The sequence below is a fragment of the Gallinula chloropus genome (assembly GCF_964237585.1).
Source record: "Gallinula chloropus genome assembly, chromosome: 5".
Classification (NCBI taxonomy): Eukaryota; Metazoa; Chordata; class Aves; order Gruiformes; family Rallidae; genus Gallinula; species Gallinula chloropus.
In genome coordinates, this window is record NC_140090.1 from 8238179 (window position 1) to 9391611 (window position 1153433).

General features: G+C 39.5%; 5 protein-coding genes across 7 annotated transcripts; 3 read left to right on the top strand and 2 right to left on the bottom strand.

The window, feature by feature from the left end:
• Window positions 1–1943: 1943 nt before the first annotated feature.
• On the top strand, window positions 1944–17900 carry LYPD1 (LY6/PLAUR domain containing 1; the record flags this gene model as incomplete). Its single annotated transcript, XM_084265636.1, has 3 exons — window positions 1944–1995; window positions 3083–3220; window positions 17665–17900. 3 exons carry the CDS (start codon window positions 1944–1946, stop codon window positions 17898–17900), a joined length of 426 nt encoding a protein of 141 aa, XP_084121762.1.
• Window positions 17901–18238: 338 nt separating this feature from the next.
• GPR39 (G protein-coupled receptor 39) lies at window positions 18239–96013 on the bottom strand (the record flags this gene model as incomplete). The annotated part of the gene is made up of 2 exons (XM_084265179.1): window positions 18239–18762; window positions 95146–96013. 2 exons carry the CDS (start codon window positions 96011–96013, stop codon window positions 18239–18241), a joined length of 1392 nt encoding a protein of 463 aa, XP_084121305.1.
• A 37993-nt stretch (window positions 96014–134006) lies between these two features.
• SLC35F5 (solute carrier family 35 member F5) lies at window positions 134007–152542 on the bottom strand. Its single transcript, XM_084265359.1, has 14 exons — window positions 152405–152542; window positions 151153–151296; window positions 148866–148928; window positions 147276–147357; window positions 145740–145930; window positions 144038–144119; window positions 143157–143244; window positions 142560–142624; window positions 142117–142221; window positions 141471–141630; window positions 138760–138850; window positions 135748–135902; window positions 135221–135309; window positions 134007–134322 (listed from the first exon to the last, which is right to left on the bottom strand). The coding sequence occupies exons 1-13, from the start codon at window positions 152537–152539 to the stop codon at window positions 135228–135230; spliced, it is 1443 nt and encodes a 480-aa protein (XP_084121485.1). The 5' UTR covers window positions 152540–152542; the 3' UTR covers window positions 134007–134322; window positions 135221–135227.
• A 27134-nt stretch (window positions 152543–179676) lies between these two features.
• Window positions 179677–210933, top strand: ACTR3 (actin related protein 3). The gene is made up of 12 exons (XM_084265329.1): window positions 179677–179758; window positions 195215–195270; window positions 199377–199501; window positions 200001–200111; window positions 201590–201685; window positions 202684–202791; window positions 204894–205037; window positions 205759–205932; window positions 206532–206624; window positions 207093–207218; window positions 209123–209206; window positions 209615–210933. The coding sequence occupies exons 1-12, from the start codon at window positions 179715–179717 to the stop codon at window positions 209708–209710; spliced, it is 1257 nt and encodes a 418-aa protein (XP_084121455.1). The 5' UTR covers window positions 179677–179714; the 3' UTR covers window positions 209711–210933.
• A 119045-nt stretch (window positions 210934–329978) lies between these two features.
• Window positions 329979–831326, top strand: DPP10 (dipeptidyl peptidase like 10; the record flags this gene model as incomplete). 3 transcript variants are annotated; one of them, XM_084265745.1, is made up of 26 exons in its annotated part: window positions 329979–330038; window positions 605984–606098; window positions 613472–613567; window positions 681770–681864; window positions 692864–692938; window positions 756558–756610; window positions 756712–756793; window positions 780087–780207; window positions 784432–784586; window positions 787519–787616; window positions 795454–795577; window positions 797687–797725; window positions 799223–799330; window positions 803557–803648; window positions 805181–805228; window positions 805930–806051; window positions 809911–809958; window positions 811988–812086; window positions 812195–812264; window positions 821421–821615; window positions 823181–823235; window positions 827156–827255; window positions 827908–827966; window positions 828054–828126; window positions 829646–829719; window positions 831189–831326. In XM_084265745.1, the coding sequence occupies 26 exons, from the start codon at window positions 329979–329981 to the stop codon at window positions 831324–831326; spliced, it is 2394 nt and encodes a 797-aa protein (XP_084121871.1). The 3 variants fall into 3 exon arrangements, with proteins under 3 accessions (XP_084121871.1, XP_084121872.1, XP_084121870.1); XM_084265744.1 differs by lacking the exon at window positions 329979–330038 and adding an exon at window positions 551778–551849; XM_084265746.1 differs by lacking the exon at window positions 797687–797725.
• Between the last annotated feature and the right edge of the window lie 322107 nt (window positions 831327–1153433).

Sequence of the window (1153433 nt, forward strand, 5' to 3'; positions counted from 1 at the left end):
GCATCGACACCCAACGGCTTGAAAGGCCAGGGCCTAAGCTGGCAGAGGCCGGAGCCTCGCACGAAGGAGAGCTGCACACACAGGCCTTTGCTTCTGACTGCAGGCGTAGCTTCTCTGCTCATTCCCTATCCTCCCCGCTCATTCCCTACCCGTTTCTGAACGCACCCTGTTGTGTTACCTTCTATAAGCCCCCGTTTTGTCCTAATTTGTAAACGCGAACGTAATTTTTAAAACTCAGCTCCCGTTTGTGACACTTGAGGTTGGTGCTGACTGGTTCTAGTTCAAACCTGCACCCAAGAGCAGGGGGGATCGCCCGGGTCTTGTTTTTTCTACAGAGGTTGTTTATATGTGAGGGAAAGTCTATTTCAAAGGTTCCATGTATTTTTTCTAGATGTGAAGTATTTATAACTACTTTTTGTACATCAATCTGTAAACTAGGTATATTTGGGGCATTTCTAGGCCCCACGGTTTCTTTAGCACACGCCTGTTAATGCCCGAAATCCTGTACTGCTGTACCACCGGTGTTAGAACTGTGCCATTTGTTACGGTTTAAGTGGTTTCCGCCTGAGCTCCCATCCTCTCTCCCCACTCGGGGGAATTTTTTTTTTCCCATCGACAGCGTCTTTCGTAAATAAAACTTCTCCCGCGTCCGTGTGCCTGAGGAGGGGTTTTTGGTGGGGGACCTGACGGCGTCCCGACGCCGGAGCCGCCCGTGCTGCGGGGAGGGGGCGGGGGGGGGGACGCGCGTCACGGTGGGACTCAGCCCGTAGTAGGTGAAGTCGCGACTCGGCGACTTCAGAAGCGGTTTGGGCTCAATTCAGGCTTTTCACTCGCAGGGGTGGCCGAGGAACGATCCGGGGGGAGAGGGGCGCGCGTCGCCCCCTCGGGCTGGGTTAAGACCGGGCGAAAGGCGCGTTCCCGAGGGCAGAGCCCCGGCCGCCCCCAGCCCCTGTCCCTGTGCGTGTCGCACCCCCACCCCCCACAGCTCCGAGCTGCTCGCGCCGCCCGCCAACGGCTCCGCGCCGCTCGCGCCGCGCCAGCCCGCTCACCCCCAACGGCCGCCGCCGCCTCAGCCCGCCCCGCCGGCGGAGCGGCGTCAGCGAGCGCCGAGAGGGCCAAAGCCCCAGACCCGGCCAGGCGGGCAGCGAGGGCCCGAAGCCCCAGCCCGGCGTGTGTCCGCGGACTACGCAGCGGGTCGCCGCGCCGGCACGTACGTCCCCCTTCTCGGGGCCGAAGGGAGAGGACGCTGCCTGTCAGCAAGGGGCCGCGCCTCCCCTCAGCCCCTGCAGGGAGGAAGGGGGCTTCGCAGGGCGCGCGTGGGAGGCGGGCGACGCTTCGCAGCGGGGCCCCGGCGGTATTCGGGGTCCGGCTGCAACTCTCCCCCCCACCTGTGGGCTGCAGGCGGGCGGGCGGAGAAACGGAGGAGGCTGGGTGCCCGTCTCTCGGGGAGGTGAGGAGGGGTGAGCGAGCGGCGCCCCGGCGGGCAGAGAAAGGGCCGCTGCAGCGCCGGCGCGCTGGAGGCCGAGTTGGCGGCGCGGGCCGGGCCGCGGGTTGCGCGCGGGGGCAGGAGCGGGCGTCGCCTCCCTCGCTGAACTTTCTCTTCTGCCGCTTCCTAAGCGCGCCCGGCGAGGCCAGGTGCGGGCGGCTGGCGGGGATCCCCGCCCCGCTCCGCCGGCATCACATGGTGCCCGGAGAGGGAGGGGGGAGCCGCCCCCCAGCTCTTGCTTCTCGTACAGTTTCTTCCAGTCTCAGCGCTCAACTCCAGCGAGGCTGGAGCGCGGCGCGGAGCTGGGCAGGGCGGGCGCCGCCGCCTGCTGCCGGGGCGCCTCTCGGCAGCGGAGGCGGCGGGGAAGCGGCACAAGTGCGCGGCGTCCCCGCTGCCCCTCTCCTTCTGATGCCCCTTCGCGACTGCCCGCCAGCTCGCCGCCCGCGGCTCCGGGAGGATGCGGCTCTTCCTCCTCGCTGCAACTTTCTGGGGATTGTGCCTGGTTCCAGGTAAAGCTCCCGCATCGCTCCCACGGGTTGCCTACGGCGCGCTCAGGCTGCCTGGCGCTGCTTGCGGCGGCCGCGGGGAAGGCTTCGTTCCCTCGCAGCTCCTCGACGGAGCTGGCGCCGGGCGCTCAGCAGGAACCCCGCGGCCGCGCACGCTGCGCGGGGTAGCGTAGCCCGCCGTCCGAAGAGCTCTCCGCTGCCGGCGAGGGGACAGCCCTGCCCGTTGTCCCCGGCTCTGGCCGGCCGCGGGGCGAGGCGCGCTCCGCACACAGCAGCCGGTGACGGACTCCGAGAATGCCGCCTGCTGACCGCCGGTGCCGTGCACACCTCTCCCAGGCAGCGGGCTGGCGCTCAGCCCCCGCGGGGAGCAGGCTCGGTCCTGCTGGCGGAGCCCTCCCCGGAGCGGCGGTTCCCTCTGCGGGACGCGGCGCTGCTCCCGACGGGGCTCTAGGAGCCGCCACGCTGCGGCGCGGAGCCCAGCGGAGGGCCGAGGGGAGCGGCTCCTGGCGAGCCGTGCGGAGCACCTCGTTTGCATGATAAAGGAGGGAGGTGAAGGATGCTCAGCAGCTGTAATCGTGCACGGCAAAATAGTAATTAAATAATTTGTAATTAATTAGTAGCTGTGTAAACCCGTCGGCACAGATGAAAGCCGAAGCGTCTCCGCTAGCCGCCTTGCTCGCCCCGGAGCGCGGATAGTTTGTAGCCCGAAGCGCCGAGGGCAGCGCGGGGCCGGGCGGACAGGCGGAGGCTGAGGCGCGGTGCGGGGCCGGCGCCCCGCCGCCTGCTGGCGGCAGCGTCCCAGCGCCGCGCCGGGAGGCTGGGCCGGAGCGGGCGCAGAGCCGGCTCCGCGCCCCGCGGAAAGGACCCGCTTCTTCACGGGTGCTGGGCGCGCACGGCGTGGGCGACGCCTTTATTTTACGTTGTCTTGGTCGAGGGCGTCCTTTCGCTGGGCTGCTGAGCGGTTGGGAACGGCGCAAGGCGAAGGGGGAAAGAGGAGATTCCCGGCACGTGTTGCTTGGGTTTTGCTGTTCGGATTTGTCGGGGTCTTGCACTGTTGTTATCGGTCTGAGCAAAACCCCTGTTTTTCCAGGTTTCGGCTTGCAAATACAGTGCTACCAGTGTGAGGAGTTCCAGCTAAACAATGACTGCTCTGCCCCAGAGTTCATCGTGAATTGTACAGTGAATGTTCAAGACATGTGTCAGAAAGAAGTAATGGAAAAAAGTTTCGGTAAGAATTTAATCGTTCTGCATCTTGTGTTTATTTGTGTTTGTTGCTTTTGGCTCCACCCATTCCCAGTCTTCAGCTGCTGATGAAACCGCCGTTCCTACCTAAAGGGACAATACTCAGTTTCTTACACTTCTGAGTGACTATGCAATTCAACGAAGTCAATCATTTTCCTTCAAAACTGGTGTAAAAACTGGAGGATGCAAGCCAAATGTTGATAAAGCTGCTAATACACAGTCTTATGGGTCTCAGATTTAGTTTCCCAGCACTGGGAAATTAATAACAACAAGTTAGTTTAATCTCATTACAGTTAATTACATGGGCTTTTTCCCCAAGAGATGGGAGAGCATTAAATTAGTAATTCCCTCCTTTCTTTTATTTACTCTAGCAATTCATATACTCTCAAGGTTTATCTTAAGGGAAAGAAAGTGCAGTCATCTTTGCTTTCATCCATAAAAGAAAACATCAAGCAAAAGGGAGAGAGGGATAAAAAAAAACATTTGGGGGAGTTGGGGAGGAGCAGAAGGACACAAATGGATGCTACATTCATTTTCTAAGTCTAAGGGGGCTTTTTCCTTTATGTCATTAATATTAAAGTTAGAATATTTGGAGAAAAATGTGTTCAAGAGGAAGCTAGCTGTGATTTTGTGTCTTGCCCCCATTGTCTTTTGAGCTGTGCTATAAATTGCTCCTTTTTTTTCCTTTTTTTCTTTTTTCTTTTTTTATTCAGCACCATGGAAGGCATTTGAGATTGAGAGAGCCCTGTCTTGGTTCTTAGACCACCACGTTGCTCTGTGTCCATCTATGTGGGTCAAAGACTTCAGCCTCACTAGGGACTTCAGAGCTGGGCAGGGTGGCAAGGAAGGGTCTGTGGGTGTTGGAGTTAATGGAGCCTCCTGCTCGTGCTGCAGGCAGCGTTAGGACACTGGGCAGTGAAGAAGTGAGGCAGCAGTAACTCATGGTGTGCCTCAGCTGAGGGGTGATCTCCACACTAAGCAGTAGGTGAAAGGAGCAGAGGGCAGGTTGGGGCTCAGAACCCTTGTTTAAGGGGAGGTCGCTCTCAGGGATCGTGCCTCTTGCGACTGGGGCTGGTGCTTTAGAGCACAGAGTTGGCTGGTGTGAAGGACTGTTAGGCTGTTGATATAAATCAAGCTGTAGGCTGTCCTTTCCCAGAGAGTCCTTCAGTAACAGCAGCATCCCTCAGTACCTAGCAAATGTATTCAGCCATCCCTCTTGAACAGAAACGTTGGTTCTTTGCATTAGGAAACTGTTCATTAGTATTTTCAAAGTGCTTATCAGTCAGGTGGTTCCACTTATGCAGGTGGTGTGGATCACTGTTATGAGTCATGGATAAATAACAACAATTGTTGTACCTATCTAAAGTAGCTCAACTGCTTGCACTTTGTTTCATCCTGGATAATGCCATCCACGGTGACTGTATTTCTGTAATTCTGTAGAGCATTTAGAAGTTCTCCAGTGTAGGAAAAAACCCTCTATGTTTAAAGAAAGACTGTTCTCTTTCAAGCTATATATTAGTGTAAATTTGAGTGGTTTATTTCAAGCTTACTTGGAAGGGGTGGTGGTGTGGGAGATAGTTACAGCTTGCAGGGTACTTTTAAAGCAGTCCGAGTATCTCAAATGAATGTGCGAAGGCTTTGCTGCCTGCACACCACAGCTTCTATAGTACTTGTAATAGGTTTGAAGGGATGCTGTGGTGATTTGAAGGGCTGTTAACACAGTCTGTAGATATAAGAAAAACAGTCAGTTCCTATTTAATTCTTAACAGTTGTTCCGTGTTAGGGCTTTTGTTGGTGGGTGCTTGTAAATATCCCTCGTGCTTCCTTCATGGTTTCTTTTCACCCCAGCCTCGGACTGTACCAGCCTTCCAGAAATGCATCTGTAATCTTCCCTTCAGGTGAATGCTAGTGTTTCCAGTCAAGCCCCCCAAGGATTAAAATGCGAGTCTCTGGGTCAGCGGGCTTGCAGGTGTGTGTGTGTGTGTGTGTGCACACCCAGGGGCACACTGAGACAGGCGCGTGTGTGCTGCCTGTGTGGGATGGGGTAGCCAGGCACGCAGCTCTCGGGCAGCCGGCGAGGCTGCAGCCTGGCCAGCGTGGCTGAGGCACGCTGCAGATACAGGTTGGAGCTGTTCCAGTGGGTTTTTAGACGTAACTTGTCTTGCTCCCCTGAAGAAATTGCTTTGCAATAAGCAGGAGCTGTTAAAAGAAACTTCTGGGTGGGTTTTTTCCCCTGTGCAGTTTTACACCATTTCTGAGCAGATCCTTGGATTTTCTGTTCAGGAGGTAACCAGCACGCTGTGCTTAGCAGGTACCACTGTTCCATTTTATTTAATTTGCTTCTATAAATGCAGCTCTTACTCATTTTAAGCTTAGAGATTGTAAATTTCAGCTAGTGAATAAATTTAAATTTTTAACCTATTTCAAATTGAGTGAAATTTACATTGCAAGCTTAGTTTCTGTGTTATCCTCAGTCAATTCTAGAGAGGATTGGTTGTAAAACAGAGATGATTCAGTTCATCATCCTTTATTGTTTCTTTTTCTTAATTGATATTTAAATGTGTGTAATATAAATGCCTTATTCTCCCAAGTCTTATTTAATAATTCATTCTACTTCTACCAGGATATTTCATAACTTGATTCTTTTGGTTGTTGCTTATCACTGAAAGCTGAAATGTTTCAAATATTGATTTTAATTTATAATAGACTTGAGTTTGAATTTTTAACCTAGAATATGAAAGATGTGAATTTGCATTTATTTGACAGCACAATCTCATAATTAGAGTTTTTCCTCTTGACTAGATACAGTCAAAGGAGTATAATTTAATTTTTATAGACTAACCCATTTTTGTCCTTAATAAAATATAGCTGTGTCAGTGAGCAAAATGTTACAAGTTTCTCCTAAACCTCATTTAAAAGTTAAATGCAATATTTTAAGAGAAAGTTCATGGTCCAAACCAGTAGCCTGTTGAAGTAATCACCCCTCCTTTGCAGTACGCATTAATCTGTGTGCTGGCTGTGCTATCAAGGGGGTCGCTGGCTTATGTTCTGTGATATGCCTGCATTGTAGTCCCCAGCTAGTGTCAGCCAGTGACACTCTTTCTTACATGTTTGTTGGTGTTCATTGAGTTGTGTGATGACAGCTGTATGGTTCAGCTGCATTTCTGTATTAAACTTTCCATAAACAACACATGGGAGAACCACAACTGTCCATTTTTTCATTTATGTTGTAAATAGCTCCTTATGTCTGATCATAGTTAAACAAACCACTCCAGTTGCTATAAAGTTTGGGTTCGTGCTGTAGAAGTTTAAAATTAGGTTTCTCTTAAAATTAGGGCTGTCTCAGAACATTATCTCGATTTCCAGACAGCCAATCTTAGGGAATAGTTTTTGGCTTCAGGTGAGAAATAACAGCAGCATGAGTGTGTTCCTAACCCAGAGCTTAAAAAGTGGCTGTTACTGTGACTACTGATGTGAGTAGCTAAGAATGCAGGTATTACAGAACGACCAGGTTGGAAAAGACCTTTAAGATCATAGAGTCCAACCGTTCCTGTGCTGTGCTAAGCTAGATCCCTAAGTACCTCATCTGCCTGTCTGTTAAACACACCCAGGGGTGGTGACTCAACCCCCTCCCTGGGCAGCCCGTTCCACATCCCAACAGCTCTGTCAGTGAAGAACTTTTTCCTAACATCTGATCTGACCCTGCCCTGGCACAGCTTTGTGCCATTTCCCCTTGTCCTGTCACTTGGCTGAAAAGACCATGTCCCACCTCTCTACACCCTCCTGTCAGGTAATAACAGGCGGTGATAAGGTCTCCCCTCAGCCTCTGGTGTTTGCAGTTAGATCAGCAGGCATGTTACCTCAGCAGTTTGTAGTATCAGGTAGAAATTTGCTCCACTGCACAACTTAGAATGGATTGACAATTGAGCAGTATGTATCTGATTATGTATCTGATCAAATGATGATGTGGCATTAGTATAATTCTGCCTCCCCTGCAAACATGCGCTCTGCTATGGCAGTTTCTATTTCGGTTGCACTTGGGATCTGTCAGTGCACAAAACTAGAGACTTTGTCAAGAAAATGACAAAATATTTTTCTCACTTGAGAGCTGTATTTAAAAATTTTGCTAGAACAGGTTTTGTGCAGTTTTGTTCACATTCTGTTCCAGTGGGAAATACAGAAGGACAAGACAGTATTTTGCCTTTAATACAAAACCTTACAAATTAATTTGTTAATTGTTTAAAAAAAAAAAAAACCAAACCAGAAATCAGTGATTTCTTCCTTTAGAGGGCAGAATGATGAGAACAGGAAGTGGCACTGAAGACTATACCAAGTAACTTTTTGTCCCACCAAAATGAATGTAAAGGATTTTCTAGTGCATTCTTAACTGGGTAAGCAGATGTGTGAAAGCAGTGCTAATGAGGTGTTTAACAAAGGAGCAAAGTTCCTGCTTACAGTAACTCCACTTGCAGATACTTTGTGGAAATACCCATGGCAGATTCTCCTCTCCCACTTGTCTTTCCTTCCCATCTATGAACTTCTAACTCAGAAATGTCAGCACTCCTTTGTTTTTGAATGTATGTAGGAGCAAAGAAATCCTGCAGTATGCTGGGATCGGGTGAAAGATCTTGGTGATCTGTAGATGAGTGTATAATGTACACATGTTTTGGTATGTGTATTCTAGAATATATACTGATAATGAAGTTTACCTTTTGCTGAAGGCAGGAGGTATCAGAGTATAAAGGCTGATCTAAAACCTATTTAAGGCATAACAAAACCTGCAGTGTGAATAGATCAGAAAGAAAGAAAGCATGAAGAATGAAACAGTCAGCCTGGAAAGGTAGCCAGTCTAAGAATCTCTGAGCTCTCTGTAAGTAAACCTCCCCATCTGTATGTTCTGAACATACACCTTGTGCTCTAATGCAGCTGCAAAGCCACAGCATCAGATTCGTTTATGGATTTTGTGAACTGGGAAACAACCTCATTGTTTTTATTCATCTGCAGTATGAAACTCCTCTTACTTGTTTGGTTCATAATGGTCCTTTTAATGTATTCACATAGTATATAATCCTGCAGTACAGTTAAAGCAATTGCTGTAATTGTGAGCATAAAAGTAGTGTGTGACAGTATCACGAACACACACGATATCATCATCTCACTGTTGAATTCTGTGTATTTAACTCTTCTCAATATTGGTATCCCAGTCAGTTGTTCTGTCAGGCAGAGAAAAACAGTGTCTCAGTTGTGTGATGAGTTGGTCTACAGTAAATTCTTTACCTCAAAGTAAATTCATTACTTTTTTTTTCCCCTTAGTGTGTTGCTGCCACGATGGAGTTGCATGGCTGTTAAGGATTTCAGAAGCACATGCTTTTTTCTGTCCTCATGTATAGCATCCATTAGTAGTAATTCTGATTGCACACTTGTACAAGTGGAGATTATACTCTGGTGTACATTTACTGACAAATGATTAAAACAGCAAAGAAAGTTTAATGTTGTCAGAATTACTATAAGCATTAAAGTTTTATAGCTAATAGCTGCATCCCCAGTATCCCTTTAGAAACAGTAGGAAACATCCACTGAGCTGGTGTTGCACACTTCCTTTGGGTTTCCTCTGCACTGTCTCTCTTGGTCAAAGCGTGTTGATGTAACTCAGAAAGAACTCTTGATTATTTTTTAATCAAAATAAAGCATAACACAATAAATCTTTATTGACAATTAAAAAAATAATCCCAAACAAAAAACCAAACCCCCCAAACAAACCTGACAGCTGTTACATATAACCTCATGGCTTGTGCTGCCAGGTGCCCCACGAAATGAAGACATAGTAACCAACACAGCAAACGTGCAGCCTGCCTTCGATGCTGAATAACAGGCTTACACTGTATGTTGTTAATCTGTATGCTATGCTGGAAACTTGTAGCTGTGGATGTATTACTGTTCAGAAACAGTTCTTCAGTGCCAAAGCTGTCTTCTTGATAGTAAATTCTTCCCAGTCTTTGGGCTGCCCAGAAAACTTCCACATATAGGGTGAACTGAACTGTCAGCTAAGGAGAAGTTACAGGCAGTATGCAGTAGCTTCCTGTTCAGACTGCTTTTAAATATAAAAAAAGCAACAATGGAGTTAACAGCTCCAGCAGTTTATGACAGAGATCCAAGTGCAGAAGTGATGAAGAGCTCTATTGTTTTAAGGAAGTTGTGGTATCTGGACCAGTGAATTTCATTTTTCACAGGACATGGACAATAACTTTTTATTTTATTTCTCAGACTTGGACCAAAGATACACGAATGAATTTTGTGAGGATACAGCACCCACAGCCTGGTGCCTTTTAAACCTCCTCTAAGAGTATCCTATTGCATTTCACACACAAACGAGTCTGTTTCCAAATATGTCTTGTGGTGTGACCCTTATCATTTGTCTCAGGTCCCAGTGACCTTATCAAAACATTGGCAAGGGTGTTTTAATCCAACTCATTTCCATTTTTCCTATGTAGTCTGGATAATTTTTTTTAGAAATTCATATAACCTGTTTTGCCAAATTACCAACAAGTCTTTGAATATGGGAACAGTAATGTGAAAAACCAGGCAAATCCTACTCTGAAGTTAAGCAGGCTATAAAACTGTAAGCATGAAAATAGCTAAAGATATAAAAGCTGAAGGGATCTCAAAGGTACTGGCATGCAAATGTAAATACCTGAGCCATTGGTAAGGACATTAATTAGTAGGATGCAACAAGACTATTCAGCTGTAAAATTATTTATGGGACTTATTACAAGGGTATAGCATTTTAACATTTGTAAAGGTGTAAGAACTGTGGCTTCCCAGTTTGTTTCAGCAGACAGGGGTTGTCAAGAAAACTGCTCATACAGGATTCTGCAAATTAAGTTGAAGTTCACCTCTCATATGAGAAGATCAAGTATCTTTAGACTGTGATATCCAAGGCCATTTAGATCCTGGTACCTTTGTATCAGGAAAGTGCAGATGATGGAAGGCTGTGAGCCAGCTTTGTTTGGAAGAGTGTGTGTTTTAGTGCTTGAGAAATGAATAAGGATGGTAGAAACCAGAAGAATTAGATATGCAGGTGGAAGTTGAGCTTTGACTTCTGTTTTGTAGCCTCCTGTGGTTTTAAAGAAATTATTTGATAATACCACCATTAGCAGCTGTACTTAACTTTCTCAGCTTATGCATTTTTAAGCAGTGTAATGCCTTCCTTCTGCTTTGTGATGCTGCAAGCAGTGACAAAGACTACTTTGTGCTGCTTTTTGTTATTAACAATGCAGTTTTGAGTCATATTTCCAGTACCAGAATTAGAAGGCATGATTTACAAAGAGATACCATGGCACTCCAAACCCTTGTCCTCTGTCAACAACTGTCCAGTTTTCTTCAGAGATGAGTTAATAGCTGTGAGATGTCATGTCAGCTGGTGTCAGGAGGCTGAGGCTGCCAGTCTTTTGGTGTTGAAAGCCTCCTATTAGTTTCTGCCAAAACCTTGCAACTATTAAAAAATGCCCAATGTATGGAAGAGTTGTGATGATACTGAGTATGTTTTCATAGAAAATTATGATGAAAATATTCTAATTCAACCAGGTAGGTTTTGGGGCTGTGTATGGTTTATTTTGGGCTGGAGTCTGGTTTTCTTCTGTACAGAATTAGGTATTTTGAGAGAGTGTAATGGCATGAATATGCCTTTATCTTGTCTACTGACTGCATCAAAGGGGTGGGGGGGGGCTTGGGATTAAATAGCTGCAGTCCTAAAACACCAGATTAAGAATCAGGAAGTGTGTGACATCATAGCTTTGCAATAGGCTTCAAGTCACTTAATTTCACTGCATTGGGGTGGTTTTTGCAGGTGTCTCTTTTTCATCTGGAAAACACTGATCTTGGTTGCTTACAGTATTTAATTAGCTGTTTATAAGGCAAGTAGTAAATTTCATTATAAAATTTCTGGTAAAGTGCAAATTATTTAAACCACTTGTGAGCTCCAGAGAGGAAGTTAAGATGACAAGAATAGGAAGAGTTAGTGTAAAACAGAGGACACGGTTGCATATGGTCATACTTTACACTGGCTTAAAAGGTTGGGCTTTTTAACAGTGCATTTGCAATCATAGATGAAAGGATTTGTGTTGGGGGAAGCTTAATTCCTATTTTAAACCAATATAAACTAAACCCATGGCTGTTTGGGCAAGCACAATGTCAGAAGAATGATTGCTTTTCAACGATCAGTCACCTTCTAAGATATTTAGGACCTTATTAGATAAAGTATTTATAATTACTTTCTCTAGAAAACAGAGCAAATCACAATAGGTTCTTTTGCAGTCTGTCACTGTATGATGTATGTGAACAGGTATTAGCTAAAGAATAGACAATTATCATAGTAAAACCACAAAGCCCTAAAAAGATGACCATAAAACCTAATATGGAAACTAAACAATATAATTTAGAAGCCCATTTGTGTGTAGTCTGAACCCAGTTTTGAACACATCTGATACAGTAAAATCCAGTAATAGTTAGATTTCTATTTTAAGTTCCTCAAAAAGAGAAATTAAACCCTTTATGTGTTGTTCTCACACTAGTATAAATTTTCATTCTAGACTTCTGCAGACATCACAAAAAAAAACCTTTGACAAGTCCTACTGTGTACTGAATGTCCCTCAAGTGGAGGGTAAGCAAGAGACAGTTTAGGGCAAGAAATAAAGGATGAAATACATAATCAAAAGCACAGAGGAAGCATGCACAGGCAGACAAGACATCATGTCTAAGCACAGCAAGAAAGAAAAGTTGCAGAATTACCAAACCAAGACCAGAAAATTGAAAGTTTCAGTGAAATTAGGTAATTGGAACTATTCAGGATATTAAAACAAAGGGGAGTGTCCATTAATAAATACAGTCCTCGGGCTTGTCTTCATGAACAGCAGTGTTACAAGAACACCCAAAACACAATAACACATGATAATGCCAGAGCTAGGGCACCTTTTTGGGGTGTCTCATGGGTTGTGTGTGCAATAATATGAATTGTCCACTGTTGGCCAGATTTCTGCCTTTTTTTCTAGTGCACAAGATTATGCACCAACTATAAGACCTGAGTAGAGAAATTCTGCCAGAGTGGTACCACCACGCCTCGAAACTTGTCTCGATCTACCTGCTAACTCTCTGAGTTACTTATCTTAAGATACAAAACTTACCTACATGCCAGGAGCCTATGGGTTTGTGTATGTCCCCAACTCCTGGGCCAGTCATGTGAAGGTGATTTTGTGACTGCTCAAGGAGGCCTTGTTCAAGGGCCCTGGTTGTGCACAGGCTGTTATCTAATGTTCTGGAAGATTTGCTGCAGCAGATACACCCAGTACACGTGGAAGGCTTTGCTAAAGCTGTGCTTGTGGAATGAGTAACAAAAGACAGACTGTGCATGCCTATAGAATTGGATATGTACAAAATGCTGTAGCAAAAGCTTTCTTTAAGGAGTGTGTGTCATATCTCATGAGATAACACTATCTTTTCCAAGCCAAATGCTCTAAGTGAAGGGATACCATCTACTTGACAGGAGTCAGAGTTACGAGTTTTGTGGCCATGAGGCCATAGACTGTTCTGGGGTGAGGCAGAGGGCTGTGATCTCCTGCTGAGGTGTGTCACTGCAGAAAGTGTTTTCAAAGCAGTTGGGCCATAGAATGGGAAGGTGACTGGATTTTTGTTTAGAAATCAGGTCACTGATCTCAGAGGTGATATTTCTTCTCTTCAGAGACTGTATTTTGCTGAAGGACAGTCTAGAGAGTATAAGTGCAAATTAAAGTTACACACTGTTTGGATTATGGTTGGCTCTTGAGTTGGGAAGTCATGCTTACACTTGCTCTTTTCTGTCGGTATCTGCTGTAACAGAAGAGTCTGAGGTGTCTAATAAGATCCTTTTCAAGCAGTGAGACAGCTTGGATCTTCTGGTGCCTTCTGCATACACATCGGGTAAGAAGTAGGTGTGATGTCACATTTTTTGGTTGTCCTAGTAACAAGTTAAGCTGTTATTTAAAAGAACGTGTACTGGGCTCTGCAGACGGGGTAGGTGGAAGAACTCTGACTTTTGGATTTGAATAAAATTGTAGCATGAATTGTTTGTTGCTGTCAAGACTGAATGCAGCTGCATGTGGGTAAAGCAGTGCCAGGGTGTGGGTGCATAGGACTAGACTGCAGCTAAGCAAGGGGAGCTGAGGAGTGTGTGTACAGAATGGATCTAGGTGAGAAAATAAATAAATATTGCAAGCAGCAATGATAGAAAAGCCTTGAGGTTTACACCATCGATTAACTGCATGGAATAAGGCAGAAATCCTTCAGGAACAGTAGTTTGGTCCTTGGCACTGTCTAAATGTATGAGCACATGTGGGGCAGAGAGGGGTGCAATGACAGACAAGCTGCTTGGTCTTAGAGTACATTTCTAGTGCTTGATTTAAGCCCAAAGGTGTTTTGGTGGGTTTAAAAAAAAAATTGATGTAAAAAAAAAATTGATGTAGGTATATCTGAAAAAAATGATGTAGGCATATCTGAAAGGGTGTGGACTACTTCTGCATACTGCTGTATCGCTGTGTATTCCCCTCTCATCTTAGAAGTACCTGAACTTGAACTACATATTCAGCCAACCCCACACCCCTCAAAGCAAAGATGCAGCAAAATGAATTGGTCAGTGTAAGTACGTCCTAGTAAAACACCTTTATAGTACCTACACGTAGGTGTAACTCATACTGTTGGGGGGCTGTTGAATCCATGTAAAAGGATGAATTGTTTGTTACTGCTCCATCAAGAGATTGGGCAGTAAATATACTGATTGTATATTAATACGGGCACTAGTTAAACTGCAGAGGGTAGGTAGCTGGGAATTACCTCATTCCAGTAAAAGCAGAGTGTAAAATATGTAGTGTCCTTGCCTAGCCAGCAACTCAGAACAATCTGTGGTAAAAGAAAAGCTCTCAGAAAGGTTTGCAATTATATTTCTAGGTGATGTGTTAATGAATGTATCAAGCTGATTGCTCAAGCAAGAATATCTGGTAATTAGCAGTTATGTCTGTGGTATAAGCCTGAGGATGCAGATAACCACTCTGAAGAACTGTCTGTCTGCAGTTCAGCCTGCTGGTGGCGAATGACTTGAAGATCGCAGCAATAGTTTCAGAACTGGCTCAACAGTACAGTGAGGCACTGTAAGAGAGAGCTCTGAGGAAACACCTCTAGAGGTGATCCAGGAAAGATGCTGCTGTCTATCCCAGCTGGACTTAGTGAGTGAACTGCAGTAACCAAGGTACACGAACCTGTTTGCTGGAGCAGGGCAAGTTGTGTGGAAGTCAGATGTACTAATTTATTTCCTAGCACAATTAAATTTGAATCAAAATATGATAGGAATAAGGGTTAAGAGTATTTTTCTTGCCTTTTAATTCCTACTATTTAAAGCTTCATTGCTTTTTCACATTCAGTTAAAAAAAAGGGAAGTCATGGCTGAAGTGTTTTAAAAATGTCACTCCTATAGTGCTAACATTCTCTGTTGGTTTTTTCCATCGATCTTCTATGCAGGTTTTCCTTGTTCCTGCTATAAGTATGCTGCAGAATTGGAGAAAAAGCACAGCCTTTCTATGCTGATGGAGTTTAGTTCATACCTGTAAAAGCACAGTTAGTGTAGGATAGCAGTTGATTTGTGAGCTCAAAAGAAAATCTCAGTAAAGAACAAAAACCTTTGGTGTGAAGGGTGTGTCTCTATCAGGTTTTGAATAGCCGGTTAGTGAAGTGCTGACTCTTTTAATTGTGTGAAGAGTCTTGTTACAATTCTGATTACTGGAGCCCGGAATGGGAATAAGCAACCACTTGGGAACGGAATTCCCTACTGGAAGACATATTTTCAGAAGGAAACACAGGAAAAGTGTTACAATGGGATTTCACTGCTGGTTAGATTATTGTTTCTATTTAGGTGTGAACATGGTCCATCTGTGCACAATGAGTTGAAATAATTGTGGTCTGCACAGGAATACTGTGCTTTGACTTCAAAGGGACCTCAGGATTTTTCTCTGGAATTTATCCTGGACAACAGTTGTAAACACATTATGTTAAACTGTGGGGGTATGTTGGTTTTGGGGTGGGTTTTCTTTGGCAGGAGAGGTCTTAGAGTTGCCTGGTGAAAACCATGCCTCCGAGGGCATTACCTAATTGTTCACAACACTGAAGAATTCTTCTCCCAGTCTACAGGAAAAGTGCAAAGTACATGGTTTTTCAGGGACCTAACCTAACATATCACTTAGTTTGAATTGTAAACAAAGCTTTGCAGGAATCCTATGAATAGGAAATGACAGGAAGAGTCATCTGTAAGCCAGGGGAATAGGAAATCTGCCAATGTCATAAGCTCTTTAGAGGCTTGGTCTTTGAGGAGAAACTCAAGATTCACCATTGTTTATGTGGAAGACTGAGGATTGGCTGAGTTTGTGGGTGGCTGTAGCTGGAGGGAAGGAACAGGTGATGAGGAGATGTGGGATTAGAGATCAGTCGCTGTACCTAGCGACTAGTTCCATTGAATACAGGTTTCTTTTCTCAAGAGGGAAGAGAGGAAAAAGTTAATTGTAGCAGTGGGAAACGTCACAGCTCCCTTAGCTCTTGGAAGACTGCAGGAGGAACATGGACAAAGCACCAGGTCTTTGTGGGGGAACATCAGCCAGGATTTCAGTGCTGTAAGCTGATCAGTGGCAGCACAGTTGAGGCTCCTTGACAGCAGTGGTTTGTCAACAGACAGAGCTCCCTTCCTTTTGCAAACTATTGTAATAAAGATTGTGCCTTTTGATCTGTGTGTCTTTGCTGCTACAGATAGAACAGCCTGTAGCTCCTCTCCCTTCTTGAGAAAAGGCTCTACCTGCTGTGTTGATTGATTGAAGCTCAGTGGAGACAGAGGAAGATTTAACACTGACTTGAGGGTTTCTCTTCATAAGTTTAAGTAGATAGATAGCCTTAAAACGCATTTCAGAGTTTAGATTTGCAGAGGGAGAACACAAAACAGGGAAACCCCTGCATGGTTGGGATGGCAGCAATGTTGTGACAGTATAAAAGAATTGCTTTAATTAAAATTCTCTTAAGGCAGGAAATCCTTCTTTCTGAGCATAACCCGAAGTGTTTTGTTGCTATACACAGCATTTAGTAGCACAGTGGCAGTCACTGCTGCAGAGGTATCTACTGGACTGTGTAGGAGTTGTGCTTATTTCCCATGTCCCCAGGGACTGAACAGGGACCTGCAGGTACTGTAAATTCAGTTCCTGTGGGTCAGCGTATTCCTGCTTCACTCGCTCCCAAAAAAGACTCCATCACCATGTACTTAAAAACATTCTGGGACCCTGCTGCAGGATGCAGAGGCACTGCTCTCCAAAGGAATCCTGTGCCTGTGCCCTTTTAGAAGAGGAAGAGGGAAAAAAACCCTATTTGAGAATCCTGTATTGAAAAGGAATACTGATTTTATTATCCTTACAAATATTTACCTCTCTTTGTAACCGCAAGGCGATACAAGCAGGTCTCCATTATCTATTTATGTGTTATATGTATGTTTTTCCAACACACAATTTCTACTGTATCACTTGCAGGAAAATTTCAGAGTAATGAGCAGTGGAACTGCCACAGCTATTTTCTGCTATGACAGGGCAAAATGCAACTATATATTCTAAAGCCTTTATAAACCATTTAAAAAAAAAAAAAAAGCTACGTGCATCAGAATGTATTTTTTCAGGTAGAAACAATTTAAGAAATTCTAAATTAGATTATTAATTAAAATTAGATTAATTTCTATTACTTTAAAAAGGAAAGACTTTCAAGTCAGAAAAGCCATTTCTGTGCAAATGGAAATTTTTGTTATTGAGGGTATTAAGCTTCAAAGACAGCAAAAGCTGAGATTACCTGGAAAAGTACTTCTAGCTTTTCTTCAAAAATAATAGGGGGGGGAGGGAAGAGGGGAATGAAAATTTTGCTGATAGTCATTCTGCTTTTACTCTTGTCTCTGTGTAGTAAAGGAACAAGAAAAGGAAAAAAAAAAGCTCAAAAGACAAATTAACAGCATATAAACTGTAATTGCTTAGACACCTTAACTCAGACATGTTTACCAACAGGAACAGAAGTGATTTTCAAACTGCATTTCAGTTGTAGCCATTCAACCAGCTTATTCCAAAAGATGAAGAATTCTGGTTATAAAATGCATCATTTGGTAGACATAAATCAAGTTTGCAATATTCTTGGTTCCAAGCAGAATCAAATAAAAGAAAAATCCAGACCAGAGTGACTGTGCTTCTGCAGTGCAGAGCTGTGAGCCCTGTCACTGCCGAGGTGTCTGGCTTAATCACCAGAAACGTAAACTGGTTTTGCAACAGTTTTCAAGCGTGAATGGTGTTGTAAAGCAAAACTGTTCAGGTGAAACTCAGTAACCTTTGCTCTGTGTCACAGGAATTATGTATCGCAAGTCCTGCGCCTCTTCAGCAGCCTGTCTGATAGCATCTGCTGGGTACCAGTCCTTCTGTTCTCCAGGCAAGGTGAACTCTGTTTGTATCAGCTGCTGCAACACTCCACTCTGCAATGGACCCCGGCCGAAGAAGAGGGGGAATTCTGGCGTGGTACGGAGGGCACACGTGACAACCACCCTTCTGCTCCTGAAATTGGCTCTTTTGGTTTCCTATTGCTAAACTTCAAGCAAATTTTTTGTCCTGACGTAGTCTGCTCTGTCTCCTTTCTTTAAAGACACTGCAATTATTTTCTATTTGTTTCCAAACCCCTGTCAACAGCGAGGGAAGTTCAGTTGTTGTGGGGAGAGAGGGGCTGATATTTTTGGCAGCTAACGAATTCAGTTAGCAGATTGAATTTCCAGCGTGCACTTAAAAATCCCAGCAGCAGGATACAGAACTGCTCTTTTTGCATAATTGGAAACAAATCCATCTGTGTTATTCCTTCTAAGTGTAGTCAATTCCTCTGCCATCTTCATATTTTTAAGTTCACTGCTAATCATTGACTTTGCCTTAGGAAGTCATACTTGATGCTCACAAAGGCCGTTCTGTGTGTGTGAACTGGGCTCTGAGCTCGTCTCCAGCGGCTCTACTTCTGAACTGGGCTCCGGTTGTTCAAGACCTGGTTGCTGTGGGCTGCAGTCGGGCTTGTTCTCACTCTGAAAAGTACTTAGGAAAACTTTGTTATTGCTCTTTGTAGAAGAATTACGCCTTGAGGAAAGGAAGAGTAGTGGGCGTAGGGACCGCCTGCTCCTTGCTGCAGAGCTCTGGTTGGCTCTGAGAAACTTCTGCTTGTTGGCATGCTCTATTGTCAGGCGGCAGCGGAGGACCTGCAGGAACACTGTGCGGAACTGCTGAGAAGAGATGTTGTACAGGAGGGGGTTCACCACCGAGCTGAGGTAGAAGAAGATGTCAGCGATGGGAAGAAGAGTGACGTACGCTCTGAAATAAGGGACAGTCCAGTCCTGCTTTGGTTTAGCAGCAGCCATGATCCTTCTAACCTGGTTTGGCATCCAGCATATTGCCAGAGATGCAACAATCAGTCCTGCGAACAGCAAGAGGAAGAAAGATACATTGTGGGGAGAAGACCATAAAATACTTAGTATCAGTGCTGCACTTACTTGTTAGAAAATAGTACCAATTTTTCAATGTTTTGCTTGACAGCTTTTTCTGCCAGTAGCATTTTGTTTGTTGTTTTTAATAACCGTTGCAAGGTCATTGCAGCACATGCTCTGACAAAAGGCTGCACAGTGCTTGGATAGTGTTTCTTTGTACCTATTGCCGTTTATTAGTTTTCAAAGTGTTCTTTCACTGATATCTGTATCTTTGGAAAGAATGCATTTTTATTTGGTTTATGTTCTTACATTTCTTATGTCTTTCCCTTTACTTTGAAAACCAAACAAAATAAATAGAACCTATAGCCATATTAGATCAGGCAATACCCAGAAGAGATCAGATGGTTGTTTGTACTTTACAAAAAAAAAAAAGCATAATATATTTCGTGTTATTTTTGGTAAAGTTCCTCTTAAAGAAGATATTTTTAAGTGAAAATATGTATGGATCTTTTTATGGTAATTAAGATATGTTGGGCTTTCTTAAAAATCAAATTCCAGTGGAATTAAATTATGAATGTAAACAAGAAAAACCCAAGCCTAGTCATGAAAGTGTAAGCGGTTTCAGATTATGAATTATGCTTTAAAATGTGGTGTCTGACCATTTTGTATTTATATGTAAATATAAATACATGTTGCTGCATCACTGATGGCATTAAAAAGGGGGTAACTTAAATGTTGGATGTCTGAAAATTCTGCCTCTGCAGCAGCATTCACTAGGGCTGCAGCTGCCTCTGGAACAGCAGCCCTGAAGAAACACGTGGGTGACCTTGAGCAGTTTCTGGTCCTGGGCAGGAAGTGGAGCAGGGGAAGAGCACTCAAATCCTCACTGGCATCCACTGCAGCTGGTGTGCATAAGCGCTGGAAATCTGACATCTTGGGTGAAATACCAGGTACACAAACTAACTCCTCTCTGCCACCTCCCCCTGCCCCAAGCGTTACGTCTGAAAACAGACAATACAGCTCCTAGTTTGCTGCTTCCACTTTGTTTTGTTCTTTGCAGGAGATGTGCCTTACAGGAACCAGGAACGCTTCACTTCAAGGCAGCAGGAGCTGGAGGTTGGCTTCCCCACTGCAGCAGCACAAAATAGTAGAGTATCCTGATGCAGAGTTTTCACTGCTATTAGACTTCTGTTACACTCTGTCTCCTCCAAGATGTATCCTCCTTTCTCAGCAGAAGCACAGAATTGTTTTAACTTCTGCCTGTCCAGACCAGGTCAGGTTGCCCCCTTGAACAGGTCACTGTAGGAACACAATACTGAAGTAGCACACTCTGACTTTTCAGGCCACGAGAATGCTACTTCAGTACTGGGCAAACAAGTATGTAATGGGGAAGAGGGCAGTTTTCTGCAGTTTCTGAAAGTTTTCTGAATTTTTTTCATAACTTTGGAACTGCCAGGGCCGAAACAGGGTATGTCTAAGGTCTCTCCACCACCTCTCCAAGCAAAGGTATGAAACGTCTCCTTTATTATTATTATTAAAGATATTAAGTTTCTTACTGAAAGCTATAATTACTTTAACTAATTTATTATCTCGCTGAGTGAGATACCAAATAAAAGTTCTATTTTCTTCTCATTTTCTTCTGTAATTGCTCAATGTCCCAGTAATTTTGGTAGGATGGGGGGGGGGGTACTGTATCTCGAACTTAGAGCACTAGAGCACGAGCTGGGGAAGGCTGTTCTTAGTAGGCAGCTGAAAAATGCCTTTGGCCACTCCCTGTTCTTTTAACTACTGCAAGGGCTCAGGCACAGCTCATTCCCATTCCTTACCAATCCCCTGCCCGACTCTTCCCCAGCCGCCTCACCTCATTTTTCAGTACCTGTTGTGTGTCTCTCGTAAGCTGATCAGAACTTCTGTGTTAGTCCTACAACTTCTCCAGCTTTTGGTGTTTCTTCTTCTGCTGCTAGCAGGGATACAGGGATAGGAGTCCTGGCACAGGCCAGCAGAAAATAAGGGCTCTGACCAGTGACTTGTGACAGGCCTTATAAAAAGGCAGCAAGAGGGATGTGACTGGCATGCTGTGGCATTTTCTCTGTGCAGCTTAAACACAAGGCCCACAGATGCAGGGCTGCAGAATCCTTGTCAAATCTCACCAGGTGATCTCTTTCTGGGGGAAAGAAACTACAGCTCTCTGGTGAGATTTTGTTGTTCTTGGTTAGAAACAGGATACTTCATCATGCTGATTAATAGTTTCCTAAATTATGAATGGTGCTGTGAAAAACCATGAGCAAACACTGTGTGCATTCAGTTTTAAAGCTGAAATGCTCTGCAATGGCTCATTTTTTCCTTGTATCTGAATTCTTTGCCACTGACCTTTCTTTTTAGTTCAAACTGCCAAATGCTTAAAAGACACACACACACACACACACACGCCCCTTGTAGTCTTCAAGCACTTTTGTTCTGGGGCATGGAATATTTCATTATGTGTACAGCAAGTCAAAAACGAGCTGCTTCTGCCCTGGCATGGTGCAGTGAGGCTAGTCTTTGGGGGGGGTGGGAGGAGATGTCTGTAAAACTGTTGTTTTCCAGGAATGAATAATTGTTCATTTTTACACTTGAAAAAAAAGAGGCTTGTTGATTGAAAGATACACTGTGTAAATAAACATGCTGACAAACTCACAGTATTTTTTCCAACTGTTCACACTTGCCATAGAGCTATGAAGTAAACTGAGGAGCATGAGCAGAAAAGCTTTATGCTCACACCTTAGCGTATTAAATATTGTGACTGAATCACTGCTCCCATCAAACTGAACTTGTACACAGGCTCTAGAAGCTTGTGTTGTGCTGTGATGTGCAGAACACACATAAAGGACATTGTACCAGCCTGAGTGTAAACCACACTCCATCTTGCTCCAGTACTGATGCATTATTCCCTTGAGCTTGCTGCCTCCTAGAAATTAAGCTCCTTCACTTTTCATCTCATACCCAACTTTCCCCTCTACTCCTTATTAAATTGAAAGAAATTAGTAGCTCATTTCTTTCCCCCATTTTCCTGACTGTTGCACTGAAGTGACACGCTAGATAAGAGCAGAGATTTATTTTTCCAGTGAATAATGAAGTTTATAAATAAATGAATGCTGTGGTCCAGTGACCTCCATCACTGCTGCTTGAAACTGCAACCTGTGTTTTAATCACTTGATGCAATCATCAAGAGCATGGTATAGACCATGCCAATAGAAGCCAGGAGACCTTGTGTAACCTACTTGGCTATATGGCAGTGCATACATCTCACCCTTTAGGTAAGTGTTTGTACTTACAGTTTGTTTAACATGGATGTAGATATTTCAAGGTGACAAACAAACAAAAAAAAAGTGATATAAAGATCCTTGACTAAAACCACTCTGAAAAATCTAAACCCTCAACCAGCCCCAGACAAGCTTACTCAAAATAGGAATTGCCATGCTCAACTACTATTTTAACCTGGAAGAACACCAAACATCTCAAGCCTATTTAACAATGATTTATATCTGGGAATTATCTCTGTAACTTTCCCAAAGTGGATCTTTTACACTATTAATATGTGACAAAGGATCATTTATGTAGTAAAATAAACCTAGCATTTAAGTGCCAATAACACAAACATGCACTGCTGGCACAGGGCAGGAGTTTGGCAGTCATCTGTCCCTTAGCAGTGCTTTTTTATTACTCAGAGCATTCCTCTGGACCATAGGGGATTGAAATAAATTCATTATGAACTTTATTGGGAAGGATTTTTAACTACATGTAAATGCCTGGCAGAGGGCTTCCTCTTCCACCCTTCCAGATGTTCCTCATTTTTCTACTGAAGATTTTTGTCTTTTTTTTTCCCTGTACCTGAGCACTTCAACATGTCCTTTTATGGTCCAGCCATTTATTTCCTCTCCATCCTGGCCCTTGCCAGGTGTCCTGCAAAACCTGAAATTGTCTACAAAATTACCACTGTCACTAGGAAATGCCATCAATATGCTTGTTGTGGCTGCCAGAGCCCATTAACGGAGCCTGTTGTGGTGACCCCAGGTACATGCTCCTTTGCCTGTGCCACTTAACCCTGACCGCCCCGGTGCCTCAACCTCGGCCGGACCCTGCTGCTGCTCTCATCAGAGGTAGCCCCAGCAGCCTGAAACCTCAGCTCTTCTGTGATTTAATTAACGACACGAAAGTAGGTTCTCAACATCTGCTTGTAAACTGACATTTAAATGGCAATTGTCAGTGGAATATAAGCATATGGTTACTGAGTTATGAGTTATGAGTCAAGTGCAGGCAGCGATGCAGTTGGTTCAGAGGGAGATGGTTTTTAGCGCTCATTTCACATTCACATACTTGGCCAGACTATACTCAAAGGTGTAACGTGACATTAATAACTTATGCCTTAGTCACAAAGTCTCCCACCCATCATCAGCCCCCAAAAGATGAAAATACTGAGACCACTGCTCATTATTAAGCAATACCAATCGTGAGAAAACCACTTGGTCCCCATTTGAGTGCTGCAAACTGATTTGAAAACACAAGCAAATACACCTCCTCATTAGTCAGGGTCTTGAGGTTCATAAAACCAGTTGCTACTAGCTTGGGAGAAGGGAAAAGGGAAGACTCCAGTACGAAATAAGAATGTGACTTTCAGGAGATGGGTTTTTTGGCATGTATTTATTTGTTTGTTAGTTTAACCAGGACTCAGAGAATTTGCTTGTTGTTAGAAGCAGGGTCCAAGGCATTAGGTTATTGTCTTGCTGGCTCTTAGGAAAAAAGGCGAGGCACAGAACACAGTCAGTCACTGAGATGACCTTCCCAGCTGTGGATCAATGCAGTATTGTCGTCCAGCAGCTGCAGCTGCTCCCTGCCTCTGCTGCTGCAGTTGTCTGCATGTGAGAAGTCAGCCACCCTATGCATATTGTCTACTGACAATTGCCACTTAAATGGCAGCTTGTAAATGCTGTCATCGCTGTCTGACTCGTACGTGCAGCCGAGAACCCAACCAGCCCGGTACTGAATGGCTGCAGCAGGAGCGATGCAGACTGCACTTCCTCACTGGTGTTAAATTGAGGAAGACTGGAGCACCTCAAGGTCTGACTGTCTTCTCTGCTTTCCAGCCCCAAGGGTTTCCTACCAGTGCTGCTTCTGGCAGGTATGAATTTGGAGCTGTTTCTCTGGTCTACAGCACTGGGTGGAATTTCACATCCAAACTTTGTGTTTTTAACAGCTTCTGGTCAGCATCTGGTGTTCAGCCCTGTTCAGATCAACACCCATCGCAAACCCCTCTCTGTCTCTGACCAACAGCGACTAGGTGTTGAGCAGAAGGGTGCATGGGGAGTTGGACTGACGAACAAACCTACTACTGCTCCCAGACTGGTTACTACCTAGCATTCATCTCACCCGTTTAAAGTCAGCAGGTTTAAAAGCAAGAGAGGTACAGCAGCATTTCTTCAGAGCATCTGTGGAACTTACCATGTTTCTGCTTAACTGCCAGAGCTGGTATCCCCCCAGAAACGGGTCCCTGTAACGTATTTCATGTGCTGGAAGGCTTTTGTAAACCCCACACAAGTCTTTCGTTACGTTCAGTGCCATCATGCCTGCCCCCCTCTGTGCAGCCTGTCATCACTGTCTGGCTAGGAAACCCCTGTTATCTTGCTCTCTGAAACCTGGAATTAGGATAAAAGGGTGATGGGACAAACTGGAAGGTTAATCCTTCACAGAGAGTGAAGTGGCCACACTCTTCTTGCCCACACACACTTGCTGGGAACAAATGTGAAAGGCCTGAGTGAACGCTCTGGATGCTCTGTGCTATTAAAGGCTGCCTGTAAAGACATTCCAGCTGGCATGCAGACACACAGTGCCACACGTAGCACAGGCATGAAGTAAGCTTACCACAAGGCTCCTAACAGATCCACAGGTGTCCCCCCTGTTCAGCATTAACAGCATCATTTCGTAGGCTGCGATTCACAGCTGGATCTCAGAATCAAAGTCTTGATGATTCGAGTCCTGCACTCTGCGCTGCGCCTCTGCTTCTGTGAGCTGTTAAGGAGCTCTGCCTTAGTGCAGAGGTAACTGCAGGAAGCAGCACCAAACAACTGCTCCATAAAACAGAAATGGTGGGTTTGCTGCTCCTTCCACTAGCAACAGTTAACGTCACATTTCCCCCAAATCAATTGCTCAGTCTTGTAGTCGTGCATCGTGTCACACCCATCAATAAGGGTTTTGCTTGAATGAGGGCTGGAGTGTGCTCCATGTGCAGGATAAAGCATCTGATGAAGTTTAAAATGGGAAAAGAATACTAATAGAAACCTCCCTTTTGCTTCAGCCATGGGCAAGTTTCTTCCGCTGAAGGACAAACATTATAATAATAATAAGCACATATTGATGTATGTTGAGGTGAATATAAAAATGCATTAACCTGAGAGATAAATATTGATACTGCTCTGTCTGTGTCAATATTTAGTTCAAGGGACAATAAATTTTGATTGTCACAGAAAGCAGCCACCGTGTGCAGCTACATCCATTTTGTATAAATGCAGATTGTTCAGCACCGCTGTTCCTTTTATCCTCAACTTTAAGAACCACAGATTTGTCTTTCAAAAACTCTTCTCTGGAAGGGAAGGAGGCAATAAGTGACCTAACCCTACACAGGCAGGAAGAATAGGAGAAATGACCAGCATCCTCCTCCCAATGCTCTCCTCATCAGAGTTCTAACCAGCAGAGACCTGGAGGCTCACCCTGGGACCTGGCCCTGATTCTGGACTGGCTGAAGTGTGCAGCCGCCTCAGAGAACAGGAGTTTCCTCATCGCTGCACATCGGCGATTCGCTGCCTTTGCTGCGGAGTCACCTCGTGTATGACCCACACACAGGGGTTCCACTGGCAAAGGAAAGGAGACAAAATCCAGCCCCTGCACCTACCTGTGCTGGTGCTGCAGGGACACCAGGGACAAAGGAGGTTGTGAGACATCAGCACAAGCAGGCATATCTCCAAGCACTCACAGCAAGGCTCTGGCAAACACCCTGCAGCCCTTCTCAGAATGGGTCTAAACTGAACAGAAGTCAGTAGCAAACTAGTTACCTTTATAAATACTGCTGGAAGGATTAAGTGTGTGGCCTGGGACAAACAGCTAAGAACCAGCTCCCTGTACACATCTGATCCTGTCAACAGCTTCCAGCAAAAAAAAAAAAACAAGGGAGTGGCAATTCCCATAACCTTCAGAGGGCTTTGGGTCCATCTAGTGTTCATGATCCTCACCTGGCCTCACAGGTACTGTACACCAGGGGCCGTGTCCCATTGGTGAGCACAGCTGGGTGATGGGACAGTGCTGCCCCACATCGTGGTGCAATAAATGAAAGGCACTGAGAAGTACTGAGCTGCTGCTTGGTGCAATAAGTGAACCAAACCTGCAGGATTCTAATAGATGTGTGCAAGTAAAGCTGTCTGTCTTCCAACTGAAAACACCTCTTGCTAAATCACCAGAGGTAAAGCACTGCACACATTCCAGCCGTCCTTTCCTCAGAGCCACAACGCGTTAAGCATGGGACACTGACAACGTGGGGAATTTGCTTTAATCCTTATTAAAAGCTTCCATAGATAACTGGGGCTGTCAGGCATGTTGAGAAGTATTTCATACCCCTTGGCATCAGAAAACCACCTGCAGCTGCTCTTGCTACTTCATTTCACAGGTGACTACATGCCAATATAAATTATCATGTAGACCCAGGAGGTGTTAGCACAGTCTGAAGTGTACATCTTCTCTTTGGCTTGGACTACACTCTCCCCCTTAAATACCCTCAATGCTACTAGAGCATTGAGACCAAATGTGCTTGTCAGAGGGTTTGGCACAACAACAAAACAAGAGCGTGCCCACAGCCCCTCTGCCTGGTTGCAATCCCTGCATCACCCAACAGCTTGCTCTGTTCAGCTCCTCCTTGCTCTGCTGCACCCATTCCTCCTCTGTGACTACCAACAAAGAGCTGCTCTAGGCTGGACGCTGCCCAGCAGTATCACACCAGCTACTCCACAGCAAAGGGTGAGGCAAGTTTTGTTTCCAGCAACCCGTTCTCTCTTAGAAACTAATGCTGAAGGGACCTGTGCTTTCTGACACTGTACTTAGTCCTCTACAACTGATAAACAGTGGATTGGGCTGAGAAACATGAACAGTCCTGCTAAACAAGGAGATGCTTACAAGGGACTTACCAAAGCTTGAAGTCTGTGTATCACTGATGCAGCCAGCTGGGACTTCAAGGCCACTACAGTAAAATCTTTTATGTCTCTGCAGCACTAAAACCTAACAGTGCCCGGGGACCCCATCATATTCTTCCCCACAAGTGATGGCAAACAGGGCTCTTCAGAGGAACGAGCTATTTTTGCTCTGCACTGTCACTTAACAACCCCGAGCCATGAGGTAGAGTGATGCCAGAAGCCTCAGAACTTGTTGGGGGAACAGAGGCATGTGGAATGTAATTAGTGAGGACACAAGTGGTAACAGTTTTACCAATTTAAAATATCTGACAATTATCTTAGTTCTTAGCAGGGTCAAGTTTTGCTTCTCAAGTATTTTTAAATACTGCCATTTCACAGTGCAGACACTAGGAAAAAGCTAAAAGCCACTCAGGGAAGTGTCATGACAGCAGCATTGCTACTGAACAGGTGTAGTGCTTTTCTAGGGACTCCCAACTCTGTGGACAAAGCAAGTTGGTCACTGCCCTGCCGAGGCTGCTGTGCAACATAAAAGGTAAAATGAGAATTCTGTATATTCCCTCGTCCTCTTTGGTGCTTCCCTTCACACAGCTGGGTAAGCAGTCATGAAATGATCCCACCTTACACCAAGTACCAACTCGGCATCTGAAGCAATGGTTGACTCTTTCATTCAGGTGCCCATCTCGTGTCAATAAAGCTACAGAATCCAGCTTCTACTCTTGAGACATTCATTTCCATTCACTACAACTGTCCAGTAAATACATAAAAGACATTTTTAATCAGGGCTATGAAAGTAGCTGCATCAAGGGGAAAGATCTAGAATATTTCAGAAATGCCCATCGACTCAGCGTCAGATGACAAACCATTGTAACACTGCAGCTGTCAGAAGAGACATGCTTATTGGAAACTGTTTCTGCATTGAGAAAGGCTTTTCTAAAAACACTAATATGGGCCCTGTGTAGAACAGGTTTAGATTTTATTGATGCTTCTTCCTTGCAAAACAAATTCCTGCCATGGTTGCTTTGATTTTCTTTTAGAAAGAGTGAAGACTTGTTTTCTTTCTGCATTGGCGAAACAATGGGAAAAATACATCTTCCATATACATCTCATTTAGATTCTGCCTTCTAACTAGCAAACACAATTTGGAATTGAGAGGTTTTTTGTTTTTACATTACGAAATCAGCCGTTGCAACATTAAACAGCTCATCTATTGCAATTCAGCAGGAGAAATCATTGAACAATCAACTGCAGAATACAAATACAGAAAGACAATATATTAGCTCGGCAGATACATAAGATACTCCTGAGCTCTGCCAGAAAGACAAGCTTGAACTATATGTTATATGGAACCGATCGTCATGGGGGAATCAGCAAAGCTCTTCCTAAATGAGAGAGAGATTATCAATCTCCAAGTCAGATTTTTTTTGTACCAAAAAGCCTCAAAGGAAGAAACTTGCTGTTTTGCAGCAAGTGAGATGAAATGGAATTACTGATGCACAAATGGTAGCAAGATCATGCTTGCCAGCTGCTTTAAAAAACAAATGCAATTGGAGTTTATGTTCAGCAGCCCAAGTGAGAAGACAAACCAAGGCAAATTGCCATAAAAAGAACGTGCAGTTACCCAAATTCTACACCAAAACCCGCCAGAAGCAGCAAGATGCAGGGAATGGAAAACTCCCAATGCCGGTGTAGCACCAGGAGCACGATGGCTACCAGCTCAGTGGCTGAGAGCTCTGGGACTGAACGCCAATTTATTGTTCTCCCCTGTTCCTGAGGAAGGTGATTGTGTCAGCCCAGTCAGACATTGGTACCTCAGTTTCCCTGGATGGGAGGAAAATGTCTGAGAGCGTTGCATTGGACCAGACCTCCTGTTTGTTTGTCCACCCTGATTTACAACCTAACTACAGCAGTGACATGCAACACCCGAATTGTCTCTGCAGCTAGCTCCCCCTGGGAATGGCCTTTTGGAACACTACGTTTTGGGTATTGATGGACAGGGCTAAGGCTGTCTGCTTCCATCAGAAGGTATGGCTCTGCTGAAGGGAAGGTGGGTGGAGGCTGCAGTGCAGGGGTGCAGGGGGGTGTAAGAGAGGAGGAGACTGAGGGGTGACCTTATTAATGTTTATAAATACCTAAAGGGGGAGAGTCAGGAGGATGGAGCCAGGCTCTTCTCAGCGATGGCAGCGATTGGACAAGGGGCAAAGGGTGCAAGCTGGGGCATAGGGAGTTCCATGTAAATATAAGGAGGAATGTTTTCACTGTGAGGGTGACAGAGCACTGGCACAGACTGCCCAGAGAGGTTGGGGAGTCTCCTTCTCTGGAGACATTCAAAGCCCACCTGGATGTGTTCCTGTGTGATTTAGTTTAAGTGATCCTGCTCTGGCAGAGTTGGACTAGATGATCTTTTGAGGTCCCTTCCAACTCCTAATGTTCTGTGATTCTGTGATTCTGTTTGCAGCTTCCCCTGAGAAAGTTATTCAGGAAGCAGTAGTATTTCCATTGCAGTAAAGTCTCTTCCCTGCTAACACCTGAATCTCCTTTTATTTACGTTTCAGAGCTGTCCAGAGAATGGTAATGAGTGCAAACACGTCAAAAGCTCCTTTCCCAAACCTTTTCAAGGAATGGATATACAAGATAAAGAGTATCCCTCCCCCTCACCACAGCCCTGGCAGAAGCCTAATTCAAAGTCTGTGAGACTCAAAGTCTCCCGTATCAGGTGAGAAGGGGGATGTGCTGTGTGAAGTGGCATTCAAATCAACACCTGGACGTGGGGGTTCGGGGAGCCCGTGGGCACCGTTTGGTTTGGGAGCCCTGTGTCTGTGCTGTGATAGTCACACTTTGCTTTCAGAGAGCTGCTGGGGACTTCCAAAATGTCTCAGCTAGCCAGCACGCAGCAATAGCTCACAGCAGACATCAGACAGCGTTTCTTCCTCTCCCCCACAAGCACAATCTCAGTCCTGTATCTCAGCATTAGTAAAAGATGTCAGCTTATTGTGCTATATGTTATTTATTTGAAGTAAACTCCCTTATAATGATTTTTAACTTCAGGAAAAAAAAAACAGTGCTTGTTCCTTGCCTTATCCAAGCCACACAGGGTACATTTTTTCTGGCCTTTTAACTCTCTTTTATTTCCTTGAGGTGAATCCACAGCTAACTAGAGTATTCCAGGTGGAATTGGAGCATGCAGCTCGCTCTATCTTTTGTAGCACCTTTCCAAGAAACAGTAAGAACTATAAGATACTACTGCAGACCTGAGAAAACTAATTAAGCCAGAGTTCCAACTACCCAACAGCTTGCTCCCTCCATCTCTCCCAGAATATACAGGAACAAGACAGTGTTTTTTAGAGGAAATCCTATAAACAAAGAAGAGGAATCAAGATGTGGCAATGAATTTGATTTGATTTTGCCTTTTTTAGTGTAAATTCTGGAATCTGGTGATAAATACGTTTCCTGGAGCACAGAGAAGACGCAGGGGATTCTGGCAAGGATGAAATCTACCCTACTGTAAATTACAAAACATATTTCTTCTTCCAGCCTCATGCAGCTGGGTCCAGCTTTGGGCACACAGGACCACAGTGATGGAGAAAAAGACTTTTACAATAATCAGATGTAATAAATATATGACTACAAAAGGAAGGTCACTAAATATAACATCAGAATTCACAGCAACTGAGAGGGCAATTATAAACTTTCCTATGCATTTATACAGCACCTTAAGTTCAACTGCTGGCCTTCAGTTTGACCAGTACCATGACAAATGTAGATAATCCTATTGCTTTTGACATTGCTATGTAATTAAGTAGCTGCCCTGTCCCCGTTGACATAGCTATATCCACTAGACTTTCATTTCTCATCCTCTTTTCAGAATGATCTCTTACTTTGAAACAAGTTTTTCTGCTAAGCCCTATCAACTAAGACGTCTTGGGAAAGAGGTTTTTAGATACCACCTTCTTGAGTTTTTAAGGTTTTCACCTACTAATCAGAGAAACTCCAACTCCCAAGAGTTAATAGAAATATTTTTTCTTAGAATATTCAAGGTTAAGACACTACAAAAAAAGAAGTTTAAATCATGTTCTCATGTGGCAATAATCTTCTTTAACCAGTATGCCATGCAGCAGAAGAAACAGGTCTCCTCTAAGATACCACGGCAAAGCAGGACTCCTCTTTGAAGTCAGGAGCCAAGGGTGCTACTGTGAACCCTGGGCAGCTGTGCTGTGGGCAGTAGGCTGCCCTTACAAACCCTGCCTCCTTCCTCTGAAGTCAGGGAAAATGATTTTTGGTGACTGCACCAGCAAAGCCTGTTTTACAGCAAAACGCAGCAGGAGAGCTGCTTTGGGACACTGATGGGATCCCTCGATCTCTTTACTGAGGCACATGGAATGTGCAAGGTCCTCTAATTCACTGCCACACACCCAGCAAATTAGCATCACCTGATTTGGTACAAGAATCTTTCATCTACAGGCTCTCCCTAAACCCAGAGACAGCATCTTCAAAAACCAGACATTTCTTTCCTACTGCTTTCCATTTACCCAAGGTAACTTTATTGGACAAAAAAATCCTGTGGAGGTGGAAACTAATTCAAGGTAGGTGAAAGCAATCATGTACCCTGGTAAACAACAAGAAACAACATGGAGGAAAACCATATTTTAAAAGGCTGGTGCCTAACACTGGGATTGTGCTTGCTCTGCTACCCTACACCACCTCATTACCTTAGTGATTGCTGAAATCCTGTTACACTCCGGCGAACATCGCAACAGGATGGGCTGCTGAATGCAGCTGAAGATCTATTTAATTATCCCCTGATCAAAAAAAGACCAAAATTTACTCACTTGCATCTTCTGATAATAGGAAAACAAGTTCAGTTCTTACTAGTGTAGACATATTTCTACAAGATACCATATTGTTGTTAAAATTCCATGTGCAGTCAATCATATTACCGTGCCCTACGGGAGGGTTTTGGTAAGTACTTTCAAAAGACCCCAATGCACACAGCCTAGAAGAGCAGCACAGTGTATCAGGAAGACTCATGCTTAATTTTACATTCTTTATTTGGCCAAAATAGTAGTTGTTCTGCACTCAAACTCATATTTGTAATAAAAACCCCACTCAGCTGTTCATATACTAAAGAAACAATTCATGACTGAATAATGTACCAATTCAAAAGCAATCTCTCTAAGCTACAGGAAACCTCTCGAGTTGCCAGTCTGAACAAAATGAAGCCTCAACGAAATGAACCACTTTGAAACTAAATGAAAATTTAGCAAATTGATCTGAACAAGAAAATCTTATGTACAATGCAATGGGGTTTGCCACAGTAGAAAAGCTGGTTAGAGATCAACCTTGGAAAAAAAAAAAATCCCACCAATAAATCAAGAGATGGTGTTATTGTTTGTTTGCTCATTTCTCTGAAGCAGGATGGTGGGTTTATAAGTTTGTGTTTAAATAGCAACTGGCAAAGTGCTGAAAGGGAAAAAAAACTAACAGAAATGGAAATGTTGGATTTTTCTTATAAAGGAGTGTTTCATCTTCTGGCTCTAATTTTTAATCCACATTTTGGCACACCTGGCACCTCACAAACACCCCAGCTCCAAAGTTACTCTGACATTAAGTACACCGGTAGTCAGCTCGACCTAGAAGTAAAGCATTTGGTTTATGCACTGCCATAAGCTAGTGGAGCAAAATGATTGCAGATCAAAATTATGAGGTTGCTGGAGCAATTTATACTGCCAAGATGAAGAGCAGAGGGAGGGACAAGATGCAAATGCTGGAGGTGCAGTCATCCAGCAGCGCAGCGGGAGCGTAAAGGGTAATGGAAGAAGGGCAGGTAGAGAGGAGGGTTGAAGGCAGTGATGGTATCAAGAATCACCTATCTTTCTGAAGAGGCATGCCACAAGAAAACGCTATTCCCATTGAACCAGTAAATGATTCTGTTTTTCAGGGAGGTGGCTTCAAGGAAGTAAGGGGCTGGTAGGATAGAGAAGAAAGTCTAGTCATGCAAAAGCACCATTTGCAGTTGGAAGCTGTTTTTGAACGAGTGTGAGAGAAGAACACCTTTAGGGAAGGCACAGAGTTCAACCTCATCTAGGACTATTAGGACATAACACAGTTAGAAAGCTTAAAAGACTTTTATTTTAATAAATAAAAGTCAGCAGGGTCAGGGCTGGTTTAAGAGGTGTCTGTGCTGGTGTACGTGCCAGCAGCAGGCAGGGACTCTCAGATTGAGACACATACTGGGTTGGGCTTTAAAGAAAGCTACTTCCTGATCTGCTCCCAGGGGCAAAATTAAAAGTCTGTTGTAACAAGCTGAGCAGCAGCATTAGACATGTGGGACTCAAAAGGACATTTTACCCGTCTGAAGCATTAAGAGAAAGGATTTGCACTGTACATTTGTATGGGAAAAGGGATTTATTTTTCTTCTAATTAAGTGGTATTGAAATATGCAAACTGTGCACTGTTCTCTCACTCTGCTTGAATTAGTGATTTACAATGACAGTTTACTTTTAGTTCCACACCTGGAAATAGGAGATAAATCAAGTGATAAGCTGCTGCTGATGGTCTCAAAACAGAGAGCACTTTACCCAAGAGTTCCTTGGAGCTTGCTGAGCTGGCACCGCATTATAGCGGATCCGGCAAGATTATCAGCTAATGACAGGAGCTGAAGCCAGTTATGACACTGTAACAAACTCCATTGGTGCACACTGCCTCCCTGCTTTTAAGGGAGAAGAAAAAAGGAAGCTGCTGCCTTCAGTAGGTCTTTCAGGAACAAATGAACATTAGCAACCTGCTTTTCATGAGCATTAAGCATGTCTTGCGGTAAAGAAAATTTCCAGTGAGCCCAAGAGTTGTATGTACCTTTCAGACCTCAGACAAATCCCTGGAGAAGGGCGATGGCCTCCACCCTCACAGCCTGGTGAGAAATAGAAGCAAGGCTCAAAGCACTTTGCCAGGATGATGGGCTGCTGGGCCAAAGCAGCAGCCAAACACTGTGGGGACTATCTGCAAAACCAGTGTGATGTGTGGGGAGGTGCACACACAGCTCCCGTTTGGTACCACAGAACTCAAGGGCACACACCCTGGCTGGAACCCTGCTGCATCCACCTGCTCTGCCTGGGAAATCGGGTCAGGGACAGCTAAATCTCTGCAAAAAAAAAGTTTGTCTTCTAATGCCTGCAGGTGTCCATATCCAGGAGCTGCTTCCCTGCCCCGCTGGCTGGCAAAGCTCAGCAAGGGTGCCCCCCCTTACAGCTCATTGGGAAGTCCCCAGCTACAACAGGGATCTGGGGAGCATCTCTGCAGTCCAACAAACATTTATGCTATTACCAGTGCCCTGGAGCTGTGCTTGGTGGCAATCAAAGTGTCTAAATAAATACACAGGTTGCCCATAGAGGTTGTGGGAACCCCGTCCCTGGCAGTGTTCAAGGCCAGGCTGGATGCGGCTTTGGGCAACTTGATCTAGTAGGGGGTGTCCCTGCCTATGCCAGGGGGTTGGAACTAAATGATGTTTGAGGTCCCTTCCAACCCAAAGCATTCTATGGTTCTACAATTCTATGAAAGCCTCTCTTAATATTGCATGTAAAAATGCCTGATAGTTGTAAATAACTTCTTCTGTGTTTAGTTTATATATAATGAAACAGCAGAGAGCAAATGCAGTTCAGTACTCACAAGAGGAGGCTGCTCAAGCAAATGCATCTTCAAGTCTGCATGCCAGAGCCACTCTCACTGCGCCACAGCCTAATGGATTTCGGTGAGAAAACACATGTTACATCTTTAACTATTAGATTTGTTATGCAGCTTTGAAAGCAAAACAGTTGTTCCAACTTCTAAGCCGGAAGGTCCTGTTCTCTCCCAGTAAAAATGTAAGTTCCCATTTGATCAGGGAAACGACCAGTGGTAACAAACAGCCATAGCTGCACTTCAGGAAAAAAGAAAACATAGAGCCTTGAATCTGAAGGTCTTGGCTGCTCCTTCCAAAGGTGGAGTGTAACATTTTGTGTTACTTTGGCAAGGCCAAAGCTAGTTTACAGGCTCTTACATCACCATGATGCTACGTGCAATGCGTGTCAGCACTCCCTGGCTTGGTAGAGCATCACAGCCCTTTAGGCACCAGTTCTTGCCTCCTAATTCACACATAGTTTGAGTTGTCATTGGACAGGCCATTGGAGTTGTCATTGGACAACAGGACATTGCACCAGGCTGGGGACTGCACTTGTCCCCAGGTGAATAAGTGTCTCTCTCACATCCAAGTGTGTGCAATTAGGACACCCAAGCAGTGGCACCAAGGACAACGAGCTGCTTTATTTCCACAAGATCACAGCTGTACTGTGCATGAAAGGACCCAAGGTAGAAAGGTAATTCCTGGCTGGACATAGGAAAAGAGGTGAAAGGGGTACATGTGCAGGTCAACTGCAGAGTGAATGCAATGGGTACTTTATAGTGCTCTTTTTCTTTTGATAGATTGGAAATAGGAAGACACCACAGGTATTAAGAAATTTCTCCAACATCACAGAGAATGCACCATCCTGTGGCAGAGCATCAAACAGACCTGGATGTCCATATGAAGCCTTTCCTTCTCAGCTCTGATGTCTTCCTGGACAAACATACCAGCCAGAGCAATTCTGCAGCCCTTTCTCATGGTGAACACATTCAGACCACACTGACAGAGCTATTTTTAACCCTCTTTAAAAAAAATAACAAACCCTATAATCTTACTGTTTAAAAAAAACCCGAAACCTAAAATTTAATAATTTCCAGATGAATGTTAGATGCTTGTTAGATGTTAAATGCTTCACCACAACAATTAAATGACTTGAAAACAAAACCAAGTGACAGGTATATTTTTCAAGATCACTGATCTTTCAACTAGGGGACAAAATCCCAGCTTTAATTGCATGAAGCGGCGTATCATACTTCCCTCTCTTGAGTTTCATTATAGGCCTGAAACCAGAGAATTGCATTGCCAGCTCTTGCCTGCTCTTCCAGCTATTTCTGGTTTTTAATAATTATTCATTAATTGCACACTATGATAAGATCCTTGCTGTTTTGAAACATTTTCCCTCTGGCCCCCATACTATTAAAGACCCTGATTGCCTGCCAACAGCGTAAAATTAAAAATCAAAGCACTACCTCTGAAAGGTTTAATATGTGCCACATTGAAAGAGTTTCTACAGCTTACAGCCATGTAATTGCATCACTGGCTAACTGCACAATCTCGCTCAGCGTTTGAAATGTTTTCCTTTGAAACATTAGCCAGCTGAGAGCAGAGGTTTTGTTTAACACCCTGATTTACTCTCTGTGCATGCCAGAGTTCTGTATGTCTCCTGTGTCCTTCTCCCCTCCCCTGCTTTGCCTGGGGCAGGTGAGAAGGAAAGGCTCGGCTGCCCAGCAGCCAGGTACCCTGCTCCTGCTGGGGAGAGACACGAGGGAGAGAAGAGTCACCAGTTCACGCAGGAGATTAAAAACAAAAGCATTTTATCAGCTGAATCTCCTCTCTACCCACCCTTTAAAAGCAGCTGTTTTCTTCTGCCTGTCGAATCCTCCTCTTCTCCTCACTATTACAGACCTCTCTCCCTTCCCTGGTGCCACAGGGACCCACTGCTCTGGCCAAACCATCAGCCCCTGAAACTTCTCTAGCCACCGGCTGCCAAACCTGGCTGGACCCAGCCTGCTCTGCCAACGACAGCAGGAGGCATTGCCATTTAATCACCAGTCTTTTGTTTACAACTCCCCTCTTGAAATGGGATGAAGTTTCCCCATTCAGCCAGTGGCCACACGCAGAAGCAGCAGGTAGGTACCCCATGCCGCTGGCTGGAATAAACCCCAGCGGCTCCAGTGACAGGCAGCAATTCACAACCGTGTCCTTTCGCTGAATCCACTGAGATCTAAATGTTATTTCTTCGTCTAAAAATCTCATTTCTAAATCTTATTTCTTCATCATAAAGGTCATATGGATAAAGGCAGGTCACCAGCAACCAGCCCAGTGCACATATCCTTACTATGGAGGCAGCATGAAGAAATTTGTGCAATTGAGTTGATCAAAGCTGGTTTAGACAAAGAAAACCGTGGAGACATGGCTTGCATTGATCGAAGTGTAGTCATGATGTGCCAGAGGGGAATAGAGATGCCCTTCACACAGTTTGGCTGCTTTAATGATTTCGATATTAACAGTGCTCTTTCCCAGAAAAAGGCAATTTTCTACCTTCGGTTTTTTGGACCTGGTGATTATCATGAGTGCCAAAAACTGTTCAATGCTTATAAAAGCATACCTTTGAAAGATATTCCCCTTCAAGCCCTCAAATGAAGAGGATTTGGTTACTTGTATCTGTAGTGTACCAATACAGGCTTTTAACTCAAAATCTTGGTCCTGCCTGCATTTCAATCAGGTTGTCCTTTCGGTTCATCAGGTTTCACTTTCACAGGACTCCCAAACTCAGCTCCTCCAGCCTCTGTGGAGCCTCCCTGGAAAGCTGGGTGGCTCTGTCTTCATTCCTCCCTAACCTACAGGTCAGTATTCTCCTCTGTTATTCCCATACCATCACAGCAATTAAAACAGGGACATTGTAGATAAGATTAGATATTTTGCTATGGTAAAATCCACCTCTCTTCACACAGCAGAAAAGAAGCTGGCCCTCACTTTGATTTCTAAATTGGAATTTAGAGGTTTTCATTCAGGATCAGCCTGTTCCCAGAGGAAAGTCTCTGTGGTGGTGGAGCACTGGACAGGCTCTGTCCCAGCACTGCACTGCACAGGGACATCCCCACTGTCCCCATAATGTGTGGGGACTTGAATGCTCACCGTGTTGGTCACTGATTCTTCTGGGAGTGCTCCTGCTTCTCCACCTTCCCCATCTGGCCTGGTGGGCACAGTGTGAGGGCTGCACACTGCTCTGGATGCACCCACACTGGGCACATGCTGTGCTGTACCCAACTCTCTGGCGTGCAGGCAGGGGGGATTTTGCACCTTTTCCCTTCTGACACCCCCCTCCCCTCTGATTTTGTGTCTCTGTTCTGGACCCAGCTAGCAGCATTTAGGCATCACTCCTCCTTACATCAATTATTAGGCATAATTGATGTAAGAAGGAATGTGGTAGGTGCAAATCTGCTCTGCACCTCCCCTCCTCCCTGCACTGTCAGTTTGAGCCCATAGCTGCCCCTTCCCACTGAGCTTCTCATCTTTGCACCCCCGTCTTCCTGTGCACAGAGGAACCATGGAGATGACTAACCACATACTCTGAGATGCTGTAGACATAAAATCCATTCTGCATGGGCTGTCAGGTAGGGAGAGGTTTTTTTCTGTCTAAAAGGGCAGTACACACACTTCTATCTTGCCCGTGCACGTGAGAGTCATTGAGGGGAGACAGCTGCCTGTCTCCAGGCCTGGGGCAGTGAGGAGCAAGGCCACACTGCTGCCCTGGGTGCTCCTCAGGGGAGAGGAGCCCCCCCAGAGCAGGGCAGGGAGGGTTCACAGTGACAGACAAGGAGCAGACCAGGGGCTCTGAGACCCTGCAAAGATGCACCACTGTGAAGTGAGATGATTTAAGCAGTTACAATCATGATGTTCATGCAGCCACTGTGCAGCAACCTGCTATCCCCATTTCATAGAGCCACTTTGTGTTGCAAACAATTAGCTCATTAAGGAAAGTGCCTATTAGGAAGATGATGAACTGGATCTACACAGGTTGGCTACTCCAGATGTTACAATATTCTTCTGAACATCATACATGTTTTTTTTTTCTTTCTTTTTTGTTTGAAATACAGAGAGATCAGACACTTTCTGGCTGGGATTGGTATGCACAGACCAGGTAATACACACCTGGAAACATTCCATCTACCTTGTCCTGCCATTCATGTATTAACTCCTCAGTCACTTTGCTTAGCAGGAAGGAGTGAAGGGTGATGCCATAGTGAGGTATTTGGGCTGAATTGTCTTCCCTTGCTGCACCCAATCTCAGCATTTTATATAAATTAATATCTGGAATACAAAGCTAGAGTGAAAGCAGAGGGAAATTGCTCAAAGTAACACTCAGGTTACAGTAGGTATTAAACACAGAACAGGTCCTCAGTTCACAGTTGATACATGCTGCCATGTCAAAGTATCTTTCCTCCAGTATCTTTCCCTTTACCACCATCATACTCATTCCCCTAGTCCTGCATTTGGGATATGATAATCACTAACTCCAGGGCACTGCTGGAGCTGAAGGTGCTAACCTTATCTTTAAAAAGCATGCCCCTTGTGTCACAAAGGGAAGAAGGCTTTATTCCAAGTTGTAATGTCAACTTTTCTTTACTGCAATCTGGCATTGCTCACACAGACAAGCTGGAGATCCAGCAACAAAGCCAAGGAGAGAAAACAGAGTTCCCAACAGGATTCAGAGAGCAGGTTAAACTTAAAAGGCACATTTGTACCTGCAGGACAGGCTTAAGAAGTACCCAGGAATCCTGCACTTCCCATAAGAAGAGTAATTGCTTTCTGGGGCTATTTTAAACTAAGAACATTGGCCTTTCTTACACTCTCCTGCACAGAAGTGGCTGCCTTTTTTCTTTCCCTTTTCAAAAATCAACATTGTAAAATATCTCCTAACTTTCCAGTGTTGTAATGCTGCAAAGGCATTGTTAGCCAGCAGTACCAGAAAGATTGCTCCACTTTTTTTCCTCCTCTTCTACTTTTTCAAGACCACATAGGAAAGGACAAAGACTTGGGTTCTAAAACCTGGACTACACCATCCACCACCCTGGATGGGCAAGTTGAATCATATAACACCTGAGAGCAGATGGTGCCTGTTTGCATCCCAGCATCAGTACGCAGAGGTGCCTGTCCAAAAGCTGCTTATCCTTGCTGGTGATGTTACATGAGCTGGTTACACCCCGAAGTGCCGAGGCTGAAGAGGCAAATCCCTTTCAAGACCTGTTTAAGTCTCTGCCAGCTCTTGCCTCCATGCACACAGCCCTTCAATATGCCAGGCCATCAAGGAGAGGTTGGCATGAGGGGACACTTCAGCCAGGCAGGAGCCATTCATGCGAGGAAGGATCAGATTCCAACACACCGTGACACCTAGAATAATCCTGTTTTTTTTCTTACCAGAGACACATGGCAACGGGTATTTCGTCCACAAACCATTGTTTCTCTTGCAGAAAAAAAAGTGGTGTTTTGTAGCTACTCTACCAATAATCCCATTAATAAACAGGTTAGTAACAGTCTAGCTCCAGCTGCATATTTCTGAATTGCAATAATGGCTAGTCCTACCTACAGATCCTGCAACTGAAGCTAATGGAATGGTTCATTTGTTAAAAGGGAGCTACATATCCTCTTCTGCAAGGTTATTGCCTAGGATGATGATACAGATATAAGTAAGGAAAGGAAAAACTACACTGTAGTTTTTGCTTTAGTATTCACATGGGAACAGTATGCTTAATCACCTGAACAAAACCTGTATTGCACCCTGCCCAAACATCTATCTGTGGAAGCCTTTCTGCTGTACCAAAAATTTCTTTTAAAATTACAAATCTAAAACTTAATCCATAAAAATGTTTCTGACTCATGCAAATATTTCTGTTCAGTCTATAACCCAAGGAACTATATTATTCTCTGGTCACATCTCTGATTAATGCTAATGAGATTTTGATGAACCCTGAAAAAATACCAACAGTTGTAACATGTCACAGGTAAAATATCATCTTTTTTTTTTTAATATGCTTGGAAATGAGCTTGAAAGATGTCACTATCTTTGCAGAAACCATCTAATGGGATGTGTACGCTCAGGGAACCAAGTAGCACAGTTATAATTAAAGTTTCATTATCATTTCCATTAGAAAGTAGTTTCTAAGGGATTTGATTCAACAGTAAAAATTGGCTCCGTGATGATACTTTGTATGCAAGGCCCCCATATGTGTCAGAAGCAGTGAGTAATTCATAACATGCTACAATCACACTGGCTTTAATAGCAGAGCTGTATGTGTAGGATGGGGCATAATTAAAAAACCCAGAGAACCAACCCCAGCTCAGCAGACCGGACCCTTGGCTCTCAGCAGGCGCCGCAGTGACTTTCTGATGGATGGGAGCAGCCTGACCTCCAGTACAGGTCCTCTCGACAGCAAAGCTCAGCGCACACAACACACACCCCTCGTGCCATAAATATTCTCACTGCCCCAGGGCCAGAGTGGGAGATCCTGGCCCTTATTTTAACTTGGTAATTACAGAGCGCAGAAAAGGAAATTGAAAATATCAACTGTGTAAGAGAGAGATCTCATCCATGTGGCGCACAAACCAGGCTTGCAGTTACGGCATGAGGCAAGTTGTCCATGTAAGACTGATGAGGAAGATCAGAGCATTTTACTTAGTAAAGTAAATAGGAAAGCCCCCATAATTTTCATTAAACATAACTCATTTGTCCTGTACCAATAAAAGTGTTTCCAGATCACTGGGGAATTTGCTGTTGACTCAGAGCTGCCGCTGGCTAAGCCTTCTCCTGACAGTTGCAACCAAAATGATACTCAAACCAGGTGTGAATTTATTGGAAGGGAGGAGCTGAGGCTTTCCACATCCCGCTCACTCCGATCCTCCTCACATACTGCAGCTCAGATTTTGTCACCACACCACAATTTGAAGCGTGTCTTTCGTTTACAGCAATAAAAAAACTTGGAGGGTACGAAGGCAGCATCACTGTGATACCAACACAGCACTATGATACATTCAAATGTGGAATACAAAGTACTGAGGGAGAGAAAAAACACCGTGTTGGACCAAATACTTTTCAAATCTACAATCAGGGAGTCACTCAAGTGTGCTGTGCATCATTCTCGGTGTGCAAAGCCCCAGCGGGTGAGCAGAAAGCAGCATTTGCAATGGAGATCGGGGATTCCAGATAAAGGATCTGGAAACACAGTTCCGAAGGGTGAATTGCTTATTAGCTCAAATAAAATTAGCTGAAAGCTTTATCAGATCAGAAAAATAATTGGAAATGTATCAGTATTTAGCAGAGACTATGTGCAGGAACAGGAAACCACAGTAAATAGCATGACAAACCCACAAGTTCAAGCACACACTGAGGGCCAGAAGTGAAGGTTTTATCCCATGTGAATAAAAGGAGCCAGGTGGCAATACTGCACTCAGCTGAAGAGAGGTGAAAACCTATTTTAGCTTTAACCACTTCATGCAAAATTAACGTTTCACTTATTTATGAGTTGGGAGGTGCACATTACATAGTATCTCAGCCCTACCAAGTGTCCAGGAGCCCTAAGACCACCTTTCACACCAGAACTGTTACATCTGTAGGACAGCATGTACAAGTTCTTTTCATTAAAAAGTCAACACGGCTTTTTTAACTATTAATTACTGTTAGTTCTGTCCCTTAGTTCTGTCCCCTTCCTAAGCATTTACAGTTGACAGAGCTCTCTGTCCTGTCTAAAAGCACAATTTGCTACTGCAACACTGACATGATTTTACAGAGTGGGAAACAGGAACAGAGAAACTCTCCTGGCGCTGGACACCAGTCCTTCACCCCCACATGTCAACATCCTAAGGCCACAGGAAAAGGACACAAGCAAAGAAGCCCAGCAGGCTTGGATCACCCTGGATCCCAATCTCACCTTCCATGGTATAAACACTGAAATTTCACAGCAAACTGGACTCAAATGGGCCAAGACACATCCACAAACCTGGAAAACCCACAGCGCTGCTGAAATATGAACGGGTTGCTTTTTCTTTCTACTTTTGGTCACAGCAAGTACAGCAGAGCAAAGGCACCAAAATACTTTTCAAATCTACAAACACAGAGCCACACAGGTGTGTTTTGGAGCCAAGCAACCCGGCTCTTTTCCCCACCAGCCAGAGAAGTTGCTAATTAGTCTGACTCCTCACGGGACCTCCAGCAGGACCCCGAGGTGCTGCTGTGGCAGCAGCACCTCCTTCGTGCCACCTCCAGCAATGCACAGAGAGGGAAGGAAACCCGGGTTTTAGGAGAGGTCTATGGGCAGCCCAAGGCTGGCAGGTCAGAGGTGGCAGACTCATTGCAACTTGCTGAAACATTTTTTGTTTTGCAAGGAGTTGCTCTCCTTGTCAGCGGAGCACTTTACAATAGATTTCCCTGAATAATTCATGGAATGGCTCTTCATGTGTGCATTGTAGTGTTTGATTTTCCAACATACTGCACTAATCTATAAACACCGACTATAAACATTCCTAGCAGATAGCTTGATTTTATGTTGCATTGGTCTTTTTTTTCTTTTTAAGTGTAGCAGGAGACAGCACAGATATTTTACTGTCTCTCTCTCTCTTTCAGCAGCACCAAATGCTACAACATTACTGTTATTAACATATGCATTAGCTCAAGCTGATCCGCTCTCCCAGCTGCTGCTCGCAGCTCCCAGTGAGAGGCTGCAGCAGTGAATCAGATAGCGCTAATGAGCGTGTTAATGAAGTTCCCGCAGTTGAACGCCGAGCTGCGAGAGGGGCATTAAAAGCATATCCTGTAGTCTGGAAATGGTTCATGGCAATTGATTTTATTTATTTATTTACTCGCTTGCATTCAGGGTAAACTTCCTGCTCCGGAGGAGAATTCAGCAAGAGAAACGCACGTGACAGAGAAATGACAGCACCGCGATCCAGTCTGAATTTAAAAGCAGAGAATTAAAGTTAATTAGGAACCGTATTCCAGCTGGACTTCTGCCAGCCCCGCTCTGCCCTGCAGAGGGCTGCCAGCCCCTCTCTTCCCTTTCATTAGCTATCTCTCCTCGCACTTTCCTCTCTTCTGTCCTCAATAAATTGTTTCTTTCACTTTTATTACTTTAATAACGTAGTTTGTTAGTACTGTAGCAGATATTGTTTCTGCAATTTAATTAAAACTACATTCCATAAGTCAATTGCTGCTGCTCTTTTATAAAAATTTCTCCCACATATCAAAATATTTTAAAATAAAAATAACCAAGAACCCTGGAGAAAGTTGGGTGGGTTTTTTTTCAGTGGGGTTGGTTGTTTTGTTTTGTTTTTTGAAAAGTCTTTCAATCGGACTAGAAATTGTTTCCATGGCAGTCTGCAACTGTGCCTGGGAAACAGAAAAAGACGGTCCCTGAGCTAACGCTGCTGGGAGCCTTGTGTGTCTCTTTAGAAAAGAGAACAAAACAAGAAGTATTAAAAAAAAAAAAAATATTAAGATAGTGTAAATAAAACCAGCTGCTGGCATTGCTATAGAAAAAGCCCTGCAATCTTCCAGCAATGAGACCATTAGGTTAAGAATGACGGTTCCATCCCTCTTCTGTCCGCACATCCCTGCCGCTGCCGAAGGGACTGCTTTTCACAGGTTGTTCTCTGCTCCCTCCCCAGTAAACCAAATGCTCCAAGGTAGTTTGGCAACGTTTTTGCTGCACTTCTGTTTGATTATATGGCAACCAGGCTGGGTTTTGTGGCAAGGGAGACCTAAGCACGCCAGGACCGAATAAGAGGGTCAGAGGGGAAAATGCTAAGCAAGTCTTTTATTTCCTGTTGATTTCCTCTGATAGACTGATTTGCATGCAAACATCTGGGTTTCTGTGAATTCCTTCTTCTAAGAAATAGCTCTGAAAAAGTAATGATGCTCCCAAAGTCATAGGATTTGGCCTTAAAACTCACATGCAGCCTCTGTCCACTCTTGGTTCTCCATTGCTCCTCCTTTGATGGGAGCTTCCCACCCAGCAGGTTTGGGGAACAGACTGCACTCAGCTCAGTTATCCCTTCCTCCCTGGTTTGTTGCACACCAAGGTACTGAAGACAAAGGCAGCTCTTAGTGCCCAAGAGGGAAGCAGCAGCTCCCATTTAATCCCTTACTACATCACTGCCACCACAGACCTCCTGCTGTCCATGGCTAGTGAACTCACCAAGGCTACTGCCAGACTCATGCACCTTCCAAAGCAAAGCACCATGCAGCCTTCTCACCAGAAGCACACTGCATTAATTGGCTTTATTAATATGCAGCTATAATAGGTTATTCAAAAACTTTTAAAACATCCATAGTGAAGCAGCACAAGAAGATGCATACAAGGCAAATTCCACACCCACCCTGCCACTCCCAGCATCTGGAAGCTGCAGTTTAGCAAGGAATCCTTCACAGCTCTGCTCAGCCTGGGGCATCTGACCACCACTTTGCCTTGTTTATCTGGGAATTTTAGTGCACTGGCAGGACCTTGCATAGACACCAGAGCACTCCCTCTCTTTATTGAGTGTATTGGTCACTGAGGATCTTTGCAGTGACTTTACAGAGCCATGGTGGAAGACGAGCACCAGGTCTAGTACCCAGGCAGCGCATGCAGAAGCTCAGCAAGTGCCAGCTCCTGGCCACCATTCCACTTGCCAAACATAACAGGGATCTGTGGGTACAGGCATGGGGAGAGATAACCTAAGGCAAGACAAGGCATGGGATTTTGAAGAGCTACAAGCACAACATGCCACAGCTAAAAGCCATGTCACGCTACTGAATGGTGACAAATATACCTCCTGTCAATGCAAGGGCATTTCTCTCATTTTTAGATTACAGCTTTGAGAGGAGCAGCCTGCCTGCTTGTGTACAGCTGCCACCACGCTATTTGCTCTGGCAGTACTCCTTGATCTTTGCCTCCCCATTAATACATCTGTAGGTTTTGATGTTTGACTACAGCACTCTCAGTAAAGCGATGGTTGGGTGTTTTACCAACCACACTATTTTTCTCTTCTCCACTTTTCTGGCTCCCACTATATGAAAAGAAAATCTTCATTACTGCAAGGGCATAAACAGCCCACCAAGCTGCTGTGGCACCCTTGCACAAGTGACCTGAATATCACAGAATCACAGAATATAAGGGGTTGGAGGGGACCTCAAAAGATAACTGATCATCAGAGCTGCTCCCAACAAATCTACAGTTCTGTTCTGAAGTTTTATCCACAGCACTTCCAGCTGTGCCATACTGGTTTTGCTAATGATATGGAAGAGCTCTTTAGTAGCAGGGTGGATTTTCAGGTTAGGACACTCCTTTTGGATGCTGTGTCCTTCTAGCAAGTGTGAGACTGTTGGCTGGCTGAAGACTGTATTTCCAAAAAAACCTTTTAAAATGGAAAATTTATATTTTGAAGGTTACAGAATTTTGCTAAATGGAAGATACTCTAGACACTGAAGTAGCTCAGCCTTTTTAATTTTTTTTTCCTGCTTCATTTAATCACCAGAACTATTAATTCCTCACTCTCCTTCCTGTAGGATTGCACAGGCTGGTACAATTGGTCCCCCTCCTCTGCTGCCAGCACAAATTCAACTGCCATTTCCATGCTGACAACTCAGATCTACATCTCCATTACAGACCTGTCTCATTGTGTCCCAGTGAGAGGCTCAGCCTGTCTCTCTGACGTACCCCTGGATGTCCAGCTGTCAGCTTGCAAGCAGTTTGGTTAGAGCAGAAATTAAGTGTCCCCCTCTCACCACCAGCTCTTCTCCTGATCTTTTCCAGACCCTGCCACCTCACTGCCCAGCTCCCTAGCCCACAGAGCAACCTCCTTGTCCTGCCTTCAGCAGGGCTGGCCAACCTGGGCTTCATCCTCACTGAATGCCTCAGCCTGACCTGAGCTCTCAGTATATAGGACACTGTTCTCATTTCTTCAGCCCCGGCAAATGTTGCTCTGCTTTGCTTGCAGCTGTTAAAAGTGCTCAAAAGACCTTTTTCACAAGCTGCTGAGCTGAATGCCTCACCCCTCTCCTTTCCCCTTCTGCCTTACAAAAGAGAAGGGATGACAAGTTGGGGCATAGTTTTCAGCCTAGTCCTATTCAACACTGACTCCTCAATAGCAGATGAGACATTGGTGTTCACATCTCCTCTGCCCATAGCACCAGGCTTTCTTATACTCTTACTGGTTTTAATTAGCAATTTGTGCTCTGTCCCAGGTGTCTCCTCACACTGTGAACATCTGCAGAACTGAACCTAGCTTACTTCAGAAATGTTTCACATCCCTAAAGGAATTTCTGCAGTATTTGTTGCTTACATTAGAATTACAGAAGCACAGACTGGTTTGGGTTGGAAGCCTCAATGCCCATATAGTTCCAACCCCCTGCCATGAGCAGGGACACCCTCCACTAGCTCAGGTTGCCCAGTGCCCCATCCAACCTGGCTTTGAACTCTGCCAGGGATCCATGGGCAGCCACAGCTTCTCTGGGCAACTTCTTCCAGTGTCTCACCACCCTCACAGTAAAGAATTTCTTCCTAATATCTAATCTAAATCTCCCTGCCTTCATCTTAAGACCATTACCCCTCTTCCTATCATTACATGCCCTTGTAACCAGTCCCTCTCCAGTTTTCCTATAGCCCCTTCAGGTACTGGAAGGTCTCCCTGGACCAGTCTCTTCTTCAGGCTAAACAAGCTCAACTGTCTCAGCCTCTTCACAGGAGAGGTGCTCCAGCACTCTGATGATCTTTATGGCCCTCCCCTAGACTTGCTCCAACAGCTCCATGTCTGTCTTGTACTGGGAGCTCCAGAACTGGATGCAGCACTCCAGGTGGGGTCTCAAGAGAGCAGACTAGAGAATGACCTGCTGGTCACTCTTGTTTGGATGCAGCCCAGGAAACAGTCCTTTTTAAAATTCATCATTGTACCTACAACATGGTATCTTGTTAGGTGACCAGGACTGCTATGAGTTTCAGTGCTGTACATTTGCAGTGATGTCCCTCTTTACCATTGAAATGAAAATAACATATCCTTCAAGGAAGTGAGGTTCAACTAGAGCAACAGCAACCCAGAGGATCATGCCTCCAAGGGAAGTGAGCTGACCATCCCTGAGCATTCCTCTCCAGGCACCAGTGCCCAGATGAAATTTCTGCTGCTTCTCACTCTGACAATCAAAACCCCAATAAAGCCTCAACCATTCAGGATCATCTCAATCTTCCAGGATCATCTCCTGACTTGGTAATTTACACATGTGGGGCAGAACAGCTTACATGGTGGGAGCTATGGTTCTTGTGGTACTCTCTCTCCATCCCCTCCTGCAGCAGCAGCTCTCCCATAGTGCCCTCAAAGCAATGCTTTGAAACCCACTCACTCCCTTTTCCTAACAAGCCTCTGCCAGGGGACAGGGAAAATCCATTGCATCAGGGGATTGCTCCATGGTAGATTAGCCCAACATCATGTATTACAGAAACAACGACTTCTGTCAAAATCCCTCAGCTGGAGTTTTATTCAAGCTCAGTTTACTGATACTGCACGGCCAGGCTGCAAAGGGCACAGAGCAGAGACTAAAGGACTCAGGACTGTTACTGGCATCACCGAACAGAAATGCTCCAAATACATTAATTTGTTCTAGTAGGTAATGAAATTAGCTGTACTTACATTTTTTTTTAAAGTTTAAGGTTTGAGAGATATCATTTGACTCCTAAATATGTTTTGGGTCATATTTCATCACTTTCCCTGAAAATATTGAGATTAAAAATAAATGGTTTATTCCTTATTTGCATATCAGGCTCAACAATCTAAATCTGGAGATGTTGGCCATCCAGTTCAGAGGGTAAAATGATCATATGGAAAAGCACTCAGAATGTAAAGTCCTGCAAAACACCATTTGCCTGGGGTTTCCCTCCTAACACTTCCCCCTTGGTTAAAAGGAAAACAGACTCTAACATCAATAAACAGTAACTTGGTTAAAGTGTCTGGAACACTGGGAATTCTGGGGTTAACCTCCAGTTATTGCAGGAGACCCACCAATTCAATCTACTTTGACCATTTTCTTCCCAGTAATTGAACTGCTAATTCAAAGTACTCTGAGCAAGAACCTACCGCAGATACAGCTCCAAACCAGGGACCCCCCCACGTGTGCAGAGCTGCTGCACTGTGTGTGTTGCAAAGGCAATTGGCACACATGTCACAAATGTGATGTATCAGAGCTCTGTCAAAATTTGAAGCAGTTATTGACCAGAGACACAAAGTAGATCCAACCTGCATGAACAAGACCCTCCAGTTTACACCTGCCAACACGAGCAGCCCCACACCATGCCATGGCACACCATGCTTTCCCCTGCCCCGGGGTGCCAAGCAGAATTCATCACTCAAGTGCAAAAAGCTTTCTTACACACAACAGTCAGTAAGATGCACAAAATGTTTTAAAACCTACATAAACAAACTGCATTTTATGATGGCACATCCTTTGTGCAGAGGATATTTTCTGAGCTTATATGCAGTTGCATTTAGATTTCTTTCTTCTTTCACATTCTTTGATCTGCTTATTACACCTTTTTTAAAATAAAAATGAGTTTGGGGATCAGTATTAGATTCTGCTGACAGTCACAACCAGAGCACTCTGTTCAATGCAAAACAAATTATTCCCTCAGACTAGTTGTTTATAATGTTTACATAGTAATCATTGCTGGAATTTCAGCATTATGATACATTCATCATGGTTTGACTTAATTTCTGAGACCTCTTAGCCTTGGAGGAACCAGGCTGTTGATTTGCTTTTTAGCATTTCAAAAAGCAGACTCGGAATCTAGAAGGTTTTTTTTCTGTCCTTTAGTTATTGTTGTGAACTCTGAGAGATGATGAATGAAGGATAAAGAACAGCTTTTTGCAAGGTGTTGGTTTACTTCCAGTTGGGAATGGAGGTCTTTCCTCACTGTGCCACTGGTAGATGCCAATCACATTCAATTAGTCTCACAGGATTCATTTTAAAACTCACATTCCCAGGTACACAACTAGAGAGAGGGTTTGGGCTTTTTTTAGCAGCCAGCTTTTTCAATTGCAATTGTCAATCAACTGATCAGAAGGGAGGGAACTGAAAGTGATGGTTCTAGATGTTCAAAGGAAAAAGGGTAAAACAATTTCTAGGTAAGAAATTGCTTTCTCTGTTGCTTGAAGTGTCTACCACTATGGGAAGTAGCAAGCAGTAATGATTAGTTTCTGGTCTTTTTGTGGACAAGGCTGTGCTAACACCTAGTGTATGTGATGGCAGCTCGCTGTCCTTAATCATACAGCAACCTTGAATATTATACATCCTCTAACACTTCCAATTCTAAGCAACCAATATTTTCTGGAAGTGCAAGATTCAGAAATGAAATTAGTTATAGAGTAGGGAGAGATATGGCCAATGTCCTCGGAGTGACTAAAAACCATTTAGTCCTCAGGTTTAATTTTAAAGTAGGTTAAACAAAAAGTTAGATAAGCTTTTTGGAAAATAAAACATTGCATCAGAAGAATACAGCAATTCTCTGTCCTCAGTGCACTTCAGCAATTCAGAGAGAATTACTACATATAATATGTAGGAACATAGCACTAAAGGGATGTATAGGTCAAGGAGCCCAGTCCCTCGATATTGGAGACAACCACATCACACAATCCCTTTAATAAACTGATTAAGATCCATCTGCAAACTAGTTATGTTTCTGCCTCCAAAATCCCAGTGAAAGGCTTTTCCAGAACCTCACCTTTTTACTGATTAAAAAGCTGCTTCTAATTTCCATCTGAAATTTATTCACAGCCAGTTTATTACCAATTTGTTCTTGTGCCAGCACTGTCCTCCAGCTGAACTAGCTCCTTTCTCTCCCTGGTGTTTACTTCTCCGATGTATTTATAGACAGCAATTCACATCCCCTCTCCGCTTTCATTATGCTGGCATAAATAAGGAGGCTATTCTGATACTCTCATGCAGCCAAACCACACCATTCCTGCCTTCATCCTGACATAATTTCCATTGGAGACCCTCTCTTGAATGCCTCCAAATTCCACACCATATTCCAGAGGAAACTCCACTGCTGGAAAGTGTCCAGTACCACAACTTAAGAATACTGGGAGACAAATCTTACACATCCATGGGCTCTTCTGAGCTAACAAGCTTCTGCATGAACCAGGCATCAGGCAGATGAGATTTAGTAGGGCAGGACAGCTGCAGAGAGGAGGAGGATGAGCTTAGCCCTGTGGCTCAGGCCTCACCAGGATTCAATCACAGCTTATGGCTGCTGTTTCTATATTACTAAACATAAAAGGATGTTGATTGTTATCAAACATCAAAGGATGCAGTACAAATCATCCCATTAAAGCCTCTGATCTGAATTATCATCTGTACTGCAACCTCTTATAAATCAAAAAGGTAGTTTTCAGTTAGTCATGACTACCATCTATATTCATTTCTACACCATCTTCACATGACAGCTCTCCACAGGTCTTGCTCAGAGAGCCCATATTCCTGTAACTCTGCATATGCTTTTAACTCAGTGGAGGAGCAGGATAAAACTGGAAGAAGTACACCTAATTTACCTCTTATTGCTCATTTACCTCTGAGGGGAAGTAAATATGAAAAAAAAAAAAAAAAGGAACTGCATTTCTGGGTCTCACAGATCCTCAACAAGATTCTTTGCATCCTGTCACTTCCCCATTTCTCTAAGCTTTTAATATTTGTAGCTTTTAACATTGCAATCTCTAACAAAAATAAAAAAAAACCAAGTCAAATGAAATCAGTGATCAAGACAAAAGGGTCGTCCACAGTTCAAATGGACTCTTAGACTCCTTCCAGTGCCTGTAACTGAAGAGGCATTCAGCAGTCTTAGAAAAAATTAGTGCTGTAACCTCAAGGCCCCATATGCCAACAAAAGAATTGAGCTGAAAGATTTAATGGGTTTGGGATACATCCATGCACGCTGGAAAATATTTGCTATTCTGCACATAAGAGGACTGCAGCATGTAGTGGAGGCCATGGAGGTGAAAGATTAGGCAGTGGAAGTTGGTACAGTGACAGCAGAGCAAGCTGCTTCTGTAGCACCGTATACGTGAGGGGCACTAGAGCTCACCTGCACCTGAATGCTACAACACATTTTATTTTCCCCCTTTTCTCAGAGGTGTTTCAGATTCATAACCAACGGAGTAAGCAACAAAATAAGTTGTTAAAGTATAATCATAAAAATCACATTAAAGTCGTCCATATTTTCTGATAATAACCATGGTCCCACTGGGACTGGAGCTCCAGACAATTCTCTATCAGGAGTTTTTCTCCATCTTGACCTTGGAAAAAAATACGTATTAAACTGAAGTTTTTAGAGAAATATATGTACAATTTTAAACAAAACTTTTCCCAAGAAGAGATCGTCCAGTCACAGGGGAAATTTCTGATGTAGCCACAGAGACCCAAACCCAAAATAACCAATAATCCTGAAGTTCAGACTAGGTCATATTTATGGCTCTGCTGTTCACCTTCAACAACACCCCTACCATCAAATTACTGGGAGAGAAGGTTTTCTTTTAAGGGAGTAAGGGGAGAAAAGGTTGAGGTAGGTCATCCTAGTGCAGAAGAGGAAAAAAGTACTGATATTTTGAAATGGAAGATGGAAGAGAAAAAAGTATTTAATCTATCTGTATGTCTGGTTGCTGCCTACTTTATTAAGAGTCTTCTTTTTCTAAGCTTCAATCAAAGCTTCAATCTGCAAAGAAACACTTGCCATCTTCAAATAAAAACATGTGTAAATTGGTCTTGCCTGTCCCAATTTGATGTCAGGCACAGAGTACTTCTGACAATCAAACATACCATAACGTCACACATCGTACCGGATCTGTCTGCTGAAGTCTCTGTGTTCACTTTCTTCTCAAGCAGAGATGCCACTGTTGCATGTTAATAACCCAAACTATCTAAAATTCTCTTTTCTTTTGAATAAATTCCTTTGGAACCCTTGTTTTTCAACTACCTCCAATTTCCTTCCTCTAGATAGAGATGAGAGAACTATGTCGTCTAGTTCATATCTCTTCTTACTTTGAATAAAAGTATTCAAAAGTAGAATTTCAGCCTTAACCTCGTGCTCTATGAAGTTTAGTACAGCAGCAATTTTGTGGCGATAGCAGGTTATCCTTCATGCCACTTGTTACACTTCACAGAGCCTTCAGGAATGCTACCTATGAAGAAGGCCAAATGTTTTCAGGGAGAACACTCATTGGAGTCATTGGTAACAAAGGCATTTCAGCACTAGAGTTTGGGATTTCTCAATGAGGAAAACAAACTGAAAAGATTTATGTCAGGAGATGGACACCAGCAACAGCCATTTGGGATAATGGGCCAGTTGGACTGACTTCAAGTCTCAGCATCAGACTCAAAAGGCAAGCAAGGTATGTAGGAGGGGTGGACCTGGTTTGTATTTACATGAATAAAAAACCAAACCAAACCCAACAAAAACCAAACACAGACCCACAAAAAGTTAAGACAACTTCATCATCTATTTCCTTACAGCTGTCTCCAGTAGGCAGAGCCCTAAGCCCTCTGAAACCAATCATCACTAGATTTGCTATAAATAAATAAAGATTAGGGATTTGTTTACTCTCCAGCACTATCCACTAAGAAATGGTTTCCAAAATCTCTAATATGCATCTGTACATTACATAGCTTCTGTCTAGATGTCTTTCACTCATCAGGCTGTGGGACTACAAACTGGAATGTTCTTCCAGCCAGCACAAAGAAAGACACATTAAAAACTATAATATAAACTTCTGTCACAGACTGGCATCAAAATCCCAGAGAACAACCCCAAGTTCTGGATGAGGACTTTGATACAGAGAGGTTATTGTCAGTCAAGATTGGTGATTTTGAGTTCGGTGTTTCATCAATAACACCTTTTGTAAGCACTAAAATAGTGCTTAAAATAGGTATTTAACATGGAAAAATGCTTCAGCAGAGGGAGGGACCTGCATGTGGAAACATCCAGCTGAAGTTTGGGTCTTTTTCTTACTAGCTAGAATGACTTAAAGTAACTTCGAAGCTTCAACAATGCATTTGCTAAACAATTTGCTTGATCTAAATTGGCAGCATTATATTACAAATGAACCCACTGATACTGATGTAACTGATACGGTTTTTATGCATTTAGCTTTGTTAAAGCCTAACTCCATCAAGCAATTAAGGCCATTTGTAAATGTGCAAAGTTAATTTAGAAATTATAAAATTAAGGCTAATGGACTCAATTATAATAAATGCGTGGGTCACTGATTCCAGCTATTTCTCAACCCTTTATTTTGAGGTTCAGCTTAATAACACACTCCATCTCACAGTGGTGTGGCGTGGCAGGATCTGATCTGCAGAGTGGCTGAGAAAGCAGGAGGCGGCAGAGCCAGGCTGGGGGGGACTGGATCCCTCTGCCTGGCAGAAACCTGCCTGCCAGCCTCATCCCACAGCAGGTTCAAGGTCCCAGGCAGTACCCCACACCCCCATGTCTCCTCTCCACAGGGAGATGGGAACGTGTATTTGTACAGCAGATCATTGTTGCCTCCCAATGATGAAACATGTTGGGAGTGTACAGCTTTCATGTCATTTACCCAGAGGATGCTGTGCCTGCTCTGACACTGGGGCTCTGAAGCAAAGTGACAGCCATCCCCTCCCTGAGAACATGTGGCACATAGCTGGGGATCCTCAAAGCACATACAGAAACACCATCTCCTCTCCCTCCTCTGCTGCACCTCTCTGGGCATGTTGGCACCCATATGGAACCTGCACCACATTCCAGGGAGACTTAAGAAAGCTAATTTTAGAGCATTTCCACTTATGCTGACTAGGGTGGTTTTTTTCATTTCTTCTCTTTCTCTTGCCTAGAGTTTCTTTGTAGATCCAAAGACCTTGGTGATTTTATTCTCCTAAACACATCTGCTTTCTTTCCAGACTGAAGTCCTCAAAATCCTTTTTGCGATGTCACACTCGGTTACTGAGAGAGTGTTTTGAAGTGAGTGGAGGGTTTTAGCTTCAGAGACTGAACAGCAGGAGATGATTAACACTTAGGGAGCAAAGCTGTTTATTGTGTTTTAAATAGTGCAGAAGAGTTAGGTTTTTAAATTGCCTCTAATTAGTATAATATACTTGTGCGTGCATGCGCACACCTGATCTCTACTTCACAAGCACCAGGGCCCTTATCAGACTGCTGAACAGCAGCACCAAAATCCACAACATGAAAGACTGGATGCTTTTTTCTTCTACAAATATATGCTCAGGTGGTCACCACAGGTGAGGAGGACAGAGGGACTGAGCTAGCCTCACCAATTCTCAACACACACCTTCGTGCAGAGGGAAATGCAAACAGCAGGTTAAATCTCCAGTGGGCACAGGTAATAGCAGAAAACCTCAATTGAGCCTGGCTTGTCCTTCCTGCATTTCACACTTGTTCCCAAGACGCTTTCCTCCAGGGATTCTGCAGCTCTTGCTGCTCCAGGTAACAAGTGATGCAGCAAAAGAAAAATAAGGGACTTAGATGATCCTCTCTTCCCCAGCTACCTCCACAAAAGGCATTTCAGGATGCAGTGTGCTTGCAAAGGGTGATCCTAGCTGGAGACATGCAGGTGAGTGCAGGCAGCTGGGAAACCCGATGGCCATACTCAGTTCTTCTTGCATTTCTTTCATCCTTGCCTTACTGACACACAAATTTGACACTATTAAAGAAGGGGTACAACTTCAAAACTAAGGCTATGGACTACACGTGTCCTCTGAGCATCAGCCTGCACTGCAGAGCAGCACACTAACACCCTGGACCAGATGGAGTATGTGGGAGCCCAACAGGCCTGGTCCTGACCCAGCAATCCCAACTGCTGCTGCAGGGTAAAACACAAATGTCATGCTTGTGTTCACATCTTCATAATCATCAGGACCAGGACAGCTTGGGAGGCCTCTGGATACTCAGCACCCCTCCACAGCCATGTGAAGGTGACTGAGGTAGGAACCCCATGGTTAACAAACAGGCACACACTTCAGCTGTTGTTTGTCATATCCCTTCCCTAGGTTTTACTGAAGTTTCTGGAAGGAGATTCAGAATCAAAACCCTTACCCACAACAGCTGCAGGGTGTTTGTTAGCAACATCATCTCTAACCCACACTACCATATCCACAACGAGAAGAATACTACACTATCTCACCAACAATAATCCATGCAGCTTAAATGAGATCTTTCCATAAGCAGCAAACCATCAACTGTATCTATTAGCCCTACAGGTACACGATAAGAAGCAAATTAAAACAGGGGAGATCAAAGAAATGGGAAATTATATTTAGCTGGCACATATTAAATAAAGTTTTTGACTCAGGCTCACTGGAGACTGATGCTTAAATTGCTACAAATGGGACTGCTGTAAAGACAAAAGAGATTATTAAATCTTTGTGCCAATCATTCAGATCTAGGACCAGAGGAAAAGATGCATTTTGAAAGCATCTTTCAAGCAAGAGAGAGTGAGTGAAAGATATGAACCAAATCTAACATTATGACTTAAAATACCTTTTGGTATCCATTCAAATAATCTGGAAACCTATTTCAGAGATGGCATCTAAAATGACAACCCTAAAATACGTACTTGAGAGAAGGAGGTAAAATCTATACAGTACAGTCTAAAATTCTGTATTGCAACATGACAAAGCAACCATATTTCTCTAAAAAAAAAAAAGAAAACCCAAAACTTTTCATTGAAAATAGTGTATAAAATCATCAAGACCTGGATTCACCCGAAGTAGTATCAGGGGTCACCCAGGTATAAGTCTCAAAGTATAACCATATTGTGGGGAGAGTTGTGAGTCTACAGGGTTCAATCCCAGTGCCATAGCTATCACAAATGGGAATGGTTACACTGAGCCATCCCTTCCATTTATTGGAGTAAAATATGACAGGTTAGACAGGTCCATGTAATGCAGAATTGATGATCACAGGCTGAATAAATGCAAGAGACAAAAAGAGAAGTTTGAATTCAGAGAGAAATAACAAGTGGCAAGAGCTCCTGGTTTTATACCTCTGGGTCCGAATACTGGGAGGGGGTAATGGAGTGAGAGAAAAGTATCTTTACTGATTTTAAGAAGAAAACTCTTTTTTACTGGAAAATAAGGAAGGAAAAAATATTCTGAGTCTAGCATGATGAATCCCTGCAAGCTTCCTATATGCTACAGCAATAAAGTAGGCATCACCAACAGGACTTGACATATGTTAAATTTCCTCTTTTGAAAGCGACCTGAAGAATACAGAGCATCTGTACAGCTTTATAGTGATATTATCCTATACTCTTAATTGCTTCTAATTATCCTAATGATCCAGTCCTCTCTGTAGATTGGAGATGCACTACGTGATTAAGGTATGGCTGAAAAAGTAATCTTAAATAAAATTGAGAACCAAAAATAATACAGTGTATCTTGCTTCACTGTCAGACTGCCCAGCAGAATTACAAAGGCAGCTGTTAAATCTGGGCCCTTTTCTGTTGGCCAAAGGGGAAAAACTTTGGAGGTGACTTCTCTTAAAAGAAAGGAAGTGTGTAAAATCCTCATTAAGCCTTTTCTGTCACAGAATCACAGGATCGTAGGGGTTGGAAGGGACCTCCAAAGATTATTGAGTCCAACCCCCCTGCCAAAGCAGGCTCCCTAGGACAGGCGACACAGGTTGGTGTCCAGATGGGTCTTGAATATCTCCAGAGATGGAGACTCCACCACTTCCCTGGGCAGCCTGTCCCAGGGCTCTGTCACCCTTACTGTGAAAAAGTTATTCCGCATGTTGGTGTGGAACTCCCTGTGCTCCAAGTTGCAGCTGTTGCCCCTTGTCCTGTCCCCACAGAGCATTGAAAAGAGGCTGGCTGATTCCCCTTGTGTCCCACACTTGAGATATTTATAAACTCTCATTCTGATGGAGTCAATACCTGGCACTCCAGAAGCCCCTTAGTCTCTTTCCCATCCCGCCGCACACCTCAGACCCATCTGGGCTCAGCATCTCCCCACGGAGGGAGCACCCCACACCAATACCCACAGCAGACATTATGCACACACCCCCCTCAGGGGCAATAACACAACCCCCTGTTGTTGCAGATATAGCTGCCTTTTTGTTGTTCAAACACACACATATTTTTTTGTAGCTGAAGTCCCGTTGCCACACACAGTGCCACACATGCAGCTTCTGGGATGGCAAGTACAGCAATTATTTACCCTATGGATCCTAAGCGCTGCACGGAGCAGCACGGAGTGCTTCATGCTGTGCAGTACTAATCATAAATCAGACTGAAATAAATTAGTGCTATCTTTTCAACTGTATCAAATGTGTAGTTATTCCTTTACAGATATATCATAGGTCTTTTATCCAGGGTAGCATCAAGGTTAAGATGATTAAGTAAGTAATTTCATTAACAATGATAAATGTTAACAAAGACGGAGAGGGATTTTGGATACATTTGCACAGAAGTGGGTTATGCTGAAGGGCTACAAATAACCATCGTTATGTATGAGTCAAATACATCCACCAGGACTTTAAGAACTGCCTTTCCAAGACACAGTTTAGCTATCAGATTTTACATTGGAGATGCAGTACATTGATACAGCACGAAATTGGATCAATTTCCCACACACACAAATGCAGCCCTGCTTGGGTTAAATGCTGCAGCATAAAGATGGTTCCTCAGGGCTGAGGAACAGGTGCTGAAGGGATATGCTGTGCTGCCCAGTATCTACATGCCCTCTGTGCCTCTCAAATCCTGAACCCTATCCTTCCTGAGACTTGTCTTTGCTTTCACAGGGGTTTTCACCAGGTGCCTCAAGCCTGATACTTCCTTTCTTGTGCCAGCAGTGATCCTTCCCACTTTCCTCTCTCTCCTGAATGACAGTGGGGAGGGATGGGGAGCATCAGGAGCCCCACTCAATGGCTAGAGAAGTGAGGTGAGGAAGAGAGCGAGCCTCAAACTCCTTTTTCTTCCTCCTCTCCAGTGAAAACAGCTCTGAGGTGTGAATTATTTTGTGCAAGTAAAGGTCCCTGTTAAATTTTGTACTACCACCTGCTTGCACTTGAAGGCAGACAGGGATCAGCTTAAACAGAAGAAGAAAAGATGTTTACAGACAAAAATAAGGGAATGGCAACATTCCAAAGTTTGTGGTGTTAAAGCCCCTAAAGAGCTGGAGAGAGGTGATGCTGCCTGGGAGGGGGCAGCAGCATTTGCACACTAGCAGCATGGCCACAGGAAGACACCAGATCTTCAACCAGCAAAGCTCTGTCTAAGCAAGTAGGCCAGGAACTGCTAAAAGGCTGGGTAAAGACTTTAAGGGTAGGTTAATTTCCTTGTTATTTTTAGCCCCCAGCTCTTAGCACTCTATTCCCAGAGTTAACATCAGCCAATACTTGTCTAAAGCAGGTTCAGTATTGAGTCCAAGTCTTGAAGCAGGGTAAGCAGTAGGGTCTGCACTCCAGCCTGGCTGCTGTGGCTGTGGCTGGGACTGCAGGGACAAATTCAGCCCCAGAGGGAGCTACGGGGCTGGTACCCACGAGGCTTCCCCAAGAGCACACAGGCACAAAGGGGTGGTACACATGAGTGCATTTAAAGCACCTACAGATTACTGTACACCTGTTTGATACCGTGTGCTACAGAGCGTATCATTCAGCAGCTGCTGGAATGTTGTGGTAGATGTCTTTGAAACAAATCCAATCATTCTGAAAACTAAGTATTTCCCAGGGTTAGCACTGCTTTGGCTACACCAGGCTTGCATTATTCAAGATTCCCCACTGCATTTTGGTTCTCACACACTTTTATTTAGAAGGAAGGAAAGTGTGCTACTTTCAGCACCCATGTGTGACCAAAGTGCTTTAGCAAGACGACTTGTACTGAATGTAAGACTCCAGCAATGCATCCTTAAATGCTCAAAGCTGATTCAGGTTAAAAGCATTAGGGGAAGGAGAGAAAAAAAAAAACCAACAAACCCCACCTAATGTGTGTACATGAAAATGCTGACTTCCAGCTCATTCAGAACTTAAAAACATGGAACCAATTTTCTCCAGAACTTGGAACTCCCCAGTGAGGGCTATAAACAAGCTAATTTGACATCGCTAGTTCCAGCCAGCTCAGACTTATGAGTGTGCACATATTTTATTCTGAAGATATGGGAAAAACATATTTTCCCCATGCTTGCATAAATCAAAACCAGCTAAACCAATTTTGTGTAAATTTGAAAGAGAGAAAGGGAGGAAGGAAGGGTGAGGAAGGAAGTAAAAAAAGGAGAGGAAAGAAGGGAAAGGCTAAATACAAAAACTTCAGGCTGGGAGAGGGGAACCTGAAATCGCTAACAGTCAGGGAACATTCAAGCACTCAACATCAGCAGTGAAATGGTGCACTATTTGGTATTATTTTATTTTGGGATTAAAATATCAGAATGTCCTTGAGGATCTTCACATTTCTTGAACTAGTGACTAATGAGCTATACTAAATCTTCTCCTGTTCTTGCATTCAGTTATTTCCTCTTCATTTCCCCCGCTTTCTCTCCTGTCCTACTGAGCCTTCTTACATCTCTCTATTTCCTGTTTTTCCTTGCCACATATTCACAGGACACAGATACACAAGTCAGCTCTCCCTCTGCCACCAGAGGCAGATTTAACCTCATCCATCCATAGCAATGGTCTCTGGCAGATTTTACAGGTGCCATTTATGACCCCCCGACTCAGAGACTGCCAAGGACTTCACCATTGCTCTTGATGTGCAGCTACACTTCCTCCATCACCTAAACCTGATCATTCTTTCTGTGCTTTTCAGCAGCAGGAGCTGGAAGCCTCAGGGTGCTACAATATAGAGTGCGGAACAGGAAGGAGTAGGAGGAAAGCATGGCATGCAAGGGAGAAACGATGGGGATCCTCTGCAGCCTAGTCCCAGCACAAGCTGGGTACAGGGCAGTGCTGTGGGCTCAGCTGTATGCAGTCTCTTCCAGGACATTCCAGAGGGAATGGCATCCCTCACCCCCTACTGTGCTCCCAGGAGTTATCCCTGTGTCCTCACTGGCTCTCTTCTCCTTTCTTCCCTTGCAGCACCATGGCACCCAGTTTGCAGTCCCATAAACCTGGCAAATGAATGGCATTGCATAGTACCCTGAGGTTTTCTTCACTCTCATTTTAAGCCAATCATCCAATTACTGGCACAGCTCCAATGCTAGCTGGAAAGCAACAGCAGAGAAGTGTCTACTGGCCAGTGCAGCATCTATACTACTCAAACTACCTGCTGCTGCCTGCAGGGATCTGGAGCATCAGGGACACAGAGGAAGTCCTGTAGGGATTTTTAATTTTCCTTCCCTCCCTTTAGTGTTGTGTTTCCACTCCCACCTTGGGTTCACTCCTCAGTAAAACACTCTGCCCTTCAGTTCACCTGTTGTGAACTCCTTCCCATGTCAGAGCCACTGCAAACCCTAAAGCACTAAATGCTGAGGATGCAGAGACACAGAGAACTCAGTAAGAACACAGTAAAAGGCTAAACATTATCAAGTCACTGTCTTACTCCTGCACTGCCATCATCAGTAGGTGTTTCAGACAGTTTCAAGTTTCTGAGATGCTCCCTCTTGCTGTGGGCTCTTCACTCCCAGTGCAGCCTCCCCAAAAAGTCCATGGTGCTGCTTCAAATTCTGAGTTCTAACCTTCCCTGGACCCCATCCCAGATCCCTAAGGGCTGAGAAGCTGAGGAGATGCTGTGTGCTGTGGTCCAGCTGTAGCACCAAGCACTCTGCTGCCTCGCACCTCTGGGGCCATCTCCCACTGCAACCTTTGCTCCAGCAGCCCAGATTTCTCTGTACAGCATGGGAAGAGCCTCTGGCACGCTGTGCTGGCTGGCACATGTACTTGTCAGCCCCAACCAGTATGGCTGCTTCCAGTGGAAGCCGAAAGCACCCGTTTTGCTAGTTTGTTTATAAATAAATTTGGAATACCCAAATCACAGTAATCCATACAGCTTTTAGGGAGTTTAATATGTGCAATGTAAATAGGAAAGTAAATAAAACCCTAAGTGATTGTGAGAATCGGTTTTTACCATGCAGAGCCAGTTTCATAATAAAAATGAGAATCATAATCCTACTTTACATATAATTTTCTGCAGGATTGTGTAATTTACAACTTACACAAACCAACAGGAAGATTAAAGACATCTTTTGAATTAAAACTAAAGCCCTTGGTAGACTCCCCGCAGTAACAGTTTATTACACCCTGTGCAGCTCCGAGGAGGCAAAAGAGCATCAGTGCAGGGAGCCGAGGGTGGCATTTCCAACCCATTTCCCTGGAGAAGGGACAAGCAGCAGGTATAAACCCTTCCCAGAGCCGGCCCCTCCCGCGCTGGAAGCCTTCCAGGCGGCTGCCGGGCCAGTACCGAGTCCCTCTGCCGAGCACTGCCGAGCGGTGCCGAGCACCGCTGAGCGCGGCCGAGCACCGCTGAGCGCTGCTGCCCTCTCCTGCCTGCCGGGGGCGGCGGCCTCCAGCGGGCCCAGAGCCGCCCGGCCCGGCCGCCCGCCGCCGTGCCCTGCCAGGGCCACACCCGGCGGAGCAGAGGCAGGAGGCAGGGCTGGGGAAGGGTCCCACCCCCCGAGAGTCCTGGGGATGCTCTGAGCATCAGGTCTGCAGGGAGCTCTTCTCCAGCACCTCACCCGCAATTCTCACGTGCTCTTACCCTGCTTTTAAGAGGGAAATCATCGCAACAGACACCATGTAAAAATTCCTGGACGCTGTTAGTGATTCCGGAGAAAGTCTGACGATAGGAAATTGCAGAGGAGAGAAGAGACTTTCAGTGGGGCTTGTGTAATTTCTGTGGGTAACAGTTTGTCTTTTCACAAACGTCTCACACATGTAGAGCAAAACAAACCACAACAAGAAGTGCCACCAAGACGACAAACTCCTCGTGCTTTTGATTTAGAGTACGCCCCAAGTCTCTGCCCCCCCGTGCCTCTGAAAGGCTGGTAGGTTCAAGAGAAATCAAAATCTGGACATATAACCCCCCCCCCTAGAATTCTTTTAAGTGGTACCGTGACTACTCACTTCGTAAGAAAATAAAGCATCAAACAGTTACGTGTATAAATCCATACAGTGGGCATTTAAGGTCCAAGATATCTATCACAGATCTCCAGTAATCCAAGCAATGTTGTCCACGATTCACAGTCTTACAAATTTAAAACAGAGTGGATTAATTAAATCTTTATTTAATGTGTTTCTTCAATAAACACATCAGCTCAGGTATCTTAGAGACAGAGCTAGGGACAGCAGTCTCATTTCAAAGAGCTGCTTGGTAAGCTTCTCATCCTAGAAAATGTTTAGTGCCCCACAAAGAGCTTCCTACTAAGCAACCAGCAGGACTACTCGCAAGAGCAAGCATTACTCCAGCTTCCAACCACCCAGCATCAATATCTTTCAGTCAAAAGCCAGCTATCAGGGCTCTGAAATCATATCTCAGCTTTTAATATTTGTTCAGAGCAGGAGACTTACCAAGAGCTTTAGTTACCAACTCTCACATAGAGAACATTTAGCAGCACAATGCCCCAAATGACACAGTAACACTTTCTTCCAAACTTTAGCACGACTGAGGAAAAGGCTCATGAAACAAGCCCCCAGAGCACGCTGGCTCATCGCAGACTTTCATGACCATAAAATATTACATTCAAATACAGAATAAGGCAGAGGTCAAGCAAGTTTCTACATACATTCTTCTACCTTGAAAGCTCAGTGGGAGATATGTTAATGTACAGGGTGCAGGTGTGCTTTGTTGGCTGCACAAATTAGTCACAATGTTCACAACAGAGCTCTCCTGAATGCCTTTATTTAGTTTTAAACACGCCTCTGTGCCTCTCTCCTATACTGCAAGGCTTTATCTAACTTTGGAGTAAGTACCAAACAAGGGGACTGGCTAGATCAGATTTGTCTTATTTCCCAAGATGTCCAAGCTTCACTGAGCATTTCTGTCTCCAGTGCTTGAAGTGCTCAGTGTGCCCTGGGAGTTGCACTCTGACAGCAACAGGAACAAAAGCCCTGGGGTCTGGTTAGGCACCTGTGTCCCCTTTTGCTCCTGCCCTTTTTGTCATTTTCTCCCACTGGGGCACAGGCAAGTGACATCCACCCCAGGGCTGGTTCACTTCTGCCCCCACACCTGAGAAGGCTTCTGCTCCCAGCTCCCACCCTTCTCACAGAGATTTTATGAGATTTTAAAGGGAAAGTAGGGATACAAATGAATGGGTAACCCTGGGAGAGTGGAGCTAGGCTGCAGGGCTGTGGGCATCTTTCCTAATGATCTCCCTCAGCTCACTCTCTCCCCTTCCTCCACTTGTGCCCCATGAGCCTCTAACTCCTCAAAAGCATAGTGAGGCTCCTGGAGGCCTCCTGGAAAGTATTTCTTTCTTTTCCAGGTTTCCTGAGCAAAATCCATGCTTTAAACTTCAAGACAGCTTTCCCAGGAGCACCTCCCAAAGAGGAGTTGAACACTTCATTATATGCCCCAAATCACAGAACCACACAATCACAGAATGGCAGGGGTTGGAAGGGACCTCTGGAGACCACCTAGTCCAACCCCACTGCTAAAGCAGGTTCACCTAGAGCAGGTTGCAGAGGTGGGTCTTGAATATCTCCAGAGGAGCCTCCACAACCTCTTCTGGGCAGCCTGTTACAGTGCTTGCTCACCCTCAAAGTAAAGCAGCTTTTCCTCCCATTCAGATGGAACATCCGTGTTCCAATTTGTGCCCACTGCCCCACCGAAATCAAATCAATATCCTGTCTATTCCACTGAACAACCTGGTTCCCATTCCCCGCAGCCCTTTTATCTTGACCACAACTTAATGAGTCCTCATAAAAACGCATGGGTCTGAATGTATATGTGAAATTTGTTTCCAGTCTAATTCCTGTTCTCACTGAATTGCTACAAGTGTTCCTGCAAGTCCCTCTGTGACTACACAATAAAAATTGCTTCTGCTGTACCCTCACGGGCTGCCGACCTCTCTCAGCAATGGCACACATATGGCCCCCACTGGGACCATGCACTAATGAAAGGGGCCCTAAAGTTGCCAGGTTTCATGGCAACTTTAGAGCTCTCTGCAGGAGCAAAGGATTGTAAATAAGAAGTCTTCCTTAGTGCATTTGCAGGACGCAGGAACCACAGCACCAGCATGGGAGCACTGAGGTGTCCTGCGTGTACACTGCTCCCAACACCACATGCATTTTCTGTTCCTGGGTTTTCCACTGGTTTCTCACAGTAAGGGAGTTTATAAGCCTTTGCCACTTAAAGCTTTTTCTGTTCTTTCCAGATTCAGAATCCTTAAACTATACTCTAAACCTACCATCAATGTTTTCACTGTATTGCTCTTTCTAAGTCATTAATCACTGGGACTGATGGTCTGTTTAAGGGATGAAATTCTTGGAGACAGTCCCGTCTGGCAACTTAATGTCTGTGGTTTCTCCATGCTGGAGGTGGTACCTGTTGTTGGTCCCACCTGCAGCAGGGCTGCTGGCTCCCAGTTGCCCATGTGAGGCAGGCAGGACAGGGCAGGACCTGGGTGGCTGCAGCTTGCTCCTACTGCTCAGCGCCTGCTTCAGCCTGTGGACGTGGTACTTCTCTGCCTCCCTTAACAGGTCAAATGTTGTGTGAGTACAGCACAAAAAGACACTCATATTAGGATGTTTTCCACAGATGAGTTGTTTTGGGGGTGAAAACCAACCAATTACCAGAAGTTTGGCTCTAGTGCAAATCATAGTCTAGTAAAAAAGTTTTACTGGACACAGCAATTTAAAAAACACAGCTTGGATACAGAGTGTGAAAGTCGTGTTGCTAAGCCATTATTTTCTTGGGTTGGCCAAAAACTGTCATCTTTCTCATCAAAAACCGGGGGCTGAGGAGGAGGGAGGGAAGAATAATAAATACATTGAGACAGCCATTCAGAGCTTGGGTCTCCAATCCCCATTATTTATTACCTTTTTTTGCCAGTCTGATTACTAGAAGGCAATCTGTAGCTCAGGCAGAACACTTAAAGATATACTTATTCTATAACTTATACCTACTCCATTTTCCCCTGTCCCTTGCCAAGGTACTCCCTTCCTAAGGAAGCATATCTTAAAAGACAGGCAGAGTCCTTAATGCAAACACAGTGCAATTGTAACAGCTCCTTAGTATTCATAATTAATTTTTAGGAAAAAAAAAAATCATTCTATTATAGATGTACACAGAAGAGTAAAACCTGTAATATGAATGAGGACACAGCACATTAAAAATGTAAATTAAGAATTAAATAGCAAAACAATGGAGTTCTGCCAATATTTTTATAAGCATACAATTGCTCATCAGTATCCAGTGTCATGTTGGCAGATTTGTTCAACAGGGAGTATAAAGCTAGAGACGAGATGATAGACTATCCATTCTAAAGGATGTACTCTCAGCAGTGTCCTGGCTGTTAGGCATTCTCATGCTTTAAAATAAAGAGGTGAACACACTTGGAGCATGAGCAATGTGATACGAAAAGGAGCTTTTTTTTTTTTCCCCAGTTGTGAAAAATCAGACTCCTCTGCTTTACACACATTCATCTCTAAGGTTTTGTCATGAAAAAGCAACAGTCCCTGTTATAAAGCCTCCAAAAAAGCACTGTTGTCAAAACATTACTATATGCTGTAAGCCCTTCTTATTTTAAACCACATGGAGGGTAGTGAATGCAATGTTTTTATGCCAGCACCATCACAAAAAGCACTTGAATTCCTATACTGGAAGAGTAGAGTTCATCAATAAGATCTGTATGTAATAATCCTGTTTCCAGTTCTCAAGAAATAATTTGATGCCAAGGATTTTGACACTTTGAGCAAACACCAGAGTTTTCACTAAGACTACAAGGGGGATGTGAGTCCCACACATCCTCCTCAGGAGGAAAGTCAGCTCTCCTTGCCATTGCACTGATACAGGCTCTAACTGCAGCCACGTGGGAGAAGTCTGGGAAAACTCCATTTGTCTCTTTCAAGGAATCCAAGGAGAGAAAAGGCAGCATTTAAGTTTAGAGATCCTTACTTGTAAAGCAAGAATTGACTTCACACCATGAAATCTTTTGTTCCCACGTCACTAGTAAAACAGAAAACCCAACCTCTTGGCAAGCAGAAAGCTTGGCTGTGGAAACAGAGTCCTCACATCACCTGACTCTGCAGACACAAGTCCTTTTCCATTTACATAGTAACTAAGAGCAGAAGACTATTTTATGAACCAGACACTTTCTCATCAGCACACCTTTTTCACAAGGGTCAGGTGAATGTCAGCAGTCAAAGGCCCTACATAACCTTGCAATGAAGGTAACGCATCCTGATTACACTGTAAATAGGTGTTTTGTTTTAATAAATTAACATGTTTACTACAGCATCTGTCCAGGTCCTCAGCATGGATTTCATGGCTTTAGTACTGATTTTTACCAATTGACTGAGAGTCATGTGTTCTCAACCACAGTAATGGCCACAGGAGGAAAAACAATGGGATGGATCCTGTTACACCTGAAGCCTCCATCTCCCTTCAAAGTGTAACTCTATTAATCCAGCTGTTTTGCGTGAGGAATCATTGACCAGATATCCAGGTGACTACTGCTTCCACCAGTGTCACAGATGGGATGCAGATGGAAGGATGTGACAGTGACACACCCTCTCCCTAACATCACCTGGAGACAAATAGTCTTTAATGTCAGCACAAGGTAAGACAGGGTTACTAGTGAGGAATGACGCAGAGTAGATAATCTTCTTGCTTAAGCAAAGTCAAAGGCCATGATGACTGTTGTGGTTTAACCCCAGCCCGGAAACTAAGCACCACACAGCCACTTACTCACTCCCCTGTAGTGGGATGGGGAACAGAATTTGAAAAGTGAGAAAACCCATGGACTGAGACAAAGACAGTTGAACAGGTAAAGCAAAAGGCCACGTGCACAAGCACAGCAAAACAAGGAATTCACTCCCCACTTCCCATGGCCAGGCAGGTGTTCAGGCATCTCCAGCAAAGCAGGGCCCCACCATGCATAATGGTCACTTGGGAAGACAAACACCATCACTCTGAACATATTCCCCTTCCTTCTTCCTACCCTAGTTTTTTACTGCTGAACATGATACCATATGACATGGAACATCCCTTTGGACAGTTAGGGTCAGCTGTCCCTGGTGTGTCCCCTCCCAACTCCCTGTGCACCCCCAGCTACTCACTGGTGGGGTGAACAGCAGGAAAAGTCCCAGCTCTGTGTAAGCAACTGCTCAGGAGGAACAAAAACATCCCTGTGTTATCAGCACTGTGTCCAGCTCAAATCCAAAACACTGCCCTGTATTAGCTATTACAGAGCAAATTAAGTCCATCTCAGCCAAAACCAGAGCCCTGGCAATCAAAGCCAGGGACTCTACGAGTAGTCTCACACCATGGCACAAAGCCAACAGGAGTAATACATTGTAGAGCTTTGATTTTCATAACAGAGTGATGAGGAATGGGGGGTGGCTAATTTAGCCACACTTACTTTTTGAGAGATGCACATTGCAGAGAACATGGGTTTTACTTGCCACAGAGTTAAGCTCATGAAAGAAATTCAACATGAGGCAAAGAAAAGCACCATGTGAAAAACCCAGGAGGATCATCACATGCCAGTGTCATACTGTAGGGCTGCCTGTCCCACAGGTCAGCATGCTGTGGAGCTGAGGGATCCATCTTGCTGGATTTACTTCAGCCAGGCAGGCAGGACATCCTGCCAGCTTTTCAGAAAGGACTTTCAGTGACAAAGCATCTAGAAGCAGCTGTGTGAGGATGGCAATACAAAGGCCTCACCCTGCCAGAAGGAACAACACTTTCTGACAGCAGATGTGACCACCTGTCCTTCCCTGGGATCCCTCCTGTGCCCCCATCTCTGGCCACCCCTGGGACACCCAGTGAAAAGCAGTTTGAATCTAAGCAACACATCGTGATTGATCAGTGAAAAGGGAAAAAAATGGACGTTCAAAATGTGCAACTGCTAAACAATTCTTAGAGATATACACTGTTGACACTTTAAACCCCAATGCAAACACTACATAATTCATGATACTCACTATATCAAAGCACACTGGAAAATGGATATGTTGCTTTTCTCTCAGGAACTTGAATTTCTATATTATTAAAACAGTTTGGGAGGTGGGAGGAGGAACCTGATAGATTTAAGGTTTATACTTTTCTCCTAGTACATTGCCAGGAAGATAAAATATTTAGTGGCTTCATATTCCCTAACCATATTTTTGACAATATGCTTCATGCTCTATTTGCCACAAAAGTTGTGACACTGCAGTCAGTCTTCAAACAATAAAGTATGCATTTTTCATGGCAAAAGATCAAAAAAATCTCATTTTTTATTATCCTGCCATTGGTTAAGTCAAGCTCTGATAATTAGGATATTGGATATTTATGAGGAGCTATTCTGCCTTTATTACTGCTTTAGGAGCCTGTTGACAGATGCAGCAAGACAATTTACATTGATGTGTGAATTTACCAGTATCTCAGTAATAATATCTAAGCCTAAGTCTATTAGAAAAAGGGTAGGTCTCTCACTCTTTGAATATATATTTTCAATTAATTCTGCTTTTGTAGCATTTCCTCTGGCATGTTGTCATTGAAGGTTTTTATCATTTGTTTGTGCTCTGATCGACTAGTAGCTCAAATTAAAGTCCAGAGGGTAACTGGATAAAAGCAGGTTGTTAGATGAGAAAGGCAGAATGAACCACTACAATCTCCTAGCCTGACCCACTCAATAAACATGGGCCATAGGACTCTCCCTCTGAATCGATCCCTGCGGCTACTGCAGCATGGAGGAAGTAGGGAAGAGCAATGCTTCCCCAAACCACGCTGGCACAGAGTCTCAGTGATGGAAAGCAAGTTACCAGCACCCAGGCAGGTGAGGGGAGAAGGTGTGGCTCGGGCTCAGTGTCAGTCTCTTTTCCCTGTCCATCAGTGTCCTCAGCGATTTTTACTTCTGAAATTTCATTTCAACTAGGACTGAATTCTGCTTACAAATATTTACTTCCATTTATAGGATGCAGGCTGCTACACATCTCACATCATGCTCTCTCAAGCTGCCCCTCATTTCCTTGTAGCTAAACCCAAATTTTTTTATCCCAAAGAAATTTACAGTCTCAGTGTTGACGCTATGCGATAAAAGTGCACTGATCCATTCCCAGTTAATCTATGTCTATTCTACAGGTAAATGGTTCAATACTTCTTCTAATGATCTGTACATTTCAGATTTACTTATGCCTGAAAAACCTCCAGCAGAAGTTTATGTGTGCAGAACCATAAAATCAAGCATGGAGCAGTATTTAATTGCAGTGGACTATATGCTTGAGACCACTGATTTAAGCAGAGCCAAGTAAAATCTTAATGCCTTCCATTACAGACACTTGGAATGACCTGCCTGTCTCGAGCATTTCCAGGGAGGAACGAGACAGAAGGGAAGCTGTATCATTACAGCCTTGGCATTTACTCACGTCAACATCATACACCTTTCCTGCTCACCGCCAACAACAGTTCAGTGACTTCTAAAAGTGTTAGACCTTTGGAGACAGAAGGGAAATTTGACCCTCATAGCTGAAATGACTGAAGGTCCCACATCACACAAAAGGAGCCCAGGCACATAAAGAGCAAAAAGCAGTTTACCCTTCTGGCTGAGCCCTCAACGAGCCTCTGGAGAGTTTCTTAGTACTCGGGAGGAAAGGGTGCCACAAAAGGAAGGGGAAGAGCAGCAATACCGACTTTTAAAGTGGGAAGTTCAGGGTAATTTATTCTAGCAACAACCACTCTCCCCAGTCTTCCCTTAACCATCTCACCATAAGTTCCTCCCTACATAAGATGATGAGGAAAAGAAGTTTTAAATCACACATCCTTCCACAGAGCATGGCAAATTAGGGCTAACCACTCTAAATAACTGTGTTTCATTAATAGGATATTTACAGCACTTAATGATGCTTTGGCATTTTGCTGTAATGGTCAACACTCTCTTTCCCAGGAAGCCTTTGAAATGAAGCCACAGTGTTTGTTTTGCTCTTGCTTCCGCCTGAAACATTCTTCTGGGTCAGAGATATTTACAACACAGATGGTTAGGAAAGAGCTTAAAAGGAATAGGTGGGTAAAGAATAATAGTGATTCTAACTTGACCTTTAATATGTTTTCAAAAGGCTTTAACACATTCTCCAAAGTTTGAGAGTGACTATGCTCCCTTGGCCTCACTGAGGTGAGGCTCTGTCAGTTGAGGTAGGTGCAGATGGGGACATGTACACAGGGAAAGCAAAGACCAGCGTTTAACCCTACTGTACAAGTTACACTTCACTAAGCTTTCCTCACCTCTCAGGCTCAGTCAAGTCCACAAAGATCCTCCAAGCAAGAGAAAGGACAGAGACCATAAGGAAACGAAGGCTTACCAGGAAAAAAAAACCAGTTTAAATAATTCAATTTATTCATAATAGCCAGCCCTACCATGACCACTCAAAGGACAGTGCAAGGGCCCTGTTATTGCTGTCCCTACAGAACAAATCTCTTTTGCAATAGTTTGCCTGTTCACATAAGTTATCATAATAAGAAAACAGATTTTGCTCTTGCACTGTATCTGCTCCTTCAATTGACAGGAATAAGGTGGGCAGGGCAGAAGCTGTGGCCAGTGTTAAAAGATGGTTCAACCAAGCAAATATCACAAAATCAGTAACAAAAACCCCCCAGATTTCATATGGGAGTTGTTACAACTCAACAATATTGCATCAAATGGATAACAGAGATCAATAAGGAACAAATAAAGGGAACACAAAGCAAAGCATCACCACTAGAACACCGAGCCACTAGGACTCAGCTCACTTCCTCAAGGCTGAAGCATCCATTAGTTACAGGGCATCAGGAAGAGGCCCTACAACATTCAGTGAGTTATTACACAGTATTACACAGTAGATGCCCCAATTAAACATAGTCTGGAATGAAATTGAAGCTTTCAAGCTTCAGACACAGTAAAGTCTATTCACATATCTGGAGGATGAGCAGAAGGAATAGACCAGAAGTTATTGTCTAGGAATTTCTCACTTGCAGAAGTTCCCGTGGAAGATGAGTTTGTAGAGGCTTCTTCTACTCGACAGACACGATTTTTTTTGTCCTGAGAAAAGCCGCTGTAAGATGTGTTTTTAAATAAAGTAATTGATTAAGGTTAGCTTTTCTTTTATATCTGCTCAGACCAGAAAGACACATCTGAACGAGGTTTGACAGCACTCAGATCTCACTGGCACATCGATTTGCTGCATGTTAAAGAGAAGTTCAGGTGAACAAAATAAAGACAAGCCTGAAGCTCTGCAGACATGAACAGTGAGGAGCAGGGCTGCCAGGACACTGGCTATAGGAGAGTAGTCCATGGGGACCACATCACTGCACACACAGCATACCTGAGACCTGGGAAGCCTCAGGAGCACTACACTCCACTGAACTAAAGCAGACACAGCCCACAGCGCTTGTCTTGCTGCTTTTGTGCAGGCACAGATATACACAGCACTAATAGCTAGAGATTAGCATAATTTCTCAGTATTTCAAGATTCTTGTCTTATGGCTCCCAGACACAGCTTCCAGCAGGAAACTCACCCTGCAGCTGTGAGCTACGCCAGGAGCTGCAGGGCTATGATCACATTCCTCAGGATTCAGGCACGATGCAATTATGTCTTCTTACCCAGTGGTGACACCATCTTTTGTTATAAAATCTTAACTTCTTCTAAGACAGCATATTCTGTTGGGCAGTTTGTGAATAGCCTAAGCCCATATGATAGGAGCATTAAGCACACTGTAAGCACCCAATAGCTTGTGCTTGGAGAAAGCATGAGCCAGCAGCTGCCTCCTGCAGGACTCCAGCCTCTGCAGAGAGCTTCAGTTGTGACAGTGATGCACTGAGGGCTCCCATCACCAGAGCCAGCAGTGTCTCCAAGGCAAGCTAAATGTCCAACTGTTCCTCTAAAAGGCAATTTGAAATCTACACTGCAAGGCATGGGGAAAAAAAAAAACCCGCTTAATTCTGCAAAGAAACTCAATCATCATAGTTCAGGCCTGAGAGATGCCAATACTGAGGCTGATACAGAGAGCAGCCATAAGCCTCTGCACCACAGTAATCGTCTGACTGCTGCTCAAGGCATGTGAGGGAGGAGTAGTCAGTTTGAGTCCCAGTACAGGCTTTGCTTGGGATAAAGTCAGTGTTTGCGTTTAACCCCTTTCTGACCTCTGTGTAAAATGAAGGTGCCTGGAAGCAAAGCAAAAATAGTAATGAAACAGTTCGTTGCTCAGTTCACAGTAAGCAAGGACATCAGAAACTTTCATTACAGAAGCTAGTAGCTACAGTAAGATCAGTCTATTTGATGTTTGAGTTAGAGGTTAAGGGCAGAGGAAAAGGAGAATTTCGCTGTTTGTGATAAAACTCATCCCTCTCTCTGGATACTGCTAAGCCATCCCTGGCAGGGATGGACTTTTATCCCTGGCTCAGACTTCTGAAGAACAAATCTTTTTGCATTTTGAATGCACCAGATGGTATGCCTTTACAAAACTGGCCCCTAGGGAAGATACCTCTAAAATCCCTTCCTGCAAGGACTTCACTCCCCCCTCCCCTAAATTACTCAGTTCAGGCACTGAGTAATGCAGGACAGAAACATATGCCTTTCCTTTGGCAATCGCATTGTGTTATGCTATTAAGAAATATGCCCAATCTGCCTCCTTTTCAGTTCAGTATATTGTACTTCTCCTAGATTGATGTATACCTCAGCCCAAATAGTTCTGCATGGCCTAGACTGGGGTAATTGGATTACATTTATGTGAAACCCAAAGTGCTAGACGTTCTCAGGGGTGATTTTCTTTTTCAGACTGCCATTAGAGTCCCAAGGAAATCAAGTACAAAAGCCTAAACTAATCTCACATTAAACAGGATTTTTTTTGATCAAGTTGCACAGGGAGGTTGACTTTTAATGGGAGTTGCACAGTTGAGAGACTAAGACAGAGAATAAATTCCCCAAACTCTTTACCCCAAGGGAAGAACTTCAAAACAAGAGAAGTGAGGAAGGCTGCGTTAATGCCCACACATGTGCTCAAGCTCACCCTGCTGTGCCCACGGGTGCTGGTAGCTGGTAATTCTTACAGTGGCAAAAGCCAGGATAATTGGACTCCACTGTAGCAAATAAAACACACTTACAAAGGAGTTAGCAGTCCTTATCCCTGCAGCGCAGAAGTGTCCAAGGCACAGGGAAACCATCAAATTTGAACAAGGTCACTCAGTGGGACCACGGAAAAGCTGGGATCAGAACCCAAGTCTCAGACCCCACAGCTGCGGGGCAAGTGTGTGTACAGCTGAGAGGTGCTGGGAAGATGAGCTGCCAAGTTTGCTGTTGAAACTTTGCTGTCACAGTGGAAGAAGAAAAAGTCTTCCACCTTGAATATAATAAAGGAAGATACTTGTGACACATTTTGAGTGTCTGAGATATTCGTGAAATGCTTTAAATGGCTACTGTGAAAGGCCCAAGGATGCACTTAGATGTGCCTGCTGGGAAACACAGGGCGCAATCAAAACTGTCGGGTGAGAACGTGTACCTACCACTCCTCATTCCCAAAGGAGGAATATTCTCACAGTGCCTGGATCTGCACCCTGTGGCTGGCTCAGGACCAAGGTCATTTATTTGAACTGTATGGTTTCCAAACTGTAAATAACCATTTTGGACTGTGACAGGGAAAAGATATTCTTGCTTGGAAATACAATTCAGAAAACCCTTTCAAGACTACTCTGAAGCAGAGGGTAGAGCATTCTTTCATAGACATAAAGTGTATTAACTATTTTCCATTATCTTACTAATTGGCTCATAACATCGCAGCAGCGTTTATTTTTTTTAGCACACTGCAACTGAATTGCATCTGAATGGGGAGTAATTAAACCAGTTTCCTCTTTTTATTTTGTCTCCCTTGCAGACACAGACCTAATTTGGGTTCATCTTGAATGCTGTTACCATAGTATGTACTGTATTGGGGCTGAACAACAGGGAGGGCAATCAGGGAAAAGAAACACATAAGAATCCCAGGAAAATGGAGTCAGACTCTCTGACTAGATTTGTACCCTTTTCTTCAGAGCACTAGTCCTTTAGCAGAGAAACTATGGACTGTGTCTCAGAAGGTTCTAGCACGTGCTCACAACCCAAACCAGAAAGCTATGATGGAGCCTGGAAAGAGTGACTGGGAGAGGTGAATGAACCCAGAAACATGCAGAGATCCAACAGAAATCTCACACACAGCAGGCTTATAGCTGTGGGCAGATCCAATGTAATACTGCCAAACCATACTGTATATGTACCTCACTGGCTGTTGTACATGGAACCTGCAGTGCCCATATGCTTTGGTTTCAAGTGGCCTAATGTGTGCAAAATCAGGCCTTGCAAATCACTGCAGAGAAGAATCACACCATTCAACTCTGGGAAAGCAACATGTGAGGGGAACAGAAATTGTCTTTCCAGGGGATCTGTAATGGGGCACTCACAGTGCTCCCAGGACTATCCTTGACTTTTCCTCAGGGGAGGGGGGCAACTTTTACTTCTGACTGCTTTTTCCTCTTGGCATCAGCTAGTTTCTCTTTCAATGTTTGATGTCATTTTTATGTTTGGAAAGGAAATTAGTCAGAGCTCAAGGATAACAGCAGCAATTTCCGGTACCGTGAGAAACAGGGTTAGTGTGCGTTAGTGGGTGTTAGGGAGTGTCACCACGGATGTGATACAACCTGGACAGCCTGAAAACTAGCCTAAGTTCTTCCTTCCCCTCTGTCCCAGACAGGTTTGTTATTTATGGGGTGGGAAAACCAGCAACACCTCAACTACTGATTTTACAATCAGGCCAAATCATCATGGTGATGCCTTTTGGCTTTATGTTCTTGATATATTAGGAGCTTCATATTGTTAAGTGCTGAGCTAAAGTGACCAAGAACTTGTATTTTTAATCTTTGTGAATGTTGTGGCTTAATGCAGAAAGCTGCTAAAACCACACACCCTTTTGCTCACTTCTCCCCTCAGTGGGACTGGGGAGACAACTGTGTAAAAAGTAGTGAAATTCCTGGGTTGAGATAAAGACAGTTTAAAATCTAGTTTCCAAGCCACGGTCATGACCCCAGCCAGCTTTCCCCAAGGTATATGCTGAGCATGACATCATATGGTACAGAATATCCCTTTGGCCAGTTTGAGTCAGCTATCCAGGCCATATCTCCTCCCTGATTCTTGTGTACCACCAGCCCCTCACTGGCAAGGCAGTATGAGAAGCTGAAAGTCCTTGACGTGGTGTAAATATTGACTAGCAACAATCAAGCCATTGGTGTGTCATCAACACAAACACAGAACTATACCAGCTACTAGGAAGAAAATCAGTTTATCCTAGCCAATACCAGGACAGTAAGGAAAAAATATTTTTAAAAATTAAACAACAAAATTGTTGTTCTAAATATCTCCAGTTTGATGAGAAAAAAACCCTGAGCTTCAGTTCTGAAACAAACAGGTGAGTTTTTCCCCATTCCACTCCCAATTCCTTCCTTTCACACTCCTTCCTTATAAACTCATGGTCACCCCACCCTCAGGCTCATTTAAGCTAACAGGGAATGGAGAAACATGGGAGGGAGAACAGGATGAGAACCGAAACACTGAAGAAACAGAGGCAGTTAAACCTTCCATTGGGAGATTCTATAAATAAAAGGACTCAGAGGGGTTTTCTTTTTTAGGTTTTAAAGACAGCCCTACAGCTCAAACAAACACTAGCTTCAAAATGTGAATCTAGGAGGTTTGACTTTTCATCAACCTGCCAAAATTCATTCCAGAATAAGCTGCTGACTTGGGCTGGACAAGTCACATATAAATGGGAAGAAGGAAAAATCTAGCACTGGAAGCCATGGAAAGAAGCTTGTTGGACCGTGGATACCTTATTAAAAAAGAGGATGTAGAAAGTAACTACCCCAGTAAATTACTTTTGGTTTCAAGGTTGTGTTTCAATAAATTTGCTCCAAACTGAAAAAACCCTGATAATTTAAAACCTTCTTAAAACCAAGCAACTAAATGAATTAGACTTTCACAGTAAGGATATTTAACTGGGTAGTTTTTGTTAAGAATATTTTCTATAAGAAATGTGGCAATATGACAGTGGATGTATCATTGACAAATACACCTATAGATCTGTATTATGACAAGCATAAAAATCTATCTACACTACAATACAGCTCTTCATAATAGGTTTTGATAGTTGGATATGTAGAAGCTGTCATGAATACAAATAGAGGGAAACACTCTTTCCAGCTATTCTACAACACAAATCTTTGTGTGTGCCACTGAAATAATTTCAGCTGCTTTTCAAGAGAAAAAGATACTCAGAAGGTGGTTATTCTCCTTTCAGCTGTACCATCTAAAATTCTGTCCTAATTGAGAGCATGTTAAATAATAAATAACTGAGCCACACTGTAAGCAAAGTATATGTATACACTTTGCTGTATGGTGCTGGGGCATGGAAAGGTGTTTTAAAAAGAAAACCCTTAACTGGTTCTCCAAAAGGAACAGGCAACTGTGCAGTAGGATAAAAATTTGAAGTCATAAAAGCTTTGGGTGAAGTCAGAAACCTGACTTATGAAAGGAATAAAATCTTTAGTAGGCTGTGAATGGGCAGTTTCCCATATAGAAAATCTTCTGTCCAGTGCCTTCTGCTCTTGATAGTTCTTGTGTTTCAGATTATCTTCATCTGTAGCAGTTAACAAGTAATACGGCTTTATGAAGCTGCCAACTTTTTCTCCATCCAGAGAATTAAAAAGCCCTATTAGACCTGGCTCCAAAACAAGGGGGCAGACAGTATTATCTCTTCCTCAATCAAACTATGCATATACCTCCAGTCAACAGATTAGGTGCTTGTTTTCAGGCGACTGTCCTGCCTGCTAGAGGAAGAGTACAACAGCCATAAAAAACCTATTATGGGTAGGATGCAAGAGGGAGCCATAGATTTTATGAACATGAGACATTCCTGGTTTATAGGATTTTATAAGCTACAAAGAGGAAGTTGTCTTTGAAGCATAAAGTGGTGGACACTTTGCAATCACTTTTGGTCTTATGGGCATTCAAGGGGAAAACACCTCTGTCAAATCACAGTCTGTATAATCATATTTTCCACATATAAACTACCAAATTAAAAGCAGGGAAGATACTCGGGGAGAAAAGGCTCCAAAGAAATTCCTTTTTATTATCTGCAGGTACTCACATACACAGTTCAGCCAGCTGAGAAGAAAGGAATTGCAGGTAGGGGGAAAAAAAGTCTCAAAAAACTGATTAATTACTTAAATTTGGTCTCAAATGAAGTGCCAGTAGTAAACTGTACACACCTATCCCATTTAGAGACCCCACATGTTTGTTCATCGCTGATTGACTAGAACCAGCATAGGGATGGGAGATGTAAAGGAAGAAACAGAAAGGAAGGAGAGGTTTCAGCTTCATTTCTTCACATCTTGACATCACAGGCTCACAAAACCTGGACTATTAGCTTCAAATGTTGGTCTTTTGAAAAGTCAAAAATATTTGGTTGTGCAGCAAGCATTAAAGTGACACCCAAATCACTCATACAAATGGCTATTCCTGTGGAGTGATGTGTGCCTGAATTAAACTGGGCAGTTTCATTGCTCTCTTAATTTTTCTACACTCCATATAATTCTTTTGCACATGAAACTTCAGATTTAGAAATTATAAGCCTACACCCTACGTGCCACTGGAAGCCTGCCATCCTAAATGCACAAAGCAAAGACATCTAATGCACCAATGTGACTGGATGTGCAGGACTATGAGCAAACAAGCCTGCAGGCTGTCCCTGTGTCACTCCAAGACGCAATCAGACAAAACAGATTCACCCAGGAGAGCTGTAGTCAGTCCATTTGGAAATATGACTGCCCATCAATGACAAACCAGAGACACTGCAAAGCATAGTTGGACTACTGCACAGGCTAAAGATGAAAGAAACAAAAAAACCCAAACCAAAACAAAAAAAACAACAAAACCCCTCCCAATATTTCCATGCTCAAATGAGAGAGAAAGAGAGAAAATGTTTAAAGCAGAGAAGTCCCTTATCTATAAGGGATAAAAACGAAGACTCTTCAAATGCAGATTGGGGAGAGATGAGGTTTTCTAACACTGCCAAGGGAGAAATACAAACATGCTGCATTTAAGAGCCTCAGCGCAAGTTATATTAAGTTTTCTTAGAGAAGCAAAGTCTATGTCTAGCCTAATCTGCAAATATACAGAAGTTATTTTTCCTCTGAGCAGCTACAAGCTGGTGCAAATAATCCTCTCCATCTTCCACCACCAGCATCAGAAGTGGCTAACAATGAAAGTAGCAGCATTTCTTGCTACTCAAATCCATCTTGCTTGAAAGCTGACAGCAGTTCATCTACTAACCCATGATGAATATCTTAAAAAAATGCAATACGTGTTGGAGCTCCTGGGAATGATGAGCTCTTTAATGACATGTAATTGTCTTTACAATGAAGACTCTTGCATGTGCATTTTTGGGAAATGCCAAACTGAACTACCTAAGCACATTACGCTGCTGTCATGAAACCTATAGTCCTCAGAAATAGCTGGGCCACTTCAGTAAATAAACATTTCTTATCTAGCTTCAAAATATTTAATACGTGCACTGATTCTTTCTTCTTGCCTGTATAGAGTGGGCCCCTGGTCTCAGATTTGGCTCCAAAATACTACCAAGTAATAGATTAATTACAAGATACATCACTGAAGCACCCACACTGGTATAAATCAGTACTGCTCCTGCTAAGTCAGAATATGCTACCAGGTATTGCTGTCTTCAGAAGTTGGTGACTCTAAAATGAGGGGCATCCGGCTGCTTTGAATTTTTTTAACTTATTATTATAGCCAGAATGGGTTGCTTGCAGAATCACATTTTATTTGTGAATTTTCTGCACATCTGCAGAATGTAGATGATGTATTTTAACTTGTATTTTTACAACTGGTCTGAGGATGAAATGCAACTTTGCCATAAAGTTCACCAGCTGCAGAACTTTTTCTGTCCCGTAATAGGCCTCAGATGAGGTTCAGTACTTGGGCAGGGAACTTCTAAAGCAGATTCTTGCTGATTTTTCCCCAGCTTTTAAGTGGTGCATGTTCCTCTCTAAGTACATACACAGAACCTGCAAATATTAATGAGCCCTATGCATGTGGGCCTGGAGCATCTCCCCTATGAGGAGAGGTTGAATAAACTGAATAAACTGAATAAGCTGAATAAGCTGGGGCTGTTCAGTCTTGAAAAGAGAAGAATAAGGGGGGATCTAATTAATGTCTATAAGTATCTTAAGCATGGAATGCAGGGGGAATTACGCAGCCCCTTTTCAGTGGCCTGTGGAGACAGGACAAGGGGCAATGGCTGCAAGTTGGAGCACAGGAAGTTCCGCACCAACATGCGGAAGAACTTTTTCACAGTGAGGGTGACAGAGCCCTGGTACAGGCTGCCCAGGGAGGTGCTGGAGTCTCCTTCTCTGGAGATATTCAAGACCCGTCTGGACGCCTCCCTGTGCAATACGAGCTGGGGAGCTGCTTTGGCAGGGGGATGGACCCCATGATCACTCAAGGTCCCTTCCAACCCCTATAATTCTGTGATTCAGTGATGTGTTTCTGTGGGAAGGCAGATCTAACACTGAACCTCCCTCCTCTGTCATGGTGCTCACATAAACAGTTTCATTTATTTCTGCTAGAGATGCCTATGATTTAGTCATTAATCCTGAAATAGAATTTTCATACTCAAGTGATAGTTAATATAAAATGTCATTGCTACATTTAAAATCATAATAGGGCTTAAGAATCTCAGTTCTTACTTTCCTTCACACACAATTTTACATGCCCTTACAGACAATTACCAAGCATGAGGAATTAAAGTGCTGCCAGCCTAAAGACGACTCTGATAATATCTCAAACTATGCAAACTTAGAGAACAACATTTAACCAGGTTAAAGGGATTTCTGTTCAACAGTCAGTTTATTAAAGTTAACAAAGGGGACAGCAAGGAACAAGCCTGCAAAATCTCCAGAACCTCACAGCTCCCAGCTACCTCTGACTGCAGCCAGTGTCTGCTCGCTTCTCTGTCTTCCTCAGTCCTGAGGATGGAGGTTATAGAGAAGGGAAAATGCAATTTTAGCAAAGACAGACCTAAAGAGAGTAACTTAACCTGCCCGGCATAACTAACAACACAGCAGAAGTTATGGCAGCCTCTACTACCAAGCAGAGAATAAATTCTCATTAGACTAACATAAGAGGGATGGCCAACACATACAAGTCACTTTATGATGCTCAGCTGGAAAGGAGTCTCAGCCCAAGCACCTTGATCCACCCAGTGTCACAATAAAGGGAAGTAGCTTCACACATTTAAAATGTTATATGAAAATCTGTTTTATTTTGCTGAAGCTATCAATTTCTAATTTAATTATGCTGAATATTGAATTCTACTTGGGTAACCCCAAATTGTCAATACGTTATTCTGCCCTGAAGGATTTGAGGTCCTTTCCTGTAACAGAATGCACAGTTTATTGAATTTCTCTGGCATCGTCCAATTTTTCTTCTTTGCTTGCATAACAGAATTACTTATTGTAAAATACTTATTTTAAAATTCTGACAATGACAAAGATATGTCCCCAATGTGATTTCAAGGATGCACTTTTTAAAAAAACCCAAACCCTTAGCAATAAATAAGTTGCATGTTCATGGGATAGGGAGCAATATAATTACTCAACTGCTTTAAATAAATTGTGGTACCTAATGTTAATCAGCTTTAGTAACCTCAAAAAAGGAACTGAATGTACATTCATTTATATTCATTAACTAGGCAGATTTTCTATTTTAGGAAAGCAGAGGGGTTAGCATGTGTTTTTTGTTTCCAGTCCTTGGATCAAAACCATGATGTTTCACTTTAAACAGATTTTTTCATGGCTCTGAATCTTCTTCTAAACACCCTATTGAGCAAAAATTATCAGAATCATTTACATATTAAAATAGTAGGAATATTAAATAAATCAAATGAAGTCGGTGTCCTTAGGGACTGACTCTCTCAGCGTTGCTTCAAGGGTTGAAGAATTTTGAAACGATGAAATAAAGATGGCAGTTATATCTGACCTCAAGCAGCCTGAAAGTACAGTTCAGTAAACAAGTGTTTTGACACCCAAAGTCTGAAATGCTTCTAGCTCCTACTGAATGCAGTGCATTGGTCTCTAGTGCACCCCAACAAGCATGGTGCTTGCCTCACTCTCTAGGCTCTTGGGGTTTTGCTGAGTTTTTTTTCCAAAATGTGGCTGCTCAGAATGGGAGCTGGGTCCCCCTGAGTTGAGTCTGATTAAAAACTAGAACAAACAAACCAATAAACTCACCCCAAAAGTGAAAATAAACCTCCAAAATTTGCATACACACAAAGTCAAATGAATTGTTTCAGGTCCTGTTATTTTGGGCTGCTTTTCTTGTAAATGCAGTATGCTGCCAGCCAAGATGGCCCTGAGCTACTTTTGCTCTAAAGTCTGAGGAAGCTGCTCAGCACGAGGAACTTGACTTTGAGATATGACAAATGGTTTGGTGAGAATGGCTACTTCTAATTAGTCAATACTCCTATATATCTATGTATATATAACATATAGACATGATGTCTGTGGGCTTATATAGATATAAACCCTCTTAGTATTCCCTGGAGTCAAAAAGCCGCATTTTTCAGTGTCATATGAAACCTCTGAATAGCAGAAACAAAGTATATCTCATCTACTGCTCCCTTGTTTGAGATGATACCAGGTATCAGGCCTTGCATACCCCAGCAGTGCAGGCTTGAAGGGGCAGTAAAACCAGACTGATCAAAAGCTCTCAGAACCAGGGGGCTGAACTCCTGCATGAAAGGCAGCTGACATCTGATGTAGGAACCAAAACACCAGAGCAAGCTCAGTGCTTGCTACCATCCAGTGCGCAGCCCTGCACTAGGAATTTTAAAGGTCAAATACTACAATGTGTATACCTTAAGGGAGGGTTTACTAATTAGTGTCAATTACAGAAGAAAATCTTTTATACAAGAGGAAAACCCAGGACATTTTGCCTTTTCTTGAGCCATTCAATGCAGCTGACCTCATACTGTTTTCTTCTACAGGGCAGGCTAGTGGGCAGGAGAGACAGAGAGCACACCATAAATTCATTCTCAGTGCAGAAGAGAAAACCTTCACTAATGACTACTCTTTGCTCTAAGACAAAGAAAACCTGAAAACTAATCACCCTGAATTTAAAAAACAAACAAACAACCCCCCCCCCAAAAAAAAACCCTCCAACCAAACATTTTTCCCCTTTTTGTTTTGTTTTTAAATCAGCTTTTCATTAGAATGTAGCAAAGCTTTCAGAGAAGCACAGTGGCCAGTGCAGAGCTCTATTACCAAGAAGGTGAACCAGAAAGTAGCATATAAAGATATGCAGACAATTCAGCAGTAAGGAAAGGGGGAAATTCACCAGTGCACTGCCATGGACAGGAGTCCCTAGGATGGGCTCAGACTACAAAGTGTGAGGGCCCAGGAGGAAACAAAAAACAGCTTTCAAGTTCAGGGTTTCAGTGGAAATAGATCCTTATTGACCATGGGCAGAGCTTCTCTGAGCTTAGCAGAGCTGACAGCTACATTTTCAGGATGACTTCACCGTGTACATTTTCAGTGTGTTGGAGCAGCAAACAGAAACACATTTACCTGATGTGCAGCACACAGAAGGGTTAACCTTATGTTTCATGACAGAAGTTAACCCAAATAAGGTCTATACTACTCAGTCTGAAGGGAAAAGAAATCAATTCTGATTCCCGTGGGTAGGATTTCACCACTTGATTAGAGAATGAATCTTTAAAGTATACTTAGAGGAAAGGTATTTGCCATTTGCATGAGAGATGGGAATGGCTGCGTCCCAAGTTAATGAAATCAAGTCTTCTGTGCCTGTTAGAGGATTTCATCTATTTGAATTATGCAAATATCGAATATAACTTCATTGTATAAAACTTCAAAATGAGAATGCTATCCATCCATCCATCCAGGGAGGCCAAAATAATATCTCCACTCCCCACAGTTAACATTGTTTCACTGAAGACCAGCAAGAGGTTATGTTTTGGTCCTACAGCACTGCATTCATTCCTGTGTGTCAGCAAATAAACATTAAGTAATTTTAGATTTCATTTCCATTTCATAAGGTTACAGCAATTCTCTTTTGGAGATAGGGACTCAGAGGCAGGCTTCTGAACACCAGTCACTGGGCACAGGGAGACTGACGGCCACATAGCTTCTGAAGGAGGAGAAGCAGAGTGGCCCTGCCGTGATATCTTGCCCTAGATTCAGAAACTAAAACACACAGGAAATGGATCCTTCATTGACTGGCAGAGCCATGTGTTCACCAGCAAGCTGTGTGGTCCCAGGCCAGCTTTCCAAAAGTCTCCTTTTGGCAACAGGTATTTGCCAAGAAAATGTTTGGCTTGGATAAGATTGCTGGACCGTCGTTGCAAATTTGGCACCCTCCCAGAGGGCACTGAGTAATGCAATGCCACACCAAGGAGCAATCAACATAACCTCTTCCTTCCAAACTAGTGGAGATCTGGACTTTGTGACCTGAGACACACCTCCACTCCCAGAACTGTCCAATCATGGACTTGCAAAAGTTAATCATGTTCCCTACCCTAGAAACTGAATTAGTTTGGTCCAGCTCTCCATTTGGAAGGCTGTCTCTGAAGACATCCTGCTCATGGTTTGAATTTTTCTCATTTCTGTCTGCACTCATTCACAGCCCTTATAGACCCATTAGTTCTTGTGACAATGCCATCATTCAGATCAATGCAGAGAACATGGCCATATTTTGTAATATGAGAGTATTTGCTCTGCAGGACAATGTTTCCTAAATTGTCAATATGTTCTTCATAATAGAAAAAGAATGCATTTAAATGTTGGCTTGGACCTGAGGACAAATAGAAAGGGGACATAAAATTCCAAGTTGCTATCTAAAAGCTTGTTAGAATTCAGTAGAATGTGAGCAGGAATAGGAAAAGGGAAGGGAATCAAGACAGTGGAAAGTTTCAATCTCCAGATACTAACTTTTAAGAATGAACTCCCAAGTACTCTAGGTGGGGAAAATCTTTTAGAAAAGTTGCCCTACAACTGAAACAAAGGCCAACTCCCTGACATAAGGCCTAACATAAGCAGGCTGGGGTCCTTAGGCAGTTTCTAAAGATGCACAGCAAGACCGCCAAGATTAACTTGTTGCACAGTGAGATCAGATTGATTGTACTGAGTCACTCCAATATGGGTGTTACTGAACCAGTTTTGCAAGATTTTTAAGCCAGGGTACAAAGAAATCTTCCTCTTTCCTTGGTACTCACTGGCCTAGAGTAATTCTCTGAGATTGTCAAAGGTATGTGTAAACCCTCAAACACCAATAGATGCTGTTACACATTGTGACAGGAATTGTTGCCATCATTACTACCACTAGAATTTAGGCATTTCAGCTTTCAAGACAATAATAAGATCACTTAAATATCATTTTTCAAAGACCTGTGACACAACCTATTCCATCCATTTCAGACCTATATTTCTTTCACTGATCAGAATGATCTAGTGAATAAACTTGTGACAGAAAGTCAGAAATCTTTTAGCAGTTTTACTGTTCTGAAGGGCAAGGACAGACTTAACCAGCATGGTTTCTTTTGACTTCTGTTTGTCCTCTACCATGCCACGTTAGCTCTTATCTAGTGGTTAAAAGCCTGACGTGCTAAAGTCATGTCCACAAAAAAGACTGTTTGAATCTCTGTGTACCTTACTGCTGAGGTACTGCAATCTTTAGTTACCTTAAAAGTTTCATTCTGATTACAGCCTCAGTCTTTGGAGTTTCAAGAACTTTTTTTTTTCTATAGATATCCTTAAGCATTAATTAGAGACTTGGTGAGGACCTTTGTTCTTATTGTCTCTAAAGGAGAAATTTAAGTTCAGTTTTATTTTCAAAATCAGGGAGCTCAAAAGTTGTCTTTATTGGAGAGACACAAAGAAAAAAAATCACCAAATACCAGAGCTCATCAAATGAGACACATTTTCACCACCACCACCCTCCACCCACCCAGCAATGAATACATTTATTATTGAAAAGTTTACGGGGAGGGGAGAGGGGGGAGAATAGAGAGAGAACATTTTTTCTTGTCCGAGTTTTTTGTTCTACTGTCTTAAAAAGCTCACATTCCTGTACCTGGCTGGAGGCAGACCGATTACTTGCCTATTTTGGAATATACAAAAGGTTTCAGATTAAGACCAGACATACTGGGACTCATCTGTCCATTAATTTCTCTCCGTGATGATCCCACATAGACATCTGTGGGAGAAGGAACAAGCATAGAAGAATCTGCCTGTACTATTCACAGAATTTCTGGCAGTCAGCAATATCAGGACTTTCTAAAGAGGAGATTATATCTTGTTCTTGACAGCACTATCCTTCAAGGTTGCATTTAATCTCTTTTGGAACCCCCTTTCACATTTGGCCTGCACAACAATAAGTTCCACACTAAATTTTATGCTTTGTGGAAAAAGTGCTAGAATAATTGTAGTTGCTGCAGTGTAACAGAAGGGGTACACATATACTGAACTCCAGAGATTTTTCTATGAAGGAGCAATCAGAAGAACCTTTGAATATTTCTTCAAATCAAAACCAATTTCAGCACCACCATACTAGATATACCACTGAAACAAAAGACTGAGCATGAGGTGGCCCCTCCTTCAGCTATGTAAGACAAACTTTACATTCAACAAAAAGCAAGCTGGCAGTATTATATAGAAGAGCAAAGCAAGGTGGATTTACATATATGCTGTATGAACAGGGACAAAAGATTCAGACTACCATCTGAAAGGGACTATATCTGAGCTCTTTTGCAGGGTTCTGCTAGAGATTGGAACTGAGTGGCTTCCTGAATATCTTTGAAGATGCTACTTAATAACACATGAGAAAAGGTCATTTATGCGAAGTGAGGACAAGGACGGATAACTAAGCAATGTTATCTTCTCTAATGCACCTCTGTGTCTGGGTTTCTTCATACCAATGAGTAAAATTTAGTTTCCTGGTGCTTATTACGTATTTGCAGGCAGATAACTGGTGTTTTTTGAGTGCTCACAGAATTCTCTCTACATGTTTACATAACAATCATACATTTGCCCTCAGAGATCCCCAACTCTAACCCTATAAACTGCAATTTCAACTTAAATACTGTCTTTTAAAAATTCATAAAATCAAACATAGTAAGTGCTTTTAAGAAAGAATGAAACACAACCACCACCAACCTAAAAACAGCTTAAGGGGAAATGAGGAAAAGTTAGCCCATAACACCATCAGCCCCTTTTCTCCATTTCACCTTTTACTATACAATTAAGAGGTTCTTGGCAGACTCATTTAATCCATAATATTTTGACCTTGATATTACTTATGCATCCTCAACAGAAATCAGATAACTGCTTTCTCACTGAAGTACAGGGCATCTAGTAGTACAAACATGCTTATGATGACCTCAAAAAAAAGGCTAAAAAAGTGCTACAGCACATTGTGCCAAATAGAAGTTGAAATCTCAACTGTTTGTCTTCACTGGAAAACATAATTTAAAAATCCTTTCTTATTAGTTTTTCAAATGCACTACCTATCCAGTAAAATTGTAAATTTAGGAACTCGCAGCAATGAAGGGGGGAAAATAATCTTTAACCTAATGGTTGGCAGTTGATTGGATCTTAGTTTCTAACACAGATGTTGCCTGTAGGAAACCAAGAAGTTATGTAGAATGAAACGCAAAGCTTCACATTACTAATAAATGCTCAGCTGTTAAAGCTCTCTCCCATTAAAATTCACGAGCTAGCAATCATTGTTTAAAGATAATGGTCTTAGCATCAGCTAGGGAAACAAAAGGTTTAATTTTGTGAAATGCAGCATAATTGGAATATGAAACAATAAAAGAAGAGATAATGTGTCTAGTTTTTACAGGTAAAGACTTCAATAAATCATCTGTGAACTTCCCACAAATGAGTCCTATAGTCCTATCCACTGAAACTGGGGAGTTGCAGGAGCAGTCTGCATTTGAGATGGTGTCTGGTTCAGAAGAGATAGCAAGAAAACAGAGAGAAATTGGAAAATTAATGATTAAGACAACAGTCTCTTAACCAACAAATGAGGGTAGCAGACCAAAACTGATGGGATGGGGTTACTTAATGTAGGGCTGCTGTATTCTAGCTGAGGGCTATCTCCCTCAACTCCTTTCATACCTGGAACAGCAACTGTATTTCTCCACTTTGATGGAAATAAAAACTCCTGTTTCTTATCCACTCTTTGAAGAAAGAGACAGCTTCCAAATCTTCCACTTGTAAGAAAACATGCCTTAGAGAGCATTTGCCATGATACAGATTGTGTTTTTCAGAAGCTGAGATGACACAGCCAGATCTCAGCTCCCCAAAGGCAGCTGCCCCCTGCCTGGTTTTTGTCTCTCACTGCCACAGTGAGGGATGTTGCCCGCACTTACTTCCTACTTACTCATAGCATATACCTAGGGCTGCCAGAAGAACCAAGGCCCAACAGGGTTTTTTTAATGTAGCTTGAGAGAGAGAGACAGACATTAATAATACTAAATTTAAGGCCAACAGTGTAACAGTCTTTAATGAGGCTTAAAGACTTTGGGCAGAGGCATGTATAGGGCCAAAGTACTTAAGATAGATATCTCAGCTGTCCACATAGTCTTTGTCCAACACAGATGGTCAAGCATAAAGAAGAGGACAGATACTTGTGTTTCCTGTGCCACAGGCTGAGCTAGGCTGAAGCAGTGCACCAACACCTACAGCTCACTATCAGACCAGGTGAAATGCTGGTTTCCTTGTAAGCATCTGCTGAAAGACAGAAGCACAGATGTGATTTTCACTAAGCACTAGTAAAGTGGTTGTGGTCCTCATGGGCTTCTCATACACAGAAGCAAAGACAGTATTCACATGTCCCCAGAGACTGTATCTGCCAGGGTATCACAAATGGAGACTTCTGTGGACTGCACTAGTGGTGAATTTGGTTCTCTGACAACAGTATTTACAGGGTTAGGTTGTTTTTAAAGCTGCAGACTTTTCATGTTGAAGCAATTTTTAAGTACTGTAATGCAAAGTGTAATCACACATTGATTTTTCCATTAAAACTACAAAAGTCTTAAATCCCCTGGGGGTGCTGGCCTCAATTAGTCCCTATTCTTCCATTCTTTTTCTCTCTGTACCATTTTGCCATCCCTCAGCGTAGGAGGAAGGAAGACTGTCTACTTAAACCAAAAGCACAATCTTCTATTACCTGAGTCCAGTTAAAAGCAGCAGTAGATAAATTGCTTTCTGTACAATACAGAGGAAAATTATGCTGGTTTCTGCTTATGTTCATTTTTAAATTACAGTGTGGGAAAACTGAACATACAGATATCTGGATTTTGGAAGTTTGCCTCCAGTCTATTCTACGGTGGCTATGTGCTTTTTTAAAACCAGCAGAAGTCCCACAGCTCTTCAAAATGGGTTGTTTGTACACAATTGCCCTGAGAAGCCATAATCCTTGAATGCAGCCTTTCCATTGTCATCTGTTGAATAGCTGAGCTTCGGTTTTGTGCTACCAGCATTCAGTAGCATTGATTGGTTTTGTCATTGACACCAGGTTAATACTTTTGCAGAGAAGAGGAAATCAAATTTTACTGAACACCAGTAGGTAAATCCTTTGATTTTATCTATTTTCCAGAAACTGCACCTAAAAGAAAAATCTAACTAGTGACCGAGGGTGGATGTCCCATTCAGGTGAATGGTCAGACCCTGTCTGCTGGTCTAAGTGTTTCATATTCCCTGCTCAGCCCCTGCTACCCATTCAAGTGCATTCAGTCTCCTACTCATCCTGTGTAATTCCAAGCCCTGCTCAGGGAAATATATAGATGGAGATACTATATAAAACACAAAGATGAAAATTAGCCTACAATGTAGTAATCTTCAGGCACCTCTCCAACAAATTCTCTGAAGAAAGGCAGCTGAGTGGAATGATTAAAGAAATGAACCAACAGGAGTCAATGAAGCCAAGTTTAAAGAACACGTGCTGGAGCTGTGTTCTGGAATCTAATCAATTAGTTTATTCTTTCAATTTTTGTTCTAGCCCCAAGCTTTACCTTTTTCAAAGAGGAAAAAACCCAGTGAATTTCCAGCCTGTGAACAAGCATCTAATTTTCCTGTAACAGAAGTCATACTATTGTCAAGTTACACTGTGCCTGAGTCATCTCTAGATGACAACCACATATTTTTCACAACTACTTGAAGTAATCTGCCTCCTGAAAACCCATTTGCCAAGTGCCTTATGAAACACATTACCTTAGTGATCTTTGGAAAGGCTATTTCTACACATGATACCTTTATTCTGAGCAAAATATTAATCTGCCAGCACTACTGCATGGGGGGAAAATGGTGCTCCAGCTGAAGTTCTAAGAGGTTTTTTTAATTTCTGACTTAAAGTTTTATCTAGATTTCACTTAGGGCCAGGTACAGCTGTGTCCATGGTATTTAAAGTGGCATTTGGTATTGTCATAGGATATCCTGGCATTGTTTTAACAGTCATCACCAGAAAGGTGGCAGGAGAGGAAGCAGGCAGCCCTGCAAATAGACCCTAGCACAGGTGCATTAGTAACTCTCCATAGCATTTGTGGCCGCGGTCAGGTCACTGCCTTACTTTTGTCTAGCTTTTCCAGCCCTTCCCTTTTGCCCATTTTATTTGGATTTAAAGACTCTCTTTCCTTCTATGGCACTTACCAGAGTCTCAGTAAAGCCTCTAGCTGCTATTGGTCTATAAAGCAGACCAGACCTGAAGCTACCTGTATCATACCACATTACACAAAACCAGCACTGCTACTGTCTTCAGGTTGACAGTATTTGACATACTTAAGTGTTAGACTAAAGAAAAAAAAAATCCCAACCACTGCCTTTCTCAGATGGAGGCACTGTCAGCTTATGATATGCAATTCCCTTCCCTGCTCATTAAACAAGCTGTAGGATATTTACTGTCTAGGCATGTAGGTAAAATTAATCTTACATCAGAAGGTCCCACAGCAGAAAAGCTGCAGTTCTGTAGAGATGGGAAAGAGACTGCAGAGAGAATTATCTGCCCTACTTGGTATAGGAGAGGTGCTGGAGTTAGGATGGTATCTGCAGGGTCTCTAGTCACGTAGGTCCAGCTGCAGCTCTGGCTCTTACCAACTGCTGCAGCTACAGCAGTGTTTTAATGCACCTACCTCAACACTTTTATATCAGACAGATTACTTTGATGTTTCTCTTTTCGGGAAGGAAGAGCTTGGGATAGAAGGACATTTCATCACAGTCAGGAGACAGAGTTTCTAAGTGCTGCCCAGATGCTGTCTGGCAAATGGCAAAGCACCCACAATGTCTAGTAGCCCCATGCAGTGGGAACCCTCTGCTGTGCAAACAGAACAGTACTGCTCCAAAGGGAAAATGGGGAGTTTATACAAAGAAAAGCAGGGGGTGTAGCAACACCAAAGGACTTCTTTATTTCAATGTATTTACAGTGGTAGGCTTGATAAAACATAGTCAAGGCTTTTAGCTACTATTGACCAGATCAAGAAGGATGTAGCCATGGCCAGCAAGCAGGTCCTGTTAGCATGGCATCGCCAGTGCCAAAGCCCACCCCACTAGTAGCCTGCATGGAGGCTTGTCCCTTACTGCTCTCCCTTCCTAGTGAGCGGGCCAGCTGGTAACATTTCCTGAAGATTTTTAACTTATGTAGCTTCAGCTGTGAAAGTACCTTCTAACATTTATAATTATTACACTAGCTCTCTCTTTTACAGGATCCTTCCATTACACTCTCCTTCTTTGTTTGCTATAACCCAGTTATAATATATACAATAATACATTTAAGTCTCCAAATTCACCCTTTCTTAAAAGCTCACTGATACAGTGGCAAAGGCCTGAGCTCAGGTGTTGGAGCAGCAAGAGGTCCCCAGCAGCACCTCATGACCTTTTAGGTAGCCCTGTGATCATTGCCCTGCCCTTTATAGCCACAGGAGAATGAGATGTGGTAGCCACAGAGACTGACAATCCCTGCCTGGGTGGGACAAGCATAAGGAGTTTCTAAATATCATTAAAAGCTTGCATTTCATCAAAGTGTCATCAGCTAAGTATTTTCATGAGCACTATAGCTATCCAGTTTCTGCTGCTGGGAGTGGAGAAACTTTTATTAACAAACACTGCCATGAACCACTCAAAAAATTAAGTTCAGCTATATTTTCCCCACTACTTATGACAGGCCAGACTCATCCAGACCCATACAGCCCTTCACTAGAAGATCTACCACCCTGACATAACAAAGCTGCTTTTAAAAACAGCAAACATAGGTAACCCACAGTGTTAGCCAGTCTGATCTATACTCCTCACATAGATGGGCTGACCCACTGGAGGCAATGGAGTTTTACCACCTGACTCACAAGAGGATTAAATAAATCACACAGGCAGAAACTGTGGGAACCATGCCTCAGTCTATCTAAAAGCACAAAATGCCTAATTTCAAAAGCAGGAGCATTATGCAAAGACTTACATGTATTATCATGTCTTCCTTGAAGCCAACAGCAACAGTGGGAAGGAAGTTAGAAGGAATAGTCCTGCACAGCCTACTTTATAAAAGCAGAATTAATTTTCTCCAAAATACTGGGGAAAATTTGCATTCCTCCAGTGGGGCAAATCTACCAAAATGCAAGCTGAACAGCCCCTGGAACTACTCCCTCACCAACATCAGAATTGTTACTGCAACTGTTGGGCTACTGCCTCTTCTCCACCATGAGTGTAGCAAGGTAGCCAGAAACAGGAGCTCACTTCCCTGCATCAGGGACTTCAGATCTCCAACCAGACAATCTGGGCATTAAGCCAAAAGATTTGAACATTACAGCCACTTTCCTTGGACAAAAGCTCTTACCCACGTAAGCTCACAGCACAGTGGGGGTCTCCTCACTTTGTCCCTTGTCACCTTCCTCTCCCATCACAGTGGTGCCACCCCATCTGGACCCCATCCTGCAAGCATCAATACTACCTACGGCAAGTAGTCTTTCACTTCAAACAATTACAATTCATTTTCTTAAGTGCCACACAATAACTTGACACTAAAACAGCATCAGTTCCTTCTTGTGTCTCCTTCTACTTAGCTTTTTCTCATCGTGGGGAGATTTATGAATTTAATCTCTGTTTTATAGAACTTATCACTTTTAACAACTAGAAGAAAGTGCTAAATTGTTTTTATTGTTGTTAGATGTTCAAAGACATCATGCAATATACTGTCATTTACATTTCACATTAAAAGTGAAATATGTTAGGAATGTGCAAGTATTTGTTTTAATTTGACCCATCTGTTAAATGAAAACCAAAGATGACTTCTAAATCACTATATTTAAATTCAGCAATTTGTAAACAATTTATATGTTCATTTCTTCTGGGTTAAAACTGCCCTAAAGCATCACTCTTATGAAAACTCAAATTAAATTGCTTTGCATTGTTCTCAGGCATGCAGGCTACGCTTTCTTCCTCTTCAGTTTATTAATTTATTTTTCAAACCAAGTAAATTAGCCAGACTTGTATAAAGAGCCACTGAAATAATTTTGGGGAATTCACAGAATGATCTACTGGCTCCAGAAAGCTGAGAGCACAAAGAAAGCATCAGATACCGGTGGGAAATTCTCTGAAGAAATAGGACAAGCTAATCACTTTAATTTAGCTTTTCAACACTTCTGCAAGCAGCACTAGGCCTGCCCACACTAGACCATCACCAAAGAAGAACAATAATCAAGAGAAGAAAAGCCACCAAATTTTACATTCATCTCTCAACCTCGCTAGAACATGCTACAGGATTTGAATCTTAGACTGGACTCTAATGTAGCAGCAAATGATAATTCACAAGGAAAGCGAGATCCACAGACATTTAAGGATCCCACATTAGTCTTTAACTTAAAGAGCAGAGCCTTATCTCTTTTTCTTTGTGCAATATGCTGTACTTAGCACTATCTGCTAAGTCTCTGCCCCAGAAATCAGTATTTTTCATGGAGTAAAGATAGCAAGAACCCTTCTAATCACAAAGATATGGGCCCTCTCATCCCAGAGCAACAGACATCTTGTGCAGGGAGGTGATTTCTTTCTTAGAAGTACAACCTGAGCAGGAGGAAGAGCTCTGTACTCTGGAGTATCATATCTGAAGCCTTTGTCACCCTCTCTGCTGGCACAGAGTGCGGCTCCACCCTTCGCCCAAACCTTTGAGTCCCACGCCTTGTCTGTGTGACAGGTTTTCACCATGTTCCCAACTCTCACACAGCGAAAACGGAGCTGGGTGCACCCCAGGCTCCTTACCCTGCTGCTTCATGTCCTAAGCACAGGCCATGGCAAAAGTAAGACTAGATGAGGAAGCAGAGAATTTTAAAAAAGAAAAACTTAAAGCAGTAGAAGTGGACAGACCCGTGAGTTTCAGTTCCACCCTCTGCAATACCAAGCAGAGCACCAAAACGCAACCCAGAGCACTATGTCTACTGTACATTCCTACTCGAGACGGTTCATTTATTATAGCCAATATCATATTAAACAACCCACCAGAACAAGAACGAGCAGTAATTCAGCCAGGGCATGATTAAGGGTGCCTCTAAGAGCATCAACAAACGTGGAGACTACATGGATCACAGCCCAGAAAGATTCCAAGTTGTTGAAATGACAGCTTGATTAGTTTTTGTCTGATAAATGTGGTGAGAGAAATCAGAATCAAACATAATTCCAAGGTTATAGGCCTTCAAATAAACCCAGGGAAAAAAATAACAAAAATCAAAAGAGGGCAACAGGAATTTGCAAGACCAAATCAAGTCTCTAGCCCAGCTTTCTTAACGCTCAGATGTAACACAGCCACAACTGCTGAGGTTAAGTGATTACCCTCCAGGGAGCATCCTGAATTTACAGGTTCATGCCTTCAGAGTGGGACAAGCTTCAAATTTTGCAAGAGACATCTTCCCTCCCGTCAAGAGCCTTACTAAACATGCACATATTTGTAACTTAATGGGAAAAGGTGCAAGTAGAGTCACTTTATATCCAGGCAACCTATTGCTACCCCAAAGGTCAAGCAGTTACCCATATTGGTGCATGTAGGGATGCATTAGAATCAACCAACAGAAATAGGAAACAGTAAATGGATTTTGCCTTCTTCTTCCCTCCTACCTGTTCTAACCACAGAAGAGTGAGTCAAAAATATGGAGGGAAATTAGATTTCTTAAAAAAATATCACCCTCTCCCTCATTTTGTACCAGTTTCAAAACACACATCTCCCCCACTTGAGGGAACTTGGTGAGATAAAGTGGAGGCTTCTGGGCCTTCTACCCATGTGGAAAGTGGGCAGGGAAGTGGAGGCAGAGTAGGATGGGGCTCTTACCTAGAAATAAAATGATCTGTCTCCTGGAGGTCCTGCCGTCCGAACTTTCACTTTTTCTTAGGTACTGTTCCTTCTGTCTTAGTCCACCTTTCACAGCAATAGTTCCATCCTTGTGGATCATCAGGGTTTTCATCATGCTGTGGCACATGAAGGTGACAGATCCCAGCACTATGATGTACACAGCAAAGGCACTGAAGATGCTGCCCTGAAAGACAGCCCACTTGGAGGAGAGGCTGGTGCAGATGGTCATATTGTGCTTCTGTTCAGGAGGGTGGTACCTGGGCATAGGCTTAGCACAGGCAATCACACCTTCGTATCCTTCAATGGTTTCCAGAGGATATTCTGTGCCCATGGCAAAGAGCAGGGGCAGGGCTACTATGACAGATGTCACCCAGACAAAGGCAATGAGCAGCTTCACTGTGCGGGCTCCAGAGAGTGCCTTGAATTTGAAGGGGTGGCAGACAGCCACATACCTCTCAAAGCTGAGGGTGGCCACATGCAGCACGGTGGCATAACTGCAGGCTTCAAAGAGGAAGGAATAGAGTTTGCAAGCCACATTACCGTTGGGAGTGGAAAAGGGCCTCCAGATGGCACTGAAGAACTCCACAGGCATGCCCAGCAAGATGACCAGTAAGTCAGAGCAGGCCAGACTCACCATGTGGTCTGTGACCTCCTTCTGCAGGTAGCCTTTCTTCTGTAGGATCCTAGTAGCCTTGATTGTGATGCTGTTGCCCAAGATGCCCGCAACAAACATGCAGACATACACCGAGGCCAAAGTGATCTTGATCCAAGTAGACACTTCAAACTCAGGGATGTGGGTTTGATCAATGAGGTGAGAACAGTTTGAAGTAGATTTCTGTCCTGCCATGAGAAGCCCCTGGGGTGGAGGGGAAGGCAGGAAAGCCCCTCTCAGATGTTCAAATTCACAGCAAATAGATCCTTTCTCACTTAGCTCCTCTCACCCAGCCACACAGGTCAGAGCACCCAGGTACAATGAATGTGTCTCAGCTAGCCACACCTGCAGGTTTCGTTAGTAACAGCCACTGAGTCAATAAGCCAAGCAGGAAAGTATTTCAGCTCTTACCTATCTTTACAGCAAACACCTCTTGCTCCTTTTGGATTTTCCTCCTCTTTTCTCTACTGAGTGAATCTCCTGTTCTCTTGCCCTTTGCAGTGTGAACTGTCCCCCTTTCACCGCTTGTGTCTTCCCTTGCAAGCAGAAGCAGCTTTTGCTTCCAGCCTAGGCAGGAGGAAGTAAGAGTTTCTGTGTGGTTATAGCTTTGTGTTAACCATTAACCTAAATCTTGGCTAGCCTTAGTCATTGGCAGTAAAGCAGGTTTAGGGAAGGAAAAAAAGAAAAAAGAGAAAAAAAAAAAAAAAGAAAACCACCCAAGCCTGAAATTCACTTCCTGTAAGAGACACTCCTCAGAGACAAAAAGAGGTGTCTCCTAAAGCTGTCAGGTTGGTGAAGTCATGCTGAATGTGTGAACAGGTGCTCGAGAAAAGTATCTGCTCAGGAGTTTTACATTAACTGAGCTTCAGACTTTACCTCTGTATGCAACAAGACCAATACATCTCACTGCATTCCCTTTAATGAAGACCTTGGCATTTGCCACAGCAGTGTCTGTTACGCAGGTTGTGCAGCCACAGGCTGATTTACATCACCAGGAGGTTCTGGTTGTCGCTAGTGAACCGAGAACTTCTTAAAATAACTGGTTAGATCGTAGAGAGTCTTCTCAGAAGTTACAAAATAAGCTGAACTCTACATTAAACACATCAACTGTCCCCCTTTACATTTCCATCTTCTTGTGTTAGATAAAAATAATGAAGTGAGGGATCCTGATCATGCTCGTGCTTTCAAATAATCTGAGTAGCAGGGGATGAAAACATACTTCCCTCCTTCTGTGGCTTACCCCAGGGGGAATGAATTTAATGCACTCTTTAGTTTTAGTTTCAAACCATAGCACTGAAGGCTCCCAAGGTAACCCCTGGAAACATTTAATTAGAGGGTGTGTATATGGATTAGAAAACCTTTAAATTACAATACAAAACAGCAGAACAGCTCTTGCAGCTATAATCAAGAGAGAGACCCAGTACAGTGATCTGCTTCAATACCAAATCTAAGAACAGTGGGTTCACAAAGTGATTTTTATTAACTAGACAAACCCATGTGACACTTTCAGCTCATGATAAAAGAGAAACATTAGAAAGCTGTTATTAAGCAGTCTCCTCACATTCAGTGGTTATCACTGTACCTCAGCAGCCCAAGTATATAATGAACAAAAGATGCCCAAACCAGGATAATCAGCACCTGTTTCTATGCATTATTTATGCATTCCTGTTTCAGAAAAATCACCTCAAACCTTGCACAACTTCAAGCCCTGTAGTCCCAGTCATCTTTCCTTATGTTTGATAATTCACATTTGTTCTGCTCAGACAAGCTTTCTATTATTACCCAATTTCTTTCACTTAATTTTACTTTATAGAAGTGTGAACAAAGATTACATATGCATGACTGAATTGTGGAAATGAAGCTAATTAAAATTTGCTGCTTACCATCAAAAGGGAAAAAGGGAGAGAGCAAGAGAGAGAAGGCCCAATAGGATTAGATCTCCCCCTTTTTTCCACACCAATTATAAAATGCAGAACACAATTTTGCAGTTTTCAATATTATCTTTAGAACATACACAAAGTTTATTAACTTTCTAATGAAGAGTCGGTGCCGCAGAGGGGATGGGAAAGAAAATGACAATTGTGGATACTCACAGACTGAGACCATGAAAAAAAATCAACTTACATCCGTTACTAGACTAGATAAATCAGCAGTGAGTACTCCAGAGAAAGGTATAAAATCCCATGGATGATTATAAAAAATCATCCCATGGGCAGTTATTTAAAAAAAAAAATCTATTTTCCTGGAGGGACACATTTCTCCCCAGCTCAATGTGCTTAATGCTTCTTTTTGGCATGGAGGTTGAGATCTCATAGTCTTTACTCTGGTGGATATAATAAATAACTTACAATTTGTTTAACGGTCTAGTTTTAGGGATTTTGTTAGGTTTTCATCAGTATCTTGTAGCAATGAGTAACACAAGTTAAATTTTTGTGGCTGCCTTTCCCTTAGCAGTCTTGAAAGTGAATGACCTGATCTGCCACAGCTGCATACAAGGACTTCAGCCCCCAGCACCAGAGAGGAATCAGAAGCATTAAGGGTAGAGATCAGCCTATTTCTTTCTAAAATCAACACACATGGAGGCTGCATACTGCAGCCAATCACTTTGTAAGCCTGTTGGTAAGAAAATAGAGCACCCTGAAGATGCAGATTACATGGGCACAGAGTGACAGCTGGCTCTGTGTGCCACTTTGTTTGGCCAAAGTCTTGCTCACCTGAATGCTTGTGGTGATGCAGTTTTTGGTAAGAGATGGCAAGTGGGAGCCAGAGAACCACTGAGGTGGAGTATGGATTGTTGTTGCTGATTTTTCACTTTCAGAGATAATAAAGCTGCTGTGATCATCCATCCCACTTTGTTATCCAACAGAGTCTACAAGGTTTCCTGAAGAGCTGTTTGCTTTCTTGCCTGGACCTTGGATAACAAGCAAGTGGTGGAAGGTGGTGGAAGACCTTTTGGGACAGAAGCAAGCAGAGATTTTATCATTCATCTTTTAGGCCATCATGCAAAGCTCACCTTCTGCACCTTGTGTAGCACACCATCTAGCTCCCTGCTGTGCATGTGGACCACTGCCTGAGCTGTAAGGCAGAAGGGGCTACAAGGCCAGTCCTTGGCCAACTGCCATCTCATTAAAAGCCAAGTTCCCCAAACTCCTTCTGAGGTTGGGCCCAAAAGTGGCAGTAAGCACCAGTTGTAGCTAGAACACATCTTGGGAAAACAAGCTCATTTGGCAGATGCCTTAGCATTTTAGGTAAATGGATTGTAGATGAACCTTTTCCAACGTGCAGGGGTGTCACACTGCTGCCATCTTACAAATGTGCTTTCTTCCCCAGCCACGTACTGCCAGCACCTCCATTGGCTTGGGGTGCCTGGTCTGCAAATGTCTCCATGGTTATTTCTCAGCTGCCATACAGCACGGGAACCAGGGTGCTCTGATGGGCAGACAGGCATTGCCACGCTGGCCTTATCTCTGCAGAATTCTTTCTCGATAGCCGTGCTGTGAATATGCAAATCCACCCTAATTGGCTACGCTAATCACACTGCTCTGACTGGTTTCTGTTCTCAAACTGCTCAAGCTACTTGACAGGAACAAAGAAAATACTTTGGTTTCTTGCTTCCTTTAGCTGAAACCCCTAAAACTTAAATGAAAAAGGAGAGCTATCTCAAAAGCAAAGAAAATGAGGCTGTGAAAAGGATTAACTTTTTTTTTCCAGATAAAAACACATTGACTTTTTTTTTCCTTGCCAGTCTTTACTGTTCTCCATCTCAAGAAACCTCTTGTCCCCAGAATTGCTGTGATACCTTTGTCTTGCCAGTATTTGTTTAGAGAAAGCGAATCCTGGGCTTGTTCAATTCTCTTTGAAACACAAGGTAAACAAAATGAGATTGCTGTTCTGTAGAAGGCAGCTACTCTGATCTGCACAGGCAGAGGGGAAAGTGCTGTGGGAATAAAAGGAAGAAACAACACAGACAGAAGTGAAGCGTCCAAATGATTTTAAATGTTTTAAGAAATCAATTGGCGTGAGACAGCTCATGTTGGCTTTTAAAATTCTTTTTCATTAAAAATTTAAATAATTAAAGACTGTCTTCAGATCACTTAAAGGTTTCTTTTTGTTTTCTGAAATCCAACAAGCCACTTTACTGTTAAGATCCTTTCGTATTCTTCTAAATTATATTGAATTATATTTTTCTTCTTTGGAAGATGATGATGTTAGTTAATATAAATAATTACAAGTAATTTGTGAAATTACTTCTTAATTCCACTAAGACTTTCATTTTGGGTAACAGTCTAACAACCACTGAGCTGTTAACTGCTTGGCTCCTTTTCTTCTGGCCACAAGGAAGACTGGGTTATGCAATCTGCGCAATGGATGTGCTGTGTAACCTGCATATCCATAATGAATTCTAATCTAATTAGATTACCTCAAGAAAGGTCACATATGGAAAGTTTCCATCTTTTATTTAACGATGTGCAGTGCTACCTTCTGTAATGTCATCCTCTTGGAATATCATCTTTTGAGTGTTTGCTTATCTGGAGGATAGAGGCTTTCAAATGTGCTTCCAGGATGCACAGTAAAAAGCCATCTCTGCTCCAAGTCATTCCACCTAAGTCAATATATGAAAGCTCTTCACTACTTCCAGTGTATTTTACAAACTGGCAAGCAACACGAGAAGAAATTGGGGACAGTGAGACTAACTGGTTTATCCAAGATACAGAAAATCTGTGCCACACCTGAGCCTCCTCAGCAGTACACTAGATTTCAGCTAATTTCCTCATACGAGCTGCAGCATACAGGCTACAGAGCAAGGAATGCATTTACACAGCTCTTCACTAGGTGCTCTGGTGGTTTGAACTGATGTTAATTCATAATAATTAAAACACATTTGCAGCGCCAAAACACATAATTATTGTACTTAGTCATATCTGAAATTGTTGAGCAATACACCACCTGCCTTCTGATCACCTTGGTAAATTAAAGACATTAAAGCTGTTCAAAGCCTTCCCTCAATTGCAGCATTGTCTGAAATACAGCAAAAGCACAGGGAGGCCTGTGGTTTGCTGTGATTAGATGTGTCTGTGCTTTACCTGGCAAGAAAGTGAAAGGGTTAATTTTCCATTCTTGGTGTGAGGAAAGAGATGCACATTTCTCTGTCCCTTGACACTGCAAAAGCTGTCAGGAGGCCAAAAAAAGTCCGGCAGCTGTGGCCCCAACTGGAGAGAGGCTGATTAGAGAGGCTGGGTAAAGCAAGTAAAGCAAATCTCCTCGTGAAATCAGATGGTCCTTTTCGCGCATCCTTGGGGAATGAGGCAACAAAGGAAATTAGTTTATTTATATCCCAGGCCTGACAAAGGAGCTCTCACTTAAAAATAAAGCAAACACATATGCTAAGCCCAGGTTCCAATAATCATGAACTGACCAAATTGAATGCCTTTCCTAAGATGTCTGCTCAGACTCCCCTGTGTCTGAAGCAGTGGCACCAAGACACAACATCTGGTTCAAGAGATCACCACTGTGAGCCTTGGGGCATAATCCCTGGCACACTCAATCAGGTCTCATTTTTCTCTGTGTAATTTCTAAACTGCCTTGTCCAAGTAGATGTCCATGGCTTCAAAATACAATTCAAAGCTCCTGTTTAAGAGCATACTTAGTTCCTTACACCACATTTTTAAGCTGTCAAGCAAAACTCTTCTATGCAGTGTACTTTTCCAACCCATGTTTTAAAAGACTTTCATACTTCTGGATGTTGTTATGCCCTAAAGATGCCCTTCAGGTTTCTTTCTCTGAATGTAGCTAATTGCTTGAAGTTACAAGATAGAAAGAACTTCTGTATAAAAATGCATCTTCTCATAACCTGAATTCACCATAATTTTTGTTATGAATTTGCAAGGGCAACAATCTATGGAAGTGGCTGTCACATCCCTGTACCAAAATACTGCAGGTCAGAGTACACGCCCTTTTTTTATTGCTAACAAACCAACTGGGAATCTTCTAAAAAAATACTGATGGTTGACTCTTAGTCTCTGAAAAAATGTCTTTATAGCAATATTAAGCTTTACTATTGCAAAGAGAAGCAAAAAATTATCTCTGTACTTCCTTCCTGTGCTTACCATCTCATCACCATCAGGGCTTGCACTCATGAGTCCAGGTGAGCTATTACAGAATCATTTTGCCTCTCCAAAACTCAACTGAGAGGGTTTAGCCTGATGCAAGCTAATTACAGCTTTTTGTCCTGCTTCTAAGGAGTCCTAGCAGCATGTCACCACAGCAAGGGCACTTCTGTCACCATGTTCATTCTCATTTACAAGCCATACATGATGCCAAGGCTCAAAATATCCAACTTCTCACTGTAAGGAACTTGTATTTTTCTATTATATAGTTCTTTCCCTCACAGGAACTTCAACAAATTCAATATTAAATAGCTTGTGAAATAAGGCAGAGTGCTTTACCTGCTACTGCAATGGTACAGCTACCTCTTGGTAGAGCAGGACAATTAACATTGCATGGTAATTTGTGGGTATAGGAGATGTCACAATGTGTCAGAGATGAAATCTGGCCAGAATGCGTGACTTCAGTTCTTGTTCTCAAGGAAAACAGTAGGTGAATTTCAGGAGTTTTGGCTCCAGGAAATGCCGTCACTGCAGGCTCTGTGAAGCACTAAACCTGTAATCACTGTCCAGCAAAACCACCAGACTCCAATTACTGACCTGAGCTGTTCTCATTCCTGCTGTCCTCATGCTGGTGCATATCACCAGGGCTTCTTAGGACAGGTGTTCTGTTCTGCTGCTTGCTGCGTTGTTCCTCCACCCCAGCACACAGTAGCCAAAGAAATCTAAGAAAGCTTTGGAGGATAAACTGTGCTTGAATGATTTAGGCTGGAGCCTTGCTCCAGGTCGGCAGCCTGCCCTGTTTGGTTTGATGCAAAGCCCCACGCATGCCAGTCACAGCAAAAGCATTGGCATGTTGCTGATGGGAACTGAGCCTTGGAGAGCCTTGAATCATAGCTGGAGGACAGAGGAGATGGCATGGAGATCCAGAGCAGCCCTGGCTGGGGAGTGACAGGCAGTAAAGGCTCAGCAATGCTCATTGCCTCAGGTCAAGGCCCTGTGGGCACAATGAAACAGCTCCCCACTAGTCCCCAGAAGCTCTGTGCATCTCTTGCCCTCCACTTAGACTAGGCAATGAATTAACTCTGTGGCAGTGCCATACTTCCCCACCAGCTCAGTATTGACTCATGGGAGGATTGTTTTTCTTCACTGCATTTTAGCTGTCATTGAAATGCAGAGGCAAATATTAACAGCGTAATGGGACTATTTGGCAATTTAGTACTATATTGGTAAATGTAAGTCAAGCAAAGAAAATATAAAACAAACAAATGTGAAAGTGAGCTGATCTAAATTTGAATCACACACTTTACCTAGGAGTTAACATTTGTGTTGCTTGCAATGCTTGTTTCTGATGTCCTTGGGCAGTGTGTGATAGGGGGTTCTGCGTTTGCTTTGGGCATGCAGTTACACTTACTTTAGCTGTGTAACTTCCTCTTCTGAAATTCTTCTACTAAACAGTGGCATAGGAAGTGGCTGGTCACTGTCCTACAGACTGAGAGTCTGAAACTTATCATGGAAATAAATAGGAAATGGGATCACAAAATGTTTGGGTTTGCTGCAGTTTTGTGAGGTGGTGCTGCTGAGATGGGGTTTGTAAGCAGGAGTTGCAGCTTTCTGCCAGCCTCAGAGTGTAAACTTCAGGCAATTCAAGGCCGAGAGAATGACATACAGGAGAAAACAACCCAGAAGCAGCTGCATTTTGCCACCAGAGAAGGGAGCGAGAAGATGTAATGAGCTGTGCAGACACCAAGGCTGGGAAGGGCAGGGGAGGCCCAGGTGCCGGAAAGAAAGATGCCCCTACAGCCCCTGGAGAAACCCATGGAAAAGGCTGAGACCCCACCTGCAGCCAGTGCAGGGGCTCCACACTGGATGGAGCAGGTGGAGACACAGGGAAGATGCTGTGAACCTACATTGGGATAAGCCCCTGCCAGCACTTGCAGCTATGAGGAGAATCAGAGACACAGAGATGAGTGAGAGCTTTGCATCAAAACAGGTTTGCTGGGGGAGGCTGGTGACCCCACAGAGTACTGGGATTGAGAGACACTGTGATAAAGTCATAAAACCCTGTGGGAAAGGACTCACATTGGAGAAGTTCATGGAGGACTGTCTCCTGTGGGTGAGACCCCACAGTGCAGCAGGGAGAGGGTGTGGAATGAATGCCCCCCCACACCCCACAACCCCCCACACCCCGGCCGAGAAGGAAACCAACTTGCAAGGGACTGACCGAAGCCCCCATCTCCCAGTCCCTGCCCCCCTGTGCTGCGATCGGGGGGAAGAAGGGAGTGAAATCATGGCTAAAGGGAAGTCTGCTTAGAATGGAGGGGTGGGGGGGAAGGTGTTACCAAGAACCCCATTTTCCCCAGTCCCTGCCCCCCTGTACTGCGAAAGGGGGGGAAGAAGGGACCATAATCCTGACTAAAGTCTGCTAAGAAGGGAGTGGTGGGGGGAAAGTGTTTTAAGATCTGGATACGTTTGTTTTAAGATTTGGTCCCGCTCCCAACTCCGGTTTTCACTGTTCTTTGTAGTTGCAGTGTAGTGTAATAAATCAGACAGTTTTCTTCACTCTGTGTTGAGTCTGTTTTGCCCACGTCGTCGATGACAGAATGATCTCTCCCTGTCCTTAGGTTGACTCCTGAGCCTCTTAATATATATTTTCTCCACTGTCCAACTAAGAAGGGGAGTAATAGACTGACTTTGGTGGGCGTCTGCCCTCAACCAGGGCTAAACAACCACAGTTTTCAACAGTGTTTTCACCTGTGTTTATGCAGTACTGTATATTGTCCAAGTGGTTGTTAAAGTACAAACAGAACTACTTATCAGTGCATATGTCTGATCAATAAATTATTATGACTTCCCATACCAGGTAAGAAGAGCTCTTCTGTTTCAGAAAAACACAGAAATTCCTTTGTCTGGAGCAAACCAACTGCTATTATATAATTTTTGAAGCATGAATTATATAAAGTTCATGTGAAAATATTGTAGTTATCACTTTTTTCTTTTTGCTCTCTGAATCTCTAATTCTCTCCCCCTCATTCCCTCCCCTCTTGACAATAGTTTTTATCTTTGTTCCTTGGCATGCTATTCCTGCTAAGAAAATATGTGCTTTAAACTGCTGCGAATGCCAACCTGCTGCCACAAGGCCTGCTGTGGAATCTGACATGGTCACCCCAGGACTGCCTGATGTCAACAGGGATCTTCCTCAGCGGAACCAAGACCAGACTGATGCCATCCTGAAGAAGACATGTAAAATATGCCTGCAGGCCCAGGGGTACCAATCCCTCTCTCTTGACAAACAAGACTCCTAGCACAAATAACAGCTGTAATACCTACACTGTAGAGACAGCATGTAAAGGGAAGTAAGATGAATCCACTCTTTGTGTATATATCAGCTGATATATTCCACATGTTTTGTGAATGTTACTTTGATTGCCCAACTGTTGGGTGACTTTTCTTTGTTATTGTAGCTTCCAGTCTTAACTTCCCTTTGACTTAAGAGCTATCAGGAAGAATCATTGCACAGAGAAAAGAGCTAGCAATACAGACTGCTCAAGAGTCATTAGTTTTATAGGACATCCATTCAGATAGATAAAAGACCAGGCTCTTGGCCAAAGGTAATAATTCTTCCAGGATGGACTTTGCCTGGTTTGCTCCTAAATAAACATTTGATAAGGAGTAGAAGTTATCTGGAGACGCTACCCTAGAAAGATAGGCTCTCCAGATATTATCTCCAGATACTGCCTGGAAAGAAGGAACAGGAATTTGTAAAAATACAAAGTTTTCATTCAGATTTGTGTACTACCTAGAGAAATAAAAGACTGGAAGATAGATACCTGGATCTGCAAAATATCAATCAAAATCCCAAAAGGTCACTAAAGAAGGAATGTCTCCTAGGAATTGTTTTGTGTGTAGCTGGTTGCAAGTTTTAGAGCTGATCTTAGGCTTTGTCTATACCTAAGTTACATTTAAAATTGCATTTGCAAAATCTGTGTGATATTTGCATGGGGGTCTCCAAATGGATGGTTGAGTTGGGGACTTTGCAGCTACAGTCAGGATTTAAGACAAAACACGCTCCAATTTTCAGCACCCATCTCCAAAAGAAATGCTTGGTAGAGGATTTGTACCTAGGACTGGCTTAGATGGACAGACCCAAAGACCTCTTTTTCACATAGAAACCCTGGCATGGTCAGAATAGGGCAGTTTGCTGAACATCCTCCTCTTCTAAGTGAAGTATATACACACAAAAATTTGTAAAGGAAAGGAAGGAAGGAGAAATTCAAGAAAAAGGACTGAGGCTCAGTGGGTGCTAGGGAGTGATTGTTACCTTCTATTTTAGACCATGCTCAACATACTTCCAGTAAGAGATTCCTACATGCTGAGATTTCTCTCCAGTTTTGGGTTCTTTCTGGAGTTTGAATCCTGAAATGGTGGAGTCTCATTTTATCAGCACAGAGGTCAAGCGTAAGTGCTGGGGTTGTAGGAAGCCCCAGACTGGAGGTTGCCAATGGAAGCAATGTAGTACTGCAGTAAAAATAAATGGCAGTATTAAATGTAAGTACTTTATGCTTTTAACACCACTATGGGATAGATCCGGTGAGAAGGAACTTACGAAGCACTAAATGTGGTCAAAACAGCCATTTACTTTTGTTAAGTGAAAATACAAGCTCTTTAACTTACTCACTTTGCTGTTATTGACTGAGATAATTTCCCTCCCACACTGAAACATTTTGGAATATAGTATCACGCCTGTACCCTTTCTGTGACTGTGCTGTGTAAAGCACCATTGTTTCATTTCCACATTGATTGCAGCATCGCTCATGGTAACTGCTGTTTCCAAGGCATTGCATCTCCTTCTTTTAAGCTGTAAGAAATGACAGATCTGGCTTCTCAAACTGAGGGGAGGCACATCCTTCCCAGAGGACTTCGGATGCGTCCCTGAGAAATGCTCCACAACACCTACCAGAAACGTAGGAAGTGACTCCTGTACACAGAGGGATTTCTGTCTCTCCCTGAGCAGGTGGCCATAAAGCTCATCCCTCTTTCTCCTGGGATGTGTTATAGGGTGGATGGAGGGGTCAGCTCCGTTTTTAAATGCTGAGAGGAAGCATGGGAGGAAAATGCCCTGCCTCTGGAGCACTATACTGACATGGATGTAGTATTTTTCAGGATGGATCTGGCTCAGTTGAGGGTGTCTGTTAAGAGCACTCCTGTCTGACACAGCCATGAGCTGACCAGGAAAGACAACTCCAGTGGATAGCAGTTCGCACAGCGGAGAGCACTACTGTCTTTGGAAGGCCTTCCGTCTGAGGAGGGCTGCACCTGCTCCATGCTGAAGGGGCAGCCACTGCACAACATGGCAATGTTTGTCTCAGTAGAGAGGTTATCAAAAATCCAGATGGATAATTTCAAAATATTCTAATCTTCCAAATTCTTTTCAAGTATTCTAACCTTTGAGAAACAGGTTATGATGGATTTCTACAGATGTGGGAACTCTAGCAAGCCATTGCACCTTTTTTCAGTCATAAGCTTTTTGAGACCATTTATGTCTCTACTGTGTTACAAATTGGTTAATAATTGTTTTTGACAGGTTAAACTGCTAGTGAGTATAAACGAAAATAATCCTGAGATAGGGAGCTGAACAGTTCAGTGATTCTTTAACACATTACAGTACTGGGAGGCCTTATGGAACACAAGTGACAGGAATCCTGTAGACCAAGGGCAGATAGAACACAGTTTAAAAATGAAAATTCTCCCTGACCCTACAGCACCCATCAGAAAGCAAAAGTCTTCTGCAGAATTTTAAATTTGCAACATTAAAAATAACTGTATTAGAATGCCATATTTCGTCTTACTAGTCTATGGAAACACTGTAATACCCTTTTATCTCCTGTGAGATCCTTCCCATAAGGATTTCTCTAATTTATACCTCCTGTCCTTCAGTGTTGTGGATTAATAATGCTTCACTAATGAGGATTAAATAGCTCAAGAATTCTGTGATGTGTGCAAACAGCAAGACTGTAAGGCAGGATTTGTATTCAGAACCAAGAACTTCGTTCAGTTTTCAAAAACCTGGAATTATACTGCAGTGCTTCTCTAGGAAAAAAATTAGCTGTCTTCAATGAAAGCTCTGCTTTTTCATTCAGAGGTTCATTACATTTAAGACCAGAAGTGAACAGGTTAATTGGATCTCATGACAATCACCCAGTCTCCCAGCAGTGAGTACATTAGCACCTGTTTGGCTAAAGCATCTACCCTTCTTAACCTGAAGACCTCAAGAGATGAAAACACCAACATTACTTTCTGCAGCTCCTTAAAAAGTGAGTACAGTTTCTCATTTGTGCTTGTTTGATTTTTTTTTTTGCCTCCAGACATTATTTCTTCTTGTGACTTTAAGTTAAGCAGCCCTTGAAAAAGTACTTATTGCCTATTCCTGTCACCTCTGTATTGTTACCTACGTGTGGTCTTTCTGATTATTTCTTCCATCTATACCAAGGTGCTACCTCTGGCTCTTTAGTCATATTTGTTTGTTTTCTACACAGGATCTGGCTCTTTACATCTTTTAAGTCAGGGTTTCACATCAAAAAGCATTATTACACTCAGTCTCACCAGGATGGTACACCTGGGAGATACCGTCTTAGTCCTATCAGCTTTTTCTCAGCTTGTGCTTCTTTCTTCCTCCTCCGCCTTTCTGCTACAGTATCACGTTGGCAAGTTGCATTGAATTTCACTTATCTCCTAAAACATCTTCAGAGTTGCTGTTTTGTCTCTTCTGCAGATGTGTCCTTTATAGCTTGTCTGTATGCATTGCTTGCATTTTGTATATGGGCTCAGATTATTGAATAACCTATCCAGCTACCCTCATCCTTCCACACTGCCCCAGGCTTTAATTCATGTATTTGCAGCTGGATCATTGATGAAAACGTCCAGGAGCTTCAGATGTTTGAAATACATCCAAGGTTTTCTGATTCCCAGAGGGGATGCCTGGCTCCAAGCCTTGATTGGCCCTGGCTGCTCAGTCTATCTGCCAGATTTTGTTTAAGGTTCCCCAAACCAGCCTCCTCAGAGCACTTTAGGATTTCTATAACAACTGCCAATGATATCTCCATTTAGATATCTATCTGTTAGCTCATTTGTAATGCATGGTTCGCTGATGGTGTAGAATGCAAATTTTTTAATCAGAATATAGGAAAAATATTATCAAAAATCTACACAACTGCCATTATCAACACCTCTATAATCTCATCCACAATCAAGTTTGCTGCATAAGCTATATTTTTCAGAAAAAGTGTGCTGATTAGCATTTATTATATTTCTCTCCTTTGAATCTCTATCATTTAAATCCTTCATTAACTTTTCCATTATTTTGCCTAGGACTGACATAAGGCAGAGAGTTTAGTTTCTTCCCCATGTCAGGTTTTTTAAGCCTTTGGAATGTTATTACATGAGCTGTTTTACCTCACAGTTTTGATTTTAAAAAAGCATCACAAGGCCAGAGTTACCCTTTAAAAAATCTTCTTTTCAGTTTTGTGGAGTGCAAGATATCCAAGTCTGCTGATTTAAACTTGTTTTGGTCATCCTTCTGTAGTATCAACCAAGAAACTTCACATTGAACATTTCTGAATCATTACAAACAGTTTTGTTGTCTGTACCTGGAAACAGCCTAACACTTGAGTAAGGTCTGGAGGATTTGGCTGTGATTTGACTATGTCCATTGCATCATATGGCTGTAGTTCTTTACTAAGCTTTTCTCTGTGTAGTAAGGGGCTGGATACTACAACACTACTGCAACAAATTGCAATACCTCTTTGACAGGTTTGGGTCCAACCCCAACTGAATTATCAATGAAAAATATGTTGAAATGAGCTTTTCCAGCTCCCTCACTCCTCCTTACTATTCCTGAGCTAACAGTAGGAAGCCAGTATCTGGAAGAGATGAATCACTTCCCTTTGCAATTTTAGCAAATTGATGTATTAGCTTTGATGTAAGCGTTTGGGTACTTTGGGAAGCATGTGTTTTTTTCCAGGGTTTTAGGAGGAATACAAACAGAAAACATGCAGGCTGTGGGTGCCAAATTCCTCCTTTATGTTACTAAGCTACTCCTAGTTTGACATACATAAATAAACATATACTGAGTTACACATGTGTAACCTATTACCTGACAACTGCAGTGACTGTGTAGAAGGATCCTTTTCTGTGTTCTGTTGTTCTGTTTTAGGTTGTTTATAAGGACAGTTTTCTTTTGCAGCAATAAAGGATTGAGATTTTTGGCTGCTGCTGAAATAAAACCTCAGTCTTTATGCTATAATTTCAGAGCACTTCATCAGAAGGACAGACACAGCAAAATACATAATAAATGTGTTATTGGTTTTACTTTATCTGAATAGTTAACATAAGCACACTTCTAGGAAAAGTCTGGTTGTTTTTAATGGTACACAGGCTGTTTTCTCTGCACCAGTTCTGATCCTGAAGTACTCAGATTGGGCTGCAATGCCCAAAGGATGGCATGTAACTGTCTCTCATTTATGATAAAAAAGTTGTCAGTGAAAATTCTGAAGCAAAAATTGCTAAGCTTCATTTCATGTCCAGCAGTACTTCCAAACAATATACTTTGTACTGTGGTCATGTTTCAGTGCTGAGCTGTATAACTTACCCTACAGATGTCATTGCACACTCTCAGATTACTGTGAGCTTCAGACATTGATATAAACATTTTATTAAGTTGTTCTAATACATTGCTGCCATGACAAGGCTCTGGAAATAGAATTGATTTGGCTGGAATGCTTTAGTAAGATATTTCACAATGACCCCAGAAGTATCTCCACAGTAACAATACTGTGAAAAAGAAAATTTTCAGAACCTAGGCTTTAAAGAGAAAGAAAAGATGTTGTTACATGGAGAGCTTAAATTCAAAGCTGATCAAGAACTTAAAATTCATTGCCACAATGGGACTCCCAGGGAATTGGATGAAAGAAGACACTGGTCTTGGGACAGCTCCATGCTGACAGGGCTGCACTGCAACTCTTGCCCTGTTGCTAAACATCAGAAAGAGGCAAGAATTAGAGGCAATCACTCCAGGGCAGACAAACTGCCCCGCAGACTCACTGCAGCAAAATGCAGACCAAAAGCTGCTCTTGCGCAAGATTAACCAGCTAGGGCAGGAGTAGTCTTCAAGCAATCCTCCTGCACAAGCTTCTTGCTGTTAAGGCTAGCTCACAACTTTACCTGCTGTAAAGCTGATTCTGTCTTTGGCCACACCAACAACTTTTGAGATTCATAAAGATCCTGTTTCCCAGCCTCCAGTCCCAGCTTAACCTCTCCTGCCCCTACTCACATCAAGGACTGCAGGATTTAGTTACACAGGATTACAATTAAAATCAACTGTATCCTCTCACTAGTGCCAGTTAATAGGGCAATAATCAGCACATGGTTAACTCTGACATATATTGGATTAGATCCTTAGAATAAGGCACCTACCTAAATGGTAACTGAGCCATTAGATGGCTGATCCACGACTAAGCTCATTCTGGGTCACTCCACATTTCTTCCAGTTCTATCCACACCACTGGGCTCCTTCTTTCAAGATGAAGGTAGAAGGATGAGGAAGGAAGAGCTGCTTCTGTCCTCTAGGGACATCTGGCTGGTCATGTTAATGCTGACAATTTTAATTACCCTTATCTTTTTAATCCCAGCTCACCATACTGCAGAAACCCTTGCCAACTCAGTGGAGAAGCAAAAGGAGACTGGGAGCAGCATACACCTGGTTTTCCTGGAGGTGATAAAGAATGTATTGCTGCTCAATAGGTAAATCATGACCTTAAGTAAAAGTATGCAGATTCAATTTCATAATCAGCTAGGAAAATACACACTGTCTGTACTTGAAATTGGATCCATACAGCCACTGAAGAGTTTAGCAAATTGCTTCTTTCACGTTTGTGTGTCTGCGTATCAGTGGTCAGCTCCGTAGGCATTTGCTAAGACTACTGTTCATTTCAGATAGTTCTTGCCATTTCAGCTCTGGGGATAAAAAAAATCTCGCTTTTTGTACCTGTATGAAATATTATTTAAAAGTCAAAGACTTCTGGTTACCTGGCAACCTATAAATGAAGTATTTGGGAAAGGAACCTGAAAGGAAGGACCTATTGAATATCAGTTAGCTTCACTTACAATGTGGAAAGATATCTCACAAAAGATGTCAAATATAAATGAGTCTTTCCACTCTGTGACTAGTTTATAGTTAGAAGTATTAGTGAAGTACAAAAATATAAATACAGTTTTATGAAGAAAGATAGCAAACCTTTTCACTATTCTGTCCCAGCCTGTAACTTCACCTGAACTGCCAAAAATCTTCAGCTGTCTTTGAAAAGCTGCAGGTCTTTAAGTAAATTTAATAAATTTAATCATACTGGCTATGAACAGTTAGAGGAGTACACCTGAGTAACTGCTACAGGCAGGCCATTGCTATTTTCTCCAGACCTGCAGGGAAAAACTGCCCTGAATTCCCATCAGAGATCCATCAGGACCTCAACACTGGCATGTGTCCAGTTAACAATCGGCTGAGAAAACATTTTTATTTTAATTGCTTTTGTAGTCCTGAAGCATAACCTGACTCTGGATGTGGGCTAGAGAATATCATGGGTGTTAGAGCAAGCAGGATGAAAACTGAAGAGTGAAAAATGCCAAACTGACCTTTCTGAATTGGGTTGTAAACCTGGGCTGGAAGGCTGCTTTTTCCTCTTGCCATTCCTTGCTAAGCACAGGAGGAAGACCAGGCTGCTCTCTGCAGATGTAGCAGCAGCAGCAGCACACTCACAAGCAGCTGAACACATCTAGCACGCAGGTGTCTGATTCGGTACTAATATTATTTCAGAGGTACATTACAGGGGCAGATGTATAATCTGGAACTACATCCAAATTGTCTTCTAAGGCAGTAAGATAATCAGTAGGGACTTCTTCCTTTTTATTGTTGCTCATTCCTCCTCCTGCCCCTTAGAAACTAGAGGAAGGAAAAAAGGAAGGAAAAACCCCACACCAACCTTTTTGTTAAAAAACAAACCAAACCAAACTGAAGCATCTATGGCACATCATCACAGACCTGACTGGCTTTGGAAGTGCGATGGCTTTTGAAGTCAACAGACATTTGAACTTGCCATATTGTAAAATGACCTGACTTAACTGAGGATCAAACCCCACTTTACAGCTAGTGTCTGTAAAAAAGAAGATAGAAGGGTCTTAAATGTGTTTAAATGTTTCTTTTCACAGTTCCTATCAACAGTTACCCCCTCACCCTCTCACAGGGGTGTCTGTTCTCTGCACTTTTGGCTGACAGCGCGGCAGGATGGCAGGCCCAGGCAGGACTTTGTACAGGTCCTTCCCACTGATACAAGTAGCGAAGCAGAAATGATAAAAGCTAGAGACACTGCTCACCTCCCTGGCAAAGTCCAACAGTTCAGACTAGGGTGGGATGCTGACAAGCCTGCAGTGTTCCCAAATGCACACATTCATACAGAAAGGGCTGTAAAGCCATTAGGGAAATTTTCTGTTGTCCCTTTTGAGTTATATAGATCACCAGCTATAAGTGTAGGTAAACAGGCTAAAAGGGTGGAAAAAAAATATCCCTGTCTGGTTTAACCCCTCCTGTAAACATATTATTCATAATTTCTTCAAATAATACATAATAATAAATGAAACAACTTCTTGCTACTTCATTTTTACTACACAAGAACAACAAAAAAGCTTTGCAGTGGTGCAATCAAAATTCATTCTTCCTGGGGTTGTTCTTTGAGGCCAGCTAAAGAAGATGTTGTACTGGAAGATGCTAACAAGAGAGGTCTATTGTAAGATTTGTTATCTACATTATAACAATGACAAGTTCATCAAAACAGATAGGAAAAAAATCAGCTAGAACTACTGTTCATTATACAGTACTTTCATCTCTGGCAGGGAATGAAAACTACAGAATCTTGTGGTAGAGTAATTAGAACAGTAACAGTCTCTACTTTTTCATCTCCCCCCCAGAAAAACAAGCCCAGAACTCAAAGCTGTTTTTCCACAAAAATGTCACATCTCAAAGACACTATAAAGGCTTTTTGAGCTGAATTCATGAGAGCCCCAGAGTGCTGGCCTAGGTTCCATTACTGGTGAAAATATGGGAAACAATCATATCACCCCTGACAACTCGCAAGCTTAACAGGAGAAAAAAAACCAAAGTACAGCAGGATTTCACAAATCACTAGGTCCACAGTGATAAAAATGTTTTAATTACTTATACAAGAGGAAATAAATTTTTTCAGATTCCTGAATCACAGGCTGTGTTCTAGCTGGATGCACTGGTCAGATCCAGCAGACATAAAATACTCAGGAAAGAAAAAATAATCAAATTGGAAACAGCTACAGATTACTGTACTAACAAGATGAAAATCCACCAAGTATCATTCAGCCTTAAGAATGCATACATGAATGTAAAAAAGACCTGAAACCTCTATTATTTAAAGCTACACTCCTAAACCCAAAGATCTTTTGTAAGAGTCTTACAGCTGAAAACAGATATAAGACTTCACTTAATTTTAGCAGATGGCCATAGGTAGCCCGTTACAGTACAATTAGTCAACTGGAAACTTGAAATAAGAGAAAAAGGAAAAAATACTCTATTATTATTAGTATTATTATTTTCCTAAGACAAAAAAGCATGAGCAGATTAAACAAGCCTGTAGCAAATGCCATCAGGTACACTTCCTCACAGAGTTCAATAAAAAAAAAAGAGAAATCTAACAGAATGCAGTTGAATGCCTGGAATATAGTACTCTGCACCATGCAGTGCAATAATTATGCACAATTAAAGCCTACTGTGCAATTTTGTTACCATAAAAGCTCGCTGACTCACACCAATTGAAAAACCCAAACCAACCTGCTACAGAATCGCTTTCCCCGCTTAAATGCCAATTCACAATTTCATCTCTATGGCCATAATGCGTTCCTCAATTTGGTCTGATCTTTGCACAGTTGTGGTGTTTAAAGCTCAAGCTCTGAAAAAGTGAACAAGAATTAGCATCAAAATAGCTCAGAGAAGACTTCCATGTTTCATTTCTAGGAAACATGCTGCTTCTTCCACTCGTAGAGGCTCAGAATAGGTACTGAATAATTAAGACCATCATAAAGCTTTGTAAAAACTTTTAGAAATATAGGGAAGCTGTAGTCACACTGTATGAGAATGAATGACACATAGCCACTTATTTGTATGAAGTCCATGGTGTTTAAGTACACGCTTATGTTTGCTACTTGATGCCTGACAGTTCATTTAACCCACACATTTACTTGGAGTAACCACACTACAGAGGCCAGCTGAACATGGCTTCTTTGCAGAACACATTACAAGGAGTAAGATGTTTAAGATTTCTGTGTCTTAAGTGAAAAGCAAAAGTTTTCCAAGAGTCGGAAATTTAGAGATTCCAAAACTTGCTGAAAGGCACTGTGAAGGGAGCAGGAAAGGGAGAAATCCCATGAGAACAGAACAGGTATTGTAGTCTCTTTTAACACCACCTTGAGATATAAGATGCTAAGAAGAGACATCATATTTATATTTACAGATGTCCAGCATTTCCCAAAACAGTGTTCTTTTATCCCTGTCTCTGAAGAAGATGCTTTCCCACTGGATTCAGTAAGGTTACAATTTCATTCTTTGTCGATGTTCAGAACTGGGGCTCAAGGGATCCTGAGACAGTATGACACTATTAAAATCCCACCAATCTGATATTTGAAGAAATCCTGACCAGACACAGAAGTAAAAAGGTAATCATCTGAAATATTATCTCCATCAGCTTGAACAACCCACATAACACCAGGTAAATGCAGTTTTAATTCCCTATATTGTCCTTGTCCTGATGTGTATCCTTTTCCATCTTTTACTTACTCATCTTACTGTTATCCTTTTTCTCTAATGAGAATCTGGCTTTGGCTGCTAAACCTGTGCCTTTGGCAGCTGTGGGCCAGGAGAGAAGCTTTGGAGAGCAACAATTTAAAACAGCCTGGCTCTCAAGCAAATTTTGCAGTCTCGGAGTGGCTAAGACTATCTGCTGTCTCTGTAATTCTTCAGCTGTGAGGCTGCAAGTGAGAATTACCTCTAGACAAGAAATATTTATTTTGTTGTTCTGTGTGTTTGTTTTATTTAGTTTCAAGAAATAAAAAATCTGGAGCAACAGCAACCATTTGAATTCACTTTTTTATGCATAAGAGCAGTTTATACTTTGTTAAGACTATCTATTGCTAAATTATTTTGTATTTAATGGTTTATATTTCAGGTCCTTTAGCTCTGCCCTTCATATCTTCAAAAATTTTTACTAAAGTAAAAGGTTGCTGCATTTGGACAAAGGAGCTAAGGTCTCTTCCTCAGAAAAATGACCTGTGGATCGTGGATTCCTTCCACTGGAGGTTTGTTTCCACAAGGTTTGTTTCCCTTTCAGAGTTTACTTATTCCATCAAAAATCACAAAATACTATCACGTTCAGTAACCTCAGGCCTGGCCTGCAAGACAGTACAATGTCTTACAAGCAAGGATAACAACGAGGTTTAGAATTTTAAAATTCAACACACATTTGTACAGTAAATTTCAAATCAGAGAACACAGCAGACACCAATACAGTGGTTGCTGTTATAAAAAGGCATGCTTTGGGACACTGAGCTCTACCCTTGCAGTCAGAGAACATGGGTAGGAGCAAAGATATCAGTCAACCATGCTCTTTGAACCCCAGACTGGACTATTAGCAAGGGAGCGGACAGGGCACACCTCACTCAAGGAGTGCCTTTCCTCTTACACCCCTGTGCAGGAGCTTAACCCAGTGAGGCGCTACTGACTGAACCCAGATTCAGACTTATTAGGGACAGAGACAACCTCTCAACCTGCAACGTTCAGCCTGAGACTTGAATTCTCTCTAGCACAGGTCCAAGCTCACCTCTGCCAGCAACCTGCTGCCCACCAAACATCTGACCAAGTCAGGCAAAGATGTGCTGCCACCACCAGAGTAACAGGCTCTGGGGATGAATTCCCCAACTTCTCAAAGCAAGCACGTACCTGCAAGCTCCCCAGTGCAACTAAACCACACCGAGCCAAAGGCACGGCAGGGTGTGTGGAAGGAATATGGTTATACAAGTAAGCAAACTAGCAATTTCTGTAGTGTTTTTCTCAGCTTATTTACATGATCACGTTGATGAGCACAGCATGTCAGCTGTGTGGGATGGCATCCTGCTGAAGCCAGTGGCAAAAGCAATTTAGTAGGTATTTATGTAGGCCACGCTGTAACGTCCAGATGAAACAAAAACAATGTTAAAGGAAGCCTATCCGGACCACATCAAGTAGAGATATGAAACAGCACCAATGTGAGCTTCTGTTAATAAGAACATGGTTACAAAGCCGTGTTTTGGCAGGTCTTCAAGAACCACTTCATGTTATTTTTGCAACAGGTAAAACACTTGGTGTGCAAGAAACTGTGGGTGTGTGGTCATGACTACAAGGCTACCGAAGGACAAGGTTATGGAAAGACACAGGGAAAGATGTTTTCTCAGGGGGAAATAATAAACTTACAGAGCCAGATACCTACTCAGTGGCTTAGCCAGCTTTTTAACTCCAGGCTGCACTACAAACCCCCCAGCACGCACAGATGGGTCCATGACAGGAGCTTACCTGGCCCTCTGAGCGTCAGGAAGCGAGGTGCAGTCATTGGGGCTTCCTCTCCACAGCTGTTGGCACCAAAATCCTCCAGAAACAAACCAAACTCAGGACCACTACCCAGAAATCCTGCTGTACTGGGTGTGCGTGTCCCGGGGCTGGCCACAGGAGCTCTTCTGTGAGGAGGCGCCGGGGCTGCCCCAGCCGGACACAGCCGGTTCCAGCCGGTTCCACCTGGGCCCCACCACAGGACATAGCTGAGCCAGTCAACAGTGCAGGTGGCACCTCAGGCAAAATGTATTCAGGGAAGGGTGAAACGCCACAGAGGCAGTGAAGAAAAAAACATGTGAGAAAGAGCATGGTGGGTGCCCAGGTGTGAAGAAGAGGAGGAGGAGGAGGAGGTGATCTTCCCAGTGCATGTGCAAGAAATTAAATTCATTTTGCCCAAATTCAGTCTGTTTGGCCCATGAGGGTGTGTGGTAAGGGATCTCCCTGTCTTGCGTGGTGTGGCAGCTATCAGGTTAGGCTTCCCGCCTTTATCCTGTAGTTGTCTGAATATTTTAATAATTGGGCATTTAGATAAATCAACTCACACAGTGGTCATTTGATAACACAATCTCTGATTGGTAACACCTGGAGAGTGAATCAGCTCCCCAATTCTTACAGCATGCTTTGTTACAAGACGTCTTCACCTTCCTGTCACTCGGGAAAAATGATAGTTGTACGGAGTGAATACAGCTGCACTCTGCATGCCAGTCCAGCCTGGAAAATCCTATGCTGCTGTTCGAGCAAGATGGACGTTTACCAGCCATTGACCAGAGACAAGGGGTTCAATTACTTACCTACCTTTCCATCAAGCAACTGGAGGCAAAGAAATTTTGCCAGCCCTGGATTTAAAATAAAAGATCTGACTACGTGTAAGGGATCACCAATAGCTATTAATAAAACTAGCATGTTAATTAAGAGTAAATAATTATCATACAATGTGTTAGGTTAGAAGGGACCTTTAAAGGCCATCTAGTCCAACCCCCCTGCAGTAAGCAGGGATACCTTTAGCCTCAGAAAGCCGGAATCAAAACTCAATAGCCTTGGTGACTATTATGCAGGAATTCTTTATTGTAGTGCCGGGCACACAGAGGATCGCTCCTCCAAATGTGTGCGCCCAGTAAAGCCAAATTTCTCATGTTTATACCAATTAGCTATACATATTCATTATAATTTCTAAGAAAAGGCAGGGTTATGCAAATTATTGCCAGGAAGTAATTTAAATTAACTCCTCCCAGATAGAGCATGCTCAGTGACACTTAGGGGGTCTTCCGGTGGTCTTCAGGGATGAAGGCTAGACGTCTTCCTCGCTCTCAGCGCATGCTCTTTACGTTTCTTTCTCTGTGGTTATCCGAGCTCAAAACCACATTCCTTTTTGCTGAAAACAAGATATACTCTGTCTCTTAATTGGTCGTTAGTCTCATTATTTATGACTCCCCTATCTTCACTAGCTTCAAGGCTAAGTTTTGTATCTGCTTTCCTGAAACAGCTCACACAGTTACAGAACATCCATATTCTACTAAAATCCAAAACAAATATATTCTTAAAATACACAAATTAAAGTTATATTAATTGTGTCAAGCTACATCTACATCAATATATTCAGCAACAAAGCAGCCACGCTAAAGAATTAATGCGCGTGATCCACATTGCCTCACACAATCAGCAAGGAAAAAGACAAACCTCTTGGTCCTACTCTCCCACTTTTACTGTAACAATGAGCCCTGGGTATACATCCCCCTTCAAGTCATATAAAAATTTTCAATTGCTACAAAAAAATCTACAGAAAAGTTACAAAATCCAATTAACAGAAAATAAGCACTGTAAGGACCACATTTAGAAACAGTTACTTACCCACTGTAGGGCTTAACTGCAGCTTATCCTTTAAAATCGGATTTTTAATTGATGTAAGTTAGCACAGCTCCATTTAAATAAATGGGGCCATGCCTTTTTGTCCCAGCTGATGATCCAGTCTGTAAAGTTGCTTAGAAGAAGTGGGATTTTTTTCACCTGAACAGAGACTCAGTGGGATGCCTCTGAGCTGAAAGTTATAAGTCAGTGTTCACAGCAAGCAGAGCTTCACACCACACCTGCTGAGATGCTTCAGCTATCCTGAATTCTCCAAAAGTCCGCTTTGTCTGCAAAAGAAAGTACAACACCCTCCCAATACAGCAGCAAACTAGGAAAGGTGGGGGAGGGACACCTTATTTTTAAAGCCCATAAAACGCAGAGAAATCTCAGCTCAGTGAGAAGATACGTGGGCGAGGGGTAGTTTTTCAGATGTATCTTCAGAGAACTACAATTTACATGCACGTTAATTATCCCTTCTGTAAAAGACACGCATTTCAGACTCCCAACTTTTGGAAGCCAGACTATCTCCAAGGAGTACGTTTGTGCATACAAAGATGGGAAGAAGAAAAAGGCAGTAGGATTGTGGGACTACCACGTGATTAAAAATAGATAAAACCCACACCAGGGTACAACAATAATCAGTCCATTTACCAGTGGAGGAATTTCTCCTACCTAACCTGAGCTTGGTGATTTGCAGAGAGCAGCAAAAGCATATTTAGAGGCACATGGATAGGTTTAGAAGCAACGAAGTAGCTCAGAGGAAGCAAATATTCACTCTCTATAGCTTATGGGTGGAGACTGATGAAATATTACTGCTACCAGGATGTTTTTAAAATGTTTTTTTACTATATGTGGATTTTTCCAAGGCAGAAAAATAAATATGCAGATGCCTCTTGGGTGTTTTGATGCTGCAGGCTGCATCTGGGCTAAAGGGACACTGAAGACAAAAATTATTTCACTGCTTTGAAAAGAAATATAGAATAATTAAACATGGAAAACGTTCTGTCTAGACTGGGCCTGTTTGTGTCATGTTCTCTGTGAGTTATCTCCTGGCTATGAAAGCAGCTAAGTAGGTGAACTCATACGAAGATAAATCTGCTACAGGTCCCACACCGCAGCACTAAAGGCATAGCTGTGCAGCAGGAGATGCTGAGGTGACTCTCCATAAGGAGATGCACCTCTGCACATAGATAAAGCTATAATCAAGAGCACTGCGGTCAACACAGTCCAGCTGGTATTAGAGTCTTTGGCTAACTCCAGAACTTGAAGATCCAGCTCTGCTTTACTGCCTTTTGATGGGAACTGCTGTTCAGTGCAACCCAAGTGCTTTGCCTTCAACTCAACAAGGCACCGTGACCTGCCAGGTTCCTATGAATTTGATGTAAGTGTTACATCTTCTCCACATACTGGTATCTCCAGGGCTCACCTCATCAGAATTAGGTTAATCTACAGAGATGTCCTGTATGAAGGAGCTTTCAGACTTAGACTTGATCTGATCCATCTCTTTCAACTTCAAGAGTTACTGAAAACTACCTTAAGAGGCAGAATTGGAGATGGAGAGATGGAGTAGACTTGTTACTTCTCTCCTCCTTGGCTTATTCCTTTTCCTAGCCTACAGATGTGGTTTTTTTGAAGCCTAGGTCAGTTCCGCAAGCAACCTGAACCTCAGACATACTTTCTAACTTTTCTACATCTCCATTGACAGTAGCTCTGCTACACTGATCCTTTGATACAGGCACAGCTTCTGTAGTAACTGCAATTGAGATACATTGACATTTGCTACATTGAAGAAGTAAGTCTTTTAGCTGTTTGGAGCAATCCCTACTCTTTTTAAACAGCTAAAGACTTCCCCTTTAGAAATCTAACAAACAGCAGTTAATCTTCATTGGTGTCTCTCTAGTGGCATCTGTATTAAAGGTCCTGGCCCAGCACTGATCTATTACTGTTGGCATCTCTAGGGAGGACTGATTAAGGGCTCGGGGAAGAGGACTGACTGCCCAAGTCACACAGGTTGGGCAGAGCAGGAGGAATTAGGGAGATTTAAGGGAATATGAGAGGAAAGATGGCAGTATCACTGCAGGGCTTGGGCTGGAAGCTGTAGTTATTACTTCCTTAAGAATTGAATAACTCCTAAAGTGTGAACTCCAGCTTTCTGCCCAAGCCTCACAACAACCTTGCCAACAGTTTATCATCATGTTTTTACCTCATAATAAGATAAAATTGTAAACACTACCATAATTTTAGGAAGGGGAAAACCCAAACCACTGACAGGTGAAGGGACTCCCCCAAGTATAATCAGTAACGATAAGGAAGGGGAAAAATAGCATTGTACCCACTCTCAACAAAGCATCACAAAGGATCCAATCCTTGGTAAAGGTCAAATTCAGAAGAAGCACTATGGAGTTGAGTGTAAGACTGTGCAGTTTCTGTAGAGTCCATTTATATTGAGTTTTCACACAGAACCTTTACCTCAGAAGTATTACCTTCCAGTGAAAACAAAACTGAGCAAGAAGTACTGTGTTATCCAAGTGTAGAGTAGCAAGCTCCCAAACACTGTTATGTGAAACATGCAGCTTTGTCAAGAGCTTTCTTGAAGATACACTTCAAGGCCAATGTACTCTTGCAGATTTAAACAGTCTGGTATGTGACAAGAAATATGCAAAGCCAGTATTCTCTACTCCTCTGTACTTGTGCCTCTTCATTATACTGCTAGGATGTCTCTGTTGCCAATTTTACAAACAATTTAGAATCTTTTTTTAAACCTGTAAAGGAGGGGAAAAAAAAGAAAGATGAAGAATTTATAAAGGGAGACATAAATGTGTCAGTTTTAGAAATCATCTGCAAAGGGAGGAGGGAGATTGGCAGGTATAATGGCAGACCAGAGCCAGAAAGCAGAGACATATCATTAAAAGCATTAACTAGATGTTTTGAGGAATTACTCTGGCAGAGAGCCAACACAACATTAGTATTACTTCATGACAGACTCTTATGTGTCACCAAACCTTTATGTCAGTTAGACCCCCAAAAGCAAATTAGTGTTTTTAAAAAGAATTAAACATTTCTACCATCAAAGTTTTTGGGTGTTTTGAAACTTCTAATCCATGAGAATTTGAAGCTTATTTATCCACTATGCACAGAGCAGCTGAGATTCTCACAAAATTGTTCAGTCTTGGAGCTTTACCAAGAGCTCCACCTCTTACCCTACCCTTAGGTACAAAAGGTGCAGACAAGGATAGGGTTAATATCAACTCAGGCTGACTCCTTTTGCTCAGGTATACCTCATTTACTGGAAATCATTCTGTATCTCCACCTAGTTCCCAAGGCTGTTCATTCCCTTACCGTGGCTTCCCATCAGCTCCAGGCAAATCATCGCTTTGTTCTTTTCCTTCTGTAGGTTAGGCTGGTCCCAATTGTCCTTTTACATCTCAGAAAGGACTCTGGCTTAGCCCATAACCATTTCCTTGAGAAAAATACTTCTCCCCTATCACAAGAACACATTATTCAGTAGCTTTACTTCCTACGCTTGAAATTCACTATGACCAACGCTCTCCTGTATAGAGACTGATGTAAGCACTCCTGGCTTACAAGAATGAGCCACTTCACCATTAAACAGCACCAGCTACTAAAAACAAGATATATTTCCATTCACTGGTGGCTGATGAGAAGCAAATTGTGGGGAACAAATCACATGCAAGAGTGACAGATGGAGATGGACCAGCTTTTACCTACCAGCGAATAGGGGAAGTAGAAGTCAGTGTCAGCACTTTTGTCAAAATGTGTTTTTAACAAAATTAATCTGTTAAATTACTAATACACTTCTGTAATATTTTAAAATATTTATATTATGAACTAATGATGTCCTCTCAATTAGTGAAATCTTCTGTACGTTCCTTTGGGAGTAAAGAAATACACAGAAAGGCAAGGAGGACTTGGGGAAAGGTATACATGAGACCAACTCCATTCATCATGGTCCTTGCATCGGACTTCCTGAGCTCTCATTCCTCTCAGATCACCACCCCCCCACAAACCTCTCACAGGGCTGTTTGCCTCCAACACCACAGCCACAAACGCCATCTGCTTACAACTTGAATTTTTTAGCTTTAGGTATTTGTTTTTTTCCTTCCAATGGGATTATAAAAGACTGACTCCCAGCTCTACAAGCAGATGAGCTTCTCTCGGAATGGGAACACTTCCTGACAGACAGAACGCTCCTTTATGCTCATGAAGCTTCTTTTGCATTTTATAAGTGCACACTTGCAGTGTAATGATGAGTTTTCCATCATCATTAACAGCATGATCCTAGTAGTTAAATCAAAGAAGCCTAGTAAATGACACAACACTGGCAGGTTCCCACCAAAAAGAATCTATTTATATAATTAAGTCATCTTTATGGTATGAACATCTTCATGTGACTGCGGATTGTAACACAGTAGAAACCACTACCAAAAAAGTCCTGAAAGCTTGCAAACCCACAAACTAGAACTGTGTTTTCTGTCCCTGAAGCTTGCAGTATGGATTGGGAGCAGAGGAGGGAACAATGAGAGAAAGGAAGGAAGAATTCACATTGAGGTAATAAGCCATCATTTCTTTGGAAACCTTAAGCTTTGTCAAGCTTTATAAAATAAATATAAATGGGATATGCTTGAGTTGCAGATATAAATAAAATTCAAGAATGTCTCCCACATACATACTATTGATAGAAGAAAAAGTTTGGAAATAGGATTTAAATCAACTTTCTCAGAAGCTTTAAACTTCACCTTCTAGCAAGTGATACTGAACTTCTGGCAAAAGGCAGTTTCATGTATGAAATGTCTCCTAAAACTGAAGAGTATACGGAGAATAAAATGTCAACAAATTACAGCCTAGAGATTTAAAGCAATCTAGCTAGCCTGCACTAGCTTATCCCATTGTTTACAGACAAGTACTAGGTGTCAAGATATCACAGAGGATGGTTTAGATCTTACTAGCTTAACAGAATAAAAATGTATTGATTTGTGTTTTGGATAAGGAAAAAACCCACAATACAACCACCAAACAAAACCACACAAACACACACCCTACATCCCCTGCCCCAAGAAACCCACCACAGAATAAACAAAACCAGAAAAAATGTTCTCATCTTAGCCATTTACCCAGAAGTTTCCCCACAAGTGAAAAATGGGTTGTCAAATCCCAGCATTCCTTATGGGCTTCCACACATCTTTTCCAGACTTCCACCAAGAAGCCTATTTCATGTGGCTTTGTGATGACTTGTCCTGGCCATTTATGCAGCCAGCCATGATGTGCTGGCAAAACTCATCACACCTCATGATGTGCTGATACAGCCTAGGAAAGCGACACATTTTAGGTTAAGGAGACAACCTGCCAAAAAATGGAAAATTAATCCTCATTTTTACATACCCCTATGACTTCACATGGAGGGAATCACACCAGGACTGAGATCCCAGCCATCAGGTAGGACATTGGAAAAAAAAGAACTGGCATGTTATTGCCAAGTTGCCTATGGAACTATATAGAAATTTTTTAAGCCATCTTGCATCAAATTCTCGACTTCCAGAATTCCTGTTACTAGTCAGGGAACACAGCAAGCTGAACTCCATGTTAAAACATCCCCCAAAATTGTAGGTAGTGAAGTGCACTACAGCTGTGGCTAAGAAACTTTGCTACATTAAATGTTTCTCAAAGATCTTTGCCAAGATCTTTTTGCAAAGACCTTCCCACCTTCCAAAACCAAGGGCACATGCGATCCTTGTCCATTAGGTGTCAGGAGTAACTATGGTCGCATAAGTGACAATTTCAGTGTATTTTTATAAAGCCTTTCTAGAGTAGGAATGGTTTTTAGAGCTATTAACCAGGCAAGTTTCTTACCACAATTTATTAGTCTACTGTAAAAAAAGGTACAGCCTATTTGATTTTAAGTGTTTTTCATGGTCCCAGAACATTCACAACACAGTGCAGCCTCTGCAAGAGCAGCTTCTGTAAAATAACTTGTTTGATTACATCATCATTGCTCATTACAAGTTTTCATACCAGACATTAGGACATAGCAGTGGCAAGTAAACCCATGGCTCATCCCAGTGAGTTTGGGAAGATGCCTCAGATGGGAATCCTCCCTGCATTACACCACCCCAAGCCCTTTGCTAAATGGCCATTTGTTTCTCACTTTTGCATCTCCACACTGTGATTTACACTTGGCACGAGGCATTGTGCATGGGCTTTGTAATTTTTCTCAGAAACTCTGGTCTAAAACTTCAGATTCACCTCTCTGGTACCTGCCTTCCCAGTGACATTCAGTTTTTGCGTATTTTAGATATGGCACAGCAAGCATCCCCGTTTTGGTCTAACAATCTGCTTCTTGCCACAGCTGTGCAGCAGTGCTGATTACAGCAGTAAACAGAATTCAGCTGTACGTACTCGAGAACAGTCTATGGTAGGAACACACTTCCTAGTAAGCATTCAGGGAAATGCCTATCACCTCCAAGACATTTTTAATTATCGAAGACAGGAAAGTTCAGCCGCCTGAAGGAAGGTCAGTATCTAGTCCCAGTAATTCCAAGAATCACGGATGGCAAACAGGTAAGCTGGCTCTCTTTTTGCCACTTACACTACTTCTTATACTGGCATTCGGGAACGCAACAGGCAGATGGATACTACAGTAGCTCCCCCTGCCGATGCAGGAGTCTTCTTGTGTATTTTATAATTCATCTGTTGGCAAATAAAAAACACCTGCAGCCACCAAAATGGATTAAAAATTGGTATTTTACAACTGGATGTAGCAGACCAACCTGAGGCCTGCCTCCTAGCAGACCTCAGGTAAAACAAGACGTCCTGAGACTTGCTTCTAAGGGTGGAAGTAGGGGATTCAGTGGGTCAATTCAAAGCCTTTTTAACACTACGCTATTTACCTAAAGAAGCCCACCCTTAGTGACCATTGTTTTCTTAACTGATGGCATAAAACACATTAAGCTTTAGCCCCAAACAAATACTAATTCCTGTTAATAAAAATAAGATTTATAATCTTTATTGTTTATTTACATATAATAAATATAATACAGAACAAAACCATCACACCCATTGATTGTATTACACAGGTTGTTAATCAGAATACATTTTCTTTTCATTAGCCCTTTTATAGGGTTTTGGTATTGGATATCAAGAATTTCGATTTATAAATCTATCAATATAAGAACAATTTTCCAATTTTCACCTTTATGCATGTTTCAAATCATCACACATATACTGGTTTTGTTAAAAATATAGAACTGTTCAATATTTGCAATATAGGCCTTTTGTTTCCATTAATTAGATCTCTATTAATATAGAGAATTTCAAAGTAATTAATAGCTTAAATCTGATTTTTAAAAATACTTATTCTATATTTCTCCTTTAACTGACCCCCGCCTCAGAAAATGAAGTGACAGGACAAAGACACTCCAGGCAAAAGCCAATGTTCACTTTTAAAAACAAAGGGTAAGGGTTCTGGTACTTGCTTCACTTGTATAATTCTGGAACCATGGAGACACCAATTTGGTAAATAGAGGGAAGGAAGAAACCAGAAGCTGGAGTTTCTGAAGTGACATGCATCTTCATTTTGGATTTACTACTGTCATCCTGCTGTTTTCTTGGCTTAAAATCACTGCATCAAGCCACGATTATAATTTTTCTCTACATGAATAAATGGAAATTAGATAAAAATGCTACATTTCTTTTTTATCAAAAATAGATCAAGGTCTAACACACTCTGAAATCAGGTATTTAAGTGCAAATGCAATACACATCAACAATTCACGTTCTGGTCTCACTAAGGAAAATGGTTAAAAGATTATGCATAAAGATGTTTCACCGGGGATATATACCTGGAACTAGCTGTGCTCTCGGAACATCTGAATTACCAGCACACCATACAGACTTCATGCAAACAGAAGGTTTCTTCTTCAGTTCAAAGTTCTTCAGTTAAAGCAGCTTCTGCTTTAAAAGTGTTAATCAGAATTCACTGAAACTTAGCAAAAAACATAATGCCAAAAAGACCATCAAAACTACAAACTATTGGGTTTGCGCATCCCTTAATGCACACAAGCTTTGGAAGTGTCACAGATCAATCTGATTAAACAACTACAAAAAAGTTTCATAAACAATTTTGGTTTACTGATACCCACTCCAAAGAGAACTCACACAAATCTCCAATCGTTACAAGGTCCCCTTCAGGTGTACGATGCTGCAGTTGTATCGCATACTCTCTGCGCTTCTCTAATTCCATTCAGATAGCTTCAGCTTGAACAACTGGCTAAGTTTTCGATACAGCTCTGTATGAACAGCCTCTCAGGATTTCCAATTAATAGAGCATTTATTTGTAAGTGGGTTGTGTGGGGGACCTTCTAACACTTCACAAAAAAAACCTCTAAAAGGAGCAGGACCCCCTTAGTATGTACCCTCTCCAAACACATACTTAAGAACGTTTTTATCACAGGGCTTAATGGAAGCATTCAGGTGCAATGGGAAATGATTATTTAACATAGCTACATTCTATATTAAATCAAGATCAATCAGAGATCAATCCAATATATGATTGCCTAAGCAATTTCTCTAATTGGGCTGTGTAAGAAAACAGCCCAATGATCACACAGCTGATCCCATATTCTGCCCTTTAAGATTCCTTCTGAAAAGATTAATTAACATTTTGGGTTTATTATAAATGTTTGTTTTAGGGTTTTCCTCCTGTTCCAGTAAGAAAGGGATACTGTTTGGCTGGAAAGCACCTCCTTTTCCCTCAGCTAGCGGAAAAGTATTCTAAAATATTTTAGGACTTAATCATTCTGGTATAGAAACTAATTTAACTGATATGCAAAAGGTCAGATTTAGATAGAAGCATCACCTATAATACAGACAAGGAAGACTTGTGGGCTGGCAATATCATGAATGTATTGAAAGCTATCATTCATGAAACAACAGTCATCTGCATATTATAAAATTAGTTCTATGCTAAATGGCTAATTTCTCTCAGCTTGGTAAGTGTGGGGGTTTTTTGGGGGGTTTTGGTTGCAGTTTTGTGAAAAGAAAAAACCCTGAAAACTCTGTAAAACCTTCAGGAAGATGTTAAGAACTACAGAACCATCCCTGAATTACTACTTCTGAGGCTGTTCCAGTACCCAGTCGTATTTCTTCTGTGGAACTTACACAGAGTTTGTGCACCTTACCTGGCAAAACAGTCAAAAGTTCATTAAAAATAAAAAGAACATAGGATGCAACTTGATAAACTGAGATGCAGTTAGAGAACTCTACACATGTACAACACAACAGCTGCTTTCTGCAAATATTCTCAGAGAAAAGCTTTTTATGTTTTTAAAAAGTAGGAAGTGAAACAGGATTAAAATCTGGATGCATTCCACATCATGGTAAACATTGCACAAAGAGCTAGTTGCCCACTAATACCAGATGTCAGGGTGCAATAGGTAACCTCAGAGGAGAGTGAGAACACAGACAACCGAGCAGTTTGTATGTCTGTATGTTACATTTATGTTTTATGGTAGATTTGTAACAACAGAGAGAACTAGGGCAGTCAAAATGCAATTACAGTTGCTTTACCCAGAGAGGAAATTCCCTGTTGGATTCTTTGAGAAGTAAATGGAAATGTCAGCTCAGAAATCAGCAAGAGGAAGTTGATACTCCACGCTGAAGACTATGACCACATTTTCTCACTATTGATAAGAAAGGTTTCTTAGACTAGTGGTTAACAATCCTCATGTTGCTGATTTTAAAGAAAAGCCATGTAGCAAGACAAATGTGCCTTCTCAACAATTAAGCTGCATGCTGGCTACAGGGAAATACTTTTTGTGACCAGTTACAGTAGTATGTTTACCATTTTTACCAGCACTGAAATCCCTCAAATTTACATTCCTGAAGTCCTAAAGCAAACCACTCCAAATGTATGCTGCAAACAGCAATACTGAAAAGGTACAAAGGTCAACCTGACTGCAGAATCTCTTTTCAATAAATTTTTACTTTATTAATGCTGTCTATGACTCTAGTGGGCTTTGGATCAAATCCCAGTCTAGTACAGGAAAAACAAACAAAAATCCCCAAAGTGAACAGACTTTGTAAAAATTTAATGACATAAATGCATATATATCTGAGAAGAGTCACGGTGGTACTGTACCCCAGAATCAGATTATGTATTACTAGAGCATTCAGAACTGCAGTTTCAAAGTTAGCATGCTAACTAGTAACTTACATGGTGCACAGTACACACAGCAAGTAGAAGACCACGCACAAATTGCAGCATCAGTTTAGAACTGATGTTTGTCCAGAAAGTAACAAAGTGTTGGGCAGAGTGTATTTTATTGACATCTTTAAATGCTCTTAACATTCTCTTCGTGATTTACCTGATAAGCCTAAGGAAATTCGACATTAAAAGTTACATGATGTGAAATGTTTGAGTGAAACCTGAAAATGTTTGTAACCATTTTAAAAGCAGGAATTAGTTATCAGCTCTCACAATGCATGGTATTATCCACATTTCCCTGAGAAATCACACCCTGCAATAACCATGTAAAACAAAATACAGCATTAATGCAATCCTGGATAGAAAAAAACCCCAAAACATCATCACATGCGTAACAACTGATTATGAACCAAAACTGAAATGCTACAAACTATTAAACTGCAGTAACTACAAATGACAGCCATAACAGAAATTGTAACTGCAACTTATCCCAAAGAAAGAAAACTGATTAAAAGTACCATCTTATAGTCAGCTATGTAACTCAACATTGTGATACTGACATTAGTTTGTTTCTTGATTTTTAAGCATTCCACTTCTTAGCTTCATTTACACACAGACACTCTGCCTTGCGAAGGCCTGTTTTCATATGGAATTTGAGTGTGTGTCCATAAATGCACCCTATGTCTAAAATTTAACTTGTTCTCCCCCTCCTCTGCTAGCTTAGTTTAGCTCAGTAACTTAAATTCTGTAAGATAGGAGGCTCTTTTAGTGGTGAATAGGGGTGATAACATTCAACACAAAGAGAGATGGAACCAAAAATTACAAAGAAATCGTTTTACCACCTTATTTAAAGCAATCATAGTTGTGAATAGCTGTACCTAGGCACAATGAGAATGGTGAACCAGGATGACAATTACAACAGCACACCCAAGAAAAGGAATTTTCAGGCTCTCCTATTTTTGCTAGTATGTTACAAGGACATATACAATATGCATACCAGCACACCAGGTCAAGTATCAAATGCAGCACCGTGGTTTGTCATTCGAAGTATCCCCATGTTTAACACCGTATTTCCACAGAGCATTTGCACCACCATAGTAAGATAACCGGGCAGTGCCTCAGCCTCTCTGCTGTTGAGTTGCAGAGTGCAGTCCACTCCAGCCTCAGTCCATGACAAGTGACATCAGTCACGTACTACAGCCCCCCCCAACCTTACATGGATTTCCAGAGACCAAAAGCCAACAACCAAGATGGAGCACACATTGGGCAACAGAAACGTTGGGTCCTCCTTCAGCAGCATTCATGTGCCCCATACTTTCTAAGTAACAGTTGAGTACTGATGTTGCATGTACTTCAGCTCTTTGCTGAATCAGCATCACTTCTACAGCAGCCCCTCACAGCGAACACACCGTGAGCATGACTGAAACCCTAACAGGAAATAGCTAGAAAAAACTGAAATCCTTCTTTCTCTTTGTTCTGGAGTGTAGTACCCACTACATCAAACTATGCAAGACTCACCAAAGCCCTAAAAGCAAAGGCATGCTACATGGCATTTGGCAAATAATCATCATTTCTTCCACATATAAAATCCAAATAGCTCCAAAACCTCAATCACGCACAGAAGAAATTGTTTGTTCTCATAAAATTACAGGAATTAGTTCAACTACTTGACAGAGCAACACATGTAATATTCATTTTCCATTCTGTAGGCATGGGAAACGACCATTCTTTAAGCATTTCGTGACATTCAAAGAAATGCATGAGATAAAAATTCACTTTTTTCTTAAAGCATGTGTGCTTCCTACAAGAAACAGGTCAGAATAAAGACATTCCCCAAACTGAAACATTAAGAGCAAGGACAATTATGCTAGCACAGAGGTAAAGCATCCACGAGAGAGCTCCTTCACATTCCAGTTGTGTAACGAGAAAGATAAACCCAGCATGTCTCCATTACGTCAGAGGTACCTGAGAATCTGAGAATCAAAGCTAAATCTCTTGTGCATTTACCAAGCACCCATTAGAGAGCTACGCAATTTACACTTCAAATTAGACGTTATATTTATAAAATATTATTGTACTAAAAATCACAAGATCTTATAGAAAAAACCTCATCACATTCTATTAAATGCAGGAACAATGTTACATATCATAGCTTCTGTAATTAAAACTGTAACACATTTCTTGTAACTACAGGGGCACCATTGTTTAAAAATCCTTTCAGGAAGGACAGCTTGCTTTGTTTCTTATTCTTTAAAGAACTATAATTTAATGCAGAAAAGCTGCTCAAGTTACCGAGTGCCATTACATTAAAATATTTAATATATTTAAAGAAAACCCATACCCCACCACATTTTCGTTAAAACAACACAGTGGGAAGGCCCTAATGAGTTGAGATTCTTCAGCATTCCTGGATACTTATTGTATTAACCCCTCAAGCTAATGAGCAATGCAAGTTAAGTCATATACATGGGAGACTATGATGATCTTTTCCCTGTAAGCCACAAACATAAGGACAAACACGAATAGCAACTGCCTGTTAATACACTCCAATTCTATCAGTATTGCCAACTTAAAAAGAGTATTTCACAAAAAGTACTGTAATTGCCCATCTGAAAGCAAACTCAGTTTTCCCAGGCTTAGCTTGCTGATGCCACAAGTTCCAACTGATTGAAATTTGTAGTTGTAATGCCTGGGATTATATATTTGGTATGGTGTCATTCAAAACACATCACTAATTGGAAACAGACATTGCTTATTATGTCCAGTAGTTCTTAACACTTCTTGGAAAAAAGTTGAAGCTAACATCTTCTAATTTGTCATAATTTAGAAGATAAAAAATAAAACAACTAATGAAACTCCACTTACCAAGAAATCCTGCAAATTCTACTGAAGCCAAATGTAAAACTAGTTCTACATACTGCATTTTCAACGCCTCTACTTGTGAGGTTTGGGAATGGAAATAAGAAGTTTCTCAAAATGCCTACATAAATTTAATGTGCTTTGTTTGGGGTTTGTGGTTCTGATGTGTTTGTTGTTTTTTCTTTCCACTCCTATTTCAGCTGTCCAAAGGAGGGCTTACTATCCCATCGTAAAGAGATGCCTCAGATCTTGTCAGGTAATCCACTGTTAAAAATTGGAAGGAAAAATCTGATAAAAGTGCAATATTTGACCAGAATACCTCCTGGTTTCATTTTTTTTCCTCTACTTACACATTTTTGTATTAAATTCTAGCTGCACATTAACCAATCTTTCTAAATGTATAGCTAAACATATTGCCTTCCAGCAATCCCTCTTATCTAGTAGTTGTCTTGTCAAATCACCAAAATTTCTTTTGGAAGAATCATTACTGAGCATCAAAACATGAAAAGGCATCAAAACATGAAAAGGCATTTGTGCTATGTTATCCTTCTGTATTTGTGTGGAAGGACAGAAGCACCCTACATATTAATAAACCTTGTCATGTGGAAGAGAGTAGTGTTGGCTGAAAATCAACCCTACATTCATTATAAAAAAAAAAAAAATCCATCAAAAGCCAAAATTAACTTTAATGTCTTATAGGCCAGAAGTTGGAAAATGGCAGTAATTTCAAATATTCCTGAAAATAGTTATTCATAGCTTTTCGGAATCAAATAGAAGTCAAGCACTGCAGTGGAAGATACAAATTATAAAGAAAATGATCAATTTTAGAATAAATTTATTCACACAACTGGGAAATCAATGCAAACAACTTTATCTTTCAAACTGTTTAGCAGATTACTGTAGTGCCAGCCCACTGACTGAAAACTTTCACAACTAGTTTCTTTCACAATTAGTTTCACCTCTTTTATACATGCGAAAATTTTCAAATTTAGTTTTCCAAGTTAGATACTTGGGAATCAGAATGGGCTACAGAATCAGTCTAAAACAAACATTGATTTTGAGAATGTACACCCAACTGTACTGTAATTAGAAATATTTTACCATTCTCTAAAATTTTAAACATTCCAAATTGTTAGGTAACAAAAGATTTTTAAACATCGGCACCCATTGCCATTACAAGGCTTCTCAAAGTTGTGTAAGACAATATAGATGTAGTGTTCCAGGACTGTACAAAGATCCTGCCTCAATAATTACAAGAATGCACTTAATAAATTATTTTTTCTATTTGTTCTATTAATATGCAAATAGTTTATACAACATAAAAAAGTTAATTTGTACCTACTACAGGTAACATATCTATTTAGCTTTTCATCTGAAAGCCTGTAAGACTTGATGACCTGCAAACTTATTTACACAACTCATCTGAAAGTATTTTTTAAAAATAATATTGTCCAGCATTTAACAAAATTGTGAGTTAATAAAAAGAAAGAAATCACCTAACAGCATTCGTTTTCTTGATTTTGTCAAGTAACTTCACCAGCTCAGTGTTATAAGGCAGGTTGGTTGCTCAGATGGACTAAGACTCCCTATCGTGTAGTCAATTTTTTCATTTATAAAACCAGATGAAAGCAAGAAAGAGGAAAAGTTTAGAGTTTCAAAATAACTGAAACTTCTTATTTTTACTACAAATTCAGAATAGGCACTGAAACATGACTCCTTAGGGACTTTTCCAGAAGATTGTCTCTTCTCTGGGCATCATTCCATCTTTAAACTAAGAAGGAAAAAAAAACATTATCAGGGCTACAAAATTAAAGATTACAAAAAAGGAATCACCATATGTATTTGTTTCCATCTTATTAATTAAGGAAATAACTTGTGTGTCTTAAGCTTAAGACATCACAATTACTGTTTTGGTTAGAACATTTTTGATTTTGTTATTAGATTTGCACACCACTGGAAGATAAAAATGCAGACATTATCTGAAAAATAAAGCCCTGAAGCATAGGGCTTAGAGAGTCCTAAATTATGTCTATTTTTATGCTCCAAGACAGTATCAACAAACTACATAATACTGCGTGTAACCTCCCCCTAGACAGGGGTATTTTGCAAACTCCCTAGCTATTCTACTCTAATTTCTCCATCCTTATCATGAGAAGTATTTTCCCTGATATTTAATGCACTTTAACAACTTATTCTTGTCAACCACAAACACAAGGACTCCTTCCCATTCTCTAGACCCATAATGATACAGTCTGGTCATGTCCTCTAAACTTCCTTCAAAGGCTGATGTTTTTCATGAACTGTAGTTGCCCAAACTGAGACCTCAACAGCATTAAAGAAAGTGAAATAATTACTTCAGATCTCTTCACACCAAGAAGTTGTATGGCTGTTCTGGTTTATTGACTCATGTCCAATTTCTGATGAACTTTGTAATACACTTAAGTGAAAAGCTACTTTACATTTCATAACCATTAAGCAAGAACTGTAACAAGGTGAGAATAACAGTTGGTAATGAATAATAAAAATTTTGAAGATACCCTTGAAAAATCCATCCATCAATACAGAACAGTATTATCTGTACACTCTGCAGAAATATGTGCTTATGTAACACAAAAGCCACCATGAAAATCAATCCTCACCTTCCTCTGTCTTAAGTTTATCAAGCATACCTTTTGCCTATGAACAGCAACTGTCTCCATCTTGTGAAACACTGTGCATAGGAATGAGACTTTCACACTGCTCACTTTCTTCTGGTATTCTTAAAAGAAACAAATATACAGTCAAATTGGTCATTATGAAGCCAACATGAGTACCAAGTATGCTAGTTGTTTGAACTGCAGCCATTAAAAACATACAAAGACCCCTTAATCTCACCAATTATACTCAAGTTTGCACAATTTTCACTGCACGTTCTGGGTACATCAACTATCAGAGAGGCATTAAGGGGAAAAAAAAGAAAAAATAATGAAAAATAAACCAGTGACAGCCATTAGGAATCTTCTTTTTAAAAGGCAAACAGACTCCACTCCCACAGGTTAATAAATGGACTGGCAACTACTACTATTAAGAAATCAGTATGCCAGAATACACCTGAACATGAAGTTAGATGAAAATAAATACAGCCTGAGCTTTAGAAAAGACTAGAGGATATTGTGAAGGCTAGAGAAGAGAGGATTATAGTTGGTGACTGCCCTACCTCTGAATTCGATGTTTTCTACAAATAAAGGCAAAAATTCTTCTGATTCCCACCATCACTGGATCCCAGTTGTTATAGTGACACAACAGAGTTGCAATGAAAAAAGAAAAAAATACAGGGACTGCCCCTGCAAAAAATAACCAGGAAAACTGCACCTGGAATTAAAACACAAACATCATTCAGTCAATAGTTTAAAAAAAAAAAGAACAAATAATTACATACTGTACACTTGTAATAGTTACTATTCTAAGCTTGGGATGAAATTTCAGTTCTTTTAAGTAGGGTGAAATATGACAAATATTTCTGTAAGTTCTTTGGTACAATCTCTTAGCCACTGCTACTTGTAATAAATGAATAACCTTCCTTCACTGATCTGTTCTCTACCGTACTGTTTTGTGTTGGGTGTGGATGAGGACTGCTTTATCCAAACAGTCTCAGTTTTAGGTTTTAACTGTCTGACTGGTACCAATGAGAAAGTCGTTGCCTAGACACTTCAAAAATATTTTACTAACAGACTTCACCTGAAAGTTTTGTTTACTCACTCTGAATACAGCGTGATGCAATAGTAACTGCCAAAAATCAATGCAGATAGGAAGACTATGCTACAGAGAAACCACAGTAGTTGTCTTTCTCATTTTTTCCCCAATTTAAACTAAATTCTACTTGTATCCATCTACTCCTACATTCAAAAGTGAGCATATGAGACTGTTTAATACTTCAAACTATAGAAGGTTAGGAAAATCACGGGTGCAAGAACAAGTAGAACACAGCAATCACCAATAAGCACAGCTCCCTCGTGTGGAGAAAATTCCCAAAGTTGAAGACTTTGGAGAAAAAAGGTCTAGTGCAGATACACTGCATTGATGTTCACTTTCAAAAATCTAATAAACTGCAACTGTTAGAGCCTTGTGCTAAAACTTAGTGGATTTCTAACAGAAATACATAAACAGAAGAGTTACCAAAAGGAATAAAACCCGTTATTCAGATGTATGCCAGATTATTAGAGAATAAAGATCCAGAACATTAGTAATTATGCATGCTGTATAATCACCATACAATTTGACAGTTATATAAAGACTGCATATATTCATATTTTAATCTTTACATTATTAGCCATGCCAGTGGCATGATTATGTAGGTTCCTTGAAATACAATGGCTGTCCAAAGGCAAGGCTGTCCAGAAGCACTAACTGGAAAGCTTGAAGTTGGAAGCTTAAACTTCATCCAGCCTGACTTGGACACCTTAGACTTCAGTGAGCACAGGGCTTGGCTTAAGGTATTTTGATGCTTGCCTAACAGAGACATACTTGCACAAATACACTTGTACAAACAACTACAAAATCTACAGGAATTTGCCTTTAATTAGGGTCATTTGTTTGTGCTTCCAATACTAGCATTTTCTTTTTAAACAATGGGAGACGTGTAATTTGCCCTTGTGTTACCAACATCACCTGGAAGTCATCCAAGAAAGCCCTAAAGATGTCTCTGCTATTTCAAATGCCTTGATATTGCATGAGTACATGAATAATATATTAATTTTAAAAGATCTAGACTCTGTGTTTACTCAGATTAAATTGCCTAGAGATGAAGTTGTTTACTGAGAATTACAAAAGCATATTCCATTTTTCAATGTGTTCCAGGAGACAGTTTAGATGAATCACTTCAGAAGACAACTAAGCTTTTCATATATTGATGTATGTAGCTAAATATGTACACCCACATCTCTAGAAATGTTTTTGCACACATACATTTATAAAAGATGTATAGATGCACACATATATACATACAATTCTTTTTTTTTTTGCTAACAGCTTTAGCTCACATAATTCAAAACTCACTGACATGAATTTAGTGGGGAGAAGTCTACAGATTTGTTTTCCTTGTCTCTTTAATAGCTATCATTAGTTAGTTACTTTCTTGTTACAATTTATGTCCCAAGCATATATGGCATATGCTTCAACAGCAACAGTTATTTCACCAGCAATTGTTTTTTTCTTGTTGGAATCACTCCAAGGTTTTGCAGTATTTTTATGTTGAAATATTGAGCTAATATGGAACATACTGTGTCTCACATGTTCCTTACACAAGTATGTATCCAGGGGTTGACTGTCCTTCTATTCTCCAGTTTGACTTTCATTTTCCTATTTTTATCCTTTGGTATTTCTGCATTATTCTCAAAAAACCACACTGACATTAAGTGAAATACAAGTTGTGTGGGTTTTCTTCCTCCATTTTTACACATCTGCCAGAAAATTTCAGAAGCCAGAAAGTTCTCATTAGAATTTACACTTTTTGCTTGTGTAAACACAGTAAAGCTTCTTTTAGGCAGGAAACTTCCCAAGGGCAGGATGACTAATTTTTTATATATATTTATATATGTCAGTCTTGTACAAGCAAGTACAAATCTTGAAAGAAAAATTCAAATGAGTGAACACAAGTCAAAATGAACCACCACAGATAATGCACAAACCCCACTTGCTTCAGGGAAGCCACTGCTCAGACAATGCTCAATTTACCTGTGTTCCAGGATGGTCAGAATGTTCCTCTTCTCCCACTCTATCTTTTCTTACAAACTAAGCATAACTGCCTTTGCAGTTATGATTCAATGACTCTCTTGAGTTAGGACTCAAAAGAGCATCACAGCAGTGTAAGCAAGCAGCAGGTGACAGAACAAGACCACCAGTCTATTTCATAAGCAGTACTGTATAGTTGGTTTTAAGTTTGGTCAGTTTTGCCCATTTTTATTGATACAATTTTCAGATAAACTATAACACAGCTAAACTTCTTCCTAATTCATATAAGGATTTATCATCTCAGTGAAGAATTTCTTGTACTTCAGCAACAAACTGTACTGAGGCCAAGGTGCTCACACTATTCGCTATTTGCAGTCTAGGAAACACGTGGCCTGGCACTTAATTGTACTCCCTTAAATGTATACATTGCTAAAAATAAAACTGACATTTAATTCAAAGAATTTCTGTTAATAATGTTCAAAACTTAGCAGCACGTTACCTTCTGCATGCACATGTCAGCTATTATGGACAGAGGTATTGTAAGGCTTAGCGCAAGTGTGCCTATAAGTGATGAGGTAAGAAAGCATCCCCTGAAAGAGAATTAAACAACAACAATAGTTGTCTTTTAAGTTTAAATAAGACATTCAAGTAATACATCAAACTATAGATGATATTTGATCGAGCTTAACTGTTAGTCATTGTTTGTTTTAATAATCAAAAATTGATATATCCACACTCCATCATAAATCCATAAGACTGCGTAAAATTCTTTAGAACTAGAATACTGATGTCTTCTGGAGTGAGGTTTGATTTCCATAGAAACGTTTAGAGATGATGGGAAATTCACTACTTCACAAGCAGTGGCTTCACCTACAAAAATCTGCATTTCGTTTCCATTTTGAAACAATTTAATACCAGTTTACAGTATCTGTTTTGCTCCATCTGGTTAATAAAAAGGAAAGGCTATTGATATCTAGAGATCCTACTCCAAATGAAAAATATTACTTAAAAATGGAAAAATTCTTAAATTAATAAACTTTGCTTTTTACACCTCCCTCCAAAAATACACCCTTAAGATCCCTCTTTGGAGTCTCCATAAGACTTCTCTGCATTCTACAAGTGGTCTCATCAGATTTCCTGATCAGGAACAAAATCATTAAGAATTGTCTCGATCACTATGTCACCAAAACCCCTTACAATTTATCTAAATGACAGATAAACAAAACTACGTGCATAAGTCAGACTCATACTCCAACAGCCACAGAAAACTGACCGTTTTTTTCTGTCCTAAGGAACCTGCTCTGGCAGGGGGGTTGAACCTGATGATCTCTGGAGGTCCCTTCCAACCCCTACAATTCTGTGATTCTTTTTTCCCAAATTCCTTTATAAGTCACACTTGGTTCACAAATCACCGATTTACTAAGTGAAGTTCAAAAAAAAAAACCCCAAACCAAACAAAAAACCCAAACAAAACCCAGAACCTCAAAGTATACATAGGACAGACCTAAGGGAACACATCAGCCCTTGAGATCTTTGACATTTCAATATAAATGTAAAACTCTATAAATAAAACATTATTATCCTGAAGCATTTTGATACCAGGTGAAGAACATAACATCTGATATAAAAAACTGCAATTCTTATTTTCATGAACAACCAAGCCAAAAGTTACCAGGCACAGTGAAGTTTATTAGCAAATACTCCTCTATGAAACAGGTTTACCATATGAAGAAAATTGATACTAACAGGTACCTACCCAACTCAAACTAGTAATGCCCACTACAGAGTCAGCCTCTTATTTCAAAGGCATCCAGAATTTATTTATTTATTAAGGCAATTCTCATCCTTGACAAATACTGAAAACTATAAAAAAAATATAGTACCTGCCAGTTTTTTGTGGAACTGTAAACAGTTCCACACAAAACTGATTTTAAAGTAGGAAAAAATCTTAAGGATATTTGTTATAGAATATTGAAATTTGGTTTCTACCTACTCAATCTTTATTCTGGCTACTGTAAAAATCAAACAGATGCAGCATCACTGGAACACTATTCATGAAATTAATACTTTCAGTGAAGCAAATGCTATTTTAATTCAACTCACAGAAGTTTGTTAACGCCTTTATAACACAAAAATTTGAACACACTTGGAAAGTATCTCCTAGAACATAGCTTCATGCACATATTTCTCTAATTAAACTAGAAGACTTTGGTCCTCCCAAAAGATTAGCTTTCAGCCTAGCAAAAATGACCAGTTTGGGTATTTGTAATCACTTTGCATTGTTCTGGATCTTTAAAAGAAAGAAAAATGTATGCAGATGAGTAACTAGCAAAAAGGAAACAAAGCATTTTAGATACTCTGCATTTTTGCAAACCTCTTCCCCAAAAGTGTAAATCCCTTTCCATACCATAAGAGAATACTTCTGTACCTCTGCACCCACTACTTCTGATTTGGAAGCAACCTGTCCACCCAAACACAGTAAACAAACAGTACAGAATCCAATGGAAACTTAGCAGGTTAAACCAAAACACTCTCCCCCCAAATTTACCTGGCAGTATGTGGTTGGGTGGAGTAAAATGTTCCTCAATGTTTCCAGTATAAAACAGGACTTCTCAACCTGTAGAATTTTCTGTTACACCCCTATTTTAACCTAACATTAGCCCAGAAACAACCCAGATCACCGGAATTCTCAAGCTGGGGGCCCTGACTTACCAAACAGTAATAACTCTGTCCTTCTAACAGGTACAGCACAGTTTAAGTCTGCTACAGCTTTTGAGCTGTTCACATGCAAGTCTTATGTTCAATCCTTTATTGCTGACCTAGATGATCATATAATTCTATTACTAAAAAAAAGCTAGACCAATTCATGAATTGCTATCTCTTTGTGATTAATGCATTCTGATGTGATTTAGCTCATTAAGTCTTTGAAGATTTCAACAAATATGTCAACTACAGAATAGTCAGTTCTGATTCATATCCACCATGCACAAAGCCCTGGAAACTGAAGAACTGTTAAAACAGAAATTCATCCTCTCCTATTACTACTGCAACTCTGTACCACAAAGTCTTTTTTATCTTAAAATGTTAATTCTAGAATGAGCTAAGCACACAGGATCTTGATAAATACTACAAGACATAATGACATCTCCACATCTGAGAACACACATAAGACAATGTATGAGAAATAAACATAAAGCATGCAGTACATACCACAACCAGAGGAATTCTGACAGAACTGTTCCAATAAGGCCATTAATGACAATGCACATCCATATCAGTTTATTGGGAAACTCAAAAGCTTCAAACCCAGTATAGTGAAGCAGGAAAAAACCTGGCCACAGCAGCAACAGATTGAACAGCCCTACAAAACCTGAGTATAAAAACAGCATTAAGTAAATCACAATAAATACCCCTCCTCAACCTAACTAAAATCTTAGCCAAACTGCTATTTTGACAACATGCATACATAAAAGCAGCAACAAAGTAATGTTTTAAATCTTTCAAAGGAAAGGAATAGAATAACCTTTACCTGATATTCACAAGCAACAATTACATCAGATATCTACAGGCTTAAAATTAGAAAAAAGTAAAAAGAGTAAAAAATTCTGAGTCAAAGGGGCTGTCTGCATTCCTACAGGTAGCCTTATCTTTCATTGTGAAGACTGTAAACAAGAAACAATTAACACAATCAGTCTCTAAAGTACTCATAACCATGGAAAACATAGGCTTTCTCTAATTCCTTGGTTTTTCTGAGACACTTTACCACACATCACACATGCACAGTTCAGTGCCCTAAAACAAGCAACTTAAATCATACACTGAATTAAACTTTCAGTAGAGTTATTTTTAGTCTTACCAAAGAACATTGGGATGTCAAGTTTATCTTCTCTATCTACTTTCCTTTTTATCATTACTATGTACACAGCATACAGCATTGCTCCTACAAGGGACCAAAGAGAACCTGCAAAGATGAAAAAACCCACTCACTTAAGACATGCCAAAATAGGACCAACACTCTTAAACATACACCTATTATAAAACTGTTTGTTTGTTGTGGAATTATTTGCTGTATGAAAAGCACGAAGAAAAGCTCCATAATGTAAATGATTTCCCAAATAAGCTATATACACAGGGGGAGGATCATCATAAATGTCCAGTTTCAGAAGTCAAAACTAAAAAGCTAGGTTGTGAAATATTGAATGGGTAACAAATACACAGCTTGCTAGATGATGTAGTAAGTATTGTCAAAAGATGGTACCCATCGTTGCATACTATAGAATTAAAAAAATAAGTAAATACCTATTGTATCTTTTCCAGCAGATTTCTCAGATCCAGAAAGGTTAACAAGTACCACACCACCAATGCTAGCAAAAAAGAAATGCAAAACGCTACTTAAACCCAAAGAGATTTTTATAAAGACAGGAAAAAAGGTGGAGAGAAATACAAAAATACAGTTCTACTTTTAGGTATTTTTAGTTAATCAAAACCTCCTTTTGGAAAAGCCAAAAGTTCTCTATTGCTAAGAGCTGATCATAAGCTAGAAACAAAACCCCCCATGTTTAGCTTCCCTGAAGGCAGTGAATGAAACAGGCTGACAACACTGAATATCAAGCCTCTTCCTCTTGCCCATCTACACAAAAAAAAAAAAAAAAAAAACATAACAAAACCACAATAAGTAACTTCACATACTTCCAAAAGAAACCTGATGAATCAGATTTTACAGGGGCATGAGATTCAGTAATTGTTCATGATATGAAATATTTAAAAAGACTAAATTCAGTTGCTCAATTTATCTCTGAAAAAAGGATTTTTTAATAAGTGAACTGTATCATATATTGTCACAGATACCACAGGTATATCAGGTACAGTAGTCTTTGTTGCATTCAATTATCTTACCTTAAAATAACAGCTAGTAATTTTGACAGGGTAAACCTATCTCCACTGTTGCTGGGAAAGACTGCAGCTAAGATTAAAGTAAAAAGCCCTGCAAGAGAAATTAAGAAGAGTGCACACAATCAAATTTTGCTCTAGTTTGTTCAGAACGCTGCACAGACATTTTCTTCTTTATATTTTACACACCTGTTTTGACTACTTGATCTTAGCATCCCTTATTTTAATAGGAACTACTATGAAACTAATATGTTGTGATGTGAATCCTCAAGCGAGCAAATACATGCTCAACTTTGAGAAAGGCTACTCATACTAATAAAATGAACTGCCATAAGCCTGAAAAGTCAGTGAAAAATTACAGAGTTGTGCTTTTAAAACTAATTTTATAAAACAACAAAAGCTACTCATCAAAGCATGGACTGTCACATACTTTAAAATCTTTACAGCTCTTGTTAGCATCTTGCATAAAACCTGGAAAGTAACTGATTAAACCATATCATAAAGCTTAAGTTCTTTACTCCTAAAGCCAGTTTAAAAAAAAAAAACAAACACAGGAAGACTTTAAGTTGTATCTACTTTGATAAATTATACCACCTTTCCTTCAAGCCTATTACACTCCCAATATCCCAAGAAAACTTTTAAACTTCTGTGGTCATGCCTCTGTATGAAGACATCAATGAAATGCAAAAAGCAGGGGAATCACGAAGATTGCCTAAACCCCTGCAATTGCATCTGAAACCTTTAAATGCAATGTATTCAATGGCTTTCAGCCTTACTATTGCCCTGAAACCACAGGTGAATCAGTACAGAAGTCCATTGTAAACAAAAAGATTTTAATGTTATAAACAGTCCTATAATGCACATCTGGTGGTGTAAATAAAACTTACCAGAGGTTGAGGACAAGATATTAACTATGGCAACTTGGGTATCTGACAGAGCTTCCTGGTAAGAGAAGTTTGCCAAGAACCACTGGGAGAAAAGAAAAATCATTTTGTGATTATGTGGATACCAACAACAGCGTTTTGAGTTCCTCAGCACAATAAAATCCTATTTAAGAAATAAAAAACCCAACTACTTATCCATTAAAGTGGCAGGTACCTTAAAAGACAGAGGCCCCAAAAAACCACATGCAACTATGTTCTAATAATGAAATCATGTATTTCAGAACTTCCAATTATTTAATTATTTTAAATGACATTATGATGGCTATTCTATAGTAGCTAAAGGTACTTTTCACTTGCTTTACAAGTGCTTCAAGACAGTAAGTACAAAAGAGCTGTAAAGAAATTTCAGGAGATACGCAGGACATTAGTCAGCCTAATGAAGGTTGATTGGCCTGGGTATTTTTAGAGTATTTAAAACTGGCACACATCTCCACCTAAAAAACAAGCATCTAGCATCACTTGCATCCAGTATTTCAAAAATACTCTGGAAAGATTCATGTCTGTTAATTCCTTCATAAAGGAATAAAGTTTCAAGTATTTAATTTTTCTTGATTGCGATGTTAGTAATGAGATCTCAGACAGGTCCTCGGGGAAGCTACCACTCTCTAAAATCGAAGGAACTATACAACCCAAGAAGAAATCCATATACATGCCAGTATGTCAGTGTCCATGAACAGCATAAACAGGATTTGTTTTGAACGTGAGCATTCTACCTTAGAAAATCTGCATGTGTGTGTATATATATATACACAATATAAGCACACATACACATATATATACTCAGGTACACATTAAAAAAGCTACTTCATTCTATTGCTGCTGTGTGCACTTTCTTTATGTATACACACAGAAAAGTACATTGCCATTTTCTGGTCTGTGCATCAACACTATTAATTTTTTTAATTATTATTAATTTAAATGTTTCAAGAGCACTACTTCCTGAGGAAAAGCTATGGTGGCTCCACATTACATATAACCTATCTGGCAGTATCAGTGACGCTACTTCTGGAAAAGCTGTCACTGATCTGCTGTTTACATTTTTACTGTCTTAAAAAAATTATGCTTCCATTATTTTTTTCTCTCCCCCTAGAAGTGAAGCATGATGCAGAAAAACTATTAATTAACAGATTCATAAACAAATCTTGCAGCCTTGAATGGAGCTGAAGGACAATTAACTTCATACTACTGGAGGGCACAATGCCCCAGTGAAACACAAGGCAATTCTCTTTCTGTGACGGCCCAGAAAGAAGTCAGTGACATTTACTCACTTCATGCAGCCTCACTGCAGCTATTAACAGCCTGTATATATTAAATGCCATATTTTGCTGTACCAAACGTGCTCAACACTGGAAAACATGGCACAGAAGCACAGCATACCCTTACACACAGTTGTGCATATCCTGCACAACTGACCTTACAGTTCATTCATTACACACCTCGGATCTCTTTTTATTACCCTCCCTTAAGAAGCTGCTCCTTCACGTCCAGCACACGAGGAAAGCTTTACTATCCACAGTATATTTATAAAACAAGGCATTAAGAAGAATACAAGTCATCTCCATACTGTTTCATTATTATTATCCATATTCATACTATTATTAACTGCATCTGGCACTTAAGTTTTCTGAAAGAATGGAGAACATACCACAAAGCAAAAGAAAAAGCTGATTTTTGCTACTTGAGTTGCAGTGAGTTTTCCAACAGTTTTCAATATTGATTCCTGCTCCTTAACCGTTGGGTAGGACATGCGAGACAGCTTCGCTTCCAGCGCGTGGCTCGACGGGAGCTGCCGAATCTCCATGATGTTACTGAACCTGACACGGGGCTTTTTGGGAGCTTAAGACAAGAAAAAAAGAATAAAAAAAGGAAGAGAAAAAAAGAAGGCTGCAAATTATCATTAAATATTTCAAGCAAACACAATATCCAAATAAAACTATGATGTTCTAATGCAGCATTGATTACAATGCTTCACAAATAACAGGTTTTTACCCAAAGACATGCTGTTATTTTTATTTGTTAAACTACCATTTTTTTTATTTGATAGGCCACTAATAAGGCATGGCACAATTACAGTTTTCAATCACTGCAGTTGTCTACCCACAAAAACTTCACTGAAAAGCATCATCCCTCCTCCCTGTCAAAAAAAAAAAAAAATAATCCAGACAAGGTAACAACAGATTCTTAGGTAGGAATTATTCCGTATTGATAAACAGTATGGTTTTCTTTAATGATGGTTTAATAGTCAAACAGCAAAAAACTGTACACTACACCTAAGTGCAAGGACAGTATTTCATTTAGAGGATGAGAGTGTCCAACAGACCTCAAAGCTTAGCAGAGATCATAAGGTCACTGGCTCATTTCAAATCCACTACCTAATCTGCAAACCATGATCAATTTTATTTATGCAGGTATTGTAAGTATCACGGTTTCCTGTGTAAAGAAAACACTGAGTGCTATATATAAAAATCAGCCTAATTCAATATGAAATAGTGCCTAATTTCCACAAAAAAATTAAAGGGAAAAGCTATTCCTCAAACAACCCTGAAGTGACTGGTACATGTTACCACAAGACAGCAGAGCCTACCAAAGTGGTTCTTAACACATCATCTAGAAATGAACAAAGATATTTTCCCTTTTATAAATAGGGACTCTTTTGCTGAGGATCAGATAATTGGATTCTTTGACAGGCAACTTTTCTTTATCATCTGGGACAGTTAGGCCCATTTCAGCTACTATCACATGATAGTAAGGCTTAAATAAAATCAGAATGCACATAGACTGTTAAAATTCTTACTTTGACTGCTTTGCTCCTGCTCTAAAAAGGACAATAGCTTGTTTTTCCAGAGGCTGACTCACTGCTGCTGGTCATACAAGCCCAGAAGGAAAGAATCACAAGTACTGAACCCAGTTGGTCCCTTGAGATAAACATAGGCTGGATCTGTAGTGACCAAGAAAGGTAAACTGAACGATAGGCCTATGTTTTCTCTACCTGAAAGTAAATATATAAGACTGCAATTCATGCAATAAGAGATTTAAATAAGATTTTTGAAAAGGGGGGGGGGAAAGAGGGGTGAAAAAAAAGGCAAGTCCTTGCAACATGACAGTAGTTACACCAACAACGAGGAAAGTAATTCATTCACCAAAGAACTAGCATTTCAGCATTCCAAAAGTCTTTACTCACTTTTCTCTGCATCACTATTATTACTGCCATTTTTTTCAGTTGGCAAATCATGAAACTTTACAGGAACATATAAAGGTTCACTCTGAAATGAATCAGTATAAGTAAAAATACAGTTAAGCAGGATAAATTTAAATTCTAAGCAATAGGATTCATGTAACAGATTAGACAAATAAAGAAAAGCTTGGTGAATATTAAAAGAATCAAATTTAACAAAGTTGTTTTGCACACAGTGAATAGGCTTGTCAAAAATGTTCATACATAATCTATGCAGGACTGCTTTCATGTATATCCTCATAAACACAAGCCTCAGCCCTAGAAAATTCAGACCTACTGATTCAGAATTAAAAAATAATTTATCAAAATCACAGGCACTTCACTGCATCTGTAGCTTCTGTCCAGATGATAAAATAGAAATATAAAATACAGAATATCTATACATATATACATATATATCTTATATAAAATACAGAATATCTATACATATATACATATATATCTCATTTTTCTCCCATGACCCTAAAAGCTCATGAATTAGAATTAAAATTAAAAAAAAAACACATTAATGTAGGCACTTAGCAGAAGTTTTAATTGCTTAAAATACTCCCAACAAGTCAAGGTTTAAGATGCTTGTTTAAATTAAGTAAGAGTGAAATTATAAAAAAAAGATCTGGTAGCTGCATTTTCATTAGGGTCCTTGTTTAGGACCAGATTATTTGTGGATGTTTAATGCAAATTCATCCCAGGTTAACAATGAATCTTGTTTCTAGAGTCAGATGATCTTAATGAATTGATGAGACTACAATTTTACTCTTAAATCTACATAAAGTTGGAAAAAGTCTAAATATGAAGTAAAGAATACTTCTGAAAAAATCTCTCTTCAACCAACCCCCTATTTGGTACAAAATACCTATATGGTAGTTTGTCAACACCCCACTGCCTCCCCCTACTCTGTTACAGAGATTGTGCAAACTTTAAAAGTTCAGTGTTTTGGCCACAATTCTGCATGTGGCCTCTGATTTAGGTGTGCAGATTAAACAGCAATCTCTAATCAACAGGGTGTAAAAAATTGTCATTTATGGATGATGAAAATCACGACAAAAATGACATCTGGCAATGCAGTTTATCAGCAAAATACCAGTATTGCCATTTGATTCGGGAAACAGTAGTCACTCTGTCCACTGGAAGGAAGAAGGCAGGCTGTTTCTCTTTCAAAATGCAAGGCAGGATCACAGTATACAAGCTAGTCAACCAACTGAATGATTCTGTTGTGAATTGCAGTCTTGAGAACTGTTTGGCTTTACCACTAACTAGCTCTCCGTGTTTATGCTTTGGCAGCTAGTGAGCTGACCATGTGAAGGTTTCCTTTGTAGGAAATAAATATTTCTTTTCACAAACTACTACAGAAACATTCAAATGTTTTATTGAGCTGAGAACCTGTATTTCTCATAGTGCTGCAAATAATGGTGTTGCTTATTAGCAATATGTTACTGATCCCCTTTCCCCAAAACTCTTACATTTTAAAAAGAAGAAGTAAAGATAATGCTGTCACGTTACTACAAAGCATTGACCTTCATAAATTCAGGTACTTACCAGAGAACTGTTTACAGTGTTATCTGTTGTACAAGCAGCAAAATAACCTTCAGCATCTGCAAACTAATTACAGAACCTTAAATGTAATTATCTATCAAGGCAGAGTTATTACTAACTGTAATTTTTTGAGATCAATTTTTTAATGACTTTCTCCATAATTCTAATTCCCTCTCCTACTCCAGCCTATTTTCTGAATAAACAAGAGGGCTTAGAAGTTCAGTAAATAATTTCAGTCATTCCCTGTACCTCTTGGAAAACCCCACTGAATTCAACTACCCAGATATCAATGCAGAATCAGGCTGTCAGAATTTCAAAGGCTTTAAGTTCAGTCTTAGTGAGACATCCTTCACTGAATTATTGTGTAAGTATTAACGAGCCTCATTTCTTCCTTTTATTGAGGCAAAGTTACTTTGCATGAAAACCTGTAAATCTGCATTAGTTTTAACAAGGCTTAAATTAGGATGAGGTGAAGTATCATTTTTCTTCTTACTTTCTACATCCTAACAAGCACTGCTATCCCTGTTCCTTGAGCTGCAGCTTGCTGTTCTACCATGCTGATAAGAAATCCAATGTATAAGAGGGCTTAAAAGTAAGTTATAATTACCTAAACAATCACTACTGAAATAAAAATCCATAAATGTGCCATTTTTGTTCCAGATTAATATACACAAGGTATTTTAAAGGCACTACTAGTAACTATACAGTTGAATATTTAACTAAACTCCTTGGGGGCGAGGGGGGGAGGCAGAATCTTAATTCTGACGGCACACTTACAGTCCTGTCTCTGCACTGTTCTTTTGAAATATCCTAGCATCAAAAGTAATGAGTGTTTCCTACAAATTACTTTAAAATTTATTATTATAGGATTAGAAAGTAAAAAAGTAATATTCCAGTAGGGCTGCCATGACTGCCACACACCAATGTGACAGGTTCAGCACTCTTCTTTGTTGCTGTCCAGTTCATATTACCTCTTTCTCTTGCACTGCCCAAGTCAGATGGTCAATACAACCACTACAATTGACTCTAGGCAATAGCCCCTTTTCTATACATCTGCTCAGATTAAAACACTTGATCAGTATAATTGCTCTGGACAACTAATCATTCCTTAGCACTTTCATCATCCTTGTTTTTATTACTACCAGTAAAAAGCCTGTAAATTTTGTTTTCTGTATCTTCTTATGAAGATGCCAAACAGGATGAAGTCTAACACACGCCATATTTATATATATTTGATTATAAAGGCTAACTTCAAGAAGTATTTCAAGGTATCAGCCAACTCAAAGAATGTTCTGGGAGTTTAGTAGATGATAATTTTTTTTAAACAAAAGGCTTAGGTTTTTGTTGTGTTTGTTTTGAGTTTTATAATAAAAATAATTTGGCTTCATGTCATGTAACACTTCAGTTATTTAAGTATGCTGCATATACAACTGTCACTATCAGTGAAGTCTAATACATCCAGAACAAAAAATAGTTCCTTTCATACAAGCTATTTTCTATAATGGCATGTGGATTAACAGCATGTTCTTGGATCACCTTTTCTGTTATTTTAATGCGAGATTAAAATCAGGCTAAACGCCTTACTGCTTCCTGAGTCCTGCTGTTCAGCATTCTGAACCACTGGCACAGAAAAAGCACTCTTCCTGGCATTTCTAATTTCTTTGGGAAAAAAAAATCTGCGTATTTCAGTAATATGACAATAATTTCAGACTAGTAAATTATGCCTAGTTCTAGACTGGGCAACAGAACATCACTCACACACAAAGGTTATCAAAATACAAAATTAACAATAGCAAAAGCATAATTTTACAGCCTTTCCTAAGTATGGCTTTTAAAACCTCAAAACCTCTCAGCAAACAGTTCATAGTTCTGTCAGAAACAAAAAGTCACTAATAAAAATCAACTACAAAGTTCAACTACTGATTCCATTTGCTACAGATGCTGGGGAAACAAAAAGGAACCAACAGCAGTGAGGCTTTTAACTTCTTCTTAAAAAGAATTATCCTCTGCAACTGCCTAAGATAAAATACCAAGCTAGATGGGCCAGCAGAGCATTTCTTATGATTCCTGACACATTTTGTATTGCTTTTTCCTTTCTTTCCTTCCTCTCAAAAGACTACTATTATAATTGCCATGTCTGCTGTGCCATAATTCAGTCTGTAACAGCTTTTCTGACATGACTATTTCACTATGTAAGCTCTGCGTTTCTCTAGTCCCTATTTTAAGGTGGATTTTCTTTCCTGTACAACCTTCAAAAAAATCAAAACATTTATGAAGTTAAAATACTTACAAAAGCTGCATGCCTTCCACGAAACCCACGAGTACACTGTTGCCTCCACGGTTTCCAAACAATAAATCCCAAGAGGTATAAAACAAACATAGATGTTTTTGCAAATGTACTGAAAAAAGGTTTGTTGTACTTTGTAAAAACATACTGTGGAAAGAAAATAATTGCAGTATCCAAAATTACCAATTAGGTGAGAACTCAGAAAATGAACGAACAGGCTTAAGTATATAGTCCAGAACAGCGTGGTTCCCAAAATGACAGTGCTGTGAGTACAGGTGTGTATCACCACAAGTGGTCCCACCTATTCTGGGGGTACCCTTGCCAAAGCTATCTTAATTGCCAACAAGATGGCACTGAGCCATTCTGTAAGATACCATGCCAACAGAGCAAAGCTACTTATTACTTGTATCTAACCAAGCAGCATCCTGATGTGCCACTGAACTCAAATAATATTGAAAGTATTTTCTAAATCAAAGAACACTTTCATAAGCAATAGCATAGTAATCTCAAATTAGAGAGGATTACTTTGATTAAGTAACATTTCAGTAGCAACAGAAAGTCCATTGGCTCACTGGAAAAAAGTTTTATAAATATAATACCATGTTAAGTACAAACATTTTTATATAGTTTCAAAAGTGTTATAGAACATGACAACTTAATGGCAGTTCAGAAACCTGAATTTGACAGGAATTTGTTAAAAACTCAATTTTTATTACCAAAACAATGTTTTAAGTCTTAATAGCATGAAGCAAACAGCAGATCAGTGTCAAAATAGTGAATATATGAACTATATGACAACCCTGACTGCAATTACAGGGTATAACTCCATGACCCTGGTTGTCAGACCAAGACTTATAGATGTTCCAAACTACAATCTCCCATAGCACCTAGCCTGCAATGTTATAGGTCATTTACTATTTCCTCAGAAACACATGGGCATTATTTTAATCAGTATAGCAACAAACAAAATGAACTCTCTAATCACAGCACATAGTTATGAGCTTATGCTGCTTAATCTGAAAGTCATCAATAACACCTTCTGTCTTGATAGCTGCAGTCACCAAGTTGAGCTTGTTCTTAGCTTTTGGTTGATGCAGTTAGTTCCCTAACTCAAAGGATACTGTCTTCCCCATACTGCAAAGGTGGTTAAACATGACACTAGAACATTCACTGAGTGTTTGAGTGACCACGTTCCATGGTCCTTCTCTTAAATAGGCTTTTGACTTCCTTTAATGATGCATGGAATAATACTTACAGATGTGAGCTCTGAAGAGGCAACCCATATCACGTCAACAAGGAGAAGAATGACAATTCCTAGAGCCATTCTCCTACGCTGAGTGGATGAACTGCTCTGGGAGCTCATTCGATTCATGATAAAAACCCACACCATTTGTAACCTATTCAAGATTGATACAAGAATAAAACCCAGATTACAAACAGTGACAGAACAACTGCAAAAGCAAAAACAACCCACACAACACTGGTGGCAAGTGTTTCACATATATGAAATGGGCCCAACACGAAAGGAAATAGAAACTTTTCAGAAAGCAATCTTTGACAGATCTGGCATGAGATTTTCAGACACATTTGGGACAATTAAAAAGTAGATCTAGATTTTTCAATAATTTATCATCAACTGTTCTAGCATTGATGCTAGAACTAGGTAAAACATATGCCTTTTTTAATTTCTAAGGTACAAATTTTGCAAAATTTGAATCCAATACTTTAAGCTGGCAGTAAAAATCACTTTCCTGTGTTACGTCAAATATAATTCTACTTAAGGTAGAAACATATTTAAACCTAAGCATTCAACAAACAAGACACTGCAACACATTGAGGTAAATTATGATCTTCCCAGGGAAAAGAAATCCAAATAATATTTAATTGTAAGCTTACAAAAGCAAATTACACATGCACTTTAAGTAAGAAAAAAAATTAAATATCTGGCAATTTATGAAATATAGACATACATCAACCCTAGTGAAAACCCATCATGTTAAGAGGAAGTATACAATACATACAACAGAAAGCTTTGCCTATTAAAAAACCCCTCAAAATATTGATAATAACTTTGACTATGCCACAATACATTACACATAGAAAAAATCAATTAAGAATACTTCATACTCTGAGAAATCAAAACTACAGCAGTAAACTAGCTTTAAGCTTGTCATCTAGTACAAAACTCATGCAGTCATTCCAAAACTAAAGCATAAGTAAGTTTAGGTTTTGACATACAAAAACTTACTTTCCCTTCCTCACAGTTCCTGTAAGTCTTTGTTGAAGGTAGTAATAGAAAGGCCTTAATTTAAGCAATTCTAGTGAATTATCAGAATTGCACAGCTGGCTTTAAATGCTTTTAGCCAACTGCTTTGACATACTGGAAGAGTAAGAATATACTGCTCAACAGAAAATTCTGAAGAATGGCTTGAGCTGGAAAAGTTCTTATTAGGAATATTATTTGCAGTTAAAACATTAAAATTTAGCAAGAGATGAGCACTAGAGCAGTGTGCAAATAGATCATGACCAACCTTCTTTCCTTTTCCTTCAGTACTTCTGCTTCATTCGATGCACAGAGCAAACACAAGAGAACAGAACTGATATCGTTTAGGTTGGTCAAAACTGTGGTACAGTGTGACATTAGAGAACTTGACTTTGTGCAACTTGCAGTCAAAGTAAGTATTAACATTACTGAAAACACTAAAGATATAGTAAGAGACCACAAAAGTATTTTCCAAAAAATAAGAAAGGCAAGGCAAACAAGCTTGTGTTTTGAAAATGTTGCTTGCATTTTAACTCAATAAAAAGCAGCAGATTCACCATACCTGCTCCAAACAAGCACTTATTATGAGCTTACCAGACCTACAGACATTCTTACATCCACTGCAGCTGGATTCTTATATCCAGACAGGGATGCAGACTTGAGATTACACCTTTACAACTGCTCATTAGAAGACCTGAATTTACAAAAACCTTTAATTTTATTGTCAAAGAGCTTCAAGTATAAGTGACAGAGACTGGTCTACTCATACTAGAATCTTCGAACACTTTCTAATGACCCTCAGTAAGATACACACAGAAGGTAGTTCTGTGATTAATATTACCTTATTTAAGTATTTTAAAAAAACAATTTATTAAGAGTTAATTTGCTACAGAATACATAACATACCTTGCTACTTGTCATCATAGACAAAACCACTATCTTTCAGAGAACTCCTCAAGAAATTTAAATTTAGTTCACCTTTAGGAAGCAAAACCTGACTCTCCTAGCAAATAGAGGTGAGATGCTTTGCTAATAGTTGGTAAATTTAAATGACACTTGTTTTCCACACATGTTAACATACGAACACTTACTGCCTTTTCACTGCTCACAAGTTATTTATGGGGAAGAGACTGCCCTGATGTCTTCAGCAAGGAAGGTACGTGATTTCTTCTTTCCAGACTAGCCTACTCCTCAGATGAGCAATTTAAATGCCTAGATATGCAGAAGCACTTTTGAGATCACTACACCATTTCCTGTCTCCAACTCATACCTCTCCTTTGCAATACAATCTCTGCAATGTTCAAATCTTGCCACTTTTTCCTCCATTTCTCAAAGGGCTTCTTTCCAAAGAAAAATAAACAGGCACAGTTCCTGAAATATAATTATACCACTAGATCTATACTAATATATTCCATGTGTGGGCATCAGTTCTGGATAATTATTCTGCTTTTCTGAAAAAAAGGGTGGGATTGACAAAAGAAAGCAGAATGTACAGAGGGAGGGGCAAAGATATGAAAGACTCAGCAAGGAATGGCAGTTTTTATTTGGTACGCAATAAAGGAGAACACATTTCTTCTTAAAGAGAGAATAAAGAGGGATATTATCTTAAACTTCAGTAAGCTAACAGTCTTTTGTGCTTGAAAGCTTATAAGGGTTTTTTCAGTTTTTAGGAATTGATTTAATAGATACTGTATACTTTACTCCAAAAACTTTACCTCCATTTTATTATGACTAATAGCCTGCAAGCCTTTGTATTGTATAGCCAACAGACTGCTGTTGTGTTTGTGTAATACAAAGCAGAAGAGGAAGCTGGGCATAAAAGAATTCCAAGAGAGACACAAGAAATCTCATTCCTTGTCAAGCTGCAGCACAACTCATAAAGTGGTAAGGTATATCAGGAGTGGAAAAACACTCCAGCCTTCCGTCTGTTACGTGCTGCAGGTAGGAGGAACAGAGGTATCTGGGGACAGAAGGAATCACAATTTGGTATCTCCACATCACATGCTTGCATTCTTAGCGCTTCTGTTCTCACCACAAACTGCTCCAAAGCCTACAGCATATACACACTGCGCATAGAGATCATGCACATTAGAATCATAGAATCTAGCTTGGAGAAGACCTTTAAATCCAACCAATCAAGTCCAACAATTGCCAACCGTTAATCTAGCACCGCCTGTAACATTCTGTAGTTGCTTAATATGGTACTCAACTTGTCTACATTAGGCTTGTTCAAATCCCATGCTTTAAGATCCCTCAGTAGGAGGGAAGTAAAGGATGACAGAACATTTAGTTCTTCCTAGATAACTTCACATGTAACCTCTTACTCCAAGTACACGTTGCACTATTTCTTTTCTGCCTATGATACAAAGATTTAAAAATTCTAATTAAAAATCTCATACTTAGGTCTTTCATTTTTTTATACGTGACAGTAATAGCTGCTATTACTTTCTCATGACTGCAAAATGTCTGTTTAGCACTTCTGTGTGCCTAACACAGCCCTTTGCTTGGTTCTCCCATAGCAAAAAAAAAAAAGCTTAACAGGAAAGGATGGTTACAAAGACTCATCATGCAGCAAGAGGCACCTTCAGGCTAGCAGCAGAGTAAAAAATTATGAAGCAGCAATACCAAAATGTCTGTAATGTTCAGCAGAAACACAGAATCCTATTGAAATTTAGTTTTAAGGACAGAACTAAAACCTGTAAAACTTCACACAGAACAAATACAGATAGAAGCTACTATTTCAACAAATTTTAGATAGACACATTATCCCACTTACTGACAAAGTACCATGTTAATGAACTTGTAATGAAATACTATTCCACACATTTCTTTCTATTTGCTTTCTGTACACTGATAAAAAGGAACACTGAAAGAACAAGACTTACTGTTCTCATACATACCTTCCACAATAACTGTAAATAAACAAACAAACGAAAAAAAAAAAGCTGGCTAATGAACTTCACACATCATGTCAAAGTGAAGATAGGCTCCTAAACAGAAAAAACAAAAAAAACAAACAGAAAACAAAGTTTGCAAAATTGTGTGCATGTTGCATTTATCTCTGCAAAACATTTTCTAGAATTCAAGTTCAACAAATATCTACCACAGCTCAAGTCCTCAATATCAGGGACACACAGATAGAGAAAAAAAAAACAATTCTTTTTTTAAACTCAGTTCTTACAAAGGCATTCAGCAAAACCCACTTTAACACTGTTATGTAGGGAAAGAAACATTATATAAAAGTGACTTCAGAGAAAACGATGTATTGGCCTAATAATCAGAAGCCCATCTCAATCTTAACTATCTGCAGATCCAGATGTTAGCAAGTATATGGTGTTCCAGAAGGTGGCCCAAAAAACCTGGAACTGACAACCAAGAATAATAAAGCCGTAAGTTTTATTGCCCAGAAGTGCTGGAATTCTTTTCTTTTCATACTCATGTGAAATGTTGCTAAGCCATGGTTTAAGGATACCCTGTATCAACACAAGTCATACCCTGTATTAGAGTCACAATTTGATGTGTAGAACAGAGGTAGCAATAAGGGCAAAACTAAATGTTTACCCTAAATTTTGCCTATTACTCATCAAGCATTGCTAAAAATGTATAAACTGTGAATAGGAGGCACAAGTTAAACTGATGTTTTGCACCTAAATTAGATTAAGAGGTAGACTGCAAAGGTGGACCACACAAGCCTAAAATTCAGCCTCTGCTGAAATCATCAAGATTTTGACACCGCTCAGCATGCAGCAAGTTTGAGCCCTTTGCTACAGTTTACCAAGTTATTATAGAGGGTTAAAAAAAAATAATTTGAAGATGTAGTTTTAAGACACAGGCATGCAGTTATCCACCTTGTATACCACAAAGGCTATGCTCGCTATAGATCCTGAATACCCGAGTTGTTCAGTGCCTCACAAATAATAACTGTTGATCATATTTTTCTTACACTACCATAAGAGATGCAGATGAAAACTGGGTAACCAAGGCTTAAATCAGAAACTTTTATCCACACAAAGCTAAAACAGTTTGTGCATGCCCAATTTATGCACCAAAAAACCAAATGCAAAGCAAAATAATAGAGGGTTTAAAATTTTTCTCTCCATGCACATTAAATCAAACATCACTAAAAGAAAGGTACCATTTGTTTGCTTACTTTCAGGCCCTACTTAATCCATATTAGCTATAGTCATGTAACCAGGTGCAGAACATGCACCTAAATTCAGTTGATATTCAAGACAGACAAGCTCTGCTGTGGTCCTGACTGGAACCGATCACACAGAACATTTATTACCTATAATTAAGCCACTTGAGGATAAGTATAAAAGTTCAGCATACTAACATAATGTCGGACACCTAGAACAAGAACTATACAAACACTTCTCTGGAAGAGCATGGCTTCAGCCTTATAAAACATTTAATTAATCAAGTGCATGGAGTTATGCTAAATTTAAGCCACCGGAAGACATATAGGCTGAAATAGGCATGGTGGTTTTAAAGTGCATTATTTTACCCTACTGAATAGAACAGAAACTTCACTGTATATTTGCCTTCTGTTTCCATTGTAAGGAAACAAAAGTTATAGTCATGCAGAAAGTATATGTAACATATCAGTTGAAATTTGACATTTAAAGGAATATTCGCTTAAAAGACATTTCTTAGTATCCTTATAGTTTTCACCAAATAGCATGGAGATCTTTTTCAGTCTTATTTACCATTTTAACACTGTTAGAGTTGGAGCTATCATCTTCTGTAACCATTTTTCGGCCAGTCACATGAAGATCTGCAAAAAAAAGATGAAATAGAATATACTTAACTTTCCTCATCAGAAGACTGTATTTTGTTTTTAAAATGTTACAGTACCCTTGATCACTTAACCACTTTAACTTGTAACACATAAAAAAGGTGAAAAATAGTTTCACTACATAGTCTGCAATGTGTGCTCCCCTGGCTTATGGCACTAAAGCCAACAGGCTCAACAGCCTGTCCAGTTCTACTGTTCTGACCATGCCTTAAGTGACTTCTGAAGACGGGATGTCTAACTCCACCATTGACACTTCCTGTGCAATCTTATTTCTACAGCACTAAATGCTTCTTTGTGCAGGTTATCACTTTTTTTTCATATTAAAAGTTCAACTCTGAAAATCACATGCAGTTCTCAGAATATGAAGTAACCTTTAACTGACAGTTAAGGAAGAGAGCCTTCTGACTAAACAACTACCAAATAATTGCAAAACGGGACTATTGCCTCTAGCTGTTAATACCCCCCTCCAAAAACAATATACATCATAAGCAGAGTATCAAGTGACCCAGAACAGCAGCTCAGTTACAAACCATGGTGTAAGTCAACCTGAAATTCTTCCTCATATTTACTCAAGGTTATTTCGCATGCAATTTGAAAGACAAAATACCAAGATAAGCTCTGCACACAGAAGCAATGATTTTAGTTTTTCCAGTTACACCGGCTGCTCCAATAATACAAGTTCTGGGGTACAACACCCCCTCCTCTCAACGTGTACTGTCATGAAGTGATTCTAGTTTCATATTCGATTGCTTTCAAGATAAGATAAACAGAGACACTGCTTTGACTCTAATCTGAAAAAAAGCTGAAAGTGACAAGGCATTTTACACTCCTCTTTCTAAATCTGGAAGTGTACATTAAAGCAACTTAATTTAACACCACGTGGACTTCCACTCAACTTTCAAGGGGTATCATGGGATGAGAGCAGAAGCAAGAATCTTCAGAGAAGATGGAAAAGTAAACCTTATGCACACGGTAAATATATTCACTACAGCCCTGTAAGCTTCACTCAGGCTAAGTTTCCTGCAGAATCTACTGAATACTGTTGAATATACTGAATGACCCAAAAAAAGAAACTGAAGCCAAGTTTTCCATGTCAGCACTAAGCACTGCACGTAACGATCACTGTTCCTACCTAAATAAGAAGTTGTACAAGACCAAAGCACGCACAGAAAATTCACCATATTTTAGTACCATAACAAGAGAATTTGGCTTAATGTAGATACTTTGCAGGAATCTGGCATGTGCAATGTAACAGTCATGCTATCAAACTGTCATGGCACAGCTGGATTCTAGTATCAAATGAATAAAAACATTTCAAAGTTTCCTATTCAGCACTTACTCAATGAAACAAAAGTTTCAAACATTTTTTTCAACTTAAAAATAGTAATGCAGAACATTAATCTAGTGCATACTTACTTAGGAGTCTTTACCCGCTATGAGAATAGCCAACCCTGTAATTCTCAGGTTCATTCATACAGCATCCCAGCACAACTACAACCCTGTTGGACGTGAACATCTGTGGCTACCCTAAATTAGAAACATACTACTTTCAGGTTGCCTGAGTTGACAACTTGTATTGACACTGCCCTCCTTCTTAAACTGTTCCAATAACACTGGAAGAAAAAACAGTGTCAAGCTGCCAAGGCCCCTATGTGTTACCATGTACAGAACAATCTTTTAGACACCAGTGGCTACACATTTAAGATTAGCTAAGAATTACAAGTGACACCCATTTCACACGCTACCCATCTAATTTTGTCTAGTGCAAGATCTAAACATATCACACTTTGTCACAGGATAAACAGCCACAGATAAGAACAAGCACAGCAGCCTTCAAAACTGCTTGTCACTCTTGATCTGAAAGCTGAGCCTTCCAAGCTTGCTAGAAATAAGCAGAATCACCACACATTCAGAAACGTGCTTTCAGAGTGAACGGGGTCTGCTCCTTCCTTCCTGCCCACAGATATCTTTGGGGAAAAGCAGCAGGAGCAAAGAGAAGGAAATGAGTAAATCTCCCCAACACACTCGGAAAGAGTGGATGCTTGAGGAAAAAGAAATACAGCTCAAGCCCTTGGGATTCACAGAGAAGGAAGGAAGGAGTATCCGTCCTGCACTCGCACGTAAAGCAAACACTGCAGGCTGTAGGGGCAAGACAGACGCAGCTCAAGAAGGGGAAGCTGAACCCTCCTCCCACCTCAGCGACGCAGGACGGGGCTCGTCACCTGCCAGCTCGCTCACGGGAAAGCGAATCCCTCCACACACATCCCCGCCTTCCCCCGGCAGGGCGGCCGCCCTCAGCTGACTGAGGCGAGGAGAGAAAAGCGCTTTCTCCAACGCCGCTGGCACAAACGTGCGTGGGATGGGGCCCAGGTCCGACAGGCGGAGGGGGGGGGGGGGGGGGCTATGCACGCCGCCTCCGACCACCCCTGGACGCCGGCAACGGCCGCCGGGTGACCGGTCACACACAGGGGGGCACTGCCGCGGCACTCCCCGGCCTGGCACGGACAGGCGCGGCCCACCCAACCCGCACCCGACGTGAGGGGGCAAAGTTCCCCTCCCGACGCGAGACGGGCCCTGGTCTCGCCCCTCGCAGCTCTGCGGGCCGGGCCGGGCGAGGCCTCTTGCCCGCGACGCCGCCGGCGACTGCCGAGCAGGCGCGGGGGAGCTGAGGGGGCAGCAGCCGCGGAACCCGCCTCCCGCCACGCACAGCCGCTTGGGGCTCGCCGCGGCCCCGTCCCCGCGACAGCGGCGGTACCTGAGGCCGCGAAGGGGCCCGGAGCTCCGTCCGGCGACGGCACCGCCCGCTTCCCTTCCCTTCTTTCCCTCCCTCCCGCCCGCCCTCTAAGATGGTGGCGTACGCGAGCGGTGGCAGCTACGGCGCGCGCCGAGAATCCATCCCCGAGGCCGCGAGCGAGCGCCGGCCCCGCCCCGCCCGCAGGCCAGGCCCATCGAGGCGCTCGGCCAGCCGCTGGCTATCCCTGCCGGCCGCCCCAGTCTCTCGGCCGACGGGCGGGACAGCGGGGGGGTGTTCCCGTTCCGCGGCCCGGCCGTGGAGCGCGGCCCGGGGGGTCGGTTCTTCCTGTGCAGACGCCGAGCCAGGAGGCTTTCGGCGCGTAAAGGCCTGAGGTGTCCGAGCTTGCGCTGCTGGTAGTGGCCACCGTCCCCACGGAGACGGGCGGCAGCCAGGAGGCGGAATGCCGCTTTCCTTCCTCACTTGAGGCCACTTTGCGTTCCGCTGCCGGCCCGCCCGGCACCGGGCTCGCCGCGGGGGCAGCCGCGGGGTCCTTCCCGGGAGCAGGCTGGGGGGCGTCCGGCCGCCTTTCGGGGGAGAGCAAGGAGCGGCGGGGCGGTGCGCCCTGCTGTGGCGGAAGGAAACCCGCCGGCGGGCAGGGGGAGAGTGTAGTGAAGCCGGGGCTTGCCCGTCGGATCTGAACCACGGGTATGCCCCCGCGTCTGGGCTGCTGGCCTTGGCCCCCGGGGAGCGGTGTTGGCGGCGGCCTGCAGCGAGGCCCCCTCCGCTCCCGCTTGTTTGGCCGCGGGTAGAAGAACTCGGAGAACTTCCTTCAGACGGGCGGGCCGCCCCCTGGCATTTATACAGGCTGTCAGAGCACTGAGATCAGTCCGACGAGAAAGAAACCAAAAGGCAGAGGAACAGAGCGGGCAGAGGAAGCAGAGAGCACGAGCTGAAGAACTAGAGATGGGGAAGTGGGATGGAGCTTGAAACTCGGCTGTCAGAAAGAGGGAAGAAAGAAAAACCAAAGTGAGCAAGACCCATGAGAAATGTCCTAAAGTACAGTGAGACAGTCGTTTCATCGCTGCTGTAACCTTTACACTCTGCCATGCAGAGTCTCACAGGACAAGGACACAGTGGCAATAATTAAATTCTCAGATACCAGCTTCTCTATCAACAGTTTCAATAGCATAAAACCCTGAAAGCCTATCAGCTACATTAAGGGAGAGTTACCTTAATTTTCATCTTGAGGTGCGTAAGTTATAATGAAGTTGTAAAAGGAAATACTAAGCAAACCTAAAATCTACCAAAAATAGCGGTTACAGTAAACTAGCAAAGGCTTTGATGAAACTGCAGTGTCAGGCACTGGTCTTGTTTCTGGTTTGTAGTCCACATTACCTCTGTGTAGTCAGTGTTCCTTAAGGACTGAGCTCATAATAGCAACCTAAAGCTGTGTATGCAGGGTGTTGCAGATTATTCCGTAGTCACCTGCTAACATAAATGCATCTTCTTGAAAAATTCAGCTATTGAGTATTGGGGGAATTTTCAAGTAAAAACTGCTAGGAAATAATAGCAAGTGATGTATACAGATAAGTGGAAAGGTAAAAAGGATACTGTAATTAGGTGATACTTAACGATACAGCTGTGAAATTAAGTGCTATTGAAATAAAACAAGGTACTTTGCCCTTCCTACACGTTAATCATGGAAGAGATCTGTTATCTCATAAAATTTGTTACATCATATGTCTGGGTGAGTGGAACCATTGGACTTGATTTATTCTCTGTATATAAATAAAAGTTACTCTTTCAGAAGAAAAGAAAAATCTTGTAATAAACTAGTTTGGGAGGTTTTGTGAGCCTTCACTTCTTAATGTAGCTGTATTTTTATTTCCATACAGTAGCACTAAGACATCCAGAAAGCTTGATGCCTTATAAAACTGGTTGTTAGTAGTAAGATACAGTCCCTCACCTGAAGTATTTATAGTCTGAACAGCATGGAAGAATGCAGTGAATTGTGCTTTTGGCTCAAACTGTCCTTTTTGGATATGTGTGAGTATGTATTATAAATGCTACTGTGTTGATTTGTTTGCTTCTGTCCTCAACCATCTTCTGCCTTGAAGCCCAAACTGCCAAAATATGCAATATGGTGCCTTTATATGAAACTTTGACTTCGCAATTTTGAGGAGAGATGTTAGGTAAAATCAATTGCCTAGACAAAAAAGCAGGGAAATAGCAATCCTCCTGAAATGGCACTTTTGGTGGAATTTGGAGGATCTGAAAACTATATACAATGTAATTACAGAAATGTGTATGCATCTTGCAGCAGCTTAATTTCCTCAGGTCTTGCACATCTTTGCTCTAAATATTTATACTGAGACTCAGTAAATGTCTGGGGCTTATCCAAGGTCAGTGACTAAGCAGTGATAGTTGAAAAGACAACCAAAGACTTGTCAGAATACGACTGGAGTACACTGACACAGAAACTAGACATAACATCTTTTTGTAGTTAGCAGTGCTTTAACTAAAGCTGGAAAATTATTGTGCATAATTTATATTAAAATGGGGAGAATGTTTTATATTTTAAAAAAGCTGCATATATTCTTGTGAACAAGGATAATAAGGCAACAGGGAACATGCAGATTCTCAGCCTCCTCTGCCTTGCCTGATCACACAGTGGTTGAAAAGCTGTGGCAAAGGGGAATTCACCTTTGAGAGCTCACATAATAAACTTGGATTGCTGCCTGGGGCAAACGCTGTCCCAGCGTGAGTGGCAGAAGCTGGTGCTACGGATGGGAAAATCCCTGGACATGCACAGATCTTCAGTCTTTTTGGTTTCAGTCTCCTGTGACAGGGAAAAGCATATGAAATCCCAACTGAATTAAAACCATCTTTCTGAGAGTAGCTGCACATGTCGTCTCCTGTATGTGAGTTTTCCTTCTCTTTTATGAGGTTATGCAGCTTGCGTCCCAATGCTGTCACACAGCTAAATCCACCTTGATAATGTTTTGATTTTAGACATTTTCACTGAGGTAGGCAAGCAGGGGAAAACTGCCATCCTTTAGAGGAGTCCCAAGCTTCTCTTCATCACAAGATGAGGCACTTACACTGTGGCTCCTGCAGCATTTGAAGAAAAATGGGCTGCTGTTCTCAGAAGCCCAGAAGTTTGTACTTTTTACCCTTAGAGATATCACAGGACCCCTGTATTTTTCATTCTTGACCAAGTAATTTGCTTCCTATTGTAAAAGTTCACATGATCATCTTGTGTCTGAAAGAAACTATTCTAAGAAAAATCTCTTTTCCCCTTTTTATTTTTTACTGTTCCTTTTTTAGGAATTAGGATTTGAGTAATCACATGTAATAAAACTAATGCATATTGCAAATATACATATATTGCATGTTTATTTTTCTTGCTCCACCATGGGTTTCTCTGCAGGCTGCAGGGGCACCTTTCTCTCTGGCACCTGGTCACCCCCCACCCACCCCTCTTCCCTGGCCTTGGTGCCTGCAGTTTCTTCCATCTTCTCACTCCCATCTCTTGTGGCACAAAGCATCTGCTTGTGGGTTTTTTTCTTCTTAAATGTGACTCCCAGAGATGCTGTGACAATCACTGATGGACTCGGCCTTGGTCAGCAACGACTCCAGCCTTGAGTCAGCTGGTGTTTATCTCTGGGGCTTGCAGAGAGCTTCTGGCTGCTTCTTGCAGAAGCCACCCCTGCACCCGCCCTTCTCCACCAGAACCCAGCCACGCAAAACTATAACATGCACTTGTAAAGAAAATTAGCATTTTGATTCTGCTCATGTATGTTCTACTTAGGAGAATGTAATAGCTGATTTGGATTAAAGAGATTAGATCCCAAGAAGAAAATTTAATACTTTGTAGGTTTCATAATAGATCTCAACAAAGGAATTGAATCTACTTATTTTAGAGAAATGCTTCCTTCAGGAAGGTTTGGATTAGCTCTTTGATGAACAAGATGTTCGTGTTGATGAACAAGAGAAAGCAGCAGAAGGAACCTATATTAAAGTGACAAAATCAGTTTTGATGAACTTGTGTTTTCCTTAGGGGAAGGACATAATCAAAGTTCAGGACTAGAGCTGGTGCAGGATGCATGACAGCAGAGTTTTCCCCTGTGCTGTTGGGCTAGACCAACAGTCCACCTAGCTCAGAATCGTGCCTCCGTGATGACTGGCAATGGATGCCTGGGAAAAAGGTATTGGAAACAAGGCACTTACATCACAGTTGTTTCCACAGCACATCCTTCTTGGTTTTAGAAATAAATGGTTTACAGATCTGGATTTGCAAGTCTGTTGGTTAATCTCTTCTGTGAACCCAGCTATCCTGTAGAACAGCTGTTAAGTATTCATGTAGATAGAGTCTGGTGGCATAAAAGAAAATACCTGTTTTGCTTGGGGTTAGCCCACTGGTTAATAATTTTATCACTTCCAATAGCTGTTCCATGTAACCTTCTTTGCACCATTTGAGTTTTAGTGTGTCTTGTAGTTGTCCTCAACTGCCCTTGAAGGGTCCTTGCCTCCTAAATCCCGCTTTGTATGAAGCCATTTGTGACTGAGAGGAAGGTTCTATTGCTTGTCTATCTTCCCTGCCATCGCCTGCTCCTGAAATCAATTCCTGAGATGCTGAAAACATCAAGAGTTGGATATGAGTTAGACTCTGGTAGTTAGTTTCCATTTTGCATTTGCCCCTTTCTTGTCTGTTTACAAACATTTTGTAGTTTTGACCTTTGCCAAGTTATTACATGGCTATTTTCTTCATTGTGACAAGGCTCTAAGAAACTTCAGTGCTTAAAACTATTACTTTGAATAAAAGTTGTGCTGATTACTATGAAAACTACCAGTACTTACAAGAAAAATGCTACGCTGCAGAAGTATTAGTAGCAAAAAACCACAAATATTTTTGCAATGTAGCTTTTTATCAACCATTACTTTTAATAGCTGCAGGAAATGAATTGTGATATTTTTCTGCTTCCTACTGAACATTACGTACAAATATTAGCTAGTAATAGGGTTACAGACTAGTAAAACAACTCGTTTGGGGAACTTGTCATCACTTATTTTGGTCTCTTTACTTTGCTGATTTAAAATAGTAAAGAAATCAGGAATCTTAATTGGCAATGGGATTTCCAAGACTGAAAATTACTGAATTGCTATCACTCAATTATTTTCAGCAGATGAACTGTGATCATAATTAGTTATAAAGAGACAATTTAAAAAACCATTTGGAAGCCTATCCAAGCAAAACAAGAAGTAAATGGAAAGTAAACCTTCAGAAGTGTTCTGAATTACAGAATTACCATGCCATTGAGAAAAATCATATGCAGGAGGGGACTGCATGTGTAACCTTCACCCATGTTGGCAAGTAGAGAGTCATTTGAATACCACAGCTAGCAGAAGTACATGTGTGAGCATGAGTACCTGCTCTGCCTGGAGATGCAATCAAAAAACCCAAACAGGCTTTAACAGAGAGTGAAATGTGACTTTTACTTACACTGAGTATCTCCATCTAGCAGTTTTGTAAAGGTTAAGTCAGGCAGTTTTCCTAGCACAAGGCTAAACAGTTGGAATTGCATGTGATCTGACCCTGTACGTTCCGGAGAACACAGAACAGATTTTGATATTTGTGCTTTTGCACATTCCTGTCTGAATAATCACAGTGATTCACTGAGGCTCATTGCAACAGAAGCTACTGTTCAACGTGAACTGCAGTATTGCCCAATATGGTAATAGTTAACTGATCCCTTGCTGGGCATGCATAATAGTCAAGGCAAGTCAGGTGTTCTCATAAGAAGGACCTAAAGCAAAGGAACAAATGCCCCACATTGATTCTTACAGTATTTGTATGGCAGACACACTGAGTGTATATATAGTTTCTATATATAGAACCTGCAAGTGTATTAAACTGGAAGTGACTCTGCAGGGAAATTCAGGAGGGCAAGTTTCTCCTTTTCACATCTTGTCATGTTACCAAGTACCCAAGTCAATGTAGACTCACTTAAACTGCACCAAAAAAGAAATTTTCTCATATGAGAAACTGCATTGACAGCTACTGATTTGGGGCTTTGCCAGTGCATTGTTTTCTTACAGTAAGGTTTCAAAGCAATGGCCTTAGAATTGGTTTGTTGGCTTGTTAGGATGGCACACCAACTTGAAAAAGCATGTAGTACTCCAAATAGGTATCTTAATGCCCCTATTCTTGCAATAAGGGCTAACATAATTCATGTCATCTTTTTGTTTGTAAGATTTGTCCCAACTTACATGGTCATTAGCATTATTTTCCACAGTGTTTACCTTGAGTACAGTTTTGAAAAGCAGTAGAGTGAGTGAAATGCCTGGATACAATGTGTCTGTTAGTTTTGACATATTTCTGATACTAGCCATGTGAACAGCATATTCTTGCAAATTGACTGTAGTCTTCTTCAACAACATCCATATAATCCTTACGGTGGCTGATACAGCACTCTAGTTGCAAATCAGCTTTTATACTTTTTGATGATCCATTAACTATTATTTCAGGAGAATATCTTACCATCTTACAGCAGGACAAGCAAGAAAACCCAACAGCTTCTTTCTCTATATATAACTAGGCATAAGCCTAGTGTGGAGATACCCAGCATTCAAAATCAGTGCTTTTAAATTGTTTCCATTTTTTATGTATGCAGCATTGTCACTAGAAATAGGTAGGCTCATTTATTTATTTATTAAGGAGCACGAGTTTTTTTTAAGTGTTTCCACTGTTGACTAATTTGACTATTATTGTCCATTGTTTATAAATAAATCATGCATCTTAACAAGGAACTCAGGCTCCAGGAAGCTGTGATAATTGAAAAAAGATACGGCACAAGCTGTTCATTGCTATCCTCCAGTGCTGCTGGAGACAGCGTTCCTTGTTCTTCTGGAAAGAACATTCCTTATTCTGCTAGAGAGAAGGCAGACAAATCATTTAACCCCACCAGAGAGGATATTTTTAGTTATGTCTCATTACTCTGGACACAATTAGGGAGTGCTTATTCATGCTTCTGACGGTAGAACTGTGGATGCTATAATATCCACCTGACTGGGAAGGCTGGCACCGCTTTCAAGCAGCACTCCAGTGCATCCAGAGGACATCTGTCTATGCAAGGTCCACATTCTCCTTGTGTTATCTTGAACTAAGTACAGTAATGGCACAATGACCATAGTTGTGACACAGTAGCCAACGTCTGTTGTCTCTGAGAGCTAATCTGAGAAGTCAACAGTTCAAGTCAACTGAAGAGAATGTATTTTCAAACATCACAACACAAGGTAAAATCTCCAAAAGGTCTGATACGAGTGTTTCTAAACAATGCTCTAATGAAAAGGATTATAACCCAGTGCAGGGCCACCAAGATGATGGAGTGGAACACTTTCCTTAGAGAACAGGCTCGGGGAGCTGGGCCTCTTTAGCTTGGAGAAGAGGAGACTGAGGGGTGATCTTATTCATGTCTATAAATATGTAAAGGGTGAGAGTCAGGAGGACGGAGCCAGGCTCTTCTCAGTGATGGCAGCGACAGGACAAGGGGCAAAGGGTGCAAGCTGGGGCATAGGGAGTTCCATGTGAATATAAGGAGGAACGTTTTCACTGTAGGGGTGACAGAGCACTGGCACAGACTGCCCAGAGAGGTTGGGGAGTCTCCTTCTCTGGAGACATTCAAACCCTGCCTGGACACGTTCCTGTGTGATTTAGTCTGGGTGATCCTGCTCTGGCAGAGTTGGACTAGATGATCTTTTGAGGTCCCTTCCAACTCCTAATGTTCTGTGATTCTGTGAAAAGCCATTTAGAATGGGAGGTCGAATATTAGCAGCAAAACCCTCTCAAAAGCTGGCAAACATCTGTTAAAGTCTGAACAAGTGTCTCAGAACAGAAACTACCTTGTTTACCTATTTTACATGTAAGTGCTTTCAGTTTCCAATGTTTGAATAGCTCAAAAATCCATGGTGCCATTGCATGCTCTATGACTCCTCATGTTACTGCTTCTGCAAAACGACCTAGTTGGAGCATCTTTATCTTCTGTTCTAAGCACCTGGGACTTTTCTTTTTCTTATACTTGCCATTTTTTAAGGTTTGGTTTTACCCCAGTGTCGTGGTTTCACCCGGCTGAGGGCCAAGATCCACGCAGCTGCCTGCTCCTTTAAGGAAAAGAGCAGGTTAAAGGAAAGGGGAGGGGGGGTGAGAAGTAAGGGAAGGGAAAAGGAAGAGAAAGGGGCAAATAACCCCAAGATCAAGAAATTAAGAGGCCCGTGGGTTGGGATAAGGATAGTTTACTAAGATAACAGAAAGATACAATGTAACAATACTAACAGGACTTCAAAGCAAAATATATGAAGCTGTTGATACACAATGCAGTTTTCTCACCAAACCACACAACTCAGGCCGTGCCACCCAGAGCCGTCCCAGAACCCGACCGTCCCCCAAGAACCGCGCGTCCCGGAGCCGCCCCAGGCCTTCCTCCCGACAGCCCCCCGATATCCTGGGCAGGACGTAACTGGTGTGGAATACTCTCTTTGGTCAGCTCGGTCACCTGTCCTGGCTTTGCCCCTCCTTTCTCATGAAGAGCTGAGAAAGTCCTTGACTGTCTGACAGCAACTAGAAACATCAGGGTGTTTATCAGCAGTACTCCCATTTTACTCTCAAACACAGCATTCATCTGCTGTTACCAATGAAATTAACTCCATCCTGACCAAAACCAGGACATTATCCACCCCTTATTCCATACCATTTACGTCATGACCAAATCCAACCATTTCTTGTTTCAGACACACATATATGTATGTACACATGTGCATACGGGTATTATTCCCTTAGTCTATGGACCCTTCTTCTGAGTTTGTTGAGTGAATGAACATTTAGTCCATGATGATCTTCAGGCTTCATTCGTCGTAACAGTCTCTCATTGTGTCAGTATGCGTCACTGGATTTCTTGCGTAGGCCCCTTGACTTTACTTTGTTTTATAGCAAAACCAGCTTCTAAAAGGATTTGAATTATCCTTTTTCCTTTCTCAAATACTTCCTCTGCCGTATTGCCCCATACAATGATGTCATCAATATACTGCAGGTGTTCTGGGGCTTCACCCTTTTCCAGTGTAGTCTGAATCAGTCCATGGCAGATGGTGGGGCTGTGTTTCCACCCCTGGGGCAGACGATTCCACGTGTATTGGATGCCCCTCCAGGTGAAAGCAAACTGTGGCCTGCACTCTGGTGCCAGTGGTATTGAGAAGAAAGCATTTGCAATGTCAATTGTGGCATACCACTTAGCTGTCTTTGACTCCAGTTCATACTGCAGTTCCAGCATGTCCGGTACAGCAGCACTCATACCTGGAGTGACTTCATTTAGGCCACGATAATCCACTGTCAGCCTCCACTCTCCATCAGACTTCCGCACTGGCCATATGGGACTGTTAAAGGGTGAGCGAGTTCGGCTGATCACTCCTTGACTCTCCAGTTGACGAATCAGCTTATGGATGGGGATCAGGGAATCCCGGTTAGTGCGGTATTGTCTCCTGTGCACTGTCGTTGTAGCAATTGGCACTTGCTGTTCTTCGACCTTCAACAACCCCACAACAGAAGGATTGTCTGAGAGTCCAGGCAAGCCACGCAATTGCTCAGTTTCTTCTGTCTCCAAAGCAGCTATTCCAAAAGCCCACCGGTACCCTTTTGGGTCTTTAAAATACCCTCTACGGAGGTAATCCATACCTAAAATGCACGGAGCTTCTGGGCCAGTCACAATTGGGTGTTTCTCCCAGTCCTTCCCAGTTAAGCTCATTTCAGCCTCTAACACAGTCAATTGTTGGGATCCCCCTGTAACTCCAAAAATGCTGACAGGTTCTGTCCCAACATGATTCGATGGCATTATCGTACACTGGGCACCAGTATCCACCAGAGCCTTGTACTCTTGTGGGTCTGACGTGCCAGGCCATCGGATCCACACAGTCCAATAAACACGGTTATCCCTCTCCTCCACCTGGCTGGAGGCAGGGCACCTCTATTGTTGCTGACTGTGTTGGCTGTTCACTGGTGCAGCGTTCTTCCTGGCAGAACCGCGTTGTGCAATTCCTTTACCTCGCAACTCATTTACTCGTGCTTGAAGGGCTGAGGTGGGCTGCATACCCCACTTCATCATGTCCTCACCATGGTCACGCAGGTAAAACCACAGCGTCTCTCGCGGTGTGTACCTACTGTATCCTCCCTTCTGGGATGATGGACGCTTTCTCCCAATAGCTGCAACATGGCTGCATATGGGTTGGGAGTTGGACACATTTTCGTCAAGTCGTTTGACCAGTTTCTCTACTGCTGCGATCACAGAGAGAGAAACATTGTCCTGATATCTCCGGAGGTGGCCGGACACCTCAGATACGGTTGGTGGATATGTATCACTCCAGTCCATTGTTGCCAATGAATTGGTGTGCCCTGCTGGGGCACTTTGTACAACCTTACGCCACATAGCTGGAGTGCATAGGACGTCATCAGGATCAGAGGGAAGCTGTGGGTTGTCCAGATCATAATAAATTACCTCCCGTACAGCTAATTCTCTCAGGTGCTGGATAACTGCCTCTAGGTTGTTACACTTGGGTGTTTGACATGTGATGTATTCCTTTATGGGATACCTTTCCCTCACACTTGACAGTAGTCGCCTCCAGAGGCTGAGGATTTCAGGCTTTTCACCAATTGCCTTATCAATGCCTGCTTCTCTAGCTAGGGATGCCAACTGCTTGGCCTCCCTGCCATCTAATTCCAGACTACTGGCCCCGTGATCCCAGCATCGGAGCAACCAAGTGATGATGTGCTCACCTGGGCGGCGGCTGAAATCCTTTCGAATTTCACGCAGCTCACTCAGGGACAGGGATCGTGTGACAACAACCTCATCCTGAGATGGTTGAGATGGAACAACCTTATCCCGGGATGGTTGAGATGGCTTTGCCTTATCCTGAGATGGTTTGGATGGCCCTGCCTTATCCTGAGATTCATCAGATGACCCTGCTTTATCCTGACCTTCATCAGATGACCCCGCTTTATCCTGACCTTCATCGGGTGGCCCTGATTCAATTTCATCCTCATCCTCATCCTTCACTACAGGAACAACTTTCTTTGTGTATTTCCTCTTTCGTACGGGAGCAAGACACTGATGCGGGTTGATTTTTTGTTTTACCGGCAGTATCTGCTGTAGGGGCAGCAGTAGCTGCAGCATCAGTTGGACAGGTTGCAGTAGCCACAGTTCTAGTCATAGAAGTTACAGTGGCCTCAGTGTTAGTCCCAGTGGTTACAGTAGCTGCAGTTTCTGCTGGTCTGTTTTCCTTCCTTTCCCTCTGACACTGCTGACTGCTATCAAGCAGTGTTTGGTAAATAGTGGCCAGGGCCCAGCACAGTGCAGTAAGCTGTGCATCTCTGGGAAACTTACGGCAATTTCTTTTCAGATATGCAGCCACTTTATCAGGGTCCTGTAACTGTTCGGGAGTGAAACTCCAAAACATCGGACGTGAGAAAGTGCCTAGGTAGTTGCCCATACTCTGCCACGTACCCTGCCACTCGTGATTATCTGGCCTCGCAGAACACTCTTGAGTGGTATTCATAAACCTTTGCTTAATATTGAACAAAAGCAGAACCATATTCACCAAACATAACAACAGCAAAATGCTAGTTTGAATATTCCAGGGATATTGGAAATTTTCAAAAACTGTTACCAGAGCTGTTGTATTTAGCCCAAAGGAAGAGAAAACAGCATAGATATTTCTTTCTGTACTCCCACGATACCAGCTGCCATTGTTAATCCCTCCCTGTCCAAAGAATGGACAGGGCAGCAAAATCTCATACAAGTACCAGAACAAGTTCACGACCATCGATATCACTGTATCATAAAATGTTTTCATAAAATACACCAAAATGAGGTACGGTAACGAAAACAGGAGCTGCAGCCCCAGGATGTTAAAGGATCCTGCTAGGATTGCATACAACAGACGGTGCTTTTGCTGCCACAGCTGTGAGCTCAGCCTTGTAAGTAAATACCAGAGCATCGTGACCAGAGACTGCTTAAATCAAAGTACTTATCACAACTTTGACTTAATTGCAATCGGGTCAGGGTCAGATCTACCGTTATCCCAACCTTTCGTGCCCCACGTTGGGCGCCAAAAAGACTGTCGTGGTTTCACCCGGCTGAGGGCCAAGATCCACGCAGCCGCCTGCTCCTTTAAGGAAAAGAGCAGGTTAAAGGAAAGGGGAGGGGGGGTGAGAAGTAAGGGAAGGGAAAAGGAAGAGAAAGGGGCAAATAACCCCAAGATCAAGAAATTAAGAGGCCCGTGGGTTGGGATAAGGATAGTTTACTAAGATAACAGAAAGATACAATGTAACAATACTAACAGGACTTCAAAGCAAAATATATGAAGCTGTTGATACACAATGCAGTTTTCTCACCAAACCACACAACTCAGGCCGTGCCACCCAGAGCCGTCCCAGAACCCGACCGTCCCCCAAGAACCGCGCGTCCCGGAGCCGCCCCAGGCCTTCCTCCCGACAGCCCCCCGATATCCTGGGCAGGACGTAACTGGTGTGGAATACTCTCTTTGGTCAGCTCGGTCACCTGTCCTGGCTTTGCCCCTCCTTTCTCATGAAGAGCTGAGAAAGTCCTTGACTGTCTGACAGCAACTAGAAACATCAGGGTGTTTATCAGCAGTACTCCCATTTTACTCTCAAACACAGCATTCATCTGCTGTTACCAATGAAATTAACTCCATCCTGACCAAAACCAGGACACCCAGTGAGCTGCAGTGCTCTGCTTGAAGCCTCATTGGTTATGGATACCCGGAATGACTGCTAAATTGCAAACCTTTCAAGTAGTGACACACTGATGTGATTGAGTGCATGGATGACATCTTTGAATAAAAATTCAAAGATCACTAAATTAAAAAGGGGGTGTTTTTACATATGCTTGCAAGTTATCAGGGGTTTTACTCAAATGAATCATTCAGGACATGACGAACATGAAAGTTGATGCCTAACGTACAACTTCTAAGGCAAGTCAGATACAGCTGTGATTGATTTAGGTTCTCACTTCTGTTGAAGTGTATAACAAGTCATATGAAAAGGTAGGAATGCACATTTGTTCCAGCCAAGAAAGTAAGTAGGTACAATTGAGACCACATAATAGTGTTTCTATTACACGAGACAGCACAAATTTTCTGATCATGACCAAGCTGTGTGTTACTAGTACTTGGCCTCCAGGTGTGACCGCGTGGAGCCTGTGCAGTATAGATGCAACACAAAGGCAGAGAGTCATACCCTGTTTTGCTGTTGTAGGAACCCTGCTGCCATCATTCTGTTAATTCACTTACAGAAGCTTTACAAAGGAACAAGATGTATTTGTTATGAAGGACAGAATAGCAGCATAAACAATTTTGAATGGAACAGCAAGCTGTAAATAGGAATGCAACATTTTCTGGACAGCATGACTTTTGTAGGTTTTGCCTTTGTCCAGAACATGCAGTTTCAATTTAAGTCATCACATTTTCAGTCAAATTACTCCTTTATGTTTCTGGGTTTATCTTTTGACATGTATTTTGTTGTTATTCCTAGCAAATATAATGGGCAATAGTGGTGTTATCATCATAATAGTCGAAGGACACAAATAAGCCCCAGTTTATAAGTTTTTCTCTCTCCTCACATACGTGGTTTCAATGTACAAATAATCACAGTTGGGTTTTCCCCATTTGTTATTTTAAAAAGTATATGGGTAGACTAATTATATTTTTAACGTTAATGGTCTTAGTTGATCTAAGTCAGAACTCTTGGAGAGTAGCCACATCAAATGAGATCCTGGTAATTTGCCATGACTTCACCATGTGCAGCTCCATGAAATTACATGCCTCCCATATGGCTGTTGCTATAGCTATGCCAGAATCAACCAGTAACACTGTATTTTTTCTTGTGCCCCTGCCTGGGAGAACTCTACATACATCTTATATCAGGGTAGATAATTTTTTTCTTGTTTAGCTCTCTGTAGTTTTCCACCAATTACTGGTAAAACTTACTTACATTAAAATACTTAGAACATGATGGACAAATTATTAAGCAATGTACTTTATAATACTTACAATAAAGTGAATATTGTTTCATGGATAATCTAGACCTGATTTTCCATGGCTGTTTTTCTAGCTTTTATTGTCAGCTCTACCTGGGCTTAAGGGATGTTCAGTGTGACTTATGAGATATTAACCTGCCTTTTAAATTCAGTTTATACCAATCTAAATGGCAACATGCTGACCCAGGCAAGATCTAATTCTTAGTCCTCCTGGGCATTTCCAAAGCTTTTACTTCCTGTTGTTTTTTCTTGTTCTTTGCACTTTACTGTGCTTCCCTGGCCCCTGCCTATCTATCTCTCTATCTATCTGGATTGACAGAGTTGTTCTTTCTGCATGCTCAAGGGCAGGCCATTAACTGCATGAAACTGATCCAGAATGAGCAGGATGCTGCAAAGCTTTCCATGTAGCCAAGCGATTGATTTGCAATGCTTTTGTCTAGGTATGTACTTCTTCAGGCTGAAGGACTTGTGAAATTTTAATATGTAGTATTGTTAGAGCTAGTAAATCATACCTGCATCATGGAAAAGTTTGAGGCCCCAAGATTAACTTCCATAAAAATTACAGAAGGTTCTCTGAAAATTCCTTCCGCAAACTGTTAGACTGCTCCTGTGTTTCCTTGTTGACTAATAAAAAACCCTTTTCTTCTGAACTTTTACCTTCTCATTCCTTAGGTATTTGTATTCATTTGCATTCTCTTGTTTTATATTTACATTGTAAACTGCCTGGAGGCAGACAGCGACAGAAGGAGGATGATCTGCAATGGTAATTAGTCCTGTTATCATGGATATTCAGGAAAAGATCACCTGCAGCCCAACTGTGCCTGTAAAAGCTGGACTGTGATGCATCATAGAATGATGATATTGCTGGATTATGTTTGCTGGATAGAATGGTACCAAATAAATGCAATTTAGGGTTGAGAACATGCTAAGACATTGCCTATACACATTAAAAAAATTATTCTGGTACACCCTGAAACAGGGAAAAGCTTTGCCTAAGTCTGGAACTGACTTCTGGCCAAATGAGGATGAAAATATTTAGAAAATTACACCATAAAAAAAGACAGTCCTACTGCTCCTGCACTGAAGAAACAAGTAAGGGTTGGAAAGCATTTCAATGCAAGAAAGTTTTGAAAGTCAGCACTGCAATCCTGCTGGATCTAGCTGAATTTTAGCTTTATAAGCTCAATTTTGTAATGTGAGCACAAGACTTCTCTGCTAAAAATATCCACCGAGATAATGCGGGTGCCAATGCATGAAACTACAAAGTGCCTATAAAGGAAGCAGTATTGAAATCTGGATTGAACTATTTGAATTTTGATGAGTAATATGCAAAATTTGTGTTTATGGTACAATGTGAGATTATATTGCTTAATGAGAAATCTTGCACCTTTTACTGGACTGGGGTTTGGACCTATGGCCACCTGAAGAACTGCATCTGGCAAGACTAATAAAATGAAACATGAGATCTCATTGACAGGGAGTTTAGTCTTTCAACTCCTTCCCTTGGCACCTTGACCCAAAGAAATCCTGTGCTTTTTGGTTCTCACATGTAAACTCCACTGTTATTCAGTAAAACAAAATGGACCAGCATTATTCTTTCCCAATGTCATTCTTAACTAGACTGAGGAAGAACACAAAGTGATAGCAAGAGATCACAATGGAGTTACTGAACAGATTTGTTTCACTTTCCATATAAACTGCAGGGTGTTTTTTTCCTACTCAGTGTCCTCCCACTTTGCAGAAAACACTTGTACTCACAAGGAGGAAGAAAATAAATCTAGCTATGGGATATTTTCTGTAATGTGCATTACAGTAAGTGCTTGTAGGTGTGATGTAATGTTTTACCGTAAAATGATGCTTCTGTTAGCAAAAAATCATCACCATACTTTTATAGCAGTTCTACTGTCTGTCTTTTGACTTTGCTATTAAAGCTTGGCTAGACTAATCAGGGACATTATTTGAAAATATTAGATAATAAAGAACAGTCAGCTATGGTACACTAACGATTGCACTACTCAAAACTCACTGCTGTTGGGCAGACTAACTTGGCAATACTGATCCTTCTGTGCCAGCTCCAAGCTTTTTGCATGCCACAGGTTTTTGGCCCTTGTCTAACACTCCTGGGGTGTGTGTGTGTGTTAGTGTTACTTCACCTCCTGTGCTAAGCCACTCTCTTGTTGCAGGACTCCATCTGCCAGGCACAGCAGTGGAACCTGCTTCACATATAACCCTGAATACCAGGTAATAAAACCGAGAGGAGAGTGAAAAGTCCACATGGTACTTCATATTCTAGCTGTATTTATTTTAGATAAATACGTACCTATGCACACACACAGGCATGTGTGAGCTATTTGCACTTTCTCTGAAAAGGTTTCTGAGATACTCATCTTTCATATTCTAGCACAGTGTAGCTCACAGACTACACAATTTCCTGCAGAAATCCTTTTCATTATCTGTAAACTGCCGCATAACATTCTATTCATAATTTGCTTTGACATTATAATAAAAATGTTAATATTCTCAATACCTCTTTTCCTTGGTTATGTTCCTCAGGAAGATCTGGCAGTTCACAGAAGCCAGATGGTGGCTTTGAACTTCATAACTGAACTGTCTTAACTGCTGTTACAAAAAGAGATGGTTTTGTTCCCTCCTATCTCAACCTAAAGGGCATGTACCTAGTCCTTCCATTGCACTGACTCTTGTCCAACCCTACAGTGAATTCAAAGGGATGGCCTATTAATTAAAGATGCTTTAAACTAAGTTGCAAGAACCAGTTCTTGAACAAGGAGGTAAGACCACTTTGAGGATACCATGAGGGCTAGTGGCTTCCTGAGGAATATGGAGCCACCTGCAGTAACACAGCCAGCAGGCCTGGGGACCATCTGTGTCCCACAGTACATGGTTATGGTGTGGCAGTCAGACCCGAAGATAGATAGCCAGGCTCAACCAACAGTCCAGATCATCAGACAGGTTCATGGTGGTGAAACAGATCCAAGGTGAAGCCAGGGTGTGGGTCTGCACACCAGGACTGGGGCCAGTGGTGGTAACCAGGGAAGCCCACAGGGACTAGGCAGGTATAATATCAAGCCAGAAAGTGAGGCTAGGACAACACACCTACAGCATAGCTCAGACACAACTGAGGGCCCAGGGCTGAGCTTGAATTAGCCTCCTGTGCCTTCAGGCAGGTAGTGTGGGGTGGAGGCCCGAGGTGAGGCTGATGAGGGCCATTAAGGCCCATTAGTGCACGCTGGGCCCTGAGAATTGCTCTGATGCAATACAAATTTGTCTTCAGTGTGACTGATACCAGTTACACAGTGACCTCACATCCTTGCATGCCAAGGACATAGCAGGGAGAAAAGGGCTGAAAATACCTGAAACCCCAGTACCAGAACTGTTAAAACCTTAAAATACTTTGAAACAAACAAACAAAAAAATAGCGTGTGGCTACAGTCCTGGGCCAGACCAGGTTGACACAGCGGTCTGTCCTTCAAACCCTGAAGGTCTGTGGAAGGTGGAAAGAGAGAGATAAAGAGCAAGTCCTTGAACCTATTATATTTTTTGCTTTGTCTACCCGAATACCCCAACAGCGTGTGCCCTTGTCTGCTTTGGGACCAAAAATCCTTCAAAAGTAGGATGGGGGCCTACAGCTAAACCCAAAAAGTGATGGGACACTGCTGACCCTGTTGGCAAGTGTGCTCGGATAGCAGATCAGTCAGGGCCATGGTTGGTTGCTCTGGCTACCTGGGAGCACAGCACAGAGATATCAGCACCAGTAGTGTACTGGTGTTTGGCAGAGCAGACTGGTGGATGCAGGAGCTGCCATCGCTGGAAGTCTGGGAAAAGCTGTTTGCTTGGCTGGCCTGGCAGTGCCATGCCACCCTGCTGCAGGCTGCAGGCTTTTAAAGGATGAGGAGTGTGAGGGTTTGGTGCTCCTATGAAGGTCTGGGGCCAGAGGGGCAGGGCAGTTTCCCTTGAAGATGGCTGAAGGAAATTGGGTTTTCAAGAAAACTCTGCTGCCTGGCTCTGGTGCTGCAGGGTATTTGGAACCTGCCCCAGCGGGTGTTTCATTTGCCAGCCCAGCTAATGCCTGGCAAGGCCAACAAGCAACATGAGGCGTTTTGCCTCCTGCACTTGGCCTTTGGTGACACTTTCTGAGGACAGCTTTCAGCCCCTCAGTGCCAGAGCCTGCGAGAAATCATCCCGTCGTTGTTCTCAGCACCCTTTGCACACCACACAACCCCCTTCACCTCGTCTTCTCTCAGGTTTTCAGCATTAAAAAGGGACGGTTGGGCTCGCTGGTCTTTTCCAACGTGGTGGTTCTGTGACAATGCCACTTGCGCCAGCCTCGTTTGCTAAGCCGCCCCTGAGGAGGCCGGCGGCTGCCAGGGCGGGGGTTGGGTAAGAACCCTCCCGCCGGCTCAGCTTCGCACCGCCTCGCAGGGGCGAGGCCGCGAGATCGGTCGTCATCGAAGGTTGGGGTATCGCGCCCGCCTTCGCCGCCGCACGTAGGGAGGGGCGGGTCAGCCATCTTGGGCTCGCCGGGCCGTGCCTGCGAGCGGGCGGGGGAGGGAGCGCCCGCCTTGCGGAAGTGCCCTCACTCCCCGTCGCCGAGCCCAGCCGGAGCGCGCTCAGTGCTGCCCGCCGTTCCTAGCACCGCCGCTACCGAGGAGCATGGCAGGGCGGCTTCCGGCCTGTGTGGTGGACTGCGGCACGGGGTGAGCGACGGCCGGAGCGGCCGCTGACAGCTCAGTGCTGCCCGGGGCGGGGCCGGGCGGGTTCCGCTGCCGCAGATGGCGGCGGGGGTCGCGCTGCTTGCGGCGGGGCTGGGCCGGGTAGCCGCGCCCGAGCTGCCGCGGTGCCGGTTGTGGGAGTGCCGGGCTGGAGGGAGCAGCTGACCGCCTTCCTTTCCCGTCCGCTCGCTCTCTCCGCCGGGCCCTGGGCTGCCGCCCGGCGGGGAGGGGTGTCCCGGCACGGCCCCGCTCAGTCCGCACCTCCGGCAGCTGGGTCGTACCGGGTTCGCGCCGATCGCTTCCCCCGCCCGCCCCCTTGCCTCCGCGGAGCCCTCGGGCCGGCCAGGGCCGCTCGGAGCAGCTGCCTCCGGCTGCTCGGCCGGTGCCTGCCGCGGTACAGGGGACCCTGTGCGGCTCCCGGAGCCGGGGTGGCGAGCAGGGAATAAAGCTCCTGTAGCTGCCCTGTGCGGCTGCTGCGGGCACCTGAAATGCCCTCGCCTGGAGGAGTCACCGCCCCGCCGGGTGCCGTCTGGGGGCTTTTATGTGCTTATTTTTTAAAAATATGTGGATAATGTCATTTATTCCCTGTTACTTCTCTCTGTGGAGGAAAAAAAACCCCTCCCCCTCCAGCGAGCAAGCGCAGAGGAACTTCCTTAGTTTTGTCAAAGCCTCTTCCTGCTTTCGGGCTTTTATACCTTATAAGGCAGTTTTCAGTGTCAAACCTGAACCAAATCCGTTTTAGAAACTCTTCTTTTTATTTAGCAGCTGCCCGATGGTGAAGAGAATGCGGTGCCAGTGAGATGTGGCACAAAAAGTGGTTCGGGAGGAGGCCCCTGGGGATTCAGAGTCCCCTTTCCGCCGTGGCGCGGCTCCTGGAGGCTTTGGCTGGGGGAACAAGCCCTTAGAGGTGCCTGTAGGAAGCTGACCTGGAAGGGTTACGTGCAGCCGCTTGCAGGAACGCACTCAGGAAGTGAAAACTGCTGCGATCTGCTGTCTGCGGCTGGTTTTAAAGATGAAATATTTGATTTCGGGCATTATGCTTTTACGGGGAAGGAAAGTATTGGTGTGTTTTCAAGGCTCTTCCTCTTCAGCTAACGCTGACATGCTGATTTTTTTTTTTTAACTTATCTTTTTGTTTCGAATCTCATCAGTCCTGCTAAAACAATAAAGGAATTTCTTGGTGGCTGCAGTATAGGTACAAGTATTTACAGTGCCCTGAAAGGGCATGCTCCGTAGAAATCCAGGGACTCGTTTTTTTGTAAGCCCATGCTCATCATCATTTTCAAGATAATCTGTTTGGTGTAGGTTGTTAATAAATTTGCCTTTAAGAAGAGCAGGGTGCACATGTCTAATGTCTGCAGGTTTAACAGTTGTACGAAGAAGTCTCACCTGTAGTTGAAGCAAGAGCTAAAGCCCTGAATTTTGCAAGATAGAGGTATGTTACCACAGTGGGACTGAGAGTGTGTAGCTGGATGTAATGGAAGTATATGTGAGTTTAACATCATATGTATGTGCACTGTTTATCTTTCAAGACAAAAGATCTGTAATGTTCTCGGCCACATGCCACTAGAGGCTTCTTCCCATTCTGCATATTTGTGTATTGCAGGCAGTCCCCATTAAAGTTGGCAATTATGTCCTTTCAGGTTTGCAAAATATAGGTTGTGAGCACTGGAGTGCAGAGATTCACTTAAAGCTTTCAGTGCTGCTGAGCAGGAACAGCATGCTGGTGCAGGGCTGTGTCAGGAACGACTCTGTCCTTTTAACGTGAGAGGTATACTGAGGGATCTGAGTATTAAGACAAATGTTCTTGAGGAAGATCTGCAAGTACTCCATTAATCAACTTCAGAGCACAGGGCATACTCTTTAATGTTCCTGTGTATGATGTTTACCAATTCTCGTTTCTGTTCTATTTATTTCCCCCGTCTTCAAAGATCTCTCTAAAATACAGTTTTATTGTGCACCTATGTTTTGTTTCTGATGCACATGCTAGTCAGATTGTTCTTCCCTGAAATTTTAGTTCAGGAAATTGTGGGCAAAGATTTTTAGCACTGGAAACAGTACATGAGCGTTGGTGGTGCTGGAATTCATTGATGTCAGCAGACAAAGGTAGAAAGTGGTGAATTTATGAAGGAAAAATCTAATGCTTGAGATATGTTAAGGAACAGGTGGGTAGCAGTGTAGTGGGATGTGATAGCATAATCATGCTCATAGCTGCTTTTTTCTTTTTAAATTTTGCAGCCTTCCCAGCCTACTGCATTTTGTGTGTATAAGTGAGCGTGCATCAGCCTTGTGCTCTGCAGATCAGCAGAGGTCTCACCAAGGGTGATCTCTTGTCTACCAAAATGAAATCAAGCAGACAAGTTGAAGGTAGTACCTGAAAACAGGAATAGAAATGTTTTGAAAATACAACCAGTGCAGCAAGGTTGAAAGGAGCTGCCTTGTGTAGACCAGGCAAGGCTTTGAAACTGTGTAAATTTTCCAGCAGAGGTTTGTTTTTTTTTTCCCCCAGAAGGAAGGGATGCTGATTAATTTACAGTCTAAGGAGAATCTACCTTAACCAGCAAAGGGCAGACATAGTAGAGATACTGAGGGTGTCTTCCTAAGTGTTTTGTGCATGTAGCCACAGGTTCAATTTGTTGACCTGAGTGATATTTTGTGTGTGTGTGTGTGCATTTTTGCCAGCTAAGATTGAGGGGAAGGAGGTGGGTGAGAAAGGTGGCAGAGTTGGGCTTTTCACCTTCAGCCTGCACAAACGAGACAAATTTTAAGAACCACTTTGAAAGCATAAAGAGACCAAAGCACAGCAGAGGTTGGGGAGATCGTGATAGTCCCTGTCATTTGAGGTTTTAACGGGTTAGTCAGAATTTTTAGGGATCGTCTGAGTTCATGTCATACAACTGGAGCTGGCAAATGAATGAAGTCAGTGACATGGCAATCAGATTATGGGTGCAGCAAGAATTCTCGTGTTACACTTGTTATCTTGAAATTTGCATTCTTTGCTTAAGCCAACCTGATATCTAGAAAACAAGGTAATGGATACCTAGTAAGAGCAGGTAAATACTGTGAATGGGACTTACTTCAGACTGGCATATCTAAGGATTGCAGGCATTTTAAAATAATTTCTTTTTTTTTTTTCCTACTTATATTTCCATAAAGTATATGAACTATTTACCAAGGAAAGAAAAAGGCTCCTGCTGATATTTTAATCTCAGTAGGCTGCAGTCTTTTGCTGTGTGCCTTTTGGGTATTTGAATAGTTCTTACTGCCTGTTCTACAGGCTAACACAGCACTGCCTGCAAGCCACGATTAAAAGCTCTTCCTACACCTCTTCAGAATTTAGTCTGATTGGGTTGACAAGTAGATTTTTAGCTGTGTCTCTTTCTGTGAGAATGTGCTTTTTTCCCCCCTTCGTATAAACTTGTATAACACTGAATTAGCTCATTTGGGATGGCAGATAATTGCAAGTGTTCAAATTAATGGCTCTTCAGCTGAGCTGAAGTAAGTGGCTGTGTAACCTACAGTAGTTCCAAAAGGAGAACTTAATTTTGGCAATGAAAGTGATATAAAGGAAATTATTTGTGTTTTCTGTACCTAAACTTTCCCATTTCTATAGGCTTGTGTGCAAGTTTTTTGTGGCTGTCAGGTGGATCCATTGCCAATCAATACTTGACTGTCATAGCTGACCAGCTGCTCTAATGTACCCCAGAGTTTTGTCAGTAGGGTATGTTGTCTAGCCTTCTCCTGAGTAAATTGATTATGTGAAGAAAAAAACTAAGTCTGTTATCTCACATCTTGCTGTTTTATCTCTCCCATGCCAAGCTAGGCCCCTTTTTCACTTCCCTTACACAGGTTACAAAAAATGAGTGTGTTTGGGGTTTTCTCTTCCTCCTTTCCTGAATGCTAGTGAAGAATGAAAAGTTTCAGAATTGGCTGGAGAAAGCCTTGCTGGTCGTGGTAGGAGCGTGAGAGAGTCCCTTGAAAAACCTCACAGCAGCCTCACCTCTTGGGTCGAGAGCCTGGAAAATTGAGGCTGCTCAGAATTTCCAAGCTAGCTTGACATGAAGTTGCAAACTGTTCTTTGGAATGAGTCACATCTCAAAAGTTTCTTGGTTGTTCAGTTTCTGTAACCAGTTCTGCTGTGAATGGAGGAAGGATAAACTTGGGCATGTGAAACAAGCAGAAATCCTGGCTAGTGCTCAGGGTGTGCAGCGGAGTGGGATTTGCACAGGGGGACTTCTCTATGAATCCTGCTTCTCTAGTTAATCTTCATGCAGCACCTGTATAGTTTCATGCTCTTGAGCGAAGTATTTATGGGTTGAGTGTCTTCTGATGTGAGAAATGATGGCAGGATTGGGTTGTTCTGCTTCTCTTCTGGATTTTGACCTGGTAGTGTAAATGAATACAAGATCCATGAGAGCTGATAATCTTCAGTAGACCACAAAGAAATCCACTGTTATAAAACCAAGGTAAGGGGAAGTAGCAGCCTGTATGTTGCTTGCTCTGCAACTTGTGAAATATCTTACACTGGACCTTCTTTTCTGCAGTGATGCTTCCATGTATTTTTATATTGTAACTTGTATTAGTATAAACATTTCAGTGCTATGATGTTCTTGCAGTCAATATTTCAATTGGATATCTTGTCATGGGTTCCAGTCTTTGTGAAAATGTTCTCTTTTGGGGTGAATTTTCTCGGTGTTGTGTCATCCCAGGAGTAATTTTTCAGTATGGAAAGCATGAACAAAAGAATTCCTTAATGGAATATGGAAAAAATACTCTGGGATTTTAAGAGTGTCTTTTGCTTGTCAGTAGCTGAAGTGGTTAGGAGGGAGGGGGAAATTCTTCTACTCTTCACATGGAAAAAGGAGTTGTGCAAGATTGAGAATTGTGGTTTAATTGTTTTAAAATAACTGCAGAGATGTTGAAGATCCATGGTGACCTGTGGTGTCTCTTACACGACTACGATTCATCACAGTCCATCACATAGTTGTAACACTAAATGCACAGAGTACACAACATAATTAGGAATAATAGGATTTCAGTTAGGAATATAAATATTCATACACATGCTTATGTGCATGTATTTTATAGTTCCATTGCAGGAATTGTTTAGAAGCCATCCAAGATGCCTGGCACCTTCTGGTCCTCCTGTTTCTGCTTTTCTTTTCCACCTGCATCCCACTTATGCTTGTTATTTATTTTTTAAAAAGGTGAGGGGAAGGCACCATTTCTGAGCATCTGTGGCCTAATCTGTAAAGTTAATGATAAATGAGTCACCTCCATACAGCAGAGTTTCCTCTTGTGCATGCATGAGAAGACCTGGTAGTAAGGAAAAGTTTGAGGGTGGGTGTGGTTGTGGGTGGGGGGGACAGGGGAGATTCCTGTCCTGTTTCTTGGTCACTGTTTATTACCTGGCTTGAATGTTCTGCCCAGAAATTGTGTTGACTGCATGAACATGATGTGCATTAGCTCATCTAAACTACTTGAAAATACAGCTTCTAGGAGTTTGGAAGTGCTGTAGTAGTTGTTGAGTAGTAATCCAGCCTCTCCAGTGTTTGATAGGCATGCATTGTAAGAAACTTTGCAGCTGGGCTTCTAGTTCTTGCAGCTTGAAAGTTTCAACATAGTATTTCAACATTTAGTTTCATCATTGCAGGCTTTCTTTGGGAAGTGCAGAAAGGCTTTGACAATTTCAAACAAACTTTCTTTACTAAACTTCTGGGCAAACGTTCCTGATGTAAAGAGCTTAAGGAGAAAATGTTAAATTTAAAGATAAAATAACCAAAAGAATGGGTGGGGTTTTATTTCTCTCCAATGAAATGAATGAGTTCATTTCTGCTTTGCTTAGGAAAAGGAACCTTTATTGCTTTAATTTTTAACTTTTTGTTTGTTTTAGTCACTGAACTAGAATATGTTTAGGTGAACTAATCTGACAAAAATCATCCTTGGGAAGATGCTTAAAAATAGCAGTTTAATTGAAAAATTGTTAAGTGTCCATAGCAGATTCTAACTATCAAAATGAAGCATCTGCCCTTTCCAACTGCTAATGCTGATAAAGTGCCACTTTTTTTCAATCAGTTGTCAAGAATGATTATATCCAAAATTGGAAAAGTCATCATTTCCTTCACTGATTTGATGTAGGGTTATAACATAATGCAATTTTTTGCTTTTTTGCTCTGATCATGAGTTTGCATTTTTAAGACTAGACATAAAAAAAAAACCTAGATAAATTTAGCTTTACACCCCCCTCCCTGGTTCCTTTTTCTCTTTACTCTCTTGTGGTCATTGCAAGTGTTTGCAGCTGTGCACAGGATGTGTTTTGGCTTGCTCAATCTATAGAGAGTAAGATGCAGACAGGAGGTGGTCTGTTAATACTTTATTTTGATTGTACCCTGCTATCAATGAATAAATCCAAATTTTAATTCTTTAGTTGATGCAGCATCTCTTAATATTTTTCCAGTACTGGCATTTGTCATATTTTGCCTTTTATTTATCATGCTGTTTGCCATCCATAAGAGCTTTCACAATATGACTGCTTGCACGTTTGCAGTCAGGCTTCAGTAAATGTAACCTTTTTATATTAAACAAAATTGAACTTAGTGGGATGTGGCTTTTCTATGAGACAACTGTTTCTAGTTGAAGCCTCTTTTGTTAGAAGCATGGTGTAACATGATAAATATGTAAACTAGTGTTTTAATGCAAGCCATTTAATTGATGGAAAATCTTTGTTTATCTGCTGAAACACTGAAGTGGTAACCAGTGTACTGGGCAGACTGGAAGTGTGCTGAGAAGGTCTCCTGCAGGGCTTGCAGCCTGCTCCTTCTCTTCCCTCTGTGCTTTGGTTTCATCTTACCCTCTGCTCAGATTGTCGTGATCAGAGTGATAGTGGAATAGCTGTTGGTTCAGAGCTGGAGCTCTCAAGTGCTGAAATTGTGCAGAGAGCAAGGACAAAATCTCAAGTTCCTTTTAATGTGTAATAACTTTATGATTTTAGCTGCATTTGTTTGGAAAAGTTGCCAAATTAAGTTGGGTTTATGTTGGATGTGGCGCTTTCTGCATCTTATGACTCAGATTTTGTCTCTATCATTTCTTCAAGGGTGAAATTTTGTTTACCTGGAATTTATCTATTCATTTAATTGATTTCTCCTTGTTTTATGTGTTGAAAAGTATATATAATTAACCTATTCTCTTGGGTTTTATTCTATGTGATAAAAGTCTGTGCACTGTTCATCTTATTTTAGGCAAATGAGTAGAAAGTTGCCAAAGTCAATCTCTCCCTCGTAAGTAGTTTATACTGTTACTTCCAAACTTTTGGAGAATTCTTTCCTGTTTATTTGGAAATACCACATGGAATAGTCAAGCTGTGGAAAACCTCAGAAAAGTTGCATAAAAATGAAATATAAATTTAGGACCCCCCCCCGGCACTGTTGGTTTGTATTGTATGGGTGCTGTGTAACACAGAAGCATTGTCAAGACACTTGTTAAAATTAATTAGTCTGAGTCTCAAGGAAGCAGTAAGTAAAAGGAGAGTATTCTGCTTTTGCCAACACAAATGACTTTGATTATACAAAAATAATATCCAAATGTGTTTGCTCTTCTTACCTTGAGGAGAATGTAGTCAAAGGCAAGCTAACTTTAGTGTCTGCATTAAAGTACGTCAGCATTAAATATTTGAAAGGGATTTTACAAATACAAATAAAATTGACTAGGATTACAAACTTAAGTGATACTATCTGAATGTCTGAACTGGATTTTTTTTAGTCTTTAATATTTAAATGTTCTGCTTTTCAAGCACGCTGTTCATGACATAAACTTGAGTCTTCTGGTGACAAAGGCATCCTGTCTTCCTGTTTACTTTTAGGAGAGGAGAGCTCTTCCAATGCTGCTGAGTTGTGGTGTTTCTTGGGTTTTTTTAAAGCTTTGATGCAAGTAAACATGGAGCAAATTAGATTCTCTTCCACTCCATCCAACTGTTTAGTAAAAATAGAAGCTGCACAATGTCGTAACTTCCTCTTTCTCTGCTCTGGTGTAAAAACAGTCACCTGGAGACTCTTATGACAATGCACGTGAATTTATTCGGAGTGCTGTTGCCTCGGTCATGCACCTGGGGGGTTCTGGGCTGGTCTTTTGTGGCTGTGACTCTGTGGGTTTTTGCCACAGGCTTTAACTAGATTTTACTAGCCATCATTACAGTCAGGTCTGTGCTTTGAGTTGTAGATGTAGCTGCTGATAAAAACCAGCACCACATAAATACTCTAGACAATACAGATACTTTTAAAGATAAGTTAACCTTTTTTTTTTTTTTAGAGGTGTTTTCCTATTTAGAAATGTTTAAGTGTGTTTCTTTCAAGCTGCTTTTGAGCTCACTCTTTAAATTGCATACCACTTCAATTTGCTTATGGTTTGTCTTATTGTGACAGTGTGTGGTGAAGTATTTCTTGGCAAGGTGAAAATTCTTGTCAGAGCGGACCCATCTTTTTGGGAGGAAATACTGTAAGAAAATGGTTTCAGATACACAATAATGCAGTTGATTCCAAGACCAAGGTTGCAGATTGATGGATTTGTTGTATCTGTGGTATATATCCCTCTTTACTATCCCTTTGTTTGTCTTGCCTACAGGTTAAGAAGATTCTTCATCTGAGAGCACTAAGCCTGTGTGTTTTTTCCATTTATAGAGCTAATCTTGGGCTTTCAATATTGATTACTTTAAACCACTTGCTGATCAACAATGTTTTAAACTTGATAGAAGCAGTTGCTATTTGAAAATACATTCTAATGATGTGTAGAAGGTAATATATGTTTTAGCTAAAGATAGAAAAATATAAAAGGCATGACTCATTTAAAAGTCCTCTGCTATCCTGTGTTTTATCAAGGACATTTGAAGAGAGATAGTAAACTAATTTATTAATAAAAGTCCCATTTTCCTAATATAATCAGTTCCTTCAGGGAGTTCTGATCTGCTGCTGTTTAACCAATTTGCACCTGCTTAGACCTGTTTTAAAGGGGCAGGATGGCTTTCCTCTTTCACCATCATTTTCTCATCATTTATCTTTACAGGGATTTGAAAAGTAAATGCTTCCTAGTCTTTTCAGTCTCATCTGGTGTACGAGAAGGATGATAGAAGAAAAGCAACTAATAAGAACATAAAGACTTGTTCAGGCTCTTTAGTCGGATGAGGCTGTGTGTATGAAGACCAGGGGCTCATCCATGTTTGAGAAGTTTTCCATTTTTTCAAGGAGTTTTGTTGTCAAAAGACATCAGACAGTTAAAAAAAAAGTAAACAACTCCTGTCTAGGTAGAGTTTATCCAGTTAAAATACGAAAGGTTATTAAGCTGTTTTTGATAAAGGCTTTGATGGACAGACCATCTGTAAGGAGCTGGGGACTGAAGAGCACAATCTCTTTCCATTTCTGTGTTTGCCATATGATTTATTTCGTGCCCCTTTTGAGGATATTGCCATGTGTGTCCTCTTAATCTCCCCACTTTTGGCTTTTCTGTAGTGTCTTCCACAACCTGCTCGCTTAATTACAGTTTTCCTAGAGTAAAGGTAATTTAGCCAGCAATGGGTTTTGCTGCTGTATGCACACCTCCAACAAAGAATTTACATGCTTCAGCAAGCTTAGGTTGCATCTGCACTATTGTGTGTGCTGTCACACAGTGGCTTGCTGTGAAACTATGAAATTGTGAAATCATAAAATAACCTTTCTTGGCTTTGTCTCTGTTATCTTGGGCCATTCATAATAGTATTATTCATTTGATACTAATTTAAAGACATAAGAATGCATGAAAGTTCACATGTTGAAGTATTGCAGTGGGATTGTCTAAGCAGGATGACAGAAATGCCAGAGTGCATTTAAAATTTAAGGGCTTGGACATTTGACTGCAAACTGTAGGAAAATAGTTTATCAAATAATGATTCCTAGGTTTCAATCTCCTGGTCTTTGTTACTAGTACTGCATTCAGAACTAGCAGGGATTAATTCTTTTAAACTACTCATCTGCATTGTTTCTCTTATGAAGTTGCCAGGGTGCTCTTGTGTGCAGCTGTCAACAAGTGGTGAAAAATTTTCATTCCCATTGGCACAATATCACATGGAAAACTCAAAATGTCTTCCAGGAAGCAGTATGTAGCATGTCTGTAGGGTGTCCATATCCATGTCTATATGCTGGTGGAATAGAACAATTAAGTGGTCTTTGGAGTGGGGGATCAAAACCAACTGTACCTCACACCACCACGAAGAAGCGTGTCCTGGTTACCGGGCAGTCATCTTGCTTCCTGTCATTGCCCCATTTTCTTGGAGTCTTTTCCATGTGGTTTCAGGGAACAAAGGCAAAGCAGTCTCACCTCCAGAGAGTTTTTAAGCAAATGGCAACAGGGTTCTTATGGGAAATGGGTGATTTGTCTCCAAAACCATTTGGATGGTAGAGGTATACATGGAATACAGGTCTCCTGCTGCCTGAGCAAGTGTGGCACCTTGCAAAAAGGCAGTATCAGCTTACTGGTAAGAATAAAAGCAGTTTCATGTTGGCTAAAGCCTAATCTCATCACTGAATGCTGGACTTGATTGGAGTGTGAGCCATTGGACAGGTTCTGTGTAGGACTTTGCTGAGGGGTTTAGTTAGAGGAACCGTGCTGGGCTTGATGCACAGGCTGTGGTATACACCAAAGCAGAATGTTAGGACTCTCACAAGCTAATGTGTATGCTGTTTGGGCTACTGTACTTTGGAAGCCCACCCACTACATCAGCAGGATGAAGTATAAGGCAATAAACGTTCCTTGCACTGAAGGATTGCAGGTGGACAGTAGTTGAGAATCACCAGACAGAAATTTGATGAACAAAACCAACAAAAAAAGCCATCTAATATGTATATATATGTGTATATATATTTGTTTTTCTAGCTCTGTGCACCTTGAAGGTAAAGCAGAAGACAACCAGTTTGGCATAAGTTTAGTCCATTCTTTTTGGAAGGTTTCAGGTTTGACTCCAACTCCTTTTAGTCTTCCCACAGAAAAATGGGGCACTTTCTGATTGTTTATTTTAAAGTTTCATTGCACCTTTCCAGTGGGGTCAGGGTTGGCTGTGCCACCCTACTTCTGTTTGTGTGTGCATTTAAACAAAAGAAGTGTCCTGTGAATGAAATTCCTAATGACCTGGACTAAAAAGCAGTAGCTGAGGGGTGGCTGTAACCCAGATTTGCACTACAGGAGTTGAAGATCAGGTGACATTTGTGTTGTTCTCTGTTCGTGCTTTGCTAACTCGTGTCTTTAAATTGAGTTGTCAGCAAAATGACAAGGATGCAGCTCATGCTGGGCCACCCCATTTCTGTTGTACTTCTCAGAGCAGCTAAAAAAGCACATTGCCCATGAAGTAGTTGTCCCCCTATCCCTTAGCCTTTTCTTAAAATTGCAGTTGTGCTAGAACTTGGGAGAATATATACGTGATGACGTGTTGTGGACAGGAAAGAAGCAGAGCAAAGGCATGTGGTTGTGGTTTGCAGACAGAAGCTCTGTTAATGATGTTCTCATTAGAAGTTCTTAGCCTAAGTGCCATTTCCTTTCGGCTTTAAAATTGAATACATGACTAATGTATAAATAACCTTGAAGTGACATTGCTTCCTTGTCATAGCCTCAGAAACATCTGTTCTAGGTGAGAGAGCACATCTAAGAAATCCCATTAGGACATTTGAGAACACTGTGGAGAGCTTTTGGACTGTCCTTCCAGCGATCACTTGGGTGGTCAGGGCTTAGCTACTCCACAGCTTCAGGGCATGAGTTTGGGGTGGTGGCAACTCACAGAGATACCTCTCCACTGACAGCTGAGAGGTGGATTAGTAGAGTTAACTCAAAGGAACCTTTGTTAGTATCTACCCCCACCCTGCTTGTGGTACAAATATCCCCTGAAAAGAAAAAGAAATCCTATTTTGTTGGTCAAATCATCAGAGGAGGGTGTGTGAGACCCTGTTGCCTTTTTGGAGATGATGTTTCAGGGAAGTTTCTGGGGAGTATCAGCACCATGAGTGTATTGTTTACATAGATAGAATGGGCTGTATGTATGTATATGGTTCTCTGTATACCTGCACACAGATATGTGTTGAAACTTTGTGGATTGCTTTTGGACAATTTGTAGCTTATCTTCTGAAATAAATCTGAATGTCAATGATTATACAACTGTTTTTTTTGTTTGTTTTTCTCCTTTTCTATTTAAACAAGCTAATAGGCTTACAGAAACACTTCAGGTAGCTGAATGTGGAGAGAGAAAGGAAAACATCTGAATAATCAAGTTTGAATTCAGGTTTTCACCTTTGGGATTTTGTAAATCAGTTCTGTGTTACAGGTTTTTATAGAAATCTGCTTATACTTTTATACTAATCTGTACAGTGCCTTGGTCTCTGCTGAGTGCCCCAAATGTCTCATTAAATGCCATGTGCCTGCCTGTCTCCATGGAAGTCCCTTCTGCCACTCTTCAGTGCCATGCAGGAAGCAAGACAAGCTGTGTTTTACTGGAAAATCGTGATCCAGTGTTGGTGCTGCCTTATGGTATCTTCAATATCAGGGTGTTTTTCTCTGGTGGCCGTGATTGCTGCTCTGAAGATGACAGGGTGTGCCTCATTCCCCTGTGAATCATACATTAGTCAGGCACACTTTGCCCTGTATGAACTGCTTGTGGAAACTGTATATGTATGTGGAATACCGTGGGCAAACCAGATCCTTTTTTTTTTTAATGTGATTTAAGTAATTACTTCAAGTGACAGTGATAGACAGATCTGTTCAGCCGGAATACAGCCTCCTCTTTGCAAAAGTTAATTTTAAAAAGCCCACAGTGTTATTAGATTGTTCGTTTGAAGAACTGAAGACTTTTATCAACTTCTGTTAATTGTTAACTTTGGTTTTTGTCCTGCCTATCGCATCTTCAACTCCATTTTAGCTCAGGAGTGTCTGTGTTACAGTTACGAAGGTCAAGCTTAGCGTTTTACTACGGGTACTACTACTGTAGTGCCGGGCAGTGCAGAGCCTGGCAGTGCCTGTCGGTCAGGGTGTGAACCCTGCAGAAGGCTGTCTTGCCCACAGTGGCAGCAGTGCTGGTGGTGGCAGCGCTGGTGGTGTTCCTCACGCGGAAGGGAGAGCGTGGCAAGGAACGCTTGATACACTGGAGACGCGATCCACTGCATCACAGGCTGCATTGGCGCTGGGCTGATACAATGCTTTAATATCCAGAGGCCAGGAGCCATGTGGTTTTTCTCCCTTCCTCTCCCCGCTTTTGTTGGAAGCTTAAATATGTGACTTTTTTTTTTTTTCTAATGAGTCAGGAGGCTTCTTGCTGAGTAGGCCATAGTATTTTTAGATATGCTGATTTTATGTCTGAATACGATCTTTCTATGTAAAATGCATCTCTCACTGGGCTGTTTTTCTTTGGGGCCGCTGTGTGTGTGTGTGCTGGGCAGTCTCCCACACCACAAGCAGCTCAGCATCCTGTTACCTGTGACAGTTCAGCTTTCTTTTTCTTTTTTTTTTTTTAAATACTGAGTTTACTTATCAAACCTTTTAAACTTTTTTTTTTTGCTTGTTAAGGCCCTCCTAATCTATTTGTAGCTTTATGTAGCCTTCAGGCTCCAAAGTTTCTGTGTAGATTTAGCTTTAAAAATCTGTGTGCCACACACAATTCCTGAGTTGCAGGGGAAGGTAGAGGGAATGAGTCAGAATTTACTGGTTTTCTTAGCAATTTTCTTGTGGCACTAAAAGCCTTTTAAAACAATATAGATACAGTGAATAGTTTGATTCTGCCTGACAGGTTATACAAGCATCTGATTGTGGAACTATTGATTTCTTTTAGGAACTAGACATTTAAGAATATTTTAAAAAAAAAAAAAGTGCTTGCTTATAACTTGAGTCTGCAAAGTCTGAGTGGCATGTCCTAAGTCCAGGCCCATACATAGAGTTTGTAATGCTGAACTCTTCATGAGGTGTAAATTTCTTTCAGGTGTTTAGTTTTTTCTTTTCCATTGTGTACCTTATTTTGCCAGTGAGTTTTCTTTCTCAGTAAATATTATTGTAGATCACTATAAAGTCAAGCTTTCTTGCATGGGTGCTCCCAACTGTTAAAATGTGTTAAGAGACAAGATGGGTTTTATGGCTTTAAAAATAGTTCTCTTGCAAAGCTCTTTTGGTGTCAGATGAGGTCCTGTGTTAACCACTTGGTTATTTAGAGAGGATATGCCTTCCTTGTGAGGATGCTGTTGAACTGGCCTGGCTTTAATGTGTGCAGTGAGTGTCAGCGGTAGAGACTGCATCGGTGTTAGTGGACATGAGAGCAAATTGTGAACCGCTGCACCAGCAGCATCAAAGCAAAGCCTACTGCAGCAGCACCCTTCTGGGCTGTAAAAACCATCCTCTTGCTGTATTAATGTCAGGCATTTTGTGGAGTTATGGACATAGATTTATGGCTTAGAGTTACTACTGGTTTATACAGTGTAAGGTCTTACGGGTTATATATCCAAGTGCTGGAAGCTGTAGTGGTGCTACTAGAGTGTTTTGTGCTTTTGCTGATGGTGGTTATTTAGTTAGTACAGCTCTCTGGCTGTGTAAAGAAAATGAGAACTCTGTCATGTCTGTGTGTGTTAAAAACTTGTGTGTAGGCTGGAACTCTCGAACGTAGGGTGCATTTTGGACTGCATGTTTTAGTGCCTCTGCTGCTGCTGTTAAGTCTTCTGTAACAACATTTCTAGAAGCAATTTTGGCACTTGAGTTTTGTAGTTATTTTTCATGATTGTGTCGGTAATGCCTTCATTTTTCTTGTATCATGACAATGAAAGTGATGTATCTATCCATAGCATGTTCTGGAAATTGGATGAGTGAAGATGTGTGGTTCTTTTCCTCTTGCTTTCCTTAGTCTTACTAAACATGCTTTCAAGACTGTTTTCTATTTGTTAGATGGAATTTCTTTTGCTACTGTTGTCATTATCAGCTGTCAGTGCTTGCCACCCATGCTAGTACATCTTGGGGGGAATGCTTGTGAAGCCGTGGTGGCCAGCCCTGCCACATGCCCAACTGGCAGACCATGGTCAAGGGGGTTTTCTCTCTAGAGTTGGCAGTTACAAAACCACTTCTACCACTAACACTTGTATGAAAATTACTGACCTGGAAATGCTGACTGCTGACCAAGGAAGAAGTACCCTGACTACAACACTTCTGAGCATTGAGAAATTCAATTACTATGTGTTCCATAGTAGAATTTTACTAGTGTAGAATTTAGAAACAGTGCTTGATTTGTGATAGGGAGCATTGTTCTGCCTTTTAAAAAGAAGTTCTTTGGGTTTTTTGTTTGTTTTTAAAGGAAATTCGATGAGTCTCTTTGATCTGGGAAGAGAGCTATGTTCATTTAAAGGGGAGATATCTTTGGTATTTGTGATAGTAAATATTATAACCCAGCTTTTTTTGCCTCAATAGGTATACAAAGCTTGGATATGCTGGTAATACTGAACCCCAGTTCATTATTCCTTCATGTAAGTATGTGTTGCTTGTGTATGAGTGCTGAAGTTACCCTTAGAGCTTCTGTAACATTTCATGTTAAATAAGCAGTTAAAAATGAGCCACTTGACAAAACTTCCAAGTGATTTCGTGGAGTGATAGCATGGCTCTGCTCTGTTTTGCTGTGGACACTCCGTATAGAAAGATAAATTAATTAACATGGTATACTAATACTTGGAGTAAAGCTAATGTGTTGAAAATTGACATCATAGTAAAATACAATAGCATCGGTAGATTTACTTTTTAGAAAGTTCTTCCCATATTTATGATTTTATCAGGTAAAAAGTCAGTTGATCCTGACTAGGAAAAAAGCAATTAGATATTTTAATATCTTTAGGGTTTAAAATGTATTTCGTAGGTATTTTTCAATGTTACAGCTGCCTTACCTGTTCTATTTGTAATACATCATAAACTAAGAAAACATTTAACTTTTTCTCCTGTGTAAAATTGCCTGTTTATTTGCTCCCTGCCTTCTGAACTGTTTTTCCCACTTGAGGTGATAGAGGTATACTCTCAGAGAGAGGAACTCAATCAACTTGCTTTAGAAATGCTTTTTGACCTCCCACACCACTTGGCATTTTGTTATTGGCTGATCTGTGCCAAAGTAATCATGTATTATATCCTGGTGAAAAGGAATAATTAGTACACACGCTTTTCCTTGTAAATGCAACAGGAAGAGAGCTAGAACTAATTACACTGAACCATAGTTGCTGTAGAATAGAACTTGGTAGTTCAGGCTTTGCTAATTTTTCTAAAAAATGTGCTTCAAAAAGCAATTGTGATGGAAAGCTGAGGTGAATTCACTTAATGTGTTCTCCTGCTTTCATACAAGTGAGAGTCGTCTGTATAGGCTTCTAATGGTTGTTCTTGGTTTGCTTACTTTCCTAAATAAATCTAATTTTATCCCAGTGGCATGTAAGACATGCTCTGTGGTTTTTGTTTTTCACACAAAAACTAGTTTTAACATCAGATTAGAAATGTTACAAAGCCATTGGGGGGGAAAAAACCTTAAAAATGGGCAAATGGTTATTTTGTTTCATTTCAGATAAACAAAATTTACATACTTTTTTGCATTTTCAGATTTTGTGAAACAAATGACCTATCAAATCGTTAAGCAGAGATATTTATACAATAGTCATGTTAATAAAGTAGAAAAGGGGGAAAATGAGGTGTGTTTGGGGGGGGGGGGGTTACACTTTTTTTTTTATACTGTGTGGTGTATTTAAAAACCCAACCAAAAATCCCCACTCTAGTCCAGATGCTCCTACAGGTGAAGTGGTCCTTGACTGCAGTTCTCTTAATGAAAAAGGCATTTTTCTCATTTGTGCTATGATCTAAGTTAGAGAATTACCCTTACTGCATGAGTTTATATTAATCCTTTGCCTCAAATTAAACAAAATAGCACTGGCATAATCCACGCTGGAGAGATGAAGATGGAGTATCAAAGTAAAATGTTACAAAAAACCTGTGGATCTTTTCAAAGCACTTTGGTGTCTTTAGTTTCCTTAATATTATTCCTAGTGGACAAATGGTTTGGTTTCTCCTTTTGACTTCCAGCAGTGGTGGATGCATTTTATCAATTTGATACTCTTTAAAAATGTGCTTGCTGCTGAACAGGTCTGTAACAGGTCTGTGCACCATTCCTTCTGCCTTGTTTGCTTGCTGCTTATCCTCTTTGCTTCCATTCTTAATAAACTTTTATCTCCTGCTCCTCTCTTTTGTTGTGTTCTTGATTTAATTCTGAATATGCTTCTGTACAGAGGGCAAATATTTGAAAAATGAAGGAAATTAGGATGTATGAGGCCAACATTTTAAAAGAGACTTTGGTTCCCTGGCTGCTTTTTAGACTTTAAGTAGATCATTACTTTTGCTTTATTTTCGTTCACTTAATCCTTGTTTTCCTACTGTATGTTAAAGTAGGGGTCAGCTTCTTTCCACTACCCAGTATTTCTCTTGATTTGTCATCTATTTCAATTTACCTGTGTTAGTTTACATGTTAGATGGCCCTTTCTTTACCTTTAATAGAAAGAAGGACAAAACTGGATGTGATGCAAGCACATCCTCTTATTTTTCTGAAAGCACTTAATTCTTGTGCCAAGCAAACCCAAGGCAGAAGTTCTGAGATGCTGCTGGAGTGCTGCCCATCTTCAGACACTGTGGTAGCTTAGTTCTGGTTTCAGCAAGGTTTATTTTCCTGTTCATACTTTCAGAATCTGATTCTTGATTCAGGTTGTTTCCTTTTTGTTTCTGACTTTCAAAACCAGGACCAAAGAGTCTAGCCTCAGCATCAGCGAAGTAGTGAGAGCTCCCTCTTGTTTTAGGCTTGTCACAGGTTGAAACCGCTTTGACTCAAAGTTTCTATAATCCTGTGGCAAGTGATGGTATTTTACTTGAAACTTCTTGAAGAAAATGCACATCTGGACAGAAAATTTGCCCCAAATGTGTGAGCTCTGTAATGTTGACTTCAGAAATATTTGGCAAGATTTTTTTCTTTTCACTTGTGGCAAGCTCTGGCCTTGCAACATCTCCTTCCCCACAGACTTCAGCTTCTGCTTCTTACCCACCCCTCATACTATTCGACTTCCTCCAGCCTTTGGCTTCCTCTCTGCTCTCCTGTAAGCTGCTACAGAAATTACAGTATGATTCAATCTTCTTCCTGAAGAGCTCAAAATAATGTCTTCTGTTTTCTCCTGTTCAGTCTTTCACAACACTTTCTAGTTTCTCTGGCTGCACAGCTCTGCTCTTGTTACTCATTATGAGAAGAAAAGGGAGAAGGATGGGGAGCATCAGTGAGCTTTGTCCTACCTAGCATGCTGTTGCTTTCCAAACTCTGTAACTATGCTGCCCTGTGTCTGTTGGTCTTGAGCCTGCAGCAGCTGTCTTCATAATGTTTAAGTCTTAGTTGTGAGCCAACAGGATTTACTGAAGGTGAGAATTAGCAAAATAATTCTACCATTGAAAAAGCTGTTGGGTCACCACCTTTTCAATGTTTGAGGCTGATATTAATGCTTCCTAGATGAATTTCCTCATTTGTGTGAAGGGTTATGTTTAAAGGCAATTAGTCAGACTTGAAAAAATACAGTAGGTATTGCTGGCACTGCAGCCCTGGTAGCCAGGGGGCTGATAAAAAGATGAGGGAAGGGAACATCTGTGTTCCTGCAATTTCTAATCACTGATTCATCTTTCCAGGGTCCTCTGTTTAGCCTTTAGTCAGTATTTTTCTGATAAAACCTTCTTTCTTAATTTATTATGAGTAATTATCCTTGAAGGAATAAATTTCCAAAATGCAAACTCTTATTTTTCAAGGTTATTCTGTGAAGTGAAGGAGAAATTTATAGTCTTCAATGAAATTTTGCATCCTAATCTTAACAATAAGATAGGAGTTGGATTTAAAGGAAGAAATGAAACATAAGATTTCTGAAAATCTGGTTTAAAGCATTTAAAGATGCATCATGTGGCCATATACATTTCTGTCCTTTTAAAAATACTGTTATTTCTGTCCAGTTTTCTTTTTCTGTATGCCTTATGTTTTCTCCTGCTTCTTCCTTTCTGCCTTCTTTAGTACATACACTTTGCATATTTAGTTGCCCTTTAGTCCCTTTTGTGCACTGTAACTTACTTTCATAAGTCCAGAAATCAACTTGGTGCAAATGAAGTAAAACATCAATTTATATAATGACAACATGTTTTCTTTCTTGCTCTTTATACAACTTCTGCAGCTGCATTCCTTTTTGTTGCTGTCATTATTGGAGGAACGTGCAGAAAATTAGCACACTTGCTGAATAAAGTGAGATCTGTAGGGATACCTGTTAGTGACTCTCTGTTTTTTTCTATTTCATCTTTCTGATTATATGTTGAGTGGCTAACTATTCAGTCTGTATTTAGGGCTGTATTGTGTTACCTTATAAATTCTCATTAAGTTCACCTATGTTTGGAATTCAAGTTATCTGTGTTTTGTTTAACTTTTCCATGCATATACCTGAAACAGAGGATGAACACAATATACAGTGTGTTCCTGTTCTTGAATATTGGGGTTTTCTTAGTGCAGGCCCTACAGTATTGTTTGTGTTCTCTCTTGAAGGTATTGCTATCAAAGAATCCGCAAAAGTGGTCGATCAAGCACAGAGGAGGGTTTTGAAAGGTGTTGATGACTTAGACTTCTTTATCGGGGATGAAGCAATAGAAAAACCAACTTATGCAACCAAGGTATTAAAAATGTTTAGAATAATTTTCCACTGGTCTTTAGAAAGCATCAGTTACATAGTAAACAGCTGCTTATGAATGCTTTTTGGTTAATTTTACTCTTGTTTTCATGCTAAGTCTGTTTTAATGGAGATTAAAATTTGGTATTAGTGTTGCAGACCTTCAGGAGCCTGGGGAAATTTGGAAAAAAGTACGTGAAGGTATATTTGCTTTGAAGTGAAGGGAGCCTGGAGGAGTGTTAACTGGAAATATCCCATTGTTCTTATCAGCGCTGTCAGTTGATCCTAGTGCCACCATTTTGTGGTACTGAGAAAAGCACAATGTCTTGTCGTTACTATGCAAGGTTGGAATCTGAATTTCAAATAGGTGTCAGATCCAGATAGGGAAAACCTACTGCAGGGTTTCTTACAGGTGTGGGTTATATGCTTTTACTGCAGTTGAAAACACTGGGTTTTTTTCTTCCTTCTGTTTCCAATTATGTTTTGATGTTCTTGTGCAACAGTGGCCCATCCGCCATGGTATAGTTGAAGACTGGGACTTGATGGAGAGGTTTATGGAGCAAGTAATCTTTAAGTATCTAAGGGCAGAACCTGAGGACCATTATTTTCTTCTGGTAGGTAAAATTGCATCCTGTTTATGGAAGTTATACAGTAATTCTTAAATATGGATATGCTTAATTTGAAAACTCAAGTAAATATAAATTACCTGAAACTTTCCTAACATGGCTTCTCACATCCAGGTTCTTTAGTTTTCTAAAGATGTCTGAATGTCTGAGATGCAATTTTTTTTTCTATTCTCATTTCTCTCTTAACTGTACCTGCTCCAGTCTTTATTCTATTTCTTATCCATGGATTTCAATAATCATGCTTACATTTTTGAGACAAAAAGTACCTGTGTGTTTTGACTTGGAGTTGCAATCAGTTTGGTTCTACAATGCTGCCACCTGGATGGTGTGTCTAGACAGTTAATTTTTTTGTGTGTGTGAAATCAGAAAAATTGATTGTCATATTTGGGCAGATAAGATCTGAATTAAGTGCTATTCTGAAGCATCTACTATTCCTTAATAATATTACTTAAGGCTGTTGAAATAGGTAATTTGTTTATAGAGCAAGTGTTGAATTAGAGGTGTTGGCCCTATTTGGTAGAGAATGTCTAGTACAGCCAATCTGCTAAAGGCAGATCTAATTAGATCTGGTTGCTCAGAGCTGTGTCCAGTATCTCCAAGGATCGAGATGCCATAACAATTCTGAGCTCCTTTTCCAATATGTGACCACCCTTACATTACTTTTTTCCTCCTAATACCTACATAGAATTTCCCATGTTGCAGTGCATGTCGACGGTCTATCTGTCTGTGAAGAGTCTGTTGCTCTTCTCTATTTGCCCTCCTATTACATAGTTGATGCAAAGGAAATCTGATAATTTTTTCCTCAAATACTCTATGGCACTATCCAAAATGCTCTTTCAGAGGGGACTTAATATTTAAGTAGGTTTGGTATTTTAATGACAATTATAGAATGCTAATATAGTGCATTGTTTGCTGTTGCTAGCTTCTTTCAGTTGAGTACGTTTCTATAGCTGATCAAGGCAACTTGTGTTTTAGTGATTGTCTTCTGAAGAAAACCAGTTTTTTTCTTTAGTGAATCACTAAGGAATTTTAAAAATAACTGTTATCCTTTAAATGTACTAAACTGCATCCTTTGCTGTGTCTAGGATGTCCTTGATTCTCTCCGTAAAATCAAAAGTTGTAATGAGCTAACCAACCCACAGAGGGGGCCATCAGTATAAATTCTTAAGCTCTAATTACTATAATGTTTTTATTACATGCCTGGTTTTCTGTTTTCACTCTAATCTTCAATTTTTTGTAGTGCAATTTGCCTAGATTCTGTTATTGCCAGAGGAACTTTTAAATTGTCTTAATTGCACTATTTGCCTGCAGAAACACCCTTTGCACGTCACTGTTTTCACATGCTATTGTTGAATGACTTGTGTTTAAAAAGCCCTAAATTACAAAAGCCTAACTTTTGACAGTCAAGTGTTTGATTTGAATGTAAGTAAAACTTGGTGTGTGTGCACTTTCTTTTTGTCTCACAGACTGAGCCTCCATTAAATACTCCAGAAAATAGAGAATATACTGCTGAAATCATGTTCGAGTCTTTCAATGTTCCAGGGCTATATATTGCTGTTCAGGTAAGGGCAGAGCTGTTGGAAGAGCTGCAGTATTTCTCCTTGAGCTAAAACTAACTTTGTTATGAGAAATGTGTAAGTGGTGTTTGGAATACTTTTATGTACTCTTTTGCTTAGCAGTTTCACCACTGCATGTTGGCTGTGCATTAATTCATAGAATCATAGAATGGTCTGGGTTGGCAGGGACCCCCAAAGATCATAGAGCTCCAACCCCCCTGCCACAGGCAGGGCCTCCAACCTCCAGGACTGGACGTACACAAGGTTGCCCAGGGCCCCATCCAACCTGGCCTTGAACAGCTCTAGGGATAGGGCATCCACCTCTCTGGGCAGCCTGTTCCAGCACCTCACCACTCTCTCTGTAAAAAAATCCCCCCTAATATCTAATTTAAACCTTTCCCCATTTAGCTTTGATCCATTCCCCCTTGTCCTGCCATTGTCTACCCTTTTAAAAAGCTGATTCCCCTCCTGTTTCTCTGTCCCCTTCAGGTACTGGAAGGTTGCAATGAGGTCCCCCTGCAGCCTTTTCTTCTCTAGGCTGAACAAGCCCAGGTCCCTCAGCCTCTCCTCATAGGGGAGGTGATCCAGCCCTCTAATCATCTTCATGGCCCTCATTCCATGGTCTGTTAGCTTGGGTAGTGTTCTCCTGATACCTGTGTAGAAGGTGACCTCTAAATAGCAGAATATTGCATCATACATAAATATGAACAACCCACCCCCCCCCACACACACCCCATAATAGTGGTATTACCCAGGAATTGAATCCCTCTCAATATGAAGTAGCAAAAAATATGTGATGGAGCCTGGCTAAAAAAGCATCAGGAGTCAAAAACAACATTTACACAGCCCATGTTTCATAAGCTCTGTGTACACATAGGTAATGTTCCTAAATCCGCTGCAAATCAGGGAGGTCAGCCTGGGTGTCGTTGAGAGGGGTAGTGGAAGGTGGGATCTGCAATGTGGTGCTTTTATTAATGTCTGTTTTTTGTGTGTGTCTCTCTAAGGCTGTCCTTGCCTTAGCTGCATCTTGGACGTCAAGACAAGTAGGAGAACGAACGCTGACTGGCACAGTTATAGACAGTGGTGATGGTGTCACTCACGTTATCCCTGTTGTAAGTATTCCATGTGATAGAAACAATTTAACAGAAAAACAGTTTGTCCCATAATATCTCTGAAGGTTACACTTGAACTGAAGTATAGTTAGGAGTCTTCAGAATTGTCAGATCATTTCCAGGGTTGTGGGTGTGGTTTTTTGTTTATTTTTTTTTTAGCACAATAAACTCTTGAAGAATTGTTCTTCACTCTGAGTTCATCACAGTGTATTCTCTTTGTGACTTACCTTAAAAGATGATTTGCCCAGGCAATGCCAAGTGACCAATGGAATTGTATAGCTTTATCACATTTCTAGTTTGTTTTGCTGGTAAGAGTGAACATCCTCTTTACAATAGTCAGTGCAAAAAGGTTGAAAACTTCATGTACAATAGAAATAATGGAAACTATTTGAGGGCAGATGTATTGTTAACAATTTTTCTGCCTGTTGACCAGTGTTTAGTAGTATGCTATCATGCGTCAGTGGTGCAAGCAAAAAGGTGTTCCTAAGAGACTGGGAAAAAAACCCAACCCAAACCTTAAGTTTAATTTTGAATATCTGTTCCAGTACGTTAAGTTGCTAAAAGCAAAAACTGGTATGTTTATATGAAGCTGTATAAAATAATTAACACTTACAATTGGTGTATCTGAGGTTTAAAATTATTATATTTGTTGTAGGTAGGTATTTGCTTTTACAAAGCTACATATTTGAAATTTTGCAACTGGAGCACTTATAAAGTGTCCTTTATTTCAAGTGGCTGCTAATAATGAGTCTCTGCCCGTCTTTCTTTGGGAAGTTAAATGTGTGTCTAGGCACCAGATACATTTTTCTTTCCAGAATAAAGTTAGATTGCAATATTTAAGACTCAAATATATACAAAGCATTATCATGCCACAGGAACCTCAGATTTTAAAACTGATTTGTTACACCAAACATACGCTGTGATGATAATCAAACATCTGCTGTGATGGAGCAATTTCTATTAATCTTGGTGGAATATAGTGCTTTAATCTTTGTTCAGGCTGTTCATCCAAGATGGCATATTGTTAATAAGATGTAGAAAACAATTGACACTTCAAACATTCTATAGGTAAACTTCTTAAAAATCATTCTTAGGTCAAACTGCTGTTTGAGGCAGTTGAATTTTTCCTGATTTGTGGGTTTGTTTTCTTTAAACTTTTACTTTTACTTTTACTAGAGTATAGGTAATTCTGTATTGCTTGAAGCATTAAACTCCTTTGTAGAGTGACATTCACTTGATTTCTAGAGTTTTTAAACACCCTGAACAAATTGACAGCAGTGGTGTACTGCTTTCATTAGAAAATAGATAAAGAGGAATTAGCAAACACCTCAGTAGTGAAGCTAACAGTGGAAAATCTTTACTTCAGTATTCTGTTAGAACATTTTGCATGGATGTAAGGTGTGTATATATAGGAAATTATAAGCATTTAATATCAGTGTGATAGCTGGATGCATCTGTTTGGATGTAGCACGTCTGGTGAGGATGAAGGCCAGTCGTGAGCTTTCCGTGTCTGCATTTAGATGAGATATTTTTAATGCCCCGATAATGGTCTCCAGGATGAGTGTGACTTACAAGGGTAGCCTGATGGATGAGTATGGGCCAGTCTGATGTTCTAAGCCGTCTCAATTAATGTGCTGAAATGATGCATTTTCTCCCTACTTTCAGAAAATTAATTTTGGTTCATGTGGATTGTAACGTCAGTGGCTGCGACTGCAGAGCCACATCATTTATTCTAAAATAATATTTCACGATACAAGGTTCCTTGACCTTTTTGGTAAGAGTAACCTCATTTTGAAGAGAAAATAAAGGCCAAGGAATAGTGAGTATAGCTATTTGTCTGCCTTATGTACTAGTGACCTTTCTGTTCCTCCTAACCTTGTAAGAATTATGAACCAATGCCAAGCAAAACACTTTAACAAGTAAAATAAGGCTACTGGAGAATTGGATTTCTGGTAATTAAATGAGCCAGTCTTAAAGGGCTTCGATCTCACAATTGCAGGTAGTGAGTAGGAGTTTAGACTCCATGTCTTTCTCTCTCCCTCCTAAGGTCTGTTGAAAGGAGTTCTTGTCAATGCCTTTCTCCCAATTAATTTCATTTACAGGCTGAAGGATACGTGATTGGCAGCTGTATCAAACACATTCCAATTGCCGGGCGAGATATAACATACTTCATTCAGCAGCTGCTGAGGGAGCGAGAAGTAGGAATTCCTCCTGAGCAATCCTTGGAAACAGCTAAAGCAGTGAAGGTAATGTGAACATGGCAGACATTAAGCTTATTTTAGATCAGAGCTGGATACCTATTTTTAAAAACCAATAATTTCTTAAAATCATTGTCCTTCCAGGCACTAGTGCTGTGTTTCTAAGTAATATAAAAATGTTTAATATAATAACGTGAAATACTTTAAGCTTAAGGTACACTGTTGGGTTATACTCAGTTTAGCCTAGAATTTCACTCTCTGCTTGTCACATCCCCTTTCTCCTCCCTTCCCTTATTATTGTAATATTCACTTGGAAATGTTCTTGGTGGGATGTATAATGTTAAGAGCAGTAATTATTCTGTCATTCTTTTTGAATGTTGATATGTTCTCTTTTTCTTTTCTAGCACAAAGCTATTCTGAAAGACATTTAGTTTAAAGTACACTTAAACCTTGTTTCTATGGCAATTCTTCAATATACTTTAGAACTCAAGTCTTGCCATCGTAGAAGTTTTGAGGAAAAATAGAAGAAAAGTAATTTAGCTCAGCAAGACGTGCTGCTTTCAGTGCAGCATGGAAATGATTTGTAGAAGCTGAGCCATTATCTAACTGTATACAGTAAATGCCAGTTCATCCATTTGTGAGGTCTGTTCTGTATGTGCCAATTTAAAACTCTTATTCTTAGAGGTTTAAATTACTGTTTTAAAGTTTTGGATCGTTTTCTCTGCTATACTTAAGAAGATACTTCTAACAGTACATATTCAATTTTCAGGAACGCTTTAGTTATGTTTGCCCTGACTTAGTAAAAGAATTTAACAAGTATGACACAGATGGTACAAAGTGGATTAAACAGTATACTGGAATTAATGCTATCTCAAAGAAAGAATTTACCATTGATGTTGGCTATGAGAGATTCCTGGGGCCAGAGATTTTCTTCCATCCTGAGGTAAGTTGATTTGAATTGTCTGCACTTTTTCTTAGGTGCGTTTTAGATGATGGTATGTAAATAAAGAAGTGGTTATCCTCACTTCTGTTCCTCTTTATTTGTAAACAGATACCAGCTATTGTTGTAAAAGTCAGTGTGGTTTTGATTTTTACTGCTAGGAATCTGTATATAAATTCAGCTCAATACCTAAACGGAGTCCTGTATTTGAAATTTTTAAAGTAAATGGTTTCCTAAACCCATATTTTCTTCTTGGCGTTTTTAATACAATTTATAGGTCTCACCAGACTGTAACCTTGTCTCTTAGGTTTCTGAGTATTCTGTCATCTTGCCTTCATACCCTCTGTCTTCAAGTGTGGGGAAAAATTAAAAAGGAATAAAGCTGCCTTTTCTACTTTCTCCTGTAGCAGTGTTTCTCACATTACACTATTTAGGTTTATTATTCTTTCAAACTTTTGATAAATGGCAGCAAAAATAGCATAACTATGTTATTAGTTTCCATGACACCTCTGGTGTAATATGATTCTTTTTCTCTTTACCCTTCTTCCTTTGCAATATGTGGTCCTACATGTTGACTTGTCTGCTTTCATTCTTGATTGTAGTTTGCTAATCCTGACTTCACACAACCAATCTCAGAAGTAGTAGATGAAGTTATTCAGAATTGTCCCATTGATGTTAGACGTCCTCTGTATAAGGTCAGTAGCTACATTGAATTTTTTCAATACTTGCTTTGGAAGGATTGTGCTTTATGTTGAAATGCATATTTGAAAGTATTTAAAAAAAAGCAACAACAAAAATAACCACTTTTGTAGAAATGAGTCCAATATGCAGGAAGCTTTATGTTGTTGCTTAATGCTTTTTCAGAATGTGATGTTTCATCACTCAAACTCCTACTTAAAAGAAAAAGAAATAAGGGAAACGTAAATCTGAGCAAAAGAAGTGAGATGTACTAAGGCATAAATGGATTTTAAAGCACAGCCAATTTTAATGTGACAACCTCTTTGCAAATTCATATTCTGTCAGACTTAAGTGTTAGATAATTTAAAACTTAGAGCATACCTGCTAACTGTAGTTTTGAAAGCCTGATTTAGAATTTAAGAACTGGATGAAGCTGGAGATTACATTTTCAGAGGCTGTTAATAATTTTTTGTTCCTCAAAACAGAATATTGTCCTCTCTGGAGGGTCAACCATGTTCAGGGACTTCGGTCGCCGTTTACAGCGAGACTTGAAAAGAACTGTTGATGCCAGACTGAAACTTAGTGAAGAACTTAGTGGAGGCAGACTGAAGGTTAGTTCCTGCAGCATTTAACAGGCGTCTTTCTCTCCCTTGTTACTTGGAAAATGCAAAAATAACATAGAGCAAATAACATGTTCCTGTTTGGTGAAGTGTCTTTGTTTTCATTTCATACCCTTACAGAAGCTTTTCAGGGATTTGTAATATTGTAGACAAGGGTGAATTCATATTGGAAAACATTTCTGTAATCATTTCATTGTGGGAAGCTACTCTGCTGTTGTCCACTGGATGTGTGTGTGCTGCCTGTCCATTGTCATCGAGTGGAATCAGTCTCACCTAATGCAAGGATGGGACTGGGGTCTCTTATGTTAAAAGCAGTTGGTCGCTCCCCAGCTTTTATTCGTGTGTAGGGCTTATTAATTAGTTGCAAATGGTCCTCTGTTTTTGAACTTGGAGGTAACAAGAGCAAGCTCACTGTTGAGCTACCATGGTTGTCGGAGGACTGGAGCACTTGGTCTCTGAAGAAAGGCTGAGGAAACAGGCTTGTTTATCAGAGACCTTGAGCAGCCCTGTAGTACATGTGGGAAGAGAACCGACGGTGCTGGCTGGTGGGGGCATGTGAGACAACAGATGTAAATAGAAACAGTAGGTGTTTGGCTTGGGGAAAAGGAAATACTTTTTCAGTATGGGGGAATAATCAGGCATTGGAACTCTCTGCCCAGAGAGGTTGTGCAACCTCCATCCTGGGACGTTTTTGAGATTCAGCTGGATAGAACTCTGAATAATTTCCCCTAATCTCTGCTTGGTGCAGGAGGCTGAACTAGAGACATTCCAAGGTCCCTTCCCACCTAAATTATCCTCTGATCCTATGAAATGACCTCATGTTTTCACTAAACTGCATGATCCTTAACTTAGGCTCTTTTCATCTCTGATCTAACTTTTCTTTTTTTCCCTGTTGACTCTGCATACATAGAAGATGTCAGCAGAGATAACAACATTTTGTGGGTTTTTTTCTTTCTGAGGCAAGATTGAAGTGATTTTCCTCATTTTAATAGTACTTTAGCAAGATGAGCTGAAACAACCCTTAGACCCCCCCCCAATATAACTTCATAATAATGCCCTGTAGACAACTCTGAAACTCCAGTTATGTACAGTTCTCTGGTCCAAGCAACCTATTTTATTCTCTTCTCCTTCTTCCTTAGTACGGAAGCAGGATATGAGTAAGGAAATCTGATGCAGTTCTTCCTTTCTTCAGAGTATGGGGCATTGCAAGTAGTTATTTGCCTTGAATCACTGGCTTGAATTTTGCTACTGCATTACAGATGGCTTGTAGGTGCTGTTTCAGATTGGTTAGATTTCAGCAGGTTATACTGGAACAAATAAATCCTTTCTGAAACTGCTATGTATGCTGCTGGTGTTGATAAGCACAAGTTAGGAATGAAGATTTGTGTGGATATGGAAGGAAAGGGGCCAGCTGGAAAGAGTGTTGTAGTTTTAAAAACTTTGATGGGCTGTATTGGTCCTAGATAAACTAACAGCCAGTCTGTAACTGGTGTTGTGTTAAAATAATGACGTGACAACTTTCTGAAGTGTGGTTTTTTTGGGTTTTGTTTTGTTTTGAAAGGGTTAAGTAGAATGTCCTTAGAACTGTATAAACAGACCCTCAAAGAAATTCAGCAGAAAATAGATTGTGGATAATTGGAGAGGAACACTCTCTTGGAGCTCTGGGGGGAACTTGATGTGAATGCAAGTGTGGAGATTTATGAGCCAGGCCCTTTCTTAGTCTGGGTGGCTCAGGGGAAACTGATGCTCTGATTATAAGCTTACATATCCAGCATTTAAGAAAAAACTAATTTGTGGAAAGTAAGCATGGAATATTCAGTCCTTTTTTTTAAAAAAAAAGGTGTAATTTTTACCTGCAAAAGTGACTTTTAATGTATTCCTGTTTTTCTCCATAGCCGAAGCCCATTGATGTGCAAGTCATTACACACCACATGCAAAGATACGCGGTTTGGTTTGGAGGATCCATGCTGGCTTCCACAGTAAGTTGGCTGTAAAGCTGGGCATGTTTAGTGGTTCTGGCTACACTTTGGGAGTTCTCATCTCTCCACTTAGTATGGAGTGTGGTTGAGGGATGTTTCTGATAGGCCTCAGGTTGTGAACACACCCCTGCTGTCCCCCTTTGAAGTTTTTGCATTAGAATTGAAAGGTTTGGAAGAGCAGTTGAAAGCTGAGTTAGAGATTTGTGTGAATTGTAGAATAGTGCATTTTAGTTCTGTGGCAAAATATGTTGCCTGTGTTGGTGTTTAGCCATGCCTGATGTAATATTAATTTCAGATCTTCCAAGTTAGCTGTATGTAGCTTTTCCCCATTTCCTACATAAATGTTGTTAAAATCAGGTATATATGTAACACTGGACACTGGCTAACTTTCTTTTCTTCCCTTTACAGCCTGAATTCTACCAAGTATGCCATACCAAAAAAGATTATGAAGAGATTGGTCCTAGCATCTGTCGTCACAACCCTGTGTTTGGAGTCATGTCTTAAAGCTGACCTCGGAGGGGTCAGGGATAGGGAGGTGGGGAAGAGGCAGAGTCTTTCTGATTACTTGTTTGTCTGATGGCTGGTATTAAGATAACAAACATGACTTGACAATAAGAAAAAGACCAAACACAATTAAGCAGGATTATTTTAATAAGTGTCTCAACATGCGGATGTAGTGGAAAGCCAAAATTTGGATCACATTTTTTTTTTTCTTTAGATTGATTATTTGAACCTGTGCGTAACAAAACAAGCAAAAAAAGTGGATTTTAGTTCTTTCTGTGCCCTGATATTTTGTATATTAATGGATTATCCAAGGTTTGATGGGATTTGACAGTGTGTAGATAGTCAGCTCTCTAATGCTTCCATTGTACCCTTTCGTGGGTGCAATGCAGGATCTTGTTTATATTTCATACTTTTTTATACTTTGAGGAAAAAAATATGAATTAAAGCAACTGTAATATTCAATGAGAAAAAAAATAAATTACCAGTGACTGACTTGAAAGTAAATTTAAAAAAAAAAAAAAGAGAAAAAGTCATGACTCATGCAACTAGTTCTTGCAAATCATGACCAGTCTAAATCCTGGGTTCCATACAATGCAAATGCTTTTGGAACTAAGAAGCTAGTATCTTGGATTAACCGATGCCTGCTAGTGCTTTCTGATTACTTGGTGCATTTTCATACTATCTCTTGCTTTAAAAAAAAGGAAAAAAAAGGAAAAAAAAAAAAAGACAAGACTGTTGGACCAGTATTGCAGTTCTGTAGTGTCATTTCTAATTAAAACCAAATAATCAGGTTATCAAAAATTGGTGTATTTAAAGCCTAACACCATTCCAATAAAGGCACAAAATTTCTTTTTATGTTTGTGTCAGACTTGTCAATCTCATTCCATGGGAAGCTGTGAGCATGGGTTCCTACATATCCGCTACCATTTTTGAGGAGTAGGGTTGGTCTGTGAGGTAGAGGTCATTGTGTGCATTGTGTAAACTGAAGTGTGAGCATTTTAGAGCAGCAGTTTATGTGTTCATCTAGATACCACTTACCTATATAAACCTAACATCTCCTCCATTGTTAGGTTTGTTCATCTACTTTGTTCTGTAACTTCCCCCCCCTCCCACACTTCAAGTGGTGGCATACAGGAGACAGCACCTGCGTTTGAAATCTCTGTGGTTTTTCTGCGAGAAAATACCATGTAGATAAAAATAAAGTGAAAACAATCTCTTTCTCATTCTTTCTAGGAAGAACACTTTGTATGTTGAATGGCATTACTTAACATTTCTGTTTATATTCAATGAAGGGAAAGGAAACCCTTCTTTAGGTACCTCTAACTCAGCGTGGTGAAGGTTGTTTACCTCGAAGACCACAAGAGGGAGATCTCTTGGTTTCTTCTGAACTGTTAAGATTCCTCAGATTGGTTTTTTTTTTTCTGACAAGCTTATAGATTCCCAGAGTTTCTAGTTGCTTCAAAGCATGAGACTCCAAAATAAGCACAAACATGGGAAGGTATTTTTACAGCAAGCATTAGGAAACTTTAATGTGCTGGAATCAAATAGAAACTTGGTTAAGTAATTGTGTTGCAAAACTCACATCTCCCTGTCTGTGAAACAGTTTTTGATAATTTCTCAAATAGTGACTTTTTTGAGTCTCAACTGCTGGCTGATTCATGTAGGATGAAAAACCAATAGGCAAATGGGTGTAAAATAAAGAAGTTAATTTAAGCTGTGCTTTTCCAACAGCCCTCTGCAACTGGTTCTGTATGGTGCTCTAGTGACCCGATTTCCCTGATACACTGTAACAGCAAGGCTGCCGCTTTTCCCTTGAGAAAGTAGTCTTTAAAATTCACTTCAAAGCCTCAGAAATTCATAGTTACAGAGTGAAGTGAGGAAGTAGACATGAATGCTGGTTCCTGTCTCACACAGCTATGCGTGTATATCTCTAGAATTACATATAGAGACCCACAGAATGTATAGGTGTGGCAGTAAACTGGGCTGAAGCGCAGATTTTGTGTGTATTACCTGGAAGTTGTCCTGCAGCTAGCCCTCGGTGTAGTTACAGCTTGGGTTTCTGGATCTTCTGGAACTCTGGACATGTTTTTTCCCCTCTGTTTCCTCTCACTGTCACATTCAGGCCTCTTGCTGGGACAGTCTGTGAAAAGGCACCAGCAGAATTCAGCTGATGGGGAAGGAGCCCAGGAGCTGAGTGGGTGGTCATCGATGATTTGGGGAGACCATGAGAGGCAGTGTGAGAGAGGCTGAAGGAAATCTCCATTTGTACACATCCTCTCAGGCTCTCGGTCACTGATGCCCTGGGCTTAGGTGCTGGGTGGATCTGCTCTGCAAACAGCTGCCTGGGTTGAAGAGTGGAGGCTTCCAAATACATAGAATTTAGCAGTTCTTGCCTGTGGTGGGTAACGGGGACAGAGGCTGTTCTCGTGCCCTGTGTTTCATCAGCTGGGCTGTTACAGGAGAGGGGAGGGAGAATAGGAAAAAATCAGGCTGCCCCAGGAGGGGAGGGTGTCCGATGGACTTGCTGCTCCAGGCAGCTCTGCCAGGTTGGGATTTTGTGGAAACATGCACTGCTGGGTGGTGGGGAGCCTTCTACAGCTGGTGGCATCTGGCTCAATTTTAACTGGATTAGCAAGTAGCTTGTACCTCAGGTAAACAAGCTGGCTGATGTGTGAGCTCTTTGGGAGGAAGAGTGGAGGTTTGAGTGTGAAAGCTGTCAGGCTGAGAGCAGGAGTTGCTGCCAGGTGTGAGACAGGATGGGTCCTGCATCCCAGCTGCATTCAGCGAGGGAAGCACAGGTACTGCTGGGGTTGGCAGCCTTCCTTTGCTGTGTGCAGGAGGGAGGTCAGGAGGTGGTTGGTTTTGTCTTCGACTGAGTGATACCTGCTGCCAAAGCTGAGTAGCAATAGCCAAGCAGCCCAGGAGGGTGCAGCTTTAGGCACCTCCTGCACCAAACTGGGTCCTGTGTGCAGAGCTATGAGCCTTGTGCTCCAAAGAGTAGCTGTGTTGTCTTGACATGGTCTCATGGTCACTGATGGGCAGCAGCTCTCCCAAGAGGAGGCAGCACACGAGCCCTAAGTGCTGCTGAGCACCCCATATGTTGCCTGACTTGCTCTGATGAGATGTATACAAATCTGTCCAGCGGCCTGCACATTAATTAAACTCTCAGGCATGCAGGAGCTTAGTCTTTCATTATATTACATTGCTCCAATATATGTTCATCTTTCCATGGCTCCAAGAAAGTCACTTTAAACTCGGGGGTCATTTTTGTAGAAGAGAAAGGAGGGGAAAGAGCTGGTACCTCTACACAGCAATCACTTTCTTGTAGCTGTACCTCAAAATGATGTTCAGCTCAGAGAATGAAATAAGTGGGAGGTTTTTGCAATGGGCTTTCTGGGTTTTTTTAATAACACTATAGACTTGATTTTGGAGAAGGTACACAGCCATGGCTGGCTTCTGGTGCATAGGGGGACTAAAAATCTACAAGCAATTCCCATGAATGACTTGGACTGCACACAGAGGCAAGAATACTTTTAACACACCAGATGTAGTAATTAGTTCTGTGCACTGGGAGTGACTTTGGGAATAGTTCCCATCGGTGTTCTGCACCTGTAACACCTGAACCTGGGTGTCTGTGGCAGGTGTGGCAGTGGAGGGGCTGAGCAGCCCATGGGTAAGTCATCCCAGAGACACCAGGCAGTAAAGGGCAACTTCAGCAAATGCCTCTGCTCTCCTTAAACTCGTACCTCCCGTTGTTGTTCTCTGTTGGGTTGTGTTTAAAGCATCCAAAAGGTTAATTGCAAAGGCATGTGGTTGTTTTAAAAAAAGAAGGTTAAATGGTTTTTCATCTCTTGAGACTCATTATCAGGGAGATTACATAAAGAAGGCAATTACAATTTGTACCCATGTACAAATTTAGGGGTTTTTTTTCCTCTTGCTTTCAAAATCCTGTTGTGCTGGTAATTAACATCCCAAGAATACACTAAATCCTTTCCCTAATCTCTCCATGTTCCTTTTACAAAGTGCACATGAATAACCCGGCCGCAGCGTGCAGGGCTCCAGGCTTAATTGGGTCTGTGTGGTTAAAAGCTTGTGTCTTCATGCAGCTGAACTGGGGGTAAGTCAAAGGTCACTGCCAAGTCAGTTTATGCTCATCTCTTCGTTCTGGGGAAACACTCATGACCATGTACATTAATGACAGCATTAGGGTGCTGGTGGGATGAAGGAGTTACTGTGGAGCTGGCTCCATGCAGTGCCTGCTGGGTGCTCCTGCTGCCAGCTGATGGGATGCTGCTGCTGGAGCTCACTGCCCAGTAACTGTGTCCTTAGTTGGGCAGGAGGAAAAGGGTTTTTTTCAAAAAATTTGTGGCAGTAGAATGAAGAGAAATACGTTAGTTTTCATCACCCCTTAGGGGTGGTGTGTTCCCCCCTAAAAAAAAGCAGCAAATGATGTAGGGTAACAATGCTGTGGTCCAGATTTCATTCATGGTTTAACTGTTGAACAAAGCTTCCATAGCAGGCACTGAGTGCCAGTCACCCTCCCTGTTACAGGATAAGCCTTCATGCTTTACTCAGGCTGGGCAGCTCTGTGCTAGGTGGATGTTACTGATGGACCTTTCATGCAGTTTCTTCCCCAGTCTTGTAGGGTTTTCAGTGTACAGGTACTGAATGCTGGAGAGACACAGAGAGTACAATAGCGATGAGTTTATAGTAACCAAGGGTGTAGGGCTTGATGTAGAACATGTGATGTGGATATGGTTGAGAAAGTTTGGAGTTTTTTTCTTTTCATGAATTAAAAGAAGAATCAGGCAAGGTGTGTTGTTTGAAAGACAGACCAACACAGAAGCCATTTTCACATCTCCAAAGCCCAGAAGATGCCCTGCTTCATGGGCCTCTTGTGCAAATCTTGCACACCATCTTCTGGTTTCAGTTCTCACAAGTGAACATTAATTGGAGCGAGGGCTTAAATGCATCCTCCTTCCCAGCTAACTGCTCTGGCTGCTGAGCTCTAAGTTTTCTCCCTGGACTGCTTGTTCAGGTGACTACTCCTGTGTCTGCTTCTGGTACCCCACAATCCCCTCCTTCCTGAGCTGCAGAGCCCTGTGTAGACCCCTTCTGCTTGCACAGCTGGACCCCTCTTCCTGCACCCTCCCAATCCAGCCACCCCCCCCCTTAGGGTCATATACACGGGATGCTGCCTCTCGCCTGTAAAGTGCTGCTGGAAATTCGATGTAGCCAGTCCTGCCAGCCTCTGATGGGGAATGTGCTGGACCCTTGGCGCATCCATGCTCTTTGTTGTTGGGATGGTTTAGTGTGTTTTACTTGATGAAATGTTCCAAGTCTGGGTAAGTTTTAAATACACATGGAGGTTGTGTTAAAACAAGACATCTTTCTGGTGTCATTTTAGATGGAAATTATGTGGACTTGGCCTCAATACTCTGCAGCAGCATAGAGGTGTCATGTCTTATGAGAGGTATTTTTGATGTACCGATGTCTAAAATTTACTGATTGAGGGCAGTGTATTTCCTGAGCTGTGCCTGGTGCTCACAGGAGGAGTTTTGGAATCTGACTGAGTTGAGAAGGCAAAAATGTGTCCAGCTTTGTGTATCTAGGCAGACCTACCCCATCCCTCCTGGTGGCAGAGCCCCAAGGCACGCTGAGGCAAGGGGTTTGTCAGCAGCAGCTCTGGTCTGAGCTGAAAGCCCCTGAAACCCTCCCTCTGGCAGGGTGTTGATAATTTTGGTTTGTTTTTCTTGGTTTGCTCCAATTTCCAAACCCTGGGATCATCAGACCCCGTTAATGGTGACAAACAGCAAAAGCTGTGTCCCAGGGAGTAATGACCAACAGGTAAGAAATACCAAGTGCCCATGTAACACTGCAAGGGAGCCAGAAAATAAGGAGATGGAAGAGTCCCTTACATGTAGCTTTGCTGCTGAAGCACCATGGGGCCGGAGGTGGGCAGTTGGCCTTGCTGCAGGAGGGCTGCGCTTTTTTATGCACCTACTAACTCCACTGCAGCTGCCTGAGGTGGCTTTTGTCTGCGGGTTTTACACTTCACTTGGCCACAGGATGGCACTTTCCCACAAGAAATGTGGCCTCACTGCAGCCTAAAAGCCTTTTGGTACAACCCGCCCAGAAAAAAAGCATCTAATAGAAGGACCCCGCTGACAAACCTTCACAGAAAGGCTGATGCCCTGTAGCCACGCGGAGGTGAGGAGGATTTGAGCGTTGTCTTCCTCTTTGGAGCCAATAAATCCTTGTCTCCCTGCAGATGTGGGCGCTCAGATGCCTGCAAGATGCTCCAGCCAAAAGAATTGGGATGACATTACCTATGGATGCTGACCTGGACCAAATCCCTCAGCACAGGGGGTGTCAGATGTGTTGGAGGGGAGTTAATGTATGGAGAGATGTCACGTGCAGTATGTGAAGCCACTTGAGGAAGTAACTATGAAGAGGTCTTTGTAGTCTCCTTGCAATTCACTTCTGAGTTAATTCTACCTTTCCTTGCACTTGGCCACAAGGGATGAGCAGGAAACCTGGGGGAGCTGTGGGCAGTGCTGGTGTCTTGTAAGATCCAGTGCACCCACAAGCAGAGATGAAGCCAGGCAGAGCTCTGCTCCAGTCTTGGTAGAGTTTTGCTCTAACTAGGTGCCATTAGTCTGTTGTTTTGTCATCTACAAAGTGTAGATAACAATGATAGTACCCTAATGTGATGGTACTTGCTGCACGGGTGTCACAGCCTTGTCAGTACAACTTGTCACATGGTGGGGCACAATGTGTTTTGTCCTGAAAGATGGTTTGTAAAAGAGGGATGTTTGTGCAGAAGTTTCAGTGGTCTGTGGGGACAGGACAAGGGGCAATGGCTGCAAGTTGGAGCACAGGAAGTTCTGCACCAACATGCAGAAGAACTTTTTCACAGTGAGGGTGGCAGAGCCCTGGGACAGGCTGCCCAGGGAGGTGGTGGAGTCTCCTTCTCTGGAGATATTCAAGACCCGTCTGGACGCCTATCTGAGTGATATGTCCTAGGGAGCCGCTTTGGCAGGGGGGTTGGATCCGATGATCTCTTGAGGTCCCTTCCAACCCCTGCAATTCTATGATTCTATGATGATCTTTTCATTCAGAAGGCTTCTCTGGTGCTCGGTGGCATGTCCTGCCAGCACCCATCCCCAGCACAGCCCCAGGTCTGGGGTTAGAGCATCCCCCGCCCCAGATCCTGACCCCACACTCCCCAGCTCAGGCTAAGGAGCAGCTGGGGGGAACCTGTCATTTCTACTTCTGTGTCTGACTAAATAACTTCCTGGAATGCCTGAGGAGTTCTGTGGGGCAGCTGTGAGGCTTCCCAGGTTTGCAGAGGCTGCAGAGGGCCCTCCTTGGGGAAGCACCAGCCCACCTGCCTGTACCCTCATCCCCCAGGCAGGCTGGGCTGCTCAAGCCCTGGGAAGATGGGGCTGGGGCTGAGCCTCCCCCAGATGCACACGGCATGGTGTGGCATCAGTGTGACCAAACTGTGCCTGCCCACGCCAGCTCGGTTGTTTTTGCTGCAAAGGACATTGTGAGCGTGATGGGTACGTATCTCCCTGCCCCCAAACCTGCCCTCTTCTGCTGCTGTGGCCATTGCAAAGCCACAGCTGGTGGGTGTAAGGAGGAGATACAGAGAGGGGGAGCCAACACTGCTGGCCCCAGGACAGCTGAGCTTGCCCAGCTGTGTTCACACAAGCCTGGGAGCCAACCTGGAGCAAAGGTGCTGGGGTCCCAAGGGAGGGCAGGAGGGTCAAAGGCCAACAACAATACGTTAGGAATCGCTCAACAAGAAATGTGGCACTCAGAAGGCACATGCTGAGACAGTCCTCACCCTGCAGCCCTTTTCTGGGGAGCTGAGCCACAGCCAGGCTGCTTTGGTGTAGTTGCAACCTTTGGCCTGAGCAGGTGCCATGGGGATGGTCCTGGGCTGGGGTTGGGTGGCAGCCATGTGTGCCTCTTGCCTTTAACAGACCTCTGGCTGCTTCTACCACACCTCTAATTATTGCCTAATGGCCTTTGATTTTATCAAGGTTGTGACTGGACAACCTTCAGCTCCTCTCTCACCTCCATTAACTCCTCTGACTTAAAATGTCAAATGTGGTTTATTTGCTGAATAGTGTAAGCTGACAGTGAGGTCTGAAACTGCAAAGCACACCTCTGCCCAGCCACGGAGCACCTTCAGCTGGGGGAGGATTATGCTGGGTCTGTGCCATCACCTCCATCTGCTGGTCCTTCTGCTGCCCTTTCTCCCATCACCCTGAAGGTCCTGCTGCAGGTCACAGCTCGCTGCAGCACCCTGGAAGTGGCTGAAATCTGTCCAAGTCAGATGAATGGGAACCTGTCTGCAAGGTAGAGGTGAGGGAATGCTTGATGCCTTGGGAGCTGAGCTGGGGGCAGTGAGTGTGAGTTTTGGAGCAGGCTAACAGGAGATGAAGTGACATGGTCATGACAAGTCTACATCCCACTGCACAGTCTGTGCGTTTCCCTGGGCAGTGCCAGGGGTCCTGCAGTGTCCACAGGGGTTCTCTGATGGTGTCCCTCACTCCTGGCTGTATGGTGTGCTGCAGTGGCAAAGGCAACTAAACCTGTGTGTGGGGAATCACAGCGATGGCAGCACTCTGCTGGTATAAACATGGGCTGTTACACACCTACATATGGTCCCTCACTCCCTCTCCTCCTGTTTGACCTTGGGAAAAGGTCTCTCACCATTTTTGCTCTACAGAGCTAAATAGGTCAGAACTAATGACTGAAGGGGCAACGGGAGATGATGTTCCACAACCTGCGGGATCAATGTCTCATTTTGTCTCCAAGTCTCACCTGAGCACCAGTCTGAGAAAACAGAGGTGGTGCAGGAGACTGGGGAGCTCTGGGTTGTTTGTGGTGAGGTCCCAGCCATGGTCACCAGCCAGGTATGCTGGCTGCACGCAGCATTCCCCATCAAGCCTGCTCCCCACCTCCTATCCCAGCTGAAAACCCCCTGGATAGCAGGACTGTTTCAATGTTTTTTTCCAGCTCATGCTGTGTTTTCCCACACCCTTAAAGGTTAAACACCTTGTAAATGGGAGTATTGGAAGGACATACCTAGAACATACCTAGAGATTGTGAAGACAGAGAGTTTGGTACACAGTGAGGTGGGATTTGAATGAACAGTCTCCCAGCTGCATGGCTCCAGTGCTCCCCACTTCAGCAGTGCCACAGCCCCTGCATACGGCCTGGACCCCCTGGCTTTTACCTCCAAGGTTAATTATCCCTTAAATGAGAAATCGGTTTGGGCTCAGCAGTCAGAGCAAGGTGCCCGGGGCCAGCCCAGGAAGAAGGTGGCAGCTTTACTCACTCGCTTCTCAGCCCACTATTTAATTCTTTCCATCCCCCTCCTTGCTCAGCTCAGGGGTAGCTTGAGATATTTTGGTTTGGATGTGTCTGAGAAAAGGACTGGGTATTCCCAGCGACCATCCTGAGGTGGGGGAACAAATACCCAGGCACAGAGGAAGGTAGCAATGGTCCAGTGGCCCCTGCTCACCCAATGGGGATGTAGATCAAGAAAGGCACTGCTCCAACACTCCAGACACAATTGATTCCTGCTGAGGAAGCACAAGGCAGGGGCTGTGCAGCTGGGAGACTCCTCACTCCAAACCACACCTGCCAAGCTTTCGGGTGGCACCACTGCTCCATCTCAGTGACTTCCATCACCTTCCACCCTCACAACCACCACTTCCCTGAGGAGATGCACAGCCACCTTCTTGGGGCTTTTGCTTTTCCTGCTGCAGTGAGGTTGTAACTAAAGGTGTTGGTATTTTGTTGGAGGAAGGGCCCTCACAGCTTCACATGGGGGAATGAAAAAGGTGCTTCTCTACCATGTTTTAGATGCTACATAGAAATAAGGTGGTAGTTAAATCCAGTATGGTCTGTGAATAAGTCCTGCAATAGAGGACTGGGTCACTCCTGAGCTCTTTACACATGAGTGGGGATGCTAACCCTGGGGCACAGCCCACTCCTGGCCCCAGGGGTTACAGCCTGTGTGCCTGGGGGCTTTTCCCATTACATGCATCCATCCTCCTGCCCTCACCCAGCCCATGGCTCCAGTGGTGTCTGCCTGAGGACCTGCTGCTTCGCTGTGTCTGCACAGGGACCCATGGGTGGAAAAGCTCAGAGGGTCAACAGGGCCTTCAACCCACAAGGGTGACAGCAGATACCTGCTCCCTGCTTCACCGTGTGCCCTGGCATCAAACTTGAGGGCTTTTGGGAAAAGATGCCAAGAGGAGTCAGCATTTTTGGGAAAAGCCTGAGCCAGGCCAGGGGTTCTTTCTGAGGCTTTTCAGTAGGACTTTTCAGTTGACATTTTTGTGTTACTTTTCCTTAGCTCAGTGAAGATGTTGTGTAGCAGTGCTGCATATCTTCAGGAGTCCCAAGAATTTCCTATTTCTCCAAGAACAGCAGCACAATTTCCCATGTCCCGGCAGCACTGGTGGAAACTTTTGTGATATCTCATGCTGCATCACAACCAGGTTTTGGGCTCTTTCAAAGCAGGTCTGTCCAAGGAGAATGCATCACTGGCACAGACACTTCATCTGTTTTCACATTATTGCTTTCAAAAAAATTTGAGAGTAAAAAACCAGGGAACATCACTAGTGACACGTGGTGGTGGTAAAGGAGAGCTCCCTGTGCTTGCTACTCCATGCTCACACCAGTGGGTAAGGCATAGCTTCCCAATAGGAAGCAGCTGAGTAACTCACAAGAGGAACCCAAACAGCCCAAGGTGCTCCTGGGAAAAAGGAATTTGAGACAGAGTTTCAGGTAAGCACCTCCACAGTAAAATCATGAGGGCAATCAGGAGCAAAGGAGGGGAGGGAACTGGCTGGTGTTGTTCATAGTGGCTATAAAATAGTGAAGGTAAATAGAAATCTACATTAGATTGTTCCCCAAGATTACTGCACAGTAATTGGCCAAGGAGCCATATAACTTACAGAAATCTAATTTCTAGCTTTTGTGACTATGAAATGTCTATTGATGCATCTTCTCTCTCACCTTCTGGGAGCACAGACTACTTTATCCAAGTCTGATGTCAGATTCAGACATCGATGCTTCATCTGCATGGCTGTTCATCTGCATGCATTCCTCATGCTGCACTGTTTTGGGGAAGACCACAAAGCCTTCAGGGTACAAGGTACTGCAACAGCAAAAGTCCCTCATCCCTCCCTTAACTCACCTGACTTTAAAGTACAATCTTCTCTTAAAACAACCCTGCAGACAGCTGGGTGTAATTCATCCCACAGCTTGCACTGCCATAATTCACAAGGATCAATTTGCAGAGCTGAAGCCTACAGCTAACCTATTTCAGGTGGTGGCTTCCTTGGCAGGGGGGGTGTGTGTAGGGCGTGTGACAAATACAAGCAGCCTGAAACAAATCAAAGCATAATGCTGCGCGGCAGAACAATGCCGGATGCCTTCTGTCCGCAGGTATCTAATACAGCTAATAAGCAGCTTCCATAACTGCCTGATTTGGCAGGAATTATTACCTGCTGAATAACTTAATAGATTTCTGCTCCCTCTGTGCATAATTTTCCCCAGTCCCCAAAGGAAAAGCCACGTAGTGTTGGCTGTAGTTGTTTGTAGAATTGTGATGCGCCGCAGGTGTACTCTGAACTTCCCAAACCGCTCTAGATTATGTCCCATTACGCCTGTTGTGGGGCTGTAATTACCACCAGCTCTTCTGGGGCAGCAGCTCCTGCTTGCGATGGGATTTTTCCCAAGCAGGACCTTAACCTCTCTTTGTCCCTGTGGTATTCATGTTGATTAGCTGTAATGCATGGACATTGTTAAATCAGCCCAAATAACTCTTGGGCAGCTTTGAAATATGTTTAGTGTTTTCATTCCGAGGTTTTTTATGAGCGCTGTGCTTTTAAATAAAGCAGGGTCTTGAAAAATGGGCTTGTAGAGAAGTGGACCTTTTTCAATAGCTTTTAAAAATAGTATATTTAAATAAACAACGTGGCCATAGGTTTAATCGTTTAGGCAGCCTACCTTATAGGAAAATAATTCACTCTTTCAGATTCTGGTTCAAGAGGAAGAAATAAATTCTAGTGGTCCTTAGATATAATAAATTAGGTTCTGACAGGATGCTGTGTGCAACAGTCCCTGTGTTAAAGGGGGGAACGGTGAGATGTGGATGTGAAATGAAGGACCCAGTCACTGAACGAGGAGGGGTCCCACTCGCATTCATTAACTGAGATGATTGCAGCAGCCAAATAGTTGATTAAAAGGATGTGTAAGAATAGGCACTGAAGAAAATAAGCCCACCTGAGCCTTTGGCTGCGGTGTGTGGGAATGGCAGGGCCCTGGGATTGCAGCGGGCACAGTGAGTGAAGGCTCTTTTAAGTGCCCACCTAAGGGACCAGTGAAAATTAACGGCACAGCAGAAAGGCTCTTTAAAGGTCAGCCAGAACTGTACTTGGAGCCTTGCATTGGGAAGGAGTCGGGCTGCCTGTTGGAATTGTTTTTCACAAAGGGGTTTTAGTTACAGCAGCGCTTTGGTCATCTGATAAAGCTTTGTGTCTGAGGAGCTCAAAGAACTCCCCACCTAATGAATCATCCCCGCTCACTGCCCGCTCCAGGTTGGTGTGTTCCTGTTAGTTACCTGTGGTTAAGCAAAGTCCTGCTGGGACAGGCTGACCCGTGACCCTCGTGCACCCTGAAGGAGGGTACAGCCGCATTGGTGGGGGAAAGGGGAATTATCTGCTCTGGTGTCATCTCCTGCAGTGTGTGCCAGCTCCCTTTGCAGCCAAGGGGGAGGAAATCATCGGGGGCAGAACTCAACTGATCCTAAAGGAGTCATCTCACACTGCACCCGCAAAGCGACTGCGAGGGAGGACAGGAGGTTTGGATTGTGAGGCCACAGCTGGCTGAGGGCTGATGGTGCCACATATGAATCCTACACCTGGCATCCAGCTGCTTTGGCCAGGCTGTGATCCCTGTGACCCCAGGCTGCTCCAGGGTACCACCGAGGTGCAGCCAAAACTGTGCTGGTACAGGAAGGATGCTGCACATGACCTGGGGATGTTGGCTGTGAGATGTCTCCTGAAAAATACATCAGAAATAGTCCTGAAAAATACTGCCTTGGAAAAACAAACAAGCGAAATCTTTGATGATCTAAGGGCAGAAATGAGGAAAATCAGAGAGCTGTAAAGTGCCTTTTAAAGCTCCATTTTCATTGCTACTGTTACTACCATTGCTGGAGCTAGCTTCACAAAAAACCACCTCGAGTCCAATGGTTTTTGCAAGTAGGAAATGGAATGAAAATCCAAACAGCCTTTTAGTGGTGAGGATAATCACTACTTCTTCTGAAGAAAAACATGTTTTCTTGCCATGGACAAAAGCTAGAAAATGCCTAAGATGATGCCAGTTCTGCAAGGATTTTCACATCAAAGCTTCACCAAACCTTCAGGAAAGAGCAAAGAGTAAAGTTTTAATTTTATCAAGAGATAAGTGGGAAGCTGCTGGAGCAGCATTGTCCTGGGGGTGGGAGGTCATCTCTGCAGCAGCCTGGGTGAGGTGGCTGGGCCAGGGCTGTGGCTGTGCCCCACTGCCAGTGCCTGTGAGGAGCTTGCACTGGTCCAAGATGGGTGTATGACGCTCCTTTTCCACCTCCTGGAAGCTGCAGGACTTCACAGAGAAATTCCTCTGGCTGTCAGGGAGGACTTCCTGCTCTCCCAGCTGGCTACTTTACATTCCCTCCACACATAGCTACAGTAAAACCTGCTGACATTTCTTTATATACTCCCATTTTGCAGAACCTCCTAGCATGCAGGTGTCCTTTCTCCTGCATAGCCCCTCCAAGGCCATTCTGCTGCTCCTCAACAGCCCTTGCCATCCTCTATGATCCTGACAGTCTATCCATCCAATATTGATACTGCCTGTCTGTATTTCTGGCTGGGCAGCTGTGCCTGCAGCTGTTCTAGGGAACAACCCTGAGGTATGGTCACATTTTGGTGACATCTACCAGCTTCTGCTTCCTTTATTTATTGTATATTCTTGTTCTTGGACTACTTCTGTGTTATTGCTTTCCAAGCAACACTTTCTTTCTGAATAAAAATCCAACGGTTTGGGTTATATTACCTATACATACAAGGTGGCTTTTTCCCTCTCTCATTTGGTTGATATCTGTCAAACTTCATTATCCTCTCTAGACTTCTCAGCCTCTGAATTAGTCTTCTGCCACTGTCAGGAATCTGCCACTTACTCCCCTACCTGCGTGGCAAGGGAACATATTAAATAACGCTGGTCCTAAGCGGTCCCTTTGGTGCCCTGCTAACACTTTAGCCAGTATTATTGCATTAAATAAGAAGCAAGGAAACAATCCAGAGATGTCTCACCCTCCATGGGAACTACGACAGTGCTGGAGATGTAATGAGAACAGCAAGTCTTCCTTTGCGAGCCCAGGGAGAGAAGGCAGCATATTGATGTCGTTCATCCTGTCAGCCCTTTTCCTTTCCTTTAACAGGTAACTGAGGTCTAAAACCCATATGCCACTCAGAGACCTGGAGCAGGGTACCGGGGAGCCGCTGCTCTGAACTGTGGTATTGCTCCAAGGAACATGGTGTGCAGAGTGCTGCCTCACTGCCCTGTCCCCACCACCCGGTGCTGCTCCCTCTGAGCATCACCACCCCAAGGGAACATTGGGGTTTATTCGCATCTTCAACCTCTAGGTCATTGCTTTTGGCTTTTCTCTGTCTGCTTCTAAAGATGTTTTCGTTTAGCCCAGATGAAAACTGTGGGAGCTCCCGAAGCCTCATTAATTCCCTGGGAGGAAAATGTCAAATCTGTCCTGCCAGAGAGAAAGGACATGAAGGGGAAATTATAGTGTTAGGATGAGGTTAAGAGTTAGGATATCTGAGACTCATGGGGGGGTATACTGCTCTTCTCTGCATCTACTAATTGACTGTGTTTCACACAGTTGAGTTAGAGGATAAACCTTGAGTCTAAATAATAACAATAACAATAACAATAATAATAATAATAACAACAACAACAACAACAACAATAATAATAAATAAGTCAACAAAGAATACAAATCATGGGAGCGTGAGTGAAATGTGAAGCCCTTTGCTGGATGGACTGCAGCACCTCAGTGTATCCTGGAGAATTTCATAAATCTAATGAAGCTTTCACACCTCTGGGGACAGGGCTTAAGCTGCTGGGCTTCCTATCCATCTTGGGATCAATAGCGCAGTTAAGTAAAAATCACCTGCAAATAAAGAACACAGACCTGGGAGTGCAGCTCATCTCTCACAGAGGAAACAGAATAATAATCAAAAAGCCCAAGCCAGTGGTTTTCAAACTCACAGCTTCATCTGCGAAGGTGCTTTTTCTGGGATGACCTAACAGTAAATCAGGAAAATGACCATGGGGGTGCAGGTAAATTCACGTGTGGTAGGACCCTCTACTGACACAACAAGAAAGGGAGTGTGAAGACGTGTATGAAACAGGTGGTTCGCTAACTCCCCCCTTCTCCCCTCTACCCTGCCACTCACTGCAGCGTAACAGTCCTGCAGTCCTCTCCCCTTAACTGTTTGTGGGACTGCCTTGCAAACTGACTCCTGAAACTGCTTAAATGAAGACCAGTCCTTGCTTTCTCACTTTGGAGAATTGGGGAGTCAGAGTCCCCTGCCCCTGTGGCTTTGCCCATCTGACAGCCATGAGCTCTGGGAAGCCCGGGGCTTGCCTCAGGTTTAGGGCTGGGGTTTGACTCACAAGTGATGTTTACCCAGACCCAGGTGTGCTTGCCAAAAGGTGCTTGCCTTGCTAAGGTGCTTACATGGTGGACCTGCCTAACCCCTGGGTTTCAGACTCAGCTGCTTTTCCCTGGAGCTGTGAGCCCCATCCACCTGCCTGCCTGGGCAGAGCTACAGCTGCAGCCCCATCCCCATGGTGAGGGAACAGGCTGTGAAAGTGTTGGGTGATGGAAACCCTCTGTGTTGGGACATGGCAGCAGAGGGATTGCCAGTGGGTGCTTTAGGGGAAGTTTCCTTCCACTCCCTCATTTCCTTGTTGGCATCTCAACTTAGGGGGCTACGACTTCCAGACACTTGGTAAAGAGTAAGATCTCAGTTGGGTCACCAAGCCTGGCAGAGCCAGGGCAAGAGAGACACGGTCTTGTGGTGTTTCTTTCCTGTGTCACTGCAAGGTGTGACCCTTACTGGCAGGGGTAACAAATCTGGGGTACACAAACATTTGGTTCTCATTGAGGTAGGACTCATCCTTCTGTTTCAGCCCAAACAGAAACATAACTCAGATTAATTACCTAATGACTGAGGTACCTCACAGCACCTTTATTTCCTGTCACTGTGGAATTGCTTTTCTTTCTTTCACACCACGCAGTGTGGCCCTGACTGTGGATAAGTACTAACACAATGGAGTGGGAAGAATCCTGCCTTAGGAAAGCAAATTAAATTTTTGACTCTGCCTTTGCAGGCACAGGAGAGCTATAAATTTACCCATCCCTGAGAGGTCCATGCATGGCAATGCTCTTCCTTCTGCTAAAAAGAAGAAATGAAAGTTATGTTCTACAGGGTGAAAAGTAAGGAGCTGCCTATAGTAGTTAGATACATCACCCATCCCTGGGTTATCTAGTTGACATGAACCTGTGTGATGCCCAGAAGTTAAATCAGAAAATACTGGTAAGGGAAAAATCAGCAGAAAAAAGGGACAGCAATGTAGAGGACAGGTCCTGGAGGTGGACAGCTTCAAGGGGTAGGTAACCATGGGGAAGACATCAGTGATGGTGCAGGGACTTTCCTCAGGGCTGCTTTGCTTTCTCCTCCAGGCTGGCAGCCTCGATGAAAGGGGATGTCAAGCCTCAACCATGCTGGTGTCAGGGAAGAGGGAGGGAGAGCTGGTTGTCAGCCCACTCATGTGGGCTTTTGGGGAAGCAGGTACGCTGCAGGAATGATGGTGCTGTGTGTCCTGGCCAGAAGGAAGGGCTAGCTGTGCTGGGGAGCACGCAGACAGCTCAAAAAGGAGGTGTGATAGACGGCCCTGATCAGAGACCTTAGAGGTCTCACTCTTCTCTGCATGCTTCATACTTCAGAGGGAATGAATATCCTGACTACTAATCTGCCCGAGTAATAATCTGGTGTTGCTTTGATTATCTCTCGGATCCTGAACTTTCATAGGAAAAGAGTGGATGGGTAAAAAATTGCCCTTTTTATGTTAACACTGGCTTTGTTTCTGTTTGCTAACTGCAAAACCTGTCCTTCATGAATTATGTCTGTCTGGAACTGGAGCGAAGGATGGGAAATTAAATGTATCATTGATACAGGCTCAAATTTCATGGACCATCAGTGTCCCCTGGTGCGTAGGGCTGCACGTCTCAAGTTGTCAGTGAAGTGGCTGTTCAGAGAGTGAAATGGGGCTTAGCCATCACTCCTTCTGCCAGGCTGGGTCTGCAGGCAGGATTTTCATCTAAGACACACAGATTTAAAGATAACTTCTTCCCCCTAATTCTTTTTTCCCTTTTGCTTTGGTTTTCAGTCTGGCAGCAAGGGTAGGACATCTACAGCTTGTCACAACATACAGGGAGAGCGTGTAGAAGACTAATGACTGAAAAGCACAAGATCTGCTGGTAACTGCTTAATAACAGAGTGTTTTAAAATGCTTCTCTGACACTTCCATTTTTTATTTATAGAATGCCAAGTACATGCAAATAGAGTGTCTTTGGGATTGCATGCTGAGCCCTGGGGCATTCACAGATCTCAGCTATAAATCCGGAATAAGGCAACAAATACCGACTGTGATATCATTACTATTGTAATAAACATGATATGTTTGCTCTTTTCATTCTTCTCTTCATTCAAGATACTGCAGGTTTCTACTGCCCAGTCTGGTACAGGCACACACTGAAGGCATCAGGGCTCCCAAATTGACAGGTCAGCCCTGAGCTGGTTGCTTCCTCTTAAAACCAGAGAAAATTAGACCTCAAGTTCTCAAAGGCACATAGTCACTTAACCCCTGTTAGTAGCAGGTGGTGGCAGCAAGAATTATTTGGTGAACTGGCACCAAAACCTTGCCAGCAAAATAGTGTTAAAAATCTAGGGAGAGCAGAAGGTGAAGTGTAATTGGTAGGATGATCAAACAGTCAAGTCAGGAGGATAATGTTCAACAACAGGACTAATAAAAATGGAAACTTCCTGGAAACGCAAAATAAATGATGTGAAATAAAATGAGAGGATAGTATGAGAGTGATGTGTAGGACTGTGGAAGGCACAATGAAGCTCTGACTAGCAAACTTAAAGAGACAGTGACATGTAGGCTGGTGTAGACATAACAGAAGAGTGATGGGGGAAGGTTTAAAATGAGTATTTCTTGAGCTGCAGCAATAATGAAGAAAGATGCTGTAGCTGACAATGAGATTATAAAAATTATACGGACAGCAGTATATTATTCTGCCCTCTCCCAACTGTGAAACAGACTCAAACTTCACACCTGATCACCTCCAGAATTTGGAAAAGTTGTCTGTGAACTCTCCTCTCTACAACCAGCTGAAATAACATCCAAAAAAATCCCCAGATGTGACTGTAGCATTTGATACTGCTGCCCATGGCATGGGCTGGTTCAGACACAGGTACAAGCATTGGGCAGCGTGTGGCATTTATAGTAAGTGCTATTCTGCCTCCATCTGTTTCTCTAATCGGTTTCACTGGTCTTTCCCACTTCCTTGAACAGGTGATCAAGGAAAGCAATGATCTAGGAAATCTTTGCTCAAGGAAGACCTCAGACTGGGACACCGTGTCTCCATTAAGTCCCTTTTTCCTTATCTGCACCTTTCCCAGCTTTACATCCACCAAGCACAGTGCAGGTGGTTAAAGACAGTTAGTGAAAGTGTTGGACTTTCACTCGGGCACACCCCCTTACAGGTATCGCCTCACCTGAATGGTAGCAGCGAGTTGGTCCATGTTAGAAAGAAGCTGCATGTATTTTATAGGTGCAGGGAAGAGATGACAGGGCACCTGTGCCATTTCTCCATACTAAGCAAATGGATATCCAGAAAGTTAACAGTGGAATTCATTTGGAGTTTAAATAACTAGGCACACCCACGCCCCGCCCCCGTTCAACATGTGGGTTTTCTTAAATAGTGAAGATTATTCTAGCTAATAAGAAACTCCATGAGGTAGAATATGGTCAGGAATCTAAATAATATATCTTAAAAGCAATTAAATATGTATCATGTTATAGTTCTTGCTGTTTTCCTTCAGAACTGAACACGCTGCCAACAACATTTCAGGGAAAAGGAGGGCTGTGCCTTTGAACATCTTACTGCTCATGCCTTCACTGGGTAGCTTGGATCATCAGAGAATGCCTCAGTTTAGAAAGAAGTGCTCAGAAATGTCATTTGGCAGCAGGTCCGTTGCTGAAATCCTAAAAGCAGTGACTTGCAGACAGTAACCAGACAGGGCCCTAATGGGTGCAGCTTAAAGGTGAAGCCATCACTTGGATCTGTGATTTGTTTCCCAATATGACTGTTGAATGAGGGGGGGGTAACCCTTGGTCCTGTGCCATATCTGCCTTTAGGATGTCTCAGACGCCCTCAAATCACCCCTCAGATGGCAGTAGCCCTTCAGGCAGCTGAAAGGAGCCCATGTTATTTTTGCTGTGTGGGGCATCCTCTTAAGATGAGAAGACACCAGTTCATTATGTGCCAAATTTGTTCACACTGAAACAAGAACAGTAAATTATTGCTGGAACTGAAGAAAGCTGGTCCAATCCTCTCTGTGATGCCTCCCCTGGATGTTTTCTGATATCATTCTGGCTGTCCCCAGGGCTGGGTGTTGAGCCTTTGTGGTCAGCCCCTCTCCATTGCCCACCCATCCTGCTATTGGTCCGGGAAACGTTAAACCTGCCTCTGCTTCTCACCTTGAGGAAAAAAACAGAGGAGAAGCACGGTTTGAAATGGAAACAGCACACAAGGCTGCTGTCTCTCCTGCTGTAAGCGGTTCATTATTAAAGGCCCGAGTCGTGTTTATCCCAGGGCTCTGTGCAGGAGTTGCAATATGGATTGAGAAGGGAACAAGAGCACAAAAAACCCTTCCCCGAGGCAGCCCTGGGGCTGTGCATCATCTCCTCAGTCAGCCTGTCCCCCAGCACTGACAAGATGTTGAATTTCTCTAGTGCTTGCCATGCAAGTCTTTCAAAACCTTTATCTGAGTCTCACAAACACCCCTCCGAGGGTGAGGAAATCCCCTTCACTTTCCAATGCTGTGTGACAGGTGTGTCCGAAGAGCAGGGAAGGCAGCAGGGGAGAGACACAAGCTCACAGCACCGGCATCATGTCTGCTGCCTGCTGGGCCACCTTCAGCAGCTTCCACAGGCAAAACCATTTCTTCATGTGATTCCTGAATACTTAGAGAAAGCCCCTTAAGTCGGAAGAAGCTGATGTCTGTGTAACTGCTACCCTGGGGCCTCTCCTTTGCTGTGCTCTGGCCCTGGGAAGTGTAACTGAGGAGAGGAGGGGAAGATATTTTTTGTCATCAAGCCTAGATACCTGCCTGTGGCTCTATATTAGGCAGAGTGTGCTGGGGCTCTGGGGCTTGGAGGCATATTTTGGAGCCAGGAGCCTCCAGGTGATCATTCAGAGCCCCTCATTTGGTTTCATCCTGGAAGCACTCACCTGCCTAGAAACTCCCAGGAAGCTCAAGCCTAAATTTGTATTCAGTGATAGAACACAGCTGAACCAATATGCCCTATAACCCATCCAAAATGTTCCATTTGAATGATTGTCCTGGTTCTGGCCTGGCCAGAGCTAACCTCCCCAAGCATCCAGCACAGGTGAGCTGAGTTAGCCTGGGCTGTTTTCCACACCACCTGACTTTACTCCCCCATAAAAGCAGCTGGCTGGGGAATGGTATGGGTTTGGTGCCTCCAGCACAGTTTGTGTATGGCTGGTTGGTCCTTCCCATTGGACAGCACTCTCTAATCGGTTGGTAAGGTACTCAGCATTATCACTGGGTGTGAGTGTAATTGGCTGCTATTGTTCTATGTTCATGGTGATTGTTGTCAGTAAGCTATCCTTTCCCCAACCCACAGGGGCTCTGTCTGTTTTTCCTGTGGGATTGAGCAAGTGGCGTGTAGTCCTCAGCCACTGGTTGGGGCTGAACCACCACCATGGTTAACAATGTGGGGCTCAAGGGCAGCAAAATGGGACCATAAATGAAGGAGTTGCCGTGCCCAGGCTGAGCTGTGCATGTGGTTGTGTGCATGGACTGAACCCACTAGAAATACCAGATAGTTGGACTTTGCTCACCCTTCCATCTCGTGACAAAACTGAATCAATATCCTCCTGTTTGGCTCATGCTGAAAGCATGGACATGGACAGCTCCCAGCTGCTCCTTGTAAAGTTTCCAAACCCAGGGTTTGTCTAAACCCTTATTTAAAGTCCAATGTTTTCTGCTTCCTTCTATTTCTCTCAATCTCAGCGTGCTGTGTGAAAGGGATCAGTTTACTAATCTGTAACTGAGGTCTACAGAGTGAATTAAAAGTGCTGTGTACTGGCTGGTGATCTCGTTGAAAGAAAAAAGTGGAAAAATATAGAGGATAAAAAATGATCAGGGTTGGTATTTTAAACAATTAACATTTTAAGGCCCTTTAAAATGGCAGAGAACATCTGTTAGTAAAAGATGAGAAAACCAACCCCCCTAGAAACAGTTAGGAGAACGAGCAGCAAAAGATCAGATCTGTCATGTGTTACTTTGAATTTTCTAGTTACTTTAAAAATCCTGAGTGTGGAGCACAAATGGATTTATTTGCATCTGAAGCAATTTTCAAAATGTGGAAGGTGACCAACACTTACAGAGGCAGAAGTACAAATGGGAGCTAGGCAGGAGGCAGCATGCAGTGTCTGGAGAGGCAGCACTCTGGCCACGTTCAAAAACCAAAAAAGGCAGAAACTCCAAGTTGATTGGTTCAGCAGAACTGATGGAAAACGGAAATTTCCATTTTCATGGAAAATCTGGAGTGAAATGAAACAAAATCACAAATGAAGTGGAACTACCTGCCCCAACATATCGAAGTACTGGTGTCCCTGTGATAAGGCTTAACCTTTACAGGTCTGCTTTCCCCTCACTACAGCACTCTTCCCCCATCCCAGGAAGCTCCCTGAGTTTTGGCCTGATTAGCTACAGACAAAGGAACTTCCCCAAAACAAAGAAAGCAGCGGAGCACCAGTGTACTCCCCAGGCTTTCTGCCAGGGCCTCGCTTAGGGCCACTTTTTGCCTTTCTGCTGCTCAAGATGCGCATTTCTTGTAACCACCGATCTTCTGGGAGTAAAGAGAGCTAATGTCTATAGCTGCAAAATAAAAAATATGTTCCAAACTTGAGAAGGCAGAAATGTAATGGCTGCACCTCTCAAGCTGACAGGATGACCTAGAGGTGGAGTAATTTGAATTAAAAATCAATTCCAGTAAGTACCGGACAGAAGAAGAGTCCTTGTCCGGGAAAAAGAATAAAACCAGAAAGAAGTTTCCAAACTGTTAAAAATCTGGGTTTCATTGGTATTTCAAAGACTAAAACTGTCCAGGCTTTTAGTGGAAAGTGATAGGGAAAAGGAAAATATATTGTCTGTCAGCGTGTTCTCTTCTAGCTGAGGACATCACGATCGTTGCCCAGGTATGTTACAGAAAGACTGACCTGATTTTCAGCACTCCCCTGTGCTGTTTCTCACACTCAGCATTCCAGGGGAGGTGTGTTCCATTGGGCATTAAAGCTGCTGCACTCAGTTGCTTTGACTCCACGAGCAAATAAAACAATGAAAATATTACAGATGTGTGGTTGGAAGGGGAGGGAAGGAAGGAAAGAGAGAGAGTTAAAATGCATGAATACTGTACCAAACTTCAGACCACCTGCTTTAAAATCACTTGCCTCACTGAAAAATGAGTTGGCTGTATCGTGTATCCTCCAGTGGTGTACCATTGCTTTCCCCATGCAGTGGGAGCTCAGGACAATCTGTCCTTTGCCCTGTGCCACACAGAAATCACATCAACCAGCAGAGAGGCAATGAAGAAAACTTGGCATTTGGCAAGTTTCTCTGGCACTAACTTTGCCTCCGAAATAATAACCTGTAAAGTATTAAGTCCCTCCCAAAAGGTAAAGTGTTGCTTTTCTATAATATTTAGTTATAAACCCCTAAATGTTAACTCAGGCTTTGCTTACTGTTGATCTTTGTGGGATCAAAGGAGGGGTGTGCATGGCCAGAAACCAGCACCTCTGCCTATTTTCACACTTGCCAGTATGTGGTTCTCTCCCAGCCACTCAGCTCTGTGCACATGTGATCTTATACTTCCCAAATTATAAGCTATGGCAGATCCCTGAGTAACTGCTGCCCTCACATAAGACAACACAAGAAGCAAGAGCTTCCTAGAGAGGCTGTTTCCCAGATGATTTCAGTGATGGAAAGATGCTGTCCTGTTATTTCCCCAAGGAAGCCCAGCAGGCTGCACCTGGCACTCCCATTTACAGGAGCTACCCTCTGCTCAGAATGGCAATAGTGTCTTTCTGGCACTTGTTTTATTTTTATTATTTATTTTGTCTCTGGTTTCTAATTCTGCAGCTGCAGATCCCATAAAACGTAGAAGCTAAAACACATTACTCACTCCTGACTCAAGGAATGCATAAAGGTAAATCCTAAGGGGGCATTTCTCAAGGCATGCTCTGAAAATACAAACAGAGCTTTCATTGTAACCCCATTTTCCTTAATTCCCCCAGAGATGATCAAAACTCCATTGAATTATAAGTATGAACCAAATCACAATTGTGTCTGCAGCCTTAGGGACAGCTTCATGTGGAATCCACATTTCCTTCTCTAAACAGTTGTTGTCCAGAAGGTCAGGCTTGTAGCTACAGCCATCACTGGGTCTGCAAAACTGTGGCTGTGGGTTCAGAAGGTGGGATTGCATAAGGTGGTGAAGAAGAGATGGCTGCAGCAGCAAGTGGCACTTAATGCTTCTACCCAGCCCTTGTTTTCTTGGTGTAAATTGCAATTTTAGCTATTAAAATCAATGAAGGAACAATTTCTGAGCTGGACAGGCTGAACACACCAACGCTACTGGAAAGCAAAGCAGACAAGGCACCTGCAGAAGTACTGAGGTGAAAAACTGACATCTCTGGTGATTTTAAAAAAGGAGATCTATAAAATGCTGAACAGCTACAGTTGGTTTCAGCTTTAGAGCTGCTCATTTCACATCTCCTCATGGGTGAAGTGGTATTGGTATACAGCAGTGGGAGCTCTCACTGCCAAAGACACATCAGCAAAACCCCTGTGTTGCGTTCCTTGCTTGTTTTATTTATTATCCTGCCTGCATAGAAAACACCTCGATGAATGTAGAGGGATGTAAATATCATTGTACTACATGCACCTAACAGCTTCTGTGAGACAGGGGGATGGAGGACTGGAGCTGATCTGGAGGGGTGTAGGGGCTGCGGTTTGCCCAGTCCAGCTGGCTGCACTCTGCAGGGTCAGGTACAATCCCAAGCAGTTCCTCAGCTGGCTGGCATGGGAGGGACAGGTCGCAGTGTCATAGAGTCAGGCTGGGATAAAGGCAGATATCATGTGGGATCTTACTAAGTGCAAAGTTGCCACCTGCCCTGGGCAGCTCTGGGATTGGCAGAGAGGAGCACCCCATAGCACTGCTGCACTACACCAGAGAAACTATCACCACACGGATTGTAAACCTGTGGCTGATGCGAAGCAAGAACACGAGGAAGGGGAAATCTGTTGGAGTCATGCAGATCTCTAGGGAGGCAGGGCTTATTTGGGCAAAATACATTTTAATCTGATTTTAATGAGACTTATATTTTAAAAGGATGTTGAAGAACACTATTGGGGATATAGAAAAGCTGGCTGTACACAGAATTTTAGGCTGCAGAGTTGTCTGGGCCCCTTCTGAAAGTGGTAGACTTAAGAGTTTAAATTGTTTAGATTATCAAAAAGGAGATGGAGAGGTAAGTTGATTGGTGGAAATCCACAGGGGAAAATGTAATGGTTACTACAGAGTTAAGTGGCTCAGGAAAAAAAAAGGTGTAAAAAGAATGAACAGCTGAAAGCTGAAGCCAAATAAATTCAAATGAGACATCCAACACAGTTTTTAGCAGTGGGGATGATTAATTGCTGGAACAAATTGCCAAGTGAAGCAGCTGATCCAGTCTCTCAATGCTTTCAAATCACAACCAATTGTCTTAAGCCCAGAGTGGACATCTTTGGTTTAAAAAAAAAAAAAAAAAGTTTTGGGCTTAATAGAGAGGTAGCAGAGTGGTATTTAATTACTCTCAGCATAAGTGGCCAAGCTGGATCTGCAGACTTTTGTAATCAGATGTGAGATCACTCTTGCCTCTGTCCTTCCTCCCAGCATGGAAATATCTGCTGACTGAGGATGAGGGAACCAGGCTGCCATTTCCATTCCTGTGAGGGGTCCAAGAATGGGACCTGGCACTGAGGCCAACAGTGCAAAGGCTGCCACAACTCTCCTTAACCTTACTTCTTGCAGTCCTGGGCCCTGCCAGGGCCCCATGTACCTCCTACAGCTGCCCTGCAGCACTCTGCGACACCCCATCCTGCCACACACAGCCTTGGGCACAGCACTGGAGAGCTGCCTGGCTCAGCTAGCTATGGGCTTGTCTGGAAAGAAGTCTGCACTTTACCTTACTGTTGCATTGCTTGCCACTTTTTGTTGGGTTTGTTAAAGGCAATTATGTTTTAAATATTACACAGAAATGTGGACTGGAGCTCTCTCTGGCAGGAAACCCACTCAAATGCGGTGAAAAAGAGAGATTCCCCCTTGCAAAGCAGTAACCAACAACTCCCATCTTCCCTCAGCTGCAGTGCTACGTTTATAACATTAGGTGAAGCTATGTGAGGAAATAAGTGCCAGAGCCATCCTCCCACAGCCCAGCACAGAGTCCATTAAGAAATCCCGTTGGCTCTCTGGAGAACACTCAAAGCACAGGCACTAAGAATGCTGCTTTTAGAAAGATAATGGATAAAGATGAAATCAGTTTTTCACACGAGTCTTCCCTTTCCATAGGGGCTGTCTTTATGGTTTCAACGATGTAGAATAAAAAGAAAGAGTGTTCACTTCCTAATGAAATGAAAAATTTCATTAATTTTGGGATATTCATTCCTTTAAGAGCTTCACTCCTTGAGTTCATTAACTCTGAGGATGTGGCTTGTGCTGATGCTGCCCTGCAGTCCTTGCCAGGATTTGCTTTCTGTTCTCTGGTCTAGGCCAAGATGTAGACAGCTTGCCAACCCCAAACATAGTGTTCCTGAGCAGATAGGCAGAGATATTTCCTATTGACTGATGAGAGAAATACCCTCTGATACTCTCAGCTGTTTGACCTGGCTGACTTCTCTAGCAATTCCAGAACTCAGACTGGTCCTGCAAACTGTCCAGAGCTTGGTAATCTGGGAAAATTTCAAGGTAACTTGTGTAAACTCATTTGCAGTGAACCCTGTGGGTCATGGCAGTGGTCCCAGCTGAGCAGCTGGGGAGGCCTGTGTGTCAGCCCTCTGCAGAGCTGGGGAGCAGTACCATGGTGGTCCTGGAGACCCTCAGTCATGTACAGCCCCGTTGTCATCACTGAGTATTAGCTTTTGGTTTCTGTGACGTAAGTAGCCTTCAGTGTGTGTAAGGCTTCAGCAGGAGTGTTCTAATTTCTGTCCCAATTCTCTTTAAACACTTATTCCTGGGGCTGCATAATCCTTTCTTTGCATTAGGTAATTTATTATTCACCTTCAAGGGAGAACAAATGTTCTGTGATGGAGATGTGTCCACTTCTAAGTTAACAGGCTTGCACAGCTTTGTGTTGTGGAAATGATCTTCACTGTAAAATTCTGCAGAAAAGAATGTCTAAAAACTAAACTGTATAAAACCCTGGACTGGAGCCTTCCTTAGGCAAAAATGTAACTTCATTGAGTGGGCATTTTACTGATGCAAGGTGAGCAGGAGTTGGTCTTCTGTACTCAACATAAGTGTCGTGTGATATGTATTTTTGCAGTATTTTTTGATTTTGTTTTCTAAAACTAATGAATTATAAAATGTGTCTCCAGGAAGCTAAACTTTGATCTAAAGAAAGGCCATCTATTCTAAAGCCAAAGGAAAATACACTAAACAGAATAGATTCTGATGATGAACAATTTTTTTATTTGTAACTGTTTGTCTATACATACACACAAATTTCTATGCACATAGATAGATGTTTTCTGTTCTTGTTCCATCAATGTCCAAACCCCAGGAATTACTAAAGTATGTATTTCTGGTTCCAAAACACTGTGCTTATTTGCTTCTTGCTAAACAATATTTTTGTGAGAACCTGCTCTTTTACATCAAATATCTAGAGTGACTCAGCCTCTGGAGAATAGGTGATATGAAAATCAAAAGATGGTCTGAAATTTAAATGTTAGAAGGGGTATCTTTGGTTGTAAAATTGCTAACTAGTAAATGAGATTTGGGACTGATGAGCTGATCTTTGGACAAAGACATAGGTGCTGGTGGGAATGTGCATAGTCAAGGAACAACACTGGGAAGGACAAGAAGAAAACGAGATTCATTTTTATATACGCCTTAGGTATGTGCATACCACCCTGGAGGATGAGGAATGAGGAGGAATCAAGGAAGAAGAGGTATAACTACTATGAGGTCCAGAAAGTAGGAGGCAATAAAGCCATTTCAAATCTCTGGTTAAATACAAAAGGAGTGAAGGATAAGGGTGTCAGTGGTTAGGGCAAGGTGAGCACATCAGGTGAGCGAGGCCTCGACAACAACAAATAGATTCATCTGAAGGAAGGACTGAGATTGATGAGGCACTTTATGGGAGGGAATGGGCTGCACAGGGACACAGACTGAGGCTCCAGAAGGAAGCTGGAGACAATGCTGGACAAATAGGCAGAGAAAGTGGGGAGAAGGGCTTGCCTAGCTTTGACTTGGTCAGCACAGGGACTTACTGAGGATAGGATGGTGAAAGGCGCTTTTGTGATCATGAAGTGATACTGATAGGGTCCTTGCTAAGCTAAAGAGGGAGAAGATAATAAAGAGGATGAATTCAAGACTGCACACTTTGGTTCCCTCCAATAATTGGTAAGATTTCTGCATGAGAAACAAATCTGCAGAGGAAAGGTACTCATGAGTCTCAGGTGTTCCTAAGGAATTAGAGAGCAAAGTGCCCTGCTGTGGAGAAGGGGTGGGATGTTAAACTGTGAGCTTTTTAGTTACCTCAAAATTTTAAAGGAATTGCTATAGAAAGTGGAAAGCAGATGAAAAGTGATACTTATAAAAAGGATCTTTGAGCCACTGAGTTACCTTCCAGCAATTCTGCTATGTCAGGTAATTCATGAACATCATACTCTTGCACCTCTCTTCTCCCCTCCCCCAAACAGCAAATACTGCAAGATTTAAAGGAGGACTGTGGCATTTCAAATGCTTGAAGTAGTGTGTACACAGTGCTCTGGGAAGGTCTCACTGGTGTACTTGGTGCTGTCCTTAGTAATATGAAGTGAACCCGTCCAAGGGACTTCAGAGCTACTAAAAGTGAGATGTATGAGCAAAGACTGAGGTGCTGTATCTGTGTCCTGTAAAGGAGAGAGGATTGATGGAAAGGATCTCATCCATGAAATATAGCTGAGAAAAATGTTGCAAAAAGAAAGAAACTGTTTCCAGGGATATGACCGGTAAAGGAAGAAGTACTGGACTTAAGTTGCATCAAGGGGGACCTAGGCATTAGGAAGACATTTATACTTCTGGGCTAGCTAAACACAAAAGCACTCCAATTCTGTTAGGAGGCTCAAAATATAGCACTGTGTGCTAAAAATACAGCCCAAATCAGCATTTCTCAGACTGGCAACTGGTTAGTCTGTCACTTTCCCTTGGTGAAGGGGTCATGGGCAAGTATTTTTGTCTTTCTGTGTCTCTCTTTCATTTGAATCACGTTTGTAAAGGCTGTAGGATTTCCAGTGGTGAGGTTTAAAAAGCAGATTAGGCAGACATTTCCCAGGATTTTTGTTTTCTGCCTGTGTGGTTTTGATCTGTGGTTACAATCCGAAGTGAAAAAAACCTGTAAAGTTTCAAAATTTCCTACCAACCCAAACACACAAATAGAGGAGGCTCCTTTCCAGTGCCAGTCCCACCTCTGCAGCAGGAATTTGGAAGCTGTCAGAGCCCAACTCTATTCAGCACTCATGAGGCTTTCTAACTTGCAAGCTGGAAGGCCGTTTTTCTGAGTGTATGGCAGAGATGAAAAAGTCTTGGAAAGCCTGACAGGACTTGGACATAACATCCCTTTTCAGAGGATATCTGCCTTGTGGCAGATTTGCCTTAGATCTAAGGATTCTGGCAAGGTCTGCCTGGAAATCAGCTCTGCTCTGGGAGCCAGGCTGAAGATTCGGCAAAAGTGTGCTGAGCTAAAGATGTTTAGAGGGAAATGTTTCAGCCTCCCTGACCATAGCTATCTTCTGATTAAATTTGACCTAGTTTATGGGAGGAGCTGTTTCTCACCTCTGATTTCAGAAATGAATTATTTAACAGCACTTGATTCCCTAGAAATCTTCTGGGGTTTTTGATATGAGGAAAGGCCCCTACCCTCAAAGTGCTACAATGCACCTGTTTCTCAGAGGTTTGCCATACAAGCAGGGTCTGAGCTGGTTCCTGTCCATTTTGAACTGTGCCGGATCTGTGCAGTGAGCAAGGGCCTGCTGTAAAGACAGAAGGGCCAATAATCCTCAGTGGTGTGTCTGTAATGATGGGGAGTGGAAATACAAAACAAATTGTGCTGTAAATTATTCAGTCAGTGAACTGAAGCACCATTTTGGCCCACTGAAGATGTACTTCACACACATGGGGGGTTCCAGCCAGTCCATGAAAGCTCCTTTCCGCCTGTCCTTCCTCCCCACATTTTTTCCTGCTCCAGTGTGGGCCCTCTGCAGCCATGGCTCCTTTGGGGATCTCCCCGCTGGGCCCTTCATGGGCTGCAGGGAAATACTTGTCCTCTTCTCTTCCTCCTCACACCGGGGCACTCACAGGACTGTTTCCCGCACTTTTTTCCTCACACTTTACTGCCTCTACGGGTTTTCCCCTTTCTTAAGGGCCACCGGCATTGCTGACAGGCTCAGCTCTACTCTGTGGTGGGATGGATCATGGCGCAGCTGGCGGGAACCAGCTGGAACTGGCTGTGTCTGGCATGGGGCAGCCCTGGTCTCTCCTCACAGAGAAGGCCCCAGAGCCAGCACCAGACATGCACACCCAGTACTTGCAAACTTTTAGTTGCAGGTGTAAAAAGAGAGGGTGATACGAAGAGCTGGCAGCCCAAACGTTGCCAGGACCAGCACCCCAGCAGATCACTGCCTCCCCATCCTCTTCTGTAAGTTGATTTTTTTTTGTTTATTACTTCATTTTTTCCAGTTCTTTGACAATTCTCATGCATCCCTGTTCTTTAGGAACTAAGTTTAAGAAATCAATGCTTCTTTTGCTGCCATGCCTGTGGCTGTGACTAGCTTAGGACTCTTCTTCCCCAGTTATCCCTAAAGGGCTACTGCCATCTAAAACCCCGATAGTATTATAGTTCCTCTCAGGCTGACCCCAGCTGGGTCCTTACCCATCTGCAGCAGCACTGGGACTTGCCAGGGTGGTGCAGGTGAGTGGAGCCAGGGGAGGGATAGGTCGTTTAGGAGCTCATCTCAAGGAGCTTTGTGCATGCAGTCAGGCCTTGGGAGCTTCACAGCAGTGGCTGAGCCAAGGCTGGAATGTCAGTGCTGCCTCAAAATGGAGAGATAAAAGGATGTGTGTATGCTCTGGATTCCACTCTCCCCCCTCAAAGCCTTTGAACCATGCCACTCCTGAGACTGCTGTTGCCAGTGATCGGTGGCCTTCTGGTAGCAGCGTGGTTCTGGTAGAGAGGGGTATATCTGAAGGCACTCGCATGGTGAACCAAAGGCCTGATCATGGGTGCCAGTGTGGGATGGCGGCATGGGCACTGGAGAGAATAGTGCATTAGTGGCCCCTGTGGCACAGTTGCCAGAGAGGTGTGGGGACACTGGAGGCAGCTGGCCTCAGCGTGGCCAACATGCCCAGCTGCTGATAGTGATCTCTTAATTTCTACCCCTTCCTTCAAGTGGATCTCAAGCAAAGAGCTTGCAGGTTGTGGAAGAGGTGACTCTTCAGAACTTGATCAATTTATTTCAAAATTGAAAGCACTGGAGTGTTTCTCACTGGTACTGATGCAATAGTCCCTACAAAAAAATGCCACAAAAATAGAAAATATTTTTGAAAATCAAATGAAAATCCATAATTGCAAAAGATAACACAGTTAAAATGACTGTGAAGCAAATATGGCTGAAAGGTAGCAAGTAAGACTTTTACACTTTAAATTTGAATTAAAAAATTCTCTGTTGAAAAAGCTGAAACCTGACTTATTTTATTAGCCATATGTAATCAAAATTTTCAGGTATTTCCTGGTTTATCATGGGGAAGATGCTACTGTTGAGCACAGGCAGCCGGTATGATGTCACAACCAGTTTAATTAAACTCGTCATTTCTTCTAAGGTTGGATGTGGTCTAGCATCCAGACACAGTAGTTTAATGATTTATCATCAGTGTGGGCATTTCCAGTAAAATAGAAAATCTAATAAACCATAATTACTTCTTGGCATTGGAACTGCTATACGGAAACTCATTATAGTAATAATTGATTTTTGTCTTGAAAAAAACTTGTATTTGTTCAAAAAATAAAAACATTGGCAAAACAGTTTACCTGAAAAATGTTAGGGTTTTTTTTCTATTATAGGGTGGCAATCATGGTACAAGAAGTTGTGGTCTGAGTGTCTGGAGTGTGGCCCCAGTTCCGCATAGGCCAGGGCAGCAATTCATTTCCCAAAGGTGAAACAATCAGGACGCCATTCAGATAGAAAATACTATAACTGGTAAGAACTTTCCACTTGATATATTTTTGTTTTCTTTAATCATTTAACTTTATTCTTTCCTAAATGCTTTAATTCTCTAAGTGTTCTTGTCATTGTCTACAAAATAACTCCAGCTTTGATCAAGCATTTTCTTTAGCTTCAGTTGTGATCTTATGGAGTGGTGCAGAAAATAAGCATTTTTAAACAAAAGCCAGTGTGAGGATACATAATATTGAAGCCAGGTTTTAGAATCCATGAATCTAGATATGCAAGCTATAGATTACTGTTTCACTGGTTGAAGTGAAGCAGAGTTTTTATGTTGAAATTATCAGAGGTTTTTTTTAATTTGATACCCTAAAATGAATAGATGCATTTAAGATCTGCTACCACTTGAATGCCATTATACTGAGGACCTCAATTCAGCAAACACTTAAGTCTGCCTCCCAGTGCATACTGCAGGGTTTAAGCATGTACTGATAGCTGGCAGGTCTCTAGCTCCTGCTCTGAGCCTTAACAGCCTGGGATTGCTTTTCTGTCAGTAACACTGTGATTAAGTTACCTGTACCAAAATTCCCTCTTGGCCATATCTTAACAGATAAATGTGCATTGTGTGCTAGCCAGGTGTGATAGCAAAAGTACTTTTTCTTGTGAGATTCGGCTTCCTTCAATGGAAATGGGGTATTCATCCAAAAGCAGTTCTGAACAGAAAGGCTTCTGACATTTCCTCTTTGTGCTTTCAGAGACTGCTGATAAATGTAGCTGTAAATGCTTTTATTTCATGATTTTTAGTGCAAGTGGTATCTATACACTCTGATAAGCTCTGCAGCTCCTTCTGGCTGGTGAAGCAGTTACTGTTCCCCTGGTGGTGCAGCGGTCCTGGGAAGCCAGGATGCTAATGGGATTGCATGGGAAAAAGGGGTTTACCAGATTGTTGCAGCAAAACACTTTTCCTTCTGAAATGATTCACCAAGTGCTGCAGCAGAGATTGAGAGGACCCGGCTTATCCAGTGGGGACATGGGCAGTAGCTGCTATATTTTCCAGTTGTGTGGGTGTGCATGCTGGCTTCTCAGTCTGGTTGGATGCAGCAGGGAGGAGTGCTGAGTCATCTGAAGAGCCTTTCTCTGAGTTTCTTTAAAAATAGAAAGGGGGGGTGGGGGGAGAAAAATATTGTTCCTAAGTGGTTGCTTGGAATTACTTCTGGTAGGGGCCAGATTGCAATTACAGATGTGCTGAATGCAGTGTCAGCTCTCTTGACAAATTCAGTATTTGTGCTGCTGTCCACAGTATCTATTGCAGACAGCTTGAGCCATAAAGTGTTCTGTCTGTAAGATTGAGAGTGTGAGTAGAGCTTGCAGATGCTGACAGAGCCTCAGGTTTGTGTTCCTCATGTATGTTCACGCTGATTACTGTAATGAGGGGACCAAGAGATTTAAAAATCAGGGCACTGTCAATTTGCACATTTTTTCTGGAAGCTCTTTGCCTCTTCTGTTGACTGAGTAAAAATTAAAGCTTAAAACTTCACCTTTCTTTGCAGGTGAAGAAAGGCTGTTCAGTCTTTCTTTATATTCTGAGAGAGTAATATTGATCTGAGGACATTATTCCAGTATTCTGGAATGTAATAATGTAGTAAAGTAATTCCAGTATTTTATATCACATTTTCTGGGCAACTGATTGTTGGATTAGATATTTTTGACAATCGATGTAGCTCAGAGCAGAGATTTGTATTGAGGTACTTAGAAAGAAGCTTTGTGAAGAGTTGTGTGACATGTACAGGTATCTCTTGCAGGATGTATTGCTTGCATTGGCCAACACTGGCACTTATTTGTCCTATGTGAATAAAGAGGGTAGCTAAAATCTCAAAACACAGTTCCTAACAGTGATTGCTCTTAAGTGTATGGTTTTCATGTGTGTTAAGGGAAGCTGATGCTTCATAAAAGCCACGTACAGAATTTTAACTCATCTTAACCCTGCAGGCACCACTTTTTGGATACTTCCACTGCTTACTACTTTGAGAACATTGTCTTGCAATTACAGTTGATCCATCCATGGCAGAAAAAAAAAATATGTCTGGTTTCATGAATCTTGGCATGTGATTTTTTTAAAAAATTTTCCCTGAAAACAGATTTTAAATATTAACATGCTTAGAGCAGGAATCCTTTCTGAAAAATCCATCAATACTGAGTGGGCTTTTGAGGTCTGCGGAATGCAATCCTCCAATTCTCCTAGCTGTGAACTGATTTCTTACGTGGAGCTGTGCATTTGGACTTGGTTTCATTTCCAAACATGAAGTACATGACAGTCAAGATGCTCTGACATGCAGTAGCACCCTTTCCCCACTCCTTTCTCTGTTACTTTTTAAATGGTTTATGCAGGCTGCACGCCTAGCAGAAGAAGATGAGACTGCATTTGGTGTCAGTCAATAGTCAATAACTCACTGAAATGAGTGGTTGTTGAGCAATAAATAACAACTTGGACCAAATGGAGGCTCAGTTGGATTGCAGTTGGGAAAAGGGAATGATTGAAAGGGAAATACCCATCAGAGGTCAAGTAGGCCTTTCATCAAAGCATTTATTTTTGAATGCACTCAGAACCTCTAGGTGGGCTGATGCTGCTTCAGATATGAAGACAAAAATATGAAATGCTGAGAAGTGTTTCATGTTCTGGGCCATGGAGAAGGTTGGAAATTTCTCATTCATGGCTTTGGGTTTCATAGGTGCAAGATGGATGTCAGGTTAGCTCAGTGCTGACTTGAAACACACTGTGCCTTGGGTGGGTGAGGGTCACCTGCCTGAGTCTGAGGATAGAGATTCAAGAGACGAGGAGGCGCAGTGACTCCACACCACCAGGAAGGGGGAGTTTGGCTTCTGGTTGTGTGCTCTCCCCATCTGCCTTGTACCTGCTCTGGTCCTTGCTGCATCACTTTCTGCAGAAAGGCAAAACCAGTGCAGGGGAGTGGGTGATGGTCCCATACTTTAAATGGTGTGGTGAAGCACTGGAGCTGGCAGAGGGAGGAATGTGGATTCGCATAATTGTCATGAAGCAGAGGGAGGCTTGAGAGGGTGGAGAGCAATGTAGCCCTGCCATGTTGGGGTCATAAACTGGTAAATGAGTTCTACTGCCTGTGAAACCTTTGCTAAGCACCTCGTTTGTGAGACTCAACAGGTCTGAATAACATGAAGAAGCAGGAAAATGTTCTTCTTTCCATATTAAGTCCAGTCAAACGTGGAAATTAAAACCTCTGAATTTAGCCAGAAAGGTAATGCTGAATACCAAAGAGGTCAGCTTCTGTGTCTCCTGGAGGAGTTGGACTTGCTCTTGGTATCTGGAGGCAGGAGTTTGGAGCAAGACAGCAGGGTTCTTGCTTCTGGGATGGTTTCTGACAATCTCAGGATGCTGAAGGGGGACTCTTCCTTGTGATCATTTTAAATATTTACCTCACAATGCTATTGTAACAGGGAGGAAATTTTCTGCTAAGTTTGCACGTGTGTTTTTTTCCCTATTTGTAAGAGATAACAGACAACATTCCCATTAGACATGAGCTTGCTGTAAAAAGCACCTTTCAGAGTTATATGCATTACTACTTTTTATGACTGTGTTGATGTTCTTCTCAGCCACCCGTCCTTGACAAAGAAGTAAAAAGCAATTCTAATTTAAAAATAAGTGTCTGTGAAGCTTAAAACTACTGAAACACTGTTTTTTCTGACCTTTTTTTTTGTTAGGGACCATTTGCAAGTTTCATTGCTCTGTTATCCTCAGGTTTGTCATGGTTTACAGCCTGGACTGGCTTGAAATTGGTGATATGCTGGAGCTAAAATTTTTGTCCTTCTTCCTAAAGTATTTAACCTAATGAGGTGGACCTTTAATGTATCATTTATATTAACATGTAGAGCAGAAACACTTTAAAGTCAGAGCATTGTTCTTTGAGATAGTTAGGAGGAATTAGAAATATGTGCTAAAGTTTGGCTATGTCAGGGACTAGTTATAATTATCTGTTCAATATGTGGGTAAGGATGTGAAATATGACATGCAGACCTAAAATTTTGTGCAAGAACTGTCCTGCAGACAGCAGTAAGTTCTGAATGTTTTGCTAATTCCTCATTTTCCCATAAAGCTACTTCGCTTTGATCTTGTGCTCTCCTGCCTTTCTGTTGGCATGATGAAATGCATTTCAGCTGAGTTGCCCTTAGATTAGACCAGTCAATAGAGAAATGAACCACATTATTGAATTGTGCCCACACAGATACCTTTTCTGCTCCTCTAGCCCTTGTTGATGTGTGTGAGGTTAGCTGTCAGGAAATGCTTACAGTCAGCTGTACACAAAGGCTTGTCCAACGAAAGGTGTGTTGACTGCAGACCTGTACTGGAAACCTGCTTTTAGCAATTGGAGTATATGCTGCTAAGAAATGTACAGTCCAGTTTTAACATCAGAAAGCCTGTGAAGCTCACTAAAGGTGCAGGTCTGTTTGCAGAGCTCTGTGACAGCACACAGTGATGTTGTAGACTGTGCTCCAGAATGGGCTGGCTGGAAGGAGTAGCTGTGGGCAGGCTGGCCTGCCAGCTCTGGAGACACAAGACTGTGCCTGGCTATGGAGAAATTGTCCCAACAGGTCTAGTGACTCAAAACAAATGTCAGTTATTTGGGGTGGGGGAATGGGTGGGACACAGTTGTGTCCAGTGACTCAGAGAATATTTTCTTCCTTTCCCTTCCCTGCAAAGCACCATCTCATCTGTCAAGAGCAGCAGATGCAGTTGGCATTTCTTTGCTCAAGGGAAAGGAGACCATGACTGAGGCCCCCATGGTTCTGTCAGTGCAGCTGTGGGGAGGACATGAGGAAGGGGGTGGTGCACCTGATCACACCCAAGTGTGTGCAGAATTGCAATGGAAGAGTCTGTCCAGTAACATTAGTTTTCTGGTTGCCATTGAGCAGTTGCTCAGGTGGAGCACTTCTGCAGACGCAGCTCCCCAGATGCTCACCCACAGTTGCTGGGGTTGGGACACAGCCCCAAAAGTGGGTGCAGCATGTGTTGGGCAAATGGTCCTAAACCACCTCTTGCTAAAGCCCGTCACTGGTCACTGTGGGCTCCCAGCTAGGGTGGGTGGCAGGGCTTTGGTGTCTTACAGCACTGATGATGCCATCTTCCTGGTCCTTGCTGAGAAAAAACTGAGGATCAGATACCAGATTTCCCCCAGAAGATTTGCTACACATGTGTTCACACACTTGTTTGTCTTGAAGTATTAACCTGGATTATGAATACCTTTTGAAGGTAAAATGCAGTTCTTCATACAGCACCTTTTAAATGATGACACCTTTGTTAAGAAAGCATTGAAACAGGATAGTTGGGCTGCAGAGATGCCCAACACACAGACCAAAGCTTGGTACAAAGGGAATGTTTGCAAGAGAAAAGTCATGTTGTTGGAAGTATAACATTTTACAAAGGGCTTGTTATTTCCTTGAAGAAACCTGGTATGAATTGTCTTCTCGTTGATATTCTAATGGATTTATATGGTACAAATATTCTGATTAAATCAGAACAAGCATAATGACTTCATTATCAGATACATTTTTGTTCCATTTAAATTCATCCATCTATCAAAAATGCTCAGTGAAATACTAGAAGGGCACTCAGTAGTAGCAAAATAGATTAATTTCAAATTCTAATGGACAGAAATTGATCTAATCATCACTCCAGTATTCTTGGAGAATTAAAGCAACCAAAAACGCCTCAGAAGCCAAATGTTTTACTTTTTGGACACTGATAGAGTTCAATAGCTACAAAATATGGAGAGAAATATTTTCCTTTGATCTGATTTTAAGACATTTTTCGACATATGAATTGTCTATATGAAAGAAACTCAGCTTCTTCATTGCAATATAGCTGTGTTTTCCCTACAACAACCTTCAGAATATTTTTTCTAGTGAGATAGAAAAAAAATCATCATAGAGACTATGTAATTCTAGCTGAAGCTACATCAGATATGAGACTGTGGCTTATCTTGGATGAATGCAGATTTTCAGGGGACAAAGGCTGCTCTGTGCTCCAAACCAGGGGTTCACTGGGGAACCTCTAGGACCTGGGTTTCCATCCCTGGACCTGTGACTGTTGCTGAAGTACTCTGTGAGTGGGAAATGCCTGGGAAATTCTGTAAAAGTGAATTCAGGAGAAGTGTCTGACTGTGGAGAAGCACCTCAAAATGTCCTGTGAACCTTCTGAAGGGCTGGAATTGTGGGCATGGCTCCTCTGCTGGTGTCAAGATGTAGAGGCAATGTACCTATTAGGTTTCTTCTCTGAGGTACACCTGGTAAATCCTCTCCTGTAGGTTTGGCTTTGGTCATATGATGTAAATCCACATTGCTAAACATTAACGGTCTTCAATGGTCTTCACCCTGTTTTCACCCTATACACAGTAGGTGGGACTTTTGGAAACCACTTCTCCTTTGTTCTTTGCTCCCTGGCCTGTCTCAGCATCAAACTACCTTATCTTGTTCCCCTGACTAGAAAATACTCTGTGTTCCTGTGTAGATGGTCTTGGCTACAACCCATTCTGTGCAGGGACCACACAACTCAGGCGCTGGCGAGGTGCTCTAACCTGCCCAGGTAGCGGACTGCTGGTGTACCTGTCTGGTGGAGCTGCAGGCAGTGGCCTCCTGCTGCTGCTGGGAGACATCCAGGCTTGGTCTCAGCAAGCCAAGCTGGTGTGAAGGGGGAGATCTCCAGCATGCTTGTGCATGAAAAGAAGTGGAAAGGAAATCAGGCAGTCAGCAGTTGAATCAAGTTTATTTGGGGCTCCTTGCAGTTCCCTTTTCACATCTGAGAACATCTCAAAATATCACTGCACTTTATTCCCTTGTGGGAATATTATGCAGCAGTTAACAAAATCTGTTTGCATTTTTCAAGCTGCGTTTTTAAACGTTGTGGAGAACAGACATCTGCTGTATGGTTGGCATCATCCATCCTGCTGCACTCCAGTAACTCTGCTTTAGCCATGGCATGGTTACATGTCCAGTAAGAACTATTAAAAGTTCCCATTTCTACCTCATAAATAAATGCATGAAGTTCACCTGTGTAGTTGCAGGCTTTTACCCTTGTCACTCTTATCTCCCACCCCTACTTTAATGGCTGTTACACTCATTTGCAATTACATTGCACAGAACTAATGTAATTACTTTGCACAACTGATTAGTATCTAACACCTGCTGTAGTTGAAATTTAAATAACCACCTTAAAATTATTCATGAGGACAGTATTTTGCTGATGCTCCTCCTAGGGCTAATCCTTCCTTTGGCAGTAGGTAGCAGTGCCTGGTTGGATGTGCAATTCTTTCCTTAGGACCATGCTTTCAGTTGCTTATAACCTCAAACTAGCAGTCCTTTAGCATGTCTCAGTCCTTTAGTGTGTCCTGTAGGAATGCTTCAGCTGAAATTGTTGAATCAGAACAAAGTTAAAGGAAAAAAGTCTTTGTTCATGCTAAAAATGTTCTTACAACAATTTTCAGCAATGTTAGTAAGCTTCTTGGTGATCTGCAGCACCAGAGCACTGAAAGAGTCAACCTTTTATATGAAGAGATCTGACCTGAGTCAGTAGTGGGGCAGATGTTGAAACAACCCTCACTGCAGTCACAAACCTTCCCAGAATTTCGGTGAATTGATCTGTCTGGTGTAGCTAAGTAGGTGTTCCCTTGCCTGAGTGTTTCTAACTCTCAGGGTCCCAGATGAATATTGAATACCACTAAAGAAGAAAGAATATATTTTGCCAGCCTTGCTTTCAGATGAGCTAAGCTTAGCAGAGACTTAAATATCAATCCAAGCATCTAATCTGGCAAAAATTATACATCAATGGTGTAGTGCTAGAAGTACACACACACAAGGGTGAACACTCAGATGAGGGATAAGGCTAGGAGCTCTGAGAAGTACTACTGTGGGAAGTATTATGGTAATGATACGTCAGTACAAACAGGCGAGTTGTACACCCTTTTAAACACTTTCATATGTAAAAGGATTTTCTAGAGGAAAATAAAACATGGGCAAAGATGTTGGGGACACCTCCCAATTCTTCTACAAATTTGCTTCTCGTTTTAGTGGATAATCCCTAGGTGTTGGTCTCTGTATGATTGCTTCCCAGTAGGTCAGCTCAAACATATCCATAATGTGTAAGGCTTCACTTTTTCCTATGTCTTCCCACCACCTGTTTCTTCCAAAAATTAAATGGTGAATTAAAATGTCTAAATTTTGTAACTAATCAAATATACTTTGAAAATATCAAAGTTTTATTGATTTATTTCATAAGGTACCAGTGCACTATTCTCCTTCAATAAAACAACTTTTATTTTGGTGACTTTGTAGAGTAAGAGAATATTGAGATTAAAATAATTTTATAACCCCATTAGTCATCATCTACAGGAAAGATGATTTCTTTTGGGAGGCCAAGGTGGTACTTGAAAACCTTCCTATCTTTATGATAACTGTATTGCTAACAGGAAAAGGTGATGCAATTTAGCCTGTCTGAAAGGATGCCTACATTTTGAGAACATCACAGTATGGGGTTTTTTTCCATGCCAATCCCCTTTTTTCTATGGTAAGTGTCTGCTCCAGCCACAGAGATGAATGTGTCAGACACCTTTTGTTCTGCTCTCTCTAAGTGAACGAGGCCTTTGTGCTGCTGCAATCTACACCTTAAACCACTTCCTTTTCCTCTTAAGCCACTCCCTTTTCTATAGCCTGTTTGACATTGGTTCTGAAATATTAAATGTTCATGTGACATTGATTTTGAAATATTAAATGTTCATGCTTTGCAGGTCTAGCATTACTGAAATAGGAGAGTTAAGGCAGGAAGATTACAGATAAGAGCACCTCCTTAAGTAGACTATGGTTCTGTGTCTGATGCACTTGAAGAAACTACATTTATGCTAATTAAACCCCAGGAAAATTGTCATAATGAGAGTTTTTGTCTTTCTTCCCACCAGATATGATTTTGTAACATGCATCAATCATTTCTGGATGTGTTTTGGGATATGGCTGTACAAGATACAATTTTTTCTTCTATATCTAGCAGTTAGGAGTAAAACAAAGTGCTGCCACTTAAAATTTTCCAGTGCCCTTTTGCTGTGGTTAGGCCATTTCAAATGACATTTCACAGGTAGCACAGGGACAAGCCATCAGCAGGGAAGTCATGTTTAGCTGCTCATTAATGAAATCAGTGTTATGAAGCATGGATTGGCAGAATGAACAAAGCTAAAGCAATTACTAAACTCTCTGCAGAAATGTGTAGAAAATTGAGGGTCTAATTTAAATTGTTAACATCTTATCAGTATTAGATTTGACCCCAGAAACAATTAATTTGATCATCTACCATACATATTAATCATAATGATGCTGAAACAATTGAGAAAAGACTTATCTTCTCATTCGGTGGGAAAAGGAGGTAAGGAATATGTAATATGTAGTTGGTGGGGCTGCTCTTAAACTGGGAAAAGTGTATTGAATCAATTTCTCTCTTGAGCATCACTTGACAGTCTTGGTGGGAGAGAGAGCACATGGTGGAAGTGCAAAGGGAGAGCACACAGAAGACAACACTATGCTGCAGTTTGCTGCCCATGCCTCGATTACTGTCACTAGTGGTGATCTCCAAGCAGTGGGGCTTGCTTATCAATGCTAGCTAATGACTAGCAAAAAGCCTTTCTCAGGTGTGGGAGCTGCATGCTTGCCAGTTACTAACCCAAAGTCCCTCGCAGGAGACCAGAGTAGGCATTGTTGAAGTCTCATACCACACCAGCCAAGTCATTAATTTTCTGATTAACAGAATTTCTTACAAAAAGAGACTAAACTGTGCATTACTCTAAACATAAATCTATTGCAGTGGCACTAAATTGGGTAGGAGCAAGTGAAACAGCCCAAATGAAGCTCATACCTTGCTAACAGGACAGTTAGGTAGACCATAACTTTTGAACAGCCTAGAACAAACCCTGTGGTGTATATACTTTCAAAAATGCCTACATTATCTATTGCTTAATCAGTAGTTGTGTAAGAAATCACTGTGGTTATCAGAGCATAGGAAACAGCTTTACTGCTTCCATTAAGAAATACCATTATGCTATAGCGACGCATTATCTTCATAAATCATTTGTACTGGGGATATATTTGTCAGGTTTCAAACAGATTGTGTAATTATCACATAATTTTATTTCGAGTGTTCATAACAGGGAATTAGATATGACATTTGGTAATATAAACAGTGCACTTGACTCGCATAGCAGTTAGCCATAAATGTTTAAAGAACTTGGCTTTAAAGGATTTTTATAATGCTGTTTGACAGCAGGTTCTCAGAATTCATATTGTGTATATAACATATATAAGAGCAGCTTGTGTGTCATTGGATCAGCAGTGATAAGTGCTGAGAGCTATAAGGTGAGCACAAGTGCTGCCAACGTGGTGTCCGCAGCGCTTCTGGTTTAAACAGGTATAGGGAAAAAAAAACACCCTAGGAAAGGATAGAACTCTAAAACTTCCTATATTTGTTACAGAGAACCTCTTAAATCTGGAGGATTCAGAAATAAGGGAGGTAGTGGGCAAGTCGTACCTACAGTGTTAATAGTGTCAATGATGTCTGTTGATGTGCTAATATTACTTCATACACGTTAGACTGGTTTATGCAGTGTTTTGCAGCAATACATAGACTGATAGAGCAAAAGAACCAGTGATTTGTCATGTCCAGCTGCATGCCATGTGCTGCTGAAACTAAATTAGCCAGGTTTTTTTTTTTTCCTGCAAGTAATTGGGTTTTTCATTTACTGTACCCTCAGTATCTGAAGGAACTCTAATGTGGCATATGGGGTCCTGTAATTTCACTTATTTGCTGAAGTGTCACAAAGTGTCCTTTAGCAAATTTCTGGATTTAATGATTACTCAGTTTGTTGTTCTGTAAAACAAATGTGAAAGGTTTTGCCTCCTGCGGGTGCCCGGAGAAGCTAAACTAATTGAACTATTCAGATAACTACAGTGTAAATGCAGTCTTGTTTTCACAGTGCAACAAGGCTATGTGGCAAGTTGACAAAGGGAAAAGTTATGTCTGGAAACAGAAGCACTTTCCCCAGCTCCCAGGCCAACAATAAGGCTGGATATCCACACTTGTTACTGAGCACATCCTGCTTTCTGATTATTGTATTACATTGCTAAGTCTGATTGTAAAATCTTTCCAAAATAACAGTTCCCCCATCTTACTCTCCTGGTAGCCCTTTAAATCTGTGATCCACAACCAGGGAGCTGGTAGCTCTGAAATTGTTCTGTTATTCTTAAATGTAATGATGAATTGCTTATTTTTTTAATAATCCTAGAGTAGGGATTGATGTCAAAATGGACATCTGTTGTTGGACTGCACCCACTGGAATGACAGCAGCGTGTGAGTAAAAAAGGACCTTTATTCAGCTTATCTCTAGATAAGTTTTACTTGTAAATCCTGGCCTTCCCTGGGTTTGAACTGTGTGTTTCTGCATTACATAGTAAAGGCTAAATGTTTCATGTGTCTCAGCATTTACAAATTAAACAGCATTGACTTTAATTATTGTTGTAGCTTGGAATAATACGACTTTAATAGAGAAGACTTTTCTTCCTTTACATTTAGGTAGATGTTTTAAAATGCTAAGTTATGATAAAAGGGTAGTGTTGTGTAGCTGAATATTTCATATACAGACTTTTGAGGACAGGATAGTTTGGCAGGGGTGTTATGGATAACATGCTTTTCACACTGGTCCTACCTGATCTTAACTTGTAGGACAGGAGTGATCTCCTGCTACATCGAGCATCTGGCTCAATGCAGCTCATGACATGGAAGCATAATAGTACCCTTGTGACAAAAATAAACTAAAACATCTTACATTATTTCAAGCAGGTGCACAAGTTTACAGGTAATGTTCCTCACTGCTCATGTTGTAAGTAGACTGTAAGGTATGGGCATCTCCTAATGAGGTAGTCATGAAAGGTTCTTCCAGACTAGCCATGCATGCAGATACAGCTCATGCTCATCCAGATACCAGAGCTGTGCAGAGGCACCTAAGGCCAATTGAATTGGATATTTTAGGCCTTACCCACCCTCAAATGGCTGTGTTGCTTTGTTTCAGCAGGCTGGAAGCAGTGCAGACACCAGGCAGGTAGGCCTGGCTTGGCTCCAGTTACATCCAGGCTGTGCCCAATCTGGTGTTTTCATCTGTGCTCTCCTGGTAGTGCTGAGGAGAACCGCACCATCCGTCTGGGGGGAGCATCTCACACCCATCAGTGTTGGTGTGGTTCAGGTTGGTTAACTCTGGGTTAACTGGGTCCTTGCAGCCACAAGCAGCAAGGCAGGGTGTTAGCTGCAGTTACCCTGTCCCCAGCTGTCTTTTGAAGTTGGTGAATTCTTGGGCATGGGGGGGATCTGGTGCAGACTTTGGGACAACTCTGAGCTGATTCAGGTGAGTTTACTCCTGTTTCTCACTCTACCTATGTTCTGAGACTTTCAATGTCCTGAGGTATCTCAGTCCTATGCAGTTCTGGATAAAATTACAGGTGGAATTCAGTGGCTTAAGTAATACCAGGCAGTGTGCACATCTCTCACTGCTGCTTACTTCCAGCACTGTTTATGCAGCTTTTATTATTTCAGAAACACAGATCATAGCTGGCTGATGTTGAGGGTTTTGCTAGTTCAGTGTTTACCCAAGGCAGTTTGTTTTTACTTCTGTCACTGTCAATTACAGCAAAATCCATTATCCCCGTGATTAGCAAGTGGGCTTTATTTCAATTTCAGAAAGACTAAAGGCTGTGGCAAGGAGCTTGGGAGCTTAGCAAATTGGGTTGATTACAGGAGTGACACATGGGTGATGTCCTTGACACCAACATACAGGTGGTGATACCGCCAGACTCTTTATGTCTGATTAATTGAGCAAAGGCCTTTTGAGAACAGTGTATCCTGAAGGCACTATGACTTGCATCTTTAATATATTGTTCCAATCACCTCTCTGGAAAGATGGTTAGTATTTTGTTTTTAAAAAGGCAAGTAGTATAGTAGACAACTCAATGGCAGAAGTTTTTTAAGTGGAATTGCTGCAGGCTAATGAAAAACAAGCCATGGCTGTATAACTGGCCTTTCTATTTTTTCAAACTTGTATTTAATTTTACATAAAATCACATAGTGGTTGGTAACCCTCTGTCTTCCAGAAATAACTAGAGGCCAAAAGCAACTCAGGAAACCAAGCATTTAAAATGAGTAATTTCAGAAAATGTTTGAGAATCCTAATTAAAGAATACTACAAATAAAACTACTGTAATAAAAATGCATGGTAACCTACTTACAAGATGACAAACAGTATCACTCCCGGGGATCTAAAATGTGAAGAAACAATAATAGTTGACCAGCCTTATAGACACAAGCCTTACCCAATCTAATTGAAAATCTTTATTCATTGCATTCCAGGTGAACACGAGTTTAGGGCCAGGGAAAAGGATTGCAATACTGAACCTTTCTTTATCTAACCACTGATGTACGTAACCACTTTGGTTATACAACCAGTTGTAAGTAAGGTGGATCCACCCAATCCTGTCCCAAATGTGCCAGGTCTTACTTCAGACTGCCCTTGCTACACCCAAATGCCCAAACTGTACTGATTCCATTCATCAGATGAAACCAGCTTGGTCAGGTATGAGATGTTCACTGTGTCTGAAACACCTTCACTGTGAAAGGGGCTTTTCTCCAGCATCTTCCTGTTCTGCTAAGCATTTCAATCTTCATTGTGTTCTTATAAACCAAGGTAAGGCATTCTGAATGCATGTCCATTTGCACTGCTGCATCTCCACTGGTCTTGCCATACACTTTCTGCTTGCTTGAGATGGTTTGGCTCTCTATTTGCAAAGCACCCAGCACAAGAGGCCCAGACTCAGGATCAGTTACTGATGAAAACTTCACAAGTCCTCTGTGCAGTGTTAGTGAGAGCAGCACTTCTTGTGAGGGTGAGTGAAGATAACCAGTTTCATTTCAGCCTCTGCTATGTTAGATCACTAATAGGGATCTAATCTCTTCTATCTGAGGTATGCATGGAATTATATATAACTTTCCATATTCTGTAGTATTTATTATCTTGCTAAAGAGAAGATAAACACTTCCAGGTGTTTAGCAAACCATGGGTAGGATTTGGTGGTGTGTAGGAGACAAAGTAAAGAATGTGCAGCCCAGGGAGAGAGGAGTTAATGTAACTTTGACTGCTCAACCATCCTCTGATTATTCACTGCTGTGGAGCTTTGTGACTTGGGCCACTGCTGCCTGCTGATAGCAGAGCCCTGTGAAGCTGCTTGCTCCAATGTGACCTTTCCAGAAGTTAAATTCCTGGCACATCCCTGGGTTATGGTTTGCAAGAGAGTGGCCCGTGAAGAGCCTATAAAGGGCTTGTGTTAGGGCTCCTCTGTTCAACCCAGTACTCGTATGTTTTGCTCAGAGACATGGCAAAGACCTTGCCTTTTATAAGTATGCACAGTGTGTAGATAATGCATGTCCCTGTGCAGCAGCAACTGACAAAAATGTTTGCAGGATGTTAGTGCAAAAGACACAGAAATTCAATTGTAGCATTTTGTTTTAGTTTTGGCATATTTTGGTGTGCACTGAGGGTAAGGAACCTTGACTTCTGCTTTATTTTTGCCTTGTGAGACAAAATCTACAATGTATGCATTTATTTGGATTATTTTCTCAAACATCCAATACTATGCATGTCTTGGAAAAAAACCTGAAGTACAACATAGAGCAGATCTTTATAAATTATTCCCCAATCCTACCACAAATCAAATAACCTACTACAAATGTATGCAATAAAACAATTCCCATAATTGCTGTTCAGGTTCCCATCACTGTGGTCGTTTCCAGGGTGTCCTGTTTTCAGCTAGGACAGAGTTAATTTTCCCAAGGAGCCAACACAGGTGAGCTGAGCTGGCCAAGGCTGTTTTCCATACCACCTGACTGTTGTGTTCCCCATAAAAGGGGACTAGTCAGGCAAAGGGTGTTTGATGGAAGCCCTGGGATGGTCTGAGTGTGGGCTGAGCATCCAGCTGGTTGTCTGGTCAGTAAAGTGCTTTGTGTTACCAATGTCTGTGTGTTCTGTCACAAGTCCTGTTGTTGTTTCCTTCTCCCTGTTTATCCCTGCCCTGCCTGGGATATCCTGTGTTTATCCTATTCCTTTGTCTGCTATGACCCAGGGCAGTGGTGTAAACCTGTGTTTGGCAAGAGTGCCTTGAAGGTTTATTGGTTTACAGGGGACTAGGTAGATATGAATTTCTGAGGCCAAGGACTCTAAAGGAGAGTGTTTGTTTCTTTTCATACTGACAAGAGTGGTAGCTTGGCTACCACCCCAGCAGTTGTGCTCCTAGGAAAGGGAGAGATGTAAAGGTAATTTAGGACTTTGATGAAAACAACATCTTTGAGTTATCTGGGAACCTGTAAGAAGCAGGCTTATACTGCTTACAAGGTAGTACCACCAAGTTCTTAAGGTTCACTCCTCAGATACTAAAGGCCTAGGTTTTTATTACTTGGTCTTCCTTTGTGAGAAGAGGAGCCAAGCCTTCAGGTGACCTTATCAGGGAAGTGGTTGCCTTGGCTATGGTAGCTTCTTTCAGCAGCAACTGTGAGAGCATGTCAGAAGCCCAGGAGGCATGCCTTTAATTAGGCCCTTAGCAATAGGCAGGGTTTGTTTTTCCCTTATTACCAGGATTAGATCACCTAGCAGCCTGTCTGTGCTACAGAAAAGATATTTACTGGATAAGCAAGGGTGAGGGGAAGCACTGGACCTCACTAAACCCTTTACAATATTCTTAATCAAAACCAGAGTATCCTCAGCATAATCTTAACTCATATTTACTTTGGCTCTTTCTTTTAGTGGGAAAATGAAAGAGATGTGCAGGAGTATTTGGTTTGCAAGGAGGAGTGATTGGTGTTACAACAGCAATGACAGTACAGGAGAACAGCAAGGGAATAAGAACCACTTTCAGCAAGTACTGGAAGAAATTCTTGAGGTTGTGCTTGCAAACTTGCAGCCTACATAAGGCTGCATAGCTGTGCCTGGTTGGCTCAAGGCACCTGCTGTGTACTCCAAGTGTCTTGGTGTGTGTGATGTATGGTTAACACTGGGCAGACGAGCTGGCCTGGACTTTTTCTCCTCTCTCAACGTGTGCAGCGAGCAGTAAAATACCGTGGGATGAACAAGTTCCTGCATTACCTATGTGTAAGGCAATGAGGAGGAGTAGAGAGCAAGCTTTGGTGTCCCTGCTCCCTTGGCACTCTCTCAACAACAGAAATGAACAATCATGTTTTCTCTCTTAGCCTGTCTCTTAAAGTGGAGTTATTGCAGGAAAGCCTCTGTGAAGGCCCTGTCAACAAGCATATGGGGAGTTTAAACAAAATCCCCTTCCACGGGGGAAGATTCAGTATAAAATGAATGGTCCTAAATAATTCCTGCCAGAGATGATTTATCCCTGGTAAATCATCAAGCTAATGTTGAAGAACAAGTTTTTGTCAGGTTGTACAGGGTTATACTCTCTCACTGCTTTTTGACAAGTTATTCTTCATATAATTACAAACTATCATCTACCCCATTACTCCCATTTGTGTTTAAAGACACAAATTGGACCCAGGGCTTATTCATGTCCTTGGGATGCAAGCTTTCTTTTAAAATGAGCATTTTCATAAATTTTCCTGTAGTTTCATTGTGGTCCTGGTGATGATGGAGGCTCTGTGGAGTGAAAAATTGGAACAATAGGTTTCCCATTTTCTTGCTGTGGCTTTACCCAAACACATGAAACTGTCAGAGACCAAGGAGGGTTTTACAGAAACACCTTGTATGTCAACAAAAGCTGCTGCAATGCTTTTGTCTGCACACCTCCCACAGGACTTCAGGCAATGAATATAAATGTTGAAAATATAAATTGTCTATGGGCAATGACTTTTTCACTGCAGACCAGAGGCAGGAGAGATTGGGGTGATTACACTGGCATTGTTGAGGTCTTAATTGGCTCTCTAATGTTAACTCTCCCACAATGGCAAGAAATCTTGGGTGCAAAGTTGTAATGTTAGTAATTGGTATCAAAGCCATCTGCATTATTTTTCTTTAGTATGGAAGGCAAAACTGCTTTGCCACTACCTCTGAGAAACCTAAATGAATTTATTGTAATTGCTAATTCTGAACACTGATGTCTTTTTTCCAACAATTTAGAGAGAAAAGGGGTTTACAAACTTCCTGACTTTGTCATTGAACTGGAGATTAATTTTTATACATGGATTTAAATGAAGACAGTAAACGATATATGACTTGTAAGATCCCTTAGAACAAAAAATAGAAGGACCAAGTTAGCTGGAGGCTTTTTAGCTTAAAAACAGACTGCAATATTTGCTGTCATGACAAAGGTGTTATTTAATGGATTTTCATATGCAGCTGTTGTGCCTATTAACCCCAGTTGTCAACCAGGCACCACACAGCTGGTTGCTCACTTCCCCCCCCAGCAGGATGGGGGAAAGAATCAGAAGAGCAAAAGTGAGACTCATGGGTTGAGACAAAGACAGTTTAACAGGTAAAGCAATAGGCCATGTGCATGAGTACAGCAAACAAGGAATTCATTCCCCACTTCCCATGGGCAGGCAGGTGTTCAGCCATCTCCAGGAAGGCAGGGCTCCATCAAACATAATGGTCACTTGGGGAGACAAATGCCATTGCTCCAAATTTCTCACCTTTCCTTCTTCCCACAGCTTTACATGCTGAGCATGGCATGATATGACATGGAACATCCCTTTGGTCAGTTGGGGTCAGCTGGCCTGGCCATGACCCCTCCTAACTCCTTGTGCACCCCCAGCTACTCGCTGATGGGGTGAGTGGCAGGAAAGGCCCCAGCTCTGTGTAAGCAACTGCTCAGCAGGAACGAAAACATCCCTGTGTTATCAGCACTGTTTCCAGCACAAATCCAAGCCATAGCCCTGTGTTAGCTATGGTGAAGCAAATTAACTCTATCCCAGCCAAAACCAGCAGAGCAACAAGTGGAGAGAGAAACTTTCCCTGAAAAACCATCTCAAATATGGGCTAAAATCTGAACAGGGTGAGAGAAGAACGCTGAGGAAGGACCAGTCAGAGGAGTGGCAGGCACTAATGGGAGCTGCAGAGCTGCCTGCTTGCCTCCTTTTTCAGCACTTGCTCGCCCTGCCCTTGAGGAAGCTCTGTCATGATGCTGTGGGCTGTTGGTGCCAGGCTTGGACCCAGCCTCCAAGGGGGAAATGGGCACTTCTGGGAAGGGGGGAGCTGTTTGTTGGTGGTAATGCTGAAACCCTAGTGAACTGAAACACCTTTGCCTTACGGGATCTGATAGAGCTTTTGAAGGACAATTTTTGCAGGGACGATCTTACGCCACATATCAAAACAATACAGTGTGAGCTGTTGGTTTGTAGGATTTTCTTTCTTTTATGTTGTGATATGTATTTAGAAGCAATTGTTTTAGTGAAGGTAGGAGAATATTGTTCAAATCTGTTTATGGAAATAAGCCATATAGATAAAAGTACCTTTAGTATGGCTTATAACTATATTTACTCAAAAAAAAAGCACTTTTAAATGTATTTGTTTCTAAGTAGATAGCATTCAACACAGTAAAAGCCTATATTTATCTCAGTCTATACAACGAGTTGCTACTCCAAAAATTGACTGAACAGATTACTCAGGGACATATAATACAATAGAATAATGTGTATAATATGTCTTGAAGAGAAACAAGAGGGAAGAAATAAAATTACGTGTGAAGATGAAACTTTAAATGACGGCAACCTTTTACAAGAACCAGCTTCTGCTGGATTTCCATTCTTCTAATGGAGTCCTGGTGGATGGCAATAAACACTGTCAAGATCTATTTGTGTAGCAAAATCACACCAAGTGAAGCTATTCAAGTTTGAAGGCACGTTTCATTGTCTGACTATGCCAATTTATCATCAGCAAAATGTTTTGAGGATGTGTGTTGTACTGGATTCATCTCCTAATGGGGCACAGGCTTTGTTGGAAATTTTCCCTGTGTCCTGCCAGCAGAAGCACTGGGCTGCTGCTCTGAGCCAGGACCTGATGAGTGCCTGAAGCTGGCCTGAGCTGTACAGGGTGCTTTCAGCAAGGTACATAGTTGGAAAAATACTTGTTTAGGAAGATATTTTCTTTCAGAAATGTGACTTTCTGGAAGTGCTAAAATATCAGAGAACTAATTTTCTGGGTTTTATCTCAATTTAGTCTTCTAGACAGTTCTAATATAGAGCTCCTCAGAGAAAACAGATTTGGGAATTAATCTGACCTGCTTGTCCTGACCCATGCAGCAGATGACCAGAGAGGCAGTCTCTGGATGTAGATATTCTCACATTGGATTATCTGTTTTACTCTGACTGTACTCTGGAGCAGTATTTACTACTGCTGGAAATCAAGCCTTTCTGCAAATGTTGGAAGGGGAAGAAACATAATGCTGAGATTGAGATGAACTATGCCAAAGAATTTATGGAAATGCTCATTAGATTTGGCAATGAATTGGGTTTGTCAATGGTTACATAACTTTAGAATTTATTTTCTAAAATCAACCATAACATTAATTTATTGGCAAGATGGTGTTGGGCAGCAGTTGCAGGTTTCAAAGTTGAATGTTGTGACTCTGGCAAAGTGGCACCAACAGTGCATGTTTGCAATTGAAAACAAAACATTAGTGTATTTATGCAGTCAAATGTTTCATCTGATCAGTGCTAATCAAGCCAGCAAGGGTGAATTAGTAAGATGTAGTTAAAAGGTTATAAAGTTGCATTTAGAATAAAATGTAACCAGCAAATACATTTAAAAAACGCTGAGATTTAATTTGGCAAATAGCTTGCAGCAAATAATTAATCTCCTACAGTTAAATTTATTTTTCTCTTTCTATAATAACATCTCTCAAAATGTCATTGTACAATCGTTGTCACTGTCAGCTTACTGAATTAAGCTGTATTTCAGCAAATAAGCACCATGTTATTACTGCTTTCTGCTTGGTAGCTGCTCACAGACATGCCAGGGGGAGGTTTGGCTCTCAGCAGCCTGCGGCTGTCATCTGTTAGGCACTGTGCTGGTGACACTATGTGTCTGGTGCCACCTCACGCCAGTAATACAAGAACTTAAAACAAGGCAAAAAGTCACTCAAGGAATGACAGTTTCACCCAACAACAAGTTGTTAGCTTGGTTTATCCATTTAGGCATGTTTTCCTATTTTTCCATGCTTGAGAGAACAAGGTGGGGGGCAGCTCTAGAGGGGAGCTCTATAGGGACACCCATGTGGTACCCCACTCACTGCTGCTGGAGGAGGCTGTTGCCTGTCTGATCCCCACAGCACATCTCAGCTTCTGACATGCTGTGAAACAGTAACATTCAGTATTGCCTCCTCTTCCTTTTGAAATGGGAAGGGTAGCAAGGATTGGATAGAAATGAGGGATTCAGTCCAGGCTTTTTAAAGGCAGGGAGATATTCAGAAACCACTGTCTCCCAAGAGTTGGATTAGATGCTTTTAGGAATGAGGCCACGTGAAACTTTCAGTGAGCCAAGCTTTGCCTCCAGGAGCCTTAAAATCTCCCTTGTCTTTGCATTTTGAGTTATGCCCCTCATCTTCCTGGGTGTAATGGTGAACTACAAAATGATGCCAACCCTTTGTGCATCTAGGACATCTTAGTGTGATGCCTAATTGGTGTGTGCACAGCTACTGTGGCATTGCTTGGTGAGTAGAACTCAGGGTGTGGGAAAATAGTCCCAAACAAATGTATCTTTGTCTGTGGCTGACAGTTGTCCTGCAGAAAACATGGGCTGTGGTCCTATGCCTTAAATTAAACATCCAAAAGTTTTCTGGGAGCATTCAGCTGAGGGTTGTACATGAGGGCAAAGGGAATAGCTTTATACTGGGGCTCTTCTTCCAGCAAAGGAGTTAATTTCCATTTGGGTTGTTGCTTTCTGGATTGAGGAATATCACAGCTTTGTAAAAGTTGAAGCCTCTCCTGCACTCCCATGTAGACTGACTCTCCTGCAAGCAGCTGGCTTGCTGAATGCCTCAATCTCTGAAAAGAGTGGATTTTTTTTAGTAAGCATTTCTTAAATTACCTGGCAAGACACGTAGACTAATAAGAGGTGAGTGAGGCATGTACTCTTTACTCCTGCAGTGAAACCAGCTGGTTATAGATTTAAGAAAATGAGTTGTTGTGTTCTGTGTCTTAATCCTTGTTATTACTGTGTAAATGACTCCATCCAATTAAACTGTAATGTGTTGACTTTATTATGTGATGGCAGATTGTGCTTATGCTCTAACAACCACTGTAGCTCACTAGAAAATAGGTGTGCTCAAAGCATGATAATGCTTTGTTCAAACCAACGGTGCAAGTAAAATTGCTTTCTCACTGTGCATATTATGGGGAAGATCTTAAAAGCCTCTTCCCGTTGGCTTGCCTGTGCTCAGTCTGCTGTCAGTAGGAGCTTTGCCATGGACTTTAAAGGGAGCAGGCAGAGGTCAGCAGTAAGCACATCTTTAAAGTGACACTCTGCATGTCACCACCGGGCAGTTTGAGTAAGGTCATTTTTACTACCAAGGCCTTGGATGGATCTTGAGAAGGAGCTGGATCAAGTCCCTGCTCAGAGGGAGACTTTCTTTCAGGACCTTGCTAGGAGATAAAGTTCTCTGTCAGGTGGGGTTAAGGCTCATTTGCATGTCTCTATTTAAACCATGCTCTGAAGTGGTCTTGTTGTGTCTGAGCTGTTTGACCTTTTTTCCCCAGATCTGACAGAGGCTTGGTTGTAACACACGTTGCTCTTAAGCCCAACTAATCTAAGCACCTTCAGAAATTTCTACAGCTAAAGTTATCCAGATGTTAACCCATGTCCCTATGATATTCCTTAAAATGTGAAGAGTCATGAAAACTGTTCACAAAATACACTGTTAATGTATGAATGTGTCACTTCCTGAATTGGATACCATGCACTGTACTTACTCAGATAATGGAGCTGCAAGTGCAATTTATAAAAGTGAGTAATTGAAACAACTGCAGAAATTAGTTTATTTCAATACAAATTAATTTTGATCTGCTATTATGCTTAAAATAGTAGCTCTAGGAGAGAGCGTGTTAGTCCAAGCTCATCTAAATCTCTGCAACTCTCAGTAGAATCAGGTCAGAAACTTCTATATATGTGATGATTCTATCCAGCTACTTGAAGGACGTTGCAAATATTTGCCAAATTCATTGGATATTTACATGAAGTTGGAAGAGAATATCTTCAAAACAACAGTTTCAAAGCTGGTTTTTTTCCCCCTTTCTCTTCCTAATCAATACACAAGCTTGTTCTCAAATGAGAACTAAAGCCAGAGCAGAAGTTCAAAAGGAATAGCTGTGGTGTGTAGAAGGGCTCATCCCTATGAGAGGTTTGAGAGGCTTTGATGGGGACTGTGGGAACACTCTGCTGCAAAATACTACCTGTTCTCATGTTCACTTTCACCTGCTCATGCTTCTTCACAAAGCAGGCCATCCCCCTGTCAGGGTACAGATGTCTTAACTCTATCAGCAGGCAGTAAGGTGAAGTCAGAGTATCAGGCAAAACTGGGTGATTTGAAGCCTTTCTGTTAAGATGCAGGTTGGGAGCTTTGGCTGTCGCTTACCCTTGCCTGAGAGTCTCCTCCTGTGCTCATGGCTCTCTGCTGTGGGAAAGACTTGTCCCAGTGAATTATTTGTATGGACCTTGAGGGCCAGTAAAGACTCTGTAAGTGTGCTGGCAGCTGAGAAGCTGGTTTAACTCAGAGCCTGAACCCTTATTTGCTGCGGGGCTGTGCTGAGAGTGTGCTAGGCTGAAACAAGAGGGGACTGCAGTTGACAGTGCAGCCTGTTTAATCACCTGGGATGCTCAATCTCTCTGTACCTCCATGTGGGTGTTTTTCACAAAGCTTTTTAGAAATCTAGGCCACTGTCTTCAAATGGGGCTAGGACAAATATTTAGCTTCTGTTTGATTTTTAGACTTAATGCAGACTGATTTGTGTGTTACCTAAGGAAGCAAGATTTTTTAGAAACTATCTTCTGAGCAGTGTAACTAATATCCACTAACCTGGACAAATATAGTTTTTAATGTCAGTTCATGCTACTGTTTTCTGTAAAGTCTGTAGGATTTTTTGTGTGTGTTTGTTTGTTTTTAAAATCAAGTGTTGTATTTGAAGAAGACCTATATAAGATGTAAATGGTCATATACTGCAATGCAAAAATTAAGTCTGAAGTTCATTTATTACATGCTCTGGTCTTAGGTAGTTTAGTTAAGTAAACTTTCATTATCTTACCTATTGTGCTATTTGAATGGGAGTTGTAAGGCATTACTTATGCATGGCTTTGTTTAAATATATGACCAGCAACTTATTAATATTTCTGAGTTCAAATGTACTTAATCTCTTGTGTTGCATTATGAATCATCCTGTTCTTTCCTGTAAGTTTCCATGGCAGAGAGGGATGCTCAGGGACTACTAATGGTACTAAGAGATGCAGAAAATCAGTGTATGGAGCAGTTCTTCAAATTTTGCACAGATACAAATGAAATATTCCCTATTCCTTCCAGGTCATTAGTTTAAAAGGTCCTTAAGTTAGGATAACTCTGTTAGTCAAGAGAAGGTTGTATTAAGCAACTTGAAAATTGAATTTATTATCAGTTTTATGAAGATTGCTTCAAGGGTGTGGAATTCTTAATAACTTTCTTTTATGTTGAACTGCCTGCTGCAGCCTTCTTGGGGAAATAGGAGGAGCTGAAGATGAAATGAATGCTAACGTGTCTGCTTCCCAGCTTTACCTTAGCAATTTTATATCTGGCAAGAAACACAAAATCCCTTTTCTGCTGTAAATCAGCATCTTTGAAAAAAGCTCTGGGATGCTACAATGGGTTACAGTTATTCTGTACTGTACTAATGGGAAACAGAGCACTAAGTTAATTGAAAGAGCCATCACACTGTATTTCTGAAAAGTCAAGATAAAATCATTTTTCATAATGAAAGAGGAAATACAGAATATTTCTGGCATTTGACACAGTCGAGCTTTTATCTAGGTTTCTGCTGACATTAATCTTTGCACACAGGCTACTAAGTCTGAAATGTCTATCACAACTTACCCACAACCCTGCATTTCCCACAGAGCCAGGCTTCTGAGCTCAGAGGGGCTTTGCTGGGAAGGAGTGGGGGGGGAGGCAGCTGAGGAAAGTACCGGCTTTGCATATCAACCCTGGGCTGGTGCAGGCACAACTGGAGGAGTTGTTGAGGCTGTGGTGCAGAGTGTTGGACACAGGAAAGTGTCTGCTGCCCCAGAGGTGCCCCGTTGCCAGCACTGAAACACGTGGGCTGCATGCTTGGGGGCTGATAAATACCTGTGAAAGAAGCTTTTAATCTGGAATTATTTCTTATGGTGCTGAAAAACATTGTTTTTTGTTTCTCCCAAAAGACATTGCTGGGTTTCAGTTATGGTGAGTCTTCTGTGTCATTCTTCCTCCTGATTTTCCTTGTTGTGTATGTTGGTTTCCTCCCATGTGACCTGAGCTTATACAGTCTTAGAAATCAGTGCTCAAGGAGCTACTGTTCCCCTCCGTGCTGGCTTTGTAGCGACAGTTTGAGAACTGGCACTACAGAATTTGCAGGGGTAGTACAGCACAATATTTAATGGCTACAGATCTATTGCTTGGTGCATTTTGAAGTCTTCCTGCTTTCAGCCCATCGTATTAAGGGCTTTGAATAACAAAGTGGGGCAGGATTCATATACAATTTAGGAAGTGGTGATGCTGAATGTTTTCTTGGACTCAGAACAAAGCAAGCTCTCTTCCTTTCATGGTCGACTCTTGCTGATTCTTCACTCTTGACACAATGTCAGATTCACTCTGAGAATGCTAAATACAGCTCAGACAAATCCTGTTTCTCAATTCTGACAGCTTTCTATATGAAGCACTTCTGTGTTATATACAGGCTTATGACGCCTGGCATATCTGAAGTGTGTTCAGAGTTTGCTTAATTAAATGCGGTGATATGAACGCTGAGAGAGAGTCTGGACAGAAATAAAACTAATGGTGCCTTTAAAAAAGAAAGGGAGATGCAATATGTGAGTAACCAAGGAATTGAAAATATTTGCTTAGTAGCTACAACTATGAACATTTTCAAGGCTGTTTGTGCTATTTGAACATTTTAACCATTGTTCAAATAATTGTAACTACAAATCTAAATCCTCTCTCTGGCTTTGAGAATCTCAGCCCTTTGGTTTTCTCTAAGGTGAGGATCACAGAAGAGAGGTGACTAAAATACCATTTTCTTCTTCCAAGGCTGGTAGGGACACATCAAGAGCTAATTCATGTTAACATTTGAGGAAAGCAACAAGGAAGCCCTTCATAGCATGCCCAGCTTAAATTTTAAAGTTTGATTGTACTGGAATATCTGTAACAGATTGAATAGCCATCCAGCAAATTCCAAACATCACTTTGAAAATGGCTGTTAAGGTAGTGTCAATGTTTCCTGATGGCTTCTGGATGAGCTATCATTTAAACTGATAAAAACTATTTCTCAGTATGGATTTAACCTCTGATTTCAAAGACTCTCCTACTCAACCCTGAGGAAATTTTCTTTTGTCCCTGAACAGGAGTTGGAAGAGCAGGAACACTGTGTTTTCTTCAGACAAAGCAGATTCAAGCAAGAAAATAAAGTATTATAACAGGGGTTCTCTGTCATGGTCTTACAAGTCAGTGTACATGCCACATTTGTATATCTAGAAGACACATATAGTTGTTTACCCCACACTAGGTGTACTGTGCTAAATTGGGACTTTGGAAGTACAGGTCTTTATAAGCAAAGTTACAGAAAAATAGTCTTGATATACACAGCTATTGTATCAGTTTCTGACAAGGGAATCTCTCTGAAGTGCCAGAATAGCATGCAGGCTTACACTGGTCTACTGTAACGCTATGTGGAAGACACATGAATGCATATGTATACATGTAGTCATGGTGCTATGGTGCAGTGTGTACTTGAACATGAAGGCTAGTAGATTACAGTCCTTCCTTGGGCTGGATTTCCACATCTGCCTCTGGGGTGCAGTTGCTCAAAGTCAGAATTTGTTTGGAAAGGTACAGTAATTAAAACTGGTGAATGAAGAATAAAAAAACATTTCATAGCTTCAGAATTTTCTCATATTTTGTATCCTACTTGTTAGTGTGGTCTTCAGTGATCTATGACAGAAATGCCTGACATCTGTTTATTTACAATCAACAATACTTATTAAATGCTTTTAACTTTTAAGATTCATGCTAAAGAAAATGCCCCAGTACAGAAATGTGGTAAGAGACTGCTGTTCCATTAAGTCCATGATGCAAAAGGGCATCATTTGCTCACAAGTTTGTCCTCTTTGGTGATTACTGGCTCATGTTGAATAAATACTCTGCATGTGCAGTTTGTAGCTCAACAGTAGATTAATGTGCAGAGCAGGGAAAATTTAACTAGGAAAGAGAATTTGATTTGATCTTACAAGAGAGATCCCACTGCTAGAGGTAAATGCTGCCTGAATCATTATGGTTTTAGATTTGTAAATCATTATTCCTTTGCAGGATTCTCACTTAGTTTTTCCTCCTCTCTACGCTAATTTAACCAAGCTTTTCTACTCTAAGTTTGTCAAGCAGAAAAAGGGAAGTTAGAAGTCAGCTCTCTAGTTAATGCCAGCAGAGGAAAAAAGATGAAAGTACTGAAGTTCTTGTGAGAAATCTGATCTTGGTCTTGGAAGGTTTTAATTTGCTGTTTAAGTCTCAAAGAATTTGGATATCAAGAGAAACATAAGAATAGCAACTTTAATGTCTGTCTCATACTGTGGAGTGAGGAACCGAAATGACATTTGAGTGTTTATTGTTTAGGACTGTTTACAAGGGCATGGAGTGATAGCACAAGGGGTAATGTTCTTAAGCAGAAAGACTTAGATTAGATATTAAAAAATTCTTCACTATGAGGGCAGTGAGACACTGGTCCAGGTTGCCCAGTTGCAGCTGCCCCTGGATCCCTGGCAGGGTTCAAGGCCGGGTTGGATGGGGCTTTGAGCAACCTGGACTAGTGGAGGGTGTCCATACCCGTGGCAGGGACTTGGAACTAGATGGTCTTTGAGGTCCATATGGTTCTAAAATTCTATGATACTAACTGGGAAGAAAAAAGGTGGCAATTTTTAGATTAACTGAAGACAGTTGCAATATTAACAAATCATTGAAAGCTGTTATATAGTTTTTCTATCCTCACCTCACTGAGGTCCTGCTACTTTTCTAGTTTAAAAAGCACCAAAGACATGGATTTATAGCTCCTTCCTATCCCAAACTAGCTTATATTTTTAAGCCATTTGACATTAGACCAAAGATTTCTGGGAGTATTGAAAATAACTTTATTGCATGCTTTGTACTTTACACTTTGATACCTTTTGGTAAGGCTGCTGGATTTTTCTTTTTTCTTCTTGGACTTCTCATTTAAAGAAACAGAAAGCACTGAGAATGTGAAACAGCCTGGAAATGTTTTCTCTTCCATCAAGAAACACAACATGTCCTTTCAAAGCTTAATTGAGCAGCACAAAGCTAATTAGCTGTCCAAAGACATGCCATTTAATTCACAATCCAGCATTAATTTGTTCTACAGACTGAGCTTGTCTCATATATAAATGCCTTTGCCCTGTGGCTTTCCAAACAGCTGCAATATACAAAAAAGACTGATAACTCTGTCACTGAAATGTTGCTTCCTTCCTTCACTTAGGCATAAAATACAGAACTGCATGTGAATTGTAACTGGAAAGTTTTCATGGTCACAATGAAAAAATAATTTGTATTTTTATTCCCTTCTAGCTGGGGGAATCATCCTTATCACCCTGGGATGCAAAAGCTATCATTTGATGTTCACCCTAGATTATCATTTACAACCTGCTAATCTAATGTGTAATTTTGATGGTATGTTGAATAAATAGTTTCAAAGCTTTTTGTGGGTAGTAACTAATTGCCTTAACACTTTCCCTTTATTGTAAAAATCCTAAGTATATTTGTTAAGCTATTGTAGCACAGAAGAATTGCTACAGTTAATATGAAAAATGTTTTATGTTGCTAATCTTTGAAGCATATAGCATCGTTTTCAGAGACTGTTTAACAAATTCTCTCCCTTTTCTATCTTCAGTAAAGAAGTCATGATTTTCTTGGGATATGTAATGAGTGAGTTCATGAAGTATGACTTCTCATGCCCAAATACTAAAGCCTGTAATGTTACACCGGGTGTCTTGCTGAACTCATTGTTCTAGCAAATGTTTGCAATTTATTTTCCCTCCTCTTATTACCAGTTGATGCCTTTGTACATTATACTATTTGTGTAAAGTCCCATGAGGAAGGAAGTTTGGAGCCTTTTTCTCTTTGTAGAGGTCAAATGATGCACTTGGTCACTAAAAGATGTTTGCAGTAAGGATTATTTTCCCTACAATTTTTTCTTTGAGCATCCACATCAAATAGTTTGGAAGTGCTCATATGGGACCCTAGTCTTTCCCAAGGCTCTGACACATTCTCAGGAGCCAGCCTCCAGGAGAACATCCCTTTTAGCGTGAGCCCTGAAGGCCAATGGGGCAGACCTGCTGCTTACTTGGGCTGCCAGAGACTGGGAGTAGGGAAGAAGAACATGAGCAGGAATGAGAGAAAGAAAAATAAAATGGAATGGGCTGGAAGAGGCAACTTTATTAGTAAGAGAAGTTTTGCTAATGATGTAATTTCCCAGAATTTAACCCTAATCTATATCAAGTGACTAAGGGTAGGAAATAGATTTATCTCTTCTATTAACATTTTGTCATGCAACCCTTTCTCACTGATGGCTTGTTCTAATGGCCCATTCCAGTTGGTTACCAAGAACACATGGATATTAATCTGCTGCCTGTAAGTAGCTCCCTTCTACACTACTGCATATCCTCACTGGCATCCTCTTTGGCCCATGTGTCTTAATCCTCTGGGGAGTCCCTCATCTGCATCTTCCTTGGCCTCGAGTTGGTCAACTCTGTGAGGCTATCAAGTAATGAAATTGCATTATTTGCTCATACAAATTGGTCTCCCAGTGTAGACTAATAGAGTGCCAGTGATTTATAAAGCTATATATCAAGAAAAGAGATAATGGAAAGATATTTTCCATTTTTAAACCTTAAGCAAAATAAAAAAAGCATTCCTATGAATTTTATTGCTGGATCATAATGCATCTTTCCTTTAGTTAACATATTGTACAGTTAGAGAAGGCACTGTTGAATTTCAGGGTTTACAGAAAGCTGTGGCCACGTCCTCCCAGTCTCAGCTTGCAGCTGCACAGCTGGATGAGTATTCTGATGTAGGCAGCCTTCATCCAACAACTGCTCCTCAGCATTCTGGTCCTGCACTCTGCTTCCTCCATCCCCTTACCCACCTAAGGTGAAGGAGATTCCCATGGGGTCATGGTCTCTTTTCTGCCCTTCAAGGGGAGAAGTGGCATCCCCTTTCCAGAAGGATCGAAGTGATGATCCGGTTGCCAGCTGACCACTGTGCAAATTTAAAACAGTATTTTTATTTAGCTGACAGATAGAGGATGAATTATCACCTTCCCATGATGAGAGGTGGGAAGACCATTCACAGGTCTGTTTTCCTGAGAACACGATCTCCTGCTCATACACATGGATATTGTTGTTTTTTTGAGCTGCTGATCACCCCTTCTTGCTGCAGGGAGTAGGAAGTTCAGGAGTGAAGTTAAACCTGGGAAGAAGGCAGGGAGGGAATATGTTTTAAGGTTTTTTTTTAATTTCTCATTGACTCTGATTCAATTGGTAATAGATTAAATTAATTTCCTCAACTCAAGCCTCTCTTGCCCATGATGGTATTTGGTGAATGATCTCTCAGTCGTCCTTGTCTCAACCCAGGAGCCTTTCATTTTATTTTCTCTTCCCCATCCAGCTGAGGAGGGGAATGATAGAACAGCTTTGGGGGGCACCTGGCCTCCAGCCTTGGTCAACCCACCACATACACAAAGGTACTTTAGCTGTGGGATAACTCAGGGGTGGTCTCTGCCTTTCAGAATGCTGAATGGGTGAATAGGCTGGAATGAGGCAGGACAGTGGTTTTGGTTAAGACATTTCATTTTGGCTATCCTGGCTCTTTCTAGAGACTGTTCACATTTTTCTGTGTAAGTGCTTAATCATTTCATCTAAATGCAAAATATGACTTGCAGAGAGGTTCATATCCAGCAGTTCTTGCTGACCATGTTGGAAAGCCTGGCTTTCCAGACTTATGGAATTTTTTCAGCTACTCAGAACAGTAGTTTTTCATCTGGTATGTGATTTTAAAAATATGCATATGGGGCTGTGTTTGTGAGATCTGCAGAATTGTCAAGTAGCATTCTCCATGTTGGTTGTTTAAAGTTGACATTTAGCACAGCAGTAGATTGAAAAAAATATAGGGAAAAAACCCAACTCTGGCCACAGCCTAATTGCCTGAGCTAAACAGGACAGGATTGAAAGAGGAAAGGTCCTTTGGAGATCCTCAAGGTTTCCTGGGTGAACAGTTCATAGCCACTTTGCAGGTGACGTGTTGTTAATGTTCAGCTTTGATTTTGTTAATTTTTTTTAAATTAAGTTTGTGTTTCTGAACGATTTTTCATCTTTGAAATACAAGGAGAATGAGTTAGGATTATTATGATTTATAACTGTTTATACTTCAGAACACTTTGGATTATCTATTTTATTACAACCGAATTAGTTCCTTTTTGTTGCCAAACTGTGTTATCTACATAAATAACTTCACTGCACATCCTCAGTTGCAGCAATCCTTCATTTTGGCACCAACTTTAATATTATTGTTTATTCTTATCTATTATGTTCCATGTGAGATTAAGGAAAGGTTTATTTTTTTATTAAATGGCAACAGTTATTGCTGATGGATGATAATTTACAACTCTGCTACCAGTAAGAAAGAAATAAACCTTTTGTTTTTATTGTGCTCTTGGAACTGATTACTGGTATAAAAGAAATAAAACAACTCATACATCCAGGAAAGCTTATTGCATTATCAGGCAATACACCTGCCTAACTGATGAATAGGACTCAGTCTTGCAGTTAATAAAAGCTGGAGTTATTTCAGGGTGAAATATAGTAGAATAAAACAACGCAAATATTGTTCATGACAATTTCACCATTATAAGAGAATCAGAGTTCTTAGCTGTAAGTTGAAGGAAATCACTGTTCTCTAAGTCTAGGCATCTGGGTTTTCATATTAATCTTTTGTATTGTTTTCTAACCGTCAAAACGTTCACTTTATCTTTAAAATATGTTCAATTTAAAGCTGAAAATGACTTTGTATTAATGTAAGTATTGAAGGTATACAAAATACTCTGAATTTTCATTTAGCTTTTTCTTTAAAAAATACAAATCTGGATAATAGACTCCAGTCATCTTAACAATAGCTAATTAACAATTACAAAATTTTGCTCAGCACTATTCTACATTAGACTATTATCTCATGAAAATAAATATTCCAGCAGAAGCAGATTGAACCATTCTCTTTCCAGGCCTTCACCTTTGCCCACAGCAGCACCACTGTGAAATAGGCTACCCAAAATCCACAGGTAAGAAAGGACAGGGGAGCAGAATGAAGAGAGTTCAGAAGGAAGAGAACAACCCAAAACAACCACCAGCCCCTCCCCAAGCTCCAAACGTCATTTTCTGTAAGAGAGAAATACTCTGACTCCCTGTGATACCTACTGACTTGACTGACCTTTTGGCATGGACCTGAATTTCACAGCTCTTCAGAGCTCCAGAACAAACTTTGCATGCCCTCCTTGTAGTCTTCCTTGCTGACTTCTTTTCTTCCCTCTTCAACAACTGGGCTCATAAGATGCAGCTTGAAGTGATCCAAGTGTCTGGTCTCATTTACGGTTTGAGGGAAGACCAGGCATGTGGCAGTGCTTGTCATACTATTAATGGGAAACAGAGAAAGCCTTTTGTTATGCTAGTCTACACTTTTTTCATAAATGACAATTCTCAGCTTATGGTTTCCATAATTGTTTGAATTAAATTTGAGGGAAAGGCTGACATTACTATTTTTAGGTAGGAGAAATTTATAATGGCTTTTTATCCTCTGTAACTAGGGCGAGATTTCTTGGACGATATTGCAAAGGAGAGTTGGACTTGGCAGCTTACAAGTGAAAGTAAAAGGGTCTCTTACTTTTTTGCCTCAGATACCTACATCTTCAAAGTAAATTAAGTAATCTTTTGGGCTTTCCACGCCAATTATTCTTGTCTCCTCCTGCATACAGAAAACCCTAGAAATATAAATTAACTGTTCATTTTTTACCTCCACCTTTTTTCATCTGTTTTTATGTTAACTTTCCATGGTTCCCACTGGACACTACGGTCAGATGCTTGTCCCCTTTGAATGGATGAAAATACATTTACTTTGTAAATAGATGCTTTCCTCAGTTTAATGTAATACAGGTCTTTAAGGTCAGAGCAAGTCAGCTCAGTGAAAGAACTGCTAGGTGGCTTCTGAACCTTTTAAAAGCAAACTAAAGAAATTATTGGGAAGTAGCTGTCAGCTTCAAAGGTATTTAGCTTCACATGGTAAATCTGCAGCCTTCCCAGAAGCTAAAACAAATTGCTGGTTATCAGAAAAAGCAAACTAGGTCTCAACTCCCATTTTCTTTACATCATTCTGAAATGTTAACACATAAATAATTGTGGAAAACAACCAGAGTGACTATTCAATGAAACAGAAGAAGAATTATCCTCCTGTGAGGGCAAGAGCATAAAATTTACAAATATTTTAATAATTTCTTTTCAAGAGCCAGTCCTGTTCCACTACCTGACACAGCCTGGCTTCTCTTTCAATATTTCTTAATAAAGAAGACATCTGAGAATGGCAAATACTGATGTATACAGGGTGTTCTTGGTATATTTGGGGAGCAGGGTACCCTCATAAGTCAAACATGTGAATTACCTGAAGTAGTACTGTGGTGGGTTGACTTAGGCTGGCTGCCCAGCTCTCAGCTGCTTTCTCACTCTCTGTCCTCAGCTGGATAGGAGTAGAAAATAGGATGAAAAAGCTCATGAGCCAAGATGAGGATGGGTTGATCACTTACCAATTTCTGACATGGGGAAACAGCCTCAACTTGAGGAAAATTAATTTAACTTGGAGTTGGACTGCAGTTCTTGTCAGAGTGTCACCTGCTCCAGAATGGGTTCTGCACAGTTGCAATGGTTTCAAGGAATAGCCACCCACTCTGGCCTGGGATCAGTATCTACTGTGGTGTTAATATCTGCTCCAGTATGAACTTCTCCACAGGCTGCTGGGAAATACCAGCTTCTGTGTCTGGAATTCTTCTTTCCTCTACTACTTCTCTGAGCTTAGTATGTGAAGCATTGTCCTCTGTACTCCTCCCTGCTATGCAGAATGTCCAGCACAGGGAGCCCCTCTGTGAGAAAAGGCTACTCCTGTAGTCCTTCTGCTTCTGAAATCTTGCTACCTATATCCAAAGCTACTACAAAAGTAACTATATATGCAAAGCAGTTCTCTGTTCACAGGACTTTGGTGTATGAAGACTAGTTTAGTGTTTCAGGGCTTGTGGGGATCTGTAGAGAGCCTTCACGGGTCAGCTTGAGTCAGTTTGGTAAAACTTGGTAACTGGAGATGTTCATATCTGAACCCCAGGCAAGTTTTAATGCTTTTGACACTAAATCATGTTTGTTGAAGGTAGTGTTGACTTTCTTACAAGGCTTGAAAACGGCAAATTAAAAAAGATGATAGTTTGCATCTGTCTTCTGATGGCATCTTAACTGTTCTTGTGTTGAACTCCCATTGCCATCAATAAGGCACATCAAAGGTGAGCACAAACAGAAGTTGAGTTTGTTTTATACATTTGATGTTCTGTAGTTCAGGCACAAGGCTATATATCGTTTCAACATGCAGTCCTCCTCAATTTACATTAAATAGGGTTCACTGGAGAGTATTCTGTCTCTTGTCATTCTATAATGGACACTGAGTTTTCTAAAAGAAGTATGACCTAATTCACTTGGCACTTTTGATTGTATTTCCAAGGCAGTCAAAAGAGTATAAACGAGTATATCCCTCTGATCATAAAAATCAAAGCAAGCACCACTCATTAACAGCAGACTGTGACCCCAAAGTTTCAGTAATATAAGAACAGTGTGCATCAGCCATTTTTTTCATGTTCAAAGTCTTCAGCCAAGCCATAAGGTCTTGAGTAGGGTCTTATGTTCTTTATGAAGAGCTGACATTTAGATTTGACCGAGTAGGACACTGAGAATTAGAAAAGTCCAGCTTTTTGTCCTTCAGTATCACAATGACCAACATCAAAAAAATACTTGTCAAACCTTCAGCTACTTTTGTGTAAGTCCTTTTCTTCTTTCATTTTAGCTCCTCATGGTACTGCATGTTGACATCTTTATTCCTGAGAGACTGTGAGGAAGTTTCCACCATAGACAGAGATTTTCAGCATCTTGAGATAGTTCCAAAGAAAATAAAACATCTGTGAAGGCTTGAACTGTTAAACAGGAAAGAGGAGAATGTACTTGTAACACCTTCCTCCTGAGAAGATCATAGCAGATGTGGGTTTTTTAATCACTGAAGTCTTGAGGAGAATTCTCTTTTCCTGTCTCCTTTAATTAGCAGGGAAGAGATTTTCTGAAAGATGTCTATTTTGTACAATGATTAACATGCAATAATGTAATTTGTTCCTAGAATGGCACTTCTTAAAATAATAGTAGCAGATTTAATACTCACCAGTTTGACCTCTCCTTATTGCTTTATGAAATACATTTATAAAAGAGCATGCTAGAAATGATCATGTGTTTAAAACACCACTTAGAGAAGTACAAATGCAAGTTTTAAAATCAGAGTATATTGAAAATTTTGGGGTTGCAATCACGTTATTTCATATACTTGAGGAGAATCCTAAGTATCAACCTGTACTTAGGAGAGATCCTACAGTAATAAGTCATTCACAGGAACATAAAGTACAAGAAATACTATACTTTTTTTTTTTAGGCTTGGGAAGCAAGTAACTTCCAGAAGGTTTTAGAAATAGGAATGGGAGAAAAAGAAATTATTATTATTTTTTTTAATGAGGAAATACATAGCACTTTGACAGTGTCATTTAAAACCTCCCAGAAGAAGTGAAGCAGACTATATGTGTTATCAGTGAGTACTCCACAAACAGTTTAGCAAATTTGCTGTTCTCTCATTTCAGTAGGCAGTCTGTAGCAGGGTAAAGCACTACAGCTTTTTTCAGGTGTGATATTCAGTCCTAATGCTCAGTCATGAGGTCATTTTACTGTATATGAGTGAAGGTTCTGAGAATCAGAAATTCAAGTAATTAAATCAGAAATCAATTTCAACCACCCAATCAGCTGAAACTTGTTTGCCAAGAACAGAAAATGGCATATGGTAGCTTTTTGTGAGACCTATTTATTTACACAATTCTTCTATGGAATTGAATTTACTTGTTCTTGTGGTCTTGTATCTACAATGAGCTCTTTCTGAACTGCTTACATACTGCACACGTCTTCAGACAAAATTATGCTACAGATTTATTCTTTCTCCTCCTATAATGTTTTAGATTTCCTTAAAATTTTGCAGCTGCTAAATAAGAAAACTCCTTCCAAGGATTATATTAGATATTAGAAAAAAATCTTTTACTGAAAGAGTTGTTGGGGCCTGAAACAGGCTGCCCAGAGATGTGGTTGAGTCACCATCCCTGGATGTGTTCAAAAAAAGGGTAGATGAGGTACTTAGGCATATAGTTTAGCTTAGGATGGGAATGGTTGGACTTGATGATCTTTAAAGGTCTTTTCCAACCTTGTGATTCTGTGAATCTGTAATGTCTTTTACCTGCATAATGAGTTACAGTTTACCAGCCCTCTGGACTTTGTTAGTTTGTCTTTGCCCACTAACAGTTCTCTGCTAGCCAAAATATTGCCTGCAAATTTCTTTTTTTTTTTTTTAAATCTCCCAGCCTTGGTACATTTCTGTGATGCTGTAATTCAGTGATGTACTTCTCTGCACAGGAGCACTCCCACTGCAGCCCCAAGGGGCCTATACACATGCTTTAACTGTTGTGTTGAACAAAGTGAGGAGTGGATTTGTATTATACATGTGCTTTTCTGTTCTAAAAATTGCTGTAAGTATTACCATCTACTCATGCTCAGGACTTACTGAACTCGAGTAAGCTTTACCCAGAGGCACTAAACCCACCAGCTGGGAAGGGGTTACTTTTTTTGCCGTGGCTTTTGCAACACAGTAATGCACAGCTCAGCAGCACACTCAGCTCTCTGCTTAACACCCCTACTAAAAGGCAAAAAATCCTCTGTATGTGCTAGAAGTGTGTTGGGTTTAACCATTGTGGACTGGTTAGTTTGCTGCTTTCAGCTTTTTATACAAGGTACTGTTATTGACTCCTCAAGTTTTATACTGTGCAATTAGAATGTGTCAGAAATTATGATTGTGCAAAGGGTCTTCATTTCTGTTTTTAATGGGGCCTGGCCTGGAAGTCAGTTTTTATTGACTTGCCATGGCATCGTAGCTATGTAATAATTTTTAGCCCATTGCAAGTGTAAGGTAAAATGTACCAATGGAAAATCATGCATGAGGACACCCAGTCTGTGAAGGGCAAAACTCAGGCTGCAGCTTGCATAGCCAGACCAGAGACAGCGTTAAGTGTCCAGCAGCAACATCACCATGGCAGCCCAGGTAGGGGTCAGAAACCCACCCAGGATTTAGTGGACGTTTTACCTGCTGGCAGCTGTGCTGTGGCAGGAGTATCCGTATCAGTACCTTGTGGAGTTATCTAGTGTGGAGATGCCTGTCTGAATTACAATCATATCTTTGACTGAACTGAAGACAAGTTCTGAGCATTGAAGTCACTTTTGAAAATGAGATTTAGCTGAGTTTGAAAATTGGATTTCCCCAGCCTATTGACAGGCTTCTAAAGGACCAGCCAAGTGGGACGGAAAACAGGTTTATAAATGAAATATGTTATTTACTGGCAGAACATTAGGGATGCCTCTGGTGAAGTGTTCTGAATAAGTTTTTTTCTGAAATTATTAGTGAGTTGAATTCAAGAAAAAAGCAATGGCTTCATTAGTTGCTATGATACAAAATAAAGCAAAAATTCTCACGTTGTTGTTATTGCTGGTGTTGCTAAATAAAATGCTCTACATCTCATGGATACTGCATGTTTAATCCATATTTGCGAAACTTCAGAGAATATATAAATAACTATTCTGTTTTTCCACATCAGGTGCTTGAAAAGCTTATTACATCCTGTTTCTGGGTCTTGACAGCTGCTCTGTAGTAGTCACTGGTGTTTGATACGTGAATAAATCAGACAAGATACATTGCAGAATATAAAAGGATCAAAAAAAAGAATGCTCCTCATTACCCCTGGAATGTGCTCTCAGATATGTAACAAATACCTGACTAGTACTGGAAATACATGCAAAATTTCATGCATTTATAGGTTTCAGTGACTTTCACCAGTGAAGTATCTAAACTACAGCAATTCTTTTGTTCAAGCATATAGATCCTTGAAAGTGTTTGTATCTTAGTCTGAAAGGAGAAATTGTAATATGATTGGAGAAAGGCCCAGTGTCCTAAAAAATGACACATTTTCATGAGGAAAATGAATTCATTTGCATGGCAAAGCACTCAAGGCCTCATCTGAGATCAGAGACTATGTTGTATGTTAAGCTGTTTGGAAGCAAAATTGTAGATGCTTCCTTCTCCCACTTTTGTTTTCCTCTAGATGTTTCCTCCCTCATTCAGAATGTCTAGGCAAGGTACAAGAGCTGTTTGGTGAAGTTGTGCTTCGGGTGGTGAACCCACCTTACTTTGAGCTAACTGAAGATGACCTGGAGGAGGAAAACAGTAGAAGTAGTTGTTAGTGGAGAAATCTTACAAAAACATCATATCCAAGTTGAGTTTCTCTTGAACACTTGAAATCCTTGAAGACATGGATGGTGGTGAGAAAACAATGGGTGAGGCCTCGATCATACCTGCTTTATAAACCCAGTTTTATACTGTAGCGAATGACACAGAGTGACTGGGGTACATGAAAAAAATTATTTGCTCCTCCCATGTATTTTTTCAGATAGTAAATCTTTATGAAAGTGGTAAATATTAATCAGTTTCTAGATGAATTAATAATTCCCCAGTTTACTGCTTATTTACCTACAGGTTTTGATATATACTGGAGATGCAACACTTTCAAACTGGTTTAGAGTCGTTTTCCCAGATGTTGTGCTATGCCTGGGCGTTGACTATTGATGCCAGGTTACTAGGGGTGGTTATTTGCTGAGTTGTCTTTGTTTCTCTTTCAATTTTCACTTGAAAAGTTCTGAACGAGAACATATGTCAGGAGTTGTCAGGGCCTGGAACAGGCTGCCCAGGGAGGTGGTTGAGTCACCTTCCCTGGTTGTGTTCAAAAAAAGGGCTGATGAGGTACTTAGGGATATGGTTTAGCATAGGATGGGAATGGTTGGACCTGATGATCTTCAAAGGTCTTTTCCAACCTTGTGATTCTGAGCATTCTGTGGTATGGAATGCTTAGATGGATTGCTCTCCTCTGAAATGGGTGAAATTGTCAGCTTGGTTGTCCCACACCACTTCACTGAAGGTGAAGTTTGTTGGTTAGTAAAAGATTGACTCCTGTAGTATCAGGGAGTAGGTTGATTCCTGCAGGGTAGGACAGACTTTCTGTGGCTGGTAGTAGGAAATTCTCCTGTCCCCTGATGGGTTCTTCCAAGGGCTTCAGAAATGCAAAACAGTGCAAGAGTTATAGTGATCCCTTGTATAGAAGGAAGGAAAACGTCCACTTAGTTGTGTGGGTGTTGATGATGATCTGCACATTATTTCATGGAGATGTCTCTGTGTATCTTGAACCATGGATTCATCTTGCTCTTATGAGTTCTCTCAGAAATTACTCTTCAAAAAAGTGTCAAGCCATGTAATAGATTTGTGTGGCTATGACAAATTACAGGAAGGAACAAAAACATTTTTTTTTTCTTCTTACTACAAAATAGGGCAATTTGAGGCACTTTTCAACAGGAGTAGTTCTAATTTAATGGCATCTCAGTAGTCAGATCTTTTCAAAGTGTATTCCATGACAAAACATGCAACCATTTGCAGTGGCCTTTGTGTCATTAAAGAAATTGAACATATTTAGTCTTCCTGACGAATGCTCCTAAAATCATTTTTCACTGTTCCTAAGACTGCAACAATTTTCTAAGCAGTTACCTAGGATTTCATTTCAGAGAACACTGAAATGCTTCACTGTTACTCAATGTGCCCAAAGATTTCAACAGTTAATGGTGTTCTTCACAAATCTGTGCTCACTCAGACATGTTCACAGAAGTGAAAACATTATGGTGCAGGTGCAAAGAGGTTTAGATGGCATCAGGCAATAGAAAATTTAAATTTTTAAGCTAAATGGACTGATACCCCAGAGGACATCAGGGGAGCAGCCTTTGTAGCTGCTGGACTGGAGCAATCAAATTTTGTCCTCTTTGTGGATAGTGTCAGGGGTGTCCATAACTTCTCCAGACTTCTGAACATCTTTGAACTGGAGAAACATCTGATGGTGAGAAATGCCACAGCTGTTCCAGGTGCTTCTGAGGTGACCTTGTTTATATGCATCTGAGGAAATGGGATTTTGTAGGTGATGCTAGCAGGACTTGTTAAATCTATTACATGTTTATAAGGAGTTTGCAAAATTGACTTTCCCCGTCTTGCCACTCTGTTGACCTCAGCTCCTGCAAGCAGAAGGAATTCTTATTCAGCTATTGGCCAGCACATTGCTGGTATCCTGTGAGCAATATTAATTGGGTGAGGAAACACTGATTTTTCATGTGGATTAATAGAATTTCTTCTTTTCCTGATACTTGTAGGATGGTATTGACCAGGAATGAAGATTTCTGATGGAAATACTGGTACTCAGGAAGGCTGATTAACCCCCTCCAGTGCACACATGAGCATATCTTAGGTTATGGGACCTTCCTCTGATCCAGAGCTTGATTGAACACAGACTTTGACCTGATTCCAGTAAATCTGTTTCCTTTTTTTTTTTTTTTTTCCTGAAGAGAAGAAAGTGCATAACAAAGCTTTGTGGTTCTTTTGAAGGACCACAATCCAATTAAGTTAATTTAAAAATTAACAGACTTGCTGGAAAGGAAATTTCTGGTCTCAGAAGAGCAGTTTATGGAAAATCCTGATGGTAAAACCAAACTAGTTTTAAAAATATGCACGTTCAGAAGCTAAGGTAGTTCTTGCCAGCTGAAGACTTTATCTTAGCAATACCTCCCTCCTACCTATGTGAAGAATTGCTCACATAATGGTGAAAATTTCCCTCTTAGTCCCCCAGAAAAGTTCTGTACATATTTGTTAAATAGCCAATATGGCTACTATCACTCCAATCTTAAGACATTTTTATGAAGGCTGCAACTAAACCATCCTAAATTTAAAGAAATATGAGATCGCATCCTCCAGTTTTTTATTACTTTTTCTGAGAAAACTGAAATTCTTTTATATTGGTTTCTGGTTTGGGAAAGATGAGAAGAAAGGATCAGCATGTTCTGCTTTTTCTGTACTGTTTCTAAGCCAAAGCATGTCAGTGTCAAAGGATTCTGAAGACTTTTATTCTTGATTTTTGGTATGTTCTTGAAGAAAACAAAGTTAAAAGTGAAAGATCACCGAAGCAAGCTTTGACACATATATACTCTTACTAAAATTTCTGTGTCTTGAATGCTGATTTGTTAGTACAGGTTTGCTTATAATTGTATGCTTGTCACTGAAATGTTTTGCTTATCAGAGACATGACAGAGAAAATGAGTCTTCTTTAAAGGAAAACACAAAAATAAATTGGTAGACGTTCACATCATGAAATCTGGGAGCTTCCTTCTTAATCATTATTATTTTCTTAACTACTAAACTCAAGTGAGAAATCTTAATCATCATTAGTTTCTGAAATATCTTTAAGCCTGGCTAGTTATTGTTCCTGCCACTTACCCAGTCTGATTTACAAAGGCTGTCAATGCCTTCAGCTCCCTGTGACTTAAATGGCACTTGTAGATACTCAGCAGTTTTAAATATCAAGCTAATAATTTTTTCAACAATTTATTTTACCCTTTGATTTTTTTTTAGTCTCTTATGAAATAGTATTTTGGCTGAAGATCTTCATTGTTGGCTTGGATCCCCTTTCCTTCCCATGGGAAAGAACTGGCTTTGTGGCCAACTTCAGTTATCTCATCCAGAAGGTTTATTTTATTGCTAAGAATAAATTAACTTCATCATCATCTCAAGTAAGAAATCTCTCAGCAGCTCTCAGTTCGTTATTCCATGAGTGACATTCTTTTCTTCATCTTTGTTCCTTTTTTTTTTTTAATCCTAATTCTTTTAGCTTTTTTTTTCCCTTTTGGGCTGTTCATGCTACTACACAAAATTGGGACTGGAAGATATCCAGAAGCAATGTGACATCATACTTAATGCTGTATTTAGCATGTGAAAGTCATTAATTTAGTATCAGGTTTGTAGATTTTGATGGGCCTAAAAAGGCAGATGATGCTTGGGTGGATTTTTGAATTGTAGTTGTCTGTATCCCTACACCCCTAAATAGTTTAAAATTATGACCCTTGAATGTGACTGAAGTCGTGGAGTTCTGTTCATGTTATACCAGTCCAGGATCTGTCTTGAAGTGTGGAGGTGTGCAGTCAGGTAACAGCTTTCTCAGGTTGTGTTTCTTCATAGAAACTTTTCCATCTCAGCCTGAGTAGCAGTAGGAGCAGAGTGGATGCTTGCTGGAATTTCTTCCAGACAAGTACTGGCTGCCCCAAAATGCCTTTTGCTCTGCTTGCTTACACTGTTTTGACCTTTCCCGTGAGTGATGCAGATGTGCTTATCATTGGAGAATTAACAATATTGCTTTTTCTTTGCTTCTTTAAACATCCCAGTTGTAAAGCAAGCTTTGGGTTTTCAAGTCTTGCTCTACCTTTCTGCAGACCAGTGGATCCAAGGCAGACTTCTTTCTCTGTCATGACAGACGTGTTTCTTACATGAGGTCATTTTCAGCAGGGTGACCTCAGATCTGCTTGCAGCCACCATTAGCAACTCACCCATGGTCACTTTGCTGTTCCTTGGACTGTGTTGGTGTTTTTCTTTTTTTTTTTTTTCCACTTTCTATGCAGATTCTTAAATTCTCTCTTCTTAGCCCAAATTATTCAGCCTCACAAGTGTATTACTGAAATTTTGCAAAATGCTTGGGGGTGCAGTTTTAATGAAAGGTATATTAAAAAGCTTTGTGGGATCGTTCAAGTAATGATCTCCCTGAAGTGATATTCAATTCACTCTGTGTCTACTTTGCTAATGATGGTCTGAGATACTGTAATTAGATCTGTGTCTGTTTAGTTTTTCAGAGGAACAAGAAACCAGGAGAAGCTGACCTGAGAAAAAGAAAAGGCTACATGATGGCCCCAGATTTGAGGTTTTTCAGAGTATGTAGAGACAAAGGTCCATGCTGCTGGTCTGTGATGCAGACAAAGGAGTAACATGAAATGTTTAGGAAAAAACGGTGGGATGTAAGAAAACCTCAATAACAGCTCAGCAACTGGAAGCTATTAATAACCCCCCAATTTTCATTGCATATGCATTCATGTTAATAACAAATACTTTGTGTATGTAGCAGAAGGAGAATGTATGGAACGGATGCTGAAAGGCTTTGACTCAGAGATGATGGGGAAATGAAAAGTTGGAGATGAGAGAAGCAGCAAGGGAAAGCAAAATCAGGAAAGATCGATCAACGCAGGTATGGGTGTGAAGAGACAGACCTGGGAACACGAAGCCTGAAGTACAAGAAAGGTAAACAAGGAAAATTACACTAGAGGAAATGAAAGAAAAATTGCAGAGAAAGTGGAAAGAAAATAAAGGGAAAGAAGAAAGAAGGAAAAAAAAGCAGGGGGTGGGGGGAGCATATTTGTGTTACTGCCAAAAAGCTGTGCACTGGCACACTACAGAGATTAAAAAAACAAACTAAATCCCTTTTTTCTTCGATGGGGAACAGCTTTGTGAAGCTGAGGCAGGAAAATGCTGTTCCAAGCAGTGATTTTTGGGCACAGTGAAAATGTGTATTTGGACCTAAAACTTTAGATGCAGGAGTGTCACTGTAGGGGGGAGGCTGGTGGGAGAGCATGGACCTAGTGATGCAGTTGTTGCTCTAAGTAGCCATGATGCTTGTAAATGAATTTCATTTATGAACAGATAAAACACCCAACCCTTATGTAGTGTTTCAATTGAATGATCAAACCTACCAGTTATTTATCTATTCAGAGTTGGGTATTTTGGTGAGCTATCAGTTTCTAAACCCTCTCTAGGACTGTTGGCAGTCCCAGACATGCTGTGTGGTAGTGCAAGCTTTTGGCAGGAACCTTGTTCATAAAGCAGGTTCCAGCTTCAGAGCAAACCTACTGAAGATGCTGCTGGAACCCATCTCTGTGGGAGAGTAACAGACACATTAGACTGCAAGTGTTTGTGTTGGGTTTCTTATTCGTGGTAAAATTTGTTTTTTACTTCCTGACACGTACTAGAACTGGAAACCATTTCTTTTAGCTTCATTAAAATATGGAAATCTACCTATGATGGTTGGCATGTAAACAGTCTGCCTAGAAAGACATGTGAGAAAGGAGCATGTGAGGAGTTAACACACTTAACAATCTCTGTGGTTGTCAGAATAATTAATGCTTCCAATAAACATGCTAATTAGTTGACACAGAGAAAAATCTTCCTGCGTACACACTGGACTTTTTCATATTATCCTGAATGCAAACACCACCTTATCATATCCTTACTTTTGAACGCTACCTCTACATCATTTCCTGGGTTTAGACACTTGTTATTGACTATACAAAGAGCAGCAAAAAGACTTAATAAAACCTGACAGCAGGCAGCTTTTCCTGCCTGGAAAGATTAAGTGCTTAGCACTTTGCATTTCAATTACCTAAAACTAATGGAAAAAATATTTTACATTTTAGCCACTTATTTGGCAAATTGCTTGCAGGAAAAAATATTTCTGATCTAGAATTACGTTATTCTTTTAGAAGTGGTTGGAAAGTGGATTAATCTATTGGCTGCAATATATAACACTGCTTTTTTAATTAAGCAGATATTATGCAAATTTTAATCAATACTATTGTGTGTCTTCTCTTTGCTAATGCAGCCACTGCCAGAATTTTAGCTCTTTCTTGATCTAAAAGTATATTTTAGAAATGCTTATATAAATTATTTTCTATAAGTCATGACTATTCTAATCTTCATAAATTAACTAAAATAGTTTCTTGTCCTTATCAAGGCCCATAAATGAATGTAATCAGTAGAGATTTTTCTATTTGAATGGTCATTGTATGGAATAAAACACCAACTTGAATTCCAGTTCTTCATTTGTTCTGTTTGAACTCAGAGTTTTTCATGCACAAGGATGGTTATTTAAAGCAGCTCATACAAATGACTTGAATCAAACTGTTTACTGAATCTTCTCTCCATAAATTATAATTATATCCTTCTTTTTCAGTATTGCATATTTTCAGTTTGAACAAGTGCAACGAATCTCTTGGCTTCTGGATAAAGGACTTGCCAATTTCAATATTTGAAGTTTTCTCTTGCAGAGCAATCATGTATTTCCCTGCAGGTACATCATAGTTTAAATATTGTTAGAGCAAAAATATCATTTTTGATCATGAAATGAATGATGCAGAACATAGCTTGAAATTATGTATAGTTTAATTTTCAAGGCAGAGGCCTTGATGTATCTGAGTTACTTAGTCAAATATTCCCACTGCAGCTGACGATGGTATCTCTAGAGTGATATTGCCCTTTTAACCTGGACAGTTGCCAGTGTTACTTTCATTTATTCTCATCCTTTGGGAGAAGAATTGATAATATATGTCAGTTATTCCTTTGGAGTTTATAGAGACAGGTTACAAATGCTGTGGAAATGGACCTTGCTGCAAGTCCTGCCCCACACTTGCCACTGCCCCATTCTTTGCTTTTGGCATGCTCTTCCTGCAGAGGCCAGGTTATGTCTCAGGAGCTGACGAAGGGCTATGATTTTTGGGAGCCCACCAGACAATTACCTAAACAACAGCCAAACAGAGATGTTGGGGTGTAAACTGATTTTCTCAGTAAGAAAAAAAATTTTTAAGAAACAGAAATTTGAGATAATTTCATTATTTTGGAAACATTTCTGCATGGAGATGAAACCCTCCTTTGCATGAAAAATGATTGAGACAAACATCTGGTTCAATGTATCTGTTATGTGTGTAGCTATGGAGCTTGCTGAGGATGTGAGAAAAGACTCCAAATTCCCTTGGGTTCCTGGTGAGAGTACTGCCTTCAGCTTGCCCTCGTAGACCTCTTTTGAGTCTGCAACCATGGAGATGTCTCGAGGGTCTCCCCACATCTTTGCTCATAGCTGTTGCCCCTAACTCAGGCAGTGCAACAACACAAACCAGTTTGGTTTGCCTCCTTGTTTCGAAGTGCAAGGCATGTCCACTTGCCAGCAATTCATACATTTAAACAAAAGAGACTTTCTTTAGAAATTCCTGGCTAGCTTTATTTTAACTACAGATGTATTTTTGTAGCTAAGACTAATAAAATGATGACAGAAGGTAAAATAAGGCAAGACCTCCCCTCCATGCAGCCAGCGTTTTATTAAACCTTCTTGAATCAGAGTTTTCAAATTAATGATAGGCAGTTTAAATAATGTCTGATATCTCCACATTATTCAATGAAATAGAAAAGTGGCTTCATATGTAAACAGTAATAAATGTAAATTTTATAAATTGCCTGACTTGGATCCAGGCAGTAGTTTGACAAGGCACAGCGGCTTGTGAATAGCTCTTCGTGTGGGACATGGGTGACGTAGCATCCAGTCACCAACTCGCTGAACTATCAGGTTATCTGCTGCTATATATATCTGAGTAATTTTCAGCTAGGGAGCATGTAGTCTGATAATCATGATTCTTGGAAAAATCCTAAATAGCATAGGACCCAGTGAGAGATCCATCCCAGAGAGCGTTTCCTTGTGCTGCAGTTGAATACAGGTTTTGAGCAATTAATGACTAAGTAGACTTCTGCTGGGCTGAGGAGTCAGTCCATGTGTTGTAGCACTGGCTGAAGACAATAGGAAGAGTGTAATAAGGAGGGATTTTGGGAGTGGGAAGCTTCTTTTTCTGTTTAAACTGGCGATTACACTTATAACTCAGTGGACTGTACTTCATGCAAACATTTTATGGCAGTTGAACCATTCTCTGCTTCTACCTCACTGAATGGTCTAACACAAACCATTAATTTTCAGCCTGAAGATTTTAATCAGACAGGTAAAGACATTTAGTAAATACTGCAGTAGATAAGCTACTTTTCAATGGAAAGGTTGGGATGCAAATTGGTTCAGCAGTGTTTGCGATACATTTCCCACCTGCTCCAATGTATTTACTTCAGAGACTGAATAATAATTGATAGTTAGCAATCTGCAGCATGAGAAAGATAACGGGGTGCTTGGGGATTGCTGTTTTTGACAGGATTCCAACCTCTTATCATTTTTAAATATTTCTACTGAAATAGGGATGGTAATATGGAGAAAGGGGTGTTCCTCAGGCAGAGTTGCTGTGGACAGAAACAACTGATAATCTCCAGTATCTTATAAAATGCTCTCATTACTGACAAACAGAATGGGCAAAGAGTATTGTGGAAGTGAATTATGGCTGCTGTCGCCTGCTTGTCATGGCAACATGCAAGCGTCACCTCTTGAGACCACAGCCTTGAAGCAAATAGATAGTTTCAATTATCTAATTTTCCCAATGAATGAGACCTGTTTATTGGAAATCTATAGGTGGTTGGCAATGGCAAATGGTAACTGTGAATATATCCTGTTCAATGCTGGTTAATTTACAACCTCTTCTGAACTGTAGAGTAGCAATGTTATTTCTTGAAATGAACAGAGGCAGTATAAGTACCTGGGGCAGAATAAGCAAACTTTGTCTTTCTCCTTAATAGCTTAAAGTTGTTTGAGTATATATTTGTTTATAACTGAGCAGTAGCTGGAGATTCTCATCTGGGTGTCAGGACTCCGTGCCACAATGAATAACTGAAGATAATAGCTGTTTTTCTGTAATTTTGGTCAAAGTTTATAACAAGATGTCACGTGAAAAACAAGCAAATAAGTGACATTTGCCATAGTAACAGCTTAATAGAATCAAACAAATAAGCTGGCAGCAGCTTGTGACAGCTTTACTATGAATTGTTCTCAAATATGCAGTGACATTTCACTATTAAACAGCTCAGTGTTTTCTAAGGTTTTGTATCTGGTTTTGTGCTGTAATCCCTAAGTATCTCCCCATCTGGTTTAGAATTATGCACATTAAAAGGATGGCCAAAACCTTAATCTTGGCCTCTATTTGACTCAAAGACTTTTATGCAGCAAAATGTCTTGCTCAAGTCAGTAGGGAAGTGCTGCCCCTTGCCCAGAAAGCTCTTGAAACATCTGTGAAACAGATTTTGATTGTGGTCTTAATTCTAAAGCTATGAGAAATCTTTGAGATATAAGCCATTGATAACTTGAGGGTTAGAATGTAGACAGTTTCTGGGAAGCCACTGGAGGATGGAGGACATCCAGGAAGGCTCATAATGTGGCCTATGTGGTTGTGTCTGGTACTCCTCTCCTGGATTTCTTTTTTTTCTCCGTGTCCAGAGAAATTGCTGCCCACTGTACAGACATGAAAATGTATAACAAAGGGAAATAGATTGGTGTTAAGACATTCACTGATAAACTGAAATCTTGTAGTATACAGGGGTTTATAAAAACTGTTAGACACTGATGCTGCTCTCTGATAGGAATGGGGTACCATTTGTTGTCTGTACTGGTTTAGGTGACTATGATGAGAACAAACCACTGTAGAAACCAAGCTATGTCTGCAGAACTTTTCCTACCCAGTGGTATAACTCCCTCCTAGTGTGCCTTCAGATTTAATTGCTTGAACCTTACTGGAGGACTGATCTTCTGTGGCTGCTTGCAGGACTAGAGTGTGTAACATCTGTGTCTTAATGGCAGGGGAATTCAGGAATTGTCAAGTTTGCTTTCTGTGGGGATGTTGAATAGGTTTCCATAAATCAAGCAAGTGTGGTATAACCATGCTTTTCCTTCACTGCTCCTAGGAAGACATCTTTAAGGTTAGCAACCAGTTAAAGAAATAAGGCTATTCCCATGAAATTGAGCTCAGGGAGACTTGCAGCATCTCCTGACTAACAGCACAGACAGGTAAAGGATAATCCTTGACACGTGGTGGTCTGGCAAATGCTGTGGCTCTGGCTTGCTGCCTGCAGGAACCTAAACCATTACCTAGCAAGAGGGTGAAGTGTTTGGGACTATGGCTTGTTGTTAGACTTAACATGGACATGACTTTATATCTTGTGCATCCCTGTAGATTTAGGGACTAAAAAAATCTCAGGCAAAAGCATTTTCTTATTTTCAAAGTAATTTTTTTCCTTTCATGTGAGATCTTGGCCAATGTAAGTGCTGAAATTGCCCACGATGAGTCTGGGGTGTTTCACCAGCATTGCTGACAGTGTATCCCTGAATGCCTTTTGTGGATTTGTTTACTCTTTGGTCTATAAATGAGCATCATATGAGCGTGGTACCCTTGTAGGAGACTCTTGACTTTCACATCCCTTGAGTAGCTATTATTAAAGCCTGTCAAGGAACCTATTTGAGCTTTCATAAAAAATACAAAGGCAGTGAAATCCTTTGAGAAAAGTATTAGAAAGGCAGATGAATAAAATTCTGTCTGATAAAGGTGGAAAACCTAGTGTAGGGGCTACAAGAGTGACGAAAAGCTTTGCAGAGCCTGCATGAGTACCCACATCTTTGGGAGCAGTACGTTGACACAGTGAGCACAAACCAGCTACACACAAATAGTCTGCTGCATATGGCAAATGACCACCAGCATTTCTGGTTGCCTTTGGTTAGAAGACTGTTTTCTGCTCTTTGTGGGGCCTTTTCTTTATGTTATCTGCACAACTTAGATAGGATGAAAGCACAGCTAAAACAGGTATGCTGTTTTTTTCTTTTAATGATTATTTTTAACCTCAATGTGCACAACTGTCAAGACATTAAAAGGAACTTCATAGGCATATCAAAACCAGACAGATTAGATATGGATTCTTCTGGTACACTGACAGCAGGGGGCAATTAGAAGAACTACGGTGGTTTACTTTGTTGAACAATTAAAAAAGAAGATCCTAGAAGCTGCATTTAATCTCCAGTTTCAGTTATGACACTCCATGTATTTGATTTCAGATGTATAGATCTAAAAAGGATATATTTTTTAATGGCAGATAATGACTGCTAAAGAACAGTGAGGAAGATGATTTGTCTGCTAATAGCTGACATACTACCCCTAAAATAGGAGCTACCTGCATTTGTGCTAAGTATAGGAAGTTTCTTATTGATATCATCTGCCAGTTTAGATACAAATATAATCAGTCTTTCTTTCAATAAAATGGCAGGCCAACATCCAGATCAATAACTCTGTCCCTCTCCATTTGGAAGACAGAACAGATTCAACCTTTTGGTGATATTTTGTTTACAGATACAGAAAATACTGTTGAAAAGGATTGCATCTGCCCAACTTTCCCTGAATACTGATCAAAGAAGTTCTAGTGTTCGTTAACCAGGGAAATGGGCTTTAAAAGAAAGGGAAATGTAAATGTTGTGTTCAAGGCAGAAGGCAGCTCAGAAATGAATCAGCCAGCAGCAAGTGAATTTCCGTCCTTTACTGGGAGCACGGGTGGCATAGATCAGATCTGCTACATTTCCCTGGGTCCTGCTGCCTGCACATAGTTGGGGATGTGATAGGACCTGGATCCTCTTTGCATAAACAGCAGACAATGTCCCCTGTATAGAACTCAGCATCTCCAGTGGGCATTGAGCTCATAGAAAACTCTGTTGTCCCCTTGTGCAGGCAGTGCAGAAGAGATGCTGAGAATTTTTTTCTCAAATGTAAAATATGGGGAAATTCTTCTGTTCAGCAGCAGCTTGTTCACAATGATTACCTGAGAAGGATATAATGACTAATGCATTTTCACTAAGGATTAGCCCAAGCTTTAATGTAGCAGTTGAGCTACAAATTTTGCAGTCCTTAGGTCTGATATTTCTAGCTTTCCCTTTATACAGGCCACAGAATTTATTAAAATTTGATGTAATTACATCTTTCACTCATCCAAATCTGCATGGATGATTTTAAAGTCAAGGATGGTATAGCCCTGAGATATAAAATCTTTAAAGCTGGCTGTGAATTATATCCTCAGTTATAAATCATTATGGGATTGATATATGATGGAATACTGTAGTCTGCTGTAGCACAGTATGAGATTTGCCGCTCTTACTCAGATTTACTAAGTACCATTGGATTCAGAGTCTGCTCTCTGAAACCAGAGACAGATGACAAAACATGGTCGTTTCCAAAAAGCATCCCTGAAAGGTGCATAAATTAGTACTGGAATCCATTGTGAAATATATGGGTGTAGGTAATGCCTTAAGGGTTTGTGTTGTGTCCTGCCAAAACACTGGATACTTTAAGATAACATGAGGAAAGAGTGGTCTCTGCTATTATGCATTTAATTTCATTTTTATGGCACAGTTTTTCATACTGTACATGATAACTGAATGCAGCAGCTGGATTAAAAACATTTATGTCTTGTTTCCTATGGAGGGAAATCAATCCTTTCCTTTCCTTGATGTATTTCCTATGGAAGAAAATCAATTTAATCTATTTTCTTTTATGTGAGCTGGTTAGTGATTGTAGGAGAGGGAAAATGCTGTGCTTTATGTGAGTCTAATGAAAGCAAATTCTTGTGGTTGGCAATTAAAATAATTCAATTTAGAACAAAAAACAAATATCTTTTCAAGAAGGATACAGGAATACAGTTTCTATGGGATCTGAAATGAACTTTGTAGTGAGCCAGGACAGTCATGTGTCAGACACCAGAATTAATTCAAGGAGACTGCAAGGAAATGAGTTTTAGTGAAAGCCAAATTTGACAGGTGCCCAAATGCCAGTTCAGCCTCATGAGGATTTTCCTCTAGTTCTAACTAAGGGACCAGAGTAAAACCCAGCCTTGCCAACAAACATCCAGAAGATCTTTATAAAAATGATGCTGCTGTCCCAGTGGTGCGATTGCCTTGTTTTCTTTTTCCTCAAAGAATGGATGATTGAAAACAGGGAGATAACTCATCGTGGTCCAGTTCAGGGCAAGAAGAAGGAATCATGCAGCAATGAAAAAATGTGATACAAAATAGAAACAGCCTGCTAAATGCTATCTTGATCTCCAGTGAAAACAGAAACTCTACACCAAGCTGAAGGAAATGAAGTATGGAAACTCAAGCATCCCAATTGAAACCACAGCCTTTCTCTCTCTTACCCTATACGTGTAAGCATCCAGCTCTGGGTCTGCACATAAAAAAGAAGCTGCAGTGAGGTGCCTTCCTATGTGGGACACTTAGCATGGTAAACTGTTTCATTCTGCAGCAAACTGTTTAAAAGTAATACTGTTAGTGGATCCTAAACTGCAAAGAAAAATCTGTGTCTGTGGTGTGTCATAAACACGTGGCAGAGGCTAGAGACCGACCAGACTTCCATGAGTAACCACTTCTTTCACTGGAAACTGGTTTGAAAAGGAAACTTTATGTTGAGAAAGTTTACCTGGACAAATTTCAGCATCACTAGGGAATTAAAAAAACAACCCCAAAATTCTTTACCAGTATATTCCTTTAGGGCAGAAGTAGACACACTCTCTTTATCTGTGCTGTCAACATCAGTGATTTTCTTTTTCCCAGGCATTCACAGCCACACTGCTGCTTTGTCTACTGGTAATTATTCAGTTTTAAACAGCAAAGTATTATTTACGTAGTGAGGTAATATTCTTTAAAGTAGTTCTCATAAAATGTCATTAAACTTTTCTAGGCTTTAATATCTTTTAATTTCTTTGCAGCAAATCTGCTGGGTTTATGAGTAAATGTTTTAAATGGCTTGCTTTGCGAATCCACAAATCAAGATGCATTCTGCCTGACAGCATCTCGTTTTTAAAGATGTTGTCAGTCAGATCTTGTCTTCAGCAACATCTCTCTTATAAAGCTGTCATTTTGGGGAGCTTTCAGTCAAGAGAAGAAGCACTGGAAATCAGATCTTGGGATATGCATGCACTGTATTGATGGGGATGTAATGACAGCCAGGAGTGCTCAGCATCCATGACTGGGGCATGTTAACACTTCCTATTAAGATAAGCACAGTCACAGTTTTCCTCTCTTTTCTTAGAGCTGCTTTACTTCCTACCCCCTCCACCCAGGCTGGATTGATGAGGCCAGCGCTGCGTGGGCAGGGACAAGGGAGCAGGATGCTTGGAGGGTCTCACTTCTGGACAGGATGCCTCCTCTCATTGTGTCTCCAGGTGAAAGTATCATCCAGGCTTATGCCCTGTAACTGTTGATCACTACTTCTCAGGGTGAAGCTTCAAATATCTCCACTGCTTTGTTTCCCAAGGAGCCAGGGTCTATGTTGGCCTTTAGGTGCCCCTCATGAGCTGCTTGCTTTGGTGTGTTGATGGTACACTGCCCTCATCAGCTTAAATCAAAAGTACCAGCATGGCAGAGGTCAGGAAGACTTGATAGGCTTTGGCTTAAAGTTCAGAGGAGAAAGTAACACTATAATGCTTTATATGTCTCGGGGCGGTGTTTAGCCATGAAACCTCTGTCCTCTGGGTCCATCCATTCTCTCAGCTGGGAAAAAAATTGCTGATGTTCATGTCTTGAAGTGCTGTAAAAGGCACTCAGTGTTAAGACAACAAGCTCTGCATAAGCTTCAGAATGGATGTCAGGCAGTTCATGAGGCAGATTCATTTGGTGTGATGTCCGGACATTGCTTTGGTTCTGCTTTGGACAGTGTCTGTGGTGTCCCCACCACTGCAAGACCCTGGGAAGGAGAAGTCCCTTTCTCACCATTATTAGCTGGAGTTAAATCTGGGACTGCAGTGATCTCTTCATTCCCTGGCAACTGAGTGTATGGACAGGAGGCAAAGCCTTTTGTGACTTGATTTATGTGAAAAAAGTTAAGATAAACAGTATAGAAAAGAGGAGATTGTGTGATTTCCTTTTTATTTTTTCCCTGTGACTTGATGCTTGTGCTTTGGAAATAGCTTACATAGTGCAAGTCCTCTAGACTTTTATAGAAAAGAGGAGGAAATAAGGAAAATACTGAACTATCTGTGGATTTAGTGGCAAAATTTTCTTTCTTTCTTGATTAGATTACAGCATGTTTTTTCAGTACTCAGACACTTTATTTAAGTAATTGCACTGTTCAGATTTGGTCCGAAGTGTTTCCACTAGGAAGTTTTAATTTATTCAGGACTAATGTTTTGCATGGTGTACAGAAAATAAGGATTTTTTTTTTCCAGCTGAAGAAATAAAGGAGCTAGCATTAAATAACTGTTGGGTTATATGGAAATTCTGGGTTGCTTCAAGGTTGTTGTTTCTCTACAGTGATAATAGAAATTAAATAACCTGCAGAATTCATATTTTGGGAAAAAACTCATTCACACCTAACTTGTTATTAATGACATAGTTCAGATCATTGATTTTACATCCCAGATGGTTAGCTAATGGTTACAGAAAGGCCTTCAAAGAGTGTATATTAATGACATCAATTATCACAAATGATACACTTTATAGATTGTCATGAATATCAAGTGACACTGAGGATATGAACAACAATAGCATGCGATGTGTGAAGTTATGTGAAGCAATTAAGGTCATGAAAAATTAGCTTAGTACCTCTTTTTAAAGAAGGTTACTCAATTATAATATTGGTCAATTCTCAGCAGGCAAAAAAAAAAAATCCTTCATCTGGTTTCCTCCTGGGCATTTAGTAATGGAGCTCCCACCTGCTGTTTAACATTTTATCACATCATTACCAGGGAAAACAATTTGCATTGGCAGCACTAATTGAGTAGAAGATTTCAAACATTATTTTTATAGGAATAGGTACCCTGAGTTTTTGCATGCAACCACTTTCCTTGCTATCAAGTTCCTAATTTGTAATGGGTTGGGGTTTTTCAGTCTGATTTTATTGATTTTTGTGAAAGAAAAGACCAAAAAGCAAGGGATAGCTGATAAAGGAGTGTGTGATGCTGCACTGTGGGGCCTCTTCTGCATGGGCTGTCTGCTTTGCTTGTGTTGGGCCCAGATGCTGTGCTGTGCTGGCCTGGCTTTGCTCAGAGGAGCTGATGGTTTGCAAAGTGTCCACAATATTGCTGTACAGGAACCATTTCACAGCACTTTGCAGTGGAGGCAGAGGGAGAATTAGCACTTGTGATTCATTTCTGAATAATGAGCATTGGTGGCGAACGCATCATCAGTCAAATCTCCCAGCTCCCTGTCATCTTCCCAGGGAGCTGTCTCGCAGCGTCTCCGCTGTGGTAGCAGGATGGGACTGCTGCTGCCTCAGGGCTGAGGACTGAGTGACCTGCTGCCCTCCTTGTCGGGCAGTGGTGAGGTTTGGGTTGTGGGAAGGCAGTTGTGGTGTGCGCTGAGCTGGGTGATGGGCTGCTGGGATCCATTACCTGCGGGGGATGCTGCTCCATTGAGGGCAGCTGCAGGCTTCCTTGCAGCAGGACAGGCTGCTTCCACCAACAGTCTAACTGGGCACAATCTATCTGCCTGCTTGCATGAGCAAATGTACCCCCAAAAAGCAGCGTAAGGTGCTGTGATGTGGCATATGAACTGGTTTGGGTTGCCCTCAGTGCTGAAATCCATGTGTGGGGGAGTGATCAAGATACTTGAATTATCTTCACTGTGGGCTTTGGCTAGCTCACAGATACTACAGTATTTCAGTAAAAACTGAGTCTTTTTTTTTTAGCTGAGAAGATGAACCATAAGAGTTTTGCTCTTAGGAGACTTTTAAATGCTTATGAGCCCCATGGATCTGTTTGATGCTCTGTTCCACTGCAGTTCCCCTTTGAAGTGAGAGACTTTTGATAAAAGTGATGTCCCTTAGGCTTGGAGCAGGATTTATATTTTGGTAAGATGTGAAATGCCTTGGCCAGGGACGCATTCCTCTGGACAGACAGTTACAGGCTCTGTCCTGAGGAACACACAGGCTATGCCAATTGTTATAAACCTTCTGCTCAACTGAATAGACCCAAAATTGTGGTTAAGGGCTATTACAGTTCCAAAGAGCTTTTGAAAAGATGAGTTTTATCTATTCCAATGTCTTTTTTCCATGGCTTAATAAGAATCCAAGCAAATCTATCAAACTGGAGGCAAAGGGAACCTCTGTGGCAAAAGCAAAGTTTGCTCCAGCTAGGAGATCAGTTTTGGGCAATGAGGAATTCATGCCCCCTCACTTGTGTGATGTTAAAGTCATGTGCAGAGGTGAAGAAATGCGCTGCAGTTGGCACTATACTATTACTAACATTTGCCTACAGTTTCTGCCTTGGATCAAGCTGTTGGCTCTGTGTATGACTTTAGGGATGGTAGCCTAGAGAACATTTTCTCTGAGCTAAGTATCCACAGAATTGCATCGGGCCAGTTCTTGTGGATGAGTCTGCTATCAGGATGTTTGTTCACTTATACAAACTTCCAAAAGAGTGATTTAAAGTGTTTGCTGACTTAGCAGCCAGTGACACTTATGAGGGCACTGTCACTGCCACTGCTTAGTTTATAAAAGCATGGAAGTTAAATCACATTTTGGCTCTGGGATGGTTTCCCTGTAGTTGCAGGAAAGCTGCTTTGCTGCTGTCTATCTCCTTATTTGAGGAATGGAGGTTAGTGATGTTCGCCAGCTTCACACAGAGTTTGTGATAATTAACGTTTGAAGATGAAAAGCTCCTGGATTTTGTAACAGGATTTTGGCTTACATGTCTGCTGATGGGAGACAAGAAGAGCAATAGATGAAATTGGGCAAAGACAGAATCCAAATAACTTCAAACTCCACTGAGGTTTAAATAAAGCCACTGTAGCACATTCATTTTTCTTAGGGATATGTAATAACTTAGAAAAAGTATTATAATGGACAAATATAGATTTTAAGTCACACTCAGCACTGCACTACCTCCTTTCCTGGGCAATGATGCTATGAATTTTCACTTCAGGCTGTCAACCACTGATTCATCTTCACATCATCTCTTGCCATTAAACCCTGGGTGAGTTCAGTTTTAAAGTGAAACTCTGAAGCGGGGGTTATAAAGGAAATGGACCTCTTGAATTTTGTGTTTGAACTCTGGTTGTCCCACATATCTTTTTAATGTTTATTTCAACTGCAAACTCTTTTTTTGTGCCCCGTGGTCCAGTATATCATCTTGGATACAAATTAACAAAAGTACCCAAGCCATTCCTAGCTCCCTGGCTTTGACATTTTGGCACTGCCTCGTTCCTCATCTGAACTTAGTCCATGGCTAAAAATTGTAGTGTCATCCACAACGGTGAAAAATAATTTGGTTCAAACAGATTTCGGTCCCTTCAAGGATCAAAAGCCTGATAGATGAAAACACAGTAAGTTAGAGGGTTTGAGTGTTGATTTGAGACATGTCAGACTCAAAGTACCCGCTTCTTTCTTAGAGTTAAAATCAAACACCAAAGATAGGCCAGGAAAAAATGAAGGGTCTTCCAACCATGCTGGTAGAAATCTTGTGTCCTCTGATCCCTTCCTCTGAGCTTGTGCTGATAGTTATTTAACACTTTCAGAAATGGTTTCTTTTGCATGCACACAGCTAATGTGAGCTAGCCTGTAAATCTGAGCATTTGAAAGCGTATGCCTTGACACAGCTTGACAGAGCTCGTACTGAAAGACATGAAGCAATTTTATGTTATTAATTGGTAGCTGGCTGATTAGATTTACAAGAAATTTTTGAGTCTTAAAACCCCAAATAATCATTTTTCACCAAAAAAAAAAAAGAAAAAAGAATTTATTGTGCCATTAACTTTGTTCCTAGCAGGTTTTCCAAAGTGAAATCACTGACTGCTATAAAACTTTTATTACACGTTTTAATTTATTTCTCCCTCCAGTTAGGAAATGTCTTAAAGACTTATTTTGGTGTTCTCCACTGTCATTATTTTTCATGCATAAAGAAAAATATTTGTAGTTACTTATTCCATCCATTGTGATTTTGAAATCTGTGTCACTCGTTTCCTTTCTGCACCTGGAAGGTCAGAGATGAGAGAAATCAATCAAGAGTTTAGTTTCTAGAGGACCAGATGCCTCCTGCACACATGTGGCAATACAAAGGAAGAGGATGGACACAAAGGCAACACAGTAGCAATTCAAGCCATTTTAGTGCTAAGACTACATTAATGGCACCCAGGTTAGGGAAGTAATTGCACAGGGATCTCTCTGTAGTCAGTGGAGAGACAGAGATGCTTCCAGCGATAATGATGGGTTTCTGTGGATTACATGGGATCATCAGCAACTACATTTCTACCTCAGTACTTGAGTGCCCAAAGCTAGGCAAATTCTTGGTGTTACTATGAGTGGTATATGTGCTGCTTAGCTGAAGCAGCTGAGCGTTTAGGCACCTGTGACTGACCACCCACTTTCAGGAACTCCCCAGTATAAATTTTCACAGGGGTAAAACCCATTCATACTAGTGAGAAACCACACTGTGACAAACACATGGTTAGAAAAAAAGTACTGGCCTTGCTTCTCTGGTTTTACATGGATGACTATGCAAGGGACCTGGGAAAAGGGATTAAATACTTTAGAGTGAGACCAGCTTCTTTTTGGCCTCAACATAGGTTTAATACTTGGTAAGAGATTTAGCAGTGGTAAATGAACTCTAGTACAGGAGAGCTGCAAACTACTGAAAGCCTAAATTTTCAGTAAGGATGTGAAATTTCAGCATCAAAAAATCAGGCTCTGATACTTATAAGAGTAATGTAAAAGCTTTTGATGGAGAAGTACATAAACAAGAGACCCGAGAGTGGTTTTTGGTTGTATAAATAATGAATATTTCTCAAGTGCTTACTGAAGGGTTCTTATTTTATCCCGTGTAAGGAGCATCTCTGTGGATAAAGTAGCTTGGGTTTTTGTCAAACCATTTATCATTTGCAGTGTTCCTGGAAAATTTCCATCCAGTTGCAAGTAGTAGTTGTTGTAAGAGTACACAAAAATATCATAACTCAGAAAAATCTTTGGGTCAGGTTCATCTAAGCTTCAGAAATGTTGAAACAATGAAATGCTGGTTGCCTCTTGCTGGATTTGGCAAATGGACATTTCCACTTTCAATCGTCCAGGTTGCTAAACCCTTGAGGCTTGTGAATCTGGGTCTGCCAGTCTCTGAGTAACTATCCCAGTCACTCCTGTTCCAGACACCCAGGTATTTTGTCCTGTGTGGCTGTGGGCAGCATGGTGGCCATGCATGGGACTTGTGGTCAGAGCAGTGGGGGGACACCCAGTTTTACAGTTCTTTCTATTTCTCCATGAAAGCTCCTGGTTTTCACTTCAGGCTCACTCACAATCCTAAAACACAGGCATATACAGCGAGTCATGTGCTTGTTGGAGCTGTTATACACGCCTGTGTTCTGATAAAAATATGATTTAGTGGTCTACAGGGGCTGCTGCCAGAGCTAGGGACTTTTGCAAAGGGGTGAGTATCTCTGACAGCTGGTATTGTTAGACTCCAGCCTTGCTGAGGAGAGTTTATAGGATTGCCTTTGAAACTTACTGCACGGGTCAAATTCAGCCAGCTTTCTCTTTCATTCCTGTCAAATACTGACTGACTGTGTTTTCCCTGCAGCTGATTGTCAGTATGAGATACCAAAATAGGAAGAGTACACTTTCATTATTTACGTGTCAGACAGAGGGATGTGTAGCAAAAGGAGATGATGGGAAGTATTAAATCCTCCGAGCAAGATGCTTAAGGAAAGCATTAAGGCACAGCTAAAAGCAGCTGAGTGCTACGCCAGTGCACCAGCTCTGCTAACACCCCTGCACCTACACTGCAGGCAGAAGGTGTGTATGAGAGGATAAGGCACGTGAGGGCATAGTGTTAAAACGTGACGTGTCCTCTGGAGTGTCATGTCCTTCATCCCATAATGGCTTATCTGTAAAACACTGCTTTACAAAGCATAGCATTGCACTGCATTACCAGTGTGACCAGTCTGGGCCCATAACACTCTGCTGATCTCTGTGTCAGCTCTGGTCCAGCAATGTCACGGCCCAGGGTTTCTCTTGTTGGACTGGTGGTACTGAGTGGGACATGGATGGAGAAGAATCATAGACTCATAGAATCATAGGGGCTGGAAGGGACCTCGAGAGATCATCGGGTCCAACCCCCCTGCCAAAGCAGCTCCCCAGCTCATATCACTCAGATAGGTGTCCAGGTGGGTCTTGAATATCTCCAGAGATGGAGACTCCACCACCTCCCTGGGCAGCCTGTCCCAGTGCTCTGTCACCCTCACTGTGAAAAAGTTCAGTTTTGTACCTGTGCCTGGTGTTACTGTATGCTGGCAAATGTTCACTCCTTTGTTATAGCCATTTCTAAAAATTGCTTTGTTGCAATCTAGAGCTGAGGTTTTTTGAAGGGGGCAGACTCAGAGCATGCTGTGATGCCTGTGCACTGCAGTGTGACAGGTACAGCTGTGTCCCCTCCTCTGACAAGTTCTTCAGGTTGCTTTTGTAAGCTATGAATTCTGAATGGCACAGTGAGCAGTTTCAGCACTGAATCTGCAGTTCACAAGTACAAATGTTTAATGTACTAACGTGCAAATACTATGAAATCAGGGAAAGCTAATATAATAACAGGAAAGGAGCAATATGTACATTCCTTAGAGAGAACGAACATACATTTCATTTCTCTCATCATGAGAGCTGGTTTTAATATCGTTAATCCTTTTTAAAAGAGGAAATGTTGACAACACTTACGTTACTTGCTATGAGAATAAATGAATATTGATTAATGTGGGTGACTTAAACTGAATTGCCATTTCATGCCGTTTAAATTTCTTCTGAATGATTTTAAAAGCAAGAGAAACTTCACTGTTGCACAAATATGTGGCTATATTTATTTGAAATTCTTTTTTGTGACTGTCTTCTTCAAGGCTTCAAGGCTTTCTTCATCTGTGTGCATGAACCTTTGAGCCTTGGTAAACCTCTCTTTTATCCAACTAAACTTGTCCTTAGTGTAACACAATAGAACGTGCCATACTAAGTATGACTCCTCTCTTTCTATATGTCCATATTTTAATCCTGGCATTAACCTTGGCCAGACACTACAGGATGGTAAATGTTTAGTCAAATTTTAAATTTTTTATCATTTTGATGTGTCAAAAAAATCTGAAAGTTTGCATTTGCAATTCCTGTGCTAAAGTTGTTATGATGTGGTTCTCAATTGCTTCTCCATGTGTTTATGCAAATGGAAAAGATCGTCATTTATGTAATTAACATTTTCCTGTCTCTTCATACACACATATGGAAGAAAATAACACACTATCCCATTTTTTAAAATAGTCTTCTCAGGTGTAGGGACTGTGAATGTAGTGTGAACCGTTGTTTTGATTGCTCTGAATGAGTCCTTTGTGGTGTGAGGTAATAGTTGAAGGAGACTGTGTTTATTAAGATTTTTTAGAAAACTGTTTTTAATATTATCATAGAGGAGAAGGTTCTAAATACCTCCAAAGTTTGATAGCAGAAAGATTAGAAGGGATGTTGTAGGAAATGTTGTATAATTTCTTCATTTCCAGACCAAAACTGGCAAGAATGAGAGTATTAGTTGAACAAGAAACCTCAGTGTTGCTGTGTGATAGGTGCAGGCAGTGTTGTGATGCTCTGCAATTCTGCCATGACAACGACTTTCTACTTTTTTGGGTTACCTTTTCCAGATTCCAAATCAGCTAAGGAGTGTAATCACACGCTAAGTCTGTCTTTATTCAAGATGCTCTTGAGGATGTTTATCTTTCTGGGACTTCAGTGCGACCAAGCATATATTCAAAGATGAGCACACATCGAAGTGCTTTTCCAAAGGGTGGTGCTTTCCTGATTGGAGAAGCATACAGTACTGTTACCTGCTTCTGCTCTGTCACATCCTTTGTGATCTGCAGCTGTCCCTACTTTTTAATGGACTGCTTTCCAAACACACCAACATGAAATGTCCCTGGTGAGGAGTGGAAGAGTTTGACGTTGTGGTGAGAGCAATAGTTTGAGGAACAGCAGGTCTGGGTGTCCGTGTGTAGCTGTGCCTGAGAGGCCATGTGCAGCGTGGTGTAACCCAGTTCACTTTTGATTCCTTTCCAAGCACTGTCACACAAATAACCAATAGTAACAGAGCTGTTGCTGGGAGAAAGAATCATCTTTGTATGGGTAGGTTCACATCAGATTGAGTGGGATGCTGCAAACTTGAGAATTAGACTGGGGAGAACAAAGCAGAAGCCGTAAGCTTATTAGATTCACAGAGGCAGTTTTGGATGAGTTTTCCCAGCTTCCTGTGAGAAGAAATATTTTCAAAAGTGGTTTGATTGCTAATCTGATTATGGCAGCTCAGAAGTTAAATTGAAACATGAAATAAATGAAGGCTTTTGGAGTTATGAATTAATTAGAAAACTAATTAGGACAGATAAAAGAAATGCAAGTCGATGAATTGTTTTTCTTATCTTGGAATAAGAACATTTAAATTGAAAAGATGATATTAAACAAAGGCCACAAACAACTGGAAATCATGTTAGTGGAAAGATAGGTACTAATATGGGATTTTATTTTTTTTTTACATCATGATATAGATTTTCAAAAATTATTTCTGAAGAGGGAATTTAGTTTAGAAGGGTGGCTGTCTATAGGCTCTGAGGCAGCTGGAAGAGAAATGCTGAGTGAAGGCTGAGTAGATGGTGAAAGATTGAGTGTGTGAGTCCCAGCAAGTGTTCCACCGATGTCTATAGAAGGGGAGGGTGCTCATGGGCTGCCCATGCTCTTGCACACCGGGATTTCAAGCAGGAACATTTTGATATGCATTGTGTGGTCCTGACCTCTGGCTGGGTGGTGGGGCAAGCCCTGGCCCATCCCTGTGCCATGGGCAGCTGCAGGCATTTGGTTTGCCTCCTGCACCAAGAGAAAGAAGGGGATGTTTTCTAAGTCACTAGGTTGGAAAAGTTGCCTGATGAGTTATTCTCTTGGTGCAAGTCATGTACTATGTATGTATTATGTACCATGATTGTTTACTGGGCACTGACTGGAGGAATCAGAGATAACTTTCAGATATCAGATGAGAAGAAATCAGTTGCTCTCAAGCACTGGAAAGTGCAGCTTCTTGTTGAGGCAAGAATCACCCTCTGACAAATAGGTTATTTTAATCAAGAAGGAAATGTTGCTTTTCAGACAGCACATAATCACTTTATGGTTCTTACAGCCTCACGGTGGTGAGGGATGCCAACACTTTACTAAATACATTGAAGGAGTTTAGGGCCACTGTGGCTGTTAAACACAGTGGGTTTTATGCATACCTGGACTTGGGAAGGTTTTGTCCTGAGGCTGTGAAAGGGAGAAATACTCTATGTACATACTGACTGCTTGCTGCCAGAATTCATTGCATGGTGTGGTCACGGGTGGTCAATGGTCTCACTGATCTCATCCACGTCTTAGGAAAACAGTGTTCAGAGATAGTTCAGGGTATGCATACTTGGATGTATACATCCATCCACCACCTCTGCTCCTCTCACACCAGCTACTCCATCTCCATCCCTATGGCTGTTACCTACCCATTTTCCCCATAATGTTTTGTGGTGCCTCAGAATCTCGGTGCAACACACGCAGGAATGTTTTGCAGGACATTAAAAGCCACTGGTAGAACAAATCAAGGATATGAGTCAGGTTTTTTGGATTACTGCTCAGATTTAGACAGGATCATGGGAGAAGTTGGAAGGCTGAACTATGCAAATGGTAAACATTGCAACAATAAGTGGTGTTAGGCAGATTGAGCTTCCTGAGTCCTCTGAGGAACTTCAGAACAGATGTGTCCCTAAGTCTTTTGATTTTTCATGAAAATGCTATATGTGTATAAAGGGAATATTTGGATACCAGTGCAATACTTTGTTTTCATTATTGTTAATTTATTATCACTAGACTCATACATCTTGAGTTTTTCCAAATGCTTTGTGCCTCAGTGAACTTTGACAAATTTGACTTTAAAACTCTTCTGGGTTTACGAACCAAAAACCATCTTAAAGTTCTAGAAACTTCTATTCTCAGGACTTGCAGGTACACAGGTCAGTAGCAGGGGTGTAATCCTGATCTCTGGGTGAATCACATAATGTATTTTCTGTTTCACTTTCTTATGTGTGAATGAGGGACAGAACTGAGAAGCTACCTGTAGCTAGTCAGACAGACAAGCCAAGCTGCCAGCATCTGGCTGCTGAACTTTTTGCTTTGCATTGCTGGATAAGCAGTCGTACAATCAAGAGCTGCATCTGCTTCAGTTTCATCATATGCTGAAGTGCCCCTCTTCAGCATTTCAAGTGCTATAAATGAATTATAGACAATGGTAAGAGGATCCTAATAATTCTGAGTTAACAGTCAATTTATTTTTGAGTGTGCTCAACTTCTTATGTTATCGTAGGGGAGTAATTTCTGACACACAGCCCAAAGGGAGAGGGGAGTACCATTCATTCCCCAGAGCCTCGTGCCTGCCCATGCCTTAAATCAGTGTTTCCTAGTGGAGCACTTTGGGAGGCTAACTCTGGTAGGAACAGCCCGGGAAGGAGACAGCCGTGTGAACCTGGAATGGTCTTTCCTTTCCTACAAATGAAAAATGGACTCTGGCAGCTTGCCTGAGTGGAACTGCAACATCCCTCTGGGGGCTTGCTTTTGGAGAGGGCTGCTGTGCTCTGCTCCCTGTGTGGCTTCCTCATTACTTGTGATTGTAGGTCCTTTGGCAGCAACTGCTTCAATTGAAAAATCTCAGCAGCTCCACTGAATGTCTGTAAGGGTGGAATGTACCAGAGAGTCACCAGGGAAATCAGAAGGTGCTCTGGAATAATAAATGTGCAAGTGTTTTCCTTTCTTATAGTTTGTGCGTGATGGGGAAAGTTATCCTTCCCCTGAAGGGGGGATCATTAATAAATACAGTCTCAAACATGACCACAAAAAATGTCTTGCCCAGCAGCTTGAAGTTAATCCTCTTTTATTGTTCTCTTTGTCTTCCAAAAGAGTGAGTTGGTAGGTAACACCCACCATAGTAGCACCAACATGATGGAGAGTCGGTGGCATTTTGCACTTAGGTGCATTGAAAACAGAGGCAAGTATAGTCAAGTCCTTAAAGGCAGGTACAGTCAGCAATGTCACATGAAGGCATCCAAGATAGCTTCAGAAGGGCTAGGCTGGATACTAGAGAATGGCTGTAAAGTTCGTAACCCACTACCTTAACCCACTGTCTTGCAGAGCAGCTGATTTTAACCTTAGCTTGGATATCTCTCAGCCATGCTGTAGCTGTGGTAGGAACCTGAAGTGTTAGTGGCTATGTGAAATAAGGGAGTGGCTTTGACACAATAGCTTTCCATCCCCAAACTAGGCAAAACACCTTCAAATCAAGAGTTGTTGTACACCTGAGAGAACTGGCAATGCTGGGCCAGTACTGGCAAGAAGGTGAGACAAGGAGATCATGCCAACACTGCAGTCTGAAAAAGAACCCTGAACAAAGCAGTTCTGAAGAAGATTCTGACTGGTTGGAGAGGAGAACAAAAGAAGACCATGGTACCATGAGTATATCCATTCCTCTCCCTTTGTTACTGGTACTGCTCCCAAGCACTAGCAAGTGTCTGAGTCAGGAGCTGGCATGGACAAATCAGTAAAATAAACTCCCTCAGCAACCAGAAGCCCCAGATCTGTTACATGTGACTGCAAGGGGAAATTATTCCACCCCAGTCCAAAATTAGGAGGATCATGCCTTGTCCTCCACAGCCACTCAGGCTGCTCCAGCACTGCTACCCACCACAGAGGACCTAGAGCAACTCCAGTTCTGCCATATATCTAATGGATAATAATATATGTAATTAAGAATACAGTTAGAATTCCCTTGCTTGCCTCCAGCAGATGCTGAGGAGTGACCTGAAGACTGCTGAGCCTGTGTTGCTGGTGTGGAGGGACATGGCACTAAACATCAGTGACCAGCGGGAAGGGACTCTTGCAATGAGAGTAGGGAGTTAATCCTGTTTTCTTGGCTAACTGTGAGAAAAAGCATGAATGGACATGTTTTGGGGAGGGAAAGGGGAAAATGTCTGTCTGAGGAAAACCTCCTATGTCCCTGAAGCAGAGGATCATGGAGAAAACACCTTCTTGCTGAGTTTTTGTCCAATGGTGTTATTACATCACAGAGCCTTATGAAGCAGTCTACCTCTGTGATCCAGCTTTATAAAAAGCAGGCAAACTTGAAGGAAAAATGCAAAAAGAAGAATTACCATAATAAAATAGACTGTAGGAAGCCCCAGAAATTGAAGATTGGCTTAACTGACAAAAAGTGTCAATGAATAAAGGATGTGGTTTAATAATTGATCTTCCCACATTTTAATATTTTAGTTGTCAGATATTGCAGAAACTGGAGATAGCGAAAGACTTTTTTTAACCTTTTCTTTGAAGTTTATGATAGGTTGATAGTTGCTGTTCAAAACATATTTTTTTCATCATTATAACCCACAGAAAGCTTTTGGAGTTTAAAGGACATGGGAAGAATTCAGATAGCTATCAGAGTGATACGTTATGCATCATGTCTAAATGAAGTAAATCTTGTGACTCTACAAAGATATTGCAGGAAAATGGGATCAGAAAGTATCTAGATTTGTACAAACAGTAAGGACAATCAATGTCAACTTTCCAACAATAACAATTCTGTGCAAGTTAAGCTCACTTATGCTTTGTGGAAGAACTCAAACACTGTCAATATTGATTGGATCAAACAAAATGGGAAAAAGGAGGATTTCTCTTCTGAGTTTCTATTTTTATCCTATGCAAACCAGTCTTTTCTGATCATAATCTGCACAGTAAATTCTTCACTGCTGGAACTTCAAGCTCAAAAGCATGTAGAAGAGCAGTATGGGGATTAGTCAGATTTTGAAAATCCCTACAGCTCCCAAAACTTTTTCAAACACTAATCTCCAAAAGGACTTTAGGTTGCATTCACTTAGTCTTGGTTTCTTAATTTAAAATACTGAAATAGCAATGGAATTTTTTGATAAATTTAGAGCTGTTGCCTCCAAAATAGCGTTGGCTATGGGCTAGCCTTTTTTATATAACTTTTAGAGTGTTTATACCTCTGGATGATTGAGATGTGACTGGAACAGCTATTTGTGGTGTTGTCAAAAATATTTAGGCGGCCTTTTTTTTATTTTTTTGGCCAAATTTATGGCCAGCAGAGCTGGGTTTATTGTCTGATAAGGGATAATATGAGAAAGGCTAAGCCCAGAACCTCTGATTTGCTTTCCTGCCTGACACTGTAATATTTATTTCAAAGATACTTAGAATACTATTAAAGAAGCCTTAGAATACAGTGCTGAGTAGGGCAATAATGTTACAGCCACAAATACAGCTTGGAAATAGTCTCCAGTGCAAGTGGAGATAATAGAAAAATTACCTCTCTATCCTAAGGGAGTTTATGAGTGTAGCTGGAAGAGCAGTATTGCTGAATTAGGGGAGCAGAGGCATTGCACAACACCAGTGAAGTGCTGGGCAGCTTGAGCCTGCTCCTGAACTCAGAATCTAAGTGCCTTTGGTTGTGTTGTCTGAGCATGTGAAAAGAAACCGGGATGTGGACATGCTCCTGGAGCTCCTGACCTACAGAAGGGTCCAGGGTCCTGGTCTAGGGCTACATGAATGTTAAATAAGTAATTAGCTAGAGCACAAGCTCCAGAGGAAAAGGAGAGTTTGTGCCAAGCAAGAGGGGTGAATCCTTGCTGCACACAGCTTCCCACAGGCAGGGGTTAAGCTGTTTTGTGGTGATGCTTCTCCCAAGCCAGGACTAATGCTGGGAAAAGAGCCTGCGAAACCGCACCCCTGCGCATGGCAAAATTCATGTGCCATTATGCTGCTGCAAGCTCGATTTTGTTTAAAAGGACATTGGTTTAATTTCTTATTAATTTTTAATTCTTTATATAGAACTGTTTTCTGCTTTTTAACATCAACAGAGGGATTTGTTGCCACGTTACCGTGGAGGTAGAAAAGGAGGCTTTTGAACCACTAGACTGTCACCTGCCGCTTGCACAGGCTTGCCACATGGTAAGATGAAATGTCTGGATAAAGTTTGATGGCTGCTGCATAGATGCAGGCATTCAATTTCAAATTGATTGTTTGTGACTGTAGAATTAAAACACAGGAGATCGCTTTAGTCGACCTTCACTTCCCAGGCCTTTGCTTCACAAGATGTGTGGGTGTGCATGTGTGTATGTAAGTATGTATGAACACAAATGGTGTTTGAATAAACTTGATAGAAATCAAGCTAAATCTGCTTAGTATTAAAATAGCCAAAGTGGTATCAGCACATATTTTCATTCATTAGTCTGATTTGATACAGTTCTGCAATCACTAATTGGATAGCAAGCACATTTAAAGTGTCTGTGCTAAATTGCCACAAGCAGAAAACACTCCCTGGTCTTTTCACTCCGAGTCACCCCTGGCTCCTTAAATGTTTTTCAGAAATAGATTTCTGATTATTATGCAAGGATAAAATACGTCAGATACATGCTGTTCTGGAATGATTTGTTTGATAAGCCAGATGATCTACCTCTCATAAAACTTCAGGAATTTATTGTGATCTTCTGAAGTGTAATTTAGCTAATCAGCGTGTGCCATCCTGGTAAGCAATGAATTGAGTCACTTGTATTATAGATGATACTAACAAAACCTGTACTAGTTAATAAAACAGAATGGTTTGCTTACTCAGCTTTAAAAAGCAAAATGACTGGTAGTTACGAACTGCTTTACTGAACGGGTTGTATAATGCTTATGAATAAAATAGGACTCAATTTAGGAGACTGTTGCCAACTTAAGAAGTGTTGATAGTCGAAAAACAAATTAGCTTCCATGTGTTTTCTGTCTCAATAGTGAAGAGCATTTTGTACAATCACATTTACTTCTCTTTCTGATAGTTCTCTGGAGCAGATTACTGTGATTGCTAATGATCCAGGGCCTTTCCCCTACTTTTGTGTTGTGTGTCTTATGTCCATTAAGTAATTTTGAGAAAACATGTCATACAATTAAGGTTAAAAAACCCCCAGCTAGCATTATTTAGCCTGATATGTGGGGTTCATGCCCTTTGCAATTTACATTAAGTGAGTGAGTAAAAGGATCAGGACTATTTCCAGGATCAGCACCAAAGTAATAACAGATCTATCAATCAAAGTGTGCTGTGCATGGGCCTAAGTCCAGAACCATGTTCATGAAAATCCTTGCTCAACTGTTGCCTTGCAATGGTGACATCTAAACTGCATGCAGCCTTTCTCCTGGTTAGGCACACTGAATTCATCAAGAAATGCCATAAACAGGATGCTGTATTTAAATATTTAGAAAGTGCATTAAGGACAAATGACCTCATAAAGTCTATGTTCATTTCCAAGGTAATTTGGGAGGTGCTTTTAAAGCTACCCAGAGGTGTGAGAAGACCTGGGTTCTGAAGTGGGCTGGAGGGGGGACGCTGTGTGAGAAAGTAAGCCATGGGGGCTCTGGGGAAAAATGTGCTGAGGGCTTTCCTCCAGAAATCCCACTGAAAAGTAAAAAATTGCCTCCAGTAATTCCAAACTGACATGTTTCATGAAAAGAGTTAATTTCCACACACTGGCATTTTTTATTGCTGTTTTGCTGCAAACTTTATGACCAGCTGCAACAGCAATCCTTTAGCCTGCTTATATGAGGTGCAGGGGTGCTAACCCAGCACGGGCACTTGGGGAAAATACATCATCAAAAGTCCATCTTCCCTGTAACAGGGAGCTGGGTATTGTACAGGTAGATCTGACGGCATCTTTCTGAGAGGAGGTAATCCATACTGCTGAAATGTTTGAAAATCTTTCTGATTATACAGTTCTAACAACAACCACTGTGCTGTTGGATTCTTCACTGGAAGAATCTAATTGGATTCTTCACCAGGAAGAAACCTGCAGCATTAAGCAGCTGAGCACGTTGCAAATCACCATCTTTTTGTCGTCTAGTTTGGGTATGCTATTTAATGTGACTCATGCCTTACTTTTTGCCTTCAGAACAGGTACTGAAGTTTGAGTCAGAATGTCCCCAGTGGGACTGTGATAAAGCACCTCATTTCTAAATATTTCACAGGCTCAGCCCAGTTCCTGTGCTTGTGAGTCCTTCTTTAAGGATGCAGCCACCTAAGGGAAAATGCAATGATAAAAGACTTGCTTCTGCCAGCTTATTTTATATCCATCCTTTTGTTGGCCTTTTGAAATGCAGTATTATGCCAAAACTTAATTGCAGTGCTGTTAATTGCATGCAGAGCCATAAACACTGAGTTAATATATTGCATATGATTGTGTGTGTGTGTAAATGTCAGTCACAGATTACTTAGCTACCTTTTTAGACATTAAATTTGTGACTATTTCTTAGGAAAGAAACCTTTTGACAATATGAAGTCTTCTGAGCTACAGTGAGATTTAAGCCATGTGGAGCACTTAGTTCTCCCACTGCAAACAAATTAACATTGGCAGAAAAGTTTAACACATCAGTCACTGATAGCTCATCTCCAGGTAAGATTCAAATATATATACCTGTCAAAAGCAATGAGGAATATTTCCTTTTGGTTAGAGGTAATATTTTAAGAATGCTGACAGAAATAATTTCACAGAAAAGATGTGCTGAGCTACTCCAAATCATGGCCAGATCTAATTATAGCATTTGTAGATGTTTGCTTCTCCTGAAATTTTTACTTCTGTCATCTTTGTAGTGTGTTAGTGTCATTCATTTTTTGATCATTGTGTTTTGAAATGTACCAGCAACGTTGTGCACTGGGCTGCCTAAACCCAGCAGAGTTTCTAAAGAGCTGGTGTTCACATCCCAGGTACCAATCTGAATGCATTCTGCATGGGGCAAAGGGAAATTCCTTACACCCTGTAGGTTTTGTAGGATTTTTAAAATCCATTTGCACTATGCATGAAGCAGGGTGGGGTGGGATGACTTTTTGTGTCAGAATTGTCTTTTACTGGCATAGGAATTAGCTAATTAAGGGATTTTTTTATGTGTTTGTGTGAGAGAAGTGTCTGCTTTCTGTCAAAACCAAGGGGAGGGGGTTGTTTTGTTTTGTTTTAAATCTAGAATTGAAATATAAAACATTGAAAATGAAAACTTTTAATCTGAAACCTGGAACTTTTCTTAGAAGTGCTTGCTTTGGAACAGCATCATCACTAGTTAACTGCCTGTTACTAGCTCTTGCTATTTTAATAAAGGTTTGCAGCCAGTAGCTGCTGCTGCTGCTCTTGTCAGCAACTCCTTGCCTCTGTGCTGGCCTCTGGATGGCTGCCAGGCTGCCTTCCTGGATTCCCCCAAAACCAACTGCCTGGATGCAAAAAGCATTTGCTAGGGGGTTCCCTCTTTTATGGACCAGAAAGGGGTCAGGTGTGTACTGGGCTTTCTGCCTGTCATTTTCCAGCAGGGCCTTTTTGAGGAAGGTGCCTTCTGAATACACTATACACAGCTTTAAGTACTTGTGTGCACAGAGCTCACAAGCATTTATGCAACTGGCTTTTCTTGAAACAAAATGTTCTCTCTTGGGATGGAATCAAATACATTTCACTTCAAGTAATTTGTCAGAGAATTTCTATTTTTCATGCAAAGGAGGGATGCATTTTAATAGTCTCCTTAATGCATTCAGATCATTCCCATGGAAAGATGGAGCCAAAACAATACAGCAGAACCCTGCTCTCAAATTTCTCATTCGCAAATATTTGTTCACAGTTCACTTTGATCATTTTCCTGACTCATGTAAGAACATACAAATTTTTGTCTGGGAAGAGAATTTGCAGTTAAAACTAAGAAAGGAGATTTGATATTTGTGCATGCCCATATTCTTGCTGCAAATCTTGATGCTTGTCTAATATGGGAACAGAAATATGGAAAGAAAACCAAAATACTCCCAATTATAAATTTCTTAATTTTCAGGGGAATTCATACTGCAGAAGCTGGTCTAGATCATGTAGCAAATTTGGTAAAACAAAAGTAACATAAATAGGAGAGTTGTTTTCTCAGATTCACCATAATGAACTTTATTTCTTTACCTGCCTGTATCGTTTGCCAGTCAAAACCAGGGCTGATAAGGCATCTTTAAGGCAGCTGCATGCTAAGTATTGGCATCTTCTGTATGATCAGATGTGGCCTGGACTTCAGAGAAAAGAATCTGCAGTTGTAGGAAGCTCACAAGATGTCCATAGGTAAAGATCAATAGAAGTATTTGAAAAATTCCTTCTTCCATATTCCAAGGCATTTATTTTTGGTACACATTAGGAGACCACTGGGGCATGGGCAGAAGCTGATGGGAGCCCATCTCAGTGCTATGTTTGTAGCCTGAGGCAGTAAACCACAGTGTAAAACACACCAGGTGGGTCAAGCCTAGAAAGCAGGACGAAGCTTCGAGCACACCAGCCCTCGCATCCCTGTGTGGTGCCTCACAAAATGTCTCAAAGCAAAAACCAGCTGTGCTGGGGCAGTGCCAGAGCGACAGCACAGCAGTGGTGCAGTTCTAAATGTGAGAATAATTTAGCATATAGATTAGATAATTTTGTTGAAACAGAATGGCAGTGCCAAGAAAGCTGCTGCTTCTTGGAGAGAGCCGAGAGCTTTCTTCTCTTCTGACAAAAGTCCCGCAGTATTTAGGTGCAGGAAGTTATTATGGTGCTTGGAGAGGGGATTTGACAATCACATCAATTATGCTTCATTTTGTGAGCAATTTCAAGAGCATAATAGGGGTCAGAGAAGAGGACAAGTCTTGTTCCATGGTATGTTTAGTACGGTGATGTAGAAATACTTTTCTCTTTCCCTGCCCTCCCCTCAGTTAAAACAAAAATGCCTCATTAAAACCCAGTAAAAGACACTCAATTTTTTATGCATCCATAGACTTGCCATTGCCTTCTCTTCCTTGTGAGAGCTCGGACACACTGTAATGATTCAAATCTGTCCTTTATGTAACTCTATTTTCTTCAGTTAAGTTAAAACAAGGGGGAATTAGCCCCCTTGGTATTTCTCTTCCAAAGCTGCTTGGAATTGTTGTATATGTGGAAAATGAGGTTCGAAATGGAAGGAGAATGACTCATATTAATTTAAAACCCAAACTAAAGAGATAATTGCATATAATATAACTTCTGTTATAATGAGGAGTTAGTCATAAGTGATTACATAAATTTCAGAGTTCAAATGATTTTTAAAAAATGTGTCCTGTCTGTGTTCCTGGCTGGAATGGAAAATGCGGAGACCTCTTACCTCTTTGGCAGAGAGGCTAGTGATGGCTAGACTACAATTTATTGGGGTGGGCTCAGGAATCTGCACAGGAAATCCTTTCTTGTTTACTCCAGTCTACTCATTTTGAGGACCATACTAGGCTAGGAATTCTCCTATTGATGCCACAATTATTCTTTACTCTAGAGTTTCATGCGATTTGGGTTCAGATTTGTCCCCTGAAAGCCAAAAAACTTTGCCTATTATTTCCCTCTCTACTTTTTGGACAAATGTTCTTTCTTACTTTTTTTTTTAAAGTGATTCCTAATGTAGACTAGCAATATTCAGTAACTACCTTCTCTAAATGAATTGTGGAAGAGAGGCCCAGTTCTGTGGAGATCCAGTTCCTTACTCAATTAGACTTACTGGATTGATTCTAATCACAGTGGTAGACTTAATTAGCAATAGATAGGGAAAAAATGTTATGCTTTGTATCAGCAAGCCTATATTCCACATGCCTTGGGAAAAACAGATAGGTGGCTAAACCATCATATGGGGATGAATCATGCAGATGGCTGGCAAGATCACTGCAATGCTATGTGCTACTATTTATTTTGAAATGTTATGTATGCTGGAGTCTCATTTCATCTTAGCACAAATCATATTTTGAAATGTTATGTATGCTGGAGTCTTAGCACAAATCATTCAGTCTTGCCAGTACTGATGAACAAAGCCTTTTTTCAAATTTAATGGGGTGGGCTTTTTAATGTTTATAGGTAGATCTTACCAAATTCCACATTCTTATAATAAAACAACAAAGCAACATTTCTTCCCAACCCAAAGCCTGATGTTTTGTATGTACCAGAGTAGCTTTGTTTTAAAAGCAGAGCTTAGGTTTGAAATGTCTCAGTAGAGGGGCTGTTTCTTTTATGGTCTTTACAGAGCTTAGTGTAACAGCAGCTGTGATATTTTCTTAGGTCTTACTCATATTATTAGAAGTGTTTCAGTTCTCTTTACTAAGTTATCCTGTCTTCAGTCTTGGCTCTTCTTGTTTGTGGCACATACCTCAGGGAAAGAAACAACTAAAAATATTTCAGTAACTTGGAAGAGTATGTTCCCATCTTTTGGCATTCAGACCTTCCACTGACATAAAAAGAAATTTTGATTTCAGAGAGATGTCAGTGTGACAGCTCTTAGAAAATAAAACTGATAGGCTGCTGCTGCATGCTTTTTGTTCCTGTAATAGAAAGATTTAGTTTCAATAAATGTGTCCTGTGTGAAATCACATTGTTTGTCTGGGTGTTAGGATGAGGACTTGACTCTAGGTTTTTTTTAGCTAGGGACATTATAGTGTCATATGTGTCCTGTCTCCTTCTGAATAGGGTCTCCTTCTGCCTGTGATCCATGGCAAGTGCCTTCAGCCTCCTGGCCCAGCGTGATGCTGAGCCGAATGCCACTTGCTGGCACATCTAGGATTTTGGGAGGTCGTTGGTCTTTTTTTCAGCCTTGGATCTGGGAAAAGCGACAAGGCTCCTCTATTCTTGTAATTAATGAGTTGTGTCACCATTACAAAAAGTGTGCAACACCCCGAGCTCAGATAGGGATGGTCTTACACAGTCAACCAGTAAATAGATACACATGTTCATCCCAGACATTTCTGTTTTCTGTTGCAATTTGTTATACACTAAATCGATTTTTCTTGCTTCTTTTTCTTGCAAATTCTCTCATTAAATTAAATAGTCTGAGAGGAATAGCCATTAAACATTCATTCTTTATTAATTAAGTGGTTTAAAATCTAGGTCTTTGAACACTTCCCTAATTAATTGCATAAGTCTGGGTACAAAGTTAACAGGGAATGAAAGAGTATTACTTTAGGGAAGCACTTTACAACAAACTAGCAAGTTATCTACCAAGAAGTGCAGATGCTGTAAGGCATTTGTGTTCTTAAAGGCTAGAGGTGAAACTGTGAAGGGAGTAAAACTTCTCACAGTTACAACCTGATTATAAACCAAAGTGACATCAGGTGAGCTCTGAGTTGTTCAGTGCTGATAATATTTCCATTCAACACACAGCTTGAATGTCCTGTTCTGCCTTCAGCTTCCTCTTCTCCCCTTCTCTTTCTCCAACATTTTTAATAGGTCCTTTAAAAAATGTGAAAAAAAAAAAATCCCTCTTGGGCATTTGGAGTTGTGCTTCTCATGCAGCCAAATATTTGGTCTGCCCTGTCTCATCCCTTCTCAGTTGTGGACATTGCATTTCACTGGGGATTTTCTATAACAAATCTGTTTATTTCCAGCATGACCAGCTGTTCTATTTCCCACCTTTTAACAAACTGTAATACTTGACATTTTTCAATTTAAAAATCTATATTACTCTGACAATGAATTTGCATAATTGAGTAATTTCAAATATTACTGATTACCTCAGTAGTTTTTAACGTTACTATGACTTCTATTAATGATCACTTGTACCGGCCTCTGAATGCATTGTACAGCAGCTCTGAACTAAGGCAGAGACTTACATTTAAACTTATGCTTTAAGATCTATCAGTTCTATAATTTTGATCTATTTAGCATGAACTTTGTTGTGCAGTGTCAGAGTGCTCTTTCCAGTTAGAGCATCTTCTGGATGCAAATCAAATGGGATACGGACTGTTATTCCATCAGCACAGCTACTTTTACAGCCGAGCTTGGACTTCAATGGAGAGACAACTTGTATTTCATTTGAGAAGACCTATTTTCCATACAGCCATGTACACTGGATATAAGTATACTCCTAAGTCCTAATTCTTTATTGATTGTGTCTGGTCGGATATTTTAGATGCTGAGATGTTTGCTCTTTCCTAAAGCTGTGGAGCATCATGTGTTTCACAGGCTGCTATGATTCAGCATGGGAAGCACACAAACCCTGTCTCTCAAAGATCCCAGTGCACAGGAGAAACATCTATAACTTCCTGGCCTGAGCACAGCACACCGTGGTGCACACATGTGCTTTGCCAGGTGTGTTTGTACACGTGCCATTCCATAGGCACCACCCAGTGTTGGGCAGCAAATGTATGCAGCCACCAAGGCAAAGCAGACTGCAATTCTGTTGGTATGTGAGTCTCAGATCTCTGTTAGATGCATATGAAGGATGAATTTTTTCCCCTCTGTTTAGCTGAAGTGAGAACTTGCATAGCTTTGCTGTTCTGAAATGGGGGAAGGAGAAAATGGTGCCTCTGAATTTTGAAGACTTTAGCTCCTTTAAACAACCTTTCCTCTTAAGGAAGCCTAATACAGTACAGTTGTGTCTGAGCTTAAGCATCCACTTTGTCCTTCCTTCCCCTCCCTCGCTCCCTCCCTTCATCTCTCCCTCCCTTTAATATCCCAAGACTGCAAACGACACTTCCATCAGGAGTGTGTCTGGCACCAACTGAAAGTTTCTGTAACTAGAAATAAAACTACAGGACATGAAATACCTTCTGGCAGAACAAAGCAGTCCATCAACTTATAAAATGGATTTTATTATCTGGTCACCTGCAATAGCAAGGGACTGGACTGAATGCCCCAGAATATCTTTCCAGGCCAGTGTACTATGATTAGAAACATGGGAAGCAGCAAATACATACTCCCTGTTATCAGGTCTCTGCAATGATTCTTTATTGAACTCCAAAGTCAGTGCAAGACCTATTGTGCTGATAATCAAAAATCCTTGCTATTTCCAGACCAACATCTCACAACCACTGCGCTCCACAAGAGCTATGAAACCACAGATGAAGATTCGTGGGACCACTAAGGTCATCTAATACACTCCCTTGCAGTTACAAGCTCAGAGTTATAAATCATTTTCATAAATATATGAACACAGAAGATAAAACTGAACCATGGATTTAACTCCTGTCTGCAGTACAGGCACCAATAGAGCCTGTTTTATCCAGAATTTAGTACAGAACCTTACTCCTCATGTCTAAGGCCTTTTTTTTCCCTTGCCTCCACTCACTTTCACAAATCCAGTTTTGAAGCCTGTTCTGGCTTAGATGCTCCAGAGAGAATAGGAGAGAAAGAGACAGCGTTACTGGTGACACTTGGGTAATACGTTTCCAGATCCAGGCTAGTCCCTTGGCAGTTACATGTCAAGAAATTGGGATGAATGAAAGAGATTAGCACAGGGTGAGATTCCCAGGTGGTATAAATTGGCATAGCTTCTTTGGACAGCTTTTCTACTAAATGAAATTGTTTTTCACCTCTTGAAGATGTGAACCACAAATTGAAGCAGTATGAAGATTGAAAAATAAACTCCATATATTTGCTGGTTTAGCTTAAGAGTTTAGCCCAAACCAGTCTCATTATTAGGGCTGTTATTTGTTCACCTTTTTTTCTTTGGCATTTGTCTCTTAACACTGAATACCTGACATTTCTAAGGACTCTCTTATTAAAGAAAGATGTTCATTTTATTGCCTCTTTGCCCCCTTAAAAAGTAATAAGGAAAAGAAATCCAGTGTGAGGCAATGCAATCAACCATCTCCAGCATCCCATTATGAAAACCGCTTGAATAATTCACTTGTCTTGAGTGTCGTTAGTGGATCAGCTGTCAGCAGCCCAGGGATCATGAGGAAGGGCAAAAAAATTCCCACCCAATCACTTCTTTCTTTGTACTTTCATAACAAACTCCTGTCTCCCTGACGAGGGATGCTGCAGGAATGTGGTGCCATGCGGGTAGCAAAGATGGTAAGATTCCCCCCTGATGCTATGTTATTAAAACAAATGAACAAGCAAACAAATACCAACCCACCCTTCGAAGGCACAGTTAGCTTTTCCCTCTTTCCTAAGGCAGTAACACTCCTGATGATGAGCAGCAATGCCAATCCTTTTCGCTCATCAGATTGACTGCAGACACATTAGCCATGCAGATCAGATGCTGCAGTCCTGTTGTATCTGCTCTTCTCATTCAATCCATTAAAAATCCTGTATTTCTCTGACAGAGCTGTGTACATGTTTTGGTAGAAAAATACATCACAGAGGACTGAGCAAGGGAAAAGAGTAAGGCTCCAACCCTTGAGACCGAAGCATCCTGTGGCATGAAGGTGTTTTAATTTCCCAGTTTTAAAATGTGGTTATAATACGTAGCTGTCCCTCAAAATGCTGGACTATGCAGCGATCCCTTTGGATCTGAAGACTGCTAGAGAGCTTTGCTGTTGTGTCTATAACTCACATTGCACGAGAGAGAGTGTTTTCCCCAAATTTGCCTTCTGGGGATCCTACAAAGTGAGCAACTAATGCTTTCAAAGTTTGTGTGTCCACACCTTGTCAAGTGATGAAAGCCAATACAACATCCGTGTTTTAGAATACAGGAAGAGGCAGTAGCCCCTTTCCATGTGACAATTACCTTAAAAATGCAAATGGATTACCAGTTCATTTTTAGAAACTCATATCCATTCAGTTCCCCAAGCTTCCTTTCACCCAGAGCCCTGGGCATGGGGTTTGAGGATTAGGGAACCAGCAGCTATGTCCCAGCTGTGTTTAAAGACCAATCTGCACTGCCATGGCCTGGTTTTACTGACGGTCTTGGGACTCCAGCAAGGACCAGTAGACTGTCTGCTTTAATTTGCTGAGCAGCTGGTAGGTAAATGATGATATTTCAGAGGTAGCACAGTAGAAGCAAGTGTCTGCCTGCAGGCCAGTATTTACCCAGAGCCTGGATGGATCAGAAATAAATTTGATAAAGGAAAAGCAAAGTAAGCATAGAAACTGAGACATTTTCTCTGTCCGTGTGGATGTGTTAATCCTGGTAGTGCTTCAGATGAGTACCTCCTGAAGCTGGGTAAGACTGATGGGCAATTGTGTATCAAGTCCTTTCTTAATTTCTCAAAATCATTGACTGCAATTAAAGAAAAGTTCAGAACATGCCTGTCAATGCCTACACTACTCCTAAATTTGGGATGGAAGGTTGTAATAGACTTGGTTCAAACCGATAGCAAGATAAAAGGCATATGTAAAGGTTTGGACTGTAAAGTCTAGAGAATCCCTCAATTCCAAAGTAGCTCCTTGGCATTATTGTTTTCCTATCAGCCACATACATCTATATTGTGTATAAATTGCTTTGGGATCCTTGGGGTGAAAGGCTTTAGATAAGTGTAAATTACTGTGTTGCCTGTAATTATTTTGAAGTGGTGATTGCTGGGCCATGCTTTTTATTTGTATTACGGGGGGTTATGATTCTGGTATAGAGATATGGCAGCTTTGGAATTGGAGAAGAAATATGTTCTGAGACTTTGATTTATGTTTTTCTATTCTACTCTTTGAACATAAGTAGGAGGGCAAGAAGGAGAGCATGAACATTTAGTGAACGTGCTCCTGCAGTGTAATTCATCTCTGTGACTGAAACAGCAGGTTTATAAACTTGGTTAAAAAAGCTCAAATTTCTCTGCTCTTTTTCCTACACCTGCTGGAAAAGCTTTTGACAAACCATACACTTTAATAAAAACATACTTTCAAAATGATTTGGAAAATATACTGCAATCAAAGTAATGTTTGTGTGTTTGGAGCTGGTGTCCTTTTATTGTGTGTGCAGGATGGCTGTGGTACGTTTGTCTCAGAAGTTGTAAGTAAATGTAATGAACGGCACTTGCCTACAGGTACTGGAGCTCTCAGTGAAGCCTTGTATTTGAGGCCTTCAGCATCCCAATCAGCATACATTGTAGTATTCCACCTGAGCTGAGAGCATGATAATATAATTTCTGGATTTGGTTATTGGAAGATTGCACAATTGCTGGAAAATATGTAGCTGCACATGAAACTCAGTTGTTCTTGACAAATTCCTCGCAATGCTGAGTTCCACAGGTCTTCAGCAGCTCTCTGGGGTTTACTGAAGGGCTCACAGTCTAACAGGGAGAAGAAATGATGTTTTTTTCCTTGGTTAATTTAAATATTGCAAAGCTGAATGCAGTTTCCATTGAAACAGTCCTTGTTTCATTGCAAAGTACAGGAATGGATGAGCCACACTTCCCCCCCCCCCCCCCCCCCCCAGTGTTCTACTTTTTTATAACCAGAATATAAAAAGGATGCTGAAGTATAAGGAAATTATTTCTATGCATGTTTAAGTGATATTGGAACGAGCAGCTGGCAGTAATGTTGCATCTCATTAACAAGGTAGTATTTCCTAACTAGTTGGATGTGATACTTCATACCAGTAAAACTCCCTGATGTATGTGTGCGAAGGTACATCGGTACACAGCAAAGAGATGCAAACATCTCATAATTCTAACAAAAGGAAGTAAAAATGTTCATGTTCACAATGATTTTGGGCAGCCAAACCTTTCACAGCCTGTCAGCTGAAGCATGGCAGCGAGCACGGTGGCTGAGTAGTGTGGGCTTTTGGCTGACATACTTGTGATTGAAAAGACAGATAAGGAGATTTCAGATGTTTGCTTATTGAAAAGGCATCACAAATCTGAAGAGTCTGAGAAATGTTACACATGCAAGAAGAGGACTGTCTTCCAGGAACATGCTCAGCAGTGGCATTTATGACTGCAAGCAACAGCAGTCAAGGGTGTTGCATGGTGAAGTTTGGTCCTGGACTGCAACCCCACCATCAGCTTCATAGTCCTGTGGCAGGGTTCACATCTGAAATGTGAGGTTTATTGCCTCTTTCATTGCTGGTGCTTTCACCAAGTTCTTCCTTCAAATTCCTGTGGTCTGCTTTCTCCCACCTTCACTTAGTAGTAATTTTTGAAGCTTTTTCTCCACCAGTGCTCTTCTTGTACCACCTTCTATTTTCCTTTACTGAAGTAACATGTAGAGATTGTGCAGAATCGTTAGCTGACCAGGTAGGTTCACTCTCAGATATCAACACTGCCAAACTTTGCATGAAGCTGCTTCTATTTTCAGGTTGCTCTCTCACAGGTGGGGAGACAAAGAAATGTCTTCCTAAGACCACCTTGGAAACTGAAGTTGCAACTGAAGTTGCAGCCCTTTCTAATAGGGCTGTTTGCTATCTCATCTTTTATTCTGTTTAATTAGAATGATGACTTTTGCCATGGCAAAGAAACAAGTTTAGAAACTGTGTCCGACTAATGAATTAATATTGTGAGGAAAGAATTAGCCAAGATATTAATCACTCATCTGCTATTTTATACATGTGGCAATAAGTTAGAGCCTTCTCCAGCATTCTGGGGGTCTTGTACAGACATCTTTAAAGTGAGGAGACATGTCTTGTAGGGAAGAGAAACTTCGGGTTGGCTTGAGGGGTAGAAAAAGCATCTTTTCATTTCTGATGACAACTGCTCCTTCTTGCTCCTTGAGCTAACTGCTCTGCAATGTTTTAGGGAAAGTACTCATCTGACTGCAGATTGTCTTTTATCTGTAAAGAAAAATAATCATAGAATGTGTTAGGTTGGAAGGAACCTTTTAAGGTCATCTAGTCCAACCCCCCTGCAGTAAGCAGGGATATCTTTACTAACTCAGGTTGTTCAGAGCCCCATCAAGCCTGACCTTGAATATCTCCAGGGATGGGGCCTCCACCACCCTCTCTGGGCAACTTGTTCCAGCGTCTCACTACACTCATAGTGAAAAACTTCTTCCTAGTATCTAGTCTAAACCTACTGTTTCCTACTTTAAAACCATTGCCTCTCATCCTACCGCTCCATGCCCTTACAAACAGTCCTTCCCCAGCTTTCCATGTTGTGTACTCCTAGATTTACACTGACTGAAGGGAGAGTTTTGGTCTGTTATTCAGTTGCACTGAAGCATTACATTGGCCATAATTATGGTTTCAGTATTATTCTTATAAAGTTGTGCCTTGTTTCTTACACCTCAGGTGATAGTACACTTCTAAAATGTTGCTTATATTTGTATTAACCCAGAAAGATGAAAGAAAAGGAGCTACAGTAGCTAATTTGCTTCCTCTTTTTTTGATGTTGTCATTGATCTTTTCTGTTTTGCTTAACCTGGAAAGCATCCTGAAGCCTCTGAAATGTAACACAAAAACCTTCCTCCCCCTCAGACTCCGTAGCTACAAACTATTAATTAAAACTCCAAACCCTTTAAATATGTGAACTTTCCTTTTTTATTCATCCCAGAGCTACTGCCAGCTGATTTTAGGATGCTAGCTCGAAATGCAAACAGCTGGAGGTAAAATCTCTCTAGCTCAACACATCGTCTCAGACTGGGTTTTGCTTGTGTGTGATATCTAGCACAGATATCCCAGATGCAGAAGGGACTGCAGGATGACTTCTTTGCATTGAGGGGGCAAAGGATTTGGTCAGATCAGGTTCTGTCACAATAAGCTTGGTAAAGCCTTTGATGAGTTTGCAGGGCTACTTATTGGGGATGTAAATACTTGGAAAGCTGGACTGCCTCTCTCAGTGTGGGAATTCTTACAATGTTTCAGGAGTTTTAGCTACTAGCTGGGGTCTGATCTTTAAAAAGGCGAGTAGCTTCTAACTGGCTTGTTATATATATTCTGAAATTAAAGAAGAGGATCCTGCTTAGGCAATGCACCCTCGGTCTGGCTTGACATTTCATTCAAGCTTCTGTCCTGATCTTGAACCTTCAGTAAAGCCCCTCTGGACTGTAGATTTCAGATATGGTGTCAACCCAGAAATATGATGCTTGGACCTATCTTCAGCGAGCAAAGATGACCCTGGAGAATCAGGGCTGTGATGTTCTTTCTGACTAAATGGGGTTCAGTGTTTCCCATGGCAAACAAGATTTTAAGGCTTAAAGAAGCATAAACTTGTAGAGAAAGACACTTCACACTACTTTTGGCACATCTTGGGTATTCTGTGACAGTTCTCAAGTGCTGTGCAGTGAGACTGGGAACATGGTTGTGCTCATAGGTTGGGAGATGGTAGCTGTGTTCCTGTAAGTCTTCATATCTGCAGAAACATTACTCATCCTGTAGCTCTCGCGTGGTAGAAATATTGAATCCTGTTAGCGGCGTGAGTAATAGTCATCCATGAAAAGAAAACTGCTTCTCAAATCAGTCAGGTTCACCTCTTCCTTCCACAGATAGATGGCTAAATGAATGCAGGAAGATGGAGCATAGCGCTCCTGGGGTCTCCTGTGGACTTCATGTGAGATCGAAGAAAAAAGGATTTGTTCTTCTTTCCTGAAGTTCCTCATGTGTAAAGTATGTGTATCTGTCAATCAGATTGTTATTTTGTTTTTAGGGTTTTCTGGCCAGTTGGTAAATGTTATGTGACTGGTACATTCACACTGAGCAGAGTGGAACTTTGGTCTCTTAAGGAACAGCAGCAACGTAAATAGGGCATCAGAACGAAACACTCATGGGTTTGGGGTATTAGTGTGCTAAAGCAAATTAATGTATTTTGGTGGCCATAAGTGTTTTCTTTTTTGCTTAATTTTGTTTTATTTTCTTAAACAGTGTTGACTATTACTGTCAAAGTCTCGTTTGAAAATGAAAAGGCCAAAGGTTTCTCTTTTCTCATTCCCTGCTTCAGTCTGGTAAACAGTCATACACAAAACAGACTGGAGGGATCCTAAAGATCCTCTTTGCTTCTGCTGCTGCTTGTGATTCATCAGAATTCATTCAGCAGCCAGGAGAGACCTGCTAAGAGGTGCCCTGCAAAGTGCCGCTCGTAAAGTCACCTACTGTGTGTGCAGGTTTGTGCAGGTGACATGTTCTGTTCATTCAGGCACAGACTGTTTTCTCTTGCCTCTTCTTACAGTTTTCTATCAAAAAAACTGCTTACTTCTCTTCCCTGGTAACAAGGCAGTTGTTTGCAGGCTGTTTCCCACTTCCATCACTTCTCACAATGTACACCCTGTACTGAGTCAGTGATATGCCGACATTACCGATCCTATTTCCATGACTTCCCATGTTTTCAGGCAAAATCAGTCAGTAGAATTCATTATTATTGTAACTGGGGGGATTTTTTTTCATCTTCTGTCTGTAATTTAATACTATTCGCCTTCACTTTTACAGAAACCTAATTGAAGAAGCTATTGTGCATGTATCAGAGTATTTCATTACACCTTTTGTTTCTAAAAAGAGGTAAAAATATTTCATCTAAAATTTTTCTATTAGAATGCATGTAGTGAAAAAGAACAGAAAGTAATCCTAACAAATGTACCCGTATACTTCTGTGGCTTGCACGAAAGAGGAAGATCTATATTTGTTTCTTCATCAGTTCCATATATAGGACTGGATAAGTTCTGAGCATGTCTTTCAGCAATGTTGTGAATTCTCCTTGGTTTTGTTCAAAATTCAAATTACTGAACTATACTGGGCTGTTCAGAAGAACACCCCTCAAAATCTGAAGACAGTAGGCTGTGAGGGAATTTTGGGCTGGTAAATGGGGTGGGAATACAAGCAGTGAGTAAGACAACATCTTGCAGGGATAACCAGTGCTTTCCCAACAGAACTGTCCACTCTGAGCAATCCCTCATTCCATTAACCAAACACCGAGATTGTGAGTTATCGGAGCAGCAGCAGTTCCTGGCACCCCAGCCAGACTGAAGCCTGGCATCCTGCTGATTTATAGTCTGTCTGAAGCTTCACTTACCTGAGGGAGTTCTCCTTCACCTTCCCTCATCACCTGCAGCCAGGTTAGTGGCCACAGGGGACATGGGGCTGTGCATGTGTGTGCACCTGTGTGTGTGTGCGGCCGCATTGCCATCCTCCAGGAACAGCTTTCCCTGGGGTACCTTGAGCTGCGTGGGAACTTGTTGGCAATGATTAGCAGCGTATGATAGCTGCTGGCCTTTCCATTGACAGCTGCTTGGGTTAAAAGGAGAGAAATAGAGGGGTTTTGCAGAGCTGACTGGAGGGAGGCTGTGCCCTCTCTTTGTTTCATGCATGGACACACAGCACGGCTCCCTGTGTTTAATAATTCTGAGGAAACCAGCAGCCTAGCAGCGATCCTGAGTCAGTCTCCCTCGTGGTATTAAAACTTCTTCGCCCATAAACAGAGAAATCTGTAATCTGATTATGAACCCATGTGAATTAGAAATTGAGTTCACTACTGTCAATAGCTGCCAATGTATGTGAGCACAGAATTAAGCCCTGGGTATGTGGAACAGCAGAAAGAGTAAATTTTATGTACTTGCATAAAGCAGAAAAGAAAGCAAACAGCTACAGGAAAACATATTGTCATGAAGTATATATAATTACCAATATAAACTTTATTTTCTTTATTTCTCAGAACAGTGATTATACAATGTAAGTAATGAAACGTGACTTTAAAAAAAGAAGAAACAGTTGTGTGTGGCTTTTTTTTTAAGGAACATCAGGCTTAGAAAGCAAGCAGGAGGCAGGAGAATGTGTGGCCAGGGAATTATATCGGGAGTTACTAACAGCAGGTTACTGCAGCACTTGAATAGTGATCAGGAACCTTTGGGAAATGCCATCTCCAGCAGTATATCCGGCTGCCCATTGCCACTTGCTGCATTTGGGCCATGGGGCAGGCAGGATTTGCTATCAGACACAGGCATTTTCTTCTTCTTCCTTAAACTTTCTGGATAGTTTAATCAATTTTCTTGGCTGATCATGTTGATTTCTTACTCATTTTAAATATTTCAGGAAGGAGATTTCTCCAGCGCGCTGAGGGGCTGCTCTGACACCAGCAGGTACCACCTGCTCTATTGCAATATGTAACAGAAGCATCTGCTCACAGCTTTAATATTCTCCAGTATATTTTGGTAATCATTCAGTTATTTAATTGCACCCTGAAGCACTGAAACTTTTGAAACCCTCCTTGCAGGGCTAACACGGATACCCACACTAGCAGTCAGCACCCAGGGTGAATTGTGTTTTGCTAAGCAGCCAGTTCCCAAAGAAGGTTTCACACCAGGGAGGATTAATGGCTGCATCAAGGAACCAGAGAGATGGCCCTGAATGACATTACTGGAGAAGCAAGCAGCGGAGGGGTGCTCTGGAGGATTTCAGTTGGCATGTTGTGGAATCCCACTCTATTAATCTAATTTGTTTCTGAGATATTTCATAATGTCAAACGATACACTTAGAGAGTCATTGCAACTCCCGATCACCTTTCTTAAGTTCATACTCTAATTAGGTTCCACCTTGGGAGAATGGGTGGTTAATCAGTAAAATTTGTATTTTCTAGGAATAGATATATTAAAAGTTTCTAGAATTTGATTTTAAAACAATGCCAGGAAATTATTGATCTTATCTCTGTCTTTGGCAGCTTTTTACCCAAGTGGATTTTTATTTGTTATTATAAGGAAGAGATTTCTGTGTTCGTTCAGAGCTGGTTTTGGGGCTTGCCTGGAAGGTCAGCCACTGTGAAGCATGAAACAAAGCACAAAAACTTTATGCAAAGTTCTCATTGAAGCTTATAAAAATCCACAGATACTTGGTCCAACTAAAAATATTGTGAGTTAATTCTTTTTGGCTTACATCTGAGATTGTTAAATGTATTTCAAGCTGAAGAAGGTCTTTGCATCCTCCAGGTTGCCTCTGCTTGTTGGAGCTCCTGGTGCTGCTAACTCACAGTCATGATTTTCTTTTCCCAAGGTAGACTATGGTGAAAGTTGGACTGTTGGCCCTGTTTCCAAACAGCTGTTTACTGATTCCTTCCTTCTCAATGCCAACTGAAGAACCTTCAAGTTGAATCATAAGTCTCATTTTTCGTTGCAATTTTTCCCTGCCTGTATCCATTAAGTTTTACTCCTGCCTGCATATAAGGGGGGGAGGTGAAAGAGCAGGGCCGAGCCCCTGATGTGCTTGCTAAATGTGTTTTTTATTGCTTAAAATCCAATAAATCCGATAAGGTGAAGGAGGCTAATGTGAGCAAGTCCTGCAGGCTCGAGGCCAGCCCGGATGCAGCACTTGTGGTGCCCAGAGGTGACCGTGTCTGGCCAGGACGCACTCCCTTGCTGTGCTTTTACTCTGCATTTGGCTTCCACTGGAAATTACATTTTTCTGGGAATCACTGGATTAAACACTGTCTGAAGCTCACCCCTCTCTGGAGGGGATGTCTGTACCTAGGGCCAGTTCCCACACAGGGCTTCCTCAGCTGCTTCCTGCAGACCCAACAGAGGACCCATCTTTTCCTCACCTGCTCAATCTCTGTTACCTTCCCTTTGCAGCAGTACCTGCCTTTGAGTCTGAGTTAAGATGTGTAAAATGAAGCTTGATTTTGAAGATACCAGATTTGAGATGATTCTAAGTAGATTTCCTTCCAGGAGATTCAAATCTTCTGAAAATGGACCCCAATTAAGAGAGCCCAGGCAGACTTCCAAAGTCTTACAAAGCCATCTACAAGCACAGCTCAAGATCCTTGTAGTCTTCCTGGAGTACATGTTGAGCTGTGAGCACAGCAAGCTCTCAGCCTTCTCCCTTGGTCCCTCCCTTGCAGAGTGAGGCAGACCTTCAACTCGCTCCTCCAGGCCTGGTCACCAGCACCTCTGGGCAGCTGCTTGGAGGGGATGAGTGCTTGCCTGGCATTTCTCCATGCCACTCTAACCACAGCTTGAAGTTTTTGACAGAACCTTGTTTGTTTTCTTGCACCCCTACTTTTTGGACACGTGGTTTATACATTTTCTTCAGATTATTTAACTAAAAAAGCAGGATGGGTGGACAGGGGGAAAGAGAGAGAACCACAGAACAAGCTCAACCTGGGGGCTAAATTTTTAAAAGTCATTTTATTTTTGAGCAATACCTTCCTGCAATGGGAGCGTATCTTTTGATAAGGTATCAAATAGTGCTCAACAGATGCTTCAGAGATGCCTGAAGCTGGAGTCTCATGCAGTGAGACTCCAAATCAGCAGTTTCTGTGGGAGATTTGTGCCATGGCTTCTGGCTCTACGCTGTCCTTTTGCTTCTTTGCTTCCCCTGACCTGACTTTACCTGCCCTGGCTGCAGTTTCACGGACCCCTCAAAGATGTTCTGAGCACACCTTGGTGTGTGTCACACTACATCTCGTTTTATTGGGGCGTTTCTCTACTGAAGTACGAGATAATTTAAGAATGTTATGTGTGTATAAAATATTGTTTGCTCATTATCAGCCTGGGGGGTCTCACAATCTGCTCACCAGCTTCTATCCCCAAATCCTCTGGCTTTGATACCAGCTCTGGGTATCATTTTGTGTGTTTCTGGCAAGTTCTGCTTGACAGCCTGGAAAGGATGGATTTTTAGACTGTACCATGAACAACCCCCCACAAAAAAGTTGTTTGGGTAAAAAAGTCTCATCAGAGCCACATTCCTGGGGGAGCACGGGGCTGTTGCAGTACTCAACAAAGCCCAGAGATTTGTGTGTGCAGGTAGCGACGTGAAGCTGATGTAGCGTGTCCTACCTGTATTACATAATAACGCCTGTATCCCGCTACCGCAGTAAGCTGGAGCCGCACTACAGCCGAGGGAAGAGGCGGCAGGAGCGAGCGGGGAAAGGCGAAAGGCAAACAATGCCTGGGAAGAAGAAGGGAAAAGCAGCCAGCCTAAACTTTCTGTTGCAGCCGCACTAACTGCAGCTGCGGGTTTGCCTTTCGCACAGCGCGGCTGCTCTCGCTCAGCTTCTGCTGCCCGGCCCCGGGGGCGAGGGCGGCGGCATCGGCTGGGCGCGTCCCGCTCCCGGCTCAGCCCCGGCTCCCGCTCAGCCGGTCCCGGTCCCGGCGGGAGGCGCGGGGCGGTGCCGAGCGGGGCGGCACCGGGCGGAGAGGGCGGGCGGCCCCCGCCGGGCGGAGCTGTCGCGGCGCCCCGGGGTGCGGAGCCGCCGCAGCCGGAGCCCCCCCCTCCCCTCCCCCGGTCGCTCGGAGGCGCCGGGAGCCGCGGGCGCCCCGTGCCCGCCCGGCGCCGTAGCCCGCAGCCCGCCGCGCCGCCGGAGCCGGTGCGCGCTGCGGCGGTGGCGGCAACATGAACCAGACGGCGACGGTGTCCCACCACGTCCAGTGCCAGTCCTCCCGGGCCGTCAAGGTAGGGCTCGGGCGGGACGGGACGGGGCGGGGCGGGCGGCTGCCGCGGCGGGGCTTCCCCGGCCCGTCGGCGGGCGAGCGCGGAGCTGCCGCCTCTGCGTCCGTCGGCCCAGCGGGGAGGAACCGTGCCGGGCACGGGGAAAGTTTGCTCGAGGTTAGGGCGGAACGCCGGAGCGCGGCGGGGCGGTGGAAGCGGCGCGGGGCGCGTTGCCGGCAACTTTGCCCGGGGCTTTCACCGTGCGCTGCGCGTCGCCCGGGGGGCGGCTCTGCGGGACCGGCCGGGGATCCGCCGCTGTCGGCTGCTCCATCTCCGGGTCCCTGCGCGGGTTTCCTCCAAAAGTCTGCCCTGGAGGAGTTGGCGGCAGGGCACGGAGCCGTTGTTGCCCCTCTCGGTTATTACTGTGTAGTAAGGCATGGTGAGAGGCTGCGGTTGAAGAGTAAGTACCACGTAGAAACGACTTGTTGGTCTTGATTTTGCCGTTGCCTGATCGGAACGACCCAGGAAGGCACAAGGTTGTGTGTTTGCTGGCTTTTTGCCCTCATGTGTGGGGGACGCGTGTGGGTGCTGTGGCTGGGCAGTGAGGATGATGGCAGGGAAGACCCCAGGGGGATAGCGGGCTGTCGCCTTCACTGCCTCCTTCCCCAGCATCTGACACCATCATTCTGCCTTGGCATTGATCGAAAACTACTTTCCAGCCGAGGTATTGCTTTCTGCAGTGACAACATGAAATCCCTAAACAGATTTGTATTCACCAGGAAGTATCTCTGCAGAAATAAGCGGGTTTTCCTGAGGTAGCAACACAATTAGTGACCACATATGTGTATTGATTCTTAGTTCTGAAAATAACACATCGAGAAATTTTACACCAGCTACTCTGTTGCTTCAAATGATGTGAAAGCTTGAAAAGTTCACTTGGGTGCTTTGCTGTCAGTGACTCAGGATCAGCCAGTGTGTGGCTACATGCAGGTTTGTGCCGTGCGACAGAAGCTGCTGGGGCTTTGCTCCCTCACCAGGCAAAGTTGGAAGATTTGGGATGGTTTGGCTTCTCAGAAGGAGCAGCTGAACTGCCCATCGTGTTAGCAAACTGTCAGCTGGGCTTTATCCAGTTAGTGCTGGGAATAAAAGTCTTGACTGAGAGCTGAGGCATGAGGGGTTTAGAGGTATAAATCTCCTATTAGCTCTGTGATTTTTATATAGGCTGCATCACACTTCGCAGCGCATCATCAGTAATGCAGAATGTCTCCAGGCTCGTGGATGAAGTGGGGATTGACTTGGGGCTCCAATGTAAGGTGTAACCATGTCCATCACACCATAAATGGCCGGTTAGTTCATGCACAAGTGGGCAAGGTCACAGGAAGTGATGAATTACATCTGCCCTGGCCACTTCAGAGGTCAGTGTATGTAATATTAAATCCCAAGGTACCGGGATGCTCAGTGTGGTGCTTGCCCTGGGCAGTATTCCTCTCTTACATTTGGGACAGCCAATGCTAATTTTTCCTGGGCAGAAACATTTATTAAATTAATCTGACTGGACTGCTATGCCAAAACAACAACAACCAATATCAATATGGCATTAAAAAAAAAAGACCCAGACGAGTCAATAGTCTTCAAAAAGAGAGACCATGAATCAGGCCCTTCGAGACATGAGTCTGTTTTACAACCAACACGGCAATACCGATGCCATTAGAAAACTGTCTCATTTTTCTGCTCTTAATTCAATGTGTCAGGTGTAAAATGTGCTTTATAAATAGTTCCAAGTGCTTCCACGCTAGGCAACTGGATACTCCATGAGAAAGTATTTATGACTGCAGACACGGTAACTGCCCTATAGTAATGCCAACCTTGTATTGGAGATGACTTTGAAAATATGTCATTAGTGACCAGAGAAACATAAATTACACATTAATCATAACTTGCCAAGAAACAGTGCTAGTTCCAGCAATTATGAAAAATCAAGAAAAAGGGTTATGGGAAAATTTCACACCTACTGGAATGAGATCTATGAAACCCCCTTCTTTTTTCTCTTTTTGTTGTGCTTTGTTGTCCCCAGCCCAGGGATCCGTGGCACCTCAGTGCCTGTGTGTTACCACCCATGTCACGTTACTTCCCAGTGTTCTTTGGATCAGGTACTCACCGCTCCATAATGCAGTGTAAACTTTTGGATCCATGTAGAAAGAAGTAGAATGATCCACTTGTCCAGTAAATTGACTCATTCAAACTCTACCCATGATGGTCCCTGCTCTGAACCCCCTGGGGACTGCAGGGGGGCTGGTGCCTGGCCGTAGGGGCATCCCCACTCCTTGCTCTCTCACATCCTTCTTTGTTGAGGGAAAGGTGCAACTTGCTGCATCCGTGAGAACAGAGACAGCTGCATCCAAAGCAGAGTTGGTGATGGAGAAACAAGTTGACAGAGGAAATAGAATATGAAGCAAGAAAAAAGCCCCGAGACAGCAAACCCCTTGGATAAAATGCAAAATCTCCTAATAAAGCCTCCTTTTACCTCTAAGCCTTTTTGCAGCTTTTCTGAAATGCTTGCAGATCTTAGCACCTTGCTGACACATCTACGAATAATGATCTTTCACTCGGAGATCTGTAACAAAAACTTGCAGGGTGTAGCTGGGAATGCTAAATGCCTGCCTTATTCCTGTGCCTTTACAGCCTCCACTTCAGGAGCCCCCCCAAGGGCAACGAACCCAGTTTTATTCTTCATGTTCTTGGCTCATCTTGTCAACACACCAAGTAAATTGGCTTTTCCAGGGGAATCACTCCGTTGTTGTGCACTTTCATGTTGTGCTGATGGCCAAATGATTTCCCCCCAGAAAAAGCCCGTTAAGAAATTGTTTGCCTTGTTTGGAGGGGAAAAAAAGAAGAAAAAACCCAAACCCAACATGCTACAATGCAGAAATAGTAAAGAATTACTGTCTTGGTTAGCTATGGTCTGCTATTATAAATTCCTTCAAATCAAACATTTGTACTATAATTACAGGGGCTGAGGAACAGAAATACTTAAGTCTTGCTCTTAACACAGTTGGGGCTACGATTTGCACTTAAAAAAAGAAAAAAAAAGATAAAAAGAGGAGTTAAGCTAATAATTCTGTGGCTTTCTACATTCTTTAATAATAAAACATTCTCTACCCAGATCATGACTCTCTGCTGTTATCAACCTAATATTGATCCGACTGTGAGCTGGATCATGGTAGGAGTTACTAACTGGCATTTCAGAAGCACATAATTACTGTGTAATATAATATGTATGTTATACCCTTTTACTCTACTCTTCCTTCTTCCCTGACTTCCTTTCACTTTTATTTATTCATTAGCTTTTAGATTGTAAACTATAAAAGGCAAGTGCAGATACATCCTTAGCAGAAACTCTGCAGCAAGTTTCATCAGTATCCAGGGACAGCCTCAGGAATTTTTACATTTCGGGTTTATTGTAGTCATGGTTTAACACTCACTAATTGATGAATAGTAGTTTACTAATGGCTTTCTTATTTACAATGAGGTTGGGGAGCACATATTTGAAGGGGGTTTGTTGTGTTCCCTGTAGATTTATATGTCTGTGTTTACTGCAAGTGAGATCTTTCACACTAAACCTGCACTGTACCAGGAAACATCTGCCTGCTCCTACAATCTGCTGTATGTACACCTCCTCCTAAAGAGAGAGATACTAATACTGTGTTTATAAAGGCTGCTCAGTAATACTTTTCAGGTTGAAACTTCAGGTAGTTAGATCTTTAAGTGCCCACAGGATGTGCACGAAACAGGCTCTGTGCAGGTATGGGAATCATGCAAATCTACCAGCTGTTTGGGAAATAAATCCCTTAAAATGAGAACAGCATTTCTGAAATCCATTACATCAAAACCCAGTCACTAGCAGATAATCTCAGTGAGGGTTCAATTATGAATTATCCAGGATAATACGTTACAAAGGGCACGAGTGAGACGGGGCTGTGCCGTTGTTGGGAAGGCAGCCTGTGGCAGTGGAATAATGCAAAAAAGGAAAAAAAGGTGGGACTTCCAAAATGAATAGGTTTGTGTGGTGTTCTGTTTAAGGCATCGGGTGGCTAGAGCACTGCTGTGCCATGTGGAAGCACGTTGGTGTTGCCACATGAGGAACTGCAGATGGGGGAAGCAGAGGGTGGAGGTGACAGTGGAGGCTGGAGGCAGACCTCCAGATGGGAAGGCATCCAGATGGGTCATGCCCCTGGATGTGGCCATCTCAAAATGTACACCTAGAAAACGGAACTATTTTTCTTTCTGCTGGGCAAATGTGCAGTGTCATTGAGTTTATCCTGTTCCTAAGACTCTGAAGGAGCTTACTGACCTTTAGGGGACACCAAAAGTGGTGATAGCATTAATCCAATAGACTGGCTTGGAGTGTGGGATAAAAACCTTGAGTCTTGTTCCCTCAAAGTGTTTCAGGCTCTTTTGCATCCCTATCATCTGCAGTTGCTTTTCTGCTTTCGTGGAAAACTGGTTTTGCTCACATTTGGGTTGAGTGGAGTTGCTGGTGTGATTTATTAGTGTTTTGCAGACCAAAGATACAGCCACGATGACACACATGTATGTATGGGGAGAACAAGCTGGAGGTCTCTAGATGGAAATGTGAAGAGCTAATTGCAACTTGTAAATGTTCCCATTTCCACGTGTTACCTTCCTGTATTGTTTCAGTCTCCCTGCCAACATCTGTGCCACCAGAGAATAATCAGTGCCTTTCCTTTTGGAACAACCCATCCTTCATTCTAAGGAGATTCAGGGTTGCAAATAAAAAGCTGCAGGAATGAGGAAAAAACCCATTCAAAATACTCCTAATTCCCTCTTCAAGTCTATGAAGAAACAATTCTATGTCCAAGGAAACATCAAGATTCGTTTTGTTTAGGTGACTTTAGTTTTACTTGTGTGATTTTCAGTTGGTACCAGTTGGAAGAAAACCAGTACTGGTAAAAACCCACCAACTCACAGTACTATTAGAAAAGCAAAGAGATGCTCTCAGATCCCAACTCACTCTGTAAGGAGCAGTGCAGGTCTGATGCTGGGGCACAGTGTATCCCAGCAGCAATTGCCCAGCTCTCCACAGCAGAGGTGGAAAGCGACTGGGGCCGTTCCTCCTTGGGCTGCCCTGAACTCACAGGTGGGTTATGCTGGTTGGCTCTTCCTTGCCTGCACAAATGCTGATGAGCTGTCAGAACTTCCCGTTCTTAATTCCCTGCTCCTTTCATAAAACTTAATTAGCAAAAGGTGTAAGTGTTGGGTACTTCCATATGTCTAAGTATATATACTGAGTCTGTGGTATAAGATTTGATATATGTAATATATATTGGCATTGGCACCCCCCAGTTTATTCCCATACTTATACACTATATAGCTTTCAATTTAATGATGACACTAAGAATTTAGAAGGCAGTCACTTTAAAACTAATATACACAAATATACATAAACATTCTGATGAATTCTATTTAACGATAGGTTAGTACTTTCCTGGGTTATAGTCATAAAACAGTTTTCCTGCTGCAAGTCATTACTTTAAGAAGCGTGGCATTAAGTTTGATTCTCTTTGAAGCCACCTAAGATATAGGTCTGTGAGTGTTAGATAACACTTTACTGAAAGGACACCACATCATGAGGAATTGAATCTCAGTCTTTAACCCAAAACTTGTTTACTAACTCTGTAAAGGTAATTTTGTGCTTGTTTTGTTCGCTATTTCATTCTTAAACTTTGCCTGGTAAGACTTGCATGCTGTCCACCAACTGAACATTGTTTTGGAATTTATTTAGGGGCTTTCATGTTTAAAGGTTTGTATTTGAGGTCCTCAAATTGAGTAGTAAATGTTAAATTATGCAACATCCAGGTTAGTGATGGCACTGTGTTAATCACTTGACATTTTTTTTGCTCGGTGACTTTGACTTTTACGGTGCTGACAACACCCAGTGTTACTGGCAGTAAGTGCCAGAAGGAAAGGCTCATCTTATGAACCTACAACCTGACCTCTGTGATTCCTAAAAATGAGGAACCATGTAGTGGCAGAATCACAGAATGCCTCAGGGGCGTTTTGTTTCATGGAAGTAGAATTAGACTCCCAGGTTCATTACGCTGTGAATGGAGTTAAGAGTGACTCACAGCAATATATGCCAACCCAAGGCACCTAAGGGAAAGCCACACCTAGCATCAGAATCATCAGCTTAATTAAAGACTCTCCACAGTCCTAAGCTGTGAAGTTAATGCATCTGCTGCAGATGAAGGCATGATTTATTTCATACTGAATTTAACCAGTATAATAGTTTGAGTGAATTATGCTTTAAAATGGTCATTTCTCAGTGTTGATGGCAAAGGAAGCACCAGCTGGAAGAGCAATGTTGGGCAGGTGCTGTGAGCATCTAACGGTTCTCATCCCCTTATCAGGAGTGCCAGAAGGAGGGAGGGTACTGGTGCTATCCAGGGGCTTCAAGGGAAGTCCAAGGATGTTTAAAGCTTTGTGTTAATGATGCAGGTCTTGAGCAGCTGAGGATATATGAGAAAAATAATATGAAATTTTAGTTTGGGAAGAGGGAGACTGGAACTGAACCGGTTTGTGACTCTGCAAGCCAGCCAGCTGCTCAGTTTGAGTTTGTGTGTGACCACACCGAGGGAAACATGTGGAAGGCGAGCCCTGCAGAAGGTTTACAGAAAGCTGAGAGGCAAACAGAGGTGGTATCTGAAGCACATCTCCAGGCAGCTTGGCAGGAGGAGGCAGAGATGCAGGAGTCATAGGAAGACGGGATCTCAGAGTGCGACTGACTGTTGCGAGGCATTGGCAAGTCAAGAATGACCAGGCAGGAGTATTGTATTTTAGCTTCGGCTAAAAGGACGTTACAGAGATATTGGCTGTTGGATTAGATTGCATTGCTAGATCTGGGCAGCCACACTGAAATTGTTACAGAAAGTCACTGCCTTAAAGAGGGACCAGGAGACAGAGATAACGTACTTTTACTGAGAACTGCCAGGGGTGAGGTTTGCAACGTGTCTCAGCGTGGCCCCATAGAAGCAACGTAGCCCAGTGTCCACAAACATCATGCTGGGGAAAAACTGCTTTGCCCACATTAAATAGGCTTTCTATGTCTAGTTCCATTCACTTTTTATATCTGTATGTATATTTGGAAAAGTTAGGCAGCAAGCAGAAGAAACCTATAAAAATATAAACTCAGGGTTACCTACAGTTAGGTCCCTTGTTTTGGGTAGGAACATTGAAACAGCAACAGAAAAGTGCCAAACCCATGAGTTTGTTGGAAAAGTAATGACAATAATTATGCAAATTTCCCCCCTTTAAAAAAATGTTTTGGAAGCACACAAAGATAATATTTTGGTAATCTTGGCCCAAATTTAGCTACCTGTGCAAAGAAGTGCTTTAGCACTGTGAGAGGCAGTGACAGTACGTAGGTGTTAATTTGTCTTTTCAATATGCTAAATTGTTTTAAACTTCTGCAATGTTTTAATTGGTGTAGCTTATAAAAATGAATGTAACAATAATATTAATCCTACCGTTTATTGTAAAACCCGATTTACCTTTCTAAGTAAGAGATGTCAGGTATAGTAATCCAGTGACTCAGAGATTTCTAAGAATTTTTACGTTAACACAATTGTGGAGAAATCAAGATGAAAGCTCCTTGTGTAACCAAGTGTGCAAGCTCCAGTGATTTACAGGAGCGAACATCAGAGGCGCTTAGTGGGTTGCTAGGCACAGAAAAATGGGTGCTATTATATTAAAGGACACTTAGGTGGTTTTATTTTCCTATGGCTTGCTAGCACTTAATATCAAATTTGCTTTAAAGTTTGTATCATTAAGAAGAAGAATGTGGTCTGCAAAGGCAAGCCAGTTCTTTATGGAGCTAATCCTGTTCCTCCTCCTGCCACCAACTCCTGGGTGATCGCGGTGCCTGACCCCTTGAGTAATCCCTGTTCTCCCTGGTGCTAGTTGTGTTTCTCCCAAGGAGAAGGACCTGGCTGGTGTGGTGCCCTGCGGGGGTTCATCAGAGTGCCCTGCTTTTCGTCTGTAGGTGCAGTAGGTAAAGACTTTCCTCACCCTGTGGATAAGTGAGATGCAAATTCTTTCTGTGCTGACAGAACCGAGACCTGCTGAAGGCTTTTTCATGGGGGCAGGAGAAAGCGGGAGCAGATGCTGGTGCCCGGCGGTGGCACTGGTGGCAGTAAATGCTCTGATCATGCTCCTGCATAAGGTGGGGGAATTTCCTGGCAGGGAAAGGTACTGGAGCTTTGCTCTGAGCTCTCCAACACTGTGATTCCATGCACCGAAGTCCATTAAGTTTAAGGGATGCTGGTCTCCAAAGCTGTCAGATGCCAGTGGTGGAGCGTGTGCTGAGAGCTCCTCCAGGCACCCCGTGTCCTCACCCCCTGCCATGGAGGAAGTGATCACTCTGTGCTCTGCCAACTTTGTACGTCTGGCACTGGATTTAATTTTCAGTACAACAGTTGAGGTGTGAAGAAATTTTATTTAAATAATATTGGCTTATTAGCCTTGTTTGTGTTTTTGGAGTTGTGGTTTCAGCAATGTAAAGGCAAGTGTCTCTCCCTTGGCTTGCTTTTCCCTGGATATTATAGATGAATAGCAGGTTTACATTTTGAAATAAACTTTTTTCTTTTGTAAAATCAATTGCTCAGGCAGGAGAATTCCTGACTTCCTAATTAAGCAATTCATCTAAAAGAAATCTTTTTTTCCCTTCCCTTTAGAGCATTAAACACTTACTCAGCTTGAAAGCCGCATCAGTCTGCCAGCGCAGGATTAATGCCACGAACATTTCTCTTCATATTTGCTGCAGAGATGACCCGCAGACATGAGCTCCGTGTTAAAAAATAGCTTTTATAATTCCTTCTGCATGGTAACAGAGAGCCGAAACCTGCCTCTGTCTTCCTTTATTTCTTCTTGCTGGCTGGAGCAGAGGAGCTGGTGCAAGACCTGGCACCCCCTCCCCAGTAGCTCATCCGGCCCCTCACCCATCCCTGCTGCCTCCTCAGCTGCTGGCTTCACTTTGAGGCAGTGGTGGGTCTGGTGTTGCCACATCCCCCTCTCTGTGTGCACTGCTGGAGCATTGGCATGTGTGCCTACAAGCACATGTAACCTGGCACTGTCCTAAAACCTGAACCACAGGTGGCCCACTGAGCAGCAGGAAGACAGTGGGCTCACTGTGGCTCTTTGGATAAAGCTAGGGAAGGGAGATGACCTGTTATTTTTTCCTTTAAACTCTTTGCCTTTTGTCAGTATAGGTAGGTTTGGGCATGTTCTGAGGTTACAATCACAGCTCCTGAATGCTGAAAGCAATCCAGGCCCCAAAGCTTTCGAGCCTTCCCAACACCTGCATTGTACCAGCAAATCGAACCCAGTGCATCTGGTGCGGAGCAGCACAGCGGTCTGTCCGTTCAGTCTCTGCCCTGACCTTGCTCCTCATGAGTTTGGAAGGAAATTGCTGTGTTTCTGTTTTGGTCCCTTGTGAGACGTATTAGTTTCTGCAGCTTCTAACAATCCTTGTCCCCCTCTCCTGCTAATCCAAACCTGTAAAAGCATCTCAGTGTTGCTGGAATGACTGATGAAAGTTTTGCTTGCTGTAATTTATACACATATCTATAATTATTTAGTTGACCTTGTTGGGTTTTTTTTCTTTGTACAGGACACAGTGTCTAATGACTGGAGCTAAAAACTGCAAAACTGGAGTTTGGGGTAGGCTCCCAAGCTCAGTTACCTCTGGTGGTAACAGTGTCCGTCCCAGAAGAGATTCTGCTCCTCTCTGTTTACAGTGTTGAGCTTTTCCATCGAATTGAGGCAAACTGTTTCTCTTTCAGAGGTGAGAGGAAACCTTCTGCTGATTTACCATGGTGCCACAGTTCAGCTGAATGTCACAGCAACCTTAGGGCTGTGACTCAAGGAGATGAGGTCCCTCACTTTCTTTCCCTTTGTGCTGTAGTGCAAGGGGTTTGTGGATTTGTCTTTCCTTCTGAGTGCCAGTGTTTGCAGGCTGTTGGTGTGGCAGAGTCATGAACAAGTGACCAGCTGTGGCAAAAAGGGGATTGTTGCCAGCCACTGGACAGACTGGAGGGAATCGCCTCCGGCTTCATCCTGGCATTACTCAGTTGAGCAAAGCCTGGGGCAGCAGTATTTTGGGGGGGAAAAGGAGGAAAAAGAGAAAGGATGGCAAGTGGAAGGAAAAGACTGAATAACAAGAAAAGGAAAAAACTGAATCCCTTGGAGCTACTCAGTGACCTCAGGAGACATGTTGGTTGCACATCATACATACCCCATTTGTGTGCAATGCTAGACTCGCTGAGTTTTGCTTTACACCGTGAGGTGACAGGACTGTGCTCATGCAAGAAATGTTTTCAGCCAGTTTTCCACACAATAGTATCTGACTTCTGGAAGTCAATACAACCAAGGATTTGTCTGTTTAAAGACCATATGCTACCCATGCCTCTCTTTCCTTGGGATGGTTTTTGAGCTGTGAGTTCCCCACAGTTGCCTTTGGTAGAATCTCAGGTTGCACCCATGAGTATGTATTTTTGGTCTGGATTTAGTCTGGAGTTTGAAGAATCTCAGTTTTGTAATTCAACAGCTGTACCCTATTTTCTGGGAACATTAATGTCTCTGAAATTTGATTATGCAAATATTTGCAGAGGGCAAACAAAAGCTCAGCAAAAACAAATCTATAAAATAATTAAGAAAATATTATTTTTTTTCTATTTTCATAGTATTTTCTCCTCTCTAAACATTTCCCAAACTCTCTGGATGTTTCTTTCCTCTCAGTGATTTAGAATTCTCTATTTGCATCCCAAGCAAGGTTAAATTTACCCATCAAACAGCTGATGCCATTTTAAGATATGTTAAAGATATTTTTGGCAGTATTGTATTGTTTCAAATAACCTTACTAGCATCATCAGAATATGACACCAAGCACTGCTCAGGTTTGAGGACTCTTAAAGAGTGAAGAAAAAGACTTTTAGATGGCCATTGAATTTAGGCGTCTTGGTTATTGGTGAGCAGTTTTCAACGTCTAGTGCTTAAATACCAAGCCACTGACCTGGGGGTTATACTGTGAAATAGATATATTTAATGGGTAACTAAATAGTTCTGTTTGGTTGTTTGCTGTTTTTCTGTAAGGGTTTTGGATTTCTCAGTTGTCTCTCATCATACGTGTTGGCCTGAAACTCTGTAGGGTCACTGTGGCAATCCTGAGGCAGTGAAGTTAAGTTTGGATTGAGCTTTGGACACTCTGAACCAAGCTGTTGAAGTATCCAAAGCACCAGCTGAAGCCCCAGGTAGGCTGAGTCAAGCATGCAGCCCATGCTGCCAACTTGCCAAAATCAGGTGGTGGGAAGCCATGTCAGGTCATTAGAGGTAACATGGGAGCCCTTCTCTGCTTCTGGTAGCTTTGGAAGTGAGAGACTTTGCTCCCCACCTGGCCTTGTATTCCTGGCACAGTGCTGTAATTCTTGTACTGGGTTGGCACTGCACAAAATCAATGTATTTATAGTCTCGGGCAGCGCTCAGGATGAGCGTTATGCATAAAACTGCTTGCTGAAGTAACTCTCTGGCTGCTGCAAGGCAGCTGGGCCAATAGAGAATTTGGGTCACCATACCTAAGAAGATTCCTGTAATTAAAACAGCTTTTATAGAGCATATTTGCATTTTTACACAGAATCCCTGAAAAGCTTTTAAGTTTCAACCAATCTATCCCCTGAAACATACTCTTATATCTCCTGATCTGAAGCTGGAAATGATTTAGCACCAAATTCTGATAAAGCAAAAAAAAAATCTTTGCAGGATTTTCAAACCCTTATTCCTCAGGTTGAGAAAGATTTATAAACATGTTTTTTTCTGCATGTGTCACCCTCTGAGTACTCCATGTACAAAATAAAGCTGGTGTGGGTTACACGCCATGGAAATAAAAAAGGAACGAGTTTGAATGGAAAAAAACCCATTCCAGACTCAAGATTTTTACAGTTTTGAACTGTAATCAAAAAAGTCCTGTAACCTCTTGTTTGATGAACGCTGCTCACATTACAGGAAAAGTGCATTGCAAGATTTTGGAAAAGTGCCTGAAAATGATACAGTGGGCTCAGGAGAGGATTTATTTTATTTATTTATTTTTTATGGTATAGTATTTTTAAAACCATTAATTCTCAAGCCTGCTCCCACTCAGCTCAATTATTTTTTGAAGAGCAATGCATTGGGCTTATCATTTTACAGTATTTCTCCTATGTTGTTACTGTGGAGAAAGCAAACAGTATGTATCTGAGACCTCACAGAGCATTTTTCCATGATTTCTACATTTAGAGCAAAGGAGTTAAATTACTGAGATTACAGGTTAACACAAACTTTTACTTCTATTTAATAACTGCATTTATATTTTATCTGTTTAAATTAGAATGTTGAATGCATACTGGTATAGAAGATATGGAGTAGTGTGTGATAATGTAAGAATTCTCCAGAGCAGTACCATGAATGTTTGACAAAGTCTCATAATGTCAAAGTCTGAATTATTGAGTAGCTACAATTCTGCTGCAGAAAGTGCAATGTACATTAATAGACAGAAAGGGAAACCTGTTCCAGATGAAGTAGCTGCATAAATATATCATCTGAGTGGTTGATAAAGTAGCTAAATTACTGTAAACAAACAGTAAAGTGTCTTAGATGAATTATCTTGGAGAAGTTGCATTTTGGAAGAGTAGAAAGAAAAATGTAAATTGTAAATATATGAAGGGCAGAGGTGGGGTGGCAGTTTTTTGATGTACTGTGTAGGTGCTCTTGGCTATCTGTCTAATAAAGGTGGATTTCTTGTACAGTGAAGACTACCCCCTCTGACGCAGAGTAACTCAGAGCAGATGACAGTTGCTGTAAGATGGATACAACCTATTTTTCCCATTAAAGACTTATGATTCAAATATTTCTGGGCATTGTAAAGTGAAAATGTTCAGTAAAAGTAAAATGTTGAGACCATATACATCACCAGCTATAAGCCATCTTAATGCATAATTGAGTGAGAAATCAGCCCCTAGATGGGTGTTTCGTTAGCGAGCTCAGTTCTGCAGAGTGTCAGCTTCCTGGATGGATACTGCACAGTATCAGTTCAGCTTGCTTTTTTTTTTTTTACTTTATAATAATTTTGGCAGTTTTAGTTTGCAGGGAAAGATGCAGGCTGGAACTGATCACCCCTGCCCCTGAGGCTGAGGATGTCAACTACAGCTTTATGCAAAAAGCAGTTGTGGAAGCATCAAAGCTCCTGTCTGACAACCAGTGCCTAAATGCCATTGCCAGCAGGGGTGGGTAGGAGTTTTCAAGATGTAGCTAAGGTAGATCTTACTCCACAGAGTATACCTGGAATATCGTGTCCAGCTCCGGGGTCCCAGTATAAGACAGAGATGGACCCATTGGAGTGAGTCCAGGGGAAGGTCAGAACGATTCTCAGAGGGCTGAAGCACTTCTCCTATAGAGACAGGCTGAGAGAGTAGGGATTGTTCAGCCTGGAGAAGAGAATGCTCCAGGGAGACCTTACAGCAGCCTTCCAATACCTGAAGGGGCTACAGGAAAGCTGGAGAGGGACTGGTTACAAAGGGTTGGAGTGACAGCAGAAAGGGTAATGGTTTTAAGCCATTAAGCCTCCCTAAAGGAGGGGAGATTTAGATAGTAGAAAAAGATTCTTCTCTATGAGGGTGGTGAGGCACTGGACCAGGTTGTCCAGAGAACCTGTAGATGCCCCATCCCTGGAAGTGTTCAAGGCCAGGTTGGATGGGCCTCTAGGCAACCTGGGGTAGTTGAAGCTGTCTTTGCTCGTTGCAAGGAGGTTTGGACTAGATGACCTTTAAAGGTCCCTTTCCACCCAAACTATTCAATTAAAAAAAGGGGAAAATTAAAATTTCTAGCACTGGCTGCAGAGCTGTCAATAATATCCCCTCCCAGCTAACAAGAGGCAGCCTAGAAGAGATGGAAAATTTTTTCTCTTGTGGGATAGTACCTTACTTTGGGTAACTTCTTCTCTTTTTATTGTATTTTTGATCCTTCTTTCAGTGGAGAACTCTCACGTAGATCAAAAGGTTGTGGTAATGAGCTGAGCTGGTTGAGCTGAGCTGGTGAAGCTTTCAGAAGAACAGGGGAGGAAAACAGATCAAATACTCATAACTATTTTCAGTGAGGAGGCTTGCTTGAAAATACTGAATTCTGATTCAGAGTATTTTATTAAAATGATGCTTTAAAAAAAGATAAAAGTCTTTAAGAAAACTAAGATAGTAAGAAATGATACTAAAATTACCCTGTAACTCTTCTAAATTCAATATTATTTTATGTAACTAATATATTCATTATGATTTATGGGGAACATTGATGGCTACAAAAGCTAGATAATAGACTGGTTTTATCGTTTTTTGATACTAGACCTAATCCCACAATCATTATTTAATCAAAAGTTCTTCTTTCCAGAGGTTTTCCTGCATGTGTTTTAGTTGAAGATGTCTTTGAGTCAGGTCTGTGAAATTTAAAATTTTCTGTAGATGACAATTAATTCTTTTCATTTTCAAAAAACACATGAAGAAATAATCAAATTCTTGCCACATGCCAACATGATGAGTAATTAGGCACTGTTAATTCCCTTTATGAAGGGCACGAAGGCAAAGGAAACCTAAATGTCTCGTTCAAGGCTGCAGAGGAATTAAAGATGATGAGACATTGAGTTTTCCTCTCTCTTTTCAATGCCCAGTTGAAATTCAACAATATTCAGGAGGAAAATTACAGACATAAGAGTTTGTAAAAGAGAATCAAAAGATGGAAGCTCAGCAAAATGAAGGAGTGCCTCATTTCAACCCATCCTTTCCACCAAATGACAACTCCTTGGTTAGCAAAGACTCTTGAGGTAGAACATCTAGGTGGAGAGCGTTGCACATCTTTGTGATCCGTCTCCAAACCTCCAATCTTGTTCCTTTTTAAGACTGAGTAGCCAAAGTCCCATTGGCTTTTAAGAGGACAGAGGCACTGGATAGATGGGTTCTGAATTCTCCTGTTAAAATACAGTTATGGTATTTAAGTAAAGCAACTGCCTCTAAGATAAATCAGACCTGAACATGGAAGGATGATTGGGGGGCAAAGTGTATAAAAAACCCCTCCAAAGTCTGAACTTGATTGGCCTCTAAAGCTTCATCTCAAATTTAAGACTTGCTGCCAAATGTTCAGGTATCCATTGAGGCACAGGTCAGCCTTAGGCCCTCAGACAAAGTGTGCAGTGGTGCTGTTGATGCATTTGTCCCTGTAACTCACCACATCACCAGATACATCCCTTTGCCAGTGGCACAGCACCCATGGGGTGGGGGGAAGAGTCGCTCCTGGCCCCGTTTCCTCCTGTTTGCATTCCTTAGCCAGAGCAGAGAGCTCTGCTGGGGCAATAATGGAACAGCAGTGTTTGTGTGTGGGAGAGGCTGGAACGAATGCCCTGTGGGATCACATACTTTTCATTTACTACTGTGTGGAGAATTGCTTATAAATGTTCCACTTTCAAATTACCGCTTCCTTCTAATTTCCCATTTTAATTTATTTTTAGTCTTCATCAATAATGGTTTTGGCAATCCAGATTATTTCACTTTATTTCCCTAGATACTTTTTATGGTTTGCACTTAAAAAACCCCAATATCCCATTGAATAAAGTTTAGCATTTATGCCTAATTTTCTTGAAGATGAACAAGAAAAAAATTACTGTGGTGGTTCTGTGTTCAAAGTAGGTTGGGGTTTTTTTTTGTCTTTCAGCCAGGATTTATATTGTTTGTGTTTACCTTTCCTAAAAAGGCAGAAAGATCTACAGTTTGGAGGAAATATACTCTATATGAATAACTTAATTATCTTCACATTGCCAAAGTAATGAACTGGTGTAGTTACAATCTTCATTGCTGAGTGAAGAACAGAGCAGGGATTCAAAAAATAAGCAAGACATCTAATAAAAATCTTCCTTGTCCAACCACATTTGATTGATTTGCTTGTCTTTCAGTGAGAAATGCCACAGAGCTGGAGAATCCGTTTGGTGCTCTCTCTGCTGAAGGAGTTTGACTTATGTTTTTTAATAATGTAGCTTTATATTTAGTGGCGACTTACAAAGATTTTCCCCTTCCTTCCCTGAAGGCAAGATATGATCCAAGTTGCCTGATCAAATGAAAGCTGGTGGTGTTGAGTGTAATCAACATCTATCAAATGGTCTTATTAGGCAACTTAATAGTACAACATTCTTGAGGCTGACTCTGGGGCTTATTGGATACATCATTTCTCTGTAGAGTACTGAACAAGCTGGAGGAATATACAGCACGTATAATGTGTGCTGTAGTAGCATGCTGATCGAATGTGGATGGAATCAAATAGTAAACCTGGAGTAACTGTTGAAATCTGCTGCAGATGCTGAGTGTAATTGATAAATAACTGTTAATAACCGGTGTGGTGACAGTTTTGGTATGCATGTGCTCAGAAGCCCTTTGTTTTAAAGGGAAGTTCAAGGACATCTGGATTTTTCTTGGGTTCCAATAGCAAGGCTGCACTGCAGCTGCTTTGCTTTGCCTTTTTGCTGCCCAGCAGCCTCATGCAGCCATGCTGGGGAGGAGCCAGCTGTGCTGCACAGAGGCCTTTTTGGGCTCGGGTGAATTTGGTTAATCAGAGCTGGGTAGGAGCCCACAGAAGGTTACACCGGCTCAGCTGATGTGTGGTGACTGTCAGCTGCTGGAATGGGACTGCATCTGACCATGGGTTTTGAACCCTTTGTCACTGGGTTTCAGCACTGGTTTTGAAAGCATGTGATTGCCTTGTTAATGAGTACACTGAGAGCAAGAATAAATGGCGTCTCTGCTATGGCACAAAGACCTGAATGTTTAAGCACATTAAATTCACACAAAATAACAGATGACTTCAGGATTTAGTGTGATGATAGGCCCAGTGATCTTCTCCTCCTTAATCCCATTTGAGTAGGTGGATCTTGGACAATTAAGACTTGGAGCCTGCCAATGATTATGTCAATTTTACTGCCAGCTTCTAAATTTTATTTAATTACTGTGAAATTCACTTTAGGTTTCTGATCCAATAACATTATAGTAATTAGTGACCTAACAGACATGCAATACTGCAGCAGTCATTTTGATGAAGATTTTGTTGGTTAAAAGAAGATCAGGCACTTTAATTAAGTGTGACTATGAAAATGGAGGACCAGCACAGGCTGGAGAAGAGAGAAGGTCTTGCCTCTGTAGATGTGTGCTGTCAGGACAGCCAGGTCTGTCAGCCAGGACAGGCAGCTAGTGAGGTGTCTGAGGAGGTGGAGTAATTCCCATGGGTGACCAAGACCTTCAGCCCCTTAAAAAGCAGCTGATGAGATTTTCCTCTGTCTGAAGCCTCCTCTGGAGATCTAGGGCTGGAAGGGACCTGAGACAGGTCTTTAGAGAGAGTTGGAAAGGGCATTTACACCTGCAGTGCTAAAAGCTGTGTTTGTGTGTGCTAGGAGTGATAAAGCTGGACCCTCCTCAGGGACTCCTGGTGCTCCAGGACATTTCTTATGCAGCTGGAAAAGGCCACACTGAAATCCAGGATGGTCGTGGGGCAGAGCTGAAGGTGCAGCCACAAGCTCTGCAAAGGAACCACTGGACTCAAGTGTCATGTCATGTGTTGCTAAACTGGAAATCTGAAGAAGCCTTTTTAAAGCAGATGTTTATATTAAATCTCCCCATATGTGTGAGAATTAAGAAGTTGCTATTTTCAATGAGTAGCTTTGTTCCAAAGAAATTCTTTAGGGAATAAAATGAAGGCAATTTTCTCATTTTTGTATTAATACTTCAGTTAAATATTTATAAATAGAAGCTTCTGTGTGGTACTTTGAAGCCAGACTGTTTCTTAGATATGTGTTAGTGTCCAAATCTGTCACTATAATGTCCTAAATCCTTTAATTAGATTTGCCAGTTCGTAAGCAAAATAAAGTTTCTACATCAGATGTTTCTTTGAGACACAGAAGATGTTTCCTTAATGTTTTGGGTTATTTACATTTTCTGCAATGCAAATTCTAGACATAGTCTTACAGAAGGCTAAGTTAACTTGAAAAACAGAGGTCATATCAAAGCTGGTGTAGAGCTGTGGCTTGCTGGTTTTTGCTTTTTGTTGTTTCTAAATAAAAAAATCTTCAGAAATGAAAACTCCTCCTTCAGCTCAAGAGTTCATACAGTAGAAATTGCAATGAGACTTGTCTCTTATGTGGCAACAGACTTCCTTCTTCCCTTCCTTTCTCCTCCTTTTAACATTTTACATATGTTACAATATAAAATTCCCTGTAGATTAACAATATAAAAATATACTTATCAGATACACCTCTCTACCTGTCCCAGGAACTGTAGCATTTTACAGCAAGACTATCTTCTCTGTGGATGGAAAAGCTTTTCAGATCCATGGTTGTTAGCTGTGATATGAGAAAGCACAGCTAACACGATGAAACTGTCAGAGAGTCAGCATCAGGGAAGACTGATGAGCATTTACTTCATTAGTAAATTAATCCCCCATGTGCTTCTCACTGCTGAGTTTCAAAATAATGCAAGTCCAAAAATATAAACATATCTGTTGACCTGGAAGAAGGATGAAATATGATGTAAATATAGGTGTGCAGAGAAAATCACATGGGAGAAAAACAGCACTTCTTTTCAGTATAGATTATTCTAATAAGACATTAAGCTAAGAGCAGTCTGTAAACTACACATTTTTGAGGATTTAGAGATAAAAATGCTGTAAAAATTAAACTTCTTGCTCTATAAGGAATAAAAAATCTTAAAGTTGGTTTTGTAAATCATGCTTGACAGCCTGTGTCCTGTCCCCCCCAACTTAAAGCAATGGGGAATATTGAGACATTTTAAAGAGTAAAGAAATATCCTGGGTTTGGATGAGATAGGGTTAATTTTCTTTGTAGTAGCTAGTAAAATGCTGGATTTAGTATGAGAATAGTGTTGATAACACTGTGCCTTTTAGTTGTTGCTAGGTAGTTGTTATGTCCACACTAAGCCAAGGACTTTTCAGCTTCTCCTACCCTGTCAGGTGCATGAGAAGGTGGGAGAGCAAAGCCAGGGCAGCTGGACTGGCCAGAGGGATATTCCCTACTGTACAACTCCCAGTGTAACTGGGGAAACTTGTGAGGCAGATTCACTGCTGAGAAACAGACTGGGCATTGGGTTGTTTCCTTTTTCTTCCTTCTGCATGTGCTGAGCAATTGTATTTGTGCATCCCTTGTTCATCGTTGTTCTTGTCATCATCATCCTTTGTTATCCTATTAAACTGTCTTTATCTTCATCCACGAGTTTTTATTTCCATTCTTTTCCCCATCCCCTTGTGAGGAAGGGGTGAGCAAGCAGCTGGGTGGTGCTTCCTTACTGGCTGGGGTTAAACCACGACAACAAATAAATATTCATTCACTTTCCATCCCCCCTGATTTGTTAGGGTTGGTAGGATTAAGCAGGGAAGCAGCAGAAAGCTCACAGACCTTTCCAGAAGAGGAGCAGAAGGGTTGCAGGCAAGAACCTCTTTGGAGCTCTGAAAATGCTTTTAGAAAAAAGACAATCTTATTAGAGTTGATTTTACTGAAAATGGTGATAAAACACCTAATGTGCAGTGTGTGAAGCAGCTAGTTTTGACATTAAGGATGCAAAACAAATGCAAAATGCCATAAAATTGGAGCACTTTACAGAGTGTTAGAAGACTGACATTTCCCTTCCTCTGGCTGGGACTGTCAGAAGTTTCTGCATCTGACTTCTGTAACTCTGGTTACTGCCTTATGGCGGTGTTCACAACCACTGGCACCTCATGGGAGTCTCTCTGAGGATTTTTCCTGGAGATAAAAATTGTGTTTTCTTTAGATTCAATCCCATGGCAGCCCTGAAGATATTTTTGGTTAGTTTCTTACTGGAAACTGGAGACTTAAAAAGGCTAGAAACAACACTTAGGATTCCTCTTCTAAAAATGACATAATTTCCAGCTTCCAGTGAGGAATGAACTCCAGTACTGGATGAATTTGGTCTAATTTTTTTTCCACTCAGCTGGCTGCTCCAGATGTCCTGAGTAGGTTTATTACAGGGGAAATTTCTGGTGCTCCCTCCAGCTGCATCAACTCCAACCAACCCACCGTTTCGTGCTGTCAACCCTGTGCAGCCATGTGTTGCCTCTGTCTGTTGGGTGTCATCGAAGAGCCTTGGTGTAACTCCTGGTGCACAGTAAGTTAATTCATTTATTTGTGGAGTCAATAAAGTCTAATAAAAATGGAAAAAATGAGCACCTGTCTATTGATCTGGAGTTTGCTCTTCTGTGATAAGGAAACTCCTGTAGGTTAGCTCTGGAAAAGGAGGAGTACCCTATGCTGCCCAGCACTCTGTATGTGCAGTGAAATGCAGATGTGTGAACTGTTTTGGCAGAAGTAGCAGAGATGTTCAACAGCACCAGGACTTGTGTAGAAGCAGTTAATACAGCCAGGGCTGTAATGGACACGTTTTTGGGCAGTCCTGACTTACTACTGAGTAGCTGTCCAGGGAGGCAGAATTGAAAGCACATTTCTTAAGCTGATTAGTAATGACATATGCATAATCTTTAATAAGCTATTAATTAGAAAGGTACCTGCATTTACAGCCTCAACTGATACTGCAAAACTGAGCTCTGGAATAGCTGCTTATGCATGAGTAGCACAGACAGGCTGAGCTGGAGGCAGAGAGGAACTGCAGGCACACAAATCCCCCCAGTGTTTGAGTATATGCAAATAATACATTAATGTTCCATGAGGAATTTGTGATGGAATTACCATCCAGGTCACCAAACTGCATTTTTTTCTGTCCCAGGCTGAACTGCTCACAGAGAATAGATGGGGCTCGTGCCACTGCCATCCCCACGCTGCTCTGTGGAAGGCTGTCATTAATGATTAGAACTTCCATGTCTTTAATTAGTGGGATACATTAATTCAGTCTGATACAAAATGAACTTAAGGCTCTGTGGATTCTTATTGTGCTGTTTTAAAAACAGGGTTTCGTAACACAGCCTGAAATTTAGTTCACTGTGAGCTTTCTAGAAGTTGCAAACTGTCGGTGAGTTTGCACCCACTTTTTGACCAATATAGTTCATGACTCTGGGAAACAACATGAAAATTTGAGGGTTTGGAGAAGTTTCCTCATACTCATTATGTAACCCAGGATATTAGTGTTTTCAGGTTACTGTTATTTTTTGGTCCAAGTAAATAATTGCTTCTGTGCACAAAGTCCCTCCAAAAGAGACAGTCTGTATCTTCAGTATGGAAAAAGCCTCTCACTTACGGTGAGGAAAGGTTAATTAAGATTAAGTGGATCAGTGGTAAGGCCGAAAACACTACTGAGGTACATACACTACTCTTTCTCCTCCTCTGTCTCCTCCAGTCTAAAGCCTTCACTTATTTGGGCTGTGTCTTGACTCAGATGGGTTTAAGCACTGCTGATGTTTATTGCTTATCAATACCTGTGTAATATGACAGCATTATATTGACAGCTGTCTAATAGGACTTGCAGGTTTGTGTGCCTTATTGTAGAGACACGCCGTGCAGGTTACCTGGGTAACCTGGGGTTACCAGGACTCTGTGGTAACAGTTGATGCACATGAAAAAAGAGGTGATCCCTGCTCCTGAAGAAGTTGCCATCAAAGACAGGGGAGATGGCTTTGAGCTGGCTAGATGTGGGTATTCAGCATCATTTAGCATAGCCTTGGGTACCTGAAATAACCCTTCAGCTGACATGTATGACACTGTGCCTACAGGAGACCCATGTCCTTCTGGAGCATCAGCTGGAGGCCAGCTGTGGAACCCTGAAGCATATAACATGACCCTACAAACGTGTTTAAGCACCAGACTTACTCCAGGGATGCCCTATGTGTCTACTCAGAAAGGTGTTTGCAAGAAAACAGGCATCATCTAAGTACAGAAGTAGCTTAACTGCTCTCAAAGTTCTGGTAGGTGTTACTGCAGGGTAAAGTTTTAAAGAAAGAATAACGTGTCCTTCAGACAAAGCTTTGTAGATGTTTTTAGGGAGCTGTCTGGCAAGGGAGCTGCTACTAATTTATGGGCTCAGTTGTAATGCATATGAGCAAAAAGATTTTCCTAAATGCAGTTGAATGGCTTTATCATGTAGGCCAACTAATGCAAAATAACAATCTGATTACTCCCTTTTGTCTTGCAGCATTCAGTATTGATCTAACAAAAGTAGGAGCCAGATAAAGACCAGCACAGAGTTAAGTGACTAGTATAACTCATCCTCTCAGTTAAGCATTTCCAGAAAGAAAGAAGAGCTTATCTGGAGTCAGAGCTGCAACTGCCTGCGAGTTGCTTAAAGAAATGCCCTTGGTGCAATCCTTAGAAGCATGCACTTAATTTTACTTAAAATGCAGATGATTAGCTTTGAAATGCAAAGAACATAGCATAAATGTAATTTGAGGACAACATAATTAAAAATACCCAGATATTCTTTCTTTTGCTGTGGTCAGCAATGATATTATACTCTGCACCCCTATTGCACCTGCCAGGCAACATGGAGAAACAGGGATGGACGGGTAACGTAGTTTTGCGTGGCTGGGTTCTGGTGAAGAAGGCTGTGGCTACAGGGGTGGCTTCTGCAAGAAGCAGCCAGAAGCTCTCTGCAGGTCCAAGAGATAAACACCAGCCAGCTCAAGGCTGTTGCTGACCAAGGCTGAGCCCATCAGTGATGGTCACAGCGCCTCTGGGAATCACAGTTAAGAAGAAAAAACCCACAAGCAGCCGCTTTTTGCCACCAGAGAAGGGAGTGAGAAGATGTAAGGAACTCTGCAGACAGCAAGGCTGGGGAGGGAAGGGAGGAAGCGCCCCAAATGCCAGAGAGAAAGGTGTCCCTGCAGCCTGCAGAGAAACCCATGGTGGAGCAGGTGTCCCCATGGAAAAGGATGAGTCCCCACCTGCAGCCCGTGGAGAGGCCCCTCTCTGGGTGGGAGCAGGTGGAGACATACAGTAGATGCTATGACCTGCATTTGAGCAAGCTTCTGCCAGTGCTTGCACCTGTGGAGAGGGACAGAGACACTGAAATGAGAGAGACCCATGCTGGATAGAGCAGCTTTGGTGGGCAGCTGATCTCCAACCAGGGCCAAATCACCACAACAGGCTTGCTAGAAAAGGTCAAGAAATGAATGTGTACATTACCAAGGGTATTTTCAGTGTTTTCTTTTGAAGGTCTTGCTTCAGGAGGGAAAGCTGGGCTTCCTAAAATCATGCATGACTTGAGTGACTACCTACACAGCTAGGTAATGGAGTATATTAGTTAAGAAAAGGGTTTTCCTTGAAGTTTTGCCATTCCTTTAGAGCTTGTGGGAAGAGGCATTAGGTTGCTACCCAGAGACTTGAATCTTCTGAGGATCAGCCAGGTAATGATTTTTCTCAGCAAATGAGTTTTGCAGGAGAGAAACCTACATTTTCATTTCACAGGGGAAGAAATCCTGTTCTGTGCATGTTGCACCATGCTGGGCGTGCTTCACGATGCGTGGACCGTTCCCCGTGGCATGGGGCAGCAGGGGTATGTCCCTGCTCAGCCTCATGTTGCTCCTCAAACTGTTGTGTCTGTTTGGGCAGTTTGTCCCAGTTAAGCCATTGTGTTACCCTCTCTGTGCTTCCAGAGTGGCTAAAGTTGAAGCCCAGAACTGGTACAGATAGGTAACACATAGGGAGAATCCTTTCATTAGCATGTATCCCCCGAGATTACTGGTTTATAATAACTAATCAGGATTATCAGTGTACAAGATTTGCACTCTGCACTTACATGGCAGTACCATGCAGGAATTAGTACAACATTTTCTGAAACTAGAACCTAAGAGAACTGGCTGGCACTGCACCTTTTTGTTCCTGTCAGCAGCAACAGCAGGAGAAGCAGGAGAGGATGAGAAATGTGGTCTGTGAGCCTTTTGAGGAGAGAGGGAGTGGGAGAAGAGGTGCCAAGCCTCAGGTATAGATAAGGTATTTCTACAAGGGTCAGCTGACAGCCTTGCTCTAAAACATACTATAAATCGTTCCTGCTGCCTCTGGTGAAAGCAAAAGTGCAAGTTATCTTGAGGTACCTTACTGTTTGCAAATATGTAACAAGTTTTTCCTGCAGAAATGGACATTTTCATTCCTTTCATCCTGCAACCGAGGAACAATATGGTACAATGTAGTTTTCTAGTTTTAATCTTTTACTTTGCTCTTATATTGTTCCAGAATCTGCTGGGAAAGGAAATATAAAACTAGTCAAATAGGATTTTTGAATATGTAAATTTTAACTCTAGGTGCAACTGGAAGTTCATTAGCTTGCTTAAAGGTTGTTTTCAGGAAAAGTTTAATAGACTCCAACCACTAATCTTATCACTGGGTTGCACTTGCTACATGTATGAGTGAAATTTAGGAAGGCTGAATAGCAGGAATGTGTCTTGGGTTGACAAGAGCAGTGCTGCACTGCAAAAAAGACCATGAAGTATATGAGCAACTGCAGCTTACAAGGCAGAGGAGAAGATCACCTCAGTACAGTCAACTAAAGTCACCTGAAACCCCAGCAGTTTGGGCAGCCTCCCTGCATTACAAGGGCTTTTCCATGCAGCCATTTCTGTTCCTTGCTGGGACAGATTGGCACTGATAGTGCTGGGAGGCTGATTGTGGTAACTATTTTTATATTCAGAGAAGGGATAAGTAAATCAACCCAATTTAAATTGTCTGCAATCTTCATTATTTTATCTGTCTTCACCTTTGCAAAACCAAATATTCAAATTATTTTGATTTCTCCTTATGCAGTGTCTTAAATGTTATGCTTGGAGGCTCATTCAGTCCCATCTCCTAGAGACAGCAAGCTCTGAAATGTGTTTAATTACTTCTGTGTTATGCCTGGTAAGTTAGGTCAGGCTGCAGTTCTTGGGAGTGGAAGTGCACGTTTGGTCTGTACCAAAAGTGATGCAGAGAGAACCCCATGTCCCTGCCCCTCTGACCTAACATAGGTCAACTGAAATTTTGCTCTGCTGTAGCCCATGTGCTTCACCCATCCAATGTCTGTCCACCCTCATTGTTTTGGGTAGGAGTGGATGTGTGTGGTGAAAAACAGCGGTGAAGGAGCGTACCAGCAAGCTGTTAACAGAGAGATAAAAATAGCATCTTGTGCTTTATGTCATCTGAAATGAAATTGTTGAACATCCCTGGACCAAGATGTTTAATTTTATCTCAGTTTTACAGTAATCTATGCCCTCCAAGACACATTAATGCACCACAAAAGCTTTAATTTTGATGCCACTAGCCAGACTTCTCTCCTAAGGGCTGGGTTCCTAGACTGTGCTATAAAGAAAAAGAGAGGAAGACAGAAAGAGTGATTTTGAGCACTTTTTAAGACTGCTATCCTGTGAAATTTTAAGGGATTATAAACCATATCAAAAGCTACTGAAATCTTTAGTCACGAGTATTTTTTACAGAAATGTCAGAAAAACATCACAGAATGTGCTAACTGTGGCTTTCTCTTACCACACGATCCTGAGTGTACGTGCAAGTGTTAAAAAATGAGCATTTTAGAAGGAAAATTGGCAGCAGAACATCTAGCGTTTTCAGCAGAAAATGTACATGTCTGTTGATGTGGATCAGGTGTCAGCAAATCAGAAAATACCATATTCATTCAATATCACATCATATATAATTCTTCTAGAGGTAATTTTCATCAGATTGACTAATTTAATGCCCTTTGGTGACATTACCTGTTGCTGCTTTAGAATATGCTCACAGCAGTAATTTCAGGTTCTTAATGTTTATTCTGCTACCCTTTTGGCATTATTAAATCTTGCCTGATTGTTTCCATAACTCTCCATTATTTTTTACTCCTGTATTTTGCACAGTTTATTAAAAGCTCATGTTAAATCATAAAGCACGTGTGGTTTGGCTAAAAATTGTGACAGTCATCATGTCCAGTACTTTGAACATAGGTCCCTTGTCCAGCAGGAATGTGACCAGACTAGGGATATAAAAGCCTACTGCCTGTGTGCTAGAAGAATATTCAGAAGGCATTTGGGCAAAACACTTAGCAGAGAACATAACCCATTGTACAGGTGAGCACTCTGTAAAAGCATTCACTATATCTAAGCTGAGACACTAAAGAAACACTCAAGAAAAATTTGAATTATTTATTTCCACATGTTATCCTTTAAAAGCACTATAAGATCACTCCAAAACACTCCTGTCAGCACATAGTAACCTCAGAAACAGGAGGAGATGAAAGACATGCTACTTGGGAGAGGTTTTGGAGAATGGAAGTGCTGATAACTATAGCTCAAATGGGCCAGCACCATCTTTCTCTAGTTCTTTAGACACTGAGATGGGACCAAGACTTTAACTTTTCAAACAGTTTTGCCTTCAAAATCCCCAGGCCTTAGTGATCTCTGAGTGACACTGCCCAGCTTGGATCCACTCAGAGAACTCGTCTGTCCACAAAATGGGGCTCAGCTGTGCAGTTAGCTCCAAATCTTCTTTGTTGGACAAGCTAAGGGAGAGTGGCTGTCCATGCCCCAGATGGATGTGAAAGTGGATCATCCCCCATTTTCTTCCAAGAGAGACAGTACAGGCAGCATCACAGACTCTGAAATGACAGAAATTATTTCACTGCCTAACATAAACTCATGGCGCAGGCAGCTCCTTGTTCCTTGTGCCATTTTCAGCTCAGTCTCCTTACTGAGCAAATTAAAATGATTCTCTGAAAAATGTGAAAACAAACCTGGAGCTTTACTCCCCTCTAGGTGTCTGCTGGGGCCATGCAATATTCCCTTTGGATCTAGCAATCAGACTTGAAAGGTAATGAAACACTTATGTCCAAGGCAATTCTGAACGGTCATTCCTGCAGTTTATTGTGTTGGTGGAAAAGATTAGTGGCAGAATTTATTGGTGTGAGTACAGTCACCTTACCTTACTTTGGTGCTACCAGTGGTTGAGGGTGTGCTCAGGTCTCTGTCCCTGAGCTCTCTTCATGGCTTCTTCATTCCATTTTGTCTGCTTTGAACTAACGTTTATTTTCTTCCTTAAAAAGATAAAAGTAGTAGACCAGACAATTTATTCCTACCATATTTTTAGATTTCTTCTGTCTGTCATTTTAAATAAAAAGGAAATGAGGAGCGTGAAATTCTGGGAGAATAAGTTGGGTGTAAATGTGTCTTGCTAAGAAGTGTGAAATTCTACAGTTCTAGTTTACAGTGATGCATTAATCCTAAAATTATGTGGCTTTTTTTTTTTTTTTTAAATTGGCCTTTTCATAGAGCAGAGAAACTGCTGTCAAAACAATTATTAGTGTGGAGTTTCAAAAATCATAGATGTGATTTATACTCTATTGAAAATCAGTGGGATATGTTTAAAGTACTGCTGTGCTTTTTAAAACCCCACCAAGGATGTGGGCTTCCAAGGCTGCTAAAGTACTAACTCAGCTACTTTGAACTCTAACATTGTTTTGAGGTGAATATCTTGCTTACTTTACGGGAAAGGAAGCATATTGATCTGTTTTTGACAATCCCCACCAGAGATCTGAAGGCACGACTGAGACTGCTGGTTACACTCATGTCTGGCTGGAGTCTGTGGCTGTTTTGCCATTTCTGTCTGAGCAGAGTTTTTATGTTAGGTGATACGGCCAAGGTCACAGGAGAGAACACCATGGAACTCAGATAGTTTTGCATAGTGATTGAAGCCATCTTTTTCCTTAAGTGGGAAAGCCATTCCCCTCATAGAAGGGAGGAGCTGATAACCTAATTTGACCTGCTTTTAACTGCCTGAATTTCCCATTAAAAATCTATGATGTCATTTGGTGCTGTTGGAAATAGGAGAAAATATTTGTAACAAGACTTCATAAGTGGAAAATACTGATTTATCAAAATGGCAAAGGTTTCTTTTCAGTGTGTCACCTTGCTCATGAAATATGAGAAAAAAGCTTTGATCCTGTGGGAGTAATTTATTTAAATAATTTTGTGGAAAAAAAGAATCATGGAGTCACAGACTGTTTGGACTTGAAGGGACCTTGAAAGAGCATCTAGTCCAAACCCCTTACCAGAGCAGAATCACCTAGACTAAATCACGCAGGAATGGATCCAGGTGGGTTTTAAATGTCTCCAGAGATCAGTAAGAAATTAGTAAGAAATTAGTATCCTCTCATAATTAGATTTGGTGCTTAATAGCTTTCTAAAAGTAAACTGAATTAAAATTAAGCATTTGCAAAATATTGAAAGTAAATACTTGCCTATTTTGCAACTTTTTTTTTTATTTTAAAAACCTTTCACCTTAGTTTAGGATGTGGAAAAATTGGCTCCCTTAGGTCTTCCAGACCACTTAAAATGGGAGTGATTCTGTGCGTAGATAATATCTGAAAGCAAGTGAGCTTGTGAGCTTACACTAAGTGTAGACATAAAGCTTTACCACACAACAACAGTATACAGATCTCCTGGAAATGCTATTGAGCTAAAAAATCAGCTCTCCACCTCCCACCAAAGAACCCCCCTGCAAGTTTCTTACATCATTAAATCAACAGTGCTCTGTAATACTTTAGCAATGTCTTTACAAGGATTTCATTCCCCAGCTTTTCCAGTAACCCCTGCTCATAGGTTAAATGAGCTTTTTTCTTCTCTAATGGAAATATCCAGAAGGAAAACCTGTGATTTTTATTGTATTTTACTAAACACAATCTGTATTTCCCTTCTGAAAAGAAGCAGTTGAAATTATCGCATGCAGGATGGTGTACAGACTATAAAAGATAAATTGTGGAGAAGGCTCTCTCCCATTTTAAGTAAACACACTTTCATTTGAAAGGAAAACTACACAGGTAGGTAATAAACTAAAATAAAATGCAATTTTCTCTAATTAGAACTTTTGTTTTCCAGATGTACCACACACAATGTTTACAAAATTTAACATTAAACTGGTTGCAAAAATTTTAAATATGTGTAACATTTAAAAGTTATGGTAAGCAGCCCACCAACTGTGTAGTTATCTAACATCTCAATGAGCTATTGTTGTCCTTACTTGCTCTGATGGAACTTCATTATTTCAAATCTAGATAAAGAAAACCTTCTGATGTTTTAGGAATTAGTCACTGGCTGCACTTATTTTGTATGTAGAATTTCATCATACCTAGAATGGTATCAAAAATCATAATGATTTTTGTGTATCACTATCATCTTCCATACATGTGGGTGTTTAAATTTTAACTCCTCCTGAAATAGAATCAGCGTTCATCAAGTAGTAGAAAAAAGCTGAAGTAAGGGTGTTGCATCTACTACAGGCTGCCCAGGGAAGTGGTTGAGTCACCATCCCTGGTGGTATTTAAAAGATGCATAGAAGTGGTGTGCAGGGACATGGTGTAACGGTTGGATTTGGAAGTGCTAGGTTAACATTTGGACTTGATCTTAAAAGTCTTTTCCAATGAATTTTTTTTCTCTTATTCTGCTCTTATTGGAGTAAATCAAGGGCCCCTGAGCTCAGTGAAGATTTCCCTGGTTTAGCCAGACGCAAAGTAGACTCACTGGATTTCATGTTTTATCTTGAATTCCATCTGTGACATTCACCAGCTTTTAAATATAGAACATCCATGATTTTTTATTATTTTCCTGAGAAACAAAGCTTTTTATTTCCCATAGTTTGGGGCACGGTCATTCTGTCAGCAAGGTCCAGTCCAATGGACAGAAAACACCTACAAAGAAAGAAAAATGTCAAGAGCGAGCTCAGTCCTCATTAAACACCACTGAATCCCTGAGGAATTTTTTTGGCTATGATGCCATAGAGGAGAGCATGAGACTGAGCCTCTGTTCCCTCAGATCCAGCAATAAGACCATGCTCAAAAAACTCCTGAAAAACCTGTTAATCAGTTCTGCTGCTCAGGGAACTACATAATTACTTAGAAAAATGGTCCGATTTAAGTGTATCATGATCACCTGTAAATACAGTCACTTCATTTTGGGGCAAAAGAAGGGCGTAGGTTCTTCTGATAATCTTCAAAATTGCTCTGACAGGTTGTGGTGTATTTATCTGTAATCAATGTGTTATGTTTCTGACAAGGGGTGCCAACATAATATCCCATGATGTTGCTGATGCTGTCATCCCATGTCATGATGAAGCTACAGGATCAACCTCTGCTCAAGACATTTCTGGTTTGTACTATAATGTGTTGCTTTACTCTCCACAAAGTTAATGTGAAATTAATTCAGATTCAATACACAATTGATCAAAAATGCACTGGACATTACCATATTTCTTACCAAGGACACGTGATAGCGTTGTCTTAGTGTGTATCTTGTCAGGGCAGGGAGATGCCTCTGTTTTATCTGGCTATCTTCAACTGTATGGTGGTATATTTGGATGCCGCAGAAACTAAAATGAAGTAACACTGAATAATGTCCCACCCTGGGACCTTATTCATTATTATTTGCCACTCCCTGGCAAAACAAGGGCAAGAGACCTCCATAAACCCAATTTGTACCTGCTCATGTTGATTATTTTGTCAAGCAGAGGAGAGAAAAATAACAGTGGCAGTAAATATTTAAAGAACGACCAGCCCTGTTCTCCAGTGCTTTAAAACACATTTAGTAATAGCAGATACCATGGTACCAAATCTTCCATTGTGTTTTGCAGTGCACATTAGGAAATGAAAATTGAATTTACTTTAAAAAGTACAATTATCAGTACAAAATGAAATGGCATGCCATCCAGTGAAGGATATCAGCGTAGTTCAGTGGAGCACTGCAGGAAACACACAGCATCTCCCTGGCCTGCAGCAGCTCCTCTCTGGCTGACAGCTTTAGTGGGGACACCAACAATGAAATTAATATGCTCAATAGTTTTTGAGAAGAGCAACAGGCTCTGCTTGAGCCTCAGCAGGCCAGAAATTGCTTAAGTGGGCTTCTCTGCAGGCAATTTTTGCCCTTGTATGAATGCTTGTAAATCTTTAATGACAGTTATGCTCCTTTGCTTTTGCTGCCCAATTATTTTTCATGTATTTGAGTGTGCCACTTGTTTCTGTGAAGTGATTTACATGGGTTAGTTTAGGAGATGATGCTCAGGAAGGCAAGTTTTTGTTCTGTTAGCTGGAGCATTTCTTTCTTTCCATGCAGGACAGTGTTTTCTGTTCTATAGATGTGTCTGTATTTCAATCCCCTGGAAAAAAAAAAAAACAAAACAAGAGGCAGGGAAGACCATTTAATAGTCTCACCACTTGCTCACCCACCTTTGAACACACATCAAAGAAGCAGTTCAAGGGGGAAAGAACAACTATTTTATTTTTGTAGAATAAGTTTGTAAGGGCAATTTAGTAGTCTGGTAACTGTGGCAACAAGGGACTATGTTTGCTATTTACTTTCATGGAGATTGAAAAAAAAGGAAATAATTCTATATAAAAATGTGGGGCTTTTTTTCTGTTGACAAAATTGTGGAAATTGTGCAAACAGATTTGGAGCTGCTAAAAATGTTTTAATGTATTGCACCACACTGTAACTAGTACTTTCATGCAATGTTTTCTTAAGAAATAATAAATCTGGAATTTTATTGAAAAACCTGGCATAAAGTTGAAATATCCTTCTTTGTACTGTGTAATTGAATATTTTTTTCCAACAAATTACTTTTTGTGCTCCTAAGCAATTTCCATCTAGAAATTTAGAGGGATGCCCTGATTAATTTGCACTAGAATGCTCTAAAAGGTAAAAATATAACATTGCCCTTTTATGCTATACTGTGAATAAATATGACAGACTAAGGTCAAAACAATTAGCTTAAGACTGCCAAAACAAGCATGCTAAATTGTGTCATTTTACTCAAGTTAATTTTCAGTGCAGAGCACGGGCTTTGATTTAAGCAGTTAAAAAGGATCTGATGGTGTCATGGTTCAGCCCCAGTCAGCAGCTGAGCATCACATCCTGCTTACTCCTTCCCCTGTGGGATGGGGAGGAGGATTGGGAGACAAAGGCAAACCTCAGGGGTGGGGATAAGGACAGTTTGCTGGGACAGCAAAGAGAAACAACAGCAGGACTAACAACAAAACATACACACTGGTGATAACATAATGCACTTTACCAAGCCAAGGACCAAGTAGACACTCAGCCCACCCTCACACCATCCCATTTTACGGGGAACATGACATCATACAGTGTGGAAAACACCCTTGGCCAGCTTGGCTCCATGTCCTGGTGCCTTGTGAAAATTAAGTCTATCCCAGCTGAAACCAGGACAGATAATTACAAATCAATGCATGGCCAAGTGATAAAAATAATACCAGTAGCTGAAAATTCAGTGGTGTGGCTATAAGATTTGTCTCAATTTGTTTCCAGTTAAACCTTTCATCCATGATTGTGTGCAGAAAAAATATGATTTAAGGTTTAGTAGAACACTATATTAATTTGTCAAACAGCAGGCTAAGAAGTGCCTGAAAGAGTACTTTTGATCCACAAAGAATCCTTGTGTACTTTCTTCACAATAATAAATGTTTGTCTTCCACCTTGTTCATGTATCTATAAAATAATAATTAACTTCTGACTATACAACGTTTGCAGCACTCAGGTGTTAGCATCATACCATAGATGGAGTGTAGTGCCCATCACAGAATTGCTCCCTGCCTTGTTTCCCATTATCACTTTAATTAGGTAATGAGGGACACCTTGCAAGCCATGCAATATAACCTTCTTCTAAGAGCACGCTCCTTTCTGCTGTTCTTTCCCAGGCCTCTTCACTGTGGGCAGGCTTTCTCGTGGTAGGAAGATACAGTCTCTCCTACCTACAGCTTTCTGGCTAATAAAAAGCAGGCAATTTGGTAAGAAAGGAAAGCTGGTGGGTTCTATTGCTGTTGTTCCTGAGCCCGCAACTTCCTGCGACATCTGCTGATGGTTGTTGCTGTCTGGGTTTGACCTTTGTGTGAGTGAGCACTCATCTTCTAAGGTACAGAACAAAACTATATAGCATGTAATTTGGCTTTCATATTTTCTGCTGTGAAAGTACTTGTTGTGTAACACTATATATAGAACCAGATTCGGATTTTATTTTTTTCCTTACAGCCTCTACTCTGTTATTCTACATTTATTTTTCACTTACATTCAAGCAAAATAATCTACAAAATTCAACTCAGGCATTCTAGTGTCTCTTCTAAGATTTTTCTCTCTAGCTGCTTGGGTGAATTTTTTTAGTGTAGGCCTGCTTGAAATAAGTGCTGCTCCAGTGCAGAGTAGGTAGGAAGAGACTGTAGCTATGTTACTCAGACCTTGTTTGGTTGCTGTCCCTTGTCTTTTGATACTGCCCTGTAAAAGGGATACATCAATTTAAATGCAACTAGGCAAATAACTTTTAGCATATATGTGGTTAGAATTCTGTGAGTGCAGCTTGTGGAGGCTGAATTGTTTAAAAATGCTGTGGTAGGGGAATATAGTTACTGGTAGTGAAGCTGAACTTCTGTGTCTAATGTTGACGTTTTTAAGATGCCATGGGAAAAAATCCAGTTATCTGTGATAGCTTATGGAGGTCTGTGATAAGGGCAGCTATGAACTCAATGCTTTCAGTTTAGGAAAAAGTGCTTCTAAAGCCAGGTAAGATTATCTGGTTGCTGAAGAGATAGGGTGCTTGGTTTTTGGTTGTGGGTCATATAAAGATAACAGAATTGAAAGTTAGATCTACTGAAAGCTTCAGTCTTGAAGTTGAAAGTTTCCATTTCAATATTCTTTCTTAAAAGAGCATATGCTTTAACTTAAAAAGTGTTAATATTACTCTAAACTTGTGGTTAATTCAGAATGAAATGTATCAAATCTTAAAATAGGAAGCTGTTGTTTAAATGTTTATGGGGTCTAAGTATTATAGTTGCATGTGAGTTTGTGTCCACTTTGAAAATGAGAGGTAGTCTTAAAATTACTATTTTTTAAAAAATATTTTTTCTAATCTGGAATATTTTTGTAAAAACAAATATTTTTCCTTAGATCAGAGCTCTAAAGCCAGATCAAGCTGGCCTATCCATTGTAAACTAGGACTTTTATTTTGCTAGTTTAGTTAAATACGCCCTATCTACAAGTTTCCATGCATGTACATAAATCACCTTCAGTGAGAAGGAGACTCCTATTTGGCAGGTAATGGTGTTTGCTGTTTGGGTCCTGGAGCAGCTTGTGACCTGACTGTAAATGCAGATACCAGGAAATTTATTGGCTGCTCTTTGTCTGAAACTAAAAATATTAAGTATTTTGTGCGTGATCCTTGCCAGAAGCCAGGAAAGGTCCAAGCTCCCCTGTGGCACTGTAGTAATAGCTATGGTCTGCAGCAATTTCTGTGTAGGTCTGTAGGATATGCTGATGTACTGTATGTGTGTTTATCTTGATCAGAATTGAGTTGATTGTAAAGCAGTGAGCTCAGTGAAAGTGTATTAAAAATATTGACTACAAATTTTTTAATTGCTAAGGTATTCCTTTCTTTAAGTTGATTCTAAGAAATGTTGGAGGGAAGTTGGAGAAATAGTTTAATAAAGATTAGGAAAGTTTAAAGGATGGAGTTTAGAGTTTTCAGAGAAGGCTTTTTTTTTGATTTTTAGTTCCTATGGACTGAGTTCACAGTTGCTGGAAGACTTACCCAAAGTCAGATGGTAAATAATATTCTAGCCAGCCCTGATAACCTTACAGGAGCACAGTAAACCAGATTACTGAGCGAAACTTTTAGAAGCTAATGGGGATGAAAACCCCAAATGCTAGTGCAGTGCAAGAGACCTCAGGAACCATTAGCCACCATCATGGTGGAGCTAGGGTAGCTAGTTATAAGGACACAGCAACTGCCCATTGCATTTTTTGGGTGGAGCTTCCCACTGATTGTTTTTGGGATCAATCATGTTTAATACTCTTATTAATGACCTTGGCACTGATATGTGTATGCTTGTATGATTTGCTGAAGATGCAAAGTAAAAGGGGTTGTCAATAAGGCTTGAGATGTCCTGCAGGAAGAAATATGACTTTGAGTATAGTAATAGAAATGAAGTGAAATTCAGTAGTACAAAGTAGAAGGTCCATCCCCTGGGGGTCAATAGCAAGAATGCTAGGTATCAGTAGGAAGCTGATTTTGGGATACAGGCTTTTAATGTACAGTCAAGTCTTTATTCTTAACCTTTGTCATCTTTTATACTTGTGAGGCAGGTGGTGTGATAATGGAGTTAGAACATGTTGGGCTTTTAATAGTTTTTCTTATGACAATTATTGGTTGTGTGGCTTATTTAGTTCATGAGGTATTACATATGCTTGTAAAGATGTAAACCTGATGTAGTGTATGACAGAAAGAACCCATCTCCTTGTATTTACCTTGGAGGTGAGGAGGGAAAAGAAAGGGAGAAACAGCAAGGAAAGAAAACTCATCATTAATGTACTCAATCTTGATCAGCAGCTGATTTACATATTAGCTGAATATGTGGTTTCCCCCCTCAATATCAGAGGGTTTTGATAAGAGCCCAAAGAAAGCTCTAAAGCTTCACTTTAATGCTGTGGTCCGCAGATGCTTCATGCCCACAAACATGGCGGCCTAGCCTCTGGGCCTGTGGTTTCACTCACCGCCATGGGTGGTCTGCAGGTAGCAGTGCTTTAGGAAATGTCCACCATGTGCCTGGAGCTGCCCCCTTGCCTGACCTCGGTGCCATAGGGCCGTATTTCCACACTTTTTTCCTTGCTGCAAATTCCTTTTCCCTGAGGCGGCTCCAGTGTCCCTGACAGGGACTGAGCTTGGCCTGGTGGTGTCTGGCAGACAGCAGCCCTGTTTGCCTCACAGGGCCGTGCGCTCTGCTGCCAGCACTGGGGATGGTGGTTCTCAATGTCAGGAATTTGGTAACTCCTCAGGACTGGGGTGTGTAGCTTGCAACCTTTTTTGCAAAGCGCAGGGGGAGATAGAACATGGACATGACTTAGGAAATGCCATCTTCCAGTCAGCTTTGAAGTGGGAAATCTCCAAAGAGGAGAGTGGAGCCCACAGCCTGTCAGGGGAGAGCTGATCCCCTGGCCTGATGTTCTGGAGGGAAAATGGCAGATGCAAGCCCTGCTTGTGTCCAGTGGAAAATCTTACAAAATAGGTATGTAACTAAAATTTCTGTGGTATGTGTAGTGTTACTGGTGTGGCACATATTCACAGGTCCCCACCTTCCTCCTCTACCACCAGTAGCTCCTCTGACTGTGTGGTGAGCTGCTTTGGTGGACCAACCCAGTTTATAAAGTAGAGACTTACCAGGGCAATGGGTAATGGTTTTAAACTGAAAGAACAGACTTAAATTGGGTATGAGTAAAATTTTTTTTATGATCAGGGTGCTGAGGTGCTAGAGCAGGTTGCCTAGAGAAACTGTGGATGGCCATCCCTGGCAATGGTCAAGACCGGGTTGGATGGGGCTTTGGGCAATCTGTTCTGGTGAAAGATGTCCCTCTCCTGTAGCAGAGAGGGTTGGACAAGATGATCCTTAAAAACCCATGCTAATCCAAACCATTCTATAATGACTGTGTTGGGGTGAGAAATAGTAGTTATGCTTCAGACCTGTTTAATATATTAATGGACTTGACATAAATATTACGAGTTCACTTATAAAATTTGTTGAAAATGCAAATCTAAGAAGCTCTAGAGGAATAAACCTGCTGGCCCAGGAGGCCTTGTTCAATTTGGAATGATCCAAAATTCTTTTTTCATTGTTTTTGGTCATTGAAGTGAAAGTTGATTTTTCACACCAGTCTAATAATAATAGCATTTATTTGCCATGTGGTTTCCTGGATTTGATGATGCTGCTAACAGGAGCAGAAAGATAGATACCTGTTTCTGAAAGAAGACGTAAGCTAAAAGAAACCAAATGGGGAGAAAGCAAGCTCAAGCTGGTAAGCAGCACGGGAAGAAATGTGATGTATTTTGCTAAAGCATCCCTGCATTGATTTATACCAGTGGAGAGTTTTCTTCAGGAGTAAGAGTTGGCTCGCCTCAGTTTCTCACCAGGTCTTTAAAGACACAACTTATGGTTGTTATTGTAATAATTTCAGGTATCAAGTGGAAACTTATTCAAAGTGGAAAATGATTCCAGTGCAAAACTGAATAATAAACTTCCTGACCAGCAGTGACTTGGGGCTATTCTGCTTTGCTTTGGATGTTCTGGGTGGCAAGGGGGGATTACAGCTGAAGTTCTGTCTTTGGCATTTGCTTAATGGAAGTAAATGAACACACAAATAAAGTATTCTGTACCAAAAGAGATACAGGGATTAATAGGTCAGTGTCTAGATGATGGGGACTCCTGTTCATTCCTGATTTTGGATACTTCAGCAGTGGGCTAGGACCATGGGTAAAGTCTAGAATACTATTTTAGGAACATTCAGTTTAAAAAAAATTCTTGCCAAGACTTCAATACTGTGTAGCAGATGTGCTTTGGTAAGCATGGGAGTATATCTGATGGTTTTCAAGGTCATTTTTCTTTATTGTACACTTAGATCAGCTGTTGAACAATTATTGAATAATGGATATCTGCTTTCTCTAGAGTATGCAGAATTGATTTTTTGGTGAATTACTGATTGGATTGATTTTATACTCAAAATAGTATTGGACAATTAAGTGTATAAGTTACTTTGATCTCTCAGATACTTTGCTTGATCTCCTGTGGCAAGCTAAAGCTTTAGGCATATTGATAATGACAGTTACAGAATCTAGAAATGGAAAATGCCTCTAGTCCTTCTGACTGGACAGGAATTTTGCTACTATATGTTTATTACTAGCTGCTGCTTCTTTCCTCAGTCCTAGAATTACCTTGTCAAAAGGATGTGATTTCTTTTTTTTTTTCTTTTTTTTTTCTTCTCTCAGTCAGGTTTTTGGGTTTTTTACAAGATACCAGTAACTGTCTGGACTACATTAAGCATTTATGTGAAAATTTCATTGGAGTTGTATCTGTTTGCCTTTTGAGCTAAACTTGATGTTTAGTCTGACTGTTTTCCTCATATTCAAGTTCCTGTTAAAGTTTTGTTTATCCCCTTTTAGGTACTATGAGAAGGAAGGTGGGGGTAGCCCTGACATTATTACTGTTAGTAGAATGGAGAGATTGCTATTAGATGGAAAAAGAATTACAATGCTAAAGCAAAAGTCAAGAAGCTGGAATCTGTAGAAAAGATGAGGGATTCACAATAGATTTGTTAGTGTGAAGGGTACTGAAGTATCTGTATTCCCTTTTTTTTCATGAAAAGGGACAGGAGGTGACTTAAGTGCAGTGTTCTACATTCTCAGGGTGTTTTTTTTCACTTATGGATTTCATATGAATGAATAGACAGCCCTCTGTTCTGAATTAGCTGCTAAATCTGCATTTACCTCCTGGACTCTTCTTTCTCTATGGCTGGTACGTGCAGAATCATGGTGGGGTTCTGTATTTTTCATAGCACCCTAACATCTGCTTGCTTTTTTGCCCTAGGTCTATCCTTCCTCCATGGTGTTTATATACTGTTACTACAATATCCAAACACCTCAGTCTTTATTGCTTTTCCCAATTCCCCTATGAATTAGGTAAATGCAGTTATTCTCATTTGACAAGTACATGACTGAGGCACTTGAAAACGGAAGGCCATAAACTGAAAGATATTTAAGCACCTAAATGTGTAAAGTGCCTAATGTGATTTTCTAAAGCATCCAAATACATTAAGCATCTAACTCCTGCTGACTGCAGTGGAAGTTAAGTACCTAACTCATCCGGATGTTGTTGAAAAAGTGGATGGCTGCCAATCTGTCTCTCTTCATATTTAGTTAGATAAATATTTGAAAATACAAGTCTAGATGACTTGCTCTATGCTACACATGGAGACCCCCAACCGATAATCTATTACATTAACATTTTTTTCTTCAGCTTTTCAGTTTTATAACAACTGGTTATTCTACTTGCATGATCATTTGCAATACTTTATCCTGAAATATTATAAACATGGTACTTTAGCTATCAAGTTTCATAGCAATTCAGAAACAGTACCATGTATAGATTGAATCATGTTTAGATTATATTGCTCCTAAACCAGCTATTTTCTTAATGGCATTTATCAAAGCATTTTTGGAGCTGTTATGTCTAAATGCCGAGCGTACTTTTTCAGGTAGTAGTTGAGTAGGTAGGAAGGAGATTGTGTACTGACACTTAGGGTTCTGGATAAAAGCTGTATTTCAAACTTCTGTTTTTTAATGTTAATGGTATTTGATAAAGTGGTAAAATATTGCAGCTGCATTTTACACTCCTGAATTAAATGACTTAAGTCTGTGACACTACGTTATTGCATCTTTATGGCAAGGTTTCTGGAAGCCTCCAGAGAGCCACATGTGTGGCATGTATACAAAAGCTGCGTGAAGCTCCTGGCAGGGTCCCTTGTGCACTTCTGTACTCCAGCAACTGCTCCACGTGTTCTTCAGACTTTTGCCATAAAAGGCCTTTCCTCACTTGTGTTATCCTCCTGTCTCAAGGCAGAGCAGGAAACAGACCCAGACCTTCGGTGCATCTCTTTTGGACTGTAGTTGCATTTTGGAGGTGGACATATGACCCCAGTGGCCCAGATCACCCCAGTTCCCACATTCAACCCCTGAATTCCCTGGCTGCAAGAAAGCAATGCCTATCAGTAGCCTCTTGCCACTGCCTCCATGGAGCATGGCCTTTGTTTTAGAAAAAGGGCAGTTAAAACCTTTACCTCCATGTGTGTCTCCAGAGTAAATGTAAAACACCTGGTAAAGACCAGTCTGACTTCTGGCCATGGCTGGGATACCATGAAGTGAGGCATTTAGCTGTGCCTGAACTCATGGCTGGGCTGTCTGATCTGGAGGTGAGGACTCTGACCAGTTAAGGGTCAGGAAATGGTACTGGCATTTGATCTCTCCAAATTACCCCCAAGAAGCTGCTGGATTTGGTTTCTGCAGTTTCCAAGTTGGTTTTTAAAGCAATAGGTTGGTTTACAAGTGGCTAAAACATGATTGGAGTCAAATAATTTGTAGCAGCCACACTTCTGCCATGGAATTCAGATCTATTTATAGCCTACAGGATTAAAATTGCAATTAAAACCCCCACAGTTTATTTTAATGAAATAATTATCTTCCACTCTCCAATTAATAGAATATAATTGTAATTTTAGTAAGAAAATTTCTTTCTACACAGCAAGTAGTTAACACCATTTGATTTTAGCCCCCCAATGTGATTAAAAACAAAATCCATCTTAAAGAATTTTATGGGTAGTCCCTTCATAGTGAACTGAATTCACACATCAACTTGAAATAGCTAAAGTCTACTTTGGCAGTGGATTGTTTCATAGTTTTGTGTGGATAGAAGTTAGGGCTTTTTAAAAATGCTTGAGAAACTTCATGTTTTATGCTGCTGGAACAAAATGGAATGCTTTCTAGTCAAACTAAGACTTATTTCTGAAATAAATGAAAATCCACATCTAAAGTACCATGCTCTGAGGATGGGAAGTACTTGCTACTCTTCTGCTGATCAAGGTTTGTTACATGGTATGTTTGTAGAATTACTGTGGCAGCTCAGCTGTGTCTCTTACCTACTTGACTTGAGATGGGATAAGAGAAAAGAGCTGGTTTTCTCTTGGGAGGGCATCACTCAGTGTGGCAGCTAATACAGACAGTGACATGGTTGTCCTGCAAAGGAATGGCTCATTCCATTCTAAGTGCTGGACCAGGTTTAGTGATTAACTGCTGTTAAGGAGTGGTTTTGCCCAGCTCTGAAACTTGGTGCTAGAGCTGTTACATCAGTAAGTGAAGAGGTGCAATGTCCAATCTGTAGTTAGTGGTCTTCACCTGTCTCTTAGTTTGTCTCATGGATTTCTCAGGTTGCCAACCTTTTTTTTTTGTTCTCTACTTCATTTATATCAGCTAAATTATGAAACATACTGCCAGTGGTGGCAAAAAAGCATCCAGAAGTTACTATTTTAAGTTAAAAAATATATACACATTTCTTATTCTGTGACAGCAGTTTTGTCATAAACTGACTGAACTACCCAAAGGGAAGAAAACATTTCAGGGTGGCTGTTAATGTACTTTCCTTGAAAGGCTGCTGGAATGTCCTGACCAGTTAGAGATCCTGTCTCATTATGTAGTAGGAAAGAAAAACTTGAAGGGAAAAACAAAAACTATTTTCATTTAACTGTTTTGGAGAGTTTGTATCCCCAGAAATGAAGAGTACTACAGTTTTTCTCAGAATTTCCGAGGAAATATGCACCCAGCTGTCTGTATTTCTTTTAGCAGATTCATCCTGCTACATCATGAAATGCTTTTAAACTATGTTCACGTGTGGTGTGAAAATTACTGTCCCTTACACTGCACTCCTGTGGTTTTTTGAAGATTAGAGAGTGTAGGTTAACTCTCCAGGGCTCAGTAGAGTAACTTGAAGGTTGTATCAATCTCAGATCAGATTGGGAAATATTTTTAGCACTCCTGGAAGGTGAGTTAGTAAGGGGCATATTTCCAAACACCCATGCTTTCCTTTTGTAGGTGTGGTTGTATAGAGGCCACCTCAATACTTGCAGCTCTGTTTAATTGTGAGAGAATCAGACAATTAGAGTAGGAAAATTTCTGTGTGACAACAATGAGCTCTGTTTTTGCAAAAATATGAGTATAGGTATTGCCTTTGACACTTGATACAATGGCTGTTGCTGTCATGAGGAGTCTTTTCACTTATATTACTGGATTTTTTGGGGTCAGAGAGCCAGAGCCTTCTCTAGTTAAAAGTGTAACTTTATTTGTGAATGACAAGAAATAATCCCGGTCTTCCACGTGTATCTAGTACTATGTGGTAAATAGCATGTTGGGTCTTTCACTTTTTAACACCTAGGGTTAGATTTGTACTTCACTGGCAGTAAATCTGGCTCTGTATCCATCACTTAAGTTTATGAAGCATACACCAGTTTCTCTTAGATTTTGCAAAGCTTTTCTGCTTTTTTAATGTCTGCTCCTGCTGGTTATATATTGCCAAACTCTCAATCAGCTGTCCTCATACACACTTTTCATCACATCTCATCACATCCTTCCTTGTCTTGTCTTCACTTGAAGTGTTTTATCTGCTACATTCATCTGTTGTGTAAATTCTTCAGAGGTCTGAGTGACTGTACAGCACTCGCTTTGTTTCTAGAATGAGATCTCTTTGACTAACCTTTCAGGTAAGTTTTGTCTGTTTTACATGGGATGGAGGGCTAACCCTCCCCCATAGTATACACTATTTTGTTAGGATTTTTTTCATTTCCAGAATCTCTTACTCATTCCTTTCCTGTACTTGTCACAGATCACTTCCAGGTGAAATCTTATGTACAAAATTGTAGCTTTGACTGCAACTAAAATCTCTTGGTGTTATCAGCACACTGTGCTCATGGGGAGATGAGATAGGGGACTATGACAGATTACTAGTGACTGGAGACATGAAATAGCATTCCTGATGTCAAATATTTGTGTGAGTGGTCTTTAGGCAGTGGGATTTTTATAGCCTTCTAGACAATAGGCCTGAATTTGTGGGGACGGACTGAAATTTATTGCTATGAGAAATGCTGACGATGGGGAAAAAAAATCTGGATATTTTTCTTGACTTTTCAAATGAGATATAGAGGGCAGTCAGTGGGAGGGGGGAAAAAACCCAAATTATGAGAACTACTACTGCATGAGTCAGCTTCATGATGAACATGCACAACCTGAAGGTGCTCTTCCCTGGCTTTGCCCTTCTAATTTCATGGTGATATGGCTCTGCATAATCCTTTCAGGAGGTGTGAAGGTGGTGTTGCTCTTTATTCTTCTGGAAGTCCCAACAGAGATCCCAACCTGTGTTCTCCCTTTTCTTCCACTTCTGTCTATGTTCCGTGGCTTCCTATTCCCTATTTCTCTTCTCTCCCTAATTCTCTCAATGCCTTCCTCATGCTATCAGTACTCTCCTGTCACTTCTGGCGAGTGGTATCCTGTGAGATCATGTCTGTGTGCACGTCTCCTCTATGTTGCCTCTTCTGCCACCTGCTCTGTGGAGCTATCGGGAAGATGCAGGTGATTCTGGAAAACTATTTCAGACATCCTAACAATCTCTGAAATGTTACATCAGCAAGAAAGCAGAAGGCAAAGGAAGGACATGGCCATTTAAATGGAAGTGCTGAACAAGTAAACAGTTGGAGAAACAGGTTTTGAAGTGCTGAATTAATTTGAATACATCTTTACCTTGATGTACAAAACTGTATTTGGAAGCAACTGTTTGAAGATGCATGTAATACTTAATGATAGGTATTTAGTCCTTGTGAAAGTTAATTACCAGAGCAGCCATTATAGCCAAGAACAACATATGTTTCCTCTGGAGTGCTTTCTGAACTCATCTAAGCATTTATTATTCTAAGAAAGTCATGCTGGAAAGTCCATTTAGTGTGTGATGTCCCTGGAGACCTGTGGTCTAAACTTCCCTTGCTCAGAAGATACCCACTGCTGCTGGGAGTGCATTGTTAGGTTTTGTCACCTTCATCTGTATGGGGTCACTTTCTGTTCTCTGTTTGGAAATGAAGGTGATTTAGTAATTATTCTTGTTAGCATATGAAAACAATTAAGATTATTTTTGGTGTTAAGATGGTTCCTTTCTCAGGTTTAGGTGTTTTGACTTTTTGCCGATACGCTCCACTTTCTTGATGTGCAATGTGCTATTTCAAAAAGAAGCAAGACAGAGTTTGTTTTCAAGGAAAACAGCCTGATGGTTGCACTGGTCCATGCTGTCACTTGTGGATGTCTGAAAGTGGATGCATCCCAAGGTGCTTCCTAGGCACAGAGGTGTGATGTGGAGTTTGTAGGAGTAACTTGGGGGGATGTTTATTTTTGGTAGTAGTATAGCAACTTGAGCAGTATTAGCTTGCAGTGAGGCCAGTGAGTATATATTAGGTATTTATATTGTCATTTTATGACTTTTTTTCAGGGAGGAGGAAGTGTGCTACTAGATTATACCTTTTCTGTGGAGTTTTAATTGTCTATGGAGATTTGACAGGGCTACAAGTTTCTGTTGAGCTCCTTAGATAACATTTTTCTCAAACTTTTCATTACTTGTCTACAGCCTTATTGATTTCATCCTTATTACAATCTAAAGGATTTCTCCCACCACAGTGACCCTCTGGGATAATTATGAATTGAAATAGGGCTCAAGAATTTGAGATCACTAAAGCATTGAAGTAGTTTTGAAGGAAAGAACGTTACTTAGTGACTGAACTATAAATTTAATACTAAAGGATAGTTTTAATTTCTTTAGAAACTCTCAGAATCAGAAGCTTTTATACAGACTGTTAATGGTAGCTGACTTTGCCTTCTGTATGGGAATCTGTTTGTAAGTGAAATTTGGTTGCCAGTTGCTGGCAGCAGTGCACTCCTGTAGAAACACTTCCTGGAAAGTTATGTGCTTCCAGCATCTCTGCTGTTACTTGTGCCGGTCCGATGCAATGAGATGTTCTGAATTTCATTTGACCAAATATTTGTTTTGAATATAACATTTAGAATCAGGAAGTAAATGAAGCTACTGTAGACACACACTGTTGAAGGATGTTGTTATTTATTCAGTGTATAAATCAGCCCTGTTTTGTGCTGCTGAATGTAATCCAAACACTGGCGAAGAAAAATAATGATAACGTGCATCATTGCTGCATAATTTTAAGGCATTTTATAGCCTGGAAAATGTGGTGGATTCTATAAAAATGACAAATGACACAACACTGTAATAAATAGCCATAGTTTGTGCATTGTGAATTAGAGTTTAGATTCAAATGGAAATTTTTTCAGCAGATTGGATATGAATTCAATCTCAGAACCTCTCTACACAAATTATTTTGATTTCCTTATGTTTTCTGAATTTTAATCGACATTGGTATGTATTCTATTAGATATAAATACATCAATACTTATATTTAAAATGTATATGAAATCAGTTACTATGAATATAATACACTAAAATGCATCCTACATGTGTGTATCTCCAGTGGAACAAACTGTTTTGTTTTTAATTCATAATGACTTTGATTCATTGGCTGTTTAGAATGCTTGGTTCTTATTAAATTTGTGAGTGAATCACTCAGGTATGTGCTGCGTCTTTATTGTGGTAATTAAATCCATCTTTCTGGAAAAATTCTAATTTTGGTTTTTGCTTAACATGAATATTTACGAGAATAAAGTTTTTTGAAACTCAAACTTATTAAAATATAGGATGACTTCTCTGGAAAACAGTCTTGCAGTGGTAGCCTTATTATTGGACAGACAAAACATGTTATTTGCAGTTGATTTCTCTATTAGATGAAAATACATGGGTAAGTAATCTTTTGGCTGTGAAAAATTATTAAAGGGTAGAAAACTCTGAACCAATATTAGACTTGATACCTTATGGCTAATTAAGCAATGTAATAAGTAATCATAAGACTCAAATAAAATCTGTGGGCTTTGCTAAATTATTCCATGAGTAGCTTGACTTACACAATACCACATAATTACAGTTTGTGTGGAATATTTTCATAACTACATAGTTCTTCCCAAATGAAAAGTAAACTTTGGCTGCAATTGTGTTATGGTTTACCAGACTAGAACAGATTCTACTCAGCCTTGAACAAAATTGACTTCTAATTGTGCATCACATGCAGGTTCCAAATTTCATCACTGGCTGGATTGGCTTGAGTTGGTGTTAGTGGCACAAAAATCTTCCAGGCAGGTTCCATTTAAGGACAATGTGGCAAGTCCACATAATGCTGTGATATGTTCCATGACAGATGTGAAAAATACACAATACTGAAACAAAAACCAGTATGGTTGGATCACAAAATCAGCTTTCAAGACTATGCAGTGAAACATATCTAAAAACTAAGTGCTTGGGTAATGTTTTGCTTAAGAGTTTGGCTGTAGCACATCTGATCTGGTGGTCTGCTTACACCTGTGTGAGCAATGACTTGATCAAGAGAAAGGTACAAATTAATCCTGTTACAGGACCTGTAGACTTGCCTTTGGAAAACTGTCCCCATATTCCAACAGTTACTTTACGAACACTAACAATTCATCATTTAAACTTGAGAATTTTAATTAAAACTTTAGTTGTAATTCTGGATGTTTCAGTAATCTTGCTACTGCTCTAAAAAAAAAAAAACAAACACTGCATAGGCTACTCAAAGTTACAGCTACACATTGAAGAATGGAGTTGAGGAAAAGATCTAGTATCTACAAAATAATTACTTGTATGGACTGTGGAAGAACTGTTTTGGATGAAGTAGTGAAAATTTACGTTGAGATGACTGAGAAAATCCTCCAGAATGTTTAAAGTCTGCCTTTTAAATCTTGTAAATTAACCTCCTAGAGCAAGTAGTGATGCGTGTTTAAGTTCTTTTCTGGCTAGCATAGGTAAATATGGGGAAATTGCTGAAGGGTGACAAGGTATGCAAATCAGGTTACTAAAGGATATAGCGAATAAACCACCAAAATGAAGCAATCTGCAAAAGAATGGTACAAAACATACTGGAAAGCACAAAATAGGGAAGTCTCCTGTACTGGTGCCCTCTGTCATAAAGTCTGAAGTAGCATGGTGTTCTGCTAAGAAGGTTACCATAGGCTTTTTCAGCATAGTAGTGTTTAGAAGCCAGTAACTGCCCTATAAAGATGTAAAGCTTCCTGTGATTTGGAGGCATAAATCCCTAAAGACATACTATTCCAAGTTTTGTGACCGTTTAAGCTCGAGGTCAGTAAATCACTTGAACTTGTGCTTTATTCCGTTTAAGAGGGCTTATTTGAATATAAGTGGAGCACTTTGACTCAAGGCAGAACATGTGCTCAAATGTTCCTTGAAATCTATGTCATTTGCTTGACTTCAAATTGCCATAATTTAGCATTTTTTTATACAAAGGCAGTGCAACTCTGTACTTTGAGTGTTCAGAGCATTGGTTTCTAAGCAAGAGTATTCAACCCAGGTAATAGTGTTCAATGCTTCCCTGACCTGGGAAAGTAAAGGCAGTACCTAAAGCAGAAACCTATGGACTTGAACTTCTGGAGCTGTTAAAGTATGTTTCTCACTGAAGCATATTTTTGACCTATTGCACATATTCTGGAATGCCAAAGCACCAATCATTTTTTAACTGTCCATGACAACCAGGAACTAAAATGTGAGTAAATTTATTGACTCTAAATGGCCAATTAAAAAGTGCTGTAGAAGTGACATGTTTCTTCATGTAAAGAACTAAGTAGATTATTGAGCAATAATTTGCAATCTTCAGAGCTGGCTGATGTGGTGCAAATCTGTGGCCTTGCACGCTGTTTCCTGGCATCTTTGAAGCTGGATTTGAGCTGACTGAGGATGGTGAAGTCCTGCCAGATCTGCAGGAGGGCTCTGGCTCTGCTGCTACCTGCTAACACTGGTAGCTGGTGCTGCTTCAGAGTTTCAAGGAAATTCTGTTTTGTTTCATAGGGACAAAACTACAGAAACAATCTGGGTAACAGAGCAACAGCGGTTTCCTCCTTCCACCTTGGCTGTTGTACACTAGGGTGTGTGTATATATATCTATTTTTATGTATATGTTTATGTTAATGTTCTTTTTTGCATGCCAGTAATATGTTTCTAAATAAACTAATAGTTTTGCTCTCATGAAAAGATTACCTCAGCTCAGATGCACAGGAGAGTTTTCAGTGGTTCATGTTGCAATTCTACAGCTGAGAGGGCAAAAAGGAGCTACGTATCTTGTGTTCCTCCTCAGTAAAGCAATGCATCCTGAAAGCTCAACTGCTCTTTACTATGTGCAACTGCAATCCTGAGGTGTGTGTATAATCTCTTATGTTTTGGAAGATTTATTGCAAAATAAATTCATGTGAGTTGAGGGTTAAAGATACCTTTTGTAGCTGCAAGTCAGTGAAATGAAAGTTCATTTAGAGTGAACTTTCTTCATGAAGATAGCTTTTCCTTCTAGGAGGCTTGCTCACTATATTTGTTCATTAAGTATGAAAAAAGAACATCTTCAAATGTTGACATTACAGGGTTCTTTTGAAGTAAAGGGAAATTCACCCTGCTGCTCTCTTGCTTATACGCTCATAATTTGTCTTGAATAAATGATCAAATGTATTTAAATATGTAATGAATTATTTTGCTTTAAGAAAAATCTTCATGGATTTATTAGCTGCTTATATTTTTGCTGCTATTTTAATTTTTTTATTTCAACAACTGCAAAGATGTCACTGCATCCAGATCTTGCTGCTGTGTCTCCCTTGATGACAATTCTCATTTCAGTTTTTCAAAGCAATCTTGACAAGTAAAAATGTATGCTTGTACTTTACTTTTTCATAAGAAGCTGTTACTTAAAATGTCCATTAGTTAAAAGCTTTTCAGTTGCCTAACAAACCCCTCAGCTGAATATCACCAGGGATCTGATAGGGGAGAGTAAGGAGGAAGGTGACATCTAGATTTCAGGACACTGAGATTCACTGTCACAGCAAACATGGTCACAGGGCGAAAGGAGGGGGAGATGATGCCTGATGCTTCAGGTTTAACTGATCTCCAGGCTGTGTCTAGCCAGGATTGTACTAGAGCAATCACCTGTCCTGCTGGGACACAAATTGCAAACCAGCTTTTTTTCACAAGAATGCTGGCTTCATCAGCCTTGAATATACAAATGAAAGTTTAATACAGAGTTAAGATGTTGAAGCAGGATTTGTTTTTAAAAGGACACAGCTGATATAATTAAAAGTTGAAACTGCTGTTATCTAACTTTGTGAATCTTGATGCTAAGGGTGTCAGTGCCACACTGAAGTAGCATGTCAGACAACACTTGCGCTGCTGGGATTCAGAAACAACCATGGAAGTGACAGTAAATACTGTGTCTGAGGGATTTTGGGGTGGGGGCCAGTGGGAATGGAAGTTATTTAATGCACAGCAAACATGAAGGACAATCAGTTTGAAAGAAAGGGCAGAAAGGAGGACTGAGGTTAAAAAGAAAAGGCCTATGGGAAATTGGAGGTGATTGTGTGTTGAACTTATTTGATTTAGTTGCTCCATGCCTGGTAGTAATAAACTTCTCTAATGTATTCTCTGAGGGTGTAGATACAAAGCATGGATCTTGTATTGTTTTCTGAAATGGCTTTTTGTAACTGGACACTAAATTTTACAGCAGAGTTTAGGAGAAGGTTAGAAATTGTCAGGTTCAGGTACAATATGAGATGAGACGTGGGGGAGGAATAAGGCAAGTATAACTAATGCTGGTTACTCTGGCAGTGCTTTCCCAAGGAAGTGATGCAGCTGTGTAGTGGTAGCTCTTTACAGTGGGAAGAGGGTAGTGCTGGCATCCATGTGGGACACCTTTTGTGGACTGTGGCTGTTCTCAGTGGTGGGGCTGATCCCCCATCAGCAGCCTGGTGTGTGTCTTTGGGGTACTCCGGGAATGTACCAGTCTGCCTACTTGATGCTGCAACCACAACTTGATGAGCCAGTGGTGGGCAATGGGATTCCCTTAAATGCATTCCCAGTCCAAACTAAGATGTTGCTGTAGACTTACCAGTTAGCTGTAAGGTGAAAATTCTACCTTTATAATTGCTTCTTCACCTTGCCTTTGTATCTCTGTTGAGATTGAGACTCTGGCCTTAGTGGGCCTAGAAGATCAGGGAAAGGAGATAATGTTTTTCATTACCTTGTGAATCCTGTTACTTCATGCAATCAATCAGTGGATCTAATTAGTTGAGTAATTGCTTGTATGTTATAGACAAACACAATTTGTATGTATGTCTATGGAATATATACATTTGGAAAATGAATTTAAATTTTTATTGAATCAAATATTTACTGTACCAAAATATCCTTTATTAAAAAGTATTAATATCATGAATTATAGTATTTATCTGTATAATCATTGCTTTTACAAGATGAACCACTATAAAATATATATATTGAATACTTATTGAAGACTTGGAATGTAAATTGACTAAAACAGCCTTAGGCAAAATTAAAGATGATTGCAGAATTGTTGTAATTAATTTTTAATTGCACAGAAAAATAGTATTTGAATATTTGCCTTATGCTGAGGGATTAGAGCTGTACAACAAAACCTTGGAAGTAAAGGAATTGAACATCAGTTTTGGATGATGTCCTATGCAAGCACTGCTAATGCAGTTCTTGTTAGTAATTCCACTTTCTTAAACTCTCTCCTATACTTCGGTAACAGGAGTTTGGAAAGAAATTCTACAGCAGATTGTGTGCTGTACTTTAAGTACAAACTGTGTTTTAGATCCTAACAGGCCAGAAATGTCCTCCTGAAGGGGTGGAAGCCATGGGAAGGTGTGTGTTTTAATTGAAAGAATTAATGTCAGAAAATCAAAAAATCTCTATGCCAGTGTCTTTCAGGGAGGTTCAGGTGTCAACATCCTTCCCACAGGAAAGCTGCTTCTTTGTGTGGAGCCACTAATGGGATACCTGGGGAAAGGAGCTTGCACTCATGCTTAAAAAGAAATCACTTAGCTCGCTTTATTAAGCCGAAAAAAAGTTAAAGGACTGTCACAGGTATATATGGGAAAGGAATAGGAATAACTTTTACCAGTATGAGTTCTTCCTGTTAGGTAGCAAAGAGTGTCAAAGCAGTCATGACTGATCCTCTGACTGGTATTCCTGCACTTTCCAAAGTAGAAATCCAGACCTATGCAGACCAAACTGCTCCATAGACCTGCATTTCAGGTACTGCCAGATGGCTCAATCTTGTACTTATTTGTCCAGCTAATTTCAGTCATTTTCCTTGTAAGCAACTTGACTGGTCAGAAAAATGTGTCCTGTTCAGAAATGACATTTTATGCACACTTTGGCACCTATTGTACATGATGACAAATGCTCTGTGAAGATCTTTCCAATAGGAAACAATAGTCAGTCAAGACAGGAAATATATTTTAATTTTTTTTAGCTGGTATAAGATCTAATTGTATGAATTGAGCAATGTTAGGCCAGACAGAAATTGAAATCATCATAAATGCATTAGTGGATTTGTTGAGGAGATGCTGAAGGTTAGATATTGCATATATATTTTGCATATATATTTTCAGCTAACAGAGTCCATTTAGATGGATTTGTTTGTGTAATGCAGCGTTTTCTATTTTAAATGTTACTTTAAATTGCTTGTGGTAGCATGGGAGTGAAATCTTATTTGTTACCCACACTTACGAGTCAGATAACATTTAATAATTTTAAATTGCCAGTAAATTTATACTGACTTGAGTTGTAAGGATATGAGATTAAAATAATCACCTATACTGACAGAAGGTAGTTTAAGATTTGTAGGGCCTCAATCATTCTGCCATGTGAGGAAAATGCTTTTTATCCATTTGGGTTGTTTTAAACTTTGATGTGATGGAGTTTGGTTTGGCTGATTCATTTCGGTTCTCATGTTTCACATGGGGAGAGTCACCATGATAAATCGATATATTATGGATTTGATGAATGGTTACTTCCTATTCTGTGTAATTATCAGGCAATAGTTTCAATGAAAGATGCTGGGAAATGAAACTTTTCACTTCAGATAACCATCCACCCTGTCTGGCAAGAAAAATGAATCTCTATTTTCGACACATTACTGTGGATCAAGGCCAACAGAGGGAGGGCAGCTGTTTGTAAGTTGTGAAGGATAGGATGGATTTGAAAAAGTGCCTGTCTAAATGAAGTTGTGAAAGAAATTCTGATGACAAATAAATGTACATGCAATGTTTGAGAGAGCTTATTATTTGAGAAAGCTGCTTTTAAGTCATAACTGGCAGGGAAAAAATAACCATTTATAAAAGGCACACAAATGTACTGGTAGCCATTACAGTTTTAACCACATGGATAAGAGGTACCTCATTCTCTAAGTGGGTAACTTGTGATTTTATTTGATAAAAGCATCACCTGTGCAATCTCTGTGTTCCACAGAAGTTGCTCTCATGATAGTTTTAAGGGTTTTTTTGTTCCAAAATGTGCAGATGGTATGTTTGGAAGAGCACACATTGTTTTTCCAGGTTTTGAGATGGCTGTGGGGAAACATGGTGCAAATGGAGCAAATAGAACCACCAGGACTCAGTCTGCCGTCTGTAAATGGAACTCAGCCACTACATTTGTCAAATTTGCAAATGCTTGGATAAAAAACCACGCATTTTTCAGAACATGACTTTTCTTAGACACATTTTGGTCTCATTACAGTAGTGGGGAGTATCTAACTAGCAGATCTAACAACAGCACATGAACTGAGTTGACTGTGGATGGAAGTAGAAGAGATTTCTTATATTAGTATTAAGCCTAGGATACCATTGCTGTGGTTGTTTCTAATGACTTCAGGTCTCAAGGGGACAGCTCTTTCTGTTAGCAGAAACCAAAACGTGTCATCTTCAATGAAAAATTCTAAGTGAGAAATGTCAGGAAATGCTCATGAGGGTTAATTCAGGAAGAATAAAATAAATTAGTTTAGAAAGTCACCTCTGAATTTAGTCTTTTAGCTTCATGTTCCTAATTTTCAGCTTGTTTCTAAAAAGACTTGTAATATCAATTGGTTGTTGCATTGCAAACAAGAGAAATAGCAGACCAGATAACAGCTTTCTTCTTTTCAATTGTCTTTTCTGTTATGGCTTGGATATAGAGAATCATCTATCCTTGATGATAATCTACTTGCTTAAAGGACCATCCATTCTGTTGGGTGAATATGTAAGCAGAAAGATCAGTGGTGAGAAAAGTATTTAAGGTCGTATGTGAAAATTCTTTTACAGTTTTTTTTCTTAGTAACTGACATTTAGAAATATCCAGAACTTGTAAGTACTGTAGACTTATGTGGAAGCTTTATGTGTGTGAAGGAAGAAAAATTGAACACGTGGTTGCTGAGTTACACAGCTGTCACAGTGAAGCTTCTTCTATGGTTGTGTAGAATGGGACTGATTGGATCAATAGCTATGCAGTTCATCAGCACTGGATGGTCAAGAAAATGCCATAATCAGAGTATCTATTAGTAATAATTTATTTAGTAGATGCCAGCTCTGCGCTGTAGAGATTGAGTAAATACTTCCATTATCAGTGACACCTCAGAGGCCAGATCTGCTGGGGTTTTATAGGCTGAGAATGAGTTTGTGTTGGTTTACTCATCTATATTAAAGTGAGTCTAACATGCAGCCTTTCAGCAGGAGTATTTCCTCTGCTTCTTCCTGTAAACGATGGGAAACCTGTTGCCAGATTTGATTGAGACTCAAATAAGTCCAAAACATACTGAGATAAGGACAAAATGAGTGATGGACATCACAGGCACCTTGTCCATGTGCAGAACTTCAACCTGATTTTTCAAGCTGCTCCTATACTTTTAAGAACAGATGGAACAGAAAGCACCACACTGAAATGTTGAAGAGGTATTATTACCTTATGGTATCATGTTGCACTAAACTGAAATTTATGATGGCTATTCTATTACAGGAGAGAAAAAAAGTACAATCAACTATAATATCTGTACTAGAGATATAGTACTGCAGATGATGCTTAAGGATGTAATGTCATCATGGAATTATAAAAATAACCCAACTATTATGAAAGAAGAATTGTTTCAGTACAAGGATTTGTTTAAACTTCAGTTGGAGTAAACTAATAGAGGCATATAATGTTTTAAACTTAACTAGTTTAATTTTTTTAGGACAGAAAGTCCCCCATAACTTCTTGACAAAGTAGTGTAAGAACTGAGGAAAACTGTCGTTGCAGAACTTGCCAGTGTGATGTGTCTTTTGATAGAAAAGTATAGAAAAGAGTCTGTTCACTTAGAAACTATCATTGTACTTTTGTAATGAGCAACAAGTGTTCTGCAACTCTGAAAACACTTGAGTGACTAATTATCTGAAGCTCCCATTAGTATTATGTTTTTACAGGAATTCAATTATGTAGGACTTTTGTTTTCAGGGAACATACTGGCAGATTATTTTACTTGCATAAGTATATTGTTTCCACATTCTGTGGATTTTGAGGAAATAGAGCTGTACGTTGCAATAACGAAGAAAAAAGGCTATACTAGCAAAATGATGGGAAATAGGATGCTTGCTGCATGCTGAAGAGGGCGTTTTCTGCAGGATTTTTAGGTGATGTAGGAAAGAGGGATTTAAAGGATGGCAACTATGCACTTTTTCAAATGTAAATGAAGGTCACTGTCTCCTTGTCTCTGCTGCTTTCTGAAGTTGTGCACGTCTTTGAACTCAGACTTTGGGCTTCACATTAATCGGTTCACCACAACTTGGATATTGAAGGTCTGATACTGCAGGTCTGGCTCAGTGGTTATTTTGCTTGATTGTATGGCTTGTATAAGGCTCTTACCGCTGATTATTAAGAGTAAAGCTGTTTATTCCCAGGGTTTCTCAAGGCTGCACTTCCTGGCTTTATCCACTGGGGTGTACAAACAGCCTGTGCAACTCCCGGCCTGGGGCAGCGATGATCTTAATGCTGCGTACGTTTCAGTAGCAACAAGCCAGCCCAAATTAATCATTATTCTCTAAAACAAGCAAGCAGATGGAAAGATGTTGATTTCTGAAGCAGAAATCACTCAAACAGAAAAATCTAGAAAACATTGCATTTCAGAGTAATTTAAAAGCATATATTGCAGTCTCTGCAGCCCCTGGAAACTTGACATGTTGTAAATGCTACCATGCATTTCAAATATCTTTGAAAGCTGTCGTCTATTATGATGAGATTAAAAGATCAAGAGCATCAGTCAAGTAAATATCATACAAATCTACTTTGAGTAGATCCCTCAAACATTTTGAGTAGGGTACTTAAAAGGTAGATATCTATCAATACATATAGGAGTACCAATCTTTATTCCTCTACTAGAGTTAACCTGAATATTTTAGTGATAAATAGGATAAGAACCATAGCTAGAATGTGTAAAAGCAAAGTCTTTACAAGTGACTACCAATTTGATGACTTGAATTTTTATTTCCCTAGCTTAAATTACCTTTCAAGGCTTATTTCCCAGAGCATCCTCATTTTGCAGTTAGATTTCAACCACTATCTGCTTTAGGATACACTAGTGAAATGGTAACCTGCTACATGCTGTGTTCCTCCATTCTTCATTTGGGGAGGCTGTGCCTTCTAATTGCCTCCCCATATTTTCTTGCACTTGCTAGCTTTACCAGGGAGCTTGTAGACTGCTGTTGCTGGGAAAACTGATTTGCTGCTCCCCTTTAGTGCTGAAAGTGGGTAGTGCTGTGTCTGAAGACTGCTGTGGGCAGAGAAATTGCAATGTGGGCTATGAGATGTTAAGGAGAAGGTGGTGGGAAATGGTGTGTTGGAGCAAAAGGAAAGGGAATGCAAGTGCAACTTCGGTCGGTTCATTCCTTTCAGGGCTCTAGTCTGAGAAGTTGATTTTGTGCAAAACGCCTGCGTTTTCTGTGCCCTATTCCCAGACCTACTATGTGTCTCTTTTCTCTTGATGTAGCAATTTATGCACCTAGACTAAGGACTTTAATGAATCAAGGATTTCTTTCCTGTTGCATGGCCTAATTTAGTCCATTCAAATTCAAAACCAGTGTGTGGTCCAAACACTTGAAAGCTATTTAGAAGGAAGAATGTTGAAATGTAATACACCTGCTTCTTTTCTGTACAGATTTGTAATTAGTCATGCAGACACTTGAGCATTAAGGCCAGTCTTCAGGATTTGAGGAGGAACAGGAGTTCAGAGTGCAGTGTAATGGTTCTGGCTGCACATTTTTTGGAATTCATTATCAGCTCATTTTAAGCTGATAAATGATATTTCAGCTGAAGAATGAAGCTAAGGGGAGGCAAAAGGTGTGAATAAAATTGTGGGAGATGCCAGTTTGCACTGTTTTATTTCCCAGTTGAAAGAAATTGCTTGTGCTTGCTTGGAGCAGTGTTGTATGCTTAAAGCAGCCTGTGTGAACAGGAATTAGTTAGTTCTGGAGAAGTAAAGGAAATAATTGAATAGGTGTTGTTTGTTAATTTGAAATAATAGAAAGGTTTGTATTAGAAGGGACCTCAAACTCCTGCCATGGACAGGGACACCCTCTTCTAGACCAGGCTGCCCAAAGCCCCATCCAACCTGGCCTTGAATACTGCCAGGGATCTGGGGCACACACAGCTTCTCTGGGTAGCTTGTTCCAGTGCTTCACTACCCGTTGTGAGGAATTTCTTCCTAATATCTACTCTAATCTTCCCTCCTTCAGCAAATTGATTTATGCAGATACATGGAAGATTACCTGGGGTTTGTTTGTGAGTGTATCTGTTAGCAACTGTGAGGTGAAATGAAAGTAGTACCAAGATGGTTTTTTCACCCCTTTCTAATCCATTTTTATGACTTCAGGTGGTTCTGTGCTTTTGCAGTGCATTATAAGAAATGAGACAAGAATGAAAGTCTTGACTAAGTTTCAGGTAAGATCAAAGACTCTATTTTCAGTAATAATTTATTTTCTAAAATGTAATTTAGACTAAAAGGCTGAAGCTTCCCTTCAATTAAAATTTAAAATAAGATATATTCATAATAAACTACCACTCTGCATTTCTGTCTTAAGGTATTGTTTCCAAATTAAAAATAGTAAAGACTATTGTAGAATCTAGTCCACTTTTGAAGGCTGAATCCTCTTTGTCTTTTGTACCTTAGTCTACCTTCAATTAATGTTAATGTGAGTGATGGAACAAGTATGTTTGGATGGTGAGAGCATGGTTTTACTTAACGTCTGGTCATTGCCTCTACTGCTCTTGAGTAACGAGCTGTCTATTGTGGTCTGGTCAACTCAACCTACTGCTGACGTTGTCCCTTCTGTTCCTTCAAGGCACATTAACAATTGCAATCTACGTTGGCAGCATAGTATGGCACCATGGCAGGATGAAAAAGAAATTCCAGTTCTGAAAATTAGCCTGTATTAAATGATTAGGCTTAAAATAAATTCCAGGAACTGGAGAGGAACATTTGTGATGGATTGCAGATATAGGTCATCCTTCTGTACCTCTTCTGCACCCCTCTTGTCCAGTCATGCATTGCTTCATACAGAGCTTCAACTCGGGGAAAAAAGACCATTTGTCTCTTGTATTTGGAAAGTACTTAATGTAAAAGGGTCTCTGGGTAAAGGATACCTTCTCCCTTCTCAAGATTTCTTGTCGTCCTTGTTTGTATACCATGGTTCAGCTGGCTATATGGGAGATGTACATTAGTCATGTCAATGAGAAGTTGAGCACTAGCTTTTGGAGGTAGACTCCAGGTTGCAGTACTGAAGGAGTGTGACTCGGACTTGAAGAGCTTGACTTCAGGCATTCTGGCTGAACTTGCTTATGTGCTTAATTAGCCATGGCTACCAGATTTCAAGTCTGGTCTCATACTTTCTGGGAAGTATTTTTTGGAGCTTATGCAGTAATTTTTTTCCCTCTTGTTGATATTTATGGGAATTGCCCAGCTGAAATTATGCAATCTATTTAAAATGTTGACTGGTACTTATTCAGCATATAAACTGGAAATGAAATAACGAAGAATTTTAAGAATCCACATCTGCAATATTATAGGTCACCCTAGTGGATGGATCATGAAGATGGGTCTTTGAAGTGATAGGATGGGTTAAACAAAGAGGTCTTGTTACTTGCTGAGATCTGAAAGTCACTTGGGCCACAGGTTTTTTTAACAGTAAACACAACAATAAAGGTGCTAAACAGAATTAATTCAGTTAGGAGAAGAATTTTCCTCTAAGTCACTTTAACAGAGAGGGAATGAAGTATGGTCTTCATGGAATGAAGAAGGTTAAAATGCTGTCTGGTGATCTCAGTTCAGTCACTGAACTGATACTGAACTCAGATTTTTCTCTTCTTTCTAATCTAGGAGACCATAGATGTGACTCGTGTATGAGTAGCGTTAATTTGATGTCTTAAAGACTTAATACGCTATTTTGAAAGACTATTTCTTTGAAACTCTTCAGTGAGTGATGTAAGCATTGTTTAATAGACTAATTTGCCTAAACTTAAGGCAGTAACTGCTTGTTATTAGCATCATGGAAATATCTTTATATACTTCTACTTGTATTAGAAGCAAGTGAGAATTTTGATATGTTTGTACTCTAAGTTATTTCAAAGATGTGGAAAATTCAGCACTTGTGGAGTTTGCCTAGAAATTCTTGTAAATGAGAATTATCCCTCTGCTTCTGGAAAGTGCCATTAACTACATACTCATACTATTCACAGGTTCTCAATTCACTTGTAAATATTAGTTTACAGAGCCTTGCTCTTCATCAAGAGTCTTATCTGTTAGTGGAAAGAGCGGTCTCAAGGGCTGTATTTATTGCCCTACTTTTCCCCTTATGCCCACTCTTCTTCCCCACACAAATATTCTTGTATACAAATTACTACCTAGAAACGAGTATGAGGTAGTAGACCACAGTAGGCTTTCTAGCATGTTTCACTTCACTGATTAGATAATGCTAACATCTTTACCATTCCAGGATGTCACAGCGATCAAGTCTCTTTCTGGTTCTCAAGCACTGGACATCATGCAACTATTCTTTTTTTTCTTACAGCCTAATGACATTTCTGTCTAGGCTGTTAGGAGCAGCTAGACGTTTATACTGTTCTGTAAGTAGGTTGTTTGACCCCTTTACAGTGGCTGATTAGTCTCCTATTAGGATACTGCTGTGTTTTTCTTAATTTCCTGATAATGCTTTCCAGATGTGGCTTCCTAGTGTTTTTCTTTAATTGCCCTCAAGATAGACTTCTCTGTGCTTCTCAGGTGTGGCTTCCTAATTGCTTTCCCTTAATCACATAGTATACATGCAAAAGTAAGGTTGTTTGAACAGATCATGTATAAATTTTTTGGTTTAATTTCTTTAGAATTTGTTTTAGGCTAGAACAATACCTGAACCTGTATCTTTACTACAACATGCACAAAGGTGTTGACAGCCTATGAAATAAGGTCATGACATATTACCAGCGGAAGGTCATTATTTCCAGATCAGTTGCAGGTGTTGGCTCTGGCTATCATGGCCAGGATCTGTACATAATGTTACTAGTTTTTGAAAGATATTGTACATGTGAGATGAGAAAATGCAGTATGGGTGGGAGGAAAATGTTACATGAGAAATCTCAGAATGAGATGTCTGTCCATATATAAACAGCTAATAAGTAGTTATTGTAATAAATGACCATTCAGAAGATGTTTCTGGCTTTGTCAGACTAGCAAAATTTATCCTTTATAAACATGTAGCTTACCACATGCTCAAAAATACATTATCTTTTGCTGTTTGCTTTGTGAAGTAGGCAATTTGAAGCTCTAGGGACAAAATCAGGAGAATCACTTGATCTAGTAGCAAGAATTTTCCTGCCAACAGGTCAAGCAAGAAAAATTTTTTGCTTATTTATTTTTCTTAGATTTAATTTTGGAATTGAAGAGTAGTTTCATTGCGAAGCACCCATAATAATTAAGCGTTACAGACTAAGGGTCACAGCAAGGAAACTTTTCTTGAACAACAGTAGTTGGAAACTTGGGTACAGAGGCAGCATGTGGGTTTTCTCTTGTGGCATGGGATATACTAGTAGGGTTATACTGGGTAGACTCTATTAGGAAGTTCTCCCTTAAAGCGTTTGTTCAAAAAGTCAGACTATGCAGGGTTTTACTTTTATTAGCTTGATATATTAAGCAATATTATCAAAAGCATTTAAATTGCATTCATGTGGTGCTAACTGGAAAGAAAAAAATTGTAACAGAACACTTCTGATTTCTTGTCAACATAAAATAGATGAGCTAAGTAGATGTTGCACTAAGAGTATTACATGAATAACAACTAGGTCTAATTTTATTAATGGAATTATTGATTTTGATGCCTGGTTAGACATGCAATTTATACATTATTCTTGTGTTATGTTAATATATAATTGAATATGAAGAATCACATTCTTTAAAATTGTGGAGACAATAAGTAGCCTATAATAGCTCGAGTAAGTTGACAAATTACAATGGCAAATTTAGCAATGTTTCTAAAAGGGCACACAGTGTCTGAAGTCTGCCACTGCTAGTACTATGATTTAGCTGCTGTTTCAAAGCCTCTAAACCTATTTGTGCAACAGAAACACCCTTTCATGCTTTTTACAATTACTATCTTAAGATTTTTATGATTTGCCAGGATTGAGGCTTTTGACTGAGGCTCAGAATGACAGTCCTGAATGTAGAAATGTATTCTGTGTCTTAGTACTTTCTGGCATCATCCTGACAAACTCCTTATACATACACCTAACTTTAAGAATAAGAGTAGTTCCCTTGAAGACTTTGATGTTTTACCAGTTTAACAGATCTGTACTTCTCCAAATGAGTCACACTTTCAAATGTTGAATCTTTTCCTAGTGATCACTGACAGTTACCAGTGTCTTCAAAGTGGCATAAGGTGCAAATTGATAGTGGTATGGGCTAAACCTTTGTAATATGAACCTGTATGTACTTGTGCCACAAGTCCCAATATCTGTAGCTAATATTTTACTGTCATCATTGGTTGAAGATAGATTTGAGTCTGTTCCGAAGTCCTTGTGGATGTTGCCTAATGTAGTATGTAAGCTGGCATGTATTAAGACTCATGAAGGATTCTCACTCTATTCAGTAGTGATAAGAGGTTGCATTCAGTTCTGAGCCTCACATTTCCTGGAAGAAATATGGGAAACAGAATTCAGATGAGGCTAACAACTGGAAATATCAAAACCGTGAAAGAACTGTAGTTTCTAAAGCTGGAAGGGGGAAATGAAGCAAGACATGTCTACATTCTGAAGACTGCAGCATGGAAAGAAGCAAGCTACACATGCTGCGGATGAGACAGTGGGTAATGGGATTAAATTAAACAGTGAGGATAGTGAAGCATGAATAATTGCGTGGGAAGGCCAATATGGACTGTCAGAAATCCCATGGGTGTGACAACAGGGGCTCGACTGTAGTACCTTTTTTTTTTTCATCTATAGTGAACTAAACACTGCTACATTGTGATGGGAATGCCTATGGCTTAGAGTATGATCACAACATATGGCACAGAGTTTGGGGCCACTGAATTTTACTACTATTTGGTGTATCCTTGGGATCTCCAAATTCTGTCTCCGCTGTTCAGTGCAAAGCTGCCTTGGCTGTATTTAGTGAGAAGGTGCTAGGAAGAACAGAACATCTCTGTTAGAATGTGACCCAGTTGAAAGTGCTTTAATATTTACCAAGCAATTGATCAACAGCAGAAAGTTATACAATGATTTGCAGAGCTATGAACTCTAACAAGAAATCTTGCACACAAATGAATGGGTTCTTTTAAAAGAAGTCAGTTGCCAACCCATTCAGAAGATCCATATATTTTTTCCTCTACTCTGTGTTACTTCTGACAATCAGATTAATGCTGTTGTTTCAGTGGATGGCTGTATCTCGTGATGGGACTCCTGACATATTTGAACCTTCAGGTTTTTGAGTGCTCTTATCTCTTGTGCTATTGTGCTAGTTGTCATGTGTGAAAGTTCCCATGTTTATATAAATGTAGGAGTTCTTTAAATACTGTTAAGAGATTTTAATTTTTTTAAAAAGAGAAATTGCTTTTGAAACTGTAGTTTGGTAACTGATAGCAGCAAAATTCATGTGATAATCTGGCTGGAAACAAGTCCTGATTAACATTAAATGTTCCCATTGGGTGGCTCTCAAAGGAAACTTTGGTTTATGGCCTGAAGCTCTGGGGTCAGGAACATGGCACTGTATTGTATTGACTCAGTCTGCTCTCATTGAAGACAGGGCTGCTGCTTTTCAAAATCTGCCAGATTTTGGGCTTGTCTGTGGTGTGCTTTGAGTGGCATGCATAGATTTCTGAGCTAGTTACTAACCCATCCTTAGAGTGGAAGTCAGTCTGGGTGAAGTGGTGTGACTGAGCTGCTAAATCCAGCTGGGAGATATGCTTAGGGTAATTAGCCTAATACTGAGAAAATATAGTTATATTGCTTGTAAGTCATGAACTAATAACACAGTACTGTATTGAGCTGCATGGTTGTACCATAATAAATTTGAACTCCCATTGGGATCTTTGCACCTTGCTCTATTACATCTTGTAAATTCCCCTTTTATTCTTTTCTGTTTGAAGATGACCTGAAGTTTTAGTACTCTCTGTTTTCTAATACCTGGGGAGTTTGTCCATCAGAAGGAAAGCAGTATTAAAATAAAACAAAATTACAGCTCCTTTACTTCTCTCTGTACTAGGAAACACTAAATGTGAAACTAAAAGCCAACTAGTCCTCTTTAACAATAAAATATATTTTTTGAGAAACATGTATTTAACAATGCTTGGAATATTTAATATGAACTGTAACTGTAATTTGGAATCTCAGGTGGTGCAATTTTTCTTTGTTAATAGTTATTCACTACAACCATGTAGTGTGATGTGTATTATGACATAAGCTTTAGGATACACGCAGAGGTGTTTCAGTTTGCACTTATTTTAGAGTCTCTGTATTTGGCTGTCATTAGTTTCACACACTTGTAACAGTAAAACCCTCCAGCTATATAATTTTTTTTGAAAACTATAGAACTGACCACCCCAATGAGGTCACACTGCAGTTTATGAATTGGAAATAAACTCAATTTATAATGAATTTGGAGATAAGCATGTTGCTCTAGGTCTCTCATAGAGGGATGTATAACCCTTGAGATGTAGCATCTTTTTTATTGAAAGGGAACAATTAAGCTGTTAAGACTGTCTCTCTCTGTTTCTTGGCAGGTTATTTCCCTGGTGGTACAGTAGGTTAGAGTGGCTGCCATACAAACTGAAGTGGTAACTGGAGCCTTGGAATTGACTTGTGGGTGGGTAGGTGTGAAAGGCTGTAGCTTTGCTCAAGTATAAATATAACTCCTGACTTTTATGATTGTGTAACCTCAATATATACTACTTTCATAGCTGTCTACCCAAAATGAACATGTTGACTGAAACCCTTTTAAACTTTTGTTGTCTTGTCAAATACCTGCCTTGCTAAAGGTGGGGAAAGGAAAGAATTTGCACATTCTACATTTCTAAGTGTTGCTTTGATTTTTTTTTTTTTCAATGTACTTTCCTCTGCAGAGTCTCATTCCTGCCTTGGAAACCCCTTGAAGGCTGCCCCATTATTGCAGAGAAAAGGTTCTTAAAGATTCTCTTACCTTTTGGTTATTTTCCCCTTGCTTTCTTTTCCTTTCAGATTTTTCTCTACTACCTGTAGCATAAACAGTTGTTTGCTTTTGTAGCCTAAAAGTGTTTACTGCATTGCAAGGGAAGACAGAATTGTCTTTCTCTTCCTAACGTGCTGTCAATCTTTAGCTTCTTCCAAGGTGTTTCACTTGATCTTTTTTCTCTCATGGATCTTGCTTTTTCTTTCAGCTGCCTGAAGTCCCTTTCCTTATTGCAGTACTTAATGTCCATGTTTCTTTCTACCCTCAGGGAATGTGTCTGTGCTTAGGAACCTCATCTCTGACACCCCTTCTTTCTGGTGCCAATGGACATCTTGGAAACTCTCTGCAACTGCTTTTTCTGGGAGATGGCTCTGTGTGTGTGTGTGTATATATATATATATATATATAAAAAATAACTTGATGTACTCAGGGCTGTAGTTAAGCTAGGCACAGCCTGACATAAAAGTGAAAAAGTTAAAATATTAGAGCACCCTTAAACATTTTGGATACGTGTCAGAATCTGAGGCTTTTTACATTGTGTTGTAATGAATGTGTGTGTGATGGTAACAATACACTAATTTTTATTTTAAAAAATTTAATATTTCAATTACTACAGAAAAGCAAGGTCTGCCAGCCAATGCCTGGTAAATGTTGTAGAACATTTTTATAGGGCTTTCTGGCTAAAGCAAAAGTCTATTTTAAAGTTATTAAAGTTCTATAATGAGCTACCTTTCTAAGCTCACCGATAAAAGTATAATATTCTGTGGCTCAATATAATAATTCAGTGAAATTAACCAAGTAAGTGGTCAATGAAGCAAATGATTAAAAAGCAGAAGATTGAAAAATGAAGATTAAGAAGGGATAAAATTGCATTTTCTATTACTCTAAATTTTGTAGGTCATAATTAAAGTCCACTGCATAAAGAGTAAAAATACCTTTTTAAAAATGTGCAAAGGTGTGAAAGGGTGCTGACACTTTTGTCCACTGTATCAAACTATGTACGTGTTGAAAACTTTATGCAGGGTATGTAATGGGAGTTAACAATCTTATGTTCATCTCTGCTTCCATAGCTACAAAATAGATGTTCAGCTGTGTTCATCGGGTGACTTCAGTCACATACATTTCTGATAAGCACTTTTAAGTATACAAATTGTTGAAACTGAAAATACATTAGCTAGAATACCTGCTCATTTTTATGTTCATATATGAAGAGGATTACAAGGTTTAGAACATTTGTGAGAGAATCTGCAAACCAAGAAAAAGTAAATAAATTATTGAAATGGTCTTAAGCACCTGTTTTAGCTGTCCTGCCTTTCTACATTGTTTTTGCTAAAAATCCATGGCTGGGTTATACAGGCACTGTGGTAATAAGGATGATCGGTGTAGTTAAGGACAGAAGGTTTGTTACAATTGCTTGTCTGAATGTTCAGGAAGCCTGTTTTATTGGACCATGCTGTCTTCCTCCTTAGTCAGCACCAAGGAATGATTGTTGTAAAACTACTTAGTGTTTTGGGAGAATTGCATCACATTTCATGAAGTGGGTCAACATCATCTTAAAATCAGGAGACTGATGAGGCTATCTAATTTCTACACCACTTATGTCAAGGGTTATTTCAGGAACCTGTCATGGCTACCTTGTGGCTTTCTTCCCCCAGAAGTCTGGAAGTGCTCTGGACACGTACCCTGAGACTTGAAGGGCCCTTCTGTTCGGGTGGACATTGAAGGGTACAATTCAATAATGATATCTTAAGTCTGGGTTCTTCCAAACATACTAAAGGTCCTCTTTGCATTAGCACCTCCTGATGCACAGCATGGTTTAATACCAGTTAAGTTGTCTTTTCCTGGCCTTATCACAACTGCATCTGTTCCCAGTACACTTGTGCTTTGAGTGTGAAATACCATCGGTCTCTTTCTTCCCAAGTGGATAGATATCTTCATTAAAAAAAAAAAAAAAATCTATTATAGATTTGGCATTAACTTGCAGCTTTGTTTATCCCAGCAAAAATGCTTGAATGTTACAGGTAATGTGTTGCAGTCAGTTTTTATTCATTAGGTTTCTCTCTCTGGGAGTGCTGATTGTCTTCTGTGTTCAAGAAACATTTACAATTAGATTCATAGGCCATATTAAGGTATTTTAAGGCAGTTAGAATATTTAAAGAAACAATGGGGACACACATTCCCATTCCCCCAAAATACTCCAAGCAACCCCTAAACTCCTTGGCACAAGCATTGGTCAGTGTACTTGTGTGAATGGAGCAGCTAGTAAAGGGCAGGAAAAGTTTCAGGGATAGAGATCCCGCTGGAGGGGATGTTAGTGTAGGTGTGTTTGGAAGCAAGCAGGAGTTGGAACTTGACAGGCTGGGCTATTTCTTTTAAGAGCTAGATGCTCTTAAATGTTGTAACAGAAAATTCCTTTGGGCTTCATGATGGTGATAAGGAGCAGTTTGGAGGCTCTCAGGTGTGTGTTACTGTCACTTGTTGGTTGTGCTACGTGCTTGACCTAATTCAAAGACCCTGGTACAGGCTTCCTTTACATCAAGTTTAGATACTGCCTCCTTGCATTGATACTTGTATCTGGATCTTTGCTTTCATCCTGACTTGGATTATTTTAAGCTTTGTGCACTTGGCATGAAAAGTAATTTTTAGCTCTGTGTGTAGACTAATGGCCTGGATTTTTATCAGTGTCAGACTTCTTCATTTCTGACTGGTGTCAGTGGAAATCTAAGTTTAACACCACTGAATTTTAAGCCATTAACTGCCAATATGTAAACAACTGGCCTCAGGCAATTGGGTGCAAATGTAATGGTTTGAGTTTTGTAACACTTGTTCTATAACCAATTAAGGACTGCTACATGATAGGCTTGGCATTATTAATTTCTTTTAACTAATATTTACTAGTATTTCAACACTATAGGTATTACACAGGAGTCTTTGAGTCTCAGTGTATTCTGCTTTCATAATTAAGTATGGTTTTTTGTGTTTACCTTTAGTGTCCCAACTTGGGGACCTCAATTGAATCTAATTATGCTTCAATTGAAAATAAGATATTCCACAGACTGAAGCTGTAGATCAGGGCTCATTACTAAAACAGCTCATTATTTTTAATGAGCAACTTCATTATATCTGATTCTGCAGAGAACAAGACATAATTCTGTCAACGCAGAGAAGCTTGTTAAACTTTGGTAGCCAGCAGCATATGACAAACAGCCCAAATTGGGCAACAAAGATTAGTGAGGTTAAAGAAACTACCTCACAGATTCTAGCTTATCCCTGCAGGTGAGTTGTCAGTCTGTGAAATATTTTTCTTTTCTGTTGGTGTGAACTCTTCTAGGCTGAAAAAATTCTATATTACCCTTTAAGTGGCAAGCTTTAGAAGAGGAATTGTAAGGAAAACTCAATAAAGCATAATGTGGGTGTTGTCTACCTGGACTTCAGTAAAGCCTTTGATGCTGTTCTCCACAGCATCTTCTTGGAGAAACTAACTGCTCTTGGATTAAATGGGTGTACTCTTTGCTGGGTTAAAAACTGGCTGGATGACCAGGCCCAAAGAGTTGTGGTGAATGGAGTTAAATCCCTGGGGGTTCTGGGGCCAGTCCTCTTTAACATCTTTATTAATGATCTGGACAAGGGGATCATGTGCACCTTCAGTAAGTTTGCAGATGACACCAAATTGTGTGTGAGTGTCGATCTGCTGAAAGGCAGGAAGGTTCTGCAGAGGGACCTGGACAGGTTGGATCAATGAGCAGAGGACAACTTCATGGGGTTCAACAAGGCCAAGTGCCTGGTCCTGCACTTTGGTCACAATAACCCCAGGCAGTGCTACAGGCTACTGCCACCTGCAAAACCCTCAACCAGAAGTCAGACATTCTTTTTAATGTAATATCTGGTATGCAGTGAGGTGTATAGAAAGAGTAGATACAATTAATATAGAAAATATTAAGGACCTACTCTGCACTTGTTTTTGATCCTGTCTTTGTTAGTGAGTTACCTGGTAGCCTGGTCTTGCAGCTCTCACACTGAAGTTGCATTCATGGAACGAATCAATGTTAATCTTGCAAGTGTTTTTCTAATATGTCAGAAATGAATTCTGAGAATACATTGGGAAAGTTTTTACAGAACAAAAGGCTTGTGTGAGTGGTGATGTATGTGAATTAAAGATATGCTTTTTTTAAACAAGGTAGTATTTGTCTTTTGAAGTGCTGTGGTAGGATTTGTTCTCCTGGAGTTAGCAAGGGTTCATGTACATTGTGTGTTAAAATTGTACTATACATGCGTTTTCTAATATTAATTTGGAGAGGTGGTGCTTGATATTCCATACCCTCTACAATTATATACTGTCTACGTAAGTTAGTGGAAGTACATTCACAACATTTGTACTTACCTTATTGCTGTTGCATTGCAGATGTGTAGTTGGTATATTTAACCTGAAGTGTTTACTGTGTGTGAATATGTAAATTTTTACTATTTGTTTTCAGATATAAGTGGACACTTCATTATGATTGTGGTATGAATAGATATTAGCTTTTAAATGTGATGGAAAGAGGCTGATTCAGTAAAATCGTGAAGTATGTACATACTGAAAATGTATGAAAGACTGTTATTTATGTGGCCTGTGAATGCTATTGCTTTTTGAATGGCCCTGTTTCAAATATTCCAAGTGTTTATGGGTGTTAAATGAAAGGATCATAATAAAATGAAGAATGATATGCTTAGTTGAATTTTCAGAGTTAAAGTGGGGTGGGAATGTGGATTTCTGTTTAATAAAATAAATTGGTTCCTGTTGAATGATAGCAAAAGGCTTCTCTTCTAATTTGTTGCAAATAACCTATAACATTTTTAAAACATGGACTTGATTATAAAAGAAATAGATTGGGATTTGACTTTCAAATGCATAGTCCATCAAACTATCAAATGAATATTAAATAAAATTAACCTTCATATTTGGAAAATGCTTCTATATGCAAAAATCAGAATTACACAGCCATGACTTAAAATGAAATGAGCTATTTCTCTTAAATGCAGGTATGTAAAAGATGTGGTGAACTCTCTCTAGCGGACTTCATAGACAATGTTATACATAATGCACCTGATCTACTTGAAAAACTTAATTGAAGTCTGAGAAAGCCTGGAAAAAAGTTCCTAAATCTGCTCGTAAAGGTCATCTTTGAATATGTTTATACTCAAATGTATAAAATAGTTATAGCTTGCCAGCAATGGGATGTAATTCATATTCAAGAGGGTTTTATTTCATAATTATGTTAAAACCAGATAATGTAGTCTGATTTTTCTTTTTTAAATGCCAAGTTGTGATTTTGTGTGCAACACTTCTGGATACCTCATACTTTTCATACCAGATTTTCTTTCTTTGTGCTAAGGTCCCTCTTCCTGTTAAGTTTCCTCAAGTATCTTTAAAGAGGTCAGAAGTGGGTTAAAGCTACAGTAAATAATTAAAACTGATTCAACCTTTCAGACTCATTTTGCCCTTTGTTCCTGTGACTGTGATCCACGTTCATCGATGACAGTGAATCCGCTGCAAGAAGGGTACATTCACCCAATGTGTCTCTCATCATGTCCCCTGGGTTGTAGCTTCTTTAGAGGGCAAAGAACCCTGAAGGATCACCTAAACTGATGATCCCTGCAAAAACAGGCAGATCTGGACTGACAGGTGCTTAGACATGGCTCTGATTTGCTACAGCGTCAACCCTCCCTTAACTTAGAAGTTGTCAGAAACTTGTTTTTCTCTGAAGAAATTACATTGGAAACTCTTATGCCCCGTGTAAGAATGACTTACCAGAATTTCTGTTGGCAGTTCTGCATGTTTCTCATTTTGAATGATAGGTCAGCCTTGGAACTAGCTTAGCTATATAATTTATCTTGCATGTATTGCCAATATTGAGATGATCCTTCAGTAGAGGTTACTACTGTGCTGATTGAAATGCTCCCTTCAGTTTTTCCTTTTTTTCTTTTTGTAGCAGTAACTTATTGCCACGAACTGTTGATATAGGTTGCTGACAAAAAGGAAGACCTGGGTATTCTATGTATGTATACTAAAAATTAACAATGAAACGCTGCTTCAAATGATATGAAATCAGTGAGGGAATTGCTAAGCACCGTACAGAATATTCATACTTGGTAAATACTAGTTTGTGTACTATTATTTTCTAAACAGAACTCAATGGGTGTTAAGTAAATGCTGTATCTGAGGTGGTAAGACTCAAAGTAAATGTGTAAAGGTTTTCTATGCTTGAAGATGACAGTTGCATTGTTATTAAGAATAAGCCAGATTTTTTTTGTCCAGGATTTATTAAAAAAAAAGTATACTACTTTTCCAGGCGTACTGCTTGCTGTTTCTCAGGAAAAAAAAGTGTGAGGTGGTTTTTACTGAAATGTATGTTTTTATGGAAGTTTACATTAATAACCAATCTTGTAAATAATTTAAAGAAACCTGAGGAAAAGGAGCCGAACACAGGAGTTGATAAAGATGAAAGTTTTTTCTTTAAAGCTGGATGTGGGTTGTGAAAAGTCCTACCATACCAAATGTATTATTTTTGAACCTCAACACTGCAGGCAGTCATGCAAAAACCTGAATTCCAAAGATAGCTTATGAATGGCAGTGGGACAAACTTTACAGAAAAAAGTAAAAAGTTGTGGTGAAGTTAATAGTGACCTTGCACTGTGCTTTGCCAAGTAGGATTGTGTACTGAAATACAAGCAGTGCAGGGGCTTTTGCAGACAGAAACAATTATTAAAATAGGTGCCCAAGTGGCATCTGGCCATGGAGATCCGGAGGAAAAAGAGAGCTAATAATTATCGGATTAGAGTTTCTTAATGTAGTCTGTGGATTACTGCAGCTGTAAATATTCTTTGTGAAAGAGCCATGCTGCCAGAGTCTCAGTGATGAATAGCTGCCCTTGGAGCTCTCATCTGGGGAGTATTTAGAAAGTGTGAAGGTAGAAATAGTATAAATAGAGCACACTGCCTTTTCAATAACTTATCCTGGCTTCATGTACTGAGTTTTTTATTGTTCTGATTTTTTCAGTAGGGAAAATCTAGATGAGCCAAAATAGCTTTCAACCTTGCAGTATCCTATACTCAGCTTCTTTTTGACTCAAATCTCATGGAGAGTTTGAAGAAGGATGCCACTTCACAGAATATTATAGTTTTGGTGTCTCCTTCACCAGAGCTACTCTGAGAAACATCTGATACTTATTTTTTTGCTTTCCTCTCACAAAATCATAAATTTTGAGAAATGCTTATATTCAGAATTAAGTAAGCACCAGACTTCAGAAGTTTCTTGATTGTTTTAATGAAATGTATTAGTTAATAACATGCATTTAGATCATGATGGACTCTCAGATCTCTAGGTATGTCTCAGGAAGATATTAGGCATCACTTGAATTCAAGTAATATTCAGTTGCTCAAAGTGTTAGTAACTTTTTAGTTAGTGACAGCAGAAGATTTATGTTTCTCTGCAGAAATTGTGGTACACATAAATACATTCTGCTACTGATCTCTATACATTATTTAAACAAATATTTTTATCATCTGCGTCTTTATATTTTTATTGACATAACTGTATTTCTTTAAACATTACTGGAAAAATAATTCATAAAGGAAATAAGAAGTGGTTTTATACTTACCACTTGTATCAAGTGATTTATGGAATTAAGTTCACAGAGGTCGATGATGGCTTTAAAAAGCAAAACTAAGTACTAAAACTATACTAAGCTTTTCATATTTAGACTAGGAAACCATTGTGCCTTGCTCTTGATAAAAGTCTTACTGTAGTTTACTGCTTTGTTTCACTTTTTTAATAATTTCATTATTTTGCAGTTCTCAGTTGTGATGGGTTGCCACTAACCATTGTAGTAAAGCAGTATGACCTTTTTGCAAATATAGACAGTGTACTCAGTAATTCTTGTGGCAAGAACATGCTGCAGAGGAATACTGTCACGAATTTGACAGCCTGGATGGGACTGCAGGCCACTGTCACTAGGTTGGCAGTTAGAACTTTCAATTCTATCTTCAGAAGGACTTACCACCTGCATAGCAGTTGCCCAAAGGAATTAAGTACCAACCAATTGCAGCTGGTCAGCAAAAAGTAAGGTTTTTTTAATATGAAGCTATTTCAGCAATGTCAGTTGCTATCCACTGAAGTGTTCAGTTAAAGTGCAGAAAGGTCCTTGCAGATAACTTCGTAAGACATCTATGTTACGAGGCAAATGAAGGTTCAAGTCTTCATTCTCAGCAGAGTGGAGAATTTCTTTCTGCATGAATGTAGTCTGAGATGGATAGCCTGAAAAGAGTGCTTTCTAGTGCACTTCCTCTGGTCAGCCTCTGATCTAATTGTTTTCTGGAATTATGCTAAAACTGTCTATATCTGTTTTCTAATTTACAATGAAAACATGTCAGAAGCTCAACACTTGCTGTGCAGTAAAATTCCTGGGTTCCAGCCAACCCGCTGCTGATAGGTTGGCAATCATCTATAAATTTTTCTGCAGTAAGTTCTGATCCAGAGGAGCCATTAAGGTTGTGTCTAATATTAGCTGACTGGTCCCGTTGGTTTAAATGGGGTAATCTTACAGTATAGACATTTAATTTTCGCTTGTACTGGGTCTAGTTCAGGGGAACTAAACACATCAGCAGGTATTCATGAATCCGTGAGCAGTAACTAGCGCTTTCTCAACTGATATGTCATGAAATGACAGATTAACCACCCCTCCCACCCCAAACTATTCCTGTGTGAATGTCAGCATTTCTGAAACCTCCTTAGGATCGATAGCAACATGTCTTGTGTTAATATCACCCTGTTCCATGAAGCACTTTGAATTCTGGTTGTGATGCAGAGAGAATACACATAGAGCCAAAAAGTTGCATTGCATTGCTCGTGTTGTGCCTCTGTAACTTCACTGATGTACCACAGCCTGTCAGCTGACCTTGTAACTCTAAAGTTCTTATTTTTCTTCCCTTGTACAATTGGTTCATGATATGTGTGTGACTTAAATGATTACTCCCTTTCTACAGCATCTATGCCTCTCTTGCTACCCTGTCCATGAAGCTTGGTGTACATGGTGTTTCCTTTTGTGCATGCTTTGCTGGTTTAGACTCATATTTTTATTCTTAGCATAAATATAAATAAGCCAAGCAGTGTTTTCCATTTTAGGTATGTTTAAAACTTTTTTTAGTACAGATTATTTGTGCACATTTATTTATAATAAGGATTGACTGTGAGAATAAAAATATTCTAAAAATTAAAAAAATCCAAAGCCTGTGCTACATCTGTCTTGGATTTTTAAAATAGGGATACTTCAGCATCTGAAAATCTAAGATGAGGCTCCTTCAGATTATTAATTTTTCAGAGGGGAATGATCAGCATGTTCTGAGAAGCAATACTTGTCTGAGCATCTGAAAGCAATGAAACTACTAGTAGAATAAAGTATCACCCATGGAAACACAGAATTTGATTAGGTAAACTGCCTCTTAAATTTGATGCTGTATCATTTTCTGCTATTCATTGCAACTTTGTCATAAATCTCTGAATATATATATATATATGCCTTTTTAAAGGGAATAGTAAATAACACTCAACATTTCTCTTTCCAAGCTTGAAATGGAGATTATTTGACCAGTCCACCTGCCCTAGCCTTACTTTAAGCAATAGCTGGTTTGCACAGGCAAGATGACTGCTCCCTCCCTCCCATCAGCACACTCTGTGCAGCAGACAGATCTCCTTGGTTGAGAATAAGGCCGTGCTTGGGGAAAAAAGAGAGACTCCTTCCTCTTGGATCAGTCAGTTAATACTTGAGCCTGGTTGATAGTTGAGGAGCTGCAGGAGAAGAGTTACTGGTATGCACACAGATGACTTCTGGTAAGAGATGTGAGCAGTTATGAGCTGCTGCTACCCCTGATACACTGAGCTAATCTAGCAAGTACACCATTTTCTTCTACCTCCCCAAGTAGGCCTTATTTTTCTCAGGTATATGGACAATCCTTCTGACTGCATGCCCTCAGAAGAGAAATGGGTATTTCTTTGAGCTGAACCAGCTGTCAGTGTGAATGTGTGTGAGGACTAGCAGGGAAGGTTCACTCAAATAGCCATATTTTATTTTTTATCTCCCCTCTGAGGATCTTAAGGCACTCTATAACCCTCTCAAACTTAGCATGACGCTCCCTGAGGTAATATCTGTGCCCCCACATGTACCTAAACTTCACAGTTTAACAGATAAATTACATCTCAGCTGCCCTTAGGATAGGTAGATCTGGCTTTAGCTTCAGGAGTTGAAACTTATTAAAGGTTTATGTATCTTGTTTTCAACAGTCTAGGGTTTATATTTACCTAGGATGTCCTCTCTGCTGCTTAGTGGTGTTGGAGGTGTGTCAGTTTATTGTTCTGGGGCAGGATTGTGAGAGCTTGGCTGTTACAGGAAGAGGAAGAAACTGTCAATAAGGGGGGAATGAATAGAGAGGACTGGACATTTAAACTTAGTGCTCCTGCTGTCTGCTTTTAGACATATGCTGAGCTTCTCCACAGCACCCTGTGCCCTGAGGAGGAAGGAACAGCCTTCAGTATGGTGCTCAGGCATTGAGAGAGAGGGGACAGCTCTGCTGTGCTTATTCTGCTGCTCTCAGCAATCCACAGTCCTACCCATTTCCCCACATTATTTTCAAATTTATTTCTATGCACAATTTAAAGACAGAAACAAAAAAAAAAAACCCTAATTAAATTGCATCCCAAATTTCAAAATATAAGTTTTTTAGGAGTTCTGAGTAAATGAAAAGGTATTATCAAGACATTCTTTAGTGGGAAATCCTTTAGTTCATACTTGTTCATAGGATTTTACAAACATAGGCACAAAAAACCCCAAACCTGTTCTCAGAAAAGAGTAGCAGCAATTAGCATTGTTGCACTTGTAGCCTGACAGTAACATACTGTCTGTTTTACTTGCTCTGTAATGTATAATGAGTATTCCATTTGGATTATAAAGCAACATGATGAATGAATTGGGCTGTATCGATTGAACTTGTGTACCAGTCAGCAATCATTTTGTTTCTCAAGCTTTTATGCCTTCAGAGTGGGAATTAAAAAATAGTTTAATTAGAATGTGGGGAAGTATTCCCTTTGCTCAGCATCTGCTAGCAATAAAGATAAAGGGCTTAAAGCAGTAAGGACCAATAACTTGTCAAAGGAAGTGGGAAGTTATGAAAGATGGTGTTTATTTCTTAATCACTCTAATAATAATATTTTACTTGCTTTTTATTTTTCCTCATTTAATTATCATATCTATTTAACCAACTTACTATTTTTCAATAATTGCCCAATTTTTTTAAAGACTTGAAATTAAATTGTCAGTGTTTAAATTAAAAATATTTGGAACATGTAGTAATAGAGAATTGAGCAAATCAGTTCAAAACTAAAGACCTTTTCTTCTTCAGTAATGTCCATAACCAGCCTGTATCTAATTTTCCTGTTTTTTCTAAAAGTTAAAACTCAAACCAAAACAGAGCGGAGCCCTTAAGAAGTTAATGAGCTGTACATAGTGATTTGTCTGTTCTAGTACTTTCCTACATTTGGCTTTTCCATAGATCTGTTGACTAGCAAAAACGAGCTTAATTCCAACAGATAGTGTTTGTTATAGAACTGAAATAACTTGCTGGCTTTAGTTTTGCAAGGTCTGGTGATTTTCTGTATCCTAGCAAATAGGAAATTCCTTCTGCTGTGTATGCTGATAGTGTGCATGCAGAGGGACCCTGGGCTTGCCCTGTGCACGTATGATCATCCATCTCTGCAGCACCTGCAATTCAATTTCAAGGGAGATTCAGAACTTTCATTTTGGAATCAGCATATTTAAAAAACACATTAATTTAGAGCTGATAAAATACAGCAGTGACATTTAGTCTGCGTAGGAGACCTTAGCTGTAGCATCATGGGTCTTTTGAAGGCCTTCTATTAAAAGGTGAAAGTCACACTAACAGATAAGGAGCTGTGAACTATAGCAGCCAAATTTTTTGGTGTAAAAACTTTACCTAGTGACAGAAATGAGTAGCAGGTTCTTATTTTTCTGGAATAGAAAAATATTGCAAACAAGTCACTAAAATTGGATTGGAAGTGATTTCACAGAACCTAAGAAGTTAAGAAGTATACTACTGAACTCTGGCTTCCTCTAGGCTATTAGCTAGTGAGGATGATAAGTGGGAATTAAGACTCAATGTAGAGCATGGAGGGAAACAGGTTCAATCAACGGTGGCCAGAGGTTTGAGTTGTGTGTTTTGGGGCCAGCTGCTGCTCCTGGCAGTGCTCAGCAGCACTGGCACTACAGCAAGGCTAACAAGGTAGGGCTGCAGTTCAGGGTGTAAGGAGAGGAGAAAACCATCAAGGTTTTAAGAAAGGCTAAATAAGATTAGGTGTGTTTTACTACAGAATGTTACTTGTTTAGCATCTTCTGGATGCTGGGGGGATGGTTGGAAAAGAGAAGTAATGAAATTTAAGTCATAGTGATTTTTGGTAGACTTTGAATGCCCTGGGACAGAGATGCAGGGATGGCAGAGTATGTTACCTAGCAACTGCTGGAAGGTGATTAACTCTTTGATACCTGTCTTTTATGCCTCTCCAGTAAACTTAGTAAATTTCTACAGAGAAAAGATTGGGAAGGTTTCTACTGTTTGCAGTACAATGATTTATAGTAAATAAAATGTTAGTAAATAGCCCTAAAATGTAGTTCACATTTAGCCAACTGTATTCAAGGTTTATTAGTAGGTTTAGAAGCATGATTAATATGTTTATAGTCACTTATAACACTCCTGCATCTCTTGTGTGAATTGCTGTAACATGTAAGAAGCATGTGATTTTGTGATTTCAGTTATTTACTGACCTGCAAATGTGAACCTCTTTAAAAACTGGAGATTTTTTCTACAAGTGAAAAGTATAGAATACATCAGCTCTGTATGATCAGACTCCCAGCAGAGTAAGGCTCTTCAGTCAAGAACAATAGTTGCTTGCTCCCGTTAAAGCAGTTAAAGTACCTAAACCAGCTGAGGATGTAAGTGATATTGCATCATTGGGTAACAACTGCTTTTGAGATAAATCTACTTTTGAGATAAAAGCTTTTTTAGCTGCTATGATTTTAATAGTTGCTAAGTTTTTGTGAAATGTGTAGAAACACAGAGGATGTTTAGAGGGCAGTAGAGGATAATGGATCAGATTCAATTGTGAGTACTGCAAACTAAACCAAAAAGTTGATCCTAAATTACCACTAGATTTTGTTGTAGCTTGTATAGCAATCAGTATCTTTGGGTGCTTGTGGATGTGATACTTTTTTATAGGTATTTCAGATGAAAACTAAATGGGCCTTTTGTTGCTGTTAAACAGAAACATTTATGGTAACACTATTACTTAGAATTCATTAAATTTTCCCAAACCCTAGTGTCTTCCAAGTAGCTGTTATTGCTTATTAATTATATGATGGTAAAATCACTTGGAGAATTTTGTATTACCTAAATATATTTGAACACTACAGTTACAATTTTCCTAAAAACTTGATATGTTTTTTAATTGATTAGAACATATCTGCAAAGAGGGACCAGACCGGACAGTCTGTTACTTCCCATCAACAATAGGGAAGAGAATTCCATTGTGTGGTGGGGAAGCATTCTTGTACCTTTATAGGTAAGGGTGAAATAAGAGGATGGTAATATGCAAATGAACGTACACAAACTTCTCCTAGTAGCATTCTCATGCAGTTGGAAGAGTAACAAGTTTATAACATAGTTGTAGGCAGTGTGTCTTAGTAGCCTACTACTAATCAGTCATTAGTTGGTTTGTAAGCTCCCTCTCTACATGTCAGTTTTCATGAAAGCATTTAAAAGAAAGTGAAATGTTTTCTCTTGGGATTTCTTTCTTGCTTGATTTTTTTTTTTAAACTTATTAAACTGCGTGTAGCTTTCTCACATCTAAGGATTTAATACTAGATTTTATTATGCAAAAGCAAAGATTGGCTGAAAACTGGGATAAAGCTCTGAAGAATAACAGGAATATGGTGTGCTAATAGCTGCATAGATAAATTACATCAATGGACTGAAATGTTGTTTCTGTCTGTATAGCTGAATATTGACTTGGATTTTTGTATGAATTAAGAGTTTGTCACACTTTCTCATATGAGAAGCATAACTAAAATTCCAACTTCTGGCATGTCAAGTATTATTCATGCTTCAGGTGACAGTTTAGGAATCTCATACAAAATATTTCTCCTTCTTTTCTCTATTATCCATGATTCTATGTGACCTGGCTGGCTCTGCACTGGAGCAGACTAAAAGTGTTCACCTGAAGCCTCAATTAAGTTATTGTGTCTATAATGGAGTTAGTCTAGTCTTCACAGTGGCACAGGTTCTTTCACATAGGGCGAAAAAGTTCTAGGAGAATAAGAGCGAAGAGAACTCTGTTCATGTTGTTTGCTCTAGCTTGTAAGGAAATTGGGGGTGGTCACTGAAGCAACTGTTCCTGGTTTTAATTTCAGTTCTGAACATAAAGTTTTGCAATGTGCAATTTCCCTTTCATTGTAGCGTTAAAAGGGAGAGATAAACAGATGAGAAAACCCAATGTGTTGTTTCTCACTATTTGCTCTGCATTGGCCAGTGTTTAGACCATATAGGAATTGCCAGGGAAAACGATCAGTGGTTACTTTTTGACTTGTGGGCTTTTGGGATACCATGATGCTTTATGCTCTTGAAAGGCCACTATTAGGAATTGTACTCTTTCCTTGTGCCTGGCACCTGGGTGCAACTAGAGGGCAGTACATACTCTTGGTGGTGGCTCTGCTCCAACTCCTGGGGGTTCCCCCTTTGATTGTGCAACAGACTGGAGAGACAGGACCATGCTTGTGAGAACCAGGGCTGTTGTCCTCCAAAAAGGTAATCACTCACACAAATACTCCTCATATTTTGCCCAAAAAGGCATTTCAGATTTGAGGTCTTGCTTCCCAGTGAAGTCCTGCTGGGTTTGAGCCTTTGCCCAGGGCATATGATCCCATATCATGCACCGGAAATGTACCAAGTGACATCTATTTCTGAGTTAATCAATAATATGGATTAACTGCCACATATATAATGAGAGAAAGGAAAATATTTTTTTGCTCAGTTGGGTGGTTAATTTGAGGTAGTCATAAATTTCCATGAAGCTTAATAGTAATTAGAATCACAGAATATCCGGAGTTGGAAGGGACCCATAAGGATCATCAAGTCCAACTCCTGGCTCCACACAGGGCCAGCCAAAATTATTAGTTGAGTTCAGACTAAAGGGTTTGCTTTATATGTCATTAAGCAGTTCAAGTTTAGCGACATGCTTTGGACTTGACCAGGAAAAACATGGACATGCTGTGCTCTTCTCCAGAAGGCGATCTCTCCATATCATTTGTCTACAGATGTATAGAGCTGAACTTTTTGTTCTTTTTCCTGGGGTTTTTCAGTATCTGTTCTAGGCTCCATGTTGTTGTTAATGTGAAATGTTCAAAATAAGATATAATTTTCACAACAGTATTGTAGAGAAAAAATTCCCTTACTGACTGTGTGACATCAGACTAAAGACTAGGTTTTCTCTCTGCCTCTTTACAGTGTTCAGTTAAATGATAATTACTGATGATTCTGCCAACATCCTACCAAGTAACTATTGCATTTCAAAGGCACATCCCAATGTAGAATGCTAAATTGCAATAGGGCAACAGTGAATGTTTTTCTGTGACTATTTGAAATGCTAAGCTACACAGATTTCTTTCCTTTCTGATTTTTCTCATTGTCCGTTCACAGACATTAACACAACTCAGGCTTAGAATATAACATGACATGAGGCAACAGCAATATAAAAGAAGTCTTTGAAGCTGTTTCTTTTTATCATGCTTTAGCCTTAACAGGGTTTCTCTGGTCTAATTCCTTTGCAGTTCTAAAGAGAATTACATTTCAAGTTCCATAATTGCACCAGGGAATTGAAACCTTGTTTAAAAAAAAAAAAGTTATTGAAGTATTCTCTCCAAGTCTGATTTTTATTATCAGCTACTGTTGATGGTGATGTATCACAAGAAAATACTTTGAGTAGTCTAAAAAAATCCTGGTTATTATGAATGTCCATGAAAAGTAAAACCAACATTAATTTTACTACTTGTGATCTATGCTTTCTGACCTCACTGGAATGTATTAGAAAAGCTATGTGCCAGAACAAACACTACAGACTTCATAATCCTAAATTTTTTAGCTGAAGGTGAACTTTGACATTCATTACTTACTATCTAAAATATGATGTCTGAGATGTTTCTTTGCCTATGTATTTTAAGGTATTTATGCACATACTGATTTACACTTGCTACTAGTTATCTTTGTAAATACAGATTGTATGTTCACTGTTTTTTATGGACTTTGTGCTAAATTGAGTGTGACTTTGCAATAATACATATTTCACTACGTTACCTGTTTTTTCCAAAACAACTGGGAAAACTTGATTGTATCTGTGTGTACTTTGGAAGTGTTTAGGAGAAATTACTGAAATGGGCTTGTCTGTTTTCAATTTCCAGAAGAAGGTGTGGAGTACGCAATTCTGCGGGATCCTGAGCTGATGCAGTCTCCTTTTGATTGTCCTGGCTAAAGTGCTTGGTGGGGCTCTTGTCTATTCAGTCAACTTACATATGTAGCTGCTTTACAGATATTGTAGGTAGCCTTTATCTCTCCTGGAAGTATGCAAATAATGCTGTATGGGGTTTTACGGTAATTGGAAGCACCTTGTGTAGGTCAATCTAAATCTTGAAGATGAAAAACCCTTCCTGCAGCTGAAACATTTGATATAGGGGAAGTATATTTGAAGCTTTTTTTTAAAGGGAGATTTTTTTATCTCGAGTGATAGTTGTGGAATTGGAAGCATTTATGGTGCTGAAGAAGTGTGTTCATTCTTTGCTTATTTTATCTTATAAATGATGAACATGTGATCCTGGATCCTGAAATGGCATCAGAAAACCTATTTTTAAGACGTGAAATACGGATTATGTTACATAGTAACAGTTTTGAAAACTTGGGCTGAAAGAAAACCACGGCAACATTGCTGTTTTTAAAAAAAGATTATCCAGGTATACTACTGATTGAATTAAAAATATGCATCTAAAAGATATAATTGTGTTCATTTTTTGGAAGGATGCTTAGAGGCACTTGCATACATTTTTACCTCCTTGAACCTAGACAGAATGATATATTTGTCAGAATCCCTCAAACTAATTTAGAATTTGCTGTTTCATACTGAAAGTAGCACATCTTGTTGCATCCTTTCCTCTTATATTATGAATGTTATTTTAATCTCTTTTCCTGTTGTCACTTTAAGTGGCTAATTTCTGATACCTCTCAGAAGCTGCTGATTCTGTCTTTGAAAAACAAGAAAAACTATATCTAGACAACCTGTGCATCCAGCAATGGAAGTCATATAGATTATTGGAGAAATGACTAAAAATCAGGACATCTTTGTACTGCTGTAGCACCTTTTCTGAGCATAGGTGTAAGTATTGTGTGCAGCTTCCCTGTTTGTACCAGGCAACTTCACCACTCTGAGGGAGGCATCAGTTCCAGAACTGATTGTGCTGACAGCAACCTGGTGCAATGACAGTATTGCTCTGTTTGTCATTTAGATGTGAAGTTAGCCTACAGCCCTTTTAAAAACAATTCTATACAGTGTATTTAAATAGAAGACTGCAGTCATAAGAGAAAAATCTGAATTGCTCAGAGATTTTTATAGAACTCAGGATTTTTTTTTTAATCCTCCATGCAAATCTCTGTAATTTGGCTTTTTTCTTTAGTAGTGTTAAGGTCTTGCCTGTACTTGCCCAGTACTTGCAGGCACTGAGACTCTAAAATGGAGTGTCTTATTTCATTTGGTAGGAAAAAATCCATTGAGTAAGATTACCCTGAGAAACAGTGGATGGCACTGTTGGTTTGCAGCTATGAATCTGCAAAAAATGAAGCAGGTCAGGGCAACCTTAAAAAAAAAAAACAAACCCACAATCCAAAGACAAAACATCCCAAAACCAAACCCCTCACAAAACCCCATCCCTCCCTCATTAAAAAAAAAACAAACCCAGAACTAAACTAAACTCTAAAGCAGTGTCTTCTTAAGATGGAGTAATTCTCAGACTGTGTGTCAGTGGTCAGAAATTCTCAGACAGATGAAAGCGTGTAAGATTCATAAACTCTTTAAGCAAAAGTACTAAATGGGGTCATTTCTGTCTGTTAGCTTGACATTGTGTTTTTGTCATAGGAGAAAAACTCCTCCATCCTGAGGTGGGAATTAATGGTGATTAATTAGGCAAAAGCACCGAATAGAGCAATGCCTCCCTCAAGGCAGGGCAGGATTGTTAGTGTTTGTGGGTTTTGAGGCTTACTGCAGGAAGATTACACCTGTGCAGAGGAGCAAAGTGAATGTGTTGAGTCATTTTTGAAACTACTTACAGATGTTGTCTAGAAAAGAATTAGTAGTTACAAAGACTGACTATTGATGCTATGAAGGATTGATTTGGGCTTAGAGTTTATGAAGAAATAGGAAGCCTCATTTTTAATACCCTGGTCAAAAAGCATGAGGAGACCTGTGATATTCCTGTTGTTGATTGGAGCGAGCTTTGCATCAAGAGAATAGGTGCACTTGAATATTTGCTGCTTTGTTTTTGGAAAGATCATACATACATATGTTTTGTTCAATTTTATTTTAAAATGTGTGACACATTTGACAAATATGCCCTGGGTAAATAAACTATAGGCATGGCTGCTCTCCTTGTGAATGTGTGGTAATCAGACCAAAGCATATGTGCAAAAAAAAATCTACTGTTTAGCAATGAACTGTATCTCGGCTCAATGGCTTCATGCTTAGTTGTCAAACACTGGAATTTAATTTAATTCCTATCATGTAAATATCACTTAAGGAGAGAGTGAATCTATTTAGGGGAAGTATTACCAAAAGATGGAAGTGACTGTCATTATTACTAATCCTTTATTTCTGATAATAGTAACATCTTCAAAGAGAGAAAATTTATTTTCAAGCTTTACTCAATTTTAAAATTATAAACTTATTGTTCTCTGCAGTCAGTGTATTACACTTCGGTGTAAGTCTTTCACTTCATCCATTGCTCCATGTGGACTAGAAGTAGGAAGCTTAAGATGTGAAGAGTAACAGGCAAGCTCTGAATACTACTCTGTTCCTTTCTCCTCATGAAATCTTCTGGTAAGGATTATATTGCTTCCTGTAAATAGATCTAGATAGTTCCACAATAGTGGTTGGAAGACTTACTTAGCTAGTCATAGGTGAACACTCTTTGGATCAAGGGGTAGCAATGTTAACTATCAACCCACTAGTGAGACGTTGCTTCCTCCTATGCACACACGCTTCTGTGAAAGTGATCCCTCAGAAGTGATAAAAATTCACATAGGTTAATAAACTTGTTTTTTAAAAGGAATTAGGTAATCATCATTGGACAAAATTTAATTTCTGAAAAGTACTGGTGTGTCATCTGTGTGTGTGTTCTCAAGATTGCACATGGTTGAGAAGGGGTGTGTCCTAAATTAATGCCTTTTGACACTGAAGCAGTACATGTTGTTGATTCTATAGCTATTTGATCTGCATCCTGTAATCATAGTGAGTTTTTATTTATCTAAACACACTCATAGTCTAATAATACATTGTGTTTAGGATATAGTAATGAAATTATACCACTCTTGATGTTAATTTTTCATATCTGAATTCCATAACTTATTTCTAGCACTTGTGCTGCCTCCAAAAATATCACATACAAGTCATCCTAGCTGCTTCTGGATGATGTTTTTAATGTGCTGTGGGATGACAAGGGATGGTTGTGCTTCACCTGCTCAGGGGACAGTTCCACTTTTGTGTATTCCGGCCATAATGTCATCAGTCCAGCCTACTTCTGATCTTTTGTATGGATCCTTTTTGTTTGTATAAGGTGAAGAATTATTAATCTGATTTAGTTTGTAAAACCTTGCCTTTTCCAGCCTGGATGAAAGGAAACAGACTTTTTTGTCTACACTAATGTAATTCAGAAATAGGTGTTAGTGAGCATTGTAACAGCCAAAGTCCTATGCTGATGTTTGTTTTTCTACTTGGTTGACTGTAAGAAAACTCCCATTTCAGAGGGGAAAAAGTATTTGGACTTTCAGTGTTGTGTAGGAACTCTGGCTAATATGTTACCTTCGCTTTTCCTTTTCCTTTGTTTTCTTACTACACAAAGCCGAGGTAGTTTCTAACCTAACCTGACATGCCTTAGATCAGAATCCTTTGAGATGAGAAACATGGTTGCCAATTAAAAGACTATGGGAGGAAATGAAACAATTTAGTCATGGAGAGGGGAGGAAGAAAAGTGCAGTGGTGCACTTTCAAAGAAAGGAGAGGGGAAAAAGATAGTTGAAATAGCTAGCTGAAAGTAGCTTCAAAATTTAAGAAGAATGCCAAGCCAATCCCTTTTTCTGCTCAAATTCCCGGAGAGGAAATTGAATGCAGCCCTCTGAAATGCTAGGGGAAATAGGCTGTGCTAATAGAAAAACCTCAACATGGATATCAGCCAGCAGTAGAGTAGAAAAATATGGTTTTGTGCCAAAAAATCAGGCTAGAGATAGCAAAAATGCATCTTCTGTGTTGTACTTGTCCAGCTTGTAGATCCTGATACATCTTGTTTATGAATATGCCTTTTTGCTACTAATTTACAAATATGCTGTGATTGATGTTGTTTCTTACTTGCAGAAAGCATAATCACTTTGGGTTTAGCTATGGAAATTGAAAAAATAAGTCTGGTTAGAATAAGAATTGGTTTTGCACAATTTATTGATTCTAAATCATTAAATAGGTATAATTATGTGCTGTGTGTGTACGTTTGCTTGATATAGTCTGCTTGTATAGGTGAAGTGCTTCCTTTATTACACAAGTGAAATCTTAGTCCAAAGAGGGAGTCTCTTTAAAGAACTACTTGTTGCACCAAACCAGTGCTTAATATCCTGGGTATTGCTGTAAGTTAAATCAACAAACTCCTCACTTCAGGGCTGATACAGATAAATAGGGCTTCCTGGGAGGTGATAACTACAACAGGATAAAATGGTCAAATAGTGCTTAAAGAACTGAAAGTCTCATTTGCTTTCTCTATGGCTATGGTGAACTGTGTTTCATCTAGAGAGAACAGTAATTTAGTGGAAGAAGCAGCAATGATACAAGTAACAAACCTTAAAAAAGGATCCAACAAGTAGATGTAAGTGTGCCTGACTGGCAAAATGGTGAACTAAATCTTACAATAGCTTCTCATGTCCAATGCAAGTTTATGTATTAGTAATCACTCTGCAGGTTTCACCCAACATATGCAGGGGTAAAACTGTTATAAGCAAAACTAGATCTGATGATTTTTTGTTAAAAACATGTTTGGTTTGGGAATTTCTGAAGTCTAGGTTGTGGTTGGCTAGTACAAACATATCTATAGAGATGTGACCCTGAAGATGACTCTACAACTGTTTGCAAGATCAGACTATACTAGTCTTAAACCAAATAGAGTTTTATTGAAGCCTACAGGACTGGTTATGCTATTAAGTCTCTGGAACACAGTTCCAAGATCCTTGCAAGCCAAGAAATGAGGGTAAATACAGTTTCCTTCCACTCAGGTCAATGCTTCTTACTATTGATGGCCTTTTCTCTTCATCAGAGTTTTCTTTCCTCTCCTCTTTTCCAAAGTGTTTTAAGAGTCTTGGGATAGTCTGTATTGGTTGTCAGAGGGACATGTAGTTCTGGATTATTTTTTGTTTTTGTCGAGGTCTTGTGCTCTGGGCTATGGTTTCATAGCAAAGTATTTTTTGCTTTTCCCCTGTTCAGACCCATGTCTGTATTATGGGAATGGGTTGGAAATTTCCTGGTTAAATGATGTTTGGAATGTGTCAGTTTGTTAAAATAAGTGTTATTTTGAAAGGGTCTGGTGTACTTTCATCAAGAAAGGGTTTTTTGGCCTTGGCTGGCCTTCCTGGTTAAAAGATAAGATTCAATTGTTTTAGCCAACAAGCTGACAGATAAGAGAGATGATCTAATAAATCTCTCCTACAGGAGCTGTCCTGCTTAGTGAAACTTGTTTAATTGAAGCGATGACTTGAATCCTGGCTCTGCACATTCCTAATCCCTGAAGAGTCTCATTTCTTTCTCTTCATTCTCTCTGCTTTTCCGTGTATATAATTTACTTGATAAGCTGGATGAGAAACTGCAAAGTAGACACAGTGAATCAGGACTTCAGATCTGTGATTGGGACTGCTAGTTCTGGAGCTCCGGTGACCTTTAAGATCCCATCTCTAAACAGCATATTGCTGCTTCTGGATAATCCCCTTTTTGTTTTCAAAAATTGGGAAGTTTAATGCTTATTACATTGGTAAATGGAATATGTATAATGCTTTGACAGGTAAGGAATACTGTTTCTGTCTCAATAAGAAACATTAGTGGTATTTTTTTAGGACTGGATATATTATTTCAAACTGACCCAATCTAAAGGAGTGGCCTTTGGTAAAATGACTTTATGTGTAGATAAACCCCATTATGTCATTCAAATGACATCAGCATCAATGACATGGGAATGGAATTGCATCATAAAGAGAAAAAAACTTTCAGAACTAAAGAAAAAAACACGCTATAAAAAAAACTAACAGTGAATGGCTGAGTCACTGAACATGAAGTTCTAGAGAGCTTTAACAACCCTCCTACAAAATGTGAAGATGTATTTTGATATATACAGCTGAACATCAGGAGATGGCAGTAGTGCTTGCTGGATTGCAAAATAAGGGTACTGGGCAGAAACACCGAGAAATTAAGCCATTTGTAAGATCTCCAAAGCAGAGAACAGTATTCTAATTTATTAGAACTTTATACAATCATCCTATCATTGCAAATTTTATTGACTATTTGTTATGCTTATTATAGGACTTACATTGCAATTTTCAATACTTTTAAATAAAAAATAGTATCTTGATTGATAACATATGAATATTAGGATTTTGAGAGACATTCTAGAACATATGTTGGATTTTTGTCCTTGGCCAAATTTATCATTTATGTCTCTTGAAAGGTTAAAACATCAGTCTTATTCAGCATAGCAGTTTTTAGCAGGTACTACATAAAACAGTAATCGCTGCTTCCTAGATGCAGAACTATACTGCTTTATATAGACATTTAATTTTAGTGAGTATGTATGACTCAAGTTATATACTTGAATTTATTCTATAAAACTATGAAAAGGAGGTTTCTTTTGTATGCAGAGTTTCCATACATGATCTTGGCATTGTAAAATATCTCTGGTTCCCTTCAGCGTGTATCTGATACTTAAAATTTATTTTGGAGGCTAATCACAACTTAAATGCTTTGAAATGCCCCAAAGGGGAAAAAAATATTTTGTGAAGTTAAAGGACGCAAATTTCAGAGGAAGTGGAGTTGTGTTTTATTAGTGAAATATAATTAAACAATAAATGCTGAACAGTAGCATATAATGTCTAGCTAATGAATAAATGAGCCTATGCATTTTTTTCTGCATTTATGGAAGAGAAAAAATACTGAAATTCAGAAGCTCCAAGTATTGTGACTTTGTGGAGAAAGTATGTTTGTAATTGCTTATTATTCTAAGAGTATTTATCCTTAAGGCCTTGCATTTTTAAAGGAAAACATTCCTGCATATTAAAAATTTAGCATTGCTAAACAACAGTCCTTAAAAAATTCACCTCGGGATTATCGAGCAGAAGGATAGGACACTGAAAGACACCTTTTGGTTGACACATGTACCACCAGGCCACTGCAGTTGGGTCAAGCCTGTCTGTACTTGATTCTGTGTCTGTAACAGCAATTCAGATCAGAGATGTAGAACCTTGAAAACTAAATATATTTTTCTTTTTTCCCCTCCCCTAGGTTAGGTTAGACATAGACAAGGGTGGGATATTCTCTTTTTGTGGCAGGCTGCACTTGGGTTGGTTTAAGACCATCAGCAAGGCTCACACAGCTATGGCAGATCTTAAAACTTGTGGGCTGAACCCTTTGTTCTTTTTTTTTCATCCCAGGACTGATGCTGATTGCTCTTGAAGTTGTCAAATGGATTCATCTTTTCAGACCATGCTTGAAACTTTATTGTGGCAAGTTCAAAGTTTAGAAAGCAATATCAGAAAAGAAGTCAAAATACAAAATATCATCACACGACTTCTCTGAGGCTGCAGTGCAGGGGCATCCTAAACTGGAGGAAGTTGCGTTCAACATGTTAAATGAATCACTTCTGAATTTATCTAATCTGTTTTTCAATCTATCTTCTTCATTGGCTGCAGCAATCAGTCCAATAGTTTATTTAAGTGTTGAAGATTTTCCTTTTGTTCTAAACCTGCTGCCTGAAAAATTAATTTGGTGTCCGTTTTCTTGTTTTATGAGTAGTGACTAATCATTCCCTATTCATCCATTCTCACTTGGCATTCTTCCTCAGCTGAGGAGTCTGACTATTCAAGGTCTCCTCATATTGAAGCCTTTATATTTTGATGATCCTTGCTGCTTTTTCCTTTTATGTCCTTTCTGAGATAGAACAATCAGAACTACATGTGACGTTCAGGATGCAGGAACAACATGAATTTGTGATGGAATAACATTTTTGTCCTCTTATATTGCTTTGCTAGTAATTCTTGGCATTCTGTTGTAAACTTGTTGGCTTCTGAATGGTGTGCTGCTGTTACAGGGCACTAGCCACAAGAAACCCTTCCTGAATATTATGAGGCAAATCTTGTGTGGGTATAGAATGGTGACTTCTCCATTTACAGTATTTTGTATTTGTCAACATGAAGTCTCTCAATATTATGAAATTCTCCTGCAATTCTTTGTAGTCTTTTTAGGTTTGCTACTCTGAATAATTTTGTATCATCATCGGTATTACCACCCCTCTATTCATCCTCTTTCCAAAGTACTTACGCGTGTCTCAGCACAGGTTCCTCTACAGAGCTGTGAATGTGACCTCCATGTTTTGAAACATCTTTCACTCCTGCTGTTCCTCTGCAGTTCATGTTTTATCCCTTTCAGCTTTTTTTTGGGGGGGTGGGGAGGAATAATGAAGTAGGAAAAAAGGCTTTTAAAGTCACAGCTGTTAAAGTAGTTTGTTTACTCCCACTGTGTTTCAGTTCACAATGTTTTAGTCTCTTGGCTACTATGTACTTCTCTTTTGGTGAGTTTTGACACTGTCACTTTTTGAAATGAAACTTTTTAAATCTTTTTTTCCCTTTCTTTTCTTTCAATGATACTAAATTTGAATGTCATGTAAGAATACAGTATCAGTTATTACATTGAGACATCTTGCAGAATGTTTAAGTCTAAATCAAGAACTCTTGGGATTTTCTGACTAGCTGCTTCAAAAGAAACATTATTTATGTGTTTAAAGTTTTGGTGATTGTTTTTCCTGTGGTCTCACTTAGCCTTTCACACACTGCATTAGTTGGCTGTATTTCACTTCCATGATCCTTTTTTTGTTTATGCAGGTAACATAATCCTTTGGAATTGTGTGGTACTTGTTGCACCGAATTTATTTTACTTGGCTTTAGGCTTTCTTTCACAATAAAGCACTTCTCTGGCACAACCAATCGTGTCATTCCTACCAAGACAGTTTTGAACTATTAGTGTTCCAGTTGTTTTCACATAAAAATTAATTTTACAGCCTTTTCATTGTTAGATTATAGTATAGTTGCTGAACATGTTAATTTTATTGTGTGAAGTCATGATGTCATGTCAATACTATGTCTCTTTATAACTGGACAGTTGGGAAGATATATGTGGTGACTGAAAGCTGGTACATCTGTCCTTACTGGGCTGCTTTCTGTCAGGGTTTTATTGATTTATCAGAGGAACTGGAATTTTTTTTTTTGACCTAACTTTATAACAGCATATTTTTTCTTTGCTTAGAAGAAAACATTACTACTATGTCTAATCCTGCTATTAACCACAAGACTGAAGGATTCTCCCCTGGCTTAGCTTTTCCTTTTTGAATACTTTACAGTAGCTGTAGGTGGAATAGTTTGGAGAATGGCAGATGATGTGTGTTGGGCTGTTTGACAGCAGAGCTAATGAAGGCAGCCAATGGACATGGCAATTTGCTGACTACACAGAGGTGTGGGCCAAAACTGACCCAGCACCCTGTACACTTGTTCAACAATGATGGTGACAGGCCACAGTCCATATGTGTCACCAGCATATCGGGGGCTTTGACTTGATGAGCTGCTCATCTTTCCTGTCCAGGATGCAGCCGTTTAGATGCGGGCTGAGCCTGGGGTGGGATGAGGTGATCTGCCCCTCTGCCAGTGGACTGACAACTACGGAATAGGCTCAGTGTCATAACAGCAGGTGGGGCCTAGGATGTCAGTCCATCAAAGTGTCTATGCTGTTTTAGCCTGCTGAGACATGCAGGAGGTCTGTGAGGAAGAAGTGAGTTATTCTGGGAAATGCTGCTGGTTGGGACAGAGGAACCCCATCTGCTGACCTGACCAACTGTCTTTTGGGAGACCTGGGGATTGCATCTGGGATGGTGAAACAATCTGGAGAACTTTCTGGCCTGTAGACTATTATCCCATGCCATTCTATATTGGCACCAACATCACTGCCAGAGGAGACCTGGAATATATAAGCTGTGACTACATGGCTGTAGGGATGGTGGCCAACAGCACTGGGGCCTGTCTATTTTTATCCTCAATCCTGCCCATGAGAAGGATGGATTCTGCAGGTCAGCAAATCTTCTCCGAGGATCAATGGCTGCTAGAGAGACAGGATTAATCTGACAAAGTGAATCCCTTCCACTAAGGAGTAGGATAAAATCCTTTCATGCCTCAGGTATCTGTAAAACTATCTTTGTGTGTGAAGCTGGATCACAGCTTCCAGGGTGGGGAAGAATTTCCTGCCTCCTTCATGGGTTGGCCTGCTGATGTTTGGAAGTGTTTGGATCCTCACTAGAAACAGACTTTGACACTAGCAAGGAATATTTTCTACCAAATTTCACTAATTTTGTTTGGTGCTATAAGGGGATCTCTGGTAAATGCAAGGTTTTCACCTCTAAGTTGAAGTGCATGATAGTGTTATTAAACTGTCAATGGGTAAGATCTTTTTAATGCCTTTTTGTAGAAACTGAGTTAGATTCTTTGGTATGAACAGTTGTTAGTTCCATACTAAAATAAAATCAATCATCGATACTTGATGTGACAGTAATGTAAAATATTTTGTCTGAGATTTTCTTTTAGGGAACACTGAAAAAAATCACAGTTAAATATTATATTGAAGCCTGGTTTCCTGGAATTTTTTTCAATTTTAGTCTAAGTTTTGGTTGTGACAAGATGTGGGTCTGGTTTTTTTGCATTGTGCAACGATCTTCACTGGACAATAAGAGATAATGTTAGATAATTCTTGCTGTGAGTAGTAGTATTAGATGTGTTCTCCTAGTAAACAGAGTGGTCTGCTAAGCTAATTATAAAGCTGCCTTAATCTTGGAGGGCTTCTAGCACAACCATCACTAACTAATGGTTCTGTGACTAAATTACAATCCAGTAAACTAAATACAGGAGACGTATTTTCACTGAAGTATTAGGACACTTTTAAAACCTGAAGAAAAATTAAGAATGTGCCTGAGTATAGAGTACATCTTCAATAGCTTCTTCTTTCCTGATCTCATTTCATAACTAAATCTGAGTGGTAAGGAGGTTCCTTTTGTTCTCTCAGTCCACAACATTGTGTAGATGAAGTGAATTTTGATACTTTAATGATAAAGTTGAGCTCTCTTCTCTGCGTCAAGATTTGTAAGCTCTCAACAGAGAAGATTTACAATTCATTTGTCTCTTTTCTTTTGGTTTAACCACAGCCTGTATTTGAGTGCTACACAACTGCTTGTCACCCTTTCCACATCAGGGGGGAGGAGGAGCATGGAAAAAAACTAAGCACCAACTCTTGGGTTGATATAAAGACAGTTTAATAGGATAACAAAGGAAGAGAACAATAATATATGTAACAAGTGATGCACAAATACAATTGCTCAGCACATGTGGAGGGAAAAAAGAAACCAACCCAGTGCCCAGTCTGTTTCTGAGCAGCAAATTTGCCTCCTAATGGACTTCCCCAGGGAGTTGTATTGTAGGGAATATCCCTCTGGCCTGGTTAGCTGCCCTGGCTTTGCTCTCCTACCTTCTTGTGCACTTGACAGAGTGGGAGAAGCTGAAAAGTCCTTGGCTTAGTGTGGATACAACAACTACCTAGCAACAGCTAAAAAGCACAGAGTTATCAATGGTATTCTCATACGAAATCCTAACCACAGCACTATACCGGCTACTACAAAGAAAATTAACTCTATGCCAGCTGAAAGAAAATAACTCTATCCCAGCTTACACCTTTCTTTTTCCATATTATCACAATAGATGATAAATTCAAAGCCAGATGCAGGAATTGCCACACGCTCCCCCAACAACATTAAAAGAGGGTGGCAAAAAAAATGAGGCTTAAAGGAAAGAAAATAGATTTTTTTGAACTTGTACTGTTTCCATAAGACCTTTGAAGTCTGCTGTTCTTACCCTGTAGTTCTCAGCTGCCATGTCCAAACTTAGAGGTGTCTCAGTGTATGCTGTCAGTTCCCTTGTTCAGGCTGCTACCTTCTCTCTTTCTGCCATAAAGAAACAATGGCAGGTGATAGGTTGATGTATAGACTACCATGTTGTTGCAACATGGTAGCAGTACTATGCTGTTGCTTCAGGCTCTGCTTATATCAGCATTAATTCCCTTTGAAAACAATACAGATGTATGGCAATGCATTCTCTTAATAGGTGCCATGCTGAGCAGCGAGGCCCTAATTTATATAGTTAGACAAGTCAGGCTCTGCAAGCTCTCTGTTAGCGCTGAGTGCCTTTGGAGTGGTCACTTTGCTGACCTGATTAGGAGACTTTCTATTGGTAGGCACGAATCCTTTTGTACAGTACATAACAAAGCTCAAACTAATACATAAAGGAACAGAAGTGTTGAATGATACACTGTACCACTATAGGCAGGTAAGAAAAATTACATCAGTAGTAATAGTTTAATAAAGATTGCTGAATGCTTTCTCACATGTCCTTTTCTGTACAGGCACTGAGTTCACATTCAGCCTTGATTGAGTGAAATCTTTAAGGATTTAACACCTTTCTCATTTTCATAAATATGAAAATGCAGAATGCATTTCAAATGATGAATAATAGTGAAACTATTAGGAATAATAGTGTAACTGCATTGTATGTGCAGAGATGTTGTCAAGGTGAGTAAAATCAGCTTCACTATATTGACTTGATTGGCAAGTAACCATGGTTTCTGCCTTCCTCCTGCTCTCTGTTCACATGCTTTCATTTACTGGATAAATACCCTGGACTACAAGAAATAAATTGTTTTTACACTTAAAGGGTAGAGGATCAAAGAAAAGCATTGCCAGAGACTCAATGGCTCTGTGAATCAAGAAAGTGTGGCCAAAAAATACTGCATAATTCTTCTAAGGAGTTCTTATCACAGCTGATAGGGTGACATTACCAATGGCAAGACTGGCAAGCACATAGTCGTCAGTCATTAAAAAGATGCTGGAAAACTAAAGCTTTAAAGCTCAAACTTAAGCTTTATGCCAACAATCAAGTGCTATATGTATGCTCCAGAGGCAGCTATTATACAGAATTCCTTTCAATTCTATTGCTGAATTGTTGTTTGTGAAAAGGAAACTTTCACTGTTTGTTTGGAAGGCAGACCACAAAAAATATATGATAGGAGTAATAAATCTCTAAGTAATACCTTAACGGTCTTTGGGAGGCTCTTCAGAGGTATCTGAACAGACTGGACTGATGGGCTGAGACCAATGGGATGAAGTTTAACATGGCCAAGTGTAGAGTGCTGCACATGGGACACAACAACCCCATGCACTGCTACAGGCTTAGGGGACACTGGCTGGAGAGCTGTCAGGAAGAGAAGGACCTGGGGTTGTTGGTTGACTGCAGGCTGAATATGAGCCAGCAGTGTGCCCGGGCAGCCACGAAAGCCAATGGCATCTTGGCTTGTATCAAAACCAGTGTGGCCAGTAGGTCTGGGGAGGTGATTGTGACCCTGTACTGGGCACTGGTGAGGCCACACATTGAGTACTGTGTGCAGATCTGGGCTCCCCACCATAAGAAGGACATGGAGGTCCTTGAATGAATGCAGAGAAGGGCAACCAGGCTGGTGAAGGGGCTGGGGGGCAAATCCTATGAGGAGTGGCTGAGGGAGCTGTGGATGTTTAGCTTGGAGAAGAGGAGGCTGAGGGGAGACCTTATCACCACCTACAACTACCTGAAGGGAGGTTGTAGAGAAGTGGGCTATGGTCTCTTCAGCCAGGTGACAGGAGATAGGACAAGGGGAAATGATATGAAGCTGTGCCAGGGCAGGGTCCGATCAGATATTAGAAAAAAAAAATTACTGAGAGAGCTGTCAGGGCCTGGAACAGGCTGCCCAGGGAGGGGGTTGATTCCCCTATCCCTGGATGTGTTTAAAAAAAGGGTAGATGAGGTACTTAGGGATATAGTTTAGCATAGGAGTGGAATGGTTGGACTCGATCTTAAAGGTATTTTCCAACCTTGCAATTCTGTGGGTCTGGTGTGTTATTTAACATAGAATTTTGTAAAGTTCTGTTTAACTAGGCGCTGTTCTCACTTTTTAGTCTATGAAGTATAGTTAAAGATCTACTTTTAGATTTAAATGAGAATAAAAATAAAATTTACAAAAAAATCCTACCTTCAACTAAAACTCTGTAGTCTGCACAGTTCTCATAATTCAATCCCACACTCTGAAGCCTGTATAAAGATCCATTTGGCTTTGATGGGATTTTATCAGGCATGGTTACATTTTAACTTTACATTAGTAAATCTGATGGCACAATACATATTGGTCAGTTGTTTTTTTAATGTGCTGTCTACATGTTTTCTCATTTTTAAAATATTTGCTAGACAAACTAACTCATGATTTCATCTAATCCCTTTGTCATAACAATTATTAATATGGGACAAGTACAATGGCAGTTTCAATAGCAAAACTAGACTTTTAAATCAGTAATTAAAATTGATCTGATGAACTTTCTTTAACTTCACATCTTCATAATAGAAATAATGGGCTGTATTTAATATTCTTTTTTACATATTAGCCTTTGAGATGTCAGTTGAAGTAATCTAAACATTCAGGTCTTTAAAGTTGATTCTTTCAACAAGATAAAGCAAAAATCTGGCATCTAGTAAGAATAATTTCTTTGGGGTATACTGAGCTTCGTCTGTCTCAAATCTCTTGAAAATGTTAATTAGCACCAAATAAAGAACAATGAAAAATGTCTGTAGTCTTCCTTGGAGACCAAGATTTGGGACAAGTAATTTTGCACGTGAGTTGAATATGCAAGTGCAAAGAGATTTAAATATCTGATTTTAATAGGTTTCATCCCATTGGGAGAAACACTTTTGATTATCTATGACCTATACCAATTATTGTGATTCTCCCTGTAGGCTAACCATAATTTTAATAACTAATCAAACTAAGCCTGAAGGTTTTGTAAAATGCCAAATATGTACTTGCACTCTTGCTAGCTACAGAGCTCATACTCGCTGCCTGACCTTGTTTCAGTTTCTTAAACTACTTATTCTCAATCCATTGAAATATTTAGCTTTTAAATTAAGACTTCTTGGAAAGCAAAATGAAATCAATAACATGTAGTCACTTTGGTCTTGCTTTCAGACCAAGCAGAGTGTTAGATTTTCAGTTGACTTAAAAGTTGGCTTGATGGATGCTGAGGCATGAAGTGTCAGTAGTGCAATGGTACAAATTAAGTCAAATTCTAAAGCAGTAGCCCCATTAAAATTGGTGTGCAATGGACAGTAACAATCTCACCTTTGGTTCATCCTGGACTACCGCCATTTCTGCAACAGTCCCAGAGTGCAGAATTTCCAAACCTGGCAGCTTGGATATGCACTTATCTTTATCTCTATGCTATAGAGGCTGTATCTTAGTTGAGTGTGATAAAAGTAGAGAGGAGCTCCATGTTTCTGTGTTGTTTCTGGACAGTTGTATGATCAGTTTCATTGGAGACTGTAGTAAACTGAGTGCTGGAGAGCTGATACGAAATCTTTTACACCTAGTGCCTCTTCATGTGGAAGACTACCCAATCCATAGTAATCAGTAACTCTGTAGGAATCTTTTCCTAATTAGTTCCTCAATATTTGGGGTTTTTTTCTGGCTATGTAATCTTACCTTGCTATGTTACAAGATTTTTTTGGTATAAATTATATCTCAATCTTGCTGTTTCTTCTATATGCTTCTCACTTAATCCTTTTTCTAGGTATTACTTCCACTTGTGGTCCTTTCCTGTCAGCTTTCTTTTACCACAGGGACACACAGGATCCTATTGTCTCTTTACTGTGCTGCTGCTGACTGCTTATGGCTGTTATGTCTAATGTTACATGGCTGCCTCTTAACTCTTTTGGTCTCTTCTACCTATCCTTTTCAGGCTATGCTTGTCATGACTCATTCTATGTGCTGCTGTACATGACAACAGCAACACCACAATCTGTCCTGTTGCAATACACTTTCTACCAAAAATCATGGTTACTGCACTTGGAGAAAGCAAACCTTGGAAGGAGCTTTACCTCTATAAAAATAAAAACCAAGCCCATAAGGTTTTACAGGTTTCAAATTTATTTTCATTCATGTTCCTATCCATAAAAAAGTAACACTTCTGTCTTAAACCAATTAGGGGTGTTCAGGAGTGTAGCACTTCTAAACGTTAGCATTTCAGGCAGCAAAGTTATGCTAGCTACTCTGTAGTAGACTTTAACACATACTACACTGATTTTTTGGTGCTGACCTAATCTTGAAAATTAGGAAGGAACTGCTGATATTTTTTTCCCCTCCCTGTACACCAGTCTTAACATTGCAAAACCTGTCCTTTTCTGTCAAATATGTTGTCTGCTTGTTCTGGGGCCTGTGAATAAATGCTAGCTTTTAAGACTTGCTTTTGAGGAACAGTAAGGACCACAAGTACTGAAATGAATAATGTAACAAGTTTGATTTTAATTTTTGCAGGATTCAGGGTGGGGAACTCAGGTTTGCATTCAGCCTTTGTCTGCCAGAAAAAAATATGAAATGACTTGAAACTTGTTCCTTTGTCTTTCATAATCCTGTTGAAATAATGTTGGTGGAATTAGATGAATTCTGCACATACATAGATATATTTATCCACGTGAATAGCACTGTTGATTACATCCAGCATAATTTGCAGTAAAACCAGTGAAAAGCAGCTTAATAGTGGTGTTTTTGTAACACCAACCTACAAAGTGCTCCAATGACACTTCTAATGCATTGCTGGCGTGGTGCTAATCAGTTTGGATTGCAGACAGAGGGTCTTCAATGTTTCTGCCTGCCCTTGTGTATGTACTACTGCAAATTCTGTATCAATTATGGCATTCTATAGGTCAAAATACTTCCTAGTGCCTTATAAAATATTGTCCCAAAATCCAGGGAGATTGTATCTACTGTATACTTTTTATCAAGCAAGCCAATTATTCTTCAAAGATTGTAACAATTTTATCTGACAAATCTATATTTGCTAAATCAATTTTGGCTTTTGTCTAAGTTTCTGTTTACATTCTTGTCTTCTACTGCACATTCCTTTAAAATGTTTTCTAAACTCAGTGTGTTAATTAAGTCAAACTAATGGTTGTGAACATGGTGGATCATCCTGTCCTCTTTTTGTAAACTGTGGTACTTATTCCCTGTATAACACTTGCCTGCTTTACCTGCATCTGGCTTGGTCAACTCCCTTTGGGTCAGGCTGCTCCAAGGTCATAAATTGGAGTTTCTAGGCCTTTTGCTGCTATGCCTCAAGCATCAGAATTCAGACTAAGAGACAAAATTTTCTGTTGGTAAAACAAAATCTTTCAATTACTGAGAAATATTTTTTTATTTTTCCAAATCAACTTAGAAATGTGCATTCCTTGATGTGGAACAGAACATAGTACTTTGTGTTCTCCTTTTCCCTCCCCTACCCTGAAGGTGTTGCTGATCAATAAGAAATACAAAGGATCTCTGATCAGGCATGATTTTTCTTTAATTGTTGCAGGCAGAAGGATGGCTGCCATATGTAAGGTTAGTCCAGAACTTGAAGTGCTATGGCCTAGTGATGCTTGTACATAAGTGAGCACTTCGAATAAAGGAAATGTGTAGCCTATTAGCTGAGACTAAGACTGACTGAATTTTGTGTCTCACCTTTAATGAAAATAAGCATTCTCTAATTAGAAAGCTTTGGTTAAATCAGCACATGCTTTCGGGCTACTGCTGTTTGATTTGCTTTGCTGTGTGTCAGCCAAGGCAACACCTACAAATATTACTTCATCTCTCTATTGATAATTTATAAATCTAAAGGCACACATTTTACTAACAGCACCATTGGGTTATTAAACCATTTGGCCAAAGCTTGAAGTCTTAATTGCTTCCTGAATTATGATCTCAGAATTTGGCCCATTGATTGGCATATGTAATCAACCATTGAAGAACAGGAAGAATGTGAGAAACAGTGTACAATAGAGGTTTAAATTATCATCGTCTTTACGTACATCATGTACACTAGATTTTTATCTTATGAGTAATTTAAAATACTCTTTCCAATTAGATTGTGTTTCAATTAACAATTTTAATGTTGCCTAAATTTTGTGTAGTATCTGTATTAACTTTCTTTTGACCTTAGGGAATTCAGTGAGAAGCATGACAGTTAAATGGTGTTTCACTAAATATGTATGGATAAGCTATGTCTTAAAGAACAAATAATATGCTATTAGAGTGCATTAAGCATGACAAAAATATATTTAAAACCAAGAAAAAATAGTTAAGATTTAATATAATAGCTTGCAAATATTTTTGTAAAACAGAGCAAAAAGAAAGGTACTGTAGAGCTATGTGGGAAAAATATATGTAAGAAATGATATAATAGATTTCACTAGACCAACAGAGGTAATTGGAAAAGACTTGATGCCACTGAGAATCAAGCTGACATTTTGAGAACAAAGCACGATGACTTTATTGCTCAGTTACTCATTATAATGATGCTCTTTCCATTTTTTTTAATGACTAGTTCTAGTTTTGACTATCAAGAATAACTTTTGCATTGTTCCAACACTTTGTACAAGACTGTCAACCAATTAATGCATGATGAATTTCTTTCTGCCTGGCTTACTTTCTTCAAAAACATAGGACAGACTTCCTTAAACGATCCCAACAACCTGAGATATTTTTATTTAAATGTAAGAGAATTAATTCAAAACAAGCAGAGTTGAACAAGGGAAGAGAGTAACTCTCAAACAGAAAGTTAAATGTCCATTTGAGCACCTCATTTCTGAAGTGATTTAAGATAAATAGCTAGGAACAGTAGTATTAGAACTTAATCTGGGAGGAAAATAATATTGACCAACCTGATTTGAAAACCCAAGAAAACATATTATTTTTTTCTAAACTTAGTAATTTCTGAGTATTATTGACATTAATCCAAATATTTGGTCATAGTATGAGTATTATGTTGCCTACATCTATATAATTAGTGCTTCAAAGGCAGCATAAAGTAAAAGTCTAATATTTGTAAAATCCATTAAGTAGACTTTTCAATGTATTCAGGCAATTATGTATTTTAATCCTGCTCATCATAAGAGATTGGAGTCTTAGCTCTAAAACTAACCTAACAACCCCTAATGTCATGATTATAGTAAATGGGACACACTGATGGGTATAAATTGAGTATGACATAACTGAAACTTTGTAAGTGTTTTGGAATGATTTGGCTACACATCATTTGAAATAATATGAATTTTTCCCAAGCCTTGTAGCAACAATGCAGTGAGATGCTGAAGGGCTATTCCTTAGAGATATCCTGCTCAGTGTACTCTGAGTCACCAAAACTGAACAAGAGCCAGTAGCAGCTGCCATTGCTCTGTGAAGCCAATGTATAGCCTCACTGCTTACCTTCATTTTACTAGGTGGAAGCAAGAGTATAGCAATTCAGCTCTTCATTGCTCCTGAATAGCCCAATTTGTCATGTGGAATAAAATGATGTGTTGAGCTGTAGCATGGAGTATGTTTGGTGTCTGTCATGTCATTCAGAATAGGTAGTGATGGGACCTATTGAGGTGAGATGCCAACTCAATGTTGGCAGTTTCTACACAAGAGTCCACTCCTTTGAACAAGTTTCTATTGCTACATTTATACTGCTAAATGGAGGAGGACTGGGGACTGATTGCTGAAGCTAAGTGGCATGACCTGATCATTCCCATATTATTTAGGGCTTATCCCTTTTTGGAGTAGACTTGTATTGGAAAGAGAGGACAGGGCCTGTCAGAACCGAATTAAGGAGTAATCTAAGAAGTAAGCAGTATGGGTTATCAGAGATCCAGTGCTTTAATTTTGTTGACGGAAACCTGATTTAATTATGAATATAGATGTAGTTTATGGCATCACCTGAGCATAATCAGTCATGTTTTCAGTAATCTTGATTTGGAGACTAGCTATTCTGGTCACAATCTAGGGTTGCAGGCTGCTCGGTGTTTATGGCAAGGGCTTGCTTTGTGTCTTAATTTTGTCTAATAATGAACCTTTATCTTTGTGGGCAAATACAACATAGAAGACAGGGCTGTAGAAGTAGCTCACCATGCTGCTGACACACAGCTCTCAAGCCCATTTTAGAGCTTTTCTGTCAATAATGCTATCCTTTCAAGGACACCTGATCAGATGCCTTAAGTTGTTCAATACAGTGAATCAGAGACCTGCCAGAAATCCATAAAATGTGCTGTGCAGAGCTTATGAAATCCAGTTATTTTTCTCAAAAAGCTGTCTCAAGGTGAAGTGCAGGTCAATATTGGAATGACCAGATTTGAGACTGCCCTGTGTGTCCCAAATTTTGCCACAGAGTACATCACTGATTTGAGATGGCACTTCAGGAAAAGAGACAACTGGCTTCTCTGAAACCAAGCGCAAAGTGTCACTGATTACACTGCTGTACTTGGCATTACCAACCAGGGGTGCCTGGGACTGCTGATAGATTACCATCTGGCCTTCTACTCAAGAATATACTTATATACCAACAGAGATAATCCTACAGTAAATAAGATTGTGTATCTCAAGCAAATAGTAGCCACATGTAAGAATAGTCCACTCCCTGTGTAATTACCCAAACACATCAGTACAGTTAGGACGTGTTAAAGAAATGTGTGATCTGGCATTGGAATAATCAATGCTGAGTTAGGGTGACACGTGACACAAGCTGAATTCTGAAGTTTTTATATCTAGTGACCATTAATGTTGGGTGCAAACAGAATGGTTTTTGCTATTAAAAGAAACAGGGGAATGGAACAGAAATTCTGAAATCAATACATGTTAACAAAGCACGGTGAAATTCTCTTATTGTAAGTAAGTTTTAACTAAACTATGCTAATTACTGATTTTAAAATGTTACTTGTTGGCTTGGAAGGATTTTTTTTTTCCACTTGTAACACTGAGTGAAACACTAACTTGATTGGTGTGAGGGTGTACATGTGTGAATAGGGTATATTCCAGAAGAAAATTATATTTGCAGTAATCACACCTGTATACTTGAATTTTTGTTCTAATTTGACCCTGAAAAACAGGCTGTGCTACGTAATTGAAGGAAAGAATCTTTTTTCCTGTTTACTAGGGCTGTTCTTGATTTGCTGTTTTATATGAGAGGCAAAGGTCTGCTGTTTATGCAGGTTATTTTCTTGAATGTAATTTGAAATTACTTTCTGAGTTACACTGTCTCATTAAGTCTTTTTGCGGTGAAAACATTAATTATGAATCACAGAATCACAGAATCTTAGGGGTTGGAAGGGACCTCAAGAGATCATCGGGTCCAACCCCCCTGCCAAAGCAGGCTCCCTATCTCATATTACACAGATAGGCATCCAGACTTGATTTAACTTAGATTTGTATTTCCACATAATTGTCACTCTCAAGCTTGAAATATCTGTTTGGATTTGGCTTTCATTTCTTTCCAAGCTCTTAAATATGTGTCACTTAAATGTGTTGTTTTCAGATTTTAAGATGACTGAGAGAGCTGCTGTGGCCTTTCTGTCTGCCTATGTGTATCTGGGCTCAAGATTATGTATTTAGCTTTGAGTTATTTGGAATTGAAATAGCTGCCCAAACAATTCACTCTTCTTGTCCCTGATTCAATAATTAATCACATTAAGCAACAAATAGCTACTTACACAGCAGTCAGTGTTTCTATGTTAGAAATAAAGTAGATTTTTTGCATGTGTGAGCCCAAGAAGTAACTCTAGTTATTCTGGCCCCAAATTGGCCAACTTCCATTGCTGCATCAGTAGTGTCCATTTAGGAAACTTGTTACTCTCAGGACAATATACTCTCTATGGGACAAATCATGTAATAGATGTCATAAAGGAGTGAGATTTTTTCCAAAAATCTATCTCATGTATAAAGAAGCTCCTAACCTGGTACCCTAATTAAAAGCCTGAAGTTAGGTGGGCATTTGTTTTAAGATAAAATTGCTATCTGTAATCTGGGTTTTTATGCATCTATTTAAATCTGTACCCTTGATAAATAGAAATAATAAATTTAGGAATATTCTAGACCTGTGTATTACCAGAAGAAGAAAGAGAATGTCAAACAATTTCCTTCATTCTTATTATGTGGCCTTGACATTGATGAGTTGCATTTGTTCACAGTGACAAGTTAACTTGGAGGAGGCTAGCAGTCTAGTTATTGAAGCAGAATGAATGGTAAGTGTTCTTTAAATTGTTTGAAATGATAGATACCTGCTACTGTGTGGTAAATTCAATTTGAAATTACATTGTGAATAGCACACACACATTTTGATTTTGAACTTAGTAATGCACAAAACCCCAGTGCTTCCAAACACTTTTTGTCACCCATTGTAATAAATGTAACTAGAATCCACTATCTGAATGGCATAATAATTGTTCTCAATTTGATGGAGTTGCACAATAGTAACTGCATTCCTGTTTTGGTGTGAAGTTATTGTTCCCCTCTGCTTCTTAAATTAGAATGACCATTCTTCTGTAATTTACTGTATTCTCATAATGTCATCTAGAAAAGTAGACTCCATGAATAGGGATTTACTGGTGCTGTTGAATATAATGGAAGTTTTTTGACTTTTTTGGGAATGGGAAATGATATCAAGTTATATATTCCATTAAGAAAAATCCTCTAGTTGGGCTATTCAGGTCTAATTCTTTTGGTTGTTCCCCATGACTTACCATTAATTACCATGTAATTAATCACTTTTTTTTTTGCTAAATTCTTATTAAAAAAACCCTGTGTTTTTATATTAAATGCAGGTATAATTAACTTTGTCTCTGCAATCCTACTATGTGAGATAAGGTCCTGCTACCTGATGGCTGTCCAAGGTAGTTGGATAATAAATCACTTATTTACCAATTAGTTGTGCAGTATATGCAGGGCAATTTAGGTTGCATGGGACAAAATTTATTTATGTATTTCAGAACTTCATTGGATGGAGTGTCCCAGAGGAGCTGCTGCATAGGAAACTTGTGGTGTTGTTGGCAGTTAAAACTGACTTTATGCCCTTGAATTTGTGGGGCTTTATATTTGGGCTTGATTAACTGTGATACTCTAGCCCTTTGTTGTGAATGACAGTATTTCACAGTGCTTGCTTTATTTTATAATACTCGGTGTACTTCACGTAGAACCACATGAAGCAAGATAGAATCTATGTACTAGCACATGCTATTGTGTTGAGTCTGTAAGGAAAGTTGCTACAGAGCAAGTAAGCCTGCAGTTCAAGTACAGGTAAGTAATTTATCTGAGTAATGTATAAGTATTAGGTATCATATCAAAATTAAAATTTATTAAAATTGGCTTTGGTGATTAAACAGTTATGGCTTCATTTATCTCCTGCAGTTGAGAAAGGGCTACCATGATTATTTATGGTGACATGCCTTTAGCTGGTGTTTTAATAGAAGACCATGAGCAGAAAAAGACACATGTATAGGATCTTTCAAAGACTTCTATGATTTGAAGCAAAATGTGGATTTGGGGTGCACACAGAAGGCATACATGCTTTATAAAGCATGTATTATAGTGGAAGTAGTTAAATGTTCCTCTTTGCAGTAGGACTTTGTCTTTCTATATTGAATATGAAATTCAGAGAGTGAGGATGGGATCTCAGTAGTGCTACAAATGGTCCAGAATGTACATATGTAGTCAGAGCTTTCTATAGTGCCTACATACATTTCCATAGTGTAAATGCATGTTGAAACTGTTTGAAAAATGCATGGTTTCTATGGTCTAAAGATCTCTTATTTCTATTGCAAAAGATGTATGCATTTTCAGAAAACTTTCTCTTAGTAATTCTTTGGTTCTTTCTAATACTGTACAGGGACTCTGCAAATTCTCTCTGGTAAAATTTACTTTCAGCCTCTGTTGTACTTAGGGGAGTTTTCCTCGAAATATCAATTGCACTACTACACTGTGCTGCTGCACGAAAGAATACAGATCTTCAGCCCCATGTCACTGCTTTGACCAGTAATCCATGGCTACAATATAAAATAAAAATAGATGATTGCAGAGGAAAGTTTTTATAGCATTTCAAATATACCAAATTGTCCATATAGGGCAAACATAATGTGCATTTTTTGCCTAAATGCTTGCTAAACAATCTTAGAATTGTGGTTAAGAAATGTCACTTACCAGCTTGTTTTGCTTAGAAAAATTCAGAGGAAGAATTAGAAAGGCAATGAGGATTACTAAACTATTAAACTTTCATGAAAGGATCAACTCTTATATGCCATGAATATAAACAATTGATCACTAGAAACTTGGAGTACCTTTGTTATGTCAGTTAAAATGATAACATATGAAATAAATATGAACACTTATGATAGGCTGTTTGATTTATGCTATATTCAGGTGTTGTTTGTCAGTCACTTCTGACATGTAGATAAAGGCTCGTCTCTGGAGCATTCAGTGACAGAGAAGGATGTCTGACTATAGCTTATTGTTTTGCTCATCAGGTCTCCATCACGGCTTTCAAACTTACTTGCAGGAATCCTCTCAGGATGGCCCATTCCCCTAATAAAAATTGACTTGATAAAGATGATTCACTATTTGAAGTTTCATTCTATATTGAAAGACAAGATTTAAAATTTAAAAGGTGAATCAGTAAATGAAATAGCATTATAATATACTGCATGTGATGTGACCTATACCTCAATGCATATATCATCATATGGCATTTGCTTCAATCTGATCCCACAATGCTAATAAAATCTTTTCTAGAAACTTGCTTTGTAACATGTTACAACACTAGTACTGAATGTCTTATTTTAATTGTTATCTTTTCAGTGTAGTATGTGGTAGCTAAGTGTCATGGAGTTAACCCTCTCATTGGTCTTTTGAACTACTTGAATCTGCTGAATAATTTTTGGAATTTTAAGTATTTTTTGATTGAAATACAGATTATGTATTTACTACCTCAGTAGGCATCAGATATCAGGACTAGGAGATCCCCAAGGAGACTTGTGCAAGGCTGCATCACCGAGCTCTCAGGTGACTTTGATCGGAGTTGCCTACATTTTCAGTAAGATAGTCAAGAAGAGTTAGCCTAAGAATAAGATCTGCAGAGACAGGGAACCAGCAAACAACTAGCTATTAACTAGTCAATACAATTACTTTCATCTTCTTTTGTAATATGGACATTATCTTCACTGGAGGTACTTAATTACTTTCTATTCAGGTCTACTTTTCAGTTTCTTTGCATGTGCGAAGAGAAGCTGGAAGAAGATTACCCTAAGTAGGGACAGTGAAATATTTGAAGTTATGATCAAATTTTGAATAAAATAGCTCAGTCTGCATGGCCTCAAGCAGTACAGAGGTGCCATCTGTTATTGTTTTCAGTACCACAGGGTACTCAAGTTAAAATAGCAATGTTTCTATTCATATTGTGGGAAGTGAGTGAACTTTTCACCTGTGTAAAAGTAGTAGAGAACTTGGAACATTCCTTTTCTTCCAGAGGAATTCAGTGCAATTATAATTGCAATCAATAAAATTATTTTCTTATAATTAAAAAATAAGGGCATTTAGGAAAGATAGAATGAGATCCAACTTAAAATGCATTTCATGCTTTTTAGATAAAGTTTTATATTAGTGAATAAAATTCAGGATTTTAAAACTCAGTAGCATTGTGTTAGACCTTAGTAATAAACAGGAAACCAAGAACAATAAATACTTAATTGGCTTATCTATATCAAATGAATACAGAGGTTTTTCTGTATAGTGTGTGTCAGAGCTGTTAGTGAATTCTGTTTTTAGTAAGAGGGTTTATGTTGAATTTCTTAGAAGTTTCAATACTGGATTTTTAATATCTAGCAGGTAGAAAGTTCCTTTCAGTGAAATACAAAGTAAATCAAGAAAGCTTGGTTCAATTGCTCAAGTATGCTATAAGCACAGTAATCAAAGAAATAAGTAGGTAATATTTCTGGCCCTAACAGTAATATTTCTTTTGAAATAGATAGGACCACAATACACGGCTGTATTTCTGCTTTTTGGAATTTCAAATACACTGCTGTCTCACTAGTATGCTTTCTTCTTCCAAGAATGAGTTTTCAGAGCTTTTGAATATTATGGGATAGAAAGCATCTCTTGTAGTATCATTTTTGTTTCCGAATATGGTCGTCTTAGTCAAAATGTCTTCTTACCTCCCTTGTGTTTGATATACTGTGTAATGTTTGATTCTGATCATAGCATCGAAGAGACTTCACTCTATGCATTCCTAGGACTTTAAAGTCTGTTTTGCATTGAGGCTTTGCCTTTAAACTGAGATGTCATATACGTACACAGTAATGATAGGTACTACTAAAGATGAGGCATGAGGTAAGTCACTGTTACCCATGTCTGTATTAAACCTACCTGGATTATGTTTTATTGCTTAAATGGAAATCAAAATTCTCCAGCACTCAATATCTATAAAAATAGCTAATCAAAACCTATTAGGCTTTGTTGTCTGTGAAAGCATGGCTGACAATGGGTACAGCTACAATTCCATCAGCTGACTAGTTCAGTAGCAGTTTATATTTAAATCCAGAGGAAACACAAATACTGGAAGTTTAACAAAGGGAAAATTATATTTGAGGGGATTGATGAGAGAATGCTGTGGGCAGCTGAGATGTCTGACTGTATCAAGCAATCATGGTTGGAATCACTGACCATCCTTTTAATAAGCTCAGATGCCAAAGCAAGTAAGTGGAGCTTATTATGGAAAAAAACAATCCGAGAGGATTTAACCTAATCGTAATCTCTAACTCTTAGAAATATATATAAAAAAAATCTGTAGTCAACAGCAAATTTCTGTGATGGGGATCTAAACTGGCTTTTCATTGTTACTTTAAAGATACGGGGGTAAGATCCTATGTTAATTTTTCTAACCTCATGCTTTAAGTGGTGGACATTTTGTAATGTAAGACTCCTTTTGAGACTCTAAGCTAAAGTAAAACAGTACTTGTCAACTACTGCAAAAAGGCTAAGCTAACTTTATGATGGAAATATTCTATCTTCCTCTCATTCACATAGTGAAAAAGATCAGCTTTGAATTTACCTTTTGAAAACTTCAGATTCAGAGCTAAAACAGTGTACATGATAAATAGCAAAATTTTAGCCTAGAAAGTCTTACTGTCTTTCTCTTCCACTAGGAAGCTTGAAGGTTAGTTTAATTGCTTAAACTGCACTAACCTCAAATATTCTGCAAGTTTGAATTATTTTTTCCTGCATTCCCTGGAGACCTGAAGATAGTTCTTAGGCCAGTTTTACTAAAAGAAATGATATTTGATTACCATTAAATGTCACACTAGCCATGGTGTACTAATATGTGAAATACTCTGCTACATAACACTCCTGAGGAGATAATGCAGTAAGACTCATTAACTCGCTTCAGTGCTGCACTCTGCCTGCTGAAGGAGCTGAACAATAAAATGAAATAGGTGCATGCAAACTGTGAACCTTAGATGCTGGAGTACAATAGGTAAAGCTGCTACACACAAAAATTCAGATACTGAAAGCTTAAAGATAGTATATTTTGCTCTTTTGTAGTGTAGCTGTGCTGCTTGCTATTAGCTAAACATAGCTAGAACTTAAGTTCCCTCTTTGCATTGACTAAAATGGATCATATTCTCTGAATTGGAAGACAGAGTGCTCTTTCAGGTTTGGGAAAATCAGTTTATACCCAAACAGTCATCTTGCTATATAGTCTTGGTCACTTTGTTCAAAATGCATGACTAATCAGTTCTTTTCCAATGTTCTTATGTTTGGTAGGTGTTGGCTAAGTTCATGTTGTTACAAAAATGTCACTTAGTTTTTTGTTTTCTTTATTGTTCATATTATAATCTATAAAACAAGATAAAACTTTGGAAAACAAAAATGACAAATAAAGCCTCCTTAGTACAGAACTTACGGGAGTCATAACCAGGAGCTTTATAGAAGTTGATGTTGAATGAATTTGGGGGGTTGGACCCGATGCTCTCTCGAGGTTCCTTCCAACCCCTATGATTCTGTGATTCTGTGAATTAAGAAGACTAAATGAAACAAAAATATATTTTGTCTTATAAGACACTTTAAGATTTGCTTTCATTTCACCTTACTGCAGGTACTTACCTGAGATCTCAGTGTAGAGTCTCAGTCCCAGTAGCCCTTCTATAATCCAAAGAGAGGTAAGCACTTGTTCAGCTTTGATAAGAAAGGCAAGAAGAGGATCTCCCTACTGATCTGCCCTTCACAGAATAGAAGGGGGACAAAAAGTGATTAAGGCAGTGTTTGGACTGCTAGATTACACAGGACTTCCTGCACTGTCAGACCCTGTTGGGTATCTACAGTTATCTTCTGCTGTGTGTATTTAGCTTTTCATTTGTTCGGTGGTTTATGTTTGGTTTTCCCCTGGGGAAATTGGAGCATGTGGTTGGTAAAAAGGAACATGGACAGCCTTAGATGTACGTGTAATGTACTAAAGACCTAACTAAGAAATTATTAATTCCTGAAGATGAAAGAAAAAGCATTAAAAAGATATGACCACTGGATATTTGGATGATTGAAAGTGTGTAAGAAGGAATTTCATAAACAGGCTTCTCAATTCTGAATTCCTATTTCAAAGAAAAGCTTGGAAACTATTTATTTTATGTGCCGAATGTACAACTGAAATTTGATCATGTAAAAAAGTATTTCAGCTTTATGGCAAGTTTCTAAAAGATTTTGGATTTTTTTGTTTGGTTTTTTTTAATGATAGAATTGTATCTTTATTTTTGGTACCTCAATCTACATGAGTTTACAATGGGTTAGATTAGGACAAGACTGTGCTGTGGTGAATGCTTCTGTGTACATTTAGTGCCACAATCATATGTTGGACTACACAAATAAACATACTTTCCCTATAGTTTTAAGTCTGTTTTTACCCTAGATCTGAGGAGCTATTAATTTAGTTATTTTGCTCTTATGCTTGATTTCAGTGGCTTTTCAAAAAGTTTAAACCCTGAGGTATGTAAAATTACCTTTAATTCATTGCCTTCTTGCTATGATAGTCTTATTGTGTGGGGGATATAAAGCTAATTTATTTCTCTTTTGCCATCTTAATAGTTCTCACTTTCTTCATTGAAAAAGTAATTACTCTTTTTCGATAAAATAACTGGGAAATTACTTTTGCTAATAACTCAGATTATCATAGCATCATTGTAGTAAAAAATCATTGATGCACCAATAAGGAGTTTGTGACTTCAAATGAGTTTAAAATAGCTGATATTGCTGTAAAACTTGTACTGTCACTATTTAACCTTCTGTAACAGACTTCAGTTTCCTGTACAAAAGGTTATAGTCTAAGAAACTGTTGACAAAGTTACTTTTCTGACATTTCACCTGGGTTTTTTATGCATTAAGGAATGTATCCAATTCTTTTAGACTAAACTTGCTGTTTTCACAAAATTTATTCCCCCATCAAATATCTGAGTGATACAAGTTACAGAAACAAAGATTTAGTGATAGGTATATGATGTAAAAGAAGCTTTAAGTGTTAAAAAAGAACAAAGCAGTGTTGATAATGGTTTGAGATGATTGTGTGAGGTCTGTGTTAACTACTTTAAAAAATGAGAAAACTGACAATTTTAAAGTGTCTATGAGAAGAATTACTATGTAAGCACTTATACACTGGATATGGGAGCAATTAAAGCTGATGCAAGGAGTTTTTGATTGCTCAGCTTTTGCAAATTGAAAGCACAGTAAGTGGTATAGGAAATAAAATTGTGACTTCTAGTGTATATAGAAAACACAACTGAATTGTCCTCTTGCACTTAAGTAATTGTGTAATGTGTTTTCATTAATATCTTCATCAGGCAAAATAAACTGTAATTGGAATAGTTTTTCTCCCTTTGGTTCTTTTGCCAATAATTATCTTTCAGGTAATAATTAAATACCTACATATCTCAGGGTAAGTTGGAGTCATTACATAGCCAAGTGGGAAAGGGCTTGTGTGTGACAGACTGCAAATATGATGAACTTTGTAGCAAGGTGAGGATAGAAGTCTATAAATATAATTTCTCTTTATTAGTGAAAATGCTGTCACCTGGTGCCTGATCTAGTATAGAGCCTTTCCATGACTTCACTGGGTCATAGTCCAAAAGGCTTCAGTTTTTAGGTGTGCATGGAGTAATATACAAGTACATATTCTTACAACTGTCATTCTGTGAAAACACTTTGGAATGACAGCTGTGATTTTCAAGGGAAACTGTGCAACGTGGTGTCATTTAACCTGATAATTATAGACCATCATCAAGCTTGCTGCTATCATTTAGGAGAACTAGATTATCTGATTGATATTTAAAACAATGAAAAAAACCAACCCTGGACCTTCTAGGTGACAAGAGTAGTCATACCTTTTTTTAATAAAGGTAACTGATTAGATTTTCTTTCATGCCAAGTTACTCTGTCATAAAACATGGTCCTTTTGGGGATGATTCCTAATTTAGTTTTGGGTGCACTCTGCCAGTGTTGTGAGTGTCTAAATCACCAATTTAACGTTTGTATGTAAAGGATGTTGTCCCTCAGCTGGTACTGAACTTTGGTTCCCTTGGCAGCATTAGCCACTGTTTCAGCCGTGCTGTCTCAGCACAGGCAGAGAACTTAGGTCTTGATGCTTCTTATCATTGAGGATCAACCTGTGGCTTTCCACACATATTGATTTGATTGTGTATCCTTTACTGCCATTTATAATCCGATATCCAGTGTGAGTTGCTTTGTGCCTGTTCCCAATATCCAGCTGTGGCTGCTAATACTCAGTCAATACAATGTGTCTGTTACTTATAAGGAGACTTGGTTTATTTGGTATTGCCTCATACAGTTGCAGTGTTTCATCTGAGAAGAGGGTGTATTTCACTGGCAAATAACTGATTTATATAAAACATATTAGGATGGGAACCAGTATGAACCTTCTGGAGCTTTTGTAAGCTTTTGATATATCTTGAATGTTGCTTTGTATCTGCTACTCTAATTTGGACTCTGCTTAGTTCTACTAATCTTGCCACATACAAAGGATTATAGGCTAGTGTTACTGTCATATGGCCACCTAAGAAATAATTCTTCTCTGTGTTGTGGTCTCTTAGAAAACACCAAAAGAAAGTAAAATGGCAATATATCCTTTCTTTCTGACAGCATTTCATCTCCTTGGAGACATAAATTTAGTATTATGATCTTTACTTTTAGTATGGCTTCTGAAGGCTTGATTGTAGTCAATGATTTGCACGGAATGGTGTACAATTATCCATTGCTATTTTGTGATATAATTTTAAATAATGCAGTGTACATGTAATTCCCTGTCATCTTTTTGTACTTTTACTCTTAAATTCTGGTCTTTCTAGTCTTTTAGCCCTTCTCTGCAGCAGTGCACGCATCAATACTAGTAGTATAAAAGAAATTACAATGCTACCACATGCTTCCCAGGAGTTTTGACTTAGTTAATGCTGGAAGTGTATTTCTCTGCTATCGTGCAAGGTCATTCTCTCTTCTTTTAGTGGTAAAAGACACCAAATGCTATGTGCTGCATTTTGCCTAGCAGATTGGCTAGGAAATATGACACAGATTTCCCAGTAATGAACTACGTGTCTTCAGTATTTCCTAAGTGAAGAGGGTGGCAATATCTTTGAATCAAAGACACTGAAAAGATCTTTCCCTGAAGACATACCTATCAAACATTTAAAATGGAATAGGAAAAGACAGTAAAGAGAGTCCCGTCTGAAACAGTTTGCAACAAATACAGTTTACTTCTCTGAAGAACATTGCACTGTGTCACAGAGACAAGCTAAAGCTTGTGTTGTAATGAGTTCAAATTGTAAAATATCACCAGGGTAGTTTACCCGTGGCATAACTCTTTTGACTTCAATAGCCTTATTTATTTTGCAACAAAGCTCTCATTTGCCAGAAAGGAAGGAGTTCATGTTGTGACAGTAGCTTTATTCCAGTATAGTGCTGGCTTCAAAATATAAAGAACAATGACAGGGATGAAAGGAAGAAGCTCTGATGATGTTCATTACAAGTAACAGGAAGAGAAAACAGTTGACTGGATGAACAATGTAGTTGTTACTGTGAGATTTAGCCAGTAAGAACATTTAAATGTTCATTAGCTAGCTTTACCAAGTGTACAAATGTATGTGGTCTTTGCACATTCATTTTGGAGGTGCTTTAGCACTGGGAAGAGTTTGCGTGTCAAGCAGAGGACTGAGTGGGCAGTTTGCTTTCAGATCTTTTGAGGCCTGGAATGAGACTCCTTGGGATATGTAGAAATAAAAAACACATATTGTAAACCTGCTCATACATTTGAATATATGTTGGATTAAGTCCTAGTTGCTGATTTAGGATTTTTTTCCCCATTGTAGTATGTTGCCAAATTTCTACTGCTGTTTATCTGAATGTATGTGTGCAATTTGATGAATCTGTTGGCTTTTAAATGTGGTGGGCTGATTTGTTTTTACAATGGAATTTCTGATGATGAGAGCTGTTAGAGCATTGCTTTATCAGTATTCTTAATGCATAATGTAATTGCCACTAGACATACTAATCAAGCTCCAGCCTCTGTTACACTAAACATTTTAACATTTTAAACATATAAGGTAGCTTTTGAGGCATACCATCTGAAAAAGAAAGATCCATAGGGCCAGACAGAACATAAAAAGGATGTTATGTTCTATGCCTAAAAATGTGAAGTCCTGGGTGCTACCCATGCATATTTCATTCAGGTCCTCAGCAATGCATCCACCTTTGAAGTTAGCTTTGCTTTGAGGAGGAGGTTGCAATAGGTGACCTTTAGAGGTCCTCCTAAACTTTCCCATGATTTTATATTTAAACAGTTGTTAAATTAGATTATTGTCTAATTCACTCCTTCAGTGCTCTGATCTGAGTTGCTGGAGTATGCTATGCAGCTAATACTCTTAATAACTGAGGATGCAACTTGAAGAGTAGAACAAATTACTTCGATGTTTCTATAATAAAGGTTTCCAGCTCCTCTTGCATGTTTTACATAAGCAAGAAGGTCTTAAATGTTTAAAAATTATGGAAACCTGAAAAGTTCTTTAAATATTTATCCTGAAAATACAATTAAATGATCCTACAGTAGTACATCCTTTTAAAGACTGAGTCACAGTTAAGTGTTTAGCAGCATATAGCTTTGAAGCTGCTAGCGTAGACATTTGGGCTGTGGTGCAGGTTCATTTGACTCTGAAGTACAAAGGGGGATGACAAGAAGAAAGGGCAAATAAATCTTAGTCATGGGCTAAGTGGAAAGAAAGCCTGGAACAAGAAATCGTGCCTCTGAGATTTGGCTGCAAAACACACAGATAACTTTGTCACCTGCTGTGGGTCTACAGACAAAAAAGAAATGATACAGCTGGCATGTTACGTCATGGCACACAATATTCGTTATGGTCCTGTTCACGTTCTTCTTCCCCTATAGAGAAGTTTTCATGATGTAAGGGCATGAACTCAAACCACTTGGAAAGTGTACTTGCTGTATGTACAAACTGACCTTTAATCACCCAAGATAATGGAATATAAAATCTTCATTGGTATTAGACTTGTGCTGGCAGAAAAGAGGAGTCCCTTTGTAGCTTCTGTCCTTTCTGACTTAAAATTTTATGACTAGCAGTAGCATTAAAGCTGTGTCAAAGATGAAGGTACATAGTTTAATGTTAATGAAAATCTGGACTTCAGGTATTCCCTAGATAACTATTCTGAGGCTTTTAACTGTATTAAAAATTGAAGTAATTTTAGGTAAATTTACTACGGAATCTCAATGTTTCCTCTAATTCAAATTTTTAAAGAAATTCTTATGCAGAATATTGTCCATGCTTGTCTCAGTGGAAGGTTTTTCCACAGTGTATTGCAGCTGACCACTACTTTTGTCTTTAATTATTTTGTAAAACATTTTCAGTTGTGACACACATAATGTGTGCTGAATACAAATGTCTAGGGTACGCCACAGTTTGGTGTAGTTGGTGGTATTCGTTTATTTAGAAAAATAAAAGCTGGAAATGACATGAAAATAATTTGAGTGATCATAGGCTTGATATGATGACCCTTCAAGCAGTGGGAATCTTTCTGCTGATTTCTGTCTACTTTTGATCAGGCTTCTCACTAGGTATTGCAACCTTGCATTTCTATTGTCTTCACAGTTGTTTCTGGCATCTGCTCCACTTGCTTGTCATATAATGTTTAACATTGGATCCCTAATCTCTTAGGGTGAAGGTGACCATGTCTTCCTTTGCTTCTACTATAGCAAATATGATGGTTTCTTAATTTTGACTAACAAATGTAGTTCCTACAGAGATAAAAATAGTGATAATCTAATGTACTTCATGCATTCAAGCATGCTTGTTCACGTGACTGCTGCATACACTTAAAACTTAGATTCTATGTCTTTTCAGTCTTGTATAAGACACATGCAATTCCTTGTCAAAATAGGAGGCTTTGACGTGATGAAATTGTGTATATCCTTAGAAGTATAACCTGTGTCATTCAACTTCATCCTTTGCTCAGTTCCGTTAAATATAAGCAGAACTTGTTGACAGATTCACTACATAGTATCCAAAATTAAGCCATGTAACCAGTCTGAGCAAGGACTTAAAGTTCATAGTTGTACGTTTTTCAGTTTGGGTACAAATGTTGTCATGGGAATGGATTAATGTCCTGCCATTTTCTGTCCTTGTTATAATCTCTTTTTTTTTACCCAAAGAATGTCATATCAAAATTTTAATGTCTTGTATAATCTGTGAATTATATCATTGTGCTCTACTGCTTTGACCTTTTCTACATGCTGTAATTTGATTGAGTAGCCATTCCACTGCTCTCTTTTCTAACTGCTTTATTATCCCATAGGGGATGTGTAGACTAGGTAGACATTCAGAATACACTCCACCCTCATTTTGACATCAACTGTCAGACTTTTCATTGCTTTACAGGGCTGTTACTTGGGCTTCATATTCATTAATTGCTATATGAAAGGGAAGTAGTCTTATCAAGGAATGTTATAAAGAGAGGAGTTTGGAAAGAATGATGTGTACCAGAATACTGAAAAGTCAAAGTAGTGTTGCACATGCTTAATGTATTTCTTGAAGTAGTGCAACTGTATACGTTCCCAGATGACACCAAATTAATCTGTGTTATGACAAAGGTGAGATCAAAGTGGACAAAGAAATAATTTTCTTATTATGATCTGGAGAATAGTACTCTTGTGGTTTTAATGCTGTAATACCTGAAAAAGGTATGATGAATGGGAGATAGCACCAAACATTACATTTTGAAAGGATATGGAAATAATGTTATCAATGCCACATCTGGGGCTGAATGAGACCTGAGTATTAAAAACTGAGAACAGTGATTTGATTTTACACTGGCTTCATTGGAATGTTCATCATTAAAATGAATTATTTCACTTTCTCGGATGCCTTTACAGAGTGATGCCAGTATGCTGTGCAAATGCTTATTCTCCAGCATGTGATAAGAGTTCTTAGGTGTATGTTTTCCTCCTGTTTTGTTCAGCTTACTCTGCCTTTGTTACTGCACAAAAGAGTTTAATGAAAAACCTTGTATTTGCTTATGAGATTGAAACAGTTGGAAGAGGGTCAGTTATGGTGAAACCGGTTTTGAAAAGTGGAGATAGATTATGAGCACAAGTTGTTGTTTGTGGTGTACATATGTTTATCAATAGACTTGACTCAATATTCTCAAATCTTATAGCTACTGTGTTTTTATCACTTTGAAACAACTTTGTGAGAAGAAAAAGTATTGAAATTAAGCTGAGATATTTCAAATTTTGGGGTCATATTTCTGACTTTGCCCTACTTTGGAACAGCAAATACATTTAATTGCCAGCAACAAAACTATTCATAGTATAGGGACACATCTCCCTTTCACATCTATTGACAGAGAAGTCTCAACATCTAGGCTTTTTCTTTCCTTTGTGATTTGCATCATTCCTTTCTGACCTTGGAAGCCCTTGAGTGCAATGTTTTCTAGTGTGAAAGAGAGAGGTCATAGACTCTCATTTAGGTGTGGCTTTAGGCTGTACCATAATACATAGAGTTAATCTAGTCAAAATTTATTTAGACTTCTGTGTGGAAACTACTTTGTGGAAGCCTTTTTTGAGAACTGATATATCATATATATGTGGGACACAATAGTGTTCCAATACATAGTGCATGTAGTCAGGTAAGCTATCACGACTGCTACATAAACAGATGCTTTTCTGTATAAAAGTTGACAACTTTGTTACATAGTTCATAGTTAAACATAATTTGTAAGGTCAAATTCTAGTGATGTTGTCCGTATTGTACTTAGTAATATAAAATTTTTTGTGAGTTCTGAAAATTTTGCAAAATAAATACATATACAAGTAAGAAAATAAAGAAAACCTGTATAGGCTACTGAGGTTCTTCTAGGTAAATGTTAAAAAAAGGCAGAGAAAATATTATTTTTAAGGACAGTTGGAAAAATAATGCTTCATTTCTCCAATTCATTCAGTTGTAAGGAATTATGCCCTTCTCTGCTGACCATACTCTTCTTGCTTTAGTGAAACTTGCATGCTTCTGGTATGAACCAGGAATAAGTTCGACTCAGATTACATTGGTTAAAACCCATCTACTCTTAAATTTTGGTGAGGATCCAGTGTGGTATAAAGACCAGGAGAAAGTTATACATTCAGTAATTCAGAACATGATGTGATGATGCAGAGAGGAATTTGAGAAGAGATCAAGACAGTAAGAGCGAAGAAAGAAACCTGAATGTGAGAGAAAGGTTACAATTAAGAAACCATCCATCTCAAATCTTCCTGTGAAAACCAAAAGATTTTCATCTGTTTTTCAAGAAGTATTTTGGTAGTGCTCTATTAATGGACAAGAAACTGTAAGAAAGGATTCAGAGCTCCTATTGCCATTTGCTCCATATACTTAGGCACTGTAAAAGAATTGATTGGTTTTGCCTCATGATAGCAGCCATGCCTCAGAGCTGGAGCATCTACAAACTGTGGACTACTATGCCTTGCTGTTTAATAATATGCAGAGGAAGCTGAAAGGCTCCAAATGTGCCACACTATCATATAGATGCTGTGGCCTGGCTTTCTGAGAAATGATCATGCTTCAGGTAGTCTTTGGTGCCCCTACACTCTGAACACAGATAATAATTCCCATTACATGTCTGCATCTGTTCGTTTCCATGGGGTTGATGGTTACAGACGTGGTAGGTTTGAAAAAAAGATGACCTACTTGATGGATGCACAAGGACATTCCCTGCGGCTACTGGGACACTCTTCATTGATCTGACTGGGAGTTTTATTCAGCACTACTGTTTGCAGAGACCAAATCGGAGGAGAGGGAAAGATCAGCTTTTTACTTGTAACTGAAAAACAAAAAAAACTGTTCCTGGGCTAAGAAGGATGTCTTACAGATTCTTTAAAATCTTATGATTAATGTTAAACAAAAGAGATTTTAGTAGCCTCTTTGTCTGCTTTCAGTTTATTCTTTTTTAATGTATTCCCTCTCTTTATTGCTATTCATTTTCTGTCTTTTCCTCATCTTTTGTACACTTGCTAACCAATCAATGTCTCTCTCAAAACTTCCCTGGAAGATTGTCTTTTACAATAATTTGCTATAATCACCCATCTTAGTGATACACTGCAGAAGGCACAATAGCTCCAAAAACAGACAGACAATTGGTGCTTATTTTCAGACAATTTTCATTTATGTGATTTTTCTTTTTTTTTCTTCTTTCAAATGCCCGTAAGTAACTACTTGACTCTTTCAAGGTCTCTTCGATGTGACTCTGCCTTAGGAAGATGAATCACTGTTCTGACCTTCGGTTCTCTCTCCTCATTTTGATGAGGCAACTTTCCATTTTGTAAAACAGAAAGCTGTTTTCACTTGCAAAACCATTTTATTGTGCCAGTCAAATTGCCCAAGTCATTGGGATGAATCTCTCTGATTTACTGTGAAGGCTAAGGCAACATTTAAGGAATCTTGCTTTGTGTACATGTGTGTTGGGCTTTTCTTGGTTTTTTTTTAAGTGAAAACATTTGCAACACAAATCCTTCTTTGTTTTTGTAGTTTTTCATTACCTAGTTGCATAGTTTTGGTGCAGAGAACTCTTAGTGAGCGTTTTAAAGTTGCTTAAAATATTTGAATATGTACAATCATTTCCCTTCAGTAAAAATCAGGTGTTCTGAAAAATACACAGGTAAGATTTTCTTCACGCAAGCTTAAGGGAAAATACAGTTAATATATACATTTTTTTTTAAAAATCTTTCTCTTGATGGAACCTGCTCAAAACCCACGCATATTCCACACAGAGCATTCTATAAAATTGTTGGTTTTACTTGTATGTGTTATTGCATTGATAAACTTCTAATGAAATTAGAAGAAAATGCACCTGTCCTTGTAGTTTTAGTATTTCAAGAGTGGTTTCTTACAGACTTGTCTGTTTCCTGATATTTTAATTTCCCATTCAATGACCGTATAAAACTGTATTTAAGCCTCCATTGCTAGTTAAGCTTTACAGAACTAAATAAGCTGAGTTATTTTGATCCTTTTAACCTTTCTGTAATTACAGACTTGCCACTGTTCCATTAAATATTTGAATTATCAAATTTTTATAGCGACTGCTGTTGCCACTACCACTGTGTTTTCCTTGTTATACTGCTAACAAATTTTGTGCCTCATGGCTTATCAGATACATATCTTAGTACACATAGGTAAACGTACTTGAATTTTGGCCATCTTTAATTAGGAAACACCTGAATTACACTGAATGTTTTAGTCAGATTTCTGTTATATTTCTATCTGGGGAAACAGTATTTGTCAGTGATGTGGTGCCAAGCCAGTATAACAGTAATTGCAAGTCAGTTCTGTTTGAGGATTTTTATAAGACTTACTCCAATTTCATGCCATTTCCATGTAAAGCTGTTTAAGTTGCATAGTATTAATCTGGCAATGTTTAGAAGTTATAGAAATCTACAGTGGTTTCAAGGTGGGTTGTAATGAGAAACTGAGATTTTTTCCACCGAGTATCACATGAAGTATATGTGTTGAGACAGGATCATCTATTCCATTTGGTTTGTCTCTGGTCTGGTGTACGGGATCCAGTAAGGACATGTGTGATGTGGGTAGCTGCGACAGCAGAAACATGAAGATATTCTGTACACCTGCCCTATTGGCAATGGTACAAACATCAGACCAGGAGACTAAAGATTGCCTTTGAGGCATCTTCTGAGCCGACATTCACAGTGACTACTTTTAGGATATTATAATGAGTTTTATGATGTTTTGTGCTTTTGCTAAAGTACTTTTTGCTTGTACACACAGACTTCAAAATGTGACTCTTGCGTTTATTCAATTGAAAAGCAAGCAAAAGAATTACAAGTTAGTGTGAAATCTGAATATTTTTAAGTCGTTTTCATGAACCTTTGAAGCCTGTTTATTGATACCTTGAACTGTCATTATGGTAAATTATAGAAGTTGTTTCTTTTGAACTTCCTGTTGCTCTGCAGATTGCTCAGCTTTCACAAGTGAGAAACCACTCTGCTCTTTTTTTCCTTTCGTTCTCTCTCCTTTTTTCCCCTCTCTACTTCTCTCCTCCTTTGAAGAGGTATACCAAGTTCTTTAATTAGGGTGTAGTACTGGAGAGACAGGCAAACATAATTAGCAAATTGCTTTCTATTAATTTATCATTACTGTTTGTTTTGATTGCAGTGGGCTCAAGACATATGCTGTTGAAAACCACCACCCACATTTGTTACAAAGATCTCCAATGCTGACTTGTTTTCTGTATTTTCTCTCTTCACTTTCCTCATAGGGAAGTATTTATAGTGCATTTTATTAGCTGTATGATAGGTAATAAACACAAATGCTGATACCATTCTTTGTCATATACACAGTATTCCAATATGTCAAATTTATGAAACTAGTTTCAAACTGGCTTTTGTGTTTTCATACTTAGATTGCCCTAATTTATAGTTCTGGTGAGACCTATGTAATAGGCACCTAGTGTGAAGAAATTGTGTTCCTCTGAATCCTGTACACCATTTCACATTTTCAGACAATTTTTCTCATACACTTAGTTTTAATTGTTGGTCCCATGTTCCTGATAGAAACAGTGCTGCTGTTACTGGAGTGCATTTTATAATTTTTAAAGTTGGAGGGGGAGAAATGGAAGATAAAAACCAGAAAAAGTACTACCTATTCTCTGCATATGCTTTCTTCACCAACATGAAGGCATAAGATTTCATCAAAGAACAATATCAGAGTACTACTTAATGAAGAAGGAAATTTAGTTAGGGAAATAAAGTCACTAAATAAGGCTTCAGATAATTTATTAGAGAAAATTCTGAAATCATGCTGTATGGTTTTAGGGGAATGTTATTAATATGTTATAGAAAACTTCAATAACAAGAAGAGTTTTCTGTCCTATATATCTTGCCTGTGTTGATTGCTTTACTACTTACTGTCTATTGCATTTCTGGATTCTTTAACTATTAAAAAAGCAGCTGCATGAGAAACTCATTTTAGATGCCTTTCTAGTTTAAGACCATTGCTGTCTTATGCTTTAATAATCGTTGATGGTAATTTATTTGCTATTTGCACATAGACCCTCTGGATTTGGTAGTTTATGAATATTTTAGAAGTTTAAATGGATCAATTTTATCTTTTGTCATTATTTTAATTAGATTATATGAACTTACTTCCTTCTATGGGCTATAATCTTCACACACACTGGGCTTTTTCTGTTTTCTCAGTTCAGGAGTATAAATCCAGATGCTACTATACACCACATCATTAAAAACTGACTTAATGATCATTGCTTTTCAGACCCAGATGACAGGCCATTAAGAGAAGATGAAGCGTCTTCCCACTTCAAGCCCTTCCTTCCCCTTCAAACCCTTCAGCTGATGGCACTCTGTGACAGTCACCATGTCCCAGAAATAGGTTGTAGCTGCCCTGTTTTATCTACCAGTAACATTGCTTTACGTGATCCCAATCTAGTTCCTGGCAGAGTCAGGCCTGTTGCACTGCCTGTCCTGACTTCTACACCAGTCTGTAGTTACTTCTTGTAGTGTTTTTGTCCCAGCTGGCAACTAAGCACCACACAGCCAGTTCCTCAATTTCCTGGAGTGGGATGCCGGGGAGAGAATTGGACGTGTAAAAATGAGAAGACTTATGGGTTGACATAAAGACAGTTTAATAGGTAAAGCAAAATCCATGTGCACAAGCACAGCAAAACAAGGAATTCAGTCCCTATTTCCCATGGGCAGGCAGGTGTTCAGCCATCTCCAGGAAAGCAGGGCTCTACTGTGTGTAACAGCTACTTGGGAAGACAAACACCACCACTCTGAATGTGTCCACCACTCACACCTTCTTCCCTCAGCTTTGCATGCTGAGCATGACACCATATAACCTGGAAGATCTCTTTTGTCAGTTTGGGGTCTGCTGGCCTGGCTTCCACCTGTGTGTGCATCTCCAGCTGCTTCTTGGTGAGGTGGGGTGAGAAGCAGAAAAGGCCTTGAATTTCAAGAAGCACTGCTCAGCAGGAATGAAAATGTCCCTATGTTATCAGCACTGTTTCCAGCACAAATCCAAAACGCAGCCCTGTTTTAGCTAAGAGCATTAACTCCATCCCTGCCCAAACCAGCACACTTGTTCAGGAAGATCCTGGATTCCTACTGATGTGGGAATCCAAATACCCTTCAAATGTAAATTAGAGGTGAGCATAGCTGGTTTTTTAAATTTATTTTTAAAGAATGTATTGTAACACCTAGAAACATGGCTATCTGTGTCTGAAGCTAATGCTGAGGAGGTGTTAGAGCTCACTGAAAGGAAAGACATCACTAGGTTTGAGAAACTGCTTTTCCCCACTCACCCATTATTCAGAGGAGAAGGATTTTCTTCAATGTTGAAGTATCAGCTATGCAACTGTTCTCGCATTCTCCAGTGTGCTTCTTACATATATGGATGCTTGCTAAATGGACAAATAATGATGTGAATTGCTAGATGGTTAAACTGGTTTGAGCTGGTAAAACATATCATGTTTAGTGCACTGCCTCTTATGAGCTCTGAACAAGGACATCTTTGTATTTCTGCAGTGGATTTTATTGGCTATCTGTAAAACTTAAATTTCTGCAGTATCCCTTGCTTGGTTTTCTAAGGAGCTAAGACACATATGGTTGCACTTTGTGTCCTGTACTCCAAAACCTTTTAAACCTGTTGGCTAATTCCATCCAAGTTTGACAGAAATTTTGATGCCATTCAATCCCCATATGTTCTGTGAACAAATCATTGGTTGGTTTGGGGGCAGAGACTGAGTGTTGCAGTGGGAAAAGGCAGGCAGAATTCAGTTAGTGTGGGGGCTGTAAATGTGGGCTGGCAGCCAGTGCATCCACAGCCCTGTCTGCATGCTGCAGGGTGGCTGCTGCCTGCTGTGTCTTCAATTTGGAGTAGTATCTGTGGAAATGTTAATTAATTGGGGGTCTTCACAGGTGCTAACTTCAATTTTATAGAAGAATATATGTGCTCAGGCCTGCATTTCAAATGTGGACATGGTGTGAGTGTGAAATGGTACTTTTCTCTGTGTTACCTAAATCACTGATTTTTCTTTCAAATTCACTAGCCAATTCATTTTATTCTTTGCATGTAGAGGCATAGATGCATGTATCTCAACCTGTGTGACCATTGAAATGCTCACACTGGATCATGGGGCAGTAAGAAAGTCAACAGTATCTCCCCTTGGAGATTGTGTGGTCCTTTTTGTAAGATTAAGCTTTTCCTATTAGTGCTTTTAACTGACCTAACAACTAGCCTGAGCTGAATTCTTACCTCTTGCTAAATATGCCCTCCCTTGAAAATTTGTAAAGACAAAAATCTGTAGGAGTATGTTTCTTCTTTATTTTGTCCAGATTATCTCAGGGGGACGGATGTCCTTGGTATTTAGGTATTAGTAAAAAAATAATCTTAGGAGGAGTTACTGATACCTGGGTGTCACATAAAATGATCCTTACCTTACATGGGAGATTTTCTTCCAATGCTTCCTTTCTTCTGGAATTGATGACCATCTTCAATCATCGATTGTGGTAGCAACAAGGTTCCAATCTTAAAAATATTAGAAACATGTAGAGCTGTGTAGACTGTTGGAAAATGTTGGGATGTTTTTACATACTTTTCCATGATAGCTTTCATGAAAACTACTTATCTGTAATACAGAATTTTTTTTCCAATAGATGTAAATTTCTGGTCAAAATATGAAAATCTGTGAAAAGGGGATGGATTCTCCCTTGGTGTCCTGTCAGAATCACAGAACTGTAGGGGTTGGAAGAGACCTCAAGAGATCATTGAGTCCAACCCCTCCGCCAAAGCAGGGTCCCTAGGCAGGTTGCACAGGTAGGTGTCCAGATGGGTCTTGAATATCTCCAAAGAAGGAGACTCCACCACCTCCCTGGGCAGCCTGTCCCAGGGCTCTGTCACCCTCACTGTGAAAAAGTTCTTTCGCATGTTGGTGCGGAACTTCCTGTGCTCCAACTTGCAGCCATTGCCCCTTGTCCCGTCCCCACAGACCATTGAAAAGAGGCTGGCCAATTCCCTGTGTCCCACACTTGAGAAATTTATAAATATTAATAAGATCCCCTCTTAGCCTTCTTTTCTCAAGGCTGAACAGCCCCAGTTCTTTCAGCCTATCCTTATAAAAGTTAGGCTTCTGTGCAAAAATTTTCACCCAAACCCCTAAAAATTCCCACAAGGAGTATATGGGTATAGAACTTTCAGATTTTTCTATTTAATTGCTGTATACCATCTTATTTTGTAATGAATCTATATTTTTTCGTTCTTCCTGCTGTGAAACTAAAGCTACTAAAATCTGGAGGGAAGGAGGAGAGCTGTAGCAGATGGTAGATAATGTTGAAGAGAATAAAGCCCCTTTCATTTCTCCTGGATTACTTAGCCATCCATCATCAGATGTGTTCTGTTACAGTTTGGAAATACAGTTTGTGCTTTGTTAAATAATTACTTGATCACAGCGCAGAGACCTAACTTCTAATGTTTCATTTTGTGCAATTCCAGTTGAAAGGGAGGTAACTTGGTTTGGGTGGAAACTAAGAGGTAAAAACCCCTGAGAGTGATTACTGAAAATTGTTTTTTCCTGCATGATTGTTGGAAGTTGACCTGAATATCCAAAAAAGGCTTTAAATAGTGGTTCATCTGATGCATTATGATGTCCAAGATCTTCGTGCTGACCCATAATAAATCTATCATGTTGTGTAGATATTTAGGGGGCTAATATTGTGTGACCTGGGATGAATTTTGCATCTAGTTTACGTTCGTGGGGAAAAAAACACCAACAATGGACACTTTTGTTTTGCACCCCGATGTTCAAATGACATTTGCCAAAGTAAAAAAGAAACATTTGCAAAGGCATAAGTCCAGCTTCCAGTGAAATTCTGTTGTCAAACAACCTCTACCCTGTTCGAAAAGGTGTTGTAAAAAGGATGATGACTTACTGGTGAGTGCCCTTATCTTCTTAAGGCATTGTCCTGCCACTAGGAGATCTGGGTGCAGTGTCTAACCTTGAAAAGGTCTGGGGATGATGTAACATGTTTTAGATCAGTCTGACCTCATCTATCAAGCTTTTTACTTTCTTCAGGAATGGTGTCCTAAATAGACCTATTTGTAGAATGCCTAATGTGTCTGAAGAATGTCTTACCCAATGGGCTAATATCTACATTTAATATGTGCAGCTTAAAAGTAGTAATGTAAGTCAAATAGCAAACCATAAGAAGTTGTGATCTACATGGACAGAAGTTTCTTTCTGTTTAATTGAAATTCAGGCTCTGTAAAGTCAGTAGCAATGCACCCTGTTCACAGAACTGTAATTAAACATAACTGCATTGCTGTATTTATAATTTGAGTTAATCATATGCTTCCTTACTTGTACTTCAGCTCTAGCTCTGTTTAAAGGGCCTTGACTTTTTCTCCTCTGAGAAAAGACAACTGAAAACAATTTTGAAGTTAAAACTGAAATTCTGAGTGCAATTGAACTTCTTGTATGTTTGCATCCAGTTCCTTTTGACAGTGCTTTTAGGTATGACTGATATAAGGAAAATGATCCTTTCTATCTGGGATAATTCTTTAGTATATTGTGGAGTTGCATTGAAAAAACCCTGCCTTTGTCTCCCGTTCTGTATGTTGAACTCTTCTAGGGATGGGACATCCACAATTTTTCTGGGCAACCCCATTTCAGTGCCTCACCTCACTCATGAATAATTTTTTCCTAATATCCAATCTAAATCTCCCCTCCTTCAACTTAAGGCCATTCCCTCTTGCCCTATTACTCTCTGACTTTGTAACCAGCCCTTCTCCAGCTTTTCTGTAGCCCCTTCAGGTACTGGAAGGCTGCAGTAAATTCTCCCCAGACCCTTCTCTTCTCCAGGCTGAACAATCCCAGCTCTCTCAGCCTGTCTTCACAGGAGAGGTACTTCAGTCCTCTGATCGTCTTCGTGGCGTCCTCTGGATTTATTCCAGCAGCTCCATTTCTGTCTTGTACTGGGGACCCTAGAGCTGAACACAGTAACCCAGGTGAGGTCTCATGAAGGTGGAGCAGAGGGGCAGAATAATGTCTTGTCCCGCTGGTCATGTTGCTTTTCCTGCAGCCCAGGACACAGTTTGCTTTCTGGGTTGCAGGCACACATTGCTGACTCATGCTAAACTTCCCATCCACCAACACGCACAAGTCCTCCCCCTCAGAGCTGCTCTCGATACATTCTCTGCCCAGCCTGTTCTTTTGCTTGGGATTGTGCCAACCCATGTGTAGGACCTTGCACTTGGCCTTGTTGAACTTCACATGGTTCACACATTTCACAAGCCTGTCAAAGTCCCTCTGGATGGCATCCCTTCCCTCCAGCGTGTTGACCTCACCATTCAGGTAATTATCACCAGAACATGTGCTGAGGGTGCACTCAATCCCACTGTCTGTGTCTTTGACAAAGATGTTACACATCACCTTTCCCTACACAACGCCCTGAGGAACGCCATTTGTCACTGCTCTCTGCTTGGGTGCTTTGAGTGCAACTATTCAGCTAGTTCCTTATCCACTCAGTGGTCTATCCTTAACATGCATGTGTCTCCAGTTTAGAGACAAGGATGTCAGGCTGGGACAGTGTTAAATGCTTTGCACAAGTCCAGTCTCTCTTACATAATCATTTTTCTGATTCCAAAGCCAGGGATCCAATCTGGGTGGAAATGCTGTGTTTCTCTAATGACAGTTATCCAACAGTTGTTACAGCCTTTTGGTACATACTGAATAATTTTGTGCCTAATTGTTCTTTTTATTTTCCCAAGTTAAAAATCCTCACTTAAAAATACCGTGGGTTATCTCCCCCACAAAACAGTAGCTGTTTGAAGCAGGAATACAGAGCAAAACCGTAAAAGGAGCACAATAGCTTTATAACATGCAGTGACACATCTCTTCTTAATGGCATCGGTTTACGTTTTTTGGAGTTTCACTGGCATATTTCCTTCTGGTCTTAGTTTTTCAGATACTATGATAATACTCAAAGAATTTGTTGAAGCATGTCAGAGCCTTGTTTCCTTTTCATATATTCCTGAAGTTCCTCGGCTGAAATTAAAACAGAGAATATGGGAGAACATTAGAGGTTCTGAAAGAAATATGTTGGTTCATTTAAGCCTATTGCTGTGCCTAGCTTTAAAAATGAGGTTTGGGTTTTTGTTTGTTTTATTTTGTTCCTTGGTCCATTTTTTCTTTAATGGAACAAATCCAGAGCCGGTGAGCTAAAAAAAACACCAACCAAACCAAACCAGCAGAAACCTGTTTATCACTTGGGACCAGATGTTCCTGTGAGTTTCAAAGCATTTAATACATTGCTTGCAAATGTTACTTAAGACAGAAGATTGCTTTGATTAAAACAGTTTTCAGACTGCTGCTGTTTGTAGCCCTGCTGGTGATAGATGATGGGAACAATGATAAAAAAAATCAAAGATCTAATTTATGGATTTCTGCTAAACTCCGCTGAAGTAGTGAGATGTGTAGACTTTGTAGGAATAATACAATCTGATCTTAATTTGTTCATAAACAGTGGCTTGAAGGTCAGCCCTTGAGGACCTAGTGGTACTTTTTCTTGAACAACAGCTGTAGTTTGTAATATTGTTTGTATATTTGCAGTAAGACAATGATTTTCGAAGCTTTTCTTTGGTTAAGATACTTTAAAATCTGCAATAGCATCAGGAAAACTGGAACTTGGACAATATAGGAACTGGAATCCATTTTCCTATGTCAATAAAAGGGAAGAATTCATTTTCTCTTATTGGTCCAAATTTTCCTGGCACTTTCTCATCCTCCTATCATATACACTGCATGTGTCCCAGAGGTGTCTTCTGCTGTTCATAAACCTGCACTTAAAGGTGTTTAAGAAGGCTGGAAAGATGGGACAGTCCTGATCATGTTTAAGGCAGCTGCTCCATGAATTTCTACTTTGTTCCTTTTCCTGTGTTGCACTGAAAGTATTTGATTTGGTGACAGTCGCCAGGTTTTCTCAGGAGATTCTCTTTATTTCATTCTTTGTATTGTGAATTCCAAGTGGCCGTGGAGTAGTAAATGTGAATTTTTGGGTGTCTGTGACTCTTGCCCTGTATAAAACCAAATACATACACCAAAAGCTTAGTGTACCATGGAGTCATGAAGTATGCAGAGACCTGTAAATTACAGCAATCAAACCTAAGTCAGTTAAAGGTGGCTAATTTTAAATGAGCTTTAAATGATTGCATTGATTGAATACATTCAGCTAAATCACAGGAAAAAATAAAAGCCAGCCAGTTAGCATACTAATAATAATGATAATAATAATTTTAATTTATTTAGAATGTCTGATGTTGCTTGGTGTGAAAAATGTATTTGTCTCCCAGGAGATCAGTCAAGTGAGGACAGCACCCCAGTGTAAGAAAATAAAGTGCTATTGAAGAACATGGGGACAGTGTGAGTTTTATCCTGGGTACCTTTTTCTGGCTCTCTAGGTTTAGAGTTAGTCTATAAAAGGATAGTGCTTTGCGTTAATTAGGTTGCCATCTAGAGCTGTGTTGTGAAATTTGCAGAGCAATTGAAGTTAATGAGTTTTCTCATAAATGCAGCTGTGTCCTCCTGGTACAGTCTACCCACAAGCAGGCACTGCAATCAGAAGCCAAGGGAATTACTTCCTTTGTCTTAAATAAGTCATGACAGATGTTCACATGTAAAATGACATGTATGTGCATATATACATGTATATACATTTAATGTGTGTATGTGCACACATGCATTTATCTATCTGCTCAAATGACTGTATTAAAACTGATAAATATTTTAGCACTTGCCAGTAACAATTTATAGATAAATATGTATATCTGCACACTGAATCAGATAAAAAGGAGATTTTATTCATTCAGTAGCTGCACTCATGTAATAAAGCAATTCTGTAGGTCAAGAACAGTATTATGTAGATACTGATTTTGCCTTCTGGCCTCGTTGCTATTGTAATCTTGTTAAAGCTACAGAACTTATGATTTTAGTGAAAGCTGTCTTATCAAAATGTGTTAGAAGATTCCATGGTTTAACTGTAATGTTTCTATCCACTTTTAAAATAGTTTGTAAATGAAGCATGTAAATATATTTTTCAGTACTGAACTTGACTGTTTTCAAGGAAAAGAAATTGCCACATGAGCTTACTGAAAGGATTTGTATTTTTAGTACTAAGTGATGTAAATGATTGTTATTGCCATAGCCCATTCCTTGGAAAACTACTAATATAGAAAAAGAAATAATTGCCTTTAAATCAAAGGACAGGATACTTCATTTAAAAGCTCAGAAAGGGAGATCTACTTAAACAAAGCAAGTATAATTCTTGAACATGGAATTGAAAGGCAAGAACATAGGTTTAATTATGGGATTAGCTGTCTCTGGTAGTTGTTCACTTCAGAACATATCAGCATATTACAAAAATATCTTGTAGTACTTGAAAAATTGGAAGAATGGTAATTACACCAATCCCAGATTTTAAAAAGGAAAAAATGAGCTGTGTTAGGGAGGCTACAAAACGTAGTCAGTTTAGGGAAGCTTACTTAAATTATATGACATCTTAAGTGTTACAGGTAACATCTTTTCAGGTTAGTGTTTCCAGCCTAATGCAGATAATAGGATAATGAGGCATTTATGGAGATTATGCTTTAAAATTTACAAATGTACTTCTTTCCAGCTAGCAAGATTGCACACAAAAACAGCAGGGTCATTCAGGAAATAGATGTTCTTAGTGTAGGAGAGAACAAATTTAACTTTGCTGGGCTTAATGGCTTTTACTTGGGCCCTTACAGCTGCTTCTGTCCTTTTCAAAAACAGTTGTCCTTGCAATACTGTAGTCACACTGTGGTTATTCTTTAAAATGTGTTCCAAGGGCCAAAGTTGCACACTTTTTCAAATCCTTCTTAGTCCTGTAGGGCCTTTTGAAAGATGAGATTAAATTATATGCCCAGTAAAATGGAAAGAGGGAGTTTGCCAGGTAAGATTTTTGCTATCAATTGGTACCACAAGTGGGAACCCGGCATGAAGTCCTTCATGTGGGAGCCCCACCTAGTTACACAAACTCATCTGTTCCTCTGATTTGTTTGCTTAGCTCTGCAGCTGATGCAGTTTTAATTTCCCATCAGAAACAAGAGCTCAGAGTTTTAAAAATTGAGTTAGTAGTCTTCCTCGGTAGACTGGAGAAATAAAGTTGATGCAGAGAGTGTAAAGAGAGATGCAAAATATCCTACTGTCTAAGCGCTGGGCTTTCTCTTGACTTGGTATTTGGATCTGGTCATATGTAAAGATTATGGTGATAATGGAATGTGATACAGAAGGAAAAATTGAGAAAATGTGAGGAATTTAAAGGGAAGAATCAGACAAGGAGCATTTATTACAGAAAATGGAGATGGAGATGCGTCTGAGAGGATGCTAGTAACCACATGTGCCTTTAGTTCTGTTCTGTGATTGTCAGTGAAGGACTTAAAGCAGAATTGGACCAGACCTTAGATCAAAATCAGGTATTGGGATATAACATTAGTTATGTTTGTGTTCTGATAGAGGAAAAAATGATGTTGTATAATGGGATGGCTTTAGTCTTACACTTGCTAGTCATCTCAACCTTTTTGAGAAGATTAACAGATACGTGTTTTTTTTTGTGGAGCAAACTGCAGTTAGAAAATGTAAGATTGCATCTGTGGGATTAGTTTTTTCAGCTATGGTGCTTTCTTATCTGTCAAGATGTAAGCTTTGTTCTGTTAAACCTATTTTCTGTGAAAACAATGTTTGCTTGTCCTTTGTTCATCATATATAATTTTTATAAGATTCAAACAAATGCTATCTTTTCCATAATTTTGAATGGAACTGCAATAGAATTCACTTGGCATTAGGTTTCAGGCCGTTCCTTTCAGCTTTCTGAATATTTACTTGAAACACAACAATCTGTAGTCCACCTAACACTTTTTTCCCCTTTAAGATAAGTTGGACTTAAAAAAACCAAAGAACCAAACAAAAAAAAACCAACCCCCAAAAAAGAGTAATTGGTAATAAAGACTTGAGGACTCTTGAGTTCATATTATCCAGACCAGGTCAGTTAAAAATATTTACCCAGTTTGATATGATACAGTATTTGGGCACTACCCTAATTCTTACCAGAGACAGAATAGAAATAATGATGGAAGACATCTATCTTGTATGAATATTTTTTAATGATTTTGATAGAAAATAACAAGGAAAACTTTTCTGTTGCCAGTATTTTTTTTCCACCTAGAATTCTCAAACCCCAAAGTTCTTTAACTCTTACAGGGACATGCTTTTTTCTTTCCTGTATATTCCAAATGTATTTTTCTCTGTTTCATATGATTTGCTCTAGGGAAACCCTTGTTTTCTCACTACACCATTCTTGTTCATGAAATTTGGGTAGAGATCATCTAGTAATCTCTTCCTGCTCTCTAATTTCAAGTAATATTTCACTATCTAATTTTCTTTCTTCAATCTGTGTAAACCTATACTCAACCTTTAGAGATGGGATAGAACAGTAATGGGTGTAAAACCAAACACTTAAATGTGCACTTTAAAAAACAAATATGGCAAAAAAATATTTTCTAGCTAATCCATGTGAACACTAGAGACAGTGTCTAATTGTTATGGAGAGGAATTATTCATTCCTTGCAGTACACAGCAAGCTATAAGGAATTAAACACAGACCTTATGTTTTCCTCTATGAAGAGCAAGTATTAAGATATTTAAAGAGATAGCAGCGTGTTTAAAACTATTTTTTTATGATGAGTTAATTTCAAGCGTGGGTTTTCACATTCTAAACCTTTCCAGTGATGGTGTGCTGACATTTTTGTAGCAATATGTTCTTAATGATATTCAACATTAATATATTAAGCTGAATATGTTTCCAATGTAAAATTGTTTGGATCATATACAACAAATAAATCATTACTTAGAACTGTTTGTTATATCAATGAAATGCATCATTAGCTTCAACCATCTGATTTTTTTTGCAGTGTAATACATCATTGGTATGGTGGAACCATAATCATAAACAACCCATCTTAAATTATCTAAACCAAGATTCTTTATCTTGATAAATATATTATGTAAGCCATCTCATCAGCTGGGAGACTGAGATGTAGAAAAGACTGGTGAATTAGTATATGTCTGAGTAACAGGAGAGCAAACAGCACAATTTGATGTGTATGGAAATAAAATCTAAGCCTAACATGTCTGTGGAAATAATTGGATGAACTAGCATTTACTTCAATCATGAAACTTGTCGCTCTGTAATTACCTCTCCAGTTTAGCATTGTCTTCTTGGTCTGTCAAATAAGAGATGTAGAATGGTAACTGAAAATACCTAACTGAAAAAGTCAGTGTTTCTCTATATAGACATTATCATTATGAAGGGTGAAGGCTCTGAAGGTAGTGTCTCCTATATTTGCCAGAAAACAGGTGACATTTTAGTAAGAGAAAAGAGAAATTCAGTCATTTAAATCAGAAAAGAATACATTTTCTTCCACCCAGATGATCTCCAGCCGCTGAAAGTGGCCAAGTTCCATGTGCATTCAAACATTATCTGATTGGAAGGGAAAATAAACCATCTCCATGTGCTTGTAACTTTGCTACGTTTTAAAATGATACCATGAGTTTTGACACTTCTGACACCATAACTCCATCTGTCATCCAGTTAAGAAAATCTCAGGTGGTGTTTAGAAAGTAGCAAATGGAAATAGTTGGTGACAGACTATTCAGAGAGAGGGCAATCGAGTACTTTTAGTCATGTGTGTATAGATAAGTAATTGCTCATTTAAATACATAAAGTAAAAATACTCCCATTAAAACATGTTTGGGTGAAATATGTAACTTTTCACAGGAAAAATGATTGTAACTTTTATGGGAAATGACTTTTTTTCACATCTGTTTTTTAATGAGATGGAAGATGGCTGACTACAATCAGAACAAAGCACACATGGTCACTTGTTTTCAATTCAATTCAATAATTTGTTGTCAAGAATTGAAATTTTCAAATATAAAAAAGAAAATTTTCGCTTTAGTTATTTTGTAGGAGTAAGAAAGCATTTTTTTTTACCAGTCCTAAATAAAAATAACCTTTATTTATACTCTGACAAGTTAATGTAAATAAAATAAGATCAGGACTAGATTCAGTCAGATTGCTGATGAAATGTGTTCACTTGGGAACAGCCTCTTTTTTTCCTCTTTCAGCATTTTCACATAAATATTTGTCAGATTACATGAAACAACATAGTGATCTTGGAGAAGTAAACACAGCTTGTTTCCTTGGGACATACCTACAAGACATCTATTTGCAAAGGGAAAACTTTGTTCTGAAGATTGAGCATGTGCTTGTTTGTAAACAATGTCTAATACTTCAAAATGCTTTTTGGCCTAGATAAAGCATGCAAATAATCACTTGCAAGATCAGTAGTCAATGCACTACTTGCAGTGTGAAAAAGCTGACCTTTGAGTAGGTTGCATTTCCTGAATTTTAAGTTACAAGCAGCAAAAAACCTCCTCATGCCATGGTCTGCTGTATGGAACAACCAAACAGGGATTCCTTTCTCAGATAGTTTTTGCTAGGTAGGTTGGAAAGCCATCTCTTATCTGCTTATGTAAGAATATCTCAAGTAGCCTTGTGTGATGTTCAGAGATTTAAAAATTGGTTTATAGCCTTCAGAAAAAGTTAGATGGCAAGGTAGCATCAAACTAAATGCCTAATTTTGAGTCAGTATCTTAGTCATTTCCTGAAGTCAAATGTGAATATTAATAGAGTTTGCAGAAAGTAGTTAACTAAAAACAAAAAAATAATCAAATCTAATTTAAAAATTCATGGGCTGCATAAGTAAAAGGATTTCTGGAATATAGTTAAAGATTCAAACCTAATTAAAAATAGTATACTACATGAAAAATGAGGGAAATATTTTCATGGTAACTGTACTCCTGCAAATAAATTAGTTTTTCTATTAATACTATTTGTTTAATGATCACTTTTAAGCTAATGAAATGCTGAGAGATAATTTGCGAGATATGGCTTTGTGGATTTTTCTTTTTAGCCTAAACTTACGTGTATTTTAAAGTCCCACCCTGATTTTTTTCAGTGTGCTGCAAGGCTTATATCTATCTAAATCAATTATGTAAATATATTTTAGTATATTTTTAAGAGTGGTACAGGTCTCAACAGTGACTGGTGCTTGTTTATTTGTACAATATTTCTATATACAAGCAAACAAGAACTTATTCAGAACTGATGAGTGTGTGCATGCATGAAGGTGTGTGTGTGTGTGTATGTATATATATATATATAAAAAGCATATTTGCCATGTTCTGGTATTTCTCTCTGACTAGTCATAATAATACACTTTTTCTCATGAGGAAACAGATTGTCTTAAATGCAAAAAACATGGTACAGAGAGGCCACTAATGTTTTAGCTATCCCACATTAAATTAGGGTTGTTAGGCAACAGTTTAATTACAAATATGTAAGCTATTATTTGAACTACCAAGCAAATAAGCGTTAGAAGCATTAGACAAATTCTATGTGATTATGAGCTATGCAAGCTGTTGGTTAGGTGGTTAACATTAAGCTGAAAAAGGCAGCCTGAGAACTGCTTTGACACTTTGTTGCCCTCTTCCCAGCACTTCTGTACTCTTTCCACAAAAATAAAAGTAGTTGAAAACCAGAAAAAAGAACCAGGACCCTGTTTTAAAAACCCTACAATCCCATGAAGAGTCCACGTTTGTGGTATCACAGAACACATCTAGCACGTCAAAATGTGTATGCAAGAGGATAGTACAATTATAAAACTCTTTCTGAATATCACCAATCTAAAAATATATTAAAAAATTGTCAGAGCAGAAATTTACAGCACTTGGTGTCCTGTAGCATTATCCTTCTTTCCTTTGGCAGTATTTGAAGAATGAAATGTGATGGGTGAGTGACGAGACACAAGGGCTTTGTCTCTATGAATCATATGTGCATATGTGTGTATACACACAGATATGCACAGAGAAGGAGCCAGTATGCACTGGGGAAAAAGAATATGCTTAAATTGCATCATTTGGAAAATTATTTATTTTCTGTTCAATGCCATTTTGCCCCTTTACTTAATTTCTTTCTTTTCGCTCCGGAATCTCATCAAAAAAACTAATTGACAGAGTAGAAGAGCATTGGCTTAGAGTCCCTTTTCTCCAGCTATTTTAATCAATCTTCAGTAGTGTATACGGATTCTTATAAGACCTTCAATTAACTTGCACATTAACACTGGTAAAACAATTTTAGATCCTTAACTTATCAGGAATGCTGTATGCAAGGGATTTGAATAGGTGAGCAGAATTTGTCATCAGACACATTGTATCACTGGGCTTGTATGATGCTGGTCACCAAAGAGAAAAGGAAGCAAATGAACTGAGAAAGTTGCTTTTCTGAGATTTAATTTTTTTTAAGCACAAATGTTGCCCGTCTTGCAAGTCTAAGCGGGTTTTCTGAAGGGAGAAGCACTCATTGTTCCTGTTGACCTCTTTCAGAATTGAGGGTATTCTCTATGTAAAGAAGCCCCTCTTGTTTGGTTTTGTAGTGGTTTGTAACATTTGATTTCCTCTTTATATTGCAGATTATCATATCTCTCGTTAGTAGTTATCAGGAAAGTTCAGTTCTAAAATGGTGCTTAACTTTACTCATTTGAACAGTGTTACCGAAGTCAATGGAACAACTCACACAAAACCTCTACTTGCTCTCTTGGGAGTGGAAGTTGTTACCTAGACGTGCAGGTAACATTGCAATGCATCTCCTTTTGGATTTTATAACCGTTAGCTGGTGAGATTACCTGTGTTGATGGCTATTCAGCATTTAGATACTTGTTTTAAAATTGCATATAGCTTAAAATCCACTAGATAAAATGGGCTATTTCTGTTTTTTCCTACTTCTTTTAATCACTCTGACAAATACTTGTGTCTTATTTCTAGGGCCTCATAAGAAACAGGAACCTACTATAGTATAGACAGTAAAAATGTCTAGTACCCCTTAGTCCTCACCATGAAAACCTGGATCATTTTACTGTCTGTTTTAGTCTTTTGATATCAAATTCTGCTTTCAGAAAGTGCAAGGTAAATCCAGATCCCATGAATGAAAAATCTTATACTACACTGAATATGAGCTAATGCTTCTAATTATTCAAAGGTGCTGACAGCCTTTGAACTTGGAGTGCATTAATTTCCCCCAGTTACTTTGCTTCTAGTCTAAAATGATATAATAGTCCTTTTCCTAGTCAAAAAGATAACAATGGGTGAGTTTCAAATCTAATTATTCTATTATCTGCTCAAAATTTCTAATGACTGGATGACATTATGCACGTTTGCAAAGGTAGCTATTGGGGTTGCTGTCATTTTAGCCATGGAAGGTAACTGCCTTTTATTTTGGAGGTATGGCAAGGACCTTCATTTAATACTTCTTGTTGACCCTGCTGGTTTTGAAACTAATTCACCTCTGAGCGGGTGTGATCAGGTCCATTCAAGTGAAGTGTGTTAGACAGGGATTTGGCCCCTAAGGTTGAAGTGAATCCTTTTTTCTTTTAACTTACTGGAGCAGTTCTGTGATAGAATAGCCATACACTCATACAATGAAGACAGTGAACTTCACTGGAGTTTATAAGCCTATGAGAAAACTGGACAGCATCACAATGTGCCTCTTGGTGGAACTGTGTGCATGAGATTTACTCCTTGGTGGTACTCTTTACAGGACTTGGGAAATATGAGCTTGATAAAAATCTTTGCAGTGGTTTACTGATTCTTTCCAGTCAGGTTGTATTGTATGATGGACTATGTATAAAACTGAATCCCTGTCATGCCCATCATACATGTTGGTCTAGGAACTTTGAAAACTGTATGTGATTATCGGATACAAAGAGAAGGCAATTAAATTAGTGCATTCTCAACACCGAAATGCATAATGTGCTGGAGACTAATTAAAGATGTGAGCACACAGATCACTAGGAATTGCCCAAGAATAAAAGTTCATTTGAAAGTAAGGTAATTAAGTTAATCTTCTGATAGTGGAATTTTGCAGTAAGTGCATGTATCAAATATGAAAGTAGGGAACTTAAGAGGTAATTAAAAGCAATTCATGCATTAAATTAAGCTTCTAGCTATATAAAGTGGTAGTAATTACAGACATCAAAATTAGAACCATATTGTAATCAGAGTAACTACAGTGTAATTAATGTACTAAAATGTACAAACTATCTACAGAAGTAAAATGCAAGGTGCTGGTTTCATAGCAATCATTACTGTTTTAACTGGAGAGCATGTCAGTCAAAACTTGGAACAGGTGGCAGTATCCAAAATACAAAGAAAGCTGTGCAGAGGATATCTACCAGTTTCTAAGTGCTGAACCAGAACTCTGCCCCTGGGTTTTCAGGAAGTCTATAAATTGGCACCCTCACCTGGCTTCTACTGTCTGGTTCTGTCTTTGTACTATCTATGAGCTTTGCAAAGTACCTGGCAAATCAGGAGTTACAGCTTTGTCTCAGGCAGGGAGAGCCTCAACAGTTGCTTTCTGCAATTAGGCTTGTCAACATCTCTCTCAGGAAAGTGCTACTGGCTCATTAAGGCTAATTGCTGGCAGACACCTGATTCCCTTAGAAGATGAGGAGAGGAGCCAGGCTGCAGGGAGGGCTGTGACGGGGGAGGTTAGGAGCACCTACCAGGCAGGTGGATGCACCTTTAATCATTCCTACAATTGACTTACAGCTACAGGAAACTTGACCTTTTCTTTGATTAGAATCTGAGCTGATGAAATTCCCCTTCTCTGCAATCAGTTGCCACATGAATTAGGCCATTAGATATGTGTATCTACCTATCTGCCCTGGGCATGTTGTTAATGCTGCTGTGATTAAAGTAATTTATTACAAATTATTGAGTGTGAAAAGGGATCTGATACTATAAAGTAGTATTTTAAAGTAGACATTCTAAAAGGTATAGTCAGTGTCATGTTTTGGTTTCAATTATTTTCTGTATCAATCTAAATGTTTTTATCTCAGTCACAAAGAGTAGATTATCCATTACAGGCCTTATGTTATTGGGCAACTTGTACATGTGAAGCAAATGGAACAAAACAAAAAAATCTGATTATATCTAGGTCTGATTATATCTAAGTCTGACTATATCTAAGTAGAGACTGTACCATTTTCCTCTGCTGTTAGAAGCAGATTAAGCACTATGAAGTTTGATTTCTATGTATCCCTTTGCTCTAGAGTTAAGCATAAGTAACTTTGAATTTCAGGAAAGGTTTCTTACATGTTACTCTTCTCTATCCCCCTCTTTCTTCTGCATCCTAGTTTATTTAGTGTATTTTCATATTGAGCATTTTGCTACTTCAATTTCCTTATGAGCAAGATGTCCAGTGCTCATGCCACCATATTCACTTCAGGGATTTTACTGTAGCTGTAGCAAATTTTTGGTTTGAGACTGTTACCATGCAGCTAGACACGCTGAAGCATTAGGATGATGCAAATGTACAGGAGTTTTCATAGCATCAGGCATCCACCTTCAGGTGGATTTTTCAAGCTCTAAACATTTTGAGTGGCTTGGCTATTTCTAGGGATGAGTTCAGGCACAGCTCTGTTGTGTGCTGTGTAGGGGGTCAGAGACACTTCGACCCACATTAATGCTTTTGTGTTTCTAAGACTTTACTCCACAGTTCATTATTGACTCTAGCTGAAAAGATGTGAATTGCTTTGTGTAATTACCCAATTGAACTACTGGAATAGCCTGAAGGATAGATTGTATATCACATTCATGGTATTTATTTCTTCTTCATCTGAATGTGAAAGCATCAGATTACTATATAAATCTGATCAAAATAAACAGAGAACTGTTTGTCTGTCAGTAGTCATATGTTAACAAATAGCATAAAGAAGATTCACAAAAAAAATCTGAATTTAACGTTAAAACTTGTTTGATTACTGTGTTGTGGTGTGTCAGTAAAGAAGCATTGCCTTTTTTGTGAATGTGGATTTAAACAACAGTTATGAACATGACAGACAAGTGTCAGAACAGAAATGAACATATCTTTGGTTTAAAGATGTGGTTATTTCAGTAAAATCTAACCCTTCAATATTTTCCATATATCTTGTACTTGGATGCCAAGTAGGTTTTATGAATTGAACTCCTGTGTTAATAAAACCAGAAGGAAGCTCTTAAGTCTTCTCCTGAGATTTCTTTCCTAACTCTTGTACAATTCTTAAAATCATGTTAATTTTTGATGACTTAGGGAGCCATTTTTAGGCAAATGAAAGTCAGAAATAGGCTTATAGTTATTGCTTTGCATGCTTTTATCATAAAGATTGTTCTCTTTTTGATCTGAAAATATATATAGGGATTCTATCTTGAACCTTTTGCCTCTCTGCAATTTTGTTGGTTAGGAGAATGTAGTGGTTTAAAAACTTTGAAGAAAGCACAACAACAATATGTTTTCTTACTGTTTTAATTAAAAGTACAAGAAACTGACTCCTTATTGGAGAGCAGTGAGGAAAAACATCTGGGTTGCGGGGTTGTTGCAAGAGGACATTGGCAGGATTAGTGGCACCGGAGTCCTTGCAATGGTTGAGAGACACATAGCTTCTTAAGAGTCCTGGAGCTGTGGGAAATACATGTCATGAAGTTCAAAACATCCTTTGTCTGCATCATGGCTGCACAAAATTGTAATCAAACAGGGGAGACGAAGAAACCTAGTGATTTAAATATGCAGCATGTATAGGTGTGACCCATCTGCTATGAATTAGAACACGGTAGAAATTGCTGTATATTGCATGACTTGGTTGCATGAAACATACTTTTAAGTTTTCTAAATAGCCTGGCTGACTATTACTGTTTACTTCTAAGGGTCTCAACCTGGCTTGTAGGAGTTTGGCCCAAATGTTTTGAGAGGGATGAATGAGGCACACAAACCAGACATCAGATCTGCAGTCATAAAGGGCAACAGAACTTACACCTGCAACTGAGTGCTTTTGTGGTAGCACAGATTCTAAGTGAAAAGTAGGTTGAAGACTGGAAAATGTGTTTCCAGCTGCAGGTGTCACTATGGAAAAGGAATTGAGATTTTTGGGTGGTCTGTGGTGGATTAGTGCTGTATTAAGGGTTTGGAAATGCCAGGAATGTTTCTCTCCTGTGCTATGTATATCTGGGAAATTGCAAGAGGTTAGGAACAATTTGCTTCTTGTGCTATCTGCATCTTTTTCAAAATGTTTACACCAGAAAACTTGTGAATATAGTTCTACTTGCAGGTATTCTAGAGTTTACGAAGAAGGCAGTTAAAGCTGTAGGAAAAAGAAAGTCCCTTTGATCCAATTCTAGGTAGTCTAAGACTCTGTACAGAAGATTTCAACATGTTAAACAGAAGCAGATAACATCATTTATTTCCAAATGAGTATAAGCAGTGGCTTAGACTTTCTCCTTTATTTTCTATATCATCTTATTACAACAATAAATAAAGCTCTAGTGCATTTGTGTGATGTAGTTTGGAGGGATGGATGCTAAATTTTTGAGAAACTTGATTTTTGCACGGGAAGTAATACAACAGGACACTCCAGGACATATTTCTCTAAGGAATAGCTGCTCTCACTTGGAGTTAGGTTATTTGCTGTATGTCCTTGGAAGCACTGGTGGGTACCTGGGAAAGTTGTGGAGACAGGAGGCAAAAAGTCTGACGAGGGCTTTTAGTGAGGTCACTTGAACATGTCTGCTGTTGTACCCTGTATAGCAAACACATCTGTTAAAGAATTTGTAGCTGAATGTTGGGAGTTGAGTTCTGAAAAACAAGAAAACAAGATTTGTACTTTCTTATTGTTAGGAACTTTAAGGTCTGTAATTCAGACTTATCTTCAAAATTATGCAAGGTGTCTAACTGGTTTTTTTTTTTTTTTGTAATTCTGGGATTTTCAGTCATCTGAGATCATAAATCAGGTCTTAATTTTCAAAATTAGAAACAACGCGTAAGACTTTGCATCAGCTAAATCTAAGATGTAAGGAGGAGTGAAGCTGTGGTAGCATGGGCTACATCTAATTTGTGGTGCAGGAATGGCTTTGAAGTCAGACTCAAAGCCAAATTTGTGAATTGTCTACTCTGTGTCCTTAACAGTGACCTCATGGCACCAGAACAAAGGAATAAGTACTCCAGTGTTTGCCTCATTGCACATTTGACTGCAGTGTGGACAACCTCTATACAACCCATCTCAGCCTTGTAGTGATGTCAGGTAAATGATACAGGGCAGAAGATGCTACAAGGCCCCTGTGGATCCACTGGAGCCCCACAATCACCTGCCACAAGGAACAATGAAGTTAATGGTAGTCTGATGCTTTCAATTTACACTGCCTAGGTGGACAATGGGGATACGTGAGCAAATTTTAAGATGTCTCTGGGCTAGTGGCTGCTCCAGTGGAGTTTGGTCTGGGTTCTCCCTCTCTTGTACCTGACTGCTGATAGCTCAGCCCTAGCTGGAGCATGGTGCAGTAGGGCAGCTGAGGGCATTTTCTGCCTGGTATGTGAAATTGAGTTGAATACATTCCCTTCATACAGTACTAAGTAGTGATCTCATTCCTAAATACTATCACGTGTATGCTTGGTAAGTTATCCCCACTGACACAAACAAGGTAGCAATCACTGATCCACCCACAGTCTCTTTTTAACACTGTACCGTATGAATTAAAGTCTCTCTTGAGTGAGAGCTTTGGATGCCACGTTAGACTGCTGTCAGGTTTCTTTTCTGCTTCCCATTCCAGCATGAACAGCTGGCTCTTGTATGGCATGACCTGATCACCAGGACAGGTCAGTCAGAACAGAACTTCAAATTGGGTTGGATGTATCTTGAATTTAATTAACTCCTGCTGTTTAGGCCACTTAGACCTCACGTTCTGAGCTGAATGGTTTACTCTTCAACTTTCATCTCTTTAGGATGAGAAGCTGGGTCCAAAGACCAGCGAATTGAAAGGACTTCAGGAAACTTTGTAGCCTGTTACAATAATAATGGGGGGAGGGACTGCAGAAACTACCTTTTGAGCAGCTACGCACCAGGTGAGAGCCAACTTTCTAAAGCGGAGGGCAAGACTACTGGAGTGTGCCATTCCTTCACTTTTGTTCCTGGAGCTGGAGATGAATAAGGCCAGCTTCTGCTCTCTGCTCCACATGCAGCCAAGACTTTCCAGTAGGAAGCAAAGGAATGGACTGACATGAATGACAGGCTCCCAGGTTAGTTAAGGTCTTCTTGATTCATCCTTGTTTTGACTAGAGTCACGACTCAACAAACCTGTGTAACCAGTGGTGTTTTTGAAGTCTCAAACAGTAGAAGGCCGCCCTCCTGCCCCCAGATAAAAGTCTGTATTGGATTTTTAGAAGTTTTCATGTGTATATTTATTTGGAGGACAATACTTAAGTTCACTCTATCATTGACCTGTCGTTTGTAATGCATTTGGAGGGTTACCAAGAGTGCCCCTGTAAGAGGTTAGGGGAAACGCTGATGTGAAGAGAGGAGCATGTGTAGGATATGTGCAGCTGTTTTCTTCCCCAGGCAAGCCTGTTATCTTGAGATAAAGTGTTTGTTGATAAGTGGAGTTAAACCCACAGAACTGTCTCCCCAGGCTCTAAGGAGCCACGCTGTAGTTGAGGTGACAATCCAGTGGCTCTGCAGCTTTGGTTGCTGTGGTTTCTAACTCCTTGTCACGCATCTTCATCAAATGGATCAGACCTTGGACAGTCTAGTTCTCTTTGTAATCTAAGGCTACTTTGGAGACACCATTCAAAATTTTCTCCTTTCAAGCCCAAATTTCAGTATCCATATTCTGAAAGAGGAAGGTCTCTAGGCTTGAATAGAACCTGAATGCTCTTATCTGCTGAGGATTTAGTTCTGTGATTGATTTAGCTGATAATTCATTGTAAGGGATGGTGTGCCTTCCAGTGAATAGATGCTTACATTTTACCTTGACACTTATGTAATGTATTCCCTTTTCATAGATCTTTTTATATATTTTGTGTGATTTTTTTTTTTTTGGTGCCATGTTTTGTGCCATATGTCTACTTCTTCCTCACAATAAATGTTTCAATAGTCACTTAAAAGTACAAAAAATTAGTGTCTGCAGCTGAGCTCTCAAGGGCAATAGTCTAATAACAACTGTGTGGATGAAAGGGAAAAAGAGACTTGATTATGCATTTCTAAACCATTATGACAGACAACAACAGCGAAGAAATGTTTTTAACCAATGAAACTTAATTAAATTTTATCTTCCACTATAAAACACTCTGGCCGTGATCCAAGAAGGACTTGAGCACGAATGCCTCCTTCCTAAGTCCCTGGCTTCTCAAGTGGGTTGCATGACCCTGTGTTAAGCAGTTTGGCTCCCTAAGCACATGATGACAAGGGTTTGGAAGAATTTGAACATGTTTTTCAAATGTGCTGGTTTAATTGGCCCTGTTGATACTGTTTGCTCCTGTCTATTTCCCTATCACTTTTGATCTGCATCAGATCCTGACAAGTCTATGAGGTGACTACGTGCGGTGTTGTATACGTGCATCTCGGTGAGGTGATGGAAACGTGAACATGGGAAGAGCACTATGCAAAGGGCCACTGAAACCAGCTCTGCCTCTTGAAGGCAAGCCAAAGCAGGGCTTTCACCTTGCTTTTATGTGGAGTTGGAGAGAGAAGACAGAGTGCTCTTTCCTATGTAAAGGACATCCTAGCTGCCTTTTTAAAAAAAATAATATTTATTTTACATAAAATATATGATGTACTTTGAGTGTTTTATTTAATGATGATTCAAAGTTTTCTCAAAGCAGGACCTGGACTGCCGTTCCCAGCTCTCAGGGAGACTTCCCCCACTCTGTGCTACTGCTCAGCCACTGTGGCACATCATATCTTTTCCACTATGTGAAACAGCTTAAAGGGGGGATTTAAGGATGCTGATGCTTAAAAATAAAGTACCATGGAATTTGAGCTGAAGTGGAACTGATACTGTAGTGGTGTAATCTTGGTGTGTTCAGTCCCCATATTCTAGCTGGCTCATGCTGTAAGTGTGCAACTTCCCCTGTTAAACAGTTGCCTGGATTTGTTTTGTTAAAAATACAACTCTAAACTAGGTTTCTCAATAGTATTTTGTAGTCAGTGGTCAACTTGAAGAAATACTGAATTTTTAGAAGTGTGTCTTGCTACTTAAAGACTTTGGTCTGAATGTCATTTTGGCAAAAGGCTGATTTGGTGACTATTTATGTGCTTTGGGACCTAAATATTTCTTTTTCATATTTGTTGCCTTAAATTCTCTATTGGTAATCAGTAATTTGCTAAAATTCTCCCTCTACAACTATGGGATATGTATTTACGTCTGTCTCATACCTTTCACAATTGATCAACAGTGTCTGTTTCTAATGATTTCAGAGTAGCATAGATATGGGGACTAGAGGAAAAAATGAATTATATATTTTCCTAATGGAATCCCAATGCCACAGCAGGTGGGGGTGAGAAACCAAAAGGGTGATTGAGGGACGATTCAGACTTAATGGAAAGTGATTTAGCATCTAAATACGGTAATGTTTTGTTAAGCAGTCCTCCTCCTGATGGCCAATGTTACATTGGAGCACTTAGTAGGGGAAAAAGAAGCCCTTGAGAATGCTTCATTGCATGAGACAAACATCATTTTACAGAAATAAAAGACAAGAGTAGATACTCTGATATAAATTAGAGCAGAAGGGCTAGACTAGGCTTAACTGTGTTCTCCCACCATAACTCACTTAAATATTTTTCCTAGTTGTATGATTTTTGAAGCTCGATGTGGTTATATAGGCATAGTATCTCAAGTGATTAGGCATAGTAAATCTTTTCTTTTCAGTTCTATTATTTAGGCACTGAATGGGAAATCTGCTAAACATTCTGGTAGGGTGCTCAGAGAAACGTTTGCCACTTGCTCTGTTACATACCTGATACTCTAGTAGAAGAACCTAAACAGTGTCCATCATTGGAGAGAGATGTGTAAACAGTAAACTCACAGCATACTAACCTTGCATTTTCTTGACTTTTGGGACTTGTAAGCTTTGTAAAATTGTCTTTCTATACAAAATTCCATTTTCCACAAAATATTTTTTCTACACTTCTCTCTTCTGTGTGAGATGACACAACAGTGAGAATGTAAGTAAAATAATGATGCATCAATTGCATTTTGTGATTTTTTTTCAAGGATATCTGAAGGGTTACTTCTCAAGTCTGAATTTAAATCTGTGCTAAGTAGGCTGTCAGCCACAATTTTCAATGTATTCTGTGGTTAGTGGGTAAGTACTGTTGTTTTCTGTTTACACCCTAAAAATCTGAATTTAATCTTAAACAGTGAATCAGTAGCAGAACCAGATGCAGAGCATGATTTTTGTTAATTCAGGTTCCTCATTTTGATACAGCCACTGAACTTTTTCCAAAGCTCCAAGGTGCTTGTACAATTAGTGCTGTTGGAACCATAAGACCGAGATGATCTCTGCAATAGAGTATTGTACTTTATAGGTAATTTAACTGCTGAGTGAACAGCAAAGCTGTATTGGAGAAGGAAAATGTTAAAGAAATTAAAAATAGGACAAAAAATGCTAAAACTGGAACTTCCTGTACATCTTGAGCCCTACTGAATTACTGCCATGTATGTGTAAGACACATTACACTTAAAGGAATTTATTATTTAAATAATTTTGTGTCTGACAAAAGTACATTTTGAGTTATGTTCCAAGGCCAGTTCAGGGACAGGGAGACTAACAGGAAAACCAAATTACAAAAATGTGAGGCAAATTCTGCTCTGTCTTAGACTGAGATATCTGATAGACGTTTGTAATGTAAGTGCAAATCTAAACTACACAAGAATTTGACACATCAAACCCCCAATATTATTCCATTTAGGAGAACTTTTTCTACAAAAATGGGAAAGTGACCAAGTGACAAGAATTGTTGCTGCACCAACTGGAACTTCCAGCACTGAAGAATCTAGCAGAACATATGAATTTACAGGTGTCTCCTTTGATTTGAAGGATTAAATACACATGAGAAGTATTATTTCCATGCAGGGGATGAGAGAGGGGGCTGTGTCTGATGCTAAGTGTGTGTGTTGCAAAATACCTTTGTGTACTAGAGGCCTCAAAATAAATTGTTAGAGCTCTTAGAAGAAAAAGCACCTGTGATTTGTGCACTTTCATTCCTCTAAAACTTCTGCAAAGTATTATTTTTGTTGTATATAGCATAGGAGCTGTCACCAAAAAGTAAACTCTGATTTTAATGGTTCACAGGTTAGTAAGCTTTCTATGTAGAATCATTTCATCTCAGATATAAAGTATGTTTAATTAAATGGTCCATGCAGTTTTAGAAAATGTGCACAGTGAGTAAAGCAAAACCAAACTGCCCAAGTCAAAGAGCTCAAGAATTAGATACAGGTACTTGGGTATCACAAACAGTAACTGTGTACTGGTGCCTGAATTCAAATAGAGGTGGTGATGTGTACTGGCCATTTGACTCTACGTGGTATGACAGTTTTCCCTTTCTGTCATTTCACTTTCCTAAGCTGTTAATTACAAATCTTCATTCTGTTGTTCTGGAAATGCTCTTCTAATAATGCTAGGAACGTTTTTCTTTTCAGGTTGTAGAGGTGCAGATTGCAATGCTGGAACAAACTTGGAGGCAATTTGGTAGAAGTAGGCACATTTTAAAGTAAACTTTAAATTCCAACAAGTTTAGTTTGGCATTAGGAATTCAGCTAAAAATGGAACAAGAACATTTTAGATATTAAATTAAATCTTGGTTGCTGAATTGAAAGACTCAGAAAAGGTTTTAGATGAAATAGAGATGTCTGTTTTTTTAGGTTTTGCATTTGATTCTCATCAGACAGCACCGATTTTTATTGTTGCTTACCTAAGAGACAGAGTAGCTAGACATATTTTTCTGTTCAAGCAAAAGCTCAAGCTGATGGAACAGCATAAAAAATGTGAATAATCTATTTTTATAGGCCTGCCATTGAAATACTGAAGTTCAGTCTCTGCTGGTTAAGTTGTACTGCATAAGGCATGGCAAGAGCACAGAAAATAAATGCAACAAGCAGTGGAAGAACAGCTGTTGCAGAAGATGGATGCTTTGCAGTAATGATGTTGCTAAGATTATTAATTTATTTAATAGAATTCAGAAAGGATTCATCTGTTAGCTGTCATGGTTTTATCACTGGGAGTCTGCGGGTTGCCATCGGCTATGGGCATGCTGTTTGACTGTTAACAACATCCAAGGGGGGTCAACTGACAAATAGCTTTGTTTATTACCGTTTGGTTTATAGTTCAGGATTCATTTGGAATGTCCCAGCTAACATTTGGTCCCTCGGTTTCCTGATTATTGCTGATACCAGCTGTAACAACAGCCTTTCTCTTCTGGAAAATCTTTCTTCCTTTGATGAGCTTGTTCCCATAATTGGTTAAGTTGTTTTTTTCCTCCCCAGATTTTATTAATGTTAGTTTTGCAGGGGTACCTGTAGGCCAATTAGAAAACACGACCTCGTTCTCCTAGCTCTAGTCAGTGCACATAACAAAAATATGCTTTTCAAATACCTTAGTCTGTGTTTAAGATAAGACAAAAGTTGGATAAATACAGCAGATGCAAGTGATGAAGATAAGTGAGATGATAGCAATTAACACAATAAGCCCTTTGCCTCTAAGCAGTTTAATAAGAGCCACCTATTAACAAACATTATGAAAAAAAAGGATGACAATTTTTTTCCGTTAATGTTAGATGAAGTTTATAGGATGCCATCATTTTGTTCGCTGCTCCTTTGCTGTTATTTTTGGTTTTGGTAAGTCTTTCAATGCCACATAGTAAACTGATCTTTTTCCACATTTTTCACTTATTCTTTGTTTCTTTATTTCTCTTCTTATTTTCTTATTCAATATTTTTTTAAAAATAGGAATGTTGAATGTCCATTCTTTACCTGTCATATCAAAAATCTGATATAGCTTTAGAAAATAATTTTACTTTAAAGCAATTTGTTTGTCAATTTTCCAAGGAGAAATGTGAATAATATAGCAACTCAAGCTGCATCATTAAGATCAACCTCTTATTGCAACTTGGGCAGATAACCGAGTTGAATTCTCTCTATTCTTGAAGTGTGGCACCAGGGATTCATGAAACTAAAGAAAAAGCCACTGTAATTATAGGAATTACACATATATAAACACTTGCCAAATAAGGAAGAGAATAGAGCCTAAGCTTAGCTAGTTGATGAAAGGAAAACAAAGAAATGGAATTGCTGGAAAAAACCTCCTATATGGAAAAATAAACAGTGTTTCTAAATCTCATATCCATGTTCTTATAAGTTTCAAACGCATCCTCATCAGTTGTGAGACCAGGCTGAATAATGCAAGCTCTATAACTTGAGCTTGCATTATTGGGCTGCTCTGCTAATGTCCTTCCTGTTGCTTACCTTGTTTTCCATCTTCCCCTGTTCCCTGATAAACAAATAGCACAAAAACATGACAAAGAAATTTATTACTTCTCTGACTTACATATTGCAAACAAGTGAAAGGAATGTAACAGAATGTTAAAAGTGCTGTGAAGTGAGAGGTGCTGTGTCAGCCTGAAAAATAGCTGTACCCAAAAAATTAATCAGAACTCAAAGGACCTCTTCTTACTATGCCTCGAACAGTGGAGCAGGAGCTGTCAGTCTTTCCTTGAAACTCATCTAAGGTAGTTGGCAGTGATTAAGGTGGTACTCGCTGGCTTCATCTGGATCAGTATTAATTGAAAGTGCTAACAGTTTGTTGTTTATCAGTGGTACTCTTCTGAGAGGTAAGATTCATGATCTTCAAGTCTTCAGTCTTTTTGCACCAGCAACTATGCTTAACACTGGGAGATTGTGGGAGGGGTGGTCTTTTGTCCTCCCTTTCCTTATTTCAGCAAAGAATAAGCCCAGCTTTCTAGAGCCCCCAAAACATGGTAAGGTGAGCTTGCATAAAATGGCAGCCAGTTTGCCAGTAGGATCAAAGAGCTTAATTTAGCCATTTAAAGCTATTATTTCAGTGCATAAGGAAGAAATAAAAACATTCCAGCAATGCTTTCTTATCAGCATTGTATGGATACTAATGGCATAACTAAATGCAACCTGCATATCTTTCCAGACTGCACGGACCCTTCGAGAGCAGCTCAGGGAGGAAAACTTAAGATGCATAGGGTTTTTTTTTCTCTCTCCTTAAAAATTAAAGTAAAATTGAAAAAGGATTAAATGAACATGAATCAGTTGAAATGATTTGGGGGGGGAAACCACATTGATTAACACAGTAAGAAACATGACACATACTTCTACATAAACTGTGTTTTAGAGGATTTTCCATAACATATTTCCTTTAAGTGAATAGCTTTAGCTTTATATATGTATGCATGAACTCACAAAAATGAGGATCCATATTTCACTATTATATCTTTTCCTGTGAAATAGCAGTATTCTGTACAAGTGATATAGAATACCTGACAGTTATGATATTAATATATATCTTGTATTTCTAAGGATTTTCCAGCAGGTATATGAAAATCAGAAGAGCTGAAACATAAAGGTTTGGGGCCTGATATGTTCTGCTTACAGTGCCTTTTAAAAAAAGGGAGTTTTAGAGACCCCTTTGAACATCTGGAATATTATTGTATCATTTAATAGAGAATTGGGAGAGAATTTAGTGGTCATGATAGTGTGAGACGTAGGATTGTAACTGAAACCTGGCATAGTGGAGGTTGAAGCAATCAGCTCCACACATGGATTTGTGGTGGTAATCCTCAGGCCTGACCCATGCCATGTTTCATACTGTCTTTCTGAACACAACAAATGTATTTTATTTTGTAATGTATTTGATATGGTAAATTAAATACATTAATTATTTAAATCCTATTTTGATTCTACCAAAACATCATGGGTGTTCAGGGTTCTGTGTGTCGGTTTGAGCTTGTTTCTGCTTGTGTATCTGCTAGAGGATCTGGCTAGTTTTCTGGAGAGAGAATGGGGGAGAGAGCATGAGGGATGCTTAATGAAAGATTAGGGATGGAGAGATGAAAAAAAATCTATGTTGTCAAACCATAGCATCATTACTATCGGTCTATTTTTCAGTTGTTTTCTTTGAGATTTGTACCTAGATTAACAAAATGATAATATCTGAAGCAAGTTTTTGAGAAAGATGAGGGAAAAGGCCACATCTGCATAAATTTCATCTATAATGTAAGCCTAATTTAAGTGTTAATCATGTTTTTGTACTATTTGTAAAATTCTGTCTGAGACAAAATAAAGAATATTGTCTCATTAAGAAATCTGGCACTATTACTGTGACAGTAATCGCGTTTTCATTCTATTTTCATAACCAAAGCTTCAAAGCTGCTTGAGAAATATTCATTACTGATGCAGGCTTGAACATGCAAGTGAATAGCTGTATCAGCACTGTCATATATAATTTCAGCAACACTATCAAGCACAAGAGAAGTTTAGCTAACTGCAGGATAAAAACAATGGACTGCTGGATAAGATTAATGCAAATACTCCTTTAGAAGAAAATAAGCATCTTGGAAACAACAAAACAAAGCAAATGGTAATTTTTTATTAAAGTAGTAAATGCTGCTATTTATTGTCTGCTGTTGATAAATTCTTTTCTCAAGGAATGTAGTTTCCTGGATTTTAAAGAGGGGGGTTAATTTACTTTTTGCTCTGAAGGGAAACAATGCAAAGAAAACAAAAATTCAGTAAAATAAAACATTGATTCCATTTTTATTACTGTTATCACAGAATCATTAGGTTGGAAAAGACCTTTGAGATCATCAAATTCCTTAGAATTTTTTGTTACTAGGTGATAATTCTGAACACCTCTGAAGTCTTTGCCTGCAGTAGAAGGTCCTCAGTGAGAGACTTTTTGCATTCCTGCTGCTTCACTCTGTGCCTTTTTGTACCTAAACTTCACCTGCTGCAACGCTTTTGGTTTTCTGTCTCTGTGCTATCAGCTTGAGGAATAAGCAATAATTCTCTATGCTAAGTTTGAATCTTATCAGGGTTTATCTAAGTTTTTCTTCATATATTTTTCATATATTTATGTTTCTAATTATTACTCATTAATTACACTAAAAAATGGAACCTGCTTGCAAAATGCTTTAAAGTTCTCTACCCAAGTCCCTGATGTAAAATGAAAACTGAGCATGCATGCAATAGGCTGCTGTTGATCTGTTTGTGACGTTGATCCCTTACACCCTTTTGTATTATTTCTACTAAATATAGTAAATAAAACTTTAAAAAAAGTGTCTAGAGTAATTTTCAGTTAAAAATGGAAATTTACAAATACTTTGTGGTTATGCAAAAGCCTAGAATATTTAAAATTACTAGGAATAACACAATCTTAGTTCTGGACTGTATTTGAAAGTAATCCTGATTACTTATAAGTGGAAAAGCCCATTGCACATGAGTTTTGAAAACTCAGAGCTCTCTTCTGTTTCTACTGACTCAAGCTGTCAGCTTTGAGACATATGCATATATTATTGTTTGTTTTTTTGTCTTATGAGCTTCATCTTAAGTGTATGATCCTTAAAAAGTTCTGTTGCTTTTGGCTACACACTAACTGCTTTTAAATTAGTTTATCTTCTTTTGATCCACTTTCATTGATTTAGGTGACAGTGTTCACCTTTCCTTCATCATCCCTGCTGGTCTATAGGCTCAGCAGTGATAAACAGTTAGTTAAACATATGATAACTTTACCTTTTCCTTGTGTTAATTAGAGAAAATGAGGCAGAAACTACAGCCCCAGCTGTAAAAATCCATGTTTTTTCTATTAGAGATGTGTAAACTTCAGAGGAGTTAGAGGTTTTGCCAATGGAGGAAAAGAAATGTGGTGCTCCAGGATATTACACTTTGGTGCCTTCTGTGCAAAGACACAGAGTGACATGGCCCTTCAAAATGAGAAGCAGAATGCAGGTGTGACCACAGTCACCTGAGGAGCTGGGGAAGGATGTGGCAACTCTGAGAGGAGCACCTCGGTACTCTGAGACCTGCTCATAGAAGTTGGTGAGATGGGGTAATGGTGAACATCTGGATTTGGCTTGATTTGGGAAAGGTCAAGGAAGAGACTGGCTTTCTTCTACTGTACCACTGTTTTTTTGTTTTGTTTGGGGTTTTTTAATGGCTTTCCATTTCCTGTGGAGTTGCAAAGGGAAAGAAGGAAAATGGGATATGAGTACTCTTCTTTTTACTTGCATAATTCAAGGATACAAGGGATGCACAAGAAAGGAGGTAAAATTGATCCCCACTATGGAGTCCTCCTCTACCCATACAGGGTTGCATAGTCGTAGTTAGACAGATCTAACACTAAAACTGATGGTGACATAAAAGTGTGATTTAAATCACATTTGCCTCTGGGCCTGTCTCCTTTTAATGCTCCTGTAACAAACATTTGTCTCCATGTAGCTACAATGGCTTTTTAGAAACAGATAGTATATGAAAACCAGCAACATTTTCCCTGTGGCTCTAGTATTCTCCTTTTTCCTGAATCTATGGTGAAGAAGGTGCAAAGTGAAGTGGGAATGGCACAAATACAGGACCCTACTTGTACGTTTGTCCTACCAGTTTTTTGTTGGAATTCTGTTCACCACTTCCAAAGATCACCTTGGTTAGTGTAGCTACACACATTTCTCTAAATCTGCTATGCATGCTAAAACTAAAGCTCTGATTTATTGACTTTGAGTTCAACCATGCTTTACTTTGTAATATCTTTTAGGAAATTTGGCTTTAAAAAACAACCCGGTGGTATGTCCTGATTGTAACCACATTCTTGCTTTTTGTTCTGCAGTCATCCCCACAGTCAGATGTGACGTTATTAGCAGCTAATAGGGCAACCCAAGGACCTGGTGGTTTTCCAAGAGAAGATGCACAAATTTCCTAGGACACCCCATTTCTCTGCTGTTTTTCCTCTGGGATCTTAGTTTTCTCTGGGCTGTGGTTTCAAGGTTTTTGTCTCCTTAAGAGTTAATGCTACTTACAGCAGTTGGGAAAACAATCTTTTGACATTCATACTTATTACTGAAGAAATTGTTGCAGATTTACAGCTCTGTATATTTAATGGTACATAGTGAGGTGATATTTAGAGCTGCTAATAAAAATTTATCTCCTTTTGTCCCTTAAATCAATTTTTCATGGTGACTGCAGTTCCACTTCTATTACAAATATTTAAAGAAGCAAAATTAAACAGGTGGAGTGGGAGGCAGTCACAGAGACATGGGGGTCAACAAATCCCAGCCTTGACGTGCTACAGATTTCACAAATCGTATCGTATGCTTCCTGCTCAGCGGGTCATAATTGCAAAATTGTCCTGTGTTCTAGATTAAAATAGAGATGACAGGCTTCTGTAGACATACAGGAAGCTGCCATAAGCAATTTTCTCCAATAGCAACCCTGAACAGATTACCCTACTATATAAATCTGGGTTGATTTAAGGTGTGGGGAAAAAAGGGAGAAAAAGCAAGAGTCAAACTTAATTTTGGGTGCTCTTTGTTTGAAAAGCTTCACTTCTTCGAGTTAAATTGTTTTACTTTAGCACCAGCTTATTTTTCAGACATTTCTTCCTAAATTGTAGTAAGCACCAGACTCTGTGAAGCAGCAGTTCTTAGATAACTTTCTCTATGTAGCAGCGATTGCTGGTGGTCCTACACAAACTGCCTGGTCATGTTTTACATGACTTCCCAGCTCATTACTCATAGTCCTCAACATGGTTTCCTGGTACTCGAGGTTTGTGGAAGGTATTGCACGCATGGCACGGGAAAGCAGCACCTCTGTCATTCCAGTGCTGTGTGTGGTTCTGACTTCAGTGGCAGTTGTAGTGCAGTTCCTGAGAAGGGTTGCTATGTAAGAAAAGACTTTCCACTGGTGCAGTAGATAATGGATTATCCTTTCTATTCATTCAGGAAACTGCATGTTGCGTGACTTCTGTTGAAAAAAGAAAATAATATTGATACCTCACTTATTCTGCAGCAGCTGTGCTGAGTGGTGCTGAATGCTTTTCTATGGATCTTCAGACATATTGTTTCTTTCTTAGTTCTCTTCTCAGCAGTTGCCAGACCCCCCAGCACCTCTGCAGCCCTCCTTGGGTCTCCTGCAGGGTCTACATGGCCTGTGGGTGAGAGACAAACCTGCACATGCCCGTCTCTGCTGCTGCTTGGTGCTCTGCCCCACCAGCAGCGGGCACAGCATGAATGGCTCTAAGAAATGCCATGTTTTAGACATTAGCACGCACAGTTTCCAGAAACAATAACTCAGATGTTACTTTCCTATTGGATCAGTGTTGCCTAGTGGGCCTAGAAATACAGCTAGCTCTCAGCTTGCAAACTCTTCTCTTTTTTTTCTTCTTTCTAAATTTAGTTCCCTCGGCTCAGCTCTCTGAGTCTGGGTTGTGCTGTTTGTGTGCTGACTGTAGCTGTGTTTCTCCACATCTGCCACTTACCGAGCTGCTCTTGTTTCAATTCTGACCTGTAGCATGGAACACATCCTACCTTGCTCCTCAACAGTATTTTAAATGTTTCAGGGAAGAGTGAACATTATTTTGCCTTCTGAATGTTCTGTCAACTCTTGCTACTGCCAGTCGCTCCCAAATTTTCTTATTCTTAATTCTTTTCCTTTCCTTAAAGTTGGGCTTTCTGAAACAGTGCAGAATTCGTGTTTTCCAGAATTATTTTTGAATCAACTATGTAAGATATGGCAGCCTCATGCTCGTTTGAACTTCCAGGGTTTACTGGGGAACATTTGTAGAGAAAAGGTAGCGTGGCTGTTAGTGGTTTCTAAAGAAAGCCCTGGTTTGTTTGTGTGAACTTGTGGGATTTTTTTATTATTTTATCTATAAAATATTTTATAATGGTCCCTTAAAAGTTTTGTGGACATGAGGAAAATAAAAGATTAAACAAAATTAAACAAGGCCTTAATTAATACTTAAAAAGCAATGGTTAGAGCAGCAAAATATCAAAACAAGTGAATTCCAATCTAACTGACAGTTTTACTGCTCAGAAAGACCAATGAATGGTTGGTGTCTACGTGTACATATATACACACATGGCTTTCTAGTACATTTATCACTAATACTAGAAGTCCAACATTCCTCAACCGGGAGCAGGCTCATTTAATAAACGAAGAAAGATGAGCCTAATGTGGCTTGCAAATAGATGTATGAATAAATTGCAGCAAAAAAGACAGGGAAAAAGCATTGGTGTTTCTGGAGTAATGAGAACCTTGGTAATGCTGAGAAAACTGTGAAACTGAAATGTATATATTTGCATGTAAAAGTAACAACAACAGTGATGACTGTGTATTAGTAGCAGGGCCCAGTAGGTAATTATGTAGCTTTGTCAGGCCTGTCAGTCTGACCTCAGTCCCGGGGAAGATCATGGAGAGGCTCATCTTGGGAGCTATCATGCAGCACATGTGTGATGGCCAGGGGATCAAACCTAGTCAACATGGATTTACAAAAGGTAGATCCTGTCAAACTAACCTGATCACCTTCTATGACAAGGTGACCTGCTTGATGGACAAGGGGAAGGCTGTGGACGTGGTCTACCTGGACTTCAGTAAAGCCTTTGACACGATTTCTTGCAGCATTCTGACTGAGAAACTGGCTGCCACTGGCCTTGACAGGTGGACCCTCAACTGGGTTAAAAACTGGCTGGATGGATGGGCCCAAAAGGTGGTGGTGAATGCAACCAAATCCAGCTGGAGGCTGGTCACGAGTGGCATCCCCAGGGCTCAGTCCTGGGTCCGGTCTTATTCAATATCTTTATCAATGACCTTGATGAAGGGATTGAATGCTCCCTCAGTAAGTTTGCAGATGACACTAAACTAGGAGAGAGTGTTGATCTGCCTGAGGGTAGGGAGGCTCTTCAGAGGGATCTGAACAGACTGGACCGATGGGCTGAGACCAGCGGGATGAAGTTTAACATGGCCAAGTGTAGAGTGCTGCACATGGGACATAACAACCCCATGCAACACTACAGGCTTGGGGGGCGTTGGGTGGAGAACTGTCAGGAAGAGAAGGACCTGGGGGTGTTGGTTGACTGCAGGCTGAATATGAGCCAGCAGTGTGCCTGGGCAGCCAAGAAGGCCAATGGCATCTTGGCTTGTATCAAAACCAGTGTGGCCAGTAGGTCTGGGGAGATGATTGTGCCCCTGTACTCGGCATTGGTGAGGCCACAACTCGAGTACTGTGTGCAGTTCTGGGCTCCCCACCATAAGAAGGACATTGAGGTCCTTGAACGAGCAAATGCAGAGAAGGGCAACCAGGCTGGTGAAGGGGCTGGAGGGCAAATCATATGAGGGATGACTGAGTGAGCTGTGGATGTTTAGAAGAGGAGGCTGAGGGGAAACCTTATCACCACCTACAACTACCTGAAGGGAGGTTGTAGAGACGTGGGTGATGGTCTCTTCAGCCAGGCGAGAGGAGATAGGACAAGGGGAAATGGCATGAAGCTGTGCCAGGGCAGGGTCAGATTGGATATTAGAAAAAAACTGTTTACTGAAAGAGTTGTCAGGGCCTGGAACAGGCTGCCCATGGAGGGGGTTGAGTCACCTTCCCTGGATGTGTTTTAAAAAAGGGTTTGATGAGGTACTTAGGGATATGGTTTAGCATAGGATGGGAATGGTTGGACTTGATGATCTTCAAAGGTCTCTTCCAACCTTGTGATTCTGTGAATTGTATTTCTAAAATTGGAAGGTATTTAAGTGCTTATACATTTGATTAAATGGACCAAAAAAGTGGAAATTGCTAGAATCAATTTGTCACCTAGTAAGATCCTGTGGCAAGTGCTAAAATAATGAAATGCATGTCAAAAAATATGGCCTGCAATAGTGTAGGGAAACTATACCTGCAAGGAACAAACTTTGTTCAGTGCAGTGATTTGAGCTCCTGTGTTGCATTAAGCATAGCATAATACTGACCATACTCAATACTACCTTCTTGCTAGTATATCTGTCACTGGCTGCTATACTGATGTTTCATGTGAGCCAGTGCAATGAATACCTGTGTTGCCTTCCTGTATATTTCCAGCCTCCTCCTGTCATTTAAAATTAGTCTGGACAAAGCAAAGAGACACTTGTCACGTGGCTTAGTTCAGTTCCAGAAGTGATGGAGGATGGCCTAGATGACCTAAATATGCCTATTGTGTCTCAAACTTGTATAATTCCATTAAAAGTGGGTTTTTTTCTCTGTGATTGAGCAATATAGAGATGTCTGTAATCTGTATTCTTCCATCTTACCCTGAATTGAAGTATAGATACTATCTGGGAAGTAACTACACTCAGGGCTTTGCTTCTGCTCTGTAGTTCTATTTCTGGGACCTCCAGTTAGTTTTTCCCAATATCATTTGTTCAAACATGACATTTGTCTGCTATCTCCAGAGCCCAGCTTTCACATTTACAGAGAGTTTAGCATTAAGGACTAAGGCAAAGCTCATATCATTCTGATTTTGTGCTTATCAACACAGCCCATCCCTTTTCCATGAATGTAAACTGTTGCGGATGTCTGGCAGACACTGGAACAATCTTGAAATATTACCAGGTAAAGGCACCTTTATCTCCTGTCTTTTTAATACATTTTCTGATAAACACAAAGGATTTGTTACTTTATTATTTTTACTAATTATAGTGCATTTATATTAGGAAGTATACAATCATACATTAGCACATAAATACTCTATTGCATTAGCAAATAATTTATTCTGTTCTTTCAGCTTTGGGAATGTTCAATTGCTTCAGATTTACCAATGAACTTCTTCACAGTCTGATTTAATCTGATTATTCTGTTATGACTAATGCTTCTATCGCAACTTTACTATTAGTCAATTTTCTGACATCCTGTTTTCAGGGTTTTCAAATTCAGTATTCCTGCAGTTCTAGTTACAGCAGTAAATGCTGCACAAAATTACACTTGATAAGCTCGCAGGTAGGCAGGGCAGAATTTTGGCCAAACTTTGCAGTTTTGGTTTAAAATGTCATGCTGCTTCAGGCTTTGTCATAAAAAATGACAAAATTTTCTCTGTTGCTATTGCCATGATGACCTTAACGTCATTACTGATGTAATAATTATTGACTTCCCTGAGGTGCAGGTTAAATGCTGTAAACACTAGAAATATCAGCCAATATTAGCATTGACACATGTTTATAGCATTGATTTTACATCCCCTCAGCCCAGCTTGCAATATATTTGTTTGCAGAGTAGTTAACCTGGCAAGGCATAAGTATTTCTTTTCAGCCATAATGTTCAGATAAAACGTTGGTGGGGAACACACTGAGATGCTTCTCTTTTTAGCTGACTTCCCTACATCATTTTTCTCCTTTCTAATCTGCAGTCTGTTTCTTTTACTGCCTACTTCTTCCCTGCTGACTCTGAGTACAGGCACACTGGAACAAACTAATGGTCCATCAAGTCTATTATCTGCCTCTGGTGGTGACCTGTACCAGCGATCTTGTGTACTTTGTGATATTTTTGTTTTGGTTTTGGCCTTGATGTTTGCCAGGGAATTGTAGTTCCACAAATGCATTGAGAAATCTCTGCTTTCAATTAGAAAAAAAAAAAGGGCTTTGGACCTTTCAACTATGTAGAAATCATTTTGAATACAAACTGAAGGTGAATTATAGCAGCTCTGCATGCATGAGTCTGCTGGTATTGTACAGCAACAAAGCTGTCTTATGCTTCAGGGAGGGTTAACTTCAAAATGTAGTGACTGCTTTATAAATATCACCATGACCACAGCATCCAGCTTTTTCCTTGACTTTTAATACTTCATTTCTCTCTTACTGAGGAATCTCACACTTACTGAGTGACAGTGGCCAAGAGATGATAATCCCTTGACATACTTGTTTCCCCTCCAAATTATCTGTGTGCAGGTATCTTGGAAGTTCTTGCTAACCAAACCTTTCTGCTTCCCTGTTGTACATGCTTGTTGTGTTCCATCTCACAGGTTGAAAGGGGGGTAAACTTTGAGAGTTTTCTAAGTTTTATAGAGATTTCTCACTTTATGACCTTCTGTCTGTTGAAGGCAGGTGTCTTGGTTACCACAAAGCCTTTCTACAAAACCAGCTATGAGCAGAAAATGAAAAATACAAAAATGTCTACCTTTACCCACTTAAAATGTAATGACTATAAAGATCAATGTCTCTCATTTCTCTGTGAGGAACCTCACGTAGGTGCTGGCTTCCTTGAGATAATTTGATTATTGATGAGCTTCTAAATGCAGCTCATTAGCACTGTATGACACTGCTGTCTGATTGAAAGCCTGTTCTCCTTGAAAGGCATGTCCTGGTAAAGAAGATGGTACTGTAATGCACAACATGCCTGGAGAACTGCCCTAGAGGCTGTATAATACTCCCCAAAGGTGCAGAGAGCACTGATGTGAGCAGTTGGGTGCATTGCTGGGACTGTGTAAGAGTGAGTTAAGCCTTGATTCTCTTCTCTGAAAGTATAAAAAAAGGAACAGTTTGCTTTTTCTCCTAAAAGAATTAGTTGAGTGTGCATGTTTGAGGGACATACATATACAAGGGGAGAAAATAATGCTTTTTATACTTTTCTACTGAATACTTTTGTGCCAAAGCAAGGTGCAGTCTGCTTATAGCACACAAAGTCAGTCACTTTGCTGCCATTTATTGCAAAGTATTTCTTTCCTTTTAGGATGATGTATGCTGAGTCCTGAATGGATTGTCCCTTTTCTTGATGAAACAAATGGAGATTGTCAATAAGCGAAGCAGAGATAAGATAGATAGTGGCTTGTTAGTGATTTGGGAATGAGGTGATATGGCACAATAGATTAATGCTTTGCCTTCATTTGTTGACATTTAATCTCTATGCTTTGGTTTGTATTCAGTGCACAAAGTAACTGAAAATCTCTCCCATTTGAGGCTTGTGAAGTTGACTCAAAACCAGCTGCATTGCTCTTTAGCATTTCCTTTTTTTAATAAGTGCTTTAATCTCTGTTTCTGAAAAGTGATGTAATTTCATCACTTTCTCCTCAGGGGATTCAGTCATTATGACTCTGTAGTATAGCTTTTCTTACTTGACCTCCTTTCTCTCACCAGCATGGTCAGAGCCTTGTAGTTTTGTTTATCACTGCACTGTCTGCATTTCCCTGGTAGCCACTTGCCCTTCCGTGTACTACTTGTGCATCTAATGAGGCAAGGACCCTGGGACGGGGGGGTGGGGGGGGCTTTTCCATTGCTGGGCATAGGATGCACGAGAGTCCCACTCTACTGTCTGTCCAGCTGGATGGGCCAAAACTTCCAGATATTATTTGCTGTCTCAGATAATCCCAAAGTCCTTTTAAAGAGAAAAACTCTTACTATTCATTGGTAAGAATATATTGCTATATCTGCGTGTGAGGACTTCATGGCTTGCAGGTGCCCATATGAAGGAATGAAGAACATGGAATGGACAGAGCCTTTCGGTGCAAGTATCTCTCCCTCCCCAGCTCTGAAAGATATACAGATATGCATAAGAGTGAAGTTATAGCTGTGTATATGAATCTCTGAATCTCATGACAATACAGGATTGTATTGTTTTTCTAAAATGCTATAAATAATAGTGTGATGCTGAGCTGACCATGGATTCAAGTTGGGAGATAGAGCATCTTTACTGCTACTGGAAGCATAAGTAGGATGGCATCCTCTACAGAAGATACAGGTACATTTCAGAGAGAAGCCAGCTTAAGATCAGTGGTGGTCGAAGTTGTGTTTTACTCAAAAGAATCTCTGCAGTCTGTGCAGTAATAGCTGCATGAGCACAACCTCTTCATTCCTGTACCAACAAGCTTCATTAGGCTCTAGAGAGTTTGCATCAAACACTGAACTAGAGAGAGCAATTAACTCTGCAGGTCTGGTGAAGGGTGCCAGCCCTGCTGATCCATTTGATGATGACCCTCCTCTTCTGGGAACTGCCCCTGCTGTTAAGAGGTTTCCTACTTGGCAGTGACTAGATGACCTATTCCACCACAGGAGAAACAGGGTAGCAGAGAGCGAGGCTGAGAAGCGGCTCTGTGACAGCATGTGGAGAGGGAGGGGGAGCTGTATAGTGCTTCCTCTTCCTATAATATGTTCTTTGCACAAACAATCATGATAGTCGTATCTGTTCCTATCCAGCACACAATTGTCTTTACCACTGCTGAGATTTTACCAGCAACAGATCCCCAAGAAAAGAAATGGGAGGGTAAAATCAGGAAACCGATTTTCTCTGCTGGCATAGAAGACCATGCAGAAGTGTACACAAGTGCCTTGTGCAGCATGCTGCTGCTTAGAGCTAATGTTCTTATTCATTCAGAAAATACTAGTTGAGGCAAAAAGCCAGCTGGTTCATGTATCTGCTAGTGATGGAAACAGACCCCCCAGATATTATCTTGTCTTAATAAGAAAGAAATGAATGAAGAGTATATGCTCTAGATGAACATACAAATAACATTTTGGGAGGATGATCCCTTTCCTTCGAAAATACCTAGTGCTTGAGTCCTTTTATTTTAACTGAGCTTTCCCAACCATGTCTGTACCTTCTACAGCAGATTCTTCTGTTGTTAATAGGCATTATCATGTTTGATTATTAATTCATTGAGTCGCCCTTAAATCAACATTTTGTGTGCAGAAGAATGCTAACAGATTTTGTTTCTAAATCTTCTAATGTACCATGAAAAAGTCTGCTACATGGCTGACTCCTGCCTCTTAAATATTTAAATTAGCATACTTCTGTCTGTGCAACTGATTTGCATGACCATTGTTTGGATATGTAGCTACATGGCTATTGTAAATACTGCCAAATCCCATAATCACTGGAAAGAGCTTGTAAAATCTGTCAAGAGGCTAGTTAAAATAAAACTTTGTGAGGTTTCCACTCAGTTCTGCTTGACTTGTTTTTAAAAAGATAGGTCGCATTTCATTTTTATTTATAGAATTATCCTCGATGGCCTCAAGCTTCTTTTGACCTGCCCAAGATCAAATCCCAAGGCAGCCTTTTCTCTTGTTTCTAGGAAGGTCAGTTAAGGTACTTGTTTCCATATCTCATCCCTCAGGACTTTCTTAGGCTTGAAGTTGGGCACTCTTCCCCAGTCGTAATGATAATTTCCATGGAGGAGTATTACACAGAACAGTTTTATCCTTCTTAAGCTGCTTGCTGCTATATGCTACATTCTCTGTTCTCCAGCTTCTCCTTGAGAACCCCAAATGCCTAAGGTGCTCACCTGTGAAAAGGTTGGGAAAGAGTGGCTTTTACATCCACCTGACACCTTGGTGATAATTTTCTCAGGTTAATGATAATGTTTGTCTTTTTGGTAGTGACAATATCTCATGCTACCTGCTATTACCAGAGAAGGAGGGGGGGCACCAACTGGCTTCAAAATACTGCTCTTTTCCACTGCACATCCCTGGTCCAGCATCAAGATTTAATTGGAACTGATAGAATCGTTTACGTGCTTCTGGTCTCAAAACAAACCTTTTTGCCTTTGACACTACTGGTTTACTTACAGTGGCTGATGCACAGTATGTGAAGTAATGACATTGCAGAGGTTGTGTGTAGCTCCTCAAACTGCCCTGTAACAAAATCACCAGCTCTACCTCAGTTGTAGAGTCCTTGAGTTGTTATGGGCTTTGGTGCTGTTCCAAAAGGAGATATGAAACCTTAAGAGGTATCACTTAGCAGTATGTGTTAAACACCCCCAAGAGATTCCTCCTTTGCAGACTTCCTTTCTGTTAGCCACAGTACAATCTGGAAAGCAGGATAAGCAGAGATGTGGTGCTTTTCATGTATTCTGCATCATCATTTTAATTTCTATTTTAGCCTTTTTTAACAGCAATACCTGCAAAAATTCTTCATTAATTGTATTGATATGAAAGTTAACTAATTGTCTCTCTTGGGTTTTGGTTTCTGAGGGTTTTTTGAGTGTTTTCCCCAATATTTTTACACTCTCTTCCTTAAATCTTGTTTTATTTAGTTAGTTTTCCCCCTGCAATCCTTGCACCGATTTTATTGGATGGACTAACTTGGGTTAGATGGTTGTATACAGTTTGAATCAGAGCACACAGCCACTAGAGTCTAGACACCTATAACAAGCACTATTGCATTTCCTGTGGAAGAGCCAAACTAGGAGGAAAACAGCATTCTGAAATAGATTTTTTCCCAGTACAGGTTCGATAAACTCTGCCAAAATATTTGTGATGCTGATTACAGGAAGGCTTGCAAAAATGAACAAAAAAAGGTCACTTGCTCCCTTCTTGCGATGTTCATGACTCATTAATCAGAATGCAGACTTTGCATTTATAATTTGTCTAATCAGACAGTAAAGTCTTGAAGGAGCAGGAGCTATTAGAGTATAGAAGAGATGTAATACTAAAATGGTTAAACACATGTCAGTTCAGTGTAAATCAGAGATTTGTGGAGGTCATGCTTTCCTGCAGCAGGGTATGGAGCCATTACTCCCATACACTCCCTAGCAGTTGATTTAAAGTTGAATTACTGCTTTCGTGAAAACTGCCAGTCCTTTGACCCTTGAGGTCAGTGCTGCGATGCAGCAGAATATAGATAAGGAAGAGGAAAAACTTAAAGGAATGTGGCTATTCTTTTAAAGTTTCAAATTGTCCTTTCTGCAAAAGAAGGTGAATCCCACACAGATGACATTTTTCTTTTTGTTTAAACAGTTATTTCACTAATTGAAGCTTTGGAAGCTGCTTAGGCAATGCCTTACTGGGTCCTTTGACATGGAGAAGTAGCTAGCTATGGTGGACATGCAGACACCAGATACATCAAACCCAAGTTTATATTAGAGGTTGGTTTGTATTTTTTTATTTCTCCTGTGGCTGTTGACTGGATTGGCTTCTCAGCCTACCAAGCCTCTGAACAACCTTCCAAAGCTCATACCGACTAAGTTATTCTGTGATTGTTACAATGGTTTTATTTCACCTTAAAAGCCGGGCAAGAATTTTAAGAAAAGGAGAAGGTGGTTATGAAATGTGAATTGGTTAAGGATTTGTGTTTGAGCAAAGGACATTTACAGAGAATTAATGTGGTTGACCTTTTAACATAAGTGCTCTGTTCCCTACAGTGAGTTCAGAGTGTAGGCTCTGTGTCTCTAATGTAGTTCAGTGATCATATGGCTGCATGGATAAAACAATGATGCAATTTTAAGGGTTCTTTGTCAGGACCAACTTCATGTATCTGCTGCCAGTTTTAATTTATATAATACATTCTTTTATGTATTATATAAATTACATCTTATTATTTCTGGTTGTTTTGAATAGAAAATACTCTGTGGTTTCATATTGTGGAGAATCCACACGGACCCCTTGGACTTCTAGTCTATTATGAGATTGCAGTTCAAATAGCTGTTAGTGGAGATGCTGTTGTGTGTTGACATTTGTACGTGTTTTCTCATTTCAGTTTGGCCTGTTCCTTTGATTTTGCTGCTTGCTGTTCTAAATGTTTTCTTGACTGTTTGCACAGATCCTTTCAAAGAAATATTTAAATCTCGCTAACTTAGATCCAGTGATGGTAGGAGCCTCCTGCTTTTCCAATATATTGGAAAACACTATAGGAACAAAATATGGGAAAACACTATAGGAATAAGATAAATAATATAAAAGGTATACTAAACTAATTTTTATGTTCACAGACATCTACGTACAGTTCTGGAACAAAGGAATCTAGATAGAAGGAAAGGTATCAATATGTCCCTGTCCTTTTACCTTGCCTACGGCCTCACATTTCGTGAGTATACAAGTGAACTTTGCTGACCACAGAGGGAAGCTTGCTAATTCACTAGGGAGATATGTCTACAGAGCTCGGTGCTTGTCCACTTCACTGCTCCTTTTTTGAACTGCAGATAATATGTGACTGTATGAACACTATCTTGCTCCTTTTCTGACCCTGGATTGAATGAGGGCAATTTTTCTGAAGAAAACCGTGTGACTAGGAAGTTTGCAGATGTTAGGTCTGTACATGGGAGAGAATGAGCTCCCAGTTGTGAGCCACCTTGAAGCCCTGAGCCTGGTGTCCACACTTCCCCTGCTGAGCACACAGAGTGCAGTTGTGAGTGTGCCCCCCACCCCGCAGCACACAGTGTCATATGGGTTTTGTAAAATTTGCCTAAAATGGAAAGAAAAGAATTTTCCTTTGAAGATTCTGACAGCTTGGAAGGTAGCATGCAAGCCTGCCACAAACAAGCTATTGGAGCTCTTTCCTGAATAATTTTAACTCAATATTGCTTATACCTAGTAGATAAAATTTGGCAATTCATTACAATGATTATTTAGAATATCTGCTCTATGTGTTTTATGAAAGAATCTTTTTTCTTTACAATACTACAGAGGAATAGATAATATTTTCAGAAGTAATTACTAAACTTAGTCTTCTGTGTCAAGGAATTTATAGAAATTTGTAAAAATCAATTTAACAAACCAGAATGACATTTGGAAGTAATTTTAAAAAGTCATGTTTTGCTCTATTTTTCATGCTGATTCTGATCTCAGATTTTATCACAGCTGCATTCTCATTCCAGATATAATTATTCTCGACTCTACACAGTATATAAAGGTTCAGAATCAGGTCTGAGTTCTGTAAGCTAAAACTAAATGCCAGTCTGAAATCTTGGTCCTTTTCTCAGGATCAGACAGTAACACTCCTCTTCCAGTATTGGTGGGTCTAGCTATTCAGATCATCTAAGCAGGATAGGAACACTATTTTAAGTACTTTTGAAAATGTGTGGGATTTTTCAGTGTTAGCCAGGAATGCCCAATGCAGTGCACTGTGGTGGTGACTATTCTGAGCAAATCCTTGGTGTGAGCACAGCGGGCTACTGTGCTGTACAACCATCACCTGTGAAGAGATGCTCAGAGGGCTGAAGCACCTCTCCTGTGAAGACAGGCTGAGAGAGCTGGGTTGTTCAGCCTTGAGAAGAGAAGGCTCTGGGGAGACCTTACAGCAGCCTTCCAGTACCTAAAGGGGCTGCAGGAAAGCTGGAGAGTCGGATTGGTTAGAAGGACATGGAATGATAGGCTAAGGAGGAATGGCCTTAAGGTGAAAAAGGGAAGATTTAGAGTAGAGATTGGGAAAAATCCTTCTCTGTGAGGGTGGTGAGACACTGACACAGGTTTCCCAGAGAAGCTGTGGCTGCCCATGGATCCCTGGCAGTGTTCAAGGCCAGGTTGGATGGGGCGCTGGGTAACCTGGTCTAGTGCAGGGTGTCCCTGCCCATGGCAGGGGGTTGGAACCAGATGGATTTAAATGTTCCTCCCAACCCAAACTATTCTAAGGTTCTGTGACCTATGTGGTCAAGAGCCACTGTTGTGCAGGGTGACTTAATACCCTTTATATAGATATGGAGTTATTGCAAAGACGTATTTTTCAAAAAAAATTGTAAGTGGAATATTTTTAAATTTCTATGTATGTTTCAGAATTGATTCTTAGGTAAGGTGATATAAATGATTTAGAAAAGCTAGGATGGGAAAGTTTTGACATGCATAAACTAAAAGAATTTTGTAGAGAAAGATGCGTGTCTGGACCACTTACATACACTACTTATGCAAGAGGCAAGGCATCAACTACCACCTCCAGCTCCATCCTTCTGCAGTTTTGAGGTTTTAACAAATCAAATTCATTTCACAAAGCTGCTTAAAGTTCTCTTTGATGTGCAAACCTTTGGAAACAGTGAATATCTTGTTATGTTCTCATTGATGCACTAATCAGCTAAAGGACCAACACATGTTTTATTGTAAGAGCAAACAAAGTGCATCTGCTTGAGGGATCAGAGAGAAAGATACGAGGTTTGGCAGCTGTAGACTTCTAAAACAGGCTGGACTAAAATGAAATTTTACAGAACAAGAGCCATTACTGTTGTGATAATCAGTTTTCATCTAAATAACAATATTTGCACCAAAGACATCTCTGAAATAGTGACATTTTAATAAGATATCTGCATGTTTGCACTTACACAGTAATATCGGAGAGCTAGAAATGCTCTGTCAAGATCTAAAGCCTGATTTTGCTGTATGTCAGGAGAATGTAAACAAGATAAAAAGAAAATTAAAATGCCAAGGTTAAATAATAAAAAGTAAGTGGAAGCTGAAAAAGCCATTGCAGTACCATGTTTACCTTGGGTTGGTTTGGGTTAAGCTCCACAAGGTTAAAAAGTTAATCTTGTCCAGGTGTTCTAACAAATTTAGTAGAACTATCAAGAAACATTGATTCTTACACTAAATGTCTTCTTCAAATTAATTAACTTTTTTGGGAGGAGGGGAGGTTTATAAAATTCTTATTTTGAGGTAATTATCTCCCCTTTTTAATGCAAACTTTACAGTGGTTCAGAGCTGCCGAGTTTTAGCACTGCCACTAAGGTAGCAAATAGATCTGTAAGCTGGTGTTTGGATGGTTGATAGTATATAGTAACTGACCTTTTGAGACAAAGAACAGTAAATATATTCTTTTGTAATCTCAAAAACTCTCTATAGTGTCTGAAACTTGTGACTTCGGATGGAGAATAAACTCCTGCATTGCCGTGCAGTGTGTTTGTTCAAGTTATCTGTAGTATGGCATTTTGGTTCTTTTTCCCCCAAAATAGTGAGTCAAATATATTTTTCTTCAGTATGAAATTCTTTAAAACAACCTGTGTATTTCTGAACTACCCTGTCAATCACTTCATGCATATCCAGAAAAAGAGAGACCTAATAAAAAGTGGCAGCTGAAAACTAATATTCCAAACTGTCACCAACTAATTAATTTTCTCATTCGTATTCTAAATCCATTCCCAACTCACATGGACTGCTGCCAGAGAACTCAACAATAAACGTTCATTTAAAATTCCTAACAATAAGAAAATATTGAAAGACTGGGAATAAACAGACTAACCCTGGATGAAGCAGGTGTATTTAGTCAAAAAATTCTGTATTTGTAGGTATGCAAGAGACCAGCCATTGCTTTGAAATAATGATAAAAATATAGCAACTGAGGTTGCCTTGTATGTTGGGATGAATATATTTGTCCTTTGAACCATGTTAGCATAATTTTAGACTTTCAGAATGTACTGGGTTTATCCCCCATGTACTTAATAATATCAGACAAACCAACATGCTCTTAAAGTTTAATATTGCTAACGTTAGATAATTTATACAGAGACTGATTTGGAAACTTGGTATCCACCTACAATTTGTTATTTTAATATGCAGATATTGAATTCAGTAACCAGATTTTTTTTTATGTACTAATGCACCTAAAGGTGCAACAACTGAGATGTATCAGAAAACATCTAAAGACCCGACTCCATAAATACTAAAATACTTTAGAAACTCATTGTAACATTGTCTACATCACTAAATGGCTGTAAAACTCCAGCACTATGACCCGTGTAATCGGAGGTTGCCAGAGCCTGGCTTTGTTCTTACTTTCTCCTGTGAAATCCCATTCATTTAATTATGCAGCATATCAAATTTATACTCATTTGGGTGCATCGTACCTGGAATTATGCACTTGGGTTCACCAGGAAACCTGTCTGTAGAGTTTCTGCTTTCGTAACTTTTGCGTAGTGTTTCTTGTGGTGGTGTGCTGTCTGGTTAAACAGTGTATTTGCAAGAGCAGCCTTGTGCTGGGATCTTGTGTGGCACCATAAAAATATACCAACAAACAGTGTGTTTTCTGACACAGCAAAAAAAAATTCACCTAACTTTTTCTCAGATGCTGCTTGCTTTGGAAATTGAAAAATGGCTTGAAACTATGCTAAGAATTGAAAGTAAATGAAATGGAAATACAATATATTATAATGAGACAGATGTGAGCTCATTTTCCCTAGTGCAGGTTCATGGACTGTGCATTCACTTGGTCCGCCTGAGATTTAAATTTGAGTAAATTCAGTGGTTTATAAGAAAAGCATCTGTTGTTGGAATGACAATAGCAAGATACAATACCAAGGAAAAGGAATCTAATTGTTATTAGGTGTTACACCAGAATGTCAATGAAGGGGCTTTCATTGTGTTGAGATTCTGGCATCAGCCTGGATATTAAATTGGCCAGCTCATCAGGGAATATAGCACATTAGTGAGTGATTCAGCTGTGACTGAGTGTGTGCATTAAAATGCGTGACTTAGAAAGTTTCTAATGCCATAAATCAGGAAAAGACTTAATACACAACACATCCATGAAGGGAATCTAATATAAATTAGTGTGCTTTCCTTCTACTAAGTTTTACCTTTAATCAAGTTAGGCTCAACATTTAATTTTTTATAATGATCTTCATTTTATTTTCATGTTTACTGCCCACTCTATAGCACAGGTAAAACCTTGAATTTTGCCATATTCGAGCCGAGCAAGCTGTAAAGCCTGAAGCTTATAGCTCTGGTTTAAGATCTCTATTTGATCGTGTTCAGCAACTGAATAGGGGGGGTTGCTGTTAATGACTTTTAATTAAATCAAAAAACTCTGAGATCATAAACCTGCTGACTTCATTTCCTTTTTCCAGTGCACTTCAAAAAAGTAATTACTGTACTGCACATACAGGCAAATCTTGTAAAATGCCCTGAAGATGCAACTCAAAATTAAGGCTTCTGGTAATGAACAAAGCCAGTAATGTTTCTCAGTAAAGAAATGAACCAAAAGTTAGTATATTCTTCAAAGCACGTTAGGGAATGATTTTATTTCTGTAATATTTTTAAATAACAATTCACAAGAGTCTGTGTTTTCAGGCTTGGAGAAGGTTAAATATAAATCCAATTTTATTTTTTTTCATGATTGCTTTCTAATCACTGCAGCAAATGCAGGTTCTGTAGTGTTGTTTGAGACTTTACATTTGCTATACTTATTCTTCATTAAAATTTGATAAGGACATGACTCAAGACATTGAGAAAGTACAGAAAATAAATAGAACTTTGGTCACAGATGTGTCACAACAGTGAAAGAACACAAAGATGGAAAACAAACAAACATAATTTTTCCAGAACTATTTAAAACTAGTTTTCAGGTAATTTAATATCATCTCCATCATCTTGTGTGTCTACCTCTCCCCAACCCTTTTATTAAACTATTTGGACTAGAAGGGCATTTTTGAAGTAAAACATGGGAAAATTTAAAATCCCAAACAAATTTCCTTTTCTGAGTAAAAAACTCGCACTGATTACACTATTTTCTGAATTTGGGAAGCAGGTGCACCCAGCAAAAGCCTGTGTAGGCAAAGGAAGTATTTACTGAAAAAAATCCCGGCTTTTGGAATTTCCTGTGGAATAATTCTTAGTGCAAAATACAGTCTACACCTTATGCTTTCTGCAGTGCTTCCATTTTTTTCCTCACATTGCAGTGATGGGAGCAGGGTGTACATTTATCTCCATAGGATCCTTATTTTTAATCAATCAATGGATTCATTTAATAAATTTTTCATCACCTTTTCTGCTTTTCAGCAGGATTTCTTGTGCCCTTTATTCCTATGATATAGACAATAAATACATGCCCTATCTTGTTTTTGTAACCCTCTTCTTAAAGCACAAAGTGATGCTTTTTACCCTCCTTTCCTTGTGTAACAGTGTTTTGCTCCCAACCTCATGCAGCATGAAGAAACTTGATGCTTTCTTTTGAATTTTAAAGACGTGACAAAGTGTTTAATCTGTGAAGTCAAGGTACAAGGAACTCTGAATGTCCAGTCTGATTGTATTTCACTTTCTTTCACCCCTTGAGCAGTAGATAAAATTATCTTAGTTAAAAACTGTTGTTTCTATAAACTACTTTAATCCATGTATATACTGCTTTTGGGGGTTTAAAGCTAACACATCTTTAACATTTTATTTAAACCTAAGGAATAGTTTTGTGTGTGGTTGTGTTTGATCTGACCATGCCTCCTTGGTGGCAGAGGTGTAAAATACTTTTTTAGCACAAGGCAACTAAAAAAGCAGCATCTGTACAAGGTCAGGAACCAGGGCAGTTGCTGCTAGAAAGATGAAATAATAATTTTTTTTTTTACTCCAGTGCTTTTTTAAATAAGTTGTATTTTTATAAGTAGCCCAAAGCGATTTTGTGATAACCCATAAGACATACAATACTGGCTGCTCCTTCCCAGATCTCCCAATATCTAACGTTGGTGGCTTCCTGAGGCAAGGGTTGCCTTTATGTCTTTAGAAAACTCAGAGGATTTCTCTTCCCTGACCTGGACACCTCTGTGAACCTTTATAAATCATAATCTACTACAGTATCCTGTGGCAAGGGCTTCTGCAGACTAGCTATGCCTGCATGAAGGATAGAACCTCCTTTTGTTTCTGTGGAGCCTTCTCCTCACCTGTTTATTGGAAGAGGCAGCAAACAGGGACCATACGAGCTCCATCCTGCTCATGAAGGGCTCCATGTAGTATTTCTATGCTGTATCTACATCTGAGGTACACACACTTGAGAGAGATGTGTCTGCTAGACATACATGGCAAAGCAGAATTTGCAGGATGGGCTCTGATGAGCACATGAAAATCTAGTCAGGAGTCCGACAACAGCTGGAGACTGTCCTTTGAAGACATTACCCAAACTCCTGTTTTCATTATGTGCCCCCTCCTGCATGTTCTGTGGGAATCAGGGCAGTGAGTTCTGAAAGAAAGCTCGTTCTTGGTAGGTGGTCTCAAGGTCACCGTTACAGATCACTTCAAGATGGTCATTTCACGCGTAGGAAGTAGCACTGAGGAATCATTCTATGATTCTACAGATGCTCTTTTTCACAGTGCAGACAGCTTTTCTAACCCCTAGACTGTGCTATCCCCTCACACCAGTAAGATGTGGTATCTTTAGCTATAACAAATTCTGCACTGTGTAGAAGAAATTCTGTTTGCTTCGTTGCAATTCCAAAATATAATTATCTGGAAAGAACAGCCACTCTGTCCCAGCATTATACCTTCCATTTGCACAGATGAATATAAATGTGAACATCTTGTACCTTGCAGTACCCTGCTAAGTTTGGCAGCAACTTAAGGTTTTATTTTGTTTTGGGTTCTTTGTTGTGTTTTGTTTTGTTTTTTTCAGAGCTGAATTAGTTATCTTAAATGCAAGCAAGAAGGTAAAAGATGCAGCTATGTAGTTAATATTAATTTTATAATATCCTGCAGTCTATGAGGAGATTAATAAATTGGCTGATATTCAAAAGACACTGTAGCGTCCAGAAGTATGAAGAATATTTAGAAAATAACAACGTAGATGGATTGTGTTGATATTTATTATTTATGTTCTTGTTTCTTCAATTCTTATTCTTTAAATCAATTGAGAATGTATGTAGCAACATGAAGGAGTCGCCTGTAGACTAGTGCTGTTGCCTTGCTGCATCACAGTGTAACCTGTGAGGATGGGGAAATTGGGAAATACATTTTACTTTTAGGAGAAAAAAAAAGTCTTAATTTCATTCTAATGTAACCAGCACAGTCCCTGTATACTTCAGCAGTGCAGTAAATATAAGGAAAAACTTTTTCACTAAAAGGGTGATAGAGCACTGGAACAGACTGCCCAGAGAGGTTGTGGAGTCTCCTTCTCTCAAGACATTCAAACCCCATCTGGATGCGTTCCTGTGTGATTTAGTCTGGGTGATCCTTCTCCAGAAGGGGGATTGATCTTTCCAGGTCCCTGCCATCTCCTAACATTCTGTGATTACTGATCATTACCTCTTGAACTGAATAGCAAGCAAACCTGAAAACTAGACCAGACCAGAAAGGGTCTGAAAATTTAAATATTCTAATAAGTAATTATATATATTTACTTATTATTTTTAATTGTGATGGTGAATTGCTCAGACCTAGACACTCAGCTGTTCATGCTCTATGGAAATGATTTATTTTTCTAGTATTTTCAATGTTTTTATTGAATTAGATTTTTGGTTTTACTTGAATATATAGCTTTGGCAGTGTTTCCAAGAACATTTTTTACTTTTGCTACCTTTCCTTTCTGTCCCTATCCTATCCTAAGAAATCACAGAGAGCCTGGAAAGGATGCAAAAATCCTGTTAAGTACCTGTCCAACTTTTGTGTTGTATCTAGAGAAAGTAGTGAAATGGGCATAATGAAAGCATTCTTTCAGAGCAGTGATGTGCATCTATGTATATAGCTAGGACTTCCCAGTGCTGGCAACTTTAAAATTTTTTAAGATGTATTTCAATTAACTATTATTATATAATAACAGAGTATGGGGTTTACACACAAATAGCCATTTCTGCATTTAACATATAACCTCTGCATATTTCTACACACTTATTCCCAGACCTACAGAATTTACTATTTCCAAGTAAATTATGCAGTGCTCAGTGTTGTTAACTACACGCTCCCTGCATTGCTTCCATGGAAAGCAAGCTCCATAAAACATGTAATGGTGTTTGTGGAAAGCAGAGGTAAAACTGGGCTGATAAGAGGCCTCCTCTATGTGATCTCCATCTAAGGAAGTTGGCTAGGGTCAGATTTAAATAAAAATATTGTAGCATCTATTTATTCTATCTTTATGGTCGTAATTAGTAAGAAGTTAATTACTAATAAATTAATATTTGGAGAGGCTGGGGGAGCTGGGCTTGTTCAACCTGGAGAAGAGAAGGCTGCAGGGGGACCTCATTGCAGCCTTCTAGTACCTGAAGGGAACATACAAAGAGGAGGTAATCAACTTTTTAAAAGGGTAGATAATGGCAGGACAAGGGGGAATGGATTAAAACTAAAGGAAGGAAGTTTTAAATTAGATATTAGGGGGAAGTTTTTTTTTTTTTACAGAGAGAGTAGTGAGGTGCTGGAACAGGCTGTCCAGAGAGGTGGCGGATGGTCCCCCCTACCCCATCCCTGGAGGTGTTCAAGGCCAGGTTGGATGGAGCCCTGCGCAACCTTGTGTAGATCCAGGCCTGGAGGTTGGGGTCCCTTCCAACCCATGCTATTCTATCATTCTATGCTCTGTATGATATCACTTAATGGCCTTCATGTAAGGGGTGTAATTACTAGAGAAATCGTATCACCTATCTATAGCATCATTTTCTAGAGTTTTACATGCAATGAGGGAGAAGCAATATGTAGAGCTATCCTTTCCTTTAAAAAATAAAGCAGCTTCAAGAGAGCAGGCAGGTACAATGAGATGTGATTAAGTAAAGGAGGGAGGATAGCACATAATGTTAGCTTATATTCTTTCAACTGCTTTTTAAAGGGATTTATAAATGGGTCAAATACTGAAACAATAAGTTTCTAATTCCTTGGCTAAAATGAAAAGGTTTGGTTTAGCAGTGATAGAATAGCCAATCTGTATTGCTGCTTGTGTTCCAAGAGCAAGTTCCAAGAGAAGATATTTTTAGGAAGCATTCTAGGTTTGAAACAATGGATTTTAATAGTAATTAGAAAAGACAATAATAATTGTGATAATAATTGAGAATAAAATTTCACTGCATATCAGGGTTGTTTTGGGGAGGTTTTCTGAAAAGATGACACCTTGGATAAATAATTGACCAAATGAGACATTCAGATTGAAAGGGTAAAAATGGCAATGTCAGTTCAATAAAGGGGAAAAATCCCAAGAGCCATCACAATATCTTTACTGGAATGGTTATTCCATACAACAGCAAGCTACTAAATCCAGTGGTTTTTAGTCAAGCAGTAGAGCTAAAGGGAGATTGTCCTCATTGTCCTTTGCTGGAAGCATAACTGAGTACTACAAGTGTAAGACATTGTAAAACCCCAAATGAGAGGCTTGGCTTGAAAACTATTAACCAGCCTCCCAAAGAATGTGGACATTCATTCTCTCTGATACCCAAAAGGGCCGTGAAATGGGTCAGTATTTATAACTTAGTGAAAGCTGAGAACAAAGCACGTATTACTGTTCCTCTCTTCCCAGAAATAGAAATAACTGGTGTCTTCTGCAGAAGGAGGCAGGAACTTGTGCCAGCCATCCCTTGACAAAAGCTAATGTGGCCAAAACCTGAATATTAACTGGTATCCACCAGCACGTTAATACTTTTTACCTGGGCAGTGCCTTGGGTACAGAGTGGAGGTAGAATACATACTCCTCAATTGAGTTCTTTCTGCTAGAGGCAATGAAATGATTTTCTAGTTCCCTGAGATGTAAATGGCCAGAAATAGGAGCAGGGCACTTTCAGTTGGTGGAGACAGAGAACAGGTGGAGGTGCCTGCTAGGAGTTCCATCTTCTCTAGTTGCTGAGTGGCTGAGGATCAGGTGAAAACTGCTGACTCCTCCTCACCATTGTTTGGGTAAAATGAATACCTTCACCCTGTGCCTTGGCAGCATGAAGGTATGCAGCTCTGTCTGCTTATCAGTGAACAAAGCTGAGAGAAACATATGGGAAAGAGGGAGAGCAGGACATCAGAAACAAACCTGAGATTTCAAATTTGATCAGCAGGAAAAATAGCATACTTTCCAGTTGTGATGGAGGAGAACCAGCAAGGAAGCTTTTAGAATGAGAGATCGGAAAATGTTGAAGGTTTGACAAGCTGATGACATGCTAGAAATGACTGATGTTGAGACTGGAGTATATCTTGGAGAACAGACAGAAAGTACCCTAGTACAGATTTGGATTTGTGAGTGTGCAGCATTAAGCTCGTACTGTGTGTGAGTAAGGTTACCAAGTGAATTAGGAGGGATGAAACATCAAAAACCAAGCACTGAAGAATATTAGAACAGACTCTAGGTAAGGTGAGAGACAGCATTAAACATTAAAGGACTGTTGAGTTGGAGGAGAGGAGGAATAGACAGTGAGGTGAAAGCCAGACCAAGAGAAGTTTGAATAGTGAGAATTCTCCAGAAAAAGGTCAATTTCAGAGACACACAGAAGAATGAACCCAGAAAAATGCTTCTTTGACTTGTTATGGCCAGTAGATTGGGTTCACGTGATGCTGTAGGTTCTATTTCTAGTGAATGAGGCATGATTGCACAGCTTGCAGTAAATTATCTGTACTTGTATAATACAAAGTTCCTCAGTTCTTTGATTGAGGATCTCTGGGCACCCAACACAGCTTTCAAAAAATCATAGACCTTATGTCTGCTCCTGTCCCTGCTCCATGCTTTCTTCACACAAAACTTGAACAGAGGATGCATTATCTCTGTTGTTTGTTCTAGGATCCAGCTGTTTGTTTCACCAAATTGATGCTTAAATTCCCATCAGTTACTAATGCAGAAAGCATTTCGTAGTCATAATTATACAAACAGGACAGGACCTTACTTCATTTTCATCTTGATTTTTTTTCCACATAATGATTCATCTGGTAAATGCTCTCTTACTATTCTGCAAAATCAGCAAGATAAATAAAAATACACTGGTCCTCCCTTTAGTTTCAGATGTATACTCACAGGTCAATAGATAAAGACTAATACCATATCCTAATGACTGAGAGGTGAAGAGGTGTTTTATTGCTACAATAATTTGACTTGCTTACACCAAGAAATATGGTATTGCTTGATAAATGGTACTTGGTTATAACAATTACGAACAGCTGTATTTTCTCCTTAAATACATGAGAGAAATCTCTGGTGTGGAGACACTGATTAAATGAAAGTTTTCTGCTAAAAATCCTGTGTAGTCTTTTGAAAGGATTTTGAAAAATAAAAAGTTTCCTTCTATGACTTCTTGTTAGGAATGTGATTTCTATGGACCATGTCTGGATATTTCAGGCTCCTACTGCCACTGGTCCTCTGAAATGCTCTAAACATCTCAAAGCAACAGATATATGAGAAATTATGGGGAAAAAAAGGAAAGATATTATTTTTAACAGTAGAATTTTAAACCTACTAAGTGATTCCATTTTCCCCCTTGGTGGCATTTAATTAGACACATTTGCTGGGATCTCTGACACAGTTTTTAATCTTCTTGATAGTTAAGATTGGGTTATAATTAGGTGTCACATCATGAAAGCTCTTCTGCCATAGACCTCAACTGTTGTCATCCGATTTCAAGATTAATTTACGGAAACTAATGCTAACCTGGCTGTTGAATGATCTTAACATTCCAGAGAGTAAACAATTATCACGTAACGCTTCTGTTGTCATAATATTTGTTATTTTTTAAGCAATATACAACATAAAGCATGATCTAATATTGTAAAGAACTTAAACACAGGCTTGAGCACACTGTCGATAGTGTGTATTTTAAGTAACTCTTTTTCAAATGGCACGTTTGGATTATGATGCTTCTCATCAAAAGAAACCCAGATTTAGCATGTGGCCACAATGCAATTAAAATGAGAAAATAGATTTTTTAAGTAAATGCTAGCGTTCACAGGGGCTTGGGAAGTGACACCTAGCCTGCAAATCCTGATCCCTGTTGTCAGATGGGCTGAAGAGATGCTGCATGAAGTGGCTGTCAGATTACATGCTTTAGCAGCCTTTGTAATTGAAATGGTTGCACCTAATAACTGTATCATGTCTGGGTACTCTGTAGCTAATGCAGCACTGGAATGAATTTTGGTTTTTCCTGTACATTTCTTGTTCTTTCCTTCAATGCTGGAGTAATTGCAAAGAAGTGGAATATTACACCTCCAGTAAGTGTTAAAATGCTCTGTTCTTCCTGTTATTTGGTTGGCTTTGGGTTTTTGGTTTTTTTTAGGAAATTATTTCTGTTCAAAGTCTTCAGAAATTTATTCCAAAATACCAGATGAAAGACTATTGAGGTAAATCTGGGGCAGCTGTGATGAACAGCTAAACTAAATAGTTTCTGCTGGGTAGTCTGTGATCTCTACTGGAAAATGGAACATTGTGATTAAATATGAAATACAAAACTAAGCAGTCTGTGTAACTTCAGTCAGGACTCCAATGCTGAGGTGTTTCAGCCCTCTGACCTGCCACATGGAAACAGATGTGAGACGGAACAAGCAGAGGCAGATAGGGGCTTCAGTCACACACGTGACTCTGTAGGTTTGTGTCTGTATATTAACCTGTTCATCCATATCTCTGATTCTGTCCATCTAGCTCAGTTTTATACAACTTCTAAGGAGCAAGTAAGGTGTTAATCACTACCATGTGCAAAGAGGTAAAATCTTCTTTCCCAACTTGGTAGAGCTACCAGCTGATGCAGCAATTTATCAGGCTGCATGATGCTCAGCTTCTATTAACCAGAGTCAGTCTGCTCAATAGATGCTGCAGTCCAGAGAAATAAGACATGTGGGTTGTTTTATTCCCAGCTTTGGTCCCAGTTTTTTAGAATATTTTATCTTTATTCTTATTTCTATCAGTTGTACCTTGCTGTTCTATGCTTCCTTCACCTGGGTATTTCCCATGTCTACATTTTTCAATTGACATCAGCAATCTTGAAACAAACTCTTCTTGTCCTTCTGAATCAGTGCAAAATGGAATATTGGAGCAAAGCAGAAAACATGTGCTGCAGGGCTTTGTTTTCACTGAATTTGTGTGCCATAGCACTATGTAGTTGGTACACACTTGTTAGATTGCAACAGTTTCTGTAGGCTGATATGTCTGTAGCTGTCAGAGAGCTGTCAGAGATTTTTGATGGCACACAATTACCAAAACTTCCCCATGAAATTCTGGCCCAGGGACTAATGGTGAAACCTTGTATGTTTTACATTATTTGTTGACCTCACAATCCCAGCATTAGTTATTATCTTTTTATAAACATAACAAAGGCAGGGATCAGCATCACTACACTGAAACTGCTTCATGGTATAACTGTGCATCAACCTTTGAAGAGTCTTTCTAGTACTGCATTCCCCTCCTTCAATTATTTCTGCAATTTTCTAAGAAATGCATGATTTTGTCAGAGAAGATGTCTAACTTAGTGGTGTGGATGTGCACTGCATTTTACACATCAGGCTGTAATGGATTATTTGCCATTACCAGGGTAGAGTGAATGTTAAGGTGAGAGTGACAAAGGGGCAACTGTATTTAGATTCCTGCAAGTCACTCAGTCATACTGGACTCTCAGTTGAAGCAAAGAGAAGATCTAGGATGTGATTTTTCTTTTTCTCTGTGCTCTGAAGTTGTAATTCTTTATCTGATCAAGTCACAATGAAAGCTCTTTATTAATGAAGACACATAGTGCTATCACACGATCAAACCAGCATAAATCAGTTGTGATAAGCCTGTACATACCTGTGATTTAACATGATCTGTGATATATATTTTTACAAATAGGTATTTTTTTTCTGCATCTAGTCCTGTGAAGACAATATACAATGTTGTCCTGAATGTCTTTGGAAGTACAAAGACATTGTGAAGCTTTTTGAGGTTAAGTAGCTTTAATTTTATGTGTGAATTCCTTTCATTTGTGGTTATTTTGTTTATATTTAAATTGGATGTAAACTAAATTATTCAAAACGAAAGATGGAATGGAATCTTTCTGTCTTCTTCAATTGATCAAAATTATTTATTTTCTACAACTGCAAAATATTTTTGATTTGATCAGCTTCATTCATTTTTTTCTAACAGTAATTTCTTCTATGAGTCCTGAAAAATACTGACAAACTCTAGTACATGAAATATCTTCTGTCTCTAATACTGTTTTAATATGATCGAATATTAGAGCTGGAAAATAGTTTGCTTAGAATGGTTAAGCAAGAATATATGAGATATATAAAGTGATAGGTAAAGCTCTTCCAAATCAGAAATTACTACACGACTGTTGGAATACCATGAAGTTAAAGCTGACTTACACTTACTGTTGTGTTGGTAGTTAGGGTTGTTGTGCAGTGTGTGTGGTTCATTTCAGGCATACACATTTCTTCAGGTCACCTGTAGAGAATGAATTTAGAAGTTCAGGACAGAAGCATATATTGTATTTGTTGAACAAAACAAGCAGCTGTGTAAGTAAGTAATGCTGCAGACAGCACTAAATGCCTTCCCCCCCCCCCCACACACAACTTTTCCTCTTTAGAGAGGAAATGGTAGAAAGCTGTATGTGATAGATAATGATGCCTTCTACCTGTGAGGAAAATGATTTGGAAGGGGTAGGCAGGGGGGGTATCCCAGCATGGGCCAACACTGCAGGGGACAGAAAGACCCATGTGCATTTGAGCATATAAAAGGACTGTGGACATCCACGTCTCACACATGTAATACCAGGATCTTTTATTCATCTCTGGTTACTTTACCTCTGCTCAAAGAAGAGAGTGAGCCCTGATGTACTTGCTCCCCTCCCCGTGGGTGAGTTACTTCATATGCTCTCCTTTCCTAAACTTCTCTAATGGTGTCAGATGTCCGCGTGACCTCTGGCAGATGGCTGTGCACAAGCTGTGCCTCTTGGGCTCTAATGCACTTTCTTCGATATCTGAAATGCATTTCTTAATATGCTGTGTCATAATTTTGGGGTTGCTTTTTTCTTTCCTTCTTAAAACCAGGAAATAAGTGCATTTAACCATGAAAGCAGGTACAAATGTATTCCTGTTAGTGGATAATAATGAAAAGTCAGAGAGATTAATGTGCTGTTACTGTTTATTCAGTACTGCATTGCTTGTGACTAACTACAATGGATGAGACCTTCTTTCTGCCTCATTAAATAAGTTAATCATGTAAATCAGGAGAAAAAACATTTTGGATAGTGTGAGTAGAGGTTGAGCATCAGATAAGCACTTTCTACCACCATGTATTAAAGGAGATTTGACAATATACAGGTGTCCCAGCTAAAAAACATTAGCATCAGTAGTCTTTTATCTCTAAAGTAAATGAAAACAAAATTAAAAGGTCAGACTGGTACATGTTTCAATCAGAACTACACCACCACTGACTGGAATTTCTTTCAGAGAAAGAGGAGAACTCTAAAGGGAATAGAAGGTCTTGAAGAAGACAAATTATAATGGACATTCTAATATATTCAGGGGGAAAAAAAAGAAAAAGCTTTTATGGCTTTTAAACTGTAAATCAAAAGTATAATTCATTTTCTGCAAAGTAGGATTTGATAAAACTTCTAGGTATTCCTTTCTTGACTTACCGAAAATCACGCACAAATTTGTACTAGAGGTTTGAAGCCAAAAGAATGAAAATGTATATGAGGACATAATCTTGACAAGCTGGGAAGGAATAGGAATAAAACTTTTTTTGATGTAACTAGCAAGACATTGATAAAGAAATGTAACTCTCAGGATTACAAGACAGAATTGGGAAAAAGCCCACCTTATCTGAACGTTTGTCCAGAACGCTTTATAAGCCAGGGCTGAGCTGCTGAGACTCAAGAAACTTCAGGTTCTGATATGTGTTTTAATAAGTCTGGGTGCTTGCATTTTGTGATTGCAGATGGAGTCGAAGAAACTATTCCAAACATTACTTTTTTTTAATTCTCTAAACTCAAGAACTGCTAGGATTCTCATTTGTGTCATCACAGGATTTTTAATCCAGACTTCAGATAAAGAAATCCTAATGACTGGGCACTCTAACTCCAACACAACAGTAAAACAGCCATATAGATAACTGTCAGATTAAAGGATACAGAAGTACTGAAAAAATATTGCCTTCCTTCCCTTGTTTGCAATCAAAAAACAAGGTAAAATCCTTGAGAAAATACCAACACTTTCTTGGTTGGAAGGAAGCGAGTATGGATCTAATGCAAAACTTCCCAAAATCAATGGGAGATGCTCATAGGTTTCACTGATATTTGGGTAATGCTCAATGTGAGTTTGAGGTAATGTTATGTAATTAGGCTCCTGGCTGCTATTTAACCCAACAAATTGTACTTACGCTTAATCATTGGAACAAACCAGATTTAAAGCAAAGAATGAAGTTAAAAACTAGTTTATACCTTTGTAGTAGACTTAATCTACATTTCAAATCAGAAATGCCTGGTTTTAGGATGAAAACCTCTTCTTCCACCTTTGAATGACACTGTGGCAGCTATTATTTGTCTCTTTATTTTCTTCCAAATAAAAGGCATATAAGAGTTTGATCAATATTAAAACCTTCTATAAAATTAATTTTAAGTGATTTTTAATCCACATTCTCATGCATTTCAATTTCATAAAAATAATAGATCTAAATTAATTGTGCCAGTGAGTAATAATAAGAAAATTGTAATTGTTTTAAAGTTGCATCCTAGATTGGAGCTGGTAAATCCCTGGAGTCTTTGTTATAACTGTTCCAGTTTGGCCTGGTTGTGTTGGATTTGGGGATGTTTTTATTTTGGAGCCTTCAGCTGTGATGTTGGAAAGGTCAAAAGCAGCTACAGAGAGTGCCAACTGGGGCCAACCTAGTGTCAGCTCACCTTCCATTTTCCCTGTGATCAGAGGAATCCTTCTTTCTTATACTCACTTTGCTGAGCTTTCGATTTGTCCCAGAAAAGCACCTATAGCCAAAATAAATATGAGGTGAGATTGTGTAAGAACTGCTGTCCAGATGACATTTCTATTCAGGATGATACCAAAACTGGCCAGGATGCTTTAATTTATGACATTTACACTATTGCATGCAGAAATATTTTTAGAAGGGTTACTGACATTTTGACATTCCTGCAACTGATCCTTTGCTTTATTTCATCCCTAGTGACACTGATTTTATTGATAATTGAAATAATACGCAACTTTCTTTTTACAGTAAAAATAGGTACAGATTTGATTGTTGTTCCTATTGCTATCCTGTAGCAGCATAAGCTGTAATACATTATATGGCTTACAACGACATAAAATTATGTTTTCAATTTGGTAAGTCGTTTTCAATTGAAAATATAATGCATTCCAGCCTAAGACATATTGCAGTGTGGCAGACAGTAAGTATTAGGGAAGACCTACTGTATTTGAAACAACATAATTAACACTCTTTGTTCATGATAGGCAAATAAACAACCAAGGCAGGTCTTTTGCAGTGATGGATAGCATCTTTATTAAAGAATTAATCTAGATCTCAAACCAGGATCTATCTAGTACATAAATCAGGGGTCTTGCGGTTCCATTTATGGTTTCTTTTACAACCTAAGTGTTAAGTTTATTACTGTATAGCCCAATAATTCATTGCTGAGGGATGCCAAGCCCTGTTTCTCCCTTCTCTCCATTCTCACTGCGAACAATATCATCTCCGGTTTGCCCTGTTCTTAGTAGGTAGCTTAAGTTCTGACTGTGTAATGTTAGTTATTTACCTTTATTAAGAATGCTCCACTTATTCTGCATATTTATATATGCTAAGTATTTAGTTTCTTCAACTCGTGAGCAAAGTCAACATTGCCCTGTCAAAACACTCCAGTGCCAGGGACCTCTGTACTTGTTCTGAGATGGTCAAGTTTGGAATAACAGAGGGACTGCATAAAAACTGCAGTGATTTATTAGCTCATATTTGAACATGAAGGGCCTAAATAATCTGTTCCAGCTATTTGGTAGATGCCATGATCTGTGAAAACTTACCTGAGCTCCTGTGGCAACCATATATTTATTTTTTTTTTCCTAGTCAGTTCCCTGTGAAGATTACAGATGCTTGGGAACCCCAGAGGCTCTTCCCTTAGCTGACTTAATTGCAAGATGAGCAATTAGAACACAGGGCATGTATATTCAAAGCTGTACTTCACCTTTCATTGATCAAGCCAAGAGACTATATCAGATCATTGTATATATGTATGTGTAGTGAAGTATAATCAGTAGATAGCTTGCAAAATCCTTTGGGGCTTGCAAAAATCCTTACTTTCTAGTTTCGAGTGCTGCTTGGGGTAAGGTTAGTAGGTTGTTTGGACTTTATCATATTTATTATAGTTGGTTGTGAGCAGACTATTAGATTAATTACTTAAGAATTTACTTGATGTTTTTATGCTTCAATATGCAATGGATTAGCTGATGATGTTGTTTAAAGAATCATCAGACATATGAGAACTGCTACTGAAAGGTCACATCAACTGCTGTTTCAGATTTTCAGCAAAGGCAGGTAGATAAATCTGCAGGGATTATACCCCTGGGTTTAGAAAGTTTTCAGGAGAAACATAGCAGAGTTGTACTTAAAAAATTACATTAGTAGTATTCTGGTGAGTACTGAGATTTTAGGAAGTATTTGAGATGCTTGTTTTAAGATCCTCAAACATGCTTCTGCTCATTAGGAAATGCCAATAAAGAAGTTCTATATCATATTGGTCTATAAAGATTGCAGATACATCAAAGAGAAAGATCGATTCTCTGAGCATTATAGCAGTGGAAGATCTGAAGTCTGCAAAATCTCTACAAAATACATACCACCTTCCACCTCCCATTCTGTATGGGACCTTGAAAGAAGGAAGGTCTAAAAAAAAAGTTGGAGTTTTTTTTTAATGGAGAAATATTTTTTTTTATATTTAGTTTTGGGAAGGCAGTGAGCTAGTGAGTAGTGTAACTAATCTGGCAACTGTGAAGTAAATTGTAGAATAAGGTGTTTTTCAGCAGAGATAAGGGAATGAGAATTTGCTTCTGTATAGACAAGCTATGTTCTTTTCCTAGGATGTGGATACTGTTAACAGTTTTAATTTGAAAAGGCTTAGGGTTCTCAAAAATCAATGGTGTTTATGATATCTTGACATCAAATAAAATGAGGCCCAGATTTCTAAAAATTCTGGGATAACCCAAGTTAAAGATCATTTGTGAACTGAGTAAACCTTTCTGGTTTTCAAGTGACAGCCTTGATCAGATTTCTTGCAGCTCAAAGACATATCCATGTCCCTTTTCCCATCTTCTGAATCATCCTGCAACTTCTCTAGTCCTTAGAAAAATCAGTGGCTCTGATGCTGTACTGCAGCCACGGTAGCAGCAGAGGCAGCTCCTGTTGCCCTGATGCTGGGTTTGACTTGGAGTGGGGGTTATCACAATCTTGATACAACTCGGGTCTTGAGCAACACCACTTTCAGGAGGCTGATTTTGCAGCTCAGTATTACCATAATAAAATAAAGCCATAGTCACGTGCTTTTCCTTATACACTGACATGTTTTCTGGTTGTTACATATGAAGAGGCTTAGGGACCATCATAGGGCTTGTGGATATTCCTCCTAATTATTCTCATCTTGGATTTGTGGTTATGGAGCTGTTAAGGCCAGTATCTAGCACTGTATAAACCTGTGATGGTGTAGATATGAGGAGAAATCTTCTAATGATGAGGGACGTGAAGCACTGGAAGAGATTGCCTTAAGAGGCTCTGGGGTATTCCTCACTGAAGATCTTTGAGGACAGATTAGCAGGAGTTATGTGCATGTAGTTGATCATGCTGCAAGTCTGAGGTCTGTCCTAGATCAGCATTTTCTACTTTTGATCTCTAATTTTTTTCCCCATCAATTTTTTCATGGGTTTATAACTGAAGTTTTTAACCTTTATTACTTTCATCTAATCAATGTCATATTTTTCTAATATTTATTTAACTAGATGACAATTTTTTAAGCACTGGGAGCTCAGAAATAATAAATCATTGCAGGATGGGTGCTGGTAGAGTTTTAAGGGGGCTGCTACCACTGGTAGCATTCGCAGCCCAGGCACCTGCTTGCAGATTCAGTCCCCAAAGTGCCTTATAAAGAGAAAAAAATCTGCTCAGGAAGGAAGGAATAAAACTGGAAAGCAATGTATAAAAGGAAAGGGGAAAAAAAAGAAAACAAGAAAACAATAGCCATTAATAAGACATCAAACTTGGTGTCATCAGAGCAGCATTGCAGAACAGGAAAAATGAGAGTGGTGCAATAATGGCATGTTCTGTAGAGATCAGCTCTGGGAGAGAGCAAGCAGCGTCCTCCTCTCTCCTGAAGCAGAGCCTTTGGAACTCTGGAGGGAAAGTAGGTGTGAGATTGCACACATAGATGTACTGAACTGGAATGCAGGAGTAGTGGCTAAATATAAAACGTCTCCAACAGGGAAAAGAAGGAAAATCAAAAAGCTCTGGGAGGCAGTTATGGAAATTCTACACTGTGCCTCTACTGTGCAAGTCTTGGTTTGCAACTTTCCTTTGATGTAAGACCTCTCCACAGTGATAGCTAGTTTCACTGGAGTTCATTATGGAGTAAATAGATGCTACTTTTATAACTCATCTCCCAATAGAATATGCAGATTTCATAATTTCCAGGAACATGCTGTGAGAATGTGCTGAACTCCTGAATATCATATTTTTCTGATAAATAAGCTAGAAAGTCCAAAAGTTTTAAAAAATACGGGTTTTTTTGTGCTTTCTGTTTTTTTTTTCACTCCCAGTTAGTTGTCACAGGACCTTCCTTTGCTTGTAGTGTGATGATTTAAAGCAGTGATGAACAGGTCAAAGGAAAATGACTCCAGGTATAATATAACACAACATTAATATTTGAATGGCTCAATTTTCACATTTTCTTTGTCCTCTGTCTTGCTTGATGCAAAGAAAGCACACGTGGGGATTTAGGGAGCTGCTGTGTTTCCCTGGCTGCCATCAGTGAGGTGAGTGTGCTAATTGTCATGGTGGTGACTGTGCTTTGTCATACGCTCTTCCTTGAACTCATTCTGGAGTGTCTCTGTGGTGGTGGGGCTGGAGAGTCCATCCACCCAGCCATTATGCTTTACAGGAGCTGAAAAAGGCAGAAGAAACCCTGGTCAAACAAAGTACTAAAGCTATTAGCTCATCCAGTCCTATGGTGCATCTGCACTCTGAACACAGCCTTGCACTGTGTCTGTAGTCAGGGAGCTGCCAGGATTGACAGGCAGCTTTACGTCTCCCACGCAGCTCCTCAGGCATGGCACTGTCTCCAGAATCAGCTGCAGTTTGTGGTGTGCTCTCGTTCCTAGAGGCCACAACCTGGAGCAATCCAGAGGAAAAAGATTAATGTACAGTGTAAGTGATCTTCAGGAAGTAGGATGTTGTCTGTTGTAAGATAATTTGCTTCCTTTGGCTGTTGTCTCCTGAAAACACCAAATCTTTTCCCACAACACTTCTATACCACTGATTGTACAAAAATATCTTGTTCCTTTCCTTTGGAGATCATTCCTCAAACCAAGATCCTGTTTATCATAGTCTGGCTCTTTTACCTTCTCTTTCTTCCCCTTTGGGTTTTTATGTCATTTATTAAAAAAAAAAAAAACCCTTTTTCTCTCTGCTAGCACATCTGTCAGGTTGCTTTCAAACTCCTGTCTAGAATATCACAAGTCTTCTGAGTTCACATTCACTGTATGAGCATCATGATTTTTTTGTACTTCACCTAGATTTTCCAATAGCATTGACCAATTCAATGGGCTTCTGTTTCAAATGCCTCACCTGGATGCTGTCAACAGCAGAATTGTGCCTTTAATGAGTATCTGTATGGCAACACTTCTGCTTTCTAGTGATAAATGATTTCAACATGTTGAAATATAGGTACATTTCAAAAATAAAGAACTTCCTGTTTTCTGGGAACATGAAACTTTAATGAAAGACTGTATGGTACAGAAGTAATATACTGTAAAACCTCACTGTACTGAAACTAGAGAGCATTGAAGTTAGAATAAGATTATCCACATGGGTATTTTTAATAAGTTCAGTAGTGTATTTCCCTGCCTGTTTGAGAAAATAAATCTCTTGCTTTCAGAGCACCTTGCTTACATTACTTGGAATAAGGTATGTCATAGTTCAAGCAACATTATCTTCAATCAGGAAGCAATAGCCTTTTTTTTTTCTTCTAAATGAAAAAAAACTTACTAACGTTAAAGCATTCCTGATGAAAACTGGTTCAGCTAGGCTGAAATCGGCAAATCACACCTGTCTAAAGCAGTGGTTAAAATGTTATATGCCCAAATTATGGTTCACCCACATCAACATTCTGCAACAGGTTTTGTTGTTTTTTTTTTCTCTGAGTCAACCTGGCATGCAGGCAATGTCCTTTTTCTGTTGCAGTAGGGTTTTGTAGAGCACAGGATCCATCTGCTTGAGATTTACTGTAGCAGTAAGGCCATACATAATGTTAGGGCAAAGAATAAATAATGCATTAGCATGCAACGTAACAGGCATTGATGGTGGCACTGGACAAGCCAGGTGGTGTAAGTCCAAAGGAGAAAGAAACCCTTAGTAGTGCTGAAGGCTAGCAAGTAACAGCTTCTTCCAGATTATTATTCTATTAAAAGGCATTACATTCTTTGTATTAAATAAAATCACAACAATTCTTTTGTAGGAAGCTGCTTTAATAGCTATTTTGTTTACATAAGTCACTGCATAAATTATATGTTCTCTATAAATTCTCTCTGTTTTTGGCTTTGCCTCCTGGGGTTTTAATTTATCAGACTTGTCATTTCTTGAATATTATCACAGATTGAAATGTACAGTAGACACCTGGAGGCTTTTACTTTTTTCTATCCTTGGGCTTTGTAGAAATAGAACCATCTGGCCTGTAGGTCTGGAAGCATCAACATTCACTCATTAAATGTGTCTGAAGCCCTCACTTTCAATCTGCCTCATTTAGCTACCTTAGGACTGTAGTTAGGTGGTTTAAAACCAGGTTGATTTCACCTGTTGTTTACAAGCAGTTTAAATGTGTGCTTCAAACTACAGGCAAACATCTCCTACACCCACCTCTGTGTTTTGTTACTGCTTGGCTATTCCTGGAATAAGAATCCAGGTAAAGAGTGGTGGCATTTCTGACATTGCTGTTACTGCTTCAGAAATGGTTATCAAATACAAAGCCTGAAGAGGACCCTGCTGGGTTATCTAGTGGGTGCTTCTCATAACACAAACAGCAGTGAAGTGTCTCCTTCCAGTAACAACTGCTGCTAAAAACCCGAGGGGATGAGTGGTACAAACCTTTGCCGTGTCAAACAGGGCTGAGGTGCCCCTGTGTTACCTGCCAGGCTTGGAAAGAGGAGTTCAAAGGACAGAGCTCAGCAATCCGGTTGTTTCTGGGAAAGAACACAATTTTCACGCTGGGAGGGAAAACATGTTCTAGTTGTGAACTAACTGAAGACTGTCATCTTGCAGAGTATCCCTGGGAGAAGCTAGGCCCCAGAAAGGAGCCTTGTTTTGATTATTAGCTGCGACTTACCTGCCTGTCAGGAGATGGTGACAGGCTGTAAAACCCTCTTCTATTTTACACGCACTGGAAGAGTTGACAGCAGCTTATTGTGAACTCTGCAATGATGTAATTGTGCTGTCTTGCTAATCTATTTTTTTTCTTCTCTCTGTAGTTAATAAATACCTTTTAAAACTTTTTAATAAAAATGGAGAGCACAGAATTCCAAACAGAACAGCAAAATGATTAGATTTGTCATGTGAATGCATCCCCTCACGTGCCCGACTGTGCTCACTCAGGCTAGTTACAAGAGCAATCGTTATAGGCCTTTGGACCAACCTTACTTCTATTGAAGATAGTAAAAGAAGTTTCCTACATAAAAGAAAAAACCCATGAAAACATGGTTTGTGATGTGAGCATGAATAAGGATTTAGCGTAATCGTAGGCCCTTGGGTTCAATGAGTTTAGTAGGAACTTCTCTAGAACATAGATCAGAACACAGTTACTCAAGTAAGGTTTATATTTTCATGGCTGTTAGACTGCTGGAAATGTTGAGTGCTATGTCAAGAGTCCCACCTCTGTGCAGGATGCTGGGATGTGCAGAGAAACACTGGGCTATGAGCAGGTGAAGTTGCGTGTGTGTATATGTCTGTGAAGGTCTGAGCTGATCTTTTCTAATTAGCATTTGCAGACTTTTTTTTAAACCTTCACTTTTACTGCCTATGATTAAAAGTTATGCTCAACCTGCACAGATTGCTTTCCACTGTGATTCCAGCAATTCATTGTCTCCTTTCTGTATCACTCCACCTTATTGGTGCTTCAAGGTTTAATTTATCATAGGTAAAGCAGATTTATAAATGTAAATTTACAGAAATAAGATTTGAATGCTGTGATTCACGACCATGGGAGTAACTTTAATAACTAGGAATACTTAGAGAGTCAAAATAAATATTGATGTTCTCTTCCTTTCCTCATTTTGCCTGAAATATATGCAAATCTATCATTTACTCAAAATAAAAGTGGATCTGCCAAAGCTTTAGAATGTGCAAACCATTCCTGTGTATTTGCATACTTCAGGTCTGTTTTTATATAATTTCTCATTGATTATCCCGTTTTCACTGTAGGGGAGAGCTCTGAAAAGTGGCATTCCATGAGATGGTTACAGCAGAAAGTAAAATGCATCTTGACTGTAGATAATAGCTATTATTTGTTTTAGTTTTAGAAGTTGTTAGCAAGTGTGGACCTAAATCACGCACCTTTTGCTGTAAGACTCAGAGGAAGTGGGGGAGAAGGTAAGTTTGGGAGCTTTACCTCCATCTCCAGATACCTGCTTAGCAATAGTATAAAGTGCTGTGTGGGTCAGGTCTGTGGGCTCTGCCCAGACACATCCCACCCGTGTTCCTCAAGACACTGTACTGCACCAGCCATTCTTGTCACGGCCCCTGTGAAAACACGTGGGCCCTCTGTGGAGAGGTCTGACTTCTCCTCTGGAGAAGGCCAGAAGCCAAGAGGATGCTGTGCCCTCCAGCCTCATGCAATCAGACTTTGGGTCGTGCCAGTTTTCACCTGAACAGGGAATGTGTGGTGGGGCAAGTTTATCAGCGTACCCACAAGTATTACTTGTCAGTAAATTGCACAGTCTGAGCCGACAGTCTCTTTCTGACCATTCCACCTTTTGCTGCTGTTGTAAACCTACTTTTCTCTCCAGTGTAACCTATTTCCTTTGCAAGGATGTGTACAACACTTCACATGCAAGTGCTCAGTGGAGAGGTCACTGCTGGTGAAAAGGTGTCACTCCTCCTGGTGCACCAGGTGTCAAAAGCCTCTGTCCTTTACTTTCAGCTTCAGTGAAGTCTTTCATTAATCTGCCTCCAACTCCATCAGGTCTCTTATGTACAAGAAATACCTGTGCTGACTGCCAAATTCCAAAATATTTTTTCATCCTCTGTGTCTAGTGAGCTGCAACAGAACTTGCACCGGGAAGGGGAGAAAGGAGCACTTCTGCAGAGAAAGGATTCCTTTGGGTGCAGCAGTCACAACAGCTCACAAAACCTGGCTCCGCTCTAACTCCCAAATTTGGGGTCAGCAATTAGAAAGGCTCAGGTGATGGGGGGTGTGCAGTTATTTCTTTTCTTCTACGGGATGTGCAGTTATTTCTTTTCTTCTACCATTATTAGTATCTGGTTTCTATCTGTCCTTCTATGTTAAGCTCCACCAGGCAGGATGAAATGTCGGTGCTTTCTCCCAATCAGTAAGTAAGCTGCTTCACGAGACGTGTGTGACATCACCTGCTGTCAGAGCCTGTGGAAAGATCTCCAGCAGATCAAAGCAACCAGCTGAACAGGAGCAGTTATTTAATCCCTGTGCTGTCTTTGAGGGCTTCCTAGCTTCATAAAATGCATCTTGGTCTCTGTTACGATGAATCGGTACCTGATTGATCTGTGCACCTTAGGCAGTAGCAGTGGGGTAAAATGACTGAAATAGAAACCAGGGGCAAAATACAGGTATCAGTGTAAAAGAGAAGTACCAGTCTCTCCTTTCCAACTGTTCACCTGGAGTTTGAAAACAAAGGGATACCACTCATTTACTGAAATCCTAATTTGTAATAGTTATAGGAAATAATAACTTCTTGAAGTAATGTGTGAATGGATATTTATACAGTACAATCAAAAAGAACGTTTCATGCTTGGTTAGAGATGGCTAATCAGGAGCTTGCACTGAGGGAGTCTGGCTTATGAATGGTGAAACTGAGGCTAAAATGATGCACATGTCTCTGAGCAAACTTCTGTCAGCCATAGCCCCTGTGCATGGGAAGTACAGAGCTTGTTCTGCTGGCACTGTGGAGCCAAACTGGACAGGTGCTGTATCTGAAGTGTTCAAGGTGTGATAAACTGGGATAAATTTAGTGTTGACTCAATTTGCACACGAGCAGGCATATTTCCAAATACCCCAAACCTGACAGATCACTGCTAAAATGGCAAACAGGCCTTGGTGAGCTTGTGAGGTTGGAGATTCAGCAGGAGAGCCTACAAAAATGTTACCTTTTGGATTTTGTGTGCTCTATTTCTGCATCAGACTCGAATCAGCTGTCTCAGTTATTCCAGGGAAGGCTTTACCAAAATCATTTTAATGGCAGCAGTGTGTAACTAGTGTGAGCACAGAAGGGGAATTCTTACAAAGACAGCATTGTTTTAGCTTTAAATCAATTTAAGATCAACAGCAATACATAGAAATACACAATCTGTCTTTTTTTGCAGCTTGTTACTGTAAACATGAATTTAATGCTGCTTTTAGTGGCTGCTTAGATTACTATATATAAGCAAACAAGGTTAAAGCAGTAAAACACTATCTTAACTTCTATACTTCTATAGGAAATATCTGAAATACAGTAAGTGACTGTAGTGGGCTCATTCAGTCTTCCAGGCAATAATGAAGGCTGACTGTTGAAACCATTCATTATATTGCAAACGGTTTTGTGTATATTTCACCCAGCTTCAGCTGAGAAAAATCCCAGAACTTGATACCCTACTTCCAGCACAAAAGGGTAAGTTAGAAGTTACTGTACTAGTGCCAAGTTACACCAGCCTGAACCTGGTGAGGGTGGACAGAATAGAGCCCTCTCTGTTCACTCCTGCTTTATGAATGTGAGTGAGTATCTTGCTCTGGTTTCAAATAGAGAAAGAAAAATGTACTGTTCACTGTGAGTCTGCAAAACCGTATGAAGTGAAAGCTTCCAGTTTCTGTTTGCAGCAGCAGATGAGATGAAATCCAGTGAACATAAGCCTGAGAATTCAAGTAGTAACACCACTGCTCATTGCTATATAGTAAAAACTAAGCCAGAATATGATGTCATTTAGCATTTATCCCAGACAAATAATTCTATCTGATACAAATGTGAGCAGCAAATACCAGAAGTTAAATTTTTAAAAGTTAATTTTTTTCTACAGTGGTTTTTAGTGATACTTTGCAGTATATTGGTAAAGACAATGCAGGGTTAGACACCTGCTAGTCCTCCTGACTATGCGCAGGTATCCAAAAGTTGCCAGACAGATGCCATCTATCTGGATTAAGTGGACTTAATAGGATCTACTCATCCTAATATTTACAATTTCAGATCAAACTTTTTCATACTATACAAAGTTAAAACAATGAATTCTTTAAAATGGGAAACGCCTTATTGTAGTGTGTATAAAGGCTGCTAGCACTGATTTATATCATATGCAATCTGAAATGTGATTAACATTTTAAGCTAATATCCAAATCAAGTTGTTATTTTTATAACCTATCAAATGAAAATTATGAGGTTCTTAAAAACCCCTCAACAACAGACTCATAAAGGGGATAATGAGAGACACATTATCTGTTTATAAAAGATAATATCTCATGCAAATTTGACATTACATGTCGTACTGCATGTTATTAGGTGTTCGTTGGCTATGCAAATAGTATACACTTTTTGTAAATGTCTGCTTTTCAGGCAGCATAAGAAAACATGAGATTCAGTGCTATGGTTTAGCATTTTGCAATGAAAATAAAAAAGACCTAGACTATGAAGACTCTTATCTTTGACCAATGCTTAGAATAAAAGGAAAAGGTTAGTCCTTACTTCCGATGTACTACTTTAAGTAGGGAACTGGTAGTTTAATTTGTGCTAAAAGACATAAAATGCTTTAAATTATAATAAAAATACATTATAAGCTTAGTTCATAATTTCTAAATTTTTTGTCTATTTGTGTTTATCATATCAGAAGTATTTCTACTATTAATGTTTAAAGTAGCTGTAGATTGGCATGAAGAGGACCTAACATTGAGATATTTCATTTGGTGAGACTCAACAAGACAATGTATTCGAGGGTAGCTTGCAGAAGTATTCAGCTGTGGTAAATATACAGGGTCCCATTCATTATACATGAAAGTTGACATGGCTACATAGTGTGGGCTGGAAGAGAATCAGACATGAACCTTCTTAAGAATGAATTGACCTTGCTTAAATTTAAGTCCTGATTTCAAATGCAGCTGCTAATGTACATGGGAGACAGGATTCCCAGAGCTTCTGGGTCATCAAAAGCAGTCTTCTTCTGTGGTGTGCTAGTATCTCATATAATCCCTTTAATAACCTCAGTAAATCCCATCTACAAACTATTCTGGGTTTTTATGCCCCAGCTACTCTCCTTGGGAGGCTGTTCTTAGGACCTCTCTCTCTTCCGATCGAAATCATCCTCTACTGTCCTGCCTAAATATATTCATGATGGTTTATACCCATTTGTCCCTGTGCCAGTATTATCCCTTAGCTTAAAAGAATGTCTTTTCCCTTCCTGGTGTGTCCCTGAAGGGTTTTCTGAGAGCAATCATTCTTCCCAGCCTCCTGTTTAGTTAGGCTAAACAAGTCAGGCTGTTTTTGCCTTTTCTCTTAGGATTGAAGACTTTCTCCTGATTATGATGCTTTTCTGTTCTCCACAGGTTTTAATTCTTCTTTACATTTTAACATAGATAAACAGTGTTGTTTAGAGCCTTCAAGACAAGGACTAGAACTTTATGCAGTGCTGGTTAGTACTTGCCATATCTTCCCAGCTATATCTCTCTGCCCACACAAGATACTGCTTTTTTTCCTTTTCCCTCCTGACTCCACAGATGATGAGTGCGTTTTGATCCCTTGCCTCCTATGCAGTTTCTAACTTTAGGATGCTCAGTTTGTAACTGAAATTCCTGCCAGTCTCTACATGGGTGGCCTTGTACTCAATAGTGTTAAATTACATCAAGTACCCATGGCTTTCATTTTCAGTTGCACCATTCTTCTTGTGTGATATACCAATGCACATATGTATCAAGAGCATTGCAGAGTATGTGTCATCAGCCTACTCCATAAGGACTTCACTACCTGTACTAACTGCATGAATGCCTGTCCTACTCTGCATTTGCTGTATGGACGTCCCCAGAGCTCTGCCATACACAGTCACCCTTCAGCAACCCCAGTGTGTCATGGAAAAACAGTTTTAGAAAGTGGATTGCTTTGTGTTTATCCTGGAGCATGCAGAAACTCCAGATCAGAATGCTCACAGTCTATTTCTACACAAACAAAACAACACTGCAAGCACTGACATACTCTTGGGTTAAATTAGTGGGATGGTGTCATACTGAACATTGTGACTGGCTTTGGTGATGTTACAGAGCACTGGAATTAGGCGTGAGAGTTTGGGCTGGGGCCTGCCTTTATGTGCATACCTTGCCAGCCTGCTTCCAGGAGGGGGGCTGCTGCTCAAGGCAGGGTTTTGTAAATCCAGTGATCCTGCAGTTCTAGCTACACTTCACCCAGGCAGTATACTTTAAACATCCCTGATCTGCACAGTAGCTATATCGTGCAAAAACCAAGTATCTGAAAGAAAAGCAAATGTGTTAAGTAGCACAGAGCATAGGCTATGCCTAATCACCCAGTATTTCAGGCCGTAGCACAGACAGTTCCCTTTCTTTAAGAAACAGCCTTGTATTATATTTTATTCATAGAGACATTCCCTACACCATTGCCTTGCATGATTCCTGCTGCGTACAGATGTGAGTGTAGGGCCTTTAAATTCACCTGACTGCTGCATATGTCCTTGAATCAGCAGTCTGCAGTGCACTTAGCAGCATTACGATAGCTATTATTTTCTTGCTTCCCAGTGGGCTACCATTCATTCCAATTCTGTCAAAGCCTCCAAGTGCCAAATCCAGAAATTTAACATTCAATTAACACCCTGTTTTGTTCAGGAAGCATTCTATAATGGCAATATGCTGCTTGTGTATCGTTATGAGATAGTTCTTTGCTAACACCTTGCTGTAGTCTGTGTCACAAAGGACAGATAAAATGGAGCTATACTTACATATCTTAATAAAACAAAACCTCTTTGGTAGTTTACCTTACATTTCAGCATTTAATGACTTACAGCAATCTATCTCTTGCAACATATGTATTTTCTTAGTCACTACTTACACATGAGAGAAGTTCTTCTTTGTCTGCTTTTTTCTTGGTAAGAGAGTTGCTACTAAGCTCAGCTCATGAGTTTATATGATTCGTATGCCTTGGCCTTTGCACCAACTGCTATTTTTTGTGGTAATCTCCTCCTTCCTGGGGGAGGATTTAGGATACCTAATATATGTATCTAAAATAGAAGGATGTTCATGTCTTTGAGCTAAAAAGAGCTTCAGAAAGTCTCAGAGGAAAAACTTCAGCAGATGTCCAAAGTTGAATTACATCTGATGTGGCATTCATATATATATATATAGATAGATATAAAACGAACATACAGAATTCCTAGATAGAAGATTAATTTAGGTTTATATAGGGTGTTAGTAATTCCAAGCAGATCAATTCAAGCCAAAATCTCTTTCAACTAAATGGAATGTAATTGTTTATTTTCTGATACCTGTTTTGCATTGTGTCAACCTGATTTGGTCATTTAAAAGCCTTAAAAAATGACAGATAAGTTACTTGAGGAAGATGCATTTCTCAGCTGCAGAGAGCAAACCGGGAAAGAAATCAGCTAATTAACAGGGCTGGGAAAGTGTGGGACTACCAAATTATTTTCCTGTCTAGTCTTGCATGAAAGAGTTATGTGTGGAGATACATAACTGCTGCAGTGCTACGGGGGCTGCTGCAGACTGGTGGGGGATTTGTTCTCCATTCAGGACATTCAGCTGATTGGGCTGTGGGTGTAGGAGAAAAAGGACTTCAGAAAATGATTCCACCATTTCATCTGAGGTTTCACATTTGCTAGAAGCTTGAATTCAACTCTGTTAAAAACGTTACCATTTTGCCACCTATTCAGTCAGAATCTGTCAGTGCCTGTGTAGGTTTTTACTGTTCTCTGTCTTGCTAGGTAGTCAGCGAAGAAGATGACCGAGGTTTATTAGCTTCACTGACAAAATAAATAGGAGGAGCATGTATTAAAGAATGTTCTAAGTATTGTGAGCTGTACATGAGTGGGTGGTAGGAAAAAGTCCATCAATTTTTCTTTCCTCGCCGCCTCTCACATCTCCCTGGATTCTGTAAGCAGATAAATGGACCCAGAACACCCAAATGTTTTTCTGAAGTCTTTGGAAAGTAGTAGGATTTACTCTACTTCTTGTTGCTCACCAAGAGTGTTCTCATCAGAAAGGTTTTTTTCCTTCTCTTTCTCCTACTCCTACACCTTGTCTAATACATGACGAGGGAAAATATTTCTTCCCTATTGAAATGCAGCAGCTCAAATGGCATGTTTGTATGAAGATGTTCTGCTCAGTATTCTTGTGACTGTCTTTTAAATGCCTTCTTGAAGTTCTGGATGAAATTGAGTAATGGAACATTTTTATTATTCTATGTTCTTTCTATCAGATAATGGAAATTACCTGATTAACTTACTGAAAATGCAGATTATATTGAAAAAAGGAAATTGGCATTAGGTTTGGTGCATATATATTTTTCTGTCAATTTTCAGTACATTTGCATGCAACTGTTAGACCTTGGGAAGTTGAAAGATGTGTGCTTTCTGGAAGGTGACAGGAGATTGGAAAAGTAAGAGAGAAGAGCAGGAATAGCTATTCTGCTTATAAATTTGAAACGAACCTTTTCCTCCCTCTGTCATAGGTTTCTGGTCATCTTCTCTCTTTTCCACTGTGGATAAAAAAAGCTATGCATTAAGAACATTACAGGATACTAACAGTCTTTCTAAATCTGAATGCTATAGACCAAGAAAGAAAAAAATTCTGTTAAATTGTTCTGTGTGCAAATACTTCGATGACAATTCCCCACTCGCTATGTGCCCACATTTGACTTGGAGTTTTAAATGGGTTTTCAGGCGTTGAGCCCATTAGCCAGTCAAAGTTTCTGTTTGAAACACATCTCTAGTGAGACACTGAGCAGTAATATTTACTGCTGGCCAGGACCTAAGGAAAAGAGAATTATTGTAATAAAAATGCAAAACAAACCCTACAGAACAAGAAATTGTATTGTGAATATACTTATTCTGGGCTTAATGATTTTTCCTGACAGGATGAATGTGTTTACACTTGTAAGACTCTTTGACTGCACAACTATGCAAACACAAAGGCTATAGAGTCCTCATGAGATCCATCTTTACCTAAAAAAAATTAATTAAAAATCCTCCCCTTTGCAGTATCACAGAATAATATGAAACTTCTGTGGGTGCCCCTCAGAGTGCTGTTTTACAAAATGTGAATATCCAAGGGATTTTCCAAATGCATGTGTTAGGATAGAGTAACAGGCCTGGCAAACAAAACTGTATGTATAGAAATATATATACACATATATATTTGAAAAAAGCTTCATTGCTGCAAAGATCTGCATTGGTTGCCTGCGTACTGGTCCTCTGAAAACACAAATCCAGATTATAACCAAATAATGCTGTTAACAGATTGGAGCTGAGAGAAATTCATTGTGATGGCGATGTAGAACAGTGAAATCATGCTTTGAGTTTTAATTACAATAACAAGCCTTATGGTAATTTTCAGTTAACGCTGTCCTATTAGCAAATACAACAAAGCTAGTAGCTCTTGAGTGAAGATGGAAATCTAGGTATGATCTGATCATTTAATGGAAATGTAACTTCAATATTTAATTGAACTGACTCATACTGAACTATTTTTGGGTGAATTAAAAGAGGATTCCAGTTATGATTGAATTTATTTAGATTATAATATTTGACTAGTCTTTGGTTTCCCGAGGGAAAATCAAGTATTCTGAACTTCTTCCAGTTAAAAGGTGTTGTCAAGAACATAAATGTGTTAAGTTACTGTATTCCAAAGTTATTGAACCGTAGTTTTAACAAATAAGCTAGAAACTAATCTAGAAGAAACAGAAAAAAAAAAGCTAACAACAAAGCACAAGAACAATGATCAGAAACTTCAAGATGTGTTCATTAGAAAGAGGTATCATTCTAATGCATGTTTTTACCAGTTCTTTTTTAAAATCAAGAATTAAGAACAGAAAGTTCTTCGTAGGAAGACAGAAAATGTAAAACACTGGAGAGCAGAATGAAAATAGTCAATGGTCCCTAGAGACTCTGTAAATTATTCTTATCCAGTGGGGAGGACCGAATACTACTTTATTCCCACTGGGAAGAGTTGGGATTCCTTTCCTGCTGAGTGTACTTCCCATGAGAAGCAGCCGTGACCACGCTCACTCACACAGATGAGCACTGACAGGCTGTAGCAGTGAAAGGCAGGCTAGTGCTGGGGCTTTTAACCCATTTAGAAGGATCTCAGTCATGAAGATATGCTGGTATAAATTTTAGCTCTGTCTGCACAGGTGGCTGGAGCTTCTGGATTTCAGCATGGACTAGCCATCTATGCCAGCAGGTCTTCACAGTCATTGTTTCTTGCACTGATTGTGCCAAAACTGTGTCTTCATATAACCACACGTGCAAGCACACTTGCTGCTTACAAGTGCACCTACATTTCTGTGTAAATCCTTAGTTGGTTATTTAGCATCCACCAAGGTTTCTTGTAGTCATTTGGGGTTGGATGCATCAAGTACTGGAGTTTATTTAAAATGAGGAGAATAGATAGGAGGGAAAGGATGTAGAGCAGTTATGGAGAGCACAACTACAGAAGTGCTGGATGTGAGCACAGAATCATGATCAGAGTGTATTTACAAACAGAGGAGTCATGCGTTCAAATAACATTGGTGCCCCTCAGCAAAGGCATTACTGTTACCTCCACTCTTTAAAGTATTACCTCTGTGTGCCAAAGGCTCACCAAAACCATCAGAAAGCATCCAACACATATTATTGTCCTTTTTGTTTTAAAAATCAGGAGGACTCAAGGACATAAGCATTACTTCAATATTTCTTTTTGCTTTCATAAGGTAAAGAGCAAAATATATTTATACAGTATTTTCCAATGCCTAATACATCATGTTAAAATTCAAAGCCAAGGAAATATAGTCTTAAGTTAACTATTAGCTATATTAGGTGTAGGATATGTTTCTTTGTGAAAGCAAACTGTTTTTCTAAAGATTTTAAATGACTGTAAACATTGCAGTGTGAGAAAGATCCAGCACCTTTGAGAAGATCTTATCTCTTCATAGACTCCTGATTTGGATGAGTCTGATTTTTAAACCTTTAAAGACAAACAAATAAGGAAACAGTTGCAGCATTAACCTATCACTTTTACTAGTAATTTATTCTCCCCAGGTACTGAAAGAGAATTGCACCTAGAGAAATGAGATTCAATATTTTATCCACACCCTCGTCATTTATGTACTAGAATGGATTAAATGTTAATCTCTTAATAATCCTTAATGAAGCAAGAAATATCTTCAGAAATTAGCGCTGTTTAATTGTCAGATGCCACCCTGAAGGAAATGCTATTTGTTAGTCAGAGCAGGTCCCAGTCATCGCTGGGCTTGAAAACAGATTGTTTGTTTCTCCAGGACAAAGCACCGCTGCACCAGCTGGAAACTATATGGTTTAATGCCTGCAGATAAATGATACGAGTGGTATAAGGCTGTCTATCAGAGACAGGTAAATCAGCAGGTTGGAAGCTGTTGATAAGCACTCTTCCTCATTTGAAAAGTGAGGTCAAGGAAAAAAACAACACATGGGATTCATAAACCTGGTGAATTTAGAGTACAGGAGGAGGACTGGGTGCATAACTCACAGCCTCCGTGCTGTGGAGCCCTCAGGTATATGGTGTAGGTGAATGAAGGAAGGGCAGCGATGAGCTTTGACTCAAGAGCGATTAAGATCTTCAAGAGCAACAGAGATTTAGCAATTAAAAATAAATCAGCAAAGATTTTTGTGTTTTCCAGTGGACCATTTACTATTTCTGTTGAAGTGCAGTAAGCTTGAGCTGTCTGAGCTCTGAAGTTACAAAAAAAAATATCTGGAAGTAGCAGAGTTGCCAAAATATATGAAATTACCTAAAAACTTGTTGATAAGTAATAGGAAAATATCTTAGAGGTACCCCTGGAAGAAACTTGTGACTGAGATGTCTGTGGTCTCCTTAATTTTCCTTATCAGCTATGGAGCCTTTTGCACAGAGAATGAGACATAATAAATCTGTCACAGAAATAATCTTAAAGGAACACATCCAAAAGAGATTGTTATGTTTATCGTATTTTTATCTAACCCTGAACAATTTTTTTTAAAGTTGTTATCTAAAGTGTCTGTCTTCAGACTAATTCATATCAAACTCAAGTGTCGGCTCAATGTTTGCCTGACTTAAAGAAGCCATTTTCCCTAATATGTTTTGGTAAAAATATGCAAAAAGATTTTTGTACTTATATATGAAAAGGAATTGAGTCCCCTGGAGTTGGCTATGCAACTTCATTATTAAAAATGTAAAGCATCAACCAGAGGAATATTTTGTAAATATCTTTATTCCAAGGTTCTTGAATTCAAGGAATTCTTGCTGTCTTCTCTAATGAAAAGATTGCTAGAATTTGGTAAAAAGATGAATAATAAAAATACCCAAAATGCTAATGTAAATACAATGTAATTTTATGCCACCTAAATAGGCATGTAAAAATCAAGCACACTCAGAGGACCTACCTAATAGTAAGCATCACCCATTATTTTATTACATTACGTTGCCTTACATTACATTCTTATAATATCTCACCCAGTGATATATTGTTTTCCTTCCCTGAAGATGCATGATGCAAACAGTGGAGTCTTTAACCAAAATCTTTCTCTCATAACCAGAAATTTCAAAGTCTGGAAACCAATGAGGTGTGTGATGAACTGGCTCTCTGTTCACCTCCATCTCTAGAAATACTTGGTCTCCCTTTTCTCTGCCTCCTTCAGCTCACACACCTTATATCTGAGCTCTTTGTACATTCAACCAAGTTAATAGAATGCCCTTTGTCATAAATAGCATTTTCTAATTATATTTACAAAAAGCAAGAAGTGCAGTCATGTGACATTTTAATTATGTTATCGATAGGCTTGAACTACTAGAAAATAACAGTTCTGGCAGTAAAGGAATCGAAAATAATCAGGAAGCAGATTGGGAAATTCAAATTACATTTGAAGAGAGAGGGAAGGAAGGAGAAGCAGCAGGAAAGTTTCTTCTGAATGATGCTGGTTTAAATAAAAATCTATGGCAAATGTTATTTGCAAAGAAAATACCTCATGCTACCATGTTGAATAAAATACTTTGTTATCTCAGAAACCTTCCCACATTGGAGTTTAAGAATCCCTTGCAGAATGAGTTATACATTGATAAAGACAGAGTTCGTGAGCTTGTTCTGCCACTCAGTCAGATCAGTCAGGATTTTCACCCTTCTGAGACCTAATAACGTCAGGATCATTTTTCTTAAGTCGCAGTGTGTCTGCGGAGGCACAGCAGATATAATTTAAGCCAGAAGAGAAGTGTGTTTATATCAGTGTAGGAGACAGAATGCCAGTGTTTTACCATTAGGTAAGCGCCATATAAATATTCACGTAGGGCAATGCTGGAAAGAAGCACTTGGCTCGCAGGACCTGAGGTGTGGGAAAGGCGCTTCTGACTCCAATAAACCCTTAGACATGTACATGTTTACTTCAGACTCCTTGATGTTTGTTTTCTGTAGTGGGTAAGGAAAGCAAGAACTTCTATTTCACTAGCAAGTTCAGGACTTTTACCTTTGTAGGACATATTTATAAATAAAACATCCCCGTGTTTTAGCATGAAGGGCTGTCTCCATGGAACTCAACGTTCTGGCCGCAAAGATGACTTCTTCCTTCTCATATATAATGATGTGGTAGATAAATAGAATTTTATTCTGATTGAGCTGAAGGTTTCTTTTAAAAGGTTCATCAATACATCAGCCTTGGCTCCACATTAAAATGAAATTTATCGGGCAGCGAACTCTATTTCAAACTTAAATGAGAAAATTAAGATTTAAAAAGTTATGTCTATCTGCAGATGTAATTAATGATCAAAGATGCAATTAAAGATTAAAGGAGTTTTAAACTTTGTTGAATAGTTTCCTTAATGAGTTCCTAATACTAAGAGATATTAAATAACTTTGAGAAATAGTTTAAGTGGGCAGTTCCTTTTGGCAAATCTAATGCTTTAACATGTTTTGTTTTAAATAAGAGAACGAATAGTATAAACTAATGGAAGACATCCAGTACTGATCAGTGGCATTCTTTTAATATCTATTAGCTGTTGCTAAGCTGCTAGAATTATATATAGGTGATATTAGCATGAATATGCACACTGGCATTATAATAGCATTGATAAATTAATTCTCCATTTTGTTGCTTTGGAATTTCCCAGGATAAACTATGCTCAATAAAAATAGTGCTTTAACTCAATAATTAGACTAAACATTTAGAAGATAGTGAAGTCGAGGCTACTTTTTTTTTTTTAGAGATGTTTGATTGAAATGTTTCCAAATAACAGTTTTCAAGATCAGAAAATGCAATTTTTTTGGAACCGAATTGTTTTGGTAGGAATATGTCCATTTCAATAGCAATTCTAGAGGAAATGGTGATATTTTTCCATATTTATTTATTTCAGTCAAGAAAAAAAAGTGCTGTTTTTATTTTGACTTCTTAGCTCCTTCTCCTTTTGTTTGACATTTACAGAATCCAGTTATGTTTCTTACTTTAAAACTTGACAGTCAGATAGCATCCTGTCATTCTTTTAAATTATTTTTGAATGAGAGAACTCTATCACTCAATTTCATACCTTTTCCCATTTATCTAACAAAAAATTAGTGAGGATCAACATGTTTCTAGGAAGAAACATGTTTCTAGGAAGAAACATGTGGTAAATTTAGTTCAAAGCTTAAAAGACCTTTTGGTGATTGTTTTCATGAACTTTAAAACTCATTACAGCAAATATGACTGAAAGACTCTCAACACAGAAGATGCAGTTAGGCTGGAGAGCTTTATACACATCTGTGTTACTTCACATTGTCCTGTTTCTTAAAATGTTGGATCTGAATTTTCATATTATAATTGGTATTAAATGCTTGGTTTTGGACATTGCCCCCAAAGAAAAGTATGTTAGATGGAGGGCTTATGCTATGTGATATGAGAGAGAAGAAAGAAAAGATAACAGGAAAGAAAAGGATGGAAATACCAGGATTTGATTTCTGAAGGTTATCTGTGTAGTTTCAGGGCTGTGACATCTGTTTTGATCTCACAACTGGTTTTACAAAACCAGTTTAAATTGGTTACACTCACCTTTGCTCTAAATGGTTTCCATGAAAAGTAAACTTTGTGAGATAGTTGTTCATTTGTGTAGTGTCACCTTGGATAAACCATTCTATTAACTGAGAAACCTTGATCAGCTGATCAATATTATTACAGTTGAAAAGGGAATAAATATTTCATAACATCAATAGTTACTTGATTTTGTGTTTCAGGCTTCTTTTTGCATCATTGTCTTCACCATATGACATCATAACTGTATCTGATATAATGTGAAAGTAGTTTTATTTGTGATGCTGGGTTCATGGGGATGGTTGTTCAACCTCTTATTAAATGATTTCTGATGTCTTCTTTTTTCACATTGGGATGATGTAAATTCCTGTGGTTTATTTATAGGCTTACCTAGTTCATCTGGAGATATATCTGAATATTATTTAAGGAAACCAAGCTAAAAAGATTACAAACACAATTACCCATGTCTTGTAGATTTAATAAATATGCTAACATACTAAAGAATTGCATTGTGTTTATGACCAACCTATATAGTGATAATCTGGGGGGACATAGTTGCTTTCCTTATCTCTTTAATAAAAGGACCCTACATGTAATAGCAGCCATGAGTCCTGGAGGGGCTTATGATGGAGTGGAAGAGAGAGCAAAGGTCTGTGTTCATGCACACAAGTGCATAGTACTTAGCTCAAGCTCTCTTACTGCTTGCATCATTCACAGATCTGCAGTGTTTAAGGCGTGGACTTTTTCTGCTCTATTTTGGTCTGATTAGCTGGGGTTTCTTCTGAGGGGAATGAAGTTTGCCATCTGTGATCAGCCTTTTGTACGAATATGCCATTTCACTGAGAAGATGATATAGTACAGATGGAACAAATATTTTTGGCTGTGTCTGAAGAAATACAGTGTGCTGTAATTTTTTTTTTTTCTTCCCATAGCCTAAAAAATGCTCAGAGGTTATTCCTGGTATCAGTAGTTCTATTAATGGTGATTTTTCCTCATTTCTATAAGGCCTTGGAATGTATCTTTTTGGCCATATGAAACAGAGCATTTTATTTCACAAAAGGAAAATCTACTTGCACGTTTCTATGATGGACATCATATATATATCCAATGCAATATTTCATCTGTTCAGGGCTTAGAGCAAGAAAACTAAATGCAACTTTTTATTTCTTTTCCCATGATTAAAGAGTCACTATCAATAAATGCCAAATTCTTCTATTTTAGCCATTATTATGCTGATTTCCTGCGATAATTCAGTGATCCAGAAGTCCACTATTGTCAGTCTATTGAAATTAAATAATATCTCTTCATATATATTGTTTCATCTAGTGTTTCATCTTTCACTTTCTGTTTTCTCTTTTTTTTTACCCCAGTCTGTTGAGGATTGTTTTGAAAAAGTGAGAATATTAACCTTTCTTCAGAACCGAAAGGAAGGTTAAAACCCACATCGTTTCGGGGCCTGATGTATAACACATCTTTGTCCATAATGATGTCCACAGAGAGTACAGTTTCCATTAAAATCAAGGAAAAAATATTCACCATATACATCCCTAAAGGCATTTCTTCATAGAGCAATACTAGAGCCTTGCGGTTGTTCGGCAGGTTTATTTAAAGGTCGTGGTAAATAGTACTCATTTCATCTTATTGTCAAATGCCCATTTATTAAGTCTTCTCTAAGAAGCTAGAATGGCTTTGAAATTAAGTATTTTGGTGCTGTCATTTGTTTTTAGGATTTAATGGTGTTGCAGTGTTCTGTTGTAATGCGTGACTCATATTGACTCATTGTTTCTTTGTTTCCACACATTACCTCTCCTGATGCTTTGCAAATTTTAAGGGTCTTTAGAGATTTATGCATTCAATTTGGTTGTTCCCAGTCTTGGAGGGATCAGTTCCTCTGCTATTATGATTTTAAGGACTAATTGTTGGTCAAATTAGCTGTAAAGACAAAAGTCAGGAGTAGAAAACTTGAGGAACATGGGCTCTGCTCAAGCCTGAGCAGGGAGCAGTGACAGCAGATTATGAAGTGCTGCTTAGAGCTGTGTAGTGTTTCACTCAGTATTTAAGGCATGGTGCAAGGGGTCATAACAACCACTCAGTGCAAGCCATACATCGGATCATGCAATGAAGGAGGAACCAAATGCAGTGCTGCAGGTCCATCACAGCATGGCTCTAGGCCCATCAAGAGGCTCACACACAGCTCTGTGGAGCAGCTTTTCTGGTGCAACAACATCCCATGTGCCAGCTGAAGGTGGCAGACACCTGCATCTGTCCTGGAGCTGGAGAAAAGCATTGAGTTATGTTGGCTGTGAGCACTGGGTGGGCCAACATGACTGGGAAATAGTGGAAGGCTCACCCATTAATGGTGAGACTTGATGACTTTAAATAGTTAAGCAAGCAAATGCCATGATGCCAGCTTGCTCCTGTTTTTACTAGGATAGCAAGGCAGGATGGATGCTGCTCCTTGCTGCAACCACACTCAGGTTAAAAAGTCCCAGGCTCAAGTTAGAGGTGCACAAGCTTCCATCAGGCTTTTGAGCAATGAAAAAAAGCATATAAAGTATAAAAGACATGAAAAAATCTGGACTAGATTATTAATTTTAACAATAAAAATGAAGTTGGTAACAGAATTAATTAAAAAATGGTAGAATTGAGAAGTTATTGCAGTATAATAAAATTTTTGTAGTCTTGTTTACTGGTACTAACAAGTACACGTTTTTCTTCAGAAGAGGGGTTTCTCTAGTAACATGACAAGCATTGAATTGTTAGAGAAGAACTTACCTGTATGCCAGACCTTTGGAACAGTTTCTGCAGCCACCTCTTGTTCTGGAATATCTTCGGTTTTACTAAAAATGCAATCATAGAATCATGGAATCATTAAGGTTGGTAAAGATCTCCAAGATTGTCTAGTCCAACCAAATGGAGCTGGTCACTATTTTGTGGAACACAGGTTTGTGTACAGGAGTAAACGCACATGTGACAGTTTTTTGATTGCTTTTTTGAAAGTGTCTGTAACATCCAAAGGTATCAAGGTGACTCTGAAGGAGGCTTGGCATGCTGCTTTTCCAGTAGATACAAATAAATCATTGGACAACCCTTCCAAATTTACCTAGACCATTATAGCCATGTAACCATGTATTGGAGCTGCCATCATCAGCATATAACAGGTATTTTTTACAGTGATGCAGAAGGGCTTCATCCACCTGATGCTGCTTTTTTGGTTGCCTTTTGGCTTGGATATTGCTTAGAGAATAACTTCCTTTTTGTAAACCCTATAATATGTCCTTTATTCAAGTTAGCTGCGCTCAATATCAGGATTTACTATTCTTCTTGCAGTACATCCTGGCTTCACCAAGGCAAGTATGCTTTCATAAAGCTTGAGCTTGAGCTTAATCAGTTCTTTATACAGAGATATAAAATGATTGACCTTTTTTGATACACTACCAGAAGAATGGCTTGCTTCTCTTTTTCTCCTTTTGTTCTCCTTTTTCAATTTGGAGATGACATTCTCTACCAGCAAACAGTAATTTTCAAGAATCAAAAAAAGTTAGGACTTAGCAGAACAATTTGGAAAGAATAACAACCATATGTTGTGGGCTTCATTATCCACTGGTTTTCACCTTTTGTAATTCAGAGAATGAGTTAGCACAAATGTATATGTTGCTTGGTTTACAGAGATGTAAATGCAAAATATACAGAGAAAAGCAAAGTAGGCTCACTGGCATTCACAATACTACAGAATGAATAGAAATATGCATTCACTGGAATAATCATGAGAAACCTAGATAGAAGAGTTAACTTCTTTATTCTCTGGAAATAAGAAATAATTGAGTTTTAGCAAAAGTGGGCTACCTTTGGCTGCCGCAGAGACAACTTGTCATGTTAGAACAGAGCAAAACCTGAACAGTTGTTCCTGAAATGTGCAACTTCATTTTCTAATTTGATTATTGCTTTAGTTGACAAGCTCCTAAAATGGGTTTGAAATGTTAGTGCTCTTTCAGGAGCACGAACAGGAGTTGCATGGGAATTCAGAATGTTTTTTCCCCTGTTCTTTTTTCTTCTCTTGTTATGAAGGAAAGATTGTTTTATGTTAAGATTGAGAAGACAAAACAGCTTCACACCTATTCCATTCTTAGATATAAAAGTCAAAGATTAGGTGCAAAGAGGTGGCTGGTATGCAATGGTTTTGTAAGTGTAATAGTGTGTTAAAGCTGTGAAATGCTGTCAGTGTCCCAGAGATGCCAATGCTGTGAGAGGGCATGAAGCCAGCTCTGCCTCCCAGACTTAATGACTTCTGAGTTTCTCTTGAAGTCTGAGCTTAAAGCCTTACTTTCTGCTTTAAATAACCCACATATCGCACATTTCTCATGTACTTCACGTCAAACAGTTTCAGATGAAGCACTCAAAGTTAACGTTTCAGTCATGCACATTGAAATACTGAATTGTTTAACCAAACCTGTGGAGAGCTGGAGATCCCTTTAATCTGAATAGTTTCAGTCAATTAACATTCAAAGACTTACAATTTCGGTAGGAATGAGGTACTTAATTCCATTTGGAAGTTAAGATCAGTACCAGTGCAGCAACATACCTGTTCCTAGTGAGATTCAGAGATTGTCTTTGTGTGCCAGTGTCTGAATATTTACCTGTTGCTTCCAGAACCATGTTGGCTGAGGCTGGAGCTTACTGAGGTACTCTGAAGAATTACAAGACTCTGGAAAAAGCTTTAACTGTGGTGAATACTGTCCAGAGCAGACATTATTTCTGAATGTCAAAGTATTTGCAATTTTCTTTCTCATGTGAAGGGGTAAATGTTACAGAGCATTGACTCTGGTACTGGAGAGGATGGTGCAAACCCTTATGAAACTCTTTCTTTCACCATCCCCCAAATGTGCATTCAAGCTGTTATTTTTAATGGAGCAGTGGGCAGTTACTTTGGTTTTCTTCAGTTAGAGCTGTGGTATGATTTTTTGTTTTAATTAAAGGGCAAGAAATGACAAACAAGGACAAGTCCTCTGTGGGAAGTTACATTTTGGATGGGTTATCAAACACTTATTTTTTGATGACAAAATGTTATTAATGCATTAAAAAATATGCCCAATTATGAACTGCCCCCAGCAGTTAAGTGCCATTTTAGAGTGTTTAACACATGAACATACATAGAGTTTCTATCACTTAACACTATCTTGGCATCATTGTGATGGCCTACTGTACTTTTGCAAATTACATTGTCTTCTCTGTGGCTTTGCAATTCTTCTTCTTGATGACACATCACTGATAATGCCTCTTTCAACAGTGACTGTATGAACACTAAGAATTACTAATAATTCTCAGGCATTCTGGTTTTTTTAGATAAAGTTTCCTGTCCTCCTTTCTATTTCCTATCTTTTCTTTTTCCATGAAAGTCCAGTGGTGACAGATTTTCTGAGAAATGGTGTTTAAATATTTGTGTTTAAATATGATTCTCTTCACATGGCACTCCGTGCTTCAAGATTAGGAGGATACTAAGACATCTCATTCTTTGAATAAAGGCAAGTTGAAAGATGTGACACAGAATACCCTTGTAAAGGTTTCATTCTGCAGCAAGTAATTAAGTACAGTTTAAGCATACCATAAAATATGCAATTAAAAAAAAGAGATTGTGCACCCTGACAAGTAATACAGTAAATTGCAGCCCTGCAGTTTCTTTTTCTTGCTGCTTTATAGGAAAACATAGGTACTGACTTTTGTTGAAGGTCTTTTGATCAGACAGCTAAATATGGACTACAGCAAAGAAATTGTCAATGTTTGAACTCAAGGGTCAAGATAAGTATATGTTTAGTAGGAGTGAAAGAGGGAGCCAGAGTATTAAAGGCAAAGGAAAAAGAAAAGCATATGGATTTTCATAGTTTTTCCCTTCTAATAAGTCATTGTAAGATCAAACATGTTTGGCAGCCATCTAATTATATTTTTTTCTAGTTTGAAACCCTCAAGTGTTCAGAAAGCCCTCATTTTTCTGCTTTAAAATTATATTAGAGTTTATTGGGTGAAACTGCTTTCATCGGGTGTACGTAGCTTGTGCCTAAACTCCCATATATGACTGGAGTGCTCCAGCCTCCAGTCACCTGTGTGTTAGGTGAACATTATCGAACCTCAAATTTGCATAGCAGTTGCTTTCAGCAAATACCTTTCTTGGAACAGAACTGTGCAGAACACTATCATTTTCATCAATTTGCTCTGAAAAAAAAACGTTAACATGTTAATGAAGATTAGCAGTCTTCTTTTGCATTCTTCCTTCCTTTTCTAGGTCTCTTTCTTATAGCAGGCAATTACATTCCTGTGTAGCAATAATTTAGACCCATGTCACCATTGTAATGACTTTGGAAAGCTATAAAGACACAGTTTGCAGAGTTTTAAAGTATGTGCTTAAAGTATATTGCTGTTGAGCAAAGCACTTAAGCGTGTGCTTAATTTCAGGTGTGTGGTAAAGTGTCATTGGATTTATTTATACAGCAGTGTAAGGATGGATGAAAAGTTAATTCAGGCCCATAGTCAGCTACCGTGCAGAGTGGTGTGTGGGAGGGAAGGGGATGCTGGGAATCAGGGAAACTGAGGGCCTGAAGGAACTCCTCAAATTCTCCTCTCCATTCCTCCAGTGCCTGTAAACCATCTCTGACAGTACCACATCAATTAAGATCTGATCAGTAATGAGAGAAATCCTTTATCATTAGAAACAAGCTCCTGAACCACTGCTGTGGTTCTGTACTGAAAATGCTTGTCTTTCCCCAAAACAGGCTTTTGAAAAAAAACAGCCATCCACTATCTTTGAACACTTTTTTGCATACTGGAGGTTTTACCAAATAGGGACAAATCAATCTAATTGTGTTTTCTCTAGATTAAACAAATCCAATTTCATTAACTGCTCCTTAGATCGCACGTTTCTTTAACTACTTGTCTTGTTGCTGCCCATCTAATGCAGTGATCAAAATTAACCACAGACCCACAAGATCAATATTAAGCAGATCAAATAAGGTTTTTTTATCTGGCATATGTATAAGCCCTGCTCTTCTTCTGTCCCTGGATGCATGGTTTTTGAGGAACAGCATCAGACTGCTGAGTTGTCTTTAGCTCATGGCTTGCTGCAACATGAAGTGTGGGAGAATGTTTCTCAGCTACTTTTGGACTGCAGTTTGCCCTCTTGTTGCTTGTGTGTCCTTGATTGCAGCTCTGCATGGGTGGCACTTGACACACTTCTTGATTGAATCTCACATTGTTGAATTTAGATCATTCCTCCAGTTTATTAAGCCTGTTTGGAATTCTGATCCTGTTCTTGATATTGTTTGTAATCCACCTTTCTGCACGTCCCCAAGTCTGAGTTTTGGTTTCTTTTTTTCCTTTGGAAAGTAAAAGGTTATCCCCAGTGTATCTGGAAGTGAACATACCTTTGCCAGCCTGTATTTCTTTTCCATCAGACATCTGTATTATAAAAATACTCCTTGCTGCTTAATTCTTCCATAGGATGTTTCTGCATCTTACTTCCCTTCCCTACAAAGAGTTGAATCAGCACGTATGTGAGGACTAAGGCTTGTGCTTCATTTCAAGGTTAAATAGGGAAAGAATGACTCCCTACAGTATAGCACCCTTATTTGTGGTCCCTTTTATCTTTACACAGAGTCATTCAAGAAGACAGTAATTCCTTCTGACTTGCTGAACTGCAGACTTAAGAACCAGGATACGTGTTCTTGATAGAGAGGCAAGGATGCCTTTTTTCTCTGTTCCCACTCTTCTTGAACAATTTATTGCCCTTTTACAGCAAAATCCCAATTCTGTAATGCATCCCATTAATGCTATAGTGCTGCTTATGTTGTTGACTCTGTGCTAAAACTTCAGCTTCCTGCAGCTGTTTTTCATTTCCATGGCATCTACATATCACTACCTTAGATACTTAATTGAGGGCTCTGTTATTTTCTTTCCTATAATTCTGTTTCAATTTCCAACGAAATAGCTAGCCAGAGAGTTTCAAACTTCCATAATATCCACTTTTTTGCTCATCTATGTGGTTTTTTTTTTCACTATATCAGCCCAGTTTAGGTCAATGATGTGAGGGAGAGCTTTTCTCCTTAATAGCATTTTTTTTTCTCAGGCCTACTGGATTCACCAGGGTTAGAAGCATCTGCAATTCTTTGTCTGCCTTGACTGCCCCATAGACTGTCAAAATCCTCAAGAGGGTTTCTGAATGTAGCTCCCAGATGAGTAATGATGCTGAGACCAGGTTTTAGATAGTTATTTACAATCAAAGTACCAGTGTGCCAATATGTGGTCTTCTGTTAGTCTCCTGAGAGGACACTATCAAGACAGTTGGGAAGCCTGAGGTTTGTGTCCAGTTCTCAAGGTTAAAAATAGTCCCAAAGTTTCTGTAACACTTCCTCTTAATGTGTCCTAGTCCCCATCTAAATTAACTTTCCCAGTGTCTGCATTTTTCTTACCGTTTGTTTCTAATTAGAGATTCTTAATAATTATATTGAAAGGGAAAGAGCTTTCTTCTGCCTTGAATCACACTGTGACTTCTGGAAGTAGTCTTAAGTATCTCTGCCACCTTCCTTATTGAGCAAAAGTGCCAAGCTGAAAACACTGGGAAAGATCACAGGGTATTATCCAAATGAAATGTCTGGTCAAACAGGATCAGAAAAGTAGGACCGAAATAAGAGTTCAGCCATATGCACTCCAAATGGCAGCTGAATTGGGGTGGTATTTTTTATTTTGCAAACACTAGGTTGCATAAACTTGTGCCTATAGAAACTCAGTAGACTATTGCTCAGAAAAGTTCTGTATTAATTTAATTATTCCTTTCTAGCTTTTCCAAATACTTCTGTTTCTTCTATTGTGACAGCAGTACTGTGAAATGTGAACGCAGTAAGGTAGTCTCAGAACTGCTTAAAATGCATATTAGAAAGTTTTCTAGGGAAACCATGTGAAACTATGCTCGGATAAGCCCACTTGTATGTGTAGTTTATCCCAGCCCTTAAGCAGTGTTTGACTTCTCAGTCATGCTGTGGACTTTACTTGCTTTTGATGCTAAAACGTGGTCCATTTCCTATTCTGTCAGGAGGCCCTGGCATAATTCCTTCTAAGCCAGTCCTCTAGTATGAGTCTGGATATATTGTATTACTGTATTTTAACATAATTTTGATTAATTCTTAACATTTCATAGAATATACACTTAAGAATATACCTATCATTACCATAATTAACATTCCTAAGTTTTTACTGCTTTCAGTTAATGTTGTAAATTGTCAAAGTGCAGGAGACATCCTACTGTATTCTGTTCAGGAATCAGGATCCTAAAAACAAGGTTCTTCCTAAATCCTGTATATTTGCATACTATATACTTAACACCTTCCTCATGGCCTTGACTGGAAAATGCTTCCTTCGTTTTCTAAAGTTTTTTGTGGATATAGTTCTTCTGCTTGGCCTTGGGCTGTAGTTGTGTTTCCATGATGAATGAATAGCTTTCTGCATGGATATCAGTTTGTAAAACATTTTCAGATCCTTTGGGAAAGACAAGGTATTCTATAAATCTGGGATAATATATGTGTGTGTTATTATACGTGTGTTCGATACCTTTCATTATACAACATCTTCTCATGCAGTTGTGTGACAGCTGCATTTCCTGCCATGGAAAAAAGCCCAGTGGTATAATTTTATACAAAGTCTTTTCTCCTTCACTTAAGTGTAGGAATAAGTCTTTCAGGTTGCTGAGACCTACTTCATCCAGTGCCTGTTCATCAGAATTAAGGGTACTAAGTAGAGACCCCACTCTTCTCTAATTGTTCCCCAAAATATTTGAAGGCATCTTAGAATTATGGTGGCCAATAGAGTTATCATTTTTAAAAACAAACTGTGCAGTGTTAGATGAGTTTTCTAATTTTCAGCATGAAGTAAGTGCACATAGTCGTGTCTCTGTTTCAAAGGAAAACATAATTCTCAGTAGAAAATTGGTTTTTAATCACTGCTCCCATCATAAGGCTTGTTGATTTAGTTGTAGAGGAATTAGATTGAAAACATTTCACAGGACAAACGTCCTGCAAGAATGAAGCCTGATCAAAAGAGTCTGGGGGATTATGTAGATTTTTATAAAATTTTAGAAAAGGGGAAGAGAATAATTTGCATTGGTATTGAAATGTTTTCTTTAATTTACTGGCTGAAATTAATTTCAACTTTTGCAGTGTAGTAAAATTAACATAGTATTACTTCTATGTAGTATAAATAATGAAACTGAATTAAGTAACATCATAAGAAAACTGTATCATTTTCCTTCAATCATAAAAAAAATATTCAATGCTATTAAAACATTTTACTTAGCTTCTCTGCAAATTTTATTTTATTGTACATTATGATGTTATATTATGATTCTGTTCTGATTTTTAACTCCCTTCATTTTCTCTTTTTTCTTTTTCCTCCTACTCTTCCTCCTCCCCAACCCCCCTCCCCCAAATTAGCAAATGAAATATGGGCTTCCTAATCCATCCCTATTGATTTATGTAATGCATAAGGGCAACATTTTCAGAATTTCTTAATTAAGTTAAGCATTCAATCTGGGTAATTTTTAGTAATAGATAAGTGCCTAATCTATTGAGGCTCTTTTTAATATCCCACTTACTGCCTAGTTGCATCCGTCATGGTTAAATACCTGTGAATCTGACAAGTCTTCCAAGAGTAGCATGTAGATACTAGATTCAGGAATATGCTAATTTCATTTTTGTAAATTGTAGTCTAGGTCAGAAACTGGGTTTGAATATTAGTGTGAATTCTTTATTATTTACCTTTCTTTTAGCTTCTTCAAGACATTCACCTGATTTTTACCTATGTCATTATGAGACTTTGGAGTTCCCAGGCCAGTCATCTGTTGACCAAATTTAACCTGATTTAATCTGTAAAAAAATTGTCAGATTTGTAAATACATTATCACAATATGTTTATGGGTTTGTATATTTTACTAAAAAATGCATTGAGAGAATTTTAAAGATCTGAACCTTAAATTTTTTTGCTATGAAAGTTGATCATCTACACAAATTATAATCTTCCCCCCCCTCAATTTCACCTGTGTCTTCTTAAGAATTAAAACGTAAGCCAAAAGTTATTACGTGCAAGCTCTTCTATCACAGATCTTCATGGGGAAGGTGTTTCTAGAGAAACCTTTGCCAGATCAGATCTATGGTGCGATAACTAGGGAAGGGGAAATGCACGTTTTAAAATAAGATCTAGTTTTCCTTCTCCCCCACCTAATCCATAACTTTTCTAACTTCTTTCTTGAGTAAAACCAGATTTAGTGATGAGCACAAGTAGTGCTGTTTTGTAATAGTGAACTGCTTGTGAAACATGAATCAGGATCTTCTGTTGTGAGCTACTGTTAGGATGTAAAATCCACTAGTACATCTGTATAGCTACTTCACAGAGGCTTCTGAAGTGGGCATGCCTTCTCTTTGATATTCAAACAGATATTATTGCCAGAATGTGTTTTTTTACTTGTTTTTTCACAGCATAATTGTTTTGCAAATTTGCTTTTTGCAACATTGGTAAGAAGAAATATTTTATAAATGTAATGAACCAAGTTGGCAAGAATTGTAGCAACTCAAAAACTTTGATATATGAAATTCCTCCTGGTAGCCACAAAAACATCATAGAAAACTGTGCTTGGCTTCTGGCTATTGCTTACCAAGAAGTGGGGGAGAAAGGTTCTGCAGGACCCTCTGCCAGGTCAACGCAGATGGTTTGGATACCTCAGGGCATCTACAGTGGCACCTGGTGACTTCAGTAGCCACCCGAGTGCCAGGTTCAGGCTGTAGTGTATCTTTGTATATCTCTCTCCTGGAAACTGCTGGATTTGTGTCTACATACATTGCTAGGTAATCAGGAGGGAATGTCACACACCTGAAATCACAACTCCCCTGTTCTTCTGTTATGAACTATTCCTTCAAACTCGAATGCTGGCTGTGCATTTTATTAGTTAATGAGAGGTATTTTTGGAAATGCAGTCCCGTGCTCTATCCTTTCACTGAAATATTTGCACGTGTATTTTAATAAGTCCCCTAACTTTCCTGCTGGAATATATTTGCATTTATTTGTATTAACTCAGTGTTTGCATTGCTTGTTTTTCTGAAACAAGACAAGGAAAGAAAAACATGAGTACAATTTCACAAGGAAAACAGCCTTTCACTGAAGCAGGTATCAGAATATAATGTGCTCCTGAATGCAGAAGGGACTGGAATTTTCCCTCTGAAAAGAAAGAATTTCTTAAGAAGCAAAGTTCAAATATTCTGTCATTTAAAACCATAATTTAAAAAGCACTCTGTACAAAACCACACTGCTTTTCAGGCTTACATGACTCAGAGTGGTTCTCCTCTGGACAAGTATTTTTAGGTTTTGCAAGCCCACAGATCCACTTAAAACACCAGCAAAGCACTATCATCTTAACTTTTCCTGTTTTCCGGTCACATTAGTTTGATTTTTAAATTCACCTTTACAATTTAGAGGATTTTTTTAGCCCGTTTGCTAAAGCTTTAAAAGGAATCAAAAATCCATAATCAGAGTATATTCATAAGATCTGATTTTAAAAAGCCACCGATGAGCTCTCAAGCCATGACCTTGCAGCTTTCATACACTCATCAGTGTTGGGCTTTGTAGAGGCTGAGGGCAATATGACAACAGGCTTTTTTTCTTCAGGTCATAGGAGTCTGAGTGGTAAGGTTGCTAGCAAGAGAGATAAAAACCTAGACCAGGGCTGACTATTTGATCTCATATATAAGCTGCAATTGATCTCAATCAATTGAATTCATGGCAAAAAAAAACAGATGCTGTTTGTAGGAATTGGTCAACTGGATGTAAAACATTTAATGGGCTTCTTATTTTTATGGCTGTGCTTATAATTAGCGATCAAGTGGTATTTACATTATAGTAATTACATTACAGTAAATATGATGAGGGCGGCATAGAATATGCAGAATAACCCCTACCTGTTCCAGTTTTTCTCTTTGAAAATCCACCACTGGAGAGGCAGCAGACTTGCAAAACATAAACTCACTCCCTAAGGGAAGGGACAAGATCCTCCCTGTAGTAGTTGATGCCTGAGCCTCTTTGAGGCGATCTGTACAGCCACAGCAGCCGTGTGACACAAGGCAGTTAAAAGGCTTGATAACCAGATTTTGTCACCTCCCAGCAGCACTGGAGTAATTAATGTGTGGCACACAGGCAGCATCTGTGTTTTGGGTTTGGGTGGCAAGGTTTTAGTAGCAGCAGGGTGTGTGGTGGTACAAAGGTGGCTTCTATGAGAAGCTGAAAGAAACTTCTCCCCTGTCCAATAGAGCCAGCTGAAGATGAACCAAGATGAACCCACCACTGGCCAAGGCCAAGCCCGTTCATGACAGTGGTAGCACCTCAGGGATAACAGAGTTAAGAAGGAAAAAACCCTACCAACAGCTTTTTGCAGCCAGGGAGAGGAGTGAGGAGATGTGAGAGACTTTACAGACACCAAGGTCAGTTAAGAAGGAGAGGCAGGAGCAAGATTCCCCTGCAGCCCCTAGAGAAAACCATGGTGAGACAGGTTGTCCCTCTGTGGCCCAGGGAGGAGGATGATGGAGCAGAGATTCCAACTGCAGCCCATGGAGGATCCCACACAGGAGCAGGCAGATGCACCTGAAGGAGGCTGTGACCTCATAGGAAGGTGCACTGGAGCTGGCTCCTGGTAGGACCTGTGGCTCTCTGGAGAGAGGAGCCCATGCTGGAGCAATTTGGCTGGCAGGACTTGTGACCCTGTGGGGGACCCATGCTGGAGCAGTTGGTGAAGAACTGCAGCTGGTGGGAAGGACTCTCCTTGGAGAAGTTCGTGGAGAACATGTTAGACCAGGGGAAAAGTGTGAGGAGTCCTCCCCCGAGGAGGAAGGAGTGGCCAAGAGAATGTGTAATGAATGGACCACAACAACCCCCACGCCTGTTTTGCCCGTGACAGTAATGGGTGAGTGATCTCTCCCTGTCCTTACCTTGATCCACAAGCCTTTCATTATATTTTCTCACCCCTGTCCAGTTGAGGAGAGGAGTGACAGTGGCTTTTGGGGGGGCACCTGGCCTCCTGCCTGGGTTGACCCATCACTGTCCAGAGCTTAGGAGTGCTCTCAATGACCGCTCAGTTTATGTGGAAGATAAAGTAATCATATTGACATGTGCACCCAGATCTTCTGTGTGATAAGGAAGATGGAGGAAATGGCAAGGATTCTCTAACATAACATTTCAGCTGAAAGATAAATGAATTAGTGTAATGGCTCTGTAAAGACCTGATCAGGACTGTAATTCTATTCTTTCTCTAGCTATTTCACCCAAGCATTAAGTACTTTCCCTGCTGATACTGTGAGGTATCTCTAGGGACATCATGATCCCTATGGGCCCCTTCCAGTTCTAGGTGTTATGGTGAAAATGCTACAAGAAACTACCATAAATCTTGCACACCCTAATGGCTTTTACCCATATAGCTTCAGTTTTAATACCAGGCTCCAGTTTCAAAGATATGTCCTATTACTGGCTATAAAAAACTGTTCTAAACAACCCAGCCAAATGACTTTTGAACAGTAATTTACAAAAAAAAGACCCAAATATAAGTTCTTGTGGGCAGTAGTGAGAGCTGGTGAATTAATTTAGTATCTCCAAAGCATCAATGCTCTGAACCAATGAACTGGTATTCAAAAATAATGATAAAAGGAAAGATCAGGGCTATTAATGAAAGTTTTTGGCATTGATTTTAAGAAGCTTTAGATAAGATTCAGTGTGTATAGAGCCAATCTCCAAGCTCCTACCCCCAAAATACGTTTCAAATAAATTTAATTGATTTATGAATCCCCAACAACTGGCATGCATGACCTTTATGAAACTTGGGCTCCATATCTTAGTCCATTATAGTGATAAAACCCCACAGCGAATATATTGTGAATAACCAAGCTTCAGCTAAATTGGCTGCTAATGTCTTTTTCATTCTTGATTAATAGCAGAACTCCGTCACAATGGATCTCATGAAAAACAAGCTGAAAGGAATCTCTATTTGAAACATGTCCATTCAAACCCTAAATCATTAGAACTCTTCAGCTGTCATGGGGAGGGGGGGGGCTCAGTAATTAGTCGAGTTGCAATAGACCTGTGCCATAAACAGCATGAATCAGAACATGCCTGCTTCCAAGAGTTATTATTTGTATTACTGTAGCACCTAGAGGCCACAGGCAAAATCTGAGTCTCCCCATGTTATGCATTGCTCTGAAAAAAAATAGGATCCTGAGTCCTACAGAATGCAGCCAACACAAAGGAAAGGCTGGCAGTAACGGCTGCTCTGCAGAAGTGAGGCAAAGCAAGAGGTATCAGCATACAGAAGATGCTGCCTTGGATGCTCCTTTTGCTTTTTCTCTGTAATTATTACATAAAAAGACACAGCATCAGCAAGAAGGAAAAGGGCTGGCTGCAGCAAGGGAACAGAAGTTAGGGAAAGAATGAATTTTCAGAGAGAATGGGGATATGAAGTGGAGAGGTAAGGGCAGAGATGGTGTGATGAAAAGTACAGGAAAAGCTGAGAGAAAAGAGCTGTGCAGACTGACACCCATGGCAAGCAATACAAGTGCTCAGCACAGGTTCTTGCAGCTGGGTCCTCACGCAGGGGCTGCAGGTGGTCCTTGGTGTCATACTGGAAAGGAATCTCAGTCAGCAACAAAAAGAGATTGAGTCAGTTAATGTGGACAATTCTCCTACCCTAGGCAGCACCAGCTATACTTGTGTTCCTCCAGGCAGACATTTATCTGGGTGGTTTCCAGGGCTGGAGGCCTTCAAACCTCCTAAATCAAAACCGTCCACTGCCTCATCCCATGTACCTCCCCTTTTTGAAAAAAGGTATGATTTTTTGCCTAATGTTTAACCCAAATTTTTCTTCCTCCTTTAAACCTTTTGCTGCTTATCCAATCCACCACATACACAAGAGATTCCTTTCGTTCATTTGTAGCACCTGTGAACCATTTAAACCTTGTTTCCATATCTGTCCCCTTTGCTCTCCTTTAGACAAACTGATCACAATGATTTTCAGTTTTTCTTCAAGGCGTGTGCTTGCCAGACCTCTGATTCTCCTTGTTACATGTCTGTGTCACTGAGCATTCCCTGACCTTGGCCCCTGTATTCAACAGACGCCCTGCCAGTACTTAGAAGAGCAGGATTTCTCCGTGCATTGTGACAGCTGAAGTCCTGCTTGCCCATTGCAGCGTGCTGTTTGGCCAGCTCACTGCAGCAGGACACTGCCTTAGGTTCAGTTTTGAGACCCTCTGTGATGTCCTGTTCCTCATTTGAAAATGTGATATAACCTGTTGTTCTCCATCCCTCTCACATGTCTGTCTTTACACAAGTTTTTAAAGTCTCAGCCTGTCACGATCACATTTAACTCTGATGCTGTCCTCCAACATTCTTGGTATCCTCTCCAGCTTCACACCATCCATGAATCTGGTGAGCATAGTGTGCTGAACCACCTTGCTGCTGATGGGGAAACATGGGCAAACCCCACCAGGATGGACCATTGAGGGACCACAGCACTGCAGCCTTGTGCAGTGGTGGGAGGAGCCACTAAAAACGAGGCAGTGGAGACAGTTTTGTAGATACACATTTTAGTTTTATTCAGATTATGTTTCTTTCTACCTCATGAAACTGTCCTGGAAGACAGCGCTTCTGAATCAAGATAGATGGTGTATATTGCTCTCCTATCCACTGCCTGTTACCCTATTAAAGAAAGAAATTAGATTTATTTGATGTGATCTGCTCTTGACAAATTAGTGGTGGCTATTAGTTGTCATCCAGCTGTCGTCTAGGTGCTTGCAAAGTTAATTCGATTATTTTTTTTCTAGAACTTTTATTGGGACTTCAAGAGAAATCGTGTCTGTCAGTTGGTGGAGGAGCCAACACAGTGATGGGTGATACGGGAAGACGGAAATTCTCAATGCTCTGGCTGGCTGGTCCATAATTGTCATCTCCCTGTTCCATTCTAACTTGCTCCCACCATAGATCTTTCTCACAGCTAGTCCCTACACTTAGCACTGGGTCAGAACTGATCTTTATCCTTATGTCCTTTCTTGCTGATGCAAGATCAAACGCTTCTCTCCTTACGTGCTGATAGCTTTCCTTCTGCTTTGAGGTCTCCTGAGACCCTGGCTGGGTCAAGAGAGAGCTGGGGCTGTTCCTGTCAGCCATCCTTCCCCGTCCTAGCACCCTGTCTCCTCCACAGTGATGATTCTGGACCCTGCCATGAGCTGGATCGGGAAACTGATCTGAATTAACCACCAGCTGAACCCCAGCCTGTTTCACCTGCGTGTGAGGTTCACCTTCCTTACAAAAGCTCGTGTTCACTGCCCCTTGAGTCATCATCCACTCTGTTCAGCTCTTCCCTTCTTACTGGTTAGAAATGAGTTTCAGATGGTCTCTTTCCTTGGTCCTTATAAACCCCCCTTTGTCACCAACGGCTGGCACTGCTTTTAGGACTCAAGGTAGAGTGTGTCCCTAAGGTCTTCCCTTAAACTCTGCTTTTTGCAGCTCCTTGTAAGGGTCTCCTACCCCGAGTTCAGCGACAACGGGTGCTTGAGACCCCCTTTTATAGCCGCGGACTTCGTGAGGTGCGGGCGTTTCCTGAAAACAAGGGTTGCGATGCCCCACGCTGGGCTCCTCGGGCTAGGGGACGTTCCGTACAGCTCGGGGGACCCGCCGCTGGCCGCTCCCTGCTGGAGCCCCGTGGCGGGGCCGGGGAGGGTCGGAGCCGCGCCTGCCCTGTCCCTGGGGGCGGCTGGAGCTGGGGGGGGGGGACACAAGTAACGTTAGATAAAAGCAGACTGCACAGTTGTGCTCTCCCCCCACTCTCCCTTTTGTTTTCTTTCCCTTCGTGGTTTCTCTGCCGGCGGCGGGCCAGCAGCAGCCAGGGGGCTCGGGGGAAGCCCCCGCCGAGCCGAGGCGGATCCTCGCGGGGCGGCAGCGGGGGCGGGCAGCCCTGCAGCGACGCCCCCGTGGCGGGGACGCGGATGGTCTCTCCCGGGCCGGCGGGAACCGCTGTGACACCTGCTGGCGGCGGCGGGACGAGGCGGGCCGGCCCACGGCGGGAGGAGCGGAGGGGAGCGGCGCGGAGTGGAGCGGAGTGGGACGAGCGGGCAGAGCGTGCCCACCGCGGGGCGCTCCGCGGCCGGCGCCCGGCAGTGATGCGAGGCCGTCCCCCGGTGCGGGGCACGGCGGCGGCGGGCACCGCGGGGCCGGGCGCCCCCTGAGCACCGGCGCGGCGGGGCACTGCGGTAGCGGCGCTGCCGCGGCGGCGGCTCCGCGCCCCCCGCCCGTCCTCCCCTTTCTCCTCCTCCTCCTCCTCCTCCGCCGCGCCACTTCCAGGGGAGGCTGGTGTCATGCGGCTGGCGCCGAGGGAGGGGTGTCCGGGGCCGCAGCGGCAGTGAGAAGCGGCGAGTCGAGCCGAGCCGAGCCCCCTGCGATGACAGCCATGAAGGAGCAGCCGGCGCACCCGGGCGGCAGGGGGAACCCGCCGCCACCGCAGCCCGACCAGGTGGGACCCGCGGCGGGAGGCGCCGAGGGGCCAAGGGATGGAGTGGGTTGCGGGGGGGGGGGGGGGGTGACGACGGCCGCCGTCCCGGCGAAGTTGTGCGGAGCAGGGTAAAAGTCTGGGGGAGGGAGGACGGGTGCCCTCGGGGCGACTCGGCCGGGGGAAGCGGGCGCCCAGGGGGTCTGTCTCGGGGGATGCGGAGAGGAGCGGTGGGGCGGCCGGTCCGGACCTAGCCTTCTCTGGTCGACCCCGGCCCCCGGCGGCAGCGGGTCTCGCAGGAGTTTGCGCTCTACTTCCCCGGGAGTTGCTCCGGGGGGTGACACCCACACGCGCGGGGGGTATTTTGCCCTACCGGCAGGCGCCGAGACGGGGCTGCCCCCCGTGGGGACCGGGGAAGCAGTGGTGGTACCCGGGGAGCGGGCCGGGGTTGCCGGGGGCGGGGCGGTTTGCCCGGGGCGCCGCGGCCGGGAGTGGGGCGCGGGGGGCGCCCTGTGCCCGTGGCGGAGCTGCCCGGGGCGCCGCGGGGCCGCGCTCTGCATCGCCGCCCGGCTCGGGGTGGGGGAGGCTTCCCGGAGTGTTTTTGGCAGCGCACGGGTATCAGTCACGTACACCGGCCCGACGGGTGCCTGCCCGTGCTCTGGTGGGGGTGAGGCTGCCCAGGGTACCGGTGCCTCTCGGTACCGGTGCCTCTCGGTAGCAGCTCGCTATCGAAACGTGCGAGTCTGGGGCGGCTTCCGCGCCTGTGACGGATGGGTACCGGGAGAGCAGCCGAACTTGGCTGTCATCATCACGAAATCCAACTTTTCATTACCGCACCGCCGTAGCTGTTGCTCCGGGGCGATAGCGCTATCGCATCGGGAGGGCTGGGGCCGTGCGCCTTCCCACCGCAACCCGGCGGGGACCCTCCGGCCCCCGCGGCCGCTGCTGCAGGGGCGGCGGTGCGGGGCGGAGTGGCCGAGCCGGAGCCGCGTACCTGCCCTCCCCAGCCCGGCGGGTGAAGCCCCCGCTGCTCAGCTCTCCCTCAAACACCTAAAAACGTGCCAACTCCAGCGATGCTGCGAGACTGAAGGGTTTTTTTTTTTTGCCCGCGATCAGGACGCACCGCTCCTGTTTTGAACTCCGGCATGCTGAACGGGTTTGCGGGACGTGAGGAGCCCTGTTTCACGTTTTCATTCTCTGCTCCCTGCATCTCCATGCCTTAATTTTCCTCCGATGCACTAACATTGGGTGAAAAACGCCAACAGTGAAAGCTGCTGTGCGTTAAAAATCCTGTATCCGACTATGCAGCCTGCACATCCAGCTTCTGGGTAGTCCTTCCTTCCTTCCAGTATCACTGAGCCCTTTCATTTATTTAAATTGAAAAGATGTTTTGGGTTTTTTGCTGAAAAGGGTCTGTATTGTGCCACGTTTTCATGTAACACCAATAAAACGTTCAGTCTCGAGGAGCCTCCTTGAATAAATGAATCGTGTAAGTTACCTTGGCTGAAGAAGATGGGTAACTTCCATCAGTACTTAATTTTTATGTAAATAGCAGAATTTATGGAAAAGTCAGGATTTTAAGCCAAGATTTGAAATAGTCTCAGTGGTTCACAGCGATCATAAATTTCAGGGACACTGTTTTGCTTTAGAGGCATACTGCTTTTAGATATAATAAAAAAGTACTTGAACTTCACCAGTCTTCATTCTTTTGTGCTCAATTCGGACATGTTGAAGTGCCAGAATGGCTTTTTGTCATAGGAGGTGGAAATCCTTTCGAAGCAGGCTCAATATTATATGCCCAAAAATTCCCAGTTTGTCTGCTCTTTTAGGCTGTACTGAGGAACAACATTAAGTTCTCAGTTCAAAGCAAGTTAAGCATTAGGAATTGATCTTAAATATAGAAATATTATTAGCTGAGTGCTCTGGAGTGCTCAACCTCTCTTGGTGGTGAGTGGTGGGACCAGTGGTCTGTCTGGTGTGCCTGGCTGCAGGAAGGGTGATTGGAAAGTCTTGTATATTTACATCAGGTTTTTCCAGACCGAGTTTGGTCTTCTGGGTAAAAGTTGATATTGAATTAGCTTTTATTGCCTGTTGTCTTAGATGGTGGGGAATGACATGCAGTAAATAATGGCATCACAAAGAGAACGTTGCTTTTAATGGGCAATGAGTCTTTCCTTGGTGTTAGAGACTAAGGATGAAGGCCTAAATCCTGCCATGAACTCCACACAGACTGAGGCCATGGTTGGTGGATCTCTACCAGCATCAAGGCCACTCATGCACCTTCAAAACAGCTAAGATCCATGTGATCGTAGCTTAGCCCTGGCCAGGGCTTGGGCACAGGCTGTGTCAGACCTGATGTTTAGCTGAGAATGGTTCTTAGCACAGCAGCGTGCTGTGGCCATGATCTTCAGGGAAGGGTATTGTGTATTTAAAGCTTTTTTGTTGGCTTTTTGTGGTTGTGGTTAGAGATCTGCAACCATGGTGGGTGTTGTGGTAGGTGTGGAGAGAGGAACAAGCAGGGGCTCATACATTCACCTGGTTTTCCATACCCTGTAGCATTGTCACTGCTTGGCCCATGTAGAAAAATGCAGTCTTAGGGCCTTCAAGGAGTCCTTATCTGTCTGGGGCCTCTTGTTTAACACTGCATTTTGCTTGGTGAGCTTGTACAAACCTGTAGCATCACCATGAGTGACACCTGGCAGTTAATTTACTTATTTTTAACAAGAAGCTGCATCTGCACTGAGAGGGTTTCCTGAGAGAGCAGGAGCAGCAAATCTTTTCTAAGTAGAGAAGTAGTTGGGAATGTGGCAAGTCCAAGAAGGACCAAGAAATCAAACCAGGACTTTTGAAGTGTAAATTTCTTTCCTGATTTCCAAGTCTGGTTTTACAGATCCTCCTGAGAACAGTCATACTGAAGTTGATGTATTTGTGGTAAATTTATAGGCTTGGGACCTGAGCTGTAATTTCAAATTGCAGCAGGCTAATGCTGGGACTCTCCACTGAAATAAAAGCTTGGATCGACAGTCTGAAGCATCCATAGCCATCGGCTTATAAATAAATTGCATACAACTTCATATCCAACACTTCCCCTGACGATATTTTTAAACCAAGGCTCCTCTGGGCCAAGGCATCTAATAACAACTTCCATTAACAGTGCTAGTGATGTTTCGGCAATCGGTTTGATAAATTAGCCAGATTTATTCTCAACTCTTCGCTAAATGATGACTCATATATATTGCCAAAATTACAGTTTTATGTGCAGATGATATATCTGCAGGAAAGAAAATAGCTGTAAATTACTTGTATTTCTGCTCATTTTTGGAAAGGTCTATCAAAGCGCTCTGACTTCTGTCACCTGAGTGCATGTGTTGGGAGTGAATGTGGCTCCCTCAGTTCCTCTTAGAGAGTACAAAAAACCCAGTGGTTTTCATCTTGTAGCTTTTAAGAACCGTCCTGGGGTCTTGGACAATGATGTTTAGCGACCATTTTTAGAAGGCACAACCATTCAGCAGTCAGTGGACACAACGTATTTGAAAAATATAATGTACTGTATGACTTGCTGGTTGATGAATGTTGCTGTCTTTGCAGATGAAAAACTAAGATAATTCCTTTAGGTATTACCTTTGTGAGGCTTCAGTCTGTTTACAAAAAACCAGATGATCTACACCACCTGGTGCTACTTGCTGTTCTTTGTGTGTATAGAAGACAGACCTTTGAAATTTATAATCGGTCTCTCCTGAGCCTCTCTCACTCTTCCAACTTAATGTCTTTTTAAAATTGATTTTAAAATAGAAGAAGAAAACAGATTTTTATTTTTTGTAACAGTATGTCATTTTAGAGTCTACTATGTTATTCTGCTTAAAACCAGGTAAGGAACTATGAAATCAGACCATATTGTGTTGCATTAAATGGGGAATTTATTTGGTAAGCATTTAAATTACGTTTACCGTACATACAAGGGCAGCTGACTAGTGTTTGCTTCACTGCCTTGATTTAAGGAGTTGAATTTTCTCTGCCTCAGGACCGGTTTCTTGGTCACCAAACAAGGGGCATCTTCTAAAAGTACATCTGAACAAAAGAGGATGATCTTTTGTTTCTCACTGCTTTTCAGTGAGGAGAATAGTTTGTAGTTTTATGTTTTCTTTCGTTGCCTTACTTCTTTTTCCCAAAGATCCACTGATCTTGCAGTGGGAAAAACACTGATGGATAGCTGTGTCTGTCCAGAGCTGTATTCCTTTTAATGGGGTTTTATCGAGGTAAAAGGGCTCTCCCCTGCCCCCCACGCAGGTCGTTTTGAGCTTGATGGGTCAGGGAGAAACTTGAACTCTTAATTGTATGTGTAGCACAGTTCCAGTAACTTGAAAGATTTAGTTAGGCAGTCAGCATCATGTCCCCTGCTTTTAGTTGTGTTCAGAGTTGGCTTTAGGCTGAAATAAATACGTAATCCAAAGCGACTTTACATTTTTCCTTCTTCCTATCCTAGCAGAACTCCTTCCTGGCTTTATTGCAGCAATATATCAAACCACCTGGTTTGCAAGGTTGAACATACCATCAAAAAAAAAAAAAAAAAAAAGCTGGTAAAAGTGGAGAAAGAAGGTTATGTTATTATGCCCAGAATATTTCATAAAGAGTTAACATCTAAATCTTAGCTTTAACTTTTTAAATTCCATTTCATGCACTATATCTACACCATACTGTATCCCTGCTGGATCCAGGAAGAAGCATTACAGGTTTGCAATATCTGTTGAATATATGACCAGTAGCACAAGAAGTTTATGTGGAAATGGAGTAACGGGTGGTTTGGAATGTAGCTCTGGATTTCTCTTTGCCATGTGGCTGTTTGGGTGTAGTTCAGTCACGTACCTGGTTGTTGCAATGAGTACAAGAAGCCTGAAGCTCATCTTCCAGCTTCATGGAAGAATTTTCTCATCTTCTGCTCTGAGGTCCGTGGAGCAGGGGCAAGTAGGATCTCATTTTTGGTGGAATGCTTCTCATGTTAATTGCAAAGCATCATTTTATGTGACATCTTGTAAACAGGCTGTGTATGTACAGATCTGGGGCAGCTTGAGAGAGCACTTGGACAAATGTTTTTAAGTGGCTGTGTAGCGTATTTCTCTGTACATCTTGAATTCAGAAGTGATGAGTGTCTTCAGAAACTCACTTTCCTAATGCAAGAAAACTTTACCAAGAACCTTCCAGTTCTTGATCCACCCTCTGCCCTGGGAACATGCCAGGAGCACAGCTGGGAAGAGATCTCAATTGGTGGACACAAGGCAAGGCAATCATGCCTGTGCTCTCTTGCTCCTTGTACCCTCCTCTCATGCTCACATGCCATTTCCAGATTCTCTGTGTCTTCCTTTCTAAAGGGCTCACAGGAAGCTGTGCAGCATAACACAGCACCTGATTTTTCAGCATTTAGAGCCCTCCATGTTGCAGGTGGGTTAAAGCGATTGCTTAATGCAGTAAATCAAAAACTCTGTGAAAGAAGGTAGGGTTTGTTTTCTGTTCTGTGTTAAAGTGAATTGCAGGCATGCTGCATGCCTCAGATATTTCAACATAGGTACTGCAGTATTTATTTTAAAACATACCTTCTGTATTTCTTTCCAGTATCTTCTAACTGAAGGCATTGCTTCAGGCAAGTTATTTTGATAATTAACAAGAGGGAGGAACCCTTCATGCTGACTGAGATGTTATTTGTTGTTATTTTAGAATTTGAAAGCCATTATCTTAGCATTTTTTAATAACTTCAGGGCAGCATACAAACAGGAGGGGAATCAACTTTTTAAAAGGGTAGATAATGGCAGAACAAGGGGGAATGGATTAAAGCTAAAGGAAGGAAGGTTTAGATATTAGGGGGATTATTTTTTTTACAGAGAGAGTGGTGAGGTGCTGGGACAGGCTGCCCAGAGAGGTGGTGGATGCCCCTCCCCGTCCCTGGAGGTGTTCAGGGCCAGGTTGGATGGGGCCCTGGGCAACCTTGTGTAGCTCCAGGCCTGGAGGTTGGTGGCCCTGCCTGTGGCAGGGGGATTGGAACTCTATGATCCTTGGGGGTCCCTTCCAATCCAGACCATTCTGTGATTCAGATTACATGTATGTGTTATTGTGAATTTGAGAACAGACTTTCTTCCTGTAGTAGGAATAAGTATGAACATAGTATGTGATCCCTAGAGAAGTATCTTAGGTTGGTTGGTGTTGGTGTTCTGTTCTTTTTTTTTGAGGTTTTTGTTGTTGGTTGGTTGTTGGTTTTTTTTAAATCAATAGACCTTTGAAATATGCCTGACCTATGGAAAAACATTTAGGTGTACATGACTGTACTTCACATGTTAGACTTCCCTTAATGTGGCACTAGAAGTTGTAGGCAGACCCATCTGCTACGAGTGCCTGTGCCCTGGCAGCAGGTAGCTGTAATTTGTTGACACTGTCTTTCAAACTCTTGTCAGGCCTGTGTCATATTTCAAGACCCTGCATTAGCCACAGAATCTCAACTGCCTCAAACTCTGTCCCCTTCCACTTTAATCATACACTTCTTTTACGCTCCGTTCAGCTGCATCGAATAACGTTCATGAATATATGATAGTAAAAAAGAACAATGCTGATGGTGACTGATGATGATAAATTACTGTATTTATCCATTAGGAAGGACATTGGATGACCTACAGATCTGAGGCTAAAGCTAAAAGACCTTTTCTAATCATTCTTAACACTGCTGGCAACAGCCACATAACTTATTGTGTGTTAGTTATGTAGGGCATCTGCAAATAGTTTTGAACGATTCTAAACCAAGATAAAAGCCCTCTGACATTGGGAGGATGTTGTCTTGAGAAAATCAATTAGGAAGTATTAAACAATATGATAATTTAAGGGAATTAAAGATTCTTTAAAGGCTTTTGGGTGTTATTTTGGACTGCCTGGGGCAATATTTGCAATTTGCATTTCTTCAGAAAGGTGAGAAAAAAATCCCCAAAAAACAACCAAACATTTTGGAGTTTTCTGCCCTGGTTTGAGCTGCTTAAAACCATGACACTTTCCTGAAAACAAACTGGGTAAATGTTAGAGTTTTCTTTTTGGAAGTGCAGAGAGAATTCCAGATTCTCTTGGGAAAACCATTAAACTTGTTTGAAATGCTTTGTGAGTGCAAGGATACTAAATCAAACACTGCCAGTGCGACTGATTGTTCATCCTCCACGTTGGTTCTCTCTGCTCCTAAGGGCACAGAAGCTGCTGACTTCCTTTCCCCCTTTCCCATCCTACTGCTATTAGGGGACTCTCCCCAGAGTAAGGATTTGAGCTTAATTAGCACTAATGTGCTGCTGTTTGGAATCTTATGGAAGGACTGTTTAAAATGGATGGTCTAATGACAGTCCTAAAAAAACACAAAGTGGTTATAAAAATTGGGTGGCTTTAGTAGGAGAAAGTGCAGCTCAAGAAGATTTTGGTAGTCACTGCTGGAAATCTCCTTTTAGGATTTTTCTGCCTTATTTGGGAGGTTTTCTGTAATATCTGAGTGCAAATACCAGCACAATAAAGATCTTACTGTAAATTCAAAGGCCTTCTTGTTCTAGGGCACAGATGATTGTATCGAGTAATTAGATGTCATCAAACATAAATATAAATTTAAATCTTCTTGAGGTAATAAGCCCACAAAGCCAAAAAACTTTGAAATGAGAGGGTAGCTGCAGTGCAATGAAATGGGTTGCAAGAGATTTCTCTTTATTTTTAGTTCATAGGTCCATTGTATCGTGGTGCATTGAATATATGTTACCTCTTGGTCCCTGAGAAGGGAAAAGTATTTCTATAGCCTGGCCCGTTCCCAAAGTGCTTATTTACATGTAGTCCCACTGACTTCAGTGGGGAAATCCTTATGTGAATAATGTCTGCAGGACTAATCATGTAATTTGCACTGTAATAATTTTCAATATATCTTGGGAAAAGAAGTCCTTTGGTACACAGAGAGATGGATCGAGCTGCAGCACTCACGCTGTATGAAAGGTAGTTATCAAAATGTTGTCACTGGTTTTCTCTGAGGGCTTTGGTAGTAAATGTTCAGTGTTGTGGCATGTTTTCAAATTCAGAAGGACAGACCTACATTTCTAGTATTATTAGCCAGACTCTGAAAAGCCTCCTGAAGGCAGCTGTCAGCTTATGCAAGGTGTTTGCTCATCCAAAACATGAGAAGGTTTATGCCTATATATAGTGTATGCATCTTCTTGTGTGCCTTGCAGGTCTCTACATAGAGTTCTGTGCTGGAGAGGGGATTTGCTCCTTTTTGGGTCCTGTTACTGTAGACAGAAATGAATTTGATGTTATAGCCCTAAGTAGCAGTGTTAAGACTCTACATTTCTGGTTGCATTATGGCCTAACAGCGGCACCTGAAGGAAGGAAGGAGGGTGAAGGCTCCTCTGGGTGGGTTGGTGAAGACTCTAGTGAAGTCATTTTTTGTTGGTGACTGTTTAGACTGTCACTTAGCTTTTTCCTTTTGCTCCTCTATGCTGTCTTTTTAGATTCAGTAAAACTCAGTGTTCTGTGTGAGCGGTTCTCAGTGCTCTCTTTTCCCTTCAGTTTAGTTACATTGCCATGGGATTCTCTCCTATGCCATACTTTACCCTCCTCAGCTCCCCATCTTTAATCTCCTATACACAGAATTTTCTTGATTTTTTTCTTCCAGCAGTCCTTTTGCCTTTACCAATGCCATGTTCCTCTTCACGAGCTAAGCAATGTCTTTCTTATCATTGCCTTACTTTTAATTCCTTATTGCTAATCATTTGAAGAGTGATGTCTGCACCACTAGCTTTCACCCACAGCGTAAGAGGAGTCTCAGAACAGAGGACAGCAACGTATATACGACAGATCTATGTGTTGTGTTGCAGTGATTTCATTAGGTACCGGGAAACCCTGAGCTTTGATGGCGTGGAGGGGAATAGCCTCATGGTGAACAGGAGTGTCATTGTGGTAACCTGCCTCAGATGCCCAAGTGGTGTCTTTAGTGGAAGCTGGGGAAGACAGACAGACATCTGATAGAATTTTATTCTGTTAGAATAACTCCACACTCTTAATTTCCTGTCCCATAACGTTAATGACTTTAATATATGGTAAGCTTAGAGTTTAAAGAATGCGCTGGTCAGCAAATGAAAATGAAGTAATCCTCATGGAATATATATTGATATGTCAGAAGAAACCTGAATTCTTTTTAATTTTGGTCTCTCCTGTATCTATCTTGTAAATTTAAACAAACACTAGCAGAATGTTTTGCTTTGGTGGTAGGTGGCATCATCTTCATACAAGAATTTAGGAAAAGGAGGCTTTCTTCCTCGTAGTATGATTAGCTGTGGCATACAACCCCCCTGGCTTATTCAAGAAAAAGAAAAAGGCTTTAGTGTGCTAATTCAGCAAGCAGCATGGCCCCACGTATCAGCTCAGGGGATATCTTTTTACTGTATTTACGTCCTATACAGCAAACCCAAGAATCTGCTACAGCCGTCTCACTCCGTGTAACACATGTGGGAAGATGATAGATAATTTCTGAAGGAAGTACATGCAGGGCCATATATCATGTCAGCAAGGGAGTACATTCAGTGTGTAAAGAAAAAGGAAGCTGCTTCACTGAAAACAGCCTTTTCCTGAGCTCTGTTTACCTCCCTTATTCTGGCCACCTCTCTGCGTTATTTTTACTTGGGGCTATGGTACCCAGCCCAGCTGGGGATCCAAATTGGGCTGGATCTTTTTATTCCAAAACCCAGTGAGCCCATCAACCAAAACTACAACAACAAACCCCCTAAACCCCAATTCCTTCCTTCAGAGCCAGCTTTGAGAATTTTCCCCTTTATCCTTTGCTTCGTTCAGGTTATACTTTATTAAATGTGTAATTTGTATTAAGGAAGCTGTCAGTTATATTCTTCATAAATGTTGCCTTGTTTCTGAGTGGGTAAAATGTAAGTGAGGGGAGTGCAGTGCCATGGGATGCCAGCTTTTCTTTAGTTCATCTCATGGTTGCCAGCCTAAGTGGACTTAATAGCACTTCTTTCCTAGGGATGAAATGGTGCTCCTGTAAAGGAGTGTCTCTCTTCCCTCTAAAAAGGAAGAACAGTTTCTGCCAGGGGAACGCATTGAAAGTGTAAAGTAAATAAACATCCTTACCCGCTGCTGTTAATATCTTTTAAGCTACTGTAACTTTCAGAAGTGTAATTCTCTTTACTCTTAATTACCTATTCCATTTCTTTTTGTCAGTGTCCTTCTCCCATCTCCCCCGCAGTGGGGAGGGGGAGGCCGAATGTGTTTGCTCATTGCTCACCTCTGGATGAGGAAATGCTTCCCCTGAAGTAATGTTCTCTGGGTGTTTGCACACAAAGCTTGCCCTTCGGTGCTCTGTGGGCTGCAGTAAATTTCGGTATTGCAGTGCAATAACTCTTGGGTCAGCCCATGGTAGCACTTCAGTTCGGATCAAAAATGTACCAGTGAAACGAATCCTGATCATAGTTGCTGAACTCTGGCTTGCACCCAGAGCCGTTTCAGAGTGTGAACTGGATTGTTTGACAATAAGGAAGCTGATGTGCTCTGGGAGCACGCTTGGGATGCTCCAAGCTGCTAGTGGGTGTTTGGTCAGACTAGATCTGTTCCATATAACCCCCAGAAACAGAAGCAAAGGACAACAGGTCCTTAACACGAATGGTTTCCCTGGTTCTGCTCCTCTCTGCTACGTAGCTTTAGCAAGCATGGAAGGTGACACATAGACGCATATATTTAAAAGCAATTGTATTTTTTTGGCTTGTTTTTCACATGGTTGTAGGCACGACACAACTGACTTGTAAGACTACTTTTTTATTGCAACATGGGAATTTGTTTCTTACATGCATTTGTTTGCTGTTTTTCAATTTTGCTTGTTGCCCTCCCCAGTTGAAATGGAAGTGCACTGGCATAAAGGTAGGGGTTGCAGGTGGTGAAGAGGTCTCAGTTTCATCAGAGAGATGCCTAAAAGGACCACTCGAAATCTGAGTATGGTAGAAAGAATGGACACAAGACAAAAAACCAAGTATGGGTCTTGCTGGAGTATGATAGATCATGAAATCTTTTGTAACCAAGATTTTTTTCCACAGTGCTATGTAGGTGGATGTACCAGAAAGAGTGCCACTAATTTGGAAGAGGATGGAGATTAGGAAATGAGGGATTAAAAGCCCTCATTCTGTTCTTGGCTGATGCAGGATTTGGTATGACTCGAGTGGTCCTGGAAGGCTGCAGTGTCTGCAGTGTTAGAGGTGTGGTGGTGTTCTGGGCATTGGAAGTGTCAGAGTGACCTATGAGTCCTCCAGTGCATTCCAGATCAGTTAACATTTGGGAAAACTTGTTTGCCTTTTAAAAGTGTTATCAAGCAATAAAATAGGGACTGTACATCACACATGGAGAGTGGCCTGTTGGTAGGACAGTGTGAGTCTGAACTCACTGATACTTGTGTACGTGATGTGAGAACAACACTGTTTAGATTGAGGAAGGCAGTGATATTGGTAGTTGGCTAAAACTCTGGATTTCTGCCCTGAAGACAGGAACTTGAGGTGATATTGAATGTGGCGATCACAGTGGTTGTCATTTAAGGTGCAGTTACTACTGCCAAAGTGTAGCACTTCTGTAAGGCTGCCTTTGCTCTGTCAGTGGGGCAGCTCCATGGGTGGCTGCGATGAAGCATGATAAATCTCAGAGTTTAACAGCCACCCTCAAAACTCTTTGGTGAGGGCTGACCCGGGAGGTGCCATGTGCCAGGCTTGCCATTCATTTTGGTACTGGTGGCTTCTGTGCACAAAGTGTCACTTGAGAAAATTTGTGAAGGACTGAATCATAGGATCACAGAATCTCCTGAGCTGGAAGGGACCCATAAGGACCATCGAGTCCAATTCCTGGCTCCACGCAGGGCCAGACAAGTCAAAATATGGGACTGAGTGCATCGTCCAGATGCTTTTTGAACTCAGTCAAGCTCAGTGCTGTGACCACATCCCTGGGGAGCCTGTTCCAGTGTTCAACCACTCTCTCAGTAAAGAACCTCTTCCTAAAATCCATTCATGCCATTCCCTTGGGTGCTATCACTGGTCACCAAAGAGAGAAGACTGGTGCCTGCGTCTTTGCTACACCTTGTCAAGAAACCATAGACTGAGATGAGGTCTCACCTCAAGTCTCCTTTTCTCTAGGCTGAACAAACCGAGGGACTTCAGCCTCTTGTTGTAAGGCTTTGCCTCCTTGTTGCCCTGTTCCTCTATATTTTTATGTCAATATAAAATACCGTATTTTAAATACATCGATGTAAAATCCACTTTTCATCCTTTGTTTGAGGAAAATACTCCTAAATTGTAAATAATGAAGATACTTTCGAACTTCAGTTATTTTTCAGGGATTGGCTATAAAGCAGTTAATAGGGCAAACATTAAGGCAGCAGTGAGTGAGTATGTCTGTGGTTTTGGGTAGAATTGGTATTCCTTGTTTGTTCAACCCCAGCAGATAAGGGCGGCAAGATCCTGGTCTTTTCTGGCTGTCAGCACAATCCCATGTGACTTGGCTGAGCAGGACAGAGTCTTAACCACTCGCTTATATTTCAGTAATATGTAGCCACTGAGGACACCAAGTCTTACCTTCATAGTGCTTTGAATCTTTCTATCACTTGTAGGAATTTACACTGGTAATATGGACAAGAGGAGCAGCCCACAAAGTTGTTAGCAAAATGCAAACCACCCAAGCAAACCAGCTTTCTTTGTGTGTCTGAGTGTGTGCATTGCACTCGGGCAGTGTGCCTGGGCACAGCACAGTGAGCCATAGTCACTTTTATGTGGAAACTGTTTCTTGTAATGAGGGGACTGCTGTTGACTGTTTTTACTGTAGTGGATTTCCATTGAAAGCAGGGTGTCCAGCACAGCCACCATCTAAAAGGTGTGCTGGACTGAGCTATGTGGAGACAAGGTACCTAAATAACAGGGGAGGATGAGGCTGAAATCTTGCCCTTTGACTAATTAAGGGAGGAAACAGATCCATGGTTGAGAAGTGCCTTCTAGGTGCCATCCATGGTGCCTTCCAGGTGCCTCATCTTGCAGAAATCATAGCGACAACCTTAAGGGACATTAAAAAAAAAAAAAAAGTGAAATAAGAGTATTTTTATGGAATAGAAATGCTGTGGTAAGTTTTGAACTCTTCACCTTTTGATGTATTGGACTTCAGAATGGTTCCTAGAGAGATGTCTGATCAGAAGTTCTTGGCCCCTGGACAGAGGTGCCTGAGGGAAATGTAATGGGTTGCTGCCTACAGGAGGTGAAATGATGGGGGTTCCTTTTGATGCCTTGGTGAATCAGCAAATTATTAGTGGCTTCACCATTGTTGATAGTCAATATAAATGAACTCCTACAAGAAAAGAAAAAAACCCAAACCCACTGTTTTTACGAATCATGTCCCTTTTTTCTCCCTTCTGCTACTTGACAATGATAGAAACTTCCTCCTTCCCTTTTTATATGCTGTTGTAAATCTTCGTCATAATAGCAGAGGAATAATGGGTTCCCTTGTATATGAGCTGAAGAGCTGCAGTCTGAAATGTGAAATCCTACTGTTAGGAAAGTTTCCACGCAGCACTGGAGGAAGTTGGTGCTTCTGCTGCGTGTGGTCAGTGTTCATCCATGGCCTGGTGTGGGCTCTGGTTCTAGGACACCAGTCTGGCTGCTGGCTGTCAGTACTGTGCAAGCTATCTATCTGTCTGTCTATCTATTGACCTACCTACCTATCTGTCTTCTTGTTTTTCCCCCTTTTAATCTCCTTGACAGCTCAAGAATTTTAATTACACCACATCTCGTTCACTGTATAATTTTTGAGGAAAATACTACTTTCTTTTTGCTTTTTATTGCATGGAGTATTGCAGCGAGAGAGATCTAATATGGGTTCCTTGTGACCATGCATAGTAGTGGTTCAGTTAAAGCAAGCCCAAAATTACACTAACACTTGTTTCATGGCTTTAGCAGCTCCATGTTTGGCCATGCAAATGGGTGATGTCCAACACAGTGGCTCCATCTGTTTGGTGTATCAGTTATTCTTTACCTCAGGGGGGATATTATCATCCCAACAAGAAAAGTCTTGTTTAACATCTGATGTGTTGGGACATGATTTTAAAACCAGGTCAAATCTAAAATGTTGATTTACCATACTGTATCTCTCTTCCTGACTTTGCACATGAAATGATAGGCAAGTCCTTTATTTAAATATCTTTTTAAGTAGTTGAAAATGACTTAACTGTTTCTATGAAGGCTCACAGATTTAGCTGATAGATTACTGGGAGGATTTTGCCCTTAAGGACTTTCTTGAGGTTCTTGGTATGGAGAAAACCGTGCTTTGAGATTAAATTATTCAGCAAGTGTTTTTCAAAGTAATTAAAGCTTCTAGCATTTAATGTTTTATGTATGCAGATTAAAAATGAAGGTTGATTAAATCACGACAAAGGGAAGTTTATTCACAAACAGCAGACGGTAATGTCTCTTTTGTGACTGGTGGAGCACTGTTGAGCCTACTTCATTATATTGAATATTGAACTGTTCTATTAGCACAATTTTTTCTCAGTGATGGTGTAGTTAAAAAGTGGGAAGTAGAATTTGATGTAGTACAGCCCTGGCTTTGCTAAACAGTGCAGAATACTTCTTACTCTGTCATGTGTCTGATTTATTAGACAATTTTTCAGCTTGTGTATTTTGCAGTGGCCAGGTGAGTTATACAAAACTCAACAAGATCAAGAGGTAGGCCAAAGTAATGATTTTCTTGTTGGAAAGTAATAGACGTGCCAGTATAGCATGTAATAACAGCAGGTTTTACAGCATGGTGCAGAACAGTAGGAACGTGAAACACATACGTTACATAAATTACCTGTGCATAAGTTTCTGCTGAGTTCTGGGCTGCAGTAACTCCGTTGTGCTCTGTGGTTTGGTTTTTTATATCTTGGGATTTTTTCCCCCAGTCACTTGGAGTTTCAATGCAGGGGCTCCTTCAGCCATTTAAAAAATTTACTTGGCTCTGTGCTCTGGATTGAGTACCTCATCTCTTGAATACATGTACTTGCTGTTCAGGATTCAGTGAACAGTCATCTTTGAAATCTAACAGCAAATCAAGCCTCAGTGTTGTAGGTGCCCATGTGGATGATGTGCACTCGTGTGCACCCCGGGAGAGAGAGAGTGACTCACTGAGGGATGACAACGTTGTCATGTGGGATGAAAATTGTTCCAAAGTTGCCATGTAAAAATGTTTTTGTCATCTTAAGGAAATGGGGCATGTGTGATCACGTGAGAATGAAGGCAGTCATCTAAGCCATCACATCAGATGAAACTGCTTATTGTACAGTAGGGCTGACTGGGCTGAGGAGTGGGCGGAAAGTGAGGTCTGGTTGGGAGAGGCATCATCCTGATTGTGTCATGAGCTGAAATTGGAGAGGAAACCAAGATGGCTTGGCTTTCCCAGGTGGAAGATCATGTGAAGTGACTGTGCTGGGCTCAGAAACCTGTGTGGAGAAGGTGTCTGATGGCTTCACATGACTTTCTGTAGCCTTGGGTGTCTGCTTGAGCTTCATCTCCCATTCATTTGGAGTTCCTCTTCTGCTTGAGCTTCATCTCCCATTCATTTGGAATTACTCCAATGCTAATGACTTTTTTTCCCCTTTTGGTTTCTCCTGTTACAATAGCTGTATTTTCACTGTATTTTTACTTATTTTTGACTGTAGTGGGATTTATTTGTGCTGCTGTGGAAGCTTCTAAAATTCTAATTTCCTCTCCTTAGCCTCCTTCCTCTCAGGAAAAAGAAAAACAATGAAGAAACACACAGTATACAAATTCAGAATATCCACCACACACTGTGTGAGTGTGAGAGATATGTCCAAGTGTTTCTCAGTTGTTTAGAGTCTGCTTTTATAAAGGCTACTGCCATAATAATGCTGAGGTTTTATACTTCTCTGATAATCTTCCTTGGTCATGGTGAAGATCTGGAGGTATATTCTGAAGTACACCAACAGAGATGATGTGTTGTCTTTAGTTTCACTGTGAAGCCCTGCAACACTGTTTCCTTCTGAGACAAGTCTTGTTTTGGTTCCTCTAATAGCTCATAATTCTGATTTATACCGGTCCCTTATTTTTGTGTGTTTTATATAAATACACGTAGCGTACATTGTCCTGCAAAGTTTTCATTTCTGTACTCATCAGCCTATATAACGCCTTGGAACAACTCACCCCTCTGTCCATGATTCCTCTTCTCTGTGACAACATCCTGGGTGGTGCTGTGCCTCTCCTGATCACTTCTGTGGAAAGTGAAAGTGCCAGAGAGTGTTACCCATGAATATTTGTACGGTGCCCAGAATGTGATGTATCATTTCAGGCTGTAAGTCGGAGCCCTGATTGTTGGAGAGATGTGTGGAGAGTGTAAATCCTTAAAATTTCATGGGCATTTGAAGGGTTTGCAAACCCTGTCAAACTAGTGATGTTTGTGAAATATTCCTAGGGACTCTTCATCAGTTTCCACCAGTCCAGCAGAAAAGCCTGTATTAGCTGTTTCTTAACCTAAAAAGGTTTCACATTTTTGTTATGTTGGGATGGAAACTTCCAGGTGATATTAAAGCATTCTGTGTAGGAAAAGATTCTGACTTTTAAATGGTTTGGTCCTACCCTGCAGAAAGGTTATTTTTTTTTGGTCAGATTATATCAGAGAAAGGGAAGATAGTGATGGGGGTAATCTTTTTGTGTTCTGAAGCTCTTTTCTGTGTTAAGTCCCCTGTGAATGCACCTTGATGAACCAGCTTCACCACAAAGTGCTTTCTGTTTGGTTTTTACCCTTTTTGTTGTGTGCTCTGTTTCATGGCTTTCTTGGCTCCTGTGACTCATTGCCACTAAAAAGTTCCTTACCCATTATCATATGAACCCTTCATGCATTTAAGGATTAAATTTTTAAGTAATACTTCTGGAAAATACATCTACTTTTTGATCATGTTACAGTCGTCTTCTGAGACTTAGAGGTGTCTGTGCCTCACCTTGAAGTGTTTGAAAACAACTCCCTGTTATCAAGATTTAACATCACTGGGGAAAAATCAGCAGTTAGTCGGCTTTTAAGATATTGCCCAAAGGCATTGCATTCAGGATGCAGCCTTCTCTGATGTTGGTGAAGCATGAAATTTAAGACTCTCCAGAAGTTCACCTCGAGTATAAAACTTCTAAGTAAAAACAGGATTTGGAGGCTGCCAGGAGGTTAATATGGGTGAGGGTGAGTTGTTGTCACCAAGCAAAGCCTGTTCCTTTATGGCTCTCTGAACTGGGGCTTTTGGTAGAGAGGCAAGCAGCTCGGAATCTGTCAAAGTTGTTGAAATACCCCATCTTTTTCAGTGAGCAAGGAAGGATTTTTGTACAAGGTTGTAGGACCTTTCATTATTTCTCTTCAAAGGAGATGTGAGGTTTTGGGTTGGATTTTGGGGTTTGTTTTCTTGAGGGCTTCATTCTTCAGCTACGTGGCACCAAAGACTTTATTTCTGTGGGTTTTTTGTACTTCAGCGGTTCCAGCTTAATTCCGAAAGAGCAGATGGTTGATCAGTGTTTCTGAAAGTTTTATTTATATTGTGACAAGGCTTCAATCCTCATCCAAGATTGGATTGCTATTCTAACATCAAGGCAAACAAAAGCATTTTTCTGGAATCTAAATAGATGGGATAAGTATCAAGCGGATGAAAGATAATTCTGTTATACCCATTTTCTATTTTTCCATTTCATTTTTTCTAAAATAGGACTGAATTGCTGCAGTCTGAGAAACCTGCCAGGCACTTGCATTGGCTGTCTCTGAAATGGGGACAGTGTCTTTCCATGTTGAGAGAGAATGCAGAGGGAAGAGTATTTAATCACTGCAAAAAACCAGATTGTTGGTGAACAGCCCTGCTGAATTGGAAAAAGAGGCAGTAAGTTTGTTTGTTGGGAAGAGAAGTAGCTGCAGGGTATCAGTGTGACTCAGCTGGAAACCTTCAGCTAGAACTTCAGGATCCTTTTCATGTTGACCTTTCTTGCTCAAGGACTTTTGGTGAATATTAATAATTTTATGCATGTAAGGAATGAATATAAATTAATATCTTTAGCATCCCATATAGTGATGAGTTACATCTGCTGTGGTCTGTGTTAATATTATTTGTATATATTGACTTGGAGAGTCCACCTTCTACCCACTGTTGGTATCTTGAACCCAGGGATGAGTTCCTGGCATTTGTTGAGCTGTTGTGGTCCTGCTTGCCTGTAGTATCCCAAAACCTTGGGGGTTGGGCACCTGAACATGAGCCACTAAACCTGGTGGCTGCAAAAATTGTCTGGAAAGAGTCACTGGAAGATAAACCAGCTGCCACTGCTGAGGATTGTGTGTGCATTCATCCCATTTCACAGCTGTAAGCAGTACTGACTTTCTCTCCTCCTTTTTTGGGCGTGTGTCCCTCATTTCAAAGTCTAAACAGCATTTCTGGAAAAAACAGGATGATTTAGTTTGGGGTGTATTGTTTGCCCACTGACCAGGACTTGCCTTTTCATGCGTGGGTTTATGATACTTAACGTGCATGAAAGCTGTTGTCTACCCTTCCTCTCCTGATCCTTTTTTTTTAACCTTCAAAATACACTTGTGCCCTGGAAGATGTCCTAGTGCTTACAGCTGAGTTGGGAAGGTTGGAGGTACCAAATCATATGTGATACTAACCCATGCTGTAATTGGATGTAATGACACCTGCTTCCCAGGACATTGTACATTTTGGGTACTTAACATTTGTGAAGCAGTTTGAAATACTACAATGACAGGTGCTTTGAAAATGCAAAATGTTGTTATTATTCCCCAAAATACAGGGCTTCCAACTGGAAGTGCTCATAAACATGTAGCTGTTGCAGTTGAGATTTACTTAAGTCTTCATCTAGGGATATGTGCTGTGTAAATTCAGTTGGAGATTTTATTGATATTTTTCTTAGAAATTAATGGAGCTACAAGTAGCCCTGCTGCTCTGAGAACTGCTGTATTCTAATTCACCGTGCTATGGCTTTGAAGAAACCACCCTTATGGAAGTTTCTCCATTCTTACTGAACTGGTAAAGCTGGATGCGATCCATATTAACCCTTGACAAGGGATATAGCTTTAAAGGAAATAACTCTTTCCTTTCAGCAACACCTCTTCTTAGGAGCTGGATTTGATGATCTTTATGGGTCCCTTCCAATTCAGGATATTCTGTGATGCTGTGATTCCTCCGCAGTGTAAACTCACCTAAAGAGGAGTAACAGAGCAGCGAGTAAAAGGCTTTAATCCAGTCATCCAGCCCCTGAATATTAAGCTGAAGCTCCAAATCCCATTTTCCTGTTGTGAAATCTTGCATAACAAACTCCTCCGTTACGGGATGTAATCTTTCTCTCGCTCCCTGGCTGTTGACCACTGCAGAGGGCTCCTGCAGATCATACAGGAGTGGGGCAGAATGCAGCTCTGACGACATAAAAAAGATATTGTAGCAGTTTGTGGTATTTTTATATTATTTTTATGTTATTACAATCACAGGATGCTGATAGTTTAAATGCTACAAGAGGGATGCAGTGTGGGTTTGCCCCCAACTGTGCACCACGGTGCAGATCGCTGCACACAGAAGGTGTCTCTGGTCTGATGCAGTCAGAGTCGTACCAGCACCCAGCAGTGCTGCTCTCCTTTGCACTGCATGTGTAATGGGAAAGGCTGGGGAAGGAGGTGGACACTTGGCAGCAGCACGTGCAACCAGGGCAGGATAAAATCACAGATACTGCAGCATCAGCACTTGGTAATGTCGGTATCAACTGGTACAGCATGTGGTGGGGATGCTGTGGTGATGTCAGCACGTTACCTGTCACCAGCGTATTGCTGATTTCTCACTCAGCCTGTTCATAGGAATGAATGGGATGGTCTGCCACTGTTCAGAGCTGCAGGTGCTGAAGTGTAGTTTCACCTCTCCCTGGTGTTGGCAGACCTGAGAAGTAAGTCACAAACTGGTTTTTGCAAAGTCATTTATCTGGAGGGGAACGTGACTGGTCAACGTGCAGAAATGCCAAACACTCCCAACATCCAGCCTGGAGTACTTGGGCTCCTGAAAACTGCTCTAGGGCAGAAGCGATTACAGGCCAGTAGACAGTAACCGATTTTCATGCAGGTGTGACAAAACCCTTTTCAAATAATTGTGTGTATTATTCAAATAATGATGTATGCTTGAAAACACAACTCTGAAACACGTATTTTCTGTACTTCTAGTGCTGTTTATCAGGTAAGCATCAATTTGTTAAAATTAATCTTCATACAGATTTCTTTGAAGCAAAACACTACCACTGTGACTGTATTGTTATTAATCCCTTGAGTTTACCAACATGTGGACATCAGAAGGGATGTTGTTTTGCTTTGATTGGGCTCTTGTGCATAGAAAACAGCACACCCTCTGCCCATCTGCTTCGTTAAACTGTAAAACCAATTCAATTTTTTAACATATTTTAATGCATAGGTATTAAATATTTTGTGGACCTTGAATAGCCATCTGGCTTTTGTATTTTTAAAGCAGACTTAATCTCCTGTTCTAGGTTTCTGGGTTGCTTTTTGTTCTTTGGCATTATTTTTTAATTTCTTTTTTAATTTGAAAGTCTTCTTACCTGACTTTAAGCCTTTAGATGAAGTTCTTAAATCAGCAGGGAGGATGAGGCAAATTGTAGGTATTTCAACAGAACAATTCAGGTCATCAGTCTTTTGCTGTTAATTATAGAGGGAAGCCTGTGTGACTTTGCTCTTAAATTAGATGTCTACAGTGATGGTGAAATGAGTCTGGATCTTAGCATGGTGTGCATTAAAAGGAGTGTGGCCGGCAAAGGAGGTGATCCTCCCCCTCTACTCTGCCCTGGACAGGCCCCACCTGGAGTATTGTGTCCAGTTCCGGGCTTCCTGGTATAAAAAAAGACAGGGATCTCCTGGAGAGAGTCCAGAGAAGGGCTACTAAGATGATTAAGGGCCTGGAGCATCTCCCCTACAAGGAAAGGCTGAGTGAGCTGGGGCTGTTCAGCCTTGAGAAGAGAAGGCTAAGATGGGATCTTATTAATATTTATAAATATCTTAAGTATGGGACACAGGCATAAATGGTCAGCTGCTTTTCAGTGGTCTGTGGGGACAGGACAAGGGGCAATGGCTGCAAGTTGGAGCACAGGAAGTTCTGCACCAACATGCAGAAGAACTTTTTCACAGTGAGGGTGCCAGAGCCCTGGGACAGGCTGCCCAGGGAGGTGCTGGAGTCTCCTTCTCTGGAGATATTCAAGACCCATCTGGACGCCTATCTGAGTGATATGAGCTGGGGAGCTGCTTTGGCAGGGGGGGTTGGACCCGATGATCTCTGGAGGTCCCTTCCAACTCCTACAATTCTGTGATTCAGTGAAAAGATTTCAGATCCCAGTAGAGGTGGGTTAAATCTGAAATACAAGAACTCTTTTTTGTTGTTGTTGTGGGTTTTTTTGTTCATCGCTATTAAAAATGCATTTTCAGAGTCAATTTTTATTAACATTTTCTGTGCATAAAACACAGCAATACCAGATGTTTCTTCAGATGTTTCCCTGCATTTCCTTTTCAAATGGAGACCAAGCAGAAGAAACATCAGTTCAAGGAGGAACTAGGCAAGATGGGCACAGCCAGTGAAGAATGGGGTCTGCAATACCTTTGAGCTTCTACTGTGATGGTGTAGGACTAAAAATCATAGGATCTACCTCAGGACTCCTGTATACCCAAGCAGTGCTGGCATGATTGTGGGGATTTATTAGAGTTATGTCGTGATTTCAGAGCTGACTCAAGCTGCTGGCTCCCAAGGGAGAAGGTGGCATTGTGTCAGTGCGTTGTGGTGTCACAAAGCGTAAACATTACACAAAGGTGATTGACAAAGATTAATGCTTTGTCATTGTGAGCAAGAAGAGGAAGCTAAAGACCCTTTGTACAGTGTGTTTAAAAAAAACCAAACCAACCCAAACCAATCAGCAAGCTGTTCAGAAAAGTGTGTGTGTGGATCAGCATAAAAATTCACCTTTCTGTGTAACAAGAGCTTTTGTGTTGAGTAAAAACACCACTTTGCTTTCGAGTTGTGTACTGCCTTTGTTTGTGAGAGCTTTTTGCTCTCCTCAGTGTGGGGAACATGCAGCTCACTGACATCTAGGCACCTGCCAAGTCCCTGAATATGCTTTGAGAGTCATAGTTAAATTTTGTAGTACAAATATCACATTTTTCACTAGTGTGATGTTTTCCCCCTGAAATTTAAAGGAATAACTCATTTCTTATGCAACATTACCCAAGCTGTTAACAGTCTTGGTTTATGTTTGCGCTGTCACATGAAGAGGGTGGAGATCATTATCATAGCAACTCTGTGGCTTTAGAAGGGAAAGACAAAAGTGTTACCATTCTCCTTGAAGCATCAGCCATGGGACAGGTGTTTGGTTTTGGATTTCTTGTGGTTTCAGCAAGTTGTAGAAAGCTCTTCTCTGTCACATCTGTGCGCTTTCTGCTGGGGTTCAAAGCTAGGTTCACCCTTGGGTGGCTGAAGTTGGGAAAAGTGATCGTGTAGACCATGGCAAGGTGTAACTCCAGCAAGGAAGGAAAAGAGGATTAAAATACTGTTTATCAATGAAGATATCCAGCCCCATGGCCCTGAGCTCTTATGCTGTCTGAGTGGCCTTGTTTGTAGGCATCAGCGTGCTCTGTGCAGGACTGAAGCTGTCTGGATCTTTGCAGGCTTGGTTTTGCTTTGCTGCCTCTGGTTTTGCAGTGCAGCACAGGAAATTCGCTGCAGCTCTTGAAGGAGGTGACAGAGGTGAATTATTTTTGACCTGTGATCAAATAGACAGTATTTTCAATGGCAAAGAGTGAAGAGAACAGGCTCTGTTGCAGAATCCTTACGCTTTCCCCTTCAGCACCATGTCTCCCTGTGTTTTGTTGTGCTGGAAGAGAGCTTGTGCCTTCCCTGGTGCCCCAGCTCAGGCAGGCTGCTACCTGCCTGCTGCCTTCCAGCATCACTTGTGGCTGCCCTGTATCCATGTACAAGCACATGATGAAAATGTTTTTTAAGAAATATGGACAGTGTAAAGGGATTTTTTTTTCTTATATGAAGGTCTGTGGACAGATCATGGACATCATGGGGTAAAACCTTGCAGAGAAGGTAGCTCAGATCCTGTTGAGAGCAGGAAGAAGTTAAGGAGTAAAGATTTCTTCCCAGCAATGTGTTGTATTCATTTTTGTTCTTTTGTGGTGTGAGTACATCTTCAGGACACAATCTCTGTATTTTTCCTATGAAAGAAGAAAACAAAAGGAAGATTTGTGTCAGGAAAATGCTTGATTACTTTTCAAGATTTATAGCTTTATCACCCTTTTTGTAGATTCTTTAATAAAGAGCACTAATAACTTACTTTATCCTACTCCTGTTGGGACATTTGGGAAAAATTTTGATCAAAATGCCCCAACAGGAGTAGTATAAGGTAAGACTGTGCTTAGTTATCAGGGAGAACTCTAAACGCCAGCTAGTCAAGCCAGGAGTCATTTCACCACAGCAGCGCTTTTGTCTTTAGGGGAGATAAAAGAGATTCTGGTGGAAGAGACTTGCAAAAGATACGTATTAAAAACCTTTCTCAGCAGCGCGTTGTCAGGCTTCAGACTAAAGCTACCTTCAAGTTGATCTTGTTTACCAACTCTCTGTACAGTCCCGATGCTGTGCTGCTCCTCACTGGTCTCTTCTGGATTAGTGTGTGAAGAAGATGAAAGGTTCCAGATACAATGTTTCAAAATATATCTGAAGTGTCTCATGTTTTAGCTAGTTCTGGTTCCCCTCTGGGAAAAAACAAATAAATTCATCTTCTCCATGTAACAATGTTGGTTTCCCCTTGTCCTGGTTTCAGGGGGGGATGGAGTTAATTTGCTACGTAGTAGCCAAACAAGGCTGTGTTTTGGGTTTGTGCTGGACACAGTGCTGATAACACAGGGATGTTTTCATTCCTGCTGAGCAGTTGCTTACATAGAGCTGAGGTCTTTCCTGCTTACTCTACCAGCGAGTAGCTGGGGGTGCACAAGGAGTTGGGAGGGGACACAGCTGGGACAGCTGACCCCAGCTGACCAAAGGGATATTCCATGTCATACGATGTCATGCTCAGCATGTAAAACTGGGGGAATAGAAGGGATGGTGGGGTGGTGATGATGTTCAGAGCGATGATGTTTGTCTTCCCCAGTGACCGTTATGTGTGATGGAGCCCTGCTTTCCTGGAGGTGGCTGAACACCTGCCTGCCCATGGGAAGTGGGGAGTGAATTCCTTGTTTTGCTGTGCTCATGCACATGGCTTTTGCTTTACCTATTAAACTGTCTTTGTCTCAATCCCTGAGTCTTCTTACCTTTACTCTTCTGACTCTCTCCCCAGTCCTGCTGTGGGGTAGTGGGCAGCCAGCTGTGTGGTGTTTAGCTGCTTGCTGGGATTAAACCATGGCACCCTTGAAAGTAAACAGCAGCGACTGCTTCACTTGTAGCCAGCTACCAGGAGTTACTGGTACCATCATACAGGCATGGCCAGGTGCCTTCAGGCTCTGTCTTCATAAATCCAAGAGCCCCAAAGGCAAGAGCCGTGTAGTATTCCATTGAAAATCAGGACATTTTGGGAACAAGGGACAGGGCACTGCCAGGCATGCAGCTGGGCCCCACACTGCTGAGACTCACAGGCCCCTGTTGCTTCTCTGCCCCAGCGCTGAGCCGGACCAGCAGGACTGATGGGGATGGAGGCGTGGGTAGTGGTGGCACTTTGCAGTGCCGAAGTTGGAGATGATGTGAAGGTTGCAAGTAACCAACTTGTGTTAAACTATCTATAGGAAAGTGAAAAAGAATGCTGTCTGTGGCATTTGGAATGCTTTCAGTGAGGACACGCTACTAAGATTCAGAGAAAATTATTTGAAGAGAAAAAGGAAATTGCTGGATATCAATTCAGCTTTGAATATTTAATGTGGTGTTAATAATGGGATTTTTGGTGGGGTTTTTTATCTATATGCTGTGTCTAAATTCTGGCCTGAATGTTGCCTCCTACAAAACTGACTAGACATATCAATGGATATGCAGCAGATTTTGGATCATCAGCCCTATTTGGGAAATGCTGCTTTTCCTGTAATTGTTTACAGTCCTTGAAAGCAGCAAGGCAGAGAAGTCCTGGTGAGCTTGTTTAGGAAAGGATAAATAGTCAAGAAGCTGGGTGTGGAGGAGAGAAATGTTGAGTTATTTTGGTGGGTTTAGGAAGTTTGCTGGCGATTTCTTCTCTGTCTGACTGGGCGTTAGTTCTTGCTCTCCCTGGTAATAGGCAGCGCCTTTTGGTCCTGATCTAAGGTGGGAACTGAGGAGCGGGAGTGGTGTTGCTTTGGAGGTGTCTACTTCAAAGCCATAGGGTGGGTTTGTTCCTCTGCTCCCTTCCCACCCCGACTCCCTGTCTGCGGAGGGGTCAGAGGTTCTCCTTGTGCCATGCCCTCCTCTGGTTACCGTTTCTAAAAGAGGTGTGGTCCTGTACCAGGTCAGCTGTAGCAGGTTCTTTTCCCAAAAGTCTTGTCAGTGACCTCAGTTAACTGCAATACTTCTACGTACTTTATATATAGGAAGTATTTAAAGGGAACAAATGGCCTGCAGGATCATTCCTGGGTGAAGATTTTATGCATTTGATTCCTGATGCTGAGACTTTGTCTTGCAAAGCAGAATTAGTATTGCTGAGGATAAACAGCTGACGTTACATATGGCAATAGTGGAGGCTTGTGTAAAGCTCTGCCAAGGTTTCTGATTGACAAAACTCAATTAAAAATGGATAAAGTTAATGGTTTTGTTGTTGTTAGTCAAATGTCCTGGTGAGAACTATTTCATGCAGCTATTGTTTTTGTGTAACGCAAGGGGACTTAGACCACGAGTAAGTAGAAGGCTTTGATGCCAGTATCTGTGGTCTCTGGGGTCTCAGAAAAACCATGGGCTGGAACATGCCACTTCCATGAGCGACACGGCTAAACCCTTCAGCACAGCTGCCTTCTCTGTATGTATTCTATTTAAAAGTCTCAAATTCCTTTCCTGGAGCAGTTCCTCACTGCAGCCAGATTGACCATCAAAGGATTGCCCAAAGCCCTGGGGTAGACCTATTTATTAAGGCTGATTAACATAATGAATGTGTTGCATGTGAATTAATGGCCCCCTATAAATGTTGGACCTCCAAGAGTTTGTAGCATGTCTCTGGAGAAGCCGGTCGGGAAGCAGCGCTGCAGCCGTTGCTTTGCCTTTGCTTCGGGGCTCTTTAGTTTAGTTGATCCCGATTACCTTGACGTCCCATTACATTTTACACTTCATCCAGTGGTTAAATAAATATCATGTTTGTGATAGTAAGGAGTGTACAGGATGTGTTTCAGAATTAAAAGCAATTTTTTTATTTGTTTGTTTTTGGAGGAGATCAGTAATGACTTATGAACAGCTTTGTTGGTGTAGCGTGTTTTGCTTTAGGTTTACTGACGAATGGTGTTTTCTTCAACCAGCAAGCTGGCAGGGAATTGCAAACAGTGACCTCATTTATCCTACTAGAGCTCACTCTTCTTGACGGTTTCATCAGCCAGTGGGAAGACGTTTGCTGTTCAGCTGCTGCCAGCAAAGCTCGCGCTTGTTTTTATCTCCGCAGACTCCGTGCGTGTTCTGAACGTTGTGTCAGCTTAAGCGACGACACGCTCACTGTGCAGGGTACCAAATTTTGTTGCTGTGATAAGAGCAGAAGCAGGCCCACCGTGGCTGAAGGAGCTCACTGACGCATGCATTATGAGTTTAGGCAGCATGTGCTGCAAGGCTGTCTGGAAGGGCTGGTATGAGTTGAACCTTGCTGCCTGGAGGCCACTTTCAGAAATAATGCAGCATACTGCTTTAGTGAAACTGATACTTCTCCCCTTTGATAAAAGATGGAGGAAATACTACATATATGTATATGCCTTGATTTTTAGGAAAGAAGTTACTGAACCTGCTGCAGATTTGTTGTTTTCATATCTCTTCTTAATTTTTAGCATGCGACTCACAAGGATGTTTTGCAAAATTAAGGGTTAGTAGGTGAACCAATAGTAAGATGAACTTTATAAAAGAAACAAATTGTTGCTGCCTTCTTAGAAACAGCAGAAACCCTGAACAGTTACTGATGGATCACTTATGCCAGATTAGTTGTTCTAATTTGGTAAAATTATCCTTGTTAGGCTTCTTGTACAATACACAACTTGTGTGAAGTACACAGTACAGTGCAGCCCAACTCGATGTTACTCTGGATCACGGCTATGAAAGTATTTCTTTTTGCTTTGTTAGTTGGTATTAGCAATGTACACGTAATCTCTACCATGTTTGTTGTGCTAGTGAAGGGCCAAAGTGTCCTTGCTGCAAGCTGGTGAATGCAGGCTTCTTGATTGCAGATTGGCAGGTTTCTTTTGTACGCGTCCTGGCAGTGGTTTGGATGTGTGTTACATTTAATGGGACTTCTCAGGACATTTTGAAGAGTTAATTACTGCTGCAAGAGGTCTTATTGGCAATGTTTACTTAATACTGTTGAGTTTAAACAAATGAATACCTATACATTATGACAAGTAATGGTTATTGCTGATAATTTCAGCAAGTTTTCCGACTTTTAAAAGTGATAATTAACATACAGAGTGCCTTTGCTGCTCTGATTTGCACTATGTTCCAGCAGGATGCATGCAGGGCGCATGTGATGGTTCAGAGCTGATTGAGGTACCTGTGGCTTGCTTTTTTGTTTAGCCTTTGGCCAGTGTCTGAAGTACATATCTTACTGTGTCACATAGGAGTCATTTCTTTGCTACCACCTTTTGTCTCTGGAAGCTATTCAGGTGTCTACCGGGATAATCTCTAGACTAACAGAGGGTTTTTAAATTTTGAAATGTGTAGGATAGATGAATCAGTAAATCCACATCATGTCTTTGGCAAGTTTGAATAGATTTTCCCAGCCTTTAAGATTAAAGAAAGGCAGGCTTCTAGTAACCTTTTCAAGTAACTGAAATCTCATTGAGTTTACTAGCAGGATTTTTCTTAATCATGTATTTAATTACTAGTAAACACTTCAGGAAACTGCTGCTACTCCATTGCCTTTCCTGACCTCAGATTCTTCTAGAATAGGTTGAATTCTGAGAATTGCTGCACAGCACAGAATTGAGAGCAAATACCACCATCCCAAAGACAAGAATAGCTGGTTTGCTGTGGAACCATAACGAACTCTGAATACTCATTTATTCTGTAGCTGCTGTCCATATCACTGTATCAGCGTGTAATCCTTAACAATGCTGCTTGCAACTGTTCTTACATCCTGATTGTGAAACAAGATGCAGGCAGCATAAGGTTCCCTTGCTGTCATTGTACTGGACTTATAAAATCATTTGCTTTGCTATCTTGAACTTTTTAAAAAAAGTACTGTCATGTAATTGAAGCTATTTTGATAAGCTTTTTGTCATCTGCCTCAGGAAATGGTTCTTACATCTTTGACATATGAATTATATCCTGTGTTATATTCCTATGAGAAAACCTATCATTATTTTCTAATTTTAGCTGCTGCTTGTCCATAGTCACCACAATATAATTTTTATAAACAGTATTATAAATATCTATAGTTATATATTCTGAGGGGTTTTTTCAAGGTACTTAACTGTAAGTACAAATATAGGTAAGTGTTGGTATTGAAAACACATCTAAGTTTTTTTATAGATAAATACAGCTTTAGAAATGAAATATAAGGCTTGCCATAATATATATGTGGAAAGTATGGTTTCTTTCACCATGGATACTCTAGGCATGGAGTACACTGCAAAATATACTCTACTCCCTGCTTCACCCTGAGGTCCTGGTTCCCAGTGGCCCAAACTACCTTCACGTTTGGTCATTCCTGTGTTCTATTTGGAGAATCCCAGCTCTTTCCTTTAAAAGCCAAATCCCAGGTTTAGTTTTGGTCAGTGGTTAGGTCACTCGAGGCATCACGGTCAAGACTCCATCAAGTGTCCTTCCTTCCCCATCCCGTGTATTTCTCCAGTACTGCTCTGGAAAGCTCAGTGCACACCAAGGGGACAGGCGTTCAGGACTTGCTGTATATCTCCTCAGTGCCGTGTGCTGCTGTTACAGCAGGATTTCAATAAAACAACACAGGCCTTGTTTTATTCTGGGCATTTTGGACCAGAGAAGTCCCACACAAATAAATAACTATATCTTAAGCCAACAAAGATGCCCCATGGGGCCCAAAGTAGACCTATATCAAGTGCTGTGCAGCACGGATACAGCTCGTGTACCTCTGAGCAGTGTAGGCAAAGCCTTTTGGTGCAGGATTGTTTCAGGGACTAGAGAGATTGGTATGGTCAATAATTTAATATGCGTTTTAAACACTTACTTAGAATCATTTAGTGTATTACATAAGTGGGAGGGGGAAAAGCTAGATCTATTTTTTCCACTTCATTGTTCATGATGATAAAAGGAGTTTTATTAACTTCACAGTTGCTGCTACTGTGTTGCTACTCTTAATTTTTCCTGTGTTTTGTTTTAATCCATTTTTAAAGAACAGGGTTATACTGAGCACTTTTTTCTTTTTGGTGGTTTGGAATTTTTCTTTTATCTTTTTTTCCCTCTCTCTGGTCTCATGTTTCTTAGGAAGCTGTCATTTTTGTAAAGCTGACAGGTACAATTTTGGCTGAGTATTCAAACCTGAACAGGGTTTTCCATAACAAGCATTCCCAGTGCAGACACTGAAGCATGGAGGAAGGAGAGTCAAAGGCTCCTCATCTGGGACTAGGAAAAACATGTGCTCTCTGTTAGTTTGAAGGTTGAGAATGGCACATAGAGCCCTTTTTGTAGGAAGTAATATCAGAAAGGGCAAATATTGTTTATAGAAATCATGGGCAAAAAAAAACATCTGAAAGAAAGAAAGAGTTCAAGAGCTATCCTTGTCGTTTACCTTTGCCTATGAAGCAGTGTATGTCTGCAGTGGAGGAAGGTAAAGTTTTTTGTTTCCTATACTCAGTATACAGTAGAGGCTGTTCTGTAAGAGGCACAGGTTGGTTGTGCACATTTGCTTGGGTTGTAAAGCAGAGAACATTAACAATTTTTATTTGTATTTAATTTCTGGGATACTTGTTTTTTCTCTGCACAGTCCTTTGGAGATGACCAGCAATTCCTGAAGATCTGGAGGTGTTTGATGTGATTTATATACACTGTAAGTAGGTAGGAAAGGTAAAACAAGAATAGGAAACCAGAGAGTATTCAAGAGTTTGGATAAATATAGCAGATTCATGGAAAAAATAACTTGATTAGGCAGTTCTTAAAGCCAGGTTTTGGGATATTTGGTGGGCAAGAATAGCAACGATTTGCCACAAAAATGGCAAAACCAGGAAAAACTAGAAAGTTAGTAAAATAAAGGATAGGGAAAGAGCAGGGAGAGGTTAGAATAAGAAAAAGAGTAAAGTGTGCAGGCAGATACTACTGTAGGAGGACTTTCTCTGCATGATGTCTGCAGACAGTTCTTGGAAAGTAGAGTTCTTTGTGGTCCAGACCATATCCATAGAAACCTTTAGAGGTGAACTGCATAGGATGCTGTGTAACAGATGCGGTGAGTGTAAACACTGCAACTAATAGCTCAGCTTTGTGGTACATACATGGAAAACATCGCTGAGTGAGCATTTAACAAGAGGCTTTGGAGCTGCATTCATGCCCTAAGCAAAGTTTGAATGCCAGAAGGATTCAGATGAAGCATTGAAGCTTAACCAGACTTTATTAGAAAAAATCCTACATTTTGAAAACAGATTATTGGTGTTGTGTAATGCTTGGTTTATTATTGTGATGGACACCTAGTAATCCAGATCCAGGTTTACCACACAATAACAGTTATTTGCTCAAATAAGGATTCATCTAGTCTCAGAAGGATCAAAGAAATTGTAAGGCATTTTCTATTGTCTAAATTCCAGGAGGGCGGTTCATTTATCTTGAGAAATCCACAAAATTTGAGAGAGCATTTCAGGATGTGTGGAGAAGTCGATAAAGAATTGTCTGCTTCAAAAACTTTCTTTGTTCAAGTACTGTATGAAAAGGCCTTACAGAAGTACAGGTCCTCAGTCCTAGAAGGTTTCGGGGCTTACTTAACCAAAGCAATAGCAGCTTTGAGGCATTATCAAGGGCACAGCTTGAAATGATGATTTATATAGAGTCCTGCCTTTGGATTCAATCCCCATCTTCTCTGCCTGAGGTAGTTGGTGTGTCTCACCATCAGCAAAGCCCTCGTCGAGGAGGGGAAACTTTTATAGCGATCCCTTCAATGGGGCCTCTTCTACCTTTACCTTAAAACATGCTACTTTCAGTCTGTGAATCCTTGATATGGTTTATGAACTGTACTGCTGAAGGGAAACTTATTGTCTTGGAAATTTATACTTGGGTGACTCCCATAGCTTAGCCTGATGAGATACATAGTGCACTGCTGTGCCCTGCTTAAGAAAACAATGCAGGGACTCAGTTTCTGTGCTGGAATCATCTCCTGGGCATTGCTGCTCCCAAGCTGTAGTTGAAATCAGAATCTGGCCTACTGTGTTGTTAAAGAAACTGCAGGAAAATAGCCCAAACCTGGTTAATGTTCTTGTGAAGGTGCATGCTGTAACACACAGCTTTCTGAAGCAGGATAGACCCTGATCTTCAACTTTGTCTTTTTGTCTTTATCTACTGTCAAGAAGTGGCTATTAACCCTGAAATAGGGAACTGATTTATGGTAACCTCCAAAAAGAGAATTATTTCCAGGAAATTACAAGACCATTTGCAGATGCTGAAATGGGAGAAAAGCAGCGCCCTACAGATCTCATTTTTCTGCAGTCAGAAAATGAAAAAGACTGTTGTGAAAACTCGTACTGCTCATAATCTTTCTGAAAAGTCATCTTCTCCTTAATGTTTGACAATATATAAAATCTTAGGCATGTGTGTGGAATACTAATTGAGACAGTTTTAAAATTAATGTTACCTCAGACATTTTTTGAATCAACTTCCTGTGTCTTTAATTAATCATTACTTCTCTGGCAGTTCAAATTTACATACTTTTAAGGCTGGCTCTGATCCATGTTGGCATCTGAAATACAGAGATCAGAACTCCTCTGAGTAATAGAGCGAGGCACCCAACAAATACTGAAACTTGAAATGCCTGGTGAATTGTTACCTTCTGGCAAACAATAAACCCTGTGGATTTGGCAGGTTGGGGAGAGAGAGTGTGCAGCCACCGAGAAATACTTCATTTAAAACCATGTCATCATGCACTGTAGCAAAGGCAGCACTGGGAACTATGGTCTTGGGGAGCACCCAGAAAGTTTTCTTGAAACTCACAAATTCAGGTTGTTTTGAAAGCAATAGGTGACCAATTCTCTTAATATTATTTTATCTCTGTCACCAACAGTCTCAAGAAAAATGTGTCTTTTAGATAAGAACTAGTAGAAAAAATAATAAAAATATCTGTTCAGGATAGATATGTCATGATGGACATGTCGTGGATCAGCAATAGTGTCTCTTGTTAAACTGAAGTTAAAGAAATATTTGTGAAAAGATTTTTCTTAGTGGGAGAAAGGTTTGAGAGGGCTGAGTTTTATTACACTGTCTTCAGTGATGTGCACGGGTGAGATATGAGGTAGATAATTCTACCAGCTTAGCTGTAGAAGAGCATTTGTAGCTATGAAATGTCTCTTCTGCTGCTGCCATCAAGAGCAGAAGAAAAAAATGAGACTTTCCTCCAGTAGAAACTACTAGAGAAGGTGAAGGATCTTCCTTGTGGACTCCTTAGTATGTGCATACCTTTAAGATTGGAAGTGGCCTCACTGTCTGTGTAGAGATACTACAGATTGCCCCATTTCTGAGTGAATATCAAAAGAAAGTGAGCTGTTGGCATTCTGATTTTCTAGGAGACTGCTTAGGAGATACAGCACGTGCGTGTGTCACCCTAGACAAGCACAGTTCTCCCCTTTGCCATATAGTTGTCTGGCTCCATGTGGTGGGAGTTCGACTACAAGGGAGCAGCGGTCATCTCCCAGTTTTGTAGTTGCAGCTGTTTTGTTTGTTCAGTCTCTGGTTGTGCAGAAGCCAGGCAGTTCTGTCAGTGAGGGATGAGCCTTCATGCTTCTCCCCATGGTTGCTGCCTCTCTTCACAGGCTTTCACTGTGAACAAATATTAATGGTAACCTGGGTGGGCCTTTTCTCAAGCCAGACACTTTTATGTGTCCTTTTTTCCACACTTGCTCTTTCTGTCTCATGGGTGGTTCTCCCAAGCTCTTGTTTCCATCCATAGTACCTTCAGTTGTTTATTAGCTAACATCTTTTCCCTTCCCCACACCTTGAACTTTTGAGATCGGTTGCTGTGACAGTTTTTGCTTTGAGTCAAAAATGTAGAACCTTAGCAGATTTGCCTCCTGGCTGACCTGTGTTAGCTGAACCTCTGTCTATCTTGCTCTTCAGGCAGCTTTGATTCCTCTCTTAAATTTTTCTGAGCAATGTATCATACTGCTACTCTTAGCAGGACATGGAGATTGCTCCATGGTCCTAAGTTGATGATGCTCCAGCTGTAAGGGTGAAAACACCATCACTCTTTGGTTTCTAGCTGTAGTCCTCCTGCTTCCAAAAGTCATGAAAAGCCGTTTCATGGACACAGCCTGCCTATGTGTGGGATTGCACTGATGGAAAGATTTGCTGCCTACCGCTTCTGCTTGTGCCTCTGTGCCCAAGTCCAGTGTAAAATGAATCCATGTAACTGTGATATTCCATGTCCTCCTTTCACTTTGCAAATAGTATTAGTTTTCTCCTGAGAGTGAAAGTGTCTGTAACTTTGACCACTACTTCTCTCTTACAGCGTTTTAAGAGAATTGTATTTTCAGCATTCTCAACTGTTGAAATAATTTTTTTAATGATCTGTTATATTTTAATTAAAAGGTCATATTTGAAGACTGAAGTCTATCTTTATGTGTAATGGATCTGCTTCTGGAGTGCCTTTGTTCATTAAAATTAGAAAATTAAAATAGAAAAAATAGGCAAGGGAAGTGAGGCATATTATAGTATCACTTTCATGTTTGGTTTTGAAGGTAAAACTATGTCAAAAAGATAATTAGGTTTTGTCCTCAAAATGGCCTTGCTAGAATACATACATTGATGGAAGCAGCTCTGGTACTTCTTCCTTTCTGGAGTTAAGAGGATTCCTGCCTAAGTAGACTCAGAGTGCCTCCAACTGCTCCAATAAAATAAAATTATACCTAAAATCCGGATGCCTGTGAGCTGGAAATTCACGTATGAGGAGGAGAAGCATCGTTCTGAAAGCACAGCCTCTAGAATTGATTTTGCCATGGAAAAATGTTTACTAAGAAAATCGGCTCTAAGCGTTAGAATTCTGAATTCAAGCCTCTTGGCAAAGTGGCATCCTTGCTAAACTCATGCAATACTTTTACACCTGGTTTTAAGGAGAGGGAGGTTTTTGAACTTATGATGCAATTTGTCTTTGACAAAAATATTTATATGTTCATTAAATCAGATTTACTAAATAATCAAGTTACTTCCTCTGGTGTAAGAAATATTATATTTGGATAACTTTCCACTGCAGAAGGCACTTTGCATCCCTGAGTTAGGTTGCTTTTCTTTGTGTGAGCCCATCTTTGGGACAAATAAACATTTCTTCATCCCTTTTGGGCATGCAGCTCTTGTGGGCTCCTTTGGGGGCCCTGTGGGCTTCCAAGTTAAGAGGCTGTCTCCCATTGCTGTGTCCATCCCTGCATCAGTTAAGTTCTCTGCACTGTGATTTAATTACCGACTCCCAGATGTGCAGAATGGCTGATCCTCTTTAATGTCTCAGCTAAGCTTTGTAAATAAGGAATGATTCTAGCCAGGTAGACAGATTTCCTCTGATTATGCACTGGGATAATAAAAACAGAAATCAGTGTGTTTGCTCAAGAGCTATTTTCAACTGACAGTAACTCTTGCTTTTGTGGGTTTTTTGGGGTTTGTTTTTGAAGACAGGATGTCCAGGTAGTAATAAAGAAGGTTAGCATGCTGCTGTACATGAATACTGAAGTACAGGGAAATTAAAATGCAGTGCTTTTCTTAGTACTTTAACTTGATTAGGACTTTAGTGGAATTGTTTGTACTAAGGTAAAGTAAGTAATCTCCATTGAAATAAAGAGACTTAATTTAGATGCTATTAAAAGCCTGACCCTGAGAGACTGCTGAGCACTTTAGATCAGGTCTGAGGTCCATCCATGCTTCTGCATGATCCAGTCTTAATGAGTGAGCCCTTACAAAATACGTACAATCCAAATGCCATTACAGAGTATACGCCAAAAATCAGTAATTAACTTTAAACAAAAAGCTCATTGTCTGTGAGCATAAGAGCATAAGTTGTTTTGCCTCCTCTCTTATGATTATAAAATGAAGCACTCCTGAAGTTTCTGTGAAGCTTGCATATTTTAGGGAGAGTATTTTTTTTATTTTAAAATCTCAAATTTTAAATTTTAATTCAGAAGGTGGCATAATTTTTCTCACTCTAACACAGGACTGGCATAATAATGTAATTCTTCTACCTGTCTCTCAAAAATAAACCTCAGATTTATAATATCTGAGGCTGCATCAGTGGATTAGGACAGAGTCAACACCTAAACCTCAAAATTCACTTCATTTAAAAAATTAATGACTTCCATTCAGGTGTAAGTTATACCTTGGATTTCTACCCATGGCACCTGCTCAAAGTTGATCTGCTATCAATGTACAGCTTTTCAAGTTCCTCATTGTAATTTCTAACAATCTGAAGTTTTGCTTGTTGCTAGGGAAGGCGTAGGAGTATCATTGTCCTCCCAGATTTGTTGTGCTGTATTTTCCTTACGCAGATCTTCATCTTGTGTGCATGAAGTTTTAGTATAATGTAGTGTTTCCTTGTAAATACTGCAAAGACACGTAATGTGCTACCTTAATTCAACAATTCAATGTTAGCTCCAAAGAAAGAATTGACAGGGAAGGTTTTGGTCTACAACAGCAAAGAATTGTGTGGATTTTATTTGATTGGCAGCGCTACTTATTTTTGACAAATCCTTTCTGATGTGAGCTAATAAGTATTGCAGCGTTAAATCCTGGAGATTACAGGGTGTTTGAAGAGAATGCAGATTGTCTTTGCGTTGCACAGTGTGTGCTGAAAGCACTGCAGATATGCAGGAGCTACCGGAGGCTGCGTAAGGACTCTGATTAATTCATGCAGTGAGCGGTGCGAGCGCCTCGCCAGTGAGCTCACTGCGGGGTTCCCTGGCACGTGTGCCAACGCTCACAGGGACTGCAGAGGTAAAAGTCAGCCTTGCCTCCCTCCCTGGAGTGGTTGAAACAACCTTACCAGAGTTGTAGGCATTATAACTTTCAAGATCATTAAAATGATGCCTAGATGTTACTTCTAAAGGTGTTTTTGGATAAAATACAGTTACTTGACCATGAGTTATCCTCACAACGTAACATCACTCATGATTAGTTTTTACTCAAATCTTACTTAATATTCTTTACAAAGAAAGCCCTATGTGCTTATATGCATTAAAAATGTTTGAAGTTATTCTCTGACCATGGACATTTGATAAAGCAGAGTGATTTGGCTTTACCTTTCATGTTCTTAATGGTCACTGTAGATAACAGGGCTACTTATACTTCCAGATACTAAAACTATAATGTGGAGTAAATGAGAGTTGTGGAAAGGAAAAGATGGAGTTATATGGTGTCTGTAAAAGTGTGGAAAGTAAAGCTGAGAGGGAGTGGAGAGCTTTTGCAGAAATGGAAATAATTTAAACACTCTTTTATCAATGTTAGGGGTAACAAAACCAAGAGTAAGTATAGAATAATGGGCTAAATGGAAGGGGGGGATGTGAAGCTTCTGTTGCCTGCTCTGGCACTTGCTCTCTGCTCACGCTCCTGTGCTACCAAACAGAACAAGGAAAATGATTTTCTGAATGAATCAAACGTTAACAGAGATTTTAGCAATTTACAGAGAAATCTTAAAACAGTGGTGGCAAGGTTCAAAAGGTTTATGGAGATACACCTGAAGACTGAATTTGGCTAATGTATTGGAAAGCAGCAAGCCAGATGGTAAGAATCCAAGAAGTATTAGACTACTGGAAGTAATTGCATCTTAGATGGGCATTTTTAACATCTCATTTATGAACGACTGAGTAGACCAGGGTTGTGATTTGTCCTTCAGCCAAATGATTTCTTCTGCAGCATGATGACAAAATGAAAAAACTTCAGAGGACTTAAGAAATTAGTCAAACAAACACTTAAAATACTGCTTAATGAATTGTATTCTGTTGGTATTATTCTCCTGAACTGGGCAAACACTCAGTGATCACATTAAAATCTTATGGAATTTGGAAATACTCTACAAGGATATTGCTGTTCTCAGTCTACTGAAAACTTCATTGGTATTAAGGTAGAGGTATAAGTTTATTTGTATTTCGAAGCTTACTAAGATTTTCTAATGACATTAATACAAATATGCTAAATGGTGCTAAATGCTATGCTTCCATGAAGCTTTAGGCACCTAGATTTGGGCAGTCTTACAAAATTTTGAATTTCTGAATTTGTGTGGTTTTTATTCTTATACACCCACCCTCCCATCTCCCATTTTTCCATTGTGCCAGCTTGAGTATAGACTTGGGTGGAAAGCTAACAACTCAGATAGAAGACCTCTGAATTAAGGGTGGAGGCGAAAGGATATGTACTATACTACATAGTCACATTTTAGGCAGCTCTTTAGGTTTAGAAAATCATGGTGTTTCTGTAATAGAAAAATTCCATACTTCTGAGTAATGTTTAAGTTTCCTTTGACCTTGTATCAGCTATGTTACTTGGTATATTAAACTCTAGTAAGGCTCAGGTCCCCTCATAACTGATAAATCAGTTCTGGCAATTTTTGTGGGGTGATTTTGGTAAAAGGTAAAATTAAATTGTGGGTAGAAAAGGATACAGCCGATATTTTGGCTACGTGTTTCTGCTTGAGTTAGCATAAGCAAAACATTTTTTAGTGTCCTGTAGAATGTGCCTCCATTTATGGTGCTTAATGAAGTTTTACCTATCCTGTGATTATCAATCTAAAGTAGGTCTAAAAATTAACTGTTGTAATCTCAGAAGACACTGACCCATAAAAGATGTATGATTGAAAATCAGATATATAATTGAAAATGTGATCTTTGTTTCTTTAAATACACTTTTATGCGTTGGTGCTATCTGGCAATATCTAGATCTGCCCTTAATTTAGCTGTCGTTAACTGGCTGATCAGGTACAGATATCCGGATAGATGTAGGTCACGAAGATACTTTCCTCTGAGATGAGAGCGACCTTATTACCTATTTCTCTTGTGAGAATGAGTCTTTTGGAAACGCTGTCACAGAGGAAGGAATAGCTGGGGAGGTAGAGCCATACAGGATTGCTTATGCTGTTTGAGCTGAGTGAATTTCCACTCTCCTTTCTTTATGCCTATCGGTTCCCATCTGACAAGGATTTTTCAGAAGCTGTCTTCTGCATTGGAGCCGCAATTAGCTGTGCCGATGATTTCTTCCATTCATGTGCCTAATTACCTGATGGAGCCTGCAAATCAACTTGGCTGCAGTCAGAGCACAAGTAATTGCACCTTCAATTTAGAGCACAAGTGGAGGACTAGCAAAGATTTGCAGCCTTAATGCGTGGTCATGAAGGAAACCGCCGAGTATTGTTTGTGGGCACTTCCTGATAAAGCAGCTGTAGTTAAAGCATTGATTTGATTCTTCTCCTTTGTCCAGTAACAAGAGCTTGGCTTGCAATCTGAATCATATGTTTTTCTTTTCTTTGTAACCTTCACATTAGCGTGGTAATTATTGGATGGCTGGCATATTACAGAACAAGAACGTGTCTCTCTTTTTTTAAAGAGTTTATGCCTTTCCTTGCTTGGCATGCTTAAATATTGAAGTTGGAGTCTTAAAATAAATTACTTGACAAAAAGCACCAAGGGTTTCTTTCATTGCTGACTTGCAGGGTTACCTAAATATACAACTAATAACCTCAGGGAATGCAGGATGTAAAACATTCTTATTGTGGTGTCTTGTGGTGTGTTGACTGCTAACACAGATACAGTCAGAGAGAGGAGGTCAAGGGGAGGTACGTTTCTCAGTACACCCTGAGTGGTGTATCGTTAGCTTTTGGGTAAGCTGCAATTTTTGATTGCCTCTTTGGTAAAGGCACCCAGAAGAATTAATGTATGTGTTTCTTGCAGCTTCGTGTTTCAGAGCTGACATATACAATTACTTTTGGTGCAGCTGTATTTTGCAAAACTTTTCATTATTCTCTTGCGTGTTTCCAGATGTCTAGTTTTCCAACTCACTTTCTTCAGTCTTTCTTAAAAAACGTTCTAGCTTTCTGTTTGTAGTAAGATGTAAAAGCTCCTCATAACTGCATAGGACAAAAATACTCAGGTAATACAATTACCAAGTCAAAATTCCTAGTTCAATTTTGTTACAAAATCCTGTTTGCACTATGCTTTCAGATTGTATTGTAACTATATGATGTATTAAGTAAAATAATATATATATTCTTTTCCTAGTGGAAATGATGGAATAGCCACCACCGAAAACTAGGTCAGAAAAATCACTCTTATAAAATTTCCTCAGCTTACTACCTTCCAACTATGCTTCATGCAGCCTTTTTGATATATTTTAATTAAGAATAACATCAGCAATGTAGATACGCAGTTGTTTTTCTACTGGATTAGGAACTTCAAATACTTTTCCTATAAAATGTATTGCCTCAATTACTTCTGCTGCATCATGTTGAAACATCATGTGATTGAAATGTCATGCTGTTTCGCAAATGAATCTGTTGTACACAGGTAGTCTTTTTTGAACTGATTGGATGAATACATTTATTTCCCTTTCAAACGTGTGATAAGCCATGCTTTTTGCCTTCAAAGACTTGCATGGAAAATGTTAGAGGAAATAGGACTCCAGGTTACTGACTGGTTTGATTTTAGAAGCTGAGTGTTTTTACTGACACCAGTTTTCATGAGAAAAATTGCACTGTCTGTTGTCCCCGTTCACCCCCAAGAAAGTCCAGGGGAAGAGCTTGTGCTCAGAAAAATACCTTGAAGAGCTCTGGTGGGGTTATTGGCAAGGCTTGTGATGGCCACAGCAGCCAGGGAAGGGCAATGTCAAGTTTTGAACTAGCTGGTCCATCAGAAACAACTCAAGTCAGCTGCAGGTTTGTCAGGACCACTTTTGTTTAATTTTATCTTTGTTTGGTTGTTTTCTGACTGTGTTGTTGGATAAGTTGGAGAGGATGGAGTTCAGTCTCTGGGCTTTGTTTTGCCACTCAATGTGGTGCACCACAAATACCTTTGTAGTTGGTTTGTGTTTTCAATGTCATGTACCCAGCAGAGAGTCATGGGGATTTGGCAGCATGTCTCCACTATCTTTGTCTTGAGGAGTCCAAGGAGTCCTTACTCCAAGGGCCACCACGGCCAGAAACTATGGGTGCTCACTTTGTCCCTTGGTGTGTGACAGGTCAGCCCCAAAGATTTTTGCGGTAATTTTATGTAATTCAAAATTTTGATCCCATTGGAACAGCTAGAGCTGCCTAAATTGTAACCTCATCAGTTGTAATGTAGGTGCTCCCAGAGAATGTAATTAATTGTTTTACACCAAGGAGATAAAGCTATAAAGGATTATTCAGATATTTATGGGAGAGCAAAGAAAGAGCATGTTTACTATGGGCTGTAGAAAACAGGAAGAAACTCCAGCGGTGTAAAATCACCACAAAATGTGAAGAAGGAAATTTTCCTGCAGAAGTTGGACATTATGATTCCACCAGCACTTCTGATGCCATTCACTTTTTGTGAATTAGCTAGAAAATTATTCTTGGCAGGGTTCCACAAGTTTGAAAAGACATTTGTAAATCATTGCCATTTATCTGTGAGGAAATCTCTACTTATGTTCTGTGGGTGGTTTGTTTGTTTTAGTTTGTTTCCTTCCTGTCTCTGCTCTGATATTGTATTTTATGAATATTCAGGATTACCTATGAACCCATTTTTGCATGGCATGAATCTGGGAAGATCATAGAATATACTGAGTTGGAACGGACCCATAAGGATTATCAAGTCCCAATTCCTGGCTCCACAGGGGGCTAGCCAAAAAAAAGTGCAATTCCCCTTTTGTAGCTTATTTATTAAGTTACTCAGATTAGTAGTCCATATTGGACTGGATTCTGACTTATTTGAGCTCATCTTTGAGGCCAGACCAAATTATGTTTGTTCAGTCTCATTGAAAATAAGCAACTCCCAGAAAGTGTTTAGGAAAAGAAAATAAAGGTTTATACTAATTAATCTGGAGAATCATGGAGTATCCCAAGAATCCATTTCCTTTAAAACCTCCAGTAGGACTCTGTAAGTACATATTAGAAAGCACAGTATTATAGCCTCTCCTGTAGCCCAACATTTTTGTTTGAGTCAAATGTCCTCTGCCTCCAGACATTTCAGTGGGAGTTGCTGAAGTGGATCTGAAGGAATTATTTGACTCTTATATTAAAGCTTAGATCCAAGGAGAGATTTTGAACTCAGTGAGTACTGGGTCTGCAGGCAGCAAATTACCTTCAGTGCATTAATGGAGAACTTGGTGACAGGGCTGTTTTGAACTTTTCTTTCAATTTAGTGTAGCTGCTCTGCCAATGGCCAGGTACCTACCTCTACGTCAGTAAGATCGTTGTGTTCTTTCTCTGGTTCTGTTTAATTGAAGTCTAATGATAACCCTTCTAACTCTCAAAAAGGCAAGGAACTAAAAAGAAATAGATAATATGTATTTAAAAAAAATCTCCCTCATCTTATTTGTCATGAAAATCAGCTAGGAAGAAGACATTACTGTGGAGAAAATGAAAGGTGCCATTCATTCCTTGCTCTAGCAAAACTCCTAGTATGGATGGAGTTCTGCCAGAATTTCTAAGATACTCAGTGATATGCTCTCATCTTTATTAGTACAAGTACTAAAGCATGCATGGCACTCACACTATCTGTCTGAAGAGTGTGACAGAGCCTCCAAAAAAAATTCTTCCTATAGTACTGCCCAGTCTCACTTTTGATCACGAAGCTCTTCTGTTACATTGACTTTGCTAAAATATACTAAACTTGACTTCTTTGATTTCTGCTGTTTGCTGTTTGGCATTCCCATACTGTAGCTGCTCTGCAGCAACGTGTCTCATCTCAGAAATGGTTTTGTTCTGGCAGTGATAGCCAGACAGCACTTGCATGGGGTCAATAAGAAATTAGCAGGTTACAATACATGTAACTTTGCTTAAGAAATGACTGTATGCTTCAGGGGAAGCTGTGATTGCCACAGCAGTTACTAATACCATTATTTGTCTTGCCCATTCTCATCATCTACATTTTCTCCCCAAAGCTGTGGTGAGACACAAATGGAGTATTACTTTCTCTTTCTGTGCAGAGTGTGTGTAGCCTTCATGATTTAACAAAAAGTATAAATTAGCCACAAGAAATAACTTGACTATTGCTGTTTGATACTGCCTGAAATACTGCTACCCAACCTGCAGCCTCTAAAGCTGTTGGGCTGTGGGCACCCTTTATAAGCATCAGTAATACAGCATATTGCTCTTCTGTATGTAAAGTAGGAACACCCAAGTGTCTGTTTCTCTTTCATCCTCTGCTTTTCCTCTCCCTCCTGCTTTATCTCTGTTAACTTCACAAATACCAGGTCTAGACACCTTCAGTGTTTCATTCTGTGTGTCCCTTACAGGGCTGGAACTTCCTAGCTCTCACAGAAATAGAAGCTTTAACCCAGAGTCAGAAGGTCACAGGAGATTATTTATCCCTACCATTAAAGGTTCATTTGTGTTGTTTCTCAGAATGTCCAAGGTTTCCTAGGGCAGATCTTAATGGATCTACTAATTTCTTTGGCTTTCAATTAAAGCAGCACATGGAAAAGCTTGCCAACATGAGCATCTTGACTCATGCTCTCTATCTCAGAGACACTGCAGTTTCCTGCTGTACTGATGGTGTGATTTCATTGGCAGGAAATAAAAGGTAAAGTCTGGTGCAGTCATTGCACGTGAAGCAAGAGGATGTTGTGAGAAGTGGGCATTACATACCTGTGGTGGGTTGGCCATCCAGCAGCTGGGCGCTGCCACCTGCTCGTTTCCCCCCAGAGTGACCAGGGAGAGAACGGAAAGACCAAAAGTGAGAAGACTTGTGGGCCCAGGCAAAGACACTTTGATAAGTAACAAAACAAGTGATGCAAAGGCCACCACTCAAACGGACCAGTCTCTGACCAATGGCCATTTGGAAGACACCTGCTGTTCACCCTCTATGCCCAGCTTTATTGCTAAGCATGGCATTACATGGTGTTGTGTATCTTTTTGGGCAGTTTGTTTTAGCTCTCCCAGTTGTGACATCTCCTAACTTCTGTCCCCTCACATTCTACCACCCTACCTGTTGTGGGGTTTAAAATAAAATAAAATAAAAAGCCTTGATTCTGGGCAAGCACTGTTCAGCAATACCCAAAACGTTGGCTTGTTATCAACAGTGGTTTAGCCATAAGTCCAGAACACAGCACTGCATGGGCTGCTAGGGGGTTAACTCTATAGCATCCAGCCCCAGTGCAGTATGGAGATCCAGAAATTCCCCTCCTGCATCAACCAGCTGGCAGCAGAGGTGAATCTAGCAGGATCACTGTTCAACATGTTACAGCCTTTTCACTGAAGCAGATGAGATCTGAATCAATACTGAGAGAAATCACATGGGTAGTTGGAAAATGTGTTGATGAAACAAATCTTAAAACCTCAAGTGATGGACTATTTCAATTATTTCAATTAACTGTGTTAATTGAGCCCAAAGTAATGTTTTAAAAATCTTAATAGGGTTTTTTTTCCTACTTCCTTTAATGAAGCTTGCCCTGTGTTAGGTGCTGTTGGACATGCCTGCATGGCAGAACTGTCCTAACACTTGGAGAAGAGAGCACTCTGTCCCATCAAGAGGCATTCCCATTTTCCGTAAATTAGTCAAGAGCAACTAAATTATTGGGTGGCTCACATTTCCCCATGAAATGTAATGGATAAAAGGCCTTTGAAGTGGTTTAGGTAGACACAGTTGGCCATTGAGATACGAAGAGTTTGCAAGGGGATAAAAACGCTGGATTTTAAAATTATCTTGAAGTATAGTATTGAAATCAATTAATCCTGTAAAACAGCCAAGAAATTCCTGATAATTTTTTTCTCTTAGTACTGCATTTGCTTTTTAATTGAGTGGAGTGTATGTAAGGAGATGATTTGGTGACCCATAGTCTTTCTATAAATGCTTTTTTTATAAGCTCTCTTTGTGTATGTGAAAAATGTAATGTCAGTAGGGCTGTGAGGACTTGCATTGTTTTTAAGTGAACTGTGATCTTGGTTACTGTATATGTGGTCTCCATGTAACACAGTATATAGTATGCAGTCTACAAATTGCCTAATCATCAGTCTGGTCTTTTTCCCAGAGGCGGGAGAAATTCGTATCTGTTTTGATGGATCACAGTATTCCTCTGCTTTAAATAAAATTCCATTTTTCAGAAAAGCAGGTAACTTAATCACAGAGAGGCCTGTGGAAAACTAAATGATAAATGGTCAAATAATTTTGTTTGCTACAGTTTTGTTCACAAATATTTACATAAAGAGATGCTGGTTTACCATTCTCACATGACCTTGAGAAACTCATCTAACTTTGTGCTACCATAGATTCCCCTAAATGCAGATATTACAGTGTTCCTTTTTCTGGTACTGACACTCTTTGCCTTATTTACATTTTAATTTATTTATAGGAATGTTGCCTGGGATAATATTTATCTGTATATATATTCGGTGATACATTTATGTGTGTACATATAGATGTGCACACAAAGGCTTATTAAGGTACATTTGGATTTAAATGATTTGTTTTATTTGCTAGTAACTTCTGTGTAAATCTGAACACAAACAGAAAAATAGCCATGTATATTTGCAAAATAAACTTTACAAATTTGTCCCATATTTTGACAACTGCTGATTTAATGTCACTGATCTAACAATAAAAGGTTTTGTCAAATCCACTCTTCAAGACTCTTAAATGACATGAAATCAAGTGTGCATACAAATACCTGAACAGTGGCAAACTCCAGGAGACAATTTTGGTTCTAATCCAACAGTTGTCTTTAAAGTTATGCTCTGGTGCAGAGCTTGGTGATATGCCACTAAATATAGGAGCACTGTATTCAATTTAAATCTCAAAATTATGTGGAATAAACCTGAATCTGACTTATGTGACATTACCGCAGTGTAGTAACCTTTCCTGCTTTTCTGTCACTGAAATATGTTATTCTGTCAAACAGTTCTGCTCATTAATGCCAAAATCGACTATGTCAGTTTTAAAAGTCATCTCTTATGGGACCTTTGTAATTTTATTTCTCAATATACTTTATTTAGAAGCTTTAAAAAAAAAAGTTAAGAAAATCAGGCAAAGTGTAATTTAGCTTCTGTGTAACAAAAAGGACAAATTCTAGCAAACAGCTTTTTATATCTGTGGAAATATCTGTAGGTATGCAATACATAGAGCCTGTATTCATCCATTTTGTGGTGTCTGCTTTTGAGATATATTGTTTTACTTGATTGGGTGGTTTTTCTTCAACATAATAAGAATGGAAGAAATATGTTACTATCTTGTGACATTTCATTAAAGTTTGGATCAATAGGAATTTCTCTTTGGCCATAAATGACTGTGCCAGTATTCATATAGACTTCTTCCTTTACATCATAGTAACCTGCAGTAAAATCCTGTTTGTGTTGCCGTTCTTTTTCTGTCCTTGGCATTACTTGCTTTAGTCAAACACATGAAGAATTTCCTTTAATTATGGCGAATAAATTGTTGATTTCCTCTAGATACTAATGATGCATGGGCTTACTGGAAACGAGCCACTTGCTTTATTTCCATGGAATCTTGCAGGCAGTCTTCAACATACAGAGATAGCTTTTCATATTCTCTTCTAGATGAGACCAGTGTGATGAGGACAAGATGTATCACAGTGTGAATATTAGGACTTTGGTCCGATGAGGACACAGGGGATGTAACCTGCTAATGGTGAGCATCAGAGCCCCATAAGGGTGTATGACTCCTGTTGAGAGCCAGCTTTCTAGAGGGGAGGTTTTCAAGGGAATGTTGGATGAGTGTTGCAAACAGTCATATTTAATAAAGCAGCTGTTTGGTAGCTGCTCTCCTTGGGAACCTGCAACAATCCCTGTAGGTGCCTATCTACCTTTCATGTATATAAGTACTTTTGTGTCTCAAAATACTCGCATCTTGCCACAACATCAGTATTTCCTTAGTTCCCCAAGTATTTCTGCTGGTCTGGAAAAAGAGTACAGTATTTCTACTTCTGAAACTTTGTTAGAAACAAACTTAGAATATGGTGAACCCAGGATGAAAAGGGATAACAACTTTGAAATACTGAGTCTCAGTGAAGTTGCTTCTAATGCTACAGTAACTCTGTGTGGCATTACACCTCTTCTAGAAGTGTGTTACATTCAACTCAGCTCCCCAAAGCTAAAGGAATTCCCATGCTTGCTGTGGCTTGTCTCTACATCATAACTGTTTTATATTTCAGATATAAACCAGTTTTGTCATCCATTGTTATTTTGTCCGAGTCTCCCTCTGTCCCAGCTACTCAGCAGTCCCTGTGGCAGTATGTTCTGTGACCTGCATTTTACATACTCTTTTAATATTGTGCCCCAGGATAGTTTGCTTTCCTCCCCTTGCTTTTCTGTGCTGCAAACGCTACCGTGTTCATAAAAAGAGAGAAGTAGGTGGCCACAGATTTTAACTTGTGCATGTGCCCTGCTGTTTTGATGGTTGTGCTGACCCTGTTTTCTCCCAGCTTTTGGGTATATTGCATGTACAAGCAATGACCAAGATTTTAAACTCATCTGCCGTGATTAGACCTTGAATGGGGATTTCGGTAGAGTGCTTTAGAAGTTAGGCTTCTGCTTGTTTGTCTAGTGTAATAGCTAGCTCATTGTGTTTGAGTAAATGTTACAAGCTACACTGCAAAATGAGTTGGAAGATGTGAAATGCATCCTTAATACGAGCTGTTACACGTTAAATAGTTTCCGTAAATGTTTCTGATCTTTTCTGTGAGTAGTTGGAACTAAGTGTGTTGACAAAGCTGTTCCAAAATACCTAAAATTACTAAAATTGAGTTTCTGAACGGACACCTGTAGGTCTCTGCTTAGAAGGAGACTGATCCAGGCTGAAAAAAACAACAAAAAGTTTTCTAATGTTAAGAAAATACATAACCAGTGCGGGTAATTAACAATTTCAGAATGACTTATGTGTGCATAATTATTCTTTTTAGTTTAATTTTACTGAGGGGTGGGTTTTGTTTTATTTGGTTTGGATCAGGCTGGTTTTTGGTTTTTTGATTGAGTATTTTTATTTTTTTTCGATTTGGCTCTGCAAAAGGAGGGGTTTCTCTTACCAACACAGCCCAGAGAAATAAAAATATGAAGACAGATTGTACCCATATCCAAAACCTGCACCTGTTCTAAGCAGGGTAATTGCTAACAAGCTGCTCTCTTTTTAAAATGCCCGTTATCCTCAGAGCTGACAGAGAGTCGTGCATTCCTGTGAAAGTGGCATTTTACAATGACTCTGAAAAGAAGTGCCAACGTTTTGATGAATAAAGATATTGACTGGGGAAAGTAATTGTATGACCATAATCATTCAGACAAGAACTGGAGCAATAGGATCTTATAACACAGCGAATTGTAAAGGGAGCGTGAGGGATGAAAATGATAGGTACTTATGCAAATAGATGATAACTATCCTGTATCACTTTGTGGATCTGTCTTTTAGTCTCTCTTGCTATCTAGGCCATGGGATTACTCAAAAACAGCTGGGAAGGAATGGATGCAATCATTTAATCACAAATTCTAAATGCTTGCTGTGGTAATTTTCCTGCAAATAGTGCACTGCAAAATCAAGGCAGGTAGTAGTTGGTATCAGTTGCAGGACCAGTGATATAAAGAACTCTGGAAAGGCTGCAGTCTTTTTGTTGTGAGTATCCTGGGTCTGTCTTTTAAAACACCTGTGATAACTCATGAAACTGTTTGTCTTTTTGTGTTTATCACCTTTTCTTCCTGTTTGGGGAATGCAAATGGTAGAGCTTAATGAAGTAGATGCTGGAGGAGTCATTAAGTGATACTATCGTGATTACATCGAAGCTACTGAGTGAGAGTCATTCTCATTCCTGCTGCAAACCAAATTGCATTTGCTTCTCCTGCTCTAAAGCACTTTGACCCTGAAATTCTCACCAAAATAAGGGAAGGCTGTGATACTTCTTAGTGCTTTCCTCTGTAGGCTTTGCTCAGGTGACAGCACAAGAACAGTAACCCAAAAAACCCCCCCCAAAACCTGACAAAAGAAAAGACGATTCATTCCAAGCTTCAGAAGATGCTATGCTGGCAGAAACTGCTGCATCCCTTGGCCACAGTGTAGAGGTAAACACCAAGATACACCTGCACACTTGTACCAGGGAGCATTTGAAACTGGTAAAGGTGACTCCAAACTGCTGAAAATGACGGCAGAATCTCCGCTTTAGCTATACTCAGCAGTACCCAGCAGGAACAATTAAAACTGGTGGAATTCTAAATTTTTATAGGTTAAATGCCTATTTCCTATGTTTGGCTCACCTCACCGTTTGTCACCTAGACTGGGTAGTTCTATGGGATGAGAAAAAACCTGTTTAGTTTAATGGCAGCCCTCAGGGTTAGCATGTCTTTAAAAGTTAGTTGTTTCATACCTTCTCTCAAAGGGGACGCTGCATTTTAACTAACTCCTCTTGTCTGGAAGGGCCTGGCAGAGGCTCTCCTAGGTCCCCAGACTTATCCAGTGCCCTTCAATGTGCCACCTTGCACCTAACAGTCTCCTACTGCTTCTGTCACTATTTCTGTGGCAGAAATTGTGTTGCAGTTTAGGAGTTTTCCAAGAAATCAGGAAAATGCTATTAAGATAATTCAAAGTCCATACTTATTAATGCAGCATGTTACTGCGATGCTTTCTGACCATTTGTTGTCTCCTTAGTTGTACACACTTGCTAGGAAACTTATGTCTTAAATGCTTTTTATCCTCATTGATTAACAATAAAACTGTGCAACTGGATAAGCTTTAGGAAGGAAGCTGTGATAATTTTTTTCTGGTTATGCTGCTTAGAAGAAATATTGTAGGTTTATTCAGGTAAAATATGGAAATATTTGAGGGGGTTTTGTTGTTTTATTTTTTAAAGGTATTACATCTATTAATTTTAAGTGATTCTTTTTACCAAATCGATATCCCCAATGCTACCTAAAAGGAAACAGCACTCTTAAATTATAAGCACTTTCATTTCTGCGTCAAGGGATAAAAAATACTTCTATATGGAAGAAATTTAATGGAACTTAGTTTCATGTTGTCATTTCTATTGTAATAGGAACTTGGGTTATATCTTCTCGTTACATTCAGGTGTAACACAGCCATTATGGAGATAATTTTGTAGGTTTTTATTTTCGAGATGAAACATCCACATCAGACCCTGTATTTTGTTCAAAAATAGCGAACAACAACTCAAAACTACTAGATGAGGTTACATGCCATAGACTGTGAAATTCAAAGCTGTGTCCTGCTCATACTTAAGAGATTTTCGTGCATGTAGTGAATCAGTTCATCATCAGTCAGTAAATTGTGTTTGGAGAGGGAGTGTATATTTAGAAATCAGCCTAGAAAAAGAGATAGAAAAATGTTTCAGCATATTTGATTTATATTTGCTCCATGTATTTTCTGGATATAGTTTTTCACATTTCCCTTTTGAAATATCTTCTTCTGCAGAGGCAAGTGTGATTTAGCATAGAGGAATGCGGAAGGGTTGAAGTGACTCATAGTCTCCTTTGACAGCCTCAATCTGTCATCCTTCACATGTCCAGTCTCTGCAGAATTTAGTTTTAGTCATTCTATTGGTTACTGCGGTGAGCACTTAGTTACTCTCTTTGCAACCTCTGTAATGCTATATAATACCTGTTTTCATAAAGCCAGTCTGACAAGAAGTTACACCTTTTCTTTTAGGTGTCTCTTCATCATAGCTTAAATGGAGACAATTACAGAGCAGAAAGCTTAGGCTCCTATGCTGGAACCTCCCTTCAGTTGCGTACATTGAGTTTGCTGATGGTAGTGATTAAAAGCTTATGGTAAAATGCAATCATTAGCATTGGGCAGGAATAGGCCAAAAGCATGAGGTTTGATAACACTGGTGTAAATTTTTGTGTGTATGCTGTATAATGGATTTTTATTGTCGTACCTGTGGTTTAGTAAGACTCAATCACAGATTACATTGAGAAATATATACTACTTAAGGATTGTTTTTGGCAACAGTGAAATTAAATGGTTTGTGAAAAAGGTACTTTAAATAATGAGAATACTTGCAATTGTATTATGCTTTGAGCAGCCATTTTCTGATTCATTAGAGTTAGATTGTAAAATCTATAATAATATTATAGATAGTATTATATATAAAACACCATCTTCAAAAGTGGGTATTTTTTTCAAACTGCTTTAATAGAAGAGCGTATCTGGAAGATTAGATCCTTAAATCTCCATCTGTGTGTTCATTGTTGTTACTTGCCAGTTATCAGTTAGTTATGGGGAAACTACATAGTGTCAGAACATTCTCATTGTATGGCTCTCTATGATGTTTCCTCTTGAATGCCTCTATCTTGTCATACCCCAAAAATGACAGCTTCTGTCTCGCCAATGATACACGGTCTAACAGTCTATTTAACTGCCTTTTGCTTATGCCCATTTTGAAAAGCAGTGCAAGGCTAAAAATATTTTACTGTTGAAGAAAGTAGCTTGCTCTGTTTTAAAAGTTTGTGGGTTATAGTCCAAGGGTTGCAGTGGTTAACATCAAGAGAGGTGATTGGAGATGTCCCTGGTACTAGTTTTACTAGGAATTCACCTTATTATAGCAATTCTTATAATATTTCATTAAACCTTCTTAGTGTACATTACCAGGATGTTGTCACTCGATATCAAAACATCCTCATACCCTTTGAATAACTTCTAATCTAACAATTTGGAACTACTCTTGAATTTTATCAAATTTTTAAGACCAAGTACTTTCTTCTTAGTCAAGGGATAAGTCTTTCTTTTTATGTCAGTCTCCAAGACCTACTGCATAAGCAGTATGAGATTCATCCATTCAATATTCTTCATGCAAAAATTTGAAAACTATTTGAAATGGAGTTTTATTTTTAGAAACTGAACAATATTCCTGTCTGTAGAGAGGAACCTTCTGAACAATGAGGACTTTGTATATTTTTTTAGAGGCTGGTACAGACAGCATTTGTCAAGTTATCTAGCTTCTGTTGTTTTAAGTCAGTCCTTTTGAATAGGATTTCATGATTCTCTGAGGGTAACTATTGTTTCCTCACAGGTCATTGCTGCTATGAGCTGCTAGTTCTTCTGTTACAGTTGGACTTTGTGTCATACGAATAAGGCTTATACTGTTATGTTTAGAATAAGTTCATATTTTCCAGTCTATGTTAAGAATATTAACATAATTCTTATATCAGGGAAAATGAAAGCGGGAATCAGAGTTTATATGCAGCATGTAAAAGCTTTGTATTTCTGTTAAAAGGCTGGGGATCCTTGCAGTGTCAGCATGGCTAGGCCTGTTGGGAAGGGATTGAACCATGGAATCTTCATATCCTGGGAACACCAAAGCGGCTTGTGAAGTGGTCATGCAGGCCTGGAAGTTTAACCATCTTTAAGGCTAGTCAGGAAGTTGCTGTGATAATTAGTATTTATGAGGTGGTTGTGGATCAGATGAGCTGAAGAAAATGAGGGGAGCAGGCAGATTTGTAAGGGGTTGGCAAACAGTGGCAACATGATGGGGAGACAGACTTCAGGAGGTCTGACTTATACCATATTCCATTAAAAAACCTGCAGCCATCAAAGATGTGTTACTGGTTTTGATACTCAGGCTTCTCCTGTGTGGCAATCCCAAGGAATGCTGCATAAAATTCAGCCTGAGAGGGACCACTTGCTAAAGCTGTCCTGTGACAGTCCTACCTATTTCCTTTTACATGCTACAATTGAACATCGTCTATTATCTTCCATTCCATGAATATCAAGACCAAAGAGGGGATTTGTGCAATAATAAAAAAGTACAATTACTCCTACAGCAATGAAGAGGGGAAAACCCAGAACAGCCCAGGCCTGAGCTGGATTCAGCCATGGGGAAGGGAAGGCTAGTGCTTCCAGAGGAAGGAGCTGATCTCATGAAGACCAACTGTGGTCTCAGGTTAAAACTAAATAGACCAACTGGCTTTTCTTTCCCTTTGGTGATGCTAGCAAAGTGAGGAAATTAGGCTGGGTCCAGGCCAGGCAGGAGGATGGAACCCAGTACGCAGCAGCCACGTTGGTGTGTCATGGAGCTCCTCACTGGAAGCTGTGACAGGCTGAAGGCTCCTGCAGCGCTTCCTCAGTGGGATTGCTGAGAGACAATTCCCCTCAGGTTTCCTGGAAAAGAGGACCAGGGAGAGAATCTGTCCTCTACAGGTAGAAATGAACGAGTGAAAAAAAATAAAAGTAATTAAAGGCACTGTTAGTGTTATTGGTCTGGTTGGTGTACACAGCTAAGTAGGCACAAGAATGTTGTCATTTTTCTGTTATCTCTATTTTTCACTCATAATTCAGAAAGCAGCAAAGAAACATGCATGTGAAAAAGCAGTAATTTGCTTTTGGAAGCTTATGAAACACAGCAGGAGGTGCCTTTCTGCAACTTAGTCCTACCAAATGAACATGATGGCTGAGGTGGCGGTCTGCCCCATCCCTCTGCCCTTCTGTCCAGCAGAAAGGGGATAGATAAAAGAATCTCCTTGCTTTGTACTTGCAAGATTAACAAACCCAGGACTGCAGATCAAATGGGAGAGACTGAAAGTAATATCTGTTTGTGTGGCAGTCCCACCCTATGCATTCAGTGGGGCGAAAGCCTATGTTTTGTACCCAACTGGCATTTACTTGGAGCTTAGTGGAAGCTTGTGCAGACTGTAAAGTGCTTGTGTAATGTAACCTAACTTTGAAAGTAGGCTGAAGTAGGATATTCTGAGAAGTCCTCTTGGGTTTCTTTTCACAGAGAGTCTTACAACGGCAATTTAATTTGGAGATAGTAAAGGCATGGGTAATTGTGACAGAGAAACATTTATGCTTGCCAGCTATAGATAAAAAAAATTACTCTTTTCAATGAGAGAAACTGAGGATTGTTTGAAACAATTGGACTGTTTTTGTCATTTTATTTTTAGATGTCTATGTGATGTTTGATCTCTAACTGTGCCAGGAACACAGGCAGTGCATTGCTACTACTAACAAACCTAAATGGCGCTTGGCTGGAGTTAGTAGGAGTTAAACATATAACTGCAGAGAATATAGGTTTAAGTGTACTAGTAGTTACAGAAGCATTCATTTAACATTTGTTGTAAGCTACTGTTGTTTTTTTATGAGTAAAAGGGGAGCAATTTACAGTTGAACTACTGTATAAAGAGTTGTGTAGCTTTAGATGGAATACTTGGAGCCTCAGGCAATTTTGTAAATGTTTTCTATTACAAATAAGTTTAATAGTGAACATTAAAAAGGATATGTATTTAAACCTTTATGGTCCGTACCACGTTAGGTGGAATTACAGTAAATTGCTACATTTCATTTCTGTAATTATCTTATAAACTGCTAGTTGATATTGTCCTGAAGTTTATGTTCAGCACATTTTAACACGAGTTGTATTTTGGACAGCTTGTATAAGCTCATTTGATTATCTCTCAGGGGTATAAAATTACATACATATATATTTTTAAAAAGAGAGATATCTATTAAAAAACATGAGTTACACACCTTTGGATGGCTGTGTGTACTGTTGAGAGGGAAGGGATCATGATCACCTCCTGTGCTGTGATGATGAGTATGCACAGAGCAATTTTCCTACCTTTAATACTTGTAGAAATATGATGATAAAACATGGTCTCTTCCTTTTATTTTATTTTTTTCCATTCCTGTAGGAACTTGGAAGTAACAGCCCTCCGCAGAGGAACTGGAAGGGAATTGCTATTGCGCTGCTGGTGATTCTAGTTGTTTGTTCACTCATCACTATGTCTGTCATTCTTTTAACCCCAGGTAACCTACTTCTTTATTTTCTCTTACTGAAGGTGTATGATTCATAATGCAGTCATTAAGATGACATATAAATGTTAAAATATCTGTTGCCCTAAAACATTTTTAACTTCTGGCTACTATAAATTTGGTGCCTGTAGGGACTCAAGAGTTACTGGAGGCCTTGTGGAGCATTTGGCTTTGGCAGTAGGTCCTTAGGATTGTGTCAGCCTTGAGATGGCTAGAAGCAATTCTCATTGACCTTACCAGGTGTGAGCTGACTTTAAGAGTTTGTCAATTGTGTCTTGGTGCATTTTAGAGTCACAAATGAGCTAAGAAAAAGCTGTATAATCATGGGAGAGTAATACTAATGAAACTTCTCACTTGACCAGAAGCATGCATCTGTCATTTGAACATGGACAAACTTATTCCCTTTTCTTTTTCTCAAAAACAAAGAGAAGGGAAATTACTCAATGATTGAGTTACAAAAAAAAAAAAAAAGGGGGGGGGGAGGGCAAGTAGTAGACAAAATAAGCAGCTGAACATATAAAAGAATTATGCTTAATATGATTTTCATTCTAATTTTTTTCGAGTTATTTTTTTAAAGATTTTCTTTCACTGTTGGGACAATAGCCATTTAACTATGCTTAAGCACATAAGAGAAGGAGACACCACACACGTTTTAAAGGGAAAAATAGCTTTAAATTCTTTTTGTCAGATTTAAAGTTACAATGTGAAGCACCTGAGTTGGATAGCCTGTCTAGATAGTAAGTATCAGTCTACAACTATTTTGCCATGCAAGTGCCCAATTTGTGTAAACCAAAAGGTTACTGATGTGCTTTCTTAGTTAAATAATTGTTCCAGAGAATTTGGGCACTGAATCAAATCATCAAGGGAAGCTGGGTGGGTCTGTGCATGAGCGAATACAGTAGTAGACTGCCGCTGCTTGAAAGGAGGGTGGTGAGACTGGATGGAAAAGAATCAAAAAGCTTTGCTTGTCAGAGGGAATGAGACAGCTGGGGGAGAGTGTGCAGGATTACTACAGACTGTTCTGCTTCCTCTGTTTTGTATAAATATCTACTATATATGCATGGTGCTGTCCAAGGAATGATAAAGAAATGACTGTTTGCTTATTTCCACCGGGAACGTTTTAAAAAAATAAAAGCAAAGTTGTGCTGCTGTAGCCTCAGCGTAGAGGAGCTTCTCCAGGGAGTAATAAAAACCTGACGTTGGGGGCAAATGGTGGCGTATCTTGGTGTGCTTTAAGACAGAAGACTGTTTTTCTTTTCAAGGAGAGGTAGCTTTTTTATTAAGGCTTGTAAAATCTCTGAAGTGTTACGCTGGAATTCACAATGATAAACATCGGTTCTGGCTTGTATATCTATATAGAATTATTAATGATGGAAAAACATAAATTGAAGTCTTTGAAGGCACTTGTGAAAAAAATGAATAAACAACCTAGGGAAATGTTAATTTTTTTTTTTAATATGTTAAGAAGGCTTAGTGAATTACAACATCTCTGAGGCTGTTTCAAAATACATAGAGCTTGCTTCAAAACTTGATGTAAGCTGGGACCTACATTTCAGTTCAAGTCATGCGAGCGAAAACTAGTTCTGTCAGCTCAGATCCTCTAAGATACCCCGTAGAGACTGTAGAGCTTGATATAAATAAAAAACTTTCTCCCAAAATGATCTAGGTCTGTAAAACTGGGGTTTCTTGCAGGTTGGAAATGCCTACCCAAGAAAGCTTTGGAGGTAAATTGTAGAACAGCTACATTCCTTATTTTGTTCCTCATCAGTGCTGTTCCCCTTCACTTTCATGATTAAGTAGTATGTTTTTGGAAGAAAATATTCTGATACTCTTGGGGATTGCTGGCAATCTATAGCTGAAGTTACCAGGCCTTGAATATTATGTGTAAGATCATATTTTTGGGATATCTAGCACTGGGAGTTAAAACTTGGAGTCTGTCTCACAGGTCCACCTATTGCAAGGAGCTAAGTTCTGAGGTGCTTCCAATCTGTTATTAAAGATACCTAGCCTTGCAAATCCTTCTCATAACATACAATAGATCTGAATTAAGATGTTCAGTGCAATAGGGACAATTTTGTCCTGCTACCTTTGGATGGTTTGGAGTGGGTTGCTTTTCATTTCTACCACTGTTTTGAACATCAGACACTTCTTTCCCTATTTAATTTTGCCTATACTGATGGATGCTTTTCCCTGAGCACATCATCAGGCTGCTTCTTTTCAGAAGGTAATAATTTTGAATGGTGGTTGTTCAGAAGCCTGATTGGTTTATTGGAAGTTTAGTGGAAGCAAAAGTGTATTTACTGATGTGCAAGATAAAGCAGAAACTTCTCTCTTTTGCCTACAATTATTTATACTTTGCTTTGTCCACAATGTAAGAAACTCTTGGGTCCAGAAACTGTTGAAATAAGATGTATTTGACCTATTAATATCTTAGCTTCTGCTAAAATATGAAATATCCATGTTACAGTTATAGTTGTGGGTTTAGTAAATCATACCAACAATATTAGTAATATTTAGTCACCTTTATATTGCTTTTCATCTGTGCTAATACTCAGAAACTTTATAAATGTACTTGTGTTCTCAGCAAAGAGATAGAAAAATGTAAGAGGTGAATGATCACATTTGAATTGCCTCCCAGTCCCCTAACGTCTTCTGGGAATCAACAGCTTCTGAACCTCTGTGGACTATGGACTATAGTAAAAAAACCAATGATACCTACCAAGTACAAATTCCTACACTGTAGCAACTCTGTAGCTGGGAGCAGAAGGCTTGTGGGCAACTATCTCTCCTTGCTTTTTTCACTGTTAGGTAAGAGCAATGATAAAGAAAAGGCATGGAGATTTCAAAACATGAGGTTCTTGTTGTTAAAGTAAGGGGCTGTAGTGTGGAGAAACTTGGGAGTTTCAGAACAGGAGCATCTTTGTCCTCTGGGCAAATTAATTATGAATCCAGTAATTTCTGCGTGTAATATTTGGAGATAGTTACTGGAGAAGTCTTTAACAGAGTATAAAAGAAGAAAATACCTTGGGAATAATCTTATGAATATAACTTCCTTTATATTGTGAATTAATGGTCAGTGTAGAGATAGAAATATCTGTTTATGAGATGCATCATTTGGTTTGTGTTCCAGTATAAATCTAATACAGGCATCTCTTGTTCTGGTTTTATTCTGTTTCATGTTTTTTAAGTTCCATCACAGGTAGATTTTCTGGGATCAGGGCATTACTCCTGTCCTTAAATTAGCAGGAGTTTCTGCTTTGCATCATGACAGTATGTTCCACATGGTAGGAATTATCTGAAGACCTGTCTGATAGACCAGTGTTCATCTGAGAAACGCTCAGTTGGAAGTACTAGAAACTAAAAAGCTGTTGTATTCAAAAAAATCACTAAAGAACAGCCTAAGAATTATACAGGTGTTGCCATGCTTGTACAGGTGTTTTGCTATACACCTAAAAGTTGTTTTTTATGTTGAGAATGACAGTTGTTCTACCTACTAACTTCCAGTTTCTGAAAGTCTGGCAAACACGAGTGCTCTATGTGAGGCTCCTGTACCGAGATCCTGATGTTAGCATTTAAACCAGGCATGCTAATACATGGCAATTACAGTTGTAACTCTACTCATAGACTCAAGGCAAACTCAGTTTGCTTTGCTATCTCTTGATGGGAAAAAAAAGAAATAAAGGCTTTTTTGAAATAATTTTTAGTACAATCAAGAGCTAGGAAGAGGATCCATTTGGGTTATGTCCTATAGCTAACTATTCTGTTTAGAACAGGGCTGGGACCAACCTCTCTATGCCATCTCTCATCCTACTCTTAAATGAATAGAAAACAAACTAAAAACTACTTTTGCTGAAGTGGAGATTCATTACCAGAAGGTTCAGGTATCTTTTCAATGCTGTATGGGCTCCCTGTAACTATTGTAAATCAGTAAGCGAGTTTAGTTACCTGAGAACTTTCAGGAAAAAATTTCATGTACCTTATTAATGTGCCTGTTAGCTTGCATACAGTTTATTAATGGTATTTTTCCACTTTTCAGATGGCAGTTAATCTCAAGCCTTTATCCTGATTTCTAGTGTTAAAACTTTTTCTCCACAGAAAAGTCAATAAGGAGTTATTGAGCGCTGTGTCATTATTATTTTTATTTGCTAAGATAGGAGGTAAATTTTATGAGGTCTTTAGACTACTTTTAACCTGCAAAAATAACATCCTATAAACTCCTGAAAAAATAGGACTATTAATTTCTACTTTTACAGTCTTCGAGTTCAGTAATCGCAAGCAGGTTTGTTATTTCAAATAAATGCATGCCAGGTCAGCAACTGTTGATATATAATTTTAAAGTTGCCATTATTTTAACATTTGATTTTGTTTCTATCTTCTATAATCTGTGTTCATTTTCTATACATAATATATATAATTTCAGACCAAAATACAGAAATCCATGACAAATACTGTGGCAACAATGGAAAAATGATTCCTTCGAGAAATAATTCAATAAAATTTAAAATGGAAATGCAGAAGAGATAGTAGGCTATTTGGTAATGTGGCTATAAACATAAAGCTGAAAAAGGCAGTCTTTAAAATAGAGCAAGTACTTTGTGAAGTACATACTTATTTGTGCTTGTGCTTAAGAAAGATTATCCCAGTTGAGTGTTTTGAGAGTTCACGTGATGTGTAGTTCATCATCTATATATAAACTAAACATTTTTGAAACTTAAATTGCTATTTTAGAGTCCCTTCATGTCAAATCAACATTTTTCTTAAAAATTATATGTGAGATATTGTCAGAGTGGAAAGCTGGTGTCAAAGATTAAAAACAAGGTTTCATTTTGGTAACGACTTAGCACTACAGAAAAATTACTTTTCAAACATCTAGTATAGGTTCTAGAAGTTGCTACCTTTTTCAGCTTAGAAATGCTAACAGCAATTTAAAAAGTTACTTTAAAATCCAATTTTTATCAAGATTAGTTAGCAGGCATATGAATTAGAAGACAGCAGAACCAGTGTAGTTTTATTTTCTGATATCCTTTCTGTACACAGTTGATGTATTGTTTTAGTGATTTTTATTAAAACAGTTAATAAAATAAGATACAAAAAAACCCCTGTGAAAACTAAACTGTCTTGAATAAGATGTTTTTTGGCAACGTAACAGCTTGTGTTAGCTTGATTGATAATTGGCAAACTGGCAGGATATAAGGGGTCACAATAAATAGAAACAGAGTCAAGAAAGGTTAGAAGGGGAATCCTTTTGGGATGACAAATAGCATCAGGATGAGGATGTGTTGAATTGAAATAAGTGATGGAAAGCAGCCTGTTGAGGGTGGGTAGTCAGCAAGGTTATGGAGAGAGGGGAAAATGGACATATGAAGAGGCCGGTATTTCATCCTGTTAAGTAGTGTTTTGAAGACAGGGAATGTATTTGTAGAGCTGAGTAGAGCATATATAGCAACATGTGCTTACTTTGAAGATAACTCAGTGTGTGGCAGGAGCAAGAGCTAACAAGGTCCCATGATGTGTAAACAGAGGGATTAGGTATAAATCACGAGAGATAATGTTACTCTGCTGTAAAGCTCTGGTAAGACTGCAAGTGGAATATTGTGTCCCATGCTGGACTTGGAGACTAGGAAGAAAACCTAAACAGGCTATTTTGATCCCAGGAAGGTAGGAAGAGGTCAAAAAGCTTATTTAAGGATTAGAACGTTTGTCTTATGAGAGAGGATTTGAACAACTCTGCATGCTTAGCCTTATAAGACGTCAAGTGCAAGAAGAGTTGATTACGGTGAGTAAGTGCTTACTGGGGCCCTGCTGAGACCTGGGAGGGAGGCGCATGCAAAATGCAGCAGTGCCATGGAGTGAGCAGCTGGGATGGCCTTGTGTCTATCCTGAATTTACCATGTGCATTAAAAAAGCATTTCTCTGAAGTCCAGCGAGGATGCACCTTATGAATGCTGACTGAAGTGGCTGCAGCAGGCAGTGCTGACAGTTAAAGGCAGAAAAAGAAGAAATCATATTGTTGTTGATTCCAGTAAGCTTTCAGCTGGGCCTCTAATTGAGAAATTTGGCTAAATCAAGCCCAGTAACTAAACTATGATTGACTTTTTGCTGTGAAGAGGTCTCACTTTCGTCTGAAATGTATTACAGGATACGACCTTAGCAAAGACATTTCTTTGTTAAAAATATGCTGGGAACATATTAGGTTGACATAAAGATAACAGTACCCCTCCTGCTGTGATTGTAGATACACTTTTCCTCTGACTGTCACCCGAGGCACTGTTTAATATCAGCAATCTGTAAGGACAAAATCTGACTAACAAAGATCCTCAGGTGGATGCCTGATACATTGCAGGGAAAAGCCGGGCAGAGAAATAGTGTAGTAAACTATGGCAAACGTACCCAATAATGATAACATGATGAAGAGACCTGACTGGGCATCTGTCTGGTGGTTTGTGTAGGAAGTGCATAGGTGTGTATTTTTTTAGTGCACGGGCAATAATATATAACGCAGCTCTTGGCAGCTGCTGTTCTAAATAGCCTAAAGCAGTTAGGTGAAATGCATAACTGCCATCAGTGGATGTTCATTGGAAACTGTGTTTTGACAGGAAAACTTTCACTTTAATAGCACCTCTGATTTCACCTCTTAGTGTGACAGTTCACTATTCAGTCTTCACTACTTACTATTTAATCCACAGCACAAGAAAAGTGGAATGTAGCAGAACTTCCTTTTTCTGTTCCGAAGTGTGGAGCTGATTTTAGGAGCTGGCAACTTATATTTTTGTTTTGAAAATCAATGCTGGCTGATGTTCAGAAGCATAATATTCCTGGGTTCTATCATGTTTGGGAAAAACACAAGGCTGTTAGCCAAATGTTATGTTGTGTTTATCACAAGAGAGCAAGCACACACTATAACTTTTTTTTTCTGTTTTTATTTGTAGAGTAGGTGAAATTGGTTCCAGATTTACTTACAGGAGTATTTCACTTAGTTCCTGTCTGTATAAGGTGATCAATATGGCCTATATCCTTTGGCTGTTGGCTTGTAGTCAGACCTTTGATGTAGTGTAGGTCTGTGGGAAGGAGTTTTGCCAATACAGTCCCAATATGCTTAGTAGCCAAGCACTGCATCCTTCAGTTGTCCTGTCCATATGATACCAAAGTGTTGTTTTCTGAAGCTGTTTTCAGCTGTTTTCTGAAAAAAAAACTGAAATGTTTTATTGTAGTGCAGAAAAAAATAAAAGGAGCAAGGTTTTGTTACTGATTTTTGACAGGACTTTTGAACTATGTATTCTGGTTCTGTAATCCCAATGTTTTGTAAACTACATTGAGTATATTGTTTATAATAACTATCTAAAATGATCCTGTTATGTTTATTTTAGATGAACTTGCAAATTCATCAGAAACCAGATTGTCCTTGGAAGATCTCTTCAGACAAGAGTTCATAGTTCATAATCCGGAAGCCAAATGGATTAATGGTAAGTGTAATTTGAAACTAGGAATTGATTTTGAATATTGATTTATATTCTCAGACACTGAGAAAGAATAATTTAAAATTTTGAACACTCTTGAAATTGGCCCGTGTCCCGCTTTTCCTTGTAGTTCTGAATCATGCCTGTTTCATTAATTTTTGAACCAGCTTTCTAATTTTAAAGCTCTGTCTAGTAGAAATGCACTAAAATTTTCTGTTTATGCTACTGACTGAGTTGGAGGCAGTGATGTTGAGTTTTTTGAGAAAATTAAATAGTGCTATTAATGTCTGAACTTTGGGATTTGAGAACTGGTTTATATTTGGAATGGATTCTTAAATATTTCAGTATACTTGTACAGCTCTTGGTAATTTTCTGATGTCTACAAATTGTATTTAATGTTCTGCTTTACTACATGATTTATAAATGGTATGCAGATTCCCAAAGAATTCTGCAGTTTTAATGTGAAAAAGAAAACAAATTTAAACTGTTGTTTTCAACTTATTGAACTCCTTTTCTCTTGATCACACGGGTTGTTCACATTCTGTTTGCAAGAAGGGCACAAGTAACACAGTGGCGACCATCTGTTTTGTGTCGTTACAGCTGGATCATGGTATTACTCTGGGTGTTATAATCAAAGGAATAACATTAGGTTTTGTTTAAAATGGAGTATTATTAAGGAGTGCTTTATGGAAAGTAGGAGTTTTAAAGTCCGGTGACCGTGTGTGTAAGTTCGGAGTAACTTTGCACAGGAACAATGCATTTATATTAATCAGTGTTGGTGTTCAGTTAGAACTGGGACTGGCTTTCATTTGTAGAAAGCTGTATGATGGGATTGAGTTGAATTAGTGTTTTATGATATATTTTAAAGAATGAAACAGGCTTTAGTAAGTAAGGAAAAGGATAAAAAAAGGTAAAAATATGGTCAGTCTTTTTTTCCAGAACCAGCTCTGGTGTTGAGTTACTTGTTGTCCAGTGGTTTAGGGTTAAGAAAGGGGGACGATCAATTTAGTGTCCTTCCAGTCCTTTTTGCCCAGCTACTCCCGTAACCATACAGTTGCTGACTTTCTTTTTTGGACTGGTTTCTCTGCAGCTAGTGCCAAAAACTCTGGTACTGTGTAAAGCCATTGCCAAGAAGAAGAGTTTCTTGTGTTTGGCAGAAAACTTTTCTACATTTAAGACTGTTTGGCTAATTAAATCCTAAAGCAGTTTCTGATGAATTTTATGTTACCTGTTACATTCACAGGTAACAGGTGCCTTTGACCTCACCCTACTGGAAAAAATACTACTGCTAATTGTCAAGTCCAGTTAGAATCATAGATTGGTTTAGGCTGGAAGAGATCATCAAGTTCAAAAAGAAATGTAGATTTGGAGCTAAATACTTGGATACAGATTTATTTTGTAGTGCTTAAAATTCATCTGAAGTCACTCATACAGTGGAAGACAATGTTACTACTACCATGAGAAAAATGGAGGTCATAAGCAATCTAGTCTAGAAGTGATGAGATTGTACAGTTATGAACTACTCCAATTATTGAAAACAATATTAGGTATACTATTTAATAAAATAAAGGCCCTTTTCTGTTAGTGGCACAGTTGTACTAATATCCAGTCTTGGAGTGATGTTTTTGTCAGCCAATATGAGATCTCCTGAGCTTACAGTTAGGTGTATTCCTCTGTGTGTTTGCCAAAGATGCAATGAAGCCCTGTGGTACAAAATAAAAAAAGGGAAACAATGAACTTTTTTCGTAGTAGAATATGTGTGAGAATGGGAATTGAGGAAAAATTTGGGATAATTAGATGTTTTCCTAGTTGCTGAGTATTTCTGATAAATACAGAAAAACTATCTTTGTGTATATTTGTTTTTGTTAATTTTCTTTCAAAATTCACAGTATGGTCAAATCAATACCTTAGGTAATAAACAAGTAGGAGTCCTGCAAAGCAGTATTTCTGCTTCCTACTTCTATTTTTATTTTTAAGACCTGGGATAAGATTATATTTTTCCTGGCATTGGAACATTGCAGTGATGGCATTATATGCATGGAGGATGAAATATGTAATGTAATATTCAGCATTCAAAGAGCATTTGGCACTTTCTTTGGACATTGGCAAGATAAGTGCTTGTGGACCCTGAACGGGAAGATTTTAGTGGAAAATAAGGAGCTACTTACTACTTACTTTTTGCCCCTCTAGGGATAGAATAATTTGTATCCATTGAAATTTTTATCATCCTGACCTCCTGGGAATAGAGAGTGAAAAAGTGATTCCTGCTGTAAGCAGTTTCTGCAGTGTCTAGAGAATATTTTGTACAAAACTGTTTGATTTAAGGATTTCAAGTGTTAGATGAATCACTGTGTTCTTAGGTAAGCTCTAGTATTTAACTACTGCCATTTAATGAAACATTCTGTGCTGATTGCGTTTCTCTAGCATTATACTCCAAATGCAATGCTGTTTTGTCCTTATTTGCAAGCTCCTCCAACTACAAAAGTCACCTCCACACAGTTATTTCTAGTTCACACTTTTAATAAGAAGTGCTCTTACATACAGAAGTTTTTAAAGTCCATTTCCTTTTCTGCTTAAACTGAGTCCACAATGATATGTGCTTGCCCTCAAAGTTAATACTTCAGCTTCAGAGGAAATGTTCTATACCTAAAATAATCAGCTATTGCCAAAGAAAATAAAAGAAAAATATTGAGCTAGTTTTAAAAGTGATAAAATATATTCACATTTAATTTAACTTGAAGATGTACCTGTGCAGGTGTCTTTCAGATTTTTTTTCCTTTCTTTTTTTCTCCACTTCTTTTGGCTGTTTTATTTTAAAAGGTTGTTTTAGTTGGGTTGGTTTGTTTGGGGTTTTTTTCCCAATCTGTAATTGATTGTTATCTTTTTTGGGTAAGAATTTAGAAAAAAATGAGAAAGAAAATCTGTATGATGAGCTAGTATTTTTCTTGCAAATAGTAACTTAGATTACTAAGCTTTTTTAGTTATAAATCTGAGCACTTCAACTGTATTTAAAAGGACAGGGTGGAGAGCAGACACAACCATCAATCAGTTCAATCTGTGTTATCTGAGAGAGTGTTTGATTTCAGAAAGCCTTCCAGTTGCTTGGCATAGTTTTGAAGATGCTAAATGAGAGCACGTCTTCCCTTAGCATTATTGATCTTCAGATTTTCTAATAGGAAGTGAGAATTTAAAATGTTGCCAGTGAATAATAAAAGTACTTAAATCTGACAGCTCATTGCTACTGATAAGGGCTTTGCATTAGATGGCAAAACAGCTTGGTTTACTTAAGTCAAAGTACAAAACTGCAATTAAATTTAATAAAGCACTGCAGTTAAACTTTCTCCGTGCTTTCTTTTGCCAAAAAGCTTGTTAAGACACTTAATGTCTCTCATATTCTTCTGTCTTGGGTTCTAACCATGTTGCAAGACAGCTCAGTATTTCCATTAGGTCAGGGATAACACCTCACTTTATGACCACAGTTTGCTTTAGGAACAGGTCTCCTGGGTGCTAGTAAAATACATTTAATGACAGGTCAAGATACATCTCGTGTTAGGACATAGTTTTAAGCTTGTGGTATCGTGACAGCAACATCTATATCATTGCTTTGTTAGTTGTTCATAAACCAGCTATAAATAATTGCTTATCTGCCAGTATCAGCCATCTGCAGCTGGATCTTTGAACCACTGTAAAGCTTTTTTCTTTCAGGATATTTTCTATATTTCTGTGAAATTAATTACAAATGTCACTACCCTGTCAAGCTCCCTGTGAAGGAAAGGCAGCTCCCACTGAAGAAGGGCAGAGCTCTGTGCTTCTGCGGAGCAGAGGCAGTCAGTGCTCACAACCCCTGCTGCAGATAATACAGAAAACCCTGAAATACTTGGGGTAGGTTTGTCCCTTGGTTTTATCCTGGCAAACACTGTTCTTGTCTTTGACTAATCAAGGCGAGTGTAATCACAGTATTTTGATGAGAGATTTCTGGAGAAAACATATACTTGTGCATCTCTTGTTCTAAACACCCCTGGTTTTGGAATGATGTTTATCCAGCATAAAATCCCAGGTTGTGCTGGTAATCTCAGTAGGTATAACCTGTTCTGATTTAATTTCCAAAGCAAATATTTGTTCATGCACATAGGTTTTCAAGGCAAAGACTCTTCATGCTTTCTTTTTTTCTCTTTTTGCAGTTTTCATATGTTACTTTGGAGATGATAATAAATCACCACATTCCAAGTAAAAAATATTTTAACTCTGCCTTGAGAAAAGTATCAAGGCAATAAATGCCTGGTTTTGTTTTAAGTCAAGCTCTTGTATTTACTGTTCTATTTTTTTATAATTTCCTGCACTAGCTTCAACAGAGGCATGATTTTCTTTTTCTGAGTAATATTTACTAGTTCTGATGTGGGAATCTTTTGTTAGTTTCACACAGCAATTTTATCAGCAGAGGAAAAAAGAACGGGAGATGCCTATCCATTTGTAACATCAGGGAAACCAGGGGACTGGTTTGTGGAGGAAATCCCTCTACCCACTTCACATTTTATTTTACAAACACTTATTGTGTTTATTAGAGCCTCTCTTAAAAAATAAATATTTAAACCATTTTTGCTTTACAGTTGAACAGTCACTTCAGTGCAATATTTTGTAGACTCTGTATTCAGGTTAGCACAGAAAGATATTACCTGGCTGAAAACATATTACTGCTTCTCATAGCATGTTTGGTTTCCTTAAAGAGCAAGTGAGACAGTGGCTTCTCACAGATTTATTTGTGGATGGCCATAGCACCTTTCTCATTCTGTGCGCTGCCTGTATCACCTGGGGAGTGAAGTGTGTGGACAGTGGTGTTGAGGTGGTGCCTTCCCTGAGTCTCTGTTGCTTCTTGTCTATCCTGAAAATAATATTTTTTAAAAAAGAGACTGGGAAAAAAACAGGTATGAAGATGGGTGAAATGAATTAAAGGTATGTGGATGATGAAAATGGAAGTGATTTGGGAAGCTCAGCACACAGATTGCATGGGATCACCTGTGCCAGATTTGTTCAGGAAACTATGGTTTAAAACATTTGGTACTTTAAAAAAAGATTTTTCCTTTGCATGTGAGGTAAATATTAACTTTCTTAGAGTTGAGCATGTTGTTATGTTTGCCATTGGATATGGGTCAAGTGCAAGAAAACAGTCCATCACTGAGCAATAAAAGAAGACAGATTTTGCACCAGAAAGTTGTTTCTGAGAAGGAATCAATAAACAGACAAATGTCTCTATTGGAATTACGCATCTATATACATTGGTATTATTCTGTAATTTATGATGGGTATTAAGAGTGAAGTCCTGTATTAATTTTTTTTCCCAGACCCTTAAATGAGATAGAAGTCTAAAGTGGCCAGGCTGGAATGCAGCCACTGTGCACAAGTACATTTTTGGTGTGGCAGGAGCTGTGTTTGGCATTCAGATCTTTAGTCTGTGATATGATGCATTAATCCTCTGTCAGGAACCTGGGCAGAAGTGAAGAGAGGTACATACAGTGGTGCTCTGCATATAGCTGTCATTATTTACCTGAATCTGTTGGTGCAGAGTCTGAAGCTGGAAGTCAGGTCAAGGGGTTATATTTGTTGCCTGTGGTTTGGTGTGAAAGGTTATTCCTGAAAGGCAGCAGAGGGTGGTTGGGCTTTGATTCCCAGTGCAGAAAAAAGCAGAGTGTAGAAGAACAAGTAAAATATTCCAGACAGCACTCCGATCTTGGAAAGCTTTTAGCTAAAATTCTTCTTTCATAAAACTATTCAATTGGGGATCTGAATGGAAGAGTTTGGGTCTGTGTTGCAGTGGGAGTTGCATCGATGCTGAGAACTTCCCAGTATATCTCCGGTAGATGGGTACTTGGTCATTCAGGCTAGGGCTGTGGAGGTAACCACCCAGGGTCCTACATACACCATTCCTGGTTGTGTCCCTTGATGCAGAAATTGTGGCTTATTAACAGCAGCCAGTCTTGGTTTAGGAAGAATTTTGATTCTTTGTTTGGTTTTTTGGGTTGTTTTTTTTTTTTTTTTTAAACAAATAACACACATGAAAAATACATGTAAAGCAGAATATAGACAATGTGAGGTGCATAAAGCTACAAAAATGTTAATTTGAACAGGAACTAGGAATTGAAGCAAAATTATGCATTATTTTAAGTAGGATTGCAAATAAGAAAGCATAGGATAATTTAGGCTGTGAGTGTGAATGTGACATGCACTCTTAAAAGCAAGGATGGGGAAAATCCAATAGTTTTTTTCTGTGTGGAAGTGGAAATTTAATCTAATTTCTGAAGGGATTTATCAGAAAAATAGATGGGCTTTTTTCATCAATAATCATTACCACATAGCAAATGCTAATTTTATTCTGTGAAGCAGACATGCTTTTGTGCTTTGGATGCAGAGACTTGTCCTTGTGAGATGCCCTGTTTAGACGCCTTGGCTCTGCAGCTGTGGGACAGGCACCAGGGTGGCAGCAGAGCCCTCCCTTGTGGGCAGAAGGCCAGAGGGTTACCCTTCCTTTCCTCTGGACTCTCCCCGGTGAGAATGAGCAGTTCTAGAGTTTATTGCTCAGGAAGGTGTTTGTCCTTGCTAAAATTCTTTGTTTCACTGGTTGTAACACAACAGAGTTTTTCCTGCAGTTACTTTTTCCACTTGGCTGCAAACAGTCTGGTCTTCACGGCTGTTACTTAGTGGCTGTTGTAACTGCTCTTCCTCACCCAGCCACTGGGATCTGTGGCATGCACTATACTTCCTTCTGCTCTCCTCTTAATGATGTCTGCTAAGGTGCCACCTGGCTTGCTCGCTTAGAAGTAGATCTTGGGTAATTTCTGCTCAGATCAAGGATGTTAAGCCCCATTGTTACATCGATACTGGTGCCAGTGTTAATGATCGTTAACAAGCATTAAATAGTGCTATGTATTCAGGGCCATTAACTTGTGTCACCATTGTATTTTGTAAATTACTTCTTAGCACACCTCTCTAGAAATCTCACTTCCCTCACCAATATTCTTTGTACACTGATACAACATGGTACTAGATGTGACCTCCACTGTCTCGTGGCTCCCTTCACTTGATCATTACTGTTATTGACTGCAAAAGTTTTATTATTGGCCATTTGTTTTATGATTTTGTTTATTTTGGTGTGGGGCTGTTTGTTGTTTTTTTTTTTTTCTTCACTAGACATGTTATTCTTTCTCCACAGAGTACCTGCAATTTATTTTCCTGAAGAGTCTTTATTTCTTGTAACAACTTACTTCTAATTGTATTCATTAAGATGTAGACTGATTCCATGCTCATTGAAATCTACAAGGATGGGACAAAATCCACAGATTGTGATGTAAGCTAGGAAAAATGAAACCAAGCATTCCAACTAGTAGAGGATCAAACTACCTTTTACCATCTTTAGCAAAAAATACAGCTAATCATTGCAATCCTTCTTAAAATTTATGTCCCTATTGATTTTTTACTTATTCCACAACCCAAAGCATTAAGAATTTACAAAGAGATCAATATACTTACACTCTGCCTGTGTAAATATTTTGAAGTATCTGTTGTATAAGGTATTGTATTTTGAAAGAGGTTAGCAGAACGCTTTACATTTCCAAGTAGTATTTATAGGTAGCAACCTAATGTTGAAGGGTTAAGTACAGTAATTCTGGATGTAAACCCCTAGGTAAGTGGACAAGACACTTAATAAATCTTAATTCTCCCTGTTTGTTGAAGCAAAAGTCTCCTGAGTGTAGTGAATGTATTAAGGTTACTCTTCCAGTTACCATAGCAATGTCCATGAAAGAGGGAGACCTTTTCTCAGTAATGTATTTTTGACAAAGAAAGCAGTCCTTAATATGAACAAGTGTAAACTGGGTGTGCTACATATTTACTCTTAGGCTGCTACCCTGCAGGGCAAATATTTTTCTATGTGTGCACACACAAACAGTGGATTGAGTGTTTTATGAATGATACCTGGTGGTGGGTGCTATACAACAGATTTGTGAGTTCTCTACCAAATACCATGATTTTTTTCCTGTTTTACCTTCACACCTCCCAGATGCATGTGTTTATGCATCAGCAGGTTTATATACACACGAAGCATATTCTTTGCATCCTGTGCCTCCTTGTTCTGTTTTCTCTGCTTACCATCACCGCTCCTGAGAAGGAAGGGAGCTGTTGCCAGGCTGGTGCTCTAGTCGTTTCCCTATGGCTTGGGTTTGTAGGACCTGTTCACTTTTCCTTTGGAAACTGCTGTTTATATGTGCAGCTGGTTTTATGGTCCTTACAGGCTCATTTAAGTCACCTCTAACTTGCTCATAAGCATTCACTTCTCTTCAAAGGGAGTGCTGCGCGGGAGGTGGATGTACCTTCAGTTGTCACCGCTTGTGGCAGCACTGATGGCTGGTTCTGCCTTTTGCCTAAAAGAAATCCTCTAATTTTCTTCAGTTTTCTTACTTATTGTCTAAATAGACAGTCCTTTAACAAGTGCTCAGTTGGGCTTTGTGGCAGATTAGTAAGCTGTACAGTAAGTAGTTATATTTGAAAACCAAAATTTTACGATTTTTTCTTGAGTTAGGAGGCAGTGAAAAGAGTGCTTTGTATACCTTTCTGTATTGCTCAAATGCTTACATAATTCATCCATAAGATTGAATTTTTTTAAACCTATGTATCTATGGACATATGTATATGTTTGTTACAAATGTAGTCTTTTTTTTTTACATTTGCTCTCTTTAGTCTATTTCCAGTGTGCATTCTCTGATTTTTCTTTTCCTGTTCAGATGGCAGATTCCAGAGACACTGACTTATATTTGCCATCCATCCATTTCCTTGGTCTATTCTGTTTTCTGTGTCATGTGTTCTCTTTCTTAAATGTTTGAACTAATTCTCTCCCCCTGGCATGCCAGGGCAGCTCCAACACACAGAAATGGGCACCAGGCAAAGGTTATTTTTCATATGAAAATGTGATTGGTGTTTGAACAATTTTTCTTATGTTCACTTTTGTGTGATGGAAAAGGACCTTTGGTTTTACTATGCTTAGGAAGGTGACACATATCTATCTATGTGTATATTTGTTATATATTTAGGATTCTTTCAAGGGTCTTTTCAGTTCCTCAGTTCTGTTAAATTCTACCAAGAAACGTGTGCGTAGTAGAAGGAGACAGCACAAGTGTTACACAGTTTTGATGAAAACTGCATCCTGTTGCAGTTTGGATCTTTCTTTGAGGTACATCAGGATGAGAGGGGAAGGGTGCTGGAGGGAGACATCTAAAAGCATAAAACCAGTAATAATGAAACCATGAGAAAAAACCCCAAAGAACTGGATAAAGAGAAAGCAGAGCCAGGAATAGTAAAGAGAAACAAAGGGACAGTCCATTGGAGAGGATAAAGGCCTGTGTTAGTGCCACAGAGTGTGTTTTGCATTAAGAACTTCTCTTTGTTCTGTAGCTCTGGGCAGCTTCTGGGAGGACACATGTAGGCGGTGAGAATTTCCACTTAATCATAGTGATTCTGATCTTTAGGAGACAAGAGCTGGCACTAGTGATGAGGAGGAGACATGAGGCTGGTGCTGAAGACACTCATGTGATGTGTCACTCATGCACCCGGCCCTGACACTGGACCAAAGCCCTAACCCTGCTGACAGTGCCTGAGGAGCATCTGGTGGCATGACCTGCCTGTTCCTTCCTCTGGCCAAAAGTTGTGCTTTACAGTTGTAGTTATGTTTCTATTTGGGGGAGCATGAAGTGTAGTGAGAACAAAAGTGCTATAAATATGAAATGATTACATTTTTTACAATCTAATTTAATTACATTTTTAATTAACTGTTGCAGAAACCAAACGTGGCCCCCATACTGTCTATACAGAGTTGAGATGAACTAGAAGCAACTGATATTTGCTTGTTTATCCGACCTGACAAAGTTTATAGGCAAATTGTATGAGGTATTTGCCAACTAGTAATCATCATAGCAACCATGTATCACTTTACCAATTCCAAAATACAGTTTTATTTTTAGCTGTTAATAGGGAGAATAGTACAATAGTACAAACCATTGCCTTTCTAGTGAGATAATTGAATTCTGGGCACTTTGTTAAAATAAAATTACTGAGAAACAGGAGTAGGAGAAACAATCACGTTTTTGACAGAATGTGCATATTCACTTCCATGATGAGAGTGATTCAGCTTGAACCCAGATTTTGCTGAGGTTTTCCACAATATTTTTCTCCTCAGCACATCTTTATTTTTGAGAGAGTTTTTTATCCGTATTTGAGAACTTACTTGATGAATGAAGACATTTGACAAGTGCTTCAAAGGGAGATGCAGAGTGTGCTTTCTGTACTTGCAGCCTACTTTAGGCATATGGCTGACAAAGTTTCTTCTACACATGGAATATTGATTTTTAAGTTCAGCTAAAGCTACTTGGAAGCCTGAAGTTTGCTGCTTATCTGTGAACTGCCATTTGAAAGGAAGAATTGAAAGTACTTGAAATGCTAAAAATGTGGCCATGAAAACCTTGACTCCTTGTTGTAAGCAGTAGCAAAACAAACACCAAGCAAGGAAGTTAATCTGGTTTATTGCAGGATAGGCACTACATGAGAATTAGTGGTAGTAGCTTAAAATGTAACAGTTAGTGACTTCACCCTAGAGCAGACATCTATAGGATAAGGCAGCAGTTTCTTTTCCTTTTCCTCTTAAACCTGGAATTACATTTTAAGTTTTGTCTGTGACAGTTAGTGTGTTAATTGTGTAACAATGAGTCAGATATTTAGGTATTTGTTACTGGGATCTTGACTAAGACAGCTCATCTGTAAAGGTCACTAAGCATCAGTCTGATGATGATAACTTTTCAGGTGCTACTGACACGAGTTAGATTGAGGGTGACAATTACAGTTGGCTGAAGATATTTTTGTCAGAAAACTTTTATGACAATTTTTTTTTTTATTTTTTAATCTTCACTTGCAAATTTTGTATGAAAGAGTATTTCTGCAAAAGCTTTGTGAAAAAGGCTTAAATGGATAGGATGATTTAAAAAAAAGGTAACATTGAAATCTTCCGTTTGGTGTAATAATTTAATTTTGGCATTATTCCATTATTTTACTGTATTTTATATTATTTGTGCAAACTTTTATTCATGCAAAAATGCTGCATTATGGTATTATCAAAGTGAACAGTTCAACTTTTAAAGACCAGTATTTCAATATATTCTATCTGAAAATACAAGGCATCTTTTTCAAAAAGTAAGGTTTAAGATTTTAAATTCTAATTCGGAATACAAATACTTGCACTCTCCTATATTTTGTTTTCTGGTCATCTCTGTGGATAATTTAGAGAAAAGGGCTTGAAGCCATATTATCAATTACAGCTCCAAACCACAGTATAAATTACCCAAACTATGATGTCCTGTTCTATTCATGGAAATCAATTGCAGAGTTAATATTATAACCTGCGGCATTTCCATTGATTTCTGATGGATTCCAGAAGTATAGAGATATGGAAATGGGCTCCTGTAATGAGATGTTTCAAAGGTGGATGCTAGTTCTTTGCTTTCTGGGTAACCACATGTGTAATGACATTTAGGTAAGTTATGAATTTTTGTCTTTTTTCTGTCTTCATACTCAGTATTGTACCTTGTTCTCCTAGAGGCAAGGACTCACTGTCCTAGCACGTTAGTCCTTCCTTTTTTCAGTGATTTAAAATGATCATATAGCGTGTTACATGAATATTCCAACATTCCTCTCTGTTTTAATACTCTGTTCTCTTTCCAGCTATTTCTTGAGCTCCTGTTGTGGTGAATTGTTAGTTCAAAACAATTTGGTCTCAATATTATATTTTTCAAGACCTTGATTAGCCCATACATACATCCTACTATAATGGCAATAGTAACAACAGTTCTGCTATATTATTCCAGTGTAAAGGTGTATTGTTAAGTGCTTGGCTAATAATAATAGGCAAAGATTATTGAAAAAGAGGTGAAAATGAAGTTGCATTTTTTTTTTACTTCAGGTACTGTCATTCCTTCTCCCCACCCTTTGGTATATAGTATGTGAAGTAACTGGCAGACAATAGGTCTTTTAGGACTAAATGCTTTCTGTGTGATTACCATCTTCAGAGGAATCTTTTACTCCTTGTAACCAAACTTTTTCTTTAGTGTAGGCTGTGGCTCTCCTGAGTACTACAACACACAGCCATTGATTGCCTCATTGCTAGGTTAAAATATACTCTGAATTAACAGTATCTCTTATTCTGTTCCTCATTACAAAAATGATCCAGTCTGAGTGTTCAATAAATTGTGTTCACTGGTGTGGCTGCTTGGGGTTGCTTTTTAGATTAGGTAAGGCTGCAGTCTGAGGAAATAAAATTACATTTGAAATATAGTTTGTTTCTATCTGAGAGTAAGACCTGCCAGAGATGTGAGGAAGAAAACAGTATTATAAATAGCCTGACTCCTGGCTGCTTTGTGAGAGTTTATGAACACCATGTTGAAGACATTCCCTTTGTTGAAAGCCATGAAATTTCCTAATTCCCAACACCAGTAATGTGTTGGATCAAAAGGGATTTTGTTTCTTCGTAAGGGTATTTGTGGAGATTGACTTAGTATCTCTCTTACTCTCTGGTTCCTGTTTTTTGTTTAATAAACGTAGAAAGCTTCAGAGCAGAACTTCTTAAACAGTTTTATTCAATAACTTGGTATGTCTGTACATACTTGTTGAAAACCTTTTCTTTCAGTACCTAGTACTGAACATCAGTAAATTATCATAATGAAATGTATTTAAAAATATTACAGAGATTCAAAAAAAGGATATTTCAGCTAAAATGAAGTCAGAATATATGAGTATTAATTTTGAATTAGAATTTCAAAAAGGCTTTGGAGTTTTTGATATTTCTAGTAAATGCAATACCTCTGCTGAATAACAGATTAAAGTATTTTATTTGTGGAAGAGAAATAAGGATACCTTTGCATAATAATGCAAAACTTGATTTTTCTGGAGTGCTATGTACCTACATTTCATTATATATCTTTTCTATATATATACACAAACATGTACGTAATCTCTTATACATAATACAGTGTAAGATTTCACAAAATAGCTTTTGTTCTTTCAAAGGGTGAAAGAATTTAGGAAGTTCCATGGTTGGAAGTTGCCCAACTATGTGTTAGTCAATGCTTTGACAAATGTGAAGGGCTCAGGGCTTCGGAAAAGCATCTGATCTTCTAGCAAGAAGGGAACCTGGTACTGAGAAGCTGTCACCAGCAATGGACTTTGACAGCTACCAAGTGCACAGTGAATTCAGAAGGGATAAAGCTTACTGCTTTGTCAGAGCATTTATTGAATAAATGAAAAACAGTAAATATGAGCTTTTAATTTTAGAAGTTACATCAGTTCACATCTTTATTAAGACATGGATCTGCATGCTCACAGAATCATAGAATAGTTTGGACTGGAAGGGGCGTTTAAGGGCCATCTAGTCCAGCCCTCTTGCAATGAACATGGACATCTTCAGCTAGGTCAGGTGTCCCAAAACCCCATCCAACCTGACCTTGAATGTTTCCAGGGGTGGGGCATCTACTACCTCTCTGTGCAAACTGTGCCTGTGTTTCACCACTGTCATTGTAAAAACATGTCTTCCTTGTGTCTAGTTTGAATCTTTTGTCTTTTGGTTTAAAACCATTACCCCATGTCCTATCAGAACAGGCCCTGCTAAAAATCTGTCCCCAAATAGATAATCTAGATATACCAAAACAGTCATCTGGTGGACAAATTCAAAACAATTCCTTGGGAGAGTATTAAATAAAGAACCATAGACAGGAATCACTTGATTACATCTTTACCAGAACAGCAATGAAAAGTTCTTTCAATAATGGGATTTTTAAAAGCATTTTACAATGACAACGTTTAATTATAAGGGTAATTATTTTTATTGCATTTTGTGATGTATTTTTTTAACATAATAGCAAACTGATTTCCTGCATTCAGCCCTTCCAGTGAGGGAAAAATCTTTTCTAAGTGCATAATTTGAATTTAAATGAATGCAAACCTTTGTACTCAGCTTGCATAGCATGCGAGTGATAACTTAAGAAAAATACAGCTTTGTGACACACTGATTACTTTTGTAAAGATAGAAGTATATTCTCCCTTTGATGAGTGTGTCTAACTTCCATTAGTGCTAATTGGAGTTATGCATTTATGCTTTGAAGAGTCTACACTCTAATTAATTATAACACTTTAAAGAAAATGTGAGATGTTATTGAAGGTAGAGATTCTTTGGTGTTGAAATGTGGGGTTTTTTTCTGAATTTCTACCCTGTTCCCTGTCTTTCTGTGAATGCTTTGGCGTTGAATGACATGTTGTCATGAAATCTTATAAATACTACTATCGTGTTTAGTTGAAATGACATTGTGACTTATCAATAGCTGAAGTCATCTCATATCTAGTTCTTAGATACCTCACCTACCTTCTGTTGGTCTCTTTTTTCCCTGTTTACCTTTAGCTGACAGCTGAATAACTGTTCCATTAAGTTATCAGTTCCAAGGTTAACGTCAGCTCAAGTTTTATCTGACTGAGTTTGAGACAGACGGGTAAGCTGTGTTTCCTCTGACTTTCCTTAATTTTCCTGTTGTGAGTAGAAACCAATGAGCATCAGAAAACAGATAAATTGTCCCTGGATCCTCTGCTTTAAATCTGATGGCAAACAGGAAACAGCTCTCAAGAAAAACCTGAATGGCTTTGAGGAAAACAGATGAGTTTTTGTTGGTAGTCACTCATATTGAGGGTGATGGAGATGCAGTAGGTTCATCTGGAAACTAAAAGCAGTTATGTAATTTACAGATAGGTAAACGTGGAAGATCAGCACAAAGTGAAAGAGAATGTTTGAACAATTTTTTTTTTTTTTTCAAAAGTAGCTTAATATTAGTCTCTGTCACTTCTCCCTGATGTATGACACTTTGATCTGCCAAGACATCTGACATCCTCTGTAAGACTGAAATCTCTGTTACAACCACAGAGGTTATTTGGGGGTGGAGGAGTAAAAACTGCATTCAGACTCTGATTCATGAATGTGAGACCTGAGCAGGATTGATAAGGATGTAACAATACTCTTTGCATTTATTCTTCTTCACCCACAATGTAAAATTTGCAGCTCAACTTTGCCACAAGCTGGAGTTGAGTCCTCAGAAGTCTTTTTTGCTCTTGCCCTGGGGGATAGTGTTAGTGGCAAATGGATCACCTGGATTGTCTGCCTGAAAGAGGGAGCAGGTTTATGGTATCTGCATCTAGTTCAGAATACAGAAATATATGCAGGATGTACAAAGAGGTGCAGACAAGAAAGGAGACTTTCTGGTGGGGTGGAGAAAGAGAGAAGAGGCTTTGGTGGATAAGACATAGCGACGTCAAATCAAATCACAGCAAACCTACAACTCTAAAGTGTGCAAGAGTGTGGAAGGGCAAAAAATAAAAAAAAAAATCCACAAATTTCTCCTCAGGCTTTCATTTGATGGAGAAAACACATTGCCATTTATATTCTAATTGTCATAGTTGTTTGGGTGCAGGTTCGATTGAGCAGAAGAACAAAATTTATGGATTCAGACTACCTGGTAGTTGTTGAATGCAGCTAGAAGAGGTAGGCAGCTAGAAGAGAGGGCAGTCACTGCCTCCACTGATGTGAAACGAGCAGAAGGAAAGGCTATTATGCACTCCAGAACCCCCTAAAAGCAGCCTTGGTAAAGCAGGGCACGACTAAGGTTAGATGGGGCAGATTCTTCATGCTTTCCTGAAGTGAAGTCTGTGGAGCAAGGCAGTTGCCAGTCACATGGGAGAGAGTGACTCGCTGCATAGCTTCCTGCTTGCTCTTCCTGACCTTTTTGAATACCACAGCTACAGGCAGGTGAATGAGAACTCACCAAAGACAGACCTGGGAATGAAGATTATGAAACTGCCAGACTGCAAATTCAGTTTTTGCTGCAAGGACAAAATCCTCAGTCTGTCGAAATGTGATTGTGAGGAGCCACCAGAGCAATCTCCGTGACTGACCAAACCTCTGGCCAAAACGGCTTAGCAGGACTGAGGTTTTTCTTCGTTATGTTATATGCCTAGAGCCACAATATTTCATGTGCCTTGCTGTGACTGTTACTTGTTCTTCTCCATTTAACGCTGTATTTTTCTATAAACCAGAATTTTCTAAAGAGAGTTGAGGCTGAAATTATGATGCTTCATAACTGAATTAACTCTACATGCTTATTCTAACATTAAAAGAGGACTACATTTTACTGTTAAATGTCTTTTCCTGACACGTTGAACTCCACTTACGGGTACTGTTTCTTTTTGTCTCCAGTTTATTATTATCCAATGCATGTATTTCCTATGTTTAGGTGCCTTTTACTTTTATATTTGTGTATTCAGTTTCATGAGGGAACTGTATTGTCGTGCTAGCTGTAGTCACTTGACTACAGAATTGGTGATGAAAATACCCGACATCCTTCACCACAGCAGTGTAGTGTGCTGATATGATAGTTTAGTTCGAAAACATGTAATTATGATAATGGCAAAAGAGCAAGGCTCTATGGGGACATAGATTTCCTTCCATAATGCAAACAAAAGACACTCTCAAAATGTAAGTTGTGTTGTTTCATCTATTATAATGGGCAATTAATCAAGACGGAGTGAGAAAACTATGCTGATAACGGTAAAAGCTGGCACGTATCTTTCTAATTTGTATTGCAACAAATTGAGAGATGTAATCGCAACAGAGGAGGATGTTTAAATAAAATTAGAGCTGTGATATGAAATGACAAAGGGAAGAAACTGAGAGTTAGGATGACATTTTGTCTTATTTTAAAGCAGCTGTGAAATGGAAAAATACCATCTCGGTGGCATGAGTTCTGCTGAAACAGATGAGCTGTCAGCCCTAACTACAAATTTCTGGCTTGGTATTTGGTTATGATACATCAATTGGACTAATAGGATATAGTTTGGCCTGTGATTTTCTTGCTTTTATTGTGCTTCAGCACAACTCGAGAATGGATTAAAATGCTTTTGTTTAAAATGGGGACAAGCTGGCAAAGCTCATTTTCTAACCTGCATCGAGACTGCTTTATTAATATACATATAATATACAAATTGCTGTCATATATACCTGTCCTTGCCTGCAGATGCTAAGTTTGATTTAAGCTTAAACCATTTTTGATTTTTGTGTCAGAAACCAAGATTGCTTCCCGTGGTTATGGGTATATTAGAAATCACTTTTGTACTTCTACAAAATCGACTGTCATACCTGTGTTTGGAGGGAAGCCAGCTTTTTCTCCTGTGCATGTAAACTAAAACTTTCTCTTAAATGAAGAATGGAGCATGATGTAAATCTCTGGTGGCATCTTCACTGACTACCATATGCCATTCTAATCCTTAGTACTTAAAGAGCACTTGGGTGTTACGGTGCTTATTTTCGTAAAAAAATTTCTCCTGTGAAGCAAGGTTTATGTGAACTAGTAAGTCATTACTTAGTGATGCAGTGAGTTTCCTTTGAGAAGGAATCTCTTATTTTTGGAACCATGGAAATGGTTCAATGACCTCAATGAAGACACGCATGATCTAGACAGCACATTTTTTGCCATAGGTACTCAGGTGCTTTATCAATGAGAAGCACAGTCACTATCCCTGGGCTGACATGAGGATATTAAGGCATAGTACTCAAAAAATGAAAATGGTAGTTGAACAGAAGAAAATTACAAACTCTTTATTTCCAGGGTTGAGATTACAAGAGATGATTGATTTTGGCTGAGTCTGTGTGAGAGAGTACTAGTGTCTGTAGGAGACGATTGTCAGAGTGTATCTCCTGGTGCTGAGATCAGCTTCCACCTTGCATGCCAGCAAGGATGTTTTGTATCAGACCAGTTGCAGACTGGTCCCATAGATGAAAGGATAACTGCTGCTGAAATGTATCAGGTGCCCTCCTGGAGAAGTTAAGTTTTTAAGGTGTGGGACTCCAGTTTGTTTGCTTCAGGGTTGCTCTGTGATGTGTAACAAAGAGGGGTGAAACGGAGAAGTCAGACGATAAGTATCTGTCAGGAATGGTTTAATATCTCTGGTTCTAAGCAGGGCAGAGGATGTTACAGGAGGACAAGATGAGGGAGAAGGAATATGAAGGAGGGGAATAAATGCTTTCTTGGCATCTTTTCTGGTCTGTCTTTGATTTTTGAAGTTCAGAAGCTTTTCCTAGCATCACACAGAAAGGATGTGTTCCTGGGGAAGCAAACTCTGCTTTCTTCACTTCCTTTCCTGGGTTTTAATTGTTGCAGAACATTTCTTCCCATCAGGAATATTGATTAGCCTATGAAATCCATCCTTATGGTGATTTATCTCTATACCTTTTGCATATTATGGTGATGACTACCTTGTAATTCCAGACCCTGAGAGAAACACATTCCAGTGTTGAAAAACTTTTCTGTTAAACAATAGAATGACTTTAACCCAAAGCTCTTGGGTAGCAATTAAGGGTATAGTTTGATTAAAAAAAATCTGCTGATGTAATTTACATAATATGTATATTAAATCCTAAATGATATGCCTACACTGCTGGTCTGTTTTATTTGGATGTAATTGTTTACCAAGAGTAACCCACAAATGTTTGTGATATGTGTAATGTAATGACTATTTAATTAATTAGAATTAAAAGGAGAACGGTCATTTTTCATTTCATCTCACGATGTCTCAGAGGTTTAATCTGAAGCTGTGCAGGTAATCACGCAGCCAGTCAGCATGGATGATTTTCATGAATTGGGATGAAAAAAATCTCTGCTGTGTACCCTTCTCTGATAAAGCCCAAACATTCTGAGTCACAACGTGCTCAGCAAAGTTATTTTTCTGTAGGATTTTTTTTGCAGGATTGGATGCAACGAAGAGGGATAGGCAATGGCCTAATGGCAAATGTATGTTGTTAGGTTTTGGGTTTTTTAGGTACTGAACATGATGTTTGCTTTTTTATGCATGTTCCCAACATTGGGCATGAACCTGATTTTTATTCAATAAGGTGACTTTAAGCTAACATTTAAGTAGAAAGCTGTTTTTTAGAGTATGTAGTAATCGACAGATATTTTAACTTGAATTTCTTGAAAAGTGCTGATTATTATGATGCTTTTACAAAGAATTTACTCACACAGTCATGTTTCTGTTGAATGAAGTTGTATAAAGATTAAATGCACGTTGCCGGAAGGGGAGCCACCTCTTACATTAGCCTCACTACATAGTAATTTCTTTATCATGAGGCATTTTTAAATAATCACTTCCCCAAAAAGCTAAAAAAAAATATAAAATAAATCAAGTCAATATAAAATAGCAATAATCATGACATCTATGAATAATAATAGCTTACAACACTATCTAGACTACAATTCTTTTTTTGGTATCAAAATATCTTTTCAATTGCCAGCAACCTTTTTTTTCACATAACCTATCTTTTAGTGTCTAAATGCCACTATTTAGCACTTAATGCCAAGAATGTGATTGTGCTCTAACAAATGGCAAAAATACAGGGGGAATTGAAATCAAACTGTTCGAAGGGAGCTGCTGTAACAAATGAATTTTAGTAGCTTTATTGTGCCTCCATATTTTCCCCTGCCCCAACGTGCTACCTTATAAGTGAGATGGTGAATTTTAGATCAGACAAAGAAACGTGCTGAAGCTGAGAAATCAATGAAAGCCACATGGGTTTGAAATCCATGTGTGTTATTCAAGAAAGGGTGTTTCTTCCTCAAAAGCAGGATGTTTCCATGCACGTCGGCACCTAATGAGGCAGAACTGATCAAACAAACCAAAGACTAAGTAGAAAATGTCAGAGAGCTCACTACCTGTGCCCGGCTCTCTGCCATACCTGCCAAGGTAAGCAGTATTTCCAGGAAATGTGTTAAATCTTTAAAGATTCTGTGAAATAATTCCAAGAGAATTGCTCTGCAGAAAATGCTGCTTTCCCACAGGGAGATAAGATGAAGCAAACTCCTTACTTGGTAGCTGGTGAGGAATTGCAAATTTAGAGTAATCTGATTTTAGATGACACTGTGTCCACACAGAAGGAAGTGCAAATTTAAACCCCAAGGATAAAACGTTTGAAAGTGGGGCTTCTTTTGTTTCACAACTCTGTTAATAGATTTGGGGGATATGTAAATTTTGCCTCACAGTGGTTTCACAGCAGTACATCTCCAGGGATTTCAAGTGTTATTTTATTGTTTTCAGTAGCAATAAACATAGATGGAAATACTCTACAACTACAGGCTTGCTCTTGCCTACTGATAGTATGACAGTGAGTCTAACCAAGTCAGACTGGTATTTTTAATAACAAAGTGAAATATTTAAGAAAGTGCTGCGCTCCATCATGCAGTTGAAACACCTGAGTATGCAGGAATTACCTTCCCCCAACAGCAGAAGAGTTTAATAACTTAGATTCTTCATTTAGAAACTCTGTTGGCATTTTATGAATTGGGAATTAAAACACAAGTCTATGAATGCTGAATTTTTCAAGCAGGCAGTGTTTATGGAAATGAACAAAAATCCTATGTTTCTGCAAACAGAGTGCTATTTCTTCCCTTCCTGGAAGCTCATGTTGCATCTAACTCAACCCTGAGTATAAATTTCCTTCCTTAGCTTTGGTTTTTGATAGGTTTTCACTACAGAAGAGTCTTGGTTTCAGTTTGTTGAGGTGTACGTACTCAAAATGTGGCAGGTGGAAATCCTTGTTAGTTGTGTAGAGCTGCAGGGTAAGTGCAAGCAGGTGAAAGGGATGAGAGAAGTCAGTCCTTACAGCTCTTACAACTCATTGTGAGAAGCTTGAATCTGTTCCTCAAAGCATAATAAGACATGCTACACACTTGCCTATTGAGAACTACTGCGTTGACAGCCTTGTTCCATCATATTTAATGCGGCAGGGATAAGTGTGGAAAACCCTTAGGTGAGTATCCTGTTCAGATACAGGATTAGTGATGTGTTTCATGGTAGGTGATTCTCCCAGAGGTTATTTGTGTTTTAGGCTTACTCTTTACAGTGGGATTCTTTAAGTATTATTTTGCTGGGGAGATAATAGCATTTTCTGACAGAAGGAAACAAGTTGATTAAATGGCTAAAGTAAAACTGTTAGCGCAGCAGTAAATTCCTAATCCAGAAATTCATGTGTGCTGCATGTGGCCTTGAACTGTAGAGATTCTGGATTCTGTAGGCTTAGATCAGCTCTCATTTACATGTTGGTGTTGTAGGATGTTGTTTGTAGCTGGAGAAGAAATGACTGTAAATCAGGCTACAAAAAATTATTTGTATTAATTATCTTACTTTTCCCCATCTCGCAAAGTGGGGAGAGGTGGATTAATCTTTGTTTCCTAATGATCTGAGAACATTAAGAAAGAAGGATCACTTCCTTATTAAACTGGAAAATAGGTCGAGTGAATGCACAGGGTGCTGTTAACACCAGTTACATGATTGCATCTAAACCAGTAGTAGGCACCTACACAGTCAGTGGTATCAAGAAAAACCCACAACAAGCTGCTTTTTCTTTTCTTCCTGCAGGAGAATGTTATGGAAAATGTATAGCACTAAGAAAAATGTAGAGTAGAAGAAAATTCAATTAACTAGCACACTTATTTTTACAGCACCTGTAATAGGGAGCATCATGTAGAGACATCTGTAAAACCAGACCTTTCATAAATTTAGGTGAAGGCCAGAAGTGATGGCTCTGGGGAGCACTAATGAATAGACACGTGGTTACTTAGGCAGTTTGGGTTAGGAGGGAGAATACCAGGCTGTGCAAAGAAAAATACTGGTAACTAATTCTACTTTTGTGAATCACATCAGTCTGCATGTAGTTAGAAATGGGACAGGTTGTATGGCTGGGTCTTTGGACTGTGCTACTTGGTTTTCTGTAGAAGTGCAGCTTCCCATATCAGGAACAGGCCCTCTGTGATGTGAAGTTAACACAAGTCTGATAGAGTGTCACTTTGCAGATCTTTTATTTAGTATTTCAGTTCTCCATGGACAGATTGTTGAAGGATTTACAGACAAGTATTTGTCTATTTCCTCTGAAAGTCTGCTGATTTTCTCATAAGATGTTTGTTAGAAGCCACTCGTAAATCAGAGTCCCCCAAAAGCGTTTGTATCTTTGTCATGATACCTCAGACCTGAAAGTTGTCATGTTTTGCCCAGACTAAAAGCACTAAAAGCTTTAGTGAAACCTAAGCAGAACTAAGTTCTAGATGCTCAGAGCATAATGTGCATTGTTTAACAATAGCTTTTATAGTACTATAAAACAAAGACATTTTATTAGATTAAAAAATGGTTGTGCATATTGCATGGTATTATGACACAAACGTGTAATACATTATGTAATACATATATATTGGTTAAGGGGGTCATTGAAAATTTACATCTCCAGTGCTCCAGTACAGATGACTGACAATTATAGGAAGGGAAAGCAGTGGGCTCTGTCCTTTTCCCCCTAGATACAGACTTGCTGTATTTATTCCCAGTGGGGTTGGAAGATGGTGACAATGTAGCTAGTAGATGTCCTGCTTACTTCACAGCGTAGATGTGACAAGAGGATGAGCTCTTCCAGAGATGGGTAATGTCATCTTTGTAATTAGGACCTTTCCAAATGATTAATGTTTAAAAAGTGTATGCAAAAGTGCGTGGCAGCACTTAAAAAACCCAAATCACACCCCCACCCCCACTCCCCCCACCTCCCCATCCCCCCCAATTAAATTTACAGACAGCATGAAGGAAGCATATAATAGTGTGATCTACCAGAAATCCTAGACTGGGCAAGCTCCCCTGTTTCTGGGAAGTATTGTTCCATTCTGATCCTGAGACTATTATTATTTATACATTAGCCCTATTAAAATCGGTAGGACTTGTGCCATTTCACTCGAGGTTATGCTTTCACCATAAATCTAACTTTGCGCTGTCAAAGCTTTGCTCAGTCTAATTACCACTTGCCTCAAGATCTCCTATGACAGCAAGATCAAAAGGTTCATTATATGCTCTGAGAAAATCTTTATTCTAACCATATTATGTCTCCATTTTAATGTAATCAAGGAAACACTTGTCTTACAGAGAAAGAAAACAATATAAATGTTGTTTGTTGCTGCACTTGAGGCATTATTCATTCATCTTTTCTTCCCCAATTGAGTATATTTTCTGTAGTTTTTTTATAAGTGGAAATTCATGTTTTTAGCTGTATTCTTTTGCTTTCAATGGATTCTTTTGTGTCATAGGTATAGAAAATGAATTGAAGATGCACCTCTAAGAAATCACTATGTTTTTAACATGTCTTTCTCAACACATCCTTGCGCAGGTTGATTGTCACAGTCAGATCCTGCACTGCATTGAAAACACAATGTATCTCTTTCCTTCTATTTTCCTTTCCTAAGAAATTGCAGTTGATTCAGAACTCACTCTTATAAACAAATTCTTTAAAATGTTCTTCCCTGTGTACACTTACTTGTGCTTGTCCCTGCTGATAGCATTCTGTTCCTGGTTTGTGTGTTCTTGCACAGGAAAATAGAAGGGGCGACATTGAAGTGCACTGTGAATGTTGTAACATAATCTATTGACTGGACAGAACTGCCAGGTGATGGGATATAAAGTTGGTCTTCGTGGCACAAACTTGGGCTCAGATCTGTGGTTCTGCTGAAGAACAGCCCCAAGCCCAATTCCATATGCAGATGTGGGCTGGGTCAGCTACCTGACACCAGTGCAAAGCTGCTGGAGTGGTCCTTGTTTACAAAAGAAAGAGGCTGTGATTTTCCCAAAGTTCCTGCATGAATTGCAGGCCACAGCAGTTGTGAACAGAAGTTTGCCTCTTTCCTTACTGTCCTGTATCTACTTTTTTGGGCATACATTCCTTTCAATGACAAACTAGTTCCAAAAATCTTTCAGAGACACCAGTACAGAGACATTTGTCTCTATTCGTTTTGTCGTCTGAGCTATTGAACTGTTCCTCCAGTCACCTTGGGGGAAGAGGTTTACTCTAGTGTAGTCAATGAAAGGATGAACTATTTTCATGCTAAATGCTCTTCTGCTTTTCTTTGTTTTTCCCTGGTGTTTCCTCTTGCTGCTCTTTGGGGATAAACTAACTAACACAGTCTCTGAATCTGCTGCCAATGATGCATCTACTGAAGTACATAAACTTTAGTGGTGACATTACAGAGGCTTATCATCACTAAAGTATATGCTCTGGCTTGTATGAGAAGGAATCAAGCTTACAATGGAGTTTTGGGAGTAGATTTGGGCAGCTTTCTCTCTTCTCTGTGTAGAGTGAAGCAGAAGAAATAGTTGAGAAATAAGCCTTAAGGTAAGGATATAAACAGAAGTGTGGAAAGTCTTGATGTGATCATCTGTAGGCAACCACCTCCCCTGTGTTAAAGCACTTATGCTCTGGCCCTTAGAAGGAAAAAACATTTACAGTGTAAATCTTTTATGTTATTCTTAAAAAATTTAAACTAAATCCAGACTGCTATATGGGAACTGCTGGATGTCCAACTCCCAGGTGAACAAAGACAAGGGTATTCTGAAAGCTTGCTAGGGTTTTCTGTATGTCAGACTAATTCAGATGGACGTTGAATATTGCAGTGATGAGCAGACACAAAACTCATAAACAGCTGAAATATTTACAAATTTTGTTTTGATATTATATTTCTGGGTTAAAAAATTAGATTCATGAAATCTAGGTTCTGTTCTTGAGCTTAATGTTGGTTTTAATTTAATTGTTAAAATAATCGCTAGTACAAGAGACAAAGTGCTCTAATATTGGTGATGATGGACTATCACCTTGATTCATCCATCATTAGTCCTCAGAGTTTGACTTTTAAAAATGAAATGTCAGTGGTTAAGTCTGCATAAATATGGTTTGCTAAAGGTTGTAGGCCTAAAAGATCTGAATTAACAAATATAGGAAGGTCACTTCACTATGGTTGTGAAGGTTAGTCTCATCTTTTTAATTATATTAACTTTTATATCTTTCTATCTGCCACTGTATCTGCTTCATTATTTTATTTTGGCAATGTCAGATCTATAACTCTTCTCATAGACTTTGCACAAATAATTATTATGTTGCAGAATTCAAGAAAAGATCAGACAGTCCTGAATCTTTGAGCATCCTTTGTCTGATATGATGCAAATAATTTCTATTCATTGTCATTAACATTAAACTTCTGAATTTCTTCCAAGGTTTCTGAGCCCTTACTCCAGCCATTTGTCAGGAGGAAATAGCAGGAGCTTTTGATTAACATTCAGATGACTCCTCTTTTGTTTTATTGATAGTTTCTACGATCATTCACCCTGGTCACCTTTGCATAAGCCCAATATCTTGCCCTTCTTTGGAAACTGCAAAATCAATTTAGTTCAAAGTTGCATGTAGTGCTGTGCTGTCCAGAGGTGGAACACGCTCAGAACATTTCATTTCATCCTCTACATTTGAGGGTGTTTTTGTTTGGTTTTGGGGGGTGTTGTGTTGTTTTCTTTTTCCTCAGACTCTGATGTAGCATGCAGCTTGTAGGGCATGTACGTGAATCACCAGGTGGTGAAGGAACCTCTCTTGCTCTTGGGATCTGAAACTGACTTTTGCTTCCCTGGTGAATGACAAAAGTACCACACACCAGTATGCTCTGTAGCAAGGAGTTTTCAGTGCTTTGTGCTGCAAGGGTTTCATTTTGGATAGAATGAGTAAATATTTGTTGATCCCTAGTGGTGCACAGATTAAAATAAACAAGGTGCTTGAAAAGGAGTAGGGCATTTGACACCCAAACTGGATGTAAAAAGTCAGCAATACATTTCCTGCAACCTACTGCTGCGTAGCTCGAAATGACATAATTATGCAATTTTGGCAGGGATTTAAATACCTTCAGTTATTTGATCATCTGAAGGAACAACTCAGTAAGCTTGGATAAGAAGGGATCTTTGAGAGTTGCAAAATAGACTGAGAATGATACTGAAGGTGAGCCTGCAAGTCTGTTTGTTTCTACATTGTGGACAAGTCATGTAACAAAAGGCTGTTGAGCTGAAAGGGTAATGAGAGGAAAGGAGTTCCTAAAACATAATGGAAGAAGAAAAGTCTTCATGACCATATCTCTGAGAAACGCTTTTTCCTCTTTTCCAATGTCTCTACATTCTTGTTAGCTAAATGTCTGCATGCTGGAATAGAAAGCAGTTAGTAAGAAGCTTTTATATAATGTAATGAAAGAGGCAGCAATATAGTGCTAAAGTAGAAAAAGCTTCCCAGGTTTCCTTTTGCTGGAAAGTTTGATTATAGGACCATTGTACAGTATTATCACACTGCAATTGTGGGTACATGAAATACCCTTTATGTGATAACACAGTCCTTTTGTACACTTAAAATTCTTCTCTGAAATGGCTTCTGTTTTGTAAAGCTCTTAAATACCTCTTCTGTTTGCAGACCAAAAGTTTCAAAGGTGGGCTGTTTGACTTATGGACAGTTCCCATTGAATTTAGTTGTTTGCAAGATGAATGGTGACATCTAGTCATAAGGACTTAAAATTTATTTTTAATGTTCCTGATAGATGAATGCTGAGTAGTTGCAATTTTTAGTGCCTTTCAGTCAGCTGTTTCTATAAATTTGTGGGATGAGTGTTCTGTAAATTGATGAGAAGTCTGTCATTACAAGGTTTCCTTACCTAGCCAAGGCTATGCCAGACGCTTCTAATATAATCTTACAATACTCTGGGGTGGGGGTGTTATGTGTTTTTTGGGTTTGGGGTTTTTTTGGTATGTTTGTTTGTTTTATTTGTTTTTACTTTCAGTGTTAAAGTATGGGATGTCAGGGAGTTGTAAAAAGGAAAAGAAAAGGATCGTCTTTGCAGCTAATGTTGAAAGCGTTGAGATTAATTGCTTAAGATTTGTGTTTTCTCTTCAAATGAAAGAAAGAGGCTCTTCCAACTTGTCATGTGAGGTGCTCTGAGCTGACTGCTGAAGGAGCTAATTTCTCTTGATTTCACTTCAGATCTTGGGATATAAACCCTCATATATTAAAATATGTTTTTAGATACCCTCCTAAATCCTTTGGTGTGTCTGTAGTTCATAATCACAAATTTTAAGCTTTTAGCTTCTTCAATGTGATGCTAGGAAAAATCCTCTTAAATCCGAGTTAGTGTGCTTTGGAGGGAGGCTCTGTCTCTGTCTTGTGCAGGGTATGACCAGATGAGAGAACCTGTGAGAGATAAGGTCAAGACAGCAATCTACTTTCTGCTGTTCAACAGATCACTTAAAACAACATTAACGTACCAGAATCCCAAGACTGAACTGTGAGAGGAAGTTGCAGTACCAAAGAACGATGTCTGATGGCCCTTGGCAGATCTTCACAGCTGCAGGGTTTCTAATGACAAAAAACCCTGCACTTCCCAGTCATCCTAGTCCCAGACTATTTTTCCTGGGGTAACTAATTATTGGTAAAAGCTGAGAGCCTGTGCACTTCTTTGTATATAGTTTGTTATTTTTATTTTAATCCTTTATCAGCAAGATTATTTTAGTGGTCCTGTGTAAGCCTATATAAGCAGCAGTAAAATCCAGAAAAATAGTAGGGGGAAGTAGTCTACAGGTTGAAACACCTCTAAAACATGACTTAGGGAATATGTTCCTTAGTGTCTGGTGTATTGTTGGAGTTCTAAATAATTCACACCATGAGATATTAGCTAGCATTTGTACATGCTGGTGTACAAAATTTTTCTTTAAGGCTGCACAGCAGTTTCTTAATTCCTGAAAGAAGAAATGACTGTAACATCTGAGATCTGTTGGAAAAAAAGTGATGGTCCTAAGGCATCGGTTCAGACTTTACATAGGAGTTTTGTTATTAAAATACTTATTTGGCTGTAAATGAAAGACTTGATTGCATTGTGTTGTAAGCCTTTAGTTATAACTCAATTCAACTGACAGAAGCCTCCTTAGATCTTTCTTAGGATTTAAAAGGATTTATTTTCTTTGTATTAATCTAACAATTTAACTAATTTGATTAGTTGATTCAAATACAATATTGAAGTTAGCTGGCTGGTTTGACCTTGATCTGATTACTATGCCGCTTATTTCCCGATCTAATTTACAGTTATTGACGATACTTCTTGGTTGGTTTGTTTTCTTAATTTGCTTTTTCAACTTTTACTTACTTTTAAAAATATATATATATTTTTAGTAATTGGATTATATTTTTTCAAGTAAAGTGGAATTTCAGGTGATCCGGGTAAAACCCTGACCCAGTTTTGTTTTATCAGTCACGATTCCTCCTACTTTATTCCAAAACCCTGGAGCAAATTCAGTAGCAATTTTGGACACAGTTCCACTTAGTAGCAGCTATGTCACAGCTTTTAAGTAGTAAAGAATTGACATCCAGATAATTTCCTCCTCCTACAGAAAGATTTAGTAGCACTGCATCATTGGCATCTTGATCAAGGTGGAGTGACTGGGAAGGAATTTACCTCTGTCTAAGGGATTTGAGCCACAGAATGGCCTTGGGACTCATGAACTGCCGTGGAAATAAGGGTAACACTTGTTTTATGCTGTCTTTGCTAATCATCTGACAGCTTGTTAATGTGTACTTGAAAGTAACAGTTCTTCACTGATGAGTGAAACTTTGCTTCTTCCAGTGTTTAACTTAATCACTTAAAAGGTGCTGAAAGCATCACAAGAATAAGCTGTAAAGAAATTGTTCTGGTGCGATAGTGTCTGCAAAATAACTCTCATTTGATTTTGTTCTTCCCAAGAGTAAACCTAGGCTATTGAGGAATGTACATCAACCTCAGTGAACAAGAAATTTAGGTTAGAGGAGGTGGTGAAATTCCAAAAAATTGAGAACTGCTACACTGGAAAAGTTTTTTTATTATTTTAACCAGCTAGATAAGAACTAGCAGGAGAAGGAAAAATTACAGTAGAAATCTTAAAGTTCTCAAAACCTCTGAATGGAAATAACTGGGATGGCTGAAATGTTTTAGATGATGGTTGGAAGTTAGGATGGGAACCACAGATTTGAGGGGGAGGCAGAATCAACTCCCCAGCTATTGATCACCAGATGTCTTGAATATTTATGTCTGCATTGCTGGTTTAGGTGATGTATTCAACCTAAAAGCATCTATTCTTTCTGTTCCTGTTGTACATGGAGTTGATAAGAAGGGAGTGGTTCTACTTATCTTTGGAATCACAGGTTGTGCAACTGAAAGACACAATAAATGCTAACACATTTGTGTCTGTTAACCAAACAGTACTGGGGAAGCACTTGGATGTCTGAATTCCAAATGGTTTTACAGTTTTTTGTCATCTTTGGGACCCTGTTGCTGCACTGCATCTGTGCTCATTCCATGAAGGCAAGATTTCGCTCAAGAAATATGATGCAGTCCTGCTCATAAAAGGGCAGGAGAAGAATCTAATAGCCAGGAGGTCTGACTCCTACACCATGCTGTTAGATTTTCTGTGTCTTTTAGTATTCACTACAGCCTTGAAAATGGATGATGAATATTCAGGTACAGAGGAGAAATTTTACAACTGACTCTGTTCATAAATCTGGAGCATTCTGGCAAAAGAAATCCTTTGTTGAACAGTCTTCTGCATTGAGTATTTGGTAATATAAACTTTCCTCCCTCTGGCCCACAGAGAAAGGTTTAGAGGAGTGTGATCCTAGCTGAAGTGGCATTATGTCAATGTGACTTCCATTCTGTTCCCTGTGCAGTGGCTCGTAGAAGTTATGTACTGGTTTCACTAGAATGGTCCAGAAAACATGACCACTTAACTGAAGAAAGAATGTTTTATAGAGTTAAATATTTGAGTGCATGAAGCTGACATATCATCAGTGTTTTCTGTTTGAGAGATGTTATTTGGTTATTACTGCCAAGGAAAGTGTTTTTTAAATACCAAAGGCTTAATAAATATTGCCAACTCAATCCTAGGCAGGGGGTGTGGGTGTAGGGTAGAGTTAAAGGGGTTTTTTGATGTATTGTGAGCTTCACAACTATTAGTTGGAAGGTCACGTGTCCTAACAGCATTGATAAAACAGACTGTCAGGTCATAAGGCTCTGATGAAATGTTTTATTCTCAGATTCTTCAACCTCATAATTATTTTCTGAGTGAAACAAGCATTTATGATTCAGGACTGTTTTATACTACTGTATTTTTCTATGTGGGTTCATTACAAGTAAGGCAGCTGAAAATTGAACCTTTGTGAAATTAAAGCAGAAACTTCTGAATCATAATGAAGATTTTGTTCCCTTAAAGGTTGTCTCTTTGTTTTTTTTTCAGCCATAACAAAGGTCTAGAAAGGTATAGAAATTGTTTCTTTTATACTCTCTATTATATCTACAGCTATAGAACATTAACTTCAGTGCAAGAATTAAAACTCTTGCTGAAAGAATAGTGAACCTTCTGTTGCATGGTTAAAATACTTTAAGGTACTAGTCAGTGAAATGCTAATAAATGTTTAATGCAAAAACTTGAAAAGAAGCATCTCAAGAGGTAGAAAGAGGTCCTTCAGCTATGGTTCTTGAATTAGTTCCATTGGTGTCAATGATAGTACGTCAATTTATGTCACCTTTTCTTTCTTGTATTCAGCAGGCTCTCTTTAAAACGTGAAGTGTTGTTTTCCGGAGAAAGTAAGGTACTAGTAGCTGAAAGCCAAACCCACACTATGAAACAAAGTAAAGAAACCTGCTATTGATCTGTAAGGTTGGAATTCAGAATTGCAGCATTGCTGAGGTTGGGAGACTGCTCTGGAAATGGTTCAACCACTATTCTCAAAGCAGTTTCATCTCCCGTGGGTTGCTCAGGTCTCTCACCACTCAGGTTTTGAATTTCTCTGAGAATGGGGAGTCTTCAACCTGCCTGAGCAACCAGTTCAAGGTTTTGACCACTTTCACAGGATAAAGTTGGTGATACAGCAACTCATTTAAAATGAGTCGGAGTGCTCATGATGCCTGTGATGGTTGAATAAGAGTTTAGAAAAATAATTTTATAAGGAAAAATAATTTCCCTGTTAGAAAGTAGTACTACTATGAGTGGTTGAGTTTTATAATTGGTTTTATTATCTTTTTTTAGCAGAAAAAGTATTCTTTGCAATTGCTAACCAGTCGCTAAATAAAATAATGGATTCAAAATTGTTTTCTAATTAAAGATGATAATCTTTTCTTACCTTATTACTTACTAAAGTCTCATAGTTTGGTGCTTTAAGCAATTGAGAATATTGAAGGGAAAATACATTCTTTTCACACCTTTTCAGAGAAGAAATGGAAAAAAATACTAGCAGATGTCTGTGAATTGTCTTGACTTTATAAAGAGAGAAACTTTGGCAGGGGACAGTATGGCCTTTCTCAGTATGTTTTCCACTGGAACCTTCTTGATTGCACGCTCAGTCAGTTGAGCAAATAGCATTCACTATGGCTGAGTTTATTTAGTACTTTTAGAGGTGTGGATGACCTAGGCAGTCCAAGGGGACTAAAAGTTTTGGAAGAGCCACCTCTAGGCAGTAATTGCATTGCATATGGATATAGCAGGGGTGAAGGGACACATTTGCTTTTCTGGTCACAGCTTGGCTTGCATGGGTGGAACTGTAGCAGAAGTTTTGTCAGGAGCCTCGTGTGTTCACCCTGCCTAGAAAGCCCCTCTTCGCTGCTCCCTCGAGTTGAGCCAGTTTGGAGTGGTAGTGGTGGTTACTTTGGAGGGTCACCTCAGGATGTGTTGCTTTTGGTTTTGCTTCTGTGAGAAGCTGCCAGTTATAGAGGTTTTCCTTCATTTCCTGATTTAGGGAAGTGTAGAACAACACACAGGGATTTTTTTTTTTTTTTTGTGGGTTGCTGTTTTTCTTTGCTGTCTTCTTCCAGGGTACAAAAGATTAAAGAAACCATCAAAACCCAACTCCAGTGTAAACAGAGAAAAACAAAATACTAAAAATCATGTCTGGAGCCCATCACTAAATACCATAATGAAATACAAAACCCCTACAAAAGAGCCCCCTACTTTGTATCGCAGAACATTTTCACTACCTTTAGTTTAAATGTTAGAATGCAAGAGTGATGAGGAGAGAGAACAGCTTTTCAACAACAGGGTGAATAACTTCTGTATTACATTAATGAATTTTGCATAGTTAGTGAAATGCTGTGATAAACCCACATTACTAAATATTATGCTCCATATATTCAGTGAAAAACTATTATCTGATTAGCACTTTCTTATTGCATACCGACTACTCCCTTTATTTGATTGAAAAATCTCTACCATTACAGAACAATTTTCGGTTTGTAAGAATGCATCCATCAGAAACAAATGCTGCAAAGGTTAGATATTGCTAAATGGCTTGAAATTTAGAAGCTTGTAATGTACAAAAGAAAGAACAGTGGGAGATAAAAGACAGGAAAGGGCAAAGTGATTTGTATACAAAGGGGTAAGCAAAGTGCTGGGAGAAAGGCAGTCAGGAGGTGCAGTGCTTAAAAGTCGGCACACACTTGCATTTCTCCTAGCCACTGAAAATTTTATGAATTAAGGAGATTTGTTGAAATGATTCCATGAATAAAATGCTTCCTTTATTCTTTTTCTCGGTTAGTTTTGTCAAGCTGCAGTTATTAAAGTACTTTATATGAGATTGTTTTAATGCTTTTAGGTGCATCATCAGACTGTTAATGCTGTGTTACATCAGCAGTTAATGCTGTATTGAAAGCACAGGAATTAAAGGGTTGGGGGGGGGGGGGGTAGAGGGGGAGAGAAAAACTGTAACTAAGTGCCATTTTTGAACTTGATGAATGGATGTGCCAGGCAGCTTCTGACAATTTCGTATCAGGGTCCTGGTTCAGCAGAAATAGACACATCAGCTTCTTGGGATGTGTGTGCTTAGCGAGCTAACAGACTGAGTCTTCTTGAATGACTCAGAAGGTAAGGAAAAATATAATGCAAATGTAATTTCAGTTGTGTGTTGTTTCTTTTCTGAGTAGATGAATGAGGATGGATTTTCCTGTTGCATAAATTCTGCATCTGCTAAGACAATGCAGCAAATAGGGTGGTAAATTCTTATGCACACAGAGAGAAATTGTAGCATAGGACATCAGAGCTGTAGGCAGCCTGAACTTTCATCTGCAGCTATACCTGAGTGGTTAGGTATTACCAGAGACCTCGTCTCTTCCTCCACTACCTTCTCTATCTCCCATATTACCAGGGATTGGAAAATATCACAATATTTGGGGGAGGAGTGTATGCATCATAGAAGTTGCTGTGCTTGCAACTGCTGACAGTGGTACCCGTGGCATCTTTGGCCCATTTCTGTTTGTTTCATGCTTCTCCCTGGCCACGTGCTTCTCTTCGGCCAAGGTAGGTTAGTAGACCATGTGCTTTTGCTAATGGAGCCAGTGGTGTAACCTGCTCTGGAAGAATCCACTAGCTCAAAGTTTCCTATGTTTATAATTACAGGTATATATATGTGTATATATATATATATTTATCTTTTTGTATAAATAAAAGTAGACCAAGGTGGAGAACTGTAAGTATGCAAAACCAAATTAAACCAAAGTAGACTAAGAGTAATCATAAAATGGGGATACCGCTCTTTATTTTTTAATGGGAGTTGCTCTTCTTCCTAATTCAGTTTTCTGAAAGCAGAGGTGAAACAGCTTTTGGGCTGAATGGTGCTCATTTAATGCCTGGAAAAGGACAGCTCCAGCACAGTGGTCCTAGCTTTACACAGGGGAGGCGGGCATTCATTATTAGGTTATTGGAGTAATCTCCTGTAGGAAGCAATTTGGAATGACTGCAATCTGTCTGCCTGTCTGTTTTAATTTTTAAATAACATTATTTTGTGTAAGCTGCATGAAATCATTGCATGCATGGTAAGCTGCTTACTAAGACATCCTTATAAAAAATAGATGCTGTGAATTTGCAGTAGGCATGCAAAAATTTAACATTTTTCACTCATTTAAATTCATTTGATAAAAATAGTTTGCTTACCAACTAGGAGACTGCAGAGGGCAAGTTTCAGTGACACTGCAGGTTTTTAAATCCTTAAACCCTGGTTAAATTACCAAAATACTGTTCTTGGCTGTTTGGGGTTTTTGTGGCCCAGTCTCATCATACCACTATTCCATTGTTGTGTCTGTGCAGTCAAGGGAAAGGCTGGACACCAACTTTAACTTGTAATTAGCTTTATTTTTTCATGTAAGCTGTATTGTCATTTTACCAGATTGCTTTACAAATGTGAGTATATTTACCTATGGAGGAATGAAAATGGTTCCCCCCACCCCCCTTTTAGTAACAGTGGAAATAGATCAGGCTGAGTGATATATATGGCATGAGGCATGACCTCTACCTGTATCTTTACCCAGGAGCACTGCACACCTTGAATTGACAGAGACTCCTAAACCAGGAACAGCAAGAACATGGAACATGACTTAAAAAGCCCTGCTCTCCCTCCTACCCTTCCTGAGCAGCAAATGCTCTAGAAACACTGGGTAGACTGCATTTTCCATCCCATCTCCTTATAGGAAAAATTTCCAACCAGGATAATGTCCCTAGTTCGTACGCTCAGGCAGCGTGGCTTTACTGCTTTTCTTTCTGATGTTGTCTCAGTGACACACTGCAGCAATGATAAGGCTGTAGAGGGCTAAGACATGAGAGATGGTACTTCAGTCTTTATGAGGATTGCATTTATTACAAAGATGCTTCTGAAAAATGTTACATAAATATAGTACCGGTGGTATGAAAGTTAATAGGGAACTGTTTGCCACAGATTTCAAAGGGCTTAAAAAAAAGGGGGTGGAGGGGGAGGGAAGGAAGGAAGAAGGTAACCAACAATCACTTCCCAGAACCATTAGTGTTGGCTCTGACCACAGAGGTCACCGCGCAACTAGTTTTCTTTCTTCATCATTTCTCAATCAGTCTGCATTCAGCTTCTCAAGAGGAGTGACTCATGTAAACCACATTGTAGGAGAAGTTTGAAATCTGGAAGCCTTTTAATTTAATGACAGACTTTTTTTTTTCCATTTAGGTGGCAAGGTTAAAGGTCAGTATCAAAACTCCAATAATTTACTTTACTTTCCTTCCTGTTAACTGAAAGGCCATTATTTAGGAATGAAGTAGTTGACCCACGTAACAAAGATTATTAATAACCCCTTTGTGAACAGGACTCTATAATACAGTAACAGCTAAAGCATTTTTGCTAGGTATCAGAAATTCAGTTTATATTAATTACGTGATTCCAAGGTCATAGTGAAATCCTTTGTTTGTGTATAATTAGTATTTCTGACTGCCGCTGGGGACAAGAAAAAAGATACAGCAAAGCAAGACTTCTACAGCTTGATTTGTATTCACTCCTACCAGCTCCAGCCCTGTCTGTCTTTGATTTTAGTGGTGTTACTCTTCATGAATAATAGCAGGTATTATACATTGCAAAGCATCTGCGGACAAATTTGTGGCCATTCTGTACTTTTCACTTTGCAAACATCTGGACTAGAGGCTCAGGATTGCAAACTCTTAAGCAGAAGCACAGCTTCTCATGTGAATCACCAGATTGATATTTGTGAGCCAATTTAGATGAAACATTACATTACAGCCCTTCTGCAACGCTCAACATCATAATGCAAGTGCTGTTGGAAAGGGCCTTTTTGTTATGCCAGAAGTCTCCAGGTATCTCTCTCCCTATATGGATTATGTGTTGAAAGTTCCCAGGAAAGGTGGGACACACAAAGCTAGACTCACTCCGTGAAGGTACAGGGGCAGTCTTGGGCTTCCCAGTCACATGGATCTGTGGGACTTTTCTCAGGGTAGTGGTATCTACCACTGTTTACATCCAGCTTTCTGCTTGGATTGAATTTGCACTTTCAAAGTGATTTACCCCATTGTCCCCACTTACTATAGTTTATATTGTGGGTTGGTTGCAAAGCACATGAAATGGAGTCCTTTCACTTGAAGCTTTGTTTGGTTGGTGGGATCCAGGAGTAACCCATGTGTGCTTTGGTCCCTGAGGGACCATGGGGCTGTGAATCTGATGTAAAAGCCCTCAGGTACAGTTAGTATGGATTTATGTCAGATCCTCAGCGCTATCTATTTTTGGATCAACTCCTGCTGGACTGCAGCACTTCATTATTTAAATATATATATATGTACAGCTTTCATTTGTTTTCTTTTCTGCAGGAGTAGTAAACTAGTAAGAGAGAGAGATTTGCATTCTTTTCCTGTACAGGAGCAAGGTAGGAGACTTCATAACAAGTTCAAGCTTAGCTTGAAAGCTCTTACACCAATGGAATTATAATCTTTTAGACTGAATTTCCTGAACTGATTTTGTGTTGTAACTCAGGACTTTAACAAGGTGCAAAGGATTACCCCTTCATTTTAAGTTACTGTTATGTGAACAGTCCCTACAAAGAAACATTGAATTCAGTGGCATAACTTGCATGAGGACGGATTCTTATAATCAAAATCTTATTTGTTGATTATTTTGTGCTCTCAGTTTGAGATTCTTGGGATCTGATACAAACTCCCCAGAGGGTTACTTTGAATTTCTTTGTATGTAGTACTGTTGACTTAAGTTTGCTTTGCACCAGGGCTTTTGTCAGGATTAACAGCAGTGTTTTATTTAAAAAGCAAGCAAACAAAACAAGAAATATACACTTCTAGAAAGGTAAGATTTATTTTTTTTTAAAATGTCTTTTTGGCAGCTTCTGTATTCTAGGGATTTAATTGACAGACTTCCGTTTCTTTCCTTTTTTAATTTCTTTTTTGTTTTGTTTTGTTTTTTGCTTTCCTTGCTCTCTTTTCAGTTTGTTTTGTGATCATGGGAACATTTTCTTAATTCCGTGCCTTTGTAGAAATTTTGAAGCCCCTGTGCTACCTGATGATGGTCTATTTCATATTTTCTTGCCATGTGAACATGGCTTTGCAGCTCACCAGTTCTTTTATTAACAGTGTGCTTGACTCAGCTTATGTTGCTTCAAGAGATCTGCCCTTACCCAACATAAAAAAATTTACATTTAAAGTAAAATTTTTGTATAAGCCACAGTACTACATCTGAATATAATCTGTATTCTGGAAGGGGACTTGCTCAGCAAAGATTGTCCAGGGAATTAATTGAAGCAGCTGACTGCTTTGTGTTTATCATTGTCATCTAATATTTGCAAGTGTTGGATTAAAAATAATACAGCAAACAAACTCCTCTGCTTCGTTACCTCAAAAAGCTGCACAAACCCAAATTACATTTGTTATTTTATGAAAGAACATTATCAGCCAAAATGGAGCCATTTATCTTGGAAAAACAGGATTTTGATCCCTGTTTGAAAAATGTATTAAAGATTTTGAAAAGCAGAGTCTTTTTTTCTTCTTTAGATATATGTTTGTCAGTGCCATATCTACAGCAGAACAGAACACAGTGAATAATACGCTCTTGCAATGGTAAAAATGCTTGTTATATGATACTGCCTCTTTCAAATTTTATTGTAGAGTGTTCGTTATGCCAGTAAAGCTATTACAGAATAAAGCATGTAACCTGGATGCTAATACAGAATTCCATGACAACTGTTAAATTAAAATAAAATCCATAACTCCTAAAATATGTAATGGATTTTTATGTATGTATTTATTTATTTATTTTTGCTTTAGAAATTTCACTAGTTTGGCACTGAAGACTCCAGACTTGATAGATTTGGAGGAACAAAATGTGCAGACAGGTGTGCACTCACTTCATTGAAATTTAAATGAGTTCTGAATTCTCAGGAATGAAATCAGCTCTTCCCACCAGGAGTGTCTTGTGGATTTTCATACAGGAATACGGTCGCAATTGCCTGTAGTTATGTGAGTGTTTGTTTTGTGTTGTGAAAGAACTGAAATCAAATCTTAACGCAGTCATAAGGTGTGCTGTAATGTATATTTAATTGAGATTGTGGAGGCCAATTTTCTTTTTTATGTATTTGGAAGCATATTTTATGGCTAATTTGTTTCTAAGCGCACAGAAATTCCAAGTGTTGCCTTCCCAATCCCCACATACAGTCATTGCTGAGGTGGTGCCCAGGGAGCTCCTTCGAGGTCAGGAAGAAATCAGTCTGCCTTGTCTGTGGATGTTTTTGAGTGGCCAGTATTTCATGTTCAGGGCTATTGAAGCCTCTAGGAGCACAGTTTCTTCCCAGCCTCTCTGTCAAGGATGTCTAATTCTGAGCAGCCTTTGGGCCACATACTGTTATTTTTCATTTCAAAGAGCTTTTCCAGCCATCCTGTCTTGCTCCGTTTTGCACATTTCTGTAACCTGTGCTTGAGATGGAGGGTTCTGGCTATAGTTCTGTAGTTCTGGGAGAGTAAGACACACGCTTTCATTAGCTTTAAAGGCTTGTGGTCTCCTAAGATGTATTTTTAAAAACTTAAATTCCACCTAGTTTCTGCTAATCTGTTCTGCAGTGGAAAAGGTAAATGCAAATGGGACACTTGAGGCCATGACTACTTTTGAATAAAATATTGTCATTTAGAATTGTGCAAGTTATTTCACCTACCACATTAAACAGAATGGCAGTAAAGAATGGCAGTAGAGTGCATTTTAAATGGATTAAGAATTGGCTGATTGACAGATTTTAAAATGTAGTTGTCAGGGAGGAGTTATAATGTTATGAGGATGGTTGGAGTGAAGCTCCCCATGGTGAGCCGTGGGTCCCACGCTGTTTATTAGTGAACCCAAAGTAAATCACTACTGCTAAAATTTGCTGTAAATGATGCAAAGATCCACATGTGAGTAAAAATAATCTGCATGACTATGTCATATGCAGCAACATATGGGCCTATGTGCATTCAAAATGATTTTATATTTCTTTTAAGACAGCTAAATAAATAAATGAACCATATGCCTGTACTCCTTGGCAAGAAATGACTGTGATACAGTCATGCTGCTGTTGTCATATGATTGTATTTTAGAAAGCTGTGACTCTAGGTTGGGGACTGGCCTGTTGGAGAGCAGGTGAGAAGGACCTGGGGGTCCTGGGGGACAGCAGGATGACCATGAACGAGCAATGTGCCCTTGTGGCTCAGAAGGCCAATGCATACTGGGGTGTATTAGAAGGGCTGTGGTTAGTAGGTCAAGAGAGGTCCTTCTCCCCCTCTACTCTGCCCTGGTGAGATCAGACCTGGAATATTGTGTCCAGTTCTAGGTCCCTCAGTTTGAGAAGGACATAGAACTCCTCAAAAGAGGTGGCACAGGGTCACCAAGCTGATAGTGTGGAACACCTTCCTTATGAGGAGAGGCTGAGGGAGCTGGGCCTCTTTAGCTTGGAGGAGACTGAGGGGTGACCTCATTAATGTTTATAAATACATAAAGGGCAAGAGTCAGGAGGATGGAGCCAGGCTCTACCCAGTGATGGCCAGCGATAGGACAAGGGGCAATGGGGGCAAGCTGGAGCAGAGGAAGTTCCATGTGAATGTAAGGAGGAACTTCTTCACAATGAGGGTGACAGAGCACTGGAACAGACTGCCCAGAGAGGCTGTAGAGTCTCCTTCTCTGGAGACATTCAAAACCAGCCTGGATGCGTTCCTGTGTGATTTAGTCTGGGTGATCCTGCTCTGGGTTGGAGTAGATGATCTTTGGAGGTCCCTGCCAATTCCTAATGTTCTGTGATTCTGTGACTCTGAGAAAGGTTTAACTGCTATTATAAGCAAGGAAGTGTGGTGTTCTGGCAAAGAACAGCTGGGGGAAGTGGTGCCATCACACAGCTTCTGCAACTGTTAAAGCAGGAGTAGAAGCAAAGAGATGATTTTCAGCTCAGAGTGTGGAATGGGCAGGATCAGTACAGAGTACTCTTTCCATCTGAGAGGTCCCCAGTTTCATAAGCATACTGCAAAACTTAAGATGATGAAGGGAGAAGCTACATATAGGTTTGAAAGACTTGAGAAAATACCTTTGAGTAGTTACAGGTGTAGAGGAAGCTGTGTTTTTATTGGCCAGCTTTTGGCTAAACAACATAAATAAACGTTTGCTTCATTCTCTGCTCCAAGGAATCTCACATTTCCAGATGAAAGTCTGAAGAATTGTGCCCCATTAGACCCCCTCAATTACTAATGAATCATGATTTATTTTATATAATTTCAATAAGAAAGGAGGAATGTTCTTTTTAAAAAAAAAGAATGGAAAACTTGATGCGTTGGCAGCATTTTCAAGGGGAGATAGGTAATGGAATGTAATACCTTCTAGGAGAAGATAGATTAAAAATGTGTTTTCCATTCCTGGCTGAATATTACTCAGTTACTAGATAAAAACTCTTTATGTCAAACTGACTGTGAACAGAAGCTCCTGCTGCTCAGTTTGGAGTGATGCCACTCCAGTTTTACTCTATTTTCAAACACCTGGTTTGAATCCAACAGAGGACTTCAGCTCTGGAACAGCTAATCTGTTGATCCGGACTGGGGCTTGAATGCAGGCAGGCATTGGGATGCTCAGCTCTGGTTGTGTAATGACTGCACAGAAGCAGAAGTTAAAGCATACGGAGAAGGATAACACTAAAAATGTTCTTTGCCATTTAGGAGTCTCTGTGTTCAGACAGTAGTTGTCTATCAGGGTCTTGATTTGGGCTTTGGGCCCTCAGGAATTGAGCGCATTTATTTGGAAGACTGAAGGCTCTGTGTTTCATTGTGATGGCCCAAAAGAAGTTGATTATACTCTCCTTACTATTCATCCATATCTTCCACCAAGGGAACTCTTTTTTTTTTATTGCATTATTGTGTCACATTTTGACAACTAAATAATTCTGAACACTATTCTTCCTGAGAAGTAGGAAAGAAAGTGTCTCAGAATGACTGGCAACTCTGCCTGCTAACTGCAGAGCGTGTTTAAATGATGGATGACTTTTCCACAAGGTACGCAAAGCAGAAGGTTCATTCTGGGAATGTGGTCAGTAGCTCCAAGTGGTGAAAGACCAGGGTCTTTTCTGGGCTTTACAACTCATCAGACTATTTGGGGTCATAGTCTAGGCTATGTGATCTGCCCTGGATGTTGTGTTCTTGAAAAAAGAAAAGGAAAAAAGAAAATGCATGAGCATCTTGTTATTGTTAAAATTCATGTAGTGGTTGTTTCTTCAAATTCACTAAAGAAATCATAGGTTAACACAGGTTGTGTGGGTGCCAACCTGCATTTTGCGGTTGTCAAGAGTACATCCCATTCATTTTATGTTTACTCTGTCACACTTACACATGGCTCATACAGTAAATGTATCTTCTTCTTAAGAGTCCACTTGAGTAGATGAAGGAAAACCAGGAGGAGAAACTTGTTACCTGAATTTATATTCAGATTCCTTATGTCTGTCAAGTACATTTTCTAAAAGAAGTAACAATCGCATTGTTTTTACTTCCTCTGAAACTTGGCTACTCATAGCAGCGCTGGTGGAAAATTGCAACTTGGTTTTTTGTTACTGAAAGATCTGGGTTGTTGTGTAGCTGTCAGACTTGCTTTTATTCTATTACATCTGCTCAGGAAGTTAAAAGTGCAGTGTGACATGTAGGGGGAAAAAAACCTAAACCTTTACTCTTAACTGTTTACCTTTCATGTTTCCATGATGACTTCCCACCCCGCTTTTATTTTTTTCTTTCTTAAATCTTAAGAGCACGTGGAGTATATTTCTCTTTAGACCAATTCTATGTGTATTTTCTGTGCTAAAGTATTGCAGTGACAGTAAGCAGCCAGCCTAAAGGTGGCTCTGGACACCAGTCAAACCACAAAAAAAAGTGAGGTCACTTGCCAGTGAACACACTGGAACTCTTCTGGCTGCTTAGCTGAAAGATCCTGTCATTGCTCCTAATGCTGCTGGGGGAAGGCAGCTTTTCATCTTCCATGTTATGCTGTTCCTCATGAGTCTCTTGGTTTTGTCAATTAACCTTGAGATCTAGTGTGCTGTCTGAGAGCTGGAAACACAGCATGGCTTAATGATGCTCTAATGAAGATTAGGTTTCTAAAGAAATCAGCCCCCCCCCCCTCCCCCCCCAAAAAAAAAAAACACTTCCATATAGAGTAGATACTGGTGGTGTACTGGCATGTGAAAGTCTTCCTTGAGACTAACCTTAGTGCTGCAGAGATGAGAGTGAATATCTTAGTAAGATCAGGAATTCCTGCAGTTGGTATAAGTCATTTAAAATTGGGATTCGGTTCTAACATCAGCCTGTCATGTATGGAGACCAGGCTGAAGTCTGGATTATTGGAAACTTCTTGTTTGCAAACCTTCTCCTCCTCTGTGATGTTGCACACCAAAGAGACAGGGATATATACACTCAACTTCTGGAAGGAAGTAACAGAGCAATTGTCAAAGACAAGAAGGTACCTATAAGCATGACTAAGCTGAGACAGCTACGAGTATTTAACACCACTGCTTAGAAAATGTTCTTGCTTTAAGGAATGGAATTAACTTTTAGGTGAATTAAGCAGCCAACAAATGCTGCCAAATTAAACTATATTTAAGAGTTACATATAAATTCTGCATAGCATTTCTGCCAGCACCTAGCATATAGTATAAACATCACCTGTATTTCAAAGGAAAGTACTGGCAATTTTTTCACCAGGTTCTTTTTTAAAAGTGCATCTTGTAATTTTAGTTGATTGATTAAACCCACTCAAACGGCAAGATTTATTCTGGTGTGGTTACTGTTTGTATCTTTAAAATAAAAAGCCTATAAATAAAAGGCATATCCAAAGCTAATGCAAATCTGCATAGTGTCAATTAAGTTAATGATATAGCATTACGGTGAATTATATCACTGATCTAATTCTGTAATTTATTTTTATCTCTATCTTTATTTTTAAGTTGTCAGAGGGAATGATTGTTTTTAACTATGATTGGAAGGGTTTTTAAATGTCAGTAGAACTAATCACATCAGATCATCGTCTTATACTATCACAGACATTTAAATATCACACAGTCTAGAGCTCCGAACGTGCCACTTACAGGGATGTTTGGAAGCAAAGATGTTTACACTGACTTTTTTGAAAATCCAAAGTCAAATCAATAAGTACATTGAGCTTCAACTTGAATCAGTCTTTGTTGATTAACTGAAATTACCATAGCATTGAAACCAATTCCAAATGCTGAAAAGTCTGTTTCGTTCTTCAGCTGGTTGCTGTTATAAGTCTGTCTCAATGGCTTCTGTCAGAATCGAAGAATATCACCACTAGTGATGATAAAGTAGATTTCACTGCCTCTGAGAGACTAAGTGATTAATATTTAGTAGTGAAGCGTGCTCTCATAACATGTGCCTTATTCCTTTTCAAGCCTGAAATACATCATTTGGGGGGGGGGAACTGAAATAGAATGAGGCATAGCATCGTGGGAGACACACAGCTTGGGAAGGAAAGAATTAGCTTTTTTCTTTTTTATTTTTTGAGCCTCTGGAGCTGGTACAGTAAATTATTCATTATTCATGGCAATTCTGCAAACAAAGCTGACAGCAATAAAATATGTGATTAATAGACTGTTCTTTAAGAAGATTACCAATACGAATAAATAGATAATGCCTAGGTAGTACTCCCATCTGTACATATATATTAAATATTACTGAAAATTACTTTTTTCTTTGTTTCTGCTTTGATTGCATCTCACATAATAAAACTCAGGCCTCAGCTTGAGCTCCCACCTCATGTTTTCCTATTTCTATGTGTGCACTTGATCACTGCAGTACTTATATTATTGCTTGATACTGAGCTATATGTAATTGATCTAAGCCCACTTATTCCTATTGATCAGAGTGAACAGAGTTTCGATTGTGTTCAGAGTAGTTGTATTCTCTCCCAGCCTGGGATTTCATGCACGTTTGAGTGACATAATAGCTGTGCTATGCACGCACACTGTAGTTCCGCAAGCATTGTCATGGATGGATCATAATGGGTTTGCATCTTAGTTTTGTGACATAAAACTAGTAGGGAGAAACATAACAAGAGTAGTCATTGTGAGCAACTGCTGTGCTCTTCTGGAAGCAAATAGCAAGAAACACCACGGTTCCTTACTCTTCCATGTTATAGCACCGGTATAAATCACTGCAGTGATTGGGAAAATTGTTGGTATGCATGATGTCCCAAACCTACTCCCATTATAAGACTGTGAGTTTTCCAGTCTCCCACTGCTTTTTGGAAAATAAAGATAATTCTGCAGATAACTCAGAAAAGGTATTCTTCCCTGCTTGTTCTGGTAGCTGAACCTTCATGCGATAATTACACTTACGAATCCATGCATAAAACTGTTACCTTTTAAAGGTCCTAAAATGGTCTGGTTTAATAGCTATAAGCTTGTAACTGATTTTTTACAGCTCTATCACAGCAAGTATGCTGTAGGATACAACAGTACCATATTATGTATATAGGAAGATCTTTTTCAGGATGAAAGTAAAACACCTGCTAAATAATAATTGCCCTACCAGTACCAAGTCACAAAGTGGCTTGTGTTAAGACATTTTTTGAGAAGGAGACCGTCAATGCTTGCACACTTTAGCCTTGCAAAGGTTAAGAGGTAAGCATACATATAGGAGACCCTTCTTGGCATAAACATCATTTAAAATCTTTCAATGCTCTTCCTCAATAGAGTGTCACTGTCTGTAAAAGTACTGAGTGTTCAGTTTTGAACACTCAAAGAAATCACTTGTCTACTCAAAGAGCAACTTGTAGTTGTGTGTCTAATATGCAGATACCAAATTTAGTTTTCTGTGTTTGTGGCCATTTTTAGATATAGCTGAAGGTATGTCTGAAGAGCTTGGTCATTATTTATTCTCCTTTGTTCATGCTCAAAAAAAGGTGATGATCGCTTCTGGTAGTGGAGTGATGTACTGTCAGTGCAGCCTTAAAGCCCAGGGAAGAGCCCAGCACATGGTGCAGCTGGCATTTCTGGGAATGCATTATTGCTAGAAACAAAAGTAGCATGAATTATTTACCTAGAAATATTAAACTGGCTTGAGAACACTGCTGGAAGCAGAGGGAATTCTGGTCCTTGTGAATCATTCATGAAGCTTTATTTAACACAGACTTCTTTTTGTCTTCACAGACCAGTGAGTCGTATTTTATAACTTTTAGGATGTTTCTTTGTGTTTTGTTCTACTCAGAAATATGTGGGGGTTTTTCAGTGCTTGTAAGGAAGCACTGATCAATGAAGTTATAATTTTATATTTTCTCCTGAGTACCTGTTTGCTTGTTTCACAAGTCAGGAGGAATGGAGAGAGGCAAAGTAGTGCGGTGAAAGAAGACACGTGTGGTAGTTTCTGTTTGATCGTATACTTTGTCCCATTTTTGTGGATATTGCAACTGTGGCATCCCAGTAACTTAACCTGTGGATACTGTGGTCTTTAGCTACTTCTGAGATTTGCCCAACAAGTCCCACAAGTAGGTCATAGTCTTCTCTGCTTCCTTTTCACAATTCTAAAATAATGTTACTATTAATACATGAGGATTTTATTAAGCAGCCCATTAAAATCTATCTCATCTCCTTCAGTGACAGTGAAAAGCTATTTCTGTCAACAGTCTTCCTTTATCAGGCCATTGCAGAGGTTATCCCAAAGAGTGAGGATTGTTGCATACTTGGGACAATAAAATTTTAGCACTTGTGATATGCTCTTGTAAATCACATGCTCCGGGTTACATAAAAACTTCCTTAGATTGTGTGACAAAATATCTTAGTGGTGAGGCTTGATTCATGTCTGCATGTGAGAACAAAAAGAGTCCATAAATTTATACAGAATCCAGATTAAACTTTTAGAGCTATATTCACACCACAGCTGTCACTTTTATGTAGACATTAGAATTACCAACATGAAAAATGTTGCAGGCTATTCCTCAGTCATTACTTTGAAAAAAATGCAGCGAAAAACAACCCTAAAGTGCTCTAATGTTTACTTATTTGTCAGGAGATTTTATTAAAAATGCTACTTAGTGTGAACAGAGATTTGGTTTCATAAATGTGAGTGTTTACACCTTTAACATCCGGAGATGGATCAGCTCCTTTGGTAAATTTGCATGTGAACTTCTAATAATATACTTGGGACTTTTAAATATTTAATAGTTTCAAAGTCTGACAGTTATATTGATGTAGGAATAAAAGGAAAAACAATGAGTTGCTGTGGAACCCCGGTGCGAACACTTGGTGCTTGATGTGGTATCACGGGGGGCGGTGGGGCTTTCCTCATAAATCAGTGCTCCCTGCAGGAGAGGAGCTTGTTCCGGTATGTGCCAGCAGGTGTTAAGCTTTGGCTTTCCCTACTAAGGAGATACAAGTGAGGGCCCGTGGGACTGAATCAAAGCCCACTGAGGTCTCTGGAAGTACTTCTGAGGGCCCTGTCTATGACTTATAGAGGTTCTGTCAATGCCTGGTTTGATGTATGTGAGCCTGTGAGACTTACTAACTAGGATAGTATCCTGTCTCACAATGCTTGTTCGACTGCCATTATGAATCAAAATAAGATGCTGTTTCATTTACATAAATAGTGGCCTTTTGTCATATGCTTCGAAAGGAAATGTGTGTGGAAGGAAAAAAGAAGGAATCATAGCTGCATCTGAGGAAGAGAAGATAACCACTAGTAATATCAAAACCTCTTATTTTTCAATAAAATTCCCCCTCTTCTCCTTGATCAGAGTTACGACTGCTATTTACCATGAGAAGCAGAGGTAGTATAGATCACTATGACATCCTGAGTCTTGCTTGTGAACCTATAGTATATATGAAAAGGAAACATGCTGAAAAAACTTTTGAATCTATTTATAGGCACTCTAATTTCAGAACAGCTCACCCTGTGAAAGATGCACAGTCCAGCAGATACAATTACATGGTGTTTCTTTGCATTTCATTTTCTTACAAGAGCTGTGGTGTTAAGACAGATTTCTTGGGAAGATTGCTCTTTTCAAACATGGATTTAATAAAAAGCGTGTAACAACCAACTTCTCTTGGTAGCTATCAGATGATTTACCTGTTTGTTACACAGGTCTGATAGTATTTGTAATTAATGTGACTTACTGGTGCAGGAAATCACACATTTGTAAGGAAAATTTTACCTAATGAATAAGTTGGATTTTTCTGCCAGGTAGGTTTTTCTCTACTTTTGTGGCCAAAATTTTTCCATCACATGGAAGGACAAGCCATTCAATTTGTAAGGAAGAGGGTTACTTGTAGTCCAAGCATTCCAGGAAGAGAATGGAAAAAAAACCTTAACAGTCATTAATTTCTGCTGAGAAAGCCATAATTTTTTCTATTCTCAGGAGGACCCTCAACAGCAGTGCGAAAAGATCTGCTCTTCATTCTCTGCTGCTTACACAGTTGTTCTTCCTTAGGCTTGTCAACGGAAATGTCATGAAAGCATGAGGCTTTTAATCATCCAGATTAACAAGGGAATGTAATCACCTATGTAACTCTAACAGAAATTTGCTAGTACTAAGTGCATATAAAATACCACATGTATTTATAGTACATTTTCTTTTCTTCCACCTTACTGTTAGTTACCATTGTGTCATATGTGTGGATTTCTGTGTTCAACAGATCAGTCAATACTGATAGACGTTGAAGGTGCAGGATCTTCAGTCATCTCTAAATGTCTAGGGAAAAGTCAGATATCTCCTCTATCTCTGTAAAAACATCATTAAAAATAGGGCATCATTAAAATAAAGACAGGACTTAAAAGTATATTATAATGGCACTGCTTCTGTTATATTCGGTGCTAAGATTGCTGTTTTTCAGTCCTGGGGAAGAAGTGGTAATGGTATGTCTGCTATATGTGTCATAAAAGATACTCTTTCCCATTAAAAGAAGTATTACAGGCTAGCATGTGAATGATATGCAAATTACAGTATACAATCTGCAGAGACTAAAACTCAATTCTGTGGATCACCGGAAGGTTTCAGATAATGTCCTCAGCATTTCAGAATGCCAAAGCTGAACTGCAAGCTGTAAGCACTTATTTTATCTCTCTTGGACTATCACTGTTACCTGCAGGTATTGTTGACATGAGTACTTAGTTAAGCTGGGTGTAATATTTTGTCTCAAATCAAGTTTAATCTCAGTGCCCTGTGCCTTTTGCTTAAATAATTACAGCCTCTGCGGCTACCTTACATCGATACTGGGTTAATCTGTGCTAAGAAATACTAGGCACAGTTAAGAAATAGACACCAAGTGATAAAGACATGTATTAAAATCCTCCAAATGGCCTTATTTAATGGGAAGACTTCCTGATGATATCATGCGCCTTATTAAGGTGATTAGTTTTAAAAGACAAAAATACAATGGAGATATTGAGTGTAGCACTTTATAAAGTGCTGCACGTAAAAAATACTGAGGTTAAAGTCATTGCAAGATTACAAAAAGCCAGCAATGAAGGTCACACAATTGATGTGGTGGTGTTTCTGCAGGAAATACGCACCTGTAGCAGCACAGAACCCACCATACTTCCCTTCCTGTCCTTTGCCACCATAACTCTGTCAAAGTGACTTTTACATGAGTGTGAACCAGCAATATGCCCAGGTGGCCAAGAAGGCCAGCAGCCTCCTGCTTGGTATCGAAAATGATGTGGCCAGCAGGATGAGGGAAGCAGTTGACCTACAGCACACACAGCACCTTGAGTGCTGTGTTAAATTTTGGGTCCCTCCCTACAAAACAGAGATTGAGGTGCTGGAGTGTGTCCTGAGAAGGGCAATGAAGCTGGTGAAGGTTCTTGAGCACAAGGTTTAATGAGGAATGGCTGAGGGAACCAGTGTGGTTTAGCCTGGAGAGGAGATGGCTGAGGGGAGACATTACTGCTCTCTCCAGCTACCTGAAAGGGGGGTGTGGCCAGGTGGATGTTGAACATTTTTCCCAAGTTACAAGTGATAGGATGAGAGGAAAAAGTCTTAAGTTGTAGCAAGGGAGGTTTAGACTGGATATAAGGAAAAGTTTTTTACTGAAAGGGTTGTCAAGCATTGGAGCAGGCTGCCCAAGGAAGTGGCTGAGTCACCATCCCTGGAGGTATTTAAAACACATGTAGATGTGGGGTTAGTGGTGGACTTGGTAGTGCTAGGTTAGTGGTCGGACTTGATGATCTGAAAGGTCTTTTCCAACCTAAGTGGCCATTTATTTATTCTCCGTGTAAATATACTGTCCTTGTGCAGCCTCCAGTTACAATGTGTTTAGGACTAAGTCCTTGATTTTATGTGCTGACTCCAACACCTTAATCTGTGCTGAGGGTTTCCTGGGATCTGTTCCAGGATCACCTCTGATGAATGTTTGGGGAAACCACTCAGATATTTTTTTTCCATCTTTTGAAAAATTGCAGTATGAGGAAGGAGAGGTTTGTCAGCTCATTTTGTTTCCTTTAAATTTGAAGAGACTGTGATATGTTTGCTTTTGTATTTTTGTATTTGCTTTTGATATTGAATGAACTGACTTTTTGCTTTAATATCTTCTATTTGCTGTCTGTGAATTTCCTGTAACATTCAGATATTACCTGCATGGATCATCCATGTATAGCAGTAACTCTTCATGTTGACTGAACTCAAAATTGAAGTGCTACATTTGACAGCAATGTTTAGAATTTGTATGTCTGTCTGTGTTACAGGAACCACCAGTTGGTTAAAGGAACAATCTCTTATGTCTTCTGTCACGAGAGGAAAATCCTTTCTTAGTGGTAGTAGTTTCTTGTGAGAGGAAAAGCTCTCTTTAAGGAATTAACTGAAAAATTTTGCCATGTTGTATATATCAACAAGTAGCTACCAAAATTTTATTCTTTGACAGCGTAGTCCCCAAATATTTTCCAGCCTGCATATACATAGGAGAGTTCATCTATTGCTTCTGGTAGAAGGTGCTTGCCACAAAGAAGCAGGACATTTGGAAGTGCATTTTGGTCACTGAATGTCCTTCTCAGTAAGGGCATCTCCCACTTTTCTTCTATCTTATGGTTCTATAACATGACACAGCTACTGTTGCTCCACTTTTGACATGGAATATCTAATGACTGTTTGGTTTTATGGTTTTTTTGTTGGTTTTTTTTAAATTTAATTTTAATTTGTTTCCTTTAGTGAGAAACTAAAATGAAACTCTAATTCTTTTTTTGTTGTATCCAGAAAATCCTGATTAAAATTTTTCCTTATCAGTTCTTGTGTCATCTTTAATGAATTCATATGTTCTGCTCTTAAAAAAAAAAATTGAATCTATGAACACCTTCATAGTATTAGTGAGGTACTGGGGTAAAGAAACACACACGGCTTTTATTACTCTTAAATATTTTTCTCTAAGGTACTCTCTACTTTGCATATATATGTCTTCTTACTTGCTACTGTCTTTTTAGAACAATTTATTGATTTTTTGATAGTTTATTGTATTAATATGCTGTGTACAAGGTCAGGCAAGGTGACTTTAACAGTCCCTTCTGACATCAGGGTCTCTGGTCTGATTACAATTTGTTGTGGAATTGTCTTCAGGTAACTGAATCAATAAAGTGCTGTTACCCATTTACTTCCAGCCTTTAGTTTAGCTGAAAAAAGTTTGATATAAATAGAACCAAACCTGGTGAAAAAAGAACAAAAGAATAAAGAAAATTCATGATCCAAGGGTTTGACTAGTAGTAAATGCTTTAACTTTCTGCTTGATGGATGAAACTTGGGGCTGTTGGCAAAAGCATGTCTTACAGCAAAGATGTCTGCAGAAGAGAAACTAGAAAAATGTTTTCCTATGAATTTGTCTATGCTTAACAATTTCTCCCATGAAATGCAATGCAGAATCCCTCTTCAAGTGCCCCTTTCCTGGGAGGAATGACTCCGTCAGCTGACTATCTGAGCTCAAGTATTTTGTGTTTATCAGTTCAGTCTTTATTACAGTGTTTTACCAACGTAAGGATGCAGAGGCATAAATAAACCTAGCAAAATAACTGAATTAGAAATATTGGTCATCTTATTGGCTGTCCAAATGAAAAATATGCCTTGTTTTAATCTCCTGGCCACCAGAATTTTTACTAACATCTAATGAAGACATCAGACTGCATTTCCATCCCTGCCAATGGCACCATGAGCAATCACAGAATAAAATACTATGTAAAGAGCTCTGTTTCTGTACCCAAGCTGTTGAGGGCAATTTTTTCTGACTCAAAGGATGCAAAGCTAGGCAGGGTACTTTGATAGCTGAAGTTGTTCTGGGTGACAGGCAAAATAATCGGGATGTGAATAGGGTGTAAGTGATGTAGAAAGTACTACCCTTGTCAGTTCGGGGTTTGCTCTTAGTGTTTAGTTTCTATGACTTGGCAGTTGGAGGTTACACCAGGATATTAAGTTTTAAAACATTGTAACATTTCTTCTAACTCCATATTATTGAAATGATTCATTTAACATTTAAAAAAAAATCATTAAAGTATAATTATAAGAGAAAAATGTATTTAAAAAAAAAAGTCACTATTTTTTCAATTTTCAGATCATTTTGTCAATTCTATCGATTAATAACATATTGATTTGACCAGCACCTCTTGCACACAAATAAATCCATCTGAACTCATGATCTAGATTAAGTGACTGGTGCTGTGTTAGGTGAGCAGAGGTTTAGGACCCAGTCTGAGCCCTTCCTGGGCACATGTGCCTGGACCTCTGCGACTGCTGTCCTTCTCCTCCCTCTCTGTGAGCCTGTGCTCATGCCTCTGCCTGGCCATCCATCTCAGTGGCTGCTTAATCTCATAAGATATAATACTGCCATGACTTCTTCTGTATGAGAATCATTTTTTAGTAGGAATTACATTTTAAAATTGCTACTTAGAATCATTTACTTCATGTTTATGTTATTTGAGCTGTATTTTTTTAAAAATAACCTGTATATGAAGTTGTGGATGAATATTATATTACCTCTTCTACAAGGATGTAGGACATCCTGGTGTGGTCTATACAATGTAGGTAGTATTTACCATTCGGTAATTATTTTAGGACTTTTTAATTGAATTTATAATGGTGTATGTACATCAACTGATCAAATGTGTTAAATTTATATTGTCTAATGTTAGATGCCACGTCACTTTAACGTTTAACTATGTTGGGATGTGCTAGCACTGTTCTGCTTATCCCCCTCAGGTATATGTATAACCAGCCATCTATTTTACAGCCGAAGTAGAAGCTCAGATACTAATGAGATGTAGTACCTAGAAGCCCAGCACTTGGAAATAACTCTGTGCTGAAAGACATCAAGGGCTTTTTGTCTCTAAAAAATGTGTGTGTTAGAAAAAATGGAGGTTATTTATTACATTACAATTTTTTTCCATTGCCTTGTGGTATTTCAGAAGAGCGTTTAATTGGCTATAAGACTGCAAAAGCCTGGATGAGAGGTTTTTTCCTCTAATTTTTTTCTAGCTAAAAATAAAATTATATTTCCTAGGTACTCCTGTAATTATTGCTTATTTACTGAAAATAATGAATGTATTTTTATTTGCAGTATTTGGTGTATAGTCCCAATATTTTTCCTAGAGGTAGGAAGAACAGTGGTTAAATCCTGCAGTAGGAGCCAGACCCAAGCTGTGCCAAACTTTGTCTGTGATGAGTTTCAAATATTTTGAAAGTTACAGTTTTCTCCCAGCTGCTTTCCTTGCTGTAGGGAATAAGTAACCTGCTCTTGCCAAGAGCTAGCTACTTTTTTTTTTTCTAAATGAGAATTAATGCACTTCTCTTTCCTCTTCTCTCATGTCCTCAAAACCAACTTAGCCAGGCATGTCCTCATCAATGAGCACAGACTCATAGTGCTGATATTTCACTACAGGGCGCTTGGAAACTTTCTTCCTCTGCCCTTCTGCTGAGTAAGAAATGTGAAGAGTCTTTCTTAGAGTCCTTGGTATCAGGCCAAGGATTTTTGGCCCAAACTAGACATCTGCTTGGAACAAAACATCCATCTACAAATGTAATAGCTATTTTTTTTCCTAGGAAGTAGTTTTCTTCCTAGGAATCTCCATTTGTTTTTTTCTTGGAGGAGGAAAATGAAGCACCTCTGATGCTGGTGCACCAGAGGTACTTTTTCATATTTCATTTCATATTTATGGAAAATGTGCTGTAGAAGAAGGAATGTTTATGCTCTCTGCAAAGGGAGTGTGTGTGAGTTTGTATGGGGCATAGAAATTACACATCGTAATTAAATTAAGTAATAGAAATCGAGTAACCTCTAGATACAACATTTCATTGCGTTATCTGTGACTTCCAGTGTCCCAAGTACCAGATGTATTTTCAGAGTCACAATGAGCTGTCTCTAAGTGTTCAGAATAGGGTTAGCCCTGAAAACTTAAATTGTGTCCCTAAATGGAGCCTTGCTAAAAGGTACTGCTCCCAGCAACGTGAGGGCTTAGAAAAGGGTATAGAGAAACTGGCTGCGAGTTTGTAAGTTATACTGCTCTTTTTTTCACTTTGTATAGAAAGATTTGTCTAATACATTGTGAAACTCTGGGTTTGGTGTGGTGTATTTTTATGTCCTTGGCACAGGACCATTTTTAAAGATGTAGTGTGATCGTTTTAGTGTGGAATACAAAGGATTCTTGAAGTCTGACCTACAGTGGTGGAGGAAGCCTCTACATTGTTCCATTAGGCTGTTTTGCTGGGAGACATGAGGCGATAAGGAAGTGCTGGATATTTTTTATTGTTACCATACCTATATTTTTGGTAGGCAGTTGATGTTTTTATGCTGTCCCTTGCAGCCTCCCTGGCTCCGTGCTGTCAGCAGGATGTGCTGTGCCCATCCCAACAGGTGGTTAGAGCTATGTTGGCTGGATCCATATTCACTGGCACTTGTGAGTCCAAAACCCTCTCACTTGCACAGGGCACCAGCAGGTAGTTGCACATAGGAACCTGTCTGTCATCATTTTTGGGTAGGGATTTTTAAAGAAAACCTGTTTCCATAATTTATTTAAGTGTATTTCTCTACTGTTTTGGAAAGCACAGGTCTTGATGGGCTTAAAATCATTCTCTTCTTTGTATGTACAATGGAAGCCAGAACCATGTTTGCTCTGTGCAAAGCTGTAATAATCAAAGGGCGGTCAGTACTTGAGGCTGTTTCCTATAATGGGTGAGGGGGAGAGAGCTGGAGCGGGTGTGCTGAGCCCCTGATGGCAAAGTGCTGAAGCAACAGCGTAGGGCCAGTCCCCACAGGTAATTCTGCAGTATGTAAAATACAAAGTTGTTTTTTTACCCTAACAGTGAATTATTTCAGTGACACAAGCTGGATTCAGGCAGCGGGAGTGGTGTGCTCTGCTGAGCCCAGCAGAGCAGAATAGGCTCTTAGTTCTGGCATTTGCTTAGTGTGTTTCACATTACACTGTTAAATTAAATGGAATTTTTTTATTGATCATTCCCCCAGGCATTATTATAGTGAAAGGTCTTTCTTTAAGTAAGGTGTTAATGGCATCAGGGTAGGATTTGTTTTTCTCCTTTGTCAGCTCATATTATAGTACAAGAGATAGAGTGGATTCTGCATTAAAGTGTTTAGAGCAAGTCTGCTTGCTTTTTATAAAAGAAAACCCGACAGGAAATTATAGGTCTGGTGCCAGAATTGCAGGTCAAAATCCTGTAATCTGTGCCCTGAAAGAATTCAGGATAGAAGGCCATAATGGGCCCTTTTGGCCTTGAAATTTCTGAATCTACTCCTGTGCATAATGAATACAGTTTATTCTATTTACATCAGTTCTGAGTGTCCAGCCTTTTTCCTGTTGAAATATATAATTTGGAAGACAAAATCCACTTCATGTACTGCAGATTAGCATGTGGGACTGCTAAGTAGCTTCCCTGCAGTGACTTCAATTTCAACCTGTAAACTAGAATGAAGTTTGTGTTTAGAACTACCAAAAGTGATCTGCATTTGGAAAAAAAATCAGAACATTTCTGCCTGTTCCAGTTTGGTGCATGAAGGTTAATTTTTAATTGCACAGAAAATTAAAATAGTAGAACAAAATCTGTTTGACAAATTCAGAATCAGGAAAGTGTTTAATAACTAAAAAATAAGTGTAAATACATTTAAGATCTCTCATTTAACAAGGTATTTAATGTTCTTCCAAAGCAAAATATCTAGGTTTGACAATATGGATATTTTGCCAAAGGCACAGTTACACCAAATAAAATTTCATTCTTGTTAATATTTGTAGATTAGCCCTTCTTATGTGCCCTGTAATACATCCTTGGTAATAGAATAGAGGAGAAAAAACAAGGGTGTCTCTATCCAAGGTTTACTCAGGACACAATGGTGCTTATTCTAGATCCATGTATTTTAATAAATACAGATTATGAGCACTGGGTACATATTTTTCACCTTTCATCTTTTAGTTTATTCAGTCCTTTCATCCATTTTCCTGGATTTTCTTGGGTTTCAAATAAAAAAAAATCTCTAAACAGGCGTGTTAAACTTTTAATAGAGTAATTTCTAGGTGTCTAAAGCAGTTATTGAACGAGTATAGATTTACTAATGAAGTTAGCATTTCAGTGAAAAAATGACACTTAGGGAAAACCAGAAACTAATAAAATTAGTAACCATGTTAATCTGACAGGGGAGCAGAATTCAAATGGAACATAAAAGGCGAATTGCTTGAATGACCTGATCAGAAGCAGGTAAGCAGTGCAATTCCCTGGAATAATCAGTAGGATAAATTAGGAACCGTAATTTAAATATTTATCCCTTGAAACTAATGTATGACTAAAATATGGAGAAAAGTTCTATTGTTTCCCTTGCAAATCACACCTGGAGCAGATCTGTGCTCCCCCTTTTGTGGGTAACATGCAGTCAAATTACCACCAGATGTTCATGCTGTTAAAGAACCGTTGTTGGCTTGCCAAGAGTGCCATTGTTCAACCTTTCCTTGATTTTTTTCCTTGTAATATTGCTATTCAACTACATTTTTTAAAATTAATTGCATAGATGAGCTGCACAAAATGTCCCTAACTAACATGTCACCTTTGTAATTTTGAAAGTAAAGCACGTGAACATAATGTTAAGATAGAAACTTAGCTGCTTCTGTCTCTTTCCCTTTGGAACTAAGACTTAATCTTTGAGCCAAATAAAATCTGATGTTGAGTTGAGCACAATACAATCAGAATCCTTCCCAGGCCAGTATGAGGGGCTGTATTTGTTCTGTTTCTGTGACAAGGGCTGTTGGTAGGAGTTTGAGCTTTAGGACTGAGTTTTCTGTTAGCATCCTGAGAATAGGGCTATTTCCTAGGTCATTTCATCTTCCAGACCCTCTTCCTTCTTCTATGGAGCTTGCTCTGAGTATGCCATGTAGGACAGAACCCAGCTGGATCAAGATGAGCACTGTCCTGCTGATCCTATGCAATTACTGGCACTGCCTGTGTAATTCCACATGCAGCAGCAGACCAGTGCAATTACATGTCCGGACTAGACAATGATACCCAAAACAAATCAATGCCAAAGGAAACCCTGCCAGTGGTTTGAAGTGTTGATGCCAAGTCCATCTTTCCATATCTATGTTGATTAGAAACCTACAAACTCACCATTTAATTTTCAAATTAGCAAGCATGGGTGTTTCCCAGGAGCTCCAGTAGTATGGTGGGCAATGCACACAGGACCTCTGACGTGCTTCGTTCCCCAAGTTAAATTTACATACACAGGAGTTACAACTTCTGGGCAAATGTTTTAATGGCACATGTGACTTTGTAATGTCTAATTTCTATTCAAAGTCCCTGTGAGTGATCTGTAGAAGTAAGTTAATATAGACTTGTATTTTAGGTTCATAAAAAAATTACAAATAAAATCACAAAACTGTGCCTTGGTGTGATTTAGCCGTTACTGGTTGCATGATAATTCCCAAGAGCTAATGATCTCCATTTAATTAACATGTTTTTCTTGTAAATCAGAATGACACACCTGCTATTTTGGAAAGAGTGGGTTAAATACCTGAGAGCAGAAAATTGTCTATCCTTGTTTATTTTTATAATAACTGAATATTTTGTTTATCCTTTGGTAGTATAAAATAACAAAGACAAGTCCTGTCAATTGTGGAGCTCTGTGACATTTAGCTGCACCTGCTAAATTGTGGGTCCACTGCACTGTGAAGCAGAACTCTCATTAACTCCAGTGCAGTCAGGATTTTAACAAAGATGTCTAAATTCTAGCAAAGCTGTTGGGTTCAGTGCAGGGAAAGTGAAACACATGGTAAATTTCTTGCTGACAAGGGCTGAGAGTAAATGCAGGAGTGACTTACTGCATTTTTTTTGTTCCTACTGCCATAATGGTAATACTTATTAAGTATTTCTATAGCACAGTTTAAGTTATTATTCAGTGTGGTATTTTTAAATTTAATTTCATTTTCAGTGGCAGTAAATTGATAGCTGTGAAATACATCTTATTGTTGCTGATAACTCAGAATTTCAGAGTAGATTTAAACTAAGATGACAAACTTCTACTTTCTGCTGCTCAATAGTTAGCAGATATTCACTCTCAGACCTACACAGAAAGTCATAAACCACAGAGGGGATTGAGTTTCACAGATAATTAGCAATCCTTTCTACCACAGGTTCCACTTCTTAGATGGCATATGCTATTTCCATCCAGTTGATGATGATGTAACTGTTTCTGGAGGCTGAGGCTCAGATTTTGAGCTGTGGAGATACCTTGTTTGCTCCTAGGCAAAAAAAGCAGCTATGTTGACAAGCATTTACACCCAGTGACAGAGTGTTTGTGGCACTGGAGGAGGCTTACATCCACATCTGCAGAGCCTCATGAAAAAGAAACTATTTTCTAAAGGAACTATTTTTGTTATTATTATTTTTTCATATTAGTAAATAAATCAAAAGCATGCTTGTCTTTTCAGTAATTCTTACTTTTGATGAGGACTGAAGAGTCAGAACCATTTGTGAACTGGGGATGCACTCTGTGATGCACTAGTCATGGAAAAAGCAGCAGAGAGCCATTCAAATTAGGCTGGGTAGAATTAAATATTCTCCTGGTTGTTGAATGTTATGACACACTCCAATAGATAATCAACATTACTTTAATTTTTAGATTATTCTCTCCCTCTATTGACTATGGGCCAAGGTTCAAGACAGTCAAGCCATTCATTAGAGAGGACAGTTTGCTTATGTAATGGCTAATGAGGTAATTTTTTTGTGTTTGTGATGCAGTGTTATAATAGCAATGCCAGGCGTGGTAAATTTGGTGATTGTTGCTTTCATTACAGTAGAAAGCTTATTTGAAAGAAGTGAATAGTCATTAAAAATTAAGGAAAATGAAGCACTGAATGGGAATGGTATTTGTCACCATCAGACTCTGAAAATTGGTGTTTAATGGGATTGATAGGAATTTTTCTTCTGGGACATAATATATTGTCCTCTGATTTAATTGATTAACATTGGAGAGTTCTGATACAAGGTTCATCCTGTATCAAAACTGTGATAAGAACTGGGTAAAGCTAATTTGATAGCACACATATATTTGTTTCACCTTTTAAGTGCCTGTGAATATGTATTTTCCACAATACCATCTGCAAGTTTCTTCAGTAGCAAATCATTTGACTCTAGACTGTCCGTGCTCTCTTTTAGGCTTTAGATATTACATTGCATAATCAAGTGCTCTGTATCCTCTATTATGGTGATGATTTCCTCAAGATTGAGTTTACTACAGTCTGTACAATTTCCACATACTACAGTAATTAGCTGGAGAATGGTAAATAATAAGTATCAGCATTGTCAGTGTAAACCCCGGAACCCTACGCTGTGACCTCATTTGCCTTTGACATCCTCTGCTAGGAGTGCCAGATTCTCAAGGGCTGTATTACACAGCTTGTTAAGGACAGCCCTGAGGCCACTTCGATATTATACGTGGGATCTTTTCACTGCAAGCCTGCAGTGATGGTGGGCATTGGGCCATCGGCTCTGGCTGAATCGGCTTGCTGAGATACCTCGACGTGGACAAAGGGGGTGAGCAAACTGCAGCTCTGTGGCTTCTCCAGACACTCATCCTTTACTGTGGTGTGTACACAGACATTAAATTTTAATTTTCTCCCTTGTTGGACCTGCCTATGAAACAGCAGTTGCATCTTGAGCATCACCAAAGTAAGAACAACGGTGTGCTTGCAGCATTCGAGGCCCAAGAAGGTCACGTTTCTATTGCAGGATGAAATACCCACTTTTATTTGAGAATTATCACTATGCTTCTCTATGTATTCTCCTGTATATAAATCTTCCATCCTTGAAATCATTGTATCTTATCCGAAGTGCAGCCTTGCCAATTCAGTAATCTGTGTGAAATCCGGCCTGGGCCACACTGCCCACTCCAGAGCAGGGCTGTCTGCATCCCATCTGGCTTCTCCTCTTGACAGTCACAGCAGAAAGGTGAACTCCTGAGGCTGTCAGAGAAGTGCTGCTGTATTGAGATACCTTATTATCCATCTGGGGAAGAGGCTGGGATATGATGTGTGACTGAGAATGACAATTTGTTCCCTAATTTTCTCAATAGTCTAGGGACATGTACATTATTTGGGCAACAGCTGGCTGAGTCCACTGCCAAGCTGTCTCAGTAATGGTCCTTGGTGCAATGCAAGAGAGCAACCAGAGATTATTTTCTTATTCCTGACTGAGAATGTTTCCACGTAGCTGAGAAAACAGACCTTTTGTGAAAAATTTAGGAAAAGGTGGAATGTTCTGCACTGGCAGAATTACATCTTACAGCAGCGTCTGATGTTTCACTGCACAGGGTGGGGTGAGAAAACCAAAATGTTGGTGTAACTTTCCCTTCTCTTCCTCCTTAAAGTTTTAGCAACTTAACTACAGTACATTTTCTAATTTGAAGTCTCCATTTTCTTTTTTTTATTTATTTTACAGAGAGAACACTAAATAAATATATAGGTACCAGAAGGTATCCAGGAGTAATAACATGGTGGACCTTGCTGGAGTCGCATGGCACACAAGTAGTGATGTAGCCTAGTAGGAGGGTGCTCTCTGTATGCTATGAATATTGCCCCTTCCTCTTCTCTTTCTCTTGCTGCTGATTTACTGTTACTTGCATTTCAAACAAATTGGACTGGACTAATAGACTCAAGCCTGTTATCCTGCCTTTTAACACCATGAAGTCATGTTTAGTGCTTTGCTTTAGGAGGGGAATTGACTATCCCTAACATTTTTTCCCAGTAATGACAGAAATACAAATAGACATTTATGCATTAAAAAGACATGGAATGGGGAAAGTGTGAGGAGAAATGGCAAAAATAGTCAAATCTTGTACTTTAGTCCATCGACTGATTGCTTTTTGCCTTAGATAACTGCTTTCCCTTGATGCTAGTACACACTTTCATCTTGGAGTTTTCATTTGGTTATATTCATTTGCTTCGTAGTACTTTGTCCATTTGTGTTCTCATAGTGATGTAGATTTTTATTCCTTCTGATAGGAAATTAATTATGGCATGACTCCTATTTTCTTTTAACTTTTTCTAATTGTTAGATGTCTCCTTAAGTGATGTAAGTTAACTTCTTGCTTGTACATGGTATATTGACCTGGATTCCAGTCTGGGTAGGGCCCCAGTGCAGTCCCTGGGACTCTGTTCAGCTACATTCCCTATCATTGCATCCATTCAATATATTTATTAATGAATAGAGACCGTTGAGAGGAGTTAAAGATTTTCATACATGGTTGTCCTAAAATAATCAGAACCACTGGAAATTGGCATGAGTTGAGCATGATTTAGTATGATATCCAACAGGAAGTTTAGGAAAACAGCAAGATACATTGGTTATGGATAGAGATTTGAATCTTTGAGAGCAATCCAGCCTGCTGGGATACTTTATTCTGGAGTTAAAGAAGGAAAGAGGGTAGGTTTTGTACAAGGTCTGAACTTCTAGTTTGTGCTAGTTACTCCTTTCTACACAAATATATGGCATGGAATAAACATAATTACAAAAAAACCCAAACCAGGTTGTTTTTGATTAGGCTGATTAGTCCATCAATATCAGCATAACAGTTGAGATCTACTCTTTCAGGCTCTATCTTTATGCTAATAGAGCTCTGTCTAATGATTGCCAGGTTCCCCTTCTCAGCAGTGGTAATTTGCTTGTGTTGCACAGGATGGCTACTACGCCAGAAGAGCTCCACATGGTTTTTGGTTAGTTTGTGTTGGGTATTAGAAGGGAAAGGGAATAAGAAGACCTGTGGAAGTTAGAAAGTGGAGGAATTACCTTTGTCTATAACTTTGAAAGCCATTTTGAACAGGGAATCTGCTATATAATGAGGCTGTATGTAGAAGAGTCACAGTTTATATTCTAAAACTGCTGCAGAATAAATGTTTTCTTGAAAGCACTACTAACAGGAGCCTAAACTTTCAGAAAAGCAGTGGAAATCTTGCTCAGCTGACATATGACTTATCTCACATAGTGAAATTTGGTCTGTATCTGTAATGTCTTTGTAAATGACTATTTTATTTAATTAGCAAACACTTAATTAGACAAAGATTTGTCTAGCACCTCCTGTTCATTAAATCAGAAAGCATTCTCTATTTTAATTAGCATGACATTTTCTATAATCAATTTAATGAAATGCCATCTGCAGTTCTAATATACTGTGTACAGCAAAGGCTGATTGACATATGTGTTGACAGCGAGGCATCAACCTTCTCTTATGTTTGCATTTAAAAAAATTAAAATATAAGGAAAAGGAGGACTCTGACTTGCTAATGCTGCTATTTGTGGTGCAAAGCAGAATTTTATTGAAACAACACAAAACTTAGTAAATATTTTCAATGGGAAAACAAGTATTTACAACCTTCAGGTTAACACTAGCAGTAATTTCGAAAGACTGCCTTGAGGCTTCATTCTTCTAGCTACTGCAGAGCAGATTTTCAGCATTGCTTTGATATCACTCCTCTTTCCTTCACTTTTTAGAGGCTACTTATGCTCTGAAGGCTATTTGATAGATTACCTTTGTATCTGAGGGTTTCTACATACAAATCTGCCTGTGTACTGATGCTGCAGTATCCCCAGCAAACTCCTTGGGCCTGCCCTCCTTCCAACAGGAGCCTGGGGCTCAGCATCCAGGCCTCCTCTGACCCAGCAAAAGGCAGGCTCTGCTAGAGGGATCGGAGGATGCAGCTGCTCCTCTTGCTGTGGGACTTGATGAGGCGGGGGAAGGCCCAGCTTTGGGTGTTGGTTCTGTAGTATCTTGAGAACAGGGAAAGTAAAGTGGGGAAAAGCCCATCGGATTTCTGTAATGCTTGTCAGTTGTGAGGGGTGGGTAGGATGTGAGCACTTACAGAGTGCCAGTGCCTACTTCTGGGCTCCTTTAGGTAACTAGCCCAGGCTAAGATTTACAGTCCTATGTACAGATTAGCCAGCCATTAGCTGTCTATGGTGTGTGTACCTTCTCTATAAATCAGTTTTTCCTTCAAACTGTTCACTGTCGGTATCAGTAAATTCTAAACTGCTGTTGAGCCAGGTCCTAGCAAGTTTGGCTCAGCATGTCTCCCAGAAATTGATGGATAAACACAAATTTAGCTCAGGAGTCACCATGAAATAAACCTTATTATCAACAAATAATAAAAGCTTAGCAAATATTCTACCAAAGTACTTCGCTTTGGCAAACAAAACTTACATTAAGAGTATTGTGGATTTAATAGGAAGTAGGGGGGGGGTTCCCCATAAAGACTGTCATTGATCCTGTTACTCCTTGTCACACAGCACCTGCAAGACTATTCGAGCTAATCTCAGTGAGCATGGTGGCAATATGGATTTGCAAACGAGGCAGCTTCTCGTTTTATGAGAAGCTTGGATTTCTGTGATGACTCTTAAAGGTTAGAGGAAAAACTAATGTGCATTCTCAGGTTAAAATTCACAACTTAAAAACTCACTCGTATTATCTTGATGAAGCACACACAGAATATTTCAAGGTTCAGATTCAGGAATCTCCCAGCTCCTGGGGCTTGAGGGAGCCTAAGCTGCCACTTTAAGTTTTTATAAATTCTCAGAGTCCATCCAGGGCAGGGTTCCTGCTTTTATGCTTCATGAGGGAATGCCCACTTGTTCCTGAAGGTATGGGATCTTTCCAAGTACAACTCTGCTGACTATTATACTTTGTTAACTGGTCATGTCTCATCTCTCTATTGGTCTGGGATCTCTTGTAATATCCCAGGCTTAGGGACCTACAGAAATGACAACACGTCACATCACCTCTGTTCATTCACATGTATGACATGACTAGCTTCCTCTTGACACTTACAGCTGAAATATGCAGTTAATAAATGTGTCAACAGCTTACAGCACACAGGGATTCTCTTAGAGTGACTAGGGAGGGGGATGTCAGGGAGGAAGTGCTAAGTAGCCTCGAGCTTTTTGTGTCATGTACAGGTCTGAATATGCAGTACCACCAATAAACCAAGAAAACTCCCAGCTACTAAAAAGTTGATCAATATTAAGGTGAAAGTGAATAGGGCTCTGGACTAAAAATCAAGAGACTTGAGTTCCTCAGTGTGATATTGATGGGCTGTGTGACCAGCAGCAAATCACTTCAGCTCCTTGTGTATCTTCTTTATCTATTACCTTTTGTATTGTCTTGGCTTTTCTAATTCTTTGGAGCAAGAAACTGATATGATATAAAGTTCCTAACAGAGCAGACTTGTGCATCTGCAAACAAGGAAAAGGTTGGTTTCTGAGGAAATAGTTGCTCTCCTTAACACTAATTGTATCCTTGTGAGGTAGGGAGCAGTGTCTCTCTGTAAGTAAATCTTGCTTTTCATGTTGGTGAAAGAGCAATTAACGTTCCTTTGGGAAGCACTAGTGAAAGAGAGTAAAGAAACATCTCAGTGGATTAATGTCACACAACTGAAATAAATAGATTGGTTTTTGGCAAAGCATTTGCAGTCTAGCTGCCACTTCTCATACAGTCATTCTGAGTGACAATAATAGAAGCTGGCTCAAAACAGTAGTAAGTTTTTAAGTGTTTGGAGTATGGAGGTTTAGTGACAGCTTAGGTTTGCTGTAACGTATCTGGAAATTTGCCCTTTCAACTCCATCTGTATAATTTAAATTGCAGGATGAGTTGCTTAAGTTCAGTGACATGTGAAAACAGAGCTATACTTACTCATTGAATATATCACCACCATTCAGTGTCCTGCTTTCAGAGAGCTAAATCGTTAAAGGCCATATAGACCCTGGGCTGAATTCCTACCCTAGCAGAATTCAAGGCTAGATTTTCAGTGATGGGGATGTAATCAAGGATGGGACCTAGTCCAATTTTACCCCCAAATAATACATGCATTTTCTGGAGAATTTAAGAGGGCCTGAAATTTTTTAGATGAGATGAACATACGTGATGCTGTGTGAAGCTAGTTCAGGAACAGTAAGTGCTGCAAATGAATTATGTAGCATTTAGGATATGGCAGTGTTAAATGAGGATAAAGAAGTTATTGCAGAATTGATGGGTGTTGCATTACTTGGAAAACCAAAAAAGTTCACATTGATTTCTTTCTATCTTATGATATTTTGTCTGTATTTTGATATTCCCTAGAAGAATATGTATTGGGACATGCATAGGATGGAGGTACATCTCCTTCAAACAACACTTACCCACTTTTCATTCTTTATGAAAGCAGAACCTTAACCAGTATTGACCCTATGGCCTTACTGAAACTATTCATATGAAGTCCTTTCATTTTAAAAACAACTAAGATCATTATGATGCCGTATTTATATAATAATTGCCTCATTGAGGGCTGTATTTATGGTATTGATATATACAAGAAAACTGTGATATAAATTGTATGTCCTGATCATTTCATCAGAACATCTGTTCCATATTCTTTGGCTAGAGGTAGAGCATATGATGAAAAGATTTACTTTTAAAAACATACAGTAGTATAAGAATTTGGACATTTAGCCTCAAAATGATAAAATACATTAAATTTGGTTCTACAGCTAACATAGTTTTGTAAGAAGGTATATTATTTATGTTAGTTATTCAGGTGAAATTATGGTGCTGCAATAATCACAGAAGAGTTTTGGTTTTCGAGTTTGTTTTCATGTAATATTTTATTCAATGTTTCATACTTTATGAAAGCCAAAGAGAACCTGTTCAGAAGCAGGTTTGGTCCACAGAGGTGTGTACGCTTTTTCTTTCCATCACTGCTCTTTAATTCCAGTCTCCCATCTACAATAATGATCAATTAACCTGATGAGACACATCACTTGGTAGGAGTACCCTGTCTTTCTCTTTTTTCTTAGTGATGCTATTTTTAATCCTCCTAATGTGCCTCCCATTAATTCTTTATAATGTAAGTTTTGGAATTGTGATGTCATAAAATGAATCAAATACCTTGAAGAAAATCCAGTAGTACAGTTTCAGCATAATTGCCTCTGTCAAACATTACCCTGTCAAACCTCATTTAACAAAATGTACGTTCCTTGAAAAGCTATCAGGTATTAATTACAGTGCTAGCCAGTATTTTATAGGAAGAATCCTGGGTTTATTGTGCTAGGATTTTATTTGGGACTGATGTCAGGATAACTTATGTACAGAGCCTTGTTTTTCTGTCTTCATGTTTTTGTAGCACAGAATAAATTTATCACTTATCCAATGTTCCAGAGCTTCCAAAGTTTTCAGATATGTGAAAACTATCACAAGTAGGAAATTTTCTATAAGTTCTTTTAAAGACTTTTGTGCACATTTTCCAGGGCTGGTGACTTGCTAACACGTTTTCTTTACAGAGGCTAACTCACATTTCCCTTTGCTCAATCCAAGAGGTTTTTACATGCTGCTACTCTTTGTTTCAAAGTAAATGAGAATGTCTTCGAAGTAGGAACTGTCTGCAGTGTCAGGGATCCCTGAACTCCTTTGTGGTGCAGACACCAAGATAACAAACAGAATAAGCCAGTTGTGTAAATGGACAGTGTTAAGGACTAGGTACTATTTTCTTATGTAAACTTTTTGACCTTTGGTAACAAAAATGTCAAAACAAATGTATGCTTATGGCTCTTATTTACATTTGAGCTGTCAGTGAAAAAATCATTGTTACGTTGTGTGACCAACTGTCACATTATCCAACCTGACAAGCTATTGATTGGAATGAGGCTTCCATTTATTAATGTGATTACTTTTAAAGCCTGTATTTATGCTCAGCGCTTGCATGGCATTTTGATGCAATATAATATCTGAGAATCTCCATACATTTTGCAAGCATACATTTAATTTATGCACTTCAGAAGTTAACCACAGAGTCCAATATAGAGATGAAAGCCCAGGTTCAGTGAGAGGCAGAATTCCTGTCCAGTAAATTCTGCCTTTTGAAGAGGTCTAACTCTGAGTCTTATTTTCTTCTAACTTGAGAACAAGGGCTTTAATTTATGTCATTCACAGTATTTGCTATTCCAAATGCTGTTTCACATTATGTGTGTGACTTGCAAGAGAGCCCTAGACTGTGTATTTTCCTCAGGGTCCTGGTAGCAATTTTAAGGGAAAATTCTTTATTTGGGTGAAATGTTTTTGGTAGGATTAGTTAATGAGGCATGATGCTGTAAATCCTGTTGGCCAAATGTATGTGGCATGTAGAAGGGTAGATAACTGGGGAGGAGTTACATTCTGATTCTGCTGTCTGGATTTGCCTGGCACATTAGTCTCACCTACAGACAAAAAGGCATTCTTCAGAGTACCATTCAAGCAGGACAAATGAGTGGAGCTAGTTGTAGACAGCTGGTTGATGTCTCTGGGTTATATGTTCCATTCCTCATGCTCAGGTTTACTCATAATTGCAGAGAGCTCTTTGGCCAGACAGCTTTATTTTGTCTATAATGTTGCTTTGCACTGTGATACAGCATCACTGGGGATTTGCAGTGCTAGGGTACCTGAAAGAATACATGCAAAAAACCTGGAAAGACGTTGCAGAGGTTGTAATGTTCTGTATTAGCCCGTAACCTGAAACCAAAATAACTTTTTACCAAGTGTTATCCCTTTTTATTCAAAATGAATATTTGAAATCTTTGTCTTCATAAGAAGTTGTTATTAATTCCACACTTCACAATCTAATTTTCCTTCCTAAACAACAGCTCCAGTAATCCTGTCCTAACCTCCATCAATCCCTCCCCACTTCCAAGCCGTGATCCTAAAATAACTAAGCTCTTCAAATGAGGCTTCATTAATTTTACAGAACATACCAGAGGACATTCACTGGTGTTGTATATCTGGAGCTTCCATGGAGTCTATTAAAATACAGCTACATTTTTCTGAATAAGCGAAGCATATTTTTTATGATAGCAAAACCTTTTTCTTCAGTCGTGTTTACTTCCCACTTCATAAAATTCAGGGATCTGTAATGAATTTCTCAGACATTACTGAGGATTAGTAAAGTTCTTTTGTGTTTCCTTTAGGCTTAATTTCGAACTTTCCTTATGCCTTCTACATTTTTATACCAAAATAATTTCATTTGATGAAATATAAATCTCTTACATGGGTTTTTAATAACATGAAAGAATCAGCACTCAATCTAATCTTATTAGAACTAGTGAGAAATTTGGAACCTTTGTTTTTTAAAAAAATCAAGGCTTATGTAGTTATTATGTATTTCTTGGTAATTTTGCAGGCATTGATACAAACAGATAAAAAGCCCTTTTCATAAGAATCACAATTAATTTTGTATTTTTTTTCTCTTCTAGTTGATTATGATTCTTTTATAAATGAAATAAGTGTTAGAAGAAAAAAATAAATCATCCTGCAATGTTTTAAATGTTCTACAAATTGACCTATTTAGATTTACCCCTTCTTTGCTAAAATTCAGCTAATGTCACAATCTGGTATTCTGTGGTGCAGCACTAATCACACAGGACATGGAATGTCTTCTGATATAGTATGTATCTTTGTTGCTCCACTTATCAGAGGTGCTGAATAGTACAGAAGTTTTGCTAGAGTCACTTGTAAGGGGATATGTAAATATGGTGTCCAGCAAAATGGTTGTTTTGCTTCCAGCCAAAAAACCTGCCAACTTTGCTGTATGGTCCCTTCCATTATGACTATGGTTTGATCTTAAAGTGCTATCTAGATTAGAGCAGTTTTACATCCAAGATGTTACTTCCTTCACAGCAATCCCATTGGAGATGTTTTTGCCACAGAAAATGCTTCCATTTTAATGAAGTCATGTTTTTAAACGAGATGAACATGGTATGGGGCATAAATCATAGAATCACTGGTGGTTTTGAAGCTCTTGAAGCAAACTAACAAAGCTAGATGAGTGCAATTCTTCTCTCAGTCTTGCTTGTATATTGTAATTAAGATATTCTAGGGCTTTGACATGCTGGTTTTCTCTACAGATTTTGTATTAAATACTCAACGTGTTTACTAACTGTTAATGCCTTTGTTGTTGCAGATACATCAGTGGTGTATAAAAACAGGAATGGACATGTTGTTGAACTGAATGTAGAAACAAATACAACGACATTATTATTGGAAAATACAACTTTTGTAAGTAATATAGATTATTTACTTATCTTTTAGCTGGAAGTCTGCTAACATTTTTTTCCTGCAACAGGAGTCAGAAAGTACAGTATTTAAAGGTTACAGAAAATATGTTGATAGCCCAGGCTAGAATATATATAAATGGAAAGTATAATCCATTTCTCTGCCAGTGAACGATTTCTGGCTGAAGTTGTTTGTTGTTATATTCAACCTACATGTAAATAACTGAGATTTTGGAGGATATGTTGTTGGCTGTAGTCCATGCTTTCCTCAGTCCATTTGAAGGATTATATCTGGCATGTGCACTGGTGAATCTACCTGATGTCTATTACAATAAGAGATTTAATGAAATGGGGGAATGCTATTCAACTGGTGAGAGCTTTTCACAATTAGAAAAGAGGAAAAGTGTTCCAAAATCATAGGGAGATTTTCCTTTAAACAATTAAATATGCAAAGAAAAATGTATTTACTAGTCATGTTAATCTCTGTTTTACTTGTTCCTCTGTGCTTTAATGGCAAACTAGATGGTTGGGCATTACCTCTTGACTAGTAAACAGTATATACATGAGGGGGTTGCATATATTTCTGACTAGCAGTAATTGCTAAGAAATGCTTTAATGCCTTGGTCTACATTTTCTTTTGCTTTTCTTGGCGCTGTTATTCTCAGTGATACCACTTACACACTACCCCGTCATTCTCTTTTATCAGGGGCTTGCAGCATAAATGCCTGACTTGTCAATCTTGCCTCCATACAGACCACTGGCTGTTATTGTTAATCCCTGTTCTTTTAATTTAGTAAAATCCTGCACCTGCAGACCCAAAAGGATGACTCATTTTCATCAGCGGGCTTTGGCAAAGGCTGATTTTATTCCTGGTCTTTTCCTGGCCTTTGCTGATACAGATTCCTCCTTTCAAAGCACAAAGCTCCTGGTGACCTTTTCTTCCAACTCCTTGAACAAGAAAGAGGAGAGTAGAAAGAAGTTCAGGACAAGGAACTTTACGCTGACTTCCTAGGTCCATGTAAGGATGAAAGAGAAGGGAGGAGAGAACTGTATTTTAAGGACGTGTGTGTGAAGCTTCCTTTCTGTAAACTGCACCTTTCCATATGTTGGGATGTTCCTCAGGATACATCTTAGCCCTAAAAAGGTTGGCAGACACAATTAAAAGTGGGTGAAAAGGTGAATTTCTGTAAAGTACAAATGACAAAGTATTGCAGAACCTTTTTTCTTTTTATCTGAGCGTGTGTGTGAGCTGGCTGGCTAAGGAGAGGATTAGCTGTGGAGGCCTATGTATCGCCTTTAATGTGTAGCTTGAATGCAAGCAGCTGCTTGGACATCCCTGGCTATAGGACTTGACTGTAATGATAAGAGTTGAGTTTCCTCACAGACAAATTCATACGCTTTTGGCTGCAAGTATTTGGCTCATGCGATGTCAAATCTAATGGCAGCATGACAAGCTATTCAGGCCATTGTGCTAAATCAGTCTTGCCAAGTAATGATGGATCAGTATGGACAGGCTGCTTCACACTGCGAGCGTTGCCTATTTTCACAAAATTGCTCATCTCTGTGCGTTTTATGGAACTGATTTATCCTTAAGTCACACAGCCGGAGAGTGTAGATATCTACTCTTAATTAGAAATGTGAGAAGCTGATCCAAAATGGATAATATTCAAGGAACCATTTATCAATTATGTACTGAACAGAGACAATTAAAAACATGAGTGTTTTTTTCCTGCAAAGCTCCTCTCAGTACACAGTCAAAACCTAAAAGTGTTAGAAGTAACCGAAGTGAATTCCAGCAGTGATTATTCATATGGAAGTGGAATAAAAAGCTGAAGGCAGAGCAGAAGACTGTCTGTTGACAAGGTGGCCAGTGGTCCCATAAAGTTATGGAGGCAAACTATATGGCTGAAATCAAAAGCTGTCCTGTTCTTCTAAGCTCCACTGTCCCCAAATTTAAACTGCTAAATGTACTCTTCCAAAGTTAGACACCTGGATCCTTAATCAAACATTTTCCTCGCTCAATGTCACATCTGCTTAATCACTGGTGCATAATTAGAATGGTGCTGGTTTAATGACTCTGCAGAGATGTCTTGTATTAATAAAAAATACAGCACAGATCCAACACAGTCAGTGGCAGTGCAAGTTCCCTCATTCTTCCCTATCAAAGGGTTTTAGTCATGGAAGAGTCACCTTTCGATGGGAGTTATTAGTCTGCTTTCAATCTGCGTCCCTTCTCCTGTTTGCCTCTCTGTTCAAGCAGCCCACAGAAGTGGCAGGTTTTTCTTAGTAATGTTGATAATTGCCCATTGAAAATTGAACTGCCATGATAAACTCATTGTGCAGAGGCAAGGGGCTAGTAATGACTCTTTGTCATTACTGATTGGGTTCTATTTGAACCAGCAACTCAGAAGATCTTTGCTTTTTTCCTCATGACTAAGGCCCTGGGGCATCTTCCACTGTGTGCAAATCACCAGCTCTTCTCACGCATCTTGGAGACGGCCATTTTTGTCTGAAGTACATTTCCTTTATCCTTCTTGGTGGTCCTTACTGTCTAAAAGTCAGATAACCCTACTGAAGAGCTGCTGTGCTTTAATATGTATGTGTATCAGCGAAAAAGGAGACTGCAGGTTTTTTAAAAGCAAGCTTCCCAGCCTGTTTAAAAACAGGCTCCCCAGGGAAGCGGTCACAGCACCGAGTTTAGCTGAGTTCAAGAAGCATCTGTACAATGCACTCAAATCCATGCTGTGACTTGGCTGGCCCTGTGTGGGGCCAGGAGCTGGACTCAATGACACTTATAGGTCCCTTCCAATGCAGGAGATTCTATGATTCTATAGTTATATGATGCTAAATGTATAAAAGATTTCAACCCTTTAAAATACCTTTTAAAATATGTACTTGGAAAGAAGAACGGCTGGTGTTTTGTCATTCTAGGATGCCCATTTCTCTTCAATAGGGATGTATCTATCCAAAGTTCCTGAAGTATTTTTTCTTAGTTTCATGAGGTGTTATTCAGAAGTAGAAGGAATTACTGCACTTTATTTGTCCTTTTCAAATGGAATCCTTCTCTACAATCAATTAGTAAAACTATCTGGCATTTATATAATTAAACCAGCAGCAAAGCAATATTATGGATAACAAGTGCAGTAAGAAGTGAAAAGTGTAGCTTGTAAAGCACAACAAATGTCTGTTAGCATCTCTGGATATCATAATTTAAAGACATTTTCTAATACATATTTGTCCTTTGAATGTATTTGTGTAGTTCATCCTGTTTAAGCTGTCCAATAAATAGTTAACATTCTGAGCCAGCGGCATATAAATGTTAACAGCTGGAGGCAGAGCAAGTCTTCTATTAAATGGAGCCAAAAAAAGCCCTAGACATTAATCACTGTGTGGCATCCTGATGTTTGCGATGCTGCCTCGATATGTGATTACAATATGTTCTCTATCATCTATCTGAGGTGCCCATCACCATAATCGTAAGTGACATGCCAACCAGTTTTTCAGCATTTAGCACTATTTTATTACACATTAGAGTTCCAAAATAAGTAACATTATGGCACATTTATCTAAGTAATTTCAGTGTATAACAAGCACTTTATTTATTCCTTTTGCCATCAATTGTTGTGTAAAGTCACTGAGAACAGGTTACTGGTTCACACCCAGCCCAGCCACAAGATCTGGCTAAGCTGGCAAGGAGAGCATGGAGGACTACACGGATTCTTTTGCTGAGGGGTGGTTGTCCATCTGGTCCCTTATCCTGCTTCTAGCTCAGCCTCTCTAGTCTGTTTTACAGTCCTTAAGCCCAAACCAAAATGAAGAAAGAAAACATGGAGATGAGTGAGAGTGTGTGCAGGGGCTGCATGTTCTTTTATGATACTTGCCAAATCTATTGAATCCTGTGAAAGAAACATTTAGAAATTTTACCTTCATTTCTTCCTGTTAAAAAAAGCTGCAGCAGTTATGCAAGTGGTAAGACTGTTAGCTGCTGGCCCTCAGTTCACTGCTTTTGTGGTGGATGTATGCAAAATAATTCGGATACCATGTATACACCCTAACAGACACCCGGTCTGGGATCTGCATGAGGGATGAATCTAGCATGACTCCCTAAGCCTTGTGGGTGTAGATGGTGGGATAGATTTTGAATTATCAAGTAAGAGGCTATTGATTTGCTTGCAGCGCCTGACGACACAAATGTAATTGTGTTCAGTTTGGAAACTCTAGAATAGGGTCTTGTATTTACAACAGCATCCCACCAACTGTGTGCTTTGGACTCTTCTAAAACCCAGCTCTTCCTGACTTGCTCTGCCCCTTGATTTCGGCGCCTTTCCACACCTCAAGGGGAAACTGCACAGCAAACAAATCTCCCTAGGTTGCAAAACTGTTTCCAGGGGCTTGCCAGGAGCATACCCTGGAGTATGCTGTGTTGTTGTATTACTGTGGGCCATTTTTTACACACGGATGGAGAGAGAAGGATTACTTCTTGCTGCCTGCTAATGAGGGGATGGCGTCAGAAGGGTGAGCAGAGCCGGAGTAGTCTTGGCTCATGAATCATGATTAGGCTGTGTCAGCCCAGCTGTAAAAACCCTGTGGAGGTCTTGCAGCCAAAAGCAGCCGACGAGAGCTCCAGTCCGAGCAGAGCTTTTGCGGGGACAGCTTTGTGCTGCTTCACAGAGTGTTGCTCATCAACAGCCCTGCTTGGTGGTTTCTTTTTTTTGGGGGGGGAGGGGGAGTTGTGTTCCCCCTCACCACACCCTCTTCCTCTTTTGACAGAAAACTCTTAATGCAATTATATTTCCTTTGTTGATTAATATGGATTTAATTGCAAGAGTAGTTTTACATGTTTATAAGAGCCGTGCGTAAGAGATTAATGGAAGGGTGAATAATGGTAAATACATTAAAGAACATTATATAACCACATAAATATTAGTAATTGTTGCAATGCTGGACATTTTAATGACCCAAGCATGTTGTAAATAGGTGGTTCTGAACACTGCAACATTATCTCTCCTCTCCCATGATCCCCTGAATGTTAAACAACCCCCTCAGCAAAACCTTTTCAGTAGAGAGGTTTTTATGAGTTTGGGTTTATTGTTGCAGTGCACCACTGTGCATAGAGATGGGAAAGCCTGACAGATGGAAGAGTCTGCAGTCACTGGGGTTTGGTGGTGGCTATTGGTTTTTGGCCAAGCAAAAGAGGTTTCAACACACAAAATGCAGGGGAACACACTCCAGACTGTCAAGTTAGGGAAGCTGTGTGGGATCCCTCTAAGTAACAGTCCTGATAAGAACATTCCTTGATATAGAAAATAGTTAAGGATTAACTATACTAAAGATGGGCAGTGGTGGTGAGAAACTTTTATGGTTTATTGGTTAGAGGTTATTTTCTACTAGGGGGAAACGGTACAAGGCTCCTGTGGGCTGCACAGGTCTGCTCGTTCCTATCTTGCAAGCTACAGTCACCTCCTCACATGTGTGAAGGTACCTTGGAACTGCATGAAGAGTTTCTAGTGGGTTTGCAGAATTTGGTGACACAAGAAATAATGCATTAAGAAATGTAACCTTGGAAACCCATTTTTCAACATTCTAATTATTGTGTGTTTTCGTAATAACAATCCACCCCTCCCCTGTTTTTACTGCTACGAGGGTTGCTCTATTGCTAAGCTTCATTCTCAGCTGCTCACCTAGCTTCCCCCTGCTCCATTTTCTCCTTTCAGTCACAACAGTGGTAATGGATGGAAAATGCCATTTTTCCCTTGATTGTTGGTACCACCAGAGGAAGTGGCTCCATGCCAAATACCTTCTTATTTTCCAGCTAGTGTAATTCTGTTCCATCTGATTCCTCTTACACATTGCTATTTGGTCAGCACCTGTCTGATAAATTGAGCTGACTACATTTGCTAGTTACTGTTGGAAAAGACCTTCAAGATCATTGAGTCCAACCATCTATCCAGCTCTACTAGGTCCAACACTAGACCATTCACCAAGTATAATATCTACTCTTCTTCTAAGCACCTCCAGGGATGGTGAGTCAACCACCTCCGTAGGCAGTCTGGTCCAATACCTGACAACCCTTTCAGTAAGGAATTTTTTCCTAACTTTCTCTGATGCAATTTAAGACTATTTCCCTTTGTCCTGTAGCTAGCTACCAGGGAGAAGAGACCAACCCCCACCTCTCTCTAACCTCCTTGCATGTAGTTGTAGAGAGCTATGAGGTCTCCCCTCAGTCTCCTTTTCTCTAAAATAAACAATCCCAACTCCCTCAGCTGCTCCTCATAAGATTTGTCTTCCAAACCCTTCACTAGCCTTGTAGCCCTTCTCTGGACAAACTCAAGTATCTCGATGTCCTAATGAACTCACATACCTTGCTGTTCAGTTATACCATTAAGTTAAAATTCTGATACAGATTTGGAATGTGATCTAGAGAGATGGATGGTTTCCTAAACAGTAGTATTGCAACCAGGCTTTAAAGTAGCATTCTAGAAGTCTTGAAATATTTTACCCTCAATGAATAACAAAATATTTTCAAGCCTAAATGTGTGTAAAGTAAGCACTAAACAATAATTGGAGAAGGATAATAATAGGAGTTTGGAAGACATTTATTTCTGGGAAAAGTAGAAGTACAAGAAACTGAAAGAGAAGGAGGGGTAAAAGTAGAGGAAGAAAAATCAAAAAATAAATAAACTCCACAAAAGTGAATTTTCCCTCTAATCGGTTTTAACTGTGATGTATTATTTCACTTAAAACTATCCAACTGAAACTATGAAAAGAGTACTATAAAGTATTTCACAGATGGTAAGGATATATTCTTACAGCTCTCAGCTAGACTATATTACAGGTAGCTTCCATCTGTCTGCTTTATGGCATATTTTGGAAAAACTACAAATAAGGCACTGCTTTAAATGTTATAGCAGTTAAAATCTATGAAAATAGCAAAGCCAACATTTTAGAGTAGATGAAAGAATAGAGCAGAGTTGGAGTATCCAGTACATCAATAACTCTGAATAAGACTGTAAGAAAGCAGGAGGGATAAAAGGGAGCTTATACTGAGGGGTCCTTGCTGAGGATTCACAATCTAAACCCAACCTAAACCATCTCTAAAACACAATCATAACAGGCATTACTGTTAACAGCAAAACACCCATAAAATGCAAAACAACAACAGAAAAAATAATCAATGCAAAATATTGAGACTGGAAGCCAAACTTTAGAATATATAGTTCATTGGAGATTTGTTTCCCATTTTAATCATCTGTATGGGAAGTTGGAAGATAATTCAGTTCTGTATGAGTCAGGAGGGTGTCCCTTATATTTATTTGTTGCAGAATTGTTTTTTTTCTTTTGCTTTCACTCTTTCTTACTGTCACAAGCTGTTCTCATCTTGTTTTTTTCCCATGCAAAACTGTGTTTATCGAGACATTTGGAATGTGGATGAAAGAAGGAAAGCTTCAGCTGGAAAGCTGAAGGGCAAAAGGCTGTTAGAATGCTCTGTGTCCTTTCGCCTCCATTTGGTTCCTGCCCTTGGGATCTTTGGTGACAGTGAGACTAGCAGTCATTGCTTGTCCCTGGGATCGTCACATCATGCATCACTGTCAGGAGGAGAATTAAAACTCTTATCACGTGAGGTGTTTCAAAGAAAGCTAGAAATGCAATGTTTAATATGCTTAGATCTAATTATACAGGCTCATTCTTTCATGTTGGAAGAAGCGAAATGATGTCAAATCCAGCAGTACAGGAATGATGGATGACAGATTTGTGAATTAAGAAGGGAAGATGGTGTACAGGTGTTTTAAAAGCATCTTTTTAGCTCAGAATTGTACAGGAGTGTGAAATGCAACTAATTCAGGAACAACAATTTATCTAGTCAAAATGATTTCATACAGATTTTAAGTCTTGATGTGGCTAGGTAGAACTGACAAAGAGTAGGGACATAAGGAAATGACTTCCCCTTTTTCCTTCTGCCTTTCCTCTGTTGTGGAAGGCAGTAAGGTTATAGTTGGAGCCCTCAGTGCAGCACTGTGCTGAATTGCCTCCAGTCTCCTAACTAGCTGATCCTGTGCAGTGATGCAGAGGGAAACCAGCCCTACTTCTGCATCCAGGGACCACGCCTAATTAGCCAGCTGTATTTCTCCCTGTTTCAGAGCTTATTTGTCCAGAGCTACATTTCTTATAGATCAAGCACAGATAAACCATAGAGGCATAGTCATAAGGGGCAGCATTCAGTTGTCTTCCTGAACGAAGGAAGGCTTAGCAGCTCCTGACAAAGCAAGAAGCTTGAAAAGTTGCAGATATGCAGGCATGATAGCGGAACCAGCATCCTCCAGGTTTTTGATAACAAGACACTTGAGGTTTTGTAATTCCCAATGTTTCTAATATGATATCTTTTCAACACTTGCTATAAAACTCAAAAATATAGTCTCCTGAGAAGAGAACAAACCCTTAGGGTCAAAATCTTTGCAAACTTCTTTTTAATGAATAAATATAGCTAATCCCTGTAGTGAATGTCCCAATAGACAGCCTCCCAAGGCCTTGAGTGGCATACGTCTCACCTCCTACAGCAGTGACCAAAATTTTCTTTGAAGCCCATCGCCAGCTGACTTTATGCCCTTAGTCGTGGAGTCAGGCATCTGTTATTGATGATTATGGGGAAGATCCAATACCTGTATTTCATTTGAACGAACTCACTGATTCTGTTTCCTTGCAATATTAGGCAGAAGAAATGTCATGTGAGTTTTTTTTTTCTGTTGTTGATCTAGATGGGCAGCTTTCTATACATGCAAGTAGACAGTTTCTGAAGTTATTGCAAAAATTGTTTAGTCTTCACAAAAAAAAACGCCAAAACAGAATTTTAAGGAAATTTAAGTCACTTTAAGTCACTTAAATCTCTCTGCAATTCTATTATAAGTATATATACATTTCCCTAAATGATTGAATATAAATCCAACTTTAAAAATTCATTGATTATGCTTTTATGATAATTTAGAGATATCAGCATTGCTATCACATTTGGCAGTGAACACGTAATTTCTACTGGTCTAATTTTTATTTTCTTGTTTCTTAAGTGAAACATTAAAAATTATGAAACAGCTGTACACTCCTTTTTACGAGAGTAATGCCATTATTCCAATAAGCAGAAAACTGTTTTGCCAAAACCAGTACCTGCAATTGAGAGCTTATAGCTTACTGGCATTGCTGGTACTCCCTGTGTGAGGCATATCTGGAGGCAAACAGAATTTTTGCAGATGAGGGCAGCCTGACTGAACAAGATCATCCTTAGTAGTATTTCAGTTATTTTGAATCCCAAATCCACAGGACTCTATGCATGGAAATAGGATATGGGAGTAACTTGTGCTGGTGTAGCCTTGAGCTGCCAATAGCTTGCAGCTGATCTACTCAGGTGTTTGCATTAAGTGCATAGTTACTTTTGTGGTGGCATAATCAGTGACTGAAGCTTCTTACTAAATGCATGAAATGGTGAGCATCACACTCCCTGAGAATGAACTTGGAAAGCTGCCTGGGTTATATATTGCTGGAGACTGAGGTAGCAGGGCAATAATTAATAAACAGCTCAAAAGCAGAGAAGTTTCACATGTAAAAATGTTTTCAGTGATGTGCCAAGAAAAGGGAATATTACTCATAAATTAACATAGTCTCAGCTTAAAGATGGTTAGTTCATAAAAGCTGGTTTGAGCACAGTAGAAATCTGTTCTGAATGCTTTGAAGTTACAAAAGGATGTTTTAAGGGTGGGTTGTGTTGGGTTTTTTTTTTTTTCTTTCCTCAAGATTGTAGATTTATCTTTTACCTTTTGATACTGTCATGCTCTTGCATCAAGCAAGTACACAGCTTATCTTCAAAACTGTTGGGTTTATTCCCTTTGATTATTTTGGATAGCTTGATTCCAATTATATTTTCTAGGAACCTGAGTTTAAACTGTATATCAGAACATAACATCTTCTCAGTTTATTGGAAGATTAGCTTTTTCACTATTTTTTTAATAACTCCTTAGCTACCTGAATGTATCAGTTTTTGAATTCTGGTTTGTGTACCTCAAACCCCTGTTGAATTCACTGGTTTGGCAGTGGGATTAGGCTAAACAGAACAGGATGCTTAAGAAGTAAAATAAGGGAAGGCCTTCCTTTGAATTGTGAATAGATCTTTTTCTAGACAGCTATTGTTTTATTTTCTTTCATCTTGTACCTTTGTCGTTCTGTTATTTTTTTTCTATTCTACTTTTTCTATTCTTAACTGTGTTTTTTATCTGCTTCTTCCTTTTCCTTTCATTCTGTGAACAGGTGTCTTAAGATTCATTTAAAATTACTTCCTTCAGTACCCTTTAAAGCACATTCTTATCTTTCTCATACATTAGATGCATTAAATTCTTTCTGACATCAACATTACACCTTGATTAAATTAGAGCCCTGAATTCAATTGGGTGTCATGTAGTCTTGGGTAGATGTAAAGCAATATTAGTTTTATAATGCTACCTTATGTTTCACTTTGCTCTCCACTGAGCATTTTCTTTCTTAGAAGAGAGGAGTTTTTCTTTAGTGTAAGCTGTCTTGCAAAATGTTTATACATGTGGCATTAAAAGAAAAGAAATAGAGCCATAGAATGCACCTATTCTTTTTCTTTAAGCCTCACCTAGTGATGAATCTCCCTTATAATCATTCCTGAAGTACACACCAACCAAAGCGTCTTCCTTCATTCTCTGTAAATGAATTGGTTATAGTTGTTATCCTTGAGCTTAGTGCTTGCAATCATGATAAAAAACTCATCAGCTTCTTAATTGGTATTTAGTGTTGAAGCCAGATTCATCTGTTGCTGTTGTACTGATACCAGAAAACAAGACCAAGAATTAGTTGAGCCTTCCTTTTGTGAAAACTGCATAGGTGTCCTAAACCAGGTCTGACTCATGAGTGGGAAGTTTGTAAAGTAACTGTTAAAAATGCTTAGAAAAAATTATCCTTCTTATTGAAAAATCAATGTTATTGTTGCTTCCTTTTAGGTAACATTCAAAGCATCAAGATACTCTGTTTCACCAGACTTGAGATTTGTTCTTCTTGCATATGATGTTAAACAGGTAAGCCAACTATTCATGATCAAAGAGCCTCTGAATCAAAACTTTGTAACCCTTGTGGTTTTGTGTATTTCTTCTGCAATTCCACATAATATAAAATGATTAATATACTTGATTTCTCTTCCCAAACCTTCTGATGTAATGATGGTGAAGTTTGTATCTAAGTGTGTACAGCAATACTGAAGGCTCTCAAGTTGAGGTAGATTGCCATGGCTCCTCTGAAGTGTCATGCTGGTTTTTGTAGTAGAGCTTGCAGATCCCTGAACCTGTTCAGTTACTATCTGATTATGTGAAAGCCTATCTTTTGGTGTTCTTTCTGTTTAAAGCATCTGTACATGTCATTTATGGACTATACTAAAAAAAAATCCTAGGCTGATTCATTTCATGGAAGTTTTGTTGGCTTCAGTAGCCTGAAACCTGACAGTCTGAAAGTCTCTTGGACTATTTAATGCAGTGTGGTCTGTTTCTCATAGTATGTAGAGATTTTATAGGGTGTTTTGTTGTCAAACTGAATTTCAATCAATGATACCATATAGGGTTTTCTAAAATAAATGTTTCAACACAAACAAAAATGGTTTTAATGAATTTTCCACATGCATATTGGTGTCTATATAAAAACTGTGATTAAAATATGAACCGTTCTTCATTACAAAGTAGTTCTGGATCGATAGTCTTAGTGGCTATTCAAGCAAGGTTGGGTTGTTTTATTGCGTGTTTTTTTTATTTTGAAACTGTAATATTTACAGAAGCCTGGTAATACCTGTGACCTTAATGTCAGATGTCAATGTTAAGAAACGAGACGAGATTACTACTACAGTATTGTAGGTATTGGTTTGTGTTGGTAACTGATAACACAGTAGCTGTATGTTATGGACTGAAGTTCTTAGAACAGCAATATATGCATTTACAGATCAGTATACAAACCTTTCTGGCCTCCTGGTAACGTTGCTGTACTGATCTGTGTACCTGCCATCTTAAAAATTCTATCTGCAGATGGGAAAAAGTGCTGAAAGCTGGCTTGAGACAGTTAAAGTTGTGGATGTCAAAGGATTCATTTATGTAGTACTGGATCCAAATAGAGTTCCCTCCCACAAATTCTAGTGGATTCTGGCTCAAGGTCTCTTTACAATATACATATATCAAAAAACTGGGAGAGAGCTGCTGCTGTTTAGTTCACTGTTTTTATTGGGAAGAGTTCCAGTTTGATTCCTGTCTGAAAAATACTTGCTCCTTGCTGTTTCCCATCTTGATTACTTTTGAATGTGTGAGAGAGTTTAGTAATCACTCATCTGACTTATTTTCCTCATTTGATCTTTTGAAATTTTAATTTTGGATGTGTTTGTTTGGAATACTCTCAGTAATAGCATAAATCTGATATATCAGGGAATATAACAGGGGAAACTTGAAAGTATCCATCATACCTCATTACGTCTAAATGTAGTAAGATCAGGGGAGAATCCCTGCCCCACAGTAAAGATGGTCCATTGACATGCAAATCGCTCCTAGTGTATACTAAATATATTGCTTTGCACTACAACTCTCTGTACTTCATTCAGGTTTTGTGCAAGTTGAAGCTTTTCTTTCCTTTTATAGTCTGGTTGCTGGTGGCTACTTAGAGGGATGAGATTTCCAGCTTTTACATTTTGCATTTAGCTGTTCCCTGTGCTCAAGTTTATTGACAAAATGTAATTAAAATGAGACAAGAACAGGTTTTGGCAAGCAGTTTGTGGTGGTAGTCCTGGATGACTCTGGATGAGGCTTGTGATGCTTACTCTTGAGTGCTCCAGCTGGGCTCATGCCTTTCAAACCTGAATCATACTGTGCTGGTTGTGTATTCTTGAAGTGGTGGTGCTGCTGGAATTTGACAATAGCTGGATATTGACAGTGAGATGTAAATAATAATAACTCCAGTGAGGGCTGTTACATCTTGAGAAGAATTTGCCGCTTAAGGTGGCAAAAAGAGCGTAAGCCAATTCTTTCAGAAGTTACAAAATAATGTTTTTGTGAATCGGTGGTAAAAATACTTTTTTTCCTCTGAATTTTCTGATTCTTGGGATATTTGTTAGGCTGGTGGAGCCCTGCTGTTTTCTCAAAATCTGTAGGAGAAAAGGTAAGCAATGCCTTAGAAACCCTATTTCTGCATAACTAATGCTTCTGGATAACATGAAGGGTTAAATTAGTATTCATTTTCCTTGGACCTTCTCATTTTTTATTTCTTACTGGGTCTGGATGAGAGGAAACCCACCTTCTTCCCCCAGCTGTTAACTTTAAATTATTAAATTTGTTGCCTATAAAATTAAATGGCATAACTTAATTCAGGATTTTCAAATTAGTTTAAGTAGAATCAGTACAGATTTTTTTCTTCCTAACTCATGTGAGTGTATGAGTGTAACTTTTTACAAAACCAAGAATTTGCTTACTGTCATGTGTTATAACACAAGACTGAGTCTTTAGTAATACCATAAATAAGGAACTGCAAATAACTGGTAAGCATTTAGTTGGTCTCATCATCTGCTGTAAATTACCACAACCCCCTGGATTTTTCTACCTGTGTTTGCCCTTTATTTTTCCCCCTTTGTTAAGATTTAGGCGTATAATTGCAGTGTGATGTATTTAATGGGATTTCTGCTTCTGTGGACTGTCAAGGCTTTGGGTTTGTAACATTATAACGGTTGTTTACATACATTAATCTGTGTTCTTTGCAACCTACAGTAATGCAGCTGGAACAGATTTATTAATAAACAATTTTATAAATAAGCTAGTGTGTTTCAGCTGAACAGATTGGAGAAAAATAGAGACAAATGTTTCTTCAAGACATTTTGTCATGAAATTGTAATTAGAAACAAGGTTATTTTGGTGTTTGGATTAAAAATAAATGTTGAGTTAAATTAAATAGTTGAATATTTATTTTACTGTTGTCAGCACTTTCTTTAATCTATTTTATGCTTGGAATGGCAAACTTTAATTAAATTTGCAGTTGTTTCAGCACAATTAAGAATGTCCTCTATGCATAACGGGACATAAATCTGCATGAAAATAAGCCATCTTTGAATACAAAAGTAATAATTGAATGAATCATTTAAATCATGCTTAATAGAAGGAACAAAACCATTTCATGTGGCATAGCCAGCTGTTTTGGTGTAGCTCTGTAAGCTTCATATGGAAGAAAATTCCTTTGCTAAGGAATTCAGAGTAGTGTGAATTGATGCCTGGATCTCAGGTTTCCCCATCGATGTTGAAGTGGGTCAGAGAACACAAGCCAGTGTTACTGGCGTAAGCCCAGTGGCTGCCTGGCTGCTGCTTTTTTAACAGAAAGCTGTGGCAATTTTAGAGGTACTTTCTGTGTGCACTTTGCTGTGGTACTCCATAGTTCTCCATGCTTCTGAAACGCTTTCATCAATTCTCCCAAGTTTTTTTGACTTTGCCAAAACTTGCGTGGGTCGGCTGTGTGTAGTTCAGGCTTCTTTCTGTCACTCACCGTAATTTGGTTGGCATCACTGAAAAAGTCCCATTTTGCAAAGCAACAGATCAGTAAGTAGGAACTAATTTGAGAAATGAACACTTACATTCTTACTGAATGTCCTGCCATCCTGATTCTTCTGGGACAGTGTGAACACAGCAGCAGGGAAACCATTGTATGTATTGTATGCAGAGAGGGGACAGTTTTGCAGTGCTCTATCTTTTTGATTTTGATTTTCCTTTGAAGATTGTCAAGGTATGAGCAAAGAATGTGATGCTCCGAGAGGCAGAGCATCTAAGCCAGTTGAGATTTCCAGAGGAAAGGTTATTTTGCTATTCCTTTTAATAAGGACTGTGTTAAAATGACATTTAAAATTTTTCTTACTCTGCTGGTCGTGTTATTCAGAACTACCAAAACCTGGCTTATGGTTTTGATTAGCAAATGGAAACCAGACACCCTGTTATTGCATTAATGCTAAAGGATGGGGCAGCAAACGTGCAATTTTCAATTCTTTTTACCATGGGGAAAGTTTGGCAAAGGCTATACCTTGCGAGTTTTCCCTGGAATCCACATGACATGAAAATAAGCTTTATTCTGGATATTTGTAGGTGTTTTTTCACTAAGACGTCATAGGCATGTTGTCCCCATGGTCATGATAGAATATAATATGCCACAGGAGAGCAAGGGAAGAAGCAAATGAGATTAGTTCTTTTCTTTTGTAACTCCCTTTTTTCAATCGTTTGATTTCATAATCCCTTTCCTTGTGATTTTTGTTTTTTTTTTTTTTTTCCTGCAAACCATCCTTTCCTTCTCCCTCTTTTCAAATCCCTTTTGAATACTGACTTTCAGGAATTTTTCCTACTTTATTCTCTTTAGTATTACTAATGCATCCTTTTCTGCTATCAATGCAAGATGAATTATGTGTGGGTTTTTTAGCTCTTAGTTCAGAAATGTGCTTAAAAAAAACAGATTAAAGTTCATTTCTAGTTTAGAAGCATAAGCATTTATACACTTTCTGAAAAAGGAAATGTTTTCCTGAATTAGGGCTTCCATCTGTAATCTTTTTCTAGCCAAAGTATTTTAATAAAACAATGTATTTAGCTTGAAACACCGTGAAAATAGCTTTTAATAATTCTTATGGTAAGATCAGGATGAAGAATTGTCTGATCCCTTTCAGGAAGGTGTATGAGAAACATTGATTTAGATGTAAACATCACTCATTCAGTAGGAATGGAAAATACTGCAAAAGTGCTTAATACTTGTAGTTTAATGTACCAAAGCTTTACTTTAATATGTTATCCCTAAAAGATATATAAAGACAATACATTGTCTTTAACAAGAGTCCAGATGGGTGCCTGAAGCAGAGAAGGCCCAAGAGAAAGAAATTACTTATCTGCTGAGTGCTGATGCTGGTCATTGCCTCTATAATATCTATTTTTAGAGGATAATGATAGGCCGTACTGACCACAGGCTACAGTGAATGGAAGGGGAATGGCAACAAGTGACACGCTTATCAAGCTCTTGGAGATTGCTTCTGATACTGGCTGACTGGAGTGCAGTGAAAAGATCTCCAGGAGATGGTCTGCAGATTAGAAGAATCCTTGAGGGGAAAAATTCAATGAAATCTTAAATTATGATTATCTGTTCTGCGTTAGATTATCTTTCTAACAATTAGGTGGAAACTGAATGTTCAATTGTCAGTAATCTTGGTCAGGGAAATTAATTATTGAGGGCTTTTCTGAAAAAAATAAGAGGATAAAGAAATTGCCTATTAGCTTGTGTTACATTTTATTATGTCTTATTTTTACTCAAGATTGTTTGGTGTTAATATATGAAGGTGTCTTCAATGAGAAAATCTGACTTTGAAGAGCATTATCTAGAGTGCCAGGTAATGGTCAGAAGCATACACAACAAAGATGATTGAAATTTGTCTTCTAACACGTGGAAACACTTTTCTCAACAAAATCATTGCATACAAAAGAATAACAGAAGACCTACTAAACCAGAAGTTATCTGGAGAACAGTATTTTTATAGTGCTGTCTATGAAGTAAAGATCTCATGGAAGATTCACACTATCAAGTTCTTCCTCCAGAAATGCATGTTTCTCTAAATTATGTTACAAAACATAGTAACCACCATGGAAAAACAAGAGAAAGTCTATTTTACACTGAGACTCATGGGCACTGGTGTTTGTATCGTGTTTGTCTGATAAACAGCCTATCCTCATACCAGCTGTGTTGTCGCAGTCCCGTAAATACTTGCGTTCGATTCATCGGACAGCTTTACTAGCCTGCCACTTACTAGGAGTAATAGAGTTACACCTGGAGTGTCTGTATACCTCTTACATTATTTGTTTTTATATATGCATAATTATATTTACGTTATGGGTGAATTTGTGATGGGATGATGGAGCTGTTCTCTGCCAGGGTGTTGCTATGAGCACCTGCAGAACCAGGGACAAACCATCACAATTTCTTCCTTTTCAAATAATTAGAATTAAAAGGCAGGGAAACCAGTATGCTATCTGGATGCTTCCACTGTTTCTTGTTAATCTGATATGAAAGCTAATGTTACATACATCTCCATATCCATTCACTTTCCTATTTTTCAGGGTTTTTTTTTCTTTAAAGTCTCCTGGAAAATGCTTGTTTTCATCACCTGACTTGTTGGTTCATATATGCAAGTTCAGCCTTGTGTTAACAGTTAAATACATCACCCTTTACTTTTCTCTCTCATGTGTTTTCCTATGAAAATGTTGTTTTCCAAATACATTACCAGATCTTTGTTCCAAGACTGCAGTACAATCTCTAGTTTTATAAGTAAACATAAATAAATAAATGTAATTTCTCACATTCTCAATCACCAGAGCTGAAAAATCAGGATTTTTTTCTTTCAATAACTTCCTCACAGTAGTGAAAGATGGTAGTGGAAAAAGAACATTGGGCTATGCTGTTGTTCAGTAAAATCTAGGCCATTTAGCTTTTCAAAGTGTTTATTGATGGAAAAGGTATTTATTTTCAATGAGATTGTCATTCCTATCAACTATGAATACTGTTATTTCAAGCAGACTTAGGTAGTGTCCAGCTGAGCTTCCAAGATCCGGCAGTTTGGAAACTCAGTCTTAACATAACTGTAATTTTCATGTGGTTGTGTTCCTACAGCACATAACAATCCACGGGCACTGGAATCCCTGTGTGCTAATGCTATATAAATAGGCACCATTACACTATTTAAGTCAGCAGCTCCCTTAATCTATAAATAATTTATTTTATACAGCATAAATTCTGGCTTCTGCTGTGAAACTGCCAACCCTGTTGCATCCTCCCTCTTTTGCTTCAGTATGTTGATAGTATGCTGAAATGTCCCAGAAAAGGCCATTGTAAGTAAAGGGTTTGGCCACCACAGCCAAAAAAAAACCCCATTGTGTTTAAAAGGTGGTGGGTTTTTTTTTAATTTCATGTATCTCCTTTAAAACAATTGTTCTATGTACTAATCATATTACCAGAAAAAGTATACAAGTCAAAATGATTTTTTTGCATTTACATTGTAATGTATGCTTGGGTTTTTGTGGTTTTTGGTAGAGGGTTTTTGGTTGATTTTTTTTTTGTTGTTGAGGGTTTGGGTGGGAGGGTTTTTTGTTTATTTGTTTGTTTTTACAAGGTGATGTACTAGTGACATTTTAATCCAGTATCTGTGAGAATAAGACTTCCTCAGCGAGCAATGCTGAATGGAAAAAAAAGGTTGTGGACAGCCTGAATAAATAAGAGGGCAAGGAGTGTTAGGAGTCCTAATTGGGGACTATGGTAGTAGCTGTTAGAGGCTGGAAAAGCTGAACAGAGCCTTAATTTGGATTAAGATCTGCCTGAGTTCACCACAAGCAATTAGGGTCAACCGATACACCCCTGTGTTTTTAAAAATGCTTTCTTCTATGCTTCCAAGCAATAATAATTCCCTTCCTTGCTACCAAAAAAAATATGGACTAAAAGAATATTTTACACATCTCTCAATTTTGACAGGTTTTACACTGAGCATGAATCGCTGTTAGTTCAACTGCTACACTTATTGATTTCCCAAATACAAAAGCTGGCTCACATCTTCAAATACAGTCAGTAAATGACTTCTGAGGACCACAATCACTTCGTGGATCTGACTGACCCACTGTGTTACAACATTTTACTGAAAGTGCCATGTATGTTTTTATGATGTAGATGGCAGCATGTTACATAATGACTCATTTCAGATCTGAATTAGACATAGTCTTTCTGTATGTACTAGACAAAAGTAAGATTGAATTGCTTAAAGAATATCCCTCTTAACAAATGCCTTAAGTCCAGTTTATGTGTTCAATACACTTAGAAATCAATTTTAAACATTTTTCCTTTTATTTCATTTTTCATAATATCCTCTATCTAAAATTCAATATTAATGTATCTTACTGAGAAATGTGATATGCAGTATAGCTTTCTCATTAAGCTTTTAAATAAGATACCATTAGTATTGATGAATGTAATCCCAAATGGTCACCTAATCTTAAAATAGTCATTGATTACACATTCAGAATTCTAGTCTTCCAGCCAAACCAGTATGTGTTGTTAGTGGTCGTGAATTTTATATCAAAGGAATTCATATCTTTCTTTGGCTGCAGTGTTGTCAATTAGTTTACAAACTAGGGATGAATTAGTGAGTTTCTGTTTCTTTTACCTAAATTTGACATCTTTTACTAAAAAAAATAAAAACTTTTGCTTGAGCACAGTCTAGAAGCCCGAAGTTTGCAGCTTTTGGAACAGATTTTGTCTTTGATAAAGGTAATTTCAAAATAGAAATGAAGAAGCAGAGTGATTCCACAGTATCGGTTGATGTACTGGCATGTACTTGAACTCACATTAATAGCAGAGATACTGTTGGGATTTTTTTAAATGCTAGGAGCCCTGCTGCTGTTCTCATTTTTAAATCTGTATAAGGTGTATTTAAATATACATATATATATATATAATCTATAATTACAGATTGAAATATTTATTTTTAAATAACCTTGATTTAAATAATAGCATGGACAAAGTAGAATTATATGCAAAACAGAAAAGCTAATAATATAGTATTTTGTCATGGTTTAACCCCAGCTGGCAGCTACGAACTGCGTGGCTGGTTGCTCATTCACAATGGTGAGATAGGGGAGAGAATCAGAAGAGTAAAATTGAGAAAATTTGTGGGTTGAGAAAAAGACAGTTTAATAGGTAAAGCAAAAGCTGCATGCACAGGCAAAGCAAAAACATTCCCTGCTTCCCATGGGTGGGCAGGTGGTCAGCCATCTCCAGGAAAGCAGGGCTCCATCATGCATAATGGTCACTTGGAAAGACAAACACCATCACTCTGAACAACCCCCCTCGTTCTTCCTCTTCCCCCAGCTTTACATGCTGTGCATGGCATATGACATGGAATGTCCCTTTGGTCAGTTGGGGTCAGCTATTCCGGCCATGTCCCCTCCCAACTCCTTGTGCAAGCCCAGCTTCTCGCTGGTGGGGTGAGGAGCAGGAAAGGCCTGGGATCTGTGTAAGCACAAAGGCATCCCTGTGTTATCAGCACTGTTTTCCACTCAAATCCAAAACACAGCCCTTATGCTAACTACAATGTGTAGCAAATTATCCCAGCAACATGAGCACATTTTGCAGTGTTGTCATATATATTTTGACTGAAGTCTGCAGATGACACTGTCTTGAAATCAAAACTCCCAGACAGTTTTCTGCTTATCCTGTTCCATTTGTTAAATGCAACCAGCCACCACTAAGCTTTGCCCAGGGAGGCTGTGCTCTTTCAGGATCCGGCTGGACCAAGCCCTGACCCACCTGGTCTGGATTCATTGGTGATCCTGCTTTGTGCAGGAAGGTGAAGTAATGAGATCCTTTCAACCTGGTGTGTCTGTGAGTCAGCACTGTCACGTCAGCAATATTCACCCTTGAGATAAAGATTCCTGAGATTAAAAGTAAAAAAGAATTCTTTACTTTTTGAAACAGTTCCCAGGAAAGAAAAAAATGTCTACTCAATTTTCCAGTTTCATAAAGTAGCAAACGATACATAAATATTCCTTAAACCATTCTCAATGGTATTATTAGTAATTTTCTTTTATGTTCTCTCAGATCCTTGATCTCCAAATGTAATGTTTCTGTACCTTTATCTTACCTTCTGCGTCTCCAGATACACGAGCAGATAAAATTCCCGCTGTAATCAGATTTAGTTGGAAGATGTTCTGAAATGTTTGTGCACTGGAAAATGAGGAAAATCAGAAGGAAATGCATAAGCTCTGACTGAAGATTCACAATTACTCCTTATTATGCTTAAATAGTTGAACAGCCTGGCCAGATCTGGAAAGCAATTACTCTCAAATGTGAGAAGGAAAAAAATAAATCTGCTTTTTCAGTTATTCTGCATAATTCTGTCTCTGTCAGGAGCACACATTGAATATTAATTAAATTTTGCTTAAAGTAGACATGTTGGAAAAAATTGAGTGACTTGGAAAAAATAAAACTTGCAGCAGTGGGTAAGACTTCCAACAGCTTTTTAATTTAAAATGGCAAGTTCCTGGTTGGAAGGATCTTACACACAAATGAAAAATGTAACTGTAACATTCTGAACTAGTTTCAGTCTTGGAAAAGCCTTTTTGCATTGTGCATTCGCTCAGATTGCTTGTGATTCAAGTGTGTGATGGCTTTTTTTGTTTGCTTTTTTTCATAAGTGGAAAAACCCCAAATAGGCTGAAATCTTAAAATCCCAGCACCTTTTTGGGAAAAATAGGTCACGCCAATGACAAGTTCAAATGTCAGTACCTGTGGTACAGGACACCGTGGAGCAATGGCAAATGGTCTAGAACAAGAGCAAATGAGTTTAAAAGCTATCCCATGGAGAATATTTGCTCTTCCCAAATGCCAGTACAAGAATCATCTTGAAGCTGGAGGGTGTTCTGTGCTGCGGGAGCTCCAGAGCTGCTTGTCACATTTCAGAGAACCAGTGCAAACACATCAGAATTTAATTTTCTTCCACAATCTTTCACTTTCACTGTGCAGGCAATATCATTAACTTTATATTTAAGTAGCAACCTTTATCTAGCAGGCACCTAAAGTGCTTATCGCTTCTGAACTTGATGAAAATACCATTAAAGTCAGTGGAACTTTTTCGATTGACTTTTAAAATGGACTTTTGGATCTGCTCTTGTCTACCTATCACACAAATGTAATAAAGTCATCTCCGTAGTGTGACAGCAGCAGTCAGGTGGACAATGAATGAGGCAGTGTGCTGCCAGGATTTTCAGCAGGATCTCGTAAAGGATAGATTTATCAATGTTTTTAGAGGCTCATCGGTGCTATAAGTCAGCTTTTAGGTCTACAGGTTGTTTGCACCTTCACGAACATTAGTTATCTTGCTTCCCATGGTATTCCTTCTCTATAAGGACAGCCATGATGGAGAATTCTAACAGCTCACAATCAGCATTGTTGTTTTCTGTAGCATTATGGGTGTGATTCACTTGGCCCTGGTGTGCTGTCAGCTTTTAGAGGTTCTAATTGCTGTCTACAGCGTTTTTATCTTAAAGCTATTTCAAAAGTACCTTTTCCTCTAGTGGAAAGCTTCCTGAATGTGACCTTCAGCTGCTTCTTGTGGATGCTGAGGCAAAAATGGATTCAAGTTCTTGTCACTGTGAGCTTCTCCTGTCCATGGTTTCTTTTAAGATTCTTCCTTCATTGTTTGTGCTGACATGCATGTGAACATGGTGTGTTTAACATGTTTCATAGGCTGCACAGGGAGCTGAGAGTAAAGCTTCTTCCACGTGGGGAGTTGGGATTTGATTGATACTGCTCTTACCCACATCAGCTGTTCCCTCTTTGGGATTTATGAGCAAGGAGTAACAGGGCCTTTGCAGCCCTCCCTGGTCTTCACTGGCTGTGCTGGCCAGACTCTCAGAGTAGAGAACACAAGTAACTGATTCACTGTGATAAGCGGATCTACATCTCAGAGTTCCCTATGGTAATTCCTTGTCTCTGTACCGTCCTCTGGATGGCTGTGCTAGAAACTGTGGTCTGACAAATTCTGCTCAACAGCTTGAAATCCCATTCAAGTTCTGACAGAGGTTTTATGACTTAATGTTGTCCAGTCCTGTGAAAATTCACCTTTTTCTAAATTTAGCTTGGAGGAGGGTTAGTAGGAAGAAGAGGCTATACATGTTGTCGGATCAGCTGAGGGAAGACTTGCATAAGGAAAAACTGCTCTTGTTTTCATGCTGTATCATTCAGTAACATAAACTGTTATACACCTTGATTGTTTACTTTTCTATATGTTTAGATAATTTAAAGCTGCAGTGGACCTACCAGCTGTAGTCCTTACTGATACCGTGCAGTCTTCATATGATCTGAAGATACACCTGGCTTTTGCAGTTTCTCTTAACGCTTTGATTTTCAGTCCTCAGTAAGATATGAAAGTCCATGCTGACAGAAATAGGTTTGTGTCTCTTTCTAGCACGTGATGCCAGTGCTACTTTATTTTTGTCAGGGATGTCTTGAGTCAGCAGCACAATCAGCAGCAGAAATTTAGTGACAATGGTATAACAAAGATCTTAAAAGACATAGTGGTTAATGTGGTTTTAGCTCATCAAAATGTCCTAGAGGTTAAGGGCAGATCATTATTACCAGTATAACCTTTTGTTGTAGGTTACATTCAGATAGCAGATAGTGTAATTAATTTACTGTATAGGCCTTTACACTTTGTTGTATGGTTTATATTTGCCATATGTCTGTGAATGTTGATCAAAGCTGAAGAGTCTTTTCTTGAAAAACGTTGTGCTTTCTTAAGCTGGCATTGTACCAGGAAAGCTCAGGTCACTCTAATCCTTGAAGAATTTTCTTGAAATAGTCTAAATATACTATAGTTAGACTTAAATTAGGAAATTGAAGTGGCTCTTACCATTTTTGTAGTGAGTATGTGGCTATTTTTTTGTTCATTTTTCTTTAAAATGGTATGGTATCTTTTAACAACTCCATTGTAAGAATGTTAGAGAATTTAGACCAATCTTATTTTTGTGATGATTCTTTTTTCCATGTACCTCAGTCTCAAGCCATATATAATCCCATAATGCTGTACTTGAGGTTCTGGAGTCTCAATGACCCCCAAACTACTCTGATCACAGAAATATTCTGTATGTTAGTTTTAATGCAGAGATCCCCAGGTGATAGGACAGCATACGTGAGTCGTACCTTTCAAGAGTCCTACAAAGGTGGTTTTAAATTTGACTATTATTTATATACTTAATATTTTTAATATTTTAAATGATACAGGAAAGTTGTTCTCCATGAGCAACAGCTGTCTTTTATTAATTTTTTTTGAATATTAAAAGCTCAGTTGGATTCTAATGGAAAAATTCTGGGATCTTTCATAAGGTATTATTAGGCCTATTTATTCAGTTTGGTAAAAGATGAGGAGGATTTGAGGTGGATAGTTGGCAAAACTTCCACATAGGAAGCTTAGAAACAATTAAGCTAATACATAGACACATAAAAAAAAAACATAGTGACTAAATGAAAAGTTTGGTTTGCAACACCTTGAAAAATGTAAGAAACAGTCCTCCCCAAAAGGGCAGGCGATCAAAGTGAGAAAGGAAACTTATGTCAATAGTACTTCTCATCAGCAGAATTTCACTGAGACTCTCAGCTGTGGTACTCATTACAGCAGCCATCTGCTTTGGCAGTGCCATAATTTCTTTTTTCAGTAGCTCAGATGGAATTAAAATCATCATACAGTGAACAGTGCTGGGAAAGTAAAAAATCTAAATGTGATCTCGGTATTAAAGTTACTGTAGCTCATTGCAATTTAGGTTCTATTTGTATAGTATTCCAAAAATAGAACAACATTAACAGTTTTGAATATTCAGGGAAAGGCTGTCTCTTTGGGTTTGTTTTTTTTTTTTTTTTTTTTTGCTTATATTATTGTTCCTATAATGTTTGCAACCTAACAGTGAAACAGGATTTTAGAACTGTAAATCTGACAAACAAATGAATGGGGAGAAACACAGAATCAGCCAGGGTCACAGGGAGCAGCAGATTGCTCTTCTCTCCCACTATCTTCCCGATTACTGGTATCCAGTGAGATGTCATTCTTATTTCTGCTTTTTACTACGTTTCTTAATAGTCTTAAGATACCAAGTATTTGTGTTTATCCTATTAATTTCTTGTCACGTTCTTCCAGGGAGCATTCCCAAATTCCTGCTGCCTTTTTGTGTGTTTACCTCCATAATCAGAACCCTTTAGTACCAATCTATCTGAGAAATCACACCCCCTCCTTTCTTTTTTTTTTTCTTTTTCTACTTTTCTAGCTTTTCTCTTATTCATCCACCCTGTTTTGTGTTCATGAGACTTCAACTTTCTGTTTCTTAATCTCATCCTCTCCGTAATAAAATTATGCACTCTCTTACTCCAGTTTCCTTTTCTTTGTGTCTTTCCCTAAAACAGAAAGTTGCCTTTTCAAGTGTGTATTTCTTTAGCTCAGAAAATCCTCACTTAAGTCCTATTCGATCTCCTTCAGTATTTTACCTCTTCTAACAATTAGTAACATCTACTTTCCTTCTTATTTATAGTATATTTGATAGTTTTCTGGGTAAATCAGTTACTAGAATACTAGGAAATATGAGACAAGTATGTTGCAGCAAAAAAATGGGAATTCTGAGCACAGTTTCTTATGTTTTGACTACACTGTGAGCCTGGAGCATGTTTAGGATGTGATAAAATGTGAGAAGACAGCTGACTCCAGATCTGTTTTGCTCACTTTGCTGGTTGTATCTCAGGCTCAGAGGTGTTAGATAAAAATATATGTACATTGGATGTATCTTCTGATGAACTAGGAAGATGGTCTTCTTCATGCCAGGTGCAGAAAGATGGCCTGAAGTGGAAGAGTAGCCCGACTCATTTGAATTCCTGTACAGTGCCTGCCATTGTAATGGTGTATCAAAGAAGTCTGAGACTACAGAAAGGTCCTGTGTATAGAAATGAGTTTAAATAGTATGCAAAGTGAAAAATGAATACAGTAGATGACAAATGCTGGCAGCTAAATTTGGCCCTCATTTCCACTCTTAGGTCTAATCAAGTGCTCCAAATGGGTTGTTATTACCAATAGTGGCTAGCATATCTATCAATCTATACGTTTACTAACCTTAAATAATGGACATGAAAAGTAATTAATAAGCTATATCTCTTTCAGAAATGTTTGAGGTTCTTTTTTTTTTTTTTTTCTTTTTAACCTTGAGATGGTGTGTATGGTAGTATATTAAATTAGCATAAAATGTTATGATCATTGCAAGTGATATATGGTCTTGTGTTCTATTACAATACCTAAAGAATAACGAGTGGTAATTGGTTCAAGACATTGATTAAAGAGCTATTGAGTAAATTTGAGCTGTACTTTACTGTACAAATGGCAAGTTCCATCTCTGTTTTGGTTACTACTTCATTACTCTAAACTGAAAATATTTCTTCAAAGTATGGCTGGACACAAATATAACACTTTGTATGGTTATTCAGGCAAACTGTAGAAAACATCCTTCATTAAGTTTACTGATTTGGTGTTAGGCATTGCCCCCAAACTGAGGTTAAAATAAAGATAATCTCTTGGAAATTACATACTAATCCTTCATATGTTTTAAAATAGCTTGACAATATTTTTTTTACTTGTTAGCTGAGGAAAATATATAGAATGTACTGTACATAAATAGATTGTCAGAGATTTGTGTTCCTGACATGTTTCTCATTTATTTCTAAGATATGTTTTTTTCTGTATTATCCCTACAAGGTATAAATTTCAATATGCCAAAGGAATCACATCATTAACTGGAAGTGTCATCACATGTTTGAAAATTATATAATCAATAATTTAAATGTTTGGCATAAAATGCTTTTCCAGCTAGCTTTCTGCATACAGAAGAACACAGTTTCTTGAATAATATTTCCCTTGCATTGTTTCTGAGCAGCATATTTAATGACAGCAATGTACTAGGTGGTGTTTGCTCTAATAACAATCATAGAAAGAGAAATCACTCTTTATCCATACTTACCAGAAGATTACATGGAAGTGTCTTAAGAAAGGTGGAAAGAGATGGATTATCCTAAAGCCTCTGCACACATCTGCACCAAGTCACTGTGGCACAGAGTCTGTTGTTGTGCCTTCTCACAGAAGGCTGTAAATGTAGTAGTCAAGATTCTGAAAGAAAGGGATAGTTGTGTTGATGTCTCTCTCTCCTGACAGTCTCCATGTTTTATGCTTTCCATGAATTTTAAAAAAAATTTCCAAGCAGTTTTGCTGGCCTCTGCTTACGATGTGTAAAGGAGGACCCTGGAAGGATCCAGGGAGCCTGATGTGCTATCTCATAAGAAGAGCTAAAAATGCTTGGTTTGTTTTATAAAATGATGGGGTAAGAAAGTGTTTTATATGCTTAAAGGACAGTGTTGCCATGAGAACAAATAAATGATGCAAACTATGAAGTAGAAGAGTAAGTAAGAAGTGTTAACCTCCAGAGTAGAAGGGTCTTGGGCCAGTCTTCCATTAGTAGAGTGAAGACAACAACCTACTCAGTTTGAGGGGCACGTTTGATCAGACTCTGCGTGAGCTTCTGGGAGTGTGTTGTGTGTAACAGCAGTGGAATACATTTGATAGAGCAGAGGTCCTTTAAAATCTTACTGCTCAGTAGTTATGGTGCAGTTTACAGCCAATAGTCAACCAGTGACTAAAAAAAACCCCTAACTTTATAGAATTTTTTTTTAAAAAGTTGATTGCTAAATATTTTCAGAGCCAAAGTGAATATAATTCAAAGAAAAAAAATCTGTAATGAAAGAATTCTATACTGTGAAGTAGGTGGATTGGGTGATACATGAGAAGATTTCCATGTCTAATTGCATTTGATCCCTTTGATCTTCAAACTCTGATATATTTCTCCCTGACGATTTCCTTCTTTCAACTGCCTTGCATTCATTTATTTCCAGTTCTACACAAAACACTCATGCCCATCTCTGCACCATTCATCCATAATCTATTACCTTTACCTTTTTTCTTTTTCTTCTTTTTTGGCCTTAAAAATTCTACTGTAAAATATTTATCACCCAGTACCATTCCCCATTGGAATCAGATAACAAATATTTGTGAGCAAGCATTTCTGATATTGGAATAAAATTTCTGGAGCTCTGGACTGGTAGATTCCTGCCCTACCCACTGTATTCACGGACATAGAAGAGAGCCTGTCACTTCCAGGGAATTTCAGACAAAAAAATTCCTGCAGCACTTTTCAACTTGACCATGTTACTCAAGGGGAAGGTTTCGGCAGCTTAAATGAGACAAAAGTAACAAGTAGTAGTGTGAACTCTGTGCCGGGGATTTTTTCCCCCATCTCAGGTTTTGGCAGTGGATGAAAGAGACTGTATAAGAGTCAGTTGAACCCAATCAATAGACTCAAAATGCACAAGGATACCTGAGCGGATTAAATAAGTTTGAAATCAAAGCTAACTCAGTAACAAACTTTAATGTAGACAGTGAAGTGCCATATCCGTAAGAGGACACTGAAACCTGCTACCTAGATCTTATCTTGGATAGGAAGAGACATTCATCTAGAAATATGAGTAGAATTTGAGGAGTGTCCTCTCATTCTAACTTTTTAATCACTTATAAAGATTGCATTTACTCTGTTGTCTTCTAATGATGCATTTCAAATTGCTTTAAGAATATACAGCAGTGTATTTCTGTCATGGAGTTGCTGTATTGGTTTTGTGCTCTAAGAACTGTTGTGTTTCTCTCAGCTCTTCCTTTCTCATGTTACTTTCTGTCATCTCTGCTTTGGAATAAACAGAAAGGAATCTGCTGCTGGGAAAGGGTAGTCATGAGCACCTGATTGTGCGTGTCGTGGTCCTTACATGTAGTGTGGTTGTGACCACTGCAAACTTCCTTGACAGGAAGGGAATGTTGTTGTGATCCCTTTGCATGACTACTACATTTTAGCATTCTTTGGTCAAGTTAAGGATGATCTGTAGAAGTTCTGCTTGTCTGTTACTCTGTTGAGGCATGTGGTTAGCTGGGCTTCTGCAGCATGGGCTGTTCCTTGCTGTGCAAAGGTGGCTAGGCAGAGACCCATGGCTAAGCACTGGAAGCAGCAGGAAGGTGGAATGTCATGGCCAAACCATTTCACTCGACAAAAAGGCAGATACTCTGGAGTCAGTGTGCATCTTCCATGGGTGGGCTCTCCTGAAAACTGTCTCCAAAAGGGCTGTGTTGCTTCTTGCTCCTGCCTAATTCCCCTGTTCCTCATATGTTGTTAGGTATTATTGCTGGCTCTACTAGGTGTTATTCCAAAGTGCTGTAGGACTTTGAATTGATCAAAGTTTTTGGGTTTATTCTCTTTTCCTTTCCTGCTCCTGATAAATGTGGTATCTCTAGTTCCACATATGGCAACCAAAACTTGTGGTGGCACAGTAATTTTGACAAAATAAGAACTCCTTAATGTAGTGAAGCACAGGCTCGGTTCTTCCTTTTGTTCACTTGCTTTGGAGTAGCAAATATAATATTCTAGAGCACAACATTTTGTATTGATTTTACTTACAAAGACAATAAATAAAAATAAGTTGGCACAAGGGGGAATTCTATTGCAATCTTCATGGAAATTGTTGGAAGACATAAAACCTTAAAATGAAGTAATCTGTATAAGCAATCACTGTTGACTACATCATTATGAATGATCATTATGAATGATAAGCTTATGATATAAACTACTTTCTTAGTACTGAAGGTCTATTTTATTTGTGACTCTTCCTATTCTCTTGGGCATAGCACATGATCTATATTGTTTAGAGAAGTGTCAAAAAGGCAGAATCTTTCAGAGAAGTCCTAAAATATGCTCTTCATTTCTCTTCTGCTTGTCTCCAGCTTTGTCTTCTACTCATCATACTTCCTGGCTCTTATTGATGCAGCAGATGCAGTAAAAACTCTTGTACTGAACTAATTGCCGTGGATTTAACTAGAGCTTCTCTGTGGTATTTGGTTGGAGTGAAGTCACTATTCAATAAGTTAAAATATCTTCTACACATAGTACTCTCAGAAAAATTAAGTTGACCAAGATCTGGAATAGTACAAGTGAAGGCACACATCTCAGTTTAGTGGCCAGTGATAGAACTCGGGGGAGCGGCATGAAGTTTAAGTTGGATGTTAGGAAGAGGCTCTTTACTGAGAGGGTGGTTGAGCACTGAATAGGCTCCCCAAGGATGTGGTCACAGCACTGATCTTGGCTGAGTTCAAGAAGCATCTGGACAATGTGCTTAGTCCCATGCTCTGACTTGGGTGGTCCTGTGTGGAGCCAGGAGTTGGACTCAATGATCCTTATGGGTCCCTTCCAACTCAGGATGTTCTGTGATTCTGTGATTCTAAGGCAGGGTTAGGTAAGAAAGACTACAGCTGGAACACACACTCACTATGAAGCTGTTCTGGGGCTCTCTTGGTCAATGTAGTGGCCTAGAAATCATCAAGTCACCTACAGATTTTTTTTTTTTCCAATTTTACATCTTTCCTTTTTTTCCACTTTGCACCTAAAGTATTATTCATTGCATGTTTATTATAATTGCTTAAATGAAGAGGGAAAACACACTTGTCAGTTCCATATTATAGATGAATTGTTACTTCTGAATGTTCTGTCTCTGAAAATGTGTACCACCAGTAGAGATATGTAAAGGCAGGGAAGATTTAAGGAGAACAAAAAAATAAAGAGTTAAGATCTCTTTTGTGTATCTGTGGACCATGCTCCCTAAATTGTTCCTTTGATCTTAAAATTACATGTCTCTTATTTATCATTCCTTTAACATGTTAGGTTGGTTTATACATCACGTAAATCAGAAATTTGCATTTGATTGAAGATTATCTGTTATATTGAAGTTTACAGCTTAAGATCTTTATGATTTTGCAATCAGGCTTCCTAAGAACTACTTTCTACTGAAAGGGAAATGTTATTGCGTAGTTACAACCAAAGAAGCTCATGTGGGTACCACCAGTTTATCATTGACCTGATTTATTCCAGATTTTCCTGAAGTTCCACATCACTCATGGTGTGCAGAGCTAAAATAAAACCCTTTCAAAACTCAAAACTGGGTTTTGAATGAGGTTGGGGGGTGGAAGACTTTACATGTCTTTGAAGAATCTCTCCTCACTGCTCCAAAGGGTCAGTACGGAGTGGGTCGTGAAATGAATAAATGAGAAATTGATAAGCATATCTTTTGGACTTATTACCACAGTTTTAATACAAAGCAGGAGAAGGTGCCAAGACCCTTCCTGTACTTGACAATTTGATTTATCTTTCTTTTACTTCTAACAAACATATATGACCCTGATCTTTGAAATGTGCTTATCAGTTACATCAGTTCCTTTCCTGATGCAAGTTGACTGATGCATACTTAAAGAAAAATGTTTTATGTAGGCTCTTCTTTTATTTTTGATTGAGGGATAATTTGTCATGTCCCTGCATGTAATATCCTTCCCTCTGGAAATCCAGCCATTCTGACAGGAAGAAGAAAGGGGCGAAAGATATCTGAAGAGTAGAACTATTGCAGCTTTACTATCCATTTTTATGAAGTGTTTTATTTAGCTCAAAAGAGCAAAGGCAGGGGTGTGAGAACAGGTGAATAGGGGATGACATAACATACAATTAAACGGTTCAGCATTATGCTTTTTGCAGTATTAGATACTATATTGCCTACCCTACATATCAAACACAATAATTAGATCCACAGAGTTCTTAAACACGATTATTCTGAATGTATAAAGCTGTCACAGACCAGTCATTCAGGCACATGCTGCTAATGCTTATTCAAAGAGAAAATAATGCAAAATGTAAAAACAAATTCCAGGAGTCAGAAATGAAAGGAGTATGACATTCTCTTAAGTAACAATGCTTCACTTAAAATCTTGTTCTAACAGTTTAAATATGCGTTTGATGAGAATAGCTCTTTTAAAAGGAACCTGTAAAGTAAATGTAAGTTGATTTTGACATATTTCATTTTCCCTTTTCTCTAAATACAAGCAAAGAGCTTAAAACTTTAAATCTAAGTCTGATCTAGAATATCACCCAATGACAATATCGTCTGAAAATATTTGTGCTATGCAGACTGTGGTAGTCAGGCTGAGCGTGTGGATTGCAAACATCTTCCTCTTTATTTGGAAACTGTAAACACACTAGTCTTTAAATTAGGTTTAGATTGAAGATTGTGGTTATGAAAACAAGCATAGGATTCCCAAATGTATGTGAATCATAAAGCTTCAAATGATTCCTATATAGGAATTTATGGAAGCATTTGTAATAAACCTGTGTTTGCACAATATTTCTTACTTCTAGCCTGCCACATCAATATTACCTTTGCATCCTGTTACAGTTGCCCTCTTTCAGTTTTGACTTAGTAATAACTTGTTAGTTTCTTAATATTGCAAGCAAAAAAACCCATATTTTTTGAGAATTGTACCCTTGCTTATCAATCCCTTGAAGAGTAAAACTCATGTAGAAAGGAGTCTAAAGGCTCCTCTAAAGTTGTCCTGTATAAACCAATTGGGTCTGTGTGAATAATTAAAATCAATTAACCATGCTTACATAACCAAAGTCAGGTAATTGAAGTGAAGCATCAACATTTTTTTTTATTTTATTGCTCTTCAAGACAAAATGGATGGGTAAAAGTCAGCCTCTAGTGGATTGATATAAATTACCATCTTAGTGAGGTAGGGCTGTTTTGAGCAGAAAGCAGTTGTGAGGACAGATTGGTATTTCAGGAAATTGTTAATTTTTGGGTTAACTGTTTTCCTGAAAGTAAATTAGAGAATATTTAGAAACATCCCAATTCTGGACAGCAAATGTGGTAAAGATATGCATTTTTGTATGCATTTACATAAAACTTTTATAAAGCAGAAACATGCAAATATCTGCATGAGTTTTGTTCAGAAATCTGGGCAGCCTTTTGAGGTAAAAAAGTGTGGAAATGCTCAACTTCTTCCCCAGTCAAGAAATTGTATTTCTAATCTACTACTTCTTTAGGTTATCTACTATGCCAGAAAGACTTTTGTTTGCTTTAATTACAACTGAAATCATGCTATCTCTGCTGGCTGCAGAGCTTTCAGGAGCTGTCACTCTCTTTTTCCTATTTATAAATGTGCTAAGAAGGTATCTCCATTTTCCTCCCCTCTCTCAATTCAGAGCATTATCAGACTTCCATGCAGAGCACTTTGCTTTTGAACGCTGTGGCCACATGTTCGTCATGGAAGTGCACTTCCATGTAGCTATGCAAGAAAATGATGTTAATTAGAAGTAGGAAGATTCAGTGCTTAGTTTCAAAGTACATTTGAGCTTGCTTTCGTCTATGGAAAAGGTAGGACATTTTATATGACCAAGGTATTTTGGGTTTTTTAAGCATTTTCCACCATTTTTCCTGTATTACTTGAAAAGTAATAAGAATTTTCATGTGTCACAAAATACTTTTCCGTCTTCAAGAGTTGAGGAGGTGGTGCTTTCTTACAGTGTTTTTCTGGTGGGTTTTTTTTATTCATCCAAATCACATATTTATAGATCAGTCTGTGGTCCTCCTGTGCTTGCCACCAGATGAGCTGTAGTGCTGACAAGCAGAGAATTAGAGGTGGTGAAAACTGGAAGGATTAAGCTGCATGGAAGTGGACAGAGGGCCATTAGAGCAGTGGCAGTTTTGCAGTTTCCAGATTCCTTTTTTCATTAATTTTAAAAAAATTCAAACACTGATCCTTAACTACACATTTAAACTTCAAAATGTTCCAGTTTCAAGGTAGTTTCAGCCAGGTAATGGATTTATAATGGCGTTCAGTCAAGCTTTATTGGTTTTGTTTTTCTGGTAATGGACATGAGTATGTACTTGAGATGGGGAGGTCTTTCCAGGGGGAGTATGCCACTGAGGTGAGAAACTGTTGCAGCTCTCCAGGCTTGTGGTGCTGTACTGATAGACACTGAATGAAAATGTGGGCTGAAAGAATATTCAGAATGGGTTCTTGGTGATTTTCATGTTTCCTTTGATTTATAAACTGAGACCTGTTGGTTTGGGAGGGCCCCACTCCATCATGTGCATGTACCACGTCAAGATGCTGTCATTTCATACAAGCATAGCCAAGAGTGGTCTCGAGTCCTCTACCTCCTTCTCCTCCAACTCCAGAGAAACACATACTGCAGAGGAATGAGTTCATAATAAAGTAGTAGTGCTAAAAAAGTGTTTGATAAACACCAAAATTAGAAGAAAAAGAGTATGCAATAAAATATATTGATTTGTTTTTGAAGCAGTGTAAACCAGCACAGGCTAATTACACCCTTACGCCTGTGGTACTTACACAGATATTTATTCAAAAGAATACACATGTTGCTATGGCAATCATTTTGTTTGTCAAATGTTAAGTAAACTTCAAAAAAAAAAACCAACCCAAGCCTTGAAATGTTGTTTTCTGTTGTGACTAGTGTCTGCAACCCACACACAGCTGCTCTGAAACAGCTAATAGTCTCCTAGTGTATAGATTCATATTCTAAACCAGCAGTAGCGTCATGGCTGTCAGAGGTGATCTCCTCATCGCTGGGTATCGGTGCACGTGTCTGCAAGCAGGAAGCAGACAAAGCACCTTCCTCCGCTCTGCTGATTCACCGTGTGCCTGGCCCCGCTCGCTCGCACTATGTTGCACTTGCCTGCCTGGTTTCCTAGGCCAGTGCCCGTCTTCCCCCTCCCCGTGCTTAAGAGCACACAGAGAGAGCCCTGTGGGATAATTCACTTTTTCTTACAGCCCAAATGAAAAGGATGGTTTAGCCTGACATTATACACAGCTACAGAAAAAGTGCAGTTTGGGGAATTTATGGTTCAGGGGTGGAGGTGGTGTTTCTTTGGAGAAGCTCCTATCACCCAGTTCAGCAGTTTACATGGTAGGGCGGGTGTTCAGGTTGATGTATTGCCTGGGTTCGCTTCCAGGAGCAAAGAAACCCTGATAAGATCCACAAGTGCTCTTCACCCTTGGCCATTACTGACATCATCCCTCTTCAGAGAGCTACCACAGGGGGAAAGCATGGAAACTAAGGCTTTGCACTTTGCCAGATAATTTCTCAGAACCTGCAAGAGGTAGTGGTATGGATTTTTTCCCCTGCTACCCAGGGCACTGGTTTGCAAGGACATATCCGACAAATGGACCTTGTTTTTCAAAGAAAGTGTTACAACTCCATTTTTATGAGTGCTCCTTTAAATTTTTATCTGTGAATAACATGTTTTTATAACCTGTGACAACAGATTGAGAGAAAGGCAGGCTTTGACTATTTATAAGAACTCCTGGTGGACTTACAGCAACAGCACATTTAGCTATTTGCCTTTTTCAACTTCATGCATTTGCATGCAGTTCTTTGTTTCTTTTGCATCACACTTATTTGGTGTGAGGGGGATGGTAGTTTAAGAAGGAAGAAGTAGGAAGCCGGAGGATAAATCCCTTACATGGATTCTGCCTTTAATGGATCATATCCAGAATTTTCCTTAATTTGATGACTACCCAGAAAACACTTCGGTACCTTCACTCCCTTTAAAATAATAGCAACTATGTCAGCACTTACTTGGTTACAGCACTGTTTTTTGACAATTCTATGTCCGTGACTGTGTCAATTAATTCACAACTTGATTCTGAATTCTTGGGGAGGTGGAAGTTTTGTCTCACACACAGGAAAGATTCTGCCAAGAACTGGACTGACTGCAAAAAGAGAGGTTGATATGTTTTAGGCGTTACTTGGACACCTGCCTTGCTCTTCTCGTGAAGATTGCAGTCCTTGCTCCAGACTGCAAGAACTGTGCAGAGCAGCTGTTGCCTGGAGCTTGCATCTCTGTGAAATACCACCTTTGCTGGGACTCCTGCAAGCCCTAGGAGAGCGGCCTGAAGCAAAAAAGGATGCAGAATAGCTGCTATGGAAAATGAGGGTTAAGTGCAAAGACAGATACTGCTCTCAAACTGCAGAAAGACTAACGAAGAGGTAGATAGAAAGGCAGGGAGACAGAAAAATCAGTAGAAGTAGAAAAATGTCTCTGACTTCTACAACTCCAGTTTATGTCGTAACCTCACTGCGTGGAGATGACCAGTGATTAAGGTGTGCACAAACCCAGAACAGGAAGAGGCCTGCCAGGTTTGACAAAAACGATGTGTTTTGTATTTGGGTGACAAGGTTGTAAGGGCAAGAATATGAACCCAAATTTCAAATATAATGAAGTTTAGGCAGGTTAAAAGGATGGCTTTAAGCTGTAATTTTAAGAAGATGATACCTTGGAATAGGAAGCCTTGCTTAGAAGTAGACTTAGTCGATGTATTGGTTGAAAAAGAAAAGTTAAATGCATTTATATAGCACATATGAGAAGCAAACAAACTTGTACTGCCCAAGAAAGATAAATGAACTCTGCTTTCCTGCACCTTCCCTTAATTTAACTGAACCAGAAGCTGAATTTGGAAAAGCACATTTTGTGTTAAGCTCTAAAAAAGAAATGCCAATAGTTTGATTGGGAAAGGAAACCTTGTAGAATCTACATACGGTGACAGTTCGCAAACTCTCAGCCTTATCGTCTCCATTAAGGTCAGTATTGTCTACAAGTCAAAGAGAAATTTAAAATGCTTTGCTTCAGCCAGGTGATTTCAGGTGAGATCGTTGCCCACCTGTCATGCTCACATGCAAGTGCAGCCTAATTCTATTGTCAGCCTTGACATGACACATTTGCATCTGGGAGGGTGTATGGCTGGTTGCTGCTCAGGACAGTAGAAGAGCCTTTATAGTGGCTGATTTTTAAGTGTTCTGATTCAGAATCCAGTAAGATTAACAAAAAGAGTTCTTCAGCACCAAATCAAGGGCGATTCAAGGATTTGATGACATTAGGCAGGGCATTGAAGACATCTTTGTGATTTTACCAGAATAGATTTTTTTAAATGCATATGCTAATAGTAATAGCTCTCTCTAGTGTTTTTCATTTTTAGACACTTCAGATGTTTGGACTTTTTCCCCCTTGCTGCTGTGGTTTTGTTGCTGGTCAGACAGTTGCTTTTCGGAGACATTCTGGGTAGCTGTATCACACTGCAAATCTGTGGAAAGCAAGAATAGACAGAAGCAGATCACCTGCAGCTTCTGGGCTTCTCAGAGATGAAATTAGTGCAGAGGAACTTTATTACATCAGCAGTGTTGCCCAGGGGAACTGCAGACATCCCCAGCTTGCAGGTCAAACCTCTGTGTCTGCTACAGCTTGAATACTTTGCCCTTCATCTTCCCTTCTCTCCTTTCCCCTCCTCATTCCAAGGAGCTATGCTAGAAAAACTATGCAGTATTCTGGCAGTAAAATTTTGAATTAAATATGGTATTTCTCTGACCTGTTAGTCGTTTGATCTACTTTGCAATTATAATTTTTATTTTGGAGCCTGAAGCTTTTGTTACAAAGACCTTAAATCCTCTTTTGTAGGACAAGGAGTAAGAACAACAACAACAAAAGTTTACAGAGATTTCATGTTGCCTGGCATTACTATGATAATAGTATGTGTATTTCTTTCACTTCTTTTTTATATTAAATTGATAGCTCTGCTTTTGGTTCATTTGTAGTGAAACACATTGTTCCTAGGTTTTATTTTTAAAATTAATTAAAAGCTAGGGACAGGCTGTAATTATAAGAACTTTCTGTTTCTCCTTTCAAAGCACTCCCTCTGCCTCTAAACTCTGAGCAAACACAGTGGCTGAACTTCAAAGAGAAATACTGTCTCCCTCCGTCCAGGCCAACTGCTGCCTTCAGCCACTCTAGAAAATGTTGGAGTGACTTTCAAGTTTAATAACTTAAAATGCTGAACTGGAATTGCTTCTGATTAACTCACACTTTAAATGCAACTTCTTTTTTTCCCTTCTCTTCTCTGTTTTGAGCTGAAACTGCAGAATCATTTCTAAAATGCAGTTATATGCAAGCGTGGTAGATCTGTTGGGACTAATTGGAAAATATGACTTTACAACCTTCTTCTAGCTGAAGACCTCAAGTATTTATGATAAACATGGTTTTGGTACTGGAAAATAAATGTTAAACATTTCTTTAGTGGATTTTTTCCCCATCCAGCCCATTTATGTCTGTCTGTGCCGTGATATATATAAGACAAATGGACCAATACACATAAGCCTGAGTTTAATCTGAATGTCCAACAGCAATGTGATGGCAACAGCATGTGTTTACTCTGAATCATGGAGCAGACAGCAGATATAACAGGATGACAGAGACCACATATGGGGTTTTCTCCTCCCTGTTACATTTAAACCAGCAGCGTTATTACATTCGCTTCTGTTACTCTCCGATCTTCTTGTTTTGTTTTTGGTTTGCAGTAACATTACAGGTTTGTTTGGTACTTAACACAACTGGCAGAATTTCAAATGTCGTACAGGAGGCTTTATCAGATGAGCTGCTAGCTGTCAAGTTGAAGACTTTGAATGCACATATGTGCACAAATGAATGGAGGCTAAAAGAATAGAGGTGTCTGTATGAAAGGATGGGTGCAGTGGGTTTCAGCTGTTTATGTGTGAATACAGCTTGCTCTTGGTAAAGATTTCAAGTTGGCAGAGCTTTTATTTCTTTCACCATTATTTCCAATTACCATCACCAACCCCGGTACAGCAATGCAGGAAAGCTTTTTATATTTATCTTCTCATGTTTATCTGTAGTATCCATTCTTATGCATAATATCCACAGGCATGCATTATAACATGAGACACAATTCCATGTTGATAAACTCTTGCTTATTGAGAACCTTTGAAGAAGATAGACTGAGTGTAGGTGGTAAGACTGGGGAAGATTCTTCCACAACATGTTACATAATCTACCACGTAATCAGTGCACTAATCTTTTCAAGTTTTTAACTTATTTCAAAAACTCTGTGTGTACTGGGAAATGAAGATGACACAAAGAAAATCAATTCCACATTTCAGTGGACTCATCACTTGTCTGTATTCCCTCTAATCGTCCTCTAGTCAGGTTTTCTTTTTTGGCACCAAAACCTGCTATTCATCTGGAACTTCTTTTGCAAATCAGTGCCTGCATAATCTGCTGTGGATAGTGGACTCTGGCTTTCAGGCTAAAATATGATATAAATATCCTCAACTTGAGCAGAGATTATTCTTCTTAATACCTCATCCAGTTCCACACTGTGATGACGTCCTTGAAATCTGGGATTGTTTCAGTGCTTAACTTTTCAGCTTCTAAGCACTTAAGAAATAATGTGATTAAAAGCTGGCGCCTGATTCCCTTGTCTTCATTGACTTGATTCACTGGTGATGGATCGGGCTTTTTGTGTACAACAGACAAGAGTGAAATAAAGACTTTAAAACCATTATTTCTACTCAGTTAATGGAGATTATTCTGAGACTAAATTTTTGTGAGGGGGAAGCTTGATAGACAAGTGAGAATTTGAGGAACATCTAAGAGGAAGAGATAACAAACCTGTGCTTGTAGTGGGTTTGAATATGGCTTCAACACTTCAGTCTGCTATGAAAACATTTTGGAACCAGCTTGCAGGTTATAAATTACTATATGAGGTGAAAGTAACTGAAAATAAATGGCACCGACACTGTTTGTAATCGGTCTTCTACCAGTGTGATAGAGGATTTTGGAAAGATGTTGGATTCTGAAATTCCACCCAACTGATACAATCCAGGACTACTGTGTGGAAGTCCTGGCAAGAGCAGGAGCTGCTATGGCACTTGGGAATCCATGTTTCTCACTCACTGTAGACTTGTCATACAGCCGTGAGTTGTTGTAAGAGTTGAACATAGAAAAGCTTGTGTACTAGAATAATATGGGTAGTTGTAGGGCAGTATGGCTATTAAATGTTTTTCATCAGATGTTTGTTCTCAGAGCAGTTGTTGCTTTCATTTCCAGGGTACTGGAATCTTATTACAGAACAGAGAATCTTAAATGAAATCTTAATGTGAAAACCTTTAATAAGAGCAGGTTTTATTAACCTGTAATAAGAGCAGTTTGTTGGAAGTAAAAATTTAGAGATATTTTGCTAAACTGGAAACTAAAAAATGGTACTACATATGATTCTTTGAAGTTAACTATCTACAGCATGTGGTGCTCAATATGTAAGAACTTTAAAATGCGACAAGGTTTTATATTAAAAAGCTTGTGTGACTGTGATTCATCAGGTTCCTTGAGGGATCTGTACTGACTCCCAAAAGCAGGTGTTGACAAAGTGGAATAAATAAATAGAATTAATCAAGATGTCTAGGTGTTACTCTTCGTTTTGATTAACAGTGGTCTTTGGTGGAAATAAACTTTGATTATCATTTACTTTAAAAATATATAGCTTATATAAGTGTGCAAAATCCAAATATCCAAGGTGGTTAAAATGTAAATGATTATAAATCTTAGTGAACCAAACGTCATCCTTGATTTTGTTAAATATGCATAAGCAGTTGAGGTAAATCTGCCTGGTGAAGGGGCTCTGCTTCTAAGTATACAGAGTCCTACATTGTAACCTGGACAGGTGAGGCCCTTGCTGCAGGGTGCTCTGAAGGAAAATGTGGTGGTGCGTCTGCCCCGTGTCTTGTGTCTTTGTCCCTTCTGAGAAATCCAAAAGCTTGGGGTTACCTTCATTTAGTGAAGCTCTCTAGACTGTTAGTTCTGTGAGATTTGAGGGTTTTGGGGAAGGAAAAGTGTTTTGTAGGTAGGCTGAACTAAAAACAACAAGCAAAAAGCTGTCCCATTTTGTCCCCAAAATGCGCAAAGGAACAAATCACGCTCATCAGTGGAAATGAGCAGGAAAAGAGCAAGACGTTTCAGTAGAGATGTGGAAAAGATCCTAATTGACAATTTTAGATGTGTAAGTTAGATTTGCCTTTTTCCATAGAGAAAGAAAACTTCTCCAGGGATGGATCAGAGCAGAAACTTCACTTAGAATGGCAGCTTAGTAAAGTTAGATTTTGTTATTCTTCCAGTTATTCATTTACTTTTTTTAAAAGATTTTGTTATTATAAATGCTTAAAGAGATCTTTCCAGTTTTGTCCAACTTAACTGCAGAAAACTAAGGATGTTGATTGTTAACAGGTTACTGTGGGATCGGCAGAATACAAGCATCAGGTGTGGGGTTTATTTTACTTGGAAACTGCTGGAGGTTGTTTGTTTATTTTAATGCCATGTTAAGCAGCATGTTGTAACTCCTAAGGGACTGTGTAACATTTTCAGTTTGAATATTCAAAGATACTTCAAATGCTTGAACATCTCTACAGAACAGAAGATGTTTTTTTAAGAATTTTACCTGGATGCATCTCTCATCCTGCATTAGATAGTCTGCAACATTGCAGCTGTACATTGCTTTTTGTAGTAAGAGGAGGAGAGAATCGGAAGAGTAAAAGTGAGAAAACTTGTGGGTTGAGATAAAACTGTTTAACAGGTAAAGCAAAGGCCGTGCACACAAGCACAGCAAAAACATTTTCCACTTCCAACAGGCAGCCAGGTGTTCAGCCATCTCCAGGAAAGCAAGGCTCCATCACACATAATGGTCACTTGGGAAGACAAACACCATCACTCTGAACAACCGCCCTCCCTCTTCCCTCAGACCCTTACATGCTGAGCATGGCATGATATGACACGGAATAGCCCTTTGGTCAGTTGGGGTCAGCTGCCCTGGCCATGTCCCCTCCCAACTCCTTGTGCACCCCCAGCTACTGGTGGTGTGAGCAGCAGGAAAGGCCTTGGCTCTGTGGAAGCCCTGCTCAGCAGGAAAAACAACATCCTTGTGTAATCAGCACCATTTCCAGCACAAATCCAAACCATACCCCTATATTAGCTCCTGTGAAGCATATTAACTCTATCCCAGCCAAAACCAGCACAACCTGAGAAATAATAATACTTGATATTTTACTGGTAAGGGCTTGTAATCATATGGCAATCTTTTTACCAATGTTTTTCTATGATACTATGCTTTGATAATGGTTTTCTTTCCTGTTTCCTGAATTGCAGTCTTCAAGAAATAATTTATAGTCCTTTGTCCTGTTTTATTTTTTCTGCTGAAATTGAAAAGCTTCTCAAAGTTATCAACATTTCATTTTTTTAGACTGGATTTCTTAAAATAATTGTGTTTCTGGGAGTTGACTGTCAGTTATTCCTCCTCCTCCACCTTTCCCTCCCATCACTCAGTCAAAACATCAGCACTTCTTATCCAGCTTCGGTCAATTAAAATTAAGTGAAGTAGAAGTTACAAGGTTACAAACATTTCTCGAGTTTTCCTCCACCTGTCTTCTCATTTTTAACAAAGGATGTGTGGTGGAAAAATCTTTCCATCAAGAAATTAACTTCTTGCACATTATTTTTTTTAAACTAGGTCAAAATTTAGAAGTGGTAAATCTCTCTTAGTTCTGGGGGATCCCAAACTCACACGTTTTCTATATTTGACTTTTGCAATCCTAATCCTCAAGAGTTTGAAGAATCTGCTGTGGGGTTTTATATATCATGTCTGTACTTGGACATCCTCTCCAACCTCTCACCTTCTCCCACTGTTTTTGGGATGCACTCCAGTTTTTGAATAGCATTAACAGGCTACCATTACCAAGTGTAATGGGTAGCTTTACCATTGCCTAGTGTAATAGTTCACAAATACTATCAGATACAATGGGGTGCCATTAGGTATTTACAGGTTATACATTCAATGCATTAACCAATTCAATGTTTTGTGTTCTTCCCCCTTCCCATGGGGTCTCTTTGCAAACATGTTTGTATCAATTGTTCTCTGCTTTCTCACCAGCTGCTGCCACACTGTTTTTTCTGTTTCTTTGTCTTTTACTATAGCATCTTACATCCTGATCAACATATTTGATTTGTACTTCTGTATTTCTTAGGGACCTGTCTGTGCCAAAGGCAGGCGTCATTAAAGATGCAGAATTGATTCAGCATAAGGCAGTGGGGGTGGGTGTTTTTAGCCAGCGTATTTAACATTGTATCTCTGGTATAAATTGCTGCACAGACTAGTTACAGAGCATCATGTTATTCCACACTGGGCAGAGAGGGTTAATTTCTTCATTGCTTCTTTAGTTCACTGAAGCTTTCCCTGGCTTTTAGGAAACCACAGACTTCCAGCTACAACCTCCCATAACCCTGGGAAAATAAATAAACCAATAGGTGGGTCTCTTAAGATACACAGCACTTTACAAAGTACATACTAAGTCGCAAGAACAAGGACCTTTGGGTTAAAATTTTAGAGGCATTGAGGATATATCATAAAACAAGTTATGTTCTGATACAGTACTAATTATACCTTCATTATAGGTATAATTTGGTACAATAAAACCATGTGCCCTGGTTCCTTTGAATGCAGGTTAGAATGTACCTGTATGAATTGACTTCAAGAGATACTCAAAGTGAATTAAAGATAAAACTGTGTGAATTTTAATAGTAATTTTGTACAAGTTCTGTTCTCATTATTCTTTATGAGCTGTATATACTTAGACATTTCTACCTGACTTTTTTCGATGTTTTTATATGTTTATGCATTTTTAATGTCTTCTGGTTTAAATGTTTCAAATAATCTGTTTCATCATCACCCGTTATGGGAAAAGACTATGTGCTTGATTGAATTTGAAATAGAGTTCAGCCAAATTTAAATTATTTTAAGAGTCTACAACCTACAACCATCATGTACAAAGACAGAATTTCTAATTTGTAGGAGATATTAACTTTGAAGTTGACATTTCTTTTCTCTAGCAATGATCGCAACTGCAGATTCTGCATAAATGGCATATTGTGTAAAGTGAAAGTTTAATTATAAGGGGAAACTTAATTGAATATTTCTGTTTGATTAATAATAAAGAAGCAGGAACGTCACATTTGATTTTAGACAAGCCGTGTAAAGAATGTTGAAATACTGCTGTCAGTGAATTAAATGGGGTACAATGCTAAGATGTGCTTTCTTTCACTGGATTTCTCATAACTGAGTATGGGCTGTGACCTTGCTGCTTTGATTTCTGCTGTATGTGGTGTTAAGTGCATAGTCCAAGGCAGACAAGATATAGGTCACAAGGCTTTTACTATAAACCCTCTCAGTTGGCTGTCGATATCCTCTCTTCAGTTTAGTGAATGTGGCACTATTGTCTAAAGGAGCAGCACAACGGCTTTATTTAATTCAATGAAAACATGCTGAAATGGTGCAAAGGCTGAGTATAGTCCTTTCTGGAAACTGCCTGAAGAAGAAAAGACCAAGCAATTTCAAATCCAGTGGGCTCAGTGCACATCTTACGTAAAACAACGTGAATCCAAAGTAACCACAGGGACCTTAGTAACATCACTCCATGAGGAGGCACCGACAAGAAACAATCTGAGAAACAAAATTGCTGCCTTTTTTTTTTTTTTTAAATACATCAGATGTTCAGCTTTCTTAATATTTTCACTTAAAGCATCTTCTTTTCCCGTTGGTCATTATAGATTACTGAAAACCGCCCGTGTTATTCCAGGCACAGTGACATCTCTAATGCCTCCTTGCTGGGCTTTCTAAACAATAAACCATCCACTTCAGAGCAGACATAATGCACTGCCATGTACTTTTCTCTGAGCAGACCTTCCATGGCATGTAGTTCCTGGATGGTTGTCATATCACTCAGCGAACAGTTTTAGGAGTTGTTCCCAAATACATGTGTATAGTTCATATACAGAGTATTTTTTTACAGGCAAAGATACTTCACTTAATATTTTGATGACAGAAATTAAAATACAGGATGCTAATGAAAATCAAATTGATGCTAATGGACAAAATATTCGTAGTGGTTAGTTCACTGAGCAAGGAACATGAACCTCCTCCTTCCAGCACTGTAACTGTACTGTCTAACCTGTAACTGGAAGGAATCAGTGTCAGGCTTTGTGTTGTATGCAATGTGGATCTCCAACAAGTGGTGTCTTTTACCCCACTGTTATGGAATATTGTTTCAGTAATTAAGATAAAATCCTCCCAATTAACCATAAATGTTTTTAGTGCTTTAATTTTCCTTAGAAGTTTCTGTCCAAAGTATTATCTAACTTAGTACTTGGAGCTAGCATCTCTCAGTTACAGAGGTAAATGTAGTGTGGTGGGATCATATCTCATACTCAACACAGCCTGATGGGATTTTTTTTTTTTCTTTATTTGACTCATTAGATACAAAAAAAGAGTGGGGCACAGAAGAAAATTGGTTTTGATCTTCAGAATATTATTCAGCTTCACAGGCTGGTGCTTGTAAATGGATACTAGTTTTCCTACAAAGTATTTCTGGAAATAACTATATTTAGTAGAACATTAGCGCCGCTTGATATTTTGATAAATGAAACTTCTCTTATGATGATGCTTTTGAATCTGCACCTTAGGAAACTTGTACTTGCTAGCATATCTGCACTATATCTAACACATGTATCTAAGCCATACTTCTTTTGCTGTAAAATTTGGAATGGAAACCTCATAATTCATCTGCAATGTATGCCAGGACTCCCGGTGCATAAGAATAGCCTGGTGGTGCTGCATATGAAGGAGGAGAAGCTTCTGAACTTTTCAGTAGGGAATTGAATGTATATTGTGGCAAATAGATCACTTTAAATTAGTGTTCTGTACATTTAGGATAGAGTGTATTTTTACTCATGCATAAATTGCCTCTGAACACAATTCAAAAACCCAATCTTGGGCTTAGCAATGAACATTTCAAAAAAGTAAATTAATATCTTCATAGGGAAGAAATATACTTTATTATAGAATCACCTGCTATTGCCACTATAATTATGGCTTTGTCAGTATTTCCATGAGAACTCAATTTTTGGAGGGGTTTTGGGAAAAAATCTTCATTCATAGTAAAACACAGTGCAGCCTGCAGCTTGGCTGACAATGTCTGAGCCCAAGGTCCATCCTGCACTTAGTGGTCTGAGTAGACAACTTTGACTTTTCTCCAGTGAAAGGTCACACTCAGGTTGTCAGGAGATTCCCAGAGATGGTGGCTTTTCTTTTTCAGTAGCCTTTTTATTATCTCAAGGAGGGAAATATCATGCCTAGGATGTCTTTAACAGAGATCTTCTTTTGCTATTGGTGTTGCTCACTGGAATCCTGGTCATGCCCTTTCCTGCAGGGCTGGTGGTGGCCGAGCAGAGGAAAAAACCATCTTTCCTTAACAACCTCCACCTTTGGGGTAGTCTACAAGTTTTTCATGTGACAGTCACCCTAAACAAGTTTCTGCTTGCTATGGGTGATGGCTGCTGACCATCTGGCTCTATTATGTGTTTCTCTTTCCAGCAACCACCTGGTCTTCTGTTAGGAACTTCTCATCTTTAAATCCCAGCACCTTCTAACAGAAAGCACCTCATCCATACACAGCTTGCTAGCTGGAGTTTAGCTTGGAGAGGCGGAGGTTGAGGGGTAGTTGTAGACAGACCTCATCTCTGTCTACAACTACCTGAAAGGAGGGTGCAGCCTGGTGAGTGTTGGTCTCCTCTCGTCCTATCACTTCTTAGCTTAAGTTGTGTCATGGGAGGCTTAGATTGGATATTAGGAAAAATTTCTTCTCCAAAAGGATTGTCGAGCACTGGAGCAGGCTGCTCAGGAAAGTGGCTGAGCCATCATCTCTGGAGGTCTTTAAAAGACATGTAGATGTGGTGCCAAGGGACGTGTTTCATGGTGGACTTGGCAGTGCTAGTTTAGTGGTTGGACCTGATGATCTGAAAGGTCTCTTCCAACCTAAATGATTCTATGATTTCTTTGCTTTCCTTACAAAAACCTAAAGGTGGCATATCTGCAGTTAGCAACTTGTTACTGTTTTTTAGAATAAAAGCCCCTAGAAACTGTTGCCATATCCACTGGCACAGGAAAGATACATAATTCAGTCGAAATATTTTCCTCCACAACAGCATGTTCATATTAAAAGGGTAGTAGTTGGTAGTGTAAATTACAGAAATAAATTTAATTCAGATTTCAAAGTTACTTTTTAGTCCAAGAGATCTGTATAAGCTTGTGAGAAAATCTGAATATATTAAGTGGATGCTATTTGACTTGCTGCTTTAAAATGGGGACTTTAATTTTCATCTCATCTTCAGTTGGTGATCTTGTCTTTGTAGTTTGTAATGTCCTTGTGGTTCCTAAGAAAACCATCTGAAATTAATAAGAATGAGAATTAGAGTAAAAATTAGGTTAAATAAATGAGATGGAAAGCCAGACCTCCTCAAAGTAAGATTACTGGAAATATTCACCAGCTCATAGTTAATGTGAAAGTCCTGATGCCTCCCGGAGTTCTTGTAATGTGAACAAAATAAAAAGCAGGGAAATAATAATTAGAAATTTAAGAAAAAAAAATGATACTGCTTTAATTTGCAATCAGGCAAGCAAATTTTAGTGAGCTAAGAGTGTTTGTCAGGACAAAAATAGGTACCAATTAGAAATTTTATTGATTATAGGATTTGTAAAATGAAAAAAGCAATCAGGGAATTTGAATAATGAACTATTCCAAATGGTACTTTGCTTTGTTTTATAATCACTAAGCCTGGATATGTTGCTGGTATTTTGTCTCATTGAAGGGCCTAAACTAAGTGGTAACATTGTAAAAAGTTTCAGCTTTAATATAGAGATTTCCTTTGTGTGGTCTTCTAAGGAGGGAGCTTCATGTCTGTGTCCTGCCATTTGGAGCGAAAGTGGGGGAATTTTTCATTCTTGTCCACAGAATGAATGGTTTAGGTTACCATGGGCTTTGAAGATCATCTAGTTCCCAACCCTCTGGCATGGCCAGGGGCACCCTCCACTAGACCAGGTTGCCCAACGCCCCATCCAACCTGGCCTTGAGCACTGCCAGGGATCCAGGGGCAGCCACAGCTTCTCTGGACAGCCTGTGCCAGTGTCAGTGCCTCACCACCCTTGTAGAGAAGAATTTCTTCCTAATATCCAGACAAAATCTCCCCTCTTTCATCTTAAAGCCATTCCCCCTTGTCCTATCACTCCATGGCCTAGTAAACAGTCCCTCTCCAGCTTTCTTGTAGGCATCCTTCCAGGTACTGGAAGGCTGTGGTAAGGTCTCAGCCTGTCTTCACAGGAGATGTGCTCCATCTCCCTGATCATCTTCGTGACCCTCCTCTGGACTTGCTTCAACAGGTCCGGGTCCTTCTTTTGTTGGGACCCCAGAGCTGGATGCAGTATGCCAGGTGTGAGGACTCAAGAGAGCAGAATAGAGGGTCAGAATCCCCTCCCTTGACCTGCTGATCACACTGCTTTTGGTGCAGCCAGGGATACAGTTGACTGTCTTGGCTGCAAGTGCACGTTGCTGAATCTTACGGAACTTTTCATTAACCAACCCCCCTAAGTCCTTCTCCTCAGGGCTGTTCTCAATCCATTTTCTGCCTAGCCTGTAGTTGTGCTCAGGATTGCACTGACCCATGTGCAATATCCTGAAATTAGTTTTCTCATAATTTCTTCATTGGTCAAAACATTACAAGTGTAGGATTATTTTGATGATGACGAATGAAAGAAATCAGGACGTTTCCTTTGCTTTCTTCTGAAAGTGTGCCCTGGTTACTGGGAGCAAAATAGTTTCCTGAGTCTGAAACATGTTACCCATGGGCTTTTTCAGAAGGGAGGCTGAGCGAGCTCAGAAATTTCTTGAGATACCTTTTCACTCTCAGCAGGTCTGTGTTTCAGCACAGAGGCAGTCTGCCTTTACTAGAAACCACCAGAGAAGGGCAAAGAGAAGAAAAGACTTGGAAGGAAAAAAAGAAGTTAAAATTAAAAAGGGAAGAGGAGAAACAAGAATCATCTTTCTGTGTGTTGTGTGGGCAGTCACTAAAATAAAAGGGAAAGACAAAACCGAAAGAAGAGAAGAAAGGAACCTAAACATGGAAATCCAAGATAAGTTCTAAAAATGAAATGCTGAAAGGGTAGGGCAGAGAAGTAAAAGGGGTATGGTGTAGCAAAAATTCCATCTCAGAAATGTAATCAATGAACTTATTTTCCAAGTCATGTAATTTAGTGGAACTTATTATAAGGCAATCAAAGGCAGCACCTTGGAGTTATCATCATGCCACACTAAAAGTTTGGCTAGAATTGCATTTTTTTTTTTTAAACTGTGATACTAATGTGAATGGGTATGGTAATAGAGAAGACAGTCTTCCATGACTGTTCTCACAGCTTCCTAAAGACTTCACGGCAGTGATTTCAAGAAAACAGAATGACCGTAATGGCATTATTATTTGATGAGTCTAATCACCTCTGAGATGGGCATTTCGGGCATGATGTGTGTTCCACTCAGTCCCTCCATGTCTGGCTGCACGCTGTGTGGTGCTACAGGGATGCAGATGTGCTGCAAGGTCTGTCCATGAGAATTTGTCCACAAGAATTCATCCACAAAGCCCATGGCAAATCCTGGGGTGAGCAGTTGACGGGGGGCTGAAGAACAGCAACACTGCAGTGTCTGGAGGAGTCTTGCAGGAAAAGAAAAGGAAGCTTAAATGCTAAGCTTTTTGTTTACTTTTAATTTAGTTTTTCTTTAGTAGTAGAACTTTTTTTCTTAAATCCAGGGAAGGGTCCATATTCTCTTACAGAGAGGTGGCAGGGAGTCAAAGGAAGATGCAGAGTTGCTTTGAGAGTGAACATACTCCATCCTGTCCCAGGGGCAGAGGGGTAGGGCAAGGAGAAGTGCCTCTTCTGAGCTTTAGTTCAGGGAACGAAGAAAGAGGAATTAAAATGCTTCCACCCCTCAATCAAATATCGTTCCATATCAGACATCCCAATAAAGCAGTTCATTCTTTCCAGAGAACTATTTTCTTCCTCAACTGTTTTTGAGTGTTACAAAAAAAAATGTTAATGAGTGATTAAAAATGGACATAATTTAGTTTTTAATAGTCTTACTCACTCTTCACTATTTGCAGTGTGTGTTTAGCTATTAGTAAAGCTTAATCAGGTTGTGAGAAAAGGATTTTAATGCAAAGGAAAGGAAATCCTAGGGAGGATTTTTCAAAAGAGAGATGTGAATGGCTTTGCTTTATTCTAGTGATTCCCTATACAAGACAGGATTTGTTGATGCCGTAACTCTGGCTATAGAAAGAAGATGGGCTGACTCTGGATTATGACAGCGATTTGATGGTTTCCTTACAGAGATGTTCAAATTCATAGGGAAATTATGGGTGTGGTGTGTCAATCATGGAGTAATGTCTGCCATTAGCACGAGGTTGGCAGGAGCTCAGAATTTATGATTATAATGGTCAGTTTTGGCCTTCAAAATAGATAAGTATAATACTGTTCTCTATATTCATATCTGATGCAGAAACTGAGCACTGTTTAGTCCTCTAAAACGCCAGAAACTGAATACCTTTTCCAGTTCTGCTTATTGCCCCTATAAAGTGTGCTCTCTTACCCCTTAGTAATACCTCATGAGATTACAAATAATCAGTTTGTACAGTTTACCTTTACTTCTAATCTTTAAATTACACTGGCATCCTAACTGAAACCATTGAAAGGGGCTTTTGTGCATGCAGGACAGCATGCTCTGAAACATGGCATTGCACTTGTGAGAGAAAATATATCCTGTAAATGGCCAGTACTACTTCCCCATTCCCCATATCCTTGGAGGGCGGATGTTTATTCCCTGGTAATACCAGCTAAATAGGCAAAATCACTAGTTAATTAAAATACTGTTAAATATGAATAAGGCTGCTATAGCCTGGACTTGTAATAGCATCAATGGAAGACAGAAAATGTTTGTTAAAAAACTAACATTAAAACTTCTAGGGCTAATATGTCAGTGTTTAGTAGCTTGTGTTCTCTTTTGTCATAGATCAAATAAAGACTGATACCACATCTGAATAGCACCATTATATACTCATTTTTATGTGGTAAAGCATTTTTTAGCAAACCTGCCCTAACTTACAATGTAATCAGAATATTTTACGAGTATCATTTAAATTTCCACATACTTCAATCATCCTCAAATCTATTTCCAGTAATGAACTGATGCCAGAATCCCATACTGTCTGTCAGTCACCACAGACCAGTATGAGGCACTTAAAGTGAGCATTTAATAGTTGAATATGGAATAACAAAAGCATAGTGGTGCTTTTAAAAAATGTTTTAAATACAGGAAGGATATGTTTTTATGCAAAATGAGTGAATTTAGAAATTTTGTTTTCTTTGCCTGTTCTGACAGATTGTAAGAACAAAAGTGGAATCATCCAGGGCTTCTCTTGTGCATGTGAGCACAAGAAAAAACTACAAGTATTTTGAAATAACATTGCCCAATATTTTCCTAATTTTCAAATTAGGTCACTGAAGTCATTCCTGTGAACTTGTTGGTGTTGGCCATTACATATAGACCATTGGTAAAGATTTGGAGAAAGAAAGGATGTCCGGGCAGAAGCCACAGGAGGCAGATTTTTCTCAAAATAACCTAAACCTGGTTTCCCTTTCAAGCCCAGATGTGCCATCCAAAAGCCTTGCACAGAAGTTACACTCAGTTGTGGGTGTGTGTAAAGGAGTATGTCTGGGTTGTACTTAGAGTCAGCCTGTATGTATGGGTGCGTATGTATAGAAGGGACAGGACATGTCAGGTCCATTTCCTCATTCCTACTGAAGGAGCGAGTCAGGCCATCTCTGAGCCAAGACTCCTGAGTAAAATCGTGTCATTCTCTCCTCCTGGAAATTCTTAAATGCAATAATGATTTTTCAGTTCACAACAAAGGCAAAGAAGCATCTTAGGCATGGTTATTACAGTAATACTTTAAAACACAGAATGACATTTGGATTTTTTGTATATTCCTTTCATCTTCTGCAAAATGGGGTACATCCTATATTACTGTGAGTACCTATGGCAATTCCACCTCTTTCTCTTTGATTTCCTAAGATCATAAGAATATGCAGAGGCTGTTTTATATAATGCTTGGTTTAATGAGTATGGTGTCATCAAAGATGGAGCTTCAATTTCAATTTCTCTGCAACTACTAATGTTTCACTCTTAGAAGATGGAATATTAAATATGCATATAAATATTCACTATTTTTCTTTCTTCTTCTTTTTTAACTGTTTATATCATTATTTCCAGATGTGCCCAAAATAAAATGGAAGCTTTTAAAAAGAAATTAAATCACTCCAGTGAAAATAGTCTAAGCAGTTTGCAGCAGGTTGTGTCCAGTGAAGGGCAGCAGCATATGTGATGATATGAGTGTATGTATGTAGGGACCCCTCCTCTGTCCATGTTGTCGTTTCCCTGAAAAGAAGATTCATAAATACTGTTCCTTCTTCTTTCCTCTGTGGAAAAAAGGATGAGTTTCTTACTACAAGGCAGATCTGGAATATGGAATCTCATTTTATTAGGCTCAGAGCCGCAGGCTCGCAGACGTGTGCAGGCTTTTAACAGGGGTTCAGCTAACCCAGAGGAACCAAGGCTGCTGCTGGTGCTTTGAGAAGTCTTTTGCTGCTGGGCCACACGCTGTCAGCTGTCGTCCTCCTCCACTTCAGCAAGAGATTCCTAGATTTGTTCTCAGGAAGGGCAGAACTCTTTTTCTTTAAGCCTCCAATAATACGGAAAAGCAAGAACAGTGCATTTTGGTGGCAGGTCTGTGTACTGAAAAGAAGGTAAATGGCAATATTAGTGTTCAAGTTCTGCCAGTCCGAAGCACGTAGAGCAAAGTGTCAGGAGGTCCCAGCAAAATGTAGCTACAGGCAAATGTTACATAAAGTAACTTCTACAGCTTTGTAAAATATTTCAGTATGTTTCCTCATAATGAAGAATAAGTACTCGATATACCTGCTCTACTTTGGGTTTTTTTTTGAAAGATCTTCTAATCTGAAATCAGATGCAGATTGTTTCTTTCCTCAGTGTAAAACTTTTAAAAAAAATAAATTACATATAGGCAAACCCCCAGACCTTATCCTGCTCTTGGGAGTATTTTCTCTACTTCCCTTTCCGCTCTTGGTACAAAACTTTGCACTTTGAGTGGATATAATTCTGGAAAGTTATCAACTTCATTGCATAACTGTGGGAGATGTTTCTCTAAATGTCAGGCATTATCAGAGCACAGCACATTTAGAAGAACTCAGACCCCAAGGTTATATATATTTAAATCTGACTTCATTACATTTTATACAAGACAGAATATCTGTATCTAAAAAGGCCTGTGATTTTTTTTTTTCTCCCATTAGCTGCCATACTTTTTAAAACCAGTGAAAAAAACCTCAAAAGCAGAGCCATGAGGGCCAGAGCTGCACAAAGCAATGGCATATTGAGGTTGTATATGTTTATTTAACAGTGAGATACCATACTGTGTTATTCATTATGCCAAAAAATTCCTCTTCAAGAAGAGTCTAATTCCTTCTCTGCTAAGGACTGACAAAACAAGATTTAGTTATTTATTAATATAAAGTCTTCCTGTTTAGTATCATAAGTTGCCTAGCTTGAAAGCAAATTTGCATGGAAAGATGTCCCTGTGAGTCCAGTTTAGAATTACTTGGCTTTGTGATCTGTCCCGAAGTGACTTGGGAAGGTCTCCTGAGGTTGGCTTTGAAACAGGCTGGAGGAGGTGTATCTGAAGCACATCCCTGGTGCCCAGATTAATTGCATGAGCTGCTTCTGCCAGCAGCATCCAGCTGAGGACCCTGACGTATGCTCCAGCTCTTGCTGTAGCCAGTTGTGAGTAACAGCAAGACCCCTTGACATCCTTGTCCGGTCACATGTGTGAGCAGTGGTCTCTGGGGTGGCAGGTCTCTGGTGCGGTGCATCTTCACATCTCACTGGGCAGGGAGAGAGTGTCTGGTGGGGGCAGGCAGTAAGCTCTCCTTCCTGGATAGCTGGGTGCTTGTGGAAGCCTGTGGGCTGGCTGTGGGTCACCACAGTTACCAGCTTCCTGAGCAGGTTTGAAAGGACAGCGGTGACTGGCAGGGCATGGTGTGTGAAGTGCTGTGATTAGTGGTCTGAGGACATTCGATAGAATAGAGCAAAGAGTTCAGCTGTTGGGGATATCAACTGTATTTTATGTGTGGTAGCAGAGCAATTTAGCACCTGTTTCAAAACTCTGATTCTTTTTTTCCTGCCATGTGTGAAGAATTTTAATGTAAAAAGATACCTCTAGCAGCAGTCAATAACCAAGTTTTTTCCAGTGATTCTCTTTCCCACGGGGCTGCATTATTGGGTTGCAGCCTAAATTTTGCTTATGATCTACTTTACAAACCTGAGTTCTATTTTACATCTGGCTTTTAAATGATACTGAAAAATTCATCCTGTATTCACACAGGATTCCAGCTGAAATTAATAAAAAACCTGACCGCGTGATGCAGTTAAATATTTAACTTCCATCTGAATCTTGATGTACAGGTGCTTAGCTGAGCCACAGCACATGCAGTGTAGTTGCTACATGCTGCCTGCCTGGCCTAGAGTTGTAAAGCAATAGTTGATGCTTTTTCTCCCCTTGTTCTTTACGGGTTATTGGAGCAGTAGCTAGATACCAGGCTCTTTCCTATTTTTTCATAGATTGTCTCCTTCATTTGTTGTTGCGTGGGCCTTGCTGGTAGCTTGGAAAATAGGTCTGACCTAAAGAAAGAAACAAATGCCAAACTTCCTACAGAAATGAAATAATGGGAGCACGTAGAGAAACTCAGTCAAATACCATAGCCAAGGATGTGAAAGCTGCATGTGAATTATGCTGCAGATGGTATTTTCTGGGCAGTGTAGAGGATGCTTAGGAGAGCAACCCACCTCCCCACCTGGCACCATGGCCAGCTCTCCTGCAGTGCACATATACAAGTGCTAGGGGGGAGGAGAAGGAACAACAAGGCTGTTGGCATTCCCTAGGGTTTGTGTCAGTGTGTAGTTGTGGCATGGCTAGAACCTAGAGAACCCATCATCTGGGAGTCCCCCTAGGGTGACTGAGTGAGGGTGAAGAGTCATTAGGAAGTGCTTCAACAATAATGAAAGGAAAAAGGAGGAAAAAGTCTCAGAGAGAGAAGGAAGTACTAATAAAAGCAAAGGCCAAAGTGTTGATTTTCTCTTTTGCTCCAGTGTTCAAAAGCAAGGTTAGCTGTGACCTGATGGTTAACACATTTAATGTCAGCAACAAATGGGTAAGAACTGAGCTTAAGATAGTGAAATAAAAGATTAGAATTGCTCTCCTGGCCCTGATAAAAATTGCTGTAGGGAAGCAGTTGAGGTAATACAGTTGTGATTATTTGTTATCTGTGGAGACATATGGAAAATAGACAAGATACATGAAACTGTAAAGGACAAATGGTCATCTTCCCCCAGAAGAGACCAAACAGGAGGTTCTGGGGAATCTTGGTGGAAAAACAGGGGAAGATTGATTCTGGGGAGGAGTTAAACTGCTTGAGTATGTCTACATGTTAGCAGGTGACTGTTAGCATCCATCTGTAAAGTTCAAATTGTAATAAATCAGTCAAATTTCTCTCTGTAATTGTACAAAAAGCTTTGTGATTAAGTAAGGGGCAGCCATGGTGCTGCTGTCAGGAAGCTGAGGAGACACGAACTAAATGGGACCCCTGTAAGTAAAAGCAGATTGCAGTTCTGAGCTTGGAGTGAATGCTGGCAAATAAACAGTTCACTGTCAAAGAAGATGGATTTATGGTTCAAAGGGCTCTGGCCAGAGACCAGTGATAGTCACCATTTTGCTTAATGATTTGGCAAATAGAACAGGGATTAAATTTATTTAAATTTGCAGATTGTATTGAACTGGGTTACCTGCAGCCTCAGGGACAAGGTTAGAATTGGAAGCTACATGAGCCAATTGAAGAAGTGGTTTGAATATGTGGGTTGTAGTTCGATAGCTACAAAAGCAAGCTCTTACACTGAACTGGGAATAAATCTAGTAAACAAGTACATGATAGGCAGTGTACTATAAACAGTAATACTATAGAAAAAGATACGGGGACAGGTCACAAATTGAACACAGAAAACCAATGTCCAACTGTTTAGGAAAACAAAGGAAGTATCACACTTCAGCGCTTTAGTTTTCTATAGGACAGGTGTAGTCCTGAAAACAGTATTTCATTTAAGAGATAATTTCCTTTGCCACAACAATCAAATGCTGGGGATGTAAGTCATCAAATATGTAAAAAGTTCCTACAAATAGTAAGATGATAACCTTTCTTTTGTGTGCTCATATGGTTGGAGAAGTAATAGGATTAACTTGTAGCCAGGGAGATTTAGGCTGGAATGAAGAGAAGCCTTTCTAACTCTAAAGATACTTAAAAACTGAAATAAATACCTTAGAAAGCTTGTAGAGCTTTTAACCCTTTGGCACTCTTTGTAACCTGGTTAAACCAGTATCTTCTGTATGCTTTAGGGACAGGCCATTCTGTCTTGAGGTGAGACCATGGCTGGTACTTAGTCAGATCTTTCTGTAACTTTTACATCAAGCATTGATATTTTTGGATGCTTAATCTCATACTGCTTAGTATTACTGTCCCCTACTCACTCTGTTTTAGTGCAGAGGATAATTCAATAGCAGAGAAAGTCTATTTACACACATCTTAGAGACTTAACAAATTCCCTTTTCCTATTGATTGCAAAACCTGTTTAAGTTGTATTAAGTATGATCAGAATGTTGATCAGCTCTTCTGCATTAGCAGGCAGGGTTGTATGATTCCAGTTTCTTTGCTACACTGAGTTCTTTTCTCTCAGTGGCATGTTAGAGAGATGTCTATTAAGCCAAATCTGATACAGCACATAGCAAAACCACATCATGATTGGGAAAATTAGGTAAATAGGAGGAATAAGGAAAAAAAAAAGCAAAATAAGTAATGCACGAGATCATGAAGTAAATGCTGTTTGCTTTCAGATATAAATGGAAACCTGAATTTAAAGCTAATATTCTATACGGGCAGTGCTTAAATTTACTGGTGTCTGCCCTGCTGAAAAGTAGCATAATTTGCTATATTGATAGAATATTTCTATTTGTGAGTTAAGATAAATTGGTTTTAGTTGACTTTTTGTTACTAGCAAATATTTAGGTAAAGTAAAATGAAATTGCAAGTGAAAAGTCCACTGAAGAATGACAAGTTCCAATTTTAAAATTATTTTTTTCAAAAAGGTGTTTTTGTCAGTTTGCACACAGCAGTTTAGTACTTAGAGTTAATTGCATGCTATTTTAATTAGACAAGGAATCATTTGTCGGCATTAGAAAGGTAATGATAACTTGTAAGTTACTGCTGAAACACTGGACAGAGCACTCCACTCAAATACCATTATTTCTTAAAATTAATTTATGGAATGTAATGCCATGATTTTCTGTGTGATAAAAATACTTGAGAACATATTAAAGAAGTAAATGTGTTATTATTAGTTTGGAATAAAATGGATAGCCTAGCTAGACGCAGCCTTGCTGTACAAAGCAGTACAATGTCTTTATCTCATCTTTGTATTTCAGAATTACAATCATCAGAAGGGTAATTGCTCCAGACACTCTATGGTCAGATTAGCTGCAGTGGGAAGACTGGAGAGTTTTAGCGTTGTGTGTTACAGCTAATGGTGCTCTAATAGAGAGATTAATTCAGGTAGGAGCTGTGCCAGAAATGCAAATAAAAATTTAAAAGGGTCTTCTTGGGAATAGTGAAAATTGCAGGTTCTTCTAGATAAAAATAGTAATAGGTTCCTGAGTGTGTGTCCTGTTAGATCAGGTCTACCAGAATAATGTATACGGAAAGACAGCAGTCTTCTGTAGGAACCCCCATTAGTTAATAACTGGGATGGATGACAAGAGAGTTATAATTTCTTCTATGGAAGCAGATCATTTACTGCCTGACTAACTTTACCTGCTTCCGAGGTACTGATAGAGAAGTGTCTGCTAACAGAAAGAACTCGTTAGCATTTAGTTATATATATCTTAGCTGTCAGGTACTGCTGACCTAATGTGAACTAAGAAAAAAAGAAGACACATCTAACAAAGAATAAAATTCATAATAGGCCCTTATAAATTCCTCTCCCACTAAATGAATATGCAATTAATCGTGTCGCTTGTACCCACATATAAACCAGCAGTAGGCTACAGAGGTCTTTGTGTCCTGTGTGACGTCAGTATCGCTGTACTTGTAGGGGTCATTCTCTTACTGGTTCTCTTTCTTAATATTGAAAAAGAGAAGCAGCAGTGATCAACTTTTTAACAAGTACTAATTCCTAGAGTCACATTTAATCTCATTCACAAAGCGTTTGCCTGGAATCCATATATGTCTCTGCCTGTTTAATGTTACCTGGAATGGGAACAGTGTGTGTTACGGTCACTCTGTAGGCTCCTATGAAACATTTATTTGTTTGGTGGCAAGCTGAGGGCTAGACGTGAGCTAGATGCCTGAAAAGGGCCCTTTATGCTCATGAGGATAGTTGTGCTCTACCACCAAGGACCATGAAATTTCACTATTCAATTCAGAAGACATCCAGACTTTGAGAGAATGATGAACCAGTTAGATCACAGAGTGTTGAGCCATGGAACCAGATGAGAATAAACCTGCACCTTGTGAGAGGGTGGATATACTGTGTAATCCTAGCCCCTTCCTCACCACATGCCAAGCTTTGCTGCTTGCATTCATCTGACAAGTGGTTCTTTGAAAGAAGCCTGGATCTGGATCATCGTATGTATTTCTTTGAAAGTCTCACCTTTGGAATTAAATGCATAGATCTTATAGGTAAAATATAATTAAGGGAATTGAGTAAGAGTCATTCAAACTGCTGCACTGTTATTAATAACAGAGGTTCTGTAATGATGTTGCTAAATTGATGGTAAATTGATGCTAAATTGATGGTAAATTTCTGTAGGGGAGAAGCTTACAGAGATGATCAGGAGACAGGGCAAAGAGAAATGGCTGTTCTCTCCCTGACAAATGCCTGTTTTGACAAATAAACCACATTTAAAAAATAAATGAAATCCAAAAATATTTTAAAAGAACATCTGGTTGTTCAAAACAGGCATAGCTCAATAGAGTCCAGAGTTAGAGAACAGTACAACAACTGAGAATCTGGCCAGTGGATTATTATAAAATAGTCACTGCTTGCTTGAAAAATCTAAGAAGCTTAATTTGATTAAAGTCCCATTATTATTTTTAAAAGGGCACAAATATGAATTTTACTATGTAGTTCCTCATATTAAAGGTGCTTAAACATTTTTATGACCCCCACTACTGAAATTAAAAAAAAGGATTGATCTGTTTTTACTCATTATGTACAAAATCACTTTAAGTTTAATCATTTAATTCTGTCCATTGAATTGCAAGGAAGATGAATTAAATGTCCACAAAGTGGTTATATTATGGAATTTGCTCCACTTCAGTATGTGAGAGGAATATAAGCCCTTTACGTCAGGTATTTGATGTAAAATCACTTAGACATCTTTGTTTTGATTATGATGGCTTTAGGAGAGGTGAAAGGGGTAAGGGTAACAATTTCCAAGGGCTTATACATCAGATTTACAGAGGTATTTAAATGTCTTTAGGACTCATGCTAGAGGTACGCATCTCATTGACTTATTGACATCTCATTGACTTCACCTGACACCTAACTGCCTCCATCTTTAGAATGTGTAGAACTCTATTCCCCACCTATGTTTTATGCAGAAGAAGCCTTGAAAATTATGTCAGATATGGCCAGGAGGAAGCCCTAGATTTATTGTTGTCACTGCAAGAGATCTCCAACAGAATAATCTGTTGAAGTTATAACCTAACCCCATGGGGTTCTGACTGTTCAAGACATCTGCATGAACAAATAACTCTTTAGTGTTTCATGGTGCAAAGAACTGAAAATCTCCAGTTGTCATTTATATGCAAGTGAACTACTGTGAGCATATATGTCAACTTAATAGCAGGATGTATTTAAATTTACTACTTACTTATTTCTGGATATAAACCACACATCAATGAAACTTCCGAAGTTTACAGAGAGCAACAATCAGATTTTCAACAGAGGTATAAGGTTCCTGTGGCCACCTCTGTTCCTTCACAATCATGTCATAGGTAGGAGTGGTTAACAGCATCAGGCAATAAACTGTTTACCTAGGTATAAAGGCCTTAAAAAGAGGATGCGACTTCCTTAACAGAGGATTTCTTCTGTAAAGAAACTTTTCCTTTAAACTTTTCTTTGTTAGGTGATCTCCCAAAATCTGAATCTAGATTATTTGCTTCAAAATACAATCTGAAACATTTATGTTGAGTCTCACAAACATATTTGAATTCAGTCCTCACAGAGTGACTATTAATCTTTCCATAGGAAACCCTATAGAAAACCCCACCAGAATCTTTGCTTCTTTATTGGAGAAGTATTTTTATTAATTATGGGGTTTGCAGAGGGTTTACATATAATTTAATATTTCTGCTTATCTAAGTTTCACCCAAAAAATTACGGTTCCTGCATGAAGTTCATAGAAAGAGGGTTTTTTTTTAAATAGATACTTTTGGTCACTAGAGCAGATGCTGACAAAAGGAAAAAAAAGGAAAAAAGTCCCACTGAAAATCATTCAACTGAGTATATAAAATGAAAAATACATTTGGAATTCAGCCTACTTACTAGAAAAACATTGTAAAAAGAATTTTCCATGTAACGAATCATGGAAATATTTGGTTTGTTTATCAAACATTTTTTCTGTTTAGCTGAAATCATTCGATTTCTCACGAACAGCTTTGGATCACAATAGAAACTCAGAACATGTGCAGCTGACCTGTCAGGAGGTTTTGAAAATTGACTTGTATCCCATACAGTAGTGCTAAAAGAGCAACTCCAGCTGAGCTCTGGTGTAGTAAAGCTGGATCATGGAAATATTTCATCTATGTAGGAGATAATATAGAGTACTATTGATACTTTTTTAGCTGATGATTGATGTGAAAAACTTTGAACACACTCACTGCAGCTTTTGCTCAGAGATTATTAGAAAGATATTTTGAAAGCATAATCACTGCTTCAGCTTTGTACTAGAGACAGCAACCTAAGATTGCATCTCTCAGTGAAAAGTGTCCTACAGCAGCTTGAAACCAGTACTGTTCGCTGTTCATGTGCCTAGCAACCACCATGCAACGCAGTCAGTTCGTAAGCATGATGCAGTGCCTTGTAAATCTTGTTTGCACAGATTATCAGAACAGGGCTATAATGAAATACTTGGAACTGGTGTCTCTGTATGGAAATAGGGAAACTAGTGAGTTGACAGATGGGGAAATCTATAAATATGATCAACAATATTCAGAAATGTTGAACGATGGGGAGGAAAGGTCCATCATCACAGCAACGTAATCCTCAGGGGAGCCGTAGTAATACAAGCAATACCATCTGTAATATCAGTTATGCAGAAACGTCTGTGACTTTTGGTAAGCTCTGTACCAACCAACATAGATGAATAATATACAGACCTTTTTTTCTATTCTGCAAAATTCATTCTCAGAGTTGAAGTTGACTTTCTCTGCTTTGACAAGGCAGTAGGTGAAGATGATGAATGGCAGAGTTGCCAGCGCCCTTTTAAATGTCTCAACAAAAGCTGAGTGTCAAAGAGGAAACAACTCTACCTCATTTTATTAGATATGTTAAGACAAGAGGAACCAAACCAATGTTACATGGAGGTAATGGAAGGAAGATGTGTGCAGAAATGAAGAAATTTTCCTTCAGACTTTCTGGGAGAAACAGGTGTCTTGGTAGCCATTGCTATGCACACCAGTAATAGTGTTACAATGTGAGAGCATAAAAAAGCAGGTTTGCCATTCCTTGACAAGAGCTAGTGTCTGATGCAGTTTAACAAGTGGTCTGATATGTTCTGTGACTGTACAGTCAGAGCAGAAAACAGTTCTCTGGGAAATACTTAACATCAAGAACAAAAGCAGTAGTTAATTATTATTAGAATAGAACAAAAGATGCGGTAAGAACATTCTACAAAGGAAAAGGATGAAAATAGGTATTTTCTTAAAAAAACCCCAAAACTCAAACCCACCACCAATGCCAGACACTTCCCCAAAGAACAAACCCCCCCCAACGCAGAGAAATAAAGGAGTGATTTAGGAGGCTAGCTCCTTTATCATTTTAATCTGTGATTTGGTACTTCACTGAAGTAGAGACAAGTAACCTGTGTGGAAAGCCTGTGTCTTTCTAGTAATATAGAATTGCTTAGCCTCAAGGAAAAGGGTCAGCCTGACCCAGGTCATTGCTTAAAAAATGTTAAGGCAGACCTTCCTTTCACAAGAAACACCATTGCAACTCCATAACTGAATGCAGTGTGCAAGTGGGTATAAATGGGGATGGTTGGCACTGCTTTGGATTTTAATTAATGATATGTAATCTAGTAATTGAAACATTGTCCCAGAGCAAATGCCTACAGACAAAAAAAGTTGGTTTGTTTTTCAATCATTTTATCCATCCTATCTCACAGTTCTCTTCTTGCGGCTCATTGTATGGCGGGGGTATCTCCCTTCTACATTATGCATGAAGAACCCATCCCATCTTTCTCAGAAGAGGCTTTGGCTGCATTCCTGGTTCCTTGATCAAAGAAAAATTGGCTGACTGTCTCGTCTCTGACTAGGCCAACAGGTCAGTCAGGAAAGCAGATAAATCTGCTGGCATTTGCATCTCTCAACAGTGTTGAAAGGAGGAGTGTTGAATAAGTGAATTCCTGCAAAATGAGAGTTAGCAGTTACTTTGGTACAGTTAGAATGAAAGATCTTTTAAAATACATACATAGACAGAGTTGAAATACCTTGAAGTAGGTGGCAAAGACTAGACCTTTATGTAACTGTCCCAGAGAAATGTTTTAAGCACGTCTTTGCAAAGCTGTCTTTGTTGCACATCATGCTTTAAACCAACCTTCTGTCTCATGCTCTGAGAAACACTGATAGTGTGACAGACCTAACAGATCAAATAGTTGGGTCCACTTTTTAGAGAAATATTAAGATATGCCCCTTTATTATCCAATTTTTGTGTTCTTTTTAAGTGAGGACAAGTCCTTTTGGGTATTTGAGCATGAAAGGTTGTTAGCCTGGGGTCTTAGGCAATAAATTAATGTTTCAGTGAAGGCAGACAACCACCTGCATGAATGTACCATTTTTAATTCTATTTATTGTCTGCAAATATAGCACCAGATTAGATGTTTCCTGGAGAGCTGAGTTTGGTGTGAGGTATTCATCACTTTGTTATAGCTTCACCGTGAAGTAGTCCCTTGTACTAAATGAATAGCTCTCTTATCATGACCTTTTAATCGCTTCGTCATGAAGAAGTCTTTTATTTGCTACAAGACTCTACTTCATTTTACCCCCATCAAAGGAACTATAATATCATAGAACGGCCACAACAGAGACTTAACACAGAAATATGGTACAATAAGAGAAAATTAGTGAAGGTAGGCCTAGTTGACTACAAACAGCATCATGGCTTCCTAATGGGAAGTGCTGGAGTGGATAACTATCTGTGAGCTCAATTGTTGGAAACTCCATACAGCGGTGGATACCTTGCTCCGTTTTGTAACAAGGCAGTGGAACACAAGGGGAACAATACAAGCCAGCTAGCAGGACCAGCAGCACCAAAGAAATCATAGAGATAAGGGAGATGAATAGGGCATGACCAAAAAGAAAGCTTAAAACTAAAGATTAAATTTAGCTGTAGCGATACTTGTGGAACTTAGTCCTATGGACAAGATTTTCTTTTCATGCTGTCTTAACATAAGTATAGTTTATTGGAAGTACCAGAGTTCATGCTCCAGTGCAGAAGCAATGTAAGAAGGGGAGAAACCTAAATTGCAGTGTTTAAGAAGAGTTTAAACACTGGGAGGAATGGAGTCCTGGCCATGCTGGTTGCCTGAGTCATAAAGGTTTGATTGCAGTACAAGAGCATTTAACCACATGGATTTCAGAAGTAGTTGGGAAACCTGTTGGCAGCTCAGCCTACAGGCAGATAAATACTCAAAGTCAAGACAGACCATCAGCCATTTTCTCATAAAGAAACCCAGTAGCATACAAAAAGTCCCTAACAAATCTAGTGCCCAGAGATACTGTTAGATTTGTTTTGGTATCACCCTGAGAGGCTCCCAGAGAAGAGATTATTTATCAGGTGTAGAACACCTGTTGCTTTTCCTGATGTTATTCCTGCTTTTCCATGAGGCATATCCACACTAAGCAATTAGTGATGATGCTGAGCAAGGTAGTGAAAGGCAAGAAGATCCTGTATTCAGGTAGTGAACTCAGATTCCCAAGAAAACTGTTTGCCTTTTTCAATCATATCTTTTATCCTCCAGAAGAGGAAGGCTCTAAATGCTGTGCATAAATTTCCTTCATCAGTCCCAAGAGCCTGTGTTTTCCAGCCAACATGCCCACACACTACAGTTCTGCTTACTGCTATCCCTCCCTCTTGCCTGTTCTCTTTTGATCTGTTTCTTTTTATTTTCAGCCCTTTAAGGGACTCAGTTCTGGTTTGTTCTGAACTTGTTCTGTCTTTTTATTATTTCCCTTTTTTCCTACCCTGATATTTTTAGCCCTATGTATTTCTTTTCCTTCTTCTGTCTTGCATGGTTGCTAGTTTACCCATCTGCTTCCCTAGCCCAGTTTTCCATTTTTCCTTTACATTTCAGCAGATCCACACACCACTGAGCTCCTTGCTTGTCCTTTCTCCACCTCCACGGGGTATTATCATCGCCTTGTGTCATTTGTAAGCAACCAGCAGAGGAGCATCCGGTATCTGCTTTCTTATTGCTGCCACAGTGAGTCACATTGTCTGGAGAAGAAAAAGAGATACTGAGATTGTAGTCTTTACTTCAAATTGTCCCATTGTATGTCTTGATTTTCGTTTATGTCTTCATCATTATCTTCAGTTCAGTTTTGTGCTGAGAACCTGGACATTTTCTTTTATATGGAATGGGATATTTCTTTTTTTTTTTAGAAAATATTTTCTCAACAAAGTTTTTTACCCGTTTCTCTGCAGTTTTTCTCTTGAATCAGCTTATGCACTTTTTTGTAGATATCAGATGTTGAAGTGTATCTCTTCAAAACAAGGTGGTGTATTTTCTGCATTTGCCAATTTTCTCCTTAGCTATTTGTTCAAGTAAATACACTACACAAGGAACAAATTACCTTGGAAAAACTGAGAAGAAGACCAAGTCTTGGCTTGATTCTTTCTTCCATAGTATCTCAAAGAGCAAACTAAATTGAAGAGTCCCAAAACACTCTAAAGAGACTCCATTCAGCTCTGTCTTCAAGAGTCAGTGATTCAAAACATACATCAGTTTCAACTAACAGTTTTCAGTATGTGTGGAGATGCTCAATCCAAGTCTCCCATAAAGGTTGCCTCTTATACTGGAAGGACCCTGTGAAGAGATCACACTGTTTAAGTCAGGTAGTGTTAAAGTACGTAAATATTTTCTTTTCTAAGACAGATTTAGTATCCTCAGACACGGTGACCAGAAGGAAGGTCTGTAATCAGCCTCTTTTTTCTATAAAGTTCTGGTTGTGTTGTCAGAACTGATACCTTCCGTTTCCCCTTACTGTAGTCCAGATCAACGTTCGCGTGCACATTGTGAAGCTGCCTGCAAATCAGTTCAGGCAAAGACAAGTTTCTACAAATCCTGAAATATTTGTAAAGTCAAAATGTTAATCATATGGAATACTAGTGTGAGCATACACTTGAGCATGATGTGTGTGAACACATGTACCACTATAAAAAATATGCACGTTAGGTTTGAGGCTTGAGACTTACCAGCTTTGCCATCATGTAACAATGATTTCAGTGAAGTCATACCTTGTTTTTAATGCTGAAGGTGAATAAGCCAGAAAAAATTCATATAAATTTTTGTCGTAAGTCATCTCATACAAGACTCCAGAAACATATTTTACGTGACAGTGTAACTAATAGAATTTCAAATGACAGTGATGCATGAGGCTTTCAGAAGTAGCAATGCAGAACATTCTTTTTTGAATAATTCACTCATCTGAAGTTATTATATATTCAAAAATGATTGAGTTGGATATCAAAATATAGGGTGGTCTATGAGCTCAGGATGTAGGAGAAGAAAAAGAAGTTTCTGCAGTTATTCTGAACTGTGGTTTATATCACATTACTGTTGGTTAGATGAACTGAGTTTACTTGATTGTGGATTAATTAAAATTCTGCATGGATGTCTTTTTCTTGAGAAAATCTTAGTGAAAAATTATATGTGGAACAGTTGAAGCTTTAGCAGATTTTCTAGAGGTGTTTTTTTGTTTAGGCTTCCCTGACAGTCTTTTCTCTTGTAAATAAATTATGTGTCTAGAAATGTCTTGCCTTTATATTTATTTTGGTTTGGCAGCATATAGTTGTTATGGCTGGCAATATTTCATACCCCAAAGTATTAATGCTAACCATAAATTATTACCAATGATATGCAGTGGTTCTTATCAGTCATGACAAGTAATTGATGTTGATTGAAACAAATAAATACAATGCTTTGCAAAGTTATAACCTTGTCATTTAACTTCAGTGCTGCAAATGCATCAAGCTATCTTAGATTAACTCTTTGCTGGAAGACACAGAGCCTTCAAAACCAAGATATTCCACCTATAAAGGCCAAAAATTATGCAAAAATGTATTGAGATCAATACATCAGTAGTGGCAAAATTTGCCTCTTTTTTGCTTCCAGAATTGGGTAGAAATAATAGGATTCAAAGATGTGAGGAAATTGTCTTATTATCATGTTTTCTTTGATTGGTTGTTTCTCAGGGTTTGTTTTGAAACTCATTGGAGAACACATTGCAAATCTCTGTTTGTGTATCGTGCTATTTAAAATGAGAAGTCCTATAAACTTTGTTTGAGATGTGGAAGGTCAGGAACAATGATCACAGTAGTCCTTTCTAGCTGTGTGATAATAATCTATCATTAACTGCAGTTAAAAATTAAGCCGAAAAGATCTACTGGATTGTGCTGCAAATCCACAGTTCACAAAGGAGTTAAATTCTGTGCCTCTCTCTACACCAGATATAGTTCATATGGAATCAGTCATTAACTGGTGATTAAATCCTTGCTGAAATCTATGGCCAAGCAAATATCAGCCAAACTCCACACCTCCCAGGAATGAAAGGTACCACTTTACTGAGGCATGGGGTGAAGCATTTCTGGGTGAAATGTTCAACCCAAAGTGAGTTGAGCTTTGTTATCAATACATAGTGTGAGGTTTCACTGTATTTGTTGTCATGGCATGAAATCAGCAGAATGCTAATCTTTAACCAATATTATTTTGATAAGTCTGCATCTGGTCGCTTATTGGTATAGTGTATGTTATATTCAAACTCTTAAGTTGTAGTGCAAGTGTTGGTTTGATGAGTCTGTGGCTTGGAAGTGAATGATATCTTCACTTTTTAAACACCAGGCAGTCAATTGCACCACACTCAAACATGACCTGGCCATGTTTAGCTGTTTAATCCTCTGTAGAAGCAGTTCCTGTGCTGGAGAACACATGGAGTCAGACTGAACAGGCAAATGGGGAGCATTTGAAGTGAAAGATAATGTGGTTTTAAAGGAAGGTGGATTTTCCCTTATAATATTACTGATAACATTAAGGTTATTAATTTATTTAGCTCAGAAATTGCAAAATGGAAGGAGAATTCACCCAGCAGCTGTACTTTGCCTTTGGCAGTAGTCATGCTGCTGATGATTTAATCTTACTAGCTCCATCACAGGTTTTACTAACAGGGGTTGTCACACATCTTGTAATACAAAGGGAAGGAAAGAATATATCATTTTTATTGTTTTGTGAAAGTTCTGGCTCAGCACATTAGGTACTGATTCCGTTCTCTTTGCGCTGCAGTCCTGGCGAAGTCACATGTCTTAAAGGTCATAAAAAGGAAATAAGGAACAGAAGTTTGTTATGTGAATGTTGGTCCATTTTTTTGGTGAGCAAGAAATTGCTCCTTAGGATCCTGATGGCAAAGGCTAACACCTTCCCGCTGTAACTCATTTGCTTTCAGTAGACTACTACAAAGGATGAAATCTGGCCACAAATAATTTGGTGATCTCCAAATGTGTAGCAGAATAATGATTTTATAGATGACATTAATGATGAGCTCATACTCTTTTCTCATTTTCATTGCTGGAAATCTGAAATACACCAGTGTACCCTGAGCAAAACTGAGAGTAAAATATCACTAGCTAGAGGAGAAATAGTTAGATAATAATTTGCATAATTTATATTGCTAATATCTATAGGCTTCTATAATTTTGTATAATTTGTGAAGACTGTGATTTTGTGGAATGTGAATACATAGTAACACAACTTACTGAAAATGTTTATACAAATATTTGCTCATTTCACACTAGCTGAAAACTCAGTAAAAGAAGTCAGATCTCTACCATAAAAAAGGGTATCTTATAGAGCTGTCCAGCTGCCTTTTAGTTTTAATGTCTGTGTCATCGCACTGTGTGTAGTTACTAATTGTGCTCTGAAAATGCTGTGGCTGGGTCAATGCAGCATCGTTCTTGAGATGCCATGCCAAAGCCCTGTACTGTGAACTCAAGCGCAGCTAGCTCAGCATTGCTCTGTGCTGCACTCCCAGTTGACTGGGGTTAAATCATGTTGGAGTTGGGTGGCTTGTGTGCGTCTGTGGGATAGATTTACCCAAAGTTATTGACATGGTTTTGTATTGTCTGCTCTGTCACTTGCTTTTGATGCAACTGTCGCAAGCATAGTGCATCTATTTCAGCAATCCCCCCAAAACGTCTCAGTAACCATCCTGTGTGTCTGTATTTCATTATGTTCCCTTCATCTTCTCTCCACTCTGCGTCTGGTACTTGCTTATTATTTGTAGTCCGTGGCATGTTCTGCAGGCTCCATTTTTCTTCCAAGACACTTTTACCTCAAAGGCAAAAGAGGAAGCAATATATGTTTGCATTTCTTTGTCTAAATTGGATTTTCTGTCTTTAGTGAAGGTTTATTGAAGGTTTGATCTTGGAGCTGTGACTGCAGTTCCGTGCGTCGTCGTGTGGGAGTTACTTCCTTGCGTGAATGACGGATGAATGATTGGTTAACTTTTAGCTTGACCTTGTAATCACTTTACCACGGTGAAGTCTTTTGGTTCGGTTTTGAGCATAAGTAGATTTTTCAGTAATTCTTCAAATGCTTAATTTGATTGTAGGAAAGAGGATGAAGGCAGAATCCTACTCATGTTGCTGTTCTTCAGGCTGTGTACAACAGTCAGTAGTTCCTGTGTTGGGCACCCACCGAGGCAGTTTGAAAACATGCTGAGCCATTTCACTAATGCATTATGAAAGATCTTAAATAATGAGAAGGGCCATGGATGAAGGAAGCAGTAAGTGTCCTTGGAAGATGTATTCCTGTATATTGCCCTGCTTCAGTGTCCTCTCCCTTGATTTCTCAGTTCACATGCATTTTGTGAAATACATTGTAACACAGGTTATTAATTAGGAAGGATTGATTTTAGTTTTAGTTAATCCTTTTTTTTCATCTGGTCTCTGGAATCTTTGTTTCTCAGTAACATTGTTGTTATAGGTGGGATGGCCTGAAGAGATAAATGAGAGAAAATTTGTGGGAAGAAGTAATATCTTTTATTAGACTGACTGATGTAGCTGGAAGAAATAGAAAAGCTTTCAGGCACACAAAACCTTTTCCAGGTTGGGTTCTCTTAGCTTTGAGCTGTCTAATAACTGGCTTGTGCCTCTGAAGCAATAAAAAGAGTTCCTTGATCTTTCTCTTTTTATGGATAATACTATTTGGGAGGCATCCATATATTGCAGCAGTTAACACTTCCCACGGCCAAAGCTGATCAATCTGAGTTTAATTCTGATTAAGTCTTTTAATAATACAGGTGGTAGGGAGACAGTTGGACTAGATGATCTTGGAGGTATTTTCCAAACTTAATGATTCTCTGTGTCTATAATAATTTTCCATTTAGACAAGTAGTTTGTTAAAATAGTAGATTTTGGTTTCCGTGTGACCAGAAATGTAAGTTAACCCATAAAAGCTCCAATAAATCATTAAGATCTGTACATTTCTGAGAAGCTGCCTCTCTCTGCAGGAAAGTGTATGTGTGCTAAGTGGGATGGGCATGATGACACATTCTGCAATTTCAGTGATATTCCACTACATTTTTTTTTAATTAATGGGAAGAACATGGCTTTAAAACAGTCTCTTTGGAATAGAAATAAATAGATACAATACAAACAAATAGATAACCTACCTCAGGGATACTGTGTGTGAGATATATACCCTATTTGGCTTGTAAACTTTGGGATAACTGAAAGTATTACTGCAGATGCTAAAATTTTCACTGTGTTTCATATGCTGTCAGTTTTTATCGCACTCGCTCAGACTGAGTGCTGTTACGCCCTGTGAGAAGTCCTATTTGAATCTGCAAGGAGAATTCACAGAGTCTAGCAGCACTAAGAACTGCAGAGATGAGTCCAGAGTGTGGGTGTCTGCTTGAGTGAAAACCAAAACACAGGACAGGCTGTTTGCTACCTTGCAAAAAGCAGTGCTAGCAAGGAGACCTCATTATTGCTTCAAATAAATAACACATGAAAGAATATAATGGGTTTTTAATATAAGAAATGGATAAGGTGTTTGGCATGCCTGAACGTTTTGTGATTATAGTACTGTGAGGTGCTAATGTCATCAGCTCTTCTCTGTTTCCCTGGAGCTAAGGACCCTCATCATCCTATAGAAATACTGTTGGTGAGGTTTTCTTTGCAGCATTTTAGCACAAACACTATTCTGCTGAGGGATGTTTTCCAAATTACCCAAGGACAGTGAACCGAATATTTCCTGGAGTATATTACAGAATTAGTGGCGTGCATTTGGCTAAGTGTATACTTCACATCGTTTTCTACATCTTGCTGGGCGATGCATTGAGTTTCATGACAGTATTTCATTTTCAGAAACCTTAGAAAGACAAAGACGTTACGTGAAAGGTAGAAAATAAAGGACATATAAAACCCAGAACTATATGTCATCTGAAAGTTCAGATTGTGATTGATAAGTGGGGTTTTTTTACTGTTGGCTGTTAGCTGAATAACAGATTGTTATTTCAATAAGTTTTGACTGGAGTAATTTGTCTTGAAATACTTTTTTTCACCTTTTTCTTTTAGGTCCTTTGTAATATATTTCTGTAATTTTATTTTTCTCATACACAAATGCAGCTAACTTTTTCAATGTTAAGCAGCATCACATGAAAGCCTGTCTTCAGTTTATAAATTGATGAAAGACTGAATTCAGAAGAAATATATGATATGCAACAGTTATTGCCTACTGCATTCTGCAGCAAAAGAAAAATTAAATCAGCTATATTGAGGGGAAGGTATGCTGTCTGTTTGATCTAAAAAGACGTTTTCACAGTTCTTAATATTGTGGGCAACATTTTCCAGCTTATCACAATAGAAACAGGCAAGTTATTTACTTGTCAGAAAGCCCTGAACCCTAGCAAGCATTTGCACCACGTGTTAAGGTAAGGCTCCATACAGTGTCCCAATTGAATGTGGAGTTATGTGAATAAACTGTGCCAGACCATTTTCATCTCTTCATTTTCCTGAACAGATATGACAGTACAGAAATTACTGTAATGCATTTAGTATTTGAAAAAACTTTGCTCTCCTACATTGTTTCACTTCCTAGAGACCTTCCTTGTGTCCAAATTCATTAATTGATTCTCTTCTTTTGACCTAGAAGATGAATCTTTCTTCACTACAATCTTTCTCCAATTTTCTCAAATTTCACATGATTTGTCTTACGTCATATTTTTGTCAGCTGGAGTAATTTTCTATCCGTGTTCAAATATTAACTTTAGTTTAATATTTCGATACTACCCTAGTTAGAAAGCATGGAGTGCAAGAAATGTTTGAAACCATTTCAGAACAGGGGTGATAGCTCTTCAGATTTGAGTGGTGAAGATGATGACCAACCTTCTCTGCAAATACACTGTTCACGAGGACACTGCAGCCCGAGCTTTACCCATGGGAGGTCTCAGTCTTTTTCTTTGCGAGCTCCTTCATAAATTACCAGATTCTTTTTCTGATTAGGGCACATCCCACAAAACAAAAGTTGCAGGGCTTGCATCCCCCAAGCTTATGTAGGCCTCTTCTGGGGGGTGTGGCTGATGGCAGCATGGGAGGTTTGATTCTGATATTTTGAGAATCTCTGATATTCCCTTTGGTTAGTTGTCAGGCTTGGTGCCCTCAACTGGGCTCCTTTTGGATGTGGTACATTAGGGATCAAGAGACATATGGTCCCAGCTACTGACATGGCTCTGTGCAAGCTAAAGCTTTGCCAAAATAATGAAGATCCTAAAAGCATAAGCCTCTGTGCTTCAGAAAACAGTACTTGTGGTATAAGCCAGACCTGAAAAAGAAAGATTTTTCTACATCCTGGTTTTTTTGTTTGTTTTAATTTCAGTAATGGTGGTGTTTCAGTACGTGCCTATTGCAAACACGATGAATTAGGAAACTTCATACTCATAATTTATTCATGGTGTTCCTATTAAGAAACAAATCAACATGAGTAATTTGATAAAAATGTCAGCATCCTTTCTGAACGTGACTTCATTGTGATGTTGGTCTGCTCTGGTTTTGGAGCTCTTTCAAAGGTATAAATACTTATAACTCAAAGATATTAATATTCTACATGAACATTTAGATAGAAATTTTACTACAAGGCAAGAGAAGAGTTTCCACATGAAATATGAAGTGTTCTTCTTGTTGCTGTAGCATATTTTCTGTTAAAGCTTTCAAAATGACTTATTAGTTCAGCATTTTTTGTTGAAATATATTCTAAAGTTTTACTTTAAAAAAATATTTCTCTTCTAAATACTTATCACCTCTCCACACATTATCTGTGATGTACCTTTCTCTTCTCCTGGAAGGGCGAGAGACCCATTCCTCTTCTCTCTCACTGACTGTATGAGACTGTCCCCTTTAACAGCTGCTGGCAAGTGCCCCTCTGGGTAGCCTCTGGCAATGTACGCCCTGTGCAGAAACCACCATGCTTTAACCATTTATGTCCCTTTGATCTGCCATCTCTTACCTCTAGCAATATAAGATTTATAAAAGAAAGCAGGAGCTTTGAAGCCAGTGGTTTGTCTCATCATCTCACTAGCAGGACTTGAATAACTCTATCTGGATAGTCATCATGTTACCAGGTTAAATTTTCCCAGAAATCCAACTGAACTTTAAACATTATGGTAAGCAGGTAGTTACTCCAACTATGTATATAATTAAATGTATATTTATATGTAGTATGTGTATAATTAGATGGTGTTAGGTGTATAGAGATATGGAAGTAGTTATGATTTTGATAGCTATTTAGAGAATATAAGTATAAAACAATTTTCCTAGAATGCTGCTCTTGGTGTCATTGTACCTCCTACAGGATTCATAATTATTAGAATTTGTCTTTGTTTCCTCCTCTCTGAGGAGGCTGGTCAAACACTATCATAAGCTATAAATGATACATTTTGAGGCATAATTGTTAACATATGTATGATTCTTCTCATTGAAGGAACGTGTTCAATGTTCATCATCATAGACATGGAAAAGGGAAGTGCTTCTAGAATTAAAAGAGATTTATAGAAGGGAAATTAAAGTGTGTTACAAAGTACAGTTACTGATCTTACAGACCTCTGTGGGCTTCTTGCAGTATCAACCATAAAGTATTTAGGACATGCAAAATTCTTGGGGTATGTTGACGGGGGACTAATGGAAATGGAGGGAGTGGAAGGGTGTTTCAAATGGTTATGCTACTGAATGCCCTCCAGCCAAAATAACAACCTCTAAAACCCTTCTCGTGTGTGAGAACAGCAAATTTTGATGGTTGGTTCATGTGTGATTGTCCCTTGCCTCTTCTCTTTGGAGGAGATACTGAAAGATTCCTGTTGCAGGTAATAGAAACCACAGACTTCCCAACACTTGCAGCTATATTAAGATTTCAGCTTTACAGCTGTATCTGTACAGCTGTATCAGTGCGTGGCACTGTCCAGAAGCAAGTTCTTCATGTCCCAAGCAGAGATACTGTACTTCTGGACAGTGAAACTAGAGTAAGTCTTGTGCATGTCACCTGATGTTTCTTTCTGACTGGAGTTAAGAGTTTCTTTTAGTACAGTAATTAATTAGAAACATATGTTATATTCCAAGACTATGAAAAAAATTTAAATTTCTAATAGAACTAATTAATACTATGGAATTATGCTTTTTTTCTTAATCGTAAAGGAAAGACCTATCTGAAAACCAATCACCTGAAGCTGGAAGGTAGAAAAATGTCTGTTATTCACTGTTTGTCTATGTATATAAAATACTGTTTGACTTTAGTAGAAACATGTAATAGTTTGCTTTGATTTTAGCCTGTCGGAGTGGTGGTACATCACATTATGTGTTTTACTGTGCTGCTCCCCTTTGTGGATCCTCTGTTGATTTCAGCTGACTTCAACAAAATCTTCAACAAATAAAGACACTAGCATAAAACTATATATTAGATTTGCTTTCTTCTCCTATCTGGAGAATCCTGGGGTTTCTGAGACCAGAAGTCACTCATAACTTTGGGATGAATTAGGGAAGTTTACTGACAAATAGCTCTTCATTTTGCTCAAAATGTTGCTTATGGAAAAACTCAAGGTAAAACAAACCTTCCCTGAATTTCAAAGAAATGTGGTCAAAATCAGACTGGAAAACGTTTCAGGAAAGCCACACCAAACAGACATCTGTAAGTGCTCAGTCTTTCTCTTCTGTTCTGCAAGCCCGGAAGTTTCTTCAGGTTGTACATAGCAGGTGACCAGAAAAATCATACTGCTCTGTATCTGTATTTCAATTGAAATAATTGTGATACCTGTACAATCATTTTGACCATACCTTGGTGAAGAAATACAAGAAAAAGTGATTTATTTTCCTTATGTATGTGCTTGCAGGGGTTCATTTGGTTTTGTTTTGGCTTTATAAATCCTGCAGAAATGCAGGTTTTTCTTGTTGGGACCTCTCCTGCGCAGTGGTACAGGCTAAGTGTCTGCTTAAATTAGTTGAGTGTGTGTGTCTCCTTCATACAGCATTCAAACCCTTGGTCAAGTCTATCAGTTCTAACTGATTCAGAAGAATCTTTCAGTCATAACGATATTGGTGTTTGAGTGTGACTATCAGAATAGTAGTCTGTATTTAATCCAGTATTTCTCTTTGTAATTCTTATTTTCTCTTTTTTTTTTTGTCACAGGTCTTTCATTATTCTTACACAGCTTCATATGTGATTTATAACATACATACAAGGTAAGTCACGTTGTTTGTTCAATAGGATGTCATTGTCAGTGGTTCTATACATACAGAGATATCAGTGTGCTCAAGTAAAAATGTTTTTACATCTTTTTAAGGGAAGTTTGGGAGTTAAACCCTCCAGAAGTAGAGGATTCAGTTTTACAGTATGCAGCCTGGGGTGTCCAAGGACAGCAACTGGTAAGCACAGTCATAAAAAATGCTATGGTTTAATAATGTATTTACTGCAGACAGACAATTAAAAAAAAAAGATTAAAAGCCTTAAGTTTTGTTATATATCTCTGCATGATGCTAGTATGGTTCCGGTTTAGCTTTTTAGGAGATGTATTTATTTATTTATTTATTTATAAACATGTAAATGTGTTTTTTCCAGTCGAATCCAAATAAGTGAATCATACAATTCTTTCACTCAAGGAATTTTCAGAATAATGATTTTTATGGCTACTACTGTGAGAAAGGTAAAGTTGAAGGTGAAGTTTTTCAAGTGCAAGGTCGATGAAAACTGTGGGCAAAAGCAAAAGCCTCTCATCCAAAAGTGGATGTGGTGCATCAGTGAAAAGTGGTGTTTTTGAATATGAAAATTACTGCCAAGGTCAGCTGTGCTATATTGAATTCATAGTAATAAAACCAGAAATGCTATGTTTCATATATTATTTTCTACCAAATGTTTTGCCACTTTTATGAGCATAATTCATCCATGGTCGTAATGACCAATCTTGATAGGAGAAGAAAAAAAGGTGTTTTTAGAGCAGCAGTGATTTTTAAACTGACCTGTGTTGCTAGTTGAAGGCAAGAGATTTATAAAGGCTTCAGCTCTTTGAATAAGAAATTCAGATAATCCTTGTTACAATGTTCTAAGCTCATTAATACCCGCAGGCGTGATCCCGAAGCCGCTTTGCACATTTAACTTCATCTTGCAGAGAGGCTGTAAGTTGGATGCCTAGAGAATATACACCATTGCTTGTGTCATTCATCAAGATGGTGGGAGTGTAAAAAATGTTTCTGGTTAGAATGTATTGCATTAAGCAAGTGGAGGCAGGAAGGAAAAAGTAAGTGGAACGAGCTTGGTATTTTTTAATAATTAACAACATTGATTTATTTATAATGAGATAATGGTGACAGGGTGATGGTAACAAATACTTGGGTATTTACCAGGCAGTATTACAGAATGTGGCAACCTATGTAGGTTGAGCTGAAAGAACAGAATTTTAAAAATATTTTTAATTAAATTGCAGTTCATAACATTTCTCTGTGTTGATTAATTAGATTAATAACCTAAAGTCCAACTAAAATTATGTGCAGTGATTACTGAGAAACAAAGCTTTTGTCTTCCTGAGACGTCTCTTAAGAACAGGGAAAGATTTACCAATCTTAAGCTTTGGAAAAATAATAAATCAGAATAATGTGATCTTTTATCAGTTTCACCTAGATTGTCATTCTGGAAATATGTGCAGGAATACTTTCAGATTACGGGCACAGGTAGACTCCTATTAAGTCTCAGAACTCCAAAAAGAGTAGGTGGTCGTTTCAGGTACAGTCTTAATCATCCAAATTTGAAAACGTTGGCACAATTTATACTTCAGTGAGGATAACATTACTCATCTTTGTTAATGTCCCTAGTGAAGTTAATGTCATGCTTCAAAAATATCTGCTTTACTATCGACTTTATGGTGCCATATGGTCTGCAGAATTAGGAAATAATAACTTTGATTGAAACACAAATTCTTCTGTGCATTCTGAATGATACCAAGTGTTGTCATTTGTGATGTGCACCTGCAATGACAGTATACTGAAGGTCACTTCCATGAGAATTGCCAATAAAAAGGATGTTCTCTTGAAGCTGTTTCTGTGGTAAAAGGAGGTAAAAGCCAAACTATAGAAGGAGCATGAATGCATGATGACTGTTCTAACCAAGGATTGTCCAACTGTCCAAAGGAACAGCTGCCTCTAGCAGAAACAGGATGGTTTCTAATCTGCTGAATATGTTAATAGTTCACAATTATTAAATTTGTCATTAGAAAAAAACACTTAACCAGTGAGTTTTGAATAAAAATAGAACGGGAAGCAATCGGCCCTAGAACTGGGTAAAGAGGAAGCAGTAAAGCATGGTAATCCATCAGGTATGAATAGCATGTATCTGGGTTCACAGGTTTAGTCTCATGGATCCAGATTGCCAAACACAGTATGATTCATTTACTGAGGTCCCTTCCTTAACAATACTTATATTTGCTTATATAATAAGTATATAATACTTATATACAATACTTATATAATAAGGAAACAGTAATAATTCATAGTAAGTAAAATAAGCATTGGAATACTACTTTAAACAAAATAACCATAGTGTATTAACCTGAGTAATCTGAGAGCCATTCATTATAACTGAGAACAAGCAGAGAACAAATTTTATGCAAAAATTTAATCTCAAAAGACTCATGACAAATACTGCGTGGATCACATAAACCAAGTACATGTACACCTCTAAAACAAAGAGGAATACCCCCCTTCCAGGTGCAGTGCAGAAGAGAGTAGCAATACTATAGCCACCGCTGCTTTGGAAAACTAGCATGGGATGTGAAACAGAAGGCCTAACTGAGCCAAAGATGCCTGCTTTGTGCTCTAACTGTTTGGAAGGCCCTGGATTAAATCCAAGTGATGTGGGAAACGTGGACTTGGATCAAATATTTTCAATGACTTGATGATAATGTAAAATAAGATGTTTCCAATGCTTATTTCTGCATACAACCTACGTAACAGTACAGCCTAAACAGAAGTCTTAATTTGAGCTCTTCGAATGAGGGGGGATAGTCAGGAGGTTCCAGTAGATAGCAGAAGAAGATGGAGGAAAAAAAAAAGAAATCAAATGTTTGAGCAGGCATAATTATATGAAGCCGAGACGTGCTGGCTTCATGATTCCAAATTACATGAAACACAAGAGGAAATACGGCTGCAGTGAAATCAAGTATACACTGATACTTGACATCCTTCTGAAAATTATGCGTCAGTCTAAGTTATCAACTGTTACAAATACTTTTTAGGGCTGTGAAATGGGATGGCAGGCCACATGTGACTAGTGGAGAGCAACAGAGATAGGTTTATATCAATACCAGATGACTGGGCCATAGTGCCATTGTTTTGAAGCAACCACTGTGGTTGCAAGTTATTTCAGTTTCTTGCTATTTACCTAGAGTAGAGGATTTTGTAAAGATTAAGAGAAAAGCTCAGAGAAACATCTGCTGTTCGAGTCATGACATTTTGGTGGTGAAATGGAAAATGTTTGCCGTTGGGGAGAACAAACTTTTATCTAACGAATTAATGTATTTTAAGGTCACATAGCTGTTATTTTCGAGAACTGCTTTCAAGGTCATGCTCTTCAAAGTGCTATCTTTTAACTTTGTTAGAACTCTGCCAGATCTAAAATACCGTTTCAGTGTGTGTTAGTATGCTAGGGACCTATTTATGTATTTGCTAAATATTTCTTGTATTTGCTGATACTTGACTAAAATTTTGAAAGAGATTTACCTCACCTCAATAGAATCCATTACCACAGCATTATTTCCAGGGAAAACAAACCAGCACAATTAAATACCTAATTGATTTCATCAACACTTTTCTGCTTCCAGTTTATTAAAGGCATCATTGCACATGTCTGAGAAAGAGATGTCCCATACCTGGTAGGAAGGCTTTACTGAGGAGGAGAATGCTTTGGGGAGGGGTGGTGGGTGGTGTTAAAGGGCCTCTGGTGTTGAAATACCCAATTTTTATCCTATGTTCTCTCTTCTTTGGCCTTATTTTCTCCAATATATTGTAGCAGAAGTTTTCATGTTTCTGTGCTGGACCTGGCTTTTACCTGACACAGGGGAGACAGCCTTTTCTGTCTGGATCTATCTATGAAGATGTACTGTGGTAGAAGCCTGAATATAAAAATTGACTTCTGGTCTTCAGTGTGCAAAGTTCTCTATGAAGGATGTAGTGTTTCTCTGCAGTGCTGCTTGTAATACATACAGTTCTTCTGATTAGTCACTGGATAGACTACTTCTAGTAGCTCCCAGTGAAGTGTGGTTAGAAGTTGTTCGGTTTGATAGATTTTCCTTAAAAGTTTTACCTGTTTGCTTCTTCCTAGTTGGTAACATGTTATTTTGTATGAAATACTTTATTTTCATTTTATTCTATGAACATCTATCCACGTAAGTCATGTTGCCTTTGTATCTATAATAGGTGTTTTATGTTATTTATTGCATTGAGCTCATTTTTCTTTTGATCTATTAACTGGTTTTGAAGGGAGCATATATATTTGGATGGATCAGCATAAATAATGATTGATTGACTTATGTATGAATGTCTGTGCATAAAGAAATGCATACTTTAGCAAAGCAGAAATCAAAAAAATTATGAAGCTATCCAGAATCCTAAAAAGATCATTTTGTGTAAGCTTGTTGGCTTGCTTTGTCAAAATTTGATGCCATCAACAAAACATAGCATTATCAAATAGTAGCACTGAAGATGCACTTTTACTGGTCTTTAGCATAATTTAGGTCATCACTGGGTAGAATTACCTCTTATCCTGTATGCACAACAAAAGAATTGTTGACTAGCTGGTCGTGGATTCAGGATGTTCTTACCCATCTTTAGAAAATATTTTAAATATTAGAAAACAAGAAAATTGCCCTCTTGTTCACAAAAAAAAAGGAACACTCTTCTGACAGATAAAAGGGCTTAGAAGCTGAAGCTTTTACAGAAAGAATGTGAAAAAAACTGTTGAAACAGGACTTCACCTTATACTAAGACTACCTAAACACAAGCATACGGACAGAAACCCAGAAACAAACTAGGGCAAAACCTGTTTTAATTGTTACTAATTAATGTGCTAGTCTCTTTGCCCCTCTGCTTTGCGATCAGTCACCCTTATAGAGGTTGCCTTATTTGGAGGTTCATCTTGCCTTCCCCCCTCATCAACACCTCTTGCACCAAGGTGCAAATATAGCCAGCTGTTGAATTGCTGTATTAATGTGGCATTTCCTTACAGTTGGCTTCTCTGTCAAATGTTAGGGGTTTTTATATAGCTTTCCAATATCATTTTAGATAATGGAAATACTGCAGCAGAAAACTTCTTTGATGTTATATTACTCAACAAGTACCCAGATAAGCACTAGACTGATTTTAGTAAACAAGAAATTAGCAGGACTATGCTGGAGACCTACCTTGCTCAACAGATGCTTTAACAGTCATTAATTGCTGAAAGCTTCATTTACTGTTTGCTCTATCAAGGATCAAAGTACAACTTACTATAAAAATTTGTAACTTTACTTTCAGTAAAGCATTTGCCATGTGTTTTATTTTTGCATAATTAATGCTGTGGGTACTTGGCACCCCCTCCTGGCAAAACCACTGCCATTTGCAAATGAAGAGGAAAAGATCTCTCAGGGTTCATGAGCCAAGTAGAAGCTTAATTAATGCTAATGATGTAAGTTCTAAATAAATATATTTAATCTGCTATTTTTTATTTTCAAAGTGTTTTGCTCTTTTGACTTGCGGTATTTTTGTATGAGTTAACTTAAAATCACATATGGAAATGTCAAGGCTTTATTTCATCTTTCCTTTTGATCATGATGCTAATGAGGTAAAAGGCAGTAAAACTGAAAGGAGAATGCTTGGATTTATTCTGAAAACCAGAAATAAACAAGAACTTTAAATGTGACATGGACCTCAGGTATGGTTTCTTATTTAAACTGTTTCGGGAGTTTCTTATAAAATTTCTGTACTTCAGAGCATATTTCTAGACCTTTGTCTTGCAGATGTTGCTATGAAAAATGGGAACCTGTATGGTTAAGCATTGCCCACCTAGTTCACTTCTTAAGGGATGTTTTTATTGCACTTCTTAATTCCTGCAGGGAAGCTTCCTGTGTCAGAGGCTGAGGATCTGAACCAAGTAATGAAAATATTTATAGAAAAAAAGGCACATAAAAATACTATTTTAATAGCAACTTTTGACCAGCAACTACAAGTTGGGTTGTGTGTTATTTTGCAAGACTGGGCATTCTGATATCTGGTTTTTGTGTGTGTGTTAGATGAAACGTGCTTAATTGTCAGTTCCTGTTATGAAATGATATTAAAGCCACTTACTAATGTATTTGCAAAAGCTTTCTGCTGCTTTATTTTTGATATAAGAACTGCTTTTTATCAGAATCATGGTGAGCATGGGCAATATAATAGCTTTCTTCACATAAGAATTAGTTACCTAAGAGTCTTTGATAAAACTGTATTCCTTCTAAGCTGCTGCTGCTACACGCTGGATTTCCTTTCTCAAAGTCACATTGTAAAATATAGATTTTTTTTTTTCCTTTCTATTTAAATAATTTTCCTTTCTATTTAAATAATTCTTCAAAGACAAATTAGATTATTAGTTTTGCAAAAGGTATTCTATTTCCATTTTTACTTATTAATTTCTAGGTGCCCACTCCACTTAAATATTAAGGAAGTTGGAGAAAAAGATAACCAATAAAAATGTATGTTCTCTAGTTTAAAAAGTGATAACAGGAAAGCAGTTTTCTCCATCTCAGAAGAGAAGAATGAAGAATGCAGCCAGAAAACACAGGCAGTTTTGGAAAACAGGGAAAAAAATGGATTTTTACATCATTAAGGTTGGATGTATTCAATAAAAGTTTTGTGAGCTCTGGAGAGCAGGAGCATTTATAAATGGAAGCAAGGCTAAGCTGAGCACAAAAGAAGTTGCTTCGTCATTTCGCTTAGTGAAATGCAATGAACATGTCCTGGTATCAGAAGTAACTTAAAAATATTAACTATTAAGGATTAGATATTGCTAGCCCTTTGTGAGAATAGCTACTTGGCTGTATCTTGGTTGTGAAGAAATAATGAGAAAATCATATGTTTTATAGCAGCATTATTCCTCTACTACTGTTTTTCATGTGGAACGATAAAAGGCCCAGCAGCTTTATAGTGACTAAATTGAGAGGGGAAATAAAACATGTTTCCTCTCCCCTTTCCCTGATTCTTTTTCTATTATCACTGCTCTGGCATGCAGGTAGTGTGCTTTTCTGTCCTGGTCAATAACTCATTTGTAAGCAAATATATTGAAATTTGGCATGTCTATGTGCTAGAAAGCGAATTATTTTGTTTCATGGAGATACTTACATGTCTGTAACTATATATATGTATAGTGTATATATATACTATATATATATATATATATATACATGTATATATATAGTTACAGTCCCACAAAGACACATGCAAACAGGCACAGCCACAGATGCTTGATAGGAGCAGTCATCAGGACTTCTCAGTGCAGCAGCCTGCAGGGAGCGATGAAAATACCATTACGCCCCTCTCATCTAGACTATCATGTTGTTCAACATGTGTATGTGTAACAAAGCATGCCTGAACACTCGCGCTTCCGTCTGTTACCTAATATTAACTGCAAGTCCAATGGCTCGTAAAATGGGACTGCTGAGCTGCTTGTGTGAAAATTGCGTAGCGACAGGTAATGAGAAACACGAAAATGATCCTTCAGAAGTCTGAAATTCTTTATGTATAGCCACCAATCAAAACTAAATACACAGTCAATGAGAAGAGAGGTCAAAATCTGAGTCTTCTGCTAAATCAGAGTTGGGAAGGATCAGGTGGCGGGTTTCTTTATGAACTATTTTCACAGAATCACAGAATCACAGAATCGTAGGGGTTGGAAGGGACCTCGAGAGATCATCGGGTCCAACCCCCCTGCCAAAGCAGCTCCCTAGCACATATTGCACAAATAGGCGTCCAGTCGGGTCTTGAATATCTCCAGAGAAAGAGACTTCACCACCCCCCTGGGCAGCCTGTCCCAGGGCTCTGTCACCCTCACTGTGCAAAAGTTCTTCCGCATGTTGGTGCGGAACTTCCTGTGCTCCAACTTGCAGCCATTGCCCCTTGTCCTGTCTCCACAGACCACTGAAAAGGGGCTGGCTAATTCCCCCTGCATTCCATGCTTAAGATACTTATAGACATTAATTAGATCACCCCTTCGTCTTCCTTTTTTCAAGACTGAACAGACCCAGTTTATCCAGCCTCTCCTCATAGGGGAGATGCTCCAGGCCCTTAATCATCTTCATAGTCCTAAAACCTTTGTAGCTCCAAAACCCTGCCCAAAAATATTGCAGCCTTACCTAAGTCTGGGATCACATAGTCACTTAGTCAGTTTATATATGATCTGAAACAAAACCACAGGGTATGCTACAGGCCAGGGTGGAAAATTTGCCTGTATTCATTTTTTGGTAATGTTTTGTAAATGCAAATTTTGTCTGTGAGATGAGAAAACCAGATATATTCTGCTTCTATTACCTCCTTACCGCCTCTGGAAAAGGAAGGGGAAAATTCACTGTGGTAAGGTGCCAAAATGTCAAACAAGAAGAATTTGAGGAACTGACATTTCTAATGCCTTTGTGGTTTGAAGCCAGAGGTTGTTTTAGCCAATGGTAAACATAAAAATTATTTGCCTTTCATAAAATTTTTGCAGAAGACTTGCAAAAGACTTCTGAGTCTCTGTGATGGTACCAGTGCCTACAGATTTCCTCTAGCAGTAAGCCAAAGGAATAAAACCAACCTGGCAGCAAACCCCCTGAACCCTTGCTGTGTGGCAAGGGTCCTCTGGCTCTTCTGTTAATAGGTTCTGTTTGCTGTATGATAACACTTATTTTCTCATTTGGCACATTGTGCCCATCAAACATATATTAAGGCTTCTGTCAGTGGAAATCATGGTGACTCCTCTCTTCAGCAAGGTTGAACCTCCTTCCCTTATGATATGTGTCCTTGAAAGTTAGTTATGTTGTTCCAGTGGTCAAGATAGGACATACTGTATTTCAGTTATCTAAAAAAAAATATCTAATCTAGGCTGAAGCTCATCTTTATTTATACCCTTGTGAACTTTCATGAAAATAGCTGCAGTCATGAGATTATATTATTTTATTCACCCTTCAAATTTCTGTCATAAATCCCAAGCATCAGATGGTATATATAGACTTATCGTTTTCTATGCACTTTAGAGAATGAGTGATGATGGATTAAAAGAAGTTTCAGCTGAATTTCTTTACCTTCATTTGTGTCAAAACATCACTTTCTAAAGTCTGCCTTTAATTCTTTTGTAAAATGCTGAAATTCTTGTGTCCTGGCCAGTTTAGATCAGTGGCCTGTCAACCAGGATGTTACCTACTACATATGGGTAAAGATGGAATAAATGGTCCTTCTTATTATTTTTTTTTTAAAAATGGAAGAAAATACATCATGGATGATAATATCATGACTCCCTGTTGACTCTGTATCAGATAGAGAGCTTTGAGGTGAAAAAAAGAGATTATGGTTGTTATTGTTGTTGTTATTATTGTTGTTGTTATTATTGTATGTCCAATAGTCTTGTAGGCTCTTTCTCTCGATTTTAGCCATGTCCTTCTCAAAAAAGTGACAGTTAATTCTGCCATCACTGACCTGTAAATGTCCTTGTATGGTTTTTCTTTCCCTACTGTGGGGTTATGACTTCCCTACTGTGTTTGCACTGAAGGATCAGAGCAGATTAAACTCCTGCTGCACCGTGTTAAAGGTACTTAGGGATTCATGCTGACTCAGCCTGAGACAGTGAAATGCAAAGGACTGCTTCTGGATGTGTAATAGTGGGGAGTGTATATTCAGTGACAGCTTCAAGGCCAGGACAGCCCCGGAGAATCAGGATTAAAAAGTCAGGTATGTTGTTGATTTGTAAGAGAAAATGAAGCATTGATTGGCAGGGAGGAAAGAAGTCTGAAGGACCAGGCAATCAGCCAACGCTCAACACTTGTACTTTTGTGGAAACAAGCTGGTATTAGAAAAGTCTAGTTTAAGATGGTGGAAATAGCATTAATGAGGAAAATAGAAACCTGTGTGGATCACTGGATTTATCAACCTTAGTTGAGGGCTAGGCTGTGGTGAAGAATTAATACACTCAGAGCATTTATGGGCTCTTTTATATATATATATATATGTGTGTGTGTGTGTGTGTCTTATCTATGTTTATATGAGAAGGGCTTGAACAGTGGTTGCTAATAGGTATTATTTGGTCATATTGATAATAGTGCTTTTACTTCATTGTTCTTGGCAGGTGCCAGTGCAGTTACAGAAATAGGAGAGAAATTTTGTTTGGAAAGAAAGCAAACAATGATTTTCAAGTGATGCTTCACAGATTCTGAACTGTCCCAAACAGAAATGCTCTTGTAAGGTTTACATATATATCAGGGTTTTCCCATTCCTAGTTGTCTTATTCCTAATGAAATGTGTTAAGAGAGACTGACCTTCCCACATCGAGTGCCCTGTCTGTATGAAGGGTAAATGGCTGTGGAGTCTGTACAGGTAGATGTCAACCACTAAGATACTGGCCCATCATCAAAACAGCTGGAACAGTGTGCACAGCAGAGAGACCAAGGCCCATGGGCTGTATGACAAGATAGGCTGGGTCCCCGATAGTAGCTGAAAGGACAAAGCTTTGAGTTAAACTCTGGCTAGGTTTCTCATATAGAACGTGCTCAGAAGTATCCTGGTCTGCTTCAGCATTTGAATAATGTACAAAATTCTCTGGGATTGTTTACCACTATAGAAATAGAAAACAACTTTATAGCACAGCTTTTTCAATTATGTCTTCTTTTTACTTCGGTCCTTGTGGTTAGGATGCTGCTTTCTAACATTTTGTCAAAGAGAGAAATTTCCTCCTCTGGTATTATCTTAGATATCATCCCATCTCCCAACATTGCCTTTTTTCTTCCAGAGTAACTAGGTTGAAAATGTTTCATTTTAGGTTCTGCTATGGATTGATCAGTCTGGCCATAATTGAAGGCTTAATATCAGTGTGAGATGAGCCTTTGAAATGCCAGAGATCATTTTAAATGATTTTGTGGTAAGGACAGATTATGATTTTTGTTATAAGTATGTAGGAGCGACCCAGGCATGTTAAGAGTGACATTTCTCTCATATTCTTCCACCCTAGTTCATTAGTCAGAAGCTATCAGTAAACGCAAGGAAGGAGTGTGAGTTCCTGAGCATACACTGTTTATAGATAAGTCTGTGATAGACATCACTTACACAGACAAAGACCAAAGGGCTAAGCAGTCCAATCCCTCAAAGACATTTTGCACAGTGCTGCAATCATGGTTCTTGAGGCATCTCCATGGGGAGAAAGCACTAGATACAGACTATCAGCTTGGGGGCAAGGCAGTCTTATTGTAATCTTCTGTGCAATCACAAAGATTTATAAAGTAGCTGTTTGCAAAGGTGATAGTTCAGATATTATATGTGATTTTGTTTATATAACATATAGCCCAATGTTTGGATTCATGAGTAAATTATCATGGGATTAGGCAGGGTGTGAATTTAGTGAACATTGTAATCCAGTATCATTGAAAAGGCAATACAATGTGTACCTAAACAAAAAGGGGCAAGGCTTCCTTGCTTTTATTGGAAATCAAGTACATAAACATCAGGGTTGTCATGGAGTTGCTGATACTCTGTGAGTTCATGGCCTATCTTATTTCATGGCATTAGTAACTAATCTTATAGCTGCAATATGAGTGCATCCTCACTGTTGTTTACAGTAGATTTACAAACTATCTAAAGAGCAATTAAATCTAATAGCCTTGTAGATTGTTTGCAGTTGTTCAGAACTGATTGTGGTAACACATCGCTGGGGCGCAGTGGCGTTAATCCAGACAGCAGAGAAGTGGCGTTTCAGTGTTCCCTTCTGCTGTTCCTGCTATGTCTGGCAGCTTGATGATTGCAAAAATAAAATTAGCATATTGTAACTAACAGATAAAAAGGTGGTATATGACATAGGGATGTGTGTGTTTTGAGGTCTGCATGTTTCATACTGATCAATAATTACTTCCTTTCTGCCTTAATTACAACATAATTAAGAGGTTTGAATGCTTCCCCTTAGAAAATTCCTGTTTAGGTCAATCATAATCTTTAGAAAATTGATACCTTTAAGAGTTAATATACTTATTATTGGTTACAATTATAATAATTTTGTTGTTATTATCTATTATTTGTTTTCTGCCTCATTTGAAATGTCAGATGATTTTGAAACATGGATCAGGTAAGGGTGGGGTTTCGTTCACTGCCATGCTTTGCTTAGGTAGCTCTTGGTACCTGTTATGCCCAGTGTGTGCATAACACTGGTTGTGGTGCACATGAGACTGTGGGAGAAGAGATGGAGCAAGTCAGAGCTGAACACCTGTGAAAATTTTATACCTGTATAGATTGACCTACAGAAGAAAAAACCAGCAGAGGAGATCAGAGCAGTTCTGCACTACTGGAGACTTGCAAAGCAGCTGTAGTGCAGACTGTACTGGACCTTTTAGCCTGCAATCCCCATCTGTGGGAGCTCCCAATCTAAATGCACAACAGATATAATGTAGGAGAAAAGGGTATAACATAAAGCTACATTGCAATACAATTCCGTAAAACAGTCCTTGAAGTTGTCACCTCCTAACATATGTGATCTGGATAGAAAATCTGTAAGGTGTGGGAGGGGAAAAAAAAGGAATTTTGAAAAAGTCTGTGCAGTTGTAACTGACTTTAATAATGATTACTCTGGCCATCCAAAATCCTCACTTATAAAAGCTTTAGAAGCCACTTTCCTGTGGTTTATATTATCCAAAATACTACAAATTCTCTTTGTTCTGGAAATCACTGCAGGACCTGTAAGAAGACATCAGCAGAATAATCAGTAGTACCAGTGGAAGGTATTACAACAGTTTTGGGTAATAGTTCTAATAGTTTGGTACCTTGCATTTTACTTGCCTCTCAGTGTGTGGGTGTCCCAGTCCCTTACTGTGAAGCTTCTTACACAGCTTACTACTGTGACCAAACACGACAGGTACTGACACTTTATCTTCTTGCGTTTTCAACGTGTTCAAAGTTCCCCATAGAAGTCTTGGCTTGTCCATGTGATTTTGTTTACAAAGCATCTCTCTTTTCCATGTATGGAACAGTAAATTGGGACCTATCTTGGTAACACCCATGTATCAAGCATTGTCATGGGAAGATTGGTGGTGTACCCATTATATTTATCATGCATAGAGGCCAGGAGCAGCCCAAGTGAGGCCAGCACTTTATTCAGCAGAGTCATGTTCAAGATGGCTGTTGAGTCTTAAGCTGTAGGTAGAAACAAGCCAAATGGCATCACGACACCAGTTGATCACAGAATAGAAGAAAAGCCACCTCTTTCCTGCAACCAGAGACCTGAAGGCTTTCTGTGGCTCACTGCAGCATAGGCCCTGTAGCTTTTGGCCATAGGGTTTTGATATGGACCTGGAAGTTTGAACTGTAATCATGGAACTTCACAATGGGTATAATAAACAACAATTCCAGTATAACTCTGTATGTCCAGTTCTTCTGCCATATGATAGGGTTTTCTTCCAAAAATGAGCTGCTGCTTTTTTTTTTTTCGTGTGTGAGAGGAAAAAAGAAAATAGCAGTTATTGTTGTTGCATTGAAACACAAAACACGTAATCTTAAGTACACCTTGTTCTTCAGTGGGAAGCTGTTTCAACTAAATGAGATTTTGGCAAGGGAAAAGGGCAGGAAGGGGTACTCATCTACTGTAGCAGCGGGTATAATAATGGTCTGGCAATCCCAATTTAAGTCTGAAAGTCCCAAGGGTATAGTAAGTGAAATCATAGATGACAAGAAAATGTTTGCTCAGTTTGGACTTGAAGAGAACAGTCGTTACACTGTGACTACCAATATTGTAATCAGTGGCTCTATTAGAAAAATCCGTCTGTCAGAGCTTTGGAAGATGCTCAGGAGTGGTAGAGATGATGCCAAGCCAGGTATTTATTTGTGATGGTAATTCATTGACAAATACTGTGGCTGATTTGCAGTGCTTTTTAATAGGTGAAAGCTAATTTTAAGTTTCTGAAGTGGAGCTATTTGTATAATTTTTCACATCTGTGAACCAGAAAGTGGTAGCAAATGTGTTAAGTATTCAAAGGAAAACCAAATTTGTTATCTTGACCACAAGTGTTGAAAAACCACAACCAGTTTCCATGTAGATGCAGGGATTTATTTTAATATCTTCCTGTAAGTTGCAATATTATTTACAAATCTAAGCAAGTGCATAGATATCTGCATTCTCCATAATTGTAGTGAAAACCACAGTAAGAATCAACCCCCCTTTTCTTTTTTTCCCTGAAAATCACTCTAAAACTATTTTTAAATTAATTATTTAGTTTAAGATACCACTTTGTATTTATTTGAGCTTGTGCTGAACTTTGCAATTGGAGCAGTGTGTTCAAGAAACAAAGAACATTCACTCTTTGGATATACATAACGTGTATACAGTCTAAACACCACCAAGCAAATTTGGATTAATCTATTTAGCTCCAAGCTAATTTTTCCTCATTTATGTGTGAGGGCTTTGATAAGTAGCTTTGATTCTGGGCTTTAACTGTTAGTAAAACTGGCTTTCTGACAGCTATTGAAGCTGTAGTTACATATTGCACTCAGCTGGGTCTAGGTAGCATAACAAGTTATTCGTAGTGAGGTGGTTTAGTGGTGGACTTGAAAATGTTAGATTACTGTCTCGACTTGGTGATCTTAAGGGTCTTTTCCAACCAATATGATTCTGTGCTTCTTTTCTACGATCCTGCTATTGCTGTGTGTTTATGTTCCACCATGCACTCAGACATGAACTCAGCACTAGGACAAATACAGCTGCTGTGTGTGTTGTAGGATCTTCTTTCTCTTCCCAGTATGAGGTTAAATTGCAAAATAGTGCTGTGCCATCTTACCATTGTACCTGAAGCTGGAGAAATCATGGTTTGATCTCTGAAGAGCAAATTACAAAATGTGCTGAGTGGCTAAGAAAGTATTCTTCATTTTACTTTTCTTCTATCTAAACAGTTGTTAGCAAGGAAACCTTTTTCATCTGGAAATTGTAGTGACTGATCGAAGAGCATTTGGATTTGGCCCTGGTTAATGTATGGTAAGACAGGAGGCAACAAATGGTAAGAGGCAAGCCCAGATGGAAAAAACATCTTGAAGCTTTTGAAGACTTAATTATCCAACTAATTAGCTGGCAGTCTCACAAGGAGGAGATGGAATTTTGCCGTATGCTTGGAAAAGATGAAGAAGCCTGATAGATCCTATGCTGAGATGTAGCTGTCAGCCATGAGGATGATGGAGTCAGCTGGTTATCCAGACAATCTGTGTGGGTGCGCAGGATGAGTCTTGTTCCTGTGTCAATCAAAAAACTTACCCCTCTGCACAGAGCAAAAAGTGCAGTTGAGTGGTCTGCTATGCAGAACGTGAAGACACCTGTGCTAGTCCAAAGAGTGGTGATTCGTGTGTCCTTGCCAAGGTCACACAGGAATTTAGGCAGAGATGGGCTGCCTGAAGATGCTTTAGATTAGCATCTCTAGCACTGTCATTAGCAACTGCCAGAGTTCTGCAGCAGCATCATTTCCTGAGTGCCTGGAGGTCTCCTTCTGGGCATAATCAGAAATTCCTTAGTCTTCTTGTAGCTCGTATTCCCTATGGAATGGTAAGGAAGACTGTTATGTTCTCTGGGGTATTAAGTGGGAGTACTGAAGTTGTTCCAAGTTGGTATAGTTATTTATATATTTGTTGGTGTGGAAGAACCTATGATTTCCTCAGTTCACAGGTATGATTGTTACCTGTACAGGAAGAGACCAGTGCTTGTTGTATGGGTATTTTTTTTAGCCAATGATGTATTTATTTGTTTCCTTTCCAGCTGTATCTGCTCAGTAGCTTTACAGTTTGGTTGGCAACTCCCTTGAACGAGGTATTTATCCTGATGAATCCATGTAATGACAATCCATGCCATTAGTTGTATTCCATTTCTTTCCTTCAAGAGAAGATACTGGATGCTGAGTATTTTTTTATCTTGAAAAGTTACTTTCAGGAGCTATTAAAACTTAGGCAAGGGTAAATCATATCTGTAAAGCCCACTGACACTTGCAAACTTGTGGTTTGCACTATTTATTTCTGTTGTTATTGCTGGCAAAATGCATTTTTGATGATGGTATCAATCAGGAGGTCAAACTAATCTACAGTGCTCAAACTCTGGAGGATTAATTAGAAAGATTCACTCGTTAAGTTAGGAAAATAAGTCCCTGATATATTAACCATTATGAGATAGGTGGCCAAGTTTTCCCTATGATAAATATCAAGATAATTTTAAAGGCTGTGTTAACTAATTTTCTTTTGTTTTATGTGTTAGTTGTTAGTGAACTCTGCTATCATTTCACACCAGGTAATATGGAAATTATTAGACTAGGGATCTGCAACCTTGTGCCTCATAGGACAGCTGTACCTTCTCGTCGCTTTTAACTGTGGCCACGCTTCACTAAGAAGTGTGATACAGGCCAACAAGTACCTGGTTGTGGTGCAGAGTGGGGAGACATACCTTCAGCTTGGGCGAAGCATGGCATGAGTTGAGTTGTGTTGCTTCCAGACCCAAGAACAATATTGGGGAACAGCAGTGGCAATACATTGTACCCTCGCTGTTAGTGTTTGTATGATCTAGTTTATGAACTTGTTGCATGGCAAGCAACTGTATCATATTGATATAAAATTAAGTTTATCCACGGGTAAGATAGAGAAGGGACTAATGCTAGTATGTCAAGTCTACTTTTTTAATGTCAGGTTTGAGAAAAACATGCCCCTCTGAGTTGTGTAGCTTTTCTCTGCAAGGGAGACTGGTGACTGGGCCCAGGGGTAGAGCTAGGCTCTGTGAGCAAGGGCTGCAGCTCTGTTTCTCTTCCACCTGAAGAAAACTGCACTTTTGGATGGAAGCACCGGTCTGAACCTGTGTTTGGATGAATTTGTAGGACACTATCTGATAGTGACTCTGTTTCAATTGCCAGGGCTAACTGGCTGCTGGCAGCCTCTGGCAGAGGAGCTGCCCCTGCTTTGGTAGTGAACTTGAAGCCCCATGCCACACACACTCACTGCTGTGTGCAGGGTAAGCGATCGCTTGGTGACCTCTGTGCAGGTCCAGGCAAACTACTGCTTCCCAACTGGTGAGTAAAAAGCTTGAACCATTGCTGATACACAACCCTGCAATCAGAGGAGTGACCGAGTGTGGGTATATACCCATGCAGAAAGCTTCAGTGGGGCACCTAAAGGAAAGAAGTGGAGTATAGTTCTGTAATTTAGCAGCTTTTCTCTGCCTGTAGCATTCAAAATGATTAAAAACACACAGGGGGCCTCTCCAGCTATTGGCACTGGGTTTGCCACTCAGCTGTGGGATTAGAGGTCTCCTGTTTTCACAGCTGTCTGCCATCTGGAACTAACTGTTCAGAATGGGTGCCCTGCTTAAGACTTCAGCCTGAAATAAAAGCATGTAATTGTGAAACATGTTGCAAACAATAAATAAGTGTTTTGGAAGAAATTAATTTAGAGGAAGGTTTCTGAAAAAACAGTTTAGAGGCTGACAGATGTGGAAGAAAAGGAAGGATTAGTGCTGTAGGTGGAACATTAGAGCAAGCAGAGCCTCAAATTCTTCAGTCGGTTGAAATCAATGTGATCATTATCAAGAATTAATCTCTCACTAATCCAAAACACTCTTGCAGATGTTTTTCATTAATTGGAAAATACTTAACCCAAAGCATTTCTTTAATTATTGTTTTTTATTTCATTTCTTTAAGGCTTGACGTGATTAGTTGTTCAAAATCTCTGAGAAAACAAAAAGTCAGTTTTGAAGGCCATAGATATTTATATTCATCCCCATTTATGGTATTATTAGCTAAGACTCTTAGGTAAAAAACTAATTTTAAGTACTTCTAAAATACTTGGGAAACAGATGGTGTAAAGAAGAGGTTAAAAAAGTGTAATAATAATTTTCATATAAGATAGCATAGCCTCGTTCCAGTTTGTGCCTTTTTCAATTTATTTTCTTATCGTCATGCCTGAAAGCTGTGAAAGCATTTTGGGCACAAAGCCACTGATGTATTCATGAGAATACCTGTCTGATACACAGTTAGCAACTCCTCTTTTAGCAGTTTGGGAAGATTCAGTAGCTACAGTCAACATTTTAGTACTCGTGATGTAGTAATTAGACCCAAGTGTATACTAAGAAAATCCCTTTTACTTCCTCACCAATACCAGAGATAAACTAGCAAGGGAAATTTTTGCTTTGTGTGCCATTGCCCAAAACACAATATATGAAGTGAAGAAAGATGTGAAAATCCCCACCCTGGAAACCTTTGGGCACATGTTTAATTTTATTAAATCAGAATTCAGGATTTTAGGCACATTTACTTGCAAGATCACAGAATCACAGAATAACAAGGTTGGAAGAGACCTTTGAAGATCATCGAGTCCAACCATCCCCATCCTATGCTAAACCATATCCCTAGATACCTCATCTACCCTTTTTTTGAACACATCCAGGGAAGGTGACTCAACCATCCTCTCCTGATTTTTTTTTTTGTTTGCTTGTTTGATCAATAGCTCTTATGCCAGCGTTGTGATTTTCTATCTGCCTTATAGTATATAAAATTTAATTCTGTGATGTAGGAAATCAGTCTGAGTTCTCTCCCAGACACTTGCTCTCTCTTTCACTCAATTTTAAAACCAAACTCTGCCTCATAAATTCACTTTCTAGGTACCGCTGTACTGCAGCTAAGCAGCAGCAGCCACCACTTAAAAAAAATAAATAAATTCCATCTAGTCTATGTGGTTTTGAAATAAAAGCTTGGAAATACATTTTAATGCAACATAAAGCAGGGCCGTAAGGCATTTCATACAGACACTGTTTTCACCAGGAAGCCTTGGTGCCAATGTTTTAAATCGAACAAGAAACCTAAAAATGTGTGAACCACAAAGGAAGTAACTTAGGTGATTTGTGGCGAGCTGAGAGTTTGACCATGATGTTTAAAAGCTTTTTCTGCTTCCTAATGTAGGATTTTTTTCATGTTTCAGCCAAGGAATATTTTCATTTCCAGTCTTAGTTGCTGCGCTCTCGATAGTCCACCTGAAACTAGTGTCCATTTTACTCCAGAAGTCACTTCACATTTTACAGCAGCTCTTGGAGCAGTCGGAGTGTGGAGAGGTGGTGTGGCCACAGCAGGCAAAGGGGATCCATAGACTGTTCGGGAGAAAGACCCACTTCTCTGCTGTCCAGTAAAGCCATAGCTGATGTACACCTGTTTGCGTGTGTCACAGCCACTCCAGAGGGACGTGAAGCCAAGACACTTAGTTCCTGGCCAGTGTTGTATGTGCAAACATTTGACAAAAGTTAGCAAGATCTATTCATAGTCTTGCGAACAAAATTCATTTCAAGTGGTGATCTTGCAGCCCAGAAAGCCACCTTTATTCTGCTCCTCTACTCTGCTCTCGTGAGACCCCACCTGCAGCACTGCATCCAGCTCTGGGGTCCCCAGTGCAAGAAAGATGTGGAGCTGTTGAAATGAGTTCAAAGGAGGCCATGAAGATGCTGGAACGCCTCTTCTATGAAGACAGGCTGAAACAGTTAGGCTTATTCAGCCTGGAGAAGGCTCTGGGGAGACCTTACAGAAGCCTTCCAGTACCTAAAGCTGCCTACCAGAAAGCTGGAGATGGACTGGTTACAAGGGCACAGAGTAATAGGACAAGGGGGAATGGCCTCAAGCTGAAGGAAGACATTTTTTACAATAAGGATGCTGAGGCCCTGGCACAGGTTTCCCAAAGCAGCTGTGGCTGCCCCTGGATCCCTGGCAGTGTTCAAGGCCAGGTTGGATGGGGTGTTGGGCAACCTGGGCTAGTGGTGGGTGTCCCTGCCCAAGGCAGGGGCTTGGTGCTAGACAGGCTTCCAACCCAAACCGTTGTTTGCTTCTAGTACAATTTTAGTGGTATTAGAGTTACATATGAGGTACATTTGAATTATAAAAACATTATACTGGGAAGAACTCACAAGGAGCATGCCTTTTAGAAATTTCTGGGCTACATTGCTGTGGCAGTAATACGAGGTGGGAGATGGTTTTCATGGCTACACAAAGTACTTAATTGAATCCACAGCTTGGAATTACAGAGAGCAAAGCAAGGAGCCTCTCAGGCCATGACTACTAGTCTTCATGATAATGTTGTCACTGGTATTACCACTCTGCTGACTTTTGCTGCAGAAATCAACATTTCATCTCCAATTCCTCATTTCCAAGAGGTCAAGAAGTTAATTACAGTTGAGAACTTGGACATGGTCAGTAGTGGAGGGAGACATGGCCCTACGTGCAGGGGTTAGCCAGCAGCACTGGGGGTGATGTGAAGAAATCCATTCCTGTCGGTCTGAACAACAGTTTGTGGGCTTTAAGTGGAAAAAAGCACCTCCTGAAACATAGAAAATATTCAGAATCATAGATGAGATTAAATGACTAACTGCAATAGTGAATCTGTCTAAGATGTTTTTACAGCTTCAGCCATGGGGATATTGATCTTTAGAAATACTGCAGGCAGTGCAGAGTGATACTTGCCAGTTTGCCAACCCTAAATCATCAATGTGTATTTACATGCTGTTTAGTTATGTGGAGGAACATGAATGGTTGTATTTTGTAAGTGTTTTGCAAAGGAACATAAATTCATCATTTTTAATGTTAAATTCAGGCAAGCAGTGAGCTTGGAACTTGAAAAAGAGAGAGACACTGGATGGCTTTGAAGTTTTTCAAGAACTTTAAAATGTTCCAGTCCACATGTCCAAGAGAAAAAATCTTTGGGCTAGCTTTCCAAGTTGAAAGAGCACGTGCCACGAGTGATGAGGAGAGGAGGGAAACTTTGGATGATGGAGCAGACTCAGGATTGTGGGCTTGTTCAGAGGGTGGCTGAGAACTGGTTGAGGAGGGAGACAAAGCCGCTTTAGGAAAAGAATGGGGAATAAAGCTGAGGAAGCCAGCAATCCTTGGCACAACAGTGAGTATTCCTTCGGAGATATTTACTTATCTGAAATGTGTCAAATGGAATTAGCAATGCCTGCTAACTAGTAATAACAGGATTAAAGACCTTTTCGTGGTTCAGTCATAAAACAAGTAGTTCTTAATCCTGTGCTTTGACTGGCAATGATGGCTTTAAATGAAAGTTTTTCATTGTAGAGACCAGACATTACGGGTATCTTCACCGTTAAAAATGCAAATAGCCTGAGAAGGGACGAGGGAGAAGCAAAATGATACTTCTAATCTTCAAAAATGAATTAGATTGAGCTCATTTAATTAAAGAAGCTTATATAAAATAAAATCGTTTGATCAAGTAGGGTTGTTTTATAATCTCCTGAAAACAGTTGTTTATAAAAGAAGAGATTGTTAACTGTAAGAAATCGCTCTTTTCTAAGCAATAGTCAATAGAGTGGTTCCCACTGCTGCTATCTGTAAGTCTGATAGGGATGTATTTTCAGTTCACTTAAACAGTAAGCTCTTGGTAGAATTACTGTGTTTTTCTTGGCTAAGCAATTAGCCATGCCTTGTTAGTACTTGCATTTCTTTTTTTTACTTTGAGGAAAAAATAAAGTGCATTTTCTCTGTGGACCAGAAGCGTTTGTCAGTATGATTTTTATGCTCGCTATGTCCAGCTTTCTCTAATCCTTGTTTTCTTAGGGTGTTAATATTGGGTCATATGCCAACTTCCTATAAATTCTCAACCATATCAAATATTATTTATAAAATTATAAATGTAATTTATACATAATGGCAATTTGTATATAATGGTCAGTATGCTTTGGGTTATTCACACTGAATCAACTATTTTGACTTCGGTTTTAAACTCACTGCTGAGTTTTGAATTTCTGACCGAAAAGTAGTTTGCTCCCAGTCACCTTTGATTCCCAGCAATGGTGAAAATCATTGCATTGCTCATGGTATGAAAAAAACCCCAAACAGCTTCATTGCTTAATTCAGCGGAAATCATGGTAAATTAGAAGCAAAGAGAACAGCAGTAATAGTGATGATAATACTTTGCTCTCTGGTTACTATTTTTCCCCTAAGTCATTTATCACAGAAGTACAAGAGAATAATAAATGACTAGGCTTTTAAAATGGTCCGTGGTGGAAATATATTTACTTCATGTTAGCAGTCTGTGAGACTCCATATATCAGTGTACGCTGATGAAATCACGTAACAAAAACTTCTATTGTGTGTTGCTTCTCCATGGCTGTTAGCTGCATTTTCTCAGTGTGAACTGAGATGGGGCATAATATTGGCATTACTTTGATTTCATATGTGTAAGCACATATATGGCTATTGTAATTTACAAATAAAGTGAAGAAAAAGCTACAGCTCTGAGATGATTATAGCTGAAATAAGAGTCTAGTCACAGGCATTGACAACTCAGCAACATGAGGTATGCAGAGAAGAAAAGGATTAAGAGCATTATGACAGGAAATGCATGTAGCTGTGATTTTGCTTTTTATATGTGTTTGCAGCTTTTGGCGGGTTCGTATCTCAGTTGTTTGTTCTTTATTATCCTGGACTGGGAAAGATAGGGCCAGTGAAGAAGTTTGGGACAACACATGTACCTAAATTGTATTGCAGTGAAATGCTCTAAGGTCTCCTGTCTGATAGCAGAAAGGCAGATGTATGAGTATATAAGAATTTCCATGTCATAAACCTTGCTCATCATTACTGTATTTGTCTCCTGCCCTTTTTTGCCATCCCCAGACTCATCCAAAGTCATTCATATTATGTTTATTCTTTCTGGTTTTGGTTTGCTTTGTTGGGTTTTTTTAGCCTTTATCATCTTTGTTTTTTGCTCTTTGTCATGGACTTGAGAGCTGTCTCACCAAACTTGAAATCCTTTGCAACAAAGTGAGCAGGGAAAGTAAAGCAGAGAAGGTTGAGAAGTGGCAGTGAGGGAGGAACAGGCTCTCTGTCTAGTATGTAACTTGTAGGAAAAGGAGGAGAAGCCTAGACTTGGAAATAAAGGGCATCTATATAGCACACTTGAGGTAGGATGTTTGTGTGTCAGGGTCAGAAATTGTGTCAGTGAGCTGAGAAGACGGTCTGATGTTTGGTTTTGCTTTTCCACTGTGTTCTCACGGAATGAGATAAAGCTGTAACTCACTTTTTTCATGTATGTACAGTGCTTCATGTACTCACAGAAGTGTCTCTAATGTCACAGCTAGGAAAACAGATGATTTTGTTAGAATGGAATTAATGGAAAATTTATCTATTTGACTAACACTCATCTCCTGTATGATTTTGAGGAATGGAATAATATTTCTTAAAGTGGATGGAAACATTTCAACTGAGAAGACAATTTCAAAGGAAGAATTTGCCTTGTCAGAAGTATTAAAAGTTTGCTTAGTTTGTCCAAATTGATAATAAAAGGAAATATGAAGCCAATGTTGGTGCAAACTCATGCTGAATTATACTGTAGACTGTTCTGAGCCTGAGGAGATTATGTATTCATTGCTAAACATTCATTTATGTCTACCAAAATGTTTTCTTTTTTTTCTCTCCATCCCTCTTACCTCATCCAGATTTATATTTTTGAAAATAACATCTACTATCAGCCTGATGTAAGGAGTAGCTCATTGCGCCTGACATCTTCTGGAAAAGAAGGAATTATTTTTAATGGAATTGCAGACTGGTTATACGAAGGTAAGCCGGACCAATATATCCATTTATTAAAGCAGATGAGAGGTGGTTCTATAGACCCAACAGCACATATCTATTAATTTCAGCAAACGCTATCTAAGGTTGGTTTTGCTTCTTTGCCTTCTCATTTTCTTGCAAGGTTGCCTTTGTATCTATTTATTCTTTGTATTGACTGCTCTTTTGCATATAGTAATATTTTCTGAGAAAGCAGAATTTATTTTCAACTGGAATGTATCAAATGTGTTGTGAACACCGGGTAGTATGTGAAAAATGCTGCAGTAGTGAAATCTTCATGTGGGATTTTACCACCACCTTCAGTGGGGCTGGCGTTTCAAATAGAGCTACTCAAATAAAGCTAAACACCCTATATGTTTTTATCTAGAATAACTCCATTTGTACCTTCAGACCTACTCTGGGTTTACAACGCAAGTGGGAGAGGGAAAGGAGGGAAAGGATTCAGTTTGTTGCTTCTGTGAACAGCAGTGCCGATCTATTTACAGTTAAAGCATCCTGATAGAAGAAGGCACAGAAGAATCGCAGCGTGGAAGCAGAATTGGCTACATTTTCTTTTTTACTGCTGGATACATAGTGAAAGGCAATCAAAGATGATTCTGCCTGGTGCCTCTCTCTTTTTTTTTTTTTTATCAGCTTCTCTCTTTATCCCCAGTGGTGGTTTGTATGCTGTGCATGACTCAGGAGAGGCTCCAGCCCCTCAAGCCAGGCAGTAACGTTGTGCTTGACTTTAAGTACATGCTTCAATCCAATTTGAGTGTTTTGACAAGATCTAAAAGTGTCATACTGTTACCTCAACAGTGGCTGTTACTGGCAACTGGGGCTAGACTCCTGGAAAACTGGCTGCTGCTGGCAAGCAGTGACAAAATGGACTGGAAGATGGCTCAGTCTCTGATAACCTCTGGCTTCTGAAGCCATGTTCTATATAGTACCACAGGACATTTCTCTTTGCATAAAAAATGCTTTTAATGTAATAAGAAATTAAGGAAAAAAAGAGACCAAATTATCTAGCTCTGTACGACAGCTTAAAATGACTACACATTTCAGTCATTCTTTCCATGGTACTCATGAATTTTAGAGATAAATAGCACAGTGTTAAATACTCCATTACCTGAAGTATGTAACTTCTCATAGAGTTCTGCAGGCAGAGTGGTTTTTTAGCAGTGGTGTTATGCCATAAGCAAGGAGCTTCCCTGTGACCCTTAGAAATGGTCTGTCTGTACCTCTTGGCATTTCAGTACTTATGGGCAGATAGCTCACATCAGGATTTTTTAAAATCTCTGCCAAAGTAAACTCTGAAATTAGAATGATAGCTTATATCCCTTGGCCATATAAATACCTGTGTCTGATAATTGCCCACTTCCAAGGTTTTTATTAATGTTTCAAAATGTTTTAATGTCTTAGCATATTTCAAAACTTAAGGACAGAGGACATCCTTGGAATGGAATATAATTTTATATGCACTTCAGATTCTTAAAATCTAACATGACTGCCTACAAATGGAAGAATTTAAGCATATATAGCACATTGAAGTTGATATAGTTTTGATAAAACAACGCTGCAACCTTGTGTAGATCCGGGCCTGAGGTTGGTGGCCCTGCCTGTGGCAGGGGTGTTGGAACTCTATGATCCTTGGGGTCCCTTCCAACCCACACCATTCTATGATTCTGTGAAAACAAGTTAGTCTTGAGTCACAGTGATGGATGCAACAAGGCAATTCTGCCTCCAGTCCTGCAACCATTTGAGGACAGTTGTTCAGAAGAGGCAGTCTGTGTTTCCTTCTCTCTGGGGTGCTGGATACAGCATGGAGCTGCATTGAATATAAAATGAAGGATCATGACACAGCTCTACTCCACAGAACAAAATGTAATGTGAAATTCTTTTAAAAAATTCCTTCGTGCTCTGCAAAGGGTCACAAGGATGTCATAGGTCAATTCAGGCTGGAAGGGACCACAGGAGGTTACCTCATGCAACTGAGCGGATCTAGTGTTTGCCAGGTGTTTTATCTGAGCCATCTGGAAGGGGTGGAGAAGACCCTGTTTAAGATTGACACAGATAGAAGTTTAAGAAATATTTTTATGGAAGATATGTGGACGTTTTTATATGATTTGGACCTTGGAAAGAACAGGAGCAGCTAGCACAGTAACAGCAACGATGCTTGCCTGAGGTTATGCTCCTGCCTCTCTGTGTGTGCCTATCATTCCTACAGACACATTTCTTAATATTTGAGGGATGAAAGGCTTTTAAAGATTTACGGAATTTTAGCTGACAACAAAACACAGAACTCTTCATATGAACTCTGGGTGATTTTGGGCTGTGGACACATAGATACATAAGTCTCATACCTGGCTGGATTTCAAAAAGGCCACGAGCTTGCTGCTTCTTTTTTGGAAAGGAAGCCAGGTGTATTTGTCCAAATATGTTATCCCTCCATATCAGTTATGGCCCCTGTTTTTTTCTTATTCCCTTTCTCTACAGCTATACACATACCTCTGTCTCAGGCAGGAAAAGCAAAGGGTGTCTAGTCTGGGACTAGAAAGTTTCTGAAATTACATGGGAGGTGATATGAATCCTAGATCCTTTCTCCTCATGCATGTGCTAAAGCCTTCCTTAAATGATTTAACAGTTTTTGAATCCCTGGCCCAAACAGTTGATGCATTTCCCAACTTACAGACGATTCTTTAGGTTCCTAGGGTTGCAGACAGACAGTGGGATCTTCTCCACAATATGCATCATCAAAGGGTAAAGGGAAATTCTATCAGTGCACATTGTAGGACCACAGTGTGGGTCTATTGATGCTCCTTTCCCATTAGCACTAGGTTAACTTAGAGTAGTCCTCTGCTTACAGTGGTGGTTTTAAAAGCATCAGAAGTTGAACAGGCTGGATATTGTCCAGATGAAGTGAAAAGATTTTCAGTTGAATTGAGAACTATTCCTCCTTTTGACCACGTTTGTTTTAGCATCTACATGAGTTTGTTATTAGCCTTTTACCTTACGAAGCTGTGGGGAATGGCTTTGTGTGAATAACCTTGTTTGAACACGAGCCGTCGCCTTCTAAAACAAACATAGTTGTGATTTTTACCTGTCTGATATTCACCATTCCTCCTGTGCTGTTCTCCTTTGTAAAAGGTTTTAGTCATTCAGGGAGGGAGAGAAGCGTGACCCAGAATATATGACTTTGACCAGCTTCATTGCACCAAACCTTATATAATTCAACCCATTAAGCTGCTTCAAAGCCTTCAGAATCTGATTAGCATCTTGGGGAGTCGCCATTGCCAATTTCAGTAGTTTTGTAGGTATACTCTTAAGTTAGGTCTGCAGTCAGGCGTTCGTGCTTGCTAGTATACTGTTCTCAATTAGGCTTCCAGCCAAAGTCTTCAAATTTAAATGCTCACCATACAAGTCAACATATCAAATAAATAAATTTAAAATTCTAAGTCTTTTCACAAGTGGGAGACAGAAGTCTCATACAGGGTGAATTTGGAATTGGTCAGAGGCTGCTTTACTGGGATTCCAGGAGTTTGGATGCTGCTTCTGTGGTTGTTTCTGGTTTGTTTCTTTCAAATGTGAAATGTGATTACAATGAATGCAAGAAAACATTGCATGACGTTTTGGAGAATTACTTTCAATTGGAAATCAAAGAAAATATGGACAAAAATGAAACACTTTGGATTTTCAAATAAATTGCAAACAACCTCAACTTTCAAAGGATCAAAGCCTGACCATTAAATTGAGACCAAAAAAATAAAAACATCGTACAAAAATTATTACATAAATATCACTGTGTGAAAATCTGCATGTTACCAGCTGCCATAGCTCGGTGAAATCAGGTAAACTAAAGTTTTATGTTAAAGGAGAAGAAAGATTTACAATCCTAAAAAACCTGTCTATTAAAAGGCTCCAAATCATTTAAAAATTAATTAAACACATCTAATGGAATGCAATAGAACTAAACATATGGTAGTTACAATCATCTTTCACGTTTAGATGATTTACTGACGTCAGTGAAAGTGTTCGTTTGAGGAAAATGGTTGAAGTTTGGTCTTTCGATATGCCTTGTTATCCAAACGTTCAACCCAGGATAATGTGAACTTACTGAAATTACAATAGATGCATTTCAAGTAGGCACAGAAAGAACAAATCAGTGCCAACTGAATGAACTGGAAACTACGTGATAGTCATTTTTATGGACCCTAAGGAAATCTGGTTTTGCAGAGGAACTTCTTCACTCTCACGTTGCCCACTGGTGGTCTCCAGACGGTGAAAGACTGGCGTTCATGACCATAAATGACTCTCTGGTTCCAAATATGGTTATTCCCCGGTTTACTGGAGGTCTGTATCCAAAAGGAAAGCAGTATCCATACCCTAAGGTAAGATGAGTGTGAGTGCAGCCCCCAACTCCCCTTCCTTGTTTGGTGATCATGTTCAACTATATGGAAGGAGTGTTTCTAGGTTTTAAGAGAGGCTGATTTGATTCATGTTGCTTTTCAAGAAATATTAATTACTTTTTTTTCAGTAGACTGTATCCCCTTTTGCTGGAAAGAAACACTGGGGTGAAGGAACAGAAGACAAACTAACTCATAGTAATTTCATCATTGATGTGTGGCTAGGTAGAAGCAATCCACCGTTTCTGAGAGAAGGGTAATAGGTTTGAAGGGCTGCACAGGAAAGAAGATACTGTCACAACTGCACTGGAATCATACATGCTGTTTGCAGAGCAGAGGGCGTGTTCCACTGCAGTTATATAGATGTCAGTAAATTAGGCTGTTGTTAATAAATGTGACAGACTGGCCTTTAATAAGATATCTTTTTTTTGACCATCAGAATGAGAGAAAAGGAAAAAAAAATAAATAGAGCTAGCAGTGAGTTTCAAAAGATTTAGGGAAGGGATTTTAGATTCGTGTTGTAAAGTGAAAGAAAAGCCCAGACAGGGATAATGTCTGAAATTGCTCCTCATTTTCTGGGGATTTCCCGATTAGGTGCCTCCCTGGCAGCTGTTTTTGTGCAGACCTCCAGCACTGGTATTATCTGCCAACTTACCAGCTTATCCATCCCTTGCATGCAGTTTCAAAGTGTCTGCGTTCCTTTCTGACGGCATAGGTGGATCCATGCATGTGGTGCTCCTTTGACATTTCAAGGGAAGTTCATTGAGGGCGTTAGAAAACATTACCGTTGCCCTAGTCCCACTACTGTCTTCTGGGGATGACCCTTTATTCTTGATAGGTGTGGACAGTTAGGCTGTATCAGGTATGAAACAGTGCTGCACATGATAGAAGTACAATGGTCTTTGTGCTATGAGATAACACTCTAAAATAACAAAAAAGCAGTATTTTCAAAGGCAGTTTGCATACTTTCATTGGCAAAAGGCTTTGAGTGATAGAGCAAAGAAAAGGGTATTTTTAAAAGTCAGCCTTGTAAACAAGAAACGAGTGATTCCATTTCATTAGCAATTCAGCATAAAAGTGATACACAATACTACTTCAGTAATCTCATTAATGAAAAAAACATTATCTTTATTTAATGTCTCCATTTAATGCCAATTTAGCTACCCGTTGAACATCATTAATTGGTAATGAAGCTTGTGGTATAGCAAGAGAGAGATGGAAAAAAAAATTAAGGTTTGGTCTTTATTATAGAATGAAACCATCAGGAGAAATTATGATTAAAAAATAAAATGAAACCCATGTGTGTTTGTGAATATACCAGGGATATTTGTAGCAGAGACAGTAAAACCCTGATTGGAGACCGGCTCAGGTGGTCAGGCTGCAATGGGCAGTGCCACAGACACCCTCCCTGCCACATCCAGAGCAGGGCTGGTGATGGCAGAGCTGGGAGAGTGCTGGGCTCTGCGCTTGACGCACAGGGCTAGCACTGATCTGTGCGTGCCTGCTGCCAAGGCGTGCTTTAGAGCATCTCTCCACCACTCATAGGCACGCTGGATAGTAATTGCTCATGGCAGCCCTTCCAGTGGGAGCGCTCGGATACCGCTGTGCGATCGATGTACAGTTCAAAGGAGGTAAGGGGGCTGAGGTTGTGTCCTAGGGACCTGAGCTTTCAGTGGGTTTCTTCCACAGTTTTGCACTGGTGTAAGCTGTGTTCATGTAGGGGATGCCTTTGAAAGATCCAGGTTTCTTTTCAGGCAAACACAAAGGTTTTTATGGAAAAAATCAGTTTCAGGAGTCTAATTAAATCCATTTTTAAAACTTTTATTTAGCAGTAGTACAAATCCGCAGATACCACTTTCTGGCCCCTGTATCACTCAGAAATGAGTGGATGCAGCGTTCAGACTCTCTATATTTGGAGATAAGTCCAATTTCTAAAGGGAATTTGTAGATGTACTTCAGCCAAGCTATTTTGCATTTCTAAATACCCCTGTGAAGAGCCAGATACACAGCTTTGTAGTTTATTAGGATGAAATCTGCAGAATCAGTGGTTTTGCCCTGTCCTTCCAATAATAAACAGGAGTCAGCCCCACTGAGAGAAACATTCTTCATCCTCTGTGTCCTAAGGATGCTATGTAGTGTGTAGTGACTCCTGTTTCATGTGAAAAAGGACCTTCAGTATGTTATGGCTAGGAGAGGGATGTGAGACTAGTGGCATCTCTTTGCAGCCCTGCAGAGCCTCTCTTCCTGTCCCCAGAACTTTCTTTTCATCTCAGGAATATCCCTTAATAATGAGCCGTGTTACTGGGAGAAGGATGAGTCCCACCTCCCTGTAGATCTTCGGGATTTATCAGACTCTTCCTGGTGGATATGTATCAAACTGCTATTTTATTCCTCTTTAGCAATAAGAAGCATTGTGTTTCTCTTAGAGCTTGCCTGCCAAAGCAGCTGGGTCCTGAACAGGGCCAAAAGTAGATTTCCATCTCTCCAAACCAGGGAAGGAAGACAGAGGGGAAAATGGTAAAGAGGAAGAAGAGGAGGAATGTTACCCCAGATACAGGACAGCTTTTTTGGAAGAAGGAACAATAGTATCTGGAAAAGACTTTGCTGGAGGTTGGGTTGAACTGTTGTTTTCAGAACTGGCAGTGGTTTTACACCCGGCTGCTGAACTGGGACAAACCACTTGGTTACTTGCCCTACAGTGGAGGGTTTGCCACTGGTACTGAACAGTGAGAGAATTGCTCTATTAATACTTCATATTTATTTACTATTTAATTCCTATGGCCGTGAAATGATTTTGTTTTAATTGAAGATTTTTCATTTTTAATAATGTCTCTCAAAGATACCGAACTATGTTAATGAGTTATTCTATTTAGCTGTCACTGATTCAGTGCCTCTATTTTCTTTTTTTTTTCCAAAGGCAGGTCAAACAAACCCAACAATAAAGCTGTTTGTAGTTAATCTGTATGGACCAGCACATACACTGGAACTGATGCCACCGGACAGCTTTAAATCCAGGTAAATGATTTCATTGTTTTGAAACATGTTTAATTTAACCCAACTGCCGTTCAGGCTAATTGTTGCCTTTTAACGTCAGGACAACGCTTATCTTTGACTGGATTATAGTTGATCTCTGTCCCCACGGCTGAACATAATGGTGCTAAAATAAAATACAGCTGCATGGGATTGATGCTCCTCTTAAAAATCACAGTGATCTGGGACTTGTTCACGTCCGATGTCCTGAGAAGCTTCAATTTACTTGAAATATATGACATTAAGAATCCTAAGCTATGGTCAAAGGGGCTTGAACGTTGCCCCGCTGCTGAGGTTATTATGGCATTCGCTGCCAGCCTTTACTCACTGCGTGCCAACTTGTTGCTTTCGGTTTCTGAAATGAGATTGCAGGCTACAGCAGTGTCTTACACATGCACAGGACACGTAATCAGGGTGCTCAGTTAGAGAGGAATGTTTTGAACTTCTCAAATCCAGTAGGTTACAGGAAGTTTCATTTCTCATCACAGCTGACAGATGCAATGTAGTGACAGAAGGTGAGATGAGATGCCAACAGATCACATTGAGTAGGAAGAGCCATCCTCTTTCTTTCAGGAGAAACTGCTTCAGAACTGCTGAGCTAATTTAACAGTCCCTTTGACTGTGGGGCTTAAGAAATGATGTCTGGCTGCAACCGGTGACTCTCCTGCTACAGTTACAGTTGCCTTAAGCCTGTCCTCACTTTGAGATGCCCTGAAACTTTTGCTCAAGGGCAAGATTTTCATCCCTTCCCTTATGCGTGTTCCAGTTTGTAGAATTGCAGTCGTCTTGATTCAATTCCCATTGTGGTTTTGGTGCACATGTTAATGATTTTCTAACCCAAAATTATATAATGTAGGTAATAAGTGTGGTAAAAGAGTTACCATGGTCCAGACCTGGCTGCGGCCTTAGGGCCAGGGAAATGCCACTGCCTCTCTTTACTTGGAGTGTTTTCAAGGAGAAGAATGCATAAAAAGGATGGGTAACCATAAAGCTACCTCTAGCTAAATAAAAACCCACCTCTGTGTATAGTTGTTATTTTTGCAGTTCCTATAAAACCCAAAAGATTTTACAGGAATTGGTCCCCAAACAATCCAAATGTTAACAGTGGGCACTGTTTCACAACCATTGTGACCCACTTTAAGCTGGCGTAGCTCTTTTCTACACAAAGTGAGGTACCCTAATTTAGTGAGGAATAATTTAATAGTAAATCATGCTTTGCAATTATTTGTGTGAGCTGGAATGCTGACTGAGTGAAAGGAATGAATTTGAACGAGTTGTGCTTTTCTGAAGTACTTTCTTTCTGTTGATGGGCCACTACTGAAAAACTTAAAATCTCCTGCTGCTTGCTAACCATTCATTAATTTAAATGATAGTGTAAAATCTGAGATTCCTTGCCATCAGGATTAGCATCTTAATTCTTTTAAACAGCATTAAAATTGTCCTTTAAATGTCAGAAGGCACGAAGAAGTTCAATGAGAAAGTGATGTGTAAATCCTCAATGGAAAAAAAACAACCCAAAACCAAAGAGCCAAAACCCCAAAAAACTTGAAAATGTTGTTCAGATCTTATAGTTTCACTCCAGATTTTTCAGATTCATTCTTCCTCCCCAGCAGATTAAAAATAAAAGTAGAATTAAATGAAAGAATATTGGTACCTTAAAACCTTCCTTGTCATCTTGGAGCTGAAGGCTAGCAGTAGCTCAATTTGCAGAATTTCTTTTGTGAGCCTTAAGGGTTGCCTTTGCCAGATTTTAGGGTCCGTGTTAAAGGTGCTGTTGCTGTTCAATTGAAACACTATTCATGTTTAAAAATGTATTTTGCTTCTATATCAGAAGGCAGAGTACAGCTACTTAAACTGTGGAAAAAAGTGTCATCTTAATTCTAGTTATTAATATATAACATCTGTGCCAAGTATACTGTAAATCTTGTGTTCTGACAGTGGATTTGAGTAGCGGTCAGTCATCACACTGGTCATCAATCCATATATATCCATATATCAATATGTATGCAGGTATAAAGAATGAGCTTGATACATTTTTATGGATCTTTCAGGGCAGAAACATCTTTGAAATACATATTGTACAAGTCATAACCAACTGCTGTTACAGGATGAATTCACTTCCATACAGAGAAACCACATAAATGGGTAGGGAATGAGGTTTCTGTTATTTACAGCCGTAAAAAGTAACGTTCAGATTCTCAGCTCTCCCCAAATTGTGTGCAGTGAAGGACCACTGAGAACAGAAAACTGTTTTCTGATTTTTAGGGCATCTGGGAACTTGATGTAGGGTGGAGTAAATTCAATGTTCTGCCTTCATTTACTACTTGCAGTGATTCTATAAAGGCGCTAGGTAACTTCCCAAGTTTTGTTCAGGTTATTCTGATATAAAGATAGCAATAACATTTGTAAATTTACTCCTGAAAGTTTTATTCTGTGGGGAAAAAAAATTACCATCTACTGTGCTGTGGGCAGTTAATGCCAAGAAAAGGCTGACAGCCTTCCCTTAAACATGTGGCTGTATTCTGTGCGGTTACTGTTTCCCCTGGGGGTTTCTATTCCACATGTGCAATTGCATTATGTTTTCTTCAGCAGCAGACATCATTTTGTACTGCAGGGTTTTTTTCTCATTAGTCCTAGAAAGCTGATACACGTGTAAGCCGAAATACGTGTGCATTCATACACTGCCAGCTCCTCAAGTTCTAGGTGGAAGGGCTCACATCCTGATGCTAATCTTGGGGAGGAGATACAGTGTAGAAGCAGTCAGTTCAAACCCGACTGCAACTTAGGACACCTGAAGAAACCTTGAAGCTGATGATATCTAGATAGAAGATATTAATACGATACTGAGAAATTATATAGACTGATTTTTCAAAACCTATACCTGAACTTATATGCCTTTTGTTTTCCAAAGTGGAATTACTAAGATTTAAGGTGCAAAAAAAGTGCAAAAACACACTAAGAAGTTGCAGTTGTGTTACTAGAGCTGTGCTTCCATGCGTGGTGAAAAGATTTTTCTGCTAGAACTGTGTATTGGCTCTTGCAAGTCTCAGCGTGGGGGTCACGCACTGCTTGCTTTCCCTCTTCTGAGCTGCAGAGAGCAAGCCGCATCGGCTCTGCGCTGTTCCCAGCTGACCAGGTAGTTTTAAAACGCATCACAAGAAATTTACTCAGTCCTTTTCCTTGCTTTTTTCCAGTAGTATTTAAATGCCTGGAAAAAGTGCTAGTTGTGCACGTTCTTACTTCATACACACATGCTTTTAAGGAGACTGAAATATTCGGTCAGACTCTTCTGACTTGGTATGACAAGTTTAAATAATTCTTATTGATTTTAATTAACCTTTAGTAATGGAACTGAAAACACTCAAGAAATTCAGTTTGTCTGAATTCAAATTATTCTCTTAACGAGCCTCACCAATGTTTTTATTATCCACACATTTTCAAATCAACCAAATAATTTGGGTGTTTATGTACTCCTAGTTTGAAATCACCTTTTGAATCTAGAAAAGGTTGGTTTCAACCTTTTGGCAGCCAGTTTATCTAAGGCTTGCTTTGGAATTGAAAGTTATTTGAGTCTAACTGGAAGTGGGAAAGATGGAGGGGACAATTTGGTATTACGACAACTGGGGTTTGTTTTCAGCTTTTCTTAGATATGCCACATCTAGTCACTTCTTTCAGGCTTCTGTCTCTCCCCTCTTCTGCAAGTTGGCGATAACAATACCTATCCCACAAGACTAATGCAAAGGATTCAGTCACTGACATACCTTATAGCAAATGGCTGTATGATCTATTCAGCCAGAGCCTAAAACTAGCATTGTTGAAGTTGGGTGATTTTCCTGTGACTGTAGTCTAGTTCAAATCTGAGAATCTAATGTTCAAATTTAATTATGATTGTAACTACGCTGCCAGGGTAATGCAGTGCAAATCCCTTTCCTTTGTTCAGCTTATTGTCTCTGTTGACTTTGCTAAGCACTTGCAGTAACAGCCAGCAAGACACACACTTAGATCTTTCTAGTCACAAGCATCCCAAAACTTACAAGTGAAACAAGACCTGCTGGACGTTCTTAAGTGATGGTGAATGGATTAGCAAGCTGTTAAACGACCTTCTTAGAACTGTGTGTCAATTGAGATAATCAAAATAAAGGAAAACATTTTATAAGGAAGAAAGATTAAAAAAAATTGGTCTCCTAGCTTGGCAAAGGATGATAAACACCTTTGATATTTACCATGTGGGGTTTTTTTACCAGCAGTGAAAAATGAATCCAGATTTCATCAAGTTACAAGTTTTTGGAAGAAAGTTAATTGCTGTATGCTCAGGAAAGACATTTGCTTTCTTAACACCAACAGTTTGAATTTATTTTTCTTGTCACTGAATATCCTCTATCCCACTTGAGCCCCAAGACCTGACCTTTCTTGGTGTGCAGCACCTCCTTGGAATGTGTGAGATGCTCCAGCTCTCTACATAGATACCATGTTCCTGGTTCACAGGCCTAAGGGAAAGCTCTGCCTTCTTTATATGTTCTATTGAGAGCCAATTTGAAGCCAAACAATTGATTTAAATACAGAATGTGGAAGCAGAAGTAGCCCTCTAGTCAAGGAGCTTGAAGTTTTTATTTTTATGCATTGTCTGGTTCAATCAGTGAGTCGTGTGCAAGCTCCTTCAATGTGGACTGATTGTGGAATGCTGTGGGAAGACACTGCCTTTTCTGTGTTGCTAGAGTGTTCTGCCTGCTTTTACACAGTGTAAAGAGAAAAGCTAGATCTTTGGAATTCAGAAAGGGAAAAATCCTAGGGCAGGTGAGAGAGATGAGACACTAAAAATTCTGAGATGAAAAACTGATTAGACCATGACATCGGGAGTGCTAAAAACCAGAAAGGCAGGTCTTTGAGGTAAGGGCTGAATGAGGTTTTCTTGGCAATCTGGGATTTCAGTGGGAACTCTGAGAGCTGGTGAGATGTTGGGGATAGAGACAGCTATGAACAAATAGATTTTATGGTTCCCATGATTATCTTACAGTGGCCCTGCTGTGAGGAAAGGGATCGATAAGGAAGACCTTGGAACTGGCTACACAAAGCGTAGGAAAAAGTACATTAGGACTGGGGTGAGGAGAAACAGCTTGAATAAAGCAAGCCAAAGCAAGAGAGAGAAGTGTGCTCTTATTAGGCCAATTGAATGCTAAAACTGGATTCTGTCTCTGCCACGCAGCCCCTGTGTGATACAGTGAGCTTAAACCAACGTTGCACAGGCGATCGGTAATTGTGTTTGTTACTCATAGGACACGGAGTAAATTAATCCACAGTCTGATTTAAGAAATGTTCCTGAACAAGGATGAAAGTTGTACTATGAACATGCGAAGTGCTGTAGAGCATCTAATTAAATGCCTATCAAGTTGAGGATCTAAGATGAGTGTAAATTTTTATTTAATATCTTGCTTCAGTCCTTTGTCCAGAAAGCAATCATAGGCTTTCGTGTTTAAAGTGATGTTGTGAGGAATCTTAATATATGTACAGATGCAGAGGGTTTAGTAATCCCAGTACATTTATGTATTTGGGTCTTGAGGGAAGGAGAGAGAGCTTATTTTCATTACTAGTACAATGGATTAGTTGCAAAAAAAAAGCCTGATAAGTTAGGAGACACAAACTGATAGCGGCTTCCTCAGAACTAAAACAGGTTTTGCCCTGCAGGCTTCTCTGGTTTTATTCAACTGTGTCAGCCATTCTAATAAAAAATAAGATTTTCTTCTACAAACTTCGACTTGGTTGTATCAGTTGACCTGCAACAATACTGTTCTTGTACGTGTGTATGCAAAACAATAGATTAACTGCAAAACTGTGAATTACAAAGGAACATGAGCTGGAAACTGGGTTTAATTTCAGAGGGGTGTGTTTCTTCATCTGTATGTATATAAGCTGCCCTACACTCCTGATAAACTAATCATAATGCAGTGAAATTTGAAGATACTTTAATGCATAGTAGATGGAAGTGGTTTTGCTTTCACTTCAGTGATCAAGGAGTTTGTCAGTGATGGAAGATGATCTTATGGTTTTATTTGGGCTGTTAATTAATATATGCAATTCTGAATGGTTAAATCTCCTGTTTTCATCCCTCACTGGAGGTGTTTTGAAGTGGAACAGCTCAGGCTCTATTTTGTAGAATTTGTTTTGGGGCTAACTTGGGTTTTTTTGTCAGTGGATGCTGTTTTACTTTGATATCTTTAAGCCAGTAGAGGGAGGCAGTCCTTTCATACGTGTTTTGAACATTTCCTTTTGGCTGTCTTTGGGCTTTTGTATGCCCAGCTGGAATGAGTTTGGACAGCTTTATGAAGGCACAACTGCAGAGGAAGAATTTTTCTTCTCTTGTTTCTTGAGTTCTGCTATGGTCAATCAGTTACCTGAGATTTGGTGTTGGGCTCTCTCTTAGTTGGATCCTTGCTTTGTTTGCTGTCCTGCTTGCTCTAGTGTTTCGCTCCTCAGTAAGTTGAAAAACTATTTTAAACCAAAAAACAGTTAAGTATTAGACTAAGAGTATACCTGAAGAACATCTCTTGTCGTCATTCTGGTATCTACGTGTGGAAATACATGTCTTACTAAAACTCAGACATAAAAGCCAAAAGAAAGTTGGGCACATTGTGTTGTTCAGCTGTGTTTGTTAAATATAGCACCAGAGCAAGGCAGGGTGAAGCCGCGGTGAACTGCTGTCTCCTGCAGCTCCTGTGTGCAGCGTCAGAGCTGTGCACAACTTTGCTGTTGGTGCTTCTTCGCCTCTTTGATCTACTGAGAAGCCTTTTGAATGTATAATTAAATATGTGTTGTCAAAGAGTAATGAAATCTCCATCAGTATTAGATTAAAAGCCTAATTATATGCAAGCTAAGACCCTTGTTTTAAAGGGGGAGCTGAGTTTCCAAACAAGTTCACTCTACTGTTGCTCATAACTCAGCTGGACTGTGAAAGCTGCCAGCTGCCTCGAGTAGAGAAGTGAAGGAAATAGCCTGGCTGGGATGACAAGCTGCAACAGATCTCCTCTGTAACATCCCTGGTCTGACAGCCTAGCAGGATTTTGGGAGGAGGGAGACAGATACTCCATACTGAGAAGTCTGTGCCTAGGAAGCTCTGCTTGCTCAGCCAGGGTCATTGAGGGACAGACAATTTGTCCAGTATTATGAGCTATTTGTTAAAACTGTATGTGACACACACGGATACTGAGTGTGATTTCCCTTTTATGCAGAAGTCTCATTATAAAATACTTATAGAATCATAAAGGTTGGAAAAGATCTCAAAGGTCACCAAGTCCAACCAACACCACTATGCCCATTAAACCATGCTCCAAAAACTGTTATTTTGTAAGTGACTTTTTAAAGTCACTCACCTTCTCAGTAGACCTTTTTGTTTGTTTGGCAGTAGGCTCTGAGTCTTTAATAAAACTTCTGTTTCTGAAGGTGCTTGGTATAGGAAAATACTGTCTTCTGTTGGAATGTAGTGTTTGCTTTTAAGCTCTTCAACAAGTGCATGTTTCATGTGTATTTGCAAACGTTATTCACAAGTATGTGTTTCACAGTTGCTGAAGTTTATATATCACAAATGGCTGAGAAGGAGGTGCTAATGGAGTGCAAATTTCCCAGGGAAACAGTGCACTAGGTCTGAGCCTTCCCCAGTAGGAACACAGCGTTGGCGTGTTTGGGGTTATTTTCTCCATCCCTCAGTACTGATAGTGTCATTCAGTACAAATCAGCCTTTCATGAGCTGTATACTTTATTTTTTTTTTTTAAATAAGTGTACTCTGAAGTAGGAATGATCTGAACATTGTGTTTTCAAATGTTTGCTTAGGGAATATTACATCACCATGGTGAAATGGGTAAGCAACACCAAGGCTGTGGTGAGATGGTTAAACAGACCTCAGAACATCTCCATCCTTACAGTTTGTGAAACCACAACTGGGGCTTGCAGCAAGGTAAGTCGGGGTTTTTCTTACTCTCTCTTTTCAAGGTCTCTTCCCACATTTTGTTTTCATATTCAGAAAAAGTTTTTTTCAGAAATCAGTTTGCAGATGCAGTAGTTTCCTGCTGAATGTAATTAGTCAACAGGGAGGAAATAGATGTGAGAAAATTCCAGATCTGGTGAAATGATTTAATGCAATTAGCAACTTTGAGTGACATTTTCAAAATTACTAAGCTTTGTTCTTTCATTAACTTCAGTGGAAACTGCAGTTGCTGAACATCATGTACTTTGGGTTTAGCTGGTGCAGTGACAAGCTTGTCTTCCATCAGATGTTTTCAGCTGCCTGGTTTCTCCTCTCCCTCCCTACAGTTTCATTTCAGATCTTTCTGTCTTCCACAGTTTTACATATGTTTAAGGAAAAGGTGTGAAATTCTGATAACTTCTTCAAATTCAGTAGTGGAATTAAATAACTACAGGAAAAAATTAAATAGAAAGGCCACAGGGATATTTCATTTGGAGTGTAAGCCAAGCTGCAATACATTTTTCTTTCTGAATTCAGCCACATCCCATCCCTTGACCCAGGTTTTTTGCATTACATCTCCAGTTTCAAAGTCAGTCTTGCACCTTGAATGCAGTTGGCCACTCATTCCATCCCGAGTCATGGCTTATTTACAGAACAAGCTGTATATTTTCTATACAGGCTAATGCCAGTACCAACAATGCTTCAAAGTAGAGGGTATAACTTAGCAATGTAAGTGGTTATGAGTGATTGATGTAGGTCTGAATTTAGCCAGAAGGCTCCCATCGGTGTCTGCTACTGAAGTCAGTGATGTTTTAGTGTTAGGGACTGTCCCAGCGTGTCTACTTCTTCTGCTACACAGTGCACATTTATTTTCCTGACTCAGAAATTGTAAATAAATCCCTGAACTATGGATTAAGATTGTGAATGTGAAGATCTGTTGTTTGGCTTCTTTTTTACTTGGTTCCTGCAAGCCTTGTACCCTTTCATTAGGAAAGTCAGTCACAAACTACTGTGAGCAGTCACTTCTGAAAGGAAACCCTTATCTGCTCCAAGGTCAATTGTACTTGTGTGAGGTAGGTATGTATCCAGGGAGCTGTAATCCAGGACATAATAAAAGAGAGACTGAGAAGTCCCACTCCAGAAGAAATAAAGAGCATCGAAGGACCTTGCAGGTGGGTGAGGAAGGATAAGGATGCAGCGTCACCATAGAGAGCACAGCTCAGCCCAGCTTCATCCTTGTAACCTTGGGCAGTTCCTATGCTGTGTCCCCTGGGATAGGGTGATGCTCTAGAGGTCCATAAGGGATGAGGAAAGGCAGTATTGTAAGGATTTAACATTTTATCACACTGATTGATTTTAACTGTAAACCTTTTTTAAAAAATCTATTTTAGCATTTTGCACATGTTCTCAATTCTGGGAAGTGCTGTGTACACCCAGCTGCTCTAGTTGCTACAGGTTTTTCATTTTTTGGGCCATATATATATATACACACATGCTTCTATAGCTAATAAATTTTCATTACTCCTGTGTGACTGTGAAAATTTACAACAGTTGATATATACTCTGTATTTTTTCCAGTAATGTGTGTGTGGTATTTAGGTGGGGTTTTTGGATGCTGAAATGTAGGTGTGACCAGGAAAAGACAACAATTTGCTTTTTTTTATTTTCTCTTTGCTAATGCCACACTACATCCCATTAAAGCAAGGGACTGTGATTTGAAAAGGTTTCACACTTAGAGGTTGATGCTGGCTGTTTGCCCAGTGTTGATGAAGGACCTAAAATATCCAGTTGTCAGATGATGCCTAGAGGTAAAAAACCAAATAGAACTGCCTGTGTAAAGCTTCTTGATAGCTAATCAGAAAAAGGCTGAAAAAGACATTCCTAGGTCCCCTGTGGTGTTCTACCAAAAACTCCAAATAAAGCAGCTGACTTTGTAATTAAATTATCGTTTGTTTCAATGTAAGTGCCAATGAAGAAATGCGAAGATTATAACACGGCTGAAAAAGCCCCCACATGAAATACCTAGAGACCTTTGGCTGAATGTGGGAAATATTTTTGATCTATAGCTACTCCATAAAAGCCATTTTTTTTCTTCTTTAGAAGTATGAAATGCAGTCAGATCTGTGGCTCCCTAAACAGGTAAAGTATAAATGCGCTTTCTGGGTCTATAATGTGTAACTGCTTCATTGTAATTTTTATTTAATTATGGTTAATAAGCTATTAAAATCCATTCCTTTTAAAATTGAATACTTTTTGAGATCCTAAATTAATTTAAGAGCAGAGGATTATAGCGGTGCCTGTGTAAACATTCAGACAGCAGCTTGTTTCTCCGGTAGCAGGCATCCTGTCACTTAGCATCACACAGAGGACATTTCACTCTAGCTAACCGTGCCGGTGGTGGGAAGAGGTGCGCACTGCCAGCAAGGAATTCAGCTCTTCAGACTGAGGCACCTGTCTGGGCTTCAGAGGCAGTGTTCCCCTCAGTTTCCTAACTCTGCATTCAGTAAAGTAAGCACTTAAATGAGCGGCTGATTAACTGCCTAACTCTTGGATGGTTAAAGATAGATCAGACGAATCCCATTCCAAGCATGTCCTATACGCTGTGCTGATTTTTTCCTGATGAAAAAATAACCTCACCAAATTAAACCCAAAGGAGTTCAAAGATTAGAGGTCATACAGGCTATAATTGGAATGCATAAGAATAATATTTCTAAATTGATACCCAGAACAATATGTTGAACTAATATGTCAGCAAATGATTCCGTTTTCATAGCTTCAGAAGAGCTATCCAATAAATGAATGAAACGCATTCTATTTAAAATACATTTCAGGCTTCATTTTGCAATGTGCAAATGAGAAATCATTTTTTTAAATCTATGCTTTTATAGCTAGTCGTTTTCCTTTAATATTTCTGTGTAAAGTTAGACGTGAAGAAATGGTATCACAGCAGGCTACAATTTATGCTAAGGCCGTGATTTGGAATATCACTTCAGGGTGCTGATTTTTTCCATACAACTTTTATCAAAATCAATGAGTGTTAAGTATGTACTTAGCAATGTTTTGCTGAGTCCAAACCATGGAACCATCTGTTCTCCTCATCACTATTAGAGACATAGAACAATATGATTGTTTGGGCTGGAAGGGACCTTAAAGATCATCTACTTCCAACCCCCTGCCATGAGCAGGGACACTCTCCCCTAGCCCAGGTTGCCCAAAGCTCCACCCAACCTGGCCTTGAACACATCCACAAGGGAGCATCTACAACATCTCTGAGCGATCCAGGACTTATCTCTGTAATTTGTTTTATGCCTTTAAAGGAATATATTCTGGGAAGTCCTGCTGCGTTAGAGATGAGACTACCAGACCTTTCATTGGGAGAGAGAGTTTTGCAAGGGCTGTAACCTGTGATTTAAGATGACATTGCACAATTGTAACAGCTGGCATGAAATACATTTACCTTTAGCCACCAGGGTTTTGTTAATCTTAGCAGTATATATTTAAAATCTAAGTATTTTGCTCCAAGTGTCTTGCAAGCACGGTGACCACCGAAACCCAGGAGACAAAAAAAGCTAAGTTGGTGTTTTGTTAAGAACTACAATGAAAGTGTGACAAACTAACACCACCTTACATTTATAGAATGAAGAACCAGTTTTCTCCAAGGACAGCAGTAAGTTCTTCATGACTGTCCCAGTGAAGCAGGGAGGCCGAGGCGAATTTCACCACATAGCCATGTTTATCGTTCAGGTAAGGTTTTGGTTCAGACTATTTATAATATCCTAGTGGTCATCTAGGACTTTCATGAAGGACATAGGACCCAAGCAAAGACTTGCACTTCAGTGGAGTCTGAATATTTGTGTCATGGTCATTTGTCCAGACCAGGTTGTCACTCGGTCAGGGGGACATATTTTTATAACTTCTTGCAGAACAGAGGGAGCTCAGTCTCATTTCTTAGACCTCCACTGTGGTGGCACATAATGTCTTTAAACGAAAGGTACTTCTAATATGCTTTATCTGGAAGATTTCATGCTTTGTATGTACCTTGTAGACAAGCAGAGATGTTTTCCTGTTAAACCCTTCTGTCAAAAATAATGTTTTATAGCTGCAGAAATTCGAGAGACCTGCAGAAACACTCATTTTATACACTACACATACATAAGTATAATTTAAAATGTCAATTCAGAATTTTTCAGAATTCCACTCTTATATACAAAAACAAAGGGAGGCAATACCCAAAGCTTAAAATTTTGTGGAAATTAGCACTCTTCTATTACCCTTTCCAACATTTTCCAGTGGCTTCCATTTCCCAGGGTCATTGCTTTTCCCAAAGAACAATCTGAAAGAAGATGAATTTGCACTATGACTTTGAAGGTCACCAATATGAAGTTGTGATGAACTAATAAAGGAAATTATGCCCTGGAACGGAACACTCCAAGGCATCTATTTAAATCAGCAGAGCATTAATCCAGGTACTTTAGCAGAGCCATACAACATGGGAGGGTTTATCAAGGTACTCAAAACAGCAAAATAGCAGACTTGGCACCAGGCAACTCTATTATCTCCTTTTATGAGAGTGTTCTGGTATGAACATTATTAAGTCTGAAATATGTTCACAGCGTACCACAGACAGAAAAAGAGCAGAAGAACTTTAATGAAAATTTAACTTGAGGAAGCAAGAACAAGATACTCATTCCCTAGAGTAAATATATCAAGGAAGAATCAGAGAAGAAAAAACAGATCAAAGACATGTTAAATTCTGTCTTCTAAAGAAAACAGTGACTCAGAAGATGATCCAGTAAAGGTGTATTAACACAGCAACCATACAAAATTTCAGACCAGAACAAAACCATGTAGTCAATCAGGTCTTATTTTGGTTCCCTTTTCCAATATGAATAAGTATCTGTAAAACAGGTAAAAAATATGTAGCTCTGAAAATTAACTTGCAAAATTCCCACGGGTGTTACAGATACAATCAAATTTGCCTTAAAACTGTAGGATCTGACATGTTTTCCTACAAAGAACCAAACTAAGTCGATCCTAATTCAGGGAAATACTTAAGCAAAAGATTAAGCCCAGTCATTGAATTGCGCCAATAAATATATATCTACTTCAGAATACATGTTTTAGTCCCACCAGAATAGTCAAGTCTATGATTAAGAATTTAATATTTTATCCCTTTTAGGCACACTTAGAGCCCTGGGTACCGCTCAGCTTCAAAAATCAAAAAACCTTCTGTTTTGACTGCCATCACCATGAATAAACAGGTCTGAATGGTATCACCAATGAGAAATTTGGCTTTAAATATGTAGCTGCTCCTGAGAAGAAGAGGGAATGTGATATCCCATGTATCAACCATTATTCATCAATAAGCAACATTCTGTGTGGTAATGGGGCTGATACAGAGCAATAAAGGACAGGAAATGTGTTTATATGATGTGTTTTACACAGTGCATTAATCTGATTGTCCATTATTTCTAAAGCAAACATGGAGGCATAAAAATTATATTAACCGTTGCACATAAAGTCTTTTGGCACATCAGATGTTTGTCACACCTTGTGAGAGCCACAGCGGCATAGCAGGTGCCCTGTAGAATTTAAAGCAGTCAGCCAGTATCCAGTACCCAGGTGATTTTGTGATGGAGCTCGGTTAATGCTGGAGATCAGGGTTCAGATTCTCAGAGAAATCGGCCTCCAAGTGTGGGAAAGTTAAAATACAGAACCAAGATGAACATACAGCCACAAAGAAGTAAATGTTAATGGCTTCCTCTAGGGTCATTCCATCCCTGGGGCTTATCTGCCCGTCTACAGCACAGGTGATGTCCAGTGATGGTCTTGGGCTGCATTTCTTTGACTGTACTTCAGAAAAGTATGTGTCAATGATAGAATCAAAGCTGGTTAGCAGAAGCCTCTAATTAAGTCTTGCAAGGGGAGGTTGCCGTTTAGAAGGTTGCTGTCTATCATGCATTATTTACTGTCTGAATGTAGAGGGCTCAATGTGTGTTTTATTGTTTTCAAGTGCTTTTAGTAGCATATGAAATATTTAAACTAATCTCAAAATGGCTTGAGTCGTGTTATGTATCTAGAAATTTCTTACGTGGGGTTTTGCAACTCTAGAAGGTCTCTTTTTTCTAACCACAAAATAAGAATTAAAAAGTAACTTTAATGGATCAAGGCAAAAACTTCCTGCAAGCTTCATAAATTATGTATTATGGCTGTAACCTTGAAAAATAACCATGTTTATTAATGCTTGGCTGGGCTTTTTATTGCCTTTTCTTGTTAGATTCTGTGATCTCAATATTTAAATATCTCTTTCAATAGTTGCAGCTCCTCTCTCACTAGAGAAGAAACGGTCACTTACAATTAATAAAGCACTAATTTGTATTTTAATCATTCTTGAGAAGAGCACTATCAAAACCTTCCTGAACCAGGAAACTGTCATCCTAAACATACATACAGCACCTACCACAACGTCCAGACTTCAGTTGGTACTTGCAAGATTTGTCATAGAGTGACTACCTCATTCTTTCCTTGTGGATGTTAGAGAAGAAATCACTTCTAAGGGGCTTGGTTCTGCCTTGTCATTTCCAGACATGTCTCATGAGTGTGCTTGAGTGTTTTCTGCTTTCTAGTTATTGCTGCTGCTGATGCAGAACTCAGTGGTTACAGGATGCAGTTCAGAAATACAGGGATTAAGAAAAAAACACAACACTTTCTGCCTTTATGACATTTTATGGGCCATGTAACCACTGAGGCCACTGTGCTTAGGCACAGATGGGTGCTCCGGATTCATGGGGTGCAAGGCCAGAAAGCACTATAAGAAGATCCTTCATCTGTCCTCCTTTGTAACTCCAACAGCTTGGTTTCACCCACCACAGCTGACATATAAGATTAAGTATCACTTCCTTTCTTTACAAAGTTTGTCTTGAATTTGAAAAATAAGCATTTTTAGACCCAGGCCAAGCATCGTAGCCCTAGCATAGGAAAGACTCTTATGTTCATACTGTATTATAGTGAGGGTTGATGTTTTAATCTTCAGCAACCTAAGCCACAATTTCACCATAATGGAGTCTCAAATGAGCTTCTCATTCTTCAGAGTTCATTGGTTTTAGCCTGTGTCTGAGTCCACAGCAGCTTCCATCCAAAGTGTTTTGTGTAAGCAGTACATCTTGGTGTTTCCTAATTCAGTTCCTGATGCTCTGGCAGGGAAAACTCCTGTCAAATTCTTTGAGAGAGGTTTTGAATTTCCCCTTGTAGCAGTTATTTTCCTGGACTCCCACTGAGATAGAAATAATTTATGTGAGGGAACCAGGGGTGCTCCCCAACTTGTAAGCATTTGGAGTCTCTCTGAGACATTCCTAAGACCCTGGATAAAGAGAGGCTTCTCCAGAGTGCCTGATGGAGCAGGTTTAGATCCTGTGACCTTCTGTGCCTGAGGCTGTGCAGCTCATTTCTCATAGAGGTTTTGCTTGCCTCCTCAGATGCAGGTGGTGGTGATGTCCTGTCTTGGCACAGCATCTGTGCAGTAATCTTGGCTCGGTACAAGCAGGTGATAAATGTGAATGCTTGGTGAGCACACTTGGGTGCAGAGTTTTGGTTACATGGATCTGGGTCAGATTGCCCTGCTGTGCCACTGTAGTGGAAAAGAAACACTCAGAGGAACAAAATACATGTAATGACAAGATCCATGGCTTGATGTATAGGACTTCTGTTGTTTGTTGACATATGGGCAACTGGAAGAAAAATTGTGATTGCAAACAGATGATTTTGGTTTAGTGACTTTGAAAAGTTTATATGTGGGAGGGAAAGGATACTTGAAGTTCAGGCCTGTCAAAACGTGAAGTTTGTGATTTAAAGATGGTGTGTTGCATATTAATGTTTGAAAAGCTGTAATTGGGAAGGACATGTGCAGGCAGTCGTGCTAGGTGATGAAAAACTTGACTAGGTGGAAGTTAATGTTTGACATCTCTTTCCAGGCTAAAAGTGAACAAATCAGCGTGAGACACTTGACATCAGGAAACTGGGAAGTTATCAAAATCCTGGCGTACGATGAAAATAGTCAGAAGATGTAAGCACTAATCTCTCTGTCTGTGAAAATACCTGAGTTATTAAAGTGGGTTCCATTTAACTGGAAATAGCATATCTAAAATTAAACAACAGTATTTCTTTCATTTTTGAGCATTGCCATAAGTTTTATGCTCCTGAGTCTATAAAGAGCAGTTGCGAGACAATTATCTGCTGGAGTATTACTGTGTGCATTTTTATGCAGAGGGAAAGAGAGCGTACCATGACATCAGGTAAATAAAAGAAAGCAGCACACAATGCAGCAGTAATAACATTTTTCTGAGTGCTTTCCTGCTTCCCAGATAAGAAGTCATAGTAAATTGTTAGTACTTGATAAAACCCCAACTCTTCGGTTTTCATGTTTGCTTGGTTACTACATGAGGTCTCTGGATTTTGGGCATCTGATTTAAACTCGTGAATTCAAATTATGTAGAGAGATTATCCAAACCTCTGATTCTCACCCAGCTCAGTCAGAAACCTTTCCAAAGCCCATCTTAGTGCTATGGTGAGAAGGAAATGCAGCACAGACTTGGTGATTTTTGGAAACAGTACAGAACTGACACAAAACATCCGAAGGCTCCACATAACTTCAGGGAACCATGGTTAATCTCCATGTATACCTGTGCATGGCAACCCTCCCGCTCCCCAGATTTTATTTAAAATCAATGGTATTTCATCAAGGACCTTTTTGAGGCTGCAGCAGTACCTGTCATCTCCACCAGTACTGGAGAAAAAAACATTTCTGACCCTTTCTGAGAAACAACCTTTTCCTTCCATGGGTTTTGAATATATAGCCACAGACCATTTCTTGATATTTCTTCAAGATTTGGATGGAAAAATGAGGTCTGGATGCAGTCAGCCTGCAGAGAGGTGGCAGACTTCATATGGGTTGTCTCAGATGCTTGAAAGGACTTCCTTACAGTCCTGCTTCTCAGGCTCAGACTCTGTGAGATCTCATTTGTCACACATCAAGAACTGGTCTTGATGTTCTTGTAGCAGGTCTACTAAGCCCCTTCTACCCACGCAACCTTGTACCTAAACCATTGCCAAGGGTGCTGGCTTCTGGCTCTAGATAGAACAAAAAGTCTTTTTGCAGCTAAGCATGGCTTTTGGGTGTCATAAGGCCTATTGTTATTTATGATATAATTTCACTATGCCCTTTTTTTATTCATTAGATTTATATTCCAAACTCTTGGAGTGAAGGACAAACTTTCTCTTCTGTATTTGTAATGTGCAGAAAGGGGGCCTGGTTTCTACTGGAGCTCCTGAGTACTGTGGGAATCAAACAGAAATCACACAAAACTGTGTACATCACTGTTTTAATATGAAATCATGTAGCATTTGAAATAAGTACTGTGTGTATTTGGTGTAAGTTTAATCTTGGAGCTTAGGTTTATCTATAAGTATTTGATCTTCATGTATATTTGGGAATTTTTAATTTTAAAAAACTTTCATTTGTGACATCTCTCACTTCTCTAAACAACACTGTCTGATGACAGTATAGCAAACTGAGCTAACTTTGTCTTTTGGGCACAGTTACTTCTTAAGCACTGAAGAATCCTCAAGAGGAAGACAGCTACATAGGTAAGAAGTACATGGAGCTGTGTTAACAGCTTCTTCATCCCAAGCCCTAACTGCTGTGATGAAGTTCTGTGAGTTTAATTGCTGCTTTGGGGCTTGGGTAATCATTTATATTGTGTAAAAATTGGTACACTTGAGCAGTAACAAGGAGAGAATCACAGTTTTTCACAACTGAAAATGCTGATGATATTTACATTCTTTTAGAAATGGAAAAGATTTTATCACAAAATGTTTTTACCACTTGTGTCTTCGCTAGTCCTTTATAAGCATCTAGAAAACTAAACATGAGTGCAAGCATGTGATACAACATTATTTTTAAAATAAAAATAGTATTTGCAGAGTTTACTCATGCGATTTAGGGGGTGTGGACAAAGCACATCCTCCTTACACAAACCTCAGTGTTTAAATCTGAAGTTAATGAGGCTTTTCATGCTGTCCTACTACCATTGTTATCCTGCAGCCCTGCTAGTTATTGGAATTTCAGTCCTGCTCTGGACAGGCTTTGGATCCTGTCCACATTGCCCAGTTTACAGAACAGTAGTCCACTGAGTCTTCTGCAAACTGTTTGTATCAGGCACAAAGTAAGACAGTTGTATTTTGGCAAGTTTAGGGACTGAAACAAATTTTATCAGTGTAATGAGTAAATTCTCATTTCATTGTATTTTATTCTAATGGAAAATGTTTCTAATCATTTTTTTCCCCAGTGTATCAACAGTGGGATCATTGAATCGTCAGTGTCTCTCATGTAACTTCTTGAAAGACCAGTGCACATACTTCAGTGCAAAGTTTAGCCCCATGAATAGGCATTTTTTACTGCACTGTAAAGGTAAGTCCAACACACAGCATATAATAGTTTTGTGTTTGATTCTGAATTAGTGTGTTCCCTTGAGAAGTGTATTAGGCTGGAGTCTAACATTTAGCTCAGTAGTGGATTGCTCAAAGTTCTTTACAGAGCTTATTGCAAGAGTGTAAGTGAAGATGTTCTGTGCAAAAGCTAAATAACAAGTGAAAACAGAAAGCTGCTCCAGCCCTAGCCATGCGGTCCCTGTAAAGGACACTGACTTTTAAATTCACCCTAAATAAAAATCTTTCATCAAAAAAAAATGTGGAATTTATAGTGGTGGTGCTGTGGTTAGTAACAGATTCATCATATGACATATTGGGATCGATCTTGTGCAGTTACACCTAGCTAAAAAAGGAGGGCCTGCTTTCTGTAACGCTGTCTCTCTCTGTGCGTACATATGGATGCGTATATCTGTACCACTCACCCACATGTGTACATGTATGTGTGTATCTGCCAAAAGCCTGCTATGGTTTAATCCACACAGACAGATCCTCTTTGTCAACACACAGTTGCAATAAGGAACGTTTAGGGCTTTATCATTAGCTGCAGCAGCACCAAATGGCGCCGATCTGGTTCAGAGGTGATATGCATAAACAGAAAATTAGAACCTTCCCACACTGAGGAATTTATTACCTCCACCTGGGAAATGAACACCCATAAATAAGTAAGATTAAACAAGTTCAGAAAAGCATGAGACAATCAATAATAAAGAGTATAGCTAGACCTATTGACCTTGAAACTTGCCATATTTTACAGGCGACGTTCTCCCAGTATTTTTGTTCAACTGCCATCAGATTGAAAAGAGTAGAACACAATTCATCTGAAATAGGAGTGAATAGCCCATTCTATTTGCATGCATTTTTTTCTATTTCACTTGCAACTATACTTTTTTTTCTTTTTTTCCTTCACAAAAATAAAATATCTGCTGGCTTGAGAATTGAATTTATTCACACAGACAAACTATGAATATATATTGGCTAAAATAAGGTTGGGTTTTTTTTGGTGTGGAATTGCACCTATAATACATAGCTGATTAGACAAAAAAAAAATAATACACTAACTGTATGGTTTATACATGGTTAAAGCTGCAGCAGAAGTTATGGACCTAATCCTGAAGCCCTTATCTGAGTAAAGACTGCAGTAGTAATGAGCTCCTCATGGTTTAAGCAGTTTTCCCTTGTGCTTGGCATAGTCCCTGTGGGGAAAGTCTCAGATTCCTGCAAAGGAAGGCCTGGTAAATTGGGAAGTTTTTTGCCATGAATCAGCAATGTGCTAGTGCCCAAAAGCATAGCTGCCTCTTATTATTTTAGCAAAGTATATTCAGCCTGTACTTTTTAATGTATTCCTCTGATATAAAAACGTGGATGCCAGTAGGAGGTTGCACGTGAAATTGCTCACAAGCTCATGACTTTCAGTGACTTTGGAGAGGGCAGTTCTCTGTTTGAGCTGGTAAGACTGTAGATCATCCTCCCAGGATTAAACCTACACTTCACTGAGTTGCAACCAGAACACTGCTCGAAGCTGCAGGTGTTGGGCAGGGATGATAAAACACCATCATTAAGTTTTCTGACCTCGAATGTTAATGTATAGAGTCAGTTCAGAGAGTCTTCTCTTGTATTTCATAAGAGCTTGAAAATTATGGCAGCAGTGTGTACCCAAGTACTGCCACAGCTCTGCAAATGCCCATGGTGGGGCGGATATTTAACAGCATCAAAGCTGACAGCAGCACTGTAGAGCAGGCATTAAAAGTCTGCTGTGGGGAGTCGCTGGTAAACTGCTTCCAGGAGACAGATGTCACCACACCTCTGTGCATACACATTCGTTTTCCAACACCAAACAGCCTGACTGAATTGTTACAAAATCAATTTGCCCAGAAAAATCCTTGGGGGACTCTCAACTGGTTTGATCTAGACAAGTTTCAATTCTTCCACCTCCGGTTTACTCGTGAGGACCTTTATTAGGATAGTTTTTTTCCTTTTTAGTTACCCTCAGCCAGGAGATCTGTCTCACTGTACCAGCTGTATCCATCTCCAGAGACTCTCCTGACTGAGGAGTTATTTCTAACCTGGTAGATGGAGGACCGACTCTATGGCCTCTCAGTTTTGTCAAGCGCGCCCTTTACGCTTATTTTCATTACTGCTTGTGGGTTTTTCCTTTAGCTCTTCATAAACACTAACAGATGTTAATCTCTCCACTCAAATAGGGTAATTCCCAAAGGAAGAAATAGTTTTTTTCCCATTTTATACAGCAGGAAAGAAGTTGTGGATTTAGTGTTAGTTATAGGAGGTCAATGGGAAACCCAAGTGCTGTGCTTAGTTCTGCTGAGCTGCAACACACTGCCTGTAACACAGGTCTGTCTTTCACTTTTCTGATCATCTTTTTAATCTACTGTAATCTCCTGTTTTCAAAATCTGTCATCATCCTTCCATCTTTTAGTATGACAAATAGACCCAGCCTGGAAGAAGCCAATGTTTTCCTCTCTAAAAATGGTCCTTCTTAAATCAGAATTCAAAGCAAAATGAAAATTCAGAAATAAAAAGAGCTGGAAAAAAGGAAACCAGACTAAAAAGAGACAGCTGAAGAAATTATCTGCTTGAAGAGCTAAAGCAGAAAGCTTTGATTTGTCACCAATTTACCTGTACAATTTTTGTCAATATCCTCCCTTGGGGCAGAGAACAAAATTGATAAAAATTTTCAGTGGAGGCTGTCAGAGGCCATGAATGGCATCTTGCTACTTATTTCAGGTATTTAAGTTTCCCTAGGCTCATGTCATAATTAATTGAGAGAGACAACCTCTCAGGATGACTCAAAACACATAAATTAGGCTTTGTCTCTGAACTGCTCTCAAAGGGAATCTTTTTTTTTCTCAAAAAATAAGGAGTCTTAACTCCTAAATGCCTAGGGTCCACCCCTTCATCTGCCCTGGCATCCTCAGGGATATTTCTGTATGATCCTTCCTAGCCAAGTAGTGACTGCCTGCATGAAATTTAACCTCTTGGCTCACAAAAACTAAGTTCTTTGTGCACAAATTCCGTGTTGGGGATGGGGATGCAACATTATCTTTTGCAGGTTTACGCTAGGCAGGGGGTCCTCAGAGCAGGGGCAGCAAAAACAACTATACTTCTGAGTATGCTGAATGCTTGGTCACTGCAGGTTTACATGTCATGTTGTGCATTTGCACAGTACCTATTGTCAGGGAGGATTATTCCTGCCTGGTGCTTTTGGTTACTTAGTAATATGGTAAAATGTAGTATCAGACATGATACTGAAACAAATTTAGATTGCATTATAGCAATGCAATAGGTTCAACCATGACGCTGTTGTCATGCAGAGCTGGCATACCAAAGGAACTTCTTAAACAGATTATTAAATGAAATATATGATAATTTTGCAACACCTCTGTAGCAAATAGCAAATATTGTCATTGATTCACCTCCCTGTAAACCTGAAGTTACTGTTTCTGACTGTCAAACTGCTGTATTTTAGGTAATACCGGTAAGTGCCTCTGTCATTTTTTTATTCTTCACTTATAGCAAAAACATGAAGTTTATAAAAAAAAAAAACCCACACAAACAAAAACCTCCTTCTGGGTGCAGGTGTCTGGACTGCTTGCTGAACAGCCAGAACACCATCTCCACCTCATGCTTCTTTCATACCATAGTGTAACCTGTGTCCTTCCCAAAAGGCACCAGTGGAGTTACTGTTCTGTTTGAAGGGAAGAGCGTATAGGGGCTTCCAGGCTCTGGTCTTATGTAGTAGCTAGTGTTCTCATGCTTTATTGCTGAAATAGTGATTACTAACCACCCTGCACTTCTCTGTTTTTATTTTCTCCTCCAAACAGGGCCAGGCGTTCCAGTTGTTAGTGTTCACAGTACAAGTAATACTGCAAGTGAGTATGGAATGGGTATATTTTATTACCATCCTTGATTGTTTTGGGGAGGGTGGAGGAGGGGAAGGGCATTTAGAAGTAAACGAAAACTAGTAGATGGCTCATTCATATAAAGTTCCATTCATTACCTTTTAGCAACATCCACATCTATAAATGATAAGCAAAGAAGTTAATCAAATGACTACAACTTCCCCAGGCTTTTTGGATATGTCTTATGCTAAGAGGATACCATTCCTTTTCTGTTTAAACTTGACTTAATTAGAAGACAGGTTGTTCTTCATCCATTGCATTTTCTGTGTAAATTATTTTTCAGTTACATCTGTATCTTTGGAGATGTTTTTAAAATTACAATCCAATTATCTTGAAGTAAGGTACAGCTCTTGGACAATAGATCATGTAGTCTGGTCTACACAGGATTAATTTAGTCCCTTTCTTATTTTTCTCAAATTCTGACATTTTTAAAGATAGCAGATCCAAGAATAAAGGCATCTTCTGAGGTTATTCAATATTCCTAACTTTCAAGTTTTATTAATTGTTTTCTGTACATTAACACCAAATCTTTTGCTGTTTCCTGGCTGCCTGAGGTGCTTTCTAATGGAAGACTGTTCATCAGCAGCACAATTGTCCTCATTTAGGTATTTCTCTGGCACAATATGAGTAACCACGCTACCTCCAACTCCACTGTGACTCCATGTAGTGTGAAGGTGTGACTTAGAGGAAAGGGGATATCTTTCAATTCAAAAACACTACGCCAATCCTTGCCCATCCTAATTTCATTCAAAAGATTATGCCCTGAATTTTTCCCAGAATCCGAAAGTCCTCAACTGATCTCATTTGCATCCCCTTTGTCATGGGCCAGCCACTGTCCAGTCACAATCTAACCTCACATGCTGAAGTAGCATAGTAATCAATGGGACCATGCTATCAAGTGTCAATGAATGGCTGCACTTTGGCTTCTTTGTCTTTTGTTGAAAACTCATTCACTGTACTGATGGGAGGGAGTTTCATCCTGACTCATTAAGGGGTAGTAGCTGCAGCTCGAAGTAAATTCATTGATTTCTGTAGAGAGACTTTTGCTCTTTATGACTTGTATCTAAAAATACTGTTGAAAGTGAACTATTGTAAAAGAGATTTATGCACAGCGTCTTAGGGCAAAACAAAGCAAGTCAGGATAAAGGGACATTGTTTGTTGTCACAACAAGAAACCAAATAATGAGAGTTAATTTACCATTAATGTTTCAGTGGAAGATTAGATTATCCTTTTCAATTCATAAAAGAATGATTAATGATTACTTCAATTGTTCCATCCTGAGACTATAATTATACCATTTTGGTTGACTGCCCAGAACAAACATTCTCCTTAGATTATCCGGTTTGGCCCTAAGTAGAGGGTTTATTGTTTAATTGAAAAAAATACACATTTCGGAAGCAAGATTGGCAGTTTGAGTAAAAAATAACAGAAATAATAATATTAATAATAAAAAAGAACTAGTTAGACATTCTTTCATGTGCAAAAGGTTTGCTTCAAATCCACCTGCAGCTTTGAACCGAACTGCAATCTTGCTCTTGGCTGAAGTAAGAAGACAGAGAAGGACATGCAGTGATCAAGTAGAGCTGAGCTGGCTAAATGCTGACTTGGAGTCTGGAGCTTGAAAAGGATGCCTGCTTGAGGCTTAGGCTATTGCCCAGCAGACTAGCCTTTCCCTGTAACAGCTGCTGTTAGTCTTTGTCAGGGATACTGGTATTCATGTTGTTCATCAGCAATTTCATTGTTAGTGTGTAAGGAAAACAAAGCCTTCTGAAGCCAGGAAATGGAATAGATGTATATGTTTTGAATTAAGCTGATTGCTCAGTTCCTGAATTGCAAAGCAGTCGTATTATAAAAAAGTAGTTACAGAAGGAATTCATTTGTGAGATTTATCACTGCACATTTGTCTCTTTTTCTTTTAATTTTTTTGCATTTTGATTTATCTCCGCTCTGATGATCCTCTGTACCTTTCAGCTTGTGTTTTCTTCCTGTTTTCTACAGAGTTTTATATTTTGGAAAATAACGCTGTGTTGAAAGAAGCTGTTTTAAAAAAAAAGAATTCCAGGACTGAAATTAAAATGCTTCACATTGAGGATTACGGTAAATTTGGCAAAATGTTATTTTAACAAACCAAAAGCTTTCTTGCAATGTGACTGTTTTTCATCTGTGTAACTACCAGCCTTTAATGTCTTGCTCTTTTCTTAAAAGAACTCCCTTTACAGTTGTCACTGCCAAAAGATTTCATGGATCGAAACCAGTATCCCCTTCTATTAATAATGTAAGTACCTCTGCAGAATCACTCAAAATAATAAAAAAGTATTTCATAGAAAACATTTAACTCTGCAATAAGAAAATGTTTTGGGTTTTTTTTACCTTGTGTAAGAGAATAACCTCACAGATTTGAGCTGATAAATCAAAAGGCTTGTCTCAGGAAGATTTTGTTATAGGTGTAATCTGTCATAGGAGCCTGGGGGGTTTTGAGCTTTTCAAATCCAGCTCTACTTCATCGTACTTTTCAATACATGAGGCACTGGCCCTTCTGATGATGTAACCATGAGTAGTTCTGCAGGCTTTCCTGGCCACATACTGATCCCTACCCTCAGACCGTGTGCACCTTTTTTTTCTGCTGTTTTTTTTTCATTCCTGGTAGCAATGGGTAGAGATTGGTAGGGGGCTTCAGTTAAGGTGCATAAAGCCAAACTGCTTTTTGGAACACTGGAAAGAAGAAAAACTTATTTGTGAGCATCAGTGGCTGAAAGCATTATAGGCATGATCCAAAGTCCATTGATGCTTGGGAGGAAAGAGGTACTCGTTGGCATCCTGTTGTTTTAAAATGATATAGTGTGTGTATTTCTTCCACAGACAGTCAGCTTTTAAGTTCCTTGTCTACAGAATGTGTAGCAGAGGAAAGGAGTAGTCCTTTTCATACCTGCACCCTGCCTAGGAAAACCAGCGACACCAGCTTAGGGTATCATTTGTTGCTCTCCACCTGAGCTCAGACCTGCCATGAGTTAAAGGGCTTTTCTGTACCTACAGATCTTCTTCCAGTCTCATTTGGAAGGAACTGATGTGAATTTTGGCAACACAGATGCAGCAGCACATTGCTAAAGTCATGAGAATACCACATTAGCAGAGCTGTATCCCCTGGAGTTCCCCTCCGGAGCCTTAATGTTGCATGTGAGGTCGAATTTGCAAGCTTGAGCTGCTGAGTGACCACAAGTTCCTCTACTCAGATCAGATCTTAGATAATAGGACCGAGAGGCCTAAATACACTTATTTCTGCATTCCTGTTTATGTTTAAAATTCAGGGTTTCCACTTGTATTTATCTGCAGCTGTGGAGGCTCACTGCTTTGACTGGCTCACTAACATGTATTTCTTTTCTCATGGAGAAACAGGACACACGGATTGTTTTATGTTTGCAGTATTTTCTAGTGTGATTTTGCAGTGGGATTATATTTTAAGCCAGTCTTTCAAGTGTGCTGAAGGCAAAGCAACTCTGAATTGAAACCAGCAGCATTGCAGGGAGTTGCAAACACTTGTGCATGTTCTTTTTTCTGAGAGTAAGGATACATAATCTGCTATGTGTACCTATAGTAGAAGATGAGGTTTTATGCTCACGTAGAACCTTGAGGAGACAGTAGGGAAGGATCACAAACCTGCAGGTTGTCAAGGCCAAAAATGACAGTAAAAGGGAAAAAAAAGCCAAGGAAATATTATTATGAAAATGTTTTATATATCAAGACTTGAAATAACTGTGAACAGTATTGAGGCAAGGTCTGAATTTTAATTTATCAAAGTTGTCAGTGTCCAGTCAGCAAATAATGTGGCTGAGTCATAATGTATGGATTGTATTATAATTGTTTGGGGTTTTTTATGATGTGCATGTGGGATAAAAAGGGAATTCATCCACTTATGAATACAAATTGTGGTGTCTACATTTATAATGTGGAGACTTTGCTTCTTCTTAGTCAAAACCTGTTCAGCAATACTGAATTCTCAGCGTCAGCTTTCACAGGAGTTACTTTTTGAAAGCCCTATGCACTAATGAAAGTGTGAAACTGAAAATTGGAGATCTATCCTGGCTCATATAATGTTGCATGTGTTGTGCCTCCACTTCCCCAGAGGAGAGAGAATATTTCTTTAGCAGCTTTTTACAGGCTTTAAACTCGGGTTGCCAACAATCTTTATTTCAGTTAAAGATGTCCCCAAATGAGATATAAAACTGAAAACTGTCACTGAAGTTATGGGAGATTCCCTTGTGGAATGATTATTTGAGCCTAATAAATTCTGCCTAGCTATTGAGAAGGAAGAGTTGGGAATCTGTGTGTGTGCAGAGGGTAATTTGTTGACCCACACAACTCCAAATAGAGATCCTGTCATTATCAGAGGCAGTATTTAAAAAAAAAAGTCGTATTCAGGTCCAAGAAGAACATGTAGCTTTACAGGAAACACTGATTACTTGTATATATGGTATCATTTCCCAGATATTTGTCTTTCCTGAGTCCTGGAGTGGTTCTATTGGGATTGATTAAGAAACACCCTGTTCCTACTGCTAGAACTATTAGAGTTGTATTGGTGTCTGATAACTAATTCTGCCTTTCATATTGTTCAGTTGCACCCGCTTTCCTGTTTACATTCTCAGCCTTGATACAACTCTTATTATTTTTCCAGCTATTGAAAGTTTGAAAAAGAATGCTTGCCAATGTCCTTTGTAAGAATGTTGGTTTAACTATATCCATTTTTTAGAAAGGACATTTTATATAACATCTTGATCCAGGCAACATGCACTTTGATGTATGTAAAGAGGAGATACATATATCTGGAAAAGGGAAATATTAGCAAATATGTAGTTGCTTTTGCTTTCCATCTCAGTGGTACTGAAGTTTGATGAGGACTTAGGAAAAAGAGAGGGAAGGGAAAGAGGAAGGAAAGGGAAATGTGAGTTTAAACCTGAAATTCACCTAATATATCTCTGCAGTGCAAATTTAATGCCTAGTTAAGTGCATATGAACCTTTAAGTGCATGTAGTCTTTATTTCCCTAAGCTGGAGAAGGGTACATATGGGATATAAAATCTAGCATGGTCTGACTGGCAGCTTTGCTGCAGTGATTGTTTCAGTCATTTTAAGCTCCTGGTGAAGATTCATCTTCCCTGCGTCTTACGTTTTGCCAGGATCTGGTTTGTCTGTGTGGTGTCCTCTCTGCCTGCCGAGTTCTTGTACTGGTGGCTGGTTTTGCTAGCTCAGAATAAAGTGAGGGGCTTGATGGCTGAGATTCATAATTTTACTGTAAATTTTCATTGGCAGCAGCTGCTTCGGTGTGGTGTTAATGTGCTCTCTGCATCAATAGGGTAGCAGTTATGATCACAGAATTTGGAAATAGATAAAGGGGAGAAAGTTTGCTATTATTTGGTTTTTTCAAATCACTGAAAGCTAGTAGGCATTTCATAGTGCACGACTTTAATAAGGGGCCTGTATTCATGCAAGGATACCTACAGATAAATTTGAACATGGCACCCAGGTGTCTGAGTGTTAAACTGAATCCTGGAAGGGAGCCTGTACCAGTGGATTCTAGTCTTGGTGTGAAACCTGGGTGCACAGCTCCACATAGACAACAGTTCAACTTAATGACTAAGCCCTGAATATCCTGTGACCTTCATCATAAGGATTTTGTGAGGATTCATCCATTAGCAAAGCATGCTGTAGCTCAAATAGAAAAACACTGTATTGCTAAGTTAAAATTTACAGCCATCTCTAAGGGTGGACTGTCTAACAGATAGGTCTCATGTAGAAACCAGTTATGTTGGCTAGCACTATTTTTCTTTCCAGAACTGTGATGCATAGGCCATAAAATGCTAAATGGATTATAACACTCCCCTTTCTTCCATTTGTTCTCCTAAACCACTAATACATTTCACACTCAGTTTCCTCCTGATATAATACATACAGTGTCACTATAGATTAGAGGGGTGTACAGTAATTGCCTGAAAGAGTGATTATCATCTCTTTCTTATATAATTAAGATCAAAGTTTAAATTTCAGATCCTTGATTTCCTCATTATGGCTCACCTTACTCATTAAAAAAGTTGGAAGATATACTCCTTGGTAACACGCAGGAAATTATTAAGTAAAGTCTCTGGCATTTAATCTAGATAATAAAATGAGAGGTGATAATAATTCTTTATTTTTTCTTGAACATAATTAACCTCATTCCTTCAAAATCTGTAGATAATGTATCTTAAATGTCAGCATTTATTATTTAACACCATTTAAAATTGTCCAATACGTAAGTGGATATTGTAAAACTGAATCAGCAGAGAGGCTGTTCTGATCTTTGAGAGGGGGGAAAAGCAACGGGTATTCTCCAAAGTGATGGTGAATTGTCTCCAAGAGGTTTCTGTCAGTTTGTTTGTTTACTTGTTTTCTTATAGTTTGGTAATAAACAGGAATCACTTCACCTGTTACTGAAACGATGAAAGTTTGAGGCCTTGCAACAGGCAATCAAACCTGTTTACGCCTCCAGTTAATACACTCTCGGGACTGACAGCAAGTTAAGACAGTAGGGTTGAAAGTGAAGATTTTTATACAGCTGCAGGAAGAACTCATTAAAAGACCAGAAGAAATGTAGAGAGCCATAATGCAAGTACTGGGAAATACACAAGATTTGATGTGTGGTAACACTTTGTGTATTAATAGCTGCCTTGCATATCTTTCATGTACTGTGAAGGATATTTCTTGTTCTAAGTGGCAGCTCTGGCAAGTGGGGAAACAATGTTTGGCTCCATGGTGAAGTGTAAAAACACGTTGGGGATCCCACTGCTTTGCAGTATGCTTCCAAGGAGCACATCCCCAAAGCCTTTTTGTTTGGTCAGTTCTTCCTCTGTAAAACAGCTGTGACGTTTATTCCTTTTGGGATCCTGAATGATCACTAATTGCTTTGCAAGCCTTCCAGTGCCTGTATTCATCCTGTCTCTGCCGAGAGTGGCAATATTTTACTGCTCTGTTCTGTTACTGTTACATCATGATGAAGTCTTTTCTTTTTTACTCTTTTAGATTTTCTTCCCCATTCTTTGAACTTGTAATATTTTTCAAGGCTCAGAGGGAAAATGCATTTAGCTTAGGCTAAAAGAGGGATAGACTGGAGGGCAACTCCAGCAGTTTCATTTCAGAAGCAGTCCTGATGCTATGGGCAGTGATGAACCTGCTCACTGCCTTTCTCTTCAGTCTTGTTCCCCCAAAAGAAATTGGGGAATAGCTGAGCTAAGATCCATCCTCTTTCAGCCTCCAGTTCCTCTCCCCCAGCAGTACGCACTTTACTGTGTGAATTAAATGCTTGTTTAATCTTGCTTAGAGAAAGGCAAGAGGAGATCTAGAACTTCACCTCCTTTTCTGATGACACAGGACAGCATTGCATCTCTTGTTCTCAAAATTCAACGTCTCCAGGCTCAAGGGTTTCAGAAAGATATGCTAAGAATAACAGGAGGATTTTTTGTACTATGCTGTCTACCTCAGTCCTGTCTGAAGTGGAATCACTTCTGGTGATGTGCTTTACCTTGACCATATCTGCAGGGAGGAGTTGTAAACAGTCTGGGTTTAGTTGCAGTCTGCTGGAGCTAAACAGCCTATGTGAACAGAGAGAAAATATTGGGGGTTTTCTGTCCTCAATGTTTGAGGTTATTCAGGTGGTTTGAGCCTGATTTTGGACAGCAGAGATAGATGTGGTTGGAAGCTGGTGCTTGTGAAAGAGATGCTCTTGAAATCTGAAAATGAAGGGAATGTTGCTCTTTTGCCAGTTTTGCAAAATGATCTTCTTTGCCCATTCAGTTTCACTGTAAGCAAATGACTTCTATTGGTGATATTTCTTGGTATGGATTTTATACTCTGTGTTTTAATCCTTCTCACATATTTGCTATCAAGATACCTTTCCCATACGCTGCATCCAACTCAGTGTTTTACAGGAGTAAAAAGAGATGTACTGGAAATTAGGCAGCAATGATAGCAGTTATTTACCATGAATCTTTTAAAATTGTTTTGTCCACTGCTTGGTCAGCCCTGCAACTTGTAAAACTCTTATTTAAAATCTTCCCACTTAGTTTTTAAGTGGTGCAAAATCTGGAAGAAATTTTGCCTCAGTCGTGATGGCAAAGTGGCAGAGGAGTACTGCTCAGAGCACAGCAGCAACAACCTCTCTGCTAACACCATATTTTTCCCTGGGGGCTGTAACTCAAGTCATGAACAGAGACTTTAGTTTAAGCTTTTGGTTATAGAGTCTGAAAGAACAGATTCTTCTCTCTTCAGCAATACATGAGCTTACAATGAGCTGCCCCTTTTTCCAGACAGCCCGAGATGTATGTGAGTGCCTTGCAAGAAGCATACAAATTACTCACTAAGGTCAATGATATTGGGATATTATTGATGGCTTCTGTCTATTTAAATGGTACCTCAGTGGTGAACTTCAGCAGTATGCCCGAGTCGTCAGCAGTTGCGCTGCCACGGTGGACTCGTAATCCGAGTGTAGTCACCGTCGAAGACACACACTAGGCAGCTCTGAACCTTGAAAGTCAGGAGCGAAAATAAAACAGGGAAAGTGCAAGTGCTGTCACTTACAAAGAAAATATGAATCAGGAAGGGTTAGGCATATTCTTCATTAGTCTCATTTTACTCTTGTTGTTTGACGCTGGAGATGATGCCCCTTAAGGAGCCCTTGAGGAATGTTGAAGAGTCTGTAAATTCACATAGCCCTTTTGGTGCTGGCTTTGATTTTGCTGCGCTGCTTTGTCTAGCTCATGGTTCCCTTATGGCCATCTACAGTTGGGTGGGAAGATAACTTCTGCATTCATATTACACCTATACATAAACAGCGTGGACTTTCTTCCAGACTTACTAGTAAGGTCAAGGAATAATTCTGTGAAGAGAGTACCACTGAACAGCAGTTTATTGTAATTAAGCTGCAAGTAGTGATGAGCCTAAAACAAAAACTGACCTTTGAGATGTCTGTAATCCTAGGACAAAGTTCACAAATCAGGCTGTGCATCTATTATTGCACTGTACTAACAAACTAGCTTTGTTACAGAGCCCTCGAGGTGATGTTCAAACTTGCATGCAGGCTTACTACCTTGCAGAAGTCCTGTGTTAAAAGGGTGAAAGCAGGGCCTAGAATATATGCTGTGTCTCTGTGGAGGACAGAAGCACACCTCAGATAATCAGTGTCATTTTATGGTAGCAGCTGAAGAGTAAAGAGACCTTTTGATGCTAATAGGAATTTTGACATGTACCTCAATGGAAATAGCTGTAAATGTCTGTCGCAGACTACTTATACAGGCATTCTTGAAATAAATTAGCCGCTGCAAAATTGCTTCCGAAAGCAATGTGTCAAACAACCCATCATGCAGGAGCAGAAGATATATATTGTTTAAGGTTTGAGCCGAATAGTAGCCCAGCTATGTCCTCCAAAGAAGGAGCTTGGGAAAACATCACCGTTGGTTGTCGTTCACTGAGAATCTGCTGAGGTCCCCTCTGTAGTTCCTTTCTTAATAGAAGACATTTTTGGAGGTTATCGTCTTTCATTTAAAACTCTTTTTCATTTTAAGCGCTTTCTGGTGTAGTGAAAGGCTTACAAATGTAACGAATATTCCCCTGCTCCCAAGGGTCTTTGTGTGTAACACACACGTAGGTATCTATATACACACATGTACGTATCAGCTAGGTATATAACATGTACAAAACAAATGTGAACACTGTATTTGTTTTATTCCTACATTAGGTCAGAGGAAAGCAGGCTGATTTCATGAGGTTTTCACTTTTGTGGGGTGAACTAAACTGTTGGAAAGATACCCAGACAAAAGAGGATCTTTCTGACATCTTATTGTGAAGGGTTGGAAGAGCTTAAAAAATAATTATGACTGGTCTGAGGCTGTTACTATTGGAAGTAGTGATAAAAGCTCTGTGAAAACATCTGTGGCAATGTAGAGTGCTTGCTCTGTATGATAAGCAGAAATTGAAAGAATTGTTCTGCTCTTGCTCTTATTATAAATAATAATGATAATATACTTCTGAATCGTGAGCTTTCTGCAGAGCTCACTTGACAATCACCGTTCCCAAACTCATTGCTCTGCATTGTTAGCAGTTAGCAGAATCACAAGAGAATTGGTTAAACAAACAAAAAAATGCCCTTCCTTTCTTTTTATAAAGCCAAGTATAAACTTAATGCACAAGATAATGATGAATCAGGCATAACATAACCAAGTAATTCTAATTTCAGTGTGTGATGCAACAACTACACAGGTAGGTCTGACTAAGAAGATAGGTATTCATCATATGTTCACCAATTAATAGAGTGATTACCTGTGTTTACCAGAGTGAAAACTAGACCAGCACATTATTGTACATATAAGACAGTAGTTACTGTAGGAGATTTTTATCTTTCTTTCCTTCCCCCAGGTTTATATGTCTCTTTGGCAAAATAGTAATTTCTGTCTTCTTTCTTTCACCTTAGACAAGATATTCCCACAGACACTGTCCAATCTAATTTACATACAGCCAGCACAGACACTTTTACATTTTAATTTGCATTCAACTGGCAGACACAGCCTGCATAGAAGTATTTTGCATTTTCTACAACTTCATGGTAGCCTGCTCTCTTACTCGGTGTTTATCTTGGGGGAAAAATAATGACAAGCTTCCTTTTTAAAACTGACATTTTATTTTCTTTGGAAGAAAAATAGTGTATTTGGCTTCAATGGAAAATGCTTATTGTTCCTCTAGAAACTGCATTCTCCTATTCTATTCCACCTTTTCTGCTGTAAAGCACCTTTTTTTTAGTCATAAAATAAACTTACCACTCCTGCCTGCATCTGTTTCTTGCTATGAATTTGTATAGCGAAAATATAATTTTCTCTAGTGTGTACTTTAGTCTTCTTTGTACCCTATTCCAAAAAATCCATTCAAAGATACAACAATGCAATTATTTTTGTTTTCTAACATGACATGCTTCTTAATAGTATTATATATCCTACAAAATCATAATCAGGGTACTGAATGAATTTTCCTTTTTGTCTGTTTGGTGTAACTTAACAAATTCTACATGAGCCTTCTTGGAACTGAGCTAGCCTTTAGCAATTACATGGTTTGTTCACTTTATTAACCTATAAGCAGCACTACGTGCTTTAGCTTTGTTTATTTCTGTAAGGTTTATACAGGTATTGGCAATGCTGCAGCACAGTGGTTATAAAGTTAAAGAAATTATTTTTCCCACTACTACTGCAGGGATGGCAGCTCTAGCTAATGTGATGGTATCGATGGAAGTGACAATAATCCAACAGGATTGCATAACCGACTGAACTCTGCCATCTAGGTTAAATAAGATATCGGAGAACGGCAAAGTGCATCACATTGTCAATAGTCTTCGTTTGTGTCTGGTGTGTTGGTATTTGCAGTGATGAAGCTCCAGGCAGCCAGTTGGTTACAGATAAGTTTCACATTGACTGGGACTCAGTGCTTGTCAACTCTGATAATGTCATCGTAGCTCGATTTGATGGCAGAGGGAGTGGATTTCAAGGCCTTAAGATTCTACAGGAGGTCCACCGATGCTTAGGATCAGTGGAAGTGAAGGACCAAATAGCAGCTGTAGAGTACGTATGTGCAAACTTTTCTTCTCTTTTACCCTGCCTCCAGCTTGATGAAAAAACATTTCTAATTTAAACTGCCCAGAATGTTTTCTTTGCATATAGAATACTGTTAATGTTTATTTTTAATGCTGTTACAAATTTTGAAACCATAATCTTTTCTTTACAACCAGCAAATAAAAGATCAAAGAGGTGTTTGCTTTCTGTGTTGGTGCTTCTCATTGATAAAGCTGGCCTTCTGTGTGCAATCTAAATATGCTATCAGAACTAATTCATATTTGTCTACATTCCTTAGCAAAATTTCTTGCAGCACATGTGTTGGTGTTTAACTGCATTTGTGTCACAATACTTTAGGCCCCTATGACAGGATGCTGCTCTCATTTTGAGTTGTAGAACAGGCATACAAAGCAAATGGAGTTATAATGGTGGAAATGAGAGCAAAATTTGGGCAAATACCTGTTATTTCTCGTTTGCATTCTCATTCTTAGACTGATATAAATCCACCAGCTGCAGAAAAGTGTGATTTGCATCTGTGGAGTAATCACATGTGGCTTTGACAACAGTCTTTACTCAGGTTACAAATGTCAAAATCAAGGTCTGGATGAACTTTTTGGGGGGATTCTCAAGGAAAGACACATCTTAAGCCAGATTTTTTTTGTCTTTTTCACATGAAAGGGGCTTGTGCTTCAACCATTACACAAGTAGGCAGCGGTCTCTGGCATGACATACTCGGGAAACAGGGCTCCTAGTCTTAATGTTGGTCAGGAACAGGCTGCGATGAGCAAGGAGTTCAAGGTGACCCTTGTGGAAGGGCCATCAGAAGCAGTACCTGTGCTGTGCTGTGAGAACTGAGCTCTCTGGTCAAATACTGAGATGTTTTAGACTAAATTACGTCTGGCCTCTTTTTAGATGCACTGAATGGGAAAAAGGCAGGGTGCCCTTGGCTGAGAGGAGGTACTGTGGCCAAATTGGTCTCCTCAAAAGCAGTTGGATTTTGCTTTCAGGTTATTCTGTCTTTTCTGTATAAAATTGACCATAGCTGATTAATGGCCATTGATGAGAGAATTAATTATTTGGATAATTACCTAGATTCAAGGTCTTGCATCCATCTTACCTTCATTAATTTCGAAAAACTAGGCACATGGTAAAAGCCAGTCATTTAAGCTCTAGGCAGTAGAGAATCCTGACATTTCTGAAGGGTGATTCTCCCCAAACTGAGAGAGGTTTACAGCATGGATGAGAAAGAATGGCTGTTTGAGGGTATCTCTCTTATCACCTCTAACTGAAGATCAGATGTAAATGGGCAATTAGGGAAGATGCTCAAATTCGGATATCTGAGTTATGTGAGATGAACCCAAAAGTCTGTTTGCAATATAGAGAAGGAATTAGAAATCAAATCACATTACCCAATGCAATAATACTTTTATTGGTGTAATTTGTTCTTCTGCCTGATCTGCATGTATGACAATTCCTGACTGTACAAATCATTTTCTTTGCATACTAGATTCAACAAGTAAAATTCACCATTTTACTGTACCAAATTAAAAAAGCAACAACTTTTTTTCTTGCAGATCGCTATTGAAACAGCCCTTCATTGATCCTAAGAGGCTGAGTATATTTGGAAAGGTAATGTGCAAAACTATCAGGATGTATCATCATGATTCTTTAAGAAAATATTATCAGTTCATAAACAAATATATTTATCTATTTTTCTATGATAAGTTATTAAAAGAGGGGGTAGAAATCTTCCATAGTTTGCTGATGCACCCGGTATACTGATTTTTTTTTTTTTTATCATAATGGGTATTTGATATCAGTCAGATCAGTTTTATGTTACTGCAGTATTTGTGTTTCAGAATTTGCAGGACCAAGTACATGCTTAAAAAAACTTCTGTTTTCTTTAAAAATTTTTAATATGGACTTAGGTCTTACATTTTGGTTGCAGTTACATTGACCACAGCCTTCTAACACAACTTTTCTATCAGAACATCTTACTGGCCCTTGAGGTTAGCTGAGTTACATCCCTATGGTACTGGCAGCAACCTCTGTTCTGTGCCATCTGCAAGAAATTTCACCTTTGCTGTTTTGTCAGCTGGCTTCACTGTGAGGCATGTCGTTGTCTCTAGCACAAGATAGAACAAGGGAAAGGCTTAACCTTTAGTAACAACTAAAAGAGCATTTTACAGGTGCCTCTGAAAACCAGCAACTGGAAACACTGCACAATTGCTGCTGCTTCTACAAACTAGAATGTGCTGCTTTTTTTTTTGTTATGTCGAAAATGAAAATGTTTGGTGCCTTTGACCTCAAAGTAATAAAAAAAATATGATCAGGTACCTAGACAAACCCCTCAGTCATCAGTTACAAGAGCACCATGAGTTCTGCTATGAAACCCCCTCAGTTGCCATCCCCACTCTGCCACTGACTCGCTGCATGGCCTTGGGCAAGGCTTTTAACCTGAGTGTCTCTGGATGTGACATAACGGTATGGATACTTACCTCCTGCATGGCAGTGTTTCGCGGACTAGTTGATCTTTGTGAGGTGAAAACAAAGTATTGGTCTTTTGGGCAACCACCAGAGATATGGCACATGTTTCTATTCAGGTTCTACTGCCTCTGTTGCTAGTGTATATGAAAGTACACATGCATATAGACATCTACATTGAAAGTGTTACTTCTGAAATAAGTCACTTGTTTCTGACCTGAAGCTTCTGAAATTTCCCAAATCGTTCACTTGTTTCTGACTTCAGACATTCTTTTCATTGCTACTTGCAAATTCCACTGGCTTTCTCTAGGAGATTTGGGGGTATCCTGTTTTCTAACAGTGATTTGATATGATAGTTACCATAGAGCACACATGTAAACAAGGCTTTACCCCTATTTTTTTTCTTCTTTCACAAAATATTATTGCTCCTGTTGTTTCTGCGTTCATTTTTCTGAAAGAAGGATTAAAAGATGAAAAGTGGAAATGTGAGGAAGCCATGAGCAAAGACTGGGACATTTGATAAACGGAAATGCTGCTTCAAATTCTGGGAAATTTAGCCTTTCTGCTTTCATAAAAATTCTAAAATTTAAGTCAGTTTTAGAATTAAGGAAAAAAATCTATTCAACAGCTTCCTAGGGTTGATTATATTTCCCTACACTCAACTTACTTTAAAGTCTATTAGAAATCTTCTTTGAAACTTATTTCCTTTCTACTATATACAATAATGTGATAGGAAAAATTTGTTCTATGCATTTAAGTTGGCTGACTCATGGAAATAGTATATGTACCTTGCTTGAAAAAAAGATGACTTTGGAATTGCTCAATGCTGATCTCCTAAAGCTGGGTTTATGCACACTGTTGTGGAGATCTTTAACAGGTTTTAGAACTACATAGAAATTAAATTCTTGTTGCAATCAGTAATGTAAGCTGGGAACAAGAGTAGTGAGACTGTCCAGAAAGTCACAGTGTGGAAAATGCCTACGTCTAACTGCCAGGCAGTCTGCCAATGCCCTCGCTCTTATCTCCGTGAGGGTACAAGCCCAAGTGATGCATGATCCAAGGGCCTTTCTGAACAGTTAGACAGCAAATTGTGTTTCCATGTGTTCTGCATTTTTATTCATGGAAGTATAAAGAGAGCTTGAAAATAAGTTGTGGCTTGACAGCGGACCAGCTTCTTGAAAATACGGCAATTAGGTGGTAACCACAGATATCCAGCCGATGAGGGAGGCAACGTGTATCCTTGCATCAGGACGTATGAACTGTTTTCTGCATTCTCATTGTGAAGCGCCTCTGAAAATGTGATCTCACTGTGTAATGTTCTTTCCTGGAAAGCCTGGCTGGAAGCAAGGGCACAAGCACAAAGCAAAGAAATTCCCGGGAGAACTAAACCAAGCTCTTAATGAATACATGGCATAAATAATAAATAACATGACAATAGCTATCCTAGGATTAAAATCGTGCTGTGGAGCTACTGGAAAAGACACAGACAGAATATTAAACAAAAGCAGAAGCAGAGAACCCAGAGGCAGAGGAAAGTTGCTGTTCTCATAAACTTTGAATTATGCAAGTAACTAGTGCCCACTCAGAAATTCTTTCTTAGGTGAAATCTACTCCTGCACATCAACAGTTCTGGGCAGCTCTTGGACTCCTGGGCTGGAATTTCTATGGGAAAGGGATAACTCAGTTCCTCATGCTCTCTTGAAAATCGAGCTCTTATTCTGTATTTCCATGAGTGGGTCTTTTGGCTTTTACTGTAGGTTGATTCCAAATACTACTTCTCTTTGCTTACTTAAGTTGTCTGTTCAGTAAATAATTAGACATGAAGAACGGGAGCAGGCAGGATTCACAAGAATCCGTGAGAAAATTCTGTGAGCACTTGACACCCAATGGTCTTTCTTGGAGTTAGCTGGTGGTTTACATTTCTCTTTCCCCTGTGATGGGATGGTTTCTTCTTCCCAAAGTGTGTTGCACCAAACACAATGACAACAAAACCTGCAGAAATCAATTTTCCAGATCTGGATGAAGGGAAAACCAAAATGGAAATTAGAGAAATTTGAAGATCCCATAATATATAAGAAAATCATTGATTCCAGACTCTGCAATTCAGAGTTTCATTTTCTGTGGGTCTGGAACTATTATAGGTGTACAGATACGAATTTCCAGTGTCATCCCAAAGAAATCTGTGGTCTCAAGTGAAAGCTTTCATGTTCTCATGCAAAGCAAATCTTTCATGACTCTCTTGTATCACTACTCTTCCCGGGGAGGTGTATTACAGACTTCACAGAGGAGATGATGGAGAGATGTGCCATAAGGACAAGTAAATGTGGGGAGGCAAGGAGAGAGCTCCACTACCTCTGCCCCATCTCTCTCAGCTTCATCATGCTGCCTATGCTCCCTCCTTTGTAACAGCCACCTGATGGCTGGTCTTGTGGTCAGGAAACACATCCAGAGCCTATCACAACATCAAGCTACATGGCTATGTACAACTTTTGTTTCTGCAAAACAGCACAGGGGTTGTACCTCACCGTGGGATATTGAACAACACTGTAGCAGAAACCTCTTTAATAGCACTAGGATTCAATCTGTGAATGTTTAAGTGTCGGGGGAAGACGTGCTGCGATCAGTTCACTGGTGTCTCCCATCATCAAAATGCTCAGTGTGTCCTGGTAATTAATAAATATCTACATGAAATATATTAAAAAATGAGTACAAATCTTCCTGTCTAGGCTGTGTTCCCAAAAGCATTACCTTTGTGTTTTGTGGTTTGGGGTTTATTCTGTAATTTTCAAATCTTTTGCTAACTATAACGTTTGTCATGATGGAATTATGGAACTTAAACTGAAACACACTCACTGTTATTATTCATTGTATAATTTAAAGATCATGACAGGGTCAAATATGATCTTTACTCACTTTTAACTGTTGATTTACATTTCCCTTAAATGCAATATATGTTTAAATACATATTGTAAAATTATATTACTGGATTAACAAAATGGCCTTTAACTTTATTGTTGCTAGAATGAGATGAACAACAAAAATCTCAACATCATTTCCGTTGTTAGGGATATGGTGGCTACATTACATCAATGATCCTGAAATCCAGTGAACGGCTCTTCAAATGTGGGGCTGTGGTGGCACCAATTACAGACATGAAGTTGTACGGTGAGTATTCTGTGCCCTTCACCTGTGTGACAGTCTGTTCAAAATATCTTTTATTCATGGAGCTACTATTAATTTTAAGTAGGGGCAGATAATGTACCAATATCAATTAGGTTTCACCTCACTATCTTGTTCTGTCCTTTAAATGAAAGGATAGCTAACACTGGGACAGTTTACCAAAACATGCAACGGATAGATAATAATAACAGAAACACAGTAATATCACCACTGCTTTTTGGAAAGGAGTCGTGTGTTCATTTCCCACTGACAATCAGTCAGGTACCTCACTTCTTAAGAAACAGTTATATCAGCCTGAATAAAGACTTAAAACAGGAAGTTAGTGGTGAATCCCTTACAATATAAACCATGTCATCATTCAATCACAGGATGTTTGGCTCTGTATGTGAAGTATTGAGCAAAGGCTATGGACTGCAGACTGTAAAACACAGGAAATGAGATCAGGTTACTTTCATGATCTGGGGGTTTATGGGAGCTTTTTTCAACCATTTCAAAATTATTTTAAATAGTGCATTCTGGTTTTAAGTGAACATCTCATTGTTGACTTACTTGCTTAAATAGCAAGGTTTCAGAATAGAAGGTTTCAAAATCGAAGTAGTTTTGATGAATTCACAATATTTTATTTTTACTTTCACAGCATCAGCTTTTTCAGAAAGATACCTTGGTGTTCCATCGAAAGAAGAAAATACCTATCAGGTAAGTTAGCATAAACAAGTAACTTAAACTGATGGTTTTACTCTGAAACTGCAATTCAGTACACCTTTGTGTCTTCTTGTCTACTAGGCATCCAGTGTATTGCACAATCTTCACGGTTTAAAAGAAGCAAATTTGTTAATAGTTCATGGGACAGCTGACAGTAAGTATTTCCAGGTGCAATTACATTTGGGGTCGGTCAGAGTTTCGAATAGGCAGGCATTCAAAGACACGTTAGGCACCCACCTAGCAAGTACAGTTTTATTTGAATTTTCCCTCTGATAACATAACTTCTGACTCTAAACTGATGATGCTTTTCCTTGCGGAATATTTGTACCTTTTAGGTGCTATAAGTTCTAATTTGTTTAAAACTCGTGGACCGCCTTCTTGCTAGTGAAAGGTATGGCATGAATTATTAATAGAACAACATACATTTTTAATGGCATTTTAAATTCACAGAGATTCTGCGACTGAAGAACTATCAGTGCAATTGGTGAAGTACAGCATCAAATGGGAAGTTAAACTTTTCAGCTAATTCATTAGTAGGTGGTGCCAAGCATAGTGTGAAGCTATAGGGAGCCTTTTTAATAGCACCAATACTTCTAGCGGTAGATTCAAATGGAGAAGGAGCAAAACAGAGTAAGTTCCAGCACTTCTAATGGAATCCTAAGATATGCCACTCAAGTGATAATTGTTAATTAGAGATTTAAATTTAACTGCAGTATACTTTTCTGAACTCTGAACTGATGCAGATCTAAAGAACAGGCTTTGATGCAGGCACAAGTTACAGCACCGCAGCAAGCTCCCCTGTGCAGATTCACACACGTGCTTCTTTCCGTGGCACTTTCCCAGGGAATGTGGGATAACAGGAGGTTTCTTACTCCTCAGGCTGGAGGCATCAGTACACTGAGCAGGGCACAGCAGTCACCCCGTCAGAACTTGGCAAAGCCATGTTACGGATCACAAGCACAATCAGAGAGGTGCAAACGTTGTCCAGCTTTGCGGGGCGAGAGATGACTGAGCAGGCATCAGGGTCTCAGGCTTTGCTGATTGTGGAAGGCAGCAGCAATTTCTACCCCTCTGAACTTGGCGCTGGAGGGAATTGGGGCTCTGATAGCTGTCTGAGCAATACGGTGTGTTCAAGACTAGGACTCTGATTGCCTGCTGCCCTTGTTTAATATCACATCTAGTGACACAGCCCACCCCACCTAAGCTCTGTGAGGCTGGTTCATAGTAATAAAGTTGCCTATTTTTAACACAGAAGGATTAAGTTCCTGATACGTTGCAGAAAGTTTATTACCTAAAGAAGCATAGGCTGCAATAACCCTGTGTGAGCAGTAGAAGATCCAGTGTGCTTTCCTTTAACACAATTACAAACTGTCCAGATGTTCAAGCAGAATGGTTTTACACACCTCTAAAGGATGGCAACATGTGTAAATCAGGGGCAGAGAGAGAAGTCCCCACAGAAAGCGTGGCTTCCCCTGGGGCTTCCAGCTCCTTCTCCCAAACCTCCACTGTCAGACCCTGCATCACTCTTATGTGTGGGACTGCGCTTCTGGCCAGCAGGTTCAGATCCAGTAGTTGCAGAGGTTGGAAACACTTTCAGTCAGAGCTGTGTAACTGGTAAGTATTTCATGTCAGTATAGTTTTTTCTAATAATACAAAATGTTGTTGTCTTGCAGCTAAAGTCCACTTCCAGCATTCAGCAGAACTAATTAAACATCTAATAAAAGCTGGAGTTAATTACACTATGCAGGTATGTGCAGCTGTGATGTGTCTTGTAAGCAGAGTTCAACGTTTAACCTCATATTGCTGAGAAGGACCCTCCCCACCACAGCGCACCAGTCTCAGTTGGTGGTTAGAAGTCCCATTAATCCCATTTTCCTTCCTGTTAGTATGGACCTCAAGAACCATATCTTCTCCTTCTAGTTCTGGGGTCTTTCTCCTCTCATCTTTTTCCACCTGTTTATCCTACAGCACTATACAAAGTGCTTTAGACTCTGTAATACGGAGATACCACTACTTTAGTCCCTTTTTACTTAAAAAATTAAAATGATTTGCCCTTATTTTCAATGTGTTTCACATTTAATTTTATTAAAAGACAGCTAAAAGTTGGGAGTACTGTCCCTTCTCTCCATAGCTATATGGAGTGTGAGGGTCAGGCTAGGGACAGCATGACAGGGTGTCCTGCTGAGGTACAGAACAGACCATGACCCATCACAGAGTGAGTGGATATTTCTGGCTGAAGGTTCTGGTTGCATGAGACCTTCTTGAATATCTTAAACAATGTGGGTTTGGCTCACTCTTCCAAATATGTCTGTTACACATTGCAAACCTCAACCTTAGTGAACCTTGGGTAAGCCTGTAGTTCCCATTGAAGTGTGGTAGCTCATGTCAGGGAGGAGGTGGTAACAAGAGCATTAGCACCATTTATAAATGGAAAAGGACTTTATGTGTGAAATCAGAGGGGTAGGATCTGTTCCAGCTGTCCCTGTGATTTCAGCTGAAGTGATGTGACGGCTGGGGGAGAGGAGAAAGCGGAACTGGGAGAGGTCTCAGGAAAGCCCTGTTGAACCCTTCTCACACAACCTTGTGATGACCTGAATTTGAGGAAGCAGCTGAAACTTTTTTGCCTCAGGTCACTACAAGTCTCTTGTCCTAAGACCCGTGGCCTGGATTGCTTCATTCAGACAGCAAATTTTTGTTCAGTCTCACTTGGGAAAAATTTCCAGTGGAATTTAAATTAAGAGAGAAAAATACCCACATCCACCCAAGGAGAGAGAGAGACCATGGAATTTAGATAAAATAGAAAGATAGTTTAAAATATGAATAAAAAAGGTATTTCACTGAAAGCTTAGAAACTGGGATATTGAGAGGTCCCTAAAAGCATGAGGTAATTAATCCTCATTGACGTTAATGGGATTGGGATGCCTAGACAGTACTGAAAATGCCAGCTAAGTAAACTGTTATAAGCACAATGAGTGAGAATATAAATTTTTTTCACTTCTGCAGATCCCACTGCAGCAGTTGTTTTATGTAAGTTCAAATTCCAAGAGAATGAGTTTTACTTTGAGTTTTATTAGCTTTCCTTGACGCCGTAAAACTAATGTTATCATCCTGTTGTCATCTAAAACGTTTTGAAGATCAGAGAAAGAAAATTAGAGCCCTAAATATTTGAAAAGCCTTTAAAAAACTATTTACTTTTTTTCCTTTCTCCTCTCCTAGATCTACCCGGATGAAGGTCATAACATTGCTTCTGAGAAAAGCAAATATCACCTTTACAGCACAATCCTTGGGTTTTTTAGTGCTTGTTTAAAGGAGGAGACACCAATTTTACCACAGGAACCTGAAGAGGATGAATAAGGGAGCCTGTTTGTGTAGTACTGAGGGGGACTTACTTTGCGGCTCAATAAAACCTTAAATAAAAAGTGACTGTAAGATTGCAGATTCTGCAGAAGCTCAAGGGCAGCTAAAGGATATCACAGTGGAACAGCACATTTACAGACAATGAGCTAATAAACTGGAATTCAACTACAAAGTCCAAACATTATACCAAGGGACAAAACCTTTACCTTTGTGGAAGGTCAACAGTTGGTTACAGTTTCCTGGAAGAACTTAGTTTTGCATAAGCGTAGGGTTAGTGCATGTTTGTTATGTTAAGCCTCACTGTTGGTTCTGTAAGTGGTTGCTCGTTTTTTTAATTTAAATGCACATCTTTATTCATCTTTGCATACTGCACAACCTATCATAAGTATTATGGCCACTAATATTTTAAAAGGTGAGCTGCGACCTAACACTTTACTGTAACGTTACAATAAGTGCAATTCTTCCGCTGTCTCTATTATTACACATAAGAAACCACAGAGATAATAAAGGGCACGATATTTTCTCTAGTTTCTGCTCAAAGGGGATATATTGTCTAGTGCATCCTATGACATTGATATTGAAAATGAGTTCTTTCCCAATTTCAGCATTTACTATTATTACTATACCTACAGTAACCAATAAGGGACATTTTGGTAGTGTACTCTTGGTCTCTATGTATATACCCAGGACTCCCTCAGCAGAAAATCTTTCTGAGCTTGAAGAATTTTTTTTTCCAAGACGCAATTAGCAGCTGTATTTAAAACAATATCTGCAATTGAAAACTTTCCCCAGTCCAAAATGTATCTATTGTTTCCTCAAAATACATTTGGGTTGTGTTTTGGTATTGTTTATAGTAGTCAATAGTTTGCTGGTTACACTCTAATTTTAGAATATGCTACTTTGTCACATGTAAATTAGATACATAAATATTAAATTATAGTTTCAGATAAAGAAAATTTATTAACCATGTATAATGCCACTGAGTAATACTTTACTCTTTAAATGAAGACGTATTTTGTATAGTGCATCTTCCTTTTCTTCCATCTGGTCTCAGATGTAATTCTAATGTTCATCAAGGTGGCCACGTAGCAGGAACACTCCATTAGTTTTTATTCCAGGGATGCTCGTTAAGTCTCTTGCAATAGGATTTAGATTCAGCAGCATCACAAAGAAATGAAATGTTTTTCATTCAAGGCAAAGGAAGCTCCTGACAAGTTAAATTTTATTATTTATTCAGAGAGTGAGCCCCTCATACATCCGTTTATTTGCCAAGGTGAATTACAGCAATAGAAATTGAAACTATGAAATAAACAAGGCAGCGAGTTTGGGTTTGCAGAATATTAACTCTGATCACTGAAATCAAGTACAGTGTTGACTTAATTTAAGGTATCTTCCTGAAGGTATATGAAAACTCTTGACAGATGCCGTGCCGCTTACATAAGAAGAGCTGTAGTTTTTTCTTTCTGGATATATTCCAAATACTTTCCTACCCAATTAAGGTTTCGTTTCTTGCAAGATTAAAAAGAAAGTACTTTTTTTAAGGTAACTTAGACTATTTAAGATGCAAAGTTCTGCATATTTTATGAAGAATGGAAATTGTTTTTAATGTAATCAAAAATCACCTAAAGCTTTTTACTCATTACTTTCTTCTGGAATATTTTCTTTCACGGTTAGCATTTTTTTATGATGCAAATAATTAATTTGTCTGAAAAGATGTGGTTTTATGGAACACTGGAAAGTCTCTGTCTTTTAATGTTTAGTATTTATCTTGTTTTATTAGCAATGTTTAACTATTTTTCAATTAGTTTAATACAATTTTAATGTGCAATGGTATCTTGTCTGGGTCCCGGTGTCACTACAAAGTATGTCTTTGTGGTATTTATAGTACATATGGAGTACATATGTATACTATAGGTACAGTATATATGCATGGAGGCTACTATGTGCACTACAATAAGACCATACCTAAAAGAAACAAAAGTAGAACTCAAGCAAGGTTTTGCAAATCCTGTTTTCTATAGAGAAGCAACATTTTAAAGTCTTCTATTGGCTGGGACTTCTAGATTATGAGTCTATAAATTCCACCCCTTACTTAATAAAAGCTCACCTGGCAATACCGATGCTTTTCCTAAGCCAACATGGAAAATGCGGTCCTAATCCAGTTGAACTCAATGAGATGCTTTTCCTGATTTGAGCCAAATGCACACAAAGATACCTGAACTTGTGTGCACACGTTGAGCGTACGCATGGAGACGGCGTACAGAGGCTGCGTGGAAAGGTCGATCCTTCTCAATACATGCTGGCTGGTGGGACAGCCACTGTGTGTTCATATTCACTACCTTTCACACATATTGACTCTAGTTACCCGCAAAATAAAACAAACTAGGCTCATGTCTCAGCAGTAGGATTATGCATGTGCTAAGATCTGTGGAACCCACACTCTGTCTCCTCCTTTCCCCATGGCTCTCTGTTTCAGACCCCCGTTCCCTACTTTTTTCACCTCCAATTTTGACCAATTTACTTGAATAGGAAGGTGGCATGAGGATTTGGCTTCTGTAAGAGTGTTTCTGACAGGACTGGTATGCTTAAAAAGTGTGTTAACTGAAACATGGGTTATCTCTGTGGAAATGTGGTCTGCTTTTAATGTTTCTAATATTTTTCACACAGGTTATTTTTCTATAAATGTGTATATGAGGTTAACCATCAGACCCTGATTAATTAGTCTTACTAAAATGTTTATGTATGAGTTAAATTCAGATACTTGCAAATACAACCTCTGACTCTAGGCTGTAGACTAAATACTGTGGTGCAAGGGAGATCCAGATCTATCCCTACTTGCTAACCAGTTTGTCTACTTCTTCCACTTCCAGCACAACTGAATACTGTTATCTATCAGAATCTAATTAACAAAACAAGTGGCAATCACTCATTAACGTGATCTATAGCATTGCTCAAGACTTAGTACACACCGCACAGAAATGGCATGAAAAATGTAGATTTATTTTTTGTAGCTTATCCATTGTTAAGCACTGTGGTGACATTTTAGGTCTGAAAAATTACTGTTTGATTCAGCTGTCCTTAAAATATGACACTTACTAGCCTAGCCCTATTAATTTATGGAAAGCTAGGGAATCAGCATATCCATTTACGGCTTGCTAGAGCTTATCTCTGCCTTCTTGATTTCCTCTCTCCTTTTTCTGCTATTAGGACTTGCAAAATCTATGAAACCTGTAGGTCATATTGAAATTTCAATTATATTACAAAATCGAGAGTAACCGCATGTCAATTGGAATATTTTTTCCAGATTGTTGAGTACAAAGAAAGGCTGATTATTTTTAAATTCATTTTTTTTAATCTTTTCACAGTGAGGACAGAATTATTTATGACCTGGTTTGATCAACGTCTGCTGTGATTTGCTGTAACCAACTGCTCGTTGTTCCCGTGTCTTTGGCATATGTATATCTACCTGTGTGAAAATGAAGATGATTGCCTCTGTTCTCTCAGCTCTGGCACTTATTTTGAGTATGGAGTCAGTTAGGTTCATTTAGTTGAGAAGCTGTGCCTTTTAAGACAGAAGAGCTTGTATTTGATCTGAAGCCAGAGATTCTCTATGGAAACTTGGGAGTGTTGGCTCCTTTAATAAAATGTGGAGGATAGAAGGTGTGACCTAGTATCCCTCCTTGCAGGTTTATTAGATGTTACTGAAGAGACTGAAGCAAGAGAAAGACTGGCCCAAAGAAACTGAATACCAGTTTCTCTTGCACAGCCTAAAAACACATAGGCAAGGTGCAGTGTTCCTAACACTTTATGTTTACTTCAAGTAACTCCTGCTGTCAAGTCGGTTGCCTCTGGGGCAGAAGAACCTTGCTGGTATTGATTACTGGTGCATCTTCTTCAAAACATTTTTCAGCACGGTTCAGATCACTCCTTTTTTTCCCTTTGAATGATTTCAAGAGTGCTTCAGAGAATGGGGAGCTCGTGGGATGTGGCTAAGGAGAGTCACAACTTCCAAGGTGCGTGGAGCTTTGAAAAGAAAAGAAAGGCTTTAGTTAAACTTCTATCTGTTGCATTTCATACATAAAAGTCAAGAAGGAGCTTCATGGAGGTAGGTGGATGGCGAGTGCTGGTGACTCGCTCACCCTACTTGCTTCCCACAAGCCTAGTACCAAAGTTCTGCAGTGGTAAGTAACATAAATGCCTACTTTCCAATGCCTGAAAATTACAGTGGTGTTAGATAAAGCTGATCAGGTATTTGGAGAGAATTAAGGAACTTAAGCCACCTGAGTACATGCCGTCCAAAGTTTCCATTCAATTTGGGACTAGACTTCTTGCCTGTGTAATTAGTTTAGAAATCCAATATTTTGCCTTTACATAGGTTTAACTCAACAACAACAAAATTGATTTAATAATGGCTATACCCCATGAGGACACAAACGATACATACAATTCTTTTTAATTAAATATCCCATAAAGTGCTAACAGCCCATTTTTAGATTCCATGGCCAAAGAAAAGAGAAAATCTTGTGATTGATAAAACCAGCACAGGGAGTTTAATTGGTAGGAAGATGCTCGGGAAACATTTCCCTAAGGAAAGTGATTAGAAAAATGTTTTCTGCTGAAATGTGTTTTGTTTCATAGGTGAGCTCAGAGTACAGCTATCAGGGTGCTTCTAAGAGAATTTAGGTGTTGACGTACAGGTGATAACCAGAGGGCTTAGGTAGGAAGCAGGTACCTGTTCAGACAGATGGTCCCATCCTCCACCCAGAGCAGAGCCTTCACAGCTCTATCTGAAGGAGGATCATGCTCTGTGAGTTCAGTCTACTACAGTCCCTTTTGGATTCCACACCAGCCTCAAGGTTTTCCAATGGTGAAGGAACACTGGGACAGGAATGTAATTAATAGGGAAAGACATGAAATCATTACATCAGGAATATGAAAAATACTTTTTTAAAAAAGAGCAAGCAGGATGGTCATCTTGCTATTCTCCTGTTAGTCAAAGGTGAAGGTGGAGAGCTTGGGCAGGGCACTTGGTGATCAACTCAAATGACTCCAGCTGAGAGACCAGCTGGGAGAAGTTGGGGCTCAGGCAGTGCCTGTAAGTGCTGTAATATCCCTGTCAAGGAAGGGAAGGGGGATAGAAGCAGGGACAGGATTTTTTGTTCAAATATTGCAGAAGAGCTGCTTTAATAGAGGGGGCAGATCCTTCAAAACCCTAACAAAGAGTAGAACGAGCCTGAAGAGGTGTTTTGGTTTGTTCCAGCAGAGGCACCTGTCAGCCTTTTCCTGGCATACGCTTTTGACAAATAAAATAATGAGTAGGATCCATTCTTGAGAAGGTTTTCAAGGTTTTCACCACTGTGAAAACTCTAGGAGAGAGGTAAGAAAGAAGAGTGTTGTGAGGAGAGAAGCAGAGACATTTTATTGCAGTATGTTTCGGTGTTCAGAGCTTTTGCTCTAAAATAAAGTGCTGCAGCGTGTACCACAAACCTCGGTAACCTTAGAGACAAATGTAGCCAACGCTTGATTCAATAAACTTTCAACTCAAGCAGGAGAAGCCAGAACATTCAGTTATTTTCACAAAAGAATGATGAATTATACGGTTTCTTACCGATTTTTAGCCTTGTGATTAAGTAATTTATATCCTACGATTCAGTCGTTATAAGATGGGAGTTTTTAAATATAATTACACACTTGAAATAAGCAGTTACAGTGGATTCTTTTGTTTTGCAAAACTGCAGTGTTACATTTAAAGCTGTTTATGTTGTCAAGTTAACTGTTCTTCCTTTGGGGCTGTACTGGACACTACATATGTTGGAATGGTGGGGTTGATTTTTTTTTTTAATTGGAATAGACATTGTACTGAATTTGGGCCCAGTGTCTTCTCTGTTTCTGTAAGAATTGCTTGTGGAAGCACAAGGAATCGTAAAACCAGTGGAATATTTTAAGGAGGGTTATTTTATAGAGCATTATGTGAAAAATATATATTGCCCAAAGACACTGAGGAGCACAAATGAAGAAACAAGTATGGTCATTTGACAGTAACCAGAATTAAGTCAGACAAAAAAAATGTGGTGTGGGAAATTGATTTAGGCAGAACTTCCAGGCTTTAAAGGAGCACTGTGAGAGGGTGCACCCAGTTTTCTAGCTGTGCTGTATTATTCATTTTTGAGTTCAAGAACTTGTTTCTATGCTGGGGCTGGAAGCAAGGTTGTGGTCAGAGTTTTTCCAACCAGGAGCTGAGTGACAGTCAGTATGTTTTCTTTAATAAGAAAAGCCCAGAGGGAGTCAAAGGGCTTAGCAATGACAAGTGGGAAGAGCAGGAGATCCTGGTAATGGCAAGTGGCACAGTGCTTCGTGGAGAAGCCTCACCACAGCAGGAACTGAGAGTAAGGTGCGTTTTACCCTGTGTGAAGAAGCTGAAATGAGGTTCATAAACAGCACTAGGATGAGACTCTTCTCTTACATGAAGGCATGAGAGTAGAATGAGATGGTTTAACTGCTTCAGTATGCTAATGAATATTCATTAATTATAGCAGAGACCAGCCTTGTGAGCCTGAGTGCCAAATGCATCCAGTACTGTGTAGATGCACAATGCAACATCTGACAGGAAGGCTACATCAGAGTCTTCACTTAGTAGTTGATTCGTTTTCCCCTGCCACTAGAGAAGAGAGTTGAAGAGTACTCCTAGGGTGAGCAGCACCCCAAAGGCCTCCCTGGGCAGGGGGGGAGAGAAAGGGAGCTGGTGGTTGAAAGGAGAGAGATTCCTCCTCCACTTGCTCTCCTTGGGGAACAGGGAATCTTTCAAGGGAAGGGTTTGGGGGGTGGTAGTTGAGGTTGGGGAAAGCTGGTTCTCAGACCTCCTGTCACACCCCCATGGGGCTGTTCTGGAGAGACTGGGGGGTGAAATCCTGCTCTTCAAAGCGAACCAGAGTGGAGTTTCCTGAAGTGGGCCTGGGGATGTGCTTGTGACCCTGAAGTGTGTGGGCGGCAGGTGGTGGTGCTCAGCTGTGGGAGAGGGCAGCCCCTCCAGTCCTTCACTTACTGTGCACTGGGCAGGGAAAGAAACCTTGGTTGAAACCAGGTGGGACAGGCTTCTCTCTTCTGCGTTGTGAATGGGTCAGAGGCAGAACACTGTGAGGCAGCTACTGCTTACCTAGTCACAGATCAGACATGATTTTTTCCTTAGTCTTAGTGCTATTTTATGTTTTCAATAATTATGCTTTTCTCTGAGTCTTAAGATTCATCTGAACTTTACATATGCAAGAGGTGGGGTCGTGAAACTCTACAAATGGACCTCATGGAAATCTGTGTAAAATAATAGTAAAATAATCTGTGTAAAATAATAGTATGTGGGCTATACAGTATAGAACCAAATGAGGCTGACTGGAAGGAGTGAGCATACAAATGTCCTGCAGAGAATATTTCGAGTCTTCTTTTTATTCCAGGAAGAGCAAATATGGAGGGAAGAAACTTGGCAAACCTTCAAGTCTGATTTAAATGAGATTTTGAATTAATAATTTTTTAAAAAGAGTTAACATTAAACTGCTTCTGGAAAAAAAAAGCGGGGGGGGGGGGGGGGGGAGGTTGTCGTGGGTTGCTTCCACCCCCAACCCTCCCAATACTTGTTTTTAAACAGAAAGAGACTAGCAATCTGCTGTCAAGCTGGTCTATGACAAATCCAACCTGCTATTTTTTGGCAAAGTATCAAAAAAATGCTTTGGTGAGGAGAGGGGCACTGTCCTCAAATGCAAGCTGTTGTGGATGGACTAAGAAATAGTGAATTTTCAGTAAGGGACCTTCATTTGCAGTATCTGAAATACCCAAAAACCTCAAACCCCCTACTTTGAGGGTGGCAAAAGAGAATTAGAGCTGAACTGAGCCATCCCTGAACAGAAGGCCTCCCCTTCCTCTTGTTTAAAAGGATAGTGAAGCTTTGATTGGGGTATTTGACAACCAAATCTCTATTCAAACATAAGGCCTTAAATTCTGAGTCAGACTTGCTCATGGAAGATATTTCCAGGTTGTTGCTCTTCCACAGTTAGCTGTTAATATTATTATGCCCACCAAAAGTGAGTAATGAGTGGAAGCAGCAGGTATTTTAGCTCTTGCTGTCTAACAGGGATGCATTGCAGCCTTGGGTACCACCCGCTGTGTGCTACTGGTTGTACTGCAACTGATAACAAACGCGGTGCTGGAAACCCTGCTAAAGATGTGTCAGTTTTTAGGCTTCCCTCCCTATAACTACGTGATGGATCTGGTGGTGAGAGGGAGTATGGCAGGAAAGGTCTGTGTCGTGGTCCTGTCAAGGGTGAGCACATCGCTGAAAAGCTGACTGAAGCCCCTCCTGTCTCAAGCACAGCTGATCCCAGGCTCAGAAGGATGTGCTGTAACAGGCAGTTCAATAATTTATATAAGCAGCCTTTGAAGGATGCTGACAGCAGAGCAGAGAAATGGCCAGTGCATTTTTTTACACGTGATCCTTAAAGACAGCAAAACTGCCTGAGCTAAATGCATGTTTTGGAAAAACAGCTTCCATGCTTTAATGGCATATGGTGCTTTGACTAGAAACATTGCTGTAGGTATGTCCCATAAATACAGTGTGGTTGAGAAATGCTTCGGGTTTCTAAATGGTAACTTTTCTGTTAAGGATTGGTCTCCTATCACATTAAAAGTCTGTGTACATAGTGTTATAACTAGACTCTCCATCTTCTCAAAGTAACGTTACTACTGCTGTGCTCAAAGGGGTTTTTTATGTGCAAGGAGGAAACACCTCACATACCAAGCCAATAACTCATTGTTAGTATTCAGTAATGCACAGTGTCTCCTGATCACAACACTTAGAAAGCATTTGGGACTGTGGCATCCTCACCTGGGTACAACCAGAGCTAGAGCACATCTTGTTTGCAGGGACAATGTCCAGGGGGAGGAGGGGATCAAATTTTATGGGGTCTGAGGCAGGGTTGACTGGTGCTGCCAGGTGCAAGGAGTCAAGGGGAGGTTGGGCTCCCTTCTCTTCTTTCTCCTTCCTCCTCTCCCTTGGGTTCCTCCAGCACCCCCTCAAGTGTCTCAGATCCTGCAAATAATCACAGAATCACAGAATGCTCAGGATTGGAAGGGACCTCAGAGAGCACCTAGTTCCAACTCCCCTGCTGTGGGCAGGGACACCCTTCACTAGGCAGGTTGCCCAATGGCCCATCCAACCCAGCCTTAAATGCCTCCAGGAAAGGGGCTTCCTCAGCCTCTCTGGGCAACCTGTTCCAATGCCTCACCACCCTCATGGTAAAGAATTTCTTCCTAATGTCTAATCTAAACTTACCTTGTTTCCTATCCCTACACTCCCTGGTGAACGGTCCCTCTCCCACTTTCCTGTAGGACCCCTTCAAATATTTGCAACCTATAATTAGGTGTCTCTGGAGCCTTCTCTTCCTCTGCCCACTCCCCATCTGCTCCAAACACACATTTTTTTCCTTTCCTGAGCCTCGCACAGTGCCTGCCTGTTGTGCTGTGTTGTTGGGCCCGCTCCTGGGGCAGAGCCTTCTGCCAGGACTTTCGGAGGCTCAGCAAAGCCCCAGGCTGGGTAATACTCTGGGTTGATGCCATGTGCCTGCCTTAGCTATACATAGGTTGACTGGCTGCTCTCTCTGTACTTCTGCAGGCGCAGACACCTGAGCTATGTCTGCAGATTAGTCACTATAAGCATCCTGCTGGTAAGGACCCACCTTTGTCAGCTGCTTGACACTGGAGAGGATGAACCACTCCTCCTGTGCTCTGTCTCTGCCGAGGTGATGGATTAAGGGTATCTGCCATATCTAGCCCCTTCTGTCCAGGAAATATGGATTTAGGATTTTGGTTTTGATGAAAAAATAATGCACTCATCCTGAGAATGTAAAAATAAATTGAGTGATAAGCATCTACTCTTTGGCAAAACAATATCTTTTATAGTTTAATCCATCCTCAGAGTTAACTTTGACTGTCAATTAGCATTTTTCAGCACATCAGTCTTGGTTCCTCTGTAACTGTCATTGTGTGAGTACAGCACTCTGGGAAGGTAAGAGAGCGTATCTCAGAAACACCAATATGCAAAACTGCCTTATAAAATATGGCTAGCAATCAATTTGAAAGATTTAAGAGCATTTTTCTAGAGTTGTAGCTGAAGCTTGTAATTTCTACAGATAAATATTTATGTTGTTGCCATAGAAGCCTTCAATTCATCGTCAATTCCTGTGTTGGGTTTTGCTCAGTGGCAGACTTTGGGGTGGGTGGGGAGTGTGTAATGATATGCTAACTGAAAGCTGAGGAGCACTGTGTAATGCACACGTATTGTGTGCCACCCCTCCAGTGCTGGCTCCTGCTTCCATTACTTGAAATTCTTTTTGACCCAACTCTTGAATCCAGGCAAGGTGTATCATTAACTTGAATGTCACCCAGTTACTGTGGTAGGAGCCTGGCAATGCAAACATTTTGTTGCTAGAGGAAGAAAAACAACCCAATGGCTACTGAGGTATCTTAGTATGTTTTAATAGAAATCTAAACTCATATCTTGGTGCTAATTCAAGATATCTGCTTATTCTAAATATTAGTTTGAGAGGGGATGTGTGAAGTAGTGGAAACAGATTTTTGTTTCTTTTTTCCCTTCCTTATATCACGGGTGCAGGCTGCTTATTATGGAAACTGTACTGCATTCGTGTTTGGTCCCAATTAACCTGCCACATTCTCTAAATGAAGCTTGTACAAATGTTGCCATGCATGACCACCAAATGTCACTGCAGCTGAGGACACTGAGCAGGGATTTGGCTGATTTATGTTTTCTTTATTACAGAATTAAATTGATTATTTAGACATTGATTATTAGACCAAGTCCATCAACTTAGTGAGGTAATAAAGTTGGTATTGAGCATAGTTTAGGACATGTCAAAGTGTAGAAGTATGCGTATGGCTGGATATTTCTGAATTGCAGGAATGCAAATCAGACACAGAGCAAGAACTGAGAGGTGTTGGTGACATTTAATGACCATATTAACTTCTCTAGTAGTACATGACAAGCTATTTAACGTGGAAAAAAATATCCTAACAAAAGTGGTTTAAGCAATTACAATAATGTTATGAAAATAAAAGAACACATCCAACTTTGGGGGAGGGAATGGATCTTAGATTTTCTAAGTAAATTTATTATTCAGATTATGAATGTCTCATTTAAGTATTTCTAGCTGTAAAATCTGATCCATGAACTGGCACGTATGGCTGTTATAAGAAATGCAGAGATTACAAACCCCACTGGGTGATGCAGAAAGGTACCTAGAGGTGCTTCGTGTACCATAGATACAGAATGGATTAACATGGATGAGAAAAAACACTGTTGCTGCTCTCTGGAAAATCTGTGCTGGACCCAGATTAGTGGAGAATCTAAATCCAAGCCTAAGGAGTTTATGTATAGAGAGGCAGGTTGTACATGATGTAATAGTATGTTTATAGGAGCTATCAGTTTGGAGTGCAAAAAGTTGAATGATCTTGTGGCAAAGCTGATTGATACGAAGCCAGAGATATGTAGACCTAGTTCTACTACTCTGTCGTGATGTCCTTGGATAAACCTACAGAGAAGCTGCCATGCCACAGTATCTCTGTATCTGTATGTGCCTTCTCTGTATCTTGATTTTTCCAGTTAATTCTGGTCATAATATATCCCTGTGATGTAGATGTACAGGAAATAACATGCTCAGGCATGAGTGTCAGGCTGGTAAGACAGAGGTAGTAGAACTGGAAGGTACATTTTATTTTTAAAATAATACATCTCCTCTTATGAAAAAAAGGGCAAGTGTCTGGAAAGTGAGGCTTCTGGAGGATGTCTCTGTGCTCATCAACACTTTACCTTCCTCAGAGCTCAAGACACATTTGTGTTCAGCTCTGTGTGTGGCTAAACATCAAGTTTGCAAAGTCAGAAGTGATAAAACCTGCCCTGTACTTGCTTCTGAGGGGCAAAGCCCCAAAATACACAGTTGTAGAAGGGGTCTATTTTAGGCTTCCAGCCATTTTCTTGCAGGAAAGTGGAAGAGGGACTGTTCACCGGGGAGTGTCGTTATAGGACAAGGGGCAGTGGCTTCAAGATGAAAGAGGGCAGGGTTAGGTTAGATGTTAGGAAGAAATTCTTCACTATGAAGGTGGTGAGGCACTGGCACAGGGTGCCCAGAGAGGCTGTGGAATCCCCATCCCTGGAGGTGTTTAAGGCCAGGTTAGATGGGGCTTTGGGTAACCTGGGGTAGTGAAGGTGTCCCTGCCCATGGTAGCGGGGTTGAAACTAGATGATCTTTTAGGTCTCTTCCAATCCAAAGCATTCTGTGATTCTATAATTCTGCCTGAGAAGGAGGAATTCTGTGGATGTAGAGTAGAGCTGAAATGCTGGTATGAAAAATGGGTTTGAGAGCTGAAGGTGAGTGATTGAACTATTTTTGAGTGGCCTACAATGCCTTAACTAGAATGAGTCCAAATCCTGTGTTCATACCTGGATGAAAAAGCCACGTGGCCAGGCCTAATACAGAAATAAAGCAGCGACAGCAGCTGCTTTCAGCTTCTATCACCCAATTTCAAATGACAAGCTGCTGGAAGTCTTCACGAAAAGCATCAAGTCAAAGGCAGTGGTCAGTGTTGTAGGGATTGGAAACTGCAGCGTGGGTACCAAAACCATCTTGATTTCTTGATTTAAAGCTAAGGACTGAGTCAGAGGACTTGAAGGCAGCAACACCCTCAGCTAAGCAGGTGGGGAGTAAATCTGCAAGCCAAGAAGCCTTCTCTTAAATTTTGTGTTATCTATTTAACCCAAGCCAAAGTTCCTCAAAGAAACAGGGACTTTGCTCCGGAGTCATGTAAAACTTGCAGCTCAGAGGTCTATTTCTGTAATAACGTTGATACCATGGGGGTCATTCAGAGGTTTTACCCTGCCCTTGGCCCCCTTAAATCTGCTGACTGTACTAGGGCAGGTTCTGCCACAGCCCTCTCTGTCCCAAAATGGAAATGCTACCTCAGCCCGTGGCAACAGCCTTGGGGTAGGAACTCAAGATCCTGGAGTTTCTTGCGCTCTTCACAAACATCCTGTTCCTCCAAACTGCTCTGATTTCTCTGTGAAGATGTGCCTAATAGTCCTGTCTTGTCTTCTTTCTTGCCACGTGCAGTTTTATTTTGCAGCTCTGGAACAGGATTGTCTCTTGCTAAATATCTGAAAAAATCCTTAGGAGTTGTTTATCCCGCTCACTTCCCTGACACTCCCCTTTCTTGTTTTTCTTTCTGTATTTTAATTACTATGTTATTTGACATTCACAGTTTTTCTTTAACACGCATCCCACTTCTTTTCAGACAGACAGAAGCTGAACTCTTTATGGGTGAAAGCATTTTCACAAAGTTTTTCAAAAAGAACTTGGCTAAAACAAACTTCTCTCTCCAGGTGAATGCAGTAACACTTTATTGCACATCTCAAAATTCCTATGACATGAAACTAAAACTCTGCTGGAGATCATACACAATAAAAACTGTACTTTTATGATGAAGTACAGTGCCCAAAGTAAAATATCTGGAGAATTGTCTTCTTTTCCTCTTCCCTCTCTGCAGATGTACACTCTTTGTCCTTCAAAACAAGGGAAGACTCTGACATAAGCTCCTTAGCCTGTTACAGTGCAAGAAATATATAGCACTAAGGTTTTTGATGGATAATTCAGGAAAGAGATAATCGCCAACTTAATTTGTTTCTATAGCAATTAGTTTAAAAAAATGCATTAAACATTAAGGTTAAATTTTTCTCAATATAATTGCACTTAAAACACATTCAAGCAAAAGATTATGCTGCCTAACTGATTGTCTTGACAGCTTTGCAGTTGGATTTCTGCATGTTAATAGTAGCTAGGTTACTTCCTACGTTTTTCATTCAGCATGACACTTAAATTTAGACCAGCTAATGGGAGGAGGTGAGAAATTGTTCCGCTCACCCTGCTCAGTGCCGTGCTTGTGCTTTCTGCTGGATGGTCAGCCTTGCTGCACCCCACATCAGCTCTGCCGCTGTGTGGTGGTGGTGTGGGGGTCCTATGTGTGAGGTATGTGGATTTCTCAGAAGTCATGAAACAGTAGCAGTGATATGCAAAGGGGAACATTCAAAGCCCCCTGGAGTCAGCAGGTGGCCTTTGGCTGCCTTCAATGGGTTTGGATCAAAACTGTCCTCCTCTCTCATCCTAATGCATCTACCTTTGTTTGGTGCAGATTGCACAGTGGCAACAAAGTGGCAACAACCATGCTGGTCTTATTGAAAAATACTGAGCAAAGACTAAAGATTATTTTGATTTCCTTTGAAAGGAGAAAATCACCTATTACATTTGCTAAGGTATTTTTCTCAGCATCCAAATATGCTAGAGAAGCCCAGAGGTTCAGGATTTGTGAGCAGCGCTCAAGTGAAGCCAGTGCAAACTCTGATGGAGATTTTGGGCATCAATGGACACAGTATTGCTCTCTCACTACAGATACTTTATATGAGACAATAACTTCTTACATGGCTTGTTCTGTCCTGGAACTGGAGAGATCGCTTTTGCTGTGTGGTATGTGCACACTCTTTCCACCAGAATGAAAACACAAAGTGTGGGAATCCAAGTCTTGTTTACCCGTTTGTAAATAACCTCTCTACAGAGGGATGATAAGGGTTACTAGAGTTCAAGCCAATTTTGTCTGACTTGTTTTAATGGTCTCTCTAATCCATTTCTGGCCATAGCGAAGCACAGATCTTCCAACCTGAAAGCCCAAGCTACTGTATCCTGGGAAACTGTAAAGATAACTTAGCTTGAAAGAACAGAGTTTATATAAGTTTCAAAATGTATCACATTTTACATGTTAGGAACACCTAAATACTGGGACTTCTGTATCCCCATGGGAAACAGAAGAGTAGGCATGCAGAGCTGTGAAAAAGCACAAAAAAAAGAGTGATTTATTTACCTTAAAGACTTAACTCTGGTTTATTGGCATCTAACCTGTTTACGCTGTACCAACAGAGGTTTTGTGGGGGCAAGGGCAAAGGGATTAAACAAAATAAACTGTCTGCATTATATGTATGGTTAAATAATTATTTGTATTGATTCTTAGGGCATTTATGTTCAGCAGAAATGCAGTCTGTTACCACTGCTGATTGCACTCAGAAAATGGGGACAAAAAGCAGGAGAAACTTATCACTGCCTTGCTACTCCCAGCTGAGCATCTCCTTCTGGGAACCTGGTGAGACTGGGGTGTGGGATGAAAGGTAAAAATACTGGCATGGGTTTCTCCTGATTGATGGGCATCCTCACTGATGACAAGACTCTGTGCTGCGTGGAATAGTAAATGCGTGGGAGAAGAAGAGAAGGGAGAATAAATAGCTACTGTAGTTATTAAAGGAAAACCCGCTCCTGCACTTTTTGTTACCCATGGACAGGAATGACTTCTAGTTGCTCCCTGAATCAGCTCCTGCTGAATCACACCGGCTGTTTCAACAAATCCATTTTGCAGTTTACCCGTGGCAGCACCTCTGCACTGTAAATGGAGAATTTGGCTCCCTCTGCTATGTGTAATCAGTGACAGTTTTGAAGTCTTGTTGTAACCTCCCCCCTCGGCAGCATTAGGGTTGCTGGTGCCTACCTGGTGCAGAAAGGCATGCAGGATCCAGAGATGAAGCATCCCTGAGCCACTGGGATGTCTCCTTCTCTATAGCACACTGGGAGTGTGGCCGTGGTACATCAAGCTTCCAACTTTAAAAAACAAACTTTAAATCTGGTCTAGATTTAATCTAGGAAGAGAAAAGTCGTTCCTGATCTGGCAGAGAAATTATCAAGGATTTAATCTGTTTGGCATTGTTTATGTGAAATACCTTTCATGTTCTGTGCAAGTGGAGGCTTTAGCTGGTATTTCTGAGGCCACTTCTTCAGAATGAGTAGGAAAATGTTCTCTGGATTTGTTGGGATAACATGGTGTTTTGTCTCCAATCTCAAGAAAAACCCCTTTCCTTGGTGCTTATATGGAAAATTCTGCCTGGATAAGAGATTGAAAAGCTGTCTCTTCAAGAGATTGAAGGTCTCCAACACCAGTAATCAGTGGTATAAAAAAAATGAAGTATAGTTTTCAAGACCTATTCATCCTTAAGCTTCTCTCAGTGACATCCCCAGTGTCTCACTAAGAAGCATCTCTTGATGAACACATTTTTTTCCTCCTGCTGTTGACAGCTCTGTTTCCTGCCAAAAATTTATTTTCAGGCAACATACTTGTACAATATTTTGAGCTCTTTATCCTGGTGAAATCTAATGAGACATTTGTATTTGATGGCATTCAAAACTTGTAGCCTCCTGCTGTATTCATTTACAGTCTCCCCCCAGCAATCGATAACATGAGCCAAATTCCCTGGGAATGATGGCCACTTTGTACTATGCTGGTACCATAATCTTGTCCTAAAGCCAGCTTAACTTTGGTGGATCAACTGCATTCATCTGCCAGAGCCACGGGGACCCAAGGTAAGCTGCCTTTCTTCTCATGGCACTGGTTGATCCAGGAAAGCAAAATAGCCAGAATACCTGTGGGATCACGTAGATTTTCTGCTGTGCTGGGAACCCTTATGGGGCTGTGTGTCTTGCTGCTTTGGAGAGAGATGTCCTCAGAGAGGTGGTGAAGAAAGGGCAGGAACAGGGTTTGTTCCATTTGCAGTGGCTTTGAGTAGAGATCCTTGAAGACCCTCTAGTTTGCCTATTAATCTAGAATTGGCCTACTGCTTTAATGATTTAGGCTTGTACTCACAAGACCACAGGTACTCATGGGTGAGTGATGTGTTGTATACAACAGGGGTGTAGAAATACCACTTGGTAAAAGGTGTAGTAAAAAGAATGAAAATGGTAAGTCACTACTTACTTTAATAACAAAGGTGACAGGTACTTGGGGGCAAATTCACCTGCTCTTGTTTGAATGATCCATTTATCAGCTTTTGATAGCTTGTTCATTCTGCATCCACTGTGCACGGTAAAATTTTATATGCAGATTTTTCTGTGACACTGATGCAGGCTTGACAGAAAGGGGGATAACAGACTCGCTCCTATGACACAGTAAAAGCCCTATGGATTTCCTTTGGATTCCCTCTTCAAAGTCTCATTTGGTGTTTTGCATGGATGTGAATTAGCACTATAGCCAAAAAAAAGGGGAAGTCACATGCGCATTCCAGCTTCTTCTAAACATGTTGTCCTCCATGCTGAAACAGTTCCTTCTGGACTGGTTTACAGGGTGCAATTGCTCAGCTCCCACCTGCAGGTCTGTTGGCAGTATGAGTCTTGAGAAGGTAGCCTGTTATTGCTGGGTAAGTAAAGAGGCTAACCATGCGTTATGCACATTATGCTGATCGATGAAGTGACACAAATCTTGTTACTTGCAGTCAGTAGCATGGACGTGATGGCTCCAGGTTGGATTATCTGCTTTCTGCCATCTGCTGTAGGTATTTCAGGATGCAAAATCCTGAGAGCAGAAACTGCCTCACCCAAAATGTCTACGATGCTTTAGTGGTGCTGTGTTATAATTTGCAGGAATCTGTATTAGCTTTGAGATGGAATACATAGAAGTCTTCCCTCCAAAAAAGCAGAATTCTTTCCAATACCACATGATAATTACTGCTTTAGGGTGGATTTGTAAATTTAGGCTGCTAAACACTAAGTTGTATGCGTAACATACTGATTCTCTTATTAGTTTGCATAGTGTGATTTTGCCATCTCATTCCCTTGTTACCCAGTTTGCAACCCGAAATCCCCATTGGGGAAAGCAGTGGAAATTATGGAAAGAAGAGTTCGCTTCGAACATACATCCCCATGGTCTGTATGTGCAGCATGACTATCCCTCATAAAAGAGGTCCTGGGATTCTTGAATATGACTTTCATCCTAGGTACATAGATCCACGTTTCATTCCAGCATCCAGAGGCAACACAGTTGATTGTGCCATGAGGTTTTGCCTTGCTGAATAAGCCTGCAAGAGCACAGCAGCACGTATGACACTTCAGGAAGCAATATAGGCTCTCAAAGTTTAACGTCAGAGGAACCATTAATCTGGCCTTCTTTTTATTTCCATTCCTTATATCCATTTACCACATAAGTAGACTTTAATCAAAATAACTTGGGGTTATTTAAAAGATAAGATTGTCTAGAGAATATGCTTCTGGAAAGAAAACTAGTCTTGATTCGCAGGGATCAGGAGATAGTTTCTGTTCCACTTTTTCTAAGCAAAGAGGATAAATACCATATAGGATTTGGTGAGGATGTGACATTTATGTTAATGCTTCTTTCTTGGATCATGTAATCAGGGAAGCTGAATGAGGAAAATCAGCTGGTGATTTAGTTGTGAGTAGTTCATTGAAGCTTGCATAAGATTTAACTGTAGAAGAGCCTATCTGTATCAGTGAACATACTACCTTTTTATTTAACATCCTCAGAGATGGGAAAAGTCACACACCAAACACCCAGTATGGTAACTTTTATTTTCTGCCAGGGAACAACATTAAATGAAGAAAAGTGAATAAATGAGCAGCTCACAAGGGCATAAAGGTTGTTTAGAGTTGCTCTATTAGATGCCTACAGTAAATGTAAATGCTAAAAAAAGAATAAATGTATATTTAGAAGGGAAAAAAAATCATCCAGATAAAAAAGCAATGTAAAAGGTGCTATTAGGAGCAATAAATATAACCTTTAAAATAGGAGTTAAATGCAAGAATGAGAGGAGTAGAAAAACTGCTGCAGTTCTGCTAGCTGAAATGTATAGCCACATCAGATGGACCAGAAAAGATTTCAAGGCATGGCTTCCTGAAGGCCTAAAAGCTAACGATGGAAACCTTCACAAAACCTTGTGATCAATCCTGCAAGATGCCTGTGGAGGTGGAGGAAGGGGTGTAAGGGAGCATCACAGACAAGCGTAATGGATCTCTGCACAGGAGCTCACAGCAGAGATGGGAACCACGCTGGGCTGAGCCTGAGGATTTGTCCCATGCTGAGACCTCAGTAGAAACATTTTTAAAGCAAATAAATAAAATTTACAGTTACAAATGACCAGGCCCAGATGTTTTTTCTCTAACGCTCTCCAAGGATCTTAAGTGTAAAACTGATGAACTCTTCCTGGCAGTACATAGTGTTTAAATATATCATAGTAGCAGAGGGGAAATTGGCAAACAACACCGTCTTTAAAAGCCCATAAGGAGTGGTGGCTGCATTGCAGGAAGCTTGATTTCTGCATCCAACACAGAAACAGGAGCTGGGGAAAGAAAGGGATGGAAACGCATAGATATAGGGATGATGCAGTGGGAAAGAAGTGCCATGACATTTGCAGGAATGCCTACTGCAGTAAGAGTCAAGGTGTGTGCACAGGACTGTTTGGTTAGCATTACATATGTGGATTTTCTTAGCAGGGCCTTTCAAAAAGTTCTCTTACTGTCAGGAAGTTTTATATTGTAGAAGAGCAATAAAACTGGCTAAAAGATGGGAAACAAAGGTGGGGACAAATGACCAGGTGTTAGTTATCTCAGGAAAAGCTCTGTTGGGGTCTGTTCTACTTAAGGTATTCATAAATGATCAGAAAAAAGAGACAAAAATGTAAAGCCAAGAAAACAGCTAGTGTGATTGTTTTGTACTGACAAATCCAAAGCTGACTGCCAACATGTACAGAAGGATCCTGCAATCCTGGATGACTGGGCAATAAAATTTGCAGATGAAATTCAGTGGCAATAATGCAAATTAATGTATAGAGAGGGTAAATTGTTCCATTTCTCTGCAAGGTAGGCTCTAACTGCGTTATTTCTATGCAAGGGAGAGATCATGAAGCCATTCTGGATGGTTCTCTGGATACTTCCTGGAGTTCAACAGCAAGAAGGGCAAGTAAAGCACTGGGTATTACAGAGGAGTCATAAGGAATAAGAAGGAAAACACTATTATGCAGTTGTAGAAATCAGGGTTTTAGAAAGCCATCCAGAACTCTTGAATACCCTCTGTATACCCTCCATCAGAAAAATGTGATAGGACTAGAAATACTGGTAGTCAGAAAGTTTGGATGTTTACTTTATAATGATAGTTCACACAGCAAGTAAATACTTACGTTCTCAAAATCTGCATCTTGAGATTTAGCCAGTAAAGATGAGCCAGAAGAGTTCCCCAGAAAGTATATTTACCAGAAATGACCAATACTGAAAGTAACAGTCAGTTGTTGCGACTCTTACTAAAATAAGTGGAAATTTGGAGAAATTTGGTCTAAAAAGTTGATTATCGTTCCATATAGAGTTAATGCATTTTTATCCAAAATGCATTTATCAGCTAGTGCATTTTTATCCAAAATTTTACATGAAACAGGCATGAAGGATCTGCTGTGAGAGAGGCAATACGTGACAGATAAATGAGCAGAACTGGCATAGCTGGCACTGCATGAAGAGTTAACAATTTGCTGAGGATGAAAGGAAAGACTTAGTTTGAGAGATGTTGTGCCCTACAGAGTGTGGCATTTTTGCATTGCTTTCTAATGGTCTAGGCCTGTTTTCCTTGCTGTTTATTTCCACAGATACTGTCTTTGAAATCCTGTTATGTCAGGCACATGCCAAGTGATGCAATGCTACTGCTCTCTAGAGTGCCACTGTTAGAGGGACTAATCCCTCGTGTAACATCACAGAAAATGTCAAACTACTTCACTGACATCCAAGGATGTTTCCAGTGCTTTTTATTATGATTTCTGGACCTTTCAGCCCTGTACTGTGCAAAATTCTGACTTTTATATTAAAGCACAACAGAAATACGAAATAAGCAGCAGAGTAGACTCTGTTACGTAATGGCAGATAAGCTAACAAAACAAATTAAACTTAACTTTGATTAAAATTTGTATAAGCCAATGAAAATCTATGTTTTGAAACATCGTTAAACATTGTTTCATACCATGATTTGTTTGATTTCATGTCATTGATTTGCATGGTGTGATTTATAAGGAATCTTCAGTTCTGGCTTGGGATCATATGATATATAGCAGGTAGATGAGGCAAACTGGAAGTTAATACAATATTAAATAATTGCAAACGTTTTCCATTCCATAAAAATAGAACAGAGAAGTACTAAAGCATCCTCTAAACTGCCTCTTTCATCATGCTGTTGCGCAGTGATAATGCATTATTAAAGTGGTAATTTTTCACGTACTGCACTGAGTAACACCTATCTGTTATGGAGTGATAAATGAATTGAGGAAAATGAGATATAGAAGAAAAAGACTTCTCAAATGAGCAATAAAAGGTCAGTTTATACTGCAGGTAAAAGTAAAAAAGACAAGATCCGTGGCATTGGCATTTGGCCAAAATACATCCACACCTAGAAAAGGGAAGTGTCGTTAATTTGCTAGGACTCTTGACCTGAAGCCCTGCTGACACAGAAGTAGAAAGAATTGCAGTTCAGCATCCTCAGAGGGAGACCAGGCTGCCTACAACTGTATCAAATCAGGTGGCCTCATAGCTAGATGGCTCAGGAGAAGTGCTTAAAACCTCAGCAAATCCTCACCACAAAGCACTTCAGGGTTAGAGGATCTTGTATGTATTTAAGGACATATTTACCCCTTAAATTAACAAGGCACATGATATTTTCTAGACACCACAAGTATTTCTATCTTTCCAATTAGTTGCAGCTTATCTGGTATGCAGGTATTTGATTATCTATTTTTCCAGTGGTATCTCTCCAAGAAATGACTTGCAGAGTCACTGAGAGATAGAGTTGACTTTGAAGTGCAACTTGGGTGAGAATTTGGTTTCTTGTGAAGAAAACAGTTCTTTAGGTGAGTGGACATTTCTGTTCAGTTGAATATGTATATCATATTCATATATTTAAAAGGTTTTGTGTAAAAAGTGCTATATGATACAATTTCTTCTTGCTACGAAAAGGAGAGAGAGGTGCCTAGTTTACTCTTTGCATGAATTCTAGGAAAGTAAGTTGAAGAATTACTGGCAATAAAAGACAAAGAGAGCTTTACTTTAACATATGCTTAAAAACAACTAGCTGTTGAAGGGTTTTGCTCTTGAAAACAGATTTCTTTTTTCTCCACTCTATATTTCTTCAGAGATAAATAGTAACAGCATTGGAACATTTCTTGAAGACTAAAGAGATGAGGAAAAAGTCTTTTACAGAACTTTTTCAAAAAAGCTTGGATTTGGCCCAGGTAGAGGCTGTTCTGCAAAGGATATGTTCTTAAATTCACTCTAAAATAATGGCAAAAGAAGATTCTCAGGAATATATATTGTTATTCACAGGCACTTTACACCCAAGAACTGTGGGCTCTGTGTAGCAGAAATGGTTTGTGGCAACAGAAGACTGTGGGGCTAATTTTGGTCCTGGCAAAGCCCACTGAGTCCTCTCTTGGAGAGCTTTGGCCCTCTCTGCAGTGGATTTACAGTTCCCACTGTGAGACAAACAGTATATACAATGGTCCCTGAAGCAGCAGCAGGCCTAAGCTAATGTCTCAGCTGTCAAATTGGTTTGTTGGGGAGTTTTATGACATAGGAAATGCGCTTACAGTTACAGCATGTGTAGTCTCATCCTTTGCCTGAGCTTCACAAGGAAGATCCAGACTCCTATTTTTATTCTGAAAACACCTCATTGGTTGCTTAATTAAAGAAGATGACAGGCTGAAGCCTTAGAGAAAATGTGTATTGGATGTGTGTTCTCCTTTTTGGCTTGTACTCAAGGACAAGACAGGATTGAAGCTGGCATTGGGTTACAGGAACAGTCCTTTAGGTGAGTGGGTAACTTAAACTGTCTACAGAAGAAGGGAAAAATGCTTTAAAATTGATGCCTTTAGATACATGTTTATACATGTCAAGAAAGATCAAAATGCATTTCATGAGAGGTACTTCAAGGAAAATGGAGTTTGGTATTTTCTAGCCTATAAAACAGAAACATGCCAGGGAGTGTTATTACTACTAGAAACAGGATAGTGATTCAGAGGTTTTCTTAATGGATCAAAAATGAAAAATATACCTTGGATTAATACATTAAAAAAAATCATTAGAAAGTCTTATGTAACAATGGGAGAATTGTTCTAGTTTCTTTACAACTGTGCCATGAGACACTACAGCTTCTTGCAGAAATTCAGGGCATGATTACAAAACTCTTGACTTTTGTCCTCTTCAAGAAAAGGCTTGGCTGTGCAAGCAATGAAAATCACCATGTTTTGTTGTTGGTTTCCTATCTAATGATAGTTTGATGGCTGAGATTAGGCTGTCTGAAGATATCACCCCAGCTGTAAAAATCATTGAAAATGGCATCTATTTATTTATTTATTTCCAGGCACAGAATAGAAGTCTTTGATTATTTAAAATTTCAGGACGATTCTTATAGTGCTGGTTTGCAATCTGTAGTGAAATGTTTCTGCTTCAAAAATCCCTTCTTAAAAGGCAGCTAAGGAAGCTCCATGAGCCTGCTTGCTCTGCGCTCAACTAAGGAACCAACAGCTAAATTAAACATTGAATCTTCTAAGTGTGACTCAGGGGTGCGGGCAAGGGATAAATCTGAAATTGCCTAGCAAAACTAGAAAGTGAGAGCACTAGAGGCAATCAAACCTCAAAAAGACGATGTGTATACAATAAATTGTTGAAACTTCTGGTTTTCTATATAGAGTCATCCTCAGAGATCTGTATCTTAACCTGAATCTAACACAAGTAACAAAAACAAACCCCAGTAAACAAGATTTTTTTTTAAAGGTTTTAGATACCCTTAGGAATATTTGTAAAGATAAAAGTTTGTCTGTGTGTGGAAAATTGAGTTCTGTCCTCAGCAGTGTTTCTCTGGCCCCTCCTGCATCCAGTTCTTGCACCTTTGTTTATATGCACCCTTGGGGGGAGTCCTAGTGCAGAAACCGCAAACGCTAGTGAATTAGCAACATTTCCTTTATTCTCCTGCTTATTTAAAATATTCTCTCAAGCAGTTAATAATGTTTGTTTGTTTTTGTTTTGATGATTAAAGTTTATAACATTTGAATACTTCAGAGAGTGAGTAAAGCTGTTTTCTCAGTGCAGTGAAGAATGGAAATATAATAGCATAAATTAAATGAGATGTGGAAAGTATATCTTCTGTTTTGTGAATCTGTTCATTTGCAATGGCTGAATTAGTTCATTTTGCATGTTGATAGAATGTCTTATTCAATCTTGGAAACCACGTACAGAACATTTTTTTCTCTTTATTAAAGGTGTCTCTTGGAGTACACCCCATTAGTTTGAGTTGAAGATAGTATTATCAAAGGGAAAGGTCCAGGGGCTGATTCTGATTTGACTTTTCTTTGCGTTCTATACTTGTATACATCTTTCTGTGGAATTACTCTGGATATTTACTGTAATGTATAAAGCCAGACTGCAGTGAATTTATTTGCTGATTTCATACAAGGTTAGGAATGCTTCACCTTGCTGAATGATTCTTATGTATGTAAGCACCACAGGTCACCATCCTCTGATTGTATTCATACCCAGGATCCTCTACAACTATGCCTCTTCACATTTCCCTGAAGTTTGACCAAGACAGTCATGACCAAGGAATAAATTATTTCTAGTTCTGGATGTTTGAAGGATCTCTGAGGATTGTGATGTGTGGAAAAACTCCTCTAAATTAAAAAGAAAAAAATGAAACAGCTTCATTAATTGACATATTTGGCTTAGTTGTATTACTATCCTAGACTTTTTATCTCTCTCTCTCTATTTCACGTATATAAAAATATGGGGGTTGTATATAATATTTTATATATTTTTATATATTTATTTATAATATATTTTATATAGTATAGATACAGAGTTTTTACATACAAATTTCCTAGTTCTTTGATCTGGTTGGTGGTGTTATCTGTGTTCAGTGTGGAAAATTGTAGTTAAGGATGTAGAAAAGAAAGCATTTTATTATTTTGCTGAGGTCCTCTGCCTTTGTTTTCTGCTTTATTTGCCCTTTGAAGCTGGGAACTGTGTCATCCCTTCTGACCTGCTGACACAAGATTTATTGACAGTCTACCTGAAGGAAGGGTGATGGATAACAAGAATAGGAGGAGGAGTAAGTTTGATGGATGGTTTGGATCTCCGTAGTCTGTGATCAGTCCTGCAATCCTCTTTGTCCATTATTTGCATCATTCAGAAATCACATTAGTCCTTTCCTTTTCTCATAACTAATAAATCAGATGCATTGGGACAAATGAGCATCCAAGTAGTGTGCTGCATAGGGGCTATGTGAGGGAAAGAAAAAAGGGTCCTTTTCAGGTTTAGATCTCCTGCCTCATCATTTCTATGATGTCCTCCATAGTTTTCATAAACATTTTAAGCAGGTGTTGAAGACAAATCATATGAACCACAACTCTTCTTCTAGGCTGTTTCTGCTGGAGGGATGTGCCAGTTGTTACCTGGTCAAACTAATGGTCTAGGTTTCATTCAACAGAACTGATCTCCTTTTTCCCCTTCATGTTCCTTGACTTGCTTTGATTGATTAACCCTAGGAACACAGGAATACTAAAGAATTTTTTTTAATTTTATTTTTCTTGGATGGAATTTAATTCTAATTTGCTATCTTAAATATCTAAAGGAACCACTTGATAAAGAAAGCAGCCTGAGAAATGAGACAAGAGCCTGTGATTTTTGTCTTTCTGAGGGATCTTCCATCATTAGGATGCATGGTCTCTTGCTCCTTATTCACCTTTCTTACCCACTGACTGTTTTGTCTGCTAGTGTAACTTCATGGCAATACCTGGAGATCATTCATACAGATGGTCCCTATGGAGGGCCACAAAGGGCACCAAGAGGTCCGAGGCCAGTAGCAGGGATGAGCAGAGGAGCATCTCTGGCTACCTGGGAGACTGCTAAATTGGCTGATGAGGTTCATGGGTGGGAGACTGAGGCATGGGGTTCAGGTTCCCTATCCTGGTTCAGCATTAGCATTTACCAGGTAGTTGTCTTTCAACTTCTCAAAGACTCACAAGTGCAGAAAATATCTTTCACCAGGATTCAGACAAATCTACATTGTGGGTTGCATTAGAAGAGATTTTGTATTTTAATGCAGCTGGCAGATTTGCCATTTATCAATACGCTTGGGGTGTGGTGCAGCTTGCTTTGCATAAACACAAGCACCAGTATATGCACCAGTGCATACCCTTTCCTTTCCTTTCCTTTCCTTTCCTTTCCTTTCCTTTCCTTTCCTTTCCTTTCCTTTCCTTTCCTTTCCTTTCCTTTCCTTTCCTTTCCTTTCCTTTCCTTTCCTTTCCTTTCCTTTCCTTTCCTTTCCTTTCCTTTCCTTTCCTTTCCTTTCCTTTCCTTTCCTTTCCTTTCCTTTCCTTTCCTTTCCTTTCCTTTCCTTTCCTTTCCTTTCCTTTCCTTTCCTTTCCTTTCCTTTCCTTTCCTTTCCTTTCCTTTCCTTTCCTTTCCTTTCCTTTCCTTTCCTTTCCTTTCCTTTCCTTTCCTTTCCTTTCCTTTCCTTCCCTTTCCCCTTCCCCTTCCCCTCCCCCTCTCCCCTCTCCCCTCTCCCCTCTCCCCTCTCCCTTCCCCTCCCCTCTCCCCTCTCCCCTCTCCCTTCCCCTCCCCTCTCCCTTCTCCCCTCTCCCCTCTCCCCTCTCCCCTCTCCCCTCTCCCCTCTCCCTTCTTCCCTTCCCCTTCCCCCTTCTCTTTCATCACAGAGTTCTGAAAACTTCTTAATTAATTTACCCTGATGGAGGGTTGTTCAAAGGCAGGTTAAGGAGTTACCTCCTTTAAAGCCTGATAATATGCAGCAGGATATTTGTGCTTAAAATATTTCTAAATTGTGTTAACAGGCAGAGCTGAGCATGGGTCAAATCTCTAGAAGTCCAAGAGAAATTAAAGAGTTTCATTGTCAGAAGATACTCAGTTAAACCAGTCTGGAAGAAGAAGGGTATTAGTAGAGGCAGGGGCAGGGAGTATGCTAGTTAGAGCTTCTTTGACTGAAAAATTCAGGTTCTTACCCCAGAAATTTCCTGTACACCTCCCTGCCCTGTCAGGTAACAGAATGCTCTGTACAGACACATTATTTCCTCCAACACAAACAACATGATGTAAATGCAATTCTTTCCCTCTTTCACCAGAGCAAGAATTCCCCATCTGAGTGCCCTGCCTATACACAGACCCTGTCCTTGCACTTCAAAAGCTTGTGGCTTGTGACCTTCCTGATGCTGGGGTCTGAGCTCGAGGAGTGTGCTCCTGATATAGCTTAGCTTGTCCAAGAGCTGTTGTACTGCCAGGGAAGTGCCAGGGGCTTTACTGTGACCTTTAATATTCCTTATAATAAATGGGAATGGCAAAACTGAGTGCCATCACTAGTACCCAGATGCTACTATAATAAGATCCCAGTGTATTCCTTGGGGAACTAGTGTAGTACTTGCTCTGTGACCAAGGCCACTTGCAGTTCTCTGCCTAAAGTGTCCCTTGACATCCTGTTTGCCCGAATGCAATCAGCCACCCTGGGACTGTACAGCTCATTTTCTCTCCTGTTACAAAAGCAATGCTTGATGATGGGGGCCATGTGACACCCTATTTCATTCTCCCCTTGGGATAATGATGAGCCCTGGTCGTTTCTGGGTATGATTCAACCACACTGAATGAGGTAGCAGGAAAGATGAGAAACATTTCTTTCATTTTTTTCTTTTCCTCAGCCCCTTGTCTGTGCTACTCATCCTCGTCCCAGGAGAGGGGGAAAGGATGGATTCAAAGGTGGTTGTATGCAAGGGGCAGGCTGGCTGATATGGCAGTCTCAGGTCACGATGAAGCTGGTCACACCAGAGGAAAATGGTAGAAAGCCTGGCTTGAGAGTCGAAAAGGTATGTCACAATGCTTCATGATGCTGCGCAGTGAAAATGTGATAGGAAAGGCAAGAAAGTGTTGGGCAGATGCTGGCTTTCTCCTGAGCCTGTGTGAAGTCCTTGCTGCATCTGGGGAGTGATTAGAGAATTCAAAGCCCCATCCATCACATGAGAACAAGGGCACAGAGCTCTGTGCTGAGAAAAGTGCTTCAGGTGGTAGCTGGGAATAGGCTGAGGTTTCTGTGGTGTGAGAATTCAGACTTCACTGGCAATACAGCTCTTACCCCTGATTCATACTTTCACCTATCCTGTCTCTCTTCAGACTAAAATTCTCTGTCTTTCTCTTTTGCTCTCAGTTTTTTTAAAAAAGTCCTCCAAAGGCAAATAATGTATTCAATGGTGGAAATATGTCTACTTTAACAAGCTGACTTGTATTCTGTTACTGTCTGCATTATACTGTGCTTGGGAGTGGAGGAGGGTGAGCACTACTGTTGTTCAGTTTGCTGTGAGCCCTTCTCAAATTGAAAGGCATGTCAAGAGTTGAACTTTGGCAATTTTTTTAGCTTCTTACTTTTGCTGGTTCAAAGTGAATCACCTTCTGCCACTATGTCGCTTATGACAATAGCACAGGATCCCAGAAAATCACTTTCTGCTATAAAACTGACCCACGAAATTTATTAGAAACAGGGAAACAGTATTAGCCCAACAGCTACTTTCTCTCTTTTCCTTTTTCTGAACAAGAACAAAAAATTCATGGTGTTTTTCTCTGTCTCACGTCAGTTGACTTTCTTGTATGGGTTTAAAGAAACAGACACACTCAGAACCTAGCTTAACTAGGGTATATGCAGAAGCTACACCTGTAAGCACACATGGTCTTTTTGATGAGCCAGTCAAGGGTTATACTTCTAAAGATGTCCTTCAATTTTTTGGTACTTTCCTCCTGACATCTTATTTAAAAGTGGAAACTTTAGAGGTCAGTAGCTGAAACCTTTCTTAAGCAACCTTCTTAAATCCCCAGTGCCTCAGATGACACTCAAGCGCTAAGATATATCAAATCAATATAGTCTGAAGTATACTTGCTGACAGTAAGCCAATAGTTAATCTCAATGCAACTGTTGGAAGTTGTTATTCTGATTGAATCAGTTTCCTAATGGGCAAAATAATTTAACCAGAAAATGTGGAGGATGTGTTTTGGGGTATGTTCCATCCCAAGGGTTGTTGGGCACAGGAACAGGCTGCCAAAGAGGTATTGGAGTCTCCATCTCTGGTGATCTTAAGGCTTGACTGGGGAAAACCCTAATCAAGCTGCTCACTGGTCCTGCTTCAAACTTCCAGCTGTCACTTCCAGCCAAAGTTATTATGTGATTCTGTCAGCTCTAAGAGGTGTAAGATGAACAAGCTGTCACAACTTTTTGTCTCTTTAACCCCCTTAGGAAGGTGTGTATTTCTAGAGCCAACAGACAAGACCAAAGCAAGACCAATTCTGTGGTAGTTCCACTGTGATTTAATGAGCTACTTCCAGCCCATTGATAATACCATATTTCTTATTTCCAGTTTCACTGTGAGGAGGAATGAAGAAAAATATTATCAAATTTGTGACTTGGAGAACACTGTTTTAGCAGCCACAGGGCAGCAAGAGGGGTTGTTTATAGTCATCTTGCAAAGCTCTTCTCCAGGGGCAGGCAAAAAGCTGCCGTCTGCAAATGATTTAACTGCTGTGCCTGGGCCATGCATAAAGTGGTTTTAGCAATCCAGAGAGGTGCATGTATGTGCTGACCACACATCCCTTCTACTGTGGCAAAGGGAAAAGGTGCCACATAGTCAATATGAATGAAATAATAAAGTACGTGCGCCTCTGGGGATACTGGAAGAATCAGTGTCGCCTTTGGGGGTGTGTTCAAGAGTAGAAAAAAAACCCCAAATAGCAGTATTAGGATGAAGTGATTGTTAGTATTTCCCTATCACCTCAGATTTCAGAAGTATTCTATAGTGTCAGATTGTCAAATTCAAAACCTCAGTCACTCTCCAGTACCTTAACGAACAAACTGTGGCTTTTGCTATTTGCAAGGATGATTAGTTGAGGATTGATAACACTTTAGAAAAGGTATAAATATTAAAATCTGCTTAGATAGCATGATTTAGTCTTCTGATAAAGCCACAAGCTGAAAGCTTTTGCACACCAGAACCAGTTTACTGCATTGTGTATCATAAAATGTCTGCAAAGAACCATCTTACACAATACTTGGAAAATTTTTCTGTGGGATGAATGGCTGAGATACTGCAAATAAATAGTCAGGGAGCTTTGCCACACATCCTGGGAAGTGGCTGTTGTGCTGGCTCTAGTCTCTCCCAAGCTCTGCCTGTCCTCTTACTGCATGGTTCCATTGCATTGACAGTGACTTGAGTCACTTCTGTCTGGAACTTAGATATTCTAGTGTGAAGCAGGATAAACAACAGCCTATGCCCATCTGTAAGGCATGCTGATGTCTGAAAGAAACAAGCAAAAGGAGTAGTCAAATAAAGAAAAAGTATGTATGTGATCAATACGAGGTCATCAGTTGCTCTGCAGGCAAAAGAAGCAATCTATGTTCTTTTGCAGAAATACAGAAATTAGTTCAAACTACAGAGGTTTTTTGGATTGAGGCTTCTTCAGTGTGTACTGTGTTTGACTGACGGGTGTAATTTAAAAGAAGAAAGGATGCTATAAATATTTTTAAAGCTAACATAACTCCATCTCTGAGTATCCAGGTCTTTCTGCCTCACAAACTGCATATAAAAATGTATGTCCTTAGGAGACAGTAAGTAAAGTAGTAGTGAAGCTTTTATCTCTCCAAACCATAAAATACAATGACAAAAACAAAGGCTGTTCGCATAATGTCTTACAAATGGAAAAAGGAGGACTATTTAAGAGGATGCTGTGAAATATATGCATCCTGTATGCTGAACCTATGATATCACATTTACCACTTTTATTTTTTCCTGCTAATTTAATCAATCAGATGTAATAATTGAAATTGTCAGGAATACCTGAAAAGTTTTAGTGTTTTTGATGATTGATGTGGTGAATGATATTTTTCAAAGGTCAGCTCGTTAGCATTAAAGATGTTCTTCTTTAGAGTTGGGCTCCATAATGTCACCTGGCATCTTTTGTTGAACCGCTTGTTTTGTGCTTTATGATGATGAGGTGAATCTCCCTCAGACAGCTTTATCACCCCAGAGTTTCTGGAGTAAGCAATAGATGTTCACGTGATGAAAACCAGAGTTTGTCAGGGAAATCATATTACAATTTACCTTATGAACACCCCCAGTCCATTTGCTCTTGCAGGCCACCTGTTTATAATTGATTCTTGTAGAAAATCCTCCCAACACTTTTGGACGATAATACAGCTTGTTTGAAAGGGTCAGTTTGAGGAATGGGATCACACAAATGTAAGCTTGACTTTCATAAACAGAACTGACAGCTGTTGGGCAATATTAGGCTAGTTTGTTATGAACCCCTAAAAGCCCGCTGTGGCTAACCCATTACTCACCACCAGATGGTCTGTGTATGGTATATTCCCCCCTGATAAAAGCTTAAGGAAGACCAATAGATTTCACCAATTGAAATTTAATGAGGAGTGGAAAAGAACTAGGTACAGATTTGAAAGATGCTTGCCTGATTTTTTTTTCCATTTTCTGAAATGACCTTGTATTTGTAATGGCTTTAGATTAACACCAGTTATGAATCCCAAGTGCCTGATGCACAAATAGCCTGGGTTCAGAAAGCATTAAGGGGTGCATAGCAAGAGCTGGGCTTGTTCAGCCTGGAGAAGAGAAGGCTGCAGGGGAACCTCATTGTAACCTTCCAGTACCTGAAGGGAACATAAAAACAGGAGGGGAAATCAACTTTTTAAAAGGGTAGATAATGGCAGGACAAGGGGGATGGATTGAAGCTAAAGGAGGAAAGGTTTAGATTAGATATTAGTATGAAGTTCTTTACAGAGAGAGTGGTGAGGTGCTGGAACAGGCTGCCCAGAGAGTTGGTAGATACCCCATCCCTGGGGGTGTTCAAGGCCAGGTTGAATAGGGCCCTTGTTTAGATCATGCCTGGAGGTTGGTGGCTGTGCCTGTGGAGGGGTGGGGGTGGATCTCCGGGATCCTTGGGGATCCTTGGGGTACCTTCCAACCCAGACCATTCTGTGATTCTGTGATGTTACACTGAGTATAGTAATGAGCTTGCAGACAAAAAGTTAATTATTTAAGAAAAACCAGAAATGTTGTTCTCATTCCCAGGGTTAAGCAAAATAAATCAGAAGAGGTTGCTTTCCCCTGTTACTTATTTTGGGATAAGAAACCTGTGATGGTTTTAATGAAAAGCAGGGAAGGACTCAGGACCAGTGTCAACACTCACTGGGTTCAGTGACTGCCAGCTCATGCTGTAGCGACTCCCAAGCAGAGTGCCTTAGCTACATGTTACAGGCAACTCCCGCCGGAGGCCTTGTGGCCTTTAGAGGATTAATGGGGAGTATTGATTTGTTAATTTGGAAACAGAGATGTGTCTGTGGTGATGAAACACTACTCTTCAAGCTCTGCTGGACAAAATGCTTTCATTTCAGAGGAGGAAGAGGTAGCTGTGGGAGAGCAACCATCCGTTCATACATGTGAGTACAGCTGTTGGAGGAGTTTCCCACAGCTGAGCGGGAGCTGTGACTCTGGCATCTCAGTCTTGGGATGTCACTTGCAATGCTGTGATAGCTGCAAAACACTTCTTACATCTCACAACAGATGAATGGTGCCTTGTAGACTAGTAAAGGAAATGAGCTGAAGCTTTGGAAGACCTATTCACTTGCAGCTGCTTATATCTTCTCTGTCTTTCCTTCCTGTCCCTTTCTAAATTAGAGATTAACCCCAGAAATTTTCTTGCTTAGGGGCAGTCACAAGCATATGTGTCTTTCAAACCAAATCACACAAATTGCTGAGTAGCAGAGCTAGTGGAGGCTGAAAAATGCTCAGGCTTTGATGCCAACTGAAACAGACAGGAGTTAACACATGGCCATTCACGAGGAGCTCAATTTCAATGTGCTGATACCCAACAAAATGAGATGGAAGGATGCTCATTAGAACTGACGGCCTTAACAGGAAACCCAGTCACACCAAATGAAGACAGAGGTGGTAACTGAAAGGAAAATGGCCAAAAAAGCAACTTTAGGAAGTGAGACTCAAAAATATTCCTTCAAATTCACAGGAAAGACTCTTTAGAAGCCCAAAAAGAAGATTTGTTTGTAACAAACATGTTTAAAGAAAAACAAATTGTGTTGCTGTGAATATTACAAGCAGATTAAAAGAAAGCAGTCGAGAGAGGTAACATAGTTTGTGATATGATGTTTTTGTCATATTTGACCAGCAAATGCTTGAGATCCCACCTTGTGGCCTTTATCAATTTGTTAAAAGTAAAATAATTCAGGAAATGCTGTAATTTATAATGAAATTATATGGTCTATCTAGATTTGGAAATAGAATGATGTTGTTCTTTGGGCAAATTTTGGAGAGTGTGAATACTGCTAGGCCTGATCTTATCCATACCTTGTGGGGACTGAGTCTTATGTCTCTAAACCAGGAAAGGTTCCATTCCTTGGCAAGTTTTTCATGCAAAAGTTCTGAAACATTACAGCATTGAAAAGTTGTCTTGTACAAAGTCTTTGAGCAGTGACAAAATATTCCTTGAAGTCCCATAAAAAACAGAATGTAACACAAAGCCTGATGCTTTCTCAAACTTCAATTAGAGCTGCTGGTCAGGCTGGGAGTGCTGTGAGGAGCGTTGAAGCTGGGATGAAAGATGACTGTAACAGGACTCTGCTCCTAAAGGGATTTCTTCTGCTTGCCTCAAAACCATAATTATCTGGATTTTTCGTCTTTTTTTTTTTTTTTTCCCTGTAATAGCTTTGGCTTCTCCATGCTGGGGGAGAGAAGGAATTTACTTGGCCAATGTCTCAGCCCTGCGCAGTCTGGGAAACCACAAGGGTGCATCACGAGTGATGTCCTGGTTGTGCACCCTCCTTTCTCTTGCGTGGGGTAGCTGGTCTGAGGAGGAAGGTGGCTGGGATAAGGTATGGGGACAGGTCCCACAGCAGCCCAGGGAGATCATTGCATCGCCACCCGCTGCAAACAGACTTCCCATGAGCTGAATAGACAAGAGCTGTGCTTTTACCAGGCTGTGAGTTTTTGGTTACAGTATAACCAATGTTTACTCAAATCCATTTATCTTCCCATCAAATGAAACACCTTTTCCCACTCTCCAGGGAGTATTGGTGTATTCTATTGAGAATTGTGTTCAGAGGTTTTCCTGTGATCTAGTTTAAAGCACCACAGAGGCTCCTGCGGGGCAGTGTTGCATTTGCTGTGGGGCTGATAGTGAGACCAGACATGTCACCTGGGGAAAGCGAAAATGTGATTTTTGGTTGGAAATAGCTTGTATACTGCAGGGTTCAATGGCAACCTACATTTGTGGCCATGTACTGCAGAGATATAGCCAAAATGATGATAATGTAGTCAGACATGCATTTTTTTTTAAATATGACGGGCAAATTCATAGTCAAAAATCAGAGAATGCTTCTATGTAGAAAAATAGTCCATTTCAGTATGTACAGATTCAAGATGAGAAGAAACTTGCTATATTGAAGGTGAGGCTCTGAGACAGCCAATATGAGCAAGAAGAACTTGAATTAGCTTAAAACTAGGCTTCTATCAGTCTATGAGAGGGGATTATGTTGTGTGTATTTTTGTGACAACTAAAGACCAGGCTTGGGGCCAAAGACAATTTTGTAATCCAGTTCCTGGGCTAACCCTCACCTGGACTGGGAAGAGATTAGGAGAGAACTGCAGGTCTGTCAGAACTCAAAGGTGGCATCAGAGACCAAAGCAGGAAAGTCTGTATCGCGATAGCAGAGTTCCATCAGACATTAGAAGCAAAGCACCATGAGTTGCTCAGCGTTAGGACCTGTACTTTGTTGCAGGGGTGAAATGATTTAGCAGCTTTTCTTCATCAAATCATCATCAAATCTTCATCAAATAGGTTGGAAAACTGGTTAAACTTAACAGGGAAGCTGGAAGATGCTGCTGCTCTGGCTGGTCCCAGTAACTGGGATCTTCAATCATACCAAACATGTTGCTCATGAACTTTTGGCTTGCAATTGCTCCTGCTGCTCACCTGGCTGAACTCTCAGCACACTCACCGCCAATCCACATGCCCTGTCCTGGCACTGACCCATCGATTCACTCATTTTCAGGTTAACAGCTGGACAGTACATAGGAGTGGTCCTTGCTCAGACACCATTCCACTGTAGAAAGCCTGCAAGTCGCACACAGCCTGGGGCTGCTGCAGGCTGAGACCTGCCAGGGGCTGCAGTCAGTGAGGGATCCAGGCCCATATTCACCAGCCCCATCAGAGCTGTCTGCTGCTTCAAGGTGATTATTTTATTCATTCAGGAAACAGGTTTAAACTCTTTCCCAAGCAAATCTATGTGGTTTTTTTTTTATTCAGAACTCTGTATTCCATGGCCAATATGATACATTTATGTGTATACTACATATTCAAAATATGGCAAATGCCCAACTGACCCCTCAGCACAGTGTGCCTGACTGTGCCTCAGTGTAAAGAATTCAAGCCAGAATTTCACTTCATGTAGATTTAACCAGTTTATTATATATTGTTTCATGTATGTTCCTACTGGTTATCATCTTTTTAAATTCTTTTTGGCTGGATAATTCCTTTTTCCATATGGCTCCAGCCATTAGCAGTACCATGTGTTCAGTCTGTGCTATATATCCATTATGCTGTGTTTGCACGCTCCCCTTCTGTGCATCCTACTCCATACAATACCACCTTCGCATCTATAAACCTTCATTAACATTATGGTGGACTATGTTATCTTCTTCTTTAGTGTTTAAGCTGTTTTTCTCTCCCTCAATTTCCTCATTACTGCGGTTACTTGGCAATAATAGTTAGGTTTGGCATTTTTCATAACAATACTTAAGCACAAAGTGAATCTCAAACAGCCCTAGATAGGTGATAAACTCAATTTTAATTTTTTTGTGTGTACTAAAAGTATATGTGTGAAATGGCAATTCTCAGCCACAGAATACTGAACTATATGGTTTTCTGCTCTGGCTCAGGAGAGCAGTTCTTATATACCATTGACATGAAAAAGGATGCTGATGCCCAGTCGCAAATTTGCATTCATTAAAATCCCTTTTTAGCTATCTAGTCTCATCATGATTGCAAGAATTGTTTGAACTGTCCTTGCATGTGATCTTATGTCACTCAAAAAAAAGACACTAAAACCTGTGTTTGTAGATGGTGGAACATGTTTTATCAAAGCCTCTTAGTTTGATTTTTAGATTATTTTTTTTCTTGTCAGCTGCAGTTTACTCTCATCAGTGTCATAACTAAGGAAATGGTAATTCAGATTGTATTCCCAGTGCCTGATACTGTCCTCTTTCTTTCTTGTGGCCCCTTCCCTACAGACCTGACATTATATTTATGTGAGCCATTGAATGAATAATAATAAAAAACCCTAGGACAGGTACAGTTAAAAGATTATAAAGTGCTAGAATTTTACATAGGCAACAATAAGTTATTGAGGCTGATGTATAATTATATTGGAAAAGACTCATTTTCTGCCATTTTAATGTAGTAATAGCAGATGATCATGCATCTTAGAGTTCTCAAGTAGAGCAGGAGGTTGTTTATTCTTTTGTGGCAGGCCATGTCATACCCGAGCCCAAATATATTGAATAAATGTTGTTAGCATCAAACATATCTCAGAGAAGCAGCGAGATGATGAATCATTCAGTTGGAGAGGTCCCAAGCCACCATTTATCTTTATTTACTTGCATTTTTTTCTACAGATATTTGGTGCTTTTGCCTCTGCAGAGTAAACTTTATTATGTGTAACCTGTCTTTTTTTTTTTTTCTCAATATGTTAACAGGAGCAAGACTTGGCAGAGATTGAAAGTGGCATGGCAGGTATGGGAAATAGGTATCTCCGTGACACAAACTCTGTTCTACTGCCAGAATTACAGAAATAGCCCAAAAATATTATTTTAAAATAAATATTATTTTAAAACACGGAAACATGAGGTATAATAATTTAGAATCTGTCTTTCTAGTTTGTGTTATGTTCTTCTTCAGATCCTAAGAGCCATATTTAGACCTATTTAAATTAATAGTAGCACTGCCTGGACATTTGTTATAGGCATTGGGAAACACCCTGTGTTAAAAGGAATGTGATACGTTGCCTAATAGCATGGAGCACTAAATTAAGATGGAAAGGCATTTTTGTCCATTATAAGAAAACCAAACCAATCGTAATCCCAAGTAAGTCATCAAGGATTCATGAATAGCAACAGAAGGCTGGAGGTGCTCGGTAAGAGGAAGATATAGTTACTTCAGCTTTTCCCTTGAACTGGGAGGTGCCTGGTGGTCCCCAGGGGACTTCTTGTGACGTGAGGTGCAATTGATTATGACTAGAAGCCCAGCCATGACTTCTACATCAGCCTGACTTCCAGAATTTAAAATGACATCCCAGGAAAAAAGTGTTCAAAGCCTAAGTTTCTAAGTTTCTAAGGCAAAACCCTTCACTGGACTGCTCTTATGGGGAAAAGCATCTTAATTGTTAGTCAAGAGAGCAAGTGATAACTTAAGCTCTTCTCCTAATGCCCCTCAGTGCTTAATCTTCGATTTAAACAATCTGATTCATCTGAACTATGAAAGACTTGAGACACAGTAAAGAAAATGGTCTCGCAGCCTAATTTTAAGAATGATGCAAGAACAAAGAAAATCCAGAGGGGGATTTTGGGTCTCTCCTAACATGGGAAAAAAGGGGATTTCTTGGGAAAATAACCAGCTGCTCTCTCCTAACTATTACACCTATCTTAGACAGTGATCTTGGGGTATCTTTTGTGTTATTACCTGCCACCTCCTTTCTGGGAACAATTAAATATGTGGGAAGTGGATAAATTATCACTTGTTCAGACATGCAATCACAGAAGCAGATTTAAACCAGAAAAACTGTCAATTGTGTATCTGAGGACAAAATACCACCAAAATAGAACTATTGTCTCCCTCACTCCTTACGGTATTTCCAAAATTCAAATATCTTGCAGTACAGCTCATGGGCTAAGTCCTTCTTCCAGTACTAACACCTTGAATGCAGAGCACCTCACTGCTGATCAACTCAGTTACTCTGAGACCAGAATATACCCCTTTAGGAACATTTTTAATAAAACTGAAATAATATTTTTTTCCTTTTTAGCTGACAGCATTTCAGTCCCTTAAGGTACAACTGAAGTCAAGGCAGCCTCTTGTTCCAAGCCCTCAAACTCCAGAAGATTATCATTAAAATGCAGCACATCATCTTCTAAATCTATAATTGAAAGAACTTTTGATGCACTAAAAGTGAAATTCAGGCAGACGAAGAAATCTAAGGGGAATTGGCAGCACGATGTCTTCAAAATGCAGAAAGGCTGGTCTGTTTTCTGCATGTTGCTTAAACCCAGAGTAAAGACAGTTGGTATTGGTGAGCACACTAATGATGAGTGATTTAGATCAGGTCCTGAGCTGTGTACGAGATTGGCAATGTGCAGGTGGTGATGAGTCAAGCAATGCTGGGCAAAACCCCTCCTGATGAAATCAAGTCCAAGAGCTAAGCAGCAACTGCTCATGTCACTGGACAGAAGTAAGTCCTTCGTCCCAAGTGGTGTACAGAGACTTATCTCTGTCTTTACATATGTGCTTTGCTGCACTGAAGGAAAACAAGCATTTTGTAAACTGCATTAGTGACAGTGCTAAGCTTATTCTGTCCCAGAAAAGAGGCTGCACTTGTCCTGGCACACTTAGTTTTAGAAGACAATGTGCTTTGCTCTTTAATCACTTGGTGCACCAACCGATATTCATTGATTAAGAAGATTGATTTTATGTGCAGAAAAATTAAATACATATCAGGATTTAAAGTTTGTTTTCTGCTTCTGTTAAATGCTAAATGGCTTCCAGTTATTGCATTTCGGTCTGCCTTCCCAACAGGTTTACTTGCTGATGCAGTGACTCTTGTAGCGTTCATTTTTTTGGTGTTTGTGTCTCAGAGTTAAACACAGAGACCTGTTTCAAGTAGCTGTACAATCTGGACAGTGCATGAGAGGACCTAAACTCTTCAGTGTGGGATCTAGAACCATCAGGGCAAACAAGCTATGTTGAAAGATGTGGCATGAGAGAAGGTCCTTGCCTTTCTCCTGGCCTTACGTGGCTTATGAATGCTTAAACTCAGTCTCCCATGTCCTGGATGAGTGCTCAGAACATTTATCTTCTCACTAAATAGTGGCTTTTCTGAATGGTGTGGTCATAGTTGTGTTTTCTGTCAGCGTCACTCAGACTGAGCATGCAGAGGGAATGGCTGACAAATTAACTCCTATGGGAAATAGGAAAAGAAATTCCAGATGTTTGAATCTTGAACATCTAAACCATGAGCTAAATTAAACCAGCAGCATTTCCAGGATTTGTAACTTGATTTCCAGAACTGTCGGGAGGTATAAGTAATACTTCTTTATGTCTCTGCAATGCCATGCCATGTAAGTGTGTGTCTACAAGCTGTTCCCCTGTTCCTGCAGACTCCTGGGGGAAGATGAGCACTCCCATTTTTAAAGGCAGATCGGAGATTGCAGTGAATCACAGCAGCTGGCAGCTGGCCTGGTCATAGACTTTATTTAAAGTGGCACAATTTTTAGTGTAAATTGCACACATTCCTGCATACAGCACATTTTTTTAATGCTACTGAAAAATGGAGAGGTGGCACAAGAGCCACAAAGACATAATTTGCAACGTCTAGCAGCAAGAGACAGAAAGAACCCAATCTGTTGTACTGACTACCCTTAGCTTGGCAGCAAAAAGGTAGAAAAAGAACCTGTATTCATAGGAGAAACATAAATTAGACAAGCAAAGATGAAAACCCTAAATTACACGTAAGAGAAGTGCTTAGTGTGTTTGCAGAGAGGTAGAAGAGGCAAATAATATTATTTGGAGAACAAACTGTTAGATGTGCTGGTGGGTGCCAGAGCCCTCCGCCTCTTCCAATGACATCTGGCTAGCTCCCAGGAAGATGTATGTTAGTTGGGGATAGGTTATACTTTAACCAAAGGTAAGTTATTGTGCTCAATACACAGCTGGTATGTAACGATTAGTCTCAGAGAAAAGGTGATCTTTGAAGATTTCATGGTCCTAGCAGGCCTCAAAAATCCTTAGATATATGTGTCTGGGAGCAGCTTTGCCCCCATTGCTCCCATGGCAGAAGCAGCCCCTTCTGCCAGCACAGCCTCTACTCATGGTAGAGTTTCTGGCACAAATGCCCTTTTGCCAGGACTTCTTCTGGTGAAAGCAAGTGCAAACCAAAGCCATAACTACCCAAGGCTGTGCAAATTAAAAAAACCCCAAACAACAAAACACCTGAACTAGCCCTGTATTAAAGACATCACTGTGTATCAGTAACAGGCATCGGAGTATCTGAGTACAGATCTTGAAATGGAAGAGGAGGTGCTACTTCCAAGTATCTCTGAGGAATGTAGCCCTTTTTCTGCCTGTAGAAAGATGTCAAGCAAGCAAACCACTGTAACTGCAACTGGACTGTACTTAGGTCTAAAGCGGGGGGGTGAGGAGGGAGACAAGTGGAACAGAATGCAGAAATTTCCAGCTTCCACGCTCATTTTGCTGTTATTTTTTGGATGTGCAAGGCATAATTGCCTTCCATAATTGCCTAAGAGCTTCAGGGTTTTAGATTTTTACCATGCCCATGAGGGAATCAGTAATTTTTCCTCTGCCCAGTATAGCTCTATTGCAACACTAAATAAAAGAAAAACTGGTGCCAGCCAGCCCAATACCATCAAACCCTTTACAAAGAAAAACCTAAAGAGAGTCACCTTTTATTGTACATTAACAAAGAAACCTCTGAGCCAGATCGATGTCCAGGGAGGTCAAAAGAAATATTCTTTTTGTGTCTTGGGGCTAGGATACACTCTGGTCTTCCGGTAAGGTCAGACTGTCTCCTACAGCAACAGGCACAACAGAGATGATGGTACCAAAGATGTTGCACAATCCTTAAGCAATATAAATATTTTTCTGGTATGTAAGAAAGAAAATCAAATTTGTCACCTGGTGTTTCTATAGAAACCTGGGCTAGTGGAGGATGTCCCTGCCTGTAGCAGGGAGTTGGACCCATATGTTCTTAAGCACCCGTCCAACACAAACCACTCTATGGCTCTCTGTGGTTCTCCAGGGCTGAGCAAGCACCCAATGGACAAGCATCTACACCTTGCCACCAATCTCCTGTGCACAACCTCATTTGCAAGAAACTTTCCATGCAATGGTGCTGCTGCTGATTTAGCAATACATGGAACTTTTCCATACCTGTGGGCTGCTGAAACCTGCCTCAGCCTGTGGCCGGAATGGGTCTGGGTACTGGAGGTGCCAGGATGGTGGGGGAGTGACTGTCTGGGGTTTTTCTAGCTGGGTGGTGTGGGAGGAACACCTGTACCTTCCTGCATCCTGGAGTCAGTGCAAGTCCTGCATGTGCTGGGGAGGGTGAAAGCACCACCAAAGGAGTGTGTCTGAGTCCCTGTTGCCTATCTGGAGCCTAAGCTGCCACGTGCCCAGTCTGGGAACTCAGAATGAAGGCAGGTGGTGAGTTAGAGGTAGGTGTTTCTTTACCTTCCAGTCCCCAAATTTCAGTATTCAGGCTTTATGAATTCATTGAGGCTTTCCACTCAGAAGACATTTTTACAGGTCTGCACAGCCCAGGGAAGTAATTATCTACCAGCCTCCTTTTAATCAATGTGCTTAAGGAGCTTTCTTACTCAAAATCATAATAACCATCTACATATGCAAACGAAGCATTACTTCCATTTTCAAGGAACAGCTATAAGTCCAGGAATTGTTATTACAGACTTTTTTCCATAGCCACGTTTATTTTATTTTGAATCAGTTATTGCCTTGTATCCCACTAATTCTGAATCATCCAACTGTAAATACATGGGAATAATACTACAATTGCAAAGTAAATTCACTGTGATTATCCTTCTTGATAATGAATTAAATAATTTCTTAATATGGCTTCATATTGTGTAAGTATGATTTTTTAGGAGTGGGACTCATTAGCCATATTTTATTTAAGCTGCGATAATTTTCAGTCAGTAGTTAACCTTCCAATTACCTGATTTAGTTAAAATTATAACCATCAAAAAGCATATGTGATATAATTAAAGCCATTCTAGAGTTATTGCAAAGAGAGGGTAATAAATTATTCTCCATGTCCCCTAGAACAGTCTAAGAAATAACAGGATTAATTTTCAGCAAGTGTGGTTTAGGTTTGGCTTTAAAAGAACTTTGTAATGCTGAGCAGTAAAAGAATCTCAAACCTCTGGGCTCTCCATCACTGGAGATGCCAGGTTAGACAAATGCTTGTACTTGGTGGTTTAGGTGCAGCACAGCCTCTTTCAAGGGATGGCACCTTACACCTCTACAAGTCCTTTTCACCCCCTGTTCAGTGCTTTTCCATTTTTGCTTTGAATTTGCAGCTTAGCTTTAATCTTTTGTGTGGTTGGTTTTTAAAGGTGTTTTAGGAAGGTTCATTGTGCTTTCACTTTATTAAGCATTGTCTCAAAACATGTATTTATGGCTAGCAACAGATTCTTGGGAACAGGGCAGGTGATGTTTTGGCTTCATTTATATGGAAATTTTGAGACTGTAAATTTTCGGTTCCTGCTTAGTGAAAAATATTTCCTAGAAACATTATTTTAATGGAGAGTTTCAGCTGATCTTTTAGTCTCCTTGTCTCGGTGATGTGCAAAAAATATGGAGGGATTTTTGCCCTTAATACAGTCTATTTTGTGTTTACTCAGAAACTTCCTACTGACACCAAGACCTTAAAGAATAAAAGCACTTAAAGAATAAGGCAGTGACCAAGCTACATACACATTATTATTAAAGACACTAGTATGTTCAGAGCATCACTTTCCAGGTTGCTTATTACTTATTTTCCCTAGGCAGTATTTTTCACAATTAAGAAATTGTCCTATAATTTCTTTTCTGTTCTCTTAAATGGGTATTACAGTGTTAAGGATGTAATTATAGAACAGAAGCAACAGGGGGAAAAAGGAAGATGGATTTCCACTTAGGTAAATTGTGGTTCTTTGGCAGTTTTCTGAAAGCTTTTCAGGTTTTGCATTACATAAGTAATTCAGAATAAACCAGGACTTGATAAGATTTCTTTTGTGCAGTGCTGCCAATGCATCTATTTGCTGCAGTTACCAACGTGTGCCAAAACTGGTTGCGATAAATAGTTGCCTTCGCATAAGACAAAACGTAAGAGGAAGATTGTATTAGTATGCAAAGTGCTTTCCATTTATTCATTATACACTTTCTGAGATTTGTTCCTCTAGACATTCTTTTGTGTTTAGGCCAGAAGAAACTCAGATACTTAAAAGATATGCAAATTCTGTACGAAGTGGGCTCAAAACACCAGATGACTTATGAAACACCTAGTAGTATGTTAGAAGGCGGTAAGTATGGGATTGTACTGCATCCATTACAGGAAGTAATGTAGACTTGAAAAAAAAAAAGCTTGTGTTCTTTAAAATAAATTAAAAAATAATCAGGATTGCAAATAGTTTTCCTATCAATAAGCTGTTTGTGATCAAGTCTCAAATTTTCCAGGGCTTGTAGTATACCAGCACGTTAATCAAGACAGATGTAAGCACACAGAAAGACAGGAAAGCTGATAGTGATGGGTTTCCATATTGCTGTCAAACCACAAGAAAAAGGTAATAAAAAGAAATACTTGTGATCTTTCGTAATTATGTTTAGAGTGACTGGATATTTTAAAATAATAATAACTTTTAGTCCAAGGTAAAAAAATAATAAATATATCTACAGAACTGTATTTTTTCTTTGCTAACATTTACCATACAATATATTTTCAGTATAATTAGAACCATTACTAATTTGCAAGATGGCTTCTCATTTCTTATTAGAGTGTAAAGGTTGATAAACAAATTTTACTCCTTGATGTGGCAGATGGAATAATAAAACAATTTAAAAAAATCACACCTAAATTAAGCTGAATAAGTCTTCTTCAAGGCCCAACACGATCTGAGGAACTAGTAATGTTCAGTGCAATAATCAGCATCTTGTTGTACAAAATTTGAATTCAGTGCAAAGAAGCACATCCAGATCTATCTCACTGCATCATTTGCCCTGTATTTATTTGCTTTTTTCCAGGGTTTTGTGGTGTTTCAGTGCTCCAAATCATATTTAACCTAATTGTGCTTAAATTCTTTTTCATCCTGAAAGAGCCTCGGCCACAAAGATACCAAAATAATGTTATTAAGGGTGTGTTCATAAGGAAATGGTTGTAATTATATTACTCAAGCAATATGAAACTAGACTGCTTAGAGTAATGTAGATTGCATTAGAGGAAACAGATCTCCCATGAGCTGTCTCCCCATATATTTTATTATGCTTTTTTTCCATTGTGAGTATGCATGGAGGAAGAATCAAAACATTAGAGGCCAAGAAAATAGCACCATTTTCTTCTGTGTTCCATACAAATAGTGGAGATCCTCTCCTTCAGTCCCACATGAGCCACTTGGAGAGACAAGGGGGAACTCAGCAGCCTCAACCACCAAGTTGGTAAAGCAGTGCATGATATCATGGCACTGTCCTGCCAAAATCTTGCTGCTTGCATATCAAACAATCCTTGTCTATGGCTCTGTGAATGTTGCACCTCCTTCTTTATCATTTCATGTTGGTGAAGGGGATCAGAAAAAGCTCTCAGCTATGTCCCAATGTGTCCCAATTCTTACACCCCCTGACAGGAATGTTGTCTTGCCCATTTCTTGCAGGCTTTTAGCAAAGATCCCTGCTCTGGTGCTTTACAAAAGAGAAATTTATCATTTTGCCCCCCCCCCCCCCCCTTTAATTTATCTGATTTTTGTCCTTTTCTCCTTTTGTGTCCATCAGCAGCACACCTCAGCCTGTGGGTTCTTCCTCAGCAAAGCCCTGCAAGAGCTATTTTTTTCCCCCTAAACTTCACTGAATCTGGCAAACTGCTGCAGAGTGTTTCTGTTTCTGAACTGACATTTTTCTGCTTGGAAAATACTTCACTGCAAAAATCTCTACCCCGCTATAGACACAATAGCCCTTTAGATTTTGTTTTAAAGCTCTGATCCTGCTTCCAGGCCTTTGTCTGAGCAGGCTGGGGGAGAAGAAGAAAAATGACAAAGTTGTCTTTGTTATTTATTTATTTGCTAGCAGAGAAAAATCTAACAAAGGCAAAGGAAACCCCGCCGAGACCATTTTCACAGCCATGTATCATTGTAGGGTAATACATCCCTAGCTGGTGTAAATAAAGGAGGAAAATGTGAACTGATCTGGATGGTGTGGTTCCAATTTACAGCAGAGTGACTTCTGCAACTTTAATGAAAAATATTTCTAGGGATGTTTACTTGTTACGAAAATTCATCCTGTGCAAGGTCAGTCTCTTTATAAGCCATTTGAAACAACCGACCAGGAGGCTTTTCATGGTTAAATGGGACGGGTTTTTTTACAGTTAGTGTTTACTGTCCTGCTTCAGATGCTACATAGGGTGAAGAAGTAAAGATTGGACATCAGCTGCAGCAAACTATCTTCCTTGGGCTGAGCTGAGTTACTTTAAAATCATGAGGATAATCTCAATTGCCATGCAAATTATGCAGCCTAAACAGGGAAAAAGCTACTCCTTCATTTACTCCTGGAAAATGTAATTTGGTCTGCTGTAACTGGCGCCTTCCAAGAGATAAATTTCCCAAAAAGATTAATATCTCTGACAGAAAATTATATCAGTAATATGTGTAGAGCATAAAGGAGGCTCGGAGTAAAGTAATTCTGCTTCATTTTTCTTTATTTTTATTTTTTTTTCATAAAATAGAAGGGTAGATTATGCCATCTAGTTAAACCTTTACATATTCTAATGTGAGGCAGTATATTCAAATTGTACACTCTGCATAAAAAGGAATAAATTTGTATCTGCAGGTTTGTAAACCCTCAAGGTAGTGATTTAAATAAAAAAGTGACATTTTGGAATGGGGTAAAGTTTTAAATTCCTGTCAAGGCGAAAGATTCTGAGTTCTTAAAGTTCTGTTCACCCTAAAAATCCTGCTGATGTTGCTGAAAACCTAGAGGAAAAGCATTGATGGTTTCCTTTATTTTATTTTTTCAAAGGACACTTTGCTACTCCCAAGCTTTTAATACTAGTATGAAGGATTAGAGGAAATGGAAGAAATTATATTTTGTTAAATAACATGACTGCTTCAGAACAAACTCCCCTGAAATGGTGCAGAGACCTATCTCAGCACTTATGAAGAGTGGAGCTTCTCTTGAAGCCAGACAGGTGACCTAGACCTTAGGATTTTTTTATTTTTCTTTTACTATTTTTAAAAATGAGCAAAAGGATTATTGCATCAGATGTGAGGTTGAAGGCCAGGTGCCAGAGGGGATACTCTCTGTTTTACCTGAGTTAATTAGCTATAGTACATATTTGTTAAAGAACTGGTAGATACCGTTTGCTGATAATTTAACACCATTAACAAATGATGAAATAATAGGGCTATATCACTTTGTTCCAGCTTATTGTTTTTGCTTAATAATTAAATACAAAAATGTAAATCCAAAAGAGGTTGCACACTGCGTAATCATGTCTCCCATACATAAGGAACATCAAAGCAAAACTAAGGAGTCCCATGCGCTCTGAAGAGACATTTATGTCTTGATTCATGTGATGGCTGAAGAGGAGCTTTCCCATTGCCTGTGAACCAGGTGACAAGGAATTTTGGCTGGTGCTATAGGATACCGTCCCCCTACTCAGTTTCATTTGCTGGCTGGAATATTTTTTTGTGCTATAAATAAAATTAAAAATAAAATTGAAAATATTCAAACTGTGATGCTGTGAGGTGCTCACTGATCCACTGAGACCTACAGGAACTGATGGGAGGTCACTTACCCATGCTCCCCTTCAGGCATCCTAGTACCTTCTGAGTACCATAGTAATTTGGGATAGAATGTGTTTGATGTGGATTTTGGAGACTATTATGTGTTTGAGCACTGAATGGCAGAGAGGAACATTTTGCTGGTTGATGGTAGGGGAAGAAACAGGCTCTTGTGGTTTTGTGCAGTGCAGTCACAGCCTGGTCTTGGTAACAAGCTGATTTGCCACACACTGAAGTGCTTCTGAGGGCTGGAGATAGGAAGTGTCTCACCCTGCACCACAGCAGAGAGGCAGAGCTCCTCTACAGCTCCAGCCACAGTGCTCTAGCATGTCAACTGTGTCTGCATACGATAAACTGAAGAGGAGCTGTGAGATTTACTGTAGCTACTCCTTGGAAAGGATGATGCCTATGATTTCATCATTCTTCGTACCTTTAGCATCCTCTTACTGTTACATCCTGCCTTTTTAAAAGCCAGGAGTAAGAGCTGTGTCTTCCACAAGAGGTGAGCTGACTCACCACTGGCATCTTCTGCAATTTCATGGTGATAAAGATATTGCTGGTCTGGAAGACATGACAACCGTTGAGTCTTTTTAGTTCTGCAGCTGGTCCATACACCTCAGCAGAGTTATGCAGGAGTGCAGACACTTCTCCCCTTCACAGTCCCTCTCTAGCCAACACAGTGATGCTTCTGCAGGGCTGTGCTTCATGGAGCAGAATTCATCATGGGCAATGTGAGAATCCTGTTCATTAAGGTATTCATGATTCTTGATAAGCAGCCATGTGCACTGTGGTTAAGCAGATAATATGGTAAACATTCTTAAAGAGGACTTTTGCAAACTGCCAGGTTAACACTAAAATGCAATTGATTTGTAACAACTTTATACATGCCCAGAAAGGTGACATGCTTTTAGGGGCAGTCTCTTTTCTTTCACAGGTGATGAGGTTTTTACCTCTTCAAAACAGAAATAAAACAAGATAGGAAGATCTCTGAAAAAAACCCCAGCATCCTCATTACCTTGCATGCACTGTTTTGCTACATGCACAAAAATGGAGTGTAAATCCTTCCCCAGAGCGATTCTGATTTATACTGCTGCGTGAGCGAGGAGAATCAGGCCCTACACCGGGTTGCTGAGCTGCACTCCTTTCACTGCTTTCATCTAGAAAGTGCTTCAAAGTGGTTATAGTAAAAATCCAGCTCCCTTTTCACAGATCAGTGCTCTGATTTACTACCTCAAGCATCCTAGAGAAACCTGGGATGGGGATTGTGATGGCTGAGGTCCTTCTCTGCCCTAGGCCCAGTCAACCTCTTCTTTCTTCTTATTTCCTCTGAAGGGGCTTTGGGAACTATTCTGTATTTGCCAACAAAATTTCTTTTGTAAATGTTAAAATGATGGTGTCTTTAAACAATGTTTAATTACTAAAAACTAAGTCCAGTGCAGATACCAAGCAGGTGCACATGCTCCTGGCTGCTTATGTCCGTTTATGCCACTCCAACAAGTTAAGGAATGGCGATAGCACAGAAATCATTCTATCTTTATTTCTGCCCATCTGATTGCAACACACAATTCCTGCTCACAGATATTTGCACAAGTTACAGTAGTTCCATTTTTTAGACAAGCAAAACCTAATGATCTGAACATGAGATTGGAAAGCTGGTCATTAAAGCATAGAAGTAACTGGCTAGATTTTTCTGCTGGTGAAATTTGTCCCAGGTCAATCAAACTTACATCATCTTTGGCACACCAGATTAAGTACAGAGCTGTAATTCCCCTGAATCTCTAGCATAAAAATCTGTATGAACCATCAAAATTATGGACAAAAAGATTTCTCTTTAAAAAGCATGAAGTTAGGAAACCGAGACATTGCAATAGAGTATTGTGGTTACACCTTCAACTGCAATCACCTTACTAGTAGAAATAACCCTTGTCTGCATGGAAAAAGGGTATTTCCACCTAGCTCCTGTGACCAGTCATTAGTCAGTCTTATGTCTTCTTCATCTGCAAATTTTGCTCCCTGTGTGACAGGCTTTTCTGAGGAGCAGAGTCTCCTGCAGCCTCTCAGATTGAATTGCAAAGTATGGCAGTACAGTCCTGTTGACTGGAATGACCTCCGCTTTGAAAGGGAAAGAGGTAATTGGGTTTCCAAATTCAAAGCTGCATCTGACATCAATCAGTTGTCAAATTTCATTAACTCTCACACCCTGGGTTCCAGGAAGATTGACTGTACATGCCTTTATGGTTGGGAAAGCACTGAAACTCTGACAAGCCTTGATAACCAAAGTTGCTTGAGAGAATGTCTTGAATAAATGCTGGCTCACTTCTCTGTATGGCCTAGATTTCTTCAAGTAAAGGCTATTATCTCAAGCTATAAATATGTGTGTGTATATATATAAATAAATATAGATACCTATATAGGTGTATATGGAAAGATACACCTCACTATATGTATATTTTATAGATATATACACAGATGCAGAAACATATATACATACATACAAGTGTGTACATATACATTAAAAAAAACCAACCCAGACTTTCAAATTTCCTCCTAAAAGGGAAGCCTCCCATACCTTTCCAGAAGAATGGACCCACCACACTGATTCCATTGCAGAGAGGTTTAGGTGTTCCTGCTTCGGATCACAGAAAGAGCCAGAGGCACCGATGTGTCAAAAACATGCTGAAAATACCCCTAGAGCTTAAAAGTGTGCATTGCAGGTGGGTAGAGATTCACACAAACAGTTACTGTCATGTAATGAGGAAATTATTCTGCTTTTAAGTCTTCAACCCATGTGAAGGATCTAATTGGATCATACGGATTAATTACTCTGGGTGGTAGTATTTCTTACTTGCTCTCTTCTTTCATTAACAGTGGCTACTTAAAAAAAAATCCTGGATGTCCTTTACACCAGGATGAGCAAATGGCCTTGAGTAGATGTGTCCCTAATGAAAAAAGCAGTGATGGTGACTCTCAAGTGGCATTTGCTATTCTGTCTTTGAAACCTGTGCTGGACACTTCCAGGCATCTATTACAAAGAGGTGGATTTCCAGGTCTTCTCTGATGTACCAGATTTAAGGATGACCTCTGCCTGTAATATTCTCATAGGTCTTTTATCGATAGGAAAGTCTTTATCAAGTTCTCTATTACTAACTGTTTCAATATAACCCTTATTTCCATGGATGGTAAATGCAGGGCTTTTAAAATAGTGTATACAGTGAAATGTATTTCCCAGAGATATAACTTATTTCCCTTGAAATTATGGAATGAGATACCTTGGGCCAGGAATAAAAATAATTCAGGATTCAGGAATAAGAACACTAATGTCAGATTCAGATTAATTACCATGATGAAAATGCTGGGTTAATCCTAAAATACATGGGATTAAGTATTATCAAAGAAAACTTACAGTGTTTTTTTTCAGTGCCATTATCCAGATAGCTCTGTCCTTGGAAGGAGACCTCTGATCCTGGACATCTATGGTTCTCAAAGAACTGCTAACGATCTAGGTGAGAAAATCAGGCAAATATAGAAAACATATCTTTTAATTCCCCAAAATCAAGAATTACCCAGTTAGTTAAGGAACCTTACTCCCCATTCACTATCCTTCCATCATTGGTTGGAAATCTAAAAATTATGGTATGTGCTTGTGGACTTAGTAGCTTACAAAAATTCATACTGGAAGGAAATGCAATGGCTCTCAGCTTTGTCTGATGTGCTAGATAAAATCACTAAATCTTTGACAAAAATCTGATTTCCTCTATTTCTTATCAATATCTTATTCTCATAGCCTCAAGAATTAATATAAGTCACTACTATAAAACCACAGCAGTTGCTTGTTAATGCTCCTTCACCTCCCTATAGCTCCCACAAGAAACCAAAGTCAACCAGCCTGTCACAGATCTACTTAACATAAATAGCTGGTTGGAACAGTAGATCTATAATTTTTATGTGCTCCATTTATGTTGAAAAAAAATCTTAGACACTCAGTTGCACGCTCGGTTGTATACATGTCAGGAGCCCAGAACTTGTTTTGGATTATAGCTATTTATGCTTATTTATGGCAATGACTGCCTTTTTTTTTTCTTCCTGTCATCCATTCTTCACCAAAAATTGTGTTTCCATTTTTGACATCCTGGTTGTTACTTACAGAAATATTTTGAAGGTTTTGTGTAAGCTAGGCTACATTTGAAACAATCAATCCAATTAAAAACATGGCAAGTAGCATTTTTCTAGTAACTGTATTACCTCTCGGCTTTAGCCTTTTCAATCCCAAGATCTTCTTACCAGAAAAAAAGTCATAACTTAAAATAAAGTAGGTTCATTATTAAGGTATTCATTATAAATTCCATACACATTGGTTGTTTGCAATGATTTTTTTTCCTCTTGTTCCTCAGGCAGTAACAGTAAATTAATGTGTTTGTGACATTTCTGCAATTCTAACTTTGAATGAGACTCATGCTGTATATTGCATTATAAATACTGACTTACATTAAGTCCCATGTGTGCCTCTCATGTAGAAATGAAATAGACAGTATAGTCATTATTCAACTTAATTTGCAATATTTATTACCCTTGGTGGATATGAATGTATGCATTACATTCACAATAAATGACCTTTGGGTTTCAGAGACATGCATTATGTTAGGAAAAACTTCTGAGGAGTAAATAATACCCATCCCTTTCTCCCTGTGAAGCTTCCATTTACGGGGCTGCTATTGTGTCCAGGATCTATATTTAATTTATGCTAAGCTGAAGGAGATCTTGATCATTCTACTCTGTAACACAATGGTATTTGTGTAAATGCAGTGAAAAAATATGCAACCACATGATTTGCTCTAGTGACATTCAGAGAAAAATGCCTATAAGGCCCAGCTGTACAATGCATGTGACATAATCTTGCTAAGTGCAAAAGGTGACTTATCCTTAGGATAAGAAAGAAGCAACAGAGCACAGTGTGGCTCACAGCTGCTTTGTTTGTGTACTGTTGTGTACTGTTGACTGGTACTCTGAACAAAGCACTCTCTATAGGCAGGACCATCAGGCTATCATTGGACCTGTCTCATTGCCAACTGGAAACCACAGGGAAAGCAGAGGAAGCAGTGGAATGACAGTTACACACCTAAAAAAGCCCCCCCTTTTTTTTTTTTGTGTTTTCCCGTTGTTGAAAGCTCTGTACATGTAGTGGTCAGAGCTAAAATATCTTACCCAAAGGTTTAGATGGGATGACTAGATCATTTTCTTGAGACATCACAGTTCAGAATTACTTCAAAAAGCTTTATGCAGTGAATTGGTCTATTTGGGAGTGGGATGTAATGACCTAAATGCTGAATGCTTGTCATCCTTATATAAATACTCTGGACCAAGAGTAATATTTCCTTAAAGCAAGGTGAATTTTTCCAATAGTGTCACAGAATTTTGATTAGGAGTCTGAGCAAGCAGGTTTTGTTTTTATGAGCTGCTTCTTTTCCTTTATCAATAAATCTCACATATAAGTGTGTGCATTCTACAAAGCAGCAGAGCTCTCTTCTGATGTTGATCTATACAGCCAGAGCTGATGTAAGTGAAAAGACCCTCCTCCCACCACCCCTATTTCACCTCCTATGCGATTAGTGTAGGAATTGCATTAATCTTCTAAATGTCTTCTTTACACCACTTCTGAACACTCCAGTGCTGGTTCTGTAACTACAGCTCATGGCAAATTATTTCATTCCTAACTAACCTTGATACACCATTGGAAACCTTTAATCATGTGCGCTGTAGTTGCAATACACCTGCCCTTAATTTCTTGTTATTACAGCATACTAAAGTGCAATCACAATACTTTAAATAGCCTTTCTCCTTTCTTGAAATGCCTTCCCATCTGTATTTTCTCTGAACTACCCATGCTAATTTTCCTCACACTTCTCCAGAGTAAGCTTAATTTTCATGCTATCCTTACCCTTTAAAACTCCTTCCTTTTAGAACCTCTCCTTTCTCAATTGTCTTCTGTGCACTTCACTCTGGTTTTACAGTGGATTATGCAATGTGTCTGGCTGAAGGAAAAAAAAAGAAAAATCAAAAAGCCTGAGCTTGTGTCTAACCTGTCAAACAAAACATAATGACATCTCCAGATGCTTGTTGCTGAAGTCTTGGGAAAATATCCCATCTGCATCTGTGCAAGCTTCAACATCCCCTTGGTTAGAACAGAATCAGAATGTATTGGGTTGGAAGGGACCTTTAGAAGTCATCTAGTCCAATCCCCTCTGAAGTAAGCAGGGACATCTTCACTAAATCAGTTTTCTCATAGTCCCATCAAGCCTGACCTTGAATGTGTCCAGCAATGGGGCCTCCACCACCTCTCTGGGTAACCTGTTCCAATGATCTACCACCCTCCTGTTGAATAACTTTTTCCTAATATCCAACCTAAATCTTCCCTTTTCTAGTTTAAAACCCCTTTGTCCTATTGGTGTTCTTGCTGGCTTGTAGGAAAAGTGTTGAATACTACTATGAAAGTCAGTGTTTTTTCTAGATAAGGCAGAACTGTGGAAGAAAGGCAAAAATGTCATTTGCATTTATCTTTTTTTTTTTTCCCTTAATCTCAAGCTCAAACTTTTATTAAGATTTTTCTTATCTGCATAGCAAGTTTTATTCCTTGTTCTGGAGATATTTACAGCTTCACATAATTTAAATATTTAAATTAATGAAATTCCATAATGCAGTGTTGAAAAGGGAAGTTTCCTTAAACCAACATGATTTACAAAAGTTTAAAAATACAATATGCAGTTGTTTTTTACTACCTTTTGGGAGTTTAAACTGAATGTATTCATAATATTTTTTTTCTTGTGCCCTGTAAAGACAGCTGTCTAGGACCTCCAAAAAGACTGAGTACTGTAAGCTGAATAAATCACTTATTTATTTTGCCCTGCAGAGCCTGCCAGAGTGCTTGCTGAATTATGAGTTCACCCAAGGTTGTCCATCTACATAGCCATCTGCCTAATTTCCAATTAAACTACTGCTTTCTCACAATTTATAAGTCAATGGTGATGTCATTAAAGGTGTGTCTGTCAAATGCTATGACTGACTGTAAAAAAAATCCCACATTTTGGAATGCTGCTTCTTATCACAAACTCCTACTCTTACCAGCAGCAGCTGATAGGAATTGGTGTTGGAGAAAGTACAACACTGCACATGGGCAAAAGGGATTGGTACAGTCAGTGTCAAATCATCATCAAATTCTCTAAAAGATCATTTTTCATTTGAAATAGGATGCCTGGCAGATTTTGGAGGAGAAGTTGTGGAAAGAGGGTGCTGGGGCACGCCTGTGTTATCATGCTGGTCATCAGCTTGCCAGGGCACTAATTTTCACTCCAGTGAGTTCTGCCCATGCAGCATGTTAGTCATCATTTACAACAAGGAGAAGGTTAAGATGCAAGGATGTATTAGCTTTACATGTGATATGTAAACAAGCTGTATAATCAGCACTGATGTCACCTTTCCAAATATTGGACATTACTCTTAGTCCCTTGTTTATGGTATCATATACTGTATTTTATTTTGTTGTGTAAAAAACCCCAAACAAACCCAGAGCATGATACGATCACAGCAGGGGAACTATTTTCTTAGTGTGTGTAAAAAATATGTGATTATTCATCAATGAATTAAGATTATTTTGGTTTTGACTGGCATAATTAATTCCATTTTGAAGTGGTGAATTTTTATATGAAATACAACCCTGGGAAATATACCAGTAAATAACAAAGAATGGTTTATGATCAGCATTATTTTGGTATTTAGATGCTCTTTTATATCTTCTATTTATTTTTAAAAAATGTTATTAGCTGTATTATAAAATAGTGATGCTTCAAACATTTGCCTGTGATAACAAAGATAATCTCTGTCATAAACTGATAAAGGAATCACAAATCCCAGTTTCTGTCTGGTTGTGTTTTCATAGTGATTTGGCACAACAAAGATATACCTGGAGCCTGTTTTATCCTGCTTTAAAAGGCACTGTGGAAACAGGGAAGAGGTGTCCTTGTTCTGATTCTAAGTGAGCAAACTTCAGGAGTGTAGAGATTAATAACAAAGGAAGCTTTACAGTAGAAGACAAAATAGTTTAGACTAACGTTATTTTAGTAGATATAAAACCAGATCCATTTACTTGCAGGTTGTTGTTTGTTTAATTGGGCCATGCTAGAAATGATGACAAAAGCTTTTGGTGAAATGTGTTCAACCTGTAAACCTGAATAAGTTTTGTTTGGTAAGGTTTTTTTTTTAAGTTTTTAGACTCCATTCATTTTTGACTTGGGTGATATCCCAGCTGGAGCTTATTCTGGCTCTAGCAAGATAATAACTCCATATAACGAATGTAAATGTTGGGATCCAAAGACAGTAAAAAGGAGAGAAAAGTATTCCTTTGGTTTTGTTTGCAGGGAGCTAAAATCCAAAATTACTTCTAGTCCAGACTATCTACATTTTTAGGTAATAAAATAATAGGGAGATTATGGAATAGAAGCCCCACTAAATCAAAATTCGCTCTCGCTTTCAGTAACACAAATACCTCTCGTGGCAGGGGAAATCTTCAGCACTGACTTTACCACCTCCTGATTCCTTCAGAAAGAACCTGGTAGGCCTGGCCCAAATACACTTTTCAGAAAGAAAGGCACTGGACCTCATTATGTCATAATTACTTAAACAAATATGCGGAGAGTGGTCCTGCAAGTAATAGCACAAGTGTAATAGAGAACCTATGAGAAAGTTCAAATTCTCCATTGGGTCTTTCCCAGAGATCCTGAGGTCTCACATTCACCATCATGTAAAACATTTTAGACAGTTGCTTTACTGGTATACTGATGTATACCTCGATTTCCAAGTGTCTTGGTGCAAAAGAGTCTGTCGACAGAGAGTGAGACACACAAATATTTAGTTTTCCACTTGTTTAATCTCCTGTTGTGTGTGACCTGCTACAGGAGGAGGCTCTGCTCTCTGTTGGGGAAGGAGAGCAAAAAAGGAACCTGTAAACTTCTGCAGAGGAAAATAGACTGGGAACATAAAGTAAAAACTTCTTATGCCATTGGTATAACTTTTGATGGAAGACATTGCAGAAAACACAATGATGGCTGCTGCCTGCAGGTATGAAATTGCATCCCACAGGATGTTGTACTCAAGGGAAATGACCCTAGTCAGAAATGCATGGCACCATACACTGTTGAAGGAATAATTCTGTCTGTTTTGTCATATTTTGCAATTACAGTAACTGATAAATGTTTACATTACCTAGAAGATTATGGAAAAGAAGTGTTTACTATAGGGAAAAGTCTAGGGATGCCTCTTATGCATCATTGATTCCTTAAACTTTCTGATGTATACCTCAATTTCCAAGTTTGGACACTATCCACAGATGTCAGTGATGTCAGTAAAAGTTATTCTGCCTTAGATAAATTAAGCTGCTAATTTATTGAGATCTGATTGAACAGGATAATGACTCAGCAGAGAGAGACTGAAAAGACCAATAGAACCCCATGCTAAAACTCCAGATTTAAATCCCACTTAATCAGAATTTTGTTTTGGTAAACAGGGTTACTAATTAAAAGATCTCTTTAAATGATTAAAGGAGGCTGGTTGGAGAACTGACAGAGAATTTCGTTTTGAGTTTTTAATCTTATTTTAAACTAATGATTAGTAAACTGCAAATCAAGATATGATGGGAAGAGAAAGTTTCTCTATTAAATAAAAAAATTCTTGGAAGAAATATGTTTGGATACACATCATAACTTCTGATGTTTTTCAGCAGAAAAGAATATCCCTCTCTCACAGAAATTCATGTTGCAGAAGGTAATTTTATTCAATTCATAAATCCTTATTCCAAAGATTTATGCTTTCTCAATTATCCAGATATTCGTTTCACAGGAGATAATTAAGTATGTGGTAAATGCTTCAACTGATCTTATTTTAACATTGCACCATCCATGTAACAAAATGCCATACATAAAATCTTCGATCAGGGTTTTTATTTGTGTAAAAAAAAAAATTATACCTCAAAACATTATGCAGGCTCATGGATGAGAGTCTAAAATCCCAAACCATAAAATGTGTTAATGGGAGGTTGTGTTTTTCATAAACGGCAGCTGTACTCTCCTCCCATAATGTCACTGCCAAAGCAGAGCAAGATCAGAAAACTCATTTTTCTTTGGATTATTTTCTTTATAAATTATAGAAACCCAAGTCATATATTTATTGCCTAACAGAAATGTTTTTAAATGTTTGATACTTACAAAGAACTACAAAATATCCTCCCCAGGAGTCAGAGCAGCTTACTGAAATGTACTTGTAGGCTTGCCTGATGGTCTTTGACTGGTTGACTGTATTTGCTTTTAATTCAAAATATGGAGGTTGTAATTATCTAAGGACACTGTAAAGGTGTGTAATATGTTATTGTCTAGTTCCTGCTCTGAAGCAGTTATGCAGCATAACTTAAAAAGGAGCAGAGAAGAGCCCTTAATTCTATATAGTGCAAATTGTATTACACCGTGCTGCTTTATCAAAAAAATCAATGTATAAAATAAGAAGAGATATGAGTGAGAAGTTTCTGTTAACTCAGCTTGAGAATAGTTAAACAAACTAGCTTCTCCAGCTCTGAATTACCAAAAGGAAGCTTTGCCAAACATAGACAAAAATCCCTCAGCTCTGGCTCTCAGGGCTGCATTCTGGAGTGCGTTCAGTGCTATATTTTCTGTTTCTGAGCTACCACAACTCTCTCAAATTCTAAGTGTTTGCTTCAAATGAAATTTTATTTAGTGGGAAATGTCCTACCCAGAAGATATTTCCCCAGTATTCATAACTCTTGTAGTTTTTGTCTTATCACTCCAGAGGATTAACCAACTCCTGCTTCACTGTGACCGAGAATAAAAACTCATTGAGCTCATCCTAGAGAAGGTCAAGTTCAAGTGTACAGTAAGTATAGGTACGGGCATCATCTTACATTTCTGTGGTTTGCTGAAGGGACCTGTTCCTTGCAGGTCTTTACTTTCTTACTGTTCTCCTTTTCAGCTTTTGTGACCTGGTTTTCACTCTTTTATGGTCCCATTCTTCTCGTTCCTGGAGCAGAATATGGCTGCAGAACAATTGAGCACTGGATGAGAACTGCATCAGCAATGACAGAGTTATTGCATGGCTGTCTCTGCAAATGTCTTTTTTGATCTTAACTAACAAACAAACTCACTTAAACTGAGTTTATGTCAGCTTGTCTAGTGGGCTGAACAGCCACATATTGAAGAGGCCGGCCTTGTCCTCAGGTATCAGCTGAGATGTGCACATGCATAAGATCAAAGATTCATTTTAGCTAGTTTAGAAATCCAGCCAACAGCCATCTAAGGACTGATAGAGCTTTAAAGCAGCACCAAAGATGCTGTAAACTATGGCTACCTGGAGAAACTTGGTAAAACTGCTTCAGTCTCTGGATATACACAGAAAGTAGCATCACTCTCAGCACCTTATTTTCTTACAGTTTAGCTCTTTTCTTTCTAACTTTGTGAAGACGGTGGTTTTTAATTGTCCAATTTCATTCCTAGGTTGCAAAGACACTGTCTTGCAAAGCAGCTAGGAATTTCCACCACTTCCTCTTACACTTTAAACATTAATAGCAACATTTTAGATGTGGCAATCTTTCTCTTGCAATTACTCCATGAAAACCCTTGTGACAAAACAGACAAGGCAGCTGGCTGGTCTCAAGCAGCCAGCTCTTCAGCTCTAGCTCCTGACAGCAGAAAATACTCTGCCATACCAAGATAGAATCTTATCTTTGTTGAGCTCTGACCAAGATCAAATCTTTAAGTAGTTCTCTGATATATTAGCGAAAGCTATGAAACAAGAGCCAGGGATTTATAAAGAACAGTACCTGCAACCGATCACTGCCTTGGTCCTTGACTCTTCCGGAGATTTGCCTGTGCATCTTTCCCTTCCTGTAGAAAGATGTTTCTGTGGATAGGTCAAGAAACAGGTGTGAAAGCAATGTATGCAGAAGGACTTGACACAAAGTGCAGGCTTTAGCTTGGAAAGATTATACTAAGTTTGAATAATTTTTGCAGTTTTGGATAAAATCTTGATAAGGAAATCATAGTTAAAAATCTGCAGATGCAGCATTAGTTCACAGTAATGCAATTTAAAAAAAAATCTAACTTGAATTATTTTGACCTCATTTGGGAGAATTCTGTACAAACACAATCAGGGGAGACGAGCCTTGTCATGAAATTCTGTTTTGTGTATTTCCTTCTGTTTTAAGCAACCAGGACAAAACAGCCGGAAATATCTCTGTACAGTCCAACTAGTCTGCACATACCTCAAGAATTTTTAGAAATCATGTTACACCAGCTTTGCAACAATCAAAACAAAGAACATATGAATTTACATCTATGAGTGAAAAAACTTACCTTTCCTGATGTCGAAAAATATGCTCTTACACTCTGGGGCTTTGGCTTCGTGCTGTCCTGTGTTTCCACCAAAATTTTTGGCAGCTGAAAAGAGAAGAGCGTCTTCAGTTTGCAAAAAGTGTCAGGTTCAGGTGCTTCTTGTGGAGTCTGAGAAGCCAGAAATAGAGGCAATGTCTTGACCATGGAAATATTTATTTCATTTGTAAACAAACAAGCAAACAAACCTACCTCAAACCCACCTCAAACCCATTTAACAGTTCTCATTGAACCGCTCAATTTAGTACTTGGTTTTCTTACACAAGGCTTTACACAGGTCCTGAGGACTGGAATTTTCATCATAACCTTTTTCTAAAATTCCCCCCAAAAAATATTTCTTATCTGTAATTGCTGCTTTCGAGGTCTTTTTTGGTTTTTTTCCATAATCATCGCAGCAGGTTCCAGTAATAAGAAGGTGCCTTGAAAATGAAGTGCACAGGGTGCGGATTTTTAAGATGTTTCCCTGAGGTAGGTATGTAACTAGGGTAAAATGTCTTTGTGACCTATAGAGAAGTCTTAGGGGCACAATAGTTAGAGACCGCTTAACGTTGTCAGTTTTTACAACACTCAGTACTCCTCTCAAAGCCCTGAGGTGTGGATTTAGGCTGAACAAATGAATAATCTCTTGTAACTTTATTTGTACATTGAGTACATGTGAGTGAGAGGGAGCTTATACATTTGACCTGTCTTCTCCAGTAAAGCTCAAAAACATTGAGATAAATAAAAAGGTCTTCAGATTTATTCTTACATAAAACTTGATTTTAGGGGCTGGGTACCTGAATTTTGGAAGCTTGTGTTTGATAGAATTTCATCCTTCTCTGCAGAGTTTCCTGACATGTATAACAGCACCGACACTGTACCAGTTCTTGGGCATCACATGACTTAAATTTTACATCAGCCTCCAGGTTCGGGACCCTAATTAGAGAACTGAAATGGTGCTTCGCATGGTTTGTCCTGCTTAGCCCAACTGCAGGGCCATTGTCTGGGTTCTTTTTTTGAGAAACTTAATTTCTTTCATTAAACCTTTTAACTGTAAAATGAACTGGATTTATAAAGCACTCATTACTTGCAATTCTGGACTGAACACCTTGTGTTACATCACTCTTTATACGGTAAGGCAGCACTCCTACTGAGCCCCTCATAAAGAGGAGATGTTCATCTCATCCGGCAATTGCTGAGAACAAAAAATGATAGATAAATTATTTTTAATGGTACCTGGAAATGCTATTCACTAACAATAGAAGCGTAATCCCTCTCTCTTGCCTCCCTTCTGTGCTTCCTCTGTAACATCCTCAGCAATAACCTTGGGGTGGAGCAGACTTTGCAGTGCAATTCTGAAACGCTGGCAGAAGCAATCACTGCACCTGCCGTTCCTTGCAGGAGTGAGCACGCTTTGTTTGTTTGAGCTGCATATTGGGACTATTTGTGGAATGTATTAAAACTTTCTAGAGACACCTTCCCATCCTCCTAAACTGACTATCACAGAGCAAGTGTTGAATTTAATTTCTGCTGACAGAGTGAGTTACCTTTTACTTCACTACATGGATGCTAAATGTGTGTTGAAAGATCACAGCTGGATAGGAAGGAAGGCTTTTTTTAATCACTTGGGTCTCAAACACTGAAAGTAATCTGCACTTGTCGATAAAGGCAGATTGGCCTTTTTTCTTTCTATGGGGTGGTTAGATGTCATATTTCTATAAACTTCAGTGCTCTGGCTTTACATTTTTGTTATACAAGTATACAGCTGTAAAATAAATACAGACTGAGAATTTTAGTGCTGGCTTAGGTACCAGGTGCCACAGAAAGAACATCAACCTCAGTGAGACTGAACTAAAAATTAACCCAGCTGACACTAGACACCTTCTGCTCTCCCACAGCTGATGTGTGTCACGACAGCACACTAAAACATTTCTCTACCCCTGCACCAAGAGTAGCTCCTCACCAAGGCTTTGCAAAAGTATGCCACCAAATGGCTCTGCCTGCCTGGACCTTTTCTGCAGACATCTGGCATGCATGGCAGTTGTAGATGAAGTGTTTTAAGACCCCTTCCATTAAGAAGTAGGGCTAGTATTATAACATTTTTATATTTAGTGTAACTTAACTCCTTGCTGCCAGATAAGAGAGTGGCTAAGGTGACTGTATGAAATGATCAAAACATAACAGACAACTGCGTGAGTCACGCAGATACTTCAGATCAAGCAGTGAAGGTGTAAATGAACTTGAGGTTGATTGATCTGAATAATTAGTCATCACTGAACCATAGAGAGGATTGGGTTGGAAATGACCTCATAGATCACCTAGTCCCAACCCCCTTGCCATAGGTTGGGATACCCTCCCGTAGCACAGGTTGTCCAAAACCCCATACAACCTGCCTTGAACACTGCCAGGGACCTACAGACAGCCACAGCTTCTCTGGGCAACCTGTAGCAGTGCCTTACCACCCTCACAGAGTAGAATTATTCCTAAAATCTAATATAAATCTCCCCTCCTTCATCTTAAGGCCATCACCCCTTGTTGTAACACTACACGCCCTTATAAAAAGTCCCTCTCCAGCTTTCAAGTCAAGACAGAGTAGTGAAGAGCACATATGAAGCAAAGATTTAAGATTTAGTCAGCTCGCAGAGGACACCAGGCTTCATACCACTAAAAATGCTGTAGATCCTAATTCACTTTCAGATCTGTACTTTGGCTAGCAACAATAGAAAAAACCAGCAACAAATACAAGTTTTGAGTATAGGAAAATGTAAAATTTAAAAGAGAACCTTAATATAGTTGAGGCAGTTTTGACTGATGAGGGAAAAGTGGTGGCAGATGCTGGCAGAAGAAAAAGGTTTTAAGCTGAAAGCATGATCGATGTGTTGAGGCACACTATGATAAAAATAGTAGACAGCAAAATTATTTATGAAAAGAAACGTTCACAAAGGTTTTTATTTTTGGCTTTGGAAAAGTTTCTATTAGATATAGAAAACACTTTTCAGGAAGATTGCAGATGACATAGAAAATGAAAGAACATTTCCTTCAAGAATGTTGGTCCTGAGCTGATGAAAAGCAAACTGGTAGATATTTTCTTAAAATATTCATTGCAAAAGCTGTTTGTTTGATTCAGAAATATTTTAATTTGTGTGGGAAGGAGAAAGAAAAGTTAATAAGTTTTTGGCTTCCTCTAGAAAGGCTTAGTATTCAAAGGTCATTTGACTATATATCTTACAGTAATTAATGTGAAATGAAAGTAATTAGTGGTCCTTCATTAATGTGTCTGTTACATTAGATTAGTCAGCTTCTATTTTTGTCAGATGCTCCTTAGCCAGCTTTCAGAATTATTTTTTTCTTTTTCTTCCTCCCCCTCCCCCACCAGGCTTCAACCTTCTTATAATTTCTAACTGGGAAAGGTGTGGAAATAGGGATTGCAGCTGATCAAGTTTTCTTTTAAAGTTGTGTTCCTTAGTGACTTTGCTGAATGAGGTGTGCACTGAATTATTTTGGTGTTAGCTAGTTTCTAAGGTTCAAAGGCAATCAGGTAGTCACATACCAACAAATCACTGCGTGTTCAACTAAGAGTTTTTCACTTTTTATTGGTTAAATATCTGCTAGGCAAAGAAGATCAAAACCCACATTATAAACTATTCTTACTTAAGGTATCTTTAAAATCTTAATCTAGGACACTTTGCGAATTATTGTTATGTGAAGTCTGTGCTTACTTATGGTGAGGAAAGGAAGCATAAGTGAAGATTCACCAATCTTCTTATGAACTTTACCAAGTAAGTAATTTGCAATTTTTGCCTACTGCTTTCCAGCTGCTTCCTACATCCTACCTGCTACATGGGGTGCTGTAAAGCTTAGCTACTGTTTGAAAAGCTTTTTTATAATGATGTTTGTAAAGGACTTTTGAATCCACAAATGAAAAATTTAATACACGTGAAATATTTTAATTAATACTATTCCAAGCTATTTAGTATAAAAACCCAGTTAGAAGAAATTACTCATCAACTGACGAATTCCATGTTCTCACTTGAATCTTGAAATTCAGTTATTTTTTTCAGTTATTGGCAGCTAAATTAGAGTAGGATCTTCAATGTGAAATTTGACCCTTTCATCTCAGGTGATGTGAAAAGTCTTTTTGAAAAATCAGAAAAGATGTACTTGCATATGAATTAGTGGTAATGATTTACAAAACCAGTCACTAACTTTCACCTTGTTCTTTCGCACAGTGCAGATTTTAAAATGCTGCTTAGTTGCCTCCATTCCTGAGTGCAACACAGATGCAGACTGCTTTTCATTGCATAGGAGAAAAAACCCTATAAGAAACTGCAATTTATTTCGAATTTTGCTGACAATAAATAAATAAATAAATTTATTTCAAATTTTGCTGTATATGGAGATTCATGAATTTCCTGCAGTGCTTTTAACCCTGATCAGTTGTGGCACATGCATGAAAACTTTATCACAAATAATACTGCCACAGATAGCATTGATTTGATGTGACAGGAATGTAATCTGAGCTGTATGTCAAATGAACATTGATGTGTTTAAGATTCACTATTCAATACAATACAGAAGTCACTTTGCTTTACCTCAAGTCAATTAAGCTTAAGTACATACTTAACTGTTTTGTTAACTCAGGGACCAAATAGACTCAATTCTTATGACATACTGAGCAATTGCAGCCCATATTCCCAGCAACAGAAAAAGTGTGTTTATGAACAAAGGATCAATTAAGAAAAAAATCCCCATCCCTTTCATTGATCCAAAATGACTGTCAACTGTTAAAATAGAGAAATTGAAAAATTAAAGATTTGGAATTGCCAAGGTGAAGCAAAATTTCTCTTGTAATTCCCTGTTGATAGGGCTACTACGCCAACCAAAGGTATGTACCACCAAATCCTCCAAGAAATGCTCTAATAAAGTCCTGACTCATTCTGCAGTCAGACTTGGTCCAAAGAGGTCTTGAATGTTGGCAGGTAACTGGAGGAAAAGGAACAGTGGTATCATACAACGTGAGAAACAAGTGAGCTCAAGGCTGAAAATACTAAGCCTACAAGAATTGCCCTTTGATTAAATTATTTCTACAGGATTGGAGTCTTATTTGAGATCAGCAGTTGATTAACTTCTTCTAAACTATTGCCTTATGTAGTTTATCAGTCTAAATGTCAGAAGGCATTACAAAACACTCAGAAATATGACTTTTTAATTTCACAGAGGTCCAAGATACTTTCATTGAAAAGGCAATTTAATACTGAAATAATGCAAATTCTTTAAGGCATCTTATATAAGACTTTATGATATATATTTGGTTTTCATTCCATCTGTTTCTCTAAAATTTAACATATACTATCATGTACCAAAATGGCAGATTTAAAGGTAAATATGTCAAGTGTACTGTTACACTGCCAAACTACAAAATTTATCTGAACCATTTGTTTTGTGATAATCTACAATACCACCATGTCAAAGATGCTATTCTTTTTATTCCTAAACACTATCCCAGTTCTGACTTTTTACATATGTTCAAAAATTATTTTTTCTAAACTAGTGTATTTCTCTTCCACATACAATATGGATATATGGTATATGTTTGATTTTGGTTCTTAGTTTTATTTCTGTACTGGTATTTGGTACTTATTTTCTGCTTATTTTTAGTAACAATGTTTTTAATAGCACAGATTGCAGTATGGAAGTTTTTCTTGCTGGGGAGATACATTTCAACCCACAAAATTCTAGACAGCATATTTTGCAATAACAGAATTTAATGATGAGAAGATGAGTTGATTTGTTGGGAAAAAAAAATTAGGTCTCTTTGTTGCCCCATTCCCTGGGCAAAACAACTAGAACCACACACTGTTTAGTGACCAGCTCTGTCAGATAGAGAGGTTTTGTTGATGCTTAGGAGAAAAAAAAAAAAGCAACAACCACCAAAAAAAAACAACCCAACAAAAAACCAAAGAAAAAAAGAATAATTAAAAAAACCCCTAAGATAATTATTTCCAAAACAGGTTGTTTCATACTACTTTTCATTGGGTCAGCTAAAACCCAGTAAATAATACCCTCTTAATTTCCTTAATGACTACTTGGCTATCACGAATTCATATACAAAAAGGCAAAAGAGTGAAGATATTAAGTATTATTTGTATTCAGGGTACATCAACAGGCAAGAAACGAGAGCAATTCCAATTTTTATCACCTCATAATGGAAGGTAATCACCTGTGCTAGAAAAGCCTGCTCTATTCAGGCTCCCCAGGTACTGATGCTTGGCCTTGAATTATCCCTAAGAACTACCTAACTAACTCCTCTATAACATCTACATTTTGTTAAGCCTGTTTTACTCGAAGTTGTTAAAATGTTTGGTAAGAATTGTTCATTCAGTTTATTTGAATGAAGCTTACAGAAATCCAGCCATGACATTTCCAAAGCTCTACCAATCTATTCATGACCCAAACAGCCACCTCGGCTGTAACTTGCTGGGCAGAACATCATGCTGTGTGTCTAAACAGAGGTCCTGCAAATTGTGTTAACCTGAAATTATAGAAATAAAAACGCAAAAATCGAGCCTGTGAGCACTCCCATTGCTGATCTAGTCTACCCCTGCACAGTGTAGGACACGTATTTATGTCTATGTGGATCTTCAATTAATATTTAATGTTAATTATGCCAAAATGTGTAGTGTAAGTCATTATTATATTCAATCACTGAAATAAGCTTAAAAATGTTTCACTGGAAAATAGCTATTGTTTGATTTCCCTTCTAAATCTAGTCACACACAGTCAAACAGAAAAACTCCTAAAAATGCATGCACACACAAAAAAAGGAAAACCATGACACAGATTTTCCTTTTGTTGTGATAACAAATCCTGCTCTAAAGAAAAACCACTACAGGTTGGTACCAGAAGACAACAGAATAATTTTTAATTCATAGGGAAAATATCTGCCTTTGCTTCATTCACTCTTGAATAATTATCCAAATAATCCTTGGCATTTTCCAGATGCTATTTTGCTTTGCCCTTTCCTGGGATATTCCTCATGTGGTGATATCCTTACGAAAATCCCAATGGCCATTAAATACTGGGACAAACCCAGTGGTCTGATAAGCAGGTGGATTGTTGTACATCTACCTCACAGTACGTTCCTGAGACAGACAGGAATACCATAGAATACTTAAATCCATGAATCCAGACAACCCCATGATATAATCCTAATAATAAATAGCTCAGTCTCTTAAAAGTAGAACTTGTTTACTTTCAGTCCAATGGGAAGACACTGTCTTGCTGCTTTGATCTTTAGGTCGCTCTTTTAACTAATTTCTAGATTAAATATAGTAAGAAAAAGAATACTTTTTTTTTCATTTACTAGCATGATTTTTTTAGTTTAGTAGGGTTGTTGGTTACTTTTGGGTGGGGTTTTTTTTGCAATGTTTATGTTATTTTTCTGTAGACAATTATCACATTTTCCTTTCAGCCTGAATTTTACTAAAATAATCAAGGGGGAGGAGGTGTTTTTGTCTTCCATTTTCAGATGAGTACTTCATCCCTCAGATCTATCTAGTATCTTCCAAATAACCTGTGAAAAAACACCTTTATTAACAGCCTGTGTTCCAGAGGACATACCTACCACTTGTGCTTATCGCCTGATAAGTGATGCTTTCATGGTTGATGGACTTGAGGTTCAGAGTCATCCTATAATCTGCTAATACTGCAAACCTTCCTCAAGCAAGTGTTCCCAGATCTTTATCACTTCCCTTGTTTCCAACTGATAAGGTCCATTTTACAGCAGAACTGTGAACTGTTGGACACCATATACTTGAACTTGGATTTTAATCCCCAAATGTATGACCTCATTCCTCAAGGCTGTGCAATCAGCATAGTACAGTAATTATTATCAGCATTGACCATGCCTCCCACCTTTGTATCATCAGCAAATCTAAGACTCTTATTATTGTGCTAATGAAGTAAATGCAGGTTAATGAAAGGCATAGTCTATCCAGATCATCGTGGAACCAGATCTTTGAACATTCATTTTTAACCTTGCCTCTCATCTGATGCTTACCCTTTGATAAATCACCTTTTACTATTCTTTGTATTCCCTGTTGTTTTGTTGTTTTTTTCTTTTAAACTAGCTCCCATTTATAAATTGTCATGTAGAATCACATCAAATGCTCCATGAAATTCAGATGCAGGTGAGTTCCTGTATTTCCTTCAGACATTAAACATAATGAAAAAAGATTTTGGTTCATCTGCCTGTATCTCTTTCTGTCCAGTCCTGTTTCTTTTTCTTCTGTTCGTCATTTACCTTCACACTTTTAATTATTCTTTCAGAGTAATGGATCAAAGTCAGACTAATAGACCAAGGTCAGAAGTGATTTCCTGAGCCGCTTTTCTCATTCATCCTTCTTAAGTGCAGGTACTTTATTTGCTGGTTTTTGACTTCTACAGTGCTGGTATTATTGTTGTACGTTGTTAGAGAAATGTCACAGCAGACCTTTGGTCCCCTCAGTCCTCCAGAAGGGCAGGAATGAGAACATTACCCTTGGTCTGCAGATGTCACACTGCTCCAGAGTTCCTCTTTCTGCATTTACCATTCATCTCTTTTACTGTTTGCATAATTAAAGTCTCAGAGTAGTGAGGATTTCAGTACCAGCACAAATCTTCAGCAGTTCTGTAAAAACCTGAAGGGACGTCCACTGTAGTGTTGCTCTACAGATTAATAAGGTTTAATGGTTTCCTGGAGTGGGGGTCTAAGGAAGCCACAAGCCACCTTTGAGCATCCTACCTATGGATGCTGTGCTCTCAGCCCTGAACGTGCATCAGAAGGGCTATTGCCATCGTGAACACCCCACGAGCTCAGGTATTTCTTTTGCCACCAGTTCTTCAGCTTCTTTGTGCATCCAATGGACACAGTGACAGACCCAGTTCACATGGTGAGACCAGAGCAGTGAATCAAATTATGCTCATAGTCAGGTCTTTAGCAGTTTTAAGTTCTGCATAGATTTGATCTGGGGAGAGTGCTTTTGTAGCACATCAAGCAAGCACGACTGACAGCCATACTGACAAAGTAGAAAGGAATCAATAAGTGCCGATGACCATAAATTCAGTGGGTTGGCTTAAAATGGAAATTAAACATAGGCACAAATGTGTTTATTTAAGGTAAAAAAAGCATATCGGCTTGAGTGCTTCATTAGAGACCTGGTTAATATGTCATGAACCTAGACATAAGTTTTTTATGTTAAAATAAGACAAACATTTTTACAGAATTATCCAGTCATCTGAAGAGCTGCCGCTTTCTTTTATGCATTCACTGGAAGAAGATATTTCACTGTTTCCTTTGTGATTTATTTCTTTGAATCTTGTCTGATTAAACACTGTAAGATTTATTTCTTTGATTCTTCATAGAATTTTAATTGTAGAACAGTGGAAAAAGAGCTGAGGCAGTATAAAAACATATTGATTTAATTCAATTTTTATACCCATTTCAAGTTATTTTACCTCTGGGGGTAAGCGTGTTTGGGGATGGTGAGGGGAATACAAGCTATAAATTCTACGTGATTGATCAGTAATAAAAATAAATGATCTCATTAAAAAATTTACAATTAAGCAATGAAACGTTGAATGGCCATATTAGTTTGACAATAGGTGCCATGGGGCATATATAAAAGGGAGCAGTGACAGAGCAGCAAAAAAGCTAATTTTAGTCAAAGAACATTCTCCATTATCTCTGGAAAATATGGCTTTTTTTGGCATAATTTTGGATTCGGCTTCTTGCAAATGGAACTTTGAAATCAATACTTATTACCAACAGATGACTTTTCTAACAGTACAGTTATAGCAAGCTGCAGAAATCACAGAATTTTCTTTTCAGGTTTTGCCCATCTTGAGGTTATTTACAGTAGTAATTTTTGATACAAAAGTATTCCTTAATGGTTTAATTTGAATTAGTGATGAAACCCTTCAAACTGGGTTAGTTGGTACTCTAATTAGTAGTATATCACACAGGGTAAGTGATTGCAGAAAGCCATTTTGGAATGACGTGCACAGATCTGGAAATCTCATGATTCTTGCTTTCCTTCCACCTGCTCACTCCAGCACATTAATTTTTGGCTGGCTGAAATTTACTACAAATAATTCTTGATATTTTTATTACTGAAGCATTTGGAGTTCTTAGGCATGGCCTAGGTCTCCAGGCTTCTTGGGGATGTACAGAGCAGATTAAAAAGCACAGTAAAGAATAAGTACTCTATTATTGATCAGCTTGTGAACTCTACTACCACCTCAGCAGCCCAAAGGCTTTTTCCTTGGGTTCTCAGCAAATAATAGTTTCAAAGAGGAACCTGATGGCCATTTGCTCCTGATGGGCTGAGGTGTAATGCTGAAAACATCAGGAAGATGCTTCACAGCAGTTGGAGTGACCCTCTCATCTGCCAGGGAAAACCTCCTCCCCCAGGCAGGTGCGGTGAGTAAAAGGAAGATAACTTGTGAAGTCTTTGAAATTGAGAATTATATTTGAAGTAATCAGGTCTGGGGAGCCAGCTGTGTCACACCTGGGGAGAGGTGACATGGCAAGACCAACATGGTAACTGTCCAGTAAGCTAACGGAGGAGGAAAAAAGTGTATGTGAAGGGGCCAAAGCTGAGTGCCATTTCAAGGGAGAAAAAACCCTGCAAGTCCAGACAAGAATATTAGTCTCAAGTAGTATAAATGGCAGAGCAATTGAAAGAAAAAAATGGTCCTTCTATTATAAATGGAGTGGGTTTTGTGTGTGTATCCAGCCAGTGCTTAAAGCTGGTACCGGTCAGACAAACTTCCTCAGCTCTGATGCTGTGTCCGATCCAGGCCAGTGTGTTCAGTCTCTTGTTTTGATCTGAAATAATCTCCTGAACCCAATAAAATACATAACACAATTTTTTACACATATTTTTGAACAGGTGAGAATAGTTGTGTTGCACATTTTTCTTTTACTTCTCTGTTGAAATGTTTCCTCTCTGAACCTCATTTCCATTATGCTTCAACTCTTTCATCTGCTAAATGGCAAAGAGAATCCTTTTTCTGTTAAGAGGCAAGGGGTGGGGAGGCTAAATAATTTTAAAATAAGCAGTACCTTGGATTTGATTTTCAGGCATGCTAAATAGCTCTGATTCCAAATAGCACTATTAGTAGGACCAGTAGTCAGTCAACACTAAATATGGAGATCTTTAAGTGTTTCGATTTTTTTCCTGGGTTAATACTTTTGGCAGAAAAGCAGATATTTTTAATTTTATAGTTTCATGTCTCTTCCCACATCTTTTATCTATATTACATTTTCCACACTTTTCAATCTGAAGTACTGACATGTGAATCACATTGCAACCTGCATCCCAAGGAGCAACACTTGCTCCTGCACTCAAATCTTGGGCTGTTGGAGTTTTGCCAGTGACATCACGTTTCCATTCATACTTAATAAGCAAACATTTCATACAGTGTTGTCAGTGAATAATGTTATTATATTGTACATCATGTGTTTAAATCAAAACAGACAAAGACTAATCCTTACCAATATTTTAGGAGATTTTGCAGACATCAAACAGGCTGAAAGAACATTATTTCTAAGGAAAAGATGAACGTTTCACAGCATATCGATCTCTACCTGAACATGAATAATTAATATTCTTTTGGTCCAGCTTCAGATGCACTTCTTTAGATAACAGCCAAGATGCAGCCTGTGTTCTCATATACCTATCGATACACCAATAGATAGCTGTACAGTTTATGTATCTATACATACACATATATATTTACCTTTATGATATGACAGGTCTTGCATTATAAATCAAGCCTTAGCAAAAGGGAAGGCATAGAGATGCCAGATTTTTAGAAGTATGTGATTCAGTATTTATAAATCTTTCTTTTTAGTGGAAATCTCTTTCTATCCTTTCTCATTTTTGACTGAGAAATCACTTGATAGATACTATCATTTCCCAAGTTTTTCTCTATATTGAAAAACTGTCAATGCTAGCTGAGATGTATTATGGAAAAAATGCCAACTTGCCATTAGAGTGCTTAAAATAGGCCCTTATTAATGGGTCAATTTTTTAAAATCTCCTTTTCCTTCAAATGTAAGTCAAAACAACAAAAAAAACCCCACCAAAATTGAAGTTGACTAGGAGGTTGATGTGAGGAAAAAATGGGGACAAAGGATGATTAATTCTTGCAAAGAAACAAGGAATTGTCTGAGTGTCTTAGCTGAGCATTGGAGAGTTCATGTTTCTGGGGAGAAGGAGGAGTAAAGTCAGTGCATCTCAAACAGCGTCACTTAAAACTGATGTGTTAAATAATTCAAGTGGCTACATTAATCATATTTTCTGGCAATTTTCATGGGAATTTTGTATTTATTTCTTCATAGTGTGTCTTCCAAAGAACCCTTTTTCCTGTGCTTTCTTTTCTTACAAGCGAACCTCAGTGTGTCAACAGAATAATTCTGCTTTCATTGTCATGCACAATAGATTCCTTTTAATGCCTTGATTACATTTCCAGTCTAATACTTAGGAAAATAAGTACTGTTTTGAGAAGATTTAAAAATGTTTGAAGTCTTATAACTGACTCAAACTGCAAAGACCATGATGGTGGGTGGGTTTTTTTAAGGAATGTGCTCAGCAACTGAATACTCACATAGCTGCCCAAAAGTCTTCCACGTAATTATACAGCTAGCTTCATATCAGTGCTGGGAAAACATTACATCAAAATGATTATAAATGTGTAATCTGAGTAATTTCATGTCAGTTTGAAGCATTACTTAACTGTCATATCCTGGATGAAGTTGCTGCTTTTGTGGAGTAATAATCCACCGTGAACAAATAACAAAAGGCAACATTCAGAAGTAAATATGGAAATTATATTGCCTGGGGAAAACCTGCCACACTCAGTACAGTGATAACCAGCTCAGACAAGGTGAATTAAAGTGGAGAAAAAGCTAATTCCATTTCCTTATTTTTAAACAAGGAGCTGGAAAAAAAGATGAGAACTGTCTTTTGTTGATGTACAATACATATGCACAAAAATCCTGTGCTGCAGTGATGGGAAGCCCAAAGACTCTGCTCTTACTGGGATCTTTAGGATGCTGTGGAGCAAATTCAACCTACTTGTAACATGAGTAAAGTTATGGCAGTTTACCAGGGAGATCTAGGCTTGCTACAGATGTGGGGCTAGGCCACTTTCCTATTGCAAGCTCTCCCTGTCTGTGGAGGGCTGGGAGCCCCAAATTATCTGCTTTTCAGAAATCAGCCCTGAATGTGTCTAAGCACATCTATCCCCGCTTAAAGGGTGGCTGAGGGGTGTCCTGCAGGTGCCCCTCCATGCACACAGATCATGGGATTTTGGTTTTCCCAAATACAGCTACCTGTTTTCCTGCCAATGCCAACGTGTCCGGCGGCTGCAGTGTCCCTCTCTGCTCGAGCTCCTGCTTCAACAAATGACATCGCTTTGATTTTCGTCCTCTACTTCAGAAACACACTCAGTTTGGCCTCATGATAGAAGAGATTGTATTCTCTGGATGTAAGAAGGTCTGGGACAATTGCCTAGCTCGTACTGGAAAGATGAAAGCACTACCTGCTCTTCCTGGTGCATCCTTGCTTTGATCTGCAAAGTGCTGAAAAAACCGAGCCCCTACCCAGCAAAATGCTTGAAGGCTGCTGGCTTGCTGGGGGTCTTGGGACAGAGAGACAAAAAGCCAAGCTTATTCATGGCAATATCATCCATGTTCACTGTCCCTACAATCACAAATGGAAATTAATCACTTGCTTTTTATGATTGTGTGTCATGTATTGGAATAAAGCTGGTGTGAGGTGAGGCAGCTGACAGCTTGATGGCAGCATCGTAAATGAGGCTGCAGATGCATCCATCTTAAAATGCTGGGATTTTTTTAATCAGTCAGAGGTGTGTGAGTATATTTCTCAAGAAAATGAAATTAAACTTATGCCCCACTGTCACTGATCACTGGAAGAACAATACAAGGCATGAATTACTTGTATTTTGACCCAGGGTTTTTTGTCAGATATAACAGTTAAACATGGATTCTGCAGAGCAGTCTGTGCCTATATGTCCATCCACCCATCCCTCCTTTTGCCTATTTCATAAAGCAACAAGGTGAACATTTCTTGAACATTACTTGGACAAATGTAAACAATAATTGACAAGTCCTATTTTTTCAAGAAAGAGATTACTTCTAGAGACAATTACCTGAAGAGAAACCTCACCACAAGTGATATGTGGAGTAAACACACATTTCACAGAAGTAACTGCCTATTGTCCTACTCAGGATCCTTAAATTGGAAACACAAATCCACCGGGATTATATAATTTCATAGCTCAGAAATTAATGTGCCACATTTCATTAGAGCCTGTGGCTGCTTCACTATAGAGTATTTTTCTCGCCCTCATTACATCTGCGATTTGCAGTTGGAAATCCAAAATGGATCAATCTGGGGCACTGCTACAGCGCAATACCATCTGACAAACCACTTAATAAATGCCATGAAGAAGTGACATAGAACCTGCTCCTAAACAGCCTTTCGCCAGTTGCCAGCAAAGCTATCTGCATCTGTCTGATAACTGGAAAACATAATGTTTTTCTTGTCATGTAGCTTTTCCTTCACCAAGCTGAACGTGGCTGCCGCTATGTTATTGGCCCATAACTCTTATGTTGTTAGCCAAAGCTGTTGACTTGTCTGGCCTCCAAATACCACTAACTGCAAAGACTCCATGTTTCCAGTGGGTTCCATTAATTGCTTGGGAAGAGTCATCATTCTCCTTGGCTATAAATACTCTAATAACCCTCCTTAGTGTGCAAAGGAGTGTGTTACAGTTTTCTTTACTGCTCTGAACGCACATTCCCGTTGTATTCTCATGTAAATGAACACAACGTATGGATGGGACAAAAACTTACTGAGTGGGAAGAGAGGCATGTGATGGAAGAAATAGAAGAAACTCTGGAAGTTAATCTGTACTATAATGTTTCCGTAATTAGCACACAAGAGCACTGCAGAGCACTGGCAGCTTTTTGTAAAGATTTTGTGCAGGCTTTGTTCATCAACTATAAAGGAATGGTATTCAGAAAGGTTTCCTATTATTTTTAAATAAATTACTAAAGATTATTCATGGTAATTTATTCAGGCTTTCATAATATTCTCTGTCATAAAATATGCACATTAAGAACCCCATAAGTGCTTTTTTTTCAGTATGCCATTTCAGGAGGGGGTTTACTGAGGTTTCACCAACTGATTTCATTGCAGCCACACTGAAATAATTATTCAAATATCTTCACTGGGAATCAGTGAAACCTTTCTTTCGGCATTTTACCATCGATTCTATTTTGATGCATCAAAATGGTGTATGTCATGGTGATATTTCAGAATGACATTTTAAGCATGAACCTCTACTTGCATGAACACAGAGAGCTGAAACTACAGTCAAGAAAACTACTTAAAAAGCTAGGTAAAAATGTCTTATTTTGAGGAGTGATTCCATTTTATTTTATTTTTTGAACTGTAAGGGTCCGTATTTCATGACCTGGTTTTGAAAAGGTTGTATGATGATTCCTTAGATTATTCAGTTTGTGGCATTTACACTACACTGCCTTGGAAGCAAGGGATGACTCTGCTTTACTTCTTGCCCTTTTCTGCAGACCAGGTGTGTGCTCTGGTGCTGCAGGACCAGGCCATTCCCAGAGTGCAGAGGAAGAGGAAGGCTCAAGGCCACATCTCTCAGGACCAGCTTGCAGGGAGTTGGTATAAGCCAAACACACGTAGTAGATATGACTAAAATGACCTTGCCCATTAAAGGCTTGACATGCATGCTGAGGACGTTACTGCAAATTTGCAGTCAGTGCTTGGCTCTATCTTGTGAGTTTTATAAATAAAGAATGTGAGACAGTCCTGTAGGTATTAGCACCTATATATTGCAATGTGTTCAAAATGCTTCATTTCCTTAATGCGAAAACAAGAGTGAGATCTACAAAATCAGACTGGAGAAGAGAAGACTCCAGGGAGACCTTACAGCAGCTTCCAGTACCTCAAGGGGCCTCCAGGAAAGCTGGAGAGCGACTGGTTATCAGGGAGTGTAGTGATACAACAAGGGGGGAAGGGGCTTAAGGCAAAAGAGAGGAGATTTAGATTAGAGAATAGGAAAAATCAAAAAATTCTATGGGAGTGGTGAGGCACTAGCACAGGGTTCCCAGAGAAGCTGTGGCTGTCCCTGGATCCCTGGCAGTGTTGAAGGCCAGGTTGTATGGGGCTTTGGGCAACCCAGGCTAGTGGAGGGTGTCCCTGCTGATGGTAGGGATTTGGAACTGGATGGACTTTAGGGATGTCTTCCAACCCCAACTAGCCTGTGATTCTATGAAGATTTTGAAATACAGTGTGAAGGCATTTATTGCAGCATTGTGATAATGCTGACAAGTGAAATAACAAATTCAAAATAGAAAGAGTAGAATATAATTATGAAGATGGCATTTATATTTACAGCCCTTCACTCTGCAAGTCATCCGTACAAACTTTAAAAGTTATCTGCCTGCTGCTAAAACTATTAAACAGCTTGAATACTTACAGGGACAGAAACACAAACACCACTTTCTTCTTCATGGAGGTATTTTATATCTGTGCTTTATTGTTTTCCTTTACTGAAGTAAGCCATCTATACTGAAAGTACCATTCACCCGCTGTGTATGGTAACCACAACTGAGAGGTAAATCATGAAAGGCACCATTTGGTTAAGTCACTGTGTATTAATCAAATTTTCTATAAAAGAAATCTAAAAATATTTTTTCTTGTAATTTCAACCTAATGAGATCTCCAGCTCAGATGTATGGAGGCCGTTTCTGCTGTGTGCAATGAGGAACTCTCAGAGTTGGAGGCAGAAGGGAACAATGATCCAAAACAGTCAGATGAAGGCTTAAAAGGAGTTAAGACAAATTCCAGGTATCTGTCCACATCCCAGGAGAGAACACCGACACACAGAGGCTCTCCCATCAGTACCACAGGGCTAAATGCTTGTGAGTTTGAACTTCCTGCATGTCAGATAGTTTTGGAAAGTAAGCACCAAGGCTCTGCATGATTCATGTCAGCATTTCTAACAAACAGGGGGCTTCTACTGTGCTTGTGAAGCTTTAATAATGTTTGCCATATACTTCAGACTGTTCAGAATACAACAAAAGCTATTGTTTGTAAATAATTCCCTATCATACAGTCCAACTCTGAAAAATCACCCGGGAAGGTCTCCATCTGGCAACAGCAGCCCACTAATTAAAGACTTACATGCACTGTCCATTTTTCTTTAAAATATAAACTCTCCTCTGCTATAATATGGGTAATTATATTATCTGAATTGTCCCTTATGTGTGGAAGCAGCTTTTCCCACTGAAATATCTCTTCCAGTGTGTTATTTTCCCAGGACTAACATGATTCCTTCTTTCTTTTATCCACGTCCCCACCCTTCTTTTCTTGTATTAGTAAACTGCTGATTGAGTTCAGAAATTGAAAAATGCAACTAATTCATCCCTACCCCATACCCCCTGTGTGCAAAGGGTTCGTTTCCAATCAATGCCTACTGTATTTTCTCAGCAATACTCCTTGCTACCTTGCTGTCAGGCTTGAGTCCCTAGTCTGAAAGGAATCTGAAGAGCTAATGATATTTTAGTGTTCTGGAATGAGAGGAGAAAGCACATTTGACTTTCCTGCCTACACATCAAAGTGTTTGCCCCAACCTTCCAAAAATGTAAGCCAGAACTGAACCCGGGGTCCCAGGATCCTCCTATTTGCTAGAGGAGGCTGAAGAGGGCATTTGTGCCTCCTTTCTTTTTTTTTCCCTCCATTGTTTTCTCCAAAGTAGTTCCTCCTCCGTGAAGAAGTTATTTTTACTTGACATGCCCTTTATAAATATTTCCTAAGGACTCTCAGCTAAAATTGTCTAGTAGTTTAGACAGCTTTTTCCTGTTGTGATATTTAACCTTCTTACTTGCCTAACTTGGTGGCAAAGCTGCTATTTTCAGCTCATCAGACAGGCTTGTGGTTTTGGCTTCTTTTGCCTTTATTTTTCTTTTTTTTTCCCTTTTTTTTTTTCCCTATCAAGCCATGCTGCACCCTTTGTAATTAATTACAGACATAAATCCTTTTCAGTTCAGCCAAATTCTGTTATAGACCTTATGCTTAGCTTCTAATAACTTTATTTACAAAAATTCATTGACCTTCAAAATTTCCCATTTTGGTGGGGTATTTTTTTTAAGATCTTGAAGAGCATTCTGAAGGAAAATAATATTTGAAATTTTTCTCTGTTTTACATAAGTATCTGAATTTAAATTGTCCAACTACAGTTCTGCTACTTCTAGAAAGGTGGTGATTTTGCATGGAAAGTGAATAATGAAATTTTAAACAAGGAATTATGGGATAAAACTAGGCATTTTCTATTAAATTAAATGAAGGATAGGCAAGCCATTCATTTAAAAGTCATTGCTTTAAAGGTACCTGCTTTGCCATGCTCATCTACTAAATCGGTTATCCATCTTCAAAGCCCTCAGTTTGAGACTTCATACCTGTAAGTGGTTGCTCAACTGAAGCATTTTTGAACTTTTAACTTAATGGTGGACTGGAATCCCAGCACTGGAAATTGTTAGGTGCAGTTGGGAAGGCAGAACAGCAGAACAGCCTTTTAAGGAAAGAAACATTATTATTATTATTATTATTATTATTATTATTATTATTATTATTATTATTATTATTATTATTCAGAATAATCCATGGAATATGCCTGAAGTATATGTTTGCAGACTTCATGTTTTGCTTTATGTTTGATCAAAACATCCAGGTATAAAATAAACGTGTGTCAGTTTGCAGACCGTAGGTTGAGCAAGCAGCACTGAAGATGCCGTGGGGACATTGTGTTTTCTTCTAGAGGAGTGAATGTAATGTTTTACCTGCATGCATAGATTCAAAAGTCCCATCTCTGAGAATCTTGGCCCAGAAATTTAAAAAGATATATAAATAACAAACTGTAAACTTCCATGGTAACTTGTTTTTAGCCCTAGTGTCTGACAGTGCAGGTGGGAAGGTCACGTTTTAAAGTACAGATACAGCTCTTGTACCAACTCCTCTCTTCCCCCAACACATGGCCCTTTGTCATTTAGAAGGGAATTTGCTGAAATGTTGGCAAGTTAAGTCAGGCATGGAGAATTACCCAAGAAGCAGATAGTCCTGAGCATTGATCGACACTATTCACACTGCTTCAAACAAGGAGGAAAACCAAGGGCACATGAGTGTAATTTTGCTGGATGCAATAGGAATGTGAAAAAAATATTGCTGTTCAGAATAAAGTTTCCTACTGTGAGCGTATGTGTTTGAAAAATCTGATTATTATTTTTTTAAAAACAAATGGAGAAACCCACACATGCTTTCTGCAGTGCTGCCAGGACTTTTAAAAAATAGATTTCAAATGCATGGAAAATAAGTAATTTCATTGTGTTCTATATTTTTCAGATAATGTAATGTAATAACTGTAGAAATGCAAGTCTCATTTTGATATATGCTTTCTTAAAAATGCACACAGCCACCTAAGTAGCAATATTTGCATTAAATGATGCATACTTCAGACTGTAATGTTTAAGAGGGTATCATGAGAAATTTTACCAGAAGGTAAAAATACAGTGAAATAACATTGGTTCTTTTAACAAATCAATTTAAATGGAATTTCTAGAAATATAAACTGCCAACATTATTTTAATGTAATATATTTATGTTAGCTACAAATATATAGATACATATGACAAAGAACAATAAAATTTCTGGGGGAAAAGTATCCTATTAGCTAAAAGTAAAGTGCTACTACTCTCATTATTACTGCTCCTGTTATCAGTCATTGGTGAAGTATGGTGAAAAAAGTGCAAACAGTAATCTCTGAGGTCTGAGATGAGAAAACTCCTACTAAAAATAGAAGAAAAAGAAAAAAAAATCTTCTTTGGGTAATTGTTAGATTTTTTTTAATGGAAAGGTTCTTCTGACAGAAAAGTCTTCACCGATTGAACAAGAGAAAGGATATGTATGTCCATCATCTGGCCACATCTGTTAAATTGATTTGGCTTTCAAAGGACTGAGTTGGGTTTCAGTTTAAGAAAACAACAGAAAAAGAGGATGATTTTCACAATTTTATCCTCATTTCACTTTCATATCTGGAGTCCAGTCCCTCTTCCCTCCCCAATGGATGGATGCCAAGTCTTTATTCTAATGGAAAGGAGTGTCTTGATTTTTCAGGCACTTCCCAAGTTTGCCTTCAATAAGAAATACTAGAGGCTGACAGGTCTGGTCCCATTGGTACATACCTGAACATAGGTGTTCAGCTTCTTGATCTTCATTTAATCTGCCAGCAGATCAAAATCTCTCTCCACATGATGCTGTGCCAAGGGACTTGGTCAGAGCTGTTCTGTGACTGCAGCAAATCTCAGCTCAGGGTTGGGGGCAGCTGCAGAGGCTGGACATGTATGGGTGCTTGAGGTTCAACTCCAGAAATCCTCCTTCTTTCAGTTCTCCCATATGTGCAGCCACAGGGAGCTTTCAGTCTGTTGGTCACAATGAAAAAAGGGCAAAAGTCACATACAGTCTTCTGAAAGGTCAAGACATTAAGAATTTGCTTATTTCTTTCATTTCTCTTTATACATGATGTAATAGGCTATTGGTAGGCAAGTTAGGTATTATTTCTAAGCAGAGAAGATTCACAGTTTCTCTGGGAGAGGCATTTTAATCTTTTATCCCAAATTATGTATAAGGCTTAAAAAACTTTGTTGCATTTTTTTAACCCCTTCACAGTTCTCCATTTTACTCTATGAAATACTAACAAGCAAAATTAATAATATATAAAAATGACCCGATGTCAAATGCCACAGCCTTTCACTGGTGACTGACCCTGCAACAGGAGCAACCTGTGATGCAGCAAAAGACTGACTTATTTTTCCTTTCCAGTTCTCAAAATTACTAACAAAAACAAGGAATGGGTAGCAGTGCAAAGACAGTGCAGAGTATGTTGAGTGCATATATGCACACAGATATATATATATATATATGGTATATACAAATGTAATACATGAAAAGTTGCCAATTTGCATTGCAACTTTTCTGCATAAATTGTTCTGCACATGTGTTTTGTCTTTTTTTTCCAATTCCAATAGCCAGACTACTGTGTTGAAGTTACTGAAGCCAACTGAAACTGGGGAATCTGAAACAGCACCACAGTGTCTATGAAACGCCAGCTGGCCTCTTTACATTGCAGTAGTAAATGGACTGCTCTAGCTGCTATCATCAAAGTTTGCTCACCCTTACTTATTCTGAGAAGTACCTTTATCTGTGAATAGTCACACTGAATTTAAACAGGGATGTCTGCAGAATAATATGACAGAACAAGACACGAGCAATTTAATAGAGAATTGAGAATGCCATATAGGAAAGCATAAGGCAGTAGACATGGAGATATCTGAATGGTGCCCAAGATATGTAAAGGTATATTGAGAGACCATTTACAGCAATAACTAGAAACTACATCGCATACAACTCAAAACAGGGTAAGAAAAGCTGTCTGGGTGAGGATTTTATTATCTGAGTGCATAAAGACCAAAATAATGGAGAGTTGCTTCAGTTGTTGGGGAATATGACACATAATGGGGAGCCTGTATGAGGATCAGGTCCTAGGAGTCCTCTCAGCAAGAGAAGGAATTACTGTTAGCACATAGATCTGCAATATTTTCCTTGTCTTCTTCCCTCAGGAACAAAAGAGTCAGCAAGATTTTTGTGCAAGAATCTTTAATGGAGAGAGAAAACCGGTTTTTCAACCCTCAGCTTTAGGTTGTGGAGGTGGAAGTCCAAACAGAGACATCATTACCCTATACTTCTGACTTTTAAACTAAGCAGGTTAGACCTGCCACTGCTAGGCAGGACTTTATAAATGAAGCCATGAGATTAGTCCCAAAGCCATTTCTGTGACCTTACCCGATTTTTACCCAAAAAGCAGCAAATCCTCTATTCCTGGACAAGTTTTTTTTCCCATAAGAGGCAGAAACATCAGCTCTAGCTGTAAGCTCTTACTATCTAGTAAGAATTTTATCTCCATTTCTATTAAGATGATAATATTTCAACATCTTTCCAATATTAAAGCCTTATTGTTAGAGGAAAAATATTTAACCAGGTTTAGTAATCGCCAAGTATATTATCTGAATTTGTCATGGCAACAGGAAACTTTTCTAAGCTATTTTATTCCTACATTTGTATGTACCTGTGAAGCCAACAGAGAAATATTGGAGCTTTTCCAAGCCCAAATATCCTTCCTTTCTCTTTTTTTTTTTTTTAAATCCTGATGCAACTAAATAAAATATATTCATAAAGTAAAAAAAAAAAAATCAAAACAAGAGATGATAAATATGGGAAAAGGAGACTGATGACAAATAGAAAACTTGCCATTAGTTTTGAATTACCTTTCAAATGTAATGTACTTCTGTACAATAAAAAAATGTCCTATTCAACAACTCTCCAGTTTCTCTATATGTGTGATCTGGTCAGAGCTCCTAGGAAACTGTCAAGAGGGCAACGAAGTGAAAGAAAAGAGTCTACTGGCTATTGAGATTCAGAGCAAGCAGTAAGAGCTTTATTAACTCAGAGGGATTAAGAATATCCATGGATATAGCTCCTTATAATTGGAAGAGTATCAATTTCATAGCAAGAAGAAAATATTTGTGGTTCCTGAGGGCTGCAACTTTGAAAAGATTAACACCTCCTTGGAAAGATACCTTTGGTGACTTGAGGAGTTTCTTTGGCTATCTGAAGGGCTGTGCTTAATACTAAGTAATACATGGTTGACATCCATTTGCCTTCTTCCCCCTTGCCACTGTTCTCCCTTCGTCCTTCACAGTTAAATGCCATGACTGGGTGAGGAACTAGAGAAAGGCTTTAGTTTTTACTGTCTTTGTGAGCCCGATGGTTACTCTGCAAAGCACACTGAATCCCAGCATTGGAGAAGAGCAGGAAATTGGGTTAAACAAAGGCCATCAATCTGCTGGGTTTTTTTTGGTTTTTTTTTTGCATGAAAAAAACCTGATTTTAGGATTTTCCCCAGTGACTATTTACAGTGACTGTGAAGTTTTGCAGTTCAATTCCCTTAGTCCTTTTAAATGTGGTCTTCCCCCTCATCCTGTGGATCTGTACATATCCCAGAAACTGGCTGTGGCTTGGTCAATCCCATAGTCACAAAGGTGTTAGGAATATTTTACTAGATGTACAGAGAAATTGGTGAAAACAATATACCCAGAGTGTTGACAAAGAACAAAACATGGGAAAAAAGCACTTGTCCTTTGTGATATATTTATTTTTCTAGAAATCTGTCTTGCAGGAGCAGTGGGCATGATCTATTCAGACGAGGATGTGAGTTTTAAGAAGACAGGGTATCTTGAACTTTCATCAGTTTCCTGACTGCACTGAGGATTTTTCCTTATGCATATAAAAGGCAACGTCATTTATCCTTGACTGAGAATCACTGATACATTTTAACAATGGAATTAGCTATTCACTGCATTACAATGGCTTGCTTTCTGTAATTTGCCATTAATATGCTTCTACCTGAACAGTGCAAAATGTGAAATAAATTGCCACAAGGAAAAATGATGAACCTATTCTTTGATTCCATCTAAAAGCAGAGAGTTATAGCCTCTTTGCTCATAATAATGCCCATCCTTCTCTTTCTAGCAATTTCCCTTTAAGTTGTCTAAGTTCTCTTTGTAATTCTTGCAAAAGGGCAGTGTGAAATATGACCTTCTTTTCACCACTTTTTAACATATAATTTCTAAATATTTAGACATATAATTATAACATATACCTATATTAATATAATTTGGATACAATTATAAGTTAAAAGTGTAATCAGAAATATAAAGCTTAATTTTATAATTATAATTTAAAGGTAGTAATAAAAATTGCCTCTGGTTTATAATCAAGCCTTCCCCTCCTCCCCCTGAGCTGTCCCTGCAACGAAAGGCTTACGACAACATTAAGGATTCAGGTGAAGCTCACAAAAGGGACATCATGCTGAAAAGCCATTTGTAACATATTGCCTAGTCCAAAGCAAATCTCTAATATATAATAGCATATGTCTAATCCTATACCTCTATAACATTCATTGTTTCCAAGAATGTACATCTTTTAAGAATCAGGCCTTCTGATTCAGCATCTCAACAGGTTGGTATAATAGTACATACATGCATCTCTGAGAGGTGCTCTGCTTGCTGGAGTGAAAATCTGCACACAACATTTAAAGATTAAGAAGGAATCTCTTGCTTACAGTCTGACAAAGCACAGATAAACCTTGCTGTTTCTCATAGCTGGTCTCTGCCCTTCTGAAAGACAACTGCTTAAGCAATTTAGATGGGGAAATATTCCTACATTTCTGATTCCACCAGCTGTCTGCCTCTTCTCTGAAACCATCCAAAGAGACTACTTCATGGTACACTGTAAAATGCAAATGTTCCAAATATATAAATATGTTCTTTGAATAAGATGACATATATTGATGATGTTTTATGCATAATGTTTTTTCCTCTCTCTCAAACAGTTATTTGTTAGACATTTGTAAAGATCTGAGGCATTAGACTCCTTTTTATGTGATGTTTTTATGTGCATGGCTAAGTGGTCTGGCTGGAAAACAAGATTATGTGATCTGTAATGCATTTTTGATACCATCCTTACAGTAATAAATTCAGCTTATTTGTGATAACAGCAAAGGTTTTGGTAACACGTTCCAAGATATAAAATAGCTAACCTTTCCCTGTCACCTGACACCAAATTTGTCCTATGCTAATAGCATAGGAGTGGAGCAGGGACATTTTCCAAAGAAGAGCTCTGGATACATGTTGCTTTTCCTGCTAAGAATGGAGGGATGGTAAATGTGGTGGTGGAGTTTTCTAAGTTGGGTAAGTCACCTCCCTAATGCACATGCCCAGAGCATCTCCCCCAGGGTGCAGTTCAGTCCTTTGCTTCTCAGGGCCATGACAGGATGGGCAGTAGGACCTACATCTGTTGGCTTAGACAGCTTTATCACTGACCACAACAGGTGTATAAATTTAAAGAAGAATTTTTAGACATCTCCCACTTGTCTTTAATAACACATAAAAGATGCACAGTCTTAATAGTTTAATGAAATGACTTAATAAATGATTACCCTTGCTGCAAACACAGGGAAGGCTGGGTTACAAGTGTGTCCTGACACAATGGGTTTCTTCATGGACATAAGTGCTCTCTCTCTGAAGCATTTATTTTTGATCTAACTTCTGCTTAACAGGATGCATACCATCTCCATCTCTTTCTCCTCATTTTCTGTCCTGCAGTGGGACAAATGTTTTCCTGGAGATGGACAAAATCACATTAGAACAAATACACCAATGGAGTTTTCAATTATTATTATTTCATGTTTATTATCTGCTCCTTTTGGAATGCAGTGCACAGAGTGGGGATGAGCAAATAAGTCCCTTTTATCAGTGAACATTCCCCTATATTAAATCTCTTATTCATTCTGGAATCTACAGGCAGCTTAAAATATGCCTCATGTCAGCGCTGTCACAGCCTGGAGACACATTGCAAAACCGGGAAGAGATTGACTTTCTGATAGCTATCAGTTTGTGATAATAGCATAGAAGGAGTGTCAGTCATACTTCCCACATCTGCTCTAGCTAGGGAAGAAACACAGCCTAATCATTTTTATTGCTAGTGTGAGTATATTGGGCAGAACCCCAGCTGATAAGCAAATGTGATGATACTGCTTTCTTCCTCTCTATTTATATTCATAATATATTATTCTAAATATCCTGTTGTCTAAAACCATGGAGCACACACAGGGAATTTTTTTCCTCAATGTATCTCAGAACCATCACTGGCCTCTCACAGAATGACTGAAAAGTTATCCTCCACAGGGCACATATTGACTCTTCCTTTGCCCTGGAGTATTAAATGTCTGCAGTTCCACAGGTCCTGCGCCTTCGCATGGAGACCTGTCAAGTCTTTGAACCTTAGTAGTGGAAAACATGTCAAGAAGAGCATTTTGACTCTTCTCTTGATTCTGTATCTGTTTGTATGTGCTCAGAAGTATGGAGAGGTCTCCCATTTCATCATACCACAGAACTATGCAGTGTTTCATCTCCCCTCTGGCCCTATTTATACTTCGACACGTTTCCTTATCTAGAATGAAATTCCCTTTAAAACTTCACTCCCTTGTCTGCCTTTCTGGACAGAAGTGTGTTAGTCATTTTACCAAGGCCAGGAGAGGAAGGTAGCAGGCTGCTCGGTTTTTTATCTGTACACCTCTCTCCACATTTGCTCACTTGAGTTCCTCAGTATGAAAGCAAATGCCTCACCATGTATAGCCATTTCTCCAGAGCTCACTGTCACGTACCTTGCCCCGTGCAGTGCACAGTGCCATGAGACATACTCTTCTGGTCACTTGCTGCAAATCACTTTTAAAGCATCCTGTAGCAGCAGATTGCATAAACTGTGCAATTATTTCCCCCTGCATCTACTAAAAAAAACATGCTGCCAAATGCTTAACCACAGTGAATCAATAGAGTGCCACTGATTGGAATGGAGGTTTGATCGCATCTCACATCTGAGGGCTGATTATCTTGGTGGTGGTCCATCACACAAAATCTTAGCAATTACTTTACACAAGAATTTTTCTACATAATTTTCACTGTAAAAGGGATATGGTAAGCTTTTGCTTCTAGGAGGACCTCACATAAGTTTGGATTCCAAATCTATTTGTCTGGCTTCCAATATTCAGATTTATTAGAAACCATTTGATGCGACCCTAAATGGTTCTGAACCCCAACATAATAGCAGTTTCATATTAAAAATATCTGTGTTTTATGACGTATTTGTTATCAAGGCTGTCTCTAATAATTTGGTAATTTTATTCAGGTTTAAATTTGCCTTTTTCCTTAACTACAGGCTGCATGAATTCACTAGGATCCTTTAAGGATTATAAGTACAGGCAGACTCTAAGAATCCATTCTTTAACTGGAGCATCTTTTGAGCACGTGCCCTTTGAAAAAACCTTTGAAGTGTTGATACTGTTACATAATCTACTTTTTGTCTAATATTTCTGATTTGTTGATTAGCTTTCCTTTAGTTTTATGAAATGTCTAATTTTTAATTCAGGACTTCATACTGTTGTCATTATCTCAGAGAAAGAAAGATTTTTGATACAATCCAGATGACAGAGATCCTCTAATCCCTTGCCTTTTTATTTGGTGTGCCAGGCAGGAGGCAGTACGTGAGGATGCTCTCACAATACATTTCCTTGGCAGTGACTAAGGTTAACCTCAGATAGCCCTTTGGTACTAGAGAGGCAATTTTGCCCTATATAGGGAGGAACCTTCTCCTCAAGAAGAATGTCTCAGGGAGAAGCACAATTAATTAATTCAGCAGCTTAAAGTGAGACTCGGCTTATTAGAAAATAATTTTATATTCTCTCTTCTTGCCAGCAACAGTGGCTGATGTTATTTCTAAGAAGTATGTTTTATACACAAGTAGATTATATGGCATTTAATGGCATGGATGACCAGATTGGCTAAAACAGATTTGACAAAATTATGTAATGACTATTGTGCTCCTGAATGCTTTAAACAGAGAAAGACATATATTAATTGTAAGATACTCTGTATTCCTTTACCTCATCTGTGCATCTGCATTCAGTGAATGGTGGCTGCAGGGACATCCTGTAAGGGCAAAACCTTGGCCAGAGAAGTTGTCTTCTACTTGCCATAATGACTAATTCAATGAATCAGAAATGCAGAACTGATTTTTGAACCTCTAAATATTTTACGTGGCAAGTAATCATAGAAAAATCATACCTGCAATACTTGTCATGTTTCAACAGGATGCAACTAGTCAGAAGGATTCAAGGTGTATCTTCAATGAAATCTGTTAGTAGTTGGCTTGCCCAAAAGTGGTATGGTCTTTGAAGAGTCCTTTTCCTGATGATATTCAATGTGGTGGTGAACAGGGGCCTTCCTGAACAATTAAATAGTAATAGATATCTTAAAAAATATTATTGTCTTCCATAAGATGAGGAAAGAAATTAAATTGAAATTAAAACAATGATACTGTAATCAGGAGATAAATTCACTTCTTATTTCTCAACACACCATGTCATTATTTCTAAACAGGAACCCTTTATTCCAATATTTTATATAATTATAGAATCATAGAATCATTTAAATAGGAAAAGACCTTCTAAGATTGAGTCCAACCATAAACAAAATGGCTTAGCTGAAATACTGGAAGAAATGATCTACAGTGTTACCCTGTACCATCTGACTAGGAACTTCCATGAAGTCTTAGCAACCCAAGACCTGTTAAGAGTGCTTCATTTTATGAGACTTTTAAGGAACAGTGAACAAGAGAAAGGAAATCAAAAAAGAAGAAAGTGGGTAGAATGTCATTTAAAGAGGTTTCTATTAGGCTTACCATCTCTTCTTTTACTTTATTCCTACTTCAGCATTTTTAAAATTAACATTAAAAAAAAAAGAGAGAAAAAAATAAAGTGCAGGTGGGAAGAATATGCATTATTAAGATTTGGAACTAACAACAAACACCTCACAGTAACACTTGCATCTGCTGATGTGATGATAAACATCTGTGGCTTCTTGGCAGTGGAGGTAGATGCTGTATGGAAGGCCTCCAAGTTCAAAGGTGGCCTTTTGTTTCCCCTTCTTATTCTACACTTATTCATCCCTTCTTGTTCTTGACTTCTCATTCACAATTTTTTTGTGGATTCTTCTCTTCCTGTGATTACAGTGGTGGCAGCAAGAGGCAATTATGAATACTAAGCAACTGATCTGGGAGTAGGGAAAGCACATGTAGAGATAAAAATCTGGATAAAAGAGAGAATAAAAGAAGTGGGAATAAAAATATCACAGACACTGGACAGGTGTCTACTGTGGTGCATAGCTGTTTGGAAATACAAGCATGTAAAAGCAAGACACAACTGAGAAATTCCTGTGGAACTTAATGAAAATGCTGTTTTTCAGGAAAGAGTGGTACAAGAATACTTTGTTTAGAAGCACTATTTAGCACATGAAAGGAGAAATTATATATGAATTTAATAATCTATTCAATTTGACAAAAACACCCCAACCCCACAGTCCAAGAAAAGAGAGTTATTGTGCATAAAGTGTCAACTAGGTTTAGAGGGGAATTTAGGATGTCTCTTGCACAACCTTCTCTTAATTTAAAGAACCTACTTTGTAAAAATTACTATAGATTTGTTTTATTAGACATAATTGATCTCTGTCACATAAGAATGTATGGTAATCTACCTAAAAAATTGTTAGTTAGAACTAAATACAAGGTCTGAAATGTCTTTGTGGCATTTTCCAAGGCTTCTGAGAATATATCCCTAGATTGAAATATAACAAAATACTTCATGTGTCCAAATATAAAGTGAAAAATAGGGTGTGTTTGTGTAAGACTGACTGACTGCAATAGAAATAGAAGTCAAAGTAAACTGTGGCTCATAAACGATGAGTGGAAAAGAGGTAGACGTGATTGCACAGTAGTTGGCATTGAGTCCAAAGAAAGGCAGTTAGGCACACATCGTTTAATCAGACTTTCCTCTGCTGCTTTGGGAAGTTAGACTGCACAGACTGAGATAAATAATGCAAGTGGGTACTCTAATACATTTTAAACAGGTCTCTGGGCGAAATATGTTTATTTCTTCTGATACTTTCAAGCAAAGATCCAAATCGCAAAATTTCCTCTTTTTCCTTTACTTTATGTTCATTCATATCCTCATGTCCGTGAGTATAAGAATTATTTCTTTCTTTATAGTGACCTCAGTGCTAATATCTAACAAAATCTAACAGATTCTAAAAATTATGGACAGATTTCTCCAGTGATATCCTACCTCCCTAGCCTGCCTGGCCACCAGTTTGGCATAAGCACTGCTGGAAGCAAAAGCCTTTACTTCATTGCCACTGAATATAAAAGGAAGTTCTCTGGTATCTCAGATACAATGGTGATTGGAAACAAGGTCAACGTTTTGGGGTTTTATCCTAAGAGACGTCCAGTGATCATGGCAGTGATCATGGCAGTGATCACGGCAGCTCTGCTTTCTCTGACCCCGAGCCTGACATAGAAAGGACCAGCTCTAAGACTGAGCCCATTAAAATTTGACTTTTAAAAAAAATTCAACCTATAAAAAAAATCAGCCATTAAAATTTGAGGCTCACAGGAGTTTTAACTAGAACATATAATACCTGTAACTTGTCAAGAACATTAATAAGCTTGGTCTATTTTTCTACTCAACAAACCACAACATTTTTCTGAGCTTTTGCTCTGTCTCACTTTCAAAATTCCTTGTAGCTTTTTTGGAACCTAGAGAAAGATTTCTTCTTCCCAATTACAACCCCACAACTCACCCTGCTCTAGATCAGAGGGTGTCATTTTACTCTGCTTTGACAAGAATTTCCAGTTTCACGTCATTGTTTCTATAAAAATAAAGAAAATGTGGTCACATCTAAGTGCATGGAAACACGTGGTCTCCTAAATATGATCCCACTGTGATGTAAATATAAAGGTGATTTAAACAAGCAATTACTCTACCAGGTACTGTTACAATTACAGAGTTAGTAGCACTTTGACTCGTGTAAAAGCATTTATTTCAGGGCAGAACCCATATTCTCTAAACTGCTAACCCTTACTTAAAGGATTTTTAAATACTTTTTTTTCCCTAGAAGTATTCTTTGGTGCTACAAATGACTTTAGTACCTGTGAGAAGTGTTGATGATTATGGGAAATGTGGTGATTAATAACACATTCTTTCAAACCAAGTTGTCAATTATATGTCCATAGTAACATAGCTATCTGAAAAAAAAGAAGGAAACAAAAGGAAAGCTCACATGCATGCTGTGGTCTCTCTTTTTGCCAAGAGCTTAGGCCAGCTGATTACAGATGTCTTTTGGAGATGGGTTGCCTTCAGCATCCTGCTCTTGGTGATCCTTTCTCAAATCAGAATTGAATATCTTCTCTCTTGAACAGCTACTCCACAATCCCAGGCTAAGGATCTTGAGGTCAGTTCAGGCAAAACTTCTCGAATTTCTGTACTAGCAGTAAGAACAATAATTTTATAATATTGTTGACTTGTTGCATATCTGCTGAAAGGATCTGTAAGACTGAACCTCTAGAATCCATATATTAAAAAGTATTCAGAAAATTTACAAAATCAATAAACATAATGAATATCTTCAAATACTCCTCAAAAATTTGGCTCGAGCTTGACCTTGCTGAGCTTTCTTTACAAGTCAATACACAATTAAGATTGTATGAGGCTGATAGAGGTAACAGGTAAATTGTAAATATACCCAGAGAGCATTTTACAATTGCCTGATGAAATCAATCTGCTTAGGACAATTTACATTGGCTAAAGAATTGTCCTTGGTCAGTAGATTCTTTAAAAAAAGTTTTCAATATTCTTTTATATAAAATAAAAAAGTATGTACCTGATGGTGCAGGTGAGGTAACTAGAAACTAGAGGCTGCTCATCAAAGTATTGTTGCTAGCAAAGACAGTGAACTGTTCTAAGTATCCACAACAGGTTTTGCTTTGATGTGGCAACTCAATGAAAAGAAAAAAATGCATGATTAGATTTTCAAAGATTAGAAGGTGAAGAAACATTTAAATTGAATACTAATATGGTTTGGAAAGCCTTGAGGAAGCCATGCCCTTTATGTAAAAATTCTTTTTTTGAATTAGCAAGGTGTTTCATCTGCCAGATGAGCATAATTGAAGTAAAGCATTTACACAGACAGCGTAGGAACAAGCCTTGTCTTTATCCTTTGCACACCCCTTAGCTACGGTGCCGTGCCATTGTTCAGCACAAGCAGTCACAGCTGGAGGCTGGTGAGGAGGTCAGTGTTTGTGAGGAGACATGGAATGATTTTAATCTGGCAACTGGCTAAGGGGGAGGAAACTACCTGGATCTGAGCCTGCCTGTAAAGGTGGGTGGTGAAATTCACAGCCTGTATCCTCTGAGCACAGAGAACGGACAAGGCAGCGGAAATCAAAGACTCTAATTAGAAACTCGTGTGCACATGACACGTAAATACACAAAGCAGCAAATATAAATTACATTTATAAAATATACATAAATAATAAATTATAAAAATAATTGTATCCAATAATAACACAATAGAATTTGGCAATATCATATTCATTCTACTTGTAAAACTTCTTGTATCTTTAGTATATTATGGCTCAATTATTTAGTGGTTTTACTGTGGGATAGTGCTACCTTCATAGTCAACCTTCTAAAGGACCATGTAACCTTTGGTTATGTGAGATGATAAATGGTCAGTTCAGTTAAACTCTGAATGAGCAGAGAAACTGGGTTTAGAACCAAGCCAAAGTATCATTTAATAATGTTTAATCTATGATTACTTGCAAAACAGACTATACTTGTTTTTATTCCCTTTCATTTTAATTGTACTGAGTGAGGTAAAGATAGTTTCCAGGAACTTGCATCTGAAAAGATATGGGAAGCAAAGGGAGCCAGTGGGCAGAAACTATTTTTTCCCCACTATCTGGCATGATTGGATTCATTTATCAATGACTGGGTTCAAACGTTGCAGCTAAACAACACATTTTCCACTTTTTTTTTTAAATTTTCAATAATACTGCTAATAAGGAAAAAACCCTGCCTTTTTGTGGCTTACTTAAAGAAACTGAGAGGTCTTACCTTTGTCAAGTAACAAGTAACTAAACTCAGCCTCTATGAGGTAGAGACCCAACAACTGAGAGATCTGAAAACATTTAAAAACATGTCACTTATTTGATTGAAGAAAGATTTTTTTAGACCCATATTTAGGATTATTAATAAAGAACCCTTGATAATCAGGGTAACAACAAAATGACATTAATTTATTGTCATGTAGGTAATATTGATCAGAAAATAGTCAAAGTGCAATAATTAAATCTTCACACATAATCAAAGCGCCACATAGAAAGCAAACTTTTAGCTTTTAGTTTGTTTTTGCCATACAAAATAAAATAGTATATTTCTTCTTCTGAAGTATTAGACTTTACCTGGAAAACCAGTGGCTCTGTTCTTTCTCAGGAGTATTACTCCCATGAGTTACCACAGCAAAATTTGCCCTGGGGAGAAGAAACAGCAACAAACATGAAGCCCTTTCCATACAAACAAAAAATATCAAACTTTTAATGTTCACCTTTGCCTAAGAGTTAAGTGGGTTTGTGGAATAATTAATTATCTGTTTTCTTTTGCAGTTTTCTTTTGTAATGCAAATGCAATGACACTAAACTGGCTAGGTGGAGGTGAATGAGAAATACACCTGACATTACAAACACTTCATATTATTCACCCTAAATAATCCCTGGTAAGAAATACGTTCCTAAATTGGGTTGTCTGAATTAATATTCCAGAGCTATCTTCTCTCCATTAGCTGCTTATGGAATGAGCTTCCTAATTTAAAGCAGCGGATAAGCCAGCTGAGGTCTTCTCTTGCAGCAAGCAAACATCAACGAATCTGTATTGTTTTATCTGTGATCTTACCTTATAATTTGGAAAATCTTGGTATTTTAACATCTGTTTCATACAAAATGGAATTTCTATTGTTACTGTGTGTAATTCACCTTTAGCACCAATACATCAAACAAAACATGTTAGAGAAAACATGAAAATCACCTTCCTAACATAAAGAAAGAAAAGTTTTCATGCCTATCAATGGCTATGATTTTTCTTTCCAATGATTCATGTCTGCACTGGACAATATTTTTTTGCTACTGTAGATGTTTAAAAGATGTGAAAATGATTCTGCTTATTGATTTCCCTTCATACTTAGCAGATAAATCAATAGGATGTGAAGATGAGGCTCCATTTAAATGATTTCTGGTGACATCAGTTTTGCCTGAAAGTTTCCACAATAATGACCCTTGAGTTTCTCTGCAAGGGGTCATTCAAACAAAGGAACACAGTAAAATCATATGTCTCTTGTGGGTTTCATCTATAATTTCTTCTTTTAGGATAATTTCAGACCTTACTTAATGTTTCTGCAGTGATGTAGGTACAATTTATCCTGAAAAACAACCAGAAAGCAGAAGAAAGGAAGGAAAAAGCCTAAACAGGTACATTATTTCTGAATAAACTCAACTCACCTTACCTCTCAAACATATAAGTTTAGCAGTCTAATACAAGAAAACCCACAATATAAATATTTGTCAGAAGGGCTACACATACACCCTAGTATAGAGATGTAAATGTTTTACCATCCTTTGTGAAGTTGTGGAAGCTGTGACAATTACTATAGAAGAGTACCTAATAGCAAAACCTTTGCCAGCTTTGTTCCCTGAAAAATTCTTAAGCAGAAAGACCTTTGAAAAGGGTATGGTCAACAGGTTGCACACAATTTACAAGCATAGGTTTTTGTGGTTATCAGCATTTTACTATTTGTCCTGATTGCCATAGTAAGTACTATCTCAGGGACACAGTTCCCTTACTGCAAGGTACTGTAGAAACAGGAAAAGGAGGCTCCACACACAAAACTTTCTACAACCTGTGTGTGGCACAAGAGGTGACAGAGAGATACTAGAAGGGTATAGAAGGATGCTACTCAGCCAAATTAAAAAAAATACCTAAGCACTACTAAAATTATAAGCTTTGTATTCAAAGAGTACTTAAAAAAATGGCATGAAGGGGTTATAGTGTGAGATGATTTTGCATTGTGTACTGAATGACTTAATCACCAGTGGACAACGTTACTGTTCCTTGCAAGAGAGCTATCAGAGGCTGGGATGGAATAATTATACATAATAAAGTTCACAAGGATCTTAGATGACTCCACATCCTTAGGCCACAAGAGAAACTGAGAGAAATTTTACTTTTCAACAGAAGAGAGACAGATGGAATTGAGATGTAAATCAGACGATCATATACTCAAAAATGGTTTTGTTTGTGGGATTAAAAAGAGAATCCTGTAGAGAAAGGATGAGCGAATAGTTTGGAGGAAAACTAGGAGAAAATTGAATCATCAGGGAAGGACAATATTTCAAGAAAAAAAGAATGGTGGCAGTATTGAAGGCAGCTGTCAGGTTGCAGAGATGAAGACAGAGTACAGGTTCTGGGACTTGGCTAAGAATAGGCCATTAAAAATTTTGGCATGAGTGCTTTGAATTGATCGAGTGCAAAGGATGCAAGGCAGAGCTAACAGGTCTGAGTATGAAATTGAGGGAATTGAAAACAGCAAGGTAAATAAAAATAAAGATAAATGAGAACAGGAAGGTAAAGTGGTCTCTACAGGAGCAAATGGTCTAAAGTGTGAGATTGATTGTTTTTAATAGGAAATACCAGAGCAGAATTGCATAACGAAGATGGGAAAAATAAAAATCACAGTATATGAGATATTTAGGACAAAAGTAACATGACAGTGAATGAAAGAATGGTCAGTGGATCTGATGAAATGCAATAAAGTGCAGATGTTGGATGGCATTTTTCAATCAATGTCAAGAAGGAAGGAGAAATGAAAAATAACCAAAAGAGGAATAAGGATGTGTTACATGTTTGATAATTTTATCTTCAAAGAAGCTATTAAGAACATGTGAAGGTACAGCAGGCAGGATGCAGAAGAATGGCAGAGATTTAACTGTGTTTTGTGATGAAAACCTGATAAAAATCATCTATGAGAGAAATTGGAGCAATCAAGAATTCATTAAGGCTGGTAGACTACGGATAACAGAAAGCCCAAGTGACAGGGTCTGATAGACTATAGAATGTGCATTGGGATTGTAGAGGGGAAATTCAGTAACCAAATGGTCTGGGAAAGTATGACACAGTAGAGATAAATCGATTAAATTCTCTCTGTAAGAAGAAAAAATCAGCATGAAAATTTAGTGGAGACACTACCACTAGAAGGATTGGGGGAAATTACCCCCATTTGCTTCCAGGATGACCATGACCACAGTGCCTGTATAAAACAGAGGGAGTCTGGGGATTCAGTGATTTTGCCAAGCCCAAAGATCCCAGCAGGTCCCTGGTAAACATACTCAGATTTCTAAATGCCCTTTTTGTGCATATCACCTCCTCTAGTTTGAATTTTACCCAGCCAGAAACAATGCAGCTACTCTCATCCTTTTCTTCCTCCTTTAAATGGGATAAATCATCAACTGACATTTGTAGAGCCCTGAAAAAAGATAACAACAAATGTAAATCTTGTCATAGCAACTGGGCCATCTTATGACTAGAACTGTGTTTGGCCTTTGGGTTCTTACAGTGCAGTTTTTGTCAAACATGAGGGACTATTTTAAATGGAAACTTGTTCTATTTTTCCAGCCATACAATTCACCTTTCTGTGAAGCAAATTCAAGCAAATTATCGTTAAAATCTCTGCATGTAAATTAGTGATAAGCATAAGTGAAAATATTAAAAAATTAAAAATATTAAATGCAGAGCCTCACACAACAAAAAGTTTGTCAGGTATTTGGTTTTGCTTTTCTTCTATAGTATGTACCTTACAGAGAAAGTTTTAAGAGTTAGCTTCACGAGAAAATGTTATCCCAAGAAAGCAGGACCATCTCCTTCAGGGAGAGAGATATTACAAAACCAATCAGTGGAAGTCTTTTTAATATAACACTCAGTCTACATGGTTTCCCCTGGAAGAAGGGCAATATTGCTTTGAAAGATGGGGATCACTGCTCCTGGTTGGCACTTTGACGTGCTGCCAGTGCCCTCCCATGGTTGAGTAGTACTTTCAGATTACAATGATGCAGAGCCTCCTGGACAGGAAGATCTCACCAGCTCTGTACAACAGCAGCGATTCCTGCATTGCCCATCCCTGTGGGATGTAGTGTGGGGTGCATCTGGAAACACTGCCTTACCAGTAGGTAGGATGCTCAGACCCATATACCAATCAAGAAAATGTTTATAATGTAATGGTCTTTCCCTGCAGGAATCTTGTGTGTGTTTGCAGCACCGTATGATTAATTGGCCAAATTACTCAAAAGGTTCTCTCTGTTTTTTATTCCCTCTCCTTCTAAAGCAGCTGGTATTGGCACATCTAGCCTGGCAAAGCCCATGCCTTTTCTCTCATGAGAGCTATAGCGTTGCTCTGGGATCACACATTATGTGACAACCTTATCCGAATATATGACACTACTTGACTCTCTGTGGTTGTCCTGCTGCACCAGGGCTGAACCAGGGACACAGAAGCTATTCATTATTTTAATCCCTTCTGGATAATATGTAAAAATAGGTACTAGAGGAAGTAGACATCCACAAGAGAGATCAGTATTTATTGAGAGGAACTATATTATTAATTGAAGCTGAAAGGTGCACCTTTCAATAGCAACCTGTCATATAAACCATGCAAAGAACCCTTCCTTTGTGTGCCAAACTCCACAGTGACCACTGGGTTTCCATCATCTCACCCAATGTTTTGCTGATGCCACCCTTCCTGTGAGATCACTGCTTACTGGGTTCCATTTCTTCCTATCCTGACCACTGTGATACCAGCTCTTTTTCTGCCTGTGCAACCATTACAGAGGGCAGTCTGTCATGTGTAGGCTGCTCTGGAGTATTTAGAAATATGCCTCATCTGGAGGCTCTTCCTCCTACTCTGGGGGAAAAAGGCAACCTGGAAAAGCAAAACAGATGACTAAGCCCTTGATATCTTCTCCTTACAAGCTAAGATTTACAGTAAAGATGTCTGAAAGTGTTGGTATCTCCTTCCTAAACAGCAGAAAGGCAGTTCTGTTCAGTAATTCTCAAGCTACACAGTAGCCACTGACCTTCAGCAGCATTTTCCTATCGCTGTGATGTAAGTAGGGAACACAAAGTTGCAAATAGCCTGCAGATCCTTTTGGGATCATGCCTCCCAAAAGGTTGTTATAAAGGTACCTGCCCCAGTTTTGGGTCCTCAAATAGTGCTATGCAATTAAGTGGAGTTTAGTTAACAAAGATTTGTGATGGGATGAGGCTGTTAATCTAGAATTTTGGCTTCTTCTACTGTCACTCAGGCTGCAAACGGTGTTGCCATCTGCTTTCCTCTGTGTTCTCATCCAGGCTATGAGATGTGCCCTTGAGAGATTGGGGGGGGGAGGGGGAAAAAAAAAGAGGAAAGAATAAAAAGACCAGCTTGATTTCAGGCTGCAGCTTGAAGTTTGTGCCAGTCATTGGCAGAACGCTTTGTTTGTAGGCAGACATGGGGTGTTAAGACAAATGGCTGTTCTGCTATGGAATATATTTTCCAAGAAAAATGTTGGGATTTAGCCACGAGACTCTCATAGGCATAATGGGAATCAATCTGGAGGTTTTGGATGGTCTCCTTTCCTTCTTAGAAACACATTTCCTCTACTGACAGAAATATATTTGCTCTTTCCATTGGATTGAAGGAGCTCTGAGACTATTTTTGACACTTTTTTAGTGTTGAAACTTACATTACAAGAGGTAGGATTGTGTAGAACTACTCCCACCCCCCACTCCCCCCCCCATCCCTTAACAATTTGTAGCTTTTTATGACCTTATTTAATAGTGCACTTATGTAAAATAGAAACAGAAGAGCCTGGAGAAGAGCCTGTCTGGAAATGAAGTTCTTTGTCTAAGCTGTCATGTGTGAAATGCATCAAGATTAAGGAGGGAAAAAACAAACAAAAATAATGCACGAAACGTTTTTAATTAAGTCAAAATGAAGCATCTGAAAAAACCCCAACTTGCTGTAAAGTAGGATTCTTTCTGACTCTATTAATCAGACTTTTAAAATCAGACTAACCTTAGGAGTTTTTAGTGAGATGGTAGAACTCCTCCTGACACCTTCTAACAGAGGATTTCAAAAGCAAATACTAACCGAGGGAGTAGTATAAAAGGCAAATGAGACAAAAAAGAGGAAAAGAGAAAATAAAATCAGCAAAGTCATACAGGAATTTCTTCTTTAGAGACTTTAATTGTTATTTAATGTCACTGCATTTCATTTCTGATATGTTATCATGATCTGTTTTTAAAGAAATGAGATACCACTTTCAACTCTTCTGTTGTGGGAGAGGCAGGGGATGATGTGGTATCTGTTCTAACATCTAATTACAACATAAGCTTTATATCAAATTTTGAAGATTTTTTTTTTCCTCACTCTACATTTTTGAGATTTTACTGCCCTCTGCTATGCATAGAGGTAGAAAAGTAAATCTCTGTGCGTACAGAAACTGACCTTGGTTTAGCCAATTGAGCCCTACTGAGTAATCAATGGCCTGGTGATCACCTGGTAGTGATTTACCGTAATCCTTACCCTGAGGCTTTTGAACCAGGACTTTTAATATCAATCTCTTGAACCTAACATGAGTTATGATAAATGGACATTTCCCAAATATGACACAGCTCTAATTTTGCAAAATAATAATTTTTAAACATAATTAAAAGTTAATTTATGTTAGGCTTTGGCTATACTAGATGCAAAATTGAACTCCCACATTACTTATCTTCTGCTTATCCCTCTCTCATATTAGGTTTTAATTTGCCAAAACCTTAAGCACTGTATTTTCCACTCAGCACTACAGCAACAAGGTATCTTTGCCTGGAAGGAAGATCACAGGGGAAAAAATAATCCCAAACAAACCTAGTTCTTTTTGACCATTTTAATTTTTTAGAGGAAATATCATAAACTACATATTCAGCTGGTGCAAATTTGTCTAGACCCTGGAGGTATGGTTGTTGCACATTCCTTACCAAGAAATAATGTTGGGAAGTAGAAAGAACAATGAAATAACAAAGGGAGGAAGAAGCTTTAATTTAATAGGTTGCTATAGTAAGTGCTCTAATCCTCAATTTTTGAAATAATAGACTAATGGTTAATCAAAAATCCAATTGAGGCGAAAAAAAGTTATTCTCTGTGTGTACACATTGAGGTACCACTGATACTAGCACAGTTTTAAGCACAGCTGATCTAAACAGACCCATCAAAATAAATTACTGCTGATTATTGAATTCTAGACTGCCATACATGCACATAACGAATTTGCTTTTCATAAATCAATATGGATATAATGATTTCAAATAATTTCTTAAACTTGTAAATGTTTTCAAATTATCAGACTTTATGTTCTTCTAAGAGGAAGTAGCTAGGGTTAAATTTTCGCACCCTTCAGGTAGGCTACATAATGACATTTTAAGGCATAAAGCAAATACACATCACTTTTCTGAAAAGATCTGAGACAGGGAAAAAGGAAGAAGGTATGACTAAACTGCTGGGAAAGGTAGGTCATTCAAGTTGAATAGTAGCTTTCAGAAAATCTAAGGGTCTCTTCAAACAAGAAAAATAGATAGAATACAGGTGCTGGCAAGCTGAATGTAAGGGACAAGGTAAGATAGACCAAAAAAGCTTGGGCTGGAAAAGTATTTATTTGTAGTTTTTTACTACATTGTTCCTCAAACACATTAGGAGTAAAAAGTCTTCCAGAAGGTCTCTAGAGTCAATAGACAATAAAGGCATAAAAGAAGCACTCAAAGAAAAAAGGGACAACCAATAAACTAAATTAATTTTCTGCCTTTGTATTCATTGTGGAAGAGCCTGGGGAGTTTCCAGCTTTGGAACCCTTTATTACTAGGTCTTCACTGAAGATCTGAGTCAAACTGAAGTGTCAATAAATGTTACAGAGCAAACAACAAAATTGAACAGGAACAAATTGCATCAATCAACATTTACCTAAGAATTCAAAAGGAGTTCGAGGACCAGCAAAGTGAACAAATGTCATTGCTATATAAAGTACCACTTAAAACCACTTTTCATACCTGAGAACAAGAAAGCAGATACTGTAAAGACGACAAATTTTTCAAAAATATGCTAGGAAAGGGAACTGTAAGTAATTAAATATGACAAAATAATAGCAAATCATGAGTCATTCTGATTTTTTAAAAAATAAGCCCTTAAAGTATGTAACAATTTTTGTGGAAAATACGGTCATAAGGTTATGAGAACAAAAGATCGTGTCTGCAAAGGTGGCATAAGGATACTACAAAACAGTATCTGGGCAACAAAATGGACAAATACAACCAAATCTGGGTAAATGTTATATAACCCATGAGTGAAAAAATTGTTTTGCATTAAAAAATGAGTGGATCTGCATTGAATAATATAGTTGAGGAGTGAGATCTTGGGATTATGATGCGCAATTTGGTTTCTTTCTGTATCTCAGAAAGAGGTGAAAAAAAAAGAAAATGGCATACTAGGAGTTATTAGAGAAGGAACAGAAAATATTTGTGCTCCTGCATAAACCTGTACCACACAGTTCTTATCCTCCTCTACAAATAGGCTCAAAGAAAGGCAACAAAGATGAAAAGGAATACCGAATTGTTTCCTTACTTTGACTGAGTAGACAAAGACTTCTTCTACTGGAGAAAAGACAACTGAAGGAGAATTTGATAGAAGTCAGGAAAATAACGCCTAGTGAGGGTAAAAAAATTGATTATCCAGTGTTTCTTCCAGTAGAAGGACCAGGAGTCGTCAAATGCAATTAGCAGTGAGCAGATAAAAAAATAAAACCCAACAAACCACAGAAAAGCATCTTCCTTTACATCTTATGTGTTCAAGCTGCAGAGCTCTTTATGCAGTACATAGTGGATGCTAAAAGTTCTAGGAACCAAAGGGAAACAAGTTCATGGGGAAGAAACATATCAAGGTGTATTAAACAGATACTATAATCTCTGGCTCAGGAGCTGCCTCAAACTTAAGGTTTTGGACATTGCCTTGAGGAAACAGCTTGTTCTTAAAGAAAATCTTTCCTAAAGTCTTGACGTCTTGTCATGTTAGAAATAAGTATGTATTTAGACAGACCTTTGGTCTGATATAATATTGCTTTTTATCTTACAGTTTTCATCCTTACTTTCAAATGTTAAAATCAATAGCAGATCAACATTTCTGTTTAGTTCAGAGGCCAGTTAATGAAAATTTTGACTGCTCACTTTACAATGAAAGTAGTTCAGATACACTGGAGGGAGTGAGAGAAAAATGTAAGCAATATAAGAAGACACTAGTTTGAAAATACGTTATTTTCATTCCATAGCAATGCAAGCAATTATGCCATTGTTAAAAATAAAATTCTCATTAAAATAATATTTTAAAGTAAAGGTTCTAGAGAACAGGGTGATCCAAGAAATAACATAACTAGAAATGAACAAAAAGAAAAGTATCGAATGGAAATGGACACATGAAAAAGTAGTATTTGGGAAATCTAGCTCACATAATTACTTTCTTCAATGTAGTTTCTACCTGGAATACATTATCTATGCAAACACAGATACAGAGTAGTGAACAGTACATTATTAGTAAGCTCAAAATTCAGAGGGGTCAGATCTACACACAGCTACATCCCTGAAAAATGCTGATTTCCCTTTGCTCACCACAGCTGCTGCAGAGCAGTGGGCTCAGTCTGAAGTGAATACAGCAGGGACTGACTGGTAAGTGAAACTGATGGGTGGAAGTTGAAGTCACCAGAGTCAACACAGAGTATGTGACAGCTCTTGGTAAGACATGTAAGTATCATGTTATCAAATTCAATCTTATGCTAACTCCAGAAAGACAGGAGAATTAAAAAACAAATTTAGGTTTGGATGATTTTTGGAGTGTCCATCCCATTCCAGTTACACAACAGAGAAATTAAAAAAAAATCAACTGTACCTGGTATAGTACAAAATTATTATAATGTGTACTCATGTAACTACTTGTCCAAGAGCAACTGGTCTTTGTTTACTTTATTGATAGTTGTATGCAAGAAGGCTCTTATCACATCTTGTCTCCGGTTTTCTTTTTCTAAACTTAGCATTACAAGTCCTTCAGCCTTTCAGCATCTTGTATTTTCTAAATAACTTATTTCTGGTTTTGTCACAGATAATTTTATCCAGTTCATTAATTGCTTTCCAAAGACTGAAGTTTGTATTATATCTGACATGATTCCAGAGCTTAAAGAGCAGTTTAATCCCTGGTCTTTGCCCAAGACAGTTTTACTCTTACAGTGCAGAGGAGAAATATAAAAAATACCCCAACCTTCCAAGCAGTATTTTTTGACTTGTCTTTTAGACTTGAGGATTATATTCTGCAAAACTCAACACTTTGTTCTACAAATTCCTTGTTTCCATGTTGCTTTCTGAAGTGTAGGATATGGGTTGAATCTGAGCTGATTGATTTCACCTCCTTATCTACTGAAAGCAGAGTTTTAATCTTGTACTCTAATGTGATTTTCCCCTTTCCCTGCTTGATGTCCTGTGTAACCAGGTCCAAAATACTGCTGTGATTTCATCATATCTGTATTTCTTGGTTTGGTAATTAGACACTGAAAAGTATTGAAATGCTTTCCTAGAATCGATATACGTATATATTACATTTAATGTCCCCTTATTATCCAGTAGGCCAGTTACATTGTCGAAAAAAATTAGCTTGGTTTAACATAATTGGTTTTGACAGATCTACTTTCATTGACTTTATTACCTTCTTTTTCTCTGCTCACAAATTGATTGTTTCATATTTATTTTTTTCAGTATCTTTTCTGGAATCAAAATGAGGTTGGTCAGTACATATTTTTCCAAGTCTTCTTAGTCTATCTAGACCTATAATCTTTTGCCATTTTCCAGTTCCTCTTCTCCAAGGGTTCTCAAATTGGTGGAGGAATTTGCTCATTTTTTAACTACTCAAGAGTAAGTTATTCCAGGACATGGTGCTGTGGATATGTTTCTCCAGTAAATAACAGAGTATATTTTTCCTGTATTCTGGCCTTTGCTCTTATTCTTTCATTATCTAATAACTTGTCATAATTAAATTTCTTTATGAATTTATATGCTATCATCCCCTGTTATGAAAACATCTCACCTTGATTTTAATACACTTTCAAAACACATTTTCTCACTGTCATTTGCACCATTTCTAAATAATGTATCTGCTTCCTTTCTGGCATATTTTTAATTATCTTTTTTTCCTTCTTTTTATAAACTTATAATGCAAATGTATTAATATCATTATAAAACTAGCTGTTCTTTGTCTGTTAAGACGATCATCCAAAGGAACACCCTTAGCTGGTTTTGTCAGTTTTGAAGCTTTATTGTTAGGTGTTTTGTTAAAATTTCCTGTTTTTACTTTTTCATAGTGACTTTTTCTCTAGTTGGCCACTTTCACACAAATGACCTTTCAATGAGAACTGAAAATCCTATATCCCACAATTTGATTTTCATCAATTCTGTCTCAGTAGTTAGAAACCAGTTCTAAATGTAACTTATTCTAATAAGTTTTGCAAGTTTCTTAACAGCAAAATAGTCATCAAGTATTTAAACAACATTTAACGTATTCCTTAGGAAGCCTCAAAGCTTTCATCAATCCATTGTAATGGAATAAAAGAGGTTTCCTTTCACAGGCATCATTCAGAAGAAAGCTTTAAGGTTCCTAGACACTTTAGGAATATTGTCCAAGCACATAATTCAGGAAATAAGGTCCTACAGCATGAGTAATGGTCAGGATTGTTTCCAATTTGCCTTGAGCAATGGAAACCCTTAAGTCAGGACTATCTGTTTCCACATAGCAAAACCTACAAAGCTCTGCAGAACATGTATGGTCCACAGCACACACAAAGAATGAAAGCCCTTCTTCAATTTTAATGAACAAAGCACTCTAAATAGTCAAGAGTCCAAAGGCACCAATGTGCTGTTAGGCTCTGGAACAACTTCAATAACACAAGAGTTAAGTAAATTATTTAATAGCTTCCTTTGCTATAAAGGAAACATAATCGCAGCTCCACTGGGTAACACATTGAACAGTCATGATCAAAAGCTTTCTTTCTGCTTTGTCTATTGTACCATCTGCTTATTCCTTCCAGAACTTCACTCTGGCAAGTGACCCACTCATTGCAATACAGCTTGGCAGATAAGTGACATTACAACGTACTTTGTTTCTGTGTGTCAGTGCGTGTTTAAATTTATAAATATTCATAAGGTTACTTTTTAATGAAATTAAATATATGGCAACACAACAATTATCTGTGTTTACTGTAGTGAATCTATAGTGAAATGTATTTATTTGATTTACTGGTAAGAAGAAAAAAAACCCCAAACCAACACATTTTTAACTTGGGCAGACCAGGTCTTGGTAGATTTTCTAAGACTCCACAGGTATGTTTGGGAAAGTTTGGGTTCTGCTATAACAAGGAGATTAAAACCCATAATTCAGGGAGGGTGAGAGAACTATGTATGCTCCAAAATAAAAAAACCCAGACAAACAGTAAAGCAGTGTTAAGTTCAGAGTGCAACAAACTTGTCTTGGAGAACAAACGCCTATCTGGAGGGTGGGCTCCAGGAGGAAGTGATGGCTTTTGTCTAGTGGGCACCTGGACAGACGATGACTAAATTCCTGACTGCTGTTTATTAACATAACCTAGTCAGACAATAATGAATGAAAGTATAGTACAATTATTTAATAAACTGTATTTTATAAGCAAGCTTCTCAAAATGGCAATGTCTTCAACCACTGGGAACTTGTTCATTATTTTTTCTTTATCAGTTATCAAGACAGGGTTTAATAAATATATCAACCTACCTTTGACATTTCTGTAAAATCCTCTGCTAGCCACCCTGAATATCATGGGTCAGCATCCTTACAAGCATGTAGCACAAGGAGGGCTTCACGTTTCTTTGATTATGATGTGGCAAAATAGAGAAGCTGTGTGAATTCTGCAAAACATTGCCTGCAATGTGTACTTGAATTTTGAGCAGCTGCTTAGTTTGACCATGATTGTGCCCTTTTTTATACTCTCTTCATTAATATTCTTATGGGTGTTTGTGGTTTGGGACGGGGAGGGGGGGTGCGGGGTGGGTGTGTTTACAGGAAGATTTGAATAGTTGTGCAGCATAAACCTTTACAAGGAAAAAATGGTGTTTTGTCTTATGTTATTTTTCACTCTATTTTGTTTATTTGTGTTAGCTTCTGTTCTTCAAATCATGCCATGTGAAAAGCAGAACTCACTCTATGTTATATGTGCCAGATTTATATGAATACTACCATATCAATATTCAAAATAAACAAAATTCAGGGAGATTTTTTTCTATTAGAAATTATTAGCTCCAAGTGCCTAATAAATGTTTGCAAAATACTGTACTGAGTCACAATGAGATGAGTTAGCCCACCTACAACAAGCACATCCACATGCCAGCTGCTTTCCTCATGAAAGCAATATGCTCTGCTGGATGGTTCATACATGGGATTCCTTCCCTGTGGCTGGGTTTCTTGGTATGTCACTGAGCAAAGTGGGGTCTGGCAGGGCATTTTCTGTCCCTGGCTATGATGAAACTGTGAGAAAGAAGTGCTGAATTACCCTCATTCATTAAGGAAAGTAACGTATTCTTCTGGAAGGTACTTATGACTATAACCTCTCTGAGTAATAATAATAGGATACACAGACAAGCCCTCTGAGTAGTAATAATAGGATACACAGACATAAAATAATTTATATCCACAGCGGAGTGATAACTAAAGCAATATAACCTAAAATACTAACAGTGGAAACCCTGACTTGGGAACAGAAGTCCTTATGATTCATCATTTACATGACAACGATTCATGTAAGTTAATTCACTGAGCATAATGAAGGACAATAAATAGTATACAGTTTCTCCATTAACAGCTTGTCTTAACAGACGTTCAGAATATAAGTGAATATGGTTTGTTTGAATAATAATTTCTAAGACGTGTATTAAATGCCAGAATTGCTAAGTTTTTCTGATATTCCTTTAAATGAATCTAAATATTTCACTGGGTAATGTTTCATCAGATATTCTTAGTCGTACATAGGAATTTATTTAAGAGTTGAAGAAACCAGAGAGGTAGTGGTGAGCAGCTAAGGTTACTACATATCATTCAAAAACTATTTGGCTTTGGTGGAATGCAACATTTTTCCTCATTTGAGCACAATCTTCAGTGTTCAAATTATCTGATGGGAAGTTAGTGAAACATAACTGAGAAGTGTCAAGAAGTTCATGGACTCTTCTTGCTTGGAAGGGACCCTCTAGGTCATCGAGTTGAATCACCACACTAATCTGCCAACCGCCGCTGAACCATGTCCTTCAGCACCACATCTAACCATCTTTTAAATACCTCCAAGGATGGAGACTCCACCACCTCCCTGGACAGCTTGTTCCAATATCTAACAACCCCCTTTGTGAAAACGATTTTCCTGATATCTAAACTAAACCTCCCCTGGCATAACTAGAGTCCATTTCCTCTTGTTCTATAACTTGTCACTAGGGAGAACAGGTCAGCCCCCACCTCTCCACACCTTCCTTTCTCGTAGTAGCCCCCAGAACTGTGAAATGTGCTTTTTGAATGTGACACTAGGCATCCCTGGGTTTTGGTTTGGTTTTCTTTTTGTACAAGTAATATAACATCAAAGAGGTGCTGATAAATATAAAGAAGTAATTTGAACTCAGGGATAACCAGTCCTACTAATCTAGACTGGTTCTTAATGGGCATTGCATTAATATTAATATTAATAATGCCACCAGTTGTAATTAAGTCACTCAAGAAATGGTTATCAGCTAAAAGCAACCCACTTCTGGATTCACAGTTTTATCCTATGCTGTAGCTTGAGTGATATCTTGCCACCCAGTCACCTGGCTACTATTATTATATTTATGATGTTTCTATTTTAGAAGGGAGAGGGAGTTAGTCATAAAACCTTTAAGAACTTCCTCAGCTCTCTACAAGATCGATTTTGATGATGCGACAGAGAAAGCACTGCTATACATTGCTAAGAAAACGCGCTCTATTTCAAAGGTGAAGTCATGTGCCCTTGTGGAGAAACCATAAATCCATCTCCTTCTGTTACTCATATATTATGCTATTACCATTGGCTAAAACTAGTCTGCTAATTCTCCAGAAGAAATGCATCAGGGCTACCTAAATAAAAGAAACATTCTCCCCTTTTATTTCCTAATTGAAATAGTTGTTCCACAGCCAGTTTCCTCTCCTATTTTTCATGCATTCAAATACCATTTTTAACATGCCATACATTTTTTTTTCTTTTAATGGCCTGCTTCCTAAAAAAGTCTCAAGTTTTGCTTTTAGAAGTATCTGAACAGCAGATAATGAGGTGAATATTAATTGGTTTTATTCCAAAGAAAATTGCATTGCCAATCATTTTTACTAATGGGTAATGACATGAAATTACAGTAAGATAAATGATTATTCTTGCTAACTAGCAAATATTCCGTTCTGCAATGCATAATTTTCTAAAATAGACAAAGTGTAAATGCAAAAAGAAGCTGCATCACCTGAAGAATTTCATTTCACAAGCTGTCAAGAAAGATGAAGATGAGAAATAATTAAAAACGAATGAATAATTGGAAATACTGTTTAGAGAACACGATATAGCTATTTCTTGATGTTTCTGGGTTTTATTCAGTTTTCTCCTCCTTAGTAACTTTTTCTTACTTAGGAGTGCAGATGCAGAAAAGACAGAGCTGAAGGTTATGTAAGTCCTTGTGAACATAGAGGGATAGGACAGGGTAGGATAGGGTAGGCATTTGGACTTAACGTTACAGCTGCTTCTCCAAAAAAGTATCAGGGTGAGGGAGAGAGAAAGAAATGCCAGCATTGGGCTTAAACAGGCAATAAAAAGCTTTAAGAATGTCAGCTTTAATTATTGTCCTTGGCCATCTTAATAAGAACTTGAGTGTGACCAATAAGCACCACTCCCGTCACATCAAGCAGAACTTCTGTGTCAAAGCCTCTACCAGATGTCCTTGGTGTTGTAGTACAAACTGAGAAAATGAATATATATATATATCACTTAGAAATGCATACCCTGAAGATGTGTAGCTGCCAATGTCTGTGAGTTTATGCAATAAAGTAACTTGCCAATGCAAAATGACAGATATGTTAATAGAAGAGGTGATTCATTATTTCAGGTGTAAAGAAGTCTCTCAAGCTATTTAAAGAAAAAGCTTTCATTGATTTGTGGTGCTGGACAGTCAGGATTCAGCCACCTGGTGTGGGCACTGTACAGCCACAGCAGGAATATGTGGGATGTATAGGAGCTCTATATCCTGCATGAACAACAAAGGAAGGCCAGACAAGACACCCTCCAGAGCTGTAAATGGCTTGCTTTCAAACACTGAATCTTGCCCTTGGGCTCCAATGCCAAATGCACAAGCTGCCAAGCTTGACATCAACCCAGCACTCAGCCTGACCTGAAAAAGAGAAACCCACCTGACAAATCCTGCATCAAGCCCACATACATGGGAAGGCAAAGATGAAGGGTTAGGTTGGTAGACAAGGTGGGATTCAGTGGCCAGTTTAAAGGAATTTAATGTCCAATGTTAATGTTCAATTTGACTTTACAGGACTCATATCACTGGAAGACCAATTAATACAAAATAAAGCTGTGCAGCAGAATTATTTTTTGAAATAGGGTACCCATGTGTGGGAGCCAGAAAGGCTCACAGTGCTAAACTTCATAGGAGGAGAGAATTTTCCTTCTCATGCTAATAGTTATGGCATTGTACAAAAAAGCTTCTAAAGACCAGTTTATAAAGCAGCTACCTGAAATAAATATTTTGAGCCAGTGAATTCAAAGAATAGAAAGTCTACCTGAAAGGAGCTCGTGCGTCACAAGCAAAGCCACACGCATTGTGAAGAGAAGAAGTATTTTAAAATACTCACCTTCCCATCAAAATAAGAAACAGTTCCTTTCTAGAGACACTGGGATGCCTGCCCCAAAAATGAGACAGCCCTTGTATTTTTCTGGCAAAGGAAAGCATCTTCTGTAGTGAAATCTGCCTCTTCTCCCCACCTGCCCTCCTCAGAGGCAGCTTGGTATTGTTTGCCCTATTCAGCACCTTGCTTTTGCTCAGCACTGTGGGAAGAATAGCGTCCCCAAGGAAACAGGGGTTTAGAGAGTGGTTGCAAATGAATAAGCATGCACTTAACTCATAGCATGATTTATGAGAAATTTTGGTCTGCAATGTAGCTGTCATCCACAGTCAATAGGAGATTTCCCCAGGGCAAAGGAGAAAATAAAGCCTAAACCTACAGCTGTCCTCCAAGGCATATAAAGGCTACATCATCTTTTTCTGTACAAGTCTTCAAAGAGTAAGGCATTTTGCAAGCCGGGCATAATTTAAATAGTATATGACATTTTCTTAATGCCATTCCCATAGACCTGAGGGTGCAATAACAGTCACTGCGTTGCCAGTCTCCCTGTGTCAGCAGAGGCTGATCTAGATAGTACACACAGCACAATGTGTTTGCCATTTCAGTTCCTGTCACGGGGCAGCCTTGTCCCAACTCAGCTTCTATCAATCCTTTTCAACTTCACTCACACAATACATTCTCCTCAATCTTTTTTTTCCACAGTCCTTCCCTTCGTCATCACGTTTTGTTTCTGAGCTCCCACTGTGTTTCAGGTCTGACCATTATTTTTGGCTGCCAGTGAAGGATAATAAAGGGAAAAAACCCACAAAACTCTACAGCCCTTTTCCTTAACAGCACCACACAATATCAACAGGAGAGGAGCTGAATGTGTCTCTTTTTCCATAGGCAGACTTTCTCATCATGCCCTCTATGCCATCCCCTACTGAGACTTTAACTATTACAGGATAAGCCAGATCATAATTATGTTTAAATCGAGCAATGCTACATATAGAAATATGTTTTCCACATAAAATCTTCCTTTCTGTGTGACTGTTTGCCAGGAGCTCCTCTCCCCCCTAAAACGATGAGGAAAAAGTACAACGGAAAACCAGTAGCAGGGATGAACTGACTCCCTGCAGAAGAGTTGGGCCTTGAGTTTTTGGAAGTGTATTTATGCATACTGACAGGATACTGCAATGTAGGAAACTTTCAGGTTCCAGGAATTACAGATCTGCAATAGATCTGCATATGTGGGAAAAGAACACAAACCGAACTGGTATGGTACAAAGGATGTACCAGCAGAAGTTTGAGGTGGATCCGTTTCAGCACAACGGCCAACAGTACTTTTGGCAGGGAAGCCATTATGAGTATGCTCAATATGTGACATTTTTCATAACCTTGATCCTTCTCAAAAGAAATACACTCTTTTTTAAAGCCTCATTGTTAAAAAACTACATTTCAATTCACTTTCTGAATGAAAGCTTTTCTTTAATGCTTTCCCTTAACCAAAGTAGGGTAGACCAGGCTGTGAACATATAACACCTTGCACAGGAGCTGGTTACTGCCTGAGTCCTCAAAAAGCAGTGGGTCTCACATTGGGGTACTGGGGTTTAAAGCAAGAGAGCTGCTGCCACAAAAAGACACGATCACCTGCATAAGTGCCACCTGCTTTTCAAGGAGGCCTGCTTTCCACCTATTTTCTTCTCACTCTTTTTCCTTGCTTTTTATGTCGAAGTCCTAGGTAGCTTTTACAGTGTTTTTGTTTTGAAAGACCTTCTAAAACAGCTGATTGTGACTGCAAAGGGTTAGATAAGCTATCTTCCTCACTACATTACCAAATGTAAAATAGCATCTGTCTACACGAATGACTGAACCTCATCCCATTTCTGAAATAACTTTCTGAGATATAACAGAGGATCTAATTGTTTGCACTGGATTTTATAATGCTGTGCTTATGATACTGCAGATGCATCATTATTAGCTATTATACAGCAATTACACCACCATAAAAGTATAGTCATTCTTCTTTCTCAGAATAAACCATGGAAGATTTCATTGCATTTACAAATCTGAACTAAAGGGAGGAGGAGATGTTACATCAACATTTAGAGCAGATGATGGGAACTTTTCAGTGAAGCCAGACTGCAGATTAATTCCCTTGCCTAGCTTTAGCTCTGAAGTCCTAAGGAGCTGTTTAATGTATAGAAATGTCTCACATTTTTCAACACTCATGGCATTTTACTTTACTGTGAGCACAGAGTGTCCATTCTATATAAATGTGACAAGAAGTGCTCTAATGAGAGACACTATTAGACTGCCAAGAAATTAATTTACAGTGTAAGATTCTTGGTGGGAACAAGGCATTAAATCCTCATCCAGCTAAAATCAATGGTGGGAGTCTCATTAATTTCATTTAGGCTGGGATTTCACTCAGTGTGTCTTGTCACATCTTGCATGGCTCAGAACCAAGGCACTGTTCCTCAGCTCCACCATCACCGACAAAACTCACAAATACTTACCTATTACTTCCTCTACATGCTAAATAATACTGCATGCAGACCAGTAATGATTCAGAACTTTAATAGCTGTCACTGACTGGTTTTGTTTATTGGTTGTTTTCTTAGTTTAAGTGACTGTATTGCCTCCACTGAAAAATGGATCTCTGCCTCTGCTCATGTATGCCTATGGGTCCCTTCTCCCCTTTCCATAAATTCTTGTGACTTCGGCATCCCTGGACCAGACTATGATGGATAAACTCTGCAGTCACTTCTGCTAAGGACTAATGCACATTCCAACCTCTTTCTGACAGGTTTCTGAACAGAGCATAAATTTGTTTGCTTTGGACTCTTTTCAGGGCAATATTCAATCTGACCTAAATTGGCAATGTTATTTCTGCCATTACTACAGCTTTGATATTTATTAATCTAAGACATGGCACAATCAAGGCTAAAAAGAAGAAATTATATTTCCAGGGAAATCCATTACTGTTTATATACACTCAACTCTCAGCATGCAAAAATCCAGTGTCCTGGTGTAATAGATAAGGTCTTGTTAAAGAACTCTCTCTCTCTACCTCTGCCGCCTCTCATCCATCCTCCAGGTGCAGCATAACTTTTCACAGAATCACAGAATTACAAGGTTGGAAAAGACCTTTGAAGATCATCAAGTCCAACCATTCCCATCCTAAGCTAAACCATATCCCTAAGTACCTTATCTACCCTTTTTTTGAACACATCCAGGGAAGTCCTTTGGACAGAAAGGTCTCTAGGATGGTTTGAGACTATAACATTGAACGTTTTGTTGCTTTGAGAAATTGTCTGGGATTCTTACTCATTTGGAAGGAGAAACAGCCAGCTGGGGGACAGCAGGGGATTGAATTGCTCCTGATGTTTTCTGATGATGTCTAAGTTAGAGTAAATTTCATCCTGACCTGAATCAGATTTGCCATACTGAGATACTATCATTTAGACTCACAAAATGAGCAGAACTTATTTTTCCCCCATTTTTTCTGCTTAAATACTTAGTAAATCATTACCCTTAATAAAAATAATCTCATAGAATATTTTTTCACTACACATGCTCCTGCATTTTGAAAACAGACATAAAAGACTACTGATTGCCTCTGCTACCTGTTTCTTTCTGTATTACCTGGTGCTGGTAACTGGTAAGAACATGCTCAAAGCTTTGGGATTCATTTTCTGCCATTACAGCTTTCATTGGTATGTTATGTCTTTATGTTTGCAGTTACAATCCGATAGATTTTAATTTAGCAGAATCAGAAAGGACATTAATTTGTCTGTGGATGAGATGGTATTAGGAATGATGGTATAATATTATCAGATGTTCTTTTTTAGTGCTTGGTTTTATGAACTGAGCGATTATGAAAGTATTTAAATAATGAATGTAATTGCTTATTAGAATCACTATCATGCATAAATATTTATATTCCTAATCAATTTTTCCTCCAAGGTATAGCTGTAAACATAAAGATAGCAACATGTATTGTACATACAAAATCATGCATACTCAGCTGGTATAAATCATCATGGTGTAATTGCTCTCAGAGCAACACCATTCTGCATGAGCTAAGGCTCCTGCCTTTTCCGTCTGCACTGGTTATTTCAGTGTCTTATCTTGTGACTGACCAATGCTAGATATCAGACACGGCAGTGATTTTTCGGACAGCAGGAGCTGAGTGTTGTCTGGCAATCAGGCACCGCTGTGGGTGGCATTCCGGCCTCCTGCAAGGCAAGTCAATTTTCCCTCTTACTTCAGTAGGTCTGGGTCCTCCGTAAAGACAGCGCTCAGCGCTTAGTACTTGCGGTTATTTTCAAAAGGAGAACCCTACATTACATTGTTATTTCTTTACTATTATACTGTGGCCACTTTGAAGTAATGCAAAGTATTAAAAAGGGTGACACTGTAAGGGGAGAAAATTTTCTGTGCCCGATTTCATAAACAAGCCATGAAATCCCCAAAGAGAACTCTAAAGTAATGTATTTTTTTTTACATCTACCATCTTTCAGCCCCTCCAAATCCAGCCTGATTGCACATTGTTCTCCAAAACTAAGGTGGTGCTGGAATTACACAAGGAGCATAAAGTTTAAAAGTTAAATGTGGCATGCTTCAATTGGAAAATCAGTGATGAGGTGGTATCTAATTGCTTTTTAGCACTGAAATGCTGCAAACTGTTTTGTTAATTCACTGCTATACACTGTATTACCATATGTAAATAATTGCATTAACCCCTGTGCTCTCCCACCTTGTATCATATCAGAGCGAAGAGCAGAATGACAGAGAAGTCACAGCAGGGCATAACAGAGTGAGGTGAAGAATAGCAGTATGATTTCTAATTAAGAGTCAGGAGTCTTAGATGACAGATTATTACTGGAGCTGAACAAGGATAAAAGATGAATGTCTAATATAATAGCATGATAGCTAACAATGAGGTACAACACCAATGCCCTGTTAAGGTACCCTTTCCATTCCAAGGATTTCCACTAATTTAGGTGGGTCTCAAGGGCAGGGAACGTGTGTATGCGCAGATACCTGTGCACTCTTGAGGGATGACTGACATGTTTTGAGGTTACCAAAACTTAGCAACCTTTGAAGAGAGACCCTACAATCAGCAATGACTCCCGTTGTGTGCTTTCAATCTCAGGACCAGAATTTTGGTTGTGGCTCCTGAAGGCTGGCTTGGCATTTATTAGTTGGGTTACCATGTCTGGGACCATTTTGTTCCTGCACATGTTCTGTGCAAGTGGTTGTCATTCTCTCCCTTTGTGATTTATATATGCGTGTGTGGTGTTTGCTGAGTTAACCTGAAGGTCACCTCATTAATGTTTGTAAATATGTAAAGGGTGAGAGTCAGGTGGACGGAGCCAGGCTCTTCTCAGTGATGGGCAGTGATAAGAAAAGGGGCAACAGGTACAAGCTGGAGCAGAGGAAGTTCCATGTGAATATAAGGAGAAACTTTTTCACTGTGAAGGTGACAGAGCCCTGGGACAGGCTTCCCAGAGAGGCTGGGGAGTCTCCTTCTCTGGAGACATTCAAACCTGCCTGGATGTGTTCCTGTGTGATTTAGTCTAGTTTATCCTGCTCTGGGTTGAACTAGATAGTCTTTTGAGATCCCTTCCAACTCCTAATGGTCTGCAATTCTGTGAAAAAGTTATCTATCTATGTAGTCATAAGTTCTTTTTCATGAGTATTCAAGCACCTTGTATGTCTTATCCTTATCCTTTCACCACACCAGTAAGCTATTTCCCATTCCCAAGCAGAGCACTGAGAAAGAAGGCTGTTGGTTAATTTATTGGCCTAAAATTTAGTGAGAAAGAAATAGCTGCAGATCAGAATTATGAAGCGAGTCTTTGCAGATATTATATAATGAACAAAATGTGTTTTCCAAGTGTGCCCTTCTGAAGTGATCATCTGATCGTATTGTGTTAACAGGTCATTACTAATTTTCATACTTAGGTCATTTCACACTTGAAATTACAGTGTAACCTTTTCAGGTCAGAATTACAACTTTTGGTTCAATGAACATACTACTACACCATAAGTACTTTTTAAAAAAATATTAAGAGGTTGGACTTACTTCCTCGTGCTAAATCAAATCTTAGGTTCATGCATCCCTCTCTGAATGTCCATATGCTTGATCAGAGGACAATGCTACCAGAGAAAGACTTCTACATCTGCTAGAATGTGTATAAAGTTATATTTGGATCTCTCACAGCAGGCCGTGAGCCCTGAAAAACATATAACCCCTCTGCTGCTCTTTCTGCTTTGAAGTAAATGATGGAGAGGAATCCCAGAAAGCTTCTGATAAGAGCATTAAGTTCTGCACAGAAACCTGCATTCCTCATCTAGAAGAATAAAAAAAATCATCCTGCCACCCCTGGGATGGTGGGACAGGGAGGTTTGCTTGCTCATAAGGGTGTCCTGATTAAAGTAACCTGCTGACCAGTGGAATTTCAGCAGGTCCAACGGAGACTTCCGTATCACTTGATAATTAAATACTAATATTTTTGCAGAAGTTTACAACAAGATCTATATTCTGAGCTATTTTTTAGTTTGCAGCACAATCTGTCCCTGAATACAGTATTCAGATTCCAACTTGTGACACAACTATCTCCTACTACCAAAACAATTTTTTCAAGACAAAAATTCCCACTTACTTAAAGACTCAAACATGAGAGAGGGGTTTCCAGATAAGCTGTGGCTGCCCCCTCCCTGGCAATGTTCAAGACCAGGTTGGATGGGGCTTTCGGCAACATGGTGTAGTGGACGGTGTCTCTGCTCATAGCAGGGGGTTGGAACTAGACATCATAAGGTCCCTTCCAAACCAAACCATTCTGTGATTCAATGATTCTATTCCTTCATGGAAATAGCCCTTTAGTCTGCTGGCGATCTCTTCATATAAGTTGTTTCATGAACACAGAACAACTGCTGATTCTACCCTAAAGAAATTAGACTTAAGTATAAGTCTGAAGGATAAATGTGCAGATATACATGAAGAAACAATGGGAAGACAGCAGTTGGGAAGTATTGCAACGCTAAACTGCACTTGTGAAAATGGCACCTTAAGAACATATTTGAGATTATTTTTCCTACAAAATATGATCACACAAATATTTGTAAAAAGTGAGAAAATGTATAACGGTGATAGAGTTCTTTGCCCAATTTTAGTGTCAAGTATAAACCTTTCAAAGAAGAGAAAAGGCAGCATGACAAAACTCCCAAAGAATAGACCATCCAACTGAGCTCTGCAGGAGAGTTAAGATCTGTTCTCAAGGATGTGGCAATTTGTTTTGTAGATTACTTTTAATGCATAATTGAAAAAAACCTTTTCAGGTCAAAAGGCTGTAGAGAATTTTAGTGCTCTTCAGTTTGTTTAAGCTGTTTTGAGAACAATTTTAATAATGATCTAAAGTTGTAAGGAAAAACACACTTAGTACTCAATTTCAGATTTACTTGCCTTATTAGTAGTCTAGGAATACATAGATTTAATATTGACGGACAGTGAATAAACTTCACTCTTTTCAAGTGAATAGATTGTTTTTTATCAGTTTAGATTTATATCAGACTACCGTGTCTCACTTTGAAAACATTTTCTCACAAAATAAGTTTTATGTACATATCCATTGCTGATATTATTGTGCTATCTAATTTGGATGTATATGTGGATCCCCAAACTCATTTTTATGTGACATTTGTTTCCACTCCTAGTTAAAGCCACGCTTCTTAGTGCAAGGCACACTGTTATTATAACAGATGGCTTAATTCAATTCATAATGTCTGGGAAAAATAATAATGAATCATGTAAACAGCAACAAGCACTTCACTTTCCCTACAAGTTACTCAGTGCCTGCCAATTTGAAAAAACAGCTGAGGGCTCTAGCTCTGGCTCCTTGTCAGACATGCAAGGATGCTCCCAGGTTAGACTACAACAGTATTTCCAATTTAGGAAGAGAAAATCTAGCAAGATACAAAGCCCAGAAAACTCCCTATCTAGGGATTCAGGGTTTTCCTTCGAAAGGAAAAACAATGTAAATCCCCATTGTTGGAAGGCAAACCATAGTAGAATAATCCCTAGTGTTATTCTTTCTACAGTTAGACACCTCACTGTACCCATCTACCTTAAAGGGAAGAGAATTTGATCCTTCCCAAAAAGAGGTTCTAAGTTACAGTCCCGATGTCACTGTTCACTTCTGAGTGATGGCGGTTTCTTTCTACAGGGGCATAGGTGTGCAGAAACCTATGTTTCTTTCAAAATGAGGAATCCACCTGGAGAACTTAATTGAAAAGCAGGAATTTGATCAGATTGTCTACAGTTTATCTTCTGTATAGCAAATTTGTTGAATAGAAAGTTAGCAGATATCACAACACAAAACTTTGCTTACCTTGACACAACTCTGGAGGTTCTGAACAGGTGGAAGACATCTCCATTGCTATTTTTCTCAAGTCTTTACACTCTTCTTTCTATTCATGCTGAGTTCTGCAAAGAAATGCATGTTCTGAACTGGAGACACAGACGTTGACCAGATGACTTGCTCTAAATCATGGTATAAACATAACTGTTCCATAAGAATCCTCCTTTATCACTAAGTAGCACTATGGTTATTTTGATATATTGTGGCTTGGGAAAACAGTTGCTGAATTGATAGAAACAGACCTTTATTTAGCAGTTCTCTTCACAATGCTCAGAGTTGGCCAAACGAGTGGAACAACATAGGCATCCTGCTAAGGTATGTGCATTTTTGCTCACTTAATGCTTTTCTCCTATTTTTGATCTATTCCTAAGGTATAAGTGTTGATGTGTGACCTTCTTACCCACACTGTTCACAAATCACTCTCAGACCAAAAGATGTAACACCCAACATTAAAGCAGACATTTCCCTGTCACTGGCTTTTCTCTTCCCAGAGTAGATAAGCTAGAAGTAACTGAGACTGTAGACAAAGCTAGTCCAAGTAAGTGGGAAGCATATTTTTTCCAATAACATTTAGAAGAAAAGAAAACCAAAAGAAAACAAAAAAAACCCCCACCTCTCAGATGACATGGAAGCCTTTGTAAAGAACAATTATTTTGACCAGATTCAGAAAGAAGAAAAAAGCTGCCTAAGTATAAGCTTCCAATGCCACAAATAAAAGCTTTTAAAGCAAATTATTTGATACATCTGGATGGATATGTACTAGTTAGGTCTATATATGCATGTGGATCCAATGACACCACAGCAGTGACACCAGAACTGCTTCCACAGAAACTGAGGACTCTAAACCCTAAAAAAGAAAGAGGGTCCTCATGATGAATACTAGATTTGTTCCCAGATTGCAACTCTAGCTAAGAATAACGAGGCAGGAGGAATAAGGACACAAAGAAAAAGGATTGAAATGTTTCCTATGAATATTTTCCAAGTTAAAGTCTGTTTCATTTCCACATTTCTAAATGAAACTGCATTTCAGTTTTGAAAAGGCATTTTTCATTCAAAAGTGACACAAAGTGGAAAAAAAGAAAGAGGAAGATTAAAACAGGGGACTAAGCAGCTGAAAAGAAAGCAAGCAGATTGCTTTCGACAAAAACAGCATTTTGAGGTGATTCAAATGATTATTTTTGTGGCTGTTTCTCTGCTTTAATAACACCCTAGAAATCTTTCCTTTTCAGTTCAATGTACACCGCATGTGTTTTGGCTGCGAATTACTAAACTGAAAAATGTATCACTTTTCAGCTCTTCTGTCTTCCCCTTGTTGGTCTCAGCTAACCACCCCCCTTTTATCTTGTCAGGGGCTACTGTGAGCATGTCCAAGTGTGATGTACCGATGTGATGTATGAGTTTAAATCGCTTCTGAAGTTCAGTCGTGGTTCATTCTGCTCAGAAAGCAATTGGGAATGATACCAGAGCAGCACCCATTACCCACACATTTGGAAAATAGAAGTAAGAGTGTGTGGGCACAAGAGGTTCATTCTTCTTACTAAAAAGTTATCTGTGCTTTATATCCCATTGCATATGTATGAAGTGTGTGGGTAATGGTGGGTTGGATTCTATTGTGGCAGCAGCCTTGTTTATTTCATTTTCTATGATCTGTTTTTGTTATCTTCTTGTTTTATTTCTTTTACTGAATACTGCACTTTTTATTGCTTCACCAGCCACATTTTAGTGTCATCTTTTTCATACAGAAGATACATACCAGGCAGCAGCTGACTTTAAGAATGTAGTTTATACAGCCATATACATTGGTAATTGAAGATGCTTTATAAATTGTGAACTTCCCAGTCCAAACTTAACATTGTAGCACACAATCAGGAACTATACCTATGCACTATGTCATTAAAAAGTGTCAGCTCATATATATCAACATAGCATGAGAGAACATATTAAACATGATGCATTTACTTGCCTAGATGCTCAACACACTTACATGGTATTCTTCTCTTTAAAGCACCTCTCAGGACAACGTAGGTTTCTTCTGCTGAAGACTGTAATACAATAGCTCTTTAAACTTGCCCTGTACGCCAGATCTTCCAAGAATTTGTGCTGCTTGTCCTAGAAAACCTTCCTTAGATGTCATTGGATTCACACTTCTGACGAGATCATTTTGACAACAGAAGGTAACCCAAGATCCACACTGCATGTGTCTGCATGGTTTTGCTCTGGAGCTGACTCAGGCTACAGTATATCAGGTGCACAGCTGGAAAGCATTAGGTGCACAGCTGGAAGGCATTAGGTGCACAGCTGGAAGGAGTTCACTGAGTACACAGGTGGAGCATATCTCTCAGTTTGGTTGGGTCCATGGAGAATCCAGTGTCTGTGCTGAGACTCCTCTGCAACATGAATCAGTGGGGTTTACAGAGGTCTCGGGAAATTCAGTAACCAGGAGGTTCAAGAGGGTACTCCAGATCTGAATTTACATGCTAAAACAGGGGGACCCTGTCCTTACCATGTGTACCTACTGAATACACCACCTGCTCCTCAGCAAGTAGTAGTTACTTTTACTTAATATTCAATATGCTTAGGGAGGTAGTTTATGAAATTCAGTTTTGTGAGAAAAACTATCTCTACCTGCAGACAAAGGGTATAGAAGCATCTTGTTTTCATCAGACTTTGTGTCTGTAAATTAGTGATGAACCAAAATTTTGAGTTAATTTCTTTAAACAATATTCAGATTGGGAGTTGTTGTGCAATGAATAGAAACAAAGGTGTGTAAGCTGACATAGGGCGTCTGTTTAGAAATTTTAGTGGCTTCCATGCCTTTGGCATAATGTGAGCCAGAGGAAAACAAATTCATAGTTCATTTGCATATTGAAATCACTTGAACCACTTGGGGTGCCGAGCTAATACCCCCATGTTCTCTCTATAGTCAGTGAACTCGTCAAGGAGTCACTCAGCATACAGCTCTGCTGTGGGAGTGGTGGCACTCACGGTCAGTACCTCAGCCTTGGTTCTCAGGTGTCTGCTCCGGTTCTTCTGTATGGGCAAACGTGCCAGGGAAACCTGATTGTGCCATGTGTGACTGAGGAAGGGAGAGAAAAAGGAGAGGATTTTACATTTCTGTTTCTTGTACCAACAGAGGGGACAAGAATCACAGAACACTAGGAGTTGGAAGGAACCTGGAAAGATCATCTAGTCCAACCCCCCAAGATGGGAAGGGGGACATGGCTGCAGGCTATTTAAGGGTGTGTCTCTGATTCTTGATCAGGCTGATGAGACAGGGAGCCTGAGGAGTCTGACTGACCTTGTCAGCTCAATGACAGGAATGGAGAGTAACATGAAGCCTCGATTTTTCCTTTGCTTTTTTTCTACCCTGCCATAGGTGAATGTATCAGATGGAGGAAATCGTTGAGATTACATAAAATGAAATACCACCAATTAAACTGGCACCTTCTATTTGCAAATGTGAGAGAGCTTTCATTCAGTTTAATTAAAAAAATAAAAATAAAAAAAGACAGGAGGAAAAAAAGACAGGAAAAAAAGGCAGATTTTGTGCAAACCCCCCATAAAACACTCATGAATGATGTCTCCAGCAGAGTAACAGAATAAGTGCGCACAGGGGGCTTTGATTTGAGAAGCTTACTTATTTGCATGATAATAAAGAGGATGTATGTGTATAGGGACACACAGTACTTTCTAGAACTCTGTTCAGGTTATAAAATGCCTGTATTCTCTATTTTATGCTCAAAATTTAATTAAGAATTCTTTGATTTAGTTACTAATTCTTGATGTACTTCCAATATACTTTCCTCCTTGTTTTGTATTCAGAATTCATATGTACTTGGCTAGAGAAGGTATTTATTGCAATTTTTATGTTGATTTTAATAGGCTAAATCTAGAATATGAAAGGCGCCATGACAGCCTCATAATGTTGTATACATGGAGCTTTGTTTACTAAATGCCATTTGCATCTCAAAATCTGCCTTCAGTATATAAATCGTAGTTTGTCCTTACCAGGGTTCTGCACAAAGGCACAGTGATGCATAACAATGAGAAGAAAATGACGAATCTGGCAGTTATTTTTCTGATCTTGTGAAATCCTGACTTCTTTAGTATTTATTGCAAAACCACTTTGATTTCATTGTGCAAGGATTTTGTCATGTGAAATGCAATTGATGTGATTTTCACTATACACATAATATCATGCTTCAATTGAGATCTTACATTTGTTTGTAAGGGTTTGTAAGCATCCTAATATCCTCCTTTCACAAAAGCAAAATTAATATTTTTGTAAATTGGTCCTAACTTGTAGAATTTAAAAAAAAAGTTGAAATAGAGGCACTGGAAACATTTGGAAGTGGTGTTTTCTGTCACCAATGCTTCAAACACTTAGGTTGAGAACAGGGTGAAAATTTCAACGAAGTTATTTCAACATTGTTTAAAATGTTTGCTGAAACCAGAATCTTGCTTTTTGTTTCATCTGAATAAACCTTGAGCAGTGGAGTTTAGTTGGCATAGTAGTAGACAGAAGAATATGCTGGCTTGACATAGAAATACATCAGAAATGCAATGCGTATTTTGCATCTCTGTATTACCAATTTAGAGAATGGATAATATATCTTTTATTAGAATCTACATATCATGAGTAAATCATATGGATTAAAATCTGATTCTTATGGACATCTGTGGTATCATTCAACAAATAAGTCAAATGTCAAGTGTATCAGAAAAAATCACCCACAAGTACCCTGAGATCACAAAAAGAAAAAAAAAAAAAAGAAAGAGAAAAAAGAAAGAGGTGGTATTTATCAATTAAGACTCCGCTGTTTGCCAGGTGCTCACCTCCAGTTGTTACCTCTACCTGGCACAACCTCTTAATTTTGCTGTTTGAGTTAATTGTTTTACAGGAACAGCAACCTAATGTACTGGGAACTGCCAAGGTTGCTCTGCAGTTTACAGAGTCTAGGATGAAGATGTGGGAGCCAGAAATAAGACATGCTCAGGCAAAGAGATCTAGCAAAGGCACAAGCTCTCTAAATAAATCCAACTAATCAGAATTTCTGATCTTCTTCAGGGTACGTTGCAAGACCTATACTTTTGGTAAGTCCCTGACACTACTCGCAATGTACAGTTGAAGGACCAGACCTGCCTGTAACTAAACAAGAATTAAGAAGGTACCATGAGTTCATTAAGGTTCATGTTTTAAAATGAACAATTTGTCTATTACTTCCAGAAATTGTTTAGTTTACTGTAGGCAGTTGTGATGGACTCTTGAAATGACTCAGAGCAGTTCTGTTGTATGTGGGGTTTTTTCCACATAAAGACCTAAATCCTTCTGACTTCTGGCAACTGAAATGAAATACACACTGCACTACACATATTGTTAAGCATTTTACCAAAATAAACTAGGCAGAGAGGTTGCTGTTTCACCCCCACAAGTAATACACACCCCAGAAAATCCCAGTTTCACTGCAAAATGATGCTTTCTATTCAAGAAAATTCCAATGTCACAGATAAAAATTACTATATAGAGAAATGCTTCGCATGGCAGGGCTGCACGTGCAGGGACAGATAAAAATCAGAGAGCACTCAAGGTCTTATTTCCAAGCCTTCAACACACTTCCCTTTTGCATGGAATATCTCTCTTGTGTGTTGAAACCAACAAAAAAGCAACCAAAAACCAAAACAAAACAAAAAGCAATTAAGATCTGGCTGCTCTACCAATTGCTAAAGCACTCACCAAAGGGAAGTGACCTGTCAGCCAGACAGCTTCTCCATCACAGATGGCAATATATGCTTACCAAAGGTCCCCTAAGGTATCCTTTCAGATGGAAGGGAAGGAAATATTCCTGTCATTGTCATACTTGAGCTTAGCTCTGCTACAAGCTATCTTTCAGTATTTCATCTCCAGCACCTTTCTCTCTTGGATGCAGAAGTCAATTCTAATTTCTGTCTTTGCAAAGACAGAGTTGATGAAGATGTTCATGGGAGCTGGTGTTGCAGCTGGAGCCATTCCGGGACTGCATGGAGGATATTGCTACAGCAGTCAGAGACTCTTGATTCCAGAACAACAAGCTCCTGCCTTCTCTTACAGAGATATTCTGGCAGGTAGAAAGTCCGTGAGATGTCTGCAGGTACTTATATGTGTGTACACGTGCCTAAACACTGACTTTTAGCTCCCTGTACTTTTACCAACTCTACTACTTAACTGTGATAGGAAGTTTGCCCTGTAGGAAAAAAACTAAAAATAATCCTATCCATGATAAACTCAGCCTTTCCTTATCCGCTCTGGAGGATGAAGTTTGATCATAAGGAGATTAAACAGACTTAACCTGACATACTGAAACAACCGCATAGGATTCCAAATCAACTGATCAAAATCTACTGATCTCAAATCAGTAGCAAACAAAGGAGTTACATCTAACTAAAAATTAATTTTCAGTCTCTAGCATCTGAAAAATACTGTTATACAAGATAGGTCTGAAGGTTACATCATAATTGGTCAAGCACATTCCTTATTTCACTGCTTACTTTTCAGAATAAGGATTAAACATCATCTAGTTTTACTGCCCATAAAATTTACCTATCTTGATGAAATATCAGAAAAATACAGTAATAGCACATTATGGTTTCTAAGCTCCATCCCCAGTTATTCAAATTTCTGTTCTGTTCCTTTCTAAAAAATGCTGCAATAATATTCACCAAAAATGATACAAATGGGAACAATGAGTTCAGTACTAAAATGTTTGAGTAGTGCTCATTCACGGGAAGAAAATACCTCACCAAGGGTTACTGGCTGAATGTTAGTGGTAATGCTTATACTACAGCACATCTCCAGAGTATTATATTAATGACACCGCACTAGTTATAGAACTTACTGGTGTTTTTAGTAAGTTTTTTACTTGTTTGGTAAACTGAGTGAATAATCATATTGGCATCTGTCACTTGCAGTCAGGGTTGAGGATAACCCAGTTATTTAAAAGGCAAAACAGTGATATGATTCTCATTCCCTGGTAATTGATGCTTACAGCTGTGCTTTTATTAATGTATGGGCTGATGGTGTCACACTTTATTCATAACTTAATGATGAATGAGACAAAAATCTACTTGTAATTAATGCAGATGAATTTTAACATGGATTATGCTCTGAGACCCTTAACACAGGCAAGATAAATATTTCTGGTTTTGCATAAGAGAGGCTTCTTACACTCTGTACATTTGTTTACACCTGTGTAAAAACAAATTTCATGGGAAACCATGTACATCTTGTTACATGCTCTAACAGGTCCTGCCACAGAACACCTAAACCACCTGCTTACACAGTGAATAAAGAAAACAGTGAGAGAAGACATCATAGGTAAAAGTATCTGCATGTGGATATTTACTTTAAAACTAGCACACAGACATTCAAGTATTGAGATCAAACATCTTTTACACATTTAAATGTCTTTTAAATATCTGTCTCTATTTTTAACATTTCAGCTGAGTCATTTTGTTGGCAAATGCACAGTGCTACACCATGGCTCAAAGATTTAGGGAGATATGTGATGGAAAAATATCCCCATCAATTATAACCTGAAATAAATATGTAATAGAAATCATCAAAGCTTTATTACTCAATAAACAATTCTCTGTAGTTAGCTACCCCAAATAGCCTGTGAAATGTATTTGCTTTTCCCAAATTTACTAGTTTATGCATGCCTATTTTATCCTATAATGCATTTAAGAACTGACATTTTAGGTATTTACCATTAATTACATGTAATGTGAACTGTTCCTCTAAAGCATAACATCTTTCTGACAACTACCACTAAGGATATCAAAACTCTTAAAACCAGTAGCTGCCTTGAGGAGGAAGTATTATTTTGCAAAAGTTGCATTTGTATGTTTACATAAATAAGAGTCTCCAAATGAGTTTGAACACAGGAAGAAAGGCCTGGGTTTTCTACTGATCTGTACAAGCACAAAATGCAGTTATACAAATATTTGTGAACAGAGGAAAATGAGATGCTAAAAAAATATTTGTGTTTCCCAAAAATGTTTAAAGAATAGGAGTGGGTGTAGTGTGTAAGAAATGAAATTCCTCTTTTTTTTTGCTAGTTGGATGGTATCATCTCAAGCTGCCACTGCTACCTGATGACTACTGAGCAGCGAAGTCTGGGTTACGTGAAATAACACCATTTTAAGGTTCTCTGCAGAGTGGTATACATTGGTATACAGAAAACAAATGGCTGCTTAACATAGTCACAAAAATGTAGGAAAAGAAGCTTCCCAGGTCACCAATTCTTTACTTGGGGCAAGTGAAGTCCCTGTTGTCCTTTTCCAAAAGTAAATAACCAATAAATGCCTCTGAAAACTGACAGCATTTTTAGATTTTTTAAAATTTTTTTGAGATTTTTTGAGTTTGACCCTATAAACTAAGGACAATTCCTTGAATTTGAATAAAAACATTTTCACACAAGTATTTCAAATGTTGTCTAAGTCACAAGATCTTAAAGCCCTATAAGCAGTAACCTGAGCACAATAAATAGTACAGCAAATTATCCAAGACTATTAAGAGTGATGAAGTGCACCTGGCTGTTCAAACACAACTCTGTCCTTAGTGTTTTTATGATAAAATAATTATATACGTGGAGAAAGACACCTACACAGCTGCTTACTTTGTGCAATGCCAAACAAGCTTAAGAAAAATGTTTACTTGGAAAATCACCAAATGTCAGTATTTCCTATTCCGAGGGTTAAATCCTACAACCTTTCAAGTCAGAGAACTTTTTTCTTTGATATCAGTGGAATCAGGTTTAGGATAGGTGTAGATTTGTGTGATTTGCTGCACGCTCTTCCATGACAGCACAAGGTTGTTTATATTTTTATCCTTAAATCCCAGGATGTCAGTGTTCATCTTTGAGGTAAATGTGAATCATCTTTCTCTACCCACAGGTACATATACTCCCTTTCCTGAATTATCTGTAGCACTTAATGTGTTTATTCTTGTAACACTGACATGGGGTCAAGGAAGTAGAGTTAGCCTCAAAAGCACAGATAAAGAGATTCCCAAGGATGCTAAGAGACCTATCCCCTCTTCCAGATCCCTCTTTGTAGGTCTGTACCTCTGAGACTGACACTAGGTGGATAAGTACACACATGCAGGCACCTGAATATGGACCTCCCAGACTATGGGGTTTCATCAGCAGAGCATCCTGCCTTATCTTTACTCCTCAGCCACAACCTCAATAATACCAATGTATCCAGAGAACAGAAGGAATTTTTTTCTAGGAGTGGAAGGATGTTTCTAGACTGCCAAGTCATGTACAGTGCCTCTCAACAGCAAAAGAAATATTTTTTTTCCAATTATTCTTAAAAGTACACAGCTCCATGACAACAAAATTACACAGTTCTCAGTATCTGGTATTTCCTGACCTGTGGTGATAGCATCCTGGAAACTCCTTATGTTAAACAGCATCTCAAAACATGTATGTGTATCTATGGGAATCAATGCACAGTATATTTCCTTAAGCTTTTTCATGGAACACTCAGTCAAATTTTCTACAGGTCTGAAATCCATTTTCACATGGAAAAAAAACCTGTCACCTGTAGAATTTTGTAGCCCTATTAAAAGCCAATAAAATTTATACACTTCTGGAAAAAATCCTTCCCTAACATTTTTCTAAGTAAGGCAAAGTAATGATTCAGCCAAAACCTAACTTTTCTCAAAGTGGGAGTAATAAAACAAAAATATTAAGTCCCTTTCATCTTTATTTTCTTAAGGCTACTGAAAAATATGAACCTTGCAAGTCGTTTACACTCAACTTCTTTTCAGCAAAGATATCACGTAAAGCAGAAGAAGGGAAGGGAAGGGAAGGGAAGGGAAGGGAAGGGAAGGGAAGGGAAGGGAAGGGAAGGGAAGGGAAGGGAAGGGAAGGGAAGGGAAGGGAAGGGAAGGGAAGGGAAGGGAAGGGAAGGGAAGGGAAGGGAAGGGAAGGGAAGGGAAGGGAAGGGAAGGGAAGGGAAGGGAAGGGAAGGGAAGGGAAGGGAAGGGAAGGGAAGGGAAGGGAAGGGAAGGGAAGGGAAGGGAAGGGAAGGGAAGGGAAGGGAAGGGAAGGGAAGGGAAGGGAAGGGAAGGGAAGGGAAGGGAAGGGAAGGGAAGGGAAGGGAAGGGAAGGGAAGGGAAGGGAAGGGAAGGGAAGGGAAGGGAAGGGAAGGGAAGGGAAGGGAAGGGAAGGGAAGGGCACAACTGTCACAGGAAAGTGCCCCAACTTTTGCAGGTTTAGGAACTATTTAATAAATTCTTGTGCTGCATAAATAAGTAGAAAATACAGGTACTATTTCTGGATTAATTTTCCATTGAAAATAACCCAGATTAATCTTTCATTGAAGCACTTTGCTTTTGCTTTCCCCCTGAACATCCAGTGAGATTAATGTGTAACCATAGCACACCAGTTTATTTAGCTCCAGAATAGTCATAATCGGTGGCAAATTACTAATATTTATAAAGAAACTGTGGTAACAAAAAGCTCCACACTGCATTTAGAAACCTGGGCACCATGGGGGTCCTGTCTGTCAGACTGTGCTGCCATTCATGGGGAGCAGACAAGTTACTGTCCCATATTCACCGCATGGGAATACCATGGAGGGAAAGCACCTCTTTGCTCCTTGGTTTCTGACTGTGGCCTCTCAGTCACATTAAGTGCAATGACGATTTTGCCATCGCAAAGACAAAAAATGGGTCACGGATCTACACTTTCCTCCCCCAGGCTTCAGTGGACTAAGTGAATGAACTGATTCTGGAGTATTTAAACCCGATCCAGTGGAACAAGGAAATGTGAGTTGCAAGCAAGGACCTAATTCTGCAGTCGCTCTGTCTAATTGCCTGAAGGGTCACGGCCAGATTAGTTTTCCAACCTAAATTCTTTTATTGCTTGGAAGCAATAAATCTAAAGCAGGAACCGGTGTCTATTCTCTAGATATAGATTTATTTTCTGCTTTGCAATTCTCAGGAACCGCTCCTGAAATGCTGAACTTTTCTAAATGTCAGTTAAAAGGTTCACTGATTTCTCTGCACATTTCCTAAAACTAATGTGTGTGCGTGCTCTCTGGGCCTGTTGCTTTGGCTAATCCTGCTGAGCCACTCTGTAAGCAACGTCTTCCACATTTCTGTCCAGTACTGTTACCTCCTGTACTTTCCCTGCTGCCATTCAAAAATTGATCTGTGACTTCATCAGAAAAAAGTAACTCATTAATGTTACAACAGTTGATATAAACTTTTGTAAATTTTAAAAACAATTCTGTGCTTTCTTTCTCTTTTGTTTAATGAGTGTATATGGATTTGAAAAATCCTTACCTTTGAGATTTCAATTTCAGCTTGTCATTTGCTTGCTTTTATCTTCTTTTACTTCTAAAAAACCTCTTGGTTGCCTTCAGTGCTTTGTGTCTCCCTTTTTTCCAGAGGCATTTGCATATATCAGTCTCTTCAAGCACAAATGCTTAAGATGTAGCAGAACAAAGACTCTATATGCAGGCTCTCAACAATATAAAAGACATTATAAATAAGGATAGTATCTTCCTTCTCCTTTCTCTTTTCCCTTTATCGAGAGCATAGATATTGTGAGACCAGAATTGATTTCTGTGGATATTAGGAGTTTTATTCAGTAGCAGGGAGGGAACACAGCCTGGAAGTTCTGTGTTTCCAGCAGCTTCTGAAAAAAAGAGGATGGAAACCTCTAAAGAGGTTCCCGTGTGAAAAACTGAAAGGAAAACTCATCCATTTTATCTTGACAGACCACTTGTCCATTTTTATGAAGGAATCATTCCTGCACATTTCTTGGCCACTGTGAGTGAATCTGATTCTGTCTTCTCCCTTTCTTAGGCAGAAGATGCAGTTGAGAAATTAAGTCATGGATGAGTGCCTTGGAAACTGCTGTTCCCCTCAACTGGGACTTTTAAAACAAATCTAGAGAAAATACAGGCCACAGTTACATTGTAAGGAATGAGTTGCAGAACATTGACAACCTCACCGGTGTTCCTCACCTGTGACTGGGAGCATCTGAAGATCTTACAAGTTATATCTCTTTGCTTTGTATAGGTTTTGTCATGTTTGTCTCTAATTCTGAGGTAACTTGTCTTCGGGAAGGGCCATTCTCACCCATGCCATTGAGTACTCACTTGTGTGAATCATCTTCCATAGGTTCCGTAAGAGCCAGTGTAACCTCTGCTTAAGTTGCTGGTGCCCACTGCACCCACCTCTGGGGGATGCGAGCCTGCTAAATAACCAGGTAAAGAGCACAGATTTAATATTTATGTCTATGACTGAGGTGAATGGCACATACCCAGTGTTTAATATGAGCGCATGGATAAAAATATGGATTCTGCAATCTGTCTCTGAGCTTTATTTGTTATTTGGTTTTGGTAGCCTGGAATTGAATTGTGGCCCTGCTGTTGATATCTGAAAATTTCAGTCCTTTCCCACTTCCTCCATGTATTGTTGAATTTCAGCCAAGTTTCTCTTTACTCATTTTGCATTCCTGCAAAGTCCACTTCCCTCCCAGTCCAATATATTGGCATTGCCGCCTTCTCTGCAGGCCTTCATCAGCATGTTAAACTCAATGATAGAAGAGAAGAACAAAGAGTCAATGTACTAAAAGGAGGCTTTTTGTGATATATGTTCGAAAGGGATCTTTGAAATCTCAATGAGCTAAAATTGCATGCATGAAACAGCCTACTTTTCCGGGGTCATCACCAAGGTGAACTATTCTCATCACAACACAATAAAAATGCCATTGTTTTATGTATAGCCATTCTGTAGTACACTCTACTTTGCGGTGAGCAATTTGTCCAAGAATAAAAGGTAAGTGTTCACACTATACTTTTTATATGATCATTCCTGTTTGAGGAATCTTACCAGCCAAACTGAGGTAAAGAAGGTGAATTTTAAGAGAAAAAATAAAACCAAAAAGAACAGAAAACTGCAGAATGTGGAGGATCAGGGGAATAAAAAGATAACAGAAAACACAGGACTCTAGAAAACTGAATCAAAGTAGAAATATTTTGCTTAACATCATTAAAGGGAAATAAAATAGGTGAAACCTGTCATTAGTGAATTCTTCACGTAGAAAAAGATTTTCAGTTGTTTTAGTGGCAACAGTGATGTCCAGCCTATGGGAAAGATACTTTTAGCTGTTTCATGTCCCAAATGGCAGCTGAGGGAAAAGCATCAGAGTTATGCCATCACACAACCACTCTTTCTCAATACACTCTCTCAGCACCAGAGGTTTGTTAGTTAAACCCAAGCTCAAGGTCTACTATACCTCTCCCCGCCATGTCTTAGTACTTTTTAACACAGGTAAACATTTTTTTGCATACACATTGAGTGGCAATCCTTCCTCTGCCTATTGTTCATTAAGAGAAATCACAGGAGCTCTGTTGCCTTTGAATGCTTGGTTCAGAATTTCGAAATCACCTCTGATATCAAACCCACTTTCAAGTATCCACAAATTCCAGGGTATTCAGTTCCACATCTATTTTAAGTATAAAAATATATCTGATAAGGCTTTCTACTCTGTGTGTAAAACCAAACCCAGTTAACTTCTAGATGCAGCATCATCTTTATTTCTTAATATGTTCACAGTATATTTAAGCACACATCAGAAAGAATAAATCCACAGTCCCTGTAACACAGCGTGATTCTGTGCAGGCTTTAGGCTTCTAAGTTTCACATTACTGCAAATTCTGCCTTTTAACAAAACTTGTTACTTTTCTCATTTTTCAGAGCCAGAGGAACACTGCGATAAGACCATTAGAGACACTCACACTCAGCAACTTAATTAGTCTAGATGCGATTTTATGAACAGATTCAAATCTTTGACTACTTAATGATGATTGAGTATTTCATGCCACTTTCCATTAGTGAAAACGGACCCTCTGAGCAAATTGAGCTTACCTCATTGAGCGCTCGCCATCCCAAGGCAGCGTATTGCACGCTGCTGAAGCTGATCTAATGCAGGCCTTATATCACTTCAGAGTCATGCATCCAGCAGCCATTCCTGAAGATTCATGAGTGACAAAGAGGCAACTTATATAAAACGCTTCTTCAGAAAACCTTACCCCTCTGTGTACAAAAAAAGTGTCTAAATGAGCTTGTTTTTTAACTGGAAGAGCTGGGGCTTGGTTGTGGCCAGAGAACAGTATTTAAAAGAAAAAAAGAGAGAGGGTAAGGGCTGTACTGACTTCTGAATTCAACATACTCATATCTCTATTGCAGGATTTGGCCCTTTGGGATCTTCCCACATATCTTATCGGTTGGCAGACTTTTGGCTTGTTCTCACTCAGTGTGCAGAAGGGTCAGCCAGAGAGAGCAAGAATCTATTGCCATCTCTTAAGATGCCATCTGTGAGGTATTGCTTAAGACTCAAAACCATGAACTGTCCCTTGCATGGTTATTTGTACAAGGAAAAACACAGTTTTCCTGAGTTGGCAAACAAAGGAAGTACGGGGTAGGTTTTCATAGAAATTCTTCAACACCTTCCTTGGTCTTCTTTTATAAAACTATCCATAAGTGATGTTGCCTTATTTGGACTTTTTGCATCTGTTTAATTTTTGTTCCACCTTCTTTTTTTAACTGAATGAGGTTGTCATCCTAGCCACGCTCCTAAAAGACCAGTGCTGCAGTAATGCAGCATTGCAAGATTGAGAAACATCAGGCCAATGTTTCATCCATCTCTGGTGAAAGACTGCAGATCAGGTCTTGCAGGCCAGATATATCTGGCAGATTCTGACTAATAAGCAAGCTGGGTTTGAATACACAAAACAAGCAGTATTTAAAGCTGCGTTTAAAAAAGAAAAATCCTGAATGATGTCATTAGCAACTCAATTACGCATTTTATGAGCTATAACTTGAGTACAATGTAGGTAGAATAGGGCAGAGATAGATGTACAGGAGAGGAACAGGCTTTTGGACAAATAAAATTCTATGGGAAAGCTATGGAAAATAATGCCTTTCAGACACAAAGGCAACTTTTCAGTGATTCCTTTGAGCTGCCTCAAAGCAGCTGTTTGCTCTGCCTCATCCTTTTTAGCTCACAGCTTGCATATAAGAGAAGCAAGAACAGACATTTCTCCTTGTTTAGAGGAAATTTCTGCCTCTCATTGCAAGCTAACACCTTTTGTTCTAAACAAGTTTCGTCACACTTTTCACAGTATTCTGTGCTCTAAGATATAAATCAGGATCTATATTTTTGGCTTAAAAGAAACAGAGCTCACTGCTTGATCACCGTCAGGCTAACTGCCAACAAGGATGGAACACAGTGGGTTCAAATGAAAGCTCTGCTCTCCAGACAGCTGGGAAGAGTATGAATCCAAAGAGGGCAATCCCTCTCTTTTCCAACATGTCTTAGCTGCACAAACTTCTAATGAATCAATACATTCCAGAAGAAAATATCCTACTAGTATGGAGGCAGAAATACTTTGCAACACAGTAATCTATGTTTCCACATGAACTCCCCATCTCCTGTATGGTTGTTGCCAAGCCAAGCTTTTCAAACAAGTCACGTTTTCCAGTTCTGTAGTGCAACAGTGATGAAGAAAAGGACTGATGGGTGAACAAGTGTTGCAAGTTTTTTTACTACTATTATTATTATTAATTTCATTCCAATATAAAAGTAATTTCAGAGTCAGATAAGCAGCTATCTTTGTGAGAGGTACCCGTATAAACTATTTACACACTGTTAATACCTGAAACCAATCTGGACATTAAACAAAGTGCACAGTCTGTTCCATAGCAGTGACACACTAACAAAAAAGAATCATCACAGATTATCCCATGGAAATTTTCTTTTGGGAAAACAAGTCGTTTTTCAAACTGATGATTACCTGACATCTGGTTATTAGTTATTTGCTTGTGAACAACCAGATGCATTGAATACACATGGTGCCAGGCTGAAGTGTGGTGGGACACTGTTAAAGTATAAGACACAACAGTCATTTAAATTATTACAAGGAATTGTGTCAACCTTCACAAAACAGCTGTAACATAAATAGATCAAGAGAAATTGACAGTTCTATCTAGGTAAAGGACATGAAAATCTTAAACGTTTTATTCCTTTCCAAGGATCCAACACAGAAATGTGCTGAATGGACTGGTCTCTGGGTTTTTTTAACTGTTTAATACTTCTCTCATACATATAAAAAAGCAAGCTACAGTTGGAAACCCTATGTAAGGTCTTAATATTCAATAGAGGTGTCACAGTTTAATCCAGCAGGCATCTAAAACAACCACATGGCTGTTTGCTCACTCCCCCAGCTCTGCAGTGGGATGGGGAAAAGAATTGAAAAGCAAAAGGTAAAACTTGTGGGGTGAGACAAAGACAGTTTAACAGGACAGACATTGATTGATGATGAAAAAGAACACTCAGAACAAGTGATGAACAGCATGATTACTGACCACCCAGAGCTGATGCTCAGCTAGTTCCAGATCTGCACCACCTCCAAAACAATCCCTCAGTTATATACTGAGCATGATGTCAAATGGTATGGAATATCCCTTTGCCCAGTTGGGGTCAGATGCCCTGGCTGTATACTCTCCCAGCTTCCTGGGTATCCTCCACCTTCTTTTTAGTTGGCCAGTACAAGAAGCTAAAAAGCCCTTAAGTACTTAGAAACAACTAAAATATTAGCATGTTATCAATATTATTTTCATCCTAAATCCAAAACACAGCACTATACCCACTGCTAGCAAGAAAGTGAACTCTATCCCAGTGGAAACCGTGACAGGAGTTTGATGATTGCTCAGTTCCTTTCAGAAACTTGTTATCCAGCTTCATACTACAAAAGAGGCCAATAGAGTTAACCTGCATTATCTGGGTGTTTTCAAAACTCAGTAGAACTGGAAAGTGAATCAGATTTATTTGGTTATTTACTTCTTAACTTTTTTTTTCTTATGTCTACCATTTTAGCCAAATTTACTAGGGAAAGTAAAAATATGGTCAAATTTCATTCAAAAATTGATGGAAAAGAGGTCTCCAAAAGGTTCCTGTCAGGCTTTGAAAAACAGATGAATATCTAGAAGAAAAAGATATTATAAAAATCCTGGCAGAGAAAAGCCCATAGCAAAAGCTGACATATTAGATGCTGGGGAATCAATATAGCAGAAAAATAAACCAACCCAGAATGCCTGAACTGCACAAAAAACTTCAGCTAAGGTTTACAGTCAACAAGGCAGGTTGTAGACCCTTGTAAACACCAGAGGACAAATATTCCAGGAATATTGTATACCTAACACCTAAAACCCTCTCACCTATAGATTTAATGCTAAGACCATATAGCAAGACTAATCAGAACATCCACTTATTCTAGGTTTTCTTTGACTCCATCTAGTTAACAGGCATTTGATGTTCTCCACCTGTATTTCTTACCTTTCTCTGGCATCTGCAAAGCCCTTCAATACAGAGCTGTGGACACAGAACTGGCTGAAAGCCCCGAAGATCAGAACTCAAAAAAACCCCAGCCCTACAGAACCAAAATTGCATATCCATGTACACCATTAAGTAGGCCCATCAGAAAGTGTTGCTCTACTCCTTTGCACTTTGACCTCCAACAATCCAAGAAAAGTTCCACTAAAACCAATATACCATCTTTAATTTCCTTCACAGCTGGCTGTGATGCTGTGTTAACCATCAAAATCTCATTTTCTCTACCTTTTATTCCACAGATTATAAACACAAACAGAGATGAGGAAACTGCAATGTGTGACAAAATGGTGACTCGTTGGCTGCACATTTTGCAATATAAAATATTATGCCCTTTCTTTCTCTGCTTGTCTATTTTTCTCTGATTTTTTCCCATCATGAAGTCAATTCCCATAGTAATGCTTAGGGCAGAGTGTATCATTGCAAGGCCCAGATGGTTAGCTATGGAAAACTATCCTCCATCTGGTTCCTTAGTAATATCCTTAAGCGGATAAGCTTGCAGCTCTGAAACCGTGTTAAGTTTTCCATGCAGCTACTGTCTGTAACAATACAGGCTCTGAGTCTAGCTTCATTTTTAATTTAGTGGGAAGAGCAGGGTTACAATGAAGCAAAGTCTTGCATTAATATCAAATTCACTTGGGAACAGGAAAAAGTTATCCTGAAAAAATATTTCTAAGAGGTGTATTGGGTTTTACAATCAATTTAAGTCCTTTGAGTTTTCCAAGCTATTCTATATTTCTTGTTTTCTTTTCAAAAACAAAGGTAGGTGCTTGCTCCCTTTATCTGTGTCCCCTTATTTTGAGAATATGGACTGTTTGTGAAGATGCTATTGCCTAATGAAAAATGCAATGTGAAGATCTTTTGTACTTTAAAGAGGTGAAGTGATCCCAAGAATAAAGTGAAATCGGTGAATCAAAACTAACTTCCAACTAGCAATTGGAAAGTCTCTCAGTGCAGCTGAGACAACCTGGATGCTAATATGTGTACAGATGGGATGGTTGGACTACAGAGGAAGCAAACTCCAATAGGAAACCGAAGAATATTTTTAATAAGTCCTAGAATAAAACAAAAACAAAAAAAAAGCTCTTTTGCAATCATGCTGCCAAGCTCTTCAAGAAGTTATTCCAGCTCCAATGAAACTGGATCTTTCCCCAGGCTGCAAGAAGGTTTGGATCAGGCCACTGCTTGTACTTAGAGAAAACAAATATTCAAGGTGTTGGAAATTATTTTAGAAGGATGCCATGAGAGGAATTGAATCTTTGAAGAAAGCAATTCCCTTTATATACAAGTGTTCTTAGTGTCAATAGTTAGGAAATAGAACTGCTTTGTTCTGTTACCAGAGATGACTGCATTAAAACATCTGTTTTTTAATTCTCTGTAAATTTTTAAAGCCCAACTACTAGTTCTCTTAAGTGTTCATTAATGCAATAATCCTTTGGAGAACCAGCAAATGCAAATATTTCTTTGTTCAAAGGGCACTGCTAAAGGGCTGCTGTGGTTTTTAGTAGCTTTACAGAGTATTTTTGACAACTGAGGACTGTAACAATGTGAAAAATAATATTAATTTCTGGCAATATTGTCATACTTTTGCTAATGAAAAGAAAATGCAATTGTCACTCTTAAGTATTTAAAATTAAGTATGCCTGTCTTTGCAAAGGTAGTTAGAACCCTTTGAGATGAAGTTGTAAAGGAGCAGAGCATCTTGTCTGCTCAAGTACAAGCCCCTCACGGGACTGCCATGCTCCGCTACTCCAGGACCTGCAACTGGCACCTTCACGAGCACTTTAATCCAAGGTTAACCCAAATTTTACCTGTGTTCCTCCTTTGCTCTGCTTCTGAGAGGAAGGGGTGCTGTTGTCCTCTTGCTGAGACTGCCAAAGGCTGTGTGCTTTTCCTTCCCCTTGCCGCAGCCATGCCTCATAGGCTTATGGAGAAATGGGAGGCATTTTCACCTGCATGGGGCAGGTAGGATCAGTTGTCTTATTGCTTCATGCCACTGAAGTGAAGATGAGCAACATGACTGCAGTGCAGAGAGCAGCTGGGAGACAGGGACTGCTGGTGCCTTCTTCCAGTGTGAAACTATTATCTATTATTTATTATACAGGCCTCATCAGTAGTGGAGCAGAGCCGGACGATTTGCAATCCAGCGATGTTTTTGGCTGAGACAGGATAACTGTGGAGAGATGCCATTTCTTGGCCAGCCTTCTGCCTGCTGCTCCCAGCTGCCTTTGGACAGAATAGTGCTGAGCTGGTTGGTTTTGTGGGGCTGGAGCCTGAGCTTCAAGCCAGAGTCAAATACAAATGTAGGCAAAACCCCAAGCAGCCGGCAGCTGGACATGGTCTCTAGTCTCAGTCTTGGCCCAATGATTTGGTAGCAGCACAGAGCATGCACAAGCAAGTGGGTTTTTTTTACAAGTTTCTGAGGAAGTAGGAAGACAGGTAATAAAGAGAAAATCAACATTTTTAACTGTCTGATAAATCAAGCTAAAGAGAATTTTTCAGCACTTAAAAAAAAAAAAAAAAAGATACTTTTTTATTAGGGCTCTTCTCCCTGCCAAATACCACAAGGGTGATGTACAAGGACATGGTCCTGCTTCTCAGAGGAGGAACGCCACAACATCCTAGACATAAATTGAATAGATGGTCAGTAGGTGAGAAAATTCTTTTACAATAACAGTCAGATATAAAAACATGGACATATAAAATTAATGTCAGAATACAAATAAATATGTAATGATTTTATGGGATATGACACGCTACATCTATGTGGCCAGTGCCCTGAGGATGCAGTTTGAACAGACAGCTCAGGGGTGAAATACTGAACATAACAAAGGAATAAGAAAAGGAAAGGAAATTAAAGAACAAACAGAATAAAAAAAGCCCTATGTTGCTGCTTCACATTCATGACCAAAGGAACAAAACAGATGAGAGAAAAGATTCACAGTGAATAAACAAATTCCTTCAAGCTCTTCACAGGGACCAACTTAAGAAAGACTGAAATAACAAGGAAATATTCATGAGCTTTCCTCAAGGGCAAGCACATGGGGGAGGGGAAATTAAGGTCTTAAAGAAATAAATTTAAATATTTCACTTTACAGAAAATTAAGTGAAAAACACCATTCTTAGAGCTAATGATTTATTATTTATAGCTACTTTCCCCAGTACACATTTATAACCAGGAGGGAATATTTCAGAGGTGGTTTTTTGTTTCCTTCTGTGTTTTTGTTGTAGAATACATTTGATGGACATCCCCAGGTCCTTCCCTCCCACCTGCAGTGATGCCGATCAGCCCAGCTTCCTTGGTGTGAGTGGAGATGGGCTCTTTACTCCACCTGAGGAATTTGCCCACTGACACCTCATGTAGAGAGATATTTATTATTACTGTTTCTCCAAACATCCATTTACTAAAGCTAGAAAAGCTCTCTAGTTTTTGTATGTTCTTTGCACAATAAGTTGCATAGCTAAAGTGAAGAGGTTTTTTACTTCTTATTGCATCTGTCATCTCAAAGAAAAATAGAAAAGATTAAGATTTGTAAATATTTCTTACAAATACTAAGGGGATGTGAGTGCAGTAGATATGCAGAGTGTTACTGCTAAAGACGACTTCTAAAATGAGTCACATCTGACAATACTCTACTGAAGGTAAGGTCCCCAGGTCCCTAATGCCTTAAGAAGAAGATTCCCACATGATAGCGTATTTTTTTCTTCACCTTATTCCTGCTGAGATGATGACAAACTTGTGAGCTCTGGGGCCTGCAAGGAGACTTACAAGGCATAGAAGATATATTGAAGATTTGCAGTTGCAGTGTTCTTACTCCAAGGTTTCATATGCCGACTCTGGACTGAAACGGATGCTGTGTGGTATCTGTCTGTCCGGCTGAGCTGTTGCATTAAAAGAACTTCACCTATTAAATACAATCTGGGATATTGAGGCAAACATTTCTCTTCAGGGTGGACAATCACCTTAAAAACTGTACGAAGTTGTGCCAAAAGGGCAAAGTCCTCAACAGCCTTTCATCTCCTGCTTCGGGTGTTACACCAACACCAGTTGCTGGTATCCAGATGGTTTTCCCTTTGTAATTCCCCACAGTCCCATGAAATTAAATACAACAGGATTTTCTTTTAAGAGCAAAATAGCATCAGTTGTATTTTGGATTTTTGCTTTTTTCTGCCTTTTTTTTTTTTAATAGCTGACAAACTATATCTGTGCATGGCTGATCTTTCAAGGCTTTTACTTTGTTTGAATTTCAAGGAAAGTGGAAAAGTAATGTGAAAGCCTGAAGGACAGTAGCTTCTGGCATATGTTTCTCTTTCACATTTTGTAAATCTAATGGTGCATACCATCCTGAGCTATCAGAGATATGTTGGACTGTCATCTTAACTGTCAAAAACGTGTGGCAGTTTCATTTAGTCTGGAGCAACTTTGACCAGTTTAGCCAAATTTCATTAGGACAAACTTGGAGTGGATGCAGCTGATGTACATTTCAGCTCCCAGCCTTTTGTGTGGGAGGGACAGATATTCATGTAGCTGTACAAGTTTGCTCACACAATGTGAAAACCACTTAATACCATTAGCAAATGGCCATGAGCAAGTGTATTTTTAAAACAAGTTAAAATAGTAAATCTACTTAGTGAGGAGTGAAAGAGAAATCTTGGGCATGAGTTTGACTGTCAGCTTCCCTGCATCTTGTTGATGGAACTGAGTAAAGTGCCTGGCCTGCATCTATTTCTCATGGGATTGAAGCCATTTCAGATTTAAATGAAAAAACAGTCTTAAATGATACAAGAGATTTCAGTAAGGTACCTAAGAGGAGCTGCCAGTGCTGAGAGTTCTTGGTAATATGGGTTGTATAGCTGTTCCTGAGAACTCTGGTTACTTTCAGTCATTTTCTGTAGGTGGTTTTATGTATTCATAAAACTCAGGGCTTGTGTAGGACTCCTTGTCGTGGTCCATAATGGAACGTAGAGAGAAGTTTCAGGCTGAAAACACTGTGGAGTTCAAAATGTATGATTCTTTAACGGAGATACAATGTACTGCTAGGAAACAAGCCAGACATGGCAGTCTACTTAGAGGTTATTTCGTATAATATACTTAGTCTCTTTCTATTTTTAAGTCCACACTTCAGTTCCTTGCAGCTGCAAGATGTGTCTTAAATGGAAGAATAAATCAATCCCAAAGAACAGAACACATAACAGTGTATTAGCATAGTTTCCTTTGTGCTTCTTACTCCAGATGCACTAAACAACAGCAAACCCTTTCAAGTGCTTCACAGAGGCTCCATCAGTGAAACTTTTTATTACCACAGTAGCTAAGGCTTCATCTGCATTGGGAAAAAACATGCCAAGCTGGCATGTAATTTTGGATCATACTGGCCATGCTCTTTCCCTCCCTTGGTGGCTGTGCAAGTGCCTACTAAGGGCAGATTTGACATCCATTTCTTTTGGCATCCTGTGACTTTCTCCCCTTCCTCTCCTGACCACCCAGCATCTTCCAACATCTCTCCTGTAGGCATCCTGGTCCAATTGTTTGTGACACTGTGGAGACAACTGATCTGGCATAATGATAATAGCCATTTCTGACTAGGTGATTTTAAACCTGTACTGATCCCTTGAGGTAGTTCAAGGCATGGATGCAAAAATATCTATGTTAACACAGATGGGAAAGGGGTGAAGGAATAGAGACAGTCAGGCATCATTTGCAATCAACTTCTTACCCTGCCAAACATGTTTAGTGATTTGCACCAAACTAACAAAAAATCCCAAGCACCAAAACAGAAATCAAAACCATTTGTTTCTGTTTATTTAGAGATCGAAACTGGCTCACCAGGGGAAACCCCAGTCCTGCTGGAAGGGGAAAGGTGGGAGAATGCAAACAGGAATGGAAAGCAGAAGGGCCGCAAGGACAGAGAAGGAGTGACACCATCTCTTTGGCTGACTGCTTGCAATTTGATTTTCCTCAGCCATGGCTGAAAAATGCGCCATTTGGTATTCATTTCAGTGAGTGTCATCAATTTGTTAAGCAAGTGCTGGTGCAGGGAAACAAGGTGTTTCTGCGGTTGCACTCTTAAACTCCCAATTTAGGACTACTGACATATTCTGTTTTTCAGAAATCTGATAGGAGGTTGATATGAATTTCACTGAGGCTCTCTGTGAGGTCCCTCTCTTACACTGCTGCACAACTGACAAACGTTAAATGATTTCTGCAAGCAGAATGTTATGCTATTTTACATTTTTCCTATTAAACATTCATACAATCCAGAATAATTTCTAACCTAGTATTTTTTGACCAATGAACACTTGATATGTGAACAATCCACAGTATGCATTGCCACTGCACTGGAGCAGAGACATAAATAGCAACACCAGTTTCAGAAATGATTGACTATTTTGATATAAATATTTTGCATAAGAAGGCCACTGGAAAAAAACCCACCACTTTTCCCATGTAACTTAGAAAAATAATAAGCATAATTATATCAACATGAAACCTTTTCATTTTTTAATTAAAATTGCTTTTCAAAATATTACTGTTGAACAAAAAAAAATTGCAGAAAACGTAGATGTAGAAAATGAGAAATACTTGAGTCTACGTTTTTTTTCAACCAAAGGAACAAGATTTGAAATTGCAAAACTGCTAGTGAAACAGAAAACCTGAGTCCTTCCCAGCTTTAATGACATGGCACTGAACGAGTCTGGCACTGCACAATGTTATTTGAAAGGGAGAATACCACTGGCAGTAGCACAAGAGACTTTCGCTGTCGTCAGTCACCAGAAAGCAGATGGCATGTCTTGGCTGAGTGGGTTCTCAGGCATCTTATTTCAGCAACCACTTCAGTGTACCTGACAGCATAGTCAGATGTGAAACACGCTACCTAGACACGGGCTGTGATAGCTCAAGTGCAATGAATTCCCAATCATGGTGAGATTAGCAGGAAATGAGAGCATGGGAGTTCCAGCCATCCTGTACATGGAATAACTTTACTCTTATTAAGATAGTTAGTTGCAAACTTTTTAAGATAATGGATAATTTGTTTCTATTGTGATTATTTATCATAAAAATGACAGATTTAGGTGTAGTATTAGTAGCTGTAATCATCCAAGGGTGAACAGAACAAAACTTGGGCAGAAAGTAATGAAAATGGTTTTTCCTCATCACGTCAGCTTAATAATCACTGCCTTGTGTGAAAAAACAGACACTGCAGGAAAAAAGAGCCAAATGCCTTTTGCAATGTACATCATGACCCTATTACCTGAGTGTCCTTAGGGTATCTCGCTGAGGGTGACTACTTTGGCAGCCATTCAGAGATTGCAATGGAAATTGCCATCAATCAGTCCAAGTGGCAAATTAGGCTTAGGGAAGTGATATCAGCTGTACCTTTACCTTGAGTCCGGTTTAAAAAGGAAATTTTACTGTGGTAGCTTCTGGGATTCCTGTAGAATTAAGACCTCTCTGTTTACTTTTCTTTTGGATTTTAGGAGTTAATTCTGAAACTCCGAAGACATCTGGGCTGCCCTTGCACTGGGCAAGCATCAGCACATAAAAAGAGCTCTGCTTCTTAGAAAAATACTATAAAGACCCATGGAAGCCAATCCCTTGTTGCTTTTGAAAAGGGTGCTATCTATTCACTTGGCATTTTGGCCATTGTAAAAATATTGGCCCTAGAAGACTCGTCTACCATCACACACTGTGTGGCACAGCCAGCAACTGAGCTCCAGTTTTTTTTCAACACCAGGCCACTGCCTGCAGCACAAAGCATGCATCCTCATTCTGTTCATCTGAAAGAAAAAGTTATCCTGGATGTCCTCTCATGCAGCAGGGTCTGTCTAATACAGACATTAATAAGGGGTGCAAGCAGGCATTGGAAAAGTAGGTTCCCTATATGGGCATTAGGTACCATATTAAAGTTTGAGTATAAACATACAAAATACTTAGTCAGGGGTAAAAAAAGCCACAGGACTCACTCTATAACTCCAGAAAATAACAGGCTACATAATTTCAAAATGGATTCATTCTCCTTGCCCATAGGCATATGTTAGTTCTCACGAGTCTGGCACAAATCATGCATGCAAACTAGGTGATAGAGAGATCTCGCAGCACTTATATACATATGAAAGAAGGCTTTGGGGGTTTGTTTGAACTAAATAAGGCATAAACTGATATGCATAAACTGATAGGCATATGTAGAGTCCAGACATCTGAATATTTAATAAAGCCCTGGCAACTCAGTCACTTGCACAGTAGTGTCACTTGATTTTATCCTCCATCTAGCAACTGAAAGAGTGGTACTGAACAGTGTGAGTCCATTCAGCATCTAAGCTGAAGAGCTAGCTGTAAGTATATAAAACACCTGTAGATCAATTAAAAACTTCAGTAGACAGCCAGTAAATCACTTTACTGCCAATATTTATCACTGTGTTGGATCTAAACCCGTTAATTTTCTTTTGTCTCTATTGCCACAACGAAACTGTAGTTGTAAGTTGGAAATCTGTGCAAATGGACATCACTGCCATGGCACAATTAAATAGCACATTTTTTAGGGATAGCAGTAGTTATCCTGCAGAATGGAAAGAGAAAGAAATAAATGCACTGCAAGCTGACTGAGAAGCAGAAACCCCTGCTGCATTTCATCAGACTGCACCTAAACCAACACTAGTCAATAACAAAAAAAGACAGATACTCTCTGTCTTAAGTCTTTTTACTAGGCTTATCTGAGAGATATTGAGACAGACAGGATACAAAAAGTTCACAGTCTAATTTTACCTGTTGCAGCCACTGCAACAGTCTTATTAGGCAAGGTTGCACAGGGAAGAGAAAGGCAATAAATCTCTATGAGTTTTCTTGCCCAAAAGAAAATTGTGCTGTGGAACAGAAGTGCAAGAAAAAGGTCCTAGGGAAAAATCATACTGACTGATGCATCTCTCACTATGCACTCAATTAAAATGAAATTTATATAAATGACCAGTCCCAATCATTAATGTAGCTGGCCATCTGCCCACACCTACTTCAAACAACTGTTAACTCTCTGAACCCAGAAGGTAGGGAAAAATACACAAGAACAAAATTAGATGCCTTGAGCCTTTTTTCTTTCTTCCAGAACTGCTATAGATGATATATTATTATTAGCAAATGAATATTTGCTATCCATTTTGGAATTAAAAATCCCTTGGAGGCTCTGCAGCCGTCCCCTGTTGTGTTAGCAGTGTGTGCAGGTCACAACGGTACAGCTGGGAAAAGATATGGGCTCCTTCAGTCGGAAATTCTGTTTTCTTCTCAAGTGCTAAAAAGTCTTTAAGTGTGTAATTTGAATCATCCTTAAATTCCCCAGCATATTTAAGCACCGTGCTAATAGGATAGAAAAGTATTAAAGCATACAATTTAATCCCAGCCCTCTTACGCTTTGGTCTCTCAGTGACAGCCAGGGCTTGGAGCAAGAGAGAAGTGATAAGCTCAGACCCTGTGAGTGGTGAGGAAGGATGAGCATCCTCCTCAGAGAGAGTCACAACTGAGATTTCAGAGCAATATTCTTCTCTCCATCACTCCAATTTCACCTTAACATCTTTAGTTTCTACAGGGTTAGTTTAAGGACAAACAGGATCTGGTCTCTTATCTTAGTCTGGATAGACAAGGGAGATAGGCTACTTCTCTATGTCATATCCCAGGGCTAAGCTCACCCTCCTGTAAAGCCATTAGCAGAAATGAAGGGTAGTAAAGATGCCTAGGAGAAATAGGCAAAAACTGAATCTGAAGAGGAGAAATAGATGGGCAGATTGACTCAACTAAACCATATTTAAGTTCAGTATCCTGAGCCTCTCTCTTCAGAAAGTATGTTCCCTTCTTTTTACACCACTGGCATGTGGTGATAATCCTTGTACAGATAAGGTGTGTTGTACCTTCGTGTCAGGAAATCAGGAAATAGTGTGTACCAAAAGGCTTCTTAAGACTCTTCAGAGTTCTGATCCTGCGTGGGACCTAGAAGATGTGCTTACAGACAAATATTTAACTTACAGGTAGAATTAAAAATGAGTTTTACAACAGCTACAGAGACACATTCCCTGGCAGTGACAGGGGTATAAACGTCCTTTCCCAGGTTTCCAGCAATGCAGATGTTACAAGAGGGACTCTGTGTGGTTCAGAGGTGAAATTTGCAGCATTCCAGGCTGAGGGTACATTTCTCCTCTTTCTTTAGATGCTGGCTCCAGCCTTCTGGTGTGGTTACCTGCTGGGGATTTGCCCTAAAGCACTGCATGCAGCTATTACTCTGCAAAACAGATCAGCTCCTCTCCTTGAGATAACTTTGTAACTGGCCTAGGGTGTCAGAATCATAAAACTTTCATGACCTGGATATTTCTCACGAGGCAGCTGCTGATCAACAAGACAGCACATCTAAGGGGCTGCTAATTGAGAGGACAACTCTTTGGTTGGGATAGATTAGTACACCTCAGCCTGCAACAGCTCAGGTCTCATCAGCAGGGAACATGGACATGTACATGCCTCATAATTTTATTCAGACAGCTTTGTTCCTTACAGTGCTTGTCAAATCTTAAATAATTAGGGTAAACTATTTTTACCTGATAGAACTTGTCAAATCTTAAATAATTAGGGTAAACTATTTTTGCCTGATAGAACATGTTAAATCTTAAATAATTATGATGAAAAAACATAGAAACTTTAATTTTTTTTTTTTGCAGGCTGTTGGTTCCAATTGTACCCTACATGCACATTTTTGCCAGCACATTAAAAGTGACCATAGAAAAGCCCATGGCAATGTGTCTGTTTCTACCCCTTCAAAAAAGAAGTTGAGCACAGACAACAGGTCTTCAGAGCTTGAGGGATTTAAACACAATCTATGCTACCCAACTTTTAATAGACACATATGCCACAACTCATTCTAGTTTAAAATATAAGCTTAAAAGAGGCTCAGCTAAGGAAGGACTTAGTGGAAGGACTTCTCTAGCTTGGTCAGAACAAAATCCGGCCTATTCTTTCTCCAGTTCCTTTGAAGCCCATGAAATATTGTGCATCTATCTTTTTCCCAAAGGAAATACTTCATTGTTTGGTTTTCCAACAAACAACAGCTGAGCTGCTGTGTACAGAAACCTTAGTAGGATAAAGCCATTCCCATCAAGAGTAGAGGAGAATAAATTGTATTAAAGAACAGACCGTGGATGCACTTTTTCAAAGACTGTTTGCAAATAATCACTTACAAATGTATTTTAAAGTTAATAAAGGAAGATAAAGACTTTTTCCTGTTCCCTTACCCTTCAATAAAACATTTAAAAAATAAGGAGAAAATACATATGAGGCAGCACAGAGACAATACTAAAAATGAAATATAAAGATTTCTCTTCACATGTAAAACAAAAGTAAAGTAAGCAGTCCTGATCTTCAGAGAACATGAATTCTACTATTCACATCAGCAAACTTTGGAAGATTTGAGCAACTTAAAAGCAAATTAAGAAAATGGAAGAGACTGGTCACAATTAAGCGTGAGCAGCAGGCTGGAAGGGAGACTTCATTTAAGTTGAAGTTTGCTCATTAAACAGACAATAAAGTAACGGTCCTTCTCAAAGCACACATTCTGGTAATGGCTCTGAGACCCATGGGAATTGCATGGTCTGGGTGCCAGAAATGTTTCTTGCCTCCCGAAGGCCAGCAATGAATTTGCTTCATGGATGCTGTATGAAACTGGGCTGCAGAACTGCATTGACTTCCACAGATCCTGAAACCACCCTCTCAGCTGCTCCTCTGTCCCAGGATTTTTAAGGCCTAAATCCTAACACACTGAGTATGAAATATTAAGGTGCCAGTTGTGAACCTACCTATGTAGCTAAGTAGGTGAATAAAGGAACAGAAAGCTCCATGAGGGGCAAATGTGCCTGAACTGCTGCCTACAGTCTGGAGGGGCTGTGAGAAGGTAGAGCTTTGCTGGAAAAGAGAAACTGGGCTGGGTTTCCTGGGGGAATAACCAAGTAACTGAGGAGTGGCTATAAATTTAATCTCTGCTCTGCTTCTGGGGAAAAACAAATACACGCTGCCCTTTCCTCCCAGCCAAATGCAGCCTTCCTGTCAACCCAGAGCCCTGGGAGAATGGTCTGGGTGCAGACTAATGAGTAGCAAACATGAAGTCTAGGGCTTTGCAAGAGTATTGACTTAAATATCTAAATGAAACACATCTTATCTAAAGGTAATTAACAGGGAACACTGTAAGTGAATGTATTCTCTGCCAGATCTAATTGAATACAAAGGATATGTGTGGGCATGTGCTCATGCATGTGTGTGGGTAGGTAAAGGAGAGGGCGGGCATGGAAATCTATCTGAGGACTCACACATTTCCAAAATCCAGCATTGTTTCACCTGCTCATTACCAGCTGTACAGTAGAACAACCCCATATTCAGCAAAATCAATGCAATCAGCTAGGCAGTGAGATGAAATCATCTGGGAATTCTGAGTAAAGATTACCTACAGCAGCACAAAGGGCTGCTGCACAACCAGGCAAAACTAAAGTATAAGTAAAAAATGCCTAGAGAAGCATTACAGGCTTTCCAATAAGGCTTCAATGGAAGACAATGAATAAGAAAAAACCCCACAAACAAACATGATTGCATTTTTTAAACAGCTCTTAAAAAGTGCTGTTTAAATCTCCATCAGTAACACAAACAGCAGATTCATGCAAGTTTTGTGTTGACACTAATATTTCTTTCAAACATGTACCACTTGTAACTGATAATTCACATTTCATTCTTTCCATCTCCTATCAGTTCTTGCTAGACATTTGTGTACAAAAAGTACATTTTCATAACAATTAATTTTAAGGCATCAGCCAGTTTCCTCAACAGATATATTGTATCTAGTGGTTTTAGCAATAATGACCTGAAAAAATTTATATTCTGAAGTGCAAAGTCCCCTGCAAGGATCATTAGAAAGATCTATTATCTTGCAACTGCTGCTTATAGAAACTTAATTCACAAATATGTGAATCTACTTCAATTTGATGAAACAACCACCAGCTTGATTGCTAAGCTAAATTATTTTCAGTCCTCCCTATTCTCACTGAGGGCACACCAAGAACAAACTGTAAGCAGACAAAAACTCAGTGATAACCTTGGGCCTAGAACATTTTATACTTATTTTTCCAGTGCAAGGGTATAGAGAAAGACCCAACACTGGATTGTTACCCAAAATTTTCCAATGTAATTTTGGAAATCTGTTATGATGAAGTTCTTGAACCAGCTCCAGTAGCTATTGAATTAAGTTTGCTGTATTTAAAGCCCATTTCTAACACAAACATTAAGCTACCTTACTGAAACAAGAGATAAAACCTTCAGCCATATTCCAACAGATGGAAATGCTTAATAGTAGTAGCCATCTTCTTTTCCTGTCAAAAGAAGTCAAACTGAAATGAGAAGAAAACCAAAACAAATAAAAAACCTCCCTAAATTGGAGAAGTATCACTGAAAAAATGACCAAAAAAACCCCCCAAGGGCACAGCGAACTTTTTTTTACATGCTGAAAGAAGCAGCACAACTATTAAACATTCTTAACATGCAATTTCATGCCACAGTTTTGAAAAACAAAAAGACACCAAAATACCATCTTTTAAATAAATTGTAGATTTTTGAAGGTAGATCACTCCGGTGATACCCCATAGGAAATTTGTGATGGTTAAGACTTAGAGGAGCTGAAAAAAAGATAACCAGAGGATTTGCAAGTGGTGCAAACCCACTGGCATCTGCCCCAGCAGGCTCTCACACATCTCTTTCCCTCCATGCACTACTTAGTTGAGAAATGGGTGTTCTCCTGCCATGTGGTGAACAAAATGTAATCTGGTGAGGGGTAGGACAGACAACCCATGATCATATTTCTAAATGGGATACTATGAGTGCAGAGGCCATCTTTGTTTGCAGAAATATACATAGTTTGGGTGTTTTAGTTGAAAACCTGTGAGTCAGTTACAAAGAGGTAAATGTCATCATTGGCAGTGAATTAACTCTGAATCTTTGTTATTATTATTGATCTAGATCACTATATAATTATATATGATACTTGGTCTCTCATAAACAACATGAGGTTGACAAGAGGATGGAAGGGTCACAATCATTATTAATTAACCCTGCAGAACATCTACTGCCAGGTGGCTACTGCCTTGACAGGATGGAAGGCAGCTTAGATCGTGTGCAGGGTATTTTTCCCAAACACAGCTTGTGCCCAGAGCCAACACAGCATAGAGCTTCAATATGTGAGCCTCTATCCTGCTAGCAAAGCCAAGGGTTTGGACATAAAAGAGGTATGAGAACAATAAAAAACTGTCAACGAATGTAGTCAATAGCAAAGTGTTAAATCTAATGTAGTGATGAAGCATTGTATCATGTGGGAAGAACACAGGAATATAATAAGCAGCACTAAAATGAAGACATAAATCACTGGGGGACAAGTGACCTGTAACAGAGCTAATTTGCAGTACCATGTACCCAATCTTGCTTGCAATCACAGATTAAAGTTAGAGGATTTCAGTCACTTACAGATACATATAGTAGCATTGAAAGTAAGCAAGGTTGAAGAGAAAGGATGGCTTTCTCCTTGACAAAAGTACTAGAATAAAGTTCAAGAGCTCTAGGATAAATTCCCATTTCTGCTGTTGGCTCCCTGTGTGAGTCAGTATTACTGTAGCACTTTGACTCTGTTCTCTATGTATATTAGATGCTTTCCAGTGCAGAGACTCTCTTTATACTTACACACAAAAATCTCTCACACAAAGGTGGGCCTTAGCTCTATTTCATAACACAGCTCTATTAACAATACGAACAGGTTGCCCAGAGAGATTATGAAGTCCCATCCCTGAAAGTGTTTAAGGCCAGGGCTTTGGACAGCCTGGTATAGTGAGGGCATCCCTGTCCATGGTAGGGAGGTTGGAACTAGAGGAATTTTGAAGTCCCCTCCGACACAAAGCATTCTATGATTCTATGAAATATTACAGAAAAATACTTACTTAAATATTATCAATTTTTATAATCTTTTTTACACATTTCCCATTCACTTTAAAAGTCACTTAAAATGAAAATGAAACCCTAGCAAGATGAACTGAAAAGACAGTACGATAAGTACCTATGGCAAACACTCAAGGTTTCTCACTTTTGGTACTCCTACTGTTAGGACTGGTCTGCCCCTGCCTGTCCTGGTTCCACACCTGATTTACTTACATGAAAATATTACCACTAGTCCCAGCTTTCAGGTTTCCCTTCTTGACCGTCACTCAACTCCTCCAAGCCATTGTTTTCAGCTATCGGGCAAAAACCTCTACGAAAGAGCCTCTATGTGGCCTCTTCAACGTTCCTTTGTATTTATGTTTTTTCTTGCAGAGCAGGAAACCAGCACCTTTGATCTGTTCTTGACTCTGCAAATATGTTTGGGGTCTTCTGACCTAGCCCAGCCAATTTTCATAGTTAAATAAGATACAGAAACTGTAACACAGCTCCTATCTTCTTGCTAAATTTCATATTTATTGATAGGCTACCTGGAATTTTTCAGAAAATTTAAGAAATCATGAACAAAAAACATTACAAAAAGCAAGTTTTAAATGTGCATTTGTCCAAGTAAGTTGTAAAAGTGTTTACATTTGCCTTTGAATTATAGGAAACTGAGACAGACTTCCCTAATATTAAAATGTTTGAGATAGCTTGTATATTGTCCTTTTTATAGAAATTCTATATTTAAGTTTAGATACTTTTCCCAGTGAAAGTTTCATCAAGACCAATACATTTTTTGTGAAAAGTCTCACTCCCAAGTAACTGACATTTTCTGATGAAAAACTTGCCCCAAACCTCTGAACTATCTCTACGTACAGCCTCATGGTACTTAGGCAACTACCGCCTCAGGCTCTTTACTTTAATTGTATACATTTTCATCAAACGATGAGGTCCCTTGTGAGTTTGTGCAATTTCTGAGATGTAGCTAAAACGTTTACTGTATATTTCTCTGCACCGATTTCATATGGAATTATTTCACAGCTTTTTCTTTCCTTTTTTGGTTTTTTTTTGTTCTTATTCCTGATGTATTTTGACATTCAGAGAATTACATTTTAACCAAACCCCTTCAAATTGAAGGAGCTTAGCAGCAAAGGAAATAAAGTAAAAATATTATACATGGAGGCTAGTAGGCAGAATCATGTCAGCGGCTCTCCATCATTCAAGTTAACTAAGGGGCTCATTACTTGCCCATGTGACAATTATCTAAATGCTGAATTTCACAACTGTGATTTAAAGGATCAAAGACTACATTATTCACATATTATTTTTTTGTTTGTTTTAAAGTAGCACTTTCAAGTGTGATGCTCTGTAAGACCTGTGTCAGTTTACTACTGTCACCTCAAACACCCTCCTAGGAAAGAAGACAGGAGACAGGACAAGGGGCAATGGCTGCAAGTTGGAGCACAGGAAGTTCCACACCAACACGTGGAAGAACTTTTTCACAGTGAGGGTGACAGAGCCCTGGGACAGGCTGCCCATCTGGACACCTACCTGTGCAATATGAGCTGGGGAGCTGCTTTGTCAGGGAGGTTGGACCTGATGATGTCTTGAGGCCCCTTCCAACCCCTATGATTCTATGAATGAGATTTCTCCTGCCCTATGGTTTTAATCCCTGTGACTGAAAGACTTTCAGGGAGATTGAGAACAATCCTGGAAAACTATTCAAAAAAATTATCATCTAGAAGGATGGCTGGGAAAACAGGAATTTTGCCTCATGGATCTTCCCTGTAGATAGTTCAGAAATTATAAACAAACTAGAGAACATGATGCTGTTCTGCTTATTTAGTAACCAAATGGGTGCTGAAGTGATGAGTATCTTCAAACATTCCCCTTGGGAGGCAGACATCGATGAAGAAGAAGAGCAACCTAAGAACATAGCTGGCACGAGAAAAAGCAAGAATTAATGTGACATGAGTATATTTAGAAATGCAGAAGAATTTATAAGGTTTATAATTAATTTATGTTACATTAAGTATATTGCTTGGTTTAATACTATGTGACTATATTTCTCCATAAGCAAGAGAATATATCCTTCCAAATATTAATTGCAGTTTTTTATATTCAATCTAAGTTTCTTACTCAAATATCTATTTATTATTCCTGTTACTAATGCTCAAGCATTTTCAGTAATTCCTTCTTCTTAAAAATTAACAAAATATTTTCATATTCTTAGCTATGCCCTCAGCTTGCCTAAGGTATTTTCAATGAAGTATTTCAAAACACTAGCAAGAAAACTCAGTTCAAGGACTTAGAGAACTTGAACTTTAGAAAAGACATCAATAAAAATAAATTTAATCATTCATCATTTTAAAATTGAAAATATAGTGTGACTCACATGACTGTACTAAATATTTACAAGAAAAAGAAAGGTTAATTTGCATTTTCTGCATGCAAGTACTGAATTTTATATCTTACTGTCAGACACCTGATGGCATATGTGGTCTCTTGGCTTTATTAAGCATTGGACAAGTACTAATCCAGGGTACAGAAAAGACCTCAGTTTATAACCAATTCAGAGCACAACTTTTCTCTCAATGTTTCATAAAAATCTGACAGAAAATATTGACTTTTTGGCTTATACTCTCCATTTTAAGAATTTATGCAAGTTCCTCTTTTAAATAAAATAGTGATCAATGCAGTTTGGCAGTAGTAAAGACCTAGAAGTGTGTATAAGTTTTTTGAATGCTTTCACAAGACAGTAGCCAGAACTGATTGAATGTGCTGCAAGAACATTCCCTCCACATGAAAAACAACAGTTTACAGAGGAAATATATTTGTTGACTTGCCCAGTATCATCTACCAGTTCAGAAACACAGTGAAGATTGGAATTTTGTCTTCCCAAATTTAATTTTCATCCAATTTACAAGCTTAAACAAGACTTAATTTGCATGATGCCTGGAAAGAAACTGCTATAAATTGAAACCACTATTCTACTCTTCTTGTTTTGATATCAAAAACCAAAAAATTCTTTTCAATAGAGAATAAACAAGACGTTTTCACTGGTAAATTAAAAATGTCCAGAGTTATTCCTTGCCACTGAAGCCAGCTATCACAGCCTGGACTCCCTCCATGTCCTTAACTACTTTTAAACTCCAAAACCAAACTGCCAGGTGACAAAAAGACTTGGTATGTGCCAGCTACCAAATTGTTCTCTCTGAGAGTGAAAAAACATGATCAGTAACATTTCCCAATCCTTTTGAGCGTACAAATATAATTGATATTAGAATTTTCCATAGAATTAAGAACCCTCAGATTCTTTTCAGTTTTGAAAGTCAGGAAAATTGGTTAATATGTCAGTATGTTATTTAAAAATTGACACTAATTAAACACAGTGGTTTATAATACAATTTAGCCAAGTCTCCTGCAACTCTATCAAAAAAACAGGACAGAGAGCATACAATTTCTCCCAAAATCCCATAACAAATCTGTGACAGAGATAAAATTTCAAATCCAGTCTCCTGGATTCCATTCCAATGGTTTCATGACAAATCTTCCTCTAGAGGAAAACTAGATAAAGAAAACACTGAAACCCACAGGTTGGCTTGGCATCTTTCACAATTAAAATAGTTGAAGCATTTTGTTTTGTAGTGTGAAGCAGAGGTGGGCAATATGCCTAGATTCTCAAAAACTGTGAAAGCATGAGTCTTTATTTATTTTGTGTTAGGGAAATTATGACTCCGCAATCAGGACAGCTTGAGGTACCATGCTGATATCTAATCAGTTTTTCAATGTGCAGAGAGTCCCAGAATAACTTTCTAACAGCAGCATTAGAAAAAAGACACTCTTCTTTCCCTAAGTTGTTTGTACCTCTAACATATAATTTTGCCATTAGTGAAGTGTGATGAAGATTAAGTCACTTGTACAACCCAATATGCTCAGTCAATCAACTATTAATTTTTTTCTTTGTTACTAAACTCAGAGCTTTACTCAGCAATAAATTGGCTGTAGAATTCAAGCTGTTAAAAGCTTTTCAAGAGTCTTTAGCATTGCAACCACGCTGCCTTCACCAGAGCTCTAATCTATAAATCTGAGGAGAGAGGAAGGTCATGCTAAGGAAGATTTCAGAGCCATAACCCAAGCTCATGCCTGAAACATGTCTTCTACCATACTGTGGATGGTTGACATTGCAGGCAGGCATTTTTCTAACTAATAGTGATATCAGAAGCACTTAAGGAAACATATAGAAGAGGACCTACTAGACTCTTAGTTTTCTTAAATCCATTAATAGTTGCAGCTTCTCTAGTCTGATAGCACAGTTGCCTGACAGAGCTCAGAGGTGGGTTCGTACAGGGACTACTAATAGGAATGACTGTATCATGGCAGTCCAGTGAATCATCTGGCACAGTAGACTTCAACAGCAGTCAAAATCAGACAACTAGAAAGAAATAAAGTAAGCCAACAGCAATGCTTTGCTAATACAGTCCCTCAGCCAGGCTGCAGTCATTGTTTATAGGATACTGTCCAACAACCTGCTTCCTTTTACACCAAGGCTACTTATATTTAATTATGGGCTTAGGAATGCCTTCTGTGGACTTTCTACCCATGGAACCATCCAGAGGGACCTGAACAAATTTAAGAAGTGGGCCCATGTGAAAATCATGAGGTTCAATAAGGCCAAGTACAAGGCCTTGAGGATGGCTTGTGGCAACCCCCAGTATCAGTGCAGGATGGGTGATGAAGGCATTGACAGCAGCCCTGACAAAAAGGTCTTGGGGTTACTGGTGGATGAAAAGGAGAACTTGAGTTGACAATGTGGACTTGTAGGCCAAAACGCCAACTATATCCTAGGCTGCTTCAAAGGAAGTGTGACCAGAAGGTAAAAGGAGGTGATTTTGCCCCTCTGCTCTCATGAAACCCTCCTGATGCATGAGGAAAATCACAGCACTCGATATAGAGAGCAGCCCTGCTGTTCATTGTGTTACTAAGGGAATAGCAAGGCAAATGGCTGTAGCTTCCTTGCTATAAAAAGTGAATACATTGACATTTTTTTTCTAGCCTGAAATCTTGAAAGCTGAAATCAAAATGTAGTCAGACACTCAGGATTTCCCCAGTCAGACATGACAAAGTGCAGTAACGATCCCAGTGTACATTCCAAAACACTGGTTATTCAGTGTACTTCCACCACTCTTCTATCCAGAGAGTTTCCTGCCCACTCCCAGCATACGGATGCTCGTTCTGGGTACCTCTTGACAACCTGGCACAAAATATGCCTTTCTGCCCCAACAGCAATCTGCTCATTCCCCAGCCCTTGCAGATACATCACTTCACAGCTCCCTGAAATGTTCTTTTCAATGTTAGTCTGCAGTCCAACCTGTCAGTGCCTGTCTCATAGCTGTCCTTATCGCTGCTGCCTGATGCTGCTCTGGATGATCATTTCTCCACCAGCACATTGCTCATTCCATCAAGGGAGAGGAGGGACTGGGGGAAATACTTTTAAATGGACAGGAGGGGACAGAAGCAGCAGGATATTACAACGCCTTTGGGGACACTGCCCAGATGTTTCATGAGCTGCCCTGCTGGGCTCAGTTTTATATCCTCAAGATGTCATATCACAGACACTGCTATGCCCTGTTCACCTTTCTTCCATTTGCACCGCAACTATTTCTGTCCAAGTCACAGTGAATCCGGCCCTTCCTTGCTTCACAGCCTCTCTTGTCAGTGATTACTTGTGCCTTACTCATTCCTTTAAAGCTGAAATTGGACTTGTGCAGCTCTTGCAAGCTCTGTCTTTTTACATCTAACAGAAATTATTGAAGAAACTGCCCAAACCCAACAATAATAGGAAGTAATTAATTATGGGAGTTGATTAAAACATGATATATTTAAAAATCTTAAGCACTTCCCTATAGAGATATAAATCGGTGTCTTTATTTGGATTTCTCTTCTGCTATGCTATCCTACTGATGGCAACAAAATTATAGACTTATTTTAGAATAATGTAATGCCATGTTTCTAAAAACACAAGGATACCTCACATAGGCAGTTTCCAAATACAATGAAGGTAAGCATTTTTTCATTTGTGTATATTTTTAGGCTAATCAATCACAAACTTGGAGTTGAATCATCTTCCTTGAAGGAAACCCTTTAAAGGCCATGTTTTGTTCTTTTCTGCTTTGCCTGGATTTGCCTGCTTTAGCAGGGGGCTAGACTAGATGGTCTCCAGAGGTTCCTTCCAAGCCCTACCAGCCTGTGATTCTGTGACTTCATCTAATTACCAAAAACTTTGAGGCTCTTAGAGAACAAATGTCCAGCTCAGTTACTTGGTTTGTGAATAAACAACACAGTAAATGTAATATAGTAAATATAGTAGCAGATAATTAGAGAGTTTTGTAACAAGAAAGCATTATAACGCCTCCCCCCAAAAAACCTAGTTAATTGTTTTTTCCAAAAAGATTTTTTCTATGGGCGGGTTTTTCCCTCAACAATGGTTTCTCAACTCTTGAGGGAAAAAAAAAAAAAGGTGATTGATCAGTGCTTCAGGTTTGATAAAAAACAAAACAAGGACTATTCAGTTGTGAGAATAAAAAAAAACAATTGGTAGATTTCATTTCTACCTTACTCTAAATGCAGCAGGCTGTGTTGACTGGGAACTGCCTGGAACTCCTTTTCATAAAAATTAGCAACTCATAAAATGCTTTTCTACCAAAATGAAAATTTTCAGTGACATTTATTTGCTTGATTGTACCTCTTTTTAAAATTAAAACTTCAAAATCCATTCCAATGCTCAAGAAGTTTTGTTGTAATAGAGAAACAAAATCTCTTTTCTCCCACTTCTGCCTAAGTAAAATTCAATTTTGTTTAAAAATATTCAAAATGTTCAAGTCAGATTTTGATCAGTTGGAAATTCTGTCTGAAATGTTTCATATTTTCCAGTCATTTCCATTACTAATTTGTCTGCATGGTTGTCAGGAAAGTGAACCAGAACATGTTACAGTGGAAATTTTCCATACAATGCTGATATTGATTCCTGCTCTGGTTGTGACTGGTTCTTTTCACTAAGGATTTCCTCACAGGGGTTTAGTGAAGTTTGACTAATTGACTTTTAGAGTTCAACTTTCCTGGGTTCCCTCCCATGGATAAGCTCTGTTTCTGTATCCTTCACTTTCTAGCCCTACTTGCTTTGTAATGTCATGCATTATTAAACAGCTCGTATAAAACCTTCTTAAAATCACAATGAGTAACTCTAATAGTAGAGATGTTGAGTAAATATAGTCTTTGCTGTGAAGTTTCTAACTCGTGCGGGAATTGTGATGCTTAATTAGTTAATGTTTCTATATTTCAGATGAAAGAGGTTAATAAGTTCAAAGCACTATTATTCCTTTCTTTTCCAAAATATATTATTCCTATTAGTTTCAAAGGGAAATTAGCATAGTTATGGCACTTACATCTAAGGTACATTTCTTCTTTTATTTTTAAAATTTTTCAGTAAATGGCAAAGCCACTCTGCAAGCAGAGTTATCAGCCACCGTGCACCAGCAAACCTAGACACAAAGAGGAAAGATGAGAATGAAAGAAACGTTTCAGTTCTCAGCTTTCAAGGATATTATAAACAGAACAAATAGTATATAAAACTAGGAAAAACACCTATTTGCCTTTCCATTTGCAGTACACAGTTAAAATGGATTTACACACTTCACCCTTTGTCCAGCTGAGCCATACTTAGAATTTTTCCCCTTTTTCAATAAAAGCCTCTTCTACTTGAATATACTAATTACTGAGGAGTGGAGCATCACTAAGCAGTTACCCTTCCTTTACTCAAATGATACTTGATTTCCCTCTTTTTTTTTTCCCCCCTCCTGAGAAAGATATAATGGAAAAACATCACAGGGTAGCTGCTGCAGCAGGAACAAGTAAACAGGGCTACTCTTTCTACAGACAGGCCTTCTCCATGGAGAAATAAAGCACTCTAACCAGTGGGGCAGCTGCTAAGACACTTATGGGAAGAAATAACACTTTGTAGGTTACCACTGTGCATCAGTAAGAATGTTTTTCTTGATACCGTTTTCCACGCAGGATGGTAAGTTCCACACAAGAATTAAATTTGCCTGCAGGAAGTATAATAGCAGCCCTACTGCCTTGATGGAGGACCCTCAGGATGAAAAGACCTATTCTGAGATGAAGAACAATTACAGACCAAATTCAAGTCATGTTTTTTATGGGACTATATAAACAAAATTGCCTGATGATGCTGGAGTGAATTCCAGGTTCTAACATGGTATAAGGAAATCGGAACCTGGTGTTCACAGGAAATTGTGATTCCTAATACTACAGGCATCATAAGACCATTCCAGAATTATAATCTAGCTGGTTGTTATTTCACTGTGAAGAAAGTAATATAAAATTACTACAGAGCAGTTCAATTGAAAAAAAAATTCGGCAACTGAAATATTTTACCTGAACATGACAGCAAAGGAACAGGAATACATTTTTGCAGCTTGAGAGACTGAATAATATCTTTCTATTAAAAAATTATAAGCTCCTTATTACTACTAAAACACACGGTATAAAAAGATGGCAGCATTTGAAATTAAATTTGTTATTCTGATGTCACTGTTACATATGAAAATTAATTTGTTAACACGACTGATGTTAGATTGAAAGGATAGCATCCAATTACTGAAACAGCATTTTGATGCCCTAACATTATCAGAATTGACCTGCAAAATACGGAGATTGCTAAATACATCAGTATGTAATCAGAGACTGCTTTAAATTTGGAAGTGACTACAGACGGCAATTTTTCTGCCAAAGCAGACAATGCAGATTTAAGTCAAACAAAACTTTGTATAAACATGTCTTGACTTGACTGAATTATTTTGACTGATGCATAAAATAACTCCAATGTAATTTAAAAGAAATTTCCTTTTTTTTTCTTTTGAGATTGTATTGCCCTTTAATATCTAAAAATATTTTAAAATGTTTTCAAGGCACCAGATATGAAACATGCCTTGCATTAAACTAAACATTTTTGCCTTTAAACTATATTTAAACACATTAAAAAAATTATTACACTAAAAATCAGTTTATTTTCTCACAGCTGTAAATGAGTGGAGCCCATCCCTTATCATAAGTGCCAGTATTATTCATTCAGTGAGCCCAAGAGAGCTCTGCAACTTCAGAATCATTTCAGCAAAACAGATCAGAAAAAAGAAACTAAAATAATCAACCTACTGTGATGAATTAGCATCAGAGCAAAGCCCAGAGGCCCATAGTAAGTAGATGGCAGAACACAAAGCTACCTTCCTGCTACACCACTGCAATTAGTATGGCACTTCTCTGCTCAGCAAACACACCCAGCTCTCCCTGTTTTGGACTTCATGGGGCACCAGCAGATTTCACTGTATTATTCTGCTTTATCTTTTAAAGTTTCTCCTTTCAGAGTTGTGAAATAAATTTTGAGGTGCTCCTCAGACAGCCAAGATAATATCACCCCGCTGTGTATTGGTACCAAGACAACTGTCAAGAACAACTATCAGACTACCCAGACTTGAGATGTCAGGCTTATTTACGCTGTTTAAAGTCAGAGTAATGCCACTCATTTCAGTTTATCACTCCAGTTTCTTTTTGGTGTACAATTATATTATACAATTTTCAACCTGTGCTAAAACATTCATAGGACTTTCCCAGCTTGAATTTTATACAATGGGGAAAAAAAAAATCTTTTCTGTTATTTACCAAAAAATCCCCAAAACAATAAAAAGAAAGAAATTAAATGTTAAGAGATGATATAGATCCGGATTATTCAGTTGTGTCTTCCTGGCTGCATGAATTCATCTGAGGAAACAAATGCATATAAAGATGCCACTTCAAATTCTGACTTAGAAAGGATATTTCGTTGTTTAGCTGAGTCTCTGTGTCACATCACATTATGGCATGGCACAACCCCGTGTTCCTAATTCACTAAAGTCTGTCTCCTTGTTCAAAACCAAAAGTGGCATAAACCCATTTATAATTTAAGTAAGTTGCTGGCAGTTCCTAAAATGGCTTTCCTGGAGAATAATGAGATAGACCGGTGGGGTAAGAAACATGATAAGTGACTGCACAATATAAGGCATAATGAATAGTTGCTCTGTCCCTGGCAGGAGACCGCAGTGCCAGAGAACCCTGTCATGCAATGTCTTTTATGGTAAGTCATAAATTAAGAGAGATCTTTATTGTGAAAGCTTCTGTCACTACAAGGAGGAAGGACAGCATAATGCCACATTTCTTTTCAGGATTGCAAATCAAGGCCAAAATCTCTCCTAATGTAAATGATGTCAATCCATTAATTTTGTCCGAGTTTTACCCACGTTTATCAGCAGAAAGGGGAATAAGCTGCTACTGTTTTAATTTAATTGAAGTATTGATTCCTCAAAATTGTTACATTAAATAGTGTTTTAGTTACCAGTGTCTTCTCGTTTAAAGACAGTCTGGCACAAAAAGCTGATCCTGTGTATAAGTCAATGGGAGTAGACAGGAGGATAGGCATTAAGGAGATTAAAAAAATGCTATTTGAATTTATAAGGCCAGAGAAGTATCTCTCTTTTAGTATAATTGCCTCAGATGATCAGCAGAAATTACAATGATCAATTACAGTCAACACAAAAATAAATCTAGCAGCAGCTCCAAAACAAAACATGGTTTATTTTACTAAAATTTCTCTTTCACTGCTCATAATTTAAGGGGAATCGAAGACCTAAGTCAGGTTCAACTTAGGTAGAAATTAGTTCCTAATGCATCTTCTACAGAATTCTAGAGTCCATCAGCTGAGCCAAATTTTCAGTCACCTTTACAGAGGTGCGACCAACACTGTGCAATGACCAACAGTGCTCGAGGCTGCCCAGGCACTGTACAGCGTGGATTGACACTCCAGGAATAGATGCTCCAAGCATAGCTGGTGTTTTTTCCATGTATTTTGTCTGGAAATCTATTTCTTCCCTGACAAATTTCTTTTGTGCAAGAGCATATTCATACACACACATATTTATATGCACACATATGTATCTATATATGTGTATGTATATTTGGGAGGGGAGGGGAACTGACCAAAGATTCAGTCCACTCAGGACTGAATTCCCTTTCATAGTCTGTTCTTGTTCTTTTGCTCTGTCCCAGGCACCATTAATAACTCTCAGACTTTTAGCCTAAACTATCCCCCAGACTGTGTTTGTGTGTAGTACCTTACACTCTCTTACTGCTCTGTCCAGTCCCATCTCCATTGACCCCCACCGTTCTTTCACTCAACCTCAAGGACAGCTGTATCAGTGCCTTGCCTGCATCCAACTAAAAACATTGAAAAAACAGGCCCTACAGGATGTAACATCCTGAAAAATCATGTATGAGAGGTGGGAGGAATGCAAACGGGCATGGGCAGCAGAGCATTGCACATGATGTCTTTGGGTACATGTGCATGGAGGCACACAGAATGCAGTATGCTTCCATTGCATTGAGCTGACCAAGCACAGGGCAGTGCTACTGTGGAAGCTGTGCAAGTACCTTAGCAAGGTGTGTACCAGAACTAGGGTATCTTGCCTTTCAGCTGTGCTGACTTGTACTTAGCCAAATCACATCACGGCATTGTAAGCACATATCTACACACACATACAACTGTCTATGAGCAGATATATCCATACATACTATCTGCAAGGGTTAAAAAATAAACTGGTAGATGGCCCTTGAGCTGAGAGCGCATTGATATTGAAATAAAGTAGATTACACCCTTATGACCAGTAGTTCAATTTAGAGGTACTTCTTTCTAGCCACAGACACACTTCTAATAGAAGAATTTTCTATAAAGTGAAAAAAAATCAGGTAGTATCTCCTCAAGGACAAATAGCCTCATAATAGCACTTACTTGGAGAGGAATCTGGAATTATTCATTTATTCTCCCACAATGAAATTCCATTGAACACTATGAAATACTTCTGCTTTCAACAGGTGCTACTCACACCCATACACTTTCTGTGAGCCAGACCATGATTTATAGTTTCATATCACTAATCAGATATTTCCCTGTTGTATTAATTTAATTATGCCATATTAATAAACCTTGACTTTTAGACAGAAGTTCTATGAGGTGTAATCTCAACATGATACACATATAACTCCCCATAGCATCATCAGTAGTTAGGCACACATGGAGAATTGATTATAGCCTTAGGTTTTCAGCCAGTACTAGCTTACTGTTAGATTTTTTTCCTCCGGTGATTTCTCAAGTACCAATACACTTTCTGCAGTTTTTTTTGCTGAAAACCTTCTGAGTAACAGTACTAAAAAGATCAATTTATGCAAAATAGAATTTTAATCTAGAAAATTCAGATTTAAGGCACTACGTGATGAGAGACACAACCTCAAAGTACAGCCAAAGAGGTTACAAAAGCAGGTCACAGAGAGCTGGTTTCCTAGGGAGCTTCCGTACATTAGAAAAATGTAAGCAGTTACTGGCAGATCCAAACTGCACACATTAAATGTGTCTACAAAGGATTTTGACAGGTTTTTGAAAAATCTAAGGCTTGCTGTCCCTACAGAACATTTCCATTTTTATGGCAAGACAGAGGTACGAAGCAGAATAGTTTCCATGCAGCTGTTCGATACCGAATGAACGCTCCTCAGGGCAAATATTCATTTATTCTAAGGTCAATTGCAAATATTGTGTAGTCTAAAAATATTTATATTTACTATATTTTAAGTGTGGGGTTTTTTTTTCTGTTATGATTGGATATTATGCCTAAGTATTATTATATTGGCAATGTATTTGAGATTCTGTTGCAGAATGCAGGGTTAGATATGAAATACTCAGCTGAAAATCAGATATGGGTTAGCTGTCCTTTATCCCACCTGTGTAGTTTTTGTTCATTCAGAAACACCCCGAGACAGAGTCCTAAAATACTCCCATAGTGTCTGTGGCTACGAAAGTGTCCAGAATAACAAGCAACTGAAGAACTCAAAGGTTTGCGTTAAGTGATGGACGAGTTCTATTTTCAAAGACTAGTTTCAATCTCAATCTTCTCCAAACATAAAAGACAGCAAAGAAGGTAACTGGAGACACAGTGAAAGGTGTTTGTCTCCTGGTGTGCTCTGGCTCTGTTTTTCCATGGTGAAAAGATATGCTGGAAACCCTCTACTCCATGTGCTGGCCCCTTGCTGATGATGGCAATGAATAGCTAGGTATTCGTTGCCAATTAGGGAATTTCATGCAAAGATTGACAGAGTCTACCTGGACAGTTACAAGGCCCTGCTCAGATTAATCATCTTTAGGAATACCCAGGTTTAGTATCTGGCTTTGTTGGTTTCTCTATGCATTCATATCCATCATCTTTGGAAGGAATGTAGAAAATTGGAGTGGTGGCGAATACTACTTCGTTCCACCAACAGCTTTTTAAGCACACACTGTCAAAGCACCTGCCCTTCTCTTCTCTCATGCTCAGCATGCATATAAAGTCTGAAAACAGAGGTTTGAAGAAGTTGTTTCTGAAGAAAAACAAAAGAACAAACAAAAACCTGGCCTGTGAAAATCTGTCTCCAGGACTAATTTCATGAGGTAAGCTGCCTTCCACAATGAAAAGTGAGAAATCCTGTTTGAATATTAAATCTTGATTGCATTTGGACACAAAAAGCATATAAGAAACTGTGTCCCAAAGTTGATGCAATATCACAGTCTGGTACCACATGTCTGAACTGACAGCTAAGCCCATCCCCTAAGGCTGTCTCAGCCTTTTTGCTGGGGGAAATAAGGTTCAGTGTCTCCTGCAAGTTCAGGTTTGGCTTTCCAACAAGTCTAGCAATCATCTCAGAGGATTCTGTTTTCTACCCTGATGTTCCAAACAGAGTAAGAGAACATTTGAAATATTAACAGCTTTCATGGCTCAGGAAACCACTTCCCACATCACTTCCCTCCCAGCAGTTTTCAGGGAGAAAATATTGACAACAACTAAAACCATCATGTCAACTGAAGGCCAGAAATGTCTAACTCAATTTTTTGCTTCTACTTCTGTTAGAGAGCCACTCCATGCATGCAGATAGAGACATTAATGTCATAAATAAAGCATGTCCAGAATTCCCTCACTGCCAGCCCTGGGACAGCGGTCCTGGTGTTTTACTGTAGGCTGAGTCACTGAATTCTCCCTTCTTCACTGGCCTTACAGGGCTCTGCACCAATTGTATCTACCTAAGCACTAAAAAGGGAGGAGTAAATAGTTTGCTATGTTCCTGAGCTCAGTATTCAAACATGGTCACTCTTTCTAGGATACAGAGATCAAGAGTTTGGCATATTTTTAAAGGACAAAGTCAAATAGCAGTTCAGTTTCCTTTTTTCTTTTTAAGTCTTAGGATAACTTTTGATTTAACTTGATTCTATTATTTCCTTATCAAGACCTTCACAAAACAAGAGACATTTGATAATAAGCTGGAAAAATACCATACAGATGAACTAGACCACCTTAGAATGTAAAAGAAGGTTACTTTGAAAATATTAACTATGAGTTCTGCTTATGATTCACTTTCGCCTTTTTTCATACCTGTTTCCTATTATTCAGAGATTTGCTCTTTAAATAACACACTAGTAAAGATGTCCCATGTTCAAGTTAATGTTAATTACCTTGTGTGATTGAAAATGAAAGAAAATTCCAAGAGTGCAGTACCACAAAACCTCCTTTCTTTGGTAACATTTACTTGATTTTGAGATGAGTCATAAAATGCCAGTGTTTTGCACAAGAGTATCTCCCCATCCATTCATTCTGAAATATCAAGTGGTACTTCCACCTTACCGAATCGATGTACCTACTAGAAAAATGGCATTTTCTCAATTGCAACAATATGTTCAAGTACATGATGGCTCTACAAAAGGAAATCATCAAATGTTTGTCCATAACCAGCTCAAGGCAGATGTTGCTTTTCCCAAGTAACAAGTGATAGGACAAGAGGAAACAGTCTCAAGTTATTCCAGGGGAGGTTTAGATTGGATATTAGGAAAAGTTTCATTACCCAAAGGGTTATCAAGCACTGGAACAGGCTGCCGAGTCACTGTCCCTAGAGGTATTTTAATACTTGTGGGACATGGTTCAGTGGAACTTGGAAATGTTATGTTTACAGTTGGAGTCAATGATTTTAAAGTACTTTTCCAACCTAAATAATTCTATGATTTGGTCATATCAGTATCACTCCATGTACCTTCTTTACTCAGCACAACCTAACCCCATTTTATATCAGCAGAGACTCTGGACATAAGAATGGTGACATTTTAAGAACTAAATTCTGAATCTAGGTCCTTGCATTATTTTCAATGTTTTGGTTATCAAGCAACATATTATACCCTATACCTACCTAGGTTGAGAAGGGTAACATAGTGAAGATATTTGCAAGGTTAGTAAGTGAATAATACCCCTTCACTGTTCTGAGTGTCTGGGTAGTCTGTCTTTAAAAATGCAGTAATAAACAGGGCCTTTGATTACTCAGATCAAATAGAGTAATTCATCCATAACATGACTTTATGAGTCAAGCGACATGGAGTTATGTATATAAAATAAGAGCTAGCAGATTTGCATTGTATAGTCCTCAGCAACAGACTAGTTTTCAAAGTGCATATTACGTACACAATTACATTACAAAATGCATGGTGTGCAGTAGACACACTACTTGTACTCACATACAAACTCATCAGATGGACACAATCAGAGATGGATCTGGTTTTTAATGACAAAATTAAAACTTTAGTTCTAGGTTTGATTTTCAGAAAGTACCGATAAAATTTTGCAGAAATTCTGAGGCATTTGAAAATCATAGGAAGAGATTTTGAAAACTGCAACTAAATTAAAAGGTTGTGTTGTTCTTACTTTTATGCAGTGTCCTTTATCTGCAGCAATAACAAGACACTTGGACTTCTTCTCAGAGCAGGACTTTGCAGCTAGTAGATCAGTGCCATACTGCATTTCACTTCATCATTTGATTTAACTGGAAGGCAAGGAAAACATCAATATTTGCAGCTCGTGAGATACAGATGCAATTCAATAATTCACACTGGTGTAATTGTACATTGCGGTTGACTGCTGCTTTATAGGATCTTAGAGGAATTTGCTAGAAAGTCTGTAATAAAACCATCACAGTTTTAAAACAATATTCAAGCTGTTGTCCTGGAAAATATCTTCCTCCGTTAAGAAAACACATAGGGTTTGCTTATCTTATAGCAGGTATTGCATGTATTTGAGTTTATCTGCTTGTTTTGTACTTAAACTGCCCATTCCCAATCAAGCAAGTGTTCAGTGCTTTTTAGGCACCTGGTACCTTTTTTTGCCTCTGCAATGTTTGTTATTGCCCATGACAGATCTTTTTCTTAGTCTGCTAAGCAATGCAGAAGGCTAATCTAGAGCAGCATTGCTCTCCCTGGGTAATTTAGATGAGATCAATATTCATTAACATGGGTAATTCACCACACATGGGGACAGTACTTTAAAAAACCCTCTAAAAGAGAGATTAGCAGAGAGATAGGAAATGCTGCCCACATGGATAAAACACACTGCATTTGTTTTCTACATCAGCTTTGAACAGCCCATGTCAGTATTTAATCACCACGTGGCATTTTTTTTTCCTTCTGTCCAGTTGGAATGTCTTTTGTTGCAATTTGTGGCCGTTGCCTCCTCTCATTTTGCTGTAAGGCTCCTTGATCCTGTTCATCGAATTCTTTGTTCCTCCCAGCAGCCACAACTTCTGCCTGGCCTACTTCCAATCTGGGCTCACTCCCAACGTTTTCCCTACTTCTCCTGCTGTCAGATTGAGTTTCTGGTAGAAATCACATGACCACAATGATTTCTTTTATCTTTATCTTCACCGATGTTGTGTAATATTCTTTCTTCATATGGTTTCCCTGCCCACGTAAACAGGTAAAACATTCAGTAATGCTGTGAACATGCTGTATCTCTATGCTGGAATATCCCTGGTAAAAAATCCTGTATTCCTGTGAAGGCCTTCATTAACTTTTCAGCAGAATGAGGTGGGCTTGTTTGGTTTTATTTTAAGTGCCTAAACAAATTCAGGAAAAAAGCCCAAAACAAACCAAAACAGAAAACACCTTAATTTATCTGACTTTACCCAAACCTTTTCCATACTCCTCAGTTTCTTACGCACTTTAGCACCTGGCTACGTGAAACCAAAACACAGTAAAGGAAATTTAAATATATGGAAAAAATTTAAAATGTCTAACAGAATTTTTTACAATGAGTGCTATATGGACATGTCTAGAGCTACTGATTGTACTTTTGCTTTAACTGATGATAGTGGGGGGAATATTTCATTTATCTAGAATTATCACATTTTGTGAAAATACTAAAACAAAGAAAGAAATAGAAAAAAATTGAATAAATATTTCACTTAAATGTATGAAAGCTTTTAATTGATTGCAATAAAATTTTAAAAACTCAGCAAAGATACTAGAATTCATTTTTTGAAAAAGCTGTCAGAAGAAGGTTTTCCCAAATACCTAATTCTATTTGTATTTCTCACGGGTCTTTTTTGATAAACCTTTTAAAAAAATGTTCAAATATACCTACAGTCACATCTGCTTCTTTCACTAAAGAAATAACAGGCACAGTAAACAGGGCACAGTTTGCAACAAAAACTAAACCATTATCTATTAATCATTAAGTCTCTAACAGTCTTAACTCAGTAACTCAAATGCCTTCTCTGCAGCAAAGCTGAGATAAGGTATTCAAAAGAGAAGAATCCTGATATACATACTGAAGTTATTTATACCTTGTTTTAAGTCCCATGAATTGGGTATTTCTCTTGAATTTGAGGAATATTTAATCTGTTAGGTTGTGGTTTTTTACTTTCTATCTTTCACATCTTGCCCCCCTACATAATTAAGATGATAGTATAGCTATGGAGCGATGACAGTAATAAGCCTTTAGAACAACAGAGGCGTTACATGATACTAACACATTCATAAATCAGAGACCAGATGCAGAAAAACAAATTATTAGAATGTACCTAGTCTTTTTTACTAATGACTTTCCAAGCTGTATTTAATTAAAACAATAAATGTTTCAACATGTGAAAAGAAAAGAAAATAAACACCATAAAATGGTAAGGCCAAAAGACAATTGTTCATGATGACATCTTACCAGCCCTCAAGATCAACATGAGCACAAAAGTGAACATCTTTAAGAAATGGAAATAGTTTTTTGTTTGACTAGATCAAGGTTTGTTCCAGTTACTTCTGCTGCCTGGTGATTTACATGCTGTGGCTTTTTCTGCTCCCTGGGAACTTTTGGAAGATCACCATCCTCCTTGTTTTGAGACTGGCATTTCCCTTCTGCTGGATTAGCTATTTCAAAGCATTCTTTCACTATCTTACCTTGAGAAATGCTGCATCAAAGCTTTCTTATCTTTTTTTTTTTTTTTAAGATGAAAATACAGTTTTCTACATCACAAACTTGTTTGAAAGTTTCTTTCTTTTTTCCTTTTCCACCCTGAAGTGTTTCATTCTGCAATCAGAAAAACAGTAGACCAGTAGCAGGTTGGCTTGACTTCAACTTTTTCTTTCTCTGAACCAAATTTCTTTGAACTCACCTGAAATTCTTTTTAACAGAGTTGAACATTAAAATAAATTTCTCTGGTGCTCTGTTTTTGGATCACCAAAATGATTTGAAACTACCATATGAGAAAAATATTGAAAGCAAAACATTTTAATTTGAAGCTGAAAATCCAGTAAGCTTGGAAAAACTGAATAATTTGTTATTTTCACCCTACAAACCCCTTAGAGACTGGTCAGCCTACCTTGCATTTCTGAAGAGTATTTGCTCATTAAGATATTCTTTAAAAGTATTGACAAACACAAAATGTACAAAAGTATTTCTTATTTACCTCTAAGATGTTTATGTCATATTTGTTTTTTAAACTTTTATTGTCTTATTCTTCTTCAGACATCATCAGAAAGTTTACAGCTCATGACAGCATCCATTTCATGATGCAGCCATTTGTTAAACTCCTTCAAGACTGATTATTACATGGTTTGCTGATGTGCTTCCTTGCCAGTTTTAATATGCTTGTTCATTCCTCCAAGGGAACTGCATGTCATTTTGCACATTACTTTAGACTGAATTGATAATGACTTTAATCTGTTGATAATTTGATAATGAAGGCCTCCAAATTATGTTCCAGCTGCTTGAACTTTGCTGATTGGCCACACCATTTAGCAGGAGGAATTAATTGTGAAAGACTTGCAATTTTGTATAGGTAAATGTCGCTAATCTTGTGTCTTACCACAGAACAGGTCTGGAAGACCTCGCTTGAAGTTAAACTAGATTTATACAATTAAACTGAGAAAATTGATATCCGCATGTGTAAAACATTAATGAAATACCACAGACAGTTTTCAGCCTCTCTGCACTGACTTCGTATTGCAAGAAGTTCCCCATCAAGGGATAGATATTTCAAAAACTAATACATTCAGTCAAGGATCTTGATTTCCAGAGACCTCATTTTCATAGCAAATACAGAAAAACAGTATCTTTCATTGATTTAATTAATGTCACTATTCTATGCTCTGAAGACAATTTTTAAGCTCTCTATCCATCTAAAGCACATCTAACTGGGACTGGAGGGGAATACTGAGAAAAAAAAATAAGGCACCATGCAAAGTATACAAGGTGATGTCAATAAGGCATGTTGCATTATTTACAGTGAGTAAACACAAGCTTATGTCCTCTGCGCCCTATGTTTTATCTCTGCCCTGTGCAGCACACACGGGTGAGCACCGTTTTGCAACCAGCAATGAGTTATCACAACGTGATAACCTGCTTGAATGTAACTGCAAGGGTATGACAAGCCCACTTTTGTTTGCGTGGGAAAGATGAGAGGAAATTTAAATTTCCTTAATCTCACCGCCTTTAAGTAGACCAATAGATACTATAAATTGCAGTTCATGCACTGACCACATATAAAGCAACCACATTTTAAACAGATTTCACAGTTCCAAATCACTTACATTAAAAAACACATTCTAAAAATGCCTCCACGGAATGTGGTTTGAGTCCAAAAGGTTTAGGAATGAAAAATATGAATCACAAGCCAGACTCTCAACTGACATTAAATCAGCAGGACTCAACAGCAGTGGAATATCTGGCTCCAGATATATTTTTCATTGGCAGTGAAATATGTATATATCTAGGACTAACAATGGAGGGTTTAAATTAAACAGAGGTTTGAAGTGCTGACTCAACATAAGGCCCCATTAACTGAATTATAGTGAATTATTTTAAAAGCGTAAATTACAAGTGAATGACACTTACATGTGTAACTATACATATCGACCATCAGCAAAATGAGAAATACAAGTGTATTTGGAAGACCACAAAGCATACATATTTGGCAACATCTACAAAGACATGCCTTTAAGTGACTGAGCATGAACTCTGGGACTGAGCAGCACACATTTGATTTCAAACCTTCCAGCCTACTGAACACGAAGCACAACCAGATGACAAGTCATATCCTAATGTTAGAAGTTGCTGGCAGTTCTTCTTAATGGGCTTTGAAAGAAGAGTGGGTGATTTATAAATATAGCCAATGTAGTTTAAGCTAACAAGTGTTTGTGGGTTGTTTTCCTTTTGGGAGTAGGGAAACATTTTGGTAACACAGTTGGAGATTATGGATCCAGAAAGTGAATTTCACTGACCAGGGTCTGAGTCAATTCTGGAATTGGAGGAGTGGGGCAAATACTGTGCTGCCCCTTTTCTTATCCCCTTCTATAGACAACTTCTGCTGCTGGAGGTAGGACACGGTGTTTCTGTCATCAGCAGCTTTTGTCTTCTCTTGAATATTTTTTATTATTTCATCTGAAGATGAATGAAAATAGTTCACTACCAACTAGCTGTGAGTTTACCGTTCTCTAAGACTTCAGCATCAGGGTAATGAGATCTGTAACTGCTTTTTGTTTAGAGAACTGGATGAAACATTTCTGGCTAATTTAAAGGCAGATCTTTCAGTTCAAACAGTAGGAAAGGAATGGAGTACATCACTCAGAACTCCCCTCTGGCTCTGTGTCCTTTCTTCACAAAACCTTTACAAAAATCATGAATCCTTAATCATTCAATGTTTTGGCACTTTCTAATCTTGAACTGTAAATGCAGAGCTTAAATTTTACAGTTCTTTATTAAAACAATATTGTTATGTGCTAAGAGGAAATAACACCTTGTGATTTTTGCAAAAAATCATACAGAAACGTGCTCATCAACACTAGCATAATTAGAATTTTACTCCACCCCATTTATAGCTGACCGTTACAAGTTCCAAACAGCGTATCTCAATGAGGATGTATCACATTTTCTGACTAAAAATATGATGCTTCAAGACTGCTTTCACTTTACAATCCTCATTCCCCCTCCTTTTTCTGCATAAAACTCCTGGGTCATCATATTTGAATACTTCTGAGTTCTTCAATGGCCTCTCGTACCTTTATGACACTTCATAGTTCACACTCTTCCCAGACTTTGAGAAATACTGCTTTATGTGTTTTATGAAAAGAGAAGCGTAGCAGAGAGAATCTCAGCATAGGAGAAACAGAGTTATTCAGTACTGTCTCCTCCTGTACCCTTATCAAAAAATGAAGACAGATCTTGGAGATTGCAGGAAGCGTATAACATGAGAAAGGATAAGGGACATTGATGTTGTTATTAATATATTGATTTTGTTGTTATTATTAGTGAAATATTGAGAAAATTGAAGTTTTACTAACTAATGTAAGTCAACAGAAATACCTCCTCAAGCTTGGATAAGAGTTAGTAGTCCATTTACAGGGGTCAAAACTATACAAAGTGTTGACAGAGTATTAATTAAGTTTGTTGTGCAATAGGGAGCATTTCAGCAATACCTAGGCAAACACTAAGCTTGGTTGTAATGTACACAGCACTATACTGACACAGATACATAACTTCTGCTTCCCCAGATCAGCTAAAGATGAACGAAGATTTGAACATGCAGCAGCCTGTGGTTAGTCAGGATAAACACACCTATGTGAAACCAATTCTTTCAAAGAGCAAATGGGATCTAAATGTTCATTAAGTACTATTAGCTCACCAAGTGAAGACATTTATGAAGAGATGCTCCTCAACAAGGTCTGGTGTGCTGTATAGGAGAATGTATTACATTGACTTATTCATTAGTACTTTGAATGTTTGTACCCAGAAAATCTAAATACTCACTTCCAAGACCTGACTGCCATCTGTTCTCCACATACAAAATGCAAAACTCCTGACCTCACCAAAGCAAGTTAGCAAGGCACCAGCTAGAAACCAGATTTGCAGAGTACATTGCTCTGAGAGGAGAAAGCACAGAGATTTCAAGGGCATTAAACACAGCTCAAAGTCAGAGTTTCTGATGGGAAATTCCATCAGTGACATGCGATGTAGATGCAAACCTCTTTTGCCCCAGCACAGCAGTGTCTCTCCAGCTGTCCAGAGTAGCCCTGTCGTAGATTTGAGAGAAACCCCACAAAATTCCTATAAAAAGGGATGCCTTTGGGGAAACTTGACCAATAGATTTTTTCTAACCTTTAGGATTTTTAGTACTACTGCACCATGTGTGGTGGTCTCTTGGAAGACAGGGAACCATATGGCCAAGGAACCACACCACTGGATACCTGAGCCATCTCCAGTTCCTCATCAGACTAAGTTCAGGAGGCTTTTTCCTATGAATGCACAGGAAAATTACATTCATAAACCAACACTGAGCCTCATACGCATTCCTGAAGAGTTCAGAAAAATGCGTCCAGAAAATGTCAGTGTTTTTGTTTTCTCCTGTTTCTTGCTGAACTGCTCGGAGCTGCCACATATGACCTTTTCCTGACTTCATGCTTGGTTGACATCTGGTTACCATATGCTTGTATTGTTATTGCTCTACCCTTTTACGGTAGACTGTGCATCCTGATAGATATCAATCTGCAGTACATGCACTCTTTTACACACAAAGTACATTTTAATTAATTGGCAAAAAATCATAGAACTGAAACATCTAGAAAATAAGATAGCCCAAATACAGTGTAGTGGTAAGAAACCAGACAGAGAATCAATCAGAGCAGGTTGGTTAGATTGTTGCTTTATTTTAAAACTAGAAAAATAGAATTAATTTCATATTTTGATTAAATAGGAAAACTGTCATAACAAACACTTGAACAGAGGCAGTTCAGCTAAAGACTTATTATTTACTCTTCATGATGAATGGGAAAAGAGCCATTAAAAAACACTCAATATTTAAGCTGTATTGTTTCCCCACAATCAAGATAATTCTTACTCAGGTGAGTGTTCCCACTAACTTTAGTTAATTTAGCTGCTAATTTACTGTTAGTAACCTGTTGTTACAGAGATGGAGCAAGATGGAGCCATATGTCCTTTAAAACTTTGTAAAGGATATACTCCTCAACCACGAGTTGATGAACTGGAGTTAGTACTTTTATCATTTGGTATTTCATAATATTCCAACATTTGCTGATATTCCAAAGTATTGATGGCATGACAAGAAAGCATATTACTAATGTGAGCTCTACTGGAAATCACTTGAGTAAAGAAGCTCTTCATGAGGCTTAGTGTATGATCAATGGCAATTACTTATGCAGATATGAAAATGCTCTGGCAGTCATTCCATACTTGGAGGGCCCATTGATTTCAGCAGGAATGTTAAATAATGGATGAGGGAACATGAGGTCCCCCAGGGAAAAACATCTCGTGCAAACAGTAACAGATAGCAAGATCACTCCCTTTTGCTTTGAAAAAATGTCAGTACACTATTATTAATGTCACATCAGCAACAGGAGAAAATCTGATTTGAAGAGGTGCTTGTTTTTACACTAACATTGAAGTGTAAAAGCTCCCAGTGTTGGAAGGGGAAAGTTTGAATGTCGAGCAGCTGTGGGATAAAAGGTGGGTGGGAGCGGTGATGTCGGTTACAGACCACTTGGAGCTACATCAGAGCCTCCCTCACTGCGGGGGATGTTTGCACCACAACATTAGTCTTGTTTCTGGTTTTGTCCCCCTGGCACTATGATTAACTAAAGACTACAGTTTAATATTTTCAGTGTTCCAGGCACATTAATAGGTTTGCAAAGTTTGTGCAATCACTCACTGTGACAGCTCTGCCTTGCTGCTCTCAAAAGCGGGCATCACCACGGCAACGTGTGAGAGAAACTACTTCATAACTTTGTAGAACTTGCTGGGGAAAAAGAGGTGGAGTGGAAGGAGCTGTGGAGCGCTAAATGGTTTCATCACCTGCGTGGTTCTCCACTGTCATCCTACAAACACAGAAAGAGGCTGCATGGTAGTATGAGTCAAGAAAGAGTCCTTTTATGTGACTTTCATGTCATTCTTCATCAGGTCACTCAGGTGTTATAAAGAACACGAACCTTAGGCAAATACTTGAGCAAACTCCTGATTCACTATTAGATAAGTTTTCATTGCCTTTATCCGATGTTTTATTCTTTATAACAATACTTGAGATAGTCACATTACTGAAATATGGAGCATATCAAAAAATGGGCTCAAATGTGTTTTTTTCCCAGTCTTACATTTCTTCAGACAGGTTTCGGTACTCCTTTCTGGTGGCTTACAGCACAAGTCTGTCCTAACTCTGCATAAAGTGGACTTTCTTTCCTCAACAAATGAATACTGTATATTTTAACAAAAAGACCATTTTCTAGCTCAAGCAACTGATCCAGGCTGATACAGGAATTAGGCAACCAGCTACAGTCATCACATTTTCTCCAGATGAGTTTTATCTGATTTCACTTAGCATGACATTGAAGGTGATGAAGAAGTTGGGTCTGACAATCTGGATGAGTGGTTCCAACCAATGAACTAGCACTAGGTACACATCAGAGAAGATATTAATGTGCTTTTTTTTTTTTGCTTTGTTTTGGTTTGTTTTGTTCCATAAGCAGAGGAAGAAATCTCTTCAAAGAGGACAGCATTACAAAAAGATGTGAGTCCTCAGCTTAACCTTTTGCCTAAGCTTTTAAAGATAGAAGTAAAGAAGCCACAGACAAGAAGAGTACCCATCTTTAGTGATTAAGACCACTACATCATCATTGACATTGTAAGGGCTGCTTTCTCTAGCAGAATATATTCTCTAATTTCCCCTTCCTACCCAGTCTCCTTCCATGAGCTCTCACCTTCTGACTCAGTCATACCCCTTTCCTCTGGTGTCTTTTAATGCCTTCAGTAATGTACCAAATACGCAAAACAGCCCTTGCTCTGGCCACTGCCCTGCTAATAAGTTTTGTGCTTGTATTAACCTTTTATTTGCCTGGCTCAGGAGCTGTGCATCTGGTGGAACAATAATGAAACCACTGCTCAAGAGTCTGTCTGTACATTGCATTGTGCATGTCAAAAAATCCCCCAACCTCTTGAAATCGATTCCAGCATTTCAGATTGGGAAACAAAAAACCAAAAACCCAAAACAACCCAAAGCCTGTGCATTCATTTTTTTTTTTAAATCAATATGTGGTAGACAGCACGTATTCATATCTTGGTTTTGCAGACAGTCAGGATATACCTAAGACAACAAAAGTCTGCAGAGTACATCCTGCATTATGGACAGAAGTGATCCCAGATTCTGGCTAGTGTTTTAATTGCTGAACTGTTTTGCTTTTCCCTGAATATTTCTCCCATGTCTAAAAATTATATGAAGTGTATGTATAACTAGAAAGTATGTATAAAAATACAGCTAGTAACTAAAGAACTTATTTGGAGATAAAGTTTCATAGAGGAGGTCATAGAGGAGGTTGCACTAAGATATGTGCTAATACATATGCTCACACATGATCAAAAGACTAAAATACTTGGTTAATAGAGAGAGTTCAGCAAAAGTTGTTTTTCAGAACAGTCTTCAAAAGAAAAAAGTGAACAGTTTCAGGGCAATAAAACTGCCAATAAATCTGTACTGAATTTGATGAATAGGATATGGGGAAAAAAGGGAGAACTATGCTGGATGAGGATGCAAATTTTTCAAACTAGTGATTCAACTCCTGCTGTAAAGTATTAATTTCGTTTACAAAACCATCAGAATTTTAAAAACAATGTAAAAAAGAAAGAAAGAAGGAGAAAAAAAATAGTGGCAGAAGATAATTGTGACTGATGTGAAAGGAATTCCCTCCACACTCTTTTCCACGTTACCCATGAAACTGTGAAGAAAATGTAGCTGATATAACAATAGCAGCTACAATCTATTTTTAGAAACCAGAGACAGACTTATAATGTACTGCTCTTATCTTTCAACCATTAATAAGTAATGATTGTTGCAGGGGGACTTGCCCGTTCACACATTTCTCTTGCATTCATCGGTCCCTCCGGAGAAGGACTGTGCTGTACTTTGGAATGAAGTTCCGCTCTCCCTGCAGATTTCCTGTCAAGCAACGGCTGACCTGTAAGCACGACTCCTGCACTCCAATTACTTAATAAAGCTGGCAGCTACTGTCCTGGAAGCCTGATCATTTGCCTTAAATATTGCATCCTGCAGGAGGGAAAAATGGTAGCGCAAATACTCAGGTGAAGAGTGGGAATCAAGCGGCGGTTCCAGAGACATCGAATGAAATCTGAATCGATTTATATCTGCTGGAGAGCTGGCCTAGCAGCAGTGCTTGTTTGTGAGATGAGGTGCTTTTGGCATAGCAAAGCGCAACAAAAGCCAATGCCTTAAGTAAAAGATACGGGATGCACTGAAAATGACCCTGCCTATCGAGGAGTTTGCTGGAAATCAAAATGCAACCCTTCCTCTTGTGATTAAGAATTAGGATGCGACAGGTTTCCTTGCTGTCCGTTTAACAAAACAGTGACACATGACCATTGTCACAAATCTTAACAACCGGTGCATCTCCTCTGCTCTTATGACAGCACAGATACACTGCTGTTCTCTCCATTATTTCTGTGTCCCCTTTGCTGTCCCAGCAAAAAAAAGAACCCAACCCATGTCACCACAAAGCAGCAGTAATAGCTGTTTTGCTAAATGGAGTCCAAGAAAGGATATCTATAAATTCCTTTTATTCTGGGGTTGGATTGAGCTGTTGGAGTTAACTCTTTGTCCAAAAGGGATCACTCCAGGATTAACTGAAAGAAATTCAGATTCTCTCTGTGCTGTCACTAAAAGGATGCAGAAGCCAAGTGGAGATATAACAGTTGGGCTTATTTCCTATTATCCCAGTCAAACAAGGACTGGGACAATTTTGTCTAATACAAACAGTCAGTGGTACACTTGAAATTCCCATTTAGAGAGATTTCAGGCTGTAAGTCCATTATGCTTCTATGAGACTCATGAGCTTAAATTAGTAAGGATTAAAAAAGAAAGCAGCTTGCTACCATATCCCAATTTAAACTCTGAAGCACCATAATTTTTCTTTCAGGATCTGCTGCAAGTGAAGCATTTTCCTTTCTTTTATTGAATCCTGCAGTTCACAATAACAGAGTAAAAGTTTTCTCTAACCTGAACTAATGAACCATAAATCATTTAAAGCATGCAAACGCAGTTCAGAGAAAAGGAAAAATCAATTGTAACTCATTGAATTTCCAAAGTAGGTTTTTCTGCATGATGTTCTTCAGCTCTCCTTTCAACAAAACATGCTCATTTTCAAGAATTAAACAGAAGAAAATAAGGAGATAATTCTGTTTCATCCTATAAAGTGTTAAGCCACAGTCAGGCCATGGAAAAGAGGAATAGAAAGTGGAAATAAAAACCCTGCAATTATATCCATTTGAAAATATTTCATACATCTTTTCTCTCACAAAAATATTTCATCTTTGACTTCCCCAAAGGCACTAATTAATATGGTTCCACTAAGCTTACTAAAAATACTTGGTAATAGTAAAAAATTAAATTAAAATCATCAAGACACCTAATAGGAAAATTCTGACAAAACTTTGGTCTACTGGTCTTCTCCTCTACTGCAGGACAAGAGCGCAGAAAAATCACATGTTGGAAATGGAGGGCCTAACATTAAATTGTGCATAAAAATGTCAGTTTTGGTAAAACATTTCCCTCAGATTATGGTCCACCCTCCAGCAATATTTTCTATTTCTTTAATTTGCAACACATATCTCATTTTAAATATTAAATCTGGATATCCCTGCCTCTGTGGAAAGATGAGCCATGGCCACAGGTTGATGGACAGTCAGGTATTACATGTGTCGTTTCTCTGTGGTAGTCTCTCCTGGTTTTGAAATAAGGTATTTTTTTCTATTTAAAAATCATGAACTCCTTCATGTTGGCAAATATTTGTCTCTTAGCTCCTGTCCTTTTCTGAGCTGTCAAACTTGCAATCTAAATTTGACAAGTGCCATTTAGACAAGCGCTTGCCAGTCTTTGCCCCTAAAATGTGGGACCCCAGTAAAGAGAAATGAAAGGGGCTTGTTCTTCATAAAAATATCACCCTCAGAGACCTCAAAGTACAATCTAGAGCCAGATACCTGAAGCTGATAACTACTCTTTAAATCCTTGAATGTAACCAGTAGTTTACCAAATAGACTGATCAGAAACATTTGGCAAGCAATTACCTTTATTTTGGTTCATTATGACTAACAACCAAATGAAGGGTGATTGTGTAAAAATAATTATTATCTAAGAATAATGGATCTCCCTTACATGGTATTTTGCTAACGTTCACTTTACAAACAAGGGTAAGTTTTGGTCTTACTAGAGAGAAATCATTGTTCTGTTTATGAAGTTACTAACCTTACTGTCTCTGTCCCTAGAGAGAGAGTTTGAAGACTAGTCCAAAACTCTTCCACTAGTCAGACCAAGAACCTCCAAACCACGTTTGCCAGCCCAATACAAATCTAAGATAGTAACTACACTTTCAGTTTTAATTGATCTATTTTCCCACATTTGTAATTATGTGAAACGTATTACCTTGCTCAAGGCTTACTGTAGTATATAAACGTCTAGTTTATATACATGATGTTTCCTTCAGCATAACAGTCATTCGTGGGGAAATTGTATCCAATAAAACAGGCACTCTAAAAAAGTAAACCTTCAGGGACTAATGCTTAATGGACCATGTGAGCAGAGGAGTATACATAAATTGATAGGGGAGATTCTGTTTAATTTATGAGTGATTCAGTTAATAAACACAAAGATGTATATATCTCACAGACGTTTGCATGTAAACAAGGTCATCTCAAGAGCACATATTTCTCAGTTTGTATTGGCAATTGTAAGCTTAACCCACATTTAAGCAACAATCAAAGATCCTTTTTTTATCATGGAGAACTTGTAGGCTGCAAAAAGTGAATACAAGCTGTGGATTTAGCCCTATGCTTGTATTGCATCTAAAACTAATGCACTAAATACAGGGAGCTAATGTTAACGTAACCGTACCAGACACTGCAGTGTCCAGATCCCTTTCCGTTTTATATAAACTTTTCCATAGTGGAATACAAGCAATAAGAAGCTGACTTTGCTCTGAAAAGGTGCTGGTTATAAAGATAAGACATCTCCTGCACTAAATGACAAAACACCCATCTTTATAGCTACAGAGGTCAGCAAGAGATAGGGCAGGCTTTAGAAAGAGCTGCTGCTGCTTTACAAAGCAATGATAACAATACATTCATAACGAGGTGTTTTCTAACCATAAATTTTCTGACTGGAAGATAGGAGATAACAAAGAAATCATCTTTCAGGTAGTTTCAACTACTCCGTTCTTCCCAGTTATTCATTCTGCACATAACAGCCTTGCAACAAAATCTCCTGGACATTCAAGTACCAACATTTTATGATCATCTATGTCAGCTTGCTACAATATCATGGCTAGTGCCATTTTGGAACTTGGCTCAGAAAACTGTAGGTGCATATGCAAACCTCAGCAAATACAAACCACGGAGGAGGTGAAGGAAGGCAATATGGTGCAAAAATTCAAATTTTATGCTCACAAGGGTACTGCAGAACAGGCTACTGTTTCAATTAGCTTTGCAGTGGCCTCTGTCTATCTTTTGCACAAAAGCACAAGGATGCAAAATAAATTTCAGTCTCCTTTCAGCGTACTGATTGCCCCTGGTCTTCCTCTGTGGCTGTTGTGCTGCTCCAATCCATTATCCCAGCTTCATTCTACCTGGGTCTCCTCAGAAAGTTCAGCAGCGTCAAGCAGTTAATAGTGCCTGCAAGGTGCTTGTACGGCTTTATTTATTGAGATGCATTTTTCTGTTTCAGCATTAGATCCAGATCATTTAACCAACAAAAAATGCAACAGCCACCAGATGTTATGTTGCGCTAGTGACTAATTATGAAAGAACATGACAGATATGTAATTTCTGAGGGTATCAGAAAAAGATTTAAGGAGTGGGATAAGCAAGGAGGGAGATTAAGAACTCATGGGATTCAGAAGCTATTTTGTTTTCTGAGGGAATGTTATAACCTATTTGTAAAAGCAGAACATCAAATGACAGCATTGCTGAGGCTGGAAGGCACCCCTGGAGATTGTCTAGTCGAACAGTGCTGCTCAAAGCACCGTCAGCTGGAACAGGTTGCTCAGGATGGTGTCTGGTTCTGTTCTGAGTATCTCCAAAGATGGAGGCTCTGGAACCTCTCTGGACAACCTGCACCAGTGTTTAATCACACCCATGTGTGTTGTCTCTGGGCACCAATGAGTCTGATTCTGTCTATTTTACTCCTACCATCCTGTATTGGTAAGGACCTTACCTTCTCCAGACTGAGCAGCCCCAGATCTCTCAGACTCTTCTCGTATATCAGATGCTCCAAGCCTCCAATTATCATCATGGCTGGAGTTGCTCCAGTATCTCCATGTCTCTCGTGTAGTGGGAAGTCTAGAACTGGACACAGCAACTACAGACATGTCTCACCTGTGCTGAGTAGAGGGAAAGGATCACCTCCCTTGACTGGCTGGCAGTGTTCTTCCTAACACAGCATAGGTTCCCCAAGTTCCTCTCTGCAAAGCTGCTTTCCAGCCTATCAGCTCCCAGGCTGTACACAGGGTTAGTCCTCCCCAGGTGGAAAACTTGATGCTCCCATTGACAGAACTAGTTTAAAAGGGTCTCGTCATCTTTATCTTATCTCCAGTGTACCAGGCTCCCAATACTAACAAGTGAGGAGGTGACCCACACACATTTCACTTGCTAGTGTTTTGCTAAAACTTTAAGGTGTACTTTTTTTTTAGCAGAACTGTAAAAGGAGGCCACTAGCTGCCTTGCATCCTGCACTTCAAAAAGAAAATTAAGAAAGTGGCTAAAAAATAAACCTTTCTTTGTCTATGCTTCAATTTTCTATTATGACAGAAAATTATTTGTAGTTTCTTGCATACTCTAAAATAAAATGAACTTTTGAAGTTTATACTATGTAGTCTATGTGGAGGGAGTTAAGGCGTTGGAGAAACAGGGCAACAAGACAGAAAAAATTCAGTGTTTGCTCCAGCCATGACATGAACAGAGAAGGTTAGCACAGTCCCTGGGAACCAGCCATACATTGCTTCTGTGACATTCACCACCACATCGCTAGTGTAACAATTCATTTTTACACAGCATTAGACTGTGCACAATCAGGGGATTTTTAAGCGTCAGGATAGTTAAGACCCAGACTCTGCAATTTGGTGAACTACTGCCAGATCCCCCATTGTACATTGTTCTTCTGAGTTCACCTGATTATTTCCTCACATTTTATGCTGAAACACAAGCACTGGTAGCATTGACAAGCATTTGGATCTCTCTTTCCAGACAGGCAGTGCAGCTACAGGAAAGTTCTCCTGCACTAAGACCTGCCACCATCTTTACTTAATACACTCACACACTTCTCCTTTGCCCAGGAAGGAATACCCTATCATTCTTCTTCTGACAGTGAGTCTTCAGCAGATAAAATAAAAGTGGTAGATCCACAGGACAGTATGATTTAGAAAGTATGTTTTTGGGCTAGTTATGAGTTTGAGAACAATCTTTTGAGTCTCAATACACACCCAGGCAAGATCTACCACATTGGTTATGTAGGTTTTCCTGAGAAGTGTGAAAAGGAGGAGAGGTTTTGTTTGGGTTTTTTTAACCTAAACTTGAGTTGTGACAGTACCATGATGTCAAAACATAAGAATACTGGTTGTCTGCTTCAATTCAATATGGCAATTCATCTTATTCCCTGGTTTTCCTCCTAGAAAAACTTTGCCAAGCCATTACTTTGCGAATCTTCTCCATTCTGGACACCAGGTTTCCAGCTCTCCTTTCTGGATGTTTAACTACCTCATTGTCAGACCATGAACTCACATCACACATCTTTTAAAAGTTAAGCATGTGCTTAAGCTCTATTCTTAGTAAAGAATTGATATTGAAATGCACCTTCTAACAAAGTATGTAAAGATGAATTCAGTGACAGTTAGCAGCCAATATTTAGCAGCTTTGTGTCACATATCACTAAGAAGTAACCATCTCCTGGGGTTTTCAGCACGAATGGAAGATAATCTGAATTCCTCCCAGGAGATGCTCAGAAACATCATGAGACTCCTTCTTAATAATGAAGATTAGATGGGACACTGGTTGTGAGTGCATATTTACTGTAATCCTATCAAGCACGTAGATGTAGGGGGTACAAGGTACCCACATACCAGCTATTAGTAGGACATTGAAACTGACATCAATCTTGTTCTGTTGTCCTTATTCTACTGAGATTATTTCAACTGGACAAATTTGTTGCGGAACACACAAATTAACCTAAAAATATTCTACAGGGTCTAAAAAGAATAAACCTTTTCAAGGTTTGGAAAGTTGTTGGCAGGAAAAAAAATACTTTTGTACACAATATATTGCATTATACAGCCTGCAGATGCTGTATAATGCAATATATTATAAAATATATTATAAAACCCAGATGCTCTAAGGGTGTTGCAGCATTATGTGACAGTCCTTTCGCTCACAGTGCCAGTCTCAATGATCACACTGCCATTTACTGCTGTTACTGTCCGAAGTCTTGTAGCTGCTAAGTGAAATGGAGGAGCCAGACAAGATGATAGGATCTTTGGCTTTTTCTACCATTTTTCTTTTGTATAAACCAGCTCATAGCTCAAGAATAGGTTAAGGGAAAATTCAGGATTTCCTTGGCTCCCTCACAGTGGTTACAGCAACAGAATTACATAGTGATCCTTGTAATAAGTAATTGTTCTCAAACCTTCTATGACTGTAAATAAGCAACTGGGGCAAAGGGGAACCATTGTTCCATCACTAGTAACACCCTGAAAGAACTTCAGATCTTGCTGAGTTGGTGCCTGTGGTAGACTATGGCTGTGAATAGGTAACCAGGTCAAAAGGGGAACCATTGTTTTATCACTAGCAACATCCTGATAGGATTAAATGAGTTAACCAAATAAGATACTGAACACAACGTAGAGGAGGACTACGGGGGACCAGGACGACCCCCACTACCAGCTTACACAGCTACAGAAAAACACCGGAATATGCCACGTGTACCCGGAACTACGGGACTATAAAAAGGGGACTCCAGAAGGGTGAGGTGCGTGCCGTTTGCAGGAGCAAGGGTCTCCTCCGGACGCCCAGCGCTGATATTTGCCTATATCTTGCGGGCTTGCTTAATTAATAAATTGTTGTTTGGCTTTATCAAATGGAGTATGTCTCAAATTTATAACAATTTGGTGCCGTGACTCGGATGCAACTCACGAGATGGGACTCTTGGTCTTATCAGGGAGGCGCCCCGCCTGTTGTTTGGCGGCCTTGGTAGCCCATTTCCCATCTCGATTGCACCGACGAACCCAAATTCCAAGATATTAGGCAAAGGAGGCCGGCAGACCCTATAAACTTTGTGCACAAAGGTCCGGACGAAGACGCAGGACGCGTGAGTATCTGGGGGGGAAATCCGTTCGGTCTGGGTCGGGGATCCTGGAAGCGCGGCGAGTGTGTGTGTGCATGAGAGGGGGACCGGCAGCTCGCATTCCCCAAGCGAGTGCGGACCCTCAGTAGTGCGGTTCTCATTGCCCGCGAGGGCGTGAGCCACGAACCAGGGGAAGCGAGTGAATATATTGTTGACTGAGTGCGCTCCAGACGATGGGACAGAAGAAGAGCAAGCTGTCTGATCCCATGGGTAGCCCAAGGGTAGTGCTACACGGTAAGCCGCCAGACAGTCCTTTGGGGTTAATGATTGCCCACTGAGGGGACTAGCTGTCTAGGCGATGAAAGAATAAAGAGTGTATGATATGGGTAACGTGAACTGTGTAACTACAGTGTAACCTCCTGAGAGTGAACAGGGGAAATTTGGATACTACAGTGTGGCCCTCTCAGGATGTATTGCCCCTGTGAAGTTTGTAGGTAATTATAGGATGGCCGCCTCTAAGGCAGTCAGTATCTCTAATGATGCTTCTTCCCTGGCCTGGGGGATAGATAAGTTTTGCAATCTTGAGATGCACTGATCTTGTCCCTTACCCCAGGGACAGGATTGGGTGAAAAACTGCTGGCTCCATTAAATTATCTGGGCTGGCAGAATCAGTGCAAAAAGGCTGTGTGTATTCAAGCATGTATGAGCCATGGGGGCAGGGCATTCCCCTTGCCACACCTTAAACCACTGATTAGGGGTCTTCCTGATAGCTTGAAAATCTATGTGCAAAGCCTAAAGGAAAAGATTCTGCGAGCAATTGATCACAATACTTGCTACCCCAACTAGCAGAAACAGCCTGTTTTAACATGGGAGATTTAAGAAACCTAATCATAGAAGGTATAAAGGAGGCTGCTCCTAAACTTTACTAAAGCCTTTGAGATTGAGCAGGAAAAAGATGAGACACCCTCAGTGTTTTTACAGCGACTGAGAGATCAAATGAGAAAATATTCGGGTATGAATCCTGAAGATCCTGTAGCACAAGGTCTTCTGAAAGTTTATTTTGTGACTAAAGCATGACCTGATATTAGGCGAAAGGTACAGAAGATAGATGGTTGGAGTGAAAGATCTTTGGAAGATTTACTAAGAGAGGCTCAGAAAGTGTTTGTGAAAAGAGAGTAAGAAAAGCAGAAGCAGAAAGCAAAAATGATGGTATCTGCTGTTGATGAGGTAGTAAAGAAAAGAACAGAGCCAGTCTCACCTAGAGATAGAGGGAAAAGCTGGACAAAAGGAAGTGGGAGGGGTGTGAGAAACATGAATGAAGGAGGAATTGGCCGAGGTAGGGGAAAACTTTGGCAATCCCTATGGGCTGGTTTTCTCTCAGCAGGATGTTACGGGTGTAGCAAACAGGGACATCTTAAGTGAGAATGTCCTGAGCTAAGAAAAGAAGAAAGGGTAATTCCCTTCATGTCCTTTGAACATGAATAGGGAAGTCAGGAGTTTATTAATTTAAGGTCCTACCAAGAATCCTTGATAAAATTGAAGGTGGGACCCCAGGAGGAGGACGTTGTCTCCCTGGTTGAGCTTCTAGGACTTCCTTAAATTTTATACAGACCAAAGTATAACTGCATCGGGGTAAAAGGGAAAGGATTCCCAGTCCCCATGTTTGAAAATACCACTTTAAGATTAGGTGATGAGAAAATTTGTGGGCAATTTATATATCCCTGATTCCGGAACTAATTTATTGGGAAGAGATTCGATAATACAATTAGGATTGGAATTGAAAACCCAGGATGACCAAATTGTGGTATCCATGGCTTTACTAACAGAGGAAGATGAAAACCAAATTGATCCAATAGCGTGGGTGCGAGAGGGTAATCGAGGTGGATTAAACATTACCACTTTAAAGATTAAACTTAAAAGGGACAATGAAATTATTTGCCAAAAACAGTATGCTATTTCATTGGAAGGCTGTAAAAGTCTCCAACCATTTATAGAGAGTTTAATTAAAGATAAGCTTTGGAAACCATGTATGTCTCCTTTTAATACCCCAATCTTATCAGTAAAAAAAAAAAAAAAACCCACCCAAAACCAAACAAACAACAAAAACCCCGATGGGTCATATCCTTTGGTACAGGATTTAAGACAGTTAAACCAAATAGTTCAAGTGCATCACCCAGTAGTTCCTAAACCTTACACTCTATTGAGTAAAACACCAGATGACCACAGATGGTTTAGTATGATTGATTTAAAGGATGCTTTCTGGACCTGTCCACTGGACCCTGATAGTAGAGACATGTTTGCTTTTGAATGGGAAGATCCTTTCACAGGACAAAAGCAACAATTTATTTAGATGGAGAGTTTTACCTCAGGGATTCACTGAATCACCAAATTTATTTGGACAAGCATTGAAACAAGTATTAGAAAAGTTTAAAGTCCCAACTGAAGTCACCCTTCTACAATACGTAGATGATCTTTTAATCTCAGGGAAAAATAAGAGAATCGTAAAGGAAACAACAAATGCTTTGCTAAATTTCCTAGGGAAACAGGGACTAAAAGTATCAAAAAAACCAAACTGCAGTACATGGAAAAGAAAGTTAAATATTTAGGACATCTAATCAGTGAAGGGAGACAGAAAATAAACCCTGAGAAGATGAGTAGTTGAGTTACTTCTCCTGAAAACTAAGAAAGAGCTGTGAAAATTTTTGGGATTGACAGACTATTGTCGCCTATGGATTGAATCATTTGTACTAAAAACAAAGGGATTATATTTTAAATTGTTAGAAGAGCCTAATGACTTGGTATGGAGTAATGAAGAAAAAGAATTAATACAAGGATTAAAACAAAACTTGATCACTACTCCTGTGTTGGCACTGCCCTCCCTTAACAAACCATTCCACTTGTTTGCTACCATAGATAAGGAAACAGCCCTGGGGGGGGGAGTTACTCAAAAGTGGGGAGGCAAACGACAGCTAATTGCCTATTTATCTAAACTGCTGGACCCAATATCCCGAGGGTGGCCTGAATGTGTACAGGCAGTAGCAGCCACAGCCCTCTTGGTGGTAGAAAGCAGAAGGCTAACTTTTGGAAGAGCACTTATAGTAAGCACTCCACATCAAGTAAGGACAATTCTGACTCAGAAGGCAGGAAGAGGTCTCACTGATTCTAGGATTTTGAAGTATGAAGCAATTTTAATGGAAAAAGATGATTTAGTTATAACTGCTGAATCATGCCTCAATCCTGCCACCTTTTTATCAAAAGGGGAGACTAATAACCAAGAACTTGAGCATAACTGCTTAGACATAATAGAATATCATACTAAAGTGTGACCTGACTTGAGGGACATACCCTTGCCAACAGGTCTCCGTTTATTTACCCACTGGGTAGTACAGGCACTAGTGGACCACTTTGGAACCAAGTATATGTGTATTGGAATTTATAAAATCGCCAAAAGGATGGTGGGAAAGTGCCTGACATGCCAGAAGGTCAATAAACAACAACTCAGAAAAAAAGATACCGGGGGGGAGGGACCCTTTCTTGCGTTGCTTACCACAGATACTGCGGTTTGAACGGCTGAAAGAGGTTGGACACACACGAGCAGAATGAAGACCGGTTCGAGAATCTCCGTGGGAAACTACAAACAATCCTGACAACTTAAACGCCACCTTTCGAAGAACCAGCGAGTAAAACTGTCTATGAATGACAATTTATTTTGTTCAAATGTTGGATGTATATGTTATACTTTCTTTTGTTTTGAGTGTCGAGTGTGTAAAGACAATTGGTGGGTACATTATAGAGAAGGAGAATATACCCCAGACATTTGTGAAAAATGTTATTGGGCAGAAAGAAAACTAACCGAATTAACCCTTAAATTAGCAGTAAAAATCGGAGAGATTATCCAAGGGTCTGAAGAGTGGTGGAGGATATATACAAAAGGGATAAATCCCAAATTAGGTTGTACATATCCTAATGAATATAAACAAGGTAGCCCAAAAATAATTCGGGTAGTGTGCCGGTCCCAGGTGAAACATTTGGATTGTTCAGCCCTGGAAGTGAAACATAAAAATTGGGAAGCCTATAACACTTGTAAGCTGAGGACAGGAAGAACCCCTGAAGACTATGACTGCTGCCGAGAAGATGGAACACCTTGCTGCTCCAAGCAACGGAGTAGGCAAAGGAGGCAGAGGCATAAGGAAATCGTGGGGTATTAAGCCCTCCAGTCCTATCACGAGGTGGCTCCATACACCAAGGCTGAAAAAGGCACCAGATACCCAAGAACCAGAAAATACCAAACAAAAACGATTGAGTCCAAGCGTCACCACTCTGGAATAGTTATTATGAACCCACCAATTGCCTTAAATAAAGGGGGGCTAATAATTGTATTTTTATAGATTTATTTAAATTTTGTATTTTGTTATTTGGGGACTGGGACCGCATTAGATCCAAGGCAAAACGTATTGGGTTACATTATCTCAAGCTTTGAATGCTACTACTTTTTGTGCTAGTCTTGCCACACCAAGTACTCCATTTATCACGTGCTTGGTAGGAGTGCCACTGAATAGTTCCACCTGGAAAGTTTTTGAGGTTGCAATGAGTAAAATAGCAAGATGTCCTTATATTTATAATACCAGTGAGGGCATGACAAGGTATGATTCTTGGGATGATAGAGTCCCAATTGGTCCAGAACCACAGGAACTGGAATTAATGGATTCTTTGAATACCAGCTATTGTATATACATAGATGCTGCCAAGTACCCATGTAACGAAGGTAATCACGTTAATGTTTCTTGAATGATGACCCAAAACCGATTTAGAAAAAGAAGAGGCATCGATGCTATTATCTCAAAAAGCTGTTAGTCGGTTTGAGAAACAAATTGGTCAAAATTGAAAGGGGGGATTGTAATAAGTAATTGTTCTCAAACCTTCTATGACTGTAAATAAGCAACTGGGGCAAAGGGGAACCATTGTTCCATCACTAGTAACACCCTGAAAGAACTTCAGATCTTGCTGAGTTGGTGCCTGTGGTAGACTATGGCTGTGAATAGGTAACCAGGTCAAAAGGGGAACCATTGTTTTATCACTAGCAACATCCTGATAGGATTAAATGAGTTAACCAAATAAGATACTGAACACAACGTAGAGGAGGACTACGGGGGACCAGGACGACCCCCACTACCAGCTTACACAGCTACAGAAAAACACCGGAATATGCCACGTGTACCCGGAACTACGGGACTATAAAAAGGGGACTCCAGAAGGGTGAGGTGCGTGCCGTTTGCAGGAGCAAGGGTCTCCTCCGGACGCCCAGCGCTGATATTTGCCTATATCTTGCGGGCTTGCTTAATTAATAAATTGTTGTTTGGCTTTATCAAATGGAGTATGTCTCAAATTTATAACAATCCTGATTAGTTCACAGATACATAGGAGCTAATTTCAAAGTTGATCCTTCAGGCTTAAAGTCCCTGGAGTTCTTTCCAGGGGAGTCATTTATCCTTTATAAGGTTTCTTGTTTATTGCCTGACAAAGAACCTAGTCTTGCTGACGCAGCCAATAATTTATAGCAACTAAAATACCTTGGCAGAAGCTTTCCTCACCTTTATTCCCCACAATAGAGATTCACTCACTGATGGGTTACCATATAAACACTGAACTGAGGTCAATACAGAAATGTTTACTTCACTTTTACCCTTTCCCTCTGCTGTTACAGCATCATAGTTGCTCCCCTCTTCACCAGTACTTAACATTTTTACAATGCTTTACATGGCCACAAAGGCGCAGAAATGTTAAATAAATCATTCTGTGGCCTCTGCAAGACAGGAGCACGTTGGAGAGACAGGCAGAAGTTTTCTGATGACATTTTGCATGAAAATTCCTATCTGCTAAAAATTAAAGCAGCTATCAAATTTCCAAGTGTAGCCACAAACACTTCCCAACACCCTCCCCCCCCCCCAAAAAAAAAAAAAATTAAGGAAAGTTATAAATGGTAAAAAAGGCTACTTCACAACTATTAAAAAAATCTGATTCTTCCAGGTCCAATACTTTTCTATACTACTACAGCAAGGAAATGATTAAAAAGAAGTTTTTGAACTTTCATTTGCTGTGGAAATAATTTTAAAACATAAAATCTCCTTGTAATAAAGGAAATATTTCCCATAAAATACTCATTTCACTCCACGGACAGGGAACGAGCAGACAGAAGCAAAATGATTTTACAGTGTCACACACAAATTTGGTGGCATCCCTTCCAGTAAAGCTCAAGGTTAAGGACTCTTCAGGGTTTGAGACTTTAAATCTAGACCGCAGAGTCTGAGCAATTTGACAGGACTCTGAATTAAACCCACTTGTGAATGTGAGGATCACATTGCTTTTCCAAATAAAGCCCTAAAATTAGTGGCATGTTACCTCTCTTGCTTTCAAGTCAGGAAACTGTGCCTTGGACTCTCCTCTTTTCCGAGGAATTTGAGCTGAGAGGAGGAGAGAAGAGGAAACGGCTGCCTGTATGGCAGCTGCTGTACTTAAAATGCACACAGCACAGAAGCCATTACTGCAGAACAGCGAACACAGAGCAGCTTGGGAAATCACACAGAAGACCTCTCCTGAATATCGCTATTCACAGTCTCTTTAGGCAGGTTAATCAGGTATTATGGGATGTGCCAAAATAAGTCAATTTCACAGTTATACAAAAAAGGAGACAATGACAAATGCAATTCAAATAAAGTGGTGCACGAGATCAACTCGGTCAATGAGAAGACTGCACTGAATAGTTTCAAAGCTGAGATTTGCCAGAACAAACTTGCATATCTCCATTTTTACATACACCTGCAGTGACTAAGGCTCTGGTATTTTGTTATTTTCTTCCACTTTAAATCATGTACAGTTCACTACAGGATCAAGTTACCCAGTATATTTTGAATACTAAATATATAAAGTAATGTGCAATTGTGCTAAATGACCACTCCAAACTCTCTTAAAGTGAAAAAGAGTTTATATGTTTTGGTTTAACTGTGTTGTAAATCTCTTTTCCTATAACTACCCACTGGAGTCATATTTCCTACAGGCATTGTAAAGTAAGAGGAACGCACACCAGCACAAATGGAGAGGAATGATATTTATGACACTATCTGTACACAGTATATTATTTGCAATATAAAAGTAATCAAACTAATGATGCTGTAAAGGGGGTAATGTTCAGCTAGAGCATTGGGATCTCAGGAAGACTAAGGCAAGACTGCATATATGCTTTAAAGACAAGCAAGTATATTAAGATCATGCCAAAGGATGCTGATCACCATATCAGACAGAGGTCCCTGTTGGAGGTGGGGACCTATAAGGATGCAAATAATGATGACAGGGCAAATTCTATTCAGTTGCCCTTAGGACCCACTGATGACATGAAGCATTCCACTGTCACTGTTTATGCACCTACCAAATCATATCTGGGTGCTGGCATGTACAAATATTGAGACCACTGATTTAAATGTTATGAGGAAAAGGGTAAGTCCTCAGACAAAACCCCACTATGGTGCATAACTTGCATTGATAACTTCAGGTGATTAAAACCTTAGTAAAAACTGGGATGCTAATTTATTCTATGCTATGAGGTCTCATACAAAATAAAATATGAAGGATTACCCAAGACAAAGAATAGATCCCATTGATTTAAAAGTTTAAAGGGATATACAGTTTTTAAGTCTTAAAGCAGGTACTCAAATTAATGAATACTGGTAGCATTAGCAGCATCCATTTTCCCTCAAAGACTGTATCAACTTCATGTCACCTTACGTCTGCCTTGAGAAGATAAAGGCATCGATATATGAGAAGCACATGGGTACTTTAATGAAGCACAGCACTGAAAAGGCCACAAGGAAATAAAAAAGTCTGAATTTACAAAGAGAAGATCAGTAAATAAGTCATGGTGATATGCATTGAATAATGAGAATAAAAGGAAACACTGAATAGCTACTCATTTAGTGAGACATTCATCCAGTGCACTGAATGGGGTAGGAGCCCCACGGAGAAAGCAGTATGCGATCAGGTAATTAAAGACTGTATCATAATGCATGCACACAAGGGAGCCAAATTAAACTTGCACAGAGCTATCAATGTAGCATTTCCTAACTTTTCTGCATTTGACTCTGTAACCTTAACACTCTTTTAACAGCAATTTTTGTTTTGGTTCTTTTTACATAGTCATTGGTATACATTAACCGTGAAAAAGTTTCTTTGCTCTTAATGATCTGGCATTCACGTGGCTTAGCTATAGCTTTCAAAACACGGTGGAAACATCATTAGTTAATGCAGAAAATCAGTTATAGATGTGGTAAAAAGACATTCAAGTCCTCATCTTAAAATGGTGAAAACGTAGTTAAAGCATGGACACATAAACCCAGATACACATAAGCACTCAAATGAGGTATCAACTTTTCCAACAAGTTCTTACTTAGCTTGATTTTCTAAGGGAACATAATTTCTGAGATTATGATCTCCACTCATCTACCTGTCTTTTTTCCAGTGCTTCTTTTCCAAATAATTCTGAATCTATTTGTTAATTATAGAGGATTTATGGCAAAAATAAATATGTTGATAATTTATTTTTACAGATTTCATGAAAGTTGGTGGCTGAGTAGAGACAAGAGTAATGATTCAAATAAATTTAACCCAAAGTAAATGTAAGCAGAACATGGCCATTGTGCATTCTGCTTTTTAACATAAATTATTGAAATCTGTGACATGTGAACAGGAATTCAAGTATAAATAAGAAGTTATGGAATTTTTCTTAGTAAGCCTTCTGTATCCCTCACTCTTATCTCAATTCTTCATGGATTCACTCAAAACCTGAAAGAATCAGATGGCTGTCCATGAACTGCCCACGGAGGAATCATCACCAAATGCTGCCAGGCATGCAAAAGTGGCTGATATGAAAGGAAACCTGACAGCCGTGCTTGTCCTTTGCCTACATATTTGGAATAAGGATCCTGCACAGACAAGTTATGGTATGAAGGACTATGATGGCTATATTCATGCCTGGCAAGCAATAGAAAAGTGTTTAGTCTTTGTTTAGACTGAGATTATGACTACAGCCCACAGATTGGAAAACTTGGATGCAGAGTTTGAGGAGTAGAGTTCACCTTCTCAATGACATTTCAAAACATCCAGTGTTTGCTGTTTCTTTTTCTGTGTGTTTTCTAAGACATTTCCATCAGTTTTACTTCCATTTCCTCCTGCATTTACTACCTTTGTTGCAACCACTCCCTACTCTTCCCCACAGACATCAGATAGTTTTTCATATTTACTGCCTGGGCTTACTTACAATCTCTGAGCTGATAAGTTGATTCACACCTTCAAGCCTCACCTTGGAGGGTTCTGTTTCTCTCTTAAATTTAAACTACCTTCCCACTGAAGGGTTTTTTTTTTAATACCTTGCACAAAGAAGTTTGCCCTTTAGAAACTGCTCGGTACTGTACTGCTATGAATGAAAGTAACAGGAGTAAGAATTGGCTTATTTTTAAAGTTGTGATTGTTTTAATCAAACCTAACAGTCACTACATAAAGGAGACAATTGTGTTATATCGCCAGTTCTGAATCACTCTCCACTACGTTTGACAGGGTTTGAACTCTTAATGATACAATAGGATGACAAGTTTTATGTAGCATGAAGCTGAGCAGACAGGAGAGGTTCAAATTAGCACCCTGTCTGAGATAAAGCCCCACCACGAGGTTGGTGAGCACAGGCTCAGAGAACTTGTGCATTCCAGGAAGCTAATGAGTAGAACTGACGTTCTGCAAGTGCTAGTCAAGGATAAGTAAGGGGTATAGATAGATATAGATGTAGAAGTTGGTGGTAGTTAGCAGAGGACCTTGAGAAGAAGGAAAAAAGATGGAATAGCAGCCATAATTTCTATCATAGAGAGCTCAAAACAAAAGGAGTTCATGAGAGGAAGTTTAATTCCCACTGGAATTGAAAAACAAGAGATGGGACCAGTCATTAGGAATAAATATTCAGTCTCAATATAGCAAAAGTTACCAGTGAACTAATGAAGGCTTGGTAATTCATCCATTATTCTTTCATATAGATTTTTTTCTTTCTTTTGGCCAAATTATGAAAAGAGACAGCAAAATTTGCAGATGTCTTCTGCTTGCCTCCCTTTACCCAGTGACTTGGCACCAAGATCTGTGGAAGAAAAAATTTAATTTATTCAGAATTTCTCTTCCTCCACTGAATTTCAGGACTGAAGTTTAGTATTGTTTTTGACAGATAATATGAGGATGGTGAATATCGAAATGACAAATGGCATAAAAAGGTCTGCGTAGCTCTGCAGCCTGAACCACTTTTTCAGATTCATAAGCCATCATCTTACAGCACTCCATATGGAAAGTCTGTATTGTTTACTAGTACAAAATATTGAGTTAAATCTCTGAAGTATTTTGTTTGGAAAAACAGTATAACAAGCTTAATCTTCAGACAATCTCATTTAGTTTGGTGGGTTTTTTTGATAGAGAGTGGTACGCATCAGAGTAGGAATGTATTTTTTATCATTAAAATATATAAGGAAGATATTGGCAACCATATCTAGTAACCCACCCCTCAGATGGTCCCTGCTGCAGCCAAAATTGCAGACTACATGAATCACTGTGGTTTTTCTGTTGAAGCAGTTCTATTTCACCTATAAAAAGGAAGCTATCCCTGATGGTGTAAGCTAAAATATGCCAATGGCTCTGACTCATAGTAGAAGGAATCAGAAACAGATTTCTACCTGATGAGTTAATGACAGTTTTAAAAAGACAGCAATAAATTAAGCTCTTTTTTGGTTTATTTGTGGGTCTTATAAATTAAATTATCGAAACAAGTAACATTAAGAAATTAATTAGAAGGGCTGTATTGGAAAAAAAAATATTTCCTAGAAGGAAATCTTGTGCCATTTAGCCATGTCAGGATGTTATTGTTTCAGTGAATTATGAAAGCGTATACACAGTTTAAGGATTCAGTTTGTTAGTTATTAGGACTTCTGAAAAGATAGAATAAACCTTATGAATATTTTCTAGAACCATGTTCTTTGACAACTAAAGGCAGACCAAATGTTTTCAGAATCATATCCTTTCCATCTTAAAGATGATATTTCTTGCATCCCTGGATATTTTTACACTTCTGTTACTCTGAATGTCATTTCTGCATTAAAAGTTTTATTCAGGAATATCTATGTGCATATAGCTTGTAACTCATCAGACTCAGTCATGAATTTAGCTTTGTGACATGCCTAAGTGAGGATGTTCCTAGATACCTCATTGCACCCAACCCCCCTCCGAAGCTTCCTTTCTGCACAGTAACTCCTACTCCTTTGGGTGCAGCTTGATCAAACTTTTCCAGAATAAAATATACAGAATGAAGAGCACACGCAAAAAACTCAAAAGCACGTTAAACCTTGCTAGTCTGACATTCAACAAAACAAAGCAATAATTTTAAGACCTAGAAAAAAAAATTAAATCAGAAACACTTCAAGAACTTGATAAATAGACATCATCTGCCTTGAAGTATTTTTTTTCAAGGGTTTCTCTGTCATTCACAGGGTGCAACTCCACTAGCTAATTTTCTGCTATGTCTGTTATAATTTTTAATTGAAAACTCTTTGTTAGTTCCGAAACAAGTTTTATAAGCACTGCTGAACTTCAATTCCAATTCTTTGCTTTGAGAAGGATGATTAAAATACCTTTTCTGTGTTCTTTGTAGAATATGAACTAGTTTTTAGTGGTATAGCTGACAGGGGATATCACGGCAAGATCTTGAAACAATTCCTTCTGCTATGTTTAATTTAAAATCCCTGAAGTCAGGTAAGACATTAATGAGTTCTGGATCCTGCCTCAGATGTGCAAAAAAACTTTTGGTATAAAATAATGTCATATGCATATTTGCTGACAAAAAAGAAATGAACATTGGACCTGTTTTCTGGGAGACAGCCCAATACAAAAATGTTAATAATGGGAAAGAGTGCAGTGAGCTTTGATTCAGAATCTGTTACATTTTATATAACTAAGCTATATGGACACCAAAATAAAAATGAATACATAGAAAAAGATACATTAAACTGGATAATTATTATATAAAATTACAGAATCAAAATGTGGCTAAAGCCTTCCATTAAGATTACTGAAATAAAAACCTCTGTTCTCTGCAAAATAGAATTAGTGATGAAACATTATGTATCGTAACTCATTCTATTTTTCAGTTTATATGCCATGAACATGTGCTTCAAATGAGAAAGTGTTACTTATTAATTCCTTATTGGTAAAGAAAAATAAATTACGGACAGAGAAAATAAAGAAAAAAAAAGGGGGAAAAAGACACAGCAAAATGTTAGACTAAATTTAAGCTAAGATAAAAGAGATCCAAGCCATGAATAATAAATGCTGATCTCATTATATATCAAAAAAGACAAATCACAGCAGATTCTAGTGAGTGAAATGATTAATAACACAAATTCAAATCATAGTTACTTTCACTGAATATGAATAGGTCAAATTGTCTGGAGATGAGATGTTACAAATACACAAATGTGTGCCCTCATGGTGAAGATAAACTAGAGACAAGTGCTTTGTTCACAGTAACACAGAGCATCTTGTTATCATTAATTCACTGTCATTGTCCTTATTCCCTTACTAGGGGCATGATTAGAGGAAATGAGTGAGAGACGAAGCTTACGGGGGGTTTGAGCCAGAATTATCAGGCAGTATTGTTAAAAAAGAAAACAAGCTGTGTTCAGCTCATCCCATTGGATCTCATAATTAGGTACTCTAGTGTTCTGGGTCTGCCAGAAGTCAGACACAAGTTTTTGTAGAGTTCAGGCGACAGACAGCATGAACAAGCCCCAGAAGACCCATGCACACCCCTCCAGAGTTCCTCCATCCCCTGTCGGCACACGGTCAGGTGAGGACAGAAGGGTGTCGACAGCTCCAGCACACAAGTGAGGAGGATAAAGAGATCCACAGTAAAGGAATCCTACCTCTGAGGAGTTGAGCAGACTAATTTTTTTTTGACATTTCTATTGATAATTCCCAATGTGGCTTAAAGGTTAACAAACTGTTGTGATAATAGGGACAATACGCTTTGATGTCTAAAACAGTGGGCTGTCCTGTTTTATGGTGAAATAGTTTGTCATTAGGGAGCAAGGAGACTGGTGAAACCGAAATCTGTAAGAAGAAACAAGTAAAAGGCACAAAAATAGGTGTATCAGCTAATGCCAGTAGGGAAAAGACAAAAAGGAAAGACAAAAGCCTGAAGTGCCCAAGCCCTGTTCTGAAGGTGCAGCAGTACTTTCTGTTGCTTGTCCTGCTACACTTTACAAATCACAGAATCATGGAATCACAGAACATTAGGAGTTGGAAGAGACCTCAAAAGATCATTTAGTCCAGCATCTAATCATTACCTAACAGAACAGAAATGTTCATTGAGTGATAAAACTTCATAATTCAGCATCAGACAAAAAGCTTGAGTCTATTCCAGACCCCTTGTAAGAGAAAATATAACTATGTCCTATCTTGGATGTTGTGTCTATATAGCTCTTAGAGACCTCAAACACCAGGCACTCCTAACTTTCCCCCACTGTGCTGATTTTGTGTTCTGATTATTGTAGTTTTCCCAGTGTTTAACCAAAGATTCAGGTAGAATTTGGGTCTGTCACTGCTGCAGATGGGTACCTCCCTTCCTTTTTCCAATGACCTTGTACAACATTGAAGACTAATATCACAGCCCCTGACATTTTCTCATCTTTAAGCAAACCAGCCACAATTCATATTTATCTATGACACATTTTTAGGTCATGTTTTATAACGCATCAGTCATTCTTGCTTCTGCTCCCTAGACTACAGCAAGTCCACATTTTCTTTGAAGTGAGGTGCTAAAAATGGAGACAAAAGTTTCAACAGAATTTACTGAAACTTAGTTTTGACCTATATGACTTATTCTCATACAAGAGTTAAGGTGCAGATATGTATGTGCACATATATTTACAGACATAAAGAGTGTATTCTAAACAAGAATAGATCCTGGAAGTCTTCCAACAGATTTATTCCTAATGATACATACAAAGACTATCTAAAGCTGAGTTTTCTGTCAGGATGATACTGACAGGGGTCCTTATGGCTCAAAATGAACCCAGAAATAATGTAAGGAAGTCCCAATCTGAGGTCACTTATCATCAGGAGGCATGAATTTTGATGTACCTTACTTGAAATACAGCTGATGTTTTCAGCTTTTGTGATTGCTTGGATGTCGTGTAAAACAGTTACAGCTACAATTAGCACATTTTCCTTTCCTGGGAAAGAACAGCATTCTACAAGGTCTTTATATCATTCCGCTCAAGGCATTTCTGGACAGTCAGTTCCACTAAAAAATATGTCAGAAATGGAAACTATTCACTGTAGACAGATTTGGACAGAATTCAGTCCTGCTTTTCATATTTGCCAGGTGTCCATCTGAATACATCAGCACCCAGTAAAACCAGAAGAAGGTCGTATGACAATAAAAAAGATCTCCTCTTCAAAAAGGCAGACACCCCAGCCCAGACATAGCTATCCTCCTTCAGCCAGGCAATTTCCAGACTCCTATAGACTCAGCCACAATCACTAAGAGCTGTCTGAACAAATGGAGTTGGACGGCACATGATTTTGCCAAGTAACAATTGCAGGCTTTAGATAATTAAACAAAGGGCATTAATCATCAACAGAGAGTAATAAGAAAAAAAATGTAGCTGGCAAAAATGCTCAGTGCCATCCTACACACCAACGCCCAAGGTTTACTTAGGTCTTCTCATTCATGTTCATGAAGGCAAGTGAAATAAGCCCCACTGTCCCTGGAGCCATCTGTATTATTGCAAGACTCGGTCCCTACAGCTCGCTTTACATGCCTATACGATCCTGTAAAATACTTCTCTTTCATGATGTGAGCAATTCCCTGTGCTCCCATGGTTCAGGTTCTTGCGCCTCTGTCTTACGGTATTACACTGAAAAGGTGACTGAGATGGGCCTGCCTCCAGTTTGGGAAAGGCTGGCCTTGGGACATCTGCAGGCTGTCCAGAAGTGTTTTGATGTCTGGATCGGCACTCCTCCCCTTGGTGTACCATGGAGATGTTCCCTTTAGATTCACGTAAAATATACTTGGCAATATCAGCTGGAGTTCACAGAAGAATGAAGGAGAAGAGGAAAGGTCTATGAGTGGTATGACATCCCCTATAGAGAGTGACAAAGTTGCCTCCAGATTTCATTATAACATTCGTAAAAACACCACAAATAGTTTCTACTGGGCCACAGTCACCTGGAGACACCATGCAGTGGGGATGAGCTGGGCAGTTGGGACCCCTCTGCTGGACAGGGAGCAACCCCCTGCTCTCATATTGGGTTATGTGACAGCACATACCTGGAGTACACATGGGTCACACAGAAGTAGGGCACATAGAGACAAGAGAAATGCTGAGGCCAGTGTTTGGCAACACACTCCCAAGCTGCCACATTCCTTGGATGAACAGGTTAATAAGCTCCAGCTGAGACTCAGGAAGGAGAAGCTGTAGAGCAGCCATGGCGCCATGCTGGCAAGGGCAACAAGAGCTTCAGCTGGGAAGCAAGAGATGGCAGCTAATGAGATGAAAGACCCCTTAGTTCTCATGACGAATGAAAGCCTGTCTTTGTCTCTTGACACTTCTCATTCCATTCACAACGTTGGCTTCAATATCTCTTCGTGTGTCTCTGTTTCTATGGTTACTCTGTAGATGTGCATGTACAGTACTCCTCTCCAAAAAGGTGGAGATATCCACAATGTTCATCTTGCTCCAGTTGTGGAAAGGATACTCAGTGTACAGTGTTCCTTGCAAGAAATACTTTTCCACAGACACGGGGCAGCTGGCATCTAAAAACCCTTAGATGAAGCCAGACCAAAGGTCCAGCCAGCCAGCATCAATTTCTGTCAATGGCAGAGAGCTGGTGCCCAAGGAGAAGTGTAGGAACATGGCAAGACTGCTGTGGCACATCCCCAGAGTAATTCCAGGCACCACTAAATTGTGGTTCAGGGATTTTCTGGGCCAGGGTCAGCACACTGGAAGGATTTGTCTTCTGCTGACTGGTCCATTTCCTTCCTGGGTAAAACTTTTAGCACATCCAGGCTCCTGAGGCAAGGAGTGTGGATTGTCTGTGCATTGTGTGAAAGATCACCTCCTCCTCCCGGACTTGTGTGCTAAAAACTGAAAGCTGTTTCCACTGGCTTAATGCCATCAGCCATATGCTTGCTGAAATCTGGTGCTCTAGTGCTGATTGGGAGTACAGTGTTACTGCACCAGAACAGGTTTCAGTTCTGTCAGTGTACAGTCTTTTTATGTGTAGATGTCTGAAAACATTTCATCACAGAACTCAAGTTGTACAAAAGGCAACTGAAGACCAGGCTTAATAAATTAGGTAATCAGAAATAGAGCTTAGCTAACACTTTCAGAAACATTCTTTGATGCAAGTCTGTAACAAACTTAGGAAAAGACTGCAGATGCCCAGATTGGCTCATCTGTTTTCAAAGGTAGAAATATTTTCCCCTGTTGCAAGGAGAAACTTAGTTCCAGTCTTGATCCATTCAGCAGTTTGAGCTTGAACTGCTTACCCCCATCTCAGAATTCATTGTCAATGCTCAGCCTTCTCTATTTTGGGGCAGAGCTCTCTAAAGGCCCTTTTCTTTTTCTTTCTTTCTTCCTTTCTTTTTTTTTTTCCCCACCCAAACAAAACATCTTTTGAAAACCATAAATGTCTTATGAGATTAATTCCTTTCCCCCGCTCACCCCTGCCCAGCCCTTGTCGCTCCAATGTCTCCCAGCTGCATTACTAATAATATTGTATTTGGAAATAGGTCTAGTAATGGCTTTACTAAATCAAAGTAGAAGACTTTGGCTGAGAAACCTTTAGCTTCACATTTCGATAATTCATATTTCATTTAAGTCCTACAGATTTGCCCTGTCCCTTTGCTGGATGTTTTCTAGAATAATCAGTGCCCTACCACATGTAAGCTATCATGCTGAGTTATCATCAGCATGCAATTGTATAGATTCTGGCATAGTGAGAGACGTGCTTGGCTGCGTTAGGCAGATATGCAACAAGTCATATTTGCCAAAACGAATCTGCAACAATTAAACAGCAGGCACTGTAACTCAGCATGATAGCTTAAAATATATATTTTTGCCTTAAAATATACCAATTTTGTCACATTGTCGGATTGACTTTGGGATATGGGGAGAAAATAAATGGGAAAAATAAAAAAAGAGAGGTAAATTTTCCCTATACTAAATCAAAAGCTTCACATGAAAGCTTTGGGACAAAGGGAAAGAGACACAGTCTTTCTTTAACAGGCACTCCTTCAGTGAAAGGGAACTTGGATACTGGTACAAATGCGTCCTCTCAGAGACTCAATTTACACTGCTTTCCCAGATGAGAATAAGCAAACCACAACCCTCTCCTCGTAGATGTTAAATGCTGTCTGAATAAAGCACACACGTCCTGTTCTGCTCCAAAGCTGCAACGCCTAAAGCAGCAGTCGGAGCTGAGCTACCCATGCAGTGGGACAGTTGAGCCCCAAGAGTACTTACTGAAGGACTATTTCATCTCCTGCTTTATCTTCTTAATTATTTTGCAAATAGACTTGGCAGACCCCTGGCAGAAACCCTTCGCTTCCCCCTGAGGGACTGAGGGAAACTGGCAAATTGACATTTGCCACTTTGCAGGAGTCATTGAGCGAAGTGACGTGCTATTACCTTACATCCCTAAGTTGTATGTTTTAACGGATTTTATTCTGCTTCTGATCACAGCAGACTCAGGAAAATATGGAAAAGGTCAAGGAAGGTCATTGAAATTGGGTCGTTTGCAAGGAAACATATTGTTATCTGGGTCTACAGCATTTCAAATGACAGAAAGATATTTATTACTCTTCATACAAATAAAACTGTCAGAAAGTAATTCTCCAGTATAGGAACCAATTAGAAATAGCACATGAAAGAAAGTACCTTTTTCTGCCTTTTAATTTCCTAAATGTTAGCAGTAACCTGAGAATTTCTAAAGAGGGATCATATCAGCATGGTACTTGAAGTTTCACTATTCTTTTCATCATTTTACAGAGAATTTTTTGGCTACAAGTACTGACAACACAAAATTACCTAATGCTTAAGGTCAGATTTGGTTCTTTTAAACAGCCATGTGATACTAAATAATAAAAGAAACCAAACTATCTGAACATTATTTTTGAAGCACCACAATATGCTCATATCAAGTATTTTCTATTGTGCTGTCCTCAAACTATTACAAACCAAGTAAGATATTGTGCAATTGCAGATGTGTCAGTATAAACCCTCACGTTTCTGAATTCTTGAGAGAGAAATGAAAAACTGATATTCAGAGAATTCATTTCGATGCACCGACAGCTACTAAAATAATTTCCCAGTTCTACAGTGACAGCTCAACTAATGTGGAGTGTTAAGGTATGATACAGCTCAGGGCAAAAGTACCAATGGATGTTCTTCCACTGGGGCAACTTCCCTGCATTTATTCCCACTCCATGCAATAGTTTACTGTGAAAATGAGTGCATGACCAAGTAACACCACCCCCCCTCCTTGCACACTAGAATAAATTTACAGGATAAAAAAACCCAAACAAACCCACAAACTTTCAAAACCTAGTGAATCCAAACTCTCTGAAGCTGAAACTGATTGACATCATCCTTTGAGGCTGCTTTTGATAAAGACAAATCCAAACAAATTACCATTTTACCACCACAGTTCACCATGGCAGTTCAGCAGTTTGTAGGAGAGCAGTTCACGTTTCCACTGGAGCAAGAGCTTCCAAGTATGGGGGAATTCTCCAGAAGGCACTGGTAAACAAAGGAATGTCTGGCAGGAGAGTCGATGCATTGGGACGTGAATTTAGATGAAAGAACACCTGAAAATATTTTGTTTCCTTTTGTTGAAATCCAAGATTTCAAGCATGTTATTATCTGTCCAACTTATGAGCACATACAATCAAAATAGGAGGGAAAGGGGGAAAGGGTAACTGCAACAGCAATTTGATGATACAAATGAAAGATTTTATGAATTTTAACTAGTGGGAAGTTTCCACACTCAGAAGAAAACAAGAAAAAAAGAGAGTAGATGCTGTAGAAATCGAGCTGCATCTGGCAAGGGAAGAAATCTTGGCAGTAGGAGTTAACTTCAGCAAATCAGGTATCTGATAGGAAAGGATTTGGAAACAGGACAGATCAGGATAAGGACAGCAATAAATGCACTTTTTTGCAGCCCTGATCTGATAAGTCTCAGACTAAGAGAAAGCAGCTGACAGAAACATAAATATGACATAATCAATGGTACTGTAGGGATAGAGGAGATTTTGTTTCTGCTCAGATGTTTGTTTGTTTTGCAGGTGTGAGTGGTAGCTGAAGTCATATTAATAAACCGAAGCTTTAATGGATGTCAAAACATTGCAGGAGATTCCTGGTATGATTTTTTTTAAGCAGACTACTCAGATTTTAAACACTCCATATTTAGGACTATATTCAAATATTGGATCATGTTTTCAGAAGCGCAGGATAAGTAATATTAAATCCATGTTCACAATATATGATCATTCAAGCATGAAACTTTTTCCCCATTTTGGAGAGAACTCATGAAATTCAAACTTAGATTTGAGATCTGAAGGGGGGACACCAATACAAGATTTGCAGGGAACTGATTTTACCCACAGCACAGCCTGAAGGGCACCTTCCCCATCGCACATGGGAGGAATGCATTCACTTTTCTGGAAGCTGTTTTTATGATCAGCTGAAGAAAGAGAAGGTTCCTGCCCTGATTCCTAGGAATGCTGTCTGGAAAGAAAGATACTGTACTTGTGTTTAAGGTGATTATTCTTATTTTTTTGAGTGTTTCTTTCAAACGCTTGACAGTATTTTTGGCATCAAGTTAGAATTTAAAGTGGTGGCTCAAAAGCTGCACCTACAGCCATTGTTTAATGTAACAGCAACTTGACAGCGAGTTTCTTTTGTAAAGGAAAGCAATTTCCTCTGTGCAGCTCCAGCACAATGGACAGCAGTGGGGGTGGCACTGACATCTGCTGGCACTGCCCAGTGAGAAAGCAACTTCAAAATCCATCATTTAACAAAAAAAGCCCCCCAAACTTTTAAATATTCTACTACAAATTTTTAGTTGTCCCTTCTTTCATTGTGGAGCTTCTTTTGGTGGACAAAGATATACACTTATTGATCTATAGGAGAACATCCCCCCCATATATGCCCATCAGATAATGACCCCTTAAATCTAGGTTTGTAAAGCTTTTAAACTAAGAGACAGTGCAAGAAACACAAAGCACAACAGCTCCATTACCTGTTGCTTTGGGGGTTTTTACATTGTGTGCAATTAATTTTAGAAATTTATCAAACCAGTCATCTTCAAGGTTTTATTCTCTGCCAATGCATGTGAGGATGACAAACCCACAGTGGTGTACCTGCTCTGAAGCAAGGTGTGTGTACACAGGGATGTTCAAAAGCAGGTATGTACAAATCATGGGCACATGCTCTCTATACATGTACACATCTGCACAATTAATTGCCATTTTAAAAGCAAATCCATGTGATTCCTTGTGTTTCAGTTCCAGTACCATTGACATAGGCTCAGGACTAAAGCTGTTGAAGCTGAGTTAAACTCAAACGTGACCAATATATACTAGACTTAGAAACAAGTATAAGCAACACAGATAACCTCTGAAAGTGTAGACTAAGATCTTGCAGGATTACAAGGGCAATTCTTTGTTACCTCAGAAGCTCAGTTCATTAGCATGTGCAAACCCTGAAAAGACACTTCAGGAGAGAGTTGATCAGTATATATTTCCTGCCTCTACCACCACCTGCCTGCAAAAAACATACACAAAAAAAATATTATCATGTCCATGGAGAGAGCCTGGAAAGAAGGGAAAAACATTTTGAAGGTCTGAGGCTTTATCAAATTGCCTTTAAGTTAGATAATCAGGCTTTAAAGTCAAATTAGACACTCCAATACTTTATTATTTTTCACAGAGCATTTGCATAGCAACACCAAATGCAGGATTAGAGTATTTGAAAATACCTCATACAGTTTAAAAAAAAATAAAATCTGCATTTTTTCACCACAGCAGGCAGGACAGAGCAGGGCCTGGAGAGGAAGCCCTGTCTCTGCCTGGCACTATGAACAGCAAAGCGTGACTGACCTACTTATGCCACTTCCAGTAATTAAGTACCACATCTGTCCTTCAAATGGTGCACATAATGAACAGTAAATCAGAAGTAGAGAGGCTTGTCTATGTCAGAGGAGTCAGTTCTCAGAAAGACTCGTTATATCACCAAATTCTTTTAACTTTTAAGGGGAGAGCAATTAGGGCAATTGCTGGGTGCTCCAGGCCTGACAGCAGGAGAGGATGCAGAGTGGTGGGGTCGGGAGCAGGTAGGGGCTTCAACACCTGCCCGGGTTCCTGCCTGCATCCCAGCAGCCCATCCTGGCCCAGCTTGAGCCTGGTGCTTAGGTTCTCAGTTGCTGCCCACAGCCATTGCAGAAGCTGCAGTGGGGTTTATGGCAGCCGGGGATCCAGTCCCATCCTCCCGACCACATGAAATGCATGGGCTGACTGGCCAGGAGAAGGTGCATCCATGAGTGCATTCCTCCTGCCAGGAACTGGTTTTACAGCCTTGGTTGTATAGTTCATTATATCTCAAACCACGTGACAAGCGTGAAGATACCACCTCCCTGTGCCAGTGAGGAGCTACAGGCACAGAAGGGGTGATGCTCCTTGAAATGCAAAACCCCTAATAGGTATACTGTATAATAAACTGTATGCTGTATAATAAACTGTATATTGTGTAATAAACTGGATGTTGCCATTTATTATGTACATCATATCACTCCTTCCAGCACCAGACAAGATTCACTGTCTTTTCTCAGTCGGAGCACCTCTCGCCCCACAGATCTGGCAATTTAAGCAGGTCATGTGGGCTGTAAGGACCTTTCCACAAAAATCATTCACTACCTTGAAAGCTGTTGCAACATCACTGAAATTTTTAATGAATTCAAGTAAAATCTGTCAGAGTCAAAGCAGGTGCAAGTCTCAACAGTTTTTAAAGCCATTTCACATTTCCAATAACTGTTTCAATGTCTGGTTTCAAAAAAGTCTATTTTCTTTTGAAATTTGGTTAAATTTAATTCTAGTAGTGGGAGTTAGTTTACTTTTGCTAAATAGCAAAATCTTCTCTCATTCTGATCAAATAGTATGGTTCAGCTGAAATAAATCTAGGTATTCCAATTGCAGATGTTGAATTTTTTAATGTGGAAAAAGGCAAATGTAATTTTTTAAGAAATGGATGTAAAGATGTGGCAGGGAAAAAAACAACAGACAGCAGAATTGCTTCCCCTCTGCCTCTGCTAAACTCTATATGTTGCTGAAGGAAAAAAAAATAAGTACTGGGCTCTTGTTTTGGTTGGTTTTTTTAAGAGATTTATTTCCTTGCTTGAAGGTTGCCTACAAAGCTTTGATCCTGCCTGCATTTATCTATGAAAATACGTTGAAGACCAGGAGCATCATTATTAATCTGTCGATCACCAGAGCACTTTGAGGCAAAAACAGGTGGTCTGGAAGAGCAAAGAGACAAAATCTGAGGAGTTTCCTCTTTGGTGAAGAGACCAACTAACTCTCTTCAATTTGAGGTTATGTTTGCTTTATTCCTCTCCTATGCTTTCCCTAACAGCTTTGAGAAATCGGAGCATGAGCCAGGAAAACACATAATTTAAGGCGTTTAGGTGTATTGACTAATTGCCTAAACTCAGAGGTTATTGTAATTCACTAAGAAAGAAAACATTTGAAAATAATGACTATCAAAGAAAAGAGGAGCACATCAGAGAAGAGATCCTACATCTTGGGCATAGCCTGGAAAAAGCCTCAGAAGTTTTGACAGATCAGGTTCCTTTAGAAAGGCGATGCTAAATCATGCTATACTAAATCACAACGCTAAATGCAAGAGGCTGTGAAGTAAACCTTAGAAATCAGAGAGTATCTTCACTTTCCTCCTTCATTTGTGACTAAATAAGTTGGGATTTTTTCTCAACACATGAGAGAGGGGAAAGTAAAAATAAGGGCAAGCTAATGAGAAAGTGTAAAAGGGAAGAAAAACCAAAGAAGTTTTTGGTGTCTTCATAGGACAAAGATTTAAATGAAGAATATATTAACTTTATCCTTCCTCAGAAAAATGAAAATATCCCTTGGACCAGTAGTTTCAGCTGTTTTTATGATTCATCCATATATCTAAGTGCTTACTTGACTGCTCATAAAAGAAATATTTTCTAAATAGGACACTGTCGGTCTGTTTTTTTTAAAGACTTGATGTAGAAAGTCTCTGCAACACCTCAAGTACTACCTGTAATAAATACTTCATAAAATACCCATAAAAATATACTTCTAGAAAGCAGGGAGGTGTTAAAGTAGTCTATGATGCCACTGTTACTTACCTAGGCCCAAAAATCATGCTACCAGTGAGAATTTATGACAGAAGATACAGGCATGCATAAAACCATACATAAAAAGCTTAGGGCTTGATTAATATTATATGAAGAAAAAATTATTGTCTTGATGAAGAGTTTAGAAATATGATCAGCTACGTGATGCAAAGCGTTTTCTCACACAGCTGACACCTTCTTCAAAGAAGGCCCCAAACAATAGGTAAAAACTGTATCACTCTATAACAGTACCCCAACAATAGCGTACCATACCTGGGAACAAGGGGTCCAAGGGAGCCATTTCCCATGTGGAAGATGCAGGGATGCCTAACATTGCAACTGAACATACTGAAAAGGAGCTCAGCATTTTCTCTGAGGTGTTTTTCTGGTATGTAGTCAGGTACCTTAATTTTCAGATTAACAGCAATTCACTTAACACAATTCCTCAGTCTGGATGTGCCACAGACATAGTGGATATGTTAAATATAGTCTATTCAATATATCCACTACGTGGGAAATCACTGTCAGGCGAAGTAGCACCGCAGCCTGTGGATACTCCACACAGTGAGAAACCCCCTGGAAATAGTTCTTAATAGGAAAAATATTGTGATTTCAGAGCACCATTTCCCCCTGACCCCACGTGTTACAGCTGGGATCTGAGACTGGGATAGATTATTCTGGCAGTCAGTCTCCACAATCCCTTTCTGGGATCAATTGACCTTCAGGCTCATAATTTAGTATCCACACAAATAGAGTAAAGCACAATATCCATCTCGCTGTAAATCTAGCTGTGCCATATGTAATTCCTTTTTTACTACAACACACAGTCATAGTCATCCTTATCATCAGTAAAAGTGATGTAGAGCTTATTGTGGTGTTTGAAAAAAAAAATCCAGAGATTACTGTACAGCAATATCAGAGCATGAAAGAGATTTAAGATTGCTTTGCTTAAGCTTTACGAATAGCAGACAACAATAACAATAAAAAGGTGGAAAAAAAAAACCCCAAGCCCTCTCATGGTGTTTTCTCAAGTGACACTTGTAATATTAGGACTCTGCTGTTATCCTTGTATAGGACAGACCACATACTGATGCGTAAAATCACTGTGCTTAGGTCAAAAGACCTCTGCAGAGTGACACCAGCTGTATGGAGATCCTATTGTAGCCAATATTACCCATTACACCAGGCATAAATAAGGAATTCATTAAAGTACATGCTGATTGCTGCAGATAGTGTAGCTTCATAAAAGTACAAAGTGGTAGAACAATTTCACCTCATCCACAGCTGCCATGAATACTGAAGCTGAAATCTTAAATGGTAGAGGGGAAGAAACAGAGACAAATACCTGCAGCTTCTCTACTTAAGCTATGTTTTAGTAAAAATACACCTTGCTGTTTCAGGAGAGAATTAATAGAATGAAGTCCTTTGGCCAGTCCACAGAGGAAGTGTAGGTGATGAAATGCTTCCTTTTGACTTTGGAGTCTGAAAAATGTCTATTCAGTTGGGTAGGTCTTGGGTCATGTCCCAGGAGGACTGCGGTATCTTGTTAGTTCATTTATTATAATACTTTGGAAGAAATGAATTGCAGCTTTTTGCAGAGAAACTTCTAACGACAATTCTGGAAGTAAAATTTTTGGCATAACATGAATTTTTGAAGGTCAGGCTGTACGGATAGAGTAGACATGCTCAGACTTCTGAAATGTTTATTTGTTCAAACTTCTGCTGAGGTTTTCATGAGGAAGAGGCAGTTTCTGAGATTCAGCAGACCCTCTGGCTACAAAGTTTTGCTGATCATCTCTGAAAACTTTGGCAGTTAGCAACTGTTTTGCTGCATTTAAAAGCCATAAATACACTTTGCTGCTTCTACTACTTCTTCTTCTTTCCGATTATCTCAGGCAAACAATAAACAAAGCTTTGAGTTAACTGAGTACGTGAATCTCAACTGATACTACAAACTAGCAGATGGCAGAAAAGAATTGAGGAAGGAGCAGTGTTCCTTAGTTGTAGCTCTAACAATGAATGAGATCGAATACTTTCTTCTCGTTAATAAAGAAAAGCCAGCTGCAGAACAATATAAAACCCATCATATCCCACTAAATAAAATCTTCACTTGAAGGCTGGAGGACAGATTAGAGGAGCTTCTTTTATGGACTTACACGGTGATAATTTTTCACTCTTCAGATCGAAGAGTACAACCCTGGCTGATTCATTAATGTGATCACACACCCAGGACTAAACCAAATAATAAAAATTATCTGCTTCAATGGGATTATTTACACAAATGAGGGATTGCAGAACAAAAGCTTAAGTAGCCCACCTATGTGGGGTTCCCTGGGAGTTATTAGTGACATCTTCAGAGAGGGGTTTCTTGCAAGTGCTATGCAATTTCATTTAAGAGGATGGGTCAGACTCTCAGCTGATGCAATTCAAAATAGTATTGTTGATTTTAGCTACTCTCTAAGGTCTCCCCTGTAAAGATCTGACCTGTAGAACCATCTATATATTAACACAGTGCTATCTTTTTATACTTCCACAACAGATAGGCTTAATAAGCCATCTCTTTTCAGAGTGTACTTGCTATGAAACAAAGCAGAAATACAGTCTGCAATAATACCAAGGTCAACATGTACTGCAAAGAAACAAGAGAGCATTTCACCAGAGAATCGAAAGGATGCTAAATATTTTAAGAATCTGCTGCTTACATAAAAAGAAACCTCCTGTGCATTAAAAATACATTTATTAATCCTATTCAGGATTCAACAGCAGATGACTTCCAACAAAAGAAAACTTAAAAGGACTTGTCTGTTACCAAAATGGGTAGGTATATACGACTGTCTTCAGTAAATGTAGCAGAAATCATGAAACGCACTTTAGAAAAGGGTTTGGATCCCTCTTTTCTATTAAATATTTAATCTACGTTACAGCTTAAGCATTGACAGTGCAAGGAGAAAATTTAAAGAGTGAGACAAGAAGAAAAAAATGTGCACTCCTTAAGACATCCTAGCTAATTTATGCAGATGGAACTGTTAAACAAATAAATTAAAAAGACCCCCACTGTCTGCACTTGACAGCAATGGAAAGAATTTTCTTTACTCTCAGTTGACTTTTCTTAGTTTTCCTCTCCTTCCCTTAGTGATTATGAGTCAGAAATAACCACTGGCAGAACAAACTTGAAAAGTTTTCAGATCCCAAAAAAAAAGGAACCTGGTTTTATTTATGCTACTGTGGAGTCTGGAATGAATTCACCTCTTAACCTTCCTCCTGCCCCCCAGATAAACGTCATAACATGAAGCACTGTCCTTCCTCAGCCCGTCACATTTGTACCCTTTCTGTAATCTCTTTTTATCTTTGTATTTCTGGGTTTAACTGTCTTTATCTCAAATGTTTTGTTGGGTTTTCTCCATTCTCCTCCCCATCCCTCCTTGTGAGAAGAAGACTGAGCAAGTGGCTGCCTGGCGTTTAGTTACTGGCTAGGGTTAAATCATGATGAGAAGACACAAAAGGACAATTCATTTTTGGGAATAATGGAGAACTCTACTCTTGGTACTATTAAACAAATAACCAGTGATTTATTCAGCACCAGACTTAGAATCTGCACTGCAAATATGAGTCTTCCTGAAACATCTTACCTGTTCCCATCAATACCTGCCCAGATTGGAAGAGTTCAGAGAACTGTTTTTATCATCAAGGTCTCATCTGCCTTTGGAGCATGTTTGCTCTGAAATTACTGATGGTGCTTAAAGGAAACACAGCATGACCTGACTGATGTATTACACTGTGACAATATTATTCTGAGAGGTGCCACAGCAATTTCCAACAGCAAGTAGCTTTGTAACACAGGATACCCTCTCTACATCAGGTTAGAGATTTTGGTGGGCACATTTTTTTCATGTGTATTGAAAACCCAGACTCCAGCCTTTGATCACAAAGGGCAGATGGGAGACTTTGAACTATGATTTTTGCTTAGTGCACTTCTATGGAAAAGCCCTGTGCTGCCTTTAAAGGCCAAATCAGTACATATCCTATACCTGTGTTCCTTTTCTTTCTTTTCCTTGTTTATCTGTATATATCCCTCAGCAGAAAATGTTAGAGCACATATAATCTGAAACAGATACTGACTCCAAATAACCCATAAAAACAGTTGCCTTCTCTTTATGGACACAGGTGATCAGACACCCAGAGTCAAGATCTGGTGACTGATGTATGAAGGAGAAGAGCTGAAAGAAGGTCTTGACACATAACACTGGAAACCAGGCTGGGTTCCTGTTCCTATGAAACATCTCGTTTAATCTGCCGAGGAGTCTCACTAACGGGAATAAGACTCTTTGAAGCCTAATGCATGAATCAATACACTTGGATCAATAGCCCTGAGTAAGAAATGTTACTGATGTATGCCCAGAACCATCAAAACACGTTGCACATGAACTTGCTAGCAACATCTGCCCTTAACTCAGTTTGTGCTGTGGAACATGGCAACACTGGGAAGAATGAGCTACCAGGGTAGCACCAGGTGCAGCTTTCAGAAGCGGTTGTTATTAACCCATTAACAGTATGACAGAGATTCAGAGGTTCTGATTGTATATTACAAAACTTTTTCCTTGTATGAATACCACAAAGCCAAGTACTATGAAATTTTATGTAACTCACTACATTAATCCATTCATTCCTTTAATTTGATGTGTGAACATATCAGAGAAACAAACAAACAGAAGTTGTTTTGGCTTGTTTGTCTGTTTTAAAGATAAAAAGAAACAAAACAATAACAAACATAATTTAGGTAATTAAATTCTAAAAAGGACCAGCCAGGTACTTCTAACCCTGCTCATCCTTTAAATCTTCCAACTTCTGTTCTTTATATAAGTGATATAGAAATCCCACAAATTGTTGAAGTTACTCATTACAATGCAGAACTGTGAAAAAGAGAAATATGGAAAACATCCTGGACATCTAAAGGCAAAGTAAAGTTACATAAAGAATTAAATTTACAGATCAAACCCACTGCTAAAAGACTGGTATAAATTAGCATTCTTGTGTCAAGTATCTGAAACACCTGAACTTATCTTTTCATATCCAAAGTTAAAAGTGGAGCAAGTAGCTTTGCTTTCAGAAGGACAAGTATTTTGCATAAAATGAAATATTCATAAAACCACATGGCTATAAAAATAGGTAATTTATCACTGCAATCATAAACACCAGAGGCCCAGAGATATGTCCATATCATAAGGAGGATAAAACACATTCTAGTACACAGCTCTCCCCCAGGACCTATTGACTTGTCCTGCAAAGCCCTTCTGATGTGCAGGTCCTGTCTGCCGGGTGACCCAAGCAAGCAGTTAGAAAAACACAGCAGAGAAAAGAGAAGAAAAACTTTTGTGTTAAATATAATGCCCTTCAAAAGCTCTCACCCAACAGCTCTTTTGAAATTCTTTGTATGTTTGCTTCCACACTGTGCTAGTGCATTTAGTATTCACATAAAAAAGGGAACTGCTTTGTGGGTTTACCCACGGAAGTGTCGCAGCTCCATTGAAGTCTCCTGGCAGAAAAGTGAATTGGACGAGGCAAGATGTCAGGGAAGACCAAGGGCATTTCACATTTCCCAGTGCAGTTCAGCTCTGACAAGAGCTTTTCTGGAAGACCAAGATTTGGCTATTCCTAATTGATTGGCAGTTTTATGAAATATACAAACGTGGGATTGCAGCTGGAAGCATCATACATTTTACCAGTTACCAAAACTGGGATTTAAGATCAGGTCTTACTTGGGGGTTGGAAGGGTGAAGGGTAGTCAGTGCCTTAATCAACTGACAGTAAAACTTCAAGAAAAAGTTTGAAATAAAAGTTTTATTTATGAATCTTGCGCTATTTTCCCACCATGTTTCTTTCCTCTTAAACTAAAGACAACAAACTGGAGAAGTGTGTGTGAAGTAATTTGCATGTTTTGGTACATACAGAAATAATGGCTCCATGTATTTAAACTGAGAGAAAGAAAACAGGGTTCTTGTTTTACCTGGCTGAAAGAGTGCAAGTGAGAGAAGGAGCACTACAAGACTAATTAAAGTAGCATAAAGCATTTCACACCTTTCATATTAAGTGAATTGTCATACCTGAAATCTTCAGCTCAAGTGCAAAAGATCTGTAAGATATATGAAGCTATATTTAATTTATCAGGTTTATGAATTTTACAACGTGGTCTGGAAAGGAACTGAAGTGTGTGTGTGTGTGTGAAGTTTAAAAGTTAAGAAATTAAAATATTAAGGCTAATTGCTAGAAATTATAATCATGGTAAGTAGGCATACAGAAAACTGTAAATTTAAAATTAAAATGCTGTTTTCCAAAAAAGAACTACAGTGTCTATGGAAAATATGTGGAAAACAAACCATTTAGAGATGCTAAGCCAGAAACATCATAATGTTTCCTTTGCTTCATATGCTGTTTTGAGTTTATAACTAATGGCTTTCCAAATGTTTTTTTTAACACATTTCCTTTAGCTGGTAAATGATGGATATAGATTCATTAGTGTTTCAAAATGAGCTCCAAATGAGCTATAGGAGTTATAGGAGGCCTTCAAACACCCCGGAAGGGCTGCACCTAAATACCTCCTTATGGTATAACCTTGATACACCAATATAAAACCTATGGGAAAGTAGGAATCATATCACGAATCTCTAGAATCAAAGGTCATCACAGGTACTTCTCCTGGACAAGGTCCTCCGATGGAGAAGGATGAGAATTTTATTTCCTCTGTGCTATTTCAGAGCTGAGATCAGCACGGGTATTAGATAGGCAGGATGAAGTTTAGAATTGACTTCTCCTAAAAGACTTTTCTGCTGAAAAACTTTTATCCCAAGTTCAAAGTTATGAAAATGCCAAATGTTTTATTGATTTATATTCAAAGAATACAAAAATGTTGCCTATGACAGCAAACTACCTCAGTCTCCAATGTAGTTGGAAAAATAAAACCAACAAAAAACAAAACCCACGAAGACTTTCAGCTGGGAAACATATAAAATGCAATGAGGCCCATGAGTTTATGGGTTTTTACAATGCCTGTGGAATAACATTTTTGTCACTTGTGCTTTTCCAAGTGTCCTGCAAGAATACGAATCAATTGTGAGAGTTTGTTATGCTGGAAGAGGGAACAGACAGCTATGGTAAGTAAGTCTCATGGGACAAAGTCCACCCCACTATGTATTTTTGGCTCTCCTGTTGCCATGATGTGTAACAGGACGGATCCTCAGTCACCCCTAGGTTTAATTTCTACAAATCCATCAAGTTATGTTGATTTCCTCCCAGGTACATCTAATTCACAGTTATGGATGCAAGCCCTTCTGGGTTTAGGAATGTTTCTAGGTGTGAGGAACACAAGCACATGAATTATGGTCCCTTAGGAAAAGAAGCTTCTCAGAGCACAGATGCAGGGTTATCACTATTATTTAATAACTATTATCTTCCCTTTAACCAAGACACTTTCAATTTCTTTATATAGGGTTAAAAGTTCGTTTCTGCAGCTAGTGATAAAGGACAGGGGTTTTTTTTATTTGTTATCAAAGGATCTGTGTCAGTCTGGTTCTTGTTTTCTATTTTACTTGGTTACAACTAAAGATACAGCTGTCATTCTGATTGAGAATTTCAGCGTGTTAAAGGTACTTACATGTAAAGGAAAATGAGTAGTTAAATCAACTCATTAGTCAATAAATAAACGTTGTAAACCAACTGTAAGGCAATGTGAAGATTTACTACTATAAAATGCGGGCTTTATTATGGTTTAACCCCAACCATGCAGCCGCTTGCTCTCTTCCCCCCCACAGGTGGGATGAAGGAGAACTGGAAGAGTAAAAGTGAGAAGACTAGTAGGTTAAGATAGAGACAGTTTAATAGGAAAAGCAAAAACCGTGCACACAAGCACGCAAAAACAGGAGTTCATTTTCCACTTCCCACAGACAGGCAGGTGTTCAGCCATCTCCAGAAAAGCAGAGTTCCACCACATGTTACAGTTACTTGGGAAAACAAATTCTATCACCTTGAACATCCCCCCACTTTCCTTTGTCTTCCCCCCAAACCCTTACATGCTGAGCATGGTGCCATATCACATGGAACATCCCTTCGGTTAGTTGGGGTCAGCTGCCCTGGCCGTGTCCCTTCCCAACTCCTTTTTCACCCCAGCTACCCACTGGTGGGGTGAGAAGCAGGAAGGGCCTCTGCTCTGTGTAAGCACTGCTCAGCAGGAACGAAAACATCCCTGTGTTATCCCCACTGTTTCCAGCTCAAATACAAAACATAGCCCCACATGAGCTCCTGAGAAGAAAATTAACTCTATCCCAGCCAAAACCAGCCCAATCATTCACAGTAAAACTATTCCCTTTCTGTCTGTGTCAGGGTTTGATCACTGTTGACACCATTAAAATCACCACATTATACAAGGGCAGTGAACTTGTACCCCCTACCCCAGCATGCTATGTCCTCCTCCTCCACAGTCTGCTCTCCCTCATGCATTGCTAAAAGTCATCTAATTATAGTAAATAGCCTCCATCTGCTTCCTCTGCTTATCTGGATGGAAAGAGAGAGAGAGAGACATGGACTGAATTTAAGTGAATTAAAATTAACCTAATACTGTGACAGTGATTTAAGAGATGGTAGGTGGTCTGGCTACCTCTCTTTCTATAGTGTCCAACTGGAAGTGGGCAAATACCCTCCCAAATTTGTGTCCCAGGATTAACTAGCATTTCTAAAGCTATTTACTAACTCAGGGAGAGGAAACTGAAGGTCACTGCTAAGTATCAGTGGGAAAGGAGTTTCAAAAGCACTCAGCGCTGAAATGAACTCTGATCCTGTTCAGTACTGGGGATACAATCATTGATTTAAACAAGACCAATGCAAAATATATTGAAAAAATCTGATTCAGAGATGCTTCTTGTGTTGAAAGTATTGACTGGTTGTTTGTTTCTGCTTTTTTGCTTACCATGTTCAACCTCTTGCATTCCTTCTTCAACATGATTTTTAAAAAAAAATCAAAGGTTGCAAAGAAAACTTGAACATATCTCGGGGGCATCAGGAAGGAGAAAAGCATTTTCATATCAGCAATGTGATTTTTATAAGCTTCAACTTAAGAGCTACAAAACATTGCAGATGAATAGCTGGAAGGGTCAGCAGGGACATCCCATGGAGATCTGTTGTTCAAATTAAGAACCTTTTTATTCTGACTGAAGCATGACATGCAACTAGAATCTAATCTTTATCAGCAGCTTTATCACAAAATGAACATAAAGCAGCAGAATACTGCATCTAGTAATTGCTTTTCAACAAATAATGCCTTTTGCAGGAGACAAAGCTGACAGCCATAGTTCTACCGCCTGTACTCCTCGAGGTTTGGTACTAGATTCATGTATACCAGGGGAACGTGACCCATGCGGGGTCATCCTGGGTTGGTGGCTGTGGGTGACACACTCTGGGACAGAGACACCCACGAGGGATTCTACAACCTGCACAGAGCTTTCAAAAAGGCCAATCCTCTTGAGACCAAAGGGCAAATTAGCCATAAACCATTTTTAGCTTTTACCAGCCAACTTCTGATACATCTAGAAAAAATAGAGCAGCACTCTGCAACTCCAAACGATGTGATTTGATTTGTACTTCTCGTGTGGAAAAGCAGTGGCTCAATACAAGTATTCAAGTCTGAATCTAAATCAAGGCAGAGAAATTTATTTAAAATACCCACTTTTGTGTTCCCATTTGTCTTTTAGGAATCTATAAAGCACTAAGTAGAATTTGTATCCTGTCTTCCCTGCATCTGGACAACAGTGGCAGTAATTCATACTTTCCTCTGAAGACTGTAGGTTTTTGTGCTAGGACTGCATCTCACTGAAGCAGGGGGAAAAAAGCCTCCGCATGCCAGAAGGTAGAACAGAAGTATTTGATTCAATGAGATCAAACTTTGGTGCAGCAATACATTAGTTTTGATTAAAAAAAAAAAAGCTTGCTCAGATCAGAGAGCAGTCCTTGTCCCAGAAAAGTAACTGTATATTGGGTTCAGCAGTTTTATGAAAAGAAAGATATTTTCCATTTAGCTAACTAGTATGCTTTAAAAACTGCATGTGAATTTAAATTAATCTTACTTTTGAAATAAATATTTTTTCATATTTTTTTCTGAGTTTCAGAAACAAGCTTCATTCGATATTATTTCCTTCTCTTCCATTCCCTTTCTCTGTAGAGTATTTTATTCCTGAGCATTTCAGGAGCTTTAAAGTTAAATGTGACTTTAAAACCCCTGAGCTATTGTTTATGCAAAAAATAAGAAAAAGAAGAAATCTTCAAATTTGGTATAACCTTCATCTTTAAAGGAAGCTAGAGGGGCACTGACAGAAGAGCACAGTCCCCCAAGAGCCCTCTGCAGATTACAAGCTACAGCTGAGGTATATGATTAAGTATAGAGGCAAAATGAAGCAGTCCTAGTCAAAAATATTAAAAGGAAGAGGCAAAATTATTTCTCTCTTTCAAAAATTTACTTTGAAAGTCATTAATTTGGGAGCCCCACAAAATAATAAGAATACAAAGCTTTGACTTGTGTCCCATTTCCTGCAAAGTTCTATTTGCTTCAACTTTTATCATAGTCAAATACCTTTTTCTGAATCCCTATAAATATCCATTTTCTAAGACCTGTTGGCCTCAGAAATCTTGGCAATAAGGATACATATAAAGCAGCAGCTCGTGTAAAACAGAAAAGAGAAAAATGGTAAAGAAGCGTGCTTTGGAGAACAAAACAAATAACTGTTCAATTAAATTACTATTTCACATTGTGAAAAGATTACCAAACATATCAAGCAGCAATAATGCAGGAGGCATGCATAAAACACTGAATTTCAGATATCTAAACTCTTTCCATCTAATTTACACCTAAACCTTAATCTAAGCAGACTCTGAGATCACGCTGGAAGCCATCTCTTAAATTCCACACATCCAAGCAAAGGCAACTTTTCTCTTTGCTTCCTTAAAACCTCAACCCCACTCATTCCCTATGATCCCCTCCTCCTCTGCTTTCTGTCTTTTGCAGCCATCACCTTCATCTTTCCTCTCCTCCATTTGTCCTTACAAACCAAACCCAACAATTACTTTTTTTAAAAAAATATCAGGTAGGTAAGACACATAAGAAAATGGATCAGAATGCTTCAGACAACTGTGCTTGCAAGCTGTGCCCTTTTCCTGTTCTTTATTTTGCCTGTTTAAGTTTCAGGCTCTTCAGAGTTTATTAAATAATAATCTCTCAACCTACATTAACAATAACTTTCATTTCCTACAAATGCCAATAGCAATTAAGGAAATTTAGGGGGCTAGCAACTGGTGTTGTGATAGCATCCAGTAGCAAGCAAAGTCCATTTTCTCAGCCACACCTAGTATTAAATAACCTTAGAAAAACCTCCAATTTTATTTTATTAAATTTGTGTTCAGGTTTAACTTTTGCTTATATTGTCTTCAACTGCCTAGCACTCCACACAAGTGTCATCACAGAGAATGCTGCCATACATGTTTTGCCTGTGACATTATTGGTAATGTTTGATAAATATCCAGTATGACATGCTTTGGCTTCAATCAATTTAAAACTATTTTCACTCTAAGGTTTTGTTCTCAGTCTGGATAAGCAATGAAAAATTATGTCATATAGTATTGCCTTATTAACACTGGCACATACACATGTGCTCCTACTATCTCACTTCCCATTAGTATCAGCCTTCATTATGACTGGAGAGGACAGCGCAGAATTCAATCTATTCTGTACAAAATTAGACAAATTAACATGTTTTTTAAAGCTCATATTGTTCTAATGCAGTCTGTAATACTGACCTCAGATCTCCTGACATGGGGAGATCATGCTTCTCCAGATCATATAATTTCTTGGCAGAGTTCTAGGAAGACCTTAGCTATAATTTCCCCTATGCATTTACACATTTTCCTTGGCAGAGATTTCTGCGGCACAGCACCAGAAAACAGGTCAAATTTGGATCTTCCTTCAAATTCCATCATCCTATTCTTGTCAGCACAGATAAAGAATAACCCAGCCCTTTGGCCTACATGGTGCCAGTTTCTCTGCTAATGATGAAATGCTTTTTTCTGTATTTTTCTACTTCTAGACCTGTGGTGCTACAAACCAGTAGGACATACAGGATCTGAATATCAGAATCTACTGGGGTTTTTGTGTGAAAGGGTAAACAAAAGTGTCCTCCAGCTGGGACCAAGTGCTGTATAAATATTCCTTGCATGAAGTACAAAACAGAGTTCAGGTTTATGTAAAGATGTTCGGCAAAAATCTCCCTGCAATTTGTCCTTGGTTGGCCTAAGTAGAAAATGAAATAAAGGAAAAACAAAAATCTTAGCAAAGTCCATAAGCAGCACTCAGCAAAAATTCAGAGGAGTTATAGAGCTCTTCTGATTTATGGCACATGGAACGGACTCTTGGAAACTACCTCCCGAAATATCACTGTATTATTTAAAATTGCTTTACATAAAAATAGGGGAAAGGTCACAGAAGGAACAGTGCATACTTAAAGTTCTACTGAAAAAACTCATTATAATACAATTACATTAATTTCACATACTTCTATCTGAGAAGTAAAAGCCTAATCCAAATCCTACTGTGATTTGAACCCGCACGTCCAACGGGTCTTCGAAAATTCAGAGGAAATCTTAGCTAAAATATTTCTTTTAGAACAAGAAAAAAGACTTTACCATTATGTAAAACAAAAAAAGTAATAACTAAAGATCTCTTCAAAATATAATCCATCCATCCATGCTATCACATGGCTTGTGTGGCTGTTCATATTTGGCTGAAACAGCTGGATAAACATGTAATTATTACTGTATTTGTCAGGCGGTATTCCGTATAAAATACATAATGAACAGTACAAATCACAAAAAGAAATCAGAGTAACTTGATGCTATTTTGAATAAATAGATATGATTAGAGTAGGATTAAGTTTAATATCATCTATGAACAAATCTTCAGAAATGTTTAAGAATCTGTGTTACTCTTCCCATTAGCTAGAACAATAACTACAATTGATTAGGATTCACTTAAAAATAATTCTATTGAGCAAAACTGTGATATTAACAGAGTCAGACAGGATAAATGAGAACAAATCAGCATTTCACCATCTGCTGTATTGCAGTATGATCATTTTCAATTGGTTTAACCTCTCTTTTATCAGCAGAGGAACTCCAGCTATTCTATTTAGTAATATCTCTATGCTTTTAAGTTTAAAATTTGATTTTCTAAAGAACAGCATGAAGTAAAGTAGGAATTTTTTTTTTTTTTGAAACATAGCTTAGAGCATAAAGTTCATGTGTACTATCCCATATTAATGAATTGTAACTGGGATAAATACTTCAGCCCATGACTATATCAGTCTGGGAAGCCAGGAAGGAGTCACAGCATCATTGGAAGCTATTTTCCATGAATAAAAGACATGCCTGCTTTTGCAGATGCTCTGCACTGGGTAGAAGCACCGACACCCTTCTGGTCCCGTCCTACTCTGCCCCAAGGCAGCACACGACTTAACCTCTGCCTCACAAGTTCCCTCACCTGGCCACATGTTTTTTTCTTGACTGATGGGGGAAAAGCATTTGGAGAAATCAAACCATAGAAGTTTTAAATGAAGAGATCAACCTTAAAGTGGATTCACAACCTTGAGTTATATAAAGTTGCACCAAAAAATTAACGCTTTCACAAGAATTTCAGACATTTTAGTGGGGTGCTTTTTGCTTTTCCTTCCTGCATTCTTAGGATAGTATTTCAAACACACAATCACTTCCTAAGCATACTAAAACCCAATGATGATCTTAGAATGTTTTTGAAGCTCACAGTTCTCTTCTTTACTAACACTTCTTCCAGACACTTAGATCTTGTGCTACTTCTTTTGTAATGACTTGAAAACAACAAATTCACTTTCTTCTCATCACTAGGTAACACCTTTTTACTTTGTAGAAGCTAAAGAGTTTGGTTTAGTCCTTCTTGAGGCTATTGAGGTGTCTGACAGCTGATGTCTACATGCAATGCTGGATTTTATGCTCATATTCTTCTAATTTGCTTTTCTAAATGGTAACTCCCAAATTGATATAAATCTCCCTGAACTGGGAATAACTGTGATATGTCATTCTTCATTTGTGTTAACACTGACTCCTCTAAACACTTCATATATCCTATTTTTGACTTGCTGACCTATTGCTCACTAGAAAAATTCATCTAGCCTGTGATGGACAGATGTCCACTAGGCAGGTAGCACACATCAGGCCACATACATGTATGCACATGCACACCAGACTGCATGACAATTAGCTCCATGTACACACCCTCAAGTGTACCAGCCTGGTGAGATGGGACACATGCCTGTGCCCCCTTTACAGATACCTGTTAGACCTCAGCACAAGGCCTCTGGGCTCCTCTGTTGTAGCTACCAAGCTTATCACAACTGATATTGTGATATTAAAGAATTTGTAATTTTTTTAGCCACTTCAGGAAAATAAAATTAAGAGATTACCATACAAAGCTAAGAAATTACACTGCAATGAACTTCCATTGTTAAATATAAAATCTGCAACAAATAATGAAAACATTTCTCCATGTTTTTATGTAGCTCTGTAGAAAGTAACCGTAGTGATCGAAACAACTGAAGATCACAGGATTCCTAATCACAGTTACATTAAGCTACTGACTATGGTCATAATGTATTTTGAGTAAACTTCTGCAGGAGTATCCATCTGCAAAGGTATAATGAAAGCAAAAGGTCTTTGGAAATCCATCAGGCTTTTTTTTTTGATGAAAAGTGTCAGCCATTGAGAATATCAAAATCTAGCAAAGACATCAAAGAACACAGGGTAAAAAAATTACTGTCGCTGTATTCTTTGATGCTGAAAAAGCCTTTGATACATGTATGATAGAGTATAGAGCAGATTATTTAGCTTAAGGCTTTCTAGCTTGAAATAAAAGTTATTTAATAATTCTTCATTTTTGTCATAAGTATATAAATATTACAACTTGGAAATACCTATATTTTTCTGTTGGTAATACTTTTATTTGAGAAACAAACCTACCAAAGTGTTTGGACATTAGATTGGCTTTTAAGAAACACAAGTTTTCTATAACTATGACATAAAACCTCCTGACTATTAGACATATTGGATTGTTTCCACATAAATATCCACTGTTTAGCAAGAACTCCTGTCCTTGGAGATACGCAGACTCACATAGAATAATAAACGCACCATCCAATATCCTACTAATGATATCTAGAAAGTAATTTGTGTGCAGATTATTTCTACTGTAAAGCTGACTGCTGAAGGTGTGTGTTGCACTCTTGAGAGTGCATAACTTTACTTATTATTTACTGAAACTCGTGGACCTTGGTGATGAAACTTTAATTAAATAACCTCCTAAATGGATTCTTCTATTTGACCTTACCCAGTTTCATAGACTTAGTTTACACAAGGGAGTTTACCACTAGTCCATTCAATTGGAATCTCATATTGTTCTATTCTGTTATAATGCTTTTTTACGGGAAGCTGCTATTTGCACAATAGCATCTGGTTTCTTTCTACTGTATTGCAGATTTATTTGTACAGATATGCAACTTGCTACAGAAAAGGCAGAAATGTCATTCAATCTCACACAAAGACCTCACTGTGGTTCTTTTCTGCTTCTCCCAAGCAACTTTTCCCAAGTTGGTTTTCAAGATAAAGGTGTTCTTAGGTTATCCTCATGATGAAAAAATAGACTATTACATCCCAGTGTGTAAAATCATTCAGCAGTCAAGAAACCCCTGAACAATGATTTTAAGCATACATTTGAACTACAGAATTAAACACAATTGTTTGGTCAAGAAAATGTATAAAGGGCAGTAGAGGAACAAGGTATATATCGGTATGTGTAGATGCAGCAGGGAATTAGCAGTAGATATAAATGTTTTTCAGGAAAAGAAAGACAGCAGTAAGATAAAAAAAAATTATAATCTATGTTAATCATGAGAATTGTTAATTACAAAGTGAAAAACGTATTTTTAAGTCATTTATGACAATGTTTTATTAATTATTGCACTAATTAGGCTTTCATAATAAAAATAGATCAATGAACTACTTCTCCAGGAACAAATTTTAAAGGAGCTATATGTACTTACTACTGTGTTAAAAGTGAAGTTATTAAAAAATTAGTATTTCAAAATCTGTTGTTGTTCTACCTTGAGCATGACCAATTATTTATTTTTTACAGCAAAATATAAGACAAGCTAAAACACTTTTGCTGCCCTAAAAAATATGTCTTCTTTAGTTACATCTGAATCTGTCTCCATGCAGATAAAATAATGATATTGGGTCAAAATAGAATGCATATTGTATTTACAAACATCAATCTCCAGCTTCACATTACTTACATTCAAGAATAATATTTCAATGTTTAAAATTACATTTTGAAATAGAAGAAAAAAAAAATCTGTCCTTTGGGAGAAGTATTTGAACTGATCTCGTTAAAAACATCTCTTGACTTGTTATATTAAGTGCTACAATTATGACTAATTTCAGTTTAGCACAATATGCTAAATTTAAATAATTTAAGAGATTGTATCTATTTTGACCATTTTTCTCCCTGCTTTGAAAGTGCACTTCATTTCCACCCCATCTGAATCATAATTTTATATCTGAACTAACTGCATTTCTTTAAGTCTCATATTGCAAAGAACAATTGAACAGAGATATTGGCCTTACACTGGCATAGCCTGTAAGTTTTTCTAAGTAACATATTTAATATCACTGTGAGGACAGATAGGAGAGACCTGGACTGCTTCAAAGCATATTCAGCAAGATCCTCTCTTTCCTCAGAAAGAAGCAATAAAATTCCTACAAAACATTTGGCATGAAGAACATAAGGAATGTACTGCAACACCTCTCTAGGTGACTAAGTATAAGAAATCAATTTTTCCATAAAAAAATATTTGGAGACATGGAAGGAGTCTTTGTGCTCTTTGTTCAGGATTATTTTTCCCTATGCGTAAGGATCTGTAATAGGTAACCTAGTAAAGCCAAAATCCACCTGGTGATACAGATGGAGTCTTATGAACTTCAGATTAACACAGAAGGCAATACTTCACTCTACATTCTCATTTAAAGAGAAAAGAAGAATGATTTTAATTTTCTCTTTTGAAAGGTGCTATAAAACATAAATAATATAAAGCAATGTCTGCCTGGATTGAAAATCAAGAGATGAAATTTTCAGCTGCAAAATAACCTCTAAAGTCCAATTTCTGAGTTCTTCAGATGAAGTCATTTAAGTTTCACAGAGTTGTGTGTAAAACCAGGAGTGGTGAATGTTCCCTACTGTACAAAAAGCACATCACTGTCTTGATACAGCCATGAGGAATGAGACACATAACACTCCAGAGGGCAGAAATTTACAGGGAAATACATGAGTGGGTCACTGGTAGTCCACTGAACTCCTAGTTCACTTGAAATAGTTTTTCCAATATGGAAATGATGAGATTGCAACTATGGGTGAATTCTAGAGCATGGCAAGACATGGAAATCTTTCATAGGGATGTCCCTGAAACTTGCAAGGCAAGCTAGAGATCAGATAGAATGATCATCCCCAGGTGATCTGTCAGATAGAAGACCGAAGGGTCAGCACTCACTCAGCATGTGGAAGATCAGCTTCAGTGGAAAAAAAACATGTCCCCCATCCCAGTTTCTAGCCCATCTATTTGCCAGTTCAAGAAGCAGTACAGATTCTTAGTTGTACTTTTTTTCAAGATCATGGAAGCAAATCCTAAGTCCAGCATCCTAAGAAATATCTGCTAATTGAAAAAATAGTAGCTGTAGACAGAGATTACTTTTTCTTCCTGATCTGAATATTTGAGTCAACTTGCTGCTGGAATTGCAGAGGTTTTTTCTCCCCTGAGGGGTGGCAGACTATTTACAGCCCATACAGGCTGGTTTTAGGTCAAACCTTTTAGTAAAGAGATTTGTAAGTCTTTAAATGTCAATCATACTGAAACCAGTCAATAAATTAGTAGTAGTAATAATCATCATAATCATAGTAATCATAATATGAAGTTTCAAAGACACTGTACATTGATAAATGAATGTTTCCAAACTAATCAAAGGCAGTAACTTGACTGTTAAGCACTAAAATAGGGAAGCACACTTGCTGGCATATTTCATCCCTGTGAGTAAATAACTTTATGGAAGAATCTCACAGAAGTATTGGTAACTACATCTCCACATTAAAAGAGTAATAGAGAGTTGCAACAGATTTTTCATTTAATATTTTAAAAATTAAATTATTAAATAAAATTGTTATTCCTTCCACTTGACTAGATTCTTGGTTTTTTTCCAAAATGTTAATATAAAATCTTATAGATTTGATCTCTTGAGGGAAGTATAGCACACAGAATATGAAACAACCTCGGAAGTAGTAGGAATAGCAAATTACTTCAGAAAACATGCAAAAATGCCATTTCCACTTCACCAAAACCCTGAAGACTGAGGACAACAGTCAGTTCTTGCTGAGCCCTGACAGAAGAACTCAATGCTGAAGTTCAGTGTCACTGTAAATTCCAGTGACTGTTCAATGACTTCTCCTTTAATTATTGTGCACGTCGGTAAGAAGCAAAGAGCACATTGCTGAAAGGCTGATTAAGTTTCTTTCCTTGCTCAGTGTTACAGTACCAACAGTTTTCCTGCTAAATGCAGTAGCTTATTGAGATTGTCCCGATATTTATATATTTATCACCCAGAAGCCCCAGCTGAGCTGTGAATTCGCAACAACTGATAAGTCTAGTGATGGTAGGTAAGATTATTTCTGAATAAAAAATTACTTTGTAAGGAGCATCTGGTGTAGGGAGCAGCACTGCAGCCTTTCAGCCACACTGCCCGGTGAGGTGGACACCACGCTGCAGTGCCACTTCACTGAGCAAAGGTCTCTCCCAGCTTCGATGAAGGCAGCGAGTGAGAGTTTAAACACAAATTAAACAAAAACAGTATTTATACCTTGCTGTCAAAATAAATGAAAACCCCTCTAGTCACCACAACAAATTCAGATTTTGCTGTAGTAGTGAGGACCACTTCTTTGGTTTGAATGAACAGTGGGGGGCATGTGAAACTGGGCATCCTTTATTCCGGCTTTTGTACTCCAGAAAGTTTCTAAACTTTGCACTTCGTGAAAATGAAGTGTGACCTTCATCACAGGTAGCTTCAAGAGACCAAAATCAAAGCTGAAACATTACAATAGCTTAGAAGTGGGATTTTTCTTCTCATCCTCCTCCTGAGCATACTCGCAGGTTCAGAATGCTGATTTCTTACTGGACATCTCATAAAGGAGGTCTCTGTAACCAAAGATTCCTCCAGGCAGGTATCTAGATATGCTGACGTGTCCCTTTTATGTTGGATACTGGAATGTGACCCTCTTCTCTGGTCAGGCAGAAGTTCAGATAGCAGCTCGTGTTAGTCTGCAGTCCTTGGGGATGTGTAAACACCTAAATACCCTTGAAAATGTCAGCCTGAAAAATTGGTCAGCTGAATGATGCCAGGAGGATTGTAGAGATTTACAGACATTGAAAACTTGGGCCAGGACATGAACAGAGGAGTCATATAAATCTTTTAGATCCCAAACATCAATAGATTGGGTACTGATGAGACCCAGCAATACTTTCATCATATCACAAGAGAAAAATTTATCTAAAGAATAATCCCTAAATATTGGATTTGTTTACATATGACCTGAAGAAAGACTTCTAAGATCTATATAGTGATCTATACAGTCAAATTTGGAAAACGAAGCATTTCAGACCATATTGTCCCAATTATCTGATGACACAAAGGGGGTTGTTGACGAGGTGTCTGGCAAATGCTCCACATCACTGCTACTGGCATGCTTATCCAGCAGATGTTTAAAATGAAAGGCTGACAGTTTTTAAGTGATAATTAAATCTCTTTAGTTGACAACTGCAATTTAATTTAATTTTAATCAAAAGTAATAACCACCCATAATTGCTTTTATGGTGATGCTCCATTTTTACCTAGGGCCTGAAGCAAAAATGAGCAGAAATTTTGCCCACAGGTTTTCATCTAAAATCTTTCTGATCTGAGAGATTCTTCTAAATACATTAATTCTGAAGTACTTCCAAACAATAAAGAGATGAATAAAAAGGCAAAATCACAAATCAGTGGAAATAACTAGACAGAAAGAAAGTGGGCATGTGCTCCAAGACAAGATGAGGAGATATAAATCCCATTTCATTTGCATTGTTAGGGAAAGCAGAGAGCATTTAGTGTTAAGATTGCAATTTACTCAGTTATTCACCAGACTGCTGTAGAGGCACACGATCCAGGTGTTTTTTGAAGCCTCCTAGAAATGATTTCAGGTGTGACCCTTTTGGCACTGAGCTCAAACACTAATTGCTTCGCCCCAGAGGTCCATGCCCAACGCTCCCCATCCAACGCATGGCTCAGGCAGAGTCACAACATGCACACTTGCTGTTCAGAGCAGGGGGGTGTAGGGAAGTATCTCATGTTTTACATAGGTAGAATTTCTGTGTTTGTGCTTCCTTTCCCCTGTCCTTTCTACCCCAGAGAGCCACATAAAGTACGACCTACATGTCTTTTAAATCCTTCCAGGGACTGTGGCTCAACCACTTCCCTTTCCAATGCTTGACACTTTTTCAGTGAGGAAATTTTTCCTAATACCCCACCTAATATCAGAAGGACCTGGGCAATATAGCTACAAAAAACAGCACCAATAGCTGTATCTTTGGCTTAAAGGAAGAACAATTTTCCAGACAGAAAGCAATCTGTGAAAAACCTGTCCATATAAAAGATGCCTCAAAAGAAAAGGTAGGTTTGTAGACGATTCAGTAAAGTCACCTGTTAAATAAGTAAAGGGAGAGGTGAGAACTTAGGCTTTTTGTGTACAGCCACAACTGATACCATGTCAATACAACTCTTCAGACAGAATAAAATCAGCAATGGATATGGTATGGTGGTATTATGAGAAATATTTCTTTATTATGAGAAAGTTGAGTGCATAGCAGGAACATTTGAAGTTCTAAGAAAGATGAAACACAGTTTGAAGATACAATCTTGAAGTTTCAGGCTGTGTGAATTTAATGAAGTTTAAGAATACTGTTGGTTAGTTACTCACATCTGAACATGCAAACTGAAAGGACCATGGCAACAACACAAATGGTGACAGCAGGAAGCACTACCCAACACTCAGCTGAAGTGAGCCCAGGAGGCAAACTGGGAGGATTCTACGGCAAAGTTCAAGATTTTTCAGGTTAGTGAAAAAAGGTAGCAAAGAGCTAAAATTACTGAGAAAAGGCAGCTTCTGGGAAAAACATGTTCCAGTTCTCATTGAAAAAGGTCCAGGCAACACCACTATGGAGGAATCTTTCTGATACTCAAGCCCATAGCAATAACAGTGACTCTAAGGTTCGATTTCTCTTTAGAAAAATAGAATAAGTTGCACAAGATTTTTTTCATTATGCTACAAATTTCAGATATTAACGGCTACGTTTTTATCATACTCTTGATGGGTAACACTTTTTTTTCTGATTTGAATGATATCCCAGAGAATGAAATGAAAAGAAAATTTTACTTCCCTCTTTCTAAATGCTAAGCACATTTACAACATCAGGGCCTATTTAGTCCTTAATCACAGAAGATACCTCTGCAAACAATCTTGAATATTTGTAATTCATTCCTGAAGATATAAAACAGAATCACCTTTAACAATCACTAACCACTGTACCGGTAGTAAGCAAAGGGTTAAATATTACATTTGATCTTTTGACAAACACAATAGGTGTTAGTACCTTTGCCAGAAGATAACTTCAAAAAGCTGTTCAAGTTCCCAGTTTAGAGTTCCTGTTCATTTCTTCTACAAGGATGTATAGTATCGCTGTAATAGATCACCAGGGCCGCTTTTCTCTGATGTATTGTTGCAATATATCATAAGAACTGTATCTGGCAGGAACATGAATTTCAGACATGGGCCTATTATATATGTTTTATTTGAGGACACTCTTGAGGAAAATCAATGTGGAGTTCAAGAGCTGGCACTGGAGCTTGAGAAATTCAGAAGAGCCTTAAAATTCTAGAGGCGTCACAGAAGTTTAAGAAACTATGAAGGCAGGCTGAGATGGGCTACACACAGATGTTCATTTGGTGAATGGAATACCTAAAGATTTGGTTGGATAAATTCTTCTAACTTCTAGATGACCTGTGGGATCACTCTAGGGACTCCTTGTGTTTATCATAATCTTGCTGTTTCCTCCCCCAAAATAATTTAAAGCAAAGTACTGAAGTGCTAAAGGCAAAGCCAGTTAGGTGAGGTTTAGCACTTCATCAGGGCACAATCAGACAAAACTTACAGAAACCTTAAAAACCTGCCTAATTAACAAAAAATGATAGGAAGTAAAGCATGCTTTATAATATAGAAGCAGATAACAGCTTTCGGCCCCCTCTGGCTCATACCACAAGAAGATCCCATTATGGAAAGGTTTGAACTTGAATAACACTAGACATGAAGCATCAGCTCCATGTTGAATCTGAGCCATAAAAGTGAAAGGATGATGACCCACAAGTGTATATAAACCCACAGGTATGTGGCTGATATGACAATAAATGTGTCAGACTTAAATTGAAGGCTGTTACCCACGCTGTGGTGATTAGCAAAAAGGACATCCAAGTGACAGTACATTTTACTTCACACAATTAGTTACCCATTTGTTTGGAAAGGAATGTCATAGAAGCATTTGAGCCCGGCAGGGACTCCTCTCCCTTATGCTTTTAAAACTATTTTTCTGTCAGTCGGGATGGGTTTCGCAAATAGGAGTGACCAGAGTGTTGGTATTTGAATGTTTCTGCTACCCAGCCAAGTTGGTGTGGTGTTTGCCACTCCATTTATGCAGAGAACAGAGTTGAGCACATTTTGTCAGTAGCAGCATTCAGGGGCTAAAATAAATGCTTCTCTTTCCTGATGTGGTCTGTATAGATTTTCAAGAGATTCATAAACTTTAAGGCCAAGAGAACCATTAGATCATCACATTCAATCTCGAGTATACCACAGGCTATTACATCCTGTTACTCCTCTATTAAGCTCAATAAAGCATAACCGTCTTTCTCCTAAAGCACTAGTCTTCATTTGTGGTATCAAGACAGAGACAATCTGCAATTTTCCTTTCTGTTTCTTTATAATATGAAGGTTAATCATCTTCACACTTAAAACCATTTGTGCAACTTGTCATTTGAATTTCTCTAGATCAGTCTCTTGCCTACTTGTCTTAGTGAGATTAAAGGTTCTTTTTGTATCCACTATTCTCTCCACATGAAAATAGTTATGAACTGCAACCAAATCATCTTCTATCTTCCTGAGATGCTAAAAAGATTTGAGCTCTTTAAGTCTTTCACAGCAGTATATTTTTTCAGCTCCTGAAATCTCTTCTGTGGTTCCTTCTGTACCAGTATGTGTTTCAGCACCTTAGAAACTGTGTTGATATCAGAAACATATAAAGCATTGCTTCATCTGTCTCAGCAATGTTGGATAATCAGGTAAAAATAATCTCTTAAATCCATATGCTGTTTCTTATAGCCTCAAAGATAACTCATTTCTTTTATTTGTGTGTATGTACGTATGTATTTCTCAGGGAGCCATGTCACATAAGGATCTCACGCTAAGCTGCCTATTGATTCTGAACCCTAAAATTATTCATTCAAATAGAATCTAACCCTGTCTGTTTTCACTCAGAGTAAAACAAATAAAAGCAGCCTTCTGCAGAGCATTCCAACATTCAGATTTCCATGTGTAAAGAAAAAGGCTTTGACAAAACTGTAGTGAAAGGAAACATGGATCTTCACCCTTTGCACATGTTTGTCTATACTCTAGGGCACATTTTCAGCTCACATCCACATTTGGTACAAATTTGCTCAAAACTCATCCCAAACTGGTGTTCTCTTCTCTATTCCATAGTTTCCGGACTTTGTCTCCCAATACACTGACCACAGGGGAGGCAATACTGTCTGGCAGCAAAGCAAAATTCACCAGAGGGGGTCCTGGAGAGAGCTCCAGGACTCCATCTATTGCCGTGATCTTGTTCATGACCAATTTCTTATTTTCCTTAAGCTCATCAATTTCAGCTGCAGTTCTTCGTTCACTCTGAAACACGTGTGTGTGCATATATACGTGTCTATAAATGCAAAAGCTGTCAGATCTCTAAATCTCTGAACCTGTGACTTTTGCAAAGCTCTGGTGTCTGCAAAGGAAGAGGTGGATCTGAACTTGTAGCCTTGCAGTGCCACTGTGGTCCTTCTGTGGTGAACCCTCTGAAAAGAAAGGTGATGAGAATAATCAGGAGAAAATAGCTGCTCTCTTATTTGAACAGCCAAGACTGTTCAGGAGCAGCAGTTATCATTAGGTCTTTTCTCAGCCAGCAGTCAGTTCACGCTCTGTGCAGTGGCTTCAGATGTAGTCCCAGGAAGCTGCATTTCACCTGCTGAATAGCCCTATTTTCACATAACATGATGGTGCAAGTACAGCTGCTGATTACCGTGAGACCTGAGAGTCTGTGCAGGGATCCTATTCTTGAGACCCCGTGTGAGGTGTAGATGGAAAAAAGAATGTCTCATATATCTTTTCCTTTATGGGGAAAACAATGTCAAGACGCTCTCAACCAGTATGATTTGATCAGCATTTAAACCCTGTATTTTAAAATCCATCTCCCTTTAATTTTCTACATGCTGCCTTCTATCAAAGGAAAATATGAATACTGTTAAGGTGCCCTCAATCTCCCCACTCTCTTGGGCTGGGTAGGGCAACAGCGCAGCCGCAGAATGCACCAGCAGGGAGTCCTTATTTACCAGGAAAGAGATGGCTGGTACTATTCTGCTTCTGCATTGGGGTTCAAAGAGGCTGATGCTCTGAGGAGTTCACAGTTTTCATTTCTCTTCCTCTCAAACCCTGACAAACTGTCATCATAGAAAACCTGGTTTGAGGATTTGCAGAAAATGAAAGCAAATTATTAGAACTATGCTGTTCTATAATGCTTAAAACACACCTGACTTGTACCTGCCTTGATAAAAACACAACCCAAAACCCAACACTCTGTGCCTTTGTATAAAATTATCTTTCTCCTTTGCAACTTCCCTGGCCTGCCAAAATCATGTTAGCAATCTACATTGAATTTGTAGAATTCATCAGCTGGTTCAGGACTCAATAGACCGTCACAAAAGCAACTGTGCACTGCTGTTAAAGGCAACCATTGCATATATGCTCCTGGTTTTACCCTTCTGACTTTTCAAACATCTATTGAATGCAACAAATCAATTCTATGGATTCATACCACCGCACTGAACAGAGCCTGTTTCTACACTAAGGCCTCAGGAAAATAAGCCAGTGCTATTAAACTCTCTGTAAAGCCCAATGGGAAGAAATGATGCCCTGACTGTGGAGCCAGACACAGCCTCCAGAGAGACAAGTTTGTTCTTGCTGGTCTCCAAAAAGGTGTTCCTTCCCCCTGTGCAATGCTTTGAAAATGGAGTAGCATGTGTATTGTGCCCCAAAATAAAGCACTGTCAGAGGTAATGAGAAAGTTGTATTTTATACATAAGGACAGCAAAATCAACACAGGCACTTGAGGAGGCTTTGTGGTACTTGCAGAGTAAGAATGGGAAGATGATGACTGGAAGGAAGGTAAGGAAGGTGGCAGTCTGCCTGTGTGCCCTCTCGTCGTCATCAGAAGCCATAGAGAAAGGAAGGAAAAACCTGAAATATTTGCTCATCTATCTCCAGCAACCACCTCATACAGTACTTCTAATTCTAGTGCTTTTTAAAACAAAAGCACTAATAAATGGTTAAAACCCACAGGCAGCTTGATGAAATGGTAAAGGATGAGAAAAATCAACTTGGGTGACTTAAATTACATATCAGAGAAGAATCTGGTTCCTTCTGATTACAACCAACAGAAAAATAAAAAAAAGAAGAAAAACTGAGAAGTATTACTGCCATCATGGGCCAAAACCTTGTGAGCCATAAGGCTGAGAAGATATATCCAGTAAAGGACTTAATAATGAGGTGTTTAGGGTTATATTACAATGCTTCAGAGAGATGGGAATCAAAAGGGTGAAACAAAACTAAATCAGGGTTCAAGAAATTGATCCTTAGTCTGATAACTAGGGAATCTGAATCTCTTAACTGGGAATTTAAAGGATGGTTTGGTGTCCAAACCAACTTCTCTTTCCCTTGGGTTTAAGCACTGTACTGCAAGCCAGGAGGGAATGCCAGGAGTTAAACTCCCTTTATGCAGTCTCTGTTTCTGGTTTTGCTTTAGCATCTATTGCTGCCAAGTGAAGAAACAACACACTTAGCTAAATGGATCTTTGGTGCAACCCCTGTGGTCCTTCTTACATGCTTACAAATGAGAGCGCTATTTCCTCTGCAACTAATATTCTATGTGTTTACTTAAAAATGCATAAAACACATGGTTAATTTCGTTAATTACCCCCTATCGTCAACAGAATTACTTGAGGCAAGCACCAATATTACTGCCATTTCTCTCCATTTCTCTCCCCTCTTTCCCTTCCCACAATGGAGAACATTTCCTTCCAAACTCCCGATAGAAAAATGTGTAGTGCATTTCCTTGGTAGGTTATGACAGAAATCTTGAGTCAGTTCTTTAAAAATATCCCCTTCTTCAGCTGTTGTTTTATAAATTTCAGGAAGTACTTTATATCACAGAATAAATAAAGATAATGAATAGAGAGAAACCATTCTATACGTTCCTTGCCTTCCAGCTGTCAGTCTGCCTAGTCATAGAGGGGCAAGAAGAAGAAAAAATGTATCAAGGAAGTAAAAGGTGAGAGATGCAGTGATGAAGAGGGTACACTTTTCTTTCACCTATCAGTAGTTTGCCAGGGAATTACAATGAAATATAGGCTGTGAATACATGAACAGGAACTTAGTGTCATCTTAGGCAGGAAAAAAGCCCAAACACAAATTACAGAAAATAACATCCAAACCATTACCAAAAAGATGCTGAGAGACATGAAATAGCCAAAACACATAGTATAAAGAGATGTTTTCTTCTAAATATCATGTGAATACAAAAATACAACAAAATTATCCAGGCTCATTAATGTCTTGGGTTTTTTCATCTCATAAGGCTGTAGGCTATTCCACCTTGTACAAAACATGACATTCAGAAAACCAAGCTTGAACTGAAAGGTTCCTTTTTCCCCCCTTTTTCCCTTCTGTTTCTGGAGGATACCTTAACCACTACATCTTTTCACATCAGTAATACTAATTCAACCCCTCCTGACTAGAACAGGTTCAAAGGAGCATTTCAGACATCCCCAGTTGTAGCAGATCAACAGTTCATCCATTTTTGTGAAAAGCAAGAGATGGGACCTCCAATAGCATCTTTTGGTTATGTTTCTGCAACCCATTAAAGCTGTGGATAAAAGAAAGAGGTAGAACCACTGATAGGTGTATTTCATAAAATTAATATTGGTTTTCTGTATTATCTGCTTCTAACTGACAGGTGGGAGGCATCCATTTAGGCTGTGCTAGATAGTCAGCTCTCATCCAGGTTATGCATTCTGCTTAGGTGGGTCTCCATACAGGGACCATGATAACAGCTGGGGGTGCGTGGATTCCCAGTGGTGGCAGAGCACACAAAGAGTAGGAATCAATGTCCTTCAGCATGTTGAATCCCTGGGCTCAGATTACAAGAAGCTTTTATGTATCATAGATTTTAAATTCAAAAATTGCATGTAAATAGTTCTTGCTTAATTTTAAAGTGCGCTGACTGCCAACAACTCTCAGTGGAAATTTTAGGTATTAAGCATTTATTTAGAACAAAAATCAAGTAAGAACAGAGTTGGGTCTTCAACCCTGAAACACAGATTTTAGAGGAACATTTTTCCTAAACTGTTTTTAAGAAGTGGCTTTAATATTTTATCTATAACATCTCTCTTTTCAAAAAGAATGTATTAATTTGATCCTGCCTGTTGAAATTCTCTGTGCTATAAAATTGATGTATGGATGTGTGTTTGTGTGAACGATGATGTTTACCTGATCACACACAAAAGACACACAGAATTTTCTCAATGACCTCCATAGTGAAAAGCAAGGTTCTTGTAGGTTCTTTAGTAGATGTTGTAAGTTTAAATCAGAGCTGCCCTAATAAATACCCTTTCACCTAATAATTATATTTTGGGTTCTCTGTTAGTGGCATCTACAGAGCTTTATTTGGGGGGAAGGATGGGGTTTTATGTGATACATCCAAACTTAACAGTGAAACTGGCAATCTCATTTTTGGTGGTTGCTTTATACTTCTCTGTCATTAACATACCAGAAGCACTGGCTATTTGTTAGTGGCAAGACCTTTGGCTCTGAAATTACTCTGGGATATCACTCTGAAGGCTCTCTGTCCATACAGATACACACTCCACTCCACACACACATACCTGGTAAATACTGGGCAAGCTCTGCTTTCCTCTTAAACAAGACACACACTATCTCTAACAACGTACCTCTATCTTTTTAGCTTGTCTAGGTCTATAAATACACCTAATCAGACAATCCAGCCACTGTAACTTGTTGCTGAGATTCACAGAAGAATAATTATAGAAATAAATTTAATTTATAGCTATTTTACAACACAATACAGACTGTGCCTTTTCAGTGTCATTAAGATAGCACCCAGTGAGGAGGTGTCTCTGCTTCAGGCCCATTTATTCCATGTTCTCAAGGAAGAGGAAAAACCTGAAACATTGCATAGATTTTTACACCATCTTCACTCCCTTGTGACCCCAAATCAAATATACCCAGTCTCATCCCAGCCAGCCCCAGGGAAATATCCTTGCTTCTTCAAGCTCCTAGGCCAAGATCTTTCCTTGAAGAAAAGCATAGGAAAGTCTCTCTGTGGGCACATGGACATATGACCTCAGGCGTCTTCACCCTGAGAAAGGCTTCCAAAACACAGGTGAAAATTAAGCAGCTCACAAATAGATTCAACCTTTCACTGATAATATATGCACTTCTACATATGCTATGCATATCCATGCACAGCCTCTCTACATTACAGCATATAATGGTAATCACAGAATCACGGGGGTCGGAAGGGACCTCAAGAGATTGAGTCCAACCTCCCTGCCAAAGCAGGTAATATGTCATAAGCACCAGAAAACTGCACTTTACTACACACCAGTATCAAACTGGGAATATACTCCAGGACAGCTAAACCAAAAATCCCACTTGGGAAAAACTGAAAGCATCTGCTCATGGCTGAGAGATGTGGCTACTACTCCCTTCCCATGCTGAAAAACAAAGATGTTAAAAAGCACTGATTACCCTGCTACTGACCCAGGTTGATTTCACCATTTCTTCTGCTGAACTTTCGTTTTACCATGCAGCAGAAGATAAAGCACCAAATACCTTTAGGTTTTATGTCAGCTTCACCCTTCTACTTGTATTTTGATGAGGATATTCACTTCTAGAGTCCCAACCTAAGTTTCAGTCACATATTTTCCTGTCAACCCACTTTTACTCTCATATCATGGCTTTTTGCTTTAGGTGTAATCAATCATTCTTGGCTGCAATTTCATTTTGGATTTGCCAATAGCACATGACAAGCATTTTACTGTTAGACACTGCCTATTTTTTTTTAATGGAGATTAATTTTTAAAATAAGATGCAGTTTTAGTGTCAAGATAATTAAATTTTTGTAGGAGATACTCTCTTTCCTTTTGCTGCATCAGCTCTCCTGAACTCATACCTTTAGCAATCTGCCACTATGCTACCCAAATAAAATCAATAGGTTCTGAAGTCCAGCACAGAGGAATTTTCCATTAATAAAATAACTTTATTAACCCTGAAAACTGTAAATTGCTGAAACACTTTTTTTTTAAACAGCCTCATCTATGTAAGAATCAACAGCAGTGTGTTGTAAAGTGGCTGTATTACCAAAAGACATATTCAATAAATCTCTACTGTATATTTTGAAGTATCAAAGGATTTCTTTTTGTTTGTTTCTGCCAGCCTTGTTTAGTGGAGCCACACTTGGTATATTCAACTTAATGGAGCCAAATGATGTATGACTTCCCCTGCACAGCGCAGGTTTTGTTCAAGTTGTTGATGCTTTGTGATGTTTTTCAGATACATGTTGGTGTCAGCTGGTATTTGAATCTAAATTAAAAAAGGGAGAAAAAGAGATGTCTATCTTGTTATTTAACTTTTTTTTTCCCAAATTGCTTTGCTGGATATTGTAATTTTCCTGCTTCAACAGAATTATTTTAGAAGAAATACAAAAGCTACTCTGTTTTTAACTGTTCTCTGGCTCAAATGCAAAAATCCAAGAGAGTCCAGAAATTATAAAGTATTTTGTTTGTTTGTTTTCATCCCTCTGGCACAGACAAGGAATCAAATTCTCCCTACTGGTAAGAAAGCAATTTTACAATGATAAAACTGAGGTATGCTCACTGGGCTAACTTTCAGCACGGTGCTGCTTCTATTTTTAGTGGCTTTCATTCCAGAAGGACCTGAAGCAAGGTACATAACGCAGCTGCTATTTGTCGCTGTTATGCTGTTCACTAGCTCTCACTTAGACAGACTGCTATTGATTCCAACAAACTTTGGTTCCGACAGTTAAAATTAGGCAATTTTCCTACTTTGGAAAAGAGCAAAAAGAAGAATTGGTCCCTGGTTACTCGCATATGGTTGCCTTTGCTGCCTTCAGTACAAACCAAGCAGCTGCAAGCTTCCAGTGCAAAAATCTAACAACATTAGCTGAAAGGTTCCTACCAACTTCCATGTGCCTGAGGTCAGACTTTCAGCAGCTCAAGTTCAGCCTACTTTATTCCAAAGACTTTGAGTGGTACCTGGCTTCAGTTTCGAGAAAGAGCTTTACCCTATGATTCGTCTTCATCCATACTTCTACCCTATGGTAAGTAGGGGAGAGAAGCTTTCTAGGTGGTAATGAGCTATCACAGTCTTTTGGTTCCAATGCCGGAGCACTGCTACTGCTTTTAGAACGAGGGCAGGTGATTAATCTTTCTCACTCTGAAGGACTCTCTGAAGCCCACACATTCTCTCAGGTTCATCTAGTAGTCAACTTGGGTCTGATCTGTTATTTTTGGAGTGTAAAGTCTGACTCAACTTACTTTTTAAACAAGAAGAATAAGGTTCCTAATCATAGCAGACCATGATGTTATATTCAAAAGAAGTCAGATAAAACTTTAATCCAAAATTTAGGGTTCCCTTTAATAAAGAGAATTTTTTCAATTTCTTCTTCTTTTTCATCTTTTTTATGTATTTTTTTCTTCCAGTTTCTGTGGGACTACAGAGTTAGCTTGAAAAGTTAATATCCTGATCCAACTTAAAAACGCATTATAGATGGGGACATACTTCAACTTATACAAGAAAAAACAAAACTCCCAAGTCTAGTAAAGTCCTGATGTATTTTCTACTTCAACTGACAGAAAAAAAATTAAAAGTTTTTGAAAAGGCTTCAAGAGTGTTAATTAAATGTTTGTCTGACCCAAAGTTCTAATCTTGAGAGGAGGATTCAGGATAGCACTTTCCAGTGCTACAATATGAATTTCCAGAGGGTTCTGGACTTGATGATATATCCTTCATTGGTATGATGAATATATGAATAAAAAAATAAAAAATACAATTTAAATAATTTTTTGTTTATGGATACTTTCAAATATCTCCTACTCTGTTTTTGAAAGGGCATGCTCTCTGTGGCAAGACAGTGATATAATGCTGACCTAGTCTGAGACACACACTTTACTAGTAAAGTAGGAAAATAGAGTTATGAAATAAAATGGGGAAAGAAATATAAATTGAAAAGATTGAGATTGAGATGCACTAATACATAGAATAGCTTATGGTCTTAAGGATTTTAAACTCATCTCAAATACAAAAATATTAAGACCTGTAATAACTTACTCACACCTCATGATCTTCAGTTCTTGCAGAATTAATATGAACATCAAGTATGTTACACACAGTCAGGTGTTAAAAGAGCAACAAGATTCAGACAGACAAACCTGTCTCTTCAGTGGGAAAACAGAACACAGCAGTCAGAAAGGGGATGTGTCAAGCTGACATGATAACAGTTTAAAGCCCCTGGTCAGTGTTGATTTGGGGTCTTGTATTTATTAGCATCTATGCAAACCAAAATTGTAATATATGCTTAATGGGTTGTTAGTAGGATAAGCCTTCACATCCAGCTGAATTCACTCTCTCTATCCCTATTCTTAACCTTCAGTGTCAAAGATTCATTACTACATAGGTACCTTTAAAAATGAGATCTGATCTATACCTCTGAGTATATTATTAAATACGGCACATTAAATATAAATTATCTTTTACAGATGAGAGGTACCATCCTTTCAAAATTTAACAAGACTGTGAAATTAAATTGATACATAGAGCTGCATCTTAGAGTTGTCAGTGTGCACAAAAACATGTTTTATTGAGGATTTTGCAAATCTGCAGTGAAAGACAAAAATATACAGATAATTCCAGTAGCTAATAAAAATTTTAAAAAGATATAATACCACAGCCAATCTGTATTACACAGCAATACATTGTTCACATGTTTTTTCACAGGTACTCAGCTGGAATATTGCCATAGAACAGGGTAGTACTCCATTAAACAAGAATTAGGGATGATCAGGAAAGAAGCTATTCCTCCTTGTTGCTCTAAGCGAATGCACAAAATAGATGGAAGGTTTTCCTAGAAAACTGATGCAGAAGATTCAGCTGTCAGATTGATGAATACCCTGTTTTAGTATTTAGTATAATGAGATTTTAGCCACTGAGCATAAGCTTTTACAGGGGAACGAAGAAACGTTTCATGGCCTAAACGTGGGGCTTTGTTCATGAAACAAGAAGAGCAGATGTGCTGTGGACCCACCTCTGGTATACTTTTACAGGACTATCTGAGATTGCAAAAGACTAAACAATGGCGGGGGGGGGGGGGGTGTCTTTCCCAGTCTGGCACTCAGTGTTTACTTTTATGGATAATTTCCATTTTCAACTTTATTTTTTTCCTATTATTATACATAAGGCATCCAAAGATTACATGATCTTTCTATTTTCCTTTTTTAGCTTCACAGACACATTCAATGAAATCTCTTCATGATGAAACAGAGAAAAGGCACCTCTATAGCAAACCTAGGGATATATATTTCAGACAGAAATATTGCACCAGAGCTGTGATAAATTTTCTTGTAAAAACACTTTATGCAAGTATTACAGGCAGTAATTTTCAGATTAGATGTTTGGACAGAGAACGCCTGAAAACACATATTTTCCAATAGCAGGCCATCAAGGCTTCTGAAAACCCACAAATGTTTCTGCAACTTGCACGATAAAGTGCTTGGTATGAAAAGAAACTTCCTAAATTATTTTGCACAGTTCCCTGATAATACTTTCTGTCCAGCTGTGGACCCAAAATGACCTCTATTTCTGGTGAAGCACATGAACCACAATCACAAGGGTACTAAATCAACCTTCCCACCCAGTCGGAGCCCTTGTTACTGCAAGCCAAAGCAAAGGAATGAAAAGGCTATTTTCCAAGGAATCACTGCCCTGACTGATGATTTGAGGAGTTGCAGGTAATGAGATTTTTGACTAGGCCTTTGTAAGATTATTATTGTCTCTCCACAAATCACTGGTTATCGTAGTTACCCTCCATCTCTGCGTGTTTCTGATTATTTGATTTAGTTTTTAACTGGGGAGAGCAACTACCACTCCTTAAATGATGTCTGAGATCTGAGGTCAAACCTTTGGCTTGCAAATGGTAAGCTGAAAAAGCAGTTTCCAGTTCAAAACCAAATTAAAAATTCCAGCTGCCAGAGAGGAATTTTCTTGTGGGAGACTCCCTGCAGCATCTGCAGGGTCACAGACAACAACAGTTGGACCACTCAAGTGCAACAAAGAATTGACCCTACACTGGTTTCCCATTCAAACATCATTTCACTCTTTCACTTGCCCTAGATTTTCCACCAACCCTTTGCAGTTTTTGGCTGCATTTTGCAGTGTGAGTTCATTACTGCTTACAGGTTGCAGAGGGGTTGCACTTATCACCAGGCTGGAAAAGGCACATTAGCAAGGGACCTAAATCCCACCACGTTTCCTACTGCCTCGTATAATACTCAACACAGTTCAAATATGAAACAAGATGATGATCTCTCAGGGCCTGTAGCTGTGGTATTCTCAGTGACAGGATAATTTTGTCTGTGCTGTTCTCTTTTCTTAGCGTGTTTAACAAAATTTAAAACAAACACTGAAGGACACTGGACAGAAAAGATTCTGAAAGATTCTGAGATGTCAGAGAAGCAGCAGGCACACAGAAGTGTTAATGTTGAATGTGTGTGGTTTTATGTCCAAATTGTTTGAGGGGTTTAGACAGTCATATAGAAGACGTGTAAGAAAAAAAAACCATCAGTAGGTCTTAAAAATGTGTGTGTGTCCAGCATGTGGAAGCGCTTTGAAAAGCCTTAAATCATGTGTGAAATGAAAAATCCTAGAGGATAATTCTGTGCAAACAATGCAACGCCATGTTATTTATGGAAACAATAGACACAGATGATGTTAAAAAGCCCCAAATTCTAAAAACAAAGCAAAAAAACCAATGGATTGCTTGTGGTAGTGCTGCTCCCTAGACAGTCCCTGAGGAGAAATATTTGTTTGATGGAGACTGCACCTCTGTCTATGCTCTGAAGCAAACTATAGCACAACACTGAAAACACCTTGAAAAATGCATGAGATTTAACTATTTTTTCCTATATATTTTTAAACCTGTCTGTGACATTGAGGAAACTTTACAGACAGATTGCTGATATCAAATCCACAGTGAAAATGAAGTGAGAAAGCAGTTGCATTTCAGCACGGGCAATTTCTCCTACAAAACCTAGAGACCTTTTCTGACACTGACAATTCTCCAGGAAAGGAATGCTATGAATAAGCCAGGCAATACAATTTTTTAGATAAAAATATGGTTTTAGGGCAATCAGCAGTGCCCTCACTGTCAAATTTGTCAGCATTTCTTGACAACACCAATCATGACTTGCTACTGATTCATCTTAGACCTGACAAAAGAAGAAAGAATTGCACTGACCCTTCCTTTGGGGAGATCATGATCCAGAGGGTTCCTGACATTATTTAGGATGTACGGGATGCACAGAACATGTAGCATTTTCCTTGAGATCTGGACTTTTTTCAAAGCAGTCTGCAAGTTATGCAGAAAGCTGCTAACACATAACTGCATAGATTAGTTCATCCTACAGAACCAGAAATAAGTCTGCATATTCTTGAGCACCATCTACTGGCACTTTTGCCATTCATAGTTGCACAGTTCTTATAGAGCATCTGAGTACCAGGCTGAGCACCTGCCAAATTCACCTTCCGTGAGACACCTCATTATAGATTTTGAAAATAATTCCCATTAATTGCCTTAACCTTGGGTCAAATCCACTGTTCTACCCATTGGGGAAAAGCAAACTATCTTCACAAGATCTTTCTTTTTCACTATCTTGGAAAACCTTTTCTATATTTCAGAAATCTTCCACTTTCCCATTAAGCTCTTCAATACTGTAGGTTTTTTTTAATGCATTCCCTTTAATGCTGTACTAATTCATCTACAGTTGTTTACTTTACAGTTGGCATTTCTATACATCTATTATTTGCCAAGATATTCCAAGCTCTTTACAGACTTCGCCCCTGTTCATGAGTTCTGGACCGCAGCACCTCATCACATCAATTCTGAAGGGAAAATGTGAACCTGCACACCAAACATACATCAAAAGGTGTGTATTTACATGATTCCTGTGGAAAATCTGGAGCTTCTGTTGTGTCAGACAGTGGAGAAGAGGTTTAGAAGAGTGACCTACTTTTGGCTGTTGTACCCAGAATTTGGGCCAGGTACAATCCTAATTCTTCTTTGACAAACTCTTTTCTCAAGCTGTGATGTATCTTGACTACACCAGAGAAAAAAAAATCAACACTGAAGGGTTTGCTAAAATTGTTATACGCTTGTTTATATTATAGAATTACTGTGTTGAAGATACAGGCAATTAGCAGCAGTCGTATACTCATTTAGGAGCACCCAAGGTCAAGATCCTGCTAATGGGAACTGACATCTCACTGTCCCTAGAGATTTCAAGAATAGGCAGTACAAAATGTCATTTTTCTAAATAACCTGTTGTAGTACTATGTAAATCACCCCCTGAAGTCATTAGCTATGCAAATTCTTTATGCTTGTTCTTAAAGGTTGAAGTTTGGACAGACCTATCTAAAAGCTGGCTTGCAAGAAGAGATAGAAAAAGTGGTGTGTTTTTGTATCCCTACATGATTGACATAAAGTATTATTAATCAAGTTGCTCCTGAGAAGGAATATCAACAGGTGAATATTCCAGAATTCTTTAATATTAATTAAACGAAATATCAATAATCCCTCAGCAATCCTTGTACAGCTAGTAAGTTTTCCAAGGATATGTACACACTTTATGATGATAAAAAAATGAACTAAAAATTCTTCTTTATAAAACCAAGAGTGGTTTTAACACATTAAAAATATTGACATGTTATGTATTAAAATGTTATAAAAATATTTTTAATCCAAGAGCAAATATGAGATGTGGTTCAGCAAATGAAAATGTAAGAAGTATCCTTATTATTTGGTTTATTACTCTCTTATGATATCAGACATGTATAGAAACAATGCAAATAAAAATGTGGAGTAGAATACTGGCATTTTTTAAAACTATATTCCACCAGAAATGCAAAATCTGAAAATATGCTGGGCCAAACAGTTAATTACAGAATTTCCTTTGTTATCATCTGCAACAAGACATGAAAAAAACACTGTTTTAAAAGATGGGGCTTTTTTTCTTGGGTTCTTCTTCTGAAGAAAATTTTTTCTGCTGGAAAATTGGACAGATCTATATAGAATATCTCTGAGCATCTTATAAAGTTACAGAACAAACTTATTTTCAGTACCAAGAAAGCCTTACACAGGGCAGCATATACAAAAGCATAAGTATTCTTTTAGTCCTTCTAAGTAATTTTGTTTGGTAATTCAAATGCATCACAGCATTTTCTCTACGTGGCCTGTGCTCACAGGTGCATGTTTGCAGGTGCAGAGAGGTGTACCAATATGCCAGAGTTATTAATCTTTTTTGACAGGGAAGTCTGACTTGGAGGGGAAGGGATCCAGCCATGGGGAGAGATGGAATGGATGGTTTAGGTAATCTGAAGTGCTTTAGCTTTTGGAGGTGATGAGAATATCTATAAAGCAACCATTTCTGCTGCTGTGTGGGATGAAGGTGTGTACCAGAAAACCCATGTCACCATCTCTGGGCTAATGACACTTGTCTTCCCTCCTGCTCTCCTTGAGTTCATCTCTTAAAGCCCTTGCACTTAATTTTCCTGAGGCTAATTGACATGATTTTCTTTCCCATCTCCAGGGCTCTGAGCCACCCTCTGCTGTGGACAGTCACAGCCAGCTTATGTGTCCTGACTTTTTCTGTGTCTCTGATTCTCCTCTTCTTGGGACAAAAGGCAGTGATGACTAACAACCAGGAAGCCTTATAAAACAAAGAACATTCATCAAAATATTTAACAGAAAGCAGAATTCAAAGCCTTGGGTATACATTTAGCTTTTCCCAGATGCTCAGCTGTTAGATCTAACCTCTTAGAGACTTTTCCATGATGGCTGCGTTCCTGGGCAGCTGCTGGCAGCTGGCCACCAGCCATTCAGCAGTTTGTTATCTCTTCAGTCAGAAGAGTTCGACTCTTCCATCTTCCTCAGTGACAGATATAGACTCCTGGAGGTGAGTCGTTTCCCTGGCGCCGGCCATGAACTTGCCAATGCACACTAATGTGAAATGCCCTGCGGAGGCCCCATCAAGGGAACTCTGCTTGTGAATAACCCTCACACTGTTACTCTCCCTACTTGCCCCAACCACAGGGATTAAGTATGCTATTAAGAAAGGGACTGACAGGCTAAAATCCTTACACCTCACAACGATACTACTCCTGTTCTAAGATCATAGAATCACAGAATTGTAGGGGTTGGAGGGGACCTCGAGAGATCATCGGGTCCAACCACCCTGCCAAAGCAGCTCCCTAGGACTTATCACTCAGGCGTCCAGACAAGTCTTGAATATCTCCAGAGATGGAGACTCCACCACCTCCCTGGGCAGCCTGTCCCAGGGCTCTGTCACCCTCACTGTGAAAAAGTTCTTCCGCATGTTGGTGCGGAACTTCCTGTGCTCCAACTTGCAGACATTGCCCCTTGTCCTGTCTCCACAGAGCACTGAAAAGGGGCTGGCTGATTCCCCCTGCATCCCCTGCTTAAGATAATTGTAGGCTTTAATTAGGTCCCCCCCTTAGTCTTCTCTTGGCTGAAGAGTCCCAACTTACTCAGCCTAGCCTCACAGGGGAGATGTTCCAGGCCCCTAATCATCTTCGTAGCCCTTCTTTGGGCTGCCTCCAGGAGATCCCTGTCCTTTTTATACCAAGGAGCCCAGAATTGGACACAAAACTCCAGGTGTGGCCTGGAGTATTATACGTTTCCCCTGGGATAAAAATTCTACTTGTCCTAATCAATTCTACATTTGGTAAAAGTCCAGTACAGTGTTTTACATTCTAAAATGTATATGAAGGGTTTTCTCAGGCATCAGCAATTTCAGGGCTCCTTTCAAATACTCTTTCTATCAAATCTAACCCCAATTCACTGTCTAACACTATCTGTAATAACGCTGAAACCGCAGTTGCACGTCAGACAAATGGAACAGCCAAAGCTACAGCAAACTGAAAGAATTCAGTGGGCTGAAAAATAACCACAGTAAGAGGAGTATTTAGTAGCTATAGAAATAAATACTAAATTGTAATTAAAATGCAGAAAATTGTATTAGTGACAAAATCAGGGGTGATTTTAGACACCTGCATTTCTGGTAGCCAGCTTGACAACTTTCTTCTTTAGAAAATGCTGAACTCCCAGTTTCTGGAACAAGGGTACTTTAAATGTACTGAGGTACCAGCCTCTGCTTCCCCAGTCCCTCCCCAAATCATCACCTCTGCAACTAAGTGTGTTTTGCTAGAAGTAAAAGCAAAACTGCAATATCCGCAAATTTTCATGATTTCATGACATCATTACAATGACAGGTTGCAACTCATTCCAAGACAAGCTCCTAAGGTAAGTCTGATGATTCAGGAGACTGTGTTACTAAGAGTTTCAGCCTTGCTATGTTCCATCTCAAATTTTGTGCAGGAAGGAAAATAGAGCAGTGTACAGCACATAACAGAGTCCTGCCAACATGCTGTCTCTATGTCTAGATAATAAATACAAAAATAAAAACCTGACTGTACATTTTATGGCAAAAAGCAAATTTTACCTGAGATGCCTGACAAATATCTGCAATGTAGCATGAAGGAGCTGTGATCTAAAGGTATTTCTTAAATAAGAACTGGTTTACCTTATCTCCTTGCCCATAACACTCTGGACACTCTGAGGACATCGTCATATGACAACTGCAGACAGAAAAAGAAAGGATCTCTGTCCTGCAGTCCAAACAGTGCTATTTCAGTCATGTTGAAATCAAGTTTTGTCTCATAAGGAGAGTCATTTTGTTGTCAAAGCCCTCTCAAAAACCCCTTTAGGAGAGTTTGAGCTTTCTCCACATTATTTGGATCAAGCCCTGCTTAAGCCTGATCAGCAACACTTGGGCAGTTTTTGTCACAAGGGAGGGAGAGTTACTCCTCCAGATCCTCACTAGAGATTATACACTGTTAATTACTTGCCTTTTATGACATATTTTTGATAACCAAAATATATATTGCAGGTATCTCTGTCAGTACTATGGAGAGTTGGGTTCACAGGTAACTACAATTTCTATAACAGCTTTTTAGGATGGCTTTAATTGACATTTTTCCTGTTCCAGGAAACATTCTGTAGACAAAATCCAAAGAATATATATATTTACTGGAAATAAGGCAAATAAACTGGATTTATTGGAAAACCACTTAAGAAGAGTAAAAGTTTCTTTTGCAAATATGTTCGTTTAATAACACCTTTCAAAAACAGTCCACAGAAAAGCTATCTAACAAATCACAGGCTATGACAGAATGACACATCATTACTCTTGTATTTGTTATTTTCTATATGACTTCTAAGGAAGAAGTATTTTTATTGTTCTACCAGAGGGATGAGTAAATAGATCACAGAAAGACCTAAATGACAAGAGTCTGCCCTTAAACTACCCACAATTTCTACACTGAAACTATTACAGATGTCCATGATAACCTATAGCAGCTACTTAGTTTCTGGGAAGACGATGTATTAGCTATTGCATTTTCAACTCTGGCCTTTCTATTATTAGCGATCAAAATCTAACTTTGACAGTCATCAATTTTATAGTGCCTTTTTTTTACAAAATGAGCTCTATTCCTGATTTTTCCTGTCAGAGGAAAAGGACTGATAGCACCAGAACTCATCCTGTGACATTTCTGAACAAACCTGCCTAGGAGGTTAGTGAACAGAAGTCTTCCACTGTGTTTCTGACCTGGCCACCTTCATTTGGTCCTTATACCCTTGTGGTAACTTGCCCAATGATGGATGAAGAATAGGAGATTTGCCAAAGGGTTTCTACATATCACCTTCTGTAGAGCCAGTGGGTACCCCAGGATGCATCACAGGAGCCTCTGGGGCTCTACCATGAACCAGAACAGAGCTGGAAAACAGGAGACATTTGTTTTGTTTCTTACTTGATCCTGATCACTGCTCTTTGTGGTCAGACACCTATGCCTCATTCCCATGCTGCTTTTCTAGATTATGGGTTGCCTGAAATAACTGCTGCTACTTTACAGTGTTTTGCAGTAGTATAAAAACAAGTTGAGGATACATTTTGAGCTATTTCTGTAACTCCTATATATGCACATGCACCTCCTACCCTCACTGTAGGTGGAAAGAAAGAGTACATTTTGACATCAGTACCTCGGTCCGATTTTGCACTGATTTTTGCCACTGTTGTTGTTCATGCTTCACAGAGGATGCTGTGTTACTGAAAACCTCAATGTTCCAAACAAAAAAACCCACCAAACTTGGGATAGTGGAAAGAACTGATGTAACTTTTCTGAAGACCCACTTTAGTAATTCAAACTTTGGGCTGTCTTTCCTCACTGTCTAATTTTGAACACTTCAAAATTAAGCTTCCTGAAAGATAAGTTATTACTTAGAGAAAACATCAAGACAGGTGCTTTCAACAGAGGTCAGAAAGAGGAGTCAAATCTTGAGAAAGTATTTCTCTTGTTAACATGGAAGAAAATAAATGAACTACCAGTTCAGACACCACAAACATTCTTGACAATGCAGTATCAGAAAAATTGAAGAAATTTGAAAGACATTGTACAATTAATATTTTTTTCTCTTTTTCCAAAATTCTGAACATCAAAAATACTTTTCTCTAGATAAATTTAATGGAAGTATATATAGTAAGTCCTCAGTAGAGCTGCAGTGAGTGTTACCAAACTTCTTCCCCTACCATTGCTGGTTGTTAAGCTGTCATTATATCTGTTGTCAACCATGTGGAAGTGTCATAATATTGCTGAACCATTTTTCTTGCCCGTATGCAGTAACTCCCCAGCCCCAGCAATGGTAGAAACACACTCACTGCTCTTCCCCATTCATTTTCTTTCTGTCCATGAACTCTGACATTTCAAAAGCCTGGATCTTCTATTGAGTTTACCAAAAGCTGTAGGTAAACTCAATATTGTGTCAATGTTTTGGTACAATGGGTGCGCTGTTAAAAAGCATATATAATCTGAAGCCTTAGCTGACATGGATTTTGAGTTTGAATTTTCAGTCTTTCAACTCACATGTGCTGAGCCCCTGCTGCCTGACTCACACATGTAGGTTCAGATGAAAGACAAAAATATATTGTACCCTGCACGGAGAGATCGCTTGCTGCTAATCCTGGGTGGCACATGCTAAAATACACCAGAAGAAACATTATGTGCAAGTAGGTCTATAGCTGTTTAGACATCTAAAGCTTCCATTTCAACTCTTTTGAGTTGAAATTTTGTCTTATTTTGAATTTAACTGTAGCTGAGTCCACCTCATGGTTTCAAGTTGTTACAGTGACTGCTTAGTATAGTTTTGTCAGTTTGTACATGTTATCAGCCTTTCCTGAATTATACTTCATATCTGAGAATGCCTACCTAAAGAAGTTACAGATTTCTGTATGAAGAACAAATATCTTAAGGTTTTCATGGGTTTGTATGGCTAAATTTAAGTATTTAAAGCCCTATACTTCTTAGGCGAAACTAGTGATCTTATGCAACGGGCTTACTGTTTTTGTTTTCCTTTTTGATAGTATCCTCTGAAGCCATAATACAGTGTTAACAGTGTTAGTAACAGGCCATAACCTATGTACTGAGTTTGCAGGGCCTCAGGAGGGAGGCTCATCATGCTTGCTCGTGTGTTTCTCATCCTGCCTGCATCTTTGCCTTACTTGGTTTAGCTGTGACAGCAATTTCTCTAGTTGACCAGTCATCTGTAGCCAATTTGGTTGACTTCTGTTTATAACTGTGAGCTACAACCTCAGTTTGGTATAGAAAGCACTAACAAGATGTTGTTCTATGCAGAATGAGATATTTAGAACTAATGCTGTAAGAGAGTGTAGAGAAACACAGGCTTGTACAAGAGCTGGAACTCAGAGAAAGGGAGATAACACAATGAGGTGTGGAGGAGAGAAGGCATGGGGTGATGTGCAATGGGGCACAAACTGGTGCTGGAGACCCCATGGCTTTCAGCAATTTATCTGTAATTAAAGACATGTAGGCCTGGAGCTAGACAAAAGAGGTTTTGGAGGTAATAAAGAAGAGAAAACGTCTATAACACATTTAGAAGGCATCATGTACCGTAAACTCATTTGGAAACTGCATGGAGCTACAGATCAATGAAGAAAGAAAAAGATGTGAAAGTGTGATAGCAAACATGAAAGTGATCCCAACTGGATCCTAGAGTGAGGGAGAAGAAAGTGAGAAAAATGAACACGACTCTTGATTTAAATTCTTAAGTTTTCAATTGTCCTTATGACAAATCCTTGTAACACATGAGATTTATTTCCTCTGCCTACAAACAAGGTTTTGAGCATAAAAATCCTTTACATTGCTGAAAGGTACAATAAAGGCCCAACCACACAGTTTTCATGCAGTTCCATTCACTTCTATGTATTTATTTTAGTCCCAGGTTCAAGTAAACTGAATAATTAAACAGCACTGCCGAATATCTACAGTGAGCTGAAGAACAGAAACTTGCTTTTGGCAACCAAGAGGGTCAGGCTTAAAGAAATAAAAACACAACCACCTCCACATCCCCAGAGCTACACCCCAAATTCCAAATGCTGAGTTGCCCAGAAGTAATGTATGAATTGAGCTCACACATCTCTTCCCTGTGCTGCTACCCCTCGTATTTGCTTACTGATATTCATTGGCTTGTATGTAGCATTCAGAACAAGTACTTCCTTGGGGTTAAGAATGAGAGGATAACCAGAGGGAATGTTATAGGAAAAGAAAATAAACGCATTCTTCTCTACAATAGATTTTTTTTATATGACTTTCAATTCACTGTGTCATTTTGGTTTTTTGGGTTTTCTTTAAATTTGCTCCTTATTTTAAAAATAATTGTAGAAATAGTAGCACTAACATTCCCCATCCCAGGAATACAACCCAAGGTCAGAACTTCAGAGGCTGATGCTTCTAACAAAATGATCATTTGTGGCTCAAGAAACTAATGGCACGTTTTTCAGTCGGGATCATACATGAAAGCAGTGAACATCATGGAAATCTACGCCAAGAAACACATTTTGTCTTGTAGAAAATTCAGGAAATGATACTCACCTTTTTCTGAAGAAAGGATTTCTTCCCCCACCTCCCACTCCCAAAAACTGTAACAGAAAAACCTGCCACAGGTCAAAGGGTGCTTGTGGTTGGGGGCAGAGGGAGGAGTTTTCTTTGTCTTAAAGTTGGGCAAGTGTCTAGAGATTTATTCTGATTTTAAAACTAGAAGTAAGTATTTCTCAGATTCTTTTAATTAAATAGTCCTTTATCCAGATGTTGGTTCCTTCCTGTAAACCAGTAGAGATATGAAAACTCTTAACATTCACCCTCCTTTGCCCTGGGCATAATTGATCAGCCAGATTAAGATGCTGCCACTGCATGCAGGAGAAACAAAATCAAGATAGTAACATTTTTTTGTACTAACTATTTGGAAGGCTACTAGGCCAGATAGAAAGATAAATTCTGAGACACGTGAAATGCCTCTTGATCACAGTAGCAGTCCAAGGCCTTACTGATAAAATTCATCTCTTCTCACCTGCCTGTTTGCAGCGGGAATTATTCCGCCCTAGTGCCCCCATAATAAGGTCGCGTGAATGATGCTCATATTTTTTCATACATTTATATGATACAAGTACTTGAAAACATTTAAATGAAAGGGCACTTGTGAGATGTGAATAAATTATCATAAGAAGCAAATGAGAGCAAATGAGATGAGGATGCGAAATGCCTTTAACTTTTTCACAGAAGACCAGATATACAGGTAACTCACACAGCAACGGAGCACAGGGCCACTGGAACAGGCTGCCCAGGGACGTGGTTGAGTCACCATCCCTGTATCTGTTAAAAAAAATGTAGATGAGGTACTTAGGGATATGGTTTGGTATAGGAATGGGAACAGTTAGACTTGATGATCTTAAAGGTCTTTTCCGACCTTGTGATACTGTGACAGGCAAGCCAGGCAGCCCTGTTGGGTGGGAGCTCAGATAACTACCAGACACACAGGATGGATAAAGAATCACACTGACAGCAGGCTGCCCTGTATGTAACTGTGTCCAACTGGCCTATTCGTACTCCATCCCCTCAAACAATGCCAAACCCAGGAGCTAGAAAGGCACTGGGGGGAAAAGCAGAAAACCTTCCTTGACCAAACCACAATGCAAAAGGTTTGGTTTTCCTTCTTCTCAAACTCCATCCAAATACCAACAGAACGGCTTTAACAACCATGGGTGGTCTCCTGCTCCTCCAGCAGACAGGTCAAGAAACTTGGCCCAGTGGAAGAAACACTGCAGCCTGTCCTCGTGCAGCAAGACACACGAAGCTGCACGTCTCATTTCCAGGAAGGTTACTTCCCTGCATTCTTTACTCCAAACTGGATTTTATACCAGTAGAACACCAGAACTCATTTCAATAAAGAAATCGCTTCTCCTTTATTATCAGTTTAGCAGAGTAGCAAGGGAGTGAGTTTTTTCAAGCTGATTTATAAAAACACTTTTAATCAGCTCTGTCAGCTAATTAAGTTATTTGCAATTATGTAATAGTGTTGCTTATTATAGAGCCTAAATACCTAGAGAGAAACAGTCTATTCTAGAAAACATGTCAATTTTGCCAACGCCCCATTCTACGGTTTTATTCTTCGTACAATTTAATTTTTCTTTTTTAATCCACATCAAAACACATGTATTTTCACCTAGGTTGAGTGAATTACTTGAGGCAACATTTTCTGTTAACTCAAAACTGCTTCTGAAACAGACAGGTGGAAAATTTTAAAAACTTTGGAGATTTGATTTGATTATCATTAATCATAAAGCTTCCCTCTACCTGTAAAATTTTCTAAGGCAGAGCTAATTAGTAGGAGAAACATTTAAGCAGCTTCTGGATCCTCTAGTTTTGGTGCAATTTGGCAAAGCAGGGTGAACATCCGAGCAGGGAAGGACCACACGCCCCAGGTGCTGACCGCGTAACAGAGCACCAGTGGTGCTGCCTGTTGTGGAATCCTAGTAGAAATAGGAAGGCTGATACAAATGGAGAAGAAATGGGAGCAGTAGCATAAAAGCAGGTACAGGAGGGGCAAGTGCTGTTGACTCCTGGATTAACAGGTCACCCAGGGCCCTGTGCTCAGGAGGATGTGCAGCTTCTTGGGACATGGGAACTGGGAAGCAAAAGACTGTGAGTAAATCTTTATGACTCAAAAATGTGGGAGAAGATGGGGAGGCAGATCATGTCTGTGAGATGTCAGCTCCTAATGGGGGAGGAAATATATTTCCAGAGCGAACACATGGTCATCAACTCAAGAACCCAGGAGATATGACACAGAATTTCTGGGCAGTGCCCCTTGTCCTATTTTTCTTCAAAAAAGTCTTTTTCAGACCCCCTGGATACATTTACTAGTACTTGGAAACACGTGTATGGATCTGGGAGGGTGAATATGAACAAGATCATATTTGTCTTCAGAGGAAATCATCTTCCTCTCCTATAGCATCTTGTATTGAAGCCTTGCTACCATGCTGCAATACTATACCCTCTGCAATCTAATTTGCAAAAGGAAATATATTTGATATGTGCAGTTGTTTCCTACTTGCACACAAGAAACAACCAGATAAGGGAGCAGAAACTGCCTGGAACTTTTGCAATGAACATTTCTAGAAGCCATGAATGAAGGAATGGGCCCGTGAATTTATCTGAAACTGAAGTTCATTCATTATGAGGTGAGCCTGAACAAGGGCACAAACTATAGATCCTCAGAAAGCCAACCAATATTTGCTCACCAGTTGTAGAGACAAAAGCATCCAGCAGATCTTTAGCATTTCCTCTATATTTTGGAAAACATAAAGACAGACATTTCATAAATAATATCCCTCCAGGTCTTTTCACAAATGTTATTTGCAGAGTTTCCAAAAGCTTTTTGGACAAATACACTGCAGAAACAGATGCAGACATGAGCTGTGTATAATTCAAAGCACTACATTTTAGGGGATTACCAAAAGGCACTATAAATAAAATTAGTTAGGGTTTACTTGTGCCAATACAAAACTTAATTTAGCATAGCAATATAATCATTATAGTTGATTAGAGCCAAATAGTTATGCATATACACTTTGGGGGATGTACTTTGATTACACTGTTCTTTATGTCAACAAATAACCATTTTAACTTAGTTTTTCTGCTTACTACCCATGAGTCTCCAAGTGATTTTCAAGAGCCATGGTTTTTATCTGTTTCTTTTTCACTGAAGATCGGCACAGCAAAGCTCTAATTCTGAGTTATTGCAGATGGAAAGAAAATAAACCAGATATTTTAACTCCCACTCTTCCTCTCCAGACATTCATCACTGCGGCACTCATACTCCAGACTTTTATGTACTGAATGACAAAAGAAAATTTAGAAAATAAACTACTATGAGAAAACCCACAAAGATTCAGAATTGGGTCTGATAGAATATTGAATGCTGTCAGCTTCTATTACTTAGGAAGGTAAAAAGCTTGGTTTCCAAGACCATCTATGTCACTGTGTTGCTCCCCTGAAATCTATAATTGTTAGTTCACTAATAGTTAACTAGTATGAGGTCATAGTACTGGAAATGCTGATGATTATCAAGTTGGGAAATATCTTTCTGAGAGCTCAATTAAAGCCTGGCAGAGAAGGTTTAATAATTGTTTCAGTTTATCCATATCCTCATTTTATGTGCATTTGCCATCTCTGTGAAAACTACTTTTTACACAATAGCTTTGTTCATATAAAGGTTGCTCTGGCAGAACTATTCAGAGAAACCAAATCCTTTTAAAGCATCAGGGGTAAAATAAGTTCATTTCAGCAAGGTCTGATTTGCTTCTCTGGCTTCAGATGGTGCTGAATCAGATCAGCACAGAGATTGCCGCTGCAATCCACTTCCAAACAACCTCACACGGCATCTCTTAGACTGAACAAATAGAGTGCAGTTCTTCGTCTGTGATAGGATTTATTATTTTTTCTTTAAACCAAAGGAGGTCTGGTAGTTTACCTATGTGGGAAACTTTTAATTAAAGGGCTGCTGTGGGTATTAAGCATGCCTTTCATTTCCTGACTAGGGACAGACAAACTCTCTGCTCAAGTACCAGTTCAGTAAATGTTTTTTAATTATTTATTTATAAGTGTCTGCTTAGCAAAAGCTTAAAACCTGAAGATGTCTGGCCTACTTGGTGTGAAAACCAGGTCAGGAAGACTTATGCTTTCAAGTGTTTCTCTTCCTTCTGGGGAAAAGGAAGTCCTAGCAGAACCTCTACAAAAATTTGACACTTAGTGTTATTCTATGAGTTGACATTATTTTGCACATACCTTTTCAGAGTTAGGTGTGAATGTGTAGCTTGCTGTAAATATCACTACAGTTCTAAAGTAATATTTAATAAATATCTGCTGTGACTGCAATCCAAAAGGCTATTGCACCCTGAGTTTAAGAGCAGACTGTTAAATTAAGGATGTCCAACCTCTGCAATTCCCCCTCCATTCTGACTGCCTAAGGCAAATTCTTTAGGCTGTGTCTGCATTAGGTGGATTGGTGACAGCCCTTCAGAAAAAGCAGATTTCAAATTCCACATGACTTCACACCTCAGCCCTTGCAGCAGTTCCCTGCAGCAACCTGAGCGGACGTCGTCAGCTTTGAACACAACTAATCTGTGCCATGTGTTGATCTGAGACACTTCCACAGAAAGGTAAGGAAAAGTTGAGAAAAAGAATGTTTATAAATTGCTTTCAATGAATAATGAAACTGTCTGGTGACATTTTCATGAACTTCTCCATGAGCAGAGTTTAACTGGGAGCCTGATAATCTGGTGACCTAAAGGATCTCAAGTAGGTTGAAGTCAAACACCTCTTGCACAGACAGATGCTCAAGGAAGTTTTAACAACACTGTTCAGGTGTTGTTAAAACAACTGCTTCCTTACAGAGAAATTTTCGGTAGAAAAATATATGAAAGAATAATCCAAGATTTTTTCATTTGCAAAAAGTTCATAGATTTTTGCTTCCCCCTTTGCCAAGACCAAATGTAGCAGAATAAACTGCAATAAGATTTTACTGACTATTTTAGTAAAATGTATGAAATAAAATCTGAAGACAATATACTGTAGCATGGTGTACATGCTTCAGTAAGTAACAAATAGTGGTGGGATGTCACACTTGTTAATGGCATTATTTAAAAATCAAAAGAACCACTGTATACAGTAAAGAATATGAGCAGAGGATTTCATTTCCATCCCTGCAAAGTTTTTATTATTCAACAGAGCTGGCAGAAGCACATATCATGCTGTGCCAGCATCTGTTGTTATTATTGATGGCAGATATTTTGTCCTCTATCATAAGAATCTCATAATATAATATATATTAAAAATAATAAATCAATTAGTTCTTTATATAAAAATGTGCTGGGAAAAGTAAATGTTACTTTTTTTTTTCTTGTGTTAGGTATTTTTAGTCTATTAAATATATCTTAAGACGAAATTCTCCAAAATGCTTAAGTTCCTGGAAGTTTTTTGTTTGTACTTGGAAGTCATCACTTCTGTTTCCATTGAATAGTTTGAATTTGCCCAGAGCAATTTTGAAGCACCTTAGAAGAGTTTGAAGAAACTTTTAAGCACCTGCTTAAAAAATAGCCTCTCATTTTGTTAGGCACTTGTTAATACCAACAGTTTCATGGAAATTTTCCTTTCACTGGTTTATTTAGAAGCCTGGAAAGGGATATAATTAAAATTTCTTTGTGGTTTCCACAGGTTGAAGAGCACGCTATGCCCTGAAACACAAGGTCTTTTCTTTCTCCACGCACAGTTCTCTTGTTGCACAATACCATAATCATGCATTTTCTCACAATCCACACCACTAACCAAGGGTCTTGATGCTGAGGGGTCAGTCCCATCAGTCCCTGTTCCTTGCCAAAGCTTAAAAAAACCTCACAGCACCCAGAGCTTGAATGAAGGTCAGAACAGCTCGCTGCAACAACCTCCATGGAACTTTTAATAATCTAAATGCTACAGAGTAAAGGAAACCAGAGTTCAGAAATCATGTTTTGTAGCTAAAACTAGGTATTAGAAAAAATAGTCTTAACATGCCTTCAGTAATCTTTTTTGTGTTCCTTATCCTCATAGTATCACGTTAATAGGCATTCAAACATTAACAACGTAAATAGCAGTGAATTAAGTTCCTTTATAGTTGTGACCAGCTCTAAAAGGAAAATGATTACCCAACTCAATTTTGCTTTTACAATTGCCATTACAAGGCAGCTATTTCTTAGCTATTTCTTTCTAGAGACCATAAATTCTGTCATTTGTCATCCTAACCATTCGGAGGAAATAAAATTGTAGCGGAGACTTTAGTTTCACAAAATTAGTCAGTTTACTTCCCACTAGCTTCTGGATGCAAGGGAAGCATTTTTTCCCTGAGTATTCAGATTAGGCTGCATTTTATTTTAGGTTTATCACTGCAGGTTTCTGTAAATCTGCAGAATTTGTGTGGCTTTTTTCTAGAAATTTTTCGATGGATAAGAAGAGCAAATCATCATTCTGCTGTTGACTTTGAAATGGCACCATGGATTTATTTCTTCTGCAGTTGTAATCTGTTAAAGAGAATAATCCAGTCACATTTTGCTCAATTACTAATGACTGCTATTGTAGATTCAATTTTGTGAATGGGATTAAAGGATGAATCTAATCCTATGGAAGTCAGTGGGAGCTTTAAAGCTATGATTTTCATTTTGCTTTCTTAATTATCCCAAGGACACAATATTTACCTATAGCAGATCTAAGAATAACCTACTTTGAGATTATAGGTTTCGTAGAAACTTCAAAATTTCTTAGAGAGGGTACAGAAGAGGCACACAAGGAAATCTATTAAAGATACTATGACTACAGCATTCCCTTGTAACTCCTCCAAGGATTTCCAAGAAACAAAACCAGCTAACTCTGCAGCTGAGGGACTGACTGTCTTTGCAAGCAGAACTTGCCACAGACCTGGCAGCACCTTGCATCAAGGACTGGGAAGGGTCCCCTTGGGAGACTCACGGGGCCAGAGCACCAAGAAGGACTCCAGGTCCGGGAGTCTATTTTCTTGGCTTTGAGTCATTCTAAAGGGCAAGAATCTTCCCACACAATCCCTCTTGCAATTTCCTCAACCTGGTACTATGACTGTGATTTGTGTTCTGGCTTTCTCAAAGAAATTGTCATGTCTAGATACCTTTAGACAGAAGAAATTGTTAAGTAAAATTATTTACACTGCTATTTTTTCTGTTGCAAGTTTTTTGTCAGTTGCAGGTTTGGAGGCTTTAACAAACACAAACTCAAACATTTACATTTTAAGACCTGTAAGTTTGTCTTAATTGTTAGATTTTCTTACCTGGTCTGTTTAAACTACTAATTATACTTGTCACTCTACAATTTATAAGATTCTCTCTTTCTGAAGATATGCATATTACTCTAAACCATTGATTGCATTCCTTACCTCTCTGAAATACCAATTAAGTGAATTAACCACTTTCTAAATTCCTATTCTTTCCATGATCACCAATTATTAAGATTGTATTTTGGACAACACCACATGGAAAATTAATTTGAGTGACACCTGTGTCCATATAAAATAAAATCAAGAGCCTGTCGATTACAGGTAAGCAATATCTATATTGCTAATATATTTCCTCATAATAAATAATAACATCCAGTAGAGGTACAGATGCATTACCCATTACAGCATATACACAAGACTTCCATCATTTTAAAGAGGATGTTGCTCGCGGTATTAACCCCTCAAAAAAGTCACTACTCACTTCACAGTAGAAAGTGAGTAGACGGTTTACCAGCAAACACTCCTGTGTCAAAAATTGGCTGTAACTGTCACAGTCAGATCTGCTGCTACTTTACAGGGCCTTCCTGTTTGTGAACACTGATTTCAAATAAATGTTTTGTATGTGACAAAGCAATTATAAGTGATAAGTGGAATCTTAGTTTGCAACTCCATTCAGCCAATGAAATGAAGAGTAAGAGAAAGCAGATCCAGTTGTCAGCTTCTTGATTTGCATGAAGTCTTAAATACACACAACCAGATTTTTGTGACAGACAGCAATGAAGCAGCTAATGTAGCTCAACTAAGAAAATCCACTCCTTTGATTTCTTTATAAGTAACAGAATGATAGAAATTAATATCCTCTCACATTACTTTTTTTTAACCAACAACAATACATATTTCAAGCTCGAATCCTCACAAAGATTAGGTTACTGGCTGCAGGGAGTTTCAGAAAGTTCGGTATTTAAACAATAAACCACAGCCTCATTAATTCTAGTTGCAATTTACATTCATTGCCATTTTCTAAATGATGATCAACCTGGTCCTGCAAACCAGCCTTTGCCAAGCTGTGTGCTATTATAGCTGTTTGAAGGGCTCTGCTCCATTACCCTATCCCTTATTAATGAATCTGTTGGAGAGGAAAACTAAAAGGAATGAGTTACTTGAACCAGTCTCTCCCTGCCGATATACCAATGTCCTGTAATGAAGGGCACCCCTTTTTTAAACAGGTATCAGAAATGAAAAGAGAAGTAGCCATTGCTCAACTAGAAAAAAATACACTCAGTAGGATTCAGTGGACTTTAAGTAGAAATTCCTGCTGAGAACTGGATAGAATGGAAGAGAAAGACTGCTTGCTTGAGTTGCTTTGTTTTCCCCAGGAGGGAAAAAAGGAGGGCCAGAGAACTAGAGAAAACCCATATATCTCCATTCTCTGCAAACCACAGAGGATGTCAGCGTGGTATTTACATTTGAAGGTCTGGTCACAGGACACTGAAGTCATGCTTCTGCTGCTATAGTAGGTGGAAAATTCAAAACAGTCCAAGGGTCAGGATAACATAGACAGGTGTTTTCAGCCCAGATGTAGTCCACCTTTCCTGGAAGGGAACGGATCCACAGACTTGCTAATGGTTTCACTAGATAGGCAGGGACTCAGACTATTTTCTATTTTCGAAAAAAGAATAACTTTGGTTTCTAGGAGAGTACATTTTCATTCAAAGTTTTACCATTGATGGACGCCTTCTTTCTTTGTTTTTTATCAAAGAGAGAAATGTGTTAACCAAATTTAATGGGTACACAGTTGTTTTTTCTAGTGCCAATATTTCACAAATGAACTGAGGAATAATGTCTATCAAGCAGGTATCTAACTGGCTGGAAAGCTAGAGTCATAGAATTGCTTTGTCAGAGCCAAAGTGAAAGGTGTAGTGAGCAGTATTCCCTGGTTTATGTCCAAATGCAGTAGTATTCAATATTTTTCATTAGTGACCTTGATGATGGAGTAGTAAGCCAGCTTCTAAATTCACAGACATCCTCAAATCAGGAAGGACAAGTCTGGAATTCAAAACAAGTCTAACTGGACACAATCAAGGAAATAAATAAATAAATACGCAGTTTCATAAAGGCAAGTGTTGTATTTTACACAGAAACAAATAATCAGCCATGCAAACTCTAGGTGAAGGACTGGAGGTAAAGGGACAGATCAATAGAGAAGTATCCAGCTAATAACGCAGCACAGAAGCTACTCAGAAAAAGGTAAAAAATATATCAAGATGTATGAACAAGAGTGTCACATGGGAGATGTGTGAAGTACAGCAATGTTCTGCCACCCCATACGATAACCTTCAGAAATTACTGCACCCAGCAGCTGGCACTGTGTTGCAGTTCAAGGGAGACTTGCTGGAGAGATTCCAGAGAAGAATGAGCATAACCAGCACCTCGGGAAATGTTAGCAAATAAGAAAAAAGTTGATAGAACGCCTTTTATTTTGGCAAAGGGAGATGGAAGAGGCACACAATAGTTGTAGTCAAGTATATACTTTTCTCTAAGATGGGAGTAATCTGTTTGTGATAAATTAGTAACAGCTTTAAGCTGGAATGGAAAATGATCTGGAGTTTCTCTGAAGGTCTAACCTGCATCTTCCTCCACTGTGAAACCCTGGCACAGGATCTACATGCTCCATCAGCAGTCCTGGAGACTTCAGTTCTGTCATAAATGAGGTAGGTATTGCTGGTTCACCTCAAAGCTAGAAATGGAGTTAAGTGACCCTTTGTGATTTCCCTTAGGCTGGATTTCTGAAACCTGGGGGAAGGGTGGTCAATTACTCCAACCATAAAAATAAGGCATCAATCCACGAGATCCTATTTCCAATTGTAATTATAGAACTCATCTCACGTGAGCCTTTCATAATGAGTAAAAGGATTCAAATATTAGAAACAAACATACTCCCAGCTGTGCAAGTCTGCTTCCCTTTTACAAATATAACCCTCCAACTAATAACATATGCAAATACATAAAGCAAGTTTAAGGAAGGAGGTAAAACAAAGCCACCGATTCCTCAGAATTTCCTCTTTTCATCACACATTTGTGGGTCTAAATTAGACCTCTCTGTAAATCATAGGTGGCTCACCGTCCCTTGTGCAAGACAGACTGCGGTAGGTCAATGTCCCAGGTATAAAATAAATATATTCCATTATTAGACTATTCTGATCTTGCAGAAAAGGATGGTGACAAACGCCATAACGTGAATTTGTCTTTATCTTTGAAACTGTCGAGTTCTTGTCAACCTGTCATGCAAATAGTTACTTTCCTATGAAGATTGTGGGGCCATTAGTCACCGTGATTATTATTCAGGGAAGTCTAGAGTGAAGCACAATGGGTAACATGGTGCACACGAGTCCGGATAAGTGTTTATTTTGAGCACTCCCTCATAACACTTGTTTCTTAATTTTGAGCCTTAATTGATGTCACACTGACCTGTGATGATTGGAGACAGCTACACATTATACAAATGTAGTAGGTGAAACAACTGTCATAGCAGGCAATTAATAACAGGGAAGCACTGAAAACAAATTATTGCTGTATGCATCTTCTGAAAACTGCATGATAGAAGGCACAGTCAGTAGTGATATCCCTAAAAATATGCATGACCTCACTATTCCACCTGTTTTCTATCCTATAGGATTAAAATCCGGGTGATTCTGGAACACACATCTACACAAGAGCTATTCACCCAGTTTGTTTTTAGAGGGAACTGAAACAACAGACAACCATAGCACAGAGCTCATCTCACCATGACAAAGGTAATCCTGAATGCCTTTTTTTGACTCTCAAGGTTTAGACAGGTCTCAAGTCTAGATTTATGGAACTAAAATGGAAAAAAGAAATCTGTGAACTCTGCTATTATTGGCACAATTAAGAGGTGGGTGAGACAGCTATTTAGGTATTTTACCTCCAGCTGAGATGGTTGCTACTGAGTAGGACACAAAAAGTCTTGCTGCATTAGCAGGTAAAATTTCCTCCTTGTGTCTGTATCAAGCCTAACAGCAATCATCACTTTTCTCATTCCCAGTGGATTGTGTTTGCTGGTGGATGCACTAAGGCTTTTTGTACAATGTTTCACCTAACAAGTGGTTGCTAATTGTATATCACCTCACCTGGTTTAACATACATGGATAAATCCTTCCATACGACTTCATCCAGGGTCTCTTTTCAGATTATACATCATGCTTACAAGGCTTAATCTCCTCAGTCATGTCTCTAGACAAGCATTTCAGATGTTGTGCTTCTCATTGGGTGGGCATGACAGCTGCTCTGAGATTTATAGCTGTCTTTACTTCAGCTCGAAGTTATTGAGCAATTTAGTGATGCACTAACTAGCATAATATTCGCAGTCTCCTATACACCAAAGCTGTTCAGTCAATTCTGTATTAGACCTAGTTTAAAAATAACTAAAATTATAGGTAAACTGTGTAGTTTAAACAGAGACATCACAAAAAAATTCATCAGTGCAGCAAACCCCCTTTTAACCACACAGCCAGTGTTATCCTGGCTTAATTGTACCTCAATGCTCCATGGACCACAGCATGAAGTCAGCTAGCAAGAATGCTTGGGTGACAGGAAAGACAATATAACTAGAGCAGTGCTCAACAGCACCAAACCATCAACTCCATTTTTTGTTAGGACTTTCTGTAGGTCCTCTGTCTAACAGTATGCATAAAGAAATGCCACATTTGCTCCAAAAATTATGGCAAGGAGAGGAGAGGACGCAGTGGCAGGACACATCCAGTAAAGGTAGGCACTGCTGTCTGACCATGCATGATGAAATGCACACCCCAAAGCCAGATTTTGCCTGGAGGTTTGTGACAGTTATTTAACAGGGATAACCTTTGTTATCCCACCAGAGAAAACAAGGAAATTTAAGAGTATTGCCATCAAAATGTGCATACTGCTTCCAAGCTGCTTGGGAGCTAGTGGTCGTGTGCATTGGGCTCCTGATACTGTGGTGATGCTGCTGTCAGAGCTACTCTAGTTCAGACCCTGAACTGAGACACAAAGACAGGGAGTTTTCACCTAGTGAGTTGTTCCATGTATGGGATGAAGGCTTCTTGCCTTGGATGTTCTTCCTGTTCACAAGGCATGTAGCAATAGGATGAGACGAAATAGTTTTAATCTAGAAAAGGGGAGATTTAGCTTGGATATTAGAAGAAAAGTCTTCAATATGAGGATGGCAGATCACTGGAACAGGTTGCCCAGAGACATAGTGGAGGCCCCATCCCTGAAGATATTCAAGGTCAGGCTTTATGTGACTCTGAGCAACGTGATCTAGAGAAGATATCCCTGCTTACTGCAGGGGGGTTGGACTAGATGTCCTTTAAAGGTCCCTTCCAACCTAATACATTCTATATGATTCTATGATTCCTGCCTGGAGCGATCACTCTCATAAAAGATCTGGCAGAACTGTTATACACAGAAGTCCAAATGCTCTCATGCGACAGAGAAAGCAAGAGTAAACAAATGAACCAGAAGGCAAAACATCCTGCATAGAAATAGGAGCATCCTTACTTCCCAACTGTAAAGACAATCCAGAAAAGAGTTTGTACAGCGCCCATCTCAGTCAAGTATAAACTCCCTTTGATATTCAAGACAGTCAACTCAATACTTCTCACAAAGGGAATTAATACAAAACAAATCAGAAAAATAACTCTGCATTTATGAAAGGAAATTAATTAATTAATTAAGAAGTCCGTTGCTTCCAGAATACAGCTGATATACACCAATAAACATGGATAGTTATGTTTGTGGCTGGACCACAAACCAGCCATACTCACTGGAACCCCACACAGTATCGATAGTGCTGCTTAGCAAACTAGTATAACACAGGGTTCATTCAGACATGACTGACATATAAGGTTAAACACATATTTTAAGCATATGATTAACTGCACCAAGAACATGCTTAATGCACACCTAAGCATTTAAACATCCTTGTGAATCTGGCCTCAAGTCTTGGGAATCTACACTGAAAGCAATTTAATTGCTATGAAATTGCACTGATTGAGTCCTCAGAATCAGTATACAGATTTTATAATCTCTGACTCTAACAAACATTAGGTTGTTGGATAGCAAGGATGCCAACACCTCTCTGAAAAAGGCGGAAGGGTTGAGAAAAGCGTTTCCACAGAACTACATTAAGAACAAAGTATTCTTGTTAAAATACGGCCATATGGGCTCTATTCAAAACTCACAGGGTTGTTACAAAGCAAAAAAAAAAATACAGAGGTAGGGGCAAGATATTTTAAACACATGAAACCTTGATATAAGCCATAGCTCACAGACAAGATTCTGAAAACAAAGATCTACAGCATGCCTATTGGGAGCACCTGAAAAACTCAGGTTTGAGCTTCACCTTAGATATTTAGCAATATCATGTGGCAAGCCTGGTGTGGAATTCTCATTGCATTCTTTAGTCATGTCTCAGAGCCAAGGGTGCTGGCAGGTCTGCTCCCTTCCCAGTGGGGGTTTTAACGGCTCGGCTGCACTAGGTAGCAACACCCACGTAGTGCTCCTCTCCATCCCCTACCGGCAAAGCCGCTTTAGGGAACGTTCCCCACATCTCTCCTTCCCAGAAGTACACTAGCATGAAACGCTTGCTAGCATAGCACAAAATTTCAGTGCTACAAATCAGGATATCAGCTAAGACCTGCAAGTAGTATCTGTTAATCTCTGCGTTGCTGCATAGGCTTCCCAGTTTCCCACTTACTCCCACCAGATCCCAACAATATTGCCTGACATTTGGGTTTGACATGGAAAGACCTGAACTACAGTAATAAAAAGGTGAATAATAAGCCTCTGCATCTCCTGATGAGTATAATTCTTCCTGGCTGTAAGATGATTTTGAGCATACCAGCCAGCTGGGATCCCTATAAGAATTCAATGCAGCATCAACTGCTCAGGCACCCACAGAAACCATCAGGTCAAAGATAGAGGCACCTGGTTTCAGGAAGTGGCAAAGAGCTGAAACAAGTATTTAGGCTTAACAGTTTTGTAATTTAGTGTCTAAATTTAGTATCTAAATCCTGCCTTAGCACAGAAGTGATTTCCTGATCTTGTTCTAAGAACTCGCAGAGAGCAATCTGGAATCACAAATGCTATATGTTACAATCGTAAGCGACACGTATGCTTATATATTACATACATACTATTCCCTTATGCTACTCCATTCTTGTGTCTAATAGAAATATTACAGATTTACAACTGATTTAGGGCATTAAAGGATCAGAATCTGATCCAGGCAATACACTGATTGTCACTGAGAGACACATAAACAGCATCTTTGTAAAAACCTTCGCTCTGCAATACACCTAGTAAATCACAGATGAGAGGAAGTCTGGAGTCACTCCTTCTAAAATATATATTATCTTCCTATTAGAGATAGTTCTAAACCTCACTTTTATCTCTGAAAGTCCCTGACCTCTGGCAAATTTCAGATTCCAAATTTAGAGCAGCATCTGAATTTTGCAGCTGGTCTTGCCATTCATAATGAGCCAAGTCAAAACTGAATACATCCAAATTAGAGGGGAGTATCAAACTCTGGACTCACATCTGAGTTGTGTAGCAGAGCCTTCTTTCTAATGCTCATCATGTACTCACAGCCATGACATACAATTATCTATAAAATTCATACCAATCTTTTTTTCCACAGTAAACCCAGGTAACCCTGTGCCAAACAGTCATTAGCGATATTCAGTGTAAGTTGTTACATATATTAGTAGTCTTAATACAAATTAATCAGTCTAAGTGTCTGGTGTACAAGACATTTCTGATTCATTGGAGGGTGGAGATCAGATCTTCACGCAGAGAAGATCTAGTGGTAGTGAATAAAAGAGAAGAGATGGTTCCTCTATGAGTTTGTCATCTGCTTTGCCAATTCTGGTTTGAAAAAAAAAAAAAAAGACAAAATAAAATTCTTCCCTAGAGAGACAACCAAAGTTCAGTTACTCCTCCCATTTCTATTTGCAGCTTTCTCCTCCTAATGTCAACTCCATCTGTCTTCCACAGGAACTTAATGTCTTTTGAATTGTCTATTTAATCACTTGCACATTTGTCCCCTTGTTTGGATGTACTCTGCCCTTCATTTGTCAGCTTCGGCATTCACTACAGAGAGCATCCTCCCTCCCCCATCCCCGGAGCTTTTCCTTCCTTTTCAGTATGTGGCATTTTATCAGGTCACTCTTCTGTTGTCCTGAGGTTGCTTTGTTTCCACTCAACGTGGTCATTTCTGCTGGCATGGCACTATCTGTCAGAGTATTTCCTCTCTGTTCCCTCTCTTTTTCTATCCCTAGCTTTACACAGCATCCTGTCTCTCATCTACTTTCCACAAAACCCTTAGATCCTGCTCCCCACTCTACTGGCACCTTCTTGCTTATAACAAGACTTATTTTTTTCTGATTTGTTACTTGGGGTAGAGAAGGACTTCAGATTAGAGCAAGTTTCTCTGCCAGCAGCAGCAATTTATTTAGTGCAGTGCTGTTGCCACACAATGATTTACTTGACCATTTAAGAAGCACTCTACATTATTCATTTCCGTACCCCAAAAAAATTATCAAGAAGCGCACTCAAACTCCATTCACTCGCTCACATGCACTCATGTTGTGACTGATAACATGCACAGCATTCTTCTCCTTTATGCACATATGGAGATTCTAAACAAACACTCTTTTTTCTCCTCTGATTATGTATCAATTGTTGCATGGTAGTTCATAGTTATTCAATTCAAATGCTGGAACACATGAGATCACAATTTCCAGGTCCTATAGAGAAAAATCAACCAAACATTATGCAAAATAAGTACTCTTCCTTTGATTTTCACTAACCACTTTATCATCCTCAGGCCTCAGTTTCAGTGTATTTCCACTTCAGGAGAAAGCAGCATTTCTACCAATAGCCAACTAGATGTGTCAGTCACATCTCAAAACGAAGTCAACTGCATTCTGGAGAGGATTCCTCCAGACCCTGGACCAGATAAATGTTTTAACAAATATGGGAATCTGCATCCCTGAAGAATGAATGTAACTCAGGGTTCAGCATGTTTTTATCTGAGCGCAGAGCAGGCTGAGACATGATTTGGGGATTTTATTCAGTAAATATTTTATTCCTCTGTGTCAACATATATGTAATGTTGCCAGTCCCACAAGGAAGGTAAGGAAGCTGCAAGAACAGTTCTTCCTTCCCCAGATGATCTTTGGGGCTTTTTTAAGGGTCTGGAGGATCAGAATCACTGTAGGTTTTTATGGAGTATCCACTTTCTTTGTTGGTGGCATCCAAAAGCAAATTTCATATGAAGCTTTGATTCATTGCATTTCCATTTGCTTGAGGTATAATACTTACCTATTATATTGGAATAACTGTGCCTCTGCCAGTCAGAGGAAAGAGAACTAATGCCAATTCTGGAAGACCCTAGGGTGCACTCCAGCATTAAAACTAAAACGAAACAGAAGACAAGTCTGCACTTTGCCATTTGTGCAGTCTTACTGTTTGTCAATATGTATGCACATACATATGTGCACACAAATGTCATCTTTTACCTCTTCATGACATAAAGAGAAGTAAAATTAGAAAAAGAGTCATTTCCAAAATTTGGTGATAAACTCTTGCCTTACTTGTTAATAAAAAAAAATATATGTAAGCACTTAATATGATTTATCTTACAGTATAGGGAAAGTGAGATGTAGTGTCACTGTCAGCATCTCTGTAACTTTTGGTCACCAGCACCCCCATGAACTCTAGCGCCATCATCACCTGAGAATGCTGAAGAGTCACTCTTTAGCAAAACGTTCTGATAGCTGCTCTCTCATGTCCCACCATCAGCTGGCCTGTTTTACAGATCAGCTATTCAAAGAAATTAGTTCCCATTGCAAGAAGTCTAGACAAACTAAAAAGTACTGAAAATCCAATAATCCAATCTCTCTGTGAGACCTGCTTATTAATTCACATTTGAAAATTATTACTTGATGCAGAGACCTTCGGAGCTTCCCTTTTACTTTCAGAAAGCTGCCTCATTCTAACAACTTCACATGTCACTGGTTGACCACAGGAGTCATAAGCATAAGCTTGTTGGCTGTTTCCTGACACGATCAAAGCTGGGTATGATGTACAGTAAGTAACATTTCAGAGAAAGGTTATTGTAAACCAAAATATTTCCTCAACCTGACCTTCTTATTTGCTTGTTTTTCAAAACTGCCTGTCCTTGAATAATTACAGTGTACTGAACTTGGCGATCTTTCCGCTTTCTGATATGCATCATCCCTGGTAACACCCAATTATTACAGAATCAATTGCAGCTTAACTATAGTTATAAGTCGTAATTAGTCAAAGGACTACAGCAATTAGAAGGCCTCTGCCTTTGCTTTCTAAAAGTCAGATGAAGAACTCTATAATTTGCTTTTGTGCCTTTAAACGATAAATGTCAAATCAAATTCACATAAATATAACATTTTCATGGGCTTCATTCAGTTACTATAAATAAACAATCAAACAGAAAAGCATAAGAATGATTTTAAAGGGTAAATAACATTTCAATATCTCCCACCCATTGGTGGGAATGGTTTTGGGTTGCTCAATGACATAAGGTAAACAGTATTAGCCTGTTATTAGGGGAAGAAAAAGCAAAGCAAAGCACTGTGAGTATAGCCATTCAGTAGCAGAAGTAAAAAAGCCCTTCTTTTCAATAAAATGCATTAATTATAAGACAGCGATCTCAGAAGATGTAACAATCAGCCTAGCATAAAGCTTACATATAGTATAATGCAGAATGCAAAACTTCAAGAACACATCTGAGCCTCAGGCTTCTACACTTTTCTTCCTAATCTTGATTTCAGCCTTTAGAAACAAATTCCACCCATGAAGACACAGTCTATGCTCCAAGCTAATTGTTCACATATAAGCTCCACAGGCAAGGGAAAGCTAAAGTTCCTTTCCTCCCATCTCTACAGCAACTTCCTCTGTTCTTGCAATAGGACATCCACTCTTAACCAGGTGACATTTGAATATCTAGTAACCCTTTCTATGTCACATCACCATTTTGTCATCCATACAAACCCAAAAACTAATCGTGAAAATGCCCAGTAGTTTGCTTTGATCCATTAATACTGGAAACACTAACTTCTTTGCTCCTTAATAAGATGTCACACACTGTAACTTGGTTAAACACCCAAAGTCAAACTGCTGTGACAAGCTTGGGCTTACCCATATGGATAACAAAAGTGAGCAAACCAGAACATTTTGAGATCACATCACATAGCACAATTCACAGTTGAAGCTGATTTCATCAAATGTAAGGTGATCAGTGCAGGATACTTAATGCAAGGAGACAATCTGTTTTCCTGATCTCATTGGGAGTTATATATGATGATATGAATCAATGAATCAATGTCAGAATGACAACTGTCAATTCCCATAAAGTTTTCTCACAAAGAAAAAGGGAAGAATTTGTTCCCACCAAATTTGAAGCTAACTCAAAACTTGTTATGCAGTCTTTGGTTGTGTACATCCTCTGTGTTTCGCATACTGAACATCAGTTTTTGACACAATACTTGAGCAGAAATGGAAAATTATACATGCATGACAACACAGCAGATGGATATGATTATGACTTGTCTCATAAATTGTATTGTCTTTATAACACTCTCTGTAAGTTCCAAAATTAAAAATAGAATTTTAGGTGCTAAAACATATCCTTAGAAAAAAAGATTTTCTTTGAAGCTTAATGATTGATAGTGATTTTAAATATAATCAATATCACTAGTTTTACTAGAATACCATGTCTTAAAGATAAATTATTCCATTTGATACAAATCTGGACAAAAAACCCACATCCAAATGTTTTTAATATCCACATGCTAACCTTTTCCCTTACTGGTTTGTCATAAAACATTCAATACAAAGCATAAATAATTAAATAGGGCTGTTTGATTCATCAAAATGCAGATCACTAACTTGATCAAAGCACACTTTTGTAGATATAAAACTGTAGACTGTAAAAGTCTTGTGGAGTGTACATCACATGGATGACATTTACCTTTACAAAGAGGGAGCGTGTGTCATTTTGGATATATTTAAACCCTAATTTGAGAGCGTGGGACTGAAATCCTGCTTGGGCTTGATGACCATGGAACTAAATTCTAGGGACCGGGATGTTCAAGGTATAATCACGGATGTCGAATCACATGGTCTCATCAACCATATTTTTCTCATTCCTAAAGATTGCACACAACAAGATTCAGCTTAGGTGATGCTACCTGTTGATCAGTTATACATGCACAGGCAGGACTCCTCCAAGAATGACCACCCTGTGATGGACCAGGTGACTATATTCATGTTGGCCAATAGCAAGGTTGATCAAATAAGGACTGGAACAGATCCTGGAGCAGATATCAAAGCTCTTTGGAAAGATCTGGGACAAGATAGTGTGTCACAAGCTAAAAATGAATCAATAGTATCATATTACTCTGAAAAAAAATTGATCTTTCTTTAATGTGGATTTTTTTTTGCTGGAAGCATATAGCCTTTAAGGCAAGTAAAAGAACCCTTCAGTCAGCTCACCTTTGGTAAAACATTAGCAAAGTATCGTGATTCTTGTGGGACGCTGCAACATACATGACACATCCACAAATTACAGGGAATCCAGAAGTGAATAATGAAAATTGTTCTGTATTACCTATGAGGGAAGACTAAAAGAGCTGTTACCAGTTAGTCTAAAGACAAGACAGTTGAGTGTAGGCTGTACAACATTTCTTAAATAAATTTTTAAAAATGCTATAAAGAGAAAATTAATAGTCTGTGTTACAAAAAGCAGCACTGAAGATGCAAATGAAGCAGTGAGGGGAGCCAAGCACTGAAACAGATTAAGAGGACTGTTAATCCTTTATCCTCAAGGTTCATATGAGAAGTTAGACTCATATCTGTGGACAGCTGTATCAATGGCAGCTGGGAAAAACATGCAGGGAAAAACATTTGAAGGTCCTTTTGATTAAATAAGGAAAACACTGATAGAGAATTGACCTTTGCCTCCATAAGATTACCCTCTGTGGCACTTCCATCTGGTGGTATTGAACCAGCAAACTATTGCAGCTGAAGAATAAATGTGCTAAATATGTTTTGTCTTGACTAAAATATGCTCCAGCTCCATCTATCAAAGATCATCATAATGACATTATGACAACTAAGACTGAAGAAAAGAAGATTATGTAGTTTGATTATAAGAAAAAAATTCTACCTAAGAGGTAAGGATTGACAAAATTCTGCTAAAATAGAATGAATAGACAAGTGAGGTTTTTACCCTAGTAGAGGATACTGAAATGTAGAACAAGTCAGCTATATGCTTATTCAGAGCCTGTAGACATCATAATGCAGCTTACCATTTTTTGTTATGCCTGACAGATCATTGATAACATGTGTCCTGAAACAACAGAGGATCCCTGGCAATGCAGGAAGATTAGAGTTCCTGAAAAGAATTGGCATTAAAATTAATTTAAGGTAATCACAAAATCATGTGGAGAATCAATGTTTTTGGATACCTGTCTGTTATGCAGAACTTTATCATGCCCCAAGAAGATGTTACAGCTCTGGGTCTCCTAACCCAACCGGTCTGTGTGCATGTTTTGGAGCCTGTAAAAAGGAGAAGCTACACAGCCAGGTGAGGTAAAAAGAGGCATGTCCCCCCTTCACAGCTCCAAAAAGAAAGACATGAGTCTTAATTCAGATCCCTGAGAGCATATAATGGACATCAGAAAATGAATCTCACTTCATTCCTGAAAAGTGAGCCAAGGCCATTTCCTGAGGTGTTAGCATTCCTGAAGAGCATAGAGGGAAGAAATTGTCATATCCCTTTCTTATTAGTTTCTCATTACTCATTTACTAGCAAAGGAAAATATCCTTATGTGTTTGGAAGAAGTGACAGCCTTTACAGCTACAAGAGCACCCATTTTCCTTCCTAATAACTAGGTAAAGCATCCCAAGGCAACAATTACAGCTGCATTTTGCATCACGTGATAAAATGGGGAAAAATATACAGACCCCTAATTTCACTCATCTAAGCAGGAGAGTAAGATATGGAGGTGCTAACTTCCTCCAGAGCAGCAATCTAACATTTCTTCTGAAGTAGTTTTTGCACAAGCGTGAGAGACTGGTATCAACAGACTCCATTGCATAAACAGTTACTCATCACAAAAAGGAAACAAAGCATGATTTTTTTTACTTATTCCCTGACAATTAGTAACATCTACTCAGTGAAGGCTAGTCAGCAGCAAAGCAGCTGTCGAGATCCACACAACCATTGCATGCGACACAGCTGTAAGCCTGTGCCACCTTCCCAAAGTCTAGATGTGTGAGGATGCAGGAGACTGGCATGATTCTGTAGTGACACGTGTGCCTCTAGCCAAATGCCCAAAATATAACAAAAGGCAAGTCCATCCTTGCGCTTTTAATCTCTGCAGAGCAGCTGGGCATGAAAACAGATGGCTGACACCATCCCACTCCCAACAAATAAGCACAGACATGATACAGCTCTCCTCAAGGACACAACTCTTCAAAAGTTATCACAGGTCTCCTGCCAAGATAGAGTGAAACACCACTATTCTGGGTGGTCAAATCTGCAGGAAGCAGTTTTCTTATGCAGAAAATATATTTTTTTTCCTTATGTGCACACAAGGTTTTGAGCCAATTTTCTTTCACTCAATATTAATTTCTCTCACAATCACTAATTCCAAAGGAAATCTATTCAATATTTGCCTCCTCTTCCCTCCACACTGTTTCTCCCAGAGAATCCACAATGTTGAATCTGACATTACATTCATTTCCATGGCAACAAATGGGATGCCATAAAAAGTGTTTTAATCCAAGGACAGAACCATAGAAAAAAGTTAGATTCTGAAAGAGAGAATTCTTACTTCAAGATAAATATCAAAGATAATTGCAAAGAGAATATAGAAAATTACTTGCTAAGTTAATTTTCTTTTATATACATAGAAGTTTGCTTCTCAGAATGAAGGACATTTTCCCCTTGAAATGCTGAACACTCGGAATATTTATGGGTAGAGGTGATTTAATATGCTAATATTTATCTCATTTTCCTTGATTACATGACATGCAGCTTTTTTCTTATCAGCTGATAAACTAGTTTATATTAAAATATGAAAAGAAGATGCTATGCTTGATTATTCTCAGTGGCATCTGCATATTTCAGTAGTCTATGTGATAACACAATTTACGAGAGCAGAAAGAAGCACATTTACAGTGACTTGCAACCTGATGATTCCACAACCCCTTATAAACAGGGATGGATCAAAACGACAGTCAAATTCTTGCTGAGTATTATTTGCTTACAGCTTAATTCCTTCTTGAACTCCTAGAGAGACAGTCCCAAAAGAATCAGGTAGAGCACGGTCAAAAGAAATGTGACCCTTCATGCTCATTTCCATTGTGAAATACAGCCCCTTAATCAGTCTTCATTTCATACAGACCTTCCCATGGACATGGAAATTAATCAATTGGGAAATCATGGGATTTTCCGTCACTGGAAACAGTCAAAAGTTTTGCAAAAATGCTGCTAATAGCCAAGACAAAAATAAAATTAAAAGCAAATTATTATTTGTCATACCTACATTTTTATGTGGAAATTTTATTATATGTTCTTTCAAAAAATTTAACCACATCAATCTTCAATCAATTTCTAAATTAGGAAGGTGCTGGAACAAAGGAAATGTTAAAAAGTTGATGTACAGAAACTCCCATAGACTCCATAGTGACATGGGCAGCATAATAGCAGCTGATGTGATGGGGATGCAGGTGTTACTCTGTGTGTGAATGACAGTCTCTAGACTAACAGGTTGTTTACACCCAAAATGAATAATGTTGGAGAGAATAATGACCATCAGCTAAATTATTTTTCCCATAAAATAATGTTTATGTCTTCTATTGCACTGTAGTAATTTGGATTTAGCAGTCAATATAACTACAATGTAACTCCCAGCAAACAAACAGAAGTATTTTTCCTGACAATTCAAAATTATCCCAAGACTGCAAATACACTTTGCTCAGGAGGCATCCTCTAATCACGCCTTAAAGATTTGTGTAAAGCTATTAACTACCCGGAAAAAAATAGAATTAAAAAAGCATTAATTTTGTGACAAACTGAGAAAAGTATAAAAAGGATGCATAAAGCACATATCACATGATATCTTTTTTTCAGGGTTTAGGTACAACAGAATACCTAAAGTCTTTCTTAATGTACTAGAGAATCAAAGGGCATATGGCAGTTCTGACTTACAACATCCTTCCTCTAATGGCATTTTGTACCTCAGCCTTCATGTCCTTCTAGCTACAGTTTTTGTGTTTCCAAATCCACTTTTCTATAAACATCATAGAGCAAAGACTAAGTAAAGAAGAATTGAATGAGGAAAGATTGGAACCAGTTTTGAAGCTTTGAGGGAATGAAAGGGATTGATGGAGGCTTCCTAAACTTTATTTAACCAGAAAATAACTGATATTTCATAAAGCTGTACAAAACACTTTAAGAAATCTTCCTGAAGAGAAAACTTGGTCCATAAAAAGTCAGCTCTAACATCATTCTTGCACCTGAGATATTACAGCGTTGTTTTGCATATGATTAATAACAGGACCTTTAAAGCAAGCCACAGTGTTAGTTTCCTCTCAGCTGCCGCTGATGTGAACAAGCAACCCCAGCTATCCAAAATTAAAGCTTATTTCAATTCTGCTTCATGTCTGAGCGTCTCTGGTATAACTAGACTGAAATCAATAGGTGTTTCACTGACATTCACCAACATAGGGATCACACTTGTCCACTCCACCTAGAAATACTGAAGAAACCTTATCTACATGTTAAAGTTTGTTTTCACAGGCTCAGAACAAACATCTAATCTCCTGCCACGAACCACTCAAAGCAATCTTAGGGGGAAGCTGTATCCAGTTGTTCAGCGTGAAGCACAAAACACTTCATTTACCCTGAAACACGGCACATTGCAAAGAGTCTGAGGTATCTAGACCATTAAGCACGGATGGGTCACTTCAGCTTCAGAATAGATTTTTTTAATCTTTTTTTTAAATAATACACTTAGTCACTGTGGGGAAGGGGGTGGGAAGGGAAGCTGCAGTATGAGCTTTGCTTACACCTAAAATAGCTCAGGGCTTGCTACATGACTACAGAGATAGGGACCATTGTCCCCAGTTTGATCTCAAAAAATGGGAGGATATCATAGCGCTGTAACCTTTTAATGCCTAACTGTAACTCCTCTGGTTTTTGAAAGCAAGTTTGGGCTGGAAAGGACATACTGGAAAGATGCCCATCTCCATCTGGAACAAGAACTTAGAGCACAAATATGAGGGCGGGCTTCAAAGGGGATCTGATCACACCAATGGGCAGAGGGCAGTAACACTTTTATGCCTAGGCTCAATGGCACAGATAATCCTGACTAGGACAAGCAGTTTAACATTTGATCGTCCGAGCCCTTTAGTCACATAACAGCTGGCACTAGCAACGAGGGAAAAAAATCTTCAATCTGAAGTTTACAGACACAACCCTTGCTAAAACACATGTGAACCTCAGAATCAATTTCTTCTCTTCAAAAATATTTCAATGTCTCAATATCCAAAGTTACAAGGAAGCCATTAAAAAGTAACACCTACGTGTTTAAATATAATGTATATAGGCTGTCAATAACATCCCCAAGACTACATGTAATTGGACATTTAAACCAGCCAGCCTACCTTTCCTCTTGTCAAAATAAGCTCAGGCTTTGTTATTGAAGAGGTAGAAAACAAGATTAATGGTCCCATCCTTGTGAGTTATTTTTAGTCTATTTCTCTCTCTGTATTGTGTTGTCTGCTTGTGTAGTCTAAAACAAAATGATGATTCATATGAAAGATATTTGGTTACCATATTTATCTGGCTAGTGAATTAATTTCAATATGTAGGACAATATACATCAGTAGTCATTCAGTTCTAAAAAGCCTCAAGTTGCAGCTTTTTTACTGAGATATTCAAAATAATGCAGAGGACTCATTGGCATTCTCATTAAATTTAATACAAGATATGCATCTAAATCACATATCAAAATCCTAAGATTGTTTTGTAATCTCAACTCATTTTTCCTAATGACATGACTTCACTCAATTATGTAAAGATGTAACATGAGTTGGCTGTGATATGCAAATCAGAGAGACTGCATGTGACAGTCCTTACATTCCTTTTAATATTTAATATTTCTGTGGGTTATTAAGCAAGAAAATCTAACTGAATTAACAGCATCATAATTTGAAACATGTATGTCTAAGGTTCAGTGCATGGCCACTGTAAACAACAGAGTAACTCCGTGGGTCAGATTCTAACATAATCCATATACCCCCCCTACACAATCCTTTGGGCAAAATAGAATGAAAACACCAGGGGAAAACAACCCAATTATCATTTCATGATTCTTTCAGCAAATAATGTTGGAGCCTTTTTGCTTTAATTACTTTCAAAAATTATTTGTGGCTAGAACTTGGCAAGCTTTTACACTAAAAGAGCGCATTTCACGTCTAAGCAACTACAGGGAGGAATTAATATTTGAAACATCTCAGCAAATTAGCACTATATTTATGAAGAGACATTAGGAGTAATCAAGAACTGGTCAGACATGAAACAAGGGATGCTTTCCATTTAGGGCACCACGACAAGCTATAACAGAAGTTTGAACACAGATCCAACTTCCTATTTAATCACTACTTTACAGACCACTTCAGCTTCCTTTAGTAAAGGCTTTCCTAGCTTAAACCACTTAACTTGTGAATGTCTCTACACAGTCTCTGCCCTGCTACTGCCATCTCTGCTCTGCAAAGCAGCTGGGACATCTGCTGTAACATAATGATGTCTTGTCAAGGTAATCAAGGCAGTACCAGGGTAGGTGGTAATAATTGAATTGGAGGCATGTCAAAAAAGTAAACAAAGCATGTGAACTGATGGCCTTTTTAGAGAACAGAGGCGGGAAAAATGATCACTGTGTGTCAAAATACTTTGTGTCTTTTAAAGACATTCCTAGGTAGATGAAAGCTAAAGGATGTTCCCACATTTAGGCAATTGATAAAATACACAAGGCAAGATAAAGATGAGGGAGAGATGGAATCAAAGTGAGTCCTTTAAGGGAAGTCTTTTCCATCTCTGTAATTAACCAGAGTGCCAAGTTGTCAGCAGGAAAGGGTGCATCTGATCTCTGATCACCTCTGCATCTCTCAGCGGCACACATAAGGGAAGCTTTCAGCTTCAGAAGCTGCGCTGTAAGGCAACCCAAATGTCACGCATCATAGCGGAGAGAGAAGATGGAAGTCAAAGGGTAAACTCAGCCTGCTGCATGTGTGTGTTTCAGCTGAGCCATTACCCAAATGTCAGGTGCTGACTGGTTTAGTCAGAACAGGTGGAGCCTTCAAAGAGGATCCAGAAGAGAGAAAAAGAAATCAGAAGCACTATTACAAAATAATAGGTCACCTCTCTCCTTTCTTCCCTGGTGCCTTACAGGGCTTGATCCAAAGCCTACCAAAGTCAAAAAAATATTCCTCTGACTTCTGAAGCCAAACTCAGAGGCTGATCAAATGCCTGGTGAAGTCACACTTTTATTTCTAAACCCTCAACTTCTGAACAGGCTTACAAATGTTGCCTTTGGGTGGGTTGTTCTGCATTACTGCTTTTTAAAAAATTGCAATAGACAGGACAGAAAGGCAGTGCCCCTCCATAAGATCATACAGCAAACTGACCAGTATCTATTTATTTGTGGGCCAGAGTCTGAATGATCAAGCCTGAGTATTCAATTGCAGCCATTTAAATATGAATCTAGACATTTAAATAGGAGTCCAGATTGGCACCAGTCTAAACTATCAGAATTCAAGTAACTGAGACCAGATACAGCTGTTTGATGCCTGAGCTGCTGAGCAGCAAGTGCCTGAAGTGATGTGTGGGTTTGCAGCTGTGAACAGGACTTGTGACCAACTGAAACTGTTAGCTGACAGCTAGCTGCTGTACAATTTTCATTGTTACACTGGAAAAAGTTAAATCTTTATTTGCTCTAATTCTCATCAAGAGAAAAATAAATAAGAGTTTTATTAGGGTTTCTTAAGTCCAAAGTGGAACCTCACTATACCTTTGTCTGGCAATGCTGCTAACACCCCTCCAAAAACTGTTTCTTAGGCATAAAAGGTGTTCCAATAAAAAATATGTTCCAATATAAACATAAATGACAGTGGGATTTGGTTCCTGAGCACTTTACACTGTGACAGAACAACACCAGGAATGAAACCTTAAGAAGTACTGCCCCAGTTGTGGTACTTGCTTCTCTCTTCACACACTTGTTCCTGACAAAGCTTGAGTGATCCTGGCTAGCATATAACAGGTACAAAATGTTAAAAAAATATCAGACTGCTATTGATGTATAATATTAGAAATATTGAAGACATTAGGGTTATTACAGGGTTCAAGGGCTAAGTAAATATTGTAGTATTTAGATATTGGCTTTGTCTCTGACTTGTAAATAATTTTTCCCCATATTAATTTTTAGGATATGTTGTACAAAGGTAAAAAACAAAGACTCTTCAACTCCTACCACAATCCAAGAAACCATTTAGAAAAAACAAAAGCTTTTTTTTCGGACAAGTTACCATCTCCTGATTCCACCCTCCACCACTGCACCAGAACATTGTGGAGTATTTACACTTCCACAGAGTCTGAGAGTTTTTTAGTCAGCCTGTTTGCATCCTTATCTCTTGGTCCTTGCTGTTTCTTGGTTGAGGCAGAATCAAGGAGCCTGGGAGACAGTGATGAAGTGATGGCTGAAGAGTACATTTGGGGAAAGGGTTGTTAGGAAATACTCAACAGGAAATTCAGAGGAAAGCCTGAACAAGTTTGGGGCAGCAGGCCCAAAAAATAAAAAAAAGGCAAAACAAGCTTCTTTCATCCTTTCTAATGTTCCTACTCTCAAGTTATAGCACACTTTTCTTAAAGACACTATATATTCACATGTAGTCATAAACTCCTGGGAGAAATCCAGTAAGACATGCTAAAATAAAAGTGAGGCATTGAAATGTTGAACTTCTCTAAGATTAGGAATTGTAAGACTTTCAAGCACATGATGTGTCCTTGAAGGATTGCACCCAAAGTACTCTGAGAACAAATCATAGGAGAAGCTGTAATCAGAGCTGTGGTATTCCTCATTTTCTTTCAGCAGCAGTGGGAGCGTAGCGGATGACAGCTTAGGGGTATGATTATAAAGCTCACTGGTTTTTGGTGGACATTTAGAGAAGGTCTAGGCAAAACCTGTGAGCAATCAAACTTTATAACGGACATCACAAGGCACAGTTAAAAACTGTAAGATTCATTGTAGTCCCAGTGAGTCACTAGCAGTAACGTTTTCACACAATTCAGTTGAAGCTGAAAGGGGATCATGGCTATGTTTAAATCAATGGACCTAGAAACAATTCTAGGATATTAAATACTGGTCTGTGCCCTTGAACATCCCGATTCCATTTGAGAGAGAGATTTTTGCATGCAACAGCCATCACGCTCTGACTTCTGCCGAAAAGAAACCCAGGCGACAGATCAGTGTCCTCTAGACAAAATCCCTGATCTGGAACAACCCACTAGGGAAGGTATACAACCAAGTGAGTCAGAGGCACTGTATCTGTCAACCTAAATTCCCTTTTCCAAGTAGGACTGAGCATAATCATTTAAACAGATCAATATCGAACTATCACGAGTCACTGGGATTTCCTCATTGCACTTGATTTGGTTTTATTTAAAGTTACTTAATGAGAAAACGTTGTACAAAATTGCTTTAAAAGTTTCTTCAGGAACACAAAACATGAAGCAGTTCATGCACATGAAGGAAATGTTTTGAAAAGTTTGCTTTCACAGAAAATATTCTCAGGAAAATCAGGACTTCCTATCCCTATACTTAGTTTATTAATCCTAAATAGATATAGGTACAGTGGGGACAGGTAAGACACATTGAATTTACAAAGGTGTTCCCTGAAAAGTACTCATATGTATTTCAACTCAAGGAAGCTTGCACTGCCAGCCAAACAAGCAGCTAGCTGGGCACTTCCACTGCATGACATGGACCTGCCTGGAGCTCTGCCTACAGAAAAACCTTGGAGATGTTCCCAGTTGCGTGACTGGACTGAATTCCCAGGAGATGGGAACTTAAGTTACATTTGCATGAACCCTGCTTCTGAAACCAATATAAAAATTAGAGAGAAGAAGATTGAGCTGATGTGGAAGTTGAAAGGTGAACAGTAACATTATGTGTAAGTAAATGCCTTATATCTTTTCACTATATCATATTTTCATGATTACTAAAACCTTCTCTGCAAAGACTTCATTAAAAAAAAGATCTCGGTCAAGTGAAGTTAAAGATTTTCAGAGCTGCACTAATAGGCTTATAGGCTTCTTCACTGACTTTGGAGTAACTGGCAGTGTCCTGGCATAGTCAGTGGCTCTCTTCGTCAGGTACTGACCATTTGTCTAAAGCTGCACATCTGTCGTCCAGCCTACTATTCATTTCCATGGATAGTTTTGATTTCATCTAGGAAGACCTCTGAGGAGAAGAGAAGGAGCAAAAGATTGTCTTGTTACTTGTATCACTAAAAATTGCTTCAGAGGCTATTTGTAGTCACAGTTCACTGAAGCTGCTTCTCTGCTCTTCATTGGATGTATTTCGCAGTGGGAAGCTCTCCAGGAACATGAGTGACTGCCACCCACCCAAAAGTGAATGCTCCCTGCAATCCTACACCTCCAATACAAAGAATACCCACAGGACCAGGAATAAGGTAAATACATCTTGATGAGGTAAAGTTAATGTACACCCCTTTTGTTTCTAAAGGAATGGCAAAAGGAAAACGTTTTGAACATTTTGTCCAAATAGGAAAGGTTAACTTCTATGTGAACTTTGATTCTTATTCCCCTTGAAGCTTTCTACACTGCACTGCCAACACATCAAGACTTAAAACATACCTAAACCACCCTTAGATTCACTTTAAAATTCCTCAGACCATTTGTAACCTAGAAACGTCTGCCTGCAGAAATAAAGTTGTGACCCCAACATCTACAGTGTGATGGTGCCACCTAAACAAGCTTCTTTTGAATAGTCATCCAATGAAACTGTATACCTTCTCCTACAAAGTCTCACAGCATTTCTCAAAATGTTCCAAGTTTGGCACCTTGAACACATTTGAGCAAGTAAAGATACCTCTTCAAAATGGAATTAAACAGCACGTATCCACTCCTTACCTCGCCTGCCAAGTGCATTCTCAGAAAGTGAGTTTGAATGAACTGGTTAAGCACATATTGAAGGACAAGCTTAGAAGAATACTTAAAAAAAACCCACCATGCATCCCAGCCAGAGAGGAATGCAAATGCTTCCAAGTGCTGGAGCCAGCAAAGCTGCTGAAATACGAGATAACATTCAACTGAGGATCCCTACATCGGGATCTCACTCTGAATGTGACTTTCCTTATAGCTTGTTTTTCATAAGAGACAGGCATGAGGTCAGCAGAGTGACACTGTCACAAAGAGAAAGTAGGTCTTGGCTCAAATGCTAGACTGGGTGTTAAAAGCAGAGGAAAAACTAAAATTATCCAAAGAGGGCTACAGGTGGTGGCAGGGACTGTGGAACATGAAGCAGAAAGACTCTTTTTAAATTCAATCTTGTGCATGAAGAACAGAAACAACAACAAAAGCCTCAAAGCAGCAGCTTCTGCATTAGATTCTCTGTCACAAAGCAAGTCTGCTAGCACAGATTGTTACAGATACAGGCAAATCACACTGTGGGTGTCTTGGGTCTGAGGCTCTGACAGGAGGACAATTAAAGATAATTTGGGAGAAGAAACATCCAGGGTTTATCTGAGAGCCGGTCTCTTACCTACTAGGTAAAGTCCTGTATTTAACTTCTTCCTCTGTTTCTGCCCTTAGTTACTTGTGAATCTCTCTACCAAGGATCCACTGGATACTCTGGAAGCAGCCTAGAGACATGAGGTCTTCTTAGATCCCTCCATTCTGAAGGAAATACTAGTGTGCTTACATTTTCCTTTGCATGCGGGCACATATGTGGGACTAGCCCCCTGCATCTGAATTCCTTTGCAGCTGGAGCTACTGGTAAAGCATCAAAACTCCTTCCCTAGCACATCACTGGCAAAGCAAAAATAAGGTTGTATTTACACCTATTTTCTTTTAAACTCTAAACAGAAATATATGGCATGGCACCGTATTATCTGACATACTAACTGTTATGCAAAATGTATTAACTTTAGTCCTGTGTTTTCCCAGCCTTACTCCATGCTCCTTTCTTTGCATCCTATAATGTATTCAGGATAGCTACTGTCTATTTTTTTTATGTTAGAAAAGCAGTTTGCACAAGAAAGGCTTGTTTATTATTTGGCTCTGCAGTTCTAGTATAATACAAAACAAAAAAATAACAAAACCTAATAATAATAGTAATGAAAATAACAACAGAATATTGCCAATAGAAGAGAAGACGTGGAAGAAAAACAAAGCATCCATCCTTGACGACACAAATACAAAATTAATGTGCAAATACATTCATAAATTAAAGCACTGGGTTCTGATTGCTGTTATTTCTAGAGCCATATTATTCATTGTTTGCTGTGTTGTACTGAATTATATTGTAGTCTTGTGTGAATTCCCTGACAACCATGTAAAAATGTTCATTTATCTTGCAAGTTTCATGAGTTTTAGCACAAGTAATCACTTGTACCAGAACTGACGCATTTGTTCTACAACACAGACCTTTTTCTTCTTTTAAATATTTTGATAATTGGAATAGAAATACAAGGAAATGTAATTACAACATGTTTAGTAAATAGTGAATAGAAGAAAAAAAAAAAGGTTGTCAACATGTCTTTGACTGAAATGATTTCACAAAACTTCAGGAATAATGAATAGCATTAAGAGAAATTAGCACCTTGGTGTGACTGATTTCCAGACCCTAAAAAGTTCAGATTCACACAAGCAAATATTCAGACCCACAGTTCTCTCGAGTCTCCCAGATTTCTGTCAGCTTCACCAGCTGAAGCTCTGCTTTGTGAATAAGATCCAAACCCACCCTTTCCACTCTAAAGCTAACCATCATTTTGATAAACTTAAATTGCAGCCTGTGGTACATACAGGAGGCTTCTACTTCTAATATGGATGGAAGTGGAAATTGCAAAGCCATCAAGCACGGTGCCCTTTACCAACGTGATGCTATTTCAGAAACACCTGTGCTAAACACTTGACCTACTGTGAAAATGCACAGTATTCAGCAGCCTTTAAAATTTTTCATCTGTTACCCATGGTGAGGAAGGGAGGAGGTGAAATGGCTGCATACCAAACTATAGGATAAAAAAAAAAAACCCAAACAAACCCATAACACACTAAGACTAAGGATTTGAACTCATAGGGAGACCTTTTGATAACCCTACAGGAAGGAAACATGGGGTTTCTTCACCTGTTAATCAATGTACCCTATTTCCACATTGATCTTTAATCACCTCCTAATGGGACTAGGGGGAAATTCTAAATATAACCCCTCATGAAGCATGCTGTTAAGAACTAGGACCCACAATTTCCATTACTTTCATGCAGAAACCCAAGATGAACACTAAGTTTTGCTCGTTTAACAAAATGTGAGCCACGCCACCCCATACAGAGAGAGCGAGCATAGGAGTGGAAAGCCAAAAGATGGATCATTAACATCAAGCACACTACAATGCTATTGAGCACATGAAGTTAAAGCAGTAAACTATGAAGTGTTACTAGCAGAAATAACTTGGCTTTAAACTACACTGGATTACACTATCAATTTGGAGGAAATAGTTGCTTTAGAAAAAGAGACCAAAGATTCTCAGTTAACTGCTGGCACAGTAGGCTATAAAGTGACCTGCAGAGTCTCAGTAAGAGCATACTGGAATAACTGAACAGTGAATCATTTTCATGAATGAAAAGTAAAAAGACCCCTTAGTGTAGAGAAAAGAAAAGAAGAAAAATTGAGCAAAACCTGAAGAGGATGATCGGATAACTCTCCTATCTGTAAGATTTAGGACAGGAAAGGAAATACTTTTGGAGGAAAAATAAGGCCAAGCATACATTTCAGATTCTCAAGAAATGCTTAAGTTCTGCATGGAAACGTGTTTACATAAATACTCAAGCTGTAAGCATCCACAAGCATTCATGTTCAAAACCTCCATGCTACAAAAAACCTGCACAGTGTGCGCTTTCCTCCTGTCCAGGGGAAGTGACAGCTCCCTGATCAGGGCTCAGAATTTACCCCAGCCAAGTGATGCAATTAGTTCTGGAGAGAAACCAGGAGTTTACAAATAGACAATATTCAGAAGAAAGCATTAAAGTGTGAACCGAAATGCCCAAGTCAGAAACAGAAGTCATACACACTAAGTTATGACCAAAAACATGTGGGTACCCATCACTAGCTATATTGCAGAGAATGGTTTTGACACTTCCATCAGTGATACTCCTGCACGTGTTTATTGACATAAGTATTCCCAGCATTTTCTCTTTCTGCCAATTAGTAGACAGCCACGTATGATCTCTGACTGCAAAAGAGCTTAATGTTGAATCCTTGACCCACAGAAGTCACTCAAGACACTCACTCAGCTGAAACACTCGCTGCCCTGCGCCGAGCAAGAGATTTCACATGGGTGATTGAAGAGGAAGAAACAAGATCAAAAGGAGGAGGCCAATTAAGGGGTGCTGTGGCTGATGTAGTGGAGAATAAGAAAATATTTTCTTTGTAAATTTTCAGTCTGACAAGATGTGAGGGACGTAGAAGGAACAACACTACAGAATACCACCAAAAGCTGTTTTAAGAATTGGTTGTTCTAAGGCTGGCAAGAGAAGGGGAAATTTTACAGGTGATGTGGAAGATAGGGAAGAAGAATTCAAACAGGTTGTTACTAGAGAAGGAGCTAAAAATGACAGTGGACCAAATTATAATCTGCTGTAAAGAAATGTTACTGCATTTTCCCAGTTGCCATCAGCAGATACTCTGTCCTCCAACTGGGGGAAATAAAAAGTGTTGGAAGACAGCGGAATGGCTGACAACAACAGAGGAGGTCATGGGGGAAATAATTATTGAACAATACGGTTTCATTTAATACTGTAAACTGAATTGAAGCAGGGAACACAGATCACTAGGATGACAAAAGAACAACCTCAAAATGTAATAAAGGAACCTGGAACACTGAGAAAAGCCTTCATAGTGCGCAGCTTTTCCTCCAGAAATGTTTAAAGACGATTTGTCACTTTTTATAAATGTCAGGAAAACTTTGTTTTGTCTGCAAGATCTTTGAATTTATTGCCAAAACTGTCATGGAAAAGGCACTAGCAGTTTGATCCAAAGGTCACTGAAGTCAGCAGGAAAAGCACCACCTCTTTCACGGGGCTTTGAATGAAACACAAATATGCCCTGTGCATATTTTGGTACAGAATAAATAAAATTTAAGAGAAAATTATAAGAGAAAAGGAAAACTAATGGTTGATAGGCTCTAAAATTAAAATCACCATTTACAATCTTCTCTAGCATTACAATTTTTTTTCAGAAGAAAGGCAGACTCCCTTTCAATGCAGCCTATTTAAGTACAGCATAGATTACACTCTCTCAACAGTCCTACAACTCTCCTTTATTAACTAGCCCTGCTTTGAGCTACCTACTTCTGTTCTTCTCTTGGGATGGCCTGGAGCATATAATTGGATCCACTTCATATGGAGAAAAGAGCCTGTTAGACAGCAGTTGCAGCAGCAGATGCTTGTTCACTTGCAAAAATAAAGGCAGAAAGTTTCCATCAGTCATTTAAAACTATAAACATAACAGGCTGGGTAGGCTTTCAACAGCTTTGCTATGCATGCTATCACACACTTTTTCCCTTCCTAAACCAGTACTAAGGCTTTCAAAAAATAATTCATTGCCCTTAAATAATGGTGTAACAGTTAGTGAGAATCACAAAAGCTATCCCTGCCAGTTGGCAGTGCTTCCTTAGCAATATGTCACTGAAGTAATTGTATCTCGCTACAGATTAGCACAATGCATCATCCAAATGAGGGCTCTTGATGATGTATTGATGGAGATGGGACTGTCCAAAAAGACAAGATGGCTTCAAAAGGCAGCCAGCTTATTTCTGACTGTGCAAAGGGGAAAAGGACTTCCAAAGAAGGAAGATATTAAATGGGGTAAATCGCATGCTGCTTTCGACAGTGATGCAGGTGATCTGAATAAATTGGGGCAAAACTGTGACCCTGACAAAAAGACCATTTTCTTCCTTCCATCACAGGCAGATACATGAGATACATGCAAACCTCATGTAGCTGGGTACTCTCACTTGGACAAGTTGCATGAGGGTTATAACGGATTTCAGGGCAAAATCTCAGGTAAAGGCTCCTTGTCTGCTAAAAATCTAGGAGAAGAGCACTGCAGTTCTGATAATTATTGGGGTTTTCCCCTGGGTTTTCTTTTGTCTTTTTTCTCTTTCCAGTTTCTCCCCCCTCACTAACCCACAGAGCTTCTTTATATCCTAGTATGGTTTGGGATAAAAGGTGTTCCTGCCCATGGCAGGGGATGGAACTAGATGATCTTTGAGATCACTTCCAACTCAAAGTCTCTTGTGATTCTACATTTGTAGGATGGATGGTACGCTGCTTATAACAGGCAATCTCCTACCAAGAGCATGTTGTCCCTCTGCACTAAGTGTGCCACAGCACTGCAGAGTGCAGGACCAACACCCGAGCATTCAGACACACCCCATTTGTGGAGCAGGGTTCTGACTGATGCATTCACTAACAAGCAAGCTATCATAGGCTGAAAGGTAGCTCCACTCATACCTACAAATCTCTAAAGCTAGGAAGATGGTGGGATTAAAATGACAGCTAATGTGGCCTAGGTTTTAAACAACAACAGATTAATTTGTTGTATTCTGGAAAAATCTTGAAAGCTTGCAAACTAAAATTTAAAGGCATAGGTTTATTTTTAGAAATTACTTTTTTCCTAATTCCATGTGTTGCAGACTCCATTTCACCAGGCTGCAGAAGGGATTCAGACTGCACAGCCAGAGCTTTTCCCCTTGCACACCAGAAAGACACCGGCTGCTTTGCCTTTTGGTCTTCAGGCACACAGGGAAAACAAACAGGATTTGGGCAGCAGAGTGATATTTTCTTGAAATAGCTTGTTCCCTTGGCGTTATGCAAAGCTGGTGCAAGTCTGCAGGCAACATAAGCAGCCACCAAGGGAGAGTGTAAAATCAAAGCAAGTGCAGCTTTAGTGTTTAAGCTGCAAAACTCAACTAAGGAAGCAAAACGGGTGTGTTAGCCTTATGATTCCATACAACATTCAAAAAGTTGATTACATACAACATTCAAAAAGTTTCAGAGTCACTTGCAAAAGTAGGTGTTTTACCAAAGTACTGTAGATTATACAGACTTTTTTTTCTTATTAGGTAAAGTGAAAGGAGTAATTTTCCCAGGAAAAAGCAGCACAGCCATCAAAAGAGATCAAATTTTAACTTTCCATCTCATTCTTCTATACATCCTACTTATAAAGACACAGCAAATTTCAGAAATGCAAGAGTGACTTTCCCTCAATAAACCTGTTTTTCTTGCTGAGTCCACTACTCAATCCATTTCTGTCCACCTGCCAAAAAAACAAGAGACCCAAAAGCACAAGATAAATCATAAGAAATCGATTGACTATTCCCCCAGTACCATAATTTATGCCTTTATTTTGCTCCAGTAGGGAAATAATGAGACTAAGAAACATATCCTCATTTATAAAACCTCGACTGCCAAGGAGATGGTGTTCTGTTTCTTTTAGCAAGCTGGAGTTACCTAAACAGCGCTGGAGATATTAAATGCAGACAGTTTTCACGTTACATTGCTTCCTCTATTGCAGAATACATAAGTCTGTTGAGAAAAGAAACAAGAAGCCAACTACATGAAGCCACATGGAATAATTTTTATTTGACTGGCAAAAACATTAAAAGCTTGTCAATATGAGGCCCACAAAGTCCAGGTGTCCTTTGTGTCAGCAGTATACGGGCACCAGAAAGAGAGTGTGATGCCAAAACTAGAGAGGTGCTGCAAAAAGGGAAAAAGTATGGAGCGGCTGGACCGTCTGGCTAGCAAAAATGAGACTATATATGCATGTCTGATTTTTCATTACAAGATAAATTTAGTGGGTATTTTGGCTACTTATTCTGTGGAAAATTAATTATGCTACAGATTCTCTCTTGCATCATAAACTGGAATTTTAAATAAATAATCACAATAAACATTTAATAATGCATATTAAAAATAGGCAATGATATTCCTAGGCATTTACATCACTTCTATTTATATACTGAACTGATTAGTAGCTTGTGAATTCCAAGAGTAGAAGGGGTAAAAAAAACCACAAGTCTTTTCCCTGTAGCTTTGCCTTGGGTATGTAGAACTACTTGAACTGATCATTAGAGGAACAGAAATGTGATCTCTGCAATTTTGACATGAAAGTAGTAGATACTTGGGAATAAAAAAGACATTTTTTATTAAGAAGATACAAACAACAAATCCATAAGAATCAGTAAACATATCAGTGAAGTTCTTTACCTACTTAAAGTAACATCGTATGTTTGATGTTTATAGTTCTTTTCTTTCAGCAATAAGCAGTTTGAAAAATTAAATGTGTCATAGTTTCTTAAGAAGCAGCTGCTGAATTAGGAATGCCCTTCTTAGTGAAGCAGAAAAGTCCTAAATAACCTGAACATTTCTGAGAACAACAGTATAAACCCTACTGTGCTGAAAGGAGTCTTTCCCCAGTTGAGAAGTTTTGATTAGGATCCAGATTCCAGTTCCCTTTCTGATAACAAACAGCCATTTCCTTCAGGAAAAATCTCTTTAAAACCTAAGTAAGTTCTCAGATAAAATATTCAAAACATACTTTCTGCAACTGAGTAGTACCTTTTGAAGACAAAGGTCTTTAAAAAAAGATTCAAAAGAAAAAGATGTTTGTTTACCTTTTCTTAATGTTTATTCTGAAAGGCTGTTTCATTGAGAAATAAAAGGACTATAGCTATCAAGATCAGCTCATTTTTTTCTTTCCCCAGTAACTTGCTTCACAGATAGAGCTACAAAGGAAAATGGTCTCTGGCTCCAACTTTCAGTATGCTCAACCTCAGAAGCAGTGCTGATAAGACACTAAGGTAGGTTCAAGACTAGTGCACTGTGGTTCTCCCCAGAGAAGCCACAACCTAAATCTGCGTGCTCCTCAGCTGGGGAGTTTTACCTGGATATGAACACGTATCAGAATGATTTGGGTTGGAAGTGACTTTCAAAGACCCTGGTAGCAACTCAGTGAGACTGCAGGAAAGGAAACAGAATCCATTTTCCAACAAATTTCTCTTACAAAGAAACTAGACCAAAAGATATTTATGGTGGAAATTACCTCAAAATACAGTTTTGGAGGTTTTTTTAATCAAGCCATGGTAATTTTGGAACTCAGCACAAGGGGTTTCTTTCACAAACTACTCAACAGACAAACCCCAACATTTCCTTGGGAAGTCAGTGCCCCAAAAAATAGTCAAAAAACCAAAGAATACAGTGAATGCAAACATTGAAACATCTTCATAATAAAATATTGACCTGGGAACTACTTCAGGGATGTTGCATATTACAGGTCTGTCAAATATAAGCAATTCTGCAGAATTTGAATAGGGGAGTTCTACTGTTACACATCTCCAGATTGGGAGGAGAAGATGTAACAACATAACTTGAAAAAAACGGCTATTCTAATTCACTGATAATTGGCAGGCAATATCCTTTAGAGTCATATGCATGGAAATCTCCCACTATAAGTTGCTTTATCACTGCAGGCTCCAATGGCCATTTATATGGCTGGAATTGGTGGAAGCTGTTTCATCCCAGCGATCAAGCAGGAGAATATAACCCACATCACCATAAGGTAAGTCTCTGCCGTGTTTTAGTGGCTGGTAAAATATTAGTTCTATTAAAGTTGGCAGGTTAAGGCTGGAGGCTTAAGCTCTGCAAAGGTACCTGCATATTTTTCAATTACCTAAGCATTAGCAGGAGACCACAAAGGACACAGACAACCCTTGAGGCATCCTAATGTCTTTGGATGTGCTGCTTTGTACCTAATAGACCCAAAGTGACTTTGTTAGAGATGCATAAAACAGTTGCCTCCAGCTTTGTGGATCCAGCTCTGGCCACCTGCAAATGCTCAGTGTTGTAATGCTGAGCATTATCGAGTCAAAGTGCCTTTGTGGATGTCAGCCTTTACATCTTGTAACAGCAGCTCAGGTTTGAGTCAACCACTATTTAAAATAAATAGGAATTTAATTGCTGGTGTCAACTGGCCTGGCATCAGGGCTTTAGAAGGAAACTTCTGTCTCAGTCCCTTCTAATGACCTACATTGAAACAGTTCTCAGAGGAACATTTCAATTAATTCAGTTATCAGATGGATCCTTCTCCTCACCTCTTTTAGCACTAGATGTTTTATTGCCATTTTTCTTATCTTACTAAATAGAGGCAAAAATTCCTACAAAGTACTTCTTAGATGATACTAAGCTAGTGAACTTGGATGAAATTACTTTGGGTAATGGCAGCTGGAAGAAATTAATATTTTTTTTTTTTAGTACTAATTATATTTTTCCTTAATGAACATAAAACAGAGCACAGAAAAATTTGCAGAGTGTCTTCTTATCTTTTAATAAGTAAAATTCAGAAAAGCCAAAGAAATTTCATTTGTTGGGAAGTAAGTACAAAAGTAAATAGGCAAACCTGTTCCTTGTTTCAAGAGATTTATTTTCCTCAACAAATTGCACTATGGTAGGCACTGTTTTGAGACTAGCTGCTCCGTTACACTCCAGTGCTGAGCCTATCATCTGGCATTACACAGAGCTGCAGAAAAATGAACAGACCCCACTCTGGGATTTCAAGTGACAGTGACTTGCACGGGCTGTCCCTTTACTGCAGCTGAGCTCAGGAGGTGTTCTGCAGCTAAGGCATACAGCAGTCAGGAGAGCACTAACTTAAAGGACCAAGGTGATCAGGGCCACAGCCAGTGGATGTGGAAGTCCAGCACTGCTGGGGGACCAGCATCCCACCAGTTTTTGTCTCCAGGTGCTGTCAGTCTGGATTTTAGATTCCCAAATAGTCCCAAGGCCAGAATTGTTCTGATAACAGCTAAAGGAACAGAACAGCTAGGAAGGCAGGGTTGCATGCAGCTCCAGGCTTATGTCCTTGGGTTCATAATCTTAACCCTGAGACATGACTTGAGCTTATTTTATGATTAATTTCTAATGTAGGTCATGTTGCTGACAGCAACATTTGAATTAAAGAGATGCCAGTTGTGTTTGGAGGGGCTGAAGAAGGTACAAGTTGAAGGATTCCTTCAAATGCTATGAACTAGAAAAGCTGATGAATGACAAAAAAAGGGATTCATCCCTTCCCTCTCATCCATCTTGGTGGACCTTGTTTTATGACAAGATGAAGTTTTAAACGAGAGTGCAGACAGATGCAAATATGTCCTGCACAGGGCCATCAATCATTAGCAGCCAGTGACAAAACTCCAGGGACTGCCACAGGAGCTCCAGCTCACCTTCATCCTCAAAAAGGAACCTGTCAGTTAATAGCGTTCCCAACCATACCTTTCTCACTGCTTATTAACCTAAATTTTTCCTACTGAAGATACAAGATTTGAACAGATGGTATGATGAACTACTGGATTACAGAGAGAACTGTCTTGCTATATGTTTCTCCCCTACATTACAACACAGTGTCAAGACAGAACCAGTACTCCAGAACTTATAGGACAGTTGTTCAAGTTCTTAGGCCAGTTCAAACAGACCATGACCTAGTTCAGGTACACGGGGTTAGTAATATTACAGCCAAATGCTTCTGCTTTGGACCAAGATACCGACATGTCAATGTGGTGCACCTGCGGGTGCCCTGTGCACACATCAGATGTTCATGTGCACTTCAAATGTACAATGACCATTTAAATATTTGCATAAACCACATACATCTGTACATATATTAACCCACAGGCTCTGCAATTGGTGTTAAAGTGATAGGAAAAACCCTAATACAGTAAAAGTACTAATTTTTGTGACCAGTGCTTCAAAGTGATAATATCTATTGCCACCACCATACAGTAATCGTTGCTTTGGAAGCTTTCACTGCATCTGAAGGAAAGTATTAAAGCTAAATTGATTAAAACTCGTATTGAAAACTAATCCATTTTCATTCACAATCCAAACCAACTGCACATTCAGCAAGTGGCTGAAATTAGGCTCTGCTCCAACTGAAATGGATCTTAGATGGCAGAGAGCTTCCCAGTAGCTTAGGTCAGAACATGCACAGCAGCTGCAGTGTAAGTATTGAAGACACATTGCCCAAAACATAAGTTCTTAATAGGTTTTTACAGCTGCTGGAACAAGAGTTTTTGGAGCACCTTCTCAGGTCATAATTCCATCTGAAAAGCAGCTTTGTGGATATTTCCCTCACCTCCAAGTTTGCTAAGCCAAGTTCACTTTAACTCTTCATTTTCTAGCTTTGGTTAGTGCCATTTATATTCTTATTGTTATTTCTGTGTCACTGTTTTTCTGGCTTGGTGGTTATTTTGTTACTTAATGCAAATCAAAGCCATTTGAAAACCAGGGAAGACTCCCAAGTCTTGGAAGGAAGAACTGCTGGAATACGAGGTATTAGCTTCCTGCCAAAGAAAAAGAATCAGTCAACAAATAAGTGTAGTCTAGCATGCTATGCAGATTCTGCATCCCTGAACTGACATCTGAGAATAAATTACTGGTTTTAGCCTTTAAAACATCCTATGAACAGACACTGCAAAAGTAAGTATTGCACAGAAAGTATGATGTCATATGAAGGTGTCTATAAACCCAAATAATGGATTGATAAACCATACAGTTACTGAAAAAAGAGGACAGGTGTTTGATTTTATTCTTTCCATAAGAAAAACAAGCACCAGAGAAAAGAAAAAAATCTTTTATATTGAACAGTTGGGTTCCCATGACCATGGAAAATTTGAAGTAAAGTTAATACTGTTAATTCAGTTTTTCAATAATTGTGTTTGGTTTTAACAGTGTATTAAGACTTGACACAGAGATTATGGTCCTTACATCTTCCAAGGCATTAGAAGTTAGTGTGAATAAGCATCACTATTGTTTAGGTCATTGCATTTTAAGCTGAATTTAAAAGTGGTTATTAAGGGTGGTTTTGTTTTCTTTTATGACAATTACATTAGGCAGGATATTTTACATGTAAAGATGACAGAGTAAGGAATTGCTCAGAAATTGTCTCCATCATGCTGGGCTTTGAAGCAAAAATCTTGAGATGAACTCCAATATTGAGCACAAGCCCAAAGAGCTCTCCCACATAATGGTTATAGAAATCAAGCCTCTGAAACAGCAGCCCACATGCCAACAGACTCTTTGAAAAGCTGTGACAGAGAGGAACTGATGTGTGAGATGAGGAAAACAACAGTGAAGAAAATAAGCCACTTTAGATGACTTCTGAATGCTGAAAAATATTTCACAGAGGTGACTCAGTATTAGATCTGAGAATGATTCCCTAAAAGCTGAAAGGGAGATTGCTCTAGTTACTCAGAAAGCATAAATGCTGTAAAGATGTTATTTACCTGATCTGTTCCCTGCATGAAACTGCTCTTATCTGCTTCCTTTAACCACACAAAGAAATCCCAGCCTATTTCAACTACTTTTTTACCTGATGTTAGATTTAACTGTCAACACAGAGAACAGAGTTGGATTCTCTATATGGCATTTTATTCCAGTAACATATTATATTATCACATTATGCCCACCAATAAAAATGTGAGCATTCCATTAAAACAAGTAGTTTAGTTATCAAGCCCTTCAGGTAAATATTCCTTCAGTGATGCTCTAGAAAAGGCATTACATCCTTCAGTGCCTGCACATTCAGTTTCTCTCTGGAATTTGGAAGGAGCATTGCCTTATTAATTGCTGCAAGACTGGGTTGAAAGTTTTGTTAGCCCATAGAAAGTAATCAAGAAGTATCGTATCCCTTCCTTCAAATCAGGAATAGAAAGTTTGGGATTTAATAGATAAAATAAACCTCTGGAAGGATTTGGAGGAATTGAAAGCCAGCAAATTGTCAAGACTTCTGGTAAAGCATGACACCATAGATCTGGTTAGGGTATCTGGTATGACAGAAAAGGTCCAAGAAGAAAAGATCATTTGAAAGATCTGAAACATAAAATCATAGACTCTGCTGAGTTGGAAGGGACCTATAGGGGTCAGGGAGTCCAACTCCTGGCTCCACACAGGGTCAGCCAAGTCAGAGCATGGGACTGAGCACATCATCCAGACGTTTCTTGAACTCAGCCAAGCTCGGTGCTGTGACTACAACCTTGGGGAGCCTGTTCCAGTGTTTCACCACACTCTGAGTACAGAACTTCCCCAACATCCAACCTAAACCTTCCCTGTCAATAACATTAAGAACAGAACTGTACTTTTATTAGGGTATCAAGTTTGATTGCAAGTTGTTTCATTAACACTGGTCCATCTACAGAAAGAAGGAAAGCATACTTCATGTTTTTTCTTTCACAGTGTTTTGATGCACCCATAAAAAAACATTTGAAGATTCTGGTAAATGTGTCACTCAAAACAACTCCAAAGAAATCATCTTTTCAGACTAATATTAAAGAACAACTGATATTTTGGATGAACATCGGGAAGACATTCTAATGTGACTGACCACAAGTAGAAAGAGTGGCCAAAAATATCGTCAGACAGAGAAATAAATGTTCCTATGGAATGAAATTCTTGGTTTTATGTTCCAGAGTCCAACAGCTGCCATTGAAAATCCTAAGCATTTTCTTTTAAAAGTACTTTGCACCAAATGAAAAATAAGGGCATATAAACAAGTAACAGTATCGCATTAAACTTGATTAGGCTATGAACCTGTAGGTGCACAAGGATATAGGTGCTATGTATCTTAGTGGTCATTTACAAGAGAGGAAACATGGAGAGATGGTTTCTGGCTTTGGAAATGGCATAATATACAATCTGAAACAAACCCCGCATAGCTTCATTTAATAATCCCTCCTTGATTAGTTACTATCCTTTATTTAATAGAGGTACTTTTACTATTCGTGCTCTTAACTGCAGCAACTCTAATTTAGTGGCTGCCCTTGTTTAGCAGCCTCACCTTTAGCATAAGCTTCAGATTAAAGTAATTACATTTAATAGAAGCTGCCCACTTTTGAAGCTGCCCTTGATTTAGAGCTTCAAGGAGAAGTACTTAAATATAATAGAAGCCATGGCCTGCAAACGAAGTCTAGAACAAAGATTACTTCATATACCCAGTCCAACACTATCTGTAAGTGGAATGTGCCAATGAGATAAAATAGTTCCTGGAAAAGACTATACTTCATATTGAAAAGCAGCTTCATTTGGTGCTGAACAAAAGGACCACCATCACACCATACTAGCAATCTACTTTTCTAAAGCAAATAAACAGTCCTTGAAATGATCTTACCATAAAACCTTATGCTCCTATTTATTTTTAAAATCTTCATCAACTGATTTGCTGGGTGGCTCTACACTAGGACACTATGAAGGAAGCGGCAGTGTTTTGTATCAAGTCTTCAACAGAGATTTCCTGTATGGCTAGATGTGCCTGTTATCTCTTTCTGTGAAAGTGAGATTTCTGTTTAGACCTCATCCTGTACATATGCACCAGTAAGGCAGAAGCTGTTTCCTCATATGGACTTTTAATGTATATCACAGGTTTCAGGTGGGACAATATTCTAGAAATTATTCCAAACACCTCTGTTAATAATTCTCTCTCAAAACAAGCTATGATAGTCATCTTCATCAATAAAAAAAAAAACCCAACAGTGATCAGGGGTGGCCCTTTGGTTACTGATTAAAACTGATGTATTATACTCTACAAAAAAAATGCTCCAGAGATCAGTTCTGAAGACCCAGCCAAAGGAGCAATTACATCCAAGTGATGGTCGATCTCAAACAACTCCGTTAACAGGTGTACAGATTGCCTGTGCAAATCCATACAGCTTTCCCTGTATCTTGAGGCTTTCTTCTGGAAATAGCCACCAGTCCAAAGCTAAGATTCTCCACATGTTGCATATCAAAAGTAGGCATATGGCTACCCAACTTTTTCTCCATTGAAGAGAGATGCATCTCAGAAGTCAACTGCAAGGGCCAGCATCCAAGACTCCATTTGCCTATTCAGAAGTGTAGATTCAGATCTACTTTCCTACTGTGGTTCCTGATCTGGACAACAGTTTTCCAGTCTCATTTCAACCCTCTCAGAGCTCCCTGACTCTATACTGATTAAGACAAATAGTTATAATATAATTTTGACAAGAATAAATAAATTATATATAGGCATATGTAATGGGGGGGGTACATATTAAATTGTAATGTAACCATATTATAATGTTCCATGTCATTCTTATTATGATTACAGTAAGGTATAACATGCCAGACATGGTAATGATGCACGTTTACTTTGTATGTGAATGAAAACTGTGATATATTCAGCTGTTTGAGCAATGCTGAGATTCTTGTCCTCCTCCTATAAAATAAAATTAAACCACCCAGACTGAATTGATATACACCTATAAATAATGCAAGTGCTTCATGGAACGATTTACAGCAGAATACTGTAAACAATTCAGCTTTTCTATTGACCTCAGCACTACCATGGTTCTACTCCAACTGTTTAAGGAATGTATCAGCTGGAGACTCTCCATGTTTAAGGGCTACAGTAGGTACAAAGTACCTTTGCTCATAATGCAGCCTTACGCAGCCAGTACACCAGATCTCATGCCTGTTGCCCCCGCTTTCTTTTCAAGATAGAAATGATGTGCTTGAGACTGCTTAAGGACATCCAAACATCCAATTCCTTGAGTTCTAGTGGAAAAAAAAATATATATATACATATATATATTGTTTTCCGCTTAAGCATACATGTTTCACTCTGCTGAATTTTAGAAATCATAACTATGCTAGAAACACAGCATCAGTGCCTGGCAGAGATCTGTAACATACAGGACTACTGCATAGATTCACAGGATCATTAAGATTAGAAAAGACTCCCAAAATCATCTAGTCCAACTGTCCCCCATACCACCTATATTACTAACTAAACCATGTCTGTAAGTACCTCATGCAATCTTTCCTTGAACACCCCAAGGGACGGTGACTTCACAACCCGTTCCGATGTCTAACCTGAACCTCCCCTGACACAACTTGCAGCCATTCCCTCTTGTTCCATCGCTACTTATCTGTGGGAAGAGGCTGACCCCCACCTCACCACAACTCCTTTCAGGTAGCTGTAGAAAGCAATAAGGTTTCCCCTGAACCTCCTCTTCTCCAGTCTAAACAGTCCCAGTTCCTTCAGCAGCTCTTCCTCATCAGATCTGTGTTCCAGACCCTTCACCAGCTTTGTTGCCCTTCTCTGGACTTGCTCCAGGGCCTCCACGTCGTTCCTGTAGTGAGGGGCCCAAAACTGAACCAACTGCATAGTCTCAGACCACACAGCTCCTGCTTTGTGACCAAGGAAATTCTGAGAGCATTTTGCACCAATGAAATAAATATACATCATCTTTCAAAATCACTCTTTGAATGCCCTTAAAGTTAGTTAGCAGTTTACAAGTTTTGTTTCCAATTAGATTGCAGAAATAAAAAAAAAAATGTTTGCCTTAGACTGACCTCAGTGAACTCCAACCCTAAAAAACCCCATGAATTAATCTTTACAATATCTGAAGAAAATTGTGAGTGCAAATAGCTTTCAGCATCAAGCAAGAGACAACTGTCAATGAAGGGACTAAATTTTACAGGCGCTCTTACTGATGAGTTCTAGAAGTATTAAAAACATTGATTTAGGTGTGGGAGCAGTAGACAGGAATCTATTAGAAAGCAGGAAATATGGCATGACTATGAAAATCAATGCAGCTGGCAAACAGAGGGACAGAAAATGTGAAAAAACACAATCACCTTTAAAGAGGCAATGAAGAAAAATGTGAAATAGAACTCCCAAACAGATGGGCTGAACAAGGCATCCTCACTGTAAAAATGAAAAGGCGAGCAGGCACTAATTAATTTCTATAGAGACCAGCACAATAAATAAAATTAGTTTATGATAAGATTTTTTTTTTGACAGCTAGGTTAAACCACTTGCTGTCAGCTAAGCAACTACTCTGTCTTGTCAGTGTTAAAAGACAAATGTAGACGTTTTTAGAAGTGAATACAGGCATGGTACATTTCCCCTCTATGATTGTCACTGTCATGACAGCAGAGGAAATTGAGTTGAGTACTCTGCTGCCTGCCAAGTCCATCAGCACTATACCTCTGCAAGTAGCTCTGTTTGAAATCACAGGCTAGAATTACTGCATGCTTTATAGGGAAATGGACACAGACCTCATACTTGAAAGGAGTCTGAGATTTCTCAACATGAGAATTTTAGTGTAGAAAATTTTGTAGTATAGAACAACATTCCAATATTTTTAAGCTAACCACAAAATCCCTGCATGCCTTGCTAGGGCCAGAGTTGTACCTGACTATGCAGACTCCAACACACTTCTCAAAACATCACCCTGTCTACCATTTTATGGAGGGACCTTGATCTGTTCCTACCTAAAGGACAGGTAGCTTTGCCTGATGATGATTCTGAAAGAAAATGCTCCATCACCATTGCGCCTAGCAAAACAAACTGTAAAGTGTGCCCTAACAAGAAGTCATTTTAACTTCTTGTTAGCATTTCCCACAAGAAATATAAAGTCATTTCTTTCAGACACCTTTTTTCTTTACAAAACAATAAATAGTTTATGCCATAATTTAAAATGGCCACAAAATACCTCATAAAAATAAAGATGATCTAAAGCCATAAGATTCAGAGCCTAACCAGTCATTAGCGTTCTATAGCATTATAAGTATTAGAGAAAAAATTTATAGCTTTCTGTAAAAACAGAAGATATCCACAGGTTTCAAAAAATTGCATGTGATAAATTATTTTCAAAACACAAATATAAGATGGAGCTTACACTGGGCGTTCCATTGCTAATTACATTTTGCATTACACCAGTAAATACAAAGGTAAATTTCATATGTACCAAATCAAATTGCGTATCTGTTTCAGCTAACTAATCCTGTATAGGACCTCAAACAGTGACCACACACCAACTCCTTCTCATGGTGCCTTCCTTTTTTACCCAACAGTACAAAGTGATAGCACGTGAGCTTCTGTTACTTAAAAATAAACTTCCCCATTGCCTTTGTCTCCTGCCTTCCTTTTTTCCCTACAACTTGAGAGGGATCAGATTTTGACATTTGATTTGCATGTTCTCCTGGGGGGAGAACATACCCAAGAACTGAACGTAGCACAGGTAGTATTAGACACATCCACAGAAGTTCCTCTGTGCTGAACAGCAAAAAACGTGACAATCACCTGATGTACGAAGCACAACTCCTCTTACATCATCATCATTATTTGGCTGAATTTTTGCCAGAAGTGCTGAGCTTTCATCTTCTTATACCAAACCATCTTTAGGCACTCTAACATACTGGACTAATAATACCCAAGTGCTCTAAGGTCCAAGATTTAATCAGTAAAATAATCAGTGCTATATATCAGTACTTTGTTCTGGACTGTAGCTTGGATGGTGCAGCCACAAACCTGTCCATGTAGAAGCCTGAACATGCTCGTTATTTATTCTCCACTAACTCACATAATAAAAGAGTTCTTCACACTCTCATCTTTCTTAAAACATCGTGCAGGGGGGTTGTGAGAAATGTGTTTAAACTTTGGCTCTTGCCAAAAAAGGCCGGAAGAAAGCTACTCCCATATGGACAAACAGAAGAGCAGGGAGGGTGTTGCCATTCAAGGCCAAGTGCTTTGGAATTGAAATAAAATTTAATCTCAAACTATCCAAAGGCTGGAATAGGTGTAAATCAGCATATTTCACTGTTTTTTTCAGGAGATGACAATCTATCCCTACCTATTATAAATATGGTGACAGGAAACACTCAGTAAAAAAGAGGTTTGGAGTTCACAGTGTAGCATTTCCCACAGCTCAACTAAGTGTGCCAGTAATGTCTACCTATCCTCTTGTGTTTGCAGGTGCCAAATCCAAATATAACCCACTCAACCCATCTTTGATAATCACTGGGTAGGGATTTAGTAGGATATTTCTCATTATGTCAATCCAGTATTTCAGTACATTATATCCCTAGTGACTAGGTGTCTTCTTTTTCACCCTCCTTTATATTTCTCTTGCCTAAAGCCTTCAAATCATATTAGCTGACTGATATATTTATTAGGCTTCTTCAATACATTAAAACATTGTTCCCCGTGAAATGTGCTGTTAAGTATTACCTTGGTTAGTAATTTAATTTAATAGGATAGTGACAACACATTGACATTGTGCAGGTTTGTGACCTAATGATTTATGAGACAAGTTACATTTGCAGACACATTGATTTTGGTAACTCTGCAATGAACAGAAGTGAAGAACAATTTTCACTTTTTTTTACCACCTTTCCCTCTCTCCCAATATTACTTTATACAGACAATGGCCTCTTTTAAAGCTTGCTGATGGTTTGAAAGAGGTTTTAGGTCATGGCATTACTTTTTGAATGACATTTAAAGCCTTCAGATACTTGAGAAGCCCTGTGCGTCCCAACAAGTGCCAATTAATGCATTCCACATCGCTGGGCCTTAGAAGTGATATGATAAAATGCATTAACTGTAGTAATCCGATCTAAATGATGGTGATAATTTCATGCCTTGACACTCAGACAAACGAAGGAGGACAAGCAACACAACAATCCCATCACACACGGAGTGCTTTCCTGCATCAGCTGGCAAATGTAGGTGGCCAAGCATGAGAAGAGATGGCTTGAACTAAAGCAGGGTTCACTTGAACTAAACTTACTGGAACTATCTGATTGGAAATCAGGATTCTTCACTGCTCATTGGAGAAATGTTTTTCTGTGTTGCTGCATAAGCACCAGCCTAAGAGGAATCTTATTAGGTAAATCAGGGTCAATGGCAAGGATCCAGGACTTGCTATGGGAGATAACCCTCTAGAGAAAGAGCAGGTGACAGCAGGAATTGCCCTACTTTCAGAATCATAGAATGTGTTAGTTTGCAAGGGGCCTTTAAAGGTCCCTTCCCCCATGCAGTAAGCAAGAACATCTTCACTAGATCAGGTCATTCAGAGCCCCATCAACCTTGACCTTGACTATCTCTAGGGATGGGGCCTCCACTACATCTCTGGGCAACCTGTTCCAGTGATCCACCTCCCTCAAATTGAAGATTTTTTTCCTAATATCCAACCTAAATCTCCCCTTTTCTAGTTTAAAACTATTACCCCTTGTTCTACTGCTACATACCTCATGAGCAGTTCCTCCCCATCTTTCTTATAGGCACCTTTCAGTTATTGAAAGGCTGCTATAATGTCCTCCCAGAGCATTCTCTTCCCCAAGCTGAACAAGCCCAACTCTCTCAGCCTATCTTCATAGGACAGGTGCTCCAGCCCATTGATCATCTTTGTGGCCCTCTTCTAGACAAGCTCCAACATGTCTTTCTTGTGTTGATGGCTCCAAAGCTGGAGCTTTCTCCCATCCATTGCACATCAGCTGTGCAAAAAAAAGCACCTTACGTCAAGAGAGGGAATACATAAAGATCTGCTAACAAAAATACACTGCCATAAAAGGGAAAGTTTGCTTATGCCACAACTGATGATCAACAGCCGAGATGGGGGAGGGCTGAGAGAGGAAATGGCATCCAGAATAGCTCCATGGCAAACACTTGGATTTTCCTACAGATTAGAAGCAACTGGGGAGTCACAAACCTCAGGTGTAGCAGCATAAAGTAACACTGGCTTACCTGGCTGCTGCTTAGCTACAGCCTTTGCAGAGTCAAAGAGAGGGACCTGCACAGCAATGCAGCTGGTACCCACCTCCTGAGGAGACGGAGACACATACTGTGGCGCTGCTGGGCACCATGAGCAGAAAAATCAGTGGTTAATTAACCACTTTCCTACTCAGATGGTGTATAACTGAACTTCTCCACTGCTAGGAACCATGCAGAAGTCAATTAAAATATTGGCATACTACAGGCAAATAGGGGCCATCTTCCTCTACTCCATATTCAGTGAGAGAAATCAAATGCTGTTTGGACAGACCTATAACCCAAATCTGACACTTATGGATTACACCATACTAAATAAGACCACAAAACTGGTATCTAAAGTCTTGAAGGTCTCTTGTTCTTTCAAAGCTGATCCTAGTTTAAATCTTCACAACTGATCCAGATTTTTTATATGACTAATGGAAGCTCAGCTCTTCCCCTCCCAGCTGCTGTCTTCTTCATCACACCCAACCACGTGCTGAGTAAGTTGTATTCCTCTGCTGGTAGCAGCTCAGTTCTTTTACTCTGTTCAGTCTGCACCAATTTATGTCATACCACCTGACATTTATACCCATTTCACACTCGTTTTAAGCTATGCTGTCTTCCTCATCAAATACCTTTTCTATCTTCAGTCTTATATGTATATCTTTGTCTCATTTTGCAGACTCTATCAAATTACTTGAAACCTTAACTTTTTTTAATTTCTTCTATTTCCCTGTTAAATAACATTTTTCCAAAAAGGAGAAAAAGAGGTGTGGGATTTTCTTTTCAAGCATGTGGCTTTTTATGCTTTTGTATATCCCCAAGTACCTGTATCCTACTTGTACAATACTACTAAAAGGATTTCTACTTGTTTTAGTCCTGAATCAATCAAAAACACTGGAGCTGGCTCTGGAAGAGTCCCAAAGAGAAGCAGGATACAACAGATGACACCCAGTAAGCCTAATACTATGTCCTATTATTTGAGCTTACACATTCAGAGACACCTTGAGTATCTTTGCACAGTACTGCATCACCCTGTGTTGGCAGACACTTTAATGTCAATGTGTGAAAGAGGATTAATAACGGAGGAGATTTAAGAGAGAAGAAACTAAGGAGCAGTAAGAATAATAGGCCGACAATGCCAGAAAAGCCTTTTAAATTCACTACTCTCTTATAACAAATTTTCTTGTTAAAATCACGGGAAATGTAATAGGAGGGATTAATTGAGATCCTCTTGCTGCAAAAGCATAGGACCTTATAACCAATCCTGCAGAACCATCGATTTCCACTATCACCAATGCAGATTTGACACTGGGTTTATAAGCTAACGTTCAGTTGGCTGAGGAATAACAATTTATGCAAAATGTACCTTTTCATTGCCTCAGGCTAATACTCTTATCCCTCTTCTATCATTAAATTAGGTTTTAAAATAAAACAATTTTAGGCTTCTGTGAAGTTATTGATGGATTCAAATGTATGTGACACTGGGATGCATACATGTCTATGAATGGGATCATTATCCATATTAAGAGAGATGTGCAGAGGTCACCAGTATTAAAATGCTATTCAGTTATGAGTGTTTCAGCAAAACCTGATTTTTTTTTTTTTTTTTTTTTTAAATGATAGATGAATTTGAATAGAAGTAGTTGCTTGGTAAGTTCATCTGCTTCCGGCTCTACTAAACAACACGACCTCTCACTGATTTGAATATTTGGAGATCAGGACTCTCTTTCTCTGTCTCAGAGTCCTCTGTGACCCTGAGCATCTCTCACAGACAGATCTAGTTAGGTACTTACAAGTTAAGTCCTTCAATCTGGAATTCAGAGGAGTCACAAAGGGTCCCACAAGGAGGGAGGCATCTCCAAATACTGGCCGAAAGACAGTAGCCACAAGCAGAAGTGCTGCAGCCTGGTTTAGTGCAGTACTCTCATGGCTGGAACAGTCTTCACAGGCAGAAGAGACCAGGATGATTCAATTTTCCCTCCCACCTGGGGCCCTTAAACCCTAATCACCTCCTTAAACTACCAAGCTGGGTACATTAAGTCGGTTTTATCTCTTTTATATGCTCCTCCCAAACTCCTGACTACTACTGTGTACGTGGGTACAACTTCTGTAAACAGCATTGAATATTTATGAAGGGATGAGAACAACAAGAAGAAATAATTCTTAAAATTACCAAAAGACAAGTATATATTTGAAATACAACTCAAGAAGAAAAAGTATAAGGTCTCATATTTTCCAGGAGGGAATAAATACATGGTTTTTATATCAAGGGCTATAAATTGCCATCACATTTATGCAGACGCTATATTAAATGTATTTGCAGAGAAACAACCAGATGCTTTTATCCACCATTGTAGTTAGAGGCAAAAAAGCAGACAGTGTGGGAACTCTACATCGCTCACAAAGGAGTCTTAAGCTACACACAGTTGTCCAATGCTTGCTGACTTCCTGGTAGTCAGATTACCACTAAAGTGAAAGCAACAAGCTTTCAAACATATGGAAAATTAGAAATCTGAAGGTTTTCAATTATAGTTATTTCACACCAAAATTGTTTGCTCACTGAAAGAAAGTCTTTCCAATTTTCAGACTTGTCAGTCCATTGAAAGTCTCCCAATATCCAGGAAAAAAATATCCTGTATTTACTACTTAGTTGTAAGGCATCGAACATCACAGGAGTGCTCTCATTTACCTTCATTGTTTTTCATATTAGTGGATGGCTTACAGATGTTCACAAACAGTGGAGAAGACAAATGCTTATACATGTACAGAATCAACAAAGGGGTAGAAATTAGTTCTAAGAAGCTGTTATTTTCTTTTACTGTAACTTAGTAAAGACCACCTTAATGGGTTCTTTATGATTTTCTAAGTTAGTGTTGCTTGAATTCCTTGCTAGAGTTTTCCATTCCAGTAAAAGGGCTCATATTTTCTGCTTTTGAGATTACAGATTTTCTCAGAGCATCTGGAAGACTATCACCCCCAGATATCCCTTTGCAGAAATAGCACTGATTCTAGTAGAATCTTAGAACTGTCTTGGTTGAAAGAGACCCTTTAGATCATCAAGTCCAACCATCACCCTAAACCACCATCTACTACTAAACCATGTCCCTCAGTATCACATCTGTCTTTTAAATACCTCCAGGGATGGAGACTCCACTACTTCCCTGGGCAGCCCGTTCCAATGCCTAACAACCCTCTCAGTGAAGTTTTTCCTGATATCCAATCTAAACCTCCCTGGTATGACGACAGCATTTCCTCTTGTCCTATCACCTGTCAATAGGGAAAAAAGGTCAGCCTTTCAGGTAGTTGTAGAGAGCAATCAGGTCTCTACTCAACCTCCTCTTCTCCAGACTTAACAACCCCAGTTCTCTCAGCCGCTCCTCATAACATTTATTCTCCAGTCCCCTCATTAGCTTCATCTCCTTTCTCTGGACACCTTCCAGCATCTCAATGTCTTTTCTGTAGTACGTGGCCCAAAACTGAATGCAGTACTCCAGGTGAGGCCTCACTAGCACTGAGTACAGGGGGACAATTACTTCCCCAGTCCTACCCACCACAGTATTAATACAGGCCAGGAAGCTGTTGGCTTTCTTGGAGCACTGCTGGCTCATATTCAACTAGTTGTCAACCAACACCCCCAAGGTCCTTCTCTGCCAGGCATCTTTCCAGCCATTCTTCCCCAAGCCTGTAGCACTGCTTAGGGTTGGTATGACCCAAATGCAAGACCCGGCACTTGGCTTTGTTAAACCTCATGATATTGGCCTTGGCCTATCCTTCCAGCCTGTCCAGATCCCTCTGTAGGGCCTTCCTACCCTCAAGCAGACCAACACTCCTGCCTAACTTAGTGTCATCTGCAAACTTACTGAGGGTGCAGTTGGTCCCCTCATTCAGGTCACTAATAATGACCCGGTTGCACAGCTATTTATTGATTTGTTGCAGAACTTCTAAGCCGCCCTGATCAAAAGAGCATCACTGTGGTAGGTGCACATACACAGCAAAACCTGCTGCTGCTACAGAAAGACATTATCTTTACACATCTCTGCGCAGTGCCTAACTTTGATCCCCATCTGCAGAGCAATTGAACAAGGCATGGTGATGCTAAACACGACAAAGAAAAACTCATGGATTTCCCTTGATTGAGTTCCCATCAATCACAAAATCTTCAACTGATCTGACAAGAAAATAGATCTCAGTTTCAGTCTAGTGACAAAACCATCTTTGTAAAATCTGCCAAGACAGCAAGCACCCTTTATGGCCACCATACGAGCCCTCAAAAGGAGGTTACTCCATATTGCTGGTAATTCCTACATTCTTATTCCTCTATTTAAGAGAGTCTCAAAAAGGTATATTAACTAAACTTACAACATCCTTCCCACAGACAAGTGTTCAATCCATCAAACACACCAGTTGCCACAGCCTCAGGAAGTATTGTTAATCAAGAAAATGCCAGGAAAAACATTCAAAATATACAAATGACTACTTTCAGTATTAAGATTAAATGTGTGTAGTGGGCATGATCTAGCCAATCTCTCTGGAAATGAATCTTCCTAAAGTAAATAAGGAAAAATTATACTTCCTTAACAAGAGCTGTCATTGGTTCTTTTACTACTACTACTACTACTATTATTATTATTTTAACCAAGCAGCCCAGGCCAAACAAATCTTAGCTCTTGGTCTTAGATGCCTAAGGCACCCTTTCTGGAGCAGAAATGACCATATCTCAGGTACACACAGTCATGGTGCATCTCCCCTGACAAAAAGCACCACCAACATAGCTGATCTCTCCAAAATGTCAGGTCTAGTGATGCAAAAGGTCCCACAGCAGTGCAGACCCATGTGTGCAGGGTCTTGCATAGAACATATCTGAAAGCAGTAAGAAGGCTGGATAGCTCCTTGTGCTGTGTGATCCCAGGGCAACTTACATGATGGGACAGCGAAAGGTGAAAAGTTTGAAGATAAATACGTAGTCTGTGGCATCCCAGTAGGAAATATTCAAAGCAGTTTGTTTTGCTGCAGATGCACAGAAATCAAAATAGTCATCACATAGTAAACTAACAGATGACTCTCAAACACATACACAGGCAATCAAAGAAATACTATAATCGTTTTGTTTTGTTTTTCCTTCTGAGAGAAATATAGCCTGAAAAACTAGCATGGAATCATCAATCTCTTGGCCTGACCTAATCTGGTAGAAAAGTGAGAGTACAAAAAAAAACCCAAAAAACAAAACAAATCAATTACAAACCAAATACTCTAAACCAGAAATGACTCATTTCTGTAGCCAGTGAAAAGTAACTGAAATACTTTAACTTTGCTATTTTCAGAATTACTTTGGCAATGAAGATGGGGGTTCCTTCCTGTCTGTTTTTAAGCTACATGTAAAAATTGCAGTATTAGATACAAAGTTAACTAACACAAAATCATAACAGGTGCATAGTTGTGTTCTGGATGTTGCAATAAACCTTCATATTACATCAAACAAGCAGACTGGAATTAATCAGTGTACTGAATTTATGATACTACAGCGAACATAGCTTAGCAGTAATTGATCCAACAGCAGGTGTGTGTGTAAAATCTAAATATAGGTTTAATAAATTAGACTAGCTTGCTAATTTTCACTTTAGATGCTCATTTATAATCATAATGTCTCAAACATACATCACCACATATCCTGAAAAGCCTATTTCTGGGCTGTCAGCTTGTTCTGCAAAAGTGTATCTGCTTGGCATGTACCAGAACGCTTCCATTGCTTGCAAAACTAAGGCAAATTAACTGTGTCAGTTTTGTAGAGCAAAACACAACATTTTCCTATAGTTTCATTCACAGAGCAGGGTATGGTCTGGGGCAGCTCATTGAGGGAAGCACCAAACTGGGGCAGGAAGGAGCCAAGGACGGAGCCCGGCAGCAGGTAGAAGAGCTGAAGAGTCATGCCACACTCCCTATTCACTTAACAGGGAGAGATGAGCTTCTCCACAGAAAAATTCCAATCAGGAGCCTAATGTAGCTGTTTTGAATCACCTATCTCTCCCCACTGACTAGGAAAGGAGTCTTAAAAATTAGTTTTAGCAGGATAGAGTTACCCCCAACAGTGGCTAATGGACTAAGACATATGTTGAGACTCGTTAAGAGCTTGATGTTCCTTTATTCCTACACTATCAGAAAGCTCCAACACCTCCAGAAAATGAAATGTTCTTATTTGGCATGTTTAAATTATGACCCTATTTTAAGACAATTGATACAGTGGGCAAACAGTGGGTTCTTGGGGTGCCACAGAAATCTGCTGAATCTGCTGTTCTACTCCTCTTCCCATCTGTTGCATTGCTACCATGCTGCCAGTGCCAGGGCAAGACTTTAGAATCCAGTTTGCAAATAAATGTGCAAGCAGTAAGTTCCTAAAACCTCTGAGATTAGTTGTGTTTCCGTCGTGATGCCCTCCACACTCAAGTGCAAAGACAGTCCAGCATCCCACGCAGAAAACACACTGTTGTTACTTTAGGGAGGTACTTGATGGGAAATGTCAGTAAGCAAACAAACCAGCTGATGGTCAAGTCTAAGGTCAGGTCCATGCACAGAAATAAGAACTTTATATTTGTCTGGGTAAAAGTATGGAAATATGGTCCTCAAAGCTAGATTTGAGCTGTGGAAAGCAGTGCAAACTCCATATCCTTGAAATGAGACACTAGCCTCTACATCTACAGCAGAGATGAAGAGAAGCTGTCTTGAGTGCATTAAGGAGAAATCCTTAGTGATGGATCTACCTGACAGTTCTAGCACTGGGGTCACTTCAACTCCCAATAGGGCTGGAGAAGCACAGGCTTGGGGAGTTGCAGGAACAGTGCAAATTCTGGTAGAGAAGCTGCTTTGTGGGTTGGACACTGATTTCGTTTAAACTAGGGATAACTCCAGACACCAGTGTCACTCCAAAAGCTTTCAGCAACTTGGAATCATGTGATTAAAACCCATCTTTAGCAGACCAACAGGGGCCTCCAGGAATGCTAAGCAGGAAAACTGACAACAGAAGAAAGACAACAAAGACATTTTTGGAAGAAAAATGCAATTCAAAAAGTGGAAAATTACATTCCTGAAAAGGTTTTTTCCTGAATTTTCAGGATTATTCATTAAAAGTATCTAATATCTGATAAATCAGAATACATCCTTAGCTAGAAAGCTAACTGATGTCAATCAACAGCTGCTAGAACAAGTTTATCTAAAATCTAGGAACAGCATTCTTCTAACACTTTCACTGCAGTACTGTATTTGGGTTTATAGCATTAGCTGACAAGAAATGAACATAATCCCATCTTTCAGTCACAAAATACTGGCCGTCAGCTTCATTTTCATTATTTTGAGGCAAACTTAGAAGGTTTTTTTTTAAAAAGCCTTCTGAAAAGAATATCAAATACCTCCATATTTAGCTCACCCAATCCCTCTGCCTTCACCTACAGCCTGAAAACATCTGTATTCCTGAACTCAAAAGAAACACCATTTGTATTGGCTTCTAAATGACATTTAACATAGCCATTTAACAACACACATTAAACCAGCTACAGATGAACAGTTTACACTGAGAATTGTTTAGTGTTTAGAAGACTAAGAGAGATGAGTGGAAGAAAAGCAAGCATTTTCACACCATAGCAAGTGCTTGGCATGGTTTCTCAGTTCTGCGAGTTGCATCAGAGCTCAGGAAGCCTATGAGGATCTTGGGTTATCAGTGCTGTTCCCTGGGAGATGTGTTAGAGTGCTGTATTGTGCTCCCTGATGTCCAGGGAACACAGGACTTTTCACCCAGAGCCATCATTGTGTTGTAACTGCTAATTCAGTGTCTTTCAGATGAGGTATAACCTTGTGGTATTGCTAAGGGACACAGAGAACTCTATGCACTGTTATTCTTCCCTTTGTTTCCCTCTTGTTGCTTTACCCCCATACTAAATGGGTACTGGACTTTGATGCTGGTCTTTCAGATGCCAGCAAAAATGACATTTCATAAAGGACATACAATCAGTCAGCAAGCAACTTCTGCTCTTTTAGAAATTATTCTTCTTTGTCCCAGTTTATCTGTTGCTTCTTTGATACCACTGAAGAATGGCCAGATAATACAGCATGGATTGCAAAATACAAGTGCAAATTGGAAACCATAGAATAGGGTCTACACAACACAGCAGGCTGATCTGAAAGCTGTTCATCTCGTGGCCCTCAATAAAATCCTCAGCTCAGGGTGACCACTCAGGAAGATAGTAGAGGCTTCATCCTATTCTGGGCCTGACTTTTCATTACAGCATTATATGATTTATCACACTAGGGTTCCTTTTAGCAACTGTAGGTTTTGATAGACTACAGATGGAAGGTCTAGTGTTTATCACCAGACAGGCAATATTTGCTAAAATACTTTGTTACTCCACTCTCCCAAGTTAAACAGGAAAACATGGCATTTCACTGCCTTGAAGTAGCTCATGGTAGCTGAAATATTACAGATGCAACTGTTTGGGGTACCTCCTGTAACATGGGTTCACATATACGTCTCACCTTTTGTAAACATTGCATTTATCCTCAACTTTAAACCCAGACCTGTGTCTTTGCAGAGTTGATTCTTTTCATCTGATCCAAGGGACAGAGGTACAATTTGCATTTTGTTACACTCAATGTCCACTCCTCTGAGCACCCATGCAAGAGGGAACCTGGGGTCCAAGAATTTTAACAGTATCACTCATTCAAAGCTCTTGAACCCACCAATAACCATGCCTGTTTCCATTTTGGGAGATAAAAGCCAACATGCAACAAGAGCCCCTATCCCTTGTTGAAGGGAGGAGATTCAGCAGCATGCCAGGCATAAAACCTGCTGATTCCCAGTCCTTGCTGACTGCTGTAATCCTGGGTGAGAACTACTCAAATGCTGTGGGATCTTCATTTTACCCTGGCCAGAAAAACAGTAAAACTTTTTATATCAAAGACACAAATAAACCGATCCCGTAATTTTATATACATAACTTCATTTATAACAGCTGTGTGAAACGCACATTAAACCTGCTCTTTAGTGCAATGGTTGCAGGCCCATCATTCTGACTGCTTTAGGTGCTTACAAGCCTCTTGTTATTACAAAGGTTCATAATATTTTATGAGTGTATCCTCAGAAGACCTTGACAGTAAGGGTAATGTTATTACCTACATTTCAAAACTTGTGGCAATGAGGTACCGGCAGAACAATGTTAAGGCTTAGTGGATGAATCCAGGAGCTTCACATGGGATTATCACAAGACATCAACAAGAAAAATCAGAAGTCCACATAACATGAGGTTTTTGAGGAAATGTCAATAAAATTAAGTTTGCTTAAGTTTAGGAATAGACTACAGATTATATATATGAGTTTAAATTTTAAGAATGATGTACTGGAAGAAACTGGCTGAGTCCTAAAGGCTTTTAAGGAAAGATTAAGGAGACATTGGCCTAGGAAGGGCAATGAAGTTGTTTTCACTTTTGTGGATGGACTTACTGACCTCACAAGATGCTCACTGATGTAAACAAAAAAAAATCTCTATGCCTTCAGAGTGATCTGAGCAGAGACCTAGGTGACATAACCCATTAAGGATTATCTCAATGGGAACAGCACATCCCAAAGTCATCCTTTTAAACTCAGTACAGCCTATTACAGTAGTCGCTGGGGTAGGCAAATCCAGGTTCATCCCATGCAGTCTTTTATAATTCAACAAAGCTCAAAGATGTAGGCCACTGCTGTTGGTAGGTAATAATAATATAGACAGACAGTGTAATTATGCCATACATCATATATTAACAACAGCTGATGCACTAGCTTTTTTTTTTAAATTAGGAAGCAACAGTCATTACAGATCTATCTCAAAATGCTGAGCATCTGCAGGTACTACTGGATTCTGCGGGAGTTGTTATAAACTCACTGCTTCTCTATATTAGACTTATACATGTCTGACCATTGTGGTGATTATTATTATGAAAAGAGAGAGCAGAAGAGCTAAACAGAACACACAATGATGCTCTTCATCATTCACTTTTTTCCTGTAGCAGCTTACTGTATTGCTAAGAAAAAATAAAATTATTCATAATAGCATAACACTTAATTAGCTTTACAAGAAGACACTAAGCAACACAGCAGATGCTAATGAAATCTTGAAAGACCATTCTGTAATAAACAATATATGTACTAACATATTTTAATTTCAAACCTGTTTAGAGATTACAAAAACAAATTGGAAGTTAAAACCTCAAAATGCAGTCTCAAGACTGCATGCAGGCATGCAAGAAGAAAATTGACATTATTTGGAGTAGGATTTATAGTTTAAATAAAATATTGCTATCAACAATAAAAAAGCGTACAACAAGTGCATTAATCAGATTAAAACAACTATGACAGCTGGCAAAACTACTGGCAAATTTCCTGAAGATAAATAGCATTACCAAGTCAGAAATCATTGGTAGTCTGAAGGTAGCCTAAGAAAGCCTCAAAGAAAAAGCTGTGTACCTCATCTGATGAAAAGTGAGCAAAGATCTGCAAAGAGGGAGACATGATGAAAGGATTAGGTCAGGGAAATTATCTATTTAAAATCCTTTAAAGCTACCAGTGTGAAGCTCTAAGTCTCTGTTTCTGCCCAAATGTAAAGTACCTCTCCAAGGGCCCAGTTCAAAGCCAATCAAAGTCACTGAGAACCATAAATTTCAGATAAGACCTTTATGATCATCCTGAGGATGTCTGTAATTACCATCATTACATTGCCCTTTTAGAGGGCAGGTGAAAGCAGCACATAGTCCCTGGATCTCCCACATGCCCAGGGCCCAGAGCAGGGATTTGAGCCCAAGCATGCCTTGTCTCAAGGACTCCCTGGATGCCAGACCTACCAGAAGTGAACTGAAAACTCTCTTCTTTCCCCTGGCCATGCATGGAAAGATCCAAAGTGGTGCTTCTCATCAATTTAAATAGAGTAACTCAAAGAACAAGTTTTCTGATGGCCTGACTTCATGTCAAGTAGGACTATGTTGCTGCAGTAGAACAAAATTTTGCATGCCTTTGAGTTGCTGGGGTGCTGGACAGCCAGGTACCTGGTAGAGACAGATGCTTCTAGTAGGTGGAAGCAGTAGCTTCCTGAAACCTGCAAGCAGCAGCACCTGAAACAGCAATCCTGTTTCAGGATGGCTGGTGATGGATTTATGCAGCTAGAGTATCTGGGTGTATCAAAAACTGGAGTTCTACTCAAAATGAATGAAAATTGGTCAATTAAGAATCAGTTTTTGAAAATCTGATCCCTTAACTGTTGGGACAGCATTTTATGGTGCAGATATCTTTGTTACCATATTGTGGCACTGCACAGCACAGCTGTGTTGTTATTCCTTTATCACAGCCAGGAAAGATACTTTATTCTTAAGTAAAAAAAAGAAAACAAACAAAACCCACAAAAAAACCCCAACCCTAAACATAAGATGCCTGACCATATTTTAAAGCAAACCTCCAGAACACTCCACATAATCCCAGTGATATTGGAGACTAGGGCAGTAAATACTTTTAAGGACTGAAGTAACGCAGCACTCTACCAACTGAATTGATGCTCATCAGCAGAAACTATTTGAAAATACTCAGTTTCATTCTTTGATGTAACCAGAAAAAGAAACTGCTACAGGAACTCATTTCCTGAGCACTGTCAAAAACACTGTTGCTAACATTAGATTATTGCAGACACTGGGACAACTCCCAGTTCCCTACAGAATCCTTAATCCTTGTTACTCACATTATCTTTTTGTAAAGCCAAAGTAGTGCAAAAATGAGCAAAATAGAAGAGATACATTTTTATTAACATAGTGAAAAATAACTCAGCAAATTCTCCCTCATTTTTAAATTAGCAGTGGGATCTGTGTCGTTATTATTATGCAGTTCCCCTTCTTCCTTCCCTCTCAATGTATTGATTTTTCTTTTCTGCTAATGAACTAGGCACTTTGACAAATGTAAACACGTCAGTGTCCAGTAATTTCAATACACAAACCTAATAGGAAGCAGTTGCAGAGATATTCTGCAGCAGTCACAAGATGCTGGTTTTGCTAGTCGCTTGTTAACACCCATTGCATAAATGTATATAATTGTTCACGTGCTCCATAAGCCACGTTACCTGGTTGAAGAGCTCGGACAAATTGTTTGACTTACTCTGTACTTACATTCTCAGCACGAGTTGGAAACAGGCCAGAGGAATAAGCTACCCAACAGATGTTAATTGTGCACTAGACCACGCTGCATGACTCCACATTGTACACGGCTTTAAATATTGCAATTACTCAAAGATACAAGGGCAGGCTCTCCAGACAGCCTTTTGCACCTTTAAAAATTCTTTCTGGAAATGCAGAAGGAAACAAGGCAAAGTTAAAAGTGTAATGTAAAGCACACAAAAAGCAGTGATTTGAGAGGTTTCTTTTCCACTGCTGTGGCAGGCACCCTTTATGTACCTCTGGCTGCTGAAGAATGAGACAGGTTTACAAAATATATTCTTTTTGTGTGTGGGTTTTTTTCCCTCCAGTGGAAACCATATTTTAAAGGAGGTTTGAATGTGTAACTTCTAAGCAGAATCAAAGAAGCTCATCAACATACAAGTCTCTTCTTTTCTGACAGGCATGGAAATTTTGCCTGAGTAGAGATTGATTTGATGCCAGCTTGCTGCAATTAGAAAGTAATTAGCATTCTTTCAAAGTGAGGACCAGAAGAATGGCCTGAGGTTGACATTCAGTTCAGTGAATAAGCAAGAAAATTCATGTCTCCTGCTTTTGAGTAGGTGATGATAGAATTTGGAAATAGCTGGTTGCACTGTAACATCTGCTACTTCTAATGCCAAGCTCAAAACATACAAAACAGACCTTTATAATTAGTGAACACAGTATTGTGATTCCTACAAAGAGGCTGCTAGTAGCTTTTTTCTGATTAGAAAGCTACTTTCTTAGTCTTTTAAGATGCTGCCCTACTGGCATACTGACTAAGAAAGCTCAGCTCACTTACACAGTAAGGATGGTATCACTACACAGACCAGCCCAAAGAGCTCATATCCCTTAAATTCTAATTTAATTCTTTGTGGAGAGCTGCTTTTTTTTTTTTTCCTTCTCTATTTCAGGGTTTTTAAATTTGAAACTTGAACGAAAGTTATGCAACAGCCTTCAACATGTGGCAAAAGACTTCTGTACCTTCATAAAATACTATGAAGCTTTAAATGCAACTTACTGAATTAGTTCTCTTTACACAAACACCAACCTTCAATTTCAACATGCGCTAGTATACTGCAACCAACTTCAGTATGTGCAGGTGTAAATACTGTGCTTATAGCATCATCCATTACTTTTATCTCTTCAGCTGGCATGCTGTTATGAAACTTCCTGGGAGGTTTAGAAACTGAGAACATAGAACTATTTGAAGTTTTCAAGAAAAACCATTCCTTGTTGGAAACAAAGAAAAACACAAGCCAACGATCTCTCATGTACTTTTTGTTGCAAGTTTTGTATTTTGTGTCTAAACCAGGAAGGAACAGAGAGATTAGAAGACAAGGGGCCTCTGATTCTGCATTAAAAGGAGTAAGTACCAGACCATCCTTTCTCCCAGCATCATCTTTGAACAACCATTTCCTGGAACAAGGGGATAAAGAGAGCGAATGATAGCATGCAGTGCAGGAGAACGTGATCCAAGACAGGTTGCGGTACATGAAAAAGGATGCACATTTTTCTCCTTCTACTGGCCTGTAAATATCATGTTTCCTAATAATGACACCAACTGAGGACTTGACTTTTGACAAGCAGCTGGACATGTGCTAACCACTATTTCATGCCCATCAGTAAAGGCTCTGAATTGCCACACACAAATATTTAACAAAACCTCATAAACAGCAGAAATAAAGAAAAGAGCCAGCTACAAAGCTGAAGGGAGAAGGAGAGAAATATTTTTTTCCCTGATTAGAAAATCTCACTTTACAGAGAGGATTAAATTTAGTTTTCTAATTAGAACCCTGTTCAGTTTGAATTCCATGCAGCAGAGTGGAAAGGAAATCCCAGGGGAAATGGTATATAAGCTTATGGTAATGCTCAACAACAGCCACAATAGACAGGCTGTGACCAAAGGTGTAATTGTACAAGTTTCTATTTCTTCTCTTTAAGGACTGAAAGTAGAAAAACTTCAGTAATAAAGAAAAAGTAACATCACCAGGACTGAAAGTTTTAGCAAATTACCTGCCAGGAATGCACATATTTTTACAGACTTAATGAACAATAACCCATCTCAATACAAATATAATTGACTTCTACTGCGATTCCCCCTTCTTAAATCTCACCTCCCTCCCACCCAAAAAACCTCCACAACCAAAACTGCAAATACAACAGCCTGAACACCCTTACTTTTTCTGAAGACTGGTGTTCTGGAAAGACCTCAAAATGTGATAAAATCACATTTAATGGAAAAAAAACCCACAGAAGAGGAGAAACTTAAGAAGATACTTAGTATAGGAAAAAAGTGTGTTGTTCCCTTATAAAACACTTCTAGAAAGACAGTAAAGGCTGCTATTGCCACTGATGGAAGCCAAAATCATTAACACCCTTGCTTGACATGGCCATTCTGAGTGATGAATCCTTAGAGTGGGCACACTTTTGAGAACAGGATGCCAAAGGGAAGAGTAAATTAAAGAATAGATGAGAAAAATAATTAAATGTACCAGCATATAGAAAGGGAAAGTCAGTGTTACACCCTCATGCTTATCCTATAGTTTGGAAAGAGATGGTAGAGCTCTAGAATTTTACACAGGAGACTACACATAAAGAAGTTAAGAAAAGCAAATCTTTGGTTGCTGATTTTTTTCTTGTGGTGGTTTCTTGATATTTCTGTTTCACCTGAGAGCATGTTTATAATGTCACATCTAGATGAGTTCTCTGGCTAAAACTTGGTCAGGATTTGTATTTACAGAGAAGTTAATGACATTGCCCTTCAAGGGTGACAAGCAGCTTGGTAAACAATTACATGTAACCATAAAACAAATTAATGCTGAGCCTTCAGTTATCCCTCACTGTCACAGGACATACTGCAACCTCAGCAGTCCTCCATAAAAACTCTCTCTGGGAAGAGCTCTGGTAGAAAACTCATCAGAAATGAGTAGAGGAAGAAGAACGTAAAGAGCTCACTGGTTTACCAGTGATATTGAGAACTAAACTCAAGGTATCAACATAAGTTTAAGAAACAAGACACACATTTGTTTTTATATGGATAGGTAATTATTGGTACATACAACCATAAAACCTACAAATCTGTCATGTCTTGTTGGTTCCTAATCAAGGCTGAAGAACTCTGTAGAATGTATACCATGATACAGATGAAGTTAGGATGTTCAATGTAGGATAAAATTCCATGGCTTCTATTGTGCAAGGTCGGAGTAAATGATCAAATGTCCCTCTTAGATCTTAAAAGCTAATAATTATTTCTGAAGAAATGGAATGAAAGGAATACATACATTTTCTGTACTGATGAGGGTAAAAGGCTCCTTTTCTACTTCTTATACCCATCAAAGCAGAGAGATTTAACTTCTAAACTAACCTTTGAATCAACAAAAATGGTCCCCTTAATGTCAACCCTTCTCTTGATAAAATAACAATTAGACAGTTAAGAATAAATGTCCCAGAACTAATGCTTTAAAACAAACAAACAAAATTACTGAATGTGTTGTTACTACAACTGTGTACTTAATTATTTTCATCTTTCCCAACAAGAAAAATACTTGTTGCAACTTTGAAAAACCCACTTTGTTGACAGACTGCTTCATCCCTTTATAAATGTAGCAAAGAGGTTCACTTATAAACTCTGTTGACTATCTTACTTTACCAGCCTACAGGTTTAAAATAGAAACAGCAACAACAACGAGCTGGCTCTTCCTGGAATAAGTGCTTACAAATTACTTGATCAGTTCAGTAAAATATCAAAAAGCTTATTTGTTTTAACAACAAAGTCTGCATCCTCTCCTAGTGTATTCTATTTTCCTTAATTATCAAAGGAAGTAAAAAGATTCCCCCCTCCCCCAGTCTCTGTTCATGTCCAAAGTATTATTCATAGCAGAGTAGCCCCATCTCTCATATTCATAGTTTTAATTTCAAACTCACATGACTTCAGTCCCAGATTTGTCCACATGTGAGGGGTGAGACAGAACCTCCAAGCCATTTAAATCCAGGCAGATCAAAGGAAACATTATCTGTTCTTTGACTGACTGAGGCAAATCAACAATCTAACATTCACATACTTCTAAAATCTACCCATGTGGCACTATGTTTGGTCAGAGCTCCTCTATCAGTTTCCAACCGTAATTTTAGCCTTCATAGGCTCTCCTCTAATATACCAAAACCAAGGAACACTACTGAGAACAAGGTCAAACTGGGGTACACAACCGTGAAGCCTCAACACATTTTAAAGAGTATTGACAGAGCCAGAAACTTGATTGAAAGCAGAAATTTTTTGGGTGTGAGAGAACTGCAGGAGAAGGGAAAAAAAGAGATTAAGACATCAACTTGTAGGCTGTTCCCTTATCTCAGAAACTCTGCTGATGTAACACAGAAAGATTTGGGGTTCAATGAGGTTGGAAAGTGAGAATTGCAAGGGATTATGACTCCTGTTTGAATTTGTGTTCAGAAAAACAAGAGGTTTTGCCTTTTTTTTAATTAAATAAGGTTGCATATAAGAAATAAGCAACTCCCTTACCGACAGAACTGAAACAACCTACAGGACCCAGAGATTTTGACTCATTACCCATGTCAAATGGAGAGGGGGGATAGTACAGCTTTAAGTTTTAATAATTGGATATAGTTATAAGACCGACATCTCTAAATGTCCTTGGGATCACAATTCCTTTTGGCAATAAAACATTCAGAATGGTTATGGTGAGAATTATGAATGTTTATTAACATAACAGTACATTCTGGTTTCACAACGTGCGGGATGTGTATAATGGTGCTACATGCATTATTCATATTATGCAAGACCAAAATAATTCCTTGCTTCAGCCTTATGGATTCATAATTTAAGATGAAGAGACAGTCTCTCTCCTGCAACTGAGATGTTTATTCTATTCTTATTTAGGCTCATATCGAGCCTTGCGCAGACACAAAGCAGGAAATGTGACCTAACCAATCAAAATGAAAAATAGTTAACAGCATTTCTGAGCACCCTGATAATCTCAGAATAAAAAGCACAGTCCCTTTTTCGCACGCAAAATATAATGTGTTAAACATAACAGATGGAAAATAACATTATATAAACTAGCAGGTTGATAAATTCGGAGTAGGAGCACAAAGCAGTAGTGCATAGGAACCAGCAACTTATTATTTCCTATTGTTGTTCTTTTGTCTCCTGCAGGTCTAAATTTGGAAACAAACTAGCTTCAGCTATTTTTGTGAGCCAAGAAAATTTAAACAACAAGCACTGATTGAGGATGGAATTTCAACCAGGTAGCCGTGACTGCCTGAACACCAAGGTTAATAAAGGAAGTGTTGACAGATCCCTACCTACGACATGCTAAGACACCAATCGAAATGTCATGTTTGCCCAGCACTGTCTCAACAGCTCCCATCTCCTGACCGACTGAAGAGAAGACAATTGCCACCTAAGTAACATTTCTGGATTTTTTTTTTTACAGGGTGCTGGAAAATAAATTTGTACTGAAGCACTGTGTACTAGGAATATTTTGACCTACATTCTTAAAGGCTGTAGAACATTAAACATTTTTGTTAGATTGATATTTATTCATTCGTGGTATATTCAGATTTGGATCAAGCATACTATTCAGGAACATATAGAGAAGCTGTTAAAGCATGCAGCTGAAAAAAAGTCTTCAGAAACAAGGTAAGAAATGTGGAAATATTTCAGTCTCACATTTTCAGATACAGTATTTGAATTTTTACTTTTAAAAATGAGGAAAAAAAAACATTTTATGTCATTGTGGAGAAAATATAAGAATAAATTTTAACAGCCCCAAACAGATTAAAAACTATAGCAATAGTATGAGAATGACTGTGATACTGTCTAACCCATCTTTAAATCCTTTCCAACTTTTGGCCTAACAATTTCCATTATGGGTATCTTATAAAATCTCATTCATAACAATTTTTTAAGTGAATTATCCAAAAATTTAACCAGTAATATTAAGTATACGTGATGTGGGAATGGATGATGCAGATATCCTGCAAAGTAGCAGTTTTAAGCAAAGGAATTCTTAGTGCAGTTTAGATATGTTAAGCCACACACATCTTTCCCTATAGCTGGTCAACCTTAACTGCTGCAGTTTGGCATCCTGAGGTTGTGCTATGCAATAATCAACAGAGCTATTTCTTCCAGGAAGCCCAAGTCAGACACCAGCATAAAACCTTTGTGAACAAACAGTCCCAAAATCACACCAGAATGTGTACCATTTATACACTCCTCTCCAGAGTTCGAAAATTTACTCTTTAAGCATTCAGTTTGACAGGTGTTTTGATGTATAAATCATGCCTATAAATTATGTCTGAAACTGCTTTGGTGTCTGACAACAAGCAGAGAGTAAGGATGCCACTTTTCTAGAAAAGGGATGAAAAATGACACAAAAGAAGACCTTGTCTGTCCTTGAACGAAGCATCAGCACATGCCGAGATATGACCGCCCTGTGTGATGCAAAGTGAAAATATCTGCCCTGGCTTGACCAAGGCAGAAGAGCTCCATGTCCAGCTGAGTCCATTACCAATTCTCGCTCTGTCACAGGCTTGTTGTGTCAGCCTCGTCGTGTCCTATTTCTCAAAAGATGCCTTTGAACATTCTATAATTTAGTTTCCATTAAACAGAGTTCACAGCTTGTATCTATTTGTACAACATGGCCACTATGCCCATTAAATATCAAACCTAAGTCAGAGAAGAAATTGTGAATCCTTTGCATTACAATAGACCAAATACATCTGCCCCATACTTTTATTTTATTTCACAGTTTAGTCAATGTTTCAGTTTTTGGAGCACAGCAGTGGCATTTTTCCAAGTCCAAATCCAATTAGTCTTTTCATTATATGACTGCAATGCAGAGTATAAAAAAAAATAAAATATTGGTTTTGGTGCCAGTTATTTAATCTGGGTGTAAGTAAAAGTGCTTATTTGATCATTTATTTAGGAATTAATACTATGTCACAGTTTTACTGATCACACAATTTGATTTTATTTTCATTTGTTATTAAAGATTCCAAACTCCAGGACAAAAAAAGTATATTTACTACTTCCAACTAAAACTGAAGAACTGAATTCCCCCCCATGAGACCACCCCCAAACCACCCCCAGCAAGCAGTGAGCTTGTCTGTATGTTGGTGTCCAGACTATAGTGCTTAAACAGAAAGATATTAAAAATTTGTCAGCAGGAAGACAATCGAGTAAGCATTGTGTTGTCTGTTGGAAAGCCAAATTCCTGAATTGTAAAGGGAATTTTAGCAGAGAATGATGGCAGAGTTGTTGTCCAAGCCCTCAATACAGCACTTCAGATCATCATGCAAAGAAATAGTCTAGATTCTGTAATTGGGCTTTATTAATAGAGACTTTCAGACATGACTTCCTGACACCGCCTGAGAAAACAATTTACCTGCATGTGTTCATTTTTTTCTGGCTCACAAGCATTTCTAAGAAGTCAAGAAGTTTTCTTACTCTCTCCTGAAATTCATTTATATTGTTCAGAAGGTCTGCTTTAGCTGTTAAGACCAACCAATTCCTCAGCTCCTCAGGACAAGGGAAAAAGTACAATCTGCAGTTTTTGAACAAAATTACTGCACATGGT

Bases quoted from the DNA above. Each gene is read 5' to 3' on its own strand.
- SLC35F5 (XM_084265359.1), bottom strand. From the start codon at position 152,539: ATGGTGTGGGTTTTTATCATGAATCGAATGAGCTCCCAGAGCAGTTCA. The intron at 151,297-152,404 runs GTAAGTATTATT...TTCTTTCCACAG, and splicing joins CCTCTTCAGAGCTCACATCT to TATGTTTTTACAAAGTACAA. The intron at 138,851-141,470 runs GTATGTACTGCA...ATTCTCTTTCAG, and splicing joins TCAGAATTCCTCTGGTTGTG to GGGATGCTTTCTTACCTCAT.
- ACTR3 (XM_084265329.1), top strand. From the start codon at position 179,715: ATGGCAGGGCGGCTTCCGGCCTGTGTGGTGGACTGCGGCACGGG. The intron at 206,625-207,092 runs GTCAGTAGCTAC...TCCTCAAAACAG, and splicing joins TTAGACGTCCTCTGTATAAG to AATATTGTCCTCTCTGGAGG. The intron at 209,207-209,614 runs GTAAGTTGGCTG...TTCCCTTTACAG, and splicing joins GATCCATGCTGGCTTCCACA to CCTGAATTCTACCAAGTATG.